This window comes from Mesocricetus auratus, unplaced genomic scaffold (genome assembly GCF_017639785.1).
Source record: "Mesocricetus auratus isolate SY011 unplaced genomic scaffold, BCM_Maur_2.0 Super-Scaffold_2245, whole genome shotgun sequence".
Lineage (NCBI taxonomy): Eukaryota > Metazoa > Chordata > Mammalia > Rodentia > Cricetidae > Mesocricetus > Mesocricetus auratus.
Genome location: NW_024429180.1, coordinates 43,432 through 925,951, shown reverse-complemented (window position 1 = coordinate 925,951; position 882,520 = coordinate 43,432). Strand labels below are relative to the sequence as shown.

General features: G+C 37.4%; 3 protein-coding genes across 6 annotated transcripts; 1 reads left to right on the top strand and 2 right to left on the bottom strand.

Moving 5' to 3' along the window:
* The first annotated feature begins 35,747 nt into the window (after positions 1 to 35,747).
* Positions 35,748 to 251,749, top strand: Itgbl1 (integrin subunit beta like 1). Its single transcript, XM_005079435.4, has 11 exons — positions 35,748 to 36,066; positions 36,950 to 37,167; positions 129,959 to 130,105; positions 138,812 to 138,934; positions 143,392 to 143,532; positions 146,007 to 146,147; positions 156,204 to 156,350; positions 232,823 to 232,939; positions 245,045 to 245,191; positions 249,918 to 250,031; positions 250,970 to 251,749. The coding sequence occupies exons 1-11, from the start codon at positions 35,969 to 35,971 to the stop codon at positions 251,059 to 251,061; spliced, it is 1,485 nt and encodes a 494-aa protein (XP_005079492.1). The 5' UTR covers positions 35,748 to 35,968; the 3' UTR covers positions 251,062 to 251,749.
* Positions 201,288 to 205,368, bottom strand: LOC106021890 (eukaryotic translation initiation factor 6-like). Its single transcript, XM_040738824.1, has 2 exons — positions 205,201 to 205,368; positions 201,288 to 202,506 (listed from the first exon to the last, which is right to left on the bottom strand). Exons 1-2 carry the CDS (start codon positions 205,366 to 205,368, stop codon positions 201,559 to 201,561), a joined length of 1,116 nt encoding a protein of 371 aa, XP_040594758.1. The 3' UTR covers positions 201,288 to 201,558.
* On the bottom strand, positions 251,529 to 842,565 carry Fgf14 (fibroblast growth factor 14). Of its 4 annotated transcripts, XM_021232634.2 has the most exons (6): positions 841,525 to 841,645; positions 637,886 to 637,955; positions 406,300 to 406,410; positions 402,960 to 403,063; positions 261,201 to 261,399; positions 251,529 to 258,038 (listed from the first exon to the last, which is right to left on the bottom strand). In XM_021232634.2, exons 2-6 carry the CDS (start codon positions 637,899 to 637,901, stop codon positions 257,902 to 257,904), a joined length of 567 nt encoding a protein of 188 aa, XP_021088293.1. In that variant the 5' UTR covers positions 637,902 to 637,955; positions 841,525 to 841,645; the 3' UTR covers positions 251,529 to 257,901. The 4 variants fall into 4 exon arrangements, with proteins under 4 accessions (XP_021088293.1, XP_005079494.1, XP_040594070.1 ...); XM_005079437.4 differs by lacking the exon at positions 637,886 to 637,955 and having other exon boundaries at positions 841,525 to 842,565; XM_040738136.1 differs by lacking the exons at positions 637,886 to 637,955; positions 841,525 to 841,645 and adding an exon at positions 656,680 to 656,842.
* Positions 842,566 to 882,520: the final 39,955 nt, after the last annotated feature.

Genomic DNA, 882,520 nt, shown 5'->3' with positions numbered 1-882,520 from the left:
GGGAGTCAGCCATAGCAATCATGCAGGAGTTCCGGACCTGTGATTTCACTATCACACACACAAGGCACTAGGGATAGAGAAAGAAAATGAAGCTTCCTCTGAAGTGGAAATTAACTGGAGAACAACTGCCTATCACGAAAAAAAAAGATTGTATCCCTAGCAACGAAAGGAAAATTACACACATATTTTAAACATGCGTTTTCTGACCGTGTTTATTTTAATTACCACCTTTGCAAACAGACCAGTCTTCACGACCCTATTAGTTCGTTTGAGAGTTTTTGGCTTATTTATTTGTTTTGGTTGTTGTTGTTTGTTTGTGTGTGTGTGTGTGTGTGTGTGTGTGTGTGTGTGTGATTATCAAAAGGGGGAATGTTCATAATTAGTGTTTCAAAAAATGTAGAAAGATTTTCAGTTTATTATGCAATGTTGGACATTCTGGTCAGGACAGACCTGTAACCTCCTCTGTATCTTCTTTTTATAGCATGTTGTCTCTGTTTGCCTCTTCTTGCTTCAGCTCCTGGGCCTGAAAAGAAAAGTTTGCAGGTGTGAGATATGGGTTGGACCTGTGTTGAACAGAATGAAATGAAAGATGGTAAATCTGTAATTGAATAATATGAAATGGAAGAGGGGACAGAGTAGACTCAGGGACCTGTGCAGTATGGCAGGTGCCAGGGACAATGAGCAACTAACACTAGTATCTGAGGCTTACAGGTTGTCGTACTCATACTCCAACCAGTGACTAGCAAACACAAGACAGGAAGGATTTGATGACACTCAGCTTCTCACTAACCCCTGGGTTCCCACTGTCTATGTCCATCAAACACTATTATTCCCTTTGTCTATTCACAGCGAACTACCAAGAAGCAATGACCATGATTAAAAGAGAAAGTTTTGAATCCTTGGGAGGGATGCTGTATGAGCTAAGGAAACATAGCCACGTGATTCTCATGGAGAAGAATTCCAGTTGAGTGCAGCTCAGGTAGATTTGATTTATAGATACCATATGCTTAGACAAAATGCTCAAGGACCTTTTAAAGAGTCCTTTTAGAATCGGTCTAAATCAGTACACATTAATTTGTGTGATATGATTTCAGACCTACTTGCTGCTGGTTATTTTTCAGATGATTTTTCTATTAAAGACTCTTGGGTGGGAAAATAAAGGTTAAATGGACCCATTTAAAAATATACAGAGGGAAGAGGCTTGTGTTTGCTGACTGATATAGTTCCTTGGATACAGAAGTTAGACTAGGCAGAGCAGATGATTTATTTTTTATTTTTTATTTTTTTTAGATTTTTTATTAAAATTGGAAACAAGGTTGCTTCATATGTCAATCCCAGCTCCCTCTCCCTCCTCTCCTCCCATGCCTGCTCCACCAAACCCCCAGACTCCCACCCAAGGTCCTCCATGGGGGATATCCAGGGTCTGTCATTTCGTTCAGGGCAGGGACTAGGCTCTCCCCCAAGAGTCCAGGCTGAGAGAGTATCCTTCATTGTGGGATGGGCACCCAAAGCCCAATTGTGTACCAGGGATAAATACTGATCTACTACCCAAGGCCCCATAGATTGCCTAGGCCTCCTCACTGACACCCACATTCAGGGGGTCTGGATCAGTCCCATGCTGGCCTCCCAGCCATCAGTCTTGAGTCCAAGAGCTCCCTCTTGTTCAGGTCAGCAGTTTCTGTGGGTTAAACAAGCCCAGTCTTGACCCCTTTGAACATCAGTCATCCCTCTTTGTCACTGGGTTCCAGCAGTTCAGGTCAGTGTTTAGCTATGGGTGTCTGCCTCTGCTTCCATTAGTCATTGGTTGAAGGTTCTAGGATGGCATATAAGGAAGTAGTTGAACTCATTATCAGAGAGGGGCTTTTAAGGTAGTCTCTCTACATTGCTTAGTTTGCTGGTTGGTGTCATCCTTGTAGATCTCTGGAAATCTCACTAGTGCCAGATCTCTCTTCAAACCTATAATGACTCCCTCTATTATGGTATCTCTCATCCTGCTAACCTCTATTCTTCCGCTGACTCAAACTTCGTGGACCTGCATGTGCTCCTCTCCCCTCCTCTACTCCCCCTCTCTTTTTCCTGTCTCCTTCTCCCCTTCCACCCATGCTTTCAATCTGTTCAGGAGATCTTGCCTCATTCCCCTTCTCTGGGGTACCATGATTTCCAAAGTGGCTGTACCAGTTGGCACTCCACCAGCAGTGGAGGAGTGATCCCCATTTTCCACATCCCCTCCAGCATAAACAAACTGTCATTGGTGTTTTAGATTTTAGCCATTCTGACAGAAGTAAGATGGTATCTCAGAGTTGTTTTGATTTGCATTTTACTGATAGCTAGGGATATTGAACACTTTCTTAAGTGTCTCTCAGCCATTTTAGACTCCTCTATTGAGAATTCTCTATTTAGTTCTATAGCCCCCCTGTTAATTGGATCCTTTGGTGTTTTGGAGGCTGGATTCTTGAGTTCTTTGTAAATTTCAGAGATCAGACCTCTATAAGATGTGGGGTTAGTCCATATCTTTTCACATTCTTTGGGTTGCCTTTTTGTCTTGCTTACAGTGTCCTTTGCGTTACAGAAGCTTCTCAGTTTAAAGAGGTCCCATGTATTAATTGTTGACTTCAGTGTCTGTGCTACTGGAGTTATGTTCAGGAAGCATGTCCTGCACCAATTTGTTCAAGGGTACCTCCCACTTTCTCTTCTAAGAGGTTCAGTGTGGTTGGATTTATGTTGAGATCGTTGATCCATTTGGACTTCAGTTTTGTGCATTGCAGTAAACATGGATCTATCTGAATTCTTCTACGTGACAGCATCCAGTTCTGTCAGCACCACGTGTTGAAGATGCTTTCTTTTTTCCATTGTATAAATTTAGCTTCTTTGTCAGGTGTTCATACATGCATGGGTTAATATCAGGGTTTTCAATTCGATTCCATTGGTCTACCTGTCTATTTTTGTGGCAATACCAAGCTGTTTTCAGGATTATAGCTCTATAATAGAGCTTGAAATCAGGGATAGCGATGCCTCCAGACATTGCTTTGTTGAATAGGGTCTTTTGTTTTTCCATATAAAGTTGATTATTGTTCTTTCAAGGTCTGTGAAGAATTGTGCTGGGATTTTAATTGGGATTGCACTGAATCTGTAGATTGCTTTTGGCAGGATTGCCATTTTTATTACATTGATCCTACCTATCCAAGAGCATGGGAGATCTTTCTGTTTTCTGGTATCTTCTTTAATTTCTTTCTTTAAAGACTCAAAGTTCTTGCGATACAGGTCTTTCACTTGTTTGGTTAGCATTACCCCAAGGTATTTTATGTTGTTTGTGGCAACTGTAAAGTGTGATGTTTCTCTGATTTCTTTTTAAGCCCTTTTATTGTCTGTATATGGTAGGGCTACTGATTTTCTTGAGCTGATCTTGTATCCTGCACTTTGCTGAAAGTATTTATCAGTTTTAGGAGTTCCCTGGTAGAGTTTTTTGGGTCACTCATGTAAACTGCAAATAGTGAAAGTTTGACCTCTTCCTTTCCAATTTGTATCCCCTTGATCTCCTTTTGTTGTATTATTGCTCTAGCTAGAAATTCAAGTACAATATTGAAGAGGTATGGAAAGAGTGGACAGCCTTGTCTTGTTTCTGATTTTAGAGGAATCATGTTAAGTTTCTGTTAATTAAGTTTGATGTTGGCTGTTGGTTTGCTGTATACAGCTTTTATTATGTTTAGGTATGTTCCTGTTTTTTCAGATATCGCTAAGATCTTTATCATGAAGGGGTGAGGTGATGGATTTTGTCAAAGGCTTTTTCAGCATCTAGTGAGATGATCATGTGATTTTTGTTTCTCAGCTTGTTTATATGGTAGATTACATTGATGAATTTTCATATGTTGAACCACATCCCTGCATCCCTAGCATGAAACCTACTTGATCATGGTGGATGATTGTTTTGATATGTTCTTGGATCAGAATTTCCACTATTTTATTGTGTATTTTTTGCATCAATGTTCATGATGGATATTTGTCTGAAGTTCTCTTTCTTTCTTTTTTTTATTTTTGTTTATTTATTTTTAAATTTATATTTATATTAGAAACAAGGTTGCTTCACAAGTCAGTTCCAGGTCCCTCTCTGTTTCCCTCCCCTCCTCCCGTGCCTTCCCCCAACCCCCCAATATCCCCTCATTTCCCCAGGGAGGGTGAGGCCCTCCATGGGGGTGTCCATAGTCTGTCATTTCATCCAGGACAGGGTCTAGACCCTCCCCCAAGACTTCAGGGTGAGAGTGCATCTCACATTGTTGGATGGGAGTCCAAAGTCCATGTGTATACTCGGGATAAATACTGATCTACTGCCCAAGGCTCAATAGATTACCTAGGCCTCCTCACTGACACCCCGATTCAGGGGTTCTTGATCAGTCCCATGCTGGATTCCCAGGCATCAGCCTGGGATTCAAGAGTTAACCCTTGTCAGGTCAGCTGTTTCTGGGGGTTAGTTGTGTCTTTGGGTATCAAGGTTATTGAAGCCTCATAAAAAGAGTTTGGCAAAGACGCTTATGTTTCTATTGCGTGGAATTCTTTGAGGAGAATTGATATAAGCATTCTTTGCATTTCTAGTAGAATTCTGCACTGAGGCCGTCTGGACCTGGATTTTTTTGGTTGGGAGACTTTTGATGCCTGCTTGCATTTCCTTAGGGGTTATATGTCTATTTAAGTTGCTTATCTGTTCTTTATTTAATTTTGGCAAGTGATATCTATTCAGAAAATTGTCGGTTTCCTTTAAATTTTCAAATTTTGTATAGTACAGGTTTTCAAAGTATGACCTGATGATTCTCTGTATTTCCTTAGTGTGCATTGTTATGTCCCCATTTTCATTTCTGATTTTGTTAATTTGCATGTTCACTCTCTGCCGTTTCATAAGTTTGGATAAAGGTTTGTCTATCTTGTTGATTTTCTCAAAGAACCAATTCTTCGTTAAATGATTATTTGTATTGTTTTCCTAGTTTCTACTTATTGATTTCAGCCCTCAATTTGATTATTTCCTGCTGTCTACACCTGGCTGTGTTTCCTTCTTTGTGTTCTAGAGCTTTCAGTGCTGTTAATTCTCTAGTGTGACAATTCTTCAGTTTTTTCATGTGGGCACTTAGTGCTATGTATGAACTTTCCTCTTAGCACTGCTTTCAAAGTGTTCCATAAGTTTAGGGATGTTGTGTCTTCATTCTCATGAGCAGATGTTTTAATGAGCAGCTAGCAGGGCTTAAGGAGATTAGCAAAACATGCAGCAGGATTCATAATAGCTGGAGCAAGGGGATGGGCATATAGACATGTTGCTAAATTGTGAAGTTCCAATGATCATCAAGGTCTTTCTTGGATCTTTAGGGAAGCAATAGGAAGAGTTTCTATTGAGGAAAAATTATGGTTGGTGGTTGTGCTGGTTAGTTTTAACTGTAAACATCTTAAAATCTCATGCAAAAAGATTCTTAGTTATATTGGGCTAGCCAGTGGGCATACCTCTGGGGGATTTCTTTGATTGGTAATTGAGGTGTGATGATCCACTGTTTCATGGACTGGACCAGGAACTGTGGAAGAATTAAAAAGCTAGCTGAGCAAAAGCAGCAGCAGGCAGGAGGTTGAGTGTATTCATTTCTCTCTGTCTTTGACAACATGCATCATGTATCATGTGGCCAGGTGTCTCTTCGACTCCTGCAATGATAGACTGTAATCTGTAATCTCCCCTCTCAAAGTTGCTTTTGTTATGGTATTTATCACAGCAAAAGAAATGACACTAAAACCACAGTCTTCCCTTGTCCTCAATGTTCTAGATGGAGATCCCAGATACATCTTTAACTTTTTATGGTTTCTTATCTCCAAGAAACAACAAATCTTTCATTTATAATTTAAATATTGAAATGTTTTGGAAGCCATCTCATGTTATATATTTTCCTTCATGGGAATTTCCTAAAACTTTCTAATAGTAGGGTCACCTAGGCTATCTTAAATATTTCTGCCAATAGTATAGTTGAGAACATCCAGAGTGATAACCATATGTCTTAGTTAAAATTTCTATTGCTCCCAGCACCCGGGAGGCAGAGGCAGGCTGATCTCTGTGAGTTTGAGGCCGGGCTGGACTGACAGCCTCCAAAACAATACAGAGAAACCCTGTCTCGTAAAAACCAAAAAATATAAACATTCTATTGCTGTGAAGATACAGCATGAAAACTGGAATTCTTATAAAGGAAAACATCTAATTGGGGCTGGCTTACAGTTCAGAGGTTTAGTCCATTATCTTCAGGGAGGAACGCATAGTGGCATGCAGGTAGACATGGTGCTAGAGAGGCAGATGAGAGTTCTATGACCAGATTGCCAGGCAACAGGAAAAGACAATGAGCCACTATGCTTGGCTTGAGCTTCTGAGACCTCAAAGCCCACTCCCAGTGACACACCACCTCCAATAAGGTCACACCTACTCGTAGTACCAGTCCCTGTAAACCTATGGGGCCATTTTCATTCAGTCACCACACCATGGAGTATCTCTGAATTAAATAAACATCCTGTTAAATAAACAGTCTGTCCTGTTTCAACAAGCATTCCTTCTAAACAGGCCTCAGTAGAATTTCCAGTCCCTTCCCTCTCTGCAAGTCTCACATGTCTGCACCATCATAATGGTACAGGATCAGTTCTGGAATCCCTTCATAATCTGCACTTAAGTTCTTAAGTTGTGGTTGTCTTATCTGAAGCACTGAAAAAAATGTAAGTGCAACGAGGTGGAAAAGAACTATCTGTCAGAGTTGAGGCTTGAAAGCTTATCACATGGTCCTTGTATTTCCTGCTTGTGTTAAAATAAGCTGGATGGAAGGTACACTTAAAATGCCCTTCAACAAAGAATGCAAAGTAGAGCAAATCCACATGACCTTTAAATTGGGCAGGAATATACTGTAGCAGGGTGTGTCACTGAAACAAAATATGCTCAGTCCATGAAAGGAACAATATAGAGTACACAGAACATAGACTATTCTAGACTATGTTCATATAGTCCATAAACAAACATGATCTCTATACTGTTCATACTTCACTGTAGGCAAACTTGCTTTGTCCTACCACCAGGCTCTGTCCTACCAGTCGGTCATCTCCCAAATAACCACACAGAGACTTATTATCAATTATAAATGCTTGCCCTTAAAATATCCCACATTTCTTATCTATGCTCTACCATGTGGTGGTACCTTTTTATCAGCACAGCCTATTCATCTCCCACTTTGATGGGAGGTGTCATTCTGTAAGACTGTCTCTCTTATTGGTTGTTGAATAAAGCACTGTTGGCCAATAGGAAAGCAAGATAGGTGGTACTAGGCGTCAAGGAGGATTCTGGGAAAGAGAGGCACAGGCAGTCACAATGTAGGACGCCAGAGGAGTAAGAGGTCCGGACCCTGTTCTCCGGTAAGTGAAGACCACATGGAAATACTCAGATTAGCAATTATGGGTTAATAATCAAGTCCAAGCTAGCTGATAAGAAACCAACCAAACGGCCAACAGCTTCATAATTAATATAATGTCATGTGTGTTATTTGGGGGCTGAAAGCAGCAACAGGACCCAGGAAGACTGAACGTTACACCGCTTCCTCTGTCTGACTGACTACTCTGCCCTCCTTTCTTCCCAGTGTTCTCTCAGTTTGGCTCTCTTGCCTAGCCTCTTTCTGCTTAACTATTGTCAAGTGGGCTCTTTATTAAACCAATGAGAACACAACATCTTCACAGTGTACAAAAGGATTATTATTATGGTGAGCCTACCAGAGAGAACCGCTTAGTCACAAGTTATAGTTGATTGAAAGTTTGTTTAAGCATTCTGGGAGTATACTCAGGTTTTGGGGACCCATGTGGCTAGAGCCAGTGTTAAAAGTAAGTAGCTTTTAAAGGCAAAAAACACATGCTGTTATCTCAGCAGATGTGGGGAGAGGGGGTTGTGCAAGCAAGCAGTTTAACAGAAGGTAAGACAAATAGCTGGAGGGAGAGATTTTGCACTAGTAGGTAGTTTAACAGAGCCAAGATAAGTTAGCTGGAGAACCTTGACCTCAGGCTTCTTGAATTGAGCTGGATAATTATCTTTGGGGTTTCCCATCAAGGAGATCAAATACTAGTAAAACATGAAATGACCTCAGCTACAATAAAACACAGTGTAACCTATTCACTGTCTTGTGGATCCCATTACTCCAGGTAACCACTTAACTTTGCTTCTGCTAAAACTGTTTGCTTCAAACTACTCACTCTGTGAAGCCCCCCTGCCCCCCCCAAAGGACCCACATACACACCACAGCCTCCTGAAAGATATGCCAGAATGTGGTTTCTGTCTTTAGAAACACATGTTCTGGACATCTGGGGCCACACATAGGTCCCCAAACACTTGGGTGTGGTTCTAGCTGGAATAAAGACTTTCATTTGGTTATACACTCTGAGTGGTCATCTCTGGTTAGCACGCTGTAACAATGTCATGTTCCCAGTTAACAAAATACAAAAAGCAAAACAACAACAAATCCAAAACATCATTTTGTTTCATTTTCAGAAGAAAGTAGGTTTTAGGTGAAAGGGTTGCCTGGAAAATTAGAAATGAATAGTAATATAATAGTCTCATGAGGGGAGAAAAATAGAGGTTTCTCTGTCCTGAGCACGTACAGAGGAATAGTCTCTCTTGCCCAGCTCTGGGCAGATTTCCCTATTGTCTGACTTCCTAGTTTGTGGAGTTTAATTGAAGACTATGACAGCTCTTTTGCTCCCCTCCCCCAAGCTGTAAAAACACAGTTTCCATTCACTTGGATTTGACAGATAGATGCCTTCCATATCTGTCTATATCTCTGCGTTCTTTCTTTTTCTGTATTTGCTTACTACCTTATGAGCTATTTGAGACTTTTAGGAATAATTTATTCTAATTAAAAATTACTGAGTTTTACTGGGTGGTTTTGTGTGTCAACTTGACATAAACTAGAGTCATCAGAGGAAGGATCCTTAGCTGAGGAAATGCCTTATTGAAATCCAGCTGTAAGGCATTTTCTCATTTAGTGATCATTGAAGGAGGACCCAGACTATGGTGAGTGGTGCATTCCCTGGGATGCTGGTCCTGGGTTCTATAAGAAAGAAGGTTGAGCAAGCCATCGGGAGCAAGCCAGTAAGCAATAGCCCTCCATTGCCTCTGCATCAGCTCCTGCTTCTGGGATCCTGCTCTATTTGAGTTCTTGTCCTGACTTCCTTCCGTGGTGAACAGCAGTGCTGTAGTATAATCCAGTTGAACCCTTTCCTCGCCAACTTGCTTTTTGGTCATGGTGTTCCATTGCAATATATATCCTAAGACAACATATAATGCATACATGTTATATATCACATAGAAATGTGATATTTAACACTAATCTGCTATATATCATATATTTGTGACTAACCAGAGGCAACTCAAGCATACTGTAGTGTAAGGAGATGGTAATATTATCTTGATTTGAACCATGCAATATGTATAGATGTATTCCGTATTGAAACACTGTGCTATACTCATGGTTGCATAAACATTTTATGTGCCAATTAAAAGGCCTTTTAAAAATATGCTTCAGCAGAAATGAAACGAACAAAATATAGGTCATTGTATTAGTCAGGGTTCCATAGAGTCACAGAACTTATGTAATGACTCTCTCTCATAGATATATATTCCAATACATACAGGAATTATGCAGCCCAACAAAGGCTAGTTGTGAATGGAAAGTCCAAGAATCTAGTAGCTGCTCAGTCCCACAAGGCTGGGTACCTCAGCTGGTCTTCTGTTTTTACTGGAATCCCCAAGAAGTAGTCTCCAAAGCCAGTGAAGGAATGGATGTGCTGACAAGGTAAGGACAAGCAGGAGAATTAACCCTTCCTTTTTCCATTGTCCTTATTTAGGTTTCCAGCTCAGAGGAAAAGTGTGCCTTCCATACTTAAGATCTGTATCAAAGGCATGCTGTTTTCTTGCCTCAAGATCCAAATCACAAGTGTGTCTTCCATTTCTGGATTACAGTTAATGCCAGATGTATTTGAGCTGACAACCAGGAATAGCTATCACAACCCTCTCACCGCCAGAAACAGCAAACCACAGTCCATGAACACGTTTCTAACATCCTAAATTAATTCTAAGCAATACATGTGTTGAATGATCTTATGGGCCTAGCCAATACGAATATATTTAGATGTTGAAAATTGCTTTCATATTAGTGACCCAGCATGTGTTTAAAAGCAAAAGTCCATGATTTATACACTGTGAAATAAAAGTAAAGTGTGTTTGTAATTCAGTAATAGATAGCTAAAACTTTTATTAGTTAAGAATTAAGCTTTTTACAAGAAAAGAGAATAGGAAGTAGTCTATTGTGCTGCATTCAGTCTGGTTTTTACTCTCCTGGCAATGAAGCGCTATTTTATTCATGTATCCATCTTAGCAAACTTATGCTTGCTAATCCCCATTTGCCTGTTTTGTTTTTACAAGATCTTAGTTTCATATTAAACTTTGGTCCCCAAGGAAGTACAGATACACAGCAAGAAAAAACAAAAAGAGTTTTCTTCACAATGACCAAGCCAGTACTTATCTGGATCAAAACATGATGTTATGCCTTTTATCTTCAAGGTAAAATTCTCTGATTAGCTGATTAAGAGTAATACCAGGTATAGTGATATAAACAGTCATTTGAAGCAAAGTGTTTGTGTTCAGAGAAACAAGTCAGCTTGGAGACAACAGAGGACAGATTGCAGAATAGGCTGTTTGTAATGTATTGTTTTTCAACTTGCCTATGTCTCAGCTGCTTCTTTGTAGACCCTAGAGTCTTCATCATAGAACCTGAAATTGGGACATCTTGACTCTTTTCTTTGCTTTTTCTGATTCCCTGAAATATATTAAAGAACACGCGAATGGGGAAAGCCTTGATACAGTCTTATCCTGACACTGAAGTTGCCTTGTGAATACAGGTAGCACCTCCTTATAATTTTCAAGTATTTGCAATCAAGCATTTATCAAACAATTCATTATCCTTAAAAGTGAAGAGTTAGTGAAGTTCAGACAAGAAGATTTTTTATATCAGGCTCTGAAGTTATTTAGAATGGGAAGACTCACTGGAAAATGGGACATGATCCTTGCTTCCAAGAGGCTCGTAAACTTTGTGCTGTTTTCAAGAGTGTGTCTGCTTCTTCTTCACTTCCTCCTCTTTTTATAAAAAGAACATTGGAAAGGCTAGTTAAGATTAAATACTTGTTACTCAAATAGGAGGACTAGATTTTGGATTCCCCAAATCAATGTAATTCCAGTGCTCAGGAATAGAGATTACCGAGGAAAAGTTGGCTGATTAGACCCAGATATTGGTTCAAGTGGGAGATCTTGCCTAATATATAAAGTTAGAAATTGATCAATGAAGATACTCCCAAAGCCAACCTTGGTCCTCTGAGATACATGCATGTACATGTCCACATGCATCTTCACATTTATTCATAGACTCATATGCAAACACACCCATGTCACATACATATACCTGAAAAACAAAAAAAATATTAGAAATAAAATAGGGGATGAAACAATGTAGATAATGGTCACCTGAGTGACAAACTAGGTTTAGTAAATTGTCATGTGCTCTTTGTTAAGACGCAAGAAGGAAATAAACTAGTGCTGTAAAATCTGAGGTATATTTTTATAAGTGATGAGTGATCCAAGTATCAACTCTAAAGTTTTGTTTTTAAAAAGCAATGGAAAGCTTCACATATGACAACCAGTTGTACCAAATCTGCTTGGAAATAAGAATTCTCTGCTAATTGGGTTAGTTTAGTCTAACAAATTAGAGATGCACTTAAAACAACAAATTAATTACTGGTATATGTAACACATCCTAATCTTCCCAAGATGCTGAAAAGTCTTATCCAAAAACATTGGTACTATATGATTTAGTAAAGTGATTGTTTTTAACTGAAAAAATAGCATTGAAATTTTCAGAATAATATTTTATTTGGGTATAGGAGAAATTGACTAGGAGGGGCATGAAAAAATGTTTTGGAAATAAAGGTACCATTTTGAATACTGAAATGACTTTCATTATGTAAACAATATATGAGATATAGTTGATGCACATGCTGTATTATTTTGGCAGACAGTTACAGATCTCAGCAATTTATGTTGAGAATGTTGAGATTCATTGTAAACTTTAGGATTGATGGAGGGATGAGGGAAACTTGAGGTAGATGAATATTCAATATGATGAGTAAACTGTTACAGCAGCACCAACGTGGTATAAGAGGTGGGTCTTGGTAGATTCATTAGATATCTGTCCCAAACTTTTATGCCTGGTATTTTTTATAATAACATATGTGTAAAATGTGGTCAGACCTGACTGCTTGCTCTCAGGCTCCTGCAGCTCTTATAATGGTTAATTCTATGTCTCAACTAGTGTCCCTGTTGCTACTGTCCTATGGCTTATATTTTATTGTGGTAACTAACCAAAACAAATGCAGTCAACAACTTTAACAGAGCCATGCCTATTTTCAAAACACAGTAATAGTGTCCCATCATTCTTGGGGGTCTTATTCTGACTTTCTGTATCCTACATGATGTGGTTCTCATTACCTCTCCGATGACACTTTCTCCCCTTGTATCCTTTTTTTTTCTACCACTTCCACATTATCTCCTTCCTACCCTTTGAACTGTCAAACATCCTAATACCCTAGGACCTTGTCATTCACTCTGCTAGCATGTTCCTTCCTTCAGACAACTTTTAGTACTACTCACACTTTCATGTTACCTGTACTATCACCCCCAATGTATCCTAACTCCTAAAGTCCTATTTCCATTTGTTTTTGAACTTCCATTGTTAAGTTTTTTTTAGGTAACATTACTTTAACATTCTATATTGTTTGCTCATTTATCTTCTTATTGTCTAGAGAGGATACCTGTATATCAGGGGAGAATTTTTGTCTGTTTTACTGTCTCCTTATTCGATAGCACCTGCAACAGAGCTTAACATATAGTAGACAAAAAAACGTTGAATGAATAAAGGATAGCTGTAATATCGGATCATGTTCTTAGCATACTGCTTATAAAAAGGCACATGTCTGTTTTAGTAAAATTGAATCATTATGAACACTTTTTGCAATAACAATTAGAAGTATTTCTGAAGATAAATGCTTTGCTGAACTTTGAGCCAGGCATATATGTGCTTCAAAGAATTTAAGTCAGGTAACAATCACACCAACAATAACAGAAGATGTATTGTGACTTGCACTGAAGGAAGAAAGAATAAGTGGAATGAATTACATTATTCTAAGAATTTACTCTCTACTATTTAGTTTTTTAAATATAAAATGTATTTGAAATCAGGGCTTTCTCTTTTCTCAGTTCACCACTGTATCTCCTGTCTCCAAATAGAGCCTGTTACTATTATACTCAATAATCATAATTTAATAAGTAAGATTATGAATATAACAGTGCTAATTTTCTTGAATTAAATGATGGACATGTTTATGGTATAAATAGAAGCATGGCTTACTCAGCAAAATCTTTTGTTAGATGGCTAGCAGAAATCTGTGGTCTAGCTAGCTATCTCACTGATGGGATTGTCCTGCTGTATGCTGCAAATACACGTTTCTCTCATTAGTCGATGAATAAAGCTTTTTTGGCCAATGGACAGGCATAATGTAACCAGGCAGTAAGTATAGGCAGGGCATTATGGGAAGAATGATGCAGAGAGTGGGTTTTGAGGGAGACACCAAATAGCTACTGAGGAAGAAAGAGACCTAGGCATCACCAGTAAGCCAAGACCACATGGAGATACACAGATTAATATTAATGGGTTAATAATAAAGAGAGAGCTAGCCAATAAGAAGCCTAAGCCATAGGCCAAATAGTTTATAATTAACATAAGCCTCAGTGTGTTTATTTGGGACTAAATCATTGCAGGACTGGGTGAGACAGAAGCTTCTGCCTACATCCCATAGGTTGCTAGAGTCAACCATCCATGAACAGCACATATAGAAGCATTGATTTGGGTGTCAATGTAAAAGCGGCTGCTGATTTATAAGCATCATTGAGTGTTTGTGTCTCTGGGATAGTTTGGAAAAAGTCCTCACAAATCACATATTGTGATAAAAGGATGTTTGATATAACTTTGCATGGAGCTGCTCCTAGTTTAAATTTTATGTGAAGAAAACAATATCCTTTCTGTAGAATTATGACTCATTACTCCACAAGGATGCTTCTGGGGATTAATAGAGTGAGGCCTGAAAGTTAGTCAGCTCTATGAGTCTGTCAGCCAGGAACCTTGTGGGGAGAGAACACTGTGTGCACTATCAGACATGGAGGCATGGGTGTAGGCTGCTTTGTAGAATTTTGGTGTGTGTACTCACCAGCAGTGTACAGATGCACCTACCCTATCCCATCTCTGTCTACAGAGTTTTCTTTACCAAATGATGGAAAGTCATGCTGCCTTGTTTTAGTTTCTTGACAGTCTTGTACCTTTAAGCTATCCATGTGCATATTTCTTACTAAATTTGAAAGCTTGATGGGATGTATGCTGCTGCAGTATGTGATGACTTTCATGAGTTGAATATGATAAATGTAGGAATGAATAACTTTTGTCTTTAGTGATTCTAACACTTGTAGGTTCTTATAAATGGAACTATTTCCAAAGTTCCAAAATCTTAAGAGATTATTAATAATTGTTCATAGATTTTGTCAATATTTTCCCAGTATTCTGCTGTTAGTGATGAATCAAAGTGAAGTGAAGCCAGGCCTGGTGACATATGTCTATAATTCCGGTACTGGGAGGCTGAGGCTGATGCAGGAGAATACCAAGTTCAATGTCACCCAAGGCTATATAGCAGACTTCATCTTAAAAGAAAAGGCAGGGTTGTAAGTGAATCCTATCAGCCTTCCTCCTATGGATTTTCCCACATTAGCCACCTTTATAGACTTATCATCTGTTGTTGTTCCAGCTAGAATTCAGTTAGGCACCAGATAAAGAATTCACTGACTTGATTTTAGTTTTGTGAAATGATTTAAGGTCATTTGTCTTATTTTTAAAAAGTAGTTGACAAAATATTGAGCTTTATACTAGGATAGATTGAAATTTGAGTGGAAGTTCTCATTTGGTGCTATCATTTCTTTAGTGTTATAGAAATGTCTACTCTTGGATAAAATCTTGGATAAAATCCATCCCATTTTAACTATTTTCCTTACAAAACATGCCAAATAGTTGGAAGAGAAAGTCCATCTGCCAACTTCAATTATTAACACCCTTTTCTATTTTTTGAAAATTAATTTTAGAACCATTTTATGTTGTCCAAAAATGTAACACATGAAGATTTTGAGTGGCATTCCATTAAGCTTTGGTGTTACTGTGTGAGCAGCTGACATCTTTGTGATATTTTGTCTTTTTATCCAACAGTATGACACAGGCTTTTTCACTGATGTGTAATTTAATGGTTTGCACTAAATTTATTGATAGATTTTCTGAAATAGCTTTCATGCATTTCATGCAGAGGCCATTCTTAAGAATTTTTAATTTACTGGATAATTTTGGTTTTATGAGTGTTCCCATTATTTAGGTCCAAGTTCATTATCATTATGCATAGGAAAAATTGCCTGGTTTTAAAAGTTTCCCTTGTATTTCTGAAGTTTCATTGATTATATTAACATTTAATTCTTTAATTATCAATGAATTAACATATGCTATTATTTTGACAAACTTAAGATGATGCACAAAAGAACAATTATTTGTTCCTTTCAAGTGACTCTAACTAGATATAATTCAAGCAAAAAATATTCCATGTTAGTTTTCCAGAGATGATTGACAGAAACTATGTTCCTATATTCTTTCCTGTTATAAATTAACTCTACTGAGGAATATCAGAGAGAAAGTTGTAGTGAACTATTTCCACAGAAGAAATTCCTGTAAGATTTCAGTTTTCTAACCTAGAAAGATTATGAGAAATAAGCTGAACTTTAGAAAAATATAACATTTTTTAATTTATTGTGTTAGTTTCTTAGGGACAGCCATTAAAGACTGTTTTGTTGATTTTTGTATGCGCAGAGCTTAAAATAAGATTGCCAAATGCCAACACCAAGCAAATATGTGTAGTGATATATTATTTATGTTTTATTAAAGTCTGCCTGAAGATTCAGAAAACAAAATCAGTCACAAGCCGTAGAATCCAGGCCCCTACCATTAATCCCAGCAGCCAAAAACTAGGACTCAGGATTAAAAGGAAGATGAAATCCACCCAGGGATACATGTGATTGAATCAGTCTAAAATAGTAGCAGACCACATGTTTTTAATCCCAGAACTTTAAGGGTATAAATATAGAAGCAGGATCTTCAGTAGTCAGTAGGAGGCATTCATTCTCCAGTCACACTGAAGATGAGATATTCTCCAGCCACACTGAGGAGAGACAGCAGCTTGAGACTTGGTGAAGAGCTCATACATGGATGAGCCATTTCAGCCTGAGCTTGAAGTGAGAGCTAGTGGCTGACTGCTTTGCTTTTCTGATCATCAGCTTGAAGTTTGAATCCCAATATCTGTATCTGGGTCTTTTATTAATTCGTGTTACAAATATGTTTGGTGGCTGTTGAATAAAGCAAAAATACAGAGATAACATTTATCTGTGAGAGAAAAGTAAAATGATGTCAAAGTATACAAACCTGTAGACCTTAGGATTAGACTTTGCCATTCTGCAAGTTCTCTCTCATCTTGGTCATGCAATCAACATGGAGAGCCAATCACACACTCCAGGTGGCAAACAACTAATTCCATTCCCACGTCATATAGTACATTAGACAAACATGAACTACTTCCTGCCCAACAACCTTTGTAAATAAGTTTGTCACAGTTTATACTCAACATAGGACAAGTCTATAGTCAACATCATGAGTATTATGATGCAAAAACAAGGAAGATCAAAGTGTTAATCTAATTAATCTTAATTAGTAAAAGCATGGAGTCAGATATCAAGGTAAAAGCTGAAAAATCAGAGAAGTAGAACAACAACCACCAGAAACTTCTTATCTCTCTGAATTCTCTGACCAAAAGATAAAAGATCCCATCTTCACCCAGCCTTATTACTTTCCTGTCTCCTGTCTATACAGACCCCCAGACCTCTATGATTAATTAGTGGCTACCTCTACCCTCTGAGCTCCAGGCAAGCTACATTTGTCAAAATACAAACAAAACATCACATAACAGAAGACTCATGGCTTTAAGATGCTATTATTCAGTTCTGAAATAATCCTAAATTTCCTAAACCTAGAGAGTTATTGTGTTGTGCATTGGTGTTTATATGACACATTGTTATGTTTCCAGTTACTAACAGTGGGATGCATGCATACCCTAAGTCCATTGCTGCAAACCAGTTTTAGAAGTTTCATGTTAACACAAATGAAATAAAATAGTCTGGTGCACTATGTAAGATAATTTTATATGCATTACATTCTTTTAAAATAACATAGTGGCAGAGGAATATACTGGATAGTCAGAAGTCAGAATGCCCAGGGATTTACGTGAATTTCATATGGCAACCTTATGGAAGAACAAAGAGTTCAGTGCTTCTGGAAATGAAAGAAGGGAAAAGGATGAGTCAGGTAAGCAGGTGCACTCGAGGCATGTGAGAGCTTGTGGGTTATTGAAATAGGAAGCTTTTCAGCAGCAGAGTGAAATAACCCACTTATGCTTTAATGGTGGCTCTGGCCAAGGTGTTGGCTAAGGTGTCTAAATAAGGGCAGAACCAAGGAAGCCTGGTTTATTGCCTTTTGCAGTTTTTGCAAGAGGAAACGTTGATATGTATTGGAGTGACAACAAAGGAAATGTTAGATGTGTTCAGAATCTGAATTGTATGTAAATGGTCTGGCAGGATTTGCTGATACATAAGATGTGGTCTGTGAGGAAAAATAGTAAAGATGAAATGTATCATAAGAAGGAGAGAGGCAAGCAGAATATTGGAAGGACAAAAGTTCAGCTTCTTTATGGATTCCTCAAGAAGTATGTGTGTGTGTGTGTGTGTGTGTGTGTGTGTGTGTGTGTGTATTTTACACAGTCCTTTAGCTCTAGTCTGAATGGTCATAGGCACAATTGGTTTTGTGTTACACAGTTGGATGATAGGTAGAATCAAGCATAAACTAAAACTAAAAAAAACTATTGAAGACTACAAATAGCTGAGACGAAACTTCTAGAAGATATGGTTGCTATTCACCTCAGATATTATTTCACATTAGTATTTTCCTATGGGGAAAAATCTGGCTTCTTCATCAGTACTGTCTCTTAGTAGTTGTTTATTAATACATATTTTATTCAGATTTGAACCCTTTAAAGTAACCTGATCATGTAATCATATACATCTATATCATTGTATTTTATTAATAATAGAAAGTTATTAAATCAGTATTTATTTAATAACTGAAGTAAACATTAATTAGTTCACCACTTCAATTGTTTAAGATCTTAAGATTTAAACACTTTGTATGAACATTGCATCCTTTTGAGATACTAGACATTTTTAGTAAGACAAACATTGTTATATTGGGAACCGAAAAATTTCCAATTCTAGACAAGACTCAGTTTCAAAACACAGCCATGATAATGTCTAATTACTGAACACACCAGGAGACTAAGGATTCCAATTTTAGTGTGAAAATGAAATGGAAGACAATGTTGAATAAGAATGTCCTTGTTAGTCTTCAAAATATTCTCCCATAGGGAGGTTGGCAAAAGTCTCCAGAGAACACTGGATTGGCTTCCAAGAAATATGCTAAATCAACCAGAAATATTGTTTTCTTTCTTAAATAAAAATACTCATAAGGTATTTTACCTGCAAATTTTTATGATGCTCTATAACAAAACAAAAATTATGTCCATGATTTGTTTTTTGTAAAACCCTTGATTCAGTAAATCTTTATTGCTACATTTTTGGAAACAGGTAATAGTTTTGATATGCTCTTATAATTTAGAATCCCCAGAATCAGTCTCAGAGCTAAATATTTCTGCTCGTCTTTGCAAATAATATTAAAATATAAATTTCCAAGAAAGGCTAACACAGAGGTAAAGATGAAAAACAATTGTGCAGTTTCATATGGCACATAGTTCTCAGAGAGCTGGTTTAGGACAACATGTAGGGGACTTTTAGGTTGAGGGGAGAAGAGGAGGGGGTGCAGAACACTAGGGAATGGGATGGTGAAGATGGAGTAAGGACAGAGAGGGAGAGCAAGGAAAGAGATATCTTAATTGAGGGAAACATTATGGAGCTAGAAAGAAACGTGGCATTAGGGAAATTGCCAGTAATCCACAAGAATGACCCCAACTAAGACCCTAAGCATCAGTGGAAGGGGTGCCTGAACTGGCCTTCCCCTGTAATCAGATTGATGACTACCTGTATTATCATCATAGAATCTTCATCCAGTAACTGATGGAAGCAGATGCAAAGATTAATAGCTAAGCAGTAGGCTGAACTCCCAGAGTCTGGTTGAAGAGAGGGAGGAGTGATAACATGAGCAGAGGTGACAAGACCAGTTTGGGGATACCCACAGAAACAGCTGATCTGAGCTAGCAGGAGCTCACTGTCTCTGGACTGACAATGGTGGAACCTGCATGGGACCAAACTAGGCCCTCTGAATGTGAGTGACAGTAGTGTGGCTTGGGCAGTCTGTGGGGCCACTGGCAGTGGGACCAGGATTTATCCCTAGTGTTTGAAGTGGCTTTATGGAGCCCATTCTCTTTGGAAGGATACCTTGCTCAGCCTAGATATGGGGGGGAGGGTTCGGGCCTTGGTCCTGCCTCAAAGCAAGGTGCCAGAGTTTATTTTCTCTCCTTGGGAAGCCTTACCCTCTGTGAGGCGTGTATGGTTGGTGGGGTGGTATGAAGGAGAAGGGGAGGGAATGGGAAGTGGGATTGGTAGGCAAAATGAGAAAATATTGTTTTTAAAATAAAAAAGTTGATAAAAAGATCAATATCAATACACACACACACACACACAAATGGCATTATGGAATCATGTAAGTCACAGACAAGTTTTCTGGGTTTTATCAATCTGCCCTTGCTTAACAGATCAAGTGAATGGTAAGGGTATAAGAATAGAAGTAATATCTAGTACTAACTAAAGCAACCCCACAAAGTCTGAGGAGAGTGACCTGGAGATTTGCAGGAGCTGGCTTTTGAAACTACATCAAAGACTTTTTTCTCTTCGTCTATGCTAGGGTAACTATGAATTTTAAGGAACTGGAGCAGGGCTACACTGATGTCTACCCCCACGGGACATGCTTTCAAGACACAGGAAAGCATAGTCAACAGCAATAAAGCAGTAACAGTAAAATACAACGATTAGTGTTGCCATTTTAAGAGCAGAGTAAGTTGAGATTGTTTTAGAGAAGAGATTTGTAGATGGCATTGAACTTAACTTTGTCTTTAAAGATGTAAAGGCTTAACTATGAGAAGAAGTTATGCCCTATGAAACAGATTAAAAAGTAAGATTTTGCAGCTGGGTGTTGGAGGCACATGCCTTGAATCCCAGCACTTGGGAGGCAGAGGCAGGAGGATCTCTGTGAGTTCAAGGCCAGCCTGGTCTACAGAGCAAGTTCCAGGACAGCTTCCAAAACAATACACAGAAACAGAAACCCTGTCTCGAAAAACCAAAAAAAAAAAAAAAAGTAAAATTTTGCAGGGCACACACACACACACACACACACACACGCATGCACATACACACACACACATAAGTTTGAGATAGAATGAAAAGTACTGAAGGGTTGCTTGGGATGAATCCCTGGGAAAGTGAAAGGGAGGAGCACAGAATGGGAGGGGACTGCATCAGCCTCTTGTGCAAGCTGGCTTTGCCTCTTACAAGCCTCACAAGAAGTTCATTAGTCACATTTTTTGGGGGGGTCCCATTTTCATTTGATTCTTTTTATTTTATTTTTAAATTTAAATTTAAATTAGAAACAGGATTGCTTCACATGTCAATTCCAGGTCCCGCTCCCTTTCCATCCCCTCCTCCCGTACTGTCCCACCAAGCCCCCCCCCAGTATCCCCTCATTTCCCCAAGGAGGGTGAGGCGCTCCATGGGGGTGTCCATAGTCTGTCATTTCATCCAGGGCAGGGCCTAGACCCTTCCTCAAGAGTCCAGGGTGAGAGTGCATCTCTCATTGTTGGATGGGAGCCCAAAGTCCATTTGTATACTCGGGATAAATACTGATCTACTCCCCAGGGCTCAATAGATTACCTAGGCCTCCTCAATGATACCCACATTCAGGGGGTCTTGATCAGTCCCATGCTGGAATCCCAGGCATCAGTCTGGGATTCAAGAGCTAACCCTTGTAAGGTCAGCTGTTTCTGGGGCTTAAACCAGCCCAGTATTAACCCCTTTGGTCATCAGTCCTCCCTCTCTGTCACTGGATTTCTTGAGTTCAGCTTAGTGCTTAGCCCTGGGAGTCTGCCTCTGCTTCCATCCGCCATTGAATGAAGGTTCTGTTTCCCAGACTCTCTGGCCATGGGATTATAGGCTGGCACTCCCCAGATCTATATCTAAAATCCATATATTATGAGAGAGTACATGCCATGTTTCTCTTTTTGTGACTGGGTTACCTCACTCAGGATGGCAGGTTTTTATAGCGAGATACGATGTCAAGCAGGGACTGCCAGGTCTTCACACCTTTGTCTTGTCTGTTGACTGAGGGATTGCTTCAAAGCTGAGACAGTGTCTGAAGAGAGCAGTGGCTGATGGCTTTTACACTTCCACTTTCTTCTTGACTGGCTCACAACTGCTTTCTTGAAGGCGATTCTAAGGGATATGCTTCCCATACATGAATAAATGTAAGACTGAACTTATAAAGGCACGGGAGAACAGTGTTGGTGATAGTAGGAATAGAATAGAAACTACCTTTGTGATCCTGAGAAATGTCATAGCTGGTGAGAAACATTCTTTAGGTTTGTGGCCATTTCTCTTTGGATTTAAACACCTGTTCTAGATGACAGCTTTGGATTACATGTCAGTTTTAAACCCTATAAATAGTTTTATTACCAAGCAAGTGAATTATTTCATCCAAATATATGTTGCCAAAGGAAAGGAATAGAGAAGATTCGATGCTCAAGTTCAGCCGAAGGAAACTAGTTGCCCAAAACGAGAGATGAGGGAGAAGAAAGAAGCAACTGAAATTGGAAAGGACCAGATGCAAAGCACAATTTCTCTTCATCCGTGGACCTAAAGCCTATTCTGTTCCAATAGAAGCAATTGAGTTTATGTACAAATGACTCCTTTGTGACTTGCTAGGTCATTATTGCCATTTTTATATTCTGAATTATTTATCTGCCTTTATTAAGTATTATATTTTGGGCCCATTGTTAGGGCTGAATAACATAAAAATGTCACATATTTGTGGCTCTAAGAGGCAGTTATTTTGCTCACATTTTTAACAAAGCCAAAGTTGGATCAGTGCAACCAATAGCACACGCTCTGAGTTGGCTAAGGCAGTTGTGGTTATGCCAAAGCAGCCAAGGCATTGATCTTGAAACCTGTAGCAGGATCAAGTGGTTAAAAGACAGTCTCAGTTACAAGAATGGAGTGAATCTTGGGAAGCAGATGAGTGTATTGATCTGGAACTGGGGCCAGGAACACATCATCTGAGCATTTGCGCCAAAGCTTGAGAGGTGAATGTGATTGGTGGTGTTGCTCATTTTAGAGAAGCAGAAGGAGAAAGAAGAGGCTATAATCTTGTTACATTAAATGAAAACCTATGTGAAGTTTTGCCAGCAATCTTCTTTACTATGAGACAGTGTCTATGGTAACGCTGTCTAGCCAAACACATTCTGTCCAACCTTAGAAAATAATTCTGAACTGAGTTTTTTGTTGTTGTTGTTTGTTTGTAGCACATGTATTTTATGTATGAATGTTTGGTTTTGAAGCAGACTCCTACAGATGTTTAATATTCCTAACTTCTAGTTCTATCTCAAATAGACTATGTGATTAACATAAAGCAGCCTGAGTGGCAAAGATACACGACCTTCCTGGTGTTTTGCTCTGAAATATAAGCTGTCTTTATACTCTTATTTCACAGGCTGATTTGCATACAGTGGATCTTGGTTATAACTGGATTCATAGTAAAAAATCAGAAATACCAGTGAATGGAAAGTGTCAACCGTGGCAGTGTGTGGTATAATATATATATATATACACACAGAAGAGCTACAAAGTGGAGGGACTTGAGGGCTGCAGTTCCTGAATGTAGCTTTAGTGGATGAGGCTCCAGTGTGGAAAGCTTTGGCTTAGAGTTTAAAGAAAAATAGACATGAATGGGTAAGTGTTTCACTTCTTGGAACCTATAAAAGGGTTAGTCTATGTGATACCTACATCCAGTAGACTAAATACTACCTCTACCCTTTAAGCCTCTAATGCCTTTCCATTACTCTTATTTATCTGTACCACCCTCCACCCCTTTTAACTGCACATTGTAATCACAGAAGTTTAGCATTAGAATGAACTAAGACTCCTTTCATCCTGCTACTGTGGAAGCCAAGATCCAGTGAATGAAGGAGACTTGGCAAGGCCATACCCTATCAGGTAAATATCCAGAACCAGCCTCCATCACTGGGTAAACAGTCCCTTGTCTATTCTTTGCCTGCTCCTGGTTGACCAACTTTTATCAGCCAAGAAATAAAAATCTGTGATTTGGAATAAAAATCATATTTAAGTGAGAGATTCCTTTTACCTTATGAAATTAGAGAAAATGACTTCTTGAATATTTTCCCTAAAATCTCCCTTCAGCATAAAGTAGAACTGTAAAAGCACTCATGAGAGTAAAAGAATATTTCTTGACCCACAGTCTACTAATATTTCCAGGTGTTTTTTTCCCATGTGGGAGGGAAAAGTGCCCTCTGGTCTTGGGCTCACATCGGGAAAAGTTATTAACCACACACCTTTTTTATTCCACAGCTCTGGCCTGGTACAAAGTTCTACTTTTTCTTGGAATTGCAAGCTTGTTTTTATTGCTGCTTGGGAATATTTAGTCTTTCTGAATGCGCCTGTGTACAGTTCACTACTTAAAAATTTGAAAGGTACCTTCAAGTTAAAAATGTTATCCAAGTGGGCTTTGAGCAAAACCAAGATTCTTTTTCATCAACTTTGAACATCGCTCTAAGTGATAGGAATGATTCCTTGTGCTGCACATGCACAGGAAGTTTAGTTCATGCTGTTAGAACCTTAAACTTGACTGCACGAGATTACAGAGGCTGAAGCAACAATCACAGACCCTGTGTGGGTCTGAGCTAGGACTTCTGCATATATGTTACAGTTGTGAGGCTTGATCTTGTGCAACTGCTAACATTAGAATTGGGCATGTCTCTGACTCTTGCTTTCTAACCCTTTGCCTCTCACAGGTTTGGCTCGTCCAGCTGTTGTGCCCAAATTCTGAACCCCCAAATCACCAAGAGACCCATTCCAATGCAAAGGCAAAGAGTCTTTTATTATTAACTAGTTAACCACATTAACTAGGGCCCTCTGTTCATTCCACATGGCAGGTGGAGAAGGACCCCGGGGAACCTTGAGGCTGGCAATTTGTTCGGCAGAGTAAGTGCTTCCGGGCTTGGGTAACCAGTCCTGTGTTGATTGTTTAATTGGTTGCTATGGCCTATAGGCCCTCCAAGGGTGGTTGCTATGCTCTTCACCTCACTGTTACACCACTTTTACCATAAAGCATCTCCAGAACCCACCAGATAACTTCTGATTGGTTCCTTGCCATGTGGAGGGTATCTGACCTCCTAGTGACTGGGAGGACAGGCAAGGTCAGCAGGAAGCTCAGCACATTTTGCTGAGTCAGAGTCCTACATCTTGCTGGGTCTTTTCTGCTGCCTGTCATGGCTTCTATAGCAGGGGCTAGGTGAGGGTCTAGTCCCTTTACAGCCTTGACATGAGGGTTTGTGCCTAGTCTTATTGTAATGGGTTATGCCATGTTCAGTTGACATCCTTAGGAGGCCTGCGCCCTCCTTTTTTTTTTTTTTAAGGGAATTGGAGGAAGGGTGGATCTGGGGAGGAGGGTAGGTGGTGGGGAGGACTGAGAAGAGTGGAGTGGAGGGAGGGAATACTGCCACCAGGACATAATATATGAGAGAAGAATAAAAGCAGGGGTAAATAAAAGTAGGGGGATTGAGGGGTGGGGGTGGTAGGGGTGGGGGTAGGGGTGGGGAAGTTACACATTAACCACACACCAAAAAAAATAAACTGTGATAGGCTTTTTTGATGTTTGCATGGTAGAATTTTCTTACTGGTTTTTTAAAGTTACAACTATCTCAATTCATCGTGTGTGTGTGTGTGTGTGTGTATGTGTGTGTGTGTATGTATTGTATGTCTTTCTTCTACTAACTGTGCTTTAGTTTAAACTTTTTTTTTTTAGTTTTTTTCAAGACAGGGTTTCTCTGTATGACTTTGGAGCCTGTCCTGAAACTCGCTCTGTAGACCAGGCTGGCCTTTAACTCACGGAGATCCACCTGCCTCTGCCTCCCGAGTGCTGGGATTAAAGGCGTGAGCCACCCCACGCCTGGCTCAAACTACTGATTTTTATCAAGATACATTAAACATTTGGAACTCATTCCCTGAGGAAATCTTTTATGGGAGGAAGAAAAAGGAAAAAAAAAAAAAAGCATCCTCAAATCTCATGAAACTTGCATTGAAATAGAAGGTGGTGGACTATACCGAAGAAGAGAAAGAAAAATAATGATGTTACATCTTAGGCAAGTGTTTTTAAAAACTAAGTAGGATAAGAGATGCTAGGATAGGCACATGGTTTTAGATTGTGGTCAACAAAGGGCTTTCTATACAAGGCTTTGTAGGACTTGGGAAGTAAGGAGTTAAAGTAAATTTGTGAAGAAATGCATAGCAGGAGAAAGGAGAAGTGACTGTGTAAGGATTCAGGCATTAAGCTGGCCTGCCCCTGGCAGAATGCACTCAGGCAGCACCCTGGTCAGCCCTGGTGCATAGGACCCCTCTAAAAGATAGACCTCAGCCCATTTATGCTCTTTCTATCCGTTTCTGGTCTCTGTTTCCCCGCTCTTTCCCTCTCTTTTTCCTGTTGTTCCCCTGGGGACAGACAGAACTTTTCCTGTCTTCCTCTTCTCTTCTGTCCTCTCTCTATCTCTGTGTCTCTTTACCTCTTTTCTGCACCCCCTACTTCCCTTTCTAATAAAACTTCTCACTTAAGCTCTGTCTAGCCGGCATGTTTGTCCCTCCACCTTGGTCAAGCTCACCAAACATGGAATCTGCCAAGGTCCTCCCTGCAAGCCTCTGCAAGTTTTATCCTAACAGGAAGGGTGAGGGAAAGAGGGAAGAGGGGAAGACTGGTCCAGGGAAATGCTATAGAATAACACAGATTCATGTAGAGAGAGATCTACGTACCCAGAGCGCTGACCACTCAGATTCTGAAGGGAAGTTGCAGGGCATAGACTGCAATATCACACTTTTTCTAAGGATAGGATTAATCAGAGTATGGTGTACCCCGATTGGTCCAGTAGCTGGAAAGTACTTTAATCACACTGGGGATGAGTCACTTCAGCGTGTGGAGCAGGTTCCTGTAAATCAATGCACCTTTCACTGCCTCATGATTTGGCTGCCTTTCCTATCATGACAGTACTAGTTGCTGTTTCTAATTGGTGGTATACGTGCATGGAATTTCACACGAGAGGTTGGCTTGGAGTGATGCTCTTGACTAAGCAAAACGTACAAGCAGCCATGGCCTGTCTTTTTCTGCCAGATTTGATGTATGTGAGATCTGGAGCATGTGGGTCCTTTCCATTTTTCACTGGGTGACCACAGGTTTACCAAAAGTAGGGGTGACCAAGAGCTAATGAATGCGATTCAGAGGACTCAAAGAGAACCTTTTATCCAAGTCAGAGGTAGGGGATGAGGAAGAGAAAGGCAACACAGTAAATGAGGAAAGTCTTGCGTTTACATGTCGGTCTTATGACTATTCTCTAGGGCTTGCTGAGGAATGCCATGCCCACAGTCTGTATCATCTCTGGTCTGAGGCACTTTCCATGTGCATGATGCATAGCTTTCTATTTTGTCAAGTTTGAGCCACTCGTTGCTGCTGACTTCATCCAGCAAGACTCTAAATGGCCAAATAGTTTGTGTTTGTCACTTTACAGCCAGACTGGGTGTTGTGGGCTGTGTCTGTAATTTGGTATATGGCACTGTGCCCAAGCACATACTGTACTTAGTGGACTCAGTTCGTGGGTTTTAGAATAGTTTTTATAGGTCAAATGACATACTGCTGTCAGGCTTATGTTGAAGGTTTTTGTCCTGAAACAGGCAGAAAGAGGGGGAAATTAAAGGTATCTAGGAAAGAAAAGAGAAGAGTGCTCCCTTAGATGTGGTGTAACATTCTCACCAGCTGAGTCAGGAGTTTGGAAGCAGCCTACAAAAGATACAGATTGCTGTATTTCCTTTTCTGAGAAAAATCTTCCAAATGGAACTATGAGTGAAATTTTATGTCAAATCACATGCCTAGACTTCCTTGAGACCTATGTGCAGAAACAACCTTTTGACCTTTCAGTATCTGTTTTTATCTTATTCTTATATAAGCCTGCAAATGTCACCAGAATCACTTGCTGAAGGAAAGTTCTTTAGATGAAAGTATATGAATCAAAACATTTTTACTCTATCTTTTAAAATCAGATTTAGATTTTATTCTTTGTGAAATGTCACAAATCCACAAAACAGACCCACATACATAACAAAGGACACACACATACACACACACCATACTCATGCCCCTGACATACAAGTAACACACAGCTAAACATCTCTTTCTCCCTTAAGAAGACTGAATCTATGCCTTAGCTGCACACTGCCAGCCTTTTCTTAATAAACTTGAATTTTATTTTAACCCAACTCATGTCGAAATTCTTTTCTGCTGCATAAGTCAAGATTCCATCTATCTTCAAGAGAGAGAAAGAGATTGGTCTCTATTTTTTTCTTTCCTCCCTTCATCCTTCCCTCCCTTCCTGCTTTCCTTCCTTCCTTCCTTCCTTCCTTCCTTCCTTCCTTCCTCTTTCTTTCCTTTTCTTTCTGTGTCTTTGGAATCAGGGTAGTTGTGTCTTAATGAAAAGAATTAGGCACTGTTCCTTCAGTTTGTGGAATAATCTGAGTTAATTCTTCTTTGGGTGTCTGGTAGATTTCTGTGCTGGACTTTTCTTGGTTGGAAGATTTTAGTTATTGCTTCTATTTCATTAGGGTTTCTGTTTAAATTGCTAATATCATCTTTATTTTACTTTGATAGGTCATATATGTAGATTTTAGACCCCCTTCATGATATCAAACACATACCTGACACTGTTAAAGTACTACTGTTTGCTATCCACAACCCAAAGACAACACATACTTAGGTGGCTGTACACAGAGAATTTGAGCTAGTACCTAACTAGAAGCTTCACTCCTTATTGACTAGCAGTCATGATTCTGGAAGGTTGTACACACTACTGGAAGAGAAAGATAATCATTAATATCAGCCAGCTACAAACCCTACAACCTACAACAGTGATAGGCCTGCAAGTTATGCTGGTGCAATAGTGGCCCAACTATTATGGGAGTAACCAACTTCTTTTTTGGTTGGATTTAAGGTCTACTCAATAAGATGGAACCAATACCTGTCAGTGCTAACATAGTCAAGATCCTCAGACTAGATAGGTCATGGTCCTAGAGAAAAACATAATACTATTGTTCTGCTAAAGGAACATAACGATAAAATAACTCATAGACATATACAGATGTACTCAATAGATCTGAGCCTCATTCGGTCTTCACCAGAGAAGCTTCTTCTTGCAGTAGATGGGAATTAATGGGAGCCCAGCAGCTGGACAATTTACAGAGAGTGAAAGACTTTGAAACACTTAATTCTGAATAGGCTGTCTTCCTCAAGACTCAAGGGAGAGGGAAAAAGAAAGACTAAGAGCCAGAGGTACTGTATAACTCCAAGAAAACAGTGTCTTTCAAACACATAAGGACTGATGTGCACATGAGCTTACAGAGATTGTGGCAGTGTATACTCCCAGTCAAGAAGATATCTGCAAGCCAGGTGGAGGTGGTAAATACCCTTAATCTCAGTACTTGGGAGGCAGAGGCAGGTGGATTTTCTGAGTTCAAGGATAACCAGATGGGGCTACACATAGAAACCCTGTTTCGGAAAACAAACAAAACAAAGAAGAAGGAGATGAAGGAGAAGGACAAAGAGGAGAAGGAGGAAGAAGAGAAAGAGGAAGAGGAGAGGGAAGAAGGTATTTGACATTGATACCTGCAGTCAAAGGGAATATCAGTTTTCTCTAATGGAATAATTAAGTAGTACCATCCCCTATGGCATGCCCCATTCCCATGAGTGGTTGGTTAATATAAACTCAGTGGTTTTGTGGACTTTTGTTTTGTCTTCACATCTTTTGTCTTGTTGATCTTTTGACATGAGAAGACATATTGTATAAAATATTTTTAATTAAAAATCAAACGGCACAAAACAAAACAACCAAAAACAAAAAACAAAACAAAATCCCCATCTATGCCTGGGTTCAGGTCCCAAGATGAGAGCATCCCTCATTGTGGGGTGGGCACTCAAAGTCTGTTTTTAAGCCAGGGATAAATACTACCTAAGGCCCCATAGATTACCTAGGCTTCCTCACTGACACCCACTTTCTGGGAGTCTGGGTCAGTCCCATGCTTTCCATGCAGCCATCAATCTGTGGTCCAAGAGCTCCCCCTTGTTCAGGTCAACTGTTTCTGTGGGTTAAACCAGCCCAGTCTTAACTCCTTTGCTAGTCAGTTCTCCCTTTTAGTGACTGGATTCCAGGAGTTCAGTTCAGTGTTTAGCTATGCATATCTGCCTCTGCTTCCATCAGTTGCTGGATGAAGGTTCTGCTTCCCAGACTCTGTGGCTGTGGGACTGGATGCTGACATTCCCCCGATTCATATTTAAAATCCATATATGAGTAAGTACATACCATGTTTCTCTTTTTGTGACTGGGTTACCTCACTCAGGATGGTTTCTTCTAGTGCCATTCATTTGCCTGCAATTTTCAAGATCCCATTTTTTTTCCCGCTGAATAGTACTCCATTGTGTAAATGTACTACATCTTCTATATGCACTCTTCAGTTGAGGGGCATCTAGGTTGCTTCCAAGTTCTGGCTATTACAAATAATGCTGCCATGAACATAGTGGAACAGACATCCTTGTTGTATGAATGTGCATCTTTTGGATATATGCCTAATAGTAGAATTGCTGGGTCTTAAGGTAGACTGATTCCCATTTTCCTGAGGAATCTCCATACTGTTTTCCAAAGTGGCTGTACAAGTTGACACGCCCACCAGCAGTGAAGGAATGTTCACCTTTCTCCTCATCCTCTTCAGCATAAACTGTCATTGGAGTTTTTGATTTTAGCCATTCTGACAGGAGTAAGATGGTATCTCAGAGTTGTTTTGATTTGCATTTCCCAGATTGCTAGGGATGTTGAGCACTTTCTTAAGTGTCTCTCAGCCATTTTACACTCCTCTATTGAGAGTTCTCTATTTAGTTCTATACCCAACTTTTTTATTGTATCCTTTGGTGGTTTGGAGACTTGCTTCTTGAGTTCTTTGTAAATTTTGGAGTTCAGCCCTCTGTCAGATGTGGGGTTAGTGAATATCTTTTTCTAATCTGTGGGTTGCCTTTTTGTCTTGCTTACAATGTCCTTTGCCTTACAGAAGCTTCACAGTTTCATGAGGTTCCATTATTAATTGCCGACCTTAGTGTCTGTGCTACTGGAATTATGTTCAGGAAGCTGTCTCCTGTACCCATTCGTTCAAGGGTACACCCCACTTTCTCTTCTAAGAGGTTCAGTGTGGCTGGATTTATGTTAAGGTCTTTGATCCATTTGGACTTAAGTTTTGTGCATGTCTATAGACATGGATCTATTTTCAGTCTTATACATATCAGCCTCCAGTTACGCCAGCACCACTTTTTGAAGATGCTTTCTTTTTTTCATTGTATAATTTTAGCTTCTTCATCAAAGATCAGGTGTTCATACATGTTTGGATCAATGTTGGGTTGTTCAATTCGATTCCATTGGTCTGTCTATTTCTGTGCCATTGCCAAACTGTTTTCAGGACTATAGCTCTGTAAGTCAGGGATGGTAATGCCTCCGGATGTTGCCCTGTTGACCAGGGTTGTTTTGGCTCTCCTGGGTCTTTTTATCCATATAAAGTTGAGAATTGTTTTTTTCAAGGTCTGTGAAGAATTGTGCTGGGATTTTAGTGGGGATTGCATTAAATCTGCATATTGCTTTCAGTTAAGATTGCCATTTTTACTATATTGATCCTACCTATCCAAGAGCATGGGAGTTCTTTCCATTTTCTCAAAGTTCTTTCGATACAGGTCTTTCACTTATTTAGTTAGAGTTACCCCAAGGTATTGTTTGTGGCTCTTGTACTATATGCAGATAATAAAAGGGCAGAGAAAGTGAGAAAGTTTTAAAGTGTGTTTGTGGAAAATACTTGTTCCCATGCAAATGTGGAATGATTGTGGCTATCATGAGAATTGAGTGACCTTCAGTTTTATTCATAGACATTAAGAGTATTAATGCCCTAAAGCTGTAATATGTAAGAAAGATGTGAGAGAAACAGCAACACTTGTTTTTAAGACGTCTAGAACTATTGGGGGGGAATAAATGTGTAGGCAGTGGCCCTGGCAAAGATAAATTTTTAACTTCAAGTATTTGAATCCAGACTTTCTTTCAGGACATTTTTAATGACTTCTTTAAATAGCCTGGAGTTAAAGGGTACAGACCCTGGAGAAACTTTCAGTCAAAGGTACACTCTGCTGGCCTTTTGTCTTCTTGCCAAGTTGGCCTAATTGTTTGGCAAATATGTTGTTATCAAGTTTAATTTGGAAGCAGTCTTAAGGAAATCATTAAATCCTTAAATTCTATGATTTTGTGGCCCAAAGATTTAAGAACAACAGTCAAGAAATGAGATGCTTTCAATCTCTTTAAATGTGGTTCCATACTGGCGAGTTTATTGTCCCTCTTTATTGCTGTGTCCCTTAACTGACTCAGGGTCTTTCTTCATGTCTGAAAAAAATTGAGAAATGCAGGACATTTGTACAAAGTAAAAGGGGTGAGGAAGTGGCTATTTAATACTTCAGCAGGAACAAGAAAGCAAAAGTAAATTTGTTTGAAACCAAAAGCAAACTTAATATTACTGTTTTATTTTGACAGTTTCTGTGGCTCTAAGATCTTTTACTGAGTCACTTAGTCAACCACAAAACAGGTTTTTAACTTAGAGGTAATATAGTTTCTGAAGCCCTGTAATGTGATGATTCAAAAGTCTCAATTTTTTTCAGTCACCAAGTGCATACTGTCTTTACCACACAGTTGTACACTCTGAAAAACTGGTCAGGTTCAATGGTGTGAACCTGTATTCCAGCTACATAGGGGCTAAGGCAGAAACATCATGTTTAAGGCCTCCTAGGGTTGTAAAATGAATTCAGCCAGGACAATTCAGTGAGAACCTATCTCAAAACAAGTGCTCTGGATATGGAGAACAGTGGCAGAGGTTTTGCATAGCATGCTTAAGACTCCAGGTTCAATCATATGTATTCTCATTTTTAGGAGCGAGAAACTTTCATGAAATATCATTTAAATATACTTAATGGTTTCACTGATCTGGGGAAAGAGCCCAGGAATGTTTCTCTCTTTCTTTTTTTTATTTTCATTTTTAAATTAGAAACAAGGTTGCTTCACATATCAAGGGAATGTTTATTTCTAATAATCTCTCTGTCTCTGTCTCTCTCTGTCTCTCTCTGTCTCTCTGTCTCTCTGTCTCTGTCTCTGTCTCTGTCTCTCTCTCTCTCTCTGTAGACGGAGGTTCTGTCCCACCTGGTCCCACAGCCATTTAGCCCCAAATAAACACATAGAGACTTATATTAATTATTAACTGCTTGGCCAATGGCTTAGACTTCTTACTGAGTAGCTCTCTCATAATTATTAATCCATAACTATTAATCAATGTATTTCTATATGACCTTATCTTACTGGAGAATGCCCAGCATCCTATATTCCTGGTAGCTACATGGCATCTCCCTGGCAGCTCACTCTCTGAGTCCTCTTCCCAGAATTATCCTCATCTGGTAGCCCTGCCTATGCTTCCTTCCTGGCTACTGGCCAATCAGTGTTTTATTCATTAACCAATAAAAGAAACATATATACAGAAGGACATCCCCCATGCCTCACATTGGGGGTGCCTTCAATGTGGCAAAACTGACTGATTGGGCAAAGACCTGCCCTTGACTCAACTGCTGACAGTATGTTGTCCAAATTGGACAAATAAGACACCACAAAGAGTGATGGCCGACCTTGCAAAGCCAAGGCAATCCAGTCATTCAGATTATCTTGGTTCACAGAAATGTCTGTCAAATATGCTGGGCCTCTATGGTTAGCTGGTGGCAATCTCCATTCTCTGACTTTCAGGCTTTATTTGTACAAGCAAGATATCACCACATCTCTCTTTCTGTCTCTCTCTCAAACACACACACACACACACACACACGCACACACACATGAACACACTCAGGCACACACGCACACACTGCTGAATTTTATACCAAACGAGAGTGTGAAAACTATAGCCTTAAGACACCATTTTAAATCCAGAAAATAAATGTTCAAAATGTTCACATATCAGTTCTCCATTCTATAACACATATTTTCCCCCTCAGTAAAAAAAAATTCAAAAAAATTATATAATACACGATTAACATTAAAGCTTTGTGTTTTCACTGCAATTTCCTACTCAGACTTTTGGATAGAAGCTTTTTCATCTTCCCTTCATCACCAAGGTTCTTTGATGTTTGCTGGAAAGTCTATCCACATGTCTCCATTGTGTTGTGGGAAGGAATGTAATGCTAAATCTTGCAAAGACCAGACCTATATCCATATACCCTTGGCCTCAGTCTTGGGTCCTATGAGCTGCAAGGCTTCTCTACTCACTCTGAGAAAGTAGATTTCTTGGAGGTACCACTGAAACATACTCTGTATGTTTGAAGTTTCAGTAGGTTGGATGAAGAAGCCTGAAGACGCACATTTCTAGTAAGTTCTCCAGTGGTGCTGATGCTACTGGTCTATGGACCACACTTCTGAAGCAGCTTCCCATTCTGCCTCCCAACCACTGAACTCACCTGAGCCTCTGTTTCAAACACCTCTGTAACAGAATGAGCAGGTATCCAGGAAACCTGCCAACCTGGAACCCGTGCCTTCCTTCCAGTGTCACACTCTGGTACCAATATCTCAGAATTCTCTTCTCAGAAAGCCTCCAGTACCTCTCCCTGTAGTGTACCTCTATTCCAAATCTGTCCCCTAATGAGCCTAAGGACTGGCAAAGATCAGCTGTTTGCAGACATCCATGCAAAGTTTCTATTGGTAGAGATACAAGCAGAGGGAGAAATAGAAAAGGCATTTAAGAGCATTTCTATTCCTTTTTTTCTCCAGCAGTGTTGGGATGTGTTGTCCTTTTATCCACCTATATAGATGCCAGGGGAAATTCTAACATGTAGGACCTTATACCTAACCTTAAGGCTTACAAAGCCATGAATGATTCTAGGGACCATCAGCATCAGGAGAAGCCATTACACGTAATGAATCTTTTATAGGGTGAATGAAGACTTTCCTCCATCTGCATACTTTCCCAACTGGCCCTACAATGTGGGTGACCATGTGTGAACCATTGGGGGCCCCACAGTTTTCAGCTGAAATGCCACTGTAACTTCTCTGTGAGCTTCAGTGAGTCAAATCATTTCCTTGATCTCATCTTTTTATTCTTTGAAAGTAAGAATAAAATAGTTACATTTCTAGTCTATTCCACTCCAATTTTATTATCGAGGTTAGTTCTTCTTCCTGCAGCGTTCAGCTCAACTCTTGCACCCTTAGAGGTGAATGGCTCCTGTATCTAATCAGGAAGTATCTTTCCATTGCAATCCCTGGTCCTTTGATGTTTTTTGTTTTGATTGACAGCAAACTAGTCCTCTGCCTTCCCAGAAAGGAGTATGCCCCCTTTGCCCTGTGTATGTCTCCTCCATCTTGCACAGACACTGGTGTCTGAAAGAAGTGTAATTAGAAAACAATGTGTGATTATTCTCACAATCAAAATTAATATTAGAGTCTGGCACTGAGTAGGTGACTAAGAAATGCACTGATTGTTTTCTCTTTAGTGCAAACCACACTGTAAACAGATATTTTATTTTGTTTCTGCATACTGAAATCAGAGGAGAGAATGGAGTAGATTTGGAACAACCTTAATTTGGACTGTCCAAGTCAAGAAAAAAAATGTGTCTGTGATAAGAAACTGGCTTGAATAACTGGAGGAAAAATGCACTTTTTAGATACTGAAGGAATAATACACCCATGGTTCAAAACAAAGCTTAATGAATACACAGAATTCTGCTTGCTGGCTTTGCCCGCATGTCTCAGGCCGCCACTGGGCATCTTTTACAAAGCTGGTGAAAGCAATTCCCTGCTGTGTCCACCCATAGTCCTCCTCGTCATTTTCACAATTCAGGAATTATTTTAACAGTGCCTTTCCTATCAACTATTCCAAGCATCCCCTTGATAAATATTTCTCGGGCCTGTTCTTGAAGAGAGACGTGATTTTTTTTTTTCAAATCTGTGATCAGGACACTTTTTTTTCTTAAATGTCAAAATAAACCATCTGCTTGTACAACTGTTTCTAATTACTTCCCTGCCTAGACTCTCCACTGGAGGAGTTTGGCACTAGCACCCCGCCCAGAGCGGTTCCACTGCCCAAGTCCTTGCAGGCAATTGAGCCTCCAGGAGGAGCCCAGAACCTGCGAGTTCGGGTGTCCCAAGTCCTTCTGCCTGGACATCTGCTGGTGCCACTTCTCCCTCCTGTTGTCTCCTGTGAAAGCCCCACCTTGTGGCAAGGCAGAGCAGCTGGCCTGCCCCTCTTGCCTGCACAGTCCCTCAGCTCAGCATGCATCCTCCAGGCGTCAGGAACTTCTTGTTGCTGGTATCCTCCCTTCTCTTCCTTGGGCTGTCAGCTGTCCCTCAAAGCTTCTCACCATCTCTGAGGTAAGTTTGGTTTATTGTTCTTTGAGACGGACCTGCTGCGCTGTACGTGGCAGAACTCAAAAGCTTGCAAACGACTGACTGGCCTCAGCCAAGTGCAGTTACTAAATCGGACCTGGGATAAACTGTTTTCAACCTGTTCTTCCATTTCTCCCCTTCTATCTAGCCTTCATATCTGCTCTTTCACTTTTTATTTGGAAAAAAATGCTCATTGGATAAAACGTCATTTCTCCCTCTGCAAATACGTGTGTGTGTGTGGGATCTCTTTTACTCCAAGTCAAAGATTTACTTATGCATACCTGTGTCGCCCCACAGCCTGCATGACAGCTTTATTTCTCATATAGAACTTTCTTTGTAATATGCTTGATGGCTCTGCCCCCTCTTGTATTGCATTTTGAAATAGACAACGAGTTCCATTTTGACTTTTTAAAAAGTAGAGTTCTTCAGGTCTACTTCAAACACAATTTAAAAGCATTTTTCTTCCTTTCTTATACATGATACAATAAAACTTTTTCTACACATTTGTCATTCATCTCTTTTCTAGTTATCAGATAATAGCGGGCCATTTTTAAAAAGATGGAACAAAAAGCCAGCCGAGTATCATACTTCAAACTAATTTGTGTTTAATTAAAATGTGCATTTAAGATGAAGTGGCAACCCACCAAGGAGCAAGGGGCCATCGCCTCTGTCTACTTGGAAGGTGCTATTTCAAGTCATGGTTAAAACAACTCTTCAGAGGCATGCTTAGCCGGCAGGAAAATGAGGCGGGAGGCCTCTTTTCCATAGGGGGGGGGGGGGGTGTCGGGGGCCGGTATGGACTGGGAGAAGAAGGGGCGGGACCTGTGTCTGACTATGGCCTGGTTGTGGCCTTTCTTATCTCTTGCAGAAGCTTGTCCGGCGCCCCCTGCAGGCTGTCCAGGGCCGAGTCCGAGCGTAGATGTCGTGCACCTGGGCAACCCCCAGGGGGTGCTCTGTGCCATGACCGTGGCCGATGCGAGTGTGGGGTCTGCATCTGTCAAGTGACCGAACCTGGCACCTATTTTGGTCCGCTGTGTGAGTGTCACGAATGGGTGTGCGAGACCTATGACGGAAAAACCTGCGCAGGTAAGGCACGGGTGCTGCCCCCCCTTGGGGGTCACCCACCTCCAATCAGGCACCTAGTTAAGTAATTGCTACCAGAGAAGGCCATGCTCTTATGCAACTTCACCATTATTTATTACATTATTTTTCCTCCTCATTGGACTTCACTTAAGTGGAAATTATAAACATATATGTATATAATATATATATTTCATTGACCTCATTATACATTTTACTTGCCTCTTCTGTGGCTCCTCACTATGAACTAGATTCTTCAGAGCTTCACAAATGGAGTACCTTGAGGGTCTCCCTGTACCCTGTCAGACATGTCAATCATCATATTTGAATATTATGATCCTCATTTTATAGTAAATATGAATGAGTGCTATTGTCCTCAAAAATCAAGGAGGCAGTACCTTCGAGTCTGAATTTCCCTTTTTACTCTCAGTGGTTTCTCCATAGGGAGAGGTACATATCTAAAATCATGGCAGTAAAAGGCACATATTTACTGGGAAGCCGTTAACTGCTAGGAATTGTGAGCTGCAGTGAAAAGTGCTTTCTCGTAAGGGTGGAGTGAAAGTACATTTGTTTCCCTTGCGCACTTGAAAGCATAACTCAAGGTCTGATTTTGGGAAGGGTCAGAAACTTTAACCTCTTTAACAATTTCATGGAACTGTGTCTTTTACTGGTGGGCAAGAGCCTCACTTAATTTACTATGACCAATGTAGAAACTCCACTAACAAAAGCCAACATGGTGTATGCCAAGCAGGGTTTGGCCGACCAGTAGGAAAACAAAGCAAGTTATTTTACCCTGGAGGCTGCTGAGACTAAGATGTCCAACAATAACATCAAGAGATAAAAACCAAACTTACAACAGCAACGTTTTTCCTTAGGATCTGGGCCCAAGAGTCCATCAAGACAGCTGCAGTATTTAGGTTGTATGATACGGAAAAAATAATCCTAGAGGTAACTCAGAGGGGCACAGGTGCTTCTAGGTGGTTTGTTTGTGAAGTTTTGTGAGGACCCTGAATCAACCCTTGTTACTTTTAACTACATTTGTCTCAAGCTTGAATTATTAGGGGTAGCTCCTTGGAACGAAAACAATGCTTTATCTGCTATTTCATTCCAAATTCAGCTATCACTCAGTCTCTCTGGCAAGACCTTCACAGTGGTATGAGCTTTGAGCAAAATTTTCAGGGCTTTTAGTGTTGTTGTTTGATTAGAAAATAAAGTGGTGAGATGAAGCCTTTAGCTAGTAAAACTAGCAATGATGGCTGAGCGCCATTCCATAAGCTTCCCTACAAAGGGCCTTGGCTGGTGCCTTGCTGTGAGTCTGTCTTTGTGATACTGTGGGCTTTGGAGTCCTTTCTCCTTTCTTGGAGGGACTGGTTGTTTACTTATAACATCTTAGTCACTGGATTCCTTCCTTCTTGATACTAAATGCAGGACCGAGCCACAAGGTTTTTGTGCCTTTCTATAGAGGGCAAAAGATATCTGTTCACAGCTGAGTGGAATACTCATGCCCTTCTGACTCTCTCTCACTTGCAGAAGGATGCACATTGAAGGGTGGCCACTGAGATTTCCCTTCAGGGTCTTCTTCGCTATCTGCCCCTGACACTACTGTGAGCACATTTGCCAGGCCCAGAAGGAATCCTCACAGGGAGCCCAGATCTGCCTTGCCAGCTCACCCTCCTGTTCTGTGATTCAGATTTAGCATCTCCATCCTACTTTCAATTTCACAACTACTGTGAAAATACAGCAACATGATTTTTTGTTTGCTCGTTTTTTTTGTTTGTTTTGTGAATCCATCTGACATTTGCCTTGTTATACCCCTGGAAGTCCTTTGTGGAAATACAGTAATTGCCAGAGACTTCCTTTCCATTTTAAAGAACACAAATCCTACACCACAAACTAATTGGGGGATAGAATCTGTCAGAAAATTTCAGACTTCAAATCCTAGTCCATCTGGCTATTTGAACTCAGTTATTTAAACACCTATGCCTTCGTTTCTTCATCTGAAAAATAGAAATCTTTTAAAAACTATTTATTTTATTTTATGCATATTAATTTTTTCATGCATGTATCTGTGTGTACCACATGTGTGTCTGGCTCCTGTACAGCTCAGAGGCAGGTGTCCAATCCCCTGGAACTGCAGTTATAATGGTTATGAGCCACCATGTGGGTGCTGGGGACCAACCTAGGTCTTCGGCAAGAGTAACAATTGCTTTCAACTATAGATTCATTTCTCCAGCCCCCAAAATGGACATCTTAACAGTAACAGCCTTATAGAATTGTGAGGATTTATATGTGTGGAATATTTCAGGTGGTATGAAGTGCTCAGTGCACACTGAGGTATTGATATGTGTAACATCATTATGAATAGATGTATGGTTGTGTGTGTAGAAAGATAAGTAGGTAGCCTGCCTGGTCTTATGGTTGTTGGGTATTTGTGGCTGTGAGATCGTCTTAATTTTCTTCATGTAGTTGGGGCCTGTTACTGATTTGAGGCTCCAGAGGTCAAGCAAGGATAGCAGTTTTGGCCTAGCCTCAAAACATCTGCATTATGCACACTGTGCCCTTTTAAAGTGTAGTCAGGATTCTTACACTGTGAATCATAAGAACTGTAGCTATTTTAATTTAAGCTGGTTGAAAAAATGTCTGCACTACCACAACTATGTTTTTGGCCACCGGCACCTGAATCTATGTCTCACTTCTTCAGCATACAGATTTGGCTAGTGACTGTTCCTGGCTATGTGATGGTTTATTGTGGGATAAACTAATTTTGGGTAAATTGTGTCTGTGAGAACAGCAGTGTGTTTCTTCGCATGAAAACAAACTTTAGCTTGGTATTTCTAAAGCATCCCTGGATAAAACCCATGAAAACAATGACATACTTCAAATAAAACATTCCTTTGCTAAAAAGTCTTTTGAGTTGCTTTTGAAATGTGTCACTGAAAATGAAAGGTATGTAGCACATGCCTTTAATCCCAGCACTCAGGAGGCAGAGACAGGTGGATCTTTGTTAGTTCAAAGCTAGACTGGTCTACAGACTGAGTCCCAGAATAGCCAGAGCTACACAGAGAAACCCTGTTTTGAATAACACACACACACACACACACACACACACACACACAATATATATATGTATATGTATATTATATATGTCTATATGATAGATAGTTCAGTGTTGCTCTCATGGATGCAGAACACCCCCCACATAAACATAATACAAATAAAATAGGGAACTAGAGAGGTGGCTTATAGTTAATAGCACTTACTGCTCTTATAAAAGAGCCAAGTTCAATACTCAGAACCCATGGCAAGTGGCTCACAATCCCTTGTAACCCATGCTCTGGGGCAATCTGACATCTTTGGCATTTTTTTTAGTCAAGTTCATAATCGGGAACAACTGCTGATTTCAGTTTAGCTAACACAAAGTACTGTGTGTTTGGTAGTCTCTCTACTGTTAATGTGGTTGGGAAGCTGGGGCTATGCTTTGGGACAGGAGGCTACTGGAACTACCAAGTACCTATAATGCAGTGTAGGGTATAATTCCAGTGGGGATTCCATTCAGTCAGGTATTAGATAATGTGGCTAAAATTTTGTTAAAAGTAGGAAATAATTGATGTAAGACTTTAAGGATAGGGAATTGTTAGGTAAAAAAAGAATAAAGACTTGGAATTCTAAGAACTCAGGTACCAGCTGACATTGGGGAAGGCATATCGGATGTACTAGGAATAGTGAAGGACGCAGGGCTGCTTGACTGGATCTTAGCACCACAGGTAAAACAGCAAGGGGCCTGTTAAAAGGAGTTAGAGTTGAAGGAATGAAATAGACCATTAAACGTTGGCAAAGTTTGTATCTCTTAAACAACTGCTAGGAGCTATTGCATTCTGGGATGTAGGAGTGATGGCTTATGGTCTGGTTTGTGAGAAACGCCATGATGCACAAGGACATAGGGTGGAGAAGAGACTCAGTGAATGAGAATTTAGTTTAAACGCTATGGACATTTGCAGCTCAGGGAAGAGAGAACAGGGCCGAACTGGGATGATTTTAAAACCTATTTTAAAAACATTTTTTCTTGTGATTTGACACTCTAGGATGAGAGAGATAACGAATTAAAACAGAGTGAGATCTCAGTGAATGGGGATGTGATAGAACAAATGGGATAAAGAAGTGAGGAAAAGAGTTAGGTAGCTCTTAGTCAGTGGCTTACAGTCCTTATTAAACAACAGTGTCTGGTGTAGAAATGCCATGCAATGCAGAACTATTTATTGCTGGAGGGATGCAGCTCTGTACTTCATCAACCAAGAATCCTGGGACAGAATGGGAATCTGGTCTGAACTGTTAAATGGTTTGGATTGATAACTCTGACCCAGTTATTAAGTTTCTCTGAATTCCGTGTCTTTGGAGGCAACAATATCCTTATGGTTGTGAAGAACCTTGGATCAAGCATGATATTCCAAATAATTTACATGTTTACTCATACATATATTTGGGTTTATGCATGTATTCAGATTATTGAATATTCTTATCTGCGTTAGCTTTTGTGCACAAACACAAATATAAATAATGGAAATAAAATAGAATGTCTTTGTCATATGAGATTTTCTTGCAGCTATTTCTGACCTTTACACAGTTAAATAATTACCATGAGGGTGATATGTTTTGTATGACTGTTATACTCTCTCAATTTTCATAATCTGAGGACTATTTGACCTGCTTTTCTGCCCCATAGTTATGGTATCCATTAGACCATTGAGTCATTTCTTTCCAGTCCTCTTTTTGTGGATTTATTGTTTGGTTTTTCCTTTCTTAGTCACTTTCTGTTCTCCATTTCCTTTAATTTCAAGCCTTTTACAGTGTTCTTTGCCCACTGTTTTGTCTTTGTCTTGCCCCATTTGGACTTAGCTTCCTCTTCCTGTCTCTGTGCACTGATGTCAAAGGAATGGGGAAAGTAACATCACTACCAGTCTTTAATCTTCCTCTCTGCTGGAGCACCATACTGGCCAGACTCTGTACCTTGCTACCTTTCATGCCTCTTCCTCATGCTCTTGGCACTACTTGTAATTTTGGATTAGGGTCACCAGTACTAGCTTGCTCACTTTACACAAGCATTATGTGACTCATCTCTTAGACTTACCTGTTTTGAGCAAACACACCTTGAATCACTCCAAGTGATATATAAAAATTAAAAGTTTTTCTCTTATGGAAAGCACCAATCACTTAGATCATTTTCCTCAGTTTTACCAGGTGAGGTGGCTATCATTCTGAATTTCTACCATGGAGACCCCTACCCCAAACTGCTCTGCTGTCTTGGTCTCAGTCACATGGTGTCTCATCTGATCTTGAGCCACAATGTTATTGGTCTTGAGGTGAATAACCAAAACCCATGCCATAGGAGCAGAGAGTCCATGTCTCTTGTTTGTGTTCCTTCATTTCCTAGATGATATTCATTCTGAGGATATTTAATGGAAAACAGAACATCTTTCTGCATCCCATATCATACCCTTGTATCTGTATTTTCTTGCTGTCATAACAAATGTTGCAAGTCCTATCATTGTAAGAACACAAGTAGATTTTCTTATAGTTTCTGCAGGGCTGGTCTGAATCTGCCAGCGCTGAGTTGTGGATAGATGCTCCCTTTATGGAGGCTCTGTTGATAATCTGCTCCTGGTTATTCCATGTCTAGAGAATTGCTTCCCTGTGATTTAACAACTAAGATGCTTGTTTTTCTGCAGCTACTCCACTTTGTGTCTGAGAATCTGTTCTCCAGTCTTTAGGCTTCCTCCTGGCAATGTCTCAGAACCATCAAAGGGATGTCTAATCCTTCTCATGCTGCCATTTCTGGGTCTCTTCTGTTGTTGCCCTTCTCTCCTCATTGTGCCCAGTCAGTTCTCCACTTTACAGACTTCAATAACCCAAGGAGAGTCTTTTATCTCAAGACCCATTCCCTTAACCAAACCACTGAAGTTCCTTTTGTCATGCATGGCAATCTATTAGTCCCAGTAAGAAGAGAGTGGATACTTTTGAGGATTTTCTGGTCTATAGTAGGGTGATTACCCTATTGTTAATTGCTGTGCATGTGAATAGCAATGGAGAGGTTCTACTACTAGGCTGCTACTAGGCTTAGTCCTGTGTATCACTGTTTCCAGAGCTATCCACAGGATTTAATTTCTCTGACCTCCACAGAATAGCATAAAGCTTCTAGTACAGATCTGGAGAAAAACTAAAGGTTTGTGTTTTTTAGTGAAGTGGCTGTTTTCAATATTTAGCATTCTTACTTGCCATGGTAACCCAGTCATAAATTTTGCTTCCTTGTCTGTGCAAAGGAGACAGGCTGAAGATGCATCGGGTGAGGTGTGAATGAATCAACAGGGGATGATGTGGAAGGAACTCTTTTGTACTATGTGTCTCCTATATTGCCTGGAGTGTACACTTTGAATCAAGAGATGCACAAGGTGGCCATATGTGAAAAAGTGATACCTATAAGACACAGGATGTAGTGTTTCGGAGGTTCCATTGATCAGCCTCTGTGCAACTGGCAGTGTAACTCAAGACAGCTTTTGACCATAAGAAAAAGGAAGTTCTTTTCTCATCTTTCTCTTTCTTTCTTTCTTTCTTTCTTTCTTTCTTTCTTTCTTTCTTTCTTTCTTTCTTTCTTTCTTTCTTCCTTCCTTCCTTCATTCCTTCCTCTGTCCCTCCCTCCCTCCTTTCCTTCCTTCCTTCTATCTTCCTTCCTTCTGTCTTCCTTCCTTCCTTTTTTTCGTTGAGAGGCAGTTCTTATTTTTTAAAAGATTTATTTATTTTTATATTATGTGTGTGGGTGTTTTTCTAGTACATGGGTCTTTGTACCACATTGTTCCTGGTGTCCACGGAAACCAGAATCCCCTGGGAGTGGAGTTTCAGATGATTATGAGTCACCATGCGGGTACTAGGAATTGAACTGGATTCTCTCAAAAAAAATAATGGTTGTATTAAAAAACTTCAAGTTTGTCAGAATAGAACATATAGGGCAGATGCAGTGGTAACCTTGATCTCAGGAGACTTGGAAGACTCATTTCCACATCAGATCATCTGCTTTCTGGCCATTACCAGCTTAGACAAATCCTGCAAGACTCAGTTTTATTATTTCTGAAATGGACACAATTGCTGCCCTGGGGAAGATTACTGAAAAATTAATTTAATCTTAAATGTCCTTAATTTATCTGAATACCCAAGTTTTATTAAAATGATGCGTAGTTGCCATGAAGGAATCAGTGCAGACACTGTGTGTGCAAATGTGTTCTCACCACAGATATAATAACCATGTAAGGTACAAATATGCCAACTGTTAACTAAAATGTGTATACACATATATATATGTATAATAAAATATAATATGTAATGTTGTACACAATGAAATATACTATGTATCTGTAAATTTAAACAGGTAATGAATAGAGGCCATTATATTTCATGTAGAGAAGAGGTTCCAACTGATGATCAGACCTTTTGAAATTCAGTATCATCCTGTCATGTCCCTAGGAAAGACTTAATGCTGAAATTTATTAGATCAGCTCAATCCTAAATGTTATTCCCATGGATTAAAGATAATTGTGATGCTTTGTTGGTTTGTTTGCTTGTTGTTGTTGTTTTCTTTTGGGGTTTGAGGTGAGTTTTGTTTGGATTATGCTTTGTAGTCAACCCAGGCTAGTGACTTGCTCATACTAGGGAGCATATACCAGGAATCTCAGAAAAGCATGGGCCTCTTCTACCCACATTCCATGACCACCTAGGACCTCTGTCAATGAAATGCAATGACAGACTCTCCACACTATTTAAGCTACTATTTATACCCCTTTCCCTTCGTCACTTCATTGCCTGGGTATGTGTAATTTGTATTGAAGAAAGTTAAACATGTGTGCTATAATTCCTTCTTTCTGGTTAATAATAGCTCCTGAAGCTAACCAATGAAAGCTTTATGTGTACCTTCATGTTTTCTCATACATACGTGAATATTTGTCATAAACAACTATGTCCACAAGCAAACTGAAACATATACATAAGTCTCTTTCCCTCCTTACTTCTTAATTTCTTAATAATCTTATTATGACTCCTACTTTATGTAAAAGAATTTCACTGAATAGTGGCTTGGCATATTAACTTATCAGACTATTAGAGGATTTACATCATGGTGATATTATTTTGTCTTCTTGTATGTTTTGTTTTGATTTAGAACTTTGTATTCTGGGCTTCAGTTTAAAATTATTCACATACCCAAGTGGAAGCTTCCCTATACAGCTTTCTGGCACACTGGCTTTTGCACATTTATGTCGACATTTCTACTAGCTTGAGTTGTCTTTGCAGACATGCACAAGGGAATTCCCAGCTACAAGGAAGTGATAGAAAAGCTGCCTTCCTGTTTCTTGATCTTGGCAAGAGGGAACTTCAGATCAGTGAACTCGCAGAGCAATAGCTTTTGTCCTTTCGGGAATTTAGCTCCCAAGGTTAGTCTGTGATTCAAGGGCTCAGATCATACCTGAGAGACTGAAGTCTCATACTTCTGGGATCGGGGGTGCCAAAGGGATTTTCTGTGGTGTTTATAGGCCTCTGCACAGGTGAATTCTCAAGCTATTTTCCATTAACTCTTAAATTGATAAAGAGAGAGAGAGCTGGGAGAAGGTTACAAATCTCATTTTCTGTGGAAAAAGAGTACTTTGTCTTTTCAAGAATCACATTTCCTGGCAAATAAGAAACTGTATCTTGTAATAGGACTCACTCTTCCGTCTATTCCAAGTCATCTTACTCAGGGATGGATAGAAGAATGTCGGTTTTATAAAGGGAAGAGAAGAATAAGGACTTTATAAGGGGAGAGAGCTGACCTTGCTCTACCCCAGCCTTTGCTTATACTGTAAAATAACTGTCGCTTCTCCAAGCCCTACTATAGCAATTGTCTATGAACAGTTTCTAGTTCAAATGCCAAGTTATTTCAAGGAGATAGCTACCCACCTGAATTTCCTGGTCCATTATTTTATCAAGGAATTTCTTAGGGAAAGGTAGGCTAACAAATAGTAAGAGGTTTATGAGTCTGGGGATTACTTCAAATTTCTCTTTATGGAAAACTGGTAACTATAAATTTGTTACTAAGTTCCTGGAGGAAGAGTGAGAAGCCAAAATCAGAAAAGTAAAACATAGTAAATGTATTTTCTAATTGATCATTAATGTGCTCTCAAAGCTACCATTATCTGGTGTCCAGAATAGTTTCATGAAACTAGTTATTTTTCTAAGGAAAATGACCTGACCATTGAAATCTTTTACTCCACAAAATGTAAAACATAAGTTATAGACTTTTATTTTCTCAATCAACAATAGTTGTTACATAAGCTCTAACAGCTGTTTTGACCTGAAAATAATTCATTTGTTTTAAGAAAGAAAATATTTGAAATAGTGGATAAGGTTCTCTTAATTGCCTGCTTGGACAGATTGGAGAATTTGGATTTAATGCTGAGTTAGTAATACAAAACAATTGTGAGAATAATCAACTTACATTTCCACATGATTTGCTGCAAATAGTTTCATATATATGAATTCAATTTTCATAACTTTTAAGAATTAGTGGATATACTTCTCTCTCTATCAGTCATACTGAGAAATCCTGAGTAGAAATTTGTTCTTCCTAAAGTCAATATCAGGATTATCTTGATGCACAACACTAAAGTGAAATTACGTATTTTTGGAAAATATTTTCATAAATTTTGAGGAAATGAACTACCGATATAATTTTCAAGAAGATTCATTTTTCATTTTAATATAAAATGCTTCTTTTTTTTCTTAAAAAATCAAATGTTGATTGTCATTTCTGCCCTTTGTTAGGCAGAATGTACACAAAAGCTTAAATATTGCAGAAGGAATACCTTCTGGATATAATGTTCAAAGAAGTCACAATAACAGAAATTAATGGTACACGGTTATGTGGCATATCAAGACAGAACACTTTCTTCTTAGTCGTGATTGAAGTACCTCAAGGGAATATATTCTGCATTGACTACTATAAAAATAAGAAAAATCCTCCTGAGTCAGCAATGGGAAGAAGCCATGCAACCTGCAATTCTCCATATTGATAAAAGTAAAACAAAACAAAAAATAAAATAAAATAAAATGTAGGCAGGGTGTTCTCATGAACAGACTCTTTTCCTATTTTGTTACTGATGGATTTTATTAATGTCTCAACAGAAACACTATCTTTTCTTGCTCTTATAGTATTAAAACAATCATAAAGGGAACTATAAAAATCCAGTTATACCAGTTTTAACATATGTGTCGTCCTTTTGAGATGAAAGAAATGTAAACCTAGAGAAATGCAGAATGAGGGATACCCACAGAAAACCAGAACACTGAGTCATCATCGAAGTTTCCTTTATCCATTGAATGGATGTGATGGACTTTGGGTCTTGATATGAAGGCTCTGGGAATACTTATCAGCCTGCCATGGATTCCTGAAATAATCTTCTGGTTCTAATGATGGGTGACATAGTTATTTTAAGACAGGAGTGGCAGAATACTGCCTATCACAGCACAGACTTTACTTACCGAGTTGAGTAAGCTCTCCCTCCTTGGGAAGCTGAGGAGCTTGTTTGGATGGGACAGAAATGTCAACACAGAGGGCACTGGCTAAGGCACAAGAGATTTCCACCACATTTGTTTCTTACTGTGGGTCTTTTAGAGTTGAGTTAAAACCACGAGGCATTTATTAGATCTTCATCATGGGTTGTCTGGAGAAGGATGGGAGTGCCCTTGTTTGGACTGAACATTGTTAGAGGAAGAGGAGTTATCTGAGGTTGGCTGAATCTGGTGACTGTTCCGTAGAGGATTGGGAAGAGCTTGCTTTCCTGCAGCTGAGTGTTTAAGAGGGAGATCCTGTGACTTGCAGCTCATCTTGAAGTCTCTACTTTCCTTGAGGATTTTAAGAATTTTCTTCCATAAATAATCACTACTCTCTGTTTCTTCTCTCTCTTTCTCTCTCTCTCTCTGCCTCTGTCTCTGTCTCTCTCTCTTTCTCTCTCTCTCTGTCTCTCTCTCTTTCTCTCTCTCTGTCTCTCTCTCTGTGAATCTAACCATTTGAGGATCAAAAAATATTCAGAAAAAAGGCATACCTTTGCTGAATTCTGTCATTGTTCTCTGAACAATATAGTATCATTTGTATTTATTGTATTGCATCATGCTGTATACAATATATAGAGAATTTAAAGTTTATGAAAGGATATGTATATATTATATGCAGATGTTGGACACATCATGTATAGATTTGAGTATTTAATTATTTGTGACCATATAACTTACTGGAACAACTTCTGAACAGATGACAAGGCAGACTATATTTAATTACTGTCTAGTGCTTACATTTTATTGTAACAGAGTAAACAATATTTTATAAACTTTTTCAACAACTCACAGATGGCCTACTGGAAACACAACAAAGTTTACTTTGTAGCCATGCGATTCTCAAAAACTAAGTAGCCTGCATTCCTCATTGCACAGAAGGGACAGCTAAAGAGAATAACATGGGGACCCTGAGGTTGAGCAAGAGATAAAGGGTATTGTCTGACAACACTGGGAAGAGAATAACAAATTCTTTTTGCTAAAAGACGGCCTCAAGTGGAATGTGGTGGTTTGATTGAAAATGGACTTATATGTTTGAATATTTGGCCCTAGTTGGTGGATCTATCTGGGGAGGATAAGGAAGTGTGGCACAGGTGTCTGTATTTACCCTGTGATAGTAAATCTTTTCTCTGCAATTTGAATGACAAAATGTAGTATCAAGTTACAATTATTAAATACCCTTTTCACGTATGAAAATTCAAGAGGTAGAATAGTGAAGAAGTGGAAAAAGAACTGTCTGGGTTGGAAAGAACTGTCTGGGTTGAGGAAGTAAAGTGACTTTCTTATGCATCTATATCCTCCCCATATTCTTATTGTGGTATAAGGACTCGGGAAAAAAATCCCTGGTGAGAAGTGAGAACTCAACAAAAGCTACTCTTACTCTTAGGTTGATAAACTATTCCCGTATCCAAATATGCTGTATACTTCTCAAGCACAGTAATGTTTTCTGTAGTATTGTACTTGAGGACTACAGTTTTATTGCTGCAAGAATGCTGTTACAAACCACTCGCAATTCAATAGCTTATATTAAAAAAGCATTTATTTCTCAGTGTTGAAAATGCAGTGCAACTGTAATAAAGCCAGAGTCCAGGCTTCAGGCTGGTTCAGGTTTAAACTATGTGATTTCCATGCTCAGCACAGCTTGCTTTTGTCATTCCAGATGACAGAAAGGTCAAAGCAAGAAGAAATATGTGTGGTCTCTCAGAGCTCTGACTCAGAACTTCTAACTTGTACTGTACAACATCATATTCATGGGCAAAAAAAAATCACCACGTAAATCCAGATACCTGTGCTCTGCCTGGGAGGCCAGCTCAAGTAAGATTTAAATCATCTACACTTAGGTAAAGTGATGCAGGCAACCACAGCTATTTAGAGAGGAAGAAATAGTCTTATCCAGCAACAAAGCCCCTGCTGGTTATCCATTCCTAGACAGTAAGTCCTAAACACATACCAGCAACATTAAATGGACTCTGTAGGGTGTGTGTGTGTGTGTGTGTGTGTGTGTGTGTAACAATATTGATTATAGATGAGATTATGTATTTGACATGGAGATGGGGTGTAGGTAAGAGAGAAGTTGGAGGAGTGAAAAAGGCTTGTAAGTCAACAGAACTATGCATAGATATATCCAGTCTCCTATTTATGTACCTTCTAAATAATCCTTCTAAAAATGTGCTGAAGATCTCACAAAGTGAAGCAGCAGGCCATTCCAATTACTGGAACAAGTCAGGCACAGGCCTATTTCCAGATGGCATTCAGTAAATAATACATTCCATAACAATATTTTGTTCAATTCTTGCACATTTTCTATGTTAAGGGAATATTTTGTGGGGAGTAATGCACTTAGTTCCTTGAATAAGTTATTTTTAAGCTTTTGTCTGAAGGCTTCATAAAAACACTGGAATCAGTTATTCTATGAAGTATTATGTAGATTTTTGATCTCCAGATTTTGGAATAACAGCTTTCATATTACTTAATAAAAATATTAAGAGCTTAAAATATGTTGTCATCAAACTATTGGTTGGCAGGTCAGTCCTTGTAAAAACTAGTTGGTATCGTAGCTTTCATTCTCCTACTCTCAACTGCGCTTCCTGTTTTTGTAGAGCAGAAGATCCATTGAGGATTAGTTTTTCCGTACATTTTAATTGATTTTGAACTTTAAAATTTATTTTTATTGGAAGTCCATATGAGTATGAACGCACACACATACACACACACACACACACACACACACACACACACACACTTTTACTTGTCAACTTAAGGCTCAAATGGTACCAGGATCCAAACTCTACTAAATACTGTGGTCGCCCTGATTCTGGCCCTCACAGTGACTATAACAGCTTCAGATATTAATAACTTGTCCAGTTGATGGAAAAATGATCCCCGTTAGAATTGTCTGATTGCCCGAGTAGCCTTATTCAAAGACTGTCTCTGTTCTGAGTCAGTCACAATACTGAATAAATTAAATGTTGTAATTGGCTTGCTCTAGTCATATCACCAACATGTAGATCCCAAGGCTGAAGTCATTTTAATATGGACATAATATCAAGATAAGGACAGTAACCAGAAGCGGAGTGGAAAATGTTTAGGCATGTAACAAAAGACTCTCCTATTGCAAGAGAGAATATTGAGGCTGAATTCTTTATTTGAAAATGTTGAGGGGACAAAATTTTGAAGATGATGGAGCTAACAGAATAAGACAACCCTCACTTTCACACAAAACATATACCTTACCTTGCAGGCCCCAACTACCCAGAAAGAAACCTTAGTTCTACTGTCTCAACTATTTCAATACTGAGAGAATGCAGACTAGCAAGGATGGAAGGGCTGACAGTTGGAATGAGAAATTGATTTGCATATGTCTTTCTTTTATTATTTCCCTTCTTTAAAGATACTTTCACTTTCTTATTAGTATTACATACTTTTGAAAACCAAAGTCATCCCTCTTGAATATTCCTTTAATTAGAATGATGTTGGTGCTCTTAAGATAATAAGTGATCATTTTACTCAGATGGCTTCTTGAAGAAGTGGGAAATTAAAAATACAGGTAAATGAGAAAATGAGAAGTCCTTGGATAAACTGTCCACCCTCACACATCCCATATCCTCACCTCCTTTTCAAAAGAAAGCTGAGATAAACCAGAAACTCTATGTCCTGTATAGCCTAGCCTCACCTGGCAAGACTTTCTGAATGTGAAGTGGATTGCAGTTCTGATGAGCTTCTCTGTGATTGCCTCATCAGTCACTATTCTCTTCGGGAAGTGGACATTTGTGTTTATTGTTACCTGCTTTTTGTTCAGTTACATGCCATTTGTTATAGATAATTTTGAAAGTGCAAAAGCAAATAAATAAAGAAATTTGCAGGATTTCCTAAGGAACATTTTAGCTAATTTGCTTCAAATATTTTTCTGAACTTTCTTTTTCTTTTTTTTATGACAAGATAGATGAGTAAAACTACACTCATAAAAGTGTCTCCTTCAATGTCCAAGGAAAAAATGAGAAGAATCAGACAATACCCAGAGTAAAAAAAGACAGTAATTTCTGGCTTCACATATTTCACGTTGGGGACTTAGTATTAGTAGGAGTCATTTTTTTAAACTGAAGAGTCATATTTTCTTTAATTTCTTAAAAATTCAATCATTTTGGTTTGTTAATGTTGCCAGTTGGCCCAAGTTGCATTTCTAGATATGGAAACCAAAACATCTGTCATGAATAAAAATAGATCAAGAAATTAACAACAGATTAAATCACAGAATAATAAAGTTAGTGAATTTGAAGGTAGAGCACCAGAGAGAATCTAAGTTAAAAAATTGTACTTTTTAAAAAAGAAAGATTAGAGCAATGGTTATCTGTAAAGCAATTTTAAATGACTTCATAGGCTCACAAGTGTATGATTTATTCTGTGGGCCGTAGATGAAGTATCTGAATAAATAATGGCCGAAAACATTCAAAGTTGATGAAGATAGCATGCTCACAAACATAAATCACAATAAGTATAAAAGCAAAGCAAATCTGAAGAAAGCTCCATGGTACACACCATAACTGAATCACTGGAGATCAGTAATAAGGAGAAAGTCTTAACAATATCCACAGCAAAAGTGTGGTTCACATACAGAGGGCACAGATAAGGGTAGCAGCAGATTTCCTCAACAGAAGGATGTTATATTGCATCTTCAAAGTGTCAAAAATACAATAAATAAAAATAAAGTAGCATAGACCTGGAAGTTTATACTCAGTAAAGCAGTAATGCCTTCTGTTCTAAATTAAATTGGGTATCATTATTAATCATTATTATTACACTGTGTGTGTCTTTATAATGTTTGTAAGTGTGGCAAGCATGCATGTTAAATGACACCTATGTAGAGGTTAGAGGACAACTTTTAGGAATTGGTTCTTTCCTCCCATGTGATGTTCTTGAGATCAAACTCAGGTCATCAGAGTTGCAGAACAAGCATTTGGAAGCACTAAACTATCATTGCTGGTCCTCTGTTAAGTATCTTTCAAAGTAAATGTGAAGCGAAAAGTTTTTCAGGCTTGACAAAGACTGAAAATTCATTAGCTGACTTGATCTCCAAGACATAGTAGAGGTCATCCCACTAACAGAGGGAATAGGAGAACCAGAAGATATATTGGTTTACACAGGCAACATAAAGGAGTAGACATAATAATTATATGGGTAGATACATGGGAAATAAACTTACTTTTCTGTAATATCTGTTTAAAAGAGAAAGTCAGAAAGAATAGGATTTAAATTTGACTACAAATGTGGAGATATTGAAGAAAATTCAGGGAAGGTGGTTACTGGGGAATAGACTCTGATAGTAGATGTGCTAAACTGTGCAGACATGCAAGGTAGTTACCATGTTTTAAACCTAGAACGCTTACAGCACTAACATTTATAAAGCTATTTGAATGTCATGTTTAGCATTGTAAATCACAGCAACTGTAATCATTAGTAGTAATTGTTATTCTTGTGATGTCAGTCATTTATTCAGTAAGTACACATGTGTTTAATACTTCAAGTGATATAAAAGTTAAGTCTAAATAGTACCTGTTTCAGTTGGTTTGATTTTATACAGAAAACACTGTCCTATAACTATTAAACATCAACTATTTTTAAAATTTTATTCTTAGTGGCATCACTCAAATGGGAAAAACATTCTGAACATATGTCAAGGTTAATCTCGGTTGTCAACTTGGTTATTTCTGTGACTAAAACAGATCACTATTCTGTAAAAGTTTCTTCCTACTATTTCTTGAAACTTGACAGCATTTTATTGCCTGTAATTTCTCACAGTGGTCTTGATAAGCTGTATTATTCTCATTGCTGCATTTAGGTACACAAACCTAAGCTTGATGGATTAGCTGAATGTCTGACATTTCACAATAGACTGGTGTCCTCATGACTATTATGATTTTGTCTCATTGTTTTTAAGTCACATCAGGCCAGTTGCTGAAAAAGACATAGATACAGGAAGTGATATATGGAGACTGCTGTTAACAACTTATCCTTAATGGTAACATAAGATAAAGCTGATTTGCCCCCATTATCACCCCTGATATAAGACTATATGTGTTACATTGGAGACTTACACTGATGTCACTTAGAAGATAACATTATAGTTAAAGATGATTGTCTTTGTTGACATACTGCCAGTGCAAACTGAGATGCAATTGATATTGGAGTTGTATCCCCCAAATACAATTCTTTTAAGACAATTTGATGTACATTAAATGATATCAGGGAGAGAGATTCTGCAGTGATGGTCTAGAACATTGTATTCCAAGACTGAGTGATCTTAGGAATTGCCTGGGTTCTTCTGGAACATGGAGAATTTCATCTCCAGATATATATCCAGAGCCTCCAGTACTTCTCATGTCATCATACTGGCTCCAAGTAAGGAATTACAGTTCCAGGGACTGGATATGGACAATCATTTGACCTTACTTAGGCTTATCATATAGGCTTGAGTTCCATAGTTTCTTAAAGTCAGAAGATTAACTTCCTTAATAGGAAAGTAGGTGAAGAGTTTAACGTTAGCTAGATTTGTGCTCAGTGTAAAATTGGTACAGATGGTCTGGCTACAGACAGTCATCCAGGAGCAAAGACTGAGGAAATATTGCAAATAAAATTCCTAGGGTTCTCTGGAAGAGAGTAGTGATTCTCACTTGTGATAGGAACAGAGAGATGGTTGGGTAGAGATGGTTGGGTATCCATTCACTAGATACATGTATATTTTCTAGAAGCTGTTCAGGTTAAACAATGCATGGGCTTCTGGCCATGAATGCAGTCTTAGTCTGTCATCTGGGAATATATATATACAATATCAAATGAAACTGGAGTCAAATGGGAATGTTCTTTTTGTTTCAAGGGCATGCCTGTTTCAGAGCAAGGCACATGTTTTAACTTTTTTAAACATTTATTTATTTGGGAGCAGGTGTGTGTGCCACAGAGTGCATGTCAGAGGACAACTTGCAGGAGTCTGTTCTCTTTACCATGTGGGTTCTTGGAAATGGCCAGCACATTTGAAGGCAAATGTTTTTACATGCTGAGACATCTTTATGGCCCAAACTGCACATTCTTTTTTGAAAGTTTAAAGGGAATATAATTTTTAGTGTGACATATACATTTATCTGGCTTCTTGCAGTGGCCCAGAAGATGTGACGCTGTCAGGGTTCATGTCTTTCCTTTTATTTTGGATAAATGACTGTTTATTTTAGCCAAGCTCTCTGTTCTGATAGGAGTAATGTTGGTACTGGAAAGGTTTGGAGGTCACAGACTTTGGAGCTGGGATGGGTTTCACAGGCACTTAACTCTGTCTTTTAGAGTCATACAAGGTATAAATCTCAAGTTGACCAAAGCCTATGTTACTTTGACTCAGCTGAAAAGCATTTTTAGAGAAATATCTTCTTGAATTACATTGTATCAATTAATTCATTGTAAATGTACTTCATCATAGAATTTGTAGCAAAGCAAGTCAGTTTTCAGTAGTATGTGAATGTTAGGGCTGCATGCTTTTAACTAACTTCTGTTAAGATCCATTCTAAAAGATGGCAAGTGGAGGAACTTTAAAAAATTTTCACACTAGAGGAAAAACCCATACTATCCTGCTAGGGATGAGGTCACTGATAGCAAAGGATGCTATAATTCTTGTGCACAAGGAAAACACAGCTACCAGTCTGTCTGACTCATGGCGAAAAAAATAGAAATAATTGAGAAGAGTACCAAGGTCTTGGTGGGATGATTGCTAGCTTTCAGAACAAGTAAAAGGCAAAATGTTTTCACTTTAACTTTGTCTCGCAAGCTTAGTTGTAGGCATAGAACCACTTAATGAACAGCAGCCTTAGTGTTCAATTCAGCCAGCACCCTGTAGCTGCTGAGTTTTGTCCTCTCGAGATTCATGCCCTTACCCCATCCAGATGGTGTTTGTAGATGAAGCTGTTCAAAATGATTAGATTCAGATGAGGTAAGGTCATGATTGCGAAATGGAGAAAAGGAGGAGGAGAAAAAAACAGAAGAGGAAGAGGAAAACGGGGTGAAGCATGGGTTAAGGAGGGGGAACTCAGAAATATCTTTCTTTGCCATGAAAAGACAACAAAAAAGGTGACCATCTGCAGGATAGGAAGTAATATTTTATTTATTTGTTTGTTTTTCTTTTTCGAGACAGGGTTTCTCTGTGTAGCTTTGGCTGTCCTAGAACAAACTCTGTACATGAGGCACGAGGCTGGACACTGAACTCACAGAGATCCACCTGTCTCTGTGTCCCCAATGTTGGGATTGAAAGTGTGTGGGATTAAAGGCATGTACCACCACCACCTGTACAGAGAATCCAATCCACTGATTTCCCAGTCTCCAAAACAAGGAGAAAGAAGAATCCCACCTTTTTTTCTCTTTAGTCATCAGAGCTATAGCATTCTTGCCCTAGAAGTTGATACTGCATTGTTTTATTATTGTGTGCCACTCAGTACATCTTTCTTGGATGATATTAAATATTTCATTTTTATTAGGTTGATTTATCAGGTTAAAAATTCAGAGTCACCTGCAATCCAAATGGACACCGTTTTTCACAGAAAATAATTCAAATATGTATTCCTCTTTCTTTTGGAATTTTAGATGCTTCAGACAAAAACACGACTGTGTTTATGACATGCCCTAGGAGATGATGTTGCTATTTTTGAGAAAAGGGAAGTGGAGTAAGAGAATACCCTTTTCTAATCCAGGAAGTCATTTGGCTCCAAGGAGCTGACACCTTATTGCAGCTTTTAAGGCCTCTTTGTAATTTCAGTGGATACTAATTTCCTGCTCAGGTTTTTAGCTAGAAGTGAATTTGAAATGAGACAGACTGGGCAGCATCCTGTGTGGGGTCCCAGAGAGAACGATTATCCTCCCTTCTGTGGGTCTGTGCCCTTCCTTACCTCAGTCCCTTCCACCCTTGGCCTTTTTTTCCCCCCAAATCTCCAGCTTGAAAGTGTATAATGCCATTTTTCCCTTCTTTTGATTCTCATAAGAATTCAATTAGATGACTGATTGGGATGCAATTCTTCAACCTTGGCTGTTACTAGGTTAGCTGCTGGCTGTGAGAGGAAGTTAGATGGCCCTTGGCCTTTGGACAACACTTGGCACTTCAGTATGTTCAGTGTCTTCCTTTGTGGTCCTCTTTTGAATTTTAGAAGCTGAATACTAGCCCTTACTTTCCCTTTGTCTTGTCTCTGTGATAACAACAGCCTTCAATGCTGTCTTCTTCCAAATTCAAGAGAAGACACCTCAGGCTTCTGGAAGACAAACACATTTGTGAAGAATCCTCTAAGGCAGCAAAAGTATATTATAAGTTAAAAATGTTATTATACATATAGGTAGATGATAGATGGATATGCAAATGGACAGGTGAACTGTTGGAGCTGGAGATAGAAATCATAGATTTTTTTGTGATATGAGATATTTCAAGTCATCAATGTTATTTACGAGGTTCTACCCATTGGAGTTGATGTAAGAGGTGGCAAGGAACTTCTAGGAGTTCATCTGTAAGGGCAGTCAAGTGGGAAGACTTCCTTCCTTGACAGAATGGAGCAATTTGCTTTTTACCTTTCACTTTTAACCCAAAGATTTACTTTATTTAAGGACAACAAAATACAGAAAAGCAAAAGTCACTCTTATGAGATATCATCAGTGCTACTACCTGTAGGAAATGAAGTTATTTTCACCATGCATTTAAAATATATTTTGTTTAGTAAGGCATGGTGGGCCAGGCCTATAATCCTACCACCTGGGACACAGAAACATATGAATCTGAGTTTGAGGCAGTTGCAGTTATCCAGGGCTGCATAGTGAAACCCTGTCTAAAAACAAAGAAATAATAAGGCCCCCATTTTATTATTTATTTATTATGTGTATCTGTGTGTTTGTATATGCATATGTGCATATACTCATGCCATGATGTATGTGTGGAGGTCAGAGGATTCAAGTATTGAACTTAAACCATCAGACATGGTAGAGGGAAGCTTTTACCCACTGAGCTAATTTCCCAGCTGCATTAAACATTTCCAGTTATCCTCATGTCCAATACCCATTTTGATCCTTAGTATTGCAGTCAATCCTATTTGTTTTGGGCGTGTGATTTGGGGGGCAAAGGGCATCCTCTGTCATAGTCTGGAGTGAGTGATCTGTGGTGGGGAAATCCTATTTGTCTAGAACTACCTTGTCTTTGGCATGAGTCAGCTGCATCATGCCCTGCTCCTGAGTGATGTGCTCTGTACCCATATAACCTGTGCTTCCTACCAGGACACACTCCACATCTGCCATTCCTCGTCTGAAGATTTATTCCACAGACCTGATGGCAAAGTGTCCTTCCCCTGGGGACCACAAGCCTGTAAACATCCATCTCATTTTCTCTCTTTTGACACAAGTCCATTAGCTTCATCTGTCTTGAGGACAATACAGGCTAAAAGCCTATCTTATTTTTCTTCTCTGGAGACCTTTCAGAAATTTCAAGGTTATTGGAAACTCGGCCTTAAGCAAAGTGTGTTGCCATCTGTTGCTAGTTTCTAATCTCAGATCCCCTTTCCTAGGTTTTTCTGGTTTGTTTATATAGACATTAAAACTAATTGTATTTCTTCGAACTTGACCCAAGAACACATATTTAAATTTGTTCTTCCAATTTTTCTTACATAAATATCTCTCTAGTCAACCATTTTAAGGAACATGCTGTTTACATGGCATTTACTGTGATGTCACCATACCCAGCACGTCTTTATTAGGTGCTGTAAAATCACATCACATACAGCAGAGAGCAAGGAAGTAGGCAGTCGCTTAGAGACCACCTTTTGCTTTATTGAAATCTAAGGAGGTGTGCTTTTTCTAACAAAAAAAGAAACCTCTCAAAATTGGCTCACATTTCGTGTGAAAATTGCTTTCAATTTCTAGATCAGTTATAGCACTAAACTTTTGATGGTTAGTTATTCTCTAGATACTCTTTATAACTTCCGTGTTCGTAAGTTATTTCTAGTAATATAATATTAAAATATTTAGAATTTAAGAATTTGAAAAGACTTAATAATATAATACTGAAATTAGATTGCATAGTCACACAGAAATGCATTCATGCATATCTCCACAAAGTGAATATGTATTGAATATACAATATCTTATATTATTTCATATTCATATATATTTTATATGCAACTTTAGCCTTAGGTCATTCTTGTTGGAAACAATTTAACAGGAGAAAAATACTACACATATAAAGGATTTTTGAGACTTTAAATACATTTTGTATGTGTGTGTATATCTGTGCATATGAGTGCAGCTGCCTATGGAGACCAGTAGAGGGCCTCCTGGAATTGGAGTTACAGGTGGATATAAACTTCCCAATGTAGGCTCTGGGAACTGAAGTCTGACCCTTTTGAAGAACAGCAAATACTCTTAAGCACTGTGCCATTTCCCCAAACCCACATGACATTTTAAAAAGGAAAATGTTGTAGGCAGATTATTTGTGCAGTAGAATGAATTAAATCATAATATATTAACTTGAAGCATAATTTGCAGGCATTAAGACAACAAGCATAATGATTTAGTATTTGGAAATATATATAATCAAGTATTAAAATCGCCAAACCCTGCTGTATTGCCACTCTACTTTGTAATATAAGAATAGCATGTAACAGAGGACAGTGAAAAAAAAAAAGAACTGTGAAATGCAGTAACATTGGTGAAATTATAACTGATCGTTTTGTACTCAATTCCTTTTGTAAATTAATATCATTTTCCTACTATACCATGATTGTAGATGTGTGATCTGTACTTTGAGGAAGCAGGAGTGTATTAGGTGAAGTGGGGTGGTGATTACATAACTCAGGGGTCTTTCTCTGCTAACCCTTCAAGTTGATCAGTAACAGCACAGGAAAGGCTTACCCTTTTCAGTTCTTACAGTAAAGTTCCTTATTAGTCCAAATTAATTTCTTTTACATGCATCTGGGGAAAGAGTGATGATAGAAAATTCTAGTATATGTCACTGACAAACATATGAGAGAGAATTGGTAGGGATGGCAGCCTGCTTCCTTACAGATCCCAGAACTAGCAACCCAGGGATGATATCCCGCACAATAGGCTAAACCCTCCCCATCAGTCTGATGAAGAAAATGTGCTACAGGCTTGCCTACTGCCCAATCTTCTGGAGGCATTTTCTCAATTGTGGTACCCTTCTCTCAGATTAATTTATCTTGTGTCAAGCTGACATAAAACTAGCCAGCATACCATCCCAGAGACAGGAACACAAGCCTGCTTTCTGCAGTTATCCTAGAGTTCATCTTAGAGTGGGAACATCCTGTCCCCATCCCATCCTCTCAAGGTTCGGTTTGAGAGAACCACCTACTAGGACTGAGTCCCTGCCTGGGCACTGCTTCTCCACAGTGGAGTTTCTGTGTGTATTACCATCTTTCACAGACACACTTTTACTCACAAGTCAGAAATAGCAGTGGGAAGATTTTTTCCCAAACTTTATTTGTGGATGTGTAAAACCATACATTAGCATGCAGTGCCTACCTTATATGAGAGCACTTGGATAAAAGATAAGAGAGGATCAAGAATTGCTTTCTTGAGAGATGCCAGGAAGGTATATGAAAGTTACTGTTGTGTGACTGGCATATGGTTAGCCTTTCTCATTTTAGCTGGTAAAATTACAGCATTAATGTGATCATAGTTTCTCCTTATCATGGTGGGTCTCTATATTGAGACACCATAATATCCTCATGCGCTTCTTGTTATACAATAAAAGGAATACAATGATTCTAGGTAACAGAAACTCACTGAGATAAAGGTTACTATTATGGGTCTCACATTACATATTACACAATAAAATGTGACTGCTACTTTTATATATTTGTCTTATGTTAGCTTTTACATTTTCATTTCATTTAGCCACAAGTATCAATTTCCATGGTTGATCTACACGAAGATACCTTCTTACATCCTTAATGCACTCCTTTTCTCTCAACTCACATATGTTTTCCCACCAATATTGCACAGAGCTTACATATCTCTGACCGTGTTTACTTGAGGGAATCTACTAACACCTGAAAATGCATGTGCCGCGCATACCCAAGCACACGTGGCTCACACACACACACACACACACACACACACACACAGAGAGAGAGAGAGAGAGAGAGAGAGAGAGAGAGAGAGAGAGAGTCAAGACTGAAACCTATTTATACTTCAAAACAGCAAATGATGTTGAGACTGGAATTTAAGTCATCAAAGCTGCTTTTCTGGATACATAGATGAGCTCACAGATGGAGTAGTGAGTCTATAGGGACTTCCCTTTAGAAAAGCAGTCAGGAGTCCTGGACTGGAATTCCTTCTGCTAGAGCAACATTAACAGGAGTGTCTTGGCTGATGTGTTCTCTGAAGTTGCTTCCGGTTCTGTGATTCTGATGTTTAACAATATGCATAATTGTGCTTTGCTGCATGATAATTAAGTGTGATTGACAAGTGGCTTGATATGACAGCCTGTACTTGATTTTACCTCTATAAAGGACAGATATATTTTGTTTTTAAATAATTTACTCATTATATCCATAATTGGTATCAACGGCTTTGATTTTTTTCCTTTGAAACCTTAAATTCTTGTGTAGTTTGTTTTTGGTTTGGTTTTTTTTATGTTTTATTTTATGTCCATTGGTGTTTTGCCATGGGTGTCTGGTCCCCTGCAAATGGAATTATAGACGGGTGTGAGCTGCCATATAGGTGCTAGGAATTGAACCTGGGACCTCTAGAAGAGCAGTCAATGCTCTTAACCACTGAGTCATCTCTCCATCACCGAAACCTTAAATTCTTTATTGACAGCACCTTCTACTTCCTCCTTGTCATTGTTCTCTCTAACTGGAGGGTCACACAAACAATCCACAGGGTAAATACTATCATATTAAATCTGGATACCTACTTATCTGAACATTCTTTGTTTTGACAGGGAGATGCAATACTGCATTAGGCAGCATTTCCTTAGTGTATCAAACACCTGACATTTTCAACTTATAAGAGAAAAGTTGGAGTTCTGGTCCCTGATTGGTTTTTATCACTGCTTTTATGTCCACAATAGACAACATATAGACAGAACATAGGGTTGGATGAAGCCACACTCTTCATAGTCAGGAAGCCATAGAAAATGAGAAGCAGAAACTTGATTCCTAAAATACACTTCAAGGGCATATTCAGAGTACTTAAGGACCTATCACTAGTACAATTTTGTAACTCACAGACTTCTGAGACACATACTCTACCAAACCAATTGTCTTACTAGTGAGGATGCCCTATTATATCCTGAACAAAGGCATCCTTACAAAATCCAAAGACAAAAATGGAGGGATCTTATAACATTAAAAATAAAAGAACCAGAGATTAATATTAGAGTTCAAGCTTCAAGCTGAAGAACAGAGAAGCAGAACAACCAAGCCAGCAGATCTTACCTCTACCAAGCTGAAATGGCTATCCTGTCTCCACAATTGTCAGAGACAAAAGCTCTTAGATCCTATCTCCTCCTGCCTTTTATCCATTTTTCCATCCAGCCATATCACTCTTGTCTGCACCTCCATAGTTCTGGGATTAAAGGCATGTGATCCCAGGTGCTGAGATCACCTTTGTGTGAGCTGTTTCTTTTAGGACTGGGTCAATTTGTGTAGTCTGTGTGGCTTTGGACTAACAGAGATCCATCTGCCTCTTAATTCTGAGTCCTGGGATAAAAGGTGTGTATCACCATTGCCTGACCTCTATAGCTTGTGTCTGGCTTTGTTTTCTGAATCCTCAAGCAAGCTTAAATAAATCATAAATAATATATCACCACAGGACCTAGAAACTAGGAGATTGGAGGCATCTAGGTATGGTTATTACCTAGCTCATGGTTAAGGGAAGTCCAAGAACAGGCAGATTAGATACTACAGCTGGAGATAAATCACACAGCTAGAAAGGCTATGGGGATATACTCTCAGCAGTGGTTTTTGTGTGAGACAGAAAAGAAAAAGACAATATGTTTATGGGATGGGAGAACCTAGACTATTAGCCTACTGGCTCTGCAGTGGTCTAGCCTGAAAATACAGTCAACATATTTCTTGTTTATGCTAATAGCATCTGGCTATTGGATTGTTTCACTCCTTACTTGATTCCTCAGAGGCAAATGTTTTCTATGCCTATATATCTTACACCTAAATTTAGAGACTTGGTCCCACTGACCTAAGTAGGTATCAAGGGAAATCACCAGCTTTAAGTACAAAGAAATAAAAATTTCCTTTCACCTTATACTTACTTCATCACTGAAAATATACAATCACAAGCACACTTTTCCTGGGCCAGGGGCCCCAGACACTTCACAAAGGAAGGCACTAGGTCTCTGAAAGTTCTCTCTAGATGGACAAGCTAATCAAAAAGTGAATCCAGAAGGACAAACTGATTTCACTTGATGTGCATGAACTTAAACGAGTCATTTGGAATTTCTGTAAATAAGAGCTCAATTTCTGGAGTGGCCTGATAACTTTTCCTCAGGAATTAGAGGCTCCATCTATCTCTGCTCCCTGAGTGGCTATGCAGCTCTTCTTCAGGGAAAGCCATCTCTGGTGACAAAGCGGTCTCTAGAAATCATCTGGAAATTGATTCTACGGATGAGGGACCATTGAAACAGCATCCAACCTCCTTTTTTTCCTAGGGAATTCAGCTTAAATGGTTTTTCCTTCTGGGTAAGTACAAAATCCCCTGTTGTCAGGCTCACACACAAGTCTTCCTTCTGTGAGATTTAATACTTTGACAGTTTCCAAGTAGGTGGAGAAAGGTTTTGATGCCAGCTTCTGGTCAGCAATTGTCCAATGGTAGGTAGGTAGGTCCTGAGATTCTTATAAGGTTACAGTTTGTAAGATTTTCCAGTCCAGTAAGTCTGATGTGTGGACACTCTCGGAATGTAGGAATTCAACACATCTGACACTTCAGATTCTTGCTGTACTTCTATTTTCCCCTCTAATTTTGTAAAAGAAAAAGACTCTCTACAGTTTCTTTGGGAGCTGTCTGCACTGTCAACTTATATTTCCCTTGAAATCCCAGTGGCTGGCCCAAGTTTCCATGGGGGCTAATGAGAATGCTTTTGCTTCATGCCTGATCATTGCTTTTCTTTGACAGGTATGCATGGGCTTTTTATTTTTAACCTCTCAAGCAGGATGCATATCTTAAACTGTTAGAATAATCTTATACAGTGTTATGTTTTAGGGTAGACATTTTCACATACTTTCCAATAGAAGTGTGTTGCAGTAGTTTATTTTCTTTTTTTAAAATATACCAGTTATTTATTCTTTTTTAACCTGTTTTTTAAATTTAAATTAGAAACAAGCTTTCTTTACATGTCAATCCCAGCTCCCTCTCACTCCCCTCCTTCCCCACCTCCCAATCCCTGCAACCCACCACTCAATCCCAACTCCACTTTCCAGGGAGGGGGAGCCCCTTCATGGTAGATCTCCAAAGTCTGTCATATCTTCCTGGGGCAGGAGATAGGCCCTCCCCCATGTGTCCAGGCTGAGGGAGCTTTCCTCCATGTGGTATGGGCTCCCAAAGTTTATTTGGATGCCAGGGATTCCAGCCTACAATCCCACCGCCAGAGAGTATGGGAAACAAGTAGTACCCTAAGAGAGATATGCATGGTACCCCACAGATGGGGAACAGGACAGGATCTCCTGAGGGTAATGGGAGAATGGGAGGAGGTGAGAGGGAGCTTGGAGAAGGATAGGGGTAGAAGAGGAGGGTAGAGTAGGACATGGGGGAACAAGAAGATTGAGTTAGGGGAAGAACAGAGGAGAGCAGGGTGAGAGATACCATAATAGAGGGAGCCACTATAGGTTTGAGGAGAGATATGGCACTAGTGAGATTTCCAGAGACCTACAAGAATGACACCAACTGGCAATCTAACCAATAGTGGAAAGGCTACCTTAAATGCCCTTCCCCAATAATGTGACTGATGACTAACTTGTATGCCATCCTAGAGCCTCCATCCTGTAGCTGATGGGAGCAGAGGCAGACACCCACAGCTAAACAATAGTTTATTTTCATATAGTTTGCACATAGGTGTGGAACACCTTCCACAGATTGATTTGTCTGTTTAGTAATTTGGGGAAGCAGTACTACTTGTGTATGGTATATGCCTAGAAATCTATAATGCGATTCCTTTAGTTTTTAAAAAAATGGCTCATTAAGGCTTTCAGATTATATAAAAATAAAATAATTAGTTAATACACCGTAAAATATCACTTTGTGCTAAAAGTACAAAGGCAATTAGGTATATACTGTTATACAAGAGTGTGTTTTAAAGTCAGCTTACTTCGCCTCTAACCCTACCTTTTTGAAATAGTAGCAAAAACAGCCATAGGTAGAGGTCTCTTCTTGGTTTCTAGTTGTTTTGTTCCAGTACCATCTCACTCTTGTTGTTTTTGTTTGTAATTTCATGTAGGTTGTTCTTTGGTGTGGTGGTTTGAATGAGAAATGTCCCCTTGTAGGTTTAGGCATCTGAACACATGGTTACTAGTTGGTGGTTCTGTTTAGGGAAGTGTACAGCTTTTCTGGAGGAAATATATATATGTTGTTTTTTTTCAGACAGGGTTTCTCTGTATTGCTTTGGAGGTTGTTCTGGAACTCTCTCTGTAGACCAAGCTGGCCTTGAACCCACAGAGGTCCACCTGCTTCTGCCTCCCGAGTGCTGGGATTAAAGGCATGCACCACTAACACCCAGCTTTGGAGAAAGTATATTACTGGAGGTGGGCTTTGGGATGTTAAAGCTTTACCACATTTTTCTGTTTGCCATCTGCCATCTGATTCATGCTTGTGGTTAAAAAAAATGTGATCTCTTGGTTTCCTGTTCCTGGCACCATGCCTACCAATTATTGGCGGACTTATACCTCGCCATGATGGCATCTTAATACTCTGGAACCTTAAGCTATAATAAGCTGTCTCTTTCTTTTTTTTCTCTTTTTTTGGTTTCTCTTTATTGTTTTGGAGGCTGTCCTGGAACTCGCTCTGTAGACCAGGCTGGCCTCGAACTCACAGAGATCTGCCTGCCTCTGCCTCTCGAGTGCTGGGATTAAAGGCATGTGCCACCAACGCCTGGCAGCTGTCTCTTTCTTAAGTTGCCTTTCTCATGGTGTTTTATCACAGAAACAGTAAACTCATGAATATACCTAGAAATTTGTTTTAAGGAGCTTCAGATACCTGCCTTTGTTATATATCCTTTTCGTGGGTGAGAACTCTATGTCAGCCATGGTTAAAGAGTGCCTCTTACATGCACACTTTTTTGTTTAACTCTGTGAAGCCTTTTCTGACGTCTAAATACGCATAATTACAAAAATATATTTGGTATAAAATGCATTTCACCAGCATCTTAGATGGGTACAGTGTTGATTGTCTTGCTGTAGAAAGCATTAAAGACCTTTTGTTTGCTCTCAGAGAAAGGAGACTATGTGGTAGCATCCAACTATTTCTTGTTATATTAATTTTTCCTGTCTAACTTTCACTGTGAAATTGCCTGGGCTCAATTTTGAAATAGGATCAAAGTAACAAGAAAAGTATAGAGTTGCCATTTTTGGCTAGGACAAGACATTCCTCATGTTTTCCCTGTCCCCTCTATGTGAGTCATTTAGAAATGAAAAGGCTTTGACACTTTACTTTCACTAGCAATCAGATAACACCATAGAGAGCCAAGCTTGATGATTCTAACGTTAAAATGGAAAAAATATTCCTATATCTGAATTATTAAAATAATAATGGAGGAAAGAGAGAAAAATAAAATAAAAAAGGAACAAGATGTAAGTCATGCCTCCTTATTTGCTCCTGAGGATGAGCTGGAGGTCTGGAACACACTCCCAATTCTGCAGCTTCAATTTCCTTCATTTGACACTTCATCCCCATTCCGCTCAGTTTGGTTTCTTGACTGGATCACCAGCTGGTTCAAAATCCTGTCACTCTGTCACAGCTGTCACCCTCCAGTCCCATCTCCCACTGCCTCTATAGGCTACAGTGTTGTACAGTTAACGAAACTGTCACCCACCCCTGTTTTTTGCATTCTCTGTGTCCTCAAGATGGTACAGAACAGTCAGCCTTCCATATTAATTAGTTAAATATCTGTAGATCTAACCAAGTCAAATAGAAAATACTTGAAAAAATATTAACTTGTACCGGATATTTATATTACCTTCCCATTGTCATTAGTTACTGTGCAACACATTAAAAACTGCATACATAGTGTTTACATCGGATTACAATTGTACATAATCTGACATGCTTGAAAGTATACGGGAGGATATTTGCTCATTATATACAAACACTGCCATTTCACATAAGGGATTTATATGTGTGTGTCTTTGTACTCCCAGGTGAGGAGGTCTTGGAACCAATCTCCTGCATATTCAAAATATCCTTATAGTTAAAATGATTTTTGTTCATTGCCTATTTCAATAAGTTAATGAAAAGTCCAATAAAGTGTGTCATAAAGTACTTTTTAAATATTGTTCCCAAATAGTTATGAGCAGCCTCCACTGGGTTCCTTTCTATAATACTTGAATTAAAGTCGTAGAAATCCTGCTGAACAATGTTGGAAATAAAAGCATCCTTTATAAGGATGCAATTAAAGTCCACTATGTTAAAAATGTCATGTTGCTCTTTGTCAGGGAGGCTTATTTTGCTCTATCCTTATATTTGTGTGAATCTTTTCTTCTAAGGAACTCGGTGTTCCTTTCGAATATTAGCCAAATAATACAAAATACTTATGAGATTATGATTCTTCTAAATTCAGATTTAACAATCAATTGTTAATTGAACCTCTTAATTTCTCAGAAGTAGGGATAACTTGAACTATTTACCCACTGGTAAAGGATATATCTCTTCTCCAAAATAGGTTGGTTAACAACTACTCAATTACATTTTTTCTCATACTAATCTATATGTAAATAGGTCACGGGTGCACAAAGACTCTGTATTCAATTCTTTTCTCATTTCTGCGACCAAATTACTGAAGAATAGCAATGAAGGTTTATTTATGTTTGGTTGAGGGTACATCATGACTAGTGACAGGGAAGCATTACAGTATCAACTGAGGGTGATCATGTGTCATCTATAGTGAGGAAGTGAATGCTGGTGGTCAGTTCATTTTCTCTTTTTATTTCACTCTGGAAATCTAGCTCATGCAATGGTACCATCCATAGCTAAGTGGAGTCTTTGCATCTCATTTAAATGTCTATGTAGTGGTGGGGGGAGTGGGAGCTGGGAAGAAGAGAGGGGGAGAAGAGGAAGAGAGAGTAGGTCATGGGGGAACCAGAAGGTTAAGTGGGGGATAAAATAGGAGGAAAAGGGAATCATAGGTTAGAAGACAGATCTGGCACCAGTGAGACCTCTAGTGATCTAAAGGGATGACACCAACTGGCAAGCTAAGCAATAGTGGAGAGACCACCTTGAATGCCCATTCCTGATAATGAACTTGATGTCTATAACCATTCTGGAGCCTTCATCCAGTGACTAATGGAAGCAGAGGCAAACACCCACAGTTAAACACTGAACTGAACCCATGGAGCCCAGTGACACAGAGAGAGAAGCGATGAGCAAATTGGCAAAGAATGGGCTGGCAAAACCAGCAGAGACAGCTGATCTGAACAGGGGAGAGCCCTTGAACCACCAGACCAACAGCTGGGAGGCCAGCATAGGACTGATCCAGACCCCCTGAGTGTGAGAGTCAGTGAGGAGGCCTGGGCAACCTATGGGGCCCTGGGCAGTGGATCAGTGTTTATCCCTGGCATACAAACGGACTTTGTGTGTCTATAACACAAAGAGGGATGCTCTCTCAGCCTGGACTCTTAGGGGAGTGCCTGGACCCTGCCCTGAGTGAAATGACAGACTTTAGATATCCCCTATGTGGAAGGAAGTGGGGATAGGGTGGGAGGCTGGGGGGGATAGCTGGGGAGGTATGGGAGGAGGGGAGGGAGAGGGAACTAGGATTTACTTGTGAAGCAAGGTATTTAAAATTAAAATAATAAAATAAAAAATGTCTACACAATTATGCCCAGAGGTTTTATCTTCTATGTGACTTCTAAATTCTCTCAAGCTGACAATCAAGATTAACTACTTAGCAGGAATAATATTTTATAGGCTTCAAACAGGTTTTTCCTATTGTGTAATAATGAAAACTTTTTGGACACACATGCTAAGTCCTTTGTGAATAGTACCTAGAAGAACTATCAGAGCCATCTTGAATATCTAGTTGAAATATCTTAAATCCTTCCAGGACAAAAAGGTATCATGCTTGATATCCTATTCCAATTTTATTATCTGCTGGAGTCACAGGCAATGTATCTAACTTCATTATCCTTTCAACTTTCTCTTGACAATAAATAAAGTGACATTGAAAAGTTATTTCTTAACAATAAAATTTTACATTTCTGGCATGGGGAGATTGCTCAGTGGGTAGAGTACTTGTGCAATAATGAGGTCATGAGTTCAGATTCCCAGCATGCATGTAAGAGCTGTGCATGGCTCTGGTTTTTAATTAAGACTCTATTATTTCTAGTTTATCAATAAAAGTCTGGTGTGAAAACCTGCTAGTTCAGAGAGGCAGAGAAGGCACCCAACTGCTTCCTCCTCCACTGTCATCCCAGGAAGAGCTCTTTTTCCTATGCCATCTCAAAACAAAACTCCTCCAACTGGATGTCCATCCCTTCTACTTCCTGTGTTTCTCCCTGTCCATCCTCCCGACTTCCTCCTATTCTCTGTGGTTATTTTCTGTCAGTTGATTGCTTGCTCTGCTTCTTGACCTAAGGTGGATTTTATTTAATGCTCTTTACAATATTCAAGCAAAACGCTCTTGTATTAAAAGCGTGTTGTCGGACTGAGTCACACCACAGCTTGAGGCAGGTTCTTTTCCCAGTAAATAATGCAATATCCTGGTCCACAGTGTGATCAAATATCCTGGAACACATGGCAGCATGCCTTTGTGTTCCTGGTGATGGAGGGATGAGACAGGGCGATATCTGTAGCTTCCTATCTATCTAGTCAAACTAAATCAATGAGTTTTACGTTCATTAAGAAAACATTTTAAAGACCAAGATGGAGAGTGTTTGAAGAAGAGATTTGATGTCAGACTTTGGATTCCACATGGGCTCTTGCAAAGTACACACACACACTCACACACACATATATATGTTTCTCAGTGATTGTCACTCTTATGCTGTCTTAGTTAGGATTTTTATTTCTGTGAGGAGGCACCATGACCTTGGCAACTCTTACAAAGAAAACATTTAACAGAGGTAGCTGGCTTACAGTTTGAGAGGTTCATTCCATTATCATCATGATGTGGAGCATGGTGGCATGCAGGCAGATGTGGTGCTGGAATAGCAGCTAAGAGTCCTGTATCATGAAGGCACCAAGAAGTTGACTGTGACACTGAGTGGTATCCTGAGCATAGGAAACCTCAAATCCCATCCTCACAGTGACACACCACCTCCAACAAGGCCATACCTCCTATGCCATTCCCTATGATATTATGGATGCCAATCACATTCAAACTATCACATCCCACTCCCTGGCCCTTATAAACTTGTAATAATAACATAATGCAAACCTCATTTAGTCCAACTTCAAAAATTCCCATAATCTATCACAGTCTCAACAATAAAAGTTCAAAGTATCTTCTGACATTCATGCAATCATTTAACTGTAATCACCAGTGAAAAATAAAAATAAAAAAGCATGTCATATACTTCCAATATATAATGGCACAGAATATGCATTGCTATTCCAAAATTCAGGGAAGAAATCATAATGAAAAAATACTAGACCAAAGCAAGACTGAAAACCAGCTGGGCAAACTCCAAACTCTGCATCTCCATGTCCCATGTTAAATGCTCTCCAAATCTCCAGCTCCATTCAGCTTTGTTGACTATAACACATTTCTTTCTCTTGGTCTGTTTCAACTCTCTAGTAGCAGCTCTTTTAGCATATCCCAGGATTCGACATATCTAACATCTTGGGTTCTTCAAGGCATTCAGGCTTCAACTTCACAGCTTCATGAAATGACCTCTCTACAAGGCCTCCATTCAAGGACACATGCCTTGCCTTAGTGGCTTTCTTTAGGCTTGCAGGCAAATTCAATAGCCTTTTTCTTCTATCCGTAACACTAAAGCCAGAACCAAGTCGCCAAAGCTGTCAAGTTCTGCTGATTACTGGGGTTGGAACATTCCCCCTTCATTCAATTATGTCTTCACCAGCTTTCTGTCTTTCATTGCCTAAGACTGACTGTCCTAAAACTTGCTCTGTAGAGAAGTCTGACCTCAAACTCGGAGATCTGCCAAACTCTGCCTTCCCAGTGCTGGGATTAAAGGTCATACGCAAACACATTGGCTCTATGCCTTTCTTTAATTCCTTTCCACAAGTTGGAAACTTAGCTGGGTAGGATCTTTCCCTGATGTCACCACTCCCCTTATCACATTTCTTAATCTGTTATTTCATTGAACACAGGATTTAGCTCCTCTCTACTTCCTGGTGCTCTTTTTCTCTTTAAAATATCTTGTAATTTACCCTGCTTAGCTAGCTTCTTTTCATTATAAATCATTATTAGAGTTACCTAACAGCCACAAAACAGTCTATACTAGGCCAATGGAACTAATCAAGGCTCTCCATTTTAGCTCAGGCAGACTCTTCAGACAAGGGCAAAAAGATGTCACATTCTTCACTAAAATATCACATGAACCAAGAATAGTCTATAGGCAACATACTGAACTTCTCCTCTGTAACTTCTTGAGCAAGGCCCCCATAGTTCATTAAACCACATTCAGCAACACTGTCTTCCATGATCTTACTAGTATGGCCTGCTAGGCAGTTCTTAAAGCATTCTGCTGCTTTCCTAACCCAGACTCCCAAAGTCCATGCTACTCTGCACAAAAACATGACTGGGCCTATCATGGCAATACCCCAGTCCCTGGTACCAACTTCTGTCTTAGTTAGGGTTTTTATTGCTGTGCCATGACCATAACAACTTTTAAAAGAAAAAAATTTAATTGTGTGCCTTGTTTAGAGTTTCAGAGGTTCAGTCCTTTATCATTATGACTAGGGGCATGGTAATGTGTAGGTAGCTATAGTGCTGGAATAGTAACTACATCTTGCAGGCAACATGAAGTCAACTTGAGATACTGGGTGATACCTTGAGTACAAGAAAACACACACTTCCTCCAACAAGGTCACACCTCCTAAAGGTGCCATTTCCTATGAGATTATGGGAACCAATTACACATAAACTACCACACATGTCAAGTTTATGTCACAACTTTTGCTCTGTTGTAAGTGATTAGAGGGCTCTGTTTGCTTGCTTGGGAGTATTTGTTTGTTTGTTTGTTTGTTTGTTTTTGACTTGACATTTAATTCCTGACTCCTGTTGGTTGGCTTGATTTGGCATCCAATATCCTAGGCTTGACTCTATATGGCTGAAAGTTCTATTATTTGTCCCTTATTTAATAAGTTAAAGTGTCTCCATTTCTGGAGAAAGGAAGGACAAAATGAGCAAATGCTAGGGAATTCTCCCATGACTTCTGGTCTTTGTGTGGTGGCCCAGCCATTGGAGATCCCCTGTACTGCAGCTCCCTAAAGCATACGTATTTACAGAGTGGCAGGCTGCTGTCAGACAGAGATCTGCCTCCAGTGCGGTCAATTAATTCTGCCAGCTTATCCCTTAGTTCTTGGTAGCTGGATGTGCACAGTCATGATATGCTGTACCCTTCACTCTTCAAGTGGTTCTATTTCTAGAGGGAGCTTTGCTACTAAGGGTTCAGCTCTCTGGTGAAAACATTCTCATTTGAAACATATTGGTTTCACTGGACAAAAATGAAATCATATAAAAATGTCTTCTTGATATTACCCAGAGGATGAACCATTATTATATCATGATTCCAGGGAGTCACAATGTCCCACAACAGCTCTTAAAGTTACTCAGCCATAGATGTTTCTGGTTGAAGTATCTGCAAGGCCAGTGAAGTAAACCTCTTTCAAACACTATACATTGTGCTGTTGTTGTGCTTCCATAAAGTCCAGATTTCTCCAGAATGTGTCCGAATGGATCAATGTTTGGACCAGCAGCAAATAAACCATAGCTGATGAGGCATTCGGTACCCAATCAACTTCCTTACATAGACTGTTACTATTTGTTAATCTCATGTCATAAAGATGAAAAAAATCTGAGGGTCAGGTGTTTAAATGAACCAGTACTTTCTTTTTTTCCCCTCAATATATGTTTTTATCTAAATTAGAAATGTGAATGTTTCATATGTCAGTCCCAGCTCCCTCTCCCACCCCTCCTCCCTTGTCAGTCCACCAGTCCCCAAGTCCCCCACCCAACCCCCACATCATTCCCCAGGGAGGGTGAGACCCTCCTTACAGGGATCTCTAAAGTCTGTCATTTCATCCTGGGCAGAACCTAGGCCCTTCCCCATGTGTCCAGGCTGAGAGAGCATTCCTCTATGTGGAATGGACTCCCAAAGCTCATTCATAAACCATGGTGAACACTGATCTACTACCCAAGGCTCCAGTGATTTCTGTGGCCTCCTTCCCGGCATTACATTCATGGAGTCTGGATCAGTCTCCTGTTAGTCTCTCAGGGATTCAAGAGCTCCCCCCTTATCCAGTCAAATGTCTTTGTGGGTTTTATCATCATGGTCTTGACCCCTTTGCTCATCACTCCTCCATCTCAGTCACTAGGTTCAGGAGGTCAGTTCAGTGTTTAGCTGTGGGTATCTGTCTCTGCTTTCCATCAATCCCTGTATGAAGGTTCTAGGATGGCATATAAGGTAGTCATCAACCTTACCATCAAGGAGGGGCAATTAATATTAATGTAGTGTCTCCACTATTGCTTAGTTTGCCAGTTTGTATTATCCTTGTAGAACTCTAGAGATCTCACTAGAATCAGCTCACTCCTCAAACCATAATGACTCAATCTATTATGGTATCTCTCATCCTGCTCTCCTCTATTTTTACTTTGACTCAACCTTCCTGCTCTCCCATGCCTTTTTCTCCCCTCCTTTTATCACCCTCTGTGTTTCTTGGTTCCCTCTCCTTCCCCCCCCCCGATGTTCCCAATGTGCTCAGGATATCTTGCCTCATTCCACTTCTCTCTTGGGAACCTCCTTGTTTCCCAGACTCACCGGCACTGGGATTGTAGGCTGACACTCCCCTGATCCATATCTAAAATCCATATATGAGTGAGTACATACCATGTTTGTCTCTTTGTGTCTGGGTTACCTCACTCAGGATGGTTTCCTCTAGTGCCATCCATTTGCCTGCAAATTTCAAGATTCCATTGTTTTTCTCTGCTGAGTAGTACTCCATCGTGTAAATGTACCACATTTTCTCTATCCACTCTTCAGTTGTGGGGCATCTAGGTTGCTGCCAGTATCTAGCTATTATATATAATGCTTCTATGAACATAGTGGAACAGACATCCTTGTTGTGTGAATGGGAATCTTTTGGGTATATTTCTTAAGAGTGGAATTCCTGGGTCTTGTGGTAGATTCAGACCCATTTTCCTGAGGAATCTCCATACTGATTTCCATAGTGGCTGTACTAGTTGGCACTCCCACCAGCAGTGGAGGAATGTTCCCCTTTCTCCACATCCTCTCCAGCATAAACGAACGAGTGCTTTCATACTCTAAATATATTCCTTTTCTCCAAAAGTGCCAGAAAGGGGTACTTGGGTTAGCTTCATCAGTGGTATCCAGTGGGATAGAATCAAACCATGGTGAGAACATCCTTTATTTCCCCCAAAAGTTCACTGTGTGAGGACCAAATGGGCATTGTAGGCATAAGTGCAATTTTTTAAGCCTAGTGCTTATGATACTGTAGAAATCTGAATGATAAGTTTTATAAGTACCAGTAGTTATTAGTGTGGGTACATTTATATTTTACCCTTCAACTAAAATTTTATGTTGTTAAATCAAATACAGAATGGGCCAGGTTTTTAATATTGAACTCATTAATGTACAAAGAATAACAATGTTTAACTCTCTCTTGTGTCCCATGTTCAGAGTGGAGAAATTGAAGTCTGTGTCGAGCCATTTCAGCAGTCACACAGTCACAAGTCCCTTCTCAAATCTGAATCCAACCTTTTCCATCAAAAGTACTTGTCTTTTCATTCATTAATTCACTTACTAGGCACACATTCCAGAGTGATTAGCCTAGACCAGTCTTTTCCAGTTGGATCTTATTTAATAAGGCATCATTCTAAGTACATTTGAAGCTTGTCATTTACAAATCCATTCTCTAAAACTTCCGTTACATAGCTGTTCTGATTGTCAGGACCCAGATAGGCCTCACTTGTATATTTTCTGATTAGATAGATCATTATTAAGAAATTGTGATGTTTTATGTCTTATGTTAGTTATTAGGAAAGATACACATGTAAAAAAAAGTCAGTCTTTGTTTCTACAATGTTTGTATTTTGTGAATACATGGTGCAGTGGAAATGCTATTAGTTAACAATTTCAAAAGCTGTGTTTCCCTCAGTTTTTTGGTCTGGTTATATGCTATTAGTGGTCGAGATAAGAGAGGAAATAATCTGGATGTTTCTTTTCCTCAGAGAAAAGAAAGAATGCAACAAGATGAATTGAATTTTTCTTCAGTCTTCTCCCATTATACCTTGAACCTACAGCTGTGCCTTCTAACTAATTCAAATGCCATACTCCTGGGAACTTATCTTGTATGTATCCAGTAAAACAGCCTCAACATGATAGTGGTTTGTTCAAAATGCACAAAATTTGTAGTAAGTTATATTTCTCATCAGTCAGAGGTAATATTAGGTAATAAAAATGAGATGACCAATTTAAAACACTTTAGGTCTTTCTGTTCTGTGGAAGGTTCTTATATTCAGGCAGAAGAAAATGGCATACCTGAAGAAATCTGGTGTTTTAGTTTCATTTCTGTTGCTGTAGTATGTGGCTATTTGGGAACTGGTGGGCAGGAGAGAAATGTCCAATCACAGTAATAGATACCCTGATATAAAACAGCTTAGAAAGGGAAGGGTTTACTTTAGCTCACAATCCCAGGTTCCAAGGAAGGATCTCGAAGCATCACAATCGCAGACAAGAGCAGAGAGAAGTGAATGCGTACATGTTCTCTTGGCTTGCTTTCCCCATTCTGACAGAGTTCAGAACCAAATCCCAGGGAATGATGCAGCCCACTTTCAGTTAATATAATCAAGACAGTTTCTCAAAGACATGCCTCCAAGCCAACATGATCTAGGCAGCCTTTCCCCATAGACACTCTTCTTAGGTGATTCTAGATTGTGTCAAACTGACAAATAAAACCAACCACCACATCTAGTTGCAGGTTTTATATTTACCTAAATATTTTTCTGAATAGTGGACATGGGCAGCTTTCTAAAGGCTATTTGAAATCATAGTTATAGTAGAGGTGCTTGTCTGCATGACTACATCAAACATCCTGGGGCACCTGTACCTGTGGCAGGAATGATGACAAAAATAATAGCTGAGAATCCAGCTTAGGGGGACAGGGCATAGCATTCTAATTTAACAAAGGAATACATAGCACATTCCTACCTGCAGGCTAAGAACAAGGAAGCATGACTGGGTGAGTCAGGACCTCACCCCTGGGCTAGATCTGGGCAATGTTCATCTTGGTTAGCATCATGTCTATCTTTGAACATGACACTGATGGACAGCTCAGAAACGACCTCCAACACAGTCCCTTGGGAAGGCAACCCACTATTCTAAAAATTAAATAACCACTAAAATTGAGGGCATTAGTTTCTTTGGGGCATCTATAAGTCCCTGGAAGGAAAGAATCCTTCCTCAGTCTCAGTAGCTAAAGCTGGTGAAATGGTAAACAATAGAGCTGAGATTGTCCTCTTTAAAATGATGGAACAACTTGTGTGGGTGCCAGAGAATCTAGCCAATAAAGAACAGCGCATAAATTGGGGTCTGTGGTCACTGGAAGAGGGATTAGACTGGAGTATTTGAATCTGTAACTCCTCTAACTCTGGGGGATTATCTCATGCTAATGTGACCTAATAAAGGATGGGTCATATGAAATATCTACATCCATGATGAAATACAGAAACCCCCATTAGCCTGTAAATGAGAGAGGAAATTACAAAATGTACTATGAAAGAAAATATAATTTAGCTAAGCACTGTGATAATTTTTAAATCTCCATTGGCCCATAAAGATATATATCTAGGAGGTTTATCAGAAATACCATCACTAGGATAGATGCAGTTTTAAAAATTCTACCTTTGTTATTGCATGTCATGCTTTCTGTTTTATACATGGTGTTAGACACACAGAGTTGAAGGAAGGAGTTGTATCCTCTACCAAGTCATAATCCAGTTAGAGGTTGGAAAGTAATTTGATTCTCTGCATCATGCAACTCATGTTTGTTTTTCAGACTAAATAAGGTAATGAGTGTGTGCTGTCACTTTACATACAGATAGAACAGCTGTGCTTATATTAAATATCTTTGTCAAAGTACTCAAGAACCCACGGTGTGTTTGGTGGTGGCACATGCCTTTAATTCCAGCACTTGTGAGGCAGAGGCCAGCCTGATCTACATAGTGAGTTCCCTGTCTCAAAAAAATTCAAACCAAAAACAAAGAATGCAAGGTGCTATTATTTACAATACTAATTCATGCATGTGTGTGTGCACCTTTGTGCGTGTGTATGCTTGAGTTCTATGTAAATTTAATGCACACGCATATATATGACATTAAGTAGAAGTATTAACATAAACAATGAATCCAGCAGTGTTATAAGAGAATCCCATATTATCTGGAAGCCTTTTGTATTGTACTTGAACAAAGTTGAAACATTACCTGGCAAAGCCTGGCCAGCCTGATGACTGGCTGACTCATTTTCCTTGGTTCTTGCTCCTCCTGTCTTGTCTGTTTTATCAAGAAAATAGACCTGGTAAATTCCTCTAAAGTATATTGCACTGTACTCAGAGAAAATGACGTTTATAATGTCAAAGGAAAAAAACCTGCATTTCACAGCCTGTTTGCACAATTAGAGATAATTCTGCCTAAGTAGAAGAAGGTGAGGGCAAAAGAGAGTGTTCGGTGGGTCATCTCTCCATGAAGTATTTACTGCTAAGGCATTTTGGGCTACCCATGCTGTGTTCTAAGCTGTTACTCACTCTTGAGCTTGCTGACTTTTTATTATAAGCATTTAGACCTGAGACCTTTGCAAAAGGCCAAAATTAACAGTGAGTGCATTCACACAAAGAAAATGCATTTGAATGGAGTTTCTGTACCATGAAATGGACACAGTAGAATTGTGTGAAAGAATCTGTGTGCCTCCATGAAAGGCATTTGGTCTTGGCATTCATAAACAGGAAGATCCCTGTAGTAGAAGCATGCACTTAAATGACATTTTTGCACATTTTACTAGAATTCCTTAAGTACCTATTGTGGTGATATCTTGCTTGTACAAATGAAGCCTGTGTGAAGGCCAGAGAATGGAGCTTGCTACTAGCTAACCATAGAGGTCTGGAGGTCTGTAGAGATAGACAGGAAGTGAGGTAGCTGGATGGAAACAGGATATAAGCAAGGAGAAACAGGAACTTACCACACCTTACCTCTTTTGCATCTCAGTAGACAAAAAGTCAGGTTCCTGTAGTTGATATCTATATTTTGAAGAGTTCATGGTCTAATAGGATATTAAAGTAACCAAATGTGTATCCACTATATGATGCAAAGAAATAATTTGGAATAAGAGTGATTGTATGTCTTGGACACTGTAAACAGGTTGTGGCTAATTCTGCTGGTATATGAGAGGACTAGCAAGAGCAACAAAATCAATAAACAAATTCCCCAGGTGTTTTAACATTTGCCAGGCACTTTGTTTTGGCATGCATTGATGAAAAACAAGAGTATCAAGAACTGAGTAGGGTTTAAAAATTTCCCCTTAATCAGCTCTGGGTTATCCTGGCTCTACAAAACAAAGGTCGGCATTTGAACATAATTGTTCCCATGACTGTAAATGCTCACAAACAACTGCATAGGTAGTTTTGGGGAGCAGGTTTCCTATTCTGAGAAAATAATTCAACTAACAACATATGCTGGGAGTAGGCATATGGATTAGTGACCTGCTCAGGTGACTGAAGAACAGCATCTGTCAGGCACAAGACAACAGTGCAGCAATGGCATGAGAAAAGTCATTAGCAAGAGACTCTTTAGCCTCTTGCTAAAGGGGGCATTTCCCACCAAGTGACTTTCCTTTGATGCTAGGCCTACTGCAATGTGCTCAGTGTTGAACTAACCTAAGGACCTGTGGAAACACTTCAGATGTCCTAAAGTGTGACAGTGCACTGCTGAGCTAAACAAGATAGCCCTGATGTGCTGAATTTTAGACCTTGGTTTCTTTCAGGACAAAATACCAGGAGGCATCGCTTTCTACCTTTTCATTGTATGTGTGGCATTGAAGAGAAGGGAAACATTAAACAATATGGTTAAAGATAAAATGTCTATCACAATGAACTAATTTCATTCATTTTCTTCACTATAGGATGAATTTGTGTGTGTGTGTGTGTGTGTGTGTGTGTGTGTGTATACGGGTGTGTGTGTGTGTAGGAATAGGGTTTTGAATGTAAGTTAGTTTTTTTTTTCCTTCTCATAACACCAAACTCCCCCACTGCTTCAATGTTAGGGGTCAAACCCAGACCCTTGTGTTTACTAGACAAATATTCTGTCACTGAGCTATTGTAATTGTGAAAGACCACTCACAACAAGATAGTGAGATATGTGCAAGATGTTTTAAATATTCAGGGTGAAATAGGAGATGCATAAATACCCAAATAGGACATGCACAGACAGTGCCAGGATGTGACCCTGGCTGGCTTTCACACACTTCACCTTCAGGCTGTAGGAACATTTCTAAGGCAGAAGTGGTTCCTGACCTTGGAGGGAGTGCTTGGGAGACATTAACTGAGATGGAGTTTGCTTCAACACAAAGCTGTCTTTTTCTTGTTTCTTATGTCTTGCATTTGATTTCCTTTGACTCTTGTAACATGCAGGATTCTTGTCTCCTGAGGCTGTGACTCTGAACTGCCTACACAGTACAACATGAAACAATGAAATGCTTCCAGTTTCTAAGGACTGTGAATTCTAACAAATCATTAGTAAAGCAGAGACAGTGGGTTTAAAGATGCAAGTGTAAGACAAGCTTTCCTTCACGGGAAAGGCAAGTACAAGGACAGTGGGAAGGTCTTTCCACACTGCCAAGTGTATAAAAGAAAAAACAACAGTTACTAGTGAAGAGGGACTCTGTTAAAGAAGATTCTCTCCCCATGCCTCTCCACAGTAAGATCTTTTTATGTAACACAGAGTGAAATCTTCAGTGGGGATACATGGGGACAGACTATGGCTTCTATTGGTCTATTGTAAAATTAGACCTACTTAAATTTATTCTCTACCTTTAACTCAGAAATCCCAGAAAGAAAATTAGATGATATGTGTGTTCTGTGCTTTAACAACAACAACAAGAAGGACCCTTCTTGGCAGACTGGGTGCCTAGAAAATTTGTGAGCAGATAACTTACTTTCAAATAAATGATTTTAATTTTATGATTGTACTGAATAAATTGATTATTTTTCCTTTCTTATCCCACCTCAAATATGATTTATTTTAGAAGCCTTTTACTTTTAATAATTATAAAAATAATAATCACTCATGGATATATTAAAAGTAGAAAATTTTGTGATAGAAAACCAGCCACAATTTGTTTTTCTAAAGAATTCACTAGTTATTTTATTTTGTATTTTTTTTGTAGTCATTACCTGGATTTTTATGTACCTACCATTAACTACAATTATTCAACATTGCCTCTAGCTAATGTTTTAAGACAGGATAGACACACTGAATTCACAAAGTCACTGACACAGGTAAAAGAAAGGCTTTTTAGGATGAGCTTTTGGGACAAATTCACATTTATGCTGATTCGTTCCAAATTTGTTCTGTCAAATTTACATTTCCTGGCATGTTCTTTGTCAGGAATCTGGGGCATGGCATTCAGCATCTAGAACTATTTCCTGTATTTTACTTTTTCTCATCCAAAAGACTTCCTAATATTGGCCATAAAACTGACCTACTGACATGCTTTAAGACTAAGCACAAAAGTAATTACTGGGGCTTGAGAAATGGCTGAGTGATTAAGAATTCTTGCTGCTCTTGCAGAGGACTTAGCTATAGTTCCCAATAGCCACATCAGGTGATTTACACCCTGTAACTTCCACTCAAAGAATACGATGTTCTCTTCTTTTGTTTGTATTTCTGATAATTTTTTTCATGAAAGATGACAAGGGAGGAGATCTGAGATGAATAGGCATGGGCTCTCTTCTGTCCTGAACTTGCCAAAATGCCTCGTAAGATCACTGCTCTTGTTCATTTTTCTGCCTTGGGTTTGTGAAAACTCTGATCTCATCTTTTCACCGTGAGCACTAGCACTTTTCATGTTTAAATCTGTTGATTTTCCCATGGATGTTTAGAGGTTATCTGTCTTCTCTCCTAAATACGTATCAGGTTTATATGTAAACTTGTTTATTACAGATTTTTTTAGCTTGTCGGAAGAGAGAATGCACTAAGCAGGTGATATCCTTAGAGAAATGTTACCATTTCTTTCTCGATATTCTTCAGAGCAGATGAGACCCTTTCCTTCTTTTCCTGGATTTGAAGACACAAGTTCCCATGAACCTTACAGTCTCAAGGAAGTCAGAACAGAGCTTTGCCAGGACTCCATCTCTGTCTGAACCCCCCAGTGAGACTACAGTCAGGTGTCAACACTGGGCAAATCACCCAGCTGTGCTGTGCCCTGTCTTCTGATTCATAAGACTGTGAGGTACACAATGGATGATGTTTTTAAGCATCTGCATTTCTCATGATTTGTTATGCTACAGTAGAAAACAAAATCAAGCTGTTCCCTTGAGGCCTAAGAGGTGGGAAGAGGGATTCCTTCTCTCAGAAATGCCCAAATAGCGTCTCCCTTCTCAGCTTACCATCACCTTGCATATTGCCTTTCTAATTTGCAATATATTCATTCTTAATAACAGTTACATATCCTTTAATTCTTTCTTTGTAAATTTTGGAAATATTTATCATCAATACATATGTATAATGTGTTTTATTAAATCCATTCCCTATTCCCTATCCTCCAGTTTCTCCCTTATTCTCATACCACTTTTCCTTTCCAAATTGTGCTCTTCTTTTTTTTAAACTTTAAAAACATTATAAAAACCTGTTGTATCCATCTTCGGCTTCCGATATGCACATGAGTGTAGGGCCATTTTCTGGAGGGAGGACGGTATCTCAGGGCCCTCATTCCTACTCCACAGCCATTGATTGCAGATGTATCTTTAGATATGGTTGGGACTTCATTAGCTTCTCCCCTGATATTTGGGCTGGTTTGATGTTGTACAAGTCTTGTTCATGCAGTAACAGCTGCTAACAGTTCATGTGTGCAACTGAATCCTCATGCCTGGCAAGTACTGTTTTGCTGTAGATATCTACTCCCTCTGGTTCTTATCGTTTTGCCCATGCTTCCTTGATTGGCTGTGATATAAATATCCCATTTAGAGCTGAATAATATGAAGTCACTTTTTCTCTGCTTATCAACCAATAAATGCTATCACATAGTGCAGAAAGCGTCTCTGATGAGGGTTGAGAGATTCACTGATCTATGGGTATAATGATGAGAACTTAGTGGATAGTTTACTGATGTGATTCTTCCTTAGGATCTATGACCTGGCCAGATGTGGCTATTTGGTCCAGTTGATGGTACCAATTATGAGATCTGTCATGTGGGTCAGAGTGTGTTGTTTACTTCCATAATATTCATTCACTATTGCACCTTTAAATATTAGGATGCTTGATAAAAAATACTAAAGGAACATAGCAATACAAACACTCGTGATGACATACTGCTATACAGAGATCAATGCCTTACTCATCCCTCATCCAAGAAGCTTCACCATTCAGTAGATGAGGATTTAATACAGAAACCTATGACTGGGCAATGTGCACAGAGTGAGAGACCTGGTATCTCTCAGTCCTAAATGGGATGTCTTCATAAACAAACTTCCCCTCAAGGTGCAGACAGCTGTGTGGTAGAGGAGCTAGGAAGAGTGTAAGAGCCAGAGGAGATAGGTGAGCCCAAGGAAGCAGACTGATGCATGTAAGGACTTACAAAGTGTGGCAGCACATGGAGGTCCTGTGCAGATTTAAGCCATATGGAGTCCCAGCCTTGAGAGGGGGATGTGAACATGTGATCTATCCCCTAGCTAAACAAACTCAATGGCTTTTTTGTTTGTTTGTTTTTTTTCTCTGTTTGTTTGCTCTGGCATCTTTTGTTTTACTGGTTTTTGTTTGATTCTTTAAGAAATAGAGAAAATGTGGAGTTGGGTGGTTAGGTACTTGGTGAGGAGTTGGGGGTGGGGAAACCATGTTTAAAATATGTAAGAAGTGTAAATAAAAAAAGAAAACTGCAGAAGGAAGTGTGAAATAACATTTCCTTTGATTAATATTAATATGTACTCATATGAATCTTACATTTCCTTATAATTCTATTTCTCTTCTCATTGTAATCAATAGTCATTTCACAACTATACTCAAGTAGATAACACATCTTCCACTTGAATTGCACACAATGTCTGTTGTGCTGTTTGGTCCTAATTGTTGCCTGGGCTATTCTGTACTTGCCTGCTTCTTGTTTATTTTAGTCTGTACTTCCCCCAGCATTTCCATTCAGGACCGATTTTGACTGTTCATGCTACATCTTCCCCATTTAATCCAGCATCTAAGCAACTGCTTTATTTTCCTTTAAGACAATAATACAGTTTCCATGTTCCATTTTTCAAGTTTCAAATGAGATTAAAAATGCGGGGTTTTCTTCTCTTTCTTTGTGGTGTTTGTGTTTGTCTTCCTTGTGTGAACAAATGGATTTATAACTTTGGATGAAAGTGAAAAAATATTCCATCATTGGATACAGATCATGTATGATTGTCTCCTCCAAGTTGGACAGTTGTGGGGCTAGTTCTTACATGCTGTGAGTAAGCATGAGGGCCCATCCTAGAGAATGAGCAATGCTTTGTTTTGAGCAAGGATATTACATGGAAAAATCAAATGCTCTTGGCCAATGTCTACTATGCTGTAGAACAAGTGGCTATTAATCCACAAGGACTTCCTTCAAGCAGATCTTTGTGCCAGGACATCAAACACACCCCAACATCTGTGCCATCTCTCCAAAGCTTGGATTCAGAATATATCACAGGAGGACACAGTAAATATTGTTGAGTATTTGCTGAACCTGGGTGTTGCAATGGTTTGGTGTTCTGCCCATTCATGTGACAGGAAATACTTTTATTTATGCTGATGAAATTGTTTTCTCTAAGACTTCTTTTTTTTAATCAAATCCCTTGCATTCTTTTATTTGGTGAATAATTATGATACCACAGAAAGGGATGGTATGTGTGGGTACAAAGACAAAGAAAAAAGTGTTTCTGTAACAGTGTATACCTAGAGCCTTCCAGACAGCAAATAGAGACTTTCAGTGAAGGTGAAGCTGTTGAGTTGGGTAGTTGCTCGATGTATGGGACATAGGAATGTAAGTCTTTCCAGTCACTTTTATGCACACCAAAATTTGAGGGTATTATTACCTGGTTTCAAAATAATATTGTTGATGAAAAGATATTAAACATTTATTCTAAGTTTCTTGTAATTTATTAAAATATATTTTAAAAGTAGGAACCACAGGCTCCTCAAAATTGTTTAAATTAGTCAAAATTTGCATGCAGAGTGTAATTAGAATCCCTCTGCCTTTATAATTCTCTTGTAAGTCCAAATATTTTAATATGGTCATTCATAATTATGCTTCAAATTAATGAAGAACCATTGACCCTGTGAAATCAAGTTCTCAAATTGACCTACAGTAATGAGTTGTTAATAAGGATATTACTGTCACTGTGGTCATTATTTTTGGGCTAATAATAGTCTAGGTTAGATGATGTTGGAAAATATCTTACATATAATAAGTATTTATGTTCTTGAAGCACAATGTATGAATGAATAATGTAAAAATAATTTATATATAATATATTATACAAATATATAATATAGTATATAATACTATATATAATATTCATCTTTTCAGTGTGAATTTAATCACATGAAATTAATGCTTTAATTTGGAATTCTTTTTCTTTATCAGTGTCTGCTTTGTGTGGTGAGATTCAACACTTTTTATTATTTAACAAATACTTTTTATTTTCATGTGGTGACATATAATTAGAGACAAAATGACTTAAGTGTTCCATCATATATGTCATCATCACACTGCATAAGGGGATAGTGGATTGTTTATAAGCCGAATAATTATATTCATTGCTATTGTGAAGATTAAAGAACTTGAGTTTGAAGATGTTCCAAACATCAGCATCTGTTAAAATTCTTTTAAGTTTCCTCTTATTTAATAACACAGGGCATATAAATCTCTCCCACGGACAAAAATAATCACTTCTGAAAGTGCATAAAATTTTCCAGGTCAGAGTATTATAGTTTTATTTAAAAATCATTTTTAGGAGTTAATTTGTTTTCTAAGGTCTCTTACTTTCATTCCGTGATTATTTGTGTTATGGGTTATTTAATCTTTTAAATTCTATTTTTTATTTTATATGAATATGTTAGTGATATAAATAATGGGTTTATTTGATGTTGTCACACATGTATATGTGTGAGGTATGATTATATTCATCCTTGTTATCCTCTCTTGAGAGATATTAAAAATATTGAAAAGTTATGATGGCATAGCTGGGTATGATGGAGTAGCCTTTAACCCCAGTACTTGGGTGTGAGACAGAGACTGAAGTTAGGCAAATCTCTGTGAGGTTCAGGCCAGCCAAGACTCCATAATGAGGCCCTGTCAAAAATAAAAACAACTGTATCTACTAATAATTAAGTCTACTGTTACTATAGAAGTTCTATTTTTATAGAACATTCTTGTTTAAAACTCACACTATTTTATAGCTATCTTACAATTATTTTATGCTTTTAAAATCTTATTTACTATATGAATTTAAATTATGTTGATCTTAATCTAACTGCTGAGTAAATTTTCTGAGTAATGGAAAGAAGGAGGTATATATACTCCCCTGCCTGTACCAAAAGACATCCCTTCTTTCCAACCACCTTTGATTTCAGGACCCCAGGTTAGGGAAATTTGGCCTGTGCTAGCAAGCAAATTAATATTGGCCACCAGAGGGCTCTCATAACCCTCCCATCCAAGTATCAAACTACAAGTGCAGCTATTAGAAAGTTTACAATTGAATGAGAAGTATTGTAGTTTGTGATATATATCTAATTGTGGGAAGATTTCTAGAACCATTCTGTTCTTACACAAAAACAATTTTAGTGAACAAACTCAATAAAGTTGCTGTTTTATTAAAATATAGTCATTAAATTTTGGGGTTGATTTTATCTTTCATTCTGTGACCTATGATAGTTACTATACTTAATGATTGCTTATTCCCTATTTCAGTTATTGATGCAAGCAAATGTGAATCTATATGTATATTCTATAATTTATAAATAAATGATGTAAAGTAGAATTTAAGTAGAGGAATGTAGTTGTTTTTCATAAGGCATAGAGCAAAATTCTTCATTATAATGCTATTCTGTTTTGTAATCCTCAGTCTATTTGGGGGAGAGGAGATATGGCATACAACTTCATAAAATAAAACTGTAAACTATTCTTGTGTGGGCATATTGGTCATAAGAGGAGAGACATCACAAACTAATATCTATACTTAGAGATCAACAGCAACTTTTCTTTTGTGGCTCTTCACACTAGTCCTTGATTAGTTATTACAGTCTCAGTTCCAGAAATCTCTAGAAGCAGAAAGGGCACCTGTCATTTGTTTTTGTTCAATGAATAGGATTATGTCTAACCCTGGCAAACATATACATTCTGTAGTGTTTCATACATTGAGTAATCCTGCCATGATGAAGAGTAAGCATCACAGCAAAGAGAAATATGCATGTCTCAGAACAAACTTTGAAAACAAGATTAATTAAGAATACTAAAAATCCAGGCCAAGTTGCTCAGATGACTCATCAGATAGATTTTTGAAATGAGCTTTAAGATGCATTCATTTATTACTGCAATTGAAGATGGTATCTAGCTATTCTCCCTTTTCAAATTACATTTCTTCTGAAATACATTATTATTTCTGCACTTAAATGTGTATCAGGGAGAGTAGCAACATGGAGGGCTCTATTAACTAAATTATACACCCACATCTAGATGTTGCCTTCTTGACTATTAGGCTGAAACATTGTATTATAGAAGAAAATAAAACACCCTGTTCTTCCTTTTATACATTATGCTCTTCTGGTCTGGAAATTACTAATTGTGATTATATTTAGAGAAGGAAAACAGAATTAGAACAAATTCCCATGCATCTTGTATTCATCAAAATCATTTTAAAGCAATATTTGAATTTTGTTGTAAACTGAGTATTTCAAATAGTGTTTCTCCAGCAGGCTTCCTTTTTCAAATTCTCTTCTAGACTAATTTTCGCTTTCTGTTTAAAAGACAATAGTGATTAAAACACACTTGAGCCCTTCATTTCATGTTGGCGTAATTAATAGAAACATGAATATAAAATCATACTGTGAAGTTTTTTTTGTACTCAAATCGTATTTGTTTATCCATAGTCACATGGAAGAAAGTCTAGTGCACCTGTCTCTGTGATTCACTGAGATTTTGATCTGAGAATATATTCACCAAGATATGAGTTCAATTTCTTCTCAAAGGAAATACCGAGCATTTTAATTATCAGCTAGGTACTTTTAAAGATGATGCCTAATATCTAGTTAAAAGCATGTACAGTGATATAAAAAAATTTTAAAAAACAACAATTTTAATAGTGGCCAGATGTATGCCATATCACAAATTGCAGTTTATTTTATGCTTCTTGTAGAAGTCTTCAAAGTCTGGGGATGTAGTTAGGGCTTGGCAGGTTCATACTATTCTTGCAGAGGACCTGATTTGGGTTCCCAGAGTCAACATGCCTACTCACAACCCTTTGTAACTCCAGCTCCAGGAGATCTGATGCCCTCTTCTGGACTCTATGCCACACACACACACACACACACACACACACACACACACACACACACACACACACACACCTTAAAAATAAAAATAAGTTAAAAAGAAGTCTTCAAAAATCAAAGAAAAGTTTCTGGAGTGAATAAAATATTTCATTCAGGGAAATATTTTTTAATTTTCATGCTATTTTAAAGATTATATTACTTAGGACTAACATTCTAAAAACATTTTAATTGATATTTCCAAACAATTTCATGCAAAGTGACATAAGACCCTAAACTTTCTGGTTCAATTCTGGATCTATATATGGCATGGATAATGTATGAGGGTTTCTCTGTGTATAAGGTATTACATGTTCATTCAGGGTTCACATGTTCCATTATCTGAAAGGCTTTCTTTCCCTAATATTACAAATTCCAGGAAATTGTAGGGTCTAGTATTCAGGATTCAGGCACAGACTAGAGAAGGCTCTTTCTCTTGTGTCTGTGTTTTATGTCAGCCAGCCTTGCTAAGCAACACATGGGTTCCATTGTTGGGCACTGCTCCTCTGGTCTCCATACAACTCTGTCCTTCCATTGGCCGGACCTCAAAGAATCTTTTTGCTAAATGTTTTCTTGTCTCTCATATTCTCCATTATTGGGAAACATATGGATACATATTTCTGTCTGAGATTCCTAATGTGACCTCAGTATTCACAAACAAATCTGGTCCTTCAACAGAGACTGGAAATCAGCAAAATTGGTGATTGCTCTTCTTTGTTAGAAATTTCACATTCCCTTTGGATTTATAAAGAACCATGAATCATGTCATTGTTCTTGAATTGACTTTTCTTCAGCATGAGATGGCTTGATTACACATTACCACTAAAAGGTATATTAATCTAATTGTTGAGCTCCCAATTGTTTTGCTGGGTAAATATAATTTGTCTCTGTCTTTCCCAGGTGCTTTTGTCATCTGTCTAAGCAGTATGAATTCACATATAAAATTGTACCCACTGGTGCCACCTCCAATGTGTCACTTTAATCCTGTTAGTGCTATCTTTCTTGCCATCCTGATTTTTTATTATTGATTTGGATTAATTGCTTCATTTTAGTGAACATGTGAAGTCAATTCAAGGGAAGAAAAACAGTTTATTGATTAGGAAAAGTACTCAATATAACTTTCCAGTTTGTTTAACGTAAGGATTCTCAGGCTTTGTATAACTTTGCCTTACTTTACAAAGTCCAAGTCAAATAATAGCGACATTCATGGTGCTATTAGCATAGTTATTATATTGTTATATGTTACATAATGAACTAGGTAAAAGTATTGCCTGTTATCTTTTGGCTTACATGGGTTTTTTTGTTTTATAGTGAGGATTGAACCTAAAATCTTATACATGTTCGATAAGCATCTTACCCTCAAGCCTTATTCCCAGCCCTAGCACTGGTTTTTGTAAAACAATAATCTTATAGGGATTTTGCTATTTCATTTCCATTTTACAAATAGAAGAAGCTGCTCAAATAAGTTGCCCTAGTTTATTTAGCTTGCAATCTGCAGTTAAAGTTTATGTGAAATGTTTAATCACTATACCATGCTATATGAGTTGAAAGCAGTTATTCTCAGTGGTTGAAACTGGTGATTGTGAATGTACACATCTACACTCACACATGCCCACAAGCTCATGTATGGTATAATAGCCCATTGCCTAATGGACATTGAACTGATAAAATAAAATGAGTGTTACACACACAAAATAAATGTTTGGAATCATAATGGAAATGAAGAAGAAGCTTGGAAACATTTTGGAAACAATTAACTTGAGAGGTATGTTTCCATATAAAGGTTTTAATATCAGAGTAAAAGACAAAGAAAGCACTCTGTTAATCTGATCACGTTCTAACATAGGACTTTTTGCTAGAACTATCAGTGATAGAAATATTCGTAATTTTACTGCACAGGATGGAAGCCCAGGGAGCACTCAAAATGAAGACACAGCAAATAAGTAATTGAAGTTTTAATTATTGCAAATAATTTAAACTCAACTAGCAATACATGAAGAATGGTTGTTTTGGTATACAGTATAGAGTGCCCCCTCTCTTTGCCTCTCTCTCTGAATTAAAAAATAAATACAAATTTTGGAATCAGACACAATGAAGTTCAATTCTTAATAATATCAATCTGGGCAAACATTGAGTTTTCTCTTTCTATATGTAAATAATATCACCTCCTTTATTCGCTTGCTTATTTTAGGATTGATGGAACATGTGTGAGTAGGTACTTCTGGATATTTTTAGGATTAATGAGACAATCTATGAAAAGCATCTAGCAGAGTACCTGCTTTAAGTGATGATCTGTTGATGAGGATAATGGTTATGATGATGATGGTGACACTGATTTAGCAAATGGGATGCAAGGGAGACTTCATTTCCACATCAATGTTGCATGTGCCCTATCTCTATTTACTCACTGATATAGTAACACCTCACAGGCTGTTACTAAAGTTGGAAGTATAGAACATAGTCTGTGAACACAAGGCATTAGCCTGTGGATGTTTGTGTGAAAATGCTTATTGAGGACATTATTTAAGTATTAAGCATATATTGCTAATGATAAAATCAAAACCCAGTGAAAAAAGGATTTTCTAAAGACTGCCCAGAATTTACACCCCAAATCTCACTTTCTTTTCTGCATAAATTCTACATTAATGATATGAAAACCTAAATATAATAGTTTCAGCACTTGTACAATTTCATTATAACATTTTCTTATCAAATAAGCTAATAATATCTCATATTCAGTGCTAGACTAATATGAGAATCCCAGATGCCATTGTTGCCTTCTTTTTTTTTTTTTTGACATTTCTGTGAGCAGTTTTTGTTTTGTTTAGTTGTGCAGTTCAGACCAAGTCCTTCAAATGGGTGCCATAGTAGTAGAGTTACAGACAAACCCCACATTCACTGGGGATAAAGATGGAAGAAATAACCTTTCTGTCTGGAAACATATTATCTACTCTATCAACTTCCATCTTCCATTGTTGAGGTGATTCCATGGAAGCAAAGGCGTCTGATTGTGAGCTTAAAGGATATACTGCTCACTCCATGGAGATGCGGGAGATCGCAAGGGTGGTTTACTGGAGATCGCAAGGCTGGCTTACTGGAAACAAGGGATTTATGAGGAAGTATCAGCAAAGGAAAATGCGCATGGTATGACAGTGCCGGGACTGCTAAAGCAAGAGGAATGAAAGCTGAGGCTTGGGGGTGCATTAAAAACCCACGAGACCTGGGAATCAGAGACAAAGCGTGTTTAAAGGGCAACATGGATGTCTTATCGGGCACTTTGAAGAGAAGATCCTGAGAAGGAAGTGTCTGTGAGTGATAGGTGCATTGATAAAGGAGGCAGCTCTTTTCCTTCAGACGGGCAGGACATTCCTTTTGTGGCCATTTTCTGTCTTAAGTGAACTTGACACAGGAGATAGTATTTTTGTGTATATAAAACAGAAGTGATTAACTTAAAGAATAATAAAATATGATAGAGAGGAATATTTTGTGCTATTTTCTATAAATCTCAAATAGACTCTAAAACATAGAACTTTGACCCAGTAAGGGTAGCATCTGGTTAACTGGAGATATTATTGCCTAGCTGTTCCTCATTTTTTTCATTCTTTAATTCTTCCATTCATTCTTTCTGAAGCATTATTCTAGGGAAAGATTTAACAGCTAATCAAGTGTTAAAATCCTTTCCTCATCTGTAGCTTTTATTGCAATGTGGCAAGCAATAAATAATTTCTCTCAGCTCTGGGGCTTGAGTTGAAGACTGTGGTGCCAGTGCTGTCTGAGTTGTTTCCTTCAATGGCTTTCAGGTGGTGCTATCTCTCTTCATCTTCACTGACCACTTCCGTGTGATATGAAGAGAACAGGAACTCTGCCTTTCTTCTCTTTTTATTTATTTATTTATTTTTAAATTTATTTTTCAGTTTAAATTTAGATAAGAAACAAGGTTGCTTCACAAGTCAGTTCCAGGTCCCTCTCCCTTTCCCTCCCCTCCTCCCGTGCCCTACCCCCAACCCCCCCCATTATCACCTCATTTCCCCAGGGAGGGTGAGGCCCTCCATGGGGGTGTCCATAGTCTGTCATTTCATATAGGGCAGGGCCTAGACCCTTCCCCAAGAGTTCAGGGTGAGAGTGCACCTCACATTGTTGGATGGGAGTCCAAAGTCCGTGTGTATACTCGGAATGGGTACTGATCTGCTGCCCAAGGCTCAATAGATTACCTAGGCCTCCTCACAGACACTCACATTCAGGGGGGGCCTTTCTTCTCTTTTAAGGATACCAGTTCTTTCAAATCAGAATCCCATCTGTGATCTCATTTAATCTAACTTTCTATAATAAAGTCTGTCTTCATAGACAGCCATATTGAGGGCTAGTCTTCCACATATAGATACTAGGGAGACTCAGTACAGTCCATGGCAGCAAAACTTGTAGTATAAAAACATCTGTATTATGCTGATAAAAGACCTCACAGACTAGTTATTTTCCAGAGAGGAAACAGCATAAGAGGAAGATTGAAAAGAGGAAGAGGAAGAGGCAGTGGGAGAGGGTAGGAAAAGGGAGAGAAGAGGAAGAATATTTACACTGTTTTTGTCCAATTTGTTTCCATGGTCCTCACTCTGGAAATTATGATTTTTTTCTCTTCCCAGCAGGAATCATGGAAGAGTTTTCGTTGAGTAGCAAGAAACAGAAACCAGATTCTTTTGTGAAGACATGCATTTAATCATGATTTAAGAAAACTAAGCAGAGGCAACTGCTTTGTGAGAGGCTAGAGGGACTAATAATCTGGGTTTTAGAGAATTCTGCAAATGATTGTTCTACTCAGTGGAACATAGACAGGATTGTATTAAGTGACAAATTAGTTCCTCCTGAATATCTGCTATATGCCTTATCCATGTAGATTAATAGTTGTGAAATCCAGAGGCAAATCAGGGTTCTTGTATTTGATGAAAATTTTGTAAAGTCAGATTGGAGAAGTCATAGTCACAGACCTGGGACGATGCCTGTTATTGATGCAGGGTAAAAGTAAAAGAGAAACAACAAAGAATGGTGGGGTCTAGAGTTAGGGAAAGGCATATCTTCAATCATCTCTCTGTGCATTTCCTTCCTTCTCATTCAGCAATTTTATCTCAGGCCATTCAGGGATGTTTTCCCTTTTGTGCAAGCTAAAAATGTACACTCAATGGAAATGACGCTGTTCTCTGCATACTCACTCTAGCTGCCTTGCTTAGAACATACCTGTTCTATAAAACAAAACTTGTGGCCCATCCTAGCTCCCTTTTCCTTAAAATAAATAGCTGGTGCTGTATCTAAGATTTCTTGGTGAACTGATTTTACAGCTGAAAGGTTTTAAGCCATCTGTCAGTTTCCCTAAACTACCCATTTCTAAGCCAGGAAGCCAGGCCTGGATGACAAAGTAGCATTTTCATTACTCCCAAGACTTCCTCTTCTCCTTGGCTCAACAGCCAAATCCTCTTAAAAAGAACTCAGCTTGGTGTTGGCTCAGATGATGTCCTGAAGTGTAGCTTACCTCCCACAGTATTGGAAGCTGAAAATGTTTTTGCTAAGTGAATGTCACATTAATGAGCTTTTAGTCTCTAGGTGACATATTGTGACTAAAATACTATGAACCTTTAGCGACAGTGAGTCTTCTACTCTGGAGTCATGCTAATCCAACACTGCTTGTTTTTCATGTTAGAAAAATTATAGGCTTCCTTAATGCAGGTGACCTCTAAAATGTCAAGATAAGACTGCTTATTCACTAGTGAATTATGTGTTGGTCATATTTAAATCTTAAGATTGCTTAATTTGTTCTCTTGACAACACTTGGAACTTAAAATGGAGCATCAAACAATTTCTAGAAGGTTTGTAACTGCCAGAAGAAAATAACATCATGTGTTCATGCATTGCTTCATCATAGCAATCCCCAATTTTGTCACAGAATCACTGTGTCACTTCCAGTGATTCAGGACCAGCTGGTACGAAGGACGGGCTGCCCATAGCAACTGTTGTATGGATCACAATGGTTCTTCAACCACATTTACCGGCTGCTCCTCAGACCAAGTCTATTGTGGGGGCAGGGCAGAGCGTGATGGCTGTGAGGGCTATGGAGGATAGCCAAATGAGCTGTTATTCCCTGGTCTAGCGTGGGCGAAAGAGAGAAGGTGACAGAACCGTTTTCACTGCTGCTAAGTGTGATTAATATATGCCTTCCTAATAAGATTAAGGGGGAAAACAGTTCTCATCTTAAAACCAGCTTTCTTCTGCACTGCAAGTTAAATGATTTGTCCTGCAGAAGCTTAACAGATGGGAACAGCTGTGTTCTGCCGCTGATGAAAATTCTCCCCACTAAGGGTATCCTCAAAGTACAATTAATGTCACTGATATGTCTTGGTTTATATGTAGTTAGCTCACATTACTTTATAAAGGAAAAAATTCACTCCTTTTGTGTGTATGTGTGTGCTCATATGTATGAACGTTATATGCGTATGTGTAGGGGTCAGATATCGACTTCTGGTGTCTTCTTCAATTGTTCTCAACCTTCAGTTTTTGAGACAGGTTTTTTTTTCTGAATCTGGAGCTTATATATTTGGCTAAGCCAGCTGTCCAGTGAGCTTCAGAACTACCTGTCTTGACTCCATCCGCACTGGATTGCCCATGTACAGATGTATCACAATGCCTGATCCTCATGTCGTTGTTGGGGATCCAGTATCAGAATTCATTTTTGTGTAGCTAGTACTTGGCCAACTGAGCCGTCTCCCTAGCACTATTTCAGTTTTTTTTTCGGGGTTTCTCTTTGTAGCCCTCACTGTTCTGGAACTTGCTCTGTATGCCAGGCTGGCTTTCAACTCATAGAGATCCTCCTGCCTCTGCCTCCTGAGTGCTGGGATTAAAGGTGTGTGCCACCACTGCCCAGCATTTAGCCTCATGTATTAAACAAAAAAATTATTCTTGAAATAGCTGAATGATTCCAAGGCTAGATACTTAGAATAGACTCTGTAAAACTTTCAGGAAAGAAATTATTAAACAATTGGTTTTTACTAGCTAGTACAATTCATATAAATATACTTGGTATCATTCTTTGTTTTGCATTTCTTTTCTGTAGTAGAATATGTGGGATATAAAGACAGTTACCATGGTTACATGAGTCATCAATCTTTGGAGGGCCTAACAGAAGCCTTGCACACACACTCTTTGCACCTCATTTGAGTATTTGTTGAGCTGAAGAATGAAATATAGTTTGTATGTAGTTAATGGATTTTATAGTTTGGTATTCTTTGTATCACCCAAATGCTATCCAAAAAGCTTGACCAAGAGTGAGTACAACTGGGTAAACTGTTTTATGAAAGAATTTGTTGAAAAATCCAGGGTCTAAACAAGAGTCTGTTGGTGTCACCTATTGTGATTAAAATGAAGTTGGCTTAAACCTTTATTTTTCTAAGCTTTTCTTACCTCTTTTTTTAAAACCTTATTCTATACCAAGATTATACATCAAAACACAACAGTTTTTATTACTTAGAAAGAAAATTCTTTTTATTCTTACTGTTCTGCTATTCCAGATGTGTTCTAAACCACAGCAGACATGTGCATGAGTACACTCATATATAGGGATATATGTCTTTACTTCAGTTCTTGTCTTCAGATTCCTGCCCTAGTTAAATTCCTGCCTTGACTTTTCTTCATTATGGACTATAATTGGGTCATGTAAGACAAATAAACACTTTCCTTTCCAGGAGTCTTTTGGTCATGGTCTTTATCATAGCAATATAAAGTGAACTAAGACACATGGATACATTATATCTCGAACAAATCCACCTCTTCCCCTCCAAGTCTCCGTACCCTCCTGAATGCAACCCAACTTCATGGTATTAAGAGAAATGTGTTATTTAGAAGGAAAAATGTCTGCAATCCATGCTATTTTGCTGTTATTTCTATTTTATTTATTTGCTACTTTTTATTAAATATCATAGTCGACATGTGCATACACGGTAACATTTTCAGGTACACTAATAAAACACTGCAGATAAAAGCATTTTTGTAGTTTTTTAGCTGTAAATATTTATCTAGGTGGATAGATGCATATGTATTGATGAATGTAGCAAAAAACATATAGTACTATATGTACAAACTGGAGTTGATAGGTCAAATTTTAGACTCAGTTCTATGGATGAGATTGTCATAAAGAACCATGGCCCTACTCTCATTGTGTTTGCAATCTGCATTGGAATAGAAAGAAAATGAGAAGAAAAATTAATTAAATCATTTCTGGGGATTTCAGAAATTATACAAAATTTCAAGGCAGAAATAAGACTCTATCAAGACAAATTCACATCTTCTTTTGTTCTCGTGTCACCCCAGTCATGTTTACAGGAACAGGCTGTACAGGATGTGGCAGTCACATGTTTGAAATTATGCTGGAGTTATTTTTTATTCTCTCTTTTGTCTTTGTTTGTGTCTTGTTTTAATATTGATATTCCTAGAGGAGCTGCAATTAATCTTAGGAAGAAACTTTTAACAGTGGCCAACTTCATTAAATTTAGCTGAAATATATAAATGGAATATTTAGATAGTTTTGTGCAGAAAGCTTTAATAGTACTCTATGTAATTAAAAAGTAGCTTCAGAAGGTATCCAATAGGAGAATGTAAATGGTATCCTAAGTTTCTGCTCTTATTCCCACTGAAATTACTTTCTAGGTAGTTTGGAGTTTCTATTAATGATTTTGATGATCAATAATATTCATTCACCTAATTAGTTGTTAAATACTGACCAAAGTATGCCTGCCTTTTATAGTTTAGATATTGTAATGTTTAAAAAGAATATTCTGGAAGAAATATGAGAAGAAAATTAGCAACCAGTGTAACGTGGAGTCATTTTCAGTGAGTGACCTTTTCTGAAAACAAGTGTTGTTTGCTGAGAATCTAAGTAAAAACAGATGTTTAGTGCTTTTTATTTTCCTCAAAGTTTTTATATTATTTCATTGTAATAAAGCAAAATAATTATCTTAAAACTATTTCCATGTAAGGAACTACCGTTTTTCCAAGCTACTCATTAGAAGTAAATATAAGAGTAATTTTAATTTTTAATGAGACACATATCATCTTAGTCATGTAAAGACATAACAGTAAACAGATGTACAAAATTACTTCCACTATTTCTTTAATTAGTTAATTTATCTTTTAAGAATATGCAATGCATCATCTGACATATGGTGTGTTTATTTGTTGTGAGTTTAACAAACGAAGTCCAGAAATGTTTTTGTTTAATATGTACTTCAATAAATTTTAGCAGATTCGAAATATATCTTAACAAGTAGTATCCATATATGCAGATGATAATTGAATATTATTGTTTCTTTCTATAATGAAAACTCCACAAATCATAAGCAGCAAGCTGACCATAGGTTAGGTGAATAGTGTTTCTGGGATAGTCTTTCAGCCCCTAGTACTTAAGATAGTGAGAAAAGGAAAGCAGTTATACAAATAAAATTCTTGTCTGAACATGAACTCATAATGCAACGTAGCACATAAAAAATAAATTTAAACCTTTACTTTGCAAAATGTTTTCTATATCTCTGTTTTGACTTAGTAAAAGGACTAACCAAAATTGTGTGTTCAAATGATAACATTTCACCTGCATTAGGAAGATTATACTAAACTGTGGAAATCTAGAAGCAGTAGATTTTAACTGTTATTATTATGTATTTTTATTACATAGTTATTTAAATGCACATCATGTACTTGGCCTAGGTTTATTTGAAATAAAGAAACAAAGAACAATTGAACGCAAAATTATTACTACATAATTGGGTATCATTCCTACTGTCCAGGTGTCAAAACCAACATCCAGCTGATCATAGGTCACCACCATCCCTTCTTGGATTTTCTTAGAAACACATTTTCCCATTGACACACTGCTAGTTATAAGAATGCATCTTCTGGAAGTTGGCCATCATCTTAATGTTAGTGATAAACTCTGTCATTGCTCTGCCATACATCTACCATTCTGAAGTGATGCTGGTTTTCACTTTTCACACATGGAAGAGCCAGACCCATCTCTGCTAGTGACCATTCCTGTTATCAGGCTGATTCCAACAAATTTGTTAAGACTTTCTTCCTTTCTCAATAAAAAAGTTCAAGTCCACCCTGGGGGTTGAGACTCTGCTCTCAAATGAAGCAAACTTAAAATTATTTCATGATTTCTTAACTTTTCTAGAAGATTTTGGTACTTTCTTTAGAAATTTGAGAAACATACACCTTAGTGTTTGAGTTCTTCCTTTTATTTGTTGTTAAGTAAATAAATGTTAAATGCATTAATTCCTTTGATCTGAAGTCAAAAGGAAAGATAAGCACCAAGTTTTATTCATATCACTGACCCTCAAACTGAAGGAATACCATGTTATCATTAGGAATTGTGGAAGCAATATTTAGGAAGGGATCATTCACTTTTATGTTCTCACCTCAAGGCTGAACTCAAATTAACAGTATGGATGATGTTGCTTATTTAGCAGAATGTTTGCCTAGCATGCATGAGGTCCCCATTGTGTCCTAAACAATGCATAAGTCAAGTTTTGTGGCTGATTTTATAGGTTAAAGAGTAAGAAGCTAAAACATCAGGAAAGAAGCAGTCAGATATACAAGAGTATTCAGGATGCATTCTGTCAGGGCAGATATTTCATTTATTTATTTTAAAAAATAGATAACTGATTGACACAATCCTATTTAGAACTTTGTAATCGTGCGAAGGTGTAGTACTGTGCTTCTATGTGTAACACAGATGTCACCATAAATGTTGTTAAGACCTGGTGCTTAGTGTAGTGGATGAAAGAGGTGGAGTCATTGCTGAACAGATGGGGGAAAGAGGCAGGCACAGGATATTCTTTTAAGAATCTCATCAGAAATATGTGTCTCACACTTGAGTTATTTGTTTTTATCTTGGATTTTCTTAGAGGGATAATAATCAGGAGTGGTTTTAGGTTATTAGAAAATATCGAAAGGTAGGATGGTTTGGGGATATGGAAGAAAGGTGGGTAGCATTCCGTAAGGGGACAGGAGTGGAAGTAGAAGGCCTCATCAGCAATAAGCAGGAAACTTCCTGCTTCCCTTAAACATGAAAACATGCAGGGAAGGGTTACTGCAGATGAACATTATAACTCACAGGATCACGGAGATTCAATCTTAGGTCCTGTTGGCTTCTGTCCTTTGGAGAAATAATGCAATCTCTTAGGAATGAAAGGGACATAGATTAGGAAGAACATTTGAGAAGCTTAGAAGAATCATAAAGGTGATAGAAGACATCAGTTCTCAAAAAGAAAATTAGAAGTTTATTTAGTGTTGAAGAGCCAGAGAACGATGGGTGTAGAGTCCTAAAAGTCTGCACTTATACTCTCCCAACAATAATTACTGTCCAAATAGGGACACTGGATTATGACATTTCTTGTGACCTTAACACAGAGGTGTAACTAATGTGCTGGTGGGTTTTTCAGTGAGGGCAGATGGCCATTGTTGAAAATGATACTACCATCATGGTTATTGCTTTGATCTAGTAGCTTTGTAGTATTCCTTTTGCCTTTACAGTTTACTCATTAGATATATCAATGCTCTACTTGGGCTTGACTTTTGTGAATTGGCCGTGGCAGGTAATCATACGATAAAACAGATTCTTTCACTCATGGTCAGGAAGCAGAGATAGAAGAAATGGCCAGGGACTAGAAATAGCCTTTCGAGACTTTCCTTCAGTGACCCAAAATATTCAGATACCTTCCACTTTCTGGTGTTTTTTAAAAATATCCCCAAATACATAGCACCAAACACTCAGAGCATAAGCCTCTGGAGGATATGTCATGTCATGTTTAATGCAAATGCTCATGATTAAAGATAAAGGTAAACCTCCAAGTATGTTTTGGAAATTTTAATAAACATTGTTTGTTAATATGTGGAATGATTCCCATGTAACACAGCAGAAGAGTTGGTAACTATGACTCTACCATAGCACACATTTTATGGTGAGTCTCCATCAACTCTCACAATTTGGTGAGGCCCTACATTCTGGAGAATTCTTAGAGTTAGTGTCAAAACGGCACAAGGCAAAGTCAGTTTCATTTGGGAGCTTTAGCTTAAATGTTTAGCTTCTCTGTAAACATCTTGGAGGCCCTAAGAGAGTCAAGATTAGTAAAAATTTCTGGCCTTTATTTGACTTGCTGGAGTTTAGACTGATTTGGAGCATGAGTCTGTGTAAATTTTCTTGAAATTTTATCCAGAACCAGACATTTTCCTTAACACTTAAAACATTTTAAAAATCTATATGAGACACATGTTTATATGTGTGTGTTCATGTTTGTTTGGGCGCACATGCACATTAATGCATATACATTTCATATAGAGAACAGAAAGTGATCTGAGTATCAAGCTGAGAAATGCCATCCACCTTCATAAAGTCAGAATTATTGCCCTATAAGTGATCAGGTAAGCCAGACTAGACTGTGTGGCCAGAAAACCAAAAGGATATTCCTGTCTCTGGTTCTCTACTATTACAAACATGCCTGGCATTTTCACATTGGTTCTTGGGATTGAAATCAGGCCTTAATGGCCACAAGGCAAGCACTTACGAACTCAACCATCTCCTCTGCCAACACCTGATATTTTTTTCTGCAGAACCATGAATGTGTAAAAACTAATGGTCGTCGGTGCTACAAACAAAGGCAGTAGCATGTCTTTAAGCTCCTCAGAGATGATTTAATTGCTCAGAATTTTCATAGAGCCTTACAAAAACATTTTTCTCATATGATTTCCTGATTGAACTCCCTTCTTTATAATCAACCTACTAATAGTTCCAGGTGAATATTTTTTCATTTGGGTTTTAGGAATTATAAGCCAGACATAGACAGTTGGCTTAGTCGATGCTAATATAGGGCTTCAAAAGTTTTTTTTCTTATGGCTAAGTCTGCACTTTAGCTTTTTGTATTTGATTTTGCACTTGTCCCATGAGTTATTTCATTTTATTTAAATATCCAGGGAGCGTTGGTGGCACTTGATCTAAAAGGATTGCCAGTCAAATGATCAAAGACTAGTTTATATTTGTTTCTTCAAAAACAATATCAACTGTATATCCTCCCTCAAAGTCAGGCTTCCTGTCAGAAAAAGATTAATTTTGCGAATTCTAGATGCAATCAGTTTCCAGAAGAGAACCAAAAGGATACAACATATAGATTTTTTAGAATAATTTATATAGGAAATAGTACTGAACATCACATCCAGACAGATATAAATCTAGATAACTAGGTAGTCATGTACTTTCTTGAAAATTATGTCAGAAAGAAGTAAAAATGAGACTGTTAATACTGAGATTCATGCCAGAAGAGATGTCATGAATGCTCCAATTTAATCCAAACTATACAATTTGAGATAATTCAGCTTGTCTCCCTAGTCTCAATGTTTCTTTGTCTTTCATAACTCACAAGATTGTAGTTAACATTTAATTGTGATAATGAATACTATGGCTCTAATAGACTCTAACTGATTGTTAATGACTTCCTTTCTTAGAGTCATTGTTTTAAACTCTTATTTGCTTTACATAAACTTTTGAATAAATTGATACAAACCCTGAATTATTCTAATGCAGTTATTCCAAGTAGTTAGTCCAAGTGAGTTAGTCATCTTGAACTCAGCTGATGGATTCTTGTTGGATAATTTTATCATAATCTCATGTTAATACAGTAATTGTTCCATGGAAAACAGGGAGGATAAATGATATTTGTGTATGTATATATAAAACCCAATGGCATTTCACTATTTAATTTTAACCACTTGCATTTACTACCCTGTATTTTTAAAGTTAAGTATGTTTTACCTGGTACATAAAAAATTGAAAATGTATGTAATATATATTTTTAATACATAGATATTCTTTGTTTATCTTCATTTAAGATGGATGCTTTTGTGTACCATGAAGACTATATTTAAAATAAGTTACATGGTAGAAAACTAATGAGAATAAACTATAATTATATATATATTTGAAAATAGAATGTTATGCATTCTTTTGAATGCTAATCTAAAAAACTGATTAATTGAGAATACTATTTCTAAAGGGAGATAAGCTAGTGGTGTCATATTTAGAACTAGGACTCTTGAGCTAGTACCCATAGGAAAACATAATGACTTACTTTTTAAAGCACTGACACTCACTGTTTCTCTCAGTTTAATAAATATAAGGATTAAGAGGTACCAATATAACAGCATGATGATTTCCTTCATTCTGTTAGTAGACTGTTGATGTATATGATATTCATAATATTCTTGTCAAATTGTTCATGGTGTATACTGAATTAACTACCCAAGGCACATCTTGGCCATCAGACATGGGCATTTTAGTCCATTCTTTTCATTTGTGAGGAAGACCAAGAACTGAAATACACTTTGGCTAGAGATTTTCGATAATTTTATACCATAATAAATAAATGTCTCAGGTAAAAGAAATACATGAAATTAAAATCGTTTTACATGAAATTTAGTCTTTAGAGAAACAACATTTCAAATTAAATCTCTGGACCCAATTGTTAAGCCTGGTGATATACAGCAATGTGGGATGCTTCTGTTCTGTGTGGTTGGCAAGAGTTGAGTTGACAGGTATGGCAGTTGAATGGCATGTTCTCCATTGGCACAGACATTTGAACATTTACTCCCCAGTTGGTGGCTGTTTCCAGAGGTTTAGGAAGTGCAGTTTTTCTGGAGGAAGTAAGTTACTCCGGGCAGGTTTTGAGAATGTAACCCTGTTCTACTTTTGATTTACACTCTCTTTGCTTCATGCTTGTCATGAGATGTAATTATTAGCTTCTTGATCCTGCCACCATGTCTCCCCATCATGATGGACTCTATGCCTCCTTAATAATAATACAAATAAATTTGCACATAAGTCAGTTTTGTCCAAGTGTTTTACATGGCATCAGAAAAATAACATAACACAGAAATATAAACCCTGTGACAAGAGATTTATTTTACTTAGCCTACAGAACAGTCTAACATCCCTAAGTTTTCTACAGCCAAGGTTGATTTAGTAATCCTAATTAAGCTAAATTATTAATTTTTAGACATACACGTTTTTCATATAAAATAGAAACTACCCACGTCTTTTCCAGAGATTGAAAGTTGTCATGTATATCCTCATAAAATTACTATAATCAATTCTCAGAAACCTTCACCTTAGTTTCAAAAGACTGCTTATTTCTCCATTTGAGGGCAAAATCAATGAGTTATTTGCATGAAGACGGATTGGATTTTGGTCTATTAATGTATAATTGGCCAGGTGCAGCTTAATCAACTGGTCAGAGAATTATACAATGCATTGAAGATAATTTATTAATCTTGTGTCAGATTTTGGTTACATAGATATATACTGCATATGAGTCAACCTTAAAAATTTAACATGAATTAAACCTTGTTATTAGTCTATGTAAACCCCACACTGCAATTTTTCCAGTACTAAGATAATAAGAGTCATTTGTAGGATAATTATAATTTAAAGTATGTAAAACAGATTTTTGACCTACACTTGGATGGTTCAGGTTATATTGCTGTAACTAAGACTGCTGCATTGCAAAAGTATGATTTGTTGATGGGAAAAAATGGATTTAGATTCTTCTTTGACCATTTGTCATCAGTCTAGTCAGAGAGAAGCAATTTTAAGTTGTTGTTAATTACCATGTCCCAAAATATAGACAGATACTAAGGATGTAAAAAGAAGACACAGTCCCAACCTAAAAAGTCTACAAGGTTAATGAAGTGGAGAGCTGGGCAAAGACATGATTGTGAGCAAATAGAGATGAAATTGCGTATGATATATTGAGAGTCTAGGAAATGTTAAAGTAGATGAGAAGCATAAACAGAAGAGAGTCAGGGAGCAGATATGGCTGCTGGTAGAAAGGAAAATTTTTCACAGAATTTTTAGAGTCTATTACAGTCAAATCTAGTAAACTTACAAGTGACATTTGAGAAATCAACTTGACTTTACAAACTGGTAGGACAATATTTGCACATATGTGAAAGTAAAATTCATAAGAGGTTAGTGCATCTGGTCATACACCACATTTTAGTTTCAGAATTAATTGTGTAATGGGGGATATCCTTCTGTACATGCGTTTCTCTTATTTGTTGATGAATAAAACACAGTTCGGCCTATAGAGGCAGGAAGATAGGCAGAACTAGGAGAATTCTAGGAAAGGTAGGCAGAGAGCCAGCCAGGAAGAGTCACCATGTAGCCAAAAGGAGAAATAGGTCTGGACATTCTCCAGTAAGCCAAGACCACATGGAAATATATATATTTATAGAAATGGGCTAATAATTAAGACAGAGCTAACCAATAAGAAGCCCTAGACACTGGCCACCAGTTTAAAATTTTATAAATTATCATAGCATCTGTGTGCTTATTTGTGACTGAGAAGGGCAGTAGGACCTGTCAGGACAAGAAACCACCCTCAACATATGTGCATTAAACAAATGTGATGTGGTATGAACCAAGCAAATGAGACAGAACTCAATGTAGTTGATGCAATTGCATGAGGAACAAGGGTTCTCAGCTCTATTAAATATTTTACCAAAGATGCTATTTAGGGAAGTTAAATGTTGTAGAATTTTGATAAAAAAATGATTATCTAATAATACAATATCATATTATAGTTTTCTGTAATTTCAAAAATAAAGAAAAAATGTAAGAGCTGTTAGATTAGATAGACTAGAACTAAAACAATGTATTGTATAATATAAACTTTGAAATTTTCTCAGAACTCTGACAGAAACATGAAATTCAAACTATAGGGCATCAAGAGCATGGTGATTACTAGTTTCAGATATCTGTATGTACATATATAACTCATCTATTTATGTGCCATTCATCTAGTTCATGATTTTCTTTAGTTATTGCATTTCCCTTTCTTGTGAACATCTATCTTCAATTATCTGTATGTAGTATGATAGACAATGTCACCCATTTTGTTAGATATTATTATTTTAAGCTCATGCTTTTGTGTAATTGCTTTTCAGTTATTAGTATATCTGTCTGAAATGTATCTTTACTTTTTGCTAAGAAATATTGTTTAACTATTTTGTTCATTTTAAAGCATATTAAAGAATACATATTTCAAGAAGAGACGAAACAAACTCTACATTAACCATTCTTAAAATCTGTATGTTTTAATGCTTTATCATTTTTGAGCACTTAAAAAGACAAAATGTTTCATGATTAAATAGAACTTTTAAGGATAGGTTCAACTCTTTATTATTTTAGACTGTAGAGAGAAAAAATTCTAAGTTTATTGTAAAAAGTTGGAAAACTTTAGCATTGTATCAAACTATGGCTCTAAAAACCATTTATCACATTCACTGGATCATAAAGGTGCTAAATAATCTCTGAGTAAGTGAGATGAGTACCCTGTAGAAGAATATGACTTCTTGTCTGAAGACAAGACAATGACTTAACCTTAGTGTATTCTAGTATTCTCTATCATATTGAAAGGCTAATTAGGAAAAGAGTGCAATGTTTCTACAGAGATTTAGGAGACATTTGAAGATAATTTATGATCTTCTCTGCCTGAAATAGCAATAAGATAAATGTAGTAAGATGATAGTGAATGCAAGCCAGTGAGGATGTCCAGTATCAGGTTCAGTACTCAGGTCAATGCAAGTAATAAGATGGACAGTTTATGTGTATAGAAATGATATGTATAAAGTACTCGCAATATATCATTAACGTCAATGTATTAAAGAACAGCTATCCTGTCTTGTTCCCATTTAAAACAGAGTTCATGCATAGAACACAAGTAAACCCACAAAATAAAATGATGTCACTGACTAAAAGCACTTCACTGCAACTTTTATTACATTCTTCAAATAAATAAAGGATAGCTCGCACACGGTTTTTACCATTAATAAGATACTAATATAGTTCAGTTGTTGAAATTGACACGTTAATTTTATGTTATGCATTAACATGTATTTGTATGCTTACCATACACTACTCACTCAAATATGTTAAGTGGTTTCACATTTGAACATGAAGTGATAGATGTGTCATTGTAAAATTACAGAGGGGAAAGGGGAGAAGATTTTCATCAGGAAATATAATATCAGCAAAAGTGGTGTTTAAACCAATGAGAAAGAAGTTTCTTGTTAATCATGTATCAAAACATGTTTCTGGAGCCGGGCGGTGGTGGTGCATGCCTTTAATCCCAGCACTCAGGAGGCAGAGGCAGGCAGATCTCTGTGAGTTCGAGGCCGGGCTGGACCAACAGCCTCCAAAACAATACAGAGAAATCCTGTCTCGAAAAAACAAAACAAAACAAAAAAAACATGTTTCTAGACATAGGAAAAGTATTGTGAACATTTGGTTTTTATACTATGAGGACTTTAGACATGCATGAAACCAAACTTTAAAGATGTGAGATTTAATCATATGTGTTTCAGGAAATGATGCATGCCACAGACTTGGAATTAATAAAGGAAATAATGAATAACTTTTACGTTTTAAATTTAATTTTATCATGCAACATAATGTTTATAAAGTAAAACAAACCACAATAGTATAGGAAATATCTAGCAATATAATGGAAAAATCAAAAGGCTGGATTTTCTGACTTTTAAAATCATATGCTTATAACAATCACAAAATGTTCAGTACTCTAATAGAAACATAGGCAAAGCATATGAGCAGAATTTTTTAAGATTATAAAATGAAAATTGCTTTTTTATTGTGCAAAATGATTGCTTTGAAGAGATGTTGAGTCCTCTTCACAGTGACACATGCCACAGATACCATCCGGTATTGTGCTCAGTACTCAGAAGGATGTAAGTTGTTTGATAACATTCTGCTTTATATTGGCAAGCACGTCCTTATACATTGTTCAGGAAAGTGTATTTAATGCAACTCTGCCAACAGATTTTGCCTACAGAAATGAATCTGTATTGCTAAACACACTTCTAATCCATGCATTTCATTTGCTGATCACACAGATCACTTGTAAAGAATGACGCTTGCTAAGTCTTGTGGTATAGCACTACAGTCTCAACCATGCACAGGATGAGACAGGAAGACTGAGATTTCAAGTCCTGCCTAAACTACAGAGTTAGTTCGAGATCAACTTGGCAGTTTATTAAAATTCTGTCTCAAAGGAAAAAAGTAAAAAGACTAGGGATTGTAGCTCAGCAGTAAAGTTCTAGTCTGTCATATAGGAGCCCTCACTTCAATCCCCACTGACACAAGCAAAGAAGCAAACAGATAAACTATGGACAGTAGTGTTTGTAGCTATAAATGATCAGAACCTAGATAAGTGAACATCAGGGAAGGACTGCTCATGTATTGCAGTTTTGTGGAGCATTATCAATGTGTAAGAAAGAGTGAGGCAGATTTTCACAGTCTAAGACACTGCTATGACCCAATATTAGGATAAAATTCTCCTTGGATCTCTTAGGTTTCCATAATGATTGGCAACACAGACTCTGATCTTCTTGCACCATGGTGTCTTTTACATGTAGCAATCTTGGAACATTAAAAGGACTTCCGTTGAAACTAAGTTTGTATGCTACCTAACATAACAAAATAATATTTCCTTTTGTGTCAAGATTTAGAATGCTTCTTGCCCATCGAGGAGGGCTTGGAGTGCTTCTCCCATAACATAGCCACCTGCTTGTGCAAGCGTAGCGTGGCTCTCACTGACTTAGGTTAGGAGCTCTGATAAATTGTCTCATAAGGATAGTGAAGCTACTATTCTTGCCATGTGTAATTAGTGACTTTGACTATGGCATCTCATAGCCTCTGTGACCATCAATGAACATGGATCAGGTGAATTTTGTTAGCCTGAAAGTAGGATAAAATAAAATAATACAATTAAAAACCTCGTGTACAGATCTAAAATAGAGGATTCTCAACAGAGGAATCTCAAATGGTCAAAAGGCACTTACAGAATGGCTCAACATCCTTAGCCATCAGCGAAATACAAATCAATACAACTCTGAGATTCAATCTTACACCTGTCAGAATGGCTAAAATCAAAAACACCATGACAGCTTATGTTAGAGAGGATGTGGAGAAAAGGGACCACTCCTCTATTTCTTGTGGGAATACAAACTTGTACAGCTACTTTGGAAATGAGTATGGTGGTTTCTCGGGAAAATAAGAATTGATCTATCTCAAGACTCAGCAATTCCACTGTTGGGCATATGCCCAAAGGATGCACATTCATACCACAAGGACATCTGTTCAACTGTGGTCATAGCAGCATTATATGTAATAGCCAGAACCCAAAAGCAACCTAGATACCCCTCAACTGAAGAATGGATACAGGAAATGTGGTACTTTTATACAATGGAGTACTATTTAGTGATAAAAAAATGACATCTTGAAATTAGCAGGTAAATGGATGAAACTAGATGAAACCACCCTGAGAGAAATAACCCAGATACAGAAAGGCAAACATGGTAAGTACTTACTCAGAAGTGGATATTGGACATACAGCAAAGGATAACCAGCTTACAGTCCACAACCCCAGATAAGCTAGGAAACAAGGAGGACCCTAAAAGAGATATGCATAGACAATCCCCCACCCTGGAAGAAGAAAGGGACAAAATCTCAATTAAATTTGGAGCATAGGAGGAGAGGGAAAGGAAGTGAGAGAAAGAGGAGGGAAGAAGGGGAGTGGGGAGGAAAACATAGGGATCAGGAGGGTCCTATTGGGACAAGAACAGAGGAGAGCAAGGAAAGAGATACCTTGATAGAGGGAGCCATTATGGGCTTAAGGAGAAACATAGCATTAGAAAAATTCCCAGGAATACACAAGGATGACCCTAAGAATCTAAGCAAATGAAGATGCTACCTTAAATGCTATTCCTCTATAATGAGATTGATGGCTTATCTTAAATGCTCTCACGGAGCCTTCCCCTAGTAGCTGATGGAAGCAGAAGCAGAGATTCACAGCTAAGCTCTGAGCTGAAATCCTGGAATCCAGTTGTAGAGGAGGAATGTTGAGCAAAGGGGTCAAGACAATGCTGAGGAAGCCTACACAAACAGCTGACCTGAGCAAGTGGGAGCTCAGGGACTCCAGACTGACAGTTAGGGACCCTGCACAAGACTGAACTAGGTCCCCTGAATGTGGGTGTCAGTTGGGGGGCTTGGGCAGTCTATGGGGCCACTGACAGTGGAACCAGTAGTTATCCCTAGCACATGAATCGGCTTTTTGGAGCCCATTCCCTATGGAAGGATACTCTCTCAGGTTAGATGTGGCGGGGGTGGGGGCAGCTAGGTCCTGCACCAAATGAAGTTACAGACTTTGATGATTCCCCCATGGGAGTCCTCACCTTGTCTGAGGAAGTGGATGGTGGTGATATAGAGAGATGCTGGGGGGAAATGGGAGGATGGGAGGAAGAGGGAACTGGGATTGGTATGTAAAATAAGATTATTTTTAATTTAAATAAAAATTTTAAAATATGAAAAAGTAGGGTAAATTATAGATTTAGTTTTCCGTCACAGAAATTGGCAATATCTTCTAAAAATGTGTTTTAAGGGGAAAGTTAACCATGGTTTACAACAGTCTGCATGGTATATTGTTAAAGTTATGAAAATTAGTATGTAACAAACTAAATATTGTTTTGAAACTATGTATAGACAGAGGAAATAGGCTTTTAATTGAAAAACAATCCTCAGATATGTCCAAGCCTTCTATGTCTCAATTGCAAGTCCATGCTAGGGAACAAACAAACATAACTTGAGCTCTGGCTGTTTATAGTCTAATGTGATATAGTATACAGTAGTATAAAGACTGTCATTATATTTAATAAACTCTCTTCCAAATGAATTTCCTGCTGCTTTGATTGACTTCACGTTTTTTGAGATGCAGTGGGATGTCTGGGTTTGGTCTACTGTCTGTAGGCATGATGGAGGAGGGTGAGGATGCAGAGAAAGGCAAGAAGGGGTTGGAGAAAGAGGAGCCAGGGTGTCAGGGCAAGAATCAGTCTATCAGGTAAAGATCTAAATGTCAATAGAATTAACTGATAAAAAGCATATTAGCCATCTCAGTAAAACCTCAGCAGAAAGGCAATGTTGAATCTTGGTTGTGATTAAAAGGCAAGATTTAGAGTGAAAACCGCCTTTCTGAGCAGAAAAGATAGGACTGAACTGAGATAGAGACTAAAAGCAAGGACCATGTTTACAGAGAGGCTTTTGATTGCATTGAGGAAAAAACAGGACTTTTTGCTTAGCTCCACGTTATATAGAGGAAGTGCGAATAAAAGCACCAGGGTTGATGTGGAGGGGAGGGAGGAACTGGAACTCTCTAAGAACCAGAGACAAAGAAATCTAGATATTTGTGAAAGGAAAGGCCCGGACATTATGGGCCTGAGGGGCAAGGAGGGAAACAGGAAGAACATCAGTGAAGGATTTCACCCCTCACCCTCCATTTGCTGAGTGACAAAGAAAAAAGCTCAGGCATTTACATGAGTCACTTCTAGACTGTGTCCAAGCACTTCATCTTCTCTTAAGCGGTTCTTCATTCTGCACACCGTTTCGAGAATCCAAGTCACTTGTAGGTTGCTATGTATTTGTGTTATTTCACGCATTTATTAAACTTGGTACAGCTATTTTCCAAGGGAAATACCAGTATGCTGGCAGAAAATGGAAGTTAAGGTCCATCATCCAGACTAGATTAAAATGTGAGACTTGTTCAAATATAAAATCAGGGGAAAGTTATCTAATGTGAACTGTAAGTATTATAAGTATGGGCTGTCAGAATTGTAAAGCACAGCTCAGGATTCATGAGCAGGTTTGGGGGGGCATCTTGAGGGCTGGGGAGGTTGAAAGCTGGTCACGTTGCCACTTGTTCAAATCATTGGAGCATTGTCTCCACTTATGCTGTGTACTGTCTTTAATATCCAAGAGCCCTGGCTTTCAACAGTTTCCACAGTGTGCTCCAGCTACTATGGCAACCTTTTCTGTCATCTGGATACACACACATGAATACTCCTACTCCTCGTATTGCCACTCTATGTGATTTCTAGAACTCTCTTTGTTGAGTGACCTGTATCCTGATTTTACTCTTCAAAAAAAAAAGTAGGTGGGAGTATCAGAACAGAGGGAGTGTTACATCCTAAAACACATTGCCTGTCACGTGGCTTTACTTCTAATTTAATTTTTCTGTCTACTGATCTGGAAGTCTTATCTTTTCAAAAGGAAAATCAAAAGTGACACTTTATTTTTAATATATTTTATCTCGTCCACGGGTTGCTTCTTAAATTATGTGAAATGTTTCATAAGTGATTAAAAAGTTTTAAGAATGAATGAGAACCAGCTCAAATTAGTTTCCATGACAACTGCAGACATACATTTCCTGATGGCTGATTTTGTACTGCAGAAACAGCTATGCCTTCAAGTCCTCTTACCAACATGGACGGAAATGATTTTTCTTTTTCCTTTAATAAAGTCAAGGCAGCCAAGCTGTTGATTGTTTTCATTAGCTGCCTACTTCATGCCAGCTTATAGTAGACATTACCTAGGGAGCCAGCATTAGTAAAAAAAAAAGACATTGGAATTAGAAGATTAATAATACACTTAATGCAAAACATATAAATGCTAAATTTTTTAACTGAAGAGGAAAAGAAAAAGGAACTGCCATTTGGTCTTTTATAACTGTGGATGGAGAAAACATATTTGTTGACTGATCATCTTAAGGTAATGACAATATTTGACTTTCCCCTTACAGAGGCATAACTTAAGTGGCAATAGGAAAATTGTACTGCAATCATACCTCATGGGCCCAATTTGTAGACTCTGTTTGCACAAGGGCATTTCCAAAACTCCATTGAAAATAGAAATGCTATATAGTTGGTGGAAGAGACTTGGCTTGGTTTTCAGACAAAGATATCTGTTTTCTAAAAAATGAACCAAACAAACAACAAACAAAAACAATAACAACAGCAAAAACAAGGTTTTGGGGCTAGAGGAACCTTAAGCAGAATGAGTTTAAAGATGTACCAGAGTCATTTGACCTTTTTCTTTTTTCTCAGTGGTTGTTTAAGCAGTGGGTTTCTTTAATGGAACTAGAGTTCTTTCCCATCATTTCCCCTTCTGAGGCAGGAGAAATATATTCTTTGGTTGAGAAATTTCTACTTTTTATTGTGTGGATTTTCCTGTAAATATTTGAACAAACACATGTTCATCCCAAGTAAGATATAGACAACAGACAAAAAAAATCAGATTGAAACAAAATCAAAACCATTGTACCTGGTTCTAGCTTGGTGAACCAATTATTTTGTAAGGGTTATTTACAGGGGCATCACGGAATTAAAGTCAGCTCCATTACTGGAAAGTCTGTTCTAGTGCTGATGATGATTCATTAAAATTGCACCCCTAGAGTTTCCTGCACAATTTTCAGGAACCTCCATTGAAGGTATTCCCCCACTCCTGCCTACAACTAATCACTGCTTGTATAACTTTGAGGTGATCATGTGACACTTGTAAATTTCCCGAGTTTCTTGACTCTTTTAAATGGTGGATGCTCCTTGATTTTTATAAATCTTCTTCCTCCTATTAGGATGGAATATTTCAATTTACATGAACATCTAACATTAAATCTTCTAATTTGATCTTAAATGTGCCCTTGGGTATGTTAGCATAGTGTTCAGAGTTCGTGATTCTCCAAGAAGCAGACAAACCCCATACATTATTTCAAGAGTCATCTCTTAAACACGTAGATTATTACAATTTAATGATGCCAATAGGTGGCAGCTACTTTTTGATGGCATAAATTCAGAAATGTATACAGTTACACCTCCATACCCTCTAATTCCTTTCAGGGTTGCTGTAATGAACTCCACACACTAGTTGATACATGTTATAGAAACTTCTTTGCCCTGTAGCTCTTGAGACCAGAAATCTGATATCAAGGTAGTGGCTAAGTTTGGTGTTTGTGAGAAATAATGAAGTGATCCAGTCCTCCCTTCTTAGTGTCTGTAGTTTACGGGCTCTTTGATTCTCTGTGGTTCATAGACAGAGCTCCCTGACCATTGCCTTGGTCTTCCCAGGTATCTTTCCCTTGCATGTAGTTCTATGTCAATACTGTCCTTGTATATGAAGAAACCATTCTTACTAGATTAAGGACCTGTCCTAACTTAGAGTCACCTTATCCTACCTGACAACATCTGTAGTGATCCTGTTCCCAAATACCATGGCATCTGAAGTCCTAGTGGTCAGAAATTTAGCATAAAGATTGAAAAAAAACTGTCTCTCAGTCCTCATTCTACTGATAGAAGTATCATTTGATTCCATTAAGAAAGTACACAGACAATTTAGGATTTCCTCTGAAGACAAAGACCTTAATGGAGACAAAAGAGTAGCATGGGACTTTGTTGATGCCTCAGTGTTCCTGCTACTCTCTGGATCTTCTAGTTGCTTTTTGTATCACTGCATCTATGTTTCTCATTTGACTGATAGTCAGCAGTCCCTGTGAATCCATCTGACCATTCCAAACACAAGTCCTCTTTAAGTGTTAGCTCTCTCCATTTAAAAAGGATTAGGATTTCCCTTAGTATTTTCCAGGTCTGCAGGGCACCAAGTGGCCTTAATAGCCACTTAACTTTCCACTTTTATTGCAACTGTCCTAAGGTAGTACTGAGAAATTTTGCACATCTTCTCAAGGGCCACGCGTGTTAGATCTCCAGCATTCTCTTTCGGTGTCTATACGCCATCACCATTGAGACAGATAGGGTAGAAGGACTTTCCCTAGCTACCCAGACACTCCAACTTTTTCAGTAAAACTCTGTTCCAGGCTCAGGATGAACAACAAGTAAGAAAAATATAAGTGTCAATAGTGTCTCTCCATTATTTAGTTTAGAATAATTCTTTCTAACTTGGCAAATCTGTGATAAAAATCAGTTGTCTTATAAATTAATTATACATAAAAATGAAATGTACCTGGATGACATTATATTAACTTAATTTGTGATTTTATAGATGCATTTAATATCAACATTGTATACATAAAATGCATAAGATAAATATTTCTTTTTTTTTAAGTCTCCTGGGTTTTCTATTTCCACATTTTATTCTTTTTTTTTATTCTCCAGATTTATTTTGGTAAAAAAAAATCAGATATAACCTTTCAAAAATTACATTAATGTTTAACATGCATTCAAATAACTTTCTTTTTTTTCCAGTTTAAATTTAGATAAGAAACGAGGTTGCTTCACAAGTCAGTTCCAGGTCCCTCTCCCATTCCCTCCCCTCCTCCCGTGCCCTCCCCCCAACCCCCCCCCCCGTTATCGCCTCATTCCCCCAGGGAGGGTGAGGCCCTCCATGGGGGTGTCCATAGTCTGTCATTTCATATAGGGCAGGGCCTAGACCCTTCCCCAAGAGTTCAGGGTGGGAGTGCACCTCACATTGTTCTATGGGAGTCCAAAGTCCGTGTGTATACTTGGGATGGGTACTGATCTGCTGCCCAAGGCTCAATAGGTTCCCTAGGCCTCCTCACTGACACCCAAATTCAGGGGGTATTGATCAGTCCCATGCTGGATTCCCAGGCTGATGCCTGGGATTCAAGAGTTAACTTTTGTCTGGTCAGCTGTTTCTGGGGGTTAACCCAACCCAGTCTTAATCCCTTTGATCATCAGTCCTCCCTCTCTGTTACTGGCTTTCTTGAGTTCAGCTCAGTACTTAACCAGCCACTAAATGAAGTTTCTGTTTCCCAGACTCTCTGGCCATAGGATTGTAGGCTGGCACTCCCCAGATCTATGTCTAAAATCCATATATGAGAGAGTGCATGCCATGTTTCTCTTTTTGTGACTGGGTTACCTCACTCAGGATGGTTTCTTCTAGTGTCATCCATTTGCCTGAGAGAGTTTTCAATAGAGGAGTCTAAAATGGCTGAGAGGCACTTGAGAAAGTGCTCAACATCCTTAGCCATCCGGGAAATGCAAATCAAAACAACTCTGCGATACCATCTCACTCCTGTCAGAATGGCTAAAATCAAAAACACCAATGACAATTTATGCTGGAGAGGATGTGGTGAAAGGGGAACACTTCTCCATTGCTGGTGGGAGTGCCAACTGGTTCAGCCACTTTGGAAATCAGTATGGAGATTCCTCAGAAAAATGGGAATAAACCTTCCACAAGACCCAGCAACTCCACTCTTAGGCATATATCCAAAAGATGCCCATTCATACAACAAAGATGCCTGTTCCACTATGTTCATAGCAGCTTTATTTGTAATAGCCAGAACTTGGAAGCAACCTAGATGTCCCTCACCCGAAGAGTAGATAGAGAAAATGTGGTACATCTACATAATGGAGTACTATTCAGCAGAAAAAAAATAAGATAAATATTTCTAAAGATAAATTTAAAAAGATAAATATTAATTTTACTCTTTCCTTCTTGTTTCCCTGAATGAATTGTTGTATTCTCTGAATGAATAATGTCAATGCTTTGTAAATACTATTTGTAGTACAATTTTTGGTCTAATTAGCAATCAGAGAAAGCAATATGCTTGCTGATACTTATTTATATATTTATGGTTTTGGATTTTTAAAAGGCAGTTGATCTTAAGGCTTATTATGAATGGAGAAGAATTTTAATGAACTCTGGAAATTAACCTCAAGCAATACACAGGAAACACACATATGTGGTTTGACATGGTTACATATTTGTTAGCATAATGGTTACCAAAATACATATTTAAGTGGTTACCTAGCTTGAATTTATTAATGGCTTAATTTTTGTAGGCTTTCCCAATAGTTTTGTGGAATATAAACATCTTCCAGTAAAATTGCTGTGCCATAATCGATGTACACTATTACCAATCACAGAGGTATACTTTTCTGTGTGTGCCCTAACAAAAAGAGGAAAAAGACACTGAATGCGTTTGTATTTTATTGCATTTTAAAAGTTCTGTAAAAGTACTTATTCTCCTAGGCTTGGAATCATGCTTGTCAAGTCAGCTGTGTTAAAATACCTATCCTTCAAAGTTTTGGGTCTAGGTGGATGCTGTATGCTATCGCATCACTCAGAGTGTCTTACTAACTCTTATACGTGTGAGTTACTGATGTACATATAAAGTACACATAAAATTACATAAACACAGGCATTATATATTACATTTCATTTTACTTGGGTTCCTTGACACATCTGTTTATGTAAAGTGGATAGGGAGCTAGGAGTGCTTATAGAGTTTCATCAGTTCTGTTAAATTTCATTTCCTTTCTTTCACGTTCAACATTCTGAGATATATATTCATTCATACTGATATATACATATGTTTGCATTTATGTCATGGCACTTGCATGATGTTAAGGCCAGAGGACAACCTCAGATACCCGTCTTCCATTTGGCTTAACAAAGGGTCTGTTGTTCACCACTCTACATACCAGGCTAGCTAGCTCATGAGTTTCCAAAGATTCTCCTATTTCTGCCTTCTGTCTTGCAATGTGGGTGCTGAAATTACAGACACACGCGTCAGTGTCTTGCTTTATGTGGATTCTGGCAACTTGGACTCAAGTTCACATGCTTGTGTGATTTGCTCAGGAGGTAAAAAGCCCATCTCTACAGGTCATTTTGGGATTTTTTTTAGGTTAGTTTGACGAGGTTACTACTCACATAATACATTATACATATATGCTTTCAGATAGAGTCTTAGGACTTGAAGTTGGAACACTTTTTTTTCCCAGATCCCTGGGGATCTTCTCTTTGTGTCTTTCCTTGAATGAATGAGACACAGGCCACATTTTATTATTGCAACGTATTTTCAGGCAAGGAAAAGGGCCACACACTTCTTGGGGTTCGAAGGGATTAAGCAGAGCCAGGAGATAATTCTAATACACACACAAAGACACATTCCTTGCATGTGGTAATAAATAAGGAACACATACCTTATTTTTATTTTGCCAGGCTCTCTCCCTGAATGAGGTTAGGGGAATGAAAGGGATAATTATAGAACCCACTGCAGTTCAGTTAACTGTGACAGAGTTTGTACCAACACCTAGAGGGTTTCTAAATTCTTATTAAAGTAATGCTTGTGGGCTTGAGGTTTATGAATGAATTTAATGTATAGATATGTCTGAGTTTGTGAAATGTATTACCTGAGCTCTGCCCAAATACAATCTATTTTATCTTTCAACCTCAAGTTTCTGAAATTCCCATTTTAAGGCCCAATTTTATCAGGATTAATCCAAATCAGCTTTAAACACAGGCTGATTGGCATATTTAGTATTTAATGTGCATTCTGGTTACAAAATAGAATTTAAATTTTTTATTATTGCTTGAATATCAAATACGGCTTAATAAAAATTATTTGATATTTCGATGTCAACCACTGCCTGGCACTTTGATTTTTTGCTTTTTGTTTAGTTCTTGCTGTGAAGAGTCTGCATTACTTTGTTATGAGGAAAAGAAAATTATCTTGTCTATAGTGTCAGATTTTTCAAAAAATTTAGTTTTAGAGTTATTCAGTATAATCTCGTATTTTTGCAGATGAGCCTAACAAGATCTAGGGAAATTCTACAACTAAAGTCCTAAATTTCTACCAGTTTTGGTGTGGCCTAATTTGCTTTATTTTTTTTCCAGAAAGATTATACCTTATGACATTCTGGAAATGGGAGTTCTAACAACAAACAGGGAAAGCAGAGGCTGTGGTGTCCAGCCCCAGCCCATAGCTATTTCTCACACCACCTTTCCAGGAACCATGGCTCACTTCAGCCCACTCACTTCTGCTTTCTAAGCAGAAGGTTTTAGTGTGGTGGTAAGAAAGGCATTTTGAGTGCAGGAGCTACATAAACACTGGCTCTTGGTCCCCTCACTTGTAAAACAGAGTAATGAAATATATCTTATTGGCTCATTATGACAATTAATGGACTAGCTTGCACAAAGTACTTGCCCCAGTGTAAGAAGCCAGTAATTATCACTTTCATTTTCCTTTTCTATCCCATTGTCCTCATCAAGATCACACAGCTTATTAATGCCATGGTCAGGCTAAAACTAAGACTATTTAATTTGGAGACAAAAGACATTTTATATGCAGTTTTTCCATTGTTCACAATGAAAAGTTCTCAGAAACAAAAAGCAGAAATACATAAAAAGTCATCTTTTGCTAGCTTGAGAAGCTCACCATGGCCGGTGACCCTATGCTGGAAACATCCAACTTTGTAGTTCAAATTATGAAACAATTGTGATATTCGAAAATGAACCTTTTAGATTGTTAATTAGTCCTTGAGATTTTGGAAGTACAGAAGGCCATGGAATCAGCAGTGTCTCAAAAAGACTAGGAAAGAATTGAGATTGCTGTTATTAAGTAAACATTTTGGAATCTGTTGCAAAGTAGGGCATAGTGTAGATCTTGGGAATTTAACTATTTGAACAAAAAACAAATGGGTTTTATTGGGCAGGGCCAATTAAGTTTTCATATAACAACATCTACTTCAAGGTTGCTGTGAGGTTATAGAAATACTTCATTTATTCAGCACCTAAGGAGGATTTAATTTTATAACTAGTCTTTCTTTCTCTTATTTATTATTATTTTTTTATTTTTAAGTTTAAATTTAGATTAGAAACATGGTTGGTTCACAAGTCAGTTCTAGGTTCCTCTCCCTTTCCCTCCCCTCCTCCTGTGCCCTCCCCCCAACTCCCCCATTATCCCCTCATTTTCCCAGGGAGGGTGAGGACCTCCATGGGGGTGTCCATAGACTGTCATTTCATTCAGGGCAGGGCCTAGACCCTCCCCGCAAGAGTTCAGGGTGAGAGTTCATCTCACATTGTTGGATGGGAGTCCAAAGTCCGTGTGTATACTCGGGATGAATACTCATCTACTGCCCAAGGCTCAATAGTCTTATGATAAGATCATTGTCAATAGAAATCGTTAAATTATAATTTAATTCAACAGAGAATTTTAATTTTTTTAAATTATCCCAGTTAAACAACTTACACATGAACAAATACTTTCAAATTACACATTATATACCTGTTGTGTGATTTTAAAATTTAAAACAAGCAAGCATTGCCAACAATGGTTAGAATTACTGTATTACTGGTGACTCCTTGTTAATATTTTTTTCTTTTATCATTTTTTATTTTAATTTTAAATAGCTTGTTTTACATGTCAATCCCAGTTCCCTCTCCCTCCCCTCCTCCCACACTCCCCTTCCCCCCCAGCCTCCCACCCTATTGTCAAATCCTTCCACATAGGGGATATCTAGAGTCTGTCATTTCACTCTGGGTAGGGTCCAGGCACTCCCCTAAGAGTCCAGGCTGAGAGAACTTCCCTCTTTGTGCTATGGGCACACGATGACTGTTTGTATTCCAGGGATAGACACTGATCCACAACTCAGGGCCCCATAGGTTGCCCAGGTCTTCTCGCTGACACTCACATTTGGGGAGTCCAAATCAGTCCCATGCTGGCCTCCCCGCTGTCAGTCTGGGGTCCAAGAGCTCTCCTCTGTTCAGATCAGCTGTCTCTGCTGGTTTTGCCAGCCCATTCTTTGCCAATTTGCTCATCACTCCTCTCTCTGTCACTGGGTTCCTTGGGTTCAGTTCAGTGCTTAATTGTGTGTTTGCCTCTGCTTCCATTAATCACTGGATGAAGGCTCCCGGATGGTTATGGACATCAAGTTCATTATCAGGAATGGGCATTCGAGGTGGTCTCTCCACTATTGCTTAGCTTGCCAATTGGTGTTATCTCTTTAGATCACTCGAGGTCACTTTGGTGCCTGATCTGTCTTCTAACCTATGATTCCCTCTTCCCCCTATTCTACCCCCACCCACTCAACTTCCTGTTCCTCCATGACCTACTCTCTCTTCCTCTTCTCCCCCCTCTCTTCTTCCCAGCTCCCACTCCCCCCCACCCCTCGCCGTGTTCCCCATCCATTCAGAGGATCTTGTCTCAATCCTCTTCTCTTGGGTACTATGCATATATGCATATCTTTTAGGTTCTTTCCTGTTTCCCAGACTCTCTTTATAATCTCTATTTAAACATGGGCTACATGCCTTGTAAGAGCTGGGAAAGCAAGCTCCAATTACTATGTTCTTTTTATGAGCTTACCCCCCTGAATAAAATTATGATTTTAGTTTCCATCTGAAATGCAGCGAGCTAGAAAGTATACCCTGGCACTGGAGAAAATTGGAAAACCACTGATTCCTATGTGTTCTCAATTCCTCTGGAATCACAAGACAAGCAACTAGGCTCAATTATAGGATTAGATGAGCAGCTGAAGGGAGTCAAGGAGCAAGCACTAAATTTCCTGGGGGTCACAGCCAGGGTCTCATGGGACATAAGCGGAAGACAGGTTTCTATGAGGAATATGTAGGAATGCCTGGGATTTGAGGCTGCAACAGTATGTAAGGGGGGTGGTTCCACACTACCCTCAAATGTTTTCCCTATAAAATCTCACTGCGTGCTTACAGAAGAGATTGGAAATTGTTTTTCAAAGTGATTCATGAACTAGAGATCTTCGGAAGATGAGCAAGCTTCTATGGTTATGAGACCTTCATTATGCATGGTCCTGATTTCCCTATAGAACAAAAAAGCCCTCCTCTCTGTTTGGTGAAAGACAAATAAATGTTGTTTTCTAGGGCATTCATGGCACCTGGGGTAAAGTAAGGCAAAAAAAAAAAAATAAAGAACACACTCCTCAAAGGATGCTCTATCATACTCAGTTTTCTCTAAGTAAAGACAGGAAATCTTGAAATGACAGGGGAATACAGATAACATTAAATTCAGAATAACAAAGATGATAATCTTTGGAGACTTCTTGTCAGAAACGATGTGAGCAAAAGGAAAATGGAGTGACATGTTTAAAGCACTGAAAGGAACGAAAAGGCAACATTGATTATATCTAGCAGAAGTATTTTTTTAATCAAAATGAAGGACCTTTACATATAAGGATATTTATCACAGCAGCTTTACTCTGAGAAAATACAAACTTCATCAGGCAAAGACATAGGGCACTGGAAATGACCAGGGCTACCAAGGCGATGAAGATGGCTAGAAATGAAATGCATTACTATGAAACAGCAATCCTCATTTTACTCGGTCTAAACTGAAGACAGCACACCTTGTTTTACTTGGTTGCTCTAAATTGAAGACAGTTATCTAATGAAAACTAAAGAACAGCATGTTGTGTTCTTACAGTTAATGTGAGGTACATTGATTCAAAAGCAAAATACCTAAGCAATTGCCCTGTTATGTTCCCAACACCACACTTGAAAGTGAACTCTGATTAAGGGATTATAGTGCACATCTAGGACATCAACTCTAAACTAGAATGTAGAATTAGTAAATAGAGGAAAATTTACAGTCATAAATGATGCTTAAGTAACAAAAGAGAAGGAAGTCAAAAGAGGATATAAGAACAGGAATTGTTAATGGGAACTATGAAAAGATGATAAATATGAATCCAATGTATAAAAGTACTATGAACTGTGATCCAAGAATGCTAGTTAAAAGATGGAAATTCAACTATATGCCTCATGTGAGAAACGAGTTAAAATATAAGACCTGGATCTCGTAAAAACCAAAAAAAAAACAGTAAATGAACGAAAAACATGCATTTTATTTAAATATTTGTGTGGTCAAAGATAGAACATCCATGCTGATTTGGAGAACATGGACTCTAACACATTCAGGTAAGGACATGATATAATGGATCAGTTATGATTCTGTAGCAAGGCAAGCAAGCAGAATTGTGTGCACTTAGGGTGGTGCTCAAAAGAGATCAAGAGTAAAATGACACAACTGAAATGAAGATGGAGAATCAATAATCACAGTTGGAGATGTGAACACTGCCTGCACAGCAATCGACAGAGCAAACAGACAGAAGATCGATGAGGAAATAAAAAGCCTAAATGAAACCCTTACCAATTTGACATAGTTTACATATAGAATAAAATGCATAAGAGAAATGAAATGTAATGGGAACTCTGAGCCATAAAATGAGCCTTTAGAAATTTAAAAGAGACACTATAGTATTATTTCATACTGAAATGAATAAAAATCAAAGAAACGTTTCTGGTAAATCCCTTTAAAAACCTGCAGCATACATAGTACATTTTTATGCAATTCATAGGTCAAAGAGGAGTCCTCATGGGGGTGTTAAGCTAAGTGAAATAAAAATGCCATATAGCAAATTTTGTGAGGTATAAGCAGGGTATTTATAGAAAAATATGCAGCATCAAAATTTTATAATTGAACAGAAGAAATATTTAAAATTAATTACCATAGGTGTGAGCACAAGGAAAGGGTGATCTAATTAAACTCAGAGTGGAGAGATGATGAGATGATAATAAGTTCACTAAAAAATTAGTGAAATTGGAAAAAAGGAAGAAAAATCTCAAAATGTAATTCTTTGAAAATAACAATATGATTGATAGGATTCTTGACAGAGCAAATAAGTCCAGGAAGACAATCATTGTGAGCATCACATAAAATAAGGAAGCTAATAGCTAGTACTGCTAGTTTTAAGGGGGGTGATCTGCTTTGTTATAGACATAAATTCAACAACAAAGAAATGCATTGATTTACTGAAAGGTACAACCTTTATTGCCCCATTACAGAAAAAAGATACTAAATAATTATTAAACATTTGAAAATTAGTTTGCTACAGGTAAAATTAAAACAAATAATCTAGGATGCAGGTAGAATTCAAGAGGAATTAAAAGTGTGACAAATGAATCTAATTGTAGTCCTATCACCACACTAAGGAAGGAGGAGGAGGAGGAAGGAGAGAGAGAAAGAGAGAGAGAGAGAGAGAGAGAGAGAGAGAGAGAGAGAGAGAGAGAGAGAGAGAGAGAGAGAGAGAGAGAGAGGAGAGGGAAAAAGCTGGTTCAAGTGACCTTTAAAGCAGTCGTTTACAGAGAGGAAAAACAGATTTGTGTACAAGTATTTGCAATAGTTGATCTATTTCAAGGCAATTCTGAAAACATTTGAAATCTCTAGTAGCATAAAAAAACTGTAAGTATTTTGGAAATAAGCATAGCAAAGTTTCTCACTATTGCAGAAGTAAGTACTTCCTTGTGGGATATAAACAATCAGTGTGAACTGTGTTTGTTGATGTTCGTATTTGTATATGTTGAGTAATAGTGCACACAGAAAATGCATATTTATTCATGTGCATTAGTTTCCCTACATTTATTAGGAGGGATGAGAAGTAGTGGTGCCTGAAGACAAGTCAGCACACTATGTGCTCACATCCTGATGTTAAGTGCATTTGTTAGTGACTTCTGGGAAAACATGAAGCAAGCACTGAATGGCCGATATCAAAAGCTATTCCTTACAAGCACAGCGTGGTAGGCCAGAGAGATTACAGGTTATTTATAGTGAGTCTTTCCCAGCATAATTAATAACTCACAAAGGATTTATCACCACAGTTCCCTTCACAACTTACAAGCAGCTTCCTCTTCTCTAGCATCTTCTTACTAGGTTTATAATTCTGGGGATGTGCTTTATGAGTCCTGTAATCTTCATGAGCTTCCTTGCCTTACATGTTTCCTTAGGTTCTTCAGTCTCCTGAATCTCCCTTCTCCCTCTAGGAGTAAATACCCCCTCTTAAGAAAAGTCCTGTGTTGCCTTGATTTTTAAACATTTTAAATATGTGTAACTTACTATTCAATACACTTTAATAAAGTATGTATTCTTCTCTGCAGAAGAAATAGCTGCACCTTAAGCTCTGCTTAGATGAAAAGAAACTCCATAACATGTTAATTTCAGGATACAAGAAGCAAAAATGTGAATATACATTATAAATATATATATATACAAAATTATATATATAATAAAAGACCAAATAAGAAATACAAGATTTGTTAATGTTCAAAGATAGCAGAATTTTAACAATAATAGTATTAGATCTGCTATGAAAAGTGAAATAATATACTAAGTACATACAGAAATTTTAAAAATCATTTAAACAAATGAGGGGAAGGAATAATTCTGTGGTTAAAGAAATGAATGTTGGGGATAAAGGAAATAGAATATTGTCACTAAATTTTTCCAACATGTTGTGAGCAAGACTCTGTGATAAATGCTGAAGACAATATGGTGAAAATATTAGATAGGAGCAGGATATTTGCACAATGCCCAAGTGTTCCTTCAATCTGTATTACATGCAAGGGGGTGAGTGGAAACTTAGCCATGGAGGTGCCTGCAAATTATCATAAAATCCAAGGTAACACTGAAAGAAATTCAATCCTTGTCACATGACCCTACATCTGTAGGCATAGTGTTCTTTTGTTAACATATAGTCTCAATGTGTCAGGATAACCTGTTTGAAAATCATGAATTAAAACTCACTGTATAAAAACAACAATAAGAAAAGTACCACCACACTTCAGAACTCTGAGTGTCCTCAACACAAAGAGAGTTTAGGAATTACCGATGAATAGAGAAGGCCAGAACAACCAGGCATTTGTCAGTAGGCAATTGTTCACAGTGCCCGTAAAATACCCTCTCTTGAAACAATTCTTTTGTTTGATGAATTTTTAAATATGTGTAACAACTACTATTCAATGCCCTTTGATATAGTATGTGTCAATGTGCTCCAAATTCACACACATGTGATACACATTACCTAATAAACTTTTCATTTTAGTTAAAGATAGTTCTAAGAATTGCAGTTAGAAATAAGTTCCATCACATACAGCATGTTCTTGGTTTTATATATTGAATTCCAAATAACTTTAGATTTTCAGAAGAGCTGAAAACATAGTTCAGCTTCCTGCACACCCTCATTCAGTCTTCTCTACTGTCAACATTTCATGTACCACAATACAATTACAAATTAAAAGAAAAACATTTTTAAGAAGATTGCAGGCTTCCATGATTTCTATCTGTCTTCCCCACAGATCTCCTATTTGTACTCTAGGATTCCTCCAGGTCTCACACCCTCCTTAATTTTCATGCTGTTTTGGTCCCTTTTCTTATTGTCCTCACAGGTTTACTTACAATGTACTTCTTTAGAGCCTCCTTTGTGATACTTCAGCCACATTGCCTCATGGGTCCTAAGCCACAAAGAGGTTGTTCATAGTCCTGGGTCCAAGTATGGTGCACTTGCTTATCAGTAAACATAATCCTAGTGGTACGCATCTTGGGATTCTATTCATCTACAAAATAGGAGATTTGAAAGACAGCAAAGTGCTACCCTTTTCTCATGTCCCTCCTTCTGTTCAGCAGAGGAAAGTATAATCTTTTTCCATTGATTTTAAAATATTTTCAGTATTGAAAGCATTTTTATTTTCATTTGGAAAGCATCCAGTTTCTGTGTTGCTCTCAGATGCCTTCTGTCTTAGGGTTTCTGTTGCTGTGAAGAGACATAATGATCATGGCAACTCTTACAAAGGAAAACATTTAATTGGATGGCTTATACTTTTAGAGATTTAGTCCATGACTGTCATGATGGGACATGGTGACATGCAGGCAGTCATGGTGCTGGAGAAGCAGTAGAGATTGGAGAATTAGCTACATCGTGATCCTGCAGGAAACAGGAAGTGATCTGACACATGGGGCGTGGCTTGAGCATATATGAAACCTCAAAGTCCCTCCCCGCAGTGACACACTTTCTTCAACAAGGCCATACCTACTACAGCAAAGCCATACCTCATCATATTACCACACCCCATGAGTTTATGAGGGCCAATTAGGTACAAACTACCATACCGTCTAAGGAGCTCACCAATACTTCAGGGAGAGGGTGATCCTTTCACATTGCCCTTCTAAAACCCACCAGTTATTGATGAGCTAGTGGCAGTGCCTTGATTACTTAAAAAAAAAAAGCTCACCCAGGAGACTAGGTCTCAGAATTCTTCCTCAGGATCGAAGTTCTGATTTCATATTTTACTGCAGCCTGCCTTCCCTCTCTCTCTGTGACTGGCTACACCATGGCTGGGCCTGCAAAGAATGAAAGAAACTTTGCCTGTGTTGTCCCCACTGCATTAGCTGGGTCTTACTTTGCTTTTCTCTGACATTTTTGTGTTGTTGTGTTTGTTTTCCCTTGACTCCTTAGAACTTACTTGAAGGTCAATGGGCTTGTTCTCAAGTAAGCTGCATTATGCATTTAAATACTGACACTTTCAGAGCTATTGAAGTTTTAGAAAAGAAACACCAAAACTGCCCACTCCATAGAGGCTTATAGACTACTTCTCTAGCAAGACTTGATGTAGCCATGGGGTATCTAAAGCCCACCTTTGTACCTGAGAAATGTGAACCTTGTTCTGAGTCACATGGATCAGGGGTCACACTCTGACTTACAGAAATGTACTATCATGATGGGAATGAAGGACATGTCTGGGAGACAAAAGAAGACTAGAGATGCTTCTCTGTAGCTTGTGGGCTGGACAAAGCAATGCATGAAGTCCTATCACTTGCTTCTGTAAATGTGACATGATCTTGCCTGGAAATAAGGTCTTTAATGTGGAATTTGGTAAGAATAGATCATGCTGGAATAGTTCTTGGCCCATTGTGAGAAATAAACTCCTTAGAACTTTACTTTCACGGTGATCCTTGGTGTCAGTTTGGCATGGACTATCTCTTCCTATCCTGTATAAGTTTCCTTTATTTCCCTCTATCTTTTAATATCCTTTTTTAAAATTTTGTAATCTTTGACTCACAAAACTATCAAATGTTGACTATCTCTGACACACACACTCACACACTCACATAAACACACACATCTTTAAATTAGAATGTAAGTTTTTCATGCAATGTAAAAGAATAATGGGGTATTCATTTATTCTTAATCAACCAATCACTAATGCCATAGTTATTTAGCTTCTAAGTAAATTCTACATCCTTTGCTGTTGCTGTGAACCACTTTTTAAATTGTAATTAACCTCAGAAATGGTTCAAAGGTAACTGGGAGAAGTGACAATACATGCAGTTCACCTAACACGTTAATATCATTAAAAAGTCAATACAATGCTAAAATTCTTTACCAACTGAAAGAAGCTTTTCCACTTCAAGAATTTGGATTAACACTGAATGAAGAAAGGAAATAAAAATACAAGGAAAGAACATGGTGGGCCCTGTGTTTCAGCACTAGATAAATGAAAAAAAATTAAAAAGGAAAGGAACGTGACTGCTCCTAGATATGGTGGAGGAGAGAGTTTATCATAGACAAAAGGGCATAGACAGATTCAGGGACATCTGGGAGGTTCCCTGGACATGTCTCTGTGCCATGTGAGGAGATGGGGGAGGGAAGAGGAGACGGGAGCGAGGGAAACCAGTTACAACAGTCAGGAGGCCCAAAGAGAGTACATGAAAGGCATCAGATAACCAAAATAGTTAGATTACATAGGAAAGGACAGCTGGTGGAAAGGCAGCCCCACCCTCGGACTGGAGAAGGTTAGGGTAGAGGGTGGGGTATGCCAGCAAGGAGGACCCTGTAACAAGTAGGGACTGAGTGATTTGGGAAGGACTGGCAGCCAGGTCCACTTTGACAAGGTAAATAGGCACCTCAGCCATTTGTCATAGGTTTAAAACTTAACAGTTTTATAAATAGAATGGATGTTGGACAGTTACAGCTCTTATGTTTGAAAGCAACACCATGTTAGCTCAGAATGTGTAGCTAAACAGAACAGAAACGGATACATGTGAATAAAATGAACTTAATTAGGGTTCTTCTGAGGATTGTGCTGTATAAGTTCAATAGAAATAGAAACATGTACAGAAACTGGATCCCCTAAAAGCAGTTCTAATATTCAGCCAGTCATAAGTTCCCAGTTAGCTGAACAAAGTCAAATGGTCAGCCCCTGATCCATGCATTCTGATTGATCTTCTGGATGCTCTCCTACCACATCAAAGAAATGTGGTAGGAGAAAGGTCAATACTTCCACCTCATAAGGTCTATGATTTCAGACTTTATGACACAGTGCTATTATCTCGAGTATGTAGGAATGTATTTCCCACAATCCATCAAAACTGCACAACTTCCAAGCCCCAGATAAAAGTCCAGGGAGGACAAGAAGTATCATACCTTATTCCTAAAAGTTGCAAACTACACTCCTCCACACAATGTGACAAACACTGGTGGATGACTACCCCAGTAACTTCTACCATATCAGCTTGAGTTTGAAGTCTGTAAACTCTTGGACCAAGAATTTTATGTGATTTGAACATAGGGCTATCTAAACAGATATCAAAAATGTTAGCATGCTTTGTCAAATCGAATTTAATAAAGTCTGAGCTCATAACCATTTAATAGCATAGCCTAAAAGCAAAATGATGATTGACAGCAGGGAGGTCTGAGACAATTCAGTGAGACCATGGCTTTCTCTTTTTGACAATGGAGCCAAATTTCTTCATTAAGAAACAAAATGCACACTTTAATGTCTGTGTCATTCCATGGTGATAATATATGCATAAAATATCAGGATTTGAACCAGGTGGGTGAAGGACACCCAATGTTTACCGGGGGCCACTGCCCTGCATGAATAGAAGAAACCACAGGCCTGTCCAATGCCTTGTGGTGCCAATTGATCAGACATCACTATGGTGAGCAGATATAAGGTGAGGTTTGAGAAATTGGCAAAGTGGTTCATGTCCTATGGAGAGAGGCAGATCTGAAGAGGCAAAGGTCACCACATCAGGAAAGGGCTGATGTGAATGGCCTATCTGCCACTTGGGGCCATGGTAATGTCTGGGCCTGAGCTGCTGCCAAGGGCCATGTCTGGGTTGATGTCCAATACCCCAAATGCTATGAGAACAGGGTTACACAGAACTTGCCCACCCCTGACTGGCTGTAACATTCTGTAAAGCAGGCCCTGCACCTTGCCTGGGCAGCTCAGTAGAACAGACCTTATTGTCAGGGGCATGAGTAAGCAGTCCCCAAGGGCTTGAAAGTGGGAGAGAGCTGGTCATGCTCCTCAGTCTGCCATGAGGTGGCATGAGGAAGGGAGAATGCACACCCCTTCCCAGTCCCTAACCGCATTTGTCAGCTGGGAGAGCTGGCCCTGAGGTCATGAAAGTGGGAGAGCTGGTCCTGCCCCTCACTGGATGCAGCACTCTAGAGAAAGAGATTCCTGCGCATCTCCTGGGCAGCACAGCAGAGCTGATCCTGTTGATGAGGCTGCAGGTGAGCTGGCTGAGGTTATAAGCATGGGAGAGCTGACTCCACTACTACTCATCCATCTGCCAGACTGGGGCATGGGTGAGGGAGAGGTATCCTCTCCCTGCCCCTTGTCTTTTGTCACTTGCAGGAGGCAGGAAAACTGGCCCTAGGGCCATGAGAGCAGGAGAGCTGTTCTTTCTCCTCAGGAGGAGCTGCAGTGCTTGGGAGACCAGGCCCTGCACCTTGCCTGGGCAGCCGCATGGAGCTAACCCTGTTGACAGGTGTGGTGGTGGTGGTAGTGGTGGTGGTGGTGAACCAGTCCCAAGAATATCAACATAAGAGAGTTGGTCTTGCTCTCATCTGCCATGTGGTAGTATCGGTGAGGGAGAGTTGCCCGCCCCTCTCCCCTTACCACATATGGCAGGTGGGAGGGGTGGTCTCAGGGACATAATGGTGGGAGACCTGGTCCTGACCCTCGCCAGCTGCCACACTCAGGGGAGTGGGCCCTGCACCTTGTCCCTGGGTAACACAGCAGAGCTGACCCTGGTGGTACAGGTACAAGTAAGCCACCCTTGGGTGTGAGTGTAGGAGAACCGGCCCTGCCCCTTGCTGAGGGCTGCATTTGGGTGAAGCTGGGGGCAGTGCTGGAGAGCTATTCACTGTGGTGAGGATGAGGGAGAGCTAGCAGGCTGACCCACCCAGCTACTACTCGGGCCCAGAACCAGAGTTATGAGTCGGCTCACCCCAACATCCATTCATTCTGTGACCTGATAGAGCATATGAAGGGGCTGGTCCTGCAGATCCAAAGCTGCAGAATCTTCACGACCCAGGGCAACAGTAGGATATCCAAGATGAGTCCCAGGGAGGGCCCCGTGTCAACAGTGTAGCAGAAGGAACACCACCCTTGAGAGTTCTTGTTATGAGTCTGACCAGATGTTCTTGCTCTCTCAGGGCACGGCACTTGTGACTGCGGCAAGTGCAGGTGTGATGTGGGCTGGTCTGGGGAAGCTTGCCAGTACCCAACCAAGTGTGACCTTACCAAAAAAATCAGCAACCAGATGTGCAAGAACTCTCAAGATGTTATCTGCTCCAATGCAGGTAAGAGCTGCGTCCCTGTACAGTTCTTCATTGAAATAATCAAAATCCGGGTTTTAATGGAATTTTATGGATGTGTAGAAATGGTGAACATCTGAAAGAGACTGCTTTTAAATATGCATTTTGAAAAAATTAGATAAATTGATAAGAAAAAGGGATGTCATCTTGCTGAGACTCGCTACTTTGACATTTCCCAGCTGTTTCTGATGTATCCTTCAAGCAAGGACTTTACCAGGAATGAAGCTGGGTGACATTCTGTGTAAGTGGAAAACAGTAATGTTGAGTGCTGAGTTAAAGTGTTGATTAAGCCTTACACAACCAACTCAATTATTCTATATTAGAGATCAAGAGTGCTTTGAATTTACACCTCAACGACAATGAAGTTGCAGTTTTCAATTCCATGGAAGTTTCAGATACCAGTTTTGAGCCTCCTTAAGGACCTAGTGATAGCAAAGTTTTTTGTTTGTTCGTTTGTTTGGTTTGGGATTTTTGTTTGTTTGGTTTTGGTTTTGTATATTTTACAAAATATTTATATATTTCATCGGATTTATTTAGAAATACTGCTTAGGAGTTACAGAGAAACTGCTAAAATTAATTAGCAAAACCTAATAAAATGGAACAGTTGCAGTTTAGAGTACAGTAGTAGTTAGACACTGTAATTGTAATTAATTAATTGCCTTTGAGCATGCTTGCATGAAACTTCAAAGTCACTTTTTCTCAATGGTATGGGACCTGAGCACCCAAAGGAAAGTACTAAAATTGTAGTGCTCATGGGCTGCCCTGGAGGTTCAGCTTAAATTTCTTTGAAATGTAATGTTTTGTTTTGTTTTCTGGAGAGAGATTTATTTTACAGTGACTATGAGTGTCTGAATCGTTTTCATTCCCTTAGATGAAGAGTTGTTAGGTGTCAGCTTTTTCCTACACTAGCAAGAGAGGGAGAAACTCAAACTAGCAAGGAAGTCCTGCAGGTTAGAAAGCTTTTTCAGCAATCCCACAACCAGAAAATGTGCATAACGTGCTATTGAAGGACAGCTGTTTGTCTATTGTCCTTAGTTTACTTGTTGCTTTGGGTTTTGAAACCATCTGGCTGGTCACATCCAGAGGTACAAGCTTTGTTCCACATGATAAAGGCAAGCCTTTGATCATTTACAAATATATCCCACCCCTGAAGCTTGCATTATTGGTGGGTCTCTTCTGTAATCAGAGTTTGGACTTCTCCACAGTCTGATTGTAACAAATTACTTAGTGTAGACTAAGCTCAGTAAGGGTGTTTTGCTAATGAAATCAAGGCTATATGCAGATCGAGGAGTGTTGGGATAGGCCTGAATGACAAGACTGAGCATTTAGATCCGACTGTGTTCAAGACAGTCTCTTCAGTTCTCTGCTTACTGTTGTCTTCTCTTTGTGATCAGTAGGATTTCTTTGATTCATAGTCACCCACCAACACACACACACATACACAGAGAGACACACACATGTATATGCACAAACATACACATAAAACATACATGTGAACACAGACATAAATGCACACACAAACACATATATACAAACACACACAAATAAATGTCATTGAATCTGAAGACTTTCAGGGAATGAGTCTTGGCACATCAATATTACAAGAAAGGGAAAATATGCAGAATTATCTTTTTTCCCCTTGAGACACTCTAACTCTTTGGGTGGTCTGGAACTCACTACAAAGACCAAGATAGTTTCAGTTTCCCTGCAATCAGCTTGCCTATGTTTTGCAAGTGCAGGGGTTAAAGGTGTGTGTATGTGTGTGTGTGTGTGTGTGCTAACATTTCTGGCACAGATTTGTCTTAATAGATGATAAAACATATTTGGTAAATTGGAAAGTATATTTTAAGATATTTGTACCCTCCTTTGTAAGATTTATAAATATTTTTCTATACATTTCTAGTTTAAGTGCTGTGGGCAATGACTCAATGATGTCCTTCATAGCAACAACCCTTTCTCACTAAATCTAATCTAGGGACAGGGTTATGTTGTCATTGTTCCCATTTTACCTTACTCTCACTATTTTCATAGATTTTTTTTATTTCAAAGTACTGGTAATTTTGTACAAACACACAAAAAGCACCTATATTAGAGTCCCCTTTAATTATTTTAAATTTTTGTATGTGTGTATGTGTTAATGTTGTTGCTGTTTTGAATTTTACAAGGCAAGGTCTCATTGTATAGCCCAGGCTGGTTTAGCTCTCCCTACGTTCCTGATTTAGACTCAAACTTAGTGTGGTTTTCCTGCCTCTGTCCCTAGTACTGGGATCACAGACATGTGCCACTAGGCTCACTGTCATAGCTAGTCTTTCTGTTGATGTGAGAAGACACTGTGACCCTGGCAACTCTTACAAAGCAAAACATTTAATTGGTGTGGCTTGCTTACAGTTCAGATGTTTTAGTCCATTATCATGATTCAGAGTATGGCAAGATACAGGCAGATATGGTGCTGACTACACATCTTTATGAGAAGGCAAAAGGAAATGGACAGTATCACTGGGCTGGACTTGACCATAAAAGAGACCTCAAGCCATCTCCACAACGACACACTTCCTCCAAAAAGACCACACCCACTCCAACAAGGCTACACCTCCTAATAGTGTCACTCCTTTTGGGGGACTTTTTTTGCAAACCACCACAACCAATATCCATTTTTCTATTTTCTTTAATGAAATGTTGCTCACTTTGACCTCTGTGATGTCTACTCGCAGCAGCAATGCAATTACTTATTTTCCGATTCTATACTACCCACATCTGAAGTTGTTTTTTAATAATGGCTTTTAGACAGAGCTATACAAATAAATGTGCAGAAACAAAAATGGACTTAGTTCCAACTCAATCCCACCCACCCTCACTCCACCCTAACCATGCTTCAAGTTAAGGGTCTAGTCAAAGCTATATTCGTAAGTTACTTGGCTTCCTTTTAATCTCTTTTTAGGGTGCCTGTGATTGTCATTTGAAATACGGTTGAACTTACTCATTTGTTTGCTTTTACTTTTAGGGCTTTTTGGGTTAGCCTCTCTTCCCTTTAGTATTAATATTAATGTAGAATATGAAGAGGCGTCTAAAGGCAACACTCTGGAGAAGGCATACTCAGAGATCCATCACAGTCTATAGTAAAAAGAATCTCTTTCATCTGGGAAGTGTTAGCTTTGTAAGAAACCAACTTGCTTCTTTGGGCTTTCTCCCCCAAACCCGTGCCATACCCTCTCTTGGTATTGGTTTTTAATGTAGTGTTTCATGGGGGAAGTATGTGCACAGGAGTATGCAAGTGTAAATACCTATGCAGGTGTATAGAGCCTAGAGTAGACTGTTGGATATCTTGCCTTATTGCCTTAATAGGGTCTTTCATTGCCTGCTAAGGTTATCAATTTAATTATGCTGTCTCTCCAGCAAGCTCCTAGGGCCACCTTTTTCTGTTTTCCAGTGCTGATGTAACAGACACAGGGAACTTTGACTGACTTTTTACATAGATGCTGATGGTTTGAACTCAGGCCTTCATGCTTGTAGAGCAAGCATCCTTATTCACTGAGATAGCTCTCCAGAACCAGTATTTTTCTTTTATATTTCACATACAAGGCAGCAAGATCACTATGCTATTTAACAATCTGCCTCTGCCTCTGTCACTCAACTCCACATGAGCATTGAGTGTTTGAGAGTCTTTCCTATTCTTTTCTCCACAGCTTAGTACTGAGTTTTTCTATACAATGCCATTTATTCAATTTGTCTCCTATACTTAGGCATTTAGAACTTCTATTATTTGGAAATTGTAAATAATAACCCATGATATTGTTTAGTCTATTTGCATTTTCCTTCTTTTGGAGATCTTACTATCAGGATAAATATCAGGAGTGAGATTTCTGGTCCAAAAGGAAAAATTATACTCAAATTTACATTTAATCCTTGCTTTCACATTTTCTCTAAATGTCCAAGCTTTTTGGTCTGCTTTGCCAATCATGTTCTCAACAATTTCTCCCTTAATAATGTTTTCCACCAGCCTATTCCATTGCCAGTCACTCCACATTGTATTACTCCCCCATTCTGGCTAGTTTTCACACACTGGAATGGAGGGATCTACAATTAAGAAAATGGTTCCATAAGACCTAACTGTAAGGCATTTTCTTAATTAATGATTGATGGGTGGGAGTCCCAGTTCATCAAATGCAGTGTTATCCCTGGGCTGCTGGTCCTGGGTTTTATAAAAAAGTAAGTAGGCTGACTGAGTCATGAGAAGCAAGCCAGTAAGCTGCACTCCTCCATGGCCTCTGCATCAGCTCCTATGTCCAGGTTCCTGTCTTGCTTCAGTTCCTGTTCTGACTTTCTTTGATGATGAACTGTGATGTGGAAATGTAAGCAATATACACTCTTTCCTCTCATACTTTTGGTCATAGTGTTTGGTCACAGTGATAGAAACCCTAACTAAGATAGTAGTTTTGTCTTTTCTTCTAATTTGATTCTCTGGAAGCAGCTTGGGTATGGAGTATAGAAGAGGGAGAGGGGGTAACATGTGGGGCATAAATTGAAAGGCATGTTTAGAAGGAACTGAGAACAAAATTTCCAGAAACTTCTTCTGTATTGGAGCCAGAAAGGTGACAATGTACAGAGCAATGTGAAGCCTCAACACGCTAGGACAGAGGGAGGATTGGTGTTCAAGTCTGGTAAGTCACCACAGAGAGAGCCAGCTTTGTTAGGCAGCAGGAAGAACCGGAGCTAAAATAACCAAGCACAAAGCTACCAGTTCTAGAGTGTAATTGACTGAAACGTAGGATGACACAACAGGAACACAGGAGTCTGGCACTTCTGCCTGGGCTCCCATCTGCCAATGTCTTGGAGCCTCATATGCGAACTCTGCTGGATGGTGAGACAGGAAGTCTCTAAGCTGTAGGAGACTTCCCACTCTGGTGAGGAATGGTTCACATGTGTGGATGGGAATGAGCCTGCCAGTAGAAGACGTCAGTGAGGAGTCATGAAGCTTGGAGGCAGTGACAGTTCCTGCCCATCCTTCTGGAGGGAAAATGACATGTGTGTATGCATCTCTCACCAAGATACTCTCTTGCTGCCAAACCATGGCAGGCTTCTGGTATTAAAGGATAAAGAATATAAAATTATAACATCCTTAGCCAGTATTCTTTATCTCTGCCACCTGCACTCTTTCACCCAAACTCTTCAGATTCTTCACCATAATTATCTACTCATGTTTCTCACCACCATAAACCTTCTTGGCATTTCAATTCACTTACTGGATTTTTTTCTCATTTATCAGCAATAACTTAAGAATTTGCTTCTTGCTAATGCCATTCTCCCCTTGCAGAACCAATCATTTTCGTGTAATACTTGCTTTGACTCTGTTATGAATGCCTTTCTCTTGTGTAGTTCCTGGTTTCACATGTGTGTGCTGTGTGTTTATAAAATGTGGAGGTTTACATTTGTATCATCCGCATTTTTCTTTCTGGTCTTTGATTTACTTAATTTTCTTTATCTTATTATCTCCTTTGATGATAGCATAATAGGTCACAAGAAAGCTTAACAACTAAATACGTGGGTGTAGACAGACAGAACGAAGAGATGTGAGAGCAAAAGAGAAAGGTGATAATGAGAGAAAAGAATAAAGGAGCAACACCAAAAATTATAATTTTATATTTCAAGTAATATTTATAAGTTAAAATAGGCTTCAGAAAAAATAGTACCAGAGAATTGAGTTTAATATATGTCAGATTCATAGGAGTAGCCTCAGGGAACAAAACAGTACAGTGGGATCCTGCAAAAATCACTGTTCATTTGTGATTTTGTGAGAGGAGGCCCTCTTACAGATAATAGCAAATTGCAGGTGATCTGGGTAGCAGAAGCATGTGGAAGGCATAAAAATAAAGGTTCCGTAAAGGTTCATAGGTGCAAGGTGAGTGTGGGAAAGATATTCAGACTGTGCCTCATGTCCTGAGGTTTTAAAGATAGAAGAGGGAAGATGAGTGGTTTTCTGAAAGCCTCCTGTGAACTAGGTACAGCAGAGCCTTCAGAAGTGAATGGCTGCTGGTTTTGTCACTCGGCCTCACAGGCACCCTGTGGAATCTGAGCATGAGCAGCAGAAGTGATCTCAGTCTAGCGATTCTTCACCAGACACAGATGTAAAACCTGCATTTGACTGTAATTGCACCTGAATGGAAAGCTATGTTCTTCCCTGAATAGCTATTATACCACCACTCAGGCCAAAGATCATTCCTGATTTCTCTCAAGCCCCCTCCATGCTTTATACTCAGCTGAACACTAAACGCTGTCTGCTCTTCCTCCCAATACTCTCCTCAAATAGGCCTGCATTTCTTAACTCTCTGTCACCATTTATTCAACCAGTGGTGTCCTATAGTAACCTCTCATTTCTTCATTTCTTAGTACCCATTTTCTACAGTTTCAGTCCATGTCCCATGTGACAACAATAATTACCAAATCCTCATGCATGTCTTTCCCTGTGGTTCTTGTGAAAATACAGATGTTGGAGATGTTTAGCATCAACTACATAGATTCTAGACCCTTCTGTCTAGTAATTTTGTTTATTTGATGTTATATTTCATGCCTATTATGTTTGTTCTTCAAACACTGAGGCTTTTGTGTCTTATTTATTTCATTCAGTTTGGGTTTCAGTTCTCAGCTACTTCTTCAGGACCATCTCTTTTTTTCCTTTTTTTAAAATTTAAATTAGAAACAAGCGTGTTTTACATGTCAATCCTAGTTCCCTCTCCCTCTCCTTCTCCCCTGCCCCCCATTGGCCCCAGATCCCATCCCCTTTCTGCTCCCCAGGGAGGATGAGGCCTTCCATGGGGGATTTTCAAATAATCTGTCATATTGTTTGGAGCAGTGTGTCCCCTGTGTGTCTAGGCTGAGAGAGAACCCATCTAGGTGGAATGGGCTCTGAAAGTCCATTCATGTACTAAGGATAAATACTGATCCACTACCAGAGGCTCCATAGATTGCCCAGACCTCCAAACTGACACTCACTTTCAGGAGGTCTGTGTCGGTCCTATGCTGGTTTCCCAGCTATCAGTTTGGGGTGCATGAGCTCCCCCTTGTTCAGGCCAGCTGTTTCTGTGGGTTTCTCCAGCCTAGTCTTGACCTTTTTGCTCATCACTCCTCCCTCTCTGTGACTGGATTCCAGTTGTTCAGCTCAGTGTTTAGCTGTGGGTGTCTGGATGAAGGCTCTAGGATGGCATTTAAGGTAGCCATCAATCTCATTATCGGAGAAGGGCACTTAAGGTAGCTTCTCTACTGTTGCTTAGACTGTTATTTGTGAGTCCTTATGCAGCCGCGTAGTCAGTGATGTAGTCATGATGTGACCAAGCAACACAGGGCCCTTTGAGCTGCCTAAGTAGCTGCCTGAATGCTGAATGCATGTCCCACCCATTGTCAGGGGGCGGGGTCATGATGATACCAGGTTCCAAGAATCCTTATAGATCTCTGGACATTTCCCTATTGCCAGATTTCTCTTTAAACCTCTAATGACTCCCGCTATTATGGTATCTCTTTTCTTGCTCTCCACTGTTCTTTCCCTGACTCAATCTTCTTGCTCCCTCATGTCCTCCTCTCCCCTCCTCTTCTCCCCTTCTCTTTCTCCTAAATCCCTCTCCCTGCCACAATGCTCCCAATTCGCTCAGCAGATCCTGTTCCTTTCCCCTTCTCCGGGGTACCATATATATCTCTCTTAGGGTCCTCCGTGTTCAGGGCCATCTCTTTAACGCTCAGCTCTTGGCTAAATCTCCTTGTTATGTTTTTTTTTTTGCAGCATTTGCACTTCTCTATTTGTTAGCACACTTACTTCCAAAGGATGAGTTGATTGCCTGTTGAATTTCCAGAGATTAGGGCCATCTTGGTAATGCATAATGTCTCAGCTTTCACGTGTCAATTGCTGTGAGAATCAATTCAAAGTGGAAAACTATTTATTAGGGCAGGTAGACATATGATTTGTCAATATTTTTGGATAAAATATTACATTCAGTAAAGTATTACTGTATTTCAGAAAAGTGATTATTCTTGGGGGATGTCACTAAACACTCTTGTAGGGTACGTTTGTGGCTTGTACTAGATCTAATGTTTCCAGGACCTCTTACATTCTCTAAACTGCTTTGAGATACTGTTGAGGTCCCAAGACTGTGCCTAGAAAACCCACTGTAATCCTGTCAACCTCAGAACAAGAATGTCAGCTAATGCTGCGATGTGACACTCTCAGTATACATACATTTTTCCTTTATACATTAATTAACATTTATTATTTAATATTTATCTAAATATTTATCACATAAATTCTATGGTCCAACATAAGGCAAAGCATTGAACAAATACTGATGGGGAAGATGAGCAAGATTCCTTTAGTCAGAAGCTTAAAAGTGTTTTAGTTCCCTTTGTCACAGGTGATTAGTTATTTCGAAAGACACATATAAGGACCTCTATGTTTTGAGGGAGTCACACTGATGCTCATTAAACTACTGGAGGTCAACAGTAATAACTGTGAAGTACAAATTATAACTTCTGTGCCACAATGATCTCAGAAACAAGCAGCTTCCCCTCCACCTCACCATATCCCCAGAAATGTTTAATTGCAATACTAAATTGGTTTGAGTTCTCTACCAGCTTGAAAGAAATATGGGAAAGCATCATTAATTATAATTTCTAGTGTATAACATTCTTCTCATTGTTTGACTGCTTTAGGTACATGTCACTGTGGCAGGTGCAAGTGTGATAATTCAGATGGAAATGGACTCATTTATGGTAAATTTTGTGAGTGTGATGATAGAGAATGCATAGATGATGAAACGGAAGAAATATGTGGAGGTATGTATATTAAGAATGGAAAGTAAAAGCCCCTGTTTTTCACCCTTTTCATTGTATTCTAGGCCTCAGAGTATTCTAGAACTATTTAAATGCAAACTAGATTGTCTCCAGAGGGGAGCAGCATTACTTATGCAATAACCCAGCAGCATATTCTGAAGTAGTCCTATTAGTACAGCATTTCTTCTCATGTTAGCTACTATTTGTGTGTGTGCGCACTTTTTTTCCTTATCTCTTAAATATGAGTTTTGTTTTCTTTCTAAATCAAAAGTCTTTAGATCACTGGAGTATGATTGGTTGGTTAGCCTAATTTAATTCTTCTCTTAGCTTCCCCTACATGTAGATAATACTTCCCTGACATTTTCCATGTCACCATCATTCTTTTTTTTATTTTGTTAGCACGAACAATTGTATTAATGACCATCACACAAATATGATAACTACCAACAGACAAGCCACATCTATGATGAAATTAGGCAAAAACAGAGTCAAATGACTATGGCTTGTGACTGCATTGAGCTCATTTTTATGTTTCTAAGATTTATTCTATTGTTAATCAGGTATGTTTGGGCATTGGTCTGTGTGTGGGTTCGTGCTTTTTAATGAAAGTACCAGAGATCTGAGACACTGAATCCTCTAGAGCTGGAGTCACAGGTAGCTGTGACGCCCTGAAAGCAGGTTCTGGGAATCTGGTTCTCTGCAAGGTAATACCCACTCCCAAACACTGAGTTATCTCTCTAGCCTTGTAACTGATCTTCTGGATGACTATGATAGACAATCTCAGTGCTGGAAAAGGGTCCCTCAGGAATCACTGTGGGTGACCTTGAATATACAGCATTCAGAAAGCAATGTTCTCAGAAAACTAGACCCTTCACAAATGGAAGTGTAGAGAAGGTGGTCCTTTCTTTTTTATTTTAGAAGCACTCTTATTTACATATCAATCCCCCATTCCCTCACCCTCCCACCCTCCCATGCTCCCCACCACCAATTCCCCCAACCGACCCCCCCCACTCCCCAAGGATATTGAGGCCTCCACAGGGGACCATCAAAGTCTCTGATGTTTCTAAAAGGATTCTATCCTACTTAATCTGTTTTGTATTACCCTAGCACAATCAGGAATACTAGAGCTCAGAGGTATCAGAGAGCTTTGGGAAGCAATCACAACCATGTGACAACATGCCAATTTCTTAACATCATTGTGGGTCTCAGAAAGTCTTGTAGTGTTATCCAATTTTTCTTATTTTAAACTGGAATGACCTTTGTCCTAGTCACTTGCATGCACAACCAGGCTAAAACAAAAGCAAAGGAAAGTATTCTGTGCCACTGTCTTAGGCCAAACTCTATTTAGAATATTCTTTGAAAGGGTTTAGTTCAAAATGCAGTTAAATCAACCACAGATTTTTTTTATTTCCAGGGGATGCTCAGAAAAGTGCAAGAGAAAATATTTTGGGACCAATGTTTGATATATATTACTGAGGCAAAACTTATTTTGTGTATATAAATTAAAATTTAACTTGAAAGAATTCGATAGAATATGTTTAACTTTCTCCTTTGGAACTTGATGTTTCCTCTTGTTTGGAATTTTATTGTACAGCATTTCTAGCCACAAATGCCAGCATCTAGTAATAATCTGTGGGAGTGATGCTACTCAGAATCCTAGAGCTTTCCATGTGCCATTCACATAAAACAATCTGTTGAGAAAAGATTTCATTGTCTATCATTGATATTACACAGAAAAAAGAGATTTTCCTCTAGCAGTTTATATAGATGGTAGAAAGTTTTGTTTGTTGCATAGGATATGCAGTGTCCTGAAGATTTTATTTTCTTTTATTAAACTTTTGCTGTCATGGGGTGATATACTATTTAAGATTTATTAAAGATTGCCTATGGATTCAGAAGGCAAAGTCAGCCACAAGCCATAGAAGCCAGAACACACTTTTAATCCCAGCATCCAGAAGCTAGGAGGTAGTAGTATATGCCTTTAAATTTAGGCCTCAAGATTAAGAGGTAAAAGGATCTCTGTGAGTCCAAGACCACTCAGATCTACAAAAAAATTGATCCAGTCCTAAAGAGAAACAGCTCATACAAAGATGATCTCAGCACCTGGGGTCGCACGTTTAATCCCAGCACTAGAGAGGTATAAAAGATAGGAGCAGGGTCTTCAGTAGTCAGTATAAGGCATTCATTCTCCAGCCACATTGAGGACAGGAGGTGAAGGCAGGGGTTTAAATGAGTTTACCAGACCCAAGATAAATGATAAATAGGTGTTTAATAGGAAAGGACTTACACAGATAAGAGTAAATAACCACCAAGGTCTTCCTGCTCCAGAAGATGCAGTCTCTGCTCTTCTGATGCTCTCCACAACCCAAGAGAGCTTGAGCCATCAGCCTCTACCTTATCAATGAGTCAAGTCTGCACCTGAAACCACACCAAAGGGTGTGGCCACTGATACAAGTTCACTGGCAAGGCAAGATGCTGCTACAAGGAGGTATTCTTTCTCCACCCACATTGAGGATAAGACATTCAGTCTCAGGAATCTCCAGACACTCTAAGAGGCAGCAGGATCAGCCCTTTCAGTCTAAGTTAGTTGTCAGAGTTAGTATCCAGCTACTTTGCTTTTCTATTCTTCAGCTTGAAGTTTGAACCCCAATATCAGGTCAAGTGTCTATTATTTTTCATGCAACACTGTCCCAATGTCTTTTCTCACACTTCATTTGAATTTTTTTATGTCTGCAATAAAGTGCAGCTTTATATGAGTTTTCTTTTGTCTTTTTTTGAAAACACATCCTGACCAGAGTTTCGTCTGCCTCAACTCTCCTAGCTCCCCCTACTTCCTCTCTTCCCTAGATTTAGTCCCATCTTTTTCCTTTCAAAATTAACCCCTTATTTTAATGATTATTTTTAAACACACTCATTTTGAACACTGAATTTTATAAATATTCTAAGAACTTGCACGTTAAGTGTGGAAATTTATTATAATTCATTAATAAAATGATATCACAATGCTAAAATTAAAAATATACTAGTAATCAATTAAAAAGTAACCAAACATGCACAATTTCATGGCCCTGTAAGAGGGAACTTGAAGAATAAATATTTTTGTCAGAGTTTCACATGATGCAAACTATTATGACTAAGAAAGTATAGAATAGAAAATGAAGATGACATTCATCCATGTTTGAGTAGAATAATTATAAAGAGGAGAGCACACATAAAATGAATTTTAAGGTAAATACTATTTGCAGCATTTTGTAGAGGGTCAGACATTCAGGATAAAAGTTTGTTGATTTAATGACGGCAGTTTGTTGCAGATGGCTTGGTGGGTTGTACAAATAAAAATGTGGATGGTTATAGCAAGCTGGCCATTGCAGTATGGCATTTTGGCACATCCTTAGTTCTCCTTTGTATTCTTTGGATACTAGAGTGATTGTGTGATCAAGAATGCATTGGATTTTATTGGTTTAACTTGGAATTTTCCACATGGCAGAACACAGCAGTGTACCAGACTTTTTTTAGGGGGCACCAACCAGCTCCCAAATCGTGACATGGAGACTTATTATTAATTTTAAATGCTTGGCCTAGCTTATATCATTTCTGGCAAGCTATTTAAAACTTAACCAATGTCAGCGTATCTAAATTTGCTTTGGGTTTTTGCCTTTCTTTATATGTTTTTCTTTTCTTCTTATCTGTGGATGACTGGGTGTTTGGTTGACTGGGTCCTTCTTCTCTAGATCTTTCTGAACCTAGATTTCTCCTCCTATTTATTCTCTCTGCCTACAAGCCCTGCCTATCCTTTTTCTGTCTAGCTATTAGCCACTAAGCTTTTTATTAGAACAGTTATTTGCATTGGGCAGGCAAGGTGAAACAAATGCAAGAAACCTTTACATAATTAAACAAATGCAGCATAAAAAAAGTAGCAGACCTTTACACAGATAAAGCAATATCCTGCAGCATAAAAATGAAATACATTTTTGTCTAGTTAAATATTATTCCACAACACAACAACGTGTGGAACACAGTGGAACAAAAAGATTAAATATTTCCTCCAGTTTGAGAATGCTTCAGCCATGACTAAATCATAGCTAAGTAAATATGCACTGCTGCTATCTTAATAGCTCATTTCAAATAAACATTTTTAGTGACTCTTTCAAGAAACATCTTCACAATAAGGCTTGCATACATTCAAGTGATGTATGCTCTTCAAATGTTAAAGTAATGGACTTTCATAGTCATTCTTGTCATTTCTTTACAAATATTTTATTCTTAATCATTTTCCTTGTAGGCCAAAACAAAGACACGTTGGCTGCCTTTATTTGTGTTATTATGCAGATCTAAGCTCAACTGGGAGCCCTTGTTGTTTTCAAACGCAAAAAAAAAAATGATTTTGAAGAGAAAGAAATTTAATGTTGCTTTTCAAAGTTGCTTTTTTCCTCAGTATATAAAATTCTTTTTGGGTAAAGGCCATGGGAAGTGTTACTGTGGAAACTGTTACTGCGAGGCTGGTTGGCATGGAGATAAATGCGAGTTCCAGTGTGACATCACCCCCTGGGAAAGCAAGCGAAGATGCACATCTCCAGATGGCAAAATCTGCAGCAACAGAGGTGTGTCACTCCTATATGTTACAACATGACAGGGTGGTAAACAAAGTTCATCACTGCGAAGACCTCATCTAGATGTATTTCCTTTGGTGTGGCAGCATCATCATCCATAATCACTTTCCTACAATTACACATTGACACCAAAAATCTTTTTGTTCTTGTTCTTTACTAAATAGATAAGGGAAAATAAATTTGATGTCATTCTTTATGCTTTTCTGAGCAAATAGTTAGCATGGGGACTGTAATTTCTTTGGCATCTGTCCAAAACTGGTACAACACAGCTAAAAGGCAGTTCCTGGAGATGCTGTGCTAAATGTCTCTTGACTAACAGAACCATCAACAGCATGAGTGTTCGATTAGCTAGAGGGCAGTCAGACAACCCTCCTGTCTGGTAGCCTTGGCTGAAATGTGGAATTGGTACAAATGAACTTAACTTCTGAAAGCAATACTAAAATTGTACTGAACACAATAGATAGCAGAAATCATGAATCAAATAGTTCTATGAATTGTAGACTGACCTTCAACAGAAATTTTAAATACTTATGCATATCAAACTTAATTTATAGTTAATAGGTATAAAACCAAAATTTAAAAACATTTCATTCATGTATTTTCTGTGACTGACTGTGTATACATTTATGTGAACTCACATTTGTCACAGCATTCCTGTGAAGGTCAGAGAACAACTTGAGAGAGTCAGTTCTCTATCATGTGGATCCTGCAATCAGACTCACGCATCAGGCGTGGCCACATATGCCTTTCCTCACTGAGCCATATCAGAAGCACAGTTTAAATGGGTTCTTTTGCTTGTTTGTTTATTGCAAATACCTGATATTTTTCCTTTTGCTGTGGAGGTTGATAAAAGAAAGCCATGCTAGCTTTTTATTGGCTGCTTGGTGATAAATGAGTGACTTTTTTCTGCTTCCTTTAAAACCATTAAAATAGAAAGCTGTAAACTTTCTTTTCAATTTCTATCAAGGTACAAGTCATGTTAATAGACTATGTTCCCATGTTCACAGGGAAATCATTGGCATAGTGTCTTAAATATTGAAAAATAGGGAAAGATTTAAAGTTTATTGAAGATGGAAGCCAGAAATCCTCCCCACCCCCCCCAACACACACAAGCAAGGGAAACCCTCTGTTTATGTGAACTGCTGCCTACTACAAAACACACTAACTCACTTTGTGTTTATAAACACCTCTCTTCTGCCTAAATCCTTTTTATTTGATTGGCTTCATATCCAATATTTGCAGTACATCCACCCACAACCTCAAAGCCTCTAGATCATGCATACTTTATTGCCAGTGATAATCTAATATCACTCATGTTCTCACTCCCAGCTCTTAGTAATATTTGTTTGCCAGGTCAAACCTTGTAATGCCTGTTATTAATTCTCTTTGATATTTTCTATTCTTTGTCTTTGCCTCTCTTATGGTAGGTATATTTAAACTTTATGACTGGAGGCCTACGTATTGGTTGCATGTTTGTGGGTATGCTTTTGCCTTCTCTGTGCATACATATGGATTACTTGCTTATACTTTTTTAGTCTTTCGGGTATTTGTAGGCTGTTTTTTGGTCACAATACAAATTTTAGACTTGCATGTAGTTAAATATATTCCATTATTTCTTTTAATATTTGTGTTTCAGATATTCTGAATAAAAATTAATTTGATCATGCCCTATGGCTTCACTTTATAATTTAAAGTATTAGCCAAATAGATTTCTATTTAAAGAAGTAATGAAGACATTTATTTCTTTTAGTCCCTAATTATTTGTCTGTTACCTACCTAAAGACTGACCACTGGCAATCTATGTGAAGAAAATAGTATTGGCAATGAACCACTTTCCCGCATAAAACCTGTGTGGTCTCTCCTCTCATTTCTGTCTCAAGCACTTTTTTTAACCCAGCCTCATTTGTATTAACAAACTTGTATAGTCTTCATTCATAGGTGTCTAGGACCCTACCACCCTGACCCATTACTGTATTCAGTTTCCTTAGATTCTACTTCTAAGACTGGCTAAAGCATTTCCTCTCCCAGGCATATCCACATAGTCTACTCCTAACGTTTCATTCACATAACACTTCTCTCAGACTCTTAAGTCATTTACATCATTCTTTACAAAATGTTTGTGATGATTTTTGAGTTCACTAGTTCTTCTGTTACCTTCACCTTTACTTTTTTGTCAAAATGTTTCTAAGTTTCTTGCAGACAAAGATGATGTATTGTTTTAATGTTAGCACAATGATAATGGTATATCAAATACTATCACATAATACAGACAACTTTTGCAGATTAAGAAATCTCTGCCATCAACTTTAGATGGTGTTTCCCTTTCTTAGGGTATTTCATCTAAATATATTTATTTTTGAAATATAAGAGAATCAATATTTTAAGTAATAAATATGGAAGATGCTTTTTTCTTTAGTTTTTGTTTTGTCTGGACCCCCATGAAATTCATTCTTTTTTCCATCTAGGAACGTGTGTTTGTGGTGAATGTTCTTGCCATGATGTTGATCCGACTGGGGACTGGGGAGACATTCATGGGGACACATGCGAGTGTGATGAAAGGGACTGTAGAGCTGTTTATGATCGATACTCTGATGATTTCTGCTCAGGTAAGGGAGCTCCTGACTCCTATTTCTGTATATAAGACTCACTTCCTCCTTGTGCATCTGAGTCTCACATATACAGAGAAACTGAACTTGCATCCCTAGGATTTCTATATTTTGCAGGACTCCTCTCAGTGATGTGCTCATCATCTAGCGATTTCAGACATTCTGCAGAGGCTCAAGATGAAACCCGCCTACATCCTTAAAATTAGCCCGATCTCTTGCTGAGGATATCCATTAGCTCCAAATACTTGCTTGATTCCACTCAGAGACTGAAGAACTAGCAGGCCTGCTGGCTATCAACAAGAGACAGCAAGACAAACATATACCAAATATTAGGACAATACATCTATTAGGGATCATATATTTGAAAACAGATGGAATTTTCACTGAAATTACTCTATAGTGAAGTGTAGAATTGAATTTTGGTTAATGGAACCAAGCATTTTATATGTTAAATATGTATGGAGCAGACACTATAGGCCAGTTTGTGGGCTGTGTCTTGGTTACTGAATTCAGTAGTGAAGGAAGCAAACATGACCCAGGATTTCACAGAATTCACAAAATACAGACTAAGAGGAAAATATCTGGGGACGAGAGAGATGATTAGGTGGGTAACAGCATTTACCATGTAAACGAAAGACCCGAGTTTAGGTCCCAGCACCCACATAAAAAACTGGACATGGCTGTCTACATGCCTGTAACTCCAGTGGGAGGCAGACCCAGGAGTTTGGACTTGTTGTTCACCAGCCTAGTTCCAGGCTCATTCGAGAGACCCCCATTTCAAAGAATAAGGCAGAGAGCTATAAAGGATAACTGGTCACCATTCATACAAGAACGGGTATGAACACCCATACACATAGGTGCATACTTCTCCAGAGTGAAGACACAGATTCTAAGTTCTTTTGCTTAATAAGACAAACATATTTCATGTGTATGTGTGTACATCTTTAGCTTGACTGCTTGATTGGTACATGCAGGTAGGCAGAAAACGCCTCTGGTTTCTGGAAAATTTGCCAGCAAAGGGAGATAAAAGAGTTGTCCTACATAATCATGACTGTGTAACTTCAAAGGCTGGGGAAAGCCTTCCATAACTTTCTCCTGCAGGTCTCCCTCCTCTGAAAGCCTCAGACCTCATCTTACTCATAGTATTTTAGTGAATTTTTCTGTTACTTATTATATAATGAGTGTTCTTCTATATCATCGGTGTCACTATGTTGGTTATTTTTTAAAAAGCTAGTCGTTATTGAGTGCTTTTTATGTGCCAAGCATACATAAGTTGCGGAGACAAGAGCTTCTTTAGTATTCTAATTAGGGAGAAGGGTCTATTGGAGAAAGGTGGGCATAGATGGCAAGGTGCTACTGTATCACAGATGTGGAATTCTGTTTTAAATGTAGGCTTTTAGATAATGAAATTGAAAGAGGGCATCCAAGAAAGGAGGAGGGGAGGACTATTATACTCGCTTGGGACAAGGATGATTTGATGAGAGTGTAGGAGGAAAGCAGCAGACTACTACAGGAATGCTGGCTTGCTGTGGAACTGCAGTGTTATAGAGACATTGAGGAGCTTGTGATGCATGCAGGCAGAAGACTGCCACCATCATCGCATTTCTAGCCTGGTTGTCTGAGTATATTCTGGTGCCATTTACAATGGTTGGGTAAAGAAGGAAATTTTCATATTTGTTTTGGGACATTATGAAATTAATGGCAAGGCAAAGGTCATATTTTTGAAATGTATTGAACGTTGGAGAGGTTAAAAATTGAAAATTTAATGGTTCTGAACATTGAGTTGAAAGTTAAAATTATAATGGGGTTCAGGAAATACCATTGAGTTTTTAATGCTTTCTAGAGGCAAATATGAATTAAGACTATATAAAATGAGAAAACAAATGATTAAACAAGATGTACACACACACACATACACACATACATGCATGCAGACATGCACACATACATATGTATATGGAGAAGAAACAGAGTTTGTGATATATTGATAAGATATCCACTCACTCTCCCTTGTAAGATCCATATGATCTTGATCCTGATATCTGACTGGGCATAGTTATTCATAATTACTACATTATAGTGATCATCCATTTTACTGTGAGCTGGTCCATCCCACACTCTGAGGAGATGGATCAGTTGGTAAATTTGAGAAATGATACCACAGTTGACCTTTTTAGGGTTTCACAAACTCAGCTCAGGGTTAAAGCTACTCTTGTAAGCTAAGCAGATGGGGTATCTCCAGGAATTCATGTTTTCTTGACCTCTTCATGTTCTTCTGTCTTGCTTGCTTTCTCTTTCCATTTCCCACTCTCTCCTAACCTGTAGATTGTAGAGAAAGGTGATTGAGTAGTTATGGCTCCATGGCTGGTGGGATTGGAAGGGGGAGAAAGAATGATTCAGCTTTCGTATGGGATCTCATGCTGTGGGTGCCGACAGAGGGGGAGAGAAGTGATAGTGGTCCACTGTGAGGTGACCAACAAGATATCAGTGTGCAATTGTGATTTCTCTTTCTTTGGTGGAAAGTGGTTTGAACATGGCCAGTGTGGGCCCCACACTTAAGAAATTTAGAAAGAAGGACCTCATATGAGTAGAGATCCTCAGTGGGTCAGATACTTGCAAAGTTCTATAATTACAGCTCATTCCATTTGATTTTTCGCACCAACTCAGGAAGGGAGGCATTATCTACAATTTAACAGAAAAGGAAATAATTTTACAGGGCTAGACCACTTTGACAGCATTCACTGGCCATTGTCATCAAAAAATATATGTAGCCCAAGCACTCATATGATTTATTTTGCAGCAGATAAAAATGCTACTGTTCAATTTTACTTATTTTGGTGAGGAGGAACTACACTATGGATGCCCAAATTCTTACAAAGTTCCTCTTTTTCTGAACTTCATGATGATCTGGGGCAGGCATCAATTGCTAGAGGACTTATGAGTTCTGACTATACCTTTTGAGTTCTGTGTATTAATTAAGCTGAGCGTCATTAGACTTTTCAGATTTCCTACTTAGCTCTTTCAACCATAATGCAGGAAGGGTGGTATACATTTGATAGTCAAGTATGCCAATACCTTTGTATGATGACACAGAAAGAATCCAACATCAATATATCAGTATTCTCCAGATATTTCTGCAAAATAAGAATGCAGTAATATGACTGAACCGACAATGGTGTAGCTGAAAATCAAAATTAGTACTGTCTATTGTGTTCGCTTCATTATTTCTTGATTTTAGAAATAGATTTTAAGCTTTTATTTTCTCTTTCTCGTGTGTGTGTGTGTGTGTGTGTGTGTGTGTGTGTGTGTGTGTGTAAATGTCCAAATGTCCTCGGAGGCCAGAATAAGGCATTGTAGTCTCTGGGGCTGCAGTTGCAGGCAGTTTTTAATTGTCCAACATGGGTGCTAGGAATTGAACTTGGCTCTTCTCAAAGATCAGCAATTGCTCTGAATTATGGAGTCACCTCTTCACCTCCACAATTCTGAATGACTACCTACCATTCTATTTTCCAAACCTCTTGTCTAGACCAGTATACTCTAGGGTGACCTTAACCTTTAACCATCTTGTTCAACATACCAAACTTATGGAAGCATAAGGTAGGTAGTATTAGTTTGTAAAATGGTATAATATGACAAAACTGTATTATTTGAGTAAATGTAAAGGTAGATTGCCAAAGCATTAAGAAAAACATGGAAGGAAATTAATAAATACAGCATTTTTCCTTTTCTTGAATAAAAAACAATATAGAAATAGATTAAAAACAACAAGTTATATAAATAATTAGCTAAGTGCAACTTATTCCCTTAAGTTTTCCCCTGTTGATGGATTTTGTGTCAATTTTAAGAAGCTACTTGTAACCATTAACATTTACATCCATGGGTATTTGGGAGAGCTGTCCCCATTTCCCATCTGGAGAACCAACCCTATGGCTGCCCAGGCCCAGACCCAGGTTATGTATGTGTCCTGCCCCAATATCCACCAGATCTATGATCTCTTGGAGCACTTGAAAGGATCTGAGCCAGCTGCAGGATCTCCATAACACAGGGTACCAGCGGGCTGTCCAGGAAGAGTCCTAGTGAGAGCCCAGGATCTAATGTGTCCAGGAACCTCAAACCAGAACAATGAGTCTTTGCAATAAACACTTGCAAGTAGAGATGCATGGACAATGGACTGTACGGCATGACTTACATTGTACTACAGCTTTCATGAAGAGATTTTAATTCCTTCCATTTAATTTTTTTCTCATTTTATTCTCTTGAATTTTATTTAATTTGGAGGGCATGGGCATGCAAGGATGGAGGGCAGATATGAAGGAACAGGGATTGAATGAATGGGACTAAAATACATATGGAAAACACAAAGAATAAATAATTTTTTTTAGATTTTTAAAAAAAAGAAAGGAAGGAAATATTTTCTCCAGCAGAAAAAATTAATTGAACTATAATTAACTAAATATACCCTAGAGTGATATTTCTTTTACAATTTAGCCATTGTAACTCAAAGGAACATAATCTAAAAATGAAATGTGGGTTTGGGTGTCACACTCATCCTAGAATAGCCTGAGAGTTTGTGGTGCCTTCCCTGCATGGCCACCATACTGCTGAATTATAAGTCATGCTGAACCTTCTTTACCATGTAATGTAGGTAGCCTGGACAGCAGTCACATTTGCAGTAGGTAGACTATATTCAAACACATCTCTGTGTGAATATGTACATGCATATATTCATGTTTGTGCATATGTGTGTGTATGTGAATGTATATACATGTAAATGTATATGTGTGAAAGTGTGTGTGTGTGTGTGTTTGTGTGTGCATGTATCTGTCCATGCACACATGTGTACAGGGGATCTGGAGTGCTTTTCTTATAATTCTTTTGATGTTGAGATCAGGAAATAAACAACAACATCCTATGTCTTTCATCTTGCTTTTGTTGATCTGCCTACGCAGTTTAAAGAACACTTGTTCGAAGAAATGAGACTAACTCTTACAGGCTTAAAATATACACAAATTTGACAAGCCAGCCTGGAAGCATTGCATTCTGATCAGTGTGGCAAGAGTCCCTTTAGGTTCTCTCTACTTGAAAGTCAGATTAAATTCAGATGAGGCCTAGCAAAGGACAGTGGCACTTCTAAATCAAGTACAAAACACATATTTTTATATATCTTAAGCATTTTCTTCCATATTTGCCTTAAAAAATCTAATAGTATATTTCAGTGTGATAGACAAACTGGATCTCATGCCAAATAGATCTTTTACTTTAATTTTTTTATCAAAAGCAAGCCTTTATCTTCCTGAATTTATTTCTGCTCAGTGATCCCTTTCTCTTTAGCTGGGCTTTTTTATTGGAATTGAGGAACTAGTAACTCCAGAAAAGAGACCACAGTGTTATTTCGTAGTTTCCTCTTTAGGACTCACTGCCTGCTTCAGAAATCACATCAATCCCTTGCACTTAAAAAGTGCTTTTCTGACTCAGCCACTTCCTGGCAATCTGGTGTCAATACCTTACACTCCAGAACGAGTTTTTGACTATATGAATTAAACATCTTTTGTAGGAAATACACTTTTTATTTAGAATGAAATTCTATAATTTGTTTTGACAGCATATTACAGACTTCTTGAAATCAAGGCACAAAAATAGTTTTTTTCTACTGAGAAAGTAAAAATCCTGTTTGAAAATTGTAACAGTGAATCTTTAATAAATGTTTAGTCAAGGGTACACTTCCATTTGTTTGTTTATCTTGGAATTTAGCTTTACTCCACAGGCAGGTCTGACTTAGAACTCATCGTGTAGACGAGATTGACATAAAGCCAGGAGCAGCCATCTTTCCTTAGCCTCCAGAGTGTTGGGGTTACAGACTGAAGCCCTTGCACTCACATTAGTACTATCAATGTTAACTCTACTTTTCATTGTTGCAGGCTAGGTTTACAGAAACTTTCCCATGACTCTTGTATTTGATTCTTGTGTGCTCCTCATTGGTGTATTTGATGTAGGAAATATTGCTTCCCCCACATTAAGACAGAGAGAGAGAGAGAGAGAGAGAGAGAGAGAGAGAGAGAGAGAGAGAGAGACAGATGTGCCACATTGAAATTTCCTGATTTACATTGGCAGCTGAGTGTTCGCCAGCTCTGCAGAAGTGATACGTCTTATATGACTTACTCACAGCTCTCCTGTCTTGTTAATGTCTCCCAGATTAAACACTTTTGGCTACTACTGAATCCTTTTGGAAAACTGAAAAAGAAAACACACACACACACACACACACACACACACACACACACACACACATATATATATCCAGATGTGGTTACAGGAGAGTGAACATTCATCTTGTGTCAGACAGTGTTCTCCTATCTTGGTATTTACTATTCAAGGGCAATACCCATGATCTCAGAGCCTGTCATGCTCATGACACTATCTTTTAACCCATAAGAATGAGTAAATGACCAGTTTTAGAGGCTTTTCAGTAGCTGAAAGCCAGGGTTGATATGCTGAGTGGTGAAATATAAATTCACAAGGTCATCCTCAAGAACTTCATCAAGTCAAGTATTGCAAGCACACCAGTCATTGTGGTGCAGATCACAGACTGTATCTTCCTCTGCCCCATGAAGGACACGGAAATAACAATGGCATAGAAAGATAGCACTGACATTGAACAAAGGTGGAAAGTGCTTAGAGGTCTAAAAATGTAGATGGAAGTTTCTGTCCTACCTGGTCCTTCAGATGTTCAGTCCCAAATAAATACACAGAGGCTTATATTAATTATAAACTGTTTGGCCTATTGTTCAGGCTTATTACTAGCAAACTCTTACAGCTTAAATTAACCCACAATCCTTGCCTATGTTTAGCCACATGGCTTGGTACCTCTTCTCAGTAAGGCATTCTTATCTTGCTTCTTTTGCCTCTGGCTGGCAACTGCATCTCTGCCTTCCTCTTACCAGAATTCTCCTAGTCCAGTAGCCATGCCTATACTTCCTGCCTGGCTTCTGACCAATCAAGTGTTTTTATTAAACCAATGTGAGTGACAAATGTTTACAGTGTACAAGAGCATTATCCCACATCATAAAAACTTACTGAATAAAGTAGACCCAGTAAGAAACAGGAAGTATTAATGGCAAAATTCCCAACATGGTTTTTTTCTAAGTGACTAGCATTTTCAATTTACTAAACAGCATTGAGAAACTCTGTGGGAAATGGCACTTGCTACCAAGCCTTGCATTATTTTAATTCCTGGAACCCATATTAGGGAAGAAAATAACAGATTCCTTTCAAGTTGGCCTCTGACCTCCCTGTGTTCACTGTGGTATACACACCTGCACCCCACTGAATAAATATAATTTAAAATATGAATAAAAATAGCATTAAGTCCTCCATAATTAATATAATTTATTGGTTAGTAATTGGAACAGGTTCTAACTCTAAAAAACTCTTCTTAATAACTTGTGGCAATCTTAAACTCTTTTATCCTACTTTGCCCCACCCAAGACAGGGTCTTTCTGTAGCTCTAGTTGATCTATAATCCATTATGAAAATCAAGTTTGACTTGTACTCGGAGATCTGCCTGCCTGTGTCACTGCATACCCAATAGTGGGATTAATGATGTATGCAAAGATCTGGATCTTCTTTGTTAATATTGTCATACAAATGAACTTCAGGCAGAAAATAACCATTACAAGGTATAAGCATGGGTTGTGACTTCAGCTTGACAATGTTATCTTTCTGTAGTCCTTGTTTTCGCTCTGTACCTTTTTCCAAGGTTTCTGCTTCTTTGTGCCTTCTCTGGGTTAGATAGATTCTTCCTCTGTGGTGGTGGAGGACTTTCCCTGATTGAATGACTGTGGGTCATAGCCACAGTCACAGTCACAGGGATTTAACCACATTCTCATCTACTCCATGTTTTGCTCAGGTGTTTACAGTTTTAAAAACTTCCAAGAATAAGAAAGACTTTTCCTCCTTTAATATAACCATTCCTTCAATTTTACTGCTAAGAATGTCAACTAATCTACAAATGGCAGTATGTCCTGTACTGTATCCTTACAGATCTAACAGCCCCTGAACTGAATCTCTTGCCCATGTCCAAGTATTTTAAAGCCAATTGTTCCCATAAAGCAGCAGAATGAATTGTACTTTAAATGTTAAAGATTTTGTTTCAAACATAGTTATTTATACGTACATTTCTGATGTAGTTTTTCTTGAAGTTAGTTATTATTTTCAAGAGGGCAGAGTAGAAGGATGGTGTTCTAGTTTTATTAGGTTGTTGTGACAAATTCCATGACCAAAGTGATTTAGGGATGGGAAAGGTTCGTTTGCCTTACACTTAAGGGTCACAAATCCACCATGGAGGGAAATAATGGTAGTAACTCAAGCAGGATCTTGGAATAGAAATCATAGAGGAAGGCTTCTTGCCAGTTCTCTCATGGATCCACACTTAACTATCTTTCTTATTTGTCTCAGGACCACTTGACTAGGGAATGGTTCTGCCAATAGTGGGATAGGCCCTCATGTATCAATTAAAAATCAAGACAGTCCCCCACAGACATGCCCAATAGTCAAATCTGTTTGGAGGATCCTTCAATTGAGACTTCTTTCATAGGTGACCCTAGGCTTAGTAAAGCTGAAAATTAAAATTAATAATTAGCTAATAACTAATAATTTCTTAAACTGTGATAAATTTCAAAATGCCACAAAACTAAATGATTTATAAAATGTAACTCTTATTAAGAGTGATCGATGAATGTATGAAAGATATATATATATATTTATATATACATGTATACAGATGTATATGGTGGAATAGTGTTCTCCATAAAAGATATTTGTTATTTGCAATAAAATGGCTGAACCATGAAGACACTATGCTATCTGGATTAGAGCAGCCATAGAATGTACAGAATTTTAAAATGTTAAGTTATTTTTATTATATTTGCATAATTTTTATTTTTGTGTGTGAATGTTTTTCCTGCACGCATATTATTTGCCTTGCTGGTTCCTACAGAGTTCAGAGGAGGCCATTGGATCACCTGGAACTGGAATTCTAGATAGTTGTGAGCTACCATGTTTTTGCTGAAACCCTAATAGAGGTTCTCTGGAAGGTCAGCAATTGCTTTTAACTGCTGAGGCATTTTTTTCAGCCTCCAAATATTAAGTTCTTAAAAACAGTAGAAGGGTGATTACCAACTACCAAAGAATGGGAATTATCTACCAAAGAATACAAACTTTCAAAGTTACAGATAAGTTCAGAAGTCATAGCATTCAGCATTGTGAATATAATTATTGTGCTCTATGTACTTCAGATTTGTACAGAGATAGATCTAGAGTGTCCATAAGCAATTGTGTGGGGTGAGAGATCTGCCACTATGTTTATTATTGTGGTATTCATTTTACAATGATTATGTGAATAACAGTATCACTCCTATGTACTTTCACTATGTACATTTTCATAGATTAAAAAAAACACAATATAGTTACATCATTTGCTCTATTCCCTGTGATTCCTCCAACCACTCCCATTTTGTCTGTATATTATAGTTTAGTAAAACTCAGGATTGGGGATCTTAACTTCTTCCTATTTCTAGCTTTCCTGGCTTTGCTGTCAGTTTGTGGTTCCTTACTTCTTTTAAGTAGATGTAGATCAGTTGAATGATTCACTAGATAGAAAAAACACTCTTACTTGAAAAAATGATTGGGTTCTCTTTCCTATAATTCTCCTTTACATGAATTAATAGGCAAATCCAACAAATATTCCACTGACTTCCTAGAAGACTAATACAATCACACTTATCTAAAAATTGATAAACTCAAATTTAAAACCTTATTGAACCATTTGTTTTATCCATACTTTGCTTTTCTTTGTTCTTTGCAATCCATACTTTGCTTTTCTTTGTTCTTTGCAATCCATTAATGTACATCAGTTGTTTAAATATTTGAGAAAAAATTTGCATTAATGGTTAGTGGTGTGTTAAACTCATGGCTTACTTCTGAAGGTCACTGCTAGAAAGAAGTTATATACTGTCTCTGTTTACATAATCTTCATGTGCTCTCCCCCTAACTACAAAGGTCACGGGCAGTGTAACTGTGGACGATGTGACTGCAGAGCAGGCTGGTATGGAAAGAATTGTGAGCACCCAACGTCCTGTCCATTGTCAGTGGAGGAGAGCGCCAGGAAGTGTCAGAGTGGCTCTGACCTGCCTTGCTCTGGAAGAGGTGAGTGAAGTCAAGTATCATGTATTGTCATTGCTTCCAAAGAGTGTGAGGCAAGTTAATGCCATCCACATGCACCTTGGGAAGAAGGTGGCTGAGATCACTGAAGGAAGGAAGACTGTTGCTGTTTATAAACTAGTAAACTCTTCTCTTTCTGTCTCCTCTTTCTCTTCATGTGGGCACACACACACCACATCACACACTGCATGCATGCACACACACACACACATACACACACACACACATACACACACACATACACACACGCATACACACACACATACACACACACACACACACACACACACACACACACACACTACACCACACACATTGTTTCCTCTACTTCAGGTTGTTGAATTCCAGTTTAGTTGCATTCAGTTCAATACACTGAAAACAACAAAAACACAGTTGAGATGTTTGCTTATAGCTTTCTGAACTTGAGTGTCTAATTGCCCAGTGACATTTATGAAACCCAAAAACATTATTTGTTGGGTATTGTTCGCTTGGAAAAGCATTGTATAAAAATGCATGAATAAGTTTCCCCTTTAGAAGACATTTAGCCTCGGGTGTGTTTTTACTCTCAGATCAGGAAAAGAAAATATCCAGGGTGAGGAAAAACTCATCTGGAAGAACATTCTTTTTGATCTACCAAAATAAGAACTATGAATCCATCCCTCACTTGAGAATAACAGAGTTGATCTGACACATACTTTTAGAGGAACTGATTGTAGAGGCTATGAGAAATTTGGTTCAGGATAGGAAATGAAAGGGATTTGGAATTTTAGATGAAAAATGTGATTTTCTATTATGTTGATCTTTTTTAATGTGCTTTTTTTACTAAGATATAATTCATATAATATGAAGTTTAACTTTTTAGTATTTAAAGCCTTGGTATTTTATATAATCACAGAATGATGCAGTTATGAATGTTAATCCTATGCATTTTATGCAGAGGCTAGTGAGGTATGGGTTGGAGGATTTTAACTTCCAAATATCCCTATCTTATAACAATAACCCAGACAGAAGACTCTGTTACATCCAATTTAAAATATTTCCATGTGGGGATGAGCAACCGTGTCAGGCTTCTGGAGTTCCAAAGGCTGAAATTGTACTACCCCTGAGACAACTGTCACCCACACTTTCAGTCTGCACCCAGGTACTGACATGACCTCACCACCTTCTCTCAAGAAAGTTCATCATTGTGTTCTGTGATAGTATTGAGTGTGAGAGGCTAAACCATGCAGCGTTCCTGTTATTTATTTTTAAATGTTTATATTTTATCACTTTATTGTAGTAATAGGGATGATTTCAAATGGAAAATCTTGGGAGAAATAAAGAAATAGCACCATCTCAAAATAGATTTTATTCCTGAGACCCATTTTCTAGGTGTTTTAGCTCTAGAAATTTAAGGTGAGTTTTGCTATTGCTGTATGGTCTCAAACAAGGGACAGGGGTATGTATGTGTGTTGAGAACTTAAAGAATTGTTTAAGTATACATCATATAAAGTTTAAAATATGATGTAATTTTTTACTAGTAGAAATAAATGGAACATGAACTAACAAAAAACTGAAAAATCTTAATATATCCCTATTTGATATTAAAAATAAATTGCATAAAAGGAAAATAAGAAAATCTCTGAAATTATTTTTATTACATAAAATTTTCTTTAAATGTTTGCATTGCTTTTTATTTGTGTAGACTCTAACATACAGAACAAGTGCAAGAAATTTATTGTGGAATTATATGTTAAACTTTAATTAAACTTAAGTGGTTTGGTTTCAAATACATACAGACTTCCCATATTCTTCAAGAATAACTGTTCAGCTACAGTTTTAGAGGAACAGAATATAGTTAAAATTTATTGTATCAATAGGATGTTGAATACATATGTATAACCTGACTAGCCTTCTAGAAGCACTGTATACGTAAATAATACACATCACTAGTTTCCTTAAGAGTAATGGAGGTATTGGTGGGTGAACTGTGGAAGTTTGAGAGTGAAACTAAGAAGCAACAGCCCATCTAACACTTGAGCTGGTGATCACCGCCCCCTTTCCTGTCAAGCTACATCTGTGAGCCATGTCTCTGCGACTGGGATCTCTGAAGGAAACATCTCATATGAAAGCTTTCCAAGAGTGAGTTTTGCAGTTTTGAATGAATACCCACCACAGCTGTGATTACAAGAGTGAAGAAAATAATTACAGGCCCCATCAGTTCTCAAGCTTGAGAGCCCCATCAGTACACCAACTGGGGAGAGATTCCTCCCAGGAGAATGTTCCACAGGATCAGGTATATCCCACTGGAAATCAAATCTTCCTTTTGATGGTGGATAAGTAAGTCATTCTGTCTAAGGATTGAATGCCTCAGAGGATCTTCAAACTCTGATACAGTCTGCAATTTCTCAATTTCTATTCTCTATTACCTCTAGATACCACTTCATTCAAATAGATGTATTCCCTGTAGCTGATGTATCTATAAGTTTATTCGTCTTGGTTTCTGAATCTCAGTAGAAGTTATTTTTCATTTATTTTACCTCTGTTCTTTATAAGAACTAAAAACAGTTTAATTTTAAACTCTTCTCTAGGTAAAAATGCACTTTTATATTTATTGAGGTCCTCTTGTGTATGATTCTGACTTTATTCAAAAACTATGACCAAAATTAATGCTTGTTCCTTCCGAAGCAAATGCTTTGAGAGGGATGGAAGGATTTGCCATTTCCTACCTCCCTGAAGATGTGCTAGAGACAGGTGCTGGTCTCTCAGCTTGGGTCTGAGGTCAGCTCTGTTAATCCTCCCATGGCGAGTAATAAGGATGAAAACTTGAGTTGTTTAAGTAATGAATATTTTTAGCATGCTTATTGTTATATTTAAAATCCTATCTGACATAGTTTTTCCCAATCAAATTTTAGGGACTACAACTAGGCCAGAATAAATCAATAATGAGAACAAATATTTCACATACACTTAAGTACATGGATAGACAAATGCTTAGGGTTTATAGCTCTGTGTGTTATCAGTAGCAACATCTAAATCAAAATAAATATAATTATCATTTATGTATCTTAGAAATTAAATATTTATGCTATTCCATAAACAGTTATGTGAGCTTACTTAAACAGAGAAAGTGTTAAAAAAAAGTATTGAATGCATTTTCGTTGTAATTTCCCCAAAGCACAATGAAATCGAAAGAAACATAGTTTTTCTTTTTGACAATAAGTGGATTGAAACTACATAGTAAGTTCCAAGCCTGCAGGTGTCATATAACTTCCGAATACAGTGCTCTGGACTCCAGGGGTGTTGTTTAAAATAGCTTAATCCTTTACCATACTAATTTGTTAAACAATACAAACTAAATGCAGTTTTTATTTGTTTGTTACAGTGACAATCTTGAAAATTATTGTTTGGTTACACAGCAGTACCCTTCTAGTTGCACAGTAATTATGATTCTTTAGTTGTAGCAAAATAAATAATCGTTTCTTAGGAATGCATGTGGCTATTTACTCTATCTTGTACCATAAATTATACTCTTGGAGCAGAATGTGCATGTACATCTTTAGTTCTACCTCTTAACTGTGAGATAAAGAGATCTGAATGAATGAAAATAGGCCAAACAATTTATATTCTCTAGGAAAATTGTACTAGGAGCCCCTCCTACCGGGAACATAAGAAAGTCTCCTCTTGCCCACCAGTCATAGTAATTTAGATAGTTTTTTCTTATACATTTTGCTGCTTGTGCTACAAACTTTTCCCGTTTATCAAATCCCTTGCTTTGACTTCCATAACTGAAAATACATCATCTGTCTGTAGGCAATATTAATTCAGTGTCTGCAGTGTCTGCTGGCTTTGATCATCAGTAGCACATCGCTCTTGTATCACAGTCCCCTGTGCTTTCTGCCTGGCACCCTTGCCCCTTGGTTCTCTTTTATCACAGTTGTTAGAAATTTTTCCTATCTTAGTTCCTAAAGACTTCATAAACACATACCTCTATGTGAAACGGTGATGAATGTTAGAAAAATGGTCCACACTAGTTATTTTATCTCATATTCTGTCCTCTAGAACATGGAAATTGCTATTCTCATTTTTATCAATTAGTATGCTTTAATTAATGAATTAATCAAGTTTTCCCTACCCTGGGAGCGCACATTCAAAGAGTAATAACATGCCACATTCTCACCATCTGTAGATTTTTCAACTGAAGTTATAATTTATCTCACTTACCAGAAAACCATTGCTTCAGAATTTCTTCTTCATTTGTCAGAGTTGCATTCATGGAACATATTTTTGTTGTTGTTTTTGCTGTTTTTGAGACAGGGTCTCTCTATAGCCCTGGGGACTAAGCTGGCCCCAAACTACTGCCTCTGCCGACCAAATGCTGACATTAAAGGAGTGTGGTACCACAACCTGACACTTGTTTTTGTTTTCCTATATGATTTTTATGTTGTGTTGTTTGGGGACCATTGAATAATTCATTTTGAAATCAAGTTTAGAGGTGTGTTATTTATTTGGAACAGAAAGTTACAATATTAGAAGTCCTCAAAACATTTTCAATTAAGCACCATACCACATGTAGTGACTTTGATTATGTTTATTCTGTGGCTTAATTAACAGTAATGCTGTAAGTTAACAGCAGTAGGAAATTTACTGAGTGGCCAAGTGACAAGGGTTTGTGTGTGTTTCTGCCAGAACTCTTAGAGAGAACAAATAGGGTCCAGTGCACTCTATTTGAGTTCTCTGGAGGATTTATGTGCAATGCAAGGAACTGCTCATGGATTTTGGAGTGGCAAGCATATGCTAAACTGTGCCATTTTATATCTAATCTCTAAGAAATGTAGTCAAGGATGAGTAAGAAGTAGTTCTGGTAAACTGGATTCAGTGGTATCCAGGAAGAGAAGAGCCTACTTATTATTTCTTTCTTTGTACTCAGAAGAACCTCATTAGCAAGCTTTAAGCTATGCATGTGCCCTATATTTTATGAAACCTTGGGAATATAATTGTTATTTATTGTAATGTTATTAAAGATACTTCAGAAAGGAAAAGATTAAGACCTAACAAGAACTATAGAAGGTATGTTCACCCTCCTTCCTATGTTTTCATAAATTACTTGAATTTCTCTTTTAGGATGTTGCGTAATCTCAAAAAGGTGGCCAGAGGAATACAGGCTCAGAACTGGTAGTCTACTTGCAAGATCTGATCAATTCACTATTGGCTCTCTCAGTCATATGATAAAGAGTCATTTATTAAAAGGAAGGCATAATATATGTACCTGACAGTCAAGTGCTGAAAAGTGTAGAAAGGATCTACGTAAATACAAGAAAAAGTGTTTATCCAATGACTCTCTTTTTCCCAGCTTACAATTATATATGTTCTTTATTTTTTGTCTTTTCTTTTATCTTGCCTTTTCCCTAACTATTTTAATATTAAACAACAGAGAAGAAAAGAAGATATCGGGAAGCACATTTTCATGGTTTTAAATATAGGTCTCATTGCTATGAAGAGAATGCTAGACAGAAGAACTTACGGGAGGAGGAGTTTATTTTTGATCTCCATCTATCATAGAGAGATGCTTTGGTGAAGCCAAGCAGTTCACTGCATGGTGGGTTAGGAAGTAGGGAGAGAGAATGCTGTGGCTAAGATAGCTTTCTTCTTTATCCCTGTTATTCGAACCTCAACCCCCAGAACGGTGATATTTGAGGCATGTCTTCCCTGTTAGTTTTCCCTGGAAACATTTCACAAACATGTCCATCTGTGTGGCTCACCAACCTTCTAGGTAATTCTAGGAGTCAATTGGACAATGAAGATGAACCATCACAAGTACTTTAGTAAACAAAAATCAAACTTTACAGCTTTAATTACCTGGGGTCTTTTTAATCCATAGTTCCTAAAATTATACCACTACTAGGTAAGACAGTTATTTTTTCTGTAAGTATTCAAGTCACTTTTCTTGTTTAAGTGTTTTATCTATAACAACAGAATATTTTGTATCCAAGATAGGAATTGATCCAAGTAAATGTATTTTTATTACATCTCAAACCATTTTTATGTGGCAAATTTAAAACCTGTGAAATTCTTTGGCTAAGGAAAATTTCTTGGGAAGATTGTAGCAAATACTGTCAAAACTTATTTGAAATGAAAATAGAATAGTGGACAGTAATTCAATTCCAATTTCTTTAAGCAAGCTTAAAATGAAATGTGTGACAACCATGGCCACTTTGTTACTATATTTACATATTTGTTTGTATGAAAACAGTAAAATCATAGTGGGGGCTGGATTGTGGTTTTCTGGCAACTGTTTTTCATATTTTATTTAGGTAGCTATTCTCAAGGGTTAAAAATCTCAAGTGATTATCAGTCATGGTCTTGAGGATACCCCACCTTCAGTAGATGTTCCCTGTAATAGAAAGTCAATGAGGCAGAGTATTCCATCTCTTTGTATAATTTTTAGGTCATTCAGATAGATAGAACCCTCCAATTCCCTTACCTAGATACACACAACACAGCATTATTAAAAATTAATAACCCAGTCATTGTGTTGGTTTTGCAAAATGAATTCAGAAGTTCAGTAGACCATGTATTCTAGCACAGACAACAGATGAATCATGTATACACAGTTTTGCTGCTTGCCATATCAAACCAATCTAGCATTTATTGATCACCTGACCTTTTATTTCTGTGCTAAACCAGAAGTGAGGCATCAAGGTCTAATAGGTTCATATTCTTTTCTGTAAAGTAAGTTTTATTGAAAAGAGTCATCATCTTGTTTGCATATAGTTGCTACCTCTGTGCTATAATGCAGTGTTTCATGACCTTTCTGTGGGTGGAATGACCATTTCATAGGGATCACTTAAGACTATTCTGTATATCAGATATTTACATAACAATTCATATCTGTAGCAAAATTACAGTTATGAAATAGTAAAGAAAATAATTTTATGGTTGGGATCACTACAACATGAGAAACTGTACTAAAGGGTCACAGCATTAGCAAGGTTGAGCACCACTGCTATAATGGCAAACTTCAATAGTTGGCACAGAAAACATATAATTCATAAGTTCTGAAATAATTCCTATTTAGACTAGAACAGGAAAATTTTATCGAGCCCTGTGTTAAGATTTTGTGACAACAAATGGCAAATGATAAATACAAAGTATTGAGTGAAATTACAGTCTTCTAAAATATTTTAATACCCATACATGATCAACCCCCAAACATCCTGCCTTCTCTTATTTCCCCTTCATTTTCTTCCAGATACTGGGTGCTGGCTCTCTACCTTTTTAAATACTCTGGTCTACTTGATCTGGAACTACCTTGAGAAGCATGGATAGCCTCTCAGAGGATATATCCCTTAAGAAAACTGACACTCTCTCCCCCAGCAGACATCAATTGCCAATAGTTCAAAGTGCAAAGAGATCTTACTTCAGTTGTTGTTCCCTGTCCTATGTCACCAGCACTTTCCCCAACTCTAGCACACAAAATAAGAAATACATGCCAAACCCATTAACAAATAAAGAAAAAGCAGATATCCAACTTCCATTTGAGATAAAAGGGACAATATGACCTGTTCGTTCTGACAGATTGAAGGCATTCTTTACATAGTGCAACCTCTCCCTCCCTCCCTCCCTTTCTCCCTCCCTTTCTTCCTCCCTCCCTCCCTCTCTCTCTCTCTCATCCCTCACCCTCTTTCTCCTTTGTGTGTGGTGTATGTGTGGATGTTCTCAGTCCCTCTGGTTAGCTATGTAAATCCAGGCTTGTAGCCAACTTCGAAGATGAATCAGAAGTAACAAGCATGTACGAAATCTATTAGAACAAACATACAATCCATGAATCTGGTAATTCTCTTAGGGTCTTGCTAATAAGAAAAATGCCCATTGTGATTTTGGTCTAATGTTGTCATGGAGACACCAAGATTCCCATCCATTACATTGTTACTAAAATACCAAAGGTTACTCAGATTATCAATGGCCAAATCCATCTACAAACAACACACGTACTTATCTCCACTTTTTCCTTCCTACATCTCAAATCCTATCTGCCTTCCTGTTGACAGAATGTGTGAAAAAAGCACATACAAAATTATTTTCTTGGAAGGCATTCATATTAGCAGTTTGTTAATATGACAACTTGTTATCTAGGTAGTGCAGGTCTGTTAATCCCAGTTCCTCGACAGATTGAGGTTGGATCCCAAATTTAAGACCCATCTGAACTATAAGAGTCATTTGAAGTATTTCCTGAGCAACTTGGTGAATGCCTACTTTTAAAATATAAGTAAATTAAAACTAATCTTTTAAAAAGGAACTGGGAATGTGATTGAGTGGAGAATACTTGCCTAGAACATGCAAGGCCATAAATTCCGTTAGTAGTTACACACACACACACACAGAGAGAGAGAAAGAGAGGGAGGGAGGGAGGGAGGGAGAGAGGGAGGAAGGGAGAGAGAGAAGAGAAAGACAAAACACTCTTATTAGAAATCAGATTAATATTTTGAGAGTTGTAGCCCCATATTGGAGATTAATATAGTATTTGTGTAAGAAAATAGTGCACTGGCATGAGATTGAGCTGAATGTAATTTAATCTCTATCTTCCATGCAAGAAATACAAACCCCATCAGGCCCTAAACTAAAGTAGCTTCCATTGTCCCGTATGTTGGCTTTCCCTCTCTTTCATCTATCTATGCAGTATGTGAGCTTGGCTCTGTGTTTTGGACTTTGGACCCCTAGATTGTGTGACTGTTCCCTTTGACCTTCTGCTTGTTACTTCTCATTTATCTTAAAGTCATCTCCAAGCCTAGACTTGCATAGCCAGCTAGAGGGACTGAGAGCTTACAACCACCTCCCCATCCTCTATCTCTCTGCCTTGGGATCTTGTGTCTTAGCCAAGTGTGCTTCTATTCTCTGCTTCTTAACAAGTATTTCTTTTGGGTGGAAAGCAATGGATTCTTTTGTGTGACACCTTTCATTTCAAATGTAACAATTAAGGTAGATGAGACTTTGCTTTTCCATAAATATTTATTTCTTACGTGGTACCTTTTACAAAAGAAGGAAGAAGACAGGATTCTTTCGCTTCCTATCTAATATTTTAAATAATTTTAGCCTCTTTACCATTCAGGATATTCATGCCATGTGGGTTCTGGTAAATAATAGCAAATAGTCTGGCATAATGCCTCAGCTAGACTTGCAAAGCTTGGTTAGTCCCAGAGATGAAAAGGCAAGAATCCCAAGGTTCCTGGCAGTCTTTGACCAGCACTTTACCAGCTTTGCCAAGTTTTACTTAAATGTCTGTATTGTATGATAATTATCTAAAAGACACGGGGGATGTGAAATGAAAAAATGTAGTCTGCATTAGTACCTTGGAAAGCTTGCTAGACTGCTGCCTCTGGATATACAGCCTGAAGGCTGTGTGTGGGTTATGTGCGTGAACATTTCCATTGTGATGAGGAGACAGAATCTAAGAACTTATACTCTTGAGTGTAGTTTATTTTAATTATAGAAGAGACAGCCACAAACTCAAGTGACCTACTTTGTGCTCCTGTCCAGACACTTCATTCCAGATAATTTTGTTACCTAAAGGGAGAAGTCCAGAGGGATTGCAGTCTTAAGGTCATACTAGCAAGTAAGATTTTGGAAGGAGTATAGATCTGCATAGAGTGTGATTAAAGAGCATGCTGACAGTGCTGTATTCTGCTCACTAGTGTTAGTAACTTCAGGTTCTCCCTGGAGATTCCTGAAAACATTGTCGGCAGGCCTCAATTTCCAGTTTGTGTAAACAAACAAACAAACAAACAAAAGAAACAACAATGGCAATACTGCCATTACTGCATCTAACCTAGCTAACCAACTTGCAAACTGAATGGTATTTACGTCAGAGGAGGCAGGAACAAGGGAGAATGATTCTGGGCATCATGGTCTCCTCTAAGAGTACATGTCCTCTACCACCTACTGCTTGTGTAACCCTAGACAGTTTTTAAAAATTATTTTGACATTTTGGGCTAGAGGGGGCCTCAATTTTGTTCTCTTTCAAAAGATTATTCTATGCACTGGTACTTCCTTTCCTCTAAGATGCTGCTATAAGCACGATTAAAATAATGCCTATAAAATTCCTTTTCAAACTTCAGATCAGTACTGAAATTGTAAGGAATTACAAGGGTGCAAGTACATAAACTACCCATGATCTCAGGGACACGGAATTCAACAGAGGAAAGAAGTTCAATGTTCATTCATTCACGCATTCATCTTTCTGCCATCGCAGTGTCCTATTTAGTGTCCTACATGGTGCTGAGGCACTTAGTATAGAAAAATATATATGGTAACTGATGTTATAGACCTTCTAGTGTGCATTATGCAAGGAAATTCAAACAGAAAGCAAGTAACTGGAGGAAATACACATCACATGACAAAATGGACATAGAATTAGGGAACTGCTCTAGAAATGGTTACCAGGGAACCTCTCTGCAGGTCCTATCTGAGGGAAACCAAAGGAGGCCCAACAGGAGATGTCGAGGGGCTGAAACAAAACATGTTTTGCAAAAATTTAGACTTGGGTGATGGAAAATTGCTGGAAGATTTCTAAGTGGATTGGACTTTGTCTGAAAAGAATTCATAAGGATGTGAAGACTTGGATCAAGTCTCAGCTGGTTTTCTAGGTCTGCTGTGCTTCCTTGCCACTGAGGACTTTTAAAGTTCCCTGAGCTGCTGGACTATGGACCTCTGTTAAGAATCATGGTTCTGCAGAGTTGTGCAGTGGGTACAGGGTTGATGCTGATTTGTTTGCCCTACTTCCTGTTTAGCTTGTGGGGTTTAGGATTGACTGCAATTTGCATAGGATTTAATGTCTTGTGGGGGCTTTTTCTCATGCTCCATTGAGTGTGTAGGGAAAAATAAGTCAGGGGAATAGGAGAAAGAGGAAGTGGGAGAGGGAGGGAAGGAAGAAAGAAAGAAAGAGGAACAGAAGCAGAGACACAGCAACACAGAGAAGACTCTGAACAACGAACAGTCAAGTCCACTCTACCCCTGACAACAAGGGTGTGATATTTAACTCAATATAGAAGATGCCTGGGGTGATAGGGTTTGTTGTTATTGTTTTCCAGGAAAAAAACGCTTTGGATTTTTTTCCACTAGTAATTTTAGAACTGAAAAAGTATGTGAAGGAATGTATTTAACTATTACACCTCTGAAGTAGGCATGGTAATAGTTATTAGTAATGTTTTGTTTTCTCCTGTATGCACACACACACAAGCACAAGCTGATGTCTGTTTGTGTGTTGCTTTTCTTCTCTATATATTTTCTCAAGCTGTGAATAAGGACATGATTTCTCTTTGCTAATAAAACTAAGATGTTTGTGGATAATGCTGAGTAAAGCTTACTTTGAGCACACTCTTCATTATTTAATCAAAGATATGACTAGCTATCCACCACAATCAATCCATGTTGGGATTGATTTCCCATCCTACCCTTTGCATTTGGTTATCTGCTTGCTTCATGGTGTGCCAGCTTCTTAGCTGTGCTTTTCTTGGTGTGTTCTTTTGTAGCCATCAGGAGACACTACAGCAAAGGGATCCCCATGCTTATGGGAGAAGTTAGCCTACTTAGGGCTGGCAGTGGTATCGGGGCACATTATTCAAAGGCTACCTGGGACCAGTTCAAGGAAGAAAATGTCCTAGAGGAGCCCTGCTTGTCCTCAGATGTCTTCCCCGAAATCCTCTCCATGTTCATGATCTCCTGGATTTGTCTATTTCCACCACACCAACTTACCTCTTAATTGTAGTGGATTGCTTCTGGCATAACCCCAGCTCAACCTATAGATGAGATTTATTGTGGATGCTAAAGTTATTAGAAACAAATTGATAATAGTAACAGAAATGTGTTGTCTCTTAATTCTAGAGATAGTGAATGTGAAATTAAGAGATCTCTCTTCTTTGAGAGTGGAAGCAAAATCCTGCCTCTGTTTTCTTTCTTTTTTTCCCCTAGCTTTAGTTAGTTTCTAGTGTTCATTGACGGATGGCAGAATTACTCCAGCTCTGACTTTTGTTGTTACTGGGTTTCTTTCCATGCCCATGTTGTCACAAACTTCTGTCCCAATCACTTCTTTTATTACAAAGACACCATCATAGACTTTAAACCACAATAAATTCAGTCTTGTTCATCTCCAAGTCCTTAACTGATTACACCTTCAAAGACAATATATAAGATTGGAATTTGTATTGAGGGGGCATACATCTTCTGGGAGATATATTCTACATCCTATAATGGGGGAAATGTGTATTTTCATTTACAGTTCTGGGGCAATACAGCCCATTATGACAAGGAAGACACAGTGACCAGTGACTGGAACATGAAGTTGGATATCATACTGTGTGGCCACTCTAGAAGTAGAGAGAGAACAGGAAGTAGGCTGGGGTATAAAACCTCAAAGCCCACCCATGGTGACATAGTTCCTCTAGCCAGCCTCTAACTTTTAAAAGTTCTTACAGTCTTCTCAAATAGCACCACCCAGTATGGACCAAGTGTTTCAACACATAAATCTATGGGAGACATTTAACATTCAGTTCTCAACACAAGGGAAGTGAGAGCAGGATTCTGCATTTTTAAACAGACCTACAGGGTAATTTTTGAACATCTAGATATCTATGCTAAAGATGAATGTTTCATGAAATTGCCCTTTCATTATCTTTAATTGCTCAAACCTTTGCATATTATTTAAACCTTCATGAATATTTTCCTGTCTGCTGATCTATGACATGATTCTTTGACCCCAATAATTTGTATTGGAATTGATAAAGAATTTTTTTTGTGTCCTATAGCAAAGATTGTTAACTTGAAATTCATGAAATGTTAGAGAATGTGCATCAGAAATGAAAGTCCCTTAAATATGGGACAAATATATCATAGATCTTTTAATTATATGTCCTGAGACTTTGTCACTATGGTTTTTCTTTTTCTTTTTTTTTTTTTTTTTGCAAAACAGAATTTTTAAGACAGGCAGTGTTTGTGCTCGGCTTTAATCCCAACACTTGGGAGGCAGAGGCAGGCAGAGGCAGGCAGATCTCTGTGAGTTCTAGACCAGTCTAGTCTACAAGAGCTAGTTCCAGGACAGCCTCCAACGCCACAGAGATACTCTGTCTTGAAAAACAAACAAACCAAGTATATTTTTCATTTTACAGACTAGTTCCAGTTCCCCTCCCTCCCATTCTCTAGCTCCCTACCTAACCCCATCTACCTCCACTTACCCCCTACCCACTCCTCCAAGGGGTAAGACCTCCCTTGGGGAGTCAACAAAGTCTGGAATACCAAGATTAGACAGGACCAAGCCCCTTCCCTCTGTATCAAGGCTGAGCAAGGTATCCCTCCAAAGGGAGTGGACCGCAAAAAGCCTGCTCAGGTTCCCAGGATAAATCTGGTCCCACTCCCAGCCCCCTCACACACACACAACAGATCAAGCCACATAACTGTCTCTCATATTCAGAGGGCTTTTGTCTTATGCAGGATCCCCAGTTGTCAGTTTAGAGTTCATGAGTTCCCACCAGCTTTGGTCAGCTATCTCTGTGGTATTCTCAATCATGATCTTGAACTTATGTAGTGATCCACAGCCAAGTCCTGGGCTGAGCTCCTGGAGCTTAGTTGAAGAGAGGGAGGAGCAATCATATAAGCAAGGCTTTTCTTTTATTCAGATAATTGGAAATACCATAAAAATTCAGGCAGAAGAAAAAAGTCAATTTCTGCTGTGTTCTTGGAGAAGGAGGTTCACTGTTCTCTATGGCTTCAGATGTTCATGTTATCTATGAGGAGAGTGTGTTTCTCATTGATAAAAGTTTAAGTTCTTGATATTCATATGGATTACAATGTGATTTTTAAAGATGCTACAAAAATAAGAATGAGACTGAGATTTAGTTTGTATGCTAAAAATACAGTATTTGTTTAAAATATACATATTTAGTAATGAAATAATTGCTGTTTTGATACATGTATATACCTATAGGATTACCTAGTCTATAAATACATTTTCAATCAAAACTAAGTCATTTTATTAATGCTTTATCTTTGGCTAGTGAATGTTCCAAAACTTTTGCGAATAGGTGAGACAGGACTAAATTAAATAAAATTTCTGATAGGCACATCACCTTAGGAAATGGTAGTGCAGATCGACTCATGGATCATGAACCCTACATTGACAGTTTGTTGTATTATTAATTAACACACTGGGATTATTTATTTGTTCAATATGTGTTTACTTACTTATTCATTTGATACAATTAATTACAATGGAAATAAAATTCAAGAGGAATGCTCTGCAATTATCTTGGATATATAATTTGGGTGATCATTATTTTACCCTTTTGAATATACTGCTTATATTTTGTAGTTGAAGCCAATTGTTTGGCTTCTATGCTGTAAACTAGTTACAGCAAGGGCAATGATACTTTGTGACTGATAGTTATAGCACCCAGAAGCTATCACAAAAGGTAATTCAATGCTGAGGCTTTGATGATACCAAACTAACCTAATAGGAAGCCCAGTTTTGGAGATCTAAAGAATTGTTATTTTATTATAATCTAAAAGAACTACCTTCCTTGATAATATTTTAATTGTCATTAATTACAATGCTCAGCGCATACAAAATTGCACAGCATCTATTTTAATTCAGTATGAAAGTGACAGAATTCCAGTTGTGGTAACCATAAACAAGAGATGGTTTATGTTATTCATCTAACACATGAATGGAGAGGGATATAAATAACTTCCAATCATTCTCCCTAGTCCTTTCCTTTGTGCTTATATGCATATTGTATATACTCATCAGTGCCTGACACACATGTTTCTAATTTTACTCTGGCCTGAAACATGTTGGTATTTCTATTAAGGTTGGGGAGTGGAATTTATCAAACCTTCAGGTTGTATTTTCCAAGAAAGATAAGAGATTCTTCCCTGGAAGCTCAAAAAAGGAAAACGAAAACTAAAATGAATTAGTAGAAAACACTGATTTCAAAAACTTGGACCCATAATCAATTTTGAATCAATAAATTGTGTTTAGATTGAGGAATAGTGAAATCCTAAACTCATTCTTCCTGGTAATTAGGCCAGAACAGTTAGATGTAAAATCATGTAATTTCAAAGAACCCCTGAGCAGGAGAATGGTTTGTACTTGTTGGAAGTACACTGAAATCTTACTGTTCTTGAGAACAGTTTGGTCACATGTAGCACCCACCTTCCTTTGGTGTAAGGAGAATGATTTGTATCTTGTTATCAGACTTATAAGAAGAGGGAAATTTTAACCAATTAATTCAAGTTCAATCACTAGTGACTGTCGTAGACAGAATAATAGCCCTCCAAAGATGCCTGTGTCTCTTTCTCTCTCTCTCTCTTTCTCTAGATCTGTATTAGACTATACAGCAAGGAACAATTGTGATTTTCATCAAGAGGTCATACTGGGTTACTAAATGGGTTCAATGTAATAGCAATGATCTGTGTGTGTAGAAAAGGAGAAAAGGTTTGTCATAATGACATCATGAAAATATATTAACCTTCTCTTGCTGATTTTGAAGACAGAAGAACTAAGGGAGGTGGAAATGCCACCAAGGTGTTTTTTTGTTTTTTGTTTGCTTCTTTGGAGACAGGGTTTCTTTGTGTAGCTTTGTAGACTAGTCTGTGTAGCTATGTAGGTCAGGCTGCAGTAAGTTGTGAAAGTCAATAAATCAAAGAATGTCTGCTGCAGAAGCATGAGAGTCTTAATTCAAAACCCTACCCCCACAGGAAGAGTTGCATGACTGGGAGGACAGGGGGACAGTTGGGGTTTGCTGGCAGCTAGTCTGTGAGAGACCATACCTTGAAGGAGTTAGGTAAGCCATAATAGAAGAAGATTCCAGTGAGCCTCCTCTGAATTCTGCACCTGCAGAGAGGCTGTGGAACCCCACTCAACTCACAATTAATTGACAAAATAAAAATAAGGTACTAGATTCATCCCTTGATCTCCAGAGCAGATACAGTCATGACCAGGTCCTGAGGTTGTCCCACTGGGACTAGTTTAGTCTTCCAATTTGGAGAACTTAAGTCAATTCATTTGTATTGCTTTGTCACAAATATTATAGTAACTTGTGATAGGAGCAGGAAAAAGTACAGTGGCAATTGGACTCCATTCTTCATACAATATCCAGATGATAAACAGAATTTTTCTCAATAAGTAGTATGTTTTTAAAAATTCTTTTCTAGCAAACTGGAAAAGAATGGTGTTGAAAAGTGATTAATTTTACCATTAATATTAAACATCGAGGGATACTTGTGGAGATTAACTGTGGCATAAATTTCATCTTGATTTTCTCCTTGAGTTATTTTAAAATAATAGAAACTAGTTTATAAATATTATTTTATTTTATATCTTACGTTTAACTTATTGGATGTTGTAATATAATCATGACCTTTGTTTTTAATAGTTTCATATTAAGGTATTTTGACCAAGCATTATTACCATCATTGGAACCATTATTTTGCTTAAGTTGCTCATGAACATAATTACAGTATTTCAGCACTGTCTGAATTTTTCTTGTTTCTGGAAGTCTGTGTTGCACATAACTGAGTGCACATCTTTCTCTCAACTATGGGTTATGGGTTGAATGAATGTGGAATTTCCTCTACAGACTCCCATGCTTTAACACCAGTTTCAGACTGGTAATGCCATTTGGTGTAGAACTTTGCTGGCATGATGTATGACTGGCAAAGGTGAGTTTCTGGACATTTTTTCCTTTTATTCCTCTCATATGTTACATCCCCGCTACAGTTCCCCTCCCTTCACTCTTCACTGCCCTCCTTACCTCCTCTCTCCCCCAGATCCACTTCTCTTCCATTTCCCTTTTAAAAAGAGTAGGTCCCCAGAAATATCCAGTGAATATGACCTAACAAGGTACAAAAAGCCTAGGCACAAACCCTCATCTCCAGGCTGGATGAGGCAATCCACTACGAGGAAATGACAAAAGAGTCAGAGACATCCTCTACTCTCACCGGACATGGTTTTCAGGGTTATAGCTCAGTCACTCTTCCATTTCAACCTCTTTTCCTGATCCACTAATATGTGGGGGAGCTTCTACCGTATCCTTCAGCTGCTAAGAAACTCTACCAAGCTTTCTCCACAATGATGGTCTGAAACTCTGAGTCAAAGTAACTTGGCCCTGCTATAATTTTCTACTGGTAGGTATTTTGTTACAGTTGTGAGATGAGTGCTTGCCACACAGGATACATAGGTTTGTATGTTTTAGGACTTGCAATTCAGGAATCCTTTTATATATAGTATATTCAAAATCACATGCAAAGTTAAGGCAAATACTAAAGAGAAGGCAGTCAATAGTGTTTACAGTTTTTGAAGCAAACATTACCAGAGAGGTCACATGAGCCATAATATGGAATAACTTTGGTTTTATGCATTTGTTGTCAAGGCCTCGATAAACTTCAACATTTGTTTCTTGTCAACTCTCTAAATGTGTGCTAGACAATTTACAGTGTAAATGATATTTGATTTGACATGCAGTCTAACTTTCTCACAACTTAAAGGGACTATGCAGATATTTCCCAAATCATCCCCATGTCCTAAAAAGCTAATGAAATTAGTTGAATCTACTAATCTTGGAAATATGTCCTCAGTTCCACATTCCTTTGATCCTAAACTACTCTGGCAGAAGAGAAATGCAGTAAAATGGGTCGGAATAGCATGATAGAAAGACAGCTTAGTAAAATATTCCAGGTTTTTAGAATATTTTTGACTTGCTGTCAGGGCCTTCTCCAGTAACACTGAAGTGACCTCCATCACTGAGGAAATAAGAGATTTATTGTTATTGGCTTCATGGCAAAAGTGACTTTCTCTTCTTAATGCTGAACTATTTCTGGGGATGTACCCCAAGTATAGAAGAGTGTCTTTCTTCATTTTGACTTCCACTGGCTTCCTAATAGAATGGTGATCCAAGTGTCTGTCAGGGTGGGACAGGTGATGTGCATCAGGTTTTCTCTGTCTCCATTCCAGCTGAGGGGTATATTTGTAGCTGTGAACACCTTCCATCCTGACAAAATGGTGATTCTATTATCAAGCATAGGGCTGAGTTTTGGACAGCAAAGCATCCCTGATACCTTTGTCCAGGCATCCTTCCACATCATGAACTTGTGTAGAAGTGGTGGAGATATCTGTCACATTATCAGCTTCCAAAAGTATTTTTAAAAGTCCAGAAGTATTTAGCCTTGGACTTCAGCATGTCTGCTTTGTGGGTTATACAGAATGTTCCTTCTTAGCTGTATCCCTTGAAAATACCCGACTAAGATGAGACCATGAATTTGAGTCTTAGATTCACACTCCACAAAAGCTAAACTTTTAGTTTAAAAATGCAGAGTTAGAGAACTCCTAACGTTTTTTTCTCACTTAAAAAGGGATAAGGAAGCTGATCCATCCAGGATCTTCACTAAGCCTGAAGTGAGCCTTGCATACTCATTGAAATGAGTTCCCACATTTGAACATCTTCCTTCAAACTTTTAAAATGCACTTGTCCATCTCCTCATAAGACCTTGGCAACAATAGACTTCCAGACTTTCTGCACTGAAATAAAGATAATTCAAAAAAGAAAGCTGCTTCAGTTCTTTAAAACTCTTTAGACTTCTCTTGGGAAAAGGTGGATCTTTATCTTAGTGAAAGGGAATGAGTGTGTCAGCAATGACAAATTAAGGTTTGAAGGGGATAATTGAAATAAGGAAGTAGGAAAGTTAGGCAGCTTATCCCCAAATCCTGGATCAGACAAAAATAAGACAGAGGCAGCATAGACTTCAGTGTAGATGTGTGCCCTCAGATCAGGGCCAAGATTAGATGCAAGCAAAGCAATAGAATTAAGAGAAATGAGAGGGAATATTTACATTTGTTGATAATGTGTTATGCAAACAAACAAGCAGAGATTATGTTTTTTGTTTATTGGTTTTCCTTTGAGTGTACAATTCCTAGGTGTTTACTGGATGTTTATTGTTGATAGGATTAGTCTTTCCTCAGATGCTATATAAGAAGTTATATGATTAAATTTTTTTCTTATACAATGCATTTTCTATGAGATTTAAGATTTACTAAGTAATAGTACTTAATATTTAATGAATACTTATTTGGTGCTAGACACTGTTTTAAGGGTTTGGCAAACTTAATTTAATACTTATCAATTTCAAGATAGTGGTATCATGAACTTCCCTCTACAACTAATCGTGACAATTACCTGTCTGTCTCTCCATCTAAATCCAACCATTTATTTCTATTTTCATTAATACTAAGTTCCTTATTGTATACTTCTTTCTACATAGAATATCCACTGTCATCTAAGTAGATATTTGTGGAAGTTAAATTTCACAAAGATAATGAGATGGTTCAATCTGTGAAATGCTTGCTAGGCAAGTTTAGGGAACTCAGTCAGATCCCTTATCCACTTAGCAGGCTGGCATGGTGGAGTGACTCTGTAATCCCAGTGCTAAGGAGGTAGAGAAAAGAGGATCCCTAGGGTTCGCTAGCTAGTTTAAGAGCCCGTCTCAGAAATCAGAGAGGTATTGATATGCACACACGTGAACATGTAAATATATACAGAAATAAACAAATATAAATGAATAAATAACTTCACATGGTTGTATAATCGCATTCATGATGATGAGTTACTGTAGTTACTTATGGCATGAGGTCACAAAATTCGTTATGCCACTAAACGTATGAAGGCATAATTTTTTCATACACACTATTTTTGCCATTGTTACTTATGCTTGTTCCACTTTGGGTTCATCCAATGAGTAGTGGTGTTTCTGTTGTAATTTTAGAATTAAGGACCTAGAAAACACGTTTCTCAGATTTAAGAGTTGTGATCTTTCAACATGCATGTTCAGATGAGTTCTTTATTATTATTATTATTATTATTATTATTATTGAAAATGTAATTTGATTATAGCATTTCTCCCTTTCTTTTCCTTCCTACTAACCCTTCCATATACTCTTGTCTTCTCTCCTATAAATTCATTTATGGCCTTGTTTTTTCACTGATTGTTTTTATATGCATATATATGTATATATGTATATGTATTAGCACATATATGTACTCCATATAGCTATAAATAAATTACCTATATATAACATATCTTTATATCTGTATATATAACCTTGTCTTATCAATTTTATTTTTAAATTAAAAAAGTTACAACAATGGAAAATTCATTGGACAGATGTTCATGATAATGACTATATGGGGTGATTCATCTTTGAAAGCATCTTAGAAGTGGTTTTTCAGACGAAAAGAAAATGGCCCAGTTAGAATCTAACTGCCCAAATATCTGCTTCTTACAGGCAGATTTTATCTAACCATGTCTTAATTAGCAAGAATCTATGAATAGTTTTATTTTTAATAAGAGATTTAGTTATTTTTTCCCTAGTTGCCCAGCTATATCAACTTCCCTTGGTGAAGGCAGATACCATTCCTTCCTGGATCACATTTCCTGCCTAACAACTCCTCTCTAGGTGAACATTTATATTCTATGCTCCAATAACTACAGTTCTATTTATTTCCCCTGCTCTGAGCCTTAAAATGTGCACCTGAAAGCATTTTAAAAGCCCATAACTCTAAAGAAATGAAATGATCATCCATAGAAAGGAACAAGGGGGCCTTGTATACAGATATACCTGGTGATCTTGGGTTGAGTGTAAATGAGCTGAGTGTAAGAGGGAGTCAGTGCACATCTGTGTTTTTCTTTAGTGCAATACACACTCACCACTCATGGTCCCTCTGTATTTTATTTCTGTGGAATCATTTGTTTTTACTGAGCTAATCGGGAGAACCTAGTATCAGAGACATTTTTTCATTTCCAGTTCTGGTCTCTGCAGCCAGCTGGCATCTCCTACAGATTCTCTTTGAGGATATGTGTTTAGAAGTGAAGGGGGAGAGCTCCTCATCAGAAGGCTTCAAGTGAACTGAATTGTCAGCTTAGATCAGGACAGGGTTTTTTTGTCTGCATTTTTGCAGGGCAGATAAAGATATTTTTTTACATTAATAATATCCACATGTTAACTCTATCTTCGTTACTAACAGAAGATCTGTATGCATAGCATCCCAGGAATAGAAGAAGCAATTGGGTTAGTCAAAGATGATACTTCTGAAATGACATTGTCAATGCCTAACAGGTCCCTGCTAGTAGATAAACACAGAGGGAAAGACAGCACGTTTACTTTTGTGCAAGAAGCCTCTTCAGGTGATGCTATCACAGTCTGGTTGTCAGTTTTCCTGTTTTACCAAAGGAAAGATTGTAGGTTTAGTCATCATGTCTGATAGAGGACTAGTATCCCAAAGGAGCAGAAACAAGTTCAGTGATGATGGCCCTGCTGTGTATAAGACTGGCTTAGAAGATACATTTGACAGACATTAAACATCAAAGAACTGCTTAATAATAAATGTATGATTATGGGATTCACAATGAACTTAATATAACGTTTTAATTCTCAGTGAAACCAGATAGTGAGTACCAAAATAGAGGATAGGTTTGATATCAGAGTACATTACTTTCTATGGAAATAAGTTACCTAAGCATGGATAGCTTTATAACTATACTGTACTGTGAAAGTTCATCTGACCCAACTCTATTTGTACATAGTAAAGCAAAAGACTTTTCTTTCTTTCTTTTTTTTTTTTTTTTTTTTTTTTTTGGTTTTTCGAGACAAGGTTTCTCTGTGGCTTTGGAGGCTGTCCTGGAACTAGCTCTTGTCGACCAGGCTGGCCTCGAACTCACAGAGATCTGCCTGCCTCTGCCTCCCGAGTGCTGGGATTAAAGGCATGCACCACTAACGCCCGGCTAGCAAAAGACTTTTCTAATGTTCTAAACACTTCATATAAATTTGGAATAATCCCAAAATTAAAAAAATAACTGAGGTCAGAACTATCATCACTTATTTAATTTTTTTCATGGAATATATTTGATCATGATGCCCTCCAACTGCTCCAGATCCCTCTCACTTACCTACCCACCCAACTTCATGCCCCCCTCTTAAAAAACAAAGCAAACAAAAAACCAGTAAGACAAAACATGATAAAACAAAACAAACTGCTCTCTGACCCCTCCAAAGAAACATGGGTTTTGTTTGTTTGTTGACCAACCACTCCTGGGCATGAGGACTGCACTGAAGTGTGGTTTATGTGTTCAATGAGACTCCATTAGAGAAAAACCAGTTCTCCCTTTGCAAGTGGATATCATTTGCAGATGCTGGGATTCCATGTGACTTAAATAAAGTTGGTATGTATGTATTTGATGCTTTTATATTTAAAAAGAAATCACGTCTTTGTTTGAACATTTTCATTAATTATCAGAGGCATCAGGAAGTATAACATAGATGACTTTCTGTCATTAGAAAGTATTTCACATTGGTATTTATGACAGATCCTAGAAGATACATAATTAGCTTGAAACAAATATAGGTAACAAAAAATTAAATCCTGAAAATAGAACTAATTACTTTTGTCATGCTTTATATATTAGTTTGGTTGTTAACTTATTTATTTATGAGTGTAAATAAAATTCAATGATGTCTGTCAGCTTGAGTAATACGACCCTTAAAAAAAGTTAATTTGAACTAGAATGTTTGGTCAAGTAATAACAGACTTTGGAAAGATGTAGAAATTTAGTTAATTTAACACCACTATGATAAAAACTTGCATTACTTTTCTACTTCTGGTGAGAAAAATTTATTTTGGCTCATGCTTATGGAGTTCCATAATAAATTAAATCCATTGTATTTAGGTCTCTGATAGGCCAACATCAAGGGTAATTTGACAAAAGAAATCTCACCTTGTGGCATGGAAGTTAAAGAGAACACCAAGATGCAGGTCGTACAGTTCAGGTCTCACAACCCACTCTGCGGGTGCATACCTATGATATAATGACCTCCCAGTAGGCTCCACTTCCCAATAGTGCCTCTGTGAGGACAAAGCCTTGTACACATGGGCCCAGTAGGTTGAGATGGAAATTGGTGAGTTTCAAGCCTGCCTAGGCAATTTACACCTCATCTCAAAATAAAAAGACAAAGAGGGCTGGAAAATGTAGCTCAGTGATAGAAGATGTCTGTTCTCAGTGCCATGGACAGAGAGGAAAAAAGAGAATAAAAACTACAACAGATGCTAGTGTATTTGTAGATAACAATGGCACCTCATGCCTTTCATGAACTTAAGACCCCAGCTGTAATCCCTAGCTGTACAAAAACAGAAAGAAACAGGATCAAAGAAAAACCTCCTGATTAATGAAATAAACCTCATATTCCAGGAATCCTGGTCATTTCCTTTATCTTCACATCATCACTCTGTCACATTTCTGTGACAATGGCCCTGCCATGTTACAATCCATTGTGAGTTTCCATGCTTTGTAAAGATTTCTTAAGTACAAAACAAGGTTTTGAATTTAAGTGAAAATTTAAATGCACATTATGTTAATAAAGTTGAAACTTTATTTCAGAAGACAATCTACTCAGTGAATAAGTTATACTGATGTTATTGTGCATATTTTGACAATGGCAATTCTCTCACTCTCTGTTTCTCTCTATCTCTCTCTATCTCTGTCTCTGTCTCTTTCTCTCTCACTGTGTGTGTGGTGGATGTTCACATATGTGGAAGTATGTCTGTGTGCATGTCCCTTAAGTGTTTTGTTATCACTCTGACTTATTTATGTCGGTTCTGGATTCTGAACTCAGCTTCTTGCGCATATACAGCAAGCTCCTTAGCTATATATCTATCCCTAATATCTCTTCTTTTAAGAAACCATTTTAAGACATATCTAAACATCCGGAACTTTAAAATACAGAAAAAGTTTAGAGGCAAGCAATTTTCTAGCTAGGTGTTCTCCCACTATCTCATGAATTTATTATATAGAAAAGGGCTGTCTTGACCACCTATAGAAGACCTTGGTGTATCTGGGTTCACCTGATTACTGGCTACGGGCCTCTGCATAGGTCACTCGACGTTTTAGAGCCTTATCATCTTATCTACAGACAAGGAAAAAATGCTTTAGGTTTAAATGAGGATTGACACCAGAATATTCTGTCATTAATCCCCATGAAACGTTTCAGACTTTGTTTCCCGTTCACTGGCTCTCAATGTGAAGCTTGAGTTGCAATCCTTCATTTAAATTTACATTTTTGACATTGCTTTCTGTCTGTACAATCACTGGAAACAGAAATTGCACATTGAGCAATACTGAGCATAAACCAGAGGGACTCTATACAAGGTTACCTTAGTGCTCTCTCCTGGTGTGCATGTCCTGTCATTGGACATAGATTGTAATAATTTCATACAGAATAGTTGCACTGCCAAAGTCCTCCAACCTCCATCTTCTCATTTTTCCCCGTCTTGACATCTTTCTGATCTTTTCAATGCCTCCATATTTTTTTTTATTCTTTATACCTTGGCATGTAGATGGAACCATGGAACCAAAAGCGTTTCAGATCAGCTTTTCTCTTTGTAATATGCATTCAAGAGTCTCTGACACATGTTCATGGTTTGACATGCTTTTTTTGAGCATTCAATATTGTTGCATTGCTTGGATGTGCCTATTCGTCTTCTATTCTCCTAAGAAAGAGGTGACTGTTTGCTTCTACATCATAACAACTATGAATAAATCTGTCATAAACATCTGTGTGAGAGCATTTTCTAGCACAAAGGAGCATGGTCTGTGGGTAACATGGTACACACATTTTCACAAACAGCATCAACAGACTACCTTCCAAGGCGGCTGTGTTAGTTTGCATCCATATGTACAGCACTGTAACATCCTTGCCAGTGTCTGGTGATGTTAGTGTCAGGAATATTGGGTGCTCTAATATATGGTAGTGATACCTTGTTTTAATTTGTATTTCCTAGATGACATGACATGGTTTCAAATTTTGTTAGGTATTTTTGTCATATGTATATTTTGTTTGACATATAGTCATGATGTTTGGGTCTAATTTTTCCCTTAATCTGGGTTTAAGTGTTCATTAAGTGTATTCTCAGAGACCTCTTTAACATGTGTATACTCCTAACTTCTGCTTTCTCTTTTCATTTTCTTAGCATGCCAATGTTTTTTTGTAATATAGTATAATGTGGAAAACTGTTTTTACCGGGCTGTAGTCAGAGCCAACCGACTTGCACAGGGTTTGTACCTCAGAGAGGGAGAGTGGACTAAGAAAGATAGATAAAGGTGTTAAAGGAAATGACAGAAACACAGGATAGATGTCAGGAGGGCATTTCAGTCCTTCTTAAGTACTCAACCAAAAGTGGAGATAATGGCAGAAGACTTACTTCCCTTAATCCTCTAGGTATTTGGTAGCCATACATGCTATAAGGCCTTCAGGGTCAAGAATGAACACACCTGAGCACAAGTCTGCTCTTACTTAGATAAAGACATCTGCTACCAAAACCAAAACATCCTGCAGTAGCCAAGCTATAGACATATAGGTCTAGGATAGTTTTGAACTCTCTGATCATGAGGCAAGACGAAATGGACCACTCTTTATGGGCCCTGACAAGTATATAATACATAAAATTTTGGTAATTGTTCTATGGATACTTTAAAGAAGAGTAATTATGATAGGAGAAGACATGTTTATTTTCCCTATGAAATATTTTGTTGAAATCCTGTACATAACTTGAATCTTATCTATCCAAGAGATAAGTAGAATGCTGAACATTCTTATGAAAATAATTTCTTATTTGTTTTTAAATAGTTTGATGGGGTTGCGAAAACCTAATGCTGACAAAAATTTGCTACTTCAAATATTCATTAATATTCAAATTACAGAAGACTAAAAGCCTAAGATTTTCTTGCTTACTTGGGTTTTGTATTAAATTCTATGGAGTCTGGAATTTATTAATAAATTCCTTCTCTTTGCTTAATAAATCTTTGCCATGCCTTTTACCTTACTATTTCTTTGCTATATCATCTTTATTATTCTTCATTTTCATGGGTAAAATTTATCTATTGAATATCATATTTCAACTAGTAATTTTGTTTCTTATCTTAATATGGTTTTTACAATAAGGTTGGATGGTGAGATTAATCCATTTGAGTTTATAATAACTGACACTCTTGACTTTATTTCTGCCAACGTATTTTTATTAATATTTTATTTAAATTAAAAAGAATCTTATTTTACAAACCAATGCCAGTTCCCTTTCCCTCCCCTAGCCATCTCCTGATCCCATCCCCTATCCACTCCTCAGAGAGGGTGAGGCCTCTCATGTGGTATTACCAAAGTCACATAGTGCAGTGGAAACTCCCTGGACTCTATGAGGGTGACCCTAGTGATGACTCCTAGTAATGCTAGTAATTGGTGACACAGAGCCTGAACTAGCCACCTTCCAAAGCTAGACAAAGCTTCTAGCAGTGGGACTGGAACATCAACCCAGTCACTACACCTTCAACCTACACTCTGTCCTGTCTTCAGGATATGTTGAGGTAGTGGTGGCACAGAACTTGTGGGAAGCACAAGGAAAATAGAGGCAACCAATACATTGTCTGAGCAGGAAAAAAATTACCACAGTATTGGTGAGAGATCTTTGCAAAGAGCATTCCTCCTGCATGATGCAGGTATTGGACTCCACTGTGCATACTATTTGTGTTAGGCATTATGGCAACCCTATTTGCCATTATTATTTTTCTTAAAATGTATGGAAGAAAATAAGGCTTACAACTAGCTGTTTAATACTGGAAGAGGTTTCTTTCAGTTGTGCTATGGAATGACAACTCATTAAATAGTGAATATAAGTAAAAAAGATTATGTTAAAAAGCACAGAAAATCAATTAAAATATTATTAGCTTAACCTTCCTAATCCCAATGTTTTTCTCAACAAACATAGTCATTTCACCCACAGAGACTATTTTTCTCACCATAATTGTTCTTTTTTCACACAAAGTTGGTTGAAAATATCCTTATAGAATAAAAGAAACTTTCAGCTAAAAAAATCCTCCTATGCATAGCTCTGGGTGTAATTTGACTAAGTTTATTGGAGTAGATGGAATCCAGTTTTGGTGATTGAAATTAGAAGATGATAGACTTCAGTGGTTGAGATGAGAGTGATGGATAAGTTTGGACCTGTTGAAGAACTGTTCATTCAGTAACTCACCATGATAATTTGACATATCACTGGTATTTTGGTTGCTGTTGGTGCTGTAAATGAGAGCGCCCAGGAGACAAGATCAATGCCTCATATTTGAGGTTTGGAATGAGGAGGTTTGTTGGAAGGAAGAGACTATATTGAGAGACAAACAAAGTAAGATAATTTCCTATTGAGATTAGGAAGGCCACTCTAAAAATAAGAGGAAAATGTATGAAGTTTTCTGGTAGTCATTTAGGATATTCACCACAAGTACTTTATTCCTTGCTTCCTTCCTTGCAAATGTTTATCAGCACTTGATCTATACCAAGTCTCAAATGGGGCTGTAGGCAGGAAACAGGAAATGAGTCTCCTCTTAGAAACTGCTTATGTTTCAGTGTGGGAAACAATCAGTTAAAAAAAAAAGGGATCACCTTTTGGAAACCATGAATTCAGGAAGGAAGTTTTAATCCCAAAGATGGGGGGAGAAAGACCACTAACCAAAATCATCATGGACAAATTAATTAAAGCAAGCAATTGACTAAGGCAAGCAATTAGTCAAAGCAAAATTTTATATTTATTCATGTATACTGGCTGCCTCTTCCTAAGGCAGCGTTTGAGAGGTCAGCATTTGTTTATCTATATTATCAATGCTCTAATCCATTTAAGGTTTTCTTAAGCTTTTGTGACATAAAATATTTCGTGCAGGAAAATATTAGTCTCCAGCTTATTCTCATCCCTGTTTTTCCTATCAACTAAAAACAAAACAAACAAAAGAAAATAAAACATTGTTTAATATCTGGGTACATTAAGCAAGCAAGTAAAACAGACAAAGCAACATCCATTTCAAGAGAATAAACATACGATCCCTTCAAAGTGAAACCCCAAAATATTCATAAACAAGTTAAGTCATGTGAGTTCTAACAACAGTCCATACATGTATCATAATGGGATTAAAAAAGATCAGTCTCAAAGCATATAACATGGAATACAAATTTGTCTGTTCAAAGGGTTAGACTTATATATAATGTGACCCTGTTTCAACAGAGATGTGGAGTAAATGTGGTAGGAAATATATTTTTAAATCTGAATGTGCTTAAAGAAGGATAAGACCCCAGTAGAGAGGGGTCTCTTTAACTGTGTTATGGTGGGCAGATTAAGTTGTTCCTGGAGGTAATTTTCCTCTCATGTGTGGAACTAAAAATCCAGACTACATGGTGTTTCACAATTTATATCTACTATAGGTCAACAAGTATCTGAAGAAAACATAGGGGGAAAAAGATTATTTGCCTGACAAGAACCATGAAATGAATCTCTCTGTGATTTAAAGGGCTTATTTTCCTATGTGCTATTAGAAAAACACAAACCATGAAGAATTCTAAGAATTAAAATTGACAAAAATTCCCTCCCTTTTCAAGAGACCATCTTTGATGCATGCCTCCCATTTTATTCCTGTGCACAGTACAGTTTGAAAATGTCAGAGTGTGTTCTGGTTTTTTTTTCAGTTTGCCCTAAATGTCAGCCATGAAATTGACAATGGGCACCCAGAATAGAATAATACTGGGATATAGAAATATAATTCTGAGCAATCTTGTGAAGACAGTTTTCAGAGAGTAAGGGCTTCTTTTTAATTAGACAGTGGCAAGAGTCCAGGAGAATCACCTGTTCCTTTAGTCATCAGATACACAGAAAAGAGTGGGAATGTATTACCGTTTTATGTTATGATTCATTTCAAGCAGACTGCTTCAGAAAATTACATGACTTATCCTTTCACCAGGACTAACGGAGTACTTTTTCTAAGTATACAATTTTTATATTCGTTAAAGCCTTTTTGAATATCTATAAATTATTTAATTATAAGTTTGTTACTGATATTCCCTTGGAACTTTTTTAATAAGACTGGACTATTTTAAACTAACTAGCGCCTTTAAATGACTTTGAAGGTGCTGTCTTCTATTACAGTTGTTCAGGGTATTTCCTACTTGAAAAATCTCGGGTGACCCACACAGAAATAAAAATTATGCCATAGAAGATGATTGTCTCTTACTCTCAGTGTGTAACAAAGTGCTTGCTATGCTCCCTTAGCTCGACAGTGTGTTCTTGGTACTTCTGAATTTTCCGATATTGAGTTGATGTATTTTATATTGAAAGTATTGCCATGTGCTTAGCTCCCAAAGACTTTGCCTACTGCTTTGATAATTTTTGGTCCTAGATTATTATATCAAAAATATTTTGAGAGAATTTAACTAGATCAACTTCATGTGTGATCCAAAGAGGTAATCATATCCTCCTAATGATGAGATTAACTCTTTGCTAAGAGTTGTTTAACTCTACTAAATTGAGAGAATCTACGGCAGTATACATACAACTGCCCCCTCATCATCATAGTTAGTGTAGTTATCACCCCGAACAATAAAATAGAAGTTAGATAGAATGCACTTTACTAAGTGTGAATTTTCAATATGTAGGTATTTTTAGTAACGTAAATAATATAAAATCATGTGAGCCCAATGGTCATCGGATATATACTCACAAGTATATTTACTCATAAGCACAGGTTCACTTGGCAAAGCATTCATTCTCTTTGAAATCCAATCAATCATGGGTCAATGAAATCAAAATGGTTAGTATAGTAATTCCATGGTGATCACTTATTGTTACGGTGAGTAAATCACCCACACAGAAAATATATTTCATCATTGTGTAAGCAACCACCTTTGCCTTTGGTGTATGTACATAGAAGATCCATATCTTGTTATCTTGGCTATCTGTTTTAGGCAACATGTTTCCAAGACTCAGTAGCGCACTTTCTACAACACTGGACACACTTTTTAACTAATATGATGACAGCTGATGGTTTATGACTGACTTGATTTTATGGATAGAGCCATAGATCTAGATAAAAATTAAGTCCTTTTTTGTGTTGACTTTATTTATTAGCATATTGTTTGAATGTAAATCCTTTTTATTTAACAATTTTTAAATTTGTTCCTTTGGAGAAATTTATATATGAATATATACTTGCATCATTTTCACTCTCCCTCTCTTCCCACAAACTCTTCCCTACTTTCTACTCCATCTCCAATTCCTGGCCTCTTATTTTTAAAATTATTGATGTTACAAATATGTGGGGTGGGTGGAGGAAGGGTATGTGAATTTGCAATTACAACCTGCTGAGTTCATTTAGTGTTGTTCATATGTTTATATGTTTGGGCTGATGAATTTAGATTGGCTAACCTATCACAGAGCTTCTCCTTAGAGAAATCCTAATTTCATGTTCTCAGCAAACATGAACTACCCAATGCTCTTTATCTAGCTATATCTACGTTTGGAACCTCCTGAGGTTTCCCTCATCCATGTTGACATGTTAGTTGGTGTTTTCATTTTTCTGGTCAAAAGTAGAATTTGGCCTTATTTAGAAAGGGTATTCATAGAAAACTGTAAAATATAGTATCTTTTTTGTTTGTTTTTTTGAGACAGGGTTTCTCTGTATTGTTTTGGAGGCTGTCCTAGAACTCACTCTGTAGACCAGGCTGGCCTCAAACTCACAGAGATCCACCTTCTTCTGCCTTCCAAGTGCTGGCATTAAAGTCGTGTGCCAGGTTAAAATATAATATCTTAACATGAAGGTAAAAGAGAAGAAATATATCTAATAGGAGTATTCCAGAAAAGCATATAATTGTCATTAAACATGGCTTTAGAGTGTTTTGAGTGTTGGATGGAAGTGTGCTACTCACCTTTTAGGAGCTCAGTTCTTCTGCTAAAAGAAAATTGAAGACATTATCTTTAAATGGATTTACAGAAACGAAATGGAATTCAATATAAGGAAGTACAATAATTTATTACCTTATAAAATCTAGTTATCATATTTATGATCACTGCATATGTTTTGTTTTCCTTAAGTGACAATATTTAAAATGCAAGGCAAAGATTCATCTAAACCACATTCCGATGTGACCTGAGAACTAAATGCTTAGCATATGCCAGGCTTTCAATATTTGTTAACTTCTTTGCTAAAAATAAAAACAAAAACCTCAGCTATTATTTGGTGTAGGAAGCACAGCCTAGAAAAAGAATTGAATTAAGTGTCATAACTCCGAGGGGAAGGGCTTTCCTAATAGAGATGTTATAGCTGTTAGGGGGAAGGTTTTTTTTTTTTTTTTTTTTTTTTTTTTGGTTTTTACGAGACAGGGTTTCTCTGTATTGTTTTCGAGGCTGTCGGTCCAGCCCAGCCTCGAACTCACAGAGATCCACCTGCCTCTGCCTCCTGAGTGCTGGGATTAAAGGTGTGTGCCACCACCACCCGGCTAGGGGGAAGGATTTTGCAGGTGCAAGTGTTAAGATCTGAAAGGGAAAGTTTTCCTTGAAGCTGGGAGCCAAAGAATAGCACAAAGTCACACCACACAAATCTCATGCAAGAGGTTTATTGGGAGAGACACAAGAGGGTGGCTGCCTCTGCTTGGTTGAGGAGCAGCAAGTCAGTGTTGGTATTCAGGTTCAGGCATCTGTACTGGCCTGCCCTTGGAGTTCTGACCAGATATGTCCTCAGCTGCAGCCACTAAGACTATCCCTGTGCAATTCACTACGTTCCCTTTTAAAATGGCCTTGCCTACCTATTCTCTCTCTCTCTCTCTCTCTCTCTCTCTCTCTCTCTCTCTCTCTCTCTCTCTCTCTCTCTGCTTATCTGCTTTTCTTTCTCTCCCCCTCTCTCTACCTCTCTTTGCTTCTGTCCCTGTCCCCAGAAGCCAATTTCCCAATCTCCTCTCGCCTTTTTTCATTCCCTTTCCCCTAATAATGAAATTCCTCCATGTGAGCTCTGTTGCATGGAGTCTTTCTCTCACTCAATGCTTTTTAAATTATAACAGATGCTTATATAGGGGTTCTTGAGGAAGGAGTTTTCCAGGTTGGAGATTTCTATGGTGGAGATTGGTGGTATTTCAAGTCAAGCACAGAGATTGGTGAGATTTTGAATGCAGAGACTGATGGGCTTTGAGGCTCAGGGACTGGTAGGTTTTTGAGCTCAGAGACTCATGGGGTTTGGTAGATTTTCAAAACTGGAAGTGGGTTCATATCTTTTACCTTACGCTGGAGAAACAAACGAGGATAGTCAACCACACCAGTCTATTTTCTTCAACAAATGCCTAAGCTATCTTTACTTCTATTTATCTTTTGTGGTTGATAATAAACATTTTGAATTGATGAGGACTAACCCAACCTTGCCCCTACAAGTGTCCTAGCTTGCAGGAGAATGAAACTTAGGATAGTGTCATCTTTGCAAGCAATGGGTTACAGTTCCAGAGTCTCATCTAATAGTTTAACTTTCTTAAACATTTAAACACAGAAAAAGAATGGCATCTAGACACTTGGGATGCCCAAGTGAAAAGGGTTTAATCAACCTGGTGATTCTTTGCTGTTTTATCAGGAGTCAGCCTCCACCTGAATTCACCCAATATCCTAAGTATTGTTTAGGATCTTATCCTGCAGTGAATAGAACATATCCCTATGAAAGAAGGCCTATGTAATTTTAATCCTCCACCAATAGAATCTATCCTTATGTGTATCACAGGTGCTTCTTCTAGGTCCTAGCCCTTAGGTCTGTCTATCAGCCAACAGAATTTATTCTTATTATAAAGGTCATAAGTTACAACTTCTACTATGGTTTAAACATGTAAGAAAAGTAACCTGAGAGGTCAGACTCTCCAAGTATGACCTTGTATTTGCAGAGATGGCGCTGTCCTGAGTTTCATTCTTTACCCCCCATAGATCATCATCCCCTTGCATACCAGGAAGCTTGAGGGAGTAAGGTTGGGAGTTGTCCCCAACAATTCAGAAAAATTATTACCAAACACAAAAGAGAAGTAGAGGTCAAGATCACTTTCCCATTTACATTGGGGAAGTAGTATGATTTTCCTTTGCACAATCAACTGAGATTCTAATATTGCCTATTTTAGATAAGTGATGTGTATTTTTTGTTTGTTTATTGAGTTTATGTTTGTATGTGCATATGCATGTGTGCATGCATGCCACAGCATATTGTGGAGGTAAGAAGACAATCCACTGCATTCATTTATTTCTTCCATGATTAGTGTTCCTGGCATTGAAAGGAGGTTCTTGAGCCTTGATGCTTTACCCTCTGAATCATCTCTTCAGCACCTGGTTTGCAGTCTTCATTAATCCTTTGGAACATTAAAAAATATTAATAAATGTGATACAGGAGAAAATGCCTAAACAGTAGGATCTATGAAAGTTGCTGGTCTGTCTCTAGCAAAGGGTTGCCTTTAAACTTCCCAGACTATTTCCACCCTTGCCAGGGGCCTACAGATAAGCATCTTCCTTCCTCAAGTCATAACCTCAAATGGCTGTTTACAGAGGAAGACAGTGTTTTAAGTATTCAGATTAAAGATGATATGCAAATGATATGCATTTTAAATGAGTTTTGATATCTCACGGATTTTTTTTATTCTATATTTCCACTTGTGTTCAGAGAATCTTAACATCAAATATTCTTTTGTTCTGAAATTTAAGGGACAAAGTGAATTGAACACATACTATTTAAACATACTGATAAGTATTTCTAAAGGAGCAAAATACACATATGGAGTTGGGTGAGTCATCTCTAAATAATGTCTTTTTAAATAATTCTAGTCAGTTATTTAAATTACAGCCCACAAAGTTCCTGAAATTACTATACTTTCAAATATTTTTAAAAGGAATCAAATATTTACTTTTAATTTTTTTTCTGAAGCAAACTGTTTTACTATAGAGACAAGATTTCAATTGGGGTTCTTAAGCATAAGAAAGCTTTCTCTCTCTCATGATAAATGTATTTTAGCATGCCTTAGTCTTCATTATCATGCTCAAAGCCTGTGTTTCTAATTACATGGTGTCATTTTTTCATTCTTCAGCCTTTTGCAGCATTTTGTTTTCGTTTCTGAAATGTTCTATGGTTGCCTTGTCTCTAAAAGGCATTAATGCAATTTCCTTTTAACTTCAGATCATCCAATTACCAGAATAGCTCTATGTAGACAACACATGGAAAAATGAGTCATCTGTCCATTTGCTGTCTTTTGTTTCGTTTCTTGATTGAAGGGTTCAATAAATTGCTTCAGCTCATAACGACTATAAAAGTTAAATACTATTTTTATCCATTCAGCTGGGTTTTAAATACAGCATGTAGAGCCGTCACTCTGTCATGGGAAGGAACTTTGAAAATTCTTGACAGCTTATAATCTTCTTGCTCATATTCACAAGTGAAAATGAGTATACTTGCAGGCAGGAACTTTACACACTAATTTTTGAATCAGCTTTCAGAAAGACAACAAATCTGAGAGAATCAATGCACTCTATTCCTTAAAAAAATCTTAGGGAATAAAGTATTCAGAGCGTAAGGATTATACTAATTTCTTGTCAATACTTGTAGAAAAAACTATATAACTCCAATTATTTGTGAAAAGACTTTTTACTCACTGAAGTTTTTCCTCAGGTCTATTTTAAATTTAACTTAAATCTATTGAGGGGGGAAAAAGCATGGGATAAGAATGTAAATTACCATATACTTCATTTGATTGCATCAAGTCCTCTCTCAATTTAACCCTTAGTCTATTACATTAGTGTTTGTTGCATTTTTATTTCCTAAATTTTATATTTTTATTCTATATACCTGTTTCCCCTCTTAAATAAAAATTGTAGATTAAGTGCAGTTGTGTTCTTTGTCTCTATGAGCTTATGCCCTACTGTGTATGAAATACTAAGATGTCATAATGAATAGTTAATGACTGGCTGATTGATTGAATGAAATAAAATCTAGGATTCCTTGGTTTGTTTAGAGTTACATTTCTGATGCTACCAAACAGATTTTCTGTGTGATGGTTCTGATCAAAAGTTTGGAAATAACTGCAGGACTTTTATAAAACTTTTCATTAATGAACATATTTTCTATTTAAATATTTTGCATTTTATTGAATACAGATTTCTTTTTTGCATCATATATCCTGATCCATCCCCTTTCTGTATCTAATTAGAAAATGAGCAGACTTCTAAGGGATAATATAAATTAAAATAAAACAATCTAACATATTTTAATAGGACAAAACAATCAGAAGGAAATTATCCAAGAACAGAAACTCACTTATTCTCACCTTTAGGAATCTCATAAAAACAATAAACTATAAACCATAAAATATTCAAAAGACCTATAGGTTAAAAAGAGAGGGAATATATACATGTTATATATAACATATATACTATAGACATAAATATAATATACAAATATTTTAAAATATCATTATATACATATATCTCAAATTAAGATAAATTATTTTTAAAAAGTCAGGGAAAGCCCTAACAGGACAATATGAGACAAAGAATCTCCAAAGATGCCCTTGAGGTCCTTTTCTTTTTGCTTTTAATTTTAAATTTTCTATTCATTTTACATACCAACCACAGTTCTCCCTCCGTCCCCTCCTCCTCCAATTCCACCACATCTCTCCATCTCTCCCTCATCCACTACTCAGAAAGGGCAGCACCTCCCATGGGAAATCAACAAAGCTTGGCACATTAAGTTCAAGCAGTACCAAGGTGCTCACCCCTGCCATAAGGCTGAGCAAGGCATTCCACCATAAGGAATTGACTCCAAAAAGCCAGGGGCCAAGTCACAAAACTGTTACCCACATGCACAAGACATAGTTTAGTCCCATGTAGACTTCCCAGCTGTTAGTCCAGAGTCCATTAGCTCCTATGAGCCTGTGTCAGCTGTCTCTGTGGGTTTCTCTGTCATGATCCTGACCTCCCTCTTACTCATATAATCCCTCCTCCTTCTCTTCAACTGGACTCCCAGAGTTTGGCCCAGTGCTTGACTGTGAATCTCTGCATTTGCTTCCATCAGTCACAGGATGAAGGTTCTATCTGTGATGACAATTAGGGAAGTCTTCCCTTCTTTTTAACTTTTTTGCCTTTATTGTATATAAATTTCTCTTTTGCATAAGATTTCTTGATTATGGTTTCTTCTCTCTCTACTCCTTCTAACCCTCCCCCCGACAATCCTGACCCACCCTCTAATTATAGAACAAGTCCAGTTCAGGCACCCTCTCCTCTATTGCTTGGAGTCTTAGCTGGGGTCATCCTTGTGAATTCCTGGGAATTTCCCTAGCACCACGTTTCTCCACAACCCCATAATGGCTCACTCCATCAAGATACTTCTTTCATTGATCTCCCTCTCCATCCCTTCCTCAAACCAACCATCCCGTTCTCTCATGTTCCCATCACCATCCCCTCTCTGGAGACATCCCCACCCCCTATTTTACAGGAGACCTCATCTATTTCCACTTCCTAGGGCCATCCATGCATTCCTCTTAGGGTCCTACTTGTTACCTAGCTTCTCCGAGGCTGCAGATTGTAGTCTGGTAATCCTTTGCTTTACATCTAGTATCCACTTATCAATGAGTAAATACATACTGTGCATGTCTTTCTGACTTTGGGTTACTTCACTCAGGATGATGTTTTTCTAGGTCCATCAATTTTCCTGAAAATTTCTTGATGTCATTTTTTCCCCACTGACTTGTACTCCATTGTGTAAATATACCACATTTTCTCTACCCATTCTTCAGTTGAGGGGCATCTAGGTTGTTTCCAGGTTCTAGCTATTACAAATAATTCTGCTATGAACATAGTTGATCAAATGTCCTTTTGCTATGAGTGTGCATTCTTTGGGTATATGCCCAAGAGTGGAATTGATGGGTATTGAGGTAGATTGATTAAAAGTTTTCTGGGAAACTACCATATTGATTTCCAAATTAACTGTACATCTCACCTCAACATCAGTTGAGGAGTGTTTCCCACATAGGTTTTCTTTTTAATTTTTTTTTATTTTTATTTTTATTTAAAATAAAATAATTTTATTTTATTTTTAGGAACACTCTTATTTACATATAAATCCTCCCATTCCCTCGACCTCCCATCCTCCCATGCTCCCTACTGGCCCCTCAGTCCCCCCAACCAACTCCCCAGGGATAGTGAAGCCCTCCATGGGGGGCCATCAAAGTCCATAACATCATTTGGAGGAGGGTCCAGGGCCTCCTTCCCCTATCTGGGTATCCATTCATAGGGAATGGGCTCTCAAAGTTCATTTGTCATCTAAGGATAAATGCTGGCTCTACTGTTAGATGTCCCACAGACTTCCCAGGCCTCCTAGTTGGCACCCACATTCAGAGGGTTTGGTTCTGTCCAATGCTGGTTCCCTAGCTTTACAACTAGGGTCTCTGTGCTCTCACTAGGTCAGGTAAACTTTCTGTGGGTTTCTCCATCACTGTCTTGGTTCCTTTGCTCATCCCTCCTCCCTCTCCACAACTGGGTTCCAGGAGTATGGCTCAGTGTTCAGCTGTGGGAGCATTAGTGTTTTTATTTAGTCTTAGCTATTTCAACAGGCATGAGAAGGTATCTCAGAGTTGTTTTGATTTGCATTTCCCTGATGGCTAAGGATGTTGAGCAATTCCTTAAGTGCCTTTTGGCCATTTCAGATTCCTCTGTTGAGAAATCTGTGCCCCTCCCTTTTTTTGTTTTGGTTTTTGAGACAGGGTTTCTATGTGGCTTTGAAGGCTGTTCTGAAACTTGCTCTTGTAGACCAGGCTGGTCTTGAACTCACAGAGATCCACCTGCATCTGTCTACTGAGTGCTGGGACTAAAGGTGTGTGCCACATTTTTAAATTGGATTGTTTGGTAGTTTGATACATAATTTCTTGAGTACTTTGTATATTTTGGAGATCAGCCCTCTGTCAGAAGTGGGCTTGTTGAAGATCTTTTCCCATTCTTAATGTTGCCATTTGTCTTGTTGACTGTGCCCTTTGCTTTACAGAATTTTCTCAGTTTCAGGAGGCCCCATTTATTAATTTTTGCTCTCAGTGTCTTTGCTACTGGTGCTATATTCAGGAATTGTTCTCCTCTGCCAATGTGTTAAAGGGTACTTCTCACTTTGTCTCTTATGAGGTTCATTGTGGCTGGATTTATGTTGAAGTCTTTGAACCATTTGAACTTAAGTTTTGTACATACGGAAAGATATGGATCTATTTGCATTCTTCTACAAGTCAGCATCCAGTTATGCCAGCACCATTTGTTGAAGATGCTTTCTTTTTTCCATTTTACAAATTTGGCTTCTGTTAAGAGCAACCTGCCTCACCATCTGCCTGGGCCCTGCCACAATTGTAGTCCCTAAATAATACACAAGACACTACATTAATTATGAAACTGTTGGCCTTGCTTGTTTCTTACTGGCTAGCTCAGACTCAAGTATTTACTCCATAATTGTTAATCTAAGTATTTCTCTTCCTGGAGAAAAGGCCCAGACTTCTTACTCCTATGGCGGCTACATGGTGACTCCCTGTGTTTCTCCTTCCCAGAATACTCCTCGACTCCTAGTCCCACCTATCTTGCTTCCCTACTGGCCAACAGTGCTTTATTGACATATACACAGGACTTCCCCATCAGGCTTTTTTGTCAAAAATCAGGTATTTAGAAGTGTGTGGAGTCTTTGATTTGATTCCATTGACCCACCTAGCTGTTTTTGTCATTAACTCTATAGTAGCACTTATAGTCAGGGATGGTGATAGCTCCAGAAGTTCATTTATTGTACAGTACTGTTTTGGCTATCTTGGGTTTTTTATTTTCCCATATGAAGTTGAGTATTGCCCTTTCAAGGATTTTGATTGGGATTATAAGATTACTGTTTTCACCATGTTGATCCTACCTATCCAAGAACATGGGAACTCTTTCCATTTTCAGATTTCTTTTTCACTTTATTTCTTTAAGGATGTAAAGTTCTTGTCATACAAATCTTTTACTTGTTTGGTTTGAATTACTCCAAGATATTTTATGTTGTTTGTGGCTATTGTGAAGGGTGATTGATATTTCTCTGATTTCTTTCTCAGCCTATTTATCATCTATATAAAGGAGGGCTACTGAATTTTTTTAGTTAATCTTGTATCCTCCCACATTACTGAAGTTTTTATCTGCTATAGCAGTTCTCTGGTAAAATTTTTCAGGTCACTTATGCAAAATAGCATGTCATCTGCAAACAGTGAAAGTTTGACTCCTTCATTTCCAATTTGTATCCCTTTGATCTCCTTTTGTTGTCTTATTGCTCTGGCTAGAACTTCAAGTACTATATTGAATAGATATGGAAAAAGTGGACAACCTTGTCTTGTTCCTTATTTTAGTGGGATAGCTTTGAGTTTCTCTCCATTTAGTTTGATGTTGGCTGTTGGCTTACTGTATATTACCTTTATTATGTTTAGGTGTCTTCCTTGTATCCCTGATACCTCCAAGTCTCATTATCATGCAGGGGTGTTGGATTTTGTCAAAGGCTTTTTATGCATCTAGTAAGATGATCATGTGTTTTTTTTTCCTTTCAGTTTGACAGATTTTGTATGTTGAACCATCCATGAATCTCTGGGATGAAGCCTACTTGGTCATGGTAGATGATTTTTCTGATATATTTTTGGATTTGGTTTGCCAGTATTTTATTGAGTATTTTTGCATCAGTGTTCATGAGTGAGATTGGCCTGTAGTTCTCTTTTTAGTTGTGTCTTTGTATGGTTTCAGCACCAGGGTAACTGTAGCCATGTAAAAAGAGTTTGTCAATGCTCCTTCTGTTTCTATTGCATGGAACAATATGATCAGTATTGGTATTGGTTCTTCTTTGAAATTCTGGTAGAAGTATGTATTGAGACAAATGGGCTTTTTTTTTTATTCAGAGAGTTATGCTGACTGCATTATTTCCTTACGGGTTATAAGTCTGTCTATTTTTATCTATTCTTAATTTTGGCATAAGGTACCTATTCAGAAAATGTCCATTTCCTTTAAAATTTCTAATTTTGTGGAGTACAGGTTTTTGAAGTATGATCTGATATTTCTCTGAACTTCCTTAGTATCTGTTGTTATGCTCACCTTTTAATTTCTGATTTTGTTAGTTTGCATATTCTCTGTATGCCTTTTGGTTAATTTGGATGAAGATTTGTCTATCTTGTTGATTTTCTCCAAGAACCAGCTCTTGTCTCATTGGTTCTTTATATTGTTTTCTTTGTTTCCATTTTATTGGTTTCAGACACCAATTTGATTATTTCCAGGCGTCTATTTCCCCCTAGGTGAGTTTTCTTCTTCTTTTTTTTTATTTTATTTTCCAGTTTAAATTTAGATAAGAAACAAGGTTGCTTCACAAGTCAGTTCCAGGTCCCTCTCCCATTCCCTCCCTTCCTCCCGTGCCCTCCCCCCCCCCCCCGTTATCCCCTCATTTCTCCAGGGAGGGTGAGGCCCTCCATGGGGGTGTGCATAGTCTGTCATTTCATATAGGGCAGGGCCTAGACCCTTCCCCAAGAGTTCAGGGTGAGAGTGCACCTCACATTGTTCTATGGGAGTCCAAAGTCCGTGTGTATACTTGGGATGGGTACTGATCTGCTGCCCAAGAGTTTTCTTCTTTTTGTTCTAGAGCTTTAAGGTGTGCTGTTAAGTTACTAGTGTGAGATTTCCCCAGTTTATTTATGTAGGCATTTAGTGTTATGAACTTTCGTCTTAGCACTGCTTCCAACGTGTCCCATAAGTTTGCATATGCTATATATTCATTTCATTGAATTATAGAAAGTCTTTAATTTCTTTCTTTATTTCTTCTTTGAAACAAGGGTGATTCAGTTGAGCATTGTTCAATTTCCATGAGTTTGTGGGCTTTCTACAATTAGTGTTGTTTTCGATTCTAACTTTAAGACTTGGTGATCTGATAAGATATAGTGGGGTATTACAATGTTTTTGTATCTGTTGAAGTTTGCTTTGTTACTTAGTATGTGATAGATTTTAGAGAAAGTTCCATGAGATATAGAGAAGAATGTATATTATTTTGTGTTTCTGTGGAATGTTCTATAAATGTCTGTTAAACCCAATTAATTGAGTCATAACTTCTGTTAGTGGCTTTATTTCTCTATTAACTTTCTGTCCAGTGGTCCTGTATAATGGTGAGAATGGGGTGTTGATGTCTCTGCCTATTAGTTTGTGGGGTTTGATGTGTGAGTTAAGTTTAGTAATGTTTCTTTTATAAATGTGGATGCCCTTGTATTTGGGGCATAGATAATCCGAACTGAGACTTCATCTTAATGGATTTTTCTTGTGATAAACATGAAATGCCCTTCTTTATATCTTTTGATTAATTTTAGTTTGAAATCTATTTTGTTAGAAAATAGAATATTATACCAGCTTGTTTCTTAGCTTCATTTGATTGAAAACTCTTTTCCAAACTATTTGCTCTGATGTAATATCTGTCTTTGAAGTTGAGATACGTTTCTTCTGTGCAGCATAAGGATGGATTCTGTTTTTATATCTAATTGTAGCCTGTATCTTTTTATAGATGAATTTACAACATTGATATTTAGAGAGATTAATGACTAGTAATTGTTAGTTCATGCTATTTTTGGTTTTGTTGGTGGTGGTGGTATTGTGTTTTTGTTTCCCATCTTTGGGTTTTGCTAGTGTGGGATTATCTATTGCCCATGTTTGTGTGTGTGTGCGTGTGTCTGGGAGTAGCTTGTTTACTTGTGTTGGACTTTTCCTTCTAGTACTTTCTGTAGGGCTGGAATTGTGGATAGGTATTTTTTAAATCTGGTTTTGTCATGGAACATCTTCCTTTCTTTGTCTATAGTAATTGAAAGCTTTGATGGGTATAGCAGTCTGGGCTGACATCCTTGGTATCTTAGTGTCTGCAGAATGTCTATCTTGGACCTTCTGGTGTTCAGAGTTCCCACCGAGAAGTCCTGTGTAATTCTGATAGGTCTGCTTTATAGGTTACTTGTCCTTTTTCTTTTGCAGCTCCTAATATTCTTTCTTTATTCTGTATGTTTAGTGTTTTGATATTATAGTGAGGTTTTTGCCCAGTCTATTTGGTGTTTTGTAAACTTATTTTACTTTCATAGGAATGTCTTTCTTTAGATTGGGAAAGTTTTCTTTTATGATTTTGAATATATTTTTTGTGACGTTGAGCTTGATTTCTCCATCTTCTATCTCTATTATTCTCAGGTTTGGTCTTTTCATAGTGTCCTAGATTTCCTGAATGTTTTATGTTAAGAATTTGTTGGATTTAACATTCTTTGACTGATGAATCTATTCCCTCTACTGTATCTTCAACACCTGAGACTTTCTTTTCCATCTTTTGTATTCTAATGGTTATGCTTGCATCTGTAGCTCCTGATCATTTACCCAGATTTTATATTTCTGGAATAACCTTAGTTTGTGCTTACTTTAAATGCCTGTATTTCAGTTGTCAATACTTGGACTGTTTCCTTCACTTGTTCCTTTGTTTTTCCCAGCCTTTCCTGGCTTTCTTTAGGGGATTTGCTGATTTCTTCCAAGTTTTGTTTGCCTTTTCCTCTACTTCTTTGAGGTGATTTTTATTTCCTCTTTGAGGACTTCTATCATCATCATAAGTTTTGTTCTGCTTTGGGGTTTTCAGGTCTTGCTGATGTAGAACCACTAGTTTCTGGTGGTGCCATATTGCTCTTAACGTTGTTTAACATATTCTTACACTATTAACTACTCATTCCTTCCTCTAGTCGGTGCAAGTGGGACTTATGCTTCAGGGTGTCCCTCTTCCTACAGTTGGTATATGTGAAGCCTGTGGCTTAGGTGGTCACTCTTCCTTCAGGTGCAGGCAAGGGGTGAAAGATGATATGGCTCTGGGTCTCCTCCAGGTATAGTCAAGGCCAAAGCTCCAGTGATCACTGCATATGTCATGGGTGATGGTTGAGGGTGTGATGAAAGTGCCCCTAGGCCTCTGGGGCTTCTGGGCAGGGGTGAGTCATGGGATATACCTTCAGGGGATAGGGCCTAAATAGCAGGGTACTCCAGCCATAGATCCAGATACTTGCCCTCTCCACATGTAATCAGAGCCAAGGCTCTGGTTATAACAGAAGCTGTGAGGGGTGGTTTGGGGAGCAGAGGAGCTGTTGCCAAGTCTCTCCTACTCTGGCGAGTGGGAGTGGGACATAGGATATGGCTCTAGTTGGTAGGGTCTAGAGAGTAGGATTCTCCAGCCAGGGACCCAGACACTTACCTCTCTAGGTAAGGCAGGGCAGGGCTCAGGGGGTCACAGATGCTGTGGGTGCTGTGGGGGGTGGTTTACGGTATGGGGTAGCTGTAGCCAGGTCTCTGGGGCTTTGCTCAGTGGGGTGGGATGGCAGATGTGCCTTCAAGGTTTAGTTCCTAGAGGGTAGGAACCTCTGCCTGGGGCCACAGGCACCTCTCCAGGTGTGGGTGGGGCAAGGCCCAGGGATTCCCATATGTTTTGGGGGGTAGTTTGGGGTGTGGAGAGGCTAGTCCCAGTTCTCTGGGTTTTCAGTGATTGGGGTTGGTTTGCTGCATGCCTACTTCTTGATGTATTGAGCAGTACCGTCTTTCTTTTTTCCCCGTTTTTATTTAAATTGTAAACAATATTATTTAATATATCAATCCCAGTTACCTCTTCCTCCCATCCTTCCCTGACCCTCACCTAGCCCCATTCCATCCCTCTTATGCACCATAGATAGAGTAGGATATCTATGGGTGACCAACAAAGTCTGTTATATCATTTGGGTCAGGGCCTAGGCACTTACCATGTGTCTAGGCTGAGATGGTGTCCCTCTGTGGGGAATACACACTCAATGTCCATTTGTACACCAGGTATAAATGCTGTTCCATTACCAGGGGCCCCTCAGACTGACCAGGCCTTCTAACTGACACCCACATTCAGGGGGGTCTGGTTCTATCCTGTGCTGGTTATCAAGCTGTCAGTCTGTGGTCCATGAGCTGCCCCTTATTCAGGTCAGCTGTTTCTGTGCATTTCCCCAGCCTGTTATTGACCCCTTTGCTCATCATTCCTCCCTATCTATAACTTGGTTCCAAGAATTAGGCTCAGTGTTTAGCAGTGGGTAACAGCAACTGGATGAAGGCTCTATGATGGCATATAAGGGGAAGGATATTTAAGATAGCCTCTCTCTTATTGCTTAGATTCTTAGTTAGGGTTATGCTGGTGTATCTCTAGGTATTTCCCCAGTGTCATATATCTCTTTAAACCTATAATGGCTCCCCATATTAAGGAATGTCTTCTCTTGCTCTTCTCTATTCTTCGCCTACCCAATCTTCCTGGTGCCTCATGCCTTTTTCTCCTCTTCTTTTCTCCCCTTCTCTTTCTTCTAACTCTCCCTCCCCTCCCCCGTGCTCCCAATTTGCACAGAAGAATGTGCATCCTTTGGGTATACACCTAAGAACAGTATGGCTAGATCTTGAGGTATACTGATTCCCAATTTCCTGAGGAACCACCATACTGATTTCCAAAGTGGCTGTACAAGTTTATACTCCCACCAGCAGTGGAGGAGGATTTCCCTTTCTCTATATCCTCTCCAGCATAAACTGTCAGTGGTGTTTTAGATTTTTAGCCATTCTGACAGGTGCAGGATGGTATCTCAGAGTTATTTTGATTTGCATTTCCCTGATGGCTAAAGATTTTGAGCACTTTCTTAAGTGTCTTTCAGCCATTTTGGATTCCTCTATTGAGAATTCTCTATTTAGTTCTGTAACCTACTTTTGAATTGGATTTTTTGGTGTTTTGGTGACTAGCTTCATGAGTTCTTTGTATATTTTGGAAATCAGCCCTCTGTCAGAGGTAGGGTGGGTGAATATTTTTTCCCATTCTGTGGGCTGCCATTTTTGTTTGTTGACTGTGTCCTTTGCCTTACAGAAGTTTCTCAGATTTAGGAAGTCCAATTTATTAATGGTCTATGTCAGTGTCTGTGCTACTGGTGTTATGTTCAGGAAACTGTCTCCTGTACCAGTTCATTCAAGGGTACCTTCCACTTTCTCTTTTTTTTTAAGGTGGGAGGCAGGTATTTAATGGGGTGGGACAGAGTTCTCATCAGGAGTCACAGGAACTGAAAGCCAGCATGACACGGCAAGCCTTTCTAGAATAGTCACGGCGGCACAGGCGAAGAAGGGTTGGGCGCTCACCATTCAGCCCTGGTAAGCTCTCTGCCATGCCCTGCTGCCAGCGTTTGGTACATACTAGCTCAGGCATGGAAAATGAGCCAAAGTCCAGAGGCAGGGGCCCACACAGCAGCACGGAAGGTGACTCATGTGAGGCTGTCAATGAGGGAATCCCGCATGCTGGTGGCAATAGTACTAGGCTTGGCCTCTTTCAGCTTGAAGGCGTTCTCCACCACTGACAGTTCCGTGCTGGTTGTGTCCAGACCGCAGAAAGCACACCAATCGTTCACCACCATCCCAGCAGCAATCACCTCGCTCCCCTGGTTCACAGTGCCTGCCACAAGGGGAACCTGAAGAAGGGAGGACAGCTCGTCCTGGTCTTCGGTTGAAGTCTTGGTGTGCACCAGACCTCCTTGATTACTGAAGACACAGTAGCTCCCTACTAACAACTGGTCAGCAACTGTCTGTCTGAAGACCTCCACCTTGAGCACATCAGCCAGGATTTCTTCTGTTTCCCTGTCCAAGTCTGGGTGGACCAAGGCCACATAGTCATTGCAGGTGGTAACATTGCCAAGGGCTGAGAGCCGCTCTTCCACCCGCTGTATCTGCACTGAATCTGGAAGGCTGTTGCGGATATGCTGCAGTTCCTGGTCTGTGGTGTTGTTGGGTACCAGTAGCCCATGCCTGTTCCCTACACACATGCGCCCGATGATTCGGCAGCCGGCGATGGATGCATGCACCACGGGGATGGTTTCAGAGAGCTCGCCCTCGAACACACTGTAGAAGTTCTCTGATCCTCCGATAGCCACCAGGCAGTAGGTGTTGGTGAGCTTGGCAAAACAACCGACCCGCTCTGACCGCCATGGAAGCCTGGGGGCTGAGCGACTGCTGGCTCTGGGACTACAGACCCTCTCAGGAGCAGGGTCAGCCCAGCTCGCTTCCTCAGACCCCGCCCTCTCAGACCCCTCAGGCCTCGGGTCGCGCCCACGGAATCCCTCCTGGCTCTCCTGCCCCAAATCCTCCCACCCAGGCCTGGAACTGAGCCTTGATGCCCCGTGTCCCACCAGCTCACCAAACGACTCCAATCTCCACACCTGCAACTACTCCCACTTTCTCTTCTAAGAGGTTAAGTGTGGCTGGATTTATGGTGAGGTCTTTGATCCATTTAGACTTAAGTTTTGTGCAGGACAATAGGTATGGATCTATCTGCAGTCTTCTACATGCCAGCATCCAGTTATGACAGCCTCATTTGTTGAAGACACCTTTTTCCCATTGTATAATTTTAGTTTCTTTGTCAAAGATCAGGTGTTCATAGGCATCTGGTTAATACAAGGGTTTTCAATTCAATTCCATTGGTCTACCTGTCTATTTTTGTGCCAACTGTTTTCAGGAGTATAACTCTATAATAGAACGTGAAGTCAGGGATGGTGATGCCTCCAGAAGTTCCTTTATTATACTAGGTTGTTTTTGTTATCCTGGTTCTTTTCTTTTATCATAGGAAATTGAGTATTGTTCTTTCAATGTGTGTGAAGGATTGTGCTGGTGGTTTTCATGGGGACTGCATTGAGTCTGCAGATTGCTTTTGGCAAGATTGCCATTTTTACTATACTGATCCTATCTATCCAAGAGCATGGGATAACTTTCCATTTTCTGGTATCTTCTTTAATTTCTTTCTTTAAAGACTCAAAGTTCATGTTATACAGGTCTTTCACTTGTTTGGTTAGTGTTACCTCAAGATATTTTATGTTTTTATGGCTATTATAAAAGGGTGATGTTTCTCTGATTTCTTTCTCAGTCCATTTATCATCTGTATATAGTAGGGATAGTGGTGTTTTTTGTTTGTTTGTTTTTGTTGTTATTGTTGTTGTTGTTAATCTTGATTCCTGCCACTGTGCTGAAGGTGTTTATCAGCTGTAGGAGTTGCCTGGTAGAATTTTTCAGGTCACTTATGTAAACTATCATATCATCTGCAAATAGTGAAAGTTTGATGTCCTTATTCCAATTTGTATCCACTTGATATCCTTTTGTTGTCATATTACTCTATCTAGAACTTCAAGTACAATATTGAAGAAATGTGGAGACAGTGGACAGCCTTGTCATCTTCATGACTTTAGCGGAATCACGTTGACTTTCTGTCCATTTAGTTTGATATTAGCTGTTGGTTTGCTGTATATTGCTTTTATTATGTTTAGGTATGTTTCTATTATTCCGGATCTCTCCAAGTCCTTTATCATGACAGGATATGGATTTTGTCAAAGAATTTTTCAGCATCTAATGAGATGATCATGTGGGTTTCCTTTTTCAGTTTGTTTATATGTTTTTTTCTTGGGTCCATTTGATTGGAAAATATTTTTGCAACCCTTTACTCTGCGATAATGTCTGTCTTTGCAGTTGAGGTATGTTTCTTTTATTCAGAAGAAGGTTTCTGTCTTCATATCCATTCTTTTAGCCTATGTCTTTTTACAGGCAAATTAAGTTCATTGATTTTGAGGGATATTAATGAGTGTTAATTCTTGTTTGTTTTGGATTTGGTGGTGGTGGTGGTGGTATTGTGTATGGATTCCTCACCCCTTTTGGCTGTTGGTAAAGTGGGATTATTATTGCCTATGTTTTTGTGAGTGTAGTTAATTTCCTTGGGTGGAATTTTCCTTCCAGAACTTTCAGTAGAACTGGATTAGTGGATATGTATTGTTTAAATCTTGTTTTGCCATGGAATATCTTGTTTTCTCCATCTATAACAACTGAAAGATTTGCTGGGTATTGTAGTCTTGGCTGGCATCCATGGTTTCTTAGTATTTGTAGAATATCTATCCAGGACCTTCTGGCTTTCAGAGTTTCCATGGAGAAGTCAGGTGTAATTCTGATAGTTTCGCTTTATTTGTTACTTGGCTTTTTTCCTTTCATGCTCTTAATATTCTTTCTTTATTCTGTATGTTTGGTGTTTTGATTGTTATGTGGTTAGGAAACTTTTTTTGGTCCACTCTATTTGATGTTCTGTAAGCTTCTTGTACTTTCACTGGTATGCCTTTCTTTAGATTAGGAAACTTTTTTTCTATGATTTTGTTGAATGTGTTTTATGTACCTTTTAGTTGGGTTTCTTTACCTTCTTCTATACCTATTATTCTTAGGTTTGGCCCTTTCACAGTGTCCCATATTCCCTGTATATTTGTTTAGGGATTTGTTGGACTTAAGATTTTCTTTGGTCAATGAATTTCTCCTAGTGTATCTTCAACAGCTGAGATTCTCTCTTCCATTTCTTGTGTTCTGTTAGTTATGCTTGCATCTGTAGTTCCTGATCATTTACCCAGCTTTTCTATTTCCAGCATTCCGTCAGACTGTGTGTGTGTGTGTGTGTGTGTGTGTGTGTGTGTGTGTGTGTGTGTTTTATTGTCTCTATTTCAACTTTCAAGCCTTTCTCTGTTTTAATTGTTTCCTTCACTTGTTTGGTCATTTTTTTCTTGTCTTTCCTTGATTTTTTTTCTAAAGAGATTTGTTTAATTCTTGCAATTTTTGGATTATCTTTTCGTCCATTTCTTGAATTTTTTAGTTTGTTTTTTGTTCCATTTCTTTAAGGGATTTTCTCATTTCCTCTTTGAGGGTCTCTATCATCTTCATAAATTTGCTTTTAGGGTTGTTCTCTTCTGCTTCATCTGTATTGGGATGTTCAGGTCTTGTTAATATGGAGTCCCTAAACTCTGATGGTGTCATATTGGTTTTTCTGCTATTGAATGTATTCTTATACTGTCATCTTCCCATCCGTTCTTCCAGTGGGTGTCAGTGGGCTCTACCTCTCTTCTGTTGGCTACAGGTCCAAGGTTCTCTTCCAGTGGGTGCAAGCAGATCCAATACTCCCATGGCTCTGTTCTTCCCATTGGTGGAGGCAAGACTAGCACCGTGATGATAACAGACTCTGGATGGCCTGGTCTGCTGGGACTGGTTTCCCCAGGCACAGTCATTAGACCTCAGAAGACTCTGAGCAGCTCACCAGAAGGTGTACCAGAAACAGGCTCATGCTCACTTCCTCCCATGGGTGGAGGCAGAACTATCACCACAATGTGGACAGACTCTGGATGCCCTGGTCTTCCTGGGTGGTTTCCCTGTACACAGTCACTACTGTATTTCTTGACACGATGCCAGCATTCAGGAAGCAGAGGCAAGGAGATCTCTGTGAGTTTGAGGACACGCTGATCTACTTAACAAGTTCTAGGACAGGCTTCAAAGCTACATAAAAGCACTGTCTCAAAAAACCAAACTAACAAATAAACAAATAGATAGATAGAAAGATAGACAGATAAGATACAAATATTTTATACCTAGTCTTTCTTGTTTTGATTCTAACAGTGGAAATATTATTGAATTACAAATAAAATTAGTGATGAGCTGCCCTAAAATGAAGCAAAAGAACTTTCCAATGGACAGTGAAAGATGTGAGCAACACTTACACTATAGTATGTTCTGCATTTTCAGTCCATCACTTTGAAACCCCAGCCAGTTTGCACAGCTTCTATCCTTACTTATGGATTCCCTATTAGATTATTCACCCTCTTAATGTGTCCAAATTAAAGGCCAGGAAGGGAAAGGCTATCTGTACTACCAGTATTTGAGTTGGCATGTCCAAAGACATGGGAGGTATAGGAACGAGTCAAATATGTTGTCCTTTTTTTCCAAGGGTAAAACGTGTGACAACGACAAGAGACTCCTCCTCCTCAGAAGTGACTAGGATGTTAATCAGAACTTTATGGAATCTAGTGAGCTTTGAAGCCAAAATTGACTATCATTTGAATTTTAAAGAGTGTGGATCCTGCTGTTGACAGAAGTCAGAGATAAAGTTGCTATTCTGAGACAAGTCAATCCTGGTGAAGAAAACAGTCCAACTACAGTCATATATATGTTTCTGGCAGAGAATAGATAAAGACTTAAATTTAGTGTTTGCCAAAGACTGGGGTCAGTTATTACAAGAGAACCACTGACCATCCAGAGTCTTTACAGTATCCTAATTCAATAACAGAAAATACAAGTCAGGAAAAATAAAACACAAGATAAAAATGCTAAGACTATTGATAAATACAGATAGTAGAGATTGACACATGAGTATCTAAAATATTGTGATTATCAGATGTGAACAATTAATATTTGACCAAACAAATGGTCAGCTGGATAATTTCAACAGGTATTTAGAATCAGTGTGTAGAGGACATAGCTTGGATGATGCAGAGACAAAATTAGAAAAAAGTGTAAAGATGCCTAATAGTTCTGTCTCTGCCCTTATTGTTTTGAACATAAAGGCAAGGATATTTGAGAAGTCCCAAGGAATGCAAGAGGGAAACTTCATTATTTTATACCTCTAAAATATCCAGGAAAGCCATTAAAATCACTAAATGATTCTAAAATATTCCTAGAAAAAGTACAAGTAAAAATAATCTGTATAACATATTGTAGTAAGAATGCTAATCCCCAAATAGTATATTCTATATATTTCCATTCCCATAGAGTTTAAAAATGATTTGTAACAATAAAGGCTAGCTTGATGATTGGTTACCTTTTATAGTTTATGGAGAGTAGAAGATGGATATTTGTTGAGTCTCTTAACTTCTCTTTTTTTAATTTGGGAGACACATAGCTCTGATTGCTTACAAAAGTTCATTGAGACCTAATTAATAATTTCACATGTCTTCCTACATACTTTTAATTGTTTAACAGTTTCATACCTTCATACAAGGAGGTTAAGCATTTTAATCTCTCATGTCCCTTCCTAATAAGTCCCTCCTTTACTTTCCTGTTTTGGTTTTGAATGTCATCCACTAAATGTAGTTGGAATTTTTTGCCTAAGCATGTATTATAAATGCATGTGTTCAGATTAACATACGAGAAATGAGACAGCTACCTAAAAAAGACTTTAAGATGAACCATGATTAACTTATAGTTTACATATTTCTTCACTTAATAAAGAGGCATAAACACAGTCAAGTAGTTGATAATTTCATTATTAGGATTGTATTGGACTTTGGACAACTGTTCATATCTGTTGTTTATAGGTTTTTGATTTTTATTAAAATTAAAATATGAAAATATCTGTTTCTCTGATTCATATTTTCATTGTGAAAAGATAAACAATTCAGAATCCAAGGGAGGTATGTCTTGTTTAATTTATAGAATGATCTCATTAAAGTCCTAGGATCAGAATCATGTATTGGTGTTTGCATATATAAGAAACTGTATTAAATATTTAATTTTGTTTCCTTGATTTTTTTTCTCAATTTGACTACGGGATTCATATAAGTAAAGTCTACAAATAAATGATTACAGGAAATGTAAGAGTGGCTATCTTGCTTACTGTTGGAATTAGAAAGACATTTTAAAACATATTTTCAAGGTTGCGACCTTGCTGATGATATTTCTCATGGGCATCTGCACTTGTTTAAATACTGTCTTTTTCAGTCGAATGAGGTAATGTCTGATCTGCTGCCCACCTCTGCCACAACCTTATTGCAGATCTTTGCCTCTCAGTCTCACAGCTCTAAGAGCCTTACCATTTGTCCTCCAGCTCAACCTTTCTGCTGCACCTCCTGTACACCATGATCTATGTGTTTTCCAGATGACTTCCAAGATTATCTTGCCCAGATCCAAATTAAGTTTTATAAACTTTCAGCTTAAAGTGTATGAAGGCTTAAGAATAATTGCATATTTCAGTCCTTTGCCACACCCATTTTAATTAGCTTCAACTTATTAAAGGGTGTTAGTTCTAAGAAGCTGAGAGCTTGACAGTCAGAGCTCTATTCTATACTTTCATTAATTTCCCTTTTATCAAATTGTGCCCTAACAGGAAGAAAGATTTGTTTGCTCTGCTCAATGACATGTCTGTTGTCCCAGGAAGAGTGAAAGTAATATGGAGAGTGTCAGGAAGAGATTTTTGAGTGGTTTTCTAAAATTACATGTCCTCTGATTTATAAACATATCCAAGTATCAAGTTTCTCATTCAACTGTCAAGTGCCCAAATGTTTTTGGTTTAAGTAAACGTACCTGAATCCCAGGACCACAGTTTATGTTTTATGAGATATATACCAATAACATTTGGTGTGTCTAAATTTTTAAAAGGTATAACATGGGGTGCAAAGAGATAATCCATAGTATAGGTGAAGGAATCACATAGATCATAAATGCTAAGGCCAAGGAATGGAGAGACATGAGTGCAGACTTTGCTCTCAGACAGACCAAATGGGGTATGGAAGGCCAACCTTTATTTTATCTTCTAAATCAAAGAAGGTTGCTAGAAGGTTCCAGGCAGTTGCAGACTGAGTACAGTGGTGTATGATGCAAATGTGGGGGAGAGGACCAGAGGAGGACTATAATGGGGTTTCAGTAAGGAGATGAGGAGATAGTGCCTTAGATGGAGACTTGTACAAATGTTAAAATTCTTCTTTTCCTGGGGTCTTTTTTACTAAAAGTATGATTTGAGAATTTGAGTAAGAGAGAAGACTGGAGGATACTTGGTGTGAGTGATTGGGTTTTTATTTATGTAGTTATATTTAAAAAAGAAAGGGCCAGTTTAAATAGAGTGAGTGAGCATGTAGTATTAATGTTTAGTTCCTTGCAAAATTAAATTGGTAAGACAACTCATGCACAAGTCTGGAAGGGGAGAAATTTTTGCAGGTCTTGCAAGCAGAGACATCTCTGAGATTTGATGAGACGAATGAGTATATAAAGTTGCATGTAAACCTTGGTAAACAGCAATAATTTGAGAGGACCAAGGAAACTGGGGTTGGGGGAATGATCAGGTGAACACTGCAGAGCACCTGGCTTATATTTAGAGCAAGAAGAAAAGCAAGGCTTAGAGAAGAGCATATGGCTAGGTGTGAATTGTCAAACAAAGATTTAATTCCAAAAGAGTCATTTGGGTTCCAGTAAGATGGAAGCGTGATACACAGAGTATAATATGTATGTATTTTCCTTCATGATATATGATCTTTGAACTTGGATTTCTTCAAATAAATTTGATGTAAGAGGTGCAGATAATGATGGTTTTGTTCAAAACAAAGAAGTCAGGGTTCTTGGCAAAGAGGAGAAAGTTTACCAAAGCTCTCCTGCCTGCAAAATATGAGCACATTGCTGTACTCCAGTTGTACCGGTGACATAAAATAGGTGTTTGCTTTCTCTTAACTGATTTCTTGTGTGTACAGAGTGGATATAGTGCAAACAGCAGTTGTCAGACATGCCTATGTAAATGCAGCAACAATCTAGGTGGCAGACAAGATAAATTTAGTCAAATTAATTCACTAATAATTTTTCCTCAGGAGATGTAAATTCCTGTTGGAATTTTTTTCTCACATTGTAAGCAAATGGATATTAGAGCAAAACCACAATGCTAAAACCAAAAGCCACTCAGTTTAAGCAAGAGAAGCATTGACGAGTTTAACATTCTCTTTCTTCTGGTAATTAATATTTCTATATTTGTAAACCCAACCTTCCTTTCCCTTACTATAAAGTTCAGATGGGTGAATATGGTTATGTTTCATGTAAGACATTTTTATTACTAAATAGAAGATATAACTAAGGAAAATATTAGCACTCACCACATGGTGCAATTCTCTAATGTTACTTTCTTGGGTTTAAATTTTAGAGACTCTCCATTTGTGTTCTGAAGTGACCAGAATTGGTAGGTGAATACTGATCATCTACAAATAATAAAACAGAAACAACGCTTCATGTTTAACTTAGAATTTATACAAGCCTGAGGGCAGGAGTAAAGCCAACATCTCCTGACCCATGCATGTCTCAATCCTTGTGTGGTATAAAAAGATAATACGAGAATTACTTGCTTGTATTATGAAAAAAATCCCTACTTGGAGGTGAACTCCAACCACAGTTCTAGTTATAAACAGGAATTGTGGAAAAATTTATTAAACTTGATCTTCAAAATTCTCCTAACTAAAATAGTTTTTACAAGTTTAGGTAAAATTACACTTCATCATTTACACACACACACACACACACACACACACACACACACGTAGCTCTAGATAAGAAAATGAGAAAGAAATGTATTGACATATTAGCAGTATTTTTCTCTGAAGTTTAATTTAGTTGGAGGAATTTTCTGCCTCATCCTGTTATATTTTTATTTATAGTGATCTTTCATTGCTTTTTCTTGTTTATATATTGAATTAATAATTTGTAAACTGAGCTGTCATTTATATTTGCTGAGAGAGGGAGAAATCAGTTTTCTTCAACAGAATGACTCTGAGTTTGCCAACCATTCCAAAGCACATCTTGTGATCATAAGCAGCTAAAAAACAAATAATGAACACCAAAGTTGTGTTGTTGATTTTATTTTGGTGTGTGTGTATGTCTGTGTGTGCTTTTATTAGGTATTTATTATCATTTGGTGTTTGGTTTTGGGGGAGATGTGGTTTTATTTCGTTTTCCTAGTTTTGGGGATTTTTGTTGTTGTATTGGGATTTTGTTTTTAGAGAAGGAACTTAAAATTTAAAGTTGGAAGGGTAGAGTTAGGGAGAAGCTCTCAAAGGTCTTGAAGGAGGGAAGTATATGATCAAAAGGCATTTAAATTTCATAGTTGTTTTAATTAATAAAAACATAATGAAAAGAATAAAAATAATAACTTTTGAGACTAAAACACACTGAGCAATTTTAGTGCACATATGTGTGCATCTACATATATTTAATGGCTTTTCAAATTTTTTTATTTGACAAGTGATTTTTATATAATAATAAGGTGTGTGTGTGTGTGTGTGTGTGTGTGGTGGTATGTACTGGATGGAATTCTGGAGTAGTATGCATAAAATTGTTTGTTACTGGTATAATCATTGATTCCAAGCTACAAATGGGAAATCTAGTATAATACATGTATTTAACATAGTACTATATAATAGATATTTTATATTTAATAAACTTTAAACCATGAAACACATTTTTGATCTATTGATAATCGTAACGAGAGCACTACCAATTTCTGTGTTAACACTCATTGCTCATTAAGATTACTACCCTACCACTAAAGTTGTGATGTAGTAATTATCAGAGGACATGAAAATGATTGACCTCAAAGAGCTTTGGTGAAGCAGTTTTCACATGTACAAGTTCTAGGTTAAAAGTGCAGCATTGCTTCTGTTTTGTCATTTGTAGATGATCAGTATTCACCCACCAATTCCTGTATATATTTGTTAATTTTTTACTTTAAGCATATATATGACTTCTACAAAATGCTAAGTGCTTTGGGGGCATGGAATTACTCTTCTTTGCTTAATGATTATATTTATATTTTGAGAGTAATTTTTTTTTGTTTTAGGCCCCTTTCTTCTGGATTCATGGTTACCCAAGTAGACATAGATTCATCTTTTCCATTTCCAAGGCATGAAGTGCTCACACAGGCTTTTACCTTTGGGCAAACTTTTTAAAGAGTTTCCAGTTTCTTGTACTTGCTCCAGTTCACATTTTTGCATTTGGGTTTTCTGAAGAACAGCATCACTTCCCGTAAGAACAGTAATGAAAGTATTTCAGATGTAACATATTCCAGTTTTATGTTTCTAGAAGCCAAGCATGAATATTGTATACTTTGTTATAATTTATCTTCATTGTTATGCTATTCTAAAAAGTGACAATTATACAAACCTTACATATAAAATCACAGCTCTTTGGGTATGGTGGCCAAGGATTGGAAGGTTGAGTCAGGAGAACTTATTTTCAAAGTCATCCCACATACTCAACAATACTTAAAAACAAAAAGTCCTGTTTCCCAGACTCTCTGTCAGTGGAAGTATAGACTGGCACTCTCCTGATCCATGTCTAAAATCCATATATGAGTGAGTACATACCATGTTTGTCTTTTTATGACTGGGTTACCTCACTCACGATGGTTTCTTCCAGCGCTATCCATTTACCTGTGAATTTCAAGATTCCATTGTTTTTTCCTGCTGAGTAATACTCCATTGTGTAAATGTACCACAATTTCTCTATCCACTGTTCAGGTGAGGGGCATCTAGGTTGCTTCCAGGTTCTGGCCATTACAAATAATGCTGCTATGAACATAGTGGAGCAGAGAGCTCTTGGACCCCAGACTGACAGCTGGGAGGCCAGCATGGGACCGATCCAGACCCCCTGAATGTGAGAGTCAGTGAGGAGGCCTGGGCTACCTATGGGGTCCTGAGCAGTGGATCAGTGTTTATCCCTCGAATACTAACAGACATCATGTGTCCATAACACAAAGAGGGTTGCTTTCTTTGCTTGGACTCTTAGGGAAGTGCCTGGACCCTACCCTGAGTGAAATGATAGATATCCCCTATGCAGAAGGAATTGGCACTAGCGTGGGAGGATGGGGGGGATGGCAGGGGGGGCGGTGCAGGAGGAGAGGAGGGAGAGGGAACTGGGATTGACATGTAAAACAAGCTATTTAAAATCAAAATAAAGAAAACACATAAAAAAGAAAGAAGAAAAGAAAAGTCAAATTCCTGGAGAAAAATAATAAATTAAAGTGGACAATAAATAAGAAACTTAGAAGAGATTATGCCTAGATTGTTTATTAACTATTCTTCCCACAAGGCAATTGCCATTTTAAAACAGACAGAAGTGAATCTGCTAATTAAATTTCCCACTGGAGTTACTGCAGTGACTCATTGCTAACACGTTTTGGGTAAGTAGTACATTCTGGGACACCCAGGCAATCAGATGTGTTTAAACTGAAACAAAAGTAATCATGCTTCATCCAGCACTGGGCTTTGCATGATATAGAGCTGTCATTGTTTGAAGCATATGAGCATTCAGTCCTTCTTTGTTCTCCTTTAATACCTTTATTTCATTTTCTGAATCCTTTTACAGGACGATGCTAGTGTCATTGTTTAGAGTGATTAGTCTACTCCTGTCAATAAGCCTCAGGTGTAAGCAAGCCTTTTCACACAGGAGCCAGTGTCTTAATTTACTTGTGACTTTCTGTCACTTCAGAGAATATGTTGCTTTTCACAATAGTGACACGGGAGCTTTGGAGAAATCGTGTTTCCATGTTCCATTTTGCCTCGCTTTTATTTTCTAATATTAAGCCTGTGATTTTTCTTTTTGAGAAGACATGAACGAGGCACAATGTACAATTAATATGATATAATGGGACCCTAAGTTCCATTTGTATTTAAAAAAATGGCCATATACTTTCTATTGTGAGGGACAAGTGAGAACTTACCTGAAGGAGTGCAAGTTTCCTCTCAGACACTGGGCCAACTCCTCTTCCCATTTGAAGGTCTGGAAGCAAGTAAACAGCATCCTTTAATTTAAGATTATCAGGTTTCTAACATTTTCAAGATCACAATTTCTTGGTTTGAGGTGTGATAGATAGTATTTTTAAAAGAACAAGAACAAAAATAAAAGCCAACCTTCATCTTAGATATGATGCTAAGGGTATTTTCTCAAAATTGGATGTAAACAACATAGGAATGTTACGAACATAATTACTGGTAAGATCACATCTTAAAGGCTATTTAGATACTACACAAAATATGTGTAAGACTTTACTTTTGTATTTTTAAGTTTTGATTTAAAAAATAATTTCTTAAAATAGGGGCCAAAGAAATGGTTCAGCATATAGGAGCATTTTCTCTCCCAGAGGACCCAAATTCAGGTCCTAGCACTGATATCATATAGCACACAACTCTCTGTAGGCATCAGCACTCATATTAATACCTATCTGTAGTCACACATATGCATACACAATTAAAAATAATAAAAATAAATCTATTGAAATATTTAATTTTAACACCAAGAAGATTTAAGGATTACAAAGATTTTTTTCCATCAAGGATTTTATTGTTATTTATGTTCATGTGCTTCTGTTTGAATGCATGCTAACTGTGTGCAAGAGCACATAGAGGCTAGAGCAGGATTTGGATCACCCTGAACCAGGAATTACAGGTGGTTGTGGGCTGATGACCTGGTTGCTGGGAAGTGCTCTTAACTGCTTGGGCTATCTCTCCAGTTCTGACAAAGCACTTTTTGAGGATTTAGTCCCAGTCTTCCCTAGATTTGCCTGCATATACACATGTGTTCTACATGTAGACACTTGCACATATGCCATGCTCTTTCTAATGAATTACGATGTGGGGAGTTGGTGCTGGGAGGCCCTAAAATGAAGCATACGGTTGTTATGATGTCCCATCTGTTAAAATAAACAGGCTTGCTACTCACCTCTGAAGTGGAAAGTTCACACGTGCTCTCAGTCTGGTCATTCACTCCACTTTTTACATTTTTTTTGTGTCAAAATCACAAGCTGAAAGTGACTCGGACCTGATTTTGCTCCATTCCTTTGTACAAATTAATTATCTGAAAGAGACACCCTAGGGAAGATTCTGTCTACCATTTCCATTGCCGAGGCACTAGGCAGCAGCATCTGTTCCTTCCTTTTGTATTCATCCTATAGACTGTAGTTATGGCAAACTACAGTGGTGTGTGCAATCTTTATGGAATCTCTGGTGTCAAAGAGAAGTTAGGAATTAAAAAGGACTCCTATATGCTGACACCTAAAACCTTAACCCTGAAAGCAGTCATTCTCCTATGGTCTGTACCAACTAAGAAGAAGATTCTGATCCTGACCATTGATGCAGACCAGACCTTGTACAGGACAAAAGTTTGCCTGCTTTGAACCATGTCTTCCATAATAATAGGACGAGGCAAGGGTTTTTGTTCTGTTTCTTTTTTCTTGGTAATTGTGTAATTTTCATTTTGGTGAGCATGGTGATCAACAGAGGGTTCTCTGCAATATGATACACTCCAGCCTGCCCATTGTTTAGTATGGGTAGTGTGTCAGATGCCACACATGGGCAAACTGTTTGTTTTAGAGATTAATGAACATCAGGTAGCCGCATGATTAGGATCACATGCATGTCTTTTGGTTAACTACCTGTGGGACATTCTCCACCAGACAGCATTGACATTCACCCATCTTGTGCATAAACATTCGTTAAATTTTAGCTATCTTCCACACACCTACATTATTGTGATGAAGATCTTCTCTACCACTGCCTTGCCTCTTGAATGACAAAGTGACTTCCATCCTGTAGTGAGCAGAGCACAGCTTCTGGGCAGTGACCATCCCAAGTTTAATTTTATGGGTTACATCAATGTGAGCTACACTCCTTGATTAAACATTTCCTGACTTAATCATTCCCTGACATTTTAATCTTGCACTTGCAAGTTTCGAGGTACCTTTGTATGAGTGCCGTATTTCTATACAACATCTAAGGTTTGTACTAGAAAGGAATTGAAACTAGAATAAAGCTGTAGTTTAGTTTTAGAATGTATATAAGGTTGAAATAATGAGATAAAATCCTTTAGAGGGCTAGATGACTGGCCCTGTGCTGTTTTTTTTTATTTTTATTTTTTTATTTTTAAATAGCTTGTTTTACATGTCAATCCCAGTTCCCTCTCCCTCCCCTCTTCCCACATCCCTCCCACCATCCTCCCCATCCTCCCACCCTATTGCCAATTCCTTCCGCATAGGGGATATCTAGAGTTTATCATTTCACTCAGGGTAGGGTCCAGGCACTTCCCTAAGAGTCCAGGCAGAGAGAGCAACCCTCTTTGTGTTATGGACACACGATGTCTGTTAGTATTCGAGGGATAAACACTGATCCACTGCTCAGGACCCCATAGGTAGCCCAGGCCTCCTCATTGACTCTCACATTCAGGGGGTCTGGATCGGTCCCATGCTGGCCTCCCAGTGTCGGTCTGGGGTCCAAGAGCTCTCCCCTATTCAGATCAGCTGTCTCTGCTGGTTTTGCCAGCCCATTCTTTGACAATTTGCTCACCGCTCCTCTCTCTCCTGCGCTGATTTTCTGGATGCCTTGGAGAATCGTTAGAAATGAGTAAGGCCCATTACTCATTTTCCAGTATTCAGTATTAAAGACTCTAGGGAAGAAACAGAAAATCAGATTAGTATAGCATTTATTCAAATGTCTAATTTCTCCACAGAATTCCATGGCAACTTCATTATCTTGTTCTAAGAATGAATGTCCAAATAGAAGGACTGACATTATTTGTACTTTAAAATCAAGAGTATGCTTCCTTGTGTAAAAGTGATGTGTGATGTCAATGTGGGTGGTATTCACAGATTTTTTTCTTATTATTTTGAAATGGAAGGCAAAGGTACTGTTTCACCTTCAAATCTCTGAGGCAGAACTACTTCATCCTCCCAGAAAAAAATATTTGTACTTCGATGAAACAGTACAGAATATTATAGTTCTCAAATGCTTAATTTCTTCTCATAGAAATTTCAAGGGAACTTAGGATGCATTTGGCAGGCACTTTTTTTCTACTGCAATCAGGTTGCTATGGTAAACCTATTATTTTAGGCAAAGCAGGACTGTGTTAGTAAAGTGCTAATCTCTTCTGTTTTATGTGAGCCTCTAATTACTCTCCAACTATTGAGCATGTACTGCAAGCATGGTTTACACAGTTTTATAAAAGGAGAAAAATAAGGTCATAGACAGTGTTCCTGCTGTTACCATCCTGGCAGGTGCAGTCAGTATAAAGGGGTTCTTCATACATAATCTCATTCTACAGCAGGAAGTACAAATTCTGGTTGATTTAATTGAAGGATTAAGTGAGAAAGGAAGTCAACAAATTTTATTCAAGTAGTTGAAATATATGCCCTCATGTTTTATTCTTAAAACATATGTAATGATAATGATATTATAATATGATGATTATATGTGATGTTTGAGGAACATCTGTTGGGCACAGATACTTGGAGATACCCTTTGATTCCATGACACTTTGAGCTTTAAAAATAATCCAGGTCAAAGTGCATTAGTATTATTCCCATTGTGAAAATGATGATGAATGAGATCTAATTTATTCTTCTAAGCAATTATATTTACTGGCAGATACACCAAGACCAAAATGCAGTCCGTTTTAAAGTTCCCAGTGTGACTGTTCTTCCAGAAGACCTAAGTTCCAGTTCTCCTGTTAGTGTACTCGCAAGTGCTTGTAAACTCCAACTGTAGGGAACACTATAAAGCTCAACCCTGCATTACCAGAATCTTTTGCTATTTTTTGTAGATTATGACTATTTACACCTTGAAACTTTTTCCCCTGGTTGTTAATGGCACTTAAACATTTTTCTTAATAGTGCGTTTTCAGTAGCTGACATAATAACTGATATTCCTGAACAACAGAGCTGTGATGACATGACTACTGATATTCAAGACTGTTGAGCCTATCCTTGAGTGGAAAAATGTGTGTCATACTGTTCATCACACGAACAGCGAAATGTGAAATGGAAGTTGCATTGGGGGTTGGATGCATGGTGAGTGAGTGCAGGGGAGAATTACTATAAGAGCAAGAAAGGAAAAAGAGAATCAAAATGAGAAGGAAGAGGGACTTATATCCTGAGAAACAAAATTGCCATCATAATTTCATATAGCCTACTGCACGTTTTAGACCATTAATTTCTACCACAGATGAATTTTTTGGGAACAATGCTTCCAGAAATCCCTCCATTTTTATAAGTGTGGTTTATAACTGCCGTGACTTTCCTCTTTTTTGTTAATCAGTTATCATTTATATTTGATTTTATATATATATATGTTCATGAAATAGTATATTATATATGTACATATATGTAAGCAATATACTTAATGTTTATCTAGAAGGATGTTAATTGTGTGTGCTTTATTTATGCAACTTATTTTCTTATGCCATGTTTTGCTTTAAATAAATTAAATAGTGATTTAAAATTTTTTATTATATATTTAAATTAGAAACAAGCTTGCTTCACATGTCAGTCCCAGCTCCCTCTCCCTCCCATCCATGCCTGATCTCCCCGCCAGCCCCCCCCAACATTCCCACCCAATCCCCACTCCATTCCTCAGGGATGGTAAGGCCCTCCATGAGGGATCTCTAGATTCTGTCATTTAGTTCTGGGGAGGGCCTTGGTCCTCCCCCAAATGTCAAGATTGAGAGAGCATCCCTCATTGTGGGATGGGCACCCAAAGTACATTTTGTGTGCAAATACTGATCTACTACCCAAAGCCCCATAGACTGCATAAGCCTCCTCACTGATACCCACATTCAGGGGGTCTGGATCAGTCCCATGCTGGCTCTCAGCCATCAGTCTGGGGTCCATGAGCTCCCACTTGCTCAGGTCAGCTGTTTCTCTGGGTTTCACCAGCCAAGTCTTGACCGCTTTGCTCGTCAGTTCTCCCTCTCTGTCACTGGGTTCCAGGAGTTCAGGTCAGTGTTTAACTGTGGGTGTCTGCCTCTCCTTCTGTCACTGGATGGAGGTTCTAGGATGGTATATGAGATAGTCATCAAAATCATTATCAGGGAGGGGCATTTAAGGTAAACTCTCCACTATTGCTTAGTTTTCTTTCTTCAAGTTTCCCTTCCAAGTCTATGTTATTAAATTCTGTGGTCTTCAGACTTGTTTGTTTGGAAAGGATACCACCAAACTGTATGTGTGATTTTACAGGTGACTCCTTGCTTCACGAGTTCTTGTGTTACTGCACCCTAGAAAGATAGCTCAGCAGTTATGATGTCTGTTGGTGGCCACGTCACAGGAGCAGCAGGTGACAAGTGAAGTTCCCGGTGTCAGCCCACCAGGAGGAAAGTCCCTGACAGGAGACTCTCTGATAGGCAAGGCCCCAAGACCACAGACTCCAGAATGCCTTTTGCTTATGCTGTGCATTTACATGTTTGCTGCTGTCATCTTTCTCTGGTATCTGAAATGGTGTCATGGTGTGGGGACATCCCCACTGTCTGTAATTTAGTATGCTTATCTAATGGAAACATCTCTTTCCACAGGACATTTTTACCTGTGGTTTATTATAAAGATGATTTCCTCTTAACCTGCATTTTAAATGAAGCAATGATTTCAATACAATAATAGTGTTAGTTTAAATAAAGTTTTGATGAGTGGGGCTTTTTCATAAATATAGTAAGGGATACTATTATAATAGAGGTTCATTGAGTGGAAAAATTGACATAGGTAAAGATAGGATAAAATGTTTCCCCTGCCTTGCCTCTGATAAAGCAGAGGCTGCAGAGGATTAAAAAAAACAAACAAGGAAGTGTCACACAGCTAGAACAAATGAGTTTCTATTGAGAAATTGTATAGACTGTAGCTTAGGTTAATGATTAAGAAAAACAAGCGAGTCCCCAGTAGCCCAGCTAGCTGAAATTCTTTTAGTCTTAGGTTTCAGAGTGCATCATAGCTGAAACAAAATCTTAAAATAACTTGGGGTTAGGTCAGATATTTTGCAAATGGCTTTGAGATGAAAAACCCTTGACAATAATCTAAAGTTCACAAGGACACATAGTTGAGCTATAGATTCATTAAGTTAGGGTCAAAAATGCAAGGCAGCCCAGTTGTTACTAGCTTACATACTTTTCTTGCTAGGATTGGTTGGTTGGTGATCAAAGAAGATTGATTACTTGGGACCATTTCTGCCCTTAATTTCCTGATATGAAAACTATTGATGTCTAGGTGTGCACACTAAAGATTTAAAGTAGAGCTGACTGATTTTCATGTATAAATGTTTAGGTTTGTGAGTGTAGCCTTTAACTGCTGAGCCATCTCTCCAGTTCAAGTTTAGGTTTCTGATTCCTTTAAGATTCTGTATAAGATTACCTTTCAAGGTAAGTAATAAAGTGATTGATTCTTTCTAGGTAACTGCAATATGCAAACTGCCAGTAAAATAACTGATTGATAAAAATAACTTGCCTGCTTACACTCTGTTAATCTATATCAATTTGCTTGGATATGAATGTACAAGGGTTCTTGGAGGTAATTTGTTTTTCACCTATAATGCATAAAATGTCCAATCATGTAAAGGATATGGATAACATGCTGCTTTTTTACTTGTATTTATTGTGATTACATTCACTTGAAAAATGGAATGTAGCCACATTGCAATTTTTTATTGTTTGAAAGATTTTTGCTGAGGTATATATGCTGTAAGGGAAAAATAGAGAAAGGAGAAGGAAAACAGCCAGAATGAGAGAATAAGAAAGAATAAAGATAGGATTAAAAGGAAAGCACCAAGATTGAAAGAATAAGAAAGAATAAAGAGCATTAGAAGGAAAGCATCCAAAAAATGGGATGTTTCTGTATAAAGATAAGAAAAGAGAATATGGAACATAGAAGGAGAGAATACAGAAGAAGAATAAAGAAAAGGCCTATAGGAAACCATCAAGAGTATGTCTTTCCCTTTTCCTTTACCCTCTCAGATTAAAAAGTCTCAGTACTAGACTCCATGGATTTCCCTTTGATCCCTATGCTGCTGGAGGCTGATCCCCCAGGCTGCAAAAAAATACTCACCTACTATTTCTGCATAGGACACAATTGAGTTCCTAGCACTTACACCAGGCAGCTCAAAACTGTCTATAACTCCAGCTACAGGAGCACCCCTGGCATCAATGAAATCAGCACTTACGTGTGTGTTTATGTGTGTGTATGTGTGCACATACATAACACACACACACACACACAAGAATAACTTTAAAGTTAAAACAAAATGACAAGTTTCATTTTTTCAGCCATCCACATTTCATTTTTATTCTTCCTGGATAAGGAAGAATATGTCTGAGAGTGATCTGGAATATCTCATGGTGCAAAGATGTATGTTTTTCTCTAGTTAATAGAACCAAAAATCAAATTGCTGGTTTTTAGAATCAACCCCAATATTCTACCTGTTTGTAGCAGCATCCCCTGCAGAAGACTTCCATTTCAAAGCCATTTCCCACGCTTGTTCTGATCTGTTTTTAAACTGTTGTTAATCTGATAGATCTGCAAGAGGACCTCATTGCATTCTAGTTTAAGCAAGAAGATGAGCTTTCCATTCATTTACTGCCCATGTCAACTTCTCACATGCAGAAGTGCCTGTCAGCTCATTTGTCCACATATTTAAGGACTGTGATTATTGTTGTTTGAGAGCCCTGAGTAAAGGGAATATGAGCTAGTTGTCAGACTTGTGTGTTGCTGAAATCATCTCTCAGTCAGTGCTTCTCCTTTTCACTACTGATACTTTTAAAGCAATTACAAGGCAATTAATAAAATTCTTAATAATTTCTTTTATAGTCATTTACCCAAACACCGTGTATGTGGGAGACTGCATTTCCTTTATGCTCCATGTTGCCATCTCATGTTAACAGAGTGTTCAACATTCTAGGCTTTGCCTCTGTATTCTCTATGCTGCTTTTGTTGGTCTCCTCTTCCCTTCAAATCCAACCCCCTTTAAAAAAGCATAGCATCTTATTAAAGGCTTTCTTGTTGAATGGTATTTTGATTGTATTTATTTCTAATTCTCATTTCTAAAAATATGTTGGTTTACAATATGTATAGAAGTACTGATGAGATTTTGTTATTATTTAATTGAAAGAACAGTTCAGTTGGGGGTTAATGGGAATTGTCAATAATATTGAATGATATGCTATTTGCTTTTAAAATTCTACTTAAAGATTTTGTTTCTTTAAGGCTTTATATATATATATATGCAATGCATTTTTATGAATGCTTGATATATAGTAACTGATAAACTCTGTTTGTAATCAGAGTTATTTTAGCAGTGATTTTTGTTTTATATTTCTGCCTTAAATATCCCATGAAGCAATAATGTTTGTTTGGTTTTTTTTGCAGGTGTTTTTTTTTAAATTCTTACTTATGAATGCTTGGCCTTAGATTTGCTTGTTTCAAGCCAGTTTTTCAATTTTTCTTCCTTTTTCAAAATTTCAATTAGAAACAAACTTCTTTTACATGCCAATCCCAGTTCCCTCTCACTCCCTTCCTCCCCTCCTCCCATCCCTTTTCTTCTCCCCATGGAGGGTGAGGCCTTCCATGGGGGATCTTCAAAGTCTGTCATATCATTTGGAGCAGGGCCTAGACCCTCCCCCATGTGTCTAGGCTGACAGAGTATCCCTCTATTTGGAGTGGGTTCCCACAGTCCATTCGTGTACTTGGGATAAATACTGATCCACTACCAGAGGCCCCATAGATTAACCAGACCTCCAAACTGACATCCACATTCAGGGGGTCTGGAACAGCCCTATGCTGGTTTCCCAGCTACCAGTCTGGGTCCATGAGCTCCTCCTTGTTCAGGTCAGCTGTTTCTGTGAGTTTCTCCAGCCTGGTCTTAACTCCTTTGCTTATCCCTCCTCCCTCACTGCAACTGGATTCCAGGAGTTCAGTTCAGTGTTTAGCTGTGGGTGTCTGCTTGTGGATGAAGGCTCTAGGATCATATATAAGGTAGACATCAATCTATGACATATAAGGTAGTCATCAGTCTCATTATCAGAGAAGGGCATTTAAGGTAGCCTCTCAACTATTGCTTAGATTGTTAGTTGGGGTCAACCTTGTAAATCTCTGGATATTACCCTAGTGCTATATTTATCTTTAAGCCTATAATGGCTCCATCTATTATGTTATCTCTTTTCTTGCTCTCCTCTATTCTTCCCCTGACTGAATCTTCCTGCTCTCTCATGTCCTCCTCTCCTCTTCTCTTTCTAACTCCCTCTCCCTTCCCACCATGCTCCCAATAAGATCAGGAGATCTTCTCCCTTTCCCCTTCTCCAGGGGAACCACGTATGTCCACGTATGTCAGTGTGAATTGTAGTCTGGTACTCCTTTGTTCCATGTCTAAAATCCATATATGAGCCAGGGCATACCATATTTGTCTTTTTGTGACTGGGTTACTTCACTTAGGATTGTTTCTTCTAGTTCTATCCATTTGCCTGCAGATTTCAAGATTCCATTATTTTTTATTTTGCTGAGTAGTACTCCATTGTGTAAATATACCACATTTTCTTCATCTGCTCTTCAGTTGAGGAGCATTTATTGCTTCCTGGTTCTGGCTATTACAAATAATGCCACTATGAACATGCTGAACAGATGTCCTTGTTTTATTAATGTACATCTTGTGAGTTTATGCCTAAGAATGGAATTGCTGGATCTTATGGTAGACTGATTCCCATTTTCCTGAGGAACCACCATACTGGTTTTCATAGTGGCTGTATGAGTTTGCACTCCCAGTGACAGTAGAGGAGTGTGCACTTTTCTTCATATCCTCTCCAGCATTTACTGTCATTGGTGTTTTTTATTTTAGTCATTCTGACAGGTGTAAGATGGTATCTCAGAGTTCTTTTGATTTGCATTTCCTTGGTGGTTAGCAATTTCTTAAGCGCTTTTTGGCCATTTGAGACTCCTCTATTAGGAATTCTCTATTTAGACCTGTACCCCATTTTTAATTGGATTATTTGGTGTTTTGGTGACTAGCTTCTTGAGTTCTTTGTATACTTTGGAAACCAGACCTCTGGCAGATGTGGGATTGGTGAATATCTTTTCCCATTCTGTGGGCTGCCATTTTGTCTTGTTGACTATCCTTTGTCTTACAGAAGCTTCTCAATTTCAGCAGGTCCCATTTATTAATTGTCTATCTCAGTGTGTGTGCTACCCATGTTATGTTCAGGAAACTGTCTCCTGTACCAATTCATTCGAGGGTACTTTCCAATTTATCTACTAAGGGGTTCAGTGCGCCTAGATTTATATTGAGTTTTTTGATCCATTTGGACTTAAATTTTGTACATGACAATAGATATAGGTATATCTGTAGTCTTCTACATACCAGGATCTAGTTATGTCAGCAATATTTGTTGAAGATGCCTTTTTTACGTTATATAATTTTAACTTCTTTGTCAAAGATTAGGTGTTCGTAGGATTGTGAGTCCATATCAGGGTGTTCATTTCTATTCCATTGGTCTACCTGTCTATTTTTGTGCCAATACCAAGATGTTTTCAGGACTATAGCTCTATAATAGAACTTGAAGTCAGGGATGGTGATATCTCCAGATGTTGCTTTGTTGAACAGGATTTTGACTATCCTGGGTCTTCTGATTTTCCATATAAAGTTAAGAATAGTTCTTTCAAGGTATGTGAGGAATTGTGCTGGGATTTTGATGGGGACTGCAATGAATCTGTAAATTTCTTTTGGCAAGATTGTCATTTTTACTACGTTGATCCTACCTATCCAAGAGCATGGGAGATCTTTCCATTTTCTGGTATCTTCTTTAATTTTTTTTCTTTAAAGACTCAAAGTTCTTGTTATACAGGTCTTTCATTTGTTTGGTTAGGGTTACCCCAAGGTATTTTATGTTGTTTGTGGTAATTGTAAAGGGTGATGTTTCTCTGATTTGTTTCTCAGCACTTTTGTCATCTGTATATAGTAGGGTTACTGATTTTCCTAAGTTGATCTTGTGTTCTGCCACTTTGCTGAAGGTGTTTATCAGGTGTAAGAGTTCCCTGGTAGTCGGGCGGTGGTGGCGCACGCCTTTAATCCCAGCACTCAGGAGGCAGAGGCAGGCAGGTCTCTGTGAGTTCAAGGCCAGGCTGGACCGGCAGCCTCCAAAACAATACAGAGAAAACTTGTCTCGTAAAACCAAAACAAACAAAAAAAAAAAGAGTTCCCTGGTAGAGTTTCTTGGGTCACTTATGTAAACTTTCATATCATCTGCAAATAGTGAAAGTTTGACCTCTTCCTTTCCAATTTGTATCCCCTTGATCTCCTTTTGTTGTCTTATTGCTCTAGCTAGTACTTCAAGTACAATATTGAAGAGAAAGAAGAAAGTGAACAGCCTTGTTTTGTTCCTGATTTTAGAGGAATCGTGTTTAGTTTCTGTCCCTTACTTTGATGTTAGCTGTTGGTTTGCTGTATATAGCTTTTATCATGTTTAGGTATGTTTCTGTTATTCCGGGTCTCTCCAGAACCTTTATCATGAAGGGGTGTTGGATTTTATCAAAGGCTTTTCAGCATCTAGTGAGATGATCATGTGATTTTTGTTTCTCAGCTTGTTTATATGGCGGATTACAATGATGGATTTTCGTATGTTGAACCATCCCGGCATCCCTGGGATGAAACCTACTTGATCGTGGTGAATGATTGTTTTGATGTGTTCTTGGATCCGATTTGCCAGTATTTTATTGAGTATTTTTTACATCAGTGTTCATGAGGGATATTGGTCTGAAGTTCTCTTTCTTAGCTATGTCTTTGTGTGACTTGGTTATCAAGGTTACTCAAGTCTCATAAAAAGAGTTTGGCAAAGATCCTGTTTCTATTGTGAGGAAAACTTTGAGGAGAAATGATATAAGTTGTTCTTTGAATTTCTGTTAGAATTTTTCAGTGAGGTCATCTGGACCTGGACTTTTTTTGGTTGGGAGTCTTTTGATGACTATTTCCATTTATATTTCATTAGGAGTTATAGGTCTATTTAAATTGCTTATCTGTTCTTGATTTAATTGATTCTTTGTATTGTTTTCCTACTTTATTGATTTCAGTCCTCAATTTGATTATTTCCTGCTGTCTATTCCTCCAGGCTGAGATTCCTCTTTGTGTTCTAGAGCTTTCAGTTGTGCTGTTAATTCTCTAATGTGACTATTCTCTAGTTTCTTCATGTGGGCACATAGTGCTATGAACTTTCCTCTTAGCACTGATTTCAATGTGTTCCATAAGTTTGGGTATGTTATGTCTTCATTCTCATTGAATTCTAGGAAGTCTTTAATTTCTTTTTTTACTTCTTTCTTGATCTGCAAATGGTAAAATTGCTCATTGTTCTATTTCCACGAGTTTTCAGGTTTCTGAAATTTGTATAGTTGAATCCTAACTTTAAAGCATGGTGACCTGATAAAATAAAGGGGTTTATTCCAAATTTTTGTACCTGTTGAAGTTTGTTATGTTGCCAAGTATGTGTTCAATTTTAGAGATGATTCCATGTGTCACTGAAAAGAGGATATATTCTTTTGTGTTTGGATGGAATGTTCTATAGGTCTGTTAAATCAATTAGGTCATAACTTCTAGTACTTCCTTTGTTTCTTTGTTAAGTTTCTGTCTGGTGGTCCCTTCTAGTGTTGAGAGTGGGGTGTTGAATTCTTCCCCTATAAGTGTGTGTGGTTTTATGTGTGATTTGAACTTTATCAAAGTTTTCCGGTATGAATTTGAGCAGAACTGATGAGATATTTATTTTTCTTATAGTCTTAGAATTTTCCAATTTTATTCGTAGTATAAAGCAACTATTATCATTAAAGCAATGTATTTTGTTTACTTTTTCTCCTTCTTTTCTTAATTGTCCACTATTAACAGTTTATTTGCTATGGTATTGGGACATTGCATTTAATTAGGTTACAATCTTTTGACCATTTCTTATGATATAACTTTGTCTGATAGGAGACTACTCTACTTACCCTTTCCAAAAAGTACATGCATGCTCACACAGATGTTTATTTTGTTTCATAGTATATCTGACTATTAACTTGAGAATAATTTTATGTTTAAACAAATTCATCACATTTCAGTTGACACCACATTAAATTAGCATATTCATGAAAAATGTTTCCTTCCAATTTGGTAACAAAATATGTCCTATATAAAGTGATAAATTTCTCAGGGCCTTTAAGATGAATCTATGCAGTAATACAGTTTAAACTCATTTTGTGTTGTTAATATTCTTGTATATAAGGCAATTTCTATTTTATTAGTTTGGGTTACTGTTGGAATGCAAAAACTTACTTGTTTAGTATGTGTCTTTACCTTGCATTTCATTATTTTAATGCAAGTGTAATTTTTATTTTTCATATAAATTATACCATGGTAATAATAACATTGCCTCTTTTTCTATTTGATATTGTCTTATTTTTGTTCATTTGCACTATTCATAATAATAGCTATAACAAGCGCACATCTGTGTCTTATTTTGACTACTACTTTGTTAAGAGAAGCTTTTTCTTGCTAGCCGCTTTGGTTTATCCCCCGCCAGCCGCCTGGGCTCTGCCGCATTGTAGTTCCCAAATAACACACAAGACGCTGTATTAATTATGAAGCTGTTGGCCTTGCTTGTTTCTTACTGGCTAGCTCTGACTTAAGTAATTACCCCATAATTGTTAATCTAAGTATGTTTCTTACCAGAGAATGGTTCCGGGCTCCTACCCCCATGGCATTACATCTTGACTCTCTGTGTTTCTCCTTCCCAGAGTTCTCCTGAACTCCTAGTACCTCCTATCTTGGTTCCTATAGGCTCAACAGTACTTTATTGACAAATAACAGGCAAATAACAGGACTTCCCCAACATCTCCTCTTTTCTGTTTAAACAAAAAGAAAGGTCTTAACTTTAACATAGTCAAATTATATATAACACAACAGTTATCAAGTAAGAACATAGTTACAATATTTTAGCAAGATTTAAAGAAAATATCATCCATCCCATCCGTGTGAGTCCAAAGTTCTATATTTAGCTCATCTTTTATCATCACTAAGGAAAACTATAATTATAACTATCTGTCTTCAACTCCATCAAAGACCACAGAAGGATAATATATAAACACTAGGATTGACAGAGGTATCTTACTGCCTGGACAGTCACCCGAAGTTCCTCTGTAACGTTGGGGCATCCATCTTCAGCCCATAGGCCACAATGTGTCTGGAAGACTTCTCAGCAAAGCAGGAAATTTTAAACTGTCCATCTGCATCAGCAATCTGTTAGTCATTTTTCTGTCCTGCAGAAAGTCTCGTAGACTCTTCCATGAAGCAGGAACCCTGTAAGACTGAGTTTAGCAGTCACTTTCCTGTGGGTCCTGCATGTCCAGTTTATACAGCAACAGTCAGTCTAGGCAAGAGCAGTTTCGTGCCCAAATGGCTAATCTTGCCATGTTGAAAGTAAACTCCATAACGAGTTTCTTCGATGCCCATTTTCCTCTCAGACGTAATTGGTGCTTCCAGGAGCAGATATTTCTCATTGTCAAGAAAAACCCTAAACCATTTTAAATGCCATTTTCTGAAGGTCTTTGAGAGGTTTGAAGACTGTCTATCTTAAATACATCTCTATATATCTAGAAAACCTAACTTACCTAACTATAAATTCTATTATAAGTAACTATCTATAGTCTGTATTCAATTATGCATTACGTTTTAAAAGATCAGTATAAGCACAATACTAATCAAGAGGAGAAATATACACATCACAAAATTGACCTTGAATTTGTATCAATAAATGAAAAACAATACCCATACCATAATTCCCCCTTTTTACCATTAAAAGGAGATTGGTTGTGATCATTAACCAATTATAAACAATCCCATTTAAATGAAAACAAAGATTTATAAACAAGATGGGAATTGGGACGTCGTTCATTCCAAACTGCTTCCTGCTGGAAGGGGGCGCTGTTCATACCATGGGGATCATGACAAAACTCAGAAACCTGTATAAGTCCGTATTTTCAGGGTCTGTAAAACTGCATCATCTTAGCTGTTTCAATTGTTGGAACACCTGGTCCACTGCTTCTGGGGGGTCTTGGTTCGTCAAGCCACAGAAGCCTGGAAGGAATCCTCAACTTTTCATTTTCTGTGGAAACATAAACTAAAACTCCTTTTCCGAGTAACATATCCTTATACTTAAATTTTGAAGTCAAGGCATTTTCAAAAGATATAAGTTGAATTAATTCAGCAGCATTTATAATCAAGTGTACTTTAGCATTTGTTCCTTCCTTAGCAATGAAAAAACTGAAAAACACAATAGCGTACAGTATCCAGACTCTCTGTGTATTTTCCATCTTTACGTGGCTTATTTATTTATCTATCATTACTTTATTTATTTTACTTTTATTTATTTTTCTCTGAGACAAGGTTTCTCTTTGGAAATCTGCCTGCCTCTGCCTCTGGAGTAAATCCTACCATCGTGCGCCACCACAACGCCGGCTTTTGTATTTATATACCACTTTGCCGTTTCATTTTCTCTCTCAATGTCACGTATATTTTTAAACAGACTGTAAACCTTTAGAGGCTTTCCTTTATCCAAGTCTGACTTTACTGTAAATCTTTATGTTTTTCTGGTCACGTGTCTTATCTGTAAAACCGCGGCTGTTTTAAACTGCCGTTTCAAGATGGCGGGCGTAAGCGTGATTCCAGCTTACCGCCTCAGTCCATGCTGACCTCCAGCAAAAGCTGCCACTTCCAGCTGTATGTACACACCTTTTAATCGTTAGCAGAGTCTCTTAAAACAACCATGCTGGGTTTTTTTTTTTATGCCAAGTCAGGAAGACTCCAATAAGCGAGCCACGTGAATATCGGCTTGTCGCTAGCAAAACAGAGCACACCTGAGAAAAAGGCTGCTACCAAAATCTGTGCTTCTCTCTGTTCTTCTGTTTCTAAAATTCCTTTAAAGCTTTCGTTGTTTTGCGTGGAAATTTGATCCCGCTCCTGACAACCATTCTGTTAAGAGAAGCTTTTTCTTGCTAGCCGCTTTGGTTTATCCCCCGCCAGCCGCCTGGGCTCTGCCACATTGTAGTTCCCAAATAACACACAAGACGCTGTATTAATTATGAAGCTGTTGGCCTTGCTTGTTTCTTACTGGCTAGCTCTGACTTAAGTAATTACCCCATAATTGTTAATCTAAGTATGTTTCTTACCAGAGAATGGTTCCGGGCTCCTACCCCCATGGCATTACATCTTGACTCTCTGTGTTTCTCCTTCCCAGAGTTCTCCTGGACTCCTAGTACCTCCTATCTTGGTTCCTATAGGCTCAACAGTACTTTATTGACAAATAACAGGCAAATAACAGGACTTCCCCAACACTACTTATTAAATATGACTTAGGATATCCTTTACTTTGAGTGGATTGTTTTATAACACCAATGGAATTATTGTTTTATCAAGGAATGAAACAGTTTGTTCATAGGGGCTAGGTCTAGGTTCATTATGTGTTGGAGCATTTCAATCAATTAAGATAGTTTTAGAATATAGAGGATGAGGTGTTATTTGAGAAAATACAGAAGAGAGAAGTTCCCAATAATGGCCTTGTAGACAATCCAGCATTCAATCTCTGTCTTTTATAGAAAGTATCATTGCACTGGCTTTTTGGTTTAACAACTATCTGTGTTACCTATATTTAATGAGTAGGTAGGCCAAATTGCTATAGAATATATTTTAGATAAATTTTTATTGAATAATACTGATCATGTTGGCTGAACTAATTTCATATCATTTAGGTTTTTGTCTTCTGAATTGTCTTATGAAACCAACTATTGATTTTCATTTATTTAACTTAATTTTACTATATTGATTTTCATTGGCAGTATATCACAAAACAGCACTTATTAGCATTGATATGTATTCTATCAGTCTCCTTTTATAGTAGCTTGTGAAACCACATTCATAATTTCAAAAAATTAGAACAATATGTAAGATTATATAATTTCTTTTTTAAAAGTAGATGAAATTCAACTTCATTTTTTGTCCTTTTTTTTGGTTTTTGAGACAATGTTTCTCTGTGTAACAGCTCTGGCTGTCCTGGAAATCACTCTGTAGACCAGGCTGACTGCAAACTCACAGAGATCTGCCTTCCTCTGCCTCCTGAGTGCTGTGATTACAGGTATGCACCACCACCACCTGGTTCAACTTCTTTTTCATTTAAGACAATAAATTGACATATCATTGCCTGTCCACTTCAGTAGCTGAAACCTCTCCTAATTCCCAACAGAATCAAAAACTCACTGGTAGATTGGATTTGGAAGATCTCACTGTTTTGATAGGATATAGGCACTCATTTTCTAATATAAAGTTCTACTCAGTGCTTTAGTAGTGACGTGATAACAAACAAGAGACAGTGAGAAATTCTGCCATGTAACTAAGCATGAATGAGAAGATGGTTTCATAGAGAGCTCAGGTTTTCACTGACTTCTGTCTACAAAGGAGATGGCAGAAAGTACAAGAGTAAGAAAAAATAAGGCACACTCGTGATATCTGTGTATTCAGTGTACCGTCACCATTGACTATGTGCTTCACTAATGGACAAAAGATACTTTATAAAGAGTTCAGGGTCAGAATTAACTTGGATTATCATTCTCCTTGGAAGCCCAGGAAGGTAGTAACAGCCATGATACAAATTGCTGGTATTGTGTGCTGTGCTATGCTGTACTGACCTTTTCCTAGGAGCCTGAAGCTTTGTTTTCATCCTTGAGAATCAGAACTCTAGCAAGAAGATTTCTGTGTCACTAATCTGGCCACCAAAGGCCTAAAAGAAAGACTGTCATTCAGGAAGAGACCATTCTCTGCTGCTGAATTTGGAGCTATCCTCAAGTAGAAATATGAGTTGTTTGGAAGCCAGAAAACATACTGGATCAAAAGCATCTCATTATTCACAATATTCTAAGGGGATGCTGGCCCCATCACTCCTGCCAGAAAGATTGAATCACTGTATTAGATCATCTGTAATTTCAAATCTGAGACTATATGACTCTAAATACTAATTTTTCTTCCCCCATCATCACCAATGCCAAATTTCTTTAACAAGATACAAGTGCAGCAAAATCATTACAGAGCCAGTCCTGAAGCATCATAGGATCATGTCAGTGGGTGTGTAATTATGATTATTGGGTTAATGACTGGGAGTAACAGATGTCTTGAAGCACTGTCACCCAGATGAATTTTTGGCTAACCGGTCTGATTTCTCAGACAAAAGGAAGTTTCTTCTCATGTGGTTTCATGATGTTATATTAAGATAAAACATAACTTAATAGGTGGGCGTATAAGATTTAATGTTAGAGAGACTGGATGTGAATTTTGATTCTAATCTTAACTATTTGGTTCACCATGAACAACTACTTAACCCCTATGATATCTCAATTTCTTGTCTTGTCAAGTGAACATAATGTACTAGTCAATGTGTGGTACTATAAAAATGGGACAATAAAAGGAATCAGTGTTTGGCATCTAGGCAAACTGAAGAAATAATGATGGCAATTATCATTTCACTAGCCGAGGTCTTCCCTAAGCATGAATCAAACTCATCCTCTAACATATTTGTACTTTGAGATTTTAGGTTAACTTTGAAGGTCATATGTTTTGATGTTTGTTCCATATTAAATGAGTTTCATGAGCTAGGGAACTGACCACAAATAATCACTAAATTAGCAAGCAAAAATGTACCCATGATTATTTTTTTCTCATGTGAAATTTCATATCTAATTAAAAGAATTGCATTAAAAAGAATGCAAATTATATTAAGTTAAGTGAAATATTTACTGACCATATATGAATATTTTGTGTATATTATATTGATGCTTCGTTGCAATCATTTTTAATCATTTAATTTGAAGTATAATCAGACTACACTAAGTATTAAATAATTCCCATCATGGAATTATCCCTCAGGGTTAAATTAAACAAAAGTAGCCTAACGAGTGTGGCCAACATCTGAGCCAGCCACTGTCCTTTCCACTCTCAGGTTTCTTAGCGTTTGTGTTTGATCTTCAGCATACTGCAGAGAATGTGGGGAAAGCATTCGCTAGATGCTTCAGGAGATTTGAGTTTTAAACATGCTTGTTTCTCTGAAGGTCCTTTTGAGGCAACTCTCCTAACCCTGCTCTCTTTGGATAACTTGCAGGCAAATGTGAATGTGGCAGATGCACTTGTTACCCTCCAGGGGACAGCAGGGTGTACGGCAAGACCTGCGAGTGTGATGACCGGCGCTGTGAAGACCTGGAGGGTGTGGTCTGTGGAGGTGGTAACCAATCTGTCAGCCTTATATCCTCTCTGCATGTGGATTGTTTTGCCTGCCATTTTTCATTGTTTATGCCATTCAAAATTGGTGTTCAAAAGTAGTTAAAGAATATACTGTTACACCTTAAAGCACCATAGCTTTATTACCACTTTCATAAGCAAGAACTCTTGCCTTGAGGATTATGTGAAGAGATTGTCTAATCTAAATCAGTTTCTATGTTCTATGACAGTTGGTGGTAGGCAAAAGGTTTCCATGCAAGTTGACATTTGATCCCTCAGAAACACTGATGGAGGAAAGCAGTGTCACCCAGAAACTTGGGGAGGAAACTGTAAGATTATAGTTCAAGTTCAACTACAGAATTTATAAGAGATAGAAATTCAGTGTTTTATTTTTTTGCCTTGCTTTATGGATCCCAAAAGCCACCCCCAGTGAAAAATCATTAATTATCCAGGTAAAGAATAAGAAAAGTAATGGTAGTCTGTAAAGTAAAATGAGAAGATGAATGTCTGAGAGATGGAATGTTCACATTAGCATCATCAAAGAGAGGGAATATGTATCTGAATTATTCTAGTTCTGTCTGCCTTGAAATACTTCATGTTAACAAGACTGATGTTGCTTGTACCTGTTGACCATCATCTGCCAGATGTCTTCTCAGTCTATCTCTCTATCATTCTACCTTCCTGTGTTCTTTGCTCTGTAGTAAACTCTGTGTCACTTACAATTTGAACCATGGGGGAATGCTCTTGGAAGTAACCACTGTTTCTGGTAGTTTCTTGTGCTGTAATCATGGAAGTTACCCTAAAAAGGAATTTATGCTTTCTTCATTTTAATGGTGGGAAATGGAGGGCAGTTGATGGTTGGCACCCATTAACTCACAAGTGACTGACCATGACTTGAACCTCTACTGTCAGTTCACAGATCTTTCCTTACACTGTGTAGTCCCCGGAGTGGCATCAAAGTGTTTCCGTATTGCCATATTGATTTTAGGTTAGATTAATATTAATTCACTAATTAGTTGCTAGTTTACTAATTAGTTGCTAGTTGCCATAATTATCTAAGGAGATTTTTTTGTTATTGTGTTACTATATAATACATGAAGCTTAGCTGGTATCTGGAAAGTCTCATATGTACCTTTCAATTTGTATTACCTTAGTCTTGTTGCTCAGTTAGGGACAGTGCCTGCAGGGAGGAATCTTCTCATAACGGCCTGGTATTGTTTGTTGTTCTTTCCTCTCTAGCATCCAATGTTTACTGGCATAATTTAGAGATTTATTGGAAGTGTTTGATTTGGTAGAAACCTATTAAATCTCTGTGTACATTAAATTGTGTACTTTTCCTCCATGGACATCTTTATCAAAGATTAAAACAGACTACCTGTCACATGAGACATCCCATGGAAGGGGTTTGCTTGAAAATTTCTGATGATTACACATGAACACCCTCCTGTATTGTTCGTCTACACAAAGCTGACTCTGTCTCTGAGAGAACAGACTTCCATGACCCAAAATTAGTAAAATGTTCATGTGTGAACAAGAGCAGAAATCCTTTCATGTGCTCAGAGAAGTGGAGTTGGCCCAAAGCTTATAATTTTTTGTAAAAGATCTGTAGGAATAATGTTCTGATTATTAGTTTGGCCTGTTATTAGTCATAAAAGGTAAAGAGAACGGAAAGGTTTATTAGGAAAGGAAAGGCAATTGCGTAAAAATAAAAAACCCTGTGTGATTAGAATTACATGTAGATTCAACTAGAAGCTCCTCTTGAAAATATTATGTTTTTATTGCTAAAATTTACTTTGATGTTTAAATGATGTCTTGAGAAATTTAAATGTGGTTTAAATAGGTAACAATGCCTGCTTTACTCTGCCTCTTCCTCTCTCACCTATGAGCAGTCCAGTTCATGATTCAGAGCCTGATTAACTGTAACAGCCCTTCCTCCATGGCAAGTATATACCATATCTGTATACACATCACTGAGTTTTATTGCTCACTTAGGGACAGTTCCTGTATTGTCACATTATAAGTAAGAATAAAGATCCAGAAACAGTACATATAACTTACTAGTCATCCATGATGTCTGTATAATAATATTCCCCAACAATAAAAGACAATATATAATCAGTCACTTGTATTTGTGGCACTTATGTTATAGAAGACCATCCTGGAACATTGAACTAGCAAATGCAGAGTCATTGGACCCAAGATAAATGCAGGGTTAGAGTCTTGCTTTTGACCAAAATATTTTCAGTGATGGCTCAATGCATATTTTTTCAAGCATGCATCATTTTGAATATAATTGATTAATTAATATTGAACTCAAGACCTGATCATGTCTGATCAAACCTCATGTAACATGTAAATTTTTTTATAAGATGTATCATGGCCTTCTTTTACTCTGGATTACAAGAAAGCTTTTCAATACAGTGTCAGACACTCTTTGAATCATCAAAATGGGAACAACAGCAAAGAACAAAATGTGTCATTGGAGTGACCAGGTGCTTGTGTAGGATTTGAAAGCTAAGGACGAAGGAAACATGACTTTTTTTAACCCCAGCCAGGAATATGAATCTGAACTGCAGTGTTTTCCACTGTTTCACATACATGTACACATAACTCCATGAATAGTGAGATTGGAGTTGTAAATAAATTTAGAAATAAGAGAATCTGAAAACACAAGCCTAGAGATTAATGACAATCAGCTAGTCTTCATTTTATGTGCCACTGGGTATGAATGGTGCTTCCTACTGATCTTTGCACTAATCTTACACTGTGATTCTATTAAAGTGATGAATAAAAGTGCTATGGTTTTGATTTCTCTATTTTCTGACTATTGCTGTATGGAGGAGATTACACAAGCCTTGACTGTTTTAATATCAGGGTTTTCTTCCATTTCTCAACTATTCTTAAAAAACAAGAGACCCTCCACTGTGGAAGATGTTTAAACCTGAAGCAATTTTAGCAATAAAGTTACAGTTCAGCAAGCAGTTCATAAGTCACAAATTCAAATGCTTTTCATAGCTAACAACAAGCATGATTTCTTTGAGGGGTCACCTAAAGCCTATGTTTAATGAATCATAGAGTGAGATTTGAGTTCCTTCAGTGAGTACTTTGCAATTTTAGAAGGAGGAGAAGCTTATGCATTGGCCGGTTGTCTCCATTGAAAATATTGGTTCTTCATGGAGATCAATTGGGATGGAGAAACTGGGATCTATCAGTATTCAGCCCCTTTACCTGTATTCTGCTAATTATTTGCTCCAATTTCTCTGAAAAAATGTCACCATATCTGCTTCCAAATAACCATCTTCGGGAAACTGTTTTACTTTTCTTCTGTGTGCAATGCTTTCACAGGACACATAACTCAGTGGAGTGTTGTGAGTATGGATGTAATCAAACTCCCTTCATCTCTTTTCTCCTATCATCTCTCCCCCAATTCATGTTATTTTCAAACAGCATAAAAGAACATCCTTCAAATAAATTAGAAGTTCAGAGGGACACAGATAATTTAGAGAGAAAATGAAAGCTTTTCCTAATTTTATAGCATAGAATTCTCTGAGTTAGGGTAGGCTTGGATTGGATTTCTAACAGCTAGTGTTTGGATGTGGGGTGTCTTATATGAAAGCATCTAGGTTTGAGAAGGCTAAGCAAAATCATAGAGATTAAAATTGGTTTTCATTTTGAGGAAAGATTTCATTTTTTGTGTCTTCTAATAATATTTATTCAGTTTATTTTATGTATACGAGAGAATGCCTAAGGATATGCATGTGCACCATATGCATGTTGGTACCCACAGCTGCCAGAAGAGCGTATCAGATCATGTGGGGCCAGATTTGCAGGTGGTTATGAGCTTGACACGGGTTCCATGAACCAAACCTAGGTCTTCTGAAGAGCAGTGAGTGCTCTTAACTGTTCAGCTATCTATCCTTCTAGCTGCATTGTATTGAAATTTGAACTCATTCTTAGTTGACTTTGAGCCTGTCCTTGGGAAAGCTTTGTTTGGAGCTCTATAGTCAGTTGTTATTTAAAAAGAGAAAAGTGTTTTGCCTCTATTTATTATACATTGCTTAGATACTGCTTTTCTAAAAAAGATTTATTTATTTATCTATCTATTTATTATGTATACAACATCCTGCCTCCACCTATGCCTGTACTCTAGAAGAGGGCACCAGATCTCATTACAGATGGTTGTGAGCCACCATGTAGTTGCTGGGAATTGAACTCAGGACGTCTGGAAAAGGAGCCAGTGTTCTTAACCTCTGAGACAACTCTCCAGCCTGATACCAGATTTTTTGTGTGTGGAGAAAAGGATGTTTTTATTGTTTTCATTCATTACCTTAACCAGCATGCAAAGTAGCAAAATATCTTAAAGCATTTTCATTCATATTTCATTTTGGTCCCTTCTGTTTCATCCTTTCACCCTCTGTGTTCTTACTTCCACCTCTTTTTCCTACTTCACACGTGTCATTTTTTTATTTGTATTTTCCTGTTTTAAATTTAAATTAGTAACAAGCCTGTTTTACAAGTTAATCCCAGTTGCCTCTTCCTCTTCTACTCCCCTGCTCCCCACAGACACCCTATAGCATCCCTTTTTGCTCCCTAGGGAGGGTGAGACCTTCCATGAGGGGATCTTCAAAGTCTGTCATATCATTTGGAGCAGTCCTAGGCCCTCCCCAGTGTATCTAAGCTGAGAGAGCATCCCTCTATGTGGAGTGGGCTCCCAAAATCCATTCATATACTAGGGATAAATACTGATCCACTACAAGAGGCCCCATAGATTAACCAGACCTCCAAACTGACATCTACATTCAGGGGTAGCAATCCTAATATCTAACAAATTAGACTTTAGACTAAATCAAATGTGTCATTTTATTCTTCCCAAATTATTCCCTAAATATCATCTTACCCCACTTGGGCATACCTTCCTAGTTGTTTCTGAGCCTATACCCACACTCACAAAAATATGTTTATATAAACGTTAGAAGCTAACAAGATAAAGGAGAAAATAAAGCATAGTATTTATCTTTCTGATCTTGGGTTACCTTACCCTTAAAACTTATTTCAGTTCCATCTGTTGCCTGCAGATTTCATGATTAAATTCTTTCTAACAAATAATGGATATGAAAAATTATTTTTAAATGAGCACTTTTCTTTGAAACACTTAACTAAAGAACACAGCAAAAGACAAAATGAAGCTCAGTGATAAAATATCACCAAAAATAATATCTGATGACATTTTATTGTATTTCTTTCCAGGTTTCCTTTAAGAGGGTGAAGTCTTTTCAAATCTACATCCATTAGCCCCATTGAAATATTTTGGTAATATGGTTAGTGAAAGTTCAAATTTTCCAGTATGTCAAACTTCATTAATTCACAGCTGGTATCTCTCACATCAATTAACATTCAAGACAACCTCCACACACATGGATATGGAGAGTCCCTTAATTGTGACTCCCTTCTCAGTTGACTAAACACTGTATCAAGCTGAGAATTAAAGATAACCAGGAAGTTAGTGCCCCATGCTGATACTAAGTATGAAATATATGGACACTATTCTTCTAGGTTAGGCACATAGAATAAATTTAAAAAATTGAGTTTCGACTATTCATTTTACCACCAGACAGATACATGGGTTCACCTTGACATTTAGTCTACAACTCTGCATATTCAGGGTTTGGCCAGAGAACTAAATACATCTTCAATCTCAAAAGCAGGGACTGTTTAAGAATATTAGCCAGCAAATATGTAAATCCCAAACATCCACGTGTCTACCTAATCAGCAAGCACATAAAAACTAAGAACCAACAATGTGAATTCACCCTCCTAACAATAAAACTAAAGATGATGAAACCCACTTTGACAGGTTAAGATAATTTATCAATTGTACTCAAAGGTGAATGCAACTAATTTCATAATTTTCAACGGTTCAGCTTTGATTAAACTAAAATTGAAAGCTCAGAAAGAGTCACAATGATGGCAAAAAGAAAATCAATGTGAGGTAGGACCTTTCTTCATTTAATTAGCTTGTCTGAGTCATTCCATCAACATACAGGTTATTTAAATTTTCTCTAAACATTTTTTAACAAATAGAATGGATATAACTGATAAATGTCACTCCTTAAAAAATGTTTTGTCTGACTGGTAGTTCCTAAGATTTGTTCATTTTCAGCAATGCATAATTTTCAGATTTCATAAAGAGAATATATTCAATTTCTGGTTCAGATGTGTTTAATTATTTTAGTGAGTATAAGCTTAATCAGGGGCTTCCCTCCTACATGCCCTATACACAGGGTGAGAATGAGAAACAGACTGCTTTTTTTTTTTTTTAAATCACCCCTTGCTCCTAGAATAGCTACCCAGGGGTCCAATTTAAGAAGCACGAAAGGATAATGAAGAACAACCTCTTAATTACACAATCAGTTCCCAATTCTTCTGGGACTTCTCCAGCTCATGGCTGCAATTTGAAGGAAATCATACAGTCCACAATTACAGATTCAGCAATGCCAGGAATGGCTGGATTCTTATTCTGAGGAAAAAGAACAGCATAGCATTTAGGGTACTGTCACCACTGACATCTTAAAATCACATATCACTGGGGACTGTGCTTAGTCAAAGATTCTGACCCTAAAATCCTGTATGGTGGCATGCCACAAATGGATGGGAGGTAGGTGTCAGAGTCCCACCCATGTCCTAAAACTTTTCTGTCTTTACTTGTGCTCTGTCTTGTTCTCAAAGCATGAGTCTTATTCTCATTCTCATAGACAGCCTTTAATGTGTCCATCTTCCAGGGAAAAAGAAGAGTTTCTCAATATTTTTTAGACATAGGACAAGTACTCAATAGCTATATAGGTCAGTTGACACTGTAAATAATGCATATATAGGAACACTCTGACAACTGTGTGAGATCTGTTGGATGTGTCTTCTGGGAAAATGACAGAAATCAAAGAGCTTTTTCTCCTCATTTCCACTTAGACTTGATCATCAGTACCCTCCCACATTCTCCAAACTCACATGACCCAATATATCCAACCCCACTCACTTACTTAAGTGAAGTTGCAAGTTGTTAATTATGCCACCTCATCTGGCCTAATGTCTTTGTAATTTTCCCATTCCTCCCAGGAAAGATTAAAATCTTTACCAAAAATAAACAACTTACTAGGAACTTCATTCCTATTTGATTAATCGTTTAGTCATTTTTCTTCAAATAGTTGGCCTTCACTGCTTGAAACATGCCCAGCTCCTTCTTGTCCCAAGGATTTCTAGGCTCTGTTCCTAGAACATTGACTGCCTGGCTTCTTCTCATGCCTGGTTTTGCTAAATACATCTCTGAGCACCCTTGTTTGCCCTGTTCTCACTACTAACTACAGTAATAGCCTCTTTAAGTTCCCATAATTCAAGTGTGCATTTTGCTGTGACTTGCGTTTACCTCTAGTAGACTGTAAATGCCATGAAAATAGGGCCAATACTTGCTTTATTCCACTATATTCCAAATTGAGAGTATAATACCAAGTACAGGCATTTCTTGAATTGATGACTGAATTATAGTCACATGAAGAATACGCTTTCAAAATTGATTAATTTAACTAAAGGGAAGTTGCATATAAATGACAAATCAAAATTTAAATGCCAATGAATTTTGATGATTTTATGGTATAGTTGCCAATTTTACTTTGTGAAATGATGTGATAAAAAGCTAATAAATGGCAAATATGGTCCTTTTTTCTTCCATATAAATTTCATATTATATTTTTCTCTGTGAGGAGCCATTGACCTTTTCTCAGTGATATCCTAATCAATAGCCGAATGCCTCCCTCAACAGTAGAGATTTCCATGCAAAGTAAGAATCAAAATTTTATAGAACTTTCAAAGGAAGGCTTGAAATGTAGCCCAGGATAGAGTAAAATGCTGAAAAGTATGCACAGGCATTGGATTTGAACTCAAGGAACACACACGCACACACACACACACACACACACACACACACACACACACACGAGAGAGAGAGAGAGACAGAGACAGAGACAGAGACAGAGACAGAGAAAAAGAGAAAGAGCGAAGAGAAAGATAGAGACAAATAGACACAGACACAGAAATCCCATGGTCTGATTAACTATCAAGGAAGACTATAGCTAGATAAGTAAAGATGATTAAAGAATGACAATGGGGTCTACTAAGTTTTCTTGTCCAGACTGCCAGCCCACAAATAATGACATGGATACTTTTTATTAGCTTAGGCTTTTTTCTAACTAGTTCTTATAACTTAATTAACCCACATTTTGATCTATGTTCTGCAATGTGGCTCAGTTACCTTTCTTCAGTATGGCCTTTTTTTATCATTTTTTATTTTAATTTTAAATAGCTTGTTTTACATGTCAATCCCAGTTCCCTCTCCCTCCCCTCTTCCCGCACTCCACTTCCCCCCCTCCCTCCCACCCTATTGCCAAATCCTTCCACATAGCAGTATGGCCTTTTTGATATGCTCCAAGTCTGCTGATGTCTCCAACATTTTTCTTCTCAGGTTCTCTTTGTCTTTGAAAGTTCTGCCAACCTTTTCCTGCCTAACAATTGCCCACTCAGCTCCTTATTAACTCAATCACAGTGGCATTATCTTCACACACTGCAATCTAATATCCTGCAACATGTCCCCATTTTTGTCTTTGAAATGTGGACATAATGATCTCTAGATTGCTTCCTGTTGTCTGGGTGTGATAGCATATTTAAAGGACTCAGAAAATTGGGATAATGGTCAAGTCCTGGGAGTGATAGCTGTATTATTTTTTTGTTTAATCTCTATGTGATGGGAAAATATAGAGCTTATCTGACATCTTGCCCTGGAGCAGTCTGTGAAGCTACTCCATCTCAACTATCAGATTTGAAGGTTGTTCTCGATGCATACTTTTGAAGAAACTGCAACAGAGGCATTTTGGGAAACTGAATCACCTGGAGTACTTGTCTTTATTCGTGTAAGATCCTTTGTTCCTGAAAACGCATGAAATTTTAAAGATAACATATATAACTGCATGGAATGTTCAGCATTAACACAAGTATGGAATGTGCAGGCTGCACAGATCAGCTAAAGACGATTTTCTGTTTGAGCAGGTAAAAGTTGTTTGTCAAATTTGTAAGTCTATTTGGACTGTATAACCAGGCGTCTATCCATGCCATATTAGTGTGTCATGAGGATTCTGTAGTCAGAGTCTTCACGAGCTGTTTCCAATGCAGAGAAGTCAGCATGCACATCATCTCTCTTGTCTTTCCTGGCTTTTTCCCTCATGTCTGTACCCATGGTCCCCAGGAGATCTCCCCTTGTTAGATCTGATCTCAATTAACTTTGAAGGAATCCACAGCTTTTTGTTTCCAGTTGAAACAAAACCACAACCCTTTCCCCAACGCAATACACCAGCTTCCATTCTGAAGCCCAAAGTGTACAGGTTGGTTTAATTCAGCAGCACCTTCCACAATCCACTGTCCCTCAGCACCTGTTATTCTCTGCTCATTAGTATTCAAAAATTCAAAATTAACAAAGCACCAAACAACGTACAAACTCCCTATGCTAAAATATTTTCCATCGTTAGGTGGCTTATTTTCTTCATATTACTTTATTCTCCCTTTAAAGACTTTCTTATTTTTAAACTATTTTTCCTATGATTGTCTATATCCATTTTCTTTTCCTTTTTAGCACCTAAACCACTTTTAAGCATACTGACTTTTTAGAGAATTTTCTTTTTTGGTGTCTGGTCCTGGCTTTCTGCATGTCTGCAGTGTTCTCTGACCACATGAGCAATCCTTAAAGGACCAGTCCATCCACTGCCTGGTTTTTCTTAGGAGATGGCCTTGGAGGCTGGCTCAGGCCCAAAGGCAATGGCTGGAAACCACACTTTATATGCTGTGAACATTGGTCAGCTTGAGAGACCATGGGACTAGGAAGCCACATCTGGCTCCTTGTCCAGGACACTTTTTTTTTTTTTAGCTTTGTCAGACCCTTATGTTTGGATATTTGAGCCTGCATGTGGGACACCATATGTAATCAGCTTTCTCATGGAGACTGCCAGCCTACAAATAAAAACATGGAGACTTCTTAGCTTAGGTTTTTCTTTCTAACTAGTTCTTATAAGTTAATTAACCCATGATTTTAATCTACGTTCTTCAAAGTGACTTGGTTACCTCTCTTCAGATGATTCAGGGAGGTATGGCGTAGACAGTTACCTCTCTTAAGTATAGCATGTCTGAACTGCTCTGAGTCGTCTGGCATCTCTGCCTTTCTTTTCCTGAGAGTCCCCTGTGTTCTCAGAAGTCTTGTCTAACCTCATCCTGATTAGTTATTGGCCATCTAGCTTTCTATTAGACCAACCACATCAACGCCTGTTCACAGTGTACAAATAACCCACAACACCTTGGGGTGATATCTCCGTTGTTTCCATAGTTTTGGAACGTGTTTGCTCTGTAGTAGCGGCTGTCTGTTAGTTCACAAAAGCAAGCATGAGGGTAAAACCTAGGTAGATTATCAGAGAACAAGAGTAAACTAGTTGCAGTGAGACTTAAAAGGAGAAAGAGCCAAGTACAAGCCTGCAAATGACGCAGAAGTTAAAAAGGCACATGTAGTGTCATCTTGCCTTGCCAGTGAACTTGTAGACGTGGTTTGGTGTGTTTACAGGTGTGGACGTGACTTTTTTTTCTTTCTATGAAAGTGTCAATAGGCAGTTCCTTTCCTAAAGAGAAAGGTGCTGTGCTGACATGATATCTGTGTGGACCTTGAAATCAGAGGAACTAGAGCCAAGTTCTGGTAATGACTGGCTGGACTACAGGATTTGAAATGCAACTTAAATTATAGTAGCATAACCTTCAGATGTTCAGCTTCCTTTCTGCAAGGTGGTGACATCATCTGTCTTCTCGGGGTTTGACAACGGAGCATTCAACGCATGAGGAAAAGCTTCTCAGAATAGATGTCATTGTTCATATTTATTTTAAATTGGTCTCTCAATACCTTTCTGTTAACTTCCAGGTTGTGATGTTATGGAAAAATCACTGCCTGCATTCATGGGTGGTCATGTTAATTTAATCATAATAATAAATTCTCAACAAAAGAGTCTTGTCCATTAACCTTTCCATGTGCAAAGATGAGTCTCACAGAAAACACGATTAAGAAAGAATTGTGGCCACAGCACCAGAAGCCCTGATCAGTATAGATGACAATGATACATGCCCTTGGGACACACCAGGATTACTGCACTTATCCTCCTTCATTTCCTATGCTCTGGTTCCTGGCAACATATTCTGTTCATAATGGATATGTGAGAAATCGCTTCTAGGCAAATAACTGAGTCAGAGAAATCTGGCTGTAAGAAAGTGTGACTACTGGGAAAGAAACAAAGTACTAGATAGAAGTAAGCTAAATTGGAAAATTCAGAAGTTTAATAGATGGCTGTTTACACACAGATAAACAGGACTATATACCCCTGTATAACTGTCACAAGCACAGTGTTTCTTATTAAAGTATAAATATCTCGAAAACCAGGAATAGAGATCAGAAACAAACAAACAACAACAAAACCCCCAAGAACAAAAGGTCAAATGTGAAAACAAGCCTTGTGCAATTTTTAGCTGTTATACATCAATAAAAGGCACGGATGTTTGTGCTCTATCTTTTCTTATTCATGAAGAGGAATGTAAGATGGTAAATCATTAGGAATACCTTTTGTTTTCATTAGTAAGCCATTGGAGAGCAATTAATGAATGCCACAAGCAGAGATGACATGACTTGCCTTCAAATGTGTCATGGCGTGCACAATGAAGAATGGCACCAACACAACCTGCTGATAGATATGCAAATGAGAAAGGACCAATATCCAGAAGTGATTCATAATTCCATTTTATATAATCTCAAGATTTCCTGCTCAAAAGCTTATCTCCATTACCACATCCAAATATGTCACCCTAATCAATATCTCTGTCGGGACACTGCTTTAAACAAGGGCGTGTCAGAGTGTCTGTGTGTGTAAGGAAAGCATGTCTGATGGGAAGATGAGACCCTATAATTCACACTCTCTTATAAACTGAACTTTCTGACTATTTAGTCACATATTCCCCTCATCCTTGTCCTATGACTGTTTCACAGGCCATGGCACATGCTCCTGTGGTCGTTGTGTTTGTGAGAAAGGATGGTTTGGCAAGCTCTGCCAACACCCAAGGAAGTGTAACATGACAGAAGAACAAAGTAAGAGTTTGTGCGAGTCGGCAGATGGCACATTGTGCTCAGGGAAGGGTGAGTATCGCTGCTGGAGCTGGGTCTGCTAGAACAACAGGTAGCAACCAGTCCCTCCAGAATGAACTTTGCCTGAGAAAAGCCATTCAGCTGGAGTGAACCCTGAGACCTGAGCATCAACATCAGAGGCATGGGAACTAAGGTGCTATGCTCCTTTTTGTCTGTGCAAAAAGGGGAAAGCTTCCTAAATTTTCACAAATGCTTTACCAAAAGAAGACTTCATATTTATAAAAACATGGGTGTGAATTTTTATATATTTATGTTTAGAACCTTATCATAAGTAGTCTTTTGCTGAGTCATGTTCAGTTGCAAATTCCATAAGGACACAGAAAGCTATACTTACAAATGCAGTGAGTTATAGTCCATTTACTTTCTAACCTGACTTTTATGCAAAATTATTCCCTAAAATATATAAATATCCATATTGAGTCCTCATTAGAGTTTCAGAATTTTCAGCTAGGCAGGCAATTTGCATATAGAAAAGACAAAAAAAGTTGAGGAAGGCTAGGGAGAGGTCTCAGTCAGTAATTAAGAACACTTTCTAGTACCCACATTGGGTGGCCTATAACCCTCAAACCAGGGGATCAGATAGCCTCTTCTGACTTGCATGGCACTGAACCTACACATACATTATTTTTTAGATGATATAAATCTTTTTAAAAGAAAAATTGCAAAATTTGATTAAATATTGACCTAAAGGTATTTCTTCACAATAAACCCAAACACAAATCCCTACTTAACGCTTTACCAGTTATTTGTCTCAGGTGGTAGGAGTACAATCAGAGGTCACTGACATTTGAGAACCTAGATGTCTACGAATTTAACCCTTCAGTGATAGGATGCTTGGCCATGGCTAAAGTCAAAGAGGAATGTAAAATCTGCCCAAGGCTTTCTACTTTGAGTTTCATGGTTCACATTAATGATGGGCAACAAGTGGTTGAAATTCTTTTTCTCCTCCTTGCTGGAGGCATCATTGTGGGCATAGAAGAAAGTGGCTGAGATACTTCAATTTTAGCTTATCTTGGTTATAAAGAATAATAAGGATGATTTTCCTGGTCTTCATGGAGGGAATTGTCACATACCTGGCCTCCAAGAACAAAAGTGAAAGTACAGCGTACGATGAGAGTCAGGGGGATTTCAACACGATGAACGAGAAAGGACATTTTCTCATATCTTTTCACTCTGTATCTCTGATGAATCTTGTTGACTTACATAATTTTCTAAAATTCATGTAGGAAAACTGTTGCTCTGGTGACCTCAAAGTATATAGATCCTTTTTATTCCTCTTATTGGATAGATGTGAACCAGAGACTGGCCCGACTGCATGACGTGGTACTTTGTGACCCACCCCAGCCAAAAGGACAAGCTTGAACTATGCATTTGCCAGGTGCTGTGAATAAAGCCTTCACTTCAGGAGACGATGAAGAAATAGCATTTTATTTCTTATAAATTTATAGCCAAGACAATAAATCACTCCATAGAAAAATTTAAAACAAGATACATTGTTGTGACCTTCATAACAGATGGTGTCATTAGTACAATAGTGAAAACTGCCTGCTGGGATGTCAGGTTGCAGCATTTTGTCAGGCTTGATGTATGAGAAAGAAAGTCAGTAATGGGACAGGGCCTTGCCCCCAGACTGAAACTGTTTTCGTAAATGACCAAGAGAGATGTGCTTAGTGGCCATGTCGCCCCTAAGTTTAGCTACCTTTGCGGAATAAATGGTGAAATTTATAGGGCTTTATTTTTGTTGCTTGGTTTGAAGATTTATTTATTAATTTGGCTCCGTGTGGCACAGTAATATATTTGCCTTAATAACATTACCTTACATCCAAGTAATTACTCCATTAGTCAGAGATAACATTATCGTTAAATGTATGCTTAAACTGTCACAGTGACACTACTGCACCCAAATCATTAGTAAGTCCAGGATATCCTCACTCATTCATCTGTTTCTCAGCTACCCCTGTTCTGTGTCATCAGAAAAGAGAATGGGAAAAAGTTTTACTTTCAAGACCAAGCTTATCCTAGTCCTAGTTGCCACATGCACTGTTAGTCACATCTGTAGACAAGAACTGCTCATTTATGAAACTATATGGTTGTTTTTGCTGTGGCAGTCACCACAGAGAGATGGCTAAATGGTGGATTGAATCAGGTTGAAATAATTCTCTTAACTGTTTTTGGAACATTGTCTGAGGCAATTACCCCATCCTTTCTGCTATTCCATTGTCATCTTCAAAGGAAGTTTGTTTCTTTCTCCTCCTTAGGTCTTTGAAATGTTCTACAAATAGATGAATTTTTTTCCCCAATAATGAAAACCAGCAAAAAGCACAAAGGAAAATCGGGACATTTTTAGGAGTCCTTTTGGAGAATGAAAACTAATGAGTTAGTGATGTTGTGGTTGCAGGTTTATCTCCCTATGGTTCCTGACATGGGCCAGCTGCAGCCTACAGCTTGGCTGGGCCTCTAATGGGAATGGGTCCTAGCTTGCTGAGTTGAACAGTTGCTTGCTTTGAGGTGTTCAGTAAGTTTAGACTTGCTAGACAGAATCTTCTCATGCTTTCCCCTTTCTAGATATGAATATCCCACCCCTGTTATTGGCTATTTATGAAAACATCCAGAGCTCTCTATAATAAAGTTCTATAATAGGTTCTAATGAGTATATACACTGTGTTAATACTACATGCTATGCTGTTCCTGTTTATGGAGGGAGTAGAAGAATTTCCTACCAATCATCAGCAAACAGAGAAACAACACACCTGGGATTATGGTGACCACAAAGATTGCTTCCATAGAACACACAAAATCAAATCCCAGTTTTATTCTAACATTTTATGACATCTACTATATTTGGAGTTATAAGTTACTTGTCAAATATTCAGTCTACATATACCACATTGACTTTAGTTGAGCGTGCTCATTTCAGGAAAATACTTTGCTATTCTTTGCAGCTAAGCATTCCAGAAACAAAATAAATAATAAGAATCATTTCCAGGCAAGAGATAAGTTTGAAGATGAAGTGTAAACTTTTTAGGAATTATGGTACACACTAAAAGGCATCCTAGGTGTGATTATATTAATATCATATGTATATAAAATCATTTATTTCTATTGTGGAAATAACTTCATGATATAAGAGACACTATATAAGAAATAAAAACACTTAATTCCTCAAGTATTTAATCCTTCTTCTCTTATGGAAATAAGCCACTAAAAATGATGGTCCTTTGGGTGACATCTTTGTGATAGACAGTACAGTGCCTACATAGGTAATTCATTAGCTCTTTGTTAAATAGCCAATTGATTGTCCAACATTCTCATGTCTAGAAATTTTTAGAGAAAATATGTAGGTTTAGGAAAAAGTTAATTCTAAAACGAGGATACACTTTGCCTAGATAAGAATTCAAGGGCCCTTATGTCTTTTCCACTAGAGCAGCAGGTAAGATTCTAGGCAAACTCCACACAAATGGAAGACCTCCATACATTGCTCTAAATAGTCTGCAAGTCAACCCAATCTCTCAGGAAAACAAGTCAAAACTAAGTGACATTTTGCTGCACTTGACAAACAAGTAAAGATAAATATAAGTACAATTCTCACTTTATAGCTGGTTCAGACACTTGATTGCCTTGAGATGTGTGATAAGGAAAGACCAAAATTTGGTTGTGGGAGATTCTTTTACCTAAAATGAATATACCTTTTCATGTCATGAACTCACATAGCACTTAATGCTTGGGACACTTTAACTTGAATTCTTTCATGATATGCACGACAGCGTTATGTCAGTCTATTTCCCCAACACCAGTGTCATTTGCCACACACTCTTTTTCAGAAGTACTCAGAACACTTCTGAGTCTCCTCTTTGTGAGTTTGGAGTTTTGCTAACTGCATTAAAAACTTTTACTGCTTCACATTTTCTCAAGATGATTGGTGAAAGACATTTACACCAAGAGAAATTTCTTTTCTTTAAAAAATCATAAAACTTGGTTTTACTTTTAAAAATGCCATTAGTAAGATTCTCAGTTACCCCAAATATTTTAATAAGTAAATAGTTTCTTTTTTATGAGATAGAAGGTAATCTGAAAGGAAATTGATAAGGGGTAGGAAAACGACTGTACCCCATTTGGGTTCACTAGTACTCTTCCTGATTATAGATAAAATCCTGAAGGGCAGGTCAGAGACATCAACCAGACATGAGGGATTGTGTTTGCATTTTCAGCACTTTGCCTTGCCACTCAATATGAATGTGTCCTCATTTCAAGAAAATCACATAAGCATAATTCTGCCATAATGAGCTCAATAATTTAGTAATTATTTAATTACAAAATGAATATTCATTTACTATAATCTAGTGTTGGATTCCTTTAGATAGCGGGGCTTTAAAATGTAATTCAATTTAAAAAGAAAGAAGCCAAGACATCTATTTTGAATACCTTTTGGGAAGATCATCTCTAAGGATGAGCCACATCCTGTTCCATTGACATTTCAGCCAGACTCGACCAAGCTCCAGGCTAATTGCAACTGTCTAGATCTATAATGAAGGCCTTCCTGAATGACCTTTATGTATTTGAGTTAAGTAAAGCTCTTCTCTGAGAAAGCAGCTGTTCAATAAAGTTTTACCTTTAGAAGACAGGCTATCAGAAGCCTGTTGTCAGTGTGTCAATGATATTCTCTTCTTGAGGGAAACCTTTATTTCTCTGGTGACAGTAACACCCATTGTGATTTCAGGTTCTTGTCATTGTGGAAAGTGCATTTGTTCTGCAGAGGAGTGGTATATTTCAGGGGAGTTTTGTGACTGTGATGACAGAGACTGCGACAAGCACGACGGTCTCATTTGTACAGGTGAAGTATTGAATTGCTTACACTAATTGTTTTTGTGCCATGGATGCCAATACATCCAAATGGCATCTGCCACATATTGCTTTAGGTAGCCAGAGAAGGCAGCTTCCACAAGCCCAAGTGAAAAATGCACACGTGTATTAATTCTGAAAGGGTACCTGTGAATACACACCAACATTTTCCCTAGAAGATGGCAAAACGAATGCAGCCAGATTACATGATTGGAAGCTTCTACAAGCTAATCTGCCCTAGGAATTTACACAAGGGTATAAATACAAATGCAGAATTCTCTTGACAATCATTTTATTTTAACATAGTCTTGGGGAGGTGTATTGGCTATTTTTAAAGAGCTGGGTGTACCTATGGATGTGTGTGTGGTGGGAAAGATAGCAACTGAGTATATAAAAGGTTTGAATGTGTAATGGCCATCACAAACCTTATTGAGTTATAATAATTAACTATAAAAATACTGAATCAAGTTAAATACTAATATGTGTTCTCCTGGAGTTATTATTTTAATTATCAAATGTACTCATAATTAATAGAGTTCTAGTTGATTCAATATACCATCAATAAAATTCTTTCTCAGTAACCCAAAATATTTTGTAATCAAATATTATAATAAGGTTAAAGATAACTATTTTGACCTAACATTAAATTAGACAATCACTTTTTCTGTCTACCTTATTATACGAGGATATTTTTTCCAGCTCTCTGGCATGTCTAATTTCATATCAAGGGGCTTTATGCTTTTCAATGTTTATTTGTAAGTCAGATGTGGATTTCTCTCAGCTGTTTAATAACATAATAATATTGTATTATAAGACCCTTTAGAGAGGATAAATGGAATGGTTTTATCATGGACAGTTAGGATTCACAGTCACATATTCTAATGGTGCTTTCCTATCATGACTGTAATTTCCATGTTTATTTTACTGCAGGGAATGGAATCTGTAGCTGTGGAAACTGTGAATGCTGGGATGGATGGAATGGAAACGCATGTGAAATCTGGCTTGGCACCGAATATCCTTAACGATTCCACAGGAGACAACTGGATTCTTATTTCTAGGCCATTTTAGAAATTTAGAGGAAAACATGTGTAAACTGCACCAGGACAGACTATTGTGTGTTTTTCTATTTCTGACTGCCTGAGGGAAACATGGGTCTTTACTAGAAATGACTTCAGCAAGCTGATGTAAATTACACCACAAAGAATAGTCCTCCCATAATTAACACCAGTGTTTCACAACTGAGGGGGGAACTTTTGCAACCCACAAGATATTTGGCAATGTCTACAGAGAATTTGGATAGGGTATTGGTTCTTGTACTATGGGCACTTTAGAGACAGTGACCACAGACAATGCTGAACACTCTATAAAACATAGAAAGGCCCTTGCAGCAAAGTATTTTCTGACATCGAGTGTTTGCCAATATGTAGTAGAAAAAATGCTTAATAACAGGGTAATTAGGACTCCACATTCCGACACCAGAAACACTGTATCAGAATATAAGGATGATATTTATTCTCACATAAACCAATCATTTGGAGTTTTTCAGGATTCCATATGACTGAATTTGCATATTGGGACAATAATAACAAACACATATGACGGTGTGATGATGGACTGATCAAAGGGCTTTAAACTCACAAGAATCTCTTACAGGAAGAAATGAAAAATGTACAATTTGACATTTTAATAAATAGAGACATAAGTTGTTTATATTCTGTGTCAATATCTATTCACCCACTGAAAACAATCATAATAGAAAAAATGAATTGGAATATGCACTTTAGATCCCAAGAACTAACAGACCATGTTAAGACTAGGCATGGGTTACACGTACAAGAAATCCATTTTTTTACTCAAATTAGTTCATGTAATGTGTCCTCTGAAAAAGACAGTGTTAACTAGAAACACTAGGATCCTATACTGCATTCCTTGCTCTTAAAAGACTCTCTTTTCTTCAAAGAAATGGTAGGGTCAACAAGAATGACACATATTTCATAAGCTCAGAAGTGGATTCCAAAGTCTAGAAATAGCTTAAATCAAAATTACAAATATTCACTCAGCGATAGGAACAAAATGTTTATTTTCTGGGTGAAATTTTGTTCTGTATGAAACTCACATTGAATTATGAAAATGTACAATATCTGGGGTTCCCTTGCATATATACAGTTAGATCTACTTATACACATAGTTGAAGCAACCATTATTTATAGCTAAAAAAATACCTTTTTCCTAAATGTGAATTATTTGTAAAATCCTAAAATAACATAGCAAAATCATTTCTGTATTGTTTTAAGATGAAATTTTTACTTGCAAATTTTATATTAATAATGTAAATATTCTAGAGTCATGGCTTGGACTTTATCAGTCAAGTCAACAAAAGTAAATAAAACATGCCTCCACTGTATTACTTAAAAAACTAAATATTGAAAAGTATTTGAAGAGTCAATTTCACTGGTGCTGGTTTTATAGTAACAATAAGGTTCTGAGAATTTAACCTATTTATAAAATTGTTGCCTCTATCCTGAGATTAGGGGACCCAGCCATATAGGTTGTATTTCTATTACTAAGCTGGCAAACAACATCAGTTTATAAAACGAAGGAAATATTAGGAGTTAAGGTAGAATATGGATGATTGCATTCTTTCCTCTTCTCTATATTTCCCCTTCTCTATATACATTTTAACCCAGAAACGAACCAATTATAATAATTTAGTAGCAGTTCTGATTATATGTTTGTTGATATCCAAACATTAAGAGTGAGTCACCTTCCCATCTTTGTATAATGACCTTCAGATATCCATACTGCAGGCCTTAGCCTTCTACAAAGGTGTGAACAATGTGTATTAGATAAACCACTGTAGGAGTTTCTTCTTTAATTGCTTAATATTTTAAAATTGTAGTTAATAAATAAAAATCCATCCTGAGCTCTCCGGCCATACATAAGCAGGTTTTGGGCTGGCGTTAATCACAGCTGTGTGTGGTAGCTTCTCAGACTTTGTTCCCCTGAATTACCTTCAGGTCCCTTTCATCACCACAGGTGTATTTTTTAAATTGTTATAATTCTCTTTCTGTTTTATTTTTTATCAGTAACATCTACCACAAAAGTATGTGTTGCTTTTCTTATATCTTCACAAGTAACAGTGTTGAAATATCCTTAGCATATATGTGTTCTTAGAATAGAGTTAGGACATTGGAGATGTGATTATTCCATTAAGGTCAAAATGTGATATGTTAAATTTTGTCCAACACGAAAATATGTTGTAGTTGGCCATGTTCTGGAGTGCATTGTTACAGGTTATGGAAGGAAACTGTAGTATATGTATTACAGTAACCTAAACTCTAATCAGTTCTTTTTCCTAGAAAACAGACTTGGAAAAAAGCTTCAATTTGTGTGTGTGTGTGTGTGTGTGTGTGTATGTGTGTGTGTGTGTGTGTGTGTGTGAAATTTCCACACACTTTTGTTTAAAAAACAAAACAAAGAAAGATGGTGACAGGCAAAGACATAATCTATTCTCTATCTAAATATGTTTTTATACTTTCATTCCAAAATAGAAACTACCTCATTGAAAATGCTGAGCAAGAACAAATTTGTAATTAATAGGAGAAGATAAGCAAATCTCTTTGACTTGCTTGTGAATTTTTCAAAAATTTCACTGGGACCCATGATAACTATAAAGGGGGCATTAAGTTCACCAATGGTGGTGATCCTCCTCCTACTTGTTTAACAAACCAATAGTGAAGAATCCCTCCAAGGAAGTTATAAAAGTCCTCAAGATATGAGAACCATTGTTCCTACTGCCTTTAAGGAATTCTGAATTCATCTGGATTCCAGCAGCACCAGGGAAGGAATGGCTTATCTCTATCAGTTCAAATGCAAACTCAACTTCACCAATAGATATCAAAATTAGACAGAATGAGAACCAAGAACAAAGGAAAACAAAAATGCAACACAGTCCTAATTTGCTAACTCAACTGTCACAACTTTGAAGCCCAAGTAGTATTCCAGATGCTCAACTAGCCTTTTGAGTTACTTTTTAAACCAAACCCTTAACTACCTATGTTGTTTATTTCAGAAGAACACAATTCACATCCTGGATTTGAATAAGTCTGTACTTCAGAAAATAATTGGGCATTTAGCCTGATTGTCTCCCTATGATATTGTCATTCCCTAAAGAAAAAAATTTGAAAATAATTTCCTTCTATTTTCAGTTCCTTCTAAATTGAACCAAACCGTGTCCACTGTTGTCTCAAGCTCATTTTTTGAGGGATATCAAACAACTTTTATCCACATAATTATTGGGAGAAATTTTTAACAAAGTAATACTTATTTACTTTAAGGGGGAACAAAGGACCTGCTGTTTTAGTTTTTGCTTAAGGTACCAAATTTGATATTGATCACTCTAGGGAGAAAAAAAAGATGGTTTAGTAGTTTAATATCCAATTAAGTGGTTATGTATGATACATTCTGATTACTTGCTAGGAAGTCAATAATTAGAAAGACTGGAGCAAAATTCATGAAACACTTTATGGATCTATTCCTTACCCCCAAAGCATCCATGCCAAGCAAACACTTAAAATAAGATTTTACATTCTCCAGAATATATAAGAAAAGTGTGCCCAATTCCCTTTTATTCTTCACAGACTGTTTGAGTGTCTTCCATAATTTTTACCTGGGAAAATAATAATAAATTTCTGGAAGTAAACCTATTTGGAAACAAAAATTCTGTGACTTGAATTATGTAAAGGACTAATATTAATTAGCACTGTTGATGGCTAGGCAAAGCAATCAGCTACCCATAACAGGGTGGTAGAACTAACCCTTCCCCATGAGACATGCATGCAGAAGGAATGGGTCTTCTAGAGACGTGGTACAATGGATATACATACAGGGATATATAAAACACACAGTCTATAAATACAAATGTGTTCCATCAGATTTACTATACAGAACATCAGTAATGACAGATTGTACTTTAATAATAATAGCAAACTTAGTTTCTGAGGGAAGGAATGATGGTCTTATTCCAGAAAATTAGCAAAAGAGGTATCATCAAAGAGCTAAAATTTTCTTTGGCATGGTAAAGGGGAAAATTGAGTTTATCAACTTATTTACAGAGATTTCTCTCTATTTGGGGTGATACAAATTTTGTTACATAAAGTTAATTGATGGTTTCCATATGCTTTCATATGAGTATTTTACTTGATACGTTGTATCTGTGAACACAACAAATGTCAAGAAACACAAGCTCTCTGTATGTAAATCAAAAAATACATACCAGTACTTCTGGATACATGGGTCCTAGTTCATGCAGTTCAATTGGTGCTTTCCAATTCCCATGCAACAGGTGAGACCAGACCCAAAGGAAATGGCCTAACCAATTCAAAGATATAACAAAGACCCCTCTGCATGTATCTAAACATATATTAGAAGAAGCCAATGGATACCTACTTACACTGATGCATTCTCTCACAGACAACTGACAACTCTTGGAAAACGAAACAGGGAAACATTAACATAAATCTCAATCATTTACAAAAATAAATCTTGCCTTAATTTTAAGCACTAGCCAGGTCTTGAGAACAGAAATCTCAAGTAGTGTTTATTATCAAAAACAGAAAGTGAGGTTGGTTTAGGGTGTGTGTACATGGGGATAGGTATAAACTGTGTCTATAAGGTCAACTAATAGGAATTACAAGTTATTCATATTTTCCCACATATTATTGTATGAATGTCTTACCTAAGTAATAGGTTAATGGGTTTTGTCTAATTATTCATAACACCAAATCAGTAGTGGTCAAAGGAGTCATTTTTTTGAGTTTTCAATTTAGCATTATTGACAATAAATCTACTCAAACATTATGCTAATGTTTATTTATTAAAATGGAGTCTAGTATGAAAATGAAATAAGCATAAGCAGTTAAATTTATACTAAATCTTTAATCAACTAAGCAAGCAAAAAATTTTTCTATATTGGGCAAGAGTGTCATGGAGATTCATGAAATCAATGGGAAAATAATTTCCCAGTAAGCACAGTGAAGATGGGGGCAAATGGCAGTTAGGTCATTCTGCCACATGGAAATAATAAGAGGCCAGTACATTGATCCCACATAGATGGTTTTCTATAAAAGAGATTCAGTTTGGTTTCAGTGACCTTTTCTGAGAAGAAAACATGAAATTTTATTGTGTACACACAGTTAGCAAGTATATTTCCAAATAGTTTAGTATTAAACATTTTGAAGCTCTTTATATCTGATATTGAACATTTTATATGGAATCTTTAAACTGTATTTCCAGATTCACAGCCTTTCTTAGTACCCCCACACTTGAAGTTCAACAGAATCCAATTCAAAATAAAGTTACAAAAGCAAAATTAAACAGAATCAAATAAATTCAATGGCCCAAGCCCCTAATGCTGGAGTGTATTGGTTTCTCTTTAGTTTTATCTAGGGTACTCAACACAGCACATTCTGATATCTTAGGAAGTCACCTCAAACCCAGCCTGTCGGGTCCCAAAGACTTGAGTTAGAGGTGTTTACTGGTGACACACAGTACCAGACCCAGCATGCTGAGTTAGAAAGAAAAAAAAAAAGAAAGAATTTTACCTAATATGTTCATTTTAAAAACTTGTCATTAAACACCAAAAACATTAAAGTCTAATTTATACTACTGTGTGCATTGCTGTTGCAGGAAAGAACACAACAGCCACCTTGCCCATGCTCTGCTGAGGGTAACTGGAATGCAGCCCAAATCAGGGTGGCATTGAGTTATCTTTATTAAAAACAGGAAGGAGTGGGTCGGAAATGGAATTAGGTAGCATATTTCTTATATGTTGTAATGATTTGTTTTTTATTTTTCCTTTTTTTCCCAATAATGAGGATTAATAGATGAAAAAAATGAACCTTAATCAGGCCTACAAGGCCTACAGAATTCTTTGGACCCACTTTCTCAAAAACCAAGTGGGTCTTGCTCGCTGGGCAAGGCAAATGTTACCATTACCAGTAAGCTTGTGATATGTATAAAACACACACACACACACACACACACACACACACACACACACACACACACACACACAAACTTAGAGGGGATGCCAAACACCTATCATAGAGAGCTTCCCATGGATTGTGTTTGACCCTTGGTCCACCCAGGCCATGCCGGCCTCGGGAGCATAGCGTTTCCTTCTGAACAGAGCATATATGTGTTTGTTTATTCTGTAATGCGAGCCAAAGACAACAACCTTAATCTTTATAGATATGATTTGTAGTAATAGATTTAGAAGGCTTCCTGATTCCCTGATTGTTCTTCAAACTAAACCAACCACAACACCGAAGATTCAGAGGAACACAATCCTGCTAAGTCACAGACAGTGGAGCGAGCAACCCTGTAGAAATGGGAAGAAGAGAAATCCATGATAGCACAGGTTTACAGCGTCTAACTAGAAATTACTCAATATTATTTGTGTGCTACAAAATTGAACTTAAACACATGGATTTCGCTGAAACAGGACTCAAAAAGGATTATGGGTAGCTGTCAGCAGGCAATGTATTGAGTGTACTTGTGAAGTATGCCATTCACATGAAGTGTCACAGTCACAGAAAAGATATTAAAAAGGCATTCCATATCTGGTAGGGCATTCCATGGTCTGAGTTTAGCTGGTTTGTCCAGGTGTCTTCTTGGTGTGTGTGGGGGGGGGGACCACAGGTTGAGATTTATCCACTTGCAACGAAGGAGGTCTGAAACAGCATAGAACAAGCATCAGCTTGCTTGCTGAGGTTCTTCAGCCACAGGAGCAGGAATGTCTAGTAAGGATAAATCGCTCCACTGTGCTCTGGACAAGTAAGTCAGGACACCTGAGGATCTGGCTATGTGGTCTTGCACTTGTTGACTGGTTTGCCTCCATTCATTATTGCAGATGCACTTGTACTTTTGCTTGGCGTCACCCCAGCTTTCGGAACTGTTTCTCCAACATCATGCAAAGATGGTTCTCGGTACATGGCAACTAGAGAGGTGAAGAGAGGGAGAGGAATAGAAGAGATTATCTGGCTACCATGCAAAAATGTCACACTACATTTGTATAGACCTCAGCCAGTCTGTGTCTATTTTTGGTGGATCAACCCAATCCCATTGGTAAGAGGTCAGTAGCTTAAGGCAGTCATTTCTAAACAATAAATTAAGCAACAGCTTTCAGTGTATTTTCTAACTTATATACTAAAATATGTACATTCATATGTACAGATTTTTTTCTAAGAAAGTTTAAATGAAAGCTATGACCGCTTTGTAAACCTAAAAAGAAAAGCACATATAACACCCAAGTATGTGTGGTGCATGAGTGCTCACACACAGGCACGTACACACACACTCTCTCTCTCTCTCTCTCTCTCAAGAAAAGTATTTGACCTAATTCTATTTTCAACTGAGATCACTAAGCTATTTTTCTCTTCAGTGGTTTAAAAGCCACACAGCACACAGTCACACCAGTCACACTGGGTTCCACTTGAAAGCTACACACAGCATTAGTAATAAAGGCTTCTTTTTGCTTAAACCAGAGCTTTCTGTGAATAATTGCTTCTGTTTCCTTTCCCACTATCATAGAGGGCCTTTACACAAATGGAGGCAACTGTGTGGCATTATATTTTGTAACTATTTTTAGCGTATTGTTTAAAAAATTAAATAAGTGATGTTGGTAGGATAGGGGCATAAAACAATAACACCAACTGAGACTAATGTCTGAATGAAAATTGAGGAATTGTCTTGAGTTGTGCCTTGTGACATGAGCACCATAGTTCATGTCACCTTTTAGAAAATGCTTTTACAGAGTCTCAGGAAAGGCTATATAAGATTATCTGACACGTGGGAAATTAGTTGACTTAAACTCATCTACCACCAGAATATAATTACAGTCAATCTTCCCAGTAGGCTGCTTGGGTTTTGAAAGTTTAGTTGTTCTAGAAAAAAAAACACACCCTGGGTGGAATGGGCTCACTGCAATGAGTACTGTGTAAGTATCTTACACTTGCATCAATGTATCCATATTTTCTTAGCACGCTCACAAAGGTAAATGTATGCTGAGCTAAAATACTTGGAAATCACGTAAAGGAAGCCAGTCTCTAACTCAGGAACAGTCTCCAAATGATAACACCTCACAGATGAAAAATTAGTTTTCTCTAGCTGAGACTACCTGGGTATACAAACCATTCTTAAATGCTAACCCCATGCTTAGCAGTAGATGGCCAATGTTGTTTTGTTTCCCTACTGGTCCTTGTATACATGCTACGGTTTCCCATTTTGTGTTTTTAAGGGATGTCTGTTTGTGTTCATGTTTGTCTCTGCATCTGTATGTGTTTCTTTACCTTTGGCTTCTTTCTTTTCTGTTTGTTTTCTACTTTTTGTTTTGTTATTTTTTTAATTTCTTATAATTTTATTTTATTTTTTAGATGCTAGATTCTATTCTAATGACACAGAGAAAGAAAGGGTGTGGTCTTGGGTGGATGAGGGAAGTGGCGAGATCTGGGAGGATCCTTGGAGGAGGGACATATTGCATATATATTGCATTAAGAAAATCTGGTTTTAAATAAAAAAAATAAGAAAAAGAAAGAAGGCAGTCTTCATTCTTGAAGCATATCCAATGTCTCACTTGTACTTCAATTAAGTTATGACCCAATAGTATCAAAGTTTTCTCTTACACCATCTACGAAGTCAAGTTGGGTGGGCGATCTGACTGCCCTAGAATATCCAGAAACAATAAAACCCTGTGGAAATGTCTATAATTGTCCTAAGTTTTTCAATTATATAATCTATACTCTATTTTTGTTTCTAAAGGAGATTGATATAACTTTCATAATCTCTAAATGTTGTGTTTCAGAAGTAATGTTTTAAAGTCATAGTAGATCATAGCCCCTTATTTTGGTTAGAGGACCTCTGCTCAGGAATTACTTTAAAACATGAAAGAGTAGTATTTTTATCTCTTCATATGTATACACAATGCTCACACAACAGTTCAACTTAAGGCTAGAATAACATGTAATAGGATTATTTGTGATAATTCTGTTTACGCCACAGCAGGTAATTCTCTGATCTTTTCTGTGGCCCTCATGCTTTTATTACATGTCTCAAACATGACCTACATATAGGAGAAGAGCTGGATTAGCTCAGTGGTTGGAGGTGATAATAAGTAACTTCAAAGCATCAAGCTTGAAGCATCCTAAAACCAAATTGAGAAATCCTGTAGATCGTCTGGGCTACAACCTACAGGTAGTCATTGCCAGCAGCAGGTCATCCCAAGGAGTTGGGCCACCTGTGTAAGCTTGCTTGTTTTGTTATTTTCTTCATTTTGATTCTTAAGAAAACTTTGAGACAAAGTTTTTAGTTTCAGTTCTAAAATTCAACATACATAACAATAAATGGTCCTTCTGGCAGAATAATCAATGAAAAAAAGTGCATGTATTTCTAATTAATTAATAGAGCATGGAAGCTTTAACCTTGGGATCTGATAAGAATAAATGTGAAGGAGCTGCTATTTAGAGTTGAAGGTAAGTTCAAGGGAAATAATTTATGTAGAATGGAAGGAAGTATGGATCTTTACAGATCATTTTAAGGATTATAATAAATCAAAGGAAATTTTACTCAGAAAATCTGAAGATAGGCAAATATTTGAAATTCCATGTGAAAATGTTTTTTCTTATATATTTATCATCATATGTTTGTAAGAACATAGTTCATTTATATTTTTCAAATAATTGACTAAAAATCATGATCTACTTAAAGCATTTGGGATAGTGAGGGTTTGCAATATTGAAAGAAGCTTCTCGTGCACGCGCACGCGTGTGCGTGCACACGCTCACACACACACACACACACACACACACACAACACACACGGCAGGGTGGGGGTTTACTTTTTTCTTTTTGCCCTAGGTTTGGTATCCAGAACTGAAAACTCTGGCTCTGGCACATGTAAAGTTAATGTTCTACCCCAGACCTACACTTGGTGCCCACCAAGCTTAGCCAAGAACAGGAGGAGAAATCCAGAAATCCATGCAAGCACCATTCCAACAAAGGACATTTGTGTCAACCCATGGAAGATTCCTGTGCCTGTGGCCATGTCAGATAGATCCATATAAAAATTATCAGTTTCTGGAGGATAATGTGTGTGACATACTCACCTTCCAATGGCTTGGGTAGAAAATGAGCTGCTGGTTTGGTTTTCTTTACTCTGTTTCCTTTCATAACTTGCCCTTCCTTATTTAATCCCAAAAACCAGGCTCTGCCAGACTCCTGTTGCCTGTACAGCATGGATGAGTAGATTACATAATAGTTTTCAAAAACAGACTCTTTAAACTTGCATTCAGGGGTAAAAAGTTCCTATTAGGAGAAAGAAGAGAAGAAAGTTAAAGTAGAAAACAGAAGGTCCCGATGTTTACCTATCTGCAAGAATTTTTCTGACATGATGACCATACAGAGTTGAGTGCTCCTGAATGCAGGAACACTATATACATAATTTTCACACCAAAGGAACTTGGAGAGTCTGCAACTGGTGGGCATATAAATGCAAGGATATATATCCTTTAATAAGGAAATAAAAAATGTAAGACAGGCATGGTAGCTCATGCCTGTAATTTGAACAATTAGAAGGATGAAGGAGATGTGTTGCTATGAGTTTGAGGACAGTTTGAACACAGCGAGTTCCAGTACAGCTCCAGCTACATAGCAAGAACTTGTAACAAATCAGAAAAACAAAAAGAAAAATTAACCATATAGTATTTTCAGTTAAGCAGAGCTTAATTCGGTGTCTAACACGTTAGCGTACCATAATCTATTCCTGATAAAGTTTACAAAAATATTTAAAATATTACATCAAACATTATTTTCATGGAAATAACTTTGCAAAACTGTAACAGCAAGGTGAACAGTTGCCACTTGGATCACTAGTGTTACATGGTGATAAATTTATATCAATGAGGAACAGATTAAAAGTGCAAACTAATGTCAAGACAATCAGATGGCATACAAGTTAGCCGCCAGAGGTATTGATGTGTGACATGCTGAGGACAGGCATCATGCTAGCTGATGGAAACCGGAAATAATTACACAACTTTACACTTTGGAGCCCTACTGAAATTGTTGAAGATAGATAGTAAAACCTAGCCCCGACTAAAAACCACACAACAATTTTGGAAAGAGTACACTGTGTTGACCAGATTCAGGCTCCATGTCATTATCCTCATTTGTTAGTGATCAGAAAAAGTTTTAGTACTATTATAAATATCACAAATATTGACAGATGATTTTATAACTTTATGATATTCTTATTTTGAAATAAATAATAATGAATATAATTTCATGCTTATTCATAAAATACATAATAATATAGCTTGTAAGCACCTTTTGGCAGCATCCAATTAAATAGAACTTTAAACTCGAACCTCCTAGTAGGAAACTATGGAAGATGCTTATCTAGTTTTTGTAGGCATAATAGATAGTCTATGTGTTATTTCATACATATGGAAACAAATATTCAAAAACATATTGTACTGCCACTTACATTTTTGCAACATTGCTGTACTAAAAGAATTTCACTCAATTTTCATTTCACCTGAAAAGATTTTGCTACTAAAGAAAATAACTTTTGTTTATCTGCTAGAAATAAATGTTATATACACATCCTTTAAGAAGAAAACAAGAAAACATCTCAGAGTTGAATTTATGTTAATTATAATAAGAAATGTGTTATAATTACATATGGAAGTGCCTTTGTATATTTGCTAAAAGATTGTGAGTTATCTCGCACTGATGGTGAGGACAAGGAGAACTGGTGGTGGAATGGCCAACCCTGTAGCTGTCCGGGCCCAGAACCAGAGTTGTGACTTGGGCCTGCCACAACATCTACCCCATCTGCTGGAGCACTTGAAGGAATCTGACCAGCAGACCTAAAACTGCAGGATCTCCACAACACCAGGCAACAACAGAATATTCAAGAAGAGTCCCAGTGAGGGTCCAGCATCATGGTATAATAGAAACCAGACCAATGGCTCTGAATGAATACTTGCAAGCGAAGATATATGGACAAAGGGTTTACTGCATTACTCACTGTGTCACAATGCAGCTTCCATGGTAAGATTTTTAATGGTTTCCTTTTAAATTTTGCTTTATTTTGCAGGGAACGGGTTCAGAGGCAAAGGGTGATTGCAAAGGGACTGAGGAAATGAGTGGGATCAAGATGCATGCTGTAAAACACACTGAATAAATAAAAAGTAAAAAAATGTGTATTATTAAGCAATATTTTCAACAGTATAAGTTTATTTGCTTTGCTCCATAAGTTTATTTCAACAGAAGTTAATTTTCCAAGGAGAAATGGATTCCATTAATTCAGATGTTTTTCATGACATAGATGACAGATTCTGTGATCTATAAAAGACATTAGCAAAACAAAAGGCAGGGTGAGCCCCTCCTGTTATTATTCAGGCATCTGTACTGGTCTGTCCTTGGGGTTCTGACAGAATACTCCCTCAGCTGCAACCACTACCTGTGCACATTAACTACTTTACCTTTTAAAAGGGCCCTTCCCCATTTAGTTTAGTCCCCCACTTTTTAATTGGATCCTTTTGTGTTTTGGAGACTTGCTTTTGAGTTCTTTGTAAATTTTGGAGATCAGCCCTCTGTCAGATGTGGGTTTAGTGAATATCTTTTCCCAATCTGTGTGGTGCCTTTTTGTCTTGCTGATTGTGTCCTTTGCCTTACAGAAGCTTCTCAGTTTCAGGAGGTTCCATTTATTAATTGTTGATTTCAGTGTTTGTGCTACTGGTGTTATGTTCAGGAAGCAGGCTCCTGTACCAATTGTTCAAGGGTACCTCCCACTTACTCTTATAACAGGTTCAGTGTGGCTGGATTTATGTTGAGGTCTTTGGTCCATTTAGACTTAAGTTTTGTGAATGGATCTATCTGCAGTCTTCTACATGCCAATATCCAGTTATGCAAGCACCATTTTTCTATTGTATAATTTTAGCTTCTTTGTCAAAAATCAGGTGGTCATAGATTTGTGAATTAATCTCAGGGTTTTCAATTTGATTCCATTGGTCTACCTGTCTATTTTTGTGGCAATACCAAGCTGTTTTCAGGACTGTATCTCTAAAATAGAGCTTGAAGTCAGGGGTGGTGATGCCTCCAGAAGTTGCTTTGTTGAGCAGGGTTGTCTTGGCTATCCTGGGTTTTTTTTGTTTTCCCATATAAAGTTGAGAATTGTTCTTTCAAGGTCTGTGAAAAATTGTGCTGGGATTTTGATGAGGATTGCATTGAGTCTGTAGATTGCTTTTGGCAGGATTGCCATTTTTACTACATTGATCCTATCTGTCCAAGAGCATAGGAGATCTTTCTATTCTCTGGTGTCTTCTTTAATTTCTTTTTTTAAAGGCTCAAAGTTCTTATGATACAGGTCTTTCACTTGTTTGGTTAGCACTACCACAAGGTATTTTAGAATTCTCAATAGAGGAGTATAAAATGGCTGAGAGACACTTAAGAAAGTGCTCGACATCCTTATCCATTAGGGAAATGCAAATCAAAACAACTCTGAGTTATCTTACTCCTGTCAGAATGGCTCAAATAAAAAAAACACCAATGACAATCTATGCTGGAGAGGATGTGGAGAAAGAGGAACACTCGTCTATTGCTGGCGTGAGTACAAACTTGTACAGCCACTTTGGAAATCAGTATGGAGATTCCTCTGGAAAATGGGACTCAGTATACCACAAGACCCAACAATTCCACTCTTAAGACATATAACCAAAAGATGCCCATTCACAGAACAAGAATGTCTGTTCCAGTATGTTCACAGCAGCATTATATGTAATATCTAGATTCTGGAAGCAACCTAGATGCCCCAAAACTGAAGAGTGGATAGAGAAAATGTAGTACATTTACACAATGGAGTACTACTCCGTAGAAAAAAAAAACAATGGTATCTTGAAATTTGCAGGTAAATGGATGGCACTAGAAGAAACCATCCTGAGGTAACCCAGTCACAAAAAGACAAACATGGTATGAACTCACTCATATGTGGATTTTAGATATGGATCAGGGGAGTGTCAGACTACAATCCCAGTGCCAGTGAGTCTGGGAAACAGGGAGATGCATGATGCCCCAGATAGGTGTAATGAGCCAAGATTTCCTGAGCAGATTGGGAACATCAGGGGAGGGAGAAAGGAACCAGGAAAAAGAGAAGGGGAGAAGAGGAGGGGAGAAGAAGGCATGGGGAGCAGGAAGGTTGAGTCAAAGTAAAAATAGAGGAGAGCAGGATGAGAGATACCATAATAGAGAGGAGTCATTATAGGCTTGAGGAGAGAGCTGACAGTAGTGAGATCTCAGATATCTACAAGTATAACACCAACTGGCAAACTAAGCAATAGTGGAGAGACTACATTAATTGCCCCTCCCTGATGATAAGATTGATGACTACCTTATATGCCATGCTGGAACCTTCAATCAGTGACTGATGGAAGCAGAGACAGATACCCACAGCTAAACACTGAACTGAACTTCTGGAACCCAGTGACAGAGATGGAGGAGTGATGAGCAAAGGGGTCAAGACCTTACTGGTGAAACCCACAAAGACAGCTGACCAGATAAGAGGGAGCTCTTGAACCCCAGACTGATGGCTGAGAGGCCAATAGGTGTCTGATCTAGACTTCATGAATGAAGTGTTAGTGAGGAGGCCTCAGAAATCTCTGGTGCCTTGGGTAGTAGATCATTGTTTACCATGGAGTATGAATGAATTTTGGGAGCCCATTCCACGTAGAGGGATGCTCTCTCAGCCTGGACACTTGGGGAAAGGCCTAGGTCCTGCCATGGATGTAATGACAGACTTTGGAGATCCCCCCAAGGATAGCCTCACCCTCCCTGGGGAATGATATGGGGATTGGTTGGGGGGCTGGAAGGGGACTGGTGGAGAGACAAGGAGGAGGGGTGCAAGAAGGATCTGGGATTGATATGTGAAGCATTCATGTTTCTAATTTGAATAAAATATATATTGATGAAAACAAAACAAAACAAAAACAAAAAAATAAATAAAAGGTCCCTTCCCACCTCCCATCCTTTCCCTCTCCTTTTCTCTCCCTTTCTCCCTTTCTCTATCTGTTCCTCTCTCTCTTCCCTCCTCTTTTTTTCTCTCTCTCCCTCTTTTCTCTCTACTCTCTCCTGCTGCTCCTTTCTCCAGAGGCTGGTCAACCCCCTTCCCTTTCCCCCCTTTTATGATCCCTTTTCCTAATAAAAAAATTGAAAGATGAAATGACTCCCCTGTTTCTCTAAGTTGCTTTTAGTCAGGGCATTTTATTACAGCAACACAATAAAACTTGAATGCCTCCCAACAGAATGATAAATCTGCCATATTGGTTGAAACTAAATCTTCTAGGATAATAACTTGTGTTATTGATATTTTCAATGTGGAAGAGGTAAGTTATTTAGTGGACACCTTAAGACTTCATACACTACTTTTCAGGTGTGTTAGCAACTTTTGTGTTTGGGTGAGTGTATGTTGGTGTATGTACATTTATGGATAAGCTATAACCGTCCATCAGGTTTCTTCCCTTATGACTCCATCTTATTTTTAAAGACAGAGTCTTCCCTGAACCTATAGCTCACTGTCTTGGCTAGAATGACTGACGGGGAGTCTGGCAGATCCCCAAATCTCTGTTTCCAACCAACAATAGAGTTACAGGCCCACATTGCCATGCCAGGTTTTTTTTTACATAGGTGCCAGGGATCTGAATTCAGATCCTCATACATTCATTTTTAGTACTTTGCTCATTAAACCTCTTCTGTATCTCCTGTTTGTTGAGCTTTGCCTATGACTTCAGAGGTAAAGACTGATTGGTACATTTTTGGCCATTTTATTCCTGACTAAATGATAAAAGTGAATATACCCATAGTATTCTTAGATGTTCTTATCTACTACAGTTTTCTTAAGACTTGTAAAGAGAACTGGAGAGATGGCTCAGTGGCTAAGAGCACTGGCTGCTCTTCCAAAGGTCCTGAGATCAAATCCCAGCAACCATATGATGGGTTACAACCATCTCTAGTAGGATCTGATACCCTCTTCTGGCATAAAAGCATACATGCAAATAGAACTCTCACATATAAAATAAAAAACTTGTAAAGAACTCAATCTATTCCTCAAATGTATCAGCAATGTCAGCGTTTTCAGGAGGACTGGTAGAACAACATATAGGTGGGAATATTTATTATATAACAGTGACATTTGTTATAAAAATACTTATAATACATAAATGGAAGCCAATGGAACAGAAAGTTACAGTCTGTATGGCCAGACAGCGAAGATTCAATCAGAGTTTGATTTTCTTTTTTATTTTTTGGTTTTACGAGACAGGGTTTCTCTGTATTGTTTGGGAGGCTGTCGGTCCAGCCCGGCCTCGAACTCACAGGTATCTGCTTGCCTCTGCCTCCCAAGTGCTGGGATTAAAAGCATGCACCACCGCCGCCTGGCTCAGAGTTTGATTTTTTTTTTAAGCTAAGTGTTTTTTAGGAAGATGATTCTATCTTTTTGGATTTCAATGTACATTTCTAAAATGAAGTTGCAATTATATAGAGGGATAAAAGCTACCTGGGAGAACTAGTGTGAATTAACTCATTTTAGAATACTCAGCATGAATTAAGTGTTCTGATGGAAGCTCTACCCCAGCCCCTGGCATCCATATACCCAAAGAGTCTGGAATGTTCTGGTGGAATCTCCACCACACCCCCTGGCATCCATATACCCAAAGAGTCTGGAATGTTCTGGTGGAATCTCCACCACACCCCCTGGCATCCATATAACCAAAGAGTCTGGAATGTTCTGGTGGAAGCTCCACCACAACCCCTGGCATCCATATGACCAAAGAGTCTGGAATGTTCTGGTGGAATCTCCGCCTCCATCCCTCCTGCATATCTCTATCCCCAAACCCTGCCTCATGTCAGAAACCCCACCAAACAAGTCTCTTCCCCTAGAGATGCCTAAGACCACTTCCATGAGGTAGTTAAACTGTTCCCCAGAAAACAGACTCATGGTTTTTCAGTCTCTCTTCCCTATCTCCTCTATGGGGAGTATCGGAAAATCATCTGGGGTCGTTTTACCCATTAAACCTGGGCTTTTTCTAATTCAGTTTTATTTGGTCTGATTTGGATTTCTGCATTGGCAGAGAGGCTTATTGGGGTACAGAAACTTTTTAATAAGTACTTGCTAATTGTTATGAAATAAATTATTCATTGTATACAGTAAAACTTTTGTGCATCAATTATTTCAATTCCATCAAATTCCACAGATCAAAATTCAATTATATGACTGGTCAGCAAACATTGCTTTACATCAAGTATTGAGCACATTGCCAGATATGACAACATGAATAAAATTAGTTTTTTAATTTTAAAAGACCATATAGTACAAACTACTTACGATATTCTGGCATCTCAGCTGATAGAAGGAATATAATCATTATAGTAGGTAGAGTGGATAAGATTATGACAGACTAGACACAGGAAATGCCATGGTACATTTAGATAACCATTGGCAGTTTACATTGAGATACAGACATCGCTGGAAAGAAACAGATAGTGATTTGGATGGAAAGGCAGGCTGGAGGAATGTGATAAAGGGTATTATATGCCATCAGAGTGACGAAACCTATTATGAGTAACATGACACTCTTGAATAAGCAAGAGAATAATTATGAAAACACAAAGTGATTGTCAGTGTGCAAGACAATTTTAGAACGTAAGTTACATTTCTACACTAGAGTGTTGACTCCTAATCTTTGGTGAAATGGTCTAGGAAGATTTAATCAGGGAAATACCATTTTTGTGAAGGTCCTTCATTTTTACTAAACTTATAATTCTAGAAACTAAGGTACTTTGGTTTAAAGAATTAAATCAATTGCTTCTCTAGATTCTTTTCTTTCCTACCCAGTCAGCCTCAAATCAAAGCTGTTCATACCCAAGACATGTAGCATTCTTTACCTGACTACTCACTGGTTACCTGCTAACTACAGATCACAAACAAAACTTTACAATCGCCTTGCCTTCCTCTTCCTCTAACATGTATAAAAATGGTCTCTCACTCTGTCACATGAGCCTGAACTACATTCAGTAGCCCTGCAATGCTGCCATCTGTGAAACATTTCATGAAGTCGTCTCTCAAAGAAGTACATCTGTGTTCCTTTCAGTAGTTAATGTTAGTATAACATGTAGAGAATTGATAAATGATATAAAAATTATAAGCAACAAAACTGAATTCTGAACTTTATGATATGCAAGATAAAGAAAACATACTATGAAAATTATTCAGGAGATAGTCTTTTCCCTGATGCTAATTTGTAAAGAGATCTATAAAAGTAACACTCATCAACACAAAGAAAAATATGTTCTTGAAAGTAGATACAACTCTAGTTTAGTATTTGAGTTCCCGAGATGCTTTAGGGAGACAGATGTATTGGGAAGTTCAGTAAACAAAACATGAAATATTGTAATTGATGAGATCAGGGATCATGTGGGCTTCATGATCCACAAGAGTGAAGAAATCCATCAAATGAGAGTGGCTGATAAGGATAAATCTCTATTCTAGACCCTGCAAGGGGAAACAGTGGGGGAACAAACTGAAGAAGCTGTGCATTTGCATGGGGAATGAAAAACTTACCTCTTGAGATCTGAGTTTTCAAATTAAAAAAAAAAAAGAACAACATTTTTGTTCTTTTTTTTTAACCTGAGACTACTGCATTGTGACTGACTCCTCAATATATTTCTCAACATGGAGTAGGTCGAGGGCTGGGAGGGACCCTGTGTACCTCCACTTTGATATCTTCAATGGACTAAAGAAGCAAGGACTCCAGACTATCTCTGAAGCTCTAATTTATATTTCTTATTCAGTCAACTAAACGGACTAATGTGACAGAATGCTGGCAGGGATAATACAAGAATGCTTTTTTAAATTTAAACTTAAATATAAACTCTTTGAAAATGCCAAAATGAGATAGATAAGGAATTAGATGTGTCTTTTTCTCCTCTCGCTTACCTATATTTAGAACCACCACCTTGACAACAACCCAGCAGTTTCATTCCCTCTAGAGCTTAAGTATTAATTTGTGCCCATGCCAAACTAAACTGTCAAATTATAGAACAGGAAAAAAGCACACCACAATGGAGACAGAAGTTTCGCATCTCCCTTTCTGTTGTGGTGGTTCTGGAATGAAAGCACCATCTGCAGTGTGCTTATTATTTTGACAGTACCAGCAGAATCCCTTTTCTTTATTCAGGAAAACACCCTGATGGGATATTTGCATGTGCAAAGATAGTCTGGGTTTTGGGTAAAAGGGGAGGATGCTGGGAAGGGATGGCCCATGTTCTACAAGTCAGGAGGGATGAATTGGCCACCAACCCAGGAGATTCGGCATAAACAAAAACAATGTCAGCACTGAAGGTGACCTTGAGTTGTGACATGTGGCATATGGTCTTCAGATTATCAACTCAAAAGAAGGTGACTTCTGCCTCAAAATGGAAAGAGATCATTTATTCTGAAGCCATGACTGACCATAGCCTGGGAACTCATATTTAGGTTACTCCAAATTCCAAATCCCAGTGCAGTAACAATTTGATGAAGATTTTTATAGTAACAAGAGAAACTCATGAATTGAGGCAGTTTTCAAATACCTTGGTGGACACAACAAGTAGATGAATAAGAGAATTCTCAGCTGTAGGTCCTGGACATTAGCTGTGGACATTTTTGGCCTTTTGATTGGTAGAAACATGTTCTATTAAGCTAAAACATTCCAAATGGTTTTATCTGTTAGTCACAAGGATGTTAGGAAAAACACAGAGGTGAACAAGGAATGGTTAGTTAGGTGCCTAATGACAGCCTCAGATAATTTATAATTAGTTTCTGGACCTGCAGCATTCCAATCTCCCCACCATGTTGGAAGTTCTTAATCAATTAATTAGTCTTGTAGAATGTTCAATACAAAGTGCAACTTTTTTTTCCCCAGAAACTATTTTTTTTCACAAGATCAAATCCAACTCTTGTGAAGCAAATATAGCTTCATAGTCAAAGGAAATAAGAACTTTTATTTGGAATCAAATGTTGGAGACATTGGAAACACGGGTTCAGCTAGGTTCTAGTATGAAATCAAATAAATGAACTTCCAGAGCCACAGAATAAAAGACAGTCATAAACAACATGTTCTGAAACTGTTGGAGAATGTGCAGAGTAACTCTGGCCCTGGGGGATGTAACACTCTAAACTGACCAAAAGAGCATAAGATAATTTAGCAGAAAGCTTTATGGTAAAGAGTAAAGACTTATTGCTACCAGAGAAATTTGGGGAATCCCACATTGGTGCCATATTTTACTTACAAAAATCTAGGACCCCTTTTGCTAACCAATAAGAGAAATTTAAGAACATATGCAAAAGGAAGGTTAAGAAAAAATTGCTAATGTTTGAATGAAAAACAAGCCAGCTAAACTTAAAACCTTGATAGCTACCTGCTGAGGGATGAAGAGAGGTAAAGGAAAGCCATGATATTTTAAGTTAGGGCCTAAAAAAGTCTGTGTGTTCAGCAATGGAGTTCAGCAAGATGCTGTAGGGCAGAAAGAGTAGGAAACTGACACATAAGAGAAGCCAATCTTCAGAAAGCCCAGATCTTCAGAAAAATTTTACTATAAAAGAAAAAAGAAGATACACAAAGTGTTATGATTTTCCATATTAGGGCTCAGGAAGTAGACTGGTCAGCACCAGAGTTTTCTGTGTCTGCCCTATAAGGGAAGGACTCCTAGGAAAGAAAAAACATATTATCTAATTAGAATAATAAATGCCCCTGCCTGCTATGTGGCTTGGAACCTCATGTCTCCATCCAGGGCTAGACAATATCTCAGATTCTACTCTGTTGACCTTAATGGGACTCAAAAAGTCCTAAATCTTCCCTCACTTTATGTGGTGATTTAAGTTCTTGAGAGGCACTCTTATTTCATGGAAAAAGAACAGAGATGGAATTCACTGTCAAGGAAGGAGGATTGTTCCCTAGGACCTCCAGAGCAGCTTGCTACTATCTGTCCAGTCACCTCACTAGCATTGTCTCCATTAAGAGTTCATGATAATCATCTTTTCTAGCCCTCCAACCTGTCTGCTGTAAGGAGTTAAGGAGTAGCAGGAATCATCCTTAAACATGCATGTCAGAACAATGACGTCTCTGACACTGACCACTGCCATCTGAGAAAATGTACTCTCTCTCTCTGTTTTTTTTTTTTTTTGATTCAGGGTATCTCTGTAGTTTTGGAGGCTGTCCTGGAACTCCCTCTGTAAACCAGGCTGGCCTTGAACTCACAGAGATCTGCCTGCCTCTGCCTCCTGAGAATGGGAGTAAAGGCATGTGCCACCACCGCTAGCCAAGTGTGCTCCTTCTTAGGCCTTTGGCCGCTCTCCTCCTTGAGGCTGCTGCATTCTAGATGGCAATAAACTCTGTCATTTGTACTGCATTTCACATGCCTCCTCTTTCTGTTCATAGAGATCACAGGAACCAGGGCCCAAAAGGAAAAGTCAGAGTTTCAAGTAGTAAAAGCATTTCCTAAAAACCTTGGTAGAGACATCTTATAGGCAGCTTTCAGGTAAGAAGGTGGTAGTGGGGTCTCTGTTACAGGTTTTAGATCCTATGTGATGTTCTTAAGAGTCTGAGCTTTCAGTAACTGATAGTCTAGCATATTAATATATTCTCAGGTGAGAGCTACATACCTACTAACATAGTTAAGGGCTGCCCAGGTTTGTTTGGCTCAAGATTTGTGAGTGACATTCTGACCCTACACGGTCACAGTTCTTTTATTATTATTATTATTATTTATTTTTAAATTTAAATTTTAATTAGAAACAAGGTTGCTTCACAAGTCAGTTCCAGGTCCCTCTCCGTTTCCCTCCCCTCTTCCCATGCCCTACCCCACCCCCACCCAATATCCCCTCATTTCCCCAGGGAGGTTGAGGCCCTACTTGGGGGTGTCCATAGTCGGTCATTTCATCCAGGGCAGGGCCTAGACCCTCCCCCAAGAGTTCAGGGTAAGAGTGCATCTCACATTGTTGGATGGGAGTCCAAAGTCCATGTGTATGCTTGGGATAAATACTGATCTACTGGCCAAGGCTCAACAGATTACCTAGGCCTCCTCACTGACACCCACATTCAGGGGGTCTTGGTCAGTCACATGCTGGATTCCCAGGCATCAGCCTGGGATTCAAGAGTTAACCCTTGTCAGGTCAGCTGTTTCTGGGGGTTAAACCAGCCCAGTCTTACAGTTCTAAATCATCCAGTCTTTAGAATCTTCAGCATGGGTGTGTCTTTTTCAAGAGCATTCAAATTTCAAATCTTAGGAGCAGAGAAAAAGATCACTTGTTCCACAGGCCCTATAGTGTTTACTAATTGGTCCTTTCCCAAAATAAGTTTGCCAACTCTGATTTAATGCAAAATTTGAAGATATTTACAGTCTACATAATTGGGGGAAAACTGTTTAATATCCAACTCCTAAGAGATAAATGCTCCCAAGTTAAATTTAGATTGCATGTATATTCATTTTTATATTGTACATATATTCATGTATATAAATATATATGATTTGAATAAAATTTTTCATCAAAGTTTGATGTTAGGGAAACCTAAATATCTTTCCCCTCTGAGTGTGGGCTTCCTATACGAATGCTCCACAGCCACAGATTCTTAGTGCTGTGTAAATTGGTAGAGCCTAACTACACTTTGCTCATGGAGCATGTTAGGTCTATGGAACCTGAAACAAATGGCCAATTTGAAGTTGCCTATTAACATATTGACATGGCCACTGACCAGCTCTCCCAGAATCACTCAGTATGTATGTAGCTCTGCCCAGCACTTCTCATCCTATCCCCACCCCCACCCTAAACCGATTCCTCCCAGGAGCTTCCACTTCCCTTTCCCCTGGCAATTTTGTCTACCCCAGTTTCTTGGCCTCTTGGCCCTGACTGCCTCTTCTCTTGCTATTCCTCCCCTTCTTTCCTCTCATGGTCTGATATACATATATAGTCTGCTGGCCATGTTCAGCCTGGATTCTTCCCTCTGCCTGCTTTCTCCCTATTATCTCCCTACTCTATACTTTAGGAGTGGTCATTATTAGCATTCAGGCATTATGCTGGTCCCCAGTCACTTGGCAGAATGCCTTTTGCCAACACTCAGGCAAATACCAAGACAGCCTCAGAGTCTTGCAGCCAGGCATGCACCTGTCAGTATTCAGCAAACACTTACTCATTCAGTGAGCCCTACTGCCCTCCTTCACCATGCCATACCTTGCATGGCTGCTTATGGCTCTGCATGCATGTACAAAGGGCCCCTTTTAAAGTAAGCTCTGCCTCTCTCCTCACCACTTCTGTTTCCTTGTTGACATTCATGACTCCCTCTTTACTCCCCTTTCAAAATACTTTCATGTGGGTTTGTTGCATTTCGTGATTCCTTCTTTCTGCCACTGCTAAACTATAACAATCATGTCCTCCTTTTATTTCATTTCTTCATCCATAGTAAAAATTTTCTACTATCACCTTTTCAAGGAGAAAAATAGTTTTTTGATAAATGTACATTTCTTAAAATAAACAGGACATAAAAAACAATTTAAAAAAGAGAATAGAGGGATATACTAGATATACAGTAGCAAAAAGTATATCATATATTCATGATAAATATTATTACCAAAAATTTTGAGGAACCCCACCTGAGATATTACATGTTATAGGAAAAATCTGGGTTCCCTTTTTTATAGTTCTTAAATTCATTGGTAAAGTAATTTAAAAGTGGAGTTTAAAAAAAGATTTGAGGCTGATCAAGGTATCCCTCCATAGGGAATGGGTCCAAAAAGCCTGTTCATGCTTGGTCTTGCCCCGAATGATATGACAGACTTTGATGATTCCTCATGGGAGGCCTTATTCCCTCTGAGTAGTGGATGGGGGGGTTGGGTGGGAAGAGGGTAGGGGAAGTTGGATGAAGGGAGGGAGGCGGAACTGTGATTGGTATGTAAAATAAAATAAATATGAAACATGAAAAAAATGAATAAACTGTACTTAATTATCAAACAAACAGGAAAAAGCTTGAGGAAAGTTTCATTAGGTATTAAAAGAAAAACCCCAGAGCAATGGGATGTAAATCCTGACAGTTGCCTGGGAGAGAGAGAGAGAAAGAGAGAGAGAGAGAGAGAGAGAGAGAGAGAGAGAGAGAGAGAGAGAGAGAGGCCACCTGTAGGCAGCTACCTAGTGGAGATCAGGATGGCAAAGAAAGTGAAGAGACATATGAGCAGCATCCAGAAGAGAAGACAGAGTAGAAGAGTAGAGAAAGGATAATGACTTTCTGAGTGAGGGCTTCACTGAATTATGTTCTTCAGTGACTGCACAGAGGACAGGATTCCTAGCAGAAAAGGAAACTATCTCAGGAAAGGGATAATTATTCCTTTCATCTCTTTAGCATGGTTTAGGGTGGATCTGCCTTCCTGGACTATGGTTCCATTATCCGGTGCTTGACCTACTCAGCTGGAACACTTATCTCCATCCATCCCAGAAATTCCAGAAGGAAATTGTTTTCTCTTCACTGCTAGGATAACAATATCAGCCACTAATGCATTATACCCATTTCCAGAGTCATCAAAATGTACCACCCTTTCGCTTCCCAACCCCAGTAATGACCTTGACCCTGGATTTCTTAGAAATTTTATCCTTGAGCATTAAATAGACATCTCCGGTTCTTAAAAGAAAATGAAGGATATTTTACAAATATCAATCATATTAGTTATCAAATATATAGAACTAAGAAACAATTTTAAACTATGTTTTGAGTAGTAAACTATCCTTATTTATAACTACAAATGGAACCAAAAAGTGAAATAAAATGCTAATTGTTATCAGAAGCAAGGTACTATTTAATTATTCTTAATAGGTTTCAAGTTAATTAGACTAACTTCAGATGGAATCCTAATGGCCCATTCAATTTGAAATCTCCATTTTTTTACTCCCTCTTTTTTTGTCTTGGAGATGTGGTCTACTAAGGTTAAAATGAGGCCAACAAAGATTTATCTCAACCTCTGTCATTCTCTACAATTTATAGTCAATCAGTTATATCCCTTAGCACTACTTTTCTGACAGCACCTAGCTTCAAAATGGAATGTACAGTACTCTTACCATCACCAGGAATAGTCTGAGCACTCAGAAGATATAGTCATGGTATCCGAAGCAGGAAACCTCTGTAGTTAACACTTTAAATCAGCCAATTAAGTTGACTGACATGTTTTATCTCTCTGGAACTCTACATACTCAAAACTTATAATACAGGGCTTTGAATAGCATTTAGAGTGAAAATTAGTAAACTCTGTGGATGGTATGTATGCATATATATAAGTGTATGTGTGTGTGTGTCCTTTGAAAAATGGACAAACACATATGTGCTACAAAGTACACAGCTTTTATTTGATAACAAGACCCAATGAATTTAAATGAATCATTACCAATAAACCAGGTGGCCAGTCAAATGCTTTTATGCAAGTAATTTTCAAGTAAACAAAATTGCAAATAAAAGCTTTGTTTTTTCATCTGTAAGGATGACACTTGAAATTTAGAAGTTATATATTAAAACATTAATTTATCTACTACATGCTATACTAACTTAGTTTAGTGCTTAAAACTAACAACTTATTTGATATAATACTTAACTCATTTAATATAGATAAATCTGAAAATATACACTATATCCACATATTTAGTGTTTAATTATACGTACATATATATTTTACCTTCTTAACCTGTATTATCCAGCAACCATTAGTGATGCACAATTCCCATACTACCACAGACTGAAAGGAATCAAGTAATTTGTATGCATTCTGAAGCTTAGAACATTATGGCATATGATCTCAGTGCCATGCAGAACTAATCACTATGTGGTCACATCATCCAACTGACAATTATTAAAGTTCACCACCTATTTTTTAAAGTCAACGAAAAATGTATAAATGCAGGAAAGTGAAAACAGAAATCCCATATATGTACAATATGTCTATAAATGATAAATTTAAATTTATAAATAAAATATATCCCAACTGATTCTATAATGTAAAATTTGTTTCCCAGAACACAGACATGTATAAGTTCCCTAAATTTTAATTCTTACATTATGAACATATAGTACCAGTACTGTGAATATTAACAAAAGTATCACAAATTAAATATTCTGGACAAAGAAGTGAGATAACCCATAAGATTCATCATCATACATTTGTCATACATTTTTAATATCAATAACAGTGATACTGAATGTGTTAATATCGTCATTGTGCATACCTGCACATCAGTTATTATTGTAAAGACTCTACAGGACCAGCTAACTTAATCTTCCCTGTAATTCCCCAGGGTTAGTGATGTTATCAACCCCATTTTAGTAATGGGAGACTGAGAGGAAGTGAGGTTGAGTAATTTCCCTTGATTTATTTATATTCACCAAGATAAATGTAAGAACTAATCTCTGCTTTTTTTCCTTGAAAATATTTATTTCTAATTATTTTTGTAAAATTGGCCCCAACTCTTCCTCATTTCCCAAACCAGTGGCTTTTAGCATGTAATCAGCTACATGCTTTCACTGTGAGCCAGGATGAAGATAGCAGAGATTTTACAAGCATTTGTTCCATGAGTATGTCCCCCTCTCATGTTCTTCCTCTGGTGCCCTGAGAAGAATCCAGAGACAGCCTGACTGGAACAAGGAGACACATTAGTAGTGACCAAAAGATCCCACAGAAAGCTAACCTATTCCTAGTCATATGGCCACGTCCTGCCAGTATATGTAGAAACCGTGCCTGATCACACTTGACTATAGATACAAAAGCAACGTAGTTTTGCATTATACACTATCATAAAGCAATTACAAGTTTAATTGAAATAGCCATTCAACAAAATAGGAAATACATGTGTTATACTATTGATCTCTACAGCTATATATGGAGCAATATGATGGGAGATGCCATTCTGTAAATCTGTCTCTTATTGGTTGTTGAATAAAGCACTGTTGGCCAATAGGGAAGTAAGGTAGGTGGGACTAGGAGTCAAGCAGGATTCTGGGAAGGAGAAACACAGGGAGTTACCATAGGGGTAAGAAGTCCGGACCCTTTTCTCTGGTAAGACAAATGCTTAGATTAACAATTATGGAGTAAATACTTAAATCAGAGCTAGCCAGTAAGAAACAAGCAAGGCCAACAGCTTCATAATTAATACAGCGTCTTGAGTGTTATTTGGGGACTACAATGTGGCAGAGGCCAGGTGACTGGTGGGGCAAAACCAAAGTGGCTGGCAAGGAAAAGGCTTCACTCAACAGCAATATAGTTGGAAAACTATAAGAATATATGACATACAGACAGCTGAAACGTGTCTCTGAAGAAACAAAATGAGAAAAAAGGACATACTCTTAACAATATTGTCTTTTATAGTAAGAAGAAAATGCTAAGTCTGATGGCTAATGTCAGCTAATCTCAATGCTTGCGATGTGGAGGCAGGAGGACTGGGCATTCAAGGTCATCCTTTGCTTTATAGTGAGCTCAAAGCCAATCTGTGCTGCATGAGACCCTACCAAATAGAAACAAGAAATGTAATAGCACTCAAAACACATTTCTGCTTCCATTTATCCAACCTGTCCATCACTTTTCCTTTCCACTGTACACAATGACAGTATCAGGGCTATAGGGATGGCTCAGCATCTGCTTCTGCCTCTGGACTGATGGATTTAATGTGTGAGCCATTACACCTAACTTAATATTCTTTTTACCTCTTTCCTTGACCCAGTTCATTAGGATATTGTTAATCTCAAAGATTGAAGGAGAAAGACCACTGACTCAAATTTATCATGGACAAATTAATTAGAGCAAGTTTTTTTTTCATTTCATGTACATAGGCTGTCTTCCCCTAAGGCAGGGTTCAAGATATCAGCATTGGATATGAGCAAGGTTTTTATAGCTCATGGGTAAGGGCTTTCAAAGTGAGGGATTTGGCAGATATATAGACTGGGAAAACAAGTTGGTCATAGCAACCTCTTGTGAAACAAAGACATGTTGTTGCAAGGTGCTTCAAAGGCAGTCAAAACATGTGGTCATAATAACCTTCTGAAACAAAGGCATGGTTGTCATTTCCTTGAATAGGCAGTACAGAACAATTTGTCATTAGCATTACAGGTGGGGCAGAGTCCAATCCTTGAGAAATAGAGATTTAATAATAAACAGGACTGAACCTAGTTTGTCTTTGTCTTTCAAGTCTAAGATGGAGGCAGGCTGATATATATATATATATATATGTATATATATACATATATATATATATGAATTTTCAATATGAAGTATTTTGGGGGAAGGGGTTGGCAATCATAGCTCCATGACTTTGACTGCAATCTCTTGGATTGAATGTGAGCTGTTTTCATCCAGATTTTCCTCCTCTGCCCTCCCATTATATGTCTATCCCAGTCCTTTATCTACTGCTTTAACATCTTTTTTTCTTTGTGTATCCACATATCTTCTTTCTCTTGACCTCATTTTTAATTAAACTTCTTCATAAGACTTTGCTCTGTTTTGTAACATGAAACATAAAAGACCCAGAGACTGATATGGGGGTTCAAGACCAGAGAAGTAAAACAGCCAAGCCAGTAGATCTTACCTCTACCAAGCTGGAATGGTAATCCTGTCTCCACAAATCCTCAGAGGCAAAAGCTCTCCATGCCCGTCTCTCCTGCCTTTTATTCCTTTTTCTGTCCAGCCATATTCCTCTTGTCTCTACATCTGTAGTTCTAGGGTTAAATGCTTGTGATCCCAGTTGCTGAGATCACCTTTGTGTGAGCTGTTTCTTTTAGGCCTGTATCAATTTTGTGTAGTCAGTGTGGCCTTGAACTAACATAAACTATCGTCTACCTCTTAACACTGAGTTGTGGCATTAAAGGTGTGTGTCACCACTGCCTGACTTCTTTAGTGTGTGGCTGGCTTTGCTTTCTGTATCCTCAGGCACATTTTAATAAACCATAAATAATATATCACCACAGTATTTAGCATATTTTGTGGAATTTTCTCAGTGAATAATCACATGCAGACAAAAGAAAACTACACATACAAATAATAAATGAGTCATACAAGTAAATGGATCAAAAATACTTGCTTTATAAAGGAAATTTTCATGTAAAGGGGGAAAGGGTACATATGTTCTAAAATATTCTTAAATTTTAATATTAATTAAATAGTGGTAATTTCCATTTAAGTGTTGGATTCTTAAAGACTACTCACATTTTTATTCCAACTAGCAATGCTGTCAAGATGATGTATAAAGCAGTGGATGGAGACATTTCTTTTTCTATCGATGTGATATTGCATCTGTATCATTCTGCTACTTAAACATTTATTGTTATTTTTGTTTATGTGAATATCTGTGCATGTCTGAGTGCATGCCATATGTGTGTAATTGCTTACAGACACGTAGGCATCATTCCCCAGGTACTGCAGTCATGGGACATTGTGTGTACTGGGAAGTGAACTTTGGTCATTTGAAATATCAAGAAAACTTTCAATAGTTGTTCTAGTTCTCCACCTCTCATTGGTTGTACTATTTAGTAAATATTTACTTGTAATGATAGCATTAGATCCATAAAGGGATTTAATCTTGTTCAGTGTCGAATATAGCATCTTACTCATGACTAGAACTATAAGTGTCTAATGAGAAGTGCTAACCTGGGGGTATGGAAAACAGAGGAAGTTTATGTACTGCAGAAACAAAATGCTGAGGGTCATTTTCCCCTCATTTTGCTTGTTAACCAGGAACACCTTGGCCATAATCCTACAGATTCTAGTAACAATTTATTTGATCACTTCAAAGGTTAGCACAAAAGACAAACATCAAACACTGAAAAGCCAACACCCCCTGAGGAAACCAAACCCTGAGCAAGAGGAATGTCAAATCCCTGGTTAAAGCAATCTACTCAGAGTGAGAGATGCCTTAGGGCTCACTTTTCTGTAGATTCAGTTCCCTCTAAATCATCAAGGTGCAATGTGATACTTTAAAAGAATTGGAGTTATATTTTCTTATTTTCAAGGTTGTGGTTGAAATTTTAAGACTTCAAAAAAGGTAGAAACAAAAGTTAATTAAAATAAGTTTTACCTACAAACATTCCATTCTTTCTAATCCCAGATATTAGGTAACAAATTGGAAAAATCTGAGTAAGTGAACAAGTATAGACAGATTTCCATTTATTTTATATTTAATGGCATAAAATCCATTCAGTCATTTATTGAATAAATATTTAACAAACTTCTAACATGTACTAGTTACTGCATCTGACCTGGAGATACCTCAATGCGAAGAAACTGACTAGTCTATTTTCTCTTAGAGAATATGGACTATGGAGGAATGGGGCAAATGCTTATACTATGGATCTTACTGTTACAAGTTTTTCCTAAAATGGAATTATTTCATTGAGATACCTAAAACTCAACACAGCATAAATTGGTAAACAAAGCATTAGACACTGAGGTTAAACTTTAAACAACAATGTGTATTAACTAGATGAAGAGCAGGGTAAAGAATGTTGCTGGAAAAGGTAGCAGCTTGTGCAAAGATCTGGAGGCAGAGAGAAAACATTTGAAATACAAAACATGGACAATGAAAACAGAAAGCAAAAGCATGAGGCTGGGAACCTTGTAGCTGGGCTTCAGGTGCTATTCATGAGCTAAATAAGGTGGTAATTTTTAAGGAGTTTGGGTCTTTCCCTAATAATGAGAAAACATTAATAGTTTTAGGATAGGAACATTTAAAAAATCAAATGCAAGTTTGGAAAGCTGCTTCATGCTAGCCATGAAGAACAGAGGAGAGCCAGACTGGATACAAGGATTTGGGCATGACTTGTACAACCCCAGGTAGGAAATGCTGTTGTGTGAGGGTTAGGCATTGTCAGGGATACAGAGAGAAATGCTTAACTGACAAAAAAAAATATTTCAGAGGTTGCAGAAAGATCTAAGACATCAGTCAATGCTATGGGTGGATGCTGCTGCAATAGGTTGGAATTGGAGTGGGGTTAAGGCTTCAGCCACAGTGCACGGGGTACTTGCTTGGGGAAATAGATGACATTTGAAATGTATTCACCACTGTTTCTGAGAAGTCAAATACTCGCGCCTTGTATTTGTGGATAAAATAAGGCTGAAACATGTAACACATTTTTCCCCTGGTGCATTCTATCCTTTTATAAAATTTTACCTCAATATTTATAGAGTATTTTCTCATGGTTCAACATGTATTTTACCTTAATGTGTTTTATGATGGGTAGATTTAAGTTCTAGGTCAGTTTCAAAAATTGATGCACTCCTTAACAAATGAAAATCACAGGTGGGTAAATATTATTAGCTGTAAAACTAATAATAAAAAGAATTTGAAAAAAAACTGTGCAAAGAAGTTGAAATAAAACGTTGGAATTTGGGGAGAATAGTTCTATATACTTTATTACTTATTTTTCTAAAGAAAATTCTCTGTCTGTAAAAAAACAAGTCTTCAATCACCTATAAGGTATGTGCCAGGAGCAGTTTATTTTTAAATTTACAAAGCATAACTCAGTGTGAAACCAACTTGAGTAGTTTGTGAAGAAGTAAAGTGTAAGGAACAATATGGAGATCGGCTTTGTTTCTATTTCTTCATGAATAACAAACCCATTGCTACATTTGACAAAAATTTATTGTCTACTCTGTTGTCTTATTCTGGCTCCTGGGAGAGGGTGGTTGTTACAGGGTTTCCCCCTGTTTCCATAGCTGCCTTGCCCCAAATGAGCACTCAGAGATTTATATTAATTATAATACTGTTGGCCGATGACTAGGGCTTCTTATTAGCTATCTCTGTCTTAGTTATTAACCCATTTCTATTAACCTAAGTATTTCCACATGGTCTTACCGTACTGGAGAAGGGTCCAGACCTGTTACTCCATTTACCACTACGTGGCGACTGACTCTGCCTACATTTCCCAGAATTCTTCTCATCTCCTAGTCTTACCTATCTCCTTGCCTCTATTGGCCACAATGTTTTATTCATCAACCAATAAGAGAAACATACACAGAGCAACATCTCCCATCAGGTGGGTAAGGTTATATCATTCCTGGCTTCTGAGAGCTTTGTTATCAGTTGAGTAAGGGAGATCATTGTGTCAGAATTGTACAGCACACTTCTAAATAGAAATAAGAAAGCTATTTCTGCCTAAGATGGGGAGATCTTTAAATGTGATGCTTTTTAGCTGAATATAACAGAGCAAGCAGGAGTCACCTAGAAGACAATCACTACAGATTTCTCTTAAGAAAGAAGAGCTGACATGATGTAATGTATGACAAAGCTTGAATCTGTATAATCAGATGAAGATGGAATGTGAAAGCCCATGTTAGTGATCAGATGGAAGTGATTGCTAATAGTTATAGAGATCACCTAAACAGGTAAATGTGGAACAAAGAATATTCAGACAATGGACTGTTATTTTATGATGAAAAGGAATTATGAAGCCACAAGAACACATGAAAAGTGAATAGGGTTAGAATTAGTTGGAACACAGCCGAGTTTTAGTTCAGGACCTCAAAAAAGTAATGGCAGCCACATATCATCATGCTCTCATTCAAACTCAAACCAATGCTCAACAGCAAGAGTGAACTCTATTCAAAACTGTGGGCTACAGCTAGTATTTAATATGCCAATACTCACTCATTAGCAATAATGTTTGTGTCACACTAGTGTGATTACTGATGGTAGTACAAACTGAAATAGTGGATTGAGTGGGGTAGTGACAAAGAGTTGCATAACTCTACTTCCTGCTCAATTTTCCTGTAAACTTAAGGGTGACCGAAAAGTCTACTAATTCAAAACACATTTTTAATAAAAGAATATGTCAAAGAGGAGGAAGTTTGGGGTCTAGAGGCAGAGATGTTACAGACTCTGCCCAGACTCGGGAAGCAAAAGTATAAATTCTAGATAAGAGAGGAGCAGACCACAACTCTAAGGACAAATTCAGCTCACCATTTATACCTGTAAATGAAATTTTATTTGCAAGTAGCCAAGGTCAATAATTTATATATGTTGTTTGTTTTTCCCCCTCTACATCCATGTAGTTACCCATAAACGTAACACATTTTCAGCCTAGCCGTTTTAAAAACAAAAGCTAATCCTGTTGATTGCTTTTCCAATGAAATCTATAATTAAAGGTACTAACTATTGCCAAGAAAATCTGAAGTATTTGCTTCTCTCTCTGTCTCTCTGTCTCTCTGTCTCTGTCTCTGTCTCTCTCTCTCTCTCTCTCTCTCTCCCTCTCTCTCTCTCTCTCTTGGTTTTTCAAGACAGGGTTTCTCTGTATTGTTTTGGAGGCTGTCGTGGAACTCACTCGGTAGACCAGGCTTGGTCTCGAACTCACAGAGATCCATCTGCCTCTGTCTCCCGAGTGCTGGGATTAAAGGCATGCGCCACCACTGCCTGGCTTATTTGTTTCTTTTAAACTAGAAAAAACATTTACAACCAGATTTATATGATATTTATCCTCCCAGCAGTCTCATGCCCTGCTGAATGTGGAAGTAAAGATGAATGGGATTTAGTCAAGAATCCCTAATAACACTGTGGACCATGTGGAAGAAGACACAAGAGTAGGAGAAAAAGAAGTGGAGATATAAGAGAGAATGGAAAAGGCTTAAAGCAACTAAAGTATATTAACATATGAAATTGTTCAACAATAAAAGAAATTGATGCAAGGATTGAAAATATTCAGTATGAGTTCATATGCAGAAAATATAAAACTAGTTTTGATATGAATGGTGGCTGAAAATGATCATCTCCATGTGTAACAGTGACTATTTGGTAAAGTCAGTTTCTGTATCATGCCTCTTGCTGTATATTTCCATACATGCACTGTATATATAATTATTTATATGCAAATTACTTTTTCTCTCAACAGGAATAAAACATACTTTGGAGGCTAAAAGCTATGGCCATGGACTAGATGAGAAATAACTTTACACATATGGATTTGTTGGTATTCTGGAGATAGTGTCTATTACCTCAAGTGTTCCACACCAAAGTTTCTAGAGAGATACTCAGCTACACAATTAATTTTTATTAATCTTTATAAAGAGTTCCCTGGTACATATTTCTAATAAACTATTTATGCATTTAGAGTGTTTTGTGTCAATGGCCATTGGAATAGAATGTTACCACATAATGCAGAAATGTCTTTAGAAGAGTCCTTATGCTTAACCTGAGAGGTTAGAGACAAATAAAAAAATGAAGAAAAGTTCTGGGAGTCATGCAGGTTTTTGTCCCTCTTTCTACCCTTTCTGAACCAGAATGGCATTTTAAGCTTTGTGTGCCACATAGTATCTTCTGGGGTAATTCAGCTCTGCCATGGCTGGAAAATTGTCACAGACAAGCCTTCCATGAACAGGCATGACTGTGTTCTAATACATCCAGACTCAGCCTCGCTGAAATGTGCCACTTAGCATTCTTATGTGACACAAAGAATCATTTTTCTTTTATTTTTGCAGTAATTCCAAACTTTAAGAATAGAATTGGCTCTTAAGATGTGTTCATAGATGTGTGGGCTATAGTTTATTGGCCCCTCATCTAAATAAGTATTTCACATAGAGGGAATTAACATGTCAATAATTAGGGTTTGCAATGTATGTGGATGTCCACACATACTACAGTTTTCTTCTTCAGAGGAGATGCTTAATGGTGCCATCTCTTTTTGAAAATGTATAGGGCAAACTCCATCTATACAAACACAAGCAACAGACAGGCCTTTCTGGGTTTTTCAGGTGAAGGGTCCATATTCCAAAACCAAGCTTATGTTTTTTTAAATGAGTTTCTCATACTTGATTTTATTTTCTACTTTACTCTTTAGCTAGACAAGAATTTTTCTTAATGTCATCCACAAAAGAGAATGTGAGTCAGGTCTCTGTGTAGAATTTAAGAGACACAAGTCACAGTTGTGAAGATGTAACATATAGTAAAATGGAAATACCCCTCTAAAATACAAGACTGAACAAAATTAACTATTTCAAGTAAAGGGTTGAAACAAAGCCAAACCAAGTATGGTGTCTATTCTTAGTTGTCAATTTGACTACATCTGAAATGGACTACAATCCAGAAATGGAGAGCACACCTGTTAGAGGGATTTTTTCCTTGTTTTTAAGTGGGTGAATTCACTTCTAGTCCAGACCTTTGAGGCATGAAGATAAATGCCTTAGATCCAAATCTTGAGGGTGAAAGACACCCCTTTAATCTGGGACACACCTTCTTTTGCAAGTCTATGTAAGGACATGGATGAAGGAAGGTTTCTTTGCCTACTTGCCCTCACATTGCTAGCTAGCATATCCATTCTTTCACTGTCGTTGAGACTACTTCTTCAGGATTCCAGTATATGCTGAAGACAAGTTGAGACATCCAGCCTTGTGGACGGATCATCTGTAAAAAAGTGGCACGTGAGAGAAAGGTGCCATGTGACAGAGTTCAAGTGGAGGGCTTTCTATTAGGGAAAAGGGATCAAAAAAGGGGGGGAAAGGAGAGGGAGGCGACCAGCCTCTGGGGACAGGAGCAACTAGAGGGGAAAGACAGGCAGGGGGAGTGACAGAGAGAAGGAGAGAGAGAGAGAGAGAAAGAGAGAGAGAGGGGGGGAGAGAAGAGAGAGAGGAGAGAGAGGAGAGAGAGGGGAGGAGAGAGAGGGAGAGAGGGAGAGAGGAGAGAGAGAGAGGAGTGAGAGGGAGAGAGGAGAGAGTGGAGAGAGGTGAGAGAGGGGAGGAGAGAGAGGAGAGAGGAGATAGAGGAGAGAGAGAGGGAGAGAGGAGAGAGAGACAGAAAGAGAGACAGATAGAGAGAGAGGAGAGAGAGGGGGGCAGGTATGCAGGACCCTCTTAAAAGGGAACATAATGAATAGTTGGTGCTTTCAGTGTCAGCATCTGAGGCATGGGCAGGACAGTACAAATGACTAAACACTAGGAGTAACTTCTGGATTCTTGGACTTTCTGTTCACAGCCACTGTTGGATTGGCTGGACTAAGGCCTGTAAGTCATTATAGTAAATTTTCTCTCTGTGTGTATGTGTGTGTGTGTTTGTGTGTGTGTGTGTTTGTGTGTGTGTGTTATAATTCTGTAAGTTCTGTTATTCCAGAGAACCCTGAATACACAAAAGGGAGTCTAACTCCACATCACCTATATACTGGGGGTAATTATGAGTACATGGCTGTTTACATAGAATTCACCATCTAAAAATTGTCTTCTGTTACTTTAAAATAGATGTTATCTCTTCCTCTTCTTCCCCTCTCTTCTTCCCAGCTCCCACCCCCCTCTACCCCTCACCGTGTTCCCAATCTGCTCATGGGGAAGAAGAAGGTTGAGTGGGGGGTAGAATAGGAGGAGAACAGGATGAGAAAACCATAATAGAGGGAGTCATAGGTTAGAAGAGAGATCTGGCATCAGTGAGACCTCTAGTGATCTAAAGGGATGACACTAACTAGCACGCTAAGCAATAGTGGAGAGACCACCTGAAATGCCCATTCCTGATAATGAACTTGATGTCTACACTATATGCTATCTTAGAACCTACATCCAGTGACTGATGGAAGCAGAGGCAAACACCCACAGTTAAACACTGAACTGAACCCATGGAACCCAGTTACAGAGAGAGAGGAGCGATGAGCAAATGAAAAGAAAGGGCTGGCAAAACCGGCAGAGACAGCTGATCTGAACAAGGGGGAGCTCTTGGACCCCAGGCTGACAGCTGGGAGGCCAGCATGGGACTGATCCTGACCCCCTGAGTGTGAGAGTCAGTGAGGAGGCCTGAGCAACCTATGGGGCCCTGGGCAGTAGATCAGTGTTTATCCCTGACATACAAATGGACTTTGTGTGTCCATAACACAAAGAGGGATGCCCTCTCAGCCTGGACTCTTAGGGGGAGTGCCTGGACCCTACCGGGAGTGAAATGACAGACTCTGGATATGTCCTATGTGGAAGGAAGTAGGGATAGGGTGGGAGGCTAAGGGGGATGGTGGGGGGGTGAGGGAGAAGGAGAGGGAGAGGGAACTGGGATTGACATGTGAAGCAAGCTATTTAAAATTAAAGTAATTTAAAAATGGATGTTATTTCATGAATAGAATTTAAACATAAATTTTCTTGCTTAAATAATGAATGAATTGCAAATGAAAGAGTAGTATGTGTTTTAGGTGCGACCAAATATGCAAAAACACATGCAGTCATACACATAGACTGTTACCTAAAAGCAGAGGGTTAGCTGTTAGGGGAAGGGAGGCCTCAGTCAATGTTGGGATCTTATCATCTGAGAATATGATGATAAATCTGCCACTCTTTCTCAAAGATAGTTTCTCGTTATGAACTTGAAGGCATGTTCAAAACAAAGTTAGACTAAACTATGCCAAAATTAGACTAAATTAAACCTTTCTTTGTGTGTTAATATAAATGCATTTTACAATGTAAATTTCCTTGGTGTAAAGGCATCAATATAACAGGAAATCATTTGTATGTCAGAACTCAAATTTAATTACTGTAGCTTTACTTTGCTTGAGGTTAATTGATTTTCTCCTTAGTGGGATAGCTATTCCATGCTCCAGAAACATCCTTTAAATAGTGTCAAAAAAGAATCACATACCGGTAGGTTTATTTTATATAGTTGACACTAGTGTATGCTATGATTTTTGTTAAAAATAATATTTGTTAAGTTCTTTTTCATTTTTAAAATAAAATTGTGTAAGCTTCTTATGTATTTGGTTGTTTTATGAGTGGAAACTAAAATGCAGTTCAGAATGAGAAGTAAAGCATAATAATAATCAATGATTTTGCCCTAGTGTACAAAGAGACGATGCCAAGGAGAAGTGATCCTACAAGAAAACCAAGTTATTTGGAAGTAGGAAGCTGCTAAGGTGTGAATCACTCCACAGCTCCCCACACCATTAATAAACAGCAGCAAAATGCAATCCTGAGATGGCTGTAAGGATGCTTTTAGTTATCTGCACTTAGACTTAGGTAAAGTTCACCCTGTACTGGGGTGATGCATACTTCAGACTCAACACTTATTCTGTTGGAGAAGAAATATAACTCTCTATGCCTTCGAGTCTCTCTCTCTCTCTCTCTCTCTCTCTCTCTCTCTCTCTCTCTCTCTCTCTCTCTCTCTCTCTCACACACACACACACACACACACACACACAATGGAGATTGAGTTTTGAAAACCCAATACAAGACTCACATTCAGAGATTAAAAAATCTGAGTGTGGAAGATTAAGAGATACAGATTATTCTACTCAATGCCCCAAACCCTAGATTATGAAATTTAAAGATCCACTAAGCTTGTTAATGTTATGTTAAAGTCTCCCATAAGACTAGAAAATTTGCCTGACTCTACTTGTAAGAACAGAGCATAAAAGGAAGCTGTATTTCTCCTTGTTAATCATTACAATTTTGCACTTGGATCCTTAAAATTATTGCTTATAGTATAGCTATGCATTGAGCCACTGACATTAAATAACAAGAAACTCCACATCTTTTAAAAGCAAAGAATTAATGTGAGGTAGAAGGTATTATTATTACAAGACAGACAAGGAAATGGATGCTCATAAAGACAATTCTTAAGCTTCATTAGACACCAGAAACCCATGAAATGGAAGCTGAAGCATATATCTATGAATGGAGTAGGTTAATGAGTTCTTAGGCAATGCTGAGGCCACTTGGTTGGGGAAACACACTTTGAAAACTACCACACCAGGTTTGCATGCACAGCAGAAATTACTGCAGAACGTATCTGATAGGGCCATAGAATCAGTTTAGCATATTGTACTTTCCTGCCTTCACAGTCATGACAGAGCAATACACAGATAAACCAGTATCACAAAGACACAGTGCCTATAAAGACATGGCAGCAAAAGAATACCAGAGGATTTCAACCCAGGAACCCAAAACCAAAGCTTTCTTAGATCTAACACTACTTCTCTGTGTGACAAGAATTAAGATGGATTTGGTAAAAGGACACAATGTCCTATAAAGGTGTGGCATGACAATGGTTTCCAAATTCATTGTGCATCTCTCCTCGGGCCCCAAGGACATTTTTCTAAGCATTTCTGGGCTAGGAATCTGAGGAGGGCACTGCTACCATCACATATCATAACTTTAAATCAGGGGTGTTCCCACCTGCCTTGGGAGGCTCTGACTTAAAAGGCTCAACATTTTCAGCTGCTTCATGATTTACAAAAATAGGAATAATGAAATCACAACAAAAGGTCCTTTCCTGTTAATGACCTGATATCTAGCCAATCCATTCAAAACAAAGAAGAGTAAAACAGAGATAAAGTATATAGACCTGTACTGGGTATTTGTCATTCAAACTTATTATTGACTCAGAGAATTTCAAGAAAGATGAGTTTCAGGACAATTTCCTTATCACCCTGTCCACCTCTACCATATCCCACTCACTACAGGACCCATAATATGTTGTGGCCACTAGACACTTCCACTGAGAGTCTGAATTTTAAGAAAGAGAAACACACACACACACACACAGTGGATTGTGGGGCATGGGCTGAGCTGAGTTCATCAATATGAATTTAAGAGCAATAGGAATGGTGAAGGATGATGGTATCAGTAGTGGGCTGCAGTTAGTGAGAGGAAATGACATACATGCATGACATCTGACTGGGATTAGACTTGTCTTATCTTGGGACACAACATGCTACTCAAGTATTTGTACAGAATCTCTAACTGAACCTGAGTCCTCGGCAAAAGCAGTAAGTGTCCTTAATAGCTAAGCCAAATCTCCAGACCCACATCTTATAGTGCTGGATCCTTAGGTTAGAGCAATAGTTCCCATCAGTCAATGAAAAATTGTTTCAACTTTACATATGCCTTCCTGCTGGCTTTACCTGTGAGATAATTGTTTAATTGGGGGCAGGGTGTCCCAGTGTGTGTCACTATAAAACTAAGATGGAAGATGTAATTATTTCTTCTGTACCCCCACTCCTCAAGATCTTACCCTATTTAACTGTAGATTTGCCCTTGGGGAAGAACTGTAACTGTGGAGGAAAGAGGATTAGATTTGTCATCTATCCTTCTCTACAGGGATAGAAATGGAATTTAGATAGATAAAGGGACAAGACTAGAAGTTTCATAAGCTTTGGGTTTCTCTTTTCTCTAAGCTAAACTTAGCAGCAGCTAAAAAGCCTAATAAACTCCTATAGGAAAAAGGATTTCCAGATTGACAGAAATCTCATGTTTCCTCATCCAACCTAAACCCATCAGACTAAATAAAACTTAGGGGTATCTTCTTTTTTCCTTTAAATACACTACTATCACCTAAAAAGAAAATCCACATTTTGAGACCATGTTGGGTAATAATGTGTTCTCACAGGGAACTACATTTGACAGAAATAAACATGGGTGAAATATGTACCAGTGCCTGAATATAGAAGTAAAGACCATTCCTATCAAATTCTTCAAAAGCATTTCATCCTCCTGGAGTCTGGAAAATTAAAAATATATGTATTGGAGCAATGTGTTCACTGTTTCTTGTTTGACTTCCACTCTTTTTATTTTTTGCATTCTATTTTTATGTATTACACCCCAACCACAGTTTCTCCTCCCTTCACTCCTCTTTCACCTGTATACACCTCTCCTCTGTTTCCCTTCAAATAGAAGCATGCCTCACAGGAATATGAACCAAACTTGGCACAACAATTTACAAAAAGACTAGGCACATGCTCTCATATCAAGGCTGGACAAGGCAAATGGGTAAGAGGATAGGGTTCCCAAGAGAGGGAAAAAGAGTCAGAGACGCTGCTACTTCCCTTGTTGGGAGTCTCACAAGAACACCAAGTATCACAACAATAAAACATATGCAAAGGACCTATCATAGAACCATATATGACCCTGATAGTCTCTTTAGTCTCTGTAAGCCCCTATGATCCCTGCTTAGTTGATTCTGTGGGTCATGTTCTCCTGGTATCCTTGAACCCGCTGACTCCTACAATCTTTCTGAACACTCTTCTGCAAGGTTCCCCAAGTTACACTTAATATTTGGCTGTGGGTCTCTGCATCTGCTTCCATCAGTTACTGGATGACGTCTCTATGATGACTATTGGACTAGACTCCGATCTATTAGCAGAGTATCATTAGGAATCATTTCATTGACTCTTTTTTCTAGTCTTATTTGGTTTTATCCTAGGTCTCTGAGCTATCTAGTCTCTGGTTCCTGACAATCCAGGCAGTGTCAGGCATGGGCTCACTCTCATCACATGGGTCTCAAAGTTGGACCAGTCATTGATTGACCACTGTCACAAGTTATGCGACACCTTTATCTCAGCACATCTTGCAGGAAGGAGAAATTGTAGACTGAAGGCTTTGGGCTGTGTTGATGTCCCAGTTGTACCACTGGAAGCCTTGTCTGGTTACAGAAGATGGATGGTTCAAACTCTGTATCTTTACTAGGGTCACTCTAGCAGATTTCATGGAGTTACCATGGCTCTAGGTTTCCACATCATCCCCCAAATTTCGCCTCCACCCTATATAAAAACGCCTTTGTCTAAGACGTCAATGAATTAATGATGATCACCTTATCAGTGTCTATTGTCAGATGTTCCTTAGTCACATGACAACTTCCAAAGTCACCGACTTTAGGGTCAGCTAAATAAAAATGTATAAAGCAGCATGAAGTGGAGTTTTAGAATAGCTTTTCAGTGCTTCAGCTACTTAGCACAGTATATGTGCTGGACTCTTCACCAAAAGCTAACAGTGACTCCAAGACACTTAAAGATCCTTTGGTATGTGTGGTATGTGATATGTTGAAATGTCTTAATTGATCACTTTACCCAGGTGAATTTCCTGGTACTATATATTATGTTGTAAATTCTTCTAAATTTATATATATTCCATGGCACAAGTACTGTCTCATTACCACCTTTTCCTTCATCAAAAACATGATCACATTCTTTATAATCTTTAATGTCACCAATTCCATGAACCTCCCTTAACCATCATGAACACTTGTTTTGCAATGTAGATGTTTATGGCTGCATTATAATAAAATTTCCTGTATTCTGCATGGTGTCATATTTGCTATGTACAATTTTTTAAAATATCTGAATCATTATAAAATCTTGATTTGCAAAGAGAATATCTAGACTTCGCACACTACTTACATATTGTATTTCATTGTCAGGTACCTTTAAACAGTCGTGTCCCTTGAGGAAAGAGTTACATAAAGTGTAGAGTCAAATATATTATTTCTAGGCACCCTAATTCTGCATATCCTCTCAATATAGACTTTTCTCCTGATATTTCTTCATTCATTAAGATGAATATGATAATGGGAATTATAAACCCAATTCCTATAAATTTATTTAATAAAAGTCATGAGTGTCATCTATGCAGATTATTTTAGAAAATAAAACACACACAAATAGGGAGCCAATAATGCACCTATGCATTGATATTTTAATTTACTTTTAGCATAACAATTGATCAAAGAAACCTTAAAAGTCTTAAAATCTTATCCCAATAGTAACAAGTGATGAGATTATGTTTAATCTCACAATGTATCTTAAAGATATAACCCCTTCTTTTCACACTATCATATTCTTTAAAGTTTTTGGAAAGGTTAAAAATCTACTGAATGTGAGTGTTTAATGTCAACAGTTTCTTGTTTAACAGGAATATAAATACTGCCAGACTTTTGCACATTTGTGGAAGTTGATGATAGCTTTGGAAAACTGAGATAACTATTTTGTTCAGCCAGGAGAAAGCTCAAAGCATTGAATGCTCTTGAGCATGACCTGGGACAGCAAATGTTAAAATTGTACTTTCTATATGAAGGCTGAACACAGACAAATGCTAGCAAGGTTCTCTGGTCAAGCTCTAAGAACTAAAATAGCGCCTGTGTGTCTCACTCCCAGCAAAAAGGTAGGCATTCCTCTGTCAGTATTCAGATCATAGTCTTAAGCCCTGAAATTAGTCAGAGTTCCTGTCTCTGGGGAAATGAGCCCATAAAAGAGCCAATGAGAGAAAGACTGCCAAAGAGTGAAAACTTAGGATAAACCATATCAAACCAGTGCTTTTGGATTCTGCTGACTTCAATTAACATTTTGAACAACAACAACAACAAAACGAGTATGGATGAATGACCTGTGTGGAAAATATTTCTGGGCACTGCCAGTTTATCTTACTTTTGCTTTTCCCTAGCAAGAGGACTTAAACAAACTTGGAGAAATCAAACCTCATCTGACAAAACTGCTTGACATGCCTTGAGACACATTTAAAAGGCGGTGTGTTTATGGTAAAGAAGACTAAGTCACACAGGCACATTAAATTAACTTACTCCATAATACAACACTGTGAAGCAACACACCCAAAATTCAAAATTAGTGTCATTTCCTGAATGTGAATCACTTTTCCCCCAGTGTAAAGCTTCTAACTCTGTTGTGTATAATACATACTTTAAGACTAAGTTTGATATTCCAACAAGAAGTAGCTCACAAATTTAGAATAGCAAAACAAATTTTGTTAGAGGCATATAGTGTGAATCCATGAGAGTCTGGGGAAAGTTCACAAGAATTTATTTAGCTATCAGATAGGGGTAAACATTTGCTGATACAGGACAGTTGTTCTGCCCAAAGGGAAAGGGCACCAAGAGTATGCAGTCTGCTCTGCTCCTTCCGTCCATCAGAGCTCAAGCACAAGAGAGCCACAGTTTATCATTTGTCACATAGCAGATAAAACCATGCCCTGGAACTTGCTGCCCAAAGTCATTGGCTAAATGGATAATAATCCCAGGATATTTTGCATATTATAATATAAAGCATACTACAGGATAACCACACAATCCTACAGGACAAGCAGTTGTAGAAAGAACTAATCACATTTTAAAAGTAGTGCTTATTAAACAGGTAGAGGAACTACAGATTGCATAATGCCTTATTAACCTTGATTTTTTAATGCTAATGGGAAGGAAACAACAGCTGCAGAGAGACACTGGACAATATATATATATGTATATGTATATATATAAATTTATATATATATAAACATATATATAAAATTACTGAGCTAAATCAGCCTGTGTACTTTAAAGATGTGTTGACCTCAGGGTGGAAACCAGGATTGTGTTATGTTGGGGAAGGGGTTTCACTTTTGTTTCCACAGGAGAAGAAGAGCTATGGATACCATCAAAAGTAATAAAGATTAAATTTGAACAGGAGAGGCCTCTTAATAGGAAGTGATACTTCAACAACGAATCTAATGGGTCAAAAGGAAAATCCAACAAATATGGGTTGGGGCAGGGTTCTGGTATTTTGTATTTTTTTGTCTTTATAGGAAAATAGACATACCCCTTTATAAGAAATCAAAGTACTTTGGACATCTAAAGAAGAATGTAAAACTATCAAGAAAAAAATAAAAATTACCAAGCAAAGAAAAGTTTGAACTGTAGTACCTATATTCTCTGCAGGGTAAAAAAAATCACTATCTAAATATCTGTATCTCTTTACATCTCAGAAAATTTGTAGTTGTGACTCAATTAACAGCCAAAGCTGGCTTTGCACTTGGAGCATAGCTCTATCCTTCTCTAATCCAAGCATGGTGTTAAAAGAAAAATTCAGAAGAGTCACCTGGTGTGGGACAGAAGAAAACAAAAAATCTAGAGAGTAAGACTGTCAAAATTCTGTTGATGCTTCTAAATTCTTTGACCAGCAAGCACTAGGGCATGGTCTTGTCTATTCTAGAGCTCTGATGGATGGTAGGAATGGAGCAGGTGGCTTACTGTTGGTGCTCTTTCCCCTTTGGTAGAACAACTGCAGCAGCATCTAACCTGTCCTGTATCAGTGTTTATCCCCACTTTTATATAAATAAATTCTGTGAACTTTTCCCAGACTCTCATGGATTCACACTACAAGGGCATTGTGTTCAAGTAAAGCAAGTATCACTGTAAGTGTCCCTGTGGTGATATTTTGCTTGTGATCTAATAAGACTTGCCTGAAAATCAGAGAAGCCATATCACTCCTGTCTCCATCTCCCTAGTGCTGGGATTAAAACCGTGAATTCTATTTCTTTTTTAGACTGAGTCATTCTCATGTAGCCCAGGGTGGCTTTGAACTCACAGAGATCCATCTGCCTTGTCTCCTTGGTGCTCATATTAAAGGTGTGACCACCACTGCCTATTCTCTAAACAGGTAGAGGAACTAAGACCCCCAGATATATATTGCATAATGCCTTATTAACCTTGATTTTTTAATACTAATGTTTAAGAAACATTAGTAGTGTGTGTGTGTGTGTGTGTGTGTGTGTGTGTATGTGTGTCTAACCGGTGGCCTAGCTCTTAACTAGGTTTGTGACTAACAGGTGCTTTAGCTCTGCACTCTCATATTTAGGCAAAATTTATGTGTCTGATATGGATAGGCAGAGAGAGGAATATAAGGCAAGAGGATAGAGGAACTCATTGTAGTCACAGTGAGTCTGAGGAGCAATGCAGTCAATTTGAGGTTGGTTTGTGCATTGGTAGAGGTGAGAACTCTCTGGTAGATGGCTGCTTTGCTTATCTGATCTTCAGGCAAGCTTTATTAGATCATAAACAAAATATCACCACATGTCCCTTCTCCTGTCTTTGTTTCTGGTTATCCATTGAAGTACTAGTGGAAATAAAATATCTTGGGAAACAGAAAATATAAGCACAGTTCGAGCAATTCTGATCGTCTGTGTGATTATACAACACTGGTAAAAAAAATAAACAACAACAAGATAAAAAAATATAGCAAAATAGAACCAGTTGGCTGAAGATGGACTCTTATTTATGTTCCTATAGTTAGATGCAGGTAGGCAAAACATAGTTAAGTATAGTTTCAAAGACATGATCACCCTTCACATACATGTATTTGTGTGCGTGTGCGTGTGTAAGCTCAGAGATAGGTGACAGCCAATAGTTGAAATACCACCCCTCCTCACAGTTCATCGTTAAATACCTGTTGTGAACCTAAAATATAGCCATTCTCACTGAACTGAATGGTCTCAGCACTTGTCACTTTTGTTTTTTACTAAATCAATCTCATGTCAACCCTGCTTCCTGCCAGGTCATGTTTCCTCTCTTGCCCTGAGCTATGTTGTCATACTAGTCACCAAGTTATTCTCTAGCATGCTCTGACACAGCCATAGGTAATATCTTTTAGTTCTGCAGAAAACACACACTGAGCACCAGCCTCAAGCAATCAATTTCATCACAGAAAGGTCATGGGCATCTTTCAGACTATCAGCTGCCACTTCTATTTTTCATTATGCAGAAAGTCAAATTGAGGATATGTGGAAACCTGTAAGATGCAGTAAGTAAGGACTGTGAAATGAGGATGGTGTTGGTGGTGGGAAAGGAGCTGGAATTTTGTTATAGTTTAGGAGCCAAAATTATCTTAGGCTACCTTGGCCCTCGAAATAGTTACTTAATAACTAACATGCTTATTTCCTGACATCCTCTGACTATTAAGTGAATCCTTTTAGAATGCATAAAGGAAAACCTAGCTTCCAACAACCCCAAAGCTAAGAATGTCATCAGATAGCTTCTGAAGCCTACAATGTGCTGAAAAAGTATCTTAGTTAATGATTGTCTTCATCCTGTTACCATAAAACCTCCATGAAATTGTTGTCAGGGCCGGGCGGTGGTGGCGCACACCTTTAATCCCAGCACTCCGAAGGCAGAGGCAGGCGGATCTCTGTGAGTTCGAGGCTGGGCTAGACCAATAGCCTCCAAAACAATACAGAGAAACCTTGTCTCGTAAAAACCAAAAAAAAAAAAAAAAAAAAAAAGAAATTGTTGTCAGTTTGGAATATTGTATTTGAGGTAACCTAAATCTATTTTACAAAGCCATGTTCACTCATTGCTGTAGAATAAACTGTCTCATTCCTTTGGAAAAGGAAATCATGTTTTCTGTATTGGTAGAGCATCTGTTTTAATGGATATGGTAAGTTTCATACTAGAACAAAGAGTTAAGTAAACAGTATCTGGGATTATGTTAACATTTTACATTTCACAAAATCAAAGGCATGTAAAGGTCTTCAGCTCATTCTCCCCCTGCAGTGATCAACACTACATGAAAACCTTTCTGTGTTGTTGATGGGTCAAGATGGTGACCTCAGCTGGTGGGATTAAGCATTGTGAATATGGAGCCTGCTAAAATTATGGGATTTAACAGCATTTTATGGACCTATTTTTATGTAAAATGGCACAGTATTTAAAGGTTAACATTGGGACTGGAATTGGAAAAGAGTTTTGTATAGAGACACAGGAAAGGAAGCATGGTCTACATCTATGCAATCTTTTTCCTTCTCTCATTTCAACTTGAAGGCAAGAACTGAACTTCTCAGACACATGACCAAATACGATGGGAAGAGTTAGTGTGAATTTTATCCCTGGTGGCATAGGACATCAGCACTGACATTATTTAATAATGGCACAGAGAGTAAGTAAAATCATAGTATCTTTTAGTCAGTAAGGCATTGATATTATTGTGTAACATTTCATAGGTAATACACTCTTTTGCTACCACAACCTGATCATCCCTGTCAACACCCTTCCCAGTCCACCTTAGGTCTCTAACCTATCCCTTTCTTAGTTTTCATTACTTAATTTGCATTTGACAATTTCATCACTGGTCCCTTTAAGTTTACACATTTGTGAAGATCAAAGATGGGAATGGGTGAGACAAAAGGGAGCCCATACCTGACACTGCCTAATGATGACCAGAGCTTAGCATTACCATCATCAGAGGGGTGAGTTATTTCTTTGGATGCAGTCTAAGAATTGGCCCAAGGAACAACTTTCTACTTTTCTCCTCATAAAATCCCTATCTGACAAATAAATATTTCAGCATTCAGAACCATATTTTGTGGAATTGAAGATGATAGAGATGAATCAATATATAACACTGATATTTCTGTTTATATATAGAAGCTTTTTATTTCTTGAACAAACTTATACAGATTTTATTTCCAAATGTTGCAACCCAATAATTCGGGAATGATGAAACTATAGTGAATGATCTGACCTATGATTTCAGAAATAGAAACTGTACTAGCTGGCACAGTGTTTTTCATGTGAGGTGTCCAATAATGTATAAGGAATAGCAATTTTTGAAAAGTGAGCTGTAGAAGTCTACCAAGTTCAAGGTTATATATTCCTATAGATATTCAGGGAGGCTTTGTTGATGCATACAAGTGGGTATTCATACTTCATTTGTCCTTATCCTCCTCCTCTTCCTCTTTTCTTACAGTGCTTAATGAAGGCTTATATGAGTCATAAACCATGATAGGTGTACACACAATTACCTGAAAAAGTTAATCTTATGTCATCTAGAATTTTACAGGTTATATGAAGGAACAGGATAATAACAGACTTTTGCAATATTTGCTTAGAGACTTAAAGATGGAGACAATCAAATTTTACAAACCCCACACCAGATGCAGGAAATTTGTACACATGCAAAACATCTTTCAGAGCTGAGGAGAAATTAAGTGATTCAGTGATATATCTAACATATTTGTGTTAAAAGAGCAATAATCCCATTAAGGGAAAACTCCTTTTAGTAAAGAGAATAAAAAATCTCTGGTTTTGGTGAGGACCTAACATTCCAGTTGGGTCAAGTCAATCACCTGGCTGTGGGACTTTCCCTGTAAAGGCAGGCTTACAGTAGGCCATGCTAAAGATATAGGAATAATAATTAGCCCTTTAGTGAAATAATGTATATTCCCTTCCCAGAATTTCCACCCTCTAAGGCAGTCTCTTACAAGAGCACATCCTTGCTGCTGTGTAAATATATCAAGTTGTTTGAATTATTCAAAAAATTGTAACCTTACCTGCTATCTCTCTGTCTCTATCTCTCTCTGTTTGTCTCTGTCTCTCTGTCTCTCTCTGTCTCTCTCTCTCTCTCTTCTTCCCCCCCCCTCTCTGTCTCTCTCTCTCTTTCTTCCTCCCTCTTTGGTTTTTCAAGGTAGGGTTTCTATGTATAGATTTGGCTATCATGGAACTCACTTGGTAGACTAGGCTAGTCTCTAATTTATAGAGCTCCAACTGTATCTGCCTTCTTAGTGATGCGATTAAAGGCATATGCCACCACCTGTCTCTCTTCTATCTCTTTTCAAACATGTGTTTCCTAACACATTGGGCTTTACTTTTTCCCAACTCCAAAATATGTCTCCTTCCACTAAACGACTGACATTCATGCCAAGTTAACTCAACTAGTTTGGCCCGGTTTTCCCTCTCTCCTCCATTCTCTTTCTTTAGGCAGTTGTTGAAATTTATAAGCTTGCCAACTCTGTAGCATTGTTTTTTTCTTTTTAACTCTACTAAAATTGTTCTGAAGCTTTCATTTGAGTCTGTTTTTAAATTATTTTATCAATGAAACTCAGAACCCCAAGAGGGGAACTTGATTTCTTAGGTGTCATCTGATGGCTGGGGTAGGGATACCCAAATTTGTGGTAACATTGCATTCCATAGAAAACTCTCTAAATCCATGTCTACATGGATCTCAGAATATGATGTTTTTAGAAGGGTGCAGATGTAATTAGTTTAGTTAAAATATTATTAAACTTGGTTAGTATAATTCCAAAATTTCAAGACTGGTGTTTTTATGCAAAGAAAAGAGGGTGAATGGACTTACAGAAGCCAGAAACAGGATCTGGGTGACCTATCTACAAATCATGGACTGTCGGCAACAACCAACTAGAACCCTGGAGAAACATGGGATAGATTCTTCCTGAGAAAATTCCAGGAGAACTGCTGATATAAGACACCAAGATTGTAGCAATTTCTTTATAACAGTCCAGGAAAACTGGTGGGAGGACTACTAAGGTCTCATCAGAATATCACTCTAGTCAGCTTACATAAGCACATCATCCATAAAAAGATAATTTTCCTGTACATGACAGTGCTTAACAAGACTGTCAATAAAATATATTATTCTGCTATAATTATCACCCATATCTCTCCATATGTATTGCTGAGGTAAAATAACAGTGAAATATGCAATCATTACTCTCCTCCAGTAGTCTAGACTATTGCAGGCAATTTATCCACTTGTTCCAAGATTTCTACTCATAAATGTGATTTTCAATTAATATACACTGTGATTAATAATTAATAATAATAATTAATAATAATTAATAATAATTAATAATTAATAATTAATAATTAATAAATTAATAATTTAATTTAATAAATTTAATAAATTTAATAATTTAATAATAAATTTAATAATTTAAATAAATTTAATAATTTAATAAATTAATAATTAATAAAGCAGCAGTCCCCTCTGTTGTTTTAAGCTTCAGTTTGCCATCTTTGGTGCCTTTGAGAATCCCCTGGGGAGCTGTTTCTCAAGTGCTGATGCCAGAACACCATCTTCAAGGGATCCTGATTTAATTGGTCTGGATTGATGGATTGATCTTAGACCATATTTCCCTTAAAAATAACTCTCTAGAGATGCAGCAATGTAGCCCAGATTAAAATTCACTGATGAAGGGCAAAGCTTTACAGAAAGTAGAATGTAAAGTAGCTTCTAAAGCATGAAAAAACAAATAAAGACAAATAAAACAAATAAAATTTGAAAGTCAGCACTAAATTTGTGCTTCTGTTTTATAAAGGTATGCAATACTTTGCCGTGATACGATTATAATGGAAACTGGGGGATATTGACAGTAATGATATGTGACTTGTAACAGAGCAAGAGCAGGGTCTTTCTGACTGGGACTGTTTAGAACAATGATGGGTGATGAACAGAGTTGTCTGACTGAAATGATCTAATTGAGAGAGTAAGAATTTAAAGGCAAAAGAAAATTGGGAATTGCCACTCTATTCTGTTGCACAAACATCTCTAGAATACAGAATTAAATAGGAAGGGAAAACTAGTAATTTTAATCATATGTGTCTGCCAGAGTATGTTTTTTTTCCTTCACAACCTTAATAATGTTTTTAAATTCAATTGTTTATCTAAACAAATGATACACCTTAGAATACAAAGCAGAAAATATAATCTGAACATTGTAATACAGCTTCATTGTGCATATTTCTATTTCATTGTATATAATTTAAGCAAAGTATATTTTAATTGCCTTAAAAAGAAATTGTACAAGTTAACACAGTATGCAAATATTTTGAAATAACAAAATTTCTAAATTCACATAGGATAAAATAGCTATGATTAAAATCATACATCATTAAAGATTTTATTATCCAGAAGGTACAATGCAACAATATTTAAAATGTATACATTCAATAACTATATGAGTTAAATTCTAAAACTCCAATAAAATAACTTAAAAAGAATACAATTAATGGAAACATACTCTGTGTTCATGGATAAGAGAAATCCATTTCATCAGTATGTCCATTTGTCTGAACTTTATCAACTTTATCCCAAAATTCTAACACGTCATTAGTAGATATTAAAAAAATGATCTTAACGTTTTGTGGAAGAGGATAATTATATAATAGATAACATAATATTAAAGGAGAAACGTCAATGTTTTTGTCTGTTTGTTTATAATGCACTAGTAATCAACACTGTGTGGTATTAAAAAAATATGCCAGTGGGACAGAGTGAAGAAGAATGGAATAAATCCTTGACAAACAAACAAAGCTAACTGATTTAAGATATAGGTTTTCAAATATGATGTTGGAAAATTGGACATATATGTAAAATATTATATAGAAAATAAAATAATAAGAAGACACAGACCAACAAAAAATTGAAATGAGCATGGATCAAAGACTTAGATGTAAAATTCAAACCCATAAACTTGGAGAGGATGTGAATACAGATGATTTGAAATTTGTCTATTACTTTTCACATATGACAGTAAAGGCATTATTCATGAAACACATTATTGACAGGTTTCTCTCTAGGAGCTGGGGAGATGGCTCCATGAGAAGACATGTTTCCTGTTCAAGAATGAGGACATGAGTTGGAGTGCACAGCATTCCCTAAAAATCTCAGGCTGGGCCACGCCTGCCTATAACTCTGGGCACAAGTTGTGTGTGGTATGTGTTGAGAGGGGGTGTTACAGAGCCGGAACTCACTGACCATCCAGCCTATCCTAAATGGCTGAAATCAATGAGATACCTTGTTTTAAGTAAGAGAGAGTCATAGATGGAGACACTTAATATTCTCTCTTACCCCTGAAACATAGACACTTACATATGTACACATATTTATAAACATTTCTCTCTGTAAAAGATACCATTATGAGAATGTAAAGAAAAGTCTCATATTGGGAATGAAATATTTGCCAAAAATTATGATAAAGGGTTGTCATTAAAAATACACAAAGAACTCCCGAAACTCATAAACAAGAAAACAACATAGTTTTAAAATGGCCTAATGATCTTAAGAGTTTATAACAAATAACTTACTAGAGAAGTCCCACATATGGGAAACAGATGTTTGAAAACCTCATATTAAATTTCCTTAGGGAAATGTAAATTAAAACAAGATACTGCTAGACACCAGTTAAATAGCCCAGACTCTATAAAAATCTATCAAAAGTTTACTATACAGTAAGAGCCTGCATTCTCTGCTGTTAGGAATGCACAATGGTTGACCCTTTCCTTTTAGTGTGGTTGTTTCTTCCAAATATAAAATCTTATTACCATGTTTAGTGATGCTTCTTAGTATTTACCTAAAGGAGTTGAAAACCTACAACCAAATGAAAATATATACTGAGATACTTATTAAAGTGGCATTTATAATTTTCTAAACTTGGAAACAATGAAGACGTATTTCAGATGAATGATCAGATGCAATATAGAATATCCAAACACTGTCATATTATTTACACATCATTGAAAGGTAATGAGCTATAAAGTTGTGAAAAGACACGGAGGGATGCACACTAAATGAGAGAAGCCAATATGAAAGATTAATTACTGTGTGATTCAAACTATAGGACACTGTGGAAAAGGATAAAGCTATGAAGAGAACAAAAAGACCAATGACCACTTAGGATTACTGGGGGCTGCGTAAGCAGAGCATAAACATTTTTTTAAACAGTGGAGATTCTCTAGATGATACTATAGTAGTGCTACATTATTACATATCTGTTTAGGTGGGTATGAAAGCTCCCTAATGTGAATTATGGATTCTGAGTGATGATGATGTGTCAACACAAGTTTATCATTATAACAAAGGTACCATTTCAGTGAAGAATGCTGAAAACTAAGAAGAGTATCCACATACATGTGCATGGAAGGCATAGGAGATCTCATGGTTGTCATTTTACTGTGAACCTAAAAGTATTCTGAAAATAATCTTTCTTTGACTGAGAATTTTATGAATGCATATAGATCATTTTGCTCAAATCCATATCCTATTCCTTCACTTCTAATTCTTTCCCTTCCCTCCTCAGAATTCTTCCCTTCCGATGTTCATCTCCCCTTCAAACTTTCTCTCTCTCTCTCCCTCCCTCTTTTTCCTCATCTCCCCATGACTGAGTCCACTTAATGCTGTCTGAATGTGCATGATGAAGATGAAGAATCATCTACTGGAGCATGAGCATCCTTTTAGGGGCCACATCCCTGAAGAAAGTATTTTGTCTCTCTCAGTTCCCAATAGCTTTTCAGTTACGTATGGGATTTCATGAGTTCCTACAATGTCCAAGAAATGAGAGAATGCTTAACTATAAACTGGTAATCTATGTTATGTTTTCTCCCCACAAGGATCAGGGATCATCATGGAATAAAAGGTGGGAAGGTTCTAAAATTCAGATGTAGTGCATAACTGCAGTGAAATATTCTGTGGTCATAACACAGCCATTGAATAAATATGTTTGCTACTATAATTGTGTGCATAAAACCTGCACAATATCAAGCCAGCCGAAATGTCACCATGAAAGTATTTTACAGAACATTCACAATGAGGATTTTATTTTCATAGACTAAGCAAAGGTAATTCTATAGGAAATTGATTCTAATTGGAATTTAATTTTAATTTAAAATTGATTCAATTAAAATTTTATTACCATAAATTTTCTACATTTATGTTAGTGTAATCACTTATGTATTACATATATCTAAATATAATTTGGTTTTTGTATAAATGATTTTTTTCATATAATGTATGCTGACATTTTCAAATGAAGTAATATTAATAAGTTTCTAATCTTTTAGTTTAAAAATTTTCATCTCATTTCAAAATATTATGTTGCTCAGTATAGTAACAAAATAAAATACGTTTAAATAAATGAAATAGTATATAATTTTGCTTATGAATAAGGACTTAAAACTACTAAAGGAATTGAAATCCCTAAAATATATATGAATAAATTATTATAAATTATATTCTATTCAATTATTGGTAAAATAAATATTAGATGAATGTACTTGAACCTTAATTGCTGTTTTATTTTCTGATTATCTTTTATTTAATTTGTTCTTCACTTATACGTTATATCCTGGAAAGCATATCCTGTAGTCATTTTGTTAACTACGGTGTCAAATCTCAGAGTTGAGAGTTATTAATAATCTTAAACTATTAATAATTAAAAATAAAATTAATAAGATAAATTTACTTCTACATATTTTATTATATGGTTTCTAAAATAATAGAGCATGGGAGAATATTAATCACACATTGACAAGTATTACTACGAAATTATACAGTCTAAAATGTCAAATAAGAGCTTGAAATAAAGCTAAGTGGCTTAACATAATAGATACTAAATCAGATTCTTTTAAATTTTTCTTAATTTGGAACCCATCACTTGTCTAGACAACTCATCAATGGTACCTAAGTAATCATTGTACTGTCTTGGAACATTAGCTTCCAGTTTTTAAAATGACATATAATTAACTGTTGAAGAACATTTTCCGTAAATACATGGCAAACAAGAAAAGAGGGATTAAAAACTACATGAAAGTTAAATTAAGAAATCATCAATAACATTTTTCAAGCTGCATGTGCCTTATGTTGGGTCAGTCTATTTTAGAGGATGTTTAAAAATCTTGAAATATCATATGACATATATCTATAAATGTCTCAACCTATCTACAAACATTTAAGCACATCTATACTGAAGGAAATTGTTTTGGTTCACATTCATGTGAGACTTCATTCTTCTTTACCAGCAAACACTATTCCAGACCCTCAAGGCAATTTTACCCTCAGGGGTAGCATGTCAACATTGTACCTTCATAGGCACACAGTGGGTAAAAACAAAGTCTTACAACGCTAAAACACACATTACCAGTTAGGCTAACATGTCCCAAGATTTTAATTATTCAAAGTGAGAATTCCAAATATTGACCTCAGAGATTTTTCTCCCATTGTAGCTAGGCTAAAAACCAGGATAAAAGCATTAGTGGGTGATTATTTTACTAAGTAGTAAGCCTACTTATATTACTAAAAATGAAAATTTGAACATAGCATAAAGAGATTCAGCAGAATGCATTTTTAAAGAATTTTGGACTTTATGGGCAAGTACATGAATGCTTACCCAACTGGGGTTGTTGCAGTATTGAACTAGTATTTTCCTAGTTTTCTGATCTATGAATTTAGGTAACCAGCTATTAGGCCATCGGAAGGTAAAACTATACACTTTTTTGCAACATGAGATTTTTAGAATTCTGTAGAGCCCATATATTTGTTCTAGACTTCTTTTTGCAAACCTTATTTTAATATTCACATATATAATACTTGCATATATACATGTGCATATATATGTACATACATATATACCTTATAGTGTTTGTAGAGTTTAAAAGAAGTTATAACACTTGTGTATATGTAAGAATAAAACAATAATGTTGCCAAGAAGTTTCTATTTTCAGGTGAACTTTGATACATTCTTGTATATGTGGATAATAATAATTAATACATTTAAATATAGAGACCTTATATATCCATAAAAATGCAATGTTAGATGAGGACATGGATTATTTCTTTTTAAGGTGATACAATTTATATCTTTAATGTTTCTCAAAGCAGTTTGCCCACAATTTGTGAAGCAATTGGGAGGAGCTGGGTCTTTTAAGAGGTAAGATTTAGAATTAGCTCATCATTCTTGCTGATGTGCAACTTAAGAAGATAATTGAATCCTATCCTATTCCTCTGCTTTTCTTTTGCTTTCTAATCAAGAGGCAAATAGATTTAATCCACCATGTGTTCACTTCATGATATGTGATCTCACTTCAGACCCAGAAGCAATTGAACCAACAGATCTGAATAGAAACTCCTAAATCATTGATCTAACATAACCATTTTTCTTTACAAGTTGATTATCTCAGTAATACTATAGTCATAGAAAGGTGACTAGCACATAAGGAAATTGGAGAAACTCAGACCAACAAAAATATGAATGCAGTAATAATGTTTCAGATAATGAAGAAATAAAAATAGTACCAGTAGAATATTGTTTCCCAGTGCACAGTCTAAAAGTAAATATGCTGGTGTGGCTTATCAAGGTACCATGGTTCGAAATAGAGACATCTTTGAAAAATGAATTATTTCCCATAATTTTCTGTATAAACATGAATTCAAGTAACTTGGTTTATTTTCCCCTTCCTTCCTTCCTTCCTTCCTTCCTTCCTTCCTTCCTTCCTTCCTTCCTTCCTTCCTTTTATTTAATTTAGAAACAATGTTATTTTACATATCAATCCCAGTTCCCTTCCCTTACCATCCTCCCATGCCCCCCACTTAGTCTCCCATACCACCCCCTATCCATTCCCCAGGAGGGAGCATCAAAGTCTGTCACATCATTTGGGCAGGACATAGGCTCTTCTCTGTATATCTGGGCCGAGAGAGAATCCCTTCTAAAGTCCGTTTGTTCACTAGGGAAAAAAATATTGGTTCCACTGTCAGAGGTCCCATAGACTGCCCAGGAAATTTTGGCTTTCTGTTCCAGGATCCTTTTGCTCATTTTTATCTGATGATCTCCACTTTGCTGGGGTGAACATCCACATGAACAGTTATGCCACCAGCCTTTTCCCACTTCATCTGTTCAGTATGTAAATCTGGACTAAATCTTCAATTAGCTGAAGTCTACAGTGTCTTCCTACAACTTGAACTCTGCCATCCTTTTGACGAAGCTTAGATCAAACATTGTCCTCTACCACACCTCTTTGGAAAAAAGAATACGAGCTTCCTCCAAATGTGAGCAAGTTAATCAGGATGCCAGTTATGATTCTTGATTCTACTTTGGTCATTGTTACTTCAGATATGTGTACAGAAAGGCAGAAGCTGTAGTTTGTATTTAAGACCCAGCATTAAAATAGAGCTATCCACATATAAGAGATGATTCAGTAAATTTCAGAATAGGCATTTCTGTTTTCTTAAGCATAGAAAGTCCTTAGTTTCTAGTATTACTTCCTATTTATCCTTTATTGTTTGTGTTATCTCCAAAGGATAAGTTTAAGAAAATGCAAGAATAAGTTATGGCATACATTACAACTAAAATAAATATAATATAAAATGAATACATTTCTTGAAAGTGAAGAAATATTAAGAAAGGAAATTCTGTAAATGATTTAAGTTCAAAGACAAAAAAGGCCGATATCTATTTTATACAGCAATTTTTTAAGAAAGAGATTATCAGGATTTCTGTTTACAGAACCAGAAACAATTTATGTAGAGTATAATGCAAGCAAGTAGGTAAGGCAAGGAAGATCCTAAAGCAAAGATTGATTTCTAAATAACTAATTTTGTTTAGTGGTGTGTAACCAATTATAGATAATTTCTGTATTTTAAAGGGTAAATAATATGGAAATAGAAAAAAAAGACTGCCAATGATTTGGAGTCAAAGCTTAGATTTGGATGAGGTTTGGCAGCTAGAATTCTTATGTGTTCATGATGTATGGCATTTGGGCTAGCAGTTTCTCTGTTTCTTCAAACAAGGCACAGGAATTAATGCTTGTCAGTTCCAAGAAATCCTACTGAAGAGTGCCATGGAAGTTTAGAAGAAATGGCCCCTATAGGGATTGGCACTATTAGGAGTTGAGACCTTGTTCGACTAGGTGCGGCCTTGTTAGAGGAAGCACATCATGGTGTGTGTAGGGGGAAAGTTATATCCATGGTGTGTGTATGTTCAAGTTATACCCAGTGCAACACACAATTGCTTCCTCTTGCCTGCAGATCAAGATGTAGAATACTCAGCTCCTTCTCTAACATGTTTGCCGTTATGCTTCTGTGCTTCTTACCATTAGTGAAACATTATACTTATCTCTAGATATTTGAAAGTATTCTATTAAAGGGTAGTGCCCCACATAGTGTTGCAAAAGAGCATATTAGTGGGCTGTCTCATTGTGAGAACAGTCCTGTTGGCATTAGAGCACACTGTATTTCTTTAGCGTTAGAAAGCAGTTGAGACTAGATTTTCTCATCAGAGGGACTAGGGAGCTATGGCATCTTGGTGAGAAAGTCAGGCAAACACTAAAAGTTTTGATGTTCATCAGGTACATAGCAAGGTTGGTGCTCTTCCTTAAGTTTGTATTTGGCAAGCTGGCAGGGCTGAAGGAGAATATACTAGCTTTAAAGCTCTGCCTGCTACAACCCCATGCCTTCCCACAATGGAATAGTTATTGATGGAAATGTCTATTCACAGCAACACTGATAAGAGAGGGATATTGTATTTTATATCACAGGACCTTTAAATATCAAGGTAGTATCCAAGTAAAAGTCTATAATTGTCAAGAGGGTAGACTATGACATTTAAAGATTCTAATAACTAAAGAATATCTTAAATAGGACTACTGTGATCATAACTTGAGAAATAGGCAGGGGGTGTTTTAAACAAGAAAGGGGAACATGGGAGTTAAAAAGGAGCCCATAATGAAGTAATTTTTAAGGGAATGATAAAATACATGTGATATGGAAGTGAACAGGAAAAGGGTACAAGCAAGGGGAGGAAGAAGATGGGGAGAAGAGTGGGAGATAAGGATCAATGAAAGCCACACATGAAAAAGCTAAAGTTCATTACTTTGTATCCTGATTTCAGAACCAATGGTTGTAATGAAAATTCACCAAAGTTACATATCAATAAAGCTCTTTTTACTTTAAAAAATCATTGGAAAGAGACATGCTTGTTTCTCCTATCACATCTAAAAAACAAACAGAATTTAAGCAACAGTTCAAATAATGTACACATCCAACCTTTCTCAAATGTCACTCTATAAAATTATATATAAGAAACACATACAGAAGCCACTGTAACATAAGTTTGCATACATAGTTTACTAATGTAAAAAATAAACAGATATATGGGGAATTCACAGGGCAGTTGTTAGTTCATTTTTATTTCAGTTTGGCACTACTGTGAACTTACTGCTATAACCCAAATATAACTTTCAGAGATTTTGTGAAATTTAAATTCATTTGGAATCAGTCTTATGTGCTGGGGGAAAAGTGAGTGTTTTGGAAAAACATTTGGCTCCAAGATGATGGAGGGAAAAGCTCTTCCCATATAAAAAGCTGCTATTTTTATAAATGCTTTCATATCAAATTCTACATAAGGTGAAAGCACCGTCCCGTGAAGCGCTGAGAAATTCAGAGATTCTGGGCATGTGTATGTTGCCATGTGAGTTTAAGCAATGGCTATTAGGTAAGAACATACATAAATGCTTTCAGAGTCCATATCTCTGTCTCCGCACAAGGAGATCAAAGAGTGGATGCCTTAGGGGTTCCTTGGGAAGGTGCAATTATCCCTAAAGATTTACCCAGAAGATCATGGGCAGTGTGGAAAGAAATTGGAAAGTCAAGGATACTAAAGTTTCCTTGATGCAAATATGCATTCATTTGATAGTACAAGTTACTAAGTCAGGAGTTTAACACAACTGTACCCTTCCAAAGTATTTATTACTACCAATTATCTATTTGAGCTAGAATAGCCAAGGAAACCTCCACATAATGCTTATAATTCTTTCTATTTGAAAGCCTCTCCCTTCCCTCCCTCCCTCCTTTCTTTCTTTCTTTCTTTCTCTCTCTCTCTCTCTCTCTCTCTCTCTCTCTCTCTCTCTCTCTCTCTCTCTCTCTCTCTTTCTTTCTTTCTTTCTTTCCAAGGCAGGGCTTCTCTTTGTAGCTCTGGCTATTGTGGAAATTGTTCTGTAGACCAGACTGGTCTCAAACTCACAGAGATTCACATGCCTCTGCCTCCTGAGCACTGAGATTAAAGGTGTGCACCACCACCACCTGGCTGAAATACTATATGTCCAATAGCAATTGTGGAATATGTTTTATACCAATGGTTTTCCAAGAGGAACAAACAATAAAGAATGCATTACATAACTTTCTATAATTAAAATGTGGTAGAACTTACAGGGACTACCTTCTAGAATTTTATTTTCTAATTCAAAGGACACTTTTAATGGTTCCATTAATATTGATAAAAATACCCAGAGTGACCTAGAGACATATATTACATATATTAGGCCTCTTCTCCTTCCTTTACCACTAACGTGACTATCCAAGGGCAACATTTTTTTATTTTTTATTTCTCTCTCTAAGTAAAAGTTTACTATGTAACTACATCTGTAGTGAATGAGACAGCATGTAAGGATATTAAGCTTAGAATGGGTCTCTGGAGAGGCACTTGTTTCTGAAACATCAAGATGAAAGTCAGAGGTATTAAGATCACATCCTTCTTAGACCTTAAGCCATGAGTAATTTCAAGGGAACCCTGGAGAATAACAGGACTCAATTTTCCCCAATGTCTACTAAGCTGGATATCAGTTTTCTATTCCAGAATAATACATGAATCCTCTACACATTTTTGAAGACCTGTTATGGGATATTTTATTGCATCATGAAACTCAAAGACTGTTAATAAAATTAAACCTTGAACAACAGATAGAGGGGAGGTCAGCTATTTGTTCCTCCATTACTGTCTTGATCTTACAGTTTTTAATTCTAATATCTGACCCCAAAGTTCTTATTAATAGAATAATTTAGGTAAAGACTTTGGTGCTAAACATGTGATATGATAAAACTGCCACTTCGTCATGCCACCATAGGTCTCTTACTTTTCCCAACATGGACTTTTTCTGATTTGGTCTCCCTTTGTTCCCTGGGCTGACACCACAAGCACCTGCCACAGGAAACCCATTTGTACTACAATGCCTATCTTTCACAGGACCCAATATCAAATTTGGTTCAATAATTCCCTGTCAGTTTTAGAGAAACTCATCCACAAAGCAGATAAAGACATAATGTCTAATGTTAAAAACCATATTGCTGTGGATTACAGAACAGCTTAAGTAGATAAAACAATATTTTCAAGAGACTATAAAATACATATTTTGACAAATTTCTATAAACAATCACATATCAATGCTAAAAATATGAAAAAATGGCATTGTAATAGAGGTTTAATGGATACAACAATAATTTCACCAAAATCTTGGCATCCAGATTGGCCTCTTTAGGAGGTAAATATTCAGCTTCTAGGGAATAGAACTTTATCTTGCGTAAAACAAAGTACAAGACGGGTTGAGTATATAGGACCAGAAGGACAAATAGGAAAATTAAAACCATGTGGGGCTAACATTTTGTGGGAACAAAATTTGTAAAGCAATGGAAGACACAGATTAACATTTCTGCAATCTCAGAAACAAACCATAAAATAAAGAATGCTTCTGAGAGAAATGTTCAAAGGTAGTATCAAAAACAATCACTGACTAATCAGGTTTTGCATAAGCTGCACACAACAGCTGCTGATCTTTCAAAGCTACAAAGAGCCCCATCTTTAAAATGGTGAACTGGAAAGCCCGTGTTGGCAGAACACTGGCCTTTGGCATCAGAAACATTAGAGGCACCAGAACAGCTGCTACAGGAGAATCAACCAGTCCTTGGAATTTGCCTGTACTTTTCTTTAAAAAGCAATGTAGAAAATGTAGAATAGTAATCGATTTAAGAGCTATTTATATTGTGATCCAGCCAATGGGCTCTTTAGTTGGAATTCCCTTGCCTTCTTTATTACCTAAAACATGGTTTATTATTGTGATTGATTTAAAAGACTGCTTTGCCCTGTCTTGAACACCCCCCCAAATAAAGATCTCTTTGTTACATACATTTACAAGAACAGAATAGATTAAAATTTTCCTTCATAATGCTTACCTACAATAATACTTAGCCTGTTAAAAGGTGCCAATGGAAAGTTCTTTCACAAAGGAGACTTTAACAGCCTTACCTTGTGTCAATATTTTGTACAACAGGCATTAAAAATTATTTATAAACCGTTTCCACAATCTATAATTTACCATTATATTGATATCTTACTAGCTGATTCAGATATATATTGTTAGTATCCAGTCATCTGTACTGGCCTGCCCTTGGGGTTCTGACAGGATACATCTTCAACTGCAGGCACTAAGAGTAACTCCTATGAACATTCACTAGATTCCCTTTCAAAAGGGCCCTGTCTACCTCTTCCTCCTCTACTTCCTCCTCCTCCTCTCTCTCTCTCTCTCTCTCTCTCTCTCTCTCTCTCTCTCTCTCTCTCTCTCTCTCTCTGTCTCTCCCTCTCTTCCTCTCTTCCTCTCTCTCTTTCTCTTCCACAACTGTTGTTCCCACCCTCTGCCCCCCTTTTGAACCTTCTTTATCTTTTTTCAATAAACCTCCTATATGGGTCCTGTTGTATGGCCTGACTTGTTTATATGCATTTTTAAAATTACAAACACATATACCTTAAAAAAAAACAGTTTGATAAAGTAAAGAGAATTTTGCCTTTTTGGGTATAACAAATTGTTCCTTTAAAAATACAAAGAGAAGATTCTGTCAATTATCTATGATATAAGATAGTTTTACAGAAAATTCAACCACAAATAGTAAAATCAGGCAAGATCAATTACCATCTCCTAATGACTTTCAAAAACATCTGGGAGATACTAGCTGTAAATGGCCTACAGCTGGATTAACAGCTCAAGAGCTAAGTAATTTATTTCAATCTTACAAGGTGATAAGGACTTAAATGGCTCTGATAGGAAATAAATTACTGGATGAACAAGTGGATTACTTAGATCCAGAACTTGATTGTTTTCTGATTATTTTACATTCTGAGCATTCTCCCGCAGGAATTCTTATACCAAGAGAAGATAATATTGTTGGGGGGAAGTCCTGTGCATTTGTCAATAAAACAATAGGAATCTAGATAGGACTAGGAGTCCAGGAGAACTCTGGGAAGGAGAAACACAGGAGATTCAAGATGTAACGCCATGGGGTAGGAGCCCGGAACTATTCTCCGGTAAGAGACATACTTGGATTAACAATTATGGGGTAATTACTTAAAGCAAAGCTAGCCAGTAAGAGACAAGCAAGGCCAACAGCTTCATAATTAATATAGCCTCCTGTGTGTTTATTTGGGACTGATGCGGCTCTAAAACCAGGCTGGCGGGAAGGCTTCTCTCAAAGAAAAAGCTTCTCTTAACATAATATTTTATGGATATTTTTGCACAGAAACAGAGTAAAAAATTAAAGACCTATGTAGAAAAGGTTTATAAATTTATTCTGAAAGGAAAATTGAGACTTCAGTTGACATGAATAGACCCAGCGAAAACTGTATTACCTTTTACTAATGCTAAAATATCCTCATTATGAGCAAAAAATGAACATTGGCAAAGAGCTTATAGTAATTTTTTGGAAGAGATAAGCAAAAAAGTACTAACTAATTATAGAAAAATCTTCACCTAGCTTCCTGTATGTGATTTCAAGCTTGAGTCTGAAGCAGGTAACTAGGCACTCAGACAAGAAGAAGTAATTTAAAGAACATGACACCCACATTCCTAAGAGGTGGTATGGGTAACTTTTTTTTTGTTGTTCAATGGACTTCGGGTTTTTATCATCATTTAAAAGGGTTGGTTACAAGTTGTTATTGGTCATTGTCATGGATGCAACTAAGCAAAGGTGATTGGATTCAAGGATCTTATTCTGAAAAGAAAAAGATATATATAGACATAATATGATAAAAGAGTAGATTATTGAATCTACTTATAAACTAAAAAAGCAACTATTAATCTCAAATATTTCACATTGGTATGGATTTTTGTATATTGATACAAATTTAAGGTTATTTTTGTTCACACATACTGTAATATGTTTCTACTCTTGTTTAAGGGATTGTCCTTATGTTGTTTTCTCTATACTTCCTGTTTATTTAGGTAATATTTTATACTCTGATGGAGTTCAAGACTAGATAAGTATATCATTTTTATTGTTGTTACCAAATTCAAAAAAGAATCTTTCAAAAGAGATGTAAAAATTTTAAGGTTGACAAATATAAAGGTTTTAAGTTCCAAAAAGATACATTTAGGATGATATTACAAGATATGACAGAAAGTGGTTTAGGTATAAAACTTTGGAATCATGAAGATAGGATAGATAATAGAGTAAATTCTCTGAACTTGCCAAATACAAATGTATTAGAAATTGTAAATGTCATTCTTATCTGATAATTATTCTTATTACATATTTTACTATGCTATAGTTAAAAACCTTTCCTTTTCATTTAGACATAAAGGGGGAAACGTTATAGGATATTTGATTGCATTGTGACACTTTGAGAGATTCAAGGCCTTTTTGATCTGGGCTTATAGAAAGGGTCAGCATTCCTTCAGACTGTGTTTGTTTTATTGTCTCTATTTCAGCTTTCAACCCTTGCACTGTTTGAATTAATTCTTGCAATTTTTGCTTTGTCTTTTCCTCTCTTTCTTGCAATTGCTAGATTTTTTGGTTTGTTTTTTCTTCCATTTCTTGCATTTTTTGGTTTGTTTTCTCATCCATTTTTTAGCAGATTTTCTCATATCCTCTTTTAGGGTCTCCATAATTTGCATGAAGTTGTTTTTAAGGTTGTTCTCTTCTGCTTCATCTGCATTGGGGTGTTCAGGTCTTGCTGGTGTCGTGTCTCTAGACTGTGGCAGTGTCATATTGGTTTTTCTGTTGCTTAGTGTATTTTTATATTCCCATCACTTCTTCCAGTGGGTGCATAAGGAGTCTCTTCCTCTCCTGGTGGGTATGTGATCATGGTTCCCTTCCAGTGGATGTGAGCAAGTGCAATACTTTGGTGGCTCTCTTCTTGTATGGATGCAGGCGGTACTAGTACCAGGGCCTTTGCAGTCTTTAGGTAGGCTGAACTCCGTTGGGATGGGATCCACAGGGCACAGTCTCTATATCTCTAGTGGGTCTGCTCAGGGAACTAGAAGGCAGGCCAGAAAAATGCCCACTCTTATTTTGCCTGTCAGGTGGGTAGAGAATGGGACTTGGACACTGGCAGTCCCTGGGCGGGCTGACTCCCATTGGAATGGGATGCACAGTGTGCAGTCCCAAGGTCACAGCTGGTTGCCTACAGAGCACTGGAGGGTGGGGTGGCGACCAACCCGGGCCTATCTAGTCCCTTGGATGGAGAGAGGGATCAGGATGCTGGCAGTTTCTGGGTGATTTGACTCCCACCAGAATGGGAGCATTTGATATAGCTGAATCTTGAGGCAGATTGATTCCCAATTTTCTGAGAAACTACCATATTGATTTTTAAAGTGGCTGTACAGTTGGCACTCCCACAAGCATAGGAGGAGTGTTCTCCTTTCTCCACATCCTCTCTAGCATAAGCTGTCATTAACTTTTTTTATTAGCCATTTTGACTGGCATAAGATGGTATTTCAGATACCATCATTTTGATTTGCATTTCTCTGATGGCTAAGGATGTTGAATATTTCAAGTGTATCTCGGCCATTGAAATTTGTCTGTTGTGAAATCTGTTCAGATCTGTACCCCATTTTTAATTGGGTTGTTTGTGGTATTTTTTGATGTTAAATTTCTTTAGTTCTTTATGTATTTTGGAGCTTAGTCCTCTGCCAAATGTGGGGTTTCTGAAGATCTTTTCCCATTATGTAGGCTGTCATTTTGTCTTATTGACAGTGACCTATACCTTAAAGGAGCTTTTCAGTTTTGTGAGGTCCCCATTACTTAATTGCCAATCTTAGGGTGCGTGCTACTGGTGATTTGTTCAGGAAGCTGTCTTCTGTGTCAATGTGTTCAGGTTACTTTCTACTCTCTTCTATCTTCTTCAGTGTAATTAAATTTATGTTGAGGGCTTTGATCCACTTGGACTTCCATAAAAAAAGACAGGTGGATTAATAGAAACAAATCAAAGACCCTGATTTAAATCCAGATACCTATGAACAAATGATTTTGATAAAGAAGCCATGTACTGATATATTATTTATGATTTATTAAAGCTTGCCTGAGGATTTAGAAAGCAAAGTCAGCCACAAGCCAGGCACACACCATTAATTCCAGCAGTCAGAAGCTAGGAGACTGTGGTACATGCCTTTAATCCTAGGACTCAAGATTAAGAGGTAGCTGGATCTCTGTGAGTCCAAGGCCACCCAGATCTACACAAGATTGAATCAGACTAAAAGAAAATTATATCTCACACCTGTTGTACCAGGACTCATAAGAGCCATATAAGACAGGAGCAAAGTGTCAGTATTGAGCATTCATTCTCCAGCTACACTAAAAAGGAAGGATTCATTCTCCAGCCACACTGAGGAGAAATAGCAGTTTGAGTCTTGGTGAAGAGCTTGTGGGTGAATCAGCCCTTTCATCCTAAACTTAGGTATGAATTAGTTGCCGGTTGCTTTGCTTTTCTGATCATCAACTTGAAGTTTGAACCCCAATACCAGTCTCTGTGTCTTTTATTTTTCATGTTACAAAGTCAAAATTATACAATGAACAAAAGACAGCATCTTCAACAAATGTCAGCATGTAGAAGAATGCAAATAGACCCATATATATTACCTTGCACAAAACAATGCAATATTTTAAAAGTTATCTCTGGAGGGTTGTTTGATCAGTTATTACATGCTGTCTTGGTCTGCACAACTACAATAAAGGGTTTTTAAGTTGTTAGCTCACAAACAACAAAAATAATTTCTCATAAGTGTTGGGGCTGAAAAGTCCAAGATCAAAACACTTTAAGAGCTGTTTTGGGTGTCAGTTTCTGGTTCAAAGACCGTTCCTTTTCATGACAGTTAGGTACAAGATTTGTTTCTCAAACACCCATTGTAAGATCAATTATTTTTATGAAGACTCTACCTTCACCATCTAAACCCATCCCAAGACATTAAGTCCTTAGCCTCTGTTTACACACATTTTCAAAGGAGGGTAAATGTGATGTGCGTTTCCAGGTTTTGTTAAAATCTATGGTCTGAATGTCTTTGTCCTCCTAAAATTCATTTGTGAAACCATTCCTCATTATAATGGCCTTAGGAATTGAGACACTGGCAACAAATCCAATGTTTGTCCCATCCCTTCCTCTAACTTCTAAATTCCTGGCTCAGGTACCCCTATTTTGCAACCATCTTCTATCTAGGATTCCCTATACTGCAGGTAATGGAAATTCTCTTTGTTATAAAAATGTTTTGTTCTGCCACCACTGATGAAAAGGGGAGGAAAAGTCATTAAGATTGCCCATTCATTAAGATGCCAGCCTTTCAAAGACAGTCTTTGTAACATCATAATTAGCAAAACTGGGAAATTGATGTGAGACATAGTGTAACCTTGTTACACTCCAGGGCTGTTACCAAAAAGCCTGGATTGACATCTGAATTTAAGTGACATTGTTTGCTAGCTCTGAGGCTGCCTTGTCTTTCCATTGTATTTCTAACTACAAATGAGAATGGCTTCCCTGGGGAGGCTTTTAGGATCATAAATGCATAAACATCTGGGACTCAAATCTCTTTCAATTATCTTAATTATCTTATTTGTGCAGGATAAAGTTTGAATCTAAAACAATGTTAGTATAAGCTCAAGGTGAGAGAGAGAGAGAGAGAGAGAGAGAGAGAGAGAGAGAGAGAGAGAGAGAGAGAGAGAGAGAGGGTGGGAGGGTGGGAGGGAGTGAAAGAAACGGATGGGGAGATGGAGAGAATTTTAAAATTCTTTTTGACCTCAAATGCCTTTTAAGCCACCAGAGAGTAAATCTCTGTATGTCTGATGCATGAAATTCTGATTAGACATGTAGAAGGGAAACATGTCCTTGAGCTACACGTTGAGAGTAGCAGATAAATTGGTAGTTATGATTCTTTTTTTGGTAAATGAAGCAAAGTCCAGGCTACCTGATGATATACAGAGAGGTACTTGCCATGTTTTCTCTCTAGTTGGAATTGTCTACCTGTATCAGTGCACAGACAGAGTTCAATTCTGTTAATCTGCCTTTGAAATGTTGCTTTTACTTTTCTCATGTAATCATGTCATCAGCCCAGCGTTCTTCTCTTACTCAGACTACCCATACACGGGAACATCACAGTATCACTTTCATGACACTATTCCTGTGAGGATGGTTTCATAGAGCAAGCCTAGTCCAGCAATTTGCCTTACTTCCTTTACGCTTTTTACCTAGGATTAGGTTTTCTTGTTTGCTTACTTGCTGAGTTGTCTCACAGCCCTCATGTAACCTCTTTCTGTTACAGTGGTATTTCTGGAGTCCAGCACATATAACTGACTTCTGGGTTGTTGCTTTGATCCTATCTGCAACAACCTTTTTGTTGTATTATGAAATACTTATACCCCTAAATGTCCTGATAATTTCTTCTCTACCAATGAATCCTAACTTTTCTAGACCCATGATCTCAGAAAATTTCTCTAGGTTTGTGGATAGGGTAATATACTTTTGCATGCATATGGCAACATGTGTATTACAGACAGATGGTGATTTTAATTTGTGAAATAAACCAGCTTCTACTGTTCCTAAATACCTGAAAAAGTTTGTGAATTTCTGTTTTCATAAAATATGCTCAACAAGTATAAATTAACTATATATTAATGTATACTAATGGCACTATCCATCATCCAAATAAATGATTTACAATTCCATAGATGTCAAAGCATCTTCAGACCTAAGACCACTTATCATATAACCATATGTATGTGTGTGTGTGTGTGTGTGTGTGTGTGTGTGTGTGTCGGTGGAGGCCATATGGTGACATAAGGTGTCATTCTCAGTTCTTCCTTTTTTTTTGAGATAAAATCTGTCCCTGACCCTTGACCTCACTAGGTTAGGTAGACTGCCTGGCCAGTAGATTCCTGAGATTCACCTGTCTTTGTGTTTCTTCAGCTATGGGGTTATGTATGTGTACTATAACACCACATTTTTGTGAGAATAATGGGATTCTAAACTTGGATTTTCATAATTACTTGCACAGCAAACACTGCATCTATTGAATATCTCCCTAGGTTTTGTCCCATGTCCCTTAAACCTGAAATAGCTTCCATAATCACCTCATTTCCTCTTTATATGATGTTGGAATGGAGAGACTGTAGGTGGAACTGAAACTTGAGGTTCAGATGAACACAGTTGCCATTCGTATGTATTAATAGTAGCAAAGCTCCCTTTTCATTTAGAAATCAGAGCATAGCTTTGCTACAATAACAAAAACATCTGCAAACTCATAGACTTAGGGGGCCACACACACTTCCTTTATCACTCTACTTTAGGGATTAAGAACCACCTTAGAGAAAATAGAGTTAAGTGTGAAATGTGTCTCAAAGGTACTTTGAGATAAAATTCTATTTTGAAATACTTCTCAGTTGTTTCTTAGAATGTAAAATATATCTTCACTCAGCATGAAAGACATATAAATTAGTGAATGTGTGTTTCCAATATCAGGTATAAATCCTTTGTGTTTAAAGAGATAATCTAAACACTGCTCCAAAAGCATCTTTAATGTGTTCATTTTTATTGTCCATAGGTAATTCGATTTATGCAATGTGTCCCAATGGCTGCTGGTTTGGCTATTATATTTAGGAAAGAAGAATCAACACTTCGTTTCCAAAAAATTCATGGTCTGTAAATACTGATGAGATAAACTATAAGAGATAAGCTACTAAAAACCTTTTAGAGGAATTCAAAGTAATATTTATATAAGTAAAATGTTCTGGTTGTATGTGATCCTGCACTGTTCTGTTGCTATATGCTAACAAATCAAGGGCATAGCCTCCGGAAGCCAGTGTACCTTTCTTTGAATTTTGATCCTGGCACTTGTCCCCTAAGTGGTGATGGGAAAGTCAGTTGAGTCTCTTTGGTTATCTGTTTCCTCATCTGGAATGGATGCAGCATGATGCTACCATACCTTTCTTTGACACCCAAGTAGAGTCAATAAAATTACTTTCCCAACTTCCTGATAGAAATAGCTCCTTAATGTTGCAGGTTAAATATGAGCATGGGTGAATAGGGCAAACTATGTGAAGACACAAGCTTTTCAGGTTCCTTTGTTTTCCACTTCCTACAGGCTGTTGCTCATGGTGCCTCAGAAGCTGAAGACATTGCTGCTGAGTTTATTATTTTCCTATCAAGCACTTGTGAAGTACCCATCTACTGAGTTTTGTCCAAGTAAGTCAAACAACCTTGTCTTTTAAAAAATGGGAGTTACTAAAAAGGCCCATGTACAACATGAAGTCTTTACTGCTTTTCTGATCAACAGGAAGACAAAGTCTCAGTTGCAAGGTTACAAGGACCATGGCTGGATCCAAATAATGGAGTATACATAGTGCATTTTCCTTGAAGAGTCACGTGTGCTGCGCTAGGCTTATATATTTCAACTTCTCTTTTTTAAGTCCAAACCTTCACAAACTCTTTAAGGTAGTACTCTCATATTTCTCATCCCTTGTTTTGTTGTTGTTTGCTTTTGTTTTTCACGCTTTAGACACTCAAGGGTTCTTGCTGCATTGCAGTTCATCACAGCACAGAAAGTAGTAAAGTCAGGCACTAGGGTAAGGAATAAAAACAGGGGAGGAGGACTGCACCATGTAGAGGTCTCTCTATTTCTCCCCTTGCCATAAAGGTTCCTTCAGAGCAGGGATGTCATCCTATGTTTTGAACTTCTCAGGGCTTCCTCTTTCAGAGACTAGTGTGGTCATCTCACCACCACAGCCCTCTCCAGTGTATTCTCTGACTATCCCTCCACTGTTACTTCTCTACCTTCCAGTCTTCCACCACCATTTCAGTCAGGTATTATGTCCTTAAGTGTCATGTATAAAATATCACTATTGCCCCAAATCTTATTTGATCTCGCTTAGCTCTACTTGAAATTGTGTTTGCCAAAGATACATATTTCAGACATAGTCCCCTCTGTCTACTAGCCACTGATTTAAAGAAAAGACTTTTTCTTTTACTGCCATATCCTGGACATCAAGAACTATGTCTGAACAACTTCAAAGACTTCATGAATACACAAGTATATATGTCGATACTTAGCAGTCAGTTTTCAGTAGGCAAAGTAGGGATGTATCAGGAACTAACATTTACTGAATGGCAGGGATCTGACACAGACATTTTTTTCTGTAATTTCACATTAAATTATCAAAACAAAACACATTGGAGGGTCTACTACCTTCTTACATCAGAGCCCTCGCACATAAGAATGTAAAGAACTTATTCAATTTAAAGTCATGTGTCTATCAAGTGATTCCCAGGAGTTAAGTCCTACTTTTAAACTCCAAACTTGCTAACGAGGACCATTCATGGTTCGGTTGCAACTGGGGTATGTGTTGATATTCATGGTCCATGTTGCCACCAAGGGTCACACAAATGGCAGGTGTCAGGACTCTGAACTAAGAGCATATTAGTGTCTGAGGGCTGTGTCACTGCTGTGCTGCCACCAGGGTTATGATGTCCTTTGGGCCTGGGCTGCTGTCAAGGCGCATGTCTGGGTTTATGGTCCTGCTGCATCCACAATCTATGTTGATGCCTGTGGCTTTTGCCTGTGGTGAGGGTAGGGCTGCACAGAGTTGACCCCATCCCTCACTGTCTACAGTACCAGGGAGAATTCGCCTTGTCTTGCACCAACTGTAGCACTCTAGAAAGCAGGCTCTGCCCTCACCTGGGTAACACAGTAGAGTTGATGCTGTTGTTGGTTGTTGGGGTTGTGGGTGGGCTGGTCCTGAAAACATGAGAGTGGGAAAGGGAGAGATGCCCCCTTGTCCCTCTCCACCTGCAGGCAGGAAGATTGGTCCCAGGAGCAGGGAAGAGGGAATGCAGACAGTGCCCCTCAACAACTGCAGCACCTAAGAGAGCAGGCTTGTACTTCACCTGGGCAGCACAATAGAGCTGACTCTGTTGATGGGGGTGCAGGTGATCTGGCCCCAAGGGAGTCAGAACAGGAGAACTGACCTTGATCCTTGCTTCCTGCTGCAGTGGGTGAGATACCTGGGGCAATGCTGGAGAACTATCCCTGGTGATATCAATGAGGGAAAATAGTCAGACTGATCAACACAGCTACCTATTACCCAAGCTCAGAACCAGAGCTGAGTTGGTTCACCCCAGCAATCACCTTCTGTATAAACTTCTAGAGGATGTGAAGGGGCTGGACCTGTAGATCCAAAGCTGCAAGATCTCTGTGACACAAGGTAACAACAGGATATCCAAGAATAGTCCCAGTGAGGACCCAGTATGGAGAGTGTAGCAGAAGCCTGAGACTTCAAACCAAACCAAAGACCCATTGCAACAAGCACTTATAATTATGTATGGACTAAAGGGTGTTGTGTGACTCACTGTGTCATACGAATACTTCCACAATGAGAAATTTTAGTTAGTTTTTTTGTTTTCTTTTACATTTTATTCCATGGGGGGTTGTTGCAAGGGCAGAGAGCAGATATGAAGGGATGGGAAGACAAATGGGATCAGGATGCAGGGATGCATGATGTGAAATTCACAAATAATCAATTAAAAATGTCTTTTAAAACCCTCCAAATTTGATGTTATTTTGTCTGTAGTTTATAATCATATGAAATAAATTTTAAAGAAACCTGAAGAGATGTAAACTGTCTTAAATTTTAGTTGTGTTTCACATTAGAAAGTACATGAATGAGAAGCAGTGATATGGTAGCTAATAAGAGGGGTATTTATGTAAACAAACTAGCCATCAAATCACATAATATTTTCTTCCCACTCTCCTCCATTTCTCTTTCCTTTTATTCTGCCCTGCCATTCCCTCATTTCCTTAGATAACTACTCACTCTGTAATTCAGGCTTGTTTCCTGGAGCTTAGTGGGCAGCCCAGCCTGTTCTCAATCTCAAACTTCAATTTCTCAAATGCTAGGACTACAAACATGAGTCACCACTTTCAAAAGCATAAAACTTTTATCGACTCTGGATTTCTTGGTTGTTTTTCTTTTCTCTCTCAGTGTCTCTCCCTCCCTCCCTCCCTCCCTCCCTCCCTCCCTCCCTCCCTCCCTCCCTCCCTCCCTCCCTCTCTCTCTCTCTCTCTCTCTCTCAGCTTGCCTGGAATGTAGATACCAGCTAGGATTCACGATGTATTGCTTTGTGTCATAGAGCAGCAATTTCTTCATTTGGCTTCGCACCCTTTTTTTATTCTGTTTTGATGATTTTGCTTCCAACTGAATTCCTGTCTTGTTTCTGAATATCTAACGAACACCTTCAATTTGGGTTCTTGTCATCATGTCTCCACACAGTCAGCATTTCTCTGTATTCTCAGTTGGCTTTTTGTCCTGAATTTTCCTTGTTCTGAATTTTGAAGTGGCCTTCTTAGGTTGGAAACTAAGGATTAGCCTTGTTTACTTACTTAGGAAGTCATTTTGTACTATTAACTCTTACTTAAATTATGTCTTCATATTTTACTCTTCTGGTCCTCCCTATTCTCACTGCCAGTCTCATATTTCAAATCAAAGTGGACCTACACCTGGATTGTTATAGTAGGGTCTTAATTGTTATCTGCTCTCCTGTTTCCTTACTAGAAGTCAGACTGCACACCGACCCCAAATTAGTATTCCACAGAGTTATCTCAAAATGTCACTGCCCTCACTTTGGACTTTGAACCATTCAGTTTATACACAGACATCTGCAGTTAGGCCCCAGTGTAAATTTTCCCCCCAACTTCCACTATGTTTTCACTGCCTCTGGTTCAGTCTTCCAAACATGCTTTTACTCGCTTTTGCTTCCAGGACTTTATCTGCACTCTGAGTATGTTTTGAGGTGTAGTCTCTTTTCTGGAATTTTTTTTCCAGATCTGGCATGGTCCAGTTTCTGACTCATCTTTCTTAAACAGTTGTTTGTGGTCAGTTTTCCACATTTCTCAGAACCAGCAGACACCATGAGTATTCTTACGTTCCATAGAAAACACACTTGCTTGCTCTCTGACTTTTCTGCTTCTCCTATTTACACAGATCTTGTATAAATGACCATTCTGAAGATTATTTCATCATTACAGGACTTCAATTCTTGAATTTAATCTTCTTGGTCATCTATTTTTCTATTCCTGTCAAATTCCTCATCTTCTCTCACCAGTCAATTTCCCCCCTTGGCTTTTGGGCTTCTGCATTATTAACTAAATACTTTGTGACATGGATTGCTTAAAATAGATACTACACAGTAGAATAAATCGTATTTGATTTTTGTTTTAGTATCAAACAAAGGTACTATCTACACAATCTTTAAGACCAGTGCTGTAATTTAAAGAGAATAAATGTTACTGTGAGCTAGGCATTGGGCTGACTGAGACATGAAAAGTTTATACGGGGCTCTAACTACCCCTTTCAGGTACATCTATCAGGTCAAGGTGAACTCAAACTTTATTCATACTGTTACCTAGATAATACAGAAAACAGAACTCACATGATGTGTGAACAGGTATCCTCCTTCTGTGGTGCTTCCTGGATATTCTTTATATTAATGTAGAATGAGCTTAGCCAGTACATTATAAGTGTGAACACATCTTTTCTTAATATATACATGCAATATGAACACAGATATGAAGCTCATGGGTGGTTTTGTAGACTGGTACTATGGTTTGGGGCATGCTTCCTACATGTGTCAGGGATACAGAAATATGAGTTCTCATCAGGTATGCTTGGGATTTCTCTTTTATCTTTAAGAACAGAAATCTTACATGTACAGAGACTTAACTACATTGAGTAGAATGACACCGACTTTTGCCTTGGGTGGGTGAATGCTTTCACTGTTTGTTAGGGCTACTATAATAATAAAGCACCATGGTCTGTGTAGGCTAAGGCACACTAGCATATTTATTGTCAGTTTTGCAGACTGGGAGTGCAAGAGCAAGGTAAGTCAGGGTTGGTGCCTTCTGAAGCTTATTGCCTTCACTTCTAGTTAGCTTTCATCTCTCTGTTGTCTCCTGATCTCCCTACTGGATATTAGCATCCTACGTTCTTCTTATAAAAACAACCATTACAACAATTACACTGGATATGATCTATGGTATTTATTCCATTTTAACTGAATTGTTGAATTAAAGCTCTATTTCCTAAAACAATAACAGTACAAGATGGTGCTTCAACATATAAATATGGGGTAGAAGGATTACAATTTGACTCTCAGCACTTTTTGCAAAATGTCTTGTTTTTTTAAGTTTCTTCAAACAACTGATATTAAACTAAAATAACAATTATGTATGCTTCATGCGAGGCTGATGATAGTGTTTATATTTTTTAGGAATCTCAAAACAAAAGGATCAATTGTTCTTTCAATGGATTTCATGAACACAGAATTCAGGAAGGTCAATAATTATATATCATATGATTACTATACTGCCCCAATTTGTTCTGTCATTTCAAGCATACCATGCTGTATACTATCTATAGATTATAAGGGTAATTTTAATCACTACTTTACAAGATTACTTAAAAAGTAGCACAAGCAATCTGTAAATAACATGGAACCAAAATGCCAGTTGATGGTATATGCTTCAACATACTGCCCGAGAGTACGCAGCAAACATGTCTGAGTGATATTTTATCATTTTAATACCCTTCATTTAAAGAAGTTAGCATCTCTATGAAGGCACTCTGAAAGGCACATAGTTCCATAGTCATCTATGTCTGTAATTATTAGCATATAAATGAATGTATGACACACTGCTTATGTCTTAGTGCCCTTCCCATGGACTGCTATAACTCTGACCATTTAATTTATTTATTGCATTCATTAAACTGCATTATTTTTTCACATTTGTTCATTTACCTGTGGGGGCAAAAGGTGGTATGCCACAGCATGCATGTAGAAGTCAGAAAATAACTGCAAATCATTTTTCTCCTTCTACCATATGAGTTTCCTCTGGCCCCAGTATACTGCATCTTAATTGCACATTTACTCATCTGCTTCCCTACTGAATTATATCCCATGAAGAACAGAATGGTATCTGTGAGCAGCTCCAGCTTCTGGATGAGGACCTCCATAGAAACAAATCGTGCTTTCAGATGTCCGATTGCTTCTCAGAGTGTGTCTGTCTGCTTTTCATACTGAGACACAATGCCCTCTCTTCTGTCTGCTGCCTCCAGATACCTCATAGCTTCAATCCATGCATACTTCCACTGCCCTTGCTCTGTAACCCCATACTGTTTAGAACTGATAGTGGGTTTTCTGTTTCTTTTCACCCCATTACTCACTTCTTCACACCAAAGAGTTTAAACACAGACATATCTAGTTGTGACTAGTTGATTTTTTTTCTTTTCATATCACTAGGGTTGTTCTGTGAGCCTTATGGAGTGTATGCCCCTTGTACTTCACTGATTTCAGCAAGGCTCCCACCTAATTTGAAGTTGTTAAAATGTCTGCCTCCTGATCTACTGCCCTGAATGCCTCTGTCAGATTAGAGCAATTAGCTGGTAATTAGGACTCTGAATGGGAAAATTAATTGGGGAGAGGGCTATAATCATCCTCCCCCCTTCTGTAAATTAATGTGCATCAAGGAAATTTTTGAACTGTCTACTTGTGAAAGAAAAAAAGCAGCCAGTAGCCATCTTGAGACAGAACTCTGGATTAGTTAACTTCTTAGAAACTCAAGGTATATTGTTATGAGAGAGACAAAATCAAATCCTTAAATGTGACTAGGACATTATATGCTTGCTTCCTTTCTTTACTTTGAAGTTGATCAAGTTTAAAATCTAAAATGTAAATAAAATATAACAGTGTGAAATAGGAGAGTTAGAAACTACAGAGATCTGCAGTAACTTATTAGAAACCTATAGCATGCTGTTATCAGGGGCAATGAGAGGAGAGGCAGGCATTTAACTGGTTTCCTTTAGAGTGCACTTTTATTGTCATTTTGTTTTGTACTGGTCACACTAAGCAGAAGGCTGTGTGCTTCAGTTCTAGAAGTATCAGCCACCCTGCCCAAGCTATTCTGGGACACAGCCTTACTCTTCTTTGCTCAGGAAGCTTTCTGACATGAGGATGTCTGATCCCATTATTGGTGTCTGTTAACTGTAAGCAGTTTTCTAGTTATTTATTGAGTCTGTCTTCTTCCCCCTACAGGAGAACTTGTGTCTAATTTTATTTTTGCTCCACATATATCTACTACTGGGCTTGCAGTCACCACAAAGCACAGATCTCTGAGGCTTCTTTCTTACTTCATACTGTGTTGTATTTGGTCATGTGCAGAATGTGTACAGTTTTAGTTACAACAAAAACTAAGTGTCTGGAATTTAGCTATTTACCTTAAGAAATCGCTTCTCTTCCTTGAATCTTTCCATTTTTGCCATTCCTTTCCAAATGTACAATCATTAAACACACTGAGCTTCTCTATCTTGTAGGCCACTGTGGATGAACGTGTTTGGATGAACACGTTCTTTATAGACTTGAGTTTTTGACCACTTGTCTTTAGTTGTTGACACTGTTTTGAGAAATTATGGGATCTTCAGGATGTGTATTATCATTCATTTTCAACATAATCAATGCCAGTTTCAAGTAAAGGTAATTGTACACTAAAACTCATACAAAAAAGTTCTCTAGTATTTGAAATCTGAGCTAAGAAAATGAGATGACTATCTGAACAACAATTTAATGTGTTCATATATTTGTATTTAAGAACAAAAACCAGGATAATGCTGACTTTCCCTAGAAAACAACTATATTAATTGTATTATTTAGCAAATGTGAATAAATAAAATAAAGCTAATTATTCTTTGTGAAATGTAAGAAAATACAGCATTAACGAAACAGTCTTAGTAAGCAAGTTTGTCCAGAGAGTGACATTCAGTCAAGAAAACATCTTACCAATGTTAAAGAATTAAGAATTTTGCTAGAATAAGAAGGGAACAGAACAATTGAGGAGTGTGGCTCCAAATGACACTGTAACGATAAGCGACACACACTTACTGAAAGTAAAACTAAGTATTTATTGTAGAAATTACTCACAAGATACCAAACAAGTAACCCAGATGAGACAAGCAGTTTTCCGCTGCTGAACCGGAAGCCGAACTCCGGGAAAAGAGTCCGAGACTTCCTGTGTGCTCTTTTATGCCTTCCCCCGTAATGCCCCCTAGCCATGCCCAAAAGTGGGCCTGGCTAGTGACGTAGTTCACCGCCTACGTATGTATACGTCTTTATGTCTGGCCTTATATGTCTTTAGTCATGCCTAAAGTGGGTGTGGTTAGCGGTGTGGTAAACCGCCCTTTTATTACCTCATCTGTATGTGCCTCTAGTAAGTCACATGGTTAATGGCGGCATACAGACTTCCTCCTACAGAGGAGTATGGCATCAAGCTTAGAAATTTTGCTGAAATGTAAAGATTTTCCTATTGTCAAATGAAATCCTCCCATATAAAGTAGAGCCATGATCCCTGAACCATACTTAATTGCCACCATCAACTCAGATTGTTAAAACAACAGGAAATAAAACAAAGAGGTTTGGGGAAGAAAATGACAACCCTTCATTCAGGTTGACAGCTTTAGGTCTTGGGAGCTTACGGAGAAGAAAAGTAAAAGGCTAAATAACAGTGAAATCTCATCACACGTGATGAGCTAATATCCAGGACAATTTTTGTGAAGGGAAAATGGTCAACTCCAAGAACATATACATAAATAACACGTATATGGACTAAATAGGTTATATTTGAAAATATATGTGTAACAGATGCATATATAAATACAATAGCAAATGACGGGAAAAAAGGCCATGAATTTGAAGGATATTAGGGAAGGATAGATGGGAGAGTTTGAAGGGAGGAAAAGGAATGTTGTAATTAAATTATGATTTCAAAAATAAATAAATGCATAATCACTGAAATGGATTCCTGATTACGTGGCTCATTGGGTAAAAGCACTTGGTTTGTGAGCATGATGACCTGAATTTAAATCCCTTGCAAATACTTGAAAAGGTAAGCATGGAAGTTCATGACTATAACCTCAGAAGGTAGAGTCAGAGTCAGGGGTTCCCAAGAACCCCCTGTCAACCCACTTACTCTAAATAGTGTTTTCTGTTCAATGAAAGACCCTGTCTTGAGAAAATAAGGAAGACAGTGATGGAGGAAGACATCAGCATCTTTCTTGTTCTAGCGTCCACATGTATATGCATCCTTGTGCATAGTTATGTGCATGTAAGCATTCATACGTGCACACACACACACACAGACACACACACACCTATACACCTACACACCAACCTGCTATTAACTACAAAATACAAAATAAACATCATAAGATCCAAGGTTTTTTTTAAAACACCATATTACTTTTTAAGTCAACTTAGATTTTCTTGAAAAATATCTGAAAGTGAACTCAGCCCCGTAGCAGAACCTTTAACAGCCCTTTTTGTTTATCTTCACTTTCTATTGCAGCCTACACTCAGACTCACATACCATCCACTTGCCTGGCTTTAGACATGTGATAACATTTGCAAAGCTAGGAATAGCATTGTTTTGTGATTCATTGTCTTTGTTTTTTATTATGATACCCATCAGTTAGCAATGCTTAGTAGTGGATCTCTTACTTTTGTATCTCTGTAGTCGTGTATAGAGATATATAAGAGATAAGTTAATGATTTCAGAAGAATTAACATATGCCTCAATGTCACTCAAGTGGTTAGTAATATCCCTAGCAGTGAGTGAAAGGAAATTCTAATTATAGACACCCAATCATTTTTCTGACTCATTTTTCCCCTTGCTTCTTATTTCTACTCAATCCCCCCTTCCTCCTTCTTCTGGTCCCCTTCTCTTTTTCTCTCCTCCTTTCTCATCCTGTCTTTCATGTCTCCTTTACAACTCCAATATTCCCCCCTTTTCCCTGTCCTTTACCACTATTTCTATTTCCTACTAACAACTCTTAAGCACCTGTGTCCTCTTCCTATCTTTAGTCACTGCCTCCTCTATAGCTACAAAGTGCAAAGAGATCATATCAAACAAGCACCTGTAGGTTGTTTCCTTGGTGCCCAGCAGCATTTCAGACATGAAAAGTGTTTCTATGTTTTATGACTGTGCAAAGCCAGGAATTTCTATTCTGTTCCTCATCTTTTAGTCTGTAGAACTTTAAGCAGAAAGAACTCAGTAAGCAAATCGAAATATAAAACAAACTCACCTATGCTTACTTGACTATTCTAACACCTTTTATTAGGGTGTTTTAATAATCCAATGCAACTATCAAGATGAAGAGCTGTCTAACCCACAATAGCATGTATTGAAGATATGGCTTTATTATAGAAAATATACTTAAAGAGGAATTTCTGCTATTATTTTTATAATCTTACAAAGAGTTTCCAACATTTCATACTTTGAAGATAATTATGGATTGAATGTAAAATATCTACCAGACACTCAAAAAGTAAAAGCTTGCTCCTCATCTGGTGGCATTATTTTGAGGTCTAGGGAAAGGGGGGCTGCCTTTGCTCTGTTATACTCACACAGCCATCTTGTCTACCTCACCAAAGGCCCAAAGCTATGAATCAAACTGACTACAGATTGAAACTGTGAGCCACTATATATCTTTCTTTCTCTGAAGTTGCTTTTTTAGGCGCTTATCAGAATGGTAAAAATTTAATAAAAATAATGATTTTATTTACATAGCAAAGTTACCTTAAATCTGCAAGAAGTGAAAACATTTAGAATTAAAGTTATACTACTTTTATTTTGGCTTTTGAGACAGGGTTTCTCTGTAGCTTTGGAGCTTGCACAGGAACTTGATCTACAGACTAGGCTGGCTTTGGACTCAGAGAGATCCACCTGTCTCTGCCTCTTAAAGGCATGTGCCACCACTGCCAGACTATATTTTTTTATTTAAAAATTGTACATTGTGATGCATCAGAACATTTAGGGGCACATGTTAGTTCATATACAATAATATATACAGTTAAATCTATATCACCTAATCAGATACAGAGTATCAGTAATTGAAGATCTGAAGTCAAGCAGTCTCTCCATGTATTGTTTACCACCACTCCTATACTGCTGGAGAAGGCATGGGCAATAGGCAAAAGTATGATTGAACTTCAGTTAGCCTTTAATCAAGAGGCTGGCCATAGCTAGTCAGCAGCCAGAGTTTGTCCAAGGCTGCTTTATTTTAATACTGCTAGTGTTTCACTTAATAAAAGTCATATAGTATTTTGCAATTTTTAAGTAAAAATGATGAACATGTAAAATTTTTGAATATTTATTTTGTGCAGTGTGATAGTTCAATATATGAATACAAAATTCACTGATCAAATCAGAGTAACTAGTGTTAGGTCACTGAATTGTTATTCGTGGCCAAGTCATGAGGATAGAACAGGTAGGACTCCATACAAGGAGTGCAGTGAAAATAAAGGAAAATATAAAAAAGAAACTTCATCATTTTAGACTATACATTTCATTTTGCTTAGCTCATAATTAAGATTTCCAGGGTAATGGTGGGTGGAAAAGGAAACCTTGTGAGTCTGTGAGGTTTGTTTGCTCCCTTTCCACTCTGACTCATGTCCCGAGGAATGCCACCAAGACAGAAAGCATGTCACCAGGAGTAGAGAATGAAAATAGCCATGGAAGCTTACATAGCAGCAAATAGCTTCATGAAAATAAAGAAGAAGCTGACTAGAGAGGTAAATCCACCAGGATGCTCACTCAGGAATGTAGGCCAAGCAGGAATTACTTCTTAGGATGCACACAAAATCACTCTAGGCAATGCGAACTGATAAAGCTCACATAATACAGGGCAATAAATTTGTTCACATTTCATATGTGATGAACAGGTAGCCCGTAAAATTGGATTTTTCTATATACACAAATCATTGGAAAGCATTTTTGTAAACATAGAAATAGTTTTACAATCTTTCAATCAACATGCGAGTGCAAATGTCTCTTTAGCATACTGATTACATTCCCTTTGGAAGTGGGCTCGGGCATCAGGTTGCTGGATCATATGATAGTATTACTTTAAGTATTTGGAGAACCATTTCCAGTGCCTGCACTAATTTACTTTTTTACCAAGAGGTCCCAATGACCCCCTTTATCCTGTATCATTTGTTAGCTTTTGGTGATGACATGATTTTTGTCTTAATATATTACTACACTGAGGGGAAAAAGACATCTGATACACTTTAGCTTAAATAGCTTTTATATAGACATTGAATTCAAGTGCAAAGCCTTATTAAAACTTTTCCAAGGGTATAGTACTGGTGACTAAAACTAATTGCAATTCCTAGTTAACTAGTCATGTTATTTTTAGAAATTGGAAAATATACTAAGTGACAATTTTTAAGTATTTAGCTTTAAATTAAATATTTGGTTATATGAAATATCTTTTCAAAGTTCATTTTAACTCTATTCTCATTCCCAAGTGAAAGCCTAAGATTATTTTGGAGATAAATGTCTTGGTTATCCTTCCAAATCTTTTCTACCTCAGTGGTCATCTCCTAGTTGGCCTTGAGTTTTCTTGGCTCTTGATTTTAGCATGCATGGGAGTATCTGTGTGCCACACTTTGCTGCTGTGAACTCAACCATCAGTAATGAGCTTAGCTGTTGTGCCTTCCCATCCTATAGTCTGTATTGGTGTCCAATCTATAGTATTTCAGAATTTCATTACACCAGAATGAAAGAGCTCATTATGGGCATATGTTTATGGACCTTAATCTTGAATGATTGGTGTCATTAGAAAAGGGAATTAAGATACCGATCCACTCAGAGAAGAAAGACAATGTGAGGACCATAGAGAAGTCAGCCATTAGCAAGTCAAGGAATGAGGCCTCTGAAGTGATTGATAAAATTTTCTACTTTCAGCCTACAAAATCCTGATATAATGCATTTCTACTGTTCAAGACAGTTATCAACAGTATTTCAAATTAGTATGCCCTTCTGCCCATTTTCCTACTCCAAGAGTATTGAAGATTTTGCTGCACTTTCTTGGTCTAGCTTTATCGATGTCTCCTCATTAATTCTTCGTAAACCTTACTGTCATGGGACCTGGAAGAATCGTCTCCTCTCAGTGATGCATAGTTTGGACTTAGAATCATGAAAATTGGATGTCACTCCCAGGTCAGCTAATTTCCAACACAGTGGCTTCTGGGAAATTGCCATCCTCCCAAGCCTTAGATTTTTCATCTATACAGTTAGAATAAGTTTTCATATCTTATAACATGAAGTAGAATATGTGTAAGCAGCTTCTTTTTCATGTGTAAGTCAACTGAGTATATTTTTCTTAATTTACAATTTACTCCCTACCAGTTTTTGTGTCAATGTCTCTAGTTACATTTATTCTTCTATTGTAAAGTACTGGAATAGAAGAAAGAAGTCTCATAGTCAGCTCTTGTCCTACAGGTTCTGAGTGATTATTTGGCAGATGAGAAACTGTCAGAGGCCTTTGCCATAATTCAGCCATAGCATTATCATGTCCTCATAGAGAAGATGTGGCTCCAGGTCATATTGCTGAAATACCACCTCTTAATATAGGAAGCAAGTTCTGAGAAAATAGACCTGCAGTTTATCTGACTAGTCACTAGGGCATAGGCTTGTACGATAGAAGAAAGAATGTGAAAGATAAAGTTAGGTTACCAGAGGACACAGGATGACCTACCCATCCCACTGACCTTTGCTCCAACAGGCTCATTGCAGCTGCAGCACACCCCCCATTCCTTCCCCTATATAAATCCCATTGGGATGGAATATAGTTGTCACCTTGATTAGATTCCTGTCTTGGCATCTTTCTTTGTATCTCCAGTCCCTGATCTTCCTCCTAGGTGCCCTCCAGCCCCCACGTTCAATGTCCTGAGGGTTGGGGCAAGAAACGACCAATGCATTTGCCACATGGAATTTTCTCCTCTTTGAACTAATATAGGGATTCAAATTCTACCCATCAGTAAGTCAGGTTTCCTTCTACACAATAATCAAACAACATAAATGGTGGAGCTGGGAAATGGGAATGAACTACATTGATAGCTAGCTACACTAATATGTATTGGTAATTGATTAATCAGAAGAAAATATATTACATTCATAGGCAACCCATCATTTATTCTGCTTCTGCTCTTCAGTGTCATATACTGGTTTCAAAAATAGAGAAGGTGGATGCTAATATTGGGGGTGGTAGTAAAGCAGAGATAAGAAATGCAGGAAGCAATTAAGAGAGCAAGAATGGAGCTAAACCAAAACAAAAGGTATAGGGAAAAAGTCATAAAGAAACCTCCTACTTTGAAACTTAACTAAAAAATATGAGAGTTAAGATGTTTACAACCAGCATGGCTTAATAATTTTGTACTCAACACCCATGGATTAGTAAGCCAAATGCTGGTACTAAGGATGCTACTTCCCTATGATTTGTTTGTCAGGGTGGCCTCTAAAGGCTTTCAAAACAATATAAGTTGTTGTTATTCCTTTTGGCTATCCACCAGAAAAAGTTAATAAGATCCTATTCATGGAGACACAATACATTTACAAAGAAATCAAGCTTGAACTGAACTGGAAGTATCTCTCCCACTGGGAGAAATGGACAGTATAGCATAGGCTGCTGGGGGAGCAAAGGCATTATTGGTCTTAAAAGTTGAGAGCCGTACAAACTAATATACCAACATGACAGGCAAGATGAGTGCACTGTTGTAATCATGGCATAACTGTTATGGGGGTCAATCAAGAGATCTCTGTGAGACTTGATAAACAAGAGAATCCATATCTGGTACTGAAAACACAGTTAAGAACCCATGGCCTTGGATGTCTTAGGCCCTATTATAAATTAACTACTGTTGTTCAGCAAAATTGACACAGTTCCAACTTTCCTTAAAAATACATTTAGGCAAATGTCACTCTAGATCTTAATTAGAGAAAATTCTCTTCATCATGAAAGGTAGCAAATTCAGTGATGCATGACTGTTCAAGATGGTGATGGATGGTTGAATGTTTGGACTTCCACAAGACATTGATATCAGCCACTTCAAGGCCCAAGGATCAACATGGAAGAAGAGATAAGTGTGCTGGTTTAAATGAGAATGCTACTCCTGTAGGCTTATATTTGAATACTCGGCTCCCACTTGGTGTAACTGTTTGGGAAAGATTAGGATATGTGGCCTTCTTAGAGAAGGTATGTCACTGAGGTGAGATTTGATGTTTTAAAAGCCTATAGCAGCAACCCCTCATGACTAGCTTACTATTTGCCTGGTTCTTATGGGTTAATATGTAAGCTCTTAGCTAGAGTTCCAGTGATATGTCTACCTACCTGATGTAACGTTCCTTGATGTGATGGCATGGACTCTAACTCTCTGAACTGTAGGCTTCCAACAGACACTGTCTTTTGTATGTTTGTCTTGGATGTGGTATCTTATAGTACTACAAAAGTAATTAAGCTAGGTATTAAGTATGTAAAAGCTGAGAGATAGAAGAGCTGTGAAGTACTATTATATGGGTAATACATAGACATTACATTTGTGATTTCACAACAGAAGCAGCTGCCAGCAACAAGGACCTGCACAAGATTTGGCCTGTCAATCATAGATTGTGGAGAGAATAATGTGGTTCTGTATCTCCCTATTCAACTGTGAGCTACTAGTAGATTATAGAGGAGGTGTAGGCATGCTATTCAGTTGGATAACCACTTAAAGCAAACCATGCTTCAGTGAATAGTAGGAACCCTGTGGTTGTGAAGATAGCCATTGCTAAAATGAATACATTGTAAAACAAAATATGAATGTGGAAAGGAGGTTTACAAAAGAAGTTAATAATGGTGGTATGCACATTAAAGAAGGTGACAAGAATCAATATGGATTGTGTGTATGTATGAAGTTAAAAGTAACAGAATAAAGAATAAAGCCATATCAGTAAGTAAGAAAACAAACAAAAAACAACAAAGAAACCAAAAATAAAAACTAAGGTATTTTTGAAAACCAGGAAACTTCAGAAGGTAATATTACCTTCATTATCTTGAAGTTGTTTTTAAAAAATCACAATATTTTTATTCAAATAGAAGTATAAGAAAAACAGGATAAGAAAGAATCATGATGATTGTCAGCAAATGATAAAGTACTTAAATCATGAAAATATTTTTTTGGTCTGAATTTTTTTTCTTTTCATCTCCTCTCAGTGCTTCCAAATGACCCCACTCATATTTAATTTTTAAGGAGCTGCTTATAAGAAAGAAGAAAAACGCATGTTTTATTATTGAAGAACAGCAAACAAATCCCAATCTTAACTTATTTTCCACAGTTTCTCCTGAAGAAATAATGAGAATAAAAATACAAAAAGAACATGCAGTGACAATTTGATTTCACTCAGATACTTGGCTCTTATAGAAAACCAAGCAACAAGGGGCTAAGGATTTGTTTTTTCCATATTTATGTATATTTCATAAAAATTCTGGAGAAATTTGCTGGCTTTCATCTCAACTTTGGCCTGAAATATACACTATGATGAACTAATTTTATAGTAAAATAATTTAACTCCATTGATACATGAACACAGGATTTATGAACACTATAGTTTCTATGACTATTGGTACATACAATAATAATTGAGGAAAAAACTGAGTTTTGATTACATATATTCCATATTTTGCATGTCTAACTGTTCTTTTTCAGACACAGACACACATACACACATACAGAGAGAGGGAGAGAGAGAGGGTGGAATTGATTGACTTGTTACTAAATGAGGAATCTTAAGAATAGGCTAGTATAGTTTTTTAAATTGTGTATATCTTGTGAATTACAACTTTATTTATTTTGGTTTTTTGAGATGGGGTTTCTCTGTGTAGCCCTGGCTGTCCTGGAATTCTGTCTGTAAATCAGACTGGCCTTGTGTTAAGAGATCCACTTGATCCTGCGTTCTAAGTGCTATGAATAAAGACTTAAGTCACCATCATCCAGATGTGAATTAAAAATTTAAATGTTATGTGGGAACATAGATTCTTTTTGTCTAGAGGAAGATTATGCTATATGTGGGCCTATGTAATTAACTGCAATATGGGACTACATGGAAAAATGTGTGTGTCTGATTTAGGATTGTGGTTTGTAGGAGACAGAAAGAAAGCATCATGGACAATGGTTTGATAATTACAAAATAATGAGCCAACTTCTATTTTAAAGTATGCTTTCTAAAATTATATTCAGTATTCTATTAGAAAGGTTCCCAACAGAACATTAGTCACAGACATTGAATTGACCTGATGGGACAATTGTCTTGAACAAACATAGTACAAAGTGACTATTACATAAACACAATCAATTTGTGTGGATTTTAGTGAATCTTGAGAGTGTGGAATTGGTCTGCACCTAGTCAAATCCCAATCATCTAGCTTTTGGTTTAACTTGAATCCACTTGGGGAAGGCAAGCTTGAGCGAAATGTTACTGTCTGATCATTCTCATTGCAAATTCATGCTGTTCTCTTTGATACTTTTGTCTTTAAAACCTGAAATTTTATAGTATCTAGGAGTCAAAAGGACAGAAAAGTCACATCAATGCATTCCTATGACACTGATGTGATGTCTCAAAGGCTTTTCTCCATCCTTAGCAGAGTCTGTAGCTGCTCTCCTGATAAGTAAACAATGCCTTCAAGCATAGAAAGCAGCTGCCCTGCTGGGAGATTGTTGCCATAAAGGATATAGCTGTATAGTGTTGTGCTAGGGAAAGAAAAGTATTTAAATCAGAAAAGCATGGCTTTATGTCAATTTGAATGATGTATGTCACTTACAGGAACACAGGACAGTCGCCTGTTGGAGAAAAATTAATAAATAGGTTCTATCCTATTATAATCACTGCTTTTTCTTTCTGTTTTATCCATGCATGTTGATTCCTCTGCAACTAGAAGATCACTTTCCATGCTCTTTACTTTAGGACAATTCTAAGAATTCTTAGGATGACTACCAGAAGTGAAAAGAAAAATGTGAGAGGGCAGTGACATAACCAAGCATGAAAAGATAAACTTCTATAAAAATGCTTTAAAAATAACTGAACGGGAAGTAGATGCTTAATAGTGGTTCTCAGCATGGCCCACAGGCATGGTTTCGTAGAACTTGCAGTGGGGTCAATATGGTGGCATATACAAGGCTGCACACAGGCTTTATAAGTCTGAAGCCTATTGCAGGCAAGCAGATGTCCTTCCAGATAAACTTGACATGAAAGTAACATTTTCCTTGAATTAATTAAAATTTTAGAACTCTTAGAACAAAAAAAGCATCTTGAAAATTATCCAAAAAAGCACCAAGTATTGATTATTTGTTTTTCACTCCTATAAGACCGCTATCCCCTAGGTGAGTTAATTGGTTTCAAAGCAAATCATCATCAGATCATTTGTATTTGAACTATTTCATCATCTCAAAAACTATTCAGAAATAGAAAATATGATAATTTGTATCTATTCATCAACTTAACAGCTAACTATGGCATACATGTATCATAACACATTTATCAAATAACAGCAATAACAACACATGTTAAAATTGTCACAAAATATACCAAACCAAAAGGGAACTAGCCTTCTGATGTTTGTTTTAATCTGAACAGTGGTCCTCAGTTACCCAAAGACAGCAACTGAAGACATTATTTCTCCTGACCATAACAGAAAAAAAAAACAGGTTTCATCTAAAAATAAGTATCTACTTTCAAAATCTAATCAGATCAATGCACAGTCTCTATGTTCTGAGTGTCTGTGTTGATGATTAGCAGATATGGTGAAGTAGATGCCATAGCAACTTTACCAGATGCAGCTTGGCTGCATAGATGGGGTTTCCTATGCCTTTTACAGAGCATTGGGGGATCCTTAGTAGGACATCTTGTACAACCATAGTCAAAGATAGAACATTCCAAATATTAAGGAATATCGATCAATAATGAATCTTTCTGAAAACTGAACTACTGCATTTTTTCTAGAAATTGAGACAATCCTTGGCATCTATATGGAAAGAATGTGAAAATTGGAAGGCAGTAAGTGTCACCTAGTGAGGGAGAGTTAGACATTGACACTCAAAGGCCACACACTTGAAAGCTTTCTCAAATCTCTCTTTCTCTCTTTTCAGGGGTTTTAGTCTATCATTGATGCTAAATGCACAATTCTTTTCTTCAGGCTACCGAGGTCTGAACATAGCATAATGTATGAGCGAAACATTAGGTCTTTGTCACCAAGGAAACTTACAAAAGGTCAGGTACAGTCACAGGCTCCATATAGCATACAGGGGCATGCAGTACTTAGAAAGCATAATATAAAGCAATCCATTCATGTCCATTCAATATTTAATATGTGTTCAATTCAGGAAGGCATAGATTTTTCCTTTATTATGGCAGATAGTGTCTTAAGCTTTAGAAGAATTAAAATACCTTTTGTAGCTACTCAAGTTCTGACACTGTAAGTTGGAAGCAGCCACAGACAAAACATGAATAAAGGATTGTGGCTGTGACTGGTAGAAATTTATTTACAAATCTATGGGGATGTCCAGATTTTGGGACAGGGTTATATCATGCAGATTTTTGATATAAATGGATCAAAGAGATGGAAGCATGACAAGATTTGGGTGTCCATTGCAAAACTGAGTGATGTATTTATCATGTGTAATTAGAAACAGGTTACATTGACTACTCAGACAGTAAGAATGTATGGTGAATTTTAAAGACTACTAATAGTCTGCTTATGGAATTGAGAGTTGTGTATGGGTAAGGATGGGGAACAACTACAGGGTTTGTGTGCCCTGAGTAACACTCAGGCTTCAGACACAAGGATACAGGAAAATGCTACTGTATTTCCTATGCCAGGAAATACAACAGGATGCCAATTTGGGGGAGAAAGTCAGGGATTCAATCTCAGATTTACTGTATTTTGAATATATGCAGGACATGGATATAGATTTTTTGAATAGGAAATCAAATAATATACAGGTTTGGAGGTCAGAGGAGACATCCGAGCTATAATTAAAAATAAGAAGTGATTTGCATGTATTTAAGTTGCAAATTTAAACCACAGGCACAGGCAAATAAGATTACACTAGGTCTCAAGAACCCCAATATTTAAAGATGGCACATTCATTAATGGACCTACAAACTCAGCTGAGCATGCCTACATAAATATGTATTCACAAGAGTTACATTTATAGTGATCTTACCTTTGACTGAAATATTTCCAGTATGTCTTTTTTGTGGGTACCCTTGAGAAGTTACACATTAAAATAAACACATTTTAAATTTGAAATCACATTTCTTTAATACTTTCTCGGTGAAAGAATATCATCAGATTACTTAGGAAAAATCTTAACTATTTTCTGTCTCAGGGGATATGATATCTAGTTAGTGATTTCTAGTCACTGTACTAATTGTACTAAGTCATGATTTCAAAATTTCCATTTGGGCCAGTGAGATGGTTCAATAGATAAGGGAGTATGCTGCCAAATCTGATCACCTAGACTTAATTCCTGGAAAGTATATGGTAGAAAAAAAGAACTTACCCCCAGTTAGTTTTTCTTCACATATGTGCCATTACATAAGCATTGCATAGCACACAAATGCAATAAAAATTTTAAATGTATGCACAACAGTGACAAATGATGTGTTTAATTAGTGTTTAATTGCTGTGGAGAGAGACCATGACCATTGCAACTCTAATAAAGGAAAACATTTCATTGGAGCTAGCTTGTAGTTCAGAAGTGTAATTCATTATCATCATGGCAGGAAGCATGGAAACTTATGGGCAGCCATGGTGCTAGAGAGGCAGTTGAAAGTTCTAAATCTGGATACAAGAAGTAAATTAGCTTGAGTTTATGAGACCTCAAAATTCACTCCCTAATGATACACCTACTCCAGCAAAGCCGTACCTATCCCAACAAGGAGTAGGCTACACCTCCTAAAAGTGCTATGTCATATGGACTGATGGGGTCTATTTTTATTCAAACTACCACATTCTCTACTTGGTCCCCGTAGGCTTATAGCCATGTCATAATGCATTAACAGATCCAAACTTGTTTAAAAGTTCAAAGATTCTTCTGAGACTCATGCAATCTTTTTTTAATCTTTTTTTGTATGAATGTGCATCTTATGGGTATATGCCTAAGAGTGGGATTGCTGAATTTTGTGGTAACTGATTCCCTTTTTCCTGAGGAACCGCCATACTGATTTCCAAAGGGGAAGTATGAGTTTGCAGCCATGTTCATGGCAGCATTATTTGTAATAGCCAGAACCTGGAAACAACCTTGATGACCCTCAACTGAAGAATGGATAGAGAAAATGTGGTACATTTACACAATGGATTACTACTCAGCTGAAAAAAATTGAATCTTGAAATTTGAAGGCAAATGAATGAGACTAGAAGAAACCATCCTGAGTGAGATAACCCAGTCACAAAAAGAGAAACATGGCATGTACTCACTCATATATTGATTTTTGACAGAGCAAAGGAGTACCAGCCTACAATCCACACTGCCAGAGAAACTAGGAAACAAGGAGGACCCTAAGAGAGACAGACATACATAGTCCCCCAGAGAAGAGGAAAGGTACAAGATATCTTGAGCAAATTGGGAACATAGGGGGAGGGAAGAGGGAGTTAGGAGACAGAGAATGGGAGAAGAGGATGGGAGGGGAGGATATGAGAGAGCAGGAAAATCCAGTCAGGGGAAGAATAGAGGAGAGCAAGAAAAGAGATGCCATAATAGAGAGAGCCATTATAGGTTTAAAGGCAAATCTGAAACTAGGTAAATGTTCAGAGATCTACAAGGTTGACCCCAACTAACAATCTAAGCAATTGTTGAGAGTTGATTACTACCTTATAGGCCATCCTAGAGCCTTCATCCAGTAGCTGATGGAAGCAGAAGCAGATACCCACAGCTAAACACTGAGCTGAACTCCTGGAATCCATTTGCAGAGAGGGAGAGTGATGACCAAATGGGCCAAGACCAGGCTGGAGAAACACACAGAAACAGCTGACTTGAACAAGGAGAAGCTCATAGACCCCAGACTTACAGCTGGAAACTGTTCCAGACCTCCTGAACAAGGATGTCAGTTTGGATGTCTGGTTAATCTATGGGGCCTCTGGTAATGGATCAGAATTTATCCCTACTACGCGAATGGACTTTGGGAGCCTACTCCACATAGAGGGATGCTCACTCAGCCTAGATGCACAGGGAGAATCTAGACCCTGCTCCAAATGATATGACAGACTTTGAATATCCCCCATGGAAGGCTTCATTCTCCCTAGGGAGCAGAAAGGGGATGGGATAGGAGATGGATGGGGGGCAGGAGAGGAGGGGAGGGAGAAGGAACTGGGATTGACATGTAAAAGAAGCTTGTTTCTAATTTAAATTTTTAAAAAGGGAAAATTTTAACTAAAAAAAAGAGAGACTTTTTTATTGATTCTTTGTGGTTTACACATGATGTGTTCCAATCCCGCTCATCTCTCTGTGCCTTCATATCTGCCCTCTACTCTTACAACCTCCCTGCAAAAGAAAAAATTCACAAGCGCAACTGAAAACCAAATCAATCTAAAATAAAAAGAAACTCTCATTGTATAAGCCCTAGTATGGCCCAGAGAGCCACACAGTGCACCAGTTTATTCAATAATTCTTTACTTGTAAGTGTTCATTGCTATGAGTCATTGGTCTGGTTTGAGGCCTCTGGCTCCTTCTGTACTATTGATAATGGGCCCTCCATGTGACTCCTTTGGATATTCTGTTATTGTCCTGTGTTATAGAGATCCTATAGTTTTGGATCTGTAGATTTGGCACCTTCACATGCTTGTACACGTAAAAGTCATGATCGATATTGCGTGGGTTAGCTCAGCTCTGGTTCTGTACCTGTAGCTGGGTTGGTCAGTCTGTCAGCTTTCCATCTTTGTCATCACCACCTGGGTAAGCTTTCCAGTACTGTACTGGCTAGCTCACCCAGTACAGCAGGCAGGAAGGCAAGCTCACCTGTGTCCCTGCCAATAGGATTATCTCTACTGCTCTACCCAGGTGAGGTGTAGGGCCTCCTTGCAGCCTATAGTGGCAGAATTAGCTCTCCCATTCTTATGAGTCCATCTCTCTCCTGCCACTGAATATGGTAAGAGGAAAAGGGGACATCTTTCCCTCAGCCATGCAACCACATGGCAGGTGAGGGGGGTTGGGTCACCTCCCCTGTTCTCGTGCCCTCAGGGCTTGTTCAACAGTACCCATACTAAAAGGTCAGCTTTATTGTGCTGCCTGAGTGAGATACAGGGCCCACTCCCCTGTGTTCATACAGTCTCTTAACTGTAATCCTCTATAAAATCAAAATGAAAAAGCAGATCACATAAATCCAACATATAGTTCCATAGGATGGATGGATGGATATATATATATATATATATATATATATATATATATATAATTCTAAAATACAGCACAATGAGGACATACTGAACCAAACCAAACAAAACAAAACAAACAAACAAAAACAGCTGGACAAACTCCAAACTCTGCATCTTCTTTTTTGGTGTCAAAGTACTCTTCAAATGTCCAGTTCATTTGAGTTTTGTTGACTACAACACACTTCTTTCTCTTGGGATAGTTCCACTCCTTGCTAGCAGCTCTCCTGAGCAGGTATCCCTCTGCCCTAACATCTCCAGTGTTTTTGGATCTCTGAGACAATCCAGGCTTCACATCCACAATTTAACAGAGTGACCTTTCTAGGCCTCCATGCAGGAACATCCCTGACACAATCCTGTCCTCAGTGACTTTCCTTAGTCATGGAGGGAGATTCCATAATCCCTTTTTTCTATCATTGACTCTAAACCCAGAACCACATGGCCTAAGCTGCTAAGATCTGCTGCATGATGGGGCTAGAACATAGTGCCTTTGTTCAATTACGTCTTTACCAGCTTTCTGTTTTTGATGGTTTCCTTCACTACCTAAGTTTGTTTGCCCTGAAACTTGGCCAGGCTAGCCTTGATCTCAGAGATCTACCTGCCTCTGCCTCCAGAGGGCTGGATTAAAGGTGTATGCCACCACAGCTGGTCCTAAGCTTTTCTTTGAGTCCTTTTCACAAGCTGGAAGCTTAGCTGGGTGGAATCTTTGTCCAAAGTCATCACACCCTTGATTACATTTAACATCCTGATTCTTTTAATCTGGTTATCCCCTTAAACACAGCACTTAACTCATTTTCTCCTGAAATTGTGCATTTTGTATCTTTCTTTTCTCAGCTTGCTCCTTTTCATTATAGATATTTAAAAGAGTGAACATTAGCAACCACTTGGTAGAGTCTACACTAGGATGTTTTGAAATTTCCTCTGCCAATGCAGTTAATCCAAAAATCTTCAGTTTAGCTTCAGGCAGACCTTTTAGACAATGGTAAAAGCAGCCGCATTCTTAAACAAAATATCACAAGAATAATCTTTAGATCATATACTAAACTTCTTTTCCCCTGAAACCTTTTTAGCCAGGGCCTCAAAGTTCTAATCATCTTTCATGTTCCTACTAGGATGGCTCATTAAGCCCTGATTAAAGTATTCAACTGTTTCTCTAGACCACAGCCCTAAAACCCACATATTTCCCAACAAAATCACGCTCAGGCTTATCACACCAATACCCTAGTTCCTGGTACCAACCTGTGTTTTGGTTAGGGTTCTCTTACTGTGAAGAGATACCATGACCATCCCAACTCTGAAAAGGAAAGCATTTAATTGAGGCTGGCTTATAGTTCAGAGGTTTAATCCAATATCATCATGGCAAGAAGCATAGTGATATGCAGACAGACATGGTGCTGGAAAGATAGCTGAAAGTTTTACATCTAGATCCACAGGTATCAGGAAGTGAATTGGCTTGAGTTACTGAGTCCTCAAAGTTCACTCCTTGGTGACACACCTCCTCCAAAAATAAGCCATACCTCCCAACAGTGACACTCCTTATGTGCCTATGGTGGTCATTTTTATACAAACCACCACAGATACCTTTACTCATAACTCAGGGAAAGTTGCAGATCTCTCTCTCTGTCTCTCTCTGTCTCTCTGTCTCTCTCTGTGTGTGTGTGTGTGTGTGCTACTGATGTTGTTGTTACTGCTTCTGCTGCTTCTACTATAAAAATCATCCATAGCAACCTATATTGACATATCATTGTCATCCAGAATACATAGTTATGTTAGAGTTTACTCTTATTAGTGTTGGACATTCTTGGGATTGTACAGATGTATGAAGATGTGTGCTCACCATTATTGCATTAAAGAGAAGTGTTTATATATTTAAAATCCTCAATGCTTTATCTGCTCATCTTTTTCTATCATAATTCCAGTGACTATTACCTGTGATGACTTTTCTGTCCAAATAATTATGTCTTTTCCAGAATGTCATGTGGTTGAAGTTGAGTAGTTGAAATCTTTTAAAATGGTTTCTTTCACTTAATCCTTAAGTTCTTCCATGTTTTTTAAAGGACTCAATAACTCAGTCTTTCTAGCAATAAATATTATATCTTTATCTGGCTATACCACATTTCTTCTCATCTACTCGCTCACTGATGGTCAGGTAGGTTGTTACCATGTTTTATATAATTATAAATAAAGGTACCAAACACATCTTTGTGTAGATTTTATCTATACACATGCTTAATCCCTTTCAGTTAATATCAAGACTCAACATCATATACCTATTCAAACCCAAAGAATTCCCAACAACAAGGTCACTGGGTAAAATGGGAAGTGTTGACTGAGTTTCAAAGGAAACTGTCACATTGTCTTCTTAAGTGGCTATAAAATGTCTGCACTTTTATCAGTAGTGAATGAGAGACCCCATTGTTGCACAGCCTCACCAACACTTGAAGCTGCCAGTATTCTAGATTTTGATGTCCTAATAAGTAAGTGCTGGAAACTTGTAATTTCAATATTGCTTACTGATCAGCACTCTCCATCATTCAACACTATCTTTCTCTTCTTCCTTCCTCCCTTCATTTTCTGGTTACCAAGAGAAGACCTGTTCCATTCTATCACACCAACCCCACCTTGATGGACTTAAACTTCTGCAACTTTGAGACAAATAATTTGTATTCTTCCTTTAAAAAATCTGTATGATGAAGAAATTGGCTAAAACATTGAGGTTCATCTTTTTGGTCTTAGGTTTAAATAAATATCCAGCAAATAATTTTGTTAATATTTGAGTTATGTAGAGAAATATAAGTAAATTCCAGTATTTGTTTTCCTAAATTGGAGAATGATATGAAAAGGAGTTCCTGAACCATCATGTCTGGTTCTAAGCTTTTATCAATAACCAATTATGTAACTTCTGTCAAATCACTTCAAGTTCCTTCTTTGATAATAGAAGAGAGTAAAAGACACTGTCCTTCTCTAGTAAGGTAACATGAGGAATTATGCCATATTTCCTAATTAGTTAAAGACTGAAAAGGCTTGGGAACTCAAGATTTTTACTTCAATCATCACCACTTAGCCCCTAAGATTTCCATCTTGGGGAGTTTCTGGTGAAGCTGATCTTAATCCAGAGGCTAGTGACTCTCAGGCTGTCAGTAGGTGGAACCCATGGCATCAACAAACTCAAAAGTAAGTAATATGCATATAATTTCATCAGTCTCCTACTGAACTTCATCAGTTCCTTCAGCTATGAACATGAGCAAGAAACTGCAGTGGCATCGTAAATATGAGATATTCTCGTTTCATTTAAAGTACATGTATGTTCACATTATGTTGGATTGTTACAAACATCCCAAAGAATCTATACTTACCAATATTAAGTATATTAGGTTTGATGCATATTATTTAATGTGATACTGAAACACATACACACACAAACACTTATGACTGAATCTTTGTGTGTGTCTGCCTGTCTGTGTGGACATATGAATATTTGTGTGTGGAGATATGTACCTCTGTTCACTTTTGCAAAGACCAGATGAAGATATCCCAAAGGAACACAATATGTGTCTTGGTCTACCATGCCTCACCTTATTTCCTTGAGACAACGTCTATTATTTAATTTGGAACCAGTCTGGCAGCCAAAAAGCTATAATAGTCCTTCTGTCTCAGTTCCTCACAGCACTGGAATTATAGTTACATGTGACAATGCCCGACTCTGTCTTTCTGGGCATTTCAACTCAAGTCATCATGCTTTGATATCAAGTGCATTTATCTACTGCACTACCTCTCTAGTCTCACTATTGTAGTGAGAGATCTATCAGATGCCCCTGGGGCACTGAACTGACCATGTCCATTTTGGTGTGGTCACAAATGTGTACATGAGCTGTGGGATTTGGTTTAAGGGGAGGGACAGGCTTGCACTCTCTCTGTTCAGGTCAGGTCAAGGAGAGCAGATGAACTTGGATCCTTGGAGTACTGAGCCTGGGTTATCAGTTTCTTATATAAGTGATTTCTCCCCAATAAAATTAACCTACATCATCCCTATCTCATGTATCATAATTTTTTCTACCACACACTATAGCTCTTTAAATTACCTTTTGAAAACTGTATTACATAATAATACTTTTTTGTATTTGCTTTCCTTAGTAGCAAAAAAAAATCCTTTTTAAAATGTGCCTGTTTTCCCTACAAACGTTGAAGTCATAGACTTCACCATACTTCAAGAAATAAGGTCAGGTCAAAATGATTCCAGCTTTCAGAGAAAAGAGATGGCAGCATCGTGACAATTTTCCTGGGCAGGAAGCAATGAACAATTTTTTACAACTAGATCTTGTAAATATCAAACCAATGTCCTTTCTATATTGCTTTTGAGTCACTCTTACTGTCTTCATCATGCTCCTGAATTACTTGGTTATAACTTAAGAATTGTAAAATGTTATTGAGTAGCTAGGTTTTTTAGAGAATAATCAATGTAGAAGGGGTTAAGGCATTCTATAGACACCAAGTGTTGGCGCCTTTGACCTTCGAATTTCAATTCTCCGCAATTGTAGTGAATGTATTTTTGTTCATGATATATTTAGGTATTCTATTTAGCTGAGGTGAGTCACCATTCACCAAAGCCCCTGGCCTTTGAACTTATAACAGTATTAGGGCAGGAAAAAGCAAGCAAATAAACAACAACAAGAACAACAACAACAAAAACAATGAACAACTACTACTGCATGTACTTCATAAAAAATAAACATATATCTATATAAATAGAATTTAAATTGAGTTACCCTATGATAGGGAAACAATATCTCTATAAGACACCACACACTAACAAAATGTGCTGGTTAGTTTTTCTTTCCTTTCTTTCTTCCTCCCCTTCTTCTTCTCCTCACATGTGTACATGTGTGGGGGCAGTTAGTGGGTGAGTGTGTGATGTGTGTGAACTTGACAATAGTTAGGATCATCTGTCTACAAAATCCTAATAGAGAAAATGCCTACATAAGACTAGACTGGTCTATAGTCAAGACTGTGTAACATTGGCATTTTCTTGGTTAATGATTGATGTGGGAAGACCCAGTATACTGTTATGGTTCCACTCTTGGGCAAGTAATCTTGAGTTGTATAGGAAAGCAGTCTGAGCAAGCCATGGGACCTACTCATCAAACTATATTTCTCTGTGGTCTCTGTTTCAGTTCCTGCCCTTTATGATGGGGTAATTAGATGTATAGTAAAATAAATCTCTTTTTCTCTTGACCTCTAAGTTGCAAACCTTCCCCTATGCAAGTTAGTTTTGAACATGGTGTTTTCATCAGACCAATAGAAATAAAATTAGAACACGAAGAAAAAGAAACATTAGGACCAGGTTACCTCTACTGGAGTTGTTGGTCAGTGATTATCTATAGATCCCACATATTACAGGCCATTGCTATGACTTTTGGTGACCCTTAAGAACTTGACAGTGAGAACTTACTGTGTAACATCACATACCTGAATCATTGAACAAGAAAATGTCAAGTTGATTCTAACCTAAAATTTCATCTCTATTGACTGGCTTTCATGGTGCTTGAATGTGTAAAGAATGCTACTAGAGGAAAAAATAATCATCAGTATTTCTAACTTGAATCCTGAAAACTACAGTCAGTGACCGGCCTGTCAAGCCATTCCCACTGGTGAAATTGTGGCACCAGTGGCTTTGGAGTAAACAAGCACTCAGATTAGACTTAAGGCCTGTATCACAACATGGAATATATACCTTGCATAGCTAATGGGTCAATTATGATATGTACCTTGACATATCATAGGCCTCGGGGGGAACCTATTACTAGTATTATGCTAAAGGTACATAGCATTAAACTGACTCCTAAAGAATTCTCATTGTAGTCATAGGTTAATGTATATCTCAAACCTGGTCAGAGAAGCTTCTTTTAATAATAGATTGTAAGTAATATAGAGATCACAACTGGTGAAGGCACAGAGAATAAATGACTAGAGAGTGTTCAGCCCTAAATGGGACATGGGACATCTGTATCCTATTCTCCTCCTCCCAAAGCTCAGGAGGAGCTCTGCTTCACTGGGAAAGTGGAAGCAGAAAGAATGTAAGAGGCGAGGCTAACTACCATGACTCATTGCAGGAAGGAATGTTTTCTGAACACAACAGGGAGGTTGCACATATAAACTCCAAGAGGTTGTGACAGTATGAAGCAGTCCTGTATACGTTCAAACAAGACAAAATTCAAGCATGAAAAAGTGAGGTGGGCACAAATTCCATACCTGAGGACCTATTGGTAATTCATATTTGCCAGGTGAGAGAGGGTTGAGTTGACTTTTGTTATTGCTGTTGCTTTTATACACTCTTTTATTTTTCTATTCTGTCATACATTATATCCTGACCACAGCTTCCTCTTCTTCCACTCTTCCCAGTCCTCCCTGACACTTTCTCTCTCCCCCTTTCTTTGTCTTCAAATAAAAAAGAAAGAAAAAGAGCAAGCCTTCCAAGGATGTCAACTGGAAACAGCATAATACATTGCAATAAGACTATGTATAATCCCTAGTATCAAGGCTGGGTGAAGTAAGCCAGTAGTTATTAGAAAGTGGTCCTAATAGCAGACAAAGGTGTCAGAGGCACCCCTACTCCCACTGTTAGGAGACCTCCAAGAACATCCAGTTACACAACCACAATGTACATGAATGGAACCTATCTCGGAACAATACAGGGTCTGTGATTATTACACCAGTCTTCATGAAACTCTATGAGCCCTGTTTAATTGATTCTGTGGGCCTTGTTCTTATGGTGTCCTCAACCACTCTAGCTCCTGCAATCCTTCCCAGCCTCTTCTGTGTGGTTTCCCCCACTCATCTGCTCCTATCAGGTGTCATTTCTTGCTTTTCTCACAAGGCCACTGACAACTAAACTCATTTTTTCTTCTTTTTTTAGATTAAAAAATAGTCTATATTATCACAGAACAAGGTACAATAGTATAGTTATAGACTTTTTTGTCTGACATTTCTAGTTCATGATTTCATGATGACTGATGTTATTGATTATCGTTTTGTATCGTCTATCATAGACTCTTAATCTTCTGTTTTTTTCTAACTTAATTTTTATTTGACTGTTGGTAAATAGGAGAAATGAAGAGGTTGGGTTAGTACCTGGTTCCAATAAAGGATTTTATATTATATCAAAGTGCTTGTCTTTTTTTTTCTGTAAACTTAAAACCATTATAGGTGCAACTAGGACCTAGCTCTTGTATGTGCATGAGATTATACATAAAAATGAATCAAAACTGCATCACAAAAAGAATACTGTGAGAAATATCTATGCCCTTTGGCACATTCAGAATTGGTATCCAAGAATGTTGTCATCAAAGCAACAAGAGAAACAAAGATTTAATTCTAGCAACTGTGTACAGTTAGAGCAGAGATGATGTATGTGGTCAATTGCACATTATTCTCATCGCTTTTCACACTGCCCATTTATTAATTTAGTTGAGATATATGTATTCAAAGCTTATCATGTGCTTGAAGCTACATGCAAGGCTCATGGAAATGCATTCCAATACATAAAACATTTAAGAACACAATGGAAAGTAAATCTACAAAGAATATTTTGCATCATGCTATCAAGTGTGAGATTAATTTTTGTTCCTTTCATTGTTTTCTCACAAATTTGATGGAAATTTTCTTGGGCACTAACCAAATTCAGCAATTCTAATTCCTACCTATGTTGCTAATATTTATCCTTATGTCTACAGTTAAATACAGGCCTTACAACTCATCAAACAGGCTTTCCCACCCTCCCAGAAGATGGCAACTACTACAAAAGTGTACAATTGGTCAAAATAGAACAATTGATCATGAGTGTCTATTTCCATTTAATAAATATGTAACACAGCCTCTACACTTAAGGCTAAGAGAATATCATGGAAGTGGCAGAGGTAGAGTAGAACTAATGAATGAGCCAGCGTGTCTTCCATAAGACAGTGTCAGAGAGTCTAGGAAACAAAACCTTCATGCAGTGACTGATGGAAGCAGAGGCAGGCACCCACTGAACTGAACTCCTGCAATCCAGTGGAAGAGAGGGAGAACCTATGAGCAAAGGTGTCAAGACTCGGCTGGTTTAACCCACAGAAACAGCTGACCTGAACAAGGGAGAGCACTTGGACCCCAGACTGATGGCTGGGAGGCCAGCATAGGGCTGATCCAGACCCCCTGAATGTGGGTGTCAGTGAATAGGACTAGGCAGTCTATGCGGCCTTGGGTAGTAATCAGTATTTATCCCTGGCATATAAATGGACTTTGGGTGCCCGTTGCACAATAAGAGATGTTCTCTCAGCCTGGACTCTTCAGAGAGGGCCTAGGCCCTGCCCTGAATGAAATGTCAGACTATGGATATTGCCCATGGAGGGCCTCACCCACCCTGGTGAATGGAGTAGGGATTGGGTGGGGGCCTGGGGGAGTGGTGGTGGGGCATTGGAGGAAGGGAGGGAGAGGGACCTGGGGTTGACATATGAAGCAACCATGTTTCTAATTTAAATAAAAAGAAAACAACAAAATGAACTCAATGCAAAAGCCCAGAAACTGGTATGGGTTCTCAGAGCTTCCCCTTGATCCCCACGAGTGACCATGAGGCATCTTTCATTAAAATAAGATAAATACCCAGTTTACATTTATTTTATACCTATTGATAATTTAAAATCATCCAGGATCATAAATTAAAACAAAAATTATAATATTTCTCTCTCCCTCCCTCCCTCTCGCCCTCCCTCTCTGTATGTGTGTTTGTGTGTGTGTGTGTGTGTGTGCGCGCGCACATGTGTGTGTTTGTGTGAGGGTACATGATCGTATGTGTTGTTTGCATGTGCAAGTGGAGGCTGGAGGAAGAGTGTCTCACTGACCCTGAACTTCATTTAGGCTATGCTGGCTGGTTTGGGAGTCTCAAGGCCTTGCCTGTTTCAGCATCCCCAAAACCTGGATAACAGAAGCACACTAGCATTTGAGGATTATTTATAGAGGTTGTATGCAAGTACTTTAGGGAGCCATATTCCCAGACCTGGCATGATCTCAACTTGAAACTAGAGCTGGGCATTGAAAATTTTATATTTTGTTTACAATAAGCTGATAGGCAACCAACTTTTTGGTTCTCTATTTGTGAATAAATTAAGATACATCTTTTCATGTACATCCCGATATTCATTCCCAGGTCAACACTAATGTGAATGTTAGTATTATAAAGACAGATGATAAATGAACTACAGGAAATACAGGGAAAACCTGCCTTCCATTGTCCATCTCAAGGCTTCAACACCTTGTGTTCCTTCATTTTGTTTTGGTTTGACATACCTGACTGACAGGTATTTGGGCTGTATAATTACAACAAATGGGTAGTACCTAAGCCTCAATTTTGTATCTTCCACTGTTATCAACAAATTCTTAAGCTTTGAGCAAATCAGTTTTTCTTAGTTGTTTCTTGGGTGACAGTAGGCAAAAAGATGAGAATTAATTACATTGATATAATAGTTGGGAAACATTCCTGTGGGTGTTGCTCATTGTCCCAAAGGACACAAAATGTTGGAGAAACAACAGCAACAATGTATTCATGGGTCAAGTTTCCAAAGCTTGACAAAAACGCATATATCAATTAAACGTGTTATTTTATGAGCTCATATAAGAAAATGAAAAAGATTCACATTTTTCCATACACATACTTACAGCTAGGTTTCTTTTTGTAAAATATCAATGGTGAATGGTTTGATCTTATGTGATTCTAGTGTGTTGCCAATAACTAAGGAAATAATAAAATTTAACCTATTTTTTTAAACAGAAAATACCATGTCCAAGGGGAATTCTAAGTCCCACAGCCAGTTTGTGAGCCAGAGTTGGGCAAGTGTAGTCAATTCATGATAGACATTTAAAAGGAAAAGTTAAATTTGTAATGGGAAAACACTGGTGTGCATGCTGTGTTTCTCAAAACATATCATGCAATCTAGTTATTGTAAATAAAGTATCTACAATGATTAAATGTGATTGTGGAAAAGAATATGGAGGGTTCTTTTCAGTAATGGACTCCACCACTTCTGTTCTATTGAGGTATAACTTGACATATATTAACATTTGTTCACATTGTTTACAGCTACAGTTACTGTGCATACACAGATATATTGATACAACCATTTTTCGCATTTTATCCACTTAGAATCCATCCTATCCTTCTCACTCCAAGGAGTGGTTCTCAACCTGAGGACAGGAGTCACATGTCATATATTCTGCCTATGAGATATGTACATTATGATTCATAACAGTAGCAAAATTACATTTCTGAAGTAGAAATGAAATAATTTTATGGTTGGGGCTTACACAAATGAGAAGCTGTATTAAAGGGTTGTAGCATTAGTAAGGTCCATAACTACTGCTACAGGCATCAAACATCTGACCTCTATCATCAAGGGTTATGTTTGTCTATTTCCTAGTTTTTTTTCTCACAGATTATTCAGAGCATATTCACCAGGCTCTGGCTTCTTTTGCTCCACACCACAACTAAAATATCTATCCAGAGTAGTTTTCTGGAGTTTCTATGTGCTGACATATGAGCATGTTAATAATATTTATCTATCTGGTTATCGATGGGTATTATTTGTAATTCAGTTATTAACAATCATGAATATGTCCTTTTTTTGGTAGAAACTGATATTCATCTCTCATGTTTATCTGCCCATGATTAGACATGCTATGCTTAATGTGTTTGCTTATAATTCTTGAAAATAAATAGAGCATTTCTGATCCATGAGAGCAAGGTATCTGAGTCACATCTAGATTTTTTTTCTGTTGAACATCACTTGCTAACAGTAGTGGTTCCCTTTTACTTGGAAGCTAGCAACCAACTCAAAGTTCACCAAGATATATATTTCCTTATGGTGTCTTTTGGTAATGCTTTGTGTTTAAAAATCATAGTGGCATTTATTTTAGGGTACATATATGTAAGCCAGGAAGATGATGTGAAATCAGAGACAGCACATATGAATCATCTCTCTCCTTTCACTATGTGAATCTTAGGGATTAAACTTAGGTTTCCAGCTTTGGTGGCAGTCCCCTTTACCCTCCAAGACTTCTCGTTCAGTCATATGATTCCATGTTAATTAGTATGTCCAGTTTGTGGGGTTTTTTTTGCATGTGTATATGAAAACAAATCAGAGGATCAAGGTACTTTCCCCACATGGACAAGACTGTTGATCCAACTTTACTGGTGGTAGCTTTACCCCTGATTCTGGAAACCACATATTTGATTTAAACACCAATAGTCTTATTACACTATCAAGTTAGTCTGTTTAGTACTAAAAGACTAAAAGAAGAAACTCTCTGAAGATTAGGAGGGTCTTGAACTTGTACCTGTGTCAGTTTCTGACTTGTGGTAACAGGCTTCAATAGTAAACCCTACTCAACAACACAGATGCTAAGTCTAGGATGTTCTCATGAAGTCTTCAGATCTCTTTTATTCTATATCCTTCAAATTTCTTCCTTTGTATAGTTGATTTCCAGTAAATTTTAGAATCAGCTTGTGATTTCCAAATGAAAAAATCCCAATAGAATGTTTTTGTTTGTTTTTACGAGACAGGGTTTCTCTGTATTGTTTTGGAGGCTATCGGTCCAGCCCGGCCTCGAACTCACAGAGATCCGCCTGCCTCTGCCTCCCAAGTGCTGGGATAAAAGGCGTGTGCCACCACCGCCCAGCCCCACTAGAATTTTAACATAGCTTCTAATGGGCTTTTTTTTGGGGGGTCATTATGAGGAAGTGCCTCATCTTACAGTGCTGAACCTTCCATTAGTCACCACAATATATATCCTTCTAATCATTTGGAACTTTAAAGTATTTTCTATGGTGGGCTTTAAATATTCAGTATTAAGACTTTGACTGTTATAATTAAATCTAGGTCCACATATATGATACAGCTTGTTAATATTGGATTGCTATTTTAAAATGTTCAATATTTTGTCCTTTACTGCTTTAAAATAAGGAATAGATTAGTTTGTGTCATTCTAGTGGAATGGTTTTTAAATCGCCTTTAATTTTTTATGTTAAAAATATCATCTGCAAGCAGGGACAGTCTTATTTCTGGTGGTAAATCTAGATAATCTTAATATATTTCTTTCACATACAGTACAGAACTGAATAAAAATGTTAGAATTAGAAAAATTTGGTCTTCTTATCTATCTCAAAAGAAAGCATTGGCTGATTTGTTCATAGGATATTAGTAGTTATGTTTCAGCATATAGCTTTTATCATATGAAAATAGCTACTTTTAGTTTTCTTGTAACTTTTGTTATAAATAGACATCCATGTGGCATGGTTGTTATTTTGCCTTATATGTGTTTTCATTCCTTTGACTTATTTTTACATAAATGCATACTCCTTACAATTCTCCCACTTAGGGTTCAGGTGGATCTTACTGTTTTAAGATATGCATAAACATTGTAACAATCAACTTTAGATTCAGATTGGAGGTATAGACTCTTCAGTTAATACCCCCCATTCCTTCCACCCACCCTTAAGCAACCACCAGTCCACTTCCTCTCTACCTGAGTTCCCAGCTCTGGGCTTTAATGTGAATAGAATAATATGAGTAAGCTTTTCAATTGGCTGCATAATGTTACCAGGTTTCATCATTGCAACTTGCCTCAGTATTCTAATTCTTCTTGGTTGCTTAATAATATTCCATTGTATATAAATTTTACTTTATGCTTATCCATTCATCTCTTGATGGACATTTGGGTTGTTTTCACCTTGGTGATTATAAACAGAGCTGTTATAAATAGTCATATATAATTATTTTGTGTGTGGACATATGCTTGAAGTTCTTTTGGGAAGTGCCTAGTGGTAGAATAACTGCATCGCATGGTAATTTTACATTTAATTATTTAAGGATCTGACAGATTGTTTGAAAGCAGCTGTTCATGTTATTGCTCGCTTGTCTGTCTCTCCTCTTTCTAACAAATACACACACCAAATTTTCTAAAAAATACTGCTGCTTATAAGCTTTCTACAAAAAAGCTGCTGCTTTTCTCTGTTAAGAGTGTGGTTTGGCAGAAATTTATAAGTAGATTCAAAAATTCATGCTATTTTCATTAATGAAAAAAATTGAATATATATAAACCACAAATCCCAGGAGGCGTTATTACTCTCAGGTATTATATTATACACATATTTGTTGTAAATTGCCCCCCTCAACTGTTTTTCTGTATACCTCACTCCCATTTTATACTTCATTTCTTGGTAATTGTCTTTAACCTTGAAGAATTTTTATACTATCCTTTTCAGTACAAATTTGCTGGCAAAATTTTTATGTATTATTTGTACAAGGTATTTCAAACTTAATGTTTCAGAGATGTGGAAGCCCTCAGTGACTCTATTTCCATCTTGACTTAAGGTCAGAGAGTTCAAACTTATTCTTGCTCCTTAAGGACAAATAACAGGATGTTTGACCAAAGGTTTGGATACTTGATGTCTTGCTTCTCAAGGTCAAATAACAAGATGTTTGACTTAGGACATGATTATTAGATGTTTTGAGTTTTGAGGAGGTAATTATGCTTGTTTTTTTTCTTGTATCATGGTAAGGAAGTCTTTTGCCATCCTCTTTTTCTTGGGGTGTATAAAGACTATGAAATAAACTTGGAGGTGCTGCATTATTCGCTAAGAGCTCTCTCAATTCTATCTTATATTTTTTGTCTCTTTCTTTCTCAATCCTCACTTCCCTTTTTAGACACGCTTGAGCAGGTCGACTGGTCCTGACAGAGAGATTATTTTTTCTCATTTTGGAATTCTAGCTTAATCATTTCACACTTAATTTATCATCAAGATTCCACTTTTCTTTGGAATCAACTTACATCTCCTTTGGGACTCTCTCTTTTACAGGTCCCCTTAAGTTCATCTTTACTTTGCTTTTGACAGTCTGTATGTGGTCACCGGATTTATGCTTCTTGTTTTTCTCTGAGCCCCTTAGAGCAATCCTTTCTAATCTTGTGTCTGAGTTTCTTTAGCCAATCTCCTTCCTGGTGACTCTTTCATCCTTTCCCACTTTGACCTCATATCACTAATGCCACATTATTTTACAGTAAACCAAGGCTTGATATTACAAACATATAAGCAATTTTAGCATTGTGATTTATAATAAGAGATGTATTTGCTTTTAATCTCAGTTTCTTGGCACATAGCTCCTAAATGATTTGAGACCACAAAGTGATTTGTCTTATTTTATATATGTAACTAAAATGATTGATTTGGGGAGATACATAACAATCTTTGAATATGGTTGTTTGCTATGCGAGTGAACCATGTGATAATACTTACAGCTTTCAGCCTTATAACAGTCTCTAAGGAGAGGAGAGAGAAGAATGTTATGTTGATAGTGGGTCAATGACTTTATCAATCATGCATATATTCAGAAGGCTCCATAAAAACACAAGACAGTGTGTGGGAAGTTTATTGGTTACTGCCTACATATGTACACTGTAGGGCAGTGCCACTCAGCTCCCCAGCGACAGAAACTCCTACTTAGAACTGCCTACAGATACATATGCTTATGAATATTCTTCAGCTGGATGTTCATTTGTATTTTTTAAAATGTTCTTAATACTAAACCATCAGCAATAAATAGAACGCTTGTCTGAATTGTGTTAGCCACTCAAATATAGCTCTGAAATCCAGGAGAAGGATGGAGACCCACACTTATTAGGCAGTTGGTCAAAAGCTCTGGAAACCTTTGACACCTAAATTGGGAACAATTCTGTGTGACTAAGCCCTGAATCTGTAGGATCTTGATGGGGGATGTCCTTCTGTATATATGTTTCTCTTATTGGTTGATGATTAAAACACTGATTGGATATCTCTTGGGAACCTCCCTGTTTCCCAGACTCACTGGCCCTGGGATTGTAGGCTGACATTCCGCTGATCCATGTCTAAAATCCATATATGAGTGAGTACATACCATGTTTGTCTTTTTGTGACTGGGTTACACCCCAGAGAAGTGGAAAGAGGCAAGATCTCCTGAGCAGATTGGGAACATGGGGGGAGAAGAGAGGGAACCAGGAAAAAGAGAGGGGGATAAGAGGAGGGTAGAAGAAGACATGGGGGAGCAGGAAGGTTGAGTCAGGGTAAGAATAGAGGGGACCAGGATGAGAGATACCATAATAGTTGGAGTGATCATAGCTTTGAGGAGAGAGCTGACACTAGTGAGATTTCCAGAGATGTACAACTGGAAAACTAAGTAATAGCGGAGAGATTACATTAATAGCCCCTACCTGATGATAAGGTTGATGACTACCTTATGTGACATGCTAGTGCCTTCATCCTGTGACTGATGGAAGCAGAGACAGATACTCACAGCTAAACACTGAACTGACCCCCTGGAATCCAGTGACAGAGATGGAGGAGTGATAAGTCTCAGTGTGTTTATTTGGGACTAAATGGCTGTGGAACCAGGAGGGAAAGAAACTCTGTCCACAGGATCTGACACAGGAGCTTCAGTTATGGGTGGCTGTGGGCCACTATGTGGGTTCTAGAAGCTAAACCTGAGTTTTCTGTGAGAGCAGCAGCACTCTAAACAACTGAGCCAAATCTCTAGCCCTATTTCAGTATACATTTGTAATGCATACACTGTTCTCCAAGTCATAATCAGTTATACATATATTTGTAAATTAAACTGGCCATTTAGATGCTTCCATTCATTTTCAGAAAAATATACACAATTATATCTGTATATGAGACAGAAAATTGTTTTCATTGTTAAGACATGCAGCCATGAAAACACTTATTTCTCAGTGTACTTTTTCATTCTCTCAGGGTTCTATTAATTTAATATTTTATAACTCTAACTTATCTTTGTCTTTTGGGATGAGGAAGCTCTATCCTGAAAAATCACCCGTTAAGAATTTGGTCATGGGGGAACAGGAAGTTGAGGGGGTGGGGGTAGAATAGGGGGAAGAGGGAATCATAGGATAGAATACAGATCAGGCACCAGAGCGACCTCGAGTGATCTAAAGGGATAACACCAATTGGCAAGCTAAGCAATAGTGGACAGACCACCTCGAATGCCCATTCCTGATAATGAACTTGATGTCTATAACCATCCGGGAGCCTTCATCCTGTGACTGATGGAAGGAGAGGCAAACACACAATTAATCACTGAACTGAACCCAAGGAACCCAGTGACAGAGAGAGAGGAGTGATGAGCAAATTGGCAAAGAATGGGCTGGCAAAACCAGCAGAGACAGCTGATCTGAACATGGGAGAGCTCTTGGACCCCAGACCGACAGTGGGGAGGCCAGCATGGGACTGATCTGGAGCCCCCAAATGTGAGTGTCTGCGAGAAGACCTGGGCAACCTATGGGGCCCTGAGCTGTGGATCAGTGTCTATCCCTGGTATACAAACAGTCTTCGTGTGCCCATAGCACAAAGAGGGATGCTCTCTCAGCCTGGACTCTTATGGGAGTGCCTGGACCCTACCCAGAGTAAAATGACAGACTCTAGATATCCTTTATGTGGAAGGATTTGGCAATAGGGTGGGAGGGTGGGGGAGAAGGGGAGTGCGGGAGGAGGGGAGGGAGAGGGAACTGGGATTGACATGTAAAACAAGCTATTTAAAATTAAAATAAAAAATGATTTAAAAAAAGAATTTAGTAGGCTAGATCCCATTTTCTTCCTTTGTCCCTTTTTAATCACTATATATCCATATTGACATGAACCAAAGTTTGCTTGGCCAGACCATAAGCAGATACTCAGTGAGCTATGTTTCCAATATAAATCCAAAACCTTCACTAGTTAATAGACACTGAAGACACTTAAAAGTTCCCATATGCCATATGAAAGGGTTTTTATTTTATCATAAGATGTAATATATACTCACTGAAATAACACCAAATATATTTGTTTCAAAAGAAAATAAATAGTATTGACTCATTTTCTTATATGCTACCTCTATTCATTGGTAGCTTTTTTTGAGCTCTAACAGTATGTATAATTTGATGTAAATAAGTACTCTTGGCAATTTAAATAATATTTCTTAAATTAATCTAGATTTAGTCTACATTTAAAACTACATGTAAAAATTTAAGGTATCAGAGATATCTGAATATGTTTCTAGACTATAAATGAGTTTAGTGAGAGTCTTACTGGCAGGCACAGTGAAAAAATCCCAGATTTTCTCACATGTATTACTTCAAAATATTTTACTTTGTAATGACCAATTTTCTCTATTGCCATCACGGGTGCAGAAATAGTCTAGTCCTAGGAATATATATTAAAACAATAAATACTATGATGAAGTAAAATAACATATTTGTATGTTATATGGTGATTTCCATTCTTAATAACAACATCCAGTTAAAGGTGAAGAGATTTCAAGTTTTTGTTCATAGATAATAGAATCAAAATAAGAATACACATTTTAAGCATTAACTTTTAGAGAGTTGATGGTTAAAATACAGGTGTTAAGTTTTTAATTTTTAAAGATGATTTTGTTTTTCATTTTATGTACATTGGTGTTTTGCTTGCATGTGTGTCTGTGTGAGGGGGTCAGATGCCCTAGAATTGGAGTTGCAGACAGATGTGAACTGCCATGTGGGTGCTTTGCATTGAAACCAGGTTCTCTGGAAGAACAGACATTGCTCTTAACTGTTGAGCCATTTCTCCATGTCTGGGTATTAGATTTTTAAATTAGGCTTCATATATGAATAGAAAATGAGCTTTTATTTTAGTTGTACATAGTGTGACTTCAGAAGCTCACTAGGTGGAATAATTTGATGAGTAGTCATCTTCACAAGTAGAAGAATCATGCTGATACAAAACACTCCTATGGTTTTAATCACAGATTATTTTAAAATTTGTATATTTCCTCTGAAGCTGTATATGATTTATTTTCTATGAATTCTCTTACACATACTTAAAATATGTTGTTATCTCCTGAAGAATCTATTTGTGAAATATATGCAAGAAATACATATGAATGCATGTATTAACATTCATTATTTAAAAATATTTTCATAGTTTATGTATAAAGAAATGTTTAACAAGGAACCTGTTGAGTTTCTGGGGGCCATAGCACATGCCTGCAATCCAGGAGTCAAGGCAGGAGAATGAGTAATTGAAGATATTCTTCAGCTGTACAGTGAGTTGGAGAGCAGCCTAAACTGCAGGAGACTCTGTCTCAAACAAAACAAACAAGCAAATCCTAGTGCTTTTCCACTTAGCTCTAATTGTCTATGAACCTAGAACCATTATTAGAAAAACATAATCATAAAAGGTTACATAGTAAACATGATTCTCCTAGAGTGGCTGAATCTAAAGCATTTATTTTATATATGTGACCAAGAAGGGAAGGCAAAGAGAATCATCCAATTCGTTTTGACTCTTGCTTTAATGCCACTGAATGAAACACACTGATATAGAGCTGTACTATGATAAGGTATCTTCAACTTCTGAATTTTTTACATTAACCATGAACTTCATTATGCGGGGGAGAAAGGGGCAAGCGAGAGAGAAAAAAGGAGGTGAAGGGAAAGAGAGAGAGCAAGAGCAAAGAGCCAACTAAAGAATTTAAGATAATAGGATGCATATAATATTCTAGATATTATATACAAGGAACATGGGAAATCTAACATATTTCAACACATTAGTAGAGCATGGCCCCTGAGTCAACTGAGAAGAGATCACAGAGAAAGAAACAGCAAGCAAGGGGCCTACATGGGTATATTCTTCATTGGGTCCTCTGAGTGTATGGTATGACTGTTAGCTTGGCGGTTTTGGGGGACTTCTAACAGTGAGAGAGCAAGTGTTTCTGATTCTTTTGCCTGTCATGGAGACTCTTTTCTTTGTGTTGGGATACCTGGGCCAGCCTCAGTATGAGGGCTTTCACCTTGTCTCACTTTATATTATTTTGTCCTATTTGGCTGTCTTCTCTTGGAGGCCTTCTCTTTTCTGAAGAGGAAATGCAGGGGGAGTAGATCTAGGGAGAAGAGTTGTGTGTGGGAGAGTTAGGAAGAATGGAAGAAGAGGGAAATGTGGTTGGGGTGCACTGCATGAGAGAACAATCTATTTTCAATTAAAATTAAGAAAAGAAAGTCAACATACAGATTTTACTCTCATTTCCAAATTATCAAGTTGACCATCTCATTCTGGCATCCTAAAGATAACTCATTCAAATCCATAAACTTTATATCACAAATAAAACACACACCTTCCTCATATGCATACATCTTATATGTACATATACATTTATATATCTTATATATGCATGTAATTCTGACACTTTCAATAGACATATATATGCAAGAATAAAAAATGAGGCCATTAATTTGAGACAGAGAAAGAGAGATAATATGGGAGGGTTTAGAGGGAGACAAGGGCAGGGGGAAATGGTATAATTACATTATAATCTCAAATGATAAAAGATGTCCTGGGATACTGATGTTGGACATTTTAAATGTTTTAAAATACAATTTAAAAAAATAAAACATATCTATTATTATTACTACTCTTACTATTATTACTAAGCAAGGAGATAAGTGAAAATATGGCTCATAGTAACTGCTTTTTAATCTGGTAATAATTTTATCAGCAAAATGCTACCAGATACAGGGCCAAAGGAGCATATTGTATCCTTACTATTCATATAGTATGAATTCCATAGATGACCCTGACCAGCACTGATGTTTAGAGTAGACCCACAGTAGTCATTCTATTAGGAGACCACTGTAACCACTCTATTATGGGCTTAACTCATGGATTAATTCAATTAGTTATACACTCTAATTTTATTACAGCTATTCTTACTGTGTTGTGATAAAAATATCTCTGGATATTAGGAGAAACTATAATCAGGATTCATCTATTTGCAATAAATGGGAAAAGTTTCTCATGATTTAAAGCAGATGTAATGTATTAAAAAAACAAATCTTACTTTGTGCTTTTCTTGCATTCTTTTTTTAAAATGTATGTATTCAAAAAGGGAAAGCGGAGAGAAAAGCTTAGTTCTTTCTCATTCTTCTTTCCATGTTGGTTCATTAGAAATTCATCACAGGAGTCACACTAGGTAATAGGTACTCCTAGTGGCCATCTACACCTCAAGGTCAGTGAACTCATTTGTGAGCTCTGTCTCTCACTGTCTGTATGCTGGGTTCCTGTTGCTTCCATTTCAGAGTTTTTCTGTTTATTTCCAGGCTGGAGGATGAATCTCATTCTTATGTGTGTTGATATCCAATGAAGCTACTCTACAACTGAAGAATAACACAATGACTAACCTAAAGTGCTTTTGGATGTAAAGATTAAACAAAATGAAAAGGAAACTAACAGGCTAATAGTAGGTCTTGTGCAAAGAAGAAATCACAGGTGTCAGGGAGCACAGGAATGATAGTTGGGGACAAACTGCTGAAACAAGTCCCATGCAGCACCCTCAAGAGTCACATAGGTTTTGTCTAACTTGCAAAGAAGTACTAACTACCACTAAAGAAAGAACAAAAACTACATAATTACAATCATGAGTACTTGCAAGGAATTTTAACAGTGATTAAAGGAAGTGAATTACATTTGTGTTGCTTCATCAAAGAATGTACAAGCCAGTCAGAAATAGTAAAATCTTCAAACATTTGCTTTCCAGCTGAAGAACAAATAATCTACCCGACTTAAAAAATCTATTTCCACCATCATCCTTAAAATAATCCCTTGGTTTATTAGAGAAATTGATGACCTAGATGTAAATTAAAAACCACTGTTCCCACTTACTCACAATGGAAACATTTTGAAATCCACAGTGTATGCTTGAACCTTCTGACAGTACCAGATTCTATAGTGAAAAATCTTTCATGTTTACATTCATATCACCCTCAGGAGTCATATCTTCCACATCAAGGACAACATGAATGTATTTGTACTTATTTAGACTTTTGCCAATAGAAGGTTCATTCTGCTATATATCATAGCAACTTCAGCATACAATATTATCTTTTATTCTTTCTCTTTTCACTCAATAAAGTAATTCGTGGCTTCCCTCCAACATATATAAATTCCTACCATTACTACTTTTGCTTTGTCATAATTAAGTAAAATAAGGACTACAAGAACACAGGCACTGTGGTATCTCAGTGGTAGATATGATATCTAAATGGTTTCTAATTGAGTGACAGACAGGTAGCATATGTAGGGTGAATCATTACACAAAGGATGATCTTGTACATCCTTGAAGGGCTTGCATGACTTCTCATCATGCTATTCAGAGTGGTGTAGCAATTAAACCCTATGCTTGTTAGATCTGGAAATTTTCACTTAATTTTAGCAATGATTGAACATATTAACTGAAACTATAGAAAAATGAAACCACAGTTTCTGGGTATATTAGGGATGGAAGGATTTCAAATAACGACTTACTCATCAGAATGGCACTATCTGAAATGCAAAGTATATCAACTTTACCCTGAAATTCAATAGTGACTGAAATAGTTACTATCAATCATTTAACTTCTATCAAGAGACAAATATTTAAGCTACTATTATCTTTAATTCTCAGAACAAATATATGAAGTGAGCACTTTGCCCACCTCTAGCAGTTACTTTAAATGAAATTCATATGGTGAATATAAGTTTCTGGGATTTTTAAGCTAGTAAACACTGATTTAGAGTCAAACAAAGATAACTTTACATCTCTGTTCTTCCTCAAGCCACGATGTCATGGGATAAAGACCAGCCACTGCTCCCACACTTTCTCCCTAGGAGATATTAAGCAAGCTTGTGAGCCTCTTTAGTGAATACTTCTCTTATATAAACTTCTGTGTAATTTCTTTAATTATATGAGAAGATATAGTCACAGACCTTAGAAATCACAGTGTAGACATCTTGAGGAAACATTATTATCCCTCATAGAATTTGTGACATACATAAGCAGGTTCAAAAATATCTATATAAATAGACTGCCTTGATTGGATGCCTCTTCTACCACTTGACTGTTTCACCTTAGGCAATCCACTAATACCATGTGACACTTCTAATTCTTATATTCACTCAGGTGAAATAGTCACCATCTGTATCCATCTCTTGTTTGGGGCATGAAACAACACATGTCTACTTTGCATCTTCAAAATCCTGAACTCTAATGAGGGTGCCTCTGGGTAAAACCAGGATGTTGACACATCTATATTTCCTTTAGGAGACTTGAGGGGAAGAATGAAGCTTATCAGTCTTCTAACTTATGTAGACTGCCTGTACTTAGGTGCTCCAATACCAGCAATAGCAGGTGAGGCAACGAGCATTGCATCATTCTGACTTCATCCTCTGGTCCTTCATTGTTAATAATTCTTGTGATTGTATTTGGTCTACTGGGAAAATCAAGATGAACTCATCTCAGAGTACTTAGCTTAATGATGCATTCTGTGTAATATGAGGTGATATAGTCACAGAACTTAGATATCACAGTGTAGACATCTTGAGGAGACATTTCCTTCATAAAATTTGTGACAACTAAATTAAATGATATAGTCCAGAAACTTACAGAAGTATTAGATGTACAGTATATATATATATATATATATATGTACACACACATATAAACACACATGTATACACATAGTTACTAATGAGTTCTCTTTGGAAGGAGCTAGAGAATACTGTAGTATTGCAACTTGTATATGGTCCTTTATTAATATTTAATGTAACAGAAAGGTAGGCTAACAGTGCCATGCAATTTGAAGACTTCTATACACATAAAAGAAGTTCTCATAAATCTGAGGTAATATTGGCACACTAGGCCATTGAAGTTTAATTTCTTTCAGAAATAGGAAAAGTACTTTGCATTCAGAGAATTTTCTGCATTTGAGGATTCTTTTATCTGTTCACTCCTTTAACAAGTAGTCCTGTATTTTATGCGTTAGTTCCCTCAGGATCTTTGGTTTAATTCATTTGTTTAATTAATGATCTAGAAGAATTAATAGATAAAGTTCTGGATTAAAACAAGGTCAAGCATCAACTCATTGTAATGCTGAATTCTAAAAAGTAGAACTGGTCTGCATGGGATTACAAAGGAATTGGGGATACTTCTGTGATGGCAGAGAAAGCTTGCTTAGGATTAAATATTCAGTGGTAAGCATAATAGTATTTCATTGAACCACATATTAGGATGGATAATGGACAGAAAGAAAACATGTTTTAATATATGACATCTACAAATGTTACCTTATAAGAAAAAGAGGGGATTATATCAAACATCTTGACATTAGAAGATTATCACAAATTTGGTCAGTTGTGCATGTGAATTATAACTTTGTCTAATCTTTTGGGCAGTGCTCCTATAAAAAGTTATAGACATTGAAGACTGAATTCTACTGTCCTGGGAGACCCACAGGTAAAAATGCTTTCCAGTCTTGCATTCACTTGCAAGGGCCGTTGTGGAAAATGGGTATAGACAATCCACAGACCCTTTTATATTTTTCCAAAGAGGTATATGTTAGCAACCAGGCATACCTGCCCCTGCCCCTTGAGGAACTGGCAGCATGTATCACCCTTGTGTGCATGGCAGTCAGAACCTGGCCTGCTGTGTGGTCCCTTTAAAAGGCAGAACTCTGCCTACTCCTTCCTCTTTTTCTGTTTCCTTTTCCTGCCCCCTCTCTCCCTTTTCTCCCTTCTCTTCCTCCATACCCTCCGTTCATCCAATAAAACTTCCCAAATAAGCTTTGTCTGCCTGGCAAAGTTGTCTCTCATCTGCCATGGGGCTTCCTGTCAAGGGCCCTCTTGAAGCAAACCGTAGTATATTCTCAGATACTTCCAAGTGGTAAGATTTTGTCTGATAACAATAGATGCTTCTTAAGGGAAGTCCTTAAACTTCATGAGTATTTCATGTGTGTGTGTGTGTGAGAGAGAGACAGAGAGAGAGAGAGAGAGAGAGAGAGAGAGAGAGAGAGAGAGAGAGAGAGAGAGATTTTTTATTTTTGAGGGAAATGGAGTGCCATTTGAATTTAAGAAACTTTCTGAAGATTATTGTTGAGATATTAACTTCTCTTTGATTGGATTTCAGCAGGAAGGAATTTTTGACTGGGGATATCCCAGAAGAGGTGGAAAGAAAGTAAAAGCTGGTAGATAGGAAGGATGTCTACTGAATTCTGCCTTCTGGACATAACCCACTCACTGTATCATGAACACATAACAGTTATGGCTTTTGAATTGGGCCTGCATGAGACTGAACCTATCAAGCTATGGGTAGGGGAGGGACTCCTGGCACCCAACTTCCCTGCTCAACTACTAATGAATATTGCCAGGAGAAGGGGAATCTTTATCTTTAGATGTTAAACAGCACATGAACATGGGAAGGGGACCCACCTTTATAGAGGATTAACATGAATGGAAGGGAAATAAAACTAGGATGTGTGTAATTAGAACACATTTGTATATTGTTAAATGATAAAAATAACCATTTCAATTAATAAAAGAAGAAACATTCTTACCACTGTTGACAGAAATAGATGCAATCTAACAACATCATCAAGAAAGATACAACACAGAAGGGGTATACTTTATGGTCAGGGAACAACAAGGAAGGGGCTGAGGTCCCAGTATTCCAACCAAAGTGCTTTCCTAATAACCAGAAGATATTACTCTGGATCTAATCTGTTAAATATTTTATTAATTTCCAATAGAGACATCCCAGGTGCAAGACATTGCTTCATGGAACCCTGAGAAGCACTCACAATTTAAAGTGTAGCACAAGGGCTGGAGTGATAGTTCAGTCATTAAAGGCAAGGCTCACAACCAAAAATACAAAGTATAGCACAAATTAGGGCTCTTATTCTCCAAGTAGAAAATGGATTCTATGTTTAGTCATTTTATCAGTAGGAGATTTGGAAGATAATTTCTTACAAATTGTTCAGGGCTTGAGATACCTAAGTTGAAAAAAATGCTTATATAGAAATATTTCAACATGTTACACACACATATATATGTATATTTGTAACTATATACATATATGAGTGTTTACATATGTATACACATGTATACATATCATCATAGACACTTGCTTAAACACATAGAGCTGTTCATGCATAGTTGCTTGATGTTCGCTAGGTTATGAAAAATTTAAATCTATAATTCCTCACACTTAATCATCATCCATTACCCTATCTATTTCCACTGAAACCCGAAAACCTGTCATCTTGTTACTTAGTTGTATAAAAGGAGTAAGTTATACTGAATCCTGAAGTACAGCAAATTTTCAAGTTGGTGAATGCACTTTGTTATATCCTGAAACAAATTAAGGAAATGTAAAGGAATATACCATCCAAACAAGATCATAGTCCTACTTCATACCTTGTGCCATTCACAAGAGAATACCACAGCTGTTTCTGTTCTCAAACCAACACTAATACATTCTCTGAGAGATCAGACAGTTCTCTCCATGTGAGAGTACAATGCATGTTGAAGAACTTATAATGAAAAGCTAAAATGTTCCTTGTGAATTTTGATCTTTAGAGAGTACCTTTATCTGATATAGACTCTTGCTTCTTGAACTTGATTGATTCCTCTTTACAACAGAGTTTCGTATGTCATATCAAGCGAGTGATATCTTGAAACCTCCACATTTGCAACTAAGAGTCAGTAGAGTTGAAGAACTGGGGAATGGGGACAATATGAAGATATTTCCCTTTACACATAAAATGAGAATTTCCACAAGAAACCATAAGCTCTAGGATGGCTACTATACAAAAGTCCACAATTAACTGTAAAAGAAACAAACAACAACAAAACCTGAAGCTTCTCACCCATTCACTATTGTTTCATGAAATAATAAAGTTACTAGAAGCCCAATGACCTGTGTTTGATTCCAAGAACCCACATAATGGAAGGAGAAAACTGACTTCCATAAGGAGTTATTCAACTTCCACAAATGTGCTGTGACATGTCTGCGCCCCCACATACATACATATATAATACATGCACATGCACAGAAACACATAAGATAAACAAATGCAAAAAATTTGAAATATGCTTAAATTAATGCTTCCCACTTAGTCATTTACAAAGACAAATAATTTAAAACTTGATTCCATTGATCTATTTTAATCTCTCCCCATCTCCCTCCTTCCTCTCTCCCTCTTTTCCCCTCCCTTCTTTCTACTTTCTTTTTCTTTCTCAGTAAATACTAATTCAATTCTATCTTCTGATTCATCTTTTATTTTACATTCTCATTACTTATACAGGTGTATGCTGTTACTTTCGAAGTACAAGATTTGCTATCAAACACATTTGGAAATTTATAGATATTTATGATTACCCGTGATCTTAACTTAGTCTTAATTATTAACTAAATTAAATGTTCTCTAACATGTGCCCAATCTCTTTATCCTACTCAATTACCTATTAATCACATTGAATAAATCTGGCACATCACACAACTCTCCTGTGAAATACTGGTGGACTGTATTTGCAGAGACTGAACTTTTATGTGCTTTATAACAATGGTTTATTTTATTTTAGAAATACTAACCCATAAACTTCCAGTAAACTTTGTACTGGTAGTTGATAACATTCTTCTTTTATTGAAAATAGATTTCTTTCATACAAAATATTCTCATTATAGTTTCCTCTCCTCCAACTCCTCCAAGATCCCCCCACCTGAATCCACAACCTTTCTGCTTCTTCTTAGGAAACAGACATCTAAAAATAATAATAAAATAAGATAAGACACAAACAAACAATTCAGAATAAGACAAAACAAAGAGAAGAAAAATAGCGAAAGAAAAAGTACAAGAAATGGATCCAGAAACAGAAACACACACGTTCATTCTTAAAGTAATTCCATTAAAGGAGCAAAACCTGAAGCCATAGTATACATGTAAATACATGAAGACATCTAAGCATGCATCATCTATCAACAAAGATCACACTGTGTATTAAAACACCAACTCTGAGTATATAAAACACAAGAGTAACCTGAGACCTAAGGGGTCTTCTGTGACTGTCAGTTGAGGCTGGTGATTGCTTTCAGGTTCTAAACATGACTCAATCTCACATTTCAGGGTTTACAGCAAATGTTCAGCATTATAGAGCTTGCCGATGTTCTTTGTGAAAATCAATGTTATCGATCTTTAACACATTTTACAAGGAAACCATCTCATTTCACCACCGCATGCTCTAAAGTAAAAAAATTGATTGTTAATATTATGTAAAACATACGTTTGGTACAAACTCTCCCCTTTAATCAACTACCCATTTTTTAAAAATATATACTTTAATAAGAACTGCTTTCAAATTATCCAGTGCTTTCAAAATATTTTTCTTTCCCAGATGTAACAGACTAACTAACGGCAAGATGAACAAAGAGATAATTAAAACCAATTTCAGTCTCTTCATAAAAACAATAATTAAATAAATAAAAACAACACATATACACACCAAAAAAGACAGAAATAAGGAAATACAAAATGATTATAAAATCCCTAATCTTGAAACAAGAATCTACATCAAATCATTTTCTTCATTCCACATTTCTTTGTTTTCCTGAAATATTTAGTCATTTTCAATTATAGAATCAACAAGAATACAGGTCAGTACCTTCCAAATATAAATCATTTGGAGTTTATGAATGTGCTGGGCATATCTAGGCACAGATCCAGAGATTTCTCCTCAGCAACATTACTCATTCTGCAAACCCAAAGGCTGTTTGGGTACCATTTCAGTTTGCAGGGTAGTAGTCTATGCCACTGCCTCATTCAATACACATCTTAGAGATAGCTTTGAAAAACCAACCATTTCTCCAGGCATGATGATGCATAATTGTAACTACCTGTAATTCTAGCATTGTCAAGGCTGAGGCAAGAGAATCAAAGCTCAAGGCCAGATGTGATGCATATATGACTATTATCTATTTAATTTTAATGTACTTTACTAAGTCAAATACAATCTATGCAGTATTATATATAGGAACATAAATTAACTATTGCTTTACTGATATTCATACATAGATACACTCCTGAAGACAAATTATTAGGAGTAAAGGATAGGATAACCAACCTACAATCCATAGTTCCAGAGAGGCTAGATAGCAAGAAGGGCCCAAAAAGGGACACATGGATTGCCCAGGGAAGGGGAAATAAAAAAGATTTTCTGTGTAAACTGGGGGTTGGGAGGGCAGGGGAGTGGAGAGATAAGAACTAGAGGGAGTGAGGCTGGGTGTGGGAAGCAGGTTTGAGGCAGGATGGAGGGAAGAGTAACCAAGAAGACATCTTGATAGGGCAGGGATTTTGGGGGATAGGGAGAAACCTGGAGCCAGGGAATCCCCCAGGAACAAACAAGGATGACCCCAACTAAGACTTCTAGCAATGGTGAAGAGGGTGTCCAAACTGGACATCTACTCTAAGCAGATTGGTGATTTTCCTAATTGCCCATCAGAGATACTCTATCCAGTAACTGATGGAAGCAGAGGCAGAGATCCATAGACAGGCACTGTGCTGAGGTCAGAGAGTCTTATGGAAGAGAGGGAGGAAGAATTTAACCAGTCAGGGGGTCATGATGGGTGAATCCATAAAGATAGCTAACCTGTGCTCATGGGAGCTCATGGACTCTGGACCAACGGTAACAGCGCTTGAATGGGACCTAGACCCTCTGCATGTGTGTGACAGTGGTGTAGCTCAGTCTCTTAGTAAGGCTTCTAACAGTGACTGCAGCACTTCTCCTTGGCACTTGGCTGGCTTTTGGTAACCTGCTCCCCCATGCTGGATTACCTGGCCCCAACGTAAGGGGCCAGGAACTAGATCCTCGAAGGGAGGAGCTAGATCTTGCCTCAGATAGATGTGCAATGCTTAGTGAAAACCCTTGGGAGGCCTGTCCCTTTCTGAATGGAGGTGGATGAGGAGGGTGGTAGATGGAAAGGAAGGGGAGGGAACAAGAGGAGAGGAGGGGAAACTTCTTGGTATGTAAAATAAATTAAAACATGTTATTTAAATAAAAAATACTAGTACATTTGTTTTCAGTTTTGTTCTTTACAATTAATTCGAAGAATTGAGTTTGCTAGGGCAGGTAAGATGGCTCCATGGTTAAAGATGACTCCACAGGTGCCACCAAGCCTGAAAGCCCAGAATAAGTGCCTGGAACCACATAGAATTAGAAAACCAACTCATGAACTTCACATGTATCATAGCATGCATTACCTTCCATTTTTTCCACATGCAATCACTCACTAATTCATTCATTCACTCACTCACTCAATCAATCAATGTAAATGGTAAAAAAGAGAGGCTAAGTGAAAGTCATCTATATTTTAAATAAAATTGTCAAACTGCTTTCCAAATATCAATTTACATTTTAAGAAAAATTGTGTGAGAGAACTAATGGTCTCATGAAATGTGGACACTGCATGATAGCAAATATTTTTTCAAATATTTAATTGTAATATCTTTGTGGATAAGTGTCAGGTTTTCATGTCTGTATCTTAACTTTAATTTTTCACGTTTTATTACTTAAATTTGTTGTTTATATGCATATATAGTCTGCACAGTGATCACTCTCACCTCCTATCTTTTCCCATCTCCCTGCTGCCCCTAACTACTCCTCCATTTTCCACAAAAGTCTCTTTCATGTCGTGTGTCTCTGTGTGTGTGTGTGTGTGTGTGTGTGTGTGTGTGTGTGTGTGGTGTGGTGTGTTGGGCATGTGTGTGCTGTATATGCATGCACACCATTTTGTTCATGATTTAGTATAAATATGCCTATTTTTAACAGTTTTTCAGTTGTTTTCTAACCATCCATAGGATTTCTCAGTTGAAGAAACAAACTGATTCTGATCTACCACTTATTATATGTGCATGAATGTGGGAAACAACCACACTCTGGCAAGTCCCAGACACCTGTATGAGTGAGAGTAAATGGGAAAATGTATGTGGAGTCCCAGTGAGGTTCCTATATGTATGACAGCTTATTTGCAAATGAAGTCACTATAAATTATTTCAACAGAAAGATGAGTGAGTAGCAGACATTGAAAAAATGTCTTTGTGTTGATCCCTCTTTCAAAGATGGTGGTATTATCAACCCCCCGAAATTCCTCAGCATATAGATCCCAAATTTATGAACAGTAGGCTCTCAAGTTCTTTTAAGAAAGTAAAACACAAAATTTTAGCCCCATAACTTTTTAATTTCATAATCTTCAGTTTTCTCTGAAACAAATTGTCGTCCTGTTCAACAGAGTTTGCTTCCTGACTGTTCATATTAAAGAAATTAAGATAGTATGAAATGAAGATGGGGTTGTGGCAAGAGGAGGCTCATCTCTGACGCTAACTTTTTGCAGCTCTCAGAGTTCTCTTCTCTGTGGTGTTATCATTCTCCAAAGGGCTGACCTAGGGACAGAGAGCTGCAAGAACTCAGCTGCTCCTTTGCATTCTCAGTTCCATCCTTGACAATGCTCTTGCTCCAGGCAGAGCTATTCATCCTATAGCCTGAAGCCAGAAACATGCATGGAAATTATTATTGAAAGATTAAAATTTATGTTTGAAGGAGAACTGCTGGTAGAAATAATGAGTGCTTATGCAAAGAATTATGGTCACCTGGCAGTAACTTGCATAAGAACTATTCTGAGAATGATTTACCTTTTGCCCTTCCTTTCTTATAACAATCTAAAGTAAATAAGCAAGAGAACTTTGCCACTGTACAAATCAGACAAAAAATTAAATCATTGCATAAATGAACTATGGTACAACACGAACTTGACCAAAAAAGACAGTTTTCAAGAGAAGCAACAAAAACACATGACTTTTCCTAATTAATGCTTTCAAATTACAAGGAAGTCAATGAACAAAGCACAAGTAATATTTCCAAGGGGCAACACTGTTCAAGGTGAAAAATTTGTATTTTCCTCTCATTTATAAATAAGGTTATCCACTTTTTATTGGAACCACTGATACACAGTTGCCTAGGGAACTTTCAAAATGTTTGGCGCAGGCATCCATTCCCCATTCCAGAACATTATGCAAAAATTAGAGAAATCAACATATTGTGGACTATGCCTACAGCATACTCTAGATTCAAATCCACTGCTTTAAAGTAATATGACAGATGTGATACTATTGTAAGCACTCTGCTTATCTACTAATTACTAGAAGTCAGTGATTTCAGACTCATTCATTTCCCTGCACTTCTTCATATCTGTTGAAACACATAATGTTCTTATGGTCTATTCAAAGATCATGTGCTTTTAAATTAAATGAAAAATTAGTTTCCTGATCCTTTTCAACAGTAGCTGACATGTAATAGCATGTAACATTAAATCTAAAGACTATCTATAAAAGGATGATCTCAAGAAACACTCTGTACACATGCATGTGTGTAACTGGGAGTTTGCTAACTTCCAGAGTTTCACACTCAGCTGTGATAGTTAGCCAGGTTCTTCCAGGGATTCCCAGTATCCACCTCCAAAACACAGGGATTACATGTGACTGCCGTGTCTGTCTGACATTTACATGGGTGCTGGAGTTCTAAACTCTGGTCCTCATGTTTGCATGACAGGCACTTTATCCACTGAACCATCACTCCACCCCAGACTTTGACTTTAATGGAACAGAAATGTTCACTCTTTGAATGTAACATAAATGTAAGATTAGATTTTTATCTCATTATGAATTTGATCACAGGATAAAATTGGGCTATTGATGTTGTCAGCTTTTAAAGGGCACAGAAAACAGGAGGAAGGGTGAGGTAGACTTCCAAAACCTACTTGAATAGGCAGTTTTCACACAGGGTTTGTCTACTCTATTTCATTACCTAGTTGCTTGGTTGAGTTGAATGAAGACTCACAGATAATAAAGTCCTAAGTTAAATGACATATATATAGTATATTACTCTATGTAAAGAGATTCCAAATGAAAACAGTAACTGAAGACATGATCATCTGCCTTGCTTTGTGGGTGTTAGGAAAACAAGAGTAGAACTTGACTTTGCAGACAGGGAGGGAAAAAAAATAACCCTGCTGATTCGGAAAATGGTTGGTGGTTGGGAATCCTCTGTCTCTGTCTCTGTCTCTGTCTCTGTCTCTGTCTCTCTCTCTTACACCCACACACTCTTTATAGTGTTAACATTGGCAATTTAACAATTTCTTATAATTTGGTGTCCAGTGAAGTCATTATTGGAGAAAAGTCGGGCCCCAATCTTTCTTTGTCAGGCTTAAAGCTTAAATGCCAGTTCAATTAATTTCAGTGTAAAGTGGATCCCTGCTGCTGTTTCAATTTGCTCATCCAGAAGAAGTGCTATTTCTGTTTTAAAAGGATTCTAGTTTTGTTTGAGATTATGAAATGATGCACAGTTCTCCTCATCCATCCTATTCAATTCACTGAAAATTAACATCATCATTTTAAATATGTCATTGTCCCCTCGTGCTTGTGTGCACTATAGAAAATGCAATTCTTTATTTTGCACAATTTAATATTTGAAAACTACTAATTCTTATTCTTCGATTATGTTAAATATATATCTTAAGCATTAATTATTTTATTTTCTTCATTACTTTAATGTATTTATGAATGCCATTAATATTGTAAAGGTATATTTTTACTAATGTACTGGCATTCATTAGATAAATTGGTACTCAAAAATGCACATTTATAAACTAATATTCTAAAGCACAGAAAGACTATTATTCAAATAAATCTAGGAGGAAAGTTAGTATTTAAATATTCCATGCAAAGTGGCAAATGCACTATTGTTGGAGATGCATAATAAGCAAACAAATATAACACAAAGGGAACTGTATGAACACAGTAGAGCATTTTTGTTTTTGCCAAAATGACTTTCATATTTCTTTTACACCTTAATGATTGAAACCTGTCATCAGTGTCAAGTAAATCAAGATGATGAGGCTTGGAGGTTAGTTCATTAGGTAGGGTGGTTTCTTAGCACATTTGGGGCCCTGGGTTCAGTGCCCAGCATTGCATAAACTGGGTTGTTATTTGTTTTTGTTTTTGAGGGAGAGTAAAAATATAGAGTTGGTAAGTGGGAGGCAGTAACTGGGAGGAGTTGGGTGAGGGAAATGAATATGATCAAAGTATATTGTATAAGATTATATATATATGAGATCTTTGAATTTCATTTTTTATAATATTTTATACATTTTACATACCAACCACAGTTCCCCCTCTCTCCCCTCCTCTGACTTCCCCTCTCCTCCCCACAAGCTAACCCCCAAACACTACTCAGGAAGAGTAAGACCTCCCATGGGGAGTCAACAAAGCCTGGCACATTCAGCTGAGGCAGAACCAATCCCTTCCCCCCTGCTGAGAAAGGCATTTCATGATATGGAATGGACTCCAAAAAGCCAGCCCATGTACCAGGGATAGATCTTGGTCCCACTGCCAGGGATCCCACAAACAAACCAAGCTACACAACTGTCATCCACATGCAGATGGCTTAGTTTGGTCTCATGCAGGGTTCCCAGCTGTCAGTCTTGAGTCCCTGATTTTCCATGAGTTCCCTTCTATGAGTTCTCTGTGGGTTTCCCTTCATGCTCTTGACCCCCTTGCTCATATGATCACTCCTTCCTGTTGATTATACTCCTAGAGTTTGCCTGTTGCCTGGCCGGGGGTCTCTGCATTTGTTTCCATCAGTTACTGGATGAAGGTTCTATGATGACAGTTAGGGTAGTCCTCAATCAGAGTACAGGGGAAGGCCAGTTCAGGTACCCTCTTCACTCCTACCAGGAGTCTTAGCTGAGGTAATCCTTGTGGATTCCTGGGAATTTCCCTAGCATCAGGTTTCTACCTAACCACATAAAGGCTCCCTCTATCAATATATCTCTTTCATTGTTCTCTCACTCAATCCATCCCCCAACTCAACTTTGATCCCTCATTTCCCATCACTTATCCCCTCCCCTTTACTTTCCTATAGCCCCAGCTTACCCAGGAGATCTCATTTACTTCCCTTTCCCAAAATAATCCATGTGTCCTTCCTGAAGTTTATTCACAAAATTGAAACTTACTTCTAAGGGAGAGAGAATCATGTCTGTAGTAAAACTATATTTCCTAAACAAGCAAAATCTCTACCTTTATTTTAAATATTTATCTTTATATCCTCAGATAAGTGTATATGTCAACTTTCACTAAAGAAACTTCTTTTTGCGGTAGATGAAGATCATTGCAGAAAGCCCACCTGGTCAGAATTCAGAGATCAGCTGACCTGGACATGTTTACCCACAATTAATGCAGCTAAAACACAAATCCCATGCTTAAGGCTCAGGAGACTTTGCAGAAGAGATACAGAAAGATGGTAGGAGCTAGAGTCCCGGGACAGCTTCTGTGAGACAGTGTCTTCTAAAATAATGACAACAACAAAAAGATGTGAAATGGGGGTGTAGAGGAAGGGGTAGTTCTTAAGGAGAAGTCATGGTTAGGAGTGAAGAAAGAACAGGAATGATGCCAGAGAGAATAAAGTCAAGGGAAGTTAATCACACATAAAATGATCTGTCTCAAACTCATGTGATTTATGATCATATACAATGCAGGAATAAGAGGAAAAAGGAGTTCCTGATACCTTTCCGTTTTTAGCTATTATATATATGTCCTTGATATGAACCACAAGACTTGCATATAGCATATAAAAATATCACTTATGCTTCAGCAAAATAATTTAAGCTAAATAAATACTAAGGGACAAGGTCCATTTCAAAGATGCATTTTTGTTTGTTCCTTATTACTAAAATGGTCACAAGCCTAACTGAAGCCCTTAGAGAAAACATAGATTCAAATCACAGTGAAACTCAGAGAGTGATATCTGTGTTACTGGCAGTTTTGGAAGTATATTAACATTCAGAGGAGCAGGCATGATAAAACTAGTATTCTCAGTGATTTTTTCACATTTATCACATCAATAGATTTTGTGTCCTCAAACATTAATGTTTTACACGTGTGTCTCCTTTAAAAGACATCATTGTTTGAAATTGTTTTTAGGACCACACATAAGAATATCACCTTACATAGAGAATTTGAATTTTAGTGGTCCACTAAATAAAGTACACAGTTCAAAATCCATTTAACACAAAAGCCACATATTAAAAGCTCTATAATTTTATTTAACCACATGTTTAATCATAGTCCACATATCTCTTTGGTATGTTTAAACTTCATCTGAGTTTTAAATTTTTGTTCTATGGCAGAATTTAACCACTCATATTACAAAATGGCGTATTTCAGGCTTAATATGGATAACAGCTATGCTTTCTGAATGCTTTAATTATGAATTATTGGTATATGAAGTTGACCTAATAATTAAGTGCTTTGCCACGTAAACATGTGGACCTGTGTTTGTAGTTTCAGCACTATCTAAAAACTGAGTATGACAGAACATGTGACTTTAATCCTAGTGCTGAGGAGGTGAACCTCTGTAGCTCACTGGTCATCTAACTTATCCAAACAGTAATCACCAGACTCATGGAAAGTCTTATCTCAAAATTTAAGGTTGGTAGTGATCGAGGAAGACACCAGTCATTGACCCCTTGTGTCCACATGCACGTGTGCATTCATATGTGCACATGCACACACATGCACACACACAACCTAAAAATTATTTCCAAATACTGAGATCAAATGTAATCATCAAAACAATGTTAGTATCTATTCTTACCTGTTTTCAGGAAATAATTCCTCTGTATTATATATAACTATTTGTGTCAGAGATATTTTTGTGAAAAGACAAATTCTGGTGAACCCCAAATCACTAACCAAGAGTAAACACTGGAGAATAGTACTGTGTCAGTGTCTGGTACTAACACATCTCCTGGCATTATAAAAACTTTCAGGGACAGATTCAGACCCAATTGGATTTTGACAGATTCTCTCTGGTCCTAGGTAAAATCATTGTAAATCCTCATGACCTACTTGGAATTAATGTAGCTTGGAAAGAAGGAATTCTCCTACAAGATATTCAATCTATCATGAATACTTTTATATCACAGAAACTACGGAAACTATAAAACTGTGCAATGCATTAAAAAAATCTCTATTTAATAATACACATGATCATGTAGAGTTAGGAATGTCAATAACTGCCTAGGCTAAGAAAGATGACCAAGTTAGTTGTAACACAATACACCATCATTCTATTAACAGATTTAACATTAGATGAAATCTGTTGGAGATTTCAATAATCATCACAAGTCTTTGTATCAATATTGTAAACATTTCTAGTTACAGACCATGGATTGTTTTCTGAATATACCTTAACAGAACTGGAAAAACAAGTAACAATTCTGATCTGATATGGAAATTTGCAAAGTGATTCCCTTGGTTTCAAGAGTTTATGGAGAGAGTTTATCTTGGCATGAGCAAAAGAAAAGTTTTTCTAAAATGTACACACACATCCTAACTAAAAATATCACTAAAATGCTGATGAGAATCTGGACCTCCAGGAATTTATGATCCTTCTGCCAATGCAACGTCTTACCTCAGTGCTGATGTTTCCTACTGATAAAGGTAGTTTCCTAAGGTTGGGATGTTTCCAAATTTTTCTTATAATAGGAATATTGTGGGGTTTTCTTAATCTACCAGATCTTCTTTTCATAAAAGACTTTTTGCTGTAGCACATGATAATGCTTGATAGCACCTTATCCAAATTCTATCTTTCAAAGTTAGCCAGTACTCTCAGTCCCTGATGATGCCTTATCTATTGAGGTCACATAGTTTCTAAAGTCTTCATTATCATATAGAAACATTCACAGCATCTTTACCATGAGTAAGTGAACTCAGGGAACAACATTTTTAAAAAGCTCATCCATAGAAGCAACTCCTCACCAGTAATCTCTACGTAATTTTTCAGCAATCCAGCCATACCGCCAGATCACTCTTTTGGTTCTCATTTTCTTGTTTCTACCTCATCAGCAGGTCCTTCCTTCACTGAAATATTGGATTCCTCAAAATCATCTATGGGGCCTAGATAGATGGCTCAGAGTTTAAGAGGCTGTTCTTCCAAAGATCCCAGGTTCAATTCCCAGCAACCACATGGCAGCTCACAACTATCTGTAACTCCATTTCAGAGGATCTGGCATCCTCACAGAGACATACAAGTGGGCAAAACAGCAATATACACAAAATAAAAATAAATAAATTATTTAAAATAATCATCTGTGGAGGCTTGAAGAATCCAATTCTTTCATGTTCCTGTTCATGTCAGTATTCTTACTCTTTCCCAGCAATCACAGGTGTTCTCATTGTCATCTGCAGTAGTATATCTTTCACAAAGTTTTCAGTTTATGTTACCATGAGTCACACACTATGGTAGCCTATGATGACTTTGTCAACTTGGTACAACCTAGAATCACATGAAAAAACAGTCGCAATGAAAAAGTTGTTTGCATTAGGTTAGCTAGTGGACATGCTTGTAGGGATTCTCTCAAATAATTAAGTAATGGATGTGAGAAGACCCAGCCCACTGTGAGTAGTATATTTCCATAGGCAGATTATTATGAAATATATTAGAGTGGCAAAATCCAACTGAGTAGAACAAGCAAGTATGCATGCATTCATTTCTTTCTACTTCTATCCAGGTATTTCATCACAGCAACAGAAATTAAATCAGATACAGCTATAGTTTTGAAAAGTATATTTCTGAAGTAATAAGACTTGAAATTCAAAATCACTTTATAATTCTAGGATTGCTAAATAAATATCATAACAGACATGAAAAAGACATTAATCTTGTATCTCTTCATCAGAGCCCCTAAATCACCAGAGGCACTACCAATAAATAGCAATATGTTGGGAAATATTGCTTTCTAAATCATGGAAAATGAGGCTAAAAAAGTCACTAAATCACTTTGTAATCACATGTACTACTGCCCAGGTAGTTGTTCACATACAAAGTACCAGCAGGGTAGGTTTAGGAAAATTCTCAATATCTCCATGATTTTCAGAATAGAAAGTAAGCATTGCTATCAACTTTAGTCACCAGCTTCATTAGTCTTGAGCAAGAGTCAACCAACCTGTCTTTGGAAGCTTGGAAACAGGTTCCATGAAAACTCACATTTTCAGTGTTCTACAACTAGATTATCTTAGTTAAGCTTGAAGTAATGTCATATCCCAAGCCAAATCTTTGCAAGATGAACTACAAAGCTATATTTCATTGGACGCCCACCCAACAATGAGAGATGCACACCTACCCTGGACTCCCAGGGGAGGGTCTAGGCCCTGCCCAGGATGAAATGACAGACTATGGACACACCCATTGAGGGCCTCACCCTCCCTGGGGAAATGAGGGGATATTGAAGAGGTTGGTAGGAGGGCGTGGGAGGAGGGGAGGGAAATGGAGAGGGACCTGGAATTGATATGTGAAGCAACCTTGTTTCTAAACATAAAACCTTGTTTCTAAAAATAAAAATTTAAAAAAATATTAAGAACCTGAGTGCTGTAGCTCATGAGGGACAGGTCCAGCTCTCCTCCTCTTATTATATCAGAGCCAGCTCTCCCAATCTGCAATAAACATTTGCAAGTAAAGGTATATGGATGAAAGGCTTTACTGCATGATTTACTGTGTCACACTACAGCTTCCATGATGAAATTGATTTTTTCTTCTAATTTTTTTCTTAAATTTTATTTTATTTTATTTTGGGGCCTGGGATGTTGCAAGGGCAGAGAGTAGATATGAAGGGATAGGGAAATGAAGGGGATGGAGATAAATGATATGAAAGACACAGAGAAGACTGCCCATCATATAATGAGGGATGCTCTCTCGTGGGGGAGGGCATAGGCCCTGTCCTGGATGAAATGACAGACTCTGGAGATCAAACACTGAGGGCCTCACCTTCCCTGGGGGTCAGAATGGAGACTGAGTGGGGGACAAGGGGAGGGAAAGGAAGCTTGAATTGACATGTGATACAAGCTTGTTTCTAACTTAAATTTTAAAAAAACAACTAAAAAAAGAAAAAAGCACGAAAAGTGGATTCTTGAGAGAATTCATTACTTTAAAGATTGTATTATCATCTCTGAAAACAGACATACAAGTACTATTATGCATATTGAACAGACTATATTTAGGAATACACACACGCACACACACACGCACGCACACAGCAACAATTAATGAAGACAGATGCCATGAATTTGATAAAAGCAAGAGAGGAGATACGAGAGAGTATAGAGAAAGGAAAGAGAAAGAAGGGAAGGCAGGGAATGACGTAATTTATTATATTCTAGAAAGTAAAAGTAATACTTAAAAAAGAAAACTATTAAAGTGAATTAATTTTAAGTAAATAATTTGTAAAGAATATATTTTCCTTAGATGCAAGCATCATTTTTTTTCAGTTTTAACAAATATTTTAACAAATGTATGTATGTATGTATTTTATCTAGTTGTAGAAATTGAAAATGTGAATGCCATGGAACCTGTTTCAGGGATATTTTAGAGGTCATTTCAATGACAGAGTGATAATTTTATGGTGACACAAAGATACTAAGAGTAATTATTTGTAGAGCTGAGATAATGAAATCAATTCTAGAACTGAAGTGAGCAAAATTGATTTTTTTTAAAGAGAAAGCAAATAAAGAAAGGATTTTGACCCCAAAGACCAAGATTTTCTTTCCTATAGGGCTTGCCACTTTGTTAATTGGAATTTTACATAAGATGGGTTATTTAGCCCTCTTTAAAACTCATTAGACTGTATAAAAGTTTAAAAAACAGAAATTTTTATGAATTACTTAGTAGCATGTGAACAAAATAAGAGTCACTGAAAATGCAGACATTTCCTACCTACTCCTTCTCTGGAATAGAATGCATTCCACCTACCTCCAACTATTCCCTTGGTTCACTGCATTTATGCCTAAGTCCACTAAAACCTTCCCTTCTTTCTCACTGAAATCTAAGACAATGGATTTCTTGAGTGTTGCTGAGGTGACCTAGGGCAAGAGATGTGAAGGCTTTAAGATAGCCTCACCATATTCAAGATTCATTTCACTTTTACTTATTAATTAGATTTTTAGTTTATTTATATTTTGTGTGTGTAGGTATGTTTGGCCTGCAAGTGTGTATGTGCACCATGTGTGTGACTGGTATATGTAGAGACCAGATGAGGGTGTGAGACCTTGAAATAGTGTTAAGCCACAAACCTGAGCCTTCCATAAGAGTAGCAAGTGTTTTCTCCAACTCTGTCAATGTTCATTATAAAATTCAGATGTATGTACATTTCTCTAGTGAAATTGCATTACTAATGTTAATACGTCAATATAACCAGAGTGGCTTTTAATGAATTTACCATATCTATGCCTTTAACCCTCAAATCCTCTCTAGAGTCCTTCAGTTCAGTGTAAATTCAGCGAGTTGAAAAGTGTCCAAGAGATTTTGACTATGTTTAGTGATAATCAAATTAGAAGGTAATTATGAGAGAGAGAAAAGGATGGTTGAGACTCCCACAGATGGATTTTTCTATCATCAAATAACTTTGGGAAGAAGGTGTGCAATGTAACAGAAAGGATTCTACCTTCTAGCTTTTCCTCTTACACTGGACTTCTCAGATTATTTTATATCTACACAGAAAAAGTTGTAATACTTCATCTGTAACTTCTCTCTCGGTTTTAAAAGTCTGCCTTTTTATTCAGCTCACTTTGAAATAGAACACAACACAACATGCTTCTATGAAAAGAATACTAGACTTCAGGTTAGAAAATAAGAAGAAACATGAGTTGGGCAAAGTTGAGATAGGTCTGAAAATCTCTACAAAGCAGTAGCCCCATCATAAACTGGGATATTTGTTGGGTAATCTGATTTAAGGCAGATGGTTGACTCCAACCCTTTTCAACTCCTTTTCTCTTAAAGATAAACTTATTAAATCAATTTAGGCTTTAAAATTAAGTAGAAATATTTGTTTTTTAAGGATCAGAACTATTTAAATTGGAAATCAGATATAGGAGATTTTAAACTACTGAATTTTAAAATGAGATAACCAAGTCAGTCTATTTTTTGTTAGTAAGGAATTCACATGTGATTTTTCTGACAAGAACAAAATAGATATTTTTACCCTTTCAAAGAAACCCAAATTCTTGAGAAGACATCATCAAATCTACAAATCTCAAGTAATACTACAGGCTTCATTTTAGGAAGAATTTCTCTTACAGAGTCATTTGCATATTGGGAATAGCAGAATTCACATGTCTCAGAAGCCAGTGAAATAATATAATAATCTCATGAAAATTATAACTTTTTAAAAAGTACAAATTTTTGACAAAACATGTAAATCATAAAGAACTGTGGGAAATTAAATATGATTTTTATTATCTTTAAAAAGTAATGGAAACAGACAGGAGTCAACATGATAGAAAAAATTGTTTTGCCTGCCAATAGGAAACAGGCAAATCTCATGGTTATTAAAAACGTCAAAAGGGCTTAGATAAAAAACTATTCCAGTATTTTAAATTTAGTATTTCATGGTGGGAAACTATCACTTAATATCTCTTAAAAGATATCACATTTTAAAAAAATAATCACAGACCCAAGTCTAATACACATCATTTCTTTAATACTAATTGTGCAGGTATTTTATTATTTTTGTTTTGTTATTCCTGTGAAGTCAAAGTTGGACTCACAATCCTCCTGCCTTAACCTCCCAGGTGCCAGAATTATAGATGTATGCCATCAGACTCAGCTGCATTTTATCATTTATATTACAGCAGATATCTATAGGAAGACTTAAAAACATATCAATCAGGGAAGTGGTAAAATAATTAGAATCATACATTCCTTTAATCCCAGCACTCAGGAGGCAGAGGCAGGTTGATCTCTGTGAATTCGAGACCAGCCTGGTTTACAAGAGCTAGTTCCAGAACAGCCTCCAAAGCCACAGAGAAACCCTATCTGGAAAAAAAATTAGAATCAACAAGTAGGAACATAGGTGACCATGAAGGGCTCTGATGTATGAGATGTACTATGCATATGCTTGTGGAGAATCTGCCATAGGTACAGCCAATACCAAAGCCACTTTTAAATATACTTCTGGTCTAATCATAAGGCAATTTGTGGATAAATAGGACCAGATTTAACTTCTGTACAAAACATGGTCATTTTAGTTTCTTTTGTATCACTGTGAAGGAACACTATTACACAGACAAGTTACAAAAGAGCTTATTTCAGAGTTCAGAGGATTAGAGTTCATACTGTCATGGCCAGGATCATGGCAGTGGGTAGGCAGGCATGGCACTAAAGCAGTATGTGAAACATAGTTAACCAGGACTGCCATGGGCTTTTGAAACCTCAAAGTCAAGGCTCAGTGACACAATTTCTCCAAAAAGGCCACACTTCCCAATTCTTCCCAAATAGTTTCTCTAAAAGGGAGATGAAATTCTCAAATACATAAGCCTATGAGGGTTATTCTCATTAAAACCACCACAATAGCTAACTGAGGTACATGTGTGTCAGGCCAAGGTTTTCTTTGGAGACTGCCAAGAGTCTTTTTAGTCTCCAGGAAATAGACTTTCTGGGAATCAGTAGTCCAGGTCTGGCTTCAGGTTTCCCACTAGTTCACTGTGTGGACCTGGAGAACTAATTCGGCTTCTCTGGGTATAAGTTGTGGAAGCAGGGGTGGGATAATGTAGTCTTCAGAGCTCTGGCAACTGTAAAACGTTCCCAAATAAACATTTAAGCTAGAACTCTATATAAATGTTGCTCCTTAATGGATAAATGAAATAAGTCAGGTTGGTTTTGGGTAAGGAATGTGGGTAAGTCAGAAGGAAGCACTGAAGCACACACAATACAAATGCAACAGAAAAACAAATGAAAAAATTCAAATCAGAGTATCATCTCTAAATGATCAAAAGCTTAGGCCACAGAGTAACGCATTTCATTTCAAACTGAGATGCTGACAGTCAGGAGATTTTTTTCCCTTCTTCTTTTACTCATGAGTTTTCAGTAAAATCAGAGTTATATTGATTCAGTCATGTTTTTCCTATACGTTTTTGATCTCTCATTTGTGTATGGTACTATGCAATGTTAGTTAGAGGTACAGAGTTTTGCAAGACTGTGTTATAGGTTGTTCTGTTTGGAGTATCCCCGAAAGCCACTGTATTCCTTACTCTCCATGTATAAACAAAGCTGGACATGGACATCGGTGCTTTTCAAAAGGTATTTGAGTACTCATGAGCCATTAGACAAGATATAATTTAATATAAACGGGGGAAATACAGAGACAGAGATATTCACACAGGGGAAACATCCTGTTGCCATGGTAGCAGATTAGTGTGATGCTTCCACAAGAGAAAGGACAACAAAGATTTCTAGCAACTCTCTCAAAAAGGAGGATGGGACAGACCTTGTCACAGTTTTCACAAGGATTCAACCCTGTCAACAACATCAGGTGAGACATCTGACCTATAGAAAAATGAGAAATTACAGTTCTACTGTGTACGTTATGAAATTTGAAGTACTTTGTTGCAGAAGCCCTGGTAAGCTGGCAGGACACGCTGCCTAAATTCAATCACTTTATAATCATGGCAAGAAAATAATAGAAAATTACCAAGTGTGATGACTAATCTTTGTACTTTATGGTCAACTTAACTGAATTTAGAAGTGCCTAGATACACGATGATTGGGGGGGGGGTTAGATCCTGCCCCAAATGATGTGTCAGATTTTGGTGATCCCTCATGGGAGTAGATGGGGATGGGATGGGGGCTCATAGGAAGACAGGAGGGAAAGGGAACAGGGATTGATATGTAAAATAAGATTGCTTTTAATTTAAATACTTTTGAAAAAAGAGAGAAGAGCCTAAATTAGTTAAACATACTCCTGGTTATTTCTGATGGCATTTGAAGATGGGATTAAGTAGGAAAAGGAGGGTTTCTCTGACTGTAGGAAATGCCATCCATGAGGTGGTAGATAGAATAAAATTAGGAAAAGGAAGTCAAGAGAGCACAAACATTCCCCCTTCCTCTTATTCATGGTCACCATAAACTGCTTTGTTCTTACATACATTCCAGCCAGGAGAGAATGTACCCTCTGAGACTGTGATTCAAATTAAGTCTGTACTCCCTTAAGAAGCTAACACACCAAGAAATGTTGTATAATAACCATTTTAAAAGATGTTAAAACTTGGTGATTCAAAGCAGGGGACTTGAACTTGCATTTATCCCTTCTCCTCTTTTTTCTCCTTCTTTCTCTCCTCATTATTATCACCAGGAACATTTGATGATCCTCTGCTAGGATTTCTGCATGGCTCTCAGAGCTTTCATGTTTAACCAACTCAGTATTCACAGTTTTCAAAACCTACTTACAATAAAAGAAATCAGAGACAGAACAACTAAAGAATTTCCTACAGTCGAGTCATTGGCCAGCTTATAGGTGATGGTATCAAAATACAGCCAGGCCACTAAAACCCATGTCAGATGTTTCCCTGAGATAAGATCAGCTTTTTGCTAATCATTTTGTTATGCTTGGAAGGACTTTCCCAATGTAAAATATGTCAAAAGTAAAGACATATCCAGAATAACAATTATAATGCTTGACTCTACTTTCTTGAACCTGCTGCATCAAAGGCCTGTTGACATACACATCAATATCACTACAAATCCCAGATACTTGCCATCAACATATGCAGCTATTTCTTTTTAAAGCTTGAAATCAAGAAAACTACCTGGATTCACCATCCCTGTGGTAATGACCCCGAGTAGCAATCATTTTTCCCAGTAGCACACGCAAAGAGATACCTTGCTTAATTTATGTATCTTAAGTGCTAGAGAATTTAATACATGCACATCACAACATTGTTTATGTTCATATAAAATTAACAATTCAAACCAGCATTTAAATAACAGTAATAGAAGCAAAATTCACTTATAAAGTTTCTTAAATCAGTGGCTATAGTAGAATCATCAATAATTTCTTTGAATGGGTCTTATGTCTTCAGTGTGTTGTTCCTACTGTGGGAAAGGAAATGAAAGGGAAGATTCCTGATTCCTGTGACCTCTTAGAAATGTTCAGACAATAGGTATCATGGAGCACAATAAAAATTATTATGTATGCAAGTGGAATACCCAACCTTGGCCCTTATCTCCAAAAGCGTGTGCCTGTCACTCTATAATTAATCTTTGGAAAGGATCTGGCCTCCATGTTTCTTTTGGAGAAGCAACAAAGACAGTGACAGCCACATTAATTTCCATCCCCAGGGAACATAATAGTATAAATATGCAAAAAGGTTTCCAAATATTTCAAATAAAAGTTTTTAGATTCTTGTTCAAATCTTTCTATATGCACTGTAATCACTTACCAAAAGGAAATGACCCTCTATAATTCTCTTTCAAACTCATTAGGCTACTTCAAATGGCCACAGGCTTATGCACTGATGGCTCAAATTTGAATTCAGCATCGACCATATCTGCACCATGTATGCTGTTTTCAAAGAATAACCAGAATCATTATTCCATTATATAAGACAAATTCCAGTATTTATATATTCTGTGTGTGTCTATGCCATGTTGTGTATGTAGAAGTTAGAAGTTAGCAGATAATCTTGGATGTAAATCCTTGTCTTTCACCTTACTTGAGACAGAATTACTTGCTGTTTACTGTTCAGACATTAGGCTAGATGGTCAAAGAACTTCTGGGATTTCTCTTCTCTGCAATGCATCCTAACTCATCACAGGGTACTGGGATTCCAGATGTATGCTACTGCTCCTGTCTTTATGTTGATTCTGAGAATATGAGAATAAGTTCTTACACTTGCACAGAGAGCATTTTACCCACAGAGTCACCTCCTGCACTTGTGTTTTGATACCTGCTTTATTTCATTGAGTATAATTATGTTTAATAACATTCATGTTGTCTCAAATGGTAGGATTTAATCCTTTGTAATAGATGAATATCCACTGTGTACATGCACTGTATTTTCTTTACCCATTTTTCTCTAAGAGATTACTTTTGCTGTCTCTATTTCTTGACTATTGTGAACAATGATGCAGCAAACATTAGGTTACATATGTCTTTATCAGATGATTTCATTTCCTCTGCATTTAAATCTAGTAGTGAGACAGTTAAATTATACTACAGTTGTATTTTCAACTTATGAAGCAGCTCCATATTGTTTTCATAATAACTATACTAATTTTATTCTTAACAAAAGAGTGCATGAACTTTTCCTCACCATATAATCTTTGGTACTTGTCATCTTTCTGCTATTTTCATGATACAGTCTCACTATGTAGCCCTGGCTGTCCTAGAACTCACTATGTAGACTAGCATGGCCTTGAACTCACAGATCCCTGAGTGTAGGATTAAAGGCATGTGCCACTACACCTGGCTATGGCACTTTCCATCTTTGCTCTTTGTAATAATCCATTCTTACTAGAGTGTATTGATGTCTAATTGACATTTTAATTTACATTATCCCAAAACTTTTTGCTTATAATTTTTCATGTGCCTATATGACATTATCATGTCTTCTAAAAATGTATATTGTTAATTTTAATTCATTCATTTATTTTTAATTGTGTGTGGGTGTGTGTGTATTAAGGCAAGAAGAATACTTGATGTAATCAGTCTTTTTCCTTCACGCACAGAGAATCAAACTCTGGCCACAAAGTTAGCAAAGCACATCTGTTTACACACTGATTTGTGTTGCTAGCCCTGTTCCTCATATCTCAGTAGTTATTTGGCTTTGTACTATTACATTTCTTGAGTTCTTTATGTACTCTGAATATTAATCCTTGTCAGCATGATAGCATGTGAAAATTTTCTATATTTCCCAGCTTTTCACTTTTATGTGTGATTGACTTTGCTATAAAGCTTTTTAAAATCACACAATCTCATTTCCTTTTTTTTCCTGATATTGTGCTTTGAAGACACCATCTAAAACAATCCTGTCTAGTCCAATGTTGTTACCAACATAAGTGAAACCATTTTGGAGAACTTTAAAATAACTTTGTGTGACTTGAAATAATGTAATGCCTCTAAGACAGGAATCATCCCTAAGACAGCTCCAATATGAGCCAAGCCTAAGGCAGGCTTTGATATGCTAATAACCAACCCCAACTTGGCATTGATATGTTAGTGAAACAGTACTAAACTGTGAATCCTGCTATCATCAAACTAATACACACTGGACAGTTTAAAATACAAGAAATTTTGTGGTGACCAACTGCCTTGCTCCTGAGGCAAGGCATCTCAAGTCTGTGCTGATACCTTTTGGCAAGGGGAATTTGAGATTGGCCACTGTGTGGCTCTGGCTTTACAGACTGGCATTTGCCAGCATCTTTGCTGAGTTCACATATGACAATCAGTCACTACTAACTTTGACCGATGTTCTCAAGGACCTTCTGGAACCTCCCCAACTACAGTGCCGTACTCCCAGCCTGCCACAGTTGAAGAACCTCACACTGTGTGTGAATTGAACTTTCTCCCACAGTGTTTTCACCAGAGCATATTCCCAGTAGAAATCTGCAGCATTTTTCTGCCTGATGGAGCTTTCCTGCTGAGTGAGATGTCTGTTTACATGAGATTACCATAACATTTATAAGACCATGGTATTGTAAGGAATGCTTGTCTGAAAGACAAATCTTGCATGGATATCCTGACTGATGAGCACCACAGAGCCCAACCAGCAATGCTCTCAGCAAGTGCCTTAGAATTTCTCTACCCTATTTTTGTTCTTGTAGTTACATGGTTTTAGGTTTTACATTTGAGACTAAATCCATTTTGGATAGATTTTGTAACTGGTAGAAACAAGAGTCTATCTCCTGCATCTGAATATCCAATCTTCTTTGCATCAGTTACTGGAAACCATCCTTTCTCCAATTCTTAACCTTCATAACTTTACTGGAAGCAACTTGGTAATAGATGTGTAAGGTTACTTCAGGGATCTCTATAAGGTTTCTTCAGTCTCTATATCTATTTTATCACAGTTTTTGCTGGTTGGATGGTTACAGTCTCGTAGTATGTGTTAAAGTTAAGTGATGGGATACTTCCTGCTCTATTTTTTGTTGTTGTTGCTGTCATTTTCTTTTTTCGTTTTTTTTTTAAAGTTACTCAGCTGCTAAAGGTTTTCTTTAGTCCACATAAACTTTAAGATTCTTTTTCTATTCATGTCCTTAGTTTATTGAATGGGATGTATTGAATCTGTAGATCACTTTGGGAAGTAACAGCAATTTAATAATACTAACTCTAATCTACGAGCCTAAGATGTCATTCTGTTTGGTGGTCACCTTCAATTACTTCTATCAATGTTTTATTGTTTCCTTTGGAAAAATATTTTGTATATTCAGTTAAATTTTTCCTAGTCATCTTAATTTTTCTGTAGCTATTGTCAATACAATTATTTACATGGTATCTGAGTCATATAATTTATTACAGACATGTAATAATAACACCAACTTTTACATGTTGAATTGATACTCTGAAACCTTGTTAACTTTGTTTATTAATTCTCATACAATTTTGGAATAATTTGGTGGTCTAATCATTTGTTTGTTTATTTAGTTATTTGTTTACTTATTTTGAGACAAGGTCTCATGTTGCCCACATTGGACTGAAACCTGCTATGCGGCTAAGAATGACCTTTATCTTCTGATATTTCTGTCTTTATCTTTCAGTGTGCATGGTCACACCAGGTTTTATGTGGTACTAGGGACCAAACTCACTGAGTCCCATGAATTCTGGGCAGTCATTCTACCAACTGAGCTATGTTCCCAGCCCTCTCTGGAGAAACTTTTGGCATTACATTGATTAAAGTGGTAGATATGGGCATCTTTACCTTTCTTATCTTTTTTCTTTTTCCTTTCTTCCTTCCTTTCTTTTTTTAATTCTTTCTTTCTTTTGATTTTTGTGAGCATAATTTGAGCTTTTCCTCTAGTTCTTATTATGTTGACAGGCATCCCTTCCATCCTTGATTAGTGTAGTATTCTTTATCACAAAATGGGTTGAATTCTGTCAAATATCTCTGCAACTAAGATATTTGCTATTCACCATATTTATACAACACATCACACTAACTTATCAGTCATTTGAACTGAGCCTTCTCTCCAATAAACTTCTCCCTACCAATTCTGCTGTTCAATCAGTCAAGAAAATTAATTCTGCATCCTTTGCATTTGAGGAACTACAAATAGTATGACCTGTGAGGTACAGGTATTACTCAATACTGCTAAAAGTGGATTTCATTTTCATAGCACTTCACATATGAGAAGGGAAAAATACCTACATGTATCTGTGAGAAACTAATGCTTAGAGTATCTTTTTTCATTCTGAAGAAAAAAGTATGTCTTACTAGCTTGTGATTATGAAAGTGATACACAAACACAAACATAATGAAATGACTATACATATCACTCTTTACGTTATGGAACTATGATTAGCAAGATCACTTTGGAGGTTATTTAGCAACAAAAATCTAGCAATGTTCCAAATGACTTGGAGGCTTGAGATTCTATACATTTATTATATTTTATTCTCATTTATGTAGCTGTTCTTACCATGGCTCTAGTGTAAAATCACCTCAAGTGGTCAATATCAGTTTATCACTTTTAACAAATTCAAAAATTATTTTAAAACACTAGAATTTTTATGTGAAATTTGACACCAACAGAAAATGTGACAGAATACTTAACATGTATTTATCATAACAATTGTCACACGGGAATCTAAATATCCAGGATTTTAACAGTTCCATAGGCAAGTGACTTGTAAAGGACATTATTGGAATATTTGACCATTAAAATTAAGTTTGATATTGCATTCCTTTTATATTACCTCTAATCCCTATTAGAAACATACTATCTAATGAAGTGATTATTCCTAAGTACTTTCAGGACTGACTTTTGTGGCTCCGAAAAGTAAAGGGTGATGGCACATCCTTTGCAGTACACAACTGTCACCTATTAGTACCATTTTCTTCTGATTGATATTTTTTGGATAAATGTTGCATAAAATTAATATGAACCTTGTCTTCATCTCAAATACCACATGCTATTTGAGTTTTTGAAGTAAATTAATAAAAGCTTTTGTTCTAGGTAATTCTTCTGTCTGTCCATTTCAATGTTCAAAACTTCTTTCACAACATAATTTTAAATTAAATAAAGGGTTTACTGCTGTTTCTCCCAGGAAGCCCTTATGCTCTGTTAATTCTATTAAACTATCTTTCTAACGGCTCAGATTTTATTAGGAAAATAGCTAAACCATTTATGCCACCTGTGAAATAATTTTTAGTTATTTCCTCCTTCAGTTTAATAATATTTCACTTTACAGTTTATTTTTCCATGGAAAAATTTTTAAAGTCTCTTTCTTATTCCCCATCTAACCTTGTCTTTGAAGACTTTTGATCAATTTAAAAGTTGATTTGTCTACTGTTCTTATTGGAAAAAATAAGCATATCTAACTTGATAGTGAAAGAACAAAAACAACAATCAGTATGAATTATCTAATTTTTAGTGTATCTATTTGCTATTGTACACTGAGTCAATTATTTTATTATAATAACAGGTGATAAATCTTAATATCAAAGTTTGCAGCCAAGCATGTGACACATACCTGTAATCCCAGCATATAGGATATGGGAACAGGAATATCAGGAGCTCAACCCAGTCTCTTTACATACTGAGTTTTCTGCAAGCCTGGGCTACAGGAGGCATACTTTCCCAAAATATTAAAGCCAAAATAATTTGTATATTTTTACTCTTAATAACAATTCCCTTAAAGTAGAAAATATCATACGTCAGTATTTAAATAATAATATAGCAGTAGCAATATCTCCTAGAGTTACATATTTCAGCAATCGTTTCATAATTTAACATGGTAAAGTTAATATAAGCATAAATTTTAATTACAGGACAAATGCTTGTAAATGAATTAGTGTTTGAAGTGTGAGCACTTTTGTGGCTTCTAATACAATAATGTATTTCTCAGGCCATAATAATATACAGTTTTCAAGGGACATATCAACATGTGCCTAATTTATTCTTTTTTATCTCTTAGCAAGGGACAGGTTTTTAAAAGATCTGTAAGTAAATTGCAGCTCAGGAAGCCAAAACCCTTAAATTATAAGAGAATACAGTCTATTACAAGAGCAAACATGGTGCAAAGAGGACTGTCTACAGTAGAGGAGGTTGAATCCATATTATAATGGGTCCACCAGTGAAAACAAAATGAGTTAATTGTAGAAATTTATATTAATGGAAGAGCCATCAATTTTTTAAGGCTGTCCTCTTATACCCTCAATGATGTCATGTACAACTAATATGTTACATAATATCACTAAATGCTTCTCTCGATATGCAACAAAAACTCATGTTTTGTCAGGCTGGTACCACTAGGTACTAAGTGTACTAGTTTAAAAGTAAAGTTAAATAATATTTCCAATTTTCCCAAAGGGAATTTTCTGCTAAATAATGGTCAGGAGCTAAGATAAATGATCAAATAAAATAGTTCTATCTTGTCAGAGGAAAAAAACAGTGATTCTAAAGTTACATGAGAATATCTTGTTCCCATCTAGTCTCTACTGTTATTGGAACAACAAATAGTCACCAATTATGAGGCCTTCACATGGACTGGGGAACGCCTAATAACTGTGACTCATTTCTCTGTTTAGTACAGAGGTTGGATCTTAAGACCAGCATCTAACTCAGATAATACTCTCACAGGCTCTAATACAGCCTGCTCTGAAGTGCATTGTGTACCTTCATGACATTGCATTTCTTATTGAGTGAATTATTTTAGAACCAACAGTCAACATTTAGTGCAAGTCTAAACAGTTCAGGGCACTGCACAAACTTCTGCAATCAAGATAAATAACTCTGTTATACTGTACAGTACATAGAATTCATGTCTATATTAACTGAAGATTCCATGAGGCCACATATTTATCATTTCTTCATATCCAACTGTGTGCTTGGGTTCATGCTAGTTAACAGGCACTGTTCCAGTAAAATAAATGGTCATTGTTCCTTGAAGGAAACTATGATTTGAAAATCAGCAAGAAGAGACAGAAAAGCAGCCAGAAGATGGATCACTTAAAATTACCAATGCGATAATTTTGTCTGTGTTTAGCATAAAATACAGAGAACAACAGTCAATTTGGTTATTTCCTTTCCCTTGGAAAACTATCATAGTGATTGTTGTTTATCCTTTTAGCTTCAGTACATTCTCAACGGTATATACAAAATAAACCTTTGGTGAATGAGCCAGCAATGAGACTGAATAATCAACACCAAAAGTGTGGACTTAGTCTATATTTTAAGTGGTTATACTAATTAAAAGTTTTGTGTATTTTGTATTTAACTTTTCTCAAGTAGATATTTTGACTTGAGGTACCAGTAAGAAACTTGTAAAGAAGTATTAGTTAGTTTTCAGCTGCTGCAGCAAAATACCATGGCAAAGTCAACTTACAGAAGGAACCAATTCGGTCTTATGTTTTTAGAGAGATGGTTCTGTCAGGTAAGGGAACTATAGCAGTACATGACAGGTATGGCAACTGGAGCAGGAGGCTGAGAGATCACACCCTCACCCACAAGCAGGAAGCAAAGAGCAAGTGAATGGGAAGCAGAAGAAGGCTATGAGTTCTCAAACATCTACCCCCAGTGATATGCTGTACTTTCTCTAGCAAGGATAAACCACCTCCCCCCAAAACTGCCGCCAACTCACAACTAAGTGTTTAAGTACCTTGGTATATCGGGGAGGGAGGTACATTTCTCATGAAAACCACCAAAGATGGGCCCTCATAGAATCAAATCCTGTGGATACATGGGAAAGTAGTTTAGAGAAAAGCCTGTCCTTAGTCATACACCAGAAACCTGATAATCACACAGGGAAAGAAGCAGAAGAAAGTCTGTTCCCTAACTCCAGAAATGAGATTTGGGTGAGGCTGCTCTTCCTAGCTACAAATAAAATTCAGTCTCATAGAAAATGAAAAGCTATAAAATCTAATTTATAAAATATAGCTATTTCTTTTATTTTCATTTTCTTAAATCTGAAAAGCATCAACTTCAAAATCAATTCAAGCTCATTGACACTGACAACATTTTGCCCAGTTATACTGACAGGTATCAGGAAGCTAAAAATATATAACCGTGTCATAGATTGAGTTTCTTCTTAGGCTTCTAATGTTGTAGCGTTCACAGCATTTGCAGGGCTATAAGCCCACTACTACTGATTTGAACTTTCTCCTCTCATTTTAGTTTCTCTAGTCTAAGCAAAGTTTTCATCTATCTTCTTGTTATCTTAGAGGTGAGGTCATGTTTTTGTTGAGCTCTTTCCTTACATTGAGTGGAATGATCCCAACTACCTCTGACCTTCCTTAATGGTCAATTCATTTGGCTAATGAGAAAGTGAACGCTACTTATAGACACTCTCTCTTCTTCACTTCACTAGACTTAGATCAAGGCGTAAAGCTACCGTCTGTCATCATTTGTCCATTTTCATCATCATCAATGCAAATAACAAAGCATTGTCTATTAGAGTCATGGTAGGTTAGATGTGATGGGGGCCTGCGTTTTTCAATGCATTTTTGGGGTACTAGCTCTAGAATGACAACACATTCAGACTCATGATTTTCAAGGTTTTTGAACTTACTTTACTGGAGTATCAAAATCTGCTGGGTCAATATTTTGAGGCCTAGATATATACAAGACATTCTACATAAGTCTTATGCAGGTTGAAATCTGTGAAACACAGTGTGAATACCTAAGGTTTCCTTCTTACACATCAGAATTGTTTCTATGAAAGCTCAAGTAATGAATTTAAATAGTCTGGCTGTATAATTTCTAATTTAAATTGGTTCCTGTGAATTAAGTAAAATATGCTGAAAAGTCTTAATAAGATGCTTTACTAAAGTTCTATCTACTTTCTTCCCTTACCATTATAAGGCTATTGATTTCATTTCTAAATCTTTGTCACCCAAGTATAAATAAAAGGATAATAAACATCATCTATCACAGAACAGTTCTATCTTCACATGTTATATTATAAAATTTCTTATTCAAAAATTTCATAAATGTACATAACATATCATGATTATATTCAACCATATTGCCATCTTTTACACATCCCCAACTCTGGATGGCTCAATTCTTTTTCCCAAGTGGTCTTCCCCTACTACTTTCGCAGTGTGTGTGTGTGTGTGTGTGTGTGTAAAAAACACTGAATTTCATTAGAGTTGCCTGTGTGAGCCTCCTGTGTGAGCCTTTGTATTACTGATGTATACACTACTGAATAAAGTGATTCTTTCTTCTCCAGCAGCCACTAACCACCAAAGTTCCCAGTTGGGGAAGGGATCCCATGAGTGTCTGCACCATCCAAATGTTGATGGCTTGTAAATATCACTTCTCCCCATCCTCCCACTCTTACATTTGTGATACTCTTCTTCTACAACATTCCCTGAGCCATTGATAGAGAACAGGATGATACTGATATACTATTCAAGGACACATATGCAGTGCCCACAGAAACTAGACAATGGCATCAGAAATTCTAGAACTAGAGTCACAAATGCTTGTGGGATCCATCTGGGTCCTTGGAATAAAACTCAGGTCCTCTTCAAAGGCAATGAGTGCTGAGCCATCTCTCAGCCACCACAGGGTATTGCTTAATCTTTCACAAGTAGGTTGTTTGGTAAAACAAAACAAAATAAAACAAAACACCTGACTGTTTCTCTTAGCACAATAGGTAGTTTTCTAGCTAGCTTAAATAGACTTTGTTAAAGCAGTATTTTAACCTGTTTATTTTTTTTGTACAATGTATTTGCTGGTTTTTGTTCTCTGACCTGAGAGTTTGTATTATATCACCCAACAAATCATTCATATGACATTAAATCTCTTGAGACCCATATCGAGTGACATACTGTAATCAGTATGACCACAAAAATAGCTATTGTCATATGGAAAAACAGTTTCCACAAGCAACAACTCCCTCCAATACTGGGAATATGATTATTCATATCTTAGTGAAGATAACATTTTAGTCCCCACAAGGTAGAACTATCATTATTGAACATATTGAAGATCTTTATTTAGATAACAAGGTATTGCAAAAGTTTTCCTAAAATAGAGAAATACATGACCTTACTAGTGTAAGGTCAAGGAACACAATTCAGTTGGTATGGCCTATTTTATTACTTGCATCCCCCCCCCAAAAAAAACAGATCCTTGATAAAAACAGGTTTCATATAATACACTGAAAAGTTACTAAGTTAAATTTTCTTTTTAAAAGATTGACTTGTGAGAGTGTATGTATGTACAGTAGCACACAAACCGTGTGTGTGTGTGTGTGTGTGTGTGTGTGTGTGTGTGTGTGTGTGTGTGTGTGCCCTTGGAGGGCAGATCTCTGGGAGCTGGAGTTACAGGTGATTGTGAGCCAAACAACGTACGTTAAAAACTGAGCTCAGGTCCTCTGGAAGAGCAGTCAATGCTCTTAACCACTGAGTCGATTTGTCAGCTCCTCAAATTATTTCTGAGTGTCCTGAAATAAAGTTTATTCTTCCAAAGGTTTTAGTTACATCACTATGCATTTTAGGTTCTCATTATAACAGATGCCAGGTCGTATAATGAAGAATATCTCAAATGGAGACAGGATGGTAAACTATCTAAAAGTGCAAAGCAGTGAATCAGACTATGAACAGATTCTGTTGCTTCTGCCTACTACAGGAATTTACAGCAAACTTGTATGCAGTCTGAATATAAGTGTCTTTATTTTATTTACATTATATCATGATATAACAATTATGCTTATATACTAAAGGTTGCTAAGATGATCAAGCAAATTAATTCATGACTGGAATACTGGACAGTTAACAAATACTACTATGAGTATTATAATTTAATTTTTATTATAAAGCAAAATAATTTGTATATCATATTTTATGTTATTATCCTAGTTGGTAGTTGGTTACTTATGCAATTATTAATTATGGAAAACCATTATTTCCACTAAAATATTTAAAATTCAAACTGTATTTAGTTGAAATCGATGGAGTTTTTAACTGTTGCATATGAAAAAGATTTGAAATTGTACGGGGTTTTTATCGAAGTCTCTTTCCCAAAAGATGAGAATGATGACAGGCACCTTGCCCACCAACCTGGGCTAGGGAAATAACTTCAGCTAGGACATAATCTGGGTTCATGTTACCAAAAGATGGGAAGAAGCTAAACTAAAATTTGTACAGCAAAGACTTCATGCCGCCACAAGGGATGTCCAGAAGCCAACCATCCACAAAACCAGATGAAGAAAATGCAACAAGATCCGTAAGTAATTATTGTTACAAGTACTGTTCACCACAGCAACTTCATAAATTCTGAATCCTGAAAAAGGGAACCATGTTTAAAATGCTTGTGGTTGGACTTGGTGTAGCTGCCTTGTTTTCATTGCTACTATAGTGATAAATTGCTCTAAATGTGCTAGAATTTATTCTTGGCCAAAATTCACATCCAAGAGAATATCTTCAGAGAAGACTATATTACAATTATAGTCTGACTCAAAATACGCAATAATTAAAAGTATCACCCATAGTAGCAAAAAGGTAAAACAAACAAAAATGCTCTGATAATAGCATATACATGAGAGAACAATCTTGCAGTAAAATTTACAACGGAAAGGAAGAATTATATGTTTGGCAGTACATCTAGTGATGGTTAGATTACTTAAAGACATTACTTGGGTGGGGAAAGTAAACAAAAATAACAGAACAAATGGTAAATCAGCAAAATTGAGTTGTATCTGAAATGAGTCATCTCTAGAAATGATCTCATTTTGTATTTATTTTCCTAGACAAGTTGTAAGAAATTCTATCTTGATCTTTCTCACAGCATGTTGCATATTCATCTCCTGCAGCAGTACACAATTTGCATAATGTAATACCCAGTTCTCTGCTTTGGAATACCCTTGGGTGAGATTATATAAGAGGGGCTCTGTTGCTACATTGCGGTTCCCTTTGACAGAGTTTCCAGATTTGCCAGAAAAATAGATTACCAGCTGTGGAAGGCTGAAGAGAATTTTTACTGCATATGATATGTGTATGAAGTCATATATTATTGATATATAAATATATGACAGTATTATAACTGAATATTAGAGTTTTGCTGGTAATACTGAATAACAACAAACATTCTAAGAATTTATAAGAAAATGGAAAGCAAACTCAAAGAAGAATGTATTTTAAGACATTTGCATTGCAATCTATTGATTTTTGCTAAAAAGAGTAGTGGAAAGGAGCACTTGTGATCAAGTATGTAATTATTTTACTAGCAATGGAAAGAGATTCCAACTCTGTTATAGTGCATGAGCACAGCATATCTGGTGGAAAATAAATAAGCTAATGAAAAAAATTCAGTGGAGGCTATGTAGAAGAAAAATTGGTCTGCTTCCAATAAATATCAACAAAATCCCCAGACATTCATGCTTAGTTTTGTGAGAGATACATACTTCATTATTAGAATTTTTCTACTAAAATATTTCCATTTTTTGAATTCCAATTAAAACAAATACATTTGTCACTCTATATCGACTGTTTTAGTATATATACCTTCAATGTACTCAATCATAATATTATAAAAACCTGTGTCTGGACTGAATGCATATAGACTTTTCTCATGTGATTATTCTCTAGCAATACATAAAACAACGATCTCCTTTCCTTATTATTCACATTATATAAGCATCATCAAAACTGTAGATATGGTACACATGAGGAAATTTAGTCAACAAGATGCCTTTGAGTTCCCAGACTGTGGTATCCACAGAGAATCTTGGATTCTCATATTCTCAGTTTCAAAACTCATATTGTCTCTGTTTTAGCAATAAGGATTTTGGATTCCAACTGTAAAAGAGAGGATATACTATATTTGGAAATGAAAAAAATTATTGAAATAGAGACCATACCAGTCTATTCCAGAAGTGATGGGGAAAGAGGAGACACTGATCAAAGAGAAATAAGTCATAGTAGTCACTGCATGTATGATGAGTACAATAAATATTTTGCATATTTTGAAATTGAAAACACATTTGAACATCATTTTAATAAAAACTATGCTAGTGAGCTGACAGGCATATTAACAATCTTTACTGAATCTGCACATATAAAAAGATTGACACAGCATATTGACACAGATAAACATTCAGTTATTAAACTGAGTAAAAATAAATTAATAAGAGAAAATATATATCACGGGTACCTCCTTTGAAAGTCTCCAAATCAAGTGCATTGATAAACAGAAATAAAATGATCATACTAACAGCAACTTTTTGATTCTTTTTATGAAGTAGGTCACCTTTTAAAATACGGCAAACACATTTCAAGATGTAGGATTTATATTCCTTCAGATGTGCTCTTGTCACCAAACACTGATGAATAATTCATAAGCAGTTCCTACAACTGTCCCATAAGGACCAAATCCCAAAGTCAAAGTGGCAGAGCACATGCACACACATATTTGACTTCTATTGCTGATTTTTCTATTTCACCAACAACATACTGAGGGTCAATGTAATTGACTTTCTCACTTACTGATGGGTAGAGGTAACCTTCTCCATTCATGGCTATGTACAACCCTGTCTTCACTCCCTGGATGGCAACAACACGCAGTCCCACTGGGATGAGGTTGAACAATGCTGTTTAAGACAAAGGTTATGTTACCAAGCAGTATAAGAAGCAAAGCATTTCCATAATACTTCCCCTTCTCCTTCTGTTATTTAAGAAGCATCACATATATTTCTATTTTCCAAGCTTCAACTAAAGAAATGTTGCTTCTGTTTATCATGAAGAAGCTACTACCATAAAGAAAAATGAGCAGCTCAGCTTCAGCTTCTCCTTAGTAGGTTTGCCCCATCATTCTGAAAGAATTGTGAGACAGGAGAATGTCAAGACTGTAATGATGCTTCTACTGTCAAAGTCTCTGATCCTATTAGGTTCCAAAAAAAATCATCTATGGGTATTCTCAAGGAGCAGAATTTAAAAAGTACAACTTGGAGGTTGACTGTCATTTTCTGTGCTGTGGGACTGGGCATTGCAGTGCAGTATAGGCTAGCAGTTCAGAAGTAAAATACTTTGGCAGGAGCAACGTGAAATGCCAGAAAAAAAGATGCTCAGCTGCCCATGAAATAAAGTTAGAAGGTACTAATAAAATCAAATGGCTTACAAATTTTCAAGAAAGAATTTTATTTATTGATGCTTTATAAATTTATAATAAAACTATTTATTATAAGTAATAAATAACCATGTTCAGTTTTATATATCTAGCAAATTAAAACCAATTTATGTTTCATTTTTCTTCCCTTCTAATACACTATATTTTCACAAAGTGTACTCACATCATCTTGGATATTATCAACCGTAATATCTCTCCTACACAGAGACTATTTAGTGGGTCTTCCAGCAAAATTTTTTGTACAAGTGTTATTAACAAGAACACAATTAATTATCTGCTCTTATTCAAGCCCTTAATTTGAATTTACTTCTGAGCAATGGGAATTGGCATGGGAAGCACTCAGCTCTTGACATAAATGTATAAGTAAAATGTCTTAACTTTAGGCCTTCAACTCTTTCACAGAACACATGTCAATTGCTTTATTCTAAAGGCTACTCAGTACATGATTGCAAACTAATACTAACACTGCAGCGAGTGTTGTTGTAGTTTTCTTCTCAAGGGCATGTTATGCAGAATGGAGAAAGGTATGCCCTCTTTTGCAATGATTACACATTCCTTATCCCAAGATCATAATATATCTCTATCCCAGTAATGATGAAAGGAAAATAGTAGGTCATGGTCTTGACAACTACACAGGGATTAATTTGGGGCCTAATATGTGAATAGTTGAGCACTATTGTTACTATGCATAGTAATATTGAACTGTCCTCCAAAGGATTTTGGAGGGTTATGACATAGAAAAAGGAAAAGGTTTTACTCCTTTTTATTCCTGTTTTATAATATTGAGTATGATATGGTGTTCTTGGGTGCTAGACTTTGTCATGGCAACTCTTTGTGTGTCTTCTTTGTATGTGAAAACTATGCTCACTCACATCTTTGTTATCTCCCCAAATTTTGAAAGGATGGGCACTGTAGGATAATCCCTAATTTCTGTGCATAATTTTAAGGTAAAATATAATCTGACATCTGTCTATGTAACTACACAACCTGGACAATTTCAAACTTATTTATTTGGATCTCTGTATCTTCCTTTTAAAAGTATATTGTGACTTCTGAATATGTCATGTCAATTAGTTAGTATAATTCCCCAAAGGCAAGAATAATAATGAATACCCTAATATATAATATAATATGGGAAGTGAAAAAGTACCTAAAATGTGGCTTAAATAAACATAACAAAAATTACACTGTCCTCCTTTTCTCAGGATTTTGTCCAGGAAAATTCAAACACTTGTCATTTACAAATTAACAATGTGGAGCTAACCATAGATGATGTGTAGTGCTAGTTAAAAACACAAATATGTTATTTCCCATTCTTCTTGAATTGCATGTAATTACAAAGCAGTAAAGCCAAGCTTAGAGAAATAAAAATAAATATGTCCTTGTGATTGTGTTTCTGGTCTGCAGATAGCAGAAGATTTCAACCTTGGATGTAAGCAAAAATGTATCTATTTTTGAAATAAGATGACCATACCCAGTCACGGACCAACAAAGTCAGAATCCCTAGAAATGGGTTAAGAACATACAGAAATTTTCTAAGGACCTCCTCAAATGAGCCTTGAATATTTCACACAACCAGATCTAACTGTATATGTACACATTGTATACCAAGCCCAGCAGTAAAAGGTGTGTGTGTGTGTGTGTGTGTGTGTGTGAACTCATGTGAAATTAGAGGAAATCAAAGCTGAAGTATAAATGAAAGAGAAAACTGGTAAAAAAAAAAGAGAGAGAGAAAATGAGGATCTCAAGACAGGAAGACAAACCCCATGAAAAATGTAAACAAGTTCAATATAAAAAATAGCAAATGAAAGAGGAACATCAATATCACAAAAGATACATAGATTAAGTTAATGAACACAGATGCTATTGAATAAGACAATTTTTTGTACAATGTATTTTACGTGTATGTGTATATAGCCTTAATATTCTCTCTATGAGAGGGACATTAACTATTATACGAGTGTATTAGTGTGCATAACTGTTATGATCAGAGGACAGAAAGTAATGTTCTGGACATAACCACTGTGTGAGCAAAAGAAAATACACTCAGTTTAAAATAACAGGTGCCTTCTTCTGCATTTAATACTTTCACACATGTGGTCTCTGTGGTGATATACTCTTTATGATTTATCAAAACCACTGGAGATCAAAACAGCAAAGCAGTCATACTAATCAACTATTGAAGCCTGGCAGTGGTGTGGTGGTATAAACCTTTAATCCCACCACTTGGAAGGTAGAGGTAGATGGATCTCTGTTAGTTCAAGGCCACACTGAGCTAAATAAAATTGATCTAGTTCTAAAATAAAACATCTCACACAAAAGTTCAGCACCTGGGATCACATACCTTTAATCCCAGCACTAGGAAGGTGAAGACATGAGTAATGTGGCTGGGCAGAGAAACAAATAAAAGGAGAAGGAGACAGGAACTCAGAGCTTTTGCCTCTGAGAATTCACAGAGACAGGATTGCCATTTCAGCATGGTAGAGGTAAGATCTACTGGTTGTCTGCTTTGCTTTTCTGATACTCAGCTTGAAGTTTGAACCCCATTATCAGTCTCTGGGTCTTTTGTTTTTCCTGTTACAGGATTCAGTGAAAGATAAATGCATTCTAGCAGGCAACTAGAAACAAACCAACAGAGCCAAGCACTTACAAATGTATCACACAAAGCCATTTGAGTAGCTGACTCAGTTGATCACTTACTGGAATTGGTGCTGTCATCCTTGGTTCCATCGAGAGCTCCATCAGGGTGCATCTGCAAGTAGTACCCTTGCCTGCAATATAACCTGGTCACTATGCCCTTGAGCTGGGGATCTGAAACGCAAACATAGGGGTCATCAACTTTACAATGCTGCAAGACAGTGTTGTTTTTCCACTCTTTAAAAAAATGTTTTATTTTCAGAAGACGTTTTGTAGAGGTTGTAAATTTATATCTCTCAGACTTACCTGTGTTATGAACCCCCACAATTAAAAGAGGTTTCATAATAAACTTCAGAAATAGGCCATTTGATGAAATTAGCATGTATGTTTACATTATTCATTAGACTGTTAAACTAATTAAATCACTAGCTAATTATGACTTTAGTCTGTAACTATTATAAACTAACTCGGCCATTCACGGTGGCATTTCAAGAATTTTGACTCAGAAACTTTGTTAAAGGTTTTAAATACCTTTCATTTTTCTTAAGTTGACAGCCCTCAAATGTGACAAAACTACATTTCAAAAATTATATTAAAATGTGATGCACATCTTTAGTAAAATCCTCAGTTTGAAACCCGACCCTGATTTACATGGAAGGATCTGTGGAGTTCTGAACTCATAGTTAAGCTCAGGATGAAAAGATACTGGAGGGGTAGACTCAACTCAGAGCTGCGATGGGCCCTTTGATTGGCACCAAAACAAAATAATAAAACAAAACAATACACTAATTTCCCTAGCAGTCAGCCCTAGGACAATGTCTTGGTTAAGTTGTAAATGAAACAAGCAAGATCTTCATTTATACAGCTGAAAAGAACAACCAATAGCATCTGATTCTTGCACTTCAGGCATGGAGGGAGGTGGGAGTTTACTGTAACAAAAAGGGGAAACCATGTATTGTGGGTTTCTCATTTAATGCATGAGAAAAGGTAATTCAGTGTTTCATCAGAAGCTAGCTGTATCTAAGACAATAGATATTTGCATGTGGCTTCGCAAAGGTCATCGTCTTTTGGGAATTATCTGATATGTGATGTCATAAATCTCACCATGGCAACAGGCTTCTCTCCATAACAGCTGAATGGGATATGCAAATTTGATTGTGCTATCCAAATTACATGATGCTATTGAACAATCCAACACATAGTCTTTAATAACTACAGACTAGCCAACAGACAAACAGAATAGCACAGAGGCCAAACAGGCAGATTTGTCCCCAAACAGAAACTCTAGGCTTTTGATTAGCTCTTTCTTTTTGATTAGCTTTTGAGAAATGAGAAAAAAATTCCTGTGACTCTTTCCATGAATACAGCTGCACTGAGCATTTTGGTTTCATAGCTAGGAGGATGAATTGGACACAAATAACATTCTGGAAAGTGAGCCAAAATTGAGGTATCATAATATCAATGTGACAAGCATACCAGGAGACAGATGTGTTTAAAAGGCTAGGATCATAAAAAGAGATATCTAAATGATCATTTCTAAGGTAGTACTGTATATATCCTCTTTCATAACAAATAACTTCTAAAACCTATAATTCTACCCTCTCCCTCTCTCCCCAACCTCTCTCATCTTTTTCTCAATTTTATTCTGTCAGAGATCTAGCCCATGGGATGATATTACCTTCACTCAAAGTATGCCTTACATTGTAGTTAATACTATCTGGAAATTTCCTCACAGATATGATCAGAGATATATCCTCCATACCAGGTTTCAAGATAAGGAAATCCAGTCAGGTTGAAAACTAAGGTAACCATTGCTTGAGTATTAGTTATTGTTTTTTAATAGATTTTTTTCAATCAATGTATTCTAATCATGATTTCACCTTCCCCAACTCCTCCCCAAATCCCACAATTTTAAATGTGCATTAATTAAAAAAATACAACCATACATTTATTTTTTCAACATATCCTTTCTCTACTGCAGACCAGTTTCTACAATTGGTTGCATTGCTTATGCTCTTTGGAAACTGGTAGCATGAAAAAGAACATAAAGAAACCAGGTGTGGTGGCACACACCTTTAATCCCAACAATAAGGAGGCAAAGGCAGTGGATCTCTGTGAGTTTGAGACCAGCCTTGTCTACATAGCCACAGCTACATAGTGAGACCTCGTCTCAAAAACAACCAAATAATTGAACAAATAAACAAAAACACAACTAAAAACAGGGAAGAATTTCTTAACTCCTGTGAAAACACACAAAGAATTTTATAGACTGACAACTATTCTATTAAAAACCTGTGTGTTCTGTCATCACTTGTTTTAAAATACCCTATATTCTAGCCACTAGTTCATCCAGAATTTAGTTAATTAGATCAGTCAAGGCAGGAAGAGCCTATAACCTCACTCACAGCTTCCCGTGCACTAATACTGTGCCTCTTATAAAGCATACCTTATCTCTATTATGAGAGTAACAATAAAACACAAAATTATATTTTCTAGTGTTCTTATAATCATAAAGGAAATCTAATTTAAATTTTTTACCTGATTTCACAATTCTTGGTGTTCCTATTTTTAAAAACTGATAACTATGTGTCCTTAGAAAACTGATTCATTCATTGAATCTTCACTACTAGTCAAGGGAGCGAGTTCAAAGATGAGGAAATTGAGAAATAGAACAATTAAGTAATTTTACAAAGGGCACAGAATTTACAAGGCTGGGGCTTGAGAATGAACACCCAGTCTGCCCTATAAAGTCTATGTGCTCTCTACAAATGGAACAATTAAACTAAATTGGTTTACAAACTCCATTGTAAGTCAAACTGCTTAATAAAAATAAAATCAAGGAAGTAAACAAAAGTGGTACCATTTCTGTGATCACCACCAGCTGTGTCTCAGTCCTACATAGTCATAGGTGAATGCAATTGTGAGAGTATCAAAGTCCTTGAAAGTTTGTATCTATCCCACCCTGGAGCTGGACAAGTTCCCACCTTCCCAGTTTCTGTCCCATCCTCATGAATACCACACCAGGTTTGCAAATGCAGCACCACAAGTTTGAGGTTCTGTCCATATCATTCATGTTGTAATTTGCATATTTTCAACTCCAGCAGAAAAGAGATTCTACTCATGACTTGACTATAATGCGAATACCATTAGTCCCACACCACCAAGCTTTTTTTCCCTCTGTTACAGTGTTTCAGTCTTACAAACTTTAGTACAGCAGCATTTTCTTAGCAGTGTAGGTACATTAAGGCAGAATCATTCTTGGCCAGTATACTGTAAAGTCTTAATAGCTTTTGTGTTTTTCTCCACCAGGCTTGTTTTAAGAATCCACCCACTGAGCTGTCTGCCTCTTAAGTGTGCTTCTTCACTGCACAACCTCTCCTCTCCTTATGTCTCACCATCATGGGCTTTCATTTGCTAACAGAAATTTATAAACTCTTTATTAAAGACTTTTAAAAGGAAATAATTTTGAAATAGAAATTACTCACTTTTGAGCATTTAAAACACATTTAAAAATACAGAAACAATTCAAGTCACATCTATGTATCAAACAGTGCTTAAAACATGCTAATTATTTCTTTTTCAATTTGTGGTCATAATTCCAAATTTATTGATAAAACTGTATGATAGAGACCTCATAAAGACAGTTGAAGTGTGTGGCATTGTTAATGAGATCTAAAGTGAGTGTTTGCTGGTTAAATACCAACAAGGGGCTAGTAAAAATCCAGTAATTTCATAGATCGCTATTATGAATCCAAATTTGAACATTATGAAAACCTACAATGACAATGGCTAGCAAATTTTTAGGTGGGTCCCCTACCATTGCTTACGTAGCTATGATTTCCAGATCTCTAAAGACATACTCTAACATAAATGCTTAAAAGAGAATACGACAAAATAAAGCTTAGCATCTCATAGGGAAAAAATTAGAGAAAAGAGAATCATAACAAAATAGTAAACATACTGAATTTTGAGGGTATTTATCAACATTTTTATTCTTTGCTAAATTTTGTACAATAAAGGTTTATCAATTTTATAATGAAATGTAGAGAATGCAGTAATATCTATTAATGGCTGATGAACAACAAGTAAGAATATTATCTCACGCACATTTGCAATTAAAATTACAATCATATATTCCACAAGATATAAATACTCCTGCTGTGTGGCAAATGATGCAAATATTTAAAGTCAGCATTTGTTTAGTTGATTTTGCACAGTTACAGATGCACAAAATGTTCCTTATGACCCTTTGTTCCTTTCACTACTTATAAAATGATCCATAACTGATATGGTAGCTTAAAGTTTAATGTAATGTCCATCTTTTAAGCAATCACAATCCAAAACAAAGTACAACTTTCCCTCTAAGGCCAAAATCGATGATCATAGCAAGACAAGGAAAGATGAAGGAAACAGCCCTATCAGTTATGCCCCTTGAAGCAAATAGAGCCTGAGTTCTTACATTGACTATGAGAATGAAAATAAGAACCTTCACTATAGCTGCAACAAATCTTAGTCTAGCATCTGCTGGGCCACATGATGCTTCATGTCAGAACAAGAGGAAAAATTATCAAAGCTAAATCAAGAAAACTTTACACAGGTTTCAGTGAGGACAGGACCCACCAGGTAGTCATAAAAAGAGTATACCTCTATGAAGTAATGGCGTGCAAAGCAGGGTGCCTAAGAGTGTATAAAGGCATAAAGACAAACTCTGATTTTTACTATTTCCAAAAATAAAAAAATAAGTTAAGATTTAATAAGCATTTAATATGTAGATTCTTATTGATAGTTCCAGGCAGCTACATGTTGCATCAGGCCTTTAGGAGCCTAAAGCAGGTGGGCAGACACATCTTGTGATTCTGAAAGGCTGTCCTGGGGACACTGGGACTCTCAACTGGTTGTTTCCAATCAATACTTCACCATGCCTAGAAATGGATGTGCTCCCAGTGAGGCAGATTTACATATCATTGCATGAATTTTAACTGACATTAGGATAATTTAGCAGGGAAATACATGGATACAATGTGGATTGAAAATAGAAACATAAAATTAGCAATGTCAAATATCAAACATTTAGTTAAGATGAAATTCCTCACCTAGGGATTATGTGTTTAAAATAAAAAATTTAAAAATGAAAAATAAGCTGTATGCTCAAATCTAGCATGCACTCAGTTAAAAGTTTGAAAATGTTAAGACAATTGACATATATTTATTATGATAACAAATGTTTAACCTAAATAAATATTATGTCCTGACATACAGAACAAAGCAAATATCCTTTTTGTGTAACAAACATAGTTGTGCAGGTGCTCACATTTTTAATAAACTGATGAGGTAAGCAGTGTATGACATTTCTCTAGCATTTTACATTTAGCAAAGACTTTTGTTTTCAGTTCCTAGGTACCCCAAACTCTTACAATTCAGAACCAAATTAATAACTAATACAAGTAAATGTTGGAGGTCTAACACCTATACATTTTAGCTATTCACATAAAAAAACTCAATATATTTTCAATTAACAAAATTGTTAAATTTTTGTCCTCTAAAAACTACCACATCCTCAGAATATCTAGTTTGTTTAAGAAAATATAAATAATTTAAATCTTTCTTTTTGCTTCAGTTCTATTCTGCTTTTTTCATTAATTTTCTGCCTACTCTGCCAGTTCAGTTAACTAAAATTTTTTGAAGATAGCCTTTGCACAGTACTCTGAGCATTAATTAAAACAGAAATAACAAAACTTGATTTGTGTCTGTATCAAGAAAAAATGTTTCATAAATCATTTGCTTCAACACACAGTTGAAAGATATGCAAATAAGTATAAATGCCTAAAGACAGAGAGAAAAATACCCAATGTTTTTAATTAGAACAATTACTCTTTCAGAAATGGCTTCATTTAAACCAATCACTGTCATAAACAGTATGCAGACTGACAAAGGAGTACCCAGGACAAACCCTGAAATGATATGCATGCTTTTAATTACTGTTCATCGTGGAAAATGCACACTATGGTGTATATTTTTACAGAAAATACACTGATGTGTCCCCTCATATGTTGTATGCTAATGTGTGATACATCTGCTTCTCATTGGATACCAGAGGAAGCTCTTAAACATGACTCTGCCTAGGCTATAAAAACAGACACACATTTTTTCCCATAGGCTAAAATCAATTTCTAGAATATGTATATGGGGAAATGTGGCAGATCTAATTAGATTTTGGCACTCCTAGTAGCAGAAAATAATATTGTGAATCTCTTGCCCAAAGCTATAAATTATCATATAATCCACTATAAAAATAAACCATGGTCTAAATAACTTCCAGAGGACTGAGGAAAAAGGTATGGTAAAGGCACTAAGGACAATGAAATCTTCAAGTAAAGACATGCAAAATTTTATAGATGCTTTCAATTATCTCTTGGGGTGGCATTCATTTTCTTCTACTTCTAGACATAATGATGCTGTGAGAACCCATTCCTTGTGATTGGCTGGGAAATGTGCCAGTACGTACATGTGCCTAAACAGTCCGTCCCCACCTGGAGGTGCAGCTTGAGGAAGTTATTGAACCTTTAAGAGCTTTTATGGTGGAAGAAGTGTGTTACAGTGGGCAGGCCTTGAGGTGTTACGAACAACCCCACTTCCTGCTTACTTTCTGCTTCTTGACTATGGATGCTACGTGTTGGAATGTATCCCTTTGAAATACAAGACAGAATAAACTCTCTTTTGTTAAATTGTTCCTCGCAAGAGAAAATCAAAACTAAATAAAATAGTTTTACGGGGGAAACAATGGAAGTCCTGAATGAACGTGTAAGGTGCACATAAAATCCTGTGTGAATGTGCGTTAATGATAAGGACCCTGATGGCTCAGACCCACGGAAATTGGCAAAATCTTCCTCCAGCTCATGTGAGTGTTCAGAAAGCATTCCACAACAGCTTCCTCCTGCATGCTTATAGCAAGAGATGGCAGGCTTATGGAGATCTTCTACCAAGACTACTTAACCCTGCTCCCTGTGGTACAGCACTGAGGTTCTGGATTCCACAGCCCACATAATCCCAGATTTACTGTACTTGTGTCTGTGTGTCCATCCTTCCTTTCTTCTTGCCCCAGTCAGGTGGTTTTACTCTGAAAGAGCTTTCTGTTGTTGAGGACTTGGAATGCAATTTCCAAGCATGGTACTTAGGGTGAACTAAAAAAGATTTGGAAATTCTCAGAAGCCATGTCTCTTTAACTTTCTCTAGCATTGCTGTGTTCCAGGCTTTCCTTCCCCCAAAATGAGTCATATAAACCAGAATTACCCTCTCAAACTGGGTGGGAGAATTCAGAACCCGTTCACCCACAAATCAATCCACAAAACACCAGAAGATCATACTCAACCCATAATTCCAACGAAGTTTATATCATATCCAGAAGGAATTAAAGCTCTACAGACAGGCCTAGAAGACAAACTTTCACTGGGTACCTCAATTTATTGTCATTAGCATGTGCCTTTTTATCCAATCACATTTCTATACAACAATCTTTTATCAAAGATGAAAATGGGTTCCACTATGTCCCCAGGTTTTCATGTCTGAGGGTTCCATGTCACATAGATTTTAGTTAAAAGATTTGTCATATTATTCTCTTGTTAACCTGACTTTTGTTGTAGGAAAGAAAAGCTATTGCACCCTTCCATCACTTTAAATTAATGTGTTTAATAAAAACCTTATGAACTCCTTGATATCTGCATATGCCACTCATAATTGCTTATCAGCATGATCTGAACAGGATAGATGCTCAAGGTATGATTATTGAATCAAGTATATTTTTGGTCTATTTTTAAAATATCTATAAAAGCCTTAACTACCTCTCTGGGTAAAATATTGTTAATATCTTACTTAGGCATCTGAACAGAAAAGCCTATTTGATATAAAGATAAATGTGAAAATAGAAATGGAAACAGTTACATAAAATACGGTGTTAAAAATATATCCTCTTTTAGTAAAATATGGGATGATAAGAACTGGGCATGAGGACATAGGGGGGTGTATATGCTTGAGGAGTCATTAGAGAGAAGACAATACAAATGCTACCTTAGGTGTGTAAGAAAGTTTTGCGTGCAAGCAAGAATATGTGAGTTCAGATCCCTAGTACCCATATCAAAAGCTAGGTGTGGTCAGGCAAACAAACCCCAGTGGCTGAGTGAGGGTGGCCACGGGATTGTCATTTGGGTTTGGATAGCCACCAGAGTTCAAGGTTCAGTGAGAAACCCAGTTTTAAAAGAAGGTGAAGAGTCCTTGAGCTGGACACCTGCTTTTAATCTCTCACCTCAGCAATCAAGGGAACTCACACCTGCATACACATTTGCATACATACCTGCACACACCTGCACACATGCCTGCATACAAACCTTCATAGACATACTCATGACATTCAGGAATCCTGCTTAACATATGTTCCATATTTCTAAAAGACAACCCTGATTATCCCATGTCAAGGAGCTAAAGTTGAACTCTCAAGAGCTGCCCAAATAACCAGTAGCTGAAAGCTCAAAAGTTCAAAACCTAAAGAAATCTTTGTATCTCTGCTAGAAAACATCCTTTCCAACACTATTTTCTACCAAGATTCTATAGATGTAATATCCTAACATTCTAGATACACACTAAAACTCTAACAGCCCTTACGATCCTTATAGTTTATATCATACAATAGCCATAATGGGAGTTACTTTTTTAACAACTTACTTCATTCTTACAAACATACAATAAAAATTACATTAAAGTATTTCATGCTTTGATATAGTGATTTATTTCTTGTGAATTATAGCTGCAAATTTAAAGGAATTAAATTATAAATATTAATTGTCTAAGTGAAAATATTCATCATTCTTGTAGCACAGTTAAGTAAAATGATTATTCCTCACTGACAACACTGGGGAACCAGGTGAACCAATGAAGATGAGTGCATTTAAAATGTTGGACTATGGCAGGAATTCCTGGGTTTTGACTGATCCTATTCATGTCTTTCCTGCATACTGGAGGGCACATGCAGAGCAGAGTAGCCATGCACTGTGCCTACTTTGATGTGCAGTTGCAGTACTCAGATAAACTGCAATAGCCACAGATAGGAGCAAAGTCATTCACCCTCAGAGTCCTTGCTTTTGTATCAATAACACCACAACCTGAAATACTCAGGATCACTATAAGAAATATTTATATTGCCTCATACTATCATAAATATTAGAAAGGACTATTTTGTACTGAATTAAAAGAATAGATATCTCCCAGATGGTTAAGCAAATAGCTAGACATTTTATGTAAACTTTCTGATGCTTATATCAGGAAAAATAAATAGAACGTAAGACATTTTAGTTGCTATTTAGTTCTAGGTATACCCTTTAGTATGTGTGGCTTTATTGTTCCTTTTAGGTAAGAATTTGGATGGAGTATTCAACGGTGCCTCAAAAACATTGGTACCAACTCTCTTTCTGGATTTTAATTATAGGGTGCTGTATTAGGAAAGTCACCAGGTATCCTAGATTTTTATGGAGAGATATCAAATAATGGACATATATATATATATATATATGACATGAAAGTATAAAAGAAATTGTCTAGAAGAACAAATAGACAAAGGAAAAGGGCAAGAGATGAGACAAAAGAGAGAGCAGACGGGTTGGGAAAGGAATGTACAGATGAGCTTAAAGTAATTTATATGTATATGAAAATTTGCCTGTACAATTCAATACTATGTATAATGAATGTATGCAGCAGAAGGAAGGAAGAGAAAGGAGAGGATGGAGAGAGATGGCAGGGTGGGAGGGAAGGAAGTAGAAAGAACAAGAAGAAAAAGAAGAGAAGGGGGAGAGGTGGAGGAGGATGTAGGAAAGGAGGATGGGCAGAGGACAGGAAGAAATAGAGGGTAAAGAAGAGCAGTGCTATCTCAAACATATAAACTCAACAGATTGACTGATACAACACATTGATCAGCAGACATAAAAGTCAGTGGCTCTGAAGAACTGGAGAAGTGCCAGGGAGCCCTCTCTCCAGAATGTATCATATTTGAAGCACATCAAGAAAGGGATTGGTCCCCTTTATAGAGTGAGCAGTTGAAGATGAAAACCTGTGGAGACTGGAGGAGCTCACAGAGTACTAAAGAGGAGATACAGAGCATCCCTCAAACACTCGGCTGGTAAATGATAGCATTGGAGGAACCTAAGGCTGGAAAAGAAGCTATCAAAATGTATAGTAGGTATTGGTGGCTCAGATGCACAGGACTGAGAACCACGAACACACTGAAAATTATCACAATTCACAGGGCTCTGAAAAAAGAAAAAACACCTATCTTTCCTCAGTATTACAAAAAACCCTCAACTTCAGCCCTGATTCGGTCTCACATTACAAATATTCAAATCTAAAAGTATTTATTGCTGAACAAAAGCAGAGCAACTCAGTAAGTAAAATGATGTAGGATGTCCTTCTGTATCTTGCAAATATGGTTGCTTTTATAGGTTGATGAATAAAGCTGTTTCAACCAATGGCCAGAAAAGATATAGCTAGGTGAGAAATTTAAACAAAAATTCAGAGAGAAGGAAGGCAGATTCCGGGAGATACCAAGTAACTACCAAAGGAGTAATATGCTAGAGAATTACTGGTAAGTCACAACCTTGTCGCAATACACATATTAATAGAAGTGGGCTAATTTATAAGAGAGAACTAGCTAGTAAAAAGCCTGGGTCATTGGTCAAACAATTATATTTATTAAGTCTCAGAGTGTTATTTCATAAGTGGTTACAGGGATCCAGAGAGGGAGAGAAACTCGACCAGTCGTATCAGACAAAACAGAGAAAAGTATTCAACTACAGCAAAATACTCACAATGAAAGCATCAGGACCTGAGCTCAATTTCCTGAATCCATATTTAAAACAAATAAGGGAGTTAAAGGGGATATAGCAAGCAGTACTTGTAATCCCTACACTGGGCAGGTGAACAAAGGTGAATCCCAAGGCTTGCTGGCCTGCTATCTAATTTTACTTGACAAGTAGGATTAATAGAGGCCAGGAGACCATATCTCAATAAAACCAAAGTAAGCATTACCTGAGAACAACACCTAAGATTTTCTTCTGGCTTCCATACTGGTATGTACACACATATGCACATTCATTTGTATACATCTGTACACTCACACATATGAACACACTTGTGTACTGTATCTAAGTGACTCAACCAATCTCAGAACAAGTTCGAACATAAAATACATTCAGCCCACGAAAAGATGAGGTCAACATATTTAGAATCCAATTAAAAAAATCACAAAAGCAAAAGTAACTATGCATGAAAATCAGCATAGATACAATCAATAACATTTATAGAAATTAATTAATTTAAAATTGCTTTGAACCAATTAAGTTGTTAGATTTAGAATGTCAAGCTAAGTGTACAAAGGGATATAACTATTGTTCATACATTGAAATGTTCTATACATACTTATTAGAAAGACAACTAGCTGTTGCAGGATATTTGATCACACTGTGAATCCCAAGATTGCATTATTTACTGGAAAAACAGTTGTGGTATGGTTCAGCCCTAAACACTTTTAATCCAGGAGCTTTCTGCTTAAATATTGTAAAAAAGTTTAAATAAAGTCAACCATAGGTCAAGAGGCAGAGCAAGCAACCAGCTGACTGATGAGCAAGAAAAAAAACATAGAGAGCAAGAAAAAGTTGGGAGGAAGGAGACAGAGAAATGCACAGAAGGTAGAAGGGAGGGACAATGAGTTGGAGGAGACTTGTTTGAAACCCCAGAGGAGAAAGATCTTTCTGGGATGTAAGCAAAGGAAGAAGGTCAACTGGTACTTTCTCTGCCTCTATGAACTAGAAGGCTTTCACCCCAGCATCTGACTCCCAAGTCTTTGATGGTGAAAACAAACAATGCAGATTTAGTAAAACAACAACAGCAATGCCCCAAACAAGCAAACAAACCAACTAGTCTTAAAGGATATTATGGAGATAAAAATCTACAATGTGTCTGGGGGTGGACTGATGGCTCAGGGATTAAGAGCATTGGAATCTTTTCAAGAGGATGAAAGGTGAATCTCAGCACCCACATGGTGACTTACAACCAAGTGTAAATTCTGTCACAGAGAATTCTGTGTCCTCTCCTGGAGTCCACATGCACCAGGCATACATATGGTGCACATACATATGTGAGACAAAACATCCTTACACACATAAAATGAATAAAGCATTTTTAAACATCTACAATATTGTATGTGTGTGTGTTTGTGTGTGTGTGTGTGTGTGTATGTGTGTGTGTATTGAATGTGATTAAAACCAGTTGGTAACTGAAGCATAAAAAATAATGAACCCTAAGACACAACAGAAGCAGTAGTTTCAAATGAAATCCAAAAGAAATGATGTGAAGGACTTTGATGGTCCCCCATGGAGAGTCTTACTGTCTTTGGGGAGTGGGTGAGGGGTGGGTTGGGAAGGTGAGGGAATGAGGGCATTCATATGTAAAATAAGAGTGCTTCTAAAATAAATAAAAAGAAAATAAAAATATAAAGGCAGTTAAGTTGTTGCTAACAAAAAAAAAAGAAAAAGAAAAAGACAAGAAGAAAGAAAACATTTAGAAAGTTGGCAATCACCAGAGTGTCATGGAGTTTTGGCAGCAATGTCAAGAAAGTAGTTATGTTTAATTAGGGTCTTAATATGACTGTAAAGAACAAAGGAAGGAAGGGAAGAAGGGAAGGAAAGGAAAGGAGAGAAGAATAATAGCTTGGGAATTTCCAAAATAATGAAAAGTATCAGCAGAAAGATTTGAGCAACTGTATGAATCCAAAGATGAGACAAGAAAGGAAAACGGAACTACAGAAAAATTAAATAGTTGAAACCATAGATGAAGAGGCAATCTGTTTTGTTTTTTGTTTTTAATACTTCCTAGGGTGTGTGGAGGGTACTTCTCTACAAAGAAACAAAGATGAAAAAGTCAGCAGATTTCTTGTTTATAACAATTCAAACAAGATGACAATGGAGCAACCTTTAGATGAAAAAAAAAGTCTTAAGATTTTAAGCCAAATGAAAATGTCACTTAAAAATCAAAGGTAAAGTGAATGTTTCTGCACAGCAGAATCTTTCTTCAGACCTTCAAATTAAGAAATTTTACAGGAGCTCCCTTAGGACAAGGAAGAGAACAACCAGATAGCAACAGCGATCTGAAAGAGCCCAGAAGATGACAAATGTGCTGGACAATATACACTTGTTATTTTATTGTTACTCACATGTCTTTAACAATTGATCATTTAAGCCAATATAATGTGAAGTCAGATTTATAAGATGTAATGGTCAATCATGATAGACAGTTCAAAGGGACTTAAAAATCACTATGGTATCTTCCTAACCCTATAATGGCTCCATCAAGATATCTCTTTCATTGTTCTTCCCCTTCTTCCCTTCCCCAACTTGGTCTTCTTGATCTCTCTTGTTCCCATCTCCTCCATACATCTTCCCAGTTAACCCAGGAGATTTTAACTATATTCCCTTCCTGGGGCCCTCCATGTGTGTCCCTCTTAGGGTTCTCATTTTTACCTAGCTTTTCTGAGGTTGTAGATTGTAGCCTGGTTGTTCTTTTGCTTCACATCTGATATCTACTTATGAGCGAATTCATACAGTGGGACCAGGACATATCTCAGGGGCATGAACTGGCTTTTTGGAGCCCATTCACTATGGTGGGGTACCTTGCTCAGTCTTGATACAGGGGTGAGGCGCATGGTCCTATCTAAACTTGATATGCCAGACTCTATGTTCTCCCCCAGGAAGGCCTTACCTGTTTTGAGGGGTAGATGGAGAAGGGGAAGGGAGAAGGCAGGGAGTGGGAGAAGAGGAGGAAGGGCGAACTGGGATTGGTATGCAAAATAAAAAATAATTTTTTAAATAAAATAGTCACAAGGGAAACCCCACTTCTGGGTGTGTGTGTATGGGCATTTCTAGTTTTAACTGACAATGTGGGATCCACCCTGCATCAATCCACAGGCTGGAATCACAGACTATACAAAAAAGTGAGAGAAAAAAAAAAGCCCAGCAGCAACGTTTATTTCTGTCTGCTTCCTGAATGTAGGTGCAATGTAAACAGCAGCCTCCTGTTTCTGCTGCCACACCTTCTCCTCCATGATGAACTGTACACTCACCCTGTGAGCCAACACAGGTCCTGTAAAAGGAGTTCTTAATTGGTCTAGATAATAAAAAGCCACTGGAGTCAGATAGAGAGGGAAATGCTGAGAAATCAGAGAGAAGGAGCCAAGCCACAGCACATTTTACCTCCTTAGTGTCTCAGCAGAGAAGAGAGAGATTTCCTGTTTGTCCCTGCTTATATATTCTGTTTCTGCCCAGCTACCTCACTTCCTGTGTCTGCCCAGACCGCCAGACCTGTATGGTTAGCTAGTGGCAAGCTCCATTCTCTGACCCCCAGACAGGCTTTATTTCTACAAGCAAGATATCACCACAAGATCCTGTCTTATTTAAGCTGCTTGTATCAGTTATTTTGTTACAGCAGAAACTCATATAAAAACATCTAAAAGTAAATGCATGATAATAGTACAAATATCAGGAGAAGAAAAAAGAAAATGAGCTATTTTGCTGAAATATATATTCCACATGCTGTCAAAAAAGGCCCATGTCACATTGTGTTCTTATGAAACAATAATTTTTTTAATATTTCACATTTTCACCTATGCATATAGCATATGTTCAGCAAAAGAGAATTTTGTGTTTTCATTTATCTCTGGATGTTTTGATGTACTTATACCACGATATCTTTTAGATATCAAAAAGATGATCCATTGAAGAAAATAGTGATTATTTGAACATCATAAAATTTCTAAACTTCTCTTCAAAAAGAGCAGAGACTATGAATACAAGTCATAGTCTACAATCTGAGTAAAGGAATTGCTGTATTTTTTTGTCTGGTTAAAAGCTTGTATCTTTAAATGCTGAGTCAAAACATAAGAAACAAAATCGCAAATGGATTGGCAAAAATATTCAGTATTTTTTCAGACAATATGTAGCAACAAAAAGGGCACAAATAAGGACTCAACATCCCATCTACTGTGGATAAAAATTAAATTCATGAATGCTACACAGGAAGGATGAATTAGAACATTTGTAAGGTAACTTAAAAAAGAAAAAGAATAAGATGATCATATAGATTACTGACAAGCCTATAAGTAAATTGCAAGACTCATAAATAGTGAAATGGAAGATGTACCAAACACTTTGGAAATTATTTTGCGAAATTTCAAAATGTTCAACAATCATACATTGTATGATCAGATAATGTTCCTATGTATTTATCCCATATAAATAAATGTGTATATACTGCTCACAACTGATTTATTTGTAATACCTTAAAGGTGGAAACAATACAACAAATGAATGAATAAGCAAACTACATGATTCCATTTATATAATACTTTACATGGTATAAGCTGCTCCATAAACACATGAATAGACTTTGTGGTTACATATCAGTAAAGAGAGACATAAAAATTTGCAAGTACAAGGAGTAGAAAGGACTCAAGCAAATTTTAGAAGCGATAGACATAGGATATTCAATACAGTGAAACATTCACATATATGCATGTTTATATATGTATTACCTATAAAGAAAATTGTGTGTCATTTAGTGACTGGTATATCTTCTGGAAAATGTATTCTAGGTGGTTCTGTACACACATCACATAATGTTCTTACACAAACAAAGATGGATACCCATGTCAATTGGTAATAAATTATTATGAGATCATGTCTATAAAAGTATTCCACACATCAAAATATTATTGTTTGACAAAAAATTACATAGGACTGTAATCATCTATATTTATCTACCTGCTATCTATTATCTTTCATCTATCTATCATCTCTATATATATATCTAATCTATCTACCTTTGGCCTATTTATAATCTTTGTATCTGATGTTTATCTATCTGTATCTATATCTGCCAAGTTATAGGCAAAAATACAATATAGGAAACAATATACAATAATAATAATTTGTATTAATGGGGTCATAATTATTAAGTTCATGTCTTAAATACCTAAAGCCTTAAGTGTGACTCACAGCACTACAACGAAAATAAATGTAAAAAATTGTAAATAATATGAACCGTGTTAATTTTCTAAAAATTACAAAATAGGTTTCAAAGCAAAGACCTAATGCAATATACTAATGGGAATCAATTAAGGATAAGGAAGTCAATCTATCATAAGTGAACAACAATCTTTAGATGTTTGTTCACTGACAGCTTTAAACAGTGAAGTCAGACACTGGTAGAATTACAAGAAGATCTAGAAAACTCTGAGAATATATTAAAATATTTCAACTTTGCTCTCTGTACTAGGTATATAAGGATAAAATCAGTATGGATATAGAAGCAAGAATGAGGCTTAACTATTAAATTTAATACAGAAACATACTACACAGTATCACTCGCTTCTTTCAGAAACTAAAAATGAGATTCCCTAAATTTAAAGAATTTGAAAAACAAGCATTTGATTCATCATGGATTCAATAGCTAGTCAGACACATAGCAGGTCATCCTAACAGGTTCTTCAGTAACTTCTTTCCCTGGGAAACAAAAGCTTTCCATGGGGGATGTGGGATAACACTGAAGCTGGAGAGCATCTACTAGAATTAAATTGTGTCATAATTTAATAAAAGTCAGTGCCAAAAGCTTTTTGGTAAAAGCTATCTTGCAGTCAAGTTTTTGAGTTAACTAGGACAACAGGGATAGTAGGCATGTGGACTCACTGGGTTTTAATACCATCACCAGTATTCCTTCACCATGCTCCTCTCAGATGAGTGACACTATGACGCTTACCTAAATTTTCTGGGAACATGAAGACAAAGGCAAAAAAAATGATATTTTCAAGATTTTCATGCATGTTTTCCTTTCAGGCCAGAAGTAATAGTCCTAAACATATTTTATCAAGAAAAATATACATGATAGTGGACTAATTAAAGTCTACTGCTGCCTGTGATAAGAAGTGCTTTCCTAAGCATTGGGATCACATGTTTGAGCAACTATCTCAGAGCAGAAGTAGGGCTCTCATATTGACTGTTCATATCTAGAAATACTCAGACATCTCCACAGAACTGGTAGCATTGGCTCTGGGCAATTAATTAAAAGTGGTATTGATTGAGATTTCAAGGATGCTTCCATGTAAAGAAGGAGCAGACACCTGAGTTGCTCCCCGCTAAATTTGCTTCTGTATACTCCAAGCAGAAGATTATGTAACAGAAACAGGTGCTTAAACTGGTGCCACTCCTTGCAGATCCACTAGAGCAAGAGGGTGAGGAGCAGAAAAAAATAATGTGTTTAGATATCCCCTCATTAGAATAAAAGCATAAGCATGTGCAACCAGAGAGGACAACCATTTGATCCTGATGCTCAGAGCAGTAAGAAAAGTCCTAGAAATCAGTGTGCAAGTTCCATGAAAAAATCAGGAATTTTGTCCTGGATTTTGAAGTCAGGCATACCAGATGTATGCATATTGGAAATCTAAATCCTCTGCATATTTTATTATTACAAAATAAACCCCACTATGCTTATTTACTGAGGCTTAAAATGAATGGCAGTTTCTAATACTTTCTTCAGCAAATACTTTATGGAGCACTACTCACAAAACTTTACTGTACAGTTTAGAGGGAATAGAGCAGTTCATAGTAGGAAATAAGAGAGATTCATTTTGTGTTCTAGTTATGGGTACTTGTGGAAGTCATAATGTTTAACTTGCTTGTTGAATAGGAGTTTGCTGTGCATCTACTTTCTCTAGGCTATTTACTAGATGCAAATAATAACTCCTATTCAGATCAGCTCCTAGCCTCAGTTAATCCTCTGATGGCAGTTCTAAGATAAAGAGCTGCATAAACATATAGGGGTTACCCCTTAATTAGTCATAAGAATAATGTCTTTCTTATATCTTCTGATCATGTAACTTGAGCCAGAAACTAGTTGTTTTACTATTAAATCATGTAATCTTCCCACAAATTTTTTAGGAAGATGGCATACTTAGCCTCACTATGATGAAGAGAAAATTTAGGTAAGCGTAATAGTGTCACTCATCTGAGAGGAGCATGGTGAAGGAATACTGGTGATGGTATTAAAACCTAGAATTCACTTCTCTCTCAGTCTACCCAGCCTTCTTTGGGAAAAGGCTAGAGTGTCCTCAAGCCACCTAGGACTAGTGCAAGTACATAGTGACAGACACCAACAGAATAGAGGGGAGCTGAGTTGGTATGGATGGTCTAGGAATAACTGTATTAAAGATGTCTATTCTAAAGATGGTGAGAGGTTATCTTCAGATGTGTAGGGATGCCAATGCAAGAGAAAATATTGGGGTTTTTTTGGTGTTGCCTCAGAAGACAGAATTAGGACATCAAGATATGAGTAGTTTCTCTTTGGTCATTGATAATTTCAGGTGAAAGTCAGTAGGCTATATACAATCCTATAAGCTGACCAGTGGATAAAGAGCCAACTCTTCCCGCAGAGCAACAGATGCCCTGGTGCTGAATTAATGATTTGCAAACTTGAATTTTATGATTGCTTTGTGAACTGACCTACAGTTACTATTGTGTTTTGAATGTAAAGTATGGACTCTTGTGTTTGAACAGTTGGTCTGTAGGTGGTGCTGCTATTTGGGAGAACTTCAGAACCATTAGAAGGTAGAGACTTACTGGAGACAGTGCATTGCTGGGTCACTTGGAGCACACCTTGAAGTTTCTGTTCTGCCTGTGGTCAGACTGCTGACACAAACTGATTGTCTGGTCTCATACTCATGAAGCCATGCCGTCCTTGATGAACTTTCTTCCTTGCCACAATGAACTGTATCTTTGCTTAAACTGTTGGTGAAAATAAAAACTTTCTCCCCTCAGTTGCTATTCTTTGGTATTTTGTCAGAGAAATGAAACCAACGACAGATACAGAGAAATCTGAGAAAAAAACATCTTTTACTTTAAAGGTAGAAGTCCATCATCATATAGTGGGCTCAGAACTTCCCCTCCCTAGTTACTCCTGAATCAGCTCCACACATGTAGTCATGCATGCAAACCCTGTCTTTTTCCCCTTTTCAGTGGTTGGATCAGGAAGAGTTTGCCACTGGAGAAAGGTGAAGAGAAGAGTGAGTTAGAAGAAAAGGCAACTAATTCTTGACAGGCTATCCAATAAAAACAGATTTATTTTATAAACAGATTTATTTTATTAGAGCAAAAGTTTTAAAATAAAGGAATCTGCAGCAGTTGAAAGTTCAAGACTATTTTTGAGAACTCTTAAACTCTGAGATATGTAGCTGTGTCCATTGTTAGTATTCAGGCATCTGTACCGGCCTGTCCTTGGAGTTCTGACATGATAAACCCTCAGCTGCAGTCATTAAGAGCACCACCTATGCACATTCATTTCATTCTCTTTTAAAGGGCCCCTACCCACCTCTCTCTCTCTCTCTCTCTCTCTCTCTCTCTCTCTCTCTCTCTCTCTCTCTCTCTCTCTCTCTCTCTCTCTCTCTCTCTCCCCCTCCTCTTGCTCCCAAGGGGACCAGTCTCTGTCCCCCTCCCTCCCCTCTTCCAACAAACCTCCTATGTGAGTCCTGTTGGATGGAATGATCTCTCTTCTGGTGTTTTTTATATTACAACCACCATGTTAGGCCCACTTTAATGGGAGTTATATATGTTCAAATCTGGGAGAAAATATGCATGAGACTGTTCACTCTCCTTTTTTATTTCTTTTTGTTGTTGTTGTTGTTGTTGTTGTTATATACAAATTGTGTATTTCAAATTTGGCTTTAGCTCGCAGTAAAATTAATAAGCAATCTCACTGTTTTGAGTCTTTTTCAAACTATAGGGGAGGAAGAAAATTAGGTAGGGGATTTAGATTTTAAAAATAGCTTCTTCTTTTAGCCACCACCATCAACAACCTGTAGCTCTGCATCTAGGGATGGGGACAAGCCCTTAATATAATTACAAGTCAGCCTAAGAGTGCATGTGCACACCCATACATGCATGAGAACATGTACATGCAAGCTATGAGAGAAGCTAAATAGACTCAGCAGGCTGTATGTTTAAATACATATGTGTACACATAATAATAATTGAAGAAGAAAAGGTCATGAAGTTGAGAAGGAATAGGGATAACATGGGAGGAGTTGGAAGTGGGAGAGTGAGAGATGGATATGTAAATACCATATTGTTTGTGACATTATCAAAAAATGTAAAAACAAACAAAATTTCACTTTCTTCTGTCTTTTTGCACCACAAGAATCTGGCTCCATTGTCTTGATTTCTGCTGTTTGCACTGAATTTACCATTTGTGTCATCTTTGATGCAAAATCTATGCTGTTAATTTACGAGTAGAAAATAACAATGTAAAAGATAACACTTGAAATACCTGTGTTGGTGCACTTCTTTAGAAGTGACAGGTGACTTATCTCAACATTTCACATATTTCAGCCCTGTTCAGTACATTAAGTTCACTTTTACCCAAAAGGTTTTTTGGTTTACAGTCAATCTGCCACAGATCTTAGAAAAAAGAAAAATCATAATGCTAGAAAACCCAGGAGGAGTTGCAAGAGAAAAGCTCACAACCAAGCCTCCAGAATTCTCATCAAAATGAAGAAAAAAAAAGACGAAAATACAAAGCTAAACCTTCAAGTGTCAACTTCCAAAATACCACTTAACTCATTAGATGTGCACACTGTCTTCTTTTCTTCTACAACACACTTGTGGAGCACCTATTTCTTTTTAACAGTTTTAAATTTTCAGTCCAATTCTTCATTGCCTATATACTGTGTGTCAAGTAGTCAAAAGGTCTCCACTTAATTCAGGAACTTAGTGTTAAGATCTATGTTGACTGGAGATTTTGAAGTTTTTTTGTCTTTAAGAAAATCTTAAGAAATCTGAAATTATTTGTGATTATCAAGTTGAATTTAGATAAAAAATAAATAAAAACATACTCAATTATTCCTTTATGTATTGTTACTTATCACAGAAGATGACCATTCTTCACAGCAACTGTAGAATATATGGCATAGATGTAAATAGAAGAGGTTGATTATTTCAAGCCATGTGGTCAATAGAGGGCAGCTTTAACTGATAATTATTTGGCCAGAATTTGGGTGGTAGAAAGAAATAGGGGCCTCTTGTCAACTAATGAGGTGTCTTTCATAGAGGAAATCCAGGATGCTTTCTGAGGACCATCTGAGTGGCATGCCAGAGTTTCAGTAAATGGTAGACAAGGCTGATGGCAGTCTGTACTCAGCCACTCTGGGCTTCCAGGAACACACCTGAGAGTTTGCATATTAAACACTAGAAAGACTAAAGACATGTTTTGTCTCATTTTTTTAAATTAAGGAACAGCCTGCCACAGTCTCATTTTTGAGAACATTATTAACTGTTTGAAGGAGCAAGCTAATTATTCTTCACAAAAGAGATGCTCAGTAAAATAAATCTTGAGATTACAAATGAAGATAAAAAGTACTTGGTTGTATTCCAAGTACTTTTGATTCCCAAATCCAAATTTCTTAGCATTTCTTGTTTTTGTAAAGAATGCTAACACTTTATATTCACACACACACATTTGAAAATTAATATTTGTGCTGTAAAATGTGAATTTTCTTTTAATTCTATGACTGGGTGATTCCAGATATTTTAATCTAAGCAATTGATACTGTAATGGAAGAGTATGTAACATGTATAAAGATAGAAAATAATGATGCTTTAAAACCCTATCAGCATTTTTCTTTTTTTTAAGATTTTTATTTATTTATTACATATACAGTGTTCTGCCTACATGCCAGAAGAGAGCACCAGATTAAATTGTAGATGGTTGTGAGCCACCATGTGGTTGCTGGGAATTGAACTCATGACCTCTGTAAGAGCAGTCAGTGCTCTTAACCTCTGAGCCATCTATCCAGCCCCCTATCAGCATTTTTCTGGAGTGTGTTCATGTAGTTAAAAAATTAGTATTGCTGGGCTGTGATGACACATGCCTTTAATCCCAGCACTTGAGAGGCAGAGGCAGGTGAATTTCTGTGAGTTCCAGACCAACCTGGTCTACAAGAGATAGTTCCAGGACAGCCTCCAAAGCCATAGAGAAATCCTGTCATGGACCCCCCACCCACCAAAAACAAATAGTATTTCCTTATATATTTAAGGGTGGAGAACTTAGCTTTATTTATCATTTTATTTATTTATTTATTTGTTTGTTTGTTTGTTTATTTATTTATTTATTTTGTGTATGGGGGGCAGAGTTATAAGCCAAATGTGTGCAAGTGTCAGCAAGAACTAGAAGATGGTGTTGGAATCCTTTGAGCCCAAGTAGCAATTGTTGGGAGCAACTCCCTGGACGAAAACAAACGTGAAGCCTTTATAATAACCACTAGGTAACTTGACCTCTGAGGTCTCGTGCTTTTCAAGTGCTCCCAATGAACAGCCACATTCCATATAATTATATAGTTTTTACTTCTGTGTGATGGGGTAAACCATAAAGGAAGACTTAATTATGTGACTACCCAAATCAGAGACCACAGTACTAAGCCCCCAATCATTTATCACGTGACTACATTTGGAGACACATCACTTAATTGTCTCATTTACATATGAGATCCTTAGCACAGGCTTCTTTCCAGCAGGATTGACATTCTTATAAAATGAGATTAAGATTCAAAGTATTACAGAGGGAAACCATGTGTGGGCACAGGGTGAAGGAACCATATACAACAATGGAGAGATGCTCAGAAGAAACCTCCCTGACCAAGACCATGACATTAGCCTTTCAGCCTTTAGAATTGTGAGAGAGTGTAATTCTATGTAAGTTCCAGGCTGTGACACCCCATTAAGACATATCTAGCAGACTTATATAAATAGAATAAATGAAAAAACAAGGCTTATCTACAATGCTTGGCAACTTAGAGATACTTAAAAACTGTTAGGCTGGCAAGATAGCCCAGTAGGCAACAATGCTTGCTGAAAACCTGAGTTCAGTCCTCCAGGATCCATATGGTAGAAAGTGTAAACCAACTTCAAGTAGTTGTCTTCTGACCCCCACACACTAATAATGAGTAAAATAAAGATGAAAATAAATAATTAAAAGCTCTTGTAGTGACCAGCCTTCCTGTTTTAGCAGGCATGACAGGCTACCATGTGCTTGCATGACCTTGCTGCTCCTGTCCTGGTCACTAGAAGATCAGATGCCCTCCTCATGGCAAGGAGTCAGCCAGAAGTTATCTGACTGGCCTGTGCTTTATGGCTCTCTGAGTGTGCTTTAGGGACTGTGCACAACAGTGATGTGCAGAGCATAGCAACCACCCTGGGAGGGCCTATGGGCCATAACAACCAGCACCAATCCTGAGACTGTTTCATACCCCTAGACACTCCCCTTATGCTACCCTTTAAGATCCCTGTCTCAAGGATCTTTTGGGGTCTTTCTCCAGCCATCTGCCATAGTGGAGGGATGAAGGTCCCGAACTAAATGGGTTGAGCTTGTTAAATAACTTCAATAAAAGACTCTTTGCTTTTGCATGGAAACGGCCTCTTGGTGATTTTGGGGTTCAGAATTTGGGCACAACATTTGGGGGCTCATCCGGGATCCCCAGAGTCCACCACAATACCCCCTTTCGCTGAGTCACGTGGAGCCACTTGACTTGTCATCTGATTTGCTGCAATCCTTAGTCTGCAGGCTTGATGGGTCATCAGTTTGTGTGATTTTATGTTTCTGTGGGTATGCTAGTGAGATCTATAATTAGGCCTACAAGAATTTAGGGAACAGAGGATTAAGGGGGACACCCCAATGCCTTGTTCAGGGCAGTCTGCAGGAAGGGAACCCAAGGTAGGGTACTCAATTAGGGGATCGAGTCACCCAGGGGACTTAGTCAGGGGACCTGAGTCACCCCATTTGGCCTACCATCTGACTGAAGGTTCTTAAGATTCTGTAGATTCCAAGGAGGGCCCTAGTCTGTTTGTAATGTGCTATGTGGTTGTTAAGCCTTTGTTTGTCCTGGTTCTGGCACCTAGGAGTTAGATGGAACAGAGGCAGCTCTGGACTCCAGCTGGGTGCTTTTCTGATAAGTTGGTCCTGAGGCTTCAGGCTTTGGCTGAGCCCAGTTTAATGCTGTCCCATCTCATCTCTCTTTCTCTCTGTCCTTACCTGCCCACACATGTTACATAGGTCAGGGGTCTTCTCTTGCTGCCCTGAGCACATGGAGTACAGGACAGGAGTCCTTCCCACCATGTGCCATGGGTTAGAGCATGCTACAGCAAGGTCTTCTGTGCCCGAACACATGGTAAGGTGGCTGTTCTGAACTACAACTGCTGCTGCAGCCCTCACAGCTGAGCCTGACTGTCGCAGGCTCTCTCTCTCTGTCTCCGTCCTCAACTGCCTGTTCCTTCCACCAGAGCTCCCTGCCTGAGCACACAGTGCCTGGGCAGGTAAGCCATTTGGCCAGATCCAGTCTTTCCACAGAAAGGGAATGGCCTTAAAGTTATCATAACCACATGAGAAAAGGGGAAATGTAAACTGTTTGCTGTGGTGTTTCATGTCTACAAATGCTAAATTTTAAAAATTGGTGATATAAGTTAAAATTTTTGATCATATTGTTAATTCTGTTGTTTAAAATGTCCTGTTTATTTCTCAAAAATATTATGTATATTTGCCTTGTCAAAAACTTCTGCGTTTTCTGACATAATCTAAGTTTAATTACAAGCATAGAATTAAAACAAAAATGGTGCAGGTCACCATCATTTTGCAGTCAGTCACATGGCATGTTGGCCACATGGCTGGCTGGTAGCCAATTTGCTGAAGTTAAAAGAGATACCTGAACCGCCATCTTGACTAAAGGTAACCATGTGAAAGTTATAAGGTACCATCATATAAACAAGTTTTTAATTAAGATTTAAAATGTTAATACTTCCATATACGGTAAAGTTAAGCTTTGTAATTTAGCAGTCACCCAGATGACAATGGTTTTAAAGACATAAAGAATATTTTAGTTTTCAATATTACAAAACGACATGAAGGGATGCTTCTTAAGAATAGCTTTTAAAATGTTTAAATTTATAAGGTTATAAAATATTTATACTTTAAAATGTTTTAATTGTTAATGCTTTTACTCAAAGAGCTTCAATTTAAAGTAATTGTCTTTTTAAGCTAAACCTGAGAGTGTAAAGTTCTAGTTTTATAAAAGCTGTTAACTTAATGTAAGATGTTAAAAAAATACAAGTTAATAAAATTTATGTTTTCAACAGTTAAGCTTAAGGCAGACAAACCTCTAATGCTTCAGAGACTTGCAGAACATGGCATTTAAAAAGTTAATTTAAAACTTAATAATATCAGACAGACTGCCAGATCATGACAGTGACCCAAAGTCTCCAAAGAAGATTATGAGACACCTGGGTTCCTGCACCTGGATTATGATGATGCTGACCAGTGAGCAAGATGCTCAAAGGTGACACCTGCTGCTGCCAGGACCTGGCCCAGACTGTGGACACAGCTGCTGGACAGTGGAAAATTGATTGCACCCCTGTTGCTGAGACAAAACAAGGTCTGACTTTTCCATGTCCCTCTACTGCAGAGAGAAAGAGAACTCTCACTGGACAGGCTTAGCAAAGATTGATGCTGTTCCTTGATATTTATGCCTCCAACGCTAATGGAGAAGACTTGGGTATGGCTGTATATGGACTGGTACCTGTCACTTTTTAATAGATTCCAAAACTGTATAAAATTTATCCTTCTCAAATCTCTGAAAGTATTAATGGTTGTCAGCTTGACAACATCAGGTAGCCAAATCCACAAGACTATAGTTAGCTTGGTAGTTTATTTTATTTATGTAAAAATCAGGCCTTAATATGGCCCCTCAATAAAGATCTAAGGCTATAAGAACATAAAAGTTAAAGATATAAAAGCTCAGAGCTTACTTAACATTCAACAAAGTTCTGATAGCTGATTTAACAATGACTACCTACTGTTCAGTCACAAGCTCAAGGTTTTTAGGTTTATTTTGGTTGTCAAATAAGTATAAACTTAAAGGGCTTTTCATCAGGCCAAAGACACCTCTGTCCAATCCATACCTGGCTCTCTGGACAGAAGACACATTTACACGCTTCTAGCCCAAATCTCTAGTTTCTGTTAGGACTCGAAAATAGAGACACCCATATATCTGCTTTTTCTACAATGTGGATTTCAGGACAGACTGATAACATTAATGTGTCTATAACCTTTATGTCCTTTTATATAATAAAATTTACATATGCTTCAGAGGATCAAAAGCTTGGATCCTCTTTTCACAGGTCAAAAGGATGCCAGATAAGTATAACCTATGTTATCCCACCTGTCTGTTCCTGAGGATGGGATTTTTCTCCCCTGGTCTTGGGACTCCCACCCTTCCTGATCACTAAAATTATGAGTCTAAAGAGTCCCAATTAAATATATAAGTTTTAACTTCTGTTCCCAGTTTAAACATGTCTTAAATAGGTTTTTGTTTCTGGCATCAGTTGCTAACTGCAGCCTGCTCCTAAAGATTGCTGTGGATATGAACCAGTCCAGCCAGTGTGGACACCCTCTGTCTTGTCAACAGAGTCTGCCAACCTGATCCTGATAGATACCCCATTGCTTGACTTCTCTTTTAACTTTTGAATAGCATTTCAGCCTTCTTGTGTCCCTAACTGCATCCCAAAGCCAGCAGGAAATAGCATGGAAAAGAATACATCGCCACATTCCCTGGTTGATATGCTAAGTAAAAAGTAAACTCCCTTATATAGGGGACAATATGATAACAGATACAAATATGACTCCCTCAGAAAATAGCTTAGTATTGGCACAAAAATAGACAGGTATACCAATGGAATCAAATTGAAAACCCTGAGATTAATCCACAAACCTATGGACACATGATTTTTGACAAAGAAGCTAAAATTATAAAATGGAAAAAAGATAGCATCTTCAACAAATGGTGCTGGAATAACTGGATATTGGCATATAGAAGACTGCAGATAGATCCATGTCTATTGCCATGCACAAAACTTAAGTCTAAATGGATCAAAGACCTCAACATAAATCCAGCCACACTGAACCTGTTAGAAAAGAAAGTGGGAGGAACTCTTGAATGAATTGGTATAGTAGACAGCTTCCTGAACATACCTCCAGAAGCACAAACGCTGAGATCAACAATTAATAAATAGGACCTCCTGAAACTGAGAATCTTCTGTAAGGCAAAGGACACAGTCAGCAATACAAAAAGACACCCCACAGATTGGGAAAAGATATTCACTAACTCCTCATCTGACAGAGGGCTGATCTCTAAAATTTACAAAGAACTCAAGAAGCAAGTCTCCAAAACACAAAGGGATCCAATTAAAAAGTATGGGAATGAACTAAATAGAGAATTCTCAATAGAGGAGTATAAAATGGCTGAGAGACACTTCTTAAGAAAGTACTCAACATCCTTAGCCATTAGGGAAATGCTACTTACTCCTGTCAGAATGGCTAAAATCAAAAACACCAATGACAGTTTATGATGGAGAGGATGTGGAGAAAGGGGAGCACTCGTCCATTGCTGATGGGAGTGCAAACTTGTACAGCCACTTTGGAAATCAGTATGGAGATTCCTCAGGAAAATGGAAATCAGTCTATGACAAGACCCAGCAATTCCACTCTTAGTGATATACCCAAAAGAGGCCCATTCACACAACAAGGATGTCTGTTCCACTATGTTCATAGCAGCACTATATATAATAGCTCCATCCTGGAAGCAACCTAGAAGACCCACAACTGAAGAGTGGATAGAGAAAATGCAGTACATTTACACAATGGAGTACTACTCAGAAAAAAAACAATGAAATCTTGAAATTTGCAGGCAAATGGATGGCACTAGAGGAAACCATCCTGAGTGAGGTAACCCAGTCACAAAAAGACAAACATGACATGTACTCACTCATATATGGATCAGGGTAGTGTCAGTCTACAATTCCAGTGCCATTGAGTCTGGGAAATAGGGAGGTTCCCAAGAGAGATGCATGATACTCCAGAGGAGTGTAATGAGCCAAGATCTCCTCAGCAGATTGGGAACATTGGGGGAGGGGTGAGGGAACCAGGAAAAAGAAAGGGGGAGAAGAGGTGGGGAGAAGAAGGCATGGGGGAGCAGGAAGTTTGAGTCGAGATAAGAATAGAGGAGAGGATGATGAGAGATACCATAATAGATGGAGTCATTATAGGCTTGAGGAGAGAGCTGACCCTAGTGAAATCTCCAGAGTTCTACAAGGATAACACCAACTGGCAAACTAAGAAATAGTGGAGAATCTACATTAATAGCCCCTCCTTGATGATAAGTTTGATGACTACCTTATATGCCATCCTAGAACCTTCATCCAGTGAATGATGGAAGCAGACACAGATATTCACAGCTAAACACTAAACTGAACTCCTGGAACCCAGAGACAAAGATGGAGGAGTGATGAGCAAAGGGGTCAAGACCGTGCTGGTGAAACCCACAAAGACAGCTGACCGGACAAGGGGGAGCTCTTGAACCCCAGACTGATGGCTGAGAGGACTGATCCAGACTCCATGAATGTAGTGTCAGTGAGGAGGCCTCGAAATCTCAGGGGCCTTGGGTAGTAGATCAGTGTTTACCATTGCGTACAAATGAACTTTGGGAGCCCATTCCACATAGAGGGATGCTCTCTCAGCCTGGATACATGGGGAAGGGCCTAGGTCCTGCCCTGAATTACAGACTCTGGAGTTCCCTCCAAGGAGAGCCTTGCCCTCCCTGGGGAATGATGTGGGGTTGGGTGGGGCCTGGGGTGCTGGTAGAGAGACGAGGGAAGAGGGGTGGGAGAGGGAGCTGGGATTGACATGTGAAGCATTCACGTTTCTAATTTAAATAAAAACATATATTGAGGGAAAAAAAAGACAGGAGCCTAGTGTCTCAGGTTGCCTTCTGATATTTACTGTCCAGCAAACATTGAGGAGATGCAGCAGTATGAGTTTTGGAGAGAGGCAGGGAAAGATCAGGGAAAGAGGGGATGGGGGAGGAAGAGAGGAGAAAGAAAGGAGAGACAGAGAGAGAGGGGGGGGGAGGGAGGGACAGAGACAGAGACAGAGAGACAGAGAGACAGAGTGAGTTAACTGGGAATGGCATGGAGATTTGAAACCTCAAAGCCCTTTCCCAGTAACATACCTCCTCCATCAAGGTTACATACACCTCTTAATTGTTCTCAAAACAGTCTACCAACTAGGGATTGACCATTCAAATATATTAATGTATGGGGCCACTCTCATTCAAAACACCACACCTTCTCATCAGCTGAGTAAGTTAGATAAAGGGACTCAACTTATACAATTTATTTTCTAATCTCTAGAAGACAAGAAGTCTAGTTGTTAAATCAAGGCAGGACAATGGAATGAGCTTCAGGGAATGACAATGTAAAGCATAGCTGTTACTGGTGTCTAAGTAGAGGTTAAATTTCTCATCTATTTTTTTTGCCATGTGTTTATACAGCTGTGTTCATTTGTTTGTTTGCTTGCTTGCTTGTTTGCTTGTTTTTCGAGACAGGATTTCTCTGTGTATCTCTGGCTGACCTGGAGCTCACTCTCCAGACCAGGCTGGCCATGAACTCAGAGATCCTCCTGCCTCTGCCTCACAAGTGCTGGGATTAAAGAAGTGTGCCTCACTATCCAGCTATACAACTTCTTTTACAAATAATTTAAATCATAACTCTTTATTTATTTTATTTATTTTACTCATGTTAAGTATTTATTTTGTTTAACATACAAAATAATGTGTTTTTAAATAAAATCTTCACACTTATATTGTACCATGCTCTTTCTTTTCTCATGGTTCAACTCACTCTCCATTTTCAACTAACTAGTTCCTTACACTGCCAAATAATCCCTCTGCTTTCTTGGTGTGTGTGTGTGTGTGTGTGTGTGTGTGTGTGTGTGTGTGTGCATGTTGTGTGTTCATTTAAATAAAATAGAAAACATACAATATTGTGTCTTTTCCATTCATTTACCTCACTCTAGTTCTCTTGCTTTCTCATAGTTCCTATACTATGTATTTGTTTAATACATATAAGCATCTAAACTAGTTTCCCTAGTTTTCATAAATGAAAGAATATATACTTCTCCAAGTCCTCTGTGTGAGTGCCCATATTGACCACTGACCTATCAAGGTAAGTAATTTGTGTAGGGAGACTCTCTATCCTTTATAGTGACCACAATGTAGACACTTGGGCTATCAATTCACTTGCCTGGCTTAACTCAAGATGCTCATTCAGATTAGGTTCCCCTGTGTCCTATTGTCCAGATAGGAAGACATGAGGATAATAATTCATAGCTCCATTCTTCCAGAAAGCACCCTCACATAAGAATCATACAAGAATGCATTCTCCTCTCCAATCATCTGCACTGCTCAATATTGTCTTATTCAATAGTCATGTTGCTCTGTGATAACAATGATGGTAATTATTCAGCTGTCTCTCACTTTATGGTGAGCAACCTACTAAGGGTGTTGTAGACATAATTTGACATCCTTCAAATATCACAGAAATCATTATTGATCTAATTTTATTCATAGGTACATAGAGACAGACTTTGATGGGGCAATTCCTTCTGTGTATATGTCTCTCTTTGATTTAAAGAATAAAGCACTGTTGGACAATAAGGAAGCAAGATAGATGGGACTAGGAGTCAAGGAGGATTCTGGGAAAAAGAGGCACAGCCAGTCACAATGTAGGATGCAGGAAAAGTAAGAGGTCTGGACCCTTTCTCCAGTAAGAGAAGATCACATGGAAATACTTAGATTAGCAGTTATGGGTTAATAATTAAGTCAGAGCTAGACAATAAGGAATCAAATCAAATGGCCAACAGCTTCATAATATAGTGTCTTGTGTGTTATTTGGGGGCTGAGAGAGCAGTGGGACCCAAGCAGCTGGTGGGAAGAATACATTTTACAAGAATTAAACCAATAAGGAATTTGACAAAATGCACACAGTTAGAAACTCGTCTTTGTTGTCTGTTTTCAAGGCTGCTTGGGTGTATTAGTAAATATGGTTTAATTGCATTCTGGCAATTCCAAAAGGGTCTTCTAATGCATGTGTCAAGACAGAAAAACATAGGAACAGGAATAAGGGGAAGGTTGGGAGATTAATGTGTGAAGCCAATTACTGTATGTCAGAATTAAGGAGACTGGGCCATAGTTTTTTTAAAAATACCCTATTATTTGACAGAATTATAAATAGGAGGATCAATGACAAAGATATGTGGAGCTTGAATAACAAGAAAACAATAAGGAATTGACAAATCAAAGCCAAACTTAAAAAGAAGTACTTTTATTTCATGAAAATAATCTTGGTATTAAAAATTGTTCCCTTTAAAGAAACTCTTAATTCTTCCCCCCAAAAGCAAAGTATCATATATTAAAGCAAGACACTAAAGACAAAGGTTTCTCTGTAAGTTCTTCAAATGTTTTGGAAGCAAAAGAAAATGTTCTTTCCCCATTTGTTTACTGTTTAGCAGAATTAAGATGTGAGAAAGGTCTAGTAAAATCTAATTAAGATAAAGACATTTTTAACATGGCAATTCTCTTACCAGCAGAGAGGAAATCCCTGTACTTTCTAATTACATGGGCCATTGAACATGTGAACCACAAGGAATTAGACTTCTTATGACTCACTACCATGCCTCAGAAAACCCCCACTTCAGTATAAACTGGCTTAAGGGAAAATGAATTTGCAGAAAACTAGGAATCAACCTGTCCCCAGATCCATCCTGTAGACTCCAGGAACAAAAGCTAACATTTGGCAGTAGGCTGCCTCCGTGTATTACAGTGGGCATAACACCTCAGTTGAATCACTCATTAGCTGGGTAGTTTGAGGGAAGTCAAAATTCCTAGAGTCATCTGTAAAGTAGACATAAAATGCCTGCAAACCAATGCCACAGGATGATATGGAAATCTCTCCCAAGACTTTATAGGAGTGAGGAGCATTGTCAAGGAATGAGGATGAAAACAGTGGACAGGTATACAAACCGTGGGATATCTGGTTTGTTTTTATAGAATGGAGTTTAATTATATGCTGAGAACATAGTAGGGCAATAAATTCAAGAAGGCAAGAGGCAGGGCCCTATGTAGTTTGTTTATATTGGTGTTCCAGCTGTTGGACTGTTAGGTATTAAGAATACGATTAAGATATGTGACCATGTTGTAGGTAGCACAGCCTTTCTCTGAAGTGGGGACAGTAGCAAATATGTATCTCTGAGCTGTGTAGGAGCTAGACATTATGGGATGGTGTTTTACAGAGCCTGGCTTGACTGCATTATCTACCCCCACCTCCACTGGGCACAAATGGTTGTTTCCTATTCACCCGTACATCATAGGAAAACACTGCGATATTCATGTCATCGGGAGTGGGGCTTAAACCAGCATCCACATAGAAATGTACTATAAAAGTTCTAGTGAAAATGTTTGGGTTTCTTGTTAGGACTATTGCAGTTTCTCATGAATGTTTTGACTTAGAAAACTGTATTGCCCTGACAAATAGCAAGTCTGTTATCCCCTCATCCTTGTAAACATTAAGAACTAAAACAAAATTATATCATACATAAAACTTTACATTGAATTTTTCAGGTGAACCCACAGTCTGTCAGTGTTCTAGAAAATGATTTGATAATCTACAACATTGTTGCTCTTAGCAACTGCCAGGAAATGAATTTGAAGAGCTAAAGTATAACCAATTTTTACAACAGAACACAAATGGTTTAAAATAATCTCAGTTGGCAATGGCGGCAGTATAATAACACGAAAACACAACACACAAAAGACAATAGTTGACAAAAAATATACTTTTTTGCCTCAGATTTCATTAGAAATTACAATTGAATGTAAATTTAGTGGCATATTATTAGAAAGATAGAGCATGCTCAAAACCTGGCCAAGATATTTCCTCATAAAACTTCAAATGCTCTGAAAATCTGATCTGAAATCTTGAACATAACTGACATAACACAAAATTCTCAATTTTTGCCACTGTATTGATTTCCTTTCTTTATCCAGAAAATAGTGAAGAGGAACAGATCGATCTCCTGGAGAGGGTGTGGGGACAAAAAGTGCTCTTGAAGGGCCAATGCTCAGAAGGATCAAAAAACAGGCACAGGTAGAGGAAGCCCCAGTGCACCGTGTTGGATATCAATCTCTCTAGAATGTCCTATATTAAAGGTGTAAGAATGCTAAACATCAAGATTAAAGCGTTTTGTACTATGCAATACTAAACAGACCAAAATTAGAGTTTCTAAACTCTAGTAATAATGACAAATACTAATACTTTTAGTCAGACTGTTTATCTTTACGAGCGATAAAATCTTAGCCCCTAATTTTTGTTATTTTGTTATTTAGTTCAAAATGACTAATGCAATAAAAATTAAGAAATTTACCAAAGAAAATAAAAATGAATGCAGAAAGAAGAAATTGTTAAAGGTACACAGATAAAAATGAATATATATATATGAAAATCAAGGGGATTTGTTGTAAAAATAAGATATATTAAATTATATAAATATATAATTAATCATTATATCATTATATAAGTAATTATATATGATATACAATAATTATATAAATAAGATTTATTAAAATCAAAGCACAAAATTATTCACATAGATGATCTAAAACTGAGCAAGAAAATTGTCTAGTTCCATTGTTAAGTTCAACAGCAAAAGAAAAAAGTTAAAAAATGAAACTAACTCAATTGAAAATAACCAGAGCAAAGCAGAAACGAAGAAGAGGAAGAGGAAAAGGAAGAGGAAGAAGCAGTAGAGGAAGAAGGAGAAGGAGAAGAGCAACAACAAAAGTAAGAAAAGGTCTAAGGATATATGGGACCCTGAACAACGGGCTCATGACTCACACATAAAAGGGCAGAGACTAGAGATGGTGAGACAACTGATGTCTAAAGCTGCCACCTGACCTTCATCACATGCTGAGAATCATGTGTAAAACAAATTAAAACAAAACCTCTGCACATAGGATAAAATGTCCAAACTAAAAATAAAAGCAAACCTGTAAAATAACCAGAGGATAAAGAAACATATCGAGTTCAAATAAACAGCAATGAGATTATAGCTGAGTTTTCAAGATAAAATAATTGAAGTGAGAAAACAATAAAACGACATCATTATTTGGTGAAAGAAAACAGCTTCTAGCCTGGAGATGTTAGCCTAGTACAAAGTCCTCAAAAAGAAAAGCAAAATAGAGATATCTTTTTTAAAATATTTTTTTATTTATTTTTCAGTTTAAATTTAGATAAGAAACAAGGTTGCTTCACAAGTCAGTTCCAGGTCCCTCTCCCTTTCCCTCCCCTCCTCCCGTGCCCTCCCCCTAACCCCCCCATTATCCCCTCATTTCCCCAGGGAGGGTGAGGCCCTCCATGGGGGTGTCCATAGTCTGTCATTTCATATAGGGCAGGGTCTAGACCCTTCCCCAAGAGTTCAGGGTGAGAGTGCACCTCACATTGTTGGATGGGAGTCCAAAGTCCATGTGTATACTCGGGATGGGTACTGATCTGCTGCCCAAGGCTCAATAGATTACCTAGGCCTCCTCACTGACACCCAGATTCAGGGGGTCTTGATCAGTCCCATGCTGGATTCCCAGGCTGATGCCTGGGATTCAAGCAAAATAGAGATATCTTAATACAGACACACACACACACACACACACACACACACACACACACACAACTGACAGAGTTTATAATAAGTGGGCTTTATTGAAATAACTAAACACTTGATCCATTAAACAATAAACAATGTTCCTAAGGTTTCAAAATAGAAATAAAATCATGATAATACAAAATAAAAATGGAAGAAATTCGCTAACTATATTAATATGTTGAAAGTGAAATGTACTGATATTTAAGCAGACTTAAGTGAGTATCTAAAGTGATGACACATAACTTTGAGAAACTTAATCATAATCATGTGCTAGTAATGGTAGAAAATGGAAAGTCAAAACAATACTCTTCATAAATAAAAGTATAGAAAAGCAAAGCAAATAAGAGTGTTAAAAAGAGAAAAACTGAATTATTGAGATGACAGAATTAAATTTAAGTGCACTAGTAAATTGACAAAGCAGTATGTAGACAGTTTTAACTAGATTTCAGAGTTTATTTCATATATGAAAATATAGAAAGTTGAAATTTTGAAAGATGAACTCATAAAAAAACAAAGGAAAATAGTCTTGTACTATTAGCAATGTGTACCTTAAAACAAAAAAGCAAATTTGTTAAAGCAAAGTGTTCCTACTGCTAATTCAATGAAATTACACTTATTTAGAAAATGTGAAAGCAAAAAATGTCAGAGCTAAATGAGACACAGAAAAATATATCAATTTTATTGACCTTTCTTCTTTAACTCATCATTATTTCTAACTATTTAATTTAAATACACTTAAGAATTATCTCTAGTCATACCTGTAAAAAAAAACAAGTCATTGTATTTGTTATTTTTATAGCTATCTCAGAACTGACAAAATTGGAGATAAGAAAATAATTTAGGTCTTTGGAGATGGCTCACTAGTACTTTGTCCTACAAACATGAGGACCTGAGAAAGATCCAATCTCCCAGGTATAAATCCAGACATGACTGCAGGTTCCCACAACCATAGTGCTGGAAAGTAGAGGTGGGTGTGATTTGAGCGCTAACAAACCAGGCAGCTTAGCTGAAATGATTAGCTTCTATTAAATGACCCTGTATACAAAAATCATAAGGAGGATAACAATAAAGACACCTTATGTCCCATTCTGATCTCCAAATGCGCACGCGCACATGTGCACACACACGCGCACACACACACCACACCACACACACACACACACACACACACACTCCATATGCATGCAAGAAAATAGGTTTTTAAAATAGAAAATATGGTCAATATCATTTTAAAATGACATAATTAACATAGAAACCTTTTCCCAGTCACTGAAAAGTAAACATTTTGTTTCATTCTCACATTTCATTTGTTCACTGATTATATTAGATTTCACCTTGAAATTTAGTAATTTACTGTTATTAAAAGATAACTAGAAAGTTCTTTGATATTTGTAAAATAAATAAGTGCTTCTAAGTAATCTTGGCTAAAAGAAGACATCACAATGGAAAAAAGAAAATAATCTATCTAGCTGATTAAACTATAAGCCAGCAGTGCTATATAATTTGACCAAGGCCATAATTACAGCTAAACTGTGTGTACACTTAAATTCCTCAACACTCCACAGCCAGTGAACATCACTTTATAGCCTGAAAGTTTTAAAAGGTAAAGTTTTCTCTAAATAAAATAGGAGGGAATGATAAAATTAAGGAATAGAAACTTAGCACAAAACCCAAGAGAAAATAAATCAACTAAACTGAAAATAACTTTTAAAAAAGACTAATAAAATTTAATACTATACAAAACTGTGGAAGAGAAAAGCTAAAATTATGAATATAAGTAAGAACGGGGCCGGGCGTTGGTGGCGCACACCTTTAATCCCAGCACTCGGGAGGCAGAGGCAGGCGGATCTCTGTGAGTTCGAGGCCAGCCTGGTCTATAAGAGCTAGTTCCAGGACAGCCTCCAAAGCCACAGAGAAACCCTGTCTCGAAAAACCAAAAAAAAAAGTAAGAACAGGGACATCACTTCAAATTTAATGAAATATGGTCAGAGATAACATGAATGAATCCCAAAAAAAACACTAAGAAAGGCAAGCAAAGTATGTATGCTATGAGTTGCTTTATAAAAAACTACAAACAAGAGAAATTCATCTTCTGTGCTAGAAATCAAGAGAGTGCTTGCCTTTAGGGTTCAGTGACTCTAGGTGAGGTTTCTGAGAATCTACTAGTCTATTCTTCATCTAGGTGGTATTTACATAAATGTGTCTGTGAACTTTGTAAATGTATGTAATGGCTAATCTTAACGCCAACTTGACAAACTAGAGTTATCTGAAAATAGATAATCTCCGCTGAGAAAATGCCTCCATAAAACTGCCTCTCTAGGTTCCTGTCCTGTTTGAGTTCCTTTCTGAATTGTTTTGGTAATGAACAGCAATATGGAAATGTAAGTCAAATGAAACCTTTCCTCCACAACTTGCTTTTTGGTCACGGTATCTTGTTGCAGCAATATAAACCCTAACTAAGACAACATTAAGTTGTATGTGTTTAGCTCTACTGTTTTGAGTGGGCATTATACTTCAATCATATGCAATTTTAAACAGAGCTTTTAATATAGAGTCTTCCATAATATTTATGAATTATTATAATGTGGACTCCCCATCTTCTTCAATACACAGCACAACTGAGTGAAAGAAAAACAAAAGATGAGATTGTAGGGAGACATCTTACGTACCTGTAGAACTGGCCACACTAGTTTGGGTGTGGTCACAGGTACATAGAAGGTATGGGGGATAAAAGAGCTGAGGGAAAAGAGATGAGCTTTCTCTTGGGGTTCCAGTCGGGTCTCGGAGAGCAGCGGAGTGCTGACCTTAGTTTCTCAGCTTCTCATGTAAATGACTACTCCCTAATAAAATACCATATGACATCCCTAACCTGTGTGGCTTAATATTCTTTAATATGAGATAATAAGGCAATTTACATTATTTTTGCTGGTAGTGTTTTTTTGTTTTGTTTTAGTACCCAAAAGGGTTTCTACATTTTTGAAGAACAATAAATAAATGCCTCAAATTCAATTTTAAACATCATGTCTGTTGGGGAAGTCCTGTTATTTGCCTGTGCATTTGTCAATAAAGTACTGCTGGCCAATAGGAATCTAGATAGGTGGGGCTAGGAATCCAGGAGGATTCTGGGTAGGAGAAACACAAGAGAGTTCGAGATGTGACGCCATGGGGAAGGAAGCCGGGAACTATTCTCCGGTAAGAGACATACTTAGATTAACAATTATGGGGTAATTACTTAAGGCAGAGCTAACCAGTAAGAGACAAGCAAGGCCAACAGCTTCATAATTAATATAGCCTCCTGTGTGTTTATTTGGGACTAATGCGGCTCTAGAACCAGGCTGGCGCGGCAGAGCCCAGGCGACTGGCGGGGGATAAACCAAAGTGGCTAGCAAAGAAAAAGCTTCTCTTAACAGAATGGTGTCAGGAGTGGGATCATGAATTTCCACGCAAAATAACAAAAGCTTTAAAGGAATTTTAGAAACAGAAGAATGGAGAGAAGCACAGATTTTTGGTAGCAGCATTTTTCTCAGGTGTGCTCTGTTTTGCTAACGACAAGCCGAGATTCACGTGGCTCGCTTACTGGAGTCTTCCTGACTCAGCATAAAAAGAAAAAAAAAAAAAACAGCAAGGTTGTTTTAAGAGACTCTGCTACCGATTGAAAGGGGTGTACGTACAGCTGGAAGTGGCAGCTTTTGCTGGAGGTCAGCATGGACTGAGGCGGTAAGCTGAAATCACGCTTATGCCTGCCATCTTGAAACGGCAGTTTAAAACAGCCGCAGTTTTACAGATAAGACACGTGGCCAGAAAAACATAAAGCTTTACAGTAAAGTCAGACTTGGATGAACAAAACCTCTAAAAGTTTACAGCGTGTTTAAAAATATATGTGAGATTGAGAGAGAAACTGAAACGACAAAGTGGTATATAAATACAAAAGCCGGCGTTGTGGTGGCGCACGCCGGTAGGATTGCTCCAGAGGCAGAGGCAGGCAGGTTTCCAAAGAGAAACCCTGTCTCAGAGAAAAATAAATAAAAGTGAAAGAAATAAAGTAATAATAGATAAATAAATAAGCCACGTAAAGATGGAAAATACACAGAGAGTCTGGATACTGTACGCTATTGTGTTTTTCAGTTTTTTGCTTGCTCAGGAAGGAACTGCTGCTAAAGTACACTTGATTATAAATGCTGCTGAATTAATTCAACTTCTATCTTTTGAAAAGGCCTTGACTTCAAAATTTAAGTATAAGGATATGTTACTTGGAAAAGGAGAATTTGCTTATGTTTCTACAGAAAATGAAAAGCTGAGAATTCCTTCCAGGCTTCTGTGGTTTCACGAACCAAGACCCCCGGAAGCAGTGGACCAGTTGTTCCAACGACTGAGACAGCTAAGATGATGCAGCCTTACAGACCCCGAAAATATGGACTTATACAGGTTTCTGAGTTTTGTCATGATCCCCATGGTACGAACAGCGCCCCCTTCCAGCAGGAAGCAGTTTGGAATGAGCGACGTCCCAATTCCCATCTTGTTTATAAATCTTTGTTTTCATTTAAATGGGTTGTTTATAATTGGTTAATGATCACAGCCAATCTCTTTTTAAGGGTAAAAAGGGGAATTATGGTATGGGTATTGTTTTTAATTTATTGATACAAATTCAAGGTCAATTTTGTGATGCTTATATTTCTCCTCTTGATGAAGTATTGTGCTTATACTGATCTTTTACAACGTAATGCATAATTGAATGCAGATTATAGTTACTTATAATAGTCAGAACTTATAGTTAGGTAAGTTAGGTTTTCTAGATATACAGAAATATATTTGAGATAGATAGACAGTCTTCAAACCTTTCAAAGACCTTCAGAAAGTCGCATTTAAAATGGTCTAGGGTTTTTCTTGACAATGAGAAATGTCTGCTCCTGGCAGCACCAATTATGTCTGAGAGGAAAATGGGCATCGAAGAAACTCGTTATGGTGTTTGCTTTCAACATGGCAATATTAGCCATTTGGGCAAGAAACTGCTCTTGCCTAGACTGTTTGACTGTTGTTGTATAATCTGGACATGCAGGACCCACAGAAAAGTGACTGCTGAACTCAGTCTTACAGGGTTCCTGCTTCATGGAAGAGTCTACGAGACTTTCTGCAGGACAAAGAAAAATGACTGACAGACTGCCAACGCAGATGGACAGTTTGAAATTTCCTGCTTTGCTGAGAAGTGTTCCAGACACATTGTGGCCTATGGGCTGAAGATGGATGCCCCAATGTTACAGAGGAACTTCGGGTGACTGTCCAGGCAGTAAGATGTCTCTGTCAATCCTAGTGTTTATATATTATCCTTCTGTGGTCTTTGATGGAGTTGAAGACAGATAGTTATAATTATAGTTTTCCTTAGTTATGATAAAAGATAAGCTACATATAGGACTTTGGACTCACAAGGATGGGATGGATGATATTTTCTTTAAATCTTGCTAAAATATTGTAACTATGTTCTTATTTGATAACTGTTCTGTTATATACAATTTGACTGTGTTAAAGTTAAGACCTTTCTTTTTGTTTAAACAGAAAAGAGGAGATGTTGGGGAAGTCCTGTTATTTGCCTGTGCATTTGTCAATAAAGTACTGCTGGCCAATAGGAATCTAGATAGGTGGGGCTAGGAATCCAGGAGGATTCTGGGTAGGAGAAACACAAGAGAGTTCGAGATGTGACGCCATGGGGAAGGAAGCCGGGAACTATTCTCCGGTAAGAGACATACTTAGATTAACAATTATGGGGTAATTACTTAAGGCAGAGCTAACCAGTAAGAGACAAGCAAGGCCAACAGCTTCATAATTAATATAGCCTCCTGTGTGTTTATTTGGGACTAATGCGGCTCTAGAACCAGGCTGGCGCGGCAGAGCCCAGGCGACTGGCGGGGGATAAACCAAAGTGGCTAGCAAAGAAAAAGCTTCTCTTAACAATGTCAGATGTAGTTCACCCACATATTTCCTCATGAAACAATGTCTCTGCAGCCAATATAGCTACAACCAGTTAATCAGGAGCTTTAACAAACGTGGATATGTAATGCTCCCCAGATGAAATAACCTTGGGTAGCAGTGCCAATACAGAAGAATTCCCCAGAGCCGTAAGAGATTCCTCTTGACTTACAATTATTTTCTTCACTATCATTTCCTAGACTTTTACCAAGGGATGTTTTCGAACCCCTGTGTTGCTTTTGAGAATCTGAAGTTTTCACTGGCTGATTGCCACTCAGAAAGTGCATTAGTCTGGCCTCTGTTCTGAAGCATCACTTTTAATAAAAAAAACCATAGCTTTAATCCTTTGTTTAACTAATTTCACTTATTAAATTGATACACTCACATAAAGATCCCCCTCTCTTTCAGCAGAAGCAAATGCTGTAGCCAGATCCAACTGGGTATCATCCAATTGTCCTGGCTTTCAGGTTCATCTGCTGCTGCCATATAGGTAATGTTTTGCCAGTTTTCTACTTTTGTTTTCTCTAACACCTCGTCAAATGCATTCTAGCAGCTATTTAGGAGGTTGTTATGCTGCTCTCAAGGAATGCATTCAATATACTTAACAAGACCAAAAACTGAAGATTAAGTTTTTAGTAGACAACTTGCATTTACTAAAGTTACATATTATGTTTTCAGGGGTGTGTGTGTGGAGGGGGTGGGTGTAGGCAGAGGTGTGCAGATTTGTGGCCATGGCTAATATTAATTTTCAACTTGACAGGATATAGATTTACCTAGGTGATAAGCTTCTGGGTATGTGTGTGTGGAATTATCTAAATTAAGTTAACGTTGGCGGGAAGACCCTTACTATTGCCCAGGCTACACTTTAAAAAAATGACATCAAAAAGAGGAAACCTGAGTACAGTCATTTATGTCTCCCTGCTGCTTCCTGACTGTGGCTTTAATGTGACATGTGGACTCAAGTTCTTCTGCTGTAACTTCCTTATGATGATTTTCTGCTTCTCCCTCTCTTCTAGCAGAAGCTAACTAGCGTATTTATGTATCTGCTTCCATCTGTATCCTCAAATTGTGACTCCGAATAAACCTTTTCTTTAGTGGCTTTTGTTAGATTATTTTATCACACCAATAGGAAGTACAATTAATAGTGTGTGTGATTACTCTTTCCCTAAGCTAGTCATTGTCTTCATATATATGAGTTTATTTCCTGTGTATGAGTTTGTCAACTTGTGTGACTGGATCTTTTTGTCACTAGAAGTCCAATGCGCTATCCATTGCACCACAGAGCTACATATGTGACTGGATCTTATATATGCAACCTGTATTTTTCCTTATAAAAAAGGGCCTTATAGAGTAGAAAATACATTTGAATGCATAGGCACAGTAGACCACTTCCTAAATAAAACACCAGTAGCACAGACACTGAGAGCAACAAGTAATAAATGGGACCTCCTGAAACTGAGAAGTTTCTATAAGACAAAATGGCTCCATACAGAATAGGAAAAGATCTTCACCAACCCCACATCTGACAGAGGACTGATCTCCAAAATATACAAAGAAGTCAAAAAACTAGACATCAAACTACCAAATAATCCAATTAAAAAATGGGGTATAGATCTAAACAGAGAATTCTCAACAGAGTAATCTCAAATGCCAAGAAAGACATTTAAGGAAATGTTCAACATCCTTAGTCATCAGAGAAATGCAGATCAAAACCACTCTGAGATTCCATTTTACACCCATCAGAATGGCTAAGATCAAAAGCATCAAGGACAGTTTATGCTGGAGAGGATGTGGACAAAGGGGAACACTTCTCCATTGCTGGTGGGAGTGCAAACTTGTACAGGTCCTGAGAAAATCAGTATGGCAGTTTCTCAGAAAATTGGGATCAACCTACCTCAAGACCCTGAAATACCACTGTTTGGCATATACTCAAGGGAGACACCTTCACACCACAAGGACATTTGTTCAACTATGTTCGTAGAAATATTATTCATAAAACCTAGATGCCCCTCAAGTGAAGAATGGATTTAAAAAGTTTGATATACTTACAAACTGGAGTACTACTCAGTGGTAAGAAAAAATGACATCCAAAAATTCTCAAGCAAATGGACAGAACTAGAAAAAAGCATCCTGATTGAGGTAACACAAAACCAGAAAAAAATATAGTATGTACTCACTCATAAGTAGTTACCAGGCATAAAGCAAAAGACATCCAGCATACAATCCACAACCCAGAGAAGCTAGAACCCTCTTCCAGAAACAGATGGAAGCAGATGCATAAATACACAACTAACCAATGGACCAATCTCCTGGAGTACAATTGAAGTGAGGGAGGAGTGAAAATATGAACAAAGGAGTCAAGACCATGATTGGAAAACCCACAGAATCAGCTGACCCAAGCAAGTGAGAGAATACTGACTCAGGTCTGACAAAGGCAGAACCTGCATAATACCAAACCAGACTCCCTTAATATGGGTGACAATGATGCATATGGGTCAATATATGAGGCCACTAGCAATAGATCCAAGATCCTATAACTCTAATGTACAAACTGATTTAGTGGAGACCATTCTATATGGAGAGATACCTTGCTCAGCCTGGACACAGGGGTGTGGGGGGTGTAGAGGTGCCTTGATGGAACAGATTTAGTAGACTTCCTAAGGGAGGCATTACCCTATCTGAGGAGCAGATGGGATGTGCAGGGAGTAGGGAGAGTGGAAGGAGAGGAGGGAGGGATGACTGGGATAGAAATGTAAAAAAAATTAATAAAAAACAATTAAAAGGTCTTCTGTAGATTCAACTCCTAGAAGAATAAGGCAAAGCCTGATAAATTTTAAAAAATAAGGCTACATGGAAGAATCAAATAATGAAGGAATCAGAATGAATAATGGGAGATATTAACTTGTCTTATAGGAGGTAGATAAGTAGGCATCTCTATATTTCCTAATTTTAATGTTGGCATATGTGCATAGAGGAAAATTGGTGATTTTGTGGGTAGAAAGAGCACATGGCAACTAAAGGGGAAAAGGCCAACTTTGGTGCAACAAACTCAAAATATAAATATATGGAACTGGACTCAGTTGGAATTGGTTCATGTCTTATCTTCACCACACAGCATGTTTCACTTTCATTTCATATTCACATACACAGCACACATGCTGATAACTAAAGCATTAACTACAAATATCTCAAATGATAGATTATAGTAGATGAGACCCTAAGTGTTTGTATTATAAATACTGAAAGCTACAATGTAAATTTAATACTCTCTCTCTCTCTCACTCTCTCTCTCTCTCTCTCTCTCTCTCTCACACACACACACACACACACACACACACACACACACACACACACACAAATTAATGACTTTCAGGCTGTATTTGCTGAGTACCCACCAGTAAGTATAGTCCTACCTAATCCCAATTATGGGGCATAGGCAAGTGTGAGCAGGTAGAGACTTGTGTTGATACAGGAGTCAGATACTGAGCAGTAATGAGGGATACTACTTCCTGTAAACAGCCTTTTGGGTAAAGTATTTGCTTGTGGCAAATAAACATATGTCTATGTCAACTTTCTAGGACTGAGCTTATGAAACATCCTAAAGAAGGACACAAAAGAACTGAACCATCTTCCACATCATCTTGTTTAGCCTACCCAATGACTATACTCTGTACTTCAGTAGTTTTCAGCCAGCTCACAACTGTGTGAGGCCCAAAAAATCTCAGGTTTGTAACCTGAACTCTAGCCAGACCCACCATGCTGTGGAGAGTTGTCAGTCCTTTATATTTTCTGTTGTCAAAGGAGAATAGTAAGGTAGTAGATGACCATGAGCAAGAAGTAGAGGAGAGTTGGCATTGTCTATTTAAGAAGAAAATCAATAAACCTGCATAGATTTGTGACAAAAATAATTCTCTAGAAAATTCAAAAGTTCAAAAGGTGCAGCAATAAATAGTCTGGAGGATGTATTTCGTGGACTGACTTCCTAGGTCCTTAATAGTAATCGTGGTCAGTAGCGTATTGCATATTCTTGTAGATTCACTACTGATTTGAACTAGAATACCAGTCACAATGACATCTACTCATGCACCAGGGTTAAATCCTGGCCCTAGCTTGTTGGAGTCCATTCCCTACAGTGTATGCCATTCTCAGCCTTAATGTAGACATGACGGCTTGCTCCTGCCCCAACTTAATGTGCCAGACTTTGTTGACTCCTCATGGCAGCCCTTACCCTTTGGGACTAGAGGATAGGGTTTGGCTGGTGGGAGGGAGAACTGTGATTGGAATACAACATGAAATTTAAAAAAAATAATTAATTAAAATAAAAAACAATGCTATCTACCATTATTACAGACTAATGGCAGCGATACTTCTGTTAGTATTTAAAATCTGATGTTTAGTAAACAATCAGGAATATTTATGCTGCAAATTAATATTACATCACTCAGAAAGTAAAAAAATTCCAACTTTTATGAAAATGTTTGGACACTAGAGACATTTCTAATGATGGGAATTGCACTGGCTCAGTAGCATCAGTGAGAAAACAAGAAACCTTTGTTCATTAGTGTTATATTCTTGAAATTTCAGCAACTTTTTATAACATATGTAATTTTCCAAAAATGCAAAGGACTTGGAATGAATTTTTAAAAAGTTGAATGAATATGAAATATTCTCTACCTTATAGGCAAGCTCCAGTATTACCCACATGCTCCCAAAAACAAACAAAACAACAACAAAGAACCACACACACACACAAAAAATCCCAAAATCAGAGAGATGCCAGAACATCTGTCTTGAGGCTCTGCTGCCCTGTTTATGTGTTAACTTGATGTCCTATGAGTTGGAAAGAAATGGAAATCTGAACAGAGAGTTGCAAGACATTACCCTTCCATACAGAGTTTATGTGTGTGTGCCAGCACCTCACTGGGCACAGCTGCCTTACTAGCGCCCGCATTTTCTCATAGTGAATCTGTAATGATAAACAGATAGCATTCTGGTTGCCATTTGAGCCTAAGTCAACGGTGAATCTATAAAGACATGAACTATGTTGCCAGTCATTGGTACTATTTAACATCCACAAGGTAATCTCAAACTGCATCCTCTATGGAACAGAGCTACTTTCCACTACTGCTTCTGCTGAATGAGTCCCTGGAAAAAGTTCTTTACTCTCTCTTGTCCAGGAAAATGAAAACAACATCATCTATTTTCTGAAGTGGGAGACAAGGTAGCATCCAGCAGCTCTAACCCTGGCAGATGTATCAAAGATGTTTCAGTTACTTTCCCTATATTTTCTTTGAATTTGTCGGGTGCAAAGCTACACCATGGATTTCTGCCTTGCACAAATGTGACTGATTTCCCTTTCCTTCTATTAAAGTCAGCTGCACCTTAAGGAAAAAGGGAAGAACAGCTGCTTTCATAGTTCCCCCATCACGTCAGGCCTCTATATGAAATTCTGCTCATGAAAACAGCGGTCATCTCATTTACTAGAATAATGATGAGGCAATTATTGAATGCACTGAGCCACAGAAATGATTAAGGTGCTGGTGGCATTTACTTATGGAGAAAGATAAGTAGAGTCAAACAGTTGTAACTTGACCAAATGGTAAGAAGGATAAAAAAAATCATGAACAAATATTTAAAGGGTGAGATGTATCCAAGGATGGACAGGAATTATTTACAGAAATTTAGAGAGACGAAATGGAGCATGTGGCGGAATAAAAAGATGTGAAGCAATGGGAATCTGTTTTAAAGAACTTTTCAAGGGGAGAGAATTGTCGAGTTCTGGGGAAATTAAATGAGTAAACAACTGCTTACCCAACATTCAAAGCTCTTTGAGCAAAGGCATTATATTTGTCTAGCCGCAGTGTAGTATAGGGTCCTCTGTCACTCTTGGAGAATCTAACAAAAGTACGAAATAGAAATGTGCCAGCAGATTCATCCCCACTCCAACTGCAGCTTTGTGCCATCTCTCACACTCAAGCAGCCTATTGTCATTCTGACGGGAAGTAAAATAAAAATGGAAAACACAATAAACCTATTACCGTAGCTTTCTAACCCTAGCTCATAATCATAGATCTGCATGTAATACTTGGATCCAGAAGATACTGTATGAACCTGAAATCTTTGAACGCATAAGGGAACAAATGCATCCTTGAAAAAATTCTACAGAAATAATACCTTTCCTCAGCTCCTATTTCTTTCTATATGAAACTTGAGTCTGAGTACTAGTCTTTATTAAACATATAAAATAGTATTTTAATTTGCAAATTATTTTCTTTGATGTCATTAAGGAGTTTTAAAGATAGTTACTGCTGGTAAATAATGGGGTGAAGAACTAAATAGAGAATTCTCAATAGAGGAATCTGAAATGGCTGAAACACACTTAAGAAAGTACTCAACATCCTTAGTCATCAGGGAAATGCAACTCAAAACAACACAGGCAAGAATGGCTAAAATAAAAAACACCAATGTCAGTCTATGCTGGAAAGGATGTGGAGAAAGAGGAACACTTCTCCATTGCTGGTGGGAGTGCAAACTTGTATGACCACTTTGAAAATCAGAAAAGCAGTTTCTCAGGAAAATGGGAATCAGTCTACCTCAAGATCCGGCAATTCCTCTCCTGGTTATATACCCAAAGAATGAATACAACAAGAACATATGCTCAACTATGTTCACAGCAGCATTGTTTGTAATAGCCAAAACCTGAAAGCAACCTAGATGCCCTTCAACTGAAGAATGGATAGAGAAAATGTGGTACATTAACACAACGGAGTAATACTCAGCAGAAAAAAAAACAATGGAATCTTGAAATAATCAGGCAAATGGATGGAACTAGAAGAAACTATCCTGAGCAAGGCAACCCAGTCTCAAAAAATTCAACATGGAAAAAAAAATTCAACATGGAAAAAAAAAATTCAACATGGTGTGTACTCACTCATATATAGTTTTTAGACATAGAGTAAAGGATTACCAGCCTGCAATCCACACTGCCAGAGGAGCTAGGAATCAAGGTAGACCCTAAGAGAAGAACACATGGTTCCCCGAAGAAGGGGGGGGAGAACCTCTGAGCAAATTAAGAGCATGGGGGAGGGAAGGAGATAGAAAGAGGAGAGGGGGAGAAGGGGGGGAAGAGAACAGGGGAACTGAGACAGGGGAGGAATAGAGGAGGGCAAGAAAGGAGATGCCTTGATAAATGGAGCAAGTATAGGTTTGGAGAGAGGTCTGGCACAGAGGAAATGGTAGGGAATCCACAGGGACAACCCCAACTAAGACTCTAGGCAGTGGTAGAGAGGCTGCCTTTGATGCCCTTCCCCTATAATGAGATTGATTACTACCTTGGTTACCATTCCTAGAGCCTTGACCCAGTAGCTGATCGAAGCAGAAACAGGCACCCACAGCTAAACACTGAGCCATACTCCCGAAATGCAATTGCAGAGAGGGAGGAGAGATGAGCAAATGAACCAAGACGGAACTGGAAATACCTGCAGTTGAGTTGACCTAATGAGAGCACACTGACCATAGTCATAAAGTGGAGGAACCAGCATTGAACCACACCAAAGCCTCTGGATGTGGGTGCAAGCTAGAAGGCCAAGTCAGAATATGGAACCTCTAACAGTGGAGCTAGTGTTTATTCCTAGGTCACAAAGAATTTTGGGAGCCCATTCCCTATGGAGGGATACTATTGCAGTGCAAATATGGAAAGGAGGGTATGTGCCTTCCCCCAGATGATGTGATGGACTTTGATGATTCCCCCGTGGAGGGTCTCACTATTCCTGGTTACTGGATGTAGGGTGGGCTGGGGGGTCGGTGGGAAGCATGGGAAGATATGAGGGAGAGGGAATGGGGGTATTTATATGTAAGTAAGAGTGTTCCTAAAATATAAAATAGTTACTGCTAAAGGCAAATCTTTTATATATGAAAATAAAAACAAATAATTTGTGCTAATTCTTAAAAAGATCAATGCAGAATTTTCTCCTTGTTACAGAGACATATTATTCAATGTATACATAAATATGTTATAAAAATATTTTCCCAATAACGTAATACCATTTTTTAATGGCACCAGTGAAATAGCAATGTATTTGACAGAAATTCATCCAAACCCTGTCAATAGCTAATTCATTAACACACTTATAATCAGGTTTGATGGTGTATACCTGTAATCCCAGCACACCAAAGGCTGAGGTAGGAGTGTTGCCATGAGTTTGAGACCAGCCTGGGCTACACAGAGTACTAGAAAGCCAAAGCTACATTCCAAAACATTTCCTTTAAAAAAGCCCTTATATTGTGGCTTTGAAAAGACAATCATATGACAGTTTATGATGGTATAAATGATATGTTCTATTTTGAAGCTAATGTTAGATACTTTACACTAAAAAATAAATAAAAAATTATTGTGAAAATCTAAATATTCAAGGCTGTGCTGGTGGGATAAGATCTGAAACCAGACCCTCAGAAATCCTCAGTGACATTGACAAAAGCAGCTTCTTGGTGAGAAAAACTAATAAAAAATGCCTAAAAAATAATCTGAGGAGAGGGCTACCAAGTTTCTTTTTGACCAGTTTTCAGTAAAAGACAATTTAATAGAAACACAGGACTGAGAATGGTTTCCTTTTCAATTTGGGGCATATTATCACATACATGCCAATGTGATTATGTGCTGATAGATACATTGTTAACAAAAGAGATAAAAATGATTCCAATGGTAAACCTACATAGGAAGGAGATATGTGATTCAATTTAAAGTCTTTATACAAGAGTAGAGCACTAAGACTCATTACCAGTTAGGTATAAAAGAAGGAAGCAAGTGGATGGATCCGTAGACAGGCTTCTCAGAGCAGAGGACTCTGTGAAAACATTATTATTATTGCTGGTTTTTTTTTTCAGAGAAACAGAAGCGAAGATATTATCAAGGGTGAAAAAAGGAAGTACTTGGAAGATCTTTGAAGAGAAAATAGATAAGAAATGATATTTAGCTAAATAGAAATAGAATTTAAAAAAATAAACAAGGGCTTGTTTGAGGTTATTGACTACTAACTTGGAGTAGGACCAATTCATATGTTTGTAACTGTTTTGTTCTAACCTAAATCAGCCATGTCAATGCAAGCATAAAAAGGACTGGACATTAGGTTAAGCAATTAATTTTAACATGTCTGGAAGGCAACAAGAAGAAGCAGAGGATATTTCAGTCAAATATCATGTAATTAACCTCATAAGCTGTTGCAGGCTTAAATGTTCACTTATTTGCAATGCCAATAAATTGTATAATACAACTTACAAAAAGTAAGTTGAGTTGACCACATTATATTTGCTAGAATCAACATTGAGAATAAAATATGGAACTTGTTTGAAATGGACTATGAGCCAAGGAGCTGATTAAAAACCAGAATACAGTATATTTCTAACCATCTGTAATTTTCATGATCAATTTTGATCCTCTAATCTCAGAAACTTAACTTCACTTTATCACATAAAATGAGACCAAGGAGGATTATAACAATTACATATCTTAATGAATGAATATGAGATATTTAGAATACCCTTTTCATGATAGGTAATAAAATATTTAAAATATAATCCATTAGATGATGATGGAAATCTTTTTTCTTAAGGATATAACTCTTATATTAAGTATTTGTCTTGTTTCTGTAACAAAATGCCAGACCCAAACAACATAAGGAAGGAAAGGGTTATTTGGACTCACGGTCTAAGGGTAAAGACATAGTGAAACAGCTAAAGCAGCTGGTAATATTGCATCTGTAGGCAGAAAGCATGATAGATGCTTATGCTCAGCTCACTTTCTCATTTGAGTTCAATCAAGAACTCCAGGCCATGAACTGGTTCGCCCAAAGTTAAGATGGGTCTTTCCACTTCAGTCAACCTATTCTATACAATCCCTCATAGACATACTTACAAGCTAACCTAAATTAGATAATCCCTTGTGGGCATGCCAGGAGGCTTGGTTTCTAGGTACTTCTAGATCTATAAAATTAACAATTAGTAATATCATAACATCATTGTATACAATATCTAGCTATGAAAAAACTAATTTGCATTCCTATGTCAACAGTAGCTTGGTAAATCACAGAACTTTCTTCTCTCTTTTAGCTCACAGTCTGATATTTACTTTGAGGCTAATTTGCTTCTGCCTTAGCCTTAAGGATAATAACTGTGTTAGAATGGCTTGGAATTCCCAATGCAGTAGCAGCAACTGGATTACAGTTAACTTCATTCTCAGATATACATATTGTATCTTCAGATATTACTGCTGTAATGTTACTTCCATTAATAAGGAACTTAAAACATCATAAAGGAATGCAAGATTATAAATATTTAAGGAAGGTAGATGAGTCAGAAAATTATATGCTAGTCACACTTGAGGTCCTGACTCCTGAGTGATTGTCTCCTATAATCACAGCAGTATCTATCAACATGAAAGAAATATGAAGCACAGGGCAAAACACATCTTACCAAAAGGATTTCTCAAAATTGAATGACCTTATGAAAGGAGATATTTCCCACAACCATAAATAAGTAAATCTGATAAGATAGCTTGGAAATGGTGTCTAATTTCTGGTTACTTCCTACAATCTTTTATCCCAAGGAATAGTAAATAAAAACATAGTCATGGAATCTGAGTTTCTTAAAGAAGACAGGAGTCATTGAAGATACTCTCACTCAATTAGTGACTTTCTGATCCAGTTATCATTGTGATTGCTTTTATGTTAACCTGTTTAAAATGTTTTCTTCATATTTAAACTTACCATTATTATTGTATAGCTATAACTTCCTAGTGTTAAAATAACAATACTGAGACTAGTATATGCAATTTTTAATGATTTCTTTATTTTTATTTCATATGCTTGCATGCTTTGCCTGCATGTTTATCTTTGTGAAGTTGTTGGGTCCCCTTAAACTGGAATTACAGGAAGTTATGAGCTGCCCTGTGGGTGCTGGAAATTGAGCCTAGGTCCTCTGGAAGAGCAGCCATTGTTCCTAACCACTGAGTCATCTCTCCAGACCCGCATATGCAATTTAAACTATGCAACCACCATAGTCTTTTTAGCTGAAAGTTTTTCATCATTTGTGAAGTACATAAAGAGCATAGCCAAAGAAAAAAACATTTTCAAAACTAAGTAAATAAATAATACTGAAAAAATCCCTTTTAATTTCTACCATTTTAAAAATTAGGCCAATGAACTATACAATTGTTACTTTGTATGGAGGAAGGAAAGGTTTATGATTGGTTTGAAAAAACAATTCTCTCAAAATAAGACTAGGAAGAATGCCATATGTGTTGGGGTTCTATCTGTAAAAACCAGAAACTGAAACAGCCCATGTCCATCATCTGACATGGATAGAGAAAATGTAAGTGTAATATGTATACTAAATGGCAAACTATCCCTCCATAAAAATGAAGTATGCGTTCTCATTTGTGAGATAACTATGCTAAATTCATTATGCTAATCCTAGATGTAAGGTTAGATAATTTGGCACACATCTGTGTGTGTGTGTGTGTGTGTGTGTGTGTGTGTGTGTGTGTAGGGGGTTGTCATTTCTCATAGGATCTTAGCATATGAGCAATATGAAAAATGTATTTCCTAAAAGATGACAAGAGGGGGTTGGGTAGAGATAGGCTGATCACTAAGTACTAAGCTGCAGTCATACAGGAATAAGAACTGAGGTGAACTACTAAAGAGTAGGATGACAATAGGTTGTACTATAAGGTACTGTAAATTCAAAGCTAGCGGAAAGGATTTTTAATATTTTCACCATAAAGAAATATACATGTTTGAAGAGTTCAATGTTTTTAATATAACTTAATCATGCAATGCTTGTATGTATGGAAATATCAAATGAGTTAGTATGGTCTCATCATCCTATATCCTAGTACTTCATCATTTGAGGTAGAAAATGGAAAGTCCAAAACCATCCAGAGATAGAGAGTGAGTTCAAAATCAACCTGAGCAACTTAGGGAGTGCTTCTCTCAAATTAAAAACACAGATACTGTAGTAGAGATGTAGTTACTCATAGATTCCTTGCTCAACAACTCCCTGGTTTTAACTGCCTACAAGAAAAATATGGTTTCCCATTTATCTGAACACTTTATTTTGTCTAAATGTTATCAAAATAAAATGCCTTGAAAAATATTAGTATAAAAGTACAATTATTAACAACAACCCCCAAGAAATCTGCAGCTATATGCAACATCATCTTGAAAATTCTATTAATCTGAAATATGAGATATCTATAATTGACTATGATATCCCTGGGAGTATGGGCAGAGGGGTTCTGGTACTTTTGGGGTAGACTTTATGTTAAAAAAGTCAAAAGACATGACTATGACAAACTAATTACTAAAGTATATATAATCTCAACTTTATGAATATAATTCATCCAAGAACAAATACCATCCTGGTACTTATATCTATCTTAATCTAGTAACTAATTTTATTTCATCAGACTACATTTTGATTTATTGTGTCAATAAAACAATGAATACTCTTAGAAACCTATAATAACATGAATTGTTGAAACCAAAACAAGAAAGTCACTGGGGAAACATAATTCAGTAATATTCCTATAAAATCTTTAAATATCCCTCTAATTAATAAAACTAAACATTAAAATTAGGAAACAGCATTTTTTGTAACCATAATACAACCAAACAAGATAGAAGTATACTGGTATTCAAAACAGCAACAAGTCTTATCAAAATATGTGTAGAAATTTCTTGTGGTTTCAAAAACATAAATAGAAGTAATAACAAAAACGTGCTTAACATACTTCCAAAAATAAATAAATATACTTCTCTGGGAAAGGGTCTCTGACTTTAGTTTCCATGAGCAGCTTCATAAGTCTGTGTCCTACGGCACAAGATAGCTGCTATGAGACAATATCATAAATTATGTGGTCCAATGTTATTGTCTACCGTTGCTTATTTTCTGAGAGGATACTTCTTTTTTAGCATAGTACTTTGTAAAAACAAAGGCCTCTTGTCATTTCTTAAGAGACTGAAGGTTCTTGCTATCACACTGGAGGATAGTTTTGTTTCTATAGATATCCATGCATTTCTGATTTTTAAATCACAGATTAATTTGAAAACGAACATAATTTAAGTGGCATGTTTTTAATTTTTAAATTTTCAGATTATCCTGAAATGTATTTTAGGCAAGATGTATTGTTAGCAAATCCACACCCACTGACTGAATCCAAACAGTGCATAGTTCAATGGCTTCTGTGATCCTAGGTAAAAGTGCAAATGAAAAAGTTGTCTAAAAGAAACAACTCCACAGACCTCACAGAGATTTTGAAAGACTATTATTCTACACACAGACAAATTCTTGCTTATTTTAACTTTTAAAAGTGAAAGTGTAATGCTTTTAGAATAAGATCATCATCTTCTTTTTCTGGTTTACCCTTTCTGTAAAGACTTCAAATGGTAAAACTGTTTGCCACCTGTTTGTTTCCTGCATATTCCTCTTTGTAAAGTCAACTAATATTTTAAATGTGTTCTCATGTATTATGTAGGTATTAAAATGAAGTCATTGATATCCATGATTGCTTGTGAATAAACCACTAAAACCTATTTACAAGGAACATATTCTTCATGGATTTAAGGAAAAGGAGAAAAAACATGAAGATTTGAAAGGAGCTTTGATTTTAGTATAATCTAATTAGAACACTGAGGTTCAGGGACATTTATTTGGTTTGGACCTCTTGGCATTCCATGTTATCCCTCAAGGTAACTGACAGGGATGCATACCCAGGGCCTAGGTAACACTCTATTGAGATTTGAGAGCTGAAGAAAATGGACTTTTCTTTTTAAGCACAATAAACTGAAGGTGTGTGGTAATCAATTATAATCAGGTACACACAACAATGAACAATTATAAAATGCCATTGAGTGTTATTTTAACAGGATGTAATGAGTAAAGACTTCTCAGAAGGCAGCTCCTCATTCTTTTAAGAATAAGATTAATTTTAGCATACATGTCTAGAAGTAGAAAGAAGATTCAAGCATAGGGGAAAGTGCCACTCAACACACAACTCACACGCATGCACACATGGACATGCATACAGAAATATATGCATACACATATGTAAGAAACACATGCAAGTAGCTAATTTTCAGGATTATAACTTCTGTTTAAAGTCAAAGGAGAGGAAGGGAATTGGGAAAGGGCAAAAGTAGAGAAACCTGGAACGGTGGAACAGTCACAGCACCAACCATTCCACAGCCATCTGCAGGCTATTCAGGGGCAAATCAAAGCATACAATGAGATCTTGGAGCTGAGACTCTAACTTAATGTATTTGACAATACACAAATTACTACTTAATAAAGTGTTGTTTTTTGTTTTTGTTTTTGAGAGGAGATTTCATGTAGTTAGGGTTGGCTGTGAACATTTGACCTTTCTGCCCCCACATCCCAAGTTTTGTCATTAAAGTTATGTGTTATGGCAAGCATCTTAAAAATATTAAAGGGGGGATTAAATCCCTAAGCTTAAGAAATGTTTATTGCCATCCCGACAAACACAAATGTAGAGCTATTGTCTCACCTTGTTTAAAAGAGTCAATGCATATTTTACATATGTGTTTCAAGTTTCTATACCTTTTTGGTTTCTCCCTGTGGACTAAGAGTTTTCCCTATATGGTTTTTTTTCTATTGGCTCTTATGCCTCTGTACATTCATCAACAGTCAGGGCTCAACCTCGAGTTTTCTCTGTGAGTATCATCCTCCCTCATCTTCATTAGACTCCACTCTCAACAAGCCTCTCCTCTAGTCCTACATTCTTCTCTATTCTACTGGCTTCTTGAACTCTGGATGTATTTCTTGTTCATTTGTTCTTCCTATGTGCAACAACTGTGTAGCCTGTGTGTGTGAGCTCTATCTGGGAAAACACTTCTCGGTATCAACCAGAATATGTAAGACCTGCAACAGGGCTTATTATACTGTAAACTTTAAATACTCATTTGTCAGATTATTGATTTTCAGGAATCGAGCTCATATGAAACTTGAAGGTTATGGCTATCAGCAAATCAGATTTTAAGTTTTCTGGAAAGTAATTCCTGTGTTAAGAACAGGTAAATAAAGGCATAAATATATGCCTATGTATGTATATATTTCCCCAAGTAGTATTTAAGCAATAAATTAATATGAACTACATTTAATCATAGTCATTATATAAATTGTTGTTTCTTTTGTTAAAATAATACTTATAGATTCCTTTCTGTCTGATATTGAATAGCTGTAGCTATGGTTTTCTTCACTAAAAACATATTTCTTAAATATTCTGTCTAACTTAATATTCTTTTCTTGCACTCTCTCAGCAAAAGCAAGGTGACAGCTTGGCCCCAAATATATTTTCTTGAAGATCATTGGTGTGTGTGTGCTCAGACTTATGAATATTAAAGAAACAGTCAACATTGAAAATAGAGAATTGACTATTAGATAACCCAGGTATCTTCCTAAACTAGAAAACAATTAGATTTTTATCTTAAAATTTATCAAGTCAACTAACCTCCTCTCATCACTCAATATAACACATAAGACATATGGGTTGTGTGTGTAAAAATATCTAATTGTTACATATTTCAAGAATATACATTGTTTTTTATCTTCAGCAGTGTTTGTACTAAGATAATCTTACTCAAGAGAGAATATATCCATTGCAATTTAACTAGATGGCAAGTTCGGAGCTTTCTGTTTTGAAAGCTGTGTTCCAATGAATAATCTGCCTGGTAAAGTGAGAAGAAGACAATGGTAATAATGACCAGAACATTGAACTTAAAGGTATCCTGGATTAGGTTAGTGTGTAAAGTATAAATAACAAATTAATGATTCTTCATAGCTGCTACTGTGCTCTGAAAACTCCTTGTCTCATTGTCTCCATAAGGAAGTTTCTTCTGTTAAATGTATACAACTTCATTTCTCTTTGAATGTGTATGGTTTATCTTACATCGTGTTTTTTTTCAGCTTGATGGCAGCTAACAGCCAGTTATCTGCAATTTATTTTTACCACAATCAACTGTTGACCCTTTCCATATTTAACATTAGTCTAAAAAAACATAAAAACTTTTGGTTATACATTAATAAAGGTGTGGACACGTACAAATCCACATAGAAACTCAGGCTTTTCAAATGCTTCTCTTCCTTGTCTTTAGAACAACACGGCATTGAAAGCAAACACAGCTGGGCTGGGAGAATGTATTGTGCTGGGCAAACACAGACAACCATTAATGTAAATATGTTCTGTTTCCTGCTCACCTGGTTAGGTAGAGTAAGCAATCCTCATGTTGCTCTCGTTAACACCCCACATGCTCCTAAAAGAGACACCCTTTGTAGCTGGGTGTGGAAAGGGGGAAGATGACCAGGTTCCATCTCCCGAGTAAAGACTGGCATGTTACAGGCAGCCGAAGGTAATGAGGGGCACTAAGTTGTTTCTCAAAATATAATAGTAATATCACACATAGTAAGGGCTCTGTTCTGACCATCTTTGTGTAGTAACTGTTCATACTTCATATAATTTGTTTGCTTATCAGTTTAAAGCAGACAAAACAAGAATACATACTTCCCCAACAGGCACAGTAAGATTCATTCTGAGGATGACCCTGTACTCATCCAAAATTTGACTACAGTTCTGGGGGTAGCAGTGAGTTTAGCACCCCTTTCTAACCAGATTTCTGTTAGGTCTCTACTGAGCTAAACCATAGTTCACATGCCCCGGTTGCTCACTTAATCCCAGCTAAGGAGCTCTTTCACCTAGTAATGTGAACCAAAGGATTTGCAAGGGACTAAAGAGACCATGTGAAACAGATCACACACCAATTTTTGACATCTCCTATCTGACTCCTGGGGAAAATGCGCGTGACCTGAGGCACTGAGGAAGAGCAGATTCTTGCATTCTAGAGAGGATATTGTGCTCGGGGGAGCCCCAGTGTCTGGAGGAAGAGTACAAACAGAATTTCTGGAGTCCAGCTTGCAGGAGAATCAGAAAGCAAGAGCCAGCCAGGAGATGACCAATTTCAGGACTCTGGGCGGGCTGAGTTCCCAGTGACTGGCTACAGGTTGCCTAAGAGCAGCCTACTGGTAAATTCACAGCTACCCCGGGAAGGCGCTCTGGCGCACTGGAGGGAGATCAGAGGGTTAGAGAAGGGTGGACAGAAACATGATGGAAGGAAAGAGCAAGGGGGAATCCTAAGCGGTTCTATCTAGGCAGTGAAATGCCAGCCATCCCATCTGACGCGTACCACCCCACAGTAACCCACACAGACCTTGGCGGCGTAACCTGCGCTTCTTGAGGCCGAAGATGCGCACTTTGGAGAAGATATCCACCAGGTTGCCATTGCAAAGCCCGCGGTTCTTGCTGGGGCTGCTCCGCCTCCTGCTGGCAGAGGGCCGGTCCCAGTGCTGCTCCCGCGCCTGCCGCTTCTGGCGGATCAAGCCGCTGGCGATGGCCGCGGCCATGGTGGCCAAGGGAATGGGTCCCAGGGAGGGAGGGACAGGAGCAAGGGGAGCCTGGGGCACTGGAGAGGAAAGGGGCGGTGCAGACAGCTGCTCGCCCCAAGGGAAGCGGAGGGAGGGGCGGTTTGGAGGGGCTGGGGACAGAGGTGAGGGTGCTCAGTGTCCACTAGGACCCATCGCCCAGTCTGGGGTAGGCGTGTAGATTCGCCTGGGACACAGCAGGACCAGCACGGAGAACTGGAGGTCTCGGCTGCTTCGGAATCCAGAGGCTGTGGCTGTAGGTCACCTCGTGTCGCTGGAGCCCTCTCGGGGTCGCCACCACCACTAGCTCAGCTTTCTTGCCCTGCCCACCTCCCGGGTGAGATCTTGGCAGATCGGAGGGCTTCCTTCCTGGACACAGGATGGAGGGGAGGAGGACAGATCGCCGCAGTGCCTCAGCGCATTTGTGGGTCTCTGGGCATGATGGGCAGGTCTCAGTGCCCAGCCCGAGCTGCCCTCGGGCAGGTGCGGCCACAGCCGTCTGCTCTCGGCTTCTGCCTGTGATTGTCAAGTGCTTTAGAAATCAGCATCTGGAGAGAGCAATCTTCTCCCCTGAGCTCTCTAATCAAAGAGCTTCATTCTTACCCCGCTAATCCCCTCCCAACTATGTGGCCCCCCTCAGATATGTCTTCAGAAAGAAAATGAAAACTATATGCAGCAATGATTTAAAATAATAATAAAAAGAGAAAGGTAAATTGAATTGCACGGGGTGGGATACCAAGACGTTGAGCCTGAGGATGTGGAATTGAAGAAATACCGGTGCGCTTTAGCTCAGATGAAATTCGCATGTTTCCGAGGCTGCCACAGCTTAGCTAGGGCTTGTAAAGTCCACAGAAAACTCTCAGCAGCAGTTGAAGGGTGAGATGGTTTCTGCTTTCTGATTAATTCCTCCAACACCAAAGCATCCCCACCCCGGAGAAGGCAAGAGGAGAGTAAGCCCTAGGGAGGTAGGCACCTCTACTTTTTCCCTAGTCACCCAAACTTGTCATACTCTCCCTTTTGTTGCTGTGAAGGGTAGGTTTATAATTTTGAACCAGCAACAATGAGCAAAAAGAAGGACCAGAGGAGAGAAGGCAAATAATTTGTGTTAATGTAGAATGGAGGAAACAGCTTCCAGTTCTGTTCCCCAGAGGGTGGAAGAGGAGCCTTAAGCTGCCACAGAGGTCCTACCTAGTGGCTGGATTCAGATAACCGCCTGGGAGGATGCTGAAGAATTCTTAGCACAAAGATTAGCATAGGGTGGAGAAATGGTATCTATTATCCCGAGCAGCATTCAGGATAATAAAAAGCAGCCTGTCTGAGGGCACTCCACCATGGGCTGCCTTCCTTTGGTTTGCCTGCATGAAGAGCATGCCAGAGAGCAAAGTCACACAAGCTGAAATCTGAAATTCAAACATGATACTTGGTATCTCCTCCCTTTGGTGTCCTGCCTGTGACCTGGCAACGTTCTGTTCTAGACAAATTAAATGTAGAAAGTGACAAGAAAGAAGGGATGTTGGGAAGGGAGAGGTTGGAGGGGGAGCTCTTCAAGCTTTGGACAGTTGGTGGTTGTAGTTTCTAGGATGAATTCCAGTGACAGACCCAAGCACCAGAGTTGCACCCCCTCCCCAGCACACTTTGTCTTGCTTATCATCTTAGGAGAGGAAGGAAGAAGGAGTGCAAAGACCAAACTTCCTGCTATCCAGTGTGAACACAGAGGAAAACTGTTTCAGCAGTCATTGGCAGGCTTATACAGACCTCTGGGAACTACTTGAGAACTGGAAAGAAAGGGTGCAGAACACAGGCAGAGTCTGCAGAAGTTTTGAAGAAAAATGTTTCCTTTTTTCTTTTCTTTCTTTTTGTTTTTTTTTGTTTTGTTTTGTTTTGTTTTGTTTTTTGGTCTGGGGAGTTGTCAGAAAGTACTACAAAGACTCACCAACAGGCAAATGAGGGAAGTGCAGCCTGGGATATATTCCAGGGAAGCTGGACTTTGGATCTCCACAACTGACCCCTATCCTTCCTTTTGTAAGCTGCTGTGGGGAGGAACATTTGCTGTAATGGGAGTGCATAGATTTGGATCTAGTGAAGGAAATATCAGGTTTAGGATGATCTATTTTTTTAATATTAAGAGCATATCTAAAGCTTTTTCCATCACTTGACTGTTACATATACAAGCACCACAATTATTTAGAGTGATATTTTAAGTATGCTTTGTAAGAAATTTGCATTACTTTGTCACCCATGAGTTTAAAGGGGAGAACCGAGGAAAAGAATAACCATTTATTTTGATTGCATTTGTGAAACAATGTCATGCCTCATAAAGAAAGCAGGTGGTCTACAGAGAGTTAAAAACCATGGTAAAATGCAGATAGATGTATATCTTTGCTTTGCCTAAACCTCTGTGGCAGGGGTGGGTGTAGGGGAACCTGCTGAGAGTCATTACTGTAAAGAAGTCATTTGGACATTTGAAAAGTTCTAGTTTAGAATTTCTGAATGACTTCATGTTTTTTTAAAAAGCAGATTTATCTAAAGATTCTTGTAGTGATATCTTTTTCAGAGAGTGAGATGAGATGTGTAATATAATACCTTTTAAATTGACTACAACTCCACCAACCACCATGTTTGTTCATTTAGTTGAATGGGGTTAAGCTTCTTGCCATTGCAGCTGTGTTCATTTCTTTCTAAGGCTGCAGCGATTTCTCCTAAATCTTTGACTGTGACATTTCCCAGGGAATTCGGATTTGGGGCTTCCTAGGTCACCCCCTCTCCTACCTTCCCACAAGCTCCAGAGAGTTTGCCTTTCAGTACCATGGACAGGAACCCTGCCCAAGCTCTAGAGAACTGTAGTAGTCTCTGAAAAGCTCTTCCCTTAAAAGTGCAGGCTCTCGCTCTGTCTCTCTGTGTCTCTTTCTCTCTCCCTAGCTCGCTCCGCTCGCTTCTTCGCTCCTCCCCTCCCTCCATCCTTCCTTCCTTATTTTCTTCCTTCCTTTCTTTCAGATGGAAAGGAAATTAATCATTAATAATCACAGATTCGATTGACAGTAATAACACACCTTGAGATCAAAGCCTTTCAGCTGTTTGATACCGGAGAAGTACCTTGCTTGCTCAATTTTTTCAGTCCAGACCCCTATCGAAGTGTCTAGAGCAGAGACTGGAGAATCTCAGGGTCTATTCACACAGTGAAATTTATCGAAACTACGGCAGTCCTTTCTATTCGATGTGGCTTTCTCTTTCAAGGGAGCTTGAAGCAGGATTGGGTTTTTGCAGCTCAATCCTAGCATTTGCCTCTCTCCCAAAGGCTGCTTGACTGTTTACCGATAGAGATAAGTGAAAGAAAACGCAAGAGAGCCATCTGCTGTCTTAAACTGTGATAAAAGGCGGCTCAGAGCTGGAGAGAAACCTGGTTTTGGGCAGTTGAACAGGAAAAGGAGCCTAGGGACCACACAGACAAGGCTTTTTCGGGCCTCAGAGTCACTTCAGAGATTTTAATTTCACATTTGTCTTTATATACAGCAAAGAGAAAATGGGAGGGAGGGAAGACGGGAGGAAGAAGAGGAGAAGGAAGGAAGAACAGGAGAGAAGAGGGGAGGTGAGTGGAGGAGAGAGGAAGGCAAGGGGGAATAAGAAAGGGGGGGAGGGGAAATAGGGGAGAAGAAAGAGATGATTTGGAGGGGGGATTTTCTTACTAAGCTCTTAAGTGTGTGAACTCCGATTTCAAGTGTTCTTGGTTCTTTTATTTGTCTGCAACTTCTTAAAAGTATGGTGACCACCAAAGTCAGTTTCTGCTTCAAGTTTTACATCTTTTAATTATAGATAGCAGATTCTGTTCAATTCTGGCCAAAGTACAGACTCTATTGCACTGCCTGGCTATCTTAAAGTACACAACAAATGTCAGCTATGTAGTACCAACTCCTAGACCATGAATGCATGCTTTCTACATTCTTTTCCAATTTCAATGTTTTAATACCACAGGTATATTTCGTCACTTTCCATTAGTCAATATTTAGTGGACTTGTGAACTTACCCTCTATTTTCATGCCTCCAAACTATACTGTTCAAAATGCTGTCCTTCCTCTCAGATGCTATAGAGTCTGTGAGTAGAAAATATTCCTAGCACTTAAAGTACCATAGAAACACCACTCTGCTGGAAGGCAATGGATTGGTCTATCATTTTGGGTCTTTTAAGTTTTCTAGAATATGCGTGGTTTCCATGGCCTTTCAGTCAACATTTTTTTTCCTCGACCTAGAAAATTTTAACTGCTGGATAACCACACTCACCCTTGCAATGTAAAGTATTGGCTAAAATCACAAACTGAGTGAGGCTAACTGACTGTCTGAAACCTTAAACATTTCATTTATACTCAGCATAGTTTTGTCCCCACAATTATCATTACCAATAAGGTTATTGTGGGAATTTAAACACTTACAGTAGCGTTTGTCATACAATTGGGATTCAATAAATAGTAACTATTTATAATCACCTAACTTGTCACATTAGTTATTCACTTATTTATTTGATTAGTACTGACTGAGAGTCAACAAATTTTTAAATGATAATGAGAAACAAAGGGAGACTTGGGCACTGCCCTCAAAACCTTACAGTCTGGCATAGGTCATAAACATAGACCTCTTTTCTGAAAAAAAAAAAACCAGAAAACTAACAAACCAAAAATTCCTTGATTGCTATTTCTACAAAGATGGTCAGCACTAAACTACTTTTTTCTTCTTCTTAAACCTGGTCATCATTTAACCTTTCCTATCTCTAGAAAAGCAATTGTTCTTCTGGCCCAAATCTTTGGAGTAATACTAGACTCATTCTTTCTGTAAACCCCACATATACTGGTGCTAGAACTATTCAACTTATTTTCAAAATATACACACAATATGGCCACACTCATCATTGTCATTTCAACTCATTCACCATGTCACCATGTTGACCATTGACGTAGTAACCTAATGGGTTTCTTGGGATTCACTGTGCTCTGCTTTGCATATGTCAGACTAATTTACATGTTTCTTCAAAATACTATCTGTAATCACAGTCCTTAAACACAAACAACCTCTTCTTTTTTTTGATGGATCCATAAAGTATGCACAATTTAGAAAAATTTCTATGGAGTCCTTTGCTTATTTGATCCATTTCCCCCATTTTAAATATAAGCCTGGAAGGATACAGACTCTGCCACTCTTGTCACATGCATACCCACTCAGAGCTTAACAAGTAACTAGAGACTGGCCTTCTAGTATTCTGGTAAAGAATGTGGCTGCCTTTTATCCTTGTCTAAATAGTCTGCCTGAGGCTAAAGTGAAGAGTTTTTGATTAATTCTGTTGGTGGTTTTAAGTATCAACTCTAATGAAGATATATAATGAAAGAAAGCAAGCTGAACAAGTAAAAATAAAAATGTACAATTTGAGGTGAAAAGGACCACTATGAAGTGGAATGGAGGTAAGTTCTGTGTTCAAGGAGATAAACAGATTAAAAAATAAAAGAAAGGGAGTAGTAACATCAGGGCACGATCCCACACACCTAAGTTTCCAACTTATGAAAAGGAATTAAAGAAAAGCTTGGAGTCTGGTGGGTTGGTGCATGCTTGTAATCCTAGCACTGGGAAGACAGAGTATAAAGGCCAGCCTGGTCTCAGATCTAGTTTCTCTACGGCCAGGTTTAGGCAGTGAAGGAAACCATCCAAAACAGAAAATTGGTGAAGATGTAATTGAATGAGGAGACCATGTTCTAGTTTCAGAACAGTTGAACTTGGCAGTTTCAGCCACGTGGTTCTGGCTATAGAGTCAAGGATATAAGAAAAGAGTTATAGAATATGCCTCTGTGATTAAAGAAAGGCACTGTAACCAGGCATGTGTCAGGGATGTCCCTGAATGGAGAGGCCCAGAGAGGCCATTGAGTGAATCTGTGAAGTGAAGCCTTGCAGATCTTAAGATGTTGGAGATGTCAGAGCTGTGGTATATCTGACAAGGAAAACTTCTAACAGGGTGTGGAACTACCGCAAGATTAGTGGATCACAGCTGTAAAGAGTTGGAAATCTGAGGAGCATTTTGATATCAGACATTGAAATACAGAATTTAAGAGCTTTCCTAACTTGTTTTCAGTCTTGCTTTGGTACAATATTTCCTTACTATGTTTTCTTTCCTACATTTTGGAATGGCAATATATGTCCTGTAACATTTTATATTGGAAGTATGTGATTTGCTTTTTGATTTTGATGTTACAGGGGATTAAGTTAAGAGATTTTATGAATCTCAGAAAAGACTTTGAACTTTAGGTTTTTTAATAAGTTTGAGACTTTGAAAGACTGTGGGGATTTTTGAAGCTGGGCTGAATGCAATTTTGAATTGTGATATGGCTACAAGCCTTTGTGGACCAGGGAGTACAATGTAGTGGTTTAAAAGAAAATGGCCCCCAAAGGAACTAGCACTATGAGGAGGTGTGGCTTTGTTGGAGTAGGTGTGGCCTTATTGGAGGAAGTGTATCAATATAGGGTAGGCACTGAGGTCTCCTTTGCTCAAGCTACATCCAGTATCTTTGACTACTTCATGTTGTTTTTGAGGCAAGATATAGGACTTCAAGCTATTTCTCCAGGGCCATATCTGCCTACACACTACCACAATGCACAATGATGATAATGGACTAAACCTCTGAAAATGTAAGCCACCTCAGTAAAATGTCTGTTTTTCCTTTATAAGAGTTGTCAAGGTCATGGATCTCTTCACAGCAATAGAAACTCTAAGACACCCACCATTACCTCTCACTGAGTACTCTCCTGCTTTCAGGCTGCATATTGACAAAGTTGCTACATATAACTTGTCACAAGAATTTAAATCAGATGACCATACTTTTTAATGTAATCTATAGACACAAAAGCAAGTGGATTTTAACAGAGGAGTGTATAGATAGATATAAGAACAACCCTATCGATATTAACTACATTGCTTAATTCTCACAAGTCCTCTTAAGTTTTTATGATGTTTTAGTTGATTGTGCATAGGTGACTTTGATTTCAATTAAATTTCTCTGTGTTTTATGAAAAATCGAACAGTATTTGATTATAATTCTTTAAAAAATAATATAAAGAATGTATTTTTGCATTGGTGCCTGCCCTAATTAGGGTTTTCCATTGCTGTGAAGAAGAGGCACCATGACTATGGACACCCTTATAAAGAAAACTTTATGGGGAGCCTTGCTTACAGTTTCAGAGGTTCAGTCACATTTACAGTACTTAACTGTTGTAGATAAGCTTCATATCCTTTGCATTCATCATATTTTGGTGAAATAGACCCAAATAACTTCATGAACATACATATCTGCACATTAAAGCATATAAAGTAAACTTCTGATACCATCAAGATAATTATGAACCATTAGTGACTACTGCAGAAAAATTATCTTCAAGCTTTCTCTTCCATAATAATGAGGATGTTTCTGTTACCACTTCAAGATGGAGGTATTATTATTAAATCTGGAATGTACAAGGAACTCAAAAAGTAGAGCAGAAAACTCCAATGGTTTGTTTTAAAGTGAGAATATTAAAAGAATAAACATTTCTCAGAACAAAATGAACAAATTAACAAAAGTATATGAATCAATGGTCCCCAGGGAAATGTAAATTATGAAAACCACAATGATAGTTTATCTTAACACAGACAGAATGACTACTATTAAAACAGCAAATAATAACCAATACTGGTAATTATATTAAAAAATGGAACTTGGATGCACACAACACAATGCATCCATTTTAGAGAACATTATGGAAGCCACTAAAAGTGAGATACCATAGCATCCAACTACCCAAATATATGGTTTATGTAGAATGGAAATTAAATAACACATCAAAGATATAACTGCACTCCCATGTCCATTGGACGTTATTCGGAATAATCACTAAACTGTGGAAAACTTACACTAAAAAGTATGCCGGGCGTTGGTGGTGCAAATGCCGGGCGTTGGTGGTGCACGCCTTTAATCCCAGCACTCAGGAGGCAGAGGCAGGTGGATCTCTGTGAGTTTGAGGCCAGCCTGGTCTACAAAGTGAGTTCCAGGACAGCCTCCAAAGCTACAGAGAAACCCTGTCTCGAAAAACCAAAAAAAAAAAAAAAGTGGCATTTGCAATTTCATCAGGAGATGATGCATAGATAACTCACATATATATATATATATATATATATACGTATAACATAGAATATTAATGTTATTTAAAATAAAATCCTGTCTTTTGTGACACAATAGATGGAACTGGAAGACAATGTGTTAACTGAAATAAGTCAAGCACAGAAAGAAATAAGGCACGCTCTTAAACATCTGTGAAAGTTAAACCCCTTGACCTAAAAAAGGAAGTACTTTGCAGTATGGTAGAGTAATTATAAGATCCAGCAGTCTGTTATATTCTTTACAAAGAACTGCAGAGAGGTCAAGAGTTCCAAACACAGAGAAATCACAAGTGGGAAAAGAAGGCAGGGATATTGATTGCTGACTAGATCACATCACTCTGTCTACATATATTGCATTATGATTGTGCCCCATAAGTAGGTATACAGTCTGACAATTAAAAAGGAAAACATATCTCTTGGAGATAATGTTAAATGGAAATTAATAGTAAATTAGAGGATATCTACCAGTTATAATTCTTTTAATTTTAAATAAGATTATGCTCTATGCCTCTAGATTTATAAAGAATATAAATAATGCCTGTGCTATAGTTTGTGAAGAGAATATCATTATCTCAGCTTAATAGTAGAGAGAATTCAGTGATGTTAAATGATCATCAAATCTGCTCTGTTGGAAAGTCACAGAACAGAAGCATTTGTTTTCTCTCCTACAGTATTTGTCATCTAGAAGTCAGCTATTTGAAATCAAACCATCTGTCAGAGAATCAAGTACAGAATAGGAACTTACATGTAGAAGCTTAGTACTCGTGGCATTCTTGTCAATGACATAAATATGTTATCTCTTCTGAATTTTACATGAAAATGTTCATGTGCATTTTTATAGTATCAGATTTACAGATTTCATTTATTAGAGGGATCTCTAGCCAAAATAATAATAGAGCCCCATAACTCTAAGGTGGTGGAGGCAACGAAAAATAAACACACAACATCTAATACAATGTTTTTTCAATTTGAAAGTGAAACATATTCATTGAGAGACAATGTATAACGCAATGATAAATTCAAGATCTTCTAATCTAAACAATAAATGTTTTACTACAATTTCTCTAGTATTTGCAAAAATGATCTTGAACTTTTTCTAACCCGTTTTTGAAACAATTTATGAAATAAATATTTACAGTTGAGGTAAAAAGCCACAGAGTGAAAACTCATACTCTTAAGGATATGATATGGAAGTCTGATGGGGAAGTCCTGTGTATATGTCAATAAAGCACTGTTGGCCAGTAGGGAAGCAAGATAGGTGGGACTAGGAGTCCACGAGGATTCTGGGAAGGAGAAACACAGGGAGTCACGATGTAGCTGCCATAGGGGTAAGAAGTCCGGACCCTTTCTCCGGTAAGAGAAATACTTAGATTAACAATTATGGAGTAAATATATAAATCAGAGCTATCCAGTAAGAAACAAGCAAGGCCAACAGCTTCATAATTAATACAGTGTCCTGTGTGTTCATTTGGGACTCATGTGGCTCTGGGACCAAGCTAGCGGGAAGGCTTCTCTCTACAGAAGTCCATGAAGGACAAGTATACTGTTCAGTCTGTAAAAACTCTGTTACTGAAAGATCTCTTCCCCCCAAGTAACATATTGTCTACTCTAATCTCCAGAACTAACACAGGTGTTCAGCAAATCTAGCTAAATACCAGAGCCTAAGGACTCTGGTAAAGTTGCTATAAAAAAGGAAACGGCATAGTGGTATATAGAGAAGCTGGATGTGGTGGCGCAAGCCGATAGGATTTGCTCCAGAGGCAGAGGCAGGCAGATATCCAAAGAGAGATCCTGTCTCAGAGGAAAATAAATAAAAGCAAAAGAAAGTAATAATAAATAAGTAAGTCACATAAAGATGGATATTGTATGATATTGTGTTTTTCAGTTTTTTGATTGCTCAGGAAGGAACAACTGCTAAAGTACACTTGATTATAAATGCTTCTTAATTAATCAAACTTCTATCTTTTAAAAATGCCTTGACGTCAAAATTTAAGTATAAGGATATGTTACTTTGGAAAAGAGTTTTTGTTTATGTTTCTACAGAAAATGAAAAGCTGAGGATTCCTTCCAGGCTTCTGTGGTTTGATGAACCAAGACCCCTGGAAGCAATGGCCCAAGTGATTCAACATCTAAAACAGCTAAGATGATACAGCTTTACAGACCATGAAAATAAGGACTTATACAGGTTTCTGAGTTTTATCATGATCCCCATGGTGTGAACAGCGCCCCCTTCCAGCACGAAGCTGTTTGGAATGAGCGACGTCCAAATCCCCATATTGTTTATAAATCTTTGTTTTCATTTGAATGGGGTTGCTTATAATTGGTTAATGATCACAACCAATCTCTTTTTAAAGGAAAAAGGGGATTATGGTATGGAAATGGGTACTTTGTATTGGTATGGTTTTTCATTTATTGATACAAATTCAAGGTCAATTTTGTGATGTGTATATTTCTCATCTTGATTAAGTATTGTGTTTATACTGATCTTTTAAAACATAATACATAATTAAATACAGATTATAGATAGTTACTTATAATAGTCAGAACTTTTAGTTAGGTAAGTTTGGTTTTCTAGATATACAGAGATATATTTCAGATAGACAGTCTTCAAACCTTTCAAAGTCCTTCAGAAAATGGCATTTAAAATGGTTTAGGGTTTTTCTTGACAATGAGAAAAGTCTACTCCTGGCAGCACCAATTACGTCTGAGAGGAAGATGGGCATCGAAGAAACTCGTTATGGAGTTTGCTTTCAACATGGCAAGATTAGCCATTTGGGCAAGAAACTGCTCTTGCCTAGACTGACTGTTGCTGTATAAACTGGACATGCAGGACCCACAGGAAAGTGACTGTTGAACTCAAATAGTCCTTCAGGGTTCCTGTTTCATGGAAGAGTCTATGAGACTTTCTGCAGGACACAAAAAAATGACTGACAGCCTGCCAGTGCAGATGAACAGTTTGAAATTTCCTGCTTTACTGAGAAGTCTTCCGGACACAGTGTGGCCTATGGGCTGAAGATGAATGCCCCAACATTACAGAGAAACTTCAGGTGACTGTCCAGGCAGCAAGATGTCTCTGTCAATCCTAGTGTTTATATATTATCCTTCTGTGGTCTTTGATGGAGTTGAAGACAGATAATTATAGTTTTCCTTAGTTATGATAAAAGATAAGCTACATATAGAACTTTGGACTCACAAGGATGGGATGGATGATATTTTCTTTAAATCTTGCTAAATGTTGATATACAAAATATTGTAACTGTGTTCTTGATAACTGTTCTGTTATATATAATTTGACTATGTTAAAGGTCTTAACTGTTATTTAGACAGAAAAGAGGAGATAATGGGAAGTCCTGTGTATATGTCAATAAAGCACTGTTGGCCAATAGGGAAGCAAGATATGCGGGACTAGGAGTCCAGGAAGACTCTGGGTAGGAGAAACACGGGGAATCAAGATGTAACCGTCATAGGGGTAAGAAGTTCGGAACTATTCTCCGGTAAGAGAAATACTTACATTAACAATTATGGAATAAATACTTAAGTCAGAGCTAGCCAGTAAGAAACAAGCAAGGCCAACAGCTTCATAATTAATTAATACAGCGTCTTGTATGTTATTTGGGGACTACATCACGGCAGAGCCCAGGCAACTGTTGGGGAAAAACCCAAGTGGCAGACAAGAAAAAGGCATCTCTCTACAGCTATTAATCCATATTGATCTTGTGATCTCCTTCTGAAAGTTACATGTGAAAGTAACTTTCAATGTACATGCACTCAGGGAGTGTTAAAATCATGAACTAATTGATCCCTTATCCCTGATTCTAGTTGCTACCTTGTTTCAAGCACTGTAAAACAAGGATGTGCCCCTAAATCCCATCCCCATGTGTTTATAAAATATTTTATTTGTATCTTTAAGTAAATATGTATTTGTGTCTATCTGTTTAGGAGTATGAGCACATGAATGTAGTTGCCCATGAGAGCCAGAAGAGGGGATCTGATTCCCGTGTTGACTGAGTTCCAAGTGATTGTGAGCTGTCTACCATAGTTGTTGAGAACCAAAGAGTAGTATGTTCTCTTAACCATGGCACTGTCTTGCTTTTAGTAATCTAAGTTTCCTACAGGATCTGTAGAATGAGTGTAGCAGTCTTAGCTGTTTATAAAATAATACAGTTATTTTCTTAGTGTCCTGAGAGGTCAGAGTGTCAATTTAGTTTCACTGTGTTAAAAAAAGATATTGGCCTTGACTTTTGAAAATGCTTAATAGACATTGATGTGTTCTTGCTTTCTGAAAAAATTCTCTCAAGAGCATCATTATTCTATGTCTTATGGAACATTCTTTGCGTCACTCAACTTTTAGGTTCTGTTGTTACATTCCCTATGATTGACTTTGATCCTTTTGCTACTTTCATTAAAAGAATATTCATGGTTTCATTTGGCTCACCTGCTCAATCAAGGATCCCTTTTAAGACCTTTAACACAGTCACATTTATAAAGTTCATTTTACCAAACAGTTGCCATGAGGTTGTTATTCAGTCTATCACAAGAACCCTCTACCTCTCACATGGGAGCATACAACTTGGCTGAGCACTGTACAGCCACTCAGTCATGAGTACCTCATTTAAAATCAAGTCCTATTTTGCATCTGCTTAATTATTTATTTAAACAACAGTTGTTCATTTGTATGAATCTCTAATTACTGCCTTCTCCTGTCTTTCTGAGTGATCTACCCCCTGCCCAGAATGTCTTATGACCATTTGCTGTAACCTCTTTGGTAATACCTGCTTGCTAGGATATCTTTGGATTTTAATTATTACATCTTTCAGGAGAAAAAGGCATGTGGGAGAGCAGGATACAGTAATTCTCTGCTGTTTTGGAAACATAAGCATTATGCTCTTCTGTGTATTTTCAGAAGACTTTTTTCTGAGATCTACAAAAATCAATCCATGAAGAATTTAATGTCTTAAATTTACAACATGGTTTTCATGAGATTTAGGGTCATACAAATAATCTAAAGAAAACTACAGGCAAATGTGATGCTCTACAAAATGAGATTTGGGTCCTAAGGCTATCACCAAATGAAAGATATTGATTCTGAAAGTCCTTTCTCCCTTTTCCCTTTTCATTTTCATTGCTTATTAATATAGCTCTAGAGATGGTAGTAGACAATTAGCTTTCCTCCTCAGAAATTTAGACTGTATCATAGGTAAGGATTTGCCTTAATTATTTAGAGTTGGAGACAAATTCAAACTATCATTTGGCAGAATTATAAAGGAACAAGAGTTATTTCTAGAATGTTCATGTGTGTTTGTATACCTGTGTGTGAGTGTTTATGCACATGTGAGTATTCATTCACGTGTGTGTGTGTGTGTGTGTGCGTGTGCATGCAGAGTGGGGGGCGAGCCATAGAAACTTTGTAATTTTATGCAAAAAACACCACAGGAGGCTTTAAATAAAATAAAACAAAACAAAACCTTCAGATTCTGTGGTGGTTTAAGAGAAAATGGCCCTAAAAGGGTGTGGCAATATCAGGAGGTGTAACTTTGTTGTAGTAGGTGTGGCCTTTTAGGATGAAGTGTGTCACTGTAGGGATGTGCTTTGAGGTCTATGCTCAAGTTCTCTCAGTGTGGTAGGTAGTTTACTTCCTGTTGCTTGTTGAACACAAAGTAGAACTCTCACCTCCTTCTCCAACACTATGTCTTGCCATGATGATAATGGATTAAACCATCATGGGTTAAACCACTGAAAATTTAAGCTACCCTAGTCAAATTTATAAGAGTTGCCATCGTCATGGTGTCCCTTCACAGTAATAGAATCCCTATCTAAGGCAGGTTCCTCAAAGAAGTGCAGGTTTAGCATTTCTCTTGCTCACCTGTACACATATCTCTCTGACCTTTAGTGTGTTATTCTTTGTTCCTTCTTTTGAGGCCCACAGGCATCTGAACCTGACTTCCACAGATAACAGTAAGAAATGCTTCGAAGAGGCCTTTGACTGTGAGTTGGAAATAGCAGTCACTTTTTTTCTGGTTGAAATCATAGATATGTCAATCAATGGATCTGTCCCAGCCAATAGGGAGAAACTGTTTAAACAGAGCTTTTATTCATGATGCTTCATGAATTCAATCAGTTGTGCTGAGCCAGCTTGTTTCCATCCAGCTTATGTTCTCTTCTTCATGGAATGGGCTTAGTGATGCTCTCAACACATGCATTTCTTCTAGGACCTGTTTCAGACTAATTCATGTCAGGAATATTTTACTATAAACAGGAAACCACCACACAACAGCCTTTCACAGCAAAGCTTAGAAATTAGTCATACTCAGCTAATAGTCAGAGAAGCCACTCAGAAACAAGGGCATTAATTTAATAGAATCCAGGGTTATCTTTCATGACTATCTTGTTTTTTTTAAAAAAAACATTCCAAAAGGTTGTTCTTACTCTTTGTCACTATACTCATGCCTACCAGTAAGTGCTCAGCTCCTCTGCCTTTGAGGATATTTTTCTGACCCCAACTCTTCTCAGCATCTGCTGTTTAGCATTCTCCACTGTAGAGCCTCTGCTTTTGTGGACCTGGGACACCTTGTGCATAGTTCACTTTTTTTGCTACCACTGGAAGGAAGATAATAATGCTAAGCTGAAGTGCTGGACTGAGATCCCTGTGAGTCTCCACCTGCAAATAAAATCCCATTTTCCTTCCTTATCTCAGGAAATAGAATTCCTTTTCAAAGGCCCTATAAAGCAGCCAAACTTTAAGAGGGAGATATTTGATAATTGGTCTTCTCTTAGATAAAGTGCCAGCTAAGGAAGATTTTTAGCCATGACCTGGGGTACTTTTACGTGTAAGAGAAAGCAAAGATGTCACTGTGCCCATGGATTCCTAATAGTTTAATAAAGTTTAATAAAACTTGAGCTATCTGTATCATTGATAGCAATGAAACTGAATGCAAAATCAAATCTTATTACCTAATCACAAAAATAATAGAGAAACTTTTTTCTATTAAAATTGCTGAAAGATAATAAAAGTTGCATACAATATAAAAACCAAAACATCCCAAATGTGGGTGTTCTTGTGTCAACACCCATTTGTTTACATATAATTTATACTTCCAACAAACACAAAAATCATCACTTATCTTAATTCCATTTTATTTTTCAATTTTAATTATTTAAGTTTCTGAATTAAAATCTTAATCTGTTGCATTACAGTATTTCCATGTAAAATGAGGATATGAACTCACTTTAGGGATTATCTGGCCTAACTGCCTAATCTTACTGATCCACATATGCGAGTGTTCAGGGTGACTAATTTGCCAAAGTCACAAAGCTATCTGGAAGCAGCCACTGGTCTAAATTTTACCTGAATGATATCCTGTGTGTACACATGCTTCCCTGTCACAACTCTGCTCTTGTCAGTAGACTTTGGTTGCATCGAGGCAGAGTGGCTGTTTTATAAGTCCCCAAGAACATTTCTAGAACATAGCTATCCTGCCACACTTCTTTTAAATCTTAATCAACATTAGATGGTGAATTGCTGCATCTAATATTTGCAAAGTAACCCTCTTTCAATTAATATAGTCATGAAAATGTATTTTTCATAAAGACAACTTCTTTATGTATCTTCTTGCTGCTCATTCAGTCATTAATTCATTCAGTTACACAATGTAGTGAACATTGTTTCTCCATCCCTGGACCTATAGGAGTGAACCCCACAAAGCTATCTGCCCATGAGGATGGGGACATGTAAATTTCACAGGTAGATATAAAAGGAAGTGAAAGGAAAAGGAACCTCTTTTTTCTCCTGGAAGCCAGCCACGCTTCTAACTCTTGGTTTGTGTGATTCTCTCTCTCTCTCTGGTAAATAAATATATTATTTTCCTTATAGCATCAAATATCATTGATATGGACCGAGTATTCAAACAGCAAGAAAATAATGTAAAGGGATGGTGAGACTAAGTAGCAGAGGGTTATCCTATAAAGAATGTCACTTCTGCCTGCTGCAGCCCAGAAAAGATCTCAGGGAAACAATATCAAAAAGATTCAATAAATGAGAGGAAATCTCTAGGTAGAGAAGGGAGGAAGAGAATTTCAAGCATAAATTTTAAAAAATTAAATCCCAAGTTATGACTCATATAACTTTCGAAAACAAAAAGCAAGCATGTAATAATTCATGAAATACCTACTAATGTTCTCATGTATGTCAGCAAAGATACTCACTTTCTCAACTCCTATTTTCATGCCAGCCTGTTCTTAGAATGACCTCCATTATACATTTCTGCCAATAATTGAAATAATTCATTGCATTTAAATGTACAGAATCTAATGCATGTGTTTATATACATACATGTTAAATATAATTGTATGTATGAAAAATCAAAGTTGGTAGGAAAATATAAATAGTGCTTATCAGTGGGTGGTACACTATAGCTTTCTCTATTTTTTAATCTTTTTGTTCTTTCCCTGATTCTTGAAAAGAATATATACTGCCTATATAATCATAAATATTGACCTTTTAAAACAAAGTTGCTGATTTATAAGAGTCTAAAGAGGGCAAGTGATACATAAAGGAGCACTCACCACTGGATTGAGCATACTCATAGCTGATGAGTAATTTTAGATAATAGTATTACCCATTTAATGTGAGACACTATGCCACTTATATGGTATCAAAAGTTTTGCATTGATAACTCTTTTTTTTATTTTAAATAGCTTGTTTTACATGTCAATCCCAGTTCCCTCTCCCTCCCCTCCTCCCGCACTCCCCTTCCCCCCCTCTCTCCCACCCTATTGCCAAATCCTTCCCCATAGGGGATATCTAGAGTCTGTCATTTTACTCTTGGTAGGGTCCAGGCACTCCCCTAAGAGTCCAGGCTGAGAGAGCATCTCTCTTTGTGCTATGGGCACACGAAGACAGTTTGTATACCAGGGATAGACACTGATCCACAGCTCAGGGCCCCATAGGTTGCCCAGGCCTTCTCACTGACACTCACATTTGGGGGTACAGATCAGTCCCATGCTGGCCACCCCACTGTCGGTCTGGGGTCCAAGAGCTCTCCCCTGTTCAGATAACTCTTAAACATCAGAATTTTCCTTTGTCCTTTATCTTTTCACAGATATAAAAATGACTGTTCCAGTAAAACAGTTCTTTAAAATAAAGTAAAGGAAAAATAAGACAACAAAATATCTTTTATCCTTAAAAATTATAATTATTTAAGAGGACCTTCAGCCTGGCTGTGTATAAATGTGATACTATAAATCATAAATTGGGGATTTTGAAAGGTCTCATATCAGAAAGTGCAAATTTAATTTCCTGTGCTAAAATATTATTTTCCATATAGTAGCACTCCAGCTCCTAAGTAAACAAGTTCCATTTTATTTCTGTCACACCTATGTCACCATATTCTGGTACAAATGCTTTACTGATAAATACAGAAAGAAACATGTCTCTGTAATGCCCGGCTTTGATAATATTCCTTGTGTGGTTAGAAAAGCATTTGATGATTTTTCTTTCATCTTAGAAGGTATTCCTCCTCCTTCCTTGGCTGGTTAATGGTCACAGTGCTTTACTTATTTCATAGAAACAAAGTATTTTGCACTATAGCATTTTTTTCTACATTCAGCATAAATTAAAATATACATACAAAGAGAATTAAGCCAATATTGCTAAACTCTCTGAGTCTGTCAAAGGCAGTGCCAGTGGTATCCACGCAGAAACCCTGATTCTACTGTGAACTTCACAGTAGTTCTTCTTTGTTCCAGAAACTAAATGAAGACTGACCAGATTATCACTCGAACACTCCAATAATTTAACACCATTGTCACCCTTCCCATTTTTCAGATTAGTTAGTTATGCAATTCCTTTTAGAAAATAGAGCATAACCTTTGTTTTTCCAGACAGCCCTAACATTTTTCTTATCTTACAATTCCCTTTAGAACAAACTATTTTCCCTCACCTGCATGAAAGGCTTTAAATATTTTTGTCTGAAAACCATACTCTGTTAATTTCTAGGCTTCTGTGTTTTGAGCTTTTCAATGTCTGCTATTTATCCTCCCATTAGAGCTGTCATCAAGTGCATACAAAATCTGCCAGTCTTTCCCACTAGTCTCTGGTACCCAAATGAGTTTCATTTTGCCCTCCAAGCTCGGCCTTGTCTTTTCACTACCCAGGTCTTTATACACACCTCCAGTGTTCCTTCAGTTTTTCTCTAGGCTGTTTTCACTGACAATTCAATCAGTAGTTCACATTCTATTTCTTTGGCATTCCCGAATCTACATTTATATTTTCACTTAAATCATAAATACTAATATATCAAAATGAAATTTCACTTATGGTCATCTTAAAACTCAGGACTCTGCTGCATTCTCTACTCTTATACCCTATGTGAAAGATGATGAGGATTTTCAGGTCCACTGACTCAGGGACTTTGTTTCCTGTTCTGCTGATCACAATATCCTCTTAGAGAACAGCATCATGCTCAGCCTCCAGAAGCAATGAGATAATGAGATTCAAGGTGACTGTGAAAAAGTGGAGTTTCCTGGGAAAGCATCATAGTAGAAATTCATACCAAGTAGGACTTGGATTCTGGTAGTTCTTGGGCCTTGATGGTGCCAATCCCCTGAAGCACTACTGAGCTACTCTGGACTTGTCTTATGTCACATCCAAGTCACTTTTGATTATGTACTATTATTAATTAGTTGATTTCAAGTCCAGCATACACCTCTTTTTGCTTGAGTGTGTGTGTGTGTGTGTGTGTGTATGTGTGTGGATTTCTAGTATCAAAATGATCACTGAGACCTGTTTCAAATTTTAAGATATCATATAAGTAATTGAAGATATCACATGATTAGAAGAATTTTATGGAAACATACACCTTTCATACATTAAATTGTAAGGTAATTCTGCAGTTCCCACCCCCAGTATGTGAAAAACAATTCTTTAATGGAAAAGCCTTGCCATTACTTTGAGCCTAAGGAAAAGAGCCATTTAGACCTTTTTCTATTTTTCTTAGATGCCATTCTATTGTTCTTAGATGCCATTCTTAAATGAAGAATGCATGGAGAAAATGTGGTACAATTACACAATGGAGTACTACTCAGAAGAAAAAAAAGGGGAATTTTGAAATTCGCAGGAAGGAACTAGAAGAAACCATCCTGAGTGAGGTAACCCAGTCACAAAAAGAGAAGCATGGTATGCGCTCACTCATATATGAACTTTAGACATAGAGCAAAGGATTACAAGCCTACAATCCATACCTCCAGAGAACACAGTATGTTGCTGCATGGATACTGGTAGGTGAACCAGAGTCAACTCTCCAAGCTTCTACTGGCAACTTCATTGTTTGGTCTTAGTCATTGAAACCACTTATATATAAGAATTGGTAACCTTTTGCAAACAGAGAGTACCATTTGTTCATGATACAAGGAAGAATTTCACCACACACACACACACACACAGAAAGGCCTTGCATATATATGGCTTTTCTTTTCATCATACTGGTAAATGTAATTAAGCTGAATATCTGAAAAAGCATCTTCATGAAATTAGTATTTATAATTATTCTACCTGCTTTTATCTCTTGGGTTCTGAGTAGAAATGAATATAGGAAGAATATTAATTTTATTCCTAATGAAAATTGCTATTAAAACACCATGGTGCTACATTTGTCCTGATAAAAATTCAGGTCAAAGAGAAAATTTCAATACTGTAAAACTGGTATTCAGGTCTAGACACACAGCTCAGTGACAGAGTTTACCTAATGTGTGCAAAGACCTGGTTTCTCTCCATTAAACAAAGAAAGAAAGAAACATAATGTCATTTAAGCATTTCTCTGTTAATAAGAACAGATAACTTCTTTTCTTTTAAAATTGATCCCCTTGTAGTACCAAAACTAATTGCTACCCTCAGCCTGTCTAGAGTTTTTGTTTATCTCACTCACCATTATATTGTCTTTATCTTTATATTTTATTATGTAACCTAATACACATATCAAACACCATCGTTGTTCCCCCAAATCTTCTGTGAATCCTTCAATACAACTGATAAGATACGAATAATCAGTCTAATTCTTCAGAGTAAAACAAAAACACCTTCAGCTGAAGCATCATTTCTCCAGTGGGGTAATTTGCATCCCATGAGGAACTTAGGCAATGCCTGGAGACTTGGTTATCAGAAATGAGAGCAGAGGGCAGGTGGGTGCTACTGGCATCTAGTGGACAGAGGCCTGAGATGCCACTAAACATTGTACATTACAAAGCACAGGTATTCCTACAAAAACTAAATATCTAACTCAAAACAGAGAACCAAGCTAGAGGGGCCCTGCCTTGGAGCAAGCAGGCTGAGACCAAGGGGGCTTGAAGATGCAGTTGATAAAATGCTATTTGATAAATGAATGATACCTGCTAAGTGTCAGGTTTTCTGTTACTCTCTAACTAGTCTCATGGTCTACTTCTGTGAGTTGTCTGTGTTCTGAGTTAAGCCTCTTTCTCCCTGCTTATTAGTGGCAGGGTTTTTCTAGCCCTTCTGGAAATTGACTTACATTTATCCCCATTACCATTACATGCAGTCTATGAAGATTATAAATGGCTTTGGTTGGCTGTAACATATTTTGCCTGTGTATCGTTGGTCCTAGCACTTAAACCAGACCCTTTATTTCTGATGATAATACACAACTCCCACCTTGAGTCAGCTTGAGAGGTAAAGTCAGAACTCTGAGATTTACCCTTGAGCATGGTTAGCTTTGCATCTTGAACACTAAGCCTTGTAATCATGTAATCATATAGGCTTCCCTCTTCCTCCTGTCCTCTATTCACAGAATGCAAATGTCAGTCTGATTTGTATAACAGCATTACCCATGGAAAACAGCCCTGCTATTTAGAGTATATAATGCATTTAGCTTTACTATTTGTATTTTGTCTAGCTTTTTATCAACAAAAATGGGTATTCAAAGGCTATAAAATCATCCTTTTTTGATAAAAGGCATGCTTCAGAAAGAAGTCAAGTAAATGGAAGTATAAGAAAGTGAAAGAACCAAGTGGTCCAATGAAAGAGGTAAGAAAATTGTCTTGGAGGTAAAATGGAACTTTACAAAGGAATTAATACTGCAGGTAGAACGAGGTCATTAACATAACTCCAGAATGTGTCGACATTTTTGCTCCTTATTCTTCAACTTAGCAAATAAGTCTTGGCCAATTAGTGGACCCGCACAGCAGACAACTTCAATAACCTCCATGAAAGTCCTTCAAAGCAGTAAATGGGAGGTACGCTTATGCCTTAGATGCCTGGTGAGAAATTTAATACATTAATAGACAGGCTTTCACACTTAGGGGAAGTGAGGGGAAGATTTTTAAGGGGTGATTGGCCAGTCTTCCAAACAAGGCCACCTCTTCCCCTGGGAACACCTGAAAGGCAGTGGTGAAAGAACAAAGAAAGTGGGTAGAAGTGCTCAGTGCAACCACGATTTTCCAGTAGGAGATGAGAGAAAAACATTCCACAGCTTTCCTTCCCTTTTCAAGGTGAATTAGAAACAGCACAGGGAGACAGGGTGGCCTACTTTCCATTCTTCAGACATGAATTGCCAGTGCAATGTTGGAGCAATCTTGTAAAAAATTGTTTTTAAATATTGTGATTCACACAGGCCTGACTCTTTTCTGTCATTCGGGTTCCTCCTCCAAGCCCACTTCTTCAGAGAGGCATTGCCTGCCCAGGCAGTCTGAAGCAACTGCCAGTCTAATGTAATGGCTGTGAACATTTCAGATGTTTTGTTACTCAGATCTTTTCTCCTAGTGGGATTCCGTCTTGATTTTTATTTTTCTGTATCTGCTGATTTATTTCCCCAGATTAGAAAGCGAATTCCATAAAAGTAGAGGCCAGAGCATTTGTTACCCAGTAAAATTCAATAGACATTTGTTAGAAAAAAAAGTGAGTATGTAAGAAATCCTTCAAATGGAATGTGCATATAGGGAGAGCTAGAGAACATAGATTGGAAACATAAAATGTTAAAGACAGATAAAGTGTTCAGGGACCCTACAGCTCCAGATCTCAAAACAAACAAACAAAAACAAATAACATTTATCAAATGACAAGAGCAAACTTATCAGACTACCAAGTCTTTTCTATACATTTACAACCTTCATAAATATGCATAGAATTCAAATATGTTGGAATCTCAATGTTGGAGCTATAATTACTCAGTCTCAAAGCTAATCAACGCTGGAATGCCACACAAACTGTTGACTTTCTTAGTTAGAAATCTATAATTAGAATAAATCACTACATGTGGATTTTCAAAAATTATACCCACATAGTAAGTATCCTCCTTTATTTCTTTTCCCATTCAGGGAAAATTTAGCCTTTGTCCTTCACAAGGACAGACTTCAAGGAGAGGTCATGAAATGTTTAAAGAAAATTGTTCTCAGTTGTAGCAAGTCTCTGGACAGTTAAATATGCAGGGCCCTCTGCTGCCTGCTTTTAGCACTGAAAATAGCAGGCTTTCTAAGGCATAAGGAATCCTGGAGAAGCCATTTCTAGTTAGGCTTCTGCTCAAATGCCGATATAAAATAATAAATTCTTAGATAGCAGAAATGTGCTTCTATGGCTTAATAAATTGAAATGTTCTCAAATATTGTGAATAAATCTAGGGCAAAAATCCTGACCCTATTCTAGTATTCTATTCTTCATCTCGCAAACCTATGATGAATGTTTTTTAGAAAAATAAATCTAGAGAAATGTTGTCAGATTAATATTTGTAATGATTAAAGCACACCAGTTATATAACTATGTTGATCATTAATTTTTGTGTGATATTAATAATTACAAACTTATCAAACTACAAAGTATATTTTCTAGGCTTTTACTATTTGAAACCTCAATTGTTTTATAATAGGAATATTTACTTGATAATATTCTTGGTTTCTAGAGAAGTATTGGTAATTCATAAAAAGCAAATAGATTCATGGCTAATAGGAAAAGAGTGTTTATTTAATCAATAGTAATATTCATCCAAATGGCTTATCTTAAAACTCTCAGACAACGCTTCCACCGAAAGGTTAATGTTGCCACCCTACGGAGCAGAGAGAGGAGCGTGGTGCAATTATCTGACTTGTCAGTAGTGGCCACTGTTACTCTAGTTATTACAATAAAAAAGAAGGGAAAGCCTGCTTCTGGTCTCAAGAAACACCAGCTCAATATTAACTTAAATATAGCAGACAACAACAATATACATGACTACTGTGTAGAAGCAAACTTTAGAAAAATATAAATATGACAGTTGGAATGCAAAAGATTATTAATAGATTATATTCACAACTTAAGATACATTGCTCTTTTGATTGTTTCTAGTAAATAGAAAACAGTGTATAAACTGTCAAACATCCAGTCATACAAATACTCACATGTATCTCATGCATCTAAAAATTGTCTCCCCAGCAGAGTGTTGATACCCAGTTTCAGAAACACTCTAAGCTGAAAGTGAATTATTGAAGGCCTTAGCCCTGGCTTCCTAGGATATGGTCCTGGAAAGAGCATCCTCACTCCTAATCTCAGACTTCTTTGTAGGGACAGTGCACAAGCTAGTCTGTCACAAGGCCCCCTTCCTAAGTGAGTACATGCTACTAGGACACTCACAGAACAGACAAAACCGAAGAGCTTAGGTTACCCTTGTACAAACAGGTAAGGTGTTATTTGTTTAAATCTCATCTAGGAGACAATCACAGAACAGCTCTTCCATACTTAATGAGGCCCAAACATAAGCTCCAAACCTCAGGGCAAACATTAAGGAAGATATTCTGCAGAGCTAATGAAAATCAGAGAGTAGGCTCAAAATAGAATGTTACTCCCTCCCCAATATTACCCTGCACACCAGGAGGGCCCAGCATGCTTAGTTAGGGCATTTACTTTGTGTCTAGGAGGTGCCATTATTCTCATTTTACAGAAAAAAAAAACAGGCATAGAGCAGTGGTATTAGGCAATAAATGGCAGCTTGCAAGTGTTGTGGTAATAACTTGAATCTGGACATTTTAGAGCAATAATCCTCAACCTTCCTAATGCCCTTAAAAACAGTTCCTTGTGTTGTGGTGACCTCAACCATAAAATTATTTCACTGCTACTTCATAATTGTAATTTAGATACTGTTATGAACTATTGTGTAGATACCTGACATATGTGACCCCTGTGAAACGGTATCCAACTCCCCCTAAAGGGGTCACAGGTTGACAACAGCTGTTTTAGAGGAGAGTCAACCCTTATAAAACAATTGTTATCCTTTCAGGGTTTCTGTGGTAAAATAACTTCCTGCTCTGAACTTGACCAGCAGACTTGAACTCTTGCAGGATATAAATTTAGAGCACTATGGTGCAGAAAGATGTATGCAAAACAGTGGCTCTTTACATTTGGAGCCCTCATCCTCCAAGGGAGTCATTTAGCAAGTTTTGGGGAATATTTTGAATTGGTCTAAGGGAGGCATTGTTGCTCCCAGTTAGGGATGTTGCTCGACACAGCATTTATGTTTTGGCTTTTGTGAATAATGAAAGAGTGAAAATAGTTGTCAACAGCCACTTTCCATGTCGGAATTAATTTAAAATATTCAATGGATATTTAAAAGTCTAAGTTATAGCTTAGAAAACAATGACTTTCAGTTTAAGACTTCCCAAGTGTTCATTTTAATAAAATTTTATTAGATCAGAACCTTGGCCATTTGTTGACTTGTGAAGTTTCATATACATTTTAGCACAGGTTGTGCAGATATTACACATACCTCATGGACTATGGAGGTTAGAGTATTGATTCTCTAGCTTGTAAGACAAATATTTTTCTGAATTGCAGTCTGTGATAATTAATGGGCAAAACTTTTAATTGGCCTCCTATGACTCTTGCTCCATTTCCCTCGTCCCTCTCTACAACTGGATTCCAGGAATTCAGCTCAGTGCTTAGCTATGGGTGCCTGCTTCTGCTACCATCAGCTACTGGATGAAGGCTCTAGGATGACATATAAAGTAGTCATCAATCTCATTATTGGGGAAGGGCATTTAAGGTAGCCTTTCCACTATTGCTTAGATTCTTAGTTGGGGTCTTTTCTTAACATTCTAGTTAGTCATCTGGAATCAAATTGATGCTTATTTAAAAGATGAAGGAACTAACGTCTTCTCTTTATCACAGGTGCCTCTAGAAAGGTTGTGGGTTTGTTTGGCTTTTGTTTGCTTGTTGTTTATCCTTTGTGGCACTTTGACTTTTGTTTTATCCTTTGGAACAGCCAAATGGAATCTGCATGGAATGATTGACAGCTCCTGATCAGTTTTGGCATTTTTAGAATCCCTCACATTCAGAATGGTTATTTGAAATCATTCTTCAGATGTCATTGGACAATATTCTTATATAATACCTTTATTTTTGTGCTTCACATTTTCATGGTTTTAAAAAATATTCAGCTGTGCAGTGGTAGCACATACCTCTAATCTCAATCCTCATGAGGCAGAGGCAGAGGCAGGGGCAGAGGCAGGGGCAGAGGCAGAGGCAGGTGGATCTCTGTGAGTTCAAGGCTAGTCTGGCCTACAGAGCCAGTGCCAAGATGACTAGAGCTGTTACAAAAAGAAATCCTGTCTCTAAAAAACAAAACAAAAAGAAAAAGAAAAAACGCATTTTTGAGTAAATTTCACAGATGAAACTAATTGTACATATAGTATAGGAAAGGATATATTGAAGAATATGAACACTGCAAAATGACTAATCTAGGCAATTAAGTATTTTATTGCACATAATCGCTACTATTACAACAAAAATCATTTGATAACCACCTTCACATCATTCTTCAGTTATGTAATATATTGTTGTTAACCGATTACCATATCATCCAGTAGAATTGTATGTTCTTAAAGAAGTCATGAGTGTACTTATTCTATTTTGAGTACCATTCACTGCCCCAAATATGCAAGATATTTCACTGTTAGAGAATAGAAATCACTACAGGTCGAGTCAATACTACTGCATTGCTCTGAAGTTTTTGTGGTAGAATTCCCTGGACAGACCACATTCAATTGCCAGCAGATACCATGATTTATGGTTGATCAGATACTGCTAAATTGTCTGGAGGTTAACTTTACAAATATTTTATTGCAAAAAAATTATGTGTTATATGTTATGTTTGGGAAGAATTCTCTGCTTCCAGTGTTGAATAACTGGATACTGAATTCTGGAATAAACCAATCCTTGAATTTATTCCATCTTCAAAATGAATTGCCTTTAAAATTTAAAGTAGTATGGGAAAGACAATAACAATAGTAATATATAAGAAGTAAATTAATGATAGAAAAGTTTAAACAGGAAACTACCTTAAGGGAAATAAAGAAAATCAACGTAAATGCATTGTTATTGTGTTCATTTTAAAAGGAAAAGTAAAGTATTTTAGATGAAAAAATGGTTTCCAGGGAGAGAAGAGGAGGGCAGAGGAGGACATGGGGGAGCAGGAAGGTTGAGTTGAGAGAAGAATAGAGGAGAGCAGGATGAGAGATATCATAATAGAGGGAGTCATTCTAGGTTTGAGGAGAGATCTGGCACTATTGAGATCTCCAGAGATCTACAAGGATGACACCAACTGGCAAATTAAGCAGTAGTGGAGAGACTACTTTAAATGCCCCTCCCTGATAAGGATTTTGACGACTATCTTACATACCATCCTAGAACCTCCATCCAGTGACAGACGGAAGGAGAGGCAGACACCCACGGCTAAACACTGACCCGAACTCCTGGAACCCAGTGACAGAGAGGGAGGACTGATGAGCAAAGGGGTCAAGACCCGCCTGGTGAAACCCACAGAAACAGCTGACCTGAACAAGGGGGGAGATCTTGGACCCCAGACTGATGGCTGAGAGCCAGAATGGGACTGATCCAGACCCCCTGAATGTGGGTGTCAGTGAGGAGGCCTAGGCAATCTGTGGGTTTTTCGGGAGTAGATCAGTATTTATTCCTAGCACACAAATGGACTTTGGGGACCCATCCCACAATGAGGGATGCTTTCTCAATCTCGACACATTGGAGAGGGCTTGGGCCTTCCCCGGAGCGAAATGACAGACTCCAGAGATCCCCCATTGAGGGCCTTACCCTCCCAGGGGAATGGAGTGGGGATTGGGTGGGAGGCTGGGGGGGGGGCGATGGGTGGGAGCGGGCATAGAGAGGAGGGAGAGGGAGCTGGGACTGACATGGTAAGCAAGCTTGTTTCTAATTTAAATATATAATTAAAAAGTTTTTCAAAATATGGTTTCCAAACAATGACTATAGGCGTTTCTACTACAATCTTGTCATTTACTAGCTTTCAGAGTTGTGTCCAAGAGATTGTTTCACATATGCAAAATATTTAGCAGAAGACAATAAAAGTGAAGATGAAGCAAAGGCATGTGTTTACACTCTTGGCAAAGCATATCATATATATTATCGTTCGAGTTTATGCTGTATTAATTATTAATCAGCAATGAATTATATTGGAAAAATACCTTAGTTTTCATCATTCAGCAGATACCATGCCAATTCTTCAGCAGCACTACAAGAACTACTGAAAAGAAAAGAGGAGAGAAACAGAGATGCAGAGGTAGAGATGAGAGGAAAGAGCTAGAGAGAAAGCTGTCATATTTGAAATAGCTGCACAACACTTTTACTATAGCAAGCAAACTTAGAGTCTATCTAATGAAGCTGACTTAATCACAAATGAAGATATTGAAACGAGCTCATTAACAACGATATTAAATAGGTTCCCAATGCACAGGACTCATTAATGACAAGAAAAGTGAGCCATTTTCCACTTTAAGGTCCAAACAAAAGAGGAGATTGATACACTGCATTTGCATCAGTAAAGGTTTTAAAATATATGAAGTCATCAAACTTTCCTGGGGTAGGATACTGGCCACCTCTAATTCTCTCCTGAAGTTCTGAAAAACAACTTTGCATCAGTTCTGCATTTACTTTGCTTTGCATTTACACTGCGTTTGCATGGCTTAGTTAGCAGGAATTTGAAGGCAGTTATGTCCCATGGCCCACAAGGCTATGGTGCTACCTCTCCTTCCTTTTCCCCTGAATTTTCTATTTTATATTGAGACAAATATGCCTATGAAATAGCTGATAGACTTTGTATTGAGGAGGTTAAATTCTGGTCACTAGTTAAGAAGGAAGCCCTACTTTATTATTCCCTCTCAGCAAACATTCCTAGCAACACCTGGATATTCTATCCTACTCTCTACAGGAACCCTTGCCTAATATGGGCTTCAGAGATGAGCATATTCTGATGAGGATTGGTGAGCAACATGGTATAGCTGAATAATTTCTTTAATATTATCCTTGGGGACCAGAGATAGTTGTTTCTATATGCTTGTTCATCTGAAGGAGTGCACAAATAATTCTTTTGGGGTAACTGGGTACTATTTGGTAAATAAATGATCAAAATAGGCAGAACATTGAGTCAAAGCACATTTGTGCTTAGAAATATAAGCCCTGGCTCCGGGCTTCCAGAAGAGCCGCCCACACAGGAAAGAGATCAGCTCCCCAAGACCCCAACCCAGCGAGTCCAGCTTCAGGTGAGATTGGGTCTCTGGCTGGGACCACCCACCCATCACCCATCCCCCTCCATCTTCGGGGCCGCTCCTGGCTTCCAGAAGAGCCGCCCACACAGGAAAGAGATCAGCTCCTCCAAGACCCCAACCCAGCGAGCCCAGCTTCAGGTGAGATTGGGTCCCCGGCTGGGACCACCCGCCCATCACCCATCCCCCTCCATCTTCGGGGCCGCTCCCGGCTTCCAGAAGAGCCGCCCACACAGGAAAGAGATCAGCTCCCCAAGACCCCAACCCAGCGAGTCCAGCTTCAGGTGAGATTGGGTCTCTGGCTGGGACCACCCGCCCACCACCCATCCCCCTCCATCTTCGGGGCCGCTCCCGGCTTCCAGAAGAGCCGCCCACACAGGAAAGAGATCAGCTCCTCCAAGACCCCAACCCAGCGAGCCCAGCTTCAGGTGAGATTGGGTCCCCGGCTGGGACCACCCGCCCATCACCCATCCCCCTCCATCTTCGGGGCCGCTCCCGGCTTCCAGAAGAGCCGCCCACACAGGAAAGAGATCAGCTCCTCCAAGACCCCAACCCAGCGAGCCCAGCTTCAGGTGAGATTGGGTCTCTGGCTGGGACCACCCGCCCATCACCCATCCCCCTCCATCTTCGGGGCCGCTCCCGGCTTCCAGAAGAGCCGCCCACACAGGAAAGAGATCAGCTCCTCCAAGACCCCAACCCAGCGAGCCCAGCTTCAGGTGAGATTGGGTCTCTGGCTGGGACCACCCGCCCATCACCCATCCCCCTCCATCTTCGGGGCCGCTCCCGGCTTCCAGAAGAGCCGCCCACACAGGAAAGAGATCAGCTCCTCCAAGACCCCAACCCAGCGAGCCCAGCTTCAGAAGAGCCACCCACACAGGAAAGAGATCAGCCCCTCCAAGACCCCAACCCCAGCGAGGCCAGCTTCAGCTTCAGCTGCAGTAAAGAAGGAGACCAGTGGAGACAGAAAGCCCCCACCAGCACCCACTGGAAGAAGAGATGGGAAGAAGACAGAATAAGAGATCACTCAGCAATAGAAACACCAACACGACCCCACCAGAATCCAGGGATCCAACACCAGCAAGACCTGAAAAGCACTACATAGATGAAGAAGAGGAGACAGACCTTAAAAATTATTTCATGAAGATGATGGAGAGCCTCAAGGAAGAAACGAGGAAATCCCTTAAAGAAATAGAAGAAAAAACAAACAAAAAAATCCATGAAATGGGGGAAAAATTCAAGAAATAAACAAATCTCTCAAAGAATCTAAAGAGCACCAAGAAAAAACAACCAAGAAAATTAAGGAAACAGCTCAAACAGTTGAAGGATTGAAAGCTGAAATAGAAACGATAAAGAAAACACAGAATGAAGGGATGCTGGAAATAGAAAAGCTCGGTAAACGGTCTGGAATCACAGATGCAAGCATCACCAATAGAATACAAGAGATAGAAGAGAGAATCTCAGGTGTTGAAGACTCATTAGAGGACATAGCATCGTCAACCAAAGAAAATCTCAAAACCAACAAATCCTTAACACAAAATATCCAGGAAATATGGGACACCGTGAAGAAGCCAAACCTGAGAATAATAGGTATAGAAGAAGGTGAAGAACTTCAACTTAAAGGTACAGAAAACATATTCAACAAAATCATAGAAGAAAACTTCCCTAACCTAAAGAAAGATATGCCTATGAAAGTACAAGAATCTTACAGAACACCAAATAGGCTTGACCAGAAGAAGAAGTCACCTCGCCATATAATAATCAAAACATCAAACCTACAGAGCAAAGAGAAAATATTAAGAGCAGCTAAAGAAAAAGGCCAAGTAACATACAAAGGCAGACCTATCCGAATTACACCTGACTTCTCAATGGAAACGATGAAAGCCAGAAGATCCTGGTCAGATGTCCTACAAACGCTAAGGGAACAAGGATGCCAGCCCAGACTACTATATCCAGCAAAGCTCTCAATTACCATAGATGGAGAAAACAAAATATTCCATGACAAAGCCAGATTTAAACAATACGTATCCATGAATCCAGCTCTACAGAAAATGCTAGAAGGAAAACCTAGAGCCAAGGAAGATAACTACATTCACAAAGACACAGGCAATATAGAATCATACTTTACAAAACACTAAAAGAAAAAGGGAGGAGAAACTACACAAAATAACTTCACTAACAATAAATCAAGCGCAAACAAGGATCACCAATCAATGGTCATTAATATCCCTCAATGTCAATGGCCTCAACTTACCTATAAAAAGACACAGACTAGCAGAATGGATACGAAGACAGAACCCTTCCTTCTGCTGCATACAAGAAACACATCTCAACACCAAAGACAGACGTTATCTCAGAGTAAAGGGCTGGGAAAAGATCTTCCAATCAAACGGCCCCAAGAAACAAGCGGGCGTAGCAATCCTAATATCTAACAAATTAGACTTCAAATTAAAATCAATCAAAAGAGATGAAGAAGGGCACTTCATATTCATCAAAGGAAAAATACATCAAGACGAAGTCTCGATTTTAAATATCTACGCCCCAAATACAAAGGCACCTACATTCGTGAAAGAAACATTACTAAAGCTCAAAATGCACATAAAATCTCACACACTAATAGTAGGAGACTTCAACACTCCGCTCTCACCGCTAGATAGGACCTCCAGACAGAAACTTAACAAAGAAACAAAAGAATTAATAGAAGTTATGACCCAACTGGGTTTAACAGACATCTATAGAACATTCCACCCAAATACAAAGGGATATACCTTCTTCTCGGCACCACATGGAACCTTCTCTAAAATTGACCACATAATAGGAAACATAGCAAATCTCCACAGATACAAAAAAATTGGAATAACCCCCTGCATCTTATCAGACCACCATGCATTAACATTAGAATTCAACAATAACACAAATCGCAGAAACCCTACAAACTCATGGAGATTGAACAATGCACAATTGCACCATCCCTGGGTAAAGGAACAAATAAAAAAAGAAATTAAAGACTTCCTCGATTTCAATGAGAATGAAGACACAACATACACAAACTTATGGGACACTTTGAAAGCAGTGCTGAGAGGAAAGTTTATAGCACTAAGTGCCCACATGAAAAAACTGGAGAACAGTCATACTAGAGAATTAATAGCACAGCTGAATGTTCTAGAACAAAAAGAAGCAAACTCCCCCAGGAGGAGCAGACGCCAGGAAATAATCAAATTGAGGGCTGAAATCAATCAAGTAGAAACCAGGAAAACATTGAGAAGAATCAATGAAACAAAGAGTTGGTTCTTTGAGAAAATCAACAAAATAGACAAACCTCTGTCCAAACTAACCAAAAGACAGAGAGAGAACATGCTAATTAACAAAATCAGGGATGAGAAAGGGGACATAACAACGGACTCTGAGGAAATCAAGAGAATCATCAGGGCATACTTTGAAAATCTGTACTCCACAAAATTTGAAAATTTAAAGGAAATGGACAATTTCCTGGATAGATATCACTTGCCAAAACTAAATCAAGAACAGATAAATAATCTAAACAGACCTATAACCCCTAATGAAATAGAAGCAGTCATCAAAAGTCTCCCAAACAAAAAAAGCCCAGGCCCAGATGGCTTCAGTGCAGAATTCTACCAGAAATTCAAAGAAGAGCTCATTCCAATACTCGTCAAAGTATTCCACACTATAGAAGCAGGAGGCTCACTGCCAAACTCTTTCTACGAGGCTACAATTACCTTGATACCCAAGCCACACAAAGACACAACTAAGAAAGAGAACTATAGACCAATTTCCCTCATGAACATTGATGCAAAAATACTCAATAAAATACTTGCAAACCGGATTCAAGAACACATCAGAAAAATCATCCACCATGATCAAGTAGGCTTCATTCCAGGAATGCAGGGATGGTTCAACATTAGAAAATCTATCAATGTAATCCACCATATTAACAATCTGCGAAAGAAAAACCACATGATCATCTCACTAGATGCTGAAAAAGCCTTTGACAAAATCCAGCACCCCTTCATGATAAAGGTCCTAGAGAGATCAGGGATAACAGGAACGTACCTGAACATAATAAAAGCAATATACAGTAAACCAACAGCTAACATCAAACTAAATGGAGAGAAACTCAAAGCAATTCCTCTAAAATCAGGAACAAGACAAGGCTGTCCACTCTCTCCATATCTCTTCAATATTGTACTTGAAGTTCTAGCTACAGCAATAAGACAACAAAAGGAGATAAAGGGGATACAAATAGGAAAAGAAGAAGTCAAGCTTTCATTATTTGCAGATGATATGATAGTTTACATATGTGACCCAAAAAACTCCGCAAGGTTACTCCTAGAGCTGATAAACAGCTTCAGCAAAGTGGCAGGATACAAGGTAAACTCAAAAAAATCAGTGGCCCTATTATATACAGATGATGAAGTGACTGAGAAAGAAATCAGAGAAACATCACCTTTTACAATAGCCAAAAACAGCATCAAATATCTGGGGATAATGTTAACCAAGGAAGTGAAAGACCTGTATATCAAAAACTTTGTGTCTTTGAAGAAAGAAATCAAAGAAGATACCAGAAAATGGAAAGATCTCCCATGCTCTTGGATTGGTAGGATCAACATAATAAAAATGGCAATCTTGCCAAAAGCAGTCTATAGATTCAATGCAATCCCTATCAAAATTCCATCACAATTCTTCAAGGACCTGGAAAGATCATTAATCAACTTTATATGGAAAAACAAAAGGCCCAGGATAGCCAAAACATCCCTATACAATAAAGGAACTTCAGGAGGCATCACCATACCTGATTTCAAGCTCTATTATAGAGCTATAGTCCTGAAAACAGCTTGGTATTGGCACAAAAATAGGCAGGTAGACCAATGGAACCGAATCGAAAGCCCTAATTTTAACCCACACACCTATGAACACCTGATTTTTGACAAAGAAGCTAAAACTGTACAGTGGAAAAAAGAAAGCATCTTCAACAAATGGTGCTGGCATAACTGGGTAATGGTATGCAGAAGACTGCAGATAGATCCATGTTTATCGCCTTGTACAAAACTTAAGTCCAAATGGATCAAAGATCTCAACATACATCCAGCCACACTGAAACTTTTAGAAGAGAAAGTGGGAGATACTCTTCAACGAGTTGGTACAGGAGACCACTTCCTAAACATAACACCAGTGGCACAGGCACTGAGATCAACAATTAACAAATGGGACCTTCTGAAACTAAAAAGCTTTTGTAAGGCAAAGGACACAATCAAAAAGACAAAAAGGCAGGCCACAGAATGGGAAAAGATATTCACTAACCCTACATCTGACAGAGGGCTAATCTCCAAAATTTACAAAGAACTCAAGAAACAAGTCTCCAAAACACCAAAGGATCCACTTGAAAGGTGGGGTACAGAGCTAAATAGAGAATTCTCAGTAGAGGAGGCTAAAATGGCCAAGAGACACTTAAGAAAGTGCTCAACATCCTTAGCCATCAGGGAAATGCAAATCAAAACAACTCTGAGATACCATCTTACTCCTGTCAGAATGGCTAGAATCAAAAACACCGAAGACAATTTATGCTGGAGAGGATGTGGAGAGAGAGGATCACTCCTCCATTGCTGGTGGGAATGCCGACTCATACAGCCTCTTTGGAAATCAGTATGGAGATTCCTCAGGAAAATGGGAATTAATCTACCACTAGACCCAGCAATTCCACTCTTAGGCATTTATCCAAATGAGGCAGGTTCATACAACAAGGGCATCTGCTCCACTATGTTCATAGCAGCATTGTTTGTAATAGCCAGAACCTGGAAGCAACCTAGATGCCCCTCAACTGAAGAGTGGATAGAGAAAATGTGGTACATTTACACAATGGAGTATTACTCAGCAGAAAAAAACAATGGAATCTTGAAATTCGCAGGGAAATGGATAGCACTGGAAGAAACCATCCTGAGTGAGGTAACCCAGTCGCAAAAAGACAAACATGGTATGTACTCACTCATATATGGATTTTAAATATGGATCAGGATAGTGCCAGTCTGCACTTCCACAGATAGAGAGTCTGGGAAACAGGAAAGAACCTAAAAGATATGCATATATGCATAGTACCCAAGAGAAGAGGATGGAGACAAGATCCTCTGAATGGATGGGGAACAGGGCGAGGGGGGTAGTGGGACCTGGGAAGAGTAGAGGGGTAAAGAGGAAGGGAGTTGGTCATGGGGGAACAGGAAGTTGAGGGGTGGGGGTAAAATAGGGGGAAGAGGGAATCATAGGATCGAAGACAGATCAGGCACCAGAGTGACCTCGAGTGATCTAAAGGTATAACATCAATTGGCAAGCTAAGCAATAGTGGAAGGACCACCTCGAATGCCCATTCCTGATAATGAACTTGATGTCTATAACTATCCGGGAGCCTTCATCCTGGGACTGATGGAAGCAGAGGCAAACACACAACTAAGCACTGAACTGAACCCAAGGAACCCAGTGACAGAGAGAGAGGAGTGATGAGCAAATTGGCAAGGAATGGGCTGGCAAAACCAGCAGAGACGGCTGATCTGAACAGGGGAGTGCTCTTGGACCCCAGACCGACAGTGGGGAGGCCAGAATGGGACTGATCTGGACCCCCCAAATGTGAGTGTCAGTGAGAAGGCCTGGGCAACCTATGGGGCTCTGAGCTGTGGATCAGTGTCTATCCCTGGTATACAATCTGTCTTCATGTGCCTATGGCACAAAGAGAGATGCTCTCTCAGCCTGGACTCTTAGGGGAGTGCCTTGACCCTACCAAGAGTGAAATGATAGACTCTAGACATCCCCTATGTGGAGGGATTTGGCAATAGGGTGGGAGGGAGGGTGGAAGGGGAGTGCGGGAGGAGGGGAGGGAGAGGGAACTGGGATTGACATGTGAAACAAGCTATTTAAAATTAAAATAAAAAATGATTAAAAAAAAACCATTAAAAAAAAAAAAAGAAACACTTTAAAGGTAAAATTCAACTTGGAAAGATGTCTACACAGATGGCAATGCAAAAAGCTCAGAGGTGGCATTTTGATTCAGATTACATTTTCTTCCTCCCTTCCCTCCCTCCTTCCCTCCCTCCTCCCCCTCCTTCCTTCCTTCCTTTCTCTTCCATCCTTCCTCTCCTTCTTCTGTCTTCCTTCATTCCTTTCCATCCATCCCTTCCTTCTTTTCTTTCTTCTTCTTCCCCTCTTCCTTTCCTTTCTTTCTTCCTCCCTCCCTCCCTTCCTTCCTTCCTTCCTTCCTCCCTCTCTCCTGCCACTCTTTTCCTTTCCTTTTTTCTTTCCGTGTGTATGCATGTACTCAATATAATCAAGAGTCACTTGGGAAGAGGGAATTTCAGTTGAAGAATTACTGGATAAGATTGGCCTGTGGACAAGCCTGTGGTCATTTTCTTGAGTATTAATTGATGTAGAAGAGCCCAGCCCACAGCAGGTGGTGCTATTCTTACACAGGTGGTCCTGGATTGAATAAAAGAGTTAGCTAAGTTTGATGCTAGAAGAAAGCCAGGGAAGCAGCATTGCACAGTTGTCTCTACTTCCGTTACTGCAGGCAAATTCCTACCCTGACTTCCTTTGATGAGGGTCTGTAGTTGGTTAGAAACCCTTTCCTCCAAGGTTGCTTTTTGGTCATCACAACAGCGGGAAGAAAACTAGAACAGGATCTGAAGGCAGGTCCCCATGCTTAAGCAGTAGGGATTTTACCCACTGAGCTATCCTCAGAGTCCTGAATTACTCCTGTCTCTTAAGTTACATGTTGGCATGCTTAATTCAGTCTTATCCCTGTCAATTCATCACAACCATGATGCCTTTACATGACTGGAACATAGTTATATGATGGTGTATATTATGTTAGAACACATGTAAGTAAATGGATATTTTTAAAGGAATATTTTTAAAAATCTCCCATGAACAAGAAATGACTTTTATATATCAGTGTGACAATTTACTAAATATAAATGTATGTCTTAATTTTTGAATGCTTTAGGAGATTAAAGCTTTTGAATACACTTGTAAAAAAAAAAAAAAAAAAAAGAAATATAAGCCCTTCACTGTAGTGTCTTAAGAACTTAAGTGGAACACGCATTCTCTCAAACACTGACATTTTCCCCAGGAATATGTTAACTTGCTGGAAAAGGCCTGAACTAGAATTAGAAAGTGATTTTTAAGTTTCCTGGAGTAGTTAATACCAAACTTTTATTAATATTTGTCAGGAAAGTCACAGTTTTATTCACTGTTATAATATGCTCAAATCAGACAAATGCATTGAAGTTGCTCTATGTCACCCTACAGCCCACCCACTTCTCTGCTCTAGAAAGTCACATCTCTTGATTCCAGTGAGGGCAATTGATGCTGTGGGATACCATCCTTGCTACATGGTATATAATGGGAGAAGGGTGAACTAGAAGGATTCTAGGAAATGTTTTTACTTTCCTTCATACTAAATGACAGTCCATTTCTACCCAATGCCTTCCATTTATTTTAGAACCTTTCTACAAATAAGAGATGTTTGGAGCTAAGGAAGTTTATCCTATGTGCCTAATGCCTAATAAAAATTGGGAAAGGTCAAGTTTCTAAGTCATCATTGAGCAAGCTGTATCCAGACATCACAAACTAAAATCCAAACAAACCTAGTACATACTTAAGATTAAATAATTAGTGTGCAGCTATTGTATTCCTTATAAATGACTTTGTTCTTATCAATGTACTTGGGTATTTTCTATGTGATTAAAAGGTTGCCTTAGCTATGCTTAAAGAAGCTTAAATCAGGACCTCCTGGGACATGATTACTGGTTCATTTTAGGTTTTGTCCCACTTTTGTTTTCTCCTTTCATTTATAAAGACCTTAGGAATTGACATGCTTTACACTGTCTTTAATTGCTTATTTCTACATTTAGAGTGAGATGCTAGAAATATACTCCAATTTTGATAAGTGTCAAATATAATGTCAAAGCATTTAGGATCACCAAACCATTCCTTAGAGACCTTCTGTGTAGGTACAATCAATCCATCTTTTAGCCCGAAAGGAAACATCAGTTAGGCAGTGTCTTTGCTCACATCAGGCTTTGCCACTGAATGTTAAATTCTACTTCAGTACTGTGAGCTGATTATCAGGTTTTGTTTTAAAAAATCTGATCATTTGCCTATTTTCTTTTAGGAGCCTCGAAACAGCAAAAACAAACAAACCTGTATAGTTGGAATATAAATGAAGAATTAAAAAAAATTTAAGCTGTCAGAAAGAGAAAGGTGTGTGTGTGTGTGTGTATAAGCATGTGGAGGCATGTTTTCCATATCTATGAAATAAGACAATATTAACAGTAGCCAAAGAGTGACCTATTACAGCTATGGGAGTTAAAAGGGTAAAGGCAATCAGCTGCAGATTTAGCTGTTAAGCTTTTCACCTAATAGACCCAGACTGAAAGAGGATATTTTAGGTTGGAGAAATAGATTAAATAACTTGTCCCCAATGAAATGACTATCCCCTATTCTTAAAATTAAATCTGAAATATAGTCTGCTTCCAAAGTAAAAGTAAATGACAGACATTCTAAAGTGCATCTGTTTTCAGTTGCTTCATTTGAATAAAACCTGCACAGAGGCTTCTAGTTGTGGGTAGGACTAATGGGGTACATCCCATTGGAGAATGGAGGTAAATATAGCAAGCCAGAAAAAACAATTTTAGAGTTCAGTGTTGCTTGTCTACTTTCATTTAGGATGGGTGTGAGCAGAAAGACAATTGTCCAGAAAACATACTACAATACAGTTAAGTTTAGCTCCTAAATTGCAAATCTTAGGTAGCTTCAATTATTCTCACACAGTGGGCCTACAACCTTCTTCATAAATATAGTTGTGTTTTATGCTTTGCTTTCTCAGTCATGAGTAATAACACTTATTATGCTACTACACAGACACAGAAATAAGCACACAAAGCCAGGGGAAATCAGTGTTCAAAGCAATCCACTCTTCTATTTCATTTCAATCATTTCTATTTAGATGGGTGTTTACATTTGTTGTGTTAGTGGAAAGTGCTTATATTGCATTGTTACCTTCAAGTTCAAGATTGCTCAGGAAAGGATGAGACCTGAATGTGTAACACTGAGCAGAAGTATATAGACAAATCCTTTTACAGTACCATTTATGGTTTACTTCAATTACATATTCATTTCTAAAATTACTGCTGCAGAATCAGGAGCCTTTGTTCTTATGTGACAGGAAAGTCAGAAGTTGAAGAAACAGTTGCATAGGTACCACAGACATTTTCACACAAAAATAAATCTCAGATTAAACAAATTTTAGACCCAAACCAACCTCAGATTGCCATTTAAGCCAGTGACATTGTTCTTTTATACTACTCGGGCAAGGCAGCAAGCCAACGATCATGTCTTGGATTTTCTTTTGTGTTTTTATTATTCAAGTGTTTGAATAAAAACATACATATTTAGGCTTGCTGATGACCCAGAGGGAGATAGGACAAAATGAAGTAATTTGTAGCAGAAGTGTGGCTATATTAGCTTGGGAGTGGTGGATCACATCTTAAATCCTAACATTTGGAAGGCAGAGGCAGGTGGATTTTCATGAGTTCAAAGCCAGCCTTGTCTACAGAGTGAGATCCAGGATCATTGGAGTAACAGAGAGAAACTCTGTCTCAACCCCCCACAAAAGAAAATTATAGCTTCATTATCTCCTAATACTTCATTTTTCATTGTTTTAATCCTTGCAACTACTTAAGGAAGCAAGCCAATTCTACTAACTTTTGAAACAGAAAAGAAATGTTCATAAAACAAAATTATCCATCCAGGTCATTCAAATTATGTATTGGTTCATGAACTCATGTCATAAATTGTCTTGCTAATATGAATATTGGATGTAACATTTACATATGTAACCTTCCAAGTTATTATCTAATACTTTTCCAATTTTTAAATTAATTGTTAATATAATTTGCTCTGGAAGAAAATAGAGGAAAGCCTATAGTTTTCCAGACTTTTCATAAGAACTCATCATTCCATATTTGGCAATGTTATGGATGCTTTCTGTTTTCAGCTGTTACAGTCTCAGAATGGCCCTCTATGAATTCTCAGTTCCAGTCCTCAACAATATACATACAAGAGAGAGGCCCAGCCTATGTGTTTGTAGAGCTGATGAGGTAATGATAAAAGCTCCCCTAGCCATTTAAAGGCTGAAACATAGAGAAGACTAGATTCTATAACCAATATTTGACTTGCAAGAGGAGCCAAACTGCTTGGTGGTATTTACATGGAAAGATCTCGAGTAAACTGCATCTCTTATTTAGTTTACTAGGAAAAAAATAAAGAAATATAAAGAGAAAAATAATTTTACTGGCAGCCTTGGTAACAAAAACAACAACAACAAACAAACAGCATGCTAAGCCTATCCTTTCATTAGTTCATTTTAAATGTAGAAAATTGAACCCTGAATATGACAATTAATTAGAAGAATAATGAGAATAAATATAATCAAATATTAATGGTCATGCAGAGAATGTATAGAAATATAATATAATGTATAGAAATATAATCAAATATAATAATATTGAAATACAATATTAGCCCCATTATTTCAAATGTCCTCCAAACTATAAAGCAGACACCAAACTCAAAGGAGGACCTGTATATCTAGGGTCTCAAGTACAAAGATTTGCATTTACACAGAAGACGACATTGCAAAGGAGAATTTAAAACAGAGACATGGGTTCCTGTCACTGAAATGCTTTGCCTTTATGGTCTCATTTCAAAACTTAGGTATAGTTTTTAAAAATTAAGGACAGAAGCAACTGAATCAATTTACTCAGATTATTCTTTTTGTGAAAAAGAGGGTAAAGTGAGAAAAGAAGAAAGGAACAAAGAGAAAGTATACATGTCAAACAAAACACAGAGAAGAGAAAAACAAATCTTAAAAAGGAATATCTGGTAACATCCCATCTAGGTCACATTCCAATTTAGACCCTTGCCCAAAGCATGGGACTAAATTTGAAACCAATTAACAGGTCCCTTCTAGCACCCATCTGTGGAGGTAGCATCAGTTCCCAGGTTCTATATTTTCTCTTACTGTGTGTGTACTACTGAGAGGCACTCAATACTTGATGTGTTCATGGCTAAAAACGTTGGCAATTCCTGTGTGATGCTGAATGCTCTCCTTGATTCAGAGCTGTGTTTTCAGTCTCCCATCCACCTCATTAAATGACTTATAGTCCTTTCAAGGGGCTCTATTTGTTTTGTTTTGGGTACCATAGGGGTTAACTGTTAATTTATTTTCTTTCAACTGTCATTTTAAAGTCAAGGTTAAAGGCTACTATTGAGTTATACGCTACCAGTGAGTTTCATACAGTTATACACTCAGAACCTATCACTGCCTTCTTAGTGATTTCCTTAGACATAGTTTTCAACAATCCTTCTATTTTTGTCTTTTATTGTAATTCCTCTTCATCAGTCAAAGTGTTCACTGAGAATTCCAGTTAGCTTTTATCATTCTTTTCTATAGTAATTATGTAACTCTCGGCTACATGTAATAAAAAATTTCTTTGATTTTTGGTTGCAATATATTTGGAATTTCCATTTAAAATTTTGGTTTTCAAATTGAAAATTCTTAGAAGTAAATTCATTTATTAATCTCAGATGAACAAGTTAAATTTTAAACCTGCATTATAGCGAAGTTATATAACTTCATTGGTCTTAAAATATCAAGGTGTTGACTATTAATTGCAACAATTCAATTTCACTGGCATCAACTCAACATATTTCTCTATTATTTCAATTCAAATGCATTAAAACTCATTACTTATAAACATTAGATTGACTTGAGAATTTCCTCTAATTTAGTATTTGCTTTTTTATTTTACCAGCATAAAACTTTTGTAGGAGTGTGAGAAATAGAAAACGCATTCCTTGGTCCCAATATTTTGTAAATTAAATAAACTAGTAATGTAAATCAAAAGTGCTCAATAATATATCAAGAAAAAGCAAAACACCCCCCCCAAAAAAACAAACAGAAATTTAGGTATAATCATCAAAGACCAATTTAGAAAACAAAATAATATCAACTTTCCCAAAATAGTGATAACAATTATACAGGTCTATAATATAGTTCAAATAGCTTCAGTTAAATTTTCCCATATTTTGTGAGTGTTTAAAAGAAGAATTCTGTGTATACATAAGTGAGTATACATGCATGAATGTGTACATTCTCTCCCCCCCGTGTGTGTGTGTATGTGTTCATGTGAACATGTATGGGGGTTGGCAAATGACAACACTGGATGTTATTATCCAGGCAATATTCATTTTAATTTAATATATAAGTGTTCACTATTTTGGAGCGCAACAAGTGGGCTAGCCTGCCAAGCCAGAAAGTCCAGGGATCTGCCTGTTTCTGCATCTTTAGCATTGGCCTCACAAGCATACACCACAGCCCCTAGCTTTACCATGTGAGTTCTAAGCATCAAACTCAGATTCTTAGACTTGCAAGGTAAACGTTTTGTCTACTGAACTATCTTCCTAGTCTCAAATCTCCCATATTCTTAACATAACATTTATAATGACTTCAAGAACACAGTTGTGGGTGACATTCATTTTTGCCTCTTTCTGTATGGTGTTGGGAGAATGAACAGTACAGCTATTTATAGCACTGGACTTGGGCTGCTTGGCTTGAATTAGGGGCTACTATCTTCTACTTGTATAATTTGTGCAGAAATCTTAATCTCCCTGTATTTCAGTTCCCTAATCTGAGAATTGGTGGTAGCACCCAAGAAGTGAAAGATACAAATGAACTATTATTTCTACAGTATTTCTTATGGTTTCCTTAACTTCTCTACTGGCTTGGTTACTTCAGATACAATGGTGTTTCTTGTATTCAAATCATTCACCAAATGCCTGCAGGATTTGATCTGGTGATTTTCAAGCCATTTGATTCTATTCATTTTTAGTTGCTATGTGATTTACAATGATTGTGCATCAGCTCAAACCAACCCAGACTTTGTGGCAGGGATTTCACAGAGCTATGTCTACATGCTTACATTTCTATGCTATGATTTCATTTCCCCCATTGCATTCACCCAGATGCTCCCCTGCCTTCTCACCACTGTGTTTTGTGACTTAGGTCATCCTTAACTGTGTCTCGCAGACTGTTAATTTCAATAATCGCTCTAATCTCTTCTTTCTCCACCTTAATCATTCCTCCAAGTTGTGCTTCTAGCACTAATGATTCTGAGTCACTTATTTGTCTCTTTTCTTTTCTCTCTCATATTTTGTATTTATCTTTGACAAATTTATACCTTTATACAATACATTTTCACTCATTCTATACTATTGAGAATTTTATATAATGTATTTTGATCATATTCCATATTCACCCCTTCCCTCATCTCGTTCCAGATCTGCCTTCTCCTCCATATCTACCATCTTCATGCTAAATATAGAAAGTACAGTTTTTAAACTGCATACTTCTTAATGTGTGGCCTTTCCCTGGCATCTTATCAAGCCACAAAAAACCATATCCTTAAAGAAAAATTGACTTTCCCTGTCCTAGTATCTACTTATAGTTAATAACTCCTCAGATAAGGGTTTAAATTTGATTTGTTCCTACCTTCCCTTTCCATGCTGGGATGTTGTGTGGCTTGAGCTTGCACAGGTTTTCTGTATGCTATCACAACTATTCTGAGGTAATTTGTGCAACTGCTCTGCTGTCTATGCAAGAACATAGCTTCCTTTTAGTCATCCATCGTGTCTAGCTTTAACAGTCTTTCTAATTCCTCTTCTGTAATGATCCCTGCGGCTTGGGAGGAGAGAGTTTGTTACACAAAAAATATTTTGATCATATTCATTTACCATTAACTCCCCTACTCCACTACCCCAACAAATTCAGGTCATTTTTTGTTATTAATAACCCTCTGGATCTTACCTATATTATAAACTTATGTTTCCACAATAGTTGCCCTAACTCCTTGAAATTCCATGAAAGATACAATAAAAGTTTTTGGAAATATGTTTCTGTGACAAAATGTGTGACCTCACAACCATGGTATTCACAGGTGTTCACAATATGAATTTGGTCATCTTCCATCACTACGTGGTGTGAATGAATTTGCTGTTAGTCATTATGGCGTTTGTAGCATTGTTACACCTACTTAATTTCAACCTACTATATTCCATATACTATCTTAGCCACCAGGATCCAGAAAAATTTCTAATTTCAAAAATAGTATCTGAGACTATATGGAACTTTTTACATAGTGCATTATTTAATGGGATAATTAAATGTGTTGGAAAAAAAGAATTTGTATAAAGCAAGAAAAAGCTATAAGGACAAAGTTTCAGGTATATCATGGCTGAGTAAATGTGTTTTATTTTTAAATTGAAAAATTACATGGAATTTTACCAGAAAGACTTAACTGTTTTAAAATCTACAATTGTATCAACAAGATAATTGGAGGTAAAGAGTTAACTGATTTACAAGACTCTGAATGATAATTGATGATTAGGAAAGAAGTATTTAGTTTATTTGTTTGAAATATTAAATTATAATTTCCTCTTCTTGAACAAGCTATTCTGACTCAATGGCTATCCATCTTTTCAGACTGTTTTGAATTTGCATAGGTATTTAAAAGTTTGAACATCTTATTTAAACAAAACTATGTTGCTTCTACTTAAAACTGTGTGTCCCACAACATAATCATGTTACTAGCAAGGATTCCTAACAGAATCTTAGTATGGCTTCTGATCTAATCTATGATCCCTGGAGCTAAGTCTATCAGCCCCTGTACAACTTGCTTCATAAGCAGCTGGGGATATCAATTCAGTCTTGTAGCACTGCTTGCCACCTGTTCTTTGAGCAAAACAGAAATGTGAACCAGAAACAAGCCTTATCACAGAGAATACAGAAAACATGAGTAAAGGAATCCAATGCTACAAGCCATGATCCTCAGAATGTCTCTACTCCCGGGAGATTATTCCCAACTTCTCATGGCCTTCAAGGCCCAGAAGTACTTTCATAACACAGTTATTACCCAACAAGCACATTTTGTATTCTGTACTTCTCCTCTAAAAAGTAAAACAGCTTTTTTGCTTGTGCCTTTGTTTCCCAAAGATCATCTTCAGAAGTCAATGTTTCTCCTTTGTTCAATAGATGATCACTTTCCCCTAATTTACAGAACAATGCTTATTTGTATACTTTTTAAATATTTTTCCATGTTCTATATCATCCACAGTGTGGCTTGGTACATATTATCTCATTCACAACTTCTGTTTCTACATAGTGAAGTTAGAACAGACTCTACAACTCACCATTTCATGCCACATGGTTATATTGACTAGTAATGTCACAGTGTTTTTATTACCATAGAAAATTATGGAAAATTTAATTTTCTGACCAAATTATGACTTGGACAGGTTTTAAATATTTTAGTAATCAAAGGATTAAGTAAAATTGACAGTATAGTCACTTGATAGCTTGGCATATTTTATTTTAATCCAAACACAGAAGGAGAGATTTAAATATTCCTTATGATCTAATATTAAAATGAATAGGTAAACTTACAAAGGATTCTGTGTTGATTTTTTATAGTAGTGTGAGAGAAAGAAACTAATATCTGAGAGATAAGATATAGAGAAGAGAAGAAATGTTAATTTTTCCCCAAGGGATAAAGTCATGCTCCACACATGAGCAATTTCAGAGAGATGGTTTTTGTCTCTAAAATTTAGAAGGACAGAAAAGATTCTCTTCTGCAGGTTTTTGCAGAAACTGGATTCTGTACCCACTTGACTTTGGAGTTTTCAAAGCACACTGTTTTTGTTTGTTTGTCTAAAGTAATTGTTTACAATGCTTTGAGAACAGACCAAAGGAGGAAATCCAGAGGCCCAAGCAAGGTCCTTTCAATGTATCATAACCTGATCCTAACACATTCCAAAAGTAGAGCTGAAAAGTATCATCTCATAAAAAAGCAGCAGCATTTTTTATTTTTATTTTATTTTTATTTTTTTAAGTAAGGAGTTGTGCTCACCACAGCCATTAGGAGCACAACTAAATTAATTATTCTGCCAATTTCCAAGTGTTCCAGTGTATTCCCAACATAATTAAGGGAAACAAAGCTACTATGAATAAAATTATCTTGCCCCTCAAAAAAAACCAGAAAAATGCATTGGATCATTGAAGTCCATTAATGAGAATTATCTTTATTGATAAACTAGATTTTTAAAAATTATTGTTCTCTCATACATCACATCTTGATGCAGTTTCCCTTCCATCTACTCCCCTCAGGCCCTCCCCGCACCTTCCCTCTTCCCCAGATCTACTCCTTCTATGTTTCCCTTAAAATAAATAAATAAATGAGTCTGCCTCCCAGGAATATCATCCAATCAAGCATGACAAGTTATAAAAAGACTAAGCACAAACTCCCCTATCAAGGCTGGATCATGTAACTCAGTAGGAAGAAAAGAATCTCAAGAGAAATTAAGAGTGCCACAAGAACACCCAGGTACACAACCATGCTGTATATGAAGCTGACATAGCTCAAACCTGTACAGAGTCTGTTATTGTTGCTCTGGTCTCTGTTGTCCCCTATGAACCATGCTTAGTTGATTCTGTGGCCTTGTTCTAGTGGTGTCCTTGATCTTTCTGTCTTCTACAATCCAACAACCAAATGGAAATGAGATCACAAGAGTGGGTTCCAACTAATATATCTCATTTCCTTATAAAAATAGGAGGCTCAGATGCAAAGAGGCATTTCACTGTGTGAAAATGAAGATAGACATGGAGGTGATAATTTGCACAAAAAAATGGCAAGGACTGCCAAGGGTAGTGATGCCAAGAACTGCCAAGGATTAACTAGGATCAGCAGAAGCTGTAGGCTGCCCAGGAAGTATTCTCCTTGGAGGACTAGAGTTCTACAGACACTTGACCTTGAAGTTTTCAAATACGAAATTGAGATAAGACACTTTTGTTATTTAAAACACATATTTTGTGACACTTTGAGAGTATACCTAAGAGGGGAACTCAGAGGGATCAAGTTAAGGCAGCATTTTGGATTAGATAAGAAGACTCACAGGATATTTGGAAAATTACTCAAGTAATGTAAGAGTATTATTGGCTAGTTTAAAACCAGATCAATAGCTTTTTAACCAAAGTTTTGACTCAGCAGGCTATAAATTCCAGTACATTGAAACAGTATTAGCCTAGTAGATTCCTCTTGAGCACAATACCTCAGTGTATGATCCTAGGCTTCCTGAGTCTGAATCAACTAGAATGAACCTTAAACTCCAACTTTCCAGGTCTAAAATAGACAAGATGTAGAAGACTGAATTCAAATATATAAAATCACTTTTAACATGCTTGGATAATTTTTACATACATTTAAACATGAGAAAAACATTCCTATATTTACTTGACTGTATTAATAATTCTTTCATTTCTAACCATGGCTAACTTAAACTGCTAACCTAAGTGTGTGACAATATCTATTTCTTCTATAGAACAGGCAATGTGAGATTATTTCAAGGTCATAAGGTAAGAACATTTAATAATGTAGGAGGGACCACTTATTCCTTTTCATGAAAACAAATAAATTTCAAGAAAAAATAGAAACACTGGAGGTCTTGAACAGAAAATTTTATTCTTTTCTTTTCATCACTTTCCTAAATTAAGACCTCACATATTGAACCTTTTATGTTCTTGAGCTTTACTCCCTATAACACTGAACATATTTTGGTGATATGGTTTGTATCATCTTTCAGCCTACTTGCCTGCATTCCTATCTTTCTTATTTAGAGGTGTGTGTGTATGTGTGTGTGTGTATCAGCATGTGCATACAACATAATATGCTTGTGGAAGTCAGAAAACAACTTGCAGGAGTTGATTCTCTTCTTCCACCATATGGGTTCTAGGGATAAACCTCAGACTTATGAGCAAGTATCTTTTACTCATGCAGCTATCTTTCCCAGCTTGAGAATATGTTTTATTTTTCTCTTGAAGTCTCTTTAAATCCGCTACATACTTCACATTCTTTTTTTCTTATTTAATTTTAAATTTAAATTTAAATTAGAAACAAGGTTGCTTCACAAGTCAGTTCCAGGGCCCCCTCCATTTCCCTTCCCTCCTCCCATGCCCTCCCCTACCCCCCCAACATCCCCTCATTTTCCCAGGGAGGGTGAGGCCCTCCATGGGGGTGTCCATAGTCTGTCATTTCATCCATGACAGGACCTAGACCCTCCCCCAAGAGTTCAGAGTGAGAGTGCATCTCACATTGTTGGATGGGAGTCCACACTTCACATTCTTAAGATTCTAATAAACTCTTATTGGCTCATGAAAAGGAATAAATTCTGATGTGAGTATACTGAAGGTATGATAGTTTAGGCACACTGATGGCAGGAGACATCATTTTCTTTTTGCTGAGTTAGATGCTCACCTTCAACTGTAATACAGCTGAGTCACTAATTTTTAGCTCCCCATAAAGCCTTAGACAGTATTTATAACAATTGTCTTCATGTTTTTAATTAGATTGAAGAGAAACTATAATGGGTCGTATTTTATAACCAATCTTTGTTCAAGTCATATGGAAGCAATAAAACAATAAACATTTTCTCCTAGATGAAGATAAATTAATGTAAGAAACAAAGGTGAAATTGTGATATAATGGTGATGTCTGATTTATTAGGCATGTCATCATAAACTTGAATAAAAGCCTGAAAAATATGTCTTTGTTTTTACAGCTAATCAAACAGCAATAAAATATGCAAGCTATTGGCCACTTAAAATCTTTCCGTCATAACAATTTTTATTTGATTGTAAATTTTCAGATTTTTAGTATTTTGTGTTTAAGATTACCACAATGGCCAAAAGTTAAAGTACATGTATTATGTTTTTCCCACAAGCCTATTATTCCTTTCTCACTTCACTTATTTATTCCATCAGTGAACTTTGGTACTTGTGTTGCTTGTGTTAGAAAGAACTAGGAGATTAGAAATAAATAGGGTACTTTTTAAAGTCCTCCTTTGTTTTTTAGTGCTGAGTAATGAATGTGGAAGATTGTTTTCTATAGTCAGGGTTCTTCCTATTCACAATGTCACTTTAAAGATCTATTGGCCAAAAGTTAGCATAGAACTAACCTCTTAGAAACTGAAAAGCGTATAGAGAGACCATGAGGAAAATGTGGTCAATGAGCTCTATGTCTTAGAAATAGACCTGTGTGCACTGCTGCGTGGTGAGGAACTAAGTCTTCCCTTTCTTCAATGTTAGTTCACACAAAGCATTGATGTATGCTAATACACAAACTCTTTGTTGGGTGTTGGAACTCTGGATTGAGGATACAGATGGGCTAGTCCAGTGTTTCTAAGGTGTTCTCATTTGAGTGGATATGTGTAAATCCAAATCACTGCTGACCTTGAAAGTGCCCAGTGACTTTCAAAAACTGTTTTAATTTAGTAAAGAAATGGGGAAAGTCAAAAGAGTTATTTATCAAGTCCTACGTAAGGAAATCAGAATGTCCCCTCCTCATTTTCCACATGGCTACAGACATTACAGCTTTATGACCAATTTTATGACTATTTATTATCCTAAATTGAACTCAAAGTTGGCAGGCTTCTACTTATTTAAATTTTGTTGTTGCTCTCTTTTATATGTTTCTGAAGTAGAAAAATCACGCCAAATATATAAGAAGAGATTAGCCCTTATTTGTTAAACAATGCATTTGTGATGATTAAAAATGGAAGAAAGGGTTGGACAGAAGAGTTTTGTTGTTGTTATTCTAGTGCACAAAACACCCTCCAGATCTTGACAGAGAATGCCACCAGGAGTGTCCCCACACAATCTTCATTATTCATGCATGAAGGAGACTCATTTGTTTATGCACTGGAACTGTTTAGATGTCTTTTTCCCTTCTGTTGTCTTAGACTCTCCTGATCATCTTTAATCTGTTAAAAATAAATGATGATATTTATTATTACTGACTGGATCCTGTAAGATAACACTGTAGGCTCACATAATGTAGATGAGGAAACTGAGGCCCACAGAAACTACATCCTTGTGGATACATCGCAGATCATGACTGAACTCCAATCCTATTCCTATCTTAGGCATTTATCAATAAAGTTTCCCCTCTGTGCACATTTTATCTCTCCATTGGGTGATGAAAACCAAGAGTCTTGTCCCCGGTAAGTATATACTCTATTGTTACATAATATATTTTATCATTTGGCCAGAAATGTTCTTATAATAGAGTTTGCTTTATCTATAAGATCCTTTGAGAGACATTTTAGATTAATTTAATTTGTTGTTTCTAGGCATCTAGATGAGAAAATAGCACAGCATTGATTGTTCAGAGATCATTGGCTGTGTCTATTACTATCTAATGGGGCATTCAGATGTTCTCTATGGAGAACTGTTTAATTTTAGTTCAGTCTTTCTTTTAAACTGCATAGCAGTTTTAGGCCCAGAATGAAAAAAATGGGGATTTTGACAGGGGAAAGATATATCATTTGTACTTTCTTATGTCCGTGGGTTTAAAGTTTTTGAGAAACCATTTAACCAGCTGCTCTGGTACATAGAAAAGTCTGAGTAATACAAAGGAATGCTTAAAAAATAAGTTAGCACTTTCCCACAGGGGCCATAGCCATGGAAACCTTCTGGTGCCTTTAAATAAAATATATTCATTTTGCCAACACAACACTGTGTACAAAGATAAATATTTTAAGAAATAATGCAAGTTAGCTTGGAAATATTCTCCCATGTCACACTAAGAATAGTAATTATTTACCTTTCTCTTTTGTATTTGATTTTTTTAAAACCCCCATTAAGCAGGAGATTATTCAGTACACATTCTGGCTATGATTTAACTTCCTTCCTTATACATTTTCTTAAAAGTCTGAATTTTTATTTTTACATGATAAGACAAAAGATCAGTTTTGTTTTTTTCCACTCCAGTCATGGAATAGTTCACTACTGATAAATTCAAAGTTTAACTAAGAAATAACATGTGAGCTATTAATAAGTTTTATTTGATGTAGCATCTCCTACTCAGGAAAATGATGTCTAAACTTAGACACAGATAATATAGGATTAAACAAATTCTAAAAATTGTGAAAGAATCCTTATACAAAATTCCAGTGTTACAAGATTATCTTGGAAATTAAGTCTCCTTGACTCACCATCTAAGAATTAACTCCACTGACAGTGAAAACTTAATGGTGAAAAATGTACAGTAGCCTTCCAATTTTTCTTTGGATAATTCACAAATTCATGGCCGCATAGTTTCATATTAAATTCCTGTAGAATGTCCATCCAGAAATAAAAGAATTCTTGTTGACTAGGATGCACAAAGGACCACAACTTTCCTGAAGTCAAATCTGAGAAGCCTTTGTGTCAGTGAGGCAAGTCTACAGCACAGGAGCAGTAGAAGAAATAAAATACCAAAGTGGCTACTTCACCAAAAGCAGGATGGAGTCCTTTCCTTAAGAACTAACCTTTGTTCCTTTCTATTTCCATTGCATTTCGAATCTCCAGCACCTTCTTCTTGCTGCCTTTATCACTGAACTGTGGCTCAGTTTCTGTTATGCTTCCTGCTTCTTAAAGAAAATAAAATCCACCTTATGCTTTTGCTTCCTTAGGCAAAGAGGAGGCACAAGGTAGCCATATTGTAAATAGTTAAGTTGATAGGATTTTAAAATGCTCATGGATGGCTAAGCTTTATGCCAGCTCATGCACATTGAAACATGTCTTCTTAAAATCAAGGATGTTAGGCTTTAGAAAGGCAACGTCCTAAAACATAAGTCATTGTGGGAACCAGAAACCTAGCACAAGGTTTTAAAAACAAGTGGCCTTCATTTACTTTCTCCTGTTGTTTTGACAGAAGAAAAGAAAATCCAGATGAACACAACGGAAACCTGCTAACCTGACTGACTCCAAAACATATTTCTGACAGCTGTACCATAAAGTCACATGTGGTCCCTAAGGTCTGCCAAGTACAGTGGCTTCTTCAGTGAGGCACCTGGAACTTTGAGCAATATATGCTCAGAACTATGTAACCAAATAGTATAAAAATGTTTCATTCATTAAACATGCTCTTTTAAAAGATAAAGAACTGAAAAGTAGATGAGAAAATAGCACAGCATTGATCAGAGTTCATTAGCTATGCCTATTGCTATCTAATGGGGCATTAAGATGTTACTGGTTTCTTTTAGTCTTAACTTCTTAAATTCTGACCTGAATTAAACAATAGTACACAACTGACCAATCAGAAAATAGTATGTCGTTATTTCCAAATTCTATTAGCTCATAGCATTTAGTATCTCAGTAGCTTTTTCATTACATTTAAAGCAAATGGATACATGGCAATTGCATAATTATGTTCAAGCAGCAGAGTAATGCCAAACTTAGCAACCCACTGAAAAATCCAATCCAATAGCATTATTTACTTCCTTTTCAACAGGCAAATTTCCAGAAGACTTTAGTGCCTGGTGGGTCCTGCGCAATTCCTTAAACCTTAGAGACATGTTAGATGTTGTACCACCTGCACCTCCCATTCAGTTTTATTACAGCACTTACAGAAATATAAAACCAGGTTTTCAAATGTGAGAACCAAAATCATACCACTTGAGGACATGTAAAAGTTAAACACCTACAGTGCATATAAAACTATAGTGATCAGCAGATGCTTCATATTCCTGCTTCCCTCTGTTAGTATTCAGGCCTAGTACTGGCCTGTCCTTGGGGTTCTGACAGGGTACACCCTCAGCTGCAGCCACTAAGAGCATCTCTCCCTCTCTCCATCTGTTCCCTTCTCTCTCTCTTCCTCTCTCTCCCTCTTTCCTTCCTCCTCTCTCCTGCTTCTCCTGTCTCCCTGATTCCCTTTCCCCTTTTTATGATCCCTTCCCCTAATAAAAAATAAATTAATTTAAAAGAAAACACCCTCTGCTTTGAACCCAGTTGCATGGCATCTTTCTCTTGTTCACCGCTTGTCTTAATTTACAACACCATCAGCATTTGAAAGGATGTCCTGGCCTCACCTTGAGTTTGCTGAGGCACCCCAGGTTGTCTCAGTGTTCAGTATGGAGCACTGAGTATAGCTATCATACTTCATGTAAATTTACTGTGCACAGACAGCTGAGAAACTTTTACATTCTCAGGTTAGTTTTACTTTTGCTAATGGAAGCAAAATTAATAGAGGATGGTTATATCATTAATATATAGCTGTGTGAATACTAAGCAAGTGAAAATCCCCACGATTTACCAAACCCCTGCCCTATCTAGAATTAACCCTAACTCTGGCATCTGAAAGCACAGATGAGGTTTGCCTGTTTTCTAACAGACAGTGCCTTTTAAAAATGTAGTCCTGGGCTGGATGGATCACTCTGCCGTTAAAGGCTAGGCTCACAACCAAAAATAAAAATGTAGTCGTTTTATATTTAGCTTCAGGAAATAAAACGGTTGTTTCCTGATTGCTTTTCTACCTTTCCCATCATGGTAGGATCTTTATGGAACCACATAACCGTAGCCTTCAACACAGAATGGTCTAAATGTTCAGGGATAAACTTTCAGCCTGAGCTTTTTAGGTTTCCTTGGTAAAGGTGCCTGGGTGTCTCAAGAAAGACAGAGAGATCTAAAGATGTGTCTTTTCTCCTTCCCTCCCCTTACCTTCCTTTCTTCCTTCCTCGTTCTTCTTCCCTCTTCCTTTCCTTCTCTCTTCTGCTTCCTTCTACCCCTTTCTTTTCATTTAACAATATAACACTCTCTTCGAGCTGAACAAGAGCCAAATAATTGCAGACAGGAAGCTGTCAAGTCTTGGACACAACCTACAGCACAGAAAGCAACTGCTAGTAAAAAGATCAAATTTCCCTTTGATCCAAGACCAATATTCAGATTTTACATTTATGTGGTGAGTACATCACTGTCAGGCATCAGTCAATTTATGTTTGTATTTTATTTAGCTTATGTACTTAATAAATACTAAAATCTGTTAAATATCTTTTAAGTGGGAAACTTGAAGAATGTAAAACAACAGAGTTCCTGATGTAATGAGATTAAGATATTGTTTTCCTAATAAGAACAAAAATGCAATGAGCTGCCGGGTGTTGGTGACGCACACCTTTAATCCCAGCACTCGGGAGGCAGAGGCAGGCGGATCTCTGTGAGTTCAAGGCCAGCCTGGTCTACAGAGTGAGTTCCAGGACAGCCTCTGAAACAGTACAGAGAAACCCTGTCTCGAAAAACCAAAAAAAAAAAAATTGCATGAGCTGAAAGTTCCATTTGAGTGAAAAATCAAGCAAGCTAGCTTTTTGTTTCCCTGTTTGTTTTCGAATTATTCTGCTCAGTGCACACTATCCACTATGATTAACAAATTTTAATAGAGTTTTCCTTGCTGGCTCTGGCTTGCTAATGAAGTTTTACAGTTACTTATAACCTGTGTAGAGTAGGGATTTTTGATGTGACATTTTCTTGACATTTATACCCTCCGATAATCATACTCTTCTAATTGTCTCTACCTAACAAGCATAAAAGAACTGACTTTTCATCTCAGAGTCTGATTTTAATTAGAGCACCGTGCAGCCAGAAGCACCATTCACAGCATCTAGGAAACAATCATCAAAGATATTTTTGTTACTACTTTTAAAAGGCCAAAGCAAAAGATAAAAAGTAGGTAATTTGCATATGTAGTTTAAAGAAAGACCAGCTTTCAAAGTAGATGGCAAGTGGGGATTCTCTGTATTTAAATAGGATACGTCTAAAACTAAATAGAAGTGAATCTCATAGGCCTATGATAATAACATTGTTTGAATTCACTAGGTGTTCATGGAAAACAATGATAATTATAATAAATGCCAGATATATTTTTATATTGTCTATAAAAGATGTAAATTATCTCTTGTTCAGTCACTAGGAAAAAGCAAGACAATGCCTCTACTGGATGAGCTAGGCCTCCTGTAAGGTGGTTAATCCCTTGTCCCAGGGTTGATGGGTCCACTCTCATTCTGTATCACACAACTCATGATAAAATGATGGAGGCTTCCCTGGCCAGCTTGGGGTAGACTTCTAGAAAAGACAGCAAAGCAAAGAACCAGTGGGAAAACTCAAAGTGAAATAGAAGCCAGGAGCATATTCCCAGTCCCCAAACAAAACCATGTCTCCTTAAACCTCACTTTCTTCAGTTACATGGTTGGGTTAGGAGTATGACACAATGGTCAGAACTTCTGATTAAAATATAACCAGGGGAAAATAGGTCATCTGTGTGGGCTTTACTATAACACTAAACTTTTTAGAGGTTAGGTTTCTCTTGAGTATGGTAAAATGAGTACAATAGTTTCATCTATCTGTGGGAGACAAACTTATGAAAAGTTCATAGAAAAATAATTAAACATTACAGACTCCAATAAACAAAGTGGAGCGAACATTTTCTGTGCTGACATATTGCCCCTTTATCCTTATAATTCCTCCCACAATGGGAAAAGAAATGGATATTTTATCTTCTTTAGCTCATTTACCTTCCTGAAACATTGTCTGATAAGCATTATTATCATTTTTGTTTCACAGAGGAGAAATTGGAGTCCAGAGCATGTATTTAGTAACCCAATGAGGCACTGTCATTTCCATCCTGGTCCACATTTTGTCCAAACCTGATGTGTTGCTTGTGTGTATGCTTTTCCGTTTCTTAGCCAGGTTTCTCACAAATATCGGAACTCTGAGGGAGCTAGAGTCTTCTTCTAGACTGTGGTTGCACATGTGCTCCATCCCCCATGCACATACAGAGATAAACAAATATAAATTAATTAAATAAAATTGGAGTTGAGATAATTATTGGAATACTTTAAGCTGCCTGCACATATAGAAATTCAGAATAAGTAAATACAACAAAATGATAAAAATTTATACTAAAGGATCATGATTTTGGGAAAGTTTCTACTGGGAAGCAGTTGATAAAAAATGATATCGCTGTATGAATTTATGCTTGATTTGTCAAAAAGGTTCATGGATGTTGAAGAAATGGCAACTTTCTCTAAAATATGTCCCTGGAGCTCCAAAACATTTAAATAAATTTGTTGCAATAAGCAAGGCTATGGTCTGATCCGTGGTTTACAGTAGTGATACCCTTAGTGATAGAGGCAAGAGAATCATGAGTTTAAGGCCTGGTTTACATAGTGAGTTCTAACATATGGATGGCTACATAGTAAGATCCTCTGTCACTTAAACATACAACAAACCAAAAATGTATGTGTTTTGACAAGTCTGAAGCGATTAGGTTCCGAGGGTAGAGACTCAAGCATGCTATTAGTGTTCTCACAGAATGTTCCCAGAAAATTGTCTTATCACAACTACCTTGTCATGGACACATTGAGAAATGTTACTACTATGAGTCAGGCAGGGGTTTTCCCAACATTGCAAATCTGCTGGCATCTTTGCCTTGGTCTTCTTAATTTCCAGACTAGTAGGAATAAATTTATGTTGTTACATGATGAATAGACTGTGGAACTCTCTTTTAACCACTCAAATGAAGTAAAATAATATGAAAGAGAGAAATAAAGTATTCATAGAGTAGAGGTCAATAAACACTCCACAAAGGCAAGCAGATATTGTGAGACCAGTATGTAGGTGGAGAAACATCATAAGATGATATCATAGATGAACTGGATACTGAGGTGCACCCATGTAATTTCAGCATTGAGAGCAGAGACAGGTGAAACAAGAGTTTAAGATAATTTCACATAGAAAGCCTGGGCTGAATAAAGCCCCATCTCCAAACAGCAAAAAGAATGCTATAAGAGAGAAAATTACTACATTTAAAAGGAAAAATTCAAATTTATGAGAAAATGATAGAGATCATATAATATGTTGATTCTCAAGCCTTGTCCTAATTAGTGTGTTACTGAGATGTAGGAAGCCAAATTCTCTCTCTCTCTGTCTCTCTCTCTCTCTCTCTCTCTCTCTCTCTCTCTCACGCACACGCACACGCACACACACACACACACACACACACATACAGAGGCATACACAGAGGAGCAACACTAAATGTAGACTCAGATGGGTGTGTGCTTAAGGCTGACCACCTGGGATTGGATGATTTATCAGATATATCATCTATGGAGAAAAATGATTCTCCTTACATAAGTAGCCATTGATTGCCTATAGTTCCCATGGAGCACATGAAATTCATATTTCTAATTAACACACTTTAAAATTATGATTCCTGCTATGTACAGCAGGGCTCAAATTAAAAGCTTTCAGATTTCAATTAATTTTCTAAGTGTTCAGACAATGTGGAATATTTTAGAATATCTGGCACTGTGAAGTTTCATAAAAGTGTGCCACAGTGTAAAACAGCATTGTGAATAAAGACCACCAGCAGGCTCAGAGTGCCTCAATATACTAGAACAAATCAGTGCATACTCCACTTCTCTGCAAAGTGATGAATTAAATTGTAACATCTTTTGTATGCTTGTCTGGTTTGCAGAATATGCTTTGAAAATATATCATAGTAATTCGTTAATTATGATAAAGTGCCAATTTGCATTTTAACCATGTTTGGGAGCTGTTCATTTGGGAGGCAGGGAAAATATCTAAGGGGCTGTGTTGTAGAGCTGCAGAGTTCTTTATTCATTTTTTGGGGTAGTCTATGATTAGAGTTTCCTGGTCTGTCTCTGAGAACACAAAGACCAACAGAAAAAAAAGTAATCTTTTAGTGTCAGGTGGAGTAATTTTACCTCATACAAATATGCTCTAAAGTATTTGAATTATTTCTCCAGCAAGCATAAGGGAAAACAATAAAAAGGTCTTAGTGTCCAAATTCATCAATTGGGTACCTCTTAGGATTCCTGGGGGAGTGTGCCAGGAGTACTGTCTTGGCTGTTACATATAAGCTTTAGGCAGATTCATTTTCTTTTTTTTCTCTATTTTTTTGATGTAGGGTCTTACAGTGGCCTGAAACATACTATATAAGTCATGCTGCGTAAAACTCATAGAGATCTGTGACTCCTCTGATTCCTGAGTGCTGGATGACTGGCTGTGACTTGCAATGCCTAATGCTAACGTTACTAATAATAAGTAAACAATACTAATGCCAAAATGCCCAATACTAATAAATATTGCATAAGTAGATGATATAATATACTGTTTATAGAAGAATAGCAAGAAAAAGATCAGCATATGTTTCGTATGGATGCATCTAAAATTATTTTCAGGGGTCAATTAGACGGCTCAGTGTGTAAAATCTCTGAGATGCCTCAGAATAACGAGCTGAACTTTGGCCCTCAGAGCCCACATAAAGAAAAGGAAGAGTTACACATTGTGTGTGTGTGTGTGTGTGTGTGTGTGTGTGTGTGTGTGTGTGTGTGATGTCTTTCTCAGAGTTCATTATGTTGTCATGTTAAAATACTTTTAAAAATTAAAAATAAATTAACACACATTAAGCTATCATATAGACCATGTGTGAGAAGTCTCATAATTTCAGTCTCTTGCTGTGTGTCACTGAATCATCAGCATTAATCACAGTTGACATATTCCTAATGCATTAGTGCTGTCCTTCATGGAGTGAAAATTTACCAGTTGACTTGCTGTTCTCTGTTGAAAAAAAGTCTTTGGTTCAGATGAATAAACCTGATAATACACTGTTTTTGTCTTTATTTCTCACTGTTTTGGGGAGCTCCAAATGACATGCTATATGTTATGTATCAGGGATTTTTTTACAGTCCCCAAAATGCAGTTGATATTAAAACTTACTTAAAATATAAACTGAATAAGCACAGTGACTTTGATGTACCTTAGATATTTCAAAGTAGAAGAAAATGAAATTCTAAGTTATTTTTTTTTCATTTTTTCTAAAGCAGATACTTAGTAGTCTGTATCAATTTCATTCTATATTCCCAGGTAGGTAAGAGTCATAAGACCTTCACATCCAAAGGATGCTTTGGTTTCATGATTCAATTCTTAGTGATGGGTTTGTGTCAATGACAGATGAAACCAAGAAAATCTATTTTTAAGAGTTTGGCATTGATTTTTTTCATGGAGGAAAACACTCATTTTGATACTTAATGTTGACTACCTTTTAGCTCTATTATCTGAATAATTAACAATGATTACCCAGAGTAAGCAAAATCAGTGGTAGAAATCCTTTCTATTCTCCAGGTTTTCATGAGACATTTTCCTTAATTTGAGTAATGTATGATTTTCTTCAGTTATATTTCCATAGATTTCTCTTATGAAAAACTTATTCTTTTTTATCTTTCTGCTGATCTGTCCTATGTCTTACCAACACCTACTCAAGTAATATGATGTAATAAAAACAAATACTTCCTTGTTTCCTGAGTTTACAGCAGTTCAGAAGTAGCATTGTAACCATTTTCATGAATATTTTGACTCACATTATTCATAATTGTACCCCAGAGAATGGTAGTATTTTGTGAAATGCTTGTGATTCCACAAAGCAAAGGAGTGTTCTGCATCAGCTAGGAAAGGGAACTGAGCAGAAATTAAAGATGTCTTTTCATTCATTTTATTGTTTTCAAAAACATTTAAGATGCAGCTTGGAACACATTTTTTTCATAAGCATATATTTAGTTTAGAGCTCAGAAGCAAGTAGTAACTTGGAGATGTTTTTAAAGAATGCATCAAATATTAATCTGCAACCCATGAAGTCTTCACCGAATGTCTAACAGACAAGTTAAAGCCTGTCTAAATCTAAGTTCTGGAAACTCATCCTCTGAAATTCATCTATATCTAAATCTTCCTCAGTTCACTAGATGCTAACATATTTATTTTTGCACATTGATGGAGGATGTCCTTCTGAATGTTTTGAATATATGTTTCTCTAATTGATTGGTGAATAAAGCTGTTTCAGCCAATGGATACACAAGATTTTGCCAAGTGGAAATCAAAATAGCAATAGAGAAAGGGAGTAGGCAGAGTCAAAGAGATGCCATGTAGCTGTCAAGGAAGCAAGAGACCCGGGCATCACCAGTAAGCTAAGATCACATGCAGATATACAGATTAATAGAAATGGGTTAATAATTAAGTGAGAGTTAGCAAGTAAGAATCCTGAGCCATTGGCCAGTTTATAATTAAAATAAGCCTCTGTTTATTTGACACTAACCGGTTGCAGGACTGGGCAGGACAGAAACTTCCACCTAGAGCACATTCCAGGTAAATGGTTTAAGAAATAGCTCATTTTGTTCACTTTGTCTCTTTCCCAACCAACATATATACAGATGTGCCCACACATGTGGACACCTATTACATTAATACACATATACATACATGCACATAAATACACACTCGTTCCAATCTATGAAATTGTTAGTTTTATCTTCATTGTATGTAGAGCTGTATAATTTTCAGTACTTCACCTGTTGCCATCTTAGCTCAGATATTCTTACCTCTGACCCACATCAAGAATACCTCTAATTATTCTCTAATTATTGTCTCCATGTCCTGTCTACTATATATACTATATACAATTTTTAAATAATTTTATATATAATTCCAATAATATTACTGTTCTACTAAAAATTCCCGAAGAGTTTCTATCCTACCCAGGTTGAAAATCCTTTATTTTTACCATGACTCTGAGGGCTTCTCCACAACTCTGTCTTCTATCCTTAGTACACTAGGTCCCAAGTGTTCCTCACACACACACACATACCAACTCAACAAGTAGTTCTGCCTCAACCTATGTCTCTGTGTTCTCTCTCATAATATTTTGGATTCCTACTTTTTCACAGTGAATTTTTTTATTCAATTTTTGTATTTTTATTTTAGTTAATTTTTTGTCCCTCCTCTAGAATACTGGCCTTGTGGTAGCATGATGTCATCTGCTTTTATATTTCCATTATCTGGACCTACAGCAATGCTTTATAGTTGAATGTTCAATTAACCAATGTTTACACAAATTTTAAAATATTTCATGGGGAGTCCTTAAGTCTGTTCAAAGGACAGTGAGGAGTGTACTTCACCAGGTTTTCTGACCAAATGATACCCCTCCAAGATAGCATAGGACCAGTAGAGAAGAGCCACTTCTGTCATGTTCCTAAATCTATTGCTGGTTCTTTTAAACGAGTGTCATGTTTGTTTAATGTTAAGAGAATACATCGTATTTACTTTCTTTCCTATTGTGAACCACACAGAAAACAATATTTCTTACATAATAAGCCAGTAAACAAATACCACAGAGACATTAAGTTTTTACAGACTTAGGAAGGTTGGAAAGTTAATAGTTATTTGCAAAGATAGATGAACCATGGCTTAGATAATTGTACCAACAGTGGTAACAAATAGTAACCAAACTAACAGGTTATTCTTGGCATTAATGAAAAAACTAATGGAGATAAACCAGAGCCTTGGAGGTGGTAACTACAGCCAGAATGGCATAAGTATAAATTAATAACATGCATTACTAAGTGATGGCTGTTGACCAGAATAGCTGAGACAATAAAATGAAGAAAATGTTTCTATCATGAACATAGCTAAAGAAGACACAATATTTGCAGTGCAAAACACATCTTTTAGCTCCTGTGTAAGCAACTCATATCTAAAAATGTCAATTTTTGAGATAAAACATTGGCCTTAACCACATGGATTTTAGACATTTGTTTTGATTCCCTAGGGTCTGGCAAAGCATGAAGGTGACTGCTCCAAAAATGGTCTTCGGAGAACTTCCTCATTTTAGTTCCTCAACCTCTGGCATTAAGTGATTTTCAACCTTAAAAGTAACTTGTGGAAGGGTTGGTGGGGGGGCATGGGAGGAGGGAGGGAAAAGGAGTGGGACCTGGGATTGACAAGTGAAGCAACCTTATTTCTAATTTAAATTTAAAATAAAAATAAATAAAAATAAAAACTTGTTTCCCATATACAGTACTTTTTCTAAAGATCTGTAAGTGCCTGATATAATTAAGAATCTTTACAATAATTAATAAATTACTGGCTCCTCTAGTGAAGACATTTATGATTAATTTTACATACACATTAAATATATTAATAATTGTATAATGCTATACTTCACAGATAAATTGTCAAGTACATGGTTGCACCCTTCAACTTCCTATCTCAAATGTAAACTAATTAGCTATGAGTATTTTACTTTTCTGAAAGATTTACGGAATTCAAAATGATGACAATGGAGGATATTTATTTTCCTATACCATGACATGTGTTTTCTATTGCACAAATATTGAATATTCTTAATCAATTCTACAGTTATTGCTTCCTCAGCCAATAGAATGAGCTAATAAATAAATCAATGAAATTTCCTACCTATTGCTTTGATAACTCTCACACAGATTTCATATAGATATGTGTATAGATTTTATATCCATAGACATAAAACTATATGAATCTTCCAAACATATCAATTATGTTCATAAATTCTATAGATTTTAATTAATAAATGTTTTAGTCTTGTTATTCGTGGTAAATAGATAAGAAAACATTAATATTACTCCTACAGTTATACTGGTTTCTCCTACATTGGCATCTCCCCGGTTGCTTAATAATATCTCTCTCTGCACACACTGTTTTCATTCTTTTGAACAACATCCTGAAATTATTACTGTGAAAACATCTATAAATTCTTATCAAATTTTCTCTATTATTTACTTTAAATAAAAGCAAGGTGTATTATAATTCCTTGCCACATATAAACCATCTCATGGTATCTTTAAAATATTTTGTCTGCTTTTTAATCAAAGAATGACTTTTCAAAATTATCTGAGTCCTGACACTCACAAAAATATTATGAGAAAAGCTCTGAACACTACAATTAAATCTGTTCACATTTTACACAGAGGCCCTGCTCTTACTTTCTGACCACAAATGTAGCAATTACAATTCATCAGTTACAAACCTCCTGTGGTCTTACAGTCCTTCACACAAAATCACTACAATCAACCACTAAAAACTGATGGTACTGAATTCCACAAAGGTGGATTCTGCTTGCTGACCCCAAGAGCTTATTAATGTAGATCCATGTGATTAGGAAAAGATGCAGTTTTCAATAATTTAGGATGAGTGATAGTCAAAATCTTATATATGTTTACTTTAAAATTAAATAATCACAACTGTGATTAATTTTGCACTTTTAGCTCTGTTTCCTGTCTAACTGGCCTTGGCCTTCTTTTCCAGCACAATCAAGAGGGGTTGTCTGAGGGAGCAGGGTTGTATAATATTGAAATGGAAATTTTTATATAGTCAGTTTGAATTTCAGGAGCGAGAGAGGAGTGACTTTGTAACTTGACTACAGGTAAAATAATGGGAGAAATAATAAGAAAAAACGATCCCAACTTAAGAACCTAATTACCTTACTTACCATTCCTGAAGCCTCAGTTTGTCAGGTATAGCTATGCTATGAAATACCCTTTTCAAAGTTATGAACAGAGGTGACTTAAACAAACTCAGGCAAGCATCCAACCCAAAGCATATTAATTCAATAAACAGACATAATACTAAAGAACTCCTAGTAAAATGTATTCATTTCTTAGCCCTAAAATTTATTTTACATATTTTGCAGAAGGCAACTCAAGATTAGTTATATATCCAACATGTCCTAAATAATGACTTATATAAATTATATACTATAAAACTTTTACATATACTGTACTATTCACCAATTTGTGTTTCTATATGTGTGATTATGTGTGATTGTGTGTGTGTGTGTTATATTATGTGATATATATCTGTAGCATTTGCACATGTGTATGAGGTGCCATAGGCATGACCATAAAATGAGCTTGAAGCTAGAACAGCACCAAGCTAGAGCTGGTGATCCCTCTATGTCTATCTCTATCACAAACATTTCTGGAGTTGCAGGAGCACATAGCCATGTTTGGCTTTTAATGCATATGATAAAGATTTTAACTCAGGTCCTCATGATTGCACAACATGCATCATTACCCACAAAGTTATCTCCCAAGTTCCTATTTAGTGACTTATTTATAGTTTATCATAGTGTAGTAAAAATGTTGTCACTTGAAGATATAGTTTTGAATTTCTCTTTTGGAACCACTGGAGGACATCCTCTTCATTCAAAAATGATTTGGCAAAATCATAATGATAAAAATTCTCCCTTGATATAGAAATGATATTTTGCAAAAAAAAAATCAGTTCAGTTGGACTCTTTAAGATGAAGGAGAGCGCAGGGGCAAAATTTGGTTCCTAGAATAAAAATAGAAATTTTATGAACTTCAAATTTCCACTATGATTTATAAAGAGTTTGGGCATTGTCATACCTATCTTCATCACAAGAAAAAATTAAACAAGCTAGAAGTAGTACTCTATTAAGCCCCTTCAGTGAAATGGCCAGTTCGAACCATTTGTTTCTCCAAACACTGGGATTTAAGAATTTATGAGAAATTTCCAGAATTAATCTTAGAAAATACCAGAAGGCAGGTAAAATACAAAAATATAGAATATCTAGCCCTACACATGTCATATTCACACAACAGAAAAACAGATAAAGGTAAAATATTGAAAGACGTCAGGGTGAAATATCTCCCTCTCTCTCTCTCTCTCTCTCTCTCTCTCTCTCTCTCTCTCTCTCTCTCACACACACACACACACACACACACACACATATACAGCAGCATGCACTCAAATTTAGCAGAAATTTTCTTATAAACCACACAAGCAAGAAAAGAATAGAATGAAATATATCCATTGGTAAAAAACCATACAGCTACCAAGTACACTTCTGAATCCCGTAAAATTACCCTTCATCAGTGAGGGCTAAAGAGAGTAATAGATAACTGTAGTAATCAGAATCTCCTGCCTGCGAACCTTCCTTCGGAGATACATTGTCATAACAACTACCAGTCCCTCGAAAGACAGAAAGAAAATAACGTTACCAGAAAACCCGAATCTACAGAAAGGAAGAGGCAGAAAGAACACTGGAAGCAAAACAAACCAGCTTGTTTTTATAACTTAATTGATCTAGGAGAGAACAGTCTGTCAAAAGTACATTCAACAACATGTCAGGTGTTTACAGTTCGTGACTTGGTGACAGGGATGATGGTAGCATAATAGGAACAGGAGGGGAAGATTGTGAGTTCTATAAATCAATTACAAATGGATCACATTTTATAGTGTCATTTGAAAGTGTATTTGCTGTAACTATAAACATAAACAGCAGGCTTCTAGACAACCAATACATTTTTGTTTTTAGAAAATCAATATAATTGTCAATATAGAATAGAAGATAAAATGGCATTTGTTTTTGCAGTGAAAGTAAGATGTACAGAAGGAGACAAAGGTAAAAAGCCCCGAGGCAAAACATAGATAAAGAAAAACAAGTTAAGTTACAAGAACCAGCAAGAAACCGTCTAAGCTAAGGCTGAGCATCATAACTATTAATAATTTAGTGACATGATCTGGGAGCTGGTTGGTGGACCAGAAGAAAGCCCACTATAGCCCAGTATATAACTGAGTATTCTACAGATTAGCTTTGCATGTTTTAGACTTATTTGAGCAATACCCAAGGTATGAGAAAGTAAAAGATGAGTTTTTATTTTTTATTTAGGTAGAAACAATCTTGGAGTTTTTTTATTTTTTATTTAGGTAGAAACAATCTTGTTTCCCATGTCAATTCCAGCTCCCTCTCCCTCCTTTCCTCACACGCCCTCCCCACCAGGTTCCCCAGCCCCTCACCCAATCTCCACTCCAATCCCCAGGGAGGGTAAGGCCCTCCATGGTGGTTCTCCAGTGACTGTCATTTCATCCAGGGCAGGGCCTAGGCCCTCCCACAAGAGTTCAGGCTGAGAGAGTCTCCCATACTGTGGTATGGGCACTCAAAGTCTATTTGTACACCAGGGATAAATACTACCCAAGACCCCATAGTTTACCTAGGCCTCCTCACTGACACCCACTTTCAGGGGGATTGGGTCAGTCTCATGATTTCCACACAGCCATCAATCTGGGGTTAATTGTTCAAGTCAACTGCTTCTGTGGGTTAAACCAGCCCAGTCTTAACGCCTTTGCCCATCAGTTCTCTCTTTCTGATACTGGATTCCAGGAGTTTAGTTCAGTGTTTGTCTGTGGGTATTTGCCTCTGCTTTCATCAGTTGCTAGCTGAAGGTTCTGTTGCTTAGACTCTCTGTCAGTGGGATTGCATGCTGGCACTCCCCTGATTCAAGTCTAAAGCCCATAAATGAGTGTGTACATGCCATGTTTGTCTTTTTGTGACTGGGTTACCTCACTCAGGATGGTTTCTTCTAGTGCCATCCATTTGCCTGCAAATTTCAAGATTCCATTTTTTTCCCACAGAATAGTACTCCTTTGGATAAATGTACTACATTTTCTCTATCCACTTCAGTTGAGGGGCGTCTAGGCTGCTTCCAAGTTCTGGCTAATACAAATAATGCTGCTATGAACATAGTGGAACAGACATCCTTGTTGTATGAATGTGCGTCTTTTGGATATATGCCTAAGAGTGGAACTGCTGGGTCTTGTGTTAGACTGATTCCCAATTTCCTGAGGAATCTCCATACTGATTTCCAAAGTGGCACTCCCACCACAGTGTAGGAGTGTTCCCCTTTCTCCACATGCTCTCCAGCATAAACTGTTGTTGGAGTTTTTGATTTTAGCCATTCTGACAGGAGTGAGATGGTATCTCAGAGTCATCATCCCTGACTTCAAGCTCTATTATAGAGCTCTATTATAGCTCAGAACTAAAGCTCTATTATATTGGTCCTGAAAACAGCTTGTTATTGGTTCAAAAATAGACAGATAGACCAATTGAATCGAATTGAACACCCTGATACATGTATGAACATCTGATTTTTGACAAAGAAGCTAAAAATACACAATGGAAAAAAGAAAACATCTTCAACAAATGGTGCTGGCATAACTGGATGCTAGCATGTAGAAGAATGTGGATAGATCCATGTCTGTCACCATGCACAAAATTTAAGTCCAAATGGATCAAAGACCTCGACATAAATTCAGCCACACTGAACCTCTTAGAAGGGAAGGTGAGAGGCACCCTTGAATGAATTGGTACAGGAGACTGCTTCCTGAACATAACTCCAGTAGCACAGACACTAAGATCAACAATTAATAAATGGGACCTCCTGAAACTGAGAAGTTTCTATAAGGTAAAAGGACACAGTCAGTAAGACAAAAGGCAACCCACATATTGGGAAAAGATATTCACTAACCCCACATTTGACAGAGGGCTGATCTCCAAAATTTACAAAGAACTCAAGAAGCAAGTCTCTAAAACACCAAAGGATCCAATTAAAAAGTGAGTTACAGAACTTCACAGAGAATTCTCAATAGAGAAATCTAAAATGGCTGAGATACACTTGAGAAAGTGGTCAATATCCCTAGCCATCCCTGAAAATGGCATCTTAGCCAATTTTCTATTAAAACCAGTTAGGCTGAGAAACAGTGGGGCTAGAAAGAGAAGTTTTAAAATGCTCTGAGAGATGTCTGAAAACTTAGAAATGTAAATATGGGCTAAATATTTAGGACATTATAAACTCATATATTACCTCTGTTAATGGTGTAACAGTGACAGGGGGCAGATGTAAAACTTACCCTTAGATTACACATACACACACACATGTGTGTGTGTATGTGTGTGTGTGTGTGTGTTTATATGAAGAGACATAAGTACAACAATATTTCAACCATTGTTGAATATAATTGGTGGTTGCAAGCTACTTACCATGCAGCTCCTCCAACTTCCTCCCATATCAAAAAGTAATATTGGAGAAGTGAATACACTAACTACTAGAAACACTTATCCCCATTTTTTCTAATGCAAGGTTTACACCAAAGATGTCAATGAAAATCAGCTTGTTGTATTGAAATGAGTCTCAATGCTTTAAAAGCAGAAGTTGTGGTCCATGAGCTAACTGTATGATGTCTATTCATATGCTTTCTATGCTATGGGTTATCAATACTGGAGATTGAGCTTGGTACATAAATGTAGTAAATAAACATGCTACCATGGAGTTACATGTCCAGCCCTTTCTTTTATTTAATTTAATGTTTTATTTTGAGGTAGGGTCTTGCTAAGCTGCCAAGGAAGTTCTGAAATTTTATTACTTCTGTCATATCCTCTTGAATAGCTAGGATGTCAAGCATGTGCCCAACTAACTAGTCACCATTCTTTCTTTAAATTTTGTGCTGGATACTGATTTTTACTCTCATTTGCTAGAAGTTATTATAAATGGATTTTGGCCTCAAGAGATTGGAAAAATCATCAGCTACTAGTCATATCCCCATAAATCATATATCACAATTGTCCAATTTTAATTTTAATTCCTAACTTAATATAATTGAATGTCAAAATGTAATTAGAAATTCATAGGAACTGTAGAACATAAAATTAGTACAATGGATAATTAAAAATGAACTAATGAATAGATTTTACTAAATTTACAATAGCATCTAAATCTATCATTTATGAGAAAACAGCCTGTGTAGTTAATCTCTTGGTTATGTGGAATATAGTAGCCTACTACAATCCATTCTAGACACATTTAAAAGAATGGTACAAGGAAAACATAAGTTGTGTTGTGTAATTAGTCATTAATATGGATAATCAAACCACACGGCCATGAGAAACACTTATCTTCCTTACTTACATGCTTTGCATTAGCATAGCAATCACAAGATAAAAATAATTGCAGCAGTTTGAATAGAACATCTGCTAGTTAAAGTGAAAAACATAATGCCAACTGTCATAAATGGTCACAAAATCCAAAGGTCACCAATTTTCTAAAACAACGTTGAAAGTTTTGCTTTTGCAGTGTCATTTGAAAGAATTATATTTGTATTTGCATAGTTGTGTGTGTGTGTGTTCGTGAGAGACAGAGACGGTTGTTACTCAATATAAGATGTGTGTGTGTGTGAATTTCTCTAAGCAGCATTGCCCTAATTCAAAAAGTATTATAAATTAGGGAAAGGACATATGTTATTAGTTTCTAAGAGTTGAGAAATAGAAAACAAATGTGGTTCTGAAAAGTGAAAATAATTATTATCAGCTTTATTATAACAGAGGTGTGGCAATGAATCATACCCTGCATCATGAAGAGCTAATTCATGCATTTATCTCACAAACCAGGCCAATGCCTGGCACCTAATTGTATTCAATTTAACAAGTGTTTGGTTCATCACATTGGTTTAAGAACTGGAGTGACACAAACATGACAAACTGATTCCTAGGAGTCATTAGGTCTCATTTGCTTCTATTTTGTTTTAAAATAAATTAGATCTAATAGCAGGGGTCATTAGCTCAGTCATCATCTGCAAGATTTCTATCTAATTGAGTTCCCGCAGTACAAGAGAGAATGACCATTCCTTTTCATCATACAATCACTCAGTTTTTCATGATAGAGATGGCTTGAAAATGGTGGCCATGATTAAGGGGCTTTTAGAATTCTTAAGATTAAAAAATGAAAAGAGAAAAGAGAGGCCATAGCCATAGGAATTTCTAAGGCATATAATTGATAAAAATAACTTAGGTAAAAGGAGCAGATGAAGAAAGTACAAGATAGATAGTTTGACTTTCTGGCAGTTTAGAAATCTTACTCCTGGTTCAAATGTAGTGTAGAGTAGATGGGAGAGTAAGGAGCCAAGACTCATGGGATCTTGTGTCTTCCATGTGAGCCTGGATCACAGGTGTATATTAGAATCTGGAGAAGCCACCACAGATTCTCCATGCAAATCGCCTGTTACATATGCATTCCCATTTACTTTCCAAATTGATGAGTGACCACAAAAAGACTAATTTATAAAACTTTAATTGAACAATTGATTTACCACCTCCCAAACACAGAAAGGAACAATACAAACTCATAGTCTGCCAGCATTTGAAATACAGCATACGCACAGTAAGAGCATTTCCAGTGTCTACTATTTTCTTGAATCATAGAATTTCTATTTTCAGTCCCCTCTGCTGAGGATACCAGGTTTCCTTCAGAGACTGCCTTTCACTTCATTTGTGTGAACTCTGATCAGAGAGACCTTTACAGCCAGAATCAGTGGTGTTCTCTAACCCACTCAAATTTGTATTTTACCCAACTCCACAGCACTGGTCTTGATACATGTATCCAGGCAATCTTGACTATTGTCTGACTTCCCTCAATAGGAATAAAGAAGCAATATGTCTGATGCTCCTCTAGAGTACTCTGACTGACACAGACTTGAGGAGAAATTTGAAACACTTGCATGAGTCATACATTCTAATGAAGATTCATGTTGTAAAGAACAGTCTTGCTATTTAAGAGAAGACAGGGGACAGCTCCTTTCTCTGCCTCTCTACTGCAGAACTCCAGCACTGTTGAAATTATAACTTGTCATTTTCATAAACTATGGCTTCTTTCCATTCTCTGTACTATGTAATGATACCATGCATACCCTTTTGTACCCTTTCCCCTTTTATAAATATTGTGTCTTGTCATGTGCATTAATAACTTTTGCTTAGCTGTCACCAAAATACCTGACAGAAACAGCTGAAGGGAAATTTATTTATTTTGACTCATGATTTCAGATGTATTAATGTACCACAACAGGGACATAAAGTAGAACAGAGAGTCCATGTTATGATAACCAAGAAACAGAAGAAAAAAAGGAATAAAGTGCTCAGAGTAAATTATCCCTGCAAAGGTCATGTCCACAGTCTCCAACTAGGCATCATATCTAGTCTTCACCACATCCCAAAAGTTCTATCATGCTATAAATCCATGAAATGATTAATCTGTTAATTATGCCACAGGTTTTATGATACAATGTTCTGTGGTGATGCTATAACAGACATATCCAGTGTTATTCTTTAATTATCAGCAGGTATTTCTCAACAGAGTCAGGTTGACAAAATCAAATATCACAGTATAGAATTTTCTGAAAAGCTGTGGATTGTGAAAGGTAGTCAAATTACTTTCTTCTATTAAAGCTAAAATGATATTCTATGTAATGTAATCTGACTTTTAAAACACATAGCAGAATTATTTTTAACATAAACAATTTTCTGAATCTTGAAGGGTGTAACTTCATATTTATGACACACATATCGGAGCTGCTGAGTGTGACTCTGCTAATAAATGCCTTCCATAGGAGCACAGGGACCTATACTTGGTTTCTCAAAGCTCTCTTTAAAAGATGAACATCGTTCAAATGCTTGTAACCCCATCCTTTGCTGAGGGGTATTGGTCTGATTCCTAACATTCATTGATCAAGCAAACTAGCTGAATCTATGTGCTTCTGGTTCAGCTAGAGATCCTTTCCAAAAAATAAACAAAAACTGTTGTACAATTATAGAGAAAAGACACTTGATATGACCATCAAGCCTCCATAAGTACATGCATACATGTGTATGTACATTTGCACACATACACATATTACCCCTCGACACACTTGTGCACAAGGACTGCCCCTGAAGCATACGTGTAACCCACAACTGATTGTATACTCAAAGTCAATTTCTCAAAGAAGTGTAAGGAAAACATTGCCCATAATGAGGGCCACACCAAGGTGACTTTTTCCACAAACAAAAATAAGTATGATTAGGTGGAAAATCTAAAATGATTCCTAAAAGCTCTGAATGCTGTTTACTCAGATGATATCAGGAGGTTAACGGCTGACTCACTTCACTTAATGAGAACTTAAAAGTATAATTGTACCTGTTAAGATTAACCAGATATTGCTTATTACCATTGTGCATTATTGCCTGGGACAATCCTTACCAGGGGACTAGGAAGTAAAGTGTACCTTCCTATTTAATATCTTTAAAAACTTTGCCAACTCGGATATGTAAACTCCTAATAAGTACTATTGCTAGGCTATATCAAATTAAACTTTCAATTTGATGAAGATGAAACTGATAATTTCATTAAATTGATAAACTGAATAAATGAGATGCCATTTCTTGGAATAAATATCAAAGCTGAAGAATGATAAACTAGAATATGCTCATGGCAAACTTCCAAATTTATATAAACATTTGCTTTAATGTAGTGTACTAACAATTTCCATTGAAATTAAATTATCTATAGTAGTAAAGAACAGAATACTCAAACCCTGTGATATTGGATCTCAAGATTATTGGTATTGTGTGTGATAAGTTCATGTTTACCAAGAATAAGTTTTGCTCAATTGAGAGCACTATGATAACAAATGAATTTTTTAGAATAAGACTAAAAGACCATAAACTACACAATGAACAGAATGAGTTTTTATAAAAATAGCAGTGTGAAGGAAGCAGTGTGATTGCAAATATATATCTTACTACTAAGTTTCCATTAGAAAACTATAATCTGAGTGTAAAAACAAAGACATTTTTCTCTGAAAAACAGTTGATACAGTTGATTGATTTGAAGTTGTGGGCGTTTGCATGTCTTATGATGGGCAGGTGAGTCTAGGAGCTGAACTGACACAAGAATCATGTTTTCATTTTTGTATAAATACAGTGAACACCACCATACTTTTAGGGCATGGGCAAACTTAGTTATATCAAAGATGTCTCCATTATGTTTTTCTTTTTAAGAAGTTAACTTTCTTTTCTTTTGAAGTCTTTTTTTTACTTTTTTTAAAAATTTAAATTAGAAGCAAGCTTATTTTACATGTCAATTATCCCCTCCTCCCCTGACCCTAACTAACCACCTATCCCATCCTCTTTCTGCTCCCCATGGTGGGTGAAGCCTTCCATGTGGGGAATATTCAAGTCTGTCATATCATTTGGAGCAGGGCCTAGACCCTCCCCATGAGTCTCATCTAAGAGAGTATCCCTCTATGTGGGATGGTTTCCCAAAGTCCATTTGTATACTAGGGATAAACACTGATTCACTACAAGAGGCCCTATAGATTGCCCAGACCTCCTAAAACTGACACCCATGTTCAGGGAGTCTGGGTTAGTTCTATGCTGGTTTCTCAGCTATCATTCTGGGGCCTATGAGCTCCCCCTTGTTCAGGTCAGCTGTTTCTGTGGGTTTCTCCAACCTCGTCTTGACCCCTTTGCTCATCACTCCTCCCTGTCTGCAACTGGATTCCAGGAGTTCAGTACAGTGTTTAGCTGTGGGTGTCTGCTTTTGCTGCTATGAGCTACTGGATGAAGGCTCTATGATGACATATAAAGTAGTCATTAATCTGATTATCGTGGAAGGGAATTTAAAGTAGCCTTTCCAATTTAGATTCTTAGTTGGGGTCATCCTTATACATCTCTGGACATTTTCCTGGTTTCAGATTTCTCTTTGAATCTATAATGGCTCTCTGCATTATGGTATTTCTTTTCTTGCTCTCCTCCATTCTTCCCCTGACTCAATATTCCTGCTCCCTAATGTCCTTCTCTCTTCTCCTCTTCTCCCCTTCTCTTTTTCCTAACTCCATTCCCCTCCCCCCATGATCTCAATTTGCTCAGGAGATCTTGTCCCTTTCCCATTCTCTGGAGGACCACACATGTTTCTCTTAGGGTCCTCCTTGTTTCCTAGCTTCTCTGAAGGTATGTATTGTAGGCTGGTAATCCTTTGCTCTATGTCTAAAATGCATATAAGAGTGAGTACATACCACGTTTGTGTTTTTGTGACTGGGTTACCTCATTCAGGATGGTTTCTTCTAGTTCCATCCATTTGCCTCCAAATTTCAAGTTTCCATTGTTTTTATTTTCTGCTGAGTAGTACTCTATTGTGCAAATGTACCACATTTTCTTTATCCATTTTGAATTCTTTTTTATTTAATCTAGGTATAAATATTTTTATTTAATATAGGCATGCAGTGCTCAAATACAGAGCCAGATGGATAAATGATAAATGTGCCCAGAAAATTGAAGTTTCCTTGTACGTAGAGGTCATATGGAGAATGGATCCCAAGCCTTAAATTCATTGTCTAGTCTGTTTTGCCAGAAATGACCCTCTGATCTTCCAGAGTGCTAAGTGGAATATTCTGACAGAGCAGCTGTCCATGCTATAAGTGCACATAAACCCTTGGTTTCATTGTGGATCTGGTATCCCATGCACCTCTACAGACCAGTGTTATCCATACAAAAGAACGCAAAACTCTATTTGCTCTATGAAAATGGAAGTGAAAGCATCCAATGTATTTAGCAGATAGGGAATTAAGAAAATTTTTAAGAAAAATGAGTAGAAATCATTTCAGATACTTCCTTTTTGGTTGTGTGGAGGGAAAGAGAGAGAGAGAGAGAGAGAGAGAGAGAGAGAGAGAGAGAGAGAGAGAGAGAGAGAGAGAGAAATGCCTTGTTCACAGGATTAAATGCACAATTGTTGTGTCATGTGAGTTTTGTCATGCTAGGCTCCCTTTCTTATTCAGTAAGATCTGGCTAATTAACCTAAGGCACCTTATGTTTATTGTATTTATTTTGTTGGGATCAAATACCTGGCAGAAACAGCTTAAGGTCAGGGTGTTGTTTGTTTGTTTGTTTTTGTTTGTATGGCTATTTCAGAAGGAAAAGTTCTTGCTTGTTTGATCCCATGTACCTAGACAGAATATTGTGGCACTAGAATGTGCTGTGAAGGAGAGCTATTCATTTCATGACTAAGGGGGAAGGTAAGAAGGAGACAGGAGACATCAAGAGGGAACAAACACTCAAGGATGAGTCCCCAGTAACTACTTACTCCATCTGGACCCCACTTTCTAGGTTTTCACAACTTTTTTTATTTTTAAAGATTTATTCATATTAGTTTTATTATTAATATTAGTATTAGTATGTGAATGTCGCAAATGTTCAGTTACCTGTAGAAGCCAGGGGAGAGTAGCAGGTAGACCAATGGAATGGAATTGAACACCCTGATATTAACCCACACACCTATGAACACCTGAAATTTGACAAAGAAGTTAAAAGTACACAATGGAAAAAGGAAAGAATCTTCAACAAATGGTGCTGGCATAACTGAATACTGGCATGTAGAAGACTGCAGATAGATCCATGTCTATCACCATGCACAAAACTGAAGTCTAAATGGATCAAAGACCTCAACATAAATCCAGCCACACTGAACCTCTTAGAAGAGAAAATGGAATGAACCCTTGAATGAATTGGTACAGGAGACAGCTTCCTGAACATAACACCAGTAGCACAGACACTGAGATCAACACTTAATAAATGGGACCTCCTGAAACAGAGAAGCTTCTGTAAGGTAAAGGACACAGTCAACAAAAAAAAATGGCAACCCACAGATTGGGAAAAGCCCACATCTGACAGAGGGCTGATCTCCAAAATTTACACGAACTCAAGAAGCAAGTCTCCAAAACAGCAAAAACAACTGGAGTACAGAACTAAATAGAGAATCCTCAAAAGAGGAGTCTAAAATGGCTGGACTGATAGACACTTGTGAAAGTGCTCAGACATCCTTAACCATCAGGGAAATGCAAATCAAAACAACTCAGATTCCATCTTACTCCTGTCAAAATGGCTGAAATCAAAAACACCAATGACAGTATATGCAGGAGAGGATGTGAAGAAAGAGGAACACTTCTCCACTGCTGGTGGGAGTGCCAACTTATACAGCCCTTTTGAAATAAATATTGAGATTCCTCAGGAAAATGGGAATCAGTCTACCACAAGATCCAGCAATTCCACTCATTCATATACCCAAAAGATGTGCATTCATACAATAAGGACATCTGTTCAAGTATGTTCATAGCAGCATTATTTGTATTAGGCAGAATCAACCTTTGGTTATGCAGAGAAAGAATGTCAGTACATTGATGTCTTTAGTGTGTCACACCTGCTTTACTTATTATGTTTTGAAGTTCAGTGTACATCACACATATACTGTAGTATTTTCAGAGATGACTACTAAGTACTCCTGAGTCATCTTAGAAAAGAGTTTGGGGGGACACAATTCAAGAACTACTCATGACTAACCAAGTGTGGAAGAGTATGATGAAGTTAATTCATATTATAAAACTAGCTTGAAACAGAAACAAACATGAAGAAACACATTAATATATAAAGTAAAGAACAGTTATATTGGTGAAGATTGATAATCAATTTGAAGAGATAAAACACCTTTGTCTCTTCCTTATTTATGGATCAAATTGTGCAAAAACTTAGATTTAAAGCCACTATTATAATATTTTGGAGGGAAAAGCATGGGGAACCAATGGCTTGTTACAAAAATTGCAAGTACTGGGCGGTGGTGGCGCACGCCTTTAATCCCAGCACTCGGGAGGCAGAGACAGGCGGATCTCTGTGAATTCGAGGCCAGGCTGGACCGACAGCCTCCAAAACAATACAGAGAAACCCTGCCTCGTAAAACCAAAAAAAAAAATTGCAAGCACACTGTGTATGTACATCATACTTCTAGTAAACAACACTTTTGTATATGAAATGTGCATATCACTAAAATATCTTTTCTATCATCATCTGTACATAATTTCTTACAATCCAACAAGGAAGTACTAGATACAAAAAAAAATTCTTATACTATAAGGGGCCCTAGGGACAAATGGACATTGTCATTAAGAAGTTTAATGTCTTACTATGATATTATTAGCAATAAAGAAGGTCAAGATTGTATATACAGAAACTGTATGCTTTGTCTTAGCTGGTTTTCTATAAATTAATAAATTTACTACAGTTATTACCCTATACACAGTTTTAATATTAACTATATTAGTAAAAATATAACCCTACATAATTATAGAGATGTTTCATAAGAAACGACAGTTGTTAAAAATTTAATTAAAATTAATAATCCATAATTCTACCTTACATGGCATCAATACACACACACGCACACACACGTGTGAGTGAATTAAATTTAATGCTGTGACTCGTTAAATCTCCAGGATCAAATAAAAAGGAGGAGTCATTAATTTTGACTCATGTTTTCAGACATATTAGCATACCTGAAGAGTTAGGAACTAACAGACCATACCAATCAATAATAATAGTGAATAGGAAGCAGAAATATGGAATACAGGAAGAATGAGTGCAAGACACACCTTCAAAGACACACTCCAAGTGACCAATCTCCTCCAATTAAGCATCACACCCAACTTTTCAACATATTTTGAGGGTTTAAGTCATATTGTGAGTTAAACCAGTGGTTGGTTCATTATCCACCTCTGGAATGTGCCTACAGACAAATCCACAGGTGTTTTGTTGATCTTGTATGCATTTCTTAATTGCCCAGCTTCACAATGAAGATTATTATCATAATCAACAATACTGACAGGTGGAGTTGGAGGCTCTCAATGTAAGCTGTCAGCAGTCATCAGGTAGGTTTGATGAGAATGCTTTAATGTGAGACTTCCTAATTTTGATCTATTATTGTCATTGGCACGACACTGAATTCAAATTGATTTTACAAGTACTACTGATGTCATAGAAATCCCTAACCTTTTTTTTCTAAAAAGTGAATCTCTCTCTTTATAGGCTAAAAAGAGACAAACGAACCAAAAACATCAACATTGAATTTTAAAATACATCCGTCATCCACAAAGTAAGCCAAGTATATCAGTCAAAAGCCTCAGGAAATGTCAAGGACTTATCCATGTGAGAAGTGTATTTTCCTAGAATAATGTCATTTTAAAAACAAAGAGTTGTGGATATCTGCTTCTGTTTCCATAAGTCACTGAATGAAGGCTGTCTGATGACAATTGGGATAATTGCAAATCTGATTACAGGAGATGGTCAATTCAGGCTACCTATCTGATATTGCTAGGAATCCTAGCTGACTGAGGTTATTCTTGTAGATTTGTGAGTTTTCCCTTGTATCATGTCTCTTCCTGACTCCAAAATATACCCCCATCAAGATGTCTCTTTAATTACTTTCCCACTCCATCCTCCCCAACCCAATCTCTCTTGTTGTGGCGGAATTAGGATCTGTTCCTAATGCTGAGTTGCCTTTCCCAACCTCAGTATAATGGGAGAAGTTTAGTACTACTCAAATTAATATGTTATGCTCTGTTGACACCCATGGGAGGCCTGCTCCTTTCTGAACAGAAACAGAGTATGAATGGATCAATGGGGCTGGGAGGAATTGTGTGGAGGGAACAGGAGGAGAAGAGGGAGGGGAAACTGTCCTAGGGATGTAAAATAAATGAGTAAATTTAATTGATATTAAAGAAAAAGCAAACAATAAATAAAAAAGGTTTAGTTATATTTGCCAATGAATTTATTTTTATTCTGTGTCCTTCTAAATGTGTTTTACTGGGGTGAGAAGGAACTGAAGGAAAGACAGAGGAGGGGATGGAAGAAGAGGGTAGAGAAGAAAGCTGGGGATTTCAAGAGTAAAGATGTCATCTTGTTCAATATTAAAATGGTCCAAAGTTAATCAGATGCAGTGCATAGCACATGTAATGAAATAAACTTGAGACCTTATTAACAACTTATTAACAAGTTTTACTTTAAGGCTAAAGTATTCAATATCCAAAATTTCAGGAATAACCAGCTATGATAACACAAGCCTATACAGTCTCAGCACTCAGGAAGCAGATACCTAAGGATCACTGTAAGTTCAAGTCACTCTTGCATAAAGGTTTACCCAGTGAGTTTTTCTCTCAAACAAAGTTCACAGAATTCACTCATATATTTATAATATTGGTGTGAAAATGGCATATAATCTAGAGTATGAAGAGTATATAACTATCAGTATGCTTCTGAAGCAATCAGTAGGGTTCACCAAGAATGGGGATAGAGAGATGAAGCTGATACATGCTCTGACATGATCCATCAGTAGTTATTTGTTGGCTCCGTAAGTCTGTCCATTTCTTTTTCTGTCCAAGGAATATTATTCTCTTTCTGTCAATTACCGTGTGCTATGATGACATGCAGAGTTCATTCCTAATGAAAAATGGAATATTGGCAATTATATGACAATACCAATTTTTTTCATCAGGATAGGATAACAGTTTGTTTTACTGAACTCAGTGTATTGTCATACTCAGAGAATACACTTTTTGTGGTAATTGGCTTAAGTTCTTAAAGTTGGAAAGTTCAAATGGGGCTGTACTGTGCCAATTACTATGAGCTATATCAAAGCAAAGTGGATGAAGTAAATGAAATCAGGGAGTCTAGGTCTAAAATAGGAAACCTCTGATTGCACAAGGAATGAAGATGGCAAGTCACTGTATTTCTTGCATCCATAATAGTAATTCATATAGAAATAATCTCAAAAATGGCAAACACTAACTTTATAAGCACTTAGATATCCACTAATTCTACTTTCTTAGGCGATTCTCTTTAAGCACCAAGACAAAAGGTGAAAAACACCAGATGAGCAATTGCCATCTCATTGATGGATAGCTACCATTTTTGTACCCCTCCTGAGAGTGGCAAACATTCCCTGGATAAAAATCTTGGGATGGTCTTTAATCTGCCTGTCAAACTTTAAGTCATGCTGTACTGTCCACACTTGCTGGATTTACCCTTTCCAAGTATACAAAGTATTTACAAATCATTCCATCATTATTAAAGTGGCGTTACAGTCATCTGCTTGATGCGGAGACCTCAGAGAGGGACAACCCTGTTCTTCACTTACTAAGACATTTTGATATTTTGGAATTACACCAGTCTTCATTGTTAAAATGGGTATTTCAGGGCAGGTTATAGAAAGGCCTGGCATTCTGTAGTCAGAAAATATGATGATACTGCTGTTTACTTATGTGTTTGCCTGTTCTCTTTGGATCAGACATTAAGGTTAGTTACAGTCTTTAAACAGCAAGATGATGGATGCATGTCTCCATGACCTCATGTGATATTTAAAGTGTTCTCTTGAAAAGACACAATGTGTACATGCTATAAAGGTGAATGCTTTTTAATTTGTTACCAAATTCCATCTACTTATTATCAATCAAACACATTCTCAGAAAATTAAAAATTTAGGCTAAATAGTATATACAGTTTTTGTTTGTAAGGAGAGGGCTATTTTAATATCTTGTATGCTGAGACTTTATTATGAGTATATATGCTAAATATTGCATGTTCATAAGTTAATTATTAAATTATATCTATAATAACCTTTATTAAATAAACCTCAACATAAATCTAGCCACATTGAACCTCTTAGAAGAGAAGGTGGGAAGTACCCTTGAATACACTGGTACAGAAGACCACTTCCTGAACTAAAATACCAGTAGTATAGACACTGAGATCGACAATTAATAAATGGAACCTCATGAAACTGAAACATTCTGTAGGGCAACTGACATAGTCAAGCCAAAACAGCAGCCTATAGAATGGCAAAATGTCTTCACCAATCCCACATCTGACAGAGGGCTGATCTCCAAAATATACAAAGAACTCAAGAAACTAGACATCAAATTACCAAATAATCCAGTTAATAAAATGGGATACAGATCTCAATAGAGAATTCTCCACCTGATCTTAGCCAAAAGGCCGAGAAGCGATGGAATCTCAAATGGCCAAAAGGCACCTTAGCCATCAGGGAAATGCAAAACAAAACAACTCTAAGATACTATCTTACACTTGTCAAAATGGCTAAAATTAAAAAATACCATTGACAACTTATGCTGGAGAAGATGTGGAGAAAGAGGAACACTCCTCCATTGCTGGTGGAAATGCAAATTTTTACAGCCACTTTGGAAATCAGTATGGTGATTTCTCAGGAAACTGGGAATCAAACTACCTCAAGACCCAACAATTCCACTCTTATACCCAAAGGATGCACACTTATACCACAAAGGCACCATGTATAGGGGGTGGGATGGGGAGAGTATAGGGGTTGGGAGGATGAGAGGGAAAAGGAACTGGGAATGGTATGTAAAATAAGATTTTTTATTTAAATAAAAAATTAATAAAAACACATTATAAACATTTGACAGGATGAGAAGCGGTTGTAACATAATGTCAACTAGCCACATAGTAATTTTTTCTTTTAAATTTTCTCATCACTTTCTTATTGTAAATTGGCTTGAATTACTTGTTTCTGAGTTTGGTATGTTATTATTTGTGGTTTCACATTGAATTATAACAAACATAGATGGCATACCTGTAAACATGTTATTGATTATTAGGATATGTCTTGCGGAAAAGGAGGTTTGGGTGGAAGTACATACTTTCATAAATATTTTATAGGTTTCCAAAGTTCCCTTCAATAATTGTGTATTAAATTTAACACCTATCATCAGATTATGAGGTTACTTTTTGCTTATCTTCACAATTATTGGATATTTTATTTGGACACAAAGTTTTCATCTTGTTTAACATTCCAGGTTTCTAAACAAAATCACATAGTACAGTGCATGCATGCCCTTCCATCCTTTGTCAACAAAGGTAGCACTGTATTATAGTAGGTCATCCTACCCAAACTTTCTAGAGCCAAGCAGAGGTTAGGCAATGGTCACCAATTCTCTCCCTTTCACTACAGAAGCCCTGCTAAAACTGACCACAATTTCATGATTCCCAAATTCTCCAAGTGTGTCTAGGAAAAGAAAAAACAGAAATAGAGACAAAAATCTTCCAGTAGAGAAAAGGAGTGGATTCTGCTGCTACCCCTGGACTCTTTTTAGTTACTTTCACACTTTAAAGGAACCATTCTCTTTTTACTAACTACATGGTTGAAATAGCATAACTCTTCACTTTAGAAACAGAACATTCTCTCACAGTGGGTTTGTATTATATAACTGGTCTGAAAGAGAAAATAAAGCTGACGTGTAGTCATTAAGTCAGGCCATTAAAATGGCAGCATATGGTGTCAGTGGAAGAGAGGCAGGGGATTTTCCTGAGAGGGGGAAGGAGCCTCCAGGAAAAATGTAGCCTAGTTTAGTCCCCCTTTTAGAGTGCAGAGCTATGCCTGTTAGGTAACACAACTGAGACTAGCCACTAAACCCTAAATTTGCTTCCTGCTCCTGGGTATAAATAGCAAAGTAAAGCAAAGTGTTTTGTTTTTTAAAAAGACATAGGCATATATGCATGTAACAGTAATTAATGACAAAAGAGGTCATGAATTTGAAAAAGAGCAAAGAGTGGCATATGGAAGGATTTGGGGAAGAAAAGGAAAGGAGACGTTGTAATCCAAAAGTAAAAGATGTTACAAAAACAAATACATTTGTATATTTACAAAATAAGCAAGAGGTAAACATTTTTGGTGTGGTATTTCTTTCTTTCTATGGTAAATAAATTCTGGGGAGGTGATCATAGCTCAGTTTCATTCAAAAGCTATGATTTAATTTTTTTTCTTTTTATACGTATTCATTTTATATATATGAGTGTTTTGCTTGCATTCATGCATGAAGTCAGAAGAAGGCATTAGATACTCTGGAACCGGAGTTACAGATATTGTGAGTTATCATATAGGTATTGAAAACTAAACCCAGAGCCTTTGAAAGAGGAACAAGTGCTCCTAACCATTAAGAAATCTCTCCAGAATGCAAATCAAGGAGCATTAAGTTCAAACCCAGCTGTAATACTGACCAGCTTGGCTACTTGGACAGCGTCAACTTTCTTTTCTGTAGAATAAAGGTGATAGTAGCACTCTGCTCATCAGCTTATTGTCTTGCAGATAGTGGGTGAACACAGTGCAGAATGTTAATAGGTGAGAACTGATGTTGTAAAAGCTTATAAACATAAATTTAAAGAATAAGGGAATGTGAAGAGAACTGACTTAAGAAAACCAAAGTGGAATTTTTATTGTATCCACCGTATATGTTGATTGCTAAATTTAAGAAGTGACTTTGCTTAGGCTCCATTTTCTATTTTAATAATACCATTGTTCATTTTAGTCCATTATTTTAGTGATGTGCTCTTTATGAGAATCTGGGAGTCCTATTTCCATGAGAACATGTTTTTAAAATTAATTTTTATTTAAATTAAAAACAATCTTATAAGATTATATACCAATCCCAGTTCCCTCTCCCTCCTGTCCTCCCATTCCCTCCACCAACTACCTCATCCCCCACCCCATTCACTCCTCAGGGAGGCTGAGACCTCCCATGGAAGATCATCAAAGTCTGTCACATCATTTGGGGCAGGACCAAGGTTTTCTTCCATGTATCTAGGTAATGGATTGGGAACATGTTTATAAAATGCAAATATATTGTCTTTGTTATATTTTGTTACTTTGGGAATCATTTAAAATGGTATTTTCATAACAACATTTTAGTAATTGCCTAATTTCCCATGATACTCTTCCAAACTACTTGGAGACAATTACTGTGGTAACACACTTTTATTCTTCTCTCATGGAGCTTCCAATAAATGTCACCAAACTTATTAAAAAGTAAACTGAAGTCAGGGGTTTTTAAAAGTTGAAAAAAGTAGAAAGATAAGACATACTCAAGCTGGGGGATCTGAGTGTAAAATTCAGAAGGAGCACAGTACCGTCCATGTTTAGCATGCTTGATCTGATTCAAGGTATAGATGGCTTTAATCATGTGATCAGTTACAAATTCAAAGTGCTCCCATTTGCTGTCTTTTTCTCTTCTGGGAGTGTAGGGGTAAAGCTATTTTTAAAATGGTAAAATGTCATTTGCGTAGCTTAGCAACTTTATGGTACACAATGTAATGTGTATAATTGATTATACCCTGGATAGTGCATGTGAAAACTTTAACACTGAAAGTACTAGGAGAAATTCATCCTCTGTAATGGAAGAGACCAAATGAGACATGGGATAATGTAATTCAGCAGCAAGACCTCTCTTCTGTAAATGCACCACGTGAGAGTCCCAGAGCTGGAATGTACTGTGTTCCTGCTAATACAAGCACTCACTATCTGAAAAGTCTGTCTTAATGCTTAGTTGTCCTCTTTGCACTGGTGTTCCCTTCAGGGCAACAACAATTCACAAATTTGCTGGGAAATGTATAAATATATAGACTTATGTTTATGCATTTACATATGTATATAGAAATATTAAATATAGGTAGAGATAGAGTGGTAGACAGTCATATATGTGTATATTCATGTACATTCAATGGTTATGTATCATCATATATGCTTTCAAAATCATAACATATTAAAAATACAAAATATTGTTGTATTTAACAGGGCTCTTCTCTTTGTCACAGTAAAAAAAATCAAATAGACAAGAGATCAGTTATCTTTTGAATGAACACGTTCTGCTAAATGAGAAATTCATATCATAAATTATAACTATAGTTATTATCTTTTAAAAATATGAAACAGTCAATATATCCGTGGGTAAGGGAGAAAATATATGAGTATCAAATATAGTTTGTACCCATATCACATGTAATTTGTACCCAAAATTCCCAGTCAATTAAAATGTCATCTTCAGATAAGGTGGTTATTTTTCCAGTTTTAAGGTATTTCTAAATATCTGATATAGTTAGTTGAGTTTCAAAATTAACAAAAGAAAAAAGGATGACTGGGAGCACAAGAGGAATAGGAAAGGAAAAAAGAGAGGAAGGAAAGAAGGAAGGAAGAGAGGAAAAAGGGCAAGGTAAGAACTTAGGATAATGTACATCATTTCTAAACCTTCAAACTAGCATCCACAGTGAACAAGATGCCTTCACTAGCAATTATTATAATTAAGTAAAATTGTCTCTAATTAGCTAAGTGTAAGAAATAGGCAAGAAATCATGAAGACTGTGTACACACTGATACATCATATCAAATTTGGAGACTTGGATCCCAGGATAACTGAAGCAACTCAAAATATGTTCCAAAAGTCACTAATTTGAATTTTTAAGTACAAAAAAATGTTATTTTTGAAACAAAGCCAAAAGTTGCCCATTTTCTAGTCTGTAACAATTCACTTTGCAAGGCAGATGATTGTATTCATTCATAAAATACCTAAAAGCCATAAAAATGTATTTTTCCTTTTCAAAAATAATTGTAATCATTTTTTTTACGAGACAGGGTTTCTCTGTATTGTTTTGGAAGCTGTCGGTTCAGCCTGGCCTCGAACTCACAGAGATCCGCCGGCCTCTGCCTCCTGAGTGCTGGGATTAAAGGCGCGCACCACCACTGCCTGGAATTGTAATAATTCTTAATGAAAATAGTAAATAAGCATGAATGAAAGTCATATGTGTAAGATATAGTTTATGGTAGCTAGATCCATTCAAAATTACTTTCTCCTGCTAAAAGTCATACAAAGGCCTTCAGCTAAATTCAGTCTTTGTTTCCAATGATGGCCACTTTACTCACTACATTTTTATTCTTTTCCCACTGTGGCAAAGGGACTATTTTTCCTTTTATCTCAACATAACAGTATTTTATTCTGTTAACCTTCTGTCAACATAAGCCCAGTAAAAGAATGGTCTTTGGATTCCAGGGAGTCACCAAAAAAAAAACCAAAAAAACAAAAAAAAAACAAGTTCAGACATCAGTAAGCTTTAAGACTAGCAAAGAAAGAACATGCTACAAATCATACTTTAATAACTCATATTTGCCCTCTTTTTTGTGCATGCAAGTCATCAAGTGAAGGGTTCTCTTACTGGTCTGAGCACAGAGAACATGGGACCCTTCCAGTCTTGCCTTCTCCCTTTCTTCTCCCTTACTAAGCCATATAATTACATTTCTAAAGCTCGTCCCCAAGTTCTATTGCCTTATTTGGCCACTTCCTTGTGTCTGACTAAAAGTCAAAGGACTAGCAATCAAAATGAATTATCTCACCACACTATCATGTCCAACCAGACTTACCAACTCATCCTAACACAGACTTCCCATTTTCCTCATTAAGAAAACCACATCTGCAGAGATACCTGCTTCTGTCTTTGTCTGATACAGAGGTCCCCTCCCCCCAACTTGTCCTCTACAGGGTAATAAATCTCCTTTGAGGTAATTTTCTCTCTGTGTGTGTTTTGTGCCAACTTTGAGGCACCCTACCTCAAGTAAACAATGGTTCTTAGGGGGATTTGAGATAGACTGTTTCTAAGACTTATGTTCCAGATTATAGTTTTGGACTGCTCACTATGGATTTTTCATTCAATACAGATGCCAAAGAACCTATGGCTTCACTCTTAATTGGATTAAGAGTTTGGTAGATATGAAGAAAGTGGACAACCATGCCTTCTTCCTGATTTTGTTGACATTGCTTTGAGTTTCTCCCCATTTAATTTGATGTAGGCTATAGGCTTGCAATAAATTTCCTTCTTCTGTTTAGGCATGTACCTTGAATCCCTAATCTCCCTAATACTTTTATGATGAAGGTGTGTTGTATTGTATCAAAGGCTTTTTCATCATCTAATGCAATGATCATGATTATTTTCCAGTTTGTTTACATGGTGGATTGTGGTGATACTTTGTTTGTACAACTGATCTTTCAAAGGGACCAATAGCCCTAACTTTAAAATGGGTTGGCCAATGGTCTTCAACAACAGTGAGACTGCAGGCCTTAGAACAACTTGTATAGGAGCAGCTAAATGCTTGGCATATTGAAGAATCAACCTGTCTTGGAATTCTCCTGTATTTATTATTAAAACAAAATGTGGAAAGTGGAGAACGTTCATACATTTAAGAGCTTCTAAGAGTCAATGGGCTCTCTAAAGTCTGGATTTTTTTTTCCTTGTTCATTACCTAAAGGATGGCCTCTTATAGTTACGGGTTTAAAAAATTGTTTCTTCATTAAGCCTTTAAAAGAAAAAAACAGAAAATTTTGCCTCCATGGCCTGTTAAGATAGATCAATGGAAGGTTCTCCCACAGGTAATGTTAAATAACTCCACCCTGTGCCAATATTTTGTATGACAGCACTGGAAATGATATACAAGCAATTTCTTCAATCTATGGATATTTTACTAGCTTACTCAAATGTAGATGTTTTTAGAAAGAATGTTTGAAGAAGTAAAGAAAAATTTGACTTCTTGTAGATTTCAAATTGCTCCTGAAAGAATACAAAGATGAAATTCTATTAATTATTTAGGATATAAAACAGGTCTACAAAATTTAGTGGTCAAAGGTATAAATAAGGAGAGATCTACTGCAGACTCTTAATGATTTTCAAAGATTGGTAGGAGACATTTTCTATCTACAGCCCACTACTGGGGTACATCATGATGAACGGAGTAATATTTAAAGCCTTATGGTGACAAGGACTTAAATAGTCCAAAAGAATTATGAGTTGAAGCTGAGAGAGAATTTGCTTTGGTGGAAAAGAAGTTACATGATGCACATGTGGATTATTCGAATCCAGAGCTTGATTGCATTCTGGTTATTTTATCCTCTAAACATTCTGCTACAGAGAAATTAATGCACTGGGAAAATATTTTCTTAGAATAGATCCTTTACCATATAAACAGAGTAGAAAAATAAAAATTTATCTGGAAAACATTTCTAAGTTGATTGTAAAGAGAAAATTGAGATTTCATCAATTAACAGCAATAGATTAAGCAGAAATTGACAAATTTGGGGCAGAAAATGAACCTTGGCAAAGAGCTTACAGTAAATTTTGGTGGGGAGGTTAATAATAAATATCACCAAAGCATGAGAATTCAATTAATAAAGAGAACTAACTGGATATACACAGTCCTAAATAATTCTAGAAAAAGGTTTCATCTAGCTTTCCATACATGAACTCAGGTCTGAGTCTCTATTAGGCAACTAGGAATTATTTTTTTGTGCTCTAGATATACTTAACAAATATTGATCTTTTAATCTATTTGAGACCTGCTGCATATGATATTAAAATGGTTAAGTTTTCTGCAGTGAACCATGATCATGCTTAATAGCAACCTTTGAAGTCTGTAAAAGGGTGATGGAGCCCCATATTAATGATTCCACCACAACTATGACAATACCACTAAGCTGCACCATCTAAAGATTGGCTTTGGATGACAAACTGCTCAGGACAATTCAAAGTGTCTAGCTAAGATGATCCAGCCTCACAGGCTACTCTAGTTAGATATTGAGACAAGTCCTGCACTTTCCTATTACACAGAGACTGGATAACAAATAATACTGCTACTTGTCCCAGTACTTCGCGATTAACCCAAAGTTTTTCTTTTCCATTACCCCCAGGCAGCAGGAAGTAATTTTCAGAAGATGATGCCCACATTCTGAAGATGGCAGTGGGTGGGTTTTGGCCGTTATGGATATTTATCATTGTTTAGGGTGTTTGGTTACGAGTTATTCTTGGTAAGGGTCAGGAAAAAAGCTAAACACAGGAGATTAGATTCAGGGTTCTTGTTTTGAAAAAAAGGGGGATATAGATATAATTGGACAAAGAGGTAGATTTTTGAATCTACTTTTTAAAAGCAACTACTTGTTTAAATGTTTTACATCGATATGGACCTTTGTATGTTGATAGAAATTGTATTTTCGTTTTATTTGAACATACTGTACATACATTTCTAATATTTTTCAAGGTATTGTACTTATATAGCTCATTTAACAATGTAATGCAAAGTTATTATTACCAACTATATGGAATAATAAGGAAATACAGATTAGTAATTAGTCACCTATTATAATTGAACTTGTAGTCACATTAGGTATGTTACCAATGTCAAACAGAGATATATTTTAGTTAGACAAGTCATATTCAAACACTTCAGAGATCTACAGAATATGGCATTTAAAATGTTTTAATAACAGGTTTTCTTTACTTTTTTGTATGATAGTGAGACATGTTAGCTCTTGGCATTACAAGTCTACTTCAGAGAAGATGATTGTCATCGAAGAAACTTCACACAGAGTTTACTTACTTGGTGGCAAAATTTAGCCATAGGCAAGAAAGTGCTCCTGCCTTAAACATTGACAATATGCTGTCCAAATTGGACCAGCAAGACACAAAAAGAAGACTGTGGAAATTTGCCTTTTAGATAGCCCTTTAGAATATTCTGCTTCACATAAAAGTCTGTCAGATATGATAAACCTGTAGCCCCAAAATGGATGCCCCAACATTGCAGAGGAACCATGGGTGATTATCCAGGTAGCCAGGTGTTTCTGTCATTTCTCATATATTTTGGAAGTTACTTGCTTGCACTTCCTGCTTAGTCAGGCAACATTATTTCCTTCTTTGGTCTCTGGTGGAGCTAAAGAGTTCATAGTTATAGTTTTTCTTGTTACCAGAGTCAGAAAAGAATTTCACTAAAGAATTGTAAAATGTATTAGGTTGAGAGACATTACAAGATAGTTTTGGTAATACAAGTTAGAATAGAAAATGAATTAGGTGCAACCTTTTGGATATGTCAAGATAGGATAGACATGGGGTATTTTCTCTGAATTTTTCAATTGCTAATGGACTATACATTATTGATATATGTATTGCCTATATATATTATATATAGTTATTATACTTTATATAGTTTTTCTTATATTAGTTATAACCTTTTTATTTTAGACAAAAATGGGAAATGTGGTGGTATTTTGTTTGTGCTCTAACAAATAAAGCTTGCCTTAGGATCAGAGGGTAGAACTAGCCAGTAGTTAACCATAGAGGTTTAGAGGTCTGTAGTGACAGATGGGAAGTGATATGGCTGGGTAGAGAGAGTAATACAAAGCAAGAAGAGACAGGAGCTCAGTACCTCTTTTTGGCTTAGAAGTTGGTAAGTTAAGGTGTAGCTGTGGCTTACCTTATGTCTGACTCTTGGATTTTATTATTAAAACCAATTAGAACTCATGCTAGAGTGGATTACATTAACTGGTTTTTTTCAAATGTTGAACCATCACTTCAGGACTGGAGTGAAGCCCAGTTAATATTGTGGATAATTTCTTCTAGGATTCAGCTTATGAGCATTTAGTTGAGTATTTTTACATCTATGTTCATAAGGGCAATTGGTGTAACTCATTTTCAGTAGACACTCTATATATAAATGACAAATAGACTAAGAGTGAAATCAGGGAATCAACACCCTTCATAGTAGCCATAAACACTATGAAATAACTTGGGGTCACCCTAACCAAGTATGTGAAAGATTTGTAACACAACACTTCAAGTCTTTGAAGACAGAAACTGAAGAAGATATCAGCAGATGGAAAGATCTCCATTATCATGATTCAGGAAAATAACATAGCAAAAATGGCTGTCCTACCAAAAGCAATCTTGAGTCCATGCACTCACCATCAAAATTCCAATACAGGTATAACAGACCTTGAAAAGACAATATCCAGTTTCATATGGAAAAACAAAAACCAAGGGTAGGTAAGTAAAACAATCCTGAACAATAACTTCTGGAGGTATCATGATCCCTGAATTGAATCTGTACTATGGAGCTATAGCAATAAAAAACCATGGCATTAGCATAAAAACAGACACATTGATCAATGGAATCAAATCAGAGACCCAGACATAAATCCACACATCTATGAATACTGAATTTTTATTTGAAATAAAAGCCAGAAATATGCAATGGATAAAAAAAACATTTTCAACAAATGGTGTTGGTCTAACTGGATGTTTGCATTCAGAAGTATGAAAAGAGATCTATAGTTATTCACAGGTTGGATAGGCCAGAGACCTAGGATAAGACTAAATATGACTGACCAAAAATAAGTAAATAAGTAAATAAATAAATGGCAGCAGAACGATTTCTAATGATGTTCTGTCATGGTCATAGATGAGAGCCTAGCCCTAAGAGTTGCAACTGATGGGAATATACGCAGAGATCCACAACTAAACATTAGGTGGAGCTCATGGAACCTTGTGGAAGAAGAGGGGAGGACTGGAGGAGCCACAGTGGTCAAGGACACCACAAAAACACAGTCCATGGAATCAACTAAAGAAAGCTCATAGGGCTCACAGAGACTGAAGTAACAATCATGGACCCTGTATGGGTCTGAGCTAGTTCCTCTGCATATATCTTACAGTTTTGTAGCTTGGTGTTCTTGTGTGACTCTGAACAGTTGGAGTGGGTGGTATCTCTCACTCTTTTACCTACTTTTGGGACCCTTTTCCTACTACTGGGTTGCCTCATCCAGCCTTGATATGAAGGTTTGGGCCTAGTTTGATTGAATCTTGTTATGCTACATTTGCTTGATATCCCTGGGATGCTCTCTTTTTTTGAATGGAAATGGAGGAGCAGTGGATCCATAGGAGAGGTGATGTGAGGTTGGCACTAGGTGGAACGGTGGGAAGAGAGGCTGCAATCAGGATGTGTTATATGAGAGAAGAAGAAATAAAAAGAAAAAATATCAAGGGTTTAATGAATACTGTTGCCTACATAGAAATTATATGCTGGGCTCACAGCCTGCATTCCTTTCCCAGTTAGACAATTGAAGCAGTCTTATTTCAGGTTTAGCTTTCCAGCTTCAGTAGCATTCTCGGCAAGCAGTGTTCAAAATTATCTAAAAAAAGAAACCTGCAGAAACATTCCCTGAAATTTGATAGATCATTAGTCATCAAAACTCAGCTGAAGGATATGGGCACATTAGTTCCTATTCCAAAGTTCCCCTGCAAGTCACTTATGTGAATTTTGGAATAAAGAGTATCTTTTATTCAGTTAAAAATGAAAGTCATGTTTTTCCATGATTAACAACTAGTTTTCAGTGGTCAATAGAAGGCATTTACAGTATGTTAGTTAGTTTTATCTACATAATTCCCTTTTACATACAAGAAAATGAAGGTTTAGAGAAGTTTAGAATATCAGATAACTCTCTTCCCATAGTACAACATGCTTAACTACATGTATTTAGATTACTTAACCCTCTGACAGGATCATTTGAAAACTGATTTGAAATTCAAACCACAATACAAAGCATATATTCAACATTTTAAAAAACAATGTAAGATCACAAAGAAGAAAAAAATAGTAATGTAGAAGAACTGAGATGCATACATTGTCATTATTATTGATCTTGTTGGGAGATTTTGCTGTAGGGCCGGACTTAAGTAAACCCATAGGGTAAGTCTGGTATGGACTATATCAAATAGCTTTTAACACATACGGTAGTCACAGTATCAAATATGTGAGACCTTGTGACTATGAGATATTCCGAGCACTGTGAAGTTTACAAAGGTATAGATTCCCTGAGAACATTCTACATCTGCTGAAACCTATCCTCCAAGAAAATGGTTCAAATATGAACATTTTTCAAATGTTATCAATGAGACTCGTGCTTAGCTTAAAAGGAGGCAATGCCTCAGTATAATTTACCACATTCAAACGTCTCCTTATGCATCAATCTTCTATGTATACAGGATGACAAGAGATCAATTCTAGTCTTTATCTCATTGAAAACAATTTCAAAGTATAATTATAACATGCTTAGACAGGTGATGAGCCAACCCAACACAGGAAAATTCTGAGTTTATAATTAGTTGCTCACAGTCATTCTTGCATTCTAACCCATTCCAGCTCATCAGCTGAAACTTCAAGTTAACTGTAGATTCATGTTCTGATGCTGTGTGATCCTGCTGATTCTGATTCTGCTGACCCTTCCTCCAGACAGGAGCATGGTATCCATATGCCTGACTGACCACCCTCCTTCCTCTGCTAACCAAAACTTTTTAAATTCTTGGTTTCCAAGTTCAGAGAATAATGCATGTTTTCCATTTCCAGAGTAGCTAAGAACTGTATCTTCACCTGGACAAGCCTGCTCTGGATCAGATAGCCCTGCCTCTCCCTTAAAGACATTAGAGCAAGCTCAGTGTCACTTTAATAGAAAATAGGAGAGTGAATACTCAAGCTGCCTATGTTATACTTGCATTTGCATATTTTTCAGTTTATGTAAGATATAGACACTTCAAATCAGGAGGCATAATTGTCCTACTAATATTGATGGAGTAGAGGTAGACTTGTGTTTTTTGTTTCAAATGCAGGTAGAATGGTCTATAGATCTTCAGTTGGAGATGATATTTAGCTCAAAATGAAAGAAAGTTTATTTTTGGTAGGTATTTGACTTCAGCATTTTAAAAAGTGTATTATATAAAAAGAAAAATATGATTGTTGGAACATGGTCCAGGAATGGAATCATGTGAGAATTCTGAGTATTTCAGAGAACACTCCAAGGAAACAAGCCAAGAATCTTCTGACCTCAGTTTTGTCAAAACACAGAATTGTTCTTGGAATAAGTTTATTTGTGTGTGTAGCAAATAGGAGTGAATTAACTTCACATTACTCATTATTGCTTGCTTTTGTTATTCAATTAAATGTTTAAACTATCCTTTATATGACTCTATGGAGAAACATACTTTTGTGATAAGCAAATTGTCCTTGCGATTGCATAAAACTTGAATTCATGAGGAGACTCATATGACCTTCCTTAACCCTCAGAGTAAAAATTATATGGGACTCTGAATAAAGCTGGTTATATCAGGAGATTTTAGTCCACCTCATCAAATCAGCTCCATTCCCTAAAAGGTGATGCAGAATGTTCTCATTGGATTTTATAAATCAGTCATTTGATGATCACGGTAATAGCATGGGACCAATTCATAAGCAAAGGATGAGGTCTGGAGGGAGTATGGAGGAATGGGCTGTTACAGGGGTGATGTGTGACTGGCTTCAAAATCTGCCTAACATTGAAGGTTTAGTAGCAGATTGGTGAGGAAATGAAAGAATGTTTCTTGGAAGATAGTAAAAAAGACAGTATGGGACACATCAGGTACTCAGAGAGGAAAATAACTGGGCATACAGCTTTCTGTAGTGCTAGGAGCACAGTTTAAGTGGGCCATGAGTTCATATTTCCTGAATGTTCATGACTTTCCCTAGTGACATATAGTCACCACAGTGCAGGAACACTATGAGTACCCAAAGTCAAATAGCTGTAGGGAATCAACAATGAGGACTGTTGGAATGGCATATGAAAAGAAAATGAGGAAATGGATGTTCAGAAAATACTGGGCTCCAAACAAGCTTTAGATGTGGTTCCAGAGGGAAGACAAATAAGAAGACTGGAAAGAAAGTAGATACATAAACAAGATACTAGAATTAGTAGTTTCCAACAAGGAAAACTTAGGGGAGAGGGGCAAATTCTCTTCTTCTAAAAATTTTGTTTTAGCATTTTTTAATTTGTGTTTTCCAGGGTAAATATGTTTCACAGAGGGCAACTTGCAGGAGTTGGTTCCTCTTTTTCCATCATGTGGGTTCCAAGGCTCAAACTCGTGTATCAGGTCCCCAGGCTCACAGGCAAGCAGCTTTACCCAGTTGAGATATCTCATGAGTCTAAAAGGTCTTCTGTTCTTTGGAACACATAACAGGTTACCTCTGCCAATACTCTAAAGCATGGCAAATAAGAATGACTCTTTCTTAGATCCTGAATTCATCTCTGATTTAAATGAAAGTGAGAAGAAATAAATAAATAAATAAATAAATAAATAAATAAATAAATAAACAAACCAAAGTAAGGGGCAGCTGGAAGACTTTCATTGGTGTGACTTAGTTGTGCATTGCAGGGTTCATAGGAACATTTTGATACAAGTGCCTTTTGTATTTTGACCAGACTCCCAGTATCACTGTGTCTCCATCCTTTTTTCTCTTCTTCACCTCCTTTTAGATCTTCAGTCCCCTATATAGTTTTATTTCTGCTTTCATACCATATGTGTGTTCACAATATTATCATCTATATATATTAAAGGATCCACAAATAATAGAAAATGATGTATTTGCCTTCCTGAATTTGACTTCAGATCATAAGAGCAAAGAATCACATCCAATCAACATGGATAATGAGCCTCTCTTGAAGATATGGTGATATCAGCCCCTCATTTTTTGTTGGCATTTGATTTTTCCCCACACTGCCTCTGTCCATAGGAGTAAAATATTTCCTTCATCAATTGTCATGAGGCACAAACTCAGAGAAGACCAAAGGATGGCTCAGTCTCAGCTTTATATCCAAGATTTTCTCAGTTTAGCAACCAAATGAACAGCAAAGAAGTAATTTAATTAGAGTGCTACGAATTACTTGTGGGCTACAAGAGCTAGTTCCAGGACAGAGAAACCCTGTCTTGAAAAACAACAACAAAAAGAATTACGTGGGCAGCCAGGAGTTGGTGGCACAGGCCTTTAATTCCAGCACTTGGGAGGCAGAGGCAAGCAGATCTCTGTGAGTTCGAGGCCAGCCTTGTCTACAGAGATATGCGGGCAAACTGGTATGAAATAAAATACATGATAAGTTCCAATTTTAGTGATAAAAAAGAGAAAATTATTGTACAAATTTCTATATGAAATCTGGGCTCAAAATCAATGCTTTTATATGTCACAATGCAGAATGCACACTAGGGTCAAGTACTTGCATGATTCTGGAAGTATGTACTTTCAACTGTTAACAAACCACAGAAGTTATCCTTTATGAAATTCCATGCTAGACTCTCTAGCATAAAAAGGAAGGGAACCAGGTAAGGCCTTCTTTTTAGTCACAGCCTGGTGGCAAAGTTCCACATAAACGCTGAGATGTTTTCAAACATACAAGCAACATCACCCACATAAAATACACAACAGATTACCACTGATGACATATGCTTTCACAGGTTGCAACTATTTTGAACCTCTAAGTATCTCAATCCCACACATACTTGAAAGTCAAAATGGTAATTATATTTTCATAGATATGTAAAAAATGTCAAAACTCTGCCAGAATTTCTGCAGTGTTTGGCTTTTGAGTAACCTCACTATAATTTTATTTGCAACCTAAAGTCTTTCATGGAGAGGTTTAGGGTAACCTGTTGAGTCACTTCTACTGTGTGTTTTCACTTGACCTGTGCTAGTTTGTTCTGTACCTCAAGACTGATATGTTATTCTTTTCAAAAATAGATAGATGTATTTATTATGTATACAGTTTCCGCCTGTATCCTGAAAGTCAGAAGAGGGCACCAGATCCCATTATAGACAGTTGTGAGCCACTATGTGGTTGCTGGGAATTGAACTCAGGACCTCTGGAAGAGCTGCCAGTGCTATCACCATCTCCCAAACCTCCTATAACTATTCCTTCCCAGCTTCATGTACCCTCTTTGTATAGCTTACAGGGTCCACTGAGTGTTCACAGGCATTGGACCATCTATTGGAGCATGGGTAGCCTCTAAGTTAAGAATCTCTAAAAGAAACTGACATTGCCTCATGCAACAACTATCACTTGCCAATAAATCTTTGAGTAGTTGTAGGATTTCATTAGGTTTTCTCCTAACTTGCTGGAATTTGGACTGACCTGATCTTGTGCACATACTATATTTGCAGCTTCTGTGAGTTTGTATGTGCAATTGCATTATTACATCCAGCTAATACTATTTAGCTACAGATGTCTACTACCTCTGGCTCTTAAAATCTTCCCACTTTCTTTTTTGGGTCTCAATTCTTCAAATCTTTAAAAAAAAACTTCAATTTCTCTCCACCTGTTTTCTATAGTACAGCTTAGCTCTACCATCTGTCCCTATTAGATCTCTCCAAAGGAAGGGAAGAAGAAAGCAAAAATTGCCATTAAAAAGATGGTAATATAAATTCTTTCTTTTCTTTCTATCCTAGATGCTAAGGTCTGAATGTGTACTCAGTCTATGCACACATGTATTAAAATGTTAAAACCACAAAAGTGACTGAGAGGTGGAACTGGAGAATAGTGATTAGGCCTTGGGGGTTTTGACATCCTTATGATAGAGGCTCAAGGAAGTTTTTCCTCCTCCAACCTGTGATGACCCAGGGAGAAGTCACAATCTTTGAATAATAAAATAAGTCCTCATCAGATAGAAAACCTACTGGTAAAATGATACTGAATTTTGGGGGTACTGGAACTATAAAAAACAAATATATGGTGTTTATACACTATCTAGTACATGAATTTTTTACAGCAATCTGAACTGAAAAATTCCTCAAATACTCACTGCTAATCAAATACTTACATTTCTTCAGACATTTATCTAATGATTAGCAAACCATTTAAAACATTTGGCAAGATAATACAAAAGTATATCATTGCCCTGGACCTTTCGTGTACACAATAAGGGATTCTGTTCTTATTTTTTAAGCTTTAAAAACCATCCATTTTTTGTTTAGACTAAACTAAGACTGGATAATGAGGAACTAGGACCTGTAAATAAAATTTATATAATAGTTTTACTTAAAAACTTGATGGTTAATCTTGCCAAGAACATGAAATAAACAAAATGAATGACTTTTCTTATCTCCTTCCAGCTTATAATATTTCAGAAGAATTAATAAATTAATACATAAATTAAGACCGCTCTTTATTACATGGAAAGAAATAAGGTATTACACATCAAGGATAATACTTTCTGACACTAGACTAACAACATGAGGGATCTTCATTCATACTATTTTTTGAACTATAACAACAGTTCTGAGAAGATTGTATTCTTAAACAAAAGGAACATATTTTATGTATAGATAAACTGTTTTTGAAAAAACTTGTTGAATGACAATATAAACGGCTTTATAAAGCATTTGGGGCAGCAAAATTTTATATAATTTCCTGTTTCAGAAAATTAGAGTCCCTGACATGTCTTCAGCAATGAGATAAGGAAACCACAGAGGCAGTCTGTGTAGACAAAGCTATGGGCATCATCATGTGATATAGCAGCAACCAAGCTGTCTGTGACAGAAAGGGTTGACTAATAAGGTGGAGAGAAGTTAACATGGATGGTCACCAGGCTGTAAGAACAGACTAAAATTAAAGAATACAGATAATGATATAAAATAGAAAGAACCATTTCAAAGAGCATGCTGGCTTCCACAAGCTATCCTGAGACCAGCCTAAGGAATATAGTAGAGAAACTAGCAGTAAAGAAGACCATGACAGAAGTAGGTGTAAAGCTCATCCATGAACATCTCCACCCACTTTTCTTCCTCCTGAGTGACTGTTTTGCCTTTAGTTTTACAGCAATCCCATGGGATCCTGAGGCGATTCTCAACAACAACAAAATATGGTCTGTGTGAACTACCTGGTATCACATTGCAATTCTAATCTTAAAGAGAAGCAGATATCCTAACATTCCATAAAATGGGCCAGTCATTACTATCTGTAGGTGAACTCTGACTTAAATCCAGGGTGTCTGGCAACAGCTGTATAGCATGACTCAAAATAAAACTGGTTTCTATGTCTCCCAAATAGTCACATAAAGATTCTAAGGAGCACTCATGCTCAGGTTTTACATTTAGGCTTTACCAAGTTCTTTGTGCATTGAGACGTTATGTAACCACCCCCAAGGAATGTGTAACTGGTTAATTTTCCTCCTCTTCAACATATTCACTTTGTGTCATTTATAAGTGGAGTCGTGGGAAATGAAAAATATTCAAGTACAAAATGCTTTCTAGAGTGAAAAGAAAATTAAATCATAGTATATTAGAAGGAGGTGGATGTGCCTTACTATGGGTAGTATATTATAGGTAATTTATTTTGCACACTAAGGTAAGTACTCCCATGTACTTAGGATCGTCAAGGTTAAAAATGACAAGTCCTTCATTCACACTTGACAGGGTGTATACAGGCCTCAGATTCTGGGAAGCTGACTCTCACTTCACTGAAAGCTTTCCTCTTGTACTTAATTTAATAGCAGTTTGCAAGTTTTAACACCTTCAACTCCTTATGAAATCACAAATGTAAATATTTTTCCAGGTTAAGGACTGAAAAAATGTGCTTTCTTATTTGATTTAGGTGCTGCTGAAATTCCATAAAACATCAGAACACACAGTCTGTTTGGATTTATTTCAGTAACTTTAGCATCATGACAGGCTCTCAGAGAACTTTACAGATTTTTATAAGACAGAAGACTGTGCACAGCCCATGACAAAAATCTACAGAAAAACCTATTTATGTGGTGTTTGATGAAACATTTTAGAAAGGATGAAACTTCAATTTCAAGATCAAAGGCATGAGTGTTACATTAGCCTGTCTATTGATTTTTAAAAGAGTAACAATATAATAAAATTTTATAAAATTACATTATCTACTTCATTACTTGTCTTTCTGGAAATAGAATCATAACATGATGAGGGTAGAGATTGAATTCTAGTTATACCATGAAAATGCTATTCTTGCAATTCTTAGTGAATTTAGTAACCTCTAAACCCTAAAACTCCTGTAGGTCAACAGCTTTCTTCACATTAAGCAAGCACAACCAAGGTCCCACCCATTAGGAGACTAAGGAAATTACAAAAAATACCATCCAGAAACTTGGCTCTCTTCAGTCATTCTACAGAGTCGGCTACATAGGACTTCTGTTTGACTTCCTCATTCTTTCCCTTTCCTTCTCTCCAAGGAGAACCCTCTGAATCTGTCTAGTTACTGTAATTGAGAGTTGGAAAGAAGTATGAAGAGAAAGAAAACAACAGGAGATGCAAAGAGACAGAGCTGGAGGAGTTTTATAGGAAAAAAATTATTATCAAAAGCTTTGAAGCAAAATGAGACAGACACCTCAGTGTGGGAAGGTGGGGTGTGGGAGAAATAACTGATAAAACTGTGAGATACTTTGAGAAATTACATATTTTCCTTTCAAGGAACTAAAACATTCTGTATAGATCTTGAGTTATTTTGAAATATACATGATTATATTACATATTTGATCCTTAATGATTTAGGAGTGAGATATGCAGGCCACTCATGTCGTGTGTGTGCATGTGTGTGTGTTTCTATGTGTACATAAAAATGCATGTATACATATATACATACACATATATATTTAAGGTGTATAAAGTATTGCACAGTAGCATGAGGATCCATACATGACACAGATTGCTGTTACTTGCAGTTACAATGTGATAGTCAGTTCAGGAAAGCATCATGCCATAGCTACCCCAAGGAAAATCCCAAAAGAAGATAACTCGAATCCTAGTCATATATTATCTTTATTATTTTTAATTTTTTAAAAACTTTTCATAGCAATCCCAGTTCCACTTCTCTCTTCTTCTCCAGCCCTCCCGATCTCATCTCCATCTTCTCATCAGAGGTGGTAAGGCCTTCCTTGGGGAGTCAACAAAGTCTGGAATACCAAGGTGAGGCAGCACCAAGTCCCTCTAGCCTGTATCACAGCTGACCAAAGTATCCTGCCATAGGGAATGGGCTTCAAAAAGCCAATTCATGCACCCGGGATAGGTACTCATCCCACCGCCAGACTCCTTCCCACCCCCACCAATAGATCAAACCACATAACCATAACACACATTCAGAGGGCCTAGTTCAGTGTCATGCAGGTTCCTCAGCTGTCAGTTCAGAGTCTGTAAACTCCCATTAACTTGGGTCAGCTTTTTTTTCCTCTTAATCATGATCCTGATCCCTCCTTGCTCATATGATCCCTCCTCCTTTTCTTCAACTGAAATCTAGGAGCTCAGCCCAGTGATTGGCTGAAGAACACTTCTGCTTCCACTCATTACTGGATATAGGTTTTATGATAACAATTATGGTAGTCACTAATCTGATTATAAGGGAAGGCCAGTTCAGGCACCCTCTTCACTATTGCTAGAAGTCTTAACTGGGAACCCTAAGAGAGACATACATGTAGGGCCCCATAAAGGGGAAATAGTTAAGATCTCCTTGGAGGGAGGATAGAAGGTAGAGATGGAGGATAGGAATATAGGGATTTAAGATAGCCAAGTTAGAGGAGGGGTAAAGAGGGAGAACAATGAAAGAGATGTCTTCGTAGAAGCAGCCATTATGAGTTAGGAAGAAACTTGGTGCTACTGACATTCCCAGGAATCCACAAGGATGACTCCAATCATGTATTATCTTACACTGCCCACCAAATATTTCATCCCATGGGAATTTATTCTATGAAAGTTATGCAGGAAGGAATAAATTATAATCATGAGCTTACAGAGGCCAAACTGGGCCTACAAACTTTTCAAATGAATAAAGTTAATGGCAACATCATCATCACCAGTTGATCCTAAATATGTAACTACATTCTGGATTTCTTCATATGTTAGCAAAATGTTTTCCAAAAAATATATTAATACTATATATACATATAGATTTTAAAAGTCAGGATCATGAATCAAATCTCAGGAATACACATGCTAGTATTTATAACATTGAAGCACAAATTTTCAATGGCATTTCAAGTGTATAGCAATTACAGAACATTTAAAATCACATCTGGCTGTAATTAACCATGTTTTAAAAAATCTACAATGTGTCAAACATTAGCAACTCTCATCACAGAATACAAATGAAATGAAGTAGTCTATAACAGGGTCATCATGAGAAGTTAAAAGCTAATGGGCTCTTACTGTGAAAGGGTTTAGATCAGGCCAGTCAAAGGGAAAGAAAGCATTCTGTTTTAATAAAACATTGTTTGACACATTAATGTAAATCAGTATTTGATCTTACTTATGCATGTGTACAAACATGCATAGATATACATGCCCATGCATGCCCTTGCGAATGCTCATGCACACACACACACATAATTCCACCATCAAGATCAGAGGGACTTAAAACTACACTCAGGCTTATCAACTAAGCATCAATTTCTTCTGATTTATAACACTCATCTTAGGACAAGATCTGATGAATACATTCTGAAATACATTCTCAGAAAGGAAAGCAGAATCTAGCATTTAGCTATACTAAAAATACACATTGTCTATTCAGCACATCATACTGATCTGATTCTAAGGTATTTATATCAATTTTAAGTATTATTTCTAGAAATCATGTGGATTCAGCAAATCATAGACATTGAGATAGCTTCACTGAACTGCAGTCAACATGAACACTTTTCATCAGCTCTGTTCACCAGTATAGAGATGTGAGGTGTAGCAAGAGAGGCTGTATATATTACATAGTGTCAGCATGTCATCTGCCCGAAAAGCCATTCATAGAAAGATGTTATTATCTCAGGAGAATGAATCTAGGAACATGAGGCCCACATATCAGAGGAAAATGCAAGCACTGCTTTTGCCGTGGCTTCAACAGCTGTGCCTCACTTCTTTCTGGGAACTATGTACTATTCTATCTAACAATGGGAAAGGAAAAGACCGTGTAATGTGACATCTGATACAAAAATAGAGAATGTTAACACAGAGGCTATAATTTAATTTCTCTAGGGAGTGCCCCCCCCATATACACCAGAGGCCCTAGGATCCATCATAATGAGATATATCTGACTAGTGGAGCATGACAAGCCATCTCTTTAGAAGTCAGTGGAGACATAGTGTTTCTTTGCTGAGGGGAAAACATCAACTAAGAAGGCTCTGACAAGTGAGAAGCTGAGCTGTGGGACAGACAATTTGTATAGCTTCCATGTTCATAATGCTGGCTATTTAGTAAATAGAAGGGTGGTGGCCACATTATACATAGTATCTATACTATCTATGAAACAAGGAAAACCTTTCTTCTAGCCCCTCCATTATCAGTGCTGCAGGGAAGGCTTAGTATAGTTCTGAAAAGGCTAGTAAGATAATTCCAACACAGTACTTACAAGAGTAAGTATTAATGCCAAAATAGTTATCATGAACAAATTCTCTATCCTCCAACCAACACATCCGTCCACCTACTTGCCCACCTCCTTTTTTCTGTGTATGTGTTTGTGTCTGTGTTTGTAAATCTTGGGATAAGACTCAGGGTCTTTCACATGCTATGTAGGTGTCCTACCACTAAGCCATCTCCCAGTACTGTTAAATATTCTTGTTATGAGTTAGGATCTCACTAAGTTGTACAAGATGACTTGTAATCTCCTTACCTCAGTCTCCCAAAAAGCTGGTGTTATATGTCTGAGCAACAATGCTCAATCCAAAATTTATAATTTTTGTTTAAAAGCAATCCTTTTCCACAGCCATTCAGCTCAACAGCCTTGTCGAGGACTGTTCCTGTTCCTCAGACGACTATTGGAGCATTACTTCAAAGTTCTGATGCTTTATACACAGAGATAAACACTGCTCCAGAGAAAGAGTAGAGTCCAGGCTTGCTATAATCTTTGAGCACTGTTTTGTTCTAGTCTCAGAAACTTTTGAGGCAGATGTTATTTTTTTTATTTTGGAGCAAGCAAATTTCTCATAAACTGAGTACTTTACTGAGAGTTGAGATTCAGACATTTGACTCCATCTCTTAATCATGGAATTTGTATTGAAAATTTAATATGCTGCTGCAACTAAAGTCTTTAACAACCAGTTGTTGCTCTTTTTTTTTCTTTTAACTCCACATTACAAAATTAAACCTCACAATGAAACCCATGTCAACATTAAGGTTCTGATGATAGTCAAATAGGCAGTTGAACTGTGCACAGAAAGAGGAGGCCAAAGAGAATGCCATGTTCTATTTTCATATTTCATACTTACTTATTCGAAGTCACATGTTTCTGTGAACATTAGTCCATCGGGTAGCTTTATTCAGGAACCTTCCAGGAAGAGACTCTCAACATCATAGACTATACTTGAACCCAGTGGAAGATGCTACTGTTTCTTGAAGGAATTTCTATGATAACCACGTTTAGAGTTGTTTGTATTGAAATACGTGGTTACATATTAATTCAAAAGAGAAATATTAATTGTTTTGCCCTAGTGCTTCTATTACTGAAAGCTTCCTAATTTCCCTTATTCCAGATTGAGGGTTTGGATAAGGTATTAGCATGAGAGATAGTTTAAAAACAAAAGTTACTTAATGTACTAGAATTATCTTTACAATAGTATGGCTCAACATGCTTGTTCACTAGCAGAGGAGGTGGAGGCCCACCCTAAAGCTTGAGAAATCAACATAGGAGACAATTTTCTGAGATGTTTCAATTCTTTTATCTTCTCTGTGAGACCCCATATTTCCCTAAAAGCTCTCTTCTTTTTTACTCCATGGCACATTGTTTTCTGTACTATAATTCCTATGGTCCCTCCTCTCTTTAATATTATTTTACTGGTTGTTGTCACAATGGCTTTGGTCTATCACATCACAGCTGTACAATATCTTTCTTGGAGTGACATACAATACCTTTCTTGTAGAGACTGATAATTAAGTGTTCCACAGATTGGCAAATACAACAGCCAAGAATTTCAGAAAACTTTATACTCTCACAGTGACAGCTGATATAAAAAAAAGTAACAAAGACTCTATTATCATTTTATATTGTTGAACCATGTTCACACATCTAAATCTTTAAAATGTAGATAATCAAAAGTACTTCACACAGACACTATAAAGTTACAAGAAATACAGGGAAACCTTCCATGGGATATGTTTGTTACCCATGCTAAACTTTGATCAAATATTTGTTGTCTATGATTGTGTTCATTTCCTGACTGCTTTTGTTTGTTGAAACTGCAAATACTAGAATCTTTGCTAAAGTATACAAATGAAAAACCTTAGTGTGCATCAGGGATATTTGATTTTTCTAAGCAGTCAATCCAGGTAGAATTTAAAATTTCATATAATTAGTATCTGCTGTTACTATAGAGTTCAAGGATCCTTCACTTTTATTATTTTGAAAGCTGACTTGTCTTCTAAGTTGTACATAATTTTAGTCCCTTGTTAAGACTGGCTTCCATACTGCTTATCCATGGTAATAAAGCCTATCTCTCTAAACAGAGATGGGTATACTTATTGTGGAAGATATAACATGTGTTCATCTTCAAGTCAAAAATAAACAAATAATTAGGAGCAATGACACAAAAACAACAAAATAAAAATGTGGTTCATCATTAAGGATGCATTGTTGGTTTGCTAGAATATTATGATTTTCTTTATGTCCCTGTACACTTTATATACTGAATTTCTCACTTCAATAACCTGGAATGTGACCATATTTGGAAATGAGTACAATGGTACAATGAAAATATAGTTAGTTAAATTAAGCTGAAATCACACTGCGGGGGGTAGCAGGTTTCACTGATGCAATATGCCTAGTGCCCTATAGAATACATATAAAGAGAGAAAGAGAAAGACATAGACTACAGTTTGAACATTAAAAGCACATCTGCAAGTGAAAACTCCTGAGGAATTCAGCACACTACTAAGATATAGATGAGAAAGAACAGATTCTTCTTGAGACATTGACCTTAGAACTTGCAAATTCTAGCAACCTGCACTGTTGTTATAACAATTTTCCTTGTAGTTAATGCACAGGCATTTCAGAAACATGCCCCACGCTTCCGTACATTGTTTCTCAGGGGAAGCAGCTGTAAAAGTACAATGAAGTAACAATGCAAACACCAAAACAGCTTAATAATCTTTCAGGCTAAGTGGTCAATTCAGACATGGTAATGGGAACTTAGAAATCTTGGGATGTACTTAACCTTTCTTCTACAGTAGCAGGCTAAGAAAGTAAAGAGATTCATAAATTTAAGAGCATTGAAAGCCTTCTGGATCTTAACCATATGTCTCCTTGAGAAAACCAAGTAAGTCATAAGCTTTCTTGATTTGTATTTTGTGGCTATTTAGCCTCTGTCACTATAATATTTGATATTAGCAGATTATCATAGAAATTAAATTATCAGAAACTTTACTTAACCTAGACATTTAAAAAAACTTATTCATCTTAAAAACATCAAAATGCTAGTTGATTAGGAATACTTAGATGTAAAATTAATTGTTGTTAGAGTAACCTAGTTGTTACTGTGAAAATCAATGTAGATTTGTGTAATCAACCAAGTTACATGAGTAGGGTTATTTCATCTCTTACAAACAGACAGACAGACAGACACACACACACACACACACACACACACTATAGCAACACACTGAAAGAGAAATAAAATAATATACCTAGTTTTTCAGAATGACTAATATATTCAGGACAGATACCAGAAGGCTATTAGGAAAAAAGGAACATTGAAGATATCACCAAAAACTACACCTCAGGAACTACATGTTCCCTGGAATCCTGCTCTGAATTGGATCTTGGCTTTTTTAGCCACTGAGGTAACCAACAGCAATTCCACTGGGTAACTCCAGACATAAAGATATAATTGTAGTTCGCACCCTACCCCAAACTAAGAAACAGCTTCTGATAAATCATTTCAAGTGAGGGTTTGCCACCTCTACTAAACCCTTGCATGCTCAAATCATGAAGATAAGACACTAGGCAAATGCTGCACTCCAGACATAATCCTCATGGCTATATTGAGCCCATACACTTTTTCATGTGTCAGCTACGAAACAGGGAATTTCAAGTTCTAATGCTCTAAGCACCAATTTTTCATCATAGAGATAGATCCAGCCCTAACCTTGAACTATACATGTATCTACATTCCTACTATTCAATCTTCTGGCAACTTCACAAACATCTATATCTAGTCAATGTGACAGCAATGTGTCTTGCATCCATGCACTAGTATCTTTAGTGTCATTGCTTCCAAAGCCATTACCTTCCCATCCATACATGTAGACCTCAGCTGAGCCAGGAGCCCCCAGTTCCATGGTACACCTTGTCAAATACAAATGTTTCAGTCACTAAAGGGAACCTACAAGCTAGGGGTTGGCCCTGTATATTTGGAAATCTGCCCAGAATTCCTATTGTCTTTTAGATGTCAGCTAATATAGAATGACTCCTATCTAAATAACAATAGCCTTGGGCCAGGGCAAGTCTACACCCACCCTGAAGGCTAGTGAGATGTGCTGATGTAGGGTGCCCAAAGGCTTGAGTAAGTGCTGCAAAGGAGTGTCTTTAGGATTTAGGGAAATAATTGCTTTCAGCCTTTCATACATGATAATAAATGTCTTCTGCCATTGCTCCCACCTTTGGTTGGCTACTTAAGATGATGCATCTATAAACTGGGTGCCTTCAATATTAACTGATTGCCCTCCTGATATGACCAGATGTCTCTGTCTCTTCTTTAACCTGTTTGGATAGCTAGCCTTCCCTTGTTCACACCCCCCCACTCAGGACCAGACCAGGGGTTATTCGGCTGCTTCCCATCATAGCCCAGAAGACATCAGTCTGAGAGAGCTAGATCAATTCTCAAGAGAAAATCTCTCAGCCACTACTTCCACACTCTAAGTAAAAGAGACTGAGAAAACATTATAAATCATACTCAACATAATACCTAGAATATAATACTCCCTTCTGTTATAAATGAATTAAGGAGTAAACTTTTATTGCTCAAATTTCTATAAACCAGCAGACCTGGTTTACAACATTAATTTAATGGCTAAATTAAGGCAAGAAAACTCAATCTGTTGTAACTTATGTAAGGGAATACTGAGTGAATTTTTGAAACATGTGACTTAACCAGTAGGCTTACATTTTGAGAAATAATGAACACAATACTCTAAGGTGCTGACTCTATAACAAACCTCAATGTATGATAGTCCTATTTTCAATATAATTTAGTATATTCTTCAGAATAGCATATACAATATATTTGATCATCTTCACCCCAAATTATCCTATCTCCCTCCCACTCCCCCAGCCCCTTTATTCTCTTCAAAAAGTCTCCCACTACACTTTAATTGCTTTTGCTTTATTTCTGTCTTCATATGTTTGTCTCTCTGTGGGTTGTCCTGTTCTCTGCCCCACCTGCACTCACCCCTCTCTCTGCCCACCTTACTGTCTAGTGCTAATTACATTGCCATCCTCTGTTGTTTTCCTGATCTTCAAGTCCCCACCTCCCACCCTCCCACCACCACTAGGGGTGTTCTCAATCTTTTGCAAGGCACAGGTTGCAACTTATTGCAACACATTGCTATATTCCCAATTATTTCTCTATCTTACTTCCCACATCTTACTGGACATTGGTCCTAGATATATCAACCTGAGTTCAAAAATGTGTTTCTAAACATAGTAATTATATTTCTTTATCCTCCAACAAAATAGGCTGCTATATTTGCATTCTCTAGTCATCATTGGGATTATCCCTTCTTTAACCTGAATCTCAACATAAAAGTAAAACCAATAAAAAAACTCCCATCAGTGTTATGTGCACAGTATCTTCTCAGACAAGCTCCTCTCTTCCCTTCCTACTACTACACTTCCTTGTCTCCATCTCATCACTACTCTTGGGTGACTGTAAAACCACATCAGTTCCTCCTATTGCAAATCATTACCTACTCTGCCAACCCTGTTTTCTAGCTCATAATAATATATCCCTTCTACCACTCAAATTGTTTGTTAGCTCCATAATTGTTTCTTACATTTCAATGTCCTGTTTAAGAATTAGTCTTATCTGCATTCACCAGTCTCCTGAAAGTTTTATTCAATTTTAGTTTTTACAAATCATCTTCAACATATGCTAGTCCTTTTTGCATCTCTCTTTCTGTATATACTATTCCCCATGTCCAAAATGCATTTCCTTGACATCTTCCATGATCCAAATCAAAAATTATCTGCCCTCTTAAACATGTACTGCTTTCACTAAGAAGGATTAAACTCAATTCCCACCTTTTCAGTATATTATTCCGTTTATTTAACTCTCTAAGTTTAAGTATTAAACTTTAACTAAAAGTTTTTCCTTTTGTATGCCTTTTCTAAGGGACTGTGATATGCCTAAAAAGAAGAATAAACTATTTGCTCATCTTACTAGCCAAACTTCCTCTAAGAGAATATAGTGGGGTCTCTTCCTTGTGCCTACTCATTACCATGTAGGAAGCAACAAATATATGAGATAATACAGTGACTCTCCCATGTGAGATACACCTTCAGTGACAGCACAGCGAAGGCAGGATGTGGAAAACCACAGCTAGGGTCAGATCTACCCTGAATATTTATAAAGCTTTATGGGAACAAAGCCACACCTGGTCATTTGAATATTCCATAAAGATGTTTTTGCATGGCAGAGGAAAAGCTTCTTAGTCCTTATAAATACTGTAATAGTTCTGAGAGCAAAATATTTTGCCTTGTCAGTCCTTCATATAACTCTAGTTCCTAAACTAAACTACTGTGGTTATCTAGACCCAAAGAAAAATTGTCAAAGTTTCTTTCTTCCATCCTGAAAATAAGCTTTTGGACTTAGTAGTACATCACCTCCATGAGCTATGGAAATTCTTTAGAATCCTGGGTAGATCAGGTGTCTTATATATAAATAATGACTAAGTTATTTCCCTGTTACAGCCTTCCTCTCAGAGAGTATAGATACAGTAAAAACATGTATAATAAAATCACATTCCTTGCAAGTGCTTAGTGTTTATTTGCTTACTTTTCTGCATGCCCTCATTTGTGACTCAAATACTATTGATTACATTAGGCATAGTATACGTAAATGTTTGCTAAGAAACATTTGTAAGATAAAACATTCATTTTAGCCTCAGATTTATATCTCAGGTTAAAATGTAACACCTGAAGAATGGCATTAGTTCTTGGCCTTCATAAATATTCAACAATAAATAGCTATATTCCATATAATAAAATATGAACATAAAATTAAAGTGTATCTTTTAAATGTAAAAATATGCCTACATTTAAACTATGATTTAGATCTTTCCTTTTAACATTATAGGTAATTTAAATTTTATATTTTAAACCAGAAATTGTTTAATAAAATCCACAGAAATAAAATTTTTCAAACTTTATTTTTAATTAAGGTTTAAAAAAGACATATATGAATAATCTGTAAATTGTTTCCAATTACACCTTTATTTCTAAATCTTTAGATCACTGCTATCAAAAAATAAGTTCTGTGGAGGTTTTCTATTCATTCATTTAGTGATTTTGATGAAATAAAAGTAAGGAAAACAAATCATATAGAGTAATGCTGTAATTGGTGTAATTTAATAGAAGTGACTCAAGAGCAACAGGGTCCAAGCACAGGGACATTTTACTAAGAAAAGGGATCATAAAAAGGGGAAAGGGTAGGGGGTGACTGACCTCTGGGGATGGAAGCAGCAGGAGATAGGATATGGGGAAGAGAGAGAAAAGAAAGAGGGGTTACTGGGAAAGTCCTGTGTATATGTCAATAAAGCACTGTTGGCCAATAGGCAAGCAAGCTAGGTGGGACTAGGAGTTGAGGAGGATTCTGGGAAAGAGACACAGGCAGAGACAATGTAGCCCGCCGGAGGAGTAAGAGATCCGGACCCTTTTCTCCGGTTAGAGAAATACTTAGATTAACAATTATGAATTAAATACTTAAGTCAGAGCTAGCCAGTAAGAAACAAGCAAACAGCCAACAGCTTATAATTAATATAGCATCCTGTATGTTCATTTGTGCCTGATGTGGCTCTGGAACCAGGCTGGTGGGAAGACAACACTCTACAAGGGGAAAGAGACAGACAGAGACAGTAAGACAACAAAAGAGAGAGGGAAGGATGGAAGATGAGAAGGACCTTTTAAAAGGGAACATAGTGAATACTCATAGGTGTTGTTCTAAGTGGCTGCAGCTGAGGGTGTATCATGTAGGAACCCCAAAGACAGCCCAGTACAGATGCCTGAATACTAGCCATAATTTTCTACAACTTATAATATTTTAATTACTATCGTAATGAGACCACTGGATCACTAATAGAACATAGGAATATAAGGAAAAATAACTAATTTGGTCACTTTTAATATTCTGCTGACTTATACTAATGTCCTAGTTCTACATATATTTTAACATGTCCTCATTGCAAAGACATATTTTTTAAGGTTGAAGGATTTATTGTATTCATTACTTTATGATTTTGATTGGTTACTTTAGCTTTTTTGATGTATTCTGTACGACTCTCAATTTATAGTCATGTTAGGTTCACAATTGTAAGAACTGATTTTCTTATTCATAATAGTACTGTTTTCTTATAATTTGTTAACTGACTCAACTAGAATTGTCGGGAATATATATATGCATTATCAGTGAACAGTAAACACATTGAAAATAAAGTTTTGAATGATAATGACCCCCATAGGCTCATGTATTTGAATGCTTGCTCCCCTGTTGGTAGAACAGTTTGTGAAGGGTTAGAAGGTGTGAACTGTTGGAGGAAGTTGGGGATGGGCTTTGAGGTTTCGAAAGACTGCTGACATTCTCAGTGTCCTCTACCTCTATCTCCTATTTGTTTATAAAGATGTGAGATTTCAGATGTTTCTGCCACCATACCATTGCTCTGTCATCATGGACTCTAACTCTGAAATTGTAATCCCAATTTAAACACTCACTTTTAAAATTTAACTTGGTTTGGTGTCTTATCACAGTGATAGAAGAGCAATTAGGACATATAGGAAACAAAGAACATATTCAGTGAGAGACTATTTGTCAAACAGATACTTAAATTATGAATAATAATTATCTAGTGCCATGGATTTCTCTTGATTAATAGTATTACTTGCTTAATTCAATACTTGCTAAAAACTATTTCTTAAACAAATATTTAACCAGGCAACCAATTAAACAAAGTCTACTGTGTAGATATCATTTTCTATTCACTTAATGAGAATTTTAGATTTACTTTTATTTTAGATTTGGATCTTGCTTAATTATTTTAATGCCTAAGATTCTTTTTACACTGAATCTTGAGTCACTGTCTTTACCACTGAATACATTTGTGACTTATTTTGTGGCACCCTTTGTAATAATCTAGTGACAACCATACCAATCAATTGCTGTGCCACAGCCATTAATATGGGCCATTTCGTTTTTCAAGAGCATGTTCAAAGCAGAAATGAAATCTGTGGCATTTTGTTAAAATAGCATGTGTCATCACTTACTTTATTCAACAATGAGGGTCTATGAGTAGTGAGTGATCAAACTTAACACTTTCTTACATTAGTTTCTCTACAACTATGAAAATCAGTTCCAAAGATTGAAGAGAATAGTTTTTTTATAATATACAGACAGTACTTTGATATTGTGCATTTCTATAATCCTCATATTTAGAAAAGGTAGGCAGGAAGACTAGAGTGAGATGAACTAGCACATACTTGAGATATACAGATACACACACACACACATACATATATTAAACAGTTAATGGATAGTTATACTTCTGTTTCCTAAAATATAATTACATCATTTCCCTCCTTCCCTTTCCATCCATAATACCTCAACACTATGAATACCTAACCAAGATATGAACAAGAACAATGCCAGTAAACATACTTAAGTGGAAGGGGGAAACTTCATGTGACCCCACTACTAAACTAAAAACTGTTAACAAATAATGACTGCTGAGAGAATGAGAATTAGTCTTCCCCAGGGATGAGCCCCTTAAGCAGTCAGGTCTGAAATCATATACACTGAGAACTTTAAAACATTAACTATCAACACTGAATAACACTGTTTAGGCAATTCTACCTCCAACATAAAGAAGGACCAATTTTCAAGATATGTAGCTCCCAGTTCTATTTAACTGTGTTTCATGTACAACAAGTGAAGTACCTCAGCACATAAAAATGCACATAATGCATTAATAATAACATTCAACTTAAAATAACCCCTTATTTTAAACAGGGGGTTATTAATATTTTATAAGTCCATAATTACCATGGTAGACTGTTTCCACTATAAAATAGATGGCTAATTCATAATAGCAACTTTGAGAAATAAATCGCTGTTTGACGTCTAATAAGTGCTGGGAGTTTTTTTAATCATTACCAGTGTGTGATTCAAGAACAACTTAAAAATCTATTGCTTATTCTGACTTCTATTTTGCATCAGGTTTTCAATTTTCAACTAGAAACAAATTAGGTATGCAAAAGCATGAAAACCAGTAAAATTACCTTATCTGTAAGGATATTATTTTATTAAAGACTGAACAGAAACAATTCTGACATGTATGAGCATTTCACTGTCAAATACGGGCTATTTGTATAAATTCATGTTTACAAAACACTTTTCTAGCACATCGTGGGGGTGAAATACAATATGATATATTTTTTCTGCTATAATTCTGGATTTCTGAATTGTACATTCAATGTTTCCAAACATTCTATTGGGAAATATGCTTAACAAGGTTCTCTCCTTGATTTTAAATCCCCCGAGTCTGAGTGTCTTTTCTGCCTATGGAATGGTTCTTTTTTAATTTAATTTTATTAACTTTTTTCATTTATTTTATATACTGGCTACAGTTTCCCCTCCCTACTCTCCCCTTGTTCCCTCCACCCGACTCCCATCTACTCTCTCTCCCCATCCACTTGTCTTCTGTCTCCATTCAGAATGGGCTTGAACAAAACATTGTACATCAAGTTGAGGTAGGACCAAGCTCCTACCTACTGAAAAAAAGGCTGGGCAAGGTAATCCAGCATGGTGAACAGGTTCCCCCAAACCTGCTAGATGCCAGGTACATTCAGAGAACCTAGGTTGATGCCATGCAGGCTTCCTAACTTTTGGTGCAGAGTTTGTGTGCTCTCCTGAGCTCAGGTTAGTTGTCTCTGTGGGTTCCTCCTTCAACACCCTGGCTTGTACAATCCCTCCTCTCTTTCTTCAGGAGTACTCACTGAGCTCAACCCAGTTCTTGACTGTGCCTCTGTGCATCTGTTCCATCAGTTACTGGATAAAGGCTCTCTGATGACAATTAGAGTAGTCACTATTCTGATTACAGTAGATGGCCAGTTCAGGAACTCTTTCCACTATTGCTAGGAGTCTTGGCTGGGGTCATCTTGTGGATAAAGAATAAATACATTTTGAATCTCTCCTTAGCACAAAGCCCATCTCCTCTTCATCTTCCTGCTCTTTGTTTCATACCTAGATGTGTGGTAACCCTTAGATCTATGTCTTCAGTTCTCCCCTATCCACAGGACCTCTAGCTCCTTGCCTAGTTTATGGAATGTGCCTTTTCCAAGCTTCTCTATGGCTTTCCCTGCATGACATAGCTGGGCTCTTACCACATGTTGATTTCTTGTCAACAAATGCTCTGCCATGTTTCTCTTACCAAAACTACAAACACAAACTCCAGAATACACTTAATTAATTGAAGGCAAACAATTTTACTGTTAATTCTTCTCCAACTGGAGTTTGCACAAACAAACATTGTGAATGTAAGATTCACATTTATTCTAAGACATTTCATTATCTAAAGAAAAATGTGAAAATGGCCTAGTTCATTTCTACTAATACAGGTGCTTGGTTGCAGGGAATATGTCAATTAAAGCGCTTGTATATAACCACTGAGCAAGATATCAACAAGTCAGAAGCAAATTCATTTAATAATTTTATACTGTTGATAATCACAAAACACTGATAATGATAATGAGATGCAAAAGTATACTTTTACCATCTAATGAAAGGCTTCTTAATGTCTGCTATATTTGCTCTTAAGTAACTTCACAGGGAACATATCCATTTGAATTCTAACATAAATATTTCGACAAAGGAGCAAAGCTAGCTTAGACAAATAGGTACATAAATATGACATATTTGTTAAGCATAAGGTCATATCCAGCTCTCATGATAATAATATTACAAAGAAAAATTACATAGAATTTTTTAGCCCTTTGTCAATACAAAATTCTAATTTGTTAAAATGGTGAGTGTTAAAACAAATTAATTTAAGAAAAGATGTGTCAGTAAATATATGTGTGACAAATCACACAGTGTAACTGAAATAAAAGAATAAAGAGGGGAAATACAAATAAAATGTGTGAAAAATATTATTATGAGCTAAAAGTCTCAACTAAAATTTATGATCCACATTCCAATACAAAAAAATGGATAGGATATAATTTGTATTTGTGCCGATTAGAAATTCAATTAAACAATAATTTAATCTTTTCAAAATAGTGTCCTAGAACATCAATAAAGCATTTAAAAACTTCAATTACTTTTCTTAACTATACAGGAAGATTAATTTCTAATTTATTGAAACAAAGGAATATTTTCATGGAAACAACTTAGCATGAAAAGTCTTTTTTTGAATTTTGTTGTGATATAACAACTATACATTAATGAGATTCCATTAAAACATCCGTCATCTGTTTCTGTGGATTAAACCAGCCCACTCTTAACTCCTTTGCCCATTAGTTCTCTCTTTCTGACACTGGATTCTAGTTCAGTTCAGTGTTTGTCTGTGGGTATCTGCCTCTGCTTTCATCAGTCGCTGGATGAAGGTTCTGTTTCCTAGACTCTCTGGCAGTGGGATTGATGGCTGTGTAGAAAGCATGGGACTGACCCAGATCCCTTAAATGTGGGTGTCAGTGAGGAGGCCTAGGTAATCTATGGGGCCTTGGGTAGTATTTATCCCTGGCGTACAAATACACTTTGAGTGCTTATGCCACAATCTGGGAGGCTCTCTCAGCCAGGACTCTTGGGGGAAGGCCAAGGCCCTGCCCTGGATGAAATGGCAGTTACTGGAGATCCACCATGGAGGGCCTCACCCTCCTTGGTGACCGGAGTGGAGATTGGGTGGGGGACTGGGAGACCTGGTGGGGAGGGCGGGGGAGGATGGGAGGAAAAGGGAGCTGGGATTGACATGTGAAACAAGATTGTTTCTAACCTAAATAAAAAAAAGAATGCAAATAAAAAAATAAAAAATAAATAAACATCAGTCAGAATTGGGAAATAATTTGCATATATTAGCCAGGATAGACACTTATATACACAGATCTAAAAAACTGAATCTCTGGGAACTTGGCCTAGAGTTTAGCTGTGGATATCTGCATCTGCTTTCATCAGTTACTGACACTGGACTGACAGCAGGGGAACCTGCATTGAACCAAAATAGGCCCTTTGAATGTGGGTGACAGTAGTGTAGCTTGGGCAGTTTGTGGGGACACTGGCAGTGGGACCAGAATTTTTTGTTGTTGTTGTTTTTACAAGACAGGGTTTCTCTGTATTGTTTTAGAGGCTGTCTGTCCAGCCCAGCCTCAAACTCACAAAGATCCGCCTGCCTCTGCCTCCCTAGTGCTGGGATTAAAGGCATGCACTACCACTGCCTGGCCAGTGGGACCAGAATTTATTCCTAGTGCTTAAAGTGGCTTTTTGGAGCCCATTCTCTTTGGAGGGATACTTTGCTCAGCCAAGATATAAGAGGAAGAACCTTGGTACTCCCACAAAGTAAGGTGCCAGAGTTTGTTTACTCCCCATGGGAAGCCTTACTCTCTTTGAGGAATGGATAGGGATTAGGGTAGAGAAAAGAGGGGGTAGCAGGAAGAAGGAAAAGAATGGGAACTGGGATTTTTATGTAAAATGAGAAAAGAGTGTTAAAAAAAAGATAAAAAGACCTGAATCTCAGTAGAATAGCAAAATAATTAAATTCATTCCAGTAGCTTGTAAAACGACTTACTGTATAGTTAAATTAAAATTGTGTTTCCAAAGAATGTTGAACAGTTTAAAATCTTCACAATAAAATGTTATGAAAAGTGTTGTTACAATATGAGTTCAACCACAAAAGGAAATGTAGGAAAGGTCCATCACAGTTATGGATGGGAAGTATATGCACATCCACTTTTGCTGTTATTAAATCCTACCTTGAACATAACTATTGCAGACCTTCTTTCATGATATATATTTTTTCATTCATTTATTCAATTCAATACTTGTTTAGTGCTCAGTAATGGTAGAATTCAATGAGTTCTGTGTGCAAAGTTCATTCTTTTGTGCCTGGGTATTGAACAAATCAGCATTCTTAATTATAACAAATTTACTTGGAATTTAAAAACCGAGCTGGATACAGCAACTGTATTACAAGCTTAAATTAGGAGTATGGCTTAAGCGGAGGAGCTTCAGATCATCTTGGGAAATACTAAATTCCCTATATGTGTATAGAGAGAGAGAAAGAGAGACAGAGAGAGACAAAGACAAAGACAGACACAGAAAGAATCAGAGAGGCAGTCAAATAAATGGCATGAATACCATTCTGTCATATGAATGCATTAAAATGCCACACAGTAATAAAAGCAAGTGAGTGCTAGCTCTTGTTATAGCACACAGCACAGATGGATCTTGCTTTGAATATTTTAAATATCCACTTCAAACAAAATTTTCTTTTTTATTGACCCTTTTAAGCACACTATGGGGGTATTATATTGACTGATTTGATTTTTAAAATTGTTGTTACAAGAAACTCTGATTTTAAGAGGTTTCATTAATATAAATTTTTCATTGTCCAAAATGAAGGTCAATAGAAAACATCCAGGTGTCACAAAACATGGCCAGGAAAGAACTCTTTCAGGGGGTCTCAAATCAGGTCTTTGACTGGTTGACTGGCTAGTCTCTTTTACCAATAAAATTAACTTCCTCCAAAGAAGACATGTTGCAGAGGAAAGAAAGGTCCCTTGTCAGCTAACTTCCACTGCTTTGCCAGCTTGAGGTCTCCAGAGGTCAGACAGAAGTATCTCCCACAATGGGGATTGTTGAGACTTGAAGTACTTCTAGGACTGAGAACTGTTTCTCACACTTGGTATAACTCCTTAATTTTCATTTTTTCCCTCTGACTCTCTGCATTGTACTTTCAAAGTCAACACACTAAACACCTGTATCCATCTAAGCAATATATCCTTGCTCCTAATCTTTCTGTTGGTGTGGACTGTTCTCATTTCCTCACTCATCCATGTACAGATCTAAGGGTTGTGTTTCAGTTCTCACTACTATGTTTTTTAAGCTGTGGCATAAAAATAGCAGTAACTCCTTAATTTTCAATGGCTTTATTCTGTTTCTTGAGGGCAAATTGTGGTACTCACATCTGTAAGCATGTAGCTTATGTTCACAATTTAAGTCATTTATTTATTGTGACCTTGACAACTGAATCATAACAGATAATCATATACTTCATCCCAAAAGTTGCCTATTGATATGCCATACAAGGAAGAACAAGTTTCAAGGCCTTTTCTGTGTGTCCTCTAACCTTGCTAAATGGGTATCTCATCTTGTAAATGGCAAAACCTGAACAAAGTATTACCCAAAGAGCATGATGTGACATCTCCTGAGCATCCTCCATAAGTTGGCTGAACATATAGAATACAGGACCACCATGCAAAGAAAAATGCCAGATGTAGAAAGAAACATTTCTAGTTTTAGGATGCCCCAATGATAACCTGGCAATCCCATAAAAGTAACATCTCTAAGGCTTGAAAAGGTACTCTGTGATAAGAAGACTCTCTGGTCCTAGATGTTTAAAAACTTGACATTAATTGTGTGGTGGGACACAGCAGTGGACTGTGACTCCAAGACTCTACAAATTTGTTATCTTCAGTTCCTGGAAAAATACTGTATGTCCTAGAAGTGAAAGCAGGGGCCTAATCTATCTGGGCACGATGTCTAGCAGGTACAGCATTGTCTTGTTGTTTACAAACCAGCTCTACATAATAGTCTTGGTAGACCAGAACACCCTGTAGAAACTAGAACTGTACTTAAGGTGTTTAAGTCATGACTTGTAACAAATAGTGCAGAGAAGTTCTGGAAGAAGGGTGAAGACAAAAGATACTCTGGAAAGGAAATTCAGAAAATGGTGTTCAAGATCTCATAGGTTATACATATGTTGCCCAATTAAGCCTAAAAATGCAGGTGCTTGACTATTCTAAACTCTTCATCCACCCTCAATATCATCCACCATCCTTTCTTGTCTATGTATACCAGAGTAAAATATGTACTGCCACTTGTAGGTTGCAGAACCTAGCACTTGACTTTTATTTCTAGTTTGGTTTGGTCAATGAAAGACAGTTGGAGGAGATCAGAGTATAATGAGAAGGAGTGGCTGGGCAATTTCTTCTCCAGCTCTCTACTTGTATATGTTTTGAATGTCAAGTATTTTTCCCATAGTCATTCCTCCATAAAGTAATTCTTGCCATGTCACCAGTTTTCACTGAACTCTTTGAAACAGCACTCTTTAGACATAAATGGTAGAGGTCCTAACTTTTGGTGGTGCTGGGAAACCTCCTATCCCTCATTTATTTTCATAGCAGTATTCACATCTCCTCAAACAGGCTGTTCCTAATGGATTCATGGTCATTGTTGAATAAACTATTTTTTTGATGCTCAGAGCATTATTAGTGCTATTCTGATAGAGTTGCAGTGTTCCTAGATCAAAGGAAACATCCTGATGAAAGTTATTTTCCAAGATAGAACAATTATTTGTAACATTCCTGTATTTAATCTTTGTCTTTCAACAAAGTCTAAGAAAAAGTTTTACCAATGGAAATGTTGGTTCACAAGTCTCTGTTTAATACATTTGTTTCCATCTGAAAAAAAGGAAAAGCCTTATTTTTTCAATGTTAGTTAGGGAATATTATTCTAGATTGCGATTCCCAAATATTGGCATCCTAGAGAATTGTATCCATTTATTCAACAAAATTTAACAGTCTAATGTGAACCAGAAATTGCATTAGATCCTAAAACAGATCAATAAACCATACAAGTTTATTCTGTAACTTCAAAAAAATACTGAAAAAGAAGGGATACTTTCAAACTCAATTCAGAGAACCAGAGTTACTCTGAAACCCAAGCATATAGCAATTAAAAAATTAGAGACCAATTATTTACTTCCTTAACAAACATAAGATGTAAAGCATTCAATAAAATGCTAGCAAATTGAATTGAGCATATTATAAACATCATTCACTGGGGTTAGAGAGGTTGTTCAATGGCTAAGATTAATTGCTCCTCTTCTAAAGGAGCCAGGTTCAGTATCCAGCACCCACATCAGAGATCACCACTGGGAAGTCTAATCTACTTTTCAAATCATGCCATGTAGTTACAAAATCAAACATAAATGTCCACAGAGCCTTTCTTCTCTTTCCAGAATAAATTCTCAATGTACAGACAAGAATGAGGAATCAGCTTGGCTCCTGAATAATCCATTATGTTATATAAGTAATGACCTAATTTACCTGTATTCTCAAAGGCTATGCTTTCTGTATATATCAAAGTATAACATTCAATTAAAAAAAAGCAGAGGCAGAAAATATCAAAATAAACTACCTATGTTTTCATTCATTTATATTACTATGAGTAATGTGTCTTTCTCTTTTATATAAAGCTACAAACTTTTCATATATAGGTTTAATATCTAATTGCTATACCTGTTGTATAAATAATTAAAAACCCAGAGACAGATATTGGGGTTCAAGCTGAAAATTAGAAAAGCAAAGCAACCAAATCACCAGAGAGCTCTTACATCTAACAAGGCTGCAGTGATCCTGTCCTCAACATGGCTGGAGACTAATTGCCTAAGATTGAATACCAGCTCTGAGAGCCTGCTCCTCTTTTATATTCCTCTCTAGGCCTGATATTAAAGGCATGCACCACCACTACCCAGCTTTTATGACTAACTAGTATGGCTGCTGGAATTAAAGGTGTATACTGCCACTGCCTAGCCTCTGTGGTTGTGGCTAGGTTTGCATTCTGATCTCCAGGAAAGCTTTATTAGATCATAAACAATATATCACTACATCCACTGACTAAAGTTCTCAAATCTACATATTAATTGTAGAAATGAGTGATAAAAATGCAGAAGTTTAATGAATTTCCAAATGTATAAGTCTAATGTTTCAAATTTAATTTCTATGGATGAATTAATAACGAAACACATTTTGTTTAAGTGAAACATCCACAGTGGCAGTACTTGTTTAGTTAAGAGATCCAAAATTAAGAAAAAGAAGCTATAATTATTTAAACAACTAATACAAACAACAGATCTCAAATTCTAGGGTGTTTAGAATTTATGCATTATATTATTGGCATAAAAGCTACATACAATATTGTCACCTCAAATTTCATGATGAAACATGAAAATGAACAAATTAGGAGTGGAATACTTATTCAGCCACATTTTCTAAAGAACTTGTGACACAAGTAAGTATGAAAATCGTTGCAAAATCCCATTATCTCAGAGAAGAACACTAAAAGAAACATCTATAATATAATTTACTTCAGCTAAAACTCAACAAGTCCTTCAAAAAGTTGATCTTGATATTATAACAAAGAATTGAAGCCATAACTCCTCATTATTGGATGTTCATTGTTGATAAGAATCCTGTGACAGATATTAACCCAGACTAAGCCTTTGTAAAATTATTTTCTTTCATCTTAACCCCCAACTAAGCATCACTAAATTAACCACAGAAATCAGAATTAAAATAAAAAAGGCAAAACAAACAAACAACAAGAAAAACCAGCAACAACAACAAATTGACTAAGACACTACTTTAACAGTGAATTTAAAACCCTTCACAGCTTAAAACCAAGAAATACAGAAAGTAACGTCATCATTCAAAAAGTAGATGGATAAATATTTGTGTGTTGAATGATAAGTAAACTCAAAATAGTGGACAATCTTTTGAGGGTTATCTCAGAAACCCCATTTACAAACTCAAGGAAACTCACTTTCCTATACAGTAATGTATATACAAAATTTGTATCAAAATTTCAGTTTCTTTATCCACTTTCATAAATATTTCAGTCCTTTAATCAACAAATTGTGAGTACCGCTAAGAACAGAGCCGAACTCCTGGAATCCAGTTGTAGAGAGGAGGCAGTGATGAGCAAAGGGGTCATGACCAGACTGAGGAAACCCACAGAAACAGCTGACCTGGGCAAGGGGGAGCTCATGGACCCGAGACTGACAGCTGGGAAAACAGCATAGGACAGAACTAGGCCCCCTGAAGATGGGTGTCAGTTAAGAGCCCTGGACATTCTATGGCACCTCTGGCAGTGGAACAGTATTTATCCCTAGTATGGGAATGGACTTTGGGAACCTATTCCCCATAAAGGGATACTCTCTCAGCTTAGACACATGGGAAGGGTCTAGGCCCTGACCCAAATAATGTGACAGACATTGATGATCTCCTATGGAAGGCCTCACCCTCCCTGAGGAGCAGAAGAGGGGTGGGATGGGGGTATCCGTAGGGGACACTGAAGGATGGGATGGAGAGGGAACTGGAATCGATATGTAAAATAAGACTGTTTATAATTTAAAATGAAAGAAAAAAAAGAAATTGTGAGTGATCTTTGGTCATTTTCAATCTCTCAATACCACCCCAAATTCATCAGGTAACTTGACCAGCTGTCTTCAAACATATCAGCACCCCATATCAGTACCAACACTGCCTCATTTCCACGCTTTTCCTCATCTGTTATTTCAGCTACTGAAGTGACAAGCATTGTCACTGTGATTTTTTCAGGTATTATTTTTGCTTTTTGTCCTTATGCAATGGTGCCTCCCACCCAAGCTGGAAAGGGGAAGAAGGACAGTGAAGCATGCCCAGCAAGTGAACGTTCATTGACTTACCCTACCCACTTGTTTTCCTTTAATCTATTCTGAATTCTAGAGCCCTTTAAAAGTTAAAGCAGATCCTCAACTCCTTGTTTACACTCATGCAATAAATGAAATAATGTCACAAGTGTCAAGAGCCTGGTTGGAGTCTTGTAAAAGTCTTGGAATGATTTGTCTCTCAGACACCTCAGAATTCATCTCCTACTTCTCTTCTTCTCTTCACTCTAGGAACTGGCTGTTGTTCCCATGGAACTCATATTCCCAGCCACTCCTAAAGTAGCCTCATCCCAGAATGTTCTTTCCTCACACTCATTAGGTAAACCCCTTGACGTCAAAATATTTACTTAAACATCCTTTTCTTAAAGAAGCTAATGCGAAGTTGTAACTACTTCTACTCTTTTCAAAAACCTACCTCTATCTACATTTGCCTTCATACTCATTGTTTTTAATACATTCCATACTAATATTATTTGCTGTCATTTTTCTAGAACAACTAGAACATAAATTTCATATTGCTAATGTATTTTGGTCTACTTAGATTCATGGATTTCTTCCTTGTACCAAAAACTAATTGGTTACAAATATTTGTTGAAAAATTATCAATGACGAGATATAATTTGACTTCCCCACTATTTATAACTTTATACTGTTGATATTATTTATTAATCTTTCCTATTAACAATATATTTCAGCTTCCATATTTTCAGTTTGAATAGAGGTTAAAGGAAAAATCTTGGCTATAGATTGGTCATTGAGATGCCTAATGCTTTATCTGCTGACTATTTAAGGCATAAAAATGAGTCTGCTATGACACTGAGATATAATTATCATTCTATAATAGTATGAGTTGTATATATTTTCAGAAGAATCAGGAAAATATTGAAGCAAGTATACAAGAGAAAAATAATCACTGACAAATTCTTTACAGAGTACTCGTTAGATACTTTCCTGCTCTAATAATCACATGAGAAGTGATGTCTTGTCCAGGTGTGCTGTGCACTGTCCCCAGACTGTCTAATTGTTTTTTAAAGGCAATATAGTTATGGCAGCTTGCTTCAAAGAGTTTAATTGTCAGAAAGGGCTTCCCCAAATACTGTTTAGTACTGATTTCTTATGCCTCCTAGAAATAAAGCTTCTACTCTTTCTTTATTATTGTTGCTCTTTAATGGAGATGTCCTGCACAACTCTTCAAATTCTCATAGACACAGCCACTGACAAAATGTAAGGCAAAGCAAAGCTAAAGAAAGGAAGTTAATAAGAAAGGATTGCCCTTAATATTTTCTAACTACCCCTCTCTACAGCCCTATTCATGTCGTATAATCTCTATGCAGTCTTCTAATTAAAGTCTATTCTCTTAAGTGTGTGTCTTCTGGAATGACCTGAGGTATATCCATTAATTCACAACAGCTTTGCTATCTTCAAAAGAACTTGATAAGTCTGTGCCCTCAGCATTCCATCATGGGTATCTGAGTGAATTGTAAATGCTCCAGCCCTCTGGAAGGAACTACAAACCCAGGTTGTCTACAAGAGTAGTAAGTGCTCTTAATCACTGCATCATCTCTCCAAACTTTGAATATCTCTTTAATTTAAGTTGAAATAGGCTAGAAGGTTATATTAATAATTAAGACCTGTGTATATAACCCAAAATATAAATAACACAATTATAAACTAAAAACAAATAATTAAGACATGGTCCAAATCCTAATGTAAAAGTCAAGCATGTTTGTACATGTTTTATAAACCCCAGCATTGGACAGTGGTGTTTACAGTGGCTTCTGAATGCTCACTGGCAGAAAACATAGTCAAAATAGTGAACTTTAGGTTCAGTGTAACCCTGTCTCAAAGTAGAAGTTAAAAAGACATAGCAGAAGACTCTCATTATCCTTCACATGTCCTACACACCCTCATACACACACACACACACACACACACACACACACACACACACACATACACAGAGAGAGAGAGAGACAGCAAAGAGAGAGAGAGAGAGAGAGAGAGAGAGAGAGAGAGACAAAAAAAATTTTAAAAATTCAAAAGCTTGTTCTTAATCCCAGACTTGGAAGATTAAATGTTAGTGATGAGGTGTATTCATAATTGTTTATTTTCTTTCCTCCTATTCTATATTTCAGGAAATAAAGGATTACCCAATTTGGAAAGGAGATGGAACTGATATTCAACAGGCAAAATTTCATCTATCACTGAAGACAGATTTACACTTATGTTCCTGAACATCAAGTTTTTAAAAAAAAATCTGACCATTATGTGGAGCGAATCAAGGAAATTTGGTAGGAGATAGGTGATATGAGAACAACAGCATCCCCAAAGAGTCCTTTGTCAACCTTCTGTGATAACTGGAGGTACCTGTGATTGCTTAATAGGGAGACAGAAGAAACATCTCTATAACACAAATGTATCATTTGTCAGGAGGATCTCCCTGATTCAAACTTGAGCCATAATTCACTTAACTGAATGTGTTGTCTCAGGAAATAAGACCCAGGACTAATATAAATTGAAGGGATTTAAGTTATAACAGATCACTGGGGGATTCAGGAAATTATATCTCATGATGGCTGAGAAGACAGAAGGTGTATGTAACACAAAGTAGCATGCAGCCCTGAGTAAAGTAAGTGAATCATCAATAAAGGAAAGAAGGGACTGACCAAAACTAATTAAAGGCTTCCAAATAGTATGATCTAAGAGAAGCTCCCTGGTATCTACTTTGACTACAAACACAGAAGCAGAGAGTGTAACTCATGTTTTAAGCATGTGTGTGTGTGTGTGTGTATTTTTGCAGTATACAGATGTATCATGGGGTACACATTTGTATGTTGATGGTTGTGTACATGTGTACATTTGCAGGTCAGAAGACTGTTTGGATTTACTTGTTGTTCCCTTTCCATTGCTGGGATACAAGTGCATGCCACCTCACCTGGCTTTTTCACAGGGATTCTAGGTTTGAACTCAGATCCTTGTGTTTGAAAGGTAAGCAATTTACCAACTGACTCAATCTTAACACAAGTCCTTGCATAAATCAGTCATTGACAAAAGTGGTGCCGAATGAATAAATATGCCTGTTTGTCCCAATCTGAACTTCCTATACCTCATATATTCCACTAGATATTTTGTGCACATCAACTAATTGTAAACAACTGCGATCATACAAATTTCTGAAGATGATTTTCATGCAGTGCTTCATATGATTTCAAAGCCTAGGGCTCTTCTACTTTTCCATGAGTCTATAAATGTCACTGAGGATGACTTACCATGAGCACTTAGTTTTGTGTTGGTCTTCTCACTTAAAACTTACAACTAACCTATGAATTTGAAGTAGACATCTCATGTGTTACAGAAAGGCAATATCTTACTTCTGTTTTGACCCTTGTATGGACTCACTTTCTAGGATACCAAGTCAATAAACATATGGGTTCTCAGCTGTTATCTTTTAAGTTGCTCTTGATATTTCACTTAGTTTTATAATAGCCATATTTGATAAATGCCATGCTATCAATATGTAAGACATAATTTACATGTGAAATTCATGAGCAGAGTGAATGCTTACTATTAGAAATATCATGGTACATATTAATAACGACATTCTAAAAAATAGGTTGCTGTTAAAATGCAGTGCTGTGCAACATAAGAATTTAATTAACCCAGTATTCACTTGTCCTGCAAGGTATGGAATAATGTCTAGGTCACAAATTTGTACTTTGAATGAAGAACTGTGCTTACTCTATATGATAATCTTAAGTTCTTCATCCAAAGGCTATAGCATAGGAAATAGAAGTACTGTCATGAATTTAGACCACAATGGCATTTCAAGATAAGATTTCTGTGAAAAAGAATATGAATGTCAAAATAAATTCTGTGATAAACTATTTCTAAAATCTAACTTTCTGTCTTCATGCATATAGAAACCATTATTGAATCTTACTAGAAATGAAGACCAAAATTGAACCTTAACTTTTGAGTGAAGGGACACTAAGTAAGTACTAAGGGGATATATTTTAAACATTTTACCTCATTCCTGTGAGTAGAGAGTATCTTTTCTGCAAACAACTATAGTTTATTATCAATGCTTTTCAATTCCATGAGAACAAGGGGGAAATTGCTTAGCTTAATATATTTAAAGGGTGAGTTAGGTCTGAAAATGTGTCACATTCTACCTACAAAAGAACACTAGGTTACCTCACTCAGGATGGTTTCTTCTAGTGCCATTAATTTGCCTACAAATTTCAAGATTCCTTTTTTTTTCCACCGAGTAGTACTCCATTGTATAAATGTACTACATTTTCTCTATCCACTCTTCAGTTGAGGGGCATCTAGGTTGCTTCCTGTACACACTCATATATGGATTTTAGACATGGATCAGGGGAGTGCCACCCTACAATCCCACTGCCAGAGAGTCTGGGAAACAGAGAGAACCCTAAGTGAGATATGCATGGTACCCCAGAGAAGAGTAATGGGACAGGATCTCCTGAGTAGATTGGAAGCATGGCTGGAGGGGAGAGGGAGCTGGGAAAAAGAGAAGGGGAGGAGAGAAGGGGAGAGGAGGACATGGGGGAGCAGGAAGGCTGAGTTGGGGGAAGAATAGAGGGGAGCAGGATGGCAGATACCATAATAGAGGGGGTCATTGTAGGTTTGAGGAGAGATCTGGCACTGGTGAGATTTCCAGAGATCTATAAAGACTACATCAACTGACAAACTAAGCAATAGTGGTGAGGCTACCTTAAATGCCCTTCCCTGATAATGAGTTTGATGACTACCTTATATGCCATCCTAGATCCTTCTTCCAGTGGCTGATGGAAGCAGAGGCAGGTAACACAGCTAAACTGAACTGAACTCCTGGAACCCAGTTGCAGAAAGGGAGGAGTGATGAGCAAAGGGGTCAAGACTGGCTGGTGAAACCCACAGAGACAGCTGACCAGATCAAGGGGGAGCTCTTGGACCCCAGACTGATGACTGAGAGGACAACATGGGACTTATCCAGACCCCCTAAATTTGGTTGTCAGTAGGGAGGCTCCCTGGGGAGCACAGTGGGGATTGGGTGGGGGTTTGGGAGGATTGGTGGGGGGTGGGGGAGGAGGGGAGGGAGAGGAAGTTGGGATTGGCATGTGAAGCAAGCTTGTTTCTAATTTAAATTTAAAAAAGATAAAAAATAAAAGTGTTTCATCTCTCTAAAAATAATAAAAAGAACACTGACAAGTAATGTTCAGCTTAGTGCTGATGTTTCAGACAGAAGGAAAACTAGCTAAAATGTAACAAGCATATTTGGTTGTAAAAGGTTTTTCCTTTCATGCTTTGTAAAGTGGATATAAGATATATTAATATTACTGAATAAAATGATGTTTGAAATCTGACACTAGTATTTTAGCAGATTCCTAATTTTTTAAAGTCTTATTTAATTTTATGTATGTGTGCTTGTAAATATGTGTGTGCACTCTGTGCATGCGTGGTGCCCATGGAAACCAGAGAGAGTGTTTGATCCCAAAAGGACTGGAATTACAAGTGGTGTGAGCTTCCTGGTGTGGGTACTGGGAACTGAACCTGGGTCCTCTGTTAGAACAGTAAGTGTTCTTAATTGATGAATCATTTATCTAGCCCCCAAATTATTTATTTTAGCAGTCCACCAAAGAGTCTGTTTCTAACTGTACAACACCTAAAGATGCCACCTTTCCTTAGCATTTATACTTATGGAGATTCATATTTAGCATTTAATTATAGAAGTCCTACTAAGAGGAGCATGATTGTATAAACAGTGTTCCCTGTGACATCAGATCTTTCAAAGCTATCTGCTTCAATAACTCTTAGAGTACATAGAAAGAGAAAACCATGGTGGCTTTGATGAGTCTTCTTTACTGAGACAAGTAGTCATCTACAATATAACTGCTTCTAGTCTCTTACTACTGATTGTATTTTCCAGGGATTTCTCTTCTGAGCTGTGAAAGCCTGTCCAAGGAAGAAACATGGTTTCATATAGGAAGCATGTCTGTGGAGGACCATCTGGATTAGTTAACTAAAGTTGGAGAGCCTATCCTGAATGAAGGCTAGAGAAGGAGGAGAATTCCATGGGCAGAATCCTGGACTGAATAAAAAGTAGAGTAAAGGAACTTTCTGATTCCTGAGTGTGATCTTTGACAAAGAAGCTAAAAATATACAATGGAATAAAGAAAGCATCTTCAACAAATGGTGCTGGCATAACTGGAGACTGGCATGTAGAAGAATGCGGATCGATCCATGTTTATCGCCATGCACAAAACTTAAATCCAAATGGATCAAAGACCTCAACATAAATCCAGCCACACTGAACCTCTTAGAAGAGAAAGTGGGTGGTACCCTTGAACGAATTGGTACAGGAGACAGCTTCCTGAACATAACACCAGTAGCACAGACAGTGAGATCAACAATTAATAAATGGGACCTACTGAAACTGAGAAGCTTCTGTAAGGCAAAGGACACAGTCAGCAAGACAGAAAGGCAGCCCACAGAATGGGAAAAAATATTCACTAATCCCACATCTGACACAGGGTTGATCTCCAAAATTTACAAAGAACTCAAGAAGCAAGTCTCCAAAACATCAAAGGACCCAATTAAAAAGTGGGCTGCAGAACTAAATAGAGAGTTTTCAATAGAGGAGTCTAAAATGGCTGAGAGGCACTTGAGAAAGTGCTCAACATCCTTAGCCATCCGGGAAATGCAAATCAAAACAACTCTGAGATACCATCTCACTCCTGTCAGAATGGCTAAAATGAAAAACACCAATGACAATTTATGCTGGAGAGGATGTGGTGAAAGGGGGACACTCCTCCATTGCTGGTGGGAGTGACAACTGGTTCAGCCACTTTGGAAATCAGTATGGAGATTCCTCAGAAAAATGGGAATAAACCTACCACAAGACCCAGCAACTCCACTCTTAGGCATATATCCAAAAGATGCCCATACAACAAAGATGTCTGTTCCACTATGTTCATAGCAGCTTTATTTGTAATAGCCAGAACTTGGAAGCAACCTAGATGTCCCTCAACCGAAGAGTGGATAGAGAAAATGTGGTACATCTACACAATGGAGTACTATTCAGCAGAAAAAAACAATGGAATCATGAGATTCGCAGGCAAATGGATGACACTAGAAGAAACCATCCTGAGTGAGGTAACCCAGCCACAAAAAGAGAAACATGGCATGTACTCTCTCATATATGGATTTTAGATATAGATCTAGGGATGCCAGCCTACAATCCTATGGCCAGAGAGCCTGGGAAACAGAAACTTCATTTAGTGGCTGATCGAAGAACAGGCAGACTCCCTTGGTTAAGTACTGAGCTGAATTCAAGAAAGCCAGTAACAGAGAGGGAGGACTGATGATCAAAGAGATTAAGACTGGGCTGGTTTAGCCCCAGAAACAGCTGACAAAGGTTAACTCTTGAATCCCAGGCATCAGCCTGGGAATCCAGCTTGGGACTGATCAAGACCCCCCTGAATCTGGGTGTCAGTGAGGAGGCCTAGGTAATCTATTGAGCCTTGGGCAGCAGATCAGTACCCATCCCAAGTATACACATGGACTTTGGACTCCCACAGAACAATGTGAGGTGCACTCTCACCCTGAACTCTTGGGGAAGGGTCTAGGCCCTGCCCTATATGAAATGACAGACTATGGACACCCCCATGGAGGGCCTCACCCTCCCTGGGGGAATGAGGGGATAACGGGGGGGTTGGGGGTAAGGCACGGGAGGAGGGGAGGGAAAGGGAGAGGGACCTGGAACTGACTTGTGAAGCAACCTCGTTTCTTATCTAAATTTAAACTGGAAAATAAAATAAATAAATAAATAACAATGTGAAAAGCTACTTGGTGTTCATTCAGTATCTTCCCTCTGTTGTGGGTTATATCCTCTGTAACTGTGAATCAAAATAAATCTCTTTCCCCTTAAGTTACTGTTATCAGATACTTGTCATAGCAATGAAGCAAGTAACTAAAGTTATGTAAGTAGATTTACTGTATATATAACAAACACTAGTAAACATAGTCAAGATCAGAATTGGTCAACTTCAAAACTACCATTATAACAAAAACTTGTTATGAATACACTTACAGCATATAAGTAGAAAATAATATATGCCATTTTATTAGTAATGTAATGATTTTTTTCATAAATCAATGTCAATTATATTTGTATAATTACAAGAATAATCTAGCACAAAATAGTTTTTTTTTGTGTGTGTTAGTTTTGAAGGCAAAGTCATTGGGAGTTATGTAAAATCAAAAACAGAAAATGTGGATCTGTATTATCACAAGTTGTTAGTATGATCGTAGGCTAGGTCCAGAGTCCTTAGAGTTAGGAACCACATTTGTTAAATGGAGGCTTAGATACATTTGTTTATTGCGTTTACAATCAAGTACCTACTTGCTGCAGAATTAAAAAGTATTGAGCAGCATACCTGAATATGGTTTCCGTAAAAAAATCCAGGGTTTGTCTGTAATGATCACACAGATTGCCATCATCCTCCTTGGAAACAGTGTAGACTACTACCTCCTCTATGTGTCTTTAAGCCTCAGGGTAGGACTGTAAAGTCGAAGCCAGTCATGAAAGAAGACTTCAATACCAGGGAAGTTCTTTCTAGCTGAGGCAGTACCATGTATCCTAGTCTGTACCAGCTCAGAGGTGAAGCTACATCTAGCCAACCTACAGATTTTATAACTGAATACTTTCAAATGATTTATAATTTTAAATGACTTATAATATTTAAAATGTTTTAGAATATCTTCCAAATGATCACTGTCACTTCTGTTCCCTTGCTAGTGTCAGGTATCACCATAAAGACAAAGGACAGACAAGCTCCAAGGTCTTAGCATAGCCAGCTTTTGTCCCTGCCTTCTTACCCATCCTTCCAACAGTATCTGCTATGTATCTTTCTGGATCCTCATAATCTTATCTCACATACCAGATAAGCCAGGTACAATGTAATAACTGAGATGGACCAAATGACCACTTATTCATGCCTTACTCAAGCAGAAATTTCTTTAAAAGTAGAATGTTCATTACCAGCAGGAAATTACCAGATCATTCTCACCCCAGTAACTGATAAAAAGACTGTTTCTTCCTTTGGGGGCATCCAATTGCTATTTACAGCCCTTCCTACCCCCTATCAATGCTTTGGCTATGTTAGTAATACTCAGTTAGGACTCATTTTCATTGTTCTCATGTCCAAAACCCATTACCATAAATACTGCAAACATTATTGTTTTTAATTTGAATATGTGAAAAAAGAAATAAAATGAGTGTTTACATCCACACAAAAGTGTTGTAAGTGCAACAACTACTCATAATGGATGACACACTGGTGACTTAATAAGTCACCACCAGCATTGTCAGTGGTGACATGATAGAGCTATTTTCAAAAAAAAATATTGAGTAGTTTTTAACAAGAGGTTGAATGAATCAAACTGTCCTCTTATTTATAGAATAGTTTTATTCTCAGTAAGCCTATTCGATTGTTGAAACAAACCTTTATATTTTTGTGTAACAAACAACCAAGTAAGATATGTAAAGATTCCCTATATAGGACAGTCCTTGTGTTTGCATCACAGAGAAGATTATGACTTCTTCCCACAATGTGTGCACTTACCTTGGGCATCTTAAACAGCCTCCATAACCTTCGGAATCACACAGTATACAGGCTGAGGAACTCCAGTCTAAAAATTTGAAGTGATCCAAAGTCTGATCCTTTTCAATATTAATAATAATTCATTGATAGAACAATCTAAACTAAAATGAGGAAGATGACAAAGAGAAGGAATTCCAAACTGACCTCACACAACAACTTGCAGTGAAAACAAAGCCATATATATATATATATATATATATATATATATATATATATGTTATAAGTGCTGAAGAGACAGCTCAGAAATTGGGATCACTTATTGCTCTGGAAGAGGACCTAAGTTCTGTAACCAGAACCCATATCAGGTTGCTGAAAACCACTTATAACCTCAATTCTAGGGATTCAACGACCTCTTCTTAATTTTGTGAATATCTGCATATCACCATCCTACATATATATAATTTTAAAAATCCTCCAAAAATAAAGGATTAAATAGCCTTTAGGCTACATGCAAAGATGTGTATTAAAAGTAACAAAACTTTATGTTTGTGGCTTAGTCCCATTCCCAACTACTACGATTCAAAACAAAAATCTTAAATACTGTAGTCCTGAGCATTTTGAATAAGGGTTACTCAGCCTGTGTTGTTTTACCTGTTTAGAATCAAGTGAGACCAGAGCAAAAGAAACCATTTGTTCTATGAACTACCAAAAAGGTCACACACTGACTTTCTACACTGACGTAACTTCTCCTTTGATTTCTGAAGATCTGTGATGAAATAAAGACATATTTTCTGAGACATAACACAGTAAAATAATTAGTCCTTGTAAACATATGTTTATGTGTGTGTTCATGATCATGTATGTTGCAAATGCATCTGTGCATATAGAGGCCAAATGATAATCTTGGTTGTCATGCTTAGGAACATCATCTAGCTCCTTGGAGACATTGACCTGGAACACACCAACTAAACTAGAACTGTTGTCCAGAAAACCTCAGGGACCCTCCTCTCTCTCTGTTTCACCTTTACCAGTGCTAGGATTACAAAAGTATAATTTTTACATCAGTCTAAGGGGTTTTATAAGACAAGCACTTCAAAAGTTGAGCTATCTCACAAGGCCACTGTAAACATACTTAAGGTCAAAATACTACAATAAACAAATAAATAGATAATAAATATCTTATATATAATATCAATAAAATACTATTAATGTATAATAATAGCATAATATACCATTCTTTAAGCAATGAACTCTACTAGAAACTAAGAGTGAATATGATTATCAATCTAATTACTCTGGAAGACCTTGTTAAATGACTCCAGAGACAATTATAGTTTGAGAACATAAAGTATCTGTTAGGAACGGGAAGTTGTTTAAATGCAACCAGACTAAGAATAGAAAACATATGTACAATATACATGTGAATTTTCACTTTGGAAACAATTGTAAACTGTGACACATACTTAAATGAACACAAATTACATGACTAACTTTACTACATTTGTGCAAATATAATATTGTCTATTTCAACCATAAATATCTGTTAAGATTGGGAGACATTATTTTGAATACCCAGCCTACTAAAGAAGAGCCATTGGGTGAGTGACAGTGACAAAAGTCATCTCAATGAATATTTATAAAATCAGGAATGGTTCAAGGATGAGCAAATATAAAGAAATGAAATTATAAGTGTTAGTGATCATTTATACTTTTGTCCAAGAAGATACATACTGAATTTGTGATCTCATTTAGGCATTAAAATTGGATATTAGATCTTACAAAATAATGATCTTTATCTTGCTATGCCAAGAGCAGTCCAGATTTAATCCTGTCTTTTGGAGTTCATTAATAGTGTCCTCTTTAGTTCTAAAAATAACTTGGATTATGGTCAGTTGATTAATGAACAATTAAGAAAACTATGATTCATAAGAACAATCAAATCAGTTGAAAACGTAAGTTGCATCATGGATTCTACTGCTGAGTCTTCACATAACATTTTATGAACTCAGAGTGTGAATAAGAAGAAATGGAGCTGTTTGATGCCTTGAAAGTCTAAAAGACCCATTGTACTTGACTTTTCCAGGATGCTCAGTTTCATTCCTCACTTGCAAAGTGCTATGGAACTACATTTTTCTGAGGAAAGAATGATGAAAGTAAATAGAACCAAAGACATTTTGGGCAGGCACGAAGGGGTAAGGCAGGCACAAGCAAGGACCTTGGTGTAATTATGGAAAATTCAACATCTAAGAAATTATCATTAGGATTTTTGAAAACAGATTAATTTCTGTCCCTTGCCAACCCCTAAAACAGCCTTGCATGCAGTATCCAAAGGACTGAGGTTACATAGGAAGATTCAGAAGTCAACATCTTTCCAAATCCCTAGTGATTAAGACACTGTTTGAAACCTACAGTTCTCAGTGAATATGTAAAGGAAAAATACATTTCCAATAAGGCCATTTAAATATGGACATTTAAATGAAACTTTTTGTCTATAACCCTTGTACCAAATCAGCTATTTTTTATCATACTCCCAGTAGTCAGTTTTGACTACAGAGTTGGCACCCAGCTATATATCTTGTACAATCTGAATGATTAAGATTCTATACTCTTGGATCAACAGAATAGCATCCATGCATAAAAGCAGTGTTGGAAAAGAGAACCAAACTATTGAGATCAAAAAGTCCCTAGGTATTCAACATGATTGGAAAGCCTTGGCTATTTTTTTTATTTCCAAATCACCAGCCTCACCTCATTTATAGGGAAACTGTTTTTGTCCTAATGCACATCTGTCAAGCAATACTCTGAGGAGTGCTTGAAGCTGTTCTCCATGAACAGAACTAGGATGATCAGAAAACAACTGTCAAGAATGTATTGTTTTTCCCTCAACACTGCAGAGCATACTGGTACATAGACCATGAGCCAAAGTTCTGCTATTTGTCACAATGAGTATTCACTGAAGGAAAATATGTTTGGGCCTGTTATAAGAATGTCACAGTCCCTGGTACCAACTTCTGTCTCAGTTAAGGTTGCTATTGCTGTGAAGAGACATCATGACCTTGGCAACTCTTATAAACTAAAACATTTAATTGGGGTGGTTTGCTCACATTTCTGAGGTTTGGTTCATTATTGTTATGGCAGGAAGCAAGGCAGCATGCAAGCAGACATGATACTAGGATGAGTTCTTATATCTTGATCCAAGGGCAAAGGGAAGTGAACTGAACCACTGGATGTGGCTTAAGCACATAGGAGACCTCAAAGCCCGCCTCCAGAGAGACACACTTCCTGCAACAAGGCTATATCTACTTCCAACAAAGCACTTATAGTGCCATTCCCTCTGGGAGCCATTTTCTTTCAAGCTACTACAATAGATAATCTCTGTATATTCACTTCCCTTTTCCCAAGCCCACTCTCAGGATTATGTGCATTTGTTTTAAGGATTTCATATGTAAATTTCATGTTGTTTTTATGCAAAGGTATATGTTACTGGCAGTTTAGAAAGATATTCCACAGAAAGCAATTAATAATTTACTCTTGCTTCACTCTACTGAAATATTTATAGAGGTATACTCGTTTGCTCCATAATTGGCTTCTTTAGATTTACATGCCAAGACATGGTAAAAGCAAAAATTGGTTCAGAAAGCAGTAGAGGTCAGAAACCAGGAGTGAGTTAAATCATGGTGTTTGTGCTCTTGACTTGTGCCCGTCCTCATTTTGGAGGACACCTGCCAGGGGCATCCTTTAGTAAGCTTTGAGGACAAAGCTACCCTGCTGCTAAGGTTACCTCCAATTCACCTATTGTCTAAAATGTGTTCAGCACTCACAGAAACCTTTTCCATTAAATTAAACTCAGACTCCACAATATAAGCACTTTAAGATATTGGCTTGAGTACAAATTAAGATTGAAAAGACAAAAACTGAATTTCTTTTTGTTCCTTAGAAGTAAGAGAGAAACCATAGCTGACCACAGATTAAGTCGGGTTGACAGCGAATATCTATCCAAAGAACACAGAGAATGTATTTCTGGAGGTGACCACCTCTTTGCTATAGGTAGGGTCATTTTTCCCTTCTTCTCCAGTATCAGATAAAAGTTTCTAGTTGTACATCATATTTACATAGTCCTCAAAGTAAATTTTGTAGGAAGAACAAAAGTGGGAAATTACTGCATATTTCACAGGGGCTGGAGTTAAAAGAAAGAGGGCAGAAATAGCTGAGTACTAGAAAATGCAGTATTTATGCATAAATAGTGATTGTGCCACTGTTTTCTTAATATCTCTCCTAACCCACTCTCTTGTCCTCAGCCTCCTTCCTCTTAATTACTTGTGTTTGTTTAGTACTAGGTTGCCATAACAAATATAAGTGCAATACATTAATTGTATAAACAGAAACCCTGTAAGGAAAGTTACAAAATTATACCTTATATTCTTATAACATTGTCACTACCACCATTTCTCCCAATTGAAAAATGGTATCATCTGAGAAATTGGCAGCAGTGATTTAAAGCCAGTTTTCCCTAGCTGCAAGCCCACATCCCTTCCAATTCATTGGAAATACCTCAAATGAAGTTTTGTGTTTTAAATAAAATGTCCTATTTGTTATTAAGTCATGTATTGATTCATTAATGTCTTTATTGGAATTGCATTTGAAGATAAAACCCTTGAAAATATCTTTCATAAAGTCATTAATAAAATAATGATGACACATAGCTATTATCTTTCACAGGATTCTAGTAACATGAGTTTTTCATATTTATATATGATTTTATGTATCTTTATAAAACCTAGGAAACCAATATGAGATAAAATATACAATATTTGTTTTTCTGAGACTTGATTGATTCTCTTAACATGATTCTCTCCATTCGCACCCATATAAATAGCATAACTTCCTCTTTTTTATTTTTATTTTAGAAACAATCTTATTTTATATATCAATTCCTCCATTCCCTTGCCCTTCCATCCTCCCATGCCTCCCACCGACCCCACCAACCCACCCCTCACCCACTCCCCAAGGATAGTAAGGCCTTCCACGGGAATCATCAAAATCTGTCACATCATTTGGGGGAGGGCCTAGACCCTCTTCTGTGTATCTGGGATGCAATATTATCCCTCCTAGGGAATGGGCACACAAAGTCAATTTGTGCACTAGGGATAAACACTGGCTCCACTGTCAGAGTCCCATAGACTGCCCAGGCCACCTAGCTGGCACCCACATTCAGAGACTTTGGTTCGGTCCAATGCTAGTTTCCCAGTTTTAGGACTGGGGTCCCTGTGCTCTCACTAGGTCAGGTAAATTGTTTCTGTGGGTTTCTCCAGCACAGTCTTGGCTCCTTTGCTCATTCCTTCTCCTTCTCTACAACTGGATTCCCAGAGTACGGCTCAGTGCTTAGCTGTGGGTGTCTGCTTCTACTTCGATCACCTACTGGATGGAAGCTCTAGGATGGCAATTAAGGTAATCATCGAAGGCAGGCTCTCCAATGCTGCCTAGATTCTTAGTTGGGGTTATCCTTGTGTATCTCTGAACACAACTTCTTTATGTCTAAAAGCATCTCATTAGGCATAGGCCCCACATTTTCTTTAGCTATGCCTCTTTTATTGGATACCTAGGTTGGCTCCATCCAATGTGAGCTAATACAGAGCTACTTCCAAGGCAATTTATCCCCCTAGAATTCATGGTTTTCGATTTAGATAGAGTCTAAAGTCTTCCAAAACCCTAGCCTGACTCAGCTCTAAAACAGACAAACAATCCTGATAATCTGTGTTTGGGTCTAGAACAGAAGGTTAAAAGCCAGATTTTACTCATCTTATGGAAGAGAATTTGTCATAAAAGAAAAATGAAACATTATGGTCCAGACTTGGAATCTAAGACTAAAAGTGAAGTTAACTGATTTATATATATATCCAGGTTCAAGACAGACTACTGTGTGTGTGTGTGTGTGTGTGTGTGTGTGTGTGTGTGTGCATGGATGTGTTGAACACCACAAAATATTTCACTGGATGTGACTATGGCTAATATTTCTCTTTAAATTTTGTTCAACATGGTAAAGAGAATTTTCTCTAAATGTGGAAAGCCAAAGATAAAGATAACAATCAAATTGGCACACTTGACAAGAAGGTGTATATTTGAAGCTTATTATTATTTACATGCTTATTATCTTCCATATACAAGGATAATTGTTTAATCATTTCATGTATTTTTGTCACACAGAATCTACTATGTTACTGTACCAAGTGATAATGATGTCATCTGGATTTGGTTTGCTTCACTGAATACAACCCCTGATAAAGTATCTGTATAAAAAGCCTTGCCTGAGAACTGTAAAATACACTCAGATTCAAACTGCCTCTGTGTTTGTTTCTGTTTGTCAATACTGAATCCTTACCCACCTAGTGTTCGAGGACTCTAATCCCAGTGACTCCCATAGCAGGCTGGGAGGCTTCGTGGCATATTTTGACTTTTATTCTTTGAAAATGTTATACAAGCATTCAATGTATAATGATCACATCCATTCCTCACTCCAAACCTGCAATTGTCCCCAGGATACCCAATTATATCTGCCTTCCAACTCCATATATTTCTTTATAGTTAATTAATTTGGTTTAACCCATTGAGTCCAATCAATGCTGCCCATAGACACATAGGCATGAGGTCATACACCGGGCCACTAGAAACCTACCCAGTGGCCACACCGCCCCGAAAAGTGTACCCCCTGGTAGCCCTTTTAGAAAACAAAAAATTAGTGGCAATTTCCTGCCCAAAGGCAACCAAGATAAGTTAGATAGCTGTACTTAATCATTCCAGAAAAATACTTATTTGATGTTTAACACAGGGTAATGGAAATTAAATAAAGTACCCTTTTAGTTAATTGAATTTCACCTTGATATCAAAAATGAGAAAGCATAATTTTTGTTATTGTAAATACCAGAGTTCAGAAGGAGATATCTTGAAGAGAGATATTCAGTGTTTTCCCAACAATTTTATCAGCCTTGAAGCTCACTCAACACCTTATGAATCCCTAACCCTTCCACTGAATATCCAAGTCAGTCAGTCAGTGACTGACATAGATTGGAATACACGCTGATGAAGAATGTTAATAATGAACTTATCACTGCTTTCTTTGATAAGTTATATAAATGAAACAGGTGTTAATACATCATTTTGTGCATGAGGTGACTAGTATGTAGAGTCACAAATAGTAAAGGAACACCTCATATCCTTGTCTCATTTCCCCTGGAACCTCATCAGTTGTTCCTCCAAGGCAAATTCCCTTTGTGTATAAGTCATCATCCCATGTTTTCTTCTCACCAGTTTAGAAATACTTAGGCTGCATTGTAAGCCTGCAACTTCTATTTTCAACATATGACCAAAGAAAAGAAAAAAGAAGGAAAGGAAGAAAGGAAGGGAGGAAGAAGAAAAAAAGGAAATTATGAGAAAGATCTATTTCAAAAGGGAACTGCTCTAAAATATGTGTGACAAAACATTATTGCTACAGAAAGTTCATTTTTTCATAGATGACTTTGTAGGCCTGACAGTTTACTATCCTTGAAACTATGATGTTTGGTGATCAGGAGAGGTGATAATTACAGGAAGAATACACAGAAGCATCCAGTCAAACTCTCTATGAAACAATCAGCCAAAGCATGAATACAAGCTGAAAATCTTGGGTGCACAACTCTAGATGTGCTAAAAATATCTCTTCTCAGGAAGATGGTGAAAAGTTCTAGAAGAAATCTCAGCTTTCTCAGCCAGTTATGCAAATAGTTACCTAGTGTCAGGTCAGAAGCCTTACAGAGAGAGAACAAAAGCTTTGCCTCTTCTTTGTCTAAAATCCTGCTCCAAATGGTGGGACAGACTTTGAAGATCCCCCCATGAAGGCCTCACCCTCCTAGGGGAGCAGAAAGGGGATGTAATAGGAGGCCAGTGGGGGGCAGGGAATGATGGGAGGGAGAGGAAGCTGGGATTGACATGTAAAACAAGCTTTTCTAATTTAAATTTTTGAAAAAAGAAAAAAAAAGCCTTGCCTCACAAAGTTCTCAAAGCATTGTTGCTGTTTTCTTTTTGCAGGGGTGGGGTGGGTGGTAGGGCATGGAGAAGTAGCTTCAGATTGTTACTCTATCTTCTTCAAGCACATCAATAGGTTTTTTTTTTCTGGTTAACTATATGCATGTTCTTGTTTTCTAAAGGTATAGAGGCCTCGGGCTATAAATAAAGTCATCTAAGTCACCTATCTATTCCCTTCCAGACTTAGTTGGCTCACAGTAAATTATAAAGATGTAAGTGACCAGCCACTGGACATGTGACCATCAGGCAGGCAGTACGTATGATGAACCCAGATTAAGACCTCTTCAGTAAAGATTCAGCTGACATATGTGCATGATGAGTGTTTGACAAATTATTCTGGATTTTAGTAGAGTAGGAATGACTTTAGGTTCTGGTCTTTTTCCCTTGTACTCTTTCTCTGCCAGGCAATAACTTACAAGTCACGAAATGTACAAATCATCAGCCATCTTGAAGTGAAGTATTATTCACATTGCAGGGCTCATTCTGCATTATCAAGCTCTTGAGACCATCTCTCTGGTAATCTGTCAAGTTAGAGACAGAGGCAAATGCTGTCTTGTTTATATTGTGACTTCCTTCAGATTTCATTCCACTCAGTACTTGTTTGTTATTTTTTGTTGTTCCTTACTAGTATTCTACCCCCTCCAATAAAACGACATCAAGAGTAGTTGACATAAAATCATTTTTAAAATGCTGCAAACAGTATTCCCTTCTAGTTTTCCTCTTTTTCCTGAGCCAGTCATCTGCACTCCTAATAAGCCCTATACTCACCAGCAAGCTTTTATTACAAGCTAAGCTCTATATTTGTACTGAACTTGCAGAGAGCATACAATAACAAACATTCATCAAGTATGCGCTAGGCACTGAGTTAACCACACTCTCCATCCAATTCTCATATTAGTTTCATAATATTAAGTTACAAATGGAAACACACACACACGCAGGCACTCTTGCACACATGCGCATGTACACACATAAATACACACTGAAATTCTCTTATATGCCATTTTGCTGATAAGTAAACTAAAGGCAGAAAATCACCTGCCATACATCATTGACAGCAATTCACTTACCACCTACCTGTCAGATATCAACAGTTTAAGAACTGTCCCTGTCAAAGGCATCTTCATTCTAGAAAGCTAGTCATTCTTAAGAGATGGGGAGCTAGGAGATGAAATTGCAGCTGCCATGGACTTCAAGACCTCCCTGTGCCATTAAAGCCACAAGCTCTGTGACAGTGCACAAATTGCACACATGCAGCACTGAGTGATTAAATCAAAAGTCAAACCTGTTTTAGAATCCAATTGAGGTTACATCAAGGATTGTGTCCAAAACCTATCCAGGATGTGTGACAAGTAAATATGCATGCAAAGATAACAATTTCCTTACACAAGGTGGTTCTGCACCAATATACTGCTGCTTTCTGCTTTGACTGAGATGAGTTCCGTTTATAACTTGGTAAAACAAAACAAAGCAAAACTGACAATAAACAAACAAACAAAAACCCTGAGACTATTTAGTTGTTGCTTATACCAGAAACCTTGTATCCTGACAGCAGTAATCGTCTAGGTCCACTTAGACTTCTACTTTTTAGCTGAAAATGTAGAGTATTTTATCATTGTTTCTGTTAATGTCTTCACATTTTGGAGAGAAAATTGATGCCAGGATTAAGTAGGTTAAGAAGAATAATTAGGTATTTTCCCCTGATCATTTTATTGATCAGAGTTGACCCCCATTAGAGACAATTAGGTTTTTATGAGAAATCACTGACTTGTTTATTCCATCTTCATAACTTTTTCAATAAAATAGTATAATTTGATCATAAATGTTTATGCTTTCCCTGTTGCTGGAAATTCTAAGGAACCTCTGTCATCTTTGTCACTGAGCATCAATGTTTCCATCTGAAACTTTGTGCTGATATAGAGTGGGTCCCCAAAGGCATGAGCTAGTGATGTGTTAAATACAGTAAGTAGAAGATAAAGCCCACTTCATTTATTCTGTTATGGGGGGGTCTTTGCTGACACACTGTTTTAATGAATCAGTGATTCAGCAACACTGTAAGTAAAAAATAGTAATCAGGAGTCACCTGTAACTCTGTGAACTTAATTTTCAGAATGCTTTGTGAACTCCACAATAGGCACCCAGATTCTTATAAGAGGATGAATTAAATGCATAATGTGTTTCATCCTGTTTCATGAAAACCATTGGGAAGCAGTGATTGTATTGCAATATGAAAAATAATATTTTTCTAGCCCAATACTGATTCATCAATGATGGTGATGGGTTCAGACCATAGCTAATACATTAATTTGTGCTGCTATAGAGTGGGTCTCCAAAAGCATGAGCTAGTGATGTGTTAGAGTAAGTAGAAGAGAAAGCCCACTTCATTTATTCTGTTATTGGTTGATTTGAAGATAGTTTAGATTTTAGAGAAAGATATAGCTCAGATAGGTTTCCAGTTCATAATAACATTTACGACCAGTTCCATAAGATCTGATAGCTTCTTTTGGCCTCTGTAGAAACATGCCTTGATGTGGCATGCACACAGAGACATATACACCTACACATAAACACAAGTTAAAAAAAATCAAATAGTTTAGAGCCAAATGAATCAGCAGATTGTTTAACAGTCCACAAAAGATCTTAAAAATGCTTCAATTTCAAATTTTGTTATTTCTTTTTATAAAATACTATTTAGCCTGATATATTTATCGGCAATAAGTCAATAAAGTGCTGAATAGTTGATACCAAAATATCCAAACAAATTTAAATGTTCTGCTAAGAATATAAAAGATCTCACAGCAAATAACTTTTAGTAACTGCAAAAGCTTTAGCCATAGAGAGCACAATCAGTGGGCATACAGTCAAAGGCAAGTATTTCTGCCTACATTTATAGCTTTGCATGTTTCTGACAAAATTGGCTTAAGAGAAAATGTGCTTATTTGCTCTCTGGAGGAAATAGGAGAAGTGTACTGTGGATGTTAATTGCTTCCAAACTTCTCTCATCTTGACTTAAACTTAATGTCTTTTCCAAGTTATTTAAAAATTAGGTGGCCCTGTGGGGCGTTGGTGGTGCATGCCTTTAATCCCAGCAATTGGGAGGCAGAGGCAGGCGGATATCTGTGAGTTCGAGGCCAACCTAGTCTACAGAGCAAGTTCCAGGACAGCCTCCAAAGCTACAGAGAAACCCTGTATCGAAAAAAAAAATTAGGTGGCCCACACACACACTGAAGTCAATCTGAAATCTTACAGGACCACTGGTAGGTACTCATTATCTCAGATTGTAAACAACAGGAAGTCTTCAGAAGTAGCTTGGACTCCCTTAAAATCAGGACATTCTAAAGTCTAATAAAGAAGAAAAGAACTCCAGGTGGATGGAAGTTCCTGTAAAAGGTAAGCAAAAGAAATGACAGGATTGGTCATGGGTTTAACTGTCACTAACACAACTGGGAAAAGAGCGAATTTTGCTTTCCTTGCAGATATAGTTTTATTTTATAGAAGTGTCAGAAAGAATTAATATAATTTTGAAACTCATATGAATAAAATATTTTCAATTATTTTAATGTATTATGTGATTATATTTTCTAGCATTTCAAAACCCAATAATGACATGAAATAAATTACATTGAGTAAAATTGATTAAAAATGGAGTCATTAAATATAGATTACACTGCTTATGTGATTTTCATCTTTAATAGTTATTTAAATTAGCTATCTTTTATATTATTTTATCTATTGTTTCAACTTAGATTGGTGACAATTCAGTACAATTGTTTTTATTTTTGTATTCATGCTATTATGTGTTACTCATTTACTCCTTATGAATACCACAAATGCTCCTAATTAGCCTTGTCTATTTTCTTCCAGTCATCTGTCCCAAGAGACTTTGCCTTATATACATTTGCATCTCTAATACTCTATCTGAATGACAGAGTACCATATCAGGCAAACAGTGCATTAAAAATACTTACAAAGAAAAATATCTGTTTGAGTCAAATCAGGCTGAGACAATACAATAGCTCCTTGCACAGATTCTTAGCTCTTGAAAACAGTTGTATATCTCAATATCCCTGATGGTTATATGCATATTTAAATCTATACAAAGGATATTTATAAATACATGTGTATATGACTATATATAATACTTGTGTACAGATGTGGAGATTTTCCATTCTTTTTTTTTTTTTTTTTTTTTTAATTAATATTTTTTTTATTTTCCATTTTAAATTTAGATAAGAAACAAGGTTGCTTCACAAGTCAGTACGAGGTCCCTCTCCCTTTCCCTCCCCTCCTCCCGTGCCCTCCCCCATCCCCCCCCGTTATCCCCTCATTCCCCCAGGGAGGGTGAGGCCCTCCATGGGGGTGTCCATAGTCTGTCATTTCATATAGGGCAGGGCCTAGACCCTTCCCCAAGAGTTCAGGGTGAGAGTGCACCTCACTTTGTTCTATGGGAGTCCAGAGACCATGTGTATACTTGGGATGGGTACTGATCTGCTGTCCATTCTTAAAGACATTATTTACTTTTTACTCTTATTTGCCTAATAAAACAAGAAACATAAGGGAAAAGAATTTCAAAGAGAGTTTCATTTGGGCTTTAAGAAGCATAGATGAATAAGAACACCATAAGATTTCCTAGTCTAATACAAAACTGTTTTACAATAGGTCTGCTTTCTTTGATGTACACAATGCCAATGATATCTTCATGTGACTCACCATTTGCATCATTAAGAAAGACAAGGTGCAAACAGACTCTTGAGCAGAATTTTGTGTAGTTGTAAAATCTGTGAAACTGTACTTACATATGTACATATCAAAACATAGTTTTCTTTACAACAAATGGGGACCATTAAAAAACACAAAACCAATCAAAATTCTGAGTTGTTGAGCCCAGTCCCAATGGATAGATTTACAAAGCAATTCCACACTTAAGTTTCAAGGACCATTGTGGAAGGAGGTGTAGAAAGATAGACTAGGAGGTGTAGAAAGATACTATGACAGTCATACGATCATAGTGTTTGCTGTGAAATTGTGTCTCCTAATATCCGAAGCTATATTCATGAAGTCTTATCAACTCAATTGTTCAAACATGATCTGCAAAAAGGATCACACCAATGGACATACCAAAATGGACATGTAATAGCAACCCTTTGCAAATAAATATAGGCAACTGAGAAAAAATCTGGGAGGAAAAGGATGGTCTTTCCCAGGGAAGAGACACAAATTGATTGTCCAATGACAAATGGTTAGCTCTGAAAACATACATACAAGTAATAATATACAGATAGAACAGGTCATGTTTAGGAGTATATATGTAAATACATATATGCATGCAATACAAAATAGGTGAAAAAAGGGGCTGAAAATTTGAAGGAGAGTGAAGACCAGTATATGGGAGGGTTTGGAGGGAAGGGAGAAATGTTGTAATTATATTATAATATTAAAATCATAAAACTAATTAATTAGTTTTAAAATATACAAGAGGCTTGAGAATTATGCTTAAGAGCACATAGTGTTCTCCTAGGGGACCCAAGTTTGGTTTCCAGCACCTACATCAGGAAGTTCATAACCACCTGTGACTCCAGCTGCATCCAATGCCTCAGGCCTTCAGGGACATCTGCACCTATGTGCACATACCCTCCCACATACACAAAAGCATAACTAAAAATAATAAAACATCTTTTAAAATGCATATAGGAGCTGTCTCATTAAGATCTCTTGCTGCTCTTGAACAGTACCAGAGTTCAATTCCTAATACATGTATTGGGCAACTCACAAATGCCTCCTACTCCAATACCAGGAGATCTGGCACCTTCTTCTGGCTTCTGTAGGTACTCATAGCCATGTGCAAATACCAACACAAATACACACATGTAGAGACATATAAACATAATTGAAAATAAATAATCATTAAACCTACATTAAGGGTGTGTGTGTGTATGTGCATTTTTCTAATAGTAGCCTCAAAAATATCAGACAATTCAGAAAACTGTTCACAATAAATAACCCTGAATAAATGTATTCAACCTCAATGATAACTAAAGTTAAAATCACGATTTGATGCAGCACCATAGAACTACATGGTAGAACAGTAGTTACAAGCTGAAGCTGTGGAGGTAGAGAAGTAATGCTGGAGAAATGTTAAATTATGCAAGTTTTCTTTAGGAAAAAGGAGTCAATTGAAGAAATCACTGTATAGCATGGTGACTGTACTGATGACTTGGGGTATGTACTTGACATTTGCTATGGGAATAGATTGAAAGTGAATCTACCATAACTATAAAAATTAAGTGTATAACGTTTTATATATATATAAATATATACATATTGCTTAGCTTGATTTAGTCGTTTAACAGTCACCTTTATCCTTCCAGAAACTTTCCAACATGACAGAATTTTATTTCCATTGCTGGGCAGGCCCCCTTCCTCTTGGGTGTGAGTGACTAAGAGAGTTCTTCTTTTTTTCTCACTCCTGTCTATTCCACATGAGTACACTTTACATTTTCTAAACCACCATGATTTGCTTACTCCACTTATGAAAATAAGCAATTTTCCTATCATTTCCTTCCACATTGAGGAAGATAGTGTGTTAGGACATTTATATTATACACACACACACACATATATGTACATATATATGTATATATATACATACATATATATTTGATTTTTTCATGGCTAATATTCAAATGACAATTTTCTGTATTTTTGTGGCCAAAGAATTTCACTCTGCTGATGTTCCCTAAGTATCAAGGTTAGCACCATCACAACCTTCTGAAGGGAGCCCCCGAGGTTCCAGTGGGGAATTAGAATTGGTACTGAGGATATGGGAATTGGAGCCGCAACTAAATAAAGTAGTTTTCTGAATTGCCTTAGTACACGATATTGCAAAATAATATCAGTGCTGGATAATATTTTAACAAAATACTTATTAATGAATAGTAGTAATAAATTGATTTACAATTTATAGCTTCTCTAATTTATGCTTTTAACTTCAGACCCTCATAGTAACTCTGTAGTTAAGTTTTATCCTATTTCTTATATAGACAAATATACAAATTTTTCGAGTTTGAGGAATTCTCACAGGGTTTTCTCACTGAGATCTTCTAACAAATACAAAATTCTAAAATCTGAGGTTATAACACAATATAACACTATAAAAGATGACCCTTGTAGTCTAATAAAAGAATCCTAGCTTACAGAAATGGTCTGACATTTACTACCCACTTAAGTGTCCACCATCCACATACATAGGGAACTGGTTGTTTATATTATACCATTGTTCTGATTGGTTTTGAACTTGCTAATTCAATTAGCCATATAAACAGAAGCAAAATCAAGTATTTTGACATTTACTTCCCGCAAGAATCTAAACATACTTACAAGCCATAATTGTGTTATGAGGCCTTAACTGACCATCATGTGAACTGGATTGATTAGTATTATAATGGAAAGAGAAAAATCAGATTGAATAAAGAGTCATTGTCTGCTTGATTTGGTTCATTGGGAACCTGGGTCAGGACTTCTCTTCATGGCTTTGTCTACCTGCTAATCTGCCCCTTTAAGTAGGTGTACATCTTCTAGGAATGGGACACTGATTAATTTTCCAAAAGACCAGAGGGTCAGACCTTGGTGTGAAAAACTTCCTGAAACCACCATGACTCCGGAGAATTACTATCAATGACCACTGTTGTCAGGGTATCTTTATTATAATTCAATGATGGACATATCACTATTTTAGAGTGAATCTGCCAAAGTTTAAGTGAGAATTTTTAAAGAACTTTTCCAAGTTAGACTCATATAGACATACTCATACAGAATATCATCACTGTATTTACTAAAGTCCAGCAGAAGATACTATTGTACAACTGCTTTTGGGAGATAAAAGACTAGGAGGTGTGTGTCCACACTCAGTCACTACTTTATCTTGCAAATCAGAAAGCAAAGGACATACTGTCACTGATCTTGTCTTAGGAATCCCTCACTAGCCAGAGTAAAAGACCTTTTGGTAATGTAAAGAACTTCCTAGTAGAATCAAAATTTGCTTTGGCTCCAAAGATCATGGTCATCTGTTTGGGCTCCCCTCTGTATATTTTTCTCCCCTCTGCCCCAGCTTTTTCTGTTTCTGTATCTCATTCTTTTGCTGGTGATTGGCACAGTGGGAAGTCTTCAAATTTCACCATGGGTGTTTTGTATTTTCTTGTGTATGTAGTTAGCCTCTATCCTTCAACTGCCCTTGGCTTTTTATCTTGAACATCACTGTTCTTCTTGGTTTACACTAGGCTCTGTGTTTCTGATATCTGGAACACAGACTTCTCTCTAGTTCTAAGCACTAGGCTTCATGTCACCCAATTTACAACTTTAATGTTTATTGCTGGAATCCTGACATAGTTTCATATTAGAAACGACTAGATGAGGTTTTAAAACTTATACTCAAGTAAAAATTTATAGACAAGAACCTATGTCCAAAAATTCAAAATAGCATATACCCAAGAAGATGGTTGGTTATCTGTAATAAAAAATCTCTTCAAACATCTCAAATAATCATGCCTGCTGTACTGGCTGATTGTGCATCTACTTCCTATATGGATACAGAAACAGAAATGAAGAATGACACTATGATGGAGTAATCCTTAGGATAAATGACCTAAGTTTTATATATATATAATTCCTTTAATAGAGTTAAAAAGAAAATGATGAAAAATGTGTGTGCTATGTAAGTGTGTTTGTTTACATTTACATAAAGAAACAGAAAGTAAAGCTATTTAAATACTAATCAGTTATTTCTGTCTATCAGAATATAGAGTATGAAAAAATAATTTCAAATAAAGTTACTTTTCAAGAAGCATGGGTAGGGTTAAGAAAATATGGAAATAATTTTCAGTGTGGGCCTTTTATGTAATTTTGACTTTGTGCCAAGGATATGTTTTACATATTGGAAACACGAAACATAATGAATGGGTATTAAAAGATGCTAAATTAGTAGGCAATTCTAATGAAAAATAAATATTTCAAGTAAAATTTAACATAGGACTGTGTATATGTTCAAGACAAAAGAAAATCCAAGATGTCATCCTATCAGTAGTCTTACTTTTAGTGTTAGTACTGGAGTTGTTTAAGAAAATTTCATTGTATGATAAGTATTAAATTCTAGTTTAAAAACAAATATATGTGTTAATGATTGAAAGGGTCTAGAATCAAAATCACTCCTGTGTCTGTGATGGACCTTATCACAAGGTAAGTTAACAAATGAAATTATATCCTACCAGGGTTTCAAGATTCTTGGATAAATGGCAGTTTTTCCACATTAGGAGCCCAAGAAATGCTTTTCCAGACAGAAAACACATACTCCCTTACTAAACATTGCCAGAGACTTGCAGAAGGACTGTGAGTGAATGGCTAAAATCTACTTCTTCAAAACTTTGAAAAATATTAAATAATAAAAGGTTTTTAAACTGCAATCTGAAATAGAAATATGCATATATAGTTATTGTTCATACCTTCCCCCCAAAAATGAAAACACTCACTTGGAATATTGATCTTTATCCCTTGCTTTAAAAATTGGTAACTAAAGAAGACAATTACACCCATGCCCATGCTTTATGGAATAAATATTGTCTATTGCAAGTTAATTAAAGCAGATAATCATAATTAAAAATCAACTTCTACCACCCCTAATGAAATCAGTGAGGGTTAATTCAGAGAATCACTGGGGTTAGATGTAAAAGTCTTAAATCAAAGAGATCTAACTATCATGCCTTAATTATGAATAATCACGATACTATGAATCTCTACTGTGTTATAACATGTAGTCTACAGAATAGTGTAGGTCTTTATTGACAACAAGGTTTAAGCTAAACCTAATCAATAATTTATCCTTAATGTACTTGTTCTGTATAGGACAGGGAAACAAATCATTTAACACTTGTTCTTAGATAACCATTGGGATTCGGTACTTTACGACACAAGTGGCTGGGTCTATCATTGGTTGAAGAGGTAGGGAAATCAGAGACACTGGCTTAGATTTAGAGACTAATGAGACAAATGATCAAGGCATGAACTGAAATGAGCACATATATGTGTTTTAATACATGTATATGTGTATTTCCATGCCTGTGTGTATATACATCAACTATAAAAAATATTGTAACTGTTGAAACTGCGTAGTGGATAAGGTAGCTCACTGCTTCAATTCATTTCTATATGTTTGAGTATTTTTATTAGGGGAGTGCCTGGACCCTGCCCTGAGTGAAACAACAGACTCTAGATATCCCCTATGTGGAAGGAAGTGGGGATAGGGTGGGAGGCTGGGGGGGATGGTGGTGAGGCGTGTGGGAGGAGGGGAGGGAAAGGGAACTGGGATTGACATGTGAAGCAAGCTATTTAAACTTAAAATAATAAAATAAAATAAAAACAAAAAACTAAAATATAGAACATGTTGGGAACAATGTCAATGACTTGAATGGAAAATAATATAATGAATGGTTTTTGCAATAATCAACAAAGCCATAAATCAGAATGATTTTTCTATCCTGCTACATGGTTTCTTAATTGACAGCTTCCAGGTGAGTTCCTGAGAATGACAGTACAGGCAGCTATAGCTCACTTGCTAGATTGCTGGTGCTTATTTTTCCACCCCACTTTTGGTGAGCAGAAAGATTTGCCTTCTCATCAAGAGAGATGGGATTTTGTAAGACTGAGTAGCCTCAGCTTCTCTCAGAGACAGACAGTTCAGCTTCTCCCAGGGCAGTCTCCAGTCTGCACCATCCTACTTAATATCCTGATCCCACCATTTCCTAACAGAGACACAGCTCCTAAGTACTAAGAAGAGAGATCTCTAGAGGGTGGTCCATATTCAGAGCCCAATGGTTGTTAGTGAGTATCATCATCATCATCATCATCATCATCATCATCATCATCATCATATCATCAATACTATCTCACAAATAAGACTATATGTTCAGGAAACCTAGATTCTCTATGGTCCTGGAAAAATGCAACTTTTTTCAGAAGAACAGGCCACACAGATGTATAAGAAATCCCTATTCCTAGTAATGTTGATGGTAACAAGGCCAAAGTTAGTTTCCTAATCCTTGCATGACTGTACTATCATCTCTATTCTACTAAAAGGAAGCTGAACAAATCTTTAACCAGTCATGCTACGCTTTAAGAGAGACAGAGACAGAGAGATTTGGAGAAACCCCTTCCTTGCTTTTCCATAAGCACTTGCTAACTCTCTAAATCATATCATCAGAAAGGAGAGAGATTTACAGGAAATCCTGGTTCCAGGATTCCTGAAGTGTGAGCTGAAAATACAGCAGCTCATTTTCCATGAAGTGACTCTTTTTTGGTTGGAAATAGACTGTTTAAAAGTGCTGTTTCCTTATAATTTGAAAATTAAAGCTCCAATTTAAAGAACTCATTTACTCCATGTTGGACTGGTTTCTGGGAACACTGATTAAATGATGAAGCAGAAATGTTCATTAATAAATGCATTGTGGTATGGTTCTATAGCTTCTTGAAAAAATCTGTAGAGTAGCAAAGCACTGATCCTGAAATAAATTATCCCCTCTTACAGAAATCTCAAGAGAGTACTGATATTAAAATTTCACTCTTTGAATGCATTTTGATCTCTGACATAAAAGCAGATGTATATTGTATGAGTATGTTGATCCCTCAATCTTTTATAACCTAATCTATGTTATACATGTTAATTGTTCTCTTGGGAAAAAAGCAGAGGAATGGAATGGAATGCATACCAAAAAAGGAAGACTAGTCAGGACTACTGGCACAGACCTATGGTCCCAGCTACTCCAGAGGCTAAGGTGAAAGGATTGCAAGTGCAGTTCTACCCTGAGAAATTTAGTGGTACAATAACTCAAAATTTAAAATGAATTAAAGAGCTGAAAATATTGTTTCTTGGTACAATGTTGGTAAAGCATGTATGAAACCCTAGATTCAATCTCTAGTCATACCTACCCCTCCCCAAACAACAAATATTGTGGAAGAATTAAACAACAGCCTTACAAATTAAAGATCTTCATTTTACATTTGTTCTATTGGATTATAAAATATGTTTTACTTCACCCCCAAGAACAATTAACTATTTGATGCAAATGTGTGTATTGTTTTCCATTAATTCCTATAAAAATAATAATGTAGTGATTTAAATTTAAAACTTATTGTTTTACCATTTGGCAAGATAGGAGTATAAAATGGGTTTCAGTGGGCTAAACATCATAGCATCTTCTGGGTTCTCTTCCCTTTCTTAGCTTCCAGAGACTACCTCTATTTTGGGTTTTATGTCTCCTTTCTTTTCCTTTTCCAAAATGGTGTGTGAAATAGAACCATTAACCATGATGTCACTCTTATCTATTCTACCTCCTTCATATTCAAGCATCTTTATGATTACATTGAGTCTGAATTTCTGGAGTTCCTATTTTATTCCAGCAGATCAGCAACCTTAATTCTGTGGGAAAAATATAATCTCCCCTATCCTCATAAATTTTTGGAACAAGATCACAAACACAGTTGATGGGTCATTATTCTATACAGCATATGTAAGAAACAAGAAAGGTGGCAAAGAAATCAAATGCTCTAAAATGTTACCTTTAAATGCCATGTATATTTACCTTGATCTAAAGTATAGAAGTGAAGAAGAAAGAAAAAGGCTAAGCATATTGAACATCCATGCTTCTGTAAAGAAATGAAGGTAACTATTAGACACAGAGATGAAACACACTATATCAGAAGGCTATAATTACAAAACAAATGCTTCAAAGATTTTTCTCTGAAAGTCTATGGAAGTATAAATATGACCTCATGGCAATGAATTATGTGTGACGTCTTTTTCTGCTTGCTTAGACAGAGCTTCTGCTAATTGAACAAATATATTGCAAAGTTATGGATTGTGGAGTCAGCTCATAAGTGAGTAACTCAAAATTTATTGAAATTGAGAGCAAAATTCTCCAACTAATGTGACTCTGGTGTTGCCACATGATTATGAATTGTCTCATTGCCTCTCCCTGAATTGGTGCTCAGAGGAGTAGGCATTGAAACCCTACCATGTATGTTTCTCTTAATGTGTTTTGAATGTAACATACTTTAATCAATTTCCTTTTATTATATAAAAAATAAACCCTACTACCTAAAATGTTCTGTTTAAATGAACAGCTGACACATTGCACTCTAAAGCTGATAGACATCAGCCCCAGGAATATAATCTCAACAGATCCACAAGGACATATCTAGAGAGTCTCAACAGATCCATGAGGACATATCAGAAGGACATTTGTCAAGACAAGCTTCCCCACCTAGTTGGATATAACTGGAAACTATGGGGATGGAAGTGGATTGAATTATACTGAGAATACACTGAAGGAGAGCATGCATTAGAGAGAAACAACAAATGGAGACTGTAGATACAATACCAAAGAAAAAGGAACAATAAAACTTTACAGAATATAGGGCTTTCAATATTTTAGGACATATACAAAACACTATATACTGGTACACCTTAGGATATTTGGTGTATATAGGAAAATATGCATAAGAGAGAGAAACGGACTAAGACTTGGAACTATAAAACGGTTACTTCTAGCATACTATTTAACTGGAAGTATGATTACTCAGTTGGAGAGCTAAACAAAGGAAGCAAATGGAAAACAGATGAGGCTTCACAGATGCTGAGAGCATTTTTATTTAAATACCCTGAATCGATACTGACAAATTAGATGCACTGAATAACCACACAGGACCCTTTAATTATGTATGATTAGTGCATGCCAAATAATTTTAATTAATAAAATAAGAGGGAAAATTATAACCCATTTTTATTTCTTAAAACCAGCTTTTTGTTTTTGTTTTGTTTTACTTTATAGGATATTACTTCCCTTTAATTTAAATATAAAACAGACCAGGTAACATTTGGTATAACTGTTAAAAAAGATCTTTAGGTGTTTTGTTGACCTGAATGTATTTCTATCTCAGCAACTATCTTCATCCCTGTAAACACAGACATAGAATTTTGAAATATCTGCCCCCAAATCCATCAAAACAAAAGCTTTTCTATCTATTTCCAACTATTTTAATTTGAATGGATTTCTAACCATTATTCCCCATCCTCACAGAACATTCCCACCAACATATTTCCACCAGCAAAGAACCATGATATTTACTGGAAGAGTTATTCTAAAATAATCATTTTTTTCCTATTGTGATTTTATGTCTGTGTGCTTATGATCTAGACAGATGTTTCAAATAGCTCTTAGATAATAATTTACATAAACATAAAGTAATATGACCAAGATAGAGTTATTTTTCTTAATTAAACAAGAACATACATAAAAGCTAGATATAGTGGTTACTCATATTGCAGGGGAAAAAGGAAAATTAGCCTTTCAAAAGTCTCACTGGACTGGGCTGTGATTTAGATGATGTCACATCAGTTCTTTATAATATGTGTTTGTCTTTCTGTGTATACATATTAGCATACATACAGCTTGTGTGGTATCTATATGGCAAAAATATATGATATGCAGATCTAGATAAATCACATACAAGCATTTTACAGAAGTCTATTTATAAGAAAATGTCTTTTAAAAGAAATAATTCATGAAGCAAGATGTATTTACACATGACGATTGAGAAAGTGTCCTTTTCCAAGAATATGGAAACCATTCATTGCAGTCTATCATAACACACACAGATGAAAATTGAGTTAATTCAGTCCTAGCATTTTTGATCAGTTAATCCTTGACTGACTACTGATTTAAGCAGCTTCATTGGAACCTCTTAAAAACATGCTTCCAGCTTCCATTTGTCATCCAACAGAATTGACCATTGACTTCCTTGCTCTAAACTCACTGTTCTCTGTTCTGTTAGAGATCAATGCTACATTAGGAGCCTAGTCTGTGTGTGCTTGGGGAGAGGAGTGTCCACATGTCTCCTTGTGAACTCTTATACTTCCTTCATTTTTTAATACTTTTTTCTTATAAAACCATTCTAATTCAGCAAATATCTGAAACAAAAATCAAACGCAATAAGCCAAGAGTTTCCATTTATTTTGTAATCTATATTCCTCTTACTCAGGATGTGTTACATTAAAAGACATACCATGTGTATGCCCAGGACAAGACTCTAGGCTGAAGACACTGAGCACTAAAACAAGCAAAAACTGTAAATATGCAGGTATCATGCATGCTAAAGAAGGTCACAGTTCCTGGTAAAGAACAGGCTTTCTGTGGTTTCTTAGTTCTTTTTAAGTTTACTTTTTAAGCTTTTATGCAATACAGATTAAAAGTTGAGCACATCCCCTTCCTAATGCTTAGGTACCGAGGCAGCATTTCCTGACTAGATCTGTGAGCTCTTCCTCAATATGCTTAAGAGAACATGACAAGTATACCTCTGCCCTCTTAACCTTGGATTAGAAGAAGTTAGTCCACGGAAACTCAGTGTTATGTCTGTCATCCATCCTCAACTCACCCAAGCAAACATGTAAAATGCATGGATGTTATTGGTGAAAACAAGTACGAGTAACAAATATAGTTTCTAGTCTATTAGGCCTTACATCTTTTCACACAATAAACTTAATGGTCTTAATTATCTTGGCATTGAAATTGAAGGAAAAGCCCATTGAGCAAACTGACAGGCAGGTTTCCTCAGAGCGACATGATGGCCTAACTGGTTGTTGGGACTGAATGCCCATTTATGGTGGGTAAAGTGACATGTTGAGCTAGAGAAACTATTTTTTGGTTAGTTTTTACAATGTCAAAAATCGAGATTTTTTAATTTACTTTTTGCTTTTTATATTTTTTTAAAGTTAGAAATTAGAAGCTAGAAGGGGCAGAGGGGGAAACACGAGCACAGGTACGGAACCAGGACCAGTGCAATAAAGCATGAACCATGGAGATTGTATTAATCACAGTTTATTATAGTGAGACTGAAAGGGGGAGACATACATGAGAGAGTAAGGCAAGGGAGAAGAGGAGAGAGATAAGTGCTTTTTATTTTTTAATTAAATTTAACCAACTTCCTGATTAGTATAAAATTTTTATGGTGATTCTTTGATTTTTTAAGAACCCTCTTTAAGGTATCATTGACTCCTTTATTTAAACTTACAAATCAAGTAACAATTGTTTGATACAAAATAAGCTCTGGTTAAGACATTATATAAGTCACATAACCACTTTGTAAAGGAGGTATTATTATTATCATCATAATTTTTATTGTACAGGTGAAGAAACTGAGGTACAGACAGGTTAAGGTGACCTGAAATGATGTTCTTACAAGATTAAGCTCACAACAACTATACTGTTCTGTCCCCATATTAGCACTGACAAAAACAAAATCTATTAAAAATAATAAGTGCCTACACACCACCTACAGTATTGCTTTTAAAATGGGTTCTCTATTCAAAATGGTTTAATTTCAGAAAGCACTATAGCAACTAGAATAGTTTTCTTAGAAAAATAGTTCTCCTAGGACCAACATAGGCATCATGCTTGGTTGTAAAACAGTCCATAGATTAAATAAATAACTTATAATTTATAATGCTCAGAGACCAAAGTAATTCTGCACACTTGAATAAATGATATAATCCAAAGCAAACATAATTGGTAGCTTGAATGTTTACTGCTTCTAGGAAGCAAAGACTATAACCACCTACCCTCTTTTCTAGGGCCTCAACTAGCTCAGACCTGTGGTTTATTACACACACACACATACACACAGTCCTCTTCCTGTCTGCCATGCAGCCTAGTAGACCAGAAATGCACTTTTAAGTAAAGAAAGCATGAATGCGGGAACATTACATTATTGTAGTCAACACTTAAAAATAATTGAGACAATGACAAAAATCTGAAACTAGGCCACTCTGCCTATTATATTTTAGAAAGAGCAATGAGGTCACTTTTAAACTATGCCAAATTTGGGGTGCTAATGTGGCCTTGGTGATTACTGTCCTACTGGGTAGCACACAGTCACATGGTCCTTCAGCACCTTCTGTCTACCAGATGCTTTTTAATAAAGTTCATTTTATTTTTTTCCAGTGGTCACAGTGAATTTATACTGCGGTTACCCCACTTCAGTCATCTCCAGCAACCACACTGGGATTATAAACAAAGCTTAAATGCCAAAATCTATGACTAAACACTGTTTACTGTTTCCACAAAGTCAACTGTCCTCTGGAAACATACTCTGGGTAAGCAAAGATTTTTGAATGAAAGGAGTAAGTGGAGACAATCTGCCTATACACACGAAAGTTGGATTCTTTCACAGTTCTCAAATAAATTGCACCAAGGTGTTTAACTGCATCTTTACTTGTTTGCAAATAATGAGACACCAATATATCAAGCCAAGATGAGGCATCAATGGGAAATAATGAACCTAAGTTTGTTGCAACCCAAGCTATTTGTGTAATGTTAATGTCCCAAATGTATATGGTGAAGCCCACATTTCAGTTTCTGTTTACTCTTTCAGAATAATTACTTATAGCTCCTCAACCCACCCTCTGAATTTCTCAGTTTAATAAATCAATATATACTAATCATTCATCTCTGCCTTTCTGATAGAATGTACACACATATGTTGGACACATTGTTTATGATTTATTAATGCTTGCCTGAGAGGGCAGAATGCAAAGGTAGTCATAGGCCATAGAGGTCAGGTAATGGTGATACACACCTTTAATCCCAGCAGTCATACTAGCAAGCCATAGAGACAGGCAGTGGTGGCACACCTTTAATCTCAGGACTCAGGAGACAGGCAGTTAGTTCAAGGCCTCCCTACATACATGAGTGAAGAGAAACAGAGCTCACGCCTTTGATCCCTGCACTAGGGAGGTGGAGACAGGAGTGACATGGCTGGGTAGAGAAAGGAATAAAAGGAGGAAGAGACAGGAGCTCAGAGCTTTTGCCTCTGAGAATTTGTCAAGACGGGATTGCCATTTCAGCATAGTAGAGGCAGGATTTACCCACTTAACTGCTTTGCTTCTCTGATCTTTAGCTTGAAACTTGAACCCCAATATCTGTCTCTGGGTATTTATCATTTCTGTTGAACACAAACCCAATCCTCCCTGAGGATCACTCATCCCTATTATTGCATCTCTTACACTGAGCAACAAACGTTCAAACCTGCACTGTGCTGTCCACCTGACCATGGATTCTTTGCAATTCCTATATCACTACTAACATTGAAAAATTATGGGCCTGATTTTGGATGTGCCACTTATGCATGATTACACAAGCCGTATGGAATACATGCATGGCACATTAATGTGTCATTGGTTTGTGAGAGCCATCAGACAAGTCACACCCTTCAAGTGGATGATGTTTTGATTGGCCCATTGCAAACAATGAAATATATGACTCTTAAAATAGGAGATAGCAACCTAGGTAAGTGGCCTTAGTCTAACACTATAGAGAAAAACATTGTCCTAGCCTTGTAATTTTAGTTTGAACTGAACTCTGATGAACTGAAATCTTAGGAGCAAAATGGAGTGTCCCTTGCCAGATAAAGCTAAGCTGTAAGGTAAGGGAGAAAGTCAAATAAAATTGTGTGTTATCCTCTCAATGGTATTCTGCCCTATTATCTTCATAGTCTGCTGTAATTTCACATTGGCTATTGTGATTTGAAGACAAGGATAGCGTTCACATTTACATGGAAAGCACAGTATAGAGTTTGATGCTTGCTCTCAAAATCTAGAGTAACAACAGTAGTAGAGGTCTTTAGAAAGGCACGATTTGTGGGGAGAACTCTACATTGGCTCAAATCTGAGACAGATCATTACTACACTGGTTAGGACAGAGGGATGGGATGTTGCTTGTTTCGAATGAGAAGTAGCTGGTGACATGTCAAAAGGTGAGAATCCAGTTTTGAATGTAAGAATGGCTTATTATACTTGCTAAATATTTCTTGTACAACATGAAAGTTATTCCTAAGTAGTTAGCAGCCTACACAATGAGTAATTGCTGTTGTCTTCTACACAGTGAAACAATTGTTCCTTGTATTCACTCACTATGTAGATATTATGGGATCTACAACCAAATTTAAAACATACAATTTTCTTTATACCTAAAGAGAAATCTGGCACTAGGGAAACATCCAGAGATTACAAGGATGACCCCAACTAACAATCTAAGCAATAGTGAACAGGTTACCTTAAATGCCTTTCTCTGATAATGAGATTGATGACTACCTTATATGCTATCCTAGAGCCTTCATCCAGTAGCTGATGGAAGCAGCAGAAGCAGACACCCACAGCTAACCACTGAGCTGAACTCCTAGAATCCAGTTGCAGAGGGGGAAGTGATGAGCAAAGGGGTCAAGACCAGGCTGGGGAAACCGGCAGAAACAGCTGACCTGAACAAGGGGTAGCTCATGGACTTCAGACTGATAGCTGGGAAACTAGCATAGGACCAAGCCAGACCCCCTGAATGTGGATGTCAGTTTGTAGGTCTGGGAAATCTATGGGGCCTCTGGTAGTGGATTAGTTATTTATTCCTAGTACATGAATGGACTTTGGGAGCCCACTCCACATAGATGGGTACTCTTCTCAGCCTAGACACATGGGGGAGGGTCTAGGCCCTGCTCCAAATGATGTGACAGACTTGGAGATGACCCATGGAAGGCCTTACCCTCTCTGGTGAACAGAAAGTGGATGGGATAGGGGATTAGTGTGGGGGACAGGGGAGGAGGGGAGGGAGAGGGAACTGGGATTGACATGTAAAACAAGCTTGTTTCTAATTTAAATAAAAAACAGATATGGAAAGGAGGACCTGGCCCCTCCCACAAATGATGTGATGGAGGGTCTCACTATCCCTAGGGAAGTGGGTGGTGGAAAGGTTGGGGGGTTGGTGGGAAGCATGGGAGGATGGGATGGCGAGGGAATGGGGGGCACGGTTATATAAATAAGAGTGCTTCTAAAAATTAAAAACAAAAATAATTGTGAACTTATTAAAAAACTATATATGATTTGTTTCTAATGTTTTGATAGCTACTCATGATAAAATGAAAGTCACACTTCTTATTGACCCAATATATAGAATTCCTTTGACATTCAGGCTTCATGGTACATCTATGCAGTATGTCTATTTGTTCTTGTGGCCTTTTCAAAAGCAGAATTTCAAGATAATACACATGTTAAGTGAACCTAATGTGAGTCTTAGTTCTTCCATACTGGAGTTTGGAGGAGTCTGAATAATCCTATCTCCTTTGGGTATTAGTTTCCTCATCTGTGAAGTGGAAAATAGCACAAAACTATTGAAGTGGACTTTAAAAATAGCAATAAAATATGCAAATGTTTAAAAGTATTTATTAGTTGATAACATGATTAAAAATTCAGAGAATTTAACCCTTTAATTGCTTTGAATGTCATCAAGAAACTTCATTACTACCAAATAGAAGAAAAGAGACAGTATTAGTAGAAGGAGAAGGACCTAGAACAGAAGAGTCAGAGGAATAGGGCAGAAGGCAGGACATCAGACAGCAGTGAGATATACCAGTTGTTATTCCAAAAAATTTTAAACAGTTGGTGGTCAGAATAGAAATGTTATCTATGAAAACTCATTTATTTGTTTATTAATTGCATATCTCCCAACAGTGACTAACATACTCCACATTTTCATTCTGATTCATTTCTATTTTACTAAATGTGGTGAAGAGAAAATTTCACACAAAGTTCATTATGTACCAATATTGAAACATCACATAGTTCATGGTGGCAGCTTTTAGTCACAGTTCTTGAGACTTATTACTTATCCATGGTTGACACTTTGATATAAAATAGAAAAACAGGTATTTAGAGACAGCACAGCTTCTTTTTAGCTATGTGATCTTTGGCAAGTTTTGCTAATTTATATTGAAGACAATCATGTATATCTTTAAAAGTTGTATATATGAAAACTTGATATAAGTTAAATGACTACCCAATCTGACATAGGCTATATTATAAATGATAACTCTTTATGTCTACAAGATTTTTTCCTGTATGAACATATATACACCACATATATGACTTGTGCTTGCAAAAGTAAAAAAAAAAGGTATTAGATCTCCTGGAACTTCAGTTACAGACAGTAATGTTGGGAGCCAGACATAGGTACCCTGAAAGAACAAAAATGTTCTTAATTGCTAAGTCATGGCTTCAGTCCCATGTTAACTTATTTTACTGTTACATTTCATCAACACTGAGTGACTTACATGCCTAATTTTTATGTTATATCATTTCAGAAAAATGATACCTGCTTACCAGAGGTCTTTATCTCTCCAACTTTCATTTCGAAATCACTAAAGAAGAATACACAGTTTATCTTTTCATAATTTTACTCACAGAGGGTTAAAAATGCTTGAAAAGTGTAAACACAGTGCTCTGGTTTTGTTATAGTTTAGCATTACCTGGTTCCCATAAAAATGAATGAGGAGCCGGGCGTTGGTGGCGCACGCCTTTAATCCCAGCACTTGGGAGGCAGAGGCAGGCGGATCTCTGTGAGTTCGAGACCAGCCTGGACTACCAAGCGAGTTCCAGGACAGCCTCCAAAGCCACTGAGAAACCCTGTCTCGAAAAAAAAAAAAAAAAAAAAACAAAACAAACAAAAAAAAATGAATGAGGAAACAGAACAAAACAAGGTATATAAGTAAAGAGATGATGCTCCTAAGAGGGAATGAGATAGCAGAAACTAAACTTAAGAGCCCTCCAGAAAGGAGACCAAAAAGATCACAATTTGTGATATGAACCACCTGCAATGTTAGTGGGCACCCTACCTCTTCTATGATAATATTCCATCTATGAATTAGACTGCGAAAAGGCTTGACAATAATGAAGAGTATAACATGAAACATTTTTGTGATAGTTTTGTTTAAAAATGATTCTTAAAAAGGTTCAAATTCGCCGAGCGGTGGTGGCGCACGCCTTTAATCCCAGCACTCGGGAGGCAGAGGCAGGCGGATCTCTGTGAGTTAGAGGCCGGGCTGGACCGATAACCTCCAAAACAATACAGAGAAACCCTGTCTCATAAAAACCAAAAAAAAAAAAAGGTTCAAATTCAAAATAACCTCAATAATCTCAGAATGTATAAATTCTCCAAATCCATAGATGGCTTAAACACTATCAGCATAAATGTAAATGCAGATCAATGAAGGTGACCACAATTATCTTCCATTATTCAATGTCACACATCTTACTAGAAGACACTGCTGGCAATAAATGTGGAGAGAGAAAGAAAGAAAGAAAGAAAGAAAGAAAGAAAGAAAAAGAAAGAAAGAAAGGGAGATATTAAGCATTGCTATATTAACAACAGATTATTTTCTTAGTTTCACTTTCAAGAAAAGTCTTTGTTTTAAATAAGGAGTCCAATCTTGGCCAAGTTAGCTTTGGCCATACAAGAAAATAGATGTGTCCAGTGTACACAATGGTTGCTTTAGGAGGGAGAAAAGCTGAATAGGAGATGTCTAGTGTGACACTGAGGCTAAAATCCACTAATCCTCGTACATTTTTTCTATCAGAACTAACTCCTGATGTGTTGAAGAAAATAATCTTCAGGTCTATGCAGCTTTGTAATGAGACTCCTTAAATCAAAGTAAATGATTTGTTGATTTATGGCAACAATTTAAGAGTTCCCAGGAAGCTGATTTCAGGAAGAGAAAACACATTTGTAGAAAATAGGAATATTTTTCTCAAAGATTATAAGAAAGTTGTTGGACAAATGGACTATTAAAATCATAAAATAAAAATTACCACTGCTATCTAAGAACTTTAACTGTGCAGGAGTCAAACTTAATTTTCCAATAGAAATTCCAATGCATTCAGAAAATATGCTTTTTGTATATGCATATATATTGTTGGCATTATTATTTAGTTACCTGAATGCTGAATCATTATATACTAAAATCCTCTTGGGGAAGCAGATTGGCAGGGAGGTGTCAGTCAGATTTTTCAAGCTTATTGAATACATTCATGCTTCTGCCACTAGAGGGCACAAATAAGGCTAGTTTGGGGGAAAACAGGCTTTGAAAATGGCAAAATTCCTACTCAGGAAACTGACTTTGAATATTTAGATGAATGTTTTCTTCAAGTCAGAAGAAAAGTCAGACATTAATATTTATATATGTACCATTGATTTGTTTATCTGTCTCACTCACAAAAAAAGTACACAAGTTCAAAAAGAACAAGAAGTATCAATTACTCCTAAGAATGCAGACTATGCAATATGATTGAAGTTAAATTATTGTCAGAGATGGGAATATAAGATACTGTCTCTGCTACAGATTCCTGGCAAAAGTATCACTATTTGTCTGGTCCACAGTGAGCATATTCAGCGTTAATATCTTTAAGAAGCACGAAACTTTCTTTGGTTTTAGTTCACAAAATTGATTGTCTTGTAGATAACAAGTTTATACAGGCTGTCTATTTTTATCAGATACAATTCCGTGGATAAAAATAGGATATGGTTTGGTTGCTATCTTCACAGGGTGGGGTACTCAAGTTACACTTGGAGAGTATCTTTATCTTCAACAGCTCTTTTGGCTTTTAACAAGGAAAGGGTGCGGGGGGATGGGCAGTGCCTAGTGTCTTCCTAATAAGAAAATGGTTCTTAATCTTGTCAGCCTGGGTGTCTGGCAAGCTCAGATAACTGCAATCAAATTTTATCTCTGCCTTGATTTGTTTACAGCTATTTTATAAAGCACTATCTGGAGCCAATAATTATACCAAAAATAAAACTAAAACAGCACAGAGTTTACTAAGAATCACTTAAAGGCAGAGAAAGGGTACCTAGCCAGATGATATTTGATTTATGTGTCTATGAAAATGAAAACAAAACAAGACAAAACAAAAATGCTACTGGGAAATAAACAGTATTGTCAAGAATGTAACAAAATATTGATTGTCCTTGGATTTTTGATACTTCTCTATAACTCAAATCTTAACAATTATAAACTAGAAACTCTAGATTTCCTGTGACTCAAAGTAATCCCTTTCAATGTCTTCTTTAAAAATCAATTTAAAAATTGTTAAAGTTCATTTTTACTATTTTTAATTATGTGTGATTGTGTCTGCTAGTGTGGTGTTTATGTGCACATGAGTGCAGTGCCCATTGAGGCCAGAGGTATTGAATTTTCTGGGACTGGAGTTACTAACCCTTGTGATCCAGGCAAAGTGAACGCTGGAAACTGAATCAGGTTCTCTACAAAAACAGTGTGTACACTTAAATACTGGGCCGTTTCTCCATCCCCTAAAATGTATGTTTTGTAATTCCTTTACAGATGATTTATTAAAGCCTGTATGCCTTCCATGGTAACAAATCTGATCCTATCTGCAAAAGTCCTTTTTCTTGATCTTATTTCCTTTCCTGATGCAGGTTTTATCTCTTGAGATACCACGAGAGTCCATTGCCATCTATAAACTACACAGGGAATGGAAGTTAAGACACTGATAGTCATTTATCCATTTGTGGTCATTCACATAAGTGGGCATTGTTTTAAAGAAATACACAGTTACAGAGACCTGAGTCATGGTTTAACTCTTTTTTCCATCTATATGCCATTTGTCTTTCACGAGAGCTGACAGAACTGCTTCCATGTACAGAAGCAATATTATCCTTTTTCTACTTTTGACTTGCATATGTATGTCATATATGTATTTTAATATCTTTAGTAGCTAGTGCATTTTTATATCAAAAATGCATACATGAAACTATGACAGGTATGATTAAAAATTTTGAATACAGCCGGGAGTTGGTGGAGCATTCCTTTAATCCCAGTACTCAGGAGGCAGAGACAGGCGGATCTCTGTGAGTTCGAGATCAACCTGGTCTATAGAGAGAGTTCCAGGATAGCCTTCAAAACAATACAGAGAAACCCTGTCTCTAAAAATAAATTTGAATACAATCACACATATAACTATAACGCACTAATTCATTCTCTTCCAAGCAAAAGGAAATACCTGTATTTCATCTTACATATTAGTATTATACAAAAATCTATACATTGATTAGAAATAAATGGACAATTATATTTGCTCAGCAGTTCCTATATTTGAGAATCAGTTTTAAATGTTCAAATTTCAAAGCATATTTCCACAAAGTTCGTAGAGTTGGATGTCAAACTTATTTTTTAGCAACAAAATGTGTTTCAGACCTAAGCAAAATAAAATCAAAGGTAAAATAAAATGGTCTTGTCTGGGGCAGTGTGGCTATCTCTGGGAGGTAGACATTTTAGAAAAAAGGGAAGGAAAGAGATTGATTGGTGCCTAATTTTGCTGTCAAATCACAAGAGAAGGAGAAGAAAGAGCCAGGGGGTGTGGTACATGGCAAGGACGTCCCTGTAAAGTGTAACCTACACGAGAGCAACACTGTTCCTTCCAAAGATTACTATCTAGTCTGGCAGATGCTTGCAGCCCCTCATGTTATTTCAGCTGTCACACATGGAGAATATGAGTTTACAGATTCCAAAAGGTTTTTTCTGTTGCCATGGTAAATCTTGTTATGCAATACCCTAAAACTAGATGTAAATAAGGTCTTCATGAGAAATGCTCTTAATCTTAAAATCAAAATATCACACACCAAAAAATGTGTTTAAGGAATTAAATAATTCAAACCAGTTGTACATTATAACCTATTGCCCAAATTGTTCTATTATAGATGTTCTTTTCCATACTTGAACTCCTCAAACATATAATGAGATACATAATTTCACACTGAGCCATTTATTCGAAAGATAACAGAGTTTATTAATTATTAAAGTCATGTTTTATTAACATATGTGTATTATATATGAAAACTACAGAGTTAGTCAATGAGAGTGAGTCTACATTTATACAAAGAATGAAAGTAATGAATCACCTTTCAGTTACTCCAGTTAATTTTCATATTGTACCTCAACTGTAGAGAATCTGAAAAATGCAAAACATTGAAGGAAGTAGTTGTGAATGGTGACTGCTTTTTAATAGTTTTCCACATAAGCAGGAAAGTCTTCAATTACTCTGATTCAGGAGTGTGAGAGAAAACTGATAGTGGTTTATTTTTTAGGTAAAAATTCAACCACTACAGTTTCTGTTTTCTGATCAAACCTTTTACTATGCACTACAAACTGGAGGTTTGAGTCCCCAGTACTCACATGTGGAATCCCTAGCCCTGAAACATGGAGGCTGAATTTTGAGGCAAGCCATTGTGAGGCAATTAGGGCTACACAGAACCACCAGGATAGTATCTGGAGATAGGATTCACCTACATAAAGTTTTGGAGAATTTTCTTCCCCTGTCCACATAAAAACACATGAAGAAAGCAGTCATCTACAAAATTGGCATCTTGACCTTGAACTTCAACTACAGAATTGTTTAAAGTAGCTTTCCCCTGCTTAATTCACCTAGACTATAGCAATTAATATTTTAATTATTTTTTACAAATGTCATACAATGTATTTTGATCATATTTACTCTCATCTCCTTCCCTATCTCCTTTCAGATCCATTTCTACTTTCCTACTTCCTACTTCATGTCTTCTTTTTAAAAAATAACTATTGACTGCAATTTGTGTTGTCCTTATGATTCTGGGTATAGGGTCATTTCTGAAGCATAGTTGATCTCACAGAAACCACACCTGTGGTGATATATTATTATAATTTATTAAAGCTTGCCTGAGGGTGCAGAATGCAAAGCTAGCCACAATCCATAGATGTCAGACAATGGTGACATATACCTGTAATCCCAGCAGTCATAATAACAAGCCATAGAGCCAGGCAGCACTGGCACGTACCTTTAATCCTAGGAAACAGGTAAATAGATATCTCTGTGTTCAAGGCCACTCTGGCCTACAGAAGAGTGAAGAGTAAAAGAACCCAAGCCTTTGATCCCAGCACTTGGGATGACACACTTTAAACCCCAGCACTATACAGGTGAAGAAAGGAGTGATATGGCTGGATGTAGAAAGGAATAAAAAGCAGGAGGAAACAGGAACTCAGAGCTTTTGCCTCGAGGATCCATGGAGATGGGACTACCATTTCAGCTTGGTAGAGGTAAGGTCTACTGGTTTGGCTACTTTGCTTCTCTGACCTTCAGACAAGCTTTAATAAATCATAAATAATATATCGCCATACATACATCTTCAAAGAAAATTGAATTTCTCCCTGAGAATCCATCAACTATCAATAGCTCCTCAGTTAGTGGTGGGGACTTTGAGGCCCTCTTCCTCCATACTGCAATGTTGACCAGCTTTATCTTGTGCAGGTCTTGTACAGGCAGCCATAGCTGTTAAGAGTTCATAAGTGTAGTGATCCTGTCATGTCCAGAAAACTGTTTCACTCTAGTCCTCCCTGACCTCTGGCTCCTACAATATTCTGTCATCTTTGACACTATTCCATGAGCTTTGGTTAAGGGATATGATATATATGTCCCATTTGTGGATAAGCACTCCACAGACATGTATTCACTGTACTCTGAGGAGTTAACTACTGAAACTCTTAAATAAACCCATAGCCATTTAAACTGCAACACTGTCATGATGTGTATATAAGCTATGCTACACTTCAGCGTTCCTTATCCTTGCCTGTAATTAAGCATAGTGAGGCATCCACACATTATGAAACCATTTGCACAGTTTTATAGGCATGAACATGTGTAAACCTAAATTAAGAAGAGTGAGCCCAGCATAGAATCATAACTTCTGCAATTCATCAGAATTTACAAGAAAATTAGGCCTGTATAGCTATGTATGGAACAATTAATTGAGAATTGTTCCTCTGAACAACTGGCAGCACAATTTTATAATCCACAATCTGTTAAAGTTGTTTGTATTATATATTACTACATGGTATTTATTATATTTACAAGAGATTTTTAGACATGCTTTAAAATCACTATGTCTCTGTACATAGAATGAGTGGTGCACATATGAACTGACAGCAACCATGGTAATCTGCACATGACCTGCACAACATCAACTGCTACTTGAAGTATGGTGAACTTTTTAGAACTACTATGTGATTCCTAACTAAATCATGAAAGTCATGCTCAATGAGTTCCTTGTCAATGAATGATTTAGGAATGTTCCTGTAACCCATTTCAGGCTAGTAGAGTGTCCAGATGCGATTGAACATTGTTGGGTGACAAGCGGATCTGCTGCAGTCATCTTATAACGATGAGGTCAGAAGCTAACCCACCCATGTTGGTAGAATAGTAATGTAAGGAAATAAAAATTGTGTGAACATTACCGAGTTGCTGGGTAAATCGACTCTAGAATTATTCTACCTCCAGACTCCTTACTTATATATTTAAGAAAAATTCAGTTTTGTGGAGTTTTTCCATAATAAAAATATGGTAAGTTATATGACCCTTCCTTATTGTAAATATGTACTTTTTTTCAACTGAGCCAGTTAATAGTTTTTATAAAATAAATCATCTCCATAGTGTTCTTTCTATGCTTGCTATGCATGAAAAGTCAATGATATACAACACTTCCTTCAAAGAGATGCATTAGATTAAAATGCCATATCAGGAAACTTATGAGCATTAATATATTAACCAGTGTATCTTATTATCCAAGTCATACTCAGAATCTGAAATTCTGCCAAAAGGGAGAAAGTGTGTGTTGGAGATTCTAAATAGTATTGTCTTTGAATGCAAGATAAATGAAATATCTTTGCTATAAAAGAAACAAGTCAGAAACCATTATTGTAAATGGTTCCTGTTTATTTTTCAATACTGCTTCATTTACATTGTAAACATGACTGTAAAAAGAACTGTACATTAGAAAAAGGAAAGCTTGGCCATTGGCCAATGTGACAGAAGTAATTTCTAAGTTGAGGGTCCCTCTTCACAGACATGCCAAATTAGCAGTCAAGGTATGCTATTCCACCTGCAGTTTGTGTACAGCACATGTTGCCTTAGACTGGTTTCAGTTGTTCTTAGTGTTCTGTTCTTTTCTAAGCAACTATCTGATGAAGAATAATGATGAAAAAATATTGTGTAATATTAGAAATAAAGCCACATATTTCTAAGACAGACACCCATACACCATGATCACCAGATCTACCTATGCCGACAGCAATAACATGGACCCTTTATGTTTCATATATGGCAAATTCAAAAGAGCTTAAATGCTGTAAAAGTAATACCCTTGTTCAAATGCTTTAGAGACTGCCTCTATGGCTGCATTATAGAATAATAAAGGCCATGGTGAAAGATATTGTTCCCCAACGAGTTGAAGCCATGGGTTGAAATGTTAGTAACAAGATCAGAACTGTTTTGAGTCCTTAAAGTCCCAGGATCTAGAACTTCAGAATACACCATGCTGACAAAGAAATGTCTCTCACTTTTTTGTATTACCTAGATTTTGGAAATTCAAACAGTGTATCACAGGATCCTGAATCATGGGCAAAAAGATAGCCGCTCTAGAGGAGCTCTAGAAAGAGAAATCATTAACAGGAAGACAAAAAAAGGCGGGGAATCCAGAGTTCACTAATTTAACTTTGGGGCAGTGGTCTGGTACTTTGCCCTTTGGAAAACTTGTTCCCATATTAAATTTTAACAGGCAAAAATGCATGCAGTCTGTTCTGTATGCTAGGTCACACTTACAGAAAACTTCTTGTAAACATGCACAATAAAAAGAATAATTACTCTCCAAAGTTTGGCTAAAGCCCAAAATGCAGCAAATCCCTCATACCTGGAAATCATTATTTTTTTTTAAAGAGAATCCATTGCTTACTAATATGACTCAAATGACTTTTTTAGGTTTAGAGGCACAAAGACTATACTGGATATTATCAAAAGTCATTGCATCAACAAAAAGGTTTTATGCCACTTAGAATATTCACTTGTCCTCTCTCCAGTTACTCTATATAATTTTTATTTAAGTTCAAAATAACTAAGAGAAGAGATAATTTTTATTATTTTATAATTAGGATTTGGATAAGCAATCAGAATTACTTTGTATAAACAAAACTATAAAAATTCCTTAGAATGTTCATTATAAAATGTTTTCAGTTCAAATTATATTGTACCTTCTATGTGCTTTTCATCTTCTTATAATTTGAGTCAGTGTTGTTCTTTTAAAATATGTATAGAATGCATAATATTAAGCAAGGTCATATAATCTCAGAAAGAATATCTATATGTTCTCAGATGGATCATATATGATACACATTTATAAATTTAATAATATAGGTATATATTAGAATTTTTAGATATATGTATACATATATTAGAATTTCTAATATACATGCATATAATAAAATGCTTCTGAAGTTCTGCAGTATAAAACAGAGTAAAGAACATGACTTGAGAATCAACATTTTTTTTCTCAACCCTTCTATCAACATAAGCATGTCCCACAGTATCTCTGCATCTCACAGAGCTATAGAGAGTTTGCTAGGTGGTTATAATCAATGGAGTGTCTTAAATCTGAAAAGCCTACTGAAGGTCACATATTGAATGTTTGATCCTTAGCTAGTTAGTACTATTTGGGAAGGTTATGGTAATTTTGGAGACATAGTATAGTTGGAGGAAATAGCTCAGTGGAGATTGTGTTTATATCCCTCTCTCTCTGTTTCCTGGTCCACTGTGATACAGATTCTTCTGCTCTCCCCACCCTGGTGAGATGAGCCATCTAAACTGTAAGACAAAGTAAGTCCTTTCTCCTTTTACCCTTCAATGTATAGTGTTTGTCACAGTGGTACAAAAGGAAACAAAAAAAATAAAATAAAACCTTCATGGTCTGGATTCTCTAGCCTGGTTCCTGTTTGCATTTTGTTTTCTTCCAAAAACTGCAGAAAATATTGTGATATGAAGTATGGAGATTGATCTGAGGAGTTTATGTATGTAAAAGACTAACATCAATGTAAATGGGTACATTTCTTCTGTAAGTGTGACAATTTTGACTCTTGGTTTCCCATATGTCCACCATTCTCAGTCTTCATGTCACAACTCATTCATCATGATGTGTGGGCATAATCACCCCATCCTTAATTCTGCTGCTTTCTTGAACATGACAACTCAAGGAATAAGGAAATAAGATGGTGACAACCTAAGTGTGAATACCGATTATTTTTCTACTTTGGATGGCAAGTTGTTTGTCTTATTCACAGATTTCTCTCAGGTGTCTTCAGGCATCTTTCCACCAACCTGCGTCTATGATTGTTAACTGTGGGTTAATTTCTCATAAAAGAAAATTTAAGAACATGAAATACGATTTGATGGTTACAATTTAAGGGAGGGGACACACAGGTATCTTGCAGGTAGAGACTAAGAACTCCTTAAAAAGTCTGCGGAAAGCGTAGGGTCACCCAACAAGTAATTATCCAGCTACAGTCTAATACTTGTGCTGAGGTTGCTGAAATTCTGACCTGGTGGTATTTACAATTTAGCAAAGATGTTCTGATAAATATAAAGAGAAAAGACACCCTAGATTTTAAGTGATATACTTCATAAAGCAAAACAAAATTAATTTTGGTTCTTCTGTATCTTAAAAGGTTTTTCAAGGCACCCACAACTAAACACTGAGCTGAACTCTGGAATCCAGTAGCAGAGAAGGAGGAGTGATGAGCAAAGGAGTCAAGACCAGGCTACATAAACCCACAAGGGGTTGCTCATGGGCCCCAGACTGATAGCTGGAAACCAGCATAGGACTGTTCCAGACCCCCTGAATTAGGATGTCAGTTTGGAGGTCTGGTTAATCTACGGGGCCTCTGGTAGTGGATCAGTATTTATCCCTAGTACACAAATGGACTTTGAGAGCCCACTCCACATAGAGGGATGCTCTCTCAGCCTAGACACACGTGGGATCTAGTAAGTCCTGCTCCAAATGATATGACGGACTTTGAAGATTCCCCCACAGAAGGCCTCACCCTCCCTGAGCAGCAGAAAGGTGAGAGTCCATAGGGGGCAGGGGAGGAGGGGAGGGAGAAGGAACTGGGATTGACATGTAAAACAAGTTTGCTTTTAACTTAAATAAAAAAGGGAAAAGAAAAAAAGGTTTTTCAGTAAACTTACACTACTTTAAAAGTCTTTTTGAAATGAGGTGACAGAGGAGAAGGGGAAGTATGACTACAAAATCCAATTGATTTTGAAGTTTTATTATGATACACCACCAAGAGACAGTTCATCATAACACTAATTTCCAAGCCCTCAGATTCTTTGTATGCTTTAATGAGCTATTGCATGTCATGAAGAAATTCTAAACTCATACAGAAATACTGGTTGTGGGATCATTTGATGGCATAATGCTGAGACGTCCAGGATGGCCAAACACAACTCTTACCCTACTTTCTCATCTTTTCTTAGCAACTTCTATTATCGTAAGCCTTATTTTAAAGGGCACCTACTAGAAAAAGTTAAGGATAAACCTTACTAATACTCAGTTGTATGTGGAAAGTGAGTTGGACTCCACACTCTGCCATTTTACCTTCAAGAAAAGGGAATGAGCTAAGTGAAATCGTCATCCAAGTCTCTATTACTTATACAGATAATATATGACCTTATTTTCATGAGTGTCAGTTCACTTTGTCACAGTACAACCTTCTAAAATGCTATTAAAAAATAGACTGTTGTACTAATGAAACATTACCAGTGAAGTATAATTTCCTAGAATACTCAGTACTCAATCAAATCGTGACTCCTCAGTGACCACTTTCACACTGCCCATCATAAGGCAAACTGCTGATGCTTGTACCCCATCCTTCTGCATACTCATGGATGGAGATGTGGGTTCTCCACTTCTGAATGAAATTTTCTTAACCAAGACTAGTTCACTATTTCTAGTGACTGTGTGCCATCATTTCACTGGAAACATAAGACCTGACAAAAGCTCTTAACAGCACAAAAGCTTCATAGTATAATTCTACAAAGACCCTCCTCTTTTGGAGTTTAGGTTTTAGTTCTGGATTCTAGATTGAAACTCTAACAAATACCTTCATACCAATATGACCCTAAATTTATAGGTTCATGCCCTAGCAGTTAGAAGTTCACTGTAATTGGGGATAGAACATAATTATAGAAATAAGCTCAAATGTCATCAAACTCATCAGTGCTTTAATGATTGCACTATCCTGCCACAGCCTAGTGCTACATAATGATTAACTCAAAGGTTCACTTTCTCACAACGGAAAGGTTCAAGCCCAAGATCAACATTGGCTCTTTCTGAGAGTGGCCCCTCTCCTGCTTTGAGTTTATCATTTTGTCTCTGTGTCTTTCCACCACCTTCCCTCTTCCTGAATCAGTTATGTTCTCATAAGACCAATGGTCACATTGAGTGAAAGCCCACTCTGGGGACCCACTTAACTGAATTTCAGCTCTCAGTTACAAATACAATTCTAGTCTAGGGTTCTAAGGATTACAACTTCAACCATGAATTTGGGGAGAGTCCAGTCTATTCTGTAATATTGGTGTTAAGGAATTTGCTAGAGTTCAGATCTGCACTCTGCGAGTAACTAAACCTCAGCTCCAAAATAGCTCATTTTAGAGTTATTTCATCCTCTGCTTTTACCTATAATTTTTATATCTCTTTTAAAAATGCTTAAACAGTACATTTTATTCCTGGAGATTACCTTTGTGCAATGATGTGGAAAATGTATTGACATGTTAATCTACTAATGTTTCAAGTTCTGCTGAACATTTAATTTTAAAAATGTGAGGGGGCTGAGCCAGAGGTCTGTTTTTGGCTGCTTGGGAAGCTACTTTTTGACTTTCTACGTGACTTCATTCTCCTCCCACATGGTGGCAGACCCAGGTCCCTGCTCACATCAAGCAATGTGCAGCTTTAGTGCAACTGCTGGGAGCTGAGAGGTCCCAGTTCTTTTTTTTATTACAAATATATTAGCTCAAGATTTTCCTATAAAACAAAGAAATTAACTAATTCAGAGTCATCTCAAACAAGACAGAGATTTTCTAGATGTGCCTGACACTTTCTAAAGTTGGAACCAGCCTAGAAGAGAGAGAAATAGCATCAGAGAGGAGGGAATTAATCTACAAGGTCACTTGCTGTATTACTGTTGTAGAACAAGAAGGAACCAGGATTTTATATGTATATATCCCCAAAAGTCATGTGTGTTTTTCTCTGAAATTATGCTGATGGTAACTGATCTATTAAAAACTTATATAAAAGAAAACTTGCTCCTGGGGAGATTTCTTAGTCATTAAAAGCACTTGCCATGTAAGTATAAGTACTAGAGCTGGGATCCTGAGAACTACATAAACTACATAAGCAAGAATGAAACCCTATGAAACCCTAACTATAATTATAACATGTGGGAAATGGAGATAGGGTATCCCCAGAGCAAGCTGGCTAGTTAGGACAGCCAAATCAGCAAGTTGTCTGTGCAGTGAGACATACTGAGCCTATATATATATATATGGAAGAGAGTTAAAGACAAAAACGTCTGATGTCTATGTCTGTCCTCTACATGCATGCACACATACATGCATATTTTCATATGCATACAAAAACAAAAGAAAGAAAGATCCTGAGTCTTAACTCACAAAGTCTGGATTATATCTTCAAGTCTTACCATGTGTTTCTTGCATGGCCTTGAGCAAATTTCTCACCTTCTTTGAGATTCTCTTCCATGTTCATTCAGTCTAAAATAATGAACAAATAGGCCAGGATTTTAACAATCAGCCCAACCTCAAAGTTAGGCTAACTCTGAATTTTTGAACCACTAGTTTGATGGTTCCAAAATTTTTATTTGGAGTTTTTGAAATCAATACATAATTTTTCATTTGTGGAATCAGAGCAAATGTATTAGGAAACTACTATAAATTGTTCATTAACCATCAAAAATGTGCTTTTTACAATTGGTACTACATTTTAAGGAGTCTACCTATATCTTGCAAATGAAAAATTCACAATAAAATGTGGTAAGTGAGCTGGGAGTTGGTGGTGCATGCCTTTAATTCTAGCACTTGAGAGGCAGAGGCAGGCGAATCTCTGTGAGTTTGAGGCCAGCCTGATCTACAGAGTGAGTTCCAGGACAGCCTCCAAAACAATTCAGAGAAACTCTGTCTCTAAAAAAACAAACAAAAAAAGAAACAAATGTGGTAAGTGAAGTAATTAGTGATATGAACAAAATGATACATTGACAAAAAAACTGTATTAGTTCTACTTAACAGTACAGAGCAATTTCATGGGTGGACCTTCAAGGATGATTACTTTTTTCAAAACAAACAAAAAAGAGAACAGACCTGTATGTACATCAATAGATAGGATAGATCTAAGCAAAGACTGACAGGTCATTTTCATTTAAATGGGATTGTGGGTGATCATTCCTACCATAGAAGTTTAGATATTCAGAAGACCAGTCACAACAAACTCAGAACACATCCCATAATTCCCTCCTCTGCTATCACTTACCAGACTGTTACAGTGCTGTGTGCTCTGTGCTTTAAGAAAGACTGTCTCATTCACTTTTGCACATGAAGCACCCTGTGTAAGAGCCATATTAGAGTATTGTATACACCTAAGTAAGTTACAAATTATAGCATACAGTAAGAGGTAGCTGGGTTTCTATTGAGGCTCTATTTCCTCTTTCAACTTTCCCTGGAAGACTTAATTAAATTTATCCCTATAACATACCAAGAAAAATAGCATTTGTAACCAGTTTATTAATATCATCTTAATGAGATGTACCGCACACACAGTTTATTTCTACACTCCTAAATGAATTATGCTACATCATCCTCTTAAGCTACACAGACCATTTTTGGCCATTGCAATCAAATGGTGTAGGTACACATAATTTTTATTTTTTACTAACCTCTCCTGTTCAAAGTGCATGCATTTCTTCCCAAGATGTTATACTCCAGAACATGCTTTTCCCTTCAGTATTCTAGTATTCAGCTAAGGTTCCAAGTAGTGGGAAACGTAAATGGAAAAATTTTTTGCTACACTAGCATGAGGACATGAGTTCCCAGCTCCCATGTAAAATGTTAGTTTAGGAGCAATATGTACACCTGTAACTTTGGTGCTGAAAGTGTGTAGAGACAAGTCAAACTCAGCGATGCTGACCAGTCAGTGTTGATGTGACTTGGAATGTATAAATATTGACATATACATCTAGCTTTAAGTACCAAAAAAGTAGCTGTTGGTTGCAAAACTAGATTTTCTTCCAACCTTCCCATATAGCTGCAGTCCAATTCATATTGATTGACTCCAAAAAAGGAATACAGAAGTGATTATTAGCACTTCAGCTAGATAACTTTGGAGACCCTTCAAATTATATATGCATTCATGCTGTGATAATATTAAAATGATACTGATAGATAAATAAAAACCGTTGAAGAAGAACATGGAGATTCTCTTATGATAAAGAGAATGAAGACTTGGTGTAAAGTACAACATTGTTCCTCACAAAATTCAAATGACTAAAAATGTAAAATTGTCTTATACAATGTACTAGGTAGGCATTTGACAAATATTTCGAAGGAGTCAAGCTATAATAATAACAAAAAAGAAATAAAATGTAATATGAAGAAAGAAAGAAAAGCAGAAAGGAAAGATGACTCCAGAACTCTGTATTTAGGTTTTATAAAAAATTTCCTCAACATTAAGCAAGCATTGCCATGATTATTAAAAGAAAATTGGTCCTCTTCCTTCAGTCACCGCTGGTTTCATTTTGACTGTGTTGTCACCCCTCTAACCACGATTTCTGCTGATAAAGAGATGGGAAACAGCAGACATACCCAGAGAGCAAATGACAGAAAACAGTTATCATAAAGGTAAAGCTGATCATATGACTGAAGGGGAGCATTCAGAACGAACACTTTCTGGAATCTTTATAAAATAATATTTTCATTATAAGCATAAATTTTCTTTATGTAGTCAACTTCACACTAATCCTATTGTCCAAAAAGGAAAAAGCAAAAAATAGAAGTGTGTGGTTTATTACTGCATTTCCAACATGTTGTGCCCAAAAACATGGCAAAGAAAAGCACAGAGAATGAGTCAATGAATGAAATGAATGTGTCCCCTATGGATATGGATTTAATAGTCTTATAAAAATGTATACCCCCATAAAATGTATACCTTTTTTGCCTTCTGTCATGTGTCCTACAGTCACAATCAGTGGTTTAAGAGTATCTGTTTGAGTTTAGGAGTGGCATTCATGATACTCTGATATTAATCTGTAATAGACTCCAAACACTGAACAGCCCAACTGGATGCGTGGGAGAAGTTTGATCAGTTTAAAGCTCACAGAGAAACACTAGCTTTGATTTTTTTAAAGATACATTTGGGATATGGTACTGGGATCCATTACATATTTTATTTCTGAAGCCAGAAGGAAGGAAGGAAGGAAGAAAGAAAGAAAGAAAGAAAGAAAGAAAGAAAGAAAGAAAGAAAATGAAGTTTCAGCAAGTCCTGGTTCAGCTGAACAAAGAAAGACTGCTGTTTCTAACATTTTGTAGTAAATTATAAGAATGGATTACAGGAGTACATTTACTGGAAAGCATTTTGAAGAGAACGCTCTTAGAAAAACAATTTTTTTGGCAAAAATCACCACAAGCTATTCTGGTCTTTGCTATTATGAAGCCCACAGAGATAATTTCTAAAGCAGTTAATGTAAGTGAACACCACTTTAAAAAAATCCATGCTTGATGATATGCAAGGCAGTGGAGACCAGTTTCCAGGAATACAAATGAGCATTTTGCAGCATTAAAACCATCATAAAATAGTGAACCAAGTTTATGTTAATACTGCTTTATATTTTTCTGAACAGATGCTCCAATATTCAGACCAAAGAGTCCATATATGTTAACTGAGAGTGAACTGCAGGCCTTGGGGTGGACTCACTGGTGGAACACTTATTTTGCCTTCATGAGGTCTTAGGTTAAAAAGGGGGTACTGTGAACTCTGGCTTAATGTTGAAATAATTGAGATAGGAAACTATCCAAGAAGTCAACACAAGAGTTCACTAGGTACAGGTCATTGAAACTGAGTCTTTCTGTAAAAGAAGCTTCCAGATTTTCCCATTATATGCTTAGTAGCTTTTTAAAGTGGGTGAAGGATGTAAGTCTTGATAACATTCCCCTGGTCAATACCAATGATTTGTAGTACCAAAGGATTAGTATAAATGACAATTTAAAATGAGGAATGGTATTTCCAGTTTCTGAAAAGGCATCTGATTTGAAAAACAATGCCTCTAAAGTTCTATAATCAGGGCTGAGTTTTTAAGGCAATAGACTAAAACATGCCTTAAATAAACAGTATTCTATAAAAAAACTCCCTTAGATTTCATGCAGAATAATTTATAAAAGTTTTCTCCAATGTCTGAAGTGCTTGGTTTCATTTTTTAAGGCACAGTACAGATTCAAGGCAAATACTCTGAAAATATTAATACTTCTAAATGTTTTCTGCTTAACTCAATGACATTCCATAAAAAGATATATCTGTGGTAATAAGAGCTTTCAAGAAAGTTTATAGGTATTATAGTCTGACTCTCTACTTTCATTATATAAGTGGTTTGGGAACAAAGAGGTATTGTACATCAAATGTGAAATTTTCATTCCTTAGGGAGTCTTTATTGATCAAAATTTCTGTCCCACCTGGTCCTGCAGCTGTTCAGTCCCAAATAAGCACAGAGAGGCTTATATTTATTATAAACTGTTTGGCCAATGGCCCAGGTTTCTTATTGGCTAGCTCTCTCTTAATTATTAAGCCATTTCTGTTAAACTATGTATTGCCATGAAACCTTGGCTTATCCATAATGCTCTGGTATTTCTGGTATGTTATTCCTTTGATGGCTAAATGACCTCTCTCTCTCTCTCTCTCTCTCTCTCTCTCTCTCTCTCTCTCTCTCTCTCTCTCTCTCTCTCTGGGCATGATGCCAGGTTTCCAGGTTGTCAATATGGAATAAACAGTACTTAGGTTCTATAATTAAGAAGTTTCCAGAAAGCAGGAAAACAGCCATAGAACTATATAAACATGATTAGATCAATAATTCATGTTACTCCTACAACACAGGCATTATTACATGAAATCCTTCATCAAATATGGGACACCTTGCTATGAGTTATTGGTCAGATAATCTTCAGAGGTCTCTTAAACAATACAGACTATTGTCATTGACCTTGGTTGCTCATGATAACTATATGGTAAGATTCTATTTCAGAAGACATCACACAATTTGGCTTCATTACATAGAGAATCTCACACTAATCCAGAATCTTTCATCCTGATGGCTAGCTCTCATAGTGCTAGAAGATGCTATATAGGCTACCAGAGGAGAAAATATATCAATGGACTTATCCAATGCTGTACCTTGCATGTTACAATCCCAATCTGCCAGACAAAATTTGTGCCCAACAGTGCTATAGTGGCATGAACTTCATGAATAACTAGCCACTTTTTGATTGAATATGAGGAGTACTAAACAGGATGGAATCATGACTGGTACCTTAATCTTAGTCAAAAGCCCATTACTGGAAACATCACAATCCAAAAGGTACAACCTGATATTTATATTTTGCTAAGTACCATTGGTGTTAAAGTGCTTTTGAAATATTTATATTTATATACACAGACCTGGGGTGTCATCAAACTTTATTGGAAAAGGTTCTTCTTGTATTAGACAGCAGTCAATAGACAGATACTTAACTGGTTGAATTATCAAGGATAAAAGACTGCATGCTTATCTTTAAATATGACAGATATATTAACCCCCACTACACATAAGGCTCAGGGAACATCACAGAAGAGGAAGCAAAAAAAATGTAAAAGTCAGATGATATACAAGAATTTATGAAATGGTGTCTTCTAGACATGACATGGTCATCACATTCATGAATTCAACAACAGCTGAAGTTACCTGTACAAGATCAAGCCATCCAAAAATTTCTACATAGATCTGATGGAGATGATATTCAGACCCCACCTCTTACTGAGTTGATTGCAGTTGATAGTTACTTGGGGGAGAGACAATCGATCACATTTTAGGATGTAGCCATATTTATTATTTTTATTATTATTATCAAAAAATTAAGAAAGAAAATTCTGTATATTTTTAGGAACATGATGAGTAGAGTTATTAGATAGTGTCTGTTTCATCAAAAGTCACAGAATTGTAGCAGTCCCTCAGCCACAGAATCCTGCTGTAAGCACTTATGCATCAATAGACCTAACAGGCAAACACAGAGAGCATTCCCAACATGGCAAAATGTTATACTGAACACTATTAATAAGAGCAATGAGATATAAGATGAGAAAATTCATAGGACCAAAGAGACCAGAGAAAAAGTTCCTGGAAACTTTTTCATTGAATTTTAAAATTTGAAACTATAATAATGGTTACAATAGCATGAAAGCAATTAAGACAATAATGTTAACAAGAAGGGAGAATCAACATCTGATGAGGATAAGAAAAGAACAGTCAGGAAAATTTGTATCTACAAAGAAATGAGTGGGGCCAATTCCAAATGGCTATAGAAAACAGAAAAGGTACTGAAGAGATGTTCTTGACAGCAGTTAAGACCACTAGCACCACGTAGTGGCTCAACAACCATCTATAACTGTAGTTCTAGGAAATCCAACACCCTCTTCTGTCATCCATGGGTATCATGAATATGGTACACAGACATAGATGTAGACAAAACAGTCATATTCATAAAATAAAACAATAAAATGCTTAAAAATTACATACTGCCGGGTGTTGGTGGTGCACGTCTTTAATTCCAGCACTTGGGAGGCAGAGGCAGGCGGATCTCTGTGAGTTCGAGGCCAGCCTGGTCTACAGAGAGAGTTCCAGGACAGCCTCCAAAACAATACAGAGAAACTCTGTCTCAAAAAACCAAAAAAATTTACATACTTAGCTAAAAACTCTAATTTCTGTGTCTCTCATGAATATTCGTTATTATTGTGGTTTGTGTACTCTGTGTTTATAGATATTCCTGCTCACTAAAATTTATTTATATCCTCAAATTAATACTTGCTTTTTCTCATTCCCAAACAGGCATGTATCCAGTTTAGAATGTTCACATCTGAGACTGAGAAGTGTGTTGTTATGATTTCTTGTTGCTGTTACACTGTAGTCATGTGTCTTGCGGGATATACATAATTTCATATTTTTAGGAGGACTGGTTTGTTTTGCCTTGATTTTTATTGGTAGCTTTGCTGTTTAAAATGGCCCAAACTGTGATCTGGTTTGCCTAACTACAAGAAGACTATAATGGTCCTTATGCAGTAGACTGGTTTTGTTCAGTCATGAGTCATAGAGCTACTGACCATGAATTTAACAGATTCATACTGTGCATTAAACAGAATCCAGTTGTTTAAGGAAAATGTGACCTAGAGCTTACAGGAACCTAACACTGTATCTCTCTAGGCATTTGTTAACTCACTGTGGGTGACTTAAGAGGGTACAAATACCATAAATATCGAGAATCCACTGTATTCTAGTGACATTGCTGAGAGCAATTAACAGAAGCTAGGCAGAAAGTGGTTGAAAAAGACGAAACAAATTAATGTTTGCTACCATTTGCACATGTGAGAACATTATCAAAGTCCAAACCAGAACTCTTTTATTATCAAATGATATTGGCTTGGAGTCATGGAATATATATTTGTGACTTTACTTCCAGTACATATTTGGTTCATGTTTTTGAACATGTGATTTTATTGAATGTAGTTCAATGAATATATGTCCCCAAAGCCATGACAAAAAAAGAGAAAGAAAAATTGAATTCAAAATTATGTGTATTTGTAAATGTCTGGTTCTTAATTTTTATATATTGTTTTAATCCATTCCCTCAGGGATGATTATAATTTTTGAAAAATCCTGTAAGTTGAATCTTCCTTAAGTATATTGGGGAACTTTCAAATCATGTGTTCAAATGTCTAATATCCCCATTACTACTATCTTCATAAGAAACTCCAATGAAGTTTTCAATGCTCAAGACTTCATGGAGCCAAAATTCCATGTGACAGTTGTTGACTCAATGGACTAAGAAAGGAGGTGTACCAAATTTCTGATTTTTTTTTCACATAAACTGGAAGAAAACTATGAAGCAAATTGAGGACAACAAATCCAGAATGTCTCAACTATTCTCCTTAAGTATGAAGGTTTATGCTTGCATAATGTTGTTGGTTACAGGATAGCAGGTGAACAATTTCTGGAGAGCACAGGAATACATACATCAGAGCCAGGCAAAGATACCAACTCCTTGCTATCTATACAGATTTCACATACACTTGCAGATCTACACCCAAGGCTAGAGGAGAAGGCTTGGTATTCTACAACACTGTTTCTCTTGTAGAGTGCCAGGTTTATGTTCCCAGTATTCCTATGGTGAGTCACATCCATTTTAAGTCCATTTTGGGGGAAATGTTATACCCTCTTATGACCTTCATGGCATAAGATATTCTGGTGTTGAACACACAAACATGCAGGCAAACACTGATGCACAAAAGTAAAACAAAATTATTAAAAAGAAGTCCTTTCTCAGTTTGGTTCTATGTCTGAAATTTAAGACTTGATTTTCTCCCCTGAAAAGAAAGTATGGTTTTTAATTACTAGGTTAACATAACTAGGTTTTTTAAGTCAACAAAGTCTCATGAAAAGTCAGTAAATGGCTGTAACTGAGAGCCAAGAGATATGTTCCTAAAAATAAGTGTCACCCATGTTCAAGTCTTGACTTCAACATGGCACAAGTCATGGCCTCAAACTGCATGCACATTGAGTGTTTATCTTTGAAATATTTTCTATAAACCCAACCAAATAGAAATACATTTGTCCACTATTCTACTGTCTCCTGATTTTAATGATATATATTACATTTTCAAGTGCTTGAAACATAACTAAAATATAAATATTATCCTCTATGTAAGTCAGGTACAACCCCTTATAATGAAGATAAATGAAGATGATGATGAGTTTGTTCACTTTTAATCTCAGGACACTTTTCTATTCTGACTAGAACTTCATAACTTCATATTTCATTCCCAGGGTTTTTTGATTGTTTGTTTCAAAGTAATGAGAATTTCTGTGAAAATCAATCAAGAGGTCAAGAGAAAGCTTAATATTGATTTCTAGGACAAGACTGTAATCTAACCAGTTAAATGTCAACATATATTATTTCCATCTCTGAAGGAAATTGGTGATGTTAATAACTAGGATGATTTGCTACTATTTCCCATTATAATTATGTAACAATTAAAATGAGCAACTTTATATAAAAGGTACAAATTGTTAACAATTAGTACTTTCTGAAGTGTAAGGACCTGCAATGTTTCCCTTCTTGTTGAGAATCATCTGGACAACTGAAAACAGTTTGTGACGTTTCATAGCTATGAGGTTCATATATTTGAATACACCAGGGAATGACACTATTTAAGAAGGAATAGGAGATATGGCATTTTTGGAGTAGATGTGGCCTTGTTTGAGGAAGTATGTCACTGGGGTGGGCTTAGAGATTTTGAAACACTCACATTAGGTCCCCTTAGCTACTATTCCAGCACCTGTCTGCATGCTGTCATATTCCCTATCATGATATTAGTGGATGGACTAAATCTCTGAAAATGTAAGCAACCCCTTAATTAAATGCTTTCTCTTATAAGATTCACTTTGGTCATGGATATCTCTATAACAATAGAACAATGTCCAAGACAAAAACATTCTAAGTTTTTTTTGTTCTTTTTCTTAAGACAAGATGTCATATAGCCTGGGCATGTGCTATCAGAGTACATTCATACATTGGGCTAATTCAAGGTAATTTATAATGCACAGGAAAGTTAGTAACATTTGAAAAATGATAGGAAAGCAAGTACTCTCATATAAAAATAACTTTTTTAAATATTTGAATTTGTATTTAGTAAATACATTATAAATTAATATGCTGTTTATATTACTCCTATATTCAGTGTATTCAAACACTAAAATAATTATGTTGACATTATATTACTGCTGTATTAAGATATATTTCTTATTCTTAAAATCCTTTGAAGGGATACTATGCTATTGCAATTTTATAGCATAGCATTTTAATTTTTATTCTTTTCCTTTTGTTGGAAGTGAATTTTTTTCTCACATAATATATCCTGCTTATGGTTTCCACTCCCAGTTCCTCCATATTTTCCCTCCCATCCTGATCCACTTCCTTTCTTATTCATTAAAAAACTGTCTTTAAGGAATAATAACATAATAATATACAATATAGTATAAAGTGATAAAACAAAAATAACATATTGGAAGTGGACAAACAGAAAGGAGCCCAAGAGAATGTGCAAGAAACAAAGACCCACTTTCACACACCATGAAATCCCATAGGAACACTAAACTAGAAGCTATAATATTTGCATTAACAAAACCCATACATGATCAAAAGAACCAAAATTCCAGTATGGATCAGGGAGGAGCTCTATAAGTCCCACCAATAACTGAGGAGCTATTACACTTAGCAGCTATTGTGGCAGGGAAAACCATTATTCTTTGGGGTGTAGTCATTGATATGATGCCCATATCCAGTCAGATACTACACTGGAATGGATGTGATGCCTGAAATAAACGCTAACCTTCATTAGTAAGGAAGGTTTCAGTAAGGAAGAAGTTGGACACTTACTTCACATCATACACAATAATTGACTCTAAATATATTAAAACCAAATATAAGAACTCAAAATTCAAAACACCTAAAATATCATAAGTGTCATTCTACATAACAGTGAAACAATTTCTTTGATATGACATCACAAAGACTGGCAACAGGTGAAAACAGATACTGTGTTTTATCACAGTTGCAGGAATGACAAGGAGCCAATTTTCACAAAACCCTGGGAAGGAGACATCATTCTTTTCCCCAGTTTGGAGATAATAGACAGCAAGATTAGCTATGCAAAGATATCTGCCGAATGTTACCTAAGACAATTGAGCAGTAAAAATGAAACCCACCCAATTCTGCTGCATCCTTGTCTCAAGCAGCTATAATATTCAAATTCTAAGAATACATTTACTGGCAGAAAAACTGGTAGACAAATGAAGCTGGTACAGGGAGAGATGATCACAGAAGAGGGAGCAGAGATAACCTTGATTACGCCTTCTCCCAAATAGACAAGCCTAGCTGCCAGGGTTAAAGTGGGGTGTATTTTCCCAATCGTTTCATTCACCTGCTTGGATTTCTATGCCCCCAGTTGTCTTAAGCCTACTTGTTACTGTTTTCTAAGCCTAGATCCCCACATGAGCTTGGCCTGTGCAGATTAAGTAGTAATGAATTTATACCTGCATAACTAGCTGCCTCACACATTCTGAGGTCAACTTGTTTCACAGCCTGGTTCAAGGATAGTGACTAGATACCCCCTTGCCTAGGCTTCAGATATGGAGACTATTTTGGGGTCATTTTAAATTCCAAGTTCTTGGTAAAAAAGACTAATTTTCCCTTCACAGATGCCCATATTTGTAACAGCTTAGGCAATGTGCTACCATCCCTATCCTTCACAAATGCATATAGACAGTTGTTATTCAAGCAATACAGTATTAAAAGTCTGTTGAAGCTAGAGCCTCTGTCTCAGTCATGGAAAAGACATCAAATTTGTTTAATGGATCTTCTGATTAAATTTGTTGCAGACAGACAGAAGACAGAATTAAATCACTAGTGGCATTACAGACAGCACCAGCAACCAGCAAGAAGTTGAATCTATAAATGTCACTTTGGAAGGAGGAAGCAAGATAAGTATTTCATCTTTTAACAGATTAATTAGGGCAAACAAAACAGCATGTTCAAAAGTTTATAGGATTGGCAAGTTGTGTTTTAGAAAAGTCATTAGAAATCAGCCAGAGTCATTACAATGAGAATTTACAGCATGACAATTGTCTAGACAAGAGAATTAAGGCACTACTGGTTCTGATTTTAATTGGGAAAAAAAGCTGACCATATCACATTGAGTCTAAGTGTCCTGGACTGTAGGCCTGCTGGCACTGGCTGAAAATCTAAACTGCCATTTCCTCCAAGACAGCTGATGGAGAGGAGGGGCAGGGACAAGAACAAGGACTGTGTCAACTGAAAAGAAATAAAGATTGAGAAGATAATTAAGTTTTGCCCCCTCAGGTCAGTCTCCTGTGTGCTTGTGTAGTCACTGAGTTCATATCTCTTGTCCAGTTTCTCTGACCTGCTGGAGCTAGACTCTGGCATTCTGGAAAGATCTTTATTCCATAGGCAGGACAGGTATCCATTTGCCTTAAAGAAAGCTAACATCTTTATCTTTTCTATTAATTTTATTATACTCTAAACTCAATAGCTTCTGGGTTTCCCCATTCTGACTCTTCCCCATCTATGATCAGGTCAAAGCACTACACAGTCACAACACTTCTTTGAGACCTCCTCCTATGCTGAGACTCTTTGGGAGACACACAGAGCTGCCCTGGGGAAGTGTCCCAGACAGGAAAGCACATGAACTGCAGGTGGGATTTTGCCTTTTCCTGAGAACTTGCCCAAGTCATTGCTATCTGCAAAGATAGAAATCTCAGTCATTGGAACATTGTTGTGCCTTCAAAATGTTGTAATTTTAGATGCCAGTGTCCTGTGAAATAGTTTCTTCAGTTACTCCAAAACAGTGGTTCTTAACCTTCTTAATGCTATGACCCTTTAATACAGTTCCTCATGTTGTGACCTCCAACAATTAATTATTTCATTGCTACTTCATAGCTGTAATTTTGCTACTATTATGAATCATAGCGTAAATACATGGCCATGTGACTCCCAAAGGGGTCACTACACACAGGTTGAGAATCACTGCTTTAAAATAAATAATGTAATATATATATACATGAATGTATATATAATGAAACAATATATTTACACAAATTTACACATGAAATAAAAATATTATTTACATGTAATTATTAGTCACCATTGCATACATCTGTAAACATATATTGGCAAATTTATGATGATAAACTTATTTTACATATTTCTTTAAACAACCTATCCAAAGTACTTTTATGTCAGTATAGAAAATTATTTTAGGAGGAAATGAAAACACTGCTCATTTGTTGAAAAAACCCAGTGCCTTTTTTTAATACATCATTTTTCATTTTTAAGAAATTAAAACATCTTCATAGAAAGTGGAAACTGTTCAAGGCTTCTCTCCTATCACTTTATTAATACTTGTGAAAATTGTTAACATTCGGTAAGTGTTTTAAAAAATGCTCCATGCTGGGTTAAGACCAGCTTTGTGTGAACTGAAGCAACTCAGCTAGCCATGAAGCTAGTGAGTGGCAGAGTTAGAATCCCAATGTTTAACACTAAACTAACACGCCTTTAATCCCAGCACTCGGGAGGCAGAGGCAGGCGGATCTCTGTGAGTTCGAGGCCAGGCTGGACCGACAGCCTCCGAAACAGAGAAACCCTGTCTCGTAAAACCAAAAAAAAAAAAAACCCACTAAACTAAATGAATTAATTACCAAATTTTTCAGAGGACTCTTCTATCCAGATTTCTTGGTTCAAGTTTTCCTCTCAGTACATCATTTCTGATGGATACAAATGTCCCATAGGATGTATTTTGACCTCAGATTGTAACACCTCTCACCGAGTGTCCATCCTAGTCTTCTACATTTGCTGATTTTGTCTTGGGTTGTACATAGTCATTCTTGTAACTAAATCCTTCAGGAAAATTATTCCAACTCACATATCCTCCATGTTAATATACCATCCCAATTCTCTCCTTATGTATTTAATTAAACAATATATGCTCATCTCTATTGTTAAAATGTCTTTGTTCTTTTGCCTTTTGGCTCTTTTTCATTCTTTTGAGAGGTCTACCACCCAGTTAACAATCATGGCACCTGGAGGCTTATTCTTAGTTATGAATGTCTGACTTTAGTTTGACTTGTTTCTAGACAGTTCTTCTTTTTCTCCCATTTTTAAAAGTTTTTATATCATTTTACATTCCAACCACAGTTCTCCCTCCCACCCTTCCTCCCACCCCATCCCTGCCTCTTCCTACCGCCACCTCACCTCCCCCTCTAACCCACCCCGAGTCCACTCCTCCTCACAGGTAAGGACTCCCATGAGGAGTCAACGTAGTAGCCAGCTTTTCGTATACTCAAATATTGCATCTGCCTTTTGCCTCAGGACTTTTCCTGCTCTTTTACTTCTGTAAATCTTACTCTTACTCTGTGAACTGCTTTGTAGCTGGGTGGCTGGCCCTGAAGTCCTTCTCTCTTTGTTCTCTTGCTCCTCCTCATTTCTCCTTCTATTTATACTCTTTGCCTCCCAGACCCCCAGACCATCTATCCTTGCTCCTGCCTTGCTATTGGCCATTCAGCTCTTTGTTAGACCATTAGGTGTTTTAGACTAGCAAAGAATCAGTTTCAATGAGTTAAACAAATGCAGCATAAACAAAAGTCACAGACATTAAAATAATATCCTTCAACACATTTCCATATTGATACTTTAGATTAGTTTTCTTCTCCCATCTCATAACAAATAATTCTCTCCCCATCTCAAAATTACATTTCAAGTTTCTCCTTTTTTTCCATTTTATTTTACATTCCAACCAAAATTCTCCCTCTCACTCCCCCACCCCCACCCCTGCATTCCCCCAGACCACCCCCATCCACTCCTCCCTGCTTCTGTTGTTGACAAGCTTCATGCTGAGGGAAGGTCCATCTCAGAAAAGGTATTACCAGGTATACTGAGAGTGACTGTTCTCCCTATTCATCTCAAACATTTTGCAGAGAAGAGCTATTCTTAGATGGCAGAAGAATGAATGGAAATATTCATCTCTAAATTCCACTGTACTGCTCTGACCAAGAGCAAGAAGGGAGCCCAGATTTAGAATACTGCTGTTTCCAGGATCCATCCAGGATCACCTGTGAGGTAACAGGGAATCAACTAGTTGTATTTCTTGTGGGTGCTTTGAAGGCAGTGCTGACTCATATCCTCACAATTCCATCTCCCGATCTCTTCAATTTCAGCACAGATTAAAAAATACAAAGTGAGAGTTTACCTGTGTCCTTCAGAAATGGAAAGCATGTAAGTCATAGCCCTATTAAGAATGGTTATAAAGAACTACAAGGCATTAGGTCAGGTCAGGGGGGTTGTGTTCTACTTTAGTTAGACTATGTACACACAGCACTTTCCTTTGTTTTGATGGAGAATGGCTTCCTTCTGAATATGCAAATACTATAATAAATTAGTTTGTATTTGTCAAGTACATACCAGCAATGAATGAAGTGAGGCAACTTTCAGAGCAGTGGTGACAAAAGAGAATCTACTTCTTAAAGACAAATTTATAAATAATAAATACAATAATGGTATAATAAAGTTTTTTGTATTTCAATACAAAATTAAAAAGAAAAAATTACATCCTGAGTAATTCTTGGATGGTGTTAAAACAAACAGTTGTTTTCTTTGCAGTTGGTTACTGAGTAGCTATGAGCAGGGACACAGATGAAGCCTCCTTTTCTTATATTATTCAAGCTACAAACAGATACATCTGATGCCTCTTCGAAAGTAAATTACATGCTTTATTGATTTTCATAACTCAATAGGAAGAAATTACCAGAATTCAATTGTGTTTATTATGTTTAAAATCTAGCAGTCCCAAATATGAGATACTAATGTTAAGAGAAACAAGCTTAAATACATTTACCACTTTTTTCTGTGCAATTAGTGTACTTCTTGGAATCTAATTGTTTAGTTTTAGAATGGGGTTGCAATTTTTTTTAACTTTGATTTATTCTTTGAAAATTATACACATGTATACACTGCATTTTGATCATGTCCATCCTTCAGCCCCTGCCTCCAACCCACAGAGACCTATCATACCTCCCTCCCAAATTCATATCCTCCTTCTATAATTATTTTAACCTACAGAATCCAATTAGGTTACACTTTCTTATTTCTTTTTCTCGCAATTTACACAAATTTTACACCAATTTATATTCCAGCAAGTTAGTTAGACTATTTGCCCCTCCTCAACTAACATTTGACTATTCATTTGAAAATGACTGATAACTGAAGCTTAGTTGTTACCCACTGTACATTTTTTATGTAATTGGAAAGTGACTTCTGCTAGTACATATAGCTTGACTATGCTCAGTGGAGAAGGCTGTGCGGCCAGTCACTATGTTACAACAAGTTTCCAGGCTTACAGAATGGAGTAGGATTTTTGTGTGTCCCTGCTCTCCACAAACTGATAGCAAGGCCTCATTGCCAAAGACAGAACCCATAGAACTCACTGAACATGTAGAAGTCAAGCTTCTGCCTATATAGAGCATTCAACCTTATATACTGACATCTTCAGTACTGGAAGATATTCTGCATGCTACTAAAGGAGAAACATGCACACCAACTCAGCCCACACTCTGATCTAAAATGGTGTCCTCCCTGCAAAATATGCTACTGAAATTGTGGCAAAAAAGCTTGTGGGAGTAACCAACCAATGTCTTTGAAGGACCACTCACAAGATGAAACTCACACCTAACATTGCTTTGGTGACCAAGAACATGAGACTAGATGGCCTAGGGACCTTGGGTATTGTGAAATACTACTGGTTAGTGTGTGTGTGTGTGTGTGTGTGTGTGTGGGTGGGTGGGTGTAGAAATAAGATAACTCCTAATGCCATTCCACCATACTCTTAGATCAGTGCCTTGGTTAGCCATCATCAGAGAAGCTTCCTTCTGTGGAAGATGTCAACAAATACAGAGATACAATATACAGGCAGTGAGAAACCTTGGAAGCCTAATCCCCAAATAGGATGTGACTATCAAATTCCTCCTAACAGGATTCAGGGAATTCTGTGGAAGAGAAGATGGAACGAGTGCAAGAGCCAAAGGGGATGGAGGATAAAAAATAACAAAGCCCTCTAAATCAGCAGGCTCAATATACATATGAACTTCCAGAAACTGAGTCAGCATGCACAGGGCCTGGGTGGGTCTGCTCTGGATCTATATCAGATGGGGTCTCAGAGCTGAGTGAAGTGGACACATGCATTCATTCTTAACCAAGAAGCTATCTCCAACTGATAATTACATCCAAATGGAAATTTAGTTTGCTTCTAGTCTTACAGGAGGACCAAACTGCTTTCAAGGATAAGGCTGCATTCCTGGCAGTAGATGACCAACAGAAAATGAACTCAAGGTATCATTGGAGATATCTTGTCTCCCAATGTCCTGTAAGGACTTCTTAAAAATTTTATCTTATTTTTGGTGTGTGTACAGGTCCTTTACATACATATTCTAGATTCCAGTTTAGTGTTCTTATGGGATTTCTGAGTGTGAGAAAATGTGAGTCTCTGTGTCTATGCCAGTTTCACAAGTCTTGCTTTTTTTCTTCTATTTGTTTTGTCCTATTCTGGTGTATTAGATTTTGTTTTGTCTTATATTTTATTTTATTATTATACTTCAGAAACATGTTGCTTTCTAATGAGTGACAGAAAGGGGGTAGATGGGAAGAATTGAGAGAGGGGAAACTATAATTAGGATATATTGTGAATGGGAAAACTATTTTCAATAAATGAACAAAAAGAAAGTCACATCTAATAAGTGCCTGTGCTGTTCTCTTGTGTGTTTTAGCACTTTTTTTTTGAGACAGGGTTTCTCTGTATTGTTTTGGAGACTGTCCTAGAACTCATTTGGTAGACCAGGCTCAAATCGAACTCACAGAGATCTGCTTGCCTCTGCCTTCCGAATGCTGGAATTAAAGGCGTGTGCCACCAACACCTGGTCTGTTTTAGCACTTTTAAGGCACCTCTTATTTCTTTCATTTCCCAGATGAGGCAGGAAGTATTCTCTTATTATGAGTTTTCAAATTGTGGTGAAGCACAGTTTACTGTAAATGAGGAATAAATTATAAATCACAGAAAAAAGATTCTTCAATTCTTTAAAGTTCTACTCTAACGATAGAAAACAAAACCCCCAAAAAACAAAAACAAAAACAAAAAAACAGTGGCAGCCTGTTTTAGCCTGCTTTGACTACAAGCAGTCCTGAGTGGCTCTGCTGACTGTGGATCATTTCTTCATTAATCGATGTGGTGGATAGGTATAGAATTACATGATTTTCCTAGGTCACTTTCTCACTTCTATGGCCCTGGAAGAGTCAACAACAACCAAATTACACATACCTGCAGCGCCCGTGCCACAAGCAACTCCTAGGTATCAGGAAAAGAAAGATCAGATGTCCAGCTGTTTGTACTAAGAGAATGCATGTGTTGCCTTCATTGCCAGGAGAGAGAGAGAGAGAGAGAAGGAGAGAGAGAGAGAGAGAGAGAGAGAGAGAGAGAGAGAGAGAGAGAGAGAGAGAGAGAGTATGTGTGTGTCTGTATGCCTCTCATCATCCCTTCATTTGAGAAGTTCTGAGCCACACTCAGGGGCTACAGCTCTACTCAGAGATGACTCACAAAATTGACCTTAAATTTGTATCAATAACCAACCCTGTATAAATGCAAACAAACATGTATAAACAATATTTGAGAATGTGGGTGTCATTCTTTCCAAACTACTTCCTGCTGTTAAAGGGCATTGAAATACCAGGGGGATCATGAAAAAAAAATCTGTTGAAGTCCTTGTTTTTGTGGTCTGCAAGGCTGCATCATCATCTTAGCTGTTTTAGATGTTGGATCACCTGGTCCACTGCTTCAGGTGGTCTTGCTTCATCAAACCATACTAGTCTCTCCTTATATTTAAATTTAGAAGTCAAAGCATTTTCAAAATACATAAGTTGGATTAATTCAGCAGCATTGATAATCAAATGTCTTTTAGCAGTTTTTGTTCCTTTCTTAGCAATTAAACAGTTTAAAGACAACACAACAGTACACAGTATCCAGACTCTCCGCGTATTTTCCTTTCCATGTACTTTTGCCTTTTCCTTTTCTTTCACTTAATACCAAGTATCTCATTTACTAACTGTTACCCATTTTCAGTTCACCCATTTTCAATCTATCCTCCAACTGAAGATGATCCCTCAGGAAAAAGCCTGAAGATTTACTCAATCCACCCTCCAAGTGAGGGCGATCTCTCAGGTTCCCCTTTCTTTCCCAACCTTGGTGATGGGCAAAGGCCTAGAGATTTAACCTGGTACCCCTAACTTGGTACCCCTTTCCAATACACCCTTATAGCCTTACTTGCTGGTCAGCCTTTGATGGCAATCTCTCAGTTCCCATTTACTTTCCTGACCACAGTGGATCAGGTGAAAGGCTAGAGATTAATTCAATACACCCTTCAACTGAAGGTAATCTCTCAGTTTCCCCTTACTTTCCCAACCTCAGTGGATCAGGCGAGGGCTGGAGAATAATTCAACACACCTTCTCCTTTGAAGGTGATCTCTCAAGCAAAAGCCTGGAGATTTGACTATTCAATTTTACTGTTAAAAGTTAAGGTACCTGTTTTCAATTCTTTTCTTTCTTGAGTCTCTCCTCTCCTGGGTCTTCTTTCTAGCCAATCTTTTCCAGTCTTTCCAAGTCTCTCTGGATCTCTGTGGGACCTCCAATTGCACACCAGCACCACAAGCAACTCCGAAGTATCAGGAAAAGAAAACCAGATGTCCAGCTGTTTGTACTAAGAGTCTGCATGTGCTGCTTTTATTGCTAGGAGTGTGTGTGTGTGTGTGTGTGTGTGTGTGTGTGTGTTTATTGCAAGTGCTAAGAGGTCTCTCTCTTGTAGGAGCGAGCAGTCTTATATACAGCACAGTGGGAAAACCCCAGGTGGAAGAGATCGTGTTTTCCTCACGCTAGATGTTAATGTCAGTGGGGCAATGCTGGGGCAGTAAACCAGGACTAGAAAACAGGATGCACCTGTGGCCATCAGCTGATAAACAAATCAGAGACCCTGTGGAGGCTAGGCCCCAACACATACGTATTTTACAAGAAGAGAGCTTGAGATTAGAAAGGGTTCTAGGAAAACAGAAATAATAAAGATCACTCCTTCCATAGAATTGGATTTGGGAACCACTATCAATTTAATATTCCAGGTTTGTAGATAAATTATTCATTCTACACTCACTAAACCATCCTGAGGAAAGGTAACACAGTAACATCTGCTTCTCATGTCATTGGGGTCAGCCTAATCCATACATGTCTTCTGAGACAGGTAGTATGTCTGAGCCGCACTAATAAGAAGATCTACAACCTCACTTCACCCCACAAAATTGCTTTAATATAGTGAAGTAGTTAGGAATTTCTGATCAATCAAAAAGTAATACAGCAATGTAATAACTGTCAGTGATTAATTATTAAAGAAATGATATAAAATCTATATACTACACTTGGGGGAAATTATTTTCACTAAGATACTGTAAATTTATCCATGATAACAACATTCGAAAGTGTTTTTAAAATCTAGCTTTTAAATTCAGTCAAATGTGATGCTACCAGTGTGAAATTAGTAGTGTCTTTGTGTTTGCCACTCTCATCTCTTGCCCACTTCAACCAATCATACCTGACTCTTTACAATGTTACAGATTTGCAGAAACTTTTCCTCCACAGATACCACAGCTCCATCTTCCAAGAATGAACACCCTCTACTCATGAAAACACATCTCTAGTAAGTCAATTGAAACTTTTACTGAGTAGATTGAGAACCTCATTTGTCACTTGGCTAACTCACCCCTAGATTCCTTGATAACTGTATGGTCATGGAGACACAAAATCTGGATAGACTAGGACATGCCAACATTTCAACAGCTTGCAAATTTTCCACTATTTTTATTGTGAAAAATATGTATAATAAAAATTAGGACTGAGCACGCCTTTAATTCCAGCACTCGGGAGGCAGATCTCTGTGAGTTCGAGGCCAGCCTGGTCTACAGAGTGAGTTCCAGGACAACCTCCAAAACAATACAGAGAAACCCTGTCTCTAAAAGCCAAAAAAGAAAACTTAGAACCAAAAATGGACAGACCTATTTTTGCCATTAAAAGTTTAGACTATTCTATGGCTGTTGCAGTCATAAAATCACAAAGAAATATGTAGACAGTTGACTTACATTCAGCAACAAAATCAAACAAACAAAAACCATTAAAAACCAACATGGTGAGATATATAATTATGGATTGGGTTGATTTTGGACTCCAGAATCATGGGTGCAATATGAGTGATGTATTCGCATGTCCACATGTATCTTTAGCACCATTTTTAGACTTCTTAATGACCTTCTTTTGCCGGCTTACAGAGCCACCAAACTAAAGAAGGTTTTTACAGATGGCATTAGTTTCTATGTGATTACCTTTGGGTGGTATTTACTAACTCAGGAGAGTTATTTCCCTTCAAAAACTTTGATTCTCTCACCTAGGAAATGTAAATTATTTCTGCTGCTGATATTACATAATTGATGCAAACACTAAATGCTGAACATAAAAAAGCTCATGAATGTATGAGTACACACATTAACAGGACCCTTCTCAATAGTGAATATCACTTCTATCTTGGGCAACAAAAATAGCTGGATATGTCAATTTATACAGGAGACACCATATGTCTAGTACATATTGTACTATCACTGATACAAAGTATAACACTTTGTCTCTGATATCAATCTATTATAGACCAGAGATGGTGGGGTTATATGACATGGTAACCTTAGCTGGTATGGAAATGTTTTTCTCAAATGGAAAGGGTCTCTCAAAATGGAGAGCATTGGATAAAGAAGTTACTAACTGACATTGGAAAGAGAGACAAACATGAAAACACTTTCCAATCCCGACAAGAAAATTTGGGGGTATTAGAAACTTTATATTTGGGGAATATTAGAAACTTATGTATCATAGGATATTAAAGACCATGGGGAAATTTTTTCAAAATGGGAAGTGGGAAGAGGTAAATATTAGCTAGTAAGTCTGTGGAGAAGCCATGAGGAACAGCACTCACCAGACAAGTAATCTCAGGTCAAACCATTAACTAGCAACTTGACAATAATACCCATAAATATGTGTTTGACAAAATGGTTGGAAACAAATCATTCACTACCACTATGAAACCAACGTTTTCTCAATTCAGGTAATGCAAAGACCCTCTGAGAAACTACTTTACAAATCTAAACCCTGTCAAGAGACAGTCATCGAAGAAATCTGGATCTTTAAACAAGCTAATGGAAAAGGTTTCATCCCTGGGTTATCAAAAAACAAGAGAGAAACCAATTAAAATTATTTTATAAGCATTTTTTAAACAATGAATGCTTTAAAAACATTTGACAAATACTGGTAGTTGTAGAAAATCTTAACAACCTTTTATAACATTTTGAGCATGAAGTTTACTAAAAGTTAAATTGATCACACCCTATGAATGTTTGGAAGATATATTCACATATAATTAAGATTTTTTGAGTCAATGTCTTAGTTAGTTTTATTTCTGTGAAGAGATACCATGACCATGGCAACTCTTATAAAGGAAAACATTAAATTGAGACTGGCTTACAGTTTCAGGGATTTGCTCCATCATCATCATGGTGAGAAATATGACAGTATGCAGGCAGTCATGGGGCTAGAGAAAGACCTGAGAGTGCAGACAACAGGAGACGGGGCGTATAAGAACTCAAAGCCCTCCTCCATACTTCCTCCAACAAGTCCACCCCTATTCCAACAAGAACACATCTCCTATCAGTGTCAATGTCTATGGACCAAGCATTCACATGAATCTATGGTGGTCATTCCTATTCAGCCACCACTCCCTGGCCTCCATAGGCTTGTAGCCATAAAATAATGCAGAGATGTATCCAGACCTGGTTTAAATATCTCCATAGTCTGCAGGACAGGCAAGACACAGAAAAGCCTCTGGCTACATGTAACACTCAGAAACTTGTTTAAACATCCAAAGTTCAAAGTCCTCTCTGAGACTCATGCACTCTCTTAACTGTAGCCTTCTGTAAAATCCAAATAAAAATTCATATCACATACTTCCAACATATAATACCACAGATATACATTACCATTCCAAAATGGAGGAAAAAGAACATAGTTAGGAAATGTTGACTCAAAGCTTGGCAAACTCCAGACTTTGCATCTCCATGTAGATACCAAAATGCTCCTCAGATTTCCGACTCCTTTCAGCTTTGTTGACCTCAATATGCTTCTTTCTCTTGGTCATTCCTGTTCAATCTACCACATCCACCCACCCAAGTTTTATATTCTTATGTTTAGAAGAAATGAAATGACCTACTCAACACCAACCTTAAATTGGCCACTTTTTTTCACCTTCTGATAGAAGCAGCCAGCTGTACAACTCTTCACTACACTATATCAATTCAGAAAAATCCATAAATAACAGGCAAATTTTCTTTGTTAGGATCATACATTTAGTTTATGGAAAAGCAGAGTAGGCTTTTCAATATTTTCTTCTTGGGGTTAGCACTTTATTAAAATTCTAATTTCCAAAGTTAATACAGTATTTACACAATACAATATAAGTAATTCCCACCATCATTTAGTTGAGTCAACACATGGGAGAAGCAAAGGTGGACAATAATGATGCTGTCATTCTCTTTTGTCATATACAGGTGGTCAGAAGCTCTGGTTGACCAGCACTTTGAAGCGCTGGACTGTGTGGTAAGAAACATGCCAACTATCACCCATTTAAAACTAAAATGTCCTGGTGTTGTGTATGTTTTTTTTTTTATTTTCTGATTCGCAAATCCCTGGAATGAAAGTATATAGCACCATTATTATACTAAAAACAGTAATTAAAGTTTTAAAATATAAATGTTAGAAGATCACACACTCCTATCTTGTGAATATTATAAACACCACTTATGCAGCAGATGGTACATTATGCATGAGCCATGGTTTGCTATTCCCTCAGCTACATGACAAGTAAAGACTGTGTAAGTGTTTGTGTCTACATTCCTGGTTAGACACCAAATTTTCAACTGCAGTATCATTTCAGTTGGTGTTTTACATCTAGGGGTATTACATTAAACTTTGAAAGTACTGCAAATTTAATTTTAGACTGTTTCCCACACTGAACTAAAGGTGAGTTTTCCAAGGAATAAACAAATGTAATAGTCTTGCTTGGAAAAACTCAAGATGAGCCTTTATTGAGAATGGGTCATGCTTTCAAAAAATACACCAAACGGGGAAGGGATCACCTAAAATAATCATAGAAAGTGAAAGAGGGCTACTGTACCATATCTACCCAGAATGGAGTGCTTTCTCTAGCTCTCATTAGCAGAATCTCACACTATCCATGGCATTCATCAATTGCTCTGCTGAGTCTAGTTTCAACATATATTAATGGATGCTTTATATGAGATTTCTTGGGAAGATATTGTAATAGGAAGAGAATTGGGAACTGCCTTGGAAGGCACCTGTAAAAACCAGCAGCAGGAAGTCTGGATCCTCAACACAGCGAAAAGAGACACTTCCAGACAGTTCTCAGCTCTTCAGTCTCAAAATATTGCACATTTTGTTTAGTATGGGAACAGTTTCACAAAAACTACATACTTTGAAACTTTGTACTTAAATGTGTGATATACATGAGCTTCATTTTTAAATATATAAATAAAGGGTCTGGAAAGATAGCTCAGCAATTAAGAGCACTAGCTGCTTTTCCAGAGAAAATGCATTCAATTCCCAGCACCCACATGGCAGCTCACAACCTTGCACAATTCTGGTTCCAGGAGAGCTAACATCTTGTTGTGGTCTCCATAAATCTTACATACATGTAGTACACAGCATACCTTCAGGGAAAACCATCATACACTTGCACACATAATATAAAACGATCAATTAAAATGATTTTGCTATGCAAGGTAATAATACATGGAGTTTCAAGATTTCTTTGCGAGTTGGTAGTAGGCTAGTAAGAGATTTTTAAAGAGCACCTGTTGTAAAGCCCCTCCAAATCAGAGAAGTGGAAGACAGAGATGGGGGACAGGGGAGAGGAAGATAAAGGAAGGGGAAAAGAGGAAACCGTGATCCTGGAATTAGCAAAAGCTAGTTACAAGGTGGACCATAGGGAAAAGAAAACCATCTTCCATTTTAAACAGCAGACATCGTTGGTAAGTACAAGTCTTTCAACACAGAGCAAAGCAGCTCAGTGACACAAGAGTGGTCTCCACTGGAACTAATAAGCCTTTATTCTACAGAAGCCCCACATGCCTAAGTCCAAATGAAACCTCCATTCACCACAGTACGAATCTTTCCAAGACAGAAACAGAGGAACCTGTAGAATGCTGCCAGCTGTCAGTGCCTATTTTAAAAACACATTTTGCAACAGCCACTTTGGAAATTATTCAACACCTTGAAAGAGTCAGTGACAGAGATGGAGATTCTTAGAAGCAGACTCTGAATTAGCCCCACAAGCCAGAGATTCCTGTGTGCCTCCAACCTGCTTTTGCAATTTGAAGATGAGACTACACTAAATCAGGCGAACTGCCTGAAGACTTCTGCCATCATCTTCATAAAAAGCATATACAGAAGCAGATGTTTCCATTAAGGGATATCATATATTAATATAATAAATCACTCTGAAGTGAAATACAAATGAAAATAATTTAGAATCTTGTACTTGGAAAATAATATCAACCTTTCTAGAATATTCTTTTCACTTGTGATTGTCCAAGCTCCGCATTTCCTAGGTTTTGGCCAGACTAAAGGCAGATCAAAAACTCATTTAAATGATGAAAGAGTTGTCCTAGAAGATCAGAATTTAGCCAAATTTAAGGAGGAGGGCAATGTTAATGAGAAAAGCAATAAATCAGAATTCTGTCACCGATGGGTGTGAAGAAACAGGCCCAATGACTTAAATGGAATCATTTTTTCATCCTCTACCCTTGACAAGGAGATCAACAATGTCTCCTTCTGCCAGTCAGCAAGCCGAGGTAGATAGTAACTCTTTTCATACCCCAAGTACCAGAGACCTCTATTAATAGTCACAATTCACATTTTTCTAATGAGGAACTACCATGCAACACATTACCTTCAGTTTAGGAGGCATTTCAGTCTAAAATGATAAGAAGGGCTATCCAGAATGCTCCAGCCTCATAAAGGAAGAAAACTGAGGGACTCTTCACCTAGAAAGCATCCGGATGAAATTTCAACAAAGAATGTAGGACTCAGGTCCACAGTGTGGGACAAGCTGTAAAAACCATTAAACCTGCCCACTATGGAGTATTAGCCTTAAACTAGGTTTCTGACACTGTCCTGAGTTACACTATATAACTTCTACTGCTCAATATTTGCACCACTGAGACAGGTCCTTCTGCTCTGGCCTTGTTCAGTAACCCCCCTTTTCTGCTGTTAGTTCCTGACAACCAGAGGAGAGAGAGGTTATTTGAAAGAAAAAAATGTCTGTTTAGTCTGAGAAACAGTGGTGAGTTGTTTCATTGTCCCCTTTTGCTTTTAGGTTGAGGATCTCACCCACCACTTAAGATTCAGAAGAAAGAGAGAGAGAGAAAGAGGGGTTCAGGACAGTAAGTTGTAAGTTACTGGGTAGCCTGAAATTCTGAAATTGTGTGAGCAAATCTGTTATTACCCAAGATGGCACAGGAGGTTTTTGTTAAGATCATCCTTTAGGAGCAAAATCACAATTTCTGGATTCAATTGGGTTCCAGTTCCCATCATTCTCTACTGAAATGCAACATTGGTCCCTTACTCTGAGCTGTTATTGAGTTTCTTATTCACCATGGACTCTTCTCTCATGGGACTCTTCCCTACTGTTGGGATGGTTTTGGTTGCAAACAACTCAAAAGGTTTTATTTTCATCTATGATGAAGTGGGAAGGAATGCCACTAAATGTCTGACCACATACAGAATAGTTCCCTAGGAATTTCCCATCCTTATGTAACATCTGTGAATGGTAAGGAACTTCTTGTTCACATTTGGAATGGAAAGACCACTGTGATCATCAGCCTGAAGAATTCCTTTAAATCCTGCAGAATAACTCACCTGAGAGCAGAGGAAAAGGGAACAGATATTCTTTGTTGGTGGCAACTGAATGTCACCACCAACATCCTGTGAAGGAAATGCTCACAGTTATTCACTCTTCTAGGAAAATTAAGTATAAAATTTTACAATTTGCTTCTTTTTTGTTTATATGAAAATTATAATGTACCAAAAATGGTCAACACAGACAAGATACTTTTCCTCTGGTTCAGCTGTTGGGGCTTCCACTGGGAGATCAGAGTACGAAGAGTCCCTGAGGTCAGTCTGCTCCTACACTGGCTGGTTCATCATTTTTTCCTGAGTCTGGGGTGAGAGTGACTGACAGCATAACACATGTGCATGAGGTTCACTGACTGATTCAGTTTTAAAAATAGACTCCTGAGCAGAAGTTGGTTCTTCTTTTTACTTCTTTTCCCTCTGTACCTCTTAAAATAAAATATAAGTGTGACATATGTTTCAAGCAAGTTGACACAGAACTCAGAAAAGGTAAGAACTCTCTTAGACACCCGATATTCCCAAATACAGGTCACATATAGCCACCTCAAGTCTCTCTAAGAGTGTGTGTTCCCAATATACAGAATAACCCAATGAACTGACATCTCATCCCGAGGTCCCTTCACTCTGCCAGCAACTTATTCACCACCCATGCTTCTGTGTTTGCAGATAGGCTGTTGATAAAAATAGAACAGTATATTGGTCTTGTGATGACATGCTCTTCAAGAGCAGACTGAGTTTGAGAGTCATTTCAATTTTTGCTTTTTCAGGCATGGGTAACCTCTAAGTTAGGTTGATGACTCTTGTCTCAGAGTGGAAGTAGGATAGCAATGTTTTTTTATATATTTCTCTTTGTTCCTTTCTTCCTGTTTTTGCTCAATGTTGACTTGAATTGACACTATAAATTATAAGTACGCAGAATGGATTGAGCAAGAAAAAGGAAAGTCAGAGGTGGAAGTCCCATAGACCAGAAAAATGTGGAATAAACTAACAAGAGAAATAAGAGATTGTATATATAAATTAGCCAGGATATTAAATGGAACAGGAAGTGAAAATTAAGTGATTGGGTGAAGAACAGCAATAAAGGCTGCAGAAGCCTGGCAAGAGAAGAAAGGGGGTTTACATTGCTAGAAGATATAGCCAGGTTCCATGTCACACAATGCTCTGGGATATGCTTCATCCTAAGTCTCAGAGTTCTGAGAAGAGAATGATAGGTCTCTGGAAATCTGCACCATTGACCCAGACAGAAGAGACTACACCTGACCTGCCTAAGAAGGGACCATACAACCTTAACAGGCCATTTGGCTTTCTTCTAGAGCCGTCTCCTCATCCTTAAAGTGAAGATAGTCATCAATTCTTGCTGTGCTGAGATAGATTTTCTAAGAATTAGATTCACTAGCAATGAGAATGTTTTAAATAGTTGAGACAAAGCATTTTACTAGGATTGAACACTGAGAATGTTTACTGCAAAGCAGTTTAAAACTTGGTGAACTGTCTACTAATTCTCTAGAGTGAAAATATTCCCTTATGAACATGTTAGAGTGTGTGGTTCTCAGAAACTTTGAAAATTAAAGCATGGGGAAAGACTGAAGGGGGATGAAGGAGGGAGAGAGGAGAAGAGAAAGCGTTAGTTTTATTGTTATGTACCTATGTGGAGCAAAGGCATCTTAAAGCCTTCACAGCAGGAAATTTTAGTTCTAAGAAACATTGCAATCTAGAAACTTCCATGACCAAACTTTGTCTTATAACTAGCAAAAATAACATTTATGTTGCAAAATCACCTATTAAAAATGAGGTGAGGCCAGGCGGTGGTGGCGCACGCCTTTAATCCCAGCACTCGGGAGGCAGAGGCAGGCAGATCTCTGTGAGTTCGAGGCCGGGCTGGACCGATAGCCTCCAAAACAATACAGAGAAACCCTGTCTCGTAAAAACAAAAACAAAAACAAAAAAAATGAGGTGAATAGACATTTCAGTAGCCAAGAAAATATTTTACCTTATGATGGAAACAAAATAAAGGCCTGGTCTGTCAGTTTAAAATTAGTATGGCAGCACCCTGGAGGGTAGTAAACATGAAAACCACAGAGAGAATGCATTGCCTCAAAAAACCAAAAGGCAATTCATAAGTATGCCATCCCTTCCCTCCTTTTACATCTTCACAGGAAAACAAAACAAAAACATATAAGCCTCCTCAAGAACTGCTAGATAATCTGGCAATGATTCAGTGAGACTGGGTTCTCACTTAGCTATGAGAACCATAAAGAAGAAGACTGAAGTTCAGGACAAACCCAGGACACCTACTATTGTATAAAGAAAGCCACTGCTGCATATGTGCAAAATCACACAAAAGGCAACACAAAAACATCAAATAATTAGCATTTTTAAATGCCTTTAAAATTTCCCTAAGCTACAAAATCCTGACTCTGTCTCTAGGGAGTGCTCCCTGGCATCCAAATCCACTTTTCACTCACACAATTTGTTTTTGGAGCCTCAGCAGTCCTAGCTCTGCAAATGCAGTATTGGTCCCTAGAGAAAATCAATCTCACCTCAAAGTAAGGCTGTCCATCAAATCCCCATCTTCCTTCCCAAACTAGAGCTCTGATTGAATGGAAACCACTAACCACAAAGCAGATTCCTCTCTCCTGAATTTATTCAGTAAATATTACCAAGATAAAGAGTGTAAGTTCACCAGAGAAGGAGGAGCTTCTTTTACTCCCCCACCTCCCACCCCTCCAGCTCACAAGTGGCAGGCAGAGTACATCTGGGTGTGTGAAACTAAAATTGTAGATTATGAAATAAGTCTTGATCATGAAGTTATAACTGGACTAAGTAGCATTTTTATTTGAATTTAGAGAGTATAGATCTCTCTCTCTCTATCTATCTATCTATCTTTCTCTCTCTCTCTCTGTGAGTGTGTGTGTGTGTGTGTGTGTGTGTGTGTGTGTGTGTGTGTGTGTGTGTGAAAATTTGCTATGTAGCCCAGGCTGGCTATATCATAGCAAAACTTCTGCCTCAGCTGGGAGTAAAATCATGAGTCACTATGCTCACCTTGAAGGAAAGAAAGATACTTATCAGAAAATCCCATCATTGGTACTTCTGCCTTTTCTATGTGTAAAGGGCATCAAATTAAACTAAAGCAGAACAAAGTAGCAAGTTAATGTGATTAAACTGATAATTTTAAACCTGTTGTCTAACTCTTTGTCATCAAAAAGAATCCAAAAGAAACAAGCAATAATACACATACTCAAAGTCCTAAGCATTTGAAGAGACAGAAAATGCACAATGGAGTGGAAAGGAACATTTACATGATAGATACACAGACAGCCACTTCAGTCTTTGGAATGCAGATCTGAGAGAGGACTGGCAGGCATGAGTTCCCACAGGAAAGTGGGAAAATGTATGGTGAAAGACAGTGTAACTGCAAGATTTTTACACTAAGAGATAATCTGCAAAGTGGTAGGATAGTGGGTTAGATTCAAAGTTCAAGCAATAAAATGTAAAATTATACTGTGGTAATGTACAAATTTTTATTAATTTTAGTATTTGTTACTATATTTTAAAAATTATTTGATATTTTTGCATGCTTCCTTAAAGAATGCTTACCTTTAAGGGGCTGGGAAATGGCTCAGTGGGTAAAGTGTCTGGAGTGCAAGCATGAGTTTCTGAATTCAGATCTCTCCAGCCCACATGAAAAGGTTGGCATGGTTGAACATGCCTGCAATTTTACAAGGCAGGGTGTAAGTGGACATTAGAAACAGAAAGTTTGTTGTACTTAGTGAGAGACCTGGCCCAAGAAAATAAGGTAAACAATGATACAGGGGAATACTGGATATCTTTCTCCAGCCTCTACATACACACATGGTCATGCACACCTGCATACACAACACATGCACATGCACATAAAATCCTTGCCCTCTATGATTGTTGCATAGTTTATGCATTGCTCTAAGATTCCAGACAAACATGTTTCCCTATGCATTTATGGTTTTACACACTTTCCAAATGAATTTAGTTTCTAGTATTATACCAGCTTCCCCAGGAAAAACTCCTGTCAGTTTATGGCTTCAGAATTACCCAAGGACCTAAATCTGTTAGACTTGCTTTTACCTGAATTTGAAATACCAATTTTACTTTGCTTTCCCCCCTCTGTACTGTGACAGTCCTCTGTTGCAGAGTATCACTTTCAAACAAGTTTCATTCTGTGTTAAAGATTTAAAAGGAACTCAGCAAGTTTTTGTATACTGAAATTCACAAGGATCTTGTTTTAACCTCTACCAATATCAATGGTGAATTCCACTTCTGTGACTCACAAGCATAACTTAGAGCACATTCCACATTGGACCCAGGGAACAGGGAGATCAATCAGCAGGGAGGAGCACTCGCAGTGCAAACATGAGGACCTGAGTTCAAATACCCAGGACACACAAAAAAGCCAGGCATACCCATATGCATGTCTATAGCCCCAGCATTTCTGGGGTAGGAAGGAACTTGAAGAGAAAGATCACTGGGTATTTCTGGCCACCAGGAATATAGAAGTGACTGGAGGGGAAAATATAAATGCATATGATCCTACTTTTATGTTTGCATTATGAAATTCTAAAGAACCAAAGTTATGACATAGAAAAGGCTCAATAAAAATAGTTAGCTATTTTTCCATTAAGCTTATCCCACTTACTGTTGTAAGATATTCTTACTACTGTCTGATAATGTCTCCTTCAATATTATCTCATTGCTTATCCTATTCAAGTTTTTTGATGACAGGCAATGTTTTGGAGTATAATATTTTTGAAATGTTCTTCAACATTTCAGCTTTTTTACTTTAGCAACAATGCTTCCTCCCAGTTTTCCTCTTCTGCTTCTAAAACTTATTCAGCCTCCCATTATAAGGTCTATTCTTATCTCTTAAATCTACTTAATTTTTCAGTTTTTTTACCTTTTTTGTTCTCACTGTATCTGATATCCCCAGGCAATGCCATCAACTCTCATGCTTACAAATACTGCTTTAATTCCAATGATTATCAAACCTCTGTCTTCAGCCTTAAACCAAACCTTCAGCAACTTTCTTCATTAACAGGCACCAGGATACATTTATTCATTTTAAAGATTTTATTATATTTTAACAATTCATATACACATACAATGTGATTTGATCATATTCACATAATTTCCTTCCCTATAGCTTCTCCATCCCCTCCCCAGCCTGCTCCCAAATTTGTGTTCATTCCTTTTTTTTCAGTAATGACTGAAGTCCAATTTTAACTGTGTGTTTATTCACGGGTCAATGCTGGAGTGTTGTCAACACTAGGGGTTGTGACTCATGCATCCTTCCCACCTCCATGTTGGAATGTAGACTGTCTTGATTTTGTGCTGGGATTAAAGGTGTGTGCCTGGCTTCTAAGACGTGTGGCTGATTTTGCTTTCCGAATCCTCAGTGAAGCTTTAATAAATCATAAATAATATATCACTACAGAGAGGCATGGGAGAGTAAGTGGGGGAGAAGGTAAAGAGTGATAACTAAGACTAAAGATATTTGAAAAACAAAACACCATGGCAACCTAATTTTTTGGACTTATCATAAGCAGGGTATAGCAATGTTCCTCTCAAAAGCCTTAGGTTCTAAATAAAAATCCCAATGTAATGCATGGGATAACTGTTGTTGAGTTTTGGTCAGGAGTATTTCAGTGGCCTCTCAAACAATTCAGGGCATTGCCATTGTTCTTGGTTTCCAAGCAGGGCTTGATGCTAAGGCTCTAGTGCTGATAATGCCACATATTTTGGCCACAGGACATTTAAAAATAAAGGTGGTACTGAGTAGGAAGTTGACTACCATTGACTAGCTTTTATACCACTAGAAGGTACTGCACAGATTGCAGGAAGTAAGCCACAAGTCTTAGCTAGTTTTAAATTTATCATTTTAACAATATACCTTATCCTCCCTCCTCTACCTCTGCACTGCATTTTCCTTATGGTTGTCTTCTCTTAGTACAGGGAACTTTAATTGCTAAAATCCAAGCCAGAAACAACAGAGTTCTAGTTCCCTCTTTGTTGTTATTTTCCCTCATCCTATCCCTTTTAGAAAACATCAAACACAAAACTGATAGAATGTTAAGTTAGTCATAGCTCCCTTCCACTCTAACACTGATGATGGTCTTTCTCCCTTCAACTCAAGCAAGCACTAACTTCTAAAATCAGAAGCACTTAATCCACACTTCACAAACATTTCACTGAGGCTAAAAATGATGGTTACATCCCTCTACACCTGCCCTTGTACATATCCACCTATAATATTGTCACAATAGCATCAACCTTTTTTGATCTGTGCTACAGAGTGATATTCTGGTATATTCTTCATTAACATAATCCATGGTAAACTCAGAGACTTAGCCACAATTATTTTCATTTTACAGATAAGAGGAATGATTCATGGATAAGTTAAGAAACATACTGTTGCACAGCATGTAAATACTAGTGTGTTGGTATTTGATTTGGGTTTTTCTGACTGGAGAAACATGTTTTTGGGAGCTTTGTTAAATGCCTTCAGACAATACCCTCTTTCCTTTCTAAGGTGAACATTAAAGTATCAGTCTTTCTCTGTAATTAAAAGTACTGTTTAGAACAGTCTCAAATAAACTTTTAGATTGATCTAGACTAAATTTCTCAAGATATTACTGAAATTTATTTTGGTTCTTCTACTGACTTCATTTCTCTATCTTCTGTTTTCTACCTTGAATCCCTTCTATTTTGAGAAAGAAAAAAAATAAAAAAGTCCCTCTTGGCTGTTCTTTCCCCCAGGAGATGTCAGAGTCCATCTTTAGAAGACAGGAGGAAGCCAGAACTGAGTGGGAGTTCACAGTCACAGGAGACTTCATGGGTTTCATAGAGACAAGAATCTTGGGCAGTGATATTATTCCCTGATTTCATAACTTTGTGGGGATCACACAGTCAACAACAGAATTGATAACTGATATTCATTTATCACTTTTAATGAGTAGGTCTCTACACGGGTAAATCCATATGATTTTCCTATCTTAATCCCCCAAGAAACAACCAGCTTAGGGTTGACAATGTTTCATTAAAGCGAAGCAAAAGACAATAGGCAGGAGATAGGAATACCTATGCTAAGAGTCTGTTGCTCTTTATTTATGCACTGTCTTGTTGTAGGCAGTGCCAACCAGGAGAAATTCCTAATGTTTAATTGATCTGGATTTCCTGCAATCTATGGGCAGCTTCCGAAGGATACCTGGCTCCCTTGACTTAGGATACCATACTCTCCTAGGGTGCCATTCTCTCTATTACCTACTTTTCTGGATTTTTTCCTTCTTCTGTTTTTTTTTCAGCCCACCCTCAGAGTTTCTCAAGACCTATTCATGGTATAAGAAAGAAAGCTCTAGTCTAACTGTAGCATAATATGCCATATTTTGTTGATATCTATGGGAGATCTATCCCTTTCCAAAAGAAAGGAGTTCATAGTAGGGAGTTAAGGGGAGGGGGGAAGGAATTGGAGGAGAAGAGGGAGGGAAAACTGCAGGTGGGATGTAAAATAAATAAATACATAAGCAAATAGAACAGAGAGAGAAACAAAGAAAGAAAATAGGCTTTGCTATTGTGAAAGATATACAAGTGGCTCCCAGTAGCCATGGATGAAAATTTAGAATAAAAATGAATTTATATTTCAAATGAACTTTGGCCAATGACAGTATACAACCACTACAACCACAGATAAATTTGAGGTAAAAATTGTTGAAATGTGCTGTGGAAGTTATGGGAGGAAGACTCAGCTATTCAACTTGTGATAACCACTGATGCAACAAAATAGTGTATAAACTGCCCTTAAAAAGTGAATAGTAGCCAGGCATTGGTGGTGCAGGTCTTTAATCTCAGCACTTGGGAGGCAGAGGCAGGCAGATCTCCATGAGTCCTAGGCCTGCCTGATCTACAGAGTGAGTTCCATGACAGGGTCCAAAACAATACAGAGAAACCCTGTCTCGAAAATAAAAAAAAAGTGAACAATATAGCTGGGTAGGTAAATAATTGCAAACTGAAATTAAAAGGGCCTTGTGTTAGACATTCACTAGAAGTTCATAGGTGACTAGTGTTGGTTTGTTTTCCAAAGCCCCTGATTTCCCTAAGCTTCAGAGACAGGTTGCATTTTATTTTGGAATAAAGTAGGCACTTATTTGTAAGCCACCTTCATTCTTACATAGAGCATCATAATTATTTCAAAGTGGTACTAGTTCAAATTCACTAAGTAATTGTGTAGCTAAAATTGCATAGAGTTTTATTTTTTAACTTTTACATTTATTTAGAATTTGTATACATACATATGCATATCATAGCATGTATGTGGAGGTCAAAGGACATCTTGTTGAGTTGGTTTTCTCTTTCCTGCAATATTGAGTTGAATTCAGGTCACCAACCTTGGTGGCAAATGCCTTTACCCACTAATCCATCTCATCAAACCTATAGCAGTGGTTCTCATCCTTCTTAATGCTGTGATCCTTAATATAGTCCTTCATGTTGTAGTGACTCTCAACCATAAAATTATTTCATTGCTACTTCATAAACTGTAATTTTGCTACAGCTATGAATTGTAATATAAATATTTGAAATGCAGTATATCTGATATGCTATCCTCAATAAGTTTATGAACCACAGGTTGAGAACTACCACCCTAGAGTCATATTTTTGCATATTATATTCATGTTCAAGACAATGTGAGAACAAAATAAAATATCCTTACCCATTTGTTGAGGAACCAAGGTCTCAGAGGTATTAACATAGAAGCATGAATCCAACTCTAAGCATCTGGATTAAAAAACTTCTTTCCACTGAACCATATACCCTCTCTTCTCTGTAATGTCATATTTCAGTGTCTGCTAATCTGATGAACCAAGGAGCTAGTGTCATTTTCCCCTCTCAGATACAGATTTACTAAGTAGTAGAATGTATGAATCATTTCTTAAATCCTGAGTTTTAAATAAATGGGCAAAAAACTGCACATGGAACAGTAGGTTGCAGCTGACAGCTTATCAAGGTCATGGAACATAAGCAGCTGGTTTTGCATTTTTGTGTTTATTTTTTAAAGTAATCTCACTGGCTTTGGACACGTCATGAACCCAAAGAAATACCTTCTGTGATCAGCAGTGGCAACAGGAGAACTGGCTGCAGGAAAAAGCTAGAAATAATTAGAGCTAGAAAAGATAGGATGGAAAATCACAGCAGATGTTAGAGTTCATGAGTGGAGACATCTTCACACATAGAATCAGAGAACTGTAGGGCATGCAGCTTGATGCTCATGATGTGAACATCCTAATTATGCTGCTTTGGAATTAGAATGCTTCCCATGGATTCAGCAAGGAGCAAACCGGCTAAAGATAGGACACTCACTTTCTCTCTGTTGATCTTTGCCCTATAGTTGCCTCATGAGAACCAGAAGAAAGAGTGTGGGAGAGTAAGTTCTTAACAGTCCACTGACATTGGGAGAAGAGGTTGAATTCAGACCTGGAAAGCAATGATTCTCTATTGGTATGGTAGAGAGTGTACCCTAAATCCTATCTTATAGGACAATTGCAAATACCAACAAGAAAAATGTAATGCGTAAGTGTCAAATAATCATTAATACTAGTAACGTCAAAAAGTTTATCCTAATTTTTAATCTTTTCCCCCTTGTTTTGAGAAGCAGTATAGAGGGGGAGAGTGCTGTCCATGTGAAATTCAATGAAGTCTGTAAGACTACAGCAAAGTTTCCCAGGATGAACATGTTATATGGAACAAACTACAGTTAGCATGGTCTTTACATCTTTACAGACTAGTTATCAAAAGTATCCAAGCCCCCAGACTGACAGCTGTGAGGCCAGCATGGGACTGATCCAGACCCCCTGAATGTGAGACTCAGTGAGGAGGCCTGGTCAATCTATGGGGCCCTGAGCAGTGGATCAGTTTTTATCCCTGGAATACAAACAGACATCGTGTGTCCATAACACAAAGAGGGATGCTCTCTCATCCTGGACTCTTAGGGGAGTGCCTGGACCCTTCCCTGAGTGAAATGACAGACTCTAGATATCCCCTATGTGGAAGGAATTGGCAATAGGGTGGGAGGCTGGGGAGTTTGTGGGGGTGCGGGAGGAGGGGGGTGAGAGGGAACTGGGATTGACATGTAAAACAAGCTATTTAAAATTAAAATAAAAAGTATCCAAGCAAGATAAAGGGACACAGTGAAAGTAACTTATAAAGTGACTAGACAGTTATAAATAAAAATAACTTTTGGCATTTCTATCAATATCAACTTTACTTAAACAGTAAGGTGGTTTTTTGTTTTGTTTTGTTTTTTTAGATATTATCAAGACATATTCCCCAATGATTAATACTATATGAACCTTCTATCAATTAGGCCTTTAAGTTTTTTGAAAACCAAAGCTATAACATACACGATGTTCAACTTCTGAAAGCTATTTGAAGATATTGGTCTAAACCCATTTTTCTCTTTTTAAGATGGTAAATTCTAATTTGTGAAATTTGGACCTCTCTTGAGAATATATTCAAATCTTTATTTTAACATATTTTTACACCAAACTAAACTGGATGTAGTGTCCTTTTAACTTTCTAATTGACAGTTCTCTCTACCACCACTTTGATGATAAATGCTGCTACAAAGCATGTGCCATGAGAATAATCAACTTTTCTTTATAGATAAATATTAGAAAATACTGAAAACTTAATAATTACTTGATATTAAGATATACCAATTTCATTTAAAAATACTAAGTGAAATGACAGGGTGGTTTCACAAAACTATACTCTAACATACGATGTAAAAGGAAATGATAAGGAGACCCCTCCTCAGAGCTATAGTCCCTGCTTTGGGAGAATGCCCCACAGCCCCTCCTTCTGCTCTGAAGTTTTCACTCTTTCAACTTCCCAATGCAAAACCTTGTCCCACCTATCATCATCCCCTTTTTCCTTTCTTACTTCATTTTTTAATCCAATCATCTCACATACTTTATTAATATACTAGAATGAAAGTTCCCTTCACTGTTGGATCCTCACCACATATAACAGAAACTAGCATTGAGAAAAAAAACTCAATTGTTGAACAAACAAATGGCCTTAGAGTTCATCTCTGGTCCAACCTCCTAATCTCATTCTTTACATAAGGATCTGAAGTCTCTTAGCTGAAGGGAGACCCAGATATGAATAATTTAAGATGTTTCTCTGCTTCTGAGTTAGTAGAAACCCAGCAGCTTCGGCAAAAAGCTTAATATTGCTAAGACCCACAAACAATAAGGTCTTTGAGAGATAGCATCAGTGTGTTTTTATTTGTGCAACATGCTGACTTTTAGTGTGCTTCCAGTTAGTTTCCTGTCAAGTAGCTAAATGAAAAAAAATTAACTATGTTCTTCATCTACTGACTTTCAGGTAGTAAGCATTTGTTTTCAATATGTATTTAGTATCTGAAGTTGTCAGATCATGAACATTGATGGCAAAATGGTGAATTTCAAGGATTGTAGGGAAGAGTAAAAAAGGAGCTATTAAATAGGTATGGAGCTTTGATTTTCATGACAAAGAAAATTCTAGAGATGAATACTGTTGGTGTTTGCACAACAATGTAAAAATCATATTAACACATGACTGTACACTTTCAAGTAGAATGTTAATTTTTTAATGACACAATTTTAAAAATCATAGTAATCAATAATTTTCCATAAATATCTAAGCATTATAACAATATCTTCAATGAGTTCAGAATTATTCCCTCAAGTTATATACACATTTTATTGAACAGCTATGTCTGTATTAGCTACTAAAAGTATATTATTAATGAATTATATGTGAGTTCATAGAAGCTAAACATTTTGTATCCCTCACAATGATAAATGGGAATTTTCATAGATTGGAACTTAGAATCTCATTCATATTATGAAAATGAAGAAATAGAATATATAAAAAGCTATGGAAATAGATAAAGCTTAAGTGTGTTGAAATAAAGCATTTCTTTTTACTAGCAGAGGAATAAGACCTCTGTAATTTGTTTTATTCCACAGTACTGTTACATATACTCACAGTGAACTTCTACTACCAAACAAACTCCAGAGTTGTTGTAGGCATTTATTACCTTAGAAATTATATGTTGGGATTTACAACTATTTTTCTATACTGCTTAATCACCAAATAATATGATTCATTAGTCATGGCGGATAATATTAAAATTGCAGCATGTCATTAACGTTTTATAAATAAATGAATTAGAAATCATGAATAATTCATATATCTATGCTCTACTCAGCTATCAAGACACCAAATGAAGTTATTCACTGAAATTTCTTTGTTGTTGGTCTTTCCTACTCACTTTGTTTCATGGGCCAGCAACACTGGTGTCAGCTGGGAACTGTTAGATATAGAATCTCAAAGACTACACTAGATGTCATAATTCCTGAAAGTTTGTGTACACATTAAAGTTTGAGAAGAACTATGAAAGAATGGGTATGCAAAAATATGCAGTAAATATTCTTCAAACTGATGATGAAGCAGAATTGGATCATGGCAGAACATTGACTTATCTGTCTGATGTTTTGGTCCCTACAGCTCAGATGATAAAATATGCTTTCTTCTCATGAGAACTAGATATTACTAGATATCTCTGTTCTTTAAGTAAGTTTTTAGGGAAGAGATTAGTAATAACAAATTTGAAGGTTTAAAATGGCAGACATGTCCAGAAGAAACATCATCCAGCCACATCAGCAAACATTCATTCTGCTCTGAAAAATAACAATGCTTGATAACCCAGTCCACATGTAGACAGAAGGGTCTTACAGAGGAGTCATTCCATTCCCATCTTTATGGTAACTCCACAAAATGTGTTGATATAAGTTTTCTGGCCTGTCAGGGTCCCGCCATCCTTGAGCCTCAAATAAACACACGGATGCTATATTAGTTATAAACTGTTGTCTGGTAGGGGGACTTCTTATTGGGTAGCCCTGTCTTTATTATTAACCTATTTCTAATAATCTAAGTATTTCCATGTGGTCTTATCTTACTGGAGAAGATGCTGGGCCTGTTATCCTCTGATGTCCTACATGGCGACTGTGTCTGCCTATGTTTCCCAGTATTGTCCTCATCTCCTAGTCCTGTCTGTCTCTCTGGCTCTATTAGCACAATGTTTTCCTCATCAACCAATAAAAGAAACAAATATATAGCAGGACATCTCCCATCAAAATGCCTGACCCTGATAGAAGTGTGACAGGCAGGGGTAAAATATAGTATAATGTATCTCCTTGGGAACATGCCACAGTCTGAGAACTTCAGGATGTTACAAGAAAATTTTTACCTGAGGAAATCAACCAACCTCAACATGGTGGCCTCAGGACATTAGCAAAGCAAGGTACCTGTCACCAGAGTTGTGCCTTTTCACCCACTAAGCAAAAAACTCTAGAATACAAGTCAGAACTTGCATAGGCACAGAGAACAGAAAATGAGTGCTACAGATGAGAGGTAGAGTATCAGCCTTTTTCTTGAAGTCTGTGGATTAAATTACAAGGTAGGGACCTGTAGAAAATCAATATAGAGACTGTATTTGGAAGAAACCTTAAGAAGTAATACCCCAAAGTCCCTTTCCTCCTACAAATTGACGAATGACAATTCCCAATGCAAATTCCAAAACTAAAACACACCCTAAAGATAAATGGTGAATTCAATAGAAAAGTGATTTGATACACTGTAATGAAGTCACACAGAGAGGTTTAGATGGCATTTAAGGAGGAAATTAACATTCTTTCATTTAGATTAAGCTCGTGGTAGGGACACATACTGCTGCATATTAATCACATTTTTAGATTTACTTAAGTTTTAATTATGCAGTCATTTACACTCCTCCCAAATCTACTTAATTACCACTTATGTACCCAGTATGCACTTAATAGACTATATTTTCTTTATCATCATTAAATTTGTCTCTAAACTAAATTGACACACTCGCTTACTGAATGAAATAATTGGGACATAAGAAATTTGTAAAGGTTGCACTGAGTTAAAATGTGCTGAAATCTATTGAAGAAATTACTTAGCAAAAAGGAAATAATAATAATAAAATAATCTTTAGGAGAATACAATGATGGTTAATGCAATGACTAACAAAACTCTAATTCAAGATAAAACATTCTGTACACATTTCTCCAGAGATGATTTAAAATGTGTGGAGTACGGGTCTAGAGAGATAGTTCAGCCATTGAGACCATGTATTAATATTGCAGTTGACTAAGATTCAGTTCCCTACATATAAATAGTGCTAACAATTGCCTAAAACTCCAGTTCCAGGGGATCCTATTACCTTTTCTGGTCTCTGTAGTCACTGTAAGCATGCTATGCACATAAACTTAAGCAGTGCACATATACTTACAGACAAAAATAAATAAAATGTGTTTCCATACTCTGTCCTATCAGTGATGTTTCTGCTTGAACATTTAACACGATGAAAATTTTTAGAGAGGTATAATTCAGGGGTATTACATATTAGAAAATATGTATATGTCACCAACATATATCATTATATCTTTTACAATTAAAATTCATCCAAATGCGTTCCACATCTCCTACAAATGCCAATTCAGAAAGAGACTGAACTCCTCTTTGCCCATCTTAAAATATGTCTATGGACGTCAACCATAATTTTACACATATCTAAATTTTATCTCTGTGTCACAGCATCATTTCAGCAGCAATGTTCCCATCCTATTGCAAACCGTAGGTCAGATAAAAACTACAGATGATGTGGCAGCCAGCTAAGGCCATGGATTCATCTTAACAATCAATTACTTGGATACATTTTCATGTTAATTATTGAAATAATCCAATAGGGCTTTTAAATGTCCCTTCAATTTCCCTTACCTGTAGTTCAATTGTTTTCTTACATGTCTGATTTACATCTCTGCCATTCCAAAGACAGTTCATAAAATGCTAAATAGAAGCTACTGATCAGAAGACCATGACTGGGCATCAATTTCCACACCAAAAAAAACTATTTTGCTAATAAACTCAATGTAGAAAGAGTACAGTGAAGTCAAGGTTTTTGGGTCTAGGACTCAAAACTCCTACTTTTGACTGTGGTAGAAGACAATTAAGTAACCTGTTGGTAACTAAACCTGTTCATGGAAAATCCAAGCTTCCTGTCAAAATCTGCCAACCTCTAATTTCTAACCCACCAACTCCACTGTAGAATTTCTCTTGGTTAGTTAATACCTAGATGTCTCCTTCTCTTTATATTTTGTCAGTAAGATTTGGAAAGCTGTTTTGAATTTTTGCTTCTAGGAGTGATGTTTGGTTTTTGTTTGTTTAGTTCTGTTCAAATAAATAGCTAATAACCATTTATCTGTTGAGCAAACAATTAATAGGAATGAATGTCTATGTCTGTTTACTGCTTTAGCAGCAAAGAACAATGGTTCTCCACATGAATCCTTCAAACAACACAGATTCTCACTCAGGTTTGGGCATGCCTAGCTAGTACTCAACCTGTATTGCCCTTAAACCATGAGGAGGAGGGTGGGACATATTTTCTACTTTAAAGAGAATCTATGTATTAATAGCCTTGGGTTCTCATTTCCCAAGGCAGTGATAGAGTAGAAGCTTTTTTGTTTTGTTTTGTTTTTAATGCTAAAGTCTGAATTTATAAACTCCCTTCAATTAGATGGGCATTATGGAGCCCATCTTTAATCCCAGTACTCATGAGGTAGAGGCAGGCAGATCTCTTTGAGTTTCAGGCTAACCTAGTTTACACAGCAAGTTCCAGGACATCCAGAACTACATAGTGAGACCTCTGTCACACACACACACACACACACACACACACACACACACACACACACACACACACACACACAAATAATAATAATTATAAGAAAAAGAAAAATAAATTCCCTCTGGGCTTTTGAAACTACTACAAGTGGGTGAAAACACCAAGTAACCAAGGAAACCCAGTTTCATTTCTTCTGATTTGCTAATTTAGTTTCTACTTTTCCTCCTGAAATATTTCCAAGAATTTTTAGTGATATACTAATTACTTTCTCAGAGTACTCCACCTCCTACAAAGACATGTAAGCCTTTCCCTTCAGCACAAAGCTTATGAAGAAGACAGACCTTCATGGTAAGAACAAATTAGAAGTCAACCAAAAGAAGTCATTACTATAACAAATCCAGAGTTTAGGTCCACAGAGTGAATGCGAGATATATAAGTATTTTATTCTGATAATGAGACCCATCCTTTCAAAGGAAGTTCCCTCAAATATGCTATTTTATGATGAAAACTTAATACGTGGAACTTTTATAACTTCCCAGAACAGCCCACATCAACCATATTGCCAGAGTCAGCATTCTAGGAAAAATTACTTTCTTATACACAACATACTTAACCCTCACCAAGGTTATGAGCCAAAGCTTAAATGATGATTGTAAGATATCTTAATTCAAGACAGTGTAGAACACTAGTGCTTGGCCAAATGGGGGTTTCTTGATAGCCCTGCCACTCTCTGCCTCATAAAATGATATTGTTATCCAGCTCACATTTCATATAATAAAATGCATTCTCTTCACTTTACAGACTGTTTCCTCTACCGAATCGTCTTCAACAGCACCTAACTATAACTAACTTTTCCAGAGTTAGTTTGGAGAGATGATAGTTGTATATTTAAAATATTATGAACAGATCTGTGTTCCCCACTGTATCTGAATTCCTGTTGTCCTCTGCTACATAGCAGCATCATGAAAAACATAGCTCATACATTCCAAAACCACTGTAACCACAGTCACAGCTGAGTAAATGTTGATGGGGGAAATAGCTACAGGGAGTAAATGCTAAAAAGCTGGGCAGAATAACATCTGTAAATTCAAAAATGATCAGAAAATGTGAGCAGTAATGGGAAAAATATAATCAGAAGAGGTACTATAGAAAACTCATTTTTACCTGCTTATTTGGGAAAATATCAAAATAGCTGGGATGGAAGCTAGACCTGTAACACACACAGTGATTCTGTAAGTCATTAAGTGAAAAGAAAAATACCTGCCAAGTGATGGTACACCCCTTTAATCCCAGCACTCTGAAAGCAGAGGCATACAAATCTCTGAGTTTAAGGCCAGCCTGGTCTACAGGGCAAGTTCCAGGAAAACTTGTATTGCAAAACCAAAACCCAAACAAAGCAAACAAACAAGAAGTGAACACCCAAAGTAACAGCAAGCAGGACTATAGTAAAGGAATTCTCAGTGAAGAAAAAAGGCAGGTCCAACAGACATAAAGGGTTCAATTTTGCCAATATGATCAGGACAATATAAATTTAAATAACTGACATGTATATTTCATATCAGTTTGATGATAAAGTTAGGTGGTTTGATTGTTGCAGAGAAAGGGTCAGGCCTGTAATCCTTCATAGAAGAGTCTATGCTAGCATCACCATCTGTGTGTGCGAGTGTGAGTGTTTCATAGGAAGGATGAGCCCCAATCTGTATTGTAACACACACACACACACACACACACACACACACACACACACACGCACACACAAAGAAAGGAAGAAAGAAAAAAGAAAGAAGTAAAGGAAATAGGACATCATGCCCAAGTCGCATATCCCTTTGTCCTAATAAAATGAACATCTTCTAAAGGTCACTTTGATGCCTTCACCTTCTCAGAGTGTCCTGGAACTGCGCACTATACAACCTGCACAGACAAATAAGTAGCTGCTTCCCCCCTCACTGTAAAATAACCTTTTAGAAGAAACAACAATGAAGTTAAAAGATGAACATATCTTTGTTAAGTCTGAGTCAAAAGGAACTGGGACAAGTACCAAAATCAGCTCAGAATCCCCCCTGGAGTTATACTTGAGAGAATCATGATCTTTCCACCTGCCTTGCTCATTTGGGCTCAAGAACTTTGGCATCAAGATCATCTATTTTTCCACTATTAAAAAAAAACTTTCCTATAAGTACAAGCCAACCTGTCATCTCATTACCTACAGAAACATCTACTTAATGAAGAAATAATTTGTTTAGAGCACAAGGAAGAGAGACAAAGCCCTGGAGACAAAATTTTGCCAATGAAAAACCCTAAAGCTCTGATCTAGCAAATACTCCCTGCCAGGAAGTCTTATTTTTAGTTAGGAAATTATTTTATACAAACCCTGCAAGTTCTCCTTGCGATGTATTTAAGACTTAAGGAATCTTTGCTTTTGGCGATCTAGGATTGGAAAATAAACTAAATGCCCTCTTTGAGCTTTAAAACCCCAAAGTCAGGGTAGTGAAAGGTACAATGATTTTTCACTATAGAAAAATAACAACCCCTCCTCTTTCCCCTCATCCACCTTAATTTTAAGTACAATGCAATTGTATAATGAGCATGATCACAATAACCTACTTGATGAGGATAAAAGGAAATAAAGCATAGGTTAAAGTTTTTTTTCAATTGCATAAGTAAGTCATTAGCTCTAAGAAGTCCTGGCTGATCCTACTCCTACTCCCTTTCTCTAGTATTCCTCAGGCATTTGAGAAAATATTCCATTTAAATTGTACTTAAGTTAATAACTATGACAAAGGATTCTGATGTGCAGGAAAGTCCAAGTCCTGGATAGGCAATGAAGTAAAATGATGCCTTAGTTTCTTTGTAGTGCTATAACAAAATATCCCAAGCTACATCACTTATATTAGTCAGAAAAATAGTACTCCTCTTTTTGGAGGAGTCAATAGGGCCAGAATCTGGCAAGGGCATTCCTGCTGCATTATCTTGTGATAGAAAAATAAAGAAAGGACATGAGGGAATAAAGGAACCCACTTATGCAATAATACAATTACTTCCCTGATAATAACTTTATGAATACAGAGTCATCACAGTGTAAGCACTTCTCACAACAGACTCCACAACCCAGTATTGCTATATTGAAGATTGCATTTTTAATATATGTTTTCCATAACAAACACAAAACCACAATGTGTGATATTGTCTCCTCTGTACACATCTGCTTCACATATTTAGTATTTTCTATATAATTTGCTTGCAAATTCACTTATTCATTCAACCCTAACGTTTCAGAACAACTTTTCTTATATAAGGTATGGTAGGCTGTTAATTATTTCAGTAACCTAAACTTTTGCACCAGGAACTTAGTTCACCTTGGAATAATATATTCCTCAGCCTTTTTTGCAGACATGTATAGCTATGTTCCTAAGTCACTATCAGTGAATGAAACTTAAATGATGATATTTCCATGACTAGGCGATAGCACTTCTCCCATATCATTTTGCCCACGTACTTTACTGTTTTCTCTCAACTCCCCACATATCTCTGCTGCTATTCTTTAAGTGAAGACAACTGAAGACAAATGGCCAGAGAAAGCTGGTAGTTTCCACAATTTGTGTAATCAGAACAAATTGGTGGTTTTTCTGCTCTGCTCCATTATCAAAGAACTATTATTGTGATGTTATATCATTCTATGGTACAGACAATGAAATCCTGTTTTGTTTATTTGTTTGCTTGTTTGTTTCTCTACATGCTTATATTGTCTTCACAGAAGTTTGTGTTTGTTCCTTGGCATGTGATCCTAGGCTACTGCCAATAATGAACCACTCTTCATAGTTTCCTGACTCAGACACCCCTAGTATCAATCTCAGTTTCTTTTATTTGAAACATCATATCAAAGATTGCTAGATAATTTATGACCAGTTCTATCATGTTTCAGTCAACATCAGAATAATAAAATATATTTTCCAGCCACAATGGAATACATGAAAGAGAAAATATTGTCCATTCAACATCACATAGAATTATTAATATTCCAAACAAGTTTAGAGTGCATAGTTCTTCTTTGAGAGATTAAATATTCCAATAAAAAGAAAAGATGCTCAGTATACTATAGCATGTTCAGTATAAAAGCATAGATGTCACTTAGAACCCATGAGTGTGCTCTTGCATAGATGGTAAATGGAGGACAGAAGAAAAATATGGGTAACAGAACAAGATTACCTACAGATTTTCAGATGACAATACTTTCTGGTAGTAGACCCAAACCAACCAGCACTTGTAAACTACAGGATCAGGGAGACCTGGAACTTCTTCTTGGAAAAGCTTTGAGACATTCAGGAGAGGTTAACTTACTTGGTTCTGTCCTTGGAAGTCAAATATATAAGGAATTTGGCTAAATATGTCAGAAGGCATGGAGGGAGCATGGTTGATGATTAAGAGTTCCCTGTCAGTGATCCAGAGGAGTAAGCCTCTGAAAACACTACTGGGAAGGAAGACAGAAGCTTTAACAATGGTTAAGATGCACAGAGGGAAAAGTTTTGACACAGGTAAAGATGAACAAAACAAGTGGGGTCGGTTATCTCCCCCATTATCCCACCTACATCTCATACTCCGAAAGTTCAGTGGCAGCTACCAAAAAGAATCAAGCAACAAAAGGATATCCAACCTCCGCATGTACACAGGTTTCTAACCTGAGCCACACCTATTCTGGGAGAAATTCAGTATTTAATTAATGTATTTATTTAGAATTTTCACTACTATATAATATACTGTATCTGCTTTCTGCATTTGGTCTTTTATATTCCAACAGATGTATAGTCATCTCAAAGTTATCAATTACCATGGCCCTATTCAAGTCTCTAAACAGGGAAAAGGAAAAACACATCATCAAATATAAAAAAGGGTCATGTAAGTAGAATGAGATGTTAATTATGAATTTACATATAACTGTAGCATACATTGCATCATTGCACATGGTATTCCTCTATAGGGCAGCTTTCATTCATGAGAACACGTAAACTTCCCCTATGAAGTCCTGTCATAAAGACATCTACTTACTTTTGCTAGTTTTCAAGTATTTATCAGATACTTTTTCAGAGAACACCAACATCCTAGTAATCTAATATTTTACTGAACAGGATTTGAAAAGCAATAATCCAGACATTTGACATGTTGCTGAGTCTCCATCCTCCAAAATATACTTTGGAATGCTTATTTAATATCTAAAGCAGTTGTCTTGTCCAAATTCTCTCAGCAACACTCTCAGGGCTAGTGATAACCCAGTGGTCTTGGTATCACAGTGGAAATCAGAAGCCATTTTCTTTCTGTGATTATATTTGAACTTTTCTCCTAAATAGTATTGTTAATCTATCCTTCTACTAAGACTTACTTAATCCCCAAATGATATTTCCTGTATTGTCAAAATTGCCTCATTATTTAAATGACATTGATAAGTTTGAAATTAAATTTACCAATGTACAAAATGTATTTTTTCCTCTATCTCTCCACTACATAGGCTAAGAGACACAAATGGATAAAAATTAATTATGTCAAAATAATGTTATACCAGGCCAGTTACAACCTATTACTGACCCCAGACACCTGCAAATTTTGGGAGTTAATCCAATCTGTCTGGACCCTGGTAAGAAAGTAAGACCTTATATACATTTTTCAATCTAACTGATAAGGCACTTAGCAAATTTAGGTTGTATGAAGAACAACTGCCAGGTCACATTAAGAACTTGAGCTAGAGACTCACTTTGGGGAAAAGAGATTTTTGTTTCTGATTTTGCTATTAAGTTTGGAGAGCATCACTGAGCTTACCCTTGAAAGAGGGTGATGATAATGAGACTTGCTTTACAAACTAATGATTACTTAAAATGGTGGAGGTAAAAATCTTTACAAATTATAGGAATAAACATGAAGCTGGAGTGCCCATAGCAATGGCACTTTTCTCTACCCTGGTACCACCTCCCCACACCCTGGTTAAACGCAGTTCTCTTTCTCACATTATGTGATGTTGGCACAGTACAGGTCAAAAGAAGGTAGATAACAGAAAAGCAGGGACACAAATTTGCATCCTCAGTAAGAAAGTGCTGCCTCCATTAATTACCCTAAACTGCCAAAAAATATTCCATGAATAGTCACCATTACATTCCAGTTAAGAGTTTCCTCAGTATCATAGTAGTGACTACAATTAGAATGCATCTAATTCAGGGTCTTCAACCATTCCAGAATTATCTCAAGATTCTGGAGGTAGACAAGTCACTGATGGGTACAAAAGCTCTAGATTAGTACTAAGGAGACAACTGTAAATAAGCTATAGGAGACTCCAAGACCAAATCAGGTTCTTCAGTCAGGTGTGTAAAACCTTCAGGAGAGCCAGGGACCTCTTTGTCTCCCCAAATAACCTCATGCCAGAAGCAGAGTATTTTTAAATTATATTTTATCCCTTCTTTCTTCCTTTTCCTTCCTTCCTTTCTTTTTCTTTCTTTTTCCCTTCCATCCTCCCTTCATCCCTTTCCTTCCTTCCTTCCTTCCTTCCTTTCCTTTCTTACCCGTCTGTTTGACTGTTTGACTGCCAAGGCATGCATGTGCCGCTCATAGAACAACTTTCAGGAGATGGTTTTCTCCGTCCATCATGTTGATCTCAAGACTAGAACTTAGGATGTCAGACTTGGTTTTGAGTGTCTTAAGCTGATGAAGTACCTTGTTGATCCACAAAAATAGTTTTATACTATATAAAGAAAGTCTTAAGACTTATGTATGCTCTGAGGTCAACAGAAGATCTCTCTATTGGAGAAAAGTAAATCAAACACCTGGTCATAACACTAGATACAGTTTGTGGATCCTCAGTGGTGGCATTATTGTGGTGGGGTAACTTTGTAAGCATGGGAAGAAGCTGGGAGGTGTCCCTTCTGTCATCATCCTGCAATTATGACAATACCAGAAATGTTCTTAGACATTACCACATAGTTCCTGACAGAGAAGGACTCTCACTAAGAGTAACTGTCATTGCTTAAATAATAGAGAATATGTCACAGAGATTGCATGCTACTGACTCCTTTTGCCAACTTGCCTCATTTTTCTATTAATTGTTAATAAAAAAGTTCAGAAAAATAGCTAAATGACACATATAAGGAACCAACCATCCTTCAATCTATCATAATGACATCTGTATCAGAAAATTAATTAAAGTTTTAAATGCTCTTTATTCTAGTCCTTTTTCAAAGTGGGAAGTACATTGATCCAAACTGAATTATTTATGTCTTATTGATCTTAACTATAAATTAACTGATGTCAAAATTTACATTTTTGTTTCAACTGTTTCTTTCATAACTACTATAGCCATTTATCCTGAGTGAATGAGAAAATTTGAGCTTGAAAGAAATTGAATAAAAAATCATCACCAATAGTAAATTTTATGTTCAGTCAAGCTTTAGAATTTAATTCAATGAAAATAAAACTTTATTTAGCTATCTTAAGTCAATACACATATGTATAGGAAGACAAATAATGAGAGAGAAGAGAGAGAGAGAGAGAGAGAGAGAGAGAGAGAGAGAGAGAGAGAGAGCGAGCGAGAGCAGGGTTGGAGAAGGTAATTATCCATTTAACAAAATAAATTTTAACTTTAAACCAGGAAGAAATCCAAGCCATAATATACAAACAGTTACCTTAATGACTCATAGGCAATATGCATGCAGTAAGACTGATTTAGTGAATGATTTACCTTTACTTACAAATGAGACAAGGATTACAAAGTAATATAAATTGCATTGTTGGCTTCAATAGCAATCTTGGAATTTATTCTGCTCTGCTTAAGAACTCAGGTTGGGAGACCAATGGCCATTACCATTTGACTTACCAACTTTCTAGTTGAATTCAGACAGAGGGGGAAAATGACAGTTATTGTCACCTCATTTCTAATCTGAGACCAAGTAAGCTCATTTGAGACTGTAATCTTGTTTCATTTATTCAGATTTCTTTGCAACCTTCTCTAACTGAGATACCTCAATACATCATTGATGGTAGGATTTTAGAATTTAGCAATAATAGAAATATGTATTTTATAAATTTTAAGAAAATTATCCACAACTCCCTATTGGCCTCTGATAAATGAGTGAGCATTAATACTCACTCAAACTCTACATTTGGATGGAGTAGTACTTAGACATTGAAACATGAGTTATATAAGAGGATAAAATTTAAATAATTTTGAGACTGTAGAATGCATTCATTCAAGAAACAGTATAAGAAGATGATGAAAAAGCTAAATAAGAAGTACCTAGTACCTGGTCATATTTATTGGAATGATTGCCAGTTGTGAGCTGCTAAAGTAAAGACAATTTTCTCTAAGAATGTAGTCCTCGGTATTTTTATCATACTACAGTGGAAAACCATACATCCAAGAATATTTAGGCAGCACAATTTTGTGTTGATTGGTTTAATTTTTTTGTAAATAGGGTAGGTAGACAAGTAAGGGCATATGAAAAGAGGTGTGGTGAATATGATTAAAACATGTTGCTGGGAGCTGGTGGCTCACAGCTTTAATCAGAGCACTCAGAAGGCAGAAGCAGGCAGATCTCTGTAAGTTCAAGGTCAGTGTGGTCTACAGAATTAGTTTTAGAGTATGATGGGGGAAGTCCTGTACATTTGTTAATAAAGCAGTGTTGAGCCAATAGGAATCTAGATAGGTGGGACTAGGAGTCCAGGAGGATTCTGGGAAGGAGAAACACAAGAGATTCAACATGTAACTGCCATGGGGTAGGAAGCCCAAAACTATTCTCCGGTAAGAGAAATACTTAGATTAACAATTATGGGGTAATTACTTAAGTCAGAGCTAGCCAGTAAGAAACAAGCAATGCCAACAGCTTCATAATTAATATAGCCTCCTGTGTGTTTATTTGGGACTGATGCGGCACTAGAACCAGGCTGGCGGGAAGGCTTCTCTCAAAGAAAAAGCTTCTCTTTACAAGAGTACATGTGCGCACACACATGCACACAAACTAAGAAAAAAATACATGTAATTTAAATTATTGCAAAACATTATTATAAACAGTAAAATTCCATTTGTCTTCAATTTTCAAATGAAGTTAACAAACATATTTGCATATGGCAATTTTCTTTGAAACTGATATATCAGAATCAGAGGACTAGTTTGTTTTTGGTTTAACACAATAAGATAGCTGTAAAACAAAATGCCAACTGGCTCAAAATTAGTAAAATTAGTGTTATTCTCATGATAATGTTCAGAATAAGCAATGGTGGATATATACAACTTGTTTTTCAGAAAAAAAAATGTATGTGTAACATTCCCCTCCCAAAAATTTCACTATCACATAGAATAAGTTTTCAGAGTGACATTTTGTAAAAATAACATTTTTATTATGTGCACATGTGGTTCTACATAAGTGTCTGCTAAATGAGTATATATGCCCACAAAAGTGAGAAGAGGGCTTTGGATCTCCTGGATCTGGAGTTACTAGTAATTGTGAGTTGTCCTATGTAAGTGGTGAGTACCTGAAATTGGGTCCTCTATAAGATCAGCAGTGCTCTTAACCACTGAGCTGCCTCTCCAATCCCCTGAAAATGGGCTTTTTAATCTTTTGGCGGAGAGGAGGGTGTTAAACTCAGAGCCTTAGGTATGCCAAGCAAGTGCTACACTACAGATCTACATCTGCAGCACTCTCTTAGCCCTACAGACTTAATGCCATGTGTTTTATCCACCTACTTGTATATAAGTGCATTTCTATTTAGTAAAATCCTATGTACTTTGTTCAATACTTCTATTTTTGCCTGTTGCTTCCACTAAGACACAGGATAAACAAATGTTCTGTAAGAATTGAAGTATTTACAAGGCTATATGTATTCCAGTGGTTTTTGAGGATCTGCTTTTATCTGTCTATTCTTCCCTAAAGTTCTTCAAGCTGAGATAACCAATGTCCTTTCCTGTTGCTGTCCCTCAGTCAGAAATACCTACAGCTGAGAGTGCAATGGCACATCATTCCGTGATAACAGCGGCTTATCCATTTTTCCTGCCCCTGATGGTTCTTCTTTACCAACTTGACTATATCTGGAATTAATTAAAATCCAAAAATGGAAAACGAACCTGTGAGGAAATTTTGCTTAAATTTAAGTAGGGAGATCCAGTTTTACTCTGGATCTTGAAGCAGGAAGACACACTTCCTACTGGAAACCTGCATGAGGACATGGAAGAAGGAAGCTTTTGCTCTCTACCTGCTATCAAGTCCATTCCTTCACCGGCATTAGAGCCTACATCTTTGGGATTCCAGTGTATATTGCATCTAGCCTCATGGACTGAGCCACTACTGGTGGATTCTTGGATATTCAATTCACAGACAACCTTTGTTGGATTAGTTGAACAGCAACTTGGAAATCATTTTAATAAAGGGGATTTTGTGCATTTAGAGAGATATGTTCTACAAGTTTGGTTACACTAAATAACCCTAACTAATACACTGCCCTTTCTGCAGGGTTAGAAGGCCTGGCAGCCAAACAGTTCTTGCCTCGACTCTTCCCTTCTTTATGTCCCTCTCAGTTTATATATACTCTGTCTTAGTCTCCTCTTAGGACTGCCCTGGAGACGGTCCAGTTAAATATACCTTGACAAGCTCTTCCTTCAGTGGTCATCATTTCCCCCATTCCTACTTTGTGAGGACTGTAACCATATGGAAAGAATATAGTAGCAGGTGGTGGCAAATGGAAGATACACCATGTGCCCTGAGTAGAGGTCCCTAGAGTAACAGCTGTCTCAATGAATTATTTATTCTGCTTATTTGGTGCTGTGGATGATGCCAGAATATCTACACAAGGACTGGTGAATGATGAGCTCTCAATGCACCTGAATGGATGCTCATACAGTGATGTGGAACTGTCAGGATCAGCCCAATGGAACACATATCCTTTATCTGAACTTAAGAAAAGACTAAAAACATAGAGAGCTATGACTGGTAAGTTACTAAGCCGTGAACCATGGATGGATGTCGAAGGTTTTTATAATCCTGTTAATTCTACATGTAGTTTTACCCACATGTAAAATTTTTAGTATGTTTTTAGTTTTTTTAATTTATTTTAAATTAGAAACAAGTTTGCTTCACAAGTCAATCTTAGCTCCCTCTCCCTCCTCTCCTCTCCTGCCCCCACTTCAAACCTCCGGAAACCCCTTCCCCAATCCCCACTCCACTCCCCAAGGACAGTGAGGCCCTTCTTGGGGGATCTGGAAAGTTTGTAATATGATATGGGGCAGGGCCTAGGCCCTCCCCCATGTGTCCAGGCTGAGACAGCATCCCTCCACGTGGAATGGGCTCACAAAGTCCATCTGGATGACAGGGCTAAATGCTGACTTATTGCATGAGGGCCCAAAGGATGCTGAGGCTTCCTCACTGACACCCACATTCAGGGGGTCTGGATCCCATGCTTGCCTTTCAGCTCCCTCTTGTTCAGGCCACCTGATTCTCTGGGTTTCCCACTGAGTCATAACCCCTTTGCTCATCACTCCTCCCTCTCTGCCACTGAGTTCCAGGGGTTCAGTTCAGTGTTTAGCTGTGGATGTCTGTCTCTGCTTCCTTCAGCCACTGGAATAAAGGCTCTAGGATGGCACACAGGGAAGTAGTCAATCACATTGTAGGGAAGGACATTTAAGGTAGCCTCTCCACTATTGGTTAGATTGCCAGTTGCTGTCATCCTTGTAGGCCTCTGGAAATCTCACTAATACCAGATCTCTCTTCAAACCTATAATGACTCCTTCTATTGTAGTATCCCACATCCTTCTCTCCTTTATTCTTCCCCCTACTCAACTTTCCTGCTCCCCCATGTCCTCTGCTCTCCTCCTCTTCCCCCCTCTTTTTCTCCCAGCTTCCTCACCCCTCCAGCCACGCTCCATGATCTCAATCCCCTAAGAAGATTCTGTTCTGTTCCCCTTCTCTGGGTTACTATGCATATCTCTCTTAGGGTCCTCCCTGTTTCCCAGACTTTCTGGCTGGGGATTGTATGCTGGCACTCCCCTGTTTCAGGCCTAAAATCCATATATGCTTGTCTTTGTGACTGACTTACCTCACTCAGGATGGTTTCTTCTAGTGCCATCCATTTGACAGCAAATTTCAAGATTCCATTGTTTTTTTTTTTCCACTGAGTGTAAATGTACCACATTTTCTCAATCCACTCTTCAGTTGATGGGCATCTAGGTTGCTTCCAGGTTCAGGCTATTACAAATAATGCTACTATGAACATAATGTGCTTGTTGTATGAACGTGCATCTTTGGTTATATGCCTAAGAGTGGAATTGCTGGATCTTGCAGTAGACTGATTCCCATTTTCCACAGGAATCCCCATAGTGATTTCCAAACTGGCTGTATGAGTTGGTACTCCCACCAGCAGTAGAGTGTTCCCCTCTCTCTACATCCTCTCCAGTATAAATTGTCATTGGTGTCTTCAATTTTAGCCTTTCTGACAGGAGTAAGATGGTATCTCAGAGTTGTTTTGATTTGCATTTCCCTAATGGCCAAGGATGTTGAGCAATTTCTCAGGTGTCTCTCAGCCATTTTAAACTCCTCTACTGAGAATTCTCCATTTGTGTACCCCACTTTTTAGTTGGATCCTTTGGTGTTTTGGAGACAAGCTTCTTAAGTTCTTTGTAAATTTTAGAAATCAGCCCTCTGTCAGATGTGGGGTTAGTGAATATCTTTTCCCATTCTGTGGGCTGCCTTTTTGTCTTGTTGACTGTATCCTTTGTCTTACAGAAACTTCTCAGTTTCTGGAGGTCCCATTTATTAATTGTCAATGTCAGTGTCTGTGTTACCGGTGTTATGTTCAGGAACTGGTCTCCTGTACCAATTCCTTCAAGGGTACCTCCCATTTTCTCTTCTAACAGGTTCAGTGTGGCTGGATTTATGTTGAGGTCTTTGATCCATATGGACTTTTTGTGCATGTGATAGACATAGGTCTATCTGCATACCAGCCATCCAGTTATGCCAAAACCATTTGTTGAAGATGCTGTCTTTTTCCCAATGTATAATTTTAATTCTTTGTCAAAAATCAAGTGTTCATAGGTTTGTGGATTAGTATCAGGGTTTTCAATTTGATTCCTTTGTCTACCTGTCTATCTTTGTGCTAATACCAAGCTGTTTTCAGGACTGTAGCTCTATAATAGAGCTTAAAGTCAGGGATGGTGATGCCTCTGGAAGTTCCTTTATTGTAAATTAAGACCAATAATATTGAGGTAAATTAAGGACCATTGAATGTTAATTCTTGTTTGTTTTTGATTTGTTGGTAGTGGTGTCATTGTTTGTGGAGTTACTCCCCTTTCTTTTGTCTTTTGGGAAAGTTGGATTATCTATTGCATATGTTTTTGTGAGCATAGTTACCTTCCTTAGGTTGAAGTTTTCCTTCCAGTACTTTCTGTAGGGCTGGAGTTGTGGATATGTATTGTTAAAATCTGGTTTTGTTGAGGAATATCTTGTTTTCTCCATCTATAGTGGTTAAAAGCTTTGCTGAGTATAGTAGTATGGGCTGGCATCTGTGGTCTGTTAGTGTTGGTAGAGTATCTATCCATAACCTTCTGGCTTTGAGAGTTTCCTTGGAGAAATCAGGTGTGATTCTGATAGGTTCGCCTTTGTATGTTACTTGCCTTTTTTCCTTTGCTTCTCTTAATATTCTTTCTTTATTGTATATGTTCAGAATTTTTACTATTATGAGGTGAGGGGACTTCCTTTTGTAGTCCATCTATTTGGTGTTCTGTAGGCATCTTGTACTTTCATTGGCATGTCTTTCTTTAGGTTGGAAAATATTCTTCTATGATTTTGTTGACTATGTTTTTTGCCCCTTTGAGGTGGTTTTCTTCTCCTTCTTCTATACCTATTATTCTTAGGCTTGGTCTTTTCATGGTATCCCATATTTCCTGGATATTTTGTGTTAAGGATTTGTTGGACTTAAGATTTTCTTTGGTCGATCAATCTACTTCCCCTAGTGTATCTTCAATACCTGAGATTCTCTCTTCCATCTCTTGTATTCTGTTGGTTATGCTTGCATCTGTAGTACGTCACCATTTGCCCAACTTTTCTATTTCCAGCATTCCTTCAGACTGTGTTTTTTTATTGTCTCTATTTCAGCTTTCAACCCTTGCATTATTTGAATTGTTTCTTGCAATTTTTGCTTTGTCTTTTCCTCTCTTTCTTGCAATTGTTGGATTCTTTTTGGTTTGTCTTTTCTTCCATTTCTTACATTTTTGGTTTGTTTTTCCCTCCATTTCTTGCATTTTTTGGCTTGTCTTTTCTTCCATTTCTTTAAATGATTTTCTCATTTTTTCTTTTAGGGTCGCTATCATCTTCATGAAGTTATTTTTTAGGTCATTCTCTTCTGTCTCATCTGTGTTGTGATGTTCAGATCTTGCTGGTGTAGAGTCCCATGACTCTGGTGGCATTATATTGTTTTTTTTTCTGTCGTTGAATTTGTTCTTGTATTGTCATCTTCCCATTCCTTCTTTCAGTGGGTACAAGTGGGGTCTCTTCCCTTCCTGGCGAGTCCTGGTCCAAGGTTCTCTTCTGATGGGTGCAAGCAGGTCCAAGTTACTGATGGGTCTCATGGTCTGTTCAGATGGGTCTCAGACACTCCCTCTCCCGGTGGGTGGGAACTCTGCCCTTTGCACTCTGTACTCTGCCTTCTGCCCTCAGTGGGGGCGGGTGTAGTCAGGCTTTCTCAGCAGGCTCCTGGTAACTGGGTTCTCTGGGGGATAATGGAGCTTGCTGAAGTTCCCAGTCCAGGAGATCCCAGAGAGGGCCAGCAGAAGGAAGTGAGGACCAGGAAGGGGGCCTGGAGTTCTCCTCTGCCCTCTGCCCTCTGCCCTCTTCCCTGAGTGGGGGCAGGCATAGGCAGGCTCTTTTAGCAGGTTCCTGGTAGCTCGGTCCTTCCAGGGCAAGTCGAGCTTGCTGCAGTTCCCAGTCCAGGAATCACATGTAAAATTTTTAAAGAGAGACTAATCTAAAACTTAGAGACTATTGTTTGCTTATTTTCTACATGGGGCAGCTCTAATACAAAAGGGTAGTCACAAAATGTAAGTATAACCATCTCGTAGTCGATAGGAATATGTGTGGCTCCTACCAGCTCCAGGTGGGAGGCAATGTGTTATAGACAGGATGGAGTGAAGTATCTACTATCAGATAACTTTCCAGTACCACGTTTACTATACACTGACAAGCATGCCTTGTATCGCTGGCTGATTTACTCATAGTTCCTCAATGGTTCATACTTCCCTTTGGGAATATTCCTTTTTCACTTCACCTAGACAACTTTAATATATTGCATGACCCTCTAATTTCTCTTCCCTTGTAAGAATACCCCCTCAGTATAGCCTTGATAATCTTGACAGCTACAGGTGTATACCTGTCTCTATCTCCCCACTGTAGTTTTGTGGTTGTTTCACCATGGATACATCATTTCTGTGCAGGAGCCCTGCCCTCTCTGAGCTCTTCCAAGGAAATCAAGCTTTTCTAACTTCACCTTCCTCAGAGCCCAGTTGTGGCTTGAATGTATAATGTCCCCCATAAGCTCATGTGTTTGAACATTTTCAGAAGACTGTGAAACACTTAGAGAGAGAGAGAGAGAGAGACAGAGAGAGAGAGACAGAGAGAGAGACAGAGAGAGAGAGAGTCTCACTGAAGAGACAGTAATGGAAAGAACTAAATAGCTTCTATAGTCCTAATATTGATACACTAGTACAGCTAGGGTGTCATAGATCTAGTGAGGACAGGGAAAGATGAGGAATCAGTTCCCCCACATTCTCTGGAATTACTCTCTGTCTGTTTTCACAAAATCTATCATTTCAAGAGTGAATATGTGACAGAAATATGAGATACCAGAAAGCGAGGCATGGCAAAAAGAGGAGGAAGAGGAAGATGAAGAAGAGAATAATTTTATGTGAATTCTTTTAAATACAATTATCTCAATTGTACATATAACTGAAATTAAAACTTAAACTCAATTTATCTCAAGTTTAAAAAAGTAAACAAAATCAAAACCAGGAAACCATTCAAGCACTTTATGGGTCTTGGAAACCTGACTTTAATTTTCTTGGAAATGAAGTTAGTTTCTATATCAGAGGAATACTGAGCAAGAACAGATAGAAGTGGCAATCTGGGGAACCTTGTGTTTTGGCAAGGCGCTCTCCATCATCCCCTGAGACTCTACACTAAATCTTTAGGATGATTCAAAAGGGTGTATCAATGGCTAACATGCTTTGATTTTCTATACAAACCTTCAGCTGCTTCCCTTCTGCAGTTCACTACAACATACTAATAGAGTAAGAACAGGCAGAAAGTATCCCCTCTATCACAATGACTTGCACATTGTATTAAAATGTGTCAAAACATGGCCACATGTGGTGGTAAAGACCCATAATTCTGTACTGTAGAGGGAGAAATAAAAAGACCCTAAGTTTGAAGTATGCCTGAGATACGTAGCAAGACCTTATCTTAAGAAAAGAATGGCATAAAGAAAAATAAATCCTAGTATTGAAAGGAAGATAGTAGGCTATTTTTTAAGACCTTTTGGAAACAGACTAAATCACGCCTTGGGAATTTATCCTACACAGGTCTCACTCCTTATTAGACACATGGTTCCTTCTATTCATTTCTTCTTCAGACAGGCATCATTCTAACTTGTTTCAGCAGAGAAATTACCTTCCTAGAGAACACTTTCCTGAATGAGTGAGAATCCCCAGCTAAAACTGCTCCATGGTACTCGTTCTTTTGGCTGTTCTTTGTTTCTTTTTACTAAACTATGTTTCCTATTGGCAGACAAAACTCAGATATCCAAGAAATGAACTGAAGCTGTTTTATCTAAACAAAATTGTGTGATTTCCTTTTGAGCAATATCTGGGGAAATGATGCCAGCCCTTCATCAAGAGCTGTGGCAAGATACATGCTGACTATCTCAAAATAGGCCCCAGTCAAGCACCAAAAAAAAAAAAAGCAGTAATTTAAAAGAGATAATCAGCCCAGTTGGGGATATATTTAGGGAGATTTACCTTTAGCTTCTGGACCTTTCAAGAACTAATTCGGATAGTGGCAACTTGTAGAAGAAAACTTTTGAGGCATTTAAACCAACAGCACTGTTTCCAGCTTTAAAGAAATGTGGGTGGGGAGAGGTGAGTGTAAATGCAAAGCTACGTGAATATAGTATCTTTAAAGCATTATAAATCAGCTGGGAAGAGATATCCAAATAGCAGCTTCCAAGATGCTGCTATGTAATTATAACTCATCAGCATATCTTATATGTTCCAAAATAACCTGCTATACTTCTCTCATTTTCTCAAACTAACGAAGGGAAAATGACAGCAGACCTCAAAGATAATAGCAAGCTCATTCCTAACATAGAGAGGCTATCAGCTTTGCATATTCCTAGAAATCACTTTGGCTATATTCTGTCTTCAGTTTTGTGCTTAAGAGACAAAATTATTTTCCCTGCTGCATTTCAAATAAAAAAGAGTTTGTTAACCTAAAAATAGAGGGCAACTCATGGGTTTTATGGAGACGCAGGTATGTAGGAGTCTTTCACTCACTGCCTCTTTAGTGTGACTCTCCAAGATGATTCAGAGATGAGCCAAATGGTTTCATTAGCTAAGGTGTCAGGAATGGGAAGGTTGAAGATCATTTCAGGTTACTGGTGATTGGATATATAATACACCCTGGAATCATCAGGCTCCTACATTCATTCAACACTATCTGTGGCCAAAGGCTTGTGAAGATTCCAGTAGAAAAATAGATATGTCCGCTATAAAGCAGAAGAAAAACTTCAGTGTCACATAGGGCAGAAAATTATTTTATTCATGGTACCTACTAAAAATACACACTTCTTAGTATTATAAATGTAGAAGATAAGTCTTTTCAATATCTTTACCCTTTATTGCAGATGTTTAAAATGAAAAGCTTAAGTTAAACACCTTGAGGCTTTTCTGATTATTACCTGTTGGTAGTGAAAAGAAAAAATCCAAGCCACTGTTTTCTACCCACTCTTTCTTGTCTCTCCCTTTCACAAACTCAATATTCCAGTATTTTTCCAGTGTTAGAATGCACATGGTTTACTTTTTGTTTCATGTCCACACTGTACCTAAGAGGAGATTTGTAAAGACATGAAACCCTAGGCACTTTCAGATCTGCTCTTTCTGGGTGGGCAGGTAGCCTTCCTAAGGCTCTTATTGGGAACAATTATTCATGATAGAATTCTTTGTATGTACAGTTCAAAACAACTCCACTCATTCATGTACCATATGTAATAATTATCCAATACAGTCAAGGTGAATTCAAACTTAGTTCCGACTTTCTCATAAGCATAAAAAGCCATGGAAATCTCAGTTACGGAGGAGAAAAAACATTTTTCATTGGTAATTCAATAAGGCCCTAAGCAGTTCATTTTTGCTTGTATTGTATTGATGCTTTCATTTTATATAATATTAGAAACCATTGAATTACTTTTAATGAGAAATCTGACTCTTTTGGACTTAAATCAGGTAGATTTTGCTACTTTGAAGACAGCAAAATGGAGCAGTGGATGGTGAAAATTATGTGGTGTTATTATTTGATGAACATAACTAAGATCCACTCACAGAACCTATGAATCTAAATTTTGCTTCAACCCCAAAACCCAAAACAACCCACAATAGAGATACTATCTACTGTGCACGAAATTTAGAAAGATTATTAAATGCTAATACTCTTGTTTTCTATGAACTAACAGCTTTTACTTAATCATTAATGGTAATTTAGTCGTTATGTATTTTCATTATATGGTGAGAAACAGTCTATTTTTAGTTAATAAATATTATTAGAGATATAATACTTGTAGAAAAGGTTTTCAGTACTTAGTTATAATTGTCTTCTATTCATGAACAATTGCTAATCTTTGTTTTAAAAAATGACCTAGAAAGAAAATCCTAATAAACCTTCTTAACAATGCAATTTACTCTCTGATACATGTTTTGCTGAAAATAATAAAAATACCACAGTCAGGCAAAAGTTCATTGTGTACACTGAACAAATTTCCCTCTTAAAATAAGGGAAAATATAACATTATTACTGAAATGATATTTGTCATGAAGTATTGAATACTGTTAATAATACAAAGTGGGTACTTAAAACAGTTTACATAGTTCACTAAAATAAACATCTACTATTGACATTGAATCTCTTACAAGGTAGTGTCCATGTGATTTACAAACACTTTTTCTAAATAAATGTGTTATTATTGTTAGCTCTCTGATTACTAAGCCATCTATGTTCTCCGTGGGAATGCCAGACACTGTTAAGGTAATTTTTTAACTGAGTAAATGGAAAGAATATATAGAATCCTGAACATTCTTGGCTCTAGCAGAAGACAACACACGTCACATCACATGGGTAAACTGGGAAGAGAATTCTTGAAAGAAATGACTAGCAAGAGTTATTAGTGGTTACACAGAAATTACAGGGACAGAAATGACAGCCTGGAGGTGCATATGGAGGCAAGTTGGGGCACAAGACTACTTAGTTCAAAATAGCAAGAGAGGGAAAGTTTACTCAAACCTATAATCAGAGAAAGCCCTGTAGAAATATAAACTGCAGTGAGGGTCAATCAGAAAAAACTATGTCCCCAGCCTCAGTTTTCTCTGTTGATGCAATGGTCAAATTCAAGGTCAGCTTCTAAGGAAAACAGAATTGCTTAATATAAGGGTGGTGTCATTCAGTACTGCAATGAAGTGCACCCCAATATAATTAGGAATAGTTCTAATTAATCACTATGCTTTTGAAAGCATAAAAAGAAGTCTAATTTTTAAAGTATAATTTAAAATCTATAGATTAAGTCCTATTATGAGCCATGACTTGGGTTGCATTTCAAAATGTAAATATTGAATGTATGTAACACATGAACTGAAGCTGGTGGCATTCTAAACTTTCTTGAGTTATTGTGTTTGAGTTTCATAAAACAGTAGGAATTTTTGTTCCCTAAGACTTGAAAAAATCAAATGACTGAACAGAATAATCACAGCTGGTGAGTGGAGAAGTCAAAATTAGAAGCCAGAGTATTTTTAAAATAAATGTATTTATCCCTGTGTATTGAAAACATTTTACTTAAGAGCTAGCTAAAAATGTTAAAATTTGTGTTTTGATCATTGCAAATATTTTTAAAGTCAGTATAAGTACTCTGGTTGCTCTATTTTCAAGCCAACTAATGGAGATCTTTGGAAATTTTGCTTGTTCCATATGCTGCAATTTTTAAAAATTAATGAAAATACTTTGAAATAAGGTTAAAAAACTGCTAATATGAAGCTATAAAAATGTCATTAGTAAGACTAAGAATATACAGGGATCTTGGTTTAGAAGAAAGAAGGCAAGGTGGACAAGTCATTTCTATAACCTTGACCAAGATACAGGATCTGTTAAGATGGCTCAGAATGTGCCTTGCAAGCCTGATGGCCTGAGTTTAATCACTGGATCCCACAGTGGAAGAAAGTGATTGGTCCCAGAATTTTTCTCCTGACTTCCACGTGTGTGCTGTGGCATTCAAACATGCTTTCTCACACACCATAATAACTAAATACTATTTTTTTAATTATGACTTTTTTAAGTGATTGGTAAGTTAACAAACTACCTGTGGTGGCTTAAATGAGAATGACCCCAGAGGATCATGTATTTGCATGTTTAGTACCCAGTTTAATAACTGTCACAGAAGGATTAGAAGGTGTGGCATTTTTGGAGAGTCACAGGAATAGGTTTGGGAGTTTCAAAGGCCCACACAAGGCTTAGTGCTACCCTTCCGCTGCCTGCAAATCAGGATGTAGCTATTATTTACCAAAGCAACCACACTCCCTTCTATGATGGAAATGGACTAGCCCTCTGAATTTAATACTTTATTTAGTCATTAAATACTTCCTTTCATAAGAGTTGCCTTGGCCATGGTGCCTCTTTACAGCAATAGAACAGTGGCTAAACAATTTGTGAACATTTACTTGGGATGAAGCAGACAAAGATTGATTCTTACCTTCCAGAAGAGGGAGAAATAAAGGTAGAAGGTATGCAAGGAACATATACATAGTTTACCACTGGGATAGAAAACAATAAAACAGTGATTAGGTGAGTGCAGAGGCCTTCTAAAAGAGGACTTTTCAGTAAGAGACCTACAATTCATCCATCCAACACTTTTAGTTCCTAGCACTCTTCCTTGCACCCTGTGGGGTAGGAATAGCACATTCAAATCTTTAAGACTAGCCTTAGACATGTGACATGAACATTCAATGCCCAACATAGCACAGAAACACTTGCTAAATTCTACTAGAAAAGCATGAGCCTTAAATCTATACCGGTTTAAGAACATATGGGATACATTGATTAGTCTGATACATATAAGTGTGTGATATATAATATAAAATCAAATAACATGCACCAAATCCAGGCAGAACACTAGTACTGAGTCATCATAAATTTTAAAAAATTAAATGAAAAGGGCATGAGAATTATAGTCCTAGCAAGAATCCAAGCATTACAATCCTAAGTACTATAGAAATAATCAGATAAACACAAAACATATTTTCAGGGAAGTCAGAAATTGTAAGAAAGGTTATCAAGTGTATTATCTAAGGATATTAAGAAAACTATTAAAAGAAGCTGCATATTTCAGATGACATTTTTGTGGCTCAAAAAGTACAAACCAACACAGTCAATTTAGGCAAAAATATATTAAAAGGAAATGAAAGTATCTTGAACTACTCTGCCACAGTCCAGCCTGTATTAGTCCTGTGCTGCAAGGGCCATCTATTCTAAACTGATGTCTTTTGGGCTGTGTTCTAAACCAGCCGAACAGCCCTGGGTCCAATCCTGAGTGAAGGAATGTGGATCAGGGGAGTCCTAGTTACCCAGCAGTGTTAAGAACAAGCTGAGAAACAAAAACTGCATGATCATCTCACTAGATGATCAAAAACTCTTTGATGAAACCCTTATCCTCTCATGATAAAGGTCTTGGAGAGATCTGGAATAACAGGAACTTACCTTAACCTTTTATTAAAGCTATATACAGCAAACCAACAGCCAACATCAAACTAAATGGACAGAATGTCAATGTGATTTCTCTAAAATCAGGAAAAAGACAAGGCTGTCCACTCTCTCAATACCTTTTCAATATTGTCCTTGAAGTTCCAGCTGAAGCAATATGAAAACAAAAGGAGATCAAGGGTATATAAATTGGAAAGAAAGAGGTCAAACTTTCACTATTTGCAGATGATATGATTGTTTATATAAGTGACCCAAAAAACTCTATGAGGGAACTCCTACAGCTGATAAATAACTTCACCAAAGTGGCAGAATACAAGATGAACTCAAGAAAATCAGTAGCCCTAATATGGACAGATGATTAAAGGGCTGAGAAAGAAATCAGAGAAATATTGCCCTTTACAATAGCCACAAACAACAAAAAATACCTTGGGGTATTGCTAATCACACAAGGGAAAGACCTGTATCACAAGAACTTTGATTCTTTAAAGAAAGAAATTAAAGAAGACACCAGAAAATGGAAAGATCTCCCAAGCTCTTGGATAGATAGGATCAACATAGTAAAATTGGCAATCTTACCGAAGGCAATCTACAGATTTAACGCAATCCCCATTAAAATCCCAGCACAATTCTTCACAGACTTGAAAGAACAATTCTCAACTTTATATGGAAAAACAAAATACTCAGAATAGCCAAAACAACCCTGGTATTGGCACAAAAATAGACAGATAGGCCAATGGAATCAAATTGAACACCCTGACATTAACCCATACATGTATGAACACCTGATCTTTGACAAACAAGCTAAAATTATACAATGAATAAAGAAAGCATCTTCAACAAATGATGCTGGCATAACTGGAGGCTGACATGTAGAAGACTCCAGATACATCCATATCTATCACTCTTTCACTGCTGGTGGGAGTGCCAACTTGTACAGCCACTTTGGAAATCAGTATGGAGATTCCTCAGGAAAATGGGAATCAGTCTACCACAAGACCTAGCAATTCCACTCTTAGGCCTATACCCAAAAAATGCACATTCACATAACAAGGGCATCTGTTCCACTATGTTCATAACAGCATTATTTTAATAGCCAGAACCTGGAAGCAACCTAGATACCCTTCAACTGAAGAGTGGATAGAGAAAATGTGGTACATTTACACAATGGAGTACTTCTCAGCGGTAAAAACCAAAACAATAGAATCTTTAAATTTGTAGGCAAATGGATGGCACTATAAGAAACCATCCTGGGTGAGGTAACCCAGGCACCAAAAGAGAAACATGCTATGTACTCACTAATATATGGATATTAGCCATGAATCAGTGGAGTGCCAGCATACAATCCCACTGCCAGAGAATCTGGGAAACAGAACCTTCATCCAGTCACTGTGGAAGCTGAGGCAGACACCCACAGACAAACACTGAACTGAACTCCTGGAATCCAGTCACAGAAATGGAGAACTGATAAGCAAAGGGGTTAATACTAGACTGGTTTAACCCACAGAAACAGTTGACCTGAAGAGGGGGAGCTCTTGGACCCTATATTGATAGCTGTGTGGAAAGAATGGGACTGATCCAGACCCCCTGAATGTGGGTGTCAATGAGGAGGCCTAGATAATCTATGGGGCCTTGTGTAGTATTTATCCCTCCCTGTCATACAAATGGACTTTGGCTGCCCATCCCACAATGAGGGATGATCTCTCAGCCTGGACTCTTGGGGGATGGCCTAGGCCCTGCCCTGGATGAAATGATAGACTCTGGAGATCTTCCATGGAGGGCCTCACTCTCCCTGGGCATCAGAGTGGAGATTGGGTGGGGGTCTGGGGGCTTTGGTGGGGGTCCGGGGGAAGAGAGAAGGGAGAGGGAGCTAGGATTGACATGTGAAGCAAGCTTGTTTCTAACTTAAATAAAAAAGGAAGAACAAAAAAAGAATGAGACAGAGACATCAAGTCATTTCAGGAGGGCTCTCAGTCAATACTGGAGACCAAGGTTTATTCAAACATCCTCTTAAATAGCTTTCCTAAAAGGAGAGGGGGCATTACTGGCAGAAGACATCTATTATCATGTATAGAGCTGATATCAAATATGTCCTTTAATCCTAGAGCCTTTCATAAAACTGCAAGTCCTCATTAGCCTTCAGGCACCTCCCACTAGTCCCCAGGCATGTCTCACTAACCCTCATGATGGGTGTGGGGCCTAGGTCTATTGTTACACAAACTAGAAGTCATTATTCACTGTGACCAGTCCGTCTGGAGGTAACCAGGGGATATCTAAAAGACAATAGGAGATTCAAGCTCCTGGAATTGAGCTGAGGCCTATATCTGAAATATCATATTCGGGACCAGATACTACTCTGTCCTTCTATGATCTTAGACTATGACTACACATATTTCTGAAATCATAATATGTAAAAATCAACTGTTAGTAGAAAGAAGTGTTGCAATCGTAAAGTATTGAATGTCATCCTATAGGGTGATACACAAATGTCACAGAAGTGTGAATACTCTAAAAATGTGCTGCAGCTTTGCATTCTGTATATTATTCCCAAATATTGCAGGAATTTATAAGCTCACTCTTTATGACCTGTGGAAATAATCTACAGTAATTCATTCAAAGGAATAATGTACAGCTGTGAAAATGAAAAGAAAGACCCAAAATTGCCTGACATGAAAAGTCATGCATGATACTTTACTAAATAGAAATACAGAAGAATATTAGTCTATGATATCATTGCATAAAACAAGATATTTATGTCATATATAATTCACATAGTATTAAAATGCATACATATATATATGTGTGTGTGTATATTCTACTACATGCACATGTACAATTAAATCATAAAGGTCAGTCAAGATTTTAGTGAATAAAGTGTAAAATGATCATAGAAGTAAAATTTTAGGTATCATTTTTAACCTACTTGTTAGGTTTTACTTTTGTAGTATGTTAATTTTATAATTCACATCATTTTAATTAAAAATAAACAAAGCCTACACATATCATCTGTAATTTTAAAACCATGATCCTTTCATTTATATTTCTGAAATGTATAGGGAAATACATGCTACATTATTCAAATAGATACAAATTAAGGAAAATATTTACATCCAAAGTCTGACTCATCTCATTCTAAGCTTAATGAAAAATTCTCCATGGAAACCTATTTCATCTTCTATCTCAGGAAAATGGAGCAATGGGTCATTGGGAACAGAAATGCCATTTGTACTAATAGGGTACGTGTTTGGAACGTTGTCAGCTAATTATTAACAATCTGGGACACCCAAACCTTTGTATTATATGTTCAAATAGCATTTAAATGAGAAAAACATAAGTTAAAAATAATATTATGTTAATACAAGAAAATATAACTAGAGACAGGTTGTAAGAGATTTGTTAGGCACCCATGTGCATAAAAATGAAAGACAATACGTTAAAAAATGCTAGGAAATGACCAACTGGTCATATGTCATGCAATAGGGAAAAATGGCCATAAATATCTCAGAAACTGCATGATCAGCAGTAGTTTCAACTTATAAAACAAAAACATTTCTGTTAGCTCCAGCAGCATGTCTAAGCATGGACAGCATGAAATGATATCCTGAGAAGACCAGAGAATGCAAATATACTTTATGAATTGGGTGGATTGTTATATAAATAATTGAATCAACATTTTTTATCTCTTATGAAGACAATATTTAGGAGGAAAATGAGCTTACACTATAAACCAGGGGGAGAGAGAATGAAATTCTTCAGCAAATCGAGCTTATCAACCCAATATTGTTCAAAACATCAATAGACTCCATCCATTTAGATTCCATCTATTTTAGAGGTGTTACCTGTGGCAGAACCAGGGCTCTGTAGATGACCATGCATGAGTCTATAAGCAGAGATCAGGTCTACCATAACTGGCAACCTGTACCTCTGGGATATATACTGGACTACATACCTCCCACTTTAAAGCAGTGAAAAAATTTATCACTTAAATTTTAAAAGAGGTCTTAGTATGTAGTTTAAACTAGTCTCAAATTTACCATCCCTTTGCATACCTGGCTAAGTAAGATTATAAAACCTAGAGGAAATTGTTATACATTTAAATTATTACATTCATTTGACACAATAATACATGTTAACGAGATTTTTACAAATAAAGCTGTGTATGTTGTCACTGTGAAGACTGTATTTTAGGAACATTCATGATATAATAAAATCATTAAGTAAGAGATGCTTCCTATTTTTAAAAAAAAGAGAGAGACTTTCTTTCCCCTCCACAGGAAGAAACAAGCAGGATGTTGCAGTATTGCATCATTTGACAAAAATGCACCAACACTGGACATATGGCATGGGTCAAGCCATGCTGAGTGACTTTTGGACAGGGCCACTGACAAATGCACATAACCTAGTTAATTATAGCTAGCTACTGATCTGTCAGCTAATGGTGTTTATAGGAAATAGAAATCATGAGAATAAGGAATATCAGCATGGGAGAGAATTAATCCACAACATGTAATTTCCGTCCTTGTGCACAGCCTCTCGGAGAGGAAACCTGAAGTCTCGCCACCTGTTCAGAGGCTTGGTTTCTGGTTGATTTAGGATGGTCCACAGCCAGAATGACAGTGGCATTTGTGTGTGTGTGTGTGTGTGTGTGTGTGAGAGAGAGAGAGAGAGAGAGAGAGAGATGGTTAAAAACAAGAGAGAGAACTAGACTAAAGCAAAGCAAATTTTGTGATTTTGTGACCTTAATTGATAGCTGGGGAACCTGCATAAGACCGAACTAGACCCCCTGAATGTGGTGTCAGTTGGGGGGCTTGGGGGTCTTTAGGGCCTCTGGCAGTGGAACCAGTATTTATCCCTAATGGATGGAGGTATACTCTCTCAGCCTAGATACACAGGGCAGGGCCTAGGTCCTGCCTCAAATGATGTGACAGACTTTGATGATCCCCCATGGGAGGCCTTACCCTCTCTGAGGAGTGGATGGGGGGGTGGCATGGGGAGATGGTGAGGGGAATGGGAGGGAGAAGGAGAGGGCAACTGGGATTGCTATGTAAAATAAGATTGCTTTTAATTTATATAAAAAGTATGCAGATCAAAAAAAGAATGAAATGGTAAAATGGTTACATTCTCTAACTTAATTTTAGCAACAGACATTTTGTGTGTACTTAGAACACCTGAAATTTAATAAACAGAAAATAGTATTCTTTCTCATGCTGCTTCATAATCAATCTGCTTTCCATGGTAAATATTTTTACCCTCTTTAAAGCCTTCAACTGTTTTTAATAAGTTCATTTTAATGCCTCTTTTATATAAACGTTTCTTTGATTTCTGTCTTTGTCTCTGTCTCTGTCTCTGTCTCTCTCTGTCTCTGTCTCTGTCTCTGTCTGTCTGTCTGTCTCTCTCTCTCTCTGGTAATCTGAATTTAGATAGGTAATGGACCCAAGGGAAACCTACTATTACTATTCTGCTAAAGGAAATAGCAATAAAATAACTCCTAGCAACATAATGCTGTACCTAAAAATCAGTGCCTTGCTCAGCTCTCATCAGAGAAGCTTGTTCTTACAGCAGATAGGAACTAACACAGAGACCCACAACTGAACACGTAGAGAATAAGGGATTTGAACCACTCAGCCTTAAGTGAAATGCCTATATTAATTAATCCCTTCCCCTTAAGGCTCATGGATCTTGAATTTTTGAGGAATGTTTCTAGCAAGATTCAGTGCATTAAATAAAAGACTAAAATGACAATTTTACAGTGCTCCTTGAAAGTTTCCACAACATTTAATGATTTGTATAACTCAGTCCTTTCATATGAGTGCAGATTATTAAGAACACAATGCTTGTCTGACCAAGGATGTACACACACACACACACACACACACACACACACACACACACACACACAGAATTCTTGGTACTTCGTGGAAGAAGTGTTAATACCACCAATTTTTAGCCTACATACTGGCCATGTTTCACATGGCATTCTCTGTCTTCCATTATTAGCCACAAACTTGGAAACTTATGTCTACTTATCTTGAGCTCAATGCAGAGATTTTGTTTTGCTCATAAGTATTTAATAGATTATTCAGTCAACAACACCACTCAACATAAACATTCACAAAATTCACAATAATTACAGTATATTGATATTACATGAGCATATCAAGATTACATATTGCTCATTTCAGAGTCCCCCTACAAATTTAAAGCATTTTCTCCCAAGAATATTAAATCATACTTGAGATTAATTGATTTCTTTCTCAATTTGACCTGTGGGCAATACTTTCCATAAAGGTATCACCTACACAAAGTTATCACCTGCTCCTTGAGACAATAACTCTCTTTTTTAACTCTGGAATTTCAGCATTTTTTAAATATGCAAAATACTAATAAAACCTTAAACAACAATGTCTGTAGTAGTTTGTATTTATTTTTTATAACCTTTGAAATTTTTCATTTAAACCTAAAGGATTCTTCTATGAAATTTTACATTAAATTAACTCTTAAAATATTAAAAGAGTAAAAGAGGTGAAAATGAATTTTCAGAATAATGAGCCAATAACCCAATCATATGGATTTCATTGTGAAATAACTTGCCCCCAAACCCAGTACATTTCAAGTCCTTGAGAAGAATGAGAGAGTTTGAAAGGTGTCTCAATAGTTAAGGGTGCTCTTTAAGAGAACTGGAGTTAGGTTCCCAGCAACCAATTCCAGTAGTTCACAATTGCCTATAACTCCAGCATTAGTAGTTCAATGCTCTCATACGGATTCCATGGGCACCTGCACTCACACATGCATATACTCACATGCACACATATATACATACTTATTAATATATAATACATTTAAACAAGAATTTGTAAAATCAGTCTTGTATTTCTGAGGGACTTGTAGACTTCAAAGCATTAATGATTCTTAAATTTTGTTCTAGATGTATCATGAGGCTATAGGATTCTAAATCCTCAACGAAAGCATTCTTCTCCAGTTTCTGTGTCTACTCAGACCAATAAACTACTCTGGTTCCAATCTAATTATTTCCAAAATCTTTCCAAGAGAAGCAGACAGGATAATTACTTGGAAATAGAGAAACAAGGCAGAATGAGAATGCTGACTGCTTATTTGTAATAATCTTAAACTCAATCTATTAACAATAGACAGGAAAAAATAACATAGAACTTTTGCTGTATATCTTAAGCTACTGTCTTTCTACTGTACATAGATTAAAATGGCATGTGCATTTTGAATTGCTAAAGGTGAGGAAATGACTACCACCTTTGGAGTCTGATCCCACCGTATCTATTTAAATAAACCATTTTGTCTGATATTTCCATCATTAATAAGGAGACAAAAATTGTTTGGAGAATAATTACTTAAATGAATGAACACTGTAGCAGAGCTGTGGTCTCTCCTAATTGCTGAACTACTATTATTAACTGGGGCTTTCTGAAAGTTCTGTCATCCTAGTTTAAAGGCTAATGTGCATGCCATTAGCTCATCATTGCTAAAACCAAAAGCACCTTAGCAAGTATCTCCAGGAATCTTATCCAACATACTGCTATCATGCAGCTTATTGCATTTGATGCAGGCCAGCAAACAAAAATTCTGTAGCTCTGAAAAACATTGTTTATTCACAGTACAAAGAGTTATTTTTTTTCTTTTAAGAAAGGGTTTGAAGCGTTTGTTGTATTAGTCAATCTGCATAAAAACCACATAACTGTCATAGTATAGAGCAATCTTCCCTCTGAAATACTGCAGAAATTTTTTTCCAAAAATATTTTAATCTAAGCAATATCTTATATAAGCAGGCAGAGACTCACAGATGATGTATTCTGTTACTAATGACATTTGAAATTTGACAGTAAGTGATGCAAAAAATTAGAGGTTGCAAGGTTTTGGTGTCATCATAAATAACAGGAGAAAAACACTGGTACTAATTAGGTAGAATGTTGATGGGCATCTGTGCTGACTGGAACTATGAAATTGATTGAAATAAAGAAGAAACTGTTATTAAGTCAAGCTACAAGCATCACCACCTAAAAGATGATACAAGGATTAATATTATGTGTGATTTCTCCCATTTTTATTTCTATTATTTTATCTGTTCAGGTACATTGTGCATTTATTTTGCCAACTGCTACATCCCTAGAATATAGCAAATTTACCTACTTTACTTTTAAATGGAAATAGACAATGAAAAGATGTTGATGAACTAAAAGCTAATTTACATCGTCTGCCAAGAAAATCTATTGTAGAAATCATTGTTGACTTTATAATCCATTTAAAACAATGAAATGGTTCTTAAGTCTACTTAGAGAACTACTGGTTGCTGCCAAAGTATATGTGCTACTACACCATCCTTAGGGTTATTGTGCCATGATGGTCATTGTTATGGTTCATAGGCATCATGACTAAATAGAATTATTGGTTGCCTCCCTCTTTTGGAAGCTTGCATTGTGTCTTCTGATACCATGAAAGCTAATCCTCAAGGAGGAAAAATTCAGGTCACTTTCAGCTTAGGGATCTCAAATCCCTGTTTTTGAAGTACATGGTGTCTTCAACAACTTCCACTTGTCTTCAACTTATGGGAACAACAGAAGGCAATAATAATAGCTTGTAATGCTTTATGAGTATCTTGAACAACTGTGGTTAACAACTCAAAAAAGTACTTCTCATGCCTGATATTGGGTTTCTTTGGTCTCTGGCTTTTGGAAGAAGCATTGTCATCCCAGGTGGAAACTTTTCATTTAAACTATATATGTATATTTATATGAAGCCTTACATGTATTACTGCATACATACATATATATAGCAAAAATTGATAAAAAAGGGACTATGTATTTGAAAGAGAGAAAGATTGGCATATGGAAGGATTTGAAGGGAAGAAAGAGAAGAGGAAAAGCTATAATTACAATCTACAATAAAATAAAATAAACAATTCTATTGGATTTAAATGTATACATTTTTCATCAGTTATCAAGTTATACCCAAAAAGAAAGTTGTTCTGGACATAGAAAAACAACATTTTGTTGTCTTAAAGAAAAAAATATACTACAACCAAATTTCTGGATCAAATCCCTGTCTCTCCTCTAGAAATGCCCCATGGACACAGAACCCTCTGAGTTTTTGAGAACAGCTGTGTGGCTCAATATGAACCATTGGGGTTATTGAGAGAGTTCTTCATGCACCCACCCTGCTCATTAAACCCTTACAATCCCAGGAGGAGGTTCTTTCAGATTCACCTCAGATGCTACTCTACTACCTTCCTTGAAGAGGAGTCCAGAAGAGGGAAGGCTTGTCACAACTTTGGAAAATGGGAGAGGTGTAATTCTGAACTCTTTTTTCCACTGAGGGGTTACAGGTAATTCACCCCTCCTGTGCCCCATGTTGGCCTTACAAGAAGTGCTACATGCCTAAGTTTTCAGATGATATATGAGACTGATCTACTGAACACATGCATTTATTTAGTTTACATTCTTAAATTCCTATTTGGTTTGTTGTTGAATTTCTGTGACTACAAATTATGTACATCTGGGTAAACTCTCTTTTCAGAGTGACTGGACACAAATCAAATGCAATCCCTCAATGCAATCATTCTCTTGAGCTGGGGGTGGTGCTTTGAAAAGTCCTTTAGGAAATGAGCCTCCTGGTCAACTGAAACATCTCTACAACCAGGTTTTGCAGTTCAAGTATAACAAAATGACACAACATGCACTTAAAATATCTCAAAAAAAGTTTAGATTAATTTCCTTTTGGGTTGCTAAAGTAACACTAAAATTAGCAAAAATAATTTACAAAATGTATATTTTATGCTATATCTGTTCAGTTGCCATGCTTTTTCTCTAACTATTCTAAACTTGAGTTTCCATTTGACATTGATTGTACCCCCATCCATCCCTAATCCTAGTCAGTTTTATATACTATATAGTTACATGATACATTTTATTCTAATAATTTTCCATATTACATATTTTACTTCTCACAGAAATTTGATGGTATAGAACTATTGTTGTCCTTTATCATCTCAAAAAGAAAAGAAACCTAAACCCACTGCAATGTTCCTAGGGTGTTTAGACCACGGCATCAAAACCAAACATGTGACTGCCTGGGCCTGATCTTCAGCATTATCATTTCCTCAAGGACATGTTCCTTGAAGAAATGATATTAAGTATATTAAGTATGCTATTTACATATAAGCCCTATCTCCTAAACTGCATGTAAGATTGGGAATATTGATACAGTTGAATAACAAACAGGAAAATGCCCCACAGAGGAAAGTGGTCATCTTGGATCAACCATTACTGACACAGGGTTCATTCTCTCTTTCTCCAGAAGACAACCCTCTTATAATTCTACAAAGAATTCTGCTTATATTTTCAAGGAAATATTACTGCAAACAGTCAGATTTTCAAGAAAGAAATAATGGAGGATTGTGATGTTCTAGAATCAGAGTGAGTGCAACTGTTACCCATTGCAGATGTGAACCCAGAATAATGCAGGTTCACTTCTCTCACTGCTACAGTTATAATCTGAAAATCGGAATGCTGATCCATCTTTCAACATTATATGCTACATAGAGTCAAATACCACATCAAAAAAAAAGTTTTAAAATTCCTAATGGTTACAAAATGGTCATATTTTTATTTTAATTTTTTATTTTGGAAGCACTCTTATTTACATATCAATCCTCCATTCCCTCACCCTCCCATGCTTCCCAACAACCCCCCCAACCTATCCCTCATCCATTCCCCAAGGATAGTGATGGACCATCAAAATCCATCATATCATTTGGGGGAGGGCCTAGGCTGTCTTTTATCTGGGTTGCAATATTATCCCTCCATAGGGAATGGGCTCCCAAAGTCCATTTGTACACTAGGGATAAACACTGGCTCAACTGTTAGTGGTCCCATAGACTGCCCAGGCCTCCTAGCTGGCACCCACATTCAGATAGCTTAGTTCTGTCCAATGCTGGTTTCCCAGCTTTACGACTATGATCTCCATGCTCCCACTAAGTCAGGTCAACTGTTTCTGTGGGTTTCTAGGACATAGTCTGGCTCATTTGCTCATCCCTACTCCCTCTCTGCACCTGGATTCTAGGAGTGTGGCTCAGTGTTTAGCTATGGGTGCCTAATTTGCTTTGATCAGCTACTAGATGAAGGCTCTAGGAATGGCAACCAAGGTAGTCATCAAATAATTTTAGAGGAAGGGCATCAAAGGCAGCCTCTCCACCACTGCCCAGATTCTTAGCTGACATAACTGGATGCAAACATGTAGAAGATTACAGATAGGTCCATATCTGTCACCATGCACAAAACTTAAGTACAAATGGATAGAAGACCTCAGCATAAATCTAGTCACATGGAACTTCTTAGAAGAGAAAGTGGGAGGTACCTTTGAACAAATTGGTACAGGAGACAGCATCTTGAACACAACAACAGTAGTACAGACACTAAGGTTGACAATTAATAAATGGGACCTCCTGCCTGAAACTGAGAAGTTTCTGTAAAGCAAATGATATAGCCAACAAGATAAAACAGCAGCTAATAGAATGGGAAAATATTTTCACCAACCCTGCATCTGACAGAGGGCTGATTTCCAAAGAAGCTAGTCACCAAAATACCAAACAATTCTATTAAAAAGTGGGGTCCAAAACACCAAAGTATCAAATTAAAAAGTGTGCTACAGAACTAAATGGAGAAATCTCAATTGAGGAGTCCAAAATGACTGAGAGACACTTATGAAAGTTTTCAATATTCCTAGCCATCAGGGAAATGCAAATCAAAACAACTCTGAGATACTATCTCACTCCTGTCAGAATGGCAAAAAATCAAAAACACCAATGACAGTTTATGTTGTAGGGGATATGGAGAAAGGGGAACACTCCTCCACTGCTGGTGGGAGTGCCAACCCATACAGCCACTTTGGAAGTCAGTATGGCGGTTCCTCAGGAAAATGGGAATCATCCTACCACAAGACCCAGAAATTCCACTCTTAGGCATATACCCACAAGATGCACATTCACACAACAAGGACATCTGTTCCAATATATTCATAGCAGCATTATTTGTAATAGACAGAACCTGTAAGCAACATAGATGCCCATCAACTGGAGTGGATAGACAAAATATGATACATTTACACAATAGAGTACTATTCAGCAGGAAAAAACCCAGTGGAATCATGAAATTTGCAGGCAAATGGATGGCACTAGAAGAACCCATCCTGAGTGAGGTAACCCAGTCACAAAAAGAGAAACATGCTATATGAACTCATATATGGACTTTAGACATGGATCAGGGGAGTGTCAGTCTACAATCCCACTGCCAGAGAGTCTGGGAAACAGAACCTTCAACCAATGACTGATGGAAGCAGAGGCAGACAGCCACAGCTAAATACTGAGCAGAACTCAAGGAACTCAGTGAGGGAGGACTGATGAGCATAGGGGTCAAGACTGGGCTTGTTTAACTCACAGAAACAGCTGACCTGAACAAGGGGGAGCTCTTGAACCCCAGACTGATGCCTGGGAATCCTGTATGGGACTGATCTAGACCTCCTGAATGTGGGTGTCAGTGAGGAGGCCTAGGTAATATATGGGGCCTTGGGTAGTAGATCAGTATTTATCTTTGACATACAAATGGACTTTGGGTGCCCATCCCACATTGAGAGATACTCTCTCAGCCTGGACTCTTGGCGGGGAGGGGTGATGGGGGTATTTGTGGGAGGGCATGGGAAAGGGAAGGAGAGGGAGAGGGAGCTGGGATTGACATGTGAAGCAACCTTGTTTCTAATTTAAATTTAAAAATAAAAAAACATACATACCACAAAAAGTGGGGTGCAGAATTAAATAGAGAATTCTCAATAGAGGAATCTAAAATAGCTGAAAGTCACTTAAGAAAGTGCTCAACATCCTTAGCCATTAGGGGAATGGAACTCAAAACAATTCTGAGATACTATCTTACATCAGCCAGAATGACTAAAATCATAAACACCAATCACAGTCTGTGCTGGAGAGGATGTGGAGAAAGAGGAACACTCCTCCATTGCTGGGGGGAGTGCAAGTTGTATGATCACTTTGGAAATCAGTATGGTGGTTTCTCAGGAAAATGGGAATCAGTCTACCTCAACATCCAGCAATTCCTCTTTTGGGTATATACCCAAAGAATGCACATTCATACAAAAAGGACATACGTTCAACCATGTTTATAGCAGCAGTTTGTAATAGCTAGAAACTGGAAACAACCTAGATGCCCCTCAACCGAAGAATGGATGGAGAAAATGTGGTGCCCTTACACAATGGCGTACTACTTAGCGGAAACAAACAATGAAATCTTGAAATGTGCAGGAAATGAATGTAACTGGAAGAAAACATCCTGAGTGAGGTAACCCAATCACATAAAGACAAGCAGGGTATGTACTCACTCATATATGGTTGTTAGACATAGAGTAGCCTGTAATCCAAATGCATGGTCCCCCAAAGAAGAGGAGAGGGACAAGCACAGGGGAGGGGGAGAGATGAGGGAGGTGGGAAAGGGAGATGGGGAGAAAGGGAGAAGGAGAAGGGGAGAAGGGAAGGAGAGGAGAACAGGAGAGAACAGGAGACTGAGACAGGGGAGGGCAAGAAAGGAGTTGCCTTGATAGAGGGAACCAGTTTGGTTTGGAGGGGAAAAGTTAAGTGATCCAGTGGTCATTTTTTTGCCTCAGTTTTGCTTTCCCAAACAAACAAATAAGTAAAAATAAAATCAGATGCCCATTAAACAAATGTAGTCTAAAAGTCTATAAGACTATAGAATTATTAACATTTTGTGCAGGAAATGGTCCCTTGGTAATTTCATGAGATTAGTGTGTAGCCCCCATGATTGCTAACAGCATCTCTTCTCCTGGTGAACTCACACATATCTTTGGGTCTATGATGCTGCTTATGAGCAGACTTAGCACTGTACTGTAGAGTGTGTGATTTAATGTCAGGAGATTATTGTGTGTGCATGGTAAATGGTAATTACAAGCATAGTTAAGTACAACATGTATGCAGTCCCTAATATATTAAGTAATCATTTTATTTCCTTTTTTCATTGCATTCAAATAATAGTCCCAATTTAGACCACATGTAGTAGGGTAAATGGGCAATTATTTTGGCAGAAATGTCAGTCACTGAAGAATAAATAACATTTATCTTTAAAGAAAGGCAGGTTGGGGAAAATAACACTTTCACAGCTGGTCCCAGAGTTTCTCTGAGGAGTGTCTTTGTTTAAGAAAATACCTGTGTAGACTGTTTAAACAAAGGAGTATGACTCAAGGGGATATGTCCTGTGAAAACTGGAATGCCCAGAGACAGCTTGACTGCCTGTGAGGCACACATGAAGCCCAGAGTTTTAGAGAAGCCTCCAAGAGAGGGGAGAGTTGATGGAGTAGACAGTGTAGTGGCAACACATATACCTCCATCAGGCACACAAAGAAGACAACAACACAAACAAACAAAGAATAACCCTCTAGTTGTCAAGGACGTAAGGAAACTAACTGTAACCTTTTAGAAGGGTAGGTGATCAGCCTAATCCATATCTGTTGAGTTTTAGAAGAAACTTGAAGTGAACATGTTTGAGTTTGAGGCAACCACTTGTTCTCAGAGTTAGGTCTCAACAAACAGCAATAGCTTATTACAATTTACCAATTTAATTTATAGTACATTTGTGTTTTTCAGGCTTTGTGACTTCTGTTTGTTACACACATGGTTTTTGCTTATGCAATACCCTCTAGTATTTCTCATTTCTTCCAACTCTAAATCCCTAGTTCCCAAATTGTGTTATTACACTCACCAGGACATGTCACCAAGTATCAAAGAACTCATGTTTCTAAACAGTAGCCACAGGGGTCAACCTAGTAAAGATTTATTCTGCCTCCACCAGGTACCACTCACAACAATACCAAAAGTGTACTTGTTCAGAAGATAAAGTACCTCCTTCTAGGTGAAAATGGTCAAAACCCCACCTTTTTTGTAAATTCAGAAGATTTCATGAATGTCATCCTTGCCCCTCCTCCTATCTTTCTACAAGATATCACATAAGCAACCTAACCCACTTTTGTTTCAAGATAACTTCATATATCTTAGTGTCACAATTAGCTGGGTACATGCAATGAAATCATGTTTCCATTTAAAGCTATGTATCTTAACTTTTCAGGATACTTATACTTCATAATTCTATATTGCATGCGTTTCCTAGACCACATCGCTCAGGTCCATGCCTAACCCTCAACATTGATCTCAAGGTCAGCCCACAAGAGGTTCCTAAAGCTGAGCTTTCTGAATAGACTGTTCTCAAAATGCATGCTACCAAATCAAGCTCAGAAGCACCCTATTTATAAAGCAATATTTATAATCAAATACTAGGAACTCTATATACCTCTTCTCAAAATTAAAGTTTTGAGAAACCCTGAAATTAAAGCACTGTGAAACTACCTGCTTTTGATTATTTTGATGATTTCAAATATTTTTATTTGCAGATTCCTTTTATTAAGTTGTATATTTTAACAAATATGATGGGTGAGATTAGAGATTGTCTACATGAAGCAATGATAAAATGGAATTTGCTTTCTCTGAGCATGTGTAAACCATGGAAGACTAGCACATGGTTTCATCATGAGGACTAGGCACCTTCTATTTTGTGACTCTAAGGTCTTCAAGATAATTTGTATTCATGGTCTCAAGATGCCTGCCCTAGTTCCTGCCATCATACTCACATTCCACTTAATAGAAACAGGGCAATCTACCTTCTATTTGAAGCAAATGTAGTGTACATTGTTCACACTGTTTGCAGACATATCCTATTGTCTGTGACTTGGTTACACAGCCATGATTAGCTCCAAGAGATATTAGGAAATGCAAATATCTAGGAACATGGCCTTGTTCTCAGTTTAAATCCTCTAATAATATAAAAGAAGTGAGTGGGAAGTAAGAAGAATTTCTAATGTCTGTATAATAGCCATAATACCCATTCGAGCCTTATAGATGGGAATAAGACTATGAAGGATGCACATTAAGTGAACTAGAAGAAAATGTCTCACCAAAATTTATTAAGCTTCTCCCAAGGCTCACATTGAAGAAGCAAAGCCTTGATAAGACTTGTCTATTTCTTCTTTTTCTCCATTTCTCAGAGAAGCATGGATTCCAACCATCTAAGCATTTAAAAAATTTTTTATTTTAAAATGTAGATTTCCAAGGACTGGCATTAGACAATTTCTCTGAACTCAATGTGCTCTCCAAACTACTTCAGATACCCTACCCTGAGAAAATACAATTATAATTTTGTTTTACTAATCTATATCCTCAAAAGGAAGACCTTAATTATATTTGATTATTTATTTAATTCCTTAATTCTAACCTCTGATCTGCTATTAACCAGCAGTATAACATTATCTAATAATTTTGCATCTCAATTTCCACATATATTTCCCTCTATTAAATACAAATAACAGGTGCCCCTTACAGTAATGTTTTGGGGTTTACCCAGAATAATTCAATGTCAGCATGTAGTAGGTGACATTCACAGCTGACCTTATGTTTATCTGCAAGGAGGTAGCATTGCTGTAGCTGACCTTTACCAATGTCCGTATGTTTTATGAAAATGTAGTAAAGGATGGGTGTTGTAGACACAGGACTGCCAATGTAGTGTTGAGAAGTGTTGTTGTAAGTGGGTAGCTGTCCAAACACAGAAGTTTATAGGACAATCTTATGATCTGGCAGTCTCTAAAAGACAAGGAAACAGGTCTTTCACATGTAAACCCAGATGCACAATGACACAGAGTCTCTCTCCATATTCCACATCTCACATAAGTGATAAAAATAGTTATTTGCATCATTTTTGCCCAGAATCTCACTCTATAGCTTAGGCTGGCTTAGAACTCACTGTGTAGCTCAGAATGGCCTCAAACTTTCAACCATCATCCCGCCTCAGCCTCCCCAATGCAGTAATTACAGGTGTTAACCACAGAATGCAATATCCAAGATGTGAAATAGGCCTAGAGGTCTATCAACTGATGAATGGTCAAAGAAAATGGCATATATCTACACAATGAAATTTCATTCAAAAGAAAAATTAAATTATGCCATTTGCAGAAAAATGGATGGAACTGATATCATTAAATTTTAGGGGAAAACCCAGACTCATGAGGAAAAACATTGTTTTTTCCTTAAGTGCAGAATATGGATTTAAGTTCATATGTGCATACATTTGTATGTATATATGTACACACATTAATATGTATACATTTATGTATTAAAGTAGAATGGGAGTTATGAGAAAGGAGAAAGAGGTCTAAAGGAAGGGAGAAAGAAGGATAAGAGGTGATAATAGAACGTATGACATCAGAAGGATGTATGACATGGAGGGGAAATGGAATCAGCAAGAACAAGAGGTGGAGAAAGTGAGTGGGACAGAACAGTGGGGGAGGTGCATAAAAACAAGCTATAATGTGTGTGTATGAGAGAGGAGAGAGAGAGAGAGAGAAAATTAAAATGTCACAATGAAGCCCTTTGCTTAGGATGAGAACTAAAAATAGAATAAAATGTATAGAAAGAATAATCATATTGCCTCCTAGGACCGTTTGAGTTTATTTGCAGCTGCTTCATAAAAAAACTACAAACTCAGATCTCAATTAATGCACTGGCTAAGTGTGGCTAGAAACATACTAACAGGACAGAAACTAGTAAGGTTATAAATGCAGCCAGACTTAAATGGAAAACCCATGAGCAAACTGTATTTTGGCTTAAATATGACCTTTGCAGATGAAAAGGTCATCTAGCAGTGACTTCTAGCTGCAGTTTCCCCAGAAACAATGAACTCTGGTCTAGATGCTTTGTGAAATGTTTTGCTTTCAAATTAGAAGAAACTGAGTTTTGATATTGATTTCAGTGTGAATATTTTTTAGATTAAATACAACTCCATTCATTGGGTACAAGTACAGAAACACATTTAGTGAGTCATCTATAGAATAATCACATCAAACTGAATCATTGCCCTTGGAATATCAAACATTTATTGATAGTTTTAATGAAAATGAAGTCACACAAGATAACTGGATCTCTCGCCAACTTATTAGTGAAGCAAGCTCTAATACAACCATTGTTTCCGAAGGTACAGTAATCAATTTGAGTCTGCACCTTCTGACTCTCTCAAACTCCCTCCTCCTTCTGATGTCCCCTTGCTTGAGCTTTGCATGTTATCACATATTTTATAAAAATGAAGGGTAAGTGAGTTGCTGAAGTATAAAAAATGAAAGGATAAAAACAGATCACATATACTGGGAATGTGTTTATTCATTTAGAAGTTATTACAGGAACCTATCTTGTTATACCATCCTAATATCAAAGGATATTTTAGGGGCCATGGAAGCAGTTATAGCTCCATAGTAATTTGAGATATTCTTAGAAGACATACTGGTTCTGTTCTCTCAGTTATGTGTGCTATGACAAAGAGGATTTCATTATTTCATTAAGGACAGAGTCCAGGTGGTGTGAAATATATTTTTGATAGCTGTATTTCTGGAGATAATAAAAATTATAGCAAATAAATTTATTGTAGTGATTTGCATGTGTGGATTTAAGAAATCAGAATGAATTTGCAGTGGGTAGAAAAAATGGCAGCTAACCTTTTATCACACCAATACTAAGTCTGCTTCTTTACTACCCTGGGAGGATACACAGAGAGTAAAGACCACTCAAACTTTATTCTATAAGTTTATGATAAACTATTTGACAGAATACAATCTTAGTCTTCCTTATGATTTTCCTCCACAAGCTCTGCTGAGTCAGTTCATAATGAAACCAAATGCTTGTAAATGAATCAAACAATACTTTAGTCTTTTCAATATTTCTTAGCACTTAATTAGTATCTATCACTGTTCTAAATATCCTAAACATATCTCTCAAAGAGATAGACACTATTTTACTCAAATCTGGCAGTGTATATGGAGGCTGAGACAGGCATCACTTGATTACATCAGCTTGTAATAAAAAGCATGGAGCCAAGGCAGATCCTTCAAAGAAAAGGTGGTATAGTTACAGAGACTATAGTAAAATATAGAGGGAACCAGTGACAAGGGTTGAGTAGAGAGCACTCTTTGTGCAATAGGGTCCATGACAAAAGAGTATCAAAAAGGTGTAAAACTAACTTGAACAAATGTCTTTGAGTCACTGATGTGAGATTCCAAAAATATGCTCTGACTGAAATCAAAATAGGTCCCATAGCTCAGGGGAAGTAATCGCATCCACAGATACTTGTGATTTGAGATATTTGGATTGCAAATAAGTTGCTGCATACTTCCACCAGGCAAGTCCTCACCTGTTCTCATGATTGGACACAGAACACTTACACATCAGCATCACTTTCCCCACCTCTGCCCTCCCTTAGGAAAGACTCCCTGCCACTTAAAGATTTTCCATCACATGAGCATGATCAGACATTTTTTCTTCCACAAAATATTCCTCTCCTCCTAAAGACTGAGATATCTACAATATTTAAGTTTGGGCATACTCCCTAGAATTTCTCGGAGAAAAGACAAGTATATTCTTTCCCCAAGCCTAGTGAGAACGCCTTTCACCTTGGTCAGTGCTCCTGTCTTTGATCCATTGTTAATAATAGTTGTAACTTTTGAGTTTTAGTAATGATGGCTACTGTCTTGGTCAGTGTTTCTATTGCTGTAATGAAACATCATGATCATTGACAACAGAACATTTGGAGTCAGTGAAGAACTCCTCAACAACAGGATATACATGCACAACATGACCAACTACAATTTGTTCTCCACACTTTGAGTATTGTATCTTTGAAGCCACAAAAAATAAATAAGGTGTTAGTGACCATAGTGCTGCATTCTTTCCAAATATAGCATTTCCAGTCTTGTTAAGTATGTTCACATTTTTTCATCCTTATTTCCCAGGACTTATCCCACACCAAGTTACCAAGTGTGGCCATCTGTTTAATAGATTTCTGATCCAATGAGAAAAAAAACCTATTGCAATAGGCAGTTAAGTGTACATCTGATCCATGGAACTGCTGCTGTATAGTCTTACTGGGATGGCCTGTCTGATAGCACATGCAATGGTGGCACTTAAGGCTCCAGTGCCAGTGTGGCTAGTGACCACAGTGAGAACTGGGATTTCATCTGAGGCAGAACAGGGGAGTGAAGAAGGAAGGGATGCTAGGATTTCATCCGACCAGTTAGATCTGACCCATATCTGACCAAATATAAACAGAGGAGAAACTAAAGTCATACTCAAACAAGCTCCACAGAGTATCTATTTTATAATGATCCACATTAAAAAAAATCAAGTCTATGATGGATCAGATGTACACTTAACTCCCTATTGGATCTAAGGGTTTTCAAGAATAGTGTGAGAAGAATGGCATGAGTCCCTTTTCCCTTTAGTCAGCATTCATTTATCTTTCATGCTCACTTGCCAACAGAAACTGGAGAGCCCTTTGCCATATTCAGAAGGCTAATCCGGATTGAGGTTTGATAGGGATGTCTTCTGTACATATGTGTCTTTCATTGGTTGATGAATAAAGCACTGTGACCAATGAGGCAGGATGATAGGTGGGACTAGGAGACAAGGGGAATTATGGTAAATGTAGGCAGAGTCAGTCAGCATGTTGAAAATGAGAGGAGTAACAGGTCTGGATTGTTTCCCCCGTAAGAAAAGACCATGTGGAAATACTTAGATTGATAGAAATGGGTTAATAATTAAGACAGAGCTAGCCAATAAGAAACCCTAGCTTTTCTCAAACCTCTGTTACAGAATTCCTGCCTGGTTCCGCAGCCACCTCAGAGCCCCCAAATAAACACACAAGACTTATATTAATTATAATACTGAAGAAAACCTAACCAGTCTGTCAGGAACTCAGGCTGGAGAGACTCAGAGGAGCATCCCTCCTCACCCCTTTTGTGTGATGTCCATATGAATTTCACATGAATCAATGGTCAACAGAATGTTTCTGTCTTCTTTCTTCTGTCATTTCAGATATTCTCGGAGTTTTGAAGATGTCTCACTAAAATTCCATGGTAGAAAGTCTACAGACATTAGAATGAAGCCACAGTTTACATGGCAAACCTCTCCTAATACAATATGGAATGAAACACTAGAACATAAATAAATAAATAGATAGATAGATAGATAGATAGATAGATAGATAAGGAAATTTCTGTGCACTTATAAAAGCAACAGAATTTAATGAGATATTTTTCTTGATGGCAAATCTTTTCTAATGCTATCTTTTGGAATTTCAAATTTAGTTGGAAACTAAAGTCTAAATCATATAAATTTATAAAGATATTATTATGAAATGATTTAAATATATACTTTGCCTTGTTCTAGGGTCTTACTGAAGGATACCTACTAAGTGCCTAATAAACATGCCTAATAAAATTCTTAGTTTTCTTGTAGGTTTTGGTAAGACATTGTAATGTCTAAAGCAGAATTAGAAACATTTCATCAACCAACCACCATAGGCTTAACACCCAGCAGGATGAATGAATCTCTAGATGGACACTGTTGAAGATGATGGAGCCAAACCTCACAATCAAGAAAAGGCAGGTGAGGTCAAAGATGGCAAGCAGAGAGCTGGATAGCTGGGTTCATGCTTTTGATTGACATATGTAACAGCACTATGTATTCTTTGCCCAATTTCAGCCATTTGCTCCTGATCTCCAGAATTAGTGAAAAAAGGAAGCAATATTATTAGGAACACACAATTGTCAGGTAGAAAATAAAATTAACAAAAAATCGTGGTCTGTTTCTCATTAGCTTTACTTTTGCCATCTTTGTTATCTATCCTAATCCTATCCCAGACCAAAAGGCTCTTTGTTTTTTTTTTTTCCCAGACAAAACTGGTAACAGTGAAAATTCAATACCCAAAATTGTCACTGAAGACTTTTTCGGTGACATTTTTCCTGGCATCTTGTCAGTTGTCCTCCAAGTCTAAGCTTATATTGTAAATTTAATTAATTTATATGAAGGTGGCCAATAGTTGCAAGCTCAACACAAATATGACAAACTTGCTTATTAATTTGTCACAAATAAAACATTTGTTCTTCTGTGCTTCTGGGAATAGGAATCATTGGGGCTGATCATAAGGTATCCCAGGTTTCACCTTTCACATTCTGGCTCTTTGTTGAAGAAAAAACAAAACAAAACAAAACAAAAAACCAAAAAATACTGCTTGAAAAACATTCAGGGAAAGAACAAAAGTTTCTGAGAAGGTAACTTCACTTCAGAACCTAATTATTCAAAACTGTCACAAAACAATCACATGTTTTACTACGGCTCCCTAAATGTTATTTTTTTAGTAAATCCTCCTCTGTCTTACATTCTTTTAGCTACATAATATGCAAAAGAACAGACATTGGCTTTATATTCTGCCCCTGTGATTTGAAGTTCTTTCACTCCCATGCTGAGAAGTGTTATAATGAATATTTTTGGCATCTACTGCTGATAGCAGCTTGGAACCAACCACACTTGGTTAAAAATATCACAAGATACAATAACACACAAATTTAGTGCACCGAGGAGAGGTGGATCATGCAACCTGTCATAGGTAAAATAATTTCTCATGACTACTTGGGAGTAAAAGTATACATGTTGGCACTTAAACTATGGAAAGGTAAGGACACAACATTCATAAATATCATGCAATTAAAAAAAGGAACTGGAACAAATAAATGTGTATATAATCATTACAGAGGTGGGTCTTTTAGTTAAAAATCTATGAAGGATTTGACCCAAATTGCATACTCAAATCAGTAAAAGGCTCTCAGATACTATCAACTGTCCTTCCTACTCATTTTCAGTAATTAATTTTCCTAGAACAATAGGCTCCTTTGCCCCTGTTTAATTTTTTATTAGTTTTTGCTTTCTGTAAGTCTTTCTTTAAAATATTCTTAAGTTGTCCATTCAGAATAATTATAGAATTAGGAATAATTATAATAATAAAACTTTCATGTCTAAAATATTTCCATCTTAGCAATGGATTATCTCATAATGTCTTTAAGACACACAAGTGTCAATTGTAAACACCTAGATTCAAGTCTCACAGCAGACCCTTAACATCCTTAACATCCTTTTTCATTTTCTTTCAGTTGAGAAACTAGTTCTTTTATTTTTCTCCTTTACTATTAGTGGCATCTTTCTAAATTAATTGTTCTCTAACACTGAATACTAAATTTCTTTTCTTTTCTTCCATTTTCTGCAATTCTCACAATTACATGCACAACCTCTATTAAATGATATCATCTTTCAGTGCCTCAGTTTCCTTACCTATCTGTTAAGAATCATGAGGGTAGTAAATATGTCACCACAGTACATAGAGCAACGACTGGAATAAAACAAACTAAAAGCTAAAGTGATTTAAATCTGAAAATATCATTACAAATGCCTATAAATACCAATTTTCCTATAGCTTTTATCTTCATTAATCTATAGAAGTCTTTAGCTTAAGTGATTTATTTATTTCAAGTTATCCTCAAAAATAGAAAGAACCTTAGAAATCAAATCATGCAAAGACTACATGTCTATACCATGTTCTTTATCACTGCAGCAGTCATCATTGGGTATTTTGTGGTTGATCACACTGCTTATAGATAACACCTCTTGTTAGTTTTGGAATATGATATTCTGGACACTAACTCCTTTTTCTGTCCCTCTTACTCACTGTATTGAAGAGTATATATTTTCAGCCTACTCTACACTAACAGTTCCTGTGAATGCAGAAGGAATCCTTTACTGCTGTAGGTTTTCATCACCTCTGGTAGCAAAGCCGTACCTGTGACTTATACAGTACCATATGGTTTAGAACTCATTCATGCAGTGTAACATAAAGGATTCTAAAAACTAACATCTTAAAAGTAGGCAAGGTAGTAACAACTGTCCCATTCTTGTTTGAGATAATGAGAACTAAAGGCAATGATAGGTGCTACAGATACATATAGCCCAGGTCCTAGGATTCCTTCTCCAAGATGCCATTACATCTCCTCACTACTTCACCCTAAAGCACATTGCTTCACACAACAGTTTCAGTGGACATAGAACCAAAGACATCTACAAGAAAATAATATATAATATACAGCAGACACCAAGGTATTTATTCCATTCAGCAGCTCAATGTTAAATTCACACTGAGACTGCCTTCATGAAAGTGATACTGAGGAGACAGATGGATGAAATCTGTATTCATCCAAGGTAAGATAGAAAATAAATGTATTTGGAACACAGAACTGAAAACCAAAAGATTTGGTCTCTCTTGTTTTTGTTTTATATCAATTATTTAGTACCAGTTTAAACCACCAGGAACTAATTTCTGTACACTTGTGGGAATTAGAAAAATCACTATCATTTAAGAAAGATAACTAGTTTCTCTTTCATCTTTAGTTTCACAGATATTTGGGTGCAAGGAAGCTGTTGTGACATCTTTATTTCCTAGGCTCACAAAGTCAGCAGATTGTCTCTAGGAGAGATCTCTTTATGTTCTATATTAAATGTTTTCTAGTAGATATAGATGGGGGAAGTCCTGTACATTTGTTAATAAAGCACTGTTGGCCAATAGGAATCTAGATGGGTGGGACTAGGAGTCCAGGAGGATTCTGGGAAGGAGAAACACAAGAGAGTTCGAGATGTAACGCCATGGGGTAGGAGCCTGGAACTATTCTCTGGTAAGAGACATACTTAGATTAACAATTATGGGGTAATTACTTAAGTCAGAGCTAGCCAGTAAGAAACAAGCAAGGCCAACAGCTTCATAATTAATATAGCCTCCTGTGTGTTTATTTGGGGACTACAATGCGGCAGAGCCCAGGCGGCTGGCAGGGGATAAACCAAAGCGGCTAGCAAAGAAAAAGCTTCTCTTTACAGTCTGACTAATTCAACTTTGGGATCTGGGCAGCTTCCTCCATAAAGTATAGGACTATGAACTGTCATTTATCAGCTTGGTAAACAAATCTCCTGTTTACATCATGTTAGAGTTGCATTTCAACTGAGAGACAATCTTCTGAGCAAAACAACGAATTTGTAGATATGGGATTGGCCTTAGTCACAGGAGATATTCTGCAAGAATAATTATCCAATGAATTTTGTCAAGTGCACTTCGGAAGAATAAGAAAAAATGCCACCAAAAGACTAAGAATAGACTCAAATAAAATTGAATCAAGGGATGCAGTTTCAAACTTGAATCCCAAGTTACACAACCATACATTACACATCCACTGTGCTTTTTCCTCCAAACCTAGACAGTGTTGGAATGTATCTTCTCTTCTGTTGAGTTCTAAAGCTCAAGAAACAGTAACAGCACAGAAAAAGTAGAATTTAATAAGATTATAAAAAACTTTTTAGTTTTGTAAAACATTCTCATAAGAAGCCAAACTATGGTTTCTATCATGATAAAAACTATCATAAATGAAAGAAATTGTTTGTTCAGTGAAGTAAACGTACACTATAGAAACAATGTAAAGACAGTGCACATTACATGGTGGGCCCACTACAATCATGTAATCAAAAGCATTAAATAGCAGGGCACATTTTCAAGAGGGAAGTTTCAGCTAGATGACCAAGGACAGCATCAGTATCATGAGATCTGTTAGTACAACCATAGGCATCATTAACATGTGGGAAATATCACTTTATCTAAACAAAGTCAGGGTAGTATCTTATATGAGCTCCAGGAAAAGAAAGGATATATTGAGTAAAAACTAAAAAAAAATTCTAAGAAATTGTATGTGCATTCATAATGATATATACTTTGTTGAGTCATTGTTACCTAGTTCAGCAAAGGGATGCATCACACTATAGAAACCATGTATCTCCATTCATTCTTCAGTTGAAGGGCATCTAGGTTGCTTCCTTGTTCTGGCTATTACAAATAATTCTGCTATGACAATGGTTAAACAGATGTCCTTGTTGTATAAATGTGCATCTTTTGGGTATATGCTGGGTCTTGTGGTAGCATGAATCACATTTTCCTGAGCAACCACCATACTGATTTCCAAAGTGGCTGTATGAGTTTGCACTCCCATCAGCAGTGTAGGAGTGTTTCCCCTTTCTCCATATCCTCTTCAGCACAAAGTATCATTGGTATTTTTGATTTTAACCATTCTGACAGGAATAAGATGGAATCTCAGAGTTGCATTTCCCTGATGACTAAGGATGTTGAGCACTTTTTTATGTGTCTTTCAACCATTTTGGATTCCTCTATTGAGAAATCTCTATTTAGTTCTGTGCCCCACTTTTTAATTGGATTATTTGGTGTTTTCTTGTCTAACTTCTTTAGTTCTTTGTATATTTTGGAAATCAGCCCTCTACTGGATGTGGGGTTGGTGAAGATCTTTTCCCATTCTGGGGGCTGCTGTTTTGTCTTGTTGACTATATCCTTTGCATTACAGAAGCTTCTCAGTTTCATGAGGTCCCATTTATAATTGTCAATCTCAGTGTCTGTACTCCTGGTGTTCAGAAAGTTGTCTCCTGAACCAATTCATTTGAAGGTACTACCTTCTTTCTCTTCTCCCTTGTGCTGGGATTTTGATGGGAATTTCATTGAATCTGTAGATTGCTTTTGACAAGATTGCCATTTTTACTATGTTGATCCTACCTATGTGGTAGTTTTACACAATGGAGTACTACTCAGTCAAAAAAAATGGAATCTTGAAGCTTCAGGCAAACGGATGGAACTAGGAGAAACCAGTCACAAAAAGTCAAACATGGTACATACTCATTCATATATGGATTTTAGACATAGAATAAAGGATTAGTAGCCTACAATCCACAACGTCAGAGAAGCAGGAACAAGAAGGACCCTAGGAGAGACATACATTGTCCCCTGGAGCTAATTGGGAACATGGGAGAAAGAGAAGGGGAGAAGAGAAGAGGAGGGGAGCACATGAGAGAGCAAGAAGACAGACTCAGGAAGAATAGAGGAGAGCAAAAAAAGAGATACCATAATAGCGGGAGCCATTATAGGTTTAAAAAGATATCTGGCACTAGGGAAAGGCCCAGAGATCTACAAGCAGAGAGATTACCTTAAATGCCCTTCTCTGATAATGAGATTGATGACTACCTTATATGCCATCCTAGAGCCTTCATCTAAAAGCTGATAAGAGCAGAAGCAGACAGCCACAGCTAAACACTGAGATGAACTTTGGAATCCAGTTGCAGAGAGGGAGGATTGATGTGCAAAAGGATCAAGACCAGACTAGAGAAACCCACAGAAACAGCTAACTTGAACAAGGAGGAGCTCATAGACCCCAAACTGATAGCTGGGAAACCAGCAGAGGAGTGCCCCAGACCCCCTGAATGAGGATGTCAGTTTAGAGGTCTGGTTAATCTATGGGGCTTCTAGTAGTGGATCAGTATGTATCCCTAGTATATGAATGGACTTTGGGAGCCCCTCTACATAAAGGGATACTCTCTCAGCCTAGACACACAGGGGAGGGTCTAGGCCCTCTTCCAAATGATATGACAGACTTTGAAGATCCCTCCCTGGGGAGCAGAAAGGGGATGGGCTAGGAGGTCAGTGGGGGGCAGTGGAGGAAGGGAGAGAGAGGGAACTTGGATTGATATGTAAAACAAGCTTGTTTCTAATGATGCCTGCATCATGACTACTCATGTGATAGAATTCTATTCTAACCAATACATGCTCCTAGTCTTATTGTAATTTAAATTATGTAATTGAATTATTTTTGTAATAACTAATATATTTGCTAATAGACATTGCTATTTTAGCTGAGAGAAGATTAAATGGTTTATAAACTTGAAAAAGGCAAATTACTAAAAATATTTATTGAATATATGTGTTCCATAAAAGACAAGAAGGAATGCTTTGAAAATCAAGAAAGATTTGTACTGAGATTTTCTTCTTCATTTAATTTATATTTCACTTAAAGATACCAGACTCATAATTGACCATCCAAAGGTGTGATTTCTTCAGGAACTCGAATCAGTTAACCTGTATCAAAGAAAACACCATGGAACTACCACAGAATACAGGTACATTTATATTTTTAATGTAAAATAAAATGTTTAGGGTGTATGTGTATCATTTTTAATAATTGCCCTCTTTTATTTATTTTTATTAACTTTTCAATTTAGGAATTACCAGTGATCCCAGTGAATAAACAAAAGTCTCTGTAGGAGGTGATTTTTAGTTTTGTCTCTGGTACATAATAGTTCTATAGACTATCTTTTCAAAACTTCCTTTTATTTTCCAGGTTCAGACTTTTATTTTGATCTGTTTTATAATAAACCCTTTCTGTCATCATCTTCCCCTGATGGATACAGACACAAAGGTGATTGTCTAGTTGTGCTGTGCTGTTTTGAAAAAGTGAACTCTGTAAAGTGGTTTCTCAGAGAACTGTGCAGTATGCTAGGTGGATGCTATAAGAAAACTCCCAAGGAACAAAGGACTTGAAAGACATTTTTAAAGACAATGTCTAAGAAAACATTATTTCTTTAAATTTAAGGAAATTTTCAAAACACTCTAAGAAGGAGTCTAGATGAAAACTAAATCCATATGATTTCTTTCTCAGTAATAAATTCTGTACCAAACAGATTATCCTAGATGTTAATCTGTTTCTTATTTTATGTTAAAAGTAAATGCTCTCCCACACTTTACCTTAACTAACAAAATCTATCTTTCTAAATGATTGTGACAAAGATTTTGGTTTCTCTGTGTGCAAGAAACTCATCCTATTCAGTTGAATAGTACTAAGTGGTTGAAATTTTCTAACCAAAATAACAGCAAGAATCTCTAGCAATACAAATGGATTTAACTGGTTACTTACAAACACTGATTGATGTTCATCGAAAGAAATGCACATATAAATTAGTGTATTCAGTCAGGAATATACTTAAGAGGGGTAATTTTTAAGATAGGGCAATTATTTTTTAAAATGTTTGAGAAACATCTCCAAGGAAGTGAAAATGAAAGCTAACTTTCCATTTGGGAATGTAGAACAGTGCAAACAATGAAAATCATTCTGCTTTAGGATTAAGTAATGAGAGTGTTTGTTGTGTGCATAATTTGACTGGACTATTTATTTTCCCATAATAAAAGCCTATGACCAGCACTGAATGTTGGCAAGTAGCTATCAGAGCAGCTGAAAATCAAATAATTCAGTTAGCACTAGAACTAGTTGCATTTCTCCCCACATCTGGCATTTCCCATCAGCGTAGGAGAGGGTAACTTTGAAATGGGAAGAAGGGTCTTCACAGGTGAGAGATAAAATCCCAAGACTTCAGTGCCCCCTTTCTTCCTTCCTCTGCTTTGGTTCCCTAGGAATTTTTCATGAGGCTGAAATGGCAACAGGAAGAGAGAGATAAAAAAGATGAGATAAGAGCATGTGGAAATTCTCTAAGATGGGTGTGTCCATTCAGTTATTAACATCTGCCTTCTCTGTCTACAAGGATTTCACCACATAGAACTATCAGAGTTTCAGCCCCATCACATCAAGAATCTTTAATTTGCTTATGTATGTGTCTAATATCTTTCATCCGCTACCTGCAGTGAGATGTACAATATACTTGTAGACTTTATTTATTACTATAACTCAAGATAATAAATTCATTTAAGGATTTCGTGTTTGCTATAATCATACAAGAGGATGTTTTTAGACTGCTTTTGCCCATAGACTATTCATGATTTCACTTTTAATTACAGTACATATTCACTTTCTGATCCCAGTAATGCATATCCACAGCCATTTACTTCATTTGCATAAAAATTTAAAGTAATAGCATACAGAGATTGTTTTAAAGGAACAAAAAAGTGATTTTCATTTTCTTCATCATTTGGACTTTCCTCAGAATAAAACGGGAAGTTGGCAAGCACCAGTTCAATTTGACAAAATGGATATTCAAATCAAATTATTCAAGCCAAATTTTCTATTTAATTTTTGTTTCAGCCATCTACTTAATTGAAAAAAAACTGGCCACATTGTTATGATTTTAATTTACCTCAACTCAGTGGACATGTTTATAATCAAAATTAGCCCATTTTGGAATGGAGTAGTTCTTTATATTTATGCTGTGCTGATTTTTTAAAAAGTGGTTTCAATAAAGCTTTATATAATGTAACTGATGTAGAATGACTTAAGAAAATATGAAAGCACAACCAACTGAGAGTTATTGATTTCCTATTTTGCAAGAAAATAAAATGTGCAATAGACTATGTTGAAAAGATCAAAAGAATAAGACACGGGCTCATAGCAACTGGGGAAGACAAAGACATGTATAATTTAATAGAAGAGGTAGGTTTAATCTATGACAAGTTGAAAGAATAGAAGCTTTGGTTTCTGAGCACTTTCATCTCTGGTCGTCTTATATTACTTTACTCAGGCCCTCACTCACTTTGACTTTCTGGTCTAACCTACTTCATACCTGCATTCACAGGAATAAACATATAACTATAGAAACCTCACTGAGTCTCTAAATCTTTCCTTAAAATTCATGTCTGTTGTCTTCAAGAGGGTTTTGCAGATGGAAGGAAATCTTTCAATAGACCTGGAAAATATTTCATGCCCCTCTTCTTCTCAGAGCCCTAGTTCATATACTATCAATCCCCTTACCTATAATTTTACTGAGAATAAAGAACCATCAGATGAACACTATACATTCCCACAACCACAGTTTCTAATGATCTGCATCTCTGCCAAGATGAGTCTATTTCTTTGGTTCCTTTTTCTGAATACTTTCTTGGTTTCCACAGACACACTCATACCTCTTCCCTTTACTCCTCCCAATCATGTGGGAAACTAAAAGCAAGAACTTCCTTAGTCTGTCTACAGAAATTATCATTCATTCTACAAATATAGCAGTTGCCTTTATTTCCTGTTTTATTTTCTTCATAGAACTTATCAACTTCTTGCATACCTTAGATGCTTAACTGATGGCCATGAATATTGCATCATGAAGTGAGAGGGGACTTTCCTGTTCATTTCTACTACCATGAACCCAAAAAAAAAACCCAGTGCAGAAAGGAAATAATCATTAAATAAGTAATTGAGTTAAAACTTTTTGAAGGAAGTTTTTGGGAATAATAAAAACTAACACATACTGTGTATTTAGTAACCATAAAGCACACTAAGTGTTTTATATGTATAATCTTACTAAACCCATGGTAATCATTGGGCCAACTTCTTTCCCTTCCCAACTTTACCAAAGAGAAAAATATTGCTAAGGGGTCAAAAATTTCTGCATTCACAGCAAGCATGAGGCTGACTTGAAATAGACACTCCAGTCAGTGTCACTCTGTAGCCTGTTTGCCAAACTGACTCAGCATATCTCATTGTTGCTACTGCAGTGAGTCTCGATAATGACTTTAATGTACTTTAAATACTTAACAAGCATTTGCAATCATTATTATTAAAAATCAGAATCCTGAACTAGAATCCAGTGTCAGAAAGAGAGAAATGATGGGCAAAGGAATTAAGAGTGGGCTGGTTTAACCCACAGACACAGTTGACCTGAACAAGGGGGAGCTCTTGGACTCCAGATTGAAGACTGTGTGGAAAGCATGGGACTGACCCAGACCCCCTGAATGTGAGTGTCAGTGAGGAGGCCTAGGTAATCTATGGGGCCTTGGGTAGTATTTACTCCTGGCATACAAATAGACTTTGAGTGTCCATGCCACAATATGGGAGGCTCTCTCAGCAGGGACTCTTGGGGGAGAGCTCTAGATGAAATGACAGTTACTGGATATCCACCATGGAGGGCCTCACCCTCCATGGTGATCGGAGTGGGGATTGGGTGGGGGACTGGGAGACCTGGTGGGAAGGGTGGGGGAGAAGAGAAGGGAGAGGGAGCTGGGATTGACATGTGAAACAAGATTGTTTCTAACCTAAAAATGGTTTCCAATATATAAATTTATATAAATTTAAAAAAATCAAAATCCACACAATAGGTAAAAGCTGAAAGAAAGCTCAAATTCAAAAGCCCATAGTGATTATTAGGCACAACATTTACCAACATAGATATTTACTGATACTCCTTTTTGCCTGAGAAGTGGATGATAACCCTCTTGTCAGTGGAATGGGCACTGTCTTAGCCCACAAAAATAATAAGCATTTGTTGAGGTTAATGTTCAAGTTGCTGAAATCTATTTTCCAAGGCACTGTTATATCTAGCTCATCAACATCATTTATACAAACCATAAAAAAAGATTATACAACATCTCTGAAAAAAAGAAGGTTGTGCTTAGCAGCCCTTTTTGCTTGAACTATTCTCCTGATTATCTGCTTCCGAAACCTAGCAAACTCCTGCTGAAAGGATGGAGCTGCTAGATGTACTATGTGGCTCAGTACCTGTTCTTTTCTAGACCTGTCTTCCTGACCCAGATTCCTGCTGCTGCTCTGATTCTAAATCCAGACCTACAATTTCCAGTTTGTTAACCCTATGTGCTGCTATTTCTGAATCTTACCTAATGATGCTCTTATCAAGCATAAATAAAGCTTAAAATGTATTTTAAAAGTATGAAAAATTACAATTACACAGAATAAACCCAAGAAGAAAAGGACTAGATGGTGATCACCCACCTTCCAGAGAAACTCCAGGGATTTTGTTTTGTTTTGTTTTGTTTTGTTTTTTGTTTTACGAGACAGGGTTTCTCTATATTGTTTTGGAGGCTGTCGGTCCAGCCCGGCCTCGAACTCACAGAGATCCGCCTGCCTCTGCCTCCCGAGTTAAAGGCGTGCGCCACCACCGCCCGGCTACTCCAGGGATTTTTATCTCCGGTATTCATATTATTTGATAGTCCCCTCCTCTATTAAATAAAATAGGTCTTGAAGTTGAAGTAAAGCTAGGTAGGACACTACAGTAGCTGTCTTGTGTTCTTTCATTCACTCATGCCATGAGATCAAAAACCTTCCCTGTGGAGAAATCCACTTAACAAAAGAAATTAAAAGATCTTACCCACATCCAGTCCTGATTTGATACCTAGGTGCAGGTACTTCTCTGGAAGTAGATTCTCCATGTAGACAATTTATAGTGGCCTATACCTTCATCTTGCACTTGAATTCCAAACGCAGGAGAGATCAAGAGCCAAACTGCCAACCTGAGATACTCAGGACTTCTTGACCCACATAAACTATTTGAAACCTTAAGAGTTTATTCCTGTGTAATGGCTCCCGGTTTTATGGAAATAACCCAAGGTACCAAAACATGACTAAAGCAAGGTAAGTACAAAATCCATTGGAAGAAAAAAGTCCAAAAGTCCATGAGCTTTAAAGCAAGGAAAATCATGTAAACAATTTCAACCAAGGCCAGCAAGATGTCTCACAAGTAGAGACCCATCCTGCCAACCCTGGCAACCTAAATTCAATCCCTGTTACCCATGTGGTGGAAGGAGAGAAGCAATTTCTGCAAATTCTTCTGAACTCTACCCATATGCCATGACTCCAGGGCGAGTGCATGCACACACAGATACTCACTCAAATAAATAAAAACAACTTGTTCTAGTTTGTATTAATTACTGTGATAAACATTATGACCAAGAGCAACTTGGGAAGGAAAGGGTTTATTTCAGCTTATACCTCCAACTCATTGTACATTATTGAGAAAGTAATGCAGCATTCAAGCAGGAGCTGAAGCAGGAAGCATAGACGAAAGCTGTTAACTGACTTGCTCCCAGACTCATGTTCATCTAGCTTTCTAGCACAGCCCAGACCCACCTGCCTATCGGTGGTATTCCCCTCAGTGTACTGGTCTCTCTTACATCAATAAGAAATCAAGAAAATGCCCCACAGACACACCCACAAACAAGTCTGATCCAATCAACCCCCACTGAGTTTTCCTTGGATAACTAAGACTGTGTGAAGTTGACAGCTGAAGCTGGCTGGGAGATAAATATTTAAATAAAATTTCAACATAGCTTTGAAAATCGGTTTGGTATATAAGATAGATCAATAAGAGCTGGTTGTTTTATTAAGCCTATGGTGTTTATGTGAGTTTCCTCATAAGCAGTTGTTTGACTCATTCTAACCTTCAGTAAAGACATGAAAGCTGGTAAATTTCAGTAAGTTTGTGAAATAGCCAAGCTTTGGAGGAAAAGAGGCTTCTTGATATTTAGAATTCTAAACTCTGAAAAACTTTAAGAAACATGAAGCAGTAACAATACTTTAAAAATATAATGCTTATCACTTAAATGTTGGTTGCCTGCCTGAGGTATAAAGTGTGACTACAGAAGCTGCAAAATGAATGTCAATATACAACTGTGAAGAAAGACAGTCTCATCAAGACTACCACAGAAACATTCACTTTAAGGTTGAAATCTTGGTGTTCATGTGAGGGTACCACTGTAAGAAGGCTATGTTGTACTTTCTTATATCAATGTAAGTTTGATCCAAGAAGCCAATTAGAAATTTACATAGTCTGATCCAGACCCCCTAAATGTGGGTATCAGTGAGGAGGCCTCTGTAATCTATAGGGCCTCTGGTAGTACATCAGTATTTATCCCTGGCATACGAATGGAGTTTGGGAGCCCATTACACATGGAGGGATGCTCTCTCAGCCTGGATACATGGGGGAGAGTCTAGGTCCTGCCCTGGATATTATGACAGACTTTGGGGGATCCCCCATGGAGAGCCTCACCCACCCTGGGAATGGAAGGTGAATGGGATGGGGGTTGGTGAGAAGCGGGAGAGGAGGAGCAGGAGAGGGAGCTGGGATTGACATGTGAAGCAGGCTTGTTTCTAATTTAAATAAAAATAAATTTAAAAAGAGAAATTTATATAGTTTTTCCACAGAGAGATTTCACCATCCTCAACTAGCTAGCAGCATTCTCTCAAAAGTAGTTTTAAACAAATTAACTCAAAGGCAGAGGTGACAGTTTAGTCAGCAAAGTACCTACTGGCAAGCACAACTTAAGGACCTGTGGTTGATTCCCAGAACTCAGCTGAAATGCCAGAAGTGATAGCAGCAGCTTGCAATTACACAGCTAGGGAGAAGGGGGCCTCAGAATTCCTGGGGCTTTTGGCCAGTCAGCTCATTTGATGAACTCCAGGACAGGAAGAGATCCTCGCTCAAAGGAGGTGGAGGGTGTTTCTGAGGCTGACACCAAAAGTTGACCTCTTGCCTCCACTCACATGTACTCACATAACACACTCCATAAGTGCCCCCATTTGTGTGCATGTACACATATACACTGTTAAAAAAAGAAGCAATAAAACAGTGATGACATCCTCTCCAGCATAGACTGTCATTACTTTTGATTTTAGCCATTCTGGATGGTGTAAGATGGTATCTCAGAGTTGTTTTGAGTTGCATTTCCCTAATGGCTAAGGATGTTGAGCACTTTCTTAGGACCACTTTGGAAATCAGTATTGTGGCTCCTCACGAAAATGGGAATCAGTCTACATCAAGATCCAGCAATTCCTCTTCTGGGCATGTACCAAAGAATGCACATTCATACAACAAGGACATATGTTCAACTATGTTCATAACAGCATTGTTTGTAATAGCCAGAACCTGGAAGCAACCTAGATGCCCCTCAACTGAAGAACGGATAGAGAAAATGTGGTACATTTACACAATGGAGTACTACTCACCTGAAAAAAAACAATGGAACCTTGAAACTTGCAGGCAAATGGATGGAACTAGAAGAAACCATCCTGAGCGAGGTAACCCAGTCACAAAAAGACAAAAACGGTATGTACTCACTCATATATGGATTTAGACATAGAGCAAATGATTACCAGCCTACAATCCACACCGCCAGAGGAGCTAGGAAACAAGGAGGACCCCAAGAGAAGAACACATGGTTCCTCGAAGAATTGGAGGGGACAAGAACCCCTGAGCAAATTGGGAACATGGGGAGGGGGGTAAGGAGGGAAAGGAAGGTGGGAAAGGGCAAGGGGAAAAGGGGAGGAGAACAGGAGGACTGAGACAGAGGAGGAATAGAGGAGGGCAAGAAAGGAGATGCCTTGATAGACAGGTTTGGAGAGAGCTCTGGCACAGGGGAAAATGTTAGGGGATCCACAGGGATGACCCCAAATAAGAATCTAGGCAGTGGTGGAGAGGCTACCTATAATGAGATTGATGACTACCTTGGTTACCATTCCTAGAGCCTTCACCCAATAGCTGATCGAAGCAGAAACAGGCACCTACATTCTTGGAATCCAGTTGTGAAGAGGGAGGAGGGATGAGCAAAGGAGCCAAGACAATCTTGGAAAAACCTGAAGAAACAGTTGACCTGACCTAATGCGATCACAGAGACCCTAGTTGTAAAGCTGGGGAACCAGCATTGGACCAAACCAAGTACTCCGAATGTGGGTGCCAGCTAGGGAGACAAGGCAATCTATGGGACCTCTAACAGTGGAGCCAGTGTTTATCCCTAGATCACAAATGGGCTTTGGGAGCCCATTCACTATGGAAGGATGCTATTGCAACCTAGATACAGGAAGGAGGGCCTGGATCCTCCCCCAAATGATGATCCCTCCTGGAGGGCCTCACTATCCCTGGGGAGTGGGTGGGGGGATTGGTGGGTAGCATGGGAGGATGGGAGGACAAGGGAATGGGTGGATGGATATGTAAATAAGAGTGCTTCTGAAAGAAAGAAAGAAAGAAAGAAAGAAAGGAAGAAAGGAAGAAAGAAAGGAAGGAAAGAAGGTAGGAAGAGCAAGCCAGTAAGCAGTCCTCCTTCATGACCTCTGCTTTAGCTCTTGCCTCCAGGTTCCTGTCCTGTTTTGAGTTCCTGCCCTCAATGCTTTTGATGATGAACTGTTTTATGGAAGTGTGAAAAAAATAAACCCTCCCCCCAAATAAAAATAAAACAAACAAACAAAAGTAGTGATGAGCCAGAAATCTCAATCAGTACTCAGATCTTCAAGAGAACTGAAATGTTGTGTACCCAACATAGGCAGGTACCTAAGTGTCATCTGCATTTGTTTTGTTGTAAATCCAAAGTGGAAGACAAAAAAAATGGAGTAATATTTGGCTTCTCTTTAGAAGCTTGGGGAAACATTTAGATGGTAAAAGTTAAATAATTTCATTGGCCTTTCCTGCCCTCAAATAAAGCTCTTAACATCCATCTCCTCCTGAGGGATGCACACTCATTTTGTCAGAGATATATCACTTTGATGCTTCCCTAGAAATTAGGCTGTAACCCCCCATGGGAGTAACTATATCTATTTATGGCTCTGCCTCTGGCCACAAGATCTTTTTCCTGTGTTTAGCTGATAGATGACTGTAAAATGACAGATTAGATGATGAGAAAAATACTCATTTTCTAGCCCACACACTAAAAGCCAACCAACAACCTTCCAGATTCATCTTTAATAAAACAATACATTAGGTTGTAAGGATGTACAAATGTTAAGAAACAACTCTGGCTATGGAGGAGCTTGTGGTTAGCCAATGAACAAGGCAATAGTGGGCTGGGGAAAGCTATCATGACTGAAAGAAGACAGAGAAGAAATGAATAAATGACAAACAGGATGATATCTGGAAAGTTGTCATGAAAAATAATGATCTCTGATCTTGGCCATTAAATAAATGGTCATCTGAAAGACAAGGAAAGAGAGAACCTGACACTGTAAACCTGTATTTTCTATGAAATGAGACTGTACAACAGAAACACTGCCAAAAGAATAGTCAGCAGTAAGTGTGTCTCCAAGAGTCTATGGACCAAAACTGAACAGAGAAAACTTGAACATAAAACTCTAAATACAAGGGCTAGAGATTTGACTTAATGGTTAAGACAGTTGCTATTCCTCAAGAGAACTTGAGTTTGAATCCCAACATAAATGTCTTTCAGTTGGGCAGAAAGGCACCATCTAGAATGTATCCTATAAACTTCTGGGCTGCACTACCTCCCAGAGAGGGCTATTGCTGTTCTGCAGACATCAGCTCCAGACCCTTTGGTCTCAATGTTGTTACAGAATCGCTCAGTGAGTAGACTTCCTCTACCTGCTGGAGGTGCTCCTATGGGTAGGGGGCAAGCAGGCATACCCCCACCATCACAGTAGCCTCAGCCCAGTCACCAGCAAGAGCCTCACACTTGTCAGACTTGTCAGTGAGTCTCACACACCCTCCCCTAGCAGAGACTGAACAGAGCCTGGAGGGTAGATTGTAGCAGGCTGCTTACTTCGCAAGGTTTAGAGCAGAGTATAGCTTCAGCAAATCATGGTGGTATAGAGGACCTCCTATCACATGTCATCATTTGTGCCTCCAAATTCACTGAGCTGCAAGGGGCTTCTGTCTGCCTGGGAATCCAGGCCTGAGGTCAGGGCCAGAGCCTAACCATTTGCTCAGGTGAACTCAACTGTCTTACTTTTCTTTTGCGCAGTGGAAACCAGAGCATAGCCTAGTACCCAAAAGCAGACTCACATCTAGTCCCAGGGAAGTTGTTCTGCTGATACATAGAGATTTTCATTTTCAGGAATCCTGATATTCAACAAAACTTTTGTAGCAGAAAGTTTTGTGTTCTTGTATATTAAAAAAATTATTTGCAAAAGTATACTGAAACTCAACTTAATAAAAAAAGAAAAACCAAATACTGTATAACAGAAATGCTGTTATAATCACACCACTAATTTGTGTATGAGTTCCACAAAGGAACAAGGATAAAAGTAGTCATAAGAGCTATCATTTCTTGAGGAGTTGCCAGTTATTATACCAAATGTTACAAACAGCAATAATAATTCCTATTTCAAGCACATGTAAATTATGTTAACATCTGATAGGCAATTCCTATTTTTGCATAAAGGAAGCCATTTGATCTTCACAATACCTTATAATGCAACACCTATTGTTATCCCTATTTCTTAAGATGAAGAAACTGAGACTAAGATGAGGCATGCCAAGGTCCACAGATAGAAACACTGAATCCTCTGCCAGTTGATTCATAGAAATAAGCATTTCTGGGGACCATATAGCATTCAGGCACTGTACTAAGTGCTTTTCACCCACTAGCACTTCAATGCCCAGTAACACTTCATCTTGAAGATGAGCCTAGAGTTGTTAGTGACTTGCTCAGAATGTCACAATGATCCTGTAGTACAGCTAAAGTTGGAATTGATTTCATTGCAGGTATTCTTTTTTTTTTTTTTTTTGGTTTATTGAGACAGGGTTTCTCTGTATTGTTTTGGAGGCTGTCGGTCCAACCCGGCCTCGAACTCACAGAGATCCACCTCTGCCTCCCGAGTGCTGGGATTAAAGGCATGTGCCACCACCGCCAGGCCTATTGCAGGTATTCTTAACTATCTAGTGTGTTCCAGAGAAAACCAAGAATGTTAGACTTCTTCATAAATTCACAGATTTGTGTCTCAATACTTAAAAGCATATTTCAATTCACTGGATCAAATCACATGTCTCCATAAGAACACTGGAGACCCTGTTGTCTGGCAGTGAGGAGCTGCATATGCCAACTAGAAGCTCAGAGTGTGTTCCATCAACAAAAACACAATATCAGCTACTATTTTTCAAATACGATTGTAATTCCAAAACTAATCAAGCATTCATTAAACACCTACTGTGTGTAGATCACTGTATTGCATACTCACAAACATCCAAACAGGTATAATCATAGGATAATGTTGGATGTAACTTTCAAGAGAAAACAAAACAGTTTCAATCATTTATTTGATAAAATCAATCATTAATCTAAGAAATCTGAGGAATTTAAAGGGGGTAGAGTTAAAAGTCCAATAAACCTGTAACGATGTTCTAAAAAAATTCAATGCATCGATATCAACAAAAAAATTAAGATCAAAAGTGGGCATATCCACTGTATAGCACCTGCTCATCCGTAGTGACCTGAACAAATCTCTTCTTGTGTTGGCTTATATTTCTTCATTTGTAAAACAAAATGGCTACAAGCTAAAGGCTGGGCTACAAAATATCAAGTATCCTCCTAGTTTCATTTGTATGTTGCTATTACTTGAAATTTGCAAGTCTTACTTTGTACCAGGAAGATGTTAGCGTCAGGCAATATGGTGGACAGATAATAACAGAATTAATGTGAGGTCTGGTATAAGGGGTGATATCAGGTGCAGAAAATAGCAAATATCCAAAACCCAGAGCCAGTTATTTAGATAGATAGGTAGATGATAGATGATAGATTTACAAATAAATTGGTGACAGACAGACAGATAGATAGATGATAGAGATATAGGTAAATTATAGATAGATGATAAATAGATAGATGATAGATAAATGATAAAAATTCATATATATTTGTACACACACATATATATGTATATATATAGTATTCATCTAAATAAAACCAGATCTTGAAAAATAAATGTACTCAAAATATCAGCAAAAAAAATAGTGTTTTGCAAAACCTGAATTAGAATGGAACACCAGAAATAGTAATCTTGCTAAGTAGGTAGTGGCAGTTGTGCTTGATACTTGGTTAATGGGATTCTTAAAAAAGTAAGTATACATTCACATAAATGCATGAATGCATTTGATATGTACACATCCCTTTGCACATCTATGATCCAGAGCTTCCATTTCTTCAAGTGGAAGATTGAACCTATCAACCTGGCCCTATTTCACAAGCTTGCTGCACTGCAGAAATTTCACTCAGCACACAGCAAGTCTAGAAACACTACTATGTTCCTCTCCAAGCATGAGTACTGCCTGGAACTCTTCCAAAACTGATGTTGTTATCAGCGAGGTATCCACTTAACAGATTGAAATAATGGAGTGTCACCCTGTACTAGGTGAGCCTGGAAAGACTGTTCCACAGCCTGCATTACAGTGTCAAGGAACACGGAGGGGATTTTGTCTAGATGCTCCTAAAAATAACGACCAAGTTGTTTCTTGTTTTTAATTAGTGATGCCTCTTACATAAAAGGACTGAGAAGTTTGGTGACAAAGTACAGGATCAGGAGAAAACAAACTCAATAATGAACTGCAGAAATCAGGCAAACACCACAATATATGGGGAAAGGTGGGACAAAATTTGTGTTATTGAGTGCAGAGCTGCAACAGAGGGAACAGCTACAAAATCATCTGTGAACAGGCTTATGCAAATGAAAATTCTACCGAGTAAACCTCTTCTTAACAGGTTATCCTGTGTAGGTTTTTTTTCCCCCTCCCTTCTCCATATATGATGATGGGGATCTCTCTGAATCTTTCTCCTGCGTTTGGATGAATCTTTGAGTCTCCATTATTGTTGAACCAGTTAAATTTGCATCTAAAATAATAAAAACCACTGCTTGGAGCTCTATGGGTGTCTTATATGTCATACCCACATGCACACCTCTAACAGGTTCTACAGTGTTCTCTCTGTCTACAAACATCCCTCAGTGACTCTAATCTGTAATGGCGGGAATTGGACCCCAAGCAGAGCCCACACTCACCTCAAGCAGAGGGCTGCTTATCTGGGTATGTAATTGTAGCTTATACACTAACTTTCTAATGATCTCTAAGCTTTTTTTATGAGTGATGGTATATCTTTTTTTAATGAGCTTTCCATAGATATATAGTCTGGTTTGTTTGATTTTGTACAGGGAAATTGAACCTAGGGCTTCATATTTGCTATGCAAACGATATACCACTTAGCTATATCTCTCACAGGATATAGGCATTTTGAACCATCGGTTTGTGTGCCAATCCAATTCATCCTCTTTTTTTGTTTTGATAAGTATTTTGGATGACTTCATATAACCACTCTGTTATCCCATTGATAAAACACTGATGAATATGAGTCCCTGAAATCTGTTGTTAGGATAGTAAATGATGCCGATGAAACCCTTTGAAAATAAGTCCTGAGTATTGGCCACACTGAGGTTTCAGATACAAGTTCTTTCCAACTTGAGACACTTTTTTGTTCTCTTCCATTCAAATGAACAAGCAACTTTACTGTTCTTTGTCCAAGTCTTGCACATTGATATTGATATGATAGAAATTCTGCATTAGAAAAGATGGGACAGTAATGGTTCCATAAGTTATAGAAAATCTCAAAGGCAATGGCCTTTTTTATTTAATGGATGGGAACTGAGAGACACATAGCTTATCAAAGTCTAAACAGTCCTTCACAGCACAGACAAGCTAAAACTCAGGTTGCTTATTTTCTACATTCAAACTTGATTGACCTGTAAAAATTAAAAAAATATATTGCATGGATTAAGTCACACAGATAACAGGAGACACATGAGACCTGAATATTATCTGAACACTCATTTCTGTAAGGATTACCTCAATGTTTGCATGAGATTTGTAGTGGAAATAAAACATTTTATTTGGCAAATGGGGCATGCCTCTTGTACTGAAAAGATATATTCAGGGAAGGAGATAGCTTGTTCTACTTTTACCTTTGATCACAGGTATTTGAGAAGATTATAGTAGCTGTGCTTGAGGGCTGCACAATCTTTGCTCATTAAAAATCTTGTCTTATAATGTATAGTGTTATGTGGTAAGGTCTTTATTAACTTTTAATCTTTCTGTTTATTTTCTGCCCCCCTACTCCTTCATGTTACCATTTTTTGGCTATTGGTAGCATGAAAGAAAACACTTTGGGACCATTGTAATTTTTTCCATGCTTATTTGGAAAATTTTGTTTTGTTTTGCCTAGTCTTTGTTTTGAGACAGAGCATGGCTATATGCTCAGGCTGATCTTGAACCCACAGCAGTCAGACTTTTTGAGACTCCTGAATGATGGAATTACTGAGAGGATCTGTAATTCCTAGTTGTATTGTAGTGTTTTTCCACAGTTACAACCTGTCCCAAATACAATGGATAACTTTAAAATTTGCTAGACTTAGATTTGGAGATGAGTGACTGAGGCTTTGTTGCTCATGTTAAGGCACAATTGCACAATTCTTTCTGAGTATCATTGACAAATCTTAGTTTTGCTTTAAAAATCTTACATAGAAAAATTGTTTTCTCCAACACTCTTCAGATAAGTATACATTGTAGATCATATAGCTCAACTCTCCAGAGCCAAGAAACCAGGACACAAGAAACTTCTAATGCAATGTAATCTATTCATGACCTTCTTAGAAAAGAATACCTCATGCTCCCTGAGGAGTATGAATTCACACACATCCTGTTTCCCACCCTGTAGAAACATCATCTCCTCTTGGGCTATATAGAACCTAGTGAATAGAGCAATGAGTCAGAGTGTGGAGAAACAGTCTAGTTAAGTAGCTGGCCATATCTCTCTCTCTCTCTCTCTCTCTCTCTCTCTCTCTCTCTCTCTCTCTCTCTCTCTCTGTGTGTGTGTGTGTGTGTATGTGTGCGTGCGTTCATGCATGTGTGCATGTGTGTGTCTAAACCTGTATGCATAAATAGAAACAGAAATCATATGGAACACAGCTAGTAATATCAAAAGAGGTAATGCTTGCATTATGGAGGGACACAGGCTGGAATTAGGTCAAGCCCTGGGTACAGCTCCAGCTCCTAAAGATGAGACTCTGGCAGTCTCTTTCTGCCCCAAGGGGGAACAATTTGGCCCAGGATAGGCTCCAAATGATCAGTTCACTCCTTAGATGATGCATCACCAGATCTTTTAGAGATCAAGCTCTGTTTAAGATCTTTAGGCTTGTTACCTCAGGTTTGTTACCTTATATTGAGAAAGGGGCATTTTCTGGTGATTATACATACAGAGAAGGGAAGCTTTATTTATCATATTTCCAATTTCTTAACCCAGAAGGATGTTTCAGCCCTTTATGCCAACACTCTTCAAGAGAAAAGAATGCTTTAATTCAAAAGATCAGTTCTTTCCTCCTTTAATATTTATCAGCTCTATTCTGCCTGCTCTTCAAGGTTACTTCTACTTTGCACATTAGAAGATTCTATCACAACCTTTTATTATAAATAGTTGTAATTTAAGTACAGAAAATGGAGAATACTAATAAGAAAAGGCAGAAACAATGGTGTTTGTGGTGAAATTTAGCTAATATCAAACAGAGCAAGAATAAACCCTCATTTTCCCGTCTTGTTATACTCTGAGCTCCTCTTAGAATTAAAGTTCTCCCAATATTTTCCCAGTTTAAAGCCATACTATTCCAAAGTAAGCTGATATCAGAATCCCAGAGATGGCAGGAAACAAGCTCTTCCATCTTATATAGTAAGAAAACAATGTCAAATTGTTGAAGTGACAGATTAGAGTCACTGAGGGATGTTTGTAGACAGAGAGAACACTGTAGAACCTGTTAGAGGTGTGTATGTAGGTATGCTTGGGGTCCAATTCCCGCCATTACCCCCCTCCCCCGATATTCCTGGGCCTGCTCCACATATAGTGGACCCACCTCTGAAACATGGACCACCCAGAATCTGGCCACACCTCAGTCTTGGCCCCAGTACACCCTCTGCCCTCCACTTGAGCCTTGGCCTCCCTACACCCTCCAATTGAGCTAGTAGAACACCAGGAGATGCAGGACCATACAGAGTTGCAGACACTGAAGTCTTGGCCCACCTACACCACCAGGAGAAGAGAGGAGAGGGAGAAACTCCACCTGCTTCCACTCTAAAAAGGGATGGGAACACAACAATGTAAGAACACACTCAACAACATAAAGACCAATATGACACCACCAGAATCTAGGGACTCTCTACACCATCAAGACCTGAACATCACAATGCAGAAGAAGCAGAACAGAAGAACCTTCAAAACAACTTTATGAAAAAAGAGGAAACGAGAAAATCCCTTAAAGAAATGGAAGAAAAAACAAACAAAAATATACAGGAAATGGGGGAAAAGACAAACCAAAAAAATTTAAGGAAAAAAAATCCCTTAAAGAATGCAAAGAAAGCCAAGAAAAAAACAACCAAACAATTGAAGGAAATAATTAAAACATTTCAAGACTAGAAAGCTGAAATAGAAACAATAAAGAAAACAAAGAATGAGGGGATGCTGGAAATAGAAAAGCTGGGTAAATGATCAGGAACTACAGATGTAAGTATAAGCAATAGAATACAACAGATGGAAGAGAGAATCTCAACTGTTGAAGACTCACTAGAGGAAATACAGTCACCAACCAAAGAAAATCTCAAGTCCAACAAATCCCTAACACAAAATATACAGGAAATATAGGACACCATGAAAAGGCCAAACCTAAGAATAATAAGTATAAAAGAAGGTAAAGAGCTGGGCGGTGGTGGTGCCTTTAATCCCAGCACTGGGGAGGCAGAGGCAGGCGGATCTCTGTGAGTTTGAGGCCAGGCTGGACCGACAGCCTCCAAAACAATACAGAGAAACCCTGTCTCATAAAACCAAAAAAGGGGTACAGAAAACATTTTCAACAACATCATAGAAGAAAACAATGCCTAAAAAAGTACATGAAACTTACAGAACACCAAATAGACGGGACCACAAAAATGTTCCCTCACCACATAATAATCAAAACACCAAATTTACAGAATAAAGAAAAAATATTAAGAGCAGCAAAGGAAAAGGGCCAAGTAACACATAAAGGCAGACATATCAGAATTACACATGACTTCTCAATGGAAACTCTGAAAGCCAGAAGGTCCTCAATAGATGTCCTACAAATGTTAAGGGAACATGAATGCCCCCACCCAAACTACCATACCCAGCAAAGCTTTCAACCACTATTGATGAAGAAAACAAGATATTCCATGACAAAACCAGATAAAAACAATACATATCCATAAATCCGGCCCTATAGAAAGTACTGGAAGAAAAACTCCAGCTCAAGGAAGATAACCATACTCACAAAAACATAGGCAACAGATAATCCCATTTTACCAAACACCAAAAAAAATAAAGGGGGTAAATCCACACACAATACCACCACCACCACCACCAAACCCAAATAAGCAAAAATAAACAATGGTCATTAATATCCCTCAATGTCAATAGTCTTACTTGCCTATAAAAAGACACAGGCTAACAGAATGGATATGACGACAGAAGCAATCCTTCTGCTGCATATAAGAAACACACCTCAGCCTCAAAGAAACATGCTACCTCAGAGTAAAGGGTTGGGAAAAGATTTTTGAATCAAATGGACCTAAGACACAAGCTGGTATAGCAACCCCAATATCTAGCAAGTTAGATTTCAAGCTAAAATCAATCAAAAGAGATAAATAAGGTCATTTCATATTCATCACAGGAAAAATCCATCAGGAAGAAGTCTCAATTCTGAACATCTATGCCCCAAATACAAAGGCATCCACATTAATAAAAGAAGCATTACTAAAGCTCAAATCACACATAAAACCTCACACACTTATAGTGGGAGACTTCAACACCCCACTCTCACCACTAGACGGGACCACCAGAGAGAAACTTAACAAAGAAACAAAGGAACTAACAGAAGTCATGACCCATTGAGATTATCAGACATCTATAGAGGATTCCATCCAAACACAAAAGAATATACATTTTTCTCAGCTACACATGGAACCTTCTCTAAAATGAACCATGTACTCAGCAACATAGCAAACCTCAACAGATACAAAAAATTGTAATAACCCCCTGTATCCTATGAGATCACAATGGTTTAAAGTTAGAATTCAACAACAACACAAATTGCAGAAACCCTACAAACTCATGGCAGTTGAACAATGCTTAATTGCATCATTCCTGGGTCAAAGAAGAAATAAACAAAAGAAATTAAAGACTTCCTAGAAATCAATGAGAATGAAGACACAACCTACCCAAACTTATAAGATACTTTGAAAGCACTCATAAGTTCAGTGCAGAATTCTACCAGAAATTCAAAGAAAATATAATACCAGTACTCCTCAAACTGTTCCAAATAATAGAGGCAGAAGGGCCATTGCCAAACTCTTTTTTGTGTTGAGGAAAGTTCTTAGTACTAAGTGCCCACATGAAGAAACTAGAGAATAGTCACACTGGAGAATTAACAGAACTGAAAACTCTAGAACAAAAAGAAGCAAACTCTCCCTGTAGGAGTAGATGCCAGGAAATAATCAAAGTGAGGGCTGAAGTCCATTAAGTAGAAACAAAGAAAACAATACAAAGAATCAATGAAACAAAGAGTTGGTTCTTTGAGAAAATCAATAAAATAGACAAACCTTTATCTAAACTAACCAAAGCACAGAGAAAGAACATGCTAATTAATAAAATCAGAAACGAAAAGGGGCAAGACAACAGACACTGAGGAAATACAGAGAAACATCAGGTCATACTTTGAAAACCTGTACTTGACACAATTTGAAAATTTAAAGGAAATGGACACTTTTCTGGATAGATATCACTTACCAAATTAAACCAAGAACAGATAAGCAATTTAAATAGACCTATTGAAACCAAAGCAGTCATCAAAAGTCTCCCAACCAAAAAAAGTCCATGGCCAGATGGTTTCAGAACTGAATTCTACCAGAAATTCAAAGAGAGATAATGCCAGTACTCCTCAAACTGTTCCAAATAATAGAAGCAGAAGGACCATTGCCAAACTCTTTTTATGAGGTTACAACTACTTTGGTACCCACACCACACAAAGACACAACTAAGAAATAGAAGTACAGACCAATATCCCTCATGAACACTGATACAAAAATACTCAACAGAATACTGGCAAATCAAATCCAAGTACACATCAGGAAAATTATCCACCATGATCAAGTAGGCTTCATCCCAAGGATACAGGGATGGTTCAACATATGAAAATCCATCAATGTAATCCACCATATAAACAAACTGAAAAAAAACATGTGATCATCTCACTAGATGCTGAAAAAGCCTTTGACAAAAGTCAACACCACTTCATGATAGAAGTCCTAGAGAGGTCAGGGATAACCGGAGCATACCTAAACATAATAAAAGCAATGTACACCAAACCAACAGCCAACATCAAACTAAATGGAGAGAAACTCGATGTGATTCTTCTAAAATCAGAAACAAGACAAGGCTGTTCACTCTTTCCATATCTTTCCAATATTTTATTTGAAGTTCTAGCTAGAGCAATATGACAACAAAAGGAGATCAAGGAGATACAAATTGGAAAGGAAGAAGTCAAACTTTCACTATTTGTAGATGATATGATAGTTTACATAAGTGATCCAAAAAACTCTGCCAGGGAACTCCTACAGCTGGTAACACCTTCAACAAAGTGACAGGATACAAGATTAACTAAAAAAAATCAGTAGTCCTACTACATATATATGATAAATGGGCTGAAAAAGAAAGAGAAACATTACCCTTTACAATAGCCACAAACAGCATAACATATCTTGGGGTAACACTACCCAAACAAGTGACAGGCCTGTATTGCAAGAACTTTGAGTCTTTAAAGAAAGAATTTAAATAAGATACCAGAAAATGAAAAGATCTCCCATGCTCGTGGATAGGTAGGAAGAACAAAGTAAAAATGGGAACTTTGCCAAAAGCAGTATACAGATTAAATGCAATCACATTCCAACACAAGTCTTCGCAGACCTTGAAAGAACAATACTCAAATTTATATGGAAAAACAAAAACCCAGGATATCCTAAATACCATGTACAATGAAGGAACTTCAGGAGGCATCACCATCCCTGACTTTAAGCTCTATTATAGTCCTGAAAAAAAGCTTGGTTTTCGCACAAAAACAGGAGGTAGACCAATGGAATCCAATGGAAAACTCTGTGATCAACCCACACACCAACAAACACCTGATTTTTGACAAATAAGCTAAAGTTATACAATGGAAAAAAAACTAGGAAACATGGAGGACCCCAAGAAATAAATGCATGAACCCCCGAAGAAGGGGAGGGGAACAAGAACCTCTGAGCAAATTGGGACCATTGTGGGTGGGAGAGAGAAGGGAGGTGGGCATGGGAGAGGAGTAGAAGTCTGGGGAGGAGAACAGGCAGAATTAGGATGACTGAGACTGGAGGAATAGAGGAGGGCAAGAAAGGAGATGCCTTGACAGAGGGAGCCAGTATACGTTTGGAGAGAGGTCTGGCATTAGAGAAATATTCGGGATACACAGGAATGACCCCAACTAAGAATCTAGGCAGTGGTGGAGAGGCTGCCTTTGATGCCCTTTGCCTATAGTGAGATTGATGACTACCTTGGTTGCCATTCCTAGAGTCTTCATCCAGTAGTTGATCAAAGCAGAAACAGGTACCCACTGCTAAACACTGAACCATACTCCTGGAATCCAGTTGCAGAGAGGGAGGAGGTACCAGCAAAGGAGCCAGACTGTTCTGGAGAAACCCTCAGAAACATTTGACCTGACCTAGCGAGAGCATGGAGACCCTAGTCATAAAGCTGGGGAACCAGCATTGGACCAAACCAAGCCCTCTGAATGTGGGTGCCAGCTAAGAGGCCTGGGCAGTCTATGGTATCTCTAACAGTGGATCCAATGTTTATCCCTAGTGTACAAATCGACTTTGGGATCCCATTGCCTATGGAGGGATACTATTGCAGCCCAGATACAGGAAGGAAGGCCTAGGCCCTCCCGCAAATGATGTCTGAACTTTGATGGCCTGTGGAGGGCCTCACTGTCTTTGGGGAGTAGCTGGGGGTGGGTTGGGGGGAATCAGTTGGGAGCATGGGAGAATGGAAGGTCAAGGCAATGGGAGGATTTATATTTAAATAAGATTGTTTCTAAAATTAAAAAAAATGACCTGATTAAGCAGCTTCTGAACTCTCTTAAAAGTATACCAACTTGCCAGGATTGGTGGTGAATAAAGATTCGCTAAAACACTTCAAATTTAAAAAAAATCTTCACCCACTCCCAAATGCCACCCAACCCTTCCCAAATGGCTCATAAGCTAATATATTTTCTTAAATTGCCAAACCTGTTTTCCATCACTAGGATAGAAAGTGCAGCAATTATCTCACTAATCTGGTAGCTTGAGAGCAGAAAACACTGGTCATATGCAGACTACCAAGATCTTTATTCTATTCAAAGAAACATATGCAAGCACTGTGAAGTCAGGCAAACCATCTTCATGAATTATTATCTTATAAGAAGAAATTACTTAAGCCGGGCGGTGGTGGTGCACGCCTTTAATCCCAGCACTCGGGAGGCAGAGGCAGGCGGATCTCTGTGAGTTCGAGGCTGGGTTGGACCGATAGCCTCCAAAACAATACAGAGAAACCCTGTCTCGAAAAACCAAAAAAAAAAAAAAAAAAGAAGAAGAAGAAATTACTTATTTTCTAAAAGGTCAATTGAAAAAAATATTACAGATAGAAACCACAGGTTCTGGCTATTACAAATAATGCTGCTGTGAATGTAGATGAACAGATATCCTTGTGGTATGAATGAGCATCCTTTGGGTATTGCTGGACCTTGGGGTAGACTGATTCCTATTTTCCTGAGAAACTGCCATACTGATAAACAAAGTGACTATACAAATTTTGTAGTCCCACCAGCAATCGAGGAGTGTTCTCCTTTCTCCACATCCTCTCCAGCATAAACTGCCATTGGTGTTTTTTATTTTAGCCATTCTGACAGGAGTAAAATGGTATCTCAGATTTGTTTTGATTTGCATTTCCCTTGTGAAAGATGTTGAGCAATTTCTTAAGTGTCTTTTGGCCATTGAGACTCCTCTATTGAAAATTCTCTATTTAGATCTGTACCTATTTTATAATTGGATTATTTGATGTTTCAGTAACTAGCTTCATGAGTTCTTTGTATATTTTGGAGATCAGCCCTCTGTCTGATGTGGGGTTGGTGAAGATCTTTTCCCATTCTGTAGGCTGCCATTTTGTCTTGTTGACTGTATCCTTTGCCTTACAGAAGCTTCTCAGTTTCTGGAAGTCTCTACAATTCACAACCCCAGAGAAGCTGGGAAACAAGGAGGACCCAAAGAGACAAATTCAGATGTTCCATGGTTGTGCACATCTAAAATTTAGTCTATGATATGAAAGTGAATTAAAATATGTGCATGTGTTTGTGTGTCTGGAAATAAACATTTGGGCCTTTTATTTGTCTTTATGTGGCATACATGGTATTATATCTCACTATGATATTTTCACAAAAAGTGTGTTTTAGTATCAATAGAATTGACTTGTATATGTTGACTCAGAAATTTCTTACTAGAACCTCTGAAGGCATGCAGTTGGAGAAATCTATCAGAAAGTTTAAGTGGAAATTTGGAATATTCAAGTAAATGTAGTTTTTACTAATCTCACTACTATTATCTTTAGCTTTAAAATTGCATATGTAAAAATAAAAAAATATATAAATTGTATTATGCTTATGCATCATATATTATTATATGTCAACAAATATATTTTTACTGATACGATATAACAATGAAATATGTAACATATTTTACAATACACATGAATACATATGTAAAACATGTATATGTACACATAAACATGTTTTATGTGCTTATGTGACCTTATATATGCTACATATGCTTGTATTGTGTGGATACTCTATGTCACACACATATACACATTCATGTGTGAATTTCCTAATAAACAGCAAGTATAAGACCTATATTCTTACTTTGACAGAGTTTCCAAAAGAAGCACAGACTGCTGTGAGTCAGTCATTTACATACACAAGAGACCACTTCCCATCCTGATGCACACTCAGCAAAAATGACTAGAAGCATTTCTCAAGTCACGAAGCAGTACATAATCAGACCCTAATTGTAACCAGAGTCTGTAATGGTTGCCTGTTTTTCAGATCTGTTTGACATGACTAGCTGCATGGGAGTTGACACTGTGAATCCTTTATCCCTAAACTGGGCTTAGCACAATCCAGTTGAAGAGTCATCACAGCTGAAAAGAGGTCTCAATTAATCTCCTAGTTTATTAAAGTAATTGAAAATGTGTTTTCTTTTCAGCTATTTTGTGATCCCTCATGATGTAGTTGAGGAACTGCCAGCATATCACAAAAACTACAGCTGGAAATGCCTGCCCCAAATACCACACCTCTAAAGTACACTATCTTGGGTCTTATGTCCCTTAGGGAGAACCCCAGGCCTGAATTAAACTAGGTGAGATCTCAAATGCAGTAAGGCAAAGAGTCTAACACAGATTTATTGAATTTATAATTCTCTCTACTTAATTTTCAAGCAAATTATTCCCTTCTACAATATCTCAGGATGAAATATTTCACTATGAAAAAAGAACCCCTGTGGTATATTATATTAAGCTTCATAAATACACCAGCAGTGTGAAGAAGCAGAAACTAGGACAAAACTACTTGGGTACACATTAGCTATCATGCTTTCTGTAACTGTACTGTCCAAAGAAGAAAACAAGCTTTCAGCCAGTGGGTCAAGTTAGGGAAAGTGGCCCTTCTGAGAGGGAGGGGATTAACACAAAAGACCCCCTAGAGTCCCATTTAAACTCACAGGACTGCTACACAACAAAAAATCAGCAGATATATATGTTTTGTAGGAAAAATGACTCTATTGAATATTTTTAAAATTTATTTTTATTTTATATGTATGAATCTGTGTATGCATGAATGTATATGCACCACATATATGCATTATTTCATATGGTGGCATTTTACTTGAACAAATAAAGCCTGTCTGGGGGGTCAGAGAATGCAGCTTGCCACTAGCTAACCACAGAGGTCTGGAGAACTGTACAGACAGACAGGAAGTAAGGTAGCTGGGCAGAAACAGGATATAAGTAGGGAGAAACAGGAAGTCTATCTCTTGTCTGCTAAGATGCTAAGGAGATAAGGTGTGCTGTGGCTTGCTCCTTCTCTCTCATCTCTCAGCACTTCCCTCTATATCTGGCTTTTTATTATCTAGACCAAATAAGAACTTCATCATGCCTTTAATCCCAGCACTCGGGAGGCAGAGGCAGGCAGATCTCTGTGAGTTCGAGGCCACGCTGGACCGACAGACTCCAAAACAATACAGAGAAACCCTGTCTCATAAAAACCAAAAGAAAAAAGAACAAAAAAAAAGAACTCCATTAATTGGCCCGGTGGTGGTGGCACACACCTTTAATCCCAACACTCGGGAAGCAGAGGCAGACAGATCTCTGTGAGTTTGAGACCAGCTTGGTCTACAAGAGCTAGTTCCAGGACAGCCTGCAAAGCCACAGAGAAACCCTGTCTCAAAAAAACAGAAAAAAAAGAATTCCATTTATACACAGAGGGTAGAAAGGAACATCAGAACTCCTGTAATAAAGTCACTAACAATTTTGAGCCACCATAGGAGTTCCTCTGCAGAGGAGCAAGTGCCTTTAACTGCTGAACCATCTCTACAGCCCCTACTCTTGAATCTGAAACTCCTTATACTTCAGCCATGTTCAGTCATTATTTTCATGATATTCTATTTACAGTAACTGACATGTCGAAAGTAATGCTGCCATTTATGCCAAAACTTTGAAATTTGCAGATATGTTTTCAACATACATGGACACAGATTCCTTCTGCTGCTTGTGGATCAACATGTAGAACTCTCAGCTTCTTCTCCAGCACCATGTGTATCCCGCCATGATAATAGTGGACTTAACTTCTGATACTATAAGCCATCCCAAATGAGTTTTTCCTTTATAAGAGTTGCCATGGTCATGGTGTCTCTTCACAGTAATAGAAACCCTAACTAAGGCAGAGCATCACTCCAGTTCTCTAATTAAACACATTAAAATATTGAAAGTCAAGTATGGAGATGAAAACCTGAAGTGTCACTACTCAAGAGACAGAGGCAGGAGAAGCACCCCAAGTTCAAGGCAAGTTTGATCTATGTTGTAAGTTCCAAGCTATAAGAGGTACATTACTGCTTCAAAAAATTTATATTATATGTAATATTAAACATTATATTATAATACAATATAAATTGTAAGTATTTATGTATATATGCAGAGAGAGGAAACCACTTAAGATAAGATGAAAATACACTTACAAGTTACCTTAGCATTCCTTGAACTATTTGAGTACATAAAATACTTTAAATGTTGGCTTTTGAGTTTTCAGCTATGGTGTTATACTTCTTGCCCCCTTGGTGTTCAAATGCTTGGAGCAGAGCTTTTTCTGGAGAAAAAGTGGGAGAAACAGAATTTTTCATTTAATTTGTTTTATGTTCAAAGTGCAGGAGACAGAATCTAGGCTTCATAAAATCTAGGTGAGTACTCTACAACTGAGCTGTATTTTCAGACCAAAACCTTTTTCATTTTAAGGTTTTTTTAATCTACTTTTGTGTGTATGTGTGTACACATACATGTGCATGAACACATTTGTGGGTGCCAGAGGGCCAGAAGAGAGCATTAAATCCTCTGGAGTTAGAATTATAAGATTTATTTTTATTCCCAATGGTGTTTAATAGCATGGAAATAATTATTACAAAAGCACCTCCAAATTAAAAGAGATTAAGATACACTACATGTATCAATTTATATATTTCTTATTCATTTATACACATCAATGGAGGACTTTGGAATGTCTCCTTTTTCCTAGTTATCTACACCTTTTCCTTGTTATTTCACCTTGACATAAGTAAATAACATTTTCTCAATAACTTTGAGACATTCTAAGCCGCCTTCGATTTTTTTCTAGATGTTTTCCATAGGAACATAACCTTTATGTACTCTTTAGGGTTGAGCTAGTATGTGATGCTTGTATACAGCTTTCCTCCTATTAAGGATCTGCACTCCTGTTCATTCTCAGGGACAGACCAGTCTTCTACCAAACATACTGACCACCAACCTTCTTGCTCTTCTGCCTGGTGCTTGATTTCCTGGCTCACTTCCATATTTCCAGGAAAGCAGTCATGCTCCAAATCCCAGTTTGATCCAGTGGAACCTTTTCTTGGTTCCTGCCAATAAACTGCCCTATTTACACTACACTTTCTCAACTCACATAAATCCTCCTTTCCTACAACTTAGCCCTCTGCAACACTTATAGGACTGAATACCTTGCTCACACAAAGGTCTAATGCTGTAATGAGCCTTGGCCTTCACTCTGGGTAACTGGAAATCAAATTTTAATCCAACCATGCTTGACTTCTGTTTTCTCAGATGCTTTTCTATTACTTTACCAACTGCCCTGTACAGAAACTGTTAATAGAACTTGGCATTTTCAGTAAATGGAGGCAGATAAATTTGAATTAATCTGAGGCTTCCCAGACATCTGGAAGGCTAATAATATCAACCCTTCAGCTCTTACTTAAGCATTTAGGACTCAGAGCTAGAGAATGATTAGGCCACTAGAAGGAGTCAAAATGCAGCTTGAGCTCTATGTACACAGAGCTTCTGAGAAAAAGAACATTTTAACCATAATCCTCAGCCTTAGGGTTGCTCACTCCATCTACACTATGTATCTAAACGTGTCATTTTGATAGAGTTTCCATAACAGAAGATCATGACACAGTAGCTGTGAAAACAGAAACATCATATCACAGCTATGGAGCTAGAAACTCAACAAGTTTAATTCTTTCTGAAGTTAAGAGAGAGGATTTGATCCATGTCTTTCCTACATTCTAATTGATGTTGCCAACATATGATACTCCCTGGCTTGTAGAAGCAACTCCAGTTCTCTGCCTTCATTTATATGCAGTATTTTCTTCTGTATATAAACTCTAATGCTGTCTCTGTGTAAAGACATAGTCACACTAGAAATTGTCTATTCTACTGGAGTATGACCTCATCTCAAATAATTGCATCTATAGAAACCCTATTTCCACATAAAGTCATTTTGAGAATTATTGAGGCTTACAACTTCAATACATGAATTTTGAAGGGACATGATTGAGCCCACAACTTCAGGAATAAATCTACAGACATCTGATGTTTAGCTGAAAAGGCTTGTCACACAGGAGCTGGTACTCAATACATACATTAAATAAATGAGTACATTGATGAGTAATCTTCCTGAAGAAGCCATTTATGTGAGGTGATGTAATTTTCATGGACTACTAGGAACAGAAACTGATGCAGCAGACACTGTTCTGAGGCTGTTACTTGCAATATTGAGGCCCTCCTTGCTGTCTGATCATAGCAGGAGGCTCTGAATTTGACATTGGAGTGCTATATATAGTGCTTAGTCTTATCCTTCAAAATGTCACATGCACTTTTAAAAGAGATTTTAGTGTCATAAAAGAGCCCCTGAGTAATTTGATTTATGCAAAAGGAAAACTAGAAAGAACTAGCTATATTATAATTAAATCATATTCAAATGGCAGACTAAATTTAACTATACAATTACATGTCTAATGATAGTTAGCAATAGTTGGAAACTACACCCTTATATTGAGAAGCACACCTCCTTCCTGGATCAGGTGCTCATACACCATCAATAATCTCACACATGACCTAGGGATATAAGATACAGAATAGGATCCTACAAATACTAAGGCTATTCAGCTCCAGAGCTTGATATATCACTCAGCCTCTGAGACTCAGCCTCCCTCACACAAAGCAATGACATAACATAGCAGGAAATCTCTGAGATGAAGGTCATTGGCAACCACATGGTGCATGAAATAAAGGGATATAACAACAATTTTATTTTTCCTATTATAAGCACAACCTGGTTGTGGTGGGCTTTCATTGCTTCTTAAATGTAAGCAAGGCAGGAAAGTTCCAATTGTCATTGAAATATAATGTGGTGTTGGTGCATATCTTTAATCCCAGCACTTGGGAGGCAGAGGCAGGTGGATCTATGTGAGTTTGAGGTCAGCCTGGTTTACAAAGTGAGTTCTGGGACAGGCTGCAAAGCTACACAGAAAAACCCTGTCTCAAATAAACAAAAAAAGGAATATAACTTCCAAGATTATGAATCACATTATTGAGACTACTTTTGAAAACATATGACAAAGTGTATATGCAGACACATATCTATATGGCTTCCATGTTTGTGTGTGTGTGTGTGTGTGTGTGTGTGTTTACATATGGGTGCTTTCAAAGCAGCTACAAATATCACAAAGAATAGTAGTTTATGAGTTAACAAGAAGTCTTTAAGTTCCATTCCTGGAACTAATGAAAACTAGAAGGGATAATTTTTACCAGCCAAAATATAATGATAAAAATGAAAAAGATTGTTTGAGAGAACTTTCTCACCTATAGAGAAATGATGTGACACCCATTAGACTTATGAGTTAGAAAAGCCAACTTGTGCTTGTCTATTCACATGTTTGGTCCCTGCTGACCCTGCAGACACCCTGGGTACATTCCCAGCACCATCAGGCAGTGGATACTACTCTAGAACTGCTTTTGCATGTAATCAGAGTCACCCTGCAACAAAACAAAGACTAGGTCAAGTGCCTCTTCATGCCCAGATTTAGTCCTCTTCTTCATTTCCTCTTTAGTGGAGATTCATTCTCTCACACAATGTTAAAGGAAAGGGATCTAGGTTTCTTGTTCCCAAGTAGAGGTTAGTGACAGAGATAAGGTGACGCCCAACTAAAAAAGTGTGTGAACTTTGAAAGAAATCTGCAAAGACAAGCCTGAGAATGCAAGGAAAAACCTTTCACCTTTATGTCCCACGGCTATGTCACCATTTTCTTTGATGGAGCTAAAAATGGCATGTGTGATGCTAAAATACAGAAACACTGTTCACATAAAGGGGTGGTGATTTTTTTTATTGTGAGCACCTCGCAAAGAGATAATACACTTTCTTTTCCTTTCCCCTTCATGAAGCATTTAGCATTTTTACCCAGCTTTAGGTGACATAGACTTCCTACGGGCTACCATCATCACACTTTAGCAGCCTTTAAAGAATAGGGGTCATCTACTGGAGGAGAAAGGCTAATTAGATTCAGTGCATCACACACACACACACACACACACACACACACACACACACACACACAATATGAAAGTAAAAGGGGGACATTTGCAAAGAAGGGTCCAGCAGGAGGAAAGTAAAGGATGAAAATTACTAAAATTCATTATATACCATCAATAATTTTTTAAAAAGAAACAACCTATATGCCCATCAAGTAAAGTATGGATTAAAAAAAACATGGTACATTTAAACATATGTTAATATCAATGACATCATGAAATTTGCCAGCAAAAAGAAAAAAATAGAAAAGATAGTCTTGAATGAAGTAACCCAGAAAAGCATGGTATGTACTCACTTAGAGATGGATATTAGCCATAAAGTAAAGGATAACCATATTATAATCCACAGAGCCAAGGAAACTAAATAACAAGGAAAGCTCAAGTGGGAAGGGCACACATGAATTCACTGTAAAGGGGAAATAGAATAGACAACATAGATGAATTGGGAGTCGTCTGGATGGAGATGTAGGCATGGGAACAGGAAAGATCATGTGAGGAAAGGATGGAGGGAAAGAGCACTGGAAAAGACAACTGGAATCTGGAGCATCTCTGGAATATGCTAGAAACCTAGTGCTATGGAAACCCCCAAGAATCTATGAAGGTGGCCCTAGCTAAGACTCCTGGCAGATATGTAGCCTGAACTGCCCATATCCTGTAACCAGAATAGACTTCCAGTGGAAGGACTGAGACCCCAGCCTAGCCACATAACCTCTGACCTACAATTTGCCCTGCTTACAAGATATGCTGGAAGAAAGATTGCACAGCAATTATGAAAATGATCAACCAATGATTGATCCAGCTTGAGATAGAAGGAGCCCACCTCTGATAATGCCTGGAGGGCCAGGACACAGAGGCTAGACAGCACAGAGACCTAAGATAGAACCAAACATGACCAGCAAAAAAGAAAAAAAATCAATGAAATGATTCCTAATAATATTCTGCAATACATATAGATCATTGTCTAGGCTAATTGTCATCAGAAAGGCTTCACCCAACAACTGATAGAAACAGATGCATAGTCCCACAGCCAAATATTAGGTGGCCATCAGGTAATCCTGTGGAAGAGGGGGAGGAAGGATTATGGGAGCCAGAGGGACCTTGGGAAAACACACAGAGTCAACTGATATGGGCTCATGAGGGCTCACAGAGGCAGAACCACCAACCAGAGAACTTGTATGAGACTGACTGTTCAGGGCCCTCTACATATATGTTGCAGTAGTGTGGCTTGGTCTTGTTGTGGGACTCCTGGCAGAGTGAACAGGGTTGTCTCTGACTCTGATGCCTGCTCTTGGGACCTTTCCTCCTGCTGTGCTGCTTCTTCCAGTCTTAATTGGAGAGGAAGTGCCTAGTCTTGCTGTAATTTGATATTCCATGGCTAGCTGATATACAAGGAAGGCCTGCACTTTTCTGAAGGGAATGGAGAGGGAGTGGGTGGGATGGGGGTGGCAGGAGCTGGGGGGGGTGAGAGGAAAGGAAGGAGAGGAAATCACAATAGGGCTGGGAAAATTAATTAATTGATTAATTTTTAAAAGAAAAAAATTTTAAAGGAGTCACTATAATCTGGGTACTTGGAACAGCTCAAACAGAGAGAAATGCAGACTCCTCAAAATTGTTGGACTATCTGATTCCTGTAAGACAGCTGAAAAGCTAAGTGCACCATTTTCAAGTCAGAAAGCAAAACCAGTCACTTCTTGACTACCAAGCAGCCATCCACCCTTGATTAAGCAAGCCCTTTGATTGTAGTGGATCAGGTGTTTCTCCAGTAAAATGTTGAACTAAAATCTACAGTCCTAGTTTTTTAACTTTGTCAATTAGCTTGTTAAGCAGAATAAAGCTGACTGATACTTAACTATATAAGCATATTTGTGTATATACAAATACATAGATAAAAGGAGGCAGAGAACGAAAGCTTAAATTGATGATTCACGTTTTCTATACTATTTTAATCTCCATAAAACCAGATAATGCAAACAATACTAGTTTTATTTTGTTTTGGTGTGTGTGTGTGTGTGTGTGTGTGTGTGTGTGTGTGTGTGTGTGGTTGTTTTGATGTTATCAGGTAATTTCACATATGAAATTATATTTAATTTTCAATTTCAAACAATTAATGCAAAAGTATTTAACAAAATAATCACACCAAAACTTGAATTATAAATTTCATTTACTGACGATTTTTAAAGTATTAGTTGGTGAAACTCTCTGATAAATTCTTCTGATCTGGCTTCTCCTGTGCATTGAGTGTGTACTTGGACATGCAAACTGTGCTTACATTTCACTAATTTTAATTAGTCATAAACATGTTTTCTAAATTTAGGCTGGCATCAAAACACAATTACACAACTGGTTTACAGAGGCATAAAATTCATAATTATCTCCAGGTGATCATGTAACTAGTAAAGAACCATGGTTCATGTTGATTCATTAGATCATATCCCTCACTTCCCCGCCCCCCCCCAATTTCCTTCAACTGTACATCTTCAAATGATCCTCCATACACAAAGTGTATGAAGAACAGAACAAATTTTATTGGGTGGATTCAACCCAACCTGGTCTGACTTAGACAGGCATGAATTGATCCTGGAAGACAGAATTAGATCTGAGAGAAGCATCCAAAGACTAGAACACAAAAGCAGAAACTTGACAAGCACTTTTGCTCCAGCATTGACTGACATGAAAACTTAATTGGCCAGAGGTGCCTTCTGGGTAGAACTGAAGTGGTACTTTACTAAACACACCTACTCTTACCCTTCTCTGTGTCACACTGTGATGTGCAGAGTATTTATTACTGTGAACTCCTTAAGCAGTTAACTCAATGGTTTTATTCTTTTGACTTAGCAGCACTGTGCTGCAATGGCCTTAGACAGACTTTCCCACAGGATTGAAGCTTACATGGTGCTGTAGGGAATGGATAATACATTTTAAACCTCTGTGGTTAGAAAAGACAAACAGGCTATACATCACAATGCCAATATATAATTTACTCATGTGGCTTTGGGGAATCTCATATTTCTCATTTTTAGTGGCTGGTGTTACTCGTCAGCATTTATGAAGATATGTTCTGTGACTCCTGATTAGACTCTTGAGGTGTTCAGAATCTTGCAAAAGTATATCTAAAACTTTACCTGGAATATTAAGTCCTTTCATATTTATTAATAAAGTTTTTGGTTTTATCTTGTTTCCTGTTTTCTGAACAACTTGATTTTGGTAGAATTATTATTATTGACTTTACAAAAAGTAGTATCCAAACATGCCAACATGGAACACTCATAACTTCAGTTGATCTAGTACATTTGATTTCACACTGAAGTGTAAATAATTCCTGAGATACACGGTGCTCACTAAAGATACAGACTTGCCTCCTCCTTTCTCATCTTGATTAATCTCTTCTTCCATTGCATCATATTTGAAAATGATCATCATCTTGTTATAGTAAGAACAAAAGAAAAAGAAGTTGTAGAAGCAATGCACATTTAATTCTTTAGTTCTTGTTTCACAAACTGATACTTTTGACACCATTGCTAAAACTGACAGAGTAAGAGCAAACTCAAAGTCCAACAATTTTGAGTATAACATAAACTTGATTAAATTGACCCAGAGCTTTTTTCTTTTCTTTCCGTTTCTTTTTCCTTCTTTCTTTCTTTCTCAATTTTTTTCTAAAGTGTAACATAATAGAATACACTAAAATGTCAGTTTTTAAATTGAGAGTTAGTATAAGATACATGGCAGTGTGAGATGTTTCAAGCTGCACTGACCACAGACATCACCAAGAACACATACAATTCTGACTTGCTAACTCATGATTATAAGTATGTATGTAGGTATAAAGACATATAAGAATATATTTTATAGCTTATTAAATGCATGTTTTTCTGCTGTCTTGCCTTTGGTAATGATAACGAACGTAAGTGAATACTACTGAAAAGTCAGCTTCATAACTGCCAGATAAGTCACCTGAAAAAAGAGCCTGGTTATCCATTCAAAAGGCATTGATTGACATAATATTGGTATAGACTGAATACCTACAATACTATTTATATTGCGCTAGTCATATAGAAATCTAAATTGATTTATACAAAAGATTTGTTTTTTAAATATATTGGTTTCTTTGTGACTATAAATAGTGAGATCTGTTTTTAACTGTGAGCCTTGAAAAAATACCCAACCTACAAAAACCAATATTTTACCAAGCAAGAAAGATGTCATACATTGGAGGCATTTGAGTTCCATTTTGGAAATCACTATGTCCCTTATGCACTTGTTACTAATTTGTGCAGATCAATAAATATTTACCTCAGCTTCAAACTAGTATTTAACAGGATTTTAAGAAAGATTCATCAGTTGAATCAGGATACAAATAGTTTGTATGTGTGTGTATATACATTTACACATGTTGCCATATGTGTGATTCTGAGTACATGCTCGCATTTTGACCATTGTCATGTATTTCTTTGTCTTATGTTATGGAGGAAGAATAAGGCATGACTATGCTTTTGAAGCTAAAGACAATAGTAATAGGTAAAGAATTCATAGCACATAACTTCTTGTGCCCCACAATATGCTAATAAGGGTCTACTAGTGCTGTGATTCATGGATGGATTAAAACAATATTTCATACACATAATGTGCCTTTAAAAATGTTTATTTGCATTAGTGTTTTGCCTGCACTGTATCTGTGTGAAGCTTCCATTTCCACTGGAACTTGAATTACAGACAGTTGTGAGCTGTCATGTGGGTGCTGAGAATTGAACTTGGGTCCTCTAGAAGAGCAGACAGTGTTCTTAAACTCTGAGCTAGCTCTCCAGTCCCTAGTACACAATGTTCTTTATTCAGCCACTAATAAGAAAATGAACACAACAGGAGATCATATTAAGCAATATAAACCAGATTTATTCATTTGTTTTGTTTTTTTTTGTTTTTTGAGACAGGGTTTTTCTGTGACTTTGGAGGCTGGCCTGGAACTAGCTCTTGTAGACCAGGTTGGTCACAAACTCACAGAGATCCACCTGCCTCTGCCTCCCAAGTGCTGGGATCAAAGGCATGTGCCACCACTGCCCAGCTAAACCAGATTTATAATGACAAATATTTCATATTTTGTGATATGTAGATCCTAGATATTATATAAAATGTGTGTGTGTGTTTGTGCATTGCATATCATGTATATGACTTGATAGCAAAAGGGAAACTAGTATAAAGGAGGCTGGCAGGGAAAGGAAAGATGGGCAGGAAGGGGGTATATTGTGAGTGAATATAGTCACAATGTAATCCACATAAAATCAATTGATTATATGACACTCATCATGGCATATAATAAATATATACCAAACGTGTCTAAACTCCTACATTTTATATTGTGTATATTTTACAACTGAAACAGGAGCTTAGACTCTTGAATGTGCATCCTGGCCTCAGATCTGAACCATCATCCATCCTCTTGGGTCATATGTGTAATCTCACCAAGCCTTAATTTATTCATCTATAAAGACCTGGCATTTATGTTCATTCATTGCACAAATAACTGTTGAATGCCCAACCCACTGAGCATTTTTCACAGATGTATCATTCCATTCACTGTGCAATTCTGCCTGCAAATCATCCATGGGCATCTGTCATTTGTATTGAAGATTTTAGAAATGTGTAAGTGAATTTTTCAAAACTTTGCTGTGATTCTAAATACCACTGAATAGAAAGATATCATTATGATGTTTTATTTTGTTGTTGTTTTGGGGTTTTTGTTTTGTTTTGTTTCAATCTTTCAATGACAGTGTATCACAGAGAAACTTCTCAGAAGATATGGAAGAAATTAAAGAAAGAAGGCCAGATTTCTACAAATAGCTACAAAAATCATGCCACAAGACCATGGCAAAACAATGCCACATAGACTGATTCTTTTTTTAATGTCTCTTTTTAATTTATATTCATTTTTACATAACCACAGTTCCCCTTCCCTCCCCTCCTCCAGTTCCCCCCATCTCACTCCTAGCCCTTGCCCCATCTACTCCTCAGAAAGGGTAAGGCCTCCTATGGGGAGTCAACACAGCCTGGCACCTGAAGTTAAGGCAGGACCAAGCCCCTCCCCCCCTGCATTGAAGTTGAGCAAGGCATCCCACCATAGAGAATAGGCTTCAAAAGTCCAGCTCATATACCAGGGATGGTCATTCTCCCACTGCCACGGGTCCCATCTAATCAAACTTGGAGGTACATTTCTCACAAAGACTTTTGAAAAGGATGCAAGTATCCAATCAGAAATTAATTTCATCATCTGAAGAAAACAATGCTGTAAAAAGTGTCATTACAAAATGACACCCTTCTTTTATTATTGATAAGAAGCAGTATCAGAGGCCCTTGCAACAGCACATTGAGCCATTCAAAAGCAGGCAACTTACTTGGATAACTATTTACAGTCTGCTATCTGATCTTGTTTCCTACCATGCTCTGATTCACAGGGCTCTGAGCCATGTTTCCTTCCCTGGAATCATCTGAGTGAATTTTCAAGATAATATCAGGAAAATTCCCTTACCTCTTTAGGGAAGACAACCTCCTTTGCTACTTTTTGTTGGATTTGTAACCTCACCCCCAACCCAGCACTGCTGATGCTGCCATCAGTCTTTCTCACCCTCTGAACTCCATCAACCTTTTCAATATCTTATCTGTTATGCTTATTTTTAACACTTTTGTTTTTGACAGTTTATACATTTAAATAATGCATCAAAATCACCTTTGCCCTGCCTTCTTCTCTCTCTACCTAGTAGGTTTATTTAGATTTTCTTTCCCTAGACTGTGTGGGAAGTTTTTCACAAGAACAAGGACAGTTTGGCAATGGCAATACCACTGAGGAAATGACATTCCTTCCTCCAACTACTATTAACTGTCAACCATCCCATAGGAATGGGTGGGGCCTCAGGGGTTCCTCTACTACTATAGTGAAATGTTCAGATCTTATGTACAACTTCAGTGAGTTCATAAGTTTCATCAAGTGAAGATGTCCTTTTGATGAGCATGTCTTCTTGGCTCCACATTCAGGTGGCATCCAATGATGCTACCTGGAACCTTGAAGGAATTAATAAAGTGCTGACATTATAGTCAGTTATATGTTTTTTCATTAACTACTGACTACTACAATAAGAATCATTTCTGATGAGGGCTGGCATAGCAGTAATTTATGATTGCAAATATCCTTATCTAGAAGTCAGTTTGACAATGTAGCCATTTAGCAATCAAGAGTGATAGGTTCTTCCCTTGGGCTTAAGACCTCTTGACCTGGTTTACAGAACCAGGGGTGGGTTCCTTTCTGAGGAAGGGCCTTCAACCAGAAACAATTAGCTATTCCTATAACATTCATGCCAGTATTTCACTAGATGGAACTATTATTTTTATTTTATTATGATTATGCATATTTGCCTCTGTGTACTCCAAACTGAATATAAGCTACATGAAGGCATAAACTTTTATGTGTTTTTGCCACTTCATTGATGTATCGATTAATGTATAAATAGTCATTGATACAAGCAAACAAAACATGTTGGAAGTTGAAGATGCAAATAACTTTTTAGGCTTTAATAGACACACATGATCTAGCCACTTAAAAACAAAACAGTTTCTTATTAGCTGTATCAAGATAACAAAAAAAACCTTTGTTCTTCCCAATGGGCATGTTTAAGAGAAAAATAAAAGCTTACTGTGTATGTTATATATGAGATGAAAATGGGAATGAGTCACTGTCACTATGAGCAGTATTCAAGTTTTAAAGTTTAATCTTAAATAATAAGGAACTGAAGAGTAAGAAACCAAGAAACAATAACTAGAAGTCAAATGCAAGCAACCAGAAACAAAAAGAAATCTCTCTACTGAAGCACATTATCCATAGGTATAAATGGCGGCATGTTGCCAACAACACTGTCAGGATAATTAGACAAAGCTTAGAAGAGAATTATTCCATCACCTATATTCAAGTTAAATAAATTAAAACCAAGAGGAGGCTGACCTACTTATAATGATTTCTTTGGCCTTGCAAAGGTTTTCCTTGCCACAAACTAGTAACTAGTAAATAAACAGTAAATTACATCTATATGTAGCACTGCTTCATTTCAGAAAAAGAAAAAATTATGTTTTTTAGTTATGAAATAGTGTTGAGGTGCTATGACTGGCATGCACACAAGTAAAGAGTTGACCATGATGATTTGGTGCTTTGAAATTTGACATGGTACTTCATGCCTTATATTACTAAATGAATAGATAGATAAATCAAAAAAAGACAAAAATGCATCTGAAAAAGGAACTCTGGGGTTCTGGAGATTTTTTAATGAAATAGAAGACTTATGGAAACTAAAATACCTAGACTACATATCAGGAAATTATGGTTATCACAAAAATCAAGACAACCCAATAACACCTAGAAAAGAAGAACCTGGGGGAAGATTTAGCTTATGTGTTAGATCAGAAAAAATAGCTCAACTAGGTCCAGAGAAATGCAGTATAAACTCAAAAGCTCAAAACAAGAGAGTTGAGTGACTAGCTCCTCTGCTTCTGCTTCCACAGTTCAAGGCATCAATCACCCGAAACTTCTGAAGTGCTGCATGGTAGCATACCCAGCTTAGGAAAGGCTTTCTATTTGCAACCTATTTAAATGCATATGTATCATACAGCAATTCTTCATATGTAGATTTTTTTGTGACACATCCACTAAAGTTCAAGGATCAGACTGTTTGAAGACACAGAGGACAGGTAAAGTCCCAGAACAACATAGAAATCACAACTGGTAAGGGTATATTTCAGACACAATATATCACACAGCTCTTACATCAATGAATCTATGATGTAACATGAACTCATAACAGCTGTGGTACTGCATAAGATCTGCACAAGTCAAGTCAGTCAACATTCTAACATGGAGTAGGAAGGAATTCATGAATCATCACTCTAACTGAATATCTATGGAAAGTTCATGATTTCTGCAGGAGGGAGTTTTAGGTTTATTTATGAGTGTGGTTCCAAGAGAATCTATCACTCTCCAGTAACCCCACAGACAGAAGTATATGAACAGTACACATTGGCACTGATAGATTATTAAGGATTTTTTAAAAGGCACAAAAGTGAAGGGTAGGAGGTAGGCATGGATTTTTGTAGGAGCTAAGCATAGAATTTAGGGGTAAATATGATTAAAATACTTTGTATGAAATTCTCAAAGAATTACTAAAATATTTTTAAACAATAAGTCAGATAAATAAATGCAACGGACCATTAGGAGATGGTGACTGTGGCAATGGTATTGTCAAAGCCTATGGTTAAATGTATCATATGATATGTATAATGAATACATGCCAACATTCCCATATTAATTATACCTCCATAAAGTTGTAGGCAAAACAGAGATGGATAGAAACAGGTTAAATTTAGCTAAAAGATCTAATAGGACAGGTCTACGCTGTAGCTGAGCGTTCATGCTTAATAATAAAAGTCTCTGTGTCTGCTTGGGAGCTGGTTGGCAGCCCAAAGAAAATTCCAACTACAGACACAAATATTGGTATAATCTCATTAACACTGACTCATACTGAAAATGTTGTTTAACTCTGTCATATATGCATTGTTAGCTTGGTTAAGCTTTGTCATTTTTTTAGGCCCTGAGGACAGTAACTAACAATGCTGCTGTGTTGATAGATACACATGCACCCCAAAATCAGGCAGCATCACTGTTATATGAGACTCATATATTTAAAGCAAAGATCTGAAAGCCAAAAGTAATTATTGGGTTAAAATAGCAAAACCTCTTTCTTGAGCCCTTGAACCAACAAAGAGCTTTTATAGAATTATTTTCCATGACATCTTCAGAATCAGCCTTGGTATCAATCTGAAGAGGGATGGTTAAGAAAATGTGTATGTACACAATGGTATTTTATTCAACCATGAAGAAGATCAAAATTATGTAATTTGAGGCAAATGGATATAAATAGAGATCATTGTATAATGTTGAAATAAGTCATATTCAGACAGATACCAGGAGTTTTCTGTTAAGGTGAATTCTTAGAGTATGTTCAAAGGTGAGATTAAATCCGTCCTTCCAAGTTTTTTTTTTAAAGATTTATTTATTACATATACAACAGATTGAATTGTAGATGGTTGTGAGCCACCATGTGGTTGCTGAGAATTGAACTCAGGACCTCTGGAAGAGCAGTCAGTGCTCTTAACCTCTGAGCCATCTCTCCAGCCTAATGAATTCTTGGTTTTACATTAGTACATAAAATGTATTTACATATGACATGAAGGTAATAGTAAAACTATCTAAAGGAAACAAAGCAGACTAACAGGAGAGAGAAAGGAAATGAGGAAAAGGGTTATATAGTTAAAGTATATTATAGGTTTGTATGAGAGTGTCCTTATAACACCCAATATTATGTATAATGAATATAAGCCAATAAGATAACTAAATGAATAAGTTAAACACAACTTGATGAAAATGAGCTACATAAATTACAGAATGAAACATATTCAGGGTTCAAGCTCAGTTTTCAAGCCTACTTTATAAAAAGATGACAGACTCATCAAAGTTTAGACTTGTTATCTGGAGATTTCACACCCCAAATTAGGAAATTTGGGTAGTACAGAGAGCTTATGGGAAAAAACGAGGCATTAGAAAAGTGCTTCCCTCACAAGAAAAGTAATTGCCTGAGAGCAAAACTCCCACATGGAAATAGACAGTTTGTCAGAATAGAAAAGACACAAGATAGTCCTCAACACAGGACCTAGAACAGCAAGTATGTAGTGTAAGAACAGTAATATAGTCACCTGAAATCCAGTTGTGGTTCTGCCCCAACTATGCTTAGGTACTTTACATCTTTGGTCTCATTTTCTACACTTTTATACTTAATGCCAGTCTCAGTAGAATATACCAATTTAAACCATTTTAGGTAGCTGATTATAATTTGTAAGGGTAGCAAAACACAAATTTTAATTTTTTTGTGCTAAGACTTCCACAATTATCATATGGCACTTGAGTCTAAGGATCCTATTCGATTCAGATGCTAGAACAAAAGCACTTTTTTAAAGGGAAAGTGTAAATAAGCAGTTGGCTATCCATCTCTCCAAGAAAGCCATAGATTTGAAACAGAAGAAATATAATTTTCCTCAGCATGCCCCATCAATTGTGGATATTTTAAATGTACCTTAAATCTACAAAGGATTTTCAGCTACCATAGATCTCATTGATTTTGTAAGGTAAGAAACATCAATGAAAATTCAAAAATACAAAGTATTAGGGTTCTCTTCTGCCATATTTATACCACCTGAGGGAAAATTCCATTTCCCAGGATGAAAAGCTATAATCCATGATTCCTCTGAAAGGAACTTTACCAACAATTTCTTTGTAAATCCAACGTCTGTGCTTCATATCCTCAAATATATCATCCACAAAAGATGACTAACTCACAGCAGACCTGTCTTCTCTCCAGGGTTGGTTGAAACATTGCCATCTTTCTTGAGAGTTTATGTGTTTCAGCCAATAATAAATAATTATACTTGTATGTTTACTAACATTTATAAAAGAACCTCCACCATAGCTTTGTAAATTAAATTGCTTGATGCTGCATGCATATTTTAAATCACCAGTAGAGAACTAAAATAAATGACATCTCTCAAAGAAAAGATAAAGTCATGACCAAACAACAAATGAGACCAGATGTCTGGCTGTCAGTTCCTCAACCTGACTGTCCTATGATGACTATAGTTAACTAATGAAAGTCAGCTGAAGACAAACCAAAACATAGAGCCCTTATGAAGGTATTTCTACCCATGATATTTCTAGAAACATTACAAATTCTATGTGTTGAACTATGTAAAATTTGGGAACTAGATTACCATACTGTGCTAAGTAAATCTTGGGATATCCAACTGCCACCCACAGGCCATATGAGACTTCCAAAATTGAAGAGTCTTTGGAATATATATGTATATATATATATATATGAAATAAAAATTTCCCTACCATCTTAGCCCGACATGGCTCTCACATATGTGGTATGTTTACTGTTTGAAACCATGTCAGATGTCCCAGATTTATAACTGGAAAGTCAATTTGCGTCTGTGAGAATGAATAATAACTTGCTAAGCAAGGTAGCAAGAGGACTTCTATTTCAAACAAAAAGAAGCTGTGTCATGAAACAGTTCAGCCTGGTGTCAGTTTCTCATCTGAAGATTAAATGTGGGTTCAAGTTTATGTCATTCTCTTAAACTGAACCCCAGGTTTTTTTTGTAAGAATCAAATCTCTGGGTATCACCCCAGAAGAGGATCCCGAGATTTACATGCAACTGGAATGTGAAGGCATTGCCAGGGTGTTCAGCAAGGTTTCTGTTTATGATTTCCTGTGTTCTCGTGATGGAAGATGTAAACAGTCACCAAAAAGTTACCAAAACTACTTAACCCAGTGATAAAGGACGCAGAATGCCTGGGAGTGAATAGACAACACTTCCTGTAAGCCTGCTGCTGTCCATCCAGTGCCAACATTTGGTCCCTAGCAAAACACATGCACACTCATGGATTTTCTGAGGAATGATTTGGGCATTTGTTACATGACTCTCCAGTGTATGAAAGACTCTTCCTGCCAGAGAAAACACTCAACCAACTGCTTCAGAATGTTGCTTATTTTGATTAGTGAAAGGTGCATGCCGGATCTGAAAGAGGCAGCCATTGATTTATTTTCACCATTTTCCTTTGGGTGATAGCAATTCAAAAGAGAAAGAACAAACCAGATCACTCATCTGCCTGCTTGGCATGCCTGGTAGTCATGGGAGTCCACATCGAGGCCATCTGTTCAGGCCCCATGCTCTCAAAACACACACAGAATGATGATGTCAAGAGGAGAGTGCTCCAGTTTTGGGAAAGAGCCACCTGAGGTGAGCTGTAAAACCCAGCAGAGCAACCCACCCACTCAGCTGCTCTTTTAACAGCCAAGGCTAATCAAGTCATAGATTAATGCTAGTACAATTGTTTTGAGGTTGATTTTCCTAAGCAAAGCTCAAGATGATTTGAACCTGTTAGTTTTGTCCTCTGACAGTCATGGAAGTAGATAAAGCCAGTAAGTCAATGCAAATTCATATTGCAAAACAAACCTGCCAAGTGAAACCTGCCTCAACATCATACTCAGTGCCTCTCTAATAAAATGCTAGTGTCCCTTCAAAATTAGCTGTCTGCAGCAATACATGCCAATGACAACACTCTTCAGAAACAGCAGAGCCAAATATCTCTACTCATGAAATACAACCAAATAAGATGTTCTATTTTGCCTCAACATCAACCTGTTGTACAAGATTTATGATTTGTTGCAGAGAACTGCCAGTCATGGCACACAAGGTTAGAATTCTTATAAGGCTTATTTGAACAGAACTCTAAACTCATATTGTATGCACAGCATTTATTTATAAACTCTATGGAGGTAACTTAGCTTTAGAAGATATTCCAAAGTTTTCTTCTTAGTGCCTGAAATGTGTCTTCATTCCATAATTAGCTTTGAGATTATCATGTGAAGAATAGCCTAGATAGAGGTTTTCACAGCCACACATACGGTAACAGAAATACATCAAGAATCTAGGGTCATTTGGGCAGCTGTGTTGGTGGTACACCCTCCTATTCCCAAAAAAGTGCCTGTTTTGAACCTACACTAAAACCTAAAGGGACCAGGTGTTAGGATAAATCAAGAGGGGAACTTTGGTGGATTCCATGGTAGGTGAGGATGACCAAGGTCGGGGTGGGCAAGCATGCCAGGCAGACAGAGCTTAGTGAGAAGTTTTATTAGAAAGGGCAAGGGGGAAAAGGAAGGAGAAAAGAGTTAAAGAGACACAGAGACAGAGAACAGAAGAGAAGAGGGAAATAGGAAAAATCCTGTCTGCCCCAGAGGAACAGCAGGGAAGAGAGAGGGAAAGAGAGCAGGAAAGAGCTGAAAGAGACAGCACAAAGAGAGCATAAGTAGGAGGAGGTCTTTCTTTTAAATGGGTCCTTTGCACCTGGACTGACCAGAGTACTGCCTGAGTGCATTCTGCCAGGTGACAGGGGTAGGTCATCATAATTCCTGAATCCTTACACCGGTAGCATCCTCTGTTTTCTTCACTCTCTAAATCCTTCCTGATATATATATATATATATATATATATATATATATATATATATATATATATATACTTTTCCATCAGTGTGTACCCATGTTTATTCCTTTTGTGTCCTTTCTGAACCTCTGGACATGTAAACCTTTATACGAATTCGATAATATCTCTCAATTTATATATCTATCTCAACTGTTAGATTCTCTGATCTTTTTGGCACAACCTCTGAAGCTACAAGAAAAAGAAAAAAGTTTCATCATAAATGCATTAGCCTACCATCTTAACCTTCGTTTCACCATTTTTCATGATTTCCATAAACAGTAGTTTGGTATTTTTCCTGCTGAAAATGTTGCTAGATTTGGATCTCATAATTTTCTTCCATGGCACTGTCTGCACACATGTGTCTAACCAATGGTCTATCCATTTACAACCATAGATTTCTCAATAAGGAGTCTTTGAAGAACAAATAGTTCTAACAGAAGAAACCCAAAGCTTGCCACACTGTTGAAACTTTACAATGTTCAAGGTGCTAAGTTTGATTCCACAAATGAAATAATCTTTTAATTGGGGGCTATAAAGATGAGTCAATGGTTAAGAACACTGGCTGCTCTTCCAGAGGATCTTGTTTGGATTCCTAGCACCCATATGGCAGCACATAAGAATCTGTAATTGCAGTTCCAGGGAATCTAATGCCCTCTTTTGGCCTCTATGGGCACTACATATATACAACACACATAAACACATGCCCATACACACAAAATTAAAATATAGCATGATATTTATAATTTTAAAAACTATTTGAAATAGGACTTATGTAGGAATAAATGAAGTACCTGTAAGATACTGTCCAATATATTCTAAAGAGTACCAAAAGAGCTCAGGAGTTGGAAACATCAGGTATAATGTGAAATAAACTCACTGTTGAGTGAAAAAATGAAAATAGCTGCATAATTTGAGAATCTCATTGAAATATTTGTTCTTTTGTGTCTTTCCCTCCAGTATAACTTATTTTCTGATTACCCATGGGGTGCTATAATCATTCTATGGAGAAATTAAGTCTGATACTTTCAGGACACACTTTTAGATATGTACTGCTTCAGTTGCCCCTCAAATTCTCCAGAAATCACCATAGTAAGAGATGAGGCTCTGAACCTAAAAGGACCTGTGCTTTAAAACATGAAAGGAATTTTCAAATGGGCTATATGATTCACAGTAAACAAGAACAAGAAAAGGACACTCCTTACACAGTTGATTGAACATCTATCTCAAGTCCTTTGCCATCTTTTTTGAGTGGAGAACAAGGGGTCTGGAGGTGAAATAAAAGTAAATGATATACTGAAAGAAAAAGTAGGTTTGCCTAAAAATTTTAATATAATTCCAAAAGTGCTTGGAGCAGTTTAATTCACTAAAAAGGGGAGAAAAATCTAAAACAACTCTGTCTTGAAATTCCTAACATATTCTACTCTTAGAGAGATTCCATGGAACTCAGTTCATTTGCAATTATGCCCAATAGGGAAAGGGTGTTTCTTGCCAATTATATTTATTTTAACACAAATTGACCCAGGCCCACTTCCTCTGAAATCTTGACAGGTCCTTTAGATAAGAAACATGAGGTTTGGGTTGGATGCAATCCTATTCCATATCAAAATTTTTCTTTGAGAGAATCTAAGAGAAGAAAACATAATCCAGATATTAATATTTATTACTTTGATTTTTCTTTGGGCTACAGCTAGGATTTCTATCTAACCTTTGTCTTTGAAGAATAAGTGCCTTGTGTCTGTCTGTCTCTGTCTCTCTGTCTCTCTCTCTCTCACACACACACACACACTGCACACATAAAAGAAGAGGTTCATCATCTCGTTTGAGAAGTTTCACAAAATATGCAAGTTCTTTATACTGGAATCTTGCCATACATTACCAAAATATCTTGTAATTTTAAACCAATAATGCACTATCATATTGATCTATTTGAAAAATTATCGTTCCTATCTCTGAAATAGTAACTTGGAGCTTGCATGGCTCTTTGTTTGTGAATAGGAATAGAGTGTAACACTCAACAAACAAACCTTAAAATCAATACAGAGGTCAAGAAAGCAATAATAAAGATGCAAGGCCTTTCTTATTACCATACATGAAGCTTCCTCAAAAAAAAAACCAAGATAATCAATTAAAATTAGTGTGATGAGTCTAGGTCTGTGGGCATTTGGAGTCTAATCAGACAGACTCAAAAGAGCATGTGTACTTCATATACATATAACAATTAGGTCAATCAAGAACCATGTATGAGTTAATGAGCTCTTGATTATTAGTAATTAATGACCTAATTTCTAGGTACTCAGTTGTGTGATGTTAGTTTGTTTCCTTTAGTTACAGTAAGAAAATTAGTTAGTATAATTAGAAACAGATAAGGTAGATGACCAGTGAGAACTGTCTTTTACTTGTACCTTTGAAACAAATTTTTAAAAAGCAAAAATGAAAAAGGATTCCTCAAGACTTGAGAAAAATAAAAAATTTTGTTTCTGATAATTGTCTAAAAAAATTACCATATGTGAAGAAAGTAGTCATCAATAATATCAGCTAATAAGAGACTATTCAAAGATATTTTGATGTGGAATATTTTTTATTCTACACAAAAAGGAGACCATCCTCAAAAGATTTAAGCTAAGCTACAAATAGTTAAGAATGGAAGAAAGAAATAAAGTACCAGAATCCTGCTATACCTTGAAGGAGCAGAGCATCCAAGGAAAGGAAACATGTGACAGAGTAGCAGTCCTTGTAGTTGCTCAGTACAATGAAATCTAGAGCAGTTAATAAGAATCCCATAGAAGTAAAATGGAATGTCATCCAGGGCAAATGGAAGAGCAAATAAGAATAAAAAGATAATTATTTAATTTGTAGAAATTGAAAGGGAAGAACAGGCATACTTTGTAGGAAGATAAATTTATTTTGGAGGTACTCTGTCATTCATAGAAACACCTAGCAAATTTACAAAGTCCTCCCATCACCTACACATTCAACAAGCTCTTTATGTATAGATTTATGTTTAACATGATAATGGGCTTTGAAGGACACAAATAGATATGGTTAAGACTATTCTTCCCTCTTCCTCACCCTCCCACTCTCCAAATGATGAACTCCAAGCAAGGAAACTGACAAAGTTGCTATTTGAAATAATTTCATAATAGTGATGGCTAGTATTCCACAAGGTTTCAAACACAGCATTCATAAGTCCCTTTTTATTTGCTTCTTACTATAAATAGAAGGCAAATCTGACACATGATGTGGTTGCTATAGTTTGAATCTGAGATGCCCCCACTGAAAAGTTGAGGCATTACGCTGGCCTGCCCTGTTACCTGGCAGAATGCACTCTGGCAGTTCTCTGGCCAGCCCAGAGTTCCATGAGAACCAGTCTGCATGCAGGTACAAAGAACCACTTTAAAAGACAGACCCCTGCCCACTTATGTTCTCTTATCTCACTCTTCTTACCTCTCTTCTCTCTTACACTCTCTCCCTTTATCTCTCTTTCTGCTCCACCAGGGTTGGTCCCTCTTACCCCACTTCTTTTCCTCTCTACCAATAAACTCCATGTGGGACTGTTGACTCATGGTTTGTATCTCATTACTGGTAACTTTAAACAAATTAACAACATGTGGTTCCCTGACTGGGAATAGACCCTCTTGGCGACCTCCTGCTGCCTGCCAGTGGACACATAGGAAACCACAGAAATCCTATAACTGTGAACCAGCAGCCCACATTCTATCCACCCGAATGTTGGAACCCTCCATCCAGCTACAGTGGCTACAATTCGGTAAATGTTTTGAGCGTCCACCAACCTTCTTGGTGTTCTTGGAAGCGGGGAACCCCCGGACATGACCTTCAAGGTTATGGTTGACCCCTCTCACTTGACAATCACTTCTGGTTTTTTCCCACAGGTGAGGCCTATTGGTAGTCATTTCAGCTCCTCCGGAGGCTTTCTCTCACAGAGTTTTCCAAGCCTTCATCATCTTTGTGCAGCCTTCAGACCCTAGGTCCTATATCAGGTGGTTTTTCTTCTGCCCTGACTAGACTCTCGAGCTGATGAACTCTGAAGAGTTGATTTTGCCATTTTTTTTCCTTTTTTGCCTCACCCATGGGTAACAAACCAACAAAGGAAGTCAACCCATCCACTCCACTGGGATACCTCTTTAAAAAAAACTTAAAGCCCTTTCAATTAATGAAGCTGTTTAAGGCTTCCAGACTCGCTTATCTCAGTACTAAGAAACGGCCCAGATATCCCTTAGATAGCAAGTCTCATTGCCTACCAAACAGCTCTCTGGATCCCGGAATTTTACAGAACCTCTCTAATCACTGCCAGCGATCAGGTAGATGGAAGAAGTTACCCTATGTCCAAGCTTTTCTCTACTTCTCTGCTAAGCATTTTCTTTCTTTCTCTAAATCTCACATTCTTCTAGCTATAGAAACTAAACCTGAGGAAAACCCCACCAATCTAGACCCCACTGATGAGCCTCCACCGATTTGTTTCCAACCTTCAACTAAACCTTCTAATTCCTTTCTTTCTATCCCTCCTTCTTCTTCCTCTTCAGTTTCTTCTCCTCCAGCTCCCTCCTTTCCAGCACTGGGCCACAGGAAAAACACTACAAACTGGGAGGACATTTTACGGGAGCTTTCCGATCACCACCAGCAGACAGGTAAATGAAAGGAGTTACTATTTTTCTAAGCTTCTATCTCTCTGCTGCCCTTCTGCCATATTTCTTCTCCATGCATATGCCACTGACCTACAATGAGTTGACCCGAGCAGCATCTGCTCGGGATGCTCTGAGAGTTTTTCATTTTTCCCCTACGAATGAGGTTTGAGGTTTTCAGGTTTTGTACTGACTGGTACATTCATTTTTTTCAGACTCATGAGGGATCTCTCGGGTTTTTGTATTCTACCATTGCTACATTCATTTGTCAGCCCTATGGTGGTCATACATCTTTCTGCCTCACTCGTGGAGAAAAAAGGCCACTTCTGCTAGTAGACAGGAATGTGCTTATGGAGGCCACTGTCTTGGCCATGTGGCATAACCTGGAGGCCACTATGTTTACCGCATGGCCTAGCTAGACCCACTCAATCTAGCCAGCTTCTGCCGCAAAGCCTGCTGACAGATAGAATTCATTTGTGCTTTTACTTTTGTCTCTAATTGCTTCTTTCACTGGCCCTGTTGTGCATGGCTTGTTTGCATAATGATGTGCCTTTCTTCACATTTCAAGCAGAAACCCTGCCTGTTCATCTACAGTGGATCTACTTTTGTGTCACTGGTAGTCTAAGTCAACTCTGTCTCTTTAAATCTGTCTGTTTCCTACACCGTGCAAATCAGAAATTGCACTCTGGTTCTGCCTTTTACTCTTATCCAGTCCTGTTTGATATATCTGCTTATCTCTGTCAACTTATATTTAATTGTTATGTTTAAAGTTATAAAGGTCTATTTCAAATTGACAGAGTATTTATACCACCCAGTCTTTCCTGTAAGTTGCTTACAAGGGTAAAGCTATTACAAAAGGGGATTTCTCTCTAGTCAGTTATGCACTTAAGACAAGTCACTAAAGATAACAGACAGATAGCCATCAAATGCTCAGAGTTCTAGAGGACATGGCATTTAAGTGTTTTATTAAGAAGCTGGTCCCCACCCCATTTCTTCCAAGAAGATTGGTGGGCACTGAAGAAACTTCATTCACAAAAGTGGCAATGCTGGCCACTGACCAATCCTGCCCTTCACCTCAACTGCTGCAAAGACCTATTCAGTGGAAAGAGGACAGTGGAATCCACTTTTCTCCACATTGCTTAGGTCAATGGTAGGGAAGTTTTCCTAAAAACCCTAATCCACAGGTCTCCTCTATCAGCAGAAGGTATGTGTCCTTAAAAGCCTCTGACTTCAACAACTATGGAGGACTGTGGGGGTAGCTGTCCATGTAGCCAGCTGGTAAGTCTGTGTTATTCTTTGATCATTAATTCAGGTAAAATTTTATCCTTCTCAAGAACTCTGATACTTTTGATGACTGGCAGCTTTGTCAGCTTAAAGTAACAGATAAGGCAAAGCTCTGTCACAAAACATATTTCAGGAGCACGTATTCTAAGGTTTATCTATATTAGATGGTAATGTAAGGTGTATGAATTAAAGTTATGAAGGTCTGAGGATAAAAAGACTTAAGTGATAACAAATAAAGTAAGTTGAGAATGAAATATGTTACAGATTTCCCTCTTTCATTATATTCACAATCAATAAAGTTCTGAGAAGCTACTAATACAACTCCAACAGAATACTAAACACTATACGATCATAACTACAAAGTCAAGATTAATGTACTTTTCATTATGCTAAAAAAATCTGTCAGTTTTAAAAATGTTAATGCCTTCAGCCAGGTAACTTCTAACATAAATATGCTCCTAATGTGTCTAATGCTTATATTTTCACAAACTCAAAGGATTCTTGTAAGTTCCAGAGAGCCTAATTGGACCCATCCAAACAGGTCAGATTCACTCCAGATAATCTTCAACCTCTACCCCGGTCTCAGGACCCCCTCTCCTCATCTTGGGACCTCTCAGGAATCCCTACCTCATCTTACAATATTCCCCTCAAATACCAGGACCTAAGAAAAATTTTTTTCTAAACTTAACCTTTTCCTCCACTCTGCTAACATTTTGCCAGGTCTAAGAGATGCCGGAGAGTTCCATACAGCCTGGACTAAATTGGAGCAACCAGCTACCCCAAGACGTGGCAACACACCAGCTTTCTCAGATCCCAAAAGATGGTCAATGCCCTCAAGGTCAACAGGAAGCAGTTTTAAGAACTCAACGTCCTTATTCCCTAACCTGCCATGCCTAATACCCCACCTCTTTTTAATAATAACTAAAGGTAGGAATGAAAGGTTCAGGCATTATGCTGGCCTGCCCTGTTACCTGGCTGAATGTACTCAGGCAGCACTCTGGCGAGCCCAGAGTTCCATGAGAACCAGTCTGCATGCAGGTGCAAAGAACCCCTTTAAAGGACAGATCCCTGCCTACTTACACTCTTTTATCTCACTCTTCTTACCTCTCTTCTCTCTTATGCTCTCTCCCTTTATCTCTCTCTCTCTGCTCCACCCGAGTTGTTTCCTTCTCACCCCATTTTTTTCCTCTCTACCAATAAACTCTGGGGGGGGTGTCAATGACTCACACTAAGAATGCTGGGAAAAATTAGTAGGATATTTATTCAGATAGATAGAAGTGACTTACACTGTGAAGCTAGGAACCTCTCCAAAACATGGCCAGCATCCAAGGAGAAAGTGCCAGGTGGCCCCCTCACATGCCCATTGGGGCGTGGCTAAAGCCACGTCGGACTGTTGACTCGTAGTTCATGTCTCATTACAGGTAACTTTAAACAAATTAACAACACCTACAGGCTCAAGTTTCATAGACCTGTGGATCCTTTAGGAGATGGGGTCTAACTGAAGAAATAAGTCACTAGAAACAGGTCTGTAAATTTTATCCTCAGTCACCAATGCCTATCTTATTTCTAATTCCTGTGCCACTGTGAAACAAACAGCTTTCCTCTCATCAATGAAAATAATTTTCAAACTGGAAAGTTGTTGAAAATGCTTGTCAAATCATTAACAATCCATATTAGAGACTTAAAAACTCCAGGATACAGATTTTAGGAGAAGGTGTCTCAGAAGACAATGATGTCTCTAAAATTCTGGAGAAATGCTTCCATGAATGTTCTGACCAACCATATTTTCTCTGCTGCAGTAGCTGCAGTAGATAAAAACAATCAGAAGCCAGAAAAATTTTGCTTCCTTAATTGAGTTGTGTAATCAGTTATAGTAAAGCAATCAATGCAGAGTATTAGTGCTTTTGTCATTTTTTTAACCTGGATGCAAAATAAATTAAATAATTAACCTGGTGTGAAAGAAAGTCAGGTAGGTGCTATGTAGAGATTGGTGTGTGAATACATTTAGAAGAGACTCCTAAGATTATTTGCATTTTTATTTGAGTCATTTTCTCTTCCTTTCCTGTGCTGTTTCTTTATCTATGATCCCATGTTATAATTTTTAACTTATCATACATACTTCACACGGAAATTCACAAATTTGAAAAAAGACAACAGCTCTACTTGTTAGAAGCAATTATACTGGAATCTTTCCTTATGTTGGCAAAGCCTTTACTATTTTGTGTACAAACTTGGTGTTTCTGATATCTTAAGGTTCAATCTAAAACTTATGAAGTAGCTGGGCATCTCGGTTTTTTAGCTCCTGAAGACTAATTATTCATGTGGCACCCTCCTGCCAGGAAATAAGAAAATATGACAGAAAGTAAGCTATAATGTAATTCACAGAGCTACAATTCTGATGCACCTAGGAGAATACCCATATTAAAGTACACTAGATTTAAACCAAATATACAAAGCAAATGAAATATTTTGGAAATGGTTTTTGCACACTGCTTATAACTGCTATTTGAAAATGATATGAAATTCTGTGTGCTAGTCAAGTTCTGGGCTTTAGTTTTCTTCATTTAAAAAAATAGAGGGAAAAGGTGCACAAACTTAACTCTCCAATATTGTGTACATCACAAGGACAGCATCTAGTTAATTGGTTACTCTTAACCCTATAGATCAGTGGTTCTCAATCTTCCTAATGCTGTAACCCTCCAATACAGTTCCTTATGTTGTAATGATGCCTAACCATAAAATTATCTTCATTGTTACTTCATAACTGGAATTCTGCTACTGTCATAAATCATACTGTAAATATATAACAAGCATTCTTCCTTCTAGCCTGGTCCCAGTGCTGCATCAGCCCCAAATAACACACAGAGACTCTATTAGTCACAGTGCTGTCTGCCAATATCCAGGGCTTCTCATTGGCTAGTTATTTCTTAAGTATTAGCCCATAACTACTAATATATATTTTTATAAGGACTTATCTTTCTGAGGACAGCATCCTGGCGAATCCTCTCTTTCCCGGGATCACATGGTGACTCCCCACCCTTGGCTACATTTCCCAGAATTCTCCTCATCTCCTAGTCCCACCTATCTTGCATTCCTATTGGCCATCAGTGCTTTATTCATAAACCAATGAGACAGATGTATTTACAGAATGACATCTCCTACCATCAATATCTGTGTTTTCTGATGGTCTTAGACAATCCCTGTGAAAGAGTTTTTAAAACCCTAAAGGGGATACAGTCCACACATTGAGAAGCACTGCTATAAACAATGGACAACCTTATCTATAAATAATGTTGGTGCCTTTTCTCTCCATAAAATCCCAAGCCCATCTAACATCATCAGTGGGGCAAAAAGCATGTTCAGGAAGGCATGTTTCCATGAATTAAAATATTAAGATTTAATTTGAAACATTTACTCACTAACCTGATTTTCTGAATACATTTGAGGAAGAGTCAAAAGTTATAAACCCTAGCTACTCGTGTTGAATGTTTTCAATGATATCATTCACATAAAATCAGTAAATATAGCAAGGGAAGTTCAAGAAAATTGAAAATGAAGACAATTTATTTTTAAATTGCTGGCAAAACTTTGATGGAGGATACCATTTTTGAGAATAGAAACATCCAACAGTTACTCACGTGTCACTGGATTCATTTATGAGTAAACTCGACTAAGTGCCTCTCAGAATATCTCATTAGAAAAGAACCACATGGGGACAATAAAAGCTTGAAGTCTGAGAGGAAAGACTAATAATATGTAAACTGGAAATTTCTTGACATACCAATGATGTTGGCATAGATTGTGGGTACAAAGAGAGGAGGGCTCAGTTGTTCAGGGATAAAAGAGATTATGCACTCTAGGCAGGCAGACCTGATTGGAAAATAATAGTAAATAGCAAGTGGCTGAAGTGTAACAGAGTTTTAACCAGGATTTCTAGGGCAAATGGTTCATACCCTGCTGAGGAATGACCTGGTCCACCAAAGTAAGACATTTACATTATATTGCTACAGAGCTTTAAACAGATCAATCACATAATTAGATTTGCTTTCAGTATGGTAATTTCACCAGATTTGTGGAGAATTAATTAAGGGATATGATATCCAAGATTATCATATGCAAGTGTTACTTTTCAAACTAAATTTAAGTGACCTTTTTCTGTAAATTCTATGGGTCAAACTTTCTACTAAACATAGTTCTCATGGGCATATTGCTTCTTTAGAAGTAGGATAGATTCCAAGTTTTAAGGTTAACATTTTCTAGATTTTCTATTAGATTTTATTTTTATTTCATGAGCATTGCTATTTTCTGCATGTCTGTCTGTGTGAGGGTGTTAGATCCTCTGGAACTGGCAGTTGTGTGGAGCAGTCATGTGGATCCTGGGGATTGAACCTAGGTCCTCTGGAAGAGCAGTCTTAGTGCTTTTAACTGCTGAGACCAGAACCTCTATTATATTTTCTTATTGGAAGAAAGGATACTCAAACTAGTATGAGTTCTTGAGTGACTGTCGATTACTCTAACGAAATCTTTCTCTAACTATACTGTGAAATATAATGCCATTACACTTTTGCAAGGGAAAATTGTCTAATAATCACATTCTTTGCCTTGTGTTTTCCATAATCTGTCACAAAAGACTATGTAATTCTTTTTAAGTTAGTTTCATAACTAACAGTAAGATCTCTTCTGTTTTTATATATCAATAAAATTATTAAGCTAGCAGCAGTAATCTACATACCTTTTCCTAGGTGTAGTAAAAGATAAAGGAATAAAATCCATTGCCTAGTATATTATCTTCAACAAAAAGTTAACCTGTGGGTATAAATTTCATAAATTTCCTCATGCCCATTAAAAACTAAATCAAGAAACTTATGAGTAGCATGGAGAGAAAAAAAACTAGGTAGGTTTCTCCAATCTCTGAAGGAATGCTTTAATCTTTGTTGTTGTTGTTGCTCATGTGTTAGGCTCTTATGTCTACCTTAAAGTCACTATGGATGGCCTTAAACTTCTACTCCCCTTGCTTGCCTCTGAGTTCTGGGGTTATAGACAAACAGCACTATGCCCTATTTATGCAGTGCTGGGAATTGAACCGATGGCTTAATGTATGCTGGGCATGCACTCCACCAAGTGAGATACAGCTTTGCTCCCCTGAGAATTTGAATTTAAATAGAATCACTTACTCAAAGAACCTTACCAAACCTAATACTCATTAAGAATGTAACACATCTCATTAATAAAGAATGTTCATAATTTGGCCAGGCATGGTGAGACACAGCCTTAATCTCAGTGCTAGGAAGGCAAAGGAAGATGGATCTATATGAGTTCAGGGTAGACTTACTTGGTCTACATAGAGGATTCCAGTCAAGCCAGGGCCACATAAGATAACTCTGTCTCAAAACAAAAATTAAGAAATAAAAATTATATAAGTATATGAAAACACAAACATCTTTCTCCTCAACAAGTTTCTGTCCAAGAATTTTTTTTTTGTTTTTGTTTATGTGTTCATTGATTCAGGTTTTCTCACAATTCATGTTTGACACAACTTGTAACTTTAACCCACTGTCATATTGTAGTACTTACTACACTTTGGGATCTGGACATACAAAGTATTCAGAGTAAAGTAGTAGAGACACATGAAAAAAATGCAATGCCATGTCAAGTACAGTGTTAAAAGCTTTGCGAGGTTAAGCACTGGGCAGCCAATATATTAGGATCAAAGGAGGTTTACTAAAAGAAAATGTAAATCTGAATCATAAAAATCTTAAGAAGCCAGTGTGAGTTCACTAAACTCTTATCTTACAAACTCAAGATTATTTTTAAGCATTAAATTTACTTATTATGGCTGCTAACAGGGAGTGTGGGTTAAATGTGTGTCAGTTTACATGTAGAGGTCAAATGACAGCATTCTAGAATTGATTTTCTCCTGCTATGTGGTCTTCCAGGAATTAAAATAGGGTCATGAGGCTTGGTGACAAGTACCACTCCCACTAAGATACCTTGCTGGCCCAGGCTTAGCCACCTTTACAGAATCTACTGGAGATAAATATTGTGAGAACCCTACAAAGTTACTGTCATTTCATCAGGCTTCTTGTGTGATATTTTTTCTTTATTGAAATCATCAAGACATCTTGTAAGGAGTGTAGCAATCAGTTCAGTAGACTCTATAATTAAAAATTCATTGAATGTGTTGGTTAATAGCATATTGTAAATACAAACAGTGAGGAAGGAGTACTCAAGTGGTGACAATGGCAGGCTATGGATGTTTCTAAAATAACTTTCTGATCTGTTACAAAAAAATAAAATTCTGTCTTTCAGGTTGGTATATCACACAGACCCGAAAGACAAAGATTGTAATACGTTTCAAAATTACTCAAAACCTGAAATAATTGATTTTAAATAAAAATATCAAATCAGTTTTTAAAATTCAAAAAGTTAAATTATATGATAGGGAATAACTAATTTAAAGATCCTGTAATTAAGTTTATGCATAAAATGGGATGTTTTACAGCTATTTAAATATTGAACAACTGTGTATGAAATAATTATTTAACTGTACATAGCTATATAATTATAGTTTTAGTTGGTAAGCAATATATTACGGGCAAAATAGCCTCTAAGAATTGGGATGTGAGGACAAGGTCCATCTGAGCCCAAGTCTTGAACTTCTAATCACTGCTTAGTTGATTCTCAAAGAAGGCTAAACCTATGTTCATTGACATAATGTGACATCATAGTGTGCAGAGCCACATATAGAAAGAAATTATTAGCTCAGAATATACACACATGCATTATACATGCATATGCATACACACACGTGAGAATATGCCTCATAGTTAAAGTCTTTCTGTATATAAATTTACACTGGATATTTGTGAACGATAGAGTATATTATTTAGAGATTTAAATTGTTTTATGGAGCTGGGAAGATGATTTATTGGGTAAAGTGCTTGCTACATATGCAAGAATACCTGAGTTCCTATTCTTAGAAGACATGATGCCTCTTACCTATAATTTCATTCCTGAGAGGCAGGGGCAGGAGTTTTCGGGAAGCTCAGTGGTCAACAAGCTTAACTGAATCAGTGAACTCCACATGGAGTAAGAAAACCTATCTCAAAAAAAAATGAGGTAGAAAGACATGGAGGATAGCAACACTTGGGCACATGAACATTCCAGTACTTATACATAGAAATTTATATGTCACACACAAAAAAAATACTGCTATCACCTCACTTTTGAGTACTTTCTAATAACCATACTACTGAAAAATGTAATAGTTGGGACCTCCTAGTCTTTGCCACTTAGCATATTATCTTGTTACTCAGTCTAGTAACTTGGATGATAAAGTCATTAAAACAGTTCTGAAGTATGTTGAAGAAGAATCATGATAACAGAAGAGAAGATTGAAACAGGTTGTGTTAATACTCAGAACAGTGTTTTGAGAGTAGCACCTGAAAACGAAGAGTCAAGATGGCCAAAGAGCTAGAGACCATGTCCTAAGAGAATGATCAGAAGAGGAGTTTTCAGAGAATACAAACAATGGAGGAAAATGAAAAGTAGACCTGACCACAGCCAGTCAAATGGGAAAAATTAGAAACAGGGTTTCTTTTTGTGTTTGTTGTTTGTTTGTTATTGTTCTAAACTGAAGACAGAAAACAGGGTTAACTATTGAGGTCCACCCATGATTTACATGGATTCGCAATGACTTGAGAAGTAGTCACTGTCCACAGAGAACTCAAAGACAAGTGAGTTATCAAATTATTAAAAATGATTAATTACAAATGGGAAGCATGTTGATAGAGTCAAGCACAGATGCATAGGATGGGTGCCATGGAAGATCCTCTGAGGTGAGGTGGAGTGGGAACTCATGAAGAAGTACTAGGAGTTTGTTTGACAATGAAGGCATGTGCTGACTTTACAGACAAAAGAAAGACTCTAGAGAGTGAGTAGTGAGGGAGACGCTAGAACCACTGCATAAATCAATGCCTTTGCAATTAATACTGCATAAAGAGTAATTGTAGCCTGAAGGTGTTGCATGCCTTGAATCCCAGCACTCAGAAGGCAGAAGTACATGGACTCTGTGAGTTTTAGGCCAGCCTGGACTACAAAGTGAGTTCCAGGACAGCCAAGGCTGCACTGAGAAAACCTGTCTTGAAAAACAAACCAAAAACAATTGTTTGCAATTCAATGGGGACTGGCCATGAAGCACAACCCAGATAATTGCATTGCAAGGTTCAAAGTAATAGTACTAGAAGCTACAGAGTAAGACACCTGGTTTAGCACCTTACGAGGAATCAGGCCCAAGAGAAGCAGGTGGCAAAAAGGAGCAAATAGTCTACTTTGAAGAAAAATATGAAATGTGAATATGCTTTGTCTTGAACATGGATTTCTGCAGCAACTGAACCCAAGGGAATGAACACAACAGCAATTCTAGGCTGGGAAGATGCTCATTGAACAAAGTGTTTACACATGTAAGCATGAGAACCTCCATTCCATCCTCAAGATCCACATTTGAAAAAGCCAGTTGTCACAGCAGTTACCTGTAATTCCAGAGGTAGGGATGCAGAAGCATGGGGATCTGCAGGGATTACTAGTCAAGCAGTCCATTTGAAATGATTCAGTGATAAGTCCTGTTTCAAACATATAATGGAGATTGTGAACAAGGTGGTTCAACAGTAAGATATTTTCTATGTAATGGTGACCTGAGTTCAAATGTCTGGAATCCAATGAACATTTAAGAATAGATCAGACTCCACAAAGCTGTCCTTGGACCTATGGCACACTCACAACAGCTCCCACACACACACTAGTAATAAATTTTTTTAAAAATAAGCTGGAGAAAAATTGAGGAAGACTGTTGGCATCAACATTCAGCTTCCATGGCTACCTGCATCCATATACAAGTACACACACACACACACACACACACACACACACATACACACACACACATACACACATACACACACACACACACACACACACACACACACACACACAAATGCATGCAACCTTGAATTTTCTTTCCCAGGCACTGAAAGGACTTTGATAAGGATGTCACATGAGGATGTGTGAGTGGGCAAGAAATTCACAGATAAGTTTGATGTGGGCAAGTGTAAAATTATACATTTATGTAAAATAATTCAAATGTCCGCTGCAGAAAAATAAGTTCTAAGAAGTCACTTACTTTCCAGAGGAGAATGTACATGTTAGATATTCCCTTAAAACGTATTACTGTAGTCAAAACAGTATGTAAAATGCTGAATAACCCCAAATGATTGATGGTTGTGATATCTGGAGATAACCCACACTTATGAAACAAGACAGCTATGAAAGTTGACACAGGCCTTAACAGGAGGGAAAGTAGGTTTCATAGATGCTGAATTAAAAAATATGCCCTGTGTAAAATAAAAAAGGAGAAGGCATTTTCTCCTGGAATGAAGAAACTGCATGGTGGTGATACAAACCTTACATAAAAGGACCATTCCTAAGATCATATAACATAGAGATAGCAAGCCAGGGCATGAACAACAACAACAACAAAAAAAGCCCAATGTCAGACAGTGCCAAGGACAGATGGTTCTAGGACAGTGATTCTCAAAATGTTGTCTCCTGGATAAGCTTCAGCTTCACATAGCAGCTAGGCAGATATGTGTTATCTTTCTAGGCAACACACCTCCAGATTATAGGATCATAAGCTAAGTGCTAGTACTCTGTGGTTTCATGAGCCATTCAGGTGATTTTGATACCACTCAAGTTCAGTAGGCATCATTCCTGAAGATATCCATGAAGAAAGACACCATGAAACTTGTGAAGAAGCCCACCAAGATCTGAGAAACATAGTATCTTGAAGGTTGGTCTGTGTAGGTGACCTCATTTCTTTCCAACTTTTTTTTTCATTCCTTTAACACAGCAGTTCTCAACCTTTCTAATGTTTTAACCCTTTAATACAATTCCTCATGTTATGATGACCCAACCATGAAATTATTTCATTGATACTTCATAACTGTAATTTTACTATTATTATGAATTGTAATGTAATATCTGATATGCAGAATATCTGACATATGACCTCCAAAGGAATTGCAGCCCACAGGTTGAGAACCGCTGATTTCTCATTCAGCAATTGCCTTTTCCTTTGAACCTAAAGACAGAATTCTACCTCAATCTAGTAGCTACTAATTAGAAGGCAAGAATGCTGTTAAATTTTCTAGGAATCACAGGAAATCCCCTTCCATTGAAGGTCTCTCCAGATCAAAGTGTCAACAGTACTACTAAGAAACCAGAGTCTAGGTCTGTTATAATAGAGGGCAGGAATGCACATCAAATATCATCACAGTTCCTTGGTACCTCCAGACAAAAGAGGTTCCACCTGCCCTTGTGAAACTGCAGTTGCTATGATAAAGTCAATTTCCCTTATGCTCAGAACTTTTCATATCTTTGATTCTTCATGAGAGACATAATCCATCCCTCTTAGAGGTTTTATTCATGTGAATCTTAAATATCATGTCAAAGTCCCCTCATATTTCCTCATTTGAATATATTGAATAAATATGATATTATTATAGTTTCCATAACTTGCCACTTTGTGGGGAGTCACAAAATACATAAATTTTTAGTTCTGCAAAGATAATAAAAGTACATCTCTCTTCAGAAACAGCTCTCTTCTTCTTCTTCTTCTTCTGCTGCTGCTGCTGCTGCTGCTGCTGCTTCCTCCTCCTCCTCCTCCTCTTTTCCTTTTCTTTTGTATCAGTAAAAATTTCAAAACTAGGAAGCTAAAAGATGTTTTTTCTAGAGAGACATTTTAAAAGCATGTTTGATTACCGACTTAAATATAATGCATTATGAAGTCACAGGTTTGGTTGAAACTAGTACAAATTCTGATTACTTGATTAAAACATGTTAGGAATTTTCAAATGACTACTTTCACTAATCAGTTTTCTTGTAGACTTGTTAGGTTCTATTTGTCTCTTTTAGAGTCAAAACTAAGAAGTACAAAATTAAAATCAACCAACAGAAGTAAATAAAAAACATCAAATACAAACACTGAATTTCACTCTGATATTTTCAGATATGCACCTGAAAAGAAAAGGCAGGTGTGAAATTGAGTGACGATAACTTTCTAGAAACATACATGAAGAAAAACATTTATTAGCAATAAGTTGATACAATATTTACCAGAGTTATATGTGACAGAGAACAGCAGACAGTTTAATTCATGGGCAGTTGTTTGGCTGCTCCCAGTGTCACCAAAGCCACACTCAAAAGTTCACCTCTCCAAGAGTGGAAAGAAGAAATAAGCTCCAGACATCTCAAACAACATGCCTAGAACAAAGGCAGGCTTGCCTGTCTATATTTCCAAGTCATGTAGTAAATTTTTTCACATTGATTATCAGTATTTCCTGGAGCAAGGTCTCATTCTGTAGCCCATGCTACCATGGTAAATCATTACATGTTCCAGCAAGGCCTCATATTTGCAGGAATCCTACTTCCTCAGCCTTCCAAGCACTATGTCCAAGTAAGCATTCAAAATGCAGCTCATTTTATGAACCATACCTTTTTTCTTATTTAATTAATTTTGTGTCCTTTTTAGAAAGTCCAAGAATTTATGGAGATCATAAAATGAGGCAAAAATGAAGCTACATTCCTTGGACTTTATTCAAAGAACATTCAGGAGAGACAGGTCAGGTGACTGGTATTTGCTGGCCAGCATCATGTGCTCAGGAAGGAACAAAACAAAGATACAAGAAATGAAAAGAAACAAGACAGATGTATCAGAGTTTCTGTAAGCAAATTAGGACTGGATTATACTCCAACCTTTTTTTTTTCATACAAATCCTCCTCTGACATATGCCCAGCTCCCTATGCACCAATGGTCAGAGGCCATAATACCATCAGCCTAAGTACCAGTAATTCCAGCCCACTTTTTTTTCCAGAGATATTCTTCTCTCCTAAGGAGGATGCTTCTCCATCAGTACCATCTTCACTCCTTTGTAGAGAGTGGGCCATCTATGACCTACCTCCCTCCATGATCACTGTCAGCTATAAATAGCACTATTACAAATTTCACTCCCAGGGCCCAACTCTCATCTCAGGAAAACCATCATTCTCACTTTCTGGTCTATATTTCTTCATGATGTGAATTTAAAAAAACTTCCTTTTTATAAAAAAACAAACAACAACAAAAAAGACTCCCTTCTTTAGTAGAGATACTTGCCAAGACCCCAGTGGATCCATGAAATTATAGCTAAATATTATTTACACTATAAACCAAACCTTATTTATGCTATAAACACAAATAATAATTACAAAGTTAAACTTTAGATATATCAAGGATATATGAGTTAACAACAAAATAAAAATTATTATAACATATTGTACTAAAAGTTTAATAAAGGCAGTCTCTCCTCGCTCTCTCCCTTTCCCTCATATCTCTCTTTCAGAACATGTTTTTTCACTTACAGAAATAACTTCACAGATTCTTATTGTCATATTCAAACTTCAATACTACTCCTGTGTTGTGCAGGCATGATTAAGTAAAATAAGAGAAATTTGAACACAGGCACTATGATAAAATTGTGGTTGATCCCATAATTAAAAATCTTGAAATTTGCAGGCAAATGGATAGCACTAGAGGAAACCATCCTGAGTGAGGTAACCCAGTCACAAAAAGACAAACATGGTATCTACTCACTCATATATGCACTTTAGACATGGAGCAGGGGATTGCCAGCCTATAATCCCATGGCCAGAGTCTGGGAAGCAGGGAGGACCCTAAGAGAGATATGCATGGTAACCTGGAGAAGGGGAATGGGACAAGGTCTTCTAATTGGATTGGGAGCAGGAGGGAGGGAAGGGGAGAGGTAAATTGGAGAAAGAGAGGGGGGAGAAGAGGAGGGCAGAGGAGGACATGGAGGAGCAGGAAGGTTGAGTCAGGGTAAGAATAGAGGAGAGGACGATGAAAGATATCATAATAGAGGGAGCCATTGTAGGTTGGAGGAGAGATCTGGCCCTAGTGAGATTTTCAGAGATCTACAAGAATGACACCAACTGGCTCATTTAAGGGTTACCTTAAATGTCCTTCTCTATTAATGAGATTGACAACTACCTTATACACCATCCTAGAACCTTCATCCAGTGAATGACGGAAGCAGAGACAGACACCCACAGCTGAAAACTGAACTGAACTCCTGAAACCCAGTTGCAAAGAGTAGTGACGAGCAAAGGAATCAAGACCCAGCTGGTGAAACCCACAGAGGCAGCTAACCTAAACAAGGGGGAACACATGGACCCCAGACTGATGACGCAGCAGGGAGCAATGTAATTTCTAGCTGTCATTTCCATGGTGGAAAACAGTTTCATGATGTACCTGCAAGTGAATGTTCAAAGTACATTTTTTTCTGTAAGAGAATATTGTATAAATATGGCCAATACTCTAGCATGTTATTACAATATCAGTATTTATTAAAAGTCACACATTTAAGAATTTTACAATTATAAAAATAGAATCTATCCATGTACACACCTATGTACGTGTACATGAACATACATTCACACTCTCCCACCTCTAACTAATTAGAAATTTTAAATATTCATAACCTGCTAGGTTATAAAGAAAGTAGCATAATCACATGACTCATTGATGAAACTTGGGAGAAAGTTTAGCTACTAAGGGCACAAGTTATTTTAGTGGCTTGAAACTCTTACCTAAGACTCCAGCAGCCGTCAGCCATCACACACCATAGGACTTCTTTTAAGATACATGGAAAGAACAATGAATCTTTGGGAGGTGTGAGATAAAAATTTCCTCTCAAAATATCCTCTCATAATAGAACAGTGTAAAATCCACCTCTCTTTTCCACCCTTTTTATAAGTCTCTGTTGTCCTGAAAGGGCAGTGTCTTGATTCATGTCTTTTTCTCACATATTGATGCCACATGAAAGTGCAGAGCCCACATTTTAAAGAATCTTATCTGAAATAACTGGAATCTAGCACATTAACTACAAGACACTGGAAGATGTCATCTAAAATTCAGTAGTCATTGCCATGGAAAAGCATGTTGTGAGTTCAAGACCAGCCAGGAACATAGCAAGTACCAGACTTTCCAGGGATGTATATCAATATGCTGTCTCAAAAACAACAATAACAATAATATAAGTAAGAAAATGAACATTCATATATAGTAAAAAGGTGCACCTTGTTTGTGTGTGTGTGTGTGTGTGTGTGTGTGTGTGTGTGTGTGTGGTATAATCCATGAAAGCAGAAAGGCAGAAAAATGTGAGGAGTTTAGAACACTAGCACACTGCTTGTTCTATCTTCCCTACAACTCTTCTTGATGTCTTTGCTAGCTTCCCTTCACCATGCATCTCTTCACTCTAGATATCAGAAGGGTTCTGTGTGTGCTCCTATTCTGCCCTTGTGAAATGCTCTCCAGAGTGGTCTTTTCAATTGTGATAACCCCAGTGCTGGGTCCCAGGCCAGGCTTCTCTCCTGGCCTCTGTCTGGTTATCCAATATAAAACCCTGACCCCAGATCCCCAGAGATCCTTCAAATTCAGTGTCATAGACAAAAAGTGCTGCCTCTCTCCAGTTTCTCCTCAGGCATCTTTGGGTGCAATTACATCAAGTTCAATCTTGCATTCACATCAGGGTAGATCATTCTTCACTGGGGCCCAGAGAATTGCTCTGAGTAGCTCTATCACCAGTATCCACTGAGGGCCTGAAACAACTACATGTACCAACAGGTTTTTGGAAAAGGTTCTTGTTATTTCTGCAATGAACAAAACTCAGAAAAGTAGGTAAAATAGCATTTTGGTTGTCAAACTGCCTAAAGCCAAATCTGACTCTCATATTGAGTCAATTACCTATACATTCCCATCCTTTCATCTTGCAAAACACATCCTTATCTCCTGGACCTGTCATCTTCCCCTTGGAACACTGATTGGTACAGGCTCTTAATTAACTGTTCCTATCCTAGAGTGATACCTCAGGCCCTTTCCTCACCTTACAGCAATGATTTTCCTGATTGCAAGTCATCTATTTCAAACCCTTCTTGGGCACCAACTTCAACCAACAGACAGAGCCTAAATTGACTTTCATCACTACATGAGGTATACTTGTATTTCATTCTACATTTATGCTATTCTACTTTCTTTCCTTCCACAAGATTCCTGTCCATAGGACAGCATTCCAGTTTTGTGTTGCTTACACAATTAACCATTCATGTGCAAAGAATAATTTGCCATTCCCCTGACACATATACTGAGTATAACGAATCTGTGTCTGTTTTGCAGAGAAAAGAAATTTTCCTTCTCACTTGTCTGTAAAATATGTTAATACTGCAGGACATAGCTTAAGAGTTACCCCATCTATAAAACCTTTCAGGCTACCCTGTTTATCTGGGTATTCTCCTGTCTTATTGTTTCATAACTGGTGCAGTACTTTTCTCTGTCCTTGTCTTTGTGACTGTCTTCGTCAATCACATGAGTTATTCTGTAGAAAGAAAAGATCTATACATGGTATACTCTATTGACACACACTTATACTTTGTAATAGTATGTTATGTTATGTTTTCATAATATGAAAGCCTTGTGCAGAACACTGAATACACTTGTAGTAATTAGTAAGTAAAAAACTATAGATTTTTATAATAGCTATAGAAAGTCTTTATTTCAAGTCAACAAAATAATGCAGTGAAAAATATGTTGGGATTAATTCAGTCCTAAAATGTTCCTTCTCCAATACAATCTGTATTCCTAAAGCTTTATAAGCTTTACAGTCACAGTAACCATGGAGTTGCCATAGGCCCCCATCCCTCTAGCACATCAATTTTAATGTCAATTTAAGTCATTTTCTCAGGATTATTATTTTTAGAACTTTTTACAGAGTAATTTCACTATCTGGCCATAGGTCATAACAGATGTTTAAGTAGCAAAATGGAGATAAATAAAGTGATGAATATATCAACCAAGGTCAAAGAAAGGAGACATTAATGAGTCCTTGCTGAGAAACTATAGACTGCCTTGGCCATCTATGCTAACTCCAATTGCAGAGACAGGAAACATTGTGCTTCTCTCAGCATAACTCTTTGCTCTACTAAAGTGAAACATTTAAGACCTAACCAAGCAAACTTCAACAAAGTGGGAGAGTTCCTTCAAAGGTAAGAATAATTCTAAAGCAATTACACATAAAATTGTAGCTTTTGTTTTTCTGATCTTTAAAAACACAGAATTAAGAAAGTTGATTCCCACCTCTTAACTGACAAAAATATATAGCCAAGCACATATAGACAAAGTCATGTTTCTTTCACCCAAGAATTCTAGGTAGATACTGCCACTGTCCTAAAGAGTTATACTGCTAGGACATAACCCAATATCTAATTGGAAGAGATCCATTAAAATTGTTTATTCCTTTAAATGCAATTTATTATTTCTATTTCAAATATTTCTGTATGGATTACTTAGTGACTCCTTCCTAAATTGAGATATTTCTCAATATGCCAAAACAGACTTCTGAAATGCAAAAGTAAGTATGAAAAATTCCAGAACATGTGACTTTAGCCTATAAAGTCTGTGTATGTGTTCACAAGCATGCACATATGTGGAGAGAGAGAGTGAGAGATATCCATCTATATAGACTGAATATCTGGAAAGTTCCATTTATGGCTATTAAAAATAAAGCTTCCTTCAGGAACTTGTCCTAGAGGAACAAGGACAAGTGTACACTTTAAATCACAAAACCTGGGCTGTTTGGTGATGTGTATTTTTTAATGATATTCTCAACTCCTAACCACAGAAAACTCCTTGCATACAAGCATTATCAGGTGTATGCCTCCAGAGTAATGTACTGCATGGTCCTTCAAGGTGACCATGTGAGACTGCTACCACAAATATTCACTCAGGTGTGCAGACCAGGGTAGATCATTCTGCATTGGCCCTATCATCAGCATCCACTGAGAGCCTGAAACAACTACATGTACTGAAAGATTCTTGAGAAAGGTTCTGGTTATTTCTGCAATGAAAGAAACTCAGAAAAATAGTTAAAATAGGACTTTGATTGTCAAACTGCTTAAAGTCAAAACTTGCCCCACCAGCTATAAACTAAGTTTCCCTGAGTAAGGACTTTGATAAAACACCTAAAAGTTGTACTGTTATTCTTTTTCCAGTTCTTTACCAGAGGGACCTATGACCTCAAACACGAGTAACTGCACACTGGGAGAAAGGAAACAACCAGAAATTCCAGGGTCTATTGGCTACTTGTTCTAATTTGATGCTAATCCCAGGTTTCTTGTTAGGATTTTTATTGCTGTGAAAAATTACCATGACCATGGCAACTCTTTCCTTTTTTTTTTTTTTTACTTTTTTCATTTAAATTAGGAACAAGCTCATGTCAATCCTAGTTCCCTATCCCTCCCATCCTCCCTTGCCCCCCACCAACCCTCTATCCCATCCCCTTTCTACTCCCCAGGGAGGGTGAGGCCTTCCATGGGGGAGTCTTCAAAGTATGTCATATCATTTGGACCAGGCCCATGTGTCTAAGATGAAAGAGCATCCCTCTATGTGGAATGGGCGCCCAAAGTCCATTCATATACCAGGGATAAATACTGATCCACAGCCAAAGCTCCCATAGATTGCCCAGGCCTCCAAATTGACCCACTGTGCAGTGGGTCTGGGTCATTCCCAGCTCTCAATCTGGGGTCCATGAGCTCCCCCTTGTTCAGGTCAGCTGCCTCTGTGGGTCTCTCTAGCCTGGCCTTGACCCCTTTGCTCATCACTCCTCTCTCTCTGTAACTGGACTTCAGGATCTCAGCTCAGTGCCCAGAACATGCCTCCCTTGTTCAATTACACCTTCATCAGATTTCTGTCTTTCATTGCCTAAGTTGGCTGTCCTGAAACTGTATCTCTAGACTAGGCTAGCCTCAAATTCAGGGATCCACCAGCCTCTGCCTTCTAAGTCCTGGGATTGAAGGAGTGAACCATATACCCTACTCAAAGCTTTTCTTTAATCCCTTCTCACACATTGGAAATTCAGCTGGGTGGAATCTTGCCCTGGGGTAACCACTCCCTTTATTCCATTTCTTAATCTATTTTTCTCCCTGAACACAGGATTTGGCTCTTTTCAAAATCTATACATTTTGTATTTTTATTTTCATTATAAATCTTCATTAGAGTTACCACTAATAACCACACAACAGAGTATAATAGGTTTTTTTTTTTGCAATTTCCTCTGCCAAGGAAATTAACCCAAAACTCTTCACTTTAGCTTCAGGCAGACTCTTCAGACAAGGGCAAAAAACATCCATTTTTGTTTTCATCAAAATCCTATTCTCTAGGCCACATACTAAAATTCTCCTCTGAAGGACTTTTTATCCCAGTGAAATTCTTAGGAATCCAGTGGTGAGGGATATGCAGATATAGTCCTTCTAAGGTAAGACATATGTTATTGTACCTGGTCCTTCTAATCACCACAAAAAAAGCCCTCATCTTGCTAGCACATCTTAATGTGTTCCCTACCATTGAAGACACAGTTACAGCGCCAGTTAGGTAGCAGCAGTCTGGAGGGCTCGGGGCAGGGTTTTTAGAAGGCAGGATATGGTTTGAATCAGTGTCAGATATATGGTACAGTTTCTCCCATAGCTAGGATCCATGGATCCAGGAAACAAGGAGTAGAAAGGGAATAGTTCCACTCGCTATCATCCCTAGTAGCTTACTAGGAAAATGTTTGCTTCCCATTTCTGATACCCTGAAATATACTAACCTAGAATTTTTGGTTCCAGAGAAGGGAGTGCTCCTACCAGGAACCACAACAAGCAATCCATTGAACTGAAAGGTTAGACTTCCACCCGATAAATTTGGGTTTCTATTTTCCTTAAACCAACAGACTAAGAAGAGAATAACAGTGTTAGGAGGACTGACTGATTCAGAATACCATAAGTAATTTGGACTGCTTCTCCAAAATGGAGATAAGAAAGATTATGTCTGAAATATAGGAGATACTTTAGAGTATTTCTTGGTAATACTGTATCCTGTGATTAAAGTCAGTGGGAAACTACAACAGCCAAATCCAGGCAGAATGTTAAAGGGAACACACCTGTCAGGAATGAAAGTATGGACCATTTCCCTGGGGAAAGATTGAAGACCTGCTGAGGTGCTTACTGAAGGTGGAGGAAATACAGATTGGATAGTGGAGGAAGATAGTTATAAATATCATTTAAGGCAATATGACTAGAAATGAAGATTATAGTTGACATGAGTGCTTCTGTTATATTTTTTAAGAATATATTTTACAGGTATTTGTGCTTTCTTTAAATTTCTTTATTATAAGCTGCAACATAAATTAAGAAAACATAAATGCTTTTCGTATTTAAATTTGAGTCATTAAAAGAATGTCCCCCAAATGACAGTGCCACCTGTTCTAAATTCATGATGTGTATTTGATTGTATGAGGGATAGTTAGATCATGTTAAGTGTAATTACAATCTGGTTAAATATATAATGTGTTTATGATTGTATGTGTATTTTCTATGTTTAGGTATTGTTACATCCTGGTTATTGTTTTTATTTGGAAATTAATCATGACATAAGGAGATACAATTATATGTTTGATTAACAAGGGGTGAATTTGTGATGGCTATTGTTGAGTGTCAATTTGACTATATCTGGAATGAAATACAATCCAGAAAATAAGACACACTTGTGAAAAATTTCATGCTAGTTTGAAGTCAGTGAATCCACTTCAAGTCCAGACTTTTGAGATATAAGAACATATGCCTTTGATCCAGCTCTTAAGGTTGTAAGATGCAGTACTTAGATTGGGATCTTAAACTGGGAAGACACAAGCCTTTGACCCTGATCTTTAGGTGGGAAGGCACACCTTTAATCTGGTTCACACCTTCTTCTGGAAGTCTATATAAGGACATGAAATAAAGAAGTTTTCTATCTTTGTCTGCTTGCCCTCATCTTTCTAGCACATTTATTTCTCCGCTGGCATTGGAGTCTACTTCTTTCAAATTCTAGCATATACAAAAAACCAGCTGAGACATCCAACCTTGTGGCTTGAACAATTACTAGATTTCTTGGACTTCCCATTCATAGCTAGCCAATGCTGGATTAGCTAGACTGTAGCCTGTAATATCTCTCTGTCTCTCTCTCTCTCTGTCTCTCTCTCTCTCTCTCTCTCTCACTCTGTGTGTGTGTGTGTGTGTGTGTGTGTGTGTGTGTGCCTGAGAGAGATACACTCCATAAATTCTGTGACTGTAGAGAACACTGACAAATGCAGAATACTATTTCTCTCTACTTTGATTTTAGAGCCTGTAAAATGGGGACAGTAATGAGGACATTAAAGAACTAAAATGAATTAGTACTGATGAAACGTTAATAGAAGTGCCTGGAACAAAATATGTGTTTGATAAATGACACTTTTGTTATTGCTTTTGTCTCTACATGAGAAGACTATAGGGTATATAACAGAAAATGGGTTCAAAACAAAACATATGCATATGACCTCAAGGTCTGTGTCATCATTTTCTAGAGGATTATATATAGGTCTACAGGTGAGCAGTAATTATGTTACAATTGTAGACCAAACAAATGAATGAGTAGAGGAACCAGAATGGAATGTTTTCACCTACTTGTTCACTTGTCAATAGGCAGGTCTCAAGCTAGGAAAATCTGAGTTCCATTAAAACAAAACAAAAAACCCTTAAGCTTTATTTAAAAAAAATAGTACAGAAGCTGTTTGTCCTTGAAAGTGATATTTTAATCTATAGCCTAAATCCTTGATTTCCTGGTAGCTTGTTTGTAAAACAGCAGAAATATGAAACCCAAACTTGATGCATGGGTGTTTCAGGGACACATTACTCACAGATGTTATTTGACTTACAAAGGGATCTCATCCCCGAAATTCTACCATAAAGTAAAAACATCATGAGCCAAATGTACACTGGCCACCACTAACTTCTGGAATATTATAGCTTAGCATCATAGCGTGCTATAGTAATATAGTTGTTTCTCTCAATCATGGAGCTATCCAGTTTCTCCATATGTCACCAAGCTAGGAAAAGAGCAAAATTTAAAACTTTTAAGTGTGGTTACTATTTCGCATTTATCACTTTCGCAGAATGATAAAGTATGACATCTTAAAATGAATCTTCTGTGATTCAGAGGCCATCTACATCAAAAAAAGGAAGCCCTTACCATAGCATCTATAATCTTTACTGAGAACCACTTTAAATTAGGTTTTTATATTTATTAGAAATCAATATCATCACCATTATGAGGACATTATATCCCAATCATATGTATACTCTCAAAGTATTTACTAAATTTCCAAAGATAGCCTCTTCCTTGAAAGGTTCAAAGCAGTGCTATACTAGTAAACAAAGGTCAAGGGGCACAGTGAGGATTGTGCATGAGTTGCCAATGCCTAATTCATTTAGAATTTGAGGTTATTAGTTAGTCATAATTGTGTGTGTGTGTGTGTGTGTGTTGTCTCTTGTCTACCTAAAAATACAGCAGGCGTAAGTAAGCAAATTTTTACCTCTGTGATGTAAAAACAATCTATGCATAGGCCTTACAAACATTTCTCTTAACACAAATTAGTTATTTACTGCAACTCACAGTCCACACTAATGTTTCCCAAAGGTCAGTGTGGAGAAGGCTTAGCTCCTGGTCAATTGCTTGATTGAGAGGTGATGAAACACTTAGGAGGTGAATAACATTGGACAGAAATTGCACCATTAGCAAGTGCTTGAAGGTGACAAAAGGACCTTAGCTCCTTTCGCTTTTTCCTCTCTCTTTGCGTTCTGGCTGTCATAAGGTGACCAACTCTACTCTACCATGTACTCCCCAGGAAGATATGCTGCCTCATTACAGCCCTAAAATCATGGAGGTCAACAGACCATGGACTGAAACTGTGAACTTAAACAAACCTTTTATCTTTCTAAATCGATTATCTACAGCATTTTGTTGCAGGAATAAGAAGTTGACTAAAAGTAATGTAGATTTTAAAAAGGATTACAATGATAATATTACTTTCAAATATAAATATTCATGTGATATTATGCAATGAATGTTAATTGAGGCACATAAAAATTCATTAGTATGGTAGTTTAAATAAGAATGACTCCCATAGGCACATGGATTTGAATGCTTAGTCACTGGGAGTGGCACTATTAGTAATGTGGCCTAATTGGAGTAGGTGTGACATTTTTGGAGGAAGTGTGTCACTGGAAGATGGATTTGGGGCCTTCAAATGCTCAAGCTGGGCCCAGTGTCTCTCTCTTCCTGCCAATGCAGGTGTAGAACATACCCAGATACCTCTGCAGCATCATGTCTACCTACAAGTCACCACATTTCTCACCATGATGACAATGGACTATACCTTTGAACCTGTAAGCAAGCTTCAATTAAATTATTTCCTTTTATAAGAGTTGTCATGTTCTTCCAGTGAAACCATCCTGAGTGAGGTAACCCAGTCGCAAAAAGACAAACATAGTATGTACTCACTCATATATGGATTTTAGACATGGATCAGGATAGTGCCAGTCTGCACTTCCACTGATAGAGAGTCTGGGAAACAGGAAAGAACCTAAAAGATATGCATAGTACTCAAGAGAAGAGGATTGAGAAAAGATCCCCTGAATGGATGGGGAACACGGCGAGGGGTGGGGGGGGGTGGGAGCTGGGAAGAAGAGAGGGGGAGAAGAGGAAGAGAGAGTAGGTCATGGGGAACAGGAAGGTTGGGGGGGTAGAATAGGGGGAAGAGGGAATCATAGGTTAGAAGACAGATCAAGCACCAGAGTGACCTCTAGTGATTTAAAGGGATGACACCAATTGGCAAGCTAAGCAATAGTGGAGAGACCACCTCGAATGCCCATTCCTGATAATGAACTTGATGTCTATAACCATCTGGGAGCCTTCATCCAGTGACTGATGGAAGCAGAGGCAAACACCCACAATTAAGAACTGAACTGAACCCAAGGAACCCAGTGACAGAGAGAGAGGAGTGATAAGCAAATTGGCAAAGAATGGGCTGGCAAAACCAGCAGAGACAGCTGATCTGAACAGGGGAGAGCTCTTGGACCCCAAACTGACAGCGGGGAGGCCAGCATGGGACTGATCTGGACCCCCCCGAATGTGAGTGTCAGTGAGAAGGCCTGGGCAACCTATGGAGCCCTGAGCAGTGGATCAGTGTCTATCCCTGGAATACAAACAGTCATCGTGTGCCCATAGCACAAAGAGGGATGCTCTCTCAGCCTGGATTCTTAGGGAAGTGCCTGGACCCTACCCTGAGTGAAATGACAAACTCTAGGTATCCCATATGTGGAAGGAATTGGCAATAGGGTGGGAGGCTGGGGGGTATGGGAAAGTGTGGGAGGAGGGGAGGGAGAGGGAACTGGCATTGACATGTAAAACAAGCTATTTAAAATTAAAATAAAAAAATTTTAAAAAAGAGTTGTCATGTTCATGGTGCCTCTTCACATCAATAGAACATTGACTAACACAGAAATTGGTACCAAGAGTGGGTTATTGCTATGAATGGCCTGAACATGTTTTTGTTTGAAGGAATATAGAACATTTGGGGACATTGGACTAGAAAAGCAATTGGACAATTTAAGTGGGTCTTAATGAGCCATACTAGTAGAAGCAGGAAGGGAAGTGGTGCTGAGAGCAATATATGTTATGATTGCTTTGCTCAAGAAGTTTCAAAGGACAAGAATATCAGTAAGTGGTTGCCAGTGGCCAGGTCAGAGGAGCAGCAGATGGCAATTGGCTTCAGGGGGTTGACCCACCAGGAAACAAAACCCAGATAGCAAGGCCCCAAAAGTCTCAGCCTCAGAATGTCTCTTGCTACTGCTGTGTCTTTGCATGTTTGCTCCGGCCTTTTTTCTCTGGTATCTGGCTTGGTGTGAATGGGTATTTGCAGACCCTCCACTGCCCTTAATGTAGTATGATCATCTCTTGGAAGTATCCTCTTCTACTGGACATTTTACCTGAGGATTATTACAAAGATTATTTCCTCCTAAGATGTACTGTTTAAATGTAGCAATAATTTTATACAATAATGGTGTTATTCTAAATAGGATTTTCATGATTAAGAGTTTTTAATAAATATAGTAAGTGATTGTGATAGAGGTTAGTTTAGTTGAAAAAGTAACATAGGTAAAGGTAGAATATAATGTTGCCCCTGCCTCTAATAAAGCAGAGGCTACAAAGAATAAAAAATAAAAGAAGAAAGTATCACACATCTACAACACTTGAGTTTCTATTGAGGAGCTGTATAGACAGACTATGGCTTAAGCTACTAATTTAGAAAAACAATTGAGTCTCAGAAACTCAGCTAGCTTAAATTCTTTTAATCTTAATATTGGGAGATATGTTCACAGGTTTTGGAGTGTAACATAGCTGAAACAAAGCTTTGAAAATAACTTAAGGTTAGACCAAGATGTTTTTGTCAAATACCTTTGAGGTGAGAAACCCAAGAAGACAATCTAAAGTTTTAGAAAGGCACATAGCTAAGTGATAAATATATTAAGGGTTAAAGATAAAAAAAAAACCAAGCAGCCCAATTACAGTTATTTACATACCTTCTTAGCTAGAATTGAGTGGTGGTCGGAGATGATGAATAGTTCTTTGTACCTATTTCTGTCCTCAACTTCCTGAGATATACATACATACATACATACATAAATACATACATAAGATACACACTGTTGATGAGTGGGTAGGCACCCTGAGAGCTAACTGGTCCTTTTTCACAAATAAAAGTTTAGATTTGTTTAGATTTGTGATTCTTCTAAGATTTCTTATACTTTTACATTTTGAGATAAATAATAAAATAATTGATCCTTTCTTTGTAACTGCAAAATGCAGCCTGCTAGTAAAAGAATTGGCTGAGAACACTTTGCTTGCATAGACTCTGTTAATCTATAAAAAGTTGCTTGGAAAAGAATGTATGTGGGTTGTTGGGACAACTTGTTTTTCACCTATGATATGTAAAATATTTAATCAACAGAATGTGTGTGTCTTTTCCCTTATTCCCTCAGACAAAAAAGTCTTAGTTTGCTGACTGTGGATCTGCACCAAGTCCTGTGCTGCTGAAGGCTGGCCCTCATGGCAATAGGAAGTATTCTAACACTCATTTTTTGTGATATTTTGGTAAAGAGCATGGTTATTTTCTGCCCTTGTTCCAAAAAAAATGTCTACTTGAAACTGAATTGAATCATTTTGGATTAACAGAACTGGCAGAGGAGATTTCAGACAAGCCTAGTATTGGCTCTTTTCTGTTGTTATTAGTGATGACTCTTATGCAGATCTATAATGAAAAGGAATACGCTGAGAAAGGAAAAATTCAAAATGTACAATATGAGGAGAAAAGGAGGACCAGGAAGTGTAATAGAGTTAAGTCTAGTGTTCAAGGAGATAAAAGTATAAATAAAAGCCTGATGTTAAATGGAATTAGGGGAGTGGTGACCTAAGGGCAAGTGCCTACCTGGCTAAGTTCCCAGCCTGTGAAAAAGAATTAAAGAAAAGTTTTGGGCTGGGTGTGGTAGCATATACCTTTAATCCCACCACTTGAGAGCAGGAGACAGGTGGATCTATGAGTAGAAGCCTAGACTACAGAATGAGTTCCAGGACAGCCAGGTTTAAGCAGTGAAACAAAAACAAAAAGTTGATGAAAATGTATTTGAATGAGGGACGAATGTTCCAGTTACTGCAAACAGAAGTACTTAGCAGTATCAACCATGTGGTTCTGGTTTTAGAGTCAAAGAAGAAGGGGCTTATGGAGTCTCCCTCCATAGCTAAGGAAAGCTTATGAGACCAAGCATGTGGCAGGGGTGTCCCTGTGTGAAGGCCCATAGAGGCCATTTGTGAAGCTGTGAATATAAAGCCTGGATTGGCTTAAAGCTAAAAGGAGTTTGAAATCTGAAGAACGTTCTGGCATCAGACATGAATATGGATTTTGGTCTTATTTTGGCCCAGTATTTCCTCACTATGCTCCATTTCCTTTATTTTGGGATGATAATGTATATCCTGTGCCATTATATGTTGGAAGTTTATGATCTGCATTTTGATTTAGATTTTTACAGGAGGTTACAGTTAAGAGATTGCCATTAAGTCTCAGAAGAGATTTTTAACTTTTGACATTTAAACAGTGTTGATGCTGTTATAGACAATAGGTACTTTTGAATTGAACTGAATACATTTTTGCATTTTATGGTATGGGAGCCAGGGATTGGAATGTGGTGGTTTGAAAAAGAATGACCCCCCATAGACTCATAGATTTGAATACTTGGTCATCTGGGAGCAGTACTCTAAGGACTAGTGGTCTTGTTGGAGGAAATGTGTCACTGGGGGGTTGGGTTTGGGGGTTTCAAATGCTCAAGCCAGGCCCAGTATCTCTCTTTCTTACTGCTCTCTGTCAATGCCTCTGCAGCACCATGTCTGCCTGAATGTTGCCATGTTTCCTGCCATGATAAAAATGGTCTTAACCTATGAACCTGTATACAAGACCCAATTAAACACTTTCCTTTATAAGAGTTGCTATGGTCATGGTGTCTCTTCACAGTAATAGAACATTGACTAAAGACAATTAATCAAATATGATAAGATTTGTTTCACCTGATAAATGCCAGACAACATGAATGGCTTTGAACAAACAAACAAAACAAAATAAAACTAACCTGTTGCCCTAGACAACTCTCCATCTCTGTGTTCACAGAGTCTCTATATTTTTATTTGATCTGTAAACCATGGGAATATGTTTGTATAACCATTTCTAGTTTTCATTTTTTTATTTCCCTCTATTACTAGATAAAAGCCAGCTCTGTTGATACTCAGTTTCCCTTAGGCAGTAAAAAAAGATGAGATAGAAATTGGCTAAAATACATCTGAAAAAAGAAGCAGTTTAAAGTTAAACACTTTCTTTTCATATAAAAGCTTCATTTTCAGTTCTGCATATCTTGATGAAATCCTCCTAAGTGAAATGTATACATTAGGTAGACTGGAAGGAAGAAAACTCACTGTCTCTGTTTGTTAAATTTCTGAAAGCCTAAACATAAACCCATTGGAAACTGCTACAGTACTTTAGAAGAGAAATAAACCAAAATTAGCTTTATGTTGAGAAACTCAAGGCATGGGGAGAATAATTTACTTTCTATATTTACAATTTTTCTTAGGACTTAAATATAATGGAGAGAATGTTATAATATATGGAAAACACACAGGATGAGTAGACTACATTTGAGGTAAAAATATCACACAGACCAAAAATATTACAGTATCTTTAAAAACCTACCCAAAACAAAATTAAAAGAGCTAAAAGTTATCAGAAGCAGCTATGACACACACAAATATTGATTGGTTACCCACTCTTTTCTTTTATGAGTAATTATAAATAGTACTTGGAACTCTGTCTTAGCATTCACACAAATGAGATGAGTTTCAAAGTGGGCTAGAATACACAGCCTAGCTACAGAGATTGTAAGTCTCAATCTGAAGCAGACATGAGTTTTATTTGTGAATTTCCTATACTATAACACCTGCAGGCACATGTAATAGGAATGTCTATAGTAAAGGGAGACTGAAAAGAACTTAGCTTAACATTAGGTAAAAATAGGATAGGTGTGATTCTTAACAAGACACTCAGAATAGAATGTGAAATAGATTAGAGAATGGAAACCAAGATAAAGTTATTGTTCTAAAAACCAACTAGAGCAAGGGGAAAGCAGAGTAGAAACAAATAGTGGGGATGACTGGAACATCAGATATTATGGCAGCCATTTCTGATACACTGAGCTCTGGATTCTGTTGACAGATAGAGGATAAGGCTGAGAGGGCTAGCTGGACAATGAAATTCTTCATCAAACCCAGCTTCAGAAGTCATGAAAGATAAGAGCAGATGGAAAAGGACATTCTTCAACTCCAACCTTCTCCTCAACTAAATACAAAGCCTCTTCTGGAAAAGACGGCAGAGTCAGATGCACCTTGATTTGATTTTTAGACCTTCTTTGGGACTTGAGATATGTCAACATTCCTAAATTGAGCCCTCCAGTTCCTCTTCTCCTGAGATAATTAAATAAAATTAAAATATATGACTGGACAGGCTGAGGTTGTGATCCCACGATTTGCTTTTATCCTGTGTAAATCTTTTGAAAAAAAATCTCTAAGAAATTAGATATATCTACAAAATTGCAAGGAACCATCCGGTAAGACTTTTTTCACCATGTGACCTATTTAGAAGAAGTAAAGTGTTCAGTGATAGAGAAATAGGACAGGATGGTACCCAGATCACTAGGGAATAACTATAGATAATGAACAGCTGACTCTAATTTCCAATGTTGACTTCAAGGTTTAAAAGATAGTTGTGTCACATTCCAATCTTTTCCCCATTTTTTGCATGTTGAATGATTATAAAGTAAATTGCAGACACCAGACACTATTCCATATATGAATCACTTAATATGAACCTTATAATTATACTTCCCATCTCATATTAACTTTATCATACCTAGAAATGAATCATTTCCTCCGCATTACTTAGCATCTATTCCAAATTCTAATTATATTTGGTTTTCCCTAAGTTTTCTTTAATCAATTGCTTGTTCAAACCAGGCTCCAAGATAAGACTTCACATTGCCTCTGCTTACCATGGCCCAAAATTCTGACAAAGTAAACTCTATCCTCTTTGATATCAAAATTCTTACTTCATATTTACCCTGTAGTGAGCCTTGATTAACTAACTTTTACCCAACATATTATACTAAAACTACGTGTTATAATGACCTCTACACACAGGTATATGCATACACATGTGCACACACATAGGAGTACATATACATATGTACATACAAACACACACCCAAAATAACAAATACGACAAAAAATGAACAACCAGAGGTGTGGAGACAAATAAAAGTTCTTTTCCTTAAGAGATTGGATACCTTGTCTGGGAACTGGCAAGTCTTTGTTAAGGAAAATGGTGGGGAAAAGATGGTTGTACTATAAAGAAGAGATTTGGGAGTTGAATCTAGTCTGCAGAAAGAATCCATAGATTCAACAATGTATATCCTTATTAAATATGTTTATTTATGCCTCTCCCATCAAATTATGAGTCTCCTCAGATCACAAATTCCAAACTGTTTCATTTGAAGCAAAAAGAATGAAGAGAAAGGAATTCACTTTCATTTCATTTTTAAGCTATACCCAAAGACAGAAAAATATCCAAAGTTAAATACCTATATTTCAGGGTAAAATTATAAAAAGTACTAAAATAATATTAAATTATTTTAGTTATATTATCAGAGAAAAGAAATGTGTTACTTAAATAAAAACAAAAATATTACCTCTTTGAATTCATGAAAAAGAAATTACTCTATATAAAATGAATTTAAAATGATGAACATAATTTGAAAAGTGAAACCATTAAACCATATGCTTTTTAATGTAGTATAGTTTGCTTTGACTTTCATAATATACCCTGTAAAGCATTAAATACAACAAAGAGTTATTTTAAGAAGTGTACATATGTAATTAAATATTCAGGGAACTTGTAGCCTACACCAAACTGTCATAATGACAAGCAAAATTAACTCCAAATTTCAGATTAAATGGCTAAGTGAATTAATATTTAGATCAATTGATTGTGGCCTTCAGTTATTATGGTTGCTAATTTCTTTACATAGAAAAGTTAGTTTTGTTTGTTTATTTATTTTGGACAACACTAGTTTTCTCACTTGCTAGAAGGCAAGTGGATATGAAAGGTTTGGCGTTGTTCTGTTTCTCACATTTATCAACTGGGAAATCATAGATTAGAGTCCAGCCTATTTGAATGAGATAACAAGCATTCAGACTTTTGTAAACTTTAAAGAGCTGTAAAAATGAAAGTGGTGGTCATGTTTGATCAGAATGCCTCATGTTCAAATCCATTCCTAACATGTCATGCCACAGATTTTTTTTTCCATAGTTGGACTGCCATTAAAATTGGTGTTTGTCATTATTCCAAAAGTAAAGGCAAAAGGCATTTCCTTTAGCTGGAAAAACACATTTCAGTTTTTTTTTTTTAACACGATGTCCCTCTCTCAACTATTTATGACAGCTGTTGGGGCACTTTATTTGTCTCTTTTCCATTTTGAACAATTTGATGGATTTCATTTCTATTCATCACCACAGATTCTTAGGAAAGATTCCTTTTACCACAATATTTTGGTATTTCATGTTAAACAGCCAGTCACACCATTTTTGGGGGGGGAGGGCTCAATACCCTGCAACAGGATCCTGACAACACCCTCACAGTGAATCTTTTTCTGAAGGAAGGCCTTGACTATAATTTGGTTGCATGTGACTATCTTAGCCCAAAAATACACATCCATCTTTTTGTTTCCAATGCAGCTGGAGGCAGACCTAGGAAAGCAATTTTAGATCTTTAGGTAACCTAGTCAATGACAATGAGTCCAAAGGAAAATGTTATATTGCTACTTTGCTCTGATAGATAAGTTGGTAAACACCAGTGGATTTTCCTTTAAGCTCGAAAAATTGATCGTCAACAGCACAAGTGTGCCTATTTGTAATTAGACGATAGTCTTGAGTTTCCTGGTAAGCATTCAGATGATCAAAGTCAGTCAGACTATGGGTCAGGTTGTGGAGTCCTATGTTCGAAGTCAAGAGTCACCAGAGATGTCCATAATATCACTTTAATATGAATTATTTTCCCTGTTTCAAAACTTTGTCAGCAGAACAGAACCTGACAATGTACAAAATTTAGAATATCCATGGTAAGTTCAACAGAACTAAAGTTCTGCAGGAAATTTTAAAGTCCATCCCTTTGCTTTAGTTTTTCATTACAGCATGCTTAAGAATGCTGTACTTATTCAGGTGAAGACAATGGGAATTGTGGCAGTTGAAGAGTTTCTCAACTAATATTTCTATACAGCTCCTGTTAAACATAGTATATGACTTAAAAAATAAAAATGTATCTCTCTGGTTTCTAAGTATGTAACATCAGAGGTGGTCTCTTAATAACAATCCATCCATCTCAAGATCCATAGCAGTTTCACAGCCATTGGTCAGAAGCCACAGACTCTCCACTCTTCTCTGTCCAGGACTGTCCAAAGAAACTAGAGTTCCTGTTTATGTGGTAAAGTCTAATGCCTTTGCTTATTTGTAATATCTGTATGATCAAGGTTTAAAATCTGGCCTCCCCACAATATGAGAGGCTCTCTCAGCTGGGATTCTTGGGGGGAGGGCCTAGGCCCTGCCCTTGATGTAATGACAGTCACTGGAGATCCACCATGGAGGGCCTCACCCTCCCTGGGGATCAGAGTGGAGATTGGATGGGAGGCTGGGGGACCTAGTGGGGAGGGTGGGGGAGGAGTGGAGGGAGAGAGAGCTGGGATTGACATGTGAAACAAGATTGTTTCTAACCTAAATAAAAAATAATAATAATTTAAAAAAAATCTGGCCTCCTTCTTAACTAGGGTTAAGGTAAAGAGCTATCCCAAATCCTTCCAAGGTTACCTAAATTCTATATTCTTGCTTTTTTACTCTTGGTTTCACATTCAGTATTCTTCACTCTAATACATGCAGTTTTTTATTATCTGAATATTATTCCACATCATCATCTTCTAAGTTGTAAGAGTCTGACAGTTATCATAAGAACAGAGCCCTTAGGCTCTGTTAATTCTGATCCCTTTGAGAACATACTTATGGGTCCTCTAATTAGAAAAGATTACATATAAACAATTGTGTCCAGGGCAACATTACATAGATCCTGTATGGCCAATGTATGGACCAAGAATTAAAACATCCCTAAGACTGGGAAAATCCCTGATCATATCTGAAATCAGAACTTCCAGATTCTAAGTCTATCTTGTCTTTCGTGAACAGTGTAACCTTCAGCAAATCAATTAAAATTCTCATCTGAAAGATAAAGTTTTATCCATCAGCAAGGAAAATTATCTTTGCAATTGAACAGAAACCACTACAGAAAAACAGATAATCAAAACATAGAGATGTGGAACATAATACCAGTTGATACATCTACAATACAACTCCTGAATCTGGGGCTCAAGGAAGAGGGAGCAGAAAGACTGTATAACCTAGAAGAATGCAGAGTTTACTGTGAGAATATATCTGCTAAGAATGTTAGAAGCTACACCCATAAAATCTCACCAACATGGCTTCCTGAATAAGATATGACTGGGAACAGAGACAACACCAATAGACAAGTTAACATAGAAGGCAGAAAGTTCATGAGGCCTCAATCCCTACAGGCAACTAAGAAATGCTGAGAGAAGGAGAAATATTTTTTTCTGTGGAATTGGTTATCCAACACCAACTAGTAAGCCCTGAAAATATGAACATGAGTAATATAGAGACTGAAAGGGTTATGTTTATGTATAGGAATATGTATGCATATACATATATGCCTGAAACCACAATTAATGGAAAAAAAGAAAACATGGATTTGAAAAAGAACAAAGGGTATATGGTCATCTTAGAGGGAAGAAAGGGAAGGGAAAATTATATAATTATACTATAATCTCAAAAACATGATTTATGTGTGAGTTCAAAGTTCCTGCTGTAGACATCACTCTATCTGTCTGTCTGTCTACTTATATATAGATATCTGTCTATCTATGATAGATAGATATAGATAGATAGATGATAGATAATGTCTATACATACACACACAGAGACAGAGACAGAGAGAGAGTTAGAAACCTTGAAATTGTCTTTGAGTCTGTGTTTCTTAGACTTACAAAATCTGTTAGATGTTCCTTTAATGCAGACAGTCAAGTCTCACTATCATACTCAACTTGCTAAATTCCTTATGTTTGACCCTAAGCCTTTGGAGGTCTCACTACTTTTGGTATGTTATAAAGTTTCACTGCATAAATGGAAATTTACAATGTTTTTGGTTTTGTACATATAAATAAATATATATAATGTGTATATTTGAATGTGATATAAATTTCATCACTATCTTGAGTTGGCTATGTTTTCTATGAGAGGATCATGTTTCTACAAATAATATGTGTTCAGTGCAAATGAAGTTCTCTCTGTCATTTGTCCTGCTGGCAAAATTAAGCCAAGATGGAAAATCAGGAGCATATACTACACACAGAGAATTTACTAAAGGGAGAAAGAAACATATGAGCAGAAAGAGGCAATGAAAGACTCTTATTAATAAAGTGTTATGTTGATCATCACGACAAACATTTGAACCAGATATTAAGCCAATATTACAGAACAGAATATGAATACCCTATTACCATTGCCATGCACAATTGACTCTGACCACAGCTGGTTTAAGCTACTTCCTTTCACTGCTACCCTAGAAAGCAAGAATCCCTAAGCATTTTTCTTTTCTTTAATTTATTACTTTTTATATTCCAATCCAAGTTCTCCCTTCCTCCTTTCCTCCCATTCTCCCCCACTTTCTCCCAATCCCACCTCCCATTTGCTCCTCCGAGAGGGTAAGGCCTCCTCTAGGAAGTCTACTAAATCTGCCCCAATATCTCATTGAGGAAGTACCAAGGCACCTCCCCACATATCCCCACACATCCCTGTGTCTAGGCTTAGTAAGGTGTATCTCCATACAGAATGATCTCCACTAAGTCAGTTTGTGTATTCAGTTAGATCTTAGACCCACTGCCAGTGACCTCATATAATGTCCTCATATATTGTCACCTAGTTTGTTATGCAGGTTCCCCATTAGTCAGAGCAGACTCAGTGATCTCTCACTGCCTTGGGTCAGCTGATTCTGTGGGTTTCCCCATTATTGCCTTGACTCCTTTGTTCATATTATTTCTCCTCTCTCACTTTGACTGTACTTCAGGAGCTTGACCAAATGGTTAGTTCTGGATTTCTGCATCTGCTTCCATCTGTTTCTGGAATCCCTAAGCATTTATGTCTAACAGATTATACAACATTCAGGAATAAAGCAGGGGTGACTTAAAAATAATAAATATCCTACAGTGTTTTGGAAATTTGAATTATAATAATTAAGAAAACCATTGTTTGTAAAGACAATCCTCTAATACCAACAATAAGCCCAACATATCACAATGCTGAGGGATATCACCGTTATGAAGTCTGTAATACAAGAGTGAAGGAGGTGAACACTTTTAACCATCATGGGACCAGTGGTAATAAGGCTGTTGTTCTCTGATGTTCATAGAGTCCATCCTCATGCCTCAGAGACAAGCACCGAAAACATATCTGTATACTAAGAATCAAGAAGACACACCTATATTTGTCTTTCTGTTAACAATAGACAATTACTAAAAGAGTCCTTGGACTATTCATAGTCATGTCACAATGTAATTTAAAACATGAAATAATCTCAAACAGGCAATATCTCAAAGCAGAAAGGTACATGTTTGTTGGAAAATTGATTTTTCAAATTCCTCTCTTCAGAAGTAGTAGAGTATTAAACATTTTAGAATAGACCACCATATTGAACTGGTCTACAACTAGTAAGGCAGATGGTAAGATATAGTCAACTAAATTTCCTAATATACCTGCTGGTAACCTCCTGTTGGTAGCAGTTCCATGTAGGATCTGATTATTTTAGGATGGAATAGAAACCAGTGTGTTTTCACATTCAGTATACTGTTTAATGAATTGGCATATGCAATACTTTGCTAAAAATGGTTATTTTGTCCATTTGTAAGTTAATGTGAATTTTCTAAACTTGTTTGAAGAATTTTGAGGTACATTTTGCAGATTAAGTATATTAGACTATTTTAATCAGTATATATTCAATTTATAAAGCATTTGTTGTAATAGTCATAAACCCTATTGCAAGAAGACATTTGTATTGTATGGCAGTCATTATGAAATTAACTACTTTGCAGTTCTGCTGATTTGAAAATGCATTGCCATAAAGCAGAATAGTCTTTAGAAAACATACACACACACACACACTAGCAATCCAAAAAAAGGTTGATATTATCCATCATAAAACCTTTTAGTCGGATTTTTGCCACTATAGCAAACACTTGAATAAAACAATTTTAAAATGTTTGTTTGGAGCCGGGCGGTGGTGGCGCACGCCTTTAATCCCAGCACTCGGGAGGCAGAGGCAGGCGGATCTCTGTGAGTTCGAGGCCGGGCTGGACCAATAGCCTCTGAAACAATACAGAGAAACCCTGTCTCGTAAAACCAAAAAAAAAAAGTTTGTTTGGCTCATATATTTAAAGGTTTCAGTGCTTCATCCACTGGCTTTACTGGTTTGGAACCTCTGATGAGTCAGTAATTCATGGCCTCATGGCCAAGAAGCAAGAGGAAAAGGAGGGGCCAAGATCTCACATTCTATTTCAAGTGCATGGCCCCAAAGATTTCCCACTGGACCCCACCTGACAAAGTTTCCACCATATGCGAGTAGCACAGAACAGATATATTTTGACTCCCAGTTTTCAAAGGACTTCAATCAGTCCCATCACTACAAGGAAAACAACACAGTTCATGGTGACTGGAACATGTGGCAAAGACTCATTCATGTGGTGATTAACCAGAAACTAGACACCCCAGCAAGAACCAGAAGCAGATTTATCCTTCAAAGACCCTCCATTTCCCAAAGGTTCTACAACCTCAGAAACAGCAGCATCAGCTAGAGATAAGGTATTTAGATATAGGAACCTGCAAAGGGCATTTCACAGTTAAACTGCACTACAATCCTTCAATACATGAACCTTTAGGGGGACCCTGAGAATCCAAACCACAACTACATAGAGCAAATGACTCCATAAAGTACCAACTTAAAACAGTAGTAAATGTTGGTCGTCTCATAGAGTTCTGTAGGATGAGAAACATTTGGGAGCAAATTAGGTAAGTGTATATAACTTGGCTTTTGGGATCTGGGTGTTCAAGGCTTGTTCTGGGCTCAGTCATCTGAAAGATGATAAAGTTGATGATTCTCCTCTCAACATGACTCACTCTCACAGATGGCACACTGGTTCTTCCTGCTGGTAGGAGGCCTACATTTCTTGCCATGGGGGAGCTCCACAGGGCTGCTCTTAGCATCCTCTTGAGACGGCAGCTGGCCTTCTCCAGTGATCCAACAGAGAACAAAGTAAAGCCACTGTCTATCATAACTGGCTCCAAAGTCACACCACAATTTCTGCAATATCTCATTTAATACACAGGAGGCCAAATCACAGAACCTATATTGGTGACTGGCTACCACAGACACAGCCCCTCTGATGGTAGGCTGGAGACTCATCAGGCTTAATGCTAACTACTGTTATCAACAAAATTTACCAGTTAATAAGTGTAAAATGGATTAATACAATCAAAAGCCTTGAATTCATCCTCCCCATCTTTAAAGACCAGGTCCAGTGATATTCACCTCTATACATGTATCCCTAATATTTCTTATCTTAATGATGGAGAGCTGGTTTCCAGCCAATAAACTATGAGATAATCATATAACGGTTCTCATCTGGAACCTTAAAATCCCATATGATATTTTGTGCTTAAATTTTCTTGCATAGTATCTGCAAGGCCAATGTTCTGAGAAGCATAACTGCCACTAGAGAGACATGGCACTTCCATTAGTCTCCACTGCCAAGTAACCACAGAGGGACAATATAATGATCTTGGTATGAGCAACAGTAAATCATCTTATTCCTAGGTCATGGAGGATTGGGGTCTCCTCACTATACCAATATAACCTAGCATATTCTAACTCACAACTGTAAAGTAATATCTCTTTTGAGAACAAATTTAGAAAACATATGCTAAGTTTTTAACAATACCTCATGCATAATAGATCATGATGGGTGACTATTGCTGCATGAATCTTTTGAATGCCACTAATCTCCTCATTAGCAAAAAATTAGAATCAAATTTAGTTCACAGAATCACTTTCAAAGGTGAAGGAGACAAAAGTCATGAAAATTCTCACTACATAGTAAGAAGCTGATAAATATTCAGGTTTTCTATCTCTACCCCTGCTTAATTGTGACCATAAGTTAATCAGAAAGTCCTTTTCCTCCAATAGAAACTGCTGTCTCTACATTCCAAGTTCAGTTTCCCTGAGAACTGATCGACTGGGCTTAATTGGTGGTTCCAGAAAAATTAACATGTTTTATATTGAATAGCAAAGTACAACTGTATGTCAGTAATGAAAATAGTTTCATTAAAGGACTAACCTATCCTGACAATGGTGTCATTTTAGGATCACCCTAAGTCATTATTTGCTTACAAATAAAGACAATGCACTTCACCTCTTCATGTATATAGGAGGGTTGTATGCTTTTATGTGTGTAACATATATTTGAACGTGTGTATTCCAGTCATGCATGTGTAGAAGCCAGACATATTAGATCTTTAATGGTGGAGGATGTCCTTCTGTATATATGCTTCTTTTATTGGTTGATGAATAAAACACTGTATAGGTGGGGCTACCAGAGGAGGAGAATGCTGAGTAGAAAGACAGAGAGAAGCTGTGAGGGGAGACGCCATGCTGCCGAAGGAGTAACATGCTGGATTATGGGTAAGTCACAGTTTTGTGGCAATACATATATTAGTAGAAATTAGTTAAATCATTAAGAGAGAGCTAGCCAGTAAGAAGCCCTAGCCATTGGCCAAAGGTTTTGTAATTAATACAGCATCCATGTGTTTATTTGAGGCTGAAGGGTAGCGGTACCTGGCAGGACAGAAACCTCCATCTTCAGTTTAATGTCTCCCTCAACCACTGCTTCTTCTTACTTTTTGGAACAGGATCTCTCACTGAGGCTGAGCTCACCAATTATATGAGGCTGACTGACCAGCAAACCCCTGAGGTTCCAACTTGTCTCTGCCCTCCAGTACTGGACTAACAGAAGCATCCCTCCATGCTCAATTGTTTTTTTTTTTTTGAATCAGCTCTTTCCTTTAACAAAAATAATTATATAAGACACAATGACCTGTGTGATCTCTAAATCCAATAATTGAAAAGTTTGGCATATAACTAGATCTGTTAAATGACTAAGAGGAAATTGTGGGAATCATTTTCCTTTAAAATAATCCAACTGCTTCATATGGCAATAGTCATCACACTCTTCACTCCCATAATATTCCACCTTGGTTTTGAAATGGAATCTTAACAGACTAGTACAGCTCATCCACAGTTCATTGAAAAACCTGTCACAATTCACCTGCCCAGATTACATAGCCTAGCAACAGGATGTTGGTGTCAGTGGAATGTGACTTTTCAGACACATGGTGGATACTGATAATAAGGTGTTCTTTAGTCCTTCATTGACTGACTCCTGGCAATGGCAAATATACCTTCTGTGGCATTAAAAAAAAAGAGAAAATGAAAATGAAAAAAGTAGAAGAGCATACTTTCTCCACTCACGGGGCTAGATAGGCCTGGGCCTCTTTACAGCCGGCCTTCCGGTGGTCTGCGCACAACTAGCTCAGGACAGGGTTCTGCACACCACAACTCTGATCCCAGGAGGAGCCAACCCACCCAGAGACTTCCAGATTCAAAGTCCCATTCTCCACCCACAAGACAGGTGAGGGTACAGCCAACCCAAAGATTGCCAACGTCCTGATACTAGGACCGCCTCCACCTAAGAAAGAGGAAACCCAACAGGATATTGGACCTGCTTCCACCCACTGGAAAGAAATCGTGGTCACATAACCACCAGGGGAGGAAGAGACTCCTTCAGCACCCACAGGAAGAAATGATGGGAAGGAGACAATATAAAAACACACCCAGCAACAGAAAAACCAATATGACACGGCCAGAGATTAGAGAATCTACACCAGAAAGACCTGAATAGCCCATTGCAGATGAAGCAGATGAGAAAGACCTTAAAAACAACTTCATGAAAATGATACAGGCCCTGAAAGAGGATATGAGTAAATCCCTTAAAGAAATATAAGAAAAAACAAACCAAAAAAATGCAAGAAATGAAGGAAAAAAACAAACAAAAAACAAGTAAGAAAGGTAAGAAAAGACAAACCAAAAAATCCAACAAATGCATAAATAAACTGGAGAATAGTTACACTAGGGAATTAACAACACACCTGAAAGCTCTAGAACATAAAGAAGCAAACTCACCCAGGAGGAGTAGACAATAGGAAATAATCAAATTGAGGGCTGAAATCAATAAAGTAGAAACTAGGAAACTAAGAAAACAATACAAAGAATCAATGTAACAAAGAGTTGATTCTTTGAGAAAATCAACAAGATAGACAAACCTTTATCCAAACTTACCAAATGGCAGTGTGTGAACATACAAATTAACAAAATCAGAAATGAAAAGGGGGACATAACAACGGACACTGAGTAAATCCAGAGAATCATCAGGTCATACTTCAAAAACCTGTATTCCACAAAATTTGAAAATCTAAAAGAAATGGGCAGTTTTCTGGATAGATACCACTTGCGAAAATTAAATGAAAAATATATAATCAATTTAAATAGACCTATAACACCTAAGGAAATAGAAGCAGTCATCAAATTCTCCCAACCAAAACAAGTCCAGGTCCAGATGGCCTCAGTGCAGAATTCTAGCAGAAATTCAAAGAACAGCTTATACCAATTCTTCTCAAATCATTCCACCCAATAGAAGCAGAAGGGTCTTTACCAAACTCTTTCTATGAGGCTTCAGTAACCTTCATACCCAAGTCACACAAAGGCACAACCAGGAAAGAGTACTTCAGACCAGTATCCCTCATGAACATCGACACAAAAGTACTTAATAAAATACTGGGAAATCAGATCCAACAACACATCAGAAAACTCATTCATCATGATCAAGTAGGCTTCATTCCAGGGATGCAGGGATGCTTCAACATATGAAAATCTATCAGTGTAATCCACCATATAAACAGCTGAGAAACAAAATCACATGATCATCTCACTAGATACTAAAAAAAAACCTTTGACAAAATCCAACACCTCTTTATGATAAAGGGTTTGGAGAGATCAGGGATAAAAAGAACTTACCTTAACATAATAAATCTATGTACAGCAAACCAAAAGCCAACAATGAATGGACAGAAACTCAATGTGATTCCTCTAAAATCAGGAACAAGACAAGACTGTCTACTCCTTAACTTTTCAATATTGCCCTTGAATTTCTAGCTAGTGCAATGGAACTACAAAAGGAGATCAAGGAGATAAATGGGAAAGGAAGAGGTCAAACCTTTCACTATTTGCAGATGATATGATAGTTTATATAACTGACCCAAAAAACTCTACCAGGAGACTCCTACATCTGATAAATACCTCCAGCAAAGTGGCAGGATACAAGATCAACTCAAGAAAATCAGTAGTTCTACTATATACAGACGATTAAATGGCTGAGAAAGAAATCAGAGAAATAGCACCCTTTACAATTTCCTCAAACAACATAAAATACCTTGGGGTAATGCTAACCAAACAAGTGAAAGACCTGTATGGAAAGAACTTTGAATCTTTAAAGAAAGAAATTAAAGAAGACACCAGAAAATGGAACGATCTCCATGCTCTTGGATAGGTAGGATCAACATAGTAAAAATGCCAATCTTACCGAAGGCAATCTACAGATTTTATGCAATCCCCATTAAAATCCCAGCACAATTCTTCACAGACCTTGAAAGAACAATTCTCTACTGAAAAGAACCCAAGGAACCCAGCGACACAGAGAGAGAAGAGCTAAGAGCAAATTGGCAAAGAATGGGCTGGCAAAACCAGCAGAGACAGCTGATCCGAACAGGGGAGAGCTCCTGGACCCCAGACCAACAGCTGGGAGGCCAGCATGGGACCAATCCAGACCCCCCTGAATGTGAGAGTCAATGAGGAGGCCTGGGCTACCTATGGGGTCCTGAGCAGTGGATCAGTGTTTATCCCTTGAATACTAACAGACATCGTGTGTCCATAACAAAAAGAGGGTTGCTCTCTCTGCCTGGACTCTTAGGGAAGTGCCTGGACCCTACCCTGAATGAAATGATAGACTCTAGATATCCCCTATGTGGAAGGAATTGGCAATAGGGTGGGAGAATGGGGGGGATGGGGGGGTGTGGGAGGAGGGGAGGGAGAGGGAACTGGGATTGACATGTAAAACAAGCTATTTAAAATTTTAAAAAATCAAAAAAGAACAATTCTCAACTTATATGGAAAAACAAAAGACCCAGAAGAGCCAAAAACAACCCTGTTGAACAAGGCAACATCCAGAGGCATCACCATCTCTGATTTCAAGCTGTATTACAGAGCTATAGTGCTGAAAACAGCTTGGTATTGGCACAAAAATAGACAGATAGACCAATGGATTCGAATTGAACACCCCGACATTAACCCATACACATATGAACACCTGATCTTTGACAAAGAAGATAAAATTGTACAATGGAAAAAAGAAAGCATCTTCAACGAATGGTGAGGGCATAACTGGATGCTAGCATGTAGAAGAATGCGATAGATCCATGTTTATCGCCATGCACAAAACTTAAGTCCAAATGGATCAAAGACCTCAACATAAATCCAGCCACACTGAACCTCTTAGAAGAGAAAGTGGGTGGTACCCTTGAACTAATTGGTACAGGAGACAGCTTCCTGAACATAACTCCAGTAGCACAGACACTAAGATCACCAATTAATAAATGGGACCTCTTGAAACTGAAGCTTCTGTAAGGCAAAGGACACAGCAAGACAAAAAGGCAAACCACAGAATGGGAAAAGATATTCACTAACCCCACATCTGACAGAGGGCAGATCTCCAAAATTTACAAAGAAGCAAGTCTCCAAAACACCAAAGGACCCAATTAAAAAGTGGGGTACACAACTAAATAGAGAATTCTCAGTAGAGGAGTCTAAAATGGCTGAGAGACACTTGAGAAAGTGCTCAACACCCCTAGTCATCCGGGAAATGCAAATCAAAACAACTCCGAGATAGCATCTCACTCCTTTCAGAATAGCTAAAATAAAAAAAACTCCAATGACAGCTTATGCTGAAGAGGATGTGGAGAAAAGGGGACACTGCTCCACTGCTGGTGGGAGTGCCAACTTATATAGCCTCTTTGGAAATCAGTATGGAGACTCCTTAGGAAAGTGGGAATCAGTCTACCACAAGGCCCAGCAATTCCACTCTTAGGCAAAAGATGCACATTCACATAATAAGGATGTCTGTTCCACTATGTTCATAGCAGCATTATTTTTAATAGCCAGACCCTGGAAGCAATGTAGATGCCCCTTAACTGTAAAGTGGATAGAGAAAATGTGATACATTTACACACTCAGTGGGAAAAAATGAAATCTTGAAATTTGCAGGCAAATGGAAGGCACTAAAAGAAACCATCCTGAGTGAGGTAATCCAGTCACAAAAAGACAAACATGAACCTTCATCGAGTGACTAATGGAAGCAGAGGCAGGCACCCACAGCTAAACACTGACCTGAACTGCTGGAACCCAGTGACAGAGAGGGAGGAGTGATGAGCAAAGGGGTCAAGACTTGGCTGGTGAAACTCACAGAAACTGCTGACCTGAACAAGGGGGAGCTCTTGGACACCAGACTGATGACTGAGAAGCCAACATGGGACTGATCCAGATTTCCTGAATGTGGGTGTCAGTGAGGAGGCTTAGGCAATGTATGGGGCCTTGGGTAGTAGATCAGTATTTATCCCTGACATACAAATGAACTTTGGGTGCCCATCCCATAATGAGGGATGCTCTTTTAGCCTTGACCCTTGGGGAAGGGGCTAGGCCCTTACCTGAATGAAATGATAGACTCTGGAGATGCCCCATGGAGGGCCTCACCCTCCCTGGAGAATGGAGTAGGGATTGGGTGGGGGACTGGGGAGGCTGGTGGGGGGGGTGGGGGAGGAGGGGAGGGAGAGGGAGCTGGGATTGACATATGAAGCAAGCTTGTTTCTAATTTAAATTTAAAACAAAGGGAAAGGCTAAACCTTGTAAGAATAATTGAAAAAAACTGATGATATGAGTAAAATCATTAATAGCAGGAGTTAGTCAAAACATGAGCCATGAAGTGAAATAAAAATAAAAAAAAGCTCAAAGCCACAAATGAGATTCTTTCTGATCCAAAGAAGAAAGAAAACAGGAATCTCTCAGAGGGCAAAAATAATAAGAAAGATCTTTTGAAAAGTGCTACATTCATGTGTAACTAAAACAAAAGACTTCAGAGAATGTGAAGTTTACCTCAAAGTACTTGAGATAATTTTTATTAGCTCAAAGTAATTATGGAATTACAGGTGATGACAATAATGTAGGAAAGATATGAGTATATAGATACCTATTTAAAGCCTCATAAATCATTGTTTTGGCATGCATTCTTGACTAGTAAGTCTCTTGAAAATATATGTGAAAAGAAGATGTACTAATATTTCAGCACACATATTATTAAGTTCTTTAAAAGGTCAGGAACAATATAAGAAAAACTATCTGCTTGCAGCCAAGTCCCACTGGGACCAGCAAAACACAAAATGTTTTAGTTTCTTAAGGACTAAACCCTTATGAGTAAAAAGCCAATTAGGTCTAAAAAGCACAAAATGAGCTTCAATGAGAGAACATAGACTTTCTTAAGCTTCTAAGTGTGTCTACTATTAATCTTTATTTAGACATGTTTATAAACACAAGAATTTTTAAGGCAGTACAAAGATTCTACACATATTACAAAGGTGGGAACTTCACATATTTGTCCAAATCCACAAAGCACACAATGTCGTTAGTAAACTCAAATGTAAGCATTGAACTCTGAGTGATGATACCTCCCACCATCACTGGTAACAAATCGACCACTATGATGGAGGATGTCAATAATGAACCATGCATGTATTGTCACAGAGAATATAAAAAATCTCTGTCCTTCTTATATTTGCTGTAAGCTTAAAACTATTCTTAAAAAATTATTTAAAAAGTAAATTTACTTGGTTGTGTCTATTTTCTAAGATATACAAAGCTTTTGGTTAAACCCTCCAGAAACAAAAACAAGTCATAACAAAGGAATTTATTTACTACCACAATTTACTTACTATAATACTAATTACAGGGGAAAATCTTTAAAATAATTTAGTACTGAATTTAGCACAGACCTCCATCTTAACAGAGATCACAAGAAACAAACTAACTTTGCTAGTCACAATGAAATCAGGAGAAAAGAGCTAGTAAATAAAGATCTGCATGCTATATTTTATATTAGTTATTCCATGCATATGTACTCTCTTCTGATTCCTGCAAATAGGTAAAAGTCCCATTTACTGTCTCTCCTACCAAAAGCAAAACAAACAAAAAGAACTCTGAGCACAAACAAATCATAAATAGGATTTTACATCCTAACTTCAATAGCTATTTTTAATCAATGAGAATATGAGAAATAAAAATTGATTTTTCAAATATACACAGTCCAACAATAATTATCTAAGGAAGGTAATAAACAGGCACTTATTGACGTGAAAATAGGATCTGACAAAACTATCTCATATGGATCAAAAGGGCTGGTGGATTGAGCAAGTACATGACAAAGGGACATACAGCATCTAGGTAGGAGTTGCCCTAAAAGACTTAGGTGCAGCATGGAAGAAATAAATTGTTTCTGATCTGTTCTACAGGGTATTTTCTGTGAAAATTCAAAATTCATTTTTAAGTGATTTATTCCTCAGTATTGAACATCACCAAAAAGCATCATTAAATAATTTATTTGGACTTTGAGCTCTGCTCCGAAGTTTATGTTGGGGATATGTAAATTAATAAAAAATGTCACCACTAATTTCAAGAAAATCAGTTACTTTTTTAATTAAGCAAATCAACTCAATGTCAGGAAGTTTGTCATGGGAAAATAGAAATAGAAAGGAGGTATATCTTCATACTTGCTTCTCTGATCTACCAGTGCACTTAGATGATCTGGATTCTCTCTCTCTATCACACACACACACACACACATACACACACACACACACACAATGTTCAACACTGTGAACTCTGTTTTTCTTGATGCTAAAGGCACATATAGATCACACAAGACAACAACATGTCAACATACTCATCTAATACATCTCATTCTAAATTTTGGGAGGTATATTCTCTATCTAAGAGGTAAATTCGTTTGTCAAGTGTCCACTTCTAATCTCATAAATCAGGAAGCTAAGATGAAAAATGTGAGTTGGAGGCTAGATTACATGGGATCTTCCAAGACATACCAATCTATGAAGTGAGCTCTTAACCACAAAGAGAAAAGAAAAGCAGAGAGGGGAGTAAATCAGAGCAACTAAGTGAACATTACCTAACACCATGATACTCTTCTTTAGTATGTAAATAAAAAGAAAAATGTTTGACATCATAAAACAAAATTCTACCTTTCAGAGATCACTTGCTATACTCCTTAAGAAAATCAAAATAAGATACCCTAAAATTTCATTGCAAAGTCAGTAAAACTTCTCACAGTCTTATCCTAAAAGAATCATCTTTCCATTTTGATATCTCACTAATAATGGGGTTCTGAATTAAGTACTCTGACTCAAATAACAGCAAATGCTCCATCTCTTAATCCTCAGAGCACAGCCAAGGTAATTGAGTATTTTTTTATATAATGCAAAAGGAATCAACATGTAATGACATGGTACTGGATAACCTAATAAAACTTGTGTATTTTAAAGTTCAATTCATCGATAGCACCATAATCAGTTCCCAGTCTACCACACAAATGCCCAATTAAATAGTCAAATCCAAACATCAGCAAAAAAGGGAAATTCATTTTCTTATTGGTTTAACTATATCTTTCAGGATTTATGTTCACATCTGAATTATTCACCAATTGATGGAGCTTGAAACTGTCCACCTGCTTTCAGGAGAATCTTCCTATTGATGGCACAGCTTGGATCTCCCACATAGGAGAGGATATTTTCTTTTAACAAGACACAGTAATCTAGGAGAAGATGTGGTTCTCTTATAATTTAGATGCCACTAATATCATGGAATATATATGTTTTGCAAGAAATACATGATAAGTGATTTAGAATAAATTTAAATACAGAAAATGCACTTGACATCTAATTATATCCTGACCTTCATGTCTTTACCTTTAAAACTAGAAAAATATAAATGTAAATATAGTTTTATTGTCAGTATACCAATGAAATGCCTGTACCTTGAAAATAAACATCACTAAGAACCATCAGAGCAATTTTGAATAAAAAATATGGCTACAAAAAAATGTTCATTCCTGTTTACTTGCTACAAGTAGTCTAAGCACTTTTAACAGTATTGGTGCTTATGTTATCTCAGATTCCTTTAAGGGAGCCATCGGGTCATGATCAAGCCTCCAGGGCAGAGATTTGTACTCTCATAAAAGAAAATGAAGGACGCTCGAACTTTCCTTATCATGGTATGATACAACTGGATGTCCTGTATCTGAATCCGAGATCAAGCCTTCATGAGACACTGCAGCCTTTGACATTGCAACCTTGGTTTTCTCCACCTGCAGAACTATGAGAAATAAATTTCTGTTGTTTATAAACACCTAGACTATGTTCTTCTAGAGTACTGAAGGGTCTTAAGCATGTATTATTTGGTTTCTTGAAAATGATTGCACATTGCAGGAAGCTACTGTGTTAAAGGTCCTTTTGAACTAAGACATAGTAAAAGTAGATATGCATTCATAAAATATTTTCATTGTATTTCTACTGTAGGTCCATTAGACACATATAATTTATTCCTTTGAAATGCTTAGACATTATTAGATCATTCTTTATTAAAATTAGTTAAAAGTAGTTTTAGAAATAAACATTACTTTTGTTTATATCAACACAGAATAAGATTTTCAAATGAATGTCAACATGTAAAAAATGTACACATATTTAATACTTTGTACAAAAATTAACTCACAATGAATCTTAGGCCTAATTTAGGGCTACATTTTTGTAAAGTGGAGTTAGGAAATGGTTTCATAGATATAAATAGCATATGTTAAATAATATATATATACACTAATGATGAAAAATTTATAAATTAGACCTCACTAAATCAAAACATGGTCAAAAGGACACCATCAAAAATATGGGAGTAAAATAAGCAGAATTGGAAAAAATAATAAGCCTTATAAGAAATTTATACAATATAAAATGGTCTATTACAATTCAAAACTAAAAGAATAAATGACTCATTCAAAGTGCCAAAGAATGTAAGTGGATATTTCTCTAAAAAAGGTACACAAGGGGCCAACAAGATCATGGAAAGGCACTCAGTATCACTAGTATTAGGAAAACACAACCAAAACCCACAGGGACATATAAATTCACACCCACTAGAAGGACTAGAATAAAAAAAGACAGTGACAAATATCAAAGATGTGGAGGAAACAGAATCCACAATGACAAAAAGCCACAGAAGCATCTCAGTGGTAGAGCACATGCCTATCATGTAAGGCCCTGGGTATCATCCTCAGAATCAGTTACAGTGAATGATAGCTCCCACAGATATCATCCATCAGCTTTGTGGAACAGAAGTCAGTTTCTGGTCACAACCTGTTTTACAATTATTTATTGACCTCATTGTCATTTACAAATGTGCCCAGTTATTGTAGTTTGGAGATTAGTGTTTCCCAAAGGTCCAAATAGTGAAGACTGTCTTCAGGATGGTACAATTGGAAGGAAGTGGAACCTTTAAGAGGGGTCTTCATGTCACTGGGTCATACTGAAAGAGGAGACAGTAAGATATTCCTCTTTTCTTGTGCAGGTCCTGACATTGACTTGAGTGTCTCTATGTCACCCTGTACTTCTGCCTAAATCAGTTATCTCACCTTAGGCCTAAAAACAATGAGGCTGACAAGCCATGGATAGAAATCCCAAAAACAGTGAGGAAGAATAAACTCTCTTTATAAGTTGATTATCTTGATGTTTGTTTCAGTTGAGAAAGCTGACACAGGAATTTATTCTCAGATTTTAATAGCAATGGGCCCTAGATTTAGTCCAAATTCTTTGTTAGTTTAGTTCAATAAATAGGATCTCATGACATTAGTATTAATGACATAGGGAGAAGGGAATTGGGGAAGAACAGAAGAGAAAAAAATCAGTTTATCCCTTCACTGGAACATAGGAAAATGCTGTTTTAAAACAAGATCCTCACAAAAGTAAGTTTAGAGGACTTGGGACATTTTTCCAAGTGAGTCCCATATCAAACTGCAGGCAGACTACTGAAAAGGACAAAAATTTGCCAGGATTGGTAGCACATATTCATAATTTCAGCATCCAGGAGGCTGAGGCAAGAAAATTTTAAGTTTAAGACCAGCTTAAGCTAGAATTATACCCATGTCTTTAAAAACAAAACTGAAAATAGCAACAGTTATACCAACAGACATCTTAGCTATTACTTGCTGTTTTTAAATTATTGTTAGCCGGGTGGTGGTAGCGCACGCCTTTAATCCCAGCGCTCACTTGGGAGGCAGAGGCAGGCAGATCTCTGTGAGTTCGAGGCCGGGCTGGACCGACAGCCTCCAAAACAATACAGAGAAACCCTGTCTCGTAAAATCAAAAAAATAAAATAAGATAAATTATTGTTAATATAAACCGTGACTTTGTGGCTCCCATAAAAAAATTGTGGTGGTGTGAGGACACAAATATCCAAATGAATTATCTACTATTTATTCATAGCCATAAGTACATTTAATTACTTAGTGTTTGCCTGAAACTTAGAAAAATACAAACCACAATTTAACCTGTAAGGTGCTATGTTAAAGTAGCATGTTACTATGCATTACTTAAATATGGATATTTTATCATAATGTAATAACAATTAAGACATAAACATACTGTATCATTATCTGAAAACTTCCTTTCTGTGACCAAACTTATTTATTAATAGTACCAATTTCTATTTTTCCCATAATTCTAAAGTAGAGACATAAAAAATCATTCATAACAATATACGCAATTGTATTTAAAAGCATTGCTACAATTTAACAGTGTTAAGGAATATAAGAGAAGAGAAACAAAGATCTGTCTTACATTAAAATATTAACATTAAAATGAAAAGTATAGCCAGACTGATATCAAGATATAAAGAAATAGATACTGTCTCTGTCTGCTTTAACTAAGAAACATGAAAGAGGAAAGCTGCAAATGTCAGAGTTAACTGAATGACCCTTACATGGGTTCTCAAATGTCAGTAGGTACCTGAGGGAATGGACATAGTGATAGGCACTTACCCATATGACACAGATTGGAGCATGACTTTGGTGTGACATCTTTACTTAAACAGAGTGCGTAATACACTTTTTATTCAGAATTATGCTAAGGTAAAAAGGACTAAGGCTCTTTCCTTGATGCCTCAACATCCAGTCCTGTACATTATGCAATGAGTCTATTCCTCTCTTCCTAATTTGCAAACCAAAAAAAGTTCGATTCAATCACTACTAACTTACCCACCCAACACAAAATTTGGATTTAAGTTGTGTTGGCTCCCAAAATATTATTTATACCAACATCACAACATAAAGGAATTTCTCTCTCTCTCTCTCTCTCTCTCTCTCTCTCTCTCTCTCTCTCTCTCTCTCTCTCTCTTTCTCTCTCTCTGTGTGTGTGTGTGTGTGCTCATATACCTGTCTTAGAAAAGTCTGATCCTAGCTCTAAATCAAAGAAATTATGACTTCTAATTTAAGGCCTTATTGGATAGATACTTGTAAGATTTGCTCTTTAATAGGTTTTATCATTCTTAAAATATCATGTTATAAACTTTTTACCATTTCAAACATTAAAACATCTAGGACAAAGTTACTGACGCCCTAATATACAATTCAGATTTCAGATTTTGTAACCCAAAGAATATAAAATAAACATTCATTCTCCAAAGTATTCCTGTGGTAAACTGTTCCTTAATATATATATCTCTACAAACAATAGCCAACACTGTTGGATCCAGAATAGCACCCTAAATCACAGCAAAAAAAGATGCCTGTAATGGTTAATATTGTCAGGTTGAAAGACTTTTGAATCACCTAAGATACCAGACACACCTAAGTGTATCTGGAAGCCAGTTTCCAGGGAGGTTTAACTGAGGGAGGAAGATCCACTGTAAATATGGGCAGTACCATCTAGGATCTCAGATTAAGTAGAAATAACAAAACAAGGAGCATTAGCATTCACCATCCTATGCTCCCTGGATGTTGATATAATATGATCCACATTCTCATACTCCCCACTATGATAATAATACCTTCAAATTATGAGCCACAATAAACCTTTTCTTCCTTACATTGCTTCTTTTCAGGTATTTGGTTACACTAATGAGAATATAATACAGTACAATGTGGTGCAAATTGATGAAAGCGTTCTTATCTCCAAATAACCTGTTGACAGTTTTACTCCTTCCCAGTTGAATGTTTCAATAGAGAACATCATCTTGCAAAATATCAGGTGACTACCAGAGTAATAAGTAAATACACAGCAGTTCATTCCACAATGTGAAGAATCAAAGCTCGCTCTCTCCTTATTTAGAGAGTCTTAACCAGACAATCCTTACAAGGATGCATGAGCAAACCATCTTGTAATCAAGGTACAGTATCTTCCGATGATGTGAGGACATATTTGTTTCCTAATGAGGATAATAAGCATATTGCCTTTAGTCAAATAGGCTTCTTTGCTAGAAGTCTCTTAAAGGTCTGGTGTTTTCTAAACTTATATCCTAGCTACTAAACAGATCCACTTTATACAGATGTTTCCTGGGCCATTGGAATTGCCTCTGAGGAACTGGGGAACCTATGGGACACAATGAGTTGATGAGGACATGAAGCCCAGCCTGCCTGTTATTCCAGAGTAATAAAGCCCTTTTTTCCAAGTCCCAGTAATCTCCTGTCTTTCAGTAGCATCTTTGTAACTTGTGACAAGCTTACACTTTCCATACACTGACAACCTATGGATGTTAGGTTCAATTTATTCAACTAGAAGGTTCTGGTTTAAAAAGTAAACACCAAAGCTTCCCCGTAAAACCCACCAGTCTAACAGCAATGGTACAGGTGGCTCTAAAAAAAATGAACCAATACTCTCTGAAGAGGTCATTCTAGGCTGAAGGTCTTGCATGATAATTTACTCCTAGAACTTTTGTCATTGGTCATTGTGATAACTGAGAATGTTGCAGATGGAGCCAAGGTTATCTTAAGCTACTTTTAATCCTATATAATAAGTCATTTACTTTAAACCTTTGCATCTGACTTAACACCTTTGTGGTTATTTATAAAACTTTGAGAATTTATTCTTAGCAGTTTGCTAGTTTCCACCAGCCCTAAAGCTAAAATTATAGCATCCAAACCCTGCTATCTCCCCCTGACCCAGTATTTGCTAAATGTGCTAACTTATTATTTGCTTCTGTTCTGTAACTGCAAAAATTAATATAATCTTTCTACAGGTGGACAAGTTATTTAGAATCACCAGAATCCCTGTTCTCAGGCTTTTGTCAATTATATTTAGCTAAAAAGAGATCACTCATTTTCTTTTTATCAAGGTCAATGATTTACCTCAATAAAAGCATTATCCTCACTGAAAGAAACAAACTATGAATGTGAGGGTTTTGTGATTTAGTGATGGCATATTAGCTACAGCTTAAGTTAGATGGAGAAATTAGAACACTTCTGAAAGAGAGATGAGATTGTGTGAGTGTGTGAATGTGTGTGTGTGTGTGTGTGTGTGTGTGTGTTGAACAGTAATGATATAAATCCTGATTGGATTATTGGTTATCATTATAACTCACAACTGTCAAAATTCATCAAGCTATAAAAGTGTGCACTTAGATTAATTTAAAACATGTCCCAAAAAGAAAGCATTAAAAATTTCAGGTTTATAAAGTTTGAATTTGTGGCAGTTTGTCTTAGTTTCAGGTCAAAATGACTCATAAAAACACAAGGACAAGTGTTGATGACTTTTATATACATAATGCCTAACAGGGTTTATAAAGTGGCAGATGCAGTGTAGGAACTCAAAGGTATTTTCTCTGGAATTAGCTCACTTTGCTGTATACTCATATTTTTCACTTACCATCCTGGAGTCTCCTAAACTCTTTATGCTTAGACTTCATAATTTTATTGCATTTTTATTGTCTTAGAATTTCATATATATAATAAAATATAGCATTAAGCCCCTATTTCCTGATTCTAACTTCTATATTCCCCTCAACATACTCCCCCAACTTCATTGCTCATTTTTTTCTCATTCTGGTAGCCTCCTAAATTCAGTTACTGCTGCCCAAATGAACACAGGTAGAGGAACATCCACTGGAGCATGGCCTGACCATGGCTATACCCTAAAACATAAGTGACTGGTAGTCCCTCCCCAAACAGCTGTCAACTGACAATTTCTCCTCAGCCAATTAATCAGCCTGATATTGATATAGCAATTGAAGATAAGCCACTACCCCACATTAAATTGCTTATGTAATGTAATGCAGAGTGATGCTGACTGCTGAGTGGTTAGCCAGCAACTTAGTAAAGTCTCCCAGTAAACACAGTCTTTCTTTGCTTAATACTCCTAACACCTAATGTTCAAGAAGAACAAAATGAAAGAAGACAAGGTTTAGACTATTTTTGTTTTAATCCCACAATTAAGGAATATTATTTTTGTTTTGGTCTTTAGGCCCTCTAATTTTTGTGTTTTTAAAAGTATACTACAATACTGTACTACATACTACATACAGAATGTGGGAAAATCAAAGATGGTGAATCCTTCCAAGCTACACTTTATCTAAGAGGAAATTTTGCAGAAAAGGTTATGGCTCACTTCACTGATCCACTATAATTGTTCAGACAACAAAATGCTACATAAGGGAAAGACATTTTAATTACAACCACTTTTATTTGCATCTGGGTAGCAAGAATACACTACATATATAAATCCAGCAAGGTTTGGGCTTCTTTCTCCTTTCCTGACAGACTGAAACAATCATCTGAAAATCTGGCTTTTAACTGAACTGCTTGGCTCCTCAAATTGAACAAACAATATACAAGATTGTCTGCTATTGACAAAGAACTGTATATAACCATAAAAGACACTATGGCTTGCCTTCGTTATAAAGCATTTTCCATCCCCATGATTTTTCAGAGTGAAATCAAGAAAAATGAACTCATTATCTACAGAGAGGTTCCCAGAAGTATTTGAATTTTGACTTAGAAACCTGTAAAGTCATGTGGATCAACGGAACCGAATCGAAGACCCTAATATAAATCCATACACCTATGAACACCTGATTTTTGACAAAGAAGCCAAAATTATATAATGGAAAAAAAGAAAGTATCTTTAACAAATTGTGCTGGCATAACTGGATGTCATCATGTAGAAAAATGCAAATAGATCCACATCTATCACCACACACAAAACTTAAGTCTATGTGGATCAAAGACCACAACATAAATCCAGTTACACTAAACCTGATAGAAGAGAAAGTAGGACTTAGCTTTGAACACATTGGCACAGGAAGCAACTTTCTCAATATAACACCAGTAGCACAGACACTGAGATTGACAATTAATAAATTGGACTTCCTGAAGTTGAAAAGCAAAAGACACTGTCAATAAGACAAAACAGCAGCCTACAGAATGGAAAAATATCTTCACCAAACCCACATCTGAAAGAGGGCTGACCTCCAAAATATATAAAGAACTCAAGAAACTAGACATCAAAATACCAAATAATCCAATTTAAAAACCGGTGTATAAATCTAAATAGAGAACTCTCAACAGAAGAATCTTATATGACTGAAATACACTTAAAGAATCATTCAACATCCTTAACCATGAGGGAAATGCAATTAAAACAACTTTGAGATATCATCTTACACCTGCCAAAATGGTTAACATCAGAAACACTAAGAACAACTTATGTTGGAGAAAATGTGAAGTAAAAGAGTACTCCTCCACTGCTGGTGGGAATGCAAACTTGTATAGCAACTTTTGAAATCAATATGGTGGTTTCTCAGAAAACTGGGAATAAATCTACCTCAAAACCCAATTATACCAATCTTGGGCATATACACAAAGGGTGCTCAATCATACCATATGATTGCTCAACTATGTTCATAGCAGCATTATTTCTAATAGACAGAACCTGAAAACAACTTAGATATACCTCCTCCAAAAAATCAGATAAGAAAAATGTGGAACATTTGCACAATGGAGTATTACTCAGCTATAAGAAACAATGGTCTCATGAAATTTGCAGTCAAATGGATGGAACTAGAAAAAAATCATTGAGTGAGTTAACCCAGGCCCAGAAAGACAAGCATGATATGTACTCACTCACAAGTAGATATTAGGAGTAAAATATAGGATAACCAACGTACAATCAAAAACCTCAGAGAAGTTAGTTAATAAGGAGGTCCCAAAGAGGTATGCATGGATTTCCCTGAAAAGGGGAAACAGAAGAGATCTCCTGGGTAAACTGGGGATTGAGTTGGGGGAAAGAGAACTTGAGGGAGTAGGTTGGATGTGCTGGGTGGGGGAAGCAGTTTATAAGTAGGACAGAAGGGGAAAGTAACAATGAAAGAGAAGTCTTGATGGGGGGACACATTTCCAGGCTAGGAAGAAATCTGATGCCAGGAAAACCTCCAGGAATCCACAAGGATGACCCCAGGTAAGACTCCTAACAATAATAGAGAGGGTGTCTCCTGAACTGGCCACCTACTGTGATCAGATTGGTGACTACCCTAATTGTCATTCCAAAATTCTTCATGTGAGAACTATTTATCCTGCCATTCCTGCAACAACATCTGAGACACAGGAGAACTTCTTAAGTCTATAAAGTTTAAAAAACAGTTGAACATGTTGGGCATCTGCCTCTAGCGACAGTACTCTGTATGTTGAGGCAAGAGAATGGTGAGTCTAGGTCAGCCTGGAATACATGGAAAAAGAGAGAGGGTGGAAGGAGGAAAAAGTGTACTTCACAAAGAGCCTGTGGTCCTGAACAACTTCATAAATTTCAGAGTTGGAAAGAGACTTGAGAAATATTTTAAAACTTTTAACTGGGATGTTTAAAACTTAAAATGATTACTACCAATAGTACAAAGAGAAAGGGTGGTTAAAAAAAAAAAAGCCAGTGTATACATTCAAAATGCTTAGCAGTCCCCCAGAGAGAGGGACAGAATCAGTCAAGTGGAACACCATATCAACAGCAAACTCATAGCTCTAGGAAATTCTTGAGTAGCTGTCTGTAGTTTCTTCCTGCAGGGCTGAGAGGCACTGTCTGTGTTTGTGCCTACAGTTATGAACCAACTTTTGCCAACAGTCACTAGAATTCCCAGTGACGAGTTGGCACACTAGGAAGAGGAGCAAATCATTCATGAGCTTCAAGGTGGTCCCACATATGATGAGTACTAATTTTAAAACACAAATTAATTGGAGTCAACATAGAACAGGAAAGACATGGAATGGGGCAGGGGCAGTAGGCACACTGCCTTGAAATTATTCTTAATCAAAACCATTCGGATTTCACCCGAGACTGGGCCCAGGAAATTTCAGGAATGTATGCAAGTCTCCTGGAAGTGGATGGGGAAACTGAGCACAGACTTGGGCTCCAAAAAATATTCCCAGTCTCTAGCTTGCACACAAAGAGCAGACAGCCCAGCTCTCTTCTGCAGCACATTCTCTTTAAAGCATCCTTGGCGGGGAAGAGGCAAAGGCGGCCACCTGTGAGCTGGTACTAAGTTTCCCCAGCCTGCAACGTCGTCAGTAGGTGGAGCTCCCTTCCCCTCAGGTCCCCTGGGTTACCATGCTTCCGTGCCAGTAAGGAAGAGGGCAGAGTGGCTGCCAGAGTCCTGGCCCTTGCTCACTAAGTTCTCTAGCCCCAGGATCCTGGCCACTGAAGCTCCCATAGCAACCGTGGCACCCACAAAGGGACCACCGAAGATGTTTGCAGGGTCAGAGGTATTCTCTGTGGCAACAGAAACTTCCCGCACTGTGGTGGCTCCAGAGGACTGCTTCTGCTACAATTGGACAATGTAACAGAGCCCCTCTGGCAGGAACCTGTGGGTCGCTGTCCAGCAAGCCTTGGAGAGATGGTAAAGTACTGTTGGGTCAGGTCCTGTAGGAAGCCTGCCCTTCTCAGCCTGTTACCTTCACCATCTTCAGTCAGATCTCCAAGGGGTTTCCAAACTGTGAGCAGAGCTGCAGAGTTTAAGTCTCACAGCTTTGAGCAGAACAAATAATGTTAACAGTTCTCTGGAGGTCAGGGGCCTCCACCCAAAGTCGGCTAAGCTTTGTAGTCCCTGCCTGACACAATTGCCAAGCCTTTCATTCCAATGGCACTGTGTCCCAGCATCCTCTACCCTATTAAAGTGGCTCCTGGAAAAAGGAAGCAAATAGTTTAGTGGCTGGTAGTAGATGAAGCAAAAAATTTGGAAAATCACTGTTTTTTTAAACTTCAAAAGAAATACTAGAAGTGAGAATGCTTCTTTAGAGGCAGTTGCTAACTCAATGACAGCAAATAAATAAATAAAGTAAATACCACAAAGGAGGGTCCTAGGAATTGCCTTAGAGAAAGGATTTCCAAAGTAAAAAAGAAGAACAAAACATTCAACTTTTGCAGAAAAGGAAAGAAGAAAGAACCAGAAAATAAAATGATGCCAATCTTGCCACATAGAGAACTGGGAGGGCATCAACCTGCATTTGCAATTTTAAAGGCAAGCTTGACAGCATACAATAACCTTGTGTGTTGTGTTTTTAGAGACAGGTCAGGTGTGAGGAGCAGACTGCAGGCCTCAGGCTTTTGGATTCAATGCACTCCTGTCAAATCACTCAGGTATACAAAGAGCCAGACATGTATGCCACTGGTGGCATTTTTGCTTACCTACTTATGTTTGTGTGTTTAGTTTTGTTTTGTTTTCATCATTCAGAATAGAAGTGAACACTGAATAAACTTGACCAACTATCATACTGCCAGTGACACAGCTCCATTGTTCAGCTTTTAGAGCTATCATCTTTCACTATTCATCTTACAGTAATGTTGTATAAATGTTCTGCATATCACAAGCAGAGGTTTTGTCAGAAAACAGGAAGTGCAGTAGTGCGCAAAAACCACTGTCAGTATTCCCTATAGAGTAGATTCTGTGTAAATGTGTTCCTTGTTTTTCCTTTTGACCTCCATGTTCACAAAACCCTAGGAGTTCCTCCTTTTGATTTCCCTAATTACACTATCTTTGACCAAATAAAAGCATTTTTTTCATAGCAACGAGAGAAATACACAGGGGGAAATATCAGGATTAGTGATTCTTCCAAAATAGAATAGCAAAAAATTTGGATTACATCTCAGGAAATAAATTAAGAAACTGAGTCATCTCCCTCAGAAAATGTCTAGTCAGTCAATGTCCAAGTCAATTCACACCTGGATCTGATGCATGGCTCATAAACCAAGGCTTAAGGATCAGTGTATAGACTGAGCACTAGCAGGCATATATACATGTAGATCTATCTATCCTTGACCCACATTGATAGGAGGGTACAACTAAGTTGGGTTCAAAAGGGTTTGTCCATTATTTAACTCTAGACATTATGCAATGACTGGTTTAAACTTCACAGAGGCAGAATTTCTGCCACACTCTTCAAGTGTCCCAACTATTTCTCCCCAAAGCATAAGAAACTATTGGGAAAAATGTTTCCATTTTGATACATATACACTGTATTTATAGAAAACTTATGAGTCACAGTGACTGAGGCATAATGTCAAAATGAGCAAAGGAGTTTAAACATTGGTTGTTGTCCTTGTTACCATGTGTATAAAAACACAAAAGTTTCCATTGTGTCTAGTTATAATGTGGAAAGCTGGGTTCAACCACTGTAAAGGAATAGTTCACTGTGGGAAATACGAAGCCAAGTATAGTTAGCTTTAGCACATTCAAAAAGTGATGCATCATTTGAACATCATCATCTTCATGGTTAAATGTGAGTTCACATTATTGTACATTGATTTTATAATTGTAAACTTGGATGTCAATTTCAAGAAAAGAAAAAAGTCCACTCTTCTAACAATTCGTTACTTGGAAGTCTTGTTTAAAAATGCCACCTTTGGTTCATGAAGTAGCACTGCTCAGTATAGCTCACTTTACTACCTCAATAACTACAACTTCCTGGATGGAACATTACAAAAAGAATTTCCCACCTGTTTCTTCTTCTGTCCACACTTTATGAATTTGATGTCTTCATTTACTGCACACTTTGTGTTTAGAAATGCAGGTCTTGCCAATTTATGGCTCACCAAGCTCTAGAGAACCCTTAAATAATACTTCAGGGTAAGAATAATTGAAAGGGGAGTACTTACTATTTTTTCCTTCCCTATCTCTCTATTTTCTCACTTAAAAAGGTTGTGATGGGAACACCAAAGGCCATGAGTCTGTAGAATATTCCCAGTGCACTCTGTGGAACTATGTCTAGGTAATCTGCTTCCAACATATCCTCCCACCACAGACATCTGTATTCAAGAAGATTCTCACACACTGTAATGTATTTTTAAAATCTGAGTTTTCCAAAATCTTAGCTCAGTGAGGAAGCTTGGGGGTCTTGTATGTGGTGTATTGGGTGCAGCATGTGAAAGAGTCCCTGATTTCCTTTGCTTGTTTTATGAGTCTGGAGAGACAGCAATGACACAACCTTAGTACTTATCAATTATATTTATTACCTTATCACTCTTTGCTTCAAGAGCAGTGACCTAGATTATTTTCTAAACTGGCCTGTTATATATCCTGGTCATTCTATACTGTTACACTGGTGCAAAAATATGCCAGGCCTTCTCCAGGCAAAATAAGTAACTTGTACTTAGTATTTCTGTTTAATAATTTGCCTAAAATACAGTCACCTTTCATGACTCATACAGCAAAAGCTACAGCAGGTAACATTGCTTCTAAGTGCACAGCTATTGCTCTGCTAGGAAAGTAGGACATCTGAGCATGTGTGTGCATCCAAATATGTTCTCTAATAATCACTGTATTTTGAAATGCTATGTACTTTGGTGAAATTAGTAGATTTTACTTTACATCCAAATATATTAAGCTATTGTGATTAATTTCTAAAAGAACACATAGCACAAATACATGATGCTATTTTCTCACTAGATATCATATAACACAACTGCAGGACAAAGTAATAAATCTATACCTCTATCATTGGCTATTTTTATACTAACCTGCTCTAAAAACTTTATCCCAGGTATCTTTATCCCAACTCCCCATATTTCTTGATGATTTCAAGAATCAAAAATAATCAGTAAATTGTTTCATAACATAAAGATAGGGAAGAAAAAGCAGCTTAAATCTGTTTCTGAAATAATATGGGCTGCTTTGCACCAATTCCCTTGTGCTTGGCAGAATTCTGTCAAGCTTTTTCATTTGAAACCAGTTAATTGTCCTTCTTTTAGATTTAAAATAATATAATAGGTCAATCTGTGCTTTTTGTTTTTAACAGTTAAGAGGATTTTAGTCCCTTTTTTATTTTAATTGCCTAATTAAATTCTTAGTTGTATTGCTATCTTGGGATCAAAAAACTACAAATGATTATAGGCTTTGTATTACTAGCAGGAGAATAGACCTCACTAAGTACAATATTCAGAAGAAATGGCAGGCATGGGTTTGAGTCCAGCTAAAAAGATCAAAGCCTTTTAACTTTGAGGTACGTAGTTTGATATATCAAGGTTCCATTTAAAAAAATATCTCCTAATTTCTCTGACTTCCAATTTGTGCTAAAAATATCTGGCAATTTAAGACTTAACTATCCTATTAGACCATCTGAGTATGTTGTCAGATATGCCATGGGTTAACCCATCACCTTACCACCCAAGTACATTAGCACATATAAGCTGCAAAATAAATTGCTCTTAAAATAAATAATTACTTGTTTAACACCTTCTAAAACACTTTGGAGAGAGAAAACTAGTCTTGAGAGATGAAAGTAGGTGGGAGAAATGTAACAAAAAGATCTTAAACTGAGTGGTGGTGGGATAGGCATTTCCAGTAAAATTGTTTACAATAAAAACATAAAGACCTTAGAACAAGCTTACTATTTCTTTCTGCTGAATTATTTCCCACTCACCAATATTAGGGAAGGGCTGACTTCGAGGTCCCTGGACAAATGGTCAAGTCACAAAAAAAGAAAGGTTTTCTGTCCACTTTGGGAAGTCCTCCAGACAGTCCTCATTCATGTCCAGGGAATGAACCAGTGCTGTGGATGTAGGTGGGTAATTGAACTAGGCATGTGTAGTGTTAGGCTGGGTGCCGAGGACTGGGAGTACACTCTGGGCCTGAATCAGGAAAGTAAGGTGTCCAGTCTGCTCTTCCCTTAGAGAAGTCTCAGGATAAGAACACCATTCCAGAGTCAGTAAATGCTGAGTAGTTAAGGGACAGAAGGGTAAAAGGACAGGAAACGGTGAAGGTGGTTCATTAGGCAAGGTGTGGATCTAGAATTCAAGGACCAGGTCTGTAGGACAGAGGCAACAACTTTATTGGAGCAGGTAACCCTCCTAGAAGTCAATAGCTGTATCTTCTCAGAACTTCCATAAGTCCCCTCCCCAGCTAGGAGTAACTTCCCTTGGCCTGAGCACAGGAGCATTTGCCCTTTTGGACACTCTTAACTCACAAGCACCTTGCCTTTTGTAACAGAAGTGGTGTCTGCAAAGCTTCCTAGACCTCCACACCCACTGCCTCCAACTCCGCCCACCCACGCTCCTCTGTTCTCCCTAAAGCCTCAAGGCCTCAACCCCCTCTGCTCGCATCATCCCAGTGATGCTATATTTGCTGGGTTCAGAGGCTGGGAGCAAACAGCCACTTGCTGCCCAGCCGGGGGAGTTCTGGGTGCCAGTGTGGCCGGCTCTGAGCCCCAGGTGTCAGGGCGGTCGCGGGAGAGCCATGATCTAGTACACCGCAGTGCCAGCTTCAAGCAGCCTTAATCGCTCTGCTGCTGCTGCAGGACAAACGATCCCCCGCCTCTCCAGCACAACTACAGACCGAAAAAAACACAAAAAACAAATTGCCCCAGGCCCCTCCCTATCCCAAACAGGAGATGCCGCACACTCCTGGCTGACAGCAGGAATGATTTGAGGAAAGACTGCACCCAGCCTCCTTTGCCGCAGCTGCCACCGCCAGGCAGCCCTCCAGCATGTCTGCCTGAGGGCTGCTCGCCCACGACTCCCCTGCTCCCAAAAGCCTTAGACTAGACACAGGGAAGTAAACCCCTGGGGCCGGCTCCCCAAATCACCTGCATTTGCATTTCTTATGTAATATACTGCAAGTTCCCTGGTTGGAGCCCTTTGAAATCCTAGTGTGTGATCGCCAGAAGGCGAAAGGCAGGGACCCGCTGGTCACCCTGGGACCCACACACAGGGTTTCCACGCCCGTTTGTGAAAGGGAAAGGGACTTAATTGGCATATATTAGAGGGACTGGGCTCGTCCTCTAGATCCTGGTTCCCCCAGGCACAAGCCCTGCTCCAGTGTTCACTGTTTGCAGGCTGGATGTGTCAGAGGCAGACTAGGGAATGAGTTAATAGCACCCAGAGCTAGACGGGGGAGGGAGGCGGGGGCTGACGAAGGAGCCGGGCCATGAAGGAGGGGGAGCTTTTACTTTGCTAAAGGTGATGGGGTGACGAATATTGTGCAAGCTAATCAGAAAGTCTAACGCTATGTCCCCAGAGCAGCAGAAGTAAGGCAAGCTCTCCCCACTCTTTCTCCTGGCACAGCCATAAGCCATAGCCCTTCAATATTCCACTAAACACGGGAGACCAAATCCATTTAGTGGGGTTTAAAAAAAAAGTTTACTCCTCCCTCCTAGTGATGGATTGTGTCACAGCTAAGAGCTGTTGATCAGGGTTTTGGGGTTGGGAGGACGCAAATCGGCGGTAGCTACTTGTTTATTCATGCAACACCTCTGTATGCAACACTGTCCGGGTTCCTTGCATGTTCCCTGGCCTCCTGCATAGCAAAACTGCAGACCTAGCTCCGTGAGCAACAGACAGGGTATTACGAGGAAAACCAGAATATGATGCATGCTTTGCTTACCAGTTGTGTTCTTGTTTTTCTTAAGACTCTTGCCACAAAGACACTGCAGCATATGCGTTCCTTTGCTGAAAATGTTCCAAAGAAACCACATTGATTTGGGCGAAAAGCAACCCAGCAGCTTAGACACCCTGAGAAAGAAGAGGCCCTTGTGGTTGCATAATAATAACTTGAAATCAGTTCTCCTGAAGAGGGGCACCGGTTTTACCATAGGAAAAACGTTAATATTCCAGATCTTCTCCCAGTTTTTTCCCCTCACGTGGTATATCTCTTTGAGACTTCTCAGCGATTGTTTTTTCTCGGCCAGGGTGAATGATTTATCCCCTCTTGATCAGCACTGGATCATGACCAAAGGATTGGAGAGAAAAAAATCCTTTTTCACATGAAGCCAAACCAAAAAAAGCAAAGAAATCCCAACCGAGATCAGAACTAATCAGGAAGAACAGTAATACACAAAAGATCCCCAAAGAGAAAATCATAGCCTTTTACTCAATGGAACTGAGGATGGGCGGATCTGCAGAAGGCAAGCCGGATTCATTTTAGCGAGAGAAGACTGCCATTGTGTAGCCCCTAGGAGAGAAGGGAAAAAACGGGGGAAAAGGAAAAAAAAAAAAGGAAGAAAGGAAAAAAGAAAGAAGGAAAAAAAAAAAACACCACCACACACACTCATACACCAATACCACCTCCGAGATGTGTCTGGCCGCCAAAGACTGAGTGAGCCTTCCTTCTCCCGCGGTCAATTTTTTTTTTTTTTGATAAGCAATCACCAGAGCTCCGTGGGATCGGACTGAAACTGCAGTTCTTAATCACGAAGAGAAGATGTAACGTAGGCTCCCCCTCCCCTTGTCAGTCTCGTAGTAGGTAGAAAGCGCCACAAATTTCCTTCCTCCTTCCTTACACTCTTCCTTCCAGTCTCCAGGCACCGTGAGCATGAGGAAAATCTCTCCTCCGTATTCCTCGCCCAGCCTTGGCTGTGAGTTACAGGCATTAGAGGGAGGAGGAGGAGTTGAAGTTTGCATTGAAAAGACTGGCTTTCCATGACGTAGCCACGTGCTTTCAGACCCGTCACCAGTGAGGTGCCTCAACCAGCCCTGGGAGGGACTGTCACTGCAGTGTGAGCCACCCCTCCAGAGCACTCCCCTCCACCAACCCTAGCCAGGCCAGCCCAACCCCAGAGACCCTCTTCCTCCTCGCCCAGCTCACAAGCCTGCTGCTGATTCTTAGAACCAGTCTCACTTGCTGCTGTTAAAAGCGAATTTTAAAAGTACAATTAACAATTATAATGAGTAAACCTTAGAAAATACATGGGGAGGAGTTTAATGCTGTTGCACACAGCCAAAACCAACGCCACTCTCCATCCTCAAAAGTAACATTAAGGCATCTTAGATATTAAGGAAAATTCAAGTCCCTTTCTTTCTTGGGAAGTGACTCCCACTTACCATGCTCATAGTAAAATATAAGCCAGGTGCATGGCCAATACACATTTTTAGAAACAGCCTATTACAAGAATAAACACCAACTGAACAGTGGTAGCATATACCTTTAATTCCAGAACTCAGGAAACAGAGGCAGGAGGATTTCTGTGACTTCAAGGCCAGCCTGCTCCATAAAGTGAATTTCAACATAGTCAGGACTACACAGAGAAACCCTGTCAAAAAACAAACAAACAAACAAACAAACAAAAACAACAAAAAAGGACGAACACCAAAATCTAGATGGAAGCATATTTTTTGTGGGGAAAGTCACATGTACAGAATGACATTCATGCCTTTTCTATACAGATAGTCCATTCCTTTGAAATATTTTCCTGGAAAGAAAGTATCCTAATTTCATGCTCTAATGAGTGGCTTATTTCTGCCTTCTAATCGAACCAGCATTAAATTCACCCTTTTCCATCTTCTATGCCTATCACACAGACTACAGTATCACTCAGCAAAGTGGGCACAATCAAATTCAACCTTCTATTCACCCAGAAATTCTAAGGATTTGGGGCAGAGCTGTTTACTTTTTTCCAGGGTGGGGAGAGGAATACAATGTACAAAGCAGTACAGAGTGTTGCAGAGAACAATATAACAAACTGCAGTGTTCCTACAACTCAAAACTCATAAAAGTTGGTGCCAATTCCTGTGTCTGAGCTGAGGATTAGGAGCGGAGAAACTGACTACTCTCACTCTCTTTAGGTGAATATGTTAAGGTTATTGCTAGTTTGATTCCATTTCAACTGGAAAACATTAAAAACTCAACTCTAATCTTTCACTGTTTAGAAATTCCAGGTTAATTGTTTAAAAATAAACACTAAAACTACTATCTTTACCATCAAAGTTTCTTTTAAGTAGTAGATGTAGATAAATTTTTATGGAATTGGAGATTGAGTAAAGAGACTGGTTTATAAAATAACTCTCTCTCTCTCTCTCTCCCTCTCTCTCTCTCTCTCTCTCTCTCTCTCTCTCTCTTTCTCTCTCTCTCTCTCTCTCTCTCTCTCTCTCTGGTTTTTCAAGACAGGGTTTCTCTGCGTAACAGTCCTAGACACCCTGGAACTCACTTTGTACACCAGGCTGGCCTTGAACTCACTGAAATCCGACTGCCTCTGACTCCCAAATGCTGGGATTAAAGGCGTGTACCACCACTATCCCACTTGAAATAAATCTCTTTATTATTGTCTGTCCAGAAAAATAATAAACATATTCCCTACTCCTGCCTGTTCTATTAGTTAAGAAACATTTCTAAATGCTAAAATTTGTTACAAATATTCTTTTGGGAAACACAAATAAATTTTACATTAGTATAGAAAAATTGTAAATTCTATTAAAGATAAGCAATTAGAGGATAAGCGGCAAAGGTTTTTTGTGTCAAAATAACCCTGTTATTAAATTTCTAATTTTAAATCAATTGTTAATATTAAACAGTCTAAAAATGTTTGGGAGATAGAGAAAAGTGGAACATACCCATATACTGCCAAATGACTTACTATGAAGAAGGATGTTTTGAGCTCATATTAATAATTAATAATATTAATATTGACATACAGATGTGAGTTATTTCAACAGGATTGACAAATATATCATATAAGAAAAGGAACGTTATCTGTTCTCCTTTCTGCTTACTGTAGTTTCTATTAATTTCTTTGCTACCTCTAACAAACCACCCCTGCTTATTCTCAACACCAGCACAAAACATCCTACTATCAAACTGACCATCCCATTTCCTTCTCTGTTTTACTCTGGGACATGATGACAAAAACTTGATTCCTAGAAGACCTTATAGGGAAAGAGATTGGAAAAGACTAGTCAGAAACAGACTAGTCACATAAAAAGACCAACTGTGTACAGAAACCATAGGGTCTGCTCATCATGAAAACTTTCTAAAACATAAAAACTTTTGTTGTTTGGGTACTTTGTTCATTAATATCCATGTCGAAAATCATTACTACATTTAATGAATAATTCTAAATCTCATATTCCAATTGTAACCATGAACAATTGTTTCCTCCCCTCATGTTCTTACATGGATCCTTCCCAGAACAAAACTTACTTCCCTCTTCTAAAGGGACTCCTCTGGGAAGGTCCCTTCTGTTACTAACCCTATCCTTCTATACTGCCCAAGAAATGACTCTCAAATCATTTATCTGACTCCCCTTTCTTTTCTCCTTTTGTAACACATCTGTTAAGAAGTTTAAAGACTTCATGCTTGTTATGCTCCATACTGCAAGCAACGGGTCCAGCTCAGAGGCCACTGCTGGACTGGAGAATATTCCCTCCTTAACAGTCTGTGGTCCTGTAGTAGACATCAGTCTCTGAACACATCTTTTTCATTGTTTCCTGTGGTTGACTTTAGTAACCATTATTTCGCCTCTTAGCTTAAGGTATTTTTGTCTAAACCACTGGCATTCCTCTCCTTAGGTACTCACAATAAAACCTCAGAATTAATTCTCCCTTGGAGAATTTCCCCCACCATTAAATACTCCATCTTCATTGACTCTTGGGAGGGATAATGATAAAGCATGTATCTTACATCCTTTCTAGAATTTCCTTGAGAAACCAAGACACAGCATCTCACTGTGTCTCATGTAACTGATTTGTCTTCATGCTGCTCTATGTCTCCTCTTCTGTTTTTTTTTTAATAAGTAAACTATTTTCCTTTAATTCTTAATTTTCCAGTGACAACCAAGTCAAGACGGCTTAATGTCTAGGTCTATGCTATCTGCTCCCTAGATCCAAACTCTGTAAGTTCAGACTGAGGGATGCCAATTCTTTTATACGGGCCTAGTTTCTGTCCTTTAACTTTATCAGTAAAATATCAATAATTTTGTATCTATCTTTTTAACTCATATTGGCCATTTTTCTTAATTGTATATAAATTCAGAATGTAAAGGAAAAGAGACAGAACTAATTATCACTTCGTTTGACCTATAAGTACTAGAAAATAATGTAAGAAAAAATTTTTCTTTGATCCTATTATGTTCAGAGAATGTGTTAATAATATGTAAAGAGATACAAAGGAATCTCATTGAGTCCTCAAAAACATAAGATTCTTTTGTCATTGTGGCACAAGTCTTCATTTCTTACCAAAATGTATATTATCCTGTTCCGTATATTTGTGACTGACAACAAACCCTGAATTCCCTTTCTGTCACCAAAAGAACCCCAAGGACCCCATTTTGTTTCCTCTGAGATAGATTAGAGACAACTGTTCTCTTATAGGACTGGCTCTAAGCAATCTTCTGAGCTATTTAACATGGTTTATTATATCAATGCTTTTAAAATTTTTAAATCTATATCTCAAATTAATACATTAAACCTTCTTTAATTCTATGTAAATTTCAGTATGATATAAATATCTTGACAAAGAACAAAGCAAAACAACTGTAACATTTTATAGACTACTTTAACCCCCACTAGCCCCCAGAATTTTTTGTCTTATTCTAAGACAGCATACACCCTGCTGTACTCTAGATTTGAAGTAGACTAAGAAATTACTACATTGTCCATACATGGAATCAATACCTTAATTTCTATAGTTATTTAATGAAACAACTCTATATCTACCACTTTAATTTACAGGACAACTGAAATTTCACTTTCTTGTTTTTTATTTTTGTTTGTTTGGTTTGGTATTTTGTTTGTTTACTGTTTGTTTTTCAAGCGTTTCTCTGTGTAACATCTCTAGCTGTCCTGGAAATCTTTCTGTAGACCAAGCTGGCCTCAACCTCACAGAGATCTGCTTACTTCTGCATCCTGAGTGATGGAATTAAAGGAGTGCACCACCACCATTTGAGTCACAATTTCTTATATGTGTTTCTTTGTTTGTAGTTGTATGTGCACATGATTTGTGTGTGTGTGTGTGTGTGTGTGTGTTTGTATAGGCAAGAGATAGATACCATGTTTCTTCCTTGATAGTCTCTACTTTATTCTTTGAGGCTAGGTCTCTCATTGGAACTTGACAATTTTGCTTGACTGGTTGTCCAAGGAGCTCTGGAGATCTTCCAAGTCTCTATCTCCCCAGTAGTGCTGGTATTATAGGCATGCCCAGCTTTTCATGCGAGTGCTTAGAAACATAGGATCCTAAAGCAGATCTTAATTCTTGTATTGCAAGCTCTGATGGGGGATGTCCCTATGTATGCTGTGAATATATGTTTCTCTTATTAGTTGATGAATAAAGCTGTTTTAGTCAATGGACAGGCATGATGTAGCCAGGAAAGAAGTATAGGCAGGGCTACCAGAATGAGTCAAGAGAGAGGTGCCATATAGCTGTGGAGAAAGCAAGAGACTGGGGCATCATCAGTAATCCAAGTCCATGTGGAGATACACAGATTAATAGAAATGGCTTAACAATTAAGAGAGAGCTAGCCAATAAGAAGTCTGAGCCATGAGCAAAACATTTTATATTTAATATAAGCCTCTGTATATTTATCTGGTACTGAATGATGGTAGGACTGGGCAGGACAAAAATTTCTATCCACAAGCTCTTTATCAGCTGAGCCAGCAACCCACATACCTAATAATTTTGCTATTTGTGGAGATATGAGTCTATTCCAAAATTAAGAATAGCATTTAGCCTGGATATTAATTTTTAATGGTTTGATTGGGGCATAAGAACATTACTGTGTGGATACCTACATAGAAGTGGATTGCTCCCCTATATGATGCCTTTCCTGAGGCCAGTTCAACATCTCCAATTCCAAGTAAGAAACAGATTTCCCAAGATGTCTTATCTATGTGGTAACAGGTTAGCTCTCTCCAGACAGAAACCCTGACATAAGAATTTGAGTGCGGAGAAGATGACACTGGTTCACTATAAACATAGCTGCCAGCTTATGTGGGACTCAAAAAGGTCATCTCCAAATTGAAAGTGAAAATACCAAGTAGGAAAGGATTCAAATTCAAAAGAATAAATAGTACACTGGGTTTCCTAATGTTGCATAACTAGCTTTATGTAGCAGCCTACAGTTTTTTTTGTTTGTTTGTTTTTTTGTTTTTCGAGACAGGGTTTCTCTGTGGCTTTGGAGGCTGTCCTGGAACTCGCTCTGTAGACCAGGCTGGCCTCGAACTCACAGAGATCCGCCTGCCTCTGCCTCCCGAGTGCTGGGATTAAAGGCGTGCGCCACCAACGCCCGGCTAGCCTACAGTTCTTAAACACATGCATATATGTATATATATATATTTGTTCATGCCCTGAATATATATGTAATTGTATACACTGAAGATTATATCTTGAAGAAATCCTACTTCACGTAAACAGATAATCTAATGAACATTAATTTTAGATTTGACTGCACATAGTTGAATTGCTGTGTATGAAGATAAAAATGTTTAAAATATGTTTTAGCATTGATTTGGTATACTGCATTATTGGCACCAGGACAATAATCTATTTTAATACTTATCTGACAATAGATTGCAGGCTATATGCATATGTATAATGTCCTCAGGATAACTTTTATTTAGCATTAACTAAGTTTTAATATTTTTAATAAATTCAAAAAATAGTCAATCACCTAAGATTCTTGTTTAAGGTCATGTTTAATTAACTCATATCATAGAGAAAACAGATACACAAAAACCACATTTTAGCCTTAAAATCAGTCATTTCCTTTATCAATATCTATTTCCAAAACTCTGGTATACACTAACATACTTTTACTTGATTATATTTCATTTTTTAGGATGTTCATACAGGCATTTCCAAGATTTTGGATGCAACTGATGAAAATCCATTAGTAAATTTAATCTGATATTACTCTTTTAAACTAGTACTTTTCTTGTAGGACTTTTAAGTACATGCAGGTAGAAGAATCTGGAAAGCCATCCTGCTAACTGCATGTGCATAACATAAAACTTTTACTTAACATGACTTTGTGATAGAACTTACACCATCTTGATCAAATTATATGTGAATTTTAAGAGCGACAGCAATCAATGTATTTCATAAAATTTAAGAAATTAACTTTTATGGAAGCTATAGTCACGTTTCAGCAAGACATCATTCTGCAACACTAGAAAACCAAAAATGGAAAGGCAGTTGGTCGGTCTCAGATCTTAGGACCAATTGAAGGTACAGTTGCTCCTCCACTTGCTGGTACACCGGGAAGAGAATATCAGCCTACACTAGGAAGGGAATCTTTTTCCAGTTGTTCTACTTTGAGGACTGTTGTTTATTTCTTACAGGGATTTTTCTCTGATCAGTTATGCCAAAATTAATGAATTTTCCTATGAATCAACTTAGAATAGTCACTTTTTTTTTTACTTGGTGCAACCTGCTGTACTTCTGCCTATGCAACATTGGATAAAATAGCCTCTTCAGATACCCATAGAGCCAAGAAGAAAGAACTGAAAGTAACTCTTCACACAGATAAACTGACTCAAAAACCACAGACTCAAGTTCTGAGGGAATAGTGACTTCTGTACACAGTACAAAGTATGAAATACATTGATAGAAGTCTATTTTCTATGAACAAGGAAGACTGCAGAGAGACAAACAGTAAATTTTCTTTTTAACTATATTTTCATGAAAACCACAGTAAGAAATTTTTAGAAGAGTTTAACAAATGATGATGTATTGGAGACATTATTTATAACAATATATACAAGATTAAAATACTATCCAGTAATGAGGTTCCAGACTTCAGCAAGAGTGGGAAATCAATGCCATTGCTCTAAGGCGTTGGAAAATGGGGGCATTATATCTCTGAGATAGCTGAAACAGAGGACAATTTTGACATCATAGCTATTTGTATATGGAGATGAAGACATTCTTATGACCAAAGTGCAGGATTAGAAAGTGCAGATCAAGAAATTTCCTAACTGTCCTCCTTCTGTCCCCTGTTCCCTAGCTGCTATTTCACATTGACAATCCCAGCTGAAGATAGAGGACCAAAGAACACAGATGATGCAGTTTTGAGGGTCTACATCCCAGGAAACAGAGCAGAGATATTGAAAAGTGGGCTGCTACTATCACGTTAAGTATGGTCATCATGGCAACAGTAATGAAGAGGATAGATTTATTGAGTACCCCAGTTATGAAGTTAGTACTTCTACAACCTGCATTTTACAAATAAAGCTGAGGCACAGAAAAGCCAAGTAACTGACTGAATGTAATATTTTACAGGTAAGGATTATACAGTGTGGCACAAGACTGGGGAGCATTCTGTCTCCTTCCAGAAGGAAACACAGCACAGTCTAGGTTTATTTATGTCTATACTTTGCTCAATTTAAAATGGCTTCTAAGGAAATTAAATAGATGTCACAAAGAGGTACTAAAACATTTTAAAGATACATTCTTGGAAATGCCTGTCATTGTCAGAATGGGCTATGATTTTGAGCTTGTTTTTAACCTCTAATGCCATTATCTGTACCAGTCTAAGTCCATATTAATCCATAAGCTCAATATATGACCTTTATGAGGAATAAGGTCTGGGTGCACTTAGTAAAAACCTTCATTTTAATCTCCCTGATCATCAAGTCTTCATCAAAATGTTAGATAGTTACAGTTAATGTTTACTGAGCATTTAATATAAATCATAGCTCTGAAAAGGAAGACTATTCTGTAACTGCAGAGACTGAGTTTCAAAGATATTGGAAGATGTATTACACCCACAAAATTCCACCCAGTGAGCAGCACTGCCAAAATATCAGTTACTTTCAGTATAAATAAGTTAAGACACATACATAAATTTCAAGCACTAATAATGATATTTACAAAGGTAAATTTCATTTTAATAATATATTTATACTATCTAATACTGTGTTTCAATATTATTACTAACAAAATACTTTATTTTCTACTGTCTTTAAATTTTGGTATGAATTCTATGCCCATATGTGTATATATGCATACATATGTATATATATATATACATATCAGTTAAATGCTAAATTATCATCTGAATTATTTGCTATGTATTTACTTTATAAAATATACAATTGATTGGTAATGGAAAATAGAACAACTTTAGAACCTTCTGGCAGTACCAATTAAATTAGAACATAGAAAATATATTAGCCATGTACCACATACTTAAACACATACCTTGGAATTATATTTATTCCTCCAAACAGATGTCCAAGTACATTCTCAATAGTACATGAAATAAGAAGATGGGAGATGTCATTTCCATAGAAAAACCCTGTCTCAAAAAAAAAGAAATAAAATAATAAAAAGCCAGGTAAAGATGGAAAAAACTCAGAGAGTCTAAATACTATATGCTATACTGCTGTCTTTAAATTGATTGCCAAGGAAGGAGCTACAGCTGCTGAAATACATTTGATTATGGGTGCGGCTAAATTAATCCAACTTACATATTTAAAAAAAAACTTTAACTTCTAAATTTAAATATAAGGACTGGTTACTTGGAAAAAGTATGAGATTTTCATTCATTTTGTTACAATTTCATAAAAACAAAACAAAAAATCAAAAACCATTTAAAATTTTGCATAACTTGGTTGTAGAAATAGGCTCATAACTCAGTAGAGTATCCCTATGTTTGATTTCTATTATTCTATTAACCAGGTATCCTGTTGCCAGATCAGCACTCAGGCTATAAAAATAGTGTGACAAGAAATTCAAGGTCATCTTGATTAACAGAGAAAGTTAGAATCCTGCCTGGCTTACCTGAGACCATGTCTCAAAATAAATAAATAAATCCTTTCAACAAACCAGTTTATATTTTGGTGTTCTAGTTATCTCTAATTGTCAATTGGACACAGCCAAGAGAAAGGAGTCTCAATTGAAAGATTCCTGAGATTTTACTGGTCTGTAGGTATGTCTGTGGAGGATTGTCTTGATAATTAATGTAGAAAATCTCGGATTGTCATGGGTGGTGCCATAGGTAGGTAGGTGGTCCTAGGATATATAAGGAACATAGGTAAGCATGATCTTGAAATGAGCTAGCAAGCAACATTCCTCCATGGTTTCTTCAATTTCCTGTTTGAGTTCCTACCTTGACTTCCATCAATGATGAACTGTGACCTGGAAGTATAAATCAAAAAGAGCACTTTCATCCCTGAAGTTACTTCTGGTCATGGTGTTTATCATGCATACAATAATGCTAAGTGTCCTATATTGAAATCTTAATTCTGATATTGTTGTAATTAATTGAACCACAAGATGAAACAAAATAAATCAATTTTGGCTACGTTTTGCCCCTCTGCCACAGCTGGCCTGGAGGTCAACTTTGAGATCCCAATTTTCAGCATCAAACAGAGAAAACCAAGCCTAGGTAAAAGTCAGGATTCACAACTAGGTTACATTTTCTAGGAACTTTTGATGAGTGCTCATATCTAGAAATTATTGGAATCTATCATTTTAAGACAATCTTCTCATTTTACATACCAATCCCAGTTCCCACTCCCTCCCCTCCTGCTGCTCCCCTCACCTTTCCCCCATCCCACCCCTCATCTGCTCCTCAGTGAGGGTAAAGCTTCCCATAGAGAGTCAACAAAGTATGGCACATCACTTTGAGGCAGGACCAAGGCCATTCCTCCCTATATCTAGGCTGAGCAAGGTATTCCTCCAAAAAGCATGGGCGCTAAAAAACCAGTTCAAGCACCAGGGATAAATCTTGGTTCTATTTCCAGTGGCCCCATAGACTGCCCAACTCACATATCTGTCATCCACATTCAGAGGGCCTAGTTTGGTCCTATGCAGGTTCCCCTGTTGTCAGTCCAGAGTCAGTGAGCTCCCACTAGCTCAGTCAGCTGTTTCTATGGATATCCCCAAAATGGTATTGACTGATTTGCTCATATTATCTGCCCCCTCCCTTCCACTGGACTCTGGGATCTTGGCCAAGCGCTTAGATATGTATCTCTGCATCTGCTTCTATCAGTTGCTGGATGAAGGTTCTTTGGTGATAATTCAGATAGATATCAATCAGATTGCAGGGGAATGACAGTTCAGGCAACCTCTCCACTATTGCTTAGGCTCTTAGCTGGAGTCATTCTTGTGGATTCCTGAGAATTTCCTTAGTGCCAGGATTCTTGCTAGCTCCATAATGACTCTATCAATCAAGATATCTCTTTCCTTGCTCTCTCACTCTGTCCTTCCCCCATTTTTACATTGAAAATGTATAGATATAGTCCTACCTAAGGTATCTGCAGCAAGACATATTTCATCAAAACCACTCAGCAAAGTAATTTTAGTGGAGAAGATATCTCTTAAAGATGGATCACTTTCAAGAGATATTTAGGGTGTTAAACATTGGTGGTGAAAATTTTAGAAACATATTTAAACACCTACTCAAAAGCAAAACCTACAAGTATATTAGATACTTTATATTTCATGCTAATGGTGACTATAACTGAATTTTCTGAATATTCTCTTAAGGCAGGAACAGGGCAAAGTGGTTCCCATGTTTTGTTTATTTAAAATGTCAACAATAGGTTGAGCATCAGAGAAGACATCTATCCTTTGGAGGGATGAAATAATTTCCCTTGACATCACACATCTTATCAAAGCAAAGGGCCCATCAAAGGCACATCTAGATGTAATTCTCTTTACTGCCACTTTGAAAGGATATCAAGATTTGTCTTTCTGTGAGTTTCTCTGAACATTATGATATTTAGCTGGTACTGTAGTCTGAATATGAAATACCCCCAATATGTTTGAAACTAAGTACTTGGTCCTTAACTGGGGGTACTCTTTAAGAAAGGTGTGAAATTTTCAGGAGGTGGATCATGACTGAAGAAAATGAGTCATAGGGGTTGACCTTGGGGCTTTATAGCTCAACCCCACACTTGTTCACACTCTGCATTCTTAGTGTAGATTCAGTGTGACTAGCAAGTTTCCTGTTCCTGCTACCATATCTTCACTGCCTGGTACATGCATTCATCACCATGATAGACTATATCTCTCAAACTGTAAGCCTAAATAAACCATTTCTTCATTGTATAGCAATATAGCAATGAGAAAGTACCTAAGAAAGTCTGTATAAAATAACCATGGGGTTGAAAAGATAAGTCCAATCTCAGTAATACATTGTCTTGTTAGGTTTTTTTAATGGCTGTAAATAGACAACATGACCATAGCAACTCTTAAAAAGAAAACATTTAATTGGGGCTGGGTTATAATTCAGAGGTTCTGTCCATTATAATCTTGCTGGGAAGCATGAGGGCATGCTGGCAGATATGGATCTGGAGAGTTGGCCAAGAGCTCTACATTTGGATCCATAGGCACAAGGAAGAGAGGGAGTCTTACTGGGCTTAGCTTAAGTATTTGTGATCTCAGAGCCTGCCATCACTGGCATAATTCCTCCAATAATGCCGTACCTACTCCAACAAGGCCTAATAGTATGGAGTTCATTTCTACTCACCACCACATACACATCTCTTTTAAAAAGTTGGGCATAACTCCAAATGGATCAAAGACCTCAACATAAATCCAGCCACACTGAACCTCTTAGAAGAGAAATTGGGAAGTACCCTTGAATAAGTTGGTACAGGAGACTACTTGCTGAACATAATCCTAATAGCACAGACACTGAGATTGACAATTAATAAATGGGACCTCCCGAAACTAAGAAGCTTCTGTAAGGCAAGGGAAACAGTCAACAATACAAAATGGTAGCCCACAGAATGGGAAAAAATCTCATCAACCCCACATCTGACATAGGACTGATTTCCAAAATATACAAAGAACTCAAGAAGCTAGTCACCAAAATAACAAATACTGCAGTTCAAATGTGGGGTACAGAACTAAATAGAGAATTTTCAATAGAGGAATCTTTTTTGTTGTTGTTGTTTTTTGAGACAGGGTTTCTCTGTATTGTTTTGGAGGCTGTCAGTCCAGCTTGGCCTCGAACTCACAGAGATCTGCCTGCCTCTGCCTCCCGAGTGCTGGGATTAAAGGCGTGCGCCATCACCACCCAGCTCAATAGAGGAATCTAAAATGGCTAAAAGACTTAAGAAATTTCTCAACATTCTTAGTCATCAGGGAAATGTAAATCAAAACAACTCTAAGATACCATCTTATGCTTGTCAGAATGGCTAAAATAAAAAACACCAACAACAATTTATTCTGGAGATGATTGGAGAAAAGGGAACACTCCTCCATTGCTGGTGGGAGTACAAACTTGTACAGCCACTTTGGAAAAGAGTATGACAGTTTCTCAGGAAAATGGGAATCAGTCTAACTCAAGGTCCAGCAATACTACTCTTAGGCATATACAAAAAGAATGGACTTTCATACAACAAGGACATCTGTTCAACTATGTTCATAGCAGTATTATTTGTAATAGCCAGAACCTGAAAGCAACCTAGATGCCCCTCAACTGAAGAAAATGTGGTATATCTACATAATTGAGTACTACTCATCTGAAAAAAAAACAATGAAATCTTGCAATTTGGAGGCAAATGGATGGAACTAGAGGAAGGACACCATCCTGATTGAGGTAAACAATTCACAGAAAGACAAGCATGGTATGTTCTCACTCACATATGGATATTAGACACAGAGCAAATGATTAGCAGCCTACAATCCACACCACTAGAGAAGCTAGGAAACAGAAACACCCTAAGAGAGGCATACATGGTCCCCTAGAGAAGGGGAAAGTGACAATAGCTCCTGAGAAAATTGGGAGCACAGGAGGGGGAGGTAGGAGAAAGAGAAGGGGGGAATAGGAGGAGAAGAAGATCATGAAGGATCTGGAAGACTGAGTCAGGGGGAGAATAGAGAAGAGCAAGAAAAGAGATACCTTAAATAGAGGGAGCCATTATAGGTTTAAAGAGAAATCTGACACTAGGGAAATGTGCAGAGATCCACAAGGATGACACCAACTAAGAATCTAAGCAATAGTGGAGAGGCTACCTTAAATGCCCTTCCCCTATAGTAAAGATTGATGACTATCCTAAATGATATCCTAGAGCTTTCATCCAGTAGCTCATGGAAGCAGAAGCAGACATCCACAGCTAAACATTGAGCCAAACTCCTGGAATCCAGTTGTAGACAGAGAGGAAGAATGAGCAAAGGGGTCAAGAACATCCTAGAGAAACCTGAAGCAGCAGCTAACCTGACCAAGTGGGAGCACAAGGACCCCTGTCATAAAACTGGAGAACCAGCATTAGAAAAAAACTAATGTGGGTGTCAGTTAGGAGGCCTGGGTAGTCTATGGGACCTCTGAGAGTGGAACCAGTATTTATCCCTAATGTGCAAATGACTTTGGGAGCCCATTCCCCATGGAGGGCTACTCTCTCAGCCTATATACATGGGGGAGGTCCCATGTCCTCCCCCAAATGATATGACAGACTTTGAAAGTCTAACCCTCCCTGGGGAGTGGATGGGGAATTGAATGGGGGGGCATCAGTGGGGTGCATGGGAGGGTGGGAGAGAATGGGAACTGGGATTGATATGTAAAATAAGATTGCTTCTAAATTAAATTTTAAAAAAATTTTAAAAAATAAACAAGTTGGGCATAGAAGTATCTTTGTAATCCTAGGGAAGAAAGGGTAGAGAGAGAGTGATTTTCAGAGGCTCTTAAGTCAGAAAGTCTTGCTCATTACATAAGTTACAGGTCACTAAGAAGCCCTGTCTAAAGAGAAAACAAGATACAAAGAACTTAAGACACTCAATGTTGTCCTCTGACCTTCACATGTACACACATCTATACATATACTACATACATATTTGCATGCCCACTTGTACACACATGTATCTACATATATACAAAAAGCAATATTCAATGAGATAACTATTCTACAATTAATTTGTCAAAATGTATCTTAAAGATAAGCCATAGATTAGAGACCTGTACTTATTTAAAACACACACACACACACACACACACACAATTATCATTCCTTTAAAATGCAGTTCTAATAATCACAGATCTTTAAGGTTTTTGTATGCTTTTCTCTTTGGCCACCACATCTCTCATCTACAGCACATGAGCAATGTTTATGGTAAGTGTAACAAAGTCAGCATTGGGTGGCAATCAATCCAAAACAGAATAAATCACTGATATGCAACTAATGTACTTAAGGATTAATTTTCCTGTTTATTAAAAAATATTTTCAAGTCTACATCACATGTGCTTGTTCAATTTTATTTCTGGAATTCATCCAGCTGATTCATTAGAATTTGGCAAGTCTCTAAAATTGTGAAGAAATCTGTTTTCTGAGTCAGCTTTGTCTACCAAGGGACCAGTTGTCTGCTTGAACTACCATGGCAACCTGCTCAAAATGGGTGGATTAGGCAGAAGAAATTTATTTTCACCCTGTCTCAAGGTTGGGAAGTCTTAGATCAAAGTTCCAACAGTTTTGCTTCTGGTGAGCATTTCATTTCTGACTTAGTAACCTAATTGTGAACTCACTCACACAACCTCCCTTGTGGTGTAAGGGAGGACAACATTCTGGTACTGCTTCTTTAAATGGCACTATTTCCAGTATGGTATCCCTCCCCTATGTCCACATAAACCTATTTACCTCTCAAATCCTCAACCTAAAATATCATCACATTAAGAGTTAGTACTTCAAAATATGAATTTTAGAAAGTCATAAATCCATTCTATAACTTCAACTAATGGAAACCCTAAGATGGAGAATATCTCAACTATTTTCTCTTCTCTCTTCCCTAATATTATTAAGGATAACATACATAAACACAATAATGTGTAATTAATCTTGTATTAATTTATCATCAGTTTGTGTCATCTTTAAATAAACAAAGAAATAGGGTGCTACCTACAGAAAGGATTTTGTGGACAACTTTTTAAAAATACCTTCATGAAGATGAGTAAGATTTCAAATTACTGCTATAAAATCTTCATGGTTTAGCTTTTAAATGGTTTCATGAAGACTAACAAATTGTCGAATGTTTTTTGTCTACCACTTTACCCATATTAGAATTATATAAAGTTTAAAAGTCATCAAGAACAACAGGACAAAAAATGTGTCATTAACCCTTGATACTCAGCAACATAATATTAATCTATCAAATATTATATTTGCTATTGGGAAAATGAATAAGATGTGTTTTATGGTGTTCAGAGTAATTTATAAATTCTCTATCTTAGTTATGCTCCAATTATATCTCTTATCTTTCATATTCTTGATAAATACACCATTGACTTTTATTTTTATTCTCATTTAAGCGTAATTTATTGTATCCAGAGATATGAAGTTTTGAGACATTTATAGGAATTAATTCTCAGTTAAAGGCCTCTGAAGATGGCTCAATTGGTAAAATATCTTTCTTACAAGCACGAGAACTTGAGTGCAGAAGTTTGGATTCCCACTACCATACAAAAGCTAGCCAGCATCAAAGCACATCTACAATCCTAGGATTAGGGGACAGACATCTCCAGCACATTGGCCAGTCAGAATAGCCAAATCAATGAGTTTGGGTTAAGTTAGATACATGCTGCATACCAATGGTGTGTGTACACACACACACACACACACACACACACACACACACACACACAGTTTATCAATTGCCCTGTGGTATCAGGGAGTGTCCTTTGGGTACATGTTCAAGAGTGGTGTAGCTTAGTCTTGAGGTAGATCGATTTCTGACTTTTTGAGGAACTTCTGTAATGATTTCCAAGTTTTCACTCCCACCAGGAATGGAGCATTGCTCCTTGAAAACTGACAGTGGGCCCCTATTGCTGAAGACAATATTCACATAACTCACTGAATATCGAGAAATAGAGCTGTTGTTTACATGGAACCTTCATCCCTGTGTTCTAGTCTCTTTTGTGTTGTAAAGTACTCCATATGCTATCAAAAGAGAAGCATGGACATCAACACAGGCACAAAACTTTTGACCTACAGTCTGCCCTGCTTGCAAAATATGCTAGAACTAGGGTGGCACAGAACTTGTGGGAGTAGTCAACCGATATCTGATTTAACTTAAAGCCCACTGAATGAGAAGAAACCCAAATCAAACACTGTTTGGTTAACTAAGAACCAGAGACTAGATATCCCAGAGACCTATGGTAAAAGCAAATATGACTGGTCTGAAATAGAAGATAAAATTATTTCTATATTATAATATTCTAATATAATATTCTACTATACCCATAGATTGGTGGCTTATACATTCATCAGAGAGACTCCCTTTGGCAAAAGATCAGAACAGATGCAAAACCCTCAACCAGACATTATGTTATGCAGAGATAGATAATAAATTATTGGTGGTCTCCATCAAATCTTTCCTGTCAGAGCTCAGGAAATCTTGTGGAAGAGAGGCAAAGATTGTAATAAGTGAAGGGAATTGAGGACACCAAGAGAACAAAGGCCTCTGAATCATCTATGCAAGGTGCATATGAGTTCACAAATACTGAAGCTGAAAGCACAGAGTTTACATGGGTCTACACCAGGTCCTCTGTGGATATATTATTATAGCTATTAACTCAGTACTTTTTACACCTTTCTTTGAAAACAAGTGGGTCTCTGACTCTTTTGCCTGCTCTTGGGACCCTTTTCCTCCTGTTGGGTTACTGTGTCCAATTTTGATATTAAAGCCTTTGCTTCATGTTATAATTTTATTTTGTCCATGTTTCATTGTATATCTTAGAAGGGGAATAGATCCAAAGGGGAGGTGAGGTGAGGAGAAACTGGGATTAGTAGAGGGAGAGGAAACTATAATTAGGACATATTTTGTAAAAAAAGAATATATGTGCATATTGGTTTTTATAACCTGTAAGTTTTATTTTAACAACTTTTATGTTCTGGTGATTTTTACTAGGCATTTTAGTATTTTGTATAAATAAAATTATTTGAATATAAAGATTTTAAAATCCTTTTTTAGCTATTTGAATAACTTTTGTTTTATTTCCTTGCCATATTAGTATTACTAGAGATTTTCATCAGTAAGTTGAATGTCTCCTGGTGACAGGCTTCAGATGCATAGGCTGCATTTTGTTTGCATTAAATATATATTTATGCAAGATTCTATTCTGCATTTTATGTAGATGTTAGCTGTTAAACCTTTGATAAGTAATCTGAAATCCCTATAATCACAGGTGATATGTATAGCATAAGGGAATGGGGGGAGGGATGGATCTCTCTAGGAAGAGAAAATGGAATATATAATGGATAGTGTGTGTGGATAATTAGAACAGGAGGATTAAGCAAGGAGGAAGAAGGGGGAGGAAAGAGGAAGCATGGGAAGGAATGCAGGGTGGTACATCTAAAACTAAGGGCCTTTTGAGGGATTATATGGAAAATTAATACAATAGAAGTTTCCTAAAATACATGTATAAAAGCAATCTGAATGAAATTGCCAAATAGCAAAGGAGATGAAGCCCCAACTGGACATCTATTGTCACAAATGAAGTTTCCAGTGCTGGAAATTGGTTACATCTAATTGAGTCATTGACCTAAGGGACCCTATTAGAACCCCAAAACAACCTAGGCTATTGCCAAGCCTCTTGGTCATTCTTGACAAACTGAAGGTAATGCCTGATTACTGAAGACAACACCTACACAACCTATTGAACACAGAAAAGTAGAACTAGTACCTACATAGAGTCTTCACCTCTATGGATTAGTGTTAATTGTACTTGAAGATACTCTGCATATTACCAAAGGAGAAGAGTAAACGCCAGCCAGGCTACAAAGTCTTCAATCTAAAATGATGAATTCCCTGCCAAATATACTGCTGAAATAGTGGCACAAATCTTGTGGAAATAACCAACCATTATCTGATTGGATTTAAGGCCAACTCCATGAGACAGAACCCATCTCTACTACTACTCAGGTATTCAAAACCAGCGACTAAAGAGGCTAGGGACCTAGCAGAAAACTAAATGATACAGTTTTGTTAAAGAAACAATCATAAAATGACTCCTAAAGACACTCTACAATACATACAGATCATCAGAGAATTTCCTCCTGCAGTAAATAAGAACAAATACAGAGACCTACAACTGGACAATGTACAGAAAGTAAGAGACCTTGAAACACTCAAACATAAAATGGGTTGTCTCCATCAAATCCTTCCACTCAGAGTCAGAAATCCCAATGGTATAGAAGAAAGAAAGAAGACACAGCAGGATGGAGACACATGGGAACTTACAGAAACTGTGGCAGCATGCACAGGGCATGCATGTGACAATCCTGCATGACCCCACCAGACATTGTCCCAATGCTGTGAGTACAAGGCCCTATCCTTAACCCAGAAACATGTCTGGTAATCACTCACAAATAAAAAATCATTTCTCTCAAACATAATCTCACTGGGGACACAACCCACTCTAAAGGCCAGGTCCCTGGGCTAGTAGTAGATGGCCAATACAAAATAAACTAAGTGGCATCTCTGGGGATTCTTTCTCTCATAAGGTTTTGGCAGGGCATATTTTTCTTACCTTACAATTCCCTGGCCTATATATTATGGCTTCCAGTTTTGTGTTTTATAGAATTCCTGTGTTTATGAACATGTGTATCTCTGTGTCTACATATGTCCATTTTTTCTTCTGCTTTTTTTGTCCTATTCCAGTTTGTTGGTTTTCATATTATATATTTATATTACTATTGATGCCAGTTTATTTTCTAATGAAAGAGAGACAAAGTGTAGATTCCAATGGCGGGGGAGGTTAGGTAGGATTTTGGAAGAGTTGAGGGAAGGGAAATATTATCAGATTATATTATATGAAAAATATATTTTCCATAAAAGAGAAAGTGTGTGTGTGTGTGTATGTATGTGTGTGCTATGAGCATGTGTGTGTTTAGGTGAGTCAGGAGATCAGAGAGTACTGCTAAATTTAACTTTATAGTTTTGAAGAAATTTTAGTTTTTAGAAACAACATATGTGGAAATGGTATAGATAAAGCCTAGCAAAAGAAATAGCAGAGACCTTCCCAACCTCTAGGCCTGAAGTCAGAGGGAAAAGGCACCAGAACTCAGCCAATATCAGAGACAGAGTCTGTGAATCCTAACTTTACTCTGATTTTTTTAAAGAGATTCACATCACACATAGAATCCAGTAAAACAGAAAGAACACATTTTTTTCTGTAGGAAATATAATCTCTAACATCTGTCTTGTCCATTTTTGCCACTTTTGTGACTATGAACACATTTCCCCAAAGTACTAGCATACAAGTACTCACAAACTGCAGCCCAGCTGTTGTCAATGAGCAACTTCACAGGTGATGGCTTTTTAAAATTCAAGACATTTGATGGGGAACAAGTGATAGAAAAACAACCAGAGAAACAAACAATAGAGAAACCCAATTTACCTACAGCCAAAAGAAAAATGGGGTGGAATTCCACACATAATTCCAACAACAACAACAATTCCAAATCAAAGAAGAATGAGGAATCAATGGTCATTAATATCCCTCAATATTAATGTCCTTAACTCACCCATAAAAAGACACAGGCTAACAGAATGGATTCGAAGAAGAACCCAACCTTCTACTGCATACAAGAAACACACCTCACCCTCAAAGACAGACATTACCTCAGAGTTAAAGGTTGGGAAAAGATTTTCCAATCAAATGGCCCCAAGGAACAAGCAGGGGTAGCAATCCTAATATCTAACAAATTAGACTTTAAAACAAAATAAATCAAAAGAGATGAAGGAGGTCATTGCATATTCATCACAGGAAAATTCCACCAAGATGAAGTTTCAATTCTGAACATCTATGCCTCAAATATAAAGGCATTCATGTTCATAAAAGAAATATTACTAAAACTCAAATCACATACAAAGCCCCACACACTTGTAGTGGGAGACTTCAAAACTCCACTCTCACCACTAGACAGGAATACCAGACAGAAACTTAACAAGGAAGCAAAGGGTCTAATAGAAGTTATGACCCAATTGGGATTAACAGACATCTATATAACATCCCATCCAAACACAAAAGAATATAACTTCTTCTCACCACCACATGGAACCTTCTCAAAAATCGACCACATACTTGGCAACATATCAAACCTCAACAGGTATAAAAAAATTGGAATGACTCCATGCATCTTATCAGACCACCATGCATTAAAATTAGAATTCTACAACAAAACAAATTGCAGAAAACCTACAAACTCATGGAAATTTGAATTATGCACAGATGCACAATTCCGGGGTCAAAGAAATTAAAGACTTCCTAGAATTCAATGAGAATGAAGGCACAACATACCCAAACCTATGGGACACTTTGAAAGCAGTACTATGAGGGAAAGTTCATAGCACTAAGTGCCCACATGAAGAAACTGGAGAATAGTTATACTAGAGAATTAACAGCACAGCTGAAAGCTCTAGAACACAAAGAAGCAAACTCACCCATGAGGAGTAGATGCCAGTAAATAATCAAATTGAGGGCTGAAATCAATAAAGTAGAAATAAGGAAAATAATACAAAGAATTAATGCAACGAAGAGTTGGTTCTTTGAGAAAATCAACAAGATAGACAAACCTTTGTCCAAACTTACCAAACAGTAGAACATGCAAATTAACAAAATCAGAAATGAAAAGGAGGACATAACAATGGACTCTGAGAAAATTCAGAGAATCACCAGGTCATACTTTGAAAACCTGTACTCCACAAAATTCGAAAATTTAAAATAAATGGACTACTTCCTGGATAGCTATTAGTTGCCAAAATTAAATCAAGAACCGATAAGGAATTTAAATAGACCTATAACTCCAATGGAAATAGAAGCAGTCATCAAAAGTCTCCCAACCAAAAAAAGCACAGGTCCACATGGCCTCAGTGAAGAATTCTACAAAAAATTCAAAGAGCAGCATATACCAATTCTTCTAAAGTATTCTATGGAATAGAAGAAGAATGGTCTTTGCCAAACTCTACAAGACTTCAATAACCTTGATCATCAAACCACACAAAGACACAACTAAGAAAGAGAACTTCAGACCAATATTCCTCATGAACATTGATGCAAAAATACTCAATAAAATACTGGCAAATAGGATACAAGAACACATCAAAACAATCATTCACCACGATCAACTAGGTTTCATCCCAGGGATGCAGGGATGGTTCAACATACGAAAATCCATCAACATAATCCACCATATAAACAAGCTGAAAAAAGAAGAATCACATGATCATCTCACTAGATGCTGAAAAAGCCTGTGACAGAATACAGCCCACTTTCTTGATAAAGGTCTTGGAGAAATCTGGGATAACAGGAATATACCTGAACATAATAAAAGCTATATACAGCAAACCAATAGCCAACATCAAACTAAATGGACAGAAACTCAAGGTGATTCCACTAAAATCAGGAACAAGACAAGGCTGTCCAATCTTTCCACACCTCTTCAATATTCTACTTGAAGTTCTAGCTAGACCCATATGATAACAAAAGGAGATCAAGGGGATACAAATTAGGAAGGAAGACGTCAAACTTTCAATATTTGTAGACAATATGATAGTTTATATAAATGACCCAAAGAACTCTACCAGGGAACTCTTACAGCTGATTAACACCTTCAGTAAAGTTTCAGGATACAAGATGAACTCAAGAAAATCAGTTGCCATACTATATACAGATGATAAAAGAGCTGAGAAATAAATCAGAAAAACATCATCCTTTACAATTGCCACAAACAACATAAAACACCTTGGGGTAAAACTAACCAAACAAGTGAAAGACCTGTATCGCAAGACCTTTGAATCTTTAAAGAAAGAAATTAAAGACGCCCTCAGAAAATGGAAAGATGTCCCATGCTCTTGGATAGGTAGGATCAATGTAGTAAAAATGGCAATCCTGCCAAAAGCAATCTACAGATTTAATGCAATCCCCATTAAAATACAAGCACAATTCTTCACAGACCTTGAAAGAATTTTGTATGGAAAAACAAAAGACCCAGGATAGCCAAAACAACCCTGTTCAACAAGGCAACATCTGGAGGCATCACCATCCCTGACTTCAAGCTCTATTATAGAGCTATAGTCCTGAAAATAGCTTGGTATTGGCACAAAAATAGACAGCTAGACCAATGGAATCGAATTGAAAACCCTGATATTAACCCACACATGTATGAACATCTGATCTTTTTACAAAGAAGCTAAAAATATACAATGGAATAAAAAAGCATCTTCAACAAATGGTGCTGGCATAACTGGAGGCTGGCATGTAGAAGAATGCGGATCGATCCATGTTTATCGCCATGCACAAAACTTAAGTCCAAATGGATCAAAGACCTCAACATAAATCCAGCCACACTGAACCTCTTAGAAGAGAAAGTGAGAGGTACCCTTGAACAAATTGGTACAGGAGACAGCTTCCTGAATATAACACTAGTAGCACTGACAGTGAGATCAACAATTAATACATGGGACCTCCTGAAACTGAGAAGCTTCTGTAAGGCAAAGGACACAGTCAGCAAGACAAAAAGGCAGCCCACAGAATGGGAAAAAATATTCACTAACCCCACATCTGACAGAGAGCTGATCTCCAAAATTTACGAAGAACTCAAGAAGTAAGTCTCCAAAACACCAAAGGATCCAATTAAAAATTTGGATGCAGAACTAAATATCGAATTTTCAATAGAGGAGTCTAAAATGGTTGAGAGGCACTTGAGAAAGTACTCAACATCCTTAGCCATCTGGGAAATGCAAATCAAAACAACTCTGAGATACCATCTCACTCCTGTCAGAATGGCTAAAATGAAAAACACCAATGACAATTTATGCTGGAAAGGATGTGGTAAAAGGGGGACACTTCTCCATTTCTGGTGGGAGTGCCAACTTGTTCAGCCACTTTGGAAATCAGTATGAAGATTCCTCAGAAAAATGGGAATAAACCTACCACAAGACCCAGCAACTCCACCCTTAGGCATATATCCAAAAGATGCCCATTCATACAACAAGGATGTCTGTTCCACTATGTTCATAGCAGCTTTATTTGTAATAGCCAGAACTTGGAAACCACCTAGATGCCCCTCAGCCGAAGAGTGGATAGAAAAAAATGTGGTACATTTATACAATGGAGTACTATTCAGCAGAAAAATAACAATGGAATCCTGAGATTTTCAGGCAGATGAATGACACTAGAAGAAACCATCCTGAGTGAGGTAACACAGTCACAAAAAGAGAAGCATGGCATCTACTCTTTCATATATGGATTTTAGACATAGATCTGGGGAGTGCCAGCCTACAATCCCATGGCCAGAGAGTCTGGGAAACAGAAACTTCATTCAGTGGCTGATGGAAGAAGAGGCAGACTCCCACGGCTAAGCACTGAGCTGAACTCAAGAAAGCCAGTAACAGAGAGGGAGGACTGATGACCAAAGGGATTAAGACTGGGCTGGTTTAACCCCAGAAACAGCTGACCTGACAAGGGTTAACTCTTGAATCCCAGGCTGATGCCTGGGAATCTAGCATGGGACTGATCCAGACCCCCTGAATGGGGGTATCAGTGAGGAGGCCTAGGTAATCTATTGAGCCTTGGGCAGTAGATGAGTATTCATCCTGAGTATACACATGGACTTTGGACTCCCATCCAACAATGTGAGATGCACTCTCACCCTTAACTCTTGGGGAATGGTCTAGGCCCTGCCCTGGATGAAATGACAGACTATGGACACCCCCATGGAGGGCCTCACCCTCCCTGGGGAAATGAGGGGATAATGGGGGGTTTGGGGAGAGGGTACGTGAGGAGGGGAGGGAAAGGGAGAGGGACCAGGAACTGACTTGTGAAGCAACCTTGTTTCTAATCTAAATTTAAACTTAAAAATAAAAAAATAAAAAAAAAGAAAGTGGCTTGAGCAAGTCATGGGAAGCAAGCCAGTAACCAGCTCCTCTCCATGGTCTCTGTATCAGCTCCTGACTCCAGGATCCTACCCTGTTCAAGTTCCTGTTCTGACTCTTCAGTGATAAACAGTAATTCTACGGGACAGTAGAGTTCCCAACCAGTCAAAGAGGGCCCTGATGGACCAGTCCAAGGAAAATGCAAACTATAAGGACAGTGTAACTGAACCAAGCTTCATATCAAGTGGGTAGACAGAAAAATTCATGTCTTGAATTCAATTAGTGGAATCCTTGTTAATGTCTAAAAAAGATCCTGTCTAGAGGAAAAATATTATTTTGCCTTTTGAATTTTTTGGCATATACTTATTTATTGTGTGGGCATTCATGTGACTTGGTGTGCATGTGAAGATCAAAGAACACTTGTAGGAATCTGTTCTCTGATTCTACAATGTGAGTTCTATAGATTAAGCTCAGGTAGTCAAACTTGGGAGCAAGTGCTTTTATCACTAACCAGTTTTGCCAGCCTTCAAAAACATTTACCAATGATTTCTTCATTTTTCAAATAGGGACCTTGTATGACAAAAATGTTGGAATGATTTCATTAGTAGAGAGGTGGCAGGTAAGTCTAGAAAAGCATGAGTTACTTTCTTTCTTTTTTTTTTTTTTTTTTTTTTTTTGGTTTTACGAGACAGGGTTTCTCTGTATTGTTTTGGGGGCTGTCGGTCCAGCCCGGCCTCGTACTCACACAGATCCACCTGCCTTTGCCTCCTGAGTGCTATGAGTTACTTTTTAAATCTTGCTTCTAAAAATAAGACACAACACCGCCACTGTATGTCATTGCCTAATCATTGTCTCATGACTGCAGGTGAATTTCATGGAATGTGAAACACATACCTTTGGCAGAACATAAAACCAGAAGCTTGCCATACACCTTTTCAGGGTCTGTCCTACTCAATATCAAATGTTTGTTTACTTCTGGCTGCAAAAATATTGTTTTAAAAAATCATGCCATATTTTTCTATCTCCCCAATTGTTGCAATATTATCTACCACCTACCCAGCCAACTTCATGGTCTTACTCTGTCTTTTAAAAAGCAAGGGGTGCATGCACACAAATACCAGAGTCAATTTCCCCCCAAAAATAGCATTTTCAAGACACAACAGTTGAACACACATACACTGTGACACTATGCCCAAAAATCTGCACAAGTTCAAGACATACAAAATCCCAGCACAGGGAAAGTGGACATAAAGTTAAACCCATAACCAAAGAGCTATATGCAATTGATACCTGCTGAAAGTGGAAAATCAATTTTCTTCAATGTAGTGACACTGGGGATGCAGTGCCCATGCCACAAGCAAGTCCAGGGTATCAGGAAAAGAAAGACAAGACATCCAGCTGATTAGACTAAGAGAATGCATGTGTTGCCTTTATTGCCAGGAGAGAGAGACAGAGAGAGAGAGAGAGAGGTAGAGACAGAGACAGTGTGTGTGTGTGTGTGTGTGTGTGTGTGTGTGTGTGTGTGTGTGTGTGAGTCTTATATACAGGCTTACAGTGGAAAAACCCCAGGTGGAAGAGAGAGTGTTTTCCTCATGCTTGATGTTGATGTCAGTGGGGCAATTCAGGGGCAATAAGCCAGGACTAGAAAACAGGATGCACCTGTGGCTATCAGCTGACAAACAACTCAGAGATCCTGTGGGGGCTAGGCCCCAACATCTCCCCCTTCTTATTTTTTGAAATTTTGTTTGAACTGTTTGCTACTCTATAGAATCTTCCATACAGATCTCTTTGGCTCTCAGGCCATGTTGTAGGCTTTTGCTGTTTTTCCACTGATTGACTCTCAGGACTCAAATCGTCAACCTTTCTTGTTAAGACATTGACTGGTTGGATGCTCCTTTGGGCTATATCCAAAGCAATTTAGGTATCTTTTTTTATCATATCCAAGGCAATTTAAACAGTTCACATTCACACATTCACAATCACATTTCATACATACAGGTGTGGCCACACCATACATTCAGAACATACCTACATCTTTCAGGCATACTTTTTCCCTAGGTCATGATAAGTTTGTTGAAATGAAACTTCCTTAATTGAAATCTCTATGACAGAACAACTCCAGCCAATCCTTGAAGTAAAACAAAAGGCTGAAAAAGTCCTGTATGTCCCTCATCATCCCTCCATTTGAGAAGTTCTGAGCTACATTTAGGGGCTACACTTGTAAAAAGTTTTTAGAGATGACTCACAAAATTGACCTTAAATTTGTATCAATAAACCAACCCTGTATAAATGCAAACAAACATTTATAAACAATATTTGGCTCCAAAACTTACAAAGAACTCAAGAAGCAAGTCTCCAAAACACCAAAGGATCCAAACAAAAAATGGGATACAGAACTAAATAGAGAATTCTCAATAGAGGAGACTAAGATAGCTGAGAGACATTTGAGAAAGTGCTCAACATCCCTAGCCATCCAGGAAATTCAAAACAACCCTGAGGTACCATCTCACTCCTGTCAGAATGGCTAAAATCAAAACCACCAATGACAGTTTATGCTGGAGAGGATGTGGAAAGAGGGGAACACTCCTACACTGCTGGTGGGAGTGCCAACTTGTACAGCCACTTTGGAAATAAGTATGGAGATTCCTCAGGAAAATGGGCATCATTTTACCACAAGACCCAGCAATTCCACTCTTAGGCATATACCCAAAAGATGCACATTCATACAACAAGGGCATCTGCTCCACTATGTTCATAGCAGCATTATTTGTAATAGCCAGAACCTGGAAGCAACCTAGATGCCCCTCAACCGAAGAGTGGATAAAGAAAATGTGGTATATTTACACAATGGAGTACCATTCAGCAGAAAAAAACAATGGAATCTTGAAATTTGCAGGCAAATGGATGGCACTAGAAGAAACCATACTGAATGAAGTAACCCAATCACAAAAAGAGAAACATGGTATGTACTCACTCATTTATGGATTTTAGACATGAATCAGGGGAGTGCCAGCATACAATCCCACTGCCAGAGTGTCTAGGAAACAGAACCTTCATCCAGCAACTGATGAAAGCAGACACTGACCTGAACTAGAATCCAGTGTCAGAAAGAAAGAACTGATGGGCAAAGGTGTTAAGAGTGGGCTGGTTTAACCCACAGAAACAGTTGACCTGAATAAGGGCAAACTCTTGGACCCCAGATTGATGGCTGTGTGGAAAGCATGGGACTGACCTAGACCCCCTGAATGTGGGTGTCAGTGAGGAGGCCTAGGTAATCTATGGGGCCTGGGGTAGTATTTATTCCTGGTATACAAATAGGCTTTGAGTGCTCATGCCACAATATGGGAGGCTCTCTCAGCCGGGACTCTTGGTGGGAGGGCCTAGGCCCTGCCCTGGATGAAATGACAGTTACTGGAGATCCACCATGGAGGGCCTCACCCTCCTTGGTGATCGGAGTGGAGATTGGGTAGGGAGCCCTGGTCAGGAGGCCGAGGGAGGAGGGAAGGGAGAGGGAGCTGGGATGGACATGTGAAACAAGATTGTTTCTAACCTAAATAAAAAATTAAAAAAAAACAATATTTGGGAATGTGGTTGTCGTTTTTTTCCAAACTACTTCCTGCTGTTAAGGGGTACTGAAATACCAGGGAGATCATGACAAAAAAAAAAAAAAAAACACCAGAAACCTGTTGAAGCCCTTGTTTTTGTGGTCTGCAAGGGTGTATCATCTCATCTGTTTTAGATATTGGATCACCTGGGCCAGTGCTTCAGGTGGTCTTGCTTCATCAAGGAAGGAAGGAACCCACAGCTTTTTATTTTCTGTGGAAACAAAAGTAGAAATTCTTTTCCCAAGTAACCTGTCCTTATATTTAAATTTAGAAGTCAAAGCATTTTCAAAACATATGTTGGATTAATTCAGCAGCATTGGTAAACAAATGTCTTTTAGCAGTTTTTGTTCCTTTCTTAGCAATTAAACAGTTTAAAGACAATACAACATTATCCAGACTCTCTGTGAATTTTCCATTCCATATGTTTTTATCTTTTCCTTTTCTTTCACTTAATACCAGCCACTTGTTTACTAACTGTTACCAATTTTCAATTCACCCACTTTCAATCCATCCTCCAACTGAAGATGATCCCTCAGGAAAAAGCCTGAAGATTTACTCAATCCACCCTCCAACTGAGGGCGATCTCTCAGGTTCCCCTTTCTTTCCCAACCTTGGTGTTGGGCAAAGGCCTGGAGATTTAACCTGGTACCCCTAACTTGGTACCCCTTTCCAATACACCCTTATAGCCTTACTTGCTGGCCAGCCATTGAGGGTGATCTCTCAGTTCCCCTTTACTTTCCTCAGGGTAAGTTTCCCTCAGTCGAAAGGCTGGAGATTAATTCAATACACCCTTCAACTGAGGGCTATCTCTCAGTTTCCCCTTATTTTCCCAATCTCAGTGGATCGGGCGAAGGCTGGAGATTAATTCAATACACCTTCTCCTTAAAAGGTGATCTCTCAGGCAAAAGCCTGGGAATTTGACCATTCACTTTTACTGTTAGAAGTTGAGGTACCTGATTTCAAATCTTTACTTTCTCAACTCTCTCCTCTCCTGGGTCTTCTTTCTAGTCGATCTTTCCCAGTCTTTCCAAGTCTCTCTGGATCTCACTGGGACCTCCAATTTTAGTGCCCATGCCACAAGCAAGTCCAGGGTATCAGGAAAAGAAAGACAAGACATGCAGCTGCTTGTACTAAGAGAATGCATGTGTTGCCTTTATTGCCAGGAGAGAGAGAAAGATAGATAGATAGATAGATAGATAGATAGATAGATAGATAGATAGTATTTTTTGCAAGTGCTAAGAGGTCTCTCTCTTGTAGGAGGGAGCAGTCTTATATACAGGCTTACAGTGGAAAAACTCCAGGTGGAAGAGAGAGTGTTTTCCTCTTGCTAAATGTTGATATCAGTGGGGCAATTCCGGGGCAGTAAGCCAGGACTAGAAAACAGGATGCACCTGTGGCTATCAGCTGACAAACAACTCAGAGATCCTGTGGGGGCTAGGCCCCAACATGGGGATAACAATCACATTCTAGTGTAGTCCACTTTCTCAGAAATAGTTGGAAACACAAAACACACTGACTCTCACATCTTTTTTTAATATTAAAAATATTTTCATACACTATATTTTAGTATATTATTTACTCCTCCTCACCTCCCTTCTCATTCTTTCTTTCTCCTTCTCTCTAAAAAAAAGAAGAAAGGGGAATCAGAAAAAATAAACAGAAAGAAACCAGTAAAACAACTAGATAAGTAAATGAAAAGAGGGTAGAAGATGTTGAGAATGGGGGAAGGCAAAAGGTCACACACAAAAAGACTACTGGGGTTGGGAAGGCACAAAGAAAGGAAAGAGAGGAGGAAGAAGCAATGGAGAAACACAAAACAAATTTTGTTTTTAAAAATGCCTTACCTGGGGAGTCAGCCACTGAATGAAGTTTCTGTTTCCCAGACTCTCTGGCCATGGTATTGTAGGTGGGCACTCCCCAGATCTATGTCTAAAATCCATTTGGGGGAGGGTCTAGGCCCTGCCCTGTATGAAATGACAGACTATGGACACCCCCATGGAGGGCCTCACCCTACCTGGGGAAATGAGGGGATAACGGGGGGGGGGAAGGGCACGGGAGGAGGGGAGGGAAAGGGAGAGGGACCTGGAACTGACTTGTGAAGCAACCTTTGTTTCTTATCTAAATTTAAACTGAAAAATAAAATTTAAAATATGCCTTACCTATCATTGACTATCAGCCCTTGAAGGATGACATCTCCAGGAAGCTCGCCCAGGTGGGAGGAGTGACTGTTAAAAAACTGATGCCTCAGGAATTTCTGTGAGATAGGCCTAAGAGACCTCCCACATTCTGGGTGTTGAAATGCCAGGAGAACCTGGAGTGTGGAAGTACACCATAGGAAACACTCAAAGAGGATGATTAGTAATAAGACAAGAACCCCAATCAAAGAATAGGAAAAAGGGAGTCACTCCTGAGCTGCCCTCATGCTTTTGGGCAAGAAAGAGCACACAAATCCAGAGGTAAGGCTCCCAAATGTTTTGGGGGAGAAATCCAGAAGACCAACACCATATCCTCATCCAGAAAATACTCTAGATCAGCAATCTTAACCTTAAGGCACCTGGTAACAAATATTGAATTTAACGCCCTCACTTGAGGCTCCTTACAGTGGGAAGGTAAGTTCCCCATTCTCTTAATGGCAGATGTAGACAAGAACAAAGTCTAACGCACCCAAAGACAAATTCTAACAAAAACAGCAAGTATGTAGAAGCTAAGTGTAGTAGATGTTTCACCTAATGCATCAAGGGTACCAGACCGACACAAAAGGAAAGACAGAAGGAAGGAGGGTCCCTGTGCTCACCCTCTTGAGGACCAAGGACATGAAACATGCAGAGACCAACTCACCGAACAAGTCTTTTCTGAAAAGGAGGTGCCGAATCACATGCAATAATGAAGAGGAGTCTGAAAGGGTGCTGATAGTGAAAGCAAAATTTACCCACAAAGGACAATCGCTGATGCACCGCAAGCAACAAAAGGCAAAAATCAAGGCCCAAAAAGCAGCCATGGCGATGGAAAAAAAAATAACTCACCCTGATTCAAATGGGATCGAGACTCATGACAGCACAGGGTTCATGAGCCCCACATCTAGGCACCAGATGTTACAGGTGGCCCTGCTCAGATACCCCTTGGGGTAGGGGAATGAGAAGATGCAGCACCAGCAACTCAGGCACTGGGAGTAAGTGAGTAGCAGAGCATACTGCAGACTCCTTTATTAAGGGAGTTAAACCTGCCTTTATACCCTCTCCCAAGGTCCCATTGGCTCAGGTGGCTGACTGTGCTGCACTGTCCTTACCTCATTGGTGTCTCTGGGTCAAGTGTTTCTTTCTCAGTAGTCTCTGGGCATAGAAGCAGGCATAGTCAGGGAGGAAGTGCCTGAGCATGCTCATGCTGGCTAGCCTGGGCACCTGTGGCTTGGGGAGACTGGTCACAGTTTCTCCTACACCAGAGGAAAAGAAAATCTGCTCAGAAACATTGACTTCTATGTGTGATAGTGAAGCTATATTCATGAAATATCAACAATGTGGTTGTCTTAGTTAACATTTCTAGTGCTGTGAAGAGACACTATGACCATGGAAACTCTTATAAAGGAGAAACATTTCATTGGGGTAGCTTACATTTATCATCATAGTGGGACATGACAGCATGCATGCATACATGGTGCTGGCTACATCTTGATAAGAAGGCAAAGGGAAATGGACTGCAAACATTGGTAATAACTTGAACATAGGAGACTTCTAAGGCCACCGTCACAATGACACACTTCCTCCAGTAAGGCTATACCTGCTCCAGCAAAACCACACCTTTCCTAGTGCCACTCCCTTTAGGGACCATTTTCTTTCAAAACACATTCTACTTGCTGGCCCACAAAGGCTTACAGACATATCATAAGGCAAAAAACCAAAATGCATCTGTCCAAACTCAAAAGTTTCCATACTCTATAACAGTCAAATTTGTTTAAAAGTCCAAATCCCAAAGTCTCTTCTAAGATTTATGCTATCTCTTAACTATAATCCCCTATAAAATAAAAATAAAAAAACAGATCACATACTTCCAACATATAATGGCACAGGATATACAGGAGCCTACTGAGGAAGTACTGGACCCAAGCAAGACTGAAGACCAGCTTGGCAAATTCCAAACTCTGCATCTCCATGTCTGATGTCAAAAAGTTCTTCAGATGTGCAAACCTTTTCAGCTTTGTTGACGACAAAATGCTTAGGCTGTTTTCACTTCCTGTTAGCAGCCTTCCTTGTCAGGTATTCCACTGCTTTGCCATCACCACCATCTTGGGTTTTCTAAGGCAATCTAAGCTTCATTAAATGGCCTCTCTAGGCCTCCATTCAGGTACATATCTGGCCTCAGTGGTTTTCCTTAGTTGCTCCTGGATTCTAAAGCCAGAAAAACATGGCTGAAGCTGCCAAGTTCTGATGCTTACTGGGGCTGGAACATGCCTCTCCATGTTCAATTACATCTTCACCAGCTTCCTGTTTTTCATCATAATTATTGCTGCCTAGATTTGGTTGTCCTTGAACTTCCTCTGTATAACAGGATGGCCTCAAACTCAGAGACCTGCCAGCCTCTGGAATGGTGTAATTAGTATGCCCCACCACACCCAGATCAAAGTTTTGTTTTTTTGTTTGTTTTTTTTTTCTAGTTACTTTCCACAATTCCACTTAGCTAGGTGGGATCTTGCTCTGAAGTCATCACTCCCTATATTCCATTTCTTAATCTGTTTATCTCCTTGAACATGGTATTTAACCCCATTCCACTTACTGGTGCTTTTTTTCTCCTCATAGACATGCTCTGCAAAGGAAACAATCACACACACAAATAATCAAAAAGTATGTAACAAAATGTCCAGTGTCAATAACAACCTAGGAAATGCAAATTAAACCAACAATGAGCTATCATCTCACTTCTCACATAATTGATATTATCAGAACTTAACAAACTTGCTTTGAGATTATAAAAGAAAATAAATGTATATACACAGGATTAACACTGTGGAAAATAATATATTAAAAAGAACTAAAAATAGAATGATATGATCACCTATCCTACTTCTATGCTTACATTTAAAGAAAATAAATTCAGTATACCAAAGAAATGGATATACTCCTATGTACTTTGCAGCAATGCTTACAATAGCCCATGTGCTTTTTTAGTAGATTAAAATACTATGAAGTATCACTCAACCACAAAAGGAAAATAATTATCTTATAATGGGCAGAAGTAAAAGGCAGTATGTTAACTGAAATAATCAGTTAAAGAAAAATAAATACCATGTCTTCTTTCTTATAAGTGGAAGCTTTGAAAAGTTGATACTAAGAAAGAGAATAAAATTGCTTGACATTAGACAGGTAAAGGCAAAAAGAGATGGTTATTTAGAAGAAAGTACAGTTAAATATGATAAATATAGAATAACTGCAGCTTTTCTGTAGAACATGAAGGCATTTTATAAATAATATGAAGAGATGAGCATTATAAATAGTAAATGCATAAGAAGTTGTAAATGCTAATTACCTTGATTTGATTATTACATATCATAAACATGTACTGAGTTATCATCACACTGTATAATTTCTATGGATCAATTTTTAAAAAGTTAAAGAGGACAAAAGCCAAAACAAAATTAAATAATTATAAGCTTGTTATCATCTTTTTTCCTACAGATCATTATTAGTTTTACTTTCATAAACTTGAAGGACTCTCTTTAAGAACTGGTAATGCATGTCTGGGAGGCAGACACAAAAGGATTCAGAGTTTGTAGTCAATATGGACAGCATAATGAGGCAAAAAATAAGGACTAAGAATATACCTCACTGACTGATTACTTGCCTAGAATATACATGTAAAGCTTTGGGTCTGATGTACAGCAACATTTTTAAAATCCCCTCTCTTCTAGCAACAAATGCTATTGACAACTGAATCTGTCATATTTAATTAAGGAATGCATTATATAAACAAAAATATTCCTGTGGAAAACCACTTTTACTATTTTTCTGGTACATGGATTTATGAATGCTTTTGCATTCAGAAATTAAGAATAGAAGAGAACTGCACAGAAACAATTGAGAAGTGAGTGGCTAGCTTCCCATCTGGAGCACACAGCAACCAGACCCTCTATCCTAGAGCAAACCCCTGCACCCCTTCCCCCACACATCTCAACCACACTAGCATGTGAGCTGTAAGGTCTCCTACAGGCAGGCTACACCAACAACCCTGTAACCTACAAATTCAACTCTATCCCAATCACACCCATCCCTGAGGACCTCAGTGGATCCCTGTGATGACACAGATATCTACTGTGCAGAAAAAGTTGAGAGAGAAGACTAAGAGGGTTGAATCAAGAAGCAAAGACACTGCCTGCCTGAAGTATAAGAAGAGATGGGTGGATTTCAATACAAGAATACATTCAACAACCTAAAGAGCAATATGGCAACACCACAACCTAGTGGTACTACATTAAGAGGATCTTAGCATCTCAATTCAGAAGAAGCAAAGGAAAATGACCTTTAAAATAGCTTGATCAAGATGATGGAGGTCCTTAAAGAAGAAATAAAGAATTCCTTTAAAGAAATGGAGGAAGATACAAAAAATGGAAAAAATCCATGAATTCCTTAAAGAAAGCCAAGAAAACCAAGAAAAAAACAAACAAACAAATCCAAGACTAGAAAATTGAAATGGAGGCAATAAAGAAAACACAAAATGGAGAGAGTTCTGGAAATGGAAAACCTGGGTAAATAAACAGGAATTGCAGAAGCAAGCATGACTAACAGAATGCAAGAGATGGAAGACAGAATCTCAAGCACTGAAGTTGTGATAGAGGAAATAGATTCATCAGTGAAAGAAAACATTAACACAAACAAAGTCATAACACAAAATATCCAGGAAATCTGGGATACCATGAAAAGACCAAACCTAAGAATAATGGAGATAGAAGAAGAAGAAGAATACCAGCTCAGGCTTAAGATTAGTGGGGGCCCTGCTCTGAGCCCCAACTCCCTACATCCCCTGGGTCCCTCTCCCTGGGTGTTTTCTATGCCTAGAGAGGACCTGCCCTGCCAGGAAGGATCACCCTGAGTCTGCATACACCTCAGTCTTCAGTTACTTCCAGTCCTCACCCTGTGCTTAAGGTGAGTGGGGACCCTGCTTTGAGCCTCAACTCCCTAAAACCCCCTGCTCTGTCTCCATGGGTGTTTTCTGCACCTAGAAAGGACCTGCCTATCCCAGAAGGATCACCCTGAGTCTGCCCACACCTCAGTCTTCAGTCCCTTCTGGTCCTTGCCCAGTGCTTAAGGAGAGGAAGAGACCCCATGAGCTCCCACTTAAAGAAAGGGTGGGGAGAAGGTAATATAAACACACAGCCAATAACAGAGGAACCAATATGACACCACCAGAGTCTAGAAACTCTACACCAGCAAGAACAGAACATATCAACACAGATGAAATAATAAAGAATGACCTTCAAAACAACTTCCTGAAAGTGATAGAGGCCCTCAAAGAGGATATGAGACAATCCCTTAAAGAAATGGAAGAAAACACAAACCAAAAATGCAAGAAATCAACAAATCTCTTAAAGAAAGCAAGGAAAGACAAGAAAAAAAAAACAATCAAACAGATGAAGGAAACAATTCAAGACCTGAAAGCTGAAATGGAGACAATAAGAAAAACACCAACTGGGGTAATGCTGGAAATTGAAAGGCTGAATAAACAATCAGGAACTACAGATGCAAGCATAACTAACAGAATACAAGAGATGGAAGACAGAATCTCATGCACTGAAGATAAACTAGAGGAAATAGATTCATTGACAAAAGGAAGTCTTAAGTCCAAAAAATCCTTAACACAAAATATCCAGGAAATATGGGACACCATGAAAAGACCAAGCCTAAGAATAATAGGTATAGAAGAAGGAGAAGAAAACCACCTCAAAGGGGCAAAAAACATATTCAACCAAATCATAGAAGAAAATTTTTCCAACCTAAAGAAAGACATGCCAATGAAAGTACAAGAAGCTTACCGAACACCAAATAGACTGCAGCAAAAAAAAAAGTCCCCTCGCCACATAATAATCAAAACACCAAATATACAGAATAAAGACTCTATTAAAAGCAGCAAAGGAAAAAGGCCAAGTAACATATGAAGGCAAACCTATCAGAATTACACCCGACTTCTCCATGGAAACTATGAAAGCCAGAAGGTCCTGGATAGATGTTCTACAAACACTAAGTGACCACAGATTCCATCCCAGACTACTATTCCCAGCAAAACTCTCATTCACTGTAGATGGAGAAAACAAGATGTCCATGACAAAACCAGATTTATGCAATACATATCCACAAAACCAGCCCTACAGAAAGTTCTAGAAGGAAAACTTGGAACCAATGAAGTTAACTGCACTCAAAATAACATGGGCAATAGGTAATCTAACTTTACCAAAAGTCAGAAATATGAGAAAAACTCACACATAAAACCACCACCACAGATGGATCCAAAGCAAATAAGAATCAACAATCAATGGTCATTAATATCCCTGAATATCAATGGTCTTAACTCATCTATAAAAAGACACAGGCTATTAGAATGGATTCGAAGACAGAATCCATCCTCTGCTGCATACAAGAAACACACTTCAGTTTCAAAGACACACATTACCTCAAGGTTAAGGGTTGGAAAAAGACTTTCCAATCAAATGAATATAAGAAGCAAGTGGGTGTGACTATCTTAATATCTAATAAAATAGACTTCAAACTAAAATTAATAAAAAGAGATGAAGAAGGTTATTTCATATTCATCATAGGAAAAATCTATCAGGAAGAAGTCTCAATTCTGAACACATATGCCCCAAATATAAAGGCACCTGCATTCATAAAAGAAACATTACTACAACTCAAATCACACATTAAATCCCACACACTTCTGGTGGGAGACTTCAACACCCCACTCTCACCACTGGACAGGTCCACCAGACAGAAACTTAACAAAGAAACAATAGAACTAACAGAAGTTATCACCCAATTGGGCTTAACAGACATCTATAGAACATTCCACCCAAACAAAAAAGAATATACCTGCTTCTCAGCATCACATGGAACCTTCTCTAAAATCAACCACATACATGGCAGTAAAGCAAACCTCAACAGATACAAAAAAATGGAATAACCCCCTGTATCCTTTCAGACCACCACAGCTTAAAATTAGAATTCAGTGTCAACAGAAATTGCAGGAACCTCACAAACTCATGGAAATTGAACAATGCTCAATTGAGTCACCCCTGGGTAAAAGAAGAAATAGGGAAAGAAAGAAATAAAAGACTTCCTAGAATTCAATGACAATGAAGGCACAACATACCCAAACCTTTGGGATACTTTGAAAGCAGTTCTAAGAGGAAAATTCACAGCACAAAGTGCCCACTTGAAGAAACTGAAGAATTGCCACAGTAGAGAATTAACAGAACACCTGAAAGCTCTAGAACAAAAAGAAGAAAACTCACCTACGAGGAGTAGATGCCAGGAAATAATCAAATTGAGAGCTGAAATAAATAAGGAAGAAACAAAGAAAACAATACAGAGAATCAATGAAACAGAGTTGATTCTTTGAGAAAATCAACAATGTAGACAAACCATTATCAAACCTAGCCAAAAGACAGAGAGAGAACATGCTAATTAACAAAATTAGAAATGAAAAAGCTTGGATCACCTGGCTTGGGGACTGCATCCAGGTCGACTCCCCCTGGAAGTATGAACAAGCCACCAGGAGCCTGCAGAGAGAGCTGCTCCACTTCCACCCAAATCCAGGGTAGAGGGCAGGGAGCAGAGGCCAGAGAGTATTGGATTTGCTTGCACCCACCGAAAGGGAACCCTGGTTGCCTACCCACAGGGAAAGGAAGAGACTCTTTCTACACCTACTGGAAGAAGTGATGGGGAAAAGGCAATATAAGAACACACTCAGCAACAGAAAAACAAATATGACACTACCAGAGTCTAGAGATTCTAAATCAGCAAGACCTGAACACCCCAATGTGGATGGAGCAGAAGGGAATGACCTTAAAAATACCTTCATGAAAATGATAGAGGCCCTCAAAGAGGATGTGAGAAAATCCCTTAAACAAATGGAAGAAAAAAAAACAAAAAATGCAAGAAATGGAAGAAAAAACAAACAAAAACTTCCAAAAAATGGAAGAAAGGGAGGAAAATATGAAGAAAAAAATTACGAGAAACAATGCAAACAATGCAAGGACTGAAAGCTGACATGGAGACAAAAAAAAGCACAGTCTGAAGGAATGCTGGAAATCAAAAAACTGGGGAAACAGACAGGTACTACAGATGCAAGCATAACCAACAGAATACAAGAGATGGAAGAGAGAATTTCAGGTGTTGAAGACACACTAGGAGAAATAGATTCATCAATCAAAGAAAATCTGAAGTTCAAGAAATCCCTAATGCAAAATATCAAGGAAATATGGGACACCATGAAAAGACCAAACCTAAGGATAATAGGTATAGAAGAAGGTGAAGAAACCCAACTCAAATGGATAGAAAACATATTCAACAAAATCATGGAAGAAAACTTTCCCAACCTAAAGAAAGACATGCCAATGAAGGGACAAGAAGATTACAGCACACCAAATAGAGTAGATCACAAAAAAAAAAACCCTTGCCACATAATAATCAAGACCCCAAGCATACAAAATAATGAAAGAATACTTAGAGCAGCTAAGGAAAAAGGTCAAATAACATATAAAGGCAAACCTATCAGAATTATACCTGACTTCTCCATGGAAACTCTGAAAGCCAGAAGGTCCTGGATAGCTATTCTATCAACACTAAGAGACAACTAATGCCAGCCCAGACTACTATACCCAGAAAAGCTTTCAATCACTATAGGTGGAGAAAACAAGATATTCCATGACAACCAGAAAAAACATAAGCAATATACAATCCCACATTACCAACAGCCAAAAAAAGGGGGTGGAAATCCAGATATAATTTCAACAACAACAACCATTCCAAAACAAAAAAGAGTGAGCAATCAATGATCATTAATATCCCCCAATATTAATGGTCTTAACTTGGCCATAAAAAGACCAAGGCTAACAGAATGGATTCAAAGACAGAACCCATCCTTCTGCTGCATACAAGAAATACACCTCAGCCTCAAAGACAGACATTACCTCAGACTTAAGGGTTGGGAAAAGATTTTCCAATCAAACGGAACTCAAGAAACAAGCGGGGGTAGCAATACTAATATCTAACAAATTAGACTTTAAAATCAAATCAATCAAAAGCAATGAAGGTGGTCACTTCATACTCATCACAGGAAGAATCCACTAAGATGAAGTCTCGATTCTGAACATCTATGTCCCAAATACAAAGGCATCCATGTTCATAAAAAATTACTAAAACTCAAATCACATATAAAGCCCCACACTTATAGTGGAAGACTTCAACACCCCATTGTCTCCACTAGACATGACTACCAGACAGAAGCTTAGCAAAGAAGCAAAGGAACTAATAGAAGTTATGAGCCAATTGGGATTAACAGACATCTATGGAACATTCCATCCAAATAAAAAAGAATATACCTTCTTCTCAGCACCACATGGAAGCTTCTCAAAACTCGGCCACATAATTGGCAACAAATCAAACCTCAACATGTACAAAAATATTGGAATAACTCCATGCATTTTATCAGACCTCCATTGCAGAAACCCTACAAAATCATGGAAATTGAATAATGTGCAATTGCACCACTCCTGGGTTAAAGAAGAAATAAAAAAAATTACAGACTCCCTAGAATTCAATGACAATGAAGACACAACATACCCAAACTTATGGGACACATTGAAAGCAGTGTTAAGAGGGAAGTTCATAGTACTAAGGGCCCACATGAAGAAACTGGAGAATAGTTACACTAGAGAATTAACAGCACAGCTCAAAGCTCTAGAACAAAAAGAAGCAAACCCACCCAGGAGGAGTAGACACCAGGAAATAATCAAATTGAGGACTGAAATCAATAAAGTAGAAACTAGGAAAACAATACTAAGAGTCATGTAACAAAGAGTTGGTTCTATGAGGAAATCAACAAGATAGACAAACCTTTATCTGACCTCATGAAACATAAGAGTGTGAACATGCAAAATAATAAAATCAAAAATGAAAATGGGCACATAACAACTGACATTGAGGAAATCCAGAGAATCATCAGGTCATTTTTTGAAAACCTGTACTCCACAAATTTCGAAAATTTAAAGG

Excerpts from the sequence above, each read along its gene's own strand:
- Itgbl1 (XM_005079435.4), top strand. The coding sequence starts at position 35,969 with ATGCATCCTCCAGGCGTCAGGAACTTCTTGTTGCTGGTATCCTCCCTT. Across the intron at positions 37,168-129,958 it reads TGACGGAAAAACCTGCGCAG|GGCACGGCACTTGTGACTGC; the intron begins GTAAGGCACGGG and ends TTGCTCTCTCAG. Across the intron at positions 250,032-250,969 it reads CGACGGTCTCATTTGTACAG|GGAATGGAATCTGTAGCTGT; the intron begins GTGAAGTATTGA and ends ATTTTACTGCAG.
- LOC106021890 (XM_040738824.1), bottom strand. The coding sequence starts at position 205,368 with ATGACTGTGCCTGGGGAAACCAGTCCCAGCAGACCAGGCCATCCAGAG. Across the intron at positions 202,507-205,200 it reads CTGTAGCCAACAGAAGAGAG|GTGTGGAGATTGGAGTCGTT; the intron begins GTAGAGCCCACT and ends GAGTAGTTGCAG.
- Fgf14 (XM_005079437.4), bottom strand. The coding sequence starts at position 841,732 with ATGGTAAAACCGGTGCCCCTCTTCAGGAGAACTGATTTCAAGTTATTA. Across the intron at positions 406,411-841,524 it reads GAAAAACAAGAACACAACTG|ATCCCCAGCTCAAGGGCATA; the intron begins GTAAGCAAAGCA and ends TTTGCGTTTCAG. Across the intron at positions 261,400-402,959 it reads AAGGTTACCTCTACCCATCA|GAACTTTTTACCCCTGAATG; the intron begins GTAAGTGAGAAA and ends TTCTCCTAATAG.